An 823,978-nucleotide genomic window follows, 5' to 3' on the forward strand; every position below is an offset into this window, starting at 1 on the left:
AAATCCTGTTGGGAAGCTTATCAGGACCGCCTATTACAGTTTCCTGGCGATTAAACAATCATTTGACGTCATCTCACTGATGAATCTAATCCCGGACGACTGTGAAGGCTGGAAGAGAAGGAGATCTAGACAGGAAACAAATTATTGTATTCAGTGAAATTTATTCATTTTTTCGTAAAACAAATTTCCATTTGAAAGAAGAATTAAATTAGATACGCGAAACGCCTTCGGATAAAAAGATTATTGCAGTTATAAAAGACAACTGTGACAGAGACGCACAAAAGTTGGGACAAATCAGATGTCCGTACTGGAGATTCTATCGCTGACGTTTATTACTTTTCTGTAATATAAACCGGGGAGAAGGAATGGGGAATTTGGGTTTAATCTCCGTTGAGGACTCGAATACTTTTAGTTTCGACACAAAAAAAGATTTGAAAAAGCGTGCGTGGCTCTGCAATTTCAAATATTTATTAGCATAGATCTTGTAATTTTTGAGCTTTAACTGCTGCAACCAACAATTCACACTGTTCAGGACTATCAGTAGTCCTGTGCTTAACAGGCGGTGGCGCTCTAACTTTTAGCTTTTGGTTCACCAAAAATTATTTGAGAAAATAAGTAAAGAAAATTAGAAGTTTTCAAAACCCAAAGTAATGCGACTGTAGAGCACTGTTAAAGTTCTGTATTTAGTTTAAGAGAATTTGAGAGAACTATACGTTGAGAACAGCTAACTCATTTTATTTTCGTTAGAGGGCTCTAGCAGAACCGAATTTAAATCTTGGAAATGATCAATAAAATGTGTAGGAGCCCACGAATGCTAACGCCGATTTTTTTCTCTATATTTGTATTTGTGTATAATAGAACGCCGTTTGATTAGCTTGACTAAATTTACAAAAAAATAATTTTCGGCAATATTTTCCAAAAATTATTATTCATTTACTCATTCCGAATTCCCAAAGCCCAGCTGATACTTTCTTAGTTAAAAAAAATAAATAAATTCAACATAATTTATTCTTAGATGAAAAAATTTGCAGAAAAGTGTTCTACAGCTGAATTGTTTTCGTTTCAGGGGAATATTTTTAGGCTTATTAAAGCTTTTTGTTTGATCCAAAATCGAGCGGCGAACAAACAACCACGAGCGGCTAATTGGAATCACAAATTTGGTCTGTTTGGTGGCAAATTCTTCTTTAGGCCCGTTGATGTAAATCGCTTAAGAAGGCGCGCCAAGTTTTATCCCTTTCCGGTCCTCCGGGTCTTTAAAAATTACTATATTTTAAAAGCTATGTAATATTATGATGTGCTTCCAATGGCTCGTAAAAATTCCACTAAAACCGGGGATGAAAATACGCCGGGTTTCGATCTCTAGAGATGCGGATTACTTTACTACTTCGTCGCCTTCTCTGGCTCTGCCTGTGTCCCTGTAACGTGTTTTATTGAAATTGATAAATTTTTCCCTGCTGTACACGGCCTACGTACTCCGGGAATACTGAAATGGCGTAACTGCAACTCTTTCTCAAATCGATCGGGAGATAATTGTTGTTAGCGATGTAGATTATAATTAAACAACAACAAAAAGCAGTAGTAAAGGTTTTCCGGAAATTCAAAGATTAAATGTCATCGTGCTAGAACACATCAGCCTTGAACGTCGTCGAATTCGACGCTGGATTGGGCGTGGTGACGACAACAACCGGATTAAAACCTGAAATGGACCATTTCAGGCGAAAACCTCTAAAACGCAAATTGAAAAAAATTCAAATTGTTGTTTAGAACGTCAAGTTTAAATCAGATTTTAAATATGATCAGTGATCACGTCCGATATCGTCGCGAGCGCAGAAAAAATATTTCGTTCCATTGTAGAAGATAGCAAATTATGTAGGAAATGGATTGAATGTCAAAAGCCTGTTTAGGCGTGTACAAAATTTACTGGATTAAATTATATTGCGAGTAGGGGAGTAACTACAATGGGCGAGTATAAAAGCAATTCGGACATCTTTCAAAGCGTATTCATTTTTCAAACCGACGACGTTAGAAAAATTACAAAATGAAGGTGAGTCGAGCTTGCTTTTTTAATTAATTTAACTTCTTTGTTTCGCGCGCCTGTAATTTTTTTCTAACACAAATTAATAATCACGATATTACCGCCGCTAGCACGAAATGTGGTCGTCAGAGTCGCTCTTCACGGCTGAAAATATTTCATTAAAATTAACTCCCAAGCTTTGATGCAACATCTCTTTGTTGAATAATTTGTTGCTACTGAAACTAACTGTACAGGTGTCACAGGAAGAATAATTTTTGTTTTTGAAAACTATCTATTGTCTCTAAATATTTTGCTCGAAACAAAAGGCATGTTTGCGATATTTCTTAATTGGAGAATACAATCCTTCAAGTTTTTATTTGCTTTTAGAACTTTGTTGTACCTTTTTTCGCTCAAGTCAAACCAGTCTAGCTATTTTAATTTTAGTCGTCCAAAATAACATGGTAAAAAATTAAACTCTAAGTTATAACGATAAAGTCCACTTCATAAGTATAAATCGTAAAGGGCAGGTAAACATAATACTAGTTTACAAAAAAATCTTTTCTTTTACCAAAAAGTGATTTGTACTGATTTTGTTTATTGCTTACTCACTGAAATTGTTTTAATATATTCACTAAAATTTTTTTTTATGGTGTCTAGTTTAGCATTTCTGTGGTAAACTAATTGTTAAACATTTTATTTGCTTTAAAATATCGTGAATGTAGATTAAGTCTAAACAACTTTTGTTTTGTTTGTGGTAAAATTATCCTAATAAAATCTAGGAAACTAAGCGGTCAAATGGTAAACGTTTCCATTAAGATTTAAAGTCTTATGAAAATAGTATAGAAATTTTGCTGGCAACAATTAAAAAACTGACACTAACTAGTGCAAAAAAATAAACAATCTGTTATTTTGAATATGACTTTAATATGATTTTTAATTTTTCAAAAGTTGAAATCAATCTTTTTTGTGGTGTCTTTGGCATTCGTTATTGACGTGATTAACAAATTGTTAAATATTTTATCTGCTTTAAAATATCATCAGAAGAATGTAAATTAAGTTCAAACAACTTTTTCCATGTTTGTGTTTAAATTATCCAACGAAAACCTAGAAAGCTTAAGCGTTGAACATAATGAATGTTTCCATCAAGATTTAAAGTCTTAAGAAGAGAGGTATTAAGGTTTTTGGGATAAAAATATGTTATTCGTTTACAACTAGCCTACATTAAAATAAACTGACTGTGTTAGTACAAAAGAAGAAGTTGTCTGTAACATTTTTGTGTTGCAAAAATTGACAAATATTGATACTTTAATAAATATTTAAAAAACTTGACGTCCTAATGTTTTTTTGACTTCATCTATTGATAAAAACGTTGTAAACTAGTGTAATAAATAAAAAAAAAAAATAAAAAATAAAAAAAATATTCGGTTTAATCAAATCTTCACATCAAAAATTATTGTTAGTCCATGTCATATCAGATATTTAGCTTACCAAGTGGTGTTAATTACCTAGGTAGGTGTAGGTATCATTTTATAAATATAGTATTAATTATTTCTTAGTTAATTGTATTTAAATTATTTTACGTAGCATTTACAATATTTTACTTAGAAAATGACAGTTATTTATTTGGCAATTTATTAATTAATATCCAAATAACATTATTGTACTTCCTATTGAAACAATTATTAGATACTACCATGTTTATCAAAGACTCTAATAATACTATTAGATAATGTTAGAATAAACTGAGTTCGTCATTTTACTCTCGCCAATATGTGAGAAATAAAGCGTCTAAAAAGTTCCAATTTTTAGGTGCAATTTTCTAAATGACACGAAAAGAGCAAAGAAACAAGAGAGTATTATCAAATTAACTTGCGTAATGAACTAATGAACTAATAATTGTCAAGTAAAATATAGACATTACACTGCAGATGGCTGTTGCGGCAGTTAGGTAATTATGGAAATGAAAATGAAACTCATTGTCTGAATTGTGGCGAAATGACCAATTATGTCAAGAATCCTAATGTAAAAATATGGTGTTTTCAGCAGCATTATCTCAGCTATTATCTGTTAAGTCGTAATTGCTGAGCTAAGTTTTTCACAACCCTCAAATATTCTTGGCCCATTTTATTACATATTTACATATAACCTAGACTTAAATTCTTTGTAAACTTTTTAATTTTTAAGATTTAAGATTTGTTTCTAATTTTATTAAAAAAATGAGATAACGAAAGAGCGAAAAATAAAAAAAAAGGTTTTTCTCAGAGTTTTATTGTTTTTTTTACATTTTTTATGATTTCCTCAGGCGTTTGTTGTCTTGTCCATTGCTCTCGCCATCGGCCTGGCCGAATGTGGCGTCGTTCCTGCCACCACCTTCGTGCGCGCCCCCAGCTTTGACAGCGCCGTGGTCAAGTCTGACCGCGTAGGCGGCAGTTTTGCTTACAGCACCGTGGAAGGCCATGCCTACGCCGCCGTCTCCCCCGTTGTCGAACGCATAACCGCCCCCGTCGCCGTCTCCTACACCCCGCACCAAGTGCATCTGGGCCACATCAACACTCCGGTAGCCGTCACACAACCCATTTATGCCGAACACTCTGTCGTCTCCCAGCCCATTTACTCTCATCAACACATCTTTGCCAACCCTCCTGTTTTCGCCCAAAACCCCGTCTTCGGCGGCTTCCCGAGCTATCCCGCAATCGGCGGTTTCCCCACTTCTCCCGTTGGAGGAATCGCGAGTGGTCCCGGAGTTGGAGGAATCGCGAGTATCCCTGGAGTTGGAGGAATTGCCAGTGCTCCTGCCGCCCCAGCCAACCCCGCTCCCACACCAGTCCAAGGGACCGTCATCGATGATGATACTGTTGCTGTGGATTCTGCCTAAACTTAGATGTTGTAATAAAAATAAATTTATTTATTCAAATCAGTGTTGTATCTACATCTACCCATTTCAAATCAAAAAGGAGTTTTTAAGTCACAAGAATTAATTTTCAAAATGACAGAAAAGAACTGGCGAAACAAGAAAATAAAATTTTTGCTAATAATTTTATTCAGTTTTCAATGTCTATTTTTGAATTACGTTAGTTAATTAGCTATCTACCTATTGATACACGTATGTACCATTAATGTGAAGGTACATTATTTTACAAGTTCTGTTTTAAATTAAAATGAAGCTGTTAAAATTAAAAAGAAAAAACAAACACAATCAGCATTAACATTAACAGCTTAATGTTAATAGGTATTTTCAACGAGTACATCAAACGTGAAAAAAAATGTTAAAATTGTTAATTTAAGAAAAGTAAATGATCTGTTTTGTATTGCTTTTTAATTGCGTACGTAGGACTATAAAAAACGCAGAGTGTATGGAATGTATATGGAAAAATAATAATAATAGTAATAAAAAAAGCTCATATTCGTAGTTGTGTTTTAAAGTTTTATTTCAAAACCCTTTTCCTCATCCTAGAAAAATCGGTCCACTGTGACTAGTTAGGTAGACAAAGAAAACATTTTTTTGATTATTGTTGAGGTTGAGGTACAATTGCTGTGGCTCCTGGCGACCCGTTCGTGAACAAAAATTACAGAAAACACTACCGGTAAATGCAAAAATAACGTCACATTTACTTTTAAATCATCAGTTTTCACTGTTTTTTTAGCAGTTAATTGTAATGAATTGGCTTTAATTGGGTTGGTATTAATTTTACATCTTAATACCAGAATAAAGGAATTTGCGGTCGACGAAAAAATATTGTAATCAACTCGTTTGTTAATGAGCCATTAATAATATCAACTATTGACAGATATCAAAGTTGAAATTGAAGTTAAAAAGATGAAAGTAGCTTTAACTGGGTTGGTATTAATTTCACATTTAATCACCAGAATTAAGGAATTTGCAGGAGGAAAAAATATTGTACACAACTCGTTCGTTAATAGGTAATTTTAACTACTAATAAAGCGCCTTCAGAAACCAATTAGTCTGTTAAATCATTGTTATAATAATTGAAAATTCACCCCCGTCAGAAATTGTAGTTAGGTTTCGGACAGAAAATTTATAAATAAAGTTTTTTTTAAATGTTTTTCTTGTTGCAGGAAATAATCACTGGCTTGAAGTTAATCGATTTTTCCGAGTCCTAAAACCGTTTGACTAATGTATTTAGTCTTGTAAACAATTGCTTGCAATGTAAAATCTCAAGAAAATTTTAAAATAAAAAAAAATAAAATAAAGTCGATTTGGAAATGAATTACGACGAGTATGAAGAAAAGTCAAATCCCTATTGTAAAAATAATACTTTGTTGTCACCGAAACATGTTTCAGTAATTAGTGGCTATGATCTAGAAAATTTTTTGAAAAATAAAATTATTCAAACATTTAGCCGAGACTATTTAATTTAACTGGGAACAAAATAAAAAACAAAAAAAGGAAAATCAAAACAAAATAATATATAAATATTGAAAAAAATATAATAAAACATAATTAAAATATAATAAATAATAATAAATAAATATAATAAGTATTGGAAAAGAGAAAATGGAGTAAAAAGGAAACAACATAGTATGTAATAAATTTTTAATATTTCAACCTTATCCGCAGAATGTAATCAAAATTTTGGCGTGTCTACATATTTGTGTAAAAGAAAATTTATAATATGTAATTAAGTTAAACAATAAATTTTTTTATTATTTATTTCGCTTTTATTTTTTTAATGGCACGACTCAATACATAAATATGCCGCTGAATTTTTTGCCGTACGGTAGAAAAAAATTAACGCTTGAGCATTTTTCTGGCTTCATGGCTGATGGAAATAAATTGTAATTAGTTTCGAATTGACGCCTTTTAATACAATATACCGGGTCATAACTATATTTCCATTTTGTTATTACAGGTAAATCATTTTCTCATGACACGTACACAATGAACTTGAGTGGAATATCAATTTCATTCCAGCTATGTTTTCTATAGTCAGATGAATAAATAACAAACATTGTATGCATTATTCATCTTCCCTGCGATGTTACATCTCGGAATCAATTTCATGTAAAATTTTCAGGATATATGTCCCTTTTATTTATGGGTCAGAAGTACCGGTTTGCTAATCCTTGCACGTTGCAAGTTGAAGTATTTATTAACTGGGGATTGCCTGCTTAAGCAGCTGAACTTCTCGGATTAAATATTCGCCTGCTTTTGCATAACACAAATGAAAATTGTAACGATTTCGCATCCAATAATAGGATATTTCATTTCATTGCCCCTTAGAATTCGAGCCTCAATTAATCATGATTTTAAGTAGTGTCGCTTCTAGGCGAAGCGTCCAAGTCTAAACACCTCTTTTCACACTAAAGCCCTTTCCTTGAAGACTGGATGTAGCAACTATAATAAATTTCAAGAGAGTTTGAGGTTGTGACAATTTACATGGAGAAGAGCCAATTTTGTTACCAACATGATTACACTTAAATAACACTACAATAAAAACAGACCAAAAATCAATGAACGTCATCGTCTACCAGCAAACTAATTTACGAAATGAATTTAGCACAATATGAATATTAAAGTTTCGGCCAAATGCTGAGGCTATTAAAAGCATATTTAGCAGAATTTAATAAGGTTTAATCTTTATATTCGGTGATTAAGTCTTCATTAGTTTCTCTCACGTTATTACACTGCGCTTAGTAGAGAACAAGTGTGGTAAAAACAGCAATATTACCGTACCTAATTCAATTAAATTTCGTTTAACTTAGTCACACAAGCTCGCATTTTTGAGGTATCCCTCTTTTTTTCTACTTAAAACGTCTCAAATGTGTGCCTAAGAGCATGCGGACGCAATCACGATTTGTGTTTAAAAGCAGCATTTTCTTGAAACGTCCGTTCGTTGGCGGCATTCAAAGGCAGTCAACCAGAGATCGTAACAGGCCATGAAAGAGACGCACCATTACAACTGTTGGGGGTGTCACATGACTGCGGCATGGGTCAAATAAAGGGTACACGTGCTTTCCGCCCCCTGGGCACGGCCCTTGAAGGATCATTAAGTAATGAAGTTCAGGAAAAGTGCTAAAGAGCCAAAATCTGCAGATTAGTTTTGGACCGGCGCCTAATTTATTTTATTTGCTTAAATTCAACGGCAATCCATTTAATGCGGTCGCTTTATTGCATTCAGCACACGTAGGCTTTATTTATTTTTTCATTTAAGTTAATTTCTTCGAAAAATTTATCGGTTCAATTTGCACACTTTCAACTTTCCAGCTCTACTGATGGGGTAAATAATTAAGAAATGGCTCTAATTTTGATTATCACATGAGCGAGGACCGTTCGTAATTCGATAAAATACAGTGCAGGGTGTGGAGGGAATTTCGACAACATATAATCATTCACAAAGCTCTGTGGAAATTTAGCTTGAAAGCGTAATCCGAGTGAATCAAGTCGGAAAAATAATTCTCAGGTTTTACAGCTCAGCCGCAGCAATTGTACTTGAGCACTTCGCGATCGAGATAAGTAAACTGAAGTTATTATCCTACTCCATTATTCTTGCTCACCGTCCTTATATCACAAAAAAGGGAAAATAAAGGGCCTATTTCGAACTCTCGGCTAATGCGTATCGAATTTTAAATAAGCCTTTTGTTTCCAGGCGTTCTGTTGCAAATACGCCACTCTCAATTATTTCCCGTGCCTTCTGCATACTAATCCAGAAAACCAAGAAATATGTCCCACACTTACTGGCGTTTTTATTAAAAAAAATTGAAGGGTGCATACATCCCTGTGATCTGCGTTAACTAAATTGCTTAATAACGGTGTCGAGAGGCTTGTAATTAGCACAATTTCTTGCTCGCATTTGCAATTTAACGTTCTTGGTGAGCGTCTGATGACAGACGTGCAATTTAAATTGAATAACACTGAAGTAATAACAATAGGAGGAACGTTTTTGGACGGGAAGACGTGGACATGCGAGCTGTACATTTTTAATGTCAGATTTTTGGTTTATTTGCGCACACAATGGAAATGTGTGTCTGAAAAAATAGTTTTCGGGAAGCACTCCACGAAAAAATGCATAATAAATAGGGCTGCATCTGACACTGCGGTTTTTCTATGTGGAGTTACTGTTGTAAATGCTATTCAAAATTTCAAGCGGACAGCTTGATTATTCAATTCGGGAATTCCATAAATTTAAAAGAACGCGAAATCCAAGGGAATTCATTTATTGGTGAAAAATTAAAATTTAGTGTGTTGAATCTGCAAAGTTTTTCAATCAACATTTTCCGGCGAATTTTATTAATCCACAGGCCCCGATTGTGGAAAGAGTAATTTGTCTTTAAATTAGCTAATAAAAATTTTAACTTTGTGTTTATTCAGTTTGATTAGTTTAGAGACGGGACTATTGTGGCAATTAATTTCGGTGGAGCTGTTTGATAAAAGTCACAAAGGGAGGAAACAATAAATTTAATCTTTTTATCTTTTGGCGCTCAGGTGTGACGCAAAAAATCCAATAACGAAATTAAAATGGGTAAGAAGCTCTCGAATGTAAAATGATTCCCTGAAGATTTATAAAAGGAACTCTGGGAAAATAAATGTTATCTTTTAACAAATTTTCTTTAATTAAACGTTTTATGCTGTGGCTAATTAATGTTTATTTTATCGTTGATAAACGATGTAATTTAATTATTCACTCGATATCTCATCCCAAATGGTGTTTAGCGTCGTTAGAGGGTTTTGGAACTCGGTCCCTTATAAACATATCACAGCCTAATTTATTACCCCGCTTTTACAGTAGTCGAATAGAATTCTAATTAGAACGAAAATAATTAAATTCACCGGTTCAAAATTCTAACACTACCATTAGATGGTATTGTTTTATCATGCACGCTTGAACTTTCGATATTTTGGAATTTAGTAATTTCCCCTAAAAAATTTTTAAATTAATTACGCTTTTTCTCACGACACATAGAGCAGTGGCGTGCACTTCAAGATGATGAAAAAATCGCTCGCTAACGACAATACGGTGACCCTACTATTGCACAACTCCTTTCTCCATGGCACAACAGGAAAGTTCTTCAGAGTAGGGCAAGCGAACGTATAAATACTAGTAATAATCAGCACTTGCTACCACCTTATCTTGTGAATTTACCGCGTAAATATTACCAAGATGAAATTAACAGTTTGTTTTATATTAGTTTACGTTACGGGAAGTTTCGCATATCCCGTATCGCAGCCAGCTTACCAAGACACTCCGTATATTAGTGCACAAAGCCCTGTTCAATATAGACAGCCACAGACTTACTTGACGCCACAGTACGTTACCGCCCCTGTGCCCGCACAACAACAGCCCGCAAAACCAGTGTACGAAGGACAACAAAAGTTCTCCACGCAAATCAGACAGCCCATACAACAAGTACTGTTAGCCACCAACGTTGACAGACAGGTAAACAACCCTCCAATATCTCAAACGCACGCGTTTCACTCAATCAAAGACTAGTAGAGCGGAAAAAATGTAAGCAACTGTGGCTTCCCTGTTTAGATACAGCGGGTGGCGCAAGCAGGAGGGCAGCTTTTCCTGCAGCACATTCAGGCTGCCCAGCAGCAAGGTCAAGCGCAACAAGCTTTAGACGCTGCTCAGAGGAAAGCAACGTCCCAGACATTGAGCAGACAGATACAGCCTCTACCTCTTCCAATACCTCAACAACAACCGCAACCGCAACCACACTATTTACAAGTTGTTCCTCAACCAGCTCCAATTAAGTACCAACCAGCCCCTGTTAAATACGCCGCTCCTGCAGCTCCAGGGTACAGGCCTTATGTACAACCACAACAGCAGCATCAGCAACAGCAACAACAACACCAAGGAGGGGAACAACAAAATCCAGAAGAGTACGATGTGAGTAAGGAGTAATTTATTTTTATGTACAACAAAGAAAAAGAATTGTACTTCAGTTTCTGGAAATATTGAACTAGAAACATTACCAAAAAATGTGATCAGTTTAAAAACAAAATGTGATTTTTAGCAACGTTTAATACTATAAAATAAATTAGAAACTGGTTTTAAATTAAGATTGTTTGGATATTCAACTACAGTTTAAAAAAAAATATTTTTTTATATTTTAACTGGTTAAAGCACACAAATCTGATGCAAATAAATGTAAAAATTAAGTCAGATTCTAACAAAGAAGCACAGAAGACGAAAAATATTGTTCTAATTTTTAAAATATATGTAACTAAGACAAACATACAAAAAATGAAATTACGGATTATTGTTTTTAAATATAAAATAGAAGAAATGAGAGTGATATCAAAACTACAATATGAAAAAGTATGAAATCAGAGTTCTAATAATTTAAAAAGTGTACATATTACCTTTAAATACAATGTGTTTTTAAATGATTCTCATCTAGTTAACTTTGAAATTGGTTTACATGTGCTCAATTGAATTCTCTGTCAATAAATGTCAAAACTGTCAGTTGTTAAATGCACAGACGACTAGATGAGAATCATCTAAAAACACATTGTATAACTCATTCGATTCTAAATTATTGTTATATAAAGGCAATAATGATAAATCTCGTAACCTTGACCTACATATTATACATCTAGAGAATGGATGTCAAAAGAGGATATTGTTACATAAAAATAATAAGAAATAAATATACAAAATTTCAGCAGTACTTAATTTTACGTTTACATAAAACATGGAAGTTAAAGAAATAAAAAAAAAATAAAAAAATACAAAAACAAAAAATAAAATTGGTGTTGTGATTGCGTAGTTGCAGTAGACAATTATGGAACTTAAACAAAGCTATGTACAAATACATGTTCTAGATATTAGCGCAAAAGGAAGTAAAGCAATTTATTAAAAGAGCAAGATATGAGCTCGAGGCAAAACCGTAGAAAGCGAAATTTCTCAAAAGTCAAAACTATGCTCTAGTTAAAGTTTTAGTGTTAATTTATTGTCTCTAAACAACACGTGGATAACACTGTATTATCGTTAACTTAAGATAAAAAGTACCTCAAATTTTTCAAAATATGCTCTACAGTCAAGCTTTCTCAGGATTACGACATGTGAAACGAATTAACTTTAGGTATTTTCTTTCACATTTATGTAATTACTTAATAATAATTAATTACACAAAAACAAATCCTGCCTCCAATCGAGTTATTTGACTAATAGATTCAAATCAGACTATAAACATTAATGGAATTCTTGAATACTATCACTAATTAGCAATTATTGAATGAATTGAATCCTAATTGCTAAAAATATACAAATACATGTTTCCCTTTTACGTTGATGAAAGCATTACTATTACACTGTGGTATGATTTCCCTTAATAGTAAAACAATTTTTCTTGTTTCTTCCATTTTCTAGGCTTAAGTTTAATACCTATCTGATGACAATACACACAGTGAATAGTGTATTACGGTTCAATTCTGTAGTTGATCCACACTTAATCCACACATAATCAATCATAAACATTCAATAATAATATAATCAACGCTAAGAATTATTTAGTAGCTACGTGATTTGCTGTCAGAATAGAAAGTAAAAGAAGAGATAAATTAATTGAATTATATGGGTATTTTCTCTACGTAAACTGGATTAGATTATAAAAACTACACTCCATACCCTACATTCTTTTATTTTTGAAAAACGGTCAAATTTTTATTGTACTTATGTAATTATACAAATTACAAATATCTAATTAGCAAAAAACGCTCAATCCCATACTTTCTTTTCACATCATAGTATAGACACATACGCGTAAGTCTGGAGAGAAATTTTCAAATATTTATTTTTCTCACATTTTTTTAACACATTCTGTTTCTGTTACGTATATTATTATTTACATGTGAGACCAATTATTGCCATGCTGCTACTTATTATCGTGACGTGTGATACTAAAATTAAGTAATTTCTTATGCTTTGAAAGTGAATTCCACTTCAAATCCTATGAATTTCTAAATGAAAACCAGATAAAAATTGCACATGTTTTTGCTTAATTCGAGTTTATTTCGCGAAGAGATTAGAGATAAAGCAACAGTCGATTATTCCGTGTAACCGAGGCTATTATCAAATTTACTACCTTTAAATCCACATACATTTCGGGGATAATCTCTTCCGGGGTAGCGAGTATTACATATGAAACTCCTCTCACAGCTTGGACCCTTTCAAACTTTCACTGAGTTTGATTCGATTAGCTTTTTACGAAACAAAGTTATCGGGATTAAAATGTTGCAATAAATGAGTGAAACTAATCGCTCTCTGTCGATAGTTTGATTAGTTGATCAATCAGAAATTTATCAGCAGGTAGACGATGGCAAGTCAGTCCCAAATGGTAATCCGCAATAACACTTCAAGGATAAAGGGAGCTTTCATGTCGGGTTGAAGTGCCGCATATTAGGAATGCGTTCGAATTGAGCTGGAATTGATTAATTTCTAGGCCATAGCTGCCTCAATTGTTAATATGCCGTTTGGGATTAATTGCAGTGTCGTACCTGGCCTAGAATATGCAATACTTCTGGTCATTGAAATTGTAAAGTCCAGCACTGAACGAAACTAGTGGTCAATTTTCAGCTTTAGCTTTACGTAACCGTCCGTTCCTTATCAATTTGAAAGCTGGCTTTAGAGCGAATTAATGTGGAGTTTGTAAGTCAGTGACCCGCACAAGGCGATGGTTAAAAACCCACATGCCAGTGTAATGCAGAATTTTCATAAGCTTGGTAGCGAACTTAGAAGCGAATTAGCAACAATTCTGCATGAGAGAAAACACGCACACTTACAACATTCACTCTTATTAAACCGTAATAACCCTAATCATATCAATTGAGCTGCAGCTCCAGTTTTAATTGGTCATTCCGAAAGCGAAGAGTTGGAAGTGCCCGGTAATAGTTTTATTGCACGTTTCAGTTGTATTTAAATTTAACGGGAGATTAAACCGGAAGTGCAGAATCAGATTTACGATTATTCCGCTAAACATAAAATTAAATTTGGCCGGCCGCTCGTGGACTTGGTTTTATTTGAAGGAATGAAACGTTTTATACCTTTTTCCAATTTTGTTGATTGCGTTTTTCAAATTTACATATGGTTTAGTGATGCTAAACGTTTTATGGCCAACTGTGGTGTGAAAGGAAACGAGCTGCTTGTGGATACAAGAAATGCTGATACACTTTCACCGCGTATCAATGGCCTGCGCTACATTTAATTATCGTTTTATTCGAAAACAAATCAAATGTGGGAAAAATCTCACTTTGTTATACGTGCATTCATCAAGCATGATTGGATACAAATGTAGAGAATGGAGCACTTTATTCTCGATTTTTTTACTCAATTAATTGTCGAAATGACTTTATTGTAAAACGGAAATTAACTTTTTTTTTAATACTATTAGAATAAAAAAGGGTTAATCCTATGTATCCAGCCATTTTTTGCAAAAGTAATAACTATATATTTATATAACTGTCCACTCACTTGAAAAACATTTGTTGTGTGCAGAAAGTTAGAAAAAAATATTTTCTCTAAGAAGCTGTGTGAAAACTAATCACACAAATCAACCTTTGTTATTAAATACATCAACAAATGTACTCTATGCATGTAAATTTTTTCAATTTATTTTAATTTTATTTATTTATCTATTAATAATAGTAAAAATGAATAAAATAAAAAAAACTAAAATATTAATTAATATGATTTCTAGTGTCATCCTAAAATAAACAAAGCTCAACTAGTAAATAATGTTTTGTGCAAAAAATACCTAAAGAAACTGCCGTAACTTCAAAATTATGTTTTTATTATAATGTAATAAAATATTATAATAAATAATTAAATTAATATTTTTTGGAGCTAGTGCTGATTGTTTTTTAAAGCATTGTTTATATTTAAATAATATAAGAAATTATAGGAAATAACATTTTTTTTGGTGTAATTTTAAAGGAATTGTTAAAAAAAATCTACAAACATTCACATTCATAGAGAAAAATATGAGGTATTTAAAAATCTATTTAATTGTTATTTTTTCAAATACACTAAAAAATACATTTAATAAACTCGCCTTGTAGATGTTGATAAAAACACGTCGTAAATGAAATAAAAAAAATTTTTTGTTCAGCTGCAGATAAGATTTTATAAAATTCGTAAGAAATTCCATAAAATAAAAGTACAGAAAATGTATAAATAAGTACAAAAGTTTTAGAGAATTCTTTGGTTAAATATAATCTATATACTATACTGTTCAGAACAATTTTTCCTTTTTTTTTGATCAAAACGAGATCTTTCTAATGAGCTACAGAATCCTGCAACTTTTGCCTACGCTTTTTTAATGTTTCGTTGAACTCTTCTTAAATTTGTACACAAGTAGCTTCAAACGTTTCTTTCTTGTGTCTATTATTCAGTCTAGCAAAAATCATTAATTTTTAAAAGAATCTAATTTATTATTTTTTTTACCAGCCATTTTATTTTTACATTTTTTTAGACCTAAAAATGTAATTTTTTATTATCTATAATAATTTGTCTCATTAGACCCAAGAGATAAAACAATTATCATCGTAACAATTTTTTTGTTGTTTAACCCGGCGCCTCCACCATAATTACACTTATGTGTTAGTGGACAGAAACAATACTACAAAGCAAATTGTGTTTTTAGAACATTTTTTAATGTTTACGGGTTAACAAACTTTAGTTTTTAACCTAAATACAATTATCTAGTAAACTTGCAACTAGAAAATTGCGTTTCTATTTTTATCAAGTGAAAACTATTTAATTCGCTTTTTATTTAACGATGTACAAAGTTTTGTTTTTTGCAAATGTCCCTCATTGTTTTAGGTTGAAATGAGAGCAATAAAAAACAATCATAATTCATTTTCTTTCTATATATTTAGCATGAACTAGCTTGAACAAACATTATTAATTATTATGGGCTCTTATTTCAGCCAAATCCCTCCTACCAGTTCGGTTTCGACGTGAATGACGATCTCTACACCAACTACCAAAATCGCAAAGAACAAAGAGAAGGGGGTAAAATTACAGGAAGCTATTCAGTTGTCGATCCTGACGGTTTCGTAAGAACAGTAACGTACCATACTGATCCTAAAGAGGGCTTCAAAGCTGAGGTGAGTTTACAACTCAATATTTTACGCAAAACAGCGAGTTTTATGCCGATTTTAAACAACACATTTCGAAAAACACAACCCAACACAATAAATTCTGCAGTAATTAATTTGGTAAATGTATTATTCGGCTCCCCTAGGATCGACGTTCCACTTTTAATTAATTCTAATTCGGACATTTTTTGCTCTCTGATTTTTCATTAACTACTTGTTGCAGGTCACGAGGCAGCCTACCAACATAGTTGTCAAAATACCTAAACCCGATCCCCAGTTTCAGAGACCTGCACAGCACTATATACAGCAGGTATGGATTTTAATAATTACCAAACTGAAAATTTTATAAATAGATCAAACTTTCCAATAATTGCAAGGATTGCAATTAATCAGTTGGCAAATATAAATATTACCAAACTTTTTTCTTGTTTATTCATATTTGTATTTAAATTTTTTGAACAAGCGACGAATATGCCAATATTAATCGCTTTGATCTAGTCAGTAAATTGAATTTTAATGAAAAAGCAAGCAAGAGAAAAAAGCAACTCTCATTAAATTAGGTTTTAATTATTAATAAGCGCCTTTTGTTGTTCCAGGCGGCTCCTGTCCAGCAGAAAGCTGAAGCACAAGCACAACAACCTAATTTAATCCAATATCAATACCAATAACTTTCTGATCTGAACTGACGAAGTGGCAAAGTTCTAGCCATTATCGAGAACATTTTATTGTTATTATTTTTAATTATTTGTAATTAAGAATTAAAGTTTGTAATAAAAATTTATAACAATTGTTTTATTCGACCAGCGGTAAGTTTCAATTGATAAAAAAGCAAAAACTAAATAAGTTTTTGATTAAAACCAATAGCAGAAACAGTTAATAATGAAATAATTAACACCTACGACCGGAAATTCATCAGCAAATAACTATGCCCTTTAAAATTAAAGTTTTAAATTTGCAAATGCAGTACGTTCGTTTGTCTACGTCCGCTTTGACGCAGTAAATGCCAAAGTGTAATTGCATTCTTATAGCCCCACACATTTACAGTCGAGTAAGTCCTTTGTGGAAGGAATATTTTCCTGTAAAATGGCAATTATATTTTGTGTGTAGGAATGGACCTGGAATTTTCTGTGTGGACGCGTTGGTCCCAGTATTAGCATTTTAAAATTAATCACACGATGTGTTATGGTAATTTCAATTCAGTAACAATGGACTTTGGTTATTTTTTATCTCTTATGTCTAGAATGTTTTATGGTATTTTATTGGATGTAACGCAGTGTAATGCTTTGTACGTCCGGATTTAAGAAACAAATCCAATAAATTTGTGCTGGAGAGTATGGCTCTAGCAGTGAGTGCAAATAAAGGTTGGAATCTCTTGGGCATGCTGAAACGAGATCTGGAGGAATATATTTTATTACTGCATTGCTTCGACGGATCATATCCCGAGCATAAATTTAAACAAAATGTGAAAATATTCCACGCAAGGTGAATCGCTCCGGAAAACTGCACTAAAGAATTACACTTAAAACTTTGCGCGGATTTTTTTCGAGGCTTGATTACAATCCGCTCAACGGTCTGAAGTTAAACAAAGGATTTTTATTTAGCTTCCAGATTCAACTACGGCTTAAACTCGCAAGTATAATGAAAGAAGTAAAACAATGACAACAACTCCCATTCAAAAAGCGAAGCTGTAAACAGACACCTCACTCATTTTTACACATCATTACAGTTTGAAACTTTCACAATTTCCGAGAAATTTATATAGTCTTGCAAGGTCTTTGTCATTTCGCAATTTCAGGGTAAATGTAGTGTAAATTTTTGCAAGCGTTTTTTCTAATCCCTCTCGAAAAAATCGGACGATTAAAACCCTAGTTTATGCAACTTTTCAGCAGAGTCACTTCACAAAAACAAAACGCCATTTTCCGAAGGACCTGTCTATGGAGTGAAAAATGTGTGCTGTCAATTGTTAACTGTGGTGGTTATTCATACTGTCATTACAATAGGAACCCGCTCTCAATCTCGTGAAACACCCGATCACTTGGAAAACAATCTTCGATTAAGACAATTTGACTGGAAAACCCAAATGAACAATTCCAACTACGTCATTTTTTCACTCGGCAAAAACACATTCAAAAATAATTTATTTTAGTAGTCGCGACGCAAAATTACTAACGGTAATTAATTAAGCTAAAAATGGCAAATATTTGCACTGGAAAATATGCACACTGTGACGCCCTAAAGGCGCCTTTATCGATCGGCTGCTCGCTCTAAATTTTATAAATTCCCAGAATGACCAGTAATCCAAAATCCATTCTTCTTAAGATAAACAAGTCGGGCTTTCGCTGAGGTTTAACAGGAATTTCGATAAATATGCCATTGGATGCCCGTTTTCAAATTCCCGTGCTCTATAGCCTACCCGAAAATACCATAAAATAGATGGGATGAACTCGGCCGGTAAATATATAATTTATGGCAATGACGCTGACCGGCCAGTAATCTCACTGAACTGTGCAGATTCATGTCTTATTTGGTCACTTATCTGGAGACCCCAGTGCAGATTTGACCAGTAAACCTGCTCGTGTTTTTATCGAAACGGCTTGAATCGATTGGAACAATAAATTAGTATTTTTTTAAGTTATTATTCTACGAGTGCGGAAACATAAGCTTAAAGGTCGAGGGCTGTCTTTATGCAACGAGCGTACGCAAGTTGCATATCTAGACACCCAAAAACTTTAGCATTTTCGCGTAAATGTTATTTAATTTTTTTTGTTGAAACATTGCTGCTATGGGAAGCGTGTTTTAAAATAGTGTTTATAGTTTAGGATTCAGATATCAATAAAAAAATAAAAAAATGTTTTTCTAGAAAAAACATTTATCCAAAAGATGCACTAAAAAGTACAAAATAATGTTTTTCTACCAGAAAAATTTTTGCTTACAAATTAGGATATTGAAATTTATAAAAGCTTTGGGAACAGTGCTCAATTTAAGAAAGTATTATAACTTTTTTCTAAAAAACATTTTTATTTATTGCTTTTTAGTCTTTACTTATTCTAAACGTCTTTGTTTTCAAATAAATTTGAAGAAATTGGAGGCGCACTGGTAATAAGAGATTACAAGTTATTATTGCAAATGAGATAATTTGTAAATAACGACCACAATTCGTTACAACGCTCTCACCTAAATTGGATCGCTATTTATAACCAGTTATTAATAATAATTTAGTGGCAATTTTGTAAAGTGCCATCATCAATCTAATTCTCAGCTTAGCAAATCATTAGGTGTGTGTCTTTTTAAATGATGGAAGCGTGATAGATGGTAATAATTATATGTAGAGAAAAACTTTTAACTAATTTATTACAAAAAAATAAAATTTATCCCCAAAGTGTCAGTCAGACGATTTGTAAAAGCTTTCAAAAGGTTTAAATAACAATCAAGCGCTTCGATTCAATACAGAATGGTCCACGAGTAATAATGAGTAATTATGCGGCAAGAGGTAAAAGTAAGAGTACAGCCTAATAAAGGGAAAATACCTCTTGTTTTGAGAGAAAAAGAGATGAACGTAAAGGTGAAACATAACTTCAAACTTTAGCGTTGAATCCTTAGATGACTTACTTCTTAAATTATAAAAAAAATAAACGAAAATATTAAATTTATATCTAAAAATTTTTAGTTAACTGAGTTGGTTTAGTAAAGACCCGAAAAACATTGTTAATAAAAATCATGGCCACTGCGAATCTGGTAGGATTTGCGAACGTCTACTATGTTTGACTGGAAAATACACAAGTTTGGTGATTTTTGGAGAAATTATGTACATTTTTGCTCAAAAACGTGCTGAAAGTCACAAAAAAGATAAAAATAATTTTAAAATTGTAGAATCAACTTATACGCCCGGTATCTTTTGATGAAATTTGGTGAAAAATTAGAGAAATAAATTGAAAAAAATTGGAAGAAAATGTTTTCTCGAGCTAATTCGCCGACTTTTGAAGTGAATGTATTTGCGTTTTAGATGAATTATTGCAATTATAAAGTTTGTAATGTTGATTTATTTAAAAAGTTTATGTTCAAATATCTGCAAAACACGGTCAGTACCTGGGGCCCGGTGGCCCAGTGGTATAAGCGCCACTTTCGACGGGGGAGGTCGGGTGTTCGAACCCGGATCAGGGTAACAATTTTTCTATAAAAAAAGTGTAGAAAAGGTAAGTGAAACAACATGTAAACAAAAATAAGAGAATGAGAGAACACTTAAACGTATAAACGTAAAGCGAAGCACAAAACTGAGAGAAATAGGAAAATAATGCGGCAAAAGGTAAAAGTACGTAAAGGAGCCAAAATGTAAACGTAAGAGCACATCCTAATAAAAGAAAAATACCCTTTGTTTTGAGAGAAAAAGAGATAAACGTAATTAGGTGAAACTTCAAACTTTAGCGATGAATTCTTAGATGACTTACTTCTTACATTATAAAAAAATTAAACAAAAATATTTAATTTATCTCTAAAAATTTTTAGTTAACTGAGTTTGTTTAGTAAAGTCCCGAAAAACATTGTTAATAAAAATGGAACTAAAGTGAAAAAAAGTGGAAGAAAATGTTTTCTCGAGCTAATTTGCCGACTTTTGAACTGAAAGTATTTGCGTTTATACAGAATTATACAACAGTTTTACTAAATTCAATCACAAACTCACCAAAGTTTGACTTTTTAAATTAATGTTGAAGTGCTGTGTGGTCACTATGTTTAATGTAACAAACGAAGTATTTTACTATATACGTTATTTATGAAATGAAACGAAAAAAAATTTCAGGCTCATTATTACCTGTGGACCACCTGTATGTTACTGTATTGGTAAAGTTCTTATTGAATAGGACAGCCTGAATAACGACATCCACTGCTTAATTACATTACAAATGCTAATGAGAAAGCCACAAATGCGATTCATAATCAAGCTGCTAAAATTGTTTAACCATCACTCAATCGCAGTTCTGCTAAACCCCACTAATCTCGTTTAAAAACTGGTGGCAAATGAAGGGAAAAATTTGTTTACAACGGACACCGCAAAACCCTCCTCTAATCTGTATGGAACTCCGGCTCTATTTTTATTACCTTAACTTTGTTAAATAAGTGTAACGTGATCAAGGTATTAATGCAAAAGCTACAGGGTGTAATTTTATCTAGAATTCATCGGAATACGCAAGCAGGTCGTAGATGAGATCGGGGTTTCGATGGTGCTGGCAATTTTTCTTACAGACAAGATTTTTCCCAATTTTCTGTAACACTGCTGTTACTCATGTCGCAGTTACCCGTTAATTTAATTTCTGTTACCTAGTGAAATTCATTTAAGACGTACGGATTAAATTAGCTTTAGCGTGTAATTCGACTAAAACTTAAACAGTCACTTGCGTGGGTTTGTGAAAGACACAATGAAATTCTAATGTTGTTAATTCCAACGGGATCTTCTAACCGTTAAATACAGATGCAAATTTAATACGATTTCAATTGCTTCCAAAGAAATCTCTACGTTTCCCGTCTATAAGTCCGGGTCCTGAGGGGAATAAGATGCCGAGGTAATGAGCTTCGACATAATTTCAACTAATCAACTTAATCGACCAGGCCTAAGAACTAACTAATTTACAAACATTATTAAGCAAAATAAAAATAAAACAAGACGGGCATTAGGTTGATCGGCGTGTGCTGAAGAACCGTCTCAGTTATCGCAATTTTAGAGCGATGCTTTATCGGAAATATCCCCAAACATTTTATATCTATTATGAGATAAATCAGCTCCGGCGATATATTTCCAGATCTGCAATAACAATTCGATTGTGTTGGTACCGTGGAGAGCGATGTATCGAACTGCTTCCTTCAGTCCACGGCTTGCCAAGACTCACATTTACTAATGTTTCGCCACAATGAAAATAAATAGTGGCGGTTAAATCAACATTCCCTTGTCTCTTCGTTTATACTAGCATTTATTTCACTGAGAGAAATGTCGTTGTACGCAATTTATTTCATGGGTCACTTCGTGCACTCCAGCTTTGAGGTTTTGAATTTTACAACTTTGTTGTTGCATTATCCCAAGACAACTCGTTTGCGCAAATATCACCTACGGACGAATTAAATTAATGGACCCGAGTCTTATTGAAAATTTTTACACACTTCGCGTTTGTGCGAAAGTTCGTTTAGACTCCCCGACGGGAAACTTAAACAAATTTATACATTGTGAAGTATTAAAGAAATTAACCTAGTTTTGGAACTTTATTAGTTCGAGAGACTCTAAAGTTGAAGCGGATTCCCACAAGATGTTTGATTTCGAGGTATTTCGTGAAGAGGGTTGATAATGAGGGAGACAATAACGCTTTACGCTAGGTTTGCCAAAACGGCGGTAAACTTTTCACCACCGGAAGTGTTATTACGCACTTGCACTTGGGCGTAATGTCTTGTTACAACTCTTGTTGTTGAATTGACTCGCAATAACATGACGAATCTCTCTTTTATCAGGCCGCACTTTCGTGTAGTATCAGCTTAGGGCTGAAATTAGAAAGCACATTACTTTTCCTGATGAGAAATAATATTATGTGAGGTTTACAGCTTATGCAGCGATATTCTCTTTTACAGCCTCATAAACATAAAGTTGTAAGTTTCATAAAGTAAATAACTTGCTTGGAAATTTCGGGAAGTAAAAATACAGATTATGGTAAATCTTTCTGCGATTACGGCGTTCCATTCAAGTCAACACGCATTTGCTAATTTCGGAAATATCAAGTTTGATATAAAGTTACGGGAACTTTATAAATAACACATGACTCGTTGCAAATGCATCGTACACGACCAATTGAAGTGAAATGAAATCCTTTACATTACAGTTGTAATTTAGAAGTTTATTACAACTATGCGGTAAAGTCTGGAATTCAAGTCTCGACTTGGTGCCGCTCTCAAAGCGAAATATTTGTGATTGAAAGATAGAGAATAGACAATCGCGGTTTATGCACAATACAACGCTCCTGCTTAATACATATTAATTGTCAGTTTCGGTGAACGAAAACAGAAACAAAATGTTTATTTATCTTGAAAGTAGTCAAGGCCGTAGCCAGTACAAGGCCAGACAGAGCGAAGCCCTGCCTCCAAAAATTCTTGCCCTCTCTAGACAAATTTTAGATTACATTTACATTTTTTCCATAAAAATTTAAATAAAGAAGTTTATAATAATTATTATAAAATAATGTTTTTGCGTTGACCACAATTTTTTTTGTCATTCTTTAAGTATATTTTGAAATAGATAGACATTATTATGAGCACCATAAACATGGATGTACATATTTTTATTTTGCGAGAAGTCAAAGCTGCAGAGCATCATTAGGTCGGATATGCAACATCGAAAGCCGATTTATTTATAGAAAACCTCATTAAATTTTAATTCGTTGTTAAAAGTTAACAAAGCGAATAGATCAATCAGATTGGCTCAATTTATTCACATGATCAGTTAATCACGCATCTAATTGCGAATTAAATTAATGACGCTTCTATCAACCGGTCCCGAGTGAGTATGATTTTTTTCGAGGAAAAATAAATCTGGCAATTATTATTACTCCACTTATCTTTAAAGAAAAAGAGAACATAAGTAATTGATTTTGACTTATTTGTTTAGCAAAATTTAATAACAAATGATAGAGAAAATTACAGCTTTATAAGTTACTTTTACTCGTAGTTTTTGTTCTCGTTTGTTAATTTTATTTTTTATTTTCCTTTGTTTGGTTAAAATATGTACTAGCAGTGTAAACTGTTAAAATGCCAACATCGCATGTTCTCTAAAAAGTAGCTGTTATAAACAATTATTCATTTACTCCAAAAAATTAATAGTTTATCGTCGGCTTTAAGTGTAAACCTGCTAACTCCATATTAAGAATTTTTTCAAAACAAACCAAAAACTTCGTAAAATTTATTTACGTTGATTAAAAGCAAAAAGTAAAGTTTGTAGTTTATTTATCTGTACTATTTTATATTATTAAGTATCGCCAAAAAGCATATTTATTTTTTTTATAAGCATTTTTGTTTCTTAGCAGATTTCTTAGAAAATGTATTATATTTAAAAGGAGTTAGCTGGATTTTTCTAAATGTAGTAAGTTTGAAAATCTATGTTATGGCAACAAATCTTTGATCTCACCAGAATAAAAAAAAGGTAAAATAAAGATGAATGTTACTTTTTTTGTTGAATAAACTTGTAAGATCGTTTTTTTACAAAAGCCGTGACATGCAATACCTAAAATTATTTTCAAGTTTCAAACATACAGTGTTTGTAAAACTAGCTAACTTACATTTTAATAAACAGAACACCCTATATTTTTTGCAGTCTTTAAATGTAGCTTTTTATACTAAAAATCGTAATTAGTAAAATTTGCTTAGTTTTTAAAATAATTTAATTTTTTTGACGAAAAAAAGTTTTTTTTAATTTATTGCACAGAAATTAAGAAACCTTGAAATACAAATTCAAACAGCTAAGTAGCTCGGATTACGGAATTCAAACGTTCGGATTATCCAAACGTTACTGTACATATTATTTAATCAAAAGTCTAATTCAAAACAAAATTTCTTTTGAATTCTTCAGTTTCAAAACATTTAAGGCACAATATCAAAATATATATATAAAATATTTTTTGCCAACGGACTTTAACGTAAAATTACAGAATAATTCAAGTAAAACAAAATTTTGTAACTTCCAAAGCAGTAAGATACAAACTAGACTTTTTTATTAAGTAGAAAAAAAAAACAATTCAGTCTCACTTTTCCTCATGTTGTAAGTTTGTGTAAAACAGCCACTAGTCGTTCTGGACTAAGGTAGCCAAACGATAAAAGACAAAAATTAAAAACCCGACACACCAAACATTTTGTGTTTTATTCTCACCTAAAGATAAATACTTTGTGTTAATAAAAGATCTAATCATTAATAATTAATAACTATTGTACATTTTTATCAAACTTATTAAATATTAAATATCGAAACAGCTAATACTCGTAAATACATTTAAATTTGCTTGACCCCTCTATTACAATCTTTTTCACTTCCTGCATTGAAGAGCTGGCTACGGTCCTGAAAGTAGTTAGGGATGAACTGTGACTTTTTAGCATACAAAAGCTCGGCTATCACTTAACCGGGGCTAAATACTTTTGTAGCGATTGCTTTGACAGTTTGTTACCAAAGCTTAACTAGCAGATAGTGGTGCAGTAAATTCCAGTCGTGATTGCATTTAATCCTGTCAACGTAACGAGTGCGACATGAAGGCGACTTGGTAAATTTAACCGGTGCTTTATTGACGAAGATTGTAATCTGAGTAAATCTGCACATCGTGATGCATATGCAGTCCACTAAAATCGGGCATTATTCCCTGTTGTGCGCACTCAAATCTTGTTTACTAACAATGTTGTACATTAGATCAGAGTACCCATATCATGTAGCGTAATTAAATTTCTGGAAGCACCGAGCCCCTGTAACGAGACAAGGACTGATTTATTTGTGTTTGACTTTGACGAAAGTGGATACTGTATTGACTTTGTAACATAAGTCGTGTAGACGAGGGCCCAGTTAGGTAAAGTATCTGTTTTATTTGAGTTTACCACTGGGGAACATCGTTAAGTCTACTAACGTCTTCTAATTTAAGGGGTTTGCATTTTATTATCAGGCCCGGCCTGACCGTCTCACGACTCTAAGCCCAACAAAGTTAAATTCCATGTACCCACAGGACGCTAAGGACAGATCCCAGCCAACTACCCGACTGCACTCCCTTGACAAGTTTTAATAAAGAAAAATTAAACCAATAATCGTGTACTTGAAAACAGCGAGAGGTCTCCTCAATGTGTTCGGTAAAAGCGCTTAGTACAGGATAGGAATCACTTTAGTCCTTAAATCGTGTTTATCGATCCCTAGATAGCGGTTTGTTGGTAACCACAAGCTTTTTCAAAGAAAGGTTACAATTTACATTCCGCCCTCAGCAGGTTATTGAAGTTTTTCTTGATTTCCCTCGGGTACCATCGTGTAATTTACAGAGTAGCCTTAGAATAAGTTTTAACTGATTTTTACCGTCCTTTAAAATCCCTAAGCACCTCATTGTAAATTCATTCAATTATTTGCATAGTGTCAGTGGTGTCTTTACTGTCTTTCAAGCACTTAATAAAGTCCACTCAACTTTTGTTATTAATTATGGTCTCATTATTTTGCCCATAATACGAATGAATGTAATTAAAAATTGTTCAAAATGTTTGCTTCTAGAAATTGGAATGTTTTAGTACACAAAATAACCGGGTTTTCACAATTTAGTGTTGACAATGTAACGTACCGCGGTTTCATTCCAGCTCTGACCTACAAGCGACTGTCTTCCATAACTTTATATATTCACTTGCGGTTACACCAGATGTAACAAACGATGATGTACAATTTCTGCACAAACTTTAGCTTATGGACTCAATTATAAATTAGTTAACTTAATCTAATTGAGGACAATCGCCAGACGCTGCTAATTTGTCTGTCTACGTAGTTTTACATATTTTATTCAACCAGAGGTGGCTTAAGAAATTTACCACCTTTGCGGCTATTATTTATTTATACAGGGTGGTCCAGCCCATATCCCGTCTTTTGTAGCTGGAGTTTTGATATTTTGTGGATGCTATTTATACTCTAGGGCACATTTCAGAAAATTATTTTTGATTATATAGAGTGTCCCAAAAATAGTATGATAATTTTTTTAATGCCATGCTATTTTTCCTTGTGCTCATTATGAAATCTTTTTAGCATCCTACATGTCCCTAAAGTTTTTTTTAAATCAAATCAAGGGTTACGGTTAAAAAAATTAAAACCAAAAAAAGCAGGTTTTTCTTTAGTTTTAAAAATTGATAAAAAATAGAAACGGTGCCTTTTTGATGACATTATTAGTATGTACGTCTTGAATAAGATCTAGCAGATTTATGAATTAAGTTTGATTGATGTGAATTCCTATAGGGTGTTTACAATTCGTTTCCAATTTTTTTAATTTTTAAAACCTTTTTTTAAATTTCAAATGGCAATTCCTCTTTATTTTCACAATAATGCAGAATTAAAAATCGAATCAAATAGTTAATAAAATAATAAATTATAAATAATTCCTGAATCGATCTGAAAAAAAATTCAAAAACATGTAATAGCTTGCCATTAAAAAATATAGCGATTATGGCGTCACTCATTTTTAGAGACACTCTGTATGGTCAATAATATTTTTCTAAAATGTGTCCTAGAGTATAAATGCTATTTACAAAATATCAAAACCGCAATTTTAATAATAACTGAGCTATACAGCGTGTTAGGGAATGGCTTAGCAGTATTTCGTGTGTGAAATTGTGAAATTATGAAACTTTTTAGCTTCTTACATGTCCCTAATGTTTTTTTTTAAATCAGATTAGGAATTACTGTTAAAAAAATAAAAACCAAAAAAATTGGTTTACACCTTTACTATTGTAGTTTTAAAAATAAAAAATAAAATAAAAATGAAACAGTGCTTTTTTGAAGACAATTATTCGTATCTAAGTGTTAAACAAGGTGAAACAGACATTTTAAAATTGATATGAATTACTACAAGTAGTAAATTGTTTACAATTTATTTTCAATTTTTAAATTTTTAAGCCTTTTATTTTTCTTAAAGAAGCTAAAAATTCATGAAAAAAATTATGATTATGACGTCGTAGTTTTTAAGGGACACTTTGTATTGTCAAAAATATTTTCCTGAAAAGTGTCCTAGGAAATATCATAACTGCAACTTTACTAATAACTGAGCTATAGACAAGGGTGAGCTGGACCTGTATTAAAATAAAGGAAACAAAGCTCTCGTTTTGTAACGTTCAAGCTAGTTGTTTTTGAAATTAAATTTGTGTCAGATGCAAATTAAAATGCAGATTAATTCAGTTTTGGGCCTGATCCAGAAGTGTTTTTGCAAGTTTTAATTTTATTGCGGGTGTATTGCGAAAAGTAACATATGGCTAGGAGCAATTAAAAAGTAAGAGGAGAAAACAAGCCAACAGATGTAGTCTATGTACACATTCCAGATGAAACTCTGTAGTCTAACGAACATTATGAGTCGGAATCGTATAAAATAAGGCCCGTATTTTCCTGAAATATAGTATGTTATATGGAACTCTACGTCACATGATTCATAGAGTCGGGGGCAAAAACATGTTGCACCGACAGAAATATGGGTCCAAACCAGAACTGCTTCGGAAAGGTTTGTGACTTTTACAACAATATATATAAATGTTCGCAACGTAGCTCCCAGATTGCCTTAACTGTTTTTCGGCGTAACGCAGTCGTGCAGTTTTGAAATTTAAATCCTTCGATATAATATAAACGGCTTTCACGCCGCTGCTGCTTTTTGCAATGATAATTCCTGATTGTGGGCAAATTTACGACGGTGAGTTTGTCTTAACCCGAAATCTGCGTTAATAAATCATATAATTGCAAAGTTTAACGAAACTATTTATCTCAGATTTGCATAGCAAACAACCAAAATTAATGACGCAAAGTTTGGAAAAGAGCAGCGTTCCATGGAGTTGAGAAGATGTCACTGGGGCTGTTTACACCGGCCCTCAGACCACGCAATTTAATCGATTATGTTCATCGCGTTTTTTCTTTGTAAATTTGTCTCTAATACGCACAGCCGCCTCCTTTTCGAATCGTGATGAATGAATGTGCACGAAATTACGCTGCCGTCCAAATCCATTTATATTAAATTTCACGCAATTTCTTTGTGGCCTCTTAAAAGCCCGATAAAACTCCCTGCGCTCGTCTCAACTTTTTTGCTACTTATTCCGATGCGAACACTAAAGCTTGAAAAGCCAGGGCTTTAATCGTTGCCATTTACGATACAATCATTAAAAGGCACCGAGCTGGAAGTAGGACGCTTTCTTTATTCACAAATATCAAGCTTCGTAAGTGTCCATTCAAAAAAGAGCCAAAACGCAAAATGATTCTAATCCAAAAATTTATCGTTAACTGGTTCGAGCTTTTTGCATAAACAAACAAAAACATAAACATCAATTACTTTCAATTATATAGCCTGGTCCAGGGAGTTCGTAAAACCAATTATAAATCTTTAAATGTGCAAAAAATTTAAAAAATTGTGTGCATAAAGTTTCAAAAATAAAAATTTATACTTTCTTTGTTATTAATGAAATACAAACATTTTTACATTTTTTGAATATAGCATCTGCTTCTGATAATTTTACCTTAAAACTTCAATTTTATCTATAGTCTGTATTTTTTAATTTTTTTAAATTAAAAACCAAATTATTAAAGTTTTATTTAATACAACTAAAAATTACACTAAATATATGACTTATAAATGACAACAATTAAGTAACATAAAGCAAGATTTGCTTACAAATCAGACAATTGCCTTACTAATAAATTACTGTTGCCGGTGAGCTCACTTTCCCGGCGCCTCCACCAAAAATCAAAGTCCTCTGAACAAATAAATCTTCTATCACTTGTAATATAATATAATATTATCTTACAGGTGCAGTTCTTTAGATACATTATACCATTGTTTTCGGTGAAAAAAAACAATTTTTCCTCACAAGAGGGATAAAGCTAAATCAGAAATTTGATTTCTCTCACCAAAAAGATAATATAAAATGTCGTATATCACACGTGATCGAAATACCATTGTAAAGCTCGTGAGAAGTGTCTCACTCGTGCGCAAGCGCTCTCGTGAATCAAAATTTTCACTCGCATATAATGATGCATTTCTATCACTTATAATACTATTATTTCACGAGTGAAATTAAACCACGTGTAAAAACGAGTAGTTTATCATCCACGAGGTGAAATAAATAAACTGATTTAGACGAAAACGAGTTGAATACAACATTTTATTCTTACAATTAGACCCAACAAGGCTTCAAATTGCTTTAAATTTGTTAAAAGTAATCTGACGTTTTATATCGAGAAATCGGTTGTCAAAACTGCCTTACATAGGAGAAAAACCGTAAATTGCGATACTGTCGAAGCATAAATTATTATTATTATTATTATTGTTATTATTATTAATATGATTATTATTATTATCAATGCATACGCTGCATGGTTCTAAAATTAATTTCAGTAAAAAGTAGTTGATCAGTTTCCAACAATAAATCAATAATGGCCTTTAGCGAGCAATTAGTTCGCGATTTCTGTAATTAAAAAATAGCCGCTACCGCCGCTAGTAAACTGCTACATTGCTAATTCACTTTTTTCCGAATTTAAAAGTTCTAGCGTGGAGCAAATAACGTGAAGCACCAATGTAATTATTCTATAAAAATGAGCTCGTTAGAGAATTTGATTTTAACTATTTACATTGTTAGTGAAGTAAAACACGTATGTTACAAATTTTTTAGTTTATTTTCTATGCAACTTCGTTGTACGACGTTCTACAATAAAACCAGTACAAAAGGCGAAAACTTTTTTATCAATTTTTACTGAAAATGAAAACATTTCATATATTTTTCGAGTATTGGAATTAATCTGAAATAAACATTTATTGACCTGTGCGGGCTAACAGCCGTTTCAAATCCGATTTGCCCTAGTTGTGTTGAAATAATCGGTCTGTTAGAGTTTCTCTATTCCAGGGGTCTAGTGTAATTTGTAAAACAGGTGATGATTTCAATAGATTCTCCCTTGGCGTGCTGTGATGTGTTCACTTATGTGCAAAATTCCCAACAATAACTTTACAGGAAGTTTAGCGAAACAGTTTGTTCCAGTAAGTTTAACGTGTTATCGTCAGATAATAGCGGCTCGATATTACTTGGACTCATTCGCTACACTTGAAGTCGTTTGTATGAAAATTTCCACCACACGTATGCTGAGTCTGTGAGCTCAAGTACCCCAAGGTAATACTGCATAGTAATGCAATAGTCGAGTCGCTCTTGTATTATTTTAATATAGGCGTGTACATGACCAAACGAGCACACTACAATATAACCAGCCCCACAATGACGCCATTTTCATACCAAACATTAATTAAGTTCATTTTCCTTACGGGTGTTTATGACCGAAAACAAGAAGAGAACCTCACGCAAATCCCCTCGTTCGCGCCCTCGAAGCTTAATTACAAAACATGTGTTAAAAAATCTTTTCCCGTTACGGGAAATAGAAGATCAAATATTTTCAATTGTGCCCGGTTTTTCAGTGGAAACGCAAGCTGTAACGTACACACTTTCCTCGATATGCGGAATAATTAATCCTTTCACAAAGCAATTAATTATGAAAATCTCTCTAGCTAAAAGTTTGAAGCTTCCGGAAAATTTAGTGTTTCAGAATGCGCGGGTAAACACGTAATTCTAGCATTTGCAGGGAAAAATGTTCGCTCTTTGTAGAAATGAAAAGGTCTTACAAAGAGTGCAACCGCGATCAATCCAATATTTCGAGACAGGAGTGTAAAAAATAAAAGTAAAGATGTTGGGAGTAAGTGAGTGGATGCTGAAACGAAGGTTGGAAATGCGAAGTTTAGCAAAAACATAAACATTCTACGCGTATGGTTTTATAAAGAACCAATAACTCTCTAAATATATATTCAGCACACGTACGCTACGAAATTCTTGAAGCTATCGTAAAGTGTCAACGATTTCGAGTTATCTCTTTCGTACACCCTTAGGAAAAAGGAAGGAAACTACAATAGAACAAAGTCTTGCTACAAAGATACCCAAAACAAGAAGTCGCGCGCGACACTGATCAAAAGCCTTGTATAATAAAAACGCCATCGGGAGGTTAGGTTGGCAAAGGCATCATACGCTTTCAATTTCCGATTTGCTCATTGTTGGGGTGAGTGTACAGCTTCCGATAGCTCCGGGTGTCGAACCGGCGTTCCGCAGGCTGTTTTCTGTCGGAGCACCAGCAGAATCACAATATGTTTCAAAAGCGATCGCCACTCAACCCTGTCACTCACCTGAAATATATTGCACTGCTGTTTGTTTGGCCCGAGCCTTACGTAGATTGTATCTCTAAACCAATAAAGGGCCTGCTTCATATGGAGGAAATCACGAAAAATGCAATTAGGAAATTGATGTCTTGCTCCCTATTATTAGGGAAAATTCAAAGCTTTGACTTTTTCCGACTGCTGTGATTTCCTCAAGATTGTTTCCTCCCTTACTTTTTCCGTCCGGCATATGCTTAGCCCACTTAAATTGGACAAAAATAAGACAATCGGTGGAAAAAGTTTCTAGTGGGTTCAACTTTTTTAACGCTTTCTTTAGACTAAAGTGAGGGGTAAGCTCGAGGAGAAAGAGAGAATCTCACCAAAAAATTAAAGCTGATAAAATTTCATATAAAAAAATTCTCGTGGGACTAACAATAAGCGAGTTATGGAGCTAAAGAGAAATTATCACTTAAAAAATGTGCTTTAAAAGAAAATGTATTGTGATTAGAAAAACTGACAATAAATTGAATTTATTGGCTTCAACACTTCATTTTCCTCCCTTATTTCTCTCCCTGAGCATAATCAGAGACGCTCTACACACACTATTTCCATATAAATACTTATGATATACTAATGTTTAATAAATGCAGTGTTACGTAGACTTCAAATTTCAGAAGCTAGTAGCACGCTTACGGTTAGTCCTATAAAAAAAAGACCATTTTGCAGGAAATTTTATCAGCTTTAATTTTGGTAAAATGATAAAAATTGATAAGAGTGTTCGTTTTCGAAATATAAGCAAAAAAGCAAAAAATGGCACCTCCTCAATCTCGGAAAATTTCGATACACAGGGTGATTCTTTTAGGGCCCACATTAAAACTATTTGACTTTTAATATAGCTAGACCTTTAAAATTTTGCATTTGATTTAAATCGATCACTCTGAGTTCAAATAAAATATTTTCAAATTGGCTGAGCTTCCGAAACTACAAAAAATTGGCGCCAATTGTGAAATTTTAAATAGTAACCACACATTTTTATTGCATATTTGAATTCACCTTCTCAAGCTGAGTCAAATTTACCCAAGTTATTGGTAGTTGCCGTCATAGTTTTTGACATATGTCAGTTTTTTTAAGTCTTATTTGCAAGGGTTTATCTAAGGTATCACAGTCCTTAAAACCTTTGGGATAAGTGAATAATTTTTTTGTATACGATAACCGAGAATTCGGAGTTTTTTTAAAAATTTTCAAAATTGTTAACAGTCAAAATTCATAGCTAGTATGATTTTTTCAAGTTGGTTATCAAAAAACTGCTATAACTCAGTTTTTTCAAATGAAACAATCTTATTTTTTAACGGCAATCGAAAGGACATTGATATTTATGCTGACTTTTATCGATACGTTCTATATCTATCTCTTACAATTTTTGAAAAAAATCACAAAAAAGATTTTACTTCGTAACTTTCATAGTTAATCAAGTAGACCTTGCAAAATGGTTAAAAATTGTCAAACTACGTTTTTTTTAATTTTTAGCTGGTTCATTATCGAATGAGCAGTAGAACAATAATAGTTTATTATTATTATTATTATTATTATTATTATTATTATTATTATTATTATTATTATTATTATTATTATTATTATTATTATTATTATTATTATAACTTAGTGAATTATGTAAAGAAACTCAGTCAGTCTGACATTAAATTATATATGAGATAATAAGATATAAGATAAAATTCAGTTCTTTGCGATTTAAGAGATAGATATAGAAGATAATAAAAGTCTGCATAAAAATTAATGTTCTTTTGATTGACATTAAAAAAACAGCGTCATTCCGTTTAAAAAAACTGTTTTATAATCATTTTTTAATCATTATTTTCAAAAAATCATAGTAGCCTTGTAATTTGCCAGATAACAAACCTAAAAATTTGAGAAGACCCTCGGACCTTTGACTATAAAATTCAGAAAAAAATATTCACTTATTGTAAGGGGTTTACAAGCTGTGATATTTTAAATGAACCCCTGCAAATAATTATTTGTATAAAAAATTAACATACGTAAAAAACTATGACAGATACATATTAAGATAAGCGGTTACTATTTAGAATTAAAAAAAAATATATTTAGAATGTGCCAGTTTCTCGCAGTTCAGCCACTTGGAAAATAATTTGGTGGAACTCAAAATGATCGATTTAAATTGTAAACAATATAATCCTAAAGCTCTAGCTATATTAGAAGTCAAAAAGTTTCGACTTTAGGTTTTAAAAAAATCAGTCTGTATATCAACCCAAGTGTAAAAGAAGTATTTAAAAAAAAATCCAACTCTCTAAAAAAATTTCCACCGACTTATCTAATTTGACTGGACTATCTAGGCTTTATTACCACTTCACCCCCGATATGAAAATGCGCAGGCCACGATATTTACAATCTGTATTTAAAATTGAAATGCTCAACATGTTTCAAATAGATGATGCTGACACACTTGACGGGCTATCGGCTTACCTCGACGCTAAATTAAACATTTTTGCAATATTTTAAACCTGGAATGTAAGTGGGAAAAAATGATTGCAGTAAATACTGCAGCTGAGGAATAAATATTTATGCTGCTGGGTTTTATCCCAGAAACAGAAAAAAATACTGTTGTTGGCATCACATCTACATACTCGCCAGACCTTGGGCAATAAAAACAATAATTTGAAAGTCAGGTGTTAAACATATCCAGCGAAGCATCCAGAAGCGTGATTGTAGTCTTGGTTTTATACGCTTTGCACTCTGTTTACGCCAACACGCCTTGAATATAAATCTAAATTTTGAATGTCTAAGAACTCAAAATGCAGCATTGACGTCGTTCCTCGTAATCCCACGTAAAAGATCACACCTCAAGAAACACTGAAAAGTTAATACAGCGACACTACTACTGGAAGTCATGCATGATTAACTGCTTCGAGATTTATAACAACAGTTAACTTGTTTATTAACGCCAAATGACTAAACAACAGTTAAAGCGCACAGGTGCTAAATTTTAGAAGCGCCAGTAAAAGAACACGACGAGGTATTTGAAGGTTTTGCAGTAATTTACCCCAATAAATCACGCGGTATCGTTCGAGCTGGAGGTGGATGAAAATAAAACAACGTCTTGTTATGTTGGAACAAAGAATTTTTAAGAACAGGATTCTATATTTCACTAAAATCTGCTTTTGACTAGTTGACATTTTCCAATTGCTGGGATCCTAATGCGTTATGTGATTCGAATAAATTCCGATATTTCCTACTCGGTCAGCAATTGAGTTTGTCCTTATTTCGTATTATTTTTCCAAAAACGGCGGTACGGTCTAGTTATTGTCTTTTAGAATAAAATAATGGGTATCGATTACTCGTTTCGTCTGTGGAAAAAAAGCCACTGCTCTTCAGAGTGTGGTAAGTTTATCTGATGATTTTCCGGCGGGGAAATTCTTATAAGGAAATAAATTACGTCACGTCAATGGAGTTTTAATTGAAAACAGTGAAGTGTGTGATGTAGACATTGCCCTAATTGTGTTCGTCTTTGGTCACATTTCGCCATCAATCACGCGGTCTATATTTTCTGAACCAGCTAATCGATCGCCTTTCAATTTGCCACTCTTATACATTTCACATTTTGAGCAGAATATTTTTTTCCAACATGTAAAATTCACGAGACGGTGGATATTACATGTGTCGTATCGTATCACTCCTCCAAGACGCAGTGTCCTTTGAAAGGTGATTTTTTGTATGGGTAAAATTTGTCAATGCCTACATGGGAATAGAGGATATTTTCCACCTCGCCAAAGTATCCTCCGTAATAGTTGTGGTGTGCAATAATTAATTTCAGAAGTATACTCACACCAGACTGGAACAGGGTAATTAATAACAAATAGCATTCGCATGCACGAACCGGTAAATCCCCTTCATTAATTAATTAGCATAAGTGAAGAGGGTGGAGATATAAATGCGCATACACCTACAATAGTTTTGATTAATGAAAGCAATTCACAGATGCTTATTTATCAGGTATGCCGATCAAAACCAGGGAGCACCAATTGGCCTCTCTAATAACAGAATGGCCAGAGTTCAGCCGTGATTCACCAATTCCATTAGCAAAACAATTATGTAAAATAGGCACTGGTCAGTAAACATCACTTCACCGCTGGAATGCGACACCATCATGTCAACCGAGCCGATGAGTCGCATTGTCCAGTTTGTTTACTAACAACTTGAGGGCCAGTAAGCCAAAAAAGCGTTATTTTTATTGAACAATTTTGGAGCACTTGCAGAGCCCGCATATCTTGCTAAATCACTTTCTGTTTACCCAAACGAGGAATTCGTGCAATAGCCAGGCCAGGTCCGTCCGTTTTATTTTTATCTATGCGCTTTGAAAGCGAACAAATGCAATTTTAGATTAAGTGCCAGCACAATAGAATTGCAGTAATTTCTGATGGTCGTAATATCGTTATCCTGTCTGCAGTCAACGTAGAGTGAGTTGATGTTATCAATTTCCCCCAATAAGCTGCCATTTTCGAAATTCAACCGCACCAATGAGGGTAATGGAAGTATATCTTTTGTTAGAAACTCGGCTCAGGTGTCCCATATGACCCGATGGCTTATGTTCTTTTATAAATTGAATCTTGTCGATACTCCTTCGCAAGTAATAAAAGAAGTACTTACTGACGTCACGAACAAACTTTGAATGCTTTTTAGTCGTATCACAGGTGTATTGTGTTTCAGCAGGAAATTAAGGATGGCAAAGCCTTTATTGATCGCTGAAACTTGATGACTACTTACTTCGATTGCACACAAGCATTGCATGATTCAAAATCAAATCATCCCGTTTTCTTCTTCTAAAAACCTCCACATAAAAAAGAACAAAAGAGCTAGGAAAAAACTCTTTTTTCCATCGTAAAGAGCACATCAAAATCTATAAAATAGGATAAGATTTATTTGATTTTATTTTGATTTTATTTGATGGTGTTAATTTTTTTATTTTTTTTTATTTTCCTAATTACGACTAAACTATTTGAAAAAGTGGAATTATTTTAATCCATACCTATGCAAAATGATCCGGGGAATCGATTGGCATCGAGAAAATTGCTAAATTCCCAATAATTTTTTAGTTATGAATTTTTTTAAATTTTACCAATTTTTGCTTTTATCTGCAATTTGCTCGAAAAATATTAGTTGGAAAACAATAATCTTTTTTAAAAAAATAGATAATTCAAAGAGCTTTCCAACGATAACACACTTCATGGGGTTATCTCTAATAGTTCCGGAGCTATTATTCGACAAATGTTCCGGGTACCCAAAATCGACAAAAATTGCGACAAAAACTGAAAAAATCAAACATCAAAAATCGAACATATGGACTTATTTTGGGTTTTTAACAACTCTAGAGAGTAGTAAAAGCATATATAAGTACGAAAAACTATGATAGAACAAGTTTTAAAAAAAATAATTTTTTCACTTTCTTGAAGGTAAGTGTTACTCAGGAAATTTTAGCAAAAAAAAATCAAATTTTTAAATCTCATGAAAAGTTCGTATAATACAGAAAATGAGCCGCTGAATTCAATGGAACAAACCGCATTGCTCTACGACTTTTAGTTTTTGAGTTATGAATTTTTTTGTTGGATAAAATTTTCCACTATGACAAATGGCTACCCTAAATTTAGGCAAAAAATTTTAAATTTTTGATTCTTGTGAAAAATTGATATAATATGTAAAATGAGCCGTAGAATTCAGTCGAATAAACCGCAATGCTCTACGACTTTTAGTTTTTTTTTAATAAATTTTTTTAGTGAAAAACTTTTATCGCTTCTGTAGCCGGAACCGTTGCCCGGAGCGGCTCCGGGTTTAATCGAAAAAATAGAGAAAATTAAGCGCTATCAGACTGTTTTTTGCTCGTTGCTCTAAGTCTTACAGTTTCCGAGAAAAACGCAAAAAAAGGATTCCATATTCACTTTTTTTCAATTTTCAATCGCTAATTACGGCGAAACTATTAGTGTTATCGAGAAACGGAAAAATGGAGGACAACCGGAATAAAAAACTCTACAAAATGGCATAGGACTCAAGGCAATATCTCGCAAAAAATTTTTCAATTTTCAAACGCCGATTACGGCCAAACAAATAGAGCTAGGAGAAAACGCTTTTTTAGAGCGGAAAGAGCACATCAAAATCTATAAGATAGAATTGGTTTTATTTGATTTTGAGACACTTTAAAAATTGACCGATTTCTAAGGGGGGAGTGTTAACTTTTTTTTAATTTTTTTTATTTTATTATTTACGGCTAAACTATTTGAAAAAGTGGAACTGTTTTGATCCAAACTTATGCAAAATGATCCGGGGAATCGATTGGCATCGAGAAAATTGCCAAATTCCCAATAGTTTTTTAGTTATAATTTTTTTTAAATTTCACCAATTTTTGCATTTAGCAGCAGTTTGCTCGAAAACTATTAGTCGGAGATCAATAATCTTTTTTGAAAAAAATAGATAATTCAAAAAGCTTTCCAACGATAATAAACTTAATGGGGTTATCTCTGATAGTTCCGGAGCTATTGCTCAACAAATGTTCCGGGTACCCAAAATCGACAAAAATTGCGACGAAAATTGAAAAAATCAAACATCAAAAAATTGAACATATGGACTTTTTTGGACTTTTAACAAGTTTAGAGAGTTGTAAAGGCATATATAAATACGAAAAAGTATGATAGAACGAATTTTAAAAATAATTAATTTTTTCATTTTCTTGAAGGTGTGGAAGGAAGTGTTATTACTCGGGAAATTTTAGAAAAAAAAATCAAAATTTTAAATCACGTGAAAAATTAGTATATTACAGAAATTTTTTAAATTTTTTTGTTGAATAAAATTTTCCACTTTCGATAATGCATATCTTAATTTTTAGCAAAAAACTTTAAAAGTTTTAAAGTTAAAAACTTTAAAACGTTCACATTGACTGTATCATATTGAAATGTTTTGTGGCTGCAGTTTTAAGGGTGTCATTCTTTTTGATTGTGACTGTACTTACTTTTGTTCCCAGAAGTAAAGTATTTACTCCACTGTACTGTAGTATTAGCATCTATTTAATTTTTTTCATATCACCCAATGTACGTGCGCTAAAAATTTCTCAAATTTGCACATAAAAAAATTGTTGCACCGTGTTAAAAGCTTCATTTTTCATATAAAAAATATCAAAAAACACTTCGTATGGTGAAAATTGGTGACGTGAGACAGTCAGCCTAAATAGATCTTTTTTAAAGCTTGTTTTGTTTATCGCTCTTTAAAATTTAATTGGTCCCGTGTGAAGCAAACAAAAAGAACGCATGCAGCCAACTAACCTTAACAAATCAGTTTCACACTTGCCTGGCAGAAGTTTCAGAAAGCTGCGTAGTCACTTTTCTACCACTTCCTTTTGTTCCAGTACATTAGCCACAATCTGTTTTCAGTTAGAGTCTCATTCAACTCGGCCGTCCTACATAACTTGCCCTGAATCACAGCACCTTGCTGGGAACCAAGTTATACTTGTTGAGCAAATCATACACGATGTTCGCACATGTAAATCACGAACAAATGTGAAGACACTCTTGTCTTTTATAGTAAACAAAAAATCGGAGGTCTTACTATAGCATTAGTAAGTTCGAAATACGTTTGTTGGACGGAATAAAGTTTTGCCAATTAAGCGCAAAATTGTTTGTAGGCTTGCAATGTACAGTTGAATGGAGGCGATCACTTGAGGTAAACACACAGAATCAATAATTTGCATAGTTAGACCGTGAAAAGCTAATATCAAATTATTAACAACCCACATACTATTAATCTTGGGCTACAAAGGCACGGATCACAAATCTAACAAATAAATTCGCCCATTTGACGTGGAGGTATTATTCGAATTCGATAGACGATAGATAATTCTGCTTTCGAGGTAAATAGCCAGGAAAGGACTGGAACGACGTGGTCAGAGGGTCAATACCGCAATGTTAGAGTTTCACACGGAGGTTTTCTACGAACAAAATTAACTCTCCTGGACATTACGTCTGGACCTCGTTAATATAAAAAGAGATTGTGGACCGTGCCTCCGTTTCAATGGAATTGTAACATTTACTAAAATTTATGGTCCCTTCGGCTGAATTATCTCCGACAGAATTACATCTTATTGATAGGAGCTTTGCTTATAGATTAGACTTTTGCCCGCAGTGGATAAAATTCCAAACGATTTTTATAACTAATTTGAGCCACGATATAAATTCGCAACGTTTTAGATACGGTTGTGGAAATCCATAAAACTTTAGTATGAATAACTTTCAAGTTGGGTTATCCATTTACTAAAATAAAGAATGGTTGATACCTAGTAACATTTACGACATAAAACTTCTCGTTTAAAAGTTTGCCTGTAAAAAACTTTTTCTTTTAGTATGAGCCTTTCAATCAGGTTTATTCAACAGATAGTATGAAAATGAAATTGAAAAAGAATGCGTGGGTCGTGCAAGAGGCAGTAAACACTTAAATTAAAATTGTTTGCTGCTATTTAAGCAAATTTCCTCCTATAACAGAAAAAGTGCTGAACTGTTAGTTTTCCGGAAAATATTAGGTCGTGTCAGATGAACTTCTTTAAAAGAAAGTTATGAGTGGAGCACATCTGCTGAGCCAGCGTGAGTGCATCCAACAAAAGGATAATATTCCGTTTATTACGAAAAGTAAAAAATATTTAGGTCAGACATGACTTGTCCCGTTTTGCACTGTCTTAGATTACAATGATCTGAATTATGGCCTTTGTGGAAGATTTATTAGACGATGAAAAGTTTATTACGTTTATTAAAAATTCTAGAGATGTGTTCCGGTATTTTGCCTTTGCTCCGATTGCATAATCGAATCTTTAGACCTGTTTGGAGCATTTTCACACCTTAGACCGCCTCAGCCGTGTAAATAGAATATTATATTGCAAACCTGAGCATCTGAAATCCGACAAAAGTCGATCCTGGAGTTATATCGCATTTCCTGCTTCTGACAACAACAAACTTTCGTTTCGAGCATGTGCCTTCTTTCTAGTTTAGACTTTCAATTTAATGTAAATAAATAAAAATATAATAGAGGAAGCTTTCAGTGCCCGACAACTCGAATTATGAAGACGGCGAGCGAGCCCGTTTTTACAGCGAGTATCATAAATTGGGAACGGAAATTAAACATCGCCCAACATCATCAACAAGCTTGTCTAATAATCCTCCGCATAACTTGAACGCGATAACGAAGAATAAAACGAGCCCCAGTGCAAAAATTCAACAATCGTTGGGATGTAATAATAAAACAAAACAAGTTCAGTTTCCAATTATTACATCGTACACAAAACAAAAGCGATGCTGTTGTTGTGTTTTCCATTGTTGGCTAATGATATTCCAGGCGGCGTGCTCTCTGCTGACGTCTCCAGGATTAAATCTGGAACTTGCGAGAAGCCTAACTTGTTTAAGTTTAGATAAATTATAAATCAGACCGTGATCACTTGTGGGTACTTTGGATGTAGATCTTATCTTCACTAACAAAATTTAAATTAATTAATTTACCAACGAGCTACGACTCACAAAGGACATTTCAAATAACTACAGACAAACAAGGTTGTACTTAAGGTTTCCTTTGCAAACAGAACGAGTTCGTCAACAATTTATTCTGGTGAGTGGGTAAACTAAAAAGTAGAGTAATAAGCAATCTCCTTGTTGTTGCTCTTACCACAGCAAACACTATCCTTACAACGTGCCCTAGTAATAAATCACGATACTGCAAAATAACAGTTGTATGTATATGTCGCAGCAATGATGATGATAGATACTTTTAATTTGCATTTAACACCACCAACTTGAGTTATTCAGAGTCATAAAACAAACTTTATAAACTCCATGTAGAGTCATCGTTCATGTGTCCTTGCCGTCGCCAAGGTGCTTTAAAACAATAAATGTAATCTCGTAAATTGTATTCCTGGCACTGGTGAAATTCAATTCCTTATATTGAAACGAAACACTTATACACAAACTTTCTGGTATCATTAATACCACGAACAAATGGTATTTCGTCGACAAGCTCTAAGCGGTTGTACATTTTTTTGAATGTACTTCTGAACGATATACTACCTAATTATAAAAAATTTACCTTGCATTTATGACAGTAATTGAGGCTTGAATTTTGGTGTAGGTTGTTTATAGAGATTTGACATGTATTTATTTGACTTTCAGTTAATCACCACAAAGCTGCGTCAATCGTAAGTTAGGATTTGGCACCTAATTAAAATCTAGTGGATTAAATGGATTAGAAATTTTGAGCAATAATTACTTATAGTGGCAATGTATTTTTTAGAGAACTAATTCTGAATGAATGAACTCTGAAATTGCAAAAATAATTTTATTTTAATTAGCTTGTTAAAATAAAAAATGTACGAAATTATCTTTATGTATGTATGTACCTACAGTTTTCATGTTACAAATGTTATACAAGAAAGATACAGAAATCCTAATTTTAAAACTAAAGAGGGGCCGAAATGCAGATGGTTATTTATAATTAGGAATAACTGTCTGCTGTTATCATTCAGAGAATTTTCTTTCTAGAAGTCATGTCAATGTCTATAAATGTTCCCAATACTTTCTTTTTGACATCGATTTTCTGTTATTCAAAGATTTTCAAAGAACATTTTAAAATGTTCGTCCACAAGCTGCACTCAACTACCTGGAAGATGGTCAAACACGTTTTCAGTTTTTGATATATTTTTTCAAAAACCAAGAAGAACCTGCCATGTGCCCCTTTACCTTTTATTATAAAAGTCATTGGGTCGGTTTGTAGAAAGCTCTGTTAAAATTTAATTCGTTGTTAAAAGTTAACAACGCGAGTAGACTAATCAAATTGCTTCAATTTGGTCACGTGATCAGTTAATCACGCATTTAATTACAGATTAAACTAATGACGCTTCTGTAAACCGGTCCATACTGATTTATCCATGCTGGGTAATATAATAAAGGATAAAACTTTTTCTGTTATATTTAAATCATAATTGATGCCCCTTTTTGAAAATTTGGTGAAATGAACAATCCCGGGTTAATTACTAATTTCCTATTTTTTGTTTCAACAATGGTTTTTGTTGCTATGTTGAGCTGGAACGTTGGACAGTTATAAAAAAAATGGTATTATTAATACAAACGAACAAATTATACAATGTTTTCAAAATTGTTCATCAAGTTGACTATGGAATTCAAATTCACATATCATAGGTAACTTGATGAACAAACATTTTTGAACACATTTTGTTTACAAAACGTTGCCAAGCTGACATTGGTTATTATGATTTTCGACCCCTTTCTAAACTTTGTGAACGATATAACTACGTATTTATTAAAATACTTTTTGGTGGTGTATAGAGATTTGATGTGTATTTATTTGATTTTCTCTTAATCAGTACCGAGCTGTTTTCTGCTTTGTGAAAAAATCAATAGTAAATTAGGTTTTGACACCTAATTAAAATTTGGTGGATTAAAGGGTTTACAGATTTTGAGCAATAAATACTTGTGGCAGCAATTTGTGTGGAAAGAAGTAATTCTGACTAAATGAACGCTGAAATTGTGAAAAGCTTTATTTTATTTATCAGCGGCATATTAAATTAGCAATAAACAGTCAGGTATTCCCTTACTTGTTGTTTATTATCAAAAAATGATTCTTGGCCTTGGCCAAAGTAATAAATATTACGTCAGAAATTCTTTTGGTAAGTGATACTAAACAAATTGTAGAACGTATTTATTCAAGATTATGTTACAATCGTTATTTACAATAAGAGAATAACAGGATACCCTAATTCTAAAATTAAAAACGCACAAAAATACAAATGGTTATTTTGGCGTCTGTTGCTGTATTTCAAACAATCGAGAAATGGTCCTAATTATTTTTTCAGATATTTAAACGTGCTCCCTCAATTTTTTGACATTATTAGTAAAAAGCAAAAAATTAGGACACAAAAACCCTACTCTTCTACACATCTTTTATTAAAAAAAATTACTTGCATTTACCCATAATGGTAAACACATCATATATAAAGCAAATTCCAATTAACAGTAAACATAGCTTTTGCTGTTTGTTTGTAGCTTAATTATTCGGAAATTGATGTCGTTTAAATTGATGCCTTTTTTCGAAAATTTGGAAATACTGTTTGTGATCAAATACAAATAATTATCATAAATGGAAAAACTGTCGGGCCAGTTAATAATTTCGTCGTTTTGTTCAACAATCGCTGCGGTTTCCAGCGGCTTTTGAACATTCCATTTACCGACAGCATTTAGCGGTAAAATTCCGTAGTAAATATTATCTTCGGTGTCACATATCATGCCTCCTGATTGTCCCTGCTTTGTGCCTTTGTCGGTGATAAAATTATGCAAATTGCTCGCAGTTGCCACTGATCGATTTTTCAAAACGGAATTACTCGTTGAGAAAATGTGCAATGACGTTTGCGGCATGTAAAAGAAGGCCCTCTCCTCCTTGCCGCAGCACAAGGCGATGCCATTAACGTGCGACAACTGCTGGTTTTGCACACCTTGTGCGGTAAAATCGACGGCAGCGGGGTCGCCGAACATGGTCTTGTCCCTGGCCTTCCAGGAAGTCTTCAGTTTTCGGTTGTAGACGAAGATCCCGGGGTCTGAGGACGTCGTGTCCGAAACGTAGGCGAAGTCGCCGTCGACGACGATGTCGTTGAGGAAGCAGCCGCCGCGATGGGGGCACAGATCGTCCGGCACTTGAAAGCTATCGACGATTTTCCCCCCGTCGTTCAAATCTAATAAAATGATTTTCGGTGGACAATCGGTATTATTGTCGACTCTTCGAGCGTCTAAAACCCACATAATGCCGTCTTTATCAATTTCCATGCTCAAAACATTCTGAATGGCATCACAAGTTGATCCCGAATTCATTTCCCAGTTGGGATACGGTGACAGAAGTGGATTTTCTTTATTTGCGTCGATAGGAATGGAAGCTAAAGTTACTCTTGAACTTGGTTTTATCCTCGGAAGAGCCAAGTAAATGACGTTTTTATAAATTTTAATACCGGCGATCACGTCTTCTCCAGGGACGTACCCAAATTCGGCCATTGTTTGTGCAGAGGGCCAGCTAAAGTTAATGTAATTCCACGAGAAAGCAGGCACGAACTTGCTATTATTATTGTCAACACTCGCGCCTAATAACACAGTCAAATAAGTTAACATCACACAAAACAGGGGGATAAGCATGGTTATAATAAGTGATCCAACACGACGTTCACTTAACTACCGGCGGAGTGGCCAATTTGAATTCATTTATGATGACCGCCTGCAAGGACAGCAAGAAACGGCCACGGCTCACTTGACATGATGAATGGTGCCGTTTCTTGCCATTGATAACGATAATAGCGGAACAGTTTAATTATACAGCTTATCAAACTAATATCACCTCAACCATTTCGGATACAACAACCTAGTTTTATTCACACAAGTTCGAAATACCTACTGTCTTCGCCTGGCGTCTTGGGAAAAAGTTCATTGCCCACGCGTGAATTGAAAGAATTCGTTTTCTTGGAGTTACAACTTTGAATTTTCTTGTAAATCTACGCACATCATATGCACGGTGACAGTGAAAATCCAGACAAATTAGCAATATATTTATCGATGTTAAAACATTGTTTAAAAATATATCAACATAAAAATCTTCATACTTCAGGCCCAACAATTTTTTTGTATATTGTACTTAATTTCTTGTGACAGAACTTATTTTTTTGTCTAACCAAAAATTACATTTTTCAAAAGTTTTACCGAGTCTTCCAGCTAGAAACACAATTATTTCTCGAAATTTTTGAAAATAAACCGTTAAGTCACTAGATTAGGTCAAACCTAGTTCTTCTTTGACTGTGTCATGCCTCACAAGCAGAATAAAAACAAAAATTCCCTCCATGAAGATGATACAATAAAGCATCGAAACGTGGCGACGATACTAATAATTTTATTTTCATCCTTTGTTCTAAAACACCATCTTCAACGTAGTTAAAATATTTTTCAAAAATTTGAAACTTTTTACTGTTAAAACTGAATTCCTTGTTAGAAAAGTAGACAAAAAGGTCACAACATTGAGTCGAAAAAATTTCTTTTGCAAGCGTTTTAACTCATTTTTCACGCTGAAAGACAATTTTTTTGGCAAAATTTTGCCACAAATAAAGTAAAAAATTGCCGAATTGAGTCAAAATTGAATTTTTGTCTTTTTTAATTGTATGAACACGTTCTTTTTTGATTTTTTAAATGATCACGCTAAAGTAAGAAATTACTAAATAAGAAAAAAGTATTATTTTTTTCTGAGATGGTCAATTAATGCAAGAACAAAAAATGAATATTTTTTATTTTTAATAATTGCTGAATATTTTTTTGTAAATTTATTTTATTCTAAATTTTTTTCAAAAGTTCGGTGCTGCGTCTGTCTAAGTAAGAATAAAAAAAATAATTTAAAATCCCTACCAAAAGACATTTTATAGCAGAAACGTACGAGTGAGAATATAGTTTGTTCTTTTTATTTTTTTTACAGGATTTGTGAAAACAACATAATAAAGTACAATAGCAAACAAAATTTCTAAATTTGCCGAACTTGTCTAAAAATCGTTTTGAATGTTTATAAGTTATGTCGCAAAAATAAAAAAATACCCCAAGAATCATTAAACTGGGACAGATGTGGTGCTTTTTTTGTTTTCTCAGATTGCTTAAACACAACTTAAAAACTTTGTTTTTTCGAGAGACTTTATACGCCTTAACAAAAAAATATATCACTAAATTAGCATTTATTTTTTTTTGTCATATTTTATTCCTATTCCTATACCTATTCCTATTCCTTTTCTTTTTTTAGGTATTCATATTCCTATTTCAATTCCTATTCCTATTCCTATTCCTATTCCTATTCCTATTCTTGTTCTGTAATAATTTTTTCACTTATCCGCCTAGTTTTACCATCAGCAACATACTCATAAAGACAAAATACAAACATAAACACTCATTTAACTTAAAATTAAAAAAATTGATTTCGATATTTTTAGTTCAAGTGAATCCAAGATATTTTTGTTAGTACTTATTCAGGACACTTTTAAAGTTAGAGCAGCCACCGTACACATGACACTCTAACGTAAAATATTTAAAAATCTTATTATAAAGCTCTTACTTACTTACACTTGTGACAAAATAATACCTAAAGCTGTTGTAATTTAAAACTTCGTTCTTTTTAAACTCGGCAAACACTAAAGTGTAATTTAATTACAAGTTTAATTTGCAGCAGTATTGACAAATCCCCCACAACACAACAAGGACTTTACTTTTATTTACTTCGCTGAGCTGACTCCGAAAACAGCAACATCTTGTGCAAGCAATCCCGTAGACTTATTTTTTTGACAATTCAATTAGGTACCACAGACTAGTTTATTTTTTACCGACGCTCCACATGGTCTACGTAATAATGCCAAGTTAATATGTATAAAGTTCTATTACCAGCTCATTAGATTTGTAATATAGTGTGGCTTAAACAATTCCATTAGTTCCAGTACATGAAGCAAGGGCTAACGGATTTGTCAGCGAAACGGGTCTGCGACTAGCCGGCAACTGAGCGAAACACTGATACATTTCTGTCCCTTATTTGATTGAATAATATTTAATGAATTATTTCTGCAAATTGTACACTCGCCAACGCATAAATTTGGCAACTGTTAGGACACAGAAATCATAAAATTGAGAAACAAGTCAAAATAATATTCTTGCACAAATGAAAACGGAGACTAAATCTAGTCAAGAATTTTGTGAAAATTTTATTAAGAGAAGTTTTTTTTGAAATGTTTGCCCCGAATAGAAAATGTTGCTAATTTTTTATTTTTTAAATATTTGATGGTAAATAAATAATACCCATACACGGATTAATTTTGTTTACCGAAAGAACCGTGGTAAGAAAGTGTTTTTTGCATTATCGCGAGTTAGCAGCAGCATGTGCAGCTGTTACGTGGCTTCCCAATATTTGATACGTCTAAAATCCACAAAATAGCCGGAAACGTGTGTTTAAAACACTGGCAGATTGCCATGGCGATATGTAATCGTATCATCAGGCCGTTTTTTACGTTACAGCATCTGGACCTGTTGTTGATTGCGCTTCAGTAATAGGGAGTCGGAAGATATAAAGCTGCGAAAGTGGCTTTTAGATGTGTTCGTTGAACGCTCACCTACATAATTAAGGTTATTGGTAGATATTGTTGGGGAGCTTCCTCAACGATCGCACAAATCTCTTATCCTTCCAACATTCGCTTTTATTAGCTCCCTATCTGTCTCCTATGATAATTCTTTTCTTCGCAATTATTTCGATAAAAGGTTATTAGAGAGAGTCTCCGAATAAGCGATTAATTAATGAAACTTTCGTGAAATTTCTTAATAAAGGCGCTTTGTTTGGTTAATGCGGAGCGCGAGACTCCTCAATATTTTATATCCCATTACACGAGCGAATAAAAAATCCAGAGATACCTAATTTCCTGATATGTCTTATCCAGAATCGCATTGTTCAATTTCCCTTCCTTATCTTGTCCGATTTCTTTGGTAAAATCAAATGAAAGCAGCGCTAAACGAAAAATCAACATTTCAGCGAACAAAGCGGGATCACGAATTTTATTTATCGAGATTTGAGCCAAGTTAAAGCGATGATTTAATGCTACGCCGAAATAATTAAAATATTAAGCGAGTGCTTAATTAATTTCGCTACTTTTAACAGATTAGTACTGAAACTGTGTCGTCGGCAACTTTGCGCACTCCGTGAGAATTCATCGGGAGCCCGGAAACAATACGTTGAATTTTCGTACGTAACATACCCGGTTTGTCTTCGCATTTGTAACGTCATTTGAACCGAATAAAGAGCTCTTGAATGCACAAGCAACTTATGAAATGCGAAACTGTCGACGATGAATTAGCTTCTCCTGTTAATGCATTTAGAAACATTTGTGTACTTGGAAGATTTCGGATGCAAGTTGAGAGGAATGTCATTCATGAGGCAAATATAATTTTAAACTTTCGGAAATTTACTTAAGGCAATGTAGTTGCCTTTGTCTGCGAATTATGCCATTCCATTCGCAAAAAGAAAAGAACGAATGTCGATCTTTCTTCCGACTGTAATAACAATCACAAAGTTATTACATGAGTATTTCCTAAATAACTCCTTTTATGTTGTAGCTTCTTTTCATTTTTAATATACGGATTGGGACCAATGGCGTAATAAAAAAGCTTCTTCTTTTATTATAAGTCGAGTCGTAAGAGCTTCTAATTTCTGGAACAATTAGGTTACTGTTCCCTTTCAAGATTTTAAATTTACGATGGCAACAAGAAAAATTCGACCATTTTTCACCAAAAGCTGCTTTTGAAATGCGGTTCAGTTCGTGTTAACACCAAAAGTATTGAATTAGCGAAATCGATACGTTCTGCGGGAAATTATATTCGACAATCTGCCTGGGGAGGGATAAAGGAATGTCGGAAATTCCTTCATTTTTAATTTTTTTTTCATACAACAGCTACTGACGGAGACATATCTATTTTATTATTCTATTTATTCTCCACATGGGTAACATGACAACTTTGCCACGCTCAAGCCAGATGTGCCCGATTGCTCCAAGCTACTGCCTTCTTCAGATGTGAATTTCTATGACAAGAAGTCTATCTTAAATTCAGCTTGAACCTTTTATTCTCCAGAAACGTTTAATTTAATCCATAATATCTCGAAATCCTTTTTTCTCTTATCGCACAAAGGACGCATTACTAATTGTATAAATTGAACAAAGAAGGCGAACCTGCACTTTAACAGAACTGTGAAGTTTAAATTAAGTAATACAAAATGTGCCAATTTTCTTGCATTTTGCATAACACAAATACTTCGTAACAATTGATTTTTAAAAAAGATAATCTCGTTTAACCAATTTATTACTTTAAAAATGTTAAAAGTACCAGACCGGAGAGGAAGTCAGGTGAGAAAGGGTTGAGCAGGGTCAGATTAACTCATATTAGGAAAAGCATTACATTAATGTAGTCCATAGTCCCTGGTGAATACTGAGTATCTACCAATAAAGCTTATACAAAATTTTTTTTTTTTGTATGCTGTGAAACAACTTTATTGAAGCTGAAGAAAAACACGAAGCATCGAAAATATGATTAAAAATAACAAGACAATAATCATTAATTTGAATGCTTTAAACCAGTAGTTTTTAACTTTTTTCATCTTGCGAACCCCTTTTAAGCTCCGCCTAAAATTAGCTCTAGGAAAATAAAAAAAATTTGTAGGACACTTATTTTCCTTGTGGTATATGAATTTTTGTATACTTTTCTTAAATCCTTATTTTAAAATTAATAACAGGTTGCGGTTAATATTATTATATAAGGAATGTTTTTTAAACGGACATATTAAATGTTTTTAACATTGGGATCATAGCCAATTTATTCGTAAGAATTTTAGTAAAGGAAGTCAGGTCCAGTGTTTGATTTATTTTGAAAAAATCCTGTATGAAAATCTGGACACAAAAATTAATTTGTTAATTAAAAAATTATTAAAAACATATACGTATTTTTTTAAATATTGTTTAATTTTAATAGTTTTATAAAATTTTCAGAATAAAAAATTATGTTATTCCATCAGAAAGATTACTATCATATGATTATAATTCAGGAAGAGGTTATGGTAGGCCCTAATGCTAAAAGCGTTTAAATTGATTATTATTAAAATTTTATATTAAAATTAAAATTATATATTATTAAAAAAAATAAAATTGTAAGTTTCTCCCCCGGCGCATCCACCATTTTTACACAAACATAATTGCTTATCAAAAAGATTTTTAGCTTTTTTATTTTAGATCGCCTTGCATAATTATTGGTTTTATAAACTATATAAAAAAATTATTTCGGTTTATACATATTAGGCTCATTGTTGGACTTTAAATGCATACCAACTAGAAAAACACTCAAATGGCTAATTAATAAGCATTTTAACTTTGATAGAACCGTAAGAGTAATGATTATTCTTCAACACTATTCGGGGGAATTATTATTATCAATTCGGATTATAAAAATACGCATTTTAGTCTTGAGTATTCAGTCTTGATTCTGTCAGTCGTTATGAGCCATTGTAAAAGTAATAATTTTGATTTTTTAAAGTAAGTGAAATAATTGTTGTAAAAAGTTGTAATAATAAAATATCAAGTGTAAATAAAAATAGTGAAAATAAATAATTTTTTAAAAAGAATTTAGAATTTTTATTTTTAATTTAAGGCAAAATAAGAATTTGGAACTTGCCACAACTTTTAGCCTATTTCAGTTCAAATAAATTACAGAAAACTTAATAACATCTTATTATTGTATCTTTCGACAAATAACTTTTCTGTGGAAGCGTTTTTTTTTTTTTCATTAAAATTTTTGTACAAAAAGCTTATTTTTTTTCCTAAAATTGTACAATATATATCTGCTCTTATTAAAAACATTGGCTTCTGTTTTTATTGATATAAAGTGGTGATATCTGTCTTTATGTGTTTGATAATAACGCGTTTAACTAACTTTTAAGTTTGTCTAGAACCAATATAAAATAACAAATTTTTAAAGTAAATAGTTTAAATCATTATCAACAGATCAACAGTCAAAATGTATTTATTTCATTCGGACAGGAGTATGCAATTTCACTGATTTCAGATACACCTGAACTGTAAATTAATTGAACTCATAAATTGCATGGCCCTCGACTTTTTAAAGCTATTTCGTTCGACGGTTTCTCATAAAATCGAAAACAATTAACCGCGCAAGAAAGCAACAACAAACTCATAAAAGCGTCTCCGATCGCCGAACCAATAATAAAAAGCACACCCCTATATATTTGTGTGCAAACGTTCAGTCTGTTCAAGATTAGCAATCAAAAATGTTGACTAGGGAGCAAAAACTTCTCCGGCTGATAGATGACAAAACGCAGGGCGGCGGCGCGCTGCAGAAACATCGCTGACACTCCGGAGGTTAACCGGAGTTTCAGTCAGTCCACCGCGAGCTTTCACTATGCTACGGCGTATGAGGTGTGGGAGCAAGTTCGAACGAAATTTCAGAGCTTTAACGATACGTGATGAGTGCCACGTTTGCTTAAATTAAGGTGAAATTACACACTTGGGTGACTTGAACTTTTATGCAACATTAGTCTTAGGTAAATATTGCTGTATCCCCGATAACATCCGCGGGCTTGCTTGCCACCGCATAAGTGTATTCAACATGCCTCCTTGTCCAATTCCATTAAGCTTAACAGCCTGGATTTTTATGGAACTGCGAGCTTTTGACGGCGCAACCTGAGCTCTCCCTCGTTACACATTTTTTCTTCGCCTTATCCAAGATTTGTTTCTTTATTTTCGGGCGGTCGCTTCCAGTTACGTAATTATTTCGGCGAGTTATACATTGTGTACAAACACGTAGTTTCTTAATTTCCTCGAAATTGTGTATTACAATGAATTAAAGGAGTGCAGAGGAGCATTGTGTAGTGCCTTAATTGAGTCGGCTTTAGAGGGAAATTAGATTTTAATTTGAGAGTGCAATTCTCCTGGTCGCAATTTTTAATTAAAATTGCGACTCGTTAAGGCAACTAGCACAAACTTTTCAGTTTGTTTAGAACGTAATGACGGCAAAAAATGCTTTCGCCACATGACGGAAATTAATAGCAGTGGTTCAATTTCAGGCAAGATGTAGAATCCTCACTTCTTAAAATATCCGCCAACAATAGAGTCCTCATCTTTTTATAAAACTCTCATCAAAGAAGCTCGGTTTTCTAGAAATTACTTAAATGAAGGCAGGAAACACTTCCTTGGTTGGATTGAACCGGAAGACGGCTTTTTCAGCGCGAAAAGCTTTTAAAGCTCGCATGTTCCTATCGAGGTTTATCTCGCTGTTCGCATGTATCAGATCACCACGGACTAATGGACTGTGTAATGCCGCCTCAATTACCTCTCGGAGATTAATAGGTCTCATTCGTATGTCCTACCCTTGTCCAAAGCTGATCTCTGTCACCAAAAAACCCTAATGGACCTGAGTCGGTTGACGCCAGATGGTGTTTGTTAATGTAAAATATTAAAGCTCGCGGCAAAAAGCTCGCAAGATTTTTCCTCGCAATGAAAGCTCGTATCAATTGATTCATCACCGGAGTGATTGCTTTTTAATCCAATCCCGTCCTTATTAATTTTAATCAATTCCGGAATCGCTAGTTAGCTTTGACCTGAGCTTGTTATTTTTTAATAAGTTTCAGTCGAAACGTTACAAATGATACGTGATTATTTTACCGTTAGGCGAATTTTTTGTAACCTTTTTCGAACGAAACGTAATTATATTTCGTGTTAAGCAATTTGTGATCACTGCTTTGACTGACACTTTAATTAAAATATTGACATATTGTAATCAAACTGTAAGCGTGTAAAAATAACTATGAGCGCGTATAATAGAGTAATACTCTGTTTAATTTTGGTAGACACTATCGACACCAGCCCTGCCAGAGTAATTAATAGTTGATGGTATGGCACCTACTGAAACTGTATGGTCTTGATGGGGTTCCGGAAAATCAAAATTAATAATGTTTCTGTTTACTTCAGTGTTGACATAATTAGGAACGCTACCAAAATCTGATTATAGCTTTATGGCTAACTAATAATGCATGAAAGACCCCAACACAAACGAGGATGTGTGTTATAGAGGACACATTGAAGTTCATATAGACACTGGCCTGCGAACATTACGTACTCATCTACTAATGTGATGGACTCTCTTTAATAAATTTCAACAACACCAATAAACGACAGTTTTCAGTTATTTGCCTAGATATTCATATTCCATTAAAAAATTAAAAAAAAAAAAAAAATAGAAACTTAATGATATTTATTCCAAAAACATGTCACTGATGAATAATTAATTACCTTAAGATTTTTCGTCCTAAATTTTGACAAATATGTAAAAATTATACAAAATTGTTTATTTAGTGTATCTCTCGTATTTTTATTTTTTGTAACTATACCTATTTACAAGTAAAATAATGCTCGTTTAATGAATTTTCATAATTGTGCCAACCTTAGTAGATTAATTAATTAATTAATTAATTTGTTAATTAAAAACATATACGTATTGTTTCATTTTATAAAAGTTTCAGAATAAAAAATTTTTTATGCCATCAGAAAGATTACTATTATATGATTCAAAAGGTATAATTCAATAAGGAGTTATAAAAGACCTTAATGCTGAAATTTTAATTAATGTTAAATAATAAATTATTATAAAAAAAAATCAAAGTTTGTCTCCCGGCGCATCCATCATTTTTACACAAACATAATTACTTATCAAAAAGATTTTTAGCTTTTTTATTTTCGATCGCCTTGTATAATTATTGATTTTATAAACTATATAAACAAAATTATTCCGGTTTATACATATTAGGCTTATTGTTGGACTTTAAATGCATACCAACTTGAAAAACACCCAAATAGCTAATTAATAAGCATTTTAACTTTGATAGAACCGTAAGAATAATGATTATTTTGCAATACTGTCAAAATTTACGGTTTTTCTCCTGCGTAAGCAAATTTTAACAATTTGTTATGTTATCATTATCACCATACACGTGCCATGGATCAGCATAGAACCTTCCATAAAGATCCATTGACAACACGCGCTTTCCAGCACCGTGATCATCAAAAACATTGCAACTACTGCAGGAATTATTATTATAAATTCGAATTATGAAAATACGCATTTTAGTCTTGAGTATTCAGTCTTGAGTCTTGATTCTGTCGTGATACTGTTTTTGTCGTTATTTTTGAGCCATTGTAAAAGTAATAATTTTGATTAATTAAAAATAAGTGAAATATTTGTAAAAGTAAAGTTGTATTAATAAAATATCAAATGTAAATAAGAGCAGTAAAAGTAAATAATTTTTAAAAAGTAATTTGTTAACGCTCCCACGGTAACTAACTGTTTGCATTTTTTCAATACGAAACATCAGATTATTTTCAAATAATTTAATGCAAGAGTAAGGCTTGTTGAGTCTAATTTGAGGAATAAAATGTTGTATTCGCCTCGTTTTTATGTAAATCGATTCATTTATTTAACCTCGTGGAAGATAAACCTCTCGTTATCACTCGAGGTTCAAAAATCCATTCGGCAATGAAGCGTCCGATTTACACTTAAACTCGTTAAATAATCTACTATCATAATTCAGTTTATTAAATTTATTAATTAATAAAACTGGGTTTGAAAATGTTTAAAAATACATTAAAACCTAGTCCGGCGCATCCACCATTTCTTACTAAATATTTTCTTTTGCAATAATTTTTAAAGAACATTATTTTCCGTATTTTTCTATAATTTTATAAACACATTTCGCCTATTACACACACAGGTTATTACTGGTTTGCATATAGTGTGATATACTTTTATTAAACTACCAAAGATTAACTAGTTCCTCCAAGTTTACTGACTTAAAAACATTTTGAGATAATAAAACTACACCACCACAGATAAAATTTTGTTTTTAGCATAGTAATATCTAAACAACAAATTTTAACGTAATAATGTAATCTGTTATAATCCTGAAAGTTCCTAATGCGTGTACAGAAGACCATTTCAGGTTTTCACAAGAAAAACCAGACCTCCGTAAAACAAACGCGAATACATTGCATCAAAAATCACGTTGACTATTAGCTTAGTTAGATTTAATGAATATTAGTATATCCCGTGTCACTAAAAATGAAACGATGCAACAAGGATTAAATGTCAAATAAATCCCAAAAATATTTGCATTAGTATTAAATAAAAATCTTATACTGAATCCATTTCATAAAATAAACAATTTTAAAAGCTAGGAACTTATAATAGTAAAAAAATTAACGCTCTAAATTTAGTAGTTGCATTAAGCAATGCAAATTAAGCATTAATTTGAAATAAAAATATTTCCGTTTTATAGAGGTAAAGTGTTACACTGTTAAAAACGAAAAACAAGTCAGAACCATATTTTGGTTCTTTAAGAATCCGGTCTTAGAAATTTCACGGTATGTCAATTATATTAAATAATTGGAAAAAATATTATCTGCAAACACTGTAATAATTCTTTATTCGTTAAATTACGAATTTTTAAGTGAATCATCCCGTGCAGTAACAAGGAAGCCTGTTGGAAAACTCTAAAATAACCTGAATAAAACTGCCCCTCTATTAATTCTGATTTGTTTGCAGAGTGATCATGCCTTCGAGAGCTGATCGAGGCCAAACAAATCCTTCACCAGATGTTATTCCTTCTCAGCGTGAAAACATACAAGTGGAACGTGTGCATCACAGTAAACCGAAATGTATACAAGACCAGTCGAGGCTTTAGATGCCTGCCATATTTTAGCGCGAACAATAAGTGCCATAAAACAGTCTGCCACAATAAGCGGTGCCTGAAACGGATCTAATGTAAAGTTTTCGCTTTGCGGTGCATTGTGATGTGTTGCAAGTCGCGGGGTGCTCTCTCTAGACTGGGTGTCCTGTGGGGACTTCTGGCGCTGGCCACTCTACTTATCGCTTTTGTTAGTGGCTCTTGGCTCTACACTAAAGAGCCGGTCACACTGCCTAACACCCAAGTCACCACTTCCATCAGCTTTCGCATCGGCTTATGGAGGGTCTGTCCTTCCGTCAAAAGGGTCAACTCCTCGCTACGTAAGCATTTTCTTTCTGTTCACCCATTGCTTCAAAAAACCTCAGTGTGTCTTTCAGACTTTGTTGAAAAAAATTATGAAAACAAATGGCGCTATTGTCCGGCCCGGAAGTATTTTTTTAAACAGAAGGAAATAGGAGCTGTCGCATTTTCTGATTAGCTGATTGAGAAATTGCGTTATTAGGATTATGGAGTAAAAAAATCATAACAAACCCCGAATTGGGTTAAGTTTAAGATGGATGTCATAAATTTGATGAGACGACATCGAATCCCATTAAACTACCGGAGCAGAAATCCGGAAAGCTTTTCTCGGCCGAGAACTGATGAGTTTGGTCCCAGAATTTATAATGTACATCTTGCCAGAAGAGTACTTGGTATTCCTTTTGTCTTAGATCATTAACCCCTACGAGACAAAATTTCCAAATTGAATTTGTTCAAGATTTTCATTAAAAGTGTTGACTTATGTTGAGTGGAAACTAGTGCAATTTCGAGGTAAATTGCCGACGCTTAATCTGCATTCTACCGACAAATGCCGTACTTAGTCTTGATAATGGCAAAATAAAAATTAAACTCCAACAAAAAGCGAGGAACTTTGAGAAATATTAGTCAATTGTATTTAATTAGGCATTGTACCAGAGATTGTAAAGCGTTCTAATTGCCATTCTTCAAAATTATCGGGTCTTGTTTCGGCGACTTTTAACACGAATTGTGTTCCACGTGACTTGCCGGCTTCACATACAAAGTCGGAGGTATAAGTTGGGCAAGTGTCGCATAACTTAACAAAGATCTTCTATTAACTGCTACCAATTATCTGCTGAACTGAGGCGACCCTGGCTTCACTTAAACAGAACTTAATTACAATGGTTACAGTTCCATATCACTATTTAAACGCTACTCCAAACTTTATTAGAACTACATTAGAAGCTTTTTAACTTCTAATAAAACTAGAGCTTTGAAATTTTGTATACGATTCAAATCGATCATTCTGAGTTTAAATATATTATTTTCAAAATAAAAAAATTGGCGTCAACTTTGAAATTTTAAATCGTAACCAAACATTTTATTGCATTTTTGAGTTTACCTTCTCAAACTGAGTAAAATTTACCCAAGTTATTGGTACTTATTAGTCATAGTTTTCGATATATTCAATTTTTTTGTGAAAATTTTTATTTGCAAGGGTTTATTTAAAATATCATTGCCCTTGAACCGTTTGCGAGTGAAGTGAATAATTTTTTTTGCATTCTATAACCAAAGTTTCGAAAAGCTTTGTAGAATTTTCAAATTATTAAATGTCAAAATTTAAGGCTAATATAATGTTTTCAAAATGGTTATCAAAAATCAGCTATAGCTAAGTGTTTTCAAATGAATCGACCCCATTTTCTGAACGGGAATCAAATGAACAATAATATTTATGATGATTTTTTTAACACGTCTTATAACTATCTCTTACAGTTTTTGAAAAAAATTACAAAAAACGGATTTTACTTCGAAATTTTTTAGTTAATCAAGTAGACCTTGCAAAATAGTCAACAATTGTTAAACTACAACATTTTATTTATTATTCACGCTGACTTAGTGAATTATAATGTAGAGTAACTCAGCCAGTCTGCCATCGAATTTTGAATTTTGAATTTTAATCAAAGGCACAAGTTTACCGTATTTTTCAAGTATATTCGATTAAAAATGAAAATAATGAGCTAGAATTTTGTTTTTTGCGATTATTTCAAAAACTGTAAAAGATAGATACAGAAGATGGAAAAACATTGATGTTCTTTTAATTGCTGTAAAAAAACAAGGTCATTCCATTTGAAAAAATTGTGTTAGAATCATTTTTTGATCATCATTATTAAAATATCATTGTAGCTTTGCAACTTGACAGCTGACAATCCTAAAACTTTCAGAAAACCCTTCGGGCATTTGGTTATCAATTGCAAGAAAAATTACTCAATTATTTTTAAGATATTTTAAATAAACTCCTACAAATGAAAATTTTAACAAAAAAAATTGCATACCTCAAGACCTATGACAGATAAGCGCCAATTTGTCGTAGTTCCGGAAGTTCACCATTTGGAAAATAATTTAGTTGAACACAAATTGGTCGATTTAAATCGTATTTAAAATTTCAAAGCTTTACCTATATTAGAAGTTAAAAAGTTTCTACTGTAGGCTCTAAAAAAATCAGCCTGTATAATTAATTAATGTGCATTCGCTTGTATGTTAATAAATTATTTTATGCTCGATTGTACCATAGTACACGCATTATAATGCACGAGTTACGTTATTGTTTATCTTCCATAAACAAGCTCTTTATGGGAAAATCAAAATCCATCTTCAACTTTTATTTACTAAAGCCATCACTCACCAGTAATTAATGAACTGATGATACAAGCTTCAGGTTTGTGGACCAAAGATTAAATAACGTAAAACAGCACCTCAAAATTGTACTCAATCTAGATTTTTTCGATTAATTTATTCTGTATCTAACAGTAAGTACGCTCAAAGTTGAATAAAAAAGTAACAGTAAAAAATACCGCAAAAATGGAAAAATATAATATTCTATTTCCTCCATGTACGCCGCTTATAATAATGCTTTACTTTGATGTTCCGACTTCAAAGATCGTTAATGTGATTAGTTTAACAAAAAATCTTTTATTTTTTCTTTCACTCCATTCAATGCCTTCACCCCGTAAGTAACAATGTCAAAACCAAAACTTGTAGAGGCTTGTAATTAAAATTTTCACGACGGTAGCATTTGACTTTGTTTTCCAAGGGATGGAAAAAAAGCAAAACTATATGGACAAGTCCCGATTTTCAAGGGTTAACAGAAAAGCAGAAAAAATCGTGAAAACACCCCCGTTTTAAAGTACATTTTAAAATTAACATTTTTCAAAGATTTTATCTTGTTTTGGCCTTTTCATGCTTTTGATCTGTTTCTTCGTATGTAATATTATTGTCTCTTAAAGGTTCTAAAAACCTGCGATTTTTATTCTTCAATATATCTCATAAATTCAAATAAATTATTCGTGATCAATATAAACTTATGTAGATGGGTCTGTTCAGCACAACTGTTCAAATTTAATGTTTTTAGAAATCAACCCATTGAATAAGTTTTTAATCAATTTTAAATATTGATAGATTTTCTCCGACGCTCTAAAACAAGGCGTCAAGAAAATTGATGTGAAAACTATGTAGTAACAACATAAATCTATAAATTATTAAACTTTTTAAATTCATATGACTTGTTCAATGTTGACAAGATTGAATTCATTTTAATATTCGTAAAAAATTACTTTGCTGGAGAATTTTTAATCAGTTTTAAAAGTATATGAAGCCAGTTTGTTTAATAAATTAATATTGATTTTATCAATACATATGAGTTTCAAAGTAAGATGTGGGTTTACCACACGTTAATTTTAAAAAAAATTAGAGAGATGACCACACATGTTTGATCATTTGAGCTGTGTTCTTTTTTTACTACCTTGTTTTTAAATAAATTCATATTTTTTAACTTCCAGAAAAAAATGTTAATTTTAAAATATATTTTAAAACGGGGGTGTTTTTACGATTTTTTCTGTTTTTCTGTTAACACTTGAAAATCGGGACTTGTCCATATAGTTTTGCTTTTTTTCCATCCCTTGGAAAACAAAGTCAAATACTTAAAAAAAGTGTTGTGTGTTGAAAAGGCCCTCATTTAAGGGAAATGACTTTTTGCCCGAATGGATTTATTTTAACTAAGAATTTGGGCGGTGAAATGAACGGTTAAGCCGGGGGTCGGTCGTAAATCCCCGGAATACAGCTAGACTATGCAAAAATTGCGCCAAAACTCATAAATCTCTCTTGGAAGAAAATTATCGAGTTCTTCAACAGGGCAATGTGTTCGCTAAGTAAAAATAAAAGCGAAAATCAATACGGCGGTCGTATCCTTTCACGGGTTCACTAATGCCCGTCTGGGGAGCGGTAGACCCACCACACAACACCTTCGAAATAGTCAAAGCACAATCGGGGGCGGGACCACTTGACGGTTTGATTTATTGCCCAAATTTCAATTTTAAATTTCTAAACAATGTGAGCCTGGCACTTATAAACTTAGTCGTGCAAACGGCGCCGTTTTTTTAATTGCATTCACGTCAAACGCAAACTTCCCGACGGTTTAAAACAATTTCCGCAACAAGAATTGATATTCGCGTAATTAGTTTACTTTCGGGAACTTTTATTTTTCCTCATACGCGCAATTTTAATTGACTTTGTTTTTATTTATCGGAGGTGCTTATTACAAGCTACGCTACAACTTAGACAGAAACAAACCCCACAAAATATGAACACTAAAGTTCATAGAAGCCAAGTCCGCCAAAGTGGTGAAACTTTCAACTAAGTTCAAATCACCGGTTGGCGACTAAACTTCCCTTTGTTAGATTGTACTTTGATTATTTCATCTGTCTTCTGACTCTACATAAAAAGTTAGGTTTTCTCTACACAAACAGTGGAAAAAATGCGCATAAAAACGAGTGATAGATTGGCTAAATCGAACAGAATAATGCTCAATATTTATTTGGTGCAATAAAATAGAAAATGGGCGATGTGAGGACACACGTGTTATTAATTATCCTAATTTGTTTTCTGTAGAAGGGTCATATAAATTATTCATCTCGGATTAACCACGGGGCTGCGCAATTGCGCTCACAATGCCAGCTCGGCGAGCCCAGGAAACTATTTACTAACTACCATTAAGATCGAATACATAAGATAACAACTACAACAAGAATACAAATGTACTGCCGTCTATATTTATGATTTAAGGTTTCCTCCGCATTTCACTTGGATATTCCATTAACTTTGTAAAAACGTAATTTGATTTCTCTTTGTGAATCGGGAAATACTGGAAAAGAATATCTTTAAGATCTCTAAATCAAGGAGAAAGCATTCAAAAATATTTCAAATGCCAACGCATCCACTTCTAAAATCCATCTCGATACTTGGTATTGATCGGGAAAATTCGAAATTGCCAGATTTTACGGCCGAAAATTGCTGACCGGTATTTTCCAACACGTTCCGGTTCTAATTTTTTAATCCATTTTTCACAGAAAAATTGCTTTGTACAGAACGTGACTGAATAAGCTGCCGTTTTCTTACAGTCCCATTGAAAGCAATATTAGATTTTGCGAGGAAAGGTGTCAAGTTTTTATCACATTTTCGCCCGATAATACATCAAACTTTTAAAATGAAACTCAATAACCAATTATGCCGAAGGTTCGCATTGATTTTAACAACTTTTAGATTTTTGGCCAATTTTTAATCAAACGAATTTTAGTGAGAACATTAGCTAGCAATATTTTGATGATCCTCGCATTTGGGTGAAGTATGAAAACTTACTACGTTACATTGCCATTTGTTAGTAAAACGTCTATGGCAGAGTTGTGCATATTGGAAAACTGTGATCTCGTGTAGCGTAATTTACCTTCAGTAAACAAAATGCAATATTGTTCGGAGATTAAAAGGCTCAAAATTGTTCGCAAATTCTATATGCGAACTGCCGTTTCATCCCATATTTCATTTTTTTGCAATCCCTAAAAGCGTACAGATATTTATTGTTACATCACATAATTCTACTTCGCTAAAATATGGCAGAGGTACAGGCAGTTTTTCAGATAACTTGTCACTGTGACACGCATTAGATTAGTAAAAAGGCCGCCGCTTCCATTATGTGACAGTAGATTCGAAAATTTAATTATTTTTCAGGCTTTAATCGACGTATACTACCTTTAAATGGACTCGTTATTTTTTATCAGACATCGTACAGCCCTATTTTTTTGAACTAAAGAAATTAAACGCTAAATTTAATTGCTCACCCACGGGCATTGCCATACAAATGTGTGGCTTCATTTTGTTGGTGCCACACTGAGGTGGGGCGAATAACATTTTCACCTGAAACAACTGTTGCGATCCCACGGAATAATTTTGCGTAATTGTGTGCGGCCTTCGTGAGCATTTCATTGACTGAATGAATTTTCAAACATGCCGCAAATATTCAAGTATTAGGAAAAAGTTCAATTAAAATAAAAAAGAGAATAACTAATGAACAAGAATCTTGTAAGAGTGGCTTACATAAGGTCACAAAAAATATAAACGAATTTTAAAAACAACAAACTTGAATATATAAAAATAACACAAGACATTTACTCAACATAAAAAAGGAGAGAGTAAAAGTCAAATGAGAACTGAGTTTGTGAATTCTTTTGTAAAAACCTTAATTTTATGTCGATACTTAAAATGAGGCTTACAAAATGTTTAAAATTAAAGAATACTACTCCTACAAGGAATTTATGAGTAAACATATTAATAACTCTGTCCCGGCGCCTCCACCATTTTTGCAACCAAAACTTCAAAATTTAAAACACGTTTTATTACATGCAGTTTAACTGTAAGAACTAATAAATAAGCAAATGGTTTGTAAAAACTTAAAGCTTTAAAAAAACTGACCTGGCGCCTCCACCATTTTTGTCACCAAACCTTCAAATTTCAGGACACGTTTTATTACATGTAGTTTAATTTCAACTAACAATTAATAAATAAATAAACGGTTAATAACCGCTTATATCTTGTACGGAGCGTTTAAAATATCTTAATATCTATTTGGGTCATGTATTCGATGCTGCGAAGTGTTTTAGTAGTGAAACATAACTTAAATATTGGATGATCGTAGAAAAAGTACAGTACACAACTCGCATTGTAAATTACTTACGTAATCGCCTAGCGGCTTATGCGCAACTCCTTCCACTCGTACGTTATATGTTACTTACAACTCTCTTCATGTAATATACTATTACAGTGCATATTCGGTGCGTTCAAAAAGTTTTTAGATCAACTCTTGCTATAAAATTTAGGTTGACAAATTTTTATTGACTTTGATAGATCATCGTTTTTTTCTGTTGAAGTGTCAAACGTGCTACTTGCGATTTTCTCCAATATGTAGTAAACGTAAGAAATCAACATACGTTCAAAATTTCACAGCAAGAGTTGATCTAAATACTTTTTGAACGCACTGTATTATTTATTTTTTCTTGACTAAAATTTAATATCTAATAAAAAAATATTTAAAACTAAAAATTAACCCGGCGCCTCCACCATTTTTCAATTTAAGTTGAAATGCAGTTAAGGGTTAATAAATAAATGATATTTTATTAAACTAAATACGAAATTCGAAAAGAGTTTTGTTTTTTACTGGCATAAAGTTCGGGAAATAATGTAACCAAATCATTTTCCGTTGATTGCACCAGTGTCACTTTTCCATCAAGCGAAAGTCGCTCGGGAATCATCTCTTGTAATTAATTAATTAATTTTCGTCAAATTTGCAAGCTTTCGCGCAATTTCCACGGCATAATGGCCTCCCATTTATCCATGTAACGTAAATTATTCAACATTGATTAACTATAGAATATAACGTAGTTAACAGTCAGCTGTGTGTTTTCTGTGATAATTCATTGAAAGCAAAATAAATAGCTTAAACACGTAGGTTATAAACAACAAAGCTCCATCATTCAATATATTCCTAATAATTGATTTTCGGTGCGCAAAGGCCTGCAGAATTTACACGACTACGTTATAAAATGTCAAATAAATTTTGCTAAACACAACAATCAGTCTCCAACAATGCGTAGTAATCGCAATCTGTTCAAACTTCACACAAATCACAGCCTGAATGAACCCAGGGCCATTATTGATATCACTCGTGCATCATGGATAATGATCATCTGCAATTAGAAATCGCGCTCGTCATCCCCTTTGGCCTAAAAGAACGATCGATGAACAAAACACGCGCTGGAACTGCAAATGTGCAGGTTTCGGGATAAAGTGATCCGAGTTTTAATTAAAGTGTTGCATTGTAATGCCGCAATTTTGTGCTAGGATGCGTTTCACTGTGATTTAATTGTCCTAGGCGCATTATAATCCCAAACGAACAATTCCGCCTCTTTTGTACAAACCGTAATAAGAAAAAATCGATAACTGAGCCCAGATTTTAGCGAAATTTAATGAAAAACCAACTATGAGTCATGAGTTGATCGAAACCAAGTGTTTTTCAGAATTATGTTAATAGATTAGTAAGTAAATTTGCTATAATGCAAATTGCGAGCTCCCCCAAGTTGGGTGAATTTTTAATCTAGCTGAAATTCTTGTCCATTTCTGTTCTTTATTTGAACCAACGTTTTAAATTTGCATGTAGATTACCTTATTTGTTGACATCAAAATCTGCATACGTGCGTTTGCTAACGGTATTAAAATGCACATGGCACGCCAAGAGAAGTCAACCTTTAACTCTGTTCGCACAAAAAGCTAATTTACTACTTTTCGTTTCGATTACTGCATTCTCTAATACCGGTGCAAGCTGACACAATGCAAATTGTGCGAAAAAAGCCCCAGCTCGTTAATGAAGTAGCTTTATCTCAATCCAACATCAGATGTCATCATTTCCATAAAAGCTTCATTAAGAAATGAAAACGATCTATTATCAGGGCCAGAATCAAGTCTCATTAATTTCTATTTAAAGAGTACGCGTTATTTCGTAATCAAGCCTTGTTACGTCCCATGTTCAATTTATGTGATTTGTTGCTTGGTTGGCAAACATTTTAATGAAACTCTTTCGGTTATTTTCATAACAAAAAGTGTGTTTTTCACGATTGCCATAAGACATCTTCAGCCATCAATTAGTGGACGCCTCCCGGTCATGTGTATATTTTTTAACCTAACTGCAAGGAAATTACGAAGGATTTCTCATTAGAGTGTTGAAAACCCCGAGGAAAGTTTTCTCAAATTGCCTTTATAATTGTTGTTTTGTCGGAGCAATTTAAAAGGGAGGTTTTTATTGTCTCAAACAACAATCCTTCTGATAGGAAATGTGGAACATTGAAGTAATTAGTGTTGCTTAGTGCCTAAGGAAACATGAGCATTATGCAACAGAAACCTAATTAATGCTACTGAGAAACCAACCGGAACGGCGTTCCTGGCCAGGATTAATCATATTGAAATAAATTGCAGTTTAACGTTCGTTTCGCATAAGATGGCCCCAGAGCGGGTGTTTGAATTTTCCATACAATTTTAAGAAAACATGAACATTCCAAACATTTACACCACTGTTGGAGGCGGAGAATGCAACGTATTTTTCGCTATTTCAGTTTTAGCATTTAACAATTAGCATGTACATATCATGCATTCTAAATGTGATGTATGCGCATGGGAGCAGCCTATCTTTAACAAGCCTGCAATTTAGATTTATAGCTTTTGTCCTGGAAACTGTATTTGTCCTTGCGGATAAATATTCGTCGTATACACGTGTCGTTTAGTTAAAATTTTATTGATTTATCAAGCCACAAATGAGTTTAAATTATGGAGGGATTAAAGACCCTTATTTTACATCACAATAGCCTTAATCGTCTTACTTTTTGTTTAGCAGAAATTCGCTTAAAACTCTAAATTTTCATAAAGAAGCAATTGTATTTGGTATTTGCTCTTTTCAGAGCACAATGCGGTGTGGAAGAAGCTTATTCAATCCGATTAATTAGTTTGAATGTGGAGTAGAATTTATTTAGTCTAAAAACTACAACAAATGCACTTGTCGCAAATAAACAGAAATGAAAGCAAAATAGGTTTAAAAATAAATTTCAAATAATTTAACTCGCTTATAAGGTGGGTCTACTGTACGTATTTTTGCTTTTGATATCTCAAAAACTAATAGTCACACAGAAATCACCGTTTGCTTCTAAATACTCTATATTTTTTCTCTATTAAAAATAGATTTTAAAAATTTATTTAAAAAGTTTGTGTTAAAATATCTGCAAGAGACGGTCAGTACCTGGGGCCTGGTGGCCTAGTGGTATAAGCGCCACTTACGACGGGGGAGGTCGGGTGTTCGAACCCGGATGCGGCAAAAGGTAAAAGTACGTAAAGGCGCCAAATTGTAAACGTAAGAGCACATCCTAATAATGAGAAAATGCCTTTTGTTTTGAGAGAAAAAGAAATGAACGTAAAGGTGAAACATAACTTCAAATTTTAGCGTTGAATTCTCAGATGACTTACTTATTAAATTATAAAAAAAAATAAACGAAAAGTTATATCTAAAAATTTTTAGTTAACTGAGTTTGTTTAGCAAAGTCCCAAAAAAAATGTTAATAAAAATCATGGCCACTGCGAATCCAATAGAATTTGCGTACGTGCACTATTTTTGACTAGAAAATACACAGATTTGGTGATTTTTGGAAAAATTATGACCATTTTCGGTCAAAAACGTGCTGAAAGTCACAAAAAGGTAAATACAATTGCTCTAGCGCAAGCTAGAGCCGGGCGAAGAGGATCATTGGGATAACGCCAAGGGCGTCCCCTTCACACCCAGGTCACGTGCACGGGATAATATCATCCCAGCTCGCAGCCACCTATTTATTACGCGACGCCGTGCGTCCAATGTTATTATCAAACCGTATATACCTGCATGTGAGGGCGGAATAAACGGTTTGAAATTTCTATTCACTTCGGAATGGGATACTGTAACTAGATATTTCCACAGCTAAGCTTTCGAAGGGCTTTCCTCAAACTTGCCGGCGGGGATTCCGCAAGCAAAGTACTGTATACTGAGAACAAACAATGACGGTGTCAGGTAAAGCGGGAGAAGGATGCTGTGTTTCTCCCAGTTTGATGGCACGCACTTTGATTTTTCCAATAATAACGCTGTAAACCCTGGATCGAGCCTCCTCGCTGCCAATAACACCAAAGTCACCATGTTTTGTTTAGACTTTTAACGAGATGAAACGGTGCTTAAAACAAACTCAACTACAAACACCACAAATTTGTCGGCTACAAATTAAATGCACAGTAAAAATAATCGATGCACAGGAAAAATAATAAACGCACAGTTAAATAACAAATGCACAGTAAAAATAATACAGTACTTTCAAAAAGTCTTTAGATCAACTCTTGCTGCAAAATTTTGAACGTATCTTAATTTATTACGATTACTACATACGAAAATACTGACTTACAATTCGAGTTGTGTACTATACTTTTTCTACGACCATACAATATTTAGATTATGTTTCACTACTAAAATTCTTCGCAGCATCGAATACATGACCCAAAAAGATATCAAGACTTTTTAAACGCACCGTTCAAGATATAAGCAGGTATAAACCGTTCATTTATTTATTAATTGCTAGTTAAAATTAAACTGCATGTAACAAAACGTGTCCAGAAATTTGAAGTTTGGTGACAAAAATGGTGGAGGCGCCGGATTATTTTTTTAAGTTATAAGTTTTTATAATCGTTTGTTTATTTATTAGTTGTTAGAGTTAAACTGCATGTAATAAAACGTGTTTTAAATGTTTAAGTTTTGGTTGCAAAAATGGTGGAGGCGCCGGGACAGAGTTATTAATATGTTTACTCATAAATTCCTTGTAGAAGTAGATTGGGATTGTATTCTTTAATTTTAAACATTTTGTAAGCCTTATGTATCGACATAAAATTGTTTTTAGAAAAGAATTCACAAACTCAATTCTCATTTGACTTTTACTCTCTTCTTTTTGTGTTGAATAATTGTCTTGTGTTAATTTTATATGCCCAAGTTTGTTCTTTTTAAAATTCGTTTATATGTTTTGTGGCCTTGCTTATGTAAGCCACTCTTACAAGATTCGTCATTAGTTATTCTCTTTCTTATTTTAATTGAATTTTTTCCTTGTTCTTGAGTATTCGTAGCATGTTTAAAAATTTATTCAGTCAATAAAATGTTTACGAAAGCCGCACACAATTACGTGAAGAAATAAAGGTTTTAATTGCTTGCTCAATTCACCAAAATAAACTAACAACATATTTTCCGAAAAAGACTAAACACAATTTTTTAAATGCCAAACCATGAATTTACTGTAAAAAACTTTGTAATGCACTTTAAATTTTTCCGGAAAAAGATTCGTTTTGGTATTTTCTACTATTAAGTAATTGTTTTAAAATTATAAAACGCCAACCTCGCATTTTACCGAATTATTTTTTTAAATAAGATTGATAAAACTGTAAATAACAATTTTTTACTGGGCTCTTTATCCTAAACAAATTTTAATAAAATAGTGTGTGTGTTTTCATTGTCATTAAAATTTTTTTCCGATCACGTCTAATTTTTTACTGTGCAAAAATTAATAAAATACTGATCATTTATTACTTTATACTGATTAAAATTGGATTTGTTACTGATCGCTTTATTACTACCCAAATTTATTTTTCTTTCAGTTACTCCGAAAAACAGGGTTTTAAAAAAATGGGGGTAAAACAACAAAAATCGTAAAACTCTCATAAAATAATTAAAAGTAATGGGAGCTGCTGTTCTTTGTTTTAGTATTTTGATTGAAACATTATTACTTTGTCTCTTTCCTTTTCCTTAATCGGTTCTATAATACAGTTTTGTGTTAAATGTTAAAGTTACACCAAAAAAACAGCACCCTGTTTTACAAATTTAACCCGTTTATTATGTTAGACACTCCCTGTAGAGCAACTTTCAAAAATGCGTTGGCTCTTAGTTTACTCCAGAGGAGCTAAAATTTCATAACATGGAAGCGTTTTGAGAATTTGAGACGCTTTGGCTAATTCAATTTTACTCAAAAATGTCGTTATTTTATCTAAAAAGTACGTGAATTAAACTGAAATTAAGTTTAACAGCACTGCAGGTTTAATAAGTCAGCTAAAATTATTTTAATCTTTTCCTAACAAACTCACCTTTTATTCCAATCGACAATACTAGAAGAATCGAAAACACAATTACAATCTTTGAACTTTTTTGTGTAAAGTTTGCGAAGAAATATACAAAACCTATTAAAAATGTCAACGTGAAGACGCTATTATCATGCGTATCACGTTCCAAGAAAATGCGACTCAAATTATAACTGTTCTCATATATTAGGAAACCTCTTGAAACGGAAACAATCTGTTCAGTCAATATCGACTTTACAATTTTGTTCATACAGCGGGCCTTTCATGTCACAATAACAGCCGAACGGCGTCTCGGTGCTCCAGCCGAAGGAATTTAAACTTAATGAACTCTGCCATTTTTATTGTATCTTTAATTCAGCCGAGACGTATTGATGTAGGACAAGCGAAAAGTCACCTAAAGGCGCTCCGATATCAACTTACCAAACTTTTTGAATTAACTTCGTCAAAGATAATACAAAAGTTTCTAATAATCAAGCCACAAATACAGAGCGAAAACTTTTTCTCGTTTGTTTTACGGGAGTCGGAATTGGTTGTAGATTATGGTCCACGAACAGTTTTTAAAATATGTAACAAAGTAATTCCTTCATTACGCTTTAATGGACTGCATGTCCTAGCAAAAGAATAAAAACCGCTGGCGTCCATTTAGAAAATGAAAATCAACAGTGAAATAAGTACGTGGAGGTGTATGTGAATGCCTAATTAGTATACGCGTTTGGCGACATGAATATGTATTAATTTGGATTTCTTGCTGCAGACAATCCCTCGCCTGCATGTTCTCTGGTCAAGTACGCCGGCTGGGAGGACTTGAGTCCCTCGGACATCGGAATTTGGACCTCTTTGGACCTCGCTCAAGTCTTCATCTCGCGGATGAGGTCAGTTTCACTTTTAGAACACAATACGTACAGTAAAACCTCTCAACAACGGACACCCATAAGAAATCTTTAACTGTCCGTTGTAGAGAGGTGTCCAGTAATAAGAGGGCTATTATAATATAAAAAATTGTTTTTATCTTACAGGTGCAGTTTTTTATATACATTATACTATTGTTTTCAATCAAATTTCTCTCACAAGAGATATAAAACTGTCGGTTCTATTATGAGCATAGAATATAGCAACTGAGTAATCTGAGAAAAATTGGGGAAAACTAGAGTTCCTATATTGGGAGAGTTGACTGACTGAATGTCAATTTTCCAAATTTTTTTTTATATACGTGCATTGGAATGTGTAAAAAAACATATTGGGATAGAAATCAGTGGTGTTACACTTTAAATTTGGCAAAAAGTCAAATAAATTTGTAAAAAATGTTTCCATTTTTCGTCGAATAACTGCGTTTAGAAATGATTTAGACTGCAGTCGTCGTCAATTCACTGCTTTTCTTGATATGAACTCCAAATTTTAAAAGAGATTTCTTTGTAAGTACAAGAATTTTACGTCTAAACTCTTCATCATAAACATTTTTCCCTTAACTTTAAGAAATGGTAATCATCGATAAAAGAGAGAGAAATTGAACCTTTCCTGCCAAGTTTTACGTTTATTATTAACAAGCATTTGGAAAAATGGATTGGCTAAATAATGTTATGTACAAAATCTATAAGATTTTAGGAATTTTTCTATGCATTTACAAAATACGTAGCTACTTGAACCCAAAACTGTGTCTAATTTTTAGGAATGTTGAACCTGTCGCTGCCTAGCCGTCTTTAGCATCTACGTGAACTTTAGATTCTGTTTAAAATTATAAAGTTATTGGAACTCAGGATTTTGTTACGTTTTTCACACGAGAAGACCTTCAATATCATTTTTTGGGAAAATTAAAAAGACGACGGGAAATATAAAAGGTTTAACAAAAAATTGTGAGAAAAAAAAAGCATTTTTAGCATTGAAGAATGTTTTATGTTATGTATTTAAAATTAAAATAAAGTATACAGGATTTGCTAATTACTCAACATAACACCACAAAAATAAAGCACTATTTATAGGACTAAGAAGCCATCATTCAATAAACTGCCTACTAGAGATATTCAAATTAAAAACATGAGTAATTTTTTTATAAAAAAAGGTTCAAAATATTTAGCTTAAGTTTACTGTGATGCTAAGGCAAGTTTTCTCTTTGTCACTATCGTCTTCATAAATTTTTTCATCTAATTTTTTATTGATATTTAATTCTGTATTTTCGATATACATTTTTCATCCATTCCTACAAAATCTATCAAACACTACTTTTTCGGTCTGTTCGTTGTAAGAGATAAATTTAATCAAATTATGGTAATTTTTTTGTCGGCGTCCGTTATACAGAGCGTCCGTTGTAGAGAGGTTATTTTACATCATTTTCCAATGCATTTGTTCAGTTACTAGAAAAATGTCCGTTGTGAAGAGGTGTCCATTTGTTGCCATAGTTTCTTGCTACTTCTTTAGTTCATCAAGACGTTATTTCCAAATAGTCGAGAAATGAACACAAGATTTTCTCATAATTTAATCTAATTTCTCCCGATTTACCCATAATTCCCTTTGATTTCTCACATTCTCTAAACGGATGCCTTTTGCGATTCATTTTTTGGAAACCGCTCTAATCGCATTGTTTAGCAAGCGCAAAAATTAATGTGAATTATTCCGTGAACAAATTCCGAGCCTTGTACGTACAAAGCAGTTTGCAGGTGCTTTGTGATAAATACGTAGTTTCTTAGTGGGTCGTATCGTAAATAGAAATCTGCAAGAACTTACAAAGTTGGTGCTTGACGTAGCAAGTGATAAATTGTTAATCTTTCCCCATTTCTACCACGTTCTCCCTGGAATCGATACATCATGGTGTAACTAGCTACATATATTTCAAAATGGTAAATGGTTCTACTAAATGAAACATACATAAAACGTGGGGGGATTTTTATTAATATTTGCTTTCAGAGCTCAGTGAGCATTGCCGGATCATAAAGTACAGCGAGATGTAATTTCTTGATTTCGGTAATCATTAGATTAGGTGCATTTGTGAGTGAAACCAATCCTTTGGCGCCGTTATCTGCCCATCTTTCAATTTCCTGATAATTTCCCTAAAGCACTCATATTTTAAGCCCAAACGGCGTCATTCGGAGACTCTTTTGTTTGCTGGAAGTTTCTTGGAGGCGTCAAAAAAGCATCAACTAATTATGCGGTTTGATAAATCGATGCAGTTGTGACGGAGTGTCGTATTTACGACAGCTTATCGCTTTAATTAACCATTCTTAAGGAGAGAGATACGTCTTAAATTTCAATGTGATCGTGAATCAAAACTTTCGAATCATTCATCTTCATGCACGACAATTAGTGTCTCGAGAATTTTCCTCTTATTTTTCACTTTTTGTAATAAATGATGCCCAAATACTATTTATCTTTAAGATTTATTAATGTTATCGTTAGACTTTTATTACTTGACATCTCTTTTGTCAATTTATAACAATCATGGCTTATGCCTGGCTGTAAACAGAGTTCATTAAAGGGTAGATACGCGTTGTTAGCTAAACGCTCCATAAGAAGTAACCCAGTCGGAAAAAATCTGTTCATTATGATGGAGAGAACATTCAATTTTTAGAGGGATATAATTTAACGACGCTGCTACAAAGATTTTCAAAATGTTTTGAGGTTCAAGAAATAACCCCTCTCCCATGAATTATTTATAAATATCTCGTTAAAATACCGTCTTTTCAACCGTTACACTTTCTTAAGCCCCAAAGATAATAATTCACCACTTTCAGGAAACTGTACCGTTTAGTGCCCTGATAGCAACATTAGTTTTTCAATGATTGCACTTCTGTAACAGGCATTTTAACAAGAGAAATGCTAATTAAACACAAGGCTTTTCACATATTACACAGTGTAACTTAATGATTTATTAATTTTTATCAGTTAATGATTAAACTCGACTGGACGTAAGATAGATAGCAAATGTCATTTTTACAAAAAGACTATTACTTTTATTTGGAATGCTAATATTGACTTTCTCGGGATAAATAGCTTTGGAGCTTTTAAGCCCAGGATGACCAAAAGCTTTTAGAGCGCAAGCTTTGACTTGGATGTTTTAATCTTATTTCGTTTTAAAAATATTGTCGCTTTAATCAAGACCGGACTATTTGTTTTTGGCATAAAAGGCCCGTTTTTCTCGCAGAATTTGAAACACAGTGTGTAAAGTTTTAACTGCTGCAAGGGGAAGATCAAGCGGTTTGCTCTTAGTAATAATCGAGTGTATAATGGTGTTGATGAAGTTTCAGACGACCTGGTGGTCAAACTCGCATGCCCACGTAATTAAATTTTGCACGGTTGAATTAAAATATAATAAGCTCGAGTTTAATCACACACCCTGGTATTATTCTGGAGCAATAAAGTTTTTAGACGTCGTAACGATGTTGCCGGGCCCGGCTATTACAATTACAACTGAGATAAATCAGACGGACTTTGAATAAAACTTTTGGTTTAATGTTGCGATTAAACGCCGGGTATTGAAAGTTGTTTTGGTCTTACATTCGAGTCATTAAGCAGGGGATATCTATGTAAATGAGACGGTAACCTAAAGTTTTTAAAGACATCCGAAAGTCAGACCAACTTGCGATATTAACTTATTCATATTTCTGCAATCCCCTTTTCATACTACGTTACAGCAGCTCCGAAGTTAACTTTTGAATAAGTTTATAGTCATACGGATGAATCCTGTTTAGTCGGCGCGACTCGAAGCCTCTGTAATAACTTTACAGCTACACGCGTGAATTATATTTCCATCAAACTTGGGATCTAGTTGCGAAATTGCACCTTTCTTTGCGCCATCCAAATGCTTTGAAGCCAGTTGATTATTTCAAATATTACTACTCACGCTCATGATGGTCATAACTAGGGACAGGATTTTTAGCAAGTTGAAAACCTTACTACAGGAAAAATAAAAACACAACTTTTATTACAATAAATTTCATTTCAAAACCAAATAAACAAACAACAAGAACTATGTTTTGTCAAAAAAAAATTATCTATTACACAGAAAAAGTAATAGGGAAGTTAATATTAACTGTTGAACCTAAATATTGTTTTAAATATGCTGTTGTAAAATTAGTTCGCCTTTCTGTAAGAATTTATCTCAACCTAGAAGATAAACTCACTGAATGGAAATACATACTAGTACTAAAATCAAGCAACTTTGCATTATTAATATTTTATCCTTCAATTAACATTTAGGTATACTTGTATTTTAGTTAATTTTTAATTTCAAAATTTTTGTAAAGTTTGTCACTAACTAATTTTTCCACAACTTCTGGAGTACATTTTACAAAAATTTACTTTTTTTCACGAGTTTAATTGCTTCAACTAGTGACAGGTTTACGGTTTCTAATTTAGTTGTGTTGCTTACTAAAATTTCAGAATGAGAAACTCATTTTTTTCAAAGTGGCTTGACTAAAGTAATGTTTTGCATTTGCAAGGGCTTGTGAATCTTCAGAAGAAGAAAAACACTTATAAATTGTAACCTGACATTTTGAAAAAAAACAATAATAGAGATTGAATAAGTAAAAAAATTAAAAACTGCTATACAAAGAAATGAAATAAACAGTAAGGTTAAAATTCTGTAGATCTAAGTGACTGAAAGAGTGATAAGCTAAAGAAAATACAAAACTGTAAAGTAAAAATATAAAAAATTTGGAAAACTAAAATTATAAGACAGTGAAACAACGAAAAACTGAAAAATTTAGGAACGAAAAATTAGATATGAGAAATTAAAAAACTAAAAAGCTGAAATACCGAAAATAAACTTAAAAAACTGTGTGATTGAAACACTAAGAAAAACTGGAAGCCTGAGAACATAAACAATAAGATATTTGTTAAAAGTTAAATGACTAAAAAGTTGAAAAGAATACTCAATTTTTTATTTTTGCTTCTTAATAATCGCTAAATTATCTAAATAAAAACATAACTTAAATGCCCAAATTAAAAACTGAAAACTCAAAATATATAAAAATTTTTTACTTAATTTGGTACATTTTTGAGTTTTGTGAGGGAATCTGAATAAACAATAATTGAGTTTTTGCTGGAAAACTTGCAAAATCTTTGAGTTTAAACACGAACTAATTGCGAGAATCAACCTTTATCAAAAACAAATCGAATTACAATTTATCCACAATTTTTGAACCCAAGTGTAATGAAAACTTAAATTTTTTTTAAGAAAACAGCCAAATTCTAGATGGTTTAGCCGACATTTTAAACACCTTGTGATTGACACTTCAACGTAAGTATTTTTTTTATTTCTGATAGAAAAATTGTTTCAAATTAAAAAATATATAATATAGAATTAGAGTATCTATATTTTCAAAAATTGAAAGTTCGAACACTGACAAAAAAATTAAACGCTGAGAAACTAAAAATTCTGAAGAACTAAGCGACTAAAAAACTGAGAAACTAAAAAAACTGGAAAAAAGAAACGTTAATAAATTGAAACATTAGATTCTGAATAAAAAACCAATACACTAAGAGACTGATGATCTAAAAATCTTAAAACTCAAATACAAATAAACTAAAAAACTGTAAGATTAAAAATCTATGATTCTTAAAAAACTATGAAACTGCAAAGTAAGAACATTTAAATGAAAAGATAGTGAAACTACGAAAAACAGAAAAATTGAGAAAATGAATAATATGAAATACTTTGAGGAAATTAAGAAACTAAAATGCTGAACCACTGAAAGCCTGAGAAAGAAAAAATCTTTAGATGTAAAACAAAATAACTATAAAATTGAAAAATTTGTTGTAATGTTTTTAAACTAGTACTAATAAGAAATGTAAAAACACAACTGTAGAATGTTTAAAACTCATGTAGAAAACAACAATTCAATTTGGAAATTTAGGAAAAATAAAAATGATGTCAGATATTTCCATTTTTAATAAAATAAATTTATTTTGTGTTTTACAAAAAGTTTTTAAAAATTGCCTGTTAGGAGAGTTTCCTATAAAATCCGGTTACTATTCATCACTAAGCAAAGTATTTCGAAACAATTTGAAACAACCCAGAGCTTAAAATTAGAACGAAACCGTTAGAGACTTATTGGTGAAATAATCCCGCATTTAACAAAACGCTTTCTCAGCTCCTGATTCCGGCCGAAATAACTGAAATGATTAAGTGTGAAACGAAAAGAAAATATTGGCAAGTATCCATTCAGTGGTCTCGGCAAAGATATGAAAGAAGCTTTATGGTGCGTTCAACCATTGAGATATGCTCCACAAGACATCCATTTTTTCTACGAGCTGTAAGTTAGCCATCTCAATCCCAAATTAGAAACTATTCAGTCGAACGAAGGCATAAAAAGCTAAGTGGATGCATAGAGATTTTTTCGTCGCCGAGTGTCGCTATTGGAACATGTGATAAGCTTGGAAATTGTATTGGGATTAAGGGGTTTCCTTCCAAGCTTACTTCAAACAAGAGGGAAAAAACGGACATAGTTTAATTTAAATCACGAAGGAATCTAGTCGTGCACGATCGTCAAAAGGGCAGTAAAAAAGAAACGCGCTGTTTGGGACAAACGAGCACATAAAACATTTATAGGCAATGTTTATTGATTTTATCGCAACTATTATTTAACTTTAACATTATTTTAATGGATACTGGGCTTCTATAAAGATTTGTGGCTTTTAATTTTTTGGAACGCATCCACACATGGTAATGAGACCTGCTCTCGGTGCAAATGTTGGTGCAAACCGCAACGCTTCGAAAAATACGGGACATTACTATTAGAGGGTTGTAAACATCCACACCTTGAGGCTACAACATAATAAACCCATTCACTGTACAAGCCGGAAGAAAAATATACATTTTTAACGTGAAACAAGATTTACTGTGCAACATAATATTACATTATCCCGGATAAAAAGAACTAAATTGTGGTGAGCAGGATTTGTAGAATGTGGGAAATAGGAGTAGCGTACGACGATAAATTGCGAGATAAAACCTGCGGAGGGAGACCATTCCTTGTTTTTGGTTTAGTAATTATAACAAATGACTTAGTGGGCTGCTGCAGCCCCAGCGTCGCTCGGGGAGGCGCTTAACTTTCTGCTCTGGAAATTCTACGGTCCGATAGCGATTTCCGACAACTCTTTCCTCCCTCTCTTTCCTAATAAAATTATTAACCGCCCTCCGCTGACCGATCGATTCGGCCAAACCTTAACACTGGTAGAGCTATTACAAGCAGCTGATTTGTGTGTCTTCGGTTCCAAACTTGGGATTTTCGACGGAAACTGCCCGCCGGCCCATATTTTATTTAAACCGACGGAAAAGTCCTCGCCTAGTAAAATATGTGAGGACAAAGTGATGGTTTGTAGTAAAACTCAATTTTCTACACATTTTGGTGATGGCTATAAATCTTAATAATAAAGGTAGAACTCTCGGTCTCTGTTCATGCCTGCGATTTTATACCAAACAACTTAAAAAATCTTTACCGAACCAACTTTGAGTTATGTGAATATCCTAGACGCATAAAGAACTCGCGAACTTTGCGAGAGATGCTTTCAATTTATTGCGTTTTCTAAAAACTTCACAAACTTCCATAGGATCAGAATAATCATCAGGGGACAGTTATTTATTTAGATGAGCCACACAGCTGCTCAATAAAACTGTACCTTTATTAACCACTTAATTTCTAAGATGCAAAGTCGAATTCAAGATGAAATTCTATGTCAGAAACACGAATATGTTCAAAGAAACATGGCGGTAATAGAATAAGTTTGATGAAAATCGATCAAAAATCAGAAATGCAAAATGAGTTAGCAGTGTACACATTTAATATTAATTCTAACTTCAAAGAATTTTCCGTTATAAGTTTTATGTTTGGATGGATACTCCGTTTTACATCGAAAAAACCTATGTTTTATCCCCGATATTTTCACACAAATTTGATTTGAGACTGTTTTACGCTTCCACTAAGTATCTTTTTTAAAAGCTTTTATTTAACTTACTCTGTTGTCTGTGTGTCTGTTTTCATATTTTCGGAGCCAAATTTGAAAAGGTTAAAAATAAAAAGATAAAATGAGGTTTTGAAGAAAAAAATATAAAATAAAAAAATGTTTTTTTAAAGCTTTTATTTAAAAAATGCACTATAAAGTAAAAAATAATGTTTTTCAATCACAGGAGAATATTTTTTCTTACATGTTAGAATTCTAAAATTTATAAAAGTCTTGGGAGTAATAATACTAGGACATTACAGGATTGCATTGTTTAGTTGACAACTCCTAAATCTATAAACTGTAAGGAAAAATATTTTCTGTGGTTGACAAACAATATTTTTTACTTTTTAGTGCATGTTTTAAATAAAAACTTTTTTAGAAAAATATTTTTTATATGTTTTTTCAGATGTCAATGAACAAAAGACAATAATGCCTAGCTCCCAACATTAAATTGTTACGTACTTTTACAAATAAATCTTGGCAGTATTATTACTCATTCACAGAAGGTTGGGGAATCGCCTAACATAAATGCCTCATATTTCAATAATAAACATTATCTTTGTCCCCAAAGGGCGGTAAAACAGATAAGTTGTTCTGATAAAGCATCAAACATCTATTTCGAATACACACATCCTAAATAATTTATGCCCTTCACTTTTCTGGTGCTACCTTTGTTCAAAAATGAATGAGTTCTCTGACACGCTGCATTATTTGTGGATGTGTGTTTTTCTAGGATATTTCCATAAACATATAGTTTATATTGCTCTAACCTTCGGTATCGTGGCATCGCATATCGTAAAACCCAAATCCTTGATACACATCCTGAAAAGTCGGGGTAATGGTGCATCAAAAATATTCCAGCATAAAAGTGTGCTCTCAACGTCGAAAGAGCGAAAATAATTGTCAGTTTATTGCAACATCCCGTAGAATTAATTCTAGATTTGGCGTGAATAGTGTTTGGTTGTGGGAGACATGCCTACCTGAACCAGATTTATGATTACAGTTCCGGTCCACTATTTCAATTAATTTAATTGCGCTTTTATATAATGCTGTATCGTTTAATTTAATTTTAACGTTCGGGAAAGTCGAGTCACACGACCGTTTATCTTCCTTAAAACTGATTTACTGCCATACATACGATAGGTATTTGCTCGTTTTGTCACTGGGCTAACGTTTACCTTTTGCTTTCAGGTCATGCACTGTTTTAACTGGATCGGCTGTAGTTTTGCTATTACTCGCATCCTTCTTCTCACTTCTCGGCCACTGTAACAGCGACAATAAAACAATAATAGCGTGCGGATTCTTCATTTTAGGAGGTAATGTCACATTTTTATATTACTAGCACCTAACACCACTAGGAGGTAATCCTTTAATACTCGTAAACAAATTCAGAGGAATACGACCTACTCTGGTACTTAAAACGTTTTACACAGGGTGTCCGATTTTCGAGCTCCATTAGGATCTCAGTTATTATAAAAGATACGAGGTTGGTTAAATTAAGACAAAGTTGTGCTGAACAATTATCTCAAAGAAAATTTGATGGGTTATTTTTTAAATTATTGAGAAAAATATTTTTTTTTAATTTTCGATTTTATTTTTTTAAATCAAAACCAAAAAAATTGGATGTTTTGAAGTAAGACATTCTTTTTTTCTAAATCTGTCATAAGCTTTAGATTGACCTATGCGTCGTTTAGATTCCATGCAGAAATAGCCTTCATTTTTGCAAGAGAACATAACAAGACCTTCCTCTACAACATACTAAAAAATTGGACTCGTAAAGCTTTTCGTTTTCTTTTTATTTTATCCGGAATATAGGTCAATATTTGAAAGATTCGTATAAAGCACGGCTTTAGATTGACCTATGCGTCGTTTGGATTGCATACAGCAATAGCCTTCATTTTTGTACGAGAACATAACAAGACCTGGCTCTACAACATACTAAAAAATTAGAGTCGTAAAGCTATTTGTTTTCTTTTAATTAAATCCGTAATATAAAACAATATTTGAAAAATTCGTATAAAGCACGGCTTTAGACTGACCTATGCGTCGTTTGGATTGCATGCAGCAATGGCCTTCATTTTTGTACGAGAACATAACAAGACCTTCCTCTACAACATACTAAAAAATTAGAGTCGTAAAGCTTTTCGTTTTCATTTTATTTCATCCGAAATATAGAACAATATTTGAAAAATTCGTATAAACCACGGCATTAGATTGACCTATGCGTCGTTTAGATTCCATGCAGAAATAGCCTTCATTTTTGCACGAGAACATAACAAGACCTTTCTCTACAACATACTAAAAAATTGGACTCGTGAAGCTTTGCGTTTTCTTTTTATTAAATACGGAATATAGGACAATATTTGAAAAATTCGTATCAAGCACGGCTTTAGATTGACCTATGCGTCGTTTCGATTGCATGCAGCAATGGCCTTCATTTTTGAACGAGAACATAACAAAACCTTCCTCTACAACATACTAAAAAATTGGAGTCGTAAAGCTTTTCGTTTTCTTTTAATTAAATCCGGAATATAGGTCAATGTTTGCAAAATTCGTATAAAACACGGCTTTAGATTGACCTATGCGTCGTTTAGATTCCATGCAGAAAAAGCCTTTATTTTTGCACGAGAACATAACAAGACCTTTCTCTACAACATACTAAAAAATTGAACTCGTGAAGCTTTGCGTTTTCTTTTTATTAAATCCGGAATATAGGACAATATTTGAAAAATTCGTATCAAGCACGGCTTTAGATTGACCTATGCGTCGTTTCGATTGCATGCAGCAATGGCCTTCATTTTTGTACGAGAACATAACAAAACCTTCCTCTACAACATACTAAAAAATTGGACTCGTGAAGCTTTGCGTTTTTTTTTTATTAAATCCGGAATATAGGACAATATTTGAAAAATTCGTATAAAACACGGCTTTAGATTGGCCTATGCGTCGTTTAGATTCCATGCAGAAATAGCCTTCATTTTTGCACGAGGACATAACAAGACCTTCCTCTACAACATACTAAAAAATTGGAATCGTAAAGCTTTTCGTTTTCTTTTAATTAAATCCGGAATATAGGTCAATGTTTGCAAAATTCGTATAAAACACGGCTTTAGATTGACCTATGCGTCGTTTAGATTCCATGCAGAAATAGCCTTCATTTTTGCACGAGGACATAACAAGACCTTCCTCTACAGTATACTAAAAAATTAGAGTCGTAAAGCTTTTCGTTTTCTTTTTATTAAATCCGGAATATAGGACAATATTTGAAAAATTCGTATAAAGCACGGCTTTAGATTGACCTATGCGTCGTTTCGATTGCATGCAGCAATGGCCTTCATTTTTGTACGAAAACATAACAAGACCTTCCTCTACAACACACAAAAAAATTAGAGTCGTAAAGCTTTTCGTTTTCTTTTAATTAAATCCGGAATATAGGACAATATTTGAAAAATTCGTATAAAGCACGGCTTTAGATTGACCTATGCGTCGTTTCGATTGCATGCAGCAATGGCCTTCATTTTTGTACGAGATCATAACAAGACCTTCCTCTACAACATACTGAAAAATTGAAGTCGTGAAGCTTTTCGTTTTCTTTTTATTTTATTTTGTTTACAGTCACGACTTTTGTTTAAACAAACTTAGTGTAAAAGTAAGATTAATGAATCTCAACGACGTTGCACTGAAGTATGTTTTATCTCAAGCAGCAAGAAACTTGATAGACAGATTAAACTGGTGCAAATTAGCAATAATGCATGCCAAAAAAGTAAGTTTGTTGTTACACAGCATTTGCATAAATGAAAACCGCAAATTAAATTACTCCTCCACATCTGCACGTTTGATGGTTTCATATTGATCATCGCAATTTAGTTCCGTTAATTATATCAGCGGCGGCATTAGAAGATGCACTTACGAGTCGTAAAACGTGAAGCGTCTGCCTTTCCTCGAACATTAACGAAGAAATAAGTTGGCGATTATGTGGAGCGGTTATGAAATAGTACGGGAGTCGCCTTCAGGTTTCAGCTTTGATAAGTTGTGCGGGAGCTTAGGTGTGGCCACTACGAGCGAGGAGGATTTACCGCAAGGATTTAAAGATTTACTATGCTTTTCTTGTATTTCTTTTCCTATCCGACCTGGCAGTTTTCAAGCAATATTGAACCAGACTACTGAAGAACTAATTTTTAGCGGGATTTTCGGTGACACGTGACAAATTGAGGCTTACATTTAACTGGAGGAGATGAGTCGTTACACACCGATGAACTTCTCATAAATTACGCCCTTTTCATAACACAAGTGACGACGACTTGTAGCTAAATGGCAAGATGGCCCCAAATAGCACAGCTTCGAAGTAATTAAAGCAAATTAGGATCAGGTACAATTGACAAAACGGCGTGAAATGTTTACGAAACTATTGTCTTGTGTTGCAAACAAGATTAATAAATCTGAGGGAATCACGAGTATTTACCAGCGCTTCCGAAATAGCGAAGTTTAAACTGTCGGAGCGGAGTTGTTGCTAATATCAAAGTTCAGTTTTAACCACACTTCCAAACTTCCTAATTTTGACTATTGGTAACACATTAGAACGCTCACTGAAGTAAGGAAAAAATTAATTTCAAACACTTTGAGAAGCTTTGAGCGAACCAACGTGCTTAATAATTGCAACACCACATAGAGCAGAGCTTTAGCTTCAAAACAAGGCGAAGAGCTTTCACAAGCCTGAGTTGTAAACAAAATCAAATAATATGTTTTCTATTGAACACCAAATTTCGTTAACCACAAAAACAAGTAAATAGTTATTTATAAAAATTTTGGATTTTTTTAATTGCTTAAGATGAAGACAAAAGAAAAACCAAGAAAAAAATAAAAACAAAAATAAAGACAATAAGAAGAAGAGAAAAAAACAAGAAGAAGAATATAGACGAATACCAAAAGAAAAAGACAAAATAAAAGCAGAACTAATAAAAGAACTTTTATTACTATTTGCAATATTTAGGCCTTTTAATGTTAGAAAACTAAATAACTAAATAGTGCCATGAATTTAGGCAAAGTTCGAGACAATCAATATCTTAGCGCAAAGCCATCGAATTTGTTTTTTTAAAAGAAATCGTCAATAAATAAGTTTTTATTGAACCTTTAATAAACCTCCAAGGCCTATTATTTCAATGTCGAGTTAAATACAGAGTGTTTCACACAACTTTACGAGGCCTGCACCTTACGTACGCAGCCAAATATACAAAAGTCACAGAATACTAAATTCAAAAAATTTATTTTAATTATTAAATTTTTGTAAACTTATGACAGTAGATGTCAAACTAATCATTGACTAACTAATGACTGACTAACCAAAAACCTTCTAATTTTTTGAAAGGGTGAACAAACTAAAGAGGCCTATCTAAATTTTTAGAATTTGTAAAATTTGAGTTAACTTAGATTTATTCTAACTCAGACCTAAAGTAAAAATTAATTTATTTCAAGTATCAGAAGCGATAAAAGCGTTTAGGTTAACTTAGAGTTAACTTTAACTTTAAAGTTAACTCACTATTGAAATAATGGGAATAATTCGTCAAACCTAGTCTAATAACCACATTATTAATAAACAAAATGTAGTACAAATTCCTAAAGTGAACAAAAAATCAATTTTAACGTTGGTTATTCTTTATACAAAATGCTCTATTTAAATGCAAAAACACGTTTAACACTATTTCATTTCGTTGGTGTTTAGAAGTTTCTTGTTCGTAAGAAACAGGCATTTCGTGCAAGTAGTGCATTACAGTTTTTTGCGGCGGTATTAACACAAAGAATGTGTCTTTTAAAGTGAAAACTTTCTGATATTATGTTATAAAAACTGCACAACTTTCTGAATGGAAGGATTAGACAGTTATTGCCACCGTTATTATTTATTTTTGTGGTGAGACTACAATTTGACCTCATGACAATAAATAAACACGAGTGGTAAAATATTTTGCAATATACAACATTTGTATGGTCATTTCAGTAGCTTATGCAAGTTAACATAAATAAATCTAATGTCTAGCACAGCCAACAAAATTATTGATCTCACAATAATTTCCAGTTTCACGTAAATTGGTTCATTCATTTAAATAGTCGCATCTAATTATTTTCGTGTTATTGGCGGAAATGAAGCTTCATTATTTTGTTAATTTGCAAATACAGGACCAAAGCAGCGAATTAAAATGTACTAAATACTTTTAATAACGGTTTGTTGATATTTTCAAATAATCTGTAACAAAATAAACATAAATTGGTGTTTAATTGCTGTGCACGAGGGCGGTGTGTTTTCCCCGAAAATAGATACAGTAAAAAACTGCGAAAGCTCTTTACTCGTTATTCACTTCAACTTTCTGTACACGTAACGCTTGAAGCTTGCTGCGAAATATAAAAAAGCTTTCACGTTTGACAGCGCAAGATGTATGATGCGGGATGACAACAACTAAATTACTAGATAAAAACTACTTCCGAATTTTAACACATAATATACATAAATACAGTAATAATGAGGAAAAATCAGCCTTCATTCAATTGGTTGTTGGCTCTAATTTAGGATAAATATTTCGATTAAAAACTAAATCCTGATACGTAAATACACACAGATATTGCATTTATTTTAAATGAGTTTAAATAAACAATTCCAAAAACCGTTTGCGCTCGGTTTTAAATTTTGAATGTTGTTGCAATGTTTAAAAAACGGGTGTTGGGGATAACAATGGCCGTGGCAGTTTGAAAATGATTAATTAGTTACTAGGATATCTTAAGTTTAAAGCAACCCTTACAAATTACTGCGGAACTATTTGAAAACATTCCTGCGTAACAGCGAAATTTCCTTTTAGAAATAAGGCACAGCTTTCGTATTGTCTCTAAGTATGACATTGCTCGAGTCTGCAGTCAGATAATCTTTTTGTTTCAGGGCTTTCTTTGGGAACGGGTCTGGTGGTTTTTGCATCTGCTCTGTCAGAGACTCTGATGGAAATAACACAATATCACAAGGAACCTCCCTCCGGCCCCGTCTACGACTATCGTTACGGATGGTGTTTCTTCACGGCGGGGGCGGCTTTTATCATGACAAAAATGGCTGCAGTCTTCTCTCTTACAGGATATCTCAACAGATTTCCTTCTGTCGATGAAATGGTACGTTTTATTTCATTTCCTTGTTTATGTATGTCTGCTGCCGTCTCATTACCGAGATCTAATCGATATCGTCACGGAAGCTCGCCATTCACACAAAGAACAATAGCAGTTCTACTCATTGCGGGAGCTTCACCTAATAACTGCAATCCGTTTTTAAAATCACCGAAATGCAAGGACTATGCTTTTTCCCAAGTTTGGAGTTTTATTAAATTCATCTCTTCGTAACTAAACCAGGAGCTTACATCAGAAGATTTCATAAAAGATTCTCTTCGGGGTTAAAACAAAGCACTTTGGTGAAAAACTTACGTTTTTATTTTCTGAATCAAAGGAAAATATTCAGCATCGCCAACTTGTCTCGACTTTATTGTGGCATCATAACTGAGCTATCAATCAATAATGCAGCAAAATTCGCTTTTGACGTTGCTTTCACTTACCCTCATAGTTTTTGTGAATTCAACACATAAAAAACTTTCACGCTATTGAATTCAATTTTCAATAATTAACAACCGAAATCATTTAAATTAATGAACAATATTGTGAGTTTTTCAGATGTGGCATTCGTGATTCAAATTTCGTTTCGTATTGACATGGCTTGTGATGCCATCCATTGTTTACACAATTGAGTTATTTCTACATTAAAGCATGTATAATTTTACCACGGCCACAATGTTACCAGAAACATTATTCTGGAAAAACATCCGAAAATTGAGCTTGGAGTTATAAAAAGTGGTCTTTTCAGCAGATTTTGTCTCGTTAATTCAGTTTTAGTGTACCTTTTGTGTTTTCAATACCAACTTTCAACATTGGTATTTTTATTGTCCCATTTCCTTCATACGAGTACATTCTTTTTCAGGGAAAAAACATGATTTACTTCAATAAAATTCCCTTAAATAGCTTACTTGTAAAATTTGCAATCAAAGGCACAGACAGACAGCAGTTGAAATAATAATCAACATAAATGTGACTATGACACAGTTACGCTCAACTTTTATTATGATTACCTGTTTTTTATCTTTATTGGTGCAAAGACAACAAAGCAGTTTATGTTCAGAAACGTGGGGCCTAAGACAACACAACATTAAATCACATACAACTCAATAAAGCAACAATAATCCAGAACAAATAAAAAAAAATTACACCAAGATTCCAATAATTTATAGTAACTACAGATTCATTCCAATAAACGTAAATTAATTAATTCTTGAATTCCTATTTAATTTCCGTAATTCCACCTTAATTTTCGAAAATACTTTCGTAGGTTTCAAGGTAATTTGAGTAATTCCAAGCATTTCCTTTAAAAAATTTAAAATTTGGACAACTAACTCCAGTTGTACTTTAATTAAGGTTTTTATAATTCTTGTTTTTAAAAATTTTGTTCAGCAATATTTTTATCAATTTATCAACTCGCTATCACCCCCATATTTTCGCAAGATTCAAGGCTCTGTCTCTGTACATTTAGACAGGAACAAGTTTTTGGTCGATTACGGCAATGAAGCCCAAAGTGTGGCTCATTCTTCAAGACATTATCTTCCACGTTCAAGTTCATGAAACATGGAACTGAATAATCAAAACATTTTAGCACACACTCAAGTGTGTTTCTATTTATTTTGAAACTATAGAAACACAAAAATCACCTCTTTCAAGTACAGTTGTATTGGATTGATGGACTCAGATAAACAGTGTCTCTTCCCCTTTGTGTTAAAATAATTGTTTTAAACCCACTCATTAACTGGATTACTTTGGCTTAAGCAAATTTACAGAAGAGTAATTTCTGCATTACAATTAACACATTCACATTTATTGTGACTCTTGGATTAATGAACATAAAACGAAAGTGTGACCATTTCGTTTTATTTTAACCATACTTATTAATTGAATGCTCGTATGAATGTTTCCTCGATTTATACAAGAAAACAAATGAAAGGGTAAGTAGTTTAATTAAATGTTAAGTACGCTTAATAAGTACAAATAACAAACGCTACGTAAAAATGTTAACTTTTTTTAAACTTTAAGTAAAGATGCGAATTTTTTATTGATAAATTACAAATAGAAAAGATGTTTTATTAATTGAGTTCTGATACTTATTAAAATTAAGACGTATTTCTGATACACCCTGTACCGTGCTATCTAACAATTGTTAGATAACATTGTATTCTTCTTCTTCAGGCTTGAGGAAAAGATTAAAATCTTGAAACGTCGCCAAAAAAATCATCGTTATTTTTCTTAATCTTAATTCCAAACCCTCATTTTCAACTTTAAGGGCCGGTTTATAAAAAGCTCTGTTAAGATTTAATTTGAAGGATCCAATCAAACTGCTTCAATTTAGTCACGTGGTCAGTTAATCACGCATTCAGACCGGTCCTAAATTTACCAAATAAAATCACATATTTATCTGCAAAATCGTTTTTAGTCCATGTCTGTCATCTACAATATATTTATTCAAACAAATTAATATTATAGTGTCTTTTCGTTCGGTTTTCCTCTTTAGTCAATTGTATTGACACTGATGTGTTTTTTGAAAAATAGCAAAAAAGAAATTCAAAAGAAAAACACTGTAAATGTCTGTAGCCATTTATAAGCACTTTTTTCTTATTAAGTAATATTTAAATACACTACCACACTTAGGAGTTAAAATATCTTAGTATATTATTATAATTTTTACTCAGCTCTTTATTGGTGTCAGAGGCGTATTTAGGTCCATGGCTGGTCCGGGGCCTAAAGTCCTATAACAACTATGTAAAAAAAATATTTAGATTAATTCATAAAGTAAGAAAAAATTTCCTCCGAAAACGGACAATTTTTATTGAAAGAAATTTTTTAAAAATCTTTATAATACAAATCACCCTTTAAAATTTTAAATGATACTACTTCTTTAACGACACATCAAATGAACTGCTAAACTAGATAAACTGCCCGAAAAAGATTAAAAATATTGAATGTGTTTTAATATACACTATTCTAGAACAGTCAAGAAAGTCTAAATTCTATCACTTTTTGAGCATTAAAATTTAAGAAAAAAGAAAAAAAGAAAAAAGAAAATCAGTAAATAATGTATTTGCTTTTAACATAATCCTTTTCATCAGTTCATTCCTAAACATTACCTACTTTCTGAAAATATTCGCTTATAAAGGTAATATTTTTTTCTAGAAGACAACTTTAGATAATAAAATGAAAAGGTTCATAGAAAACACATGATTTTACGCTTCATGCTTCTGTGGATTTTCTCTTGATTTAAAATTCAGTATGAACCTTATTTTTTATTTTGTTTGAATAAAACAGCATATCGAGCAGTTCTAACACATATTCTCCAAAAATGCAAAATGATAGTACTGAAAATTAATTTGAAAAACCTGAAAAAGTTCTTTTTTTTGTTACCACACATGCACTGGATTTTTAAATGTCTCCTTAATTTTCGAAAATAATTACTAAAAAATCACCTTTTGTTTATATAAAGTTGTTGGTTTTTTAAAAAACGTAGCCATGTTGGCACTTTTTTGGTAATTTTAAGTACGTTGTTGCTGATTTTTTTCAGAAATTTTTGGTGAACTAATCAGGTTTTTTCTACCAAAACTCATCTATTTATAATAAATGATTTTTCTATAATAAGTATGAACTGAAACTACCAAAAAACTGCCAAAAACTCACTATTCAAACAATTAAGAACTTAAGCAAAAAGACTTAAAAAGAAGCAACCCGAATATTTTGTATATTTTTTCTGCCATCCTGGGCTATAGTCCATTTAGCCAACGTGTAAATATGCCACTGCTTAGTATTCTTTCTAGCCTTTATACTACAGTTAACACAATAAATTGAATAAATATTGTAGAGGTCCCCAAATACGTCCTTTGTGGTGTCAACTTTTCTGAATAATGTTTATCTCGTGTAGCATGTAATAAAGTAATAAAATACCGCTCAATGGAGCCAATAATATAAATTTTCCTCTTGTATATCCTTCCTTTAATACGTTAGCCGATAAACCGGCTACGCACCTCCCCCGAGAGTATTTAACTTAATCATCCGATATCAGACCGTGCGGGGCAATTTCTTCACAAGTCAAGCGATCCCTGGCGTGCTCTCAACCCCCGATTTTTCCCGTTCCAGGTACGGGAAATGGTCCCGGGGGCGGAGCGCAAGTTGCGGGAGCACCAGCGCCTCTCCAGCGAGTACCTGGTGCGGCACGCGGCGCCGTCCCCCAGGCAGCAGTACGACGTCATCTCCACAAACCGTCCCAAGTACGAGGCCGAGTGCGGCCCCCTGCTCAACAAGACCCCTCCGGACGTGTGCACCACCAACAAGTGCGTCGATTTCGGTGTGACGGACCTCAACAGTAGTGTGCTAATGTCTGGTGTGATCGAGCAAAACTACAGTGGCGGAGGGCACGTGATGGCCGGCCAGACCATTCCCATCACCATCAAAAACCACACTTCGACGGCGCCGCTCTCCTTCTCGCCCGCCAATAAGTACGGAACAATGCCAGGAACGACGCTTCATCAGGGATTCCTGGGCGTCGCCGAAATTGGAAGTTCCAGTTCGAACAGTTCGAGTGGATACTGTTCCAAAAGTAAGACTTTACAACACCAAAGGCCGAGGAAGAAGTGTGTTAAAATTGAAAGTTTCCAAACTCCTGATGCCGGGTTCGCAGACTTTGGAGGCAAGAGGTCGAATACATTAAGTTACTCCGGGAGCGCGGTATGACGAGCGAAAGCTATTATGGAAAAATATTCTAAAACTTCCCTAGGGCACACTGGAAATTTACACTTGCATTGTAAATAATAAGGGCGATCGGAAAGTTTGCTAATGAAAATCCCTGATTAAAGCGAGGGATTTTTATAGACTGACACTAAATTGTTTACAATGCAGGGTTCTTTTTGGTTCAAGGGCGCAGAAGGACTAGGATAAAGTCACAATAACACCAGTTACGTTACAAATAAATATAAAAATTACTATTTATTTACAAACTTTTAACAAAACTGAAATAAAATCCAAATACTATATCAAAATAATAGCGACAATCTTTCAACCCCGTTAACTAACACAGAGCCGGATTACAACTATGGAAGCCCTAGGACAATTTTTATTACACAGTGAAACAAAATACTCCAGACAAAAAAAGAAAAAAAATATATTATTATAATATAATAAATATATTAATATATAAAGATATATTATCGACCTGTAAATGGTTACATTCGATTTAGGATAAAACGATACATTAAAAACATTACAGAACTCTAAATAATTGACATTTGCGAAGTTTATTTAACGGTCATTTAAATGTATTTTTTGCGTATTGTTCTTAAAATAAATGAGGTTTTATTAAAAAAAAGTAAGAACTAAGTGTCAACACTATAAAATAAAAGTAAAAATTAAAAATGAAATAATAAAGGATAAAATAATAATTTTTAAACATAAATGCGCTAGAGTTCAATAACTATCACAATTCAAAAACTGTTACAACTAGTATAAATATCTACAAAAAAAATATTTTTATATTTAGGAAAAATTTAATATAAATTAATAAATAAATAAATAAATAAATAAAAACAGAACCTAAATTAGTAACTAAATTAACCCACATCAAAAATGATAACAGATTAGAGTGGTAATAACTAATAATGTTTGTTTCTTCACAAACATGTTAGTTTCGAGCTCAGGTTTGAAAAAGTTTATGTAATGAGGAAAGCATCCTAATTTGTTGCTAAGCGTGAGTTTTTTTTTAGAAATTACGATAAAATGCACATTTAAAACAATATGCAAAATAGGGGTAAAGCTTATAACTTAAAATAAAACACTTGTTTCTACTTTCTTGAGCCTCTTCAGAAATAATCCGACTCCAAAAAATTCCGTCAGTCAATCCATCAAGATAATAAAGATAGGTAATAGTCCTAATAAAAAAATATTATTGAAACGTAATAACTAATAACAAAAATGTAAACAACATCCAAGACTACAAGTCATTGCAGCTAAAACCAACCTTAATACTACTTTAAGTATATCCTACTTTGAAAAAATGACTTTTAGTGTGAAAGAAAACGAAAATTTTTTCCTGAAAAAACCACTAATCAAAACATAAACTAAATAACATGACAAACACATAATAAAGCATCTAAATCAAAAGAATATGACAATGATTCAACTTAAATAAATGATTTGGTGGCAAAAGAGCAAAATAATAAATCCGAGAATTTGCTAAGCGCAAAACAAAAAGAAGACAGATAAATGTAATGCAAAAATTTTATCGAAAACTACATTAAAATAAAATACCAAGTTGCACAAGATAGAGATATAGTCTCCAAATTGTAGAAAATTTTGTTTTTCTTTAGTAAATCTTAACCCGTATTAAATTTTAAAATTTTAAACCTATCGAGCCGGTTTATAGAAAGCTCTTGACGTTGATAAAAGTTAACAACGCGAATAGACCAATCAAAATGCTTCATTTTGGTCACCTGATCATTTAATCACAGATTAAATTAATGACGCTTCTATAAACCGGACATTAGTATTTTTTTCTCAAATTGAATTTCCCAACGTTTCTGTTTTTTGTTCCTGGCGATTAAAACAATTTGGAGCCGAGACATCCAATGCTCGAAGCGCTCTCATTTTTACTCAACCACACTAAATTGTTTGGTACAGAAAATTGGGCTATTTCGTTTCCCCTCCTAGCTCTCTTTGGCAACGACCTACGCAGTATGAGGGCTAATCCGGCCCTGTAATAACGCTTGAGATGAATCAAAATACGAAAACCACTAGTTTACTCCGACAAATGATCAAACTGTTGAATCAACAATATTGTTTATAATGTATTTGTGATAAAATACCAGAAATAAGATATTTTTCTTTCATTAATGAGAAAAATGGAAAACATGGTGCTCAACTCGGAAAGGATTCTCGTCTATCTCGTACACTAATTAATTATTGATTCATTACTAAGGATTTTAAATTTTTCTTTCAAAACAACTCTGCACTTGGAAAGTTTCCATCACTCCATCAGCTATTTCCTTGGCCAGAAATAGAAGTATAACACCATAATCAAACACAAGCTTCTAAAATCAGCACTTATCCTAGTCCTTACTAGGCAGTTTTAATAATTTACGTACTGTTTTTTTCTTGAATGATAGTTTTCCCGCTAGTCCGAGCAACTACTTTTCTACAAACCCTTTAGTTGCGTTGACTTTTCATATTTCGAGCATCTGTTTACCTCATAACGACAAATCAAATGTTCATATCGTATCTTAAATGTTAATCGTACATTTGGTTGTATTTTATTAAAGAAATAACTTTGTAATTGCTGTGATAAATAAGGTATTTATTATTAATCATTAATCCCCGTAATATAAAAGGTTTGTGATTTGTTAATACAACTTTTATTTGTTAAAATAAAACAATTAAAACCAGGCCATTGTTTCGTATTTGTTGACCTATTCAGTTTTTTTACTTTAATTAAAAACATCTGCGCCCACGTTACTCCTTTTATTCATAACGGGCGTTTTTTGTATGTTAAAGCAGTTATGACCATCATGCCCTTTCTATAGACAGATACCACCATTTTATTAACGCAAAGTTCAAGACTCCAGCTCTAAAATTGTAATTTAGGTGCGGTAAAGCATACATAAAATAGGATTTAACTATATAATAGGCATCAGTAATTAAATTAAGTATCTAGTTCAAAGTAGTTAACAGTTTGGTTAAAATTACATATTCAAAGCGGAACTCTGAAGCCAACTATAACCACAAGCTAAAAGTATCTCACTTAATATATTTATTTTCAATAAACTTTCACCGCAAAGTACTTGTTGTTACTGGTGATTTGGAATCAAATACAAATCGCCTTTTATTAGCTTCGAAAACACATAAAGCACTCAAACCTAATCGCTCATTTAAAACCGAATTAATTCCCAATGACCGCCAGGGCAACAAAAGATCAATAGGTACCTGTTTCAACTATGAAACTATGGGTTAGGGTGCTTCTGTAGATAACGATTCAGCCTGATATGCAATTATGCAAACATTTTCTCCCTTTTCTCAACTGCGAAGCGGCTGTTCCGCAATGATTAAAAAGCATTAATTAAATTTCTCATCGTTGGCGAAATTTCACAGATGATAAAAAACAAAGAGGAGGTAGGTTCATAGAAACGCATTGGCTTCTTGGAAAAATTTAATTCTACATCAAAATTCAAAGCTTCTTACTTGTACTCGTATAAATAAGCATAAGATCACGAATCTGAAATAGGAATTATTTGCTACAAAATGGGAACAATGTAGCTTTTAGAGAGGCACTAGAACCGCGAATTCTGCCATAACATTGCATCTACGAAATCTAGGTAAAAGCTTTCAGCTCGCAAACAGTACTTCGGCAAATGCACCCGGGATCAGATTTGTTTTTGGACTCTCGTAAAATAAACCACTTGCCGTTTTTAAACAACAATTTATTGGAAATTTTACGGCTAAGTATCCGATTTTTCAAGGCGGGGTTATGAGGCCTTTGTGATAAATTGAAATTTACGAGCTTAAGGAATTAGGACGTCCTGAAAGCACTGCATCTGGGAAAAGTTCTAAACCTCATACAGTAAATAAATGAGCTGTTTCCGACTGAAAGTTCACTCGAGAAATGTCATCGAGTATTAGCTTTAATATCCGTGAAAAATAAGCCCGCTCTGGAGACTTTTGCATAATATGTTGGAAGGCAAAACGGGAGCGCTAACGCCTTTACCTTTTTCAATCAAGGCTAGTCAACAAATAGGCAAATTGTATCATGTGCCATGATGAAATAGTTGCCGAGAGGTCAGACAGCAGAGCGAGCGTTCGGGCTTTGAACTGCTCCATTCGTCTGGAAGTTTGACCACTTTTGCTCAAATACTGCTGTCAAAGCAATGATCATGTAAATACCTTCCGCCAAACATTTAACAGTTAGTTAGACAGTGACAAACGCTGCTATTACCTAAATAGTAAAATGCGCGCGTTTTGTTTCGCTTAACTGATAAGCTTTGGCAACTTTTGCGCTTTCCTCTCCAGACCAGCACAGTTTGAATGTTTTTAAATTCGTCTAGGGGATAGTAAGTCTCAACTTAATCTCATTTAAGGGACTTGGTAGTAGTTGGAAAAGAGCGAGCCCGCAAGCATTTCTGCACAAAGTTGTAATTGCAAAACAGTTACATATGAGCAACATTAATCCGAATATCCCGATCCAGAGCAGCCTTTCCGGGTTCCGGTCCCGGAGCGACAGCGGACGGTCCCCGCGATGCAGTCATTTGTTTTAATTACTAAAACAGAAACAAGAATCTGTGGCCTCTCCTGCCGGACCCCTGCCATTAATCATTTTATCCATCGCTGCGTTCCACCAATATTTTCACTCGCAAATTACAATTGCCGGATATTGAATTCTGTATCACTTGTGCAGTTTAAATAATCGATTGTGGGAACACCGATTTTTCAATCAGACAACAAAGTGAAGGGAAACGTAAGGGATCGCAGCACAAGTGGGTGTATTACCTTATGATAAATTTAAATAAACACCGCTGTTGACTGAGGGGTGAGTTTAATAATAAAGTTGTTTAAATTGTGAATTGTGATAACGGCAGTCCTGGGACTGCAGGTGTAATCTGCTGCCTTAGGGGTTGTAGTAAAGTTTGCTTGCTTAAATCGTTAAATCCCGTTCAGAAACTTTACATGCTGATAGATCTGTTTCGCTTTAACTTCACCTTGAATATCTCACACGATGCTCCTTTTCTCCATTATTTTTTCATTAAAACTTTACAAAGCAATCCTATCTTGAGTCGAAATGCTAGTTGGAAATTCAATTTATTTTCAATTACGTAAACAGACGTGGTGGGAACTTAATTGGCAGTCGACTTAAAAAACGACCTTTTTTCAACAACTTTTAAACCTTTTCGCTTTTCACAACCATTAAGTTATAGTTATTAACAATACAAGTGCGAAAACACAAGTTTAAAGTTCGAGGGCTGTCGTTATGCAACGAGCGCATGCGAGGGAAGCGTGTTTTAAAATAGTATTTATAATCTAGGATTCAAATATTAAAAAGAAGGCTTAAACAATGTTTGGTTAAATTGTTTAAAAAATGCATTAAAAAGCAAATACAAATTACAAAATTTTCTCAGTTCTTTTAGATTTAGAGTAAATAAAAAAGTTAAACTAGGGATAAAATCTAAAACGTTTGACAGACGTAGCTAAGGCAAATTTTAATGTTTGGCGCTTTTATTGCTTGTAAACAGTAATGACCGTCAGTTAATTACGCTGAAAACAGGATCATTCAGGCGATACTAATATGACAGAACCAAAAATGCTTCTGGTAAATTTAATTAAAATTATTGACCTAAGAAGCAATCTTTGTGACTCTGTGACTGCGTTATTTGATCTATTCAACACTTTAAGGCGGGTTTCAAAATTTAATTTCCCCGAGACACAAAAAATTATGTCCTTTGATGCTGGCGCTCTGTTCTTATAAATCTCACGACATTTTCATTTTAAATACAAATTATTTTCCCTTATATTGCCTTAATTAAGTTTTAATTTTTCTTGCATTATTAATTACTGTCTTAATGAACGAAAATGAAAAAGAAACTGTGTACTCAATATTAAAATTTTGAGCGCTGTTTTCTGGGATGATATGAAAAGTGAGTAGTAAGAAGGACCCTTCAGAATACTTTGTTTTGTTTAAAAATTAAGCTAATCTTTCGAAAGCTCCATTTATTAGAGAAAAAATTATTTAGAAACATTTATGAATGAGATTCTCCTTTTAAGTCGTTAATAAATTTTTCTAATTTTTAATACCATATTTTTTTTAAATGGAGAAAACATACTGTTGGTAATTCGTCTTCGACTCATGGTGAATTTATGTGATTTTAATAAAGAGATTTCCCTAAAAATGTTAATTTTGAAACATATCTTAAAAACAGGGCAAAATGTTTAAAAAAAACAAGTGTTCTGAAGGGGCCTTCTTACTACTAAAGTGTGATATAAAAATCGAAATGGAAGCGTCAAAGTGCAGGCGTTAATGTGATCCTAGGTCCCCCAAAACTGGTTGCTATTACCTGACGTCACAAATAATTAATGGCGCGCTTTTATCTCAGCCATTCTCTAAATTGAGATGTCGTCATTTCTGTCATGCTGGTAATACAAAATGAAGCGGCCATTTCCATCACCATTATACTTTGCAGTTCATTATTCATATAAAATTAATCTTTATGACTACCCTTCATAATCATAATTTCTGCCTTTAGAGTTTCTGCAGTTCACGCAGTCTTGAATTACTCTCATTCGAAATTTGTCTGCAGATTCACCCGAGACGATGCAATCAGAAGCGAGAAAACTTTTTTATTATGTTTGTTTTATCTGACATTTCCCGGAAAATACGTTCGTTCATTTCTAAGCCGAATGATTATTAAAATTAGACATCCCCCACTGTTAACATTTCTCTTAATGTCCATTCCTTCCTGCTCGACTCAATCTTCCTTCACTAATGCTTTTGAATAGGTGCGGCACTTGTTCAAGATTCTCTAACCGTCGATTTCAAAGAGAATTGATGAACCAATCTGGATGGAACGTGACGCACGTTTTCCACACAAGCCAGACAAACCCCTTTTTAAGACACGTCATCGCACGTTAATTCATCTTCAGAATTACTTACCGGTGTGGCAAAATAAATACACCGACAGAAATATTAACCCGGCGCATCCACCATAATTACAATTTAGACTAACTACTACAAACAAAAATTACAATTATTGTTACCTGTATTTACAATATGAGATCACTTTTCAATAATGTATGCTACACTAGAGTCATAAATAAGTAAGTAATTGTCGGCACTTTTTTTTTAAATTCGTTTTAGATTTTTTGGTGGTATCAGATATAAATACTTTTGTCATTATTAGACCAATTTTTCAAAAACTACCTCTGCAAATTAAATTTAAACCTAGCCACTTGCACCAAAAAAAAATAGCAAAAAATATTATTACGATTTTAGGAGTTTGAAAGTACTGTTGTGCTTAGCTGTGTGTTTCAATTTACAAGAAAATGTCAAAACATAATGACGCAAACTGATCGTCTCATTGAGTGTTTTAATGTATTTTTCAGGCCAAATTAAATCTAGTACCCCGGCGCATCCACCATAATTAAAGGTTCGAATGCAAAAGTGTATCGACAATCATTTCTTAAAGAATAATTTTTTTTTAGTTTTATAAAATGTTTTGACACTGCCACTGGCTCGTTTTTAGATAAATCATCCAAACAATTTTCTTGATATTTACAGAAAACAAAGCTTATCAAACCGGCCTTCTACTGCAAATACATAGTGAACAAAATAAGGTAAAATCATTCATGAACTATTTATGGTTCTTGCTGAAAACCAAACTTATCAAAAAAGCCTCGGATTGTAAAAAAAAGTCGAAGTAAACCGACAATTACTTTCGAATCGTTACGAAATTTTTGTTTCCGCAAAATCATTAACTGGTTTTTAAGCAAATCCAATCCAAAAAATCTTGATTTTTGCAGGAAACAAAGCTTATCAAAAAAGCTTCCGATTGCAAAAAAATAGTGAAGTGACCACAGTCACTTCGTAAGACATAAATAAATTGTTGAGTTTTCTCAAAATAATTGACATCTCATTTATTGACGAATAATATTTAGAAAAATCATTCGCAAAATGTTCCTTATTTCAGCAAAAAACAAAATTAGTCAAAAAGTCCTACGACTGCCGAAAAATAGTGAGCCGAGTATAACTTCCTAGAAAAATAGTACATTTTTTTGGTTTTCTCAAAATATTTTGTCCTTGACTCACTTCTACACGAACTTTTTTAAAGGAATCATCCATAAATTATTCCTAATTTTTTGGAGAAAGCAACGTTTATCAAAAAAGCCATCGACTACAAAAAAATTGTAAACCAACTAATTATTACTCTCTAGAGCTATAAAAAAAATTTTGTTTTCTGAAGTCTGTATCGACTTATTTTTACACGAATCATTTTCAAGTAAATTTCTTTCTAAAATTTATGAAATTTTTGTAGAAAATAAAGCTTATCAAAAACGCCTTCAACCACAAAAAAGTGAACCGATAATAATCACTTCTTAGAGTCGTAATTTTTCGTTTTTGGCAAATTTTTGGCTCATTTTGAGGCAAATCATACATAAACTTTTTTGGTTCATATTGAAAACAAAGCTTATTGTAAAAGCTTTCGAATGTAAAAGATAGTGAATAAAAAATCTCTTTTGAAGCTTGAAATTTTTTTTTATTTTCCTAAAATATTGTATTCTTCGACACTTAAAATATACGGTTTTTTTCGTGTGTACGAAAGTTTTGACAACTGTTTGGCATTTCTCATACAAAACGTCAGACTATTTTTAATAGATTTAAAACAATTTTAACTTTGTTAAACCAAATTCGAAGAATAAAGTGTTGTATTTAACTCGTTTTCGTGTAAGTCGGTTCATTTATTTCACCTCGTTAAATAAATAACTATTTTCTACTTTGGCTTCACAAATTGTTCATTTGAAACCGAAAGTATTTTCGTTTTAGTAAATTTTTGGTGGGAGTTGTATTGGCAGTGCTGGACTGGGTGTCATCAGTCATCACTGTAATCTAGTGTGTGATCTGTCAACAGCGTCAACCCGTTTATTGATAAAGCCCGAATAATTAACAAAATTAAGAGGAAATAGTTTAAGTTTCGATAAACTAAACTAAACAAAAACAAATAACAAAAATAGAAAAAATAGTATATTACACTCGTTTTATAAAACTCAACTGTGGCACTCTTTCGTCGTGCTCCAAAACTATTCGTGCCACAATAGAACGTCTTGTAAAAGTCTGGCACTGTCTTACTTGTAGTAGAATTATTTTTTTCGAAACATCCATAAAATTTTTTGGGTCTTTTGGAAAATAATATGACCCAAAAAAACGTCCTAATCTTTTTATCTTCATTAATAATCAATAATCATAGCTGGTCGTCTTAGTTCTTTAGAACAGTAATATCTAAACAAACTGGCACCTCTTATTGAAGAATCTCTTGGAAAATATGCCTACTGTAACCGAAATTGACAGAAAGGTGTCGGCAAAATAATATTGTGTTTTCCTCCCGTTTCGCACTTTTGTGCGCCATTCCCGTAAACTAAATTTGACATCAAACGCCCCGATAAAAAATGTAAAAGGCGTATCCCTGTAGTTTTTCCTCGGTTCTCCTTTCGGCTATTACTGTTGTATTCTTGAAAGGAAGCCACATCGGATTTCACGTTCACCTTTTAAAGGTCCGGAAGTGCAGAGCGTATAATGGTCCAAGTGCAAAGTTGCAACGCCCCTGGGAAACCCGTGTTATTCTCGTATGTATGCCACGTCAGCAACTCCAGGCACTGGATCACCAGATTACAATATGTTCCGGGGCCACTCCACCTGTCACTGCCAGCAGAGAGCCGATACTTTGTTGCCTATTGTATTGTCACGAATAACGGCTTTAAGTGCTAAAGCACGAGCTCCGCTGCTATTTTGAATTTACACCTGCATTGTGTGTCTATCAGAGAGCACGCCGAAACTCACCGGAAGCGCTCACTGTTCCCAGCTCCTACCAGAAACACCCAAGTTTCATTGTCAGTCGGTACTCCGATGGACAGGCGAAGAGAATTCGAACCGACACATAAAAGATTTGTTTATCATCAGTAATTTGTTTATCAGTATTTTGCGAAAACTGATACTCCTATCAATTTTTGTCTATTCACCAAAATTAAAGCTCATAAAATTTTCTACAAAAGAGTTATTTGCATTTTTCTTGAGCGAGATATAAGCTTGAAAATAATTAAAAATTAAAAAAAATGTGCTATAAAAGAAAATGTCTTGTGATTTAAAAAACTGACAATATACTAAATTAATTGAGTGGTTAATCTTGGACAATTTTTGCTTAAAAACATCTAAATTGTTTATAGACTGTAATTATCAAATTTGTAACAACTGTTAACTAAAGTATAACGTTCCGGCATAAGCGCATTATTTCAGTTAAGATGCAGACTAGTTTGTAGAATTGTAGACGATTTAATTGTTGTTGAGAGGCCGATGAGAGCCCAATTACAGCGATTTACGGAGGGCTGTATTAAACGTAGTTTGAGAAAAACGAGAAACAAAGGTGAGTTATATATGGAAAAGTCTTTTATTCAGTGAGCGGCTGCCCGATCCATCCTCATTATACAAACATCTTTATGCTCATGTTAAGGAAAAGTTGGTACTTTATAAAGGAAAGCAGCGCAAACTGCTTTGCATTCGTACAATGAACGGCAATTGTAAGAAACAAGCTGGCCCGAGAACAGAGAACTCGTTTACGGATTGTAAAGTTCATAAACGTATGCTAATAAGCCTGATCAAATTTATGTTCCATACAAAAGTTTGCAGGGAAATTTTCTTCAAAGAATTTAATATCCGGTGAGTTTTTCCACGTTCGGATTTAAATTCTCCCTAGACTGCAAAGCCGTGGCGCGAATGAGAAGCTAGTATTTATGTTTTAATTAAAAATCAATTAACGCCTTGACGGAATACGTGACATCAGTTCGTTATCACTTTGGGCTAGAATGGAGGTTGCGGGGTTAAAAACTCATTAAGCCGCCGAGCTCGAGGTCCCAACAAATTACACATTCAAGCGATTAATAATTAAATTATTAATTCTCAAGATTTAGGATTGATTGAAGAAGGCAATAACTGTAAACATTATACAGCTTTAAAGATCAGACGTTCGTGTTAAATCATCGTCAAATGTGTTCGTGCAATTTGTTCCCACCCCAGCCAGTCTTAATGCTTACAGCGAGAAATGTTTTTGGCAACCGCTGAAACCAATCGCAGACTCTATTGTCGGCTATAAATCTTGGTACACCACGGCTTTTTCACGACTTCGAACAGAATAATGTAAGGCCTTAGATGTAATTACAATGATTTAAGTCATGTTAAGTTGCTGATTTATGCCGCCGTCGATGTACAAAGACGCCAAAAGATCGAAAATATTTTTAAAAGGGCTCAGCAGAATTTTCACACACGAACATTTCAAAATGGACCACTACCAGCAGAATTATTAAACGAAATATCTAACACATTGAAAACGACCTTAATTGGAAATTAACGTGAGCAAATCCTTTCGAAAATTAATTTTTTTAGTGTCACTTAGAGTTCACATAAAGAAATATTTTATCAAGATATTATTACACATAGATGAGAGACCATACAGCGGAAAATAGTCAGTAGATCTTCAAAAATCTATTGGTTAAAAATTCAATGAAAAATATTAACAGAAAAAGCCTACAAAAAATGCTAATAATACACAATTAGTTATGAAGTTTTTAAGTAATTTTTAGTGTTTTGAAACGAACTGTAATTTACTATTATATTTATTTATTATTTATTATAATTATAATTTACAGTTACGCTCTTAAATAAAATCAACGGTTTATTTAAAAAATTATTACAAAAAAAAGTTACGTGATACATAATTTTTATTAGGAATATTTGTATCCAGCAGTATCAGAAGCAGCATTAAATTCATAATAATCACGTATAATAATCAACAGAAGGGAACATTTCTGGTAAATCTACGAATATTGCTCAACAAGATGTGGCAAATTGTGAAGAAAAATTATATTCTTTCTCGATGAAATAGTTTGCAAGTTTTGCTGTTGTACTTATAGCTGCTACCTCTTTAATTTGTTTAATAATTAGTTTATTTCTATATATAAATTATTATTTCTCTTAAGAGGATACTTTTAATCAACGAACCAGTGTTGGTGTCCGCTTATAAGAGAGATTACTGTACATATCTGAAACTTACGAATTGTAATGAAATAAATCAGTTATTTAATTTGCTTAATAATAATTAGTTTATTTCTATGTATAAATTATTATTTTTCTTAAGAGGCCACTTTTAATAAACGGACCACTGTCGGTGTCCGCTTATAGGAGAGTTTACTGTACATATTAGAAACTTACGAATTATAATAAAATAAATCAGTTATTCAATTTATTTAATAATAATTAGTTTATTTCTATGTATAAATTATTATTTCTCTTAAGAGGACACTTAAACGGACCACTGTTGGTGTCCGCTTATAGGAGAGTTCACTGTACATACCTGAAACTTACGAATTGCAATGAAATAAATCAGTTATATCAAGTATACATTTTTTAAAAACACGTAACTCTTACAGCTACTTAAAACCAAACGATTCGAGTCTTAGATGCGCTTTAATTAACAAATAATGCTCTAATTTTATGCAAATTTACACGATCTGGCAGTGAATCTCCAAAAACCAATTTAATAATAAAAATATTTTTATTTACAACCACTAATGTAATATTCGTATGCCGATTACTAAACTTTTAAGAGTTGGGAACCACGTCATTAAATCTCAGGGTCAGTAATTTAATTACCTACGTTTAAATTGAAAAACCCAGATTTTTTTCGAATGTGCTTTAAATTCGGTGAAATTAATTTACTGCATTTAATCAAGGATTAACAAATTTTTGGACGTTTGATTAAGTTTTTCTAAAAATGCAAATGTTAATACGTTTTTAGAGGTGCTGTAATGTAATATAGAGAGACCGGGCTTTGAGTGAGCGTCTGGTTTTATATTTTTTGCTTCGAATTTGCATAAATCGAAGACGCATATATTTATCTTAAAGCCGTAGTATGAAATGAAAATCAAACGCAAACGTAGATGATTGAAATTTTAATAAAATCAATAATGAAAAATAACATTGCGAAATGTGCCCTAGTTGGAGAGTAGCACATAAGGACCGTATTATTCCACAAAATACCGTTTGGCGAAAAAACGCCCATATTAAAATTGTTTATGGAAATATTTTCATCGCCTGTGGCGGAAATTTTCATCAATCAATGTTTGTACACAATGAGCGAATTTACCTTCACTGGGAAGAAATTGATTCCTGCTTAACTACGAAAATTTTGATTTTATTTTTTATGTTTTCACTCTAAACAGGCTTTAATGAAAATTCTTTCCGATTCGGGACACACATGTTGGAAATATATTTAATTACGATTTGGACTGAACTAAGTTTTGTCCCGAGTTGTTTTTCGCTTGATTTTCCTTTCGCTTGAGAAAGCATCACGTTTTATTAGCTACGACGGTTTTCAGTGGAAACGTACGATCGTTATCGACCGTTATGTTGTTCTAATTTCGATTTCTCGCCACTATCGGCAAAAATACGGGCCCTGATCCCATTTTCTCCGTCCTGGATGAGATTTCGGCGCATTTAAATTAACGACAAGTGAAACCAAACTTTTACCAACAACAAAAATAAAGCGTTGATGTTTGACGCGATAATTAGTGCGCCGTAATTTGCAATAAAAATAAATTCGCCCATAAATGTAAATAAAACTGCCCTAAACGAGATAAATGGTAATGTAATAATGATGTTATTGCAAAATACTGCATTGTGCCATTAATTGACTAATTCCCGCATGAAACGCCAGTTTTGTAAGAAAAATAAACTCGTGCCTCGAAATAATGAGTGCCCATTTTGTAGTTTGAAATAATGCCAACGGACTCTGTAGACATAACCAGTTTAATTTTCATGTCCGATTTTTATGTTGTCACAAACAATGCTATCAGGCTCGGTTGACATATTTGTGCATTCAATGTAAATATGCACAGTATATCATGCATGCGGAATGGTGAAATAAAGTTATTTGTGAAAACAGATAGCTTCACCTGAACAAGGAAGCTGCGTATTGCTAAATTCCCGAAATTTGAATTGATTACATCTAAAACAACACGCTTTTATTTATTCAGGCATTTATGGACAAACATAAAACTTCAACTTGGCAGAAACACGTTAGGCTGTAGTTATAAATTTATTGCTAAATAAATAATGTCTCAATTATTGCGAGCCGACCACAATTGATTTTTGTTTGCTCTTCGCCCGAAATCAGAAAATTTGATTGAAGCGATAAAAATTTTAACGGAGCACAATAATATTTTCGCAGCGGGATGAATAAATTAGGTATTAAATTACAACGATAATTTTTTATAACCTTACACAGCGCATAACGAGGCGAATATTTTCTGTTCGGTTGAAACGAGGCTGTATTTTATATTGCTTCGAAAGTCTTTATAAAAGCCGGCACTCATTTACAGCGTTTAATTTGCGTTTTTGCATTAAATAGCGTTCGCTTAATTGCCCACGTTACTACATTAGTTAAGGGTAGTAATAAAGCGATCAGTATTTTAATCAGTAAAAAATAATAAATGATCAGTATTTAATTCTTTTTTGAACAGTAAAAATAATAAACGATCAGTATTTAATTCATTTTTGCACAGTAAAAAATTTATATGACAAGTAAACCACGCACAGTAGTTTATTAAAATTTGCCCAATACTGTGCATTTATTATTTTTACTGTGCAACTATTATTTTTACTGTGCAATTATTATTTTTACTGTGAATTCATTATTTTTACAGTGGATTTACTATTTTTACTGTGCATTTATTATTTTTACTGTACATTTATTATTTTTACTGTGCAATTATTATTTTTACTCTGCATTTATTATTTTTACAGTGCATTTAGTATTTTTACTGTGCATTTATTATTTTTACTTTGCTACTATTATTTTTACTGTGCAATTATTATTTTTACTGTGCATTCATTATTTTTACAGTGCATTTACTATTTTTACTGTGCATTTATTATTTTTACTGTACATTTATTATTTTTACTGTGCAATTATTATTTTTACTGTGCATTCATTATTTTTACAGTGCATTTACTATTTTTACTGTGCATTTATTATTTTTACTGTACATTTATTATTTTTACTGTGCAATTTTTATTTTTACTCTGCATTTATTATTTTTACAGTGCATTTACTATTTTTACTGTGCATTTATTATTTTTACTGTACATTTATTATTTTTACTGTGCAATTTTTATTTTTACTCTGCATTTATTATTTTTACAGTGCATTTACTATTTTTACTGTGCATTTATTATTTTTACTGTGCAGTTATTATTTTTACTTTGCACTTATTATTTTTACTGTGCATTTATTATTTTTACTGTGCATTTATTATTTTTACTATGCAAATATTATTTTTACTGTGCATTTATTATTTTTACTGTGCAGTTATTATTTTTACTTTGCATTTATTATTTTTACTGTGCATTTATTATTTTTACTGTGCAACTATTATTTTTACTGTGCAATTATTATTTTTACTGTGAATTCATTATCTTTACAGTGGATTTACTATTTTTACTGTGCATTTATTATTTTTACTGTACATTTATTATTTTTACTGTGCATTTATTATTTTTAAAGTGTATTTACTATTTTTACTGTGCAATTATTATTTTTATTGTGCATTTATTATTTTTACAGTGCATTTACTATTTGTACTGTGCATTTATTATTTTTACTGTGCATTTATTATTTTTACTGTGCAAACATTATTTTTACTGTGCAATTATGATTTTTACTGTGCATTTATTATTTTTACTGTGCATTTATTATTTTTACTATGCAAATATTATTTTTACTGTGCATTTATTATTTTTACTGTGCAGTTATTATTTTTACTTTGCATTTATTATTTTTACTGTGCATTTATTATTTTTACTATGCAAATATTATTTTTAATGTGCAATTATTATTTTACTGTGCATTTACTATTTTTCTGTGCATTTATTACCTTTACTGATTAAAAATACTTGTCGTTTAAATAAAATACTGTGCATTTAATTTGCGATTAGTTGATAGTAATACATTTTTTGTAATGTTATCAACATTATCGATAAACACACTGGAATTTGGTTGTTGAAAAGTGTAAAAACGCACAGCAAATAAGCAGAGATTAGGAGCGAAATTCAAAGGAGTTCAGAAGGCAAGCCAGTACAGCGACATTCATGAAAAGCTTGTCGAGTAGCAACTTATCTGCCGATTCGCAAATGCGATTCATTTCTGTCAGAAAGAGTAGCTTTAAATGTTCAACCTGAAATTTTAACATTCGCTTCTTACGCGAACTTTCCATTATCAAAAGCCAAAAGCACTAGGGACGTTATTGCGCGATCGTGCTCGATTTTCGAGATGACTTTATTTCCACCGCTACCTCGTAAGTGTGGGTGGTTGCAGTCGGCGGTGAAGAGCAGGCACAAAATTTAAAATTTTTCGATAATAATTACTGAATTAAAAAAAAATTCTTAAACTTGTTGGGTGGTGGCGTATACCAATAATTTAAATGAGATCGGTTTGTTCAGATGCAATTTATTGCAAAAGCTGGAGAGCCGTCAACGAGATTTATAGTGTAGTACGGATTTGTTGGAATTTTATCTCAAAATAAATGTTGCTATATTTTCCAAAGTGTCAAAAATCAGACCCAACTTACAGTTTGGATGTTAACACATATCAGATAAAATTGAATCTTGTTTTTCAGCTGTCATTTGAACAACTTTCCAATTTACCTCCTTAAAAAGTTGATTTAAAAAACCGTTCGGTGGGATTGCGACGCAGACCTTGGATCGATTCTTTTAAGGATTACAGTAATAAATTGAGTTTGCTTAAAAGTTTTTAGAACTATTTTGAGTTCTTGTGTATGTATGTGTTTTTTTCCCCAATTAACATACATACTGCTATTAAACAAACAATTTGTGAGATTAAAATCATATTTTCTTTACTCATGTACACTTTTATCGAGAGAACCGAGTCGAGGGTACCGAACTATAAAAGCTGTCGTTGATTATTCAATTTCTTTGAGACATTTAAGGTTTTAAAAAAATCTAATTTAGTTATTAAAATAAAATAAAATAAAAGGACTTTTGGTATTTAAATTTATTAATTAATTAACTCTTAAAATAGAGAAAATAAACTTCTATCTAATTTAGTTGATTGTAGAATATACAAAGTGAGTCTGCTTAAAGTATTTTTACTGTATCTTTTATATTTTTCTTTATGTACAATGCCAAGCAAAATATTTTGGGCACTTTTGGCGGTTCATGGTTAAAAAAGATAGGGAATTACACGGGATTATATTAGGAAAATGACAAAGATGTTCGAAATTTTTTGCTCACCACTGTATCTATGTACATATTTGTTTTGCATTAACAAACGTCCAGTTAAATGAAAATGTAATTTTTTTATGAAAAATTTAATATTCATGCAGTTCGCAATCTTTTATGTATTTTTTGTTGGTAACATTTTAAGCCTTTCTAGTTTATAAACAATATTTTAAAATACGTTTACCATATCAGTGTGTTTTAAATTTAATTGAAAACACGTTTAAATTTAAAATAAATAAAAAATAATAATTTAATTTAAAACATGTTTTGTTTCAACAATAATTAAAGACTATATGTAGATTTCTTCAGAATTTGTCTACAAATCCTTACAATAAACAATAATGAATTAAAAATATTAAATCCATAAAAACACAACAAAAATGTCCGTTTATCCGCCTTGAGGAGGTGTCCTTTAAGGAACATTACACTGAATTTATTTTAATTAAAGAAAAAAAGATTAGTTCGGATTATGGGGGATTTACAGTAAACAAAATTTTTTTTCTGAAAATATTTATTAAGTAATTGAAAAGTTATATACAAAACACAGAACGTCCACAGTATATTAATTTTAGTACAAAAGCCAGTTATAATGTACACAGCGTTTAAAAATGAATGTACAATTATCGCTCATATTGACAAACATTGTGTGAACGCAACATTAGTAGAGGGTAATTAAATAGGTACTACACAATGAATAAAAAACATTGAAATAAAAAAAAATAACGCAGTGCCACAAAAGATCACAAAGACTAGAAAATATTGGCAACTCACGAATGGAGGAGTGCTCTCAATTCCGTAGATAACAAGGCACCTCTTCAATGTATATACATTTTACATAACAGCATATATTACGGTTATCATTATGAATACAAAAGCCTAATCACAGACACTATAAATTTGACTCAAAATTGTCATTGAAAAACATCAAAACAAATCACTTAAGTACAGGTAAATCATATCAATTGGCAGTTTTATTACACGGAGTTATCAATAAAAAACAATTTTGTATGAAAGCTACCAGTTATAAAAATATAATTTGGAAAGGCAATCAGCTTTTATTTCACACTGGATACGAATAAAATAATTTTGATATGTCAAACACACTAAAATCAAGTTTTCAAATAAAATTGATAGATGTAGTGCGGAAACACCCACCAAACAAATAGACTAGTTTGTCCAACAACGAAGCCAGTTTAGGTCAAAAAAGGCCCTTCTCCTTCTTCATAGCGGTCTGTTTCCACACCGGCAATTTCTGGAACTCTTCCTTAGTCATCGACAACAACTCCTGGAAATCCTCCGCCGACAAATACACCTCCAGATGGGTCGGATCGACGCCTTCCGGCAAAGGCCGCTGCAGCAACTCGGCCAAGGGGTAAGTCGTCCGCAGAAGGAGCGCCAGCTCGTCCTCCACCGACAGCCTCGCATTCGCCCTTTTCCCCTCTTTCAAATTCAACTCAGCCACGTCTTCCCTGTCCGCCCAGCACGGGAACAAGTTCTTAAATTCCAGCGGCTCAAGTCCTGCCCAAACTAAGTAAGCAGGCACCGGTTCGTCGTCGTTGTGGCTCTCTCGCCAGTAGCTGACAGCTGTTTGCATGGCGGCTTTTCTTTCCGCTTGCCACCGAACGGCTCCAGAGCCCGTCTGGTCGCTTAGTTCCATCTCGTCTCTTTCCTTCTCGGGCCACCAGCCCTGCCACAGCCACAATTCGTGCTTGTTGTCGATCATGAACAACGCTGGAATAAGAAAAAGTCACAAAACCTGGACGCGAATCAACAACTATGCATTAGACTGTCACCCCTTATCACCACGCAAACGAGTTTCCACAGATGGCTCTCGCACAAGATGGATAAAGGCAACGTCTATGTTTAAAAGTTATATCGTCAATCAAAAATTTTTCACCCGAATGTAAATTCGAGCCGGGGAAACAGATTGTTGGGACGTCTGTCTCTTCAATTATTCCAACACATTTAAGCACGTGCAAATATACGTCCAACCCAAACCAATTTGTCACTTAGACTTATACATGCTTACGAAGCGGGACTTCTAGTATCCACACAAATTAAACAATCAGTTTCAACACGTGTTTGTCTTTTTGAGTGTGTTTTGCCTAACGAAAATTTGGTAAAATACATCGATAAATCATAAATTAGTTTAGAAAATTAAAAAAGTTTGCATTTTTTTCAACCCTTTAAGCAATTAGGCCATTTTGATATTTTTGCGGTTTTAATGAGTTTTACATCCAGAAACGCAATAATTTCGCCAAAAGAATGTTGTGTTTGCGTTTTTGGAACAATTAAGCAGCCAAACATTAAATTACTTCACAAAAATTACCGAAATGGATTGAGAATAGTTTTTCCGAGAGCCGATGCGCGTTTTTCTCGCTAGATTTTGCTAAAAATTATGTCAAATTTTTCATTATTCTTCCTATTTTCTAGCGCTTTAGAACAATGTTCAGCCAAATTTTCTTGAGAAATTTCATAAAAAATAAGTCACAGAATAAGAAAATGTTTATTCGAAAGTGGCCTAATTCGATGTTACTGTTAAATGTTACACCTAAAGCGATATCTATTGATATTAGAATACATTCAAATAAAAAATTCACAACGAATGTTAAAAAATGGACATTAATGTGGAAAAAATTACTGAAAGTATTACAAACTAAACACTAATTTCGATAAAAATTGCAAGCATTTTTTTATTTCAAACCCAAAAAATCAAGACAGTAAAAGCTGAATAAATATAACAAAATTGTTACCAATGTTTTTTAATAAATTTGTTGTAATTTTAAGTTAATAATTAGAAAAATATTTATTTATTTGCTCGGACCAGTTTCTCGATCTTAAGCTCTAATAACGTGATGGGAAAATATGTATTATCTAGTTTTATTGGTCTATAGTTAACACACAATTATGATTATTTCATAAAATAATAAACCAACAAACCATATTTGATCAAAAAAAAATGCTCACCCACTGTGAGTTATAAATAGAAAGTGAAAAGGTGTTTGCAAAGAAAATATTTATGAAACCGTATTTTTAGAATGTGAAGTTTTGCAATATGTGGTTAAAAAATGATCGTAACTATTTTTGTTCAGCAACGACCTTTATTATAATATTTATTAATTATTACCAAGTACATGCCGTTTTCATTATCCGACAGATCTACTTAAAGTCCACAAACTAAAACTAATTTTATTGTTTACTGGGTGATGAACCAAAGTTATATTTTTTAAAATTAAACACCTTATATATTTTTGCATAATTAGATTCTTCATGAAAAAATAATAGAACTTTGTACAAATTATCTCTATCTCTATCTGTTTCGGAATTATTCAACTTTTCCTTATATAAAAGACTATAACTTATGAAAAATCACTGCGCAGTCAGCTTTGATAATTTTCCAAAACATTTACAACAAAAAACTTAGAATACCTTGTAGTTTTAGCAAATAGTCGACTTTCAGTTAAAGCACACTCATAATGTACAGGGTGTGCTAAAACAAAAAATCTGAATAAGTCTTTTTTTCAAATAGAACACCATGTATTTCTTTACACGTGTCGACAGCATTTTTCATATTTTTCAACTTTTTACATCTAATTTCTGGTTTATGTATTTTGATATTTAAAATGAAACTAAACATTATGTGTATTTCTAAAAATTTCATCGTTACTGAACGAAAAGAATAGCTTTATTTTACTTCAGTTCATGACAAATAAGAACTGAAAACAATAAAAAATAACTGATTAACAAAGTATGAGCTTTGATGCTACATTTTTGCAGCAGAAAAATTAAAAAATTGAGAAAGTCTCTTATTAAATAGCAACTTTTTTACAAGAAAAACTTTCAAATTGTCATTCCGAAAACTTAAGTACCTCTTACTCATTACAACAAAGATATAAAAGTTTAAACGTTAAAAAAAAATCAAGAATTGTTTCAGTCGTCGAAAAGATAAATTGTCAACTGATAATAATAATATTCATTTGTTAGGCTTTGTCATAATTCGTCATTTATTTCAGTTATTATAACATTACTCAAATTTTAATATTTATGGCGAGCGAATAGTCTGCATTTTTGTTACAATTAACACTTAAAGTTAATTTATTTTTTGTTGAAACTGGGCCTTAGAAAATTATTCAATTGTTTGTTTTTCCTTCTTAATAAATGCAAGGTACTAAAAATAACAACTTTCAGTTTGCACTTTCTTCTTTATTAAAGCGGTAAAGACATTATTTTCAGGATTCTTATTATTGTGCAATAACATTTCTTCACTTAAGTTAATCTCGATTAAAATTGACTTCAATTGTTGTGTTTAAGAAAAAAACGCAAGATTTAGTAAACAAATAGATACTCACCAGGTTGACTAGCTGAGTACAGTTCAGTTTGCAGAAAGGGATAAGGACTAGAAAATTCACTCCTATGCGGGCACAAAATTTCGGCAGCTTGAAACGTCCCCGAAAGAGCACTAAGGTGAAAAAGCCTCATGGTGTAGTCATAATCCAAATCACTGCCCACCAAAGCGTTATAATCACCACGACCTCCCTCAACACCCTCCAAAAACTCCTCATTCTCCTCCCCTTCCTCCACAACAACCACCTGACAGTCATTGTTATTACTCCAACAGAACTCATCGGCCTTCTTCTCCACAATATTCTCAGCGGCAATTTTCGCCACCTTCCGCTTTTGTTTACTCGCCTTGGCCCCATTCCACACCACAACTTTCGCCAACTCACACAAAACGAGTATAAACGAAGTTCTGCTCCGCAACTCCTTCATCTCGCACGGGACCTCCATCAGGCAAACTTCATCCTCCAGCTCACCTCGCACCATAAACAGCTTGGCCTTGTGCCGATTTTCCTCTTTGCCGTCGTGCACCACCATGGAGCCGTTAAACAGTTTCAAGAACACGGCGGGCTCCGCCCCTTGCACCACGCGCACCTGGGGCGCCTCCTCGTCGTCGAGCTCAACGGTCAAAAGAGCGGCGGCCCCTTTTTCGTTGATCGAAGCGTTCGATCCTTGCCAGCAAAAATAAACGCAACGGTCGCGACCCGCTTTCTGGTACCTGGACGGCTTCCCGCTCAAATCGCGGCCTTTCACAGTGGTCTGGTAATCCCACTTAATGATGTAACTGTGGCTGTTGGAAAAGTGACCGATGGTTTCGTCGCTTAGCTGCTCGGGGTGGTTCTCGGACACCCTCCAAGCCGATATTTTCAACGTTTCAAAGTCGTACAGTCTTTTCGTTTCTTCGTCAAACCACTGGTCGCCACGCCCCAGGTGCGTGTTTTTGATCACCAGGTCGGGGGTTTCGCTCTCACGGTTGAGCATTTGGCCGACATCACAGGGCTTGATGTTGTAGGAAGCGTCGACGGTTTTGTCGGTTTGGTCGCTTTTGACTTTGATAACTCGGGAGAAATCGGGCCAATCGAGGAATTTCTCCTTGAATAAAATTGTTTCCCGGTGTTGGGTGAGTTTGGCAAAGAGGGCCCAGTCAGGTCTGGACGTGCCTTTGCGTGAGACGTCCACTGGGGGCCGATTGCCAAGCACCGAAGCCACATTCAAGGGACACACGCTACATTCGGAATAATCGTAGCCAAGGTCCCACATTTCTTTGGCCAGCTTGAAGGCCACTTTCTTTTTATCAGGAGGGGCATTTTTGCCGCTCCAGACGTACATTTCCGTTCCGAAATCAAACACTAGCACTTCGGTTGGTTTCAAGATCTCGATTTTGGGCATTTTACCCCAAAATTCGTCAAAAGGCACCAGTTCGTTACTCTCCAGTTTATAAATCATGTTGGTGGCGAGTATGTTGGACTCGTAAATACCATCTTCTTCATGGTGGCCGCCACTAACAGTTTGGCCCGCTTCGCTCTTTAATTTTTGCCAAAATTCTTGTATCTTTTTACTTGGTAACGCACAATTTTCAGAGTTAATGTTAACAACTTCGGCTTCCTGACAACCCAGATCGCCACTTCTTTGGATGTGGTTGATAATATCGGCAGCCCTTGACTGTTCAATCACATTTGAATACTTCCCGGTGTAATTATACAAAGTGGAAGGAGTGACCAAGATGTAATTATCTCCTTCGTTGATACTCGAAGCCACAGGCTCGACCAATCGTGTTTGGACAAACTGGCGGCCTTTAACGTGTAACAACATGAGGTCTTTGTACGGAACAGATGTGAGAGGAGTCCGCGATTTTTTCAAAGCCACGGATTTAAAATCTTCTTTGCTTGCTAACCCGGCCAAAGCGGCCGTCGCAAAACTTGAACTTTTAGCAACTACAAAAAAATGTAAGACGAAAATTTAACATTCTATTTCATTACTCACGTTTTTGTATGTTCTGTCTTTTCTTTTCTCTCTCGGCTACGCCTGTGATTATTTCAGTGTATTCGTTGGTGATGTCTGTGCGCGAGGCCAAAGCCTTGATCGGGTTTTTGGAAGCACCACGTCTTCTCCGGACTTGTACATTTTTCTTTTGAACTAGTAGAGACTGTCGGGTGATTAGGTCGAAATCTTCCTGAGACACTTCTATTTGTTCTGTTATTTCTTTGCCTTCAATGCTCTTGTAAAAACTTTTGTACGTCTCATCGTCCGGTCTTGAAACTATCACTTTTTGACCCGGTGTTCTTAAAAACGACTCCGAACCTAAATAAAGTTACTAGACACGAAAAATTTTAAGTTCAAAGTTTACCAAAATTATCCTGGTCTGGGTCTGGCACGGAAAAACTTCTTGATAACTCCACGTGACGGTTCTTGTCTGGGGAAACTGGAGTGGAGAAAGCTTCCGACCCTAAATACGTAACGGTTTTTAATTTTTTCTGACAAACTAAAAAAATCGTAATCTAAAATTATATTTTGGTTTTTTTCTTGGTTTAGTAATAAACTGTTTCGTTCTATATGTTTTACTTTTTTGTATAAGCCCGTTAATTCAAGTCCCATATTACAAAATTATGTATTATATTCCTGGAGTTGTAAGTGATCTTCCTCTGAAGATCGGAAAAAATGTGTATTTAAATGTATGGATTTAAGGTAAAAATCAGTTTTCATCAACGGAACACTTTATTGACTTGTGCATAAAATATTAAAAAAATTATACAAATATGGTGAAAAAGATTATACAGTAGGAAAGTATTTAGGTGGCCTTAGATTTAATAAAGTACGTTTCTTAGTCATCATAAACTGATAAAAATTTTGTAAGAGAAAAACGTAATTATAGAATAATGTAAAAACATTAAACACAAACGGCTGTTAAACTTGGATTCTGCATAAACCAACCAATAGACACCATTCCCTTTTAACGATTTTTTCTAAAAGAAAAAAAACTACATCATACTTTTAATTAAAGAATTTTGTTAAAATCCCTTCAAATAAAAATTAAAGCAGGTTTCAAATCCGCACTTACCCCCTTTTTTTGTAAAAAAATGTTTTAGTGTTGGACTGTGTTAATTAAGCGTGAATCAGAGTTGTGCTCAACTTCTACCAAGCTTTTTTAAGTTGTTGTGCATAAAAAATTTGAGGAATTGTACAAATATGCATGATGAAGAAGATTATACAGCAGGAAAATATTTAGGTAGCCTTAGATTTGATAAGGTACGTTTCTTAGTCATCATAAACTGATAAATATTTTGTAAGAGAAAAACGTAATTATAGTAGAATTTTAAAGACACTAAAACTAAACGGCTGTTAAATTTAAATTCTGCATAAACTAAACACTAGGCACCATCCACTTCTAACTTTTTGTAAAAGAAAAAGTGCTAATAGAAACACTCGAAAACAGCTAAAAAAGCCACATTCAATAATCTTGTCAAAATTCCTGTAATAAAAATTAAAGCAAAAAAGGCTTTAGTGACTGTGACTGTGACTGTGGCGTGACTGAGATTTGTGCTCAACTTTTACCCACCTTCCTTGCCTTTGAACCTCTTGGCTTGCGGCGTCTTCTTACTTTTATCACAGTCTACAGCTATATTGATTTGAAGATTCGATTCTTCTCGATTTTTTTCCATTTTTCCGGCCACAGAGAAATTATCCGCGTCCGATTTTTCGACACGGTTTTTCCACTGTTTCGATGCTGCGTCCAGTTCATCTTTCTTGATCTCCAAAATTGATCGTTGCGACAGTTCATCCTGGCCAAAAAACACCAATTTCAAACACCATAATAAGAAGACAACCAAAACACCGATAATAATTTCCAACATTTTCCACAAAATCTCCCACAGAGAAGTTGTGCGCACTTTAACTTGGCACCGGTTCACTTATTCGGTTTTCTTTAGTAATGAAGTTGTGATAAGTAAGTCACTTATCGGTAAAAATGTGTGCAAAATTAGATAAGCTTCGCGGTTTTTGTACTAATTTATGTCGGGTGCGTTCGAATTCATTATTTGTTTATCATTGAGTGGCCGATGCGCGACTGAGTATTGAGCATCTATTTGTGATGACACACGCTGAGTTTAATACTAAAAGGAGAAAGCGATATCAAACTTCCGCACGAAACGATTAACCGTATTTAAATCAAGGATAAAAATCACGTAAGTAGTTATATGTTCTAAAAGCATTTCGCGGTCAATGCATGTCAACAGCACGACAAAAAACACAAGTAGTCGATTGAGTTTGTAAGAATAGTTTAATTAAATAAAAATTATTTTCCCTCCTCTAGCCTCAAATAAAATCTGAAAAAAATACCTACATTGTACCGATTCATGTTCAGCAGTTTTAAGTCATTGCTGGAGTTATTGTTCTGTTGCACTCTCTTTTTCCATCCGGATTCGCCGCTTTGCTGCAGCTTAGCCTGGATTTCTTCAATAGCTCGAGGCATCGTTGACTGAGTCTGAGATCTTCGGATTGCACTTCCTTTTTTGTTGGATGATTCGTTTTCATCCCTGAAGGTGTTCTGGCTTTTGCTTTTGGAGAGAACACTTTCTAATTTTTGCCTGAAACAACACGAAGATTACTTCGGTTGCCTTTACATTTTGATTTGTATTTAGATAGTCGATATGTTTAGTAACTCAAATGTAATGATGCAGATACAATCAGCATCCTTTACCTGTTGGCAAAGCCGTGGCGCAACAATCATTTAGCATTACAACCACGCATTACGAAAATGTAACGCAAGGACTGTTCATATTATTTTGTAAATAAAACGACCAAAAAGAATGTAAATGATCATAAATGCGATGACATGGACGTGTAGTTAAAAACGAAGGCCAGGGTCATAGTCTGTATAAAGCAGTAAACTAAATAAGGAATTTAAACCTGGAACAAATTATAGCAGAAGGTTCCGACCTTATGGACACCAAAAGTCTAAAATAAGATAAACAGCAAAAAATCCACTCAGGCGAGAATAATTGATAACGTAGATAATGTGCACAAACAAATACAAAGTACAGAAGAGAACTGTAATTTAAGCAAAAATTAAAGCCTTATTACAGCTTCAAAGTTCGGCCAGGAAGCGGAATAAAGCACAGACCTTCATAAAATAGGAGTAGTGTCACGAACCACCGTCTTTCTAAAAATAAAAGACTAAAAGAGGAAGTTCAAGAACGTTACCCTTTCAACTCGTGGGAAGGACGTAGCTAATGAGTCGTTAAAAAGAACCGAATGGTGTCAGGAAAGGCGTCACATCTGACGTAACGAAATAGATCTATCTGAAATCCTTTTATATGTTACGTCGCCCGTCGCTGAGCTTATTGATCGCCATTATAAATGTTTGTCTGGCGCCCTTTGCACCGTCTGCCATAGCTATTGTACTAATTTAAGGAAGGGTTAGTTCGCCAAAATTAAGGGAAGTTTGTTGTTCGCTAAAAAAACAGTTAGACTAATTGTTGTTATTACTGTTTGAAAAAAAAGTTAAGGTTAATCAAGTCGGAAAAAATAAGAATATCTACTGATAAAAGCAGCAATAATGTGAATCATGTTTGTTTTGAAACGGTTTTGTTAAGAACAATATATTTCCAACAAGTCGTATCACAATCTAATAAAACAAATCGGAACTTATCATTTGTTGTTGTTAGTTTTATTAGTCAAGAACAATGTGTGTTATGCATATAAATAAAAAGGCAACATTTTATTTTAAACTCATAAGACCTGGTTATGGTAATACAATCAAATAGAAACACTGCGACATCAGTTCATAAAATTTCATTATTTTCATTATTTTGCGTCTAATAATAAAAATAATAATAATAATAACAAATAGTCTTTATTATGGGCGAACTTTAGCCGAAGCTACTCCTTTTTTTCCTTTAAAAAAATATTTTTTACGATGGAAACGCTAGTAGTTTTGAAAATAATAATATGAATTGAACCACTGAGCTAATGCAACGTATTGTGATATGAACGCAATTAAACTTAAATTTACACCAGTTGATCATTAGTTCCAAATTGATAATAGATCGGATTAACTCCACGTACTCAAAAAGATTATTATACGTACCCTCGTCATTTTCAAAAATCCCATTTGCCTTTGAATGGAGCTTTCAAACACAAACTTTTATTGCTGTGCTTGCAAAGCAGTCAAAGCAATCAAAACATTATCTAGCACCGAAAGTGTACCAGGTAGTGACAGCTGCAATGCTGTACGCGCACTGAATAACTAACTCCGTGCGACTACGACTATGCTAGCAGATAAATATAAAAGCTGCTCTATTATGGAATAAAATCATCGCTCGATGCGCTTGGTCTTCGTGCTTTGAAGTCGTCTGTCTATTGCACTCTAGGGACCACCAAAGCAAAATAAGGAAAAAACTTTTTACCAAATATTTGCTTAAAACAATTGTTAAAATAGGTCAAAAAGCAGTGACCTCAGAGAACGGTTCGTTCAATTAGGTGATAACAATGACTGACGTTTGACTACTTGTAAGCTTTCGCAATGTGGCATGAAATTGTCAGCCCACCTCTAGGCTTTACGTTCCGTTTTATAATCAAATTTTCGTCGTAAATTAAAAATCAACGTGGTGACCTTTCGGAAAGATCTTTCGTTCCAAAACACTGATCATCTTCCACACGATTGCAGACGATCCCTGTGAACTTTTCAAGCTGGGATATTTATTTGAAGTTTTCTCTCGACATTACATTACGAATTAAAAATAGTAGGTCGTCACGAATAATTGATATTGTGATATCGATTGGATCAGTATAGATACACTTTATGAATAATAAACAAATAAAAACCGAAAGGCTTATCATTAATTTACTAATAACCCAATCAGCTAATTAGGTATTAAGTTTTGTAAATTGAACTGATAAATAATTTGATTGCAGTTGATTAGAAATTTAAAATAAGTGAAATTATTTTATTTTTGCATTAAGTAACGTCAACATTAGATAATTGGTTAAGCTTTGAATTACTTTCTACGTATACATATTTAACAAAAAGTACTTTCTCACTTTAGGGGCAGTATCGCCGCAACCATATAAAGAATGGTCTCAGAGATAAGTTTCTAGATCAATATCTCCATTATTTATGTATGTAAATTACTTCCAATAAAAACACAGACAACAAATTAAAGAAAAAATCAAAAAAAGCATCCTAGTATGAATTATAACAGATTCTCATTGTTATTTTAATGGATAAACGACAAACCAATGCGCACAAGTCCGTAAAAGTGACACTTTTACGAACTAGTGCATAAAACTGTGACTTTTGACAGTTTCATTAAAGACCGAAACATGTTGGCTTCTTAAAGTGTATGTGATTTACTTTCATTTCATGTGTTATAACATAAAAGTAACGATTTATGGTTTAGTAAACAATTACGCAATGAATTTATAATTTTGTAGTGTTTTTAATTATTTGAATACAGTACAAAAAGAGCTCACCACTAATAGCCTAGCAGTTGCACTTGCTTACAGTTGATGTCATTGTGCATACAAGACGACACACAATTGATAGAGTATTGTAATAAACTGATAACACTTGAATACTTAAATGGCACACAATTGAATTAATGGCACACATACACCTTCTGTTTCCATTTAAATACAAGTATATTCAATAATTTTCTGTTATCTGCATAAAGCTCATGTCACCATGGGTTAACAATCTTAAATCTTAATTCAGTGACTCGCAGTTATGGGACAATAATTTATTTCTTTGTTTAGTTATGTAAACCCAAAGCTAAAACACGTTTCCTTGACACCTTACAAATTTACGCTGGTAATAGAAAGAAACAAGTGTATTTGTAATTGCATTTTATTAAAAATCCCGAAGGACGTATAAAATATTTGCATCGATACACGTGCACGTGACAATATATAAATTTTATAAATACGTGAAAGTGCCACTAGGAAATTACGACTCTTCTGCACAAGGCCTCCAAGTAAGCGGTTCTTAAATAGGTATATTTCACATTCTTATCCTTATCAAACAGGTGCGATTTTATTAAACAGTTATTCTACATTTTTCCGCCATACATTTATTTTGTAAAATAAATTATTATTAAAGTCTACGGACGATTCTGATACAAGATGGACTGCTCCACAAATCCAATTTGCAACAAACGCATTAAAATACACCTACTGGTTGCAACGGTCGTAAAATGTTTTTATGACCTCTCCATCGATTAATTCTTAAAAAATAACCAATGATAATTAAGACCTGCCTTAGAGAAATCAATAAAAGCGATCTCAGAATGAGGCTTCTTCAAGGATTACATTCGAAAGTATCTTCGTACACGAGAACGATCTTAGACTTTATGTACTAGTTTAATACAAGCCATGCTTGCACCTGCATGTTGACTGTTGTAATTACACAGATATTAATGGAGACAAGTCTTTTCCTACGCTGTTTCATTTTAGTTTTGACTGAATAATTTCATATCAAACTCAGGAGTTACTCGTTTCGTAATCACTACCACGATGGCCTTGCAGGCCTATTTCAAGATAAGGAGCAGGGTAACCTAGGGCTACCAACGTACTGTTCCACCTACTCAGTATTTACACGCAAGCAAACAATGGCAAATCCCGAAGCTACAGTTGTAAAGTATTAAAGGAAAAAAATATAAAAAATGTTTTTTATAAAAACGCATTCATTCAAAAGATGCATTAAAAAGTAAAAAACACAGATTACGTAAGTATGCAAAATTTTAATTCATTCGGACAACAGAAACTTTTTCAAATTTGGTTATGAAACAAACAGACAACAAAGCAAATTAAATAAAAGGGTTAAAAGGTAACCAGCACTAGAATTAAAAAGAAAATGTAATACTTAAGTTACTTCTGTTTAAAATTAAATTTTTAGCGTCTCAATGATCTCTGGAATTTTTTACACAAACTCCTCGCAATCTTCCGTAAATTAACTTTTTTCGATCTTGTTGCAACAACAAAGTAGAATTTTTGTATTTAAACACAATTTACTGATTTAGGAATACGATATAACGCATTTTAAAGGCAAATTTTTTACACAGCTTCAACATAAAAACGATTTTTAACAAAAACATAAAAGTTCTCGAACTTTTGATTACAAAACAAAGTGAAATTATCTGCACACCGTTCATAATTTATTATTACAATAGAAATTATTGAGCATAAAATAATTCACAAGTACGCCTGAAACATTAAATAAGCGTAAAAAAGTACTGCACAATTTATTATTACGAAAAACAGCATTTTTTAAACAGAAAAATTGTTCATATCAGTGCCAAAAGTTTCTCAAGAATCATGAGTATCAAGATTTGTTTATAATAGCAATAACAAGCAATGGCAGGAATTTAATTAAATAAAAATATGCACTTAATACTTGTTGCACGAATAGAAATAAAGTGGAATAAGGCATAACTTTCTTTACCAAATAAGTTAAAAGTATGTTTATATTTTCTACATCGTCTCGAGCTTTTAAACCTACACAAGTCATTCAACCAAAAATACGCCACAATGGCATTCCGACAATCTAAAAATAAATAATTCAGGAAAATACTCACTTAACCTTCAGCTTGTTTTCATTCTTGAAGATGCTCCTGATTTCGCGTCCCCCCGACGATTCGCCATCTGACGTCTCGCTGCTGGATTTCAAAACTTTAGTTTGCCGCTTTGCCGTGCTATGTTCGACTTTAATTTCGGGGGTTTTAACACCGCAAGGAACACTCGCGGCTTCCGAATCCGACGCAGAATCGTTACAAGAAATCCCCTCGTCGTAGGTCACATCCGCAACATCCGATTTCAAAATTGAGCACCGATTTTCGTAGTCGGAAGTACCATCGAACGAATCGCGTTTTTTGAGCGCGGATCGCGGATGCGAATCGCCGCGGCGAAAACTGCCAGACGACTTCAAAATGCCTCGTCTCTCGCTCGTTGTGTGGTCACCACTTCGCCCATCTTCTACAAACACCAAAAAACACGTTTAGAATTGTGCAACATTTCAAAATTGTAGGAAAAAGCACACCTAAAGCAAATGCGGTGGGGGAAATACAGCGTGCATTCTCGACCTCGTCTGAAGTAACAGGTTGGGTTTGAAAACGATTAGGGCGCCGTTTAGGAACGTCTCGTTTTTGGGAATTGTTCTCTTTCAGCTTGACGCTAAAGAACTTGATCCTTTCGTGTAAGCTTAGATTAGAAGGATCGGCTTCTTCTTTGTCTGGCCGAAGACAAAAGCAAAATAAAAAATAGAAACATGAGTCGGTAAAACAAACCAGGCAAAAACACCTATTTACCTTCAGAACCGTCGGAATTCTCCTTGACTCTTGCTGCTTCACGAACTTCGTCGTAAGTGATGGGCTGAGTGGAAAATCTGCTAGATGAAGGCGCATCTGATGGGTAGGATTTTCGGTTGCGATACGAACGAACCCCTGCACCGCCTATCAAAAGGATTAGTTTAATGAAAATAAATAACGTTGGAACTTTAACAAGTTTATTACCTTTGGCTAACTTCTTTCGCTGCGCTTCTTCGGCTATTGCTTTCATTTGAAGTTCCAAATTAGTTTCAAGTTTGCCGGGCTTCGAGGCAACTTCCAGAGGTTTATCCTCGTCTTGATCTAGCTCAAGCCCGTCTCCGAGCGATTGAAAAGCGGAATCGGAAGACATCTTACCACAAACTCCACTGTCCGGACTAGTATTATGAAGCGAAGACAGGAAACTATTCAGATTGCTATCACTCTCCAAAGAAGACGTAAAATCCAGGAACGAACTCCTGCTTTGATTGGCGACTGGAGACAACAGCGGGCTTGATTTTGGAAGTTTTGAAGTGTCTTCTACTTGCGGACTCCTCACCAAGTTCAAACTACACAAACATTGTATTTACAATGACATAACAAAACACACAAATGCAGTCAACGCGCAATGCTCGCCCCAACAAAACTGCTCGGACTTGGCGGCACTAAATCTAATTTTAGTTGATATTTTGGCAAGCAATCGATATAAAATTTGTGCCGCAAATAGCAGGACAGAGTACGCTACTTATCAATATTTTAAGGACACTTTCTCCTTGTGGTTATTTTATTCTAAAAGGTCTTGAAATAACGTGCGGAAATGCTGTGCTAAAATTAACACGCTTCATTCTGGTTTTATTTCATTGCGGGACGGTTTATTTCCGCGATATCTCACCTCGCTTCGAGTTCGTTCGAAGTCACCGGCTGGGTCCTGTACCTATCACTGGTTCTCTTCAAGCTCGTCCGTTTCGGGATCGCCCCCGTGGAAGTACTGTTTTCAAAATTCATCACAAGTTCGGAAACGGACAACGGCCTCGGCTTCTTCAACTGCCTGTCCTCTTCCTTGTGCTTAATATCAGACTTGACATTAAAGTCGGCGCATATAGTATGCGACCTTCTTGAGCTTCGAAATTGAATGACTGAATCATCGTTTGTATCGCCACAAAAAGACAATCTAGGCCTCGCCCCCTCCTCTTTACCGTTTTGCTTGAGTATTGGTTTAACGTCGCACTCACTTTCGCTAGGAACACCATGTTTGATGCACTCACTGTCACGCTCTAAAGAATTGCGGGATATCTTCAAAATGGGCTTCTTCGGCCTCTCCTCACACTCATCAGTGTCCGTGCTCGACTTCTTCTTCAAAATCGGCTTAGGCGTCTCGCAATAAGAATTATCATTGTAGGAACTCTCCTCCGAAAAACTCTTCTTCTTGAGGATGGGCTTCACACTCTCGCCTTCAAGCACCATCTCTGCGCCTCCAGCCGCAGCCAGAATCACAGCCGTGGTGATGGAAACATGCGGAGTGCTACTAGTGGACCCGGCACTGCTTGCCCCCGACCTCCTCTTCAGAATCCCCTGCGGGGAGTTGAGCGAATGATCATCGTCTTCAGTCTTCGACGTTTTGCGCTTAAGTATCCCGTGCAGGTGCTGTTCAGGCGACTGGGTCCGAGTCAACTCCTCCATAGAGGACCTCCGCTGGTTTTTGAGTATGGAGCGGGAGTCTGGAGCCTTGTTGGCCACATCGGGGCTACAAGACCTATGCCGCATGACTTGAGACTCGTCCAGACTTCGCCGTTTTTTCAAAATGCCTTGTTTGCGGTTTGTCGTCGCCGGTTCAATGACACTCGGCGAAAAAGTGACCGGGGGAGTGTGAGTCGAAGACGCACCTTCGGTTTTGTGGTCGTCTTGAGACACTTTGCGTTTTAGTATCGATACTGGAGCGGTATTTGGCACGGATTCGACAATGACGGGCTCCTCGGCTATTTTCTTTTTTAAAATGGAAAATGGTTGGTGGAGCCGGTCTGTAGCTAAGTTTCGGCTAACTTTGTCTATTCGTTTAGGACTACTACTCAATGGCCTCTTTATTTGTTTAGGCTGTTCTTCGTTTTTACTGGCCAGGCGCTCGACCTGGGCCAGCGTTTCTTTAGTTAAGGCCGTTAGTTCCTCCATTTTTTTACTAATACTTTTGTAATTCTTGCTACTATCGTTATCGGATAAACTTCTAGAAGACGTGGTTTTATTTTCCCCATTTAGTTTAGTTTGGCTTGCTCTTCTACTGATTTCTTTGTCTGACATGGAGTTGTCAAATTTATCTTTCGGGCTGGATGAGACCATCGGACGTTTGACTGCTGGTTTTGTTCGTCCCATCTCGGAATATGATGGGGCTATGCCTTTTCGCGCATTTTCCATGTGTATGCTTAGTTCTGACTTGCGAGGCGTCAGCCGAGGTGAGGCAGTGTTGGGTGATGTAGAAGATTGCGATAAGAAAGAGGCAGTGTGACTTGTATCACTTTTAACTTTATCATCGTTCGAGCTGTCTGCAGTCTGGTCTAATACTTCTTGTGGGAAAAACCGGCGACGCCTTCGGCGGTTCTTTACATCGTCTGCAACAAAAAATAACTTAATTTCCCTTATACTAAAGTTAAACAATAAAACTCGGTGTAATTACTTTAGAAGTATTTACGTATGATGGTAGAAAAATCCAGCACCGACGGTTGCCATGGCTCCCGTCGAAGGGGTAACGAACAGGGAATAACACAAAATTCACTGTCCTATTACTTAACTTTCTTGAGCCAAAGATTTAACACAAAAATGTGACAGTAACACTTACCACCTTCCAAATTGGGGACCTCTTCAGAGTTTAAAGAGCGATTGAGATTAGATTTTCGTTTGCTGCTTTTGTCACGTTCGATACGTCGACTTCCAGAGACACCTGTTTCATTACTGGTTGGTGTGACTGGAGGAGTCTTCTGAAAACAAAAAACCTGATAGAGCAAAAAATTATGTAACGACTGATTTAACGTTTGATAGAAACTAACACATTTGTAGTGTTTATCAGTAACAGAAGCTCCTGATAATGATATAGGCAGCAACTAATCGACGCAATTCTCCACACACGCACACCCACAAATACAAGAGCAGTGTCCGTTGATGGAGAGGTGACCATCACGGGCCAGTGGCTCCAGTGCTTTACAGTCGTGTATCAACCTGTTTTAAATTTCAACAACAAACGAAAAACGGTGCTAATTTAGCTTGAAAGAAATGTGTCTCTTATTCTTAACCCACGAACACGTGGGCACAACAGAACTCGTCTAATTAAAGTGTTAATTTAATAGAAGAAATTGTCAGTTCGGGTTTGATCTTCATTGTCGAAATTAACAATTCATTTGTGATTACCTCACGTCCGAGTTTAGTCTTCTGGGGACTAGAACAATTTTCTTGCGACGAGATTGCAGCCCTCAAGCGCGAGGTCCGGGTGGTCCGCGGCCCCTCCGAGCTGCTGGAGTTGCTGTCTTTGCTGTTGCGTCTTTGACTAGTCGGAGAGTCGATATGTATCTTATTAAATTGGGCGGCGAGCTCTTTTCTCCGTTGTTCCTTGTATCGGGCGATGCGTTCAGCCCTGCTGTCCTGACCCTCAGACATAATTGTCGGGTCTGATAAATTTCCAGAGGAATGAGGTCGTAGCCATCGAGGTAAGCGAGAACGTGAGCGTCGTGGCGGATGTTTACCTAAAAAGTAATGTGTGCTTTTAAAATGAGAGATGTTCAAGTCTGTAGAAATTTCGTTAAACGAATTGTCTCGAAAAAATTTATTTATGCAAAACATAATATTTACAAAATTTAAAGAAACAGAGCCAAGAATGTTGTGGTAAAAATAAAGCAACTGCAAACGTAAATTGCCAACTTGCGTAATAAAGTAACGGCAGCAATATTCTCCTCAGTCTAGTTGTGTGTACATTAATAGAAATTATAATTCGTTAATGAATAATAAGTTCTTTTTGGCAATTATAAAGTAAAACAGTCGAGACATGGGTATTGATTGCTTTAGACACGCAGTCGAGACTGTAAAATTGCTTTACTCCCGTGTGACGTACTTTTTTTTCAACAAGGCAATTGTTAAATCTAGTTGAGTCTGTTGAGGAGTTTATTTTAAGCCAAAAAACGAGCTATTTTCAGAAAAACAGTTTGTCAAGCTCTAGATATTTATTAATGTGCGAGAAGAATCCACCAAAAATTGTCCTTAAAATATTAAGTCAAACACCAGCTTGTGATATATAACTCGATTAGAATGTGAAATAAATTCAAAATAAAAACATTTTGTATTTTTTTCAAAAGTTGATTCAGAGTGTGATTGTTTTGTTAAATATTATTCTTGAAGAACAACTCAATGACAAATAGTAATTAAATTTAAATTTGTTAACATGTCACTAACAAAACAGGAGTTTCACTCCTACATAATTTGATTAATTAATTATAGTACCTGCAATTCACACATACACTAGTTGTTTTAAACGTACAAGTTACATTTTTTATCAAATTAAAAGGGTAAATAACAACATTTTTTACAGTTATTCCCGGTTATACATACCTATAAATTCATTTCTGCCATTACATAATCATGTAAAGTATAAATTATTAAAGTTGATGACCATGGAAACTTACTTTCAAGAAAGATATTTTTTTAATTTCAGTTATTATTATTTTGTGTGTGATGACTGATGATAAATGATAAAAGCTACTTCCGCAATTTTCTTCCGAATACAAATTATAACAAAAAATTAAATGTTATTCCCAAGGCCCACTTGCCATATTTGCTCCATGGATAGCAACATCTTACGATGCTTCAACTTGCCGAGACATTCAGGTTTAGAAAGTCGGTGAAGCATCGTGAATATTCCAATCAAAAATAGGCATTCAACGTAAATAACAATCAATTGCATTCTTGTGCGATCACATCATTAAAATAACAAAATGTTTGAAGGAAACAACCCAAATTCCGCGATAACAACCAATTTCTTACATCGTCACAAAGAAATCGTTCCCAGTCTCCGTCCACATCAAAAATACAGTAAACCTATTCTCAAAATAATTGATTTTGGTCAAAAACCCTTCATCACTGTCAAAGAAAGGTATACTTGACCTATATTTTAAGCAAACGAATTTGGTCGAGAGTTAAAATCACCTCAGGATGTAAATTTCCATCTCCATGGCCAGGAATTCGTCACGACTACCTTGTGGTACTTGAGTTTAGCCTTTTACAGCAATAAAAACATTGCTAAGGAAAGGGAAACGAGTATTTTTTTAAAGCCCTTGCAAATGCCGAAATACATTGTAAAACATCACCAGCGATTCTAATTGCCAGTCTATAACCAACTTTCTCTTATAATGAAAAATCTACAACCGACCTCATGAAAATCAACCAAACCAATTAAAAAAATTATCATCTACCTACATAATATGTAAGTAGGTAAAATAACTGAAAATGAGTAATTCGTGACAACACAGAGTGGAAATTATTTCAACATCAAATTCTATCGAATAAACGACAATAAAACGACTCATCTTTATTTGAAATGTGTAAAAAATTTGCAGTAAATTCAATGCTGATCCAAATCTGGGGAATCTTAACTATGAATGTTTAAGCATATTTTAAACGTTCACTGTACTACTTTGTTATGATTTAATTCAATAACATTGCATTTTATTAACTAGATTCACTGATAACATGTTTTGTTTGCACTTTACTTACATAATGACTTAAATGATTTTTTGACTACTTATTTAATCTTCAAAGAACACCTTTTCAGAGATTACGTACCAACAGCTTGTTTTCAAATTAGTTCAGTAAGTTTACAATTCACTTAAATCACTGCAACACGAATCAATTGTTCTCGATAATGTACAGTTAATGGTTTTATTCATTTACTTTTGGTTGATATTTAAAAGATAATGTATCTGTCTATTATCTCCTCAATATGCTTATCTGAAGTTTTATTTAAAAATCGGTCAATTAACAATATGCTACTGCACGTTACAAGAGAAAAGAAAAAAATAGTATTGAACAAACAGTAAAAAAAAATAAGGATTTTCCATTTTGCTTTTAATTAAGACTTTGTTACAAAAAAGAATCAAAACAATCGATAATGAAAATTTGCTAATTATATTTACAGCGGTTTAATCCTTCTTACTTCTATCAGTTTTCTTATTATCTATGTATTATTCTGCATTATTATCCAAGATTAACAAAGTAAATAATTGGTAGGTAACGTGATAAGGCAATTACATTAATTAAAGAGTTTCTAATGATGTAGGGATAGGCCTGTGTTAACTTTACTAGAAAAACAGATTGTTTAATGAGCTAAAAATATTTTTTGAAAACTATTATTTTATTATACAAGCTGTTTGTAAATATAATAAGCTGTTGCCTAGTTAAAAAAAGTTCCTGATGTCAAGTTTTAGTAACGCAACTTGTATTTTCCGAGGATTTTCATAACAAGATAATTGTATTTTCCTAGATGATATAATCTTCCACAATAAACCTCAGTGGACTTTATTATGATTCATTTCCAACAAATCCAGATTTTTTTTCTTTAAGTAAATATGTAATTAAATAGATGCATCTTCTATTATGGCATGAAATGACATGCATGCATTCCTACGAAATTACAAGGGACCTATTTCCACGAAACCGACTAAAATAAGGTTGTCATAGGCTAATGTTCCTATCGCATGTTTTATGAATTTTCTTCAAATGCGTGTCTACAAAACACAAGATAAGCCTTTTCCGCGATGATAACGCTTTAAACTCATTCGCAAGACAATGGATAGCAGCGCTATAAACTTACATTATGACTTCTCCAAATGAAAATGAATAAAAAATAATCGCGAGTAGTTGAGCGCACATGAAAATTTTAATTAAAACAACGGCACTGCACCAAACAGTACATCAGTGAAATAAACACAGAATACTCCACACAGTTTAAACTATTAATACACCACAGACGCAGGATAACCGAGTCCTGATACCCGCGACCCTAATGGGCTGCAGGATAAGAGCGGACCCAAACAGAAGCACGCGCAAAGTGACAGTATTGGAACCAACCTGTAGCTCCTGGCATGCACTTCGTCATGCTCGCGCTGACTCACCATACACCAATGGACACACTCATTCACCACAAGAAAATGGAAGAAAGGTTAACCTACTGCAATGCTAAAGCACTGAGAAAGCGGAAGTAGAGCAAATATTTATGGAGCGACATACACATACATGTCAAACATGATTTTCTAATTTCGACGCACTTTCAGGAAAACCGATATTTGCACAAGCTTGTATAATTGCAATTATATTAATTATAGATTTTATTAAATTATGTAATGGGTGTAAGACAGCCCACAATTTCCATTAGCTAAAACAAGACTAATAAATGCACCATTTATCATTAGCGAGAATACGTGAACGTTTCAACTATAATTGTGTTAAAGTTTTAATCATATTTATTCAAGAATCAATATCCCACCTTCTAAAACAACTCTTGATCAGTTTCTCTTTTACCTGGCACTTCTTCTCAAATCACTGTCCGGCAGGTTTAAAAATAAAGCATGAAGGCATCAATAAAACTGGCCACAAGACGATAGCATTCACGCTTATACAAATTTCCGAACAGGTGTTTGTATTTTGCTTATGATTCATTTCATTTAAATAACTCTCATTGAAAAATGAGCGATTTTTACACTTTCACTATTCTGGGCCTCTTGACTTCTTAAAAAATATTTTTAAGACTTCACTTAACTTGCCCTTAAGACTGCTGGTTATTAGTCACTGCCACGACATTATCAATAAAATACGCGTCTACTAAACATCTTTAAAGCTTTGCCATTTACTTCAAATAAATATTTGAAACCTATTTTTTGTGGTTTCTTTTGAAATATCATGATAACTTAAAGGTTTTTTATAAGTACGTGACTATGAAATAGGAAATGACTGCAGCCAATAAATGATTAAAATGGAACAATAAAATTTCAAAATTCTGAATTTATCTGACTTATAAAGCAAAAAAACATCTAATCTATATCAGTCAACAAGTAATACAAACAATTCCAATAAACCGAAATTGTAGAAATTAGGGAAGTAGAACGACATTTTAACTTTTATTTAAAAAAATAATAACTTGACCTATGTATTTTTTGTATTTGATCAGAGGTGTAATAACAGTGAATTTAATATTTAAATATTTAATCAAGATTGAGCGAAGTAAAACTCACAAAATAAGGAAATAAATACTTTATTTAACTATAATTAATATGACCAACAATAAATAAAACAACTACTAAACAATTAGCTGAAATTAAACACCGGCAAGTACGTGGATCACATTGCTTTATGATGAATGATAATGAATTCTTCACAATAACTGTGGTCACATTTAAATCAATACAGAGTTAGGCAACCAAAAATACACAAATAACAGTAAAAATGAAGAATCAAAGACAACAAGTTCTTACAAATAAAAAAAAATTAGTTAAAATTTGTCTATAGTGAACTCTGACGCAGTAATGCTAAGTAATATCAATTTTTGCATTCTGGTAGTTGGAAGAAAGGATGTTAGCTGGTAGACACGTTGGCAGTTACCTGAAGTTGGTTGCCGATTAAGGAAATGGGCTGCGACTGTTACAGTATACCTACAATAAAACACACGACGTCACTAAGGCCATTACTTTATTATTAATAGTGCAGTCTCAACAAATTAGTTTTTTCTGGTGCAATAAAGACAACAAGTGCTGCATTGTTATTACATTGCCAAGCTGGTGGATGATATGAGAACATTACGTGTTAACACCGGTATTGATCCTTTGCAACAATAAATTAATAAATAGGAAACTTTCAGGAAAGGAAGTGGGCAACAGAAGAACACTAATAGATTAATAAAACAACGCATTCCAGGTGAAGTAATGGATAATCTACCGATCATAAAAAAACAAAAGCGCATGTGTATTGATGGTTGTCTAAACTAACTATAATTATTTTGCGTAAAAAGTAATAAAAGAACTAAAAAACATTCGTAAACGCTCGTTCCAATCTTTCGTGAATTAATAATAATTTGAAAGTCGATGCTTTTCACATTCAAATTAATAATGAACCTGCTAATCCTGTTCTTTAACTTTCGTCAACTTTCATTGTTCGTTCCGATAAAATAAAACTTAAAAGAAACTATAACGTTTTATTTATAAAACAATTTTGTACAACAAAATCTACAGAGAACTTAACATAATATATTTGGCATTGGATCGTATTTCTTAAACAAACTTGTACAACTAAGTAGTCTTCACTAGGGGTAAATAAATGACAAGAAAATGGAAACATGAATTAAACCAAAACATGCTTTGTAACTTTTTTAAAATATTAGAGCAGCTATAAAAGATAACACTGCAAACAAAAGTCCTAAAATAGCCACAAAATCAAGAGAAGCCAGCTGATGGGCGCATGCAATTCCGTAAGAACATGCAACAGCCACTGTTGCGGGGTCGCGGTACCAGGCAGGAGATGGTTTCCCGTCATCATCGAGAATGTGCCCACTTTCACCCCTCTCGCTACTCCTCCTTCTAAAATCCATTACGCTATCACAAGAGGGCCCCGGTTTATTCGAATCAGATTCACGACAAATCATGGATTGATTTTGTAATATTTGATTAGTTCCTTCGTGTTCCGACAACTTCGACGTCTCTAGAACCAATTTGGGCGACTTCAACGAATCTAAGGAGTCTAAATGACCGCATTTCTCTAAACCTGCGGAGCTACCTGGGCAATTTGAACTATCGACGCCTGATAAGCACACGTGATTAGTAGAGAGGGTATCATGGTTAGAATCGTGAGTTTGTGGGTTAGACACAAATGGTTCGAAACAGGCACATTCTGTGACGTTGGAAGCGGCATCTACAACACCCACACACGCCTCACCTGCAACCGTCTCATCGTTTTCTTTATCATTCGTATCATTTTCCTTTCTGCCGTCGAGATCAAGACTAACATTGTTCTTCAACTCTTGGAAAGTCGCAATCAATTCCGCCTTGTGTTCTTCGAACGGCGACGTGCACTTCACATCTTCAACCGGAGCTTCGTCAAGATTCAACTCTTGATCAGACACCAAGTTCTCGTAGTCATGATCTGACTCGCACGACAGCTTCACTGGCGATTTCTCCTTGTTTTTGGAATCGTCTCTTGTTAAAACAACATTTGCAACAGATTCTTCCCGAGTAGCTTCGGTATCAATCTGCCCCACCTCTTCCAAAACTGGCTTTGCAGACGCCATCAAATCCGTACTGTCCACAACCCCCTCCAACAATTTCTCGCACAATTTCGCCTGTTCCGACACCGCATCAATATCACTCAGAGTTTTCGTCAGCTCGTAGTTGTTCAAATTTTCATCAGCAGGGCTTTTCTTCCGTTTGCGGTCTTCAAAACTCTTCAGTTCTTTGGCTATGCGTTCATTCGTTTCTCTAGCTTCGGTGGCCAAAGCTGTGAGCAAATCGTCAAGAGACGAATCTCTCGATTCTTCGACCGGAATCGGAGTTGATTCTTTCGGCGATCTCGGTGATTTACATTCGGGTGTGGTGACACCTCTCGGTGGTTTTGCTTGTAAGTAGTGGTCCGAGGGAGTCTTCAAACTGTTCAAAAAGTTCATCCGGCTTTCGGTTATGCTGTCGTTACCGTTGTTCGTGTCGGTGTCGCTAAGAAATGCTCTTCTGGTGGCACTAATTTTGTTTTCTTTCTCCATAAGGACTTGGCGTGCGATTTCCATCGCGTCCGCAATGTCTGTTAATGTTTTTGACTCGTTACTTTCACCACCGTGTTTTTCTAATCCTTTGGATAAGAAATTTTTATTGATTATGCTGCCAATGTTGGCGGAGAGCGACCTCACGGCTCGTTTTTTCTTCAACGAGTCGAGATCTAGCTTCGGTTCGGACGCGTTATTGTTCTTAAGATCGTCCGGAGATAAGGGCGGAAGGGCAGGTTCCTTGCCCTGGTCTTTCCTCAAGTTACGGAAAGCCAAATCATCCTTAACCAAATCAGGGATTTTCCGTGGTTTAAACATTGGTCGCGGAATATTATCGGGAACAGCGTGGAGATAATCACTGTTCGCAGCCGGTGTTATGGGCCCTAAGGGTATCCCGAACGGTGGTTGAGGTTCCACAACCTTTGGGCAATTGTTGGCAAACTTGACGTTTCTATAAACCACGTCATCTAAAGTAATATCAGGTTCCTTAGAGTTTTTATTTGGCACTTCATGTTCCTTTGGTTCTTTTCCGTAAACAGGAGACGCGTTTAGGTAACTAATTTTGGATAAAACACCTTGCGGATCATTGATTGTAGCTGAACGTTCTTTATTCAACTTTCGGAAAGCCATATCGTCGGCTCTCCTATCGATAGTTTGGCTTTTTCGCACAAAACGCTTACGTCTAGGGGAACCTATAGAATCGAAAGGTTCGTAACTAAAACTAGAGTCGCTCAAAGCGCCCCTCGACGTGCTCCAGTTGGAATAAACTTCGCGTCCTTCCTCCTTTAACTTCTGCTCAGCGGCATCCTTTTCCCGCTTCTCCGCTCTTTCCAGAAGGTCCTCATCGCCCAGTCGCAAGCTGTTGTAAATTGCCTCCAACTCGTCAAGAGCCTCTTCCAGATTTGAAGACTTGCGTTTCAAATCTTCATTTTCCTCTTCTTTAGCCAACGGCTCCTGGCATAGAACAGGCATGTAACGGTTTGTCCCCGAATCATCTTTTTCAGTATCCATCGATTTGGTTATATTCTCAGACGTAATATCATTCTGAAGAACGCTAGGTAGGAACACCTGGGTTTGAACATGCGTCTGGCAAGTGAACATTTGTGGACTTTTCGCTCTCTTCGTTTTCACATTATTTTTAACACTTCTGGAATCCTTGTCCTTTTGTTTCCAGAAATCTAACGCTTTCTGAGTTTCACTCTTGTCGGTTGAAACACTATCCAAGCTATTATTTGACTGGATAAATATCGGTTTTCTGCTCCGCGGTTTCTTATCAGTTAAATAATTATAATTTTCCAGATTTGTGTTAACTTGTGTGCGCCTTTGAGAAGCGTCGGGAGTTGCCGACGATGGTCGTGGTATCAAATGGACGTTGTTTTGTGGTATGTGATCTTCCGAAGTCGATCTGCAGTTTTTATTAAACGAAGTGAATTTTTTGGTTTGCACTGCGGGAGTTTGCGAATTCGTGTGGAACGATTTCGATTTCATAGGGCTGTCTAAATAGCACGTGATGGGCCTCACATTGTCGTAATATTGAGCCGTGACTAATCTTCTAGGATCACGCGGAGGTGGAGGTGGTGGTTGTCTTGCATGACAGGCATTTACATGCCGAGACTCAATTAAACTCAGATTCCGTAACCTGTTATTGGGTTTTCCTATAGGAAACTGGACATGAATTATTTCCGATTCCGCTTCCACAGGCAGGGATTTATGTATGTTGGCATCACAAGATAAACTACGTTGATTAGAAAGATAATCATTTGATAGTTTTCGAGTACTGTAGTTATAGTCGTTCATCGACAAAGGTGGCTTGTACGACGGGTTACTCGTTGAATTGCTAACTTTAATCCTACTATTGCTATGACTAGGAGGGATAGTTGATAATCCCGAAATGTTAGGTGACTGCGATAAGGTGGAGTATATCGTTTTGGTTTTGTTTAATGAAGGTGGTAGTAAAGGGCTTCTACTTAACGATCGGTTACTATCATCGGACGTTTTCCACTGTGGTACGGAATTTTCGGCGTCCGATTTTGACAGTCTTAAAAAGTCTTTTGGATTCTCGCCATCTCGAGAATGTCGTTTTAAGTAGCGTTCTGTCCTTGCCGCCCTTGAGCGGCGGCTTAAAGAGCCATCTCGGTACCCTTGACCCAAACTTTCGTCACTCCTAAACCTAGTAGAAGAGACAGATCTTTGAGAATCCTCATCCGAACTGCTGTCCCGCTTCAAATTAACCCTTCTGGCCTCCGCCCTTACTTTTGCCAACCCTTTCCGGCTTTTTCTTCCAACTTCCGTTGATCCTGAGATCGAAGTGCTCCTAGAGTTGCTGACCTCCTCAACTGTTGCATTTTTAACAGGCTGTTTTACAATTTCCTGGGATTGAGTCTTTGGTAACGATTTACTGCCGTATCCAAAACCATTACCCGGGTCAGAAAAAATGCCGGCTTCATCGTAGCCATTAAACCCATTTGAGTACAGGTGTGAATTACGGGAAAGTACGACATGGTCGAAGGTTCCGATAGGTTTATTTGGCTTTTTTTTCTTGTCAGGTTTTCGTTTCTTTCGACCTAAAAAACCCTTCTTCTGCAGGTCGTCGTCACTGCTACTGTCACTTTCGTCTTTCTTTTTCCTTCGAAATAAACTCCCCAAAGACCATTTTTTCTCCTTCTTGGGTGATTTCTCGGGAAAATCATATCCGTATCCTAACAAGCGTCTGGATAAAGTTGGAGAATAGTAACTATCGATGTTCTCCTTATATTTTGATAGTTCTTCAGCACTGTTCATAGTAGTGAGTTGTTGCACATCTTTAGCACGAATATTTGAATGAGACGACCAGAATCGAGGTCGGCTGCTCAAAGTCTGAAAGGAAAACAAGTTAGTTAAAAGATGTTCTTTCAAATTCTATTCTATTATGGACAAAACAGTAAATTTGGATAGATGACACCCAACTTTGGATTGAAGGTCAAAAGTGCGGAAAGTATCATTTTGTTTATTCACTCATTTAGAAACACGTAATTATCATATCAAAAATAAAATCAGAGGCTCATGTTATTTTAAATTCAAGAATTAATTTACTTCAAGCACGTCAATTTTATTTCTAGTGAATCTAAAGTAACATTCTGCTCCTAATTAACTGTGTAGGCCTGTTTGTACTTTATAATTATTTGTATCACCTACAAAACAACACAATAATGAATCAATTTCACTTTCTTTCGTAAGAACCAAAGTTAATTACGTAAGTCCTCACACATAATTTAACGGATGCTTGAGATGTTTTACAAATGTAGACTGTAGAGATAGTTCTGTTTTCCCAAACCGAAAGGAAGTCTCATGAAGGAAGCATTAAATATTAGCACATTCATTTTAACCAACCTATAAATCAAAATAAAGCCTGAGACATAAATAATACAGGCTTTCCAGCACGCTTTTTATTAAAACTATACATCATATTCAATTTATAATCGTTTCTTATAACAACAATAATAATTATCAACCTTGACTACCAATAGCTGCGGACCTTGACAGTGTTAAACAATTCTTATAAGGCAAATGCTTACCATAGTCTACGACCAAAAACAGAAGGTTTGTCACGTCAATCAGTGTAAAATTTGCGAACAATACCAATTTATTATAAAGGTTATGAAAAATTTAAATAACAAAAATGAATTAAATTGGTGGAGAATTTCAGTCCTGAAGTGTGAAAAAAACACGAAATTATAATTCTGCGTTACATAAGACCATAGGTGTGATGTTATGTCCGAAAATTGCTCTGTCGAAACACTTCGTAGAAAAGCAAGGCACGTTACATGAGCCATTTACATAATTTAAATCACCTTGAATTTCTTGATCTATCCAAATACCCTACATAGCCAACTAACCCAAAACGTATGCAAATTAATTTTTTACTCTGTCTCTTCCTTAGTTCAGTTCTTTTCAATTCGCTTAGTAGGGTATGTGCAGGCTGGCCACTGGTCACATTTAAATTACGTTTAACTTCAAGGCTATTAATTTAATCCAAATTAGAACATATTTGTAAAAAGGATAAACCACTAGAACTTTAACCTTCAACCGCAAGTTCGAAGTACGTATAGACATTAATTATATCATTTTTTTAAATACGTCAGAGACAGGCTTCCGGCTTTAAAAATAATAAATCCACCGACAACTAACGATGAAACACTCCGTATAATTAATTACCTGAGACCCAAACGATTTACAAATCCAAATACTTTCACTGCAAAGACAATGCGCCAGAATAAAAATGACCACTTTTCAGCAGATATTTCAGAAACCAATTATTGTGTCGTTGTAACGTGCAAACAATGACATTCCGTTCATGTAATTACAATTACATAAAGATTTGTTATGGAAAGAATGTTGTTATTAGAATCAACAGCACGAGATCTCGGTCAGCTTACTAAACTTTCCAAACAACTTTATTCCACATCTATAACCGATTTAAATCGATTGAGAATGCTAAGAGACCTATTTTATTTTTAATAAAGTTAATATTTCCAAGTTGTCGGTTTTAATGATCACTTCTCCTCATACAGCGTATGAAGGTGATCCATCACCAATGACACAAATTATTGTTCATATTTGGGTCAGCTGCAGCAGTAATGGGAGCCTTGTCAAAAATTTCACGGCAAAATACGGTGAATCAAACTGTGTTTACACCGCTTACAATAAATAATAAATGTCCAAGCTGTTAAACAAACCAAAATCGTCTCAAATCCCTTTTTGAGCTCCACGCACACGCCGCAATTTTTTGCTTCAACAACTTCCGGGCCTGCCCTATCTACAGATCACTCGATTATTTTTAGGAGGGCTATTTTTGTCTTCAAAAGCTTTATAATTCGTCGTAGATTTTTCCCCAACGTTTCATTGTTAAACATTTGCATATTTGTTCGGAATAACAATAATTATGAGACCGCAAATAACAGTTTTCTATTCAATAATTTTCTGCTGAGATAAATACGGATGTGTTGCATTTAAGAGTAAAAAATGAAGATTTTCTCACTGTTTGAAAAATACAAAGCACAGAGTTCTAAATCAAAGGTATCGTGCATCTTCGAGCTAAAAATCCGCTACTAAATGGTTCAGGAACGGATATTGCAAATAAAACTGTTATTTAAAGATATTAATGAAAACAGTCTAAGATCAGCAGACGCGAAGGTAAAAATAGTCATGTTAAATATATACCATGATCAAATGTGTTACAAAATGTGCCCATTCAGTGCAAAAAATAAAAAATATCCTTTTACAAATCACAAATCGAAACCTCTAAATTATTCATTCTCTTATTCATAACATGTCTCACTGGAAATTTGTAACCTTGATAATCACAATTTTTTTCAATAGTAATAACAGAAAAAACAAACACAGACATCGCGTGGATGTTACACAACACAAGACCAATGTACTCAGTTCCTATTGTTACCAAATTGTGAGAATGTCGTATTTGGCTTTGATGATTTAATGTGATGACGATAAAAGATCTAGGAACAACAAAGCACAAATTTTTGAATTCATTGGCCAGCCTCTTAAATCACCAAGGTTCAGAGAGAACACTGCAGCCGAACAGACCTTCAGAACAGCCAATAATAAACTTTAATTATTTCTAAACTGACATTGAAGATGATAAAACGAGACGACACTTTAAAAAATAACTTCACCAATAACTTTTAATTTTTTGTAAGCTCTGATGGTCGAAACCTCATTCCAGACTTTTACCTCTCTTAAAAAAAATAAAAAATACCGAATAATCATTTTGTACATAGTACACAATTGTTTAAAATTGGAATGGGTGTGTAACGTCAATACAATAAATTTTACGAGCTCATTTCCTTCAGACTTCAAAGATAAAAATGAAGCAATTTTTCCACTTGTACTAGTTACGACTAGGCCAAGATTCAATGTAAAGTCCAGTCAACTAAATAACCATACAAAGAAACATTACAATGTTAGAATGTTTAAAATTCGAAGTGCATTTCTCGTAAACAATTCCTTACAAGCAACATTGTTTATAATCAAAACCACCGTAAAATATCTCGCCCATCGTTTGAAATCGACGTGCAAGGAATGATTTAACTGAATCTTTTGGTTGTGATGGAATTTAAGTCATAGTAACATTGTACAAAGTTATGTAGGTAATAATAATAAAAAATGAATAAAACCAAAAACATTAACATATTTTAATTGTGTACAAGAGCTAAACCTTTAATTAAAATATTATTATTAAGTGCATAAACATTGACACACTTAACTACTCATTCCAGACATCACGTTTTCCAATACGAAATTGCGACAAAAAATGCTGTCAAATTAAACCACGCGAAAGGTTTAAATTTAATGAACACCTTTCGAATTAGTCTGTCTCAACTAATAACATAATTGCAGCAGGTCATCCAATTTTTTTTCACTGTAACCCGAAATTCAATAGTTCGATAGCAGTGCCGTGTATATTAAGCTTCTCACGAATAATTTCATTCACAATAACATCCTGTAAAGTTGAATGTATCAGAAAATTTCTTCTTCCAATTGAACTGTAAATAATCTTGGGAAGATGTAGCTCATAATTCGTCGACAATGTATTTTTTGATGTTGTTGACTTTCTTTTTCTATTGTAACACAATTTTATAAGTAATAACTCTTTCATGTGGGACGATTTGGTACACGAAACATGGTTGTGTGAGGTTGGAGTATACATATTTTAACTTAATTTCACCGCCAGAGGGAATTTCTTACGAAATTTTTATTTACCGGTGTAGACGATGTCTGTGAACCAATTACGACGAATTAGCTCTCGTCTGTTTGGGGCTAGAATCATTTGAGGGCGTAGACTGCACGCACTTTGCTAATTAATAAAAGGTGAGGTTCGTTAGAGCTCCGAATAATAAATGCCCACCTGCTTTAAACTTATGATTATTTTAATTTCTTCTCAAAACGCCCGGCTTTGACAATTTTATAAATTAAATGGTAAATATTTGAGTCAAAACGATAAAGTTTACCAATTTATTTTAATCAAATCTGCATTTTCACGCATCAAAGCGATTCTCAATATTGATTTTTGGATCCTGACCTGTGACTTATTGTAATATTAAAACTGTTTATCTTAAATGTTAAATTTTTCCGAAAGAAGCAAACCTTCTGATTAATGCTGAAAGGATTTTCGAACCTAAGAGAACGTAAAGTCGAAAGACTGAACCTTCATTTATTTTTGTTTAAATTAAAAATACTTGGAAAAATTTTATTAATTATATTTTTCGTTTCAATTATCTGTGGAATTCGTTTTTAGAAGTGTTAATGTGTGATTCACAACACACTACAATAGTGTAACAGTTTGTAGACGTATTTTAATCACTTAAGTTGACAAGAATCCATTGTTAAAAAATAAAATTTCATTTAGCCAAAGAAAATGTGAAAACTACTGAATATGAAAGCACACGAATAAATCAGATGATAATAGTGTTGTTCCAAACAAATTAACGAAATCATCATTGAATTAATAAATAAAAATACTAGGAGCAGCACTTAATTCACATTTAATCCAGTTAAAACCCCATAGCGTATAATAGTGTCATAAACTTACACTAACACAAACTGCACTCAGCGGCATTCTCCTCAATTAACTTCCAACCTTAATAGTTAATATTGATTTTGGAAGCACAATAACTTTTACAACACACCCATAACGTCTACAAAAATGCGAGTACCACCCTCCCCTAAAGCAATTCTATTTCGACAGGTCACGTGTTGCTTTCAATTTTTTACACGCATTAAAAACACACACTTAATACACCTGTTGCAGCTGAAGCAAAAGCTGTTTCTGACTTGGGCAAAGAAATGATCGTGACTGTTGGGTCTCGCACTCCCGCACCTCTATCGCAGCGAATACCTAGACGATTAGCTTTCTAAGCCCCACTCCATGAATTCCGTTGAATCGTTTTAAGGGTTGCTACACGATTCCATAACTGATAGCAAGCTTTCGGGCTTTCGGTCCTAACGTATGGTGTTTTATACGTCACGAATCTGCGAATTAAGCTTACGCATTCAATGGCAGGAAAAAAGTCTCAAGCCGGAACTACAGTATTCACACCACGCATTCAGAGGGAACGTTGAACACAAATTGCACTTATTTTTTCCGCCCTATAACACATTTAAACACTTTACCACAACATTAACGTGGCTGTTAAAATAAAAACTGAAAATTCTTCGGAAAACCTCACTCGAGAACTATCAATTTTTTGTTTAGGAAAATTACAAATTTTATATTTTTTTAAAACTCCACTGGTGAGTGTTTTATGCCTTTTACCTGACCCCTAGAATACGCAGGCAAGTTATTTGATACGATTTTAACATTTACAATTTTGTAAATTGTTCGACATTATTACCTTGGTTCGTCGCCCGAGATATTCTTATCTATTTCAGCAGAGTCTGGAATTCCTTACAAAAAGCAACCGTTCAGTTTATCTCAAACCGGACATTTAAGTGCTTTACAATTGAGACTTTTAGTCGTTTTGACATGCCTTATATCCAGTTATATATTCTTATCTTCAAAATGACAGGCTTTAGATAAAACCTTAGCATTTTGAGTAAAATAAAAATCACAACAATATGCAAAATGCAGCTGGTTTCATTGTCTATGCAACCATGTACTTTTTTAATTTTGACCCATTTATTGTCGAGAATCACGAAATTGATTAATGATCACTAATATTTTGAAAATTATTAATCTTGAACCCTCTCGTTCAAATTTTGAAAATTTTTTGCCATGAACGCATCCAGAAATAATATTTGCGCTAATGTTGTTACTTTAAAGTAACAAACCCACCGCTTTAAAAAATTTAAATAGCAAATACAATTTTTCAATTTTAAACGATTTTTTTTTAAAGAACATTGACTAGATTGCTGTGAAAGGAAATAAAACTAGTTATAAGAAAACAAAACATTTTAACTAATGTATTGATAAAATATCCACCCCCAATTTCCAAAAAATTATACAATCAATTTTTAAAAACTTTTAGTCCAGATAAGATAGCATTTCTGAGTCTATCCTCACCAAAAAACTTCTTCAAAATCTAAGCGAGACCATTTTAGACTGACAATTTTGAAAATTTTAATGAGACTTAAACTTAAAAATTCTCTACAACAAATCTTTCAGAATTGAAAAAAGTACATGAAACCAGCTTCAAAATGATGTCACTAGACTCTTCTTGCCGTTTAAATTTTTTGAAGGAGTAGCCTTGGGGTCAAGAAGGATGCACAAATAACTTTAAAACTGAGATAAAATTCGGTCCCCCTTTAAACTAAAATTGACCTGTGTATTTTTTCCAAGCTTGTACGAGATTGGAGACTTCAGGGAGTGCTAATTTTAATTGAAACACCTTGTATATTTATACGTATACATCAGTACAGTAATGTTTGGATCATTACAAAAACGTTCGGATTGTAGAATTCATAATATGTAAATGTTATCAATACTCGTATCACTAACCCGAATACATTCGGTTAGTCTATAGACACCTTACCTGGCCACTAAACCATGCAAATACCTACATACAGAATGTCGCAGCGATTTGAAAAAGTCCATTGTCCCCTTTAGATGTTATGAAATTTAGTCAATTTTTACGAAAGCCGTAGATACTAACCCCCTGACTCACCCAGAATTATTTTTAAACATTAAATAGAACACCCAATATTTTTGCATTTTTTGCTGTAGCTTTTTAACACTGATGTTTTTAACTAATTTAATTGGTAGTTCGGATTATCCAAACGTTACTGTACTATACATGAAATTGATTCTAACTTTACTGAAAAAACTGTAGCGAATTAAAAGTTTCGTGGGTAAAAGTTTAGCTGCCTACTTTAATAAACGTATTTCTTGGTAAAAATAATAATTAAAACAGTACAATAATGGACGGTTGTTTTTTATTTGATTTTTAAATTCGAGTTTTAATTAAATTAGCCTAATTGGCTGATTATAATGTTAGGTGTTTCCAAATGCACAAAAAATATGACATCTAGACGCTCTACAGAAGTTCAACATTCTAAAACAATGAGGATAAGTTAATCACATCCTCGCATAACCCACACAACTGACTTTTTTAACACTGTTTGTACGTTGAATCTTAACAAGCTAAGTAGGTGACAATCAACAATGACTTATTAGTTTTATTACTGAACAACCAGTAATGCATTAACGCAATGCTAATTTAACACCAATTTTTTAATTAAAATATCAAAAAAACAAGTACAATCGCCATTAACAACATCATTTTAAAGTATTTAAAAAAAATAAAATGATTAGTTAAGTAACTAAAAATAAAAACTAGTGCTTTAAACCAATTATTAGAGTAAACAACCCAACAATGTATCGGTTATTATTCACTTGATAGATTTATTTACTCCCCTTACACATTCGCCACATTATAATAAAAGTGATGTCTGAAACATAGACTGGAAGCATTAACCAGCTGTTTATTTACACTGGGTAAAACACACAAACTTCCTTTTTCGGTATACATCGACTACATGTTACGAACAATAATACGTTAACAGTTCGGGAGCACATTTGAGATTATGTGAATTATTTATTTTTAAAAATCAACACTCTCATGTCATGATATAATTTAAATGGGTGAAACGACCACAAATATTTACTTTCAAAGTGTACTTCGGTAAAATTCCTACCAGCAATTCCCTTATAATCACCTTCATGTATACAAACACGATAGTGATTTATGTTATCAGGAAACTAAGCCATATGTATGCAGAAAATGCACTTCCACAGTACATCCTAGCTTTGTTACCAGATACCACAGTTCTCTTTAGATAAAATTCCAGACAAAAACATTGCAAGTGGACTAAACAAACAAGTCGGCTCGTTTTATCACTTGTCCTCCCTATTGTCTATTGTAGGTATTTTCGGTTAAATTTTTACTAAAATTAAATTAATTTTTTTGATCTTGGAACAATGAATTTACAATTAAAATTATTACTCCTACTTGAAATGTAATTACATAACTACAACCAACTTGGCAAATCATTTAAATTGTAAACAGATAATGTGACAAACCAACTTCTCCAAAAACATTACGCTCAATTTGGTTCGCCCACAAATCACCAAACTAAACGGAATCACAGGCAAATCCAGTGATTTCAGAACCACTCGAAATAGAAGACATTGAAAATCTCGTGGGTGTTTGTTCCAAGCCAAAAAGCACCTGAATGTATTTTGAGCACTATGTACCATCATAATGCACGAATATTACGCACGTTTGTTTCCAAAAACATAGTTTCATCTCTTTGAACTTGCGTTATAGAGGAACATTTAGAACAGAAAGCGAGGCATTTATGGCCTTCCACTTTTAGAAACAACCAGATACATTAAATTGCCGAATACCAACGACGGCTGGACGCTATAAATACAAAAGAACGAGCATTTCAATCACGACGGTGCCTCTTGCTTCCGAATCCTGAAAGCTTTTAGTTTTAAGTGAATTTAATTATATTTTTGGTCAATGGTTGGTAGTGCCTCTTGATTTATTTGTTTGTTTTCATTTCGCTCATGTGAAAATATTTTTCTTATATAAAATTATATTTTCTTTAAAAAATATTTCTCAAATAAACCAACACAATATTGCTCCGAAATTTCAATGACATGCAAGACATAAATTAAAATGATTAAAACAAATTATCAAGCGTGACGTTATCTTTTATTACGGTCGGTAATAAATTAGTAAACTACCAAATAAAAATGAAAACATCAAATAGACTAACGAAGTTAACTCGGACCAAATTAGGTCTTGCAACTTTACTTAATTGAGTACTTTCCTGACTGATTCGAACTCACGCCAAACTAAATAACTCCGACACAATAAAGACAAACGTAAACAAGGCATTTAACTTACTTGATAATGAAAGCAGTTTTAATCCGTAATGTTACAGGTCGCAACCGAAACTCACTTATTAGTCTGATAAGAAAGGAACGGAAAATTTAAAGGCAACACAACACCAAAAAATGACGAAATATTACAACATGTAAGTTCAAAAATCATTACGTTTCAAACAGCTTGAGGCGATAAAAAAATCTTAAACTGAATAACTTCGAGTTAAATGCACTTTAAAACAGTTTGAGGCTACTGACAGGGAATTACTGTGCGCAGCTGGTGTGGAACAGGAACACCGACGACGACGCGCATATGTCAGGATATTTCAGCGAGGGAGGTGGACTGTTCGACTTCCACGAAGGGAATCCAGGACTCCGATTACAAGCCATTTCATGAGGCTTAATATTTATCGTCACATTACACGCAATAGGCGCCCTGGATACCAAACGTTCCGTCACCCGGAAAAATCTAATCTCGCAATAACAACTTTCAGAAAAGTTGGAAATTTTAGAGAGACGTCTTCAATCGGCCACAATTATAACATAAATTAAAAACAATAACTATAAAAATATGGGAGAAACTCAACTTTTCCCCGTAAATAAAGAGGCGGTGTATTGTTGGTTGCATAATTCGAAACTCTTAACGCATAATTCACTTGAAAATATTTTTATAATCAAATTGACGGAATTGTGTAAGCGAAAATATAAAAACAAATTAAAAAAAAATACATTTTTTTAAAACTTAATTTTTACAAGTCGCTTTTTTTCTATGTTTAAATAAACTTTGTTGTAACTTTACAATTGAATAACTCGGATAAAAGATACCATGACTGACCCTAAACGTTTGATGTTATGCTGAAATGCACATTACACAGCTGCCGTGCTGTCGCTAGGTAGCTACGATGATGAAAAAGGGATGAAGGATTGATTAGTAACATAAAACTGGGGTTATAAATTGCTTAAATCCCTCTAACTTTACGTTTTTCACCAAATCTTAGCTATGATATAGAACGTCAGTTCTTTAATTATAAAAAGTCTATGATAGTCTATTTATTTAATTAAGCCGTATGTTACTGATTTCGTGAGATCTACGTTAAAGTTGAACTATAATGTAAATTATTAAAGAGGAACTGTTCAAACGAATATACAAATAAAAAAATACAATTGGGTGTTGCTCATAAATAAAACCATTCCAAAAAGTACATTAAAAAAAAAGATTCAAATCACATAAAAAATATCGTAACTTTGTTATTGTTTAACACTAATATAAATTTGAAAAACAAGAATTGTGTGTCGTTTAAAAAAACTCTATTTCTAAATATTTCAAATTTTTAGGTTTTTTGAGTTACAATTTATTAATAAACTCCTCAATTTTTCACCGTTTTATGCAAAACAATTGATATTCCGTTTTATCCGAAATTTCACTGATTCTCTTAAAAGAATTAATCTTAAAAACATAAATTTATAGGATATCTGATTCCTGGAAGAAGTGTCAACTCTCTGAAAATCTTAAAAAAAATCATTGATTCGTCTTCTGAATACAATTCAAAAAAAGAAGAAGAAAAAGAAGGTTTTTATGATCTCGTAAGAAACATAGAAGTGAAGAAGTATGTTGACAACATAGTGACCAAAATTTGATAATCGCCTCATTACACCGATTTTGTTCTCTAAGTGCTTCATGGTAACTTATTCAGAATTCAGATAATATTCAATAAACCAAGCACATATATCTAAACTCTATAATAAGTGGTTAGCAAGCATGCTATTTTGAAAATTTTGAAAATTTTATGAACATTTTATGTATGTCTGGAATTAGTTTCCCAGTCATTCCACTTTAATAGACGAAACACTACACAAATTTTTAGATTTTATTTTCAGTTTTTATGATAAGAAATAATTTTTTCTTTATAAGAATTTAGCACAGTCAAACTGTTTGCAGCCTATTATTGGAGCCACATTTGTAAAATTTTAAATATAAACAGAATAAAAAAATTCATGACGGACGGAACACAAAAAAGACCTCACATTTTTATCGTAGAACAATCGTCAAATTTTGCAATTTTTGAAAGATGTTTGCGTATAATTTAGATTTGACACAGTTTAAGTCAAAAAAAAACAACATTCTCAGGAAATATAGATAATCTGATAATTATTTTAAGCTTCACCCACTATCTACTTACCTTAAAAAAGTCGTAATTTAATCAAACGCAGCAATCTATGGAAAACATACTCTCATAAACTTTTCAGAACACCTTTGATCACACTTTTATTTAGACCTTCCGTAGCTTTAGAACAAAACCCCTCAATAAATGGGCATAAAAATTATTGACATTGTTATCAAGTTACGCCATAATATGAGCCACCCCATAGTTATACTGTTTTTGTCCGTGATAATGTATCGGCATTTAAAGTTAAAACAAACTACCGATAAAATTTAAAAATAACAAAATACCTAATACGTAATTGGAACCACCCTACTTTGTCCAAAATTAAGGTCATCAACTATCCAAATGAGTTGTGTACAAGTTTAATAAAATAAAAGACATAAGAACTGGATTTAAATTTTTATAGTACTCACCTGGAAATGTTGTTATGCCCTGTCCATCACCGGAAATCCCCAATTCGTAAATCCCATTTTAACATTCACAAAAAATTAGCACAAACACAGTTTAGTCACAACGCCGATGACACAAACTAGAGTTACTCTCACAAACTCTATAGAACACACACAGTAGCCAAAAATATGGAGAAATATGAAAAAAATTGATATTTGCATAAAAAATAATGACACTCATAACCTCAATTTACAACAGGTTGCTCGGTGGAAAATAGTGTAATGTACGAAATTCACGCGATAAAATGTAACATATCTTACCTTCAATGTAAGTTCTGACTAGAGCACTAGTAGTTTCACTCACCAATTGTCCGTAACTAAATTTAAAGTTGCTAAAAATTTCACGCAAAATACCAAAAACTACTCTAAAATGACAGAAATAAACGCACGTTCACATTAGCGCATTCGCATGGACAGCCGACAAATCGAAATTTGCCGAACGCGCATGCGTCCAGCGACCAGGAGCGACTCGTTAAAAAGGAAAAAAGGACAGGTTTCCAGAACCAGAACCGAAAACCTTCAAAATGATAATGAAATAAACACAGTAGCAAATGCGTAATAAAAATTGCAGCAAGCAGTGCTTAACAAACAAAAAAATTATAAATAAAAATTTATACAAAAACCAGTAACTACTTGCAGTTCACTTACTTAACAATCATTGTGGCGCAAATGATTAAGCTGTTACCATAAAATCAGCTATTTGTACCTCAAAAGACACAAAGAAACTGCACGGCTCATAAAAAAAATATGTTTTTCAACAATCATAAAAAAATGTATTGTAAAATTTTACTTATAAATTTTTTCACAGTCTGCAACAGTGTGGATTATCGTATGTCGTAAACTAATTGTAAACTCAGGCGGATTATAAAAAGGCTAGTTTTAATTATATTCTAAACAACTAAGCAAATTTTAAATGAAATATAAAATATATAAATAAAAAAAATTAAAATAAAAAATAAAAGTGTACATAAATATAAATATAATTTTTATTAATAAAATAATAAATTTTAGAATTTTTACGAAACAACTGAAAATTTTTGGAGTATTATAAATCGCCTAACAAGTGTTTGTTTTATTATAAAATACCTATGGTTCACTCACAATACGACTGAAATGAACCTGCATTATTTAGGTTTATTATAAAATTAAAAATAAAATAAAAAAGTGCCAACAAAAACCATGCAATTATTTAATATTTTTATTATTTATTATTTATAAATAAAGTAGGCTTTAATTGCCTTTAATTTGCATGAAAACGCTGATTATCATTTTTCATAATTAATCAAGCCGAAAAGTCAAATAACAAAACATTTAAGTGCAATACATTTTTTAAAACCGCCTACTCTGATTAGAAATTAAAATGATCACTTGGTACTTCTGGCGGTAAAAGCTTAAGAAACACAAATACATATTGTAATTTATGCTATTGGAAAATTTCAAGATAACTTGTACTTTCTGAGAATTCATTTCGCACGCCACTGGCGCGCAAATATAGGAAAGGGATTCTCCGCAACGGCAGCATTTGCTCGGGCGCAGTGTGAGTTCACGTGCTTAAATGATATCGTAAAGACCTCTTTTATTTTTAGTACTTAAATTATTTTTTAAAAAAATGTTTATCAAATTAAGTGTTATCATTTCTTTCCTTCATCTTACCATCGCCCAGACGCAAAATCACGACTGGGGTAAGTCACAATTTCGCTAAAATTTCAACAGAATTTCGCGCGCCATGAGGATTCTCCTAATGGTCACGTACACCTAATACCGACCTTAGCAATTTTTTTGCAATTAAACTGAAAGTTATCCAAATCGAAGGGAAAACTAACTGGAATTAAAAATGTTGGTTATGTAATCTACAGCTCTGACGTGCTCGCCAGTGATAAGTAAAATCGGAAATCGAAATTAATCCCGAATTTTCGAAATTAGCGCACGTGCATTTACATTTTTTTTAAATATATTTTATTAGTAAATTACCAGTTACTATTCAGGTATTCTATAATTGTAATAGGTTTTTGCGGTGAGTTGAATTACATAAACATTTTTGCGGTTACGCCAAAAGTTCACGATGACGCTTATCAGTTGAAAATTTTTACTTAGTTACATAAATTTGCTTTATTATTTTCAGAACAGACTATTAGTGGTTTCATTAAAAAAAAACTAAAAATAGGTGTTAAAAAAAATAGGTGTTTTGTGTTCCAAAATTTAAGTATCATCAGCCCACTAAAAAATTACGTATGTAATCTATTACAAGTATTACAACATATCTTAAGATAAGATAAATCTAGGGTTCATAAGTACTTTATCTATTAAGTAAGTAATCATCTCTGATTGTCATAATAGTAATTAGGTAGTATTTACTAAGCACAATACTCACTAAATTTTTTTAAACATCCCATACAAAAAGAAATTAAGAGATTTATCACATGAAATAAATATCATAATTAACATAAAAAAAACTTTTCTAATGAATTACCGTTTACTAATGAAACACAACAGCCAAACACATCTAATAACAATAGTTACACCGAAAGGTATCTATTTATGATCAAAAATAATTAGTATAGTATGTTAATATAAATAATTAAGGTTTTTTCGTGGATTTTTTTAATATCTACATTCTCAATTTTATTTAATTTAATTCAATCTAATGTAACGCATGAACAATGTGTTTGTTTAAATTTAAATAACGGTCGTAATGGAACATTTAATTTAAATAAGCTCTCAGATACTTATTTCAAACCTACATACCCAGCGGTAAAAGTCAAATTCTCTTTGTAGGAGTACCTCCTGTTCAATAAAGTGACATACATTTTGCGCTCGAGATTGTTTAACACAATTGCCACTGTTTTGATAATGGATTCACGACACTCTCATTTAAATTTTAATGATTTTCGTAAATCGTGGTCAAAGTGTTTGTCTGGTGACCTTCAAGTCACAGTCGCAAGTTCAAAATGCGTAAATATTGAGGAAAAAACAGTTGTTTAAGAAAATTTCTCATTTATTTCTTGATTATTGCGTCTCTTGATACCAGTTCATCTGTTTACAAAATTTCCAATCCGGAATAATTTGCGTCGCCTTTATCATCTTTATTTTGCGCAATCGTGATTACCACAGAGTAAATAAATCTCACATGGTTACTAAAACTGGCGCCTCCACCATAATTCACCTTTTTTCAGTTACAGTTCATTTAACGTTGAACTTGAAACATTGCATTCACTTCCACTTTTTCTGCTTATTTATTATTTTTGATCGTTTATTTATTACAAGGTCTGATTTTACAGTTGTAAAAAGTAAAATAAATTATTTATGTGAGCGAAAAACGGAACTGAGCACTAATTGCAATAGGAAGTTTTCTTCTGTACAATGATCTGGCCTTCGAATAGTTGAGAAACCGTATCACCAAAGTGACCCTTTTAAAAATATACAACGGAACATATTTTAACGTCATTTGCAATAAACCTTGCAAACGTTTGCTTAGTTTATGAGCAATGAACTCTCTCGTCCACAAACCTATATTGAACCCCCACATCTAATAGTTATTTATGGATACAGAAAAAATGGAATGTGAGCAGTCAACAAAACAAACTGCGTAACTTTGCAAATTGTCTAATAAGATCGGATTCATAGGTGAGGAAATATGGTGAGTGAGCTTTTTCCACAGCTCGAATTTCAGCGGTGTCTACGTGACGATCTGCACGTCCAAAAGCACGTGGTGCATCGATTTAAAGCTCCACCAACGCATGCGTCCTTTGGAACAAGCCGGATAATTGTTACAATATTATAATTTGCCCAATTCAACCACTAACTGGCACAAAATTCCACAAAATACGAAAAAATTAAAATATTAAATATGCATAAGTCAACTGGTTAAATTAGATGGAAATATTATAAATATTGTAATTTTTTGCTTACTCATACTCGTAGTGGTCGAGTGAGAGTCAAGTCATTTTGATCATCAACTTATAAATGTTATCTCAGATTTCTAATACATTTGACGATTTTATCGAGTCATTTTTTCTTAAATAAATTTTATTACAATTATTTTTGGTGAAAGTTCAAGCGATATCTCCAAAGGTTGAACTTAAAATAAAGCACCGGAAGAACAGGCATTCTGTATTATACGTTCTAATTTATCTAAAAATCAGTTCGTGTGGTAATATTTCTTTTGTGGACAAGCAATAATTAGTTGAAGGTCGTGCCCATTGCCAAACATTGGTGTGTTGAGACAATTGGTTTATCAAAAATTTGCATCTGATTAGCCCATAAATCGCTAATCGTACCAAGGTGATAATTGTTGTAATGTGTTGCAGAGTTGGCTGTAGTGACGAGCGATAAAATCGAATTGTTGTTATCAAATGGGTCGATGATTGGGTCAGCGTTTGAACAATTCAACAAACTGAAAGCACTAACGTTTGATAACATACGGCATCAGTTCGTTGTCAGTGACATGGACCAACAAAACGACACGATCTTTTCTGTTCAACTTACCAAAGAGACTGATGTGACATCCATCATCGAAGATCTTCCAGACGATGTCCAGGTTAGTGGGCTAATTCTCACTTGTGGCGAAATACGTAAATTGTGATTTTAGGGATTAGCGATAGATCCCATTTCTGATATTTTATACTGGACCGATTCAATTAATAAGACCATTAATTATGTACGTTTAAACGAACCTGCTTACAAATCAAACATTCTTTTTGCGTTTACAGATGAGAGTCCGCAGGACATTACCATCGATGTGTGTCGCCGGTAAGTCGCATAGTAACACAAAATAATTTTTTAAAATAACAAATAAACAAATTCTAGGTACATTTACTGGACGAACTCAGATATCAACAAGCCAACGATTGAAAGAGCCAGACTGGACGGTTCCCAGCATGAGGTCTTGATAGACACAGGTCTGCACAGACCTGCGGGCATCTCAATCGACTACAAAACGCAAAGACTCTTCTGGGCCGATGTCAAGGAAGGCATTTATTACAGCATCGAAAGTACAAATTTGGAGGGCAAAGAGCGCGAAGTTGTGTATGAAGGGACGCACTCGAAGCCCTTCGGCGTGGCTGTTGACTCAGACGCCGTCTACTGGACGGACATCAACAACAACGTCTTGTGGAAGATAAACAAGCACGACAAAGACTCAGTTCCTGAACGCCTTCGTCACTTCAAGGAGAAACCCATGGGAATCATTGCCAAAAACGTGCAAGTCTCTAGTTTCCCCGACTGTGAGGAGCTGTCAAAAGCCATAAGTAGTTACAACAAGTCGGTGGAGGAGGTGTTCAAGCACGGGTCGCAAGAGAGTGACGAAGAGCCAGAAGAGGCGGTTTGCCTCAATGGTGGGTTTCTAGTCGACGGTAAATTCTGCCATTGTCCTCGCGGTTACGCTGGGAAATCCTGCGAAATATCTTTATGCTACAATTATTGTGTTCATGGCGAGTGCTATGCCTCGTCTCTGGGATATCCTCAATGTCACTGCCTCAAGGGTTTTGGGGGGAAGAGGTGCAGCAAGGATATGTGTGACGGGTTTTGCTTAAATGGAGGAGTGTGCAAACGAGGAGGAGAATTGCCTGTGTGCGAGTGCCAGGAGGGATTCACTGGCCGCAGATGTGAAAGTACACTTGACATCTGCGAGGCGTTTTGTCAAGACCGGCAAAATGATGTTTTGATAACACAGAAAGAAGTTGTTTGTAGGTGAGTAGATCGCAAAGAGAAAAACGTAAAAATTACCGTGATTTTTGAGAAAAACTTTTATGCCAAAGATCTAAACTTTCAATTAAAAGTCCGGTAAAAGAAAATTGTTATTTATTTTTTTAAATAAATTACACAAAATATCGGATAAGCTCTCTGTCACGTAATAGGAAACGTTTAAGCAAAAAATGTATTAAAAAATCTATCATAATTTTTAACAAATTCGTTAACACAAAACTGTTTGATAAAATTGGCTTCATCGTCAGTAATTCAATGTTGTTGATTATTATAATTATTATAAATGATTTTCAGTTTCGTCGACGTAAAATAGTAGAGTAACTTGGTTTCTTTCTTGGTTACATCACCAATTCTAAATATTTTAAGAAATTAAGAGAAACAAATCTTCATTTTTCTACTTAATACAAGCTGGTAAAAATAATTGAGAAGAGATTTGTCCATTATTTTTCTAGAGTTTGTCGGAACGTCTGTAGTTAGCGTACCGAAGAGCTTATACGTCTTTTTGTAAACATCCTGTATATAAAAAAATATTGAAATTTTTAACATTTTAAAATTTTTAAAGTTTCAGAGCAACATAAGAAGTGTAAAAATAGCAGTACATTTTTCAAAAACAAAACTGAAAAAAAATAATATAAGTTTTTTTAAGTAGTATTTTTAAAGTAATTCATGGGTCAACTACAACTACAAATATTAAATAATTTTACTTCTTCTCGCTTTTTCCTTTTTATGAGTGTGCCCAATTTATAATAGACATTATCTACCTACATTTGCAATAATAACTTTAAAACTTGTTAGTTTTTTTATTTGTTCTTTTTACATGTTATATTTTTATTAAATTAAGTCTTAAATTATTGTTCTGGCATTCTTAAGTGTTTGTTTTGATTAATTTGCATGTGTTGTATCCAAAGCGTTTGTAACTTTTAGGCATTGTTGCATTGCATTACAAATTAAAAAAAAATTGAATACACAAAAGCTAGCTGATAATAATGTACCAGCAATAAAAGCGTGGAATTTACAGTTTTTTACGGCATAAAGTTTTTACACACTTGTTTTTCTTTAAACATTCTGCCCAACTAAGCAAGAACGTCGTAACTACTTTTAAGTATTTTTTGAGGTAAACTCAATTTTTTGAGTTATTTTTTGATGTTTCTTAAATTTTCTAGCGTACGTATCTTTATTTCATATGCTTGGAGTATGGAATTTTGAACTTTAATGAACGATTTGTTTGTAAAAATGGTATTGACATTAATTTTTTTTAATTAAAATTAAATCATTTAAATCAATTATTATCGAAATTTGAAACAATTGAAAGTTAGGTACATGTATTCAACGAGAAAGCAATACCAATGCTTGTAAATATATAATAAGAGTAATATGTATTATAATTAATAATGAATACATAACCAAATAAACATTTTTAACTTTATTTTTGGGGAAATTGTTTTACAAAAATGAAACGATTGCTCGGTAATACATTTTTAACTGTTTTGAGTTCTTGTTTTTTTTAGTAGAAACTTATCATTCAGTCTATAATTGTGGGGTTTTTGAAAAGTGGTATTTTTTTTTAATTTGGAAGTTAAAAAACTTATTTCAATAATAATTCTTTGTTGAATTCACTCCTACATAACATTTTTTTTTTATTTCTTTCGAACTTTACTCATGTCTCTTGTCGCTCAAATAAGGCAGAGGGTTAATTAATTTTACCTATCTAAGTATTAAAAATCGACTAAAAGTTAGTGTTTTAGATTCGAACTTTCATGTTATCTGTTGTCAAAAAATGCATATACATGTTCTTGCTTGATAGGGCAAAAAAATTCTTCAATAAACAATAAAATTTACCACAAAATTACTTTGACCATGTTATCATAACGATAACGTAAAACCTAAAATTTTATAGCGTTTTTTTGGAAACATGCGCATTTTGTTGCAACAATAATGTACCTAAATCAACACACAATTTAATACTTTTTCATTGTTACAGATGTGTGGATGGATATCCTGACGTTGTTAAGTCAAATTTTTCCTCACTTCCACTGTTATCGTCTCAAGACGAGCATCCAGCCTTTTTCGACCACTTCCAAGACACGGCATTTTTAGTCCTGTGTTGTCTGGTGTTCATATTGTTGGTTGTGTCGGTCGTGTTGGCAGCTTTTGCTTGCTCCTTGCGTAGAAGGAGACCGAGGATTAAGAAGCGAATTATAGTGAATAAAAATTTCACACAACTGACTAACAGGCCACGAGCGTCAGAACAGTGTGAAATAACTATAGAAAATTGCTGCAATATGAATATTTGTGAAACGGTAATTTGGTTCAAGTTTGCCCGTTTTGTTAGTCTGACAGTGTTTGTTCTAGCCTTGTTTTGAGCCGCCTCAACTGCCATGTCTGCAAAACAAGAACGACGACAAGAAGAAATTGCTATCGAATATGGAAAACGGTGAAGAACTGTGCTGAAACTATCTATATTAGATAGGCTGTGACTTCCAAAAAGTATTAAGTTGTTAAGTTTGCTATTTATATTAGAAACGAAGACTAAGTAAATATCTGACGTAAAACCGAGCACTGCACACAAAACCGCGTTATATAATATTTATATAATTCATTTACGGGCAACTTTGCGTTTTGTGTGTTGTTCCTCTTATAATTTTGACTTGAAACACATTCCTGGAATCCTGTGTGACTCGAAAATGTTTCCATGACAAGACAAATATTCATACGTAAGAACCTTGGTTTATTCGAGGTCGTGGACACCGACCATTCTGCGTTTCACAAATCTTTAGCAATCAAACTGCAGCAAGAGTTGTGGTACTTAAGATACAACCAAAAAATTGTTAACTGACACCAAAAATTGGGACTCGTTTTTTGTATTTGGTGCAATAGGTTTACAAACTAATTGGGTCAGTTTATTTGTGATAGTGAAAATTTTGGCGTAGCTGAACGAATTTTTATTTTAGTTGTTTTATTTGCTGAATCTTAAATTTTTCTTAGTTTCAAGGTTGTGAGTAGGTTAGTTAAATTGGCCAAATAGCAACTGATAAAAGGTGCCTGTAAGGTTTGAAGTAGCAAGAAATGATAATTGTGAATAATTGTTTGCAGACATAATCATCATTTCGGGCCTAGAATCATGTAATGAGTCTAATTGGATGTAGCAATTTTTTATTGATTCATTTAAAATAAATCAAGTCTTAATGGTGCATCCATTTAAATTACTTAAGTGGGTGTGGTTTGTAATATCCACATCAGAAATGTGATATTATAACTATGTAGCTCTATTTTTCAAATGTATATAAATTTTTTAATAAACAAAAAATGTTGAAATGTTTATTTTACGTTCCACAGAACCCCATTATTTTCCCTGCAACTGTTTATCTTATCACATCAACAAGTAATTATAATTTCAGGTAAAAGAATTAAATTTTCCAAATTAATTAAAAAAAATAACCAGTTATTTTAATTATGAGCGATACGCCTGTAAGCCAGGCAACCAAGAATTCAGTGAATCACGTGGTAGGTAACCTACAAAACGTGTTAAGATAACCTAAAAAAAAAATAAGTTCAATTTAATTAAAGGGGGTTAGTTAATAAAACCTAATAATACAAACCAATGTAGAAAGGTCCAAAAAATGGATGCTTATGATATTTTTAAAAAATTAAGTCAGGGTGCGAAGTTTTCTCGTGAACATAACATCAAGAAAGTGAGTGCAGTTACAAAAAAAAGTGATAACAAACTTAATGCCCCCTTAATTTGCAGAGTTATAGCAACAATGATGTGATAAAAGTTGAGAAAAATGATAACGAACCAAAAAATCAACCTGTATCTATCAAAAAGGAAAAGGAGGAAAATCCTATCACTCTTTTAAGTAGTTTAAAATCTTCAACAGAGACTAGAGGCAAGAAACGTAAGCATTCCGACCCTGAATCTGAAGAAAAAAAGAAAAAGTTATTAAAACAGGAAGAAGTATGTTTTGTTAAATATCCGGAAATTATTTTTTAACTGTTCATTTACAGGTGAACCATTACAGAAATTTAAACAAAATATCTGTTGTTGGCAAACGCGTACCAGAACCTGTTAAAACATTTGACGATTTAAACGTGGACCCTATCATAATCAATAATGTAAAAAAATGCGGTTACATTGAACCAACTCCTGTGCAAAAACAAGCAGTTCCAATTATGCTAGAGGTGCGAGATTATATTTCTTACATCACTCCATTTATAGAAAATTTTAGGGGAGAAATTTACTAGCGTGTGCCCCTACTGGGTCTGGCAAAACTGCAGCGTTTTTGATCCCGATTTTACACGATCTTAAAGGGCCCAGAAAAGAGGGTTTTAGGGCTCTGGTTTTGTGCCCAACCAGAGAGTTGGCAAAGCAGACGCAAAGGGAATGTATTCGTTTATCAGAAGGAAAGGGTTTTCACGTGCATGTGATAAGCAAAATAAATAAAGCCCTGATACAGTATGGACCAAACAGTTCGCAAAAATTTGGTACTAATTTTTTTATTTATTAAGTGGCCTGTGACTTTTATATTAAGTTAGTGGTTACTTTGATCTGAAATTTATTTGACTGTATGTTTTTTTTTATCACAGTTAATTATTTACTTCCAGATATTTTGATTACAACTCCGAACAGGGTTTGCTTTTTATTAAAGCAAGATCAGGCTGCATTATCATTAGCAAAGTAGTATTCAGATAATGTAAAATTGCAATTAAAAATAATTTTTTGATTGTAGTATCAAATGGTTAGTCATTGATGAGGCAGATAAGCTTTTTGAAACTGGAAATAGGGGCTTTAGAGAGCAGTTGGACCAAATATTAAATGCTTGTACAAACAAAGAGAAAAAAGTGGCCATGTTTAGTGCCACATACACACCAATGGTTGCTAAATGGTGTGTTCATAATATGAAAGGATTAGTTCGCATTACTGTTGGACAAAGGTTTTTTTTCTAAATAGTGCAAGATCTCATTTAACTTTGTAATTGTAGAAATGCTGCAGCAGATACTGTTGACCAAGAATTATTATTTGTTGGTAACGAACAGGGAAAATTATTAGCTTTTAGAGATTTGGTCAAAAAAGGTTTGACACCTCCAGTTTTGGTTTTCGTTCAAAGTAAAGACAGAGCGCAACAGTTGTTTAATGAATTGATTTATGATGGAATTAACGTTGATGCTATCCATGCAGACAGAACACAACTGCAGGTAATTTTTTTAATATTTTGCAATCGTTTATTTATTTTTGTGAATATTTGAAATGAAAAAAGAAAAAAGCTTTTTCCAACTGCAAAAAACTTGTTCGATTTATTGCGTTTATGATTTTTTAGAGAGATAATACCGTTAGAAGTTTTCGGGAAGGTCGTATTTGGGTGTTAATTTGCACTGAGTTGATGGCTCGCGGTATTGATTTTAAAGGAGTTAATTTAGTGATAAACTATGATTTTCCACCGTCGGCTATTTCTTACGTTCATAGGGTGGGAAGGGCTGGACGTGCGGGACGTACAGGCAAAGCTATTACTTTTTTCACAGTTGAGAATACTGTTAATTTAAGAAGGTAATTATAAATTTTGGAAACGAAATCGTTTAATAAACAATATTATTTGGTGAATATTCCAGTATTGCTTATGTTTTGAAAGAATCTGGTTGTGAAGTTCCCTCATATATGCTTACTATGAAGAAAACTTCGAAAAAAGATAGGAAAAAATTGGAGAAAGCGGCGCCTAAAAGAGATGATATTGATACGAGGCCTAAATATGAAATTTTGAAGAGGCGCTTGAAGAAAAAGAAAGGAACACCAATAAATCGAGAGGGTGCAAAGACCCAAAAATCAGATAATAAGAAAAAAACGAAAAGCAAAAAAACCAAAGAAAACACAGAATCCAAAACGAGTAAAACGGTAGTGAAAAAAGGAAAAAAGAAAAATGCTTTGACTAAATAATAAATTAATAAATAACTTTAATGCAAATAATTTGTTTTATTTCAACCGTTCACTTTGTTATAAATTAAAGATTTTTTGTGTAGTGGTGGTAGTTTTTGTCACATTGGAATGTTTGTATATCGAGTTCATCATTTTACAAAGTCGTTTTACATGGATGGCACAGGCAGGTATAACAAGCAGCAACTGGGACTGAAAATCCCAATGCTAATTCCACATGTTAAATCAAGTGTTTCAGGAAACTACCAAACAGAGAAACTGAAATTGTTTCAGTAGTGAACAACCCAAAAGGTAAGTCTCGTCTGAATTGAACAATAAATTAACATAGGCACTCGTCGCTCGTTGGCGTTGCACACTCATACAGGGTGTCCCAGCGATGTGAAGAAGTCCATTATTGACCATTAAATGTTAGAGAAATAATCTTTTTTTTTTACAAAAACCGTACACACTAACCCCCTGACTCACCCAAAATTAATGTCAAATATACAAGATCTTTCCGAATTTTCCAATGCTTCCAATTTTTTTGCATTTTACATCCGCAGATCGTTAAGCTCATTATCTTATCTAAATCATCTATAACACTTTTTGCCTTTTCTCACTCAAGTTAAACCGTCAATGGGTTTTTCTTTGTCAGAGGAGAATTTTGCGTGACTTCAAAAAAAAGCGACAAGCTACAGGGCGCCCTTTTTATTTGTTCCCGCCTCAAAATTTTTGAGTAGACAACACAATATACATTTCACAGTTAACTTTTTTTTAAGTTTTTAAACTTTCCCGTTTAACGTAAATTAATTTCGAGTTTTGTAACCACATGGTTGGAAGGAGTTTGTCTCTTCGGGTATCGTCTCGCATAGAGTCAAACTGCTGTCTCATAGTTTCAATTGAATGCTCTCAAAGCCATTATTATGTCGCTTTTTTCGGATTTTGAATACATTTTTAAACGACAAGTTATTTAAAGTCAACGTTACTTGTATTTGACAATAGTTGTTTACTCTTAACTTTGCGCTAATTCTAAAAATCAAAATTCTAAAAATCAGTTTTACTTTGAATTGTATGTATAATTGGTTGCCTGTTTTCAAAATTCAAGGCATGAACAGATAAAATAGGCGCCCTGTGTAATAGACTCGATACAAAGATGTGAAACGACATTTAAATCAACCCTTTACTGGTTGGGAAGGGTTATTTTGCTCAAAAAGCTCGACAAATGCCTGAAATCACACTTTTGGAAAAATTAGGTACCAAGAGTGCCTTGGACGCTGCTTTTGACAGTTGTCACCGCGAAATTGTCACAGTCCGCGTTGTTATCTTTAAAAAAATCAAACGAAATTCGTGATTAATTGTGCTGTGTGGTTCAAAAGTGCAAAGTGGGACACCTGTTTTGTGAAATATTAGTGAATTCGAAAATCCGGGCGCGCGCGGACTGTGACTTCGCGCGCACAAAGACTGCCTCTTGATTGTGTTTATGGAGGAAACTCGGGGAAATACCGGTTCAAAAGACTGCTACACACACGTTTTTGGATTTGAGAAAGGTAGGTGCAACACTTTTGCGGTCCAAAACCTATTTGAACGATAATTTTATTTGCACCAGATTATGACGTCATTGTCAGTTAGGCGGAGGTTTAAAATACAAATTTTTCCAAACTTTCTGACTTGGAAGAGTGGGGTGGTAAATCATAAAGTGTTGTTTGAGACTTAGTAGCCCCGTAGAGTAGAATTTGGCAAAAAAATCTCGAAATTAATGTTAAACTTGAGGAAAAAATACACCAAAAACGACACAAAATCAGTGTTAGTGCGCCCTAGCTGATCCAAAAAGACCAAAGGAACATTTCTACCAACTATGCAAAGGGGATAAGTGGATTTTCTCGAAAAACATTGTAAAATATTCATGGCTCCTTATAATCTGGTAGAATTTGCGCACGTCCACTATTCTTTTTTAATAATTTACACTTTTTGTATTATCTAAAATGTGTGTTCTGGAAGAAAACTAAGGAAAATCGGGACAAATGCGTCTTATTAAATCAAAACACAAAATAATTTATTTTCACTGATAAATGGTCGTTTATGTATGATACCTAGTCAGAAATTTTAATGAGAGATGATGATTTTTCATTGCAACGTGGGTATTTATCTTATTAGAAGATCTAATAAGTAATAACACTGGTTCAAGTCATCAATATCAAACGAAGGTTACTCCTAATGACAAACAATTGTAAAAGTAAAATTAATAGAATCAGACTGTGAGCTCCTAGCGTGCTATTGTATCACTCAGAAAGTAGTTTTTATTAATTAGATGGGACTAGAAGAGATATAAAAGGAACACCTGTCATCGGCCTTAAGATATATTCCTATTATTTATGCCATTGACACCCAATACAATGATTTATCAAGTAGCAATTAATTTTTTGTGTTCATTTGTTGAAAACAGTGATTTTTATGTAATCGGAGTTTTTTCTACATCTAAGGGTAGTTGTTACAAAGTATGCGCAATGCAATAAAAGTAAAATTGTGTGAAGATTCTCTGAAAAATTATTATTCAGTTATACCATTTGCTCTCACTGGCGATTATATCTATTTCAGTAATAAAATCAAATAAAACTTGATTACACACCTGGTTAAATTTTTATGATTTAATTAAAAAAATCGGGAGTGACTTGAGCATTTACAGAACCTGTATGACTGGGATTAGGTATTAAAGTGTCTTATTACAGGTGAGTGAAATTCGAAGAACGACTTTATTTTATAACACACTATTAACGTCTATGCATTAATAGCAAAAAATGAAGTAAATTTAGAAAATTTTCACTTGGGATCTAGATTATATCAACTTGTTACATAAATAGTCATTGATTACCTGGTTAATGGCCAATTTATTTCATTATTGTTTTTGAGGACTCGGGATGTAGCTACTTGATAAGAACAAACAAGACGTTATCGACGAAATAACGTATCATTTAATACTCTAAGATCTGATACTCAACCAGATCACATTCTAAAAGTGTAATTGGGAACTGCCAATCGCAGGACCACCCACAATACAAAAAATATCCACTGTTTAAAAAATGGGACACGTACGAAGGTCTGTCATGTTTTTAAACATTCTGTTCTGACCAAAAAGTACGTGGAAATGTTTGAGAATTTCTAGTTTTATATACGATATATCAACGTAGTGTCACACATTTTTAATTGATTTATAAATGATTTCATTTTGATTCTGCTCGATTTTAAATGACTTCATACCCAGATGCAGTGGCAGGTGTGCGTAACATTTTATTTTAACAAATCTTTTTCCAATAATAATACATTTTTTAATAGCAGCGTATTATGTGAGACAATAGCGGGTAATAACAAATATGTCCTAAATTGAATGAGAGCTTTCCAGTCAAATTAACGATTCTAACAAATTAACAATCGAATATAAAACTGTTCTGTTGGATCCTGTCATTTCCTCCAGCAACGTGATTGCAATATAAATTCGAGGCATGCAGCGATTTAATTAGGAAATTATTGTAGCCATTCAGCCATTTAATTGGAAAACAATTGCAGCTTACCAATATAATAAAATGAAAGAGAAATATTGGGCTAAAACGAGCAGAAAAAGCCATCATTTCAATTTAATACAACGTTACTTTTTGTCATTCAATCTGTTTTCTACAAATTGATTTCAATTAAGCTCTGGTGTTCCGAATGTAATTTGCGACGACGACGGGGACACCTAAAAAATAACACCTGTATCTTCCTACCCATAAATGGAAAACCAGTTGGGAATAGTTTATTCCGCAATAAATGAATATGCGTGAGATATGTTCGCGGAGTACGGCGCCAACAAATTGCTGCAATTATCACCAAGAATAATTTAGTTGCATTTAATTTTAACTAAGATGAAGCACGTGGAAATTTAACCATACGCAGTCTATTATCATTCCGAATTCAGGTCATTTTCGCAACCTGGCAGGATTTTTCGAAACTGCGATGAGTGATCGAATGGCATTCCATTACAAAGCTGGTTTCAGAATAGACAGGTGCCTGACGATGGCGATAACTACCAGGAACTTTCAAATTATGTGGCTTGTAATACATTCCACGATTTCTTCCAACTGCGATAAACAAGATTAAAAAATATTTGATTTAACAATAATAATTTGAAAAAGTTTAGGCAATTACGATAATATGACTTTGGCGCTGAATTCATATGTTAACCGAAGGATAATCGTTTTGAATTACTGCTTTTAGATTTGGACGAGTTCATTTGAGTAAACAAATTCATTGTTGTTATATTTTTTACAATTACAGTAACGTGTCTTTAGTGCGATGCATTTTATTATCCTTTCACGTTTGTTATTTAATAACGATGTCTCTACAGTTTTTACAGTACCTAGTGTAAAAAATAGCCATGAAAGCAATTTCTTCTTCAACACCTTCAATGCCACTGTGACTAAATCGAGAAATACCCTCGTACATTAACTCGTGCGTTGAATGAATTTCCCTGTTTGATCCTTTAAGGGCCAGTTGAACTTGTCCTCACTGATAAATTCCTCCAGTAGATCAAATAGTCAGTTTCTTGCCATTTTATAGTTTCACTTGAAGTCGCTTCATCGAAAATCAAGTTAGGAATAAATTTTATTCATCAGGATATAAGGCTTTACTCATTTTATGAATTAGCACAGTTATTGTTCAGAGAATTTTATATTAAAAATCATACAAAATTTATAGACTTTGAGAGTTTTCTTTCTGAAGATGTTCCAGGAATATAAATATGAAACAGCTTTATAGACCGTAATTCATTCAAAAGTTTATAAATGACTGTAAATTCCACTTCATAAAACAGTGTAAATGGTCGTTTGAGACTTTACAGCTTGTTATCAGGTTAGAGGGAAATTGTTTTAGCACTTTATTGAAAATTAATAATTAATTTTTGATTAAAAATTACAGTCAATAACAACAGTGCTCAAATGTTATAGGTATATTACCAGTGCTTAATAGTTACTTAATAAGAATTTTTTATTGGATTGGGTACATACAGGCTGAATCAAAAGTCTCTCAAAAAATTAATATATGGATCGTTTTTCAAAATCCCGAACTGCGTTCAATATCCAAAATGATTACAAGATGGTCAACTATTATTCTTGATAAAAACGCGTTTTCTTTTTGCATATTTTTGACTACTTATTTAATTTTTGTCGAATTAATTTCCCTGATTTGGTAGAAATATATTCTTGGGCTCTTCTCTTCACGGAATTATCATTTATTCTTTTTCAACGTTGTGCTTATAAGTACTTTTTTTTCTTAAAAAAACTGAATTTAGAGTATAAATTGTTGCTACACAATTTTTCTTGGTGCACCGCAAAACTATTTCTTTACTTGTTTTTAGCACTTTGTATTTTTCAAAAATTAACAATAACTGTCCACGTTGACTTAACATAGTATAAAATTTTTTCATGTTTACTTATTTATACTTTATTTTCAAATCCTTCTTTATTGGTCTATCGGTCTTCTTTAACCCCCCCCCCCTTGTGTAAGCCTTTCTTACGAAAAATATTGTTTGTTGATTTTTAATAAACCGCAAACAAAATTTTGTACAACAGATTTTCTTTTTTGCATTGATATCTTCTGATGTCCTCAAGAGTTTTTCGAGATGTCCTATGGGTTTTAAAAAGGATTCTTCTTAGCATTTTCGTAATTTATTTTTAATAAGCATTTTTGTAATTGAGTGGTGTGTGGTGAATTTTGGAGTATAGGAAATAATAAAAAAATTGGTATAAGTTATACGTAGTGGGTCGCCTGCAACGAATTCGGCAGGTCCTTTTGTGCGATCTTGTCAGCAAAGGACCGTTTTATTAAATTAATCCTTTATGCAAATCGTTTATCCTGTGTTAACTATTGGGACTGCGTACCATTTTACAACAAATTCGACAGTTTATAGCGCTCTCAGTTTTAATCCATTCGGATATTTGCATTCATAAATTCAGATAGTAATAATGTGATGCTAGTAGAGCGAGACCAAGAGCAGTTTTGTGATTTAACATTCGCAGTCTACCGATATTTCATAGTTATTATGCAAATATGCATTACGTACCTAGTATAGCAGTCATTACGAATTAGCCAGTGTTATTATCGGTAATTACCATTGGGGATAACCTTGATTAGAACGCGCCACTTTGTATACGACTCAACAAATTTCTCTCCACCATTTGTTGTGCATATTCGAGATTTATCGCACATATCTAAACTTGTGTATACGAGCTGATTGAAAATGCGCTCTAGATACCATTTATCTTTAAAAAAATGTCTCCTGAGAAATAAAATGTTGGAGCTTTCGAAACCTCTCCGAATGTGCAAAGCTGCCTCGAGGATTTGTCGGAGAGCATTTCTTGTAAAGTGACAGCTTGTGAATACACGACAAATTACCGAGATAAATATTAATCCTGCAGAAGAGCAGCCTGTGTGCGTTATGAACTGTCTGTGTGCTGCCGCTGCCTTCAAAGTGCTTGCCAGTGGCGGTGTTGCTCTGGCCCTGTCTTCTTCTTGTACCGGAACATCTGCTGCACTATCGCCAATCTCGGCACAAATCCTCTTATTGCCTTGAACGCATGCACTGATGTAGTCTGTGATGGGGCTAACTACATGGCAACGTTTGGAGCGCTTTAGGGAAGAATTTGACCGACGTGTAATTATAACTCCTGTTATTTTCAATTAGTCAATGTGCAATGATTAAAAAACATCGAACGATTTTCAAATGCTCGTGTTACAAGATGAAAGATAAATAAGTGTGGTATTAGTAACACAAACGACAGAAAGAGAACGAACAACCAGGAAAAATCAAACAACGCCCAAGCATTGAAACTGTATTATTTTAACTCTCCTTTCCTACAAGTTGATTTTATGAACATTATGGTTGTGGGAGATTGTGCTAATGGTTAAAAATCGCCTAGAATTTTTAAAGTGCATGTCGATCATAAAAGATATGTTTATCAAACAAAGGTCGCCAACGACGTATTGTGACATTCCATAATCCATACTGAAATGTCACAGAAAGTGCAGTCACAAGAAACTTTCCTGAGACAGAAACGTATTGTTTGATTGCAATCAATACTAATTGTCTCTTGGTCAAAATATGGCGATGAGATACCTCCAGTTGTAATTAAAATATCTAAAGCAATAAATGTCACGAAATAAATCACTTTCAATAACAGATTACACAGACAAAAGAAAAATACAAGGTTTTACCTCAGGTTTTACTTTGCATTTGAAATGAATTATTTAACATTAAGCGTACCTACTTATTTTCTTATCCAACATAATAAATTGTTTGTTCAATTTATGTTCTTGTCGTTGTAACACTGCTTTCGTTTTGTTTATCTGGGGATAATTTTGTTTCCAACAAGAGGGGTTCATCGTAGTTAGCATTCATTGAATATTGATTTAAAAATCTGGAAAGGAACAAGAATAATTGAAGACTGAAGGGACAAGTAACAAAATGACTTTCTTCTTTCTTTCTCTTAAAAAATACATTGCTAATTTTTAAAATTCTGTTTTCGAAACACAGTTACAAAGACATATTGGACAAATAATGCTCCAAACTAAACACTAAGAATTAAAAAAAAGGTAATGCAATATTGATCTAAAAAAAGGACAACTAAAAGAGTGTTTTCTAATATAAAACAATAAATACTCGTACCATGCCCTCTTTGTGATGATACGTCGGTTCCATTCATGAATTAGCAGCATTTTAGATACTGGAAACTCTGAAGAGAATCCTATTTACGTTGGAACAAGTCCTGGAACTTGTGCTCCAGTTCTGGCTGAATAACCAGCATGTGAAACATATTTGTAAATACCTTGAGGCTTAACATTTTTTAAAGATTAATCAACTAATGTTATGCTTTTCGTGTAGCTCAGGGCGGCGGGTTTGTGTGTGGTATTAGCAATTTAGATTAAAATGTAGACATAAATAATTTTATTTGTTCGAATGGAGCGATTCTTGTCGCTTTTTCGAGGATACCTCGTCTCCCGTTTTATTGTGTGCTACTTTGTAAAGGAAGGATGATGACGAAAAGAGGAAACGGTAAGTGACAAAGAGGAATTTTACAAGCGGTCAGAAATGCGGAAAACTCACAAAGCAAAGCAATTTCAGAGAAATGAACAGGGGCCAAGTCTAACACGGCCAGGCAGTGATAAATGTTTACTGATTTTGGTATTTGTATAATGGCAGTTGTAACAGCCAACAACTTAATTGCCAATTGGACTCATTTCAAATTATTTGTTTCATTCAAAAATTTTAAAGTGTGGTGATTTCTGCAATTACGGCTATAATCTACTTATTAACATCCCACTAGGCAGTTATTCAAAAGCGGCAAGAATTTCAATTGCCATTGTTTTCATTCGGAGCTGAGATCTGTTTTCTGCAGCAGTATTCGGTTCCTTTGAGCAATTACAACGTCACCCTCTCGTAATCACCCAATAAAACCAAAGAATGGATTAAATCTATGATTAGCCGGGTTTTTGTCCCTCCAAATGACCGTGAGAGACAATTTCTAATATGATTTATGGTACAAGAAGGAGCATTGGTAATTAGGAACAAGTGGGCGGATTACAAAATAATCGTCGAACATCACGAGAGCCTAAAAGAAAACAATCTATTGTATTAAAAATTGATGAGGCGGTAATTACGTAATTACTACCCTTAAAACAATTTTTCGGTGGAATTTGTAACGCAACTGTTTTTTAATAAAATCTCAGACACATTAGAAAGTGAGAAATGAAGTAATACGTATTATGAACGTTATTATGTGTATTTCGTTTGATGTTCGTAAAAAAGACAAGTTTCTGGCACTTTCAGCTTGGGTGGCCCTAACTTTGTTAATGGACAAAGTTGGGTTTTTGCCAACTTGCCAGTTCATCATCGCTTCAGGTATTATTTGCGCAAAATGAAGCGTTTAATTAACTGACAGTTTATTAGGACCTTGTAAGCCAAAACAACCAGATAAAAGCTTCGGCTTATTTACTGCTAATTCCCTAAAACGACAACGCTAATTTATGCGTCATTGCCTTAATTTCGCAACAAGATATTCATTTAATTACAAGAAAAAATAATTGATGCATTCAGAGATCGGTTTCGATACTCGGATCATAATCTGCAGTCGTTAGGGAAGCTGGGTAAAAAAACAAATTTGGGCAAATTGGTGGGTGAACGCTTTCAACACGTTGAACACCTGCTACGAAAAAACGAATTAAATTTCACATAACTTAGAACAAAAACCTCGGCCAAATTCATGGTATGGTGACAAGCTGTAACCATAATTTTATCACTGAATATGTTGCATAAATTATAGCGCACTTCTCCGGCGACATCAATTAACCGGTCAGCTATTTTAATGAAGGAAATGGTTCTGAAAGACAAGTTCATTAGGCGCTTCAAAAATACATGTAGTCAATACACTGTGCAGATGAAGTTTGCCAATTCATTTCAAGTGGATTTTATATTTTTCAATTGTACAATGTACAGACTTGAGCATTGCAATGTTTTCCCCGCTGAACTGGCTCTTCAAAGTGATAGTTAGTTCGCCGGTTGGATCAAAGATGGCCCCAACTGCTCGAAAATGAGTCTAAAAACTAAAAGTATTTAATTGGGGAAACTCCATTACAGGAGGGTCATTAATCAATAAAGATACAAGCGGTATAAAGCAGAGGCGTAATGAGGTGCCCCCACTTTCGAAAATTTTTGAATGTATTATTAAAGACTTTGGCTTGATAAAAGATGGTAATTTGAAATAATAAATAACACCTTGTAGAAGTAAAGGTGTTAATAATTGGCGTTGTTAAGGTTAAGCTACAGTGGGCTTGTTCGGGCCCTAATGCATGTTATCTAGAATGTTAATAGCTCGTAAGTCAATTAAAACAGACCTCTAAATACACGAGTGAGAACTGAACAAAATCTCCACTGGTTGAAGGAAATTATGACAACAAAATTTATTAGTTTTATAATTGAAAAAGTTGCTTTTGAGAACGAGAATGAGAGGAAATCGAGTTGTGTTACTTTACAGATGTAATTATGAAGTGTATTTCTTTATATTTTATTTCTTGTGACATGTAATGGGACGACTGCCGGTGGTCTTTCGTATAATAAAAATAAATTAGGAGTAATTATGTCGTGTTTTCACTGTTTTCGTATGCATGAAGGTTTTCGAAATGACTCAAAGTGTACCACAATGCCTCTGTCTTTTTTACAAACTGTAAGTAAATGTTATTAATCAAGTAATTAATTAAAAAGTTCGAAAGTGTCTCAACTTCTACAAAACAATTAAAAAGTTCTAAACTGCTTCGAAACTTGTGCAAAACAAAAATTTTAATCACATGTAATGAGAACACGCTAGATCTGCAAATAATTTGTGAGAATATCTTATTAATTCGTCGCTGGGAGCTTGACTTAATGATATGAATATTGAGTATGGTCAAGGACGCCATTTCATTATCATCCTGATTTATATCATGCTACCACCACTCTTAATAACTTTAATTAGCTTTTTGGATTTGACTTAACATGCATGAGAATTTTTGTACGATGGGTGGATGAGTTCACATGTGGACGTTCATAATCGAATTTAAAGGAGCATTAAATTAAATATTGTTTATAAAGTCTGGTTACTACGGAATTGTTGATAAATATTTCACATTCTAAATCATTTTTATTTTGAAGTCTTTTTATGGCGATTATGAAACTGATGTACAAATTAAATTGAGATTTATTTTATCCCAAATTCATGTAGTGATCATCTTTTTAAGGATTTTTAAGGATGCATCTTTATTATTAGTGGAAGTTGAGAGACACACAGTAAATTGGATACAGTTCACGATTTTTATATGAAAACCTGCACAATGTCCCTGTAAGCAGTTAGGATTTTTTAATATTAAGTGGAAGACTAAATTTCCTAATTTGAGATTTAATAAATAGAGGATGGTAATATTCGATGTCTAAATGCCTGTCATTAGTTTGATAAAGCGGCTTTTTCTGATTTTACATGAGAAATTCACAGTCTAGATGAAAATCACTCTAACACACATTGTACATTTTATAATATACTTTTATCTTCATCCATTGTTTTTCAACGAAAAATATAAAATTCAAGTTTTACTGGATTTGTAGAAAAATCAATCATAAAAATTCATCTTCAATTTTTTTTTGCCATGAACCATTACTATTCAAACGATAAGCAAGTAGTCATACTCATAGTTATACCAATTGTGATTTTATTTATTATTTCAGTTAAACGCAGTATCAAATGCTAAATGTTTTTTTTCTGAAAAAAAATCAGAAATGCACCACAATCGACTCTCTCTGTAATATAGAGCAAGGATTTATCCTGAAGCTCGTTTGACTATTTCTTTTTTTTTAATTCGGTACTTTTAAAGAAATGGCTAGTGGCAAACATTGTCTCCAACTTTCTTTAACCACTTTCTGGAAGTGTCTTATCAAATTTCTAGTTTCTAATTTGCGATTTGATATTATTGGTGGTATTTTTTAAATTTTTTTCTCATATTTGCTTCATGACTTCTCGGCTTGTTTGAAAATATCCAATCAAACTTGTAAAGCCGTCAGATCAGTTCTAATCAAACCAGTTGTGCGTGGACCAACGACCTCAAGGTGATCGCAAAAGGTGGATGATCTTCTGGATCTTCATGCCACGCTTCCTTTCGTATTCCTTCGCAGCGTCTCGGGCACGCGATAGGCCACGCGAAGAAGTCTTCTGGGAGCCACCTTGGGCTGCTACCTTGACTGTTCTTTTATGGCGTTCGAATCCGTTTGACCCATCGAAAGCTGACCGGAAAATATTGGCGTGAATACTACTGGGCGCTTCGAATAATGCGTTTTTTATTGAAAGCTCTCTCGAAGCAGATTTATGTCTTTTTTACGCTCCCGTGGCGATACTTCGAGGCGGTGACATAAAAGGCAGATAATTAGAGATTATTGTGTGTGGCGCTACCTTACAGTTTTATGAAGAAATATAATATTTTCCGATAATGGTTTGGAAATAAATTATCTGTTTAATACGTTTTCGGGTATGAAAGCTCGGTGATCGACTGTTGTTCCATAAAAAATATACACACTTTGATCCTTTCCTGCTAAAGGCCATTTCTCGGGGAACGCAAAAATTGATAAATTTTCTAAACCGGTTGTTGGTTTATTGCATATCAAGCAATGTTTTACGAGTGTGTCTAACGAACATTTATCACCGGCTATATTTCTATAGTTCCGAGTTCTATGAGCTATCTTCGGAGATTCCACATGTATGCTTAATTTATTGGCCAATAAAATACTAAAAACAATATTTCGGTATCACGATGAGACTTTGAGGGCAAGAATGTGGACACACGCGGTTAAATTTATGAACCGAATTTTGAATATTCAAGATGTTAAACGGCGGTTGCGCTTGGTGGCAGGATGCTACCGAATAAGGATCGGCTTTAGATAAACATTCCTGCTATGAACACCCGAAATGAGACAGTTTTCGGTAAATAAGAGGCAGGAATATTTGTGTTTCACTACGACAATTCCTTACCTATAATGCGGTATTTACTTCGCGCAGTATTCACACTGCGGCCTTTATTCTCTCTCCCACCGTGTTTTCCAATTTGGAAATAGGTATTTGCTTACGAGTGAAGTTGAATTCATGCGATACTGTAATTCTGAAGGATGAAATAACGGAAATGCGGTTTACTAAGTGGTTTCACTGCCAACGGGCAGAAAATCCTTTTTATCATTGTTTAGATATTTTTGTATTAAAAAATTTGCAAAGGTTGATGTAATTAATCTCGTCTTGTGTGACGTGGCAGAAGGCTTCTTTTTTAATAAATAGCGTTGTTAGCCATAGGTTTATTCGCGTTTAATGCAGCATAAAACGTAAAACTGGCTCATAAATCTGAATTTTGACTAAACTCATTATTGTGATTTATATTAACCGGTATCAAAACGAATCGTACAGAGTGTGTTTGATCGAGATTAACTTTTAATTAGAATGTTCAGTGTATCGAAAATATGTCAACTCTCTTGGCCGTCCGAAATAAATATCCAGTTTTGATGTCGAGGACGGCTTTTAAAAAACGTTTCATAACACAGATATAAATGGTGGTATTTTGATTATGGCCTGTAAGAGTTGACCATTACAAGTATTAAAGCTATACGAGAGAAACATCTGCGTCCAATAAAATGATAACAAATTTCAAGATCTCTCCAGGTAGTTGTCAGAAATGATGATTGATTGCCCGTCCATGCGGATTGAGAATAAAAAGGGATTTAGTGAAAAGCTGTTTTTAGAAGCAAATTCGTGTCTGCAATTACAAGCAAACAAACTTTTATACAAGTCGAAAATAAATTACGGAAATTCTGAACACGTCACTGGTCCGAAAATGTGATAAGAAAATTAATACTGAAATAAAAATAATAACTGTTAAATTGTTGCTGCAATCTGCTAACACCGGTATTTATGGCAAACAATTTGCATAAGCCACAAAAAAGTGATAAAAATTAATTCCTATGTGAGCTTTTACTGATGCATGAATACAAGTATTATAACTTATGAGGCATAATCATGATGTAAAAATTGGTAGTAAAACATAATGTTGTTGTTTATGATCACATAACAATAAATGAACATTTTGGCCCAAAAATGAAGATCTGAATTTTTTTCATTTTTTTTTGGTGTTATTAATATTACAAATATCACGTAGATATATTTGGGCTTTGTCCTATTTTACCCTTTTACTCCGATTAGATGACCCTGCCATATAAATATTCTCCAAAGTGAAGTTTTACGTACTCTCTCAGGAGCAACAATTTTTTAACAGTTTTCAAGCAGATCCCGAAGGAGTAGCTATAGGGACTGTCGACCAATTTCTACAATTTAAAAAGCCCCAGTGTTATATGTGAACCTTTCGTTCTTACTTATTCAGCCTAGAACCTTTTCATGTTCTAGTGTTAAATAATTATTAACTTTTATTAGTAATTTTTTAATGTAACTCGAAATAAACACTTTGACAATAGTAGTATGTGTAAGTAACAGTGGGACCCCAATGGGTAGTGCGTGTTAACTTGAACCAATGGTTTCCTGCTTGATGATACGACGTAGCTCCATTAAGTCGAGATTAGACTGATTGGTGGCGATTAAATCAATTACAAAATAAAGCCCATCGAACAAGAAAACGGTCATTTGAGTTTTTTGAAAATTTAATGAAGCTTCGGTTTACTTTGCGTGAAGTAAATTTATGTAAAGGGGTTTGTTTTAACGGTCAAGTGAAGTAAGGGTTTGCCAGGTCAAGGATGATTTTCATTGATTGTTTAGGACCGATATTAGCGGTAAAAATATTGGAGTTGCAATTAAGGAAACAATTTTGAAGTAATGAACCGGAATAGGCTTGAATACTGGCTCGAAACTGCAGATGTTTCTCCGTCATATTTCTTTCGAGCTCCCTGTCCAGTATGAATATTCAACAGAAGAATAACTTTTAACGAAGGTAGTGATTTTCTTTTCTTCTTTGATTTGTTCAGGTCTTCCTATTTTCACGGTGCGATCTTAATTTAAAATACAGTTCGATACTTAGGAAGGTCGACTGAAACCACCGTGACTAAACACTTGGGATAATTTATGATAGAGATTTCAGAAGTTTATGTAATACTCTGTGAGCACCACCCAAGTTGGTGGAATAAATTAAATCCAATATTAAAACATAATCATCTTCGCTTTGTAATTTTTTAATACCAAATTGCTGTTCGCGCACGGAACAGGTTCATTATCTTCTTAATTGTTTTCTACTAGGCAGAGTGCCTCACTACCATAATTTCTGCACCGTTTTATCCAAAAAACTGAGACTTTAAACAACTACATTAGGGAACAATGCGAAAATGTGGTTAGCGATAACAATCAGTAATTATCAGTCCTTTCATCGACCTATTAATTGAGGGGTTGGTGTGAATTTAAAAATCCTCCAACCGCAGTCGACTGGCAGTTAAGTGTTTTTGTATGCTAAGTATATCCTCACGCTAGTTACGAATTTCAAAGATACGGCTTATGTGACGGTTACACAATTAGTGTACAATTAGCGTGAAAAGGATTTTTCGTTGAATACACGTTTTTTCGTGCTTCTAATCCGGAAGTTTTTCTTTCGACGTTGACATTTCATGCTCTTTAATAAAAGTTCCAAAAAACTACGAAAGGTAGAGAAAATAAATTTAAAAAGTGTAAACCACATGCTTTTGCAATTAGACATGACATGATGATGACTTTATCTCATGAGTTATGGTTCTTGCGTACAGGATGTATGTTGTAATGTTAAGCCGTCAGTGCTTTTTATTACTAAAGAAGCTGCGTAATGATTATTATTATTTTAAGATTTATGGTAGACAGGTATCCATATCGTACATGATGGGGAATAAGATAAATAGTGGATCGCAAAGCTATGAACGTCCATGAGGCTAATACACTACTGCGAGCATAATTATTATTACCTTTATAAACTCAAGAAAATAGTTTCAAGTGCTTTGTGCACTTTTCTGTTTTTTAATAATAATTTTCCGAGCAAAACTGTAATCATTTTTAATTAATAATTAGCTGCATAGTTATCTTGTGAGGCGTTTTAAATAAAAGTCAATCGTATGTGTTGTATAAAGTTGCATGGTTCAGAGGCAAAGTTTCCCGTTCCTGCAAATAAAGCTAATTATCAGCAGTTTTAGCGATCGATGGAATGTTGCGATCCATAATTAATTTCACTCATAACGGCTTTAATTATGTTTGCATGGTGCAAGATCCTATTGGTTGACATTAAACAAATAGAATTTTCCATGCGTGGGATCGTGTCATGTTAGAATAATACAGCAGGTGATAAATGGAGATAACGCCCTGGAGCATCAACATGACACAGAAAAGGATTTCATGCGAGATACTTTGGTTACGACTTGAGAAAACCCCCATATCGTCTTTTTGCGCAAATATTTGTTGACATAACAAGACATTTTCTTTGGTTGAGGTTGAACGTAACTCAACAATAGAATATCAAAATCCCAATGTTGATCTAGCTCAATTTTCGTTTATTTAAACGAGCGATTGGCTATTAGCTAATATTGTTTTAGTGTAATATTTATGCGAGATTTGGATTTGGAAAACGCTGCGCAAATTCCTTTTTTCAAGGAATGTCCAGTATTCGGATAATTAAAATTTCAGGAATTTCATTCCATTAGATAGGGTTATTAAATATAAATCTGTGTAAAGAGATTTTACGTTCTGCATTTTTTTTAGTTTAGTTAACAGCAATATTGGGTTAGACAAACTGTAATTCAATTTTAAAAAGCGTAATTAAACCGGAACCGGTTGTATCATTTAGCATTTTTTATAAAAGCTTGCACAAGCTTCACTCGTAAAGCTATACTTTCCTTGGTTCTTTAGTAACATAATAAGTATCGAGGAATGTCAATCGAGCAGTTTATCCTCATGTAAAAGCGCTTTAAAGAGGCAAGTCTTCTTGAAATTGTTATACGTGAGGTGGAAAGACAATTTAATAGGAACATGTCGGCGTTTCAGCTAATGAGTGTCTTCAGGAAACATTTACATCGCAGGCGCCACTGCTGCCAACTTACATTGCGTGAAAAATTCCTACACAAATTTACGATCCGATTCGGTTATTTTTTATATCATCGAACAGTAACATCACATATGGTCATATCTTCAGTCGTTATTTTCAATTTTATTAATCAATATTAATAACGTAGAGGTTCTTTCAAGACTTTTGAAAGATAAAAAACAATAAAACTTTTCGGTTCCTAATTATTAAAAACAAGAGAGTATAAACCGTTGAATAGTCCTTTACGGGGAAACACGTTTATTTTGGAGGGCGTGAAAGTAGAAATTAAATGAGAAAATTCGTGAAAGCCGGCAGTGACTTAATCCGTTTTAAATTAGAAAATTTCGTTGGTTATCTTCCGAGGACACTGTATATATTAAATGATGCAAAGTAAGTGTTGGATGTCTGTTAAAATGTAAGTTATCACGTTGAGTAAATAAATGCGAGCTTAGTTCGCTTTCCCTGAAGGTTTCTCGTATCGTATCTGTCATCTTCAGACCGAGTGTGTCTTGAATGATTAAGATAATGGATTAAGACATTATAATCCATTTCTCGCACGGTGATAAACTATATCACTCAAATCTGGAGCCGCTTTCTGGAACCTGAGTAAATAATAATATTCCCTGGATTCTGTATAATTCGGGATTCTCTCACGGCATAATGCACTGCACAACCCAATAATTAAACACGCATTTTGAGTTCGCTAAGGAAGATATTAATAATATTGATGTTGACAAATTGAGATGTTCTTACGTTTTGGCATGCGGGTAACTTGTAAACATATTACGCTCCCAACCCTTTCGAGATGTGTGCAACACATACTGCAAACAATAACGATTCTTATCGGTTAAGTGCCGAGAGGGTGAGCTTCTGTTCCCTGAACACGAAAATGAATGCCAAACTAGAATGCTTACCGGCAGGATTATGACGAGAACACGACTCAGTTTCTAAGACAGTGGAGTCAGCAGTCAATTAGCTAATGGCCTGGTTAATTGCAGCCATTGTCACCATGTACTCGCCAACATGAATTTCGCTGCTCCATTTACTGAGTTTATTTATGCAAAAACTAAATATTTAGCTAAAAGCTTCATTAAATTACAATAGTGCGACTAGTCAGATTTTTTCACCAAATTCCTGCGCCAAAATATTCCAAGATCACGGCGTAACACTCACTAACCGTCAATTAAGAAGGATATTTTTCGGATGCTTGAAATCGTGACAAAACTACAGTTGGCAACGGTCTCATCTCATTTGTACCCCAAACTGAACATCAAATCCTTCCCGAGAGGGTTGTTAAAGCGATCCCGCAATATTACATCAATATCTCTCGAAATAAACAAATAGCTGCAATAATGAGTATGTAATTTTCGCGTTTGGTCGAAAGTGCGAATGTGGTCGTCGATAATTTAATGGGAGTCGAAACGGCATCCGAGTTCATTAGGCGATGCAACCGCAGTTGTGGGCACGTGTGCCATCTTCGACCTTTTGCCCCACCTCGTTATTACAAGCGCTTTTGTCTTAGTTAATTGGCATTTAAGTGAAACTTAGTACTGCTGAAAATTAGAATGCTGATCATAACAAACTGTGGTGATTCTGCATTCATGAACAGAAATTTATTGGACTAGTGCTACTTTCATTGCAATTTGGAGACAGATGGAAACGCATTCTATTTTACTAGTTAATGAGCTACGAGACTAATCGGTTCTCTTCATTATTTCAAGCGACATTTCGTGTTTTTTTTTCAGAATGTGCGTGTGCGGTTCGTTAATGCCTTAAATGGACCGTATAATGAACTAAAATATTGTTAATAATCTCATCGTCAATTACTAGATTAATGTTGTTTATTATGCAAGTTTTATTTACACAACATATGATATGTAGTTGAGTACTTATGTACATGCAGAAAATTATAAAAAGGCGGCAAATTACAGCTAATTCACCCACAGAACGCTCATTAGCAGCAGTTGGTACTTATTCATTAAAATGAATAGTGTTTCAAAAAACAAAATATTTTTTATGACCTTATTCTGGTTTATTTTATTTTTAGTCGTTGCATTTAAAATATATTTGAAGTTTACTCACAAAAGTGGTTGACCTGATATTAAATTATAAAGAATATTGATATAGAGGTACATACCCTACATATTGACATAACGTTATGTGAGAGTCGTTTATTAAAAATAGCCATAAAGGATTTTTCTGGAATGGAGTATCTCTAATATTTCTGCTTTAAAGAAAATAACTTATCACTCTAATGAAACTTTTTAAATACATACTTTAGAAGTAGGACAATAAAAAAAGCAAAGCATGAACTTAAAAGCGTGTACGAGAAAATCATTCATTGCAAATGCCTTCCTAGAAATTGAATTTTTAGAAAAAATACTACTCCCAAATAAAAGTAATGGTTTTTTGATAGGGCCAACAGAAAGTTACGATAGGTATTAAATGAGATCTAAAAATGAGGACCTATTAGACTTGTAATTTTGTAAAAATTACATTTTATCTTCTTTGTGTCACTTAATTATCAATTATTTTTATCTCATGTCTTTGGTTATGAAGTAAAAAGTCATTAAAAGTCATATACGTACAGTCCCAATTTTTGGGGTAGTTTTTTTAGAATTGCAACCTTTGTTTTGGTGCTTTTTTACGTTTCCAACGTCCTGCTCTTGAAGTAACATGCTGATACCTACTAAAAGTTTTTACTCGTATGTAGCAACCATTTCAGCTCTAATCACTTCCCTTGTGGTTATTCCATTAGCAAGCCGTCTCCAGGGTTGCATTACATGTCATGCTTTGTGATCTTGTGAATTCCGGTGTGTAAGGGTGAAAGCTATACAAGTGCTTAAATATCAACTAGCTACTCACAAACAGGTAAATGGTGCATGCTTTTATTCTATACATTTAATCTCTTTAAATTTTGACACTCAACACGGAGTTTGCAATTTAAACTAATTTAAATGCAACTTAACAAGCAGGAGAATTTTCCGACGCTAATAATGTGGTGGCTTTGATATTCAGAAAGTCAGAATCAAAAAGTCCATTTGTAATAAAACTAAATGTGTGGTTGGTATGCAGGTATGAGTATAAACTACTGTGACAAAAGTTTTAGATAATTTAATTATCATAAACGATGCTATTCGAAAGGTCCAAAATAATAAAATTTATTTATTTCCTCGTTTTGTTTCTGCTGTGAATGTGGGTAACGTCTATTATGAGACAAGGGAACGCCATAAAGTTTGCAGTTACTGTAGGATATAACATTTTGTTTTATTTTACTCAGATAATTTATAACTTTCGCGCTTAGAATGACAATATGGGCATACAAGGAGAATGCTTGTGAATTATTAGGCACTCACGAACATTTCACGTTCTTGTCTTTGAAAATGTTAGTAAATATTAGTTTTGCAAATTAAGCAAACACAAACGTAAAATTTTAATTCGCACAAGTCCGATGCAAATGTACAAATTACACTCGGAGATAAATGTCTTTATTCGGTTCAAACTCCAGTTCAATTTAGTGTTGGCTGGTGGACTACTGCTGCTCACCTTAGATAGCTTGACATCACAAAATTGAATTCTCGACTCCCAGCGGTGTCAAGCTAGTACCTAAGACTTGAGTTTGGTAGTCGAAGCCACACATGCAGCCATTTAAAGTTCCAAACAGATTAGGTGGTGTTTTTACGTTTAGCTTCCTCGCAAAATACTCGGCGCCCAATCAAAGCCACTGATTTGTTTCATAAACAGTTCAAATTCCTTGCTCGGCTTAATTACAATTATCATATTTGATTTGGTTTGTGGGATGTATCATTTGCAAAATTAATAACACCAGGACAACCCCCACAGGGAAGAGAATTAGTAAAGCTTCTAATTTAACACATTCGGCGAAAAGACGCTTTCGGGGCTTGCTAAAGCGGCTATATTTCAACAGGGGGATAGATACCTACCTACGTACTTTTAAAGCTTGCCTTTTGCATATGTTGGAGGAAGACAGAAATGTGTAAGTCTGTAAATTATTTGAAAAGCTACGTCAGCTTCATAAGACTGTATAATCAACTAAAGTCCTGAATGTAGTTACTAAACCGCGTTTCCTTTTCCTATGTGCTGCCTGCTAGAACGGTGCTTCGTAATTTCGCCAAGGAATTGTCCTCCAACAATGCACCAGTGATTTTGAGAAATTGTCGGCACAACAACGCATTCAATTACTTTCTGCAGCACCTTGTTGTTACCTCACTGCAAAGATCATCGCGGATACTTGACATCTTTTACTACCATCATAACAGCATCATAATAATTAATTAATGTAACGTAACAGCCGAGTCTGTTCTTCGAGGTTCGTTTCTTAAAGGCGCATTCAAGTTTAAAAAATAATGAAAAAAATTAGGTTCTTTTGCTGACAAATTAAATATTTTTTCCTGTTGTAGTTCAGAAAGGATCAAATGTTTTTCAGAAAAGACGAATTGTATTTCCAAATATTTATCAAATGTCGATGACTATTAGGAAATAAATATCTTAAAACAATGAGTACAAAAAGTGGTTAATATCAACTTTTGGAAAAGTCAAGACTTTGGCCAAATTTGGTGATTTTTTAGCTAATTTTGAACGAAATTTCTTGCTTTCTGTCTGCAAAACGTCCTAAAGCACTTGAAAAAGGGAAGAGCTAATTTCTTTGAGCTTTTGAGCTTTTTTAGTCAGGTTTAGGCCTGGGTTTGCTAGATCTTGCGAAAAATTGAGTTTTTAATTTAAATACGTGCTTAGAAGCCTAAAAAGCCTAATGACCTAAAATAATAATAATAATAATAATAATAATAATAATAATAATAATAATAATAATAATAATAATAATAATAATAATAATAATAATAATAGAGAGTAATCGAAAAATTCAACAGTTTTATTGGTTTTTATTTTGGTTAATTCTGGAGACTTTCAAATGCTATAGTTGAAACAACAATATTTTTCAATTGGTCGAATTTTGTTTTTTAACCAAAATTTGCGAAACGGGTCAGGTCCCAACGGTTGCACTGTAGATAATTAAATTAACTCGTACAGAATCGAGTGATAGCTTTTCGGAATATGCTCGTAATTTAAGCTGTTGTTCACGTTTCTTGGCAGCCTCGCCGCATAGAAAATGCTCGTATATATAATTTAATTCCGAGTAAAATTGAATGAGAGGTATAAAAATAGTTTTGTAATATGGTAATTTTATTCATCGTTAGTTGGTGGAATAACAACAAGTTCACGTAGGATGCAGGGGCTTGAATGTGTGAATTTTAGTGGTATATGTGTGTGAAATAAGCACATATCGTGAGCACCATCAGACGACATGCTTGTCTGCATGTACGTGTCCTGCATCGCAGGAATCTCGCTATTATTATCGCATTGACGCCTTCCTGATGATATTCAAATATCCTAATTATCCTTTCTCCGCAGAGGCTTGAAAAACTCGAACTTAGGAAAATGATCCCGTCGGAATGCTCTTTGACTAATTAATCAGAGCCAATAGAACGTGCTGCTGCAAGACATGTGATGGGAATATAATGCCGTCTGCACACTGCGAGAAAAAGCTGCAGTCGTTTTCGATAAAATAAAATTACTCTAGGCAAACATTCGCATCGGATATATTATGTAGCGTGCATCTGAAGAGAAAATCGAAGGTGAGGGCGGCCGGGGGTTGTATCTTGTATTTCACGGATGAAAGAACAAAAATTTCATATCATGTTGATTTTGTGACCGACAGCACAGCTTTGTCTTGCGGCTTCAAGCCAAACTAACCCTACTGCTGGAGGAATTTAAGGAATTTAATACCAATTTAATAGCATGCTAATTTATTTAGCCCTCTTTCACGGCGTTTCTAGGCGTCCTTCATCCACCTACAGGACGAGACGCTGCCGAAATGCGGGGATTTACTCTAAGGCTGTTTTTCTTCTAAAACCCTGCCCTTAAATGCCCAAAGACATAAAAACGGAGACGTTATGTTTTATGGATTGAAAACATGTTAACCACTGTCTTGAATTTTAAAAAACTCTTTACACAGAATGAGAATCAATTAAATACTCTGCCATAGTTGTTCAGAAATAAATCTCATACATAACTCAGTAGCACGTTGGGAAAGTTTTATTAATTTTTTAATGCCTGTTTTACATAAGATACAACGACAACAAATATTTATGAAATAGTCAAGGAAGCCATAAAATTTAATTTATAACACACATATGCAAATCTAAAGTCAGTCTTACTTTTTCTGGTTTGGTGGACAAAAATACCAAAAATTCGGAAACCTTAACGACGGGAAACGTGACATAATCTAGGCGATAGTTGGTTGGGCAACATTCAGATCAGTAATTAATTAAAATTTGGGCGGATTTGCGCATCTCGAGTGATTGTCAGCACTTTCCGCAAATTCTGTCGAGTCAGAGCTCATTGTGCACCTTTAGGTATCCGAAAAATCGGCATAATAAACAGCTCATTGAAAGATTAAAATTAACCGCGACGGATCTGCTCTTCGACTGACATTAATTTATCGTCGTCTACGTGCATTTTGTCAGATTTGGGGAATTAGAAGCCAGACGTTTGGTTTTCAAGATGCAGCACTATTGTTAGTTTCCTCTGTTAGAACCCGTCCAATTTGGCCCTTATCATTCGATTCACGACTTGATTCCAGCTAAATAAGAAGTTTAAAACTCGGAGTATCCGTCATCGAGCCCGAAATATAAAGCAGCCGCTGTTAATGGCAGCTTTCAATGTAATATCAGATGATTAATAATCATGAAATCAATTATTGAGTCTTCTACTCAAACTAAATTACCCCACAGTTCGTTCTAAGAGTGATGAACATTAATGTCGTTGGATATTTTCAAGTCGTATATTTTCTGCAAACGCATCATAAAGCTCATAATTAAAATCGTTTCAGTAAGAGTTAATGGTTCAACATTAATTTAACGGAAATTGGTCAACAGGATGCCTCATAATAACACCCTTTTTACGACCCGAGAGCGAAGAAATTTGCCTGGGATGATGCCGTTCACTTAAAATCAAACAAATAAAATTGTAATATATTAATCAACTGCTGCGACCAAAGCAAAGCCTAATTATTAATCACAGTGGCGCGTTGGCAATTAATAAAATGACTATCTAATAAAACTAGCAGCTACTGTATACATCTCCATTACTTGTGTCAAAGCTGTATACAAAATGCATTTGATATTACGTGTGTGTATTCGTAAACAGTGGAAAAATGGGTAGTATCTGCAGGCAATACCATGTTATATGCAAATTGGGGATCGAGAAAAATATTCTACAATTGAATAATGACAGTTATTTTAATTGCTAATTATAAATTAGTGCTTGGCTTGCTATAGATTTTTGCATAATACGCTCGTATATTTAATCCATCTATAAAAACTTGAAAAATACTTAATTCCATAGTCAAGCGGATACTCGTGTATAAATGCAAGGGGCTGCCGAGGCAGGTAATTAGCAAAGCGCAGGCTAAAATGGGGGCACAGATTTATCACGGTCAAGTGAATAATCGCTAAGTATGGAGATTTTATGAATAGAAAATTTTCATGTACCTACAAGTACTCTTACAGATGCTTTGAGGGTTGGAAAAATGTTTGTTTTGATTTAGAGGAAGCAACAAAGTTTAATTTTTTCAGGCTGTATTTCCAAACAGTTATTTGCAAGTAACTATAATTAATAATTTTTTTATGAAAAGAAGGTTGTCAAACATAATTCACATTCTATAGTTTAATGAATGCGAAAGAGTAACCGGCCGTGAATGACACGATCATCGTTAACATTAAATAAAATTTATGTTTTGTTGTTTTATTAAAGGAGGAACTGTTTATTCGTTTATTGTTGTTTTGAACGGCGTTTACCCTACTTTTGTACATCATTGAACAAAGCACAATTTCATTATATCAATTTACTTTGAAACGGTATATCAAAATCAGTAGAATGTAGTAATATTGTCATCTAATTAATTATAAACGTTGATATTTAACACGGATACCTAACAGTTAATAATAATAAGCACAAAAGATTTTTGAAAAAACGTCAATCATGTCTCCTGATTTAATTTTTTTCTTATTCTGTAATAAATACACGGGTTGGCCTCTGCTTTTTAACATTCTTAGACAGAATGTAAGTAGGAATATTCATCATTAATTAAAAACTGCAACTCCGGCGAAACTTCGGAAGTTTCTGTTTATTATTCTAATCATAATAAATTTCCATAATAAAAAGTATTTACATATTTACAACACTCGTGACAGCTGTCAGGGAGTGTACACTTCTCCCTCTGAAAATTAATGAATCGTGCTATTGTGCTTGAAAATTTTTAAATCAGAATCTTTCGCCGCTTAATAATCATCCTTGGAAGAAAAAAGTAAAAATACTGCTTACACGCGAATGGAGCTGGAGCGAAACAGAAGTAGTGTTCCACTGCGTCTGATCTGCACTGATGTTGTTATAATCTCATTCGAGTTTAGTGTTGATTGCTAGCTTGGTCAGGTTTTTTTTGCAAAGTTGAACGTATAAACCGGGAGGAGTTCTTTTATTTTGGGCAGCAAATGCAGTCTCTTGTAAATGTCGATCTAGTCGCAGTTGCTCGAGGTTTTAGAAGGCTTAATTGCGACTTGCGATTAAACAGTAATTCAACTTCGTTTTTCTATTCAAATTATATTTTTCAGTGCCTACAAACTTTTGCATAAAATATATTTTTTGTGAAGATAGCCAAATGTTGAAACACATTTTGATGGACACAATGAAAACTCTGTAGGTGCGTAGTACGCGTAACAAGTTTAAAACTTTGTCTCCCATTCCATGTTAAGTGCAATTTCAAATCTAAATTTTCGCTTTCACTCAACCAACTAAAGTTTATAAAAAAACTACGTAAATAAAGTTTTTTCTTTCTTGTCAAATTTTTGGTTTGCTTACTTACATTTGACAAATTAAAATAACGAGATACTAGACGAGCTTTTCATTATTTCTCTGCTTACATTCAATAATAAAAATGAATACTAAGGAATATTTTAAAACGATTTTTCCTACTGTGGCCAAGAAATGTGCGCTTTTCTTTTCTGAAATAAAGTTTCAGACTTTTGCTGAATATCTAATTACACAAATTTGTGAACCGCGAACTTTTCAATAGATAATTTTTCACTTGAAGTAATAATGAGGCGATCGATACCTACTCGTATTTGAAGATGCTGAGAAGAAAAGAAAAAAGAATAATTGTGTTGCATTAACTCAGACGTCTATAAATAGGAGACGGTTGTATTAAGCAGAAAGCGTTACCTTAATAATTCATCATACATGGTCTTATCTTCGATTACCATGCATTGCTTTTTGCGTCATTATAATAATGAAGCATAAACAACCGTAAAGAACGGGGGAAAGGGTTATACTACATTAATAATGTTGTTGTGTGTGTTTTACTTACTTGCTCTACATTATGTACCAGTTTTCAGGTAATTGAATGAATTGCACTTAATCATTAAACAGGTATTGTACGGTGTAATTTCGCACCTTGTCGGCTACCAAATTAATTTTTCGGTTCGGTTTTTGAATCGAGAGCTAATCACCTCTTAATAAATTCATATTAAGTTTAGTAGAGACAGCTTAAATATGGAAATGTGTCTAATAAATAAAAGTAAATTTATTACTTTGCGTGCAATTTTCGAAATACGTATTTAGAGAACCTCGTGTGCGCGATCAATTTAACTAAATAATATAAACAGCATTTCGCTGGTGTTTCCTTCCATTGGCCATTTATAAAATAAGTAAATAATATCAAGTCGAATTTATTCGGAACAATGGGTATGTGTGTAAAAATCCGTGGAAATATTCGTCTTCTTCGAAACGTTATCGTTCATTGATCTGGACGTGATAGGTTGCGATTTGCATTTAATTTCGTCGATGGCCTTTTTGTCTTTTGGTCTGATCTCTGCCGAATCTGTAGACGATTGGAGATATCGCTAAATTTATATTTATAGCATAAATACCCTGCGCCAGTGTATATCTACAACTATGGAATAAGGATTATAATTTTCCCCCTTTCAGTCCTTTCTGTGCTTCATGCAGTATCGTCAAAGGAATCGCAACCGGCGTCAAAATGATCTATTTATTTTAAGTGATATTTCGTGACAAAAGGCTTTTTATGTGTTTGTCGCAGTGCACTTGAAGAATATGCCATAAGAGATGATAAAATGCAGAAAGAGAAAGCGCGGCGCTGTTGCGTGGTTCTGTGTCGTAAAGGGTTCGCATGTTGTGCTTTGTGTATCTTATTAAAACCACTTTGACACTTTAATAACAGTTATTTCCAAAGTTGTAGCCATCGTGTTATGGAAGGACACGGTTAAGGGTTTAAATTTAAAAGTTGTTATCGGACGTGTTTAATTCTGTTTTATTCGGTCAAGATTTACGGCATTTACATACCTATAAAAGAAACGAAGAATTTAAACGTTTTGTAAAAGGCAGGCTGAATTCCGTGCTAATAATTCTCCATTTACCGGAGTTAAAAACACAAAAAGGTGGTGTTTAAAGAATATAAAATTTAATAGGACCTTACTAGGGTCGTAACCGTATTTTGCATATATTCCTTGTTAAATGAAAATATCACGCAAGTATTTAAGGACGGAGGCTTATTACACGTCATGACCAGCGCAAAACCACTCAAACCACTTTTATCGCTTGATGATTGAACGTACAAGGAGTTGTCCTCCAGGAAGCGTTTTGGAAGAATTTTTACAAACATATGTCTTTATTTTTTTAGCAGGACTGTCGTGATTGAAGTAATTTTTGTCACTTGTGTTATTTAGTTTCCTACTTTTATTTTTCTCATGTATACCCACTCAAATTTTTAAATCCTCAATCTTCAACATGTCTAAATTTCTTAAAATAGATTTTTTTATATAAATGCCAATCCTGCTAACGGGATGAGTTAGCAGGATCTTTTCATTTATAACTAGTACAGTACTTATTGGGCAACTTTAGGACTAGTTGTTTCATACAAATTTTACTCTGTCTAGTTTTACAGAAAAAAAGATTAATAGGATTGTGTTAATTTGGTTTAGAACTATTCTCAAAACCTGTAGCTTTAGAAAAAAATATACGCATTTTTATTTTAAACAATGATCATTTTAAACATATAATAACGGTTTTAGGAAAATGTATAATGTATAATGTGTCAAGAGCTTGGAGACGAGTTGTATTTCCTCAACATTTTAACGCTGTAAATCTGAGTAAAAGTTCAACAAGCTGAGAGAAACTAATTTCAAAATATAAAGTTGAAATGAATTTCCCACAGGTGGAGTGCAGTTATTGGTGACAAATCTTTCGTAGGTAATTTCTAAGTATTGCAACGAAAAATTTCTTGATTTATTTTCAATCGACAAAGCGATATAGGAAATGAGTTTTTCAGACACGTGTTTAACGTCTTTGTCGAGAACAGGAAATTGAGTTTATTGTGTGCACCTAAAATTTGAAAGTAACTTTTCGAAAATTAATTTCAAACTAAAACGATTGTGTCGAAGCGATGGAACGGTTTCCATTGATCGTCGCCGAATTCGTTATTTTTAATGTGCAGTTTATCTAGAGCAATAAATTTAATTAATTATTGTAGGAACAGGAGAGTTTAAACAGCTTGTTTGTTTTAAATCTGTCATAATCATAAATAAAAGACAATTCCGGAATAAATTTATTTCGAATTGTGTATACGTGCTGCTTCGCATAGTCTATCGAAAAAAGAGCAAAAGCGTTGTAAGCTCGGTTAATGGAAATACATATTGCAAAGTTTCCTCGACCAATTTTCGCGATGTTAGATAACAATGCACGTGGAATTTGTTGGAAGCGAGCAAACTGCCCTCGTCTTACATTATGACGGAGCTGAAGACATGGCTAATGTTCCACCTATGGAAATATCGATTTGTTTCAGACTGCAATAAATCATCTTGATCAAAAACGTCAAGAGAAATGTGCAGGTCGTTCGGCTTTTATTTAGAGAAACAAACTTGTTGGGAGCCGTTCATCGGGAGAAATCCGGAGAAGAATACGCATTTTTTGTAGCAGAAAATAAGAGCACAAGAAAGCACTTTCGAGATTAAAATATTTTAAAGACATCTCCCACAAATGAAGCAGTACATTTTATCGAGGTGAAAAATGAAAGCTTCGTAACAAGAACAAATTTCTTATCAACAAGAGACTTGATTTTAATCAGGGAATATGACAGAAGTTTTTCCGGAACCTGCCGGTGAAATTGAGTGAGAAATTGCCGTTTACAAAACAGCTCTTTCATTGTTTTTATTTTTCGTCGCGATGCGTAAATAAACACATCATTCATAGCAGGAAAAAATGAAGGTAGCTTCAGAACGAGCGAATTCTGCATGAGGGAACAATGCTCGAACATTATGAAAGAAAAACAACGTTTACTTCGACTTGTTGAAGAGTTGTAAAAAACTGTGAGTCTAGTGAGACTGCATTCCCATGTAGCAGGTGTGATCAAAGCGGTAGTTGAAAAACAAGCGACGGTGTGTGGGGCCATGGCTTGCTTGACGGTCGGATTTAGTAGCCACAAGCTACTACGATCTGCCCTTTCTTCCCAACGATTCACTTATCTGACCAAACAGTGAATTATTACTTGCGTATGGGAACTGTTGTTGTGCTTATTGCTAAACGAAATAATATCACGTTGTGCCAGACATAATGCATCCTTTCTGATTTTTGGTTGAGATTACAGACCGCCTATTCACAGGAAATTATTGTAATCAAACAAACCGCTAAAATGAACATGAATCGCAACAATAGAAAGTAGTAACTAGCTTACCATTGTAAGTGAAAATAAAAATTGAAATGCACTTGTTTAAGGTCGTAGTTCTTACAATCTCATATCTGGTTTCTTGCCAAGACAACACATTTACCTTAAAAAGCAGAAACCCTCGTTAATGACAAATTATTATGAATTTTCTCTTTCATCATGCCAAAGAATGTCGTCCCTATGAAGCGTTTCTCTTATAAGGAGCAATACATAAAAAGGAAATGTCTTGCTTTATACAGGAGATCCGTTATGTAATCAAAATAGGTTGCCACAAATGTTAATTAGTGAATATTTTGTCGTTTTGTCCGACATTCCTGCTAAAACTGTTACCATATAAACTAGCAATAATTAAAAGCTTCCCGGTTTGCAACTCACTGCCATAACTGTTTTCGTGTCAACTTTACCACATCATATCGAAAGATTTGTCTAGTTAACGTCTTTGACTAAAATAAATCTCAACATTGCATTGTCAGAAACAGAAAGGCGTCAAAAACGGCACGTGTTAGGATAAACAGAATTAAAGATGATCTTCAAGAATATAGTGTAGGTTGTAGTTATTTTTTTATACACAATTTTAAGAAACATTCGTGGCTTTGTCCAACACTTATGTTTAATCTCTAATTACTTCATAATTCTGCAAGGCTTTTTTGGGCTTTATGAGAATAGGTTAAGACTGAAAACAGTGCGATTGTTATTAGATTTGTTAATTACAAACAACAATTTGGATGAGCGTAATTTACAAAACTCCCCAATAAGGTGTAACAAAAACACTGAATTGTGATTATTGGTTGTGCTAATTAGGAGTTGCTGGAAATGCCTAATTAGCTGTTTATCTTTACATTGTTGTTGTCCTACATTGTGTGATGCAAGTCGTTAATGAAATTGAACTTTAGTGGCCTTAAAAAAGGGTAATTGGGTTGAAGACGTTATAGCACACTTGTAGGTGTATCCCAACATTGCATAATTTACTACCCACTCATCTCCGTAATTTATTTACTATCAGCCAATTAATTAGGTAACATGATGCTTTACGAGCTTAGCATCAATACCATTCCTCGGTTTAGCCCCCTTTTAGGAGTTACCGAACAATATCTCGTCTACATAAGGATGTTAATCAAGGATTCAATTGTGTCTTGTCATCATTAATCGAATAATTGTGTGTTGCTACCTAGTTCGAATTCCAATAATCGCAAACGAATTCACAGATCTCTTGTCGATGATACTCTCCAGATTATTGGCCAGAATCCACATCAGTGGACATGATTTTGACGATTAATTGGAGGTAGTAATTTAAACCTTTGAGCTATTAAAGCGGCACAAAGGATTCAAGCAAATTGTGGCGATGGCGTTTTCATATCGACATGACTTACTGTTACCGGTAATGAACCGTTTCAACGAACAACAGCTGTATTAACCCTGCATCCAAGAGGAAATGTTGCATTGTTAATTAGCCTGGGTAGTTTTGCATGAGAATTGATTAAGATTAACAACTATCTGATTGTAATCATCCGCTGGATGTGTGTTTGGCTCCTTTAGGTATGTAATTACGTTCGACTGCAGTGTTCGCTATTTGAGTTATTTAACGTTAGTTTAATAATTGGGTGCTAACAACAAGAAGTTGTGGATACGATTGACAAGTCTCACATGGCGTTCAGACGGCTTTAATTTATTTACGATGTGTTGCCATTTAATTGCCAAAATCAATAATAACCCCTGCCGGACAACAATTTGCGGACCTCACGCTCGACTAATTTCTGAGGGTGTGACAAAGGTGGACAAAGTGGCGTATGATTAAATCAAACCTACACAGGCTTAAGACGAATGATCGTTTAATACTACCTCTCCTTTATCTGTAACCAAAATCCTCATCGACTGATCAAGAGGCATTAACTAATTTTATCAAGACTATGAAAATAATTTTCTTAAAAACTGTGAAACTTTTTCCTCGGGCACCTTTGCTCTCCGGTGTTACGTATGGTCAAAGGATCAGTCTGAGACAAGACGTTAGATGGACTTGAGATGGATTTTCTTGGAGTGAAAAAGTATTACTTAGGGTGCAAGAAGGGCTTTTTATAACAAAAAGATAGGAAGCGTGCCCAAGATAAAATCTGGACGTCGATGTCGAGATTTTCTGGTGTCTTTTGTTCCTTCCAGCTGATTGATATAAAACATTATTTTATCTGGATAGTTTCTGGTATGGATATTTTTGCAATGTGAACTGTAAAAAATCCATAAAAAATCCGTGGTATCGATTGAATGTGGGAAGGGTGTCCTATTTTATCAACGGGCAAGTTTGAAAAATCGCTCTGTTATTTGAGAGAATTGAATTTTCCGCATAATCCATTGCGCCTTGGAAGTATAATTAGATTATTTTAAGTACTTTCTGCTTTGATAAGTTTGACATAAGAGAGTCTAAGAAGAAACAAGGCCCACTTATTTAATCAAGTTTATAAAATGTAACCGTTTATAAAGTTTCTTACCCCAGAGTTGACTGTTTCAAAGTCCAGACGGAAGAAGGAAGTTATTTAATTAAATTCAGAACATTTCCGTCTTATAATCCCTTTTGAGCATCGAAAATCGACCGCAACATTTCCCCTTGTCGTCTTCGATTTGTTCGATAAAAGCTCGCCCAACACTCTCCGCTGCAGCTCCCATAAATTTCCCCCGTAAATATTTTACTAGTGTATGTTGATTAAATCTAAATTGTTGTAGATATCAGCCTCTATTCGCCTGCATCATAAACGCTGGTAATATTGCAAGGGTTGTAAATTCTCGAAGGTTTACGTTATTTTAGTTCGAATTTTCGTGTTTGTTTTGCGTTGCTGTCTGTTGTTTGAGTTCCAGTTGCAGTTTACGTAATGACAACTAATCTCAATTTGTTCGTGTTGTTCTATCCTGGATTCTACACAATGCTATTATCTCTAATGTTGCCAGAATGCCACTTTTACCGCACATTTTATTATAAGGCCTTTGTCAACATATTGTGCATCGGCCATTGTTGAATCTATTTGCTTTCTAATTTTAATCCGATACCTGTTCTGGTTGAAATAACTTTTCCGACACGAACTTTACTAATTCTACCCAATTACATCATCTATTTGAACTGTTATGCTAAATAAACGTAACATATTTTGTTCGGATCTTTCCAAACTTTGGGTCAATAACAAATCAATGTAAATTAATATATTTTTTTGGAAAGGCATAGGTAAATATCTATTAAAAGTCCGATCAAAGCGGGTACAACTCCGAAATGAGGTATTAAAGTTGCCGTCCGTACGGCTAATGGAGTTGCAACCCTTCTATACCCTTAAGCACGAAATCAATCACCAGCATCACTTTGTCAACCGATGCTGGATCACAAAAGCACTCAGTAATTTGCTTTCTATGGTTGAAGCACATTTTTGATGCCTTTCTGTACATATCTCGCAGACAAATTGGAAATTTGATAACTGTTTTGATTCGGGGCATTGCGAAACCTACAATTCCTCATTTACAAAGTTATACGGGATTTATGACGTCCTTTGTTCGCGAAATCGCTATTATTTCTATTCATGAAATCTAATCGAAACTATTTGTCCATTTGATACGTCTGCATATGTGTAGCAGTTGCTTCTGTAAATAAATAGGTACATTAATAATTTAATAAAGAAGTCCTTCTCCTCGAACAGATTAACTTGTTTTTTTTTAACAAAAGACTTTTTTTATTTGAATCAATTTTTTCGTTGACTGTTTAGGTCAATAATAAGAAATTAGTTCTAAATAATTTCTGATTCTAAATGAGTTATTCTTATTAAATTTTAGTTATTATCAACTACGAGTACCTCTTTCAAGTCAGCAGAGTACGTAAATTCTTCCCAAGAAAACACTTTTTAACTGTCGTAGAAAAATGTAAATTTCTAGCCTTGCTGTTAGACGATGGACAAATTGGCAAAGGGTTTTTTATGAAATTTCGGTTTAGAGACCTTCTGAAACTTCAGTAGTGTGTATAAAATATGGCGAGAAAAAATGTGCACTCTTTCCGCGTGTTTAAATCTCTTCTGTCGGTAGTATATTTTGTGCTCATTGATAATGTAGGGCTTGAAGAGTTTTATGGCGTCGATGGAAGGGCACATTTGGAGCAAGGTATTGGAGCTGATAAGAGTGAACGTTCTCATTCATAACAATTAAACCCCATTCACATATAATCAGAATGAGTTTGGAGTTAGGTAGCTGAAAGGTAGTTATCAAGTTCACGACCTTTAGGTTTTTGTCGGTAGATATTTCCTGACGTGAGTAATTACAGACAAACTCGGCTATTGATCAGCTCTACCTAAAGTGATTTATTATAAAACTGGTCTAGTCTACCGACCGGCCAGCCCTGATGCATATTAATTGGTTTGGACACAGCGCACTGCATCATCATCAAACCTTACTAGTCGACCAGCCTAAAGATGACATTGACTAATATTTCAGTTCGGATTCAAAGAAGGAAATTAATCACACTTTGAGATTGCTAAATCTGCCAAAATAATGTTCCATAAGTGATTTTACTTTGAAACTTTTTAACTTGGACACGTGTTGAAATGGAATTACGTTCGCCTACACGGGTAATTTTCTTTTGTTGAAGATATTCCGCATGAAATTTGATGTAATTATAACGGAGGCTGCAGTTCTAATGAGAAACTTTTATTACCACATTTTTCCTTGCAGCACCTCGGGCTTCTGAGAATGCAAATAGGTCTAATAGGTGAATAAACTTATATTTTCATACTGCATTACCCTCAGACTTGTTAAATGTAGTCCAATAAAAAGACTAGGCGCATTTTGCATTTGTCGATACCAATCTCAAGTTCCCATGAATCATTTAGATTTGTAATTAGCGAACGTAAGCTTGCCTACATACCTATAAATAAAAATCGGCTCCCTGATTTATATTGTTTTAATATTTCACAAAAAATAAATGATACACGAGTGTGATACTAATTAACATCCAGTAGGCGTCGAAACTGGATTATTTCAATAATCCAATTATTTATGAACAAATGGGCTAAAAGTTACGCAAAAATCAAATTTATGCTGGTTTAAGGCCGCTATTAATTGTAATCACTGCGACATTGAGTTTTGGTCTACATGTTTTAATTTAATACGTGAATAAGTGAGCAACGTAAATTATTACGAATCGTACCAACGAACCGAAATGCAATTAGAAAACCGCCTCAGGAAGTAATAACATCCAATATTTGGTATTTATACTAGTTGAATTTGCAAGCTTTTATGTTCACTTTTATTGCGGAGGTTTAAATTCGAGTCTCAATTAAAAGTTTTGAAAAAAGGTAATGGCTCAAAAAAGAGATGAGTTTATTCAACTAAGTACTCGCAGCGCTAGCTATAAAAGCCAGAAAACAAAATAAGTGTGAGGAACAGGATGTAAGCACTATCTGGAGTTTCTAGATCAATTAATTTGCTCTAACACGACTCACTGCGTTTATGTGGACGATTTATATCCGATGAATATCAAACTGATATTTGATAGATTTTTTACCACTGTTTAAGCGAAGATTTATGTGAAAAGGGAGCGGTTTTTTACCGTGTAGATTAGCTAGATGTCTTCACACAAATTGCAGAGTATATTTTAATTGAACACGAAATGTATGTACGTCCAACTTATTTATTTCTAAAACAGGAGCTCAAAGAAAAATACTTTAAAGATAAATGTTTTTCGCAGCGCTAAAGGGAGAGTAAAATTATGTATTTGTTGTATAAACAAGCTAGTTGTGGCCTTTAGTATTCAAAAAGATAACAATAAACACAATTTTCCTTTGCTCGTATAAATTATCATACAAAAAGAAGCTTCGTTTTTCACTCGTCAAGTCTAGAATCTACAGCGTTTTAAAATTCCTCTTGAGAACATGTTGATTACTGCTGCGGTATAGGGGATACTGTCTTTTATAAGGCAAAGCTTATTAATGCAAATTATTACAGGTTTGATCGGTTTTGCGTATTTTTTCATCAAGTTTCCAGCTTTTCTTGACACTCATTAGAGTAAATTTACATTGGCAATATGTCCGACTTGTTTATTTTATTACTCGTGTGCAAATAGTGATTTCTCTATCTGGTAGCGATGATCTCGACGCGACCAGACCATCATACGTGTAAAAAGTCCGTTTTGTCGTCATTACACTTGCATTAAGGCAATGGGATTTTATTTAAGTAGTAAAGTAAATAATGCTGTAGGCGAAACAGGAGAAAAGAATGAATAATTTGCCAAGGAAATGCCAATTTCCTCTTACATAAAGCGTTGTAAATAAAGAATGAAATAAAACAGGTTAAACATTCTTTTGTATCATACGGATAATCATGTTTTACTGCCGCCTTGGATAATATATGATGCTGTAACTTATGTCTGCTATTCGTTACTGTTTTGTTTGCTGCAGGTGAAATTACAAAACAAAATAACACGCATCCTCTTGGTGAAAAAAGATTTTTGCTTAATTTTATTGAGGCCTTGGTAGCAATTTCTCATGTTGTAGATTCTAAAACTTTCAAGTAAAAGATTAAATACAAAAGAAGTCGTATTGTTGTACGTTGGAAATTAAGGGACGAAAAGGTGATGTGAGTTAGCAAGTGTGAAAAAGTTGGCGCAATCGTTGTCACTTGTAACAATTTAATCAATTCGGGAGTTCATATTGATTCAAGCCGTTGAGCGATCTCGGCAAATAGCAGAGGCAGCTTAGCCGGAGATTTGTACAAATAGAACAGTTAGAACAGTGATAGTAGCACTGTAGCCAAGTGCCGGGAGTATTGCTTACAAGTGTGTAACACGACTTTAAATGTGTGGGAATATCAGAGCTGAAATCCTAGGGCTACAGACCGATCCTCGGGGAATTAAGCACTAACTAATACCTCATAACGCCAGGATTAATTGGGACACCCATAAGAAACTGGATTTCCTGAAATATGGCCCTTGTGATAAATGACTTGCACTGATTGTTCTAGAATTGTTTTGGGGTTTCTTCGTCAAAAATATCGCAATTTGTCAATACCTAAAAGTAAAAGCACTTGCTTTGTGACACAAAACAAATAAAACCATTATGAGTTAAGTGAAAACTTAATAAAGTCTATGTGCAGCTGACAAGCTTTTAGGAATAAAATTACAAACGTCTCTTTGAACTTTTATTTTATAAAAGTGTGTTGAACGCTTTTAACAGTTTTGTGTTTTTTTATCGGTTGACTTTGAAGAAAATCACTTTTAGTCCATTTTTGCTGTTAGTGATTAATGTTTTAACTTAATTATCATGGAGTTAATAAGATGCAAATTTAGTCTTTCAGCAATGCCAAGCTGAAATAGCTACATGACCATGTAATATTTAAAAAAACGCGCACAAACCAACCACTTGGTAAACAACCATTAATGTTGTTCGCTTTACCTCTAGGAAATAATTAATTTATGTCCAATCCCACTTATTACTAAAACATCGCACTTTGTCTTTAATTAACGTAATTAGAATTTTGACTTCGCAGCGGCGTTTCTAATTAAATTCCTGTCATGACTTGAAAAATATCGTACAAATGAGTATAATCCACACTTATTGCAGGAATATTTATTTATTTTTACCGGAAGTTGGCAAAGAAGCGCCAAACGTGAGATACAATTATAAAAAATATCGAGCATGAAACCGCTTCATTGGAATACTAAGCCGTCAGATCTTTCAAAAAGGGGCATAAAAAATTGATTTATGTGCAGTCATTGCATATTACACGGTGAAATGAATGGCAATAAATTACGTTGTTCTATTTTACCATCGATGTGACGATGCTTGTTTTCGAGCCGGTTATCTGTTCCTCTCCGCCTATTAGAGAGATGAAAGCTTTAGGCAGAACCAAAACGATGAATAATAAAAAATCGCTAGAGCTTTTGTTGGTAAGTGCACAATCGAGGAACATGATGATTTCTTCTTGGTTTCAGGTAGCTGAGTATGTATTTGTTAGTGAAGCTTTTGATTTGAATAAGCCACTCAGATGCATACGTCAGTCCTCTAACTAAAAGAAGTGAAAGATATGGATTGCTTTTATTCCGGCAAAGGGGAATAAAAAGCAAATGTACGGCACTAGATTTTACGATTTATACTGGGTTTTTCTTTCAACGGTTTCCGGAATAAAACGAATACAAACACTGCAATTTTTCATCTATTGACGGGAAAACATTTCATTCAATAACCTTTTACATAAATTAATGAACGTACCTACTGGACGCTAAATGTTCTCAGATCGTCGATCAAAAAAGGATTTCCATTTTATTAATTACGACCAAGAATAAATCATTTTTTGTGATAGTCGATAAAGTGTAACTTGTGATGGGAACCAGTAAGCCTTTATCATAGCACGTAATTGATCAGCTTTCTTATGCATCGTGTTTGAAATGAATTACATTAATGAAAGGCATTAAGAGCTGAAGGTGCCGACACATTTTTACCAACGTTTACAACCGAGTGATTACACATATTTAAACGATGGCCATCATTAAATCATACCTGATGTTATCTTAATGTATCGTTTCCTTAGGGTAAATGGGATTGGAACCCATACAAACGGAAAGATAAACTAACTGGAGAGATCCTACATATATTAGGGCGTTCATAAATCGGATTAGTTTATATTAGAGACAATTCGGACAAATGGAATTCCAAAAACGGGCCCCTAAAGTGGTCGGTTCGATAATGCACAGGAAGTCTCCGCAAAAACTTCTCTTGATATTTAGCAAAGTTAAAGTTAGAGAAAAATTGCATATAGGATTTTCTTTTTATAAGTAAATGTTAGTCCGCTCATATTTATTACTTTCAGCTTCACACTTTTATCTAAACAGCACAGGTTCTCTGACTAATTGCTGGAAGCTTTATTTGTTTCTTTATTCCCTATTGTTCTTGTATAAAGTTTTAATCTAAATTAGAATTTCCGTCGCCTCGTACGGTTTTATGCAAATGACTGTTGTTTTTATATCTGAGCCGCCTGTAGGACCGAACACTGTCAGCCTGAATCTAAAAATAATTGTTTTTAATTGTAACCGAGTTCGTAAACAGCTGTAATTGAAAATCTCTTTTTTGTAATTTAATTTCACGGATTATTTCGTTTCCTCTTATTTTCTACTAGAAGTTTCGGAATTTAACTTCCTAATGGAGAATTCATAGAAACGCTGCTCCAAAACCGAACACCCGCTTCTTTTGTTATTTTATGCTGGCTTAACTTGCAGTTGTATAAATTTAACGAGGGATAATCTAACTTTTAATTGCTTATAGAAGGTGTTTTCGTCTTGATACAACAAGCCAGCGGTTTCCAAAGTCTATTACACATTTTTTCCGAGTTGGTCAATATTTAATTAGTGCGTATCTTGGCAATCTTTCCTTGGGCGTTTAGTGCAGCAATTAGTTCTGCAATTCAAGATGCTGCAGATAAAAGTGTAGCACTATCTGGGCAAAATCCCTGGGAAGTAATGGAAACCTAACGGCTTGTGTAGTGGACAAACCGAACTTGAGGTCAGCCGATATAAGATTAGACGTAAAATCGATACAGATAATCGCTGATTCCTTTAATGGTTTTCCAGCTTTAAGTTGTTTTATGGTGCGGATTATTGCCACCAACTTCTCCGCTAGCTTGCCATTTTATACAAAATTCAGGATAAAATTTTGTCGAGTGGTCTTTAGTTTCTTTTCGGGGTATGGCTACAATTTTTATGAGCACCGTTTTCGATGCTATCGACGAATTTTGATTGGGGATTGTATTTCAAAAGGCTCACAAAAAGACGGAAGTTGAATAATTTTTATTCATAGCGGATTTGCTTATTAGCATTTTAAATGAATTTAAATGGAATCCTTTAAACACCACCTTTAAAGTTTAGAGTTATTTTAGTTTTAACTTCTGAAAAAGGTGACGGGCGAACCTTATATTCAAATAAGCTTTTCTGAATACTCCGAAGGAAAGCGCACTTTCTACCCTATACTTACAAGTTGATAAGAATTAATTATTATATTCTCGTTTAATCGCAGCAGAGTTTTCAAAATCACCACATTCGATGAATTTCCGTGAGTCTTAACTAGCAAGTTGGTGCTCAGAAGAGTTAATAAGCAGGATTTCATACAAAGTGTACTCGTAAAATTCTGTTGTTTTGTTGACTTTCCAGTTTGTTTGAGTTTGAAAGTATGCGATCTTGAAGACTTTTCCGTGTGTTCATTAAAATTGCAAGTTTAGTCTCGTTTTTCAATAAAACGGTTCTTTCCGACATATTAGATCATAACCATATTTTTTGCGCAAACGTTAAGCGATAAATTTCGGACAATTTATATTGGAACTGCTGCCGTTGAAAGCGACTTGGGTCATTTAATTGTTGCCATTAACCCCTTAAACTTTATGTTTGTTCCTTTATATCTAATCGCTGGAATTTAATGGCCTATTTTACAAATTCACAGTTTTAATGAAAATTCATCGCTTCGGTATTTTTTAAATGCTGCAGATTTAAATAACTCGTTCAATTAGCAAATTGTCTGTTTTAATTCAGAAGTTGCGCGGATCAAGTGTCACGTAAAGTTTTAATTAGGCTAGAATTCATTAGAAATATCAACACATAAACGTAATCTACGTTTTACTCAGCTGTGCATAAAATTAAGGACAGTTGGTACACAGTTTGTTTGCGAATAATGTTTCACAATTATAATTAATGTCCGACTCAAAAATTTGATAATTAACTTGATCTAATTACGACCTGTTTCCAATTAGAAACAAAGAATTTTTCGAGAAGTCGTTACACTTGCCGCTCTTAATTTTAAGGTTAAATGCTTCCATAAAATTGAAAACATCGTTTTTCAAATTCCACTCACATTTTTATATTTCCTACCAATTTAGGCGCACCTCTTCACACTTCAAATAAATACTACGTAAGTTTTACTCAGACTTGAACTCTTTTAAAATGAAAATAAAGAGGAAATTCCGTTATTTTTCTCAAGGGTTGTTCGCGTGCGAGTGGGACAATTTTACAAAGAAAAAAGAATTTCAAATAGCAAGCATACAGAACATACCTGCTACAGTTTTATTTTAAAGCAGATGTGTTTAAAAGTAAAATGTCTTTTACTTTAATTAGATTAAATAAACTGAATCCTGATGACTAACTGATTTTCCATGTAGTGCATCAGGACGTAAAAATAGGCCACATTTGCCCACAAGCCAGGTTTTTATTTCTTAATAGAACGTCCATTATCTTCGCGACTTCAATAAAAATGTGTTACAATTACCGGTTGTATTATACGGCAGTTCGTATCATGAAATTTTACAATAATAGTTATTATTATATCCAATGGCCGGAGAAGAAGCGCTTTAGGGTCAACTTTATCAGTGGTGGTTATGGTGTATCAGAACTAGTAAATATAAAAATGTAATGTGTATTATATCGTATTACTTTCGATAAGAGTCAGCGAAATCTTTGTTTCGAACCAGTTTGGTTTGATCTTGCAGTAGTTTATTTCAGGAAATAACCTAGAACATATTCAGCTTATTTCGATGAGGAAATCATCTAAATAAATAAAAAAACAATTTGTTGGGCAAACAACGCTAGGAGAAGTGTAAAACAATAAACACAATTTTCAAATTTTAATTTCCCAAGTGTTTTAACCAAGTTATTTAAAACTTTTGTTCTTTGTTTCCTGCACGGTGTGCGTCTCATTGTCTAGAGAGTCGGTGGATTACGAAAACTGAACTGGGAATGTTTCTAAAAAGCAAATTTAGTTCGTTAAGATGAAGTTTCTTGAGAAAAGTAGACTTTGTTTCAGGTATTTGGAAAAAGAGAACACGGGTTTTAGCTTTGTGTTGCATTCCAGTTATCATAGACATTTGCATCTTAAAACCAAACGGATTAAAGGCGCAGTTCTTCGCAATTTGTCCCACATATTTCATTCATAACATTGACATAATATGGGCGTTTTATAACAATGATCAAAATTTCACGTATGGAATTTAACCAGGATCTAACAATTATTACTGAATGCATTCCAAAACGGATGCCTAGAGACTCAGTCCGACACAAATCCAAACAGCGCTGCATCGTTAATTGTTATTATTATTGGATGGATGTGGCCGAATGAATCAGTAGCTATCTGTAAGATCGAATGTACAGAAATTTCCAACTGAATTGTCCCGATGGTTCGATCGAACTGATTCATGGTAGCAAGTAGCGTTTGTGGTCAGTGTTAGAACCACTAATAATACATCTGAGTGAATCGGATAAGAGACATGAGGCTGCTGTTGCCAACTTCATTATTCCTGTTTAACCATGTAATGTAATGTAACTCTGTAGTCGCCATTTGTTATCTTCGATGGGCTGACATCATTGGATACTATCAATAAATTATCTTCAACACTCGATTGTAATTGAAATAACTGTATCAATTCCAGGCACTGCGCCAATAAATTCCCCCAGTCGGAATTATTATCCACTTGTGCTAGTTTTAATCCTCTAAACTTGGGACACCATGTATAAAGAATTTTGTAGATATTATCTTAAATGCTATAAGTGAAACTCTAATAAGTGAGTGATTGGGGAAGTAATTGTTGTAAGGTTATTATAATCATTATTATTATGACCGCACCTTGCAGGCATTAGTGGCGTTATTGATTTTATCAATTATATGTTATTTAAAAAAAGTTATAACCACTCGTCTTAATAATATGTATTTTAAAATGCCTTTGGTAAGATGCTAGATAAGGCATTTTCATCTGAAGAGATTCCGTAACTTTGTGAGGAAGTTATACGCGCTTTTTGTATTTTTCTATAAAATACATAGTTAAGTAATTTTTTACCTCTCCAATAACGCCATCAAAGAAAACGTGAATCTTTAAAGTTGAAAGCTGTTGAATTTCCATTAAAGGGCGATAATCTTATGCGCGTTAAATAACATTTCTCTCGTTTACTTGGGAACCCTTCTAATCTGGGTCCCTTTTAAGCCAGCGAGTTGGTCGCCAACGGCCAACCAACACCTTTCGTCCCTTTGGTCCATTAGCTATCCAGATTTTCAGTGACTTGTAAAGGGCTTTAATGTTGCAAACACTTCTTAGTTTTAGTGCATACTGTTGAACCTGACCAACAAAACAAACACATCCCCTCAAGTCCTGCATTTTGAGGCCATTTATGCTCGTGACGTGCAACAAAGTTGAATTTCAATCGAAAGTCAACAGTCACATAAAGACGATGTTATACACACGTTTAAATTTCAAGTACGAGGCTTATTAACTCTTCCAAACGTTAACTTCGACTACAAGCCACGTAATTTCCCTATCCCAGTAAATCTGTTTCATTTTCTGAAATGAAAAAGATTCATTTCAGGCGAAAGTATGTTGTCTTTGTAGATTAAAGAATTTGACTTGCTGCCAGAAGCAAATTTTAACTCAAATTATTCATATAAAGCAGCTTCACTTTGAATGCTTGCGCATTGTGTCTTGAAGTCAGTTAGGGTCGTTTTTTAATTGGCAATTGCCAGCAAACTGCTGAATAAAACCAGGCAAAGAGATTTGGTATTGACCCATTAGATGACAATAAACAATGCAACCCCAAATCTAATTTCAGCACCTGCATTGCAGGCAAATTAAGTCTAATAGAGCGTTCCTAATGGCTTGTAGACTTGGTTAGACACCGAGGGAAATTACATATAAAAGAAACTTTTCATTCAGGCGTGGTGATATACTGCGAAACAATCACTAAAGTTAGTTTAAAAGGGATTTTCGGACTATAAATGAAAATTTTAATATTAATGTTACGAAGAGTGACACACTTGAATTTGATCTACAGGAGCGAGGCCAAGGTTTCAAAAAGTGGTTGAAATTATTCATGATTGTCGTAATTTTACCAAATCGTAACTGTCTCACTCTCTGCAACAAAATATAATATTTTATGAAGCATACAAAATTCTGCCTTCAGAATTAGATTCCCCTTTTACTACTGTTGCATTTATTACTTTTTGCCATTATAGAGGAAATGCAAGAAAATTGTAAATGAGAAAATCATAAACTTTTATGAGTGTACTTTCAATTACTGCATAAATACGTTCCTCTTGAAGTAAAATGTGTCTACAAGCGCTATTTCTGCGTTTTGTTTCAAGATAAGAGTTGTGATGCAAAAACATAACGAGTTTCAATTTTAGATTTTGTTTCGATCACATTGTGATGTATTTTCTGCTTCGGTTAATAGTATTATTCCGTGTTGAGACTTTCGCCGAGCTTGGACGAATCCAAATCTGAACATTATAATATGTGATATGTAAATGTAGAAAGAGCAGGCATCGATCTGACCCAGTTTGTTTTAGCCAAACAAAACATGTCAAGTGTTCGTCTAAAGAGTGCAGGCATTTGCACGGTCTTTTCCCGAATAAATTCGCTGTATAAATTCCCTTTTATCTCAGCAACTAACCAATAAGTACTTGCTGTAAAAAGTTTAAAGCTAGTCACCGTGTGAGTTTCATCCTTTATCGATGCAAAAGCTCTTGAAGCTCTGACAAAAACAACATCTTCCCTAGAGAGCTGTCAGGAAGGCTTGAGAAAGGGCCATGGCTCGACCTCGAGGGCTTCCAAGTGCCACCCGGGGAGATTCGAAGCTTTTGGGAATGGAAGGACACCGAATACATATCTCTCCACCTAAAAAATGCAACGACTCATAATGGGGAAATATTTATTCGAATGTTGGTGCGCTCGTTATAGCGATGGAGTCCTCAAGGAGTTTGCCTCTGCCTTATACTTCAGACGAGGATTATGGCGGTGCTGCTGAGACAGTAGTATGACAGGAAAAGTGACGGGCACCGAAGCTGCTTTTTAAGTGTTAGTAGAATCCCATGTCTCGATCATGCAAGAGAAATGTCGCCTTCAGTCGTTAAGACACTGGGAAATGTCGAACTCGCTGTTTTGTAGGAACGGTGCGGGTTTGAGGACAGGCGGACTTCTCCAGCAACGTACTCGCACATATACATTTACTCCACGGATTCAGAAAATAGCGAACATTCAACGCTTGTAAAATTCTTTACATTTTCAATCCACCCTCATCATAAGTGCAGTCATAGCAACGACTGATTTATTGAAACAATAATAATTATTTTGTCAAATAATAAATAAATAAATTAAAGTCCGCAAAGTGTTGCTATTACGACTTTAAGTACTTGTCCTGTAAAATGACATTTTGCGGAGTTAAAGCAACTCCCAAAGTAACCATTTTAGAGAGCGTGTACCAAAAAAAATCTAAATTTCTATCTAAAAATAATATAAATTTTGTCTGCAGCTGTGAAAAAACGTCACTTTTTTTTTGCTTCATTTTGAGTCGTGAAATAGTATATTTGTTTAAAGTAAAATAAAGCTTTGACAACGTAAAAAAAGACTTTTTTACCAGCCGACAAAGACTTTTTTTACGGGTTATGATCTTGAATGAAATTAGCTTTTATTAAATAATTTGAATTATTTTATTTATTAATATGTGATTACAAATATTAGAGAATTTGCACACTTTCGGAATTGTTCCTAACTTTTTTCTCGCCACATCAGTCTTTGAACAGTCGATACGTAGCTTCGTAAATTTTTTTCGATTTATTTAAACGAAATTTTAATTTTGGTAATTTTTCCCAGTTACATACAAAATTTTGTATGCTACTTGGCCGTGACTATCTTTTTTATTCGAATGAATATTTGACTCGGCCGTGTAACATAAATAACTTTTGGCTGTTAGAAAAATTCATTTTAACTGTGAAGATTTTTGAGATTAGGCAGAGAGATAAACATGAATACTAAATATTATTTTGTTTTTTGAGTGTTTAAGGTTTTCCGGCATAGCGACATATTTTTTCGTTTACTAATTACTTTTAAAATATTAATTGCCCTATTTGCTTCATTTCGTTTGCTCCAAGTCACAATATTGTTATAATTATCACGTTCGTGACATTCTGTTGCCTACGGCAACATCTCAGTGCCGGAACACATTCGGATTCGGAATTAGTTTGAATCTGCAATTAGACATCCTGACCTAGATGGTCTTGATTCTCTTGTATTGCTTTATAGCTCTCTATCTGTCCCCTATCCTAAAAGAAATAGAAACAGTAAATTATTTAATCACAGTTATTGGGTTTTTGTATTAATTTAGTTTAGTGCTGTAATAAGTGAAAATTAAATATTTGGCTCTGTAAATTCTACCAGTAACTATTTATTAGCAATTTATTTAACAACTCAAACAACGCGTTTTGTTTTTCGCAAAAATGGAATCAATTGGGCGAAGTTCACCCATTTGCAGTATCTATTTTAAACTCATTGAATTTGTTTGTTGATTGGCGTTTTAATTTATCGATTCAACAACATAAATAAGTGAAACGACAGTATCGAATTTTCGCAATGATAAATGGCCTAATATGGCTATTAGTGTGTGTAGGTAATAAGAGTTTTTATTGGCAGAGTATAGAAGTTGAGTAAAATAATTCGTTTGCAGAAAGTCACTTCCGACCTTGGGTAATTTATCACTCCTGTGCTTATTAAAAGTCATAAATCTAGGGAGAAGTTTCACCGGTTCTAAAAATGTCTTTTAATCAATTGCATCGACAAAAGGCCCAAATTGGTTAATATCCTGCGAATAATCACAAGTCTAACTCTTACAAACTAGGGAAAAACGCAATCAACCCTTAAACTCGTACAATTATCGCAGTAATGAGCGGACGAAGTCGCCCTCTCTGCGCCAGCGCGACTTTTGCCGGGTTTCCCTGGATAAATCCAGCTCCAGTTTACCGTTGTCGAAGTAGCGAATCGGTGATTTTCACCAGTTTTTCCGGACGCACCACGAGTTTCCCGACCACATGATAACACAAAACTTGTGTCAAATCGCTGCTTGTTTGATTAACTTTGCCCCATCCAGGGCGCCACATAGACCCTTAAACTTTTCACCAAAGTGAAAAACACTAAAAACAATTTTGTCAATTTAAGCTGTCTGTGAAATAAACATATCGTTGTGCTAGGACTGTTTCAACGAATTATTTTGTCGTGTTTTCGGATTATTGCAAGGTAAATTTATGGCGTTACGTGCATGCAGCGGCTTATTTTCTCTCCTTTCTCCTCTTATTTTTCCGCATCGTGTCTCGAGCAAATCTTCTACTTTTTACGGCGTAATAAGCCAATGTATGATTTCGGGCTCATACGCACCCTCACCGGCTTTTTTTCGAATAGTAAAACGGATTCACCCGCCACTAAACGGCTAACCGATTTAGTGTCGGAAAATATAAATTTTTAAATACATGAGTCGATATTTCCATTCGGGGCATTGCGATTCCACAGCGAATTAAATGTAATTCTCCGCGTAAATTTAATCTGTTTCGTAACAGTGTTTCCGTGTTTTTCATATGGGGTGAACTCCGAAACTCTTCTGTTATATGAGGCAATTTTTGCGGGTCCGTAAAATATTCCAAATAATTCTTCATATAAAATATATTTTTATATTTCGGCCCACATGAAAAATAGCACTACAAAAGTGCCTCAGGACAATAAAAAAAACACAACATTTTTGATTAAGATGTAAATGCAATATCTCCACATTCAATAATTTATTGATCGATTGCATATGAATTTAATCAAATAACTAGCTCATAATTTGACTTATTAATTGTCTCGAATACACAATGCGAACCAAGTTTATAATTTACTTAAATTGATCATTAATCCCTTACTGAATTATTAAAATGCAATATTTTTGCACGTAGGAGGTCACACAAGTATCTACGTGATCTAATTGCTTTTGTGACAAGATTTAACCTTCCAATTCCCAAACCTATTTGGGATCATTTGTTTTATAAATAGGTTTACATTTTGCGCCCACGATCGTATGTAAATTTGTGTGGGCCATGCAGAGGTGTGTTTGTAGGTGGTCAATGGTTGGACTCCAATTAACAATATTTTTTTAAATATGTACAGAGTTTGCTTAATCAACATGTCTACGCCCTGTAATTTTGCCGAGTACGTTTCCTAATTTACTAAAACGTGGTGACAGAAATATAAATGAACTAGAGGATGACTATTTTTCGCGCTCGTACCCCTTGCGACTTAAATATAAGATCCGGAACGGTGGAAAAGCTTTTAGCGAGATTTATTGGTAAATCGAAATAATTTAACAGACGGCGGTTGGTTAAATAAAATTTCGCCTGATTCGAAGGCTACACAAGCGTTAATATTACGCGAGGCTTAACAGTGAATCTTGGGAAAAATAAAAATATTAACTTGAAATTTAACAGTTTCAACTAAAGTGGCTGTCAAACTACTTGTACGGCCGCACACAAACCTGTTTTATTTACTAAGGATTCACAATAGAAGCTGAAATAGCTCACGTGTCGTTGAAGACGACACGTCTAGAGCTCCCTAAGGTGTTCATATTGTGTTCTTTCTTGTATTTTTTAATTTAGTTAAATTGATCACTCCTTCATTTAATTACACAAAAAAATGTGAGACCGGAGCAAGTTGGCACAATTTTTGCTTTTTTCTTTCTTTAATCTCGTTAGATATATTAGTAATAAGTGGCTATTTGGAAGAGCAAATTTTTGATGTGATTTGTTCATGCCCATGAGAGAAAATAAAATCAGACAATAATTGTAGAAAAAGACAATTTATTACTAGAACTACCTCAATAAAGGAGTGGAGGCCCTTGTATACTAGCACCTAGTATAAACTTTTACATTATTACCTATGTTTACTTTTTCAACTTTGAAACGACAAACTTCTCTATTATTCTTGCCCGGCGCCTCCACCATATTGTCACGTACCTGCGATGTGATAGGGATTAAAACTACAGACAACAGCTGAAAAATTATTCTAGCGCATTAAAAATGAAAACTGTCTAAGATATTGTAGCAATAGAAGATTAACAAATATGCAGTTTGTTTGTCAAAATGCATTATTTAATAAATTCGAAAACGAAAGATTTAACAAAGTCAGTAACATAAACTGACATATTTTGGTTAGGTTTTTTTTTAGTAATTCAGAGTGAATAACTAACATGTCTGAAAGTCCTGTAAATACTCTGATAAGTGCCAGCGTTCAAAATATGTTTTTTTGTTTTGACTTGTTTGATTGGCAGTCAAATACTACAAAGTGAAAGTACGGTATTAAAAAAAAAAAAATAAAAAAAAATTACGTAAACGATTTAAGGGACGCCGAGATAAGTTAACACGTTTTTGAAAAATACAAAGAGGTTTTACATAAATGTCTAATTGCATAAATTTTTATAAAAGAAATCCTTTTTTAAATTTTTGTCTTAAACTTTGCGACAATAAATTATGTGGTGGTGACTTGGCTATTTTTCTCCAGTTCCGAAATAACATACCACTTTGGAAATGGATATTTTCTACTCTTCAATTGAACTAGTAAAATTTAGCAATAATCGATTTTATCTTTCTCTGACTGTTTGTGTTAAAATACTAAGTCTTGTTTCATTCCTGTTGCATTTTTTTTATTCTGACGTGGACTCTTGGCAATTGAACAATGTTGCGATCAGAATCCTGCAAATTAAAAGAACCTTGGAATCGATTCTGGGCCGCAATGGCCTTGTAAAGCAGTAATTGACTTCGTCTTACCCGCGTCGCTTTGGAATTACAACGTGGGAGTGAAAACGCAGCTATACTACGTGCGTTGTAATTTTCAAGAGGCAAGCCGCGGCAATTCCGGTGGTAATTTGTCGAGGTGTGCGAATAGGAACTTTGCTCGTAACATTCTGAGTTGTTCTAGATTATTTTGCATCGATCGGTAGGCTGGTAGGTACGGACCAAGTAACTTAGACACATTTTTTCATTTGGGGTGGAAATTACTTCCAATTCCGGGCTTGAAACAGGCGTAACTTTCTTGCAGAAATACGCGATTTCCACTACAGGAAACTCTTACGGAAAAGATTAATAAAAACTTTGCGCATTATTATTAACTTTGAATGAAGTGATTTTTCCTAAACCACCTACGGTGGATCGGATTGTGCCTTGTCCTAATTCCAAGTTTTCTTTCGCTTTTACACACTTTTTGTCCAGTATTAGATGTGTAATTGTAAATCAATTTCTTATTGTTTGAGCCGAAATTTAATTACAGAACTAAAGTAATTGCAACATTCATCCCTGTCGGACTCGTTCATTCCGAACTTCCCTTTCGTTAATTCTTTGCGAAGTATAAACCACCAAGTTTGTGTAAGTGGCTAGTACGATTTCCTGTGAAGTGGTTAAACATTCAATTACCCTTAAATTACATAAATTCGGGTCGTAAGTGTCGAAGCCCAGTTTACTTTATGTGAGTAGCGTGCGCAAACTTAGGCTTAACAAGCAAGTGGGCACTAGTTTCCTACCGTTACCTTATACCAATTGTGGTTCTTGCATGTGCGGTAAATATTTAGAAAAGTATTGACGCCAAACTTCAAAACGTAAAACCCGCACTTTTATTAGCGTTTTATTAGTGTTTTAGATCTTGTTTTTAATAGCTAGTTATGCTATTTATGTGGTGTCAGTTGTTCACATTTTTATGAAAATTTGCCGTGAGACAGTCATTTTGAAAGCGTACTCTCCCGAAACAGGTAATGATAACATCACCTCACCCTTGTGTTTACCATAATTGAATCGTAAACATGACGTACCAACTGAATCAATAATTCAAAAATTTCTAGGACATGCCAGCTGTAGTACACATGAAATTCATATTTTAAATTGATAATTCAGGCATGCATATCACACTATTGATTATGTTGAGCACAGTCTACGTGCTTTTGGGAATTGTTGCTTACCAAAAAATTGATTTTATATCATTCAAGTGCCCGTACAGATTGATTATTATTTCATCAAAGTCATTTGACAGTTATTGATGTATGGGTATATCATCTGTAATAACTTTTATTCAATCATTCAAAACGGATGGCGCGAGATGAATGGATTCAAGGAGCAGAATTTAATTTAAAAAATAACAATCACCGACTAATTTTTATAGGTGTTGTCCTATTTCTTCTCTAAGCTTTCGGAGATAAAGTAATCCGCGTTGCCTGGCTGCTGAGTATTGTGGTAAGGCGCCAACATTTCTTCATCTTCATTTGCGTTTAAATTGAAGAGCGGGATTTCCACAAAGCCATACGCATTGCGATCTGTTGACTGTTTCCCTATTTTATGAGGAAAATGGGTTTTTGGCGCCAGCTCACAAACCACTTACTTCAAAAAATCTGAATTTTCAATACATTCCTATCACTTGGCTAATTTTAATTAAATCACGACAGCTCTTTAGCGTCAATCTAATTAAGGACACACACACGCTATCCTCAATATCGTCCTCGGTCCTCACGCAACTTACGTGCCACTGCTATTCAAATTGACTCTATAAATAAAATATCCTTTTTGTTGTTTCGATTTGGTAAACCTAAGATTTGCTGTAGGTGCATTTTTGAAGAGATTGCCTTATACGTTAAAGACTACTTTCAACCTCTCTCTATTTTGATATTTCGCTGTCAGCACTGCAAAGTGTAATCCTGAAATTTATGAAATCTGCCGTGCAAAATGCAAATGCAGTGGAACAATTCATAATAAAACGGTGATATCCTCGATCGTATCCGTACAGCGTGGGTTGGCTCACAGATGTAGGTATTTTCCCGTTATCATCCGCATCAATGTATGCTTCAGCAGCACACGTCGCCCCATAAACTGATAACGTCTCAATATTACAGGTTGCCGCTGTCGTAATAGAAAATTGTTATTGGTAATGATAGTGAAACCGGAGAAAAATACTTAATATCTTGCATTAGAGCTACCGACTCAAATCTCTCAGACGGTAATCTCTGCATAAAAAAGCTTTGTTGAAATTACAAATATTAATTATTCGGCAATGTTCTTTTGCACTTTTATTGCTCCAAATTAAATTAATATTTACATGACTAGCAACGAACGAATAATTAAAGAGTATGACTCTGCAAATATTGTGGCAAGTAAATTGAGTTTTCGCAAGGTTTTTCATGTTTTATGTTATGTTTAATTAAAATTTATTTAATTTTTTTGAGAGGGGATTATCCATATGTCTACTGGGCTTGAAATATTCCACCTAAATTGCTGTAATTTCTTTGCTAGAGCAGGCAAATGTATTGATTTTTTCGTCAAGTGGAAAGCTTTATTTATATTTACTTACTTCTGGTAGTTACACAATCGGGCAAATATTTCCTTAAATCATTCTTTCTCCAAACAGCTGCCTCATTCCAAGGCTATCCTTATTTTCGTTTGATCAGTTTCGCAATTTATGTAAATATTTTTGCATAATTGTTAGTGATATTTATTTCAAGTTCATTTTCTGTTGCTTGTTTGTTATTTTTTATTCGGAAAAATGAGTGTCTGGGGCGAGGGATCGCAATATTAAATTAGATTTCTTCGCCGCAAATGTTTCGAAACGTTTTGAAGCTAATTCACCCCAATAACATAAACAAAATTTGAAAGTAATTAGAAGGGGGAGCAGTTGACGCACCCTACACGTCTGTTTGAATAACTGCACAATTCGCAATCGCATTTTCTTCTGGAATGACAATGTATAAATTCCGCAACGTTTTATTAAGGGCTTAAGTGAGTTTGGATGCAATTTATGTTTGCGATTGTGATGTGCAATAATTGTTTTAAATTGATGGAAGCGTTTCGTACCAAGCAATTTAAAAAGGACCTATTCAGCTAAGCCCTTTTATCTTCTAAAATATTATCCGTGTTCGGATCGACTGACTAAGTCGAACACGATCGAATTTAATATTAGATAGTATAAAATATATAGATTCATTTAAATTAGTTTTGCAGTTGCAGGTAATAAAAACTGATTTATGCCACGGCCACGTAGTAAAATGCGTTTGTGTGCAGTTATGAATTATTGTGATATTTTCAATGCAAATTGCAGAAAAGCGTTTTCGAACTCTTCGATCGTAAATTAAAAAACTGTGACGGGAAAACCCATGAAGAGATATTATTAGATAATTTCCAGCGATTCGACGGTAATTTTTCAGCTTTTAAAGTTTTAGTGGATAAACGAGAATGAGAAATAAATCCATTGCGAGAAAAGTTTTTCTCTTATTGCAATGCAGTCAGGAAGCAAGGGAGTTATTTACACATCACTGCTTGCTCGAATATACCTATATACAATAGAACAGCCAATTGCAATAACTGGCAAAACAAGAATTTGAATGTTGAACTTAAATGCCATTTAACTGGAAGGCTTGAGCAAGGATAGGTGAAACTATATTTCAGGTGGGTATAGATATTTAGACGGCATTAGAAGAGATTTTATTTATTATTCAATCGATTTGTTGCTTTGTCAAGAAACCATTTTAAATTTTAAATATTTTTACAAAATTTATCAAGAAAATGGATCTTAAAATCAACATTGTTAATTCGTAATAAGTGAAAAAACATAAAGCTTTTAAGCTTTCAGAAAGAAACAAATCGTGTAATATAGCCAATGTATGTATTAACTCTAATTGTTGTTTTTTGTATAAAATGTGTGGTCTTAAAACCATCAAGACTAACTAGACAGTCATAGACAAGAACGTAAACAATTCAGCGCACATGAATTATTTAGACTGCAGACTCGGAATTTTACATTATAAATGAAATTAATCAAGTTCAGCCGGTATTAAGGTGGAACGCTTTGCAGTGGACAGCCTTCAATTACTAATTAAAGCAAGCAATATTTCATCCGTGAAATAACCCCCAATGAGAAGAAAATACAATGCAATCGTTTAATTCCTCTTATTCCCCAACACGCAGACAATCAATACTCGGGAACAATGGTCTGGCAATTAATTCGTATTGTGCGAATTTTTTTATCCAGAAAGATGTTGGACATTAGAAGTTGACAGAATCGACGGAAGAACACCTAATTGGCCGGCTAATTGAGACTTCACGGCTTACTAAGTACTAAATTCATAGCCCCATTATTCGCGCCAAGTAAGTGTGTCCCTAATAAGTTCGTTCACGATGCGAATTCATGATTTCATTGTTGATGCAGAGTGCAGACATAATAAAAGGATCTATAATTAATTTAGCTCAGGTCTTTTTGGTTTAATTACTAGGAAAGTTTTGTGAATATTGTAATTTTTATATGGGAAAATGACTGAAAAGTTGGTTCTAGAAAGCGCTGTTTTGCAATTTGCTCTGCGGCTGGATGGCAAGCTTGCATCTGGGGAATTGAATAACAGTGACTAATGATTTTGTCATATAATTAATTAAGCAACTCAGAAAGTTTTATTAATTATATCCAACGTAAACAGCAACTGAATCAAAGGACTGAAAATAGATGTGTACACCAAAACATAAAATCTTATTTTGCTCATTTTAAATACGAAGTAAAAATAGTTCTTAAACTTCGTGGTTCGTATTATTATTGAAAAATATCAATTGAATAAAGTAGTTGATGAAATATGGAGATTATTATTTTTCCGACAAGAGTCTTATCTGCATTGTGAGATTAATTGGTTGTTTAGCTTATCGCCAACATCCTGAAAATAATTACGGCCATAATATTTGCATTAAGAATATTTCTCTAAGGTATGTAAAACGGAAATACCTTGGTAAACACCCTTTTTAACCTGTAATGGTTTAATTAAATATTACGCAGTATAGACACGAAGATGACCCTTGAGAATAATGGCACTAATAATAATAATGATGATGACCCGCATAGGTGAAGAACCAGTCGCGACTTCTGCATATTTAGCATGATCTCTAGCTCAGCTCTTAAGGTGTTATCACAGTAAAAATATTTTATTTTTGATGTGACACGTTTTGTTTGGATTTTTTTAAACTCGACTCGAGAACAGATGATACATTTTTCTTCATTATGTTTAGTATACTTGGCAAGTTTTTTGCATTTTTATCTTTTGCAGAGAAAATAAAAATCGTTGTCCTACTCAATTGTTTTCGTAAACATTGATAATACATGTGAAATTAGCCCAAACCTTTTTCTGTTTATAACTTGAAAACTGTTATGAATTACAAGGCCAATCGTTTAGATCGAGAAAGTATCTTTATTTTGAAAATATATTTTTTTGAATCATAGCCATTTTGTAGACTTTTTGGAAAGTACAATTGGAGAAAATAAAATTATTCTTGGTTCGTAAAGTAAAGAAAAATCTAATATTGTAAATAGTTAAGTCTTTTTTTAAAGACTTTTTTTTCTTTTTACAGTAGGTAGAAAATTCTGTAAAAGAAAATTTGAAAAGCTGCAGAATCCATTTTGCGTTAAGTCAATCAAATACGCCCGCTTTAAATCTCTAGTATATGGAAGAAACGTCTGTTTTAATAAAGATAAAATTCCATTAAAAAGCCATTTGATTAGAACCGACAGCGGTTAGATTTGGATAAAAGTCAGCGAAACCTAAAAGTTTTTCGTTTGCTCCATATTATATCCACATAATTCCCCCGGATAATATTTTAACGTGTCACGTTAAATTCTGAAAGTTCCACTATAAAAAATAATGTTTATGACACGAAAGACTCAGATTTCCGCAAGCAGCTCCGTCACGAAACACCGTGACAAAGATAATTAGAGTGGCGTAAGAGAGTGTGAAAGAAAATTGTACATCGTAGTAATTCGCAAGAACGACTACTCAAAACGGACCATTCGCATCTCGTTCATTTTCATTGATATTTCACGACCCATCACCTGAAAATCGAACAGTTTCGGCCATCATCGGCCGCCTGAAACACAGCCACGCTCCTGAAACGAAAGCTGTAGCTCCTGCCGAGCTCGCAACGGTACCGCATTGCGCCAGGAGCTTGCAAAGCTCTCTATATTTAACAGAAATAAGGTTTGAAATTGTATGCACTTTAAGTTGCTTCGCTGTTACGGTGAGAACACCGCTGGAACAACAGAAACAAAGGAATTTGGACCGTAAGAATGTGCGGCTAAGGTGACGCTTAAAGCGTTGACACATGCTGTAATGCGACCGCAGCGGTCGGGTTCAACTTCGCAGATATGTAAAGCTATGTTCGTTGCACTTTCGGGTAATGGATGATTGAACATGTAACCTCGCGTTCGTGTTGAACGAAAAATCACCGTGTAATGGCATTTTTCGAGGATAATTGCGTTTCTAGACGGCTTTTTGAGCTTTTACAGTAAGATAATGCCGCAGTTAGCAGGACCCTAAACAATTAGCTTAGTTAACTGCAAAATCCACATCCACCATTAGGAAAATTTGATGCGGATGTTTTCTACTCAAATGAAATCAGTATTACAAATGGAATGACCTGGAAAATGTCAAGTTCGTAAAACGTCATGGCAATCACATTCGACGAAATTACCAGAAATGTAATTACTGGACTTTATTAAAGTGATATGCAAAGCAAAACGAACAAAACGGTACCTACAAAGTCGCCTATATTCTACTAAAGTTCAGTCACAAACATATAGAAAGGGTCACCAAGAAGTATGGATACACCTAAAATTCCTACTTTTTTGTAGATACCTTTAATTAACAAAAACGTTTTATCTTGTAAAAGTTATTTAATAAACTCTAGATGTTATGAATTAGATATTATTCTTCGTAAAAAAGCAACGAGTGTAAAAATGCATCTAATGAATTTTAAAAAGTAATAAAATAGATTTTCAAATAGTGAATCACAGTTACCCATGTCATAGCAAGTGTACAACAACAACATCAAAGGTTAATAATTAAATCATAATCACAATAGAAGTTTTTTATGTACATGTACATTTATTAATAAATTAATAAATAAATTATTAATACTGTAAAAAATTTATAGGAAAAATCTCGAAAATTAAAAAAAGGAAGTTTGTTATTTTATGCGTACAAGTTTTTTTTACGTTCAGAAATTTTTATTACTTAAACTTAAACAACTGCAGGTAAACATTCCCTGTTGTATTTTATGTTGTAGTTTTTTTCTAATTATTAATACAATGTGTTGTTTTTGTCACTGAAATCCAAGTATTTCAAATCTTAGCAAAATCTACTAGTCAAAAAACATTATCCAAAAATGTAGAAATGTGAGGTGTTTTATTTAGACAAAAATTTGCAGAGGGTTTTAAATTTTGTACAAAATTAAGTATTTTAACATACCGACAGTAGAAGTATCTTTTAATTCTAAAATGTTTTGAATGCTTTCCCCCTCCTAATTAATTTTTGAATCTGCTCCTATTTCATAGCTAGATGTAGAAATAAATAAAGCCACAAAAGCCTTACATTTAATTGGGAAAGACATTATTTTAAATATTATTGTAAGTGAAGCAGAATAATATTAGTTCACAAATGGCTGACACTATTTGGAATTAGGGAGTTAAGGGTGTTATGAACGTCTGATAGAGTCTACTAAGATCCCTACTTTGCTGGGGCACTTTTTATTTGTTTTTATTAATATAATGTCAATATTTTTAATTAATTAATGTCTATTTATTGTCAGTAGTTGTAGAAAAGCTCTAAAAAAATCACATTGGTGTTATATAAGGAAACCCTGACTTCTGTGTAATTCTAATTAGTGATTATTAGTTTTTGCGATAAAGTACAAATATTTGCAGAAGACTCAGCTTGTATTTGCATTATTATAAATGTTGTATTGATTTTCCATCACACTCTACAAAACTTGATTTAACATTAACCCGCCTGAAATGCAGAACCGAGTGTTTATATACAAAGCAACATGAAATTCCATTGTTGAGGTCTTTTGCGTCACATAATTTATAATTCAAGCTTTTGTCAAATTTTTCCTGAAGCAATTAGAGTTGCATGCATGAAAATGTGGGTCGATTATCGTGACGGGAAGTAAATTGAACCATTGTGTGCTATTGAAGTGGTAATGCCATGCATATATGAAAGCTGATAAGGTTTTAGATCAGACATGAGTCGAGTCGATGCAAGAAATTACCTTGTCTAGTCTCGCTGGTCTGTTCCAAAAGCACCGTTCACCCAATTACACGCATTGTGTATAAGCCGAATCGATGTGTTTGCCAGATTACTAGGCATAAATATTCATTCATGTTTAGATTATAGCTAGTCCCCTTTGTTCCTGGAGACACATTGTGTAGAGGGTCTCAGAGATTTAGAAAAGTTTGGAAAAATGCATGACAAAAGCGTCCTTAAACCAAAAGAACATTGTCTACGTTTTAGTTATTGTTTTCCAATAGCGAGCATTTGCTACTACTTCGAGCCAATTTCGAAGTAGTAAAGTATCGTCCATGTATCACCCTCAACGGACAAACATTTTGTTCATTTTACTCCGTCGGCATTTCAGCGACTTCAGACACGTAAATCACCCCTGTTACTTAATGCTATTACTTACTAATAAGGTTTAAAGTGTAGGTAAAGCTGTTTGGAAAATTAAATCATTATGTATCTTACACAAAATAAGTCCTCGGTTATGAATGCACACTTTGTACCTAATCAGAGAACTGAAGTGAATGAAATTAGCAAGATAATAAAGCTCTCACACATTTTCGTATAATTAACACATTGCAGATGAAACATGTGAAAAGTCTACAAACAATGCTAACAAGAGGGGGGAGCTAGCACTGTCGACAAGCGAATTCTTATTGTGAGAAACACAAAGAGACATATTGAAAATAAGTGTTAAGTTTGCGCAGTAAAAGTTTGTTTGGGTTAATTAGCTCCATCGTCGGTTGATTTTAAATTTAGCTTTGGGGAAAGTTGATTCCCTACATAATATAACGAAAACAGTGTTTGTTGGCTTATGAGATTACGGTCAGAATGAATTTTAGAAGCTTAACTGCAGCACCGTTGTGGATACTTAATAGTAAAATTAGTTTTGTTTGGGTTGAAAGAAAATTTCCAGGTATATTGCAGGTTCCTGCATTGCGTCCTTCCTGCGGTGTAAATCCTGGCACTCCCTGAGGCCAGCGCTGATTTATCAAAGCTATTGGCTTCGGCCGCTTCTGAGTACACTCCATGGTAACCCCACACTTCTGACATCTGCTCGAAGAAGAAAATTGAGCCATAATGCGGATTCGGGTCGCGAAATTTATGTATTCGTGTCTCCGGAACGGACATGTTTCAATTTAAACATAAATTATTCAGACGAGGTTGTCGGGACTCAAAATATATCGGTGCATGTCGGCGCCATATTTAAATAACAAAAAGTTAACTCGAATTCAGTAATATCGCGCTGTCGTGCACTTTAATAAAGTATTAACAAAAAAGGACTGACACATACTGACAGTAACCGGCCCGGAATACAGGTGCAGTATTTGATTTACTTCTTTAATAACATAGCTGCCAAGCCAAATCGTAAATAATGCAGAATCGAGAAAACGCTCCATTTTCCTGCACTGTTTGATAAGTTCGCCGGAGTGACCCACGTTTTCGCACATCAGGCCGATTGAACATGACATGTGGAAGAATTGTTCCATTCTCTCTTATTTTGTTACCAACTCACTAAATGGTTTTCTAAACAATTAAGTAAAGTTCAACTAACTCAACTTCGGTGCAGGAAATGCCAATAAACTGTAATTACGAGTTTAACTCGTCTGGACGACAAAACTTGAACGAGTATTGTGAATTAACAAGCGGGGGAAAATATTTCAAACAAATTGTTTGAAAATGGAATTTCCGGAACCCGATCATAAATTGTTAAAATAATCACGCGAACTGTTCATCTTGCCAGATTTAAATCTCGGCTTCCGTAAACTAATTAAAATATGTTGTTGCTTGTTGTTATCTTGTTTATTATTGTTAGTTCGTTTGACAGGGATTTGAAACTTTGGACTGGTAAAGGGATTACCGTTAGGAACGATACAAGACTACAACATGGACTCAAAGCCAATGCACAAAGCTTCTAAGCTCTGCTAATTATGATATATGAGAGACTCTCTTCGGGTGTATTCATAGCGAAATTACTAACCAATGGATTAAACATAAATATATAAGTTTGTTATTTACTGCATGGAGGGATAAAATCCCGCTTTAGTTGCATTAATTAATTTACGAAATGTGGGAAAAGTTAAATAAGCCACAATAATCGCAGTAAATTTTCACATTTTCTGTGGTGTTAACTCCGACCGGAGTGAATAACTTTTAAAATTCGAAAGCATTTATTACTTCACCACTAGATGCCTTTTACAACTCTAGTTAGTTTCGCTTGAATTGACCAACTTTCTTCCCTATTTGTACGCTCGAACTTTGCGCCAAATTGATTTTTTACTTCGTTTTGCAGTCAGGAATCCATCTCTGATTTCATCAAAGTATGGACATTCACTCGACTGCGGACACAGTTAAAGCACTTCTGCCTCAAATTCAACAAAACTTTCGGCAATTAACACAGTTTTTCCTAATTTCTGAGTCAGATTTTAGGTTTTTTGAAAATCAGATCATTTTCCGACATACAGCTGTTAGTTTTTTATTTTACAAACTAAAATCGTTGTTGTGTTTCGTCATCTTTAACTTCTCAACGCTTTTGCATCAATATTATCACAATGCACGAGTAATAATAATTTTGCATAATGAATTTCATCATCATGAATATTTAAAAGTGCATAACTAAGCTACATAAACTCGCTTTAAACATTAAAAGATATGTATAAAGATTTGTGTGTGCTCAAAAATTTTGATCGAACGTTTCGCAGAAGTGTTGCTAGCGGATAAATTCCCTTAAATTTTTAAAACATTTTCTAAAATGCACGAGTCGAGCTTAACCGAGAAGGAGCATCGCATAACTCTTTCGGTATTAAATTTCCCAAATGGAAATTCAATTCTCCAACGTGTGTACAGCGGCAGACGCATACCTAATGATGTTTACACAACTTTAAACATTGCATCTGAAGCATATAAGGGACCAATTTACACTGCAAAGTAGGGCTGCTAAGACTGGTAATGTAGGGCTGAGCTGTTCGAATACATATACAGCGTGAAAGCCCCGCTAAAAGCCGCCACATAACAAAAGAGAAACAGTGTTGTGCATTATTAACAGCCACCAAAGTGAAATATTCTCGTACCTATGCAGGTAATGCGGGACACGTAGATATAGCCAAACATAGGTTATATATTATGGTGCTTTGTATGGTAACCCATCTCTGTGTTACAGTTTGCACGGGATCTGCTATTCCTCCAGACATTAAACTTTCACGCAAACATGAGGAATGTTGCCATATAACCCGGGCCACATCTTGCACATAAATATTTATTTTGCAAATAAAATCGCTGCAACGTCAATAGCGACTTGGTTTTTCCGAATTTATGTAACTGACCCCCAGTGGATTATCAAAGTTTTAAACTTGAAATTAGACTAGAAGAACCCAAACAAATCCAAGTTTCCGCTCATTTATGTACGGAATATTTTCGACGACCGCTTCCTGCTTCCAGCCACATTTTCTCCTGAGACACCGCAATAAACCCCTCCTGCTGAATTATTAAGAAAATCTGATATTCATGTTGCTTATAAGTAGTTTATTCGTCCTGCCATAACCAATTGTGCTAAAAGTTCGTTCACTTCTCTCGTAAATCGATTTAATACAATTAGATCCGTTCCGAGCTTTCCTCTTGTGCGCTTTATATAAAATACATATGCCCTCAGTAGCCTGCCTCGTTGCATCCGAGCCTGAATTAATACCGAAACAAGTAAATATTAATTAGTTAGTGTTGCTACTTCAACCTGATGGAGCCACGTGTCAAACACAGAATTACGTTTCATCCTCTAGTTTATATTTAAGTTGATTTCAATAATGGATGTAATCTGTCTGTTTCAAATTGTGGCTTTCAGTATGCGAAATTTCATGTCAATTTGAGTAACGACTTTAGACCGATCAAACTGAAATGCGGTTATAAATTATAGCACGTGTGACACGGATCTTGCATATTTTATTTGCCCAAGTGTTGCACCTGTTTACCAAATGCATTTTGCCACAAAATTTTAAAGTTGGATATTCAACTTTATTGAGTTTACGTTCCAGTTTGCCAGTTTTATATGTTGTTTGTCACTTTTATTCCAGATTAAACCAACTATGTGGAAAATTCTACGAGGATCAGTTCCAGACACCGGCAGATTAATAACAAAATTAATTCTAATAGTCTGGCATTTTTCGTGTTCGAGCCTAGAATTGTTTTAATTATCAGTGTACAATTAAACGTTAATGTATGCGCTCACCTTAATAAATTCAGCGTGAAACAGAATTCATTCGATAGCTAAATGACAAGTTTATCTTGGATGCCTGACACCTGCATTAGCACTTACCCACAGTAATACATTATTCATTTTTTCTGTTACGCCCGATATATTTACATAATTTTAATCAGCCACCAATTAACAAAAAATAAATATTAAGCTTTCTCACAGTTGTATTCAAACTTTGCAATCTATTAACTCAAGTGATTCTAATTGAATTTGAATACGTATTCGATGTGAGAACTGGTAATCGTAATGAGATCTTGCAGATTCAGTTATGTTAACGCTCCGACAATAGTCACAAAAGCGCACTTTTAAGCTTTTAATAAAACGCAAAGTAACCTGACCCGTCTGTTTTTGGAGGATTTGAGTGTGCAGTCACAAAATTGTGAGCGTTTAAGATGACATATGTGTATGAAAAATGAAAGGGTCGTGCCTAGAATTTAAACCAAGTTGAGCTCAAGCGAGCTGCGTCGCGGATGTGAGATACTTATTGACTTGCGGATTGACACCCACAAGAAATATTCGTTTACCACCGTAATTGAAAATAATTGTGTTGACCTTAAACATTCCTCACACTTTGGAGCAATAAAGTCGTCTCCCAGAAATTTTCACTTGATTTTAGCAGCTTCCATTACCTTTTGGAAGTAATTTTGTCGTATGTAGGGTTTTGGGAGCAACAGTATAGTTCAAATGGCTGGTAAAATTAATCAAGGAAGCTGTTCCAGAACATAAACCGCCGCAGTTAGACTACAACTGTGAGTTAACAACTGCAAATTAACAACTGCATCAGTGACAATACACTTAACACAACCGAACTGGGGATAGTGTTTCAGCACTTGGTGCATCCCGAAATCCTCTACGGTCATCTAATTTATTCGTTTAGTTTGCATGTACTGAATGACATTGTGCAAACTTTACGGGTTAGAGCTAAAAAGAGGCCACAGGCGATTGTCATTCTGCTGAATCTCGAGCTGGAACTGCACAGACATGATTTTGTTGTGCTTACAATTACATAAGCAGGACAATTACGACCTAACTTTGAAATGAGTTGAGCAAGATTCACGTACAGCGTGATTCCTTGAAACGAGCCACTTTGGATGCTTCCGTAAATAAAAATATAAAAATTCCGAAACAGGTCAGTTTTTAATGATAAGGCTGATCTTGTTTTTCGTGTTTCTTTTAAAATTGCAGCACCTACTAGCCTCTTTAAAATACAAACAACTTTCTAAAAATTCTAAACGAAATGATCCCACTGTGGTACAGTCACGATCAAAAAGAATGATACCCCTATCAACCGGCTACTAAGGCAAACGCCTAAATAAAATCTTTTAAGCCATAAACTTCAACAAATAGGTTAAAATATCCAGCTTTACACATTAATTTTAACTTTACGAAAAGATTTGTGGCGGTGGTTGTACGAGTGTCATTTCGTTTGATTGTAACTGTACCTTAAATGCAAAGTTTCTTTCACTAGGAATTTAATTTTTTTTTTGAGTTTCGACTATTTTTTATAAAGTTACATGAATCTTTTACTAATGATACTAATGTTTGCAAAAAACAAATTTGGATGTTTATTTTCAATTAAAATTAGATTGACATTTTCTTATAAAAGACATTTTGCGTCGGAAGTATTGGAACTTAAAAAACCTATGCTTAGGATGTGTTCAAAATTATTATATTTATCACCATTTCTTTCCATGCAGTATCTAAAGCTCTTGCCGTAACATTTTACTTTTAGGAATTGTTCTGTTCTTATTGACACTTCGTTTTTGTTTAATTATAAGTATATACGTTTTCTGGTGCTGTTTTAAAAGTACAAATATCAGGTTATCCTGCTGGAAAAAATCTAAGTTTGCCAAATGTTTTGTCAATTCATCTAGTTCTACTACATTTTTGTGGTTTAGACACTATCTAGACATCGTTCAGTAAGACAGTAGGACAAGAACAAGTGGCTCAACACCATATATAAAAATAGTTCCTCACTTTTCAGCGTTTTAGCAATAGTGTACACCATTCGCATGTACTCGAAGTTTTTTTACTATTTAATTTAAACTACGTTTTGTAAAAGAAAATTCCTGTGGTGAACAAAAAAACTCTAAAATTCCACTAAATTCCTGACCTGTCCCCCAGTCAATAAGAATTGACCTGCCCCAGAATTTTCAAATTGTTTCTTTATTTTCGGAGACATGAAAAGTGGTTCTTGTAAATTTGTTATTAAAGGAACGAAGATACAGGTATGTACGTGATCTGGAGCGAAAATTCTTCTTTTTACGTTTGGCCTGTCGCTGCAGAGATATGTAATTTTTTGTGGTTAAGTAGAGAACTCTTTGAAGAAATTTGCAGCAATAACAGAAATTCGATCATTCGTGAAATTCGTTGCAAAACACAGTCGATTTGGCAAGCGCTTTAGGCATTTCCTTATGCAAACGTAAACTCGTCTTTAATGGCTGAAGTTAAAACGATTTTAAATTTTACGTGGCGCTTTTTGCGGCTGTAAAAACTGATTTAAATTCTTGTGGCATTCATCGACTTAGCTTGACGTTTGGGTACCAGTGAGTATAGAAGATAGCGATTTTATGAACGGATTTATAAAGGATTACCCTAATCTGTATACACAGGAGTCACAGATACGCTTTACCCTTCGGAATAATGCCAAGATTGTTACATAGTTTTAGCCATTCTCGAATTCTGTCACAGGACGACTAGCAATAATGGCCGTGATACAGGGATTAAGCTACACTTGTGTGGAGATTCGCGTAACGGTATTTTATTTGTGACGCCCGACACGGCACAATTCTCTTTCCAACTTTAGAAAATTGAAACAGCTGAATATTGCTCCTGGTTGATAGTGTCCGAAAGCTTATCAACGTTGACCATGTAACTCGTAAACCCTTTTAATTTCATTAAAAGTTTGTCAAACTGAATTTCATATTCCGGCCCCCCCGGAATTTTGAAATTATTAGCATCTGTGTTAATTTTTCAGACAAATTATTCAACAAGCAATATGCAAATCTCTAGTAATTGTGCTTTCTCCCTTCTATAACTTCATTTCGACACTGGGAGCTTTGACTCCGGTTAGCTCCATCTTGCTCCGGCTAATGTACCGGAAGGTAAGTGGTTGAGAGCAGTTTTAATAGAATAAGACGGCAAATGTTTCACACCAGTTTGTTTCACACTATTACAGCAATTAAAATTAGAGCAAAATGAACGAAAATCAAACAAAACACACCCACTCATGGCTTCAGAGCTTTGAAAAAAAAATATTTCACACCAAAATAATTTATTGAAAGTTCGCACTGCATAACGCACGGAACGGTGCAGTTGTGCTAAAATTCATTACACGCTTTGGGAAGACAAAGCGCATTTCCCAGGTAGATAACAACAAAATTAAACTTATTCGGTGAATATAAAATTTATGTCGGCAGAGAACGGGAAAATTGTATTAACCTATTTCGCCCTCACGAACCAACACACCATATCAAGTTTTCCTACAAGTTCGTGTTATTTAATAATGTGGGTAGGCGAATAATTCTTCATTATGAATTCCGAGCGTTTCGCAATTATTACCATGTTCTCTATACCTGCCCCACGGAAGGAAGAGCATTTCAGTCCATTGGGTATTGTTAAAAACAGGCATTCTGTCACAATTTTGTCGATAATTTGATTACGGCGCGAACTTCTGGCGCGATGTGTTTTTTGTCGCTTGTTTATTAGCGTTCACACCACATCGTGGGTAATTAAGTGTGCAAATCAATTAGATCGCTTATTAGCTTTCCCCATGGATGACGATATTTGACTGCTGAAAAAATTATAGGAACGCTCTCTATTAAATCACCAACAAACCGGACTGCAGGCGAATTTAAAACGGCGAGAAAATGTATGCACAAATTGGTAACAAACAATTGGCTAATGGGAAGGATTACTGCTTGGACGCTTTATCTAAAGCCTTTTATATTTACGGGTATTCCGCTGTGTAGTTTCTTGTTGGTTTTAATCACCCATCGATTACGAATTTTAATTTGGCCGCTTAAAGCCCGTGCAATTTGCGTTTATTTGGTTTTAAAAATAGGGCGACTTCGCATTGTTGCGACTTTGTCCATAATTGAGGATATTATGAATTTTGAATATCCCAAGGCATCTCTTCTGTTGCAAATAAATTGCTTGCAAATAAAGATAAACAAAGATTGGATGTGGCGCTCTTACTCTTTGAGTTGGATCGATGTAACATTTTCCTGAAACAACACAGTGATAATGGCGTAATATAACCGGAAGTAAAATTCACAATGTTTTGCTTTCGGTTCGTGAGGTGTGTGTTGGGCGATTCACGGGAGTGGTTCAAAGTACATCACTAATCAATAGTTATTAGGGCACTTCCATTTTCGATTGTGGCAACATTTACTACACCGAAAGGAAGCGGCTTACACCTGTTATTGTACATATTGGAGTATTTACTCTAAAATTTTGGCAATTAGCAAATATTCATTTCCTCTAGATACGTTCTTTTATCAATTAGCAAAGCGCTGTTGTCTGCAGGCTATTTTTTTCAAGCAAAAATAGAAAATTAATAGAAAATTTAATTAAAGTCGGTTTTTGGATCAAAAACTATCAAGTTACCGAAGATTGAAATAACGCAATTTAAAAAGATTTGGTGTTCAAATTTTTTAAAGGTACAAATTAAATGCACAGTAAAAATAATAAATGCACTGTAAAAGTAATAAATGCACTGTAAAAAAATAAATGCACAGTAAGAATGATAGATGCAAAGTAAAAATAATAAATGCACAGTAAATAATAAGATCTCAAAACTAGAGAGTGTAGAATTCCACATTTTGAACGAAGCCCCAGTTTGCAAGCTAGCTACTGAGCGTTTATTATTTAAACTGTGAAAACTGAAACTAAATACTGTGCATATGATTTTTTTTTCTGGGCAAATTTTAATAAAATACTGTGCGTGGTTTACTTGTCATTTAAATTACTTTGCAAAAATGAATAAAATACTGATCATTTATTATTTTCTACTGATCACAATCGAATTGATTACTGATCGCTTTATTACTACCTTTTTTTAAGTAGGAAGAAATTTAAAGTAAAAACTTATTTTCAAGGAATTTTGAATTTTGTGAAAAACATACGGCATACAATAGTCGTGGACGACTAGTGTTAATTTTTTATTTGCTTGCTAGTGATTAGCATCATCCGTCGTTGATGCTTGCAGTTGGATAGGTATCGTATAAGGAGTGTCGGAAATAATCTGCCTAATTGAGTGTCTCTGATTCGATAATATCGGATAAATGGGTGTGCTGAGCAATTGTTGCGAGCAATAATGACGTTTCCCTCAAATGAGTGTGGAATAAGCAGTGAAATATTGAGCACTCCGATGTGCATAATTTTCACATTTCAACAAGGCAACATTTCCTTCCGTTCGTGCCTTCGACTACAAAGGCAGTATATAAATTCTTCATCTTGGTATCCGTCCTGAATTATGTCTGGGTAGATACAGAGCTCTTTGGATAATGAATTTTCCAGATATGTTTTACAGTGCCATAAAAGTCAAGGGAACTTATGTCACTCCAACGAGTCGATAGAGCGCAAACTAAGATGTGGAATTAATAGAGATAGATGGTGCTATATTAGTTTGTTTGCCAGAGTTTGTAGACCAGAAACTGTTAATGGATCAAATTTATTATCATTATTCTTGGAGTACGTCTTTTATACTGCTGCACCTAATTATGTACCTCCATTAGCTGATTAGACGTCGATCTGCCGTTTTATCAAAATTGGATTTTTTCATCGTTTGCAAATCGCAAGAGCATTAAGATTTTGCACAGCGGTAACTCTCTCGGGACAATCTTGAGGAAAATATATTAAACACTTTAACTATATCCAGTGGGGCATGCTAACATGCGTTCAACCCTTGTCATATGTCGCCTTATGCCGTCATTTTCAGTTCTACAAACCGGGTCCGGGACGGATTACCAGTAAGCACTACTCCTAAATAAATACCTCTGCATCCTTAAAGCGGAATAAAATGTAAATGGGAGGAAACGGTCGATACTAATGAGTTTTTGTGCAATTTTCAATTAGAGCAATTAATGATCGGAATCAGCTCTGACAAAGGCTGAAAATTATTCGAAAAATGTCGTCAATGCCGTTCAAATATTCCATCAAGGATTGAAGTGGTGTACAAAGCTCTGATTTCAAATTAAACGACATCGTTTGACTATTGTAATTTACCATTTAAATGCATTTGAATGTCATGAAAATTCCTTCAAAACTTTACACACTGCTCCCGTACCCAAAGAACATATTGACCGAGAATTTCAAAGCTTTTTCATTTTTCCCCAACTTCTCAGCTTTAACCCCAAATACTGTGTCAGGTCTTAAATTAGATTATTTAAATATCGGGAAATTATGTTGCGCGATCACAAAGAGCCAAAATGAAAAAAAGTGATTATTTTTTCTTTTATGTTACCTAGAATTACAAATTGAGGTTTTTCAACACTTTGATCTCCCCAGAAATAATTACAACTGTGCAAAAGGAGACGTCAAATCAACCGCAAAGAACAAATTAATGCGGAAAAGAAAAAGGAACGTTCAAATTTTGCGTAAACACTGCAAAGTTTCAAATACCAGTTGGCGGTCTGCAGAGCTTGAAAAGTGCAAAACGAGAGAACTACTTCGACCACCCAACTTTCAACTGAGGAAATTACACAAAATAATAACAATCTGCAGGCGGGTCTGATCATTCTTTGTTGTACATTTTTTTATTGAACAGAACACATTTATAAAATAAATCGCAGTAAATTCACAGTACATTTGGGCAACAAGTGTAAACAGACCTGAAATGCTTATTTGCCGAAGAAATAGCTGCGATATAATCCCGATTCGCGTCGTAAATTATAAGCACAACATCCTATTGTAGATTCGGTCATGTGAAGCGACGCGGGTGAAGACGACGTGTTGAAGCCATAAATTTGGCATTGTGATTTATACCGGCGTATTTAAAAACAGGCCGTGTTAATTTATTGGTCGACCGGTCTGCGTAAAATGACGTTTAAGGAAGGCCCGCCTGTTTTGTGCGTCTGCTTAAGTGTATAAAGATAAATGATGAAACTTGAGGAAAGGTTTGGCGCCGCACATCACTTCTCAATTAAACCCTTCTCCTGAGTGTCAAAAGCTCGGTGCAACCGAAGAGAGCGGCCACTGCCAAGGATTAATCCTGGGGCGAGAAGGAGATAAATTCGGTTCGCAACGGTCGTCCTTATTTTCAAGCAAGTTATTATCGGTCTGAAGTTGCAGCACCTAATTGGCTGATAAGAATGCGGAGTTCGTACACGTCCGGAAACCTCTAATTCAGCCTCCGGCGGCTTCAGCTTCTGGAGCTGGGCTCCGAAATTGCCATTATGGAACGTTTGTTCAGATACAGGGCTCTAGAATAAAGGAGATTGAAAATATTGAAATGGGGATAATGGCCGACCCAGGCCCCAATTTTAGAAGGAGGGCTTAACGAAGCCATCGGAGATTATTTTAAATAATTTTTACCCAACTTTGGGCTCGCGCGATATGGACGGGGCTGGAACCCCATCTCCACTTCAAAAATTCTCAGTTTAAAACTGAACTAGAATTAAAGTTTTTGTCGACAAAAGTTAAAGATAAGTTGGTTTCTCTGGGCCTGTTGGGTACTCCTGGCCTGGATATGGTCTGAGAGATATTTGGGACGGAAGCAGGTCCCTCCTAAATTGTGATTGTTATTGATTTTTGGGTCGAGGGTGCAATTTCCAATGTCAATATTGAGGAACAATTAAATGCTCTCGGACTATTTCTGGTCTCCACGGTTGCGTGTAATGATCGCACGAAGGATAGCTACCTATATGGGGCTCGCTTTTGTCGATCGACCGATTAATTAGGAATCAGTTTTTGGAGCTGTGTACACGTAATCAAACACGGTCAAATGGATAACCTAATTAATTGTATTACCAAACTTTATTAATTGTAACTAATCTAGCATTTGGTATTAGACTACAAATACCTACAAACTTATTAGAGCTTCGTATGAATTTGGGAGGATACAATAAATTTTTGGCCAATTCTTCTCGTATTATTGTAAGACAAAAAAAAATCCAATAATTTTTTATTAGTTGCGTTATTTTACTACAGTTTGTTCAACAGTAAATAAAACCAGTGGGAATTCATGTCCATTAATAGAATAATTCACATTTAATTTAAATAATAAAACATATTTACAGTAAAATTAATAACCGTAATCGAATCAAAGGTGATTTCAATCAAAATCAAATAAATTTATTTCCATTTTTCTTAGTTTTATCCTATTTTAATCCTTGTGTTGAAACTTGAAACTTATTTTCAAGTTTGTATTGGTGTACAGCCAGTTTGCTGCAAATAGTTTTGCGACGAGGTAATAAAAAGGGAAAAAATAAACCGCTGCTTTCATCTCAAATGTTCCCAGTTCTCACGCATGGGGAGAAACATTTATTACGTGTTTATAACATGGTGTAGTCGTCTTTCGCACATGAGGGTACCCTGAGATTACGACACAATTTACTAATTTTAAAGTTTTGTTGAAAAATGAGCATAAAACGATTCAAAACATTAACATGTCCCACAAAGTGAACATAGAAAACTTTGTTATTCCAAACATTGATTTTTTAAGTTAATTTGTCGATACCTGTTTTTAGTTTTGCCGTAATCGGCGTTTGAAAATGAATATTTCGACTAGTTTTTTGCGTTTTTTTTTCGGAAATTATAAGACTTAAAGGAGAAACGAAAACAAAGCGTGGGAATGCGCTTAGAATTATCTGTTTTCCGGTGAAAACCAGGAACAGCCCGAACAGCGGTCCCGGTTACAGAGGCAATTATAGTTTTTCATAAAAAAATATAACTCGAAAACTGACAGTCCTAGAACCGGGTTATAGAAAGCTTCGTTTAAATTTAATTCGTTGTTAAAAATTAACAACGCGAATGGACCAATCAAATTTGTTACATTTGGTCATGTGATCAGTTAATCACACATTTAATTGCAGATTAACTTAATGATGCTTCGATAAACCAACTCCTAGAGGAAAATGGTTTATTTTAGCGAATTCTACGGTTAATGACGTTTGAATTTTTGAAATTTCAAGAGCACATCAACTCGAATCTCTACAAGGTCGGTGTGCTAGACTTGTCTGGAGCTCTCAGGATGTATTTTGTCCATTTTATAAAGCTCTTTGGCAGACTGCTGTAGAATGAAGCGTCGTCAAAGGTGGAAACGTGTTTGCTGTTTTTAAGCGTGTTTTCTTAAATCTCCAAAGTCAAGTAGCCTGGTGAATGTTTTGAGTTGCTCAAGTATATACAAGTGCGATCCCCCGGGATATCAACATTTATCCTGCTTGAATTCTGGTAAATTCCCAAAGGACACCGGATATAGCTACAATGAAAAACACTTTTGCTGACATTGTTTTGATAAGTCCAATTATGGTCCCCCTGTTTCAATATTGTCTTTTATTAATGGGTTTTTATCTTATGGAAACCTGTTTATATGTGTCTAATGTACTCGAGTAGACAAATTGATAAAACTGTTTACCCATGTGACTCTCCATTCTTCGACTTTGTTGACTTTTCTTGGAAAATATCCGTTCGTCGTGGCAAAAACCATTCCGCGTAAACACATTTTATTAAATCCGGCGCCTTGCAAGTCTAATAATAAAAGCCGCATAATGCTAACGGTCTCATCCTTTTTCCAGTTTGATTTACTTTTATATTACGCTTTGTAAGAGGAATGCTAATTACGCTATGTTAATACGATATTGACAGACTCGTAAATCACTACTCGATGTGTTTATTAACATCTGCTATTACATATTACCGGAAACCGACGTCAACGCTCTGGACGCATAATAAATCCTGAAGGACCACGTCACATTTAGGTCCTAATCAAATATGATGCTCAACGAAACTTGCCATCAGATTCGTTTCATTTTGATAAAACGAGTAGGTAGGAAAAATCTTCCTTACTTACTCTTGTTTCTTCACGGAAAATGGTCGAAGAAACAGGTCCCATTTTCCGTGATATACCTATGGAAAAGAATATTCGACATGAAATGTGACTAGTTCACTTGACGTTAACACCACGCTGAGCTTTTTTGGGCTCTAACTCGGTGTGGTTTGCGACTATGGCTTGAGATTTTCACATCGGTAGCACTCGTGAATATGATATATAGCTCTCCGGAGCCCTAACAAAATTACTGTCACAATAATGGAAAGGATTGCGCTAACATGTTTTAGGTGTGTTTTTGTCACAGCACGACTCGGTCCTAACTCTGAAGGCGGCTTCCATTGCTATTTTATGTTAAGAACTGACATTATATTGTATTATCCAATTACTGGACGCCATTTTCTATCAAGTTATTACATCTATTATTGATAAATAAATGGACGATTTATTATTTAGGCGAATGCAGTGCCCCAGTCGATTGAAAGTGGCATTTCCAAGAAAAGGAAAACGCGTAATTGTGACCTCCTAAAGCGCATTTTCTAATTCTCCTCGTTAATTGAAACGTCCTGAAGCTAAAGCAATTACAAATTTATTTGAACCAAAGCCGGACAATAAAATAAGGTTGCCACGAAATAAAAGCAAAAAAGCAAGTTTGAATTAATCAAAAAGCAATTAAGTTTAAATTAATTTAACCGAAGTTTCGGAAAACAAGAGTCTCTCTGATCTTAGCTGAATTCGGATTTTGTAATTTTTGCGACCATCAGTGCACTTCCTCCGTCCGCTTTCAAGATAGCCGTAAGTTTTATTGCATTTTGCGCCAGTTTTCGTCGATATAATATATCCTGGCAATAAAATACTGCATCGGAATGCAATAAAAAGGTCTCTCGGACGCACTATGAATCATAAAATCACGGCAGTCAAATCTAATAACACATCCAAACTTGGTGTATCCAGCAAACAAATAAAAAATCCAATACTACCAATCAAAGCTAACGAGTATTTACTTCAAGATGTCTTCAAAGCACCACTCGACGAATTTCATCTTCCTTAACGAACGGCGACGCCCTTTGCAGAAAAAGACCGTCTCTGGCATGTCGTCGGAAAACTTAGCACATCTTTCTTCCAAAGCAGTTGCGCTCCGTCAAGGATACTCTCCCTACACTAACATAAACTCCTGGCAAGTAACTGACCTGGAATTACATGACTTTAAAACTTAGTTACGTCGTTTCCGAACCTGGCGTTAAATTTGGTGCTTTAACAAATGTTTATTCCCGCCTATAAAATTCCAGCTCGGGCTGGAAAAGAGGAAAAATGCCGCCACCGCTGCAAAATCGGCTTTAATATTATTTTGCCGTAATGCCAATCAGGAGCATCTTGACGCTTGTCAGCAGTTAGCCCAATTACAAACAGAGCGCGCGCGTGCGTTCGAGTGCAGGCTCGACAATAAAAATAATGAAAGTCTCTATATAATCTGGTTTCAAGTGATGCTTTGACGACAAGTTGGAAATCGAGATTTTTATTTGCCCTCTTTTCACTGTTCTATTGTGGCAATTGCAACGTGACGGAGTAGTTTTTCGAACGATCGAACATCTTCAGCGACGTACGTTCAATCGCTCAAGTGCTTTTGTGTGGATAGTGTCATTTTTCATCGAAGTCAAAACGCAAAATCATTTCGGACACAACCGCACCACTCAAATTCGAATAAAAACGTTTTGTACGTTACTATATTCTCAGTTTCTTTCAGTTCTTTGGTTTGAAGTTAAAAACGTCCACAAAAAACTTGGAACTTCCCTTGCGCTTGTTATTTTAATTTGCAGTGCGTTTTAATAACTATTTAGTTAATTGTAATCGTGCACTCGACGAGGGACTAATTTTGAAAAGCGATTCGTTTGGTTCGAAGCCGGTTTAGTAATTATTTTAGAAGCGAACAAGTTAAGTGCATTTATCGGTAAAATGCACATTGTTGAGGAAACAAATGCGAATGCGGCAAACTGTTTAATTAAATAGAAGTACATTAGACCTCATGTATGTAATAAGCACATTTTGCCGTGCATGTATCACTGGTAGCGTTTTCCGTTTATTCGAAATAAAAGGAATATAACTGGATAAAATATAAATTATAACGAGCGGCCACCGTAATAGGATTGACCCTGGAACTAGACTCACCTTCTACAGTAGCTGGATGGCGGGAGGAATTTCTCCAGCTCAGGAATTATGTCGGCCCATTAGCTCCTGCGTAGGTGAAACGCTTTGTTTACGAGCTTGCATGTAGAAGGCAGGGTGGTGAAACCTAAATGCACCAAACCAAGTATAGGCGCCAAATTCAAAATCGATTGTAGTTCGGCTTGCCATCGCAGATGTCGCACACACGTATAGTCAATTTTAGCGAAGCTACCTATAATATCGGCAGAAATTAACAGTGGACCTGTGACAGTTGCCATTGTGCCAATCGCCATTTTGTGCTTGGTTTGTTTGGTGTTCGCCTTCGGCTTTGTTTTATGTGAAATTAGTACTGTTTTGTGGTTTTTTTCGTGTGTGTGCTTTTTTGAACTTTTTTATTGTGGGAATATAAATAATTTGATGGATCAATGATTAGTTTATAGTTATCGTATCGTGTATATTGGACTAGTGATAATAAATTTTTATTACAAGTTTATTGTCTTTATTTGTTCTCATATTTTATTTTTCGTATTCTTTGTAAATATTCAGCAACAATAGTTGTCTAACATCAGAAAGTGTTATTAGCAACTATTGTTGTGAATATTTACAAACAATACGAAAAATGCAATCACTTTAAAAGAAAAGTAACTACGGGCAATTCAAATCGCCCGCGATAACACTTAGTACGCGCTGGCCACAATAGATGTGCTAGTGACATTTTCGCTCTATCGGGACAAGTATAGATGCGTTTCTGTAAAACCTGTTATTCTGTGGTAGAAGGTAGTTCACACTTCGATGGTGCCTTGGCGTGATGAAGTAATGAGTTTTGGAATTGCCGCTGTTACATTATCACTTGTGTAATAACAATCATATCTCGTCCAAAGATGACCACAACTCAGTGGATTTTATTTAATGCCGACATTAAACGGAACAATCCTCAAAAGCGGACTGCTGGCGAAATGGCTAAATAAAATGCTCTAGCAGGAGGTGAATCTAGATTAATATTGCCGGGGTTTATAATTTTCCATTTAGAAACAGTGACTAAAATTAAAAAAAATGCTTCCACCAGAGTGGTGTTCTATTTTCCTTAGGTATTGTTAAAAGAAAGACCATGACAAATACCAATTTTTTTCTTCTAGCAATGTGGGGCTTTACGATTTCTAGCAGATAAAATGTTAAAATGTACAAATTTTGTATCAAAATTTTTCTGGGAACTACTGACTGCACCAATTAATTTTCTGTAAAATTAACATTGACTTGCAAATTTGTTTATTTATGTACAACTTAAATTGTTCCAAACTGGTTAAATGTTTTTCTGTTTCTTTATTCTAGAGGCATGCTTGTTACATTTTTTTTTAACTTTTTGAGTTGTTTTGCGAAGTTCTTTGCAACATGAAATTATCTAAAATAGAACAGATTGCTCTAATTTTGTAAATTTAAGTTCACGGGCCGTTGGTTGGAAACCGCTATCATAGAAAATAAAGAAAAGACCAAACGAGTCCAAGAGAGACTCAAAAAATTACTTACAGAAAGACTTTCTATCAGGATGACACTGAAACTAGGGTTATTTTTCTTTCTTAAACTAAATTAAAAAAAAAATAAAAGTTAAGGAAGGTATTATATTCAAAGAGCATTATTTTTTTTGTTCTGGCTTAATTATTTTATACGGAATGATTGTTTATTGTTTATTTTTATGTTTAGGTGTCATATTAAGTATTTTTATACTAATTGCACAAAAAAATATATAGAAAATAATTGCCGCTTATAAAATGAGTCAAGGGCAAAAAGATAATGCCCTTAATTGTCAATATGTCCAAAACGCAAGGTGTCATAAATATCATTATGATGTCAAAACGAGCATTTACAAGAATAAAATCACCCTCTTCGAGCATTTTTTCGAAAAATGACCGGTAACAAAGAAATGAATTTTATGCGATACTGTTGGTTTAGTCTGCATTGTGAAAAATGTGAACACATTATTTTTCTTCCAACCAACAAATTTGATGACAAAGGGCGAGCTTCCGTTTCTAATTAGGTTGAAACTGCGTACACGGCCAATTTTGTCATGATACATTTCTGCGATGTATTCATAATGAGGATTTCAAATTAGAGACAGATTATGCTCTTGAATGTAAATTAATTAAGACTAATTGGAGAGGAAGTAAATCATCCGTTGTTGACCCCGTAAAACAGCGATGCCAAACACAATACGGTATGTCCGGATTCAACTAACCCTCCCTCTATCACTAGATTGATATGTTAATTGGCAAACTTGTTCAGGTAGACAATGTAACTTGAAAAGCGTGAAGAAATGTGATGAATATATTTGTTGGTGTTCTCGTCCCGGATTTAAAATAAGGAACTCCAAATTCAGTTATCTGCAGATTTATTGAGCCGAGTTTCGACAGGAGTAATATTTATAGCTTAATTCTGGTTCTTTATTACTTTGAGATATTTAAATTAACGCAGAAGAATGACTACTGTGGAGTTGACTCAACTTGGACCCATTTTTCCCATCAATGAAAAAATTACACCAGTGAGAGCTTTCGCCAATTTTCATTAGATTGGAGTTAATTTTTAATAAGTGTAGACTGCTCCACATTAATTTAAAATTAATGTAAGTTTCTGGTAAATAAATCCACAGGAGAGGCTTGGTAAACTCACGAGATATCCCTCGAGACGTGAAAACGCATTGCTACCAACTTCGCGGATGCAAATCTGCCGTAAAACCACTAATACCCCCTTTCAGGCCTCTATAAGGGATGTGTACGAAGTTCCTTGACAGATTTATGATAGTCTTCAATACGATAGGGATCCTTCAGTTGGCTACCTTCGCCAAATTGTTTTAAACTGAATTCGAACGTTCTCCAAATCTATAACCGGTTATTTATGCCTCAAACTTTCAAAATGGTATCACTTAATTTTACTCCGAAAGGAAATTAACCAGCGGAAAGGATGTCTTTATGACTCGCCATAAATCCGTTTATTGAAATTTTCTGTGTTTATGAACATGGCTAATTCTGCAGCCGCTTTCAATTCCTGCTAAACAAAATTTAAACCATGACCACTATTTATGTCATACCTATTATTACTCCCAGCGTAATTAACGTTATGTAATAATTTTTTACGTAGGAATCAAAGGTTGAGGATCATCATGTGTGAATGGGAGAAGTAATTCCCCTTGTCCACTGACATGAACGCTTAATTATTAAGATAAATAAATGAGATTAGGCTTGGTAATAATATAAATGGGCACACATTTACACTCGTGCTCACAACAATTTAAAGCCACGACAATGAAAGTTCTTCTTTTTCTCTGTGTTTTTACCGTAATTGCTGTGCACGCACGTAAGTAATTTCCTCACAATAAAATCTCCAAGAAATCATTTTTTCCCTAAAGAACAATGTGGACGGAACGAAGAGTACACAACTTGTGGATCATCATGTCAAGAAAGGTGTTCGAGAAGAGCTAATACCGTTTGTACGCTGAATTGCCAACGTGGGTGTTTTTGTCGTAGAGGATTTTTAAGAAATCGAAATGGTGTTTGCGTACCGGAAAGCCAGTGCTCGTAATTTTTTGTAATTAAAACGCTACCTCCTAATTAAAATTTATGGACAAACACCTACTTCAAACTATAATTCGTTTTATTTAATTAATTGGTTTGTTTGAAAAATAGGGAAATAAAAGCTCGAATCTTGTTTTTCAAATTTGTTTCATAGTTAATCAGGAACAATTTATCTTCATCACATTTTAACAACTCAATTAGTAATCTGCTAGTACAGTTTGCTTCCTATTGTCTACATACGCCAACGCAACGCAACGTATGTTTAATTTAAATAAATAGCAATGGAAATGGTAATTAGAATCGAAATTTAAACATAAACAAGTTTGTTAGTTCAAACTACATTTTTTCGTTCGTTCTGGTAACTTCATAACTGAAAAGTTGCTGGTAATTTGTTTTAAGCAGTGATGAAGGGGCTTCTCTCTGTTTCGGATAATATTTAACTTAATTATATTAGTTCAATATGTGACAAGGCAGGTACAATGAAATATTCATGAGGAGTAATATTTGTTAGAATTAGAACTACCATCAAAGCAAACAAACAGAACACTTCTGAAATTAGGCATGGGAGAACCCTTTGCCAATCTAATTTAAAACGACACAAGAACGCTACCGCTACTGAAATTCCAGAATCATTTAATAATTGCTTCGCTATTGTCAACCAACAATGGGAACAAGAACACATCGAGAAATGTCCGCAATTGTCTGAGCTAAATTCTTAATGAGGAAATGACGATTAATTTGTCGTTTTTGAATGCATTATTTGATCGTTACCTGCCATTGTGCACTCATAACATTATTTAGAAAAAAAATACTCAAAACTGAAATATTAATTTTATTAAAAAATTACAAAAATTAATTACAATAATTGTGTGACAAAATGCGTGCATTTTTAGAACCAAATGAGTTCATTAGGTCCAGCTAGATTTTTCAAAAATTTTAGAAAATGTTTTTGTTTATAATTTAAAAAACCTATCTCCTGTTTTTTTGTGGGTAACTTATGTATAAATTATTATGTATCACACACTTGTCTTCGCGACCGGTTTTTCATTCTCATCAATTTCCAAGATTGATGCAACCTTGTACTAAAAAATAATAATTTATTGATAATTGCAAAAATCTCGTTAACTACAAACGAGCTTATTGTAACCATAACATACATAAGACAAGCTTCTGGAACCATAATAATCAATAACTCTCGGTAGCAATGAGGTGGTGCTCATTATTTTGTCGTTGCAATTTTCAAGTAACATTTTGATTTTTAATTTTGAGTGCCTTTATTACACTTTATTATTATTGCAGCAAAATCAGCAATTACCTTGTGTGCAGAAGGATAAAATAAACGATTTTGCTTTTTTTTTAATTGTGCTTGTAATCACATCAATATTTTATTTTTGATAAACATAAAGTACTTGTAGTTTGCAACACGAAAGGTATAAGAAGAAAGCAAATAATTTTAGATATTACTGATAAAATTGATAAATCAAACCGGATTCTTTTGAACAACGTTTCAGTCGTTTAAGTTTACTTTTGCCTAATAAAACTGCTAAAACTTTGTATGCTAAAAATTATTAAAAATAATCCCCTCATTTGTTGATTTGTTGATTTGTGGAAAAATAAACTTTTGTACAATCAAACCAATTGTGAACTTGCAAATTCTGTGAACGTGTGTTAAATTATTAGCCCGGTTTTATTTAAAAATATAAATAAAAGTCTAAAGTGATAAAATGTGCAACAAGCTTTAATTTTGGAGAATCTGAGCGGTGTTTACATTAGCAGATTTCGTGGGTTTTGTGTTCCGGTTCTCATTTTCAGGTTTACATTTTTTGCACATACGTAACTAAAAAGAGCTGTCATTTCCCTTGCGAAATGCGCACTAAACCCGTCGTGCGACCCCACAAAGAATGGGATAAAATCCTTCACGCAAAGGTTATAGGAGAAAATTCGTCCGTTTTTTCGATAGCTTCATTGTCATTTGCCAAACATACACACTGACTGTAAATTGTAAATTCTTTCATCCTGAACGTCGGTATTCCTTAAGGACCACAGTGTGTCAGACCCGAAGGACCCAAGACGTGCTGTTACCAAGGGTAACGTAGGGTAATGAACGTGGATCCAGTTCCTTAAAACTCCTGAAAAGTCGCCGACTGAGACCGACTCTCGCAGAGTCCTCGAGCTGAACAAGGAGCGGACCAATTTTCAGGCATTGAAAGTGCCGTCACGGCGGCTTTTTAATTGTTTTTTGAGATTATTTTTTTAAGTCCACTTGTTAGCTTGTGGAGTAGTCTTCACGGGTCTGTTTACACTGCGGACATTAATAAAGAGAGGTTTTTAATTTGTTTCGGGGTTTTGTCGACGGAAACGTATTAAATTGGTAAGGGACGGCAAATATTTGATCCTGGAGTTGATTTAAACTCGGCACTTACCGAATCCTGCCAAATTTACATTTTATTAATTTCGAAAGAGGGCCCATTAATTTCACCCCAACGCACGCCCATGATACATCATTTTCATTCCAAATCGCATTCACATATCTTAATTAACCGACTCGATGACCTACTTCGGCCGACCGCCGACCTAACAACCCCTCATTTTAAATGAAAGAGTTGAGTAGTATCAGACATCGATTCTAGGGTTGAGTAGGGTAGCGACCCTACATATTTAATGCTCTCCGAACATTTCTGCAACAAAAGTAATTTAATTGTTGTGCCTGATCAGGTGTTCTATGGTGCCTGCCATTTCTCATTAAACCGACACGGCCTATGAAAATTACCGCCGATATTGACAAATTTATTATTTACGCGAACCCTTCTGCCATTATCACTTTATTATTATACAAATTTTCAACGCTTCATTAATTAAAACGCACTTGAAGCGCGGACCTCTAACCCAGGTTTTTGCGTCAGCCTTCAAATGCATCGAAATTTTCATCAATAAACAGCTTCAAATTTATTATAAATAAATTTAATAAATTTTTTATTAGGTAATATTTTGTTTCCATAAGTGCAAATTTGTTCATTTTTCTCTGTAGACTTTCAATTTTACGTTTCAAAAACAACCTTGCAAATCAAAAATGTTCGAAAATTTTTACGGTTTTTGGCAATACGATAGTTCTTATGTTCAAAAAATGTATAACATTGTTTTTTCAAACTCGATATAAATACCATTAGCAGTGCAAATAATATTATTTGCACCAATTTTTAATTTTTTGACTTCTGACAAGGGTTTAGTTAATTTGGTTGGGATAATATTGGTAATAAATGCAATCGGTAAATGCGTTTCTATTTGTAACTTAAATTTACGTAATTTACGGTTTTCTCGACGCCCATCAATCGACGCGGATTAATTTCCATACGTTTAGTTCAAAATACCTTCATTTTAATTCTGTAGTATAAATAAAATTTTAAAAAATGCGAACGCGCTCTTTACCGCGGTATATAAACAAGAAACGCTATCGGAATTTGCTGCAAATAACTTATTCTAAATCTGGGGTATTTTTTAATTTTTCAATAAAAAAATTCATGACTTGAAAATTCGAGTCCTAGAGCAAAATGGTTTTGTTCAGGCAAATTATATTCATTCATTCATTTTACGCACGTTATTTACGTTTTACGTTTTGATCGATTTAATTATAAATACAGTGAAATATCCTATAAACGGACACTGATGCGACAGTGACATGCTTTTTGTCCGGTTAATGGTATTGTCCTCTTAAGAGAAATAATATTTTATAGATAGAAACAAACTAAAATGAATTTATTAATGAGGTGTAGTAGCATGATTCTATTTCGTTGAGCAACAATACTTATCAGCCAATTCTTAGAAAAAAATATTTTTAAAAAAACTTCGCTCTTCACAAACGTTTCGACTTCCACGCCAACACAAAATTTTCTGTTTGTGTTCCTGTTCCTTTCTTTGGTAAAAGTTTGTTACATTAGGTTTGTTCTAGATAACTAATCCAGGATTTTTTTTTCTTTTAATGTTACCATACTTTTTTTTAGTTTTTTTTTTGCTATGTTAACGTTATATGGAAAATAAAATCATGTACTAACATAACACCGCAAGACTTAGAGTAAATAAGAACTAGTGCAATACATAAATAAGTTAAACACTTAAATAAGTATATAAAACATGTACTAGCCGCTTTTACCCGAATTTTCTAACGGATTGTCATAATAATATGTAACAATTAATAACACTCGCATGTATGTCACGCTGTCCGCTTAAAGGAGAGATTTTATTTCCAAGGATCCGAATTGTATTGTCCGCGTCCGTCTATTGGAGAGTCGGTTTAAAAGAGAACCAATACTATTTAAAATACATTAGCTCAAAATGAGGCCAACAAAATTGTCTGTTTGTCAGAGGGGTTCGCTTACAAGAGATTTTACTGTATTTATTTTGACAAATTATTTTGTATTTTGACAAGTTCTGTTGTGATTAATTTGATAAACGAAATCGATACTCTAACATTACAAAGCTATGTATTTGTTTAGCTTTAATTGACGTAAGGTTTCACTGATAACGTCGCTTGCAATACAATTTCTTTCCGGCGTTTAACATAACATTTTACTTTATTATTCTTGATAATGATTTTGTCGATTGCTAGCAACTTCATTCAGGGACGTAATACCCATTCAGCCACAGAAACCAGGCTTCAGTTTGTATTATTTATGTAATCGGTGGGGCAAACAAATGGGTCTAATTGGGCACAGGCAGTGCGGACAAGCCAACTTACTTGTGGGCGGTTCGGAGACCCCATTTATGCACGTGATTTAACTCATCCTATAGCAACAATACACACCTTTATCATTGTTCAATCAGTTTCATGAGCTATTAGTTTGCACTATTTCGACAAATTAACTACAATCTCGCAATGTTGAAGGCACTTGACTTGTTTAAAAACAGTTTGTTTTGTTGCAGAAGCTGAGTCCTGGAGCGAATCCATCAACATCCTTTAACGGTGAGTAACGAACTATTCCTTATTAGCAGTTACGTATGAGAGTGCTTACGTTTACTCACAGCTATTAATCAATCCGAGATTCATCCATCTATCTAAATATCAAACCCAAAGTTGTTCAGTGCGAGTATTACTTAGCGTTCTTTGATACATCGCTTTGATGTTTTAAGCATTATTTTTTGAGCTAATTGGAGAGAGGCCGTATCGACGAAAAGTCGACCTGTTCAGGCGCTACCTACGTGGAAATGTTGGGATTATTAACAAGGGATGATAGAAACGTGAAACAATGAAGGGCCAGTCCTTGATACTGTGTCTTAGCAAACTATGTTTGCTCAGGCCTGCTGGCTTAGCATATGCTTCGGTTTAATGAGCCCTTACCATTGTCATGTTAACTAGCAGACAGTAGAAGCTCCTTGCCAGTTCTACTTGTGATTGATTGTTTGCAGTATCGATTACGGAATTATCCCTTCAAGCATTGGACTTAGATGTTAAGTTAGTTGGGACAAGTACTCGTCATTCTCGGAGATTCTGATTTTGAAAGATAGCTCGTCCTGATTTACTTCAGCTTTGTGTGGCACTAGCACTGTCATATTGTAAGAAAAGAATAGGACTATTTAGATTATTCTAGACATTTTTGGCAACCAGTAAATAAATCATATCATATTTGAGAGCTTAAGCTTAACCGACTACAACTAACTCAGCATTTATCTGGTAAATTATTGGGTACCGTTCGTTGCTATTCAACAAGTTATAGTCGCTTAATCAATAGCTTAAACAAGCGAAAATTGTCTTCAATTCAGTTTTTCGTTTGGAGTGCAAAAATGTTTGTGCTTAATTAGACGTTGTAGCTTGCATAAACATAAGCACCTTGAACCTGCATAAACAGCTAGCTTTATTTGCTAATAACTTTTATTTTCAAATTGTTAACAGCAAACAAACAAATAACGTTTGCATATAATTCAGCTTTATTTAACTGCTCTCGAAATGCCTTTAGACTGTTTTATAACACAATAAAACTTTAAGGTTTACAATCAACATTTCACTAAACCCAATTTAATTTTCAGATTCTTTGATGGCACAAGAACTCTTCTTGCAATGTGTTTTAAAGACTAATAATAATTTTGGCATTACATTTCCTTGCAAACCTTTTCTCTAGTGTTGCAACTGTATTTATTTAAAAAATCTGTATTTATTTAAAAATTTAAGTATCTTCTCATTGCTCTTGAAGAGGAATCTATTTCTCAGATTATTTCAATGAAGGTCCGAGATTTAATATTTTCTGATAATTGTACTCGTACAATTTGTGGAAAAACAAAATTGTGTAAGAAATGCATGATTTGAAAGCTTGTGCATTTATTACAATATTATGCTATTTTTTTTTTGGTTTTTCTCGAAATCCTTACTACACAGGTATTCAAAAATATTCGTACATATTGTTGTAAACTCTAAGCAATTTTCTCACTTGCATGATTAACCGTCGGTCTTCTGGGAAAACATTGCTTCAAGTGCATAATTTAACTTTGATTTAATGATGGCATAATTGCGAAAAAATTCTCCTAATTAGGAAAGTAAACTTTCTTTCTCCAATTACGCTTTGATTAGTACATACTGGCAAACTGTTATTTAATACTCTACTTGAATTACTTGTAGTTTTATTAAAATGTTAGTTTAAATTGCCGGTTATTGAAAAATCACAATTTCTAAGTGCTTTTTTTGTTTTCACAGAGAAGCAATTTATTCCTGTAATTTTTTTAAAAATCAACGACAATCGAAAAAAATAATGGCAGTGGTCATATCTGTTAGGTGAAAGAGATCACTGAATTGGTGTTATAACTAGCAGACCTTTTTTTATAGAGAAACTAAATTTGAAAGACATTTTTATGAATAGAAAAGTTTTAAAAGACAAAAACTTATTTTTTCATTTCTGATACATGTAAATTAACATGCACCAAAGCCAAAAATACCACCAAATTTAAGTCAAAGAATTATTATTTTATCATGTTTTGTTTATTTCTTTATTTTCTGGTAAGTGTATTACTTACTGTATTTTTCTATCGTTTACATTATGTAGATTCACTTGTGATCTAGTTTTTGCTCGCGGTGTTTTAAACCAATTTCCCCGTCGGCATTATTCGATCAAACTGAGACTTAAAAGTGCAAAGTGTAAAATCATGATGTAATTGGAATTGATTTAATGTATCGCTAAGCTTGTACCCTGACGTGGTAAAAGAGCATGCTATGCATGTTATTCTTGCAAGTTACTTTAACGATGGCGCCGCGTCTTTATCTCGTCAGGAAAATACCTTGAGCCATTCCCGAACTGGAGATCCCATTTCACATTGATTAAAACATAAAGCCTTGTTGAAAATTAAATTACACGAAGTAACGAGATGTTCTTAGAAGCCCTCCGCTGCACGCAGGCAGCGCCTTATACTTCAACAAACTCATATATTGCATGGCTAAAAGGGTATCTACACCAAATCGCTTCGAAGGATCAACGTGGCTTATATTATTACGGAATATTTAATTTCATGCTCCCAGATTACTGCACTATTCTTTCTCCAATAATTAATATTTTAATTACAAAACGATCTCCTTTGGGAATTAGGGAATTTGTTCGAAACCAGAACAGATGAACACTGAATAATGGTAGGTGTTAAATTTAATTTCCGCGTTTCAGAACCAACTCACTAGTCTGTTTCAATATATCTTCCGCCTCCTAATACAACAGCTAAAGACCTCAATAAATCACGCAACGCAAAAATTCAAAAACGTTCTAATCCTCGATTACAGTCCCCGAATGGTTGCAAATCAATTCGGAAATTAAGAAACATTCAACTGTTGGACAGCAATTATCATAAGCCGGCCCTGTATAAGTGGAGTGTCCGTAAATTTCGTTCAACTAAATTATTAAATCAGACTAAAGTTCAAATTATACACGACAAATTGGTTCATTTTGACCACTGTTTAGTAAAAGCACTTAGCAGGAAGTAAGGCAAAGTTTCCAAAGCACTCCGCTCGGAAGTTCTCCACTCAAATAGCATACATGCTAAAAGATAATTATTGTTATAACACAAAGAGCCACGAGAGTCCTCAGATTTCGTCCAATTCGTTACCATCCACTCAAACTTCACCATCTCGAAGTAAATCAATTTATGTGCATAAATAACCGCCCAAAAGATGCGCCTGATTTGATACGGTTTGATAAACCCAAAACAATGTGTCGGTAGATTAACGACGTAATCTGTGATCTCCAGATGCTATTGAATTTATCGTGACTGGCACTCTTTACGAGCTGGATGAAAGCATAATAAATGTGTGGACAGTTCCCGGTCAATATCTTTATTGTTAATGAACAGACAGCAATAATTCCCTTCATTTTACTTTTATTAAAAAATATTCAGGTTAAGTGGTGCAACTAGTTTCAGATCCCTTTAACTCTGTTCAGGTGGACGCTTATAAGTTGCATAACAATGCATGCATAAGGGGATACCTACCACTTGTTTAAGTACAGCTTTTCATAGTTGATGCAAGTGGGATTATGCGAGTACGGTAGTACTTCCACAACTAGCATTTCTTGCGGTTTCATATTCAAACAGGAAAGAGAAGCTTGAGAATTTACTGTTATTAAACAAGATTGACGATGAAAGGCCTCTCTAATGTGCTATTATCAACAATTTTGCAACAATTTATTTGCTCTTGATCTAAGGATTATTAAACGGAATCTAAGTTGCGTTTGAACAACATGATTTATTATTGGAGCTCGTTGAGAAGGCTGGTTGAAGCAGTTTCGATTTTTTATGCACATATTTTTAGTGTAATACGAGTATCTCTTGCAGTTTAAAATACACTCTAACGTGTAAACGTATTTTGTGGTGCATTTTGATCCTTTAGTAAGGGTTACCATTTTACGTGAATCAACCTGTATATAGAAAACCTTATTTATGACGGTGTTAATACTAAGCTCCTACTCGATCTCAGCTATTTTTTTAATTAGAGTTTTCGTGATCAAAGTGTATTTTTTGTTACGCGATGAAACAGTTTTAAAGTGCTGCCAAATATTTGTAAAGTGAGTTATTGTAGTCGAGGAACAAAAAAATCGCCTAAAACTTTTATTATTTGTATGAAGGTTTTATACAAAATTTTACAAAAAAAAATTAAACTTAAATGCTCTAAATATTTTAGCAAAGAAAATTCGGTGTCAAATCTTCTAGTACCAACATTTCCGAATGCAGAGTATAAATATCACTCAGACTGTAGTTTATGTAGTTCAAATGTGATAAATACAAGTCTACCCGTGCAAGTCTTTCAAAATGATCTGAATTTATTGTCCTTCGAGTCAAGACGAATACATTTTGTCGCCCTGAATGCAGATACAACAACTGGAGATGCTAAATATTGCCAATACGTGTAAATAAAGTTAGGAGATGGTATTTATTTTTTTGTATTATTAATTTTTCAAATACTTTGTTGCTTAAGGTTTGTTATTTATTTAAATATTATTTAATAACCAATTGTTTTTTCGTGGTATTTTCGTAACAGTGGTGTTCCTTTGGTGTCTTTACGTAGGTACTTTATTTAGCAATCCGCTTTAGCTGCAAAGGTTGTCTAAAATTATAGCAGCTCTTGCCACAAGTATGCAAATGTCAGAATCACGATCGATGTCTGTCGATGAAGTTGTTTCCGATAGTAATGAGCCCTTTGGAAACAAAGTGCACCTCCTTTGTAATCACAGATTTAACACGCTTTGATTTTTTTTAAATGTAAAAAATTAATTGTGTATATGGTATTCCAAAAAAGCAGTGCAATCTGGTGTTTCCGTTTTGAAGAAAAACCTGATGGATTCTCTGCAAACCAGATACATTATGTATGGTTCTGCAAATGTCGGAAATTGCCATTGTTAATGTTTAATGCCCAAGCCCGCAATTTGCTTAGCCGAGAGCAGTGAGATTGGAGTGTTTGAAAATATATGGGATAGTCTGGGATGGGTTTTTTAAACCTAATAATGGTGATTATCTAATTCCCACTGTACCAACATATTTATTTCGGGTTTTGCTAAACCACGAACTTAATTTATGTTTCATTGAAAAGCGCTCCCGGTTGTTTTCTTTTATGTTCATTTCGGTTCAGTTTACCTGTCCTTAAAATTATTCCGTATTTAACTAGATTTTCGGCAAACAGTAGGTATATTTCTTCCCGCCTTGTTTACTCATTCCACATACGCACGAAAATTTTGATTGGTTACTTAATTTATTGATGGAATATTTTGTGAAATGCAGAAAAGGCCAGCATTTTCATTATTTGTCAAACACGTAAAACGGGGCATGTAGTAACAGTTTTAAAAGCAATTTTGAATGATATATATCTCGTGTTCAACTGTGGCTACATGTAGGATGTGATGAGCTAAACAGATTACACTAAATTAAGGGTTATTATTGAATCAGTTGAATTAAATAATAAGTCCAACAGTGACCGCACGTGCCTCGCATTACGAATCTCATATTTCTCTGTCTACCTCAATTGAAATTAACATGTATGAATAACGGATTTTGCCACACATTTAGTACGAATTAATTGCACACATTTGTTGTCTCCGAAATTGCGATTGCCTACAGCTAATTTGACCTTACATAATCCATAATGTTTTTAATCCCCGTTAGGAATGACGCTCAATTCAATCACATGCCATCTCAGTAAAAACTGAGAGAACTCGTAGTTTTGGCCCAAGAACAAATGAAGTGTTTATATAACAATTCGTAATAATAATAATTAATGAAAATCCAATTATTTCATCAGTTACTGCACTTGACTGAAAACTCCGATTATTATTTTAGTTATATTTAACCGCGGAATTAACCCACTAATAATAGACACTCCACAACTTGTGTGTGATTCCAACAGTGGTTATTAGTTTGGTGGCAACTTAAAAAATTCTAGTCCAAAACGCACATTTTACTTTTTATCTTTTACCCTTTTAAAATCATTGGTGGTTTTTCTTCAAAAAATTTTAAATCTTATGTTTTTAGTTATTGCTTTTGGGATTGTTATGTTTCTGTGAATGATATTAAAAACATTAAGGTAGCGGTCCGAGTTAATTGTAAAATTAACATACAATTAGAAATAATTATTGTTTCCAGTATTTAAATTGTGATTCGATTAACGCAAGTGGTTATTACGGTGAATGTGAATGTGTGGCTTGAAGCAAGTCCTTTGCTTTGTTTCGGCTTAATCTCGAAGAAGTGTGACCTTTGTCCAAAGCAGAATACGTACGTCCATTTCTCCGATTAAATAATTAACATTAATGAGGTGCGGTCATTAGTTTTAGTTTATAAAGGTCTAAAGTGACATTTTACCGCACATATAACAATTATAACAAAGCCCTAGGAGCTGGTTGCGAAGTCCCCTGTCACTTGCATAATTAAATGGGTTGACAACATATTTTGGATGTTATGATTTATAAAGTACTCCAGGTAGTACGGACGCAGATTGCCAAGATTTATGCTGAACTGGCGCTGATTTTCAATCTGCTTTGCGAACAGGTAGCTTTATTCATGGTTAATCATGATTTTAAACACCTGATGCAGTGTATTAAAACACCGACTTGTAATAAGTGGTTGTGTCAAGGGAGACGCTCAAATATTCCGTTCGGACAACTTGAGCCAATTTGTTATTTACTACCAATTTTGACTTTCCTGACAGCTAATAGATGGGATTTTCTTTTTCCTTGTTGGGCACTGCCAACGTCGGAATGCAAATAAGTCTAGCTCTTTGCAGCAAATCTTTTAAAATTCGAAACCTGAAATTGATTGGAATCCTGCAAGATGCTAGCACAGATAAATACAAATGCAGTTTTATGTTATAACTTTCGTGTTTTTTCCTACTGTGGGCCACCGAGAGAGCAGTGACGTCGAAACACACTTATGTTTTATGAAATAAGTTTGTATAGTTGTATTGGGATGCGGCATCTTCGTCGAAATAAACTTGTTCAAGTCGCATAATTTTATTCAAGACAAAAGGCCGGGTCAATATGAAATTCACGTAAGGGAAATAAGTTCCAAATTGGATGCTGTGTCCGCATAGGCTTATCCCAGCCAGAGGAGGAAAGCTGGCTGATTTCCTTCAAACCAGCAGCCACGAGTAACACAAAGACGCATCCGACCCCGAGTTTTACCTTTCAGCGTTCATTTTGCCAATAACTCACTTGGCTTTTTCAAGCTTGATCATAAGGAAACCAGATGCTTTTGTGGTTTTTATAAAACAAAACTTGGGGCTTGTTACTATCAAAACTTACGATAATAATGATAATTTCGAGCTAAAATCGATTTCGGTCGAAACTCAAAAATGGCCCTGAACCGATACAAAGCCCCAGGTCGGCGTTTGTTTTTATTGTATTAGCCCAGAGTATTTATGAGAGAATTGCATGTCACAAGCAAAGAACCGGAAAGCACTTGGAATTCTTGACATTTCCTGAAATTGCTAAACCAATGATGAAAATGCACGACGACTTGCATACATTAAGAATGGTAACTTTATGCGGCGACGAAGTGAAAATAACAGTCTACGGAGCTAATTATTGACCACTTTGAGCGGCAATTAACATACGGTTAATTCACCAAGTTACACTTTTTCACTCCGGATCAACAAATTTATGGAGAAAGTGACGAAATCGTGAGCTTTTGATGCTGAAATCGATTCGCAGCAAACAAAGCGTGAAAATGAAACAGGCAAGGTAAGAGGGAGCGTAGGCCATGCAGTATGTTCCCTTTCTGTAAATTATTAAGGACGGTATGCCACTGGGATGTGCAACCAGCAGTTAAAAAAATGATAATAAGACTTGACTCGGAATCGACGAGAGATTATCTAAATTGCAATATAATGCAGCCATAATCCAATTACTATTAGTATGTCAACCACATTGCGATCGAAATCGCTTTTATGCTGCGTCCAATGAAGCATACAATTGAACATATTTCTTTAGTGCAGCGTTATAAGAAGAGAAGTCTACAGAAGCAGACCAATAATGGACGAGTTATTGGTCACAAGAGGCACTCCAGTTGTTTGTGATGAAGGAAGATAAAATATAGGCAATATAAAACATCACCGACCACCACTAAACCACGCACGTGATTTTTTACGCAATTATCCCTCAACATCCACATATAATTGCCACCATTTGTACTTTCTTGCGCGTTTAAGAACGAGGAAATTTATTGGCACTTGATCGATGTCCGCTCAGAGGAAATTCTATACATTTTATACCAGTCTGCGGATATTAAATCCAATGATTAATGGACTTCTTAAACGAGGACACGCATTTCTCACTTTTTAATTGTTTGACAAGTAGCTTACTTAGATTATTATGGGTTTCAATATTGCCGAGAATACCACTGAAAAAGTTTATTTAGAAGCGTTTGCAAAAATTGTGCTTATTTATTGCTCATTAATTTATAAGGCTGTTTTATCAGCGTTTTTAGAAAATCTGATGAGCTACACAACGAATAAACTAGATCAATTTTTTGTGGCTGTAAGTTGTGTTTTGTCATCGCTTTCGAAACTGTATTTCGTTTCAAAGGGTAAATGCTTAGTGTTTTTTAATTCTGCCGCAGATAGTGCGTTGGTAATCCTCGCGATTGGGTTACAAAGCCTGAATGTTGAGGGTATTCAGTCTTTGTACACAAAAGCTTTTGTAAGTGCTTTAATAAGTTCACGGTAATAAAAAATATATCTGCTGAATCACGACACGTCATATTGCCGTGATGGCTTCTTTCTAAATAAAAATCCCCTAAATCAAAGTTCATTAGCTTCGCTCCGAAGTCGGTTAGGTGATTAATAAAAATTAACCATTGACAGGTTTGATGTTTTCATAATCCTCGCACGTCGGAAAAAAATTTCTTGTGAATGCCGTCGAAAGCGTTGTTTGAGCAATCGATATTAACCCTGAAACCATAAAATCTCTCATCGTCAGACTGAAAGTTGTTTGACGGCATGTAGCGACAGCCGATACAAAAGCCCTTTGGCGAATCTCTTCTCAACGTCGCAGGAATATTCTCACTTTATTCATATTTTATAATTCTGCCGGCCGGTCGTATAAAGTGTCGCAGCTTTCACGCACCCCTCCGATGTCGTTAAGATAAGCTTTAGTGCTCCTTTCTTTTGCCTTTTTGTTAAACTGCTATGTATGCCGGCTTGAATATGTATTGCGGTATTTTATGGAACATCAAAAATATTGTCGCGAAAGCCAAGTCCGGTTTATTGAAGCTGTCAGCGAATTTTTTATGCACAAATTCACTAACTTATACGAGGGAGGGCTGGTGAATTTTTTTGGTAATTCTTTATTCTCTAAAATTTTATATTTGGCTGGATTTAAACTATATAGTTCAAAGGCGAGAATTTTTCAACCGTTCCTCGTAAAGTCCTTTCCGGGAACGTTTTGCGATTTGTCTTTTTCATATTGGATCTAGATTAAGTTGCGGAATAAAAATGTTGCGAGTTTCCTCAAATTCTCTAGTGTAAGTGTGTGACTAATTACTCTCGCTGTTCCTTGGCAAACTTTTGCAGTTATAAATCTCAAAGCTTTCAAGTGTACACGAGTATTCGATTTCAATGTAATACATTTTAGTTAGCGAGTTGCTGGTGGTCTAAAGTAGATATAAAACCATTTCGTGTATAAGAATTGTTCCTAAAACCCCAGAAAGATATAAAGGGAGAAAGATTTATGTTTACTTAGCGAAAGAGGAATAAGGATTCTATCCTGGAATAGACAAAAATTAAACGGCGTCGGTATCACAGCCGTGATAGCAAATATATTAAATTTGTGTATGGAAGTGTTGTATTTGTTTCCTGAGGCCATTTATCTTAGCGCTTAACCGCTTCTTGATTACAGTAAAAACTGAGATTATGCCATCCTCCTCGGTTATTTGTTGCCTCGTTTTATTAGATTATGTTTTTTAGCAAAAAGAACTTTTTTATGTTATGACGCAATTATAAGCGCCATTCCTTCGTGATCGGAAAAAATATGATTTATAATACTTCAGCCGTCCAGGAAAAAATATTTGCTAAAAGTAAAAACAATGACCTCACACACACAACCTAATTTAATCGGGACAATGCGTCTTCTGAAGCGCACTATAGTTGAAAATCCCATAGGGAATTGTAATATCTTGTCAATTGACCACTGCCTGTTTCCAACTGAAGGAAAGACAGTAACAGACTCTTTTATATTGCATTTGCTGTAATGTTTTTCAGTTTGCTGAAAGATACAGCTTTGATAAATGGTCTGTGTGCGAAGCATTGTACAAACGACAATGAACTAACTTTGCATGGAAATTGTTTTTGCTTTATATACCATAAAAGCCCGGATCCACTTGTTCCCATTCTCTTTTCTCGCTTCAAGTGAATGAGAAAAAAGATATTCTCTTGCTTATAAAATCCTACATTTTGAGAAAGTCCTGACATGTAGACGCCGCCAATTAAGACCAATATTACAAATTTTAATTTTATACTAGTTCTAGTTGGCCCAAATGCATTATTTTCTGCATCTTGGATCGTAAGCCTCATTAGAATTTCATTTTGTCGAGCTTTACCACTTTTAACAATTGAAAATAGTGGATAAATTATACACAAGCCCGAATATCCCTTCCGGTCCACTTCCAGCGGTTCCGGTTTTAAAAATTACGTTTTTGAGCTGACAGCTACAAGCACATAACTGTCAATAAAATGCAGAAATCATATTCGAATCGCTGCGGCTTCTTCTATTTTCACAATTTATTACGCATTGCCAGTTGAGCGATTTTATTGTAATTTTTTTGTTTCGTAGAATTTTTGAATCTGATGATTTCGTCTGAATGCGGTCGTTACTGTTTAATCGGAGTTCACCACAAAGGAGACACGTTTTGCGGTTCTGCTGCAATCTAAATGGGAAAATAAGCCAACAATGTAATAAATGTGCACTGTTCGGGAAAATTTAACGAATAAGAACATAAACCCAATTTGATCGGAATTACTCGGTATAAAAGGCTGCTTGAGTTTTTCACCCTTTCGATCATAAAAGATTCATCGATATGCGGAGCGCCTTTAATTCAATGCGGCTGCTGAAACAGTCGGCTGCTCTTTAATAAAATTATTTTTTTTGACGAACTAATAAGTAAATTGTTATTTCCTGCAATCCGGCAAAGTATGCATTATGCAACTTGCAGATAATGCAGCCTTTATTGATCTGTGGGTTTTATAACACCATTCAAAGCGTTTTCTTTACAATGCAATGCAATTAGTGCAAACGTATTTGTTTTATGAAATTAGCTTGTCAAATTGTTGTTATGAGGTCTATTTATGAAATAATATTTTCATTTGAGGCACAATTATTTGTTTGAATCGGCTGTAGAACACAAAGCTTTTTGAAAATCCACGGTCGACACATCTGCTTTGTGTTTTGGGAATTTGTCACAATTTGCAGTATTGGAGATAGCAATTAAAGGATATAAAAAATTCAAATGGCATTTAAAATTATTCCCGTCCGAAATTGGCCCTCACGAGAGGCTTCACGTATTTTTTAATATCAGGAAGAGTGGCATTTTTGAAATTCAATTAAACGGATCAAAGACGTTTTATTAAAGAATTCCGATGTTTCAAATTTGTATCATAAAAAATGTTGATTATCTCGGCCTTAATTAAATTGCCCAAAAAGGGCGCTTCTGGATTAAAGCCGGTGCCATCAATTATCGCTGCCGATGTAATGCCCGAGGGCATGTGTACGCATTAGAAACATTTTATTTAATTAAATGTAAAACATCAACTTAAGCTCGATTTGCGAAACGTGAGCTATAATTAGAAGAGCAGATTTTGTCACATCCTTATTTTTGGACAAGGAAATATCACCCAAGGGAGAGAGGATCCGGCAAATCGACAAATATGAGCCGTGATGTTTTTCTCTTGCAGTTAGAAAAGCGGAATGACGAGTGATCCGTAAATCTGCTTTTCGTTTTCTTGCAGCTCCACCTGCTGCTTTCACCTACTGTCCTAGTTTATCGAAATTGTCCTTGCGCCCACGGTCCTGAAAGAATTGAAAAAACAAAATATCCTGGGAGTCCAGAATCTTAAATACATTATAATTTTTTTAGATTTTCTATTATTGTACCACCCACTGATTTTATTTCAAAGAGTGTGGCACTAGAAATATAGTTATAACAATGTAATAAATTTTGATAGTACTTTGAGAGCAAAATCATAAAATTGCACCGTAAACTTCCGAATCTGAAATTCAAAATATAAAGCAAATCCCACTTCTTCATCGAATTATACGATTGGTGCAGTAAAAAGGAAAGCCTAATTCACGGTGGGCATCAATATATTTTCAGTCCTTTCCTTTTACGTGTTCTTTCAGTATACATGCATTTTTGCAAAAAAGTGTTGAATTTGAACTGCGGAATGAGTCGTTTAAAAACCGCTTTATATAAACCGAAGGGCGAGATGTCGAGAAAAGCAGCGATTTCCATCCCTCACTTGTAGGTTATATTAAGAGTTGGTGCGTTAATTCTTGGGAATGCCGCCGCCGCCGTAAAAATCTCATTTTAGCCGAGCGCTAGCGTTGTCAGCGCAAAGCTGATTTGACGGAAAATGAACCGCGCTATAATTGCGGCACAAAAGAGGTGAAACTTGTAAAATCGTGCCAAGACGTCAACGTTGGGGACGGCCGATCCCACAGCTACCGTAAATCCATTTTGGCGGCAGTAAGCTGCGAGTTTAGATCCAAGTACGCGATAACCAAGGTCTCTCTCGATCAATATCCACTCAATCCGGTCGCGGCACACGGGCCTTCAACGAACGAGGGCACGTAGGTAAATCTAAACAAAAAAACTGCACATATAAAAAGTTAACTGTCTTACAGGCAGACTGTCTTAGAAATAAGTGAAAAAAAATAACTCGTTTGTATGCTTGGTCCTTGTTACTTAGTAGAACATTGCTTTTTTAATTAAAACAATGCAGGAACTATGCCTATGTTAATATTTGTTCAAGGCAGTACCCAATGAAAAATACACCAATGGTTAGATTTAATGATGAATTGATGATAGAACGCTCAACGTCCTGCTAGCAGGACTGTTCGTCCTAGAGTTCCACCGTTTTAAATGTTTATTTGAGAACTTTCCATACTGCTAGCAGAACCACCACTTGTATAAAAAAAGAAGTTTTTTAAATTATCTCTCGACATTTGTGTTTAGTCTCAAAATGATCATTTTTGCCAGTTATGAGTGAGATTTGTAAGGGCATGTGTGACTATTATAGAGTGATCAAATTTGACGCTAGGCAGAGGTAACTCGTGGAAGGGGTTCTACTTTGGAGCTAATTTTCTGCCTTATGTGACGGTTAAATATTTAGCTAAAAAAACACAAGAGTAAAGTTTTCAGCTTAAGCTTAAGCTAGGATCATTAAAATACAAAAGTGTAGTTGTACAGTGTCAACATTAGCGTTCTGCTTATAAATACATACGTGATTTTTTTATTTTGTTTTAGCATTATTAGTTATTACACTACACATAAATTTAAAATGTAAAATAGTAACACCAACTTTATTACCTATCACCACAAATTTTTAAGTGGGTTCTAATTTTTTAGTATATTTTTTATTAATTAGATTTAAAAAATGATGAAAACCTAAATTTTAAAATATATTTCGGTTTCTTCTTACTTGCACCAGTCGTCGCCACTGGTTAAAACCAGCGAATCAGTTTTATTTGTGAATGCAGTGTGAGTTCTGTTAAAAGCACAAGCCCATGTGAAATCTAATCCTTCCCGCAGGACATTAAAAAATGTAGGAAAACTTTCCAAAAGTTTCTAGCCAGACAAATCTTTGTACTAGGTATGCACAGTAAAAATATTTCTGGTGTTACTCACACTCCAGAGTGTAATATTTATTAGCTCAAATTAACTTTTTTGTATATGTATTTTTACCACAGATTACGTATAAATCTAATGTAATAATCATATTTCATAATGTTTTACACACTTTTAACTGAATGTTCTAATTTACAGTCACGATAAAAAAGAATGACACCCTTAAAACCGCAGCCACAAACCTTTTCGATATGATACGGTTTGTGTGCATGTTTGGCTGTTTTATAAATTAGCTGCATATTTTGTAAACTAGTTGGAGTAGAAGAGGCATGTCTATATTCAAATGTTTATTTACAAAAATACAAAAGTACAAAAAAAAATAAAAAGTTAATTCAAACTACAATTTTCTTTTTATCGAATTGGTAGCTGAAACGTTTTGTACGTCGCTTGGTTTACATTTGTCTAGAAAAAACACGTTATATTCACTCTAATAAATAATACCCAAAAACACATTTCTTCAGTTGAAGATTTCTATTATTAGCTGCTGCGTACCAGACAATGCATTCTTCTGCTACCTCTACGAGGTCAAAAAATTCTATGAAACTAGACGACTAACCTAGTAGTTTTTTTTGTAAATCTCCATTTGACTTTCTTCTATTTTTTCATTTTTTTTCTCATTGAGTGAAAACATTGTGAATTATTTTTCTGTTTAAAACGTACTTTTCCCAATTATAATACGATCAATTCAAAAAATCGTTAAGAGAACTGATTTTTTAAATTTTTGTCATTTTTTTTACCCGTTTTAAGAAACGTCACCCCTATAAGTTTAGTCTCATTAGAATTGCAATATTTATTTAATATGTACGTTATTAGTTTTACAGGACGAAATTAATTTGACACACGAAACACCAGCTGACCAAAAAAATTCTTTTAACTTTGTATCTTATAAAACAGTTTATGTTTTTGAGACTAGTGGTTGCATAGGACAGTTTCTTCACGAAACGGTTCCGGATACAGAACTATTTGTAGTAAAATTACTGTCTTATTAAGGGAAAACTGTTTAATCCGGCGAATGTTATCGTTAATGTTGTAACATACAGTTATTGTATGTTACTCTAGGATAGAATTTCAAAGACGTTAAACCATTTTTTTATAGTAGGACATTTTAATCATTGGATTCAGCGCGTAATTTTACGTCTGGGGAATGAAATTTTAAATGTTTTTGCTGCCAAAAACGGTATACGGCTCCTTTTAAAAAAATTCGATTTTGGTCGAAACTTTTTTTGCAGTTTTAGTTTGTGTTTTAATTAGATTTCAATAAAACAAATAATTCAAAAATATTGCAATTTCCCAAGTTAATTTATCTCTGATGAGCCACCGACAAAGCTGTTCCAACACGCATAGCATAAAAGAATTAGCGCCATCACACAAATGTGATTTGTTTCGGACTATTCATCATTCAAAATTTAATGCTTTTCATCTTGTAATGAAAAACAAACTTGTCGGATTAATGATAAGTTTTTCAAACATGATTTGCAATTTGGGATGTAAATGATGCTGCAAGAGTATGACAGGGCGTATCGGCATTACAAAGTTTTACGTTTTAATTAGCAGCATTATTTTGTAGAATTTAAATGGCGAAATTTTTACGGATTTGATTTATCGGTTAAAATCACACAATTAATTATTCAATTATTGACCAAGGTTGAAAGTTAATTGATTACAAATTGAGGCATAATAAATAATATTAAATTAATTATGGTGGATATAACAGGTCGATTTAGAGCAATGATTTATAATTACCTGGCAAGAAAATATGTAAAGTTATTGTTACTTTACAGTCACCTTTCTCTATATTTCATGTATGCATGGTAATTTGCACACTTAATTGATCGATATGTGCTTGCAGCAAGCTAGTGTTGGATGAATAATAATTGCTTCTGATAGAGAACTTATAAATCGTGTGATCCATTTAGATAAGTTGAACTTTTATTAATTAATTTGTAAAATTTCTTGTAAAAAACGTTGGAAGCTAAATCGATTACAAACTTAAAGTTCATCAATATTTAAGGGTTCTGGTTACCTCGTTAACACTTATCCTGAAAGTTTGAATAGAATCGAGTTAAATTTACTTAACAAAGAACGTGATGATTTATTTATTCGACCCCAGGTGCCTCATTTGCCCAGTGCTTAAATCATTTACCACGAACAGAAGTTTTAAATAAATACGCATAATGCTTGTTTGTATTATTACTCGATTTACTTGTCATTATTGCTTCTACTTCTCAATCTGCAGCTTTGTTTTCATGTCTGCAGGAAAACGCTTTTATTTATTTAAGTGAATAGGAGTCGCAAAGAATGGATCGTCATAGCTATATTTGCAGATGCCGTTTTATTTAAGCAAGCCATTTTCCAAGTTAAATGAATTGGAAAAGTTGGGACGTAAAGCTCGAGCTGAAACAGAGTACTAGGCCATGTCATCTTCCAAAACAAATGCTTTTTGGAGCAACATGCCCCGCCTGGGCAGGTTGTCAAAAAAGCGAATTGGCTTAAATGTGTTTTAATGAGAACTGAGAGACAATGTGACAAATATTTTTCGCTGCAACCCGTTTGAAATCTCTGGAGAGATCGGGGAAAATGTTATCGATGATTTTTTCTTCAATTAAGTCCAATTTTCATATTCAATCGAATTAAAATTCCAGAGCGGATTAGCCGGAGAATATTCTGTCAGGACGAAAGAATTTTCTCCCGAACAATTCCGGATCGATTCAACTATTAAATTAAAATCCTGATTTTCTTTCGTGCTCAAGAACGGAATGATAAAAATAAAGCGTTCTATTCTTTGAAGGTAACGTTTTAATAAAATTCTCACCTTCGGAATTAACGAATTAAATTTCGAATAGATCGAGCACGCGAAAAACACTTTTGAGGGCATGAATCTGTCTGGGTTCGACGGAGAATCTTAACTATAGCGGGGAGATTGTAGATAATTTCTTAACGGAAGCTCTTAAAGAATTAACCTTCTCTATCGGATTTTGCTTTACCCCATCACGAATAAAGCTCACGAGCTCGTCATCAGGAAACCAGATAATTGTAATTGACGAAGACGTTACTTTCAAAATAATTTATCGCTGTTATCTTGTTGCACTACCAGCTGGACATGCATAGAACAATAAAACTGTTTTTTGCACACAGTTCCAGCAGCATTCTGCAGAAAACACAGTAAAATTAACAAAGTTAAAATTTTTGGAATTGGAAATCACTGAATCATCCCAAAATAATAAGACAATTTTTTATTAGACGTACGAGTCAAGAATTAATATGCAGGCTGAGAAAGCCCAACGTCGTTTTTAATGAAACAACTTTGTGGTGCGTTTGTAAAAGATTTTCATCGTAAAAAAACATGAAAGTAATCCAACATTTATAACGACTCTTCTAACAAAACTTTACCTTTATTTACTTTTCAATTAAAAAATAACCCCCAAAAACCGTAAAAAAATTAATTTACCCTCGCTATTAATTAATGAATGAGAGCGTCCTCCATAAAGATTAGCAAGCTCCAGCTTCTGCAGCGCATTTAAATTTCAGTCTTTTCAAGCTTTTTCCGAAGCAATTTTATTCGACGTTACTGAAAAATCGGATTATGATGTTACGTAAACAATCGTGTAATTTCAATCTGAACTTTACAAAATACGTTAATAAGTACATAATATTGTATAGCTAATTGGCTTTGGAACAGAATTAGGGCACATAAATAATTTATTTGTTCGTCATTATGCGATGACCATCTGAAAAATTGCTGCCCTGCTGTGCCAAATTATGAATCGTTTCGTTACGAACTTTTTTGTTTTTGAGTACATATTTCTAACTTCTAAAAAGGTGAAAAAGTGCATTGTGTGTATTTGTGATTAATTGCCCGCCCCGATAACCTTCAGGTTGAGCAATTAGTGTAAGTTGCTGCAAAGGAGTAAAATTTATGACTAGAAAAGTGCATTCATTCTTTTATTACCTCTCAAATTAATGAACCAACAGATACATTTCTCACGTGTATCGCAGGATCGCCTTTCAGCCCACGCAAACAACACATCTTTTAATAGTTTGTTTGGTTAGTGCATTAAAATTGCCGCTTCGGCTGTATTTGTAAATCCCCGTAATGTGTTTTATGCTCAAAGGGTATTTGAAAAACATTACATGAAGAGCTACATAAAAGAAAATAATTGAATCAGACAACATCGTAAAACAAATGTAGGTTTAATTTGCAGTTAAAAAGGAAATGTTTCTTTTATGTCCAGTATTCAATGGGGATGTACGTGACTGAAGTTTTTCGGTCGGGAATCTTAAATCGAGAATCTATTTCTATTTAAATTTGACCGTTTTAGTTTTTTACAACCGGAAGATCAATGCTTTATATTTTATGCATTAACGGGGAACGTGACGCGCTTCTCCACCAAAAACCCAAAGGGCAGGCTGACTTCAGGATAGATATGTGAATAGCAATTTCCTCACCATCACCAAGCGCTTTTCCGGTTGATAACTATCAGTTATTATTAGTAATCTTACCTATTTATGATTACAATAAATTTACGCAAGCCTTCACCGGTTAATTTCTTCCTGAAACCACACTTGATCTGATTTATCACCTCGCGCACTTTATGTTTAAATTTAAAATCATATAAATGTGATTCAAATGCGTTCCCAATAAGCGACTTTCGGTTTATGTTACAAATGCAAAAACACCAAAGCTTCACATTTTCATTTGCGTTATCGCCATTTCATTGCCGGATATTAAACCACAACACCAGCTTAATTTAATTTCTATCTATAATAGTTGTCTGCAGTTATTAGTTAAAAGTGTTTATCGCCAGAGTTAAGCAGTTATGGAAAGTTTTAATTGGCAACATTTTGTAACGATCTGACTTAATCAGAATTTTAAAACAAATTTTGCTTTGATGATCCCCCAATTGAAACCTACATGCCGAAGGCCCATTGGGGGAAATTGTTTCTAAGGAAAACGTTCCCCTCCAAGTTTTTCAAACAGCTTTGGATGCGAGCAACTCGCAGCTTCTGTTTTGAAGCTTAGCTGTAAGTAAATTTAATTACAAATTAAAGTTTCATTTATTAAAGTAATTTACAAATTCCCTAATTAGCTAATACAGGGCTGAAACCTTAATACATCAGCCAACAAGTTCCTCGTTTCGCACATAAAATTTGGACTCCTGTCCTCTTGAAGCGATGTTAAAGGTTGAAGTTTTCTTCCCGTTCATATACTGCTGAAGTCACATCTTTCATACGTTTGCATTCGGAATGACCGAAGGGAGCAAGTTTTAAAATGTCTTTAAGAGAAGTAATCCCTCAGGATCCGCCATTAAGATATGCTTTTAGGTAACGCATTAGCATACGAACGAACTCACGTATTGCTGACGAGAGCTTTGCCTTCTCGAGGAAGCCTCTCCGCAAGGCAGTCTTGAGTGGCCACTTTACCGTCAACATAACACAGCTCCAGTAATTAATTCCTTTGAGTTTTATCTATGGGCGTAGCAAAGAGTGCGAAGGGGAAGTGTCTCGATTGCCTTTGGATACGTTTAAATTTCGCACCGACCCTTGCTTTCATAAAGGAGACGACACCTATTAACTTCTTTAATAGATTTCATTACTAATCTACTCAGCGACCTTTGATGCGACAAACCCTTTCAAACACGAATAATTAATTACCCTTCATTTATTTACAGCAAGCTTATGCTAAATGAAGTTGCCAAAAATAACTTGCTCCTTGTACAATACGATTATTCTGCCAGACTGTCTTTTCGTTGGCTTAATTATTTTGTCCTATGATGTGATTTTTTTCGCCCTTGTTTAAAAATTAATTATTTTATTGTTCGTTTAGTTATTTTTTGTGAAAAGATTCTTTAAACCCGTCTTTTACTGTTTACATCTTCATTGAGTTTAAATAGCGTAAAATGAGTTTGTTGTTACTCTGACATGGATTCGGCAGGATTGAGAGTGTATTAACTACAAATTGCCGTAACAGCTTGATGTATAGGCTGGGTTTACACAGCAAAACGTTACTTGGCTTTTTTGCACTTTCTCATCATCGGATAGTAGAAAATAATTTCGAAAATAATTAAATGTTTTAAGCTTTGCCCTACATTTGGTGCTTTCACCTGTTGACGTTCGCTTTGGAGATGGCGCCAATAAAATATTTATTTTTATAACAACACTTTTATAATATAGTCATAACTTCGTTTCACTTGATTTTACGGTTTCTCTTTTGTTGTACCACCATAAATCCTGCCAATGAAATTGTTGTGGCGTGAAACACAATAAGATTGCATTTGAAAAGTGACATAAAATTTATTATTATGGCCAGGGATCATCACTAAAATGAGTCGCCTACGCTTTTTTGATCCAAAGTCACGCCCAAACTTTGGTGTTTAATGTAACATTAACCAGGATTTTACACGAAATTACCAAAGCTCCTGAAATTAGACATTAATTGCTTTGGCTCGGATACCTTGAAAGTAAGTAGTTAGGTGTCTCTACGGCGCCGTAAAGACACTGACAGCGATGCCATCTTTCCTCCACGTCTCCTCGACATGTAAACTTTGCAAACCTTTGCAAACTTGTGTTCTCCATTATAAGCGCTCATATGGGGGATATTACGGCACTGTTGTCTTCCGCACTGTACAGTGTGTAACTTACCCAACTCTGCTTTTTGCAGTTCCGTGGTAATTCTAATTGATAAATGCTCCTAACGACTTACTTATGTAGTCTCTTGAGGTGAGCCGCGTTAACTTACATCGTCACAATTTACTTAACCCATTATCTTCCGACTGCCGAGTGACTTTGTTTAATTATTAGTTATTTTATCATATTAGCCGCAATAAAACGATCCATTAACCGCACTGATTGGACACGCATTTTCACAATGCCTTCGGTGTTTGGCGAGACTTTAAAAATGACATCCGCTCACAGTTTTGAATAATTTATTGCATTCTGATGAACATTCGGAAAGGCACAGCTAAGATCAAAGCGAAACGCACGCAACCGTGCAACAATTATTTTTAACGATATCGTTTGGCTTAAGATTTAAGATAAGTTCGGTGAATTTTAAAACACAGACGCGCAAAGTGCAGAAAGGTGAGGGCCACAATAATCCCTCTAGCGATTAAAAAAATATGTTGTAAATTTCAATCCACTCAAATTTTAGGCAAACTCACCTTTTTAATTAAAAGAAATGAATGCTACAGTACGCACTAAAATATTGCCAATCAGCATAAATAACAAACTGCGTCTGCTTGGATATTCCAAATATCCCCAGGATTTAAATTGATGACAGTTATTTAAAATCTGAATAAAATATAGTAGAACGCTGGTATACGCAACAATTTATCCAAACGACTACAAATAGCGATTAAATCTTCCACATCTTGTAAAATAATTGCCAACTTAATAGCCAAAAATGCAAATTAAAAATAACGACGGCCAAAAACCAGTGGTTTATGGCCACTGTCGCCCAAATAAATTAATTTCTAATCAACTTCTGGTTCTGAAAAATGTGGACGGCAATAAATTCCATCAGGGAAGGTTTTCCAATTTCATTAGAATTTTTTCGAAACAGTTTTGTTGCCTAAAAATGAATCTAAGCTATTTTGGGTTTGTTTTTTCAACACCAAATTAGGAGTCAGCACCGAAAAGGTGATTTCATTTGCGTGCAAAGTCCGCGTCTATTAGTGAAGTTGAGTCGAGATTTAAATTGAGGCTGGAACAAATTAACCAGCCAATAAAGTCGAAGTAAAATACGAAGACACCGGTCTGATTCATTTCCTCCCACAGGACGTTAAAAACACGCGGTATCCACTAAATATGCACAAAGTAATTACAATTTAAGATGTACTTCCGAATTGGAATAACTCTGTGTAAACTTTACACAAAGTTCAGTTCTAAATCAAGTAAGTAGGCGAATCCGCTTCTACTTATTTCAGTTGTTGAGTCCTCGGGGACACATTTGCCTTTGTTAGACTGACAAAACCACTGAATTATTTGATAAGAAAACTAATGATTTCGTTTTTCACGTCATAATAAACACCGCAAAAATGAGGTCCCGGATTTGAGGACCTTCGAAAAGTTTCGATGACGCATGAATTGGTCCGAAAGTTGAAGTACAAGAGGAGAAAATTTTTCCTTTATTTAACATTTGTTGGTAAAATCAATATCGCTCGCGCAATTGCTTTTTGATGGCAGTCTTCAGCAAGAATGTAGTGCGAAACTGCACTTTATGTTATTGGATATTGATAGTTGCGTCTAAAACGATAAACGTATTTATATTCACGGGGGCCATTCCTTTTATAAACTAGTTGATTTCTGGAAAATACTTTTGCTCGTAAAATAGAATAACAAACAGACCCCGTTTTATCTTAGTTCTATAGTTTGATGCACCCCATACTCAACGTTTTAGAGGTTAATAAAACTTCAACCCGTTTCCTTTTAGGCCAGAACTTCATCATTTACGTTCTAACTCTGCTAGTTTATCAAAAGTTAAAACTTTCGGTCCCTCAGAACACATAAAATACTTACACACGTGTTACTGGGGATATAAATAATAATTATTTTAATTAGAAAGTTCACCGTGTGCACTGCTAGAATTACTACTTTTTTTAAGAAAAAATTTAATTGCATGAACTTATCACGTCTGCTGGTTCGGAATATATTATGCCCTAAATGTAATTTAGAGCGAGTTGGCTCAACTTTGTTTTTAGTTGGAAGTTGTGTAAATTATAACGTTTTGTGTCTTCTTGTCTAGTTAATACGCTCAACTCAAATATCACAAATTACGTACGAAATAACAGAAAAATTAGAGGATAATAAAGTAATAACAATCACCCGGTGACAAATCGCCAGCTGTGATTACCGCCGACCGAATTGGCTCTAGTACATAATGTTTAATGCACATATTCAAAATGCATACCCTCACGCACATACTAAAATAGAAACGGATTGGCGTTGACAAATGTAACCGCAACTACCCTCATATTTCCTTCTATTTCAACCATGCCGCAAAATGTGCACGGTTTACTAATAAATCAAACACAATTTTGCCAAATCCATGATCTAGTGAATGCCATCACGCTTTCACGGGAATGTGAGACAGCGAGTTTCTAGCGCGTAATTAGTTTAATTGATTTTTGGGCTGGGAGTAAGTATTCGAACAGAAGCTCACGAAAGCTCCTGGGCTGAACCCAATATTTTCATTGTTGTGCTAAACAAACGGACGCTTTTAGCACTCATTACAACGGATATAATTGGCAAAGTCAATTAATTGGCTGAATGATAATTAAGACCATAGTTTAGTTATTATGCCAGTAAATTTAAAAACTAGGAGTCGAGTTGAAACGTTACTCAGTGGCGGAGCCACCAATCTGAAAGAAAGTTAAAATATAAACTTTATTATGCTCATTAGTCCGTTTCTCTGCAAATAAAACCTAATGGGAATTTTCCTTACGTTTTGATAACACCTAGTGATAATTTCGGAGCTTCTTTCAAAAATATTTAAAATTTTCGGACGAAAAATGTTTAGACCAACTTTGTGTATGTTGTTAATTGCTATACTTTATTAACTAGTGTAGTAGTAAATATAATTGCATTTCCGACAAAATGATCAACGTTAAAACTTTATACAAAGCTTTGATCATTATCTTTTCCGCTACAAGTAATTCACATTATGCTGTTTGTTTTTTCGTCATAATCCAACAAAGGGATTTATTTATTACCGCCACGGACGTAAAAGATGGGAAAAGGAAAGTTGGCTTCTGCCAGGCATTTTAATTAAAATTGCGGCATTGCGACTGCTGTATTTTTAATTTTATTGTAGAATTTTTATTAAATATATTATAGTTATCAAGTCAAAGAGGAAATAATCCTATTTATCACCAACTGCACCTTCGGAACGACAATAAAAGCGTATAGATAAAAGATACTTGCAAAGCTTTTTCTCTAATTTTATTTCTTTATTATCGTCGGGTCTTATCGCCCATAATTTTTAGTAATTTCGTTTTATTTTTATTTTTATTAATCACTTAGGAGTGATTTATAAAAATGAACTGTAATGACCGCAGGGAAAAGTCGTATAATTTATCACGTCCAAGTGAAACCTTCAAACTTATTTGAATAACGACCTCCCAAATTTATTTAAGACAATTACTCGCATTTCATAAAATGCAGCTGTTCTAAATGCAAAAAATCCGAATGCAAATTTGCCTTGTGAAACTCGCAGGAATAATAATTGTAAGTTCTATTGTTTTAAGGTAATTCCTTTGAGGCGACACCGCCTATTCTCCTTTAAATTTAAAGAGTGGAAATGAACTGAAATAAATTTCTCTCTTTGCACGCCTTTCCATGTTCTGAGCTTTTGTTTAAAGCAATTAATCTTTTTATGAGACTCCACTTACTGTATATATTTTCATTTTGAAACCACCCCTCTACAGTTTTTTCCCTGCTGATCATCGAATTTTGCAACTCGCTACTATTTTTACTAACCTAATTAAAAACGCTGCAGATAGTTGAGCGTTGGGTTAAATTTTGTTTATTCGCACAAAAGCGATCGTGGGTTATAATCAGTTTTCGAATGAAAAATGTTTTTAGCTTTGAATAAAATTTCACACAAATGGAGTTTGTCTCTCGAGTTACGAAATGGAAAACATGCTGTATCCCTATCCACTACTTAAAGGATCACAGTTTTTTTTCTTGATTAATTTTTTCGTTTATTCTTTAACAAAGCGGAATTCAGCAGGGCAGCTATTGTTTTCTTCGTGCAGAGCTTTATTACAAAAGCAAAGCACTGACAAGTCCGACACAAAAGATTATAAAAATCTTAAAAAGAATACAATCTTTGTTAAAGCAAAATACAAAATATAATGACAGCTTATTTGGTTTAAGCGCATTGTTAAATCGATAGGTCGTTAACGCTCACGCTATAGTGTTAGTTAATGGGACCATGACTGACAACTAATTTTTTCCTCATATTCCACCAACAGCGACCCGTTCCCAGACCCCAGGGGTTCCAAATTCTAGAATTTTAACTACTTGTAACTTCGATATTTGAATGCTTTTAGCAATAAACTGGAAATTAAATAAACAAACGCTCCGCTAAAGGCCGAAAGCAGCGTCACGTAAAAATCAGCAATAACGTTCCATTTTCTTTCTTTTGATCTTGTGTTTATGGCAGTTTCAATAAAACATTTTGCAGCATAATGTATTAACAACCTTCAAGTGCAAGCAATTCCTCACAGTTCGCTCCTTATTTGTAAATATTGCAAAAATAATACAAAGGTTTAGCTTAATGTTAAGACTGAACGGACTGATTTATGGAATAAAGTAATTTGTATTGTTCTTAGATCTCATAAATTTGCCCTTCGATGCATGTAGGCAATTCAATAAATCTGGCCTAGCAATATTTATGGCGAAATTATTGCTCACTGCCCACAAAGGATATGTATCATTCGTGACTAAACAATTAACTTTGACTACCCGGCGATCTAGTCCTAAAGCATGCATTAATTTAAGGCCCGACTTCTTGCTCAACAAAGCAGCAGTTTGACGCCTTTGTGTATGGATGTCAAGTGACATAACAAGTTTTGCTTCGGCCAAAACGGTCATTATGGAATAGTTCCACATTTGCCGCAAACTCTCGATCATTGCTTCAAATGACTCGACGAACTTTTTCCCCGTGTAATGCCGGCTGACACAACAGGAAGCAATCGGATGTGTTAATTTTTGCGTTTATCAGGAAAAATGCGTCTGTGCACACGTAATCAATTCGCTTCATTCATTCGCACAATCGGCATCATACTGAGAACCATCAAGGTTTTCGTTCATTCTTTCGTAGGATGCTATTAAAGCGTAAAAATCCGGCAAATATGTAGTTACGTCCTGTTGCAGCACCGGATGCTCAACCGTTGCTGCAGAATAACGAGTTTCTAACGATTATTATGTGCTCGACTTTCATCCTAAACAACCTATACTATACAGGTCGATTCGATGCGAATTGAAGAACAAATATGAAATTTATCGGTAGAAGTACCGCAGCTATTACAACCGTACATGTTTAATTGATTATCTGAATATACAGTTTACTAACTGCCGTTTTATGGTGTTTAAGTCGTTGCAGTTTTATTTTGATGGAGAATGGATTGAATAGTTTGATGCGGATGCGGGAAAAGGTAAACATTTGCACGTTGTGAACTCCTCATCAAACGTAGTTAAAGTAAGAGGTTAAAAGATTTAAACTTCCGTTCTACTGCAAAGGCACTGGAAGACCGAGCAGCGAAATTAAATTAAAATAATGGTGTTTTTTCCTGTTTTATTTTTTATCGCCGGAAATTGCACATTTCAAGCTGTATGATTGATTAGGGTCAATCAGGATCAGTCAGATGGATGCTTTGTAGAAGCAGTTGAAAAGGCTCCGAGTTACTAGAAATTTTGTGACTACATTTTTCGGCACTACGGTCATCACTACTTTAAAAATAATGTTATTTTGAGGAGTCTACAAACGAACCGTAAAATATTTGGAAAAGTAGGTCGAAAAATGCTTAACAAAAGCAAGATAAATTGGGGTCTCTGGACGTCCACCTGAAATCATTTAAAAAAGTGGCAACTTTACCAAAACCCACATTTTTTCGCCAGTTTCTAAAACCGTTTTCTTATTAACATACGTAATAACTGTTTCAAAACTATAAAAACGCCAACGTCGCATTTTTACTTAAAATTAGCTGTGATAAATTATTGATGCACTTTAAAAAAATAATAACTAATGTAATTTATACTCTCAATGAGAGATCTAATCATTAATAACTATTTTACAATTTTATTTAAAAAAATAATTTGGTAAATTAAGACGTTGGCGTTTTTATAGTTTTGAAACAGCTAATAGGTAACTATAGTTTTTATAAAATTAGTAAAAACTCACGAAATTCCACATCTGTACCTATAAATAATTTTCAAATTAGGAACAGATCATAAGGAATATTGTTTCAATTAATTAATCTAGAATTATGAAATAAATGGGATTTGGTATATTTGGAGTTAAATTAATTCATTGACAATACCTACATTAGAATTTATATGAATTAATGGATACATGTAAAATCAAAACATGTCATTGGGGTCGATGTTGTGATTAACAAATAATTATATAATTTCGTATTTCATGTAGGTACAGAAATTTTCTACAAACACAATTATACAAAATTTTGGCTTTTCTAACAGAAAATAAGAGCAAACATTTACAAATCATCTAAAAACTTTAGCATGATTTGCTTGCAGTAAAGTACAAAATGCATTATTTTAAGTTTACTTAATTTGTTATAAAATGTTTTTTGAGAAGAATAAACACTTAGGGTTCCTCGTTTACAATACGTACGGTTATTTTTTTTAATTTTCTTGTTAATAAATCATACATTCTTAAAAAAGAAAGTGAAAGTTAAGCGCTCTATATTTAAAATCGGACTCGTTGATTGTTTTCAGAATTAAAAATTAAATATTCTATTTCTCATAGTTTAAAAAACTGGGAGTAGATTAAATAAGTACACCACTTTTAGTATTTATGTATGAGTAAAAGTCTAAAACTAGTTAAGAGCTAGTTTCAAATTATAACATCTTATTAGATAAAATATTGCTGTTAGACCCGTAGAAGTCGTGATTCGTAAAATAGTCATAAAACCATGTAATCCATGTGTAAGTAACACCTAAAACTTACCAGAATGCGCCTTAAATTATCTATTTCCTCGTAAAAGCTCGGAGACGCTCCGGGCAAACGCTCCGGTTAGAGGCATTTTTAGTTTTTCATAAAAAAATATTACTCGAAAACTAAAAGCCATGAAGTAAAACGGTTTATTCCAGCGAATTCTACGGTCTAATCTACGTACTATACTAGATTTTTAGTTTTGTGGAATTTTATGTCTTAAATTTATTTTCTTCAAAAAAATTAAAGTCCTGAAAAGTGCAAAAAATTGAAAAATTGTGTGCCTCAAAATCTGTTGGAAGACTTCAAAGTGAGCCAGATTAATAATAATGTGCCTTATTTCCAGTCAATCTAAATCTCTTCTATTAATTTATTTTCGCCTCTAACTATACTAATAGCTATTTAAAAAAACTAAAAACGTTAATCGAAGATAAATGGTGGCATGTACCTGTGATTATAAATCAAACCGGGGATCATTCAAAACTTGTCATTACTCAAAAATAAATAACGTATGCATTCATCTGCCCACAAAACACAGCTTTGAATAGCTCTAATTAACAAAATAGCCTTAGCTGTAGAGCCCAACTATGATTAAAATTAACTGCACGATATACATATACGTAGTACCATTTCTTGTAGCGGCAATTAAGAAGGATATTACATCGCCTTATTACTTCCTGATAGAGCAGAACATTAGTGCGAATTAATGATGAGTTTCCACCGTTCCTAGAGTACGACCACATGTTGACCAACCGTTAAGTTCATTTCAGTTTTGATGTGTTGCTTGTGTTATGCATAATTTAAACTAAATTTATTTTGGCCATTGGAAACAAACCGCAACGAAATTTAATAAAGTTGAAGATTTTTTCCCAGGTCTGCACGAGGGCCATTAGAAGTCTGATATTAGTGCCAGAATTTTAGTATCCGCATATCATCACATAAAATTAAAGAGTGAGGTCTTACAAGTAATTTGGCACTCAGCGATAGCGTTATTTCAAATAACTAATTTGAATAATACGGCGCTTCTGGCATACCTTCCTAATAATATCGTTGTAATGTGAGATAGAGTCACACTGCTGCCAGATTACGATCTACAAAATTACATGTTATAACTCTATTGTATTAAGGCCCACAAAATCTACTGTTAGTTTTAAATTGAACATTACCTCCTTAATTTGATTCGGCGAGATTGTAGATATGGAGCGAACAGTTTTCAATTTGGCGCGACTAGAACATAAACTCCAACAAGACTCGAGTTGAAATCAGGAATTGCTGTCAAATCGTTTTTATTTATTACATCTACTGTCGTTTTTCGGGGGCAAAGAAGATGTAACTTCGCATGAGAAGTGAATTAAAGCCCCCTCTAGAGTGTTGTTGGAACAAACAACGGAGAATTTTTACAAGGGTAATGGGACAATGTCAATTGGGGGATTTAGTGGCAAAGTCTGAAAGACGATTTGTGTTTGGTTTTAAGTGCACTCTTGCATAACAAAGCGAATTTCACTTTAAACAAATAGTTTTATAGATTAATGAACAATTTGCTGGAAACATAATGTTTATTACTGTCAATATAATTATTGCGAAGATGTTAATACCTTGATAACTCAGATTAAATACGACTTAAGTCGTGTGAACCGGAAATTATTTTACTACGAAACTTCGATATAGATAATTGACCAACTTAATGTAAAATCTCTTAATGGATATTCGCAAGTATAACTTGGGCATTTATGTCATCAAACTTGGATTTACGTATAGATTGGATCATTATCTGCAGCTACTGAAAGTGATCATAAGAAGCTATTTGTACTGTGGCGCTGCAATAATTTTACACACCTGAATTAGGTTATTATGGTGTGACATATATGAGAAACACTATTAAATAATTATTTTAAACGTTGGCAGATGCCTAACGGTCGAAAGAGATTAAAACCAAAAAATGAGAGCTATTCTGGTAGTACTATTTTTCATAATTAGTGTTATGAATACAGAATTTATCAACCTGAAATAATGCCACATAATCTATTTAATGATAAATTTAGCCACGCAATTAGTTTTTGTCTGTGTGAATTAAAATCGATGTTTATGAACAAGTGTTCAAAAAGGGTAACTCAGTATTAACAGAATTTAAATTTCAACAAAAACAGGTAAATAACTGTTTCCAGCATTCAGGAATTTTCAGTTAGAATTTCAGCGTTTCTATGATATTGATTGGACCGAAGCAGCCCTTCAAACACTGATTAATATACATGTCTCATAAAACAGTATACGACATGTCTGATAGAAGTTGCATCCATTTGACTTGAAACAAAGTGCAAGCTGCCTTTACATAATCATCAGTATGCATTGGGAGCATCCTGCTGATCGCAGTTCTCGAACAGACGCATTCATAACGGTCTAAATTTGACAAACTGAAAACCCAGTTAACTAATTATTCAAATAGGATAACCACCTATTAGGAACAGCATTATGTATTCATGTTTCAGTCAAGTAACACATTTTCACACGATCTGTTTTTATCTTCGCTCGAGCTAATATTTACTACTCTAACAAATTTTAAGAATGACAATAACTGAAATATATTATTCCTTACGTGACGCGCTAATATGGCGAATTAAAGTAAGTACTAAGTGTTATGGTTGTATTTCTAAACAAATATGTACGAGGAAGCAAGTTTTTCTCAATAGTAGTAAAAAGACTGGGAGTTGCGAAGCTGCAAACCAATATATTAAAAGTGAAATAGAACACAGCATGATTACACCTTGTGGCCTTCAACGTTAACGGTTTGTTTTAACAAGATACTAGCCCGGAGCCTCCGCGATAAAACATGTAATATAGAAACGGTAATGCCCCATTATCATAACAAAGACATTTATGTATGTTGATTGTCGAATCAAATTGTTACAGTTTTATATAGATCGCACCAATATAATGAATTTTTCTGTCCTTGTTAAATAATCTGGTTATTAAGCAGTTTTCTATTAAAAAAATAGTAGCTTATTGTTGCTGCTATTTGCAGAGAGAATTGACACCATCCGCATTCGCAAGCAAGTCGAGTGGGTCGATGGCTCCACGGACATGAGCTTATGGGCGCTTTTGTATTATGCGCAAAGATGTCAAATAATAAATTCAGATAAAAACACCCACAACTTGGACTTTTTATTGAAGAGTTTTTGCAAACTCCGACTCTACCACTGCCATAAATTTGGCGATTATTCCATCGACTTTCAAGTAAAATCGAACCAGTTTTTGGTTTTTAATTAACATTTCCTGTTGTTTACAGTTACGTAAATGTGTCATAATTACCATAATTGTGTTGGCAAAAAGTGTAAAAATCGCGGAATTTCAACGGATGTTCGAGACGAAATTATGAGATATTGGAATGCGAGGATCTTCGTTGAAATTTCCGGATATGTAAAACGTAGAGAATTTGGGAATCCCGTCGAACTTCATTTCCTATTAAACGTATTCAATCCTGAAAAAGGTTTAGCAAACTTCTAAAAAAGGATTATTGAGCGATGTTTCTAGCTATGAAAATTTCACTCAACTGAAAATGAATTATATTCAACACCCGCGAGCGCAGCGTCCGGACACATTCAAACTTCACGTAAATGTAATATTTTAAGTTAAACTCATTTAGGTTTTACAAGCCTGTGGGTTTGTCGAAATTAGTGCAGGCAATATACAGGGCGTTGGGGTGAGAGTGCCACAAAGCGTTTTGTATAAAAGGAAAATGGTACACTCAGAGAAAAAATTATATCTCGCACTTAAACAATTTTTTATTAGTAACATATAACTACAGTTCGAATTCTTAGCATTTTGGTAATCCGTTTGTTATTTGAATGAGCAGCTTACATTTTGATTAATAGGCAAATTTTTTAATGCTAATTTGGAGTTTTTATGCTAATTTTGATTATTTTTAATATTATCTAATAGCTGTGCTAGTTGTTATAAAAATTTTATATTTTTTCGAACTAATGACCATTGTTTATTTTAAAACGTCGTAGCGAAAAATTTGACGAATGAAATTCGGTCAAGTTCAGAAAATCTTGGTAATAAACTCGAAACGCAACTTTAATAATTTAATTTACAAAAACCCTCGGTTTTAAAGCAATATTATTGAATTAGAAGTCGTTTTTAGAAAATCTTTTATCAAAAAATTGCCGTATTAAGGTGCCATTGAAAAAAATGTTTAGATAACTAACTTGAGAAGTAAATAGAATTTCGAGAAAAATTTCTTGAATTTGTTTGACATAATTAGTTTTTTTTTCATAAAAGTTTGTTTTAGTTAAATATATTTAAAAATATTTTCAGTTTTTGAGCATGTTTTTAAGCACATTGTGCTTAAATTTTAACCTTACTTAAGCGCTTATTTCCGCCATTTTTGTACTAAAAAGCCCGAACTCTACTTATATTTAAGAATTGCATATACTGTACTTTTTAAAAGCTTTTATTTAACTTGCTTTGTTATCTGTCTGTCTGTTTCATATTTTTGGAGCCAAATTTTGGGTTTCCGTTGTCTTTAATAAATTTTAAAATTCTAATTTGTAAGCACAAATATTCTCCTCTGATAGGAATACATAATTTTTTACTTTTTAGAGTGCTAAATAAAAGCTTTTTTCTAAAGAAAACATTTTTTCAATTTTTTTTATTTAACACTACAAATGAAGTAATACTAATAACAAACACATAATTGTAGTAAAATTGTAGTAAAATTTACTCCAAGCACACAGAAAACCTGTTGATTTTTTATTGTTTATTCAATAGCTGTGCAATTATCTGTCCCACAATTTATAAAACAACTTAATTTACCCAATTATAAGTCTTATTATTAAGCCAAAATAATTTCATCTTCTAAGCCAACATGAAAATGGCTATAATTAGAGTTGATTTTTATTTTATTGGGATGATGGGTTTAATCGATAACGCTGCAAAAATTGGAAACACTTCTCGTAATTTAGACCCCAAGAATGCGAAACTAACGGCAGTGTCTCTGATAAATAATGACATAAGTGCAGTAGGAATGTGGTTCAATATCGCGAACAGTTTTGTATTAATTGCAAGCAAAGTAATGCAAATTAATTTTTCTAATGAAAAGAGTTGCGAAACTACACTTTTACGATCTTCATTATCACTATATGAATAGAAATTGTGTTCAATTGGCTTGTACTATGAGGTCTTGACCTTTCCTTGGTCTGAAGGTTCGAAGCAACCAACATGATTAAATTGTGGACGACTTGATGGACGGCGGGCTTTCGATGCAAATGGGACGATTTAAACAATTTTAATGCAAGCGCCGATGTATTGTGTTGCGTGTGTAGAGGAGAATTTTAATAATGGTTTGAAATGGAGGCGCTGTTAATGTTGTTTAGTTTAACAAACGACAATGTCAGATTGGATGATTATATGCTTCGGCACATAAGATATATATCAACAAAAAGCAATAAACGCTGGAGTAGATTCATTGAATTCAATATTTACTCTTTTTAGATATCCTGCGTGGATTCCGATAGGATATTTCATTTAAACTCAATAGGGATAAGCGACAACTAAACCAATATTTATGAAATGCTCAATCCGGTGTCGATTGAGAATGTAATAACGGGAAATAAAGATCGGGCGTTTATCACACGTTTTAAGGCACCGCTTAGTGAAAAACTGGAAATGGGGATTTAATTAAAAGCATCGAAAAGTTTTCAAGTTTGAGCGATCAATAATTGGGTAAGCAGGACGGTCGTACGTGGCTCATGAATAGAAATAAACATTTGATGCCAATTTAGTTTCAAATTTACTTCTTTAAAGAGTTTCCTTTATACAAAGTAGGTACGTTCGACCGAAAAACACCTGGCTGAGTTTTCCATTTAAAACGCTCCCCTTATTCCTATTATTTTCAATTCTCTTTTGCCATTTATTCTGAGAACTTTTTTATATTATTTATGTGTCATTTACTTCAATTCCGCTCTATTGTTATTTCGTGTCGACAGAAACGTAAAATTCCGAAGGTGCGAATCGCAATTTCACTTCATTACTGCACTGTACTAAGTTTTATCATTGTTCCTGGATCTAGGGGTGTGATGAATTATGTACGAGAAAAGTTCGCCAAAAAGGGCCTTCCACAAACACTACTGTCCAAATAAAACGTGACTTGCACACTTTAAATGCACCCATGAAAATATATTGAAAATTGATTGACATAAACTGTGGGAAAATACGAAAATATATGGTGGAAATGTAAAATTGGCGAATATTGACTGTGGAAGTCGGTCTTCTAATATTGACAGAGTTGCAATCGATTGAGCGATGCAAACAATAGAAGAGGTAAAGCATAGTTTGTTTACTTTTGCTCTCAGAAAGTTGCCCTGCCATATTTACGAAGATCAAATATGGAAATCAGGAGTGTTTTGACTTAAATTCAAAACCCAATTTTGGGAGAACATTAAGAAATCGTACCTCGGAAAATAAATTATTTTTATGGAGCTACCGGATGTCTGTTATTTGCATGTTTACAACTGGCACTGACACACTACATGATTTAAAACGTCGATGAAATCAAAACTATAAATGATTAAGAGGAAATTGTGACGAAAATCCATCTGAATGTTTCTCGTGTTACACAATTTTAATTTCTAATTTATCGATCGAATTTAAATACCCACCGTGTGTGTAAACACTCGTGTTAAAGTAAAATCAAACTGAAGAATTTAAAGTAGATTGACAAGGTAATTGTATCCGTAATCGTCGTTTCTGGTTATAAAGTGTCGTTCACCTCCTGAAGCAAATTATCTAATTATAGTAATTTCGTGTTGCTGTTTTTAATTTTATTGTTAGTTTTTGTAAAATAAATAACCAAATTTATGTGGTGCACATTTTATTTGACCCAGTTCATCAACCTCTTGTGCTTGTTACGTTTAGTCGGTAATTTTGTTAAAAACGTTAAATTTTAATTTGAATTCTTATTAATAACCAGTTCTGGTAAATTGTTGAAAGAAGGTAATTTACACATCTTTAATGTTAAAATTATCTATAAGCTCTAAGCGCAGGTACGCTAATGTAGCCTACATGCTCCAATTATTTTCTCATTTCAGGTTTTTTTATCCAACTTTTTACTAAACACATGTAAAACTTTTAATGTTCATCGTAATATTAAAAATTAAAGATTTAATCTACGTGTATACCCGAAACTTCTAAGCTTGGCATACCCAAGAATTTGTACCATGCGATTAAAAAAATTAAACATGTGGGATAATGTTCACACAACATGGCACAGCTTGGTTGCTGCTGTTAGAATTCCTGTGATTATGCCATTCCAATTACCCGTTTAAAGTTTAATTAATTAATGAAGAATTCAAAATTACGTTGTCGCAAGGCTACTGTTTGTGTCGCTATTTACTACATTTGGCCAAAATGTGATCAAAAGTTTGCAGCTCATAAAATCTGTTTATAATTAAAACGAATTACTTTTATTAATTTCGCTGAAATCAATTTCAGATAATTAATTCTGCCAAACGCTAACAAAGTACCCCCATATAATATTGTAGTAATTGTGAATGATGGCGATAATTAAATTATACTACAACAAAGGTACACCGAACAAATTTTAGCGGCAACATCAAGAGCTAGATCGGCCTATGTGAATACATTTATTAGGATAATGTGACACAAAGCGGCTTTGCTTTTGTTAAATTTACAATTCGATGTCGCTATACTAATAAAAACAGCTCTGAAACCCAACGCAACCATTCGGCTTTGTATTAATATTTTTCTATTCGTTGTATTGTTTCAATCAATATGTTAATGCCAAATTCATTTTTGCCCAGTGCGGTAAATGGTCCCATTTACCCACGAAACGGTCCAATCTTATTACAAACTTGCTGAATTCAAATTTTACTGAAACGGCCGTGTTGGCCTATAACCGAACCGACGGAGGATTTTCTGATATAAATTGTCTTCCACAAATGCTACAGACGTTCCGGTTAATTTGGAGGTCGCTAGCGACTTCTCCTGCAAATAAAAGGGGGAAAAAGAAAAGTTAATATTCTCGTTAGCTAACTTGTCAGAGGTTCGAGTTAATGTCATTGTCGATAAGTAATTATTTTTGTTGGAAGAATCGACGAAAATAGGGAAAATTTGTTATTGAAACTTTCTCATCGTCAAAGATGTTTTCGATGGAAGCAAGAAACTCTTGCATGAAACTTAATTAAGAAAGTATTTTTTCGGTTAACTGAAGCTTGAGTTTAGTTTTATGGATTATGATTTACCTAAACGTTCTTACTGGAACCAAAGCAGGGGAGTTTTTATTTACCAAAATAACGGCACTAATTAAAAATTGTTTTCGGTTTTGCTCTCGTGTTTACATTTCATAAAAAGCCTTGCGAATTACCAGTTTTGCTCCAGTCTCCGACCCATTTTAATTAAAACGCTAGTGCGATATTGCAAGTGCGATAGTTAAATATGCAAGTGTTTGCACGCTTGTTTTTGTGGCGGTGCTACATTCTGTTGCAACTTGTTCAAGACCACAACTAGTACAAATCTGCAATGAGATAATTGACGAATTTGATAGATACTTCAATTTGGAACAACCGCTGTGCGGTATTGACTGGGCCAGTGGACAGCAAATGTAGTTTGGTTTTTAGATTAGTTTAATTACCAGGGTTTAATGTTTGCAAACCAAATTTAGATGTGGTATTAGTACCATTATGGAACCGCTGGTTTGCGTATAGAGAACAGGCCCGAATTCAGGTCAGTTCGGTTGTTTTGTAAAATTTACGCAAAAGGGGTGATTTGAAAGGACAGATGTTCTTGCTCAGTTTATTTATGCGAACTGTAAACAATTCATAAAGTTGCTGCGTCACTACACTGTTATTTTAATTCGTTTTGCAACTTGAAAACCAAGGAATAAATCATGATCTTGGCGTAACGCGGTAAAATCTTCAATTTAACTTAAACTGTTAGCTGAGAGAGGTTCTTTTAAGACCAGATTGAGTGAATAATCTGACAATAAAGCAACCGCACCGAGAAACGAAAATACCTGTTTAGTCATTAAAAAGCATTAAAAAATAATTGTGCGTGAGACAGAATACTTATTTAAATCAATTTCTTGGTTAAATATTTCTCTTCAGGTTCTCTCACTTCGGTAGTTAAATAGTACAAGCAATTAACTTAAACGCTTTTAAATTGCTGAATCATTTCTCGATGTATTTTTTTACAACCAAAGCAAGCGGTAAAATTCCTGAAGCTACTCGACGCTTAAGATGCTCTGAAAAGCAACTTAAATTTTTCAGACACGGATCGGTGCAATTTTTACTATTTATAAAATGCATAAACCGACTAGATATAAAACCTCAAATCTCAGTAGTGGCTCTATCTGAAATCTGCTCTGCTCTCTCGAGAATAACCGACATCTGTCGCATTTTGTGTGCGAAACTCAGCTACGTCAGGCGTTAACCAAAATGTATACGTTACGATTTCAAATTCACACACCGTGCGATGGAAAACTCTGTCGAAAAATTCCCAAATGTTTCGGCGCAAAACTGCAAAGTCCCGTATTTTTGTCACCGCAAGTGTTTTTACCATATCACCATTGTGATATGAAAATTATAGAGTATGATTATTTGAGTCAAACTCTTTATTCTTTAGCCCTGGTTCCATATTATCCTTTTTTATTTTCAAATAAAGTTCTACTTAATACGGTGTCACCACACCGAAAGGTATATTTCCTTTAAATGTAAAATTGGTAAATGGTATGGAATCCAACATCAATGAAATTATTTCGTTCCATAAAAAAATATTTTTATTTTCATTCAATTGAACAAAAACATACTGCCCACATTATGGAAAGATTTATTATGTGAAATCAAAGCAATATTTTGGGCTGAATTTGAAGTATAATAATTATGGATTTATAAACAAAATATATGTATAAAATTGATTATATACTCGTATAACAACGTGAGTAGTTAAATTTTTTTATTTCTAGAAAGTATGTAAACTGATGCTAATAGTAGGGGAACGAAGGGAAATCACGAGCAGCGGGTAAAAGTGAACACCCCCTTATAACTGGGGTGTTCAATGCTATAACAAAAGAAGTCCAATTTTAGACATTTTGAGATAAATATAGCAACGTATGTAATAAAATCCTGTAATAATTGGGTTTGCAATAAACTGGTTTATTTAGATGTTATAACAATTTTGTTATAACACCAAAAATTTGTAACATTTGTTCAGTGCAATAAAATGATAAGTCCATCAATCGTTTTTTTTTACAAGTCTACAAATTAATTTAAAGGGAAAGTAATGTCAGCATTTCATTTTACGTATTTTCCATAAATTTGAAGACAATATTGTCACCACCGGGAAGTTAGTGACAATTATTTAAAGGGGTAGTTTCTATTAAACAAAAATGTTAAAATAGTGGTTTTGGATCTTCTGGATCATTTAAAAATAACAACTAAGAAAATTATATAATATTTTCTTCACTTTTAAAGACTACTGTAAAAATTTCATTAATTTATTACTACTTTCTGATGGAGAAAGCAAAAAAAAATAAAAACCTTTAGTGTCCCGTTCGCTAGAACGCCGACTTAAGTAAGATATTAATTTTGTTATTTACATTAAAAAAATCTGTTTTTAAATTTAAAGCTTATAGAAAACACTTACAATTTTTTTATCATGAGTTTTTGAACTATAAGTTATGAAAAAGTAAGATTTTAGAAGAAAACAGAAGAAAAAAGGCAATATTAATATTTGTTGGACAAAACCTTAAGAGATGCTAATTTGAAAAAAAAACGTACACGTCTTAGTCTTAATAAAATTAAAGAAATAAATTTTGTACTTCATTCCTACAATTCACGTTTTATATTAACTTTTATTATTTATTTTTTTAACAAAATTTTACAATGTTCTAACTATGTTATTGTATGGTTTACATTGTTTTTTAGTCATTATCTAAAAATCATGCCACTCCAACATAAAACAAATTTGCAAAATACCAATGGCGGAGAAAGCTGTTTAATTTGCAATGTCTTGTTCCATTAATTTTTTATTGTTATTTAAAATAAATTGAATTGTTTACTTTAAGGTCGATTAGTTGATTAATTCCTTGGTCTTTTCTTCAAATTTGTCAAATCTCAGAACTCTAATGTCAGTAATTACCCTTAAATGGAAAGGGGTGCCGTACGAGTGTAGGTAGACCTATCTATTTTTTTCCTATTTGGATATTCGTCTCATTTTACGAATGCATATTTAGAGAAGCCAAACTTCTATTAATATTTTTAGCTTTTGCAAATTAGTACTTTTAACAATAACTGCCATAAATCATTCTTGTCACATGTCGGTTTCCATGTTGTGGTCAATCGGTAGCCTCATCTCTGCATGTTCATGTTCTTCATGCTCTGATGTCTACCTCATCAGGTGTCAGTTGAGATTGAAGCAGAATAATGGTTGTTCAGTCAAGATGGATTGCAGCCACCGCGTGGTGCATCTTTGCAGAAAAATAATTTCTTTGATTGGTTCAGTTTTGCGAAACAGTCTGGTTTTATTTATTTTTTTATTTTCCAACTTGGTGGAGGCACAATTTCATACAATTGAGGCATTTTTTCTCAGATTGTATCAACATTATCTGGACATTTATGCTAAACCATTGTTACGTGACTTCTGGGTAATTTTAACCAAATCAAAACATTTTTGGCCCGAATTATGAAATTATTTTGATAAATATCGCAATTCCGTGGACATGACAGTATTGATTAAAAGCTTAACATTTGTTTTGCGACCTAAGTGGCGATTTGACGAATGCATGCACAACGAGGGGCATAACGACATTATTAGCATTATATGTACTGTTGAGTTCTCCCACCGTTAATTTCCATTCGATTTAAAAGGCCCTTAGTTTCTACACGAAAAAGATAGGACGGTATTCGGATGAAATGCTAACAATGTAGTAAAACGTAATCAATTTGGAAATAAATGGTGCCATTAGAGCGGAACGTATACCCAAAGTAGTTGATCTGCGAATCTCTTGAGATATGTCTGGGCATTAAAGGGTCGCACACTGCAGTCATGTAAATACCTTGCAGCAGTGTTCCTGTTCCTTGTTGTACGCGAGGGAGGAACATGTAGGGGTGAGCGATAAGTGTGGAGAACAGTATCGAGTCCACTTTCAATTAGCCAGATAACCGGGAACACTTAATCTTATCCATTGATAAGGAAGAGACTAAATGAGATAGAAGTTCCAGCTATGCGGACTGTACTTTGGATCTAATTGAATTAGTAGGTTGATTTTGTAGCGCTCGATTTAATGAAGTGAATATAGACGAGTGGAACGCTTATCGACAGACCCGGAAACAGATACCTACTTTCGAATATGGATACTCTATTACCGAATCATAATCTGTTTCAATTAATTGGAAATTATCTTGTACTGTGGCAATTATTGAGATCAATCAATCTGACAAAGGCTAGGCGAACGCTGCTTCAAATATCGTTAGTTAACAGTCACTATTGATTACGCGGTTAGAACACATTTTTCAGTCGTATTCCGGGATTCGTGAACTTGCCTCGTGGCATAACTACATATTTACTCGAGCTTTGCCTTGGCATCATACAAATCAGCTAGCTCTCAATGGCCGAGCCTAAATCGATTAGCACGCGATGAATGAAATTTAGGTTTAGTTATGCTGCCTTGAAGCATAAACCAGGCTAAATTGTACCAGTTATCGGAATAAAACCCAGGAAATAGAACAGTGGTAGCTTTCGTCCAGTGGTCGACAAAGAACCATAAAAAATTCAAAAAACAACACTGCTACATTTACACGTACACACACTTTGCATGAAGCTGATTTAAAGTGTGTTATTTTTAACGGTTGCGTGTACTACAATTTACTCCCCATAAAGTCCATAGATAATATTTCGTCGAGCATTACGTAGTAGAACGCACTTTATGTGCTCCACAATTCCCCGAGTGATCCATTTTTGACCCCATAACGTCAGGTCTCAAATATCATATTGGTAAGAAAGCTGATGTGGTAGAAGTCGAGATAAATGCCTTCAAAAATGAACAGTTTTTGCTTTTATTGGCTCGAAAGGAGAAATGTGTTGAAAAAATATTTCTGACGCATTTTTATTGAATTTATACGGGAGTTGAGCAGACTGGGTTTGATTTTGGAAAAAATTAAATAAAATTGGTTCAACAATTAATCGTGTTATTGCTGCTCTTAATAACCTATTGAATCCAAACTGTAATTATGTAAACTTTTAATGAGAGATATCATGATTAGAACTTTAGATTAGTTAAACTTCGCAAACGCAACATGCCAAGATTTTCTGGTAATTTCAGTTCATGCTAGAATTGATTCGGAAGTCGAAACACACTAATACGTCATTATTGTACTCCAATTTGCAATTGTTCGAAGTTTTGAAAAAACGTAAATGAGTATGAATGTGTGATAATCGTGCTCCAGACACAACTTCGTTATCTATTCTTGAAACGTTCAAGGCATATTTCTACTTTCTTGTTAATCAGCCTTTTGACTACTTTTTCGCACTAATTATTTCCAGACTAGCTCGACTTGTAGGGCCTTGCAAGAACTGGTCACAGTTAAATACCATAAAATGAAGTGTACAACTATTCATTAACGAAAGAGAATTTCTTCTGAATCTATGAATAGGCTTCCGTTAATCGATACCGGGTCCAGTTACCCCCATATTTTTAAAACTGGCTGCTAATTACGATTAATCTCATGGCTGAAAAGTACCATTAAATGAAAATAACAATTCGCACAGGCTTCTCTACGTAACGACATCTTTTGTAGGAAATAGAAGTCGAGGTCTGAAGGTCTAACAAAGGGCTTCAAGATAAATACAGTCGGCTAGATAAACAAGAAACGCGAAGAGATAACCCCAGTAATTTCACGGGGAAAGGAATAATTGATAAAGCAGCGAGCAGGTCGCCCTTCTGGAGGAACGTAGAGAGGCTTCTTTTGCACAACACGCACCGTATGCGAGAGATTACAAACAAATAAATACTAATGATAGTTGGTGGCTGTACCACCAGAGGTTAATAGTTCACCGCAATTTATAGTAAATGGAGTGAGGGTTGTTGCTTTAACGGCATTGTTAAAAGGGTGCTGCCATCTTGAACGAATAAACTAAATTAACGTTACTTCCGTGTACACCATCATGCATATTGTAAGCATTTCGAGCATTCTTCACACGAACGGCAGTCTAATACGTCCTGGAAATAATTTTAGCTTGAATGATTTTCGGCTGCGGCAAAACCTCCCTCTAAATCTAATTTTTAGAAATTTTATTGCAAGTCAAAACAAATATTTTTGGCTCTTGCGGCACTCATTCATAATCCGCGTTCGTGACAATAAATTTGCAATGAAAGAGATTAAAACATCAATTACTTTCAGAAATTTGCATTTGTCAAAGCTGCAAGAAAATTATGGCTTACAACTTCCGCTTGTAAAGTTTTTTGAATAAATTACAAAAAATTGATTACGTCTTGAAAAATGAGCGGACAACACGGAAAATTTGATTTCATTTCACTCACTAAACTTTCAATTAGGGAAACACAAGTGTCGTGACATTAATAACAATTAAAATTCTTGTTTGTCCATTAATTTAAAAAATAAGGTTGCTATTAAGTGTGAGCGATACCTCCTCTTAAAGACTCATACACATTAGTATGATTAGTGGTGTTAGTTAATTTATTAATTAATTACTTTGAGAAATAAAAAATTGACACTTGACCTTCATTTCATTAAGTGCGGGTTTAGATCGTGTATAATACGGCGTTCATACTTAAAGCTTAAATAGTGGAGAAAAACGAACTAGTTAATGATCATTAAAGCAATCTAGTTTGAAATAAAAAGAAAATAATAAGCAATACGCGGTAATGTAATGTATAATGCCGACAACAGGTTTATGTGGAAAAACGTAAAAAAGTAGCTGCGCTAGACCTGTTCAAATCACAATTTCCAAATGCCATACTTTTCTTTTTCACGTTGTGAATTTTTAAAACGGAATTAATTTAAATCTACTTACGTCTAGCAATTTATCAAAGGGAAATCTTCAGTGTTTTGGCCGTTTTTCCCTTATTTGTTTAATTTTAGATAAACCTAATGACTTAGGCGAAGCATGAGAAAAACAGGTACCTAATGGCTCGTAGCTCAACGGTTTCATTCTTTTTAATCTCGCGCTCTTAAATAATTAATTTTCAAACATCTTGGGCAGCTTTTTGATCGTAGAAACTCAGTTGGAGCGTTAATGACCGAATAAATATTTCCACTAAGATTACTAATTTTGCCTCGACAATAAATAATTAGCGCATTTACCACCTCAGCGCTGCGATGCAATGAAATCCTAGTTTGCACTTACTTAACTAATTAAAAACATATAGTGGCTCATAATTTACCATAGAAAGAAAACAAATCTTAGTCCCTTGTACATTCAGGATATTCTCAATCAAGCGATCCTTTTTGGTCGACCGACAAGCCCCAGGAAGCTCCTTATTAATCTTGGCTGAAGAAATGAAACGTTTTCTTTATATTGATGTCTGTGTTTAGTTCAACTTCTTATCTCCTAATAATAGAAGAAGAAGGCTTTTACGCCATTATCGATGAAGGATGCAGAAATGGGCTTAGATATAATTAGCTGCGAGCTGTACGTTGAGACTGCAATACAGGAAATGCTACCAAATTCTAAACTTAAACCGTTTGTCAGCATATCGTTTAGCTTCATTCTTTCTCTTTCCGTCTGAGAATTTAGCCATTATCGCATCAGCTATTCCAGTAAACTAGTTGCCACTCTTAAATCAGCTAAAGACAATTATGAAACATCTTCCCATTAGGCGGAATCATAAATTATTTAGGAAAGCTGTCTAATGATTTTCAAATAACCCAGAATTAACGACGTTAAAGTAATCACTAACTTGGGCTTCACTCGGTTTATCAAAAACTAAAATAGATGACGCAAGCATTAAATCGTGGCGCAAGTTTATCCAGGATATCCTTCGGATGACCACATTTCAAAAATAAAAATAAGCCAAATAAACACATTGAGTGTAAACTGTAAAAATATGTTGCACGCTGGATATCATTTCACAACTGGACAGAAACCATCCTATCATAAATCACAACTCTTGTGTGATCTTCGGTTTAGCATGATGCAATTTTTTGATTAATTTTTTCAAGCTGATAGTATTTTTGTCAATCCAAACAAACAGATCGAAATACCGAGACTTTTGAAAATTAATGAGCCCACTAGTGAATTTTTCAATAATAAATTTGCGGTTTTTTGACTAAATATCTGTAACACAATATAAATTAAAAAACGAACATTGTTGTTACATTATTTTTCTGTGCATTGGTTAAAAGGAGCTCAGCCAGAAAATTCCCTTGTAAAACCTTAATTTTGTATAAAAAAATCACGTAAAATGCAAAAATTCTTCTTAAGGACAAGGTAAAGCCGCTGAAAATTACCCACACTTCTAGGCTATTGAGACAATAATTTATTTATTAATGTTCAAAGATTTGTAACTAAGAGTAAATTTTGTTTTTGGAAAGAAAATTTAATTAATAATATTTTACATTCAAAAAGAGCTTTCTTATTAATGAAGCCAAAATCCTATTTTTCTAGAATTCTGTCTTTGTGTATCTAATAGATGTATTAAAAAAATTGTTTTTGTTCCCTTTTTGTGACCACTAAAATTGTAGGCAAAAAAATTCAAAATTTTAAATTTTGTAAAAAGCTGGTATACGAGTATACGTAGAATGAACCACAGAATTCACTGGAAAAAAACGTTTTACTTTCTGACTTTTAGTTTTCTATTTATGATTTTTTGAGTGAACAAACTCTAAAATGCCTCCGGGTCCGGGTTCTGGTGAAGAAATAGGTAATTTCAAACGCTATCTGATGCTTTTTTGATTTTTGCTCTATAAGCCTTATAATTTAAAAAAAAACGCACAAAAAGGTCACGTTTTTTACTTTTTTCATTTTTCAATGGTCTATTATGGCAAAATTAAAAGAACTAGGAGAAAACGCCTTTATTCATCGTAAAGATCACACCAAAATGTATAAGGTGGGATGGGTTTTATTGATTTTGAGACGTTTTCAAAATTGACCAAAATTGTGCTAAAAAATTTCTTAATTACCTACGTCAAAATATTATTCAAAAAAGCCATGTAAAAATCGAAAAAATCGTCAATTTTCTAATAGCTTTTAGTTATTTTTTTCATATTACCTATTGTTGCTTTTATTTGCAATTTAAATAAATAATTAAAAGAGCTTTCCAACGATAATAACTTTCATAGGGTTCTCTCATAGTTCTTCGCAAACACTGAAAAAATAAAAAATCGATGCAATTGACTTTTAAATAAATCAAGAGAGTTGTAAAGGCATAGAAAAGTAAATAAAACTTTGCTAGAACGAGTTTTAAAGAAATCAAATAATTTTCAAAACTGAAAAAAATCGGTCAATTAAAAAACATCAAATATATTTATTGAAAAATTCAAAAAAATAAATAGGTGTTCCATTAAAAAACTTAAATTTTTGTTAGAATATTGTGTATACCTTCTTGTAATATTTAATAACTGTTGCTCATAAAACAAACACTAATCACAACAATCTCGTTATTAATTACAAATTGTATAATACATATTAAAAGAATATGGAAACTAATTAACTCGCCAACGCGATCAAGAAGTGTAACATGAATACAAGAGAGCAGGTAAGAAATTTTAATTAGAGTTACAGTTTTGATGTCAGCTGTCTGATGAAAAACCTGTAATAACACAACAGCTTACCCTATATTTCAAAAAATCAGTTGGTTAGAAAGCTTCCAGTTGAATTTCTTTAACAGTATATTTATAATCAGAAAACCTATTATTTTGAATAGGTTATTTACACAGCACGCATGTACATACATCTCGATAAAGAAATCGGAAACCGCCAATTATGAAGATCTTGTTAAATCAAGATCGAAAAGTTGCCACCGGAAACGCCCGCGTCTCTCCTCCGGAGCCTTCTCTCTCGACTTTCTCCGCCACTGCACAAATCCATACATAATCTAACTTCTCCAAACTCAATATTACTCTAAGTAGCAATAATATTGTTGTAATAGGCCCATGAGTAAATACAAACATGTCGCCTATCGACCCTGCTGAAAATACGCCAACGTAAATCAATGATTTATGCTGAGAGTATAATGAATATTAATCCGACCATTTGCAATTTATATCGCGTATTAATTTTACATACTGTTTACAGGTGTATGTCGTGCAAATTGCTTCAGGACGAAAAAGTCCAATCCTGCTGAACATCAGCCTTGACAATCGCGTATTTAATAGAGCGAATCGGGCGTGTAAAGTAATATTTACCACTAGAAAACCGAGTAACTTGCTGTGATTTTTGCACGAAAGCAGCTCTGGTTGCGGAATGGTCGGTGATAGCAGGAACTGGTAGCAGGAGGGTGACAGTCGAGCATCGCGCTGTAGCAAAAACATGTGCCCGGATGCGGTTTCGCCGCAGGCCAGCTTGTTGGGTCGCGGATAGAAACAGAGAACGCACAGAATAACCAGTCAACTGTGCATTAAATGGTCTGTAACTAAAATCCGTAACCTTACCGAAATATCCCGAAAAAAGCGGTGATGAGAGGAAAAAATTGGAGGAAGCGGACGATTAGAGGAAATACGCGCATCTGCGAGGGGCTGCTGTGCAAAAACCCTCCTGGAAGTGAAGACCTTAACGCACATTTTCCATTTTGCGGGGCTTTGTTTATGTACATATTTACAAATATTATTTGAGAGAAGTTGTTTATTACGTTTCTCACAAAACTTCGTCTGTTTGTTCAGCACGTTTTATCTTCCAAGATGTTTCATTTTGTATAATGGATTCATATTAAATCAGCAAAATGAAAAACTCGAAGCATGATTTTTCGCACTGTCGGCCACAATTATGGCAGGTTAAAACTTGAACCTCCAATCAATTCAAATGATGGATGGCTTCTCTAAAGGGCAGGCACATTACAACATGCGAACTCGTTCAAGTCTCAGGATATGTTGTGCTTTTAATTAATTCCAGACACTTTTCTTTTTATAATAAGCTTCAAACTCTCGTCTAATTCACGCAAATCAAGCACTGGGCCTGCAACCAATAACCGGTAGATCACACAAATGTTACAATGTAGTCAGGCAAGGTGTCCGTCATAGCCAGGAATTGTATTGGATGAGATTATTATTTATTATTTCTTGTATCAATGGAAGTAGACTGGCTCTATTATTAGAGTGATCTGATTATAGGAGAGTGTGAGTTTAAAGTACTGTTCGCTTGCTATTAACACAAGGAAATTGCTGGGATTTTTCAGAAAACCAGTTCTCGTAAATAAGGTATTAGAAACAATGGAGTTTTTAACGTTTTTTTCTCATCTCCATGTGAAGTAAAATAGTTGATGGCACCTATTGATTATGGATTTGAAAACAAGTTTTGTTTGCCCTAGCAGTTTAAAAAACTTTGAAATATTGAGCACTAACTAACTACGAGTGGCGGTAGTTTTTAACACCTACCTGTTTTCAAACACAATGACACGATACTCATCTATTTAACTACTTATTTATTTAAATTGTTCCATTTATCATAAAAACTGAAACGTCGACAACACTTTCATAATTTACGCTTTACGATCTGATGTTTCCGACGATTTTTTCCAAACATATTTTAGTGAAGACGGACGCAAAGTAACGAGGAAATTTAAATCAGTGTAACGTTGGTGCCTAAAATCCCAGAAGCGATATGCATTTGAAAGTTCTTTTGTTGTTTTCTTTGAGTTGGGGAGTTTAATATTACACTTAATTAATTATCAAAGTTTGAACCTTACGAAATAAAATGTTTCGGGTTAGGAAGTCGGTAATTGAAACAAATGTCTATACGAAAAAAATCATTAGTCAAAGTTAATTAGACGCTAAACATAAATGTTCATTAGTCAGAATTAATTAAAAAAAATCCGGTAAGATGCTCCTTAATCCTCCGAATTTCTTCACCGTTGTTAATCAACGAAACATTTAAAGCTTCCACTTTTTGCAAATCTATCTTTTTGTTGAATTTGCATAAACGGACTTTCGTTAATTTCATTTAAATAATTATTATTGCGGTCATGAATAAAGATTTTCCGTTTTAATTTCAGCCGCAAGTTATCTATTTAATAAACAGCAAAAGGGGTAAAGGAGTGCTTTCAGCCGGAATGGGCTTTATTTTTTTGCAAGTTATTGCTGCGAAAAATTAACCACACAGTTTACTTTCCCGTAAATTATCATCTTCAGGTTGAAAGACGTCGAAATGAACTTTGGTTACGCGAAAAACGTGGGAGTTAAAATGAAAGTGAATAAGACGAAATTGGCTTTCTCAACACATCTATTTGCATTTTGAACCTTATTAGTGATGAAATTGTGCGTTGTGCCATTCTAAATATTACAAAAACAACATCATAAAGTTGCTTTTGCCTTTTAAGGACTGAAACGAAATTATTATGAAGGAAGTATGCCTTGAACAACCTCTTTTTCAGCAATGTAAAATTCTCGCGGACCTGTTTGTCTTAACCGTTGCGCAAGTGGCGCCAACCAAAAATTCATAACCATCTAACGGTTTTGGAGATAAAACAAATTCAGCAATCTGTGTCATGCCATTAACAAAACCGAGTCCACGTGCTATTTATTTGTTATTTTTTATATCGTGTTAAATAAATAACACACTATTGATTTAAATTGGACGCATTACTTTTTATTATAAAATTCGGAGATTGAAAAATGTCATTTTTCTGAAATAATTTAAAGAGAAATTTGTTAGAAACACGCCGGTTTAAGAAGCACAACTTTCTGTCTCAATATTTTATCTCATTATTTTTTCTATAAATTGACTGATTGATATTTCAGTTCAATTTTATCCTCTCAAAGAGTTATCCTTGAAATTGAAACATAAATCACCAGGTTGCCTGCACAAATTTCTATTGAAGCCTTGCAAATTTCTGAAATTAGTTGCAATTTTGTTAGCAAAGCTGTGTTTATGTTGAAAGCTTCCATATATAGAAAACAGAACGCCGATTGCAACTTTCCTTTCGTGCCGCCTGTTATTATCGCTCTTAACCCTCATATTTGACCCCAGGCTACAATTTGTTGTCAGAGAAGGACCATCTGGTAATTTTTTTCGTCAACTTTAACATGACACAGCTTGAAGAAGTAGTAATCTTTTTCACATTTTGTTATTCAAATGTTCAGACTTAAACCTCAAACAGTGTAAACTTTTTCTCCTAAACTACGGAAATTTGGTGTAGCAAGTTAGTTTTGGTTAGGAACGAGGATCTTCCTTATGCAGTGCCATGCAATTTCAGAGGAAGCTTAAGACGGGAACTTATTACCTGCTTTGCAGACCTGATCCCGGTAAAATAGAGCAAATTTTATAGGGCGTAATAGAAGCTAAGGACTCTCCTGTAGGTAACATTTAGTTTAGGTATTCCGTTTTAGAATTTTTTCTTTTACATTAAAGTGCACATCTTGACATTTTTACGGTTGGCTGTATTCGTAAATACAGCGATATAATCTTCAAATTTAATTTTAACAGTTTTCATTATTTTTTATTACGTTTTAATCTTCGTAAAAGTAGCACCAAAGGTGAGCTGTGCTACTGTCTGTTGCACCTTTTCTTTGTTTCTACGATTGTATTCGGTGATAACGAACTAGTCTCCAGTACAGTTTATCAGATCAATTCGATCATGGCGCCGCATAATTTAATTCTATCAGCGATTAATAATTTTTAAACTTGCCGCTAATCAAGATCAAATTTTTCATTCACGCTTTGATAGTTCCTGATAGCGGGGCGATTGTCGTGGATATTTCAGATATCGACAATTTTTATGAGGGCACATACAAAACATGTTTGTATTGTGTATGTGCGCTGTAATAATATGTGGACATGAAAATCGAATCTGTCCAAATAAAGGAAAAGCTTTTAGCGCGATCGGCTGTACAGGCATTTGGTATGCATTGACGGTTCCAAACGTATGTCGGTGATAGATGGATATCTCTCTGACAGGTGTCGAAAAGATGTGAAGTTTTCACATAAAATACAAGTGCGATTTTGATTTATCGCACTTGCTAAAATTGTTTTCTATGTTTGCCAAATGGATTGTTTCTCAAATCGAAAAATAATACGAACTTCAAAACAACCGCTCGTAGCTGCTCAATTTTTCGTCAAATGAACGCGTCATGCGCCTTTATATGGAACAAATTTAATCTGTCTTCATTTTAATGCATCCAGAACCCATTTTGGGACCGATAGATTCAATCCACCTGATATCTCACGACCAAAAGCGCCGCTTTTATCGTTCTATTATCGAAACATTGGATGCTTAATCAAAAAATACATTTTAAACGAATTAAAATGAATTAAGTTAGTCTTCATAAAAAAAATTGTCAGCGCTAAAAAGGCGAAATGAAAAATGCTTATATGGAGTACTTCCTGAACTTTGCTTTAGCACACTTTACCCGCAGTTTTGAGGGAGACCGGGTGCTGATATTTAAAAGAAAACAAAAGAGAGTCATCAATCATTTGTTTAGCGGAGTCGTCGCGGCGAATTGACGACACAACAGAATGGAATAAGCTTAAATAGGCCTTGGCTTATTTATAGCACATAGTTTATTTAAAGACCCTTCTATTCCTCGAAATAAATATCACGATTCTCAAATTATTCCTCACTTTATAAGAGCCAATTGGACAAAATCAATACGAATAGTTTTATAGACGGTAAAGGTTTTGGGTTTTTGTTTGTTACCGGAAAATTGAAGCTTTTGGTACATTCTTATACTTAATACATGAAGAATAGCAAAAGAGTACAGTGACGATCAAAAAGCATGACACCCCGACTAAAATCAGGTTAGTTTACAAACTGTCCAACCAGTTTACACAATATCCAGCTGGTTTATAAACTAGCCAAGCGTGCACATAACAGTATCATATCGACAAGATTTGTGGCTGCGGCTTTAGGAGTGTCATTCTTTTTAATCGTGACTGTACAAAGCTCTGAAAAAAAGTAGCAATGAACTTATTGCGAGTAATTGTAGCTCGTACAGAGCCCACGTACAAGTGAAATTGAAAATCTCCTCGGGTGTTGAATAAATGTAAGATCGCTTCCAACAACTGCCTTTGAGTAAGTTTCTCTTCGCACCTGATGAAATTAGGACAAAGGACTTCTATCCAAACAATCGACCGACGCATGGTTTTCTTGAGTCGTCACGAACCTCAGCCACAATTTATCATGAGTTCATGAGTGATCCAGAGTTGTTATGGCAACTGCCCTTAGACTTTGTGGTGGTAAACAGTTTAATTACACATGCAATAATTGAAAAAGTCACTGAAACAAGCAGAGACCGAATCGTTTTCCAAACTTAATGCCAACAAAACATGTGCAGGTTATTACACCATTACATCGCCAGACATCCATTCGAGTTGGCAAACTGTTTGGAACAAATTTTTAGTTTTTTTCCAAAACTTGTTTTTACATTTAAAACTGTAGTTGCTCCTTGTAAAAATCTCAGCTTTAATCGTATTGCTTTTAGGTTGGGTTTTGTTGGCACGTAGTTTGGAATTAAAACTGCCAAACTGGAATACATGAGGATTTGTAGTGTTGCATCCAATTGTAAATTTGTGCTGTAAATTTAATTTGTACCTTAATTGGAATTGTTACCTTTTACATAAATGCATGAATAATTCCGACAAAGCTAAAAACTACACCAAAAATATCTTCCTGGTTTCAAAACCTTTCTGAACAATTGCATTTTTATTTATCTGCTCGTAGTTACTAAACTCTGTAGGAGTATTATTATGTACGCCTACTTTATTTCATACACGTGTAACGTATAATATTTGCATTTGCAACAATTTTCATAATTTGCAAAATTGAGCAAATGATTTCAGACTCATTTCTGACATGTGAAAAGATTTGCCGATTCATTTCAGAATATTATTACAATTCCTTTTTACGAGATTACATAACACAAAGGGTAACGGAACACAGTTGAAAAGAAAACATTTTATATTGCGAGTATTTTAAAAACTCTATTATTATACGCGTTTAATATCAGTTGATTTTACACAGAATGAAACGCTTTTAAAAGAACTAAAGGAAATAGGTGCTTAGTTTTAGAATCCTTTTTAAAAGTGACTTCATATTCATAGATACCTACAAATATAGATTTCATTTATTCTAGACACAATCTTCCAAAATAATTGGTGCAATAGTTGTTCTGATGTCTTTATTTTACTTTATGATTGTGTTAAAAACAGCATTCCTGAATGGCAAATATATGGGTTGATAATTTTTGTATTTTTAAAAGCCTTTATTTTACAACCGATCCGTGGGTAAGGTGAAACATCTGCTTTCAAGTTATTGCAGACAAGAACCTTATTTGTCAAACAAAATGCGTTCCCTGTGCGAACATGGTCAAGGAAAAAATACAGTATACAACTCGCTTGAACTGTTTTTCTCACTGCACACTTGCTGTCATTAGACGTTTACTTGTAGCTTCAAGGTTTTGAGTTCTTCCAATATTTAGGTTGTCTATAGGCATTGACTAAAATTGGTACTGTGGTGAAAACGAATCGTGAATAATGAATAGCATGTACAAAGTGGAGCACGTAATAAACGAATAATTTAGTGGGCATCGGTGTAATAAGTTTATTATACAATGGAACAACAGAAAAGGAATATCGGAACAGCGTTATAATAAATAATCAAATACCAACGTTAACGATAATGATACGGGTTCACAGGCTAACTTTTAACAAATATATGGCTTGATGAGCGTAACCATACCGATATTGCCCCTAGTCGATCCTTAAAATCATAATATCCAGCCAAATTATTAGTTGAGTTGCGTGCCCGCTTGCCATTACCAAAGCATGAGGAATCTGAGGAAATATTCACAATTTCAGTTTAATTAACGGAGCAAGTTTTAACAATTTATAACTTATTGTACGAAATCGCAAGGTCCGCTTTATGGTAGGAGTTCAACACATTGTGTGATTAACGACGATAATTTTTCCTAACTTTTGCCGCATCGCAATTTTAATTTTTTGCACAAGGTATAACAGTGACGGTTCCATAAAAGTCGATATATTACTTCTTTCTGGTTTTAAATCACGTCACCTCATGTGATGTGAGTCGGGTCAAAAATTCACTATAAATCACTATCTTGGTGGAACCGTTGGCACATAATATATCAAGCGATTAAACGCTTTAAAATCATATATCTTTCCTGGGACCGTTTTAATGGACAGTGCGTAAATATAAGTACACAGAATGTTTTAAATTCGTTAAATAACGACAACATTTTTCAACTGTATTGACTCCCACACAGGTAGCCAACTGGGCTTCGATAGCATCGGACTTTTCCAGCTCACCTGAAGGATTGACCTCACAATTTTTTGCCGAGATGAATGATTTAAAGTGATGTCGCTGAGACGTCCCATCTGACACTAACAGGCCGGAATTCAGACAAGTGGCCAGTTGCTAAATAATAATGTTAATTTCTACGACAGTACAAAAAATTGATCTCTTGTTCCTCACGGAATTTTAAAACAACAAATGGCATTCATTTTTAATAAAATTATGTTGTCGGAGTATGAAAATAAATTAACAAAATTCTGGCAATGGTTTGCCGTAAAGGTGATTTACTTTGTCTTCGTACGTTTTGCATAGTGGTATTTTTGACCCCCGTGTGCATTCTCCCACGTAACATAGCTGGATATGTGAAATGGCGTGTGGCAAAACGTAAAAGGAAAGAGCAGGTTTTTTAATAACAGTATCAACCAGGTGTACAATTTTTAGCTAAATATAAATAAAACAGGCATTAATTCTGGCAATCAGGAAATCATTAAAATTTTTCTCAAGATAACACGACTGATTTGGCAGATTTGCTTGCTTTTTGTTCCACACTGTTGTTGAATGAATAAATAAATTGTGTACCTGGTAGGTGTTTGTTTAAATATTTTGTATTTAAATAGTGACGATTTTGTTTAATTTTGCACATACGTTTATGCGTGCATTTGATCCCGAAAGTTGAAGCACTTATTTAAAAAACTTTGTTAGAGATCCACCATATTTAATGTAAAGCCGAGTCGAGTTACCAACTTGCTTAATTACATGTTGAAATAGTTAACAAACCGAGCTTTGATTATACACCTACGAAGTAAATGATTGCAGTTACCCTTACATAAAGTCGATGTATTTAACAAACTAATTTCCCTATCTAAATGGGTTCTCGGTCTTCTTGAATAATTTACGTCCCCCCAATAAATTGTAAAAGTATCAATCAGCCGTTTTTCCGAGTAAATAATTACCAATTTAAGAGCAGCTAAGGTGGTGATCAATTAAGTGGAAAAAACTTTAACTGTTCACTTAGAAAGTGGTCATGATGATGTTTCTAATTAATATTATCTTTGATCCTTTTTACCATCCACAGGATTTTTGATAAATTTTAATGCCGATTAGAAACCAATAAAGTGTAAAGGCTTAATTTGGTTCACGGAGATTTTATCGGCTATTTTATTGTTGCTATTAAATTGTATGGGAATTTTTCGGGTTAGATTCAAGTGTCAGTTACGCCGACGAGATTCGGCAGGATAATGAAAAGTCTAAAATATTTTACGAGATCAAAAAAATATTGCTTTATAACGAGTTAATTTTTATTAGACGACGAAAAGGTTCTGTTAAATTGTGAGAGTAATCTAATGACCATAGACAAAAATGTAGCCGGCCTTCAAAAACAAGTTCTCAAATTTATCCATTTCCGCAGTATCTGATTTATTGTCGATTTAATTTAACTAATCTCTATATTCGAAATATTCGCTAACTATAGCTTTATTAAAAATAAAGCGTTTAATTTGAAAATTTGGAGGGAATGTCGCTGGACTCATTAGACGTGTCCTTGCGTATTTTGGACCCAATAAAAAACCCTTATCGATTTGAAATATCTTTGAAAAATGCAGTCGGTTCTTTAATTCTAAAATATTTCCCCGAATCGATTGCACAAAACATTTCAGATTAAATTTCATCATATTTGCCAACGTTTGAAAGCCACATTTTTATGTAAATTGACGTGCGATGTTTATGCAAATTAAATTCATAATAGTCCGGTGCACTTAATCAGACAAATAATAACGGAAATTCTGAATTAACAAACGGACTGGCACACTGTAAAAATGTCTCAATTAATACGGAAAGCTCCACTTGTCATTCACGTACTGACACGAAACGGTATCATGGTTATATAGGACAGTGTGTTCGCAGATTTATCTGCCCAGATAAAACACCAGCTCCACCGACAAAACAGTGTAAATGTTGAAAAGTAAGCGACAAAAGGGGACCGGTTTTTAGTCGTCTGAATTGACAAATCAGTGCTTTGCCTAAAAAAGGCATCGCGACGCCACTTGAATAATAAACGGCGCCATAAGAAACTGTGCCAGCTCGTGGAGTTCTACACTTTGGGTTAAATAAAGCCCGGACTGGAATATTGCGATATTTATGGAGACATTTTGTGTTTACGCTAATGAACGGATTCCAAAAAGCGCTGTTTTTGCGCGATTCATTCATAATCTCGCCCGTTTTTTCCACAAGTCGGTCTCTTTATTTCACATTTCATTAGAGGATAAAGAAGTAAAAGCGCCATGAAATTCGCAATTAGTGCGAAAAACATGCCGATCGGTGGTTTACGTTTTGTTTGGTGATTCATTAGGATTCAACACTTTTTGCGCGTCTGCCAAAGAAAATTTACCGACATTCTCATGAAGAGATATTTACTGTCACACGCAGTTAAAGACCACTGAGCTAATACTAAGCAGCAGGAAAAACGACGACACATACATAAAACTGATATTTCTATTGAACAAATTTTATACATCTTGTGTAAAACATTTTTAGAAGACACAAACAAATTATTACTTATTAGGCCTTTGTTGGCGTGAACCTGTTTCTTATCAAGGATAAATTTTAGTAATTTTACCTAAGTTTTAAGAGGCAGACCAACTTTGGGTCAAGTGGAAGGTGCTCAGGTATTCAACTTGTTGGCAAAAAAAAGCGTTCGAAATTTAGTTCAGTGTTTTTTTTTTCGATTTTGCTAAATCTCAGACTGAAACACAGTGATATTTTATTCGGAAAACAACTTTTGCACCTACACACACTTTTTTAACTTGCTTCGTACGTTACAAATTTTAGTCGTGTTGTTCCTTCTAGTTTCAAGTCAGTGGCTTTACTAACAGTTAGGAGTTAATTATAGAGATTAAAAAATACAGAAATTCGTACTTTTAATCTACATCTACTGTAATAAATAATATACTTTTGAAAAAATTGTTCTCCATGTGGTGGTCATCACGAGCTCGCTGTCTTTCATCATTGCAATTAAAATAGCCAGACGTAATGAAGATTTTGTTTTACATTTCTTTTACTAGATACCTGTAATATTGCTGAATACCTTTCAGCTGCTGCTTTGAATATTTTCAAACATATGTAGTAGTAGTGTGATTGTAAATTGCTTCAATGACTAGGGTACGGTAAGAAGATGCAGACGTAAAAATGCTTCAAAATTTTCGACAAAAATTTGGAAAAGTTATAAATAGGTTTAGCAGTACCTAACTAATCAGTCAAGCTTATACAATCTTGGAACGTTAAACCCACATTTCAAAAGAAAAAAAGTGCAAAAAGCAGAACTTTTTTCATGAACTTAGTAGTGACCAACGGTTTTATCCGACCTACTTCCACTTTGTCGTTTGTTATACTTCCACGTGAAACTAAAGTTCCGGCATCAGCAGTTTGAATTTGGCCTTCTTTGGCCAAACTTTTTGGGGGTGAAGTCCGAGTTTGGGCTTTGAAGTCTTTTTTTGACGTACTTTCTGTTTGGGAACCTGTCGGTTTGTCTTTTGTTCAACTTCCAGTTGAGGCCAAACTGCAGCATCGGTAATTTGAATTTGGATTTCTTCGGTCAGAAGGTCATTTTTTGGAGAAACCTGAATTTGGGCTTTTAGTTTTTCTTCTGGAATTTTTTGGTTTTGATTTAAATTTCTAAATTGTTTCTAAATTTTTCGTAGGGTAAGACGAAATTTTGAATTTTTGGTTAAATTTTGGTTGTGGTGAATTTTGAACTTGGGCTTTCTTTTTTAATCAGTTTAGAGTTTGCTATTTTCTTTTCTTCCACTCAATTACTTTATCTGTTAAAGTCAAAGTACAGGAAACATTTCCTAAATCGCCTTTACAAGGAGCATCTATTGTATGAATGCAAAACTTCTCTTGTTCTCTTTTTTTTTCAACTCTTTAGGCTTGTATTCAAAGGGTTCTTCAGGCTCTTCTTCTTTCTCCTAAGCAATTTCAGGATCTTCTTTCTTCTATTCTATACTTTCAGGATCTTCTTCCTTTCCATCTATAATTTCAGCCTCTTCTTGTTTCTTCTATATAATTTTTATGTCTTCTTCTTTCTTTTCTATGATTTTGGGTTCTTTTTTTTTCTCCACAATTTCCGCTTCGCTTCCTCTTCCTTCTCCTCTATGATTTCAGGCTCCTCTTCTTCTCTTCTATGATTTTAGGCTCTATCCTACTGACCTTACTCCTACAGGGTGATTTGTAAAGTGTTCCACTATTTCTATTTCTATTTCACCATATTTCACAAAATAAAAATAAAATAATAAAAATTTCGAACTATACCAATTTTTATCGACAAGGGGACACTTTTTGGTGTACTGTTTAAAGTCATAGTGCTTACCTTCTCTGAAATACAAACAATCCCCTAAACTTTTCAGGTTTTTCAATTTGTAATTATTTTTTAGAATTGTTGTTTTCCTTTTAGAGAACTTTAATAAAAATTAATAATAAAACTCAAAAATAGACACAGCTGGATTTTAGTTCAAAATATTTTTTATTTAGGGTATTTAGTGGAGTCGTGCTATTTGGAATTTTAAAGGAGTAGTTTGTACTTATTTTATTTTAAAAAATTACACTATATGCACAGCATCGTTTTTTTTAAACACCACCACTGTGACCGTGGATTTTTAAGAAGGTTTTTCAAAATTAAATGAATGAAGACATAACTAACAAATGGAATATTTTTTCCTATTCCCAGACTCTTCATCAGGACCACACTAAACACTTTAAAATTCAATTAAACAATTTGTTGCGTATATTTGCCATTGGGCTGTTAATTCAGGTTTGTGTTTGCTAAGTGTTTAAAAGGTGTGTGGAATCCCCAGTGGTTTTCACTTTGGTTCCCCTGAACGCATTGAACCGAAATGATGAATACGGTGCTTCGGCATCCCAGCCATCCGTGGCACCAGCAGCCCCTTTTATTTAAAGAAACGTCTCCAATCAAGAAACTTATTTCATGTTCGTTGCCAACATAACAGTCTTGAAAAATACTGTTCTGTTCTGTTTCCAATTTAAATTTATTTCGGCAGCCTATTCCTTTGAGGTTGACTTGAAAACAATTTCGTGGGCGTGATTGGTTTAAAGAAAGCCATTTGCGTATGTAAACCGCTTGATAAATAATAAATAGAGGGTAAGATTGTGAAGGAATTTTGTCGAAACAGGATTTTATTGACCCTGGATGCTGCCTTGACGCGATTTGACACTGTCAAGTGTCGTCTTTACAGAGCACGTCTGGCAAGGTGTATTGTGATGAAACCAGTAGAGCAGAGCGCAAATAGGTGACCGATTCCGGTGGCCACTGTAAGAGTTCAATGTCCAACACAGGTATGTCAAGCAAGTTATTCCAGGCCATTTCTATAATGTAATCCGCCAATATATCTGCCTGTTTTAACGCGACCGACACCGACATTAAAGATAAACAATTCACACACTTCACTTGCCCTGGAAAAATATTGGTGCAAGGCCGTGAGGGCATTTCTTCGACGCCAGGAGCAGGAGCTATTGGCCGTTATGCGGAAATGTTTGCCCAAAGGAGGTCGACTCATTCTTAACTCGATCTCTTTCAAACTTACGATAGCCATCAAGTTATGTAGATTCTGCAGGCAAAAAAGCCAGAAAACTGTAATTCTCCCACGTAGGTTGGCGTTATCTTGTTATACTCTTCATTAACCCAACAGATTTAAAACATCGCAGCTGTTCTGAAAGATTTAAATCATCAAATGTTTAGAGATCTCACCGTTTTTCACATTTCTTCTATAGAATCTTCAATTGTCGTTTGAGTGCATCTAACGGAGACCCGACTTTTAGGACGTTCAAAACCTTATTTAGGTATCAAAAGAGGTTGTAAAAAACAGAAATTAGATATAAAAATCTGGTAATCTTTATAAAAAACAAATCCATCCACAATTTCTGTACGATTTTTGAACCCAAGTGTAATAATAACTTGAAACTTTTTTCGAAAACAGTGAAATTCCAGATGGCTTAGTCAACATTTACAAAATAATCAAACAGTGACAATAATATCCAATGACAAAAGCTTCAATCGACTTGCAATTTTTTGTGCACTAAACAAACAAGTAGGAGATGATTTCTAAATTTTTATTGGTCAATTACTCATTTCTGGGACAAATGAGACACCAGTGAACTGGTTTAAGAGCCGATTTTTCTCACAGAACGGGATTTCGCTTTAAATGCGAATTAAATGGTCGTTTCTGCTTAGTTTTTGAAAAAATTAATTTAATTTTTTTTGACGATAACACAGTTTTTTTTAATTTGTTACACAAAAACAAAGAATCCTATAAAAGTAGGACTTCCATACAACTAATTAAAGTCTACCCTGTCTGTTTCGAAAAATTAATAATTACAGTTATTATAGTTAACATAAATTAATTTTGAAATTAAAATTAACAATTGGCGAACTGCTCTTTTAACACTTTTACGTAAATTATTTTTTTATTTCAAACTCAAGGCTGAAAAAGCTGTTTAAAATAAAAAAATAATTTAATATAGAATTAAAGTACGCATATTTTCAAAAATTATAAAGTTCAAACACTGACAAAGGAACTTTAAACATGAGAAACTAAAAACACAAAAAACTAAAAAATATTGAGACTGAAATTCTGAAGAACTAAGCGACTGAAAATCTGAGAAACTGAAAAAATGCGGAACTCGAAAAGAGAAACACTAATAACAATACACTAGAAGACTGAAAAGCTGAAAAACATAAAAAATAAACTGGAGTACAAAACAGTAAGATTAAAATTCTGTAGATTTAAGTGACTGAAAGAGTGATAATTAATAAACAAACCATGAAACAGAAAAGTAAGAATATTTTTGAGATAAGATAGTAAAACCACGAATAACTGAAAAATTGAGGAAATGAATAATATGAAATACTATAAAGAAATTAAGAAATAAAAGGCTGAAATTCTAGAAGTTTGAGAAACAAAAAATCTTTAGATGTAAAATAAAATAACTATGAAATTGAAAAATTTTATGTAATGAATTTTACTAATAAAAAATTTAAGAAAATATCTTATTTTGAATTAGGAAGGTTAAACACAACTGTGTAATGTTTTATTTTAGAAAATAAAAATCGTAACAAAACAAATTTATTTCGAGTTTTTAAAAAAAGCTCTTAAAAATTGCATGTTAGGAAAGTTTCCTAAAATTCGGTCGGTCTCTACTTGTAAAGTTGTTCGGCGAATTTTGGTACAGTCATATTATATAACTCTATTCTCTTAGTTCACTTTTTAAATTCACAGTTTTCCATAATGGATATTTTCGTGTAAACAGTAAATATTTACTTATTGCTTTTTCTGCTACAAATTGATATCTTTTTAATTTTATTAAAATTGTATAATGTGTTTATTCAGCTATCCATTAAAACAACATTATTTTTTTAAAAAGAACGTCAGATAACTAGTAACTAGTCCAAACGTTTTTGTAGATACGCCGAGTAAATTTGTGTTGGAACGAATGAAAATTAAAATAGAAACCGTATTTTTCTTAATGTAATATTTCTAATTTGGGTTTGCGATATACAACGGAAGTTGCTCCCTTTGCGGAGGATCCCTGCGGCATCCTTCGGATTTTTCAGATATGATCCTTTTAGAATAAAACCTTTTTGTATAATAAATCGGAAAAGTGAGCTACAACCGTTCCGTGGAATTTTCTCACTCTCTTAAAGTTGATGGTAAATCAGGCATTCGAAATTCGTTTTCGCCGATCTATAATTTGTCAAGTTAAAAAATAAGGGTGGAAGCTTCGATTTAACGTCTGACTGTAAATTCGACAGCCAGGCAAGGAAATCCGCGGTTAATCGACATCGCCGAAAAAAAATCGTCTTGGGAGCGTTATCACTTCTTATGCGTTGCCGCAAAGTATAGTGTTTTTACAAATGACAGAAGAGAGGCATCAGCAGGAGATTGATCGCCTATAATGACGTCACGATCTGTGACTGTCAACACTTGAAGTGAATGCTCTCAATCCCACCAGCGAGATTATATTCCCTCTCGTTTTCCAAGAAACTGAAATCGCTGAACACTGTCACATCCATCGCAAGCTATTCCTCTTTCTTACATTTATAAAATCGAATCTCATACAAACGAGATCGACTTGAACCAGAAACGTTTGTTGGACGACGAACGATTACAGATGCAATTAAAACCACAAAGAAATATAAAGTTGGGAACGAGATTAAGCTCAGTTTGTTTGAACCGCCACATTACAGAACACTGTTACACATTATGGAAATGCCCACTGTTTTCTCACTTTTTATTGTTGGCACAGCCAAAGCGCTGTGTACATAATTAACAGAAATAATTTCCAGAGTAACTGTTAAAGTCAATTGTAACAGCAAAATTAGTAGCAATAAAAATAGTTCAGGCAGTAAACGGATGGACACTAATTAACAGTTTTATTATGTTATTAATAGGCAATTATAATATAAAGCAACCTGAGTTGTGGGCATTAAACTAAACCACTAGCGTTTTTGTTAAAAATTTAAATTCTCTGGTTTATGGCAAATTACCGTTAATTTTTTTAAGTGTTTTTTTGCCGTGACCTATGAAGATCAATACCATTTTTTAGCCACATCTATTTATTTTGTCATTACAAAGAGCCGTGGCTTAATGTCGAGGCTTCAAGCGCACTTATTAAGTGTTTTTTTGCTAGTGAGGAAAGATGAAAAGGTTAAAAGCATTTTAAAATATTTATGCCTTTAAGGTCGTTAAATTTTCATAATATTAAAGACAAATTATTAATTTAGATCTAGTCCACGTTATCGGAATTTCATAAAAAGTAGTCGCTAAAAGGGTAAATACATCAACCTCCGCACTATTTACTTTTAATTATAATTCATTCAAAATATCCATCGATCAGTTTAGTATAATGAATTTCATTTATTCGTAATGAAAGTCCGTTCAGTTCACCGAAATGACGATCCATAATGAATTATTGGCTCGCATTGATTGATGTCAAAGGTCATTGTTTGGAACACCGTCTAGAACACATCTTCCCCAAACGTTTTTAAAAAAATCGGAAATGTTCGATCGATTGCAATGCGATTATGCGACAGTCTATTATCAGTGGCGGACACATCGTCTGTTTTACATTTTAAATCATGAATAATGCCTCTTCAAATAAGACGTTCAGATTAAATAAAGCCAGCCGCTGAATTATTGTTATTACTAACATGCAAACGTATTGATTGTCTGTCTGATGGCGTACCACTTCAATATTCCATCATTCCTGCATAGTAGATTATTAAAACACAAAATGCTTACCGAACGTTATTCGGAATTTACGTCTGAACGTGAAATTCGATAGATATTGATACGTTCTCGGTTTAAGCGGGTTTTATTAAATTTCTAAATGTTATCTTCCGCTCGCTGCAAACAAATCATTACACACGACAATCACTCTGCTGAGAACCACCAACAACTCATTGAAGGTTTAATTGATATCTACCAGAATTTTTATTTAATAAGACAATGGGTCAACTCGAGAGCCAGTTGATCTCATAAACGTACCCCCATGATTGATTGTGTAAGACAACGACTGATTTTATGAACCATAATTCCCAGCTGCAGCCTTACTTTATTGATTATTATTTACTGCATTAACGAATAAAAATTTAACAACCTCTTAACAGTTTATTGCAGAATGATTTCTCCTACTACTATAGATTGGAGACCCACTAACTTTTGAATAATTTAACACGTTTTTTATAATTTAAGGAGGCAAGGGATGTACTTTTTAAAAAATTGAATCGCCTACGTCTTATAGTAGCTGAAAATATGTGAAACTTTAAATTAATAACACCAAACGCTTTTAATTAATTCATAAAATTTCAATGATCGAATCGAATGTGGGAGGAATTTTTACGTTTTCTCGACTTGCTGTTTTTCTCTTAACAAGCCTTGTTAAAAACTCGTACACTTTTATGAATATTACCTGCACACCTAATTTGAGCTTTCATCGAGGAGCGTGCTGATAAAGAATAATTTAATTATCCACAATCAAGCTTGATTCCGCACTAGTCGATGGTGGGCAGTTTTAGGGAGCCTGCAGCGGAACCGGTCCACTTTTTAGCTGGTTTTCCAGCAGGAAACCTCTTCACGTCAGCGATGAAACCGAGGAGGTTTTCAAGTAGTGGAAATTTAATTGTATAAAGACCGTAATAATGGTCGAGATAAAAATGTAACTTGTAAGTGGATGACCACTTAAGTAATGCAGTATATAATTGACACACAGTCGGTCAAAACAGGAAAAGAGAATACCAATGGACGCCATCAATTAAACGTTTTTACTCCTCAGTTGAACGACTGCTGCTTTGGTCATATCCTGCATTTAATTGTGACTTTTTCGCTGGCCTTATTTTTTTACTCGCCGTTCGTTATGTTCTTTGCGGAATAATTAGACGTAGTGGTAATTTCAGGCACCGATCGGCAAATTTTGCTCGATAGCCGAAAAAATCACTTAACTGTTACTTTACAAACACCAAGTGAACTAATTCATATTATAAAGTTCCAATTAATTAAAGCACGTTTTAATTAATGACACGACATTTTTATAATTAACTGATCGTGGATAATGCTGGAGAAATTATGCTGCTATAGCTTTAAAAGATTGATAACACCTATTAAACTGGGTGATCGGTTCTATGGCCATTACTGAAGGCATGTGATACAATGTGGTGTTGAGGCACTGGACTTGCACACAATTATTGTTATGACTAAGGTGTGCCAAGTGCCAGGAATCAATTGTTTTTGCCGTGCAATTGCTGTTATAAATCTTTGCTAAGTATTCACCTTTAAGCGCGACTTTATTGCTTCTGTTTGCTGAAAACTTCTTGAAATAGTCAAAAAGTTAGTTAACAGATTTTTTTCTTTTACAGATGATCGTCTGCTCTAAGCATCCTTTCCAAAAGTGACAGTGTTCCACCAGAAACACGTAAGTGGTAATTGTGCAATTTAACTTTAGTGCCTAGTATGTTTATTGCAAAACTATGGCAATAATACGGAAAATACCAATTACTATGCAATAATTTAAATAGTCTTGACTTTATCCGACCTGCAATAACATTCATTGTTTGCATAATGTGTAATGTAGCACTAAACAAGAAACAACGACCTTTGTTTAACAACTGTTAGTCACAACTACATATTACTGATATTTTTCAATATTCAAAAGACGGTGAAAAAAATTTAATATGTACTTTTATTCAACCCTGTTTCACTGAAGTTTTAACTCATCATGAACGACTTTACTTTAATATTCTCTCAATTTCAAAAGATATGTACGAACATAATCTTGAAGCTAATGATCATCATTAAAACTTGTAGTTGTTTAGAATTTCGAAGAGCTGTAAGCTTATTGAAATGTGTTTTAGTTTCTTATTAGAACGAAGTTGCAAGTCTTCTTAAGGAGTGCATACGTAAAGTTTTGACATTTAATTGATTGTGTAAACCTTTACAAAAGTGCTAACACTCGTTTTATTAATTTTATTATTATTTTACCCTATAAGTATTTTCTAAGAGAAAAACCAACTGTAGCCTCACTTGCATTTTTCAAATTTTTTTTCACTTTTTTTCAGAATTAAAAGAGGAAAGAATATTTTTCTAAAGTTACAATTGCATCAACAGCTTGAAAATCTATCATTTGTAGTATTTTGAATTCTCAGAAGAAAAATCAGACTGGTTATTTTCGTGCAAATGCATTTTTACCATGGCATTATTTCGTCTGTTGCTTACTTTGTTTCTCCAACATTTTACTAAAAATGAGAGAATGTTCTGCAAGCACATAAATTGCTGTAAACCCGCCGCTAAATTTGCCATAATACAACATCCAGCACCATAAATTTGAAAAGTTACACAAAAATTACATGTTGTGTGGACTGTGCACTATAATTTAATATTTTTCACAAATTACTGTTCCGAGGTGTTAAATATTGTATCAAATGTTTGTGTTCGTAATGATGCAAACATTTCCTCCGCTTATTCTTTGGGGCTGAATAGCTCGATTAATGAATTTTGACCAATATGTATGAAGGAATTCCGATAATTTTCAACTAGGTATTTAATCAGAATTTACTAATGAAAATTCAGCTGCAATGCCCGTTTGAAATTATTTCGAAATATCCAGATGTTTGATGGAAATGTGGGTGGAATCGGGAAATGTAAATTAATAGCATAATCCGTTCATAGATAACTCTTCATGTAATAAGACACCTGCCAGTCGCCCTACGTAATTAAAGCAGTTTACCAATTGCCAGTAGCAAAAGTTAAACGTACAACAAGAAAAGTCATTGAATAAAAGACATGAGCCGTACGGACGTTTATTAAGTATTTGTGCGCTTTGATGCCCCTATAAACCTATAATTAAATGAAATATGCCGCACAGACATTCGTTTGAGGCCTCGAAACAATAGTTTCTTGCTACCATCACAAAGCGACCAACAAAACATTTTAATTATGGTTTATAAAACTGTCGTCCGCCGGATACGCATAACGTCAATGCCCTTCGGTGCCGAACTATCAAAATCTATCAACATCGATATTTGATTAATTACATTTTGTCCCAACAATTACCTGCCTTTGTTAAATTATAGCTTTAACGTAACTCGAATCTGTATAAATCACTAGACTACAGTCGCCGGACGGTGGATTTTTCATTGCTTTGATATGAGATCTAATTTAAATGCCAGCGATAGATTTGAAAAAATGTGTGAACCTAGTTGAGCTGTAATTTGCCCGAACGTAGACAAATTGAATCAAATTGTTTGAACGACGCCGCCAACGCATATTTTCCCAGTTTTTTTTGCACTTATTGAATTTAATATTTATTTTATTACGTGCACGTAAATAGCAAACAATTTTATGCAAAAATGCTACAACAGATGCAATTGAAGTAGTTATTACCAATGTATTACGCTGGTGTCTCATATTTTCAACTATAAACCCTCTGCAAGGACTAGCACAAACAAGTACAGCACATTTTTATTATTTACCAAATACAGGCTGTTCCGTCTCAACACCACATTAGAGGTATTGGTAGTTCTAATAAGGATCTGAAAATTTGTATACAACTATAATCTCTTAGGTCCTGCTCACTGAAAATATTTTCAAGATGGTGTCACTTCCGGTTATACCGGAAATCGCTATCAACTTTTTTAATGTGTTTTTGGTTTACTATAGTTATTTTATAGTAGTTTTTATAAGCTTTTCCTATACCTAAATTTAGCCGTTTACGAAATATTTAGGTTTTTTAAATTATTTTTTAAGTTATTATCGCACCTCCCAGTTCAAAAATCGATAACTCTGCCATTTTTTAAAATTTGGAAATTATTTTTACTCATTTGAAAGAGAAAGCTTAGATTGTTCGAAATGTTTGAAAGCTAAGTTTTTAGAACTTTAAGCACCGATAACTCAATTTTTTTTAATAAAATGCCACAAATTTTATTTTATTAAATCGTAGAGAACTTAATTCTGCAACAGTTTGTATTAGCATTCCCTATACTCATGTTTAATAGTTTTCAAAATACAAAAACTTTTTGTTGGGATTGAGAAATTCATTAGCTTTTTCTCATTGTTTGCCACAGAAACAAGAGAAAAAATGTGAGAAATTTAAGTTTTTTAAACCAACAACCAATGAATTTATTTTGTATTCACGGGACGGATAACACAATTTTGAACAGAATTTGTCGTTTGTTTAATCAGAAATATTTCCTTAGTAAACTATGTTAAAATAGCTGTGGTTAGTAAGAAATTTTCTACAATGTCAAAAAACCAACATAACTTGAAAACTATTACAGATAGATATAGGGAATGCTAATACAGATCCATGCAGAAAAAAAATTCTCCTCCATCTAGCAAAATAAAAATTGGGACATCCCATTTGAAAAAATTAAGTTACGGGTACTTAAAGTTGTCCAAACTTAACCCTAAAATTTTTGTGTTTTTTTTTAATTTTGAGCATACTGAAGAACAGATATGGGCTTTCTTTTCTAATTTTCAAAATATGATTTCGAAATTTTTAAAACTAAGAGAATTACCGATTTTTTAAATGACAGGTGCGAATTCAAAAATTTTCAAAAAAGTTTAAATATTTCGAAAACGGTTAAAGTTAGGTATAGGGAAAGCTGATAAGAAGTCCCTTAAAGTAACTCAACTAATCCAAAAACACGGTGAAAAACATAGCTTTTTACTTAAAATAAGAAAGTTGCTAGCGACTTCCGGTATAACCGGAAGTGCCGCCACCTTGAAAATATTTTCAATAAGCAGAACTCAACAGATTATTGCTGGGTACCAACTTTCAAATAAATATCTTTATTAGAACTTTTAATACTTCTAATGTGGGGTTTATACGGAACAGGCTGTATATTAAAGAGCTTTTAAGGATTATAAAAGATTGGATAAATTCTTTATTTCTTCGACATTTCGCCAATTTGTTGTATATTTTGGTTCTGCTTTCCTTTAAATCCAGTTTCTTTGATCGCGTTAACATTTTTTATATTTCCGACTTTGCCGCTTTAAGTCTGATAAAATCGTATATTTTTGTTCATATTTTTATTTGATTTTAAAACTACAATGGAAACTTAAAATAACATTTGCCAAATATGTGTCTGAATATTGCTTACTTTACTTTCGCTCACTTATGAGTATTAATTTAATAATTCAAATAAATAGTTAATTAATGACAATTTTTCATAACTGTGAGCTTCTTTACAGTATTTTGAATCTGACTGAATTAGTTATGCCCAAGTCGGTGCAAAGCCAGTTCAAACAAGACGTCACACATAAATGCGTTCTGCTAATACAGCAGGTAATTTATTCAACTGCAGTGAACGAAAGAGGACAACAACCGGTGACACTGATATTTAAACCTTCATCTTTTTTCAACCAAACAAATTGAACCGTGTTCCATCTCCGTCTCCAGAAGCCTCCACACTGCTAAGAAGTTGCGGATGCGGTTTCAAACTGGTCAGTCTTGAAACCACGTAATACCGACCTAACCTGATCGTGATTATTTTTAACAAGTTATCATTTTCAACGTTCTACAATTAAAATTATTATCATTATAGCGCAAGCGACATTGCAATCAAATGTATCGACGAAGACGTCATTAAACAAGCAAAAAACGGATTTGACTCCTCCGTCTCGGACTTATCCGGATGCAAATGTTCGTTTTATCCATCATACGGATGATGGTAATTGGTGATTGTTATCGTCGAGGGCTGTACTGAAATTAAATTATAATAATAACTCACCTTGAACAATGTCTTATCTCTGCTCCCCATCGAATCGGAACAAAAATTTTAAACAGATAATTAAATGGAAGCATTCTTCTAATTTTGGGTGCCGATGTGGTAACTCGGTAACATACCTCAAATGAAATCTAAAGACCATGCTCATACGCATCAGCTCGGAAGATCTAGATCTATTCGAGATATCGAATTAACTGGCCCGTCCACTATGTGATTTTTGGTAATTTCAAAACATTCTAAATCAAACGGAAATTCAAGCCAATACGAACCTCTAATTGGGGCCAATTAATTAACCCGATCATGTCGTTAAAGCTTGATTTTGTCGATAAAAACTAGGGCGAAAAAATATCAAACATTTAAATTTTTACTCGAGTCAGTCTTCATTATTATGTTTTTTTCGGCAAACTGGTTGTGCAAACGCAGCTTACATTAATTAAAATTTCAGTGCTCTGTAGCTCTTCATTATGATAAATTCAAAGATATGGTCCAACTAGGCTAATCGGAGCGGAACTCTAAATTTACTCATCAAAACTTACCCATCAGCAATTAGGCAAAAAATGTAGCACGAACTCTGCACAAACATGTCCATGTAATTAATTGTAGTTCTGTCTTAGCCCGGAGTCATGTAATTTTAGGTAATCTCTAACGAAACTCAAGCGAGTAGCACATTTATTAAAAAAAAGAATCACACACCGATCGCACAACTCATTAATTTGATTATGATGGATCATTGGGCCCAAAACACAGCATAATTTAACAGTAATAAGTCAATAAAGATTACAAAGGATGCCCAAAGTATCGTGGTAATAAATCATCCAACGAATGCAGCTTTAAGTAGTCAAACTGATTTGGGGCACCGTTTCGTGCCTGCCTAATAAATACCAAGGATTGTGCTTAAGTAAGACCTCCTGGTACGACAATGCTGCCGAGATAAGCAGAGATCAGCCTGGATGATCTTAAAAATTGAGTGTAAATGATAGCAGCTCATAAGATACACGGTCTGGCTTCGAATATCCTAAAAGATAACTGATAAATATTCACCCTCGAGGGTGTATGACTCAGATTTACGAGTCTGCATTGTGGATCAAGTGAGGAACGCATCCTTGCATAGACGCCCTTTCACACCAGATCTGGGTTCACTGTCGTAGTGTTTATTTTGACGTGTTATGTAGCAAACTCCACCCGTGTCAGTGGAGTTGGAAATAAATTGCAGTTTTTCGTATATCCAAGCGGGTCGGGCCTGTATTTTTATTAATATTAATTTACCGCTACCTTTCCTGACTTGAAACATGTTCCAGCCCCTGAGGGCCGCATAAAAACGAATTATGAAACAATTAAAAGATGCAGCAGCAGATGGGGGTAGACCGGACGTGCTCGCCCTACCCTGACGCAGCTATTATATTAGTGTAGCAATTTATGAATCTGATTCCTTGTTTCCTGATTTTTATTCCTCTCACTATCGCTCATATTTTATGAAATATTATAGCAGGGGTGTTAAAATAACGGATACGGAAAATGGCTGATACCACAACAATGTAGCCGGCTAATATTAAATCATCACAGCCATGAAAGCGGAATTAGCTTCGGCTCTTTTTAAATTAAATTCCTTCGCATATATCGCGTGCATACGGGGTTAAGAACATTAACTAAATTATAGGACGGCCTTATGACATCGGAGACTTGGGCGCAATAATGCAGTTCATGAATGTAGCCTTCACCGGAAGGACAATTGCTCCAAGCAAGTACATTCCGGATTAATTAATCATAAGATGTAGGCGTAAAAATTTGCCATATGATGTATTGTGTTGAGAAACGCTCGGCACATTTTTTATTTCGGGAGCTGATATGGAAATGGAATTCTTTGTATTTTAGTCCGCCTACATGTGTTGGAGCACTTTCCTGTTTGCTTATCTAACACAAGGATAAAATTTTCAATTTACCTTTCATCAGTTAGTGTCTTTGTTGTGTAAATAATACTGCATATAACTCATTCCAGTATTGCGAATGATTTATGACTTGTTTGATTAAAATGGAATTAATTTCCAGTCACAAGGATCAATATTATTACATTTATTATAGAATATTTTAACAAAAGGTTATTTTTTTACTTTCCCCAGCTGTACAAATATGGCCAAGTAAGCTTTACGGAACGTTTTTATCCAATTTGACAATAATAATAAATTTATGGTATGGTAAGGTGACCAACTGGCCTGATTTAGTCAGGACTTGTTTAAGTTTTTATTGGCTTGTCCTGTATTAGGTCCTTGTTCTGGTTTGTCCCGATTTCAAGACAAACAGAACAAATGTACCTATTTTGTCTTTTTCAAGTTGGCTTCCTGAAAATACGCATTTAATTTGAATTTAATTAAATTCAGAAAGAAATTGAAATTAACATAAAACATTAAATAAATTAATACGTAATTACAGCCTATTCTAACTAAGACTCAATCAGCTAATTACTTTTTTACTATGTTAGTAATGATTTTATTAGGAAAATGTGTTCTGATTTAAAAAATTTGAAAATACTATTCCAAAGACGAGGTAATAAAAAAATAGTTCTGGTTTGGAACCTTGGCTGTTAGCTAATGTTTTGTGTCTCTGGAGAGTAAAATTAAACACACACTCTAATCTAAATGCACGTAGAATTAACATGTCAAGAATGGTAGAAAGAAATGAAGAAGTGAAAAATGATTGCCGGCTATCGCCTATGGTAAACTACTAACAAAAGATATAATTATTAGTCTAGTTGATATTTTTTACATTACGTTTTCATTTGACTTTGTTAAAAGTCTGCAACGTTCTTTATTCAAATAACGTAGCAATTTATTTTTTAAAAACCGTGAAAGAAATATTATATACTTATGTATTTACAATTTTAATCAAGATTTTATTGAAAAATTATACACTACCATCCATTACATCTACAACACTTGCTTTACAACATAACACTATATTAAACTACATAACGTGGAAAATACAAAATCCATAAATGCCTCTTTACAATTCGAATAAAGCTGCGGGTGCTCACTCTATTTTATAAACATATCTTGAATAAATTCTTACCTTTTATAAGAATGGTGTTTTTTATGATTCAACGTTTATGAGATTATGTGTCACTGTAAAAAACGTTTTATTAGGTTACGACCAATTAAACAGGCCACTTTTAGGTTTCCTTGAGGAAGCACTGAAGTAAAAAGAAACGTCGCGTCGACCATAAATTTCTGCGACAAGTCTGAAGGCGCGAATCCAAGTTTGGAAAACTAGTCCATAAATGGCTTAATTTAAAACTGAACCATTTAATAAAACGTTACACAGTGAATGTTATTTAAACAATATGGTAGTAATATTTGCTAAGTGTGTTATTTGTTTTTAATACACATATTGTAACTAACATAAATATGAATCTCCGTTGATTTGCGTTCCTATATATTTTTTTGTCAGCTGTAATTACATCGCATGCAATAAAAGCTCAGGATTTAATCGGTAAAATTATTGGTGGCTCCTGCTATAAAATGTTTTTGTTATGATAATACCACGAATTTAAATTGACACTTTCTGGTAATAAATATGGTAGAAACGGTGAGAGAATGGATGAATGGCTTTGATCCCTTGGTTATCCACTATCTACTCAATAAAATAGAACGGCTAAAATCTCGCATTGGCTCTCAAACAATTATCAAAATTTGCAACCGTGCACTAAAAACGGTTCTTTATGCCGTAGATACGGTTTCAGAATTAATCGAACAGTCGTCCGTACACACCTTCCACCGATGTTGAACACTTCAGTAAACAGTTTAGATGTGTAAGGTGATAAACACTTTGCATAAATATGTCAAAGTGTCCATTAAACAAGCCGTACAATACGCGCATATTATGAAATGAATACTGTCAGTCGGTATATATTTAACGTGATTTGCCTTGAAGTTGGTTTTATATCAGACAGAGATTATACTTTTCAGCGTAATTTTATCAGAAAGGCTTCTAATAAGTTCGTTTTATTACACGGCGGTGCTGTATTTTTTCAAGAATGGTAAGGAAAAGTAACCAGTTCTTACACTGTCGACAGAAGTACAAGTCAGGTGCTGCATTTTTATCAACATGCTTTGGAGTAAAAAGATTGGAATGGGAAAAATGCCGGGATATGTATGTTTAATGATCATTAATTAGACGTCAAATTGTGCCACAGATGTATCATATTTTGTTTTTACGGCTGGCGCTGTTTAGACTCATTTAATACGAAATTGTCTTGTTGTATTTATATTTTTCTTTGTATTACACATTTTTTTTTTTGCGTGGAAGGCTATATTAACAGTAAATCCGATAAATTTTACATTATTTTGCATCAGATATTTACAAAATAGACCAACAATTATTGTAGTCATTGTTACAGAAATGTGTACTACATTTTCTGTTTCCAGCGAAACAAAAAATGTGCTAAATGTTTGATTAATTAGTTTTTTATTAAATTTCACGCTCCGCAGTCTTTTCCAACTCCTGCCATAAAATTACAACTCTCTTAATTATAGAATAATTTTTGTTTACGAATACCCAGTGTTTTGTTTACAGTGAACTTAATTAATGCATACTCCAGCCGGCAGCAAGGCTCCGACAGTATCGGTACAATAATTTTAAACAAATTACTTGCAAGTAACGCCGTAATTAATCAAACAATTTACCAAACATAAATAACAAATTCAGATCTCTTCCGATAAGTCCATCTCACAATGTACTAACACCTCATAAAAGTCACCCAGCCGTGTTACGTTTTTAATTAACTTAGATAGTAGAACACGAGCACTAATCCGCACACATACGAACGCAATTTACTTTTAATTATCACCTCGACTTTTATCAGGTCGATTAAGTGCACTGCCATTTAATAAAATTTGCCTTCTCGACATTATTGCATATTCTCGGCTAGATATCCTTTCATCATGTAATGCGATGCCGTTCAAGGGTAATTCAGCAGAAGGTGGGAAAATAATTAAGATTATAGAGCAAGCTGACACCGATTTGGGCAGAGTCATCTCTTTGACTACAGCCACCACCAACTCATCACCTCGTTCAGGGCAATGTTTCAGCACTTGCCAGGTTTACTCTAAATCATCATTTTAGAAAGTCGATTGAATATTGCAAAATGGAAACCTGATTTTGGAACGGCCGGATTCTTCAGCAGCAGGTGCAACCTATTTGTAAGGTTTTGGCCGCTTTCACTACTCAGGAACATTAAATTACTTCTGTTTTTACAGAAGAAAAAATCAAACGTATTCAACTCTGCATATCGTCAGATAAAATTAACAATGTTCATGTCCAATTTACAACACTGACTGACGAGGTTTTAACAGCGCATTTACTTATAACTTTTCAGATATTTAAAACTTTAATCCTCTTAGTTACACATAAAAGGCATTAATGCGTGCTTTGAAGAGCATTTTTAAATAATCCCATAATTCTGTTTTGTTTATTAATCTCAGCAGTAATTTATTTTTATGTCTGCCTTTACACACTATCACAAACTATCAAAAATACAGTATTTATCTCAATTAAAAATTGGCCCATTTTAATAATTCCAGATTACGCACATAAATACATGAAAAATTATTAAACTAAAACGAGCAGTTTTAGCGTCAAAAATACAAAAATTGGATGTGTAAAGTGGCGATTAATAATAATTAAAAAATCTTCCCCATTTTTGAGCAACAGTATATTATTATACAAGACGTTCTATCGTTGCACGAATGGTTTTGGAGCACGACGAAGGAGTGCTCCAATAGAATGAGTGACACAATTAAGTCAATTAAGTCTACGAGTGTAATATACTATATTTCTTACTTTCTATTTTCTATTTTTGTTGTTTGTAACAATTTGTGAAACCAAAGTAAAAAAACTACGTTTTTGCGCAGAAAACACCCTCTTATTCAATTCATTTTTATCGTAAATGGAAGCAGCTATAAGATTTCAACATTAGTGCTTTAAGATACACTTAAGAACATACTAAGAAGTCGTTTAATAACAAGATAAGTATGTTCTACATGGTACTTTTTCGGGTCACTGCATTTATAAAGCAATATAAAATATAATTGTCTTACAAAACACATTTCCTTTGTGAGTTGAGTTTTTGTAAAGAGACGTAATGGTAATAAATATCTCCAGTCACGCACATTTGTACCTTAGTGGAATAATTGACATTTCCAGATTTGAGCTTTTTGCTGCAGGAATCAAGGTGTTACAAACGGTCGTCTGCTTGCCAAGTTTGAACTAATTAATTCCAATTGCATAATTTCGTGTTTTCTTATCGGGGAGTTTCTACGATACCGCTTGTTTATATCGTAATAAATCAAACCGTGTCATTCAGCCTGATATTATAAGACATTAATAGACAACTCGTGATAAGATCAAAAGTTGAAATTAACAAATGCGTCTGATACGATCTTTCTACCTGACTTTAAACCATACCTTAAATTAGTGTATTAGCCGATTTTGGCCGCTCGGCTGGTTCGAAACCTTGAGTAAAAAGAGGTAACCTGAGACGAGGGTGCTATAAAACAAAAACTTGGATAAAAACACTTCCAGATAAAAATAACCCGATGTTCCAGACGCTTTCAGCCATATGGGTAGCAGCACTCCAAGGTATGCAGACGCATTAACTAAAGGTCTTCTAAATTGAATGTATCACTACTAGGTTTTGTGAAGCATCTCGAGCGCTTCCACCTTGTTATTTATTCCAAGGGCTAACGACAAGTATGAGAAATGGGTAAGACAGGAAGAAGGCCCCATTTGAGATGATCGAGTAATTGTGTGTTATTATTAATATGTTTCCAGTATTAGGGTCGTGGGAAATGGAGGGCTTGATGCATTTTCCACATTTCAAAAAAAATTCAAAGGAAACGACGCGGCCTCATAAAACATGCTCACGCAGGGACATTTGTTACCATTTTTGCAATGAATTGTTGCAGCGGTTCAATGCCAACAAAGGCATTAATATGCGCAGGAGTTATTAATATTCATTGTGGCAATTATTTGCAATAAAGTAGTTCCTGACACGCACTGGACGGTGATTGTTTTTGCGCTTGGAAAAAATCGTTTTTATTTAAACAGATATAGTCGCGCGCTATTATCATAAGAATTTTGTCGGGTGGTGTTTAATTAACACTTGGAGAACAGTTATAACGACTGTTTATTTAAATGACTTGTATGTACTCACTTCATCGGAGCTCAGAACTGCTCTAAGCAATTAACCTCAGTCACGTGTCTCGTCAATATACTAAATAATACCAAATTTTTTCGAAATAAAGAACGGAAGCAACTTGACCACAATAATACTTTCAATTGCCTTCTAGTCTGTGATAAAGCCTCTCCTCCTTTTCCCTATTCATAATCAAGTGTCATTATTGTAATAATTTTGAAGTTTTATTTATAACTGCCTAATGATCAAGATCGTCGGCAGGCAATTGGACTCAACATAAATTCTTTATTATTATTCCGTAATGAGACTCCACATCCTAATACCCCAATAAATTTCACCGGACTTGGTTTTATTAAATATTCATTCTAGACCACTGTGTGCACGAGAATGTTCGTTTTAATCGGCTGTTTACACTCTAATCTTGACTGGCCAAAATTAATGACGATTAGCCAAGATTATTCTTAACAGTTTCCTCAATTTCCTTTCTAATCTTTTCCCCATTCGAATAATAGATCTAGTTTTGGTAACTGGAACACCGGTCCTTATTATATCAATATTTCCGGTTGTTAAAACAATTATTTATTGATGTAGGCACACAGTTTCCACGTTGTTTTATTTAAAAAAAATGAGAAAAGCACTCTTGGTATTAAACCAAATGTAAGTGGATTATGCATGGGTTTCTGCCAGCTAACCCTGAAAGTATTTTATGAAAATCCTCGAAAGCTAACCACTTTTTTATTACGTATGTGCACATACATGTTTCATTAATATTGAAAGTCAACCATCCATTAGAAGATTCGCAAGCCTGTTTTTATTTTATACCATTTAGTAGCGCTGGAGTCGTGGGATATGTTCAGCAGCAGAATTATACAACAGAAAAACCGTCCTAAATCCAACTTAATATATTCTCAACCTCACGTGGATCAATGAAATTCACCCTATATAGGGCTGTTACGCATGTGTAAATTTTCTTTCCAAGAGGTACGCATTATTTCCCTTACGTGACTTACGTTAAGTTGCACTAAATGGGTTTTACAGTTAATCAAGCGTCATTACATCACTTGTTCACGAACTATAATTGAAAAGTGAAAATTTCACTTCATAAAAACTAAAGATTTTTTTTCCTTTGCATCTGCATTTTTCATAAATATTTTGCAAGATGTTTTTCAAGAATTGCATATTATATTTTATGTCGAACTGTTGTGTGCACAAATGGCAAAATAAACTCTTTTTTGTAATTTGTAAGATTGATACTAATATCTCTTTTTTTATTTAAAGTATATTTTTGATTTATGAATAAACTCCAAAGATCAGACTACTGTTTGATTAAAATTTTGTACAGGAAATTGGCAAATTTTGTGAAGCAAGCTTTATTAATTGTCTAATGCTGAGGTAAAGGATATTTCAGGAAACAATTGGGACGAAGAAAATCCAAAATGTTAGATGTTTATCTTGTTCAAAAATAAGAATAGCAAACCAAATCATTCTTCTTTGATTGTTTGAAATTTATTGGAGTAATTCTATTTTTTGTGTAATGTTTTTTTTTAATGTTTTTTTTATGAAAAGAATATCGTAGAGCCATTCACAGTTTGTTTATTATCAAAAAAAAATTCAACTTTTTTCTTTTTTACAAATTTTTATTATACGAGTTTTATAAGACGTTCGATTGTGGCACGAATGGTTTTGGAGCACGACGAAAGAGTGCTACAATTAACTCTTACAAAATGAGTGTAATATACTATTTTTTCTACTTTCTATTTTTGTTATTCGTTTGTGTTTAGTTTAACTTATCGAAATATGTTCAAACAATTTCCTCTTAATTTTGTTAATTATTCGGGCTTTATCAATAAACGTTATGACGCTGTTGACAGATTACAGTGATGACTGATGACACCCAGGTCAGCATTGCCAATACAACTCGTAAAGATTTACTAAAAGGAGTTGCACAAAAGTGCAATGAACAATTTGTGAAACCAAAGCAAAAAAAAATAAATTGTTGTCATCAATAGATCTTAAAAAATACACGTCAAAAAAAAAGTTGCAAAGTAAATAAATTTATTGGATTCAGATGCAGCACTAATAATTTTTCTTAATTTTCCAAATTGTTCACTGAGTCTTTTGGTTAAAACCATTGTTTTTGCAGCTTTGCGATTAAAGCGAACAGTAGCCGAAAATATCGATCATCTGGTGTAAAGTGTACCCACTTGTATAAAGAGAATTACGATCATCTCGTGAAAGAGTTTAAACGGTTTGTGCAAAACGCCGTTCTTTGTATCCGTTATGCCTTTACAATGCCCTGACTTTGATAGCATATGATCATAAATTTACACATTCTTAAACTAATGTAGTACTCTTTGAAAATAAGGCAATAACTTTTACAATGTCTATTAAAAAGCCGCCATAAAAGCTACTGTACACGCCGTAAATTTCGCGGTTTCGTTGTTATACTTTGTTGATAAAATTGTGAGCAAAAGTGCGGACTAATCAAAAACCAAAGAAAAGCGAAACTACCTGACGTCACACTGCTAATGACACCTGGATCAGATTGCGCCGTAATTTTCGAGGGCTTGAGAGAAGATAATAGTTTTTGCCTTTCGCCACATCCAATTACCACAACTGAATAGAAACATCCTCCAGCACTGTCCCACATATTATTTAAATCCGTGGCACATTCCCCAGTAATATCCGAATTATTTACGGTCACAGTGTGATCGCACACCGCAGTAATTACAGAATTACAATAATTGTCCATTTAATACCTCGGGGAGAATTTATTAGGACACATTATGTTCAGCACGCAGAGAAAACCCCGCGAAAGATTATTACATTCCAAGGGCTTCCTGAACATTGTCCCCGAGTGTATCTTATAAAAGCTCTGGTGCAAGCCGCTTTCAGGAATTTTTATACGCAAGGGTGTGTCCAATAAATTTCAGCTTAAATGTCAACTTCACGTGCAAATTTGTTGCAAGTATACTCGCTTTATTTCACTTTATTGGCTTTCCCAACTTACATATTTTTCCTTGACGCTTAATTACTTTCGTTTATGCCCACGTTTTTCTAAAGGCTATTAGAAATTCATATACTGTTAGCTGGGGAACGGTGTGGGACAAAAAATTAATAGAAGTCTTCGCAGGAAACCATAAACTAACATCAGAACGTATTATGTTCCAAAGAAACCCAATTTGACATCTTTTTTATTCCACGTGAAATTACGCCCAGATCTACCGACATAATGATTAAAACGTTTGTGTGTAAAGGCTTTAAATCGATAAATACAAACAGAATGAAAGCTGATACTGGGTTACAGCGGCAATTAACTTCACGTGATAAGACACATCTGTTTTGGTGTTTACCTAAGAAAAAATTAACGAGTCTATGTTCCCGTAATATGACTTTGTCTTCAAAGGTAGCGGCCACCATTACCGGGAAAAGTGCGCCTACAAAAACGCAAGAACAACCTCCTGTAATTACATAGTAGCAGCTACTATTATAATTATCGACATAAGGTCTAAATACACAGAATTACAAAGAAAACAATGCTAAGGTGCTATAAGCCGAGCTGTCAGTTCGTTTATTGCATTTCCAGGTTGGTGGTGCGAATAATATAAAATACTTTTTAACTTATCATATTTTTATCACGCTGTAAAAGTTCATATACATATGCAGATTCCCATATTTTATTTTTTCACTCTTTGGAAATGAAAAATGTTATTTCATTCGGTTTTATGAAACCACACAAAAGGAAATTTTCTCGCATGTAAAATTTAAATTTTCAACAAAATTGCTAGTTAATTTAAACATAAAAATTTCTGCGAATAAAGTTGCCGCTTGCTTATGCTGAAAATTAAATTACTCGCATTTTTTATAACCACCCACTTTAGTACCCAGTTATTTAGGTTGCACATGTGCTGATTAACTTATTTTATGGCTCGGAATAACGAATGAACCCGCCTTATTAGGCCCTTTCTGTACGTAAAGCACACGTTTGCAAAAAATTACACCAAAGTTTACGAAAACAACGAGAAAGAGAAAGCTTTTAATGCTTTTATACCTTTCTAGAAAAACATTACGGCAAGTATGATCAGAATCAATAAAAGTTGACATGAAGTGTATTTTTATCGTATTAAATTTTGTAATAACCGCTCATTAGGGGTCGTTTTACCTTGAGAATTGTTCTCATAAAATTTTTTGATACTTACTCTTCGTTTCGTCAAAGCTATGATTTATCCATCTGTACCATTTTTTTACCTTGGGCAATCACAAAAAATCAATGTATAAATTATCGAGTTGAGCAGAAATCAGAGTTTTGAATAGATAAAGTTTCGGGTTTTGATCGATCGTCTTGAAACATTAATCAATCAATCAGCCGCATAATCCACTCATTTAATGAAGATTTATTTTAAACCGGCATCTTACTGGTATTATGTTTTTATTTCTGCAATAATCGTGCCGCCGAGGGTGAGAGAACACCTGCTAGGGCCGTAGATCAGGGGTGGTAAGGTTTTTTATGATTTTAGCTAGTCCCTTGACACTACTAGAAACCGGCATATCTCAGGGCAACTTTGTCGGCTTTTTAATGCGTTCGTGGCTTGAGGGTGGGAAGTTATCAAATCGTAGACTGATAAGGCCGTTTCAACAGACACAACACGGCCGTGATAAATTCACCAAACTACCGATACATTTTAATTAAGCCGAACGAATGTCTCGAATTGTAGGTTTTGATCCAATTTATTCTTAATTTCATTTCGGGGAATTTGTTTACTCGGTTAATGGAATTTTGATTGTAATTTATTTCGGGTTGACGCTTGATTTTGAATATTTCTTTCTTCTGTCCGGAGGTGCACCGGTAATTACTTAATTAAAATCGGCTATTAAAATATTACATGATTAATGAGAGTGAAAAATTTCGAGCGAATCGGACGCAACAAAGTGCGGACGCCTAGAGCCATGTGAAAGAGTCTTCACGGGCGGTGGCGGTGAAAGGTATAAATAATTATCCTGCTACTGATGGCATTTGATAGATTTTTGAACTAGGAGGTAATTATCACTTGAATAAGTTATTGGACCGTTCTGGGTCTCTGCCATTCCATTACGTTTGCCTTTTAATACGCTGTTTAATATGTTATGCCCTGTAATTATTTGCATGCTAACTGATACACAACTATTATTAGTCTAAATGCTCTTTATTGACGGATGAAAATTTCAAGCTGTAATTAACGTAACCAGTTTACAAACTTCAGTTAAAATCACATTAACAAAAGCTCTTTAAACATGAATTTCATTCGAATAGTTCCAACGTTATTAGCGACTGATTTTGCCGAATCGAACACAGACGTGTTTGTGTTAATCATAATTATGAAAGACAATCAACCGACTGAAATTGTACACTTTTCGAATGCTTAAAGCTCCTTCGAGTGTGAAGGAAACAAATTGTCAACACCTTTTCATTGCCTAATTAATATTGATTTTTGCAGAGTTGAAGATGGTAAAGTCTACTGCCCAGTGTTATCCGGGCTAAAGCTGACCGATTCAATTGCCGAGGGCGCGGGTAAGTGTGTACAATTTTTTGCTGTTTTATGCGATTTTCCCTCCACCAATTTCGAGTTTTATCAAAAGTTGGGAATTAAAACTAAACCACTGAGAATAGAAAAGGGAAAAAATTATGCTTACGTTCTGTTCAAAGGATCTTAATTATGATGCCTAATGCAAAAAATCTTAATTAAGGTAAAGCAAACAGAATCGGTTCTCTCCGGCCAATAGCCATGACTACTCGATAGTTCTTTTGCTTCATCATTTCCGAGTGAAAATGTAAATGCTGCATCAACAAACAAAATTAACAGACAGCAACAATATTGTTGGAATATCTGCTGGTATTTGTGTTTATGTCACATAAATGTTTACTCATCTGCCTGTTCCGTCGTTCAATAAAATAATGCGCACAGTAAGGAAGCGAGGCGTTTCGGAAATTTTCGAGCATCCTGTGCCCGATTGAAATCTCTTTCTTCTCGCCACCACCTATTGATCGAGGCTCGTTAATAACGGCATCACTAATTTTTGATGATCCACTTTGGATTTTTTCATTTTTAACTACTCGCTTAAGATGTAGTCGCTCGATGCAATTAATTTGAAAGCTACCAATTTCGTATTGATCAACAATGGTGCTTGGGAGGATCCATTTAAAGCTGCAGGATCGAGATATTGGAGCTATTATTTTCAATTGGGACGCAGTCGTACAATACAAACATTCCAGATACCTATAATTACAAGTCAGGCTTGTGACTTTGCAATTATAATCGACACAAAAGCCCTCTTCATGAGCCATACGTGCACTAGAGCACGTTTTCAGTCTAATTGACAAGTACATAGGGAAAGAACTGAGATGTTCGCTCTTGCACGAAGACACTCAGGACGGTTTATTGGGGACTTTAATAACACGTTCTTTTTCCTTCTTTGAATCCGGCATCCGACTCATGCTTATTTTGCTCTAGTGTTCTTTCTGATGGCTAAGTAGGCTTCAAACTAGGGCCGTTTTCAATAACAAATGCGCCCACTTCTTCCACCAGGCAAAACTCTTACTCTGCAAAAGGTTACACCAAAAAAAACATCTTTTTGGGTTTTTCGCTCCTTTCGAGGAGAAATTGAAATTTAAAATTCTAAAAATGTCTGTGAAAATAAATGCATTTAGTAACATTTTCCTGTTCAGAAAAAAGTATCGGTTTTAGTTTTTCGTATAATTACATTTTTCTAAGCCATAATATCAATTATTTCGCCCTTGACTCTTTCTCCTCGAAGGAAGTATCAGGAGCCCTTTGTGTTTGTTTACAACTTTTTCGTCTATTGATTGTTTTGTGGTCGTGAAATATCGCTTATTTTTTCACACAAGAAAACTCAGACAGCAACACCAACAGTCAAAATAATAAAATCATGCGTGAAAATTACGGCACGACTTTGCTACTTTGCTCAAAATCCGCTCTAAAAGTTATAGTTTCACCGAGAGAAAGGTAAATTAATTTCAAAGCTTTATAATTGTTAAACTGGCATGATGCGTTTTTTGCAAAGTTCCAATTAAAAATAAAAAGTATTTGGTAATTAGGCGGCCAAATTTTTGAAATGGGAAAGTGGGTTCGCTTAATCGATTATTTAACAATTACGTGTGTTTTAATTTAATCAAATTAGTTAACGGGGAAAAATTGAGATTAGGGTAATTATCGGATATTTGTTTTAGGAGTGCTTTTATCAGGATTTAACTCTCTTGTTTGTTGGAGAAACATTGGATTTGCATAGGCGTTTTAGTGATTTGTCAATTTTTGTGTTCCAAATTGAACAACAATGAGGGGACGGTAATTGATAAATAGCTGGACTAATAATAAAACAACAGTTTATTTTTTTTATTGTCAAAGCAATTTTGTGAAAGCCTAATTATGCTTATGTTTTTTTTCAACAAGGATATAAAATATTGTGACAATTATTATACTGGGTGATACTTTTAGGGCTTACATTAGAAATTTTTTGACTTTTAATATAGCTTAGAGCTTTAAAATTTTTTATACAATACTGATCGACTATTCTGACTTCAACTAAATTATTTTCTAAATGGCTGAGCTTCCAGAACTACAAAAAATTAACGTCAAGTTTGAAATTTTAAGTTTTAAGCTGAGTAAAATTTACCCAAGTTGATGGTACTTACCTTTCATAGTTTTTGACATATGTCAATTTTTTTGTTAAAATTTTTATTTGCAAGAGTTTATCTAAAATACCACAGCTTTTGAATCCTTTGCGGTAAGTGAATAATTTTTTTTGTATATGATAACCAAAGGTTTGGAGAGTCCTCTACAATTTTCAAAATTGTCCACTGTCAAAATTCATGGCTAGTATGATTTTTTCAAAATGGGTATCAAAAAACTGCTATAACTCTGTTTTTTCAAATGGAACGACCCTATTTTCTTAACGGCAATCGAAAGGACATCGATATTTACGGTGACTTTTATCAATACGTCCTATATCTCTCTCTTACAGTTTTTGAAAAAAATCACAAAAAACAGATTTTACTTCATAATTTTTATAGTTAATTAAGTAGACCTTGCAAAATGGTCAACAGTTGAGAAACCACAATATTTTTTTTAATTATTTGCTGGTTTATTATCGAATAATTAGTAAAACAATAATATTTAATTATGGATTATTACAATTTAATGAATTATGTAAAGTAACTCAGTCAGTTTGACATCGAATTTTGAACATATGAATGAAAATAGTGAACAAATCGAACATTTCCTTTAATTAGCAGCACGATTTTATCGTATTTTTCTAAAGTTTACTTGATTAAAAATGAAAATAATGAGCTAAAATTCAGTCTTTTACGATAATTTCAAAAACCGTAAGAGATAGATATAGGAAATATTTATAAAAGGTATGCATAAAAATTGATGTTCTTTTGATTGCCATTGAATAAAAAAGTCATTCCATTTAAAAAAACTGTTTTATAATCATTTTTTTATCATTATTTTCAAAAAATCATAGTAGCCTTGCAATTTGACAGATGACAATCCTCAAAATTTGAGAAAACCCTGTGAACCTTCGGCTATAAATAATTTTGTTGAACTCAGAATGATCGATTTAGATTGTTTATAAAATCTTAAAGCTGTAGCTATATTAGAAGTTAAAAAGTTTCTAATATAGGCCCTAAAAGAGTCAGCCTGTACTTTAGGAACTTCAGAAACAGCCAATCATTTGGTTTTATTTCGTGTTTTTTTAAACAAAAGTTGTGACGATTGTTTTTTATTTATAATGAAAAACTGTAACTACTAACTACTAGAACAAACTGATGGAGGCTTGTCTAGCACACGATTTAATTTAGTCGTTCAAGATCTACGATTAGATTTAATTGGTGCGTTAATCAGCTCTTGTTTGCTAATATTTGCCGCTTCGGTGCTTACAAATCTTTTATGTTTCCACTGATTAAATCAAATTTATCTCTATTTCCTATCTATAATTGTTGTTAATCTATTTTCCAACGTATTAATTATAGCTGTGGTTGACAAATCATGCGACGTCGTTTTTATTATCTAAAATTGCAAATGGCTAGTTTTTAATCATGATCAAGCCTCGTCTCTTTGCAAAAGGAAAATTTGTTGTTAAGTACCGCATGCAGTAACTCCCTGCGCCATTTGCAATCATTTTAGCGGCAGAAAACGTAATTCATTTATCGAAGCTTGTATGAGTGCTCTTTTTGGAACTTTCATTTCTGTATCCTGTGGAAACTCGAGCTCTCTGCTAACCACCACTGCATTCGAATTTGTTCCTTTTGAAACTTGACTTATTGTGCTTCCACGAAATTGTTTAGGTGCTGACGAGCACATCCCGAAATAGCAATCGTTTTAAGTAATACGCTCGAATTGTTACTTGTGACAAAGTGTTCGAAAATCGCACACCGAACCCATGAACTTGCAAGTAATTCCGCGCTCCCGAATTTAAACCGAAAAATTCGCTTAAGAGCTTTCGATACGCTGATTGGAACTAATTTTAGCAACCCCTGATCAAAGTCAAAACATACGTGGGCTCAAACGAGCAGTAATGGCGATTCTAAACGAGCCTTACTTGAATGTGTCTGGATGTATTTTTAGCTAGTACATTTTAAACTTTCAAGTCGTTCACCCGTTCATTTTGGAAAGGGGGCACGCGAATTAAAAGTATCAGCCGTTTTCGGGAGTGAACAATTGGAGTTTAATTTGGCATTTGCTAACTCGAACGAACGACAACGATTTCGGATCATTTCAGGAGAAAAACTGTAAGTACAACCAGCGGATAAAACTCCACTAATTCGGTGATGTGAAAGAGGCATTTAAATTAACTTGTATAATGAAATGGATTTGCCTTTTAAGTACTCACCAGCAAAATTGAATATTTTAATTAGCAGAAAAAGCCGAACAAGCTTAGGCTTAATTAAAGTTTTCAATGCAGCTTTTTTGGGCGTTAGGTGAGCTAGGTGTTTGACCTGTCACCATTCGGAAAAAGTATTCGACGACGCTGCAATAATTTGGAAATTTGGAAAGTTCTCCTGAATTAAGGCGATAAACTAACATCTTAAGTGAAAAACTTTTAAAACCGTTCAGAATAAGTGATAAGCTAGGAAATATTTCACTAATTTATACAATGTTCCAGAAGTTTTTAATTAATTTTAAAATCTGGCGTTACGTTTTAACAGCTGACTCGGTTCACACATTTGGAATACATCAATTGAAACCGAATGAGTATTTACCATTTAGGTTTTCTTTTTGCTCTAATTGGTATCAATTCACATTTGCCAACTGGCAAATTATATTTCATGTTAATGTAGTTAACAAATCCAATTTACAGCGTGGGTGCCACAAATTTAAATTCTTGGAGTAACGTAGGTGGCTTTCTATTTTTTCAACAACTGGATTTTCCCCGTGTTAATACTTAAAATACGACGATTTAAAAAGGATATAAGACCGTCTTGTTTTTCCCGTCCGTTTCCTTCCGTTAGCATTTTTATTTTTAGGCCGTATTATAAATACAATTATTTCTGGCTTATGCACCGTTTCCGATTATTTGTTTTTCTGTGTGTTAAATTTGTACGTTCTATGCACTTGGCTTAAAAATTCATCGGCACCACAACATGCTAGCCGCAGAATAAATTTCTTTGTAAAATCAGAGGACGTTGTTAATCACTTCGGACATAAATCCCAGAAGACGAGAAAAGCGTATTTATTTTAGTCAACGTATAATATTTGCATGTAAAATACAGAAAGAGAAGGAAACGCTACTAGAGACAAACAGACTTCAACATACTTTAACATTGCCGAGTTTACAATAGAAGATATATTTTACCTAACTTATACAGAAGTTAAGTAGATTAGTTAGTACGTGTTGAATCTATGCGAATTTAAATTTATGTCTGTCTCTGCTGGATTTCCAGGATATTGGAAACAAGACTACGAATAGCTTCCTGCAGCGTACGTAAGAAGTGGAATTATAATTTCAAAATTCCTTGTTACGTTATTATGTGCCCTATAAATGCATGAAACATTTTTTGCCAATTCAAAAATTAATTTTAAAACTCTAGTTGTTAGTACGGTAATAGACTTTTTCTCAAATTATGGACGTGAAGTATGTTATTGATTTTCTAACAGGAAACATGTATGCACATCATTCCAGGAATACTTTCAGCTCAATAACTCATAATCTCGGCAAACCGATACAAGCAGTGTGCACCGTTAGACAAGCAGCTTACTGGGTACTTGCTTCCTTATTATTATTTATGTAGTTTAATAATCCAACGTCTTTATCCACTCATCGCGTTCAATTAGACTCTGACACTTGGAGACGAAAGTGTCATCACACGTTTATCTCAAATCACCTTGTGGCAGTGCTTTTTATGAAGTCGAACACAAAAGTCCTATAAACCTCAGTACACAATACCAATATAACTTCAATAATGCTATCAGTTGTTTATAAACTTTAAAAGATTTATGTGTTTTATTTTTACTTGTGTTACTTTTATGCCCCGGCAGCTGTTCTCTCGCACCCTTCTTTAGTTCTTTCCATTTTGATGCCCTCTCAATAGCGTAATCTGCTCTAAATCGGGCCGTAAGTTGGAAAAAATTGTCGTATTTATGGAAAAACGGAGGTTCGGGGGCACGTATTAATTCGTGGGTCGATAGTGTGGTCTACGACGCTGGTGTACAACTAATATGGAGAGCATTTATATCAATAAATGTCTTTGCAGTGCACAAATTGGTTCCGTGAATCACTTGTGAATTTGATATAAAGTTTAAGTGGCATTTCAATATCCGTGTTCACAAGTCAGTGCCTCTGAATTACACGACACGTGCTCGAAATGGAGAGGGTTGACACTTTCAATACGTCTATTGGGACCGACCGGTCAGACAGGCATGCCTCTGCACTTGTCCTTCTCATAAGGATCACCTGCAATTTTAAAGAGGCGCTGCTTTGCATGCCCTATTGACTAGCGATGCGTTTCGACGTCTGCGAGGCTATTTTTAAAAATCTTTCAACTCGATTCGTTTCACGTTATTCAGTGACTGGGGGGCATTCCAACGGTAAACCATTTTGTTGATAAAATAACAAATTTGTTTTACATTTAGCAATCACATTCGGCTCATTTTTGATCATATTTATTTATAATAATTTATGTATATTAAAATTCGAAATTATTTTAGTAATGATGTTGTCATAATTTTAACAGGGTTAATTAGGTACGTATTATTTTTAGAATTTATAAATATTTCTTGTTTTGTTATTTCAAATTTTATAAATCAAATTATAATTAAACACAATTTGTTCTAAGTGAGTGATTATTGCAACTTTTAGAGGGAAATTCTATTTACCGACGTGGAAATGGTTAAGTTGTTAATTCAAAGCACTAATAACACTAACTACAAATTGTGTATTTATTAAACACTTGCACCCGAACTACAATTGCAAAATCAATAGCTGTTTACTTAAACAAAAGGAATCACATTTCGCTTTGCAGTAGTGGAAAGATTTGTCTAATAAATAATTGAAATACAGCACAAGGGAGAGCAAAAAATTACCTTTTGGACGAGAAGAGGTTTACTTTTTTGAGTTCTGAGGTCTTAATTTTTTATTGAAGGGGTTTAGATAGATTAACACTTTTTTGAAGTTTTTTGTGCACTTTTATTTTGGAATAAATAAAAGATAGGTGCTTCTAATTTACAAACATTTTATATGTCTATGATGTCCTGTGCAGATTTGTATTTATTTGTAAATAACAAACCTAAATGTACTAATGTAGGAACTTTATATATTCTCTATTGTATAATCTTTCCTTGTTACGTTTCCAGTTTTCTCAATATTTTTTGCAAAATAAACTCAAAAGTTTTTCATTTCCTATTACACTGAAAAAAATAACTGTAAAATTTGTACATATTTGATTTTTGTATTTTTATGGGAAATTTTGTGTTTAAAAATTATTGGGTTATATTTGATTTTTTTTTAACATGCAGCTATTAAAACTAATTCCAGTTGGCCAGATAGGTAATCGTCAAAAAATTTCAAAATTTGATTTAAAAATTAAACGAAGTATCCAATAACTCAGTATTGACTCACCCTGTAGTGTCCTACATCTAAGAAGTATCTTTTATTATGTAAATTTACATTTTGATAAGTAATTTATTACAAACAATATGTGAAACTACATTTTTTATTTAAAAATATATGAAAAAGTATTATTAGGTACGACAAATACGAAGTTTATAATGTAACTCTGATTACACGCAAGCGTAGTGAGTGACGTTTCCACGAACAATTTGTGCTTAAAAAGGTTGAAAATGGTTTCTGGTGTGTTTCTCTACGTTTTCTAGTGAATATAAAAAAATGAGAAATTGTTACTGAATTGAACAATAGACAAAATGTAATTTTTAATAGAATTAACAGGTTACATATTAAAAAAAAAAGAAAATGAATCAGTTTGTACTGTACTGGTAAGTACCTATACAATGTTATACCCTACCTATACTTCGTCAGATATGAGGAAAATCTTTAATAAATCTTAATAGTGAAACATAATTAATTAATAATAATAATTCGAAATTCTATAATTTTTTTTCGTTCGTAAATATGTTCATAAATGTAAAGGTTAAACTAAAAGAGTCTAGACCTTCGGTTTTACAATTATTTTTTTCAAGTCACTTGAAATAATTATCAAATATATCAAATAATTGTAATATTTGGACTTCTTTGTCATTCATTTTTACATAATTAAATCAATACATATGAATCATTTACTGTTTCAGAACTATAGAAACGCCAACGTCGCATTTTCTCTAAGAGTTAATTGATATAATTTATTCAAAAAATTATTAGCCAATGTAATTTATAGTTTCATAAGCGATCTAATCATTAATAACTATTTTATATTTTTATGAACCTTTTTTAAAAAAATAATTGGGTATAATGCCAGGTTGGCGTTTCTACTATAGTTTTGAAACAGCAAGCTAACACATAGTTCATGTAACATTACATGAAAATGAAATTTTACATTGTACTACGTAATTCTGTAGTATTTAACGTAGATAAAAAATAACCAACGTAAGGTTCTGTGTGTTTACGTAAATATTTTTTACCATGTAGAATGAATTTCTAGTTTAATAGAAAACATTTTCAAATTCTTTCCCTCCAATAAAAATTAAATCGTTATTAATTCAGTAATGCATTCTTTACCCCAACAAAGTGCTTTTGTGAATATTTGTTAGCCATCATTATTAGAAAATTATTAATTTATTTTTCAGAAAGTTTGTAAAAACATTTAAACCTCATTTAAACGTTTTCTTTTGGCAGACTAATTACTTATTCATCGAATGAGAAATAAAAAGATTAAAGTATCGAGTAGTACAATAAAGAATTGTCCTGTTTCGAGATGGTGTTGGGTGAATTAGGAACTGCTGTAAGGGAATTTACTGCATCTAATTTTAAAGACTTTTAAAGAATAATTAATTCCTTAACAATAGAGGCATTCTTTCGTAAATTAGCCGTATTTCAATTATACAAGGAGCATAATGAACTCACACCAAATATGTATTTCTTTGCGAGGATAATAGCGTGGTTCCAACAGCCACAATGATTAATTCAATCAGAAGTATCCTTCTTTTCCGAATAAATAACATTAATTATTCAACAAAGCATAAGGCATGATCAAAGCGAAATATCATCCGATTCGTCAAAGTTTATACTGAGTTCGTTTTGAGCCCCGGAGTGTATTATAATAATTCTCAATTATACAAAGTGATCCCTTCTATAAAGGGATCTAGATGGTCTTACATATCTCCCCGAAGGTGTTATATGCGTGGGGGAAACACAGGATGCAGGGTTGACGAACTTATAAAAATGACGCTCCCTTCTGTTTGTTCAGGACGCGCAATCTTTTTGGTATATTTAGCAAAAGCGGTAATGAAGCAAAGGGGCGAGTAGGGACCTAAGCGCTACTTCTTAAATGAATAGTTGGCTAGTCACAATTCAACTCGAGTTTTCTCACAAAATAAGAAACGAATCGAATTGGTCGTTTTTATTTTATTAACTTTGCAATCAATTTATGAGACTGCTTTAATTATCTTTGACGTGTTCTTGTACGAGTCATTTTTAATAATCAAGTTATCTTCCTGAATATCAATTTATATCTGGTTGATTGGCACTATTTTTGTTGTATTTCGTCCTGACTCCTGAGATTTGAAATGCTTCTACTAGTCTAACCAGTCTTCCGATCACCAGTTTAGCATAATTTGCCCCTATCTGGTATACAAGAGAACACAACATTTTACTAGTACCTACAATGGGGCTTAAATTTAAAATTGAAATATCACGTGGGCATTTATGACGCAAAATGGTCAATTTGTGTATCAATATTCAAATTGATACGCCTAGTCATCTGTGAAAATAATTAAAGTTTAATTATTTCGGTCAGAATTACAAATGGTGTGTATTATCATGTAATATCCTGTCGATTTTTCGGTCTAGATTGGATGCAAATTGTTGTTATTTCGCCACTTTGCGTAAGAACAAAAATTCGTGTGAAATTTTGACGTGGAATAAATGCGGCTCTCTAAATAATAATTCGGTGTTTGTTGTGGAAATTTGCGCCAAATCAATCAAGATTCCCGCGAAGAATTAATGGTCTAATTTGGGATAACATTATTACACATCTCCATTGTGCGATAAAAAATGATAGATGATGCCACATTTTCCCTTAATTACTCGAAAACAGGGCACGAGTGATGTGCGATCTTTTGTTCTTATAATCTGTGTACAATTCGTTTGCAAAAAGCTCTTTACAAATGGAACTCTGTCTTTATTTAACTTGGAATAAATTGTGGACTATAAGAGATCGAGAGCGTGGAGCGGGTGGTTATTTTTCATTTTTACGAGCTGAACCAGTCCAGTCTTTCAGTGCTGACATTCGGTTCATTCATATTTTAAAAACCCCGCACGTCATTCCAGTTTAAAAAAAGGACTTAATTTACGGCACCGCCCTGTCTAAAACAGATTTCCTGTTTATATCTGCCAAGTTTAAAATTCAGGCGCCTTGCGGATTTTTTAGTTTTGAATATTACAAAACGTACAATTCGACATAGTTTACCGACAAATTGCATTATGGAGCTTTATGAATAGAACAAAAAGCGCCATTCAAATTGGGTTACGTACTGTATTTTATGTCTTCTGGTCTGAAATAATTTAATATAAAGCGAAAATAAATGGAAACACGTATTCGCTCTTTGTTTCGAGTTTAAAAATGTATTTTTAATAATGTTGCATCCGCCTGGCCATTGCCGGTCTAATCAATATCCCGCAATGTCTTACATATTTATAATTAAGCCAGCAAGCACCGTGTCTAACATTGGTTCTATTTTGGATAGTGAACAATATAATTTATTAGGTACATATTGTTCATCTCGATTGCTGCTTCGGTTCGGTTTGGTATATTTTTGGAAAAAGTAAATGATACACAGTTTTTTATTTTAAAAATCAAATTATACAGAGTTTTTATTTCAAAACTGGACAGTTACAAAAACTTTGAAGCTTGATTAAATAATACATTTTCAAGAAAAAAACAGTTCGATTTCAATTTTAAATGGAGAAAAACCTTATTTATTTTAACAGTACGTACTAAAAATTTTTTTTCTCGATTTATGAGGGGTAATTTTTTTTAATTGTAAGTCTATATAAGCCTTCTATTTTACGTAAATTTTATAGAAAAACATATCGATTTAGGTTGGAAGGAAGTTCACAGCCAATATTCCAAACCACTGTTGGATACATTTTAGATTTCAGATTTTAGCTGCGTTTTTTTCAAATGGAACACCCTAAATTTTATTGCATTTTTGGACGTAGCTTTTAATATTGATGACTTTAATCTAAACTTGTAATGGTCAATTCTGCTTAGTTTTTGAAATAATTTGATTTTTTTGACAAAAACACGTTTTATTTAAAAATGTATTACTTTCCCTCTTTAGAAGGAAAGGTTCAAACTTAAATCTGTTCCAATTGTTTAGCGCATTACAATTAGAAACATGGAAAAATTAAGAAGTTTGTTAAAAGTTGAATAACTTGAAAAACTTAAATGGAACACCATCTTTTTTGTTCTGCTCAAAGATTATAAAATTGTCTATCTAAAAACATCAAGTTTCAAATGCCTAAAGTTAAAAACTAAAAATATCTTTTACTTTAAAAGTTAATTTCAGAAACAATGCACACTAGTTTATACGGAAATTTAAAAATTTATTTTAAAAAATTGAATTTTAAGTTATGTCACTGTAATAAATGACTATTAATGATCTTAAGCTATCATTCAAGTTATTATTAGCTGGAAACTTCACTTTTCGACTACTGAACAATAGTTAATATTTTTTAATGTTTAAAGTTAAATATCTTTTGAGTAATTATCAAAAGACACTTAACTATTAGAAAACTATTAAAAATTTAGAAAGACAATTTAAAGGACTTTTAGATTCAAAAATAAAAAATTGGGAGTTTTATTTTTTTGAGATCTTTAGTTCTTATGTAATGACATTTTTAAAAGCGGGTTTTTGTCAAAAAAAAAATTACTTCGAAAACTAGGCAAAATCGACTAATAACAATTTGGCTTATAAGCTTCATCCAAAAATGTAAAAAATATAGGTTATTCCATTAAAAAAAAACATAAGTTTGTGTTGTAGCTGATTTCAGAAACAGCGTGTATACTTCAAAATAAATGTAACTGAGTCAGGAGGTTAATATGTACGGCATTCGTAAAAAGATTAATTTTTTAATATATAAAGGTCACTAATAGACTTTTTCACATCGCTGAGACATCCTGTATGTAGTTTACGATAAAAGTTTTGCATTATTTTATGTCTTACTTTTGCCTGTATTTTTTTGTTTGCTTTGTGTTAACTGTTATACAGATCCAACTTTTTTTTATAAATTCACTACTCTGAAAACTAGACGGTAATGAACAATTGCGCTCTCTGGCGACATTAACGGAACTATGGAGAACGGGAATGTTTTATTTGCTTGTCGTTTGATATCCTAACCTTTAGATATCCGTAGTTAGGGTATATCGCGTCTAGTTAGGGACGAAACCACTAATTTTGGTTTGTAAGTTTTCCTTTTTTTTCCTTCAGAAATTATTGAGACTGTCCAGTTTTGGAATAAAAGCACTGTACATGCATTTGCAGAGACAACTTTCATTTTAAAAATCGTAAAATTAAATCGGGAACTGTTAGAAGAAAACCCAATCGGAGCATCGGTAGGGGAAAAGAAAATGTGTTCCCTATCGCGTGATATTTTGTCGACAGTAACAAAGGAAACGAGAAGCGGAAATGAAGGAGATTTTGTAAGTTGTTTACAATTATTCCGATTTCTTGAATTGAGAGAGTTGAAGCGTACGCTTTAAAGTGAGACACTCTTAACCATTGGAAATAAATTTACATTTATACCCCATACCATATATTTATATAATTTTTGATATGAGTAGTTTTTATTCAAATTAAAAATTAGCAATACAAGATATAATATTTATTCGATTGGGGAGTTATGCTGAGTCACCCCCAATGTGTCGTCAATAAAAAATTACCAGCAAATCGTCCCAATGTTTCAATGTGTTTACACCGTCATGAGCCATGACGTGCTGTTTGCGCATTTAATACCCTCTTCTGTGGAAAGTGTTAAAAACGTAAACTACACAGTTCATCAATTATTCTACGGTCTTCAATCAATACCAGAGAACAATCTTTTTGTTATTTAAATCATGGTATTGAAATGCAAGTTAATTGTCACAGAACCACAGCGACAGTCTGTGATTACCATTACAGCGAAAAAGAGTGGATGCACAAGAGAAAAACGTGCGAATGTTGCTAACTTTACATCTAATTACCTTTCTGTCAGTCGATGCAACCGATTCACTTTACACTGAAGCGATAAACTTTATTTGAAAACGGCAAAGTAAATGTTTTTATTTCCGACGCTCCATAATTGCATTGCATATCCGTAAGTGGTAAAGTTGGAAACATCTGCATGAAAGGGAAGCTTTAAATATTTGTGTAGAATCAGAAAAAGCGTCGAGACGCCGGCCCGGACCACGTGGCGTCTCCCCGGAATAAACGCATGATTCATCAGACGCTTCCGTCTCCCTCATTTCTCCTTTCATCACGAGCGAAATTAGCCCCAAACCCCCAACCTATGTGCTACCTATAAATAGCCAAAGTAGAGCCAGACGGTTTAACCCCCGCGCAATAATTTCGCATGATAAATACGGGGATGGAAGTCAGATGTGGTGGTGAATTGAGCAAGGGCTGCCAACACGAAAATACTATTTACGAGAGTTAGGAGGTGATGAGTTTACCGGCTATAAAAGGAACCATTTCGGTTCACTTGATTTGCTATCAGATTGTGATTTATGTCACATAATTGCCAAACAGTGTGAAAGCTTTCTCCAAATTTTCTACACGGGAGACATAAAGAAGGATTATTTCCTCTTATTTTTATTTGAACATCGATAGATAGAAAATTTGTGTGGCTGTTTTCTCGGATACGTTTTCAGTATTTTTTCGCATCTTTCGAAAAAGTGACAAAGTGGCGACTCGAGCGTAAAACACCGCCATGGCGTATTACGTCCATTCATAAACCAAATAAAATCCGTCAACAATGAGTACATCCATCAGTTTTGTTGAGCCAACCAGGCGTTGTATCGCTCGTTCATTATGATACCTCTAGCACTGGGCTGTTAATCAACATGCAAACATATTTACGTATGCGAAAACATTTACTTGCTTTTTCATAATTATCTACAGCTCAAACTCTTGACTTGTTGTCAAACTGCCAATGCTCCGAGTCCAACAACTCGCTTCTTTCTCACACTGGCGTCTTCCACTTTTTCCAACTGTGTTTGCGGTCTGAGATAATAATTGTCATTTAAACACTATGCCGCTAATTGAAATTACAGTTAACTTGAGGACAACTGGTTGATAAATGGGACATTATTTAAGCTCCTCACCAGTTAGTTGCAGGAATCAATTTTTCGAAATATTCATGGGTGATTCTTGAGACTCATCTCGCGTAATAACACTAATTAATCCATTTTGCAAAATAAATAAAGACAAGGCGCCGCCACTGGTATAGAAACAGCAAATTTAATTAAACCGCTAATCTAATCAAATTATGAAAAAAGGAAACTATCAGGATCAGATAATTAAATCAGTTGGATTTTTACTATTTGTTCAGGTCCGGCAAAATTGCGTAAACTAATTTAGATTAATTAAATTTTTATGTTTTTATTTAGTGTCGTAGGAGAACAAAGATCCGGCCCTGATTAGGTTGCACTCTCGAATTTCTTGACTCGTTTGAAATTGAAAGGTGGACCCTGAACCAGTTATTAAATTCAGATTAAACTCGATTATTTTTGTTTACTGTGGCGGTTTATTTACACGGGCAGTAAGCCGAGTTAGGCAAATAAGAGTTTTAAAGGTAACGTTCTAACACGTTTTTATCGCCGGGGTCATCTGTGATTTTCTGCTTTGGTGAATGTAATTAGGATTTTATTGCTGCCAACACTATCGCCTAGAAATATTTTTTATGGCATCCTGTTCAGAAGGCAAACATTCCATTTAATTTCGTTCCAAGTTTGGTGCTTCTCGTTTCAGAATTTTTTCATAAAAAAAATGAGAAAAAGTTAAAATTTTAAATTTGTGTTTCGTCCCATATTTTTCAAAACTCTGTCAATACAGTTAAAGAAAAATGTTAGAAAGAAATTTGTAGACAATTAAATTTCTTTTAAAAAAGTCCGGAGACCATTTCTCTATCATAAATGGTTTAGGTCCTAAAAACGTTCAAAGACGCTAAAGCAACGTAGCCGTTTTATTTTATTGGTGGTCAAGTAACGGAAAGTTAATTTATACCTAAACAGTAAAAGATGGAAATATGGTGTCGTAGATTTTTTTATAGGAAATTTAGTTCTTTACAACTCTTCTCCTTACGCTTATTTTTAACCGTACTCCCAGCGTTTTGATAAATATGCGACGGTGCGCAAAGAATTGGCGCATAGACATCAATTTGCGTTCCATCTCATATTTTTGCGAACGCTGGAAATACGGTTGAAGATATAAGAAAAAGTGTAAGGACAAAGTTGTAGAGAATTAAATTTACTATAAAAAAAGTCCGCGATAGCATATTTCTATCTTCAAGGACTTAGCTATAAATTAACTTTCCAATACTTGACTACCGGAAAAATGAAGCAAATCCGTTCCTTGAAGCGCCTTTGAACGGCTTTGGGGCCTAAATGGTTAAAGACAGAGATATTGTTTCGCGGACTTTTTGTAGAAGATTTAATTCTCTACAATTTTGTTTCTAACATTTTTCTTGCATCGGTAACCGTATTCGCAGCATTTTGAAAAATATGAGGTAGAGTGCAAAATGGTAAAAGTTCGAAATTTTTTTAAATATAGTTTAGGATAAAATTTTTGCATTATGTTTATGTTTTACTATTGAGAATTTAATGCTCTATCTGCCTGTATTTTTTTATTCGCCTTGTGCTAATCGTTATTTAATTACAACTATTTTTATAAATTTATTGCTCTGAAAACTAGACGGTAATGAACAACTGCGCTCTCTGGCGACATTAATGGAACTATCTAGGACGGGAACGTTTTATTTGTACGTCGCTTCATATCCTAACTTTTGGATACCCGTATTTTCCGGGAAATTTACTAGTGTTTTTGAGAGTTCTAAAATTTTTTTTTTTTAAGTTTTTGATGAAAAATAGTAATGAGTAATTGTGAGTAATGAAAGCATTTTTATCAATTTAGTCACCCCGTTGACTGACGCACGCAGAGGGTAGTCGCGAGCATGAGAATACCCTATTAATTACAACTTAGGGTCGACGACGTTCACAAAGCGCATGATAAATCAAAAAAGGCAAATTTGTGAAGGCCTGTAATTCGATTTTCATCATCAAGTTTTCTGTGGCTCCAAAGCCCACAACATGTGTTTTAAACTTACGAAATCTCGAAGAACAGGTGGTTCGCGTAGTCAGGTAAATCAAATCCGGCTTTTTTCCGAAGTTACATTAAAGGAACCCCTTTGGAGGAATGGCATTTAACATCTTACAGAAAGGAATGGCTCTTACAGGAAACGGGCAATCTCTGTCTTTGTTTATCAGCTTTACAATGTATGTCAAATCTCACTCAAATTGGACCGACTGGCGGCTGAGATAACCCTTATGATGGCGGTCTTAAGTCTTAAAGTTGCTCAATGGCCAGATTTAATACGGATGCAGGCAGGTGCATTGTGGCCGTCGTATTTCGTAGGCAATAAGGATTATTTCTGCCTGAAGCAAATCTCCTTTTGACAGCTATCTTTGCTGGTAAATTATTGGAGATCTGAGGCAGGTGCAAACTGCTGTTTATGTGTCATGGAAAGTTCTTGGCTTGATCGCGGCTGCATTATGCTTGATTTCGGAATTAAGCACTTTGCGAGATTTGTTCAAACGCAAACAGATTAACTACGTTTCATACACAAGCCGACGAACTTTTATTAATAAAAACAGAATGAACAGTGGAAGTGTTGCTAAACACACAAAGTTCGCAATCAAAAATTAATCCCTCTCTTAAATCTGCTTTATTGCTCTCAGTACACGTTACGAAAATTCATCCGAACTTACATCATAAAAAACGATTTTCACAACCAATTATTGAAAATTGAATTTTTCTCTTCTAAAATATAAATCCGCTATTAAGAAACCAATTTAAAAATTCTCAACTGAATTCTTCAAAAATACCCAACATACTCATGCACTGTGACAACTCGACTACCGTTCACTTGTTACAACTGATAAGTTGGAGATATGTAAAAATATACACATATCTTTGTAATTACCCACGTTCTTTAGCATCACAAAGCCAGACAGTTTAAATAGGAAAAAACCAAGTTTGTGAATCAATTTCATAATGATCAGTGAATATAATCAGTTTCTTGATTTTTATGTAGATGGCGGCCTTGAGCTTTACCTGAGTGGTGGCAGGTGCAAAGACTGAAAGCACCATAAGATGACACGTTGAAAGTAAATTTTTGATGGTGGGAAGTCCTCTCTCAGAAAACCTCTAATTTAAAAGAACTTAAATAACAGAACGCAATTTGTGGTCAGTAACAAATCGTAAATAATTTTTCTGTATAATGCAATATTGGGGCACGTTATACATTCTGTCCAAAGAATTTGGTTAAAAAGTTAACTGAGGAATTTTAATTGACTCTTAACGCTGCGAAATTCCGCTATAATTGTTAGTAAGAGCCGAATTCTTGCAAAAGCCACTAAAAATCTACATGTGTCTGGCATTTTTAACGTGCAATTTCGATAATTTTGCAATTTTTGTTGATTGTTCGAAGTGGTGGAATGCAAATCGGATTTGATTTAGTAACTCTTGGGATAATATATCAAAGGTAAAATAACCTTGGTAAATTGTGTCTTTTTTATAACGCGATATTTTAAAAATGCCAATCGAGGCACAAAATGTGTTTTCGCATTAAATATGACTATAAAGACCGATTTATGGTAATAGGGATAATACGACGATACTGAAGGAAATTGCGTGAACAAAAGTTCTGTTTAAAACTGCATCAAATTGTTAATGCATTTTAATAAAGTTGTCTTTTTTGCGTGTAATGTTCGTATACAGTATTAAAGACGCCATTAACATTTTTTTCTGGCGTGTAATAATGGAAGCAATTTTAGTCTTCCGGTGATTCCTTGTTATTTAGATAAAAGGATTTTAAAGCTTTCTAAGAACTCGAGATCATCGTTGATTTAGGATTAATTAAGATTTAATTAAATAAAAGATCGACTGTGACTACAGCCGAGTGCAAGACATAAATAAGACCCATTTAGGCAATTTTTTAGTCCATTAATTTAATAATCGCCGACTGCCCACATTCCATTATTTATTTAGAGATTTTTGTTGTAACCACGTATCGAAAATAACTCATACATTTACATAAATTTGCATAAATTTTCGAACTGAGAGTATTTAGTTAACAGTTTCATCGACGATAATCCTCTAGAATTTTCTTAATCAAAATTCATGCGGACGGTTCAGTCAAGTGAACTACCGATTAGGTGTAATTAATTGAGTATATGAGATCGGACGTTGCTATAATACATGGGCTTTTTTTAATTATTACGAATTACTACATTGCTTACCAAGTCACACCAGAAAAATTGAAAGATTTATCGATGCATACAAATAAGTCAATTAATTAAAGAGCTAAAATATGCTCAGAGCTGCCTTTGTGTACATTTGAACTAATGCGCCTACTAATGAACCATTATTGATTGGTTTCTGCACAACAACAGAGAAATACTTCTGGGATTAAAATTACAATTTGTTTGATTTATTTGGGGAGTTGTTGTGGACTTGTTTAAGTCGTTTTAATTAATCTCGGATTATTGTGTTTAACTTGATGTGCTCGAATTTCCTGAGTAGACCACCTTGAATGGTTATAATTGAATTAAATGCGGTTTTTTGTGAAACGAAAATTTTAATTAAAGGATGTAGACTAGATCCTAATTTAAAATTAGTTTGAGCTTGGACCCACAAAAACTTAATCGCCTTCTGATTACACTAAATGAAGAAATTATTAAGCTAGGCTTAACAATGCAACAAGCCGTCACCTTGTCATAACGTTGATTAGAATTTCCATCAGGTCTTAAAATTCATTGCGAGCTGTATGCTTCAAAATGAGTAATTTTCTGGATACTTTACCGTGTAATTGTCCATCGAGTATAATTAAAGTAATTAGACGTTTCAGGCTACAAAATTACTTACAATAAAACCACCATTAGATGCTGCTAATTACACACTTCCGATTCCTAATTTTAATGTTTAATTTTTTCCACTTGCCAAGTCACCGTAAATATTTCAGGTCGCGTTCTTTTTTGCTTTTTCTTCAGTTTGCTAAGGTTTCATGGCGTACAGGATTTCAGTGGGTTTGGCTAAGGCCACAAACAGGGTAATCTGGTAAGGGTGAAGCATTCATTTGATTAACTTGACTCGCATTACATTAACTTCGTCCAAGCTGATTCATTTACTTCTTTTTGTCACGTCATACGAGAAAATCTACAAGTTCTGGTGAGTAATAAAAATTGGAATGGGGTCGATTGCACCCGCTTACTTACACTGAATTATTAAAGGAAACGTTTGTAATAAAATTGTTTATGCTGAGTGTGTTAGTTAATGGAAAAACTTGTACGTCGTTGAGGGTTGTTCAGCCAAACACGCAACTCACATGTGGTTAATACTTCATAGTTCAGTCATCAAGCCTTACTCATGACTCACCTGAATTAGACTGTTGCTGGCGAATATTCTGCCAGTGATCACAATGTGATGGCTTAGAAATCGTTTAATCTCCTAAAACCAAGAACACAAAACCTCATTTCATTTTTCATACACCACTGGAACAGCAGCATTTGTGGCTCTCTCTTACATGCAAACTAATAAGAGTCTGACTGCCCCACAAGTCAGGAACAAAATTTTTCTACGTGTAATCGAGGTGAATTTTGCATAAGCTAGTCTAGCGCTGCGCCTCAAATATTTAATGAAATGAATAATATACGAGTCCACGGACATTTCCCGCCTGAAAAAACTATAAAAATTTGTCCACTTTTAACCGAGATTGGTATCAGCGTCCATTAATCGTCCGTTTTGCTGATAAAAATGTTGTTTAAACATTCTAAAGGTCCATTCATTTGAATTAAACCGAGATTATCGAGACATCATCCTTAGCTTTCCCACCGGCAATCGACAATTTCTCCAATTATTATCGCCGTAACATGGAAAATGAGATATGGAGCGGTTTAAGTATGCAAGAGAGATGTTTTAATCTATCAAGGGGCAAATAAGAATTTTAATGTATTCAGTAATTCGATAAATATAAAACTTTAACGCTATGCAACTCTAGATCGTCGCTGCAGTTTCACAGGAAATTTATTAAATTAAATGTGAAATTTATTATTTCCGTGAAGAATTTATTTTTACCCGCGTCTGCACGAACAAAAGAAATATGAATCTGCATCGGCACAACGATTTCAAAATTGGGCGCAAAATGGTGGTAATTGAAACAAATTTTGTGACACACTTTGTAATTTTAGAATTATTGACCGCTGATCGGGATTTATTCATGGATAGGTGCTTTGTAATTAACGCACTGTATTCAGCTGAACATTACATTAAAAAAGGTAATGAAATATGATTTGGCGCTTTTGACACCGTTACAAATTTTTTGGACATAAAAACTCCAAATTCGGCATAAAACAACCAGGTCTCGAAGTCATTATCTTTTTTAATAAAATTATAGCATTTTAATTTTCACAATGGATTCGTGTTACTGGTGACATAAATAGTTCCCTGAATTGAATTTATTTCTTCTTGATCCTTTTGTTTTTGACTGTTGGGTGCCAGGAGGTGTCACTGTCCGAAACACCCTCTGGGTGTTTGCAAGGCACTGAAGAACTGCCAATTTTCTGCAGTCGGTGTACTCTCATTACATCTACGCATTTACAGAAATATGAATTTTTTACGTGTGCGTGCATAAATTATTCTGACATGCGAGATTTGTAAAAACTAGTCAGGAATTACTTGGTTTTTAGCATGGAAGGAATTTATTTCTTAATTAAGTCAACGGACTGCAAGATTTTTTGATTTCAGAAATCGAATGTTTTAAAGAAATATGTTGGATTAAACGATATTTAATTCACGAATAACATTTTCAGATTTACTATTTTACACTGATGCTGTTTAGCATGTTGGCTACTGGTTTTACTTCGAAAGGTGTAATTTAAGTCTAATGGATATTGCCGTGAAAATATTTACAGCTTTGGTCGTACATATGTTTAATAGAAATTATTATTTATCCATGATGCTCCCTACAAACGTCAGTAGCTAATTATTGATGCACGTAATAAAGTTTGAGCAAAAATTGGAGAATTATATCTCTGAAGATGTTAATTAAGTTAATGGTTAATGAACTAGTACTAATTTAAGACGATAAGATTTGAAATTTCTTAATCCAAATAAAAAAACTAATAAAAATAAGAAATTAAAAGAGCTAACGTTGAGACAAATCCATGTCTTGCTGCGGGAGGCCTCTACTCCAACTGCGCCGTTCCAGTGACTGTAAATGAAGATTCCTGATATAATTTAATATTCATCTCACTAAATGAAGTGATTTTGTGTGTCTTGTTCGCTTTTTAAATATTATTTCAATATTTTATTATGGCGGCAGAACGCCGCTACCTGCTCTAAACCGAGGTAGCATCATCATAAAAAATCTGATCCCGAAGTATAATAATTATGTCTACCCCACAGTTGCAACACGGACGTTAAAAAACTATATAATTTTATTTTGAAAAAGTTGCTTTCGAATAAAACCTTCAATTCTCATTACCATTAACAAGTTTGTCCATAAAAGTGTAAAATAACTGGCGCACACTGTGGCAACTTTGGGAACATTCGACCAAAAATGCTTTCTCTATAATTAAGCGACTTTTTGGAGTTTTTGCAACAATTATTGTTCGCGTTCTTTTAATTTGCTGGGAAGATGGCCACCACAAGCAAGTTTTTGGAAAACAGTTAACGCATTTTGCAATTCTTTCATAAAATAAATGAAAAACGCAAAATGTTAGACTCAACGTCCACTAGAGCGGTATTATATAAAAATAAGAGAGCACGCGATGTTTAGAAGACAGTGGCGTAACATGCTTAAGTGGCAGTGGGGTTCATAAACTTTTTTTAGAGAATAAATACAAAATTGAAAACTAAATAAGACCTAAAAATAATTTGTTTAATTAGACAGCTCTTAAGTTCTTGTGGAATATTATATTCACATTCAAGTTGTTTAGCTTTACATTAAGCTACTTTTATAAGAAATTTGGCACTAATTCGTCAATTTCACTTTGTAAATAACAATGTATTAACATTTTGGAGCACGAAAAAACATTTATTACCCCTCGAGATGAGATAGAATCCAAGGGTGTAATTATATATTTTTCTTAAAGATAGTATACAGGGTGCCTCAAAGTTGTGTGCAAGCTCCATAACTTTTTTTCTATGCAAGCTATCGATTTATTTATTTTTTTTAAACGAAAGGTCTTACAATAGGCCACTTTTTAAAAATATTTTGATTTGTATACAGGCTGTTTCAAATTAAATAACCAACTAAATTCTGTGTTAGCCCAATGAAGGCGAACAATTATGGCAATAACTCGATCACTATCGTGTTTTACACAATGGTGCTGCCTTCTAACAAATGTTATAAGTAAATAATAAATAAGATTGATGTTTTTCGAAGTGTAGCCTCCTAACCGAGTCAAGAGTGCTCCATTTTGAGTCTGAGCGAGTTTTGTTCGACCAGTTTGGTGAAATGGTCGTCAGTTGTTCGTTTTTGTGTCGTTTTTAATTCCCATCGTCATCGCCACTGACTTGCTGGGTTTGTTTAACTTTGATTTTTTCACCCTGTTGCCGGTTTCGTTCCGCTATTGTCGACTCTTAATAGTTTCGGGTTGACTATCATCAACGTAAGGCTGGCCACCCTGTCATTAGCATGACGTTATAAAAGCTCTATTTTTACCAAGTTGGGCAACACAGTTGGTCCAACTTGAATGAATACACCTGTATAATGGAACGGTGAGTTCAGTATAACCTGTCTGGTCCAGTACAGTGATTATAAACACCGAACAGGAATCTAGCAAGCGGCTGCCACCTGTCTCGGCTCCTCATCGCCATTGGTCCAGATTCATTGTTTTTTATCGCCTGCTTCGATTTTTAATGCTACACTGCTAAACCGCGGATACGTAAATTATTCCTCAAGGTTTCCGCACTGCTCTTCACTTTGTTGATTTGGAATACGGGGTCGGATAACTTACTGATGGCCGGCGATTCATTTGTGACAGGGAGTAATTTGTTGGTGTCAAAATCTAACGTTTGGAAATTTTAATTAAGCGGCTTTCCTGGATATAGTATGGTTTTAGAGACTATCTTTCACACCTCGATTCCACTGACAAAAATTAATTATCCTCGGCGAGGATGTTTGTGTTTTGAAAATTGATTAGCCACCTTTGATGATAACGATCGTGATGACTAGATCTACGATGCGCAGGGATGCTTAGCGACTTTTCTTTATGAACAAGACAGCGAATATATCACGCTTATAACAGAGAATACAAAATTAAAACGTTCTCAGGGAATAAAATTTCACGACGAATTTCAACTTTTATCTCGGGAATGCACCTGAAAATGCAGACGGGCTAATATAAACATCACTTTGGCCTGTTTTGATCACCGAAATTTATTGCACTGTCAAAATTATGAATGTGTTCAAAGAAAGTTAATAAACGATAAAACTGCAACTTCGATGTTTTCATTTTTGTCCATATATTCTGAAGTATTCGTATTCATTAGTGTTGTAGAGCGCAAGTTGGAAAGTTTTTTCAGTTTAAAATAAATCAAAATTTCTTACAAAGTACTCTTGTCACTAATGAACCAAAAAAAGTCTTTGATATAAACTTTGATATCGAATTAGTTCCATAGTGTACAGAATATACTAGCTAAAACTTATTTGATTAATATTTTCGTTCACTTCTAGAGGTTCTTTCTAAAAAACTGAGGTAAGGATATATTATCCTACATAAGATAGTCAATACACTCGATATTGCCCAAACTGGACAAAAGCTGTTTTGAAAATGCTGAAATATTATGTTGTAAATTTTTTTGGTTTTCGATGTTTTGTAAAATGTTCAAGCTATTTGCTTCACTGAAATAAAAGATGGTTTTGTAAGGATGCTCGAAGCAAATCCCAATGAGATTATGAGTACACTGATTGAATCAAGAGAAGAGCGATTTTTTTCTCTTTGGACATACCACTGATTAAGAAATGACCAGCAATTTTTTTTTGTTTCATGATCAGCATAAAGATTTTTTGAATTCTTTTTTCTTCTTTTTTCAGTGAAATAGCGACATACATTCATAATATTAGCCATTATACACTGATATTATTATTGTACTAAGTATCTCATCAAGCACATGATAAATTCATGTTAATACATTAGGGGAGACTAGAGACAAAAGTAACAATTAGCCCATTTATGATAATATCTTTTTTTTATTTACATAAATATTAATTTAATTTACCTAATATCACTGTTTTCCTCAGAACTAAACTAAAATCAAACGCACAACACAAATTTACAGAAGCAGCTTTTGTTACAACTGACCCTACCTCTAGGGTTAGTTGTAACATGATGTCGGAATGATTGTAACATACAAATCAAAAGGTAAATAAGAAAGAATGTTTGCAGTTTTTTAAATTTTATTGAATCTAGAATTAATAACTGACAAATTAAATTAACATAAAAAACACACAAAAAATGCAAGCCACACGACCATAGAAGGCACTCAGACACTGTACCCACTGTTTATTTGGAAAACGATTAGACGCAAAATGAATAAAAAATATTTTTGTCTCTGTTGTTCTTTTATTAGTATTTTTTTCATTGCAATTGTTGCTTTTTTTACCATCGTCTTTCCGTTTTTCGTTTTTCTTCTGTTTCTAAAGGGAAGAAAAAAGTTAATTTTGAAATTAAGGACTACAACTATTTTTGGGACAAAAGTAAAAAGCATTTGACAGGGCAAATTTCATTAAAAAAAATAAAGACTGTATCTCGATCACTCAGTATTTTTATAAAATACTTAATATTCGCCTAGTTTTTGTGAAACTGATCTCTGAGCTGTTTTGTCACTGGAAGATTCACCAGTGAATAATTTTGAAAAATGAATAATAATGAAGCAACCTACTCGTAGACCTTGCTGTTCGTCCTGTTTTAAGCAAGAAATAGAGAAATAAACATTTAGCAAAAACCGTAAAAATAAGAAACATTAAATCAAGCATCAGAATAATAATGTTTCTGTTGTGGTTTCTGTCATTTTTTGCGTAGATTTTTAACTAAACTGTGGTTAATGGCTTCGTTTTGTTCATTACAGATGCGGTCTCGAACAGTTTCATAAGCGGAAGGTAAGTAAAATTTCCATGCAAATTTTAACGACATAATAATACGGTTAGCCCCAGAAAGGGGCGTTCGAACAAAACTGTTTTCTTTCTAAACGATCCCACCATGACGCCATTTAAAAAAATATATTGCACACACAACGTTTCAAATTAACCAGTACACATTTTTCCGCTCTTAATTACCACAGGCTTTCTAACGTTTCTCTAAAACAATTCGAATTTTACTTGTTCCAGAACAAGAACTATAAACCTGAACCTGTCCAATGCTATAAATAACGGCTATTAAAGTCTCAGAGGTTGATATTTCTTGCATATCTCAAGCGAGGCGCCAAATCCTTTTCTAGTACCTGCGAACGAACTAGAATATTATGTGCATAAATTAATTCTTATTTAAGGGCAGGTACGGCCACTTTTCATTATTCATTCATTTAGTGCGGCTTGTCTAATAAAGAACACGAGATATGGAGATGCACAAGTGCTTCCCATGTGTGGTCGAATTAATTATTTATTCATTTTTTGTCTTACTTCTGCGGTACGTTATGAGAATGAGGAAACAAGAAGGCTTAGCAGTTTCGTCGAGTGGATGTGGTGGCTTGAAATTTTTAAATTAGAAATGAGCCTTGAAGACGCCCGAGACGGTGTCGAAACGTCGCTGCTACACGATAAAGTGGTTAATTAGTGCAACTCCACTCTGAGACTGAGCGAGTAGACAATCTAATTTATTTATGGCATATTTTACCAACTTTGCCAATTACAGATAAAATCTCTAGTTCATATAACATAACGTATGTCTCTTGGTGCAGTGAACTGGAAGCGATTGTTTTTGAAGATCAAAGCTTAATCCAGGTGTGGATTCACCAAACGTAATAAAATAATGCAACGAGTTTTTTTCCTCGCACTTCCAAACTGTTTTATGAATTCAAATCAGTGTTTTCGTGTTTAAATGGTCATTTCTGATATTTTAAAATTTACGACGAGCGTGATGTTTTGTGCGTGAATGCCAGAATTAGTGAATTACATAAATCCGATTTTTGTGACTAGATGGTGATAATTTTACACATTTACATTACCAGCACCTAAAAATAGTAATATGGAGTTACATCACGAGGGTTTAATCGGGTTTTCTGCATTTAAATTTTCCCCATGGAGGCAATCTGATGTGGATTACACATTATTATCAGTTTTCATTTTCAACAATTGCACTGCAGGGTCGTTAGAATCTGGGAAATGTGCCAGTTCTATCTTCGAATTTTGGATTGAATTCAGCACTTTGTGTCGATCGCTTCTTTTTGTCATTTCTAACTCAATCCGAAGATGGCAACGACGATAAACATTTTATGACGTTTATAATTAATTACAAATAAACGTAAAGTTGTTTTATAATTTTTAAAGACGATAAGATCGGAAAACTGGATTCTTTTTAAACGAACTGTCTACAAATTATTATTCGTAATAAAAGTGCTTTCATTATTAAAAAGTGGAATTAATTCCGATGTTTGCTTTAGCACTGGATAGTTATTTATGGCGGCTAAATTTGATCGGTATCGAAATTAAATTTTTCTGAATCGCCTCTACTTCAATAACGAGTTCTAGTTTTGACTAATGTCGCGTTTTTGTAATAAAAAAATAATTTGTTAATAAATCCTCTCTCAAATTTAAAATAATAATTAATGCTGGCACCCTCAGGCTCCTTGTTACCACAAATGATTTATACTAATCTCTCTTTATCGTCGTCGAAATTAAATTATACTTATTAACAGTATAACTTTAGGCAAAAAATTCCTATTAGTGTTGTCCCGAATGTTATTCGTAATAATGTCAAGCTTCAAAATGCTCAAAATTGTTTTGATCCAACTTTCTGATAACGCTTGAGAATCGCTGAAACCAAGTTATCGAGGATCAGAAATTAGTCTCCTGTAATAATTTAACAAGAACAAATTTGGAAATTCAATGATAAATACATTTAGTTAATTAATAAATTTTGAATAATCGTAATTCTACTCTTAATTGTGCTTAATTAGGGAAAAAATGTTATTTGACTTTTTTTTAGTCTTCAGGAAACCAACCATTTCTATTACTGAAAAATCTTTTATCTCAGCAGTAATAATTACATGTATGAAAAATTAGCCATTTAAATGTTTTTTATTTCATTTATGTGGAAAGAAAGTGAATCGAAATAGTTGCTGGAAAATTAAAATTCTTTGTTGACAGTGAGGCTTTTAATTAAAATACAAATGCAACAAATGAAATGACATTGCATATGTCTCACTTATTATTCAAATTGTAGCAATTTTTTTATGGGTGTTGTTATGGTCTCGCTTGGTTTATATGCAAAAAAAACATTCCTGCATGCTAATTATTGTGTGTTCAATAGTTTCTCATTTTTGCTTACTTCGGAATTACCATTTAATCTGCCCCCTTTTTTAGTAACCTTTCGCCATTAACTTGGCTGATTTCTGCGATAAACCCAGTAAACGAAATGATAGCGCAGCTCTTTCGTAAATAAACGATAGATAAGCGAAAGCAGGGCCCATCTTCGGATAAAAGTTATTCACAAAAACGTAATTTATCCATCCGCTTTCAGAGCCATAGTCTTGGCTAAGGAGCCTTGCAGTGTGACATACCTCCGGTTAGTAAGTTGGAAAATTGCTTGAACTTGCTCCGAAAAGTTCGATCCAGCTGAAGAAAAAAATTAATATATTCACCACTGGAACGATCCTAAAAATCATAATTTTTTGTGGACGACGTTTATGATGCTGCCGTCACTATTTACTTTTTTCGAAGGGAATGATGTTTGAAATATAATTACAGAATTTGAATAATGAGTTTTTAATGATGAGTAAAAGTCACGTTTATGGAACGAAACAAACAATTATGAATTTTCAGTTTGGGCAGTGAATTTGAGCTTTATCATTTATTAAAATCTGAAAGTCGCTAACGTCTTGGTTAGTTTACTAATTTGGCTCCTTGTTTGTGCGCCTATTGAAGGTTGTGGCGAAATTTGTGTCTCCGTCCTGATTAAAAAATTCATAAGAATTTTCAGGAGTTGTCGCAGGTGGCACGCTTTCAGGAAACTAACCAATCCCTCACAGGTGTATGGAGCTTCCGATAAGGTCCAGGGTAAAAAAGGGAAGAGTCAAGAGATGGGGTCAAACTAATTATACTAATTAAACCAGGTTTCGCCCTTTGTCAAGTCTCAACAATCTCACTAACAGTGTAGCGCGCTACTTGATCCAAGTCTACAAGAAGGTTGTTTCTGATTCCCGTATAATTACGAACACCGCTTCAGTCTTCTCTTTCTACGATGATTGATTAGACTCGATCTGTCTCTCTCTACCGGAGGACTGGTAGGGAACCAGTCGTCAGTTCGCTGCTGACTCTCGACAAGTTCACAACGAAGCCCGTCCAGTTCCTGCCGAACTGCTGCGGAGTGAGCGTCACTGCTGTGAGCTTTTTCACACGCGATTTTTCAGCGCCCCGCTGAAAAAAATTACGTGTCGTGCTTTCGAATTAATTCTACGGGTTTCCCGGACTTTTCATGCAAATCGGCGAGGATTTCCACTTTCTTCAGCACAATAAACACCAGTGAAGCTTTTTCAGCTTTCAGTGAAGTTTCTGTTTTTGTGTGTCAATTACTCTGTGATATCGTTGTGAATCTGTCGTTGTGCCTTTTCGTGTCAATTTGTGTTGCCTTTCTGGATTTTTTAGCAAAAATTATGTGAGTATCGAGTGACTAAATGAAAATCATTACACGCTGACATTTGGATTTATTGACGCTGAAAGTGTTTCGTGACTGAAAAATTCGTGCTTTAGCCTAGTTTGTGATTGTTTTGAGCAATCAGTCGCAAGTTCCTTGCGGAAGCTGTGTGCAATCAGACCGAGTTGTTTTCAGGCGGTAAAATTTTAAAGCTCTGCTTTTTCTTCAGGAGCTTTTCACGTACTATTAGCTGCAAGCTCGATACAATCTGTACACGGCCAACACGCACCTACATTATAAAAATGCGATTCGAATTTTGCGAGAATGTAAAGACAGCTTAATTCGTGTTTATTTAAGTCTTGAAGTTATATATAAATAAAATTTTTCTCTTAATATTTGAACAAACAGCCGTTGGTATTAAATCCTGCTCAAAATTCATTTTTACTTATCGTTTATTTTTTGAACAAACTTTGGGGCTGGGAATTCGTAAGCACCTGACCCGAATCATAAAATCGAAAAAATATTATTCTTTTCTGATTTACTTTGTTCCTTTTTAATTAAAACATAACTTTTTGTTAGCAGGAGAAGTGTGGCTGTTGACGGGGCTAATAATGCGGCTTTAGGGTCTCGAATGCAAAATTATTTTAGCTTAATATATCCGGATTATCTTAATAGCTGTGAAAATTATGATGTAATGTTCCCGCGAGATAACAAAATATACAAAATATAAAAACAAAGTTCGGATGGCTCTTTTTATTTATGCGCATATCTATATTTCATTTAATGGCTCTACCCATTCTCCCCCAACTTTATGATATCTAAACTTTTTGAATGTTTTAGCATAGCAAGTTATATGATCAATAAAAACATTTCAGGCAAATTATGTTCTCGAATAGCGCATTTTTATCGCTTTTTTTAAAATACGATCACGTACAGGACTCACCTACTTGGAATTATTAACCCGCGTAATGAAAACTACAAGACAAAGCTCGTTGAACTAACGGAACAATTTGACGTACAATAACCATTTTTCCACAGATTAACCCAATTCTCGTAGGGTCACCGCAACAAAGTGTTCGTTCCAGTTTTGCGTAATGTTTAAAGTCCGTTAAGGAAAATTTGATAAAAGACAAAACTTTGTCGCGAGTAATGTAATTATGAGCGAAACGAGCCCAACATGTTTAAAAATTAGTCACAGTTAATGTTTCTGAGAATCGTCATTGTTTTACTAGTTACGGACTCCACTTTTCAAAGTACTTCAAAATTTAACGCCGACACTGACAAATGGCCCTAACGAGTTCGTGATGCTTTATTTGGCTAGATTTTTTTCATTGCCGGGCTCAAAGCCGGCGTGGAAATGAATCAAATGAAATTTCGGCACGATAGTGGTCTAAACAAACCACAGTTTTAATGATTACAATTTGCTCCACCACGGAAAACCATGAATAAATTCTGAAATTAATCACCGAATCATTTTAAAAATGTACGATACAACTGATGAAGCGCCCGGTTGGTTTCTTGGTAGCGAATGAATTATTTTCTTATCTGATGATTAGTGATGTGGAGATAAAGCGGACATATTTTCCCCTTTGAGAACGCTAAAATATTCAAGATTTTCCCACCCACCTGCTTGTATGACATGACCATAATATTGATTAAACTATTATCGAACCAAACGCAGTTTAGTATTTTTAATGCACTACACAGAGAATTTTCAAAATTTCGTTTTATCTATAATTTAGCGATTCATGAACTCCAAAGTTGAAAGACGGAATTGGTTTACAATTTCTCAATGTATTAAAATTGGGAAAGAATTTCAATAAGTAAACAACTTTGATTTTCAGAACGCATTAGTTTATTTTTATTATTTGTGCGTTTTCTACAAATATTAATCTTTCAATTCTATTTTTAAGAATTAAAGTTGGCATCTCGTAATGTGTTGCAACAATGATTTGTTATGGTATCTGTAACAAATCATTTGGAAATGAATATCTGTATACATTTATAACAGTAATAGAAATTATTTACGGAATAAATAATTGTGGATGGTATTTTTTATTAATCTAAAAATTATTATAGTTCACGGCATTAAGGAGATATTTTCTGTTCTTAGTTATTTCTAAAATTGTATCCCAGATTGTATTGTTTCTTAAGAATAACAATTTTCTACCTTATTTCTACATTCTTCTATTACCAGGTAAAACTTTGTCCTGTCAATTTTTTAAAAATTTTATTAGGAACGATTATTTCAACGATGAAAAACCATTTTAATTAATTATTATTTAAAATCCAAGGCAACTTTAAGTGGTACGTGTAATTAATATTTTTGGTTGCATTTAAAGAATTTTCAGAAATAAATAATTCAGCCTGTATAAGGACTAAGGATTAACATTTGAAGAGAGCTTTTCTCTAAAAATGTAGAAACAGTTTTTCGTTTGAAAATACTTTAAATTGTTAATGTACAAGGTATATTACATTTTTTTTTCAAATAGCCTTTTAGTCATTGGGCATTCGTTTCTTTTTTCGTTTCTTTCATGTTTTAAGCAGCTGTTTTCTTACATATAGTGTTTGCAGTGCATTTAAATTTAGAGAGGTGTTACAGAGTTTTTTACAGAATTCTACAATCTAAAAATTGCGGCTGGCATTTAAATACAGAAGTCGTAGAAAACTGCGTTTGTTTGCAAGAGTAGAGTCTGTATTAAGATAATAAAATAATAAATAATTAATTACCTATTTATTCTTTTCAAATGTACTTGTTAACAGAAACACTTTTATTCATCCAATGTCCTTTTAAAAGGTTTTTTATCCTGATTTCTAACAAAAAGCTTTATTCAAAATAAAGAAAAAGCTTAATAGCTTCGAACAAATCAAATTATTAAGTAAGCTGTTACTTCTGTTTATAGACCGATTCGAATAAAACCACGAATCTATCCAACAACCTAAATAAATTATATTTTTGTATTATCAGACTTTTTACTCGTAGACTCGCTTCTGGCGTATTATTAAAGAATTTTATGAAGAAAGGGATTTTTCCAATAACGCTCTTGTTATTATTGGTACAAAAAATTGGTGAAGTATTTGATAATTTTTGTGCTTTTTCATGAATTTTCATCTTTTAGTTTTTTACCGCACTGTACATCATTTTCTTTTTATATTGAATCTCCCATATCTTAATTAACTGAGCCTGTCTGACTTTCATTTTACCTATAACGGTTTGAAAATGGGATTAAATTATCGCAGATAACGCCTAGACAAATAGAATGAAAAATGGCTGTTTTATCATGTTCGTTCGTAACTTTTAAGAGTGTCGATATTAATCTGGCGCGAGTCAAGAATTTCGGTTTAATTGGTGTACCGGGTCGGAATTTCGAAATTCATTAGTCCTTTTTAGATGCATGCATGAAACGTGAATTTTTCAGTCCATTAATTGCCTTATTAAGATTCAAGTCCGACGGCCGATAAATTTTTCCTCGGTGTGTATATAATATAAAGTTTTAACCCAGGCTCTGATTTACAACTTTCCCCATTCGAATATTTAACCGAGAGAAAATCCGCGATTTGCTTATCATACTTAACACATTAGCAGGAAATAATTTAGTGGATAGTCAGTCGCGCCGTAAAATCAAGATTTGTCGCGGAAATTTCGTGCGTCGCAAGTGGATTTGCAGGAACGCCAGGAGGCTGCACCCGATAATCGAATTGAACCCGGCTGATGTTCCCAAGTAATGTGCTTATAACGAACTTGGTGGACGCCTGAAAGAAGCAGCCCCTTGCTGAAATTTGGATACGTGACCAGTTATACACCGGCTCAATCTCGCCTGTTGCATAGAGAACAATTGATTAATTTGCTGTTATTTGCTCGGTCGAACGTAAGTACAATAAAGCTCGGAAAGCTTTATTGGAGTTTTGAAAATGTCATAAATTTTATACGTGTTTGCGACGTGTGCTACTATTTGTAATTGTATCGGCATTGACACGTAAGTCCAGGCTCGACTATTTTGGGTTCGGAAATACTACTTACTCAAGCATAATTCAACAAACACACTTTTTGCTTTATTCTTATTATTTTTATTATCAGCATCGAACGTAAAATAACTGTAAAACTTTAAATAACAGCTTTTATTATCAACAAACTCATCAGAAATAAATAAGGCAGTGATCTTGGTTTTTGTGCCAATATTTACTCCATATTACTACAATTAATTTTTCGAATTGACCATTTTCTTGGTAAATGGCTTATTAAATCTCACGGCACCATTAAGCCCGAATCTTGATAAGCCTAATTAGAGTAAATTGCTTCGGAGTTGAATAATTTTTCCTTTAGTTGCTTATCTCGCTATTAAACTGTTTCAAATTCGTGAAATATCGATTTCGGGATATTTCTCGGTGTTTGATTTTTAGTTTGTTGAACGGGGTGGAAATTCAGCTCTCATTGCTGCTTTGCAGACTTGGCGAGTACAGAGGGCGCTTAAATCGATGCCTGGGGGTACTTTCAAAGTTAATTGTTCTTCTCTTGCCATTGATACAAAGTTTCAGTGAATATATGCGAAATTTTATACGCTAATGCTGACGTTACTCGATAATTTGGCCTTACCTGATGTACTCCTATAGTTAGTTAATTCGCGGTTAATTTACATTTGATGGCGGTTCTGATTATGTTACAGGAATTACCGCCTCACTTGTGTAGGTTTTATCTCTTGTATTATTACCCGGAGATGTTTAATATGGCGTATGACGTGTCCCTGTTACTAACTTTCACGCCAATAAACAAACAGGAAGGCCGTTTTGTTGCATTCATAATGCAACAAACAACGTCTTTCAACTGTGATAAGACCGATTTAAAAGACAAATGTTTATGTGCCGAAGGCACGATTGTAAAGCTTTTATTCCATGAGCAGAACGCCAACTCGAGTCGCTCTTGTAGCTGCTAACAAAGACGCACGGACGTGATCGTAAAAAGACGGAATATTATGCAAAATGAAAAGTGACTTAATTTAAAATTGCGTCTGAAATATAGATAATGTGCAGCATAAACAGAATAAATAATTTAAGGCTCCTGGCGTTGTTAAAATATCCCTTCTTTGAAGCTCAAGCTTGACGTTTGCAGCTATGCGGCCCATTTATCGTAATTGAGAGTTCCATTCCCTCGAACCCTTCGGTCGTCTTGAGGGACCAAAGTTGAATGTATATGTATATCAAATGCAGGTTTTGCCCTCCGATGACTAATAAGCAACACCTCCAGGCCGTAACTCATAACGAAACGTGCTTAATTTGTACTTATAAACCGGAAATCCCGAGATATTTCACGTCGTAATTGCAGGCCTGTCAATGGGCCAATTGCACACACCCTCCGAAAAAATTAGTCCGGATCGATAGCTGTTTAAATCTTTGCGACAGGCCACTCCGGTGAACTTTTCCGGTCAATATCGGGATAGCGCCAGAGTTGTATTATATTTGGTGGAAAGCAGTGATCAATACAAACTTTACTTATTCATTTTAAAAATGAGATACGATTACACGTTGTGTGATTTATTCAAGTGGTTCGATGAAAACCGTCAAAAGAAACGAGAACCAAAGAATCACAATTTATTCTGCATGTATATTTTATTTCGTCAATGATACGAAAGTTGAATGTAATAAAAACCGGCGAAGCCTCGAGGCTTCATAAAATTTTTGATTAAGTAATAATTAGTTTTGTCGCGTTTAATGGATCATATTGCGCGTATTTATTGCGATGATAAAGTGGGTTTTGTTGGTACTTGAAATTAATTTATCTATTCAATAAAATCATTCGTTTACTGTGAAAATTTTTAGCCACGGCTAGTTAAAAATTTAAAGCGAAAAATTAGGGTTGCGTGACTCTAAATTATTATTCTTCACAGCTCAGCACACCTTTCGGACACTGAAATATTAAATATGACCACTTGCTAAATAACGATTTACGGTTCAAGCTCTCGCTGAAAAAATTGGGATAAATACCGTTATTAGAACGAGACATGACTTCGTACAGGTTATCAAGCGATATAAACTGGTTGAAAGTAACAAAGATAATAACTGTAATGGCCACGTTTCAAGTAGGTAGTACCTACCAAATGGTGCAATAAAGCGTTCTTTGTTTTAGAACAGCATACCGTATTTTTTTAATTGCCGTAACTTGGAACTTACAATTTTGAAATTTGAAGCTAGTCTACCGTTTTAACGAGAGTACATTAAATTTTTGCAAAACGTATTACCGATCTTGTAATTCCAGTTTATGCACTTTCGTTATCCTGAAAAAGCCCATTTGAGTTTTTTCGAGTTGCACTTTCTGTTAAAAATGAGTCATGACCGTATCATACGCCAGACTGCTGATTTTAAACACACATTTAGCACAAAAGTCTGCTTTTTGGAGTAATTGAAACAAATTGGTGTTTCTTCGAGGATGCATTAAGGAGAGTCAGGAGGGGTTTTAAATATCAAAGTTTGCGTAATTGTCACGCTTCCTGTATAAATATTTAAAAAGAACATTAGAGAGCTTTTTAAAAGCCCACTTTTTAACTGATTCGTGAATTTCTTATTAAGTAGATTCGACCTTTTTCTGGCTTTTTGTAAACTGAAACATTTTTATTTGTGCTTGGATTACCGAGTTAGTGCTTCCATTTCGCATTTGTCAACTCATTGTGGTATAGAGAATAACGTGACAGGACAACAATATCACCTCTCAAAAACAATACCACTGAGCTAGGAATGTTTATCCAAAAAACAAATACGTTACAACCGAAAGAGAAGTCCCATTCAGCTTCAAGTGCCGATGTTGTTTGAAGTGCAATGATTCGCTAGTTGCAGTATTGTAAAAAGTTGAAAAACAACGGTAATACCTGGATTGGCTTTTTAGCGTTTGAAGTGGTATTACAATAATGAAAATAACGTTGAGGTTTCGTGAAATCGATCGAGGAAGGATAATAACACCGTTCTGTGTAGTAATTCAATCGAATTCGTATCTAATGACCACAAGTAATTAGTATATGAAGAATTTATTGTGTTTGTATACTTGGCCTGTTGTGTCTTAATGATGGATTAATGTGCTAGAACAGAACAAACACAAAGGCCGGTGATTGTCAGAAGCCGAGGCCTTTTTCTAACGGAAAATTTATTGCCATCGAGAGTATTTAATAAATGCGGAACAATCAGGATGATGGAATTTTCGAAGGAATCTTTATCAAGCTTTTTGCACTGCTGCTGCAACACAAGCGTCAGCCAATAACGGAGGTATCTCACGACTCTATGAAATGAATATTCACCGAATTTCGAAGCCGTTTACATCGGCTTATCGATTCTTCATTACGGCGTGTGTTTCAATTATTCATCGTATTTTTTGGCATTTCAAGTTGCTCTCGTTTGTTTGATTATCGCAACCCACCGGGGTTTATGTCGTCCTCTCTAATTTGCATATTTCATTTCACTGACAATTCTACACATTTCCTATTTGTTGCACCATTTTTCATTAGCAACACTCGCAGGTATCATTTTCTTCCCAATGCATAAATTGTTTATTGTTAGGCGCACAAAATGAAAGTACAAAACTAAGGTCGGCGTATTCGAAAACAGCTCACTGTCTATTAAAAATGGGTTGACCAAGGACAAAGCTGGTTTATCTGACTTTCTTAATGAATGGAAGGAAATAGGAGTAGATAGAGATAGCCGGTTCAAAAACCACCTCCACCTCCCTCTACTGCGCATGTGTGAAAATTGTGTCAGTCAGCCGCAGACGCAAGCGCGTAATCGCAGCTCGCTGGCCTGCGACCAGCTGGTCAGCCGGCCTGCGGCCGACTGACGCCATTTGTGATGATGCAAATATATTTATGTAGTATAATAATAATAATAATAATAATAATCGTCGCCATCTTGGAAGTTTGAAAGTCGGCGGCGGTCATTTTTGTTTAATGGTAAATTGGCGCCAAATTTAAATTATTTCAAAATTAATATTTGAAATTAGTCGGCCATGTTTGTTTGTTAAAAAAAATGGCGCCAAAATTTTAATTTATTTAAAAATTAATATTGGGTGTAATGTTGGTAGCGCCGATGTCGTCACAAATTCCGCCTAAATTCTCACGTTAGATGGCGCCACGGTCTGCAAACTTTTCGCTAGATGGCGCTGCCGTCAGCGCAGCCGTCAATCAAAGATGGCGCTGGCCTCCATTTTTTTTTTTAAACACACCCCCCGCCCGTTTGCGAATATGCAACCAAGAAAACAAGTAGTAGTAGTAGTAGTAGTAGTAGCTTTTTGGGGTTGTGAAATTTTTGGTTTTTGGGGTTGTGAAATTTTGAATATATGATTTTTGAAATGTGCAATTGTGAATACATGAAGTATATATACAATACATGCTGTATTGAGTTAAGCAAAATATCAGAAAATCATCGCGCTTGTCACTAATAACTAATAAAGGAAAGTCATTATTTTATCGATAAGGAAAAAAAACCTAGTATATGTAGTTTTTTATTTTTGTAATGTTGTTTGCCTAACTTGTCTGTTGCGCACCAAGTTTATTTTGTTATTTGTTTAAAATATAATGCAAAAAAAGTTGTTGTTGTTGTTGTTCCTTCCATGGGGAGTCGAACCTCAGGTAGGTAGAGTGGATAGTGCTGTCTATTTTGGAAACCTGAAACAAATTCACATAAGCTATTTGGTTAATGGATAATAATAAAAACAATAAATTACTTTAATTGTTTATTACATCTAAATATAAGTACATACATACATACATATTATAATACATAAACATTATAATACAATAACTACAATACAAATTAAATATTATTCCTGAGTTTGAGGAAGAATATTTTTATGACCCCAAGATAATGTTCTACCTTCAGAATTGTTTAAGATGTAACGTTTATCATCTTTGAAAGATAAAGCAATTTTTTTCTTTAATTCTGTGTAAATGTTATGAAGCTTCGAACGAAAGATATTCATTTCTTTAATAATTTCAGTGTTTGGAACAGTAACTGCGTTTTGGTAGTCAATTTTATGTAATTCACTTGTAATTACATTGTGTTTAATACCCTTAGCTTTTTTAGATAATTCACCTTCAACATCCACACAATATGCTTTAGCACCTGTTCCTAAAAATTCTGATATTACACGTCCTTTATATTCATCTTTCATCTTCCCGATGACAGAAGACGATACAGGTATTCCATGAATATTTTCTGCTTTATAATTTGAAGTATCAAAACGCTCTATATTAGATTTAATATCATCATAAATATTTTCACAAAAAATTTCAATTACTAAACTATCAGTATCGGTATACAAAAGCGTTGCATTGTTACCGTATTTAAGTTTTATGAAATTATAATAAAAATCATACATAATAGTTTTACTGATATCTAGAATAGTAAAACCTACATACAGAGGTTTATTGTAGAAAACTTTTTCGTTCTCTAATTGAATAGCTACAAAATTTGGTGTAAAGATAGATGAATTTTTAAAATTTGGTCGTGCAATTAAACTTTCAGCACCTGGTTTTCTACCTATATTATTCCATGATGTTACCAATTTCACGTTTACTCTTTTATCAATTGATTCCATGGTTTTACCAAAAACTGAATTATTCATTAATTTAAATACATCTTTTTCTAACGCGTTTTTTGATTTGTTACGCATTTCTGTATTTAAATCAATATATGTTTTCAACCATGGTGATTGATTAAAACTTAAAACACGGTGAATATTAATTAATTTTAAACCACCTTGTATAGCTTGTCTTAAATTTCGATAATGTAAAACATAGTGTACTTTATTGTTCAAGGTTGCGCAAAGTTTCTCAGTTTTACTAGAGGGAGGAATAAATTTTTCAGGACAAAATGGTAAATCGTTGTGAAGATTATGTAATTCAGAAGGATATTCTAAATCAACTTCGAATATATAACCTACATCAGCGTTATCTGTCAAATTGAGAATTAGGTTATCATTGAATTCATTAGGATCTTCCCATCGAAAACCGCTATAAGGTAAATATTCAGACATTGCTGCTCCATACAAGTTGGTTGCATCAAGGTACATTATAAAAGAAGTTGGTTTAGAAGGATCATGATTTGATAAAAACTTATTATTTGCTACTGCTTTACGTTTTGAACATTGACAAAGTCCTCCTCTAATAGATTTTCGAAAGAAATGTACCATGTCTATATCAGTTAACAATTCGAATTTAATTCCAGTCATTTTTAACATAGCATCCCAGCCTAATGAAGGTGCTGTTAAGTAATGAGCTGGATCTAGTTCATAAATTTTGAGACAAACCTTTCTGAAATTTTCAAAAATGTCTGTTAGTAACAAAACATCAGACTTTAAATAAATGTCGGAATAATCACCTAACGTTTTGCAATCAAATAGATTCCAGACTTCCTGTGCTCGCTCATAATCATGTTCACTGATATCAGTTTTATTAAGATTATCATAAAATTGTTGAATCAATGGTAAACTGGTATCATCTAACTTATTAAAACAATCCAAATATGAATATGGAAAAACACCTTTTTGTCTTATCAAATTAAATTGGTTATCGTCCGGAAAGTGTTTCCGAATGGTTAGACATTCATTAGAAGTTAAAGTCTGAGATAATTTATCTAATGAAAAAGAAAGGAAACGGAACGAATCTACGAATCTAAGCGTTATAAAAATATTGTCAACTGTATTTGTAGTCGTGTTCATGACCTTATCAACTAAAATTTTTTTTGAAAATGTAATATACTTTTCTTTAGTTTGAGCAATGCAATTAATGATGGTCTTTTCTGTTGCTAAAGCTTTAATAAATAAATGACTATCATAATTAGTTAAATTATGACAAAAAACAGGGATATATTTTGGAATCTTATAATTTAAATTACAAATAGAATGTGCAGGTCCTAAAAATTCACCTGTTAAGTGACAATGATTACGAACTCTATCACAATTTAGACTTCCGTAATCTGTTTTGAAAGGTTCTTTACATAAATGACAATGGGTAGATATTTGAAAAACCAATTCATCTAACGGAGTCATTTCAAGTGGTACGATATGTTTGAGGTGATCGTGATAAAGTCTATTTACATCATCTTGCAACCATTTCACAAAAATTTTAGGAGCATCTTTTCCTCGATAAGTCCGATAAATTGATAAATTATCATTATATGCACATTTTATGTAATATCCGAAACTATATGGTTCATGTAAATGTGTAACAATTGTACGGATATTATCGGCTGAATTATCATTGCGTAAAGGTTTTAAAATAGATTCAAAATCGAAATAAAATACAAAAGGAACTTTAAGAGATTTATCAAAATTTTGAAATGTTAATTCATTACCAGGCACTTCTTTACCAAATTTATTTATAATCAGATCAGAAGTTGGTAATGTAGTGACAACTTCATTACAAGCATACTTACGATGTTTAACTAATTTTTGTTCACTCGAAAAAAATAATAGACAACCGTTACATATAAATTTAGCATGATTATGTTTGGAAAGTTGTGAACTTATTAATCGAGAAATGTTGCTTATCAGACAGTAATGTTTGATCATTCTTTCATCGTCTACGATAAGTAATAAATTTACATGAATGTCTCGTTTCTTAGAAGTTAAATAAAAGGGACCTATAATATCTGATACCCATTTACCTTTTTCATGATCAAAACGCTGCTCTGTTCCATAGACATTTACACTAATATTATTAAGTGCTTCAAATTTAAAAATATCAGTTAATTTAACCGGAAATGAAATATCTGTAAAATCTAATTCCTCTTCAAACTCACGATAAGCATCAACTCGATGTCGATTAACATTTACTTCAGTTGAATGAAGGTGTGCCAAAACAGACCATTTGAAACATTCATTATCATCATTATGAATATTGATAACCGCTCTCCGCTTCGCTATGTCCTTCGGTAATGGTATATATGTTGATGCACGTAGTGGATTGAATTTGTTGATATTAAGTTCCAAAAACAAAATTTCCATTAAAATCCAACCTAAAAAATTTAATACAATAATATGTTTATAAATAAAATTGATATTACTTACCACTATCTTTTTCCAAGAATTCACTCATTTTGTTTTTTATGACGCCACATATTTCTTCCAGTTCTACCTTAATATTTGTCGATATTGAAATGATGATATTTTTAGTGTTGAATGATTTGATTTCGATAATGTCTTTAGAAGGTAAAATATATTTAGCAAAAAGTTCGAAATTAATTTTAAGTTGGTTAAATTCTCTCAGTTTTCTAGTTATTAAAGTGATAAGTTTATCTTGATTTCTTTCAAAAAAATTGCACACTTCCAAGTCATCTAGTTGTGAATTTTTCAATCGGTATGAGGTAATTCTTGATTTGAAGGCAACTTGATATTCTTCAACGAAATCATCATCATCATTAATTTTGGCGGAGATGACACTTTTATGTTTTAAAGAACGTAAATGGTTTAATCTGGATCCTCTGTAGTGACTATTGCATATTTCACAAAATTGATGAAATGAACATGATGGAGCGTTAGTAGTAACTTCTAAAAACAAAAACAAGTTATAATAATAATAATATAAAGAATATTTACAAAAATACCTTGTAAAGGTGTTCTAGTTGTCAGGCGGGCTTTTTTAGGAGTCATATCATCCGAATCCATTGAACACAATGATGAATTTGTAATATGACGCCTATAGTTATCAAATCTCGTAAATGACGTTTTACATCCGGTGCAAGTGAGTTTAGATAATTTATCACCTTAAAAATGCTCTTAATTAAAACAATTTCTATAACGTAAAATGTATTTACTTACTATGTTTTTTTACATGACGTGTTAAAGCATCTTTGCGAGTAAACTTGTTATCGCATTGAGAGCACTTGAACATGATTACTTTCATACACGGACAGTCGAAGTAGAAATGAATTAATCATTGATGCGATATGATTTTATATTCCATAAACTTTGCAACCGGATATTGTGGTTCCTTACGTAAAAATTCAAAAAATTCAAAATATAACTGATAAAAATTTAACGTTTTTAAGGAAAAAAACGTTAGACAGGAAATATGATAACAAAAATAATCAGAATGAATATTATTTTTTATTAGACATAAAACAAACTACATACTTAAACTAACAAAGTCATACACCTAAATAAATTTTTAATTGCAGTTTTTAAGCCAAACCTAACGCTATGAACATCATAAAAACGATCCAACATGTACAAACAATTCCAAACATTGCTAAAAAGGTAGGAACATGATTAAAACAATTTTTTATTGAAACTACATCATGATCATTAAGTATAAGTCTCTTCCAGTCAGTATCAATATAATTACTATTGGTAAAAACTAGTCTTAATTTAAAATATATTACAGAGTTTGCTATAGAAACATTTTCATATTTAAATATTTCTATTGCAGTATTGCTCAAATAACCCAGATTCATCTTCTTCCATTGGTAATCAACATCGTTGAAAAATAAACTTTTCCAGAGAGGAGACCATCTTGTGTTGTTAGGACTTTCACTAGTGAAGACGATGTACATATCTACAACATCTAACGGTTTTTGCACGTACAACACATTTTGTATAAGAGTAACAAACAAGATGAGTGATGAGTTCAAAAGAGGCATTACACTTGAAACGCAGTGGGTTGTTGTTGTTGTTGTTGTTGTTGTTGTTGTTGTTGTTGGCTTCCTGTATCATCTAAAATACACGAAACACAATTATTTATTGATGAAGGAGGACCATCAAACTGATCTTCGTCAAAACTGTTATAATAATGTTGTAAACATGGTAGATTCAGCTTTATATCATGATCTTGTTGATATGTTTCCGGTAATTTATGAAATATATCCATCAACTGGCACGGTCCTAATTTCAGTAGTTCCAGTTTCATTAGTAATCGAATATCGCTTATGGTTTTTTCAAAATGCAGCACTTTTTTTATAACAGGTTCTACACTCGTTGCCATCTTAAATGGAACTAAATTAGACGTTAAATAATTATATCGTATATATATTTCTTATTTATTAGGTAATATCTTTCATTTCAATCCAACTATTCTGATTATCTGGTAAACCTAACCATTTCACAAATAATTTAGTTCCTTTACGTCGAATCACTTTCTCAACTAAATAGACGTCAGGATATTGAGTTTTTGATAATTCCCAAATATAAAAAGCTCCTTTGATTGGTTGACCTTCTTTATCTTCTAGCAGAAATGTTACAGGATTGGTTAGATTAATCTTACTGATTTTAAAAATTTCCGTTGACCAATTGGGTGTATATCCTTTTTCAAATAACATCTTTTCTTTGCTAATTCTTACGAAATCTCCGACTTTAAATTTTTTTCTGTTTTTATCAACAATCTTTAGATGATCATATGCTGTTATGTCTCCTTGATTCGAAGCGTTTATCTCTGTGGGTTTCCTTCCTGTTGTTCGATGTATTGTAGTATTATAATTTTTGGTTATCTCTTGCAATTTATTTATCCATTTATGTGTCGCAAATAACGTAAAATATCGATAAATTTTGGATTTTAAAGTACGTATAACTCGTTCAGCAATTGCTGCTTTTTTAACGCTGTACGTACTATAGTGATTAATATTATAACGTCTCATCAAATCCTGAAAAGTGGTATTATAAAATTCCTTTCCTTGATCTGACTGTAAATTCTTTGGTATTCGTTCTTTTTCATTCTTCAGTATTGATTCCATAGCTCTGCTAACCTCATTAGCTGATTTCGATTTCAGTGGTCTGGTCCATAAAAATTTAGAAAAACAGTCGATTACGACTAAAATATATTTAAATCCATTATTATGATAAGATAAATTTTGCATTTCTGCTAAATCTACTTGCCATAAATCATCCAATCCTTTAATTATAGTACGTCTTCGTTTAAAATTCCTGCGTGCAGGTTTAAATATCTCGTTTACCAATTTTTGCTTTACATCACTAACTTGCTTTAGTCGAACCATTGCTTATTTACGGTACACTTCTCTACAATTTCCATGACGATCTGACATTTGACCTGGAGGACACTTGTTTTTATTATGAGGCATGGGTTCTATCTTTCACTATTTTCATATGAATCTGTTACTTTCCTTTTCTTTGATATAGGTACATTTTCAAGTTGATCTGTATCACCTGCTTTAGAACGTTTGGAAATGGTTTCTGGTTTTATCTTAATACTATCGATTCCTTCAAAGCGTTCTTCAAGTTTTTTTATTCGTCTGGTTATCTCATTTGAATTATTCATAAATTTTTTCCACTTGTTATCGATTTCATAATTTATACTTAAATGTTTGTTATGCAATTCTGATTCAATCGTGTGAGGAATTGTAGCAATTATATTATCAATTTTTTCATCAAGTATTTTGTACTTAACATTCATGGTTAAGTTTAACTGATTAAATTTATCCATCCATATAGCATCTGCTTTATGAACATTATTATTTAAATCCGTTAAAGCAGCTATTACTCCTTCCATCTTTTGGTATATTTGTTTACTTACTAAATCAATATATACCTTATTCGCACAATCTTTGTCTTCTGTTGGATCATTAATGTTACAGATTCTATGATGTTTTAAATCAAGGTCACCATCAGCAGTGAAAACAAAAGGTGATGGTGTAGATTTAAAAAATGCACTTGATGCTGATAACACTTTACGTCCGAATAGATCAATGGGCATTTCAACACTGAGGATTAACCAGAAAAAAACTTAAGCCTAATATATTACACCACATTCCTTTAATTCTTCTTCTATTGATAAAATTTCATTCAGATGGGAATTGTTACCCGCTTTTGTCGCTGCATGTAATAATGCTAGACGTGACACTAATTCATTTATGTCATCCCAGTAAACATATTCTACACGTTTATTAGTGAATAATCCTTCACCAATAAACGGAGATTTAGGAAATGAAGTAAACATTGGTTGCACAATTTGAGTATATTTTACACCTCTATGACCTTTTAGTTGTTTTGTGGGATCATTATTTTTTCTATGTGTATTAGAAATTTCAAGTATTTTTTTGTATGCTGACCGATCCTCTTTTGTAATTTGAGTGTATTTATCTTCAGGGTTTTTAAAAAATATTAGTCTGTATAAACCAGGAGTACCAGGAAATGATTCATTATCTAAAATTAAATCACCATTTTGACTGATTATTAATTCATGTTTACCCATAAATAGTTTATTCTCTTTTGAATTATATCTAGGACCAAATGTCTGATCACTGGTTTTCTCTAAAACTGCTTCTATTGCATTTCTCGCAACTGGAGGATATTGTTCTAAAAATTCATCTAAAATATGTCTGCTATTAATTAAATCATCCATAGTGTCAGATTTGGTTTCTTCATCTTCTTCTTTTATTTCTGGTAATGACTCATATATTTCTTCTGGTTGTCGCAGTGATGTACTAGGTTCATATGTTTCTTCAACTGGTAGTTCAAGTTCTTGTTTAATCTTTTCTTTTTTTGGTAGTTTAAGAAATTGTTTCCTTTGCTTTTGAATATGATGTTTTGGTCTTTTGTGTTGTTTTTGTTGTTGTTGCTGTGGTGGTGGAGATTGCTTCTCCAATTTTATTGAAATTTCTTCTAAAGGATTTATAACAGGCTGAAAAAGCTTTTTAATTGACTCATCCGCTTCACTGCTGTTTAACTTTATGGCTTTATACTTCTTTCGAATTGAATCAGCTGCTTTTAATATATGTCTTTTAAGGTTTTGATCTGGTTTGGTACCCATCATTACCGCTTAATGTTATAAACTAACCGAACAAATCAGAATTATTGTTTATATAACTTCTTATTCGACTGCTATTATAACGGGTCTCAAACTGATATTAACCGATCTCAAACCGATCAGGAACTGCTTTTTAACAGACATTAACCGGTCTGAAACCGATATTAACCGGTCTCTATCCGATAATAACCGCTCTGGAACCGGTATTAACCAATATCACACCGATACTAACCGGTCTGAGACCGATATTAACCGGTCTCTAACCGGTATCTAACCGATACTAACCGCTTTGGAACCGGTATTAACCGATATCGCACCGATACTAACCGCTGTGAAACTGATATTAACCGGTCTGGAAACGTTCTCAAATAGATATCACTCTACACTTGAATAAAATGATCAAACCCTTTTCTATATCGACCCTTATTTAATTCATTATCTTTACATATAACCAAAAAACCATATTGGTTTTTCCAACATTCCTGACATATTTCACAGAATTGTTCGAATTTCATATCAGCACCAACATGATCTTCATATACATGTTTTAAATTTAACAGATCTTGTTTTAATATTACCAATAAATTTGCATTATCTCGAATTAAATGTTTCGGTATTTTTGTATATGTTTGACAGAGATAGAAACTATCAATATTTTTATGCCGGCCCATGCAAAAGTAATCCCTTATCTTAGCTTGATTACACATTATGACATCATCAAATATAAAAATAGAGTTATTTTTTGCATCTTTTGGATCTAGCACGTCTTCATTATGTTCATACTGGTTATATTCCATTCCTTTAATTTTTTGTAGCACATCACTAAGCAGTTTATACTTCGGTTGATATAATGATTTACAATAAATATATATGTTTTCAAATTTCAATCCGTTGGGATCAAACAATAAAGACAATAATATGTTAGTTTTTCCTCCACCAGAAGGTCCACAAATTATACAACGTATTGATTCGGGTAAAAGTGTACCATGTCGATGAGACATTTTATGTTTATTATCAACATTATTATAATCATGATTTATGATAGGTAATTGTAATTTTTGCTTTAACACTTTCATTTTCATACTAAATTAAAAACATTTATAAGAAGGTTTATATAGGGAAAAAAGTTCAGTTAAATGTTGTCTTTCAAAGGGGAAGGACTATTAAATACTGCAATCAATAAATTACCTTTTGAATTACATTTACCAGGATATCAATATTGCGGACCTGGTACAAAACTTAAGAAACGGTTAGAACGAGGTGATCCTGGAATAAACAAGCTTGACAGCTTTTGTAAAACGCACGATATAGCTTACGCTAATTCCAACGATTTAAAAGATAGACATCAAGCGGATCGAATTTTAGAAGATAGTGCATGGTCACGTGTTAAGTCTAAAGACGCTTCATTTGGTGAAAAAGCAAGTGCCTGGTTTGTAACTAACGCAATGAAAGTCAAAAGGAAATTAGGTATGGGAATCCAAAGGAAAAAATCGAAAAGGAAGACAAAGAAATCTAGAAAGAGGACACAGAAAAAACAACAACCTTTTCATAAAGCTCTTTTATCAAATTTAGAAAATAAGGGATATGATAATATAAAATCTGCATTATCAGCTGCTCGTATAGCAGTTAGAAAATCTGGAGGTCGTAAGCGTATAAAAATTCCTCGTATTATACCTATAAAAACAGGAGGATTTTTACCATTGTTACCATTAATTTTTGGAGGACTTAGTGCCTTAGGGGCTATGGGCGGAGGTGCTGCTGCTATAACTAAAGCTGTAAATGATGCTAAAGCAGCGAAACAGAAATTAGATGAGAATAAACGTCATAATAAAGTACTGGAAGATATCGCTATCGGGAAGGCGGGAAGTGGTTTATATCTTCGAAAGCAACCACGAGGTTATGGATTGTATTTACGTAAATTTCCAAAAAACTACCAATAAAACTGCCTAATAGGGCACTAACTGATAATGATTTAAGAAGATATGCTAAATTATTAAAACTACCCAAATTTAAAGGCGTTTTTATGAGAGATGAATTAATTCATATGAAACCTGATAAGACAGAATGTGCTATCATTAATTTGGACTCTAAAAAAGGATCCGGAACTCATTGGGTTTGTTATAGAAAAACAAATAAACAGGTTGATTATTTTGATAGTTATGGAAATCTAAAGCCACCTCTAGAATTAGTACGATACTTAGGAAATTGTAATATTTACTTTAATCATGATCGTTATCAATTTTTATCATATAATTGCGGACATTTATGTTTGATGTTTTTACATAATAAAAGATGAGATAATCATGTATTTTATTCAGTCATGTATAAGACATTCTCCCTAACAGGTGTTGAAAGTACGCTGTCTGAACACTATGAGCCACCCATTGACCTTGAAGAAAATTCGAATTATTCTATAGCTTTAATCGGTTTTTATACTAACAATAATATACCAAATATAGAAGAGGGTACAAATAAATTTTATTATTTTGCTCCGAACACTACTGAAGAAAAAGTGATAACATTTCCGAAAGGTGCTTATGAAATAGCTGCTATAGAAAAATATATACAAATTATTCTTAGTGGACGATCTGCAACTGATGCTCAAAAACAGAATACATTTTCATTGAAGGCTAACGAAAACACATTAAAGTGTGAGATATTTAGTATTTACGACATTAATTTCGCTCACGAAGATAGTATTGGTAAATTGTTAGGTTTTTCTAAAAGGAAACTTAAAGCAAGACAATTACATGAAAGTGATTTACCTGTTAACATAATTAAGGTTAATACAATACGTATCGAGTGTAATATTGTAAGAGGTTCTTTCTACAAAAACAAAGAATCTCATACTCTTTATGAAACTGCTTTAAGTGTTAGTCCAGCCGAACAGATTTTTGTGGAACCATTAAATCCTATTTATTTACCTATCATTAATAGATCCAATATACCTAACCTAACTATTGATATTGTTGATCAAGACCATTGTCCTATAGATTTTAACGGTCAAACAATCAATATTCGTCTTGCTCTGAAAAAAGAAGCATAAACATGGGTTTAGTGTTTCAAAATCAATATAAAAAATCATACAATCCATCAAATTATCAGTCAGTATCTTGTCATCAGTCGACATTATCACATCAGAGCGTGCAGATTCTTAAATCGTTAGGATATAATGTCCGCCAGCAAACTTCAGGTTTACAGTTCACCGGAAATAGACGACAGCATAAGTAAAGAGGAAGAACATACATATAGTCCGCAAGTAAGATCTTTCGATAACAATGATGAAATCGAAATTATAATTAATCAGAGAGATATTTGGATTTCTCTCTTTGAATCATTTATACAAGTGGACGGTGAGTTCATACCAGATCCGGTACCGGAAACTGGCGGTGGAAATGTAACCTTGACTAATAATGCAGCAGCATATTTATTTGAGAATGTAAGCTATGAATTGAATAATGTTGAGTTAGATAGTGTACGTGAAGTCGGAACAGTATCTACAATCAAAACTTTTCTATGTTATGGCAAAGATGAAGTAAGAGCATTAACTCTCGCTGGATGGAATGATCAAGAAAGTCAACAACTGAAGACATTTAATGAAACTGATAATACGTTTTCATTTAGAATCCCTTTATCTTATCTGTTAAATTTACCATTTGATTATCATCGGATAGTTAGCGGTCATCAAAAACTTCGATTAATACGAAGTCGTAACGATGCTAATTGTTTCATTTCTACCGGAACGAGAAAAGCGACACTTAAGATTAACAATATTGAATTAAAAGCAAAACATGTTTACCCAAATGATGAAATTAAATTAACTATATTAGAAGGGATCAACAAAGATCGTGTTATATCGTTACCGTTCAGAAAATGGGAAATTCATGAACTTCCATCAGTTCGACAAACTAATAACGACATCTGGAGAGTTAAAACATCTACTCAATTAGAAAGACCAAGATTTATTATCGTTTGCTTTCAAACAAACCGAAAAAATAATCCAAAGTCTGATGTTACTCTATTTGATCATTGTGATGTAAGAAGCGTACGTTTATGGTTGAATTCAAATGTTTATCCATATGAAACATGGAAACTACAATTTGCTAAAAATAAATATTTAGAAGCATATCAAGCTTACGTTGATTTTTATAAGGAATTTAATGGAAAAGATCGTGCTGAACCTATATTAAGCTATACAGATTATACAAAAAGACCGATATTTGTATTAGACTGTTCCAAGCAAAACGAAGCAATTCGAAGTTCCACCATTGATATCAGCTTAGAATTTGAAAGCGATAATAATTTCCCAGCCGATACAAGAGCTTATTGTATTATCATTCATGATAGAATAATGCAGTACTATCCGTTAACAGGAATAATTAGACAACTGATATAAGGATGAAAAAAAGTGTTACTATAAGTGATAGTGCTCCGGAAGTACATAATCTAATAGTTTGGTCATATGCTTATCAAGATGCTAGAAAAGGAAACTATTGGATACAATGCGCTGCAGACAGAGAAAGGTTTAAGTTTAGAATTAATCAAATGAAAAATATTTTAAAGGAGATCTTAAATTCTGCTCATCGTGAACAAATTTTTCAGTCTAGATTTAAGTGTTCAACATGAAGGTAGTAGTGATTGATGTTCAAGGATTTTATATACCTGAATTCATCGTTAAAGAATTAACAATATTTGATGGACATCGAACTGGTCACTATTTGTTTAAATCACCGGTGCCGTTTCGTCAACTAAGTGCAGATGTAAAAAAACAAGTGAAATATTTAGAATTAAATCATCATCTATTACGTTACAACAGTGGAAATATCGACTATGAAAATATTTATAACATACTAGAAGAAAATATTATCGATGATGTTATCGATATTATTTACGTAAAAGGAAGCGTTAAAGAGGATTTTTTAAGACAATTTTTCGATTCAAAGGACTTTTACCCTAGGATCATCAATTTGGAGGAAGCAAACTCTTGTCCAAAATTGCAACCACAACTTCCGTTATGTATGCATCATTACTTAAAAACTAAAATATGTATCTGTAGTCTTAATAATGTACGGTTTATTTATAATTATGTAATTCAGAATTTACCGAAATAAACGTTTAAAGTTTTAATCTCGTTTCCTTCTCCTACTTCATTAACCTGCCCTCTCCACTCTAGTTAAGATTACAAAAAGTATAAAGGGATCAACTTTTAGTGTGTGAAATAATTTTTATTGAAATATCAACAGTCAACACAACCATCATGTCTAGTAAGTAGAAATAATTTTTACATTATTTTATTTTAAATTTTTTCCGAATCAATTGTTTGAAATTTAATTACAACACTTCATCATCAGTCTTAATAAATTAATGTAATCTATTTATTAAATTTCTCTTTCTTTTGTTACAGAACATCCCGCAGGTTACTATGGGGACTATAACCCAGATTTGGTTGTTAACCACGCTGGGTTAACCGAAGAGGAGGTGGACCACCTCCTCACCCAAATTCCCGCGGGCACCTTCGAGTGGGTTTCCCTTATTAACATCTATCTGCGACTGGAACCGCCCCCATCCCTTGGAGGTTATTTTGATATTTTTACCGTGGGGCGCTTGACCGCCGCGATAGACACCGATGAGGAGCGGGGTATAATTGACATTTGGGTATGGGTACATTAAACCTCATACATGTTGGATCGTTTTATGATGTTCATAGCGTTTTTTATGATGTTCATAGCGTTAGGTTTGGCTTAAAAACTGCAATTAAAAATTTATTTAGGTGTATGACTTTTTTAGTTTAAGTATGTAGTTTGTTTTATGTATAATAAAAAATAATATTCATTCTGATTATTTTTGTGATCTTATTTCCTGTCTAACGTTTTTTTCTTGTAAATTTATGAATCAAAAATTTTATAAATATCCAGTTGTATTTGATTATTAATTTATCGTTACAATCATTTTCCCCAAAAAATTTATATCCAATAGTTTACAAACAATATATACATTTCTAATAGTTAAAACACATTTATACATCTTTTATAAAAAAAGTGGATTTGTTTAATTGAAATAGGTAAAAATTCATATCCAAAACCTTAATTAATTACTGGGCGGTTAACATTTTTTACCAAAAGATTTTGAAGAATTTACAACAATTTATCATAAACCCTCAACAGATGATATAGTAATTATTGTAAAAGCTGAAGTTTATATTTTTTTCATTATCTACTTTTAGATTTAAAACTAATTATCCGAAATCTATAAGCGAAGAATTTAAAATATCAAGTCCAATTTCGGCAGCGATAACAACTTACTCAGGTGGTATTTATCTTTTTCTCAGAGATAATACATATATTACATTATCTAGTTGCATCTCTGGATATAATGTTCCTGGTTTAACAAACGAATTATTTGAAGGTGTTCCTAATAAAATAACAAGGACATTTAGATATTTAAACGGAAAGCTGTACTTTTTTAATGAAAATAATTACTTTGAATATGATGAGTTTACTAAGAGTGTCATACAAGCGGGACCTAAAACTTTATCTATATTTAACATTAATTGTCCGCGAGAACCCATCTTAATTCAATTGAAAAAATTATCTTTTAAAAAGATTATTACACACAATGCAGTCCTGGTTGAAAATTTAACAGATTATACTCGTGAAGAAGATAGTTGGTGTAGTTGGTGTATTCATCAGTGTTTGTTTACAGTAAGTTTATATTACAACTTAATAAAACGTTCTTTCTAAACATCTAATTTAAACATCTAATTCAGCTTCAGACCTACAAAAGTTGTGCCAAAAAGACGCATCGTAAGTTTATCGAAAATATTGACTTCGGCACAAGTTCTTCATCCACAAATTCTTCCGATTCAGACTACTGAATTCTTCTCTAAAACCAACATAAATAATCTTTTTTTGGTAAATTCTTTAATTTTTTAAATTTGTTTACCACATTTGATTGCTAAAAATGTGTTTAATTTTTTAGGAAAATTTTTATCAAATTTTTATCAAACAAAAAGTGCGTCACAAAATTCCTACGATAAGGTAAACCACAAAATTAGTATTAAATCATATTTTATTTCATTTTTATTTTTTAGGAAAGCGTGTTATCTGTTAACCGCAAAAATTGATTATAAAAGTTCCGTTTTTTACACATTTCACCAGTTTTATTAAAACTATCTTTGTGAGAAGTTGTATGTGCTCCGCTGTGTATTTTTGCATTTAAATTTCAAAGGATTCTGTAATGGCTGATCAACTATTAAATCTGAATAAAATTGCTGCCTGTGAATATACTGATACATATGTCAGTGCCAACGATTTGGAAGTGAACAAGAAATATAAAATCATCAATTTAACCAAGGCAAACACACAACATGGGGTTATGATGGTAGCATATCTGGACAACGTCGGTAAAGTTTTTTTACCTAAACGACTAACAGCAGTTATGAATGATACCATAATTACGACACTAATGGAAGGACTCGGATCTTATTTGATTTATATGGGACGTAAGCAAGCTAATGGAAATCAGGAACATGATGCCCACATTTTTAATTTCGAACGTATTGTTCACGAAGATTAATGTAAAATTTTTTGGTAAGTGTCATGTTCACCTCTATTTAAAAAACTAATTTATGATTTTTTTCAGGTTTCCAAAATAGACAGCACTATCCACTCTACCTACCTGAGGTTCGACTCCCCATGGAAGGAACAACAACAACAACAACTTTTTTTGCATTATATTTTAAACAAATAACAAAATAAACTTGGTGCGCAACAGACAAGTTAGGCAAACAACATTACAAAAATAAAAAACTACATATACTAGGTTTTTTTTCCTTATCGATAAAATAATGACTTTCCTTTATTAGTTATTAGTGACAAGCGCGATGATTTTCTGATATTTTGCTTAACTCAATACAGCATGTATTGTATATATACTTCATGTATTCACAATTGCACATTTCAAAAATCATATATTCAAAATTTCACAACCCCAAAAACCAAAAATTTCACAACCCCAAAAAGCTACTACTACTACTACTACTACTACTTGTTTTCTTGGTTGCATATTCGCAAACGGGCGGGGGGTGTGTTTAAAAAAAAAAAATGGAGGCCAGCGCCATCTTTGATTGACGGCTGCGCTGACGGCAGCGCCATCTAGCGAAAAGTTTGCAGACCGTGGCGCCATCTAACGTGAGAATTTAGGCGGAATTTGTGACGACATCGGCGCTACCAACATTACACCCAATATTAATTTTTAAATAAATTAAAATTTTGGCGCCATTTTTTTTAACAAACAAACATGGCCGACTAATTTCAAATATTAATTTTGAAATAATTTAAATTTGGCGCCAATTTACCATTAAACAAAAATGACCGCCGCCGACTTTCAAACTTCCAAGATGGCGACGATTATTATTATTATTATTATTATTATACTACATAAATATATTTGCATCATCACAAATGGCGTCAGTCGGCCGCAGGCCGGCTGACCAGCTGGTCGCAGGCCAGCGAGCTGCGATTACGCGCTTGCGTCTGCGGCTGACTGACACAATTTTCACACATGCGCAGTAGAGGGAGGTGGAGGTGGTTTTTGAACCGGCTATCTCTATCTACTAATAGGTCGTCGATATGGAAGATAAACCAACAAAGTTGAAATCGTTAATAAGTTACCCGTTGAATAATGAAGTGAATTTTTTCTAATAGCACTTCATTCATCTGCTTTTAAATAAATAATAAAGCCTGATTATTAAAGTTTCTCATTTTGAATGACCATAATATCGTTAGCGGTTTACTTTTTTTTGAAATTTGAAAAGACCAAGATTTGCTATCGATAAAGTCAGTCACTTTTTGCACACTTTGAGTTGGCGGATTTCCTATATCCCACGCCGCATTATTGGAGGAAAGTTGTAAAATTAACGATATTCGTTCGGAATACGCGTCCATTTATTTTTAAATGAAGCGTAAATTAATTAAATTAGTGATAATTTGAACCGGATTAATTTTATGTCTTCCTGTGCACAGGAATTACGTTTGACGATTTTTATTATGGCCATAATTTCCATCAATTAATAAGACTAGGCTTAGCTCTAATGCAGCATAATAACAAATTAACTCGAGAAAGTTCCGCCTTAACAAGAATATGAGTTACAAGTTAGTTTCGCATACTTAAAACCGTAATTCTGACCCTAACATAACCATAAAGATTTTATTCCTGCACACACGTTACCGTTGCCAGTTAATCTGTTCATATGCCTTTGATGTTACCAAATCTAATTTAAACCCGGATTTATGTCCCAAAACTAATCACTCTTTTATCGGCTGCTTTCAAGGGCCGGCACAAACCTCGGCCTTGTATTCGACACTAGTTCATAATGCATCCGTCGAGGGTTGTAAAACTGGCACAAATAGCTGAAATAAATATTGCACTTGTTCCATTTGGCCTGCGAACGGGTTAATAGCCGCCTTACCACTTACGTCCGTCTTTGTGGCTTTATTTTACTTTTCCCGGATTGAAAGCGTAAATTAAACTTTTCAGCGTTTCTGGAAAAATTAACCGGGGAAAAGTTCGCCAATACAACTAATTATTTAGGTCAGGGCTTGGAAATATGGGGTCTAAGACTTGAACCCCTAGAATAGATGATCATTAATGCAGGGCGTTAGGATTGCTTTTGTAGTCGGCAATAAACGGTAAACAGCAGCTCTGACACCACCCTGGAATGGATGGGGGGCTACTGCTGCGATTATGCTCGTGTCACAATCATTACTCTATTTACTAAACGTGGAAATGAGGGTGTTTCGCCCTGGCTTCACGATTTTTGATGTGGTTGCTTTATTATGTGCTAATTATTGTGACAATACATTGGTCCAAGCAACGAACAAGTTGTAGTGGGCAAGTAGGGTGGGCAATAGTGTTTTTTTTCTGAATTTCTATAAATATGCAACCCATAATACGGATTCCAGCTGACCCGATCAACAATCGTTAAAAAAATGAATTTTTGTGTCTTGACAGTTTTGCTAAAATTACAATATGGATTATTATTCTTTAAAAGATAAAAAAGTGTTGATTCAATTAATGTTTTTAAAAATCAAACGAAGTATCAAGTGGTAAGTGCAATTAGTATTTTTGGTTGCAACCTTATCACAATTTTTGGGTAGGGCAACCTTATCGCGCACCCAAGAAAATCGCTACTTCTAATGAAATAAAAATCCTGAAATTTTACACACCAGCCTGTACAGTGATAAAAACTATTCTCGATTTTTATTAAATATTTTTGTTAATAAATAAAGTCATAGCAGTTTTGTGAGTTTTTGGGCACTAACTGTTAATTTAACTATAAAGTTTTTAGACCAAATGAATCCTTACCTGTTAGCCCATCGAACTCTGGTATCAGAATTATAAATTTTTACTTGGTTAGTGAAATAATCGGTCTTTTTTATGTAGACGCAAACTAAACGCGTGATTTATTAGAAGATGGTATAATTTGCCAAAAAAGGAATCAGTTACCAGTAGCCGACCTCTTTGAAGCCCCTTATTTACAGTCTTGCAATAAAACTGATGCATTGAAATATCCCAACGAAATCTTTTATAATCTTACTACAATTACAGTTCACATTGTCACCTAAATTTACGACGCCACAAGTAGCAACTCATAAATAAAAATAATTTTTAAAGTTAAAATGTAAAAGTGCGTTTAATTCAAAATCTAATTGGGATTTTTCTTCCCTAATTTGGTAAACAATTATCTGAAGTGAATACGCGTGGTTTAGTATAAAATTTAGAATTAGATTTTTTGATCGAAAATTACTTTTTTTTAATTATTATTTTTACCTGCAAGTGAAAAATTACCAAAAAATTAGGGGAGATACCTTTTGATCGTACAGTCAGGCGTGTAAAATGCAATATTTTTTATTTAATTAGAAATCGCGATTTTCTTAGGTGCGCGATAATGTTGCCTCACCTAGTATGTAAAAATTCCTTGTCCTTTTCGAGACAAAAAATGGAATCGAGCGATTTGTGTTAAATATTTGATAAATTACTGAACTGGAACGCCGGGTCGTTGTAATCCAGTCTCTGCAGAATAAAAAAGTGTCACTTTGCAGCAGTTAAGAGGAATCTTCGGAATCTGCTCCGAGTCGTCGCAGGCCCGTGACGTAAAAATCGCCCCATTGTGATGGGACACAAATGCGAATTGGTTCGGATGTCCGGTAAAAATGCGATCTGAGTCGATTTGTCGTAAAACGTCGGTGGCTTATGTGGGATTTGTGGGGCTTTGGGCTGCATCCTGGTCGTTATTAATAACGCGTTTACTTTTTATTCAGTACATTGATAGGCCACGTAAGTGACAGACCGCGTAACAGCTTGTTCCCAGTCATAAATTCCGGATTTAGTCCGAAAATTGGCAAATGCCCGATAAATCAGTCGATTTGGACGCATTATTGTATAAGCGGTCGATTGTACAAAATAGTGCCTATTATTTCACGAATATAAATTGAATTAATTTCAGAAGGGGAGGGATCTCCGCGTAAATCATTTTTTATTCATTTTTTGCGCACCCTCGTTATATTTGAAATTTTCGAAAATGTTACCTGACGTGAATAATATTCCGAGTGGAAATTTTATTTGATTTTCCTGGTTTTTCTCGTGTGTACTGAGGTGAAATTATAAGTCTTGTGTACGTGGAGTATTTAAATATTTAAGCTGGAAAAAGGAGCAACTTCAAACGAAATGCCAGCTATTTTTCAGGTCGATAACACTTGTTTACGTACCGGCAGAAAAAACATCACTTTGAACAGTTGTTTTTTAATCAAAATTACGCAAATCTTGGAATCCATTTACGACCACGCTCCAGTTTTCCTGAAGGAAGGACAGAATTGATTTTATCTTAATTACTTATTCATGCCTGTCAGATGCTGAAAAATCGCAAATATGCAATTATGTTCCTAAAGAAAATTCTTGCTGTAGCAACAATTCTTGTCCAATAATGAATATTAATAATTTGCGTGTTTGTGTATGTTGCCGTAATTTATCATGGCTAAAAGTAAAATTGTGACGCTAATAACTTCATCAGCTTATTACATATAAATAATGTATGCTTATCTGTTGTCATTAAAATAAGTAACACAATGAAAGTACAATGCTAATCGTGTATCGATTTCAATAATTAAGTTGCCTGTGTCTTGATGGGGATAATGACAAATTTAAGCCGAAATTATTTTTGTGTCTTGGATTTTCCTGAAAATTTACATTTTCCTTAAAACAAACAAAATTTGTAATTTAAACCGGCGACAGTTCGTTTTGTAGTTTTAGTATTCCGGGCTTGTTCGGCGTTCTGCAGCTGAATAATTAAAACAAGGCAAAGGATAAATAAATATTAACTTTCGAGGCGCTTTTCTTTCATTCTTAACCCGTTGTGAGACGGAGCTTGATATTTCTGAACCGTCCGTTTAGAAAACTGTATTTGTGTTCGATTGACACTATTTTTATTGTTTCAGGCCGTTCTCCGTCACCATGTGGAAGGTATGTACGTATCCCGAGTAGAATTGAGGTGCTTTTTACTCCTGTTGCTACTGTCTGTTGTGTAATACCTATCCCAGATTTTTAAAATGCGGTGTTGACGATGTATCATATTGCACGACATTAAATATATTCCGGTGATGTTTGCGCTGCCGCAGACAAAGGAATAAGTGCATACCAGTATGAAATACAAGACATTGTCGACGTTCATTATTAGCGAGTCTCGCAAACATTGAATCTAGGAAAGATATCTAAATATTAGCATCATTGTATGAATGCATAATTGAAACACTTCGCCTTGCATTATTCATAAAATCGTTAGGTAATTTTCACGTTTCGACGCTTAGTTAATATGCAAACTTGGAACTCAAAGATCTTCAAACAGAACGGGATGATCATCTGTTTCGGCGAATGCGTGCTGCAGCCAAATGCAGTTTTCACTCTTAATGTGCGATTTTATGCGAAAAATTTGCCACCTGCGCTGGCGGCTTAGCTGCCGGATTGTCCAAACAAACTTTTGAGTCAACAAGATTGTAGACGCTCCCGGGAAAAAATGCGATTGAACTTTATTATAATGCGGCTGTTTACTTTGAAGCTTTCGGGATACAGCGTTTATATTAATCAGGAACTGATTCACGAAGTTTCAGCTTCAAACTTTTGACGTCTTATTATTAAATATAGGGAAAAAGATTCCTTAAGCCACTTTCATAATCCCACACGGCAAAAAACTTGATATAGGGAGTCGCGAGGTAATGAAAATTTCAAATTATATTATAATATGAACCCGGTCATTGTTTTATCCCGGGCCGAATCTTTTGTTTTTGCCCAACTTTGATGTTTTCATAGGTGGCTTTATTAGATAGAATCATATTACCAAAGCAGAATCGGTTCCAAAGGACATGAAAGCATTTATCTGTGGTAAAAAACCTCGAATAGAAACATGTCCGACAGTTTTAGCTTGTCTGCTTCATTTGAATCATTTGAAGAGTAAAGTTGCTGCTGTCAAAGGACCCGATGAAATCGGCTTTCAATTAGCACACCGTGTCCTGTAATATCCTAATGGACGTTGCTGTCAATTAGCAGTCATATTATCTGTCCATTTACATGAAACTCTGTTTGTGGACGCTATTCTCCCATACGCTGCTGAAAGTACGCTAGTCTTTTATTCCAAGTAACAAGAAGCTCCAACACGTTCTGAACCTTTTCATACCTCGAATCTATGATCTTTGCTTTAAACTTATTATTAATGTGATTGTAAATAGCGCCGTATCGCACATTTACGCTTTTCTTGATGGCAGCGAGCGCTTTCAAATTAAATCGCTACAAATGGACATAATCCGCTTTGGAAATAATCTATTTTCAGTGCTTCAACACGTTTGTAAAAGTATCGTTCATTTGACGCGATTCTTTCAACAGACTGCCCTGACCGTAAGGTTTTAGCCACGTGAAAACACCACTAATGAAGTGGATTTATACGTCTTGTCGCTTGTGTTGCAGAGAAACAATAATTAATTACACGAGACCCTAATGACGTGAAGCTGGTGCAATTGCAAGACAATTTTCTCTCCCGAGCGCGATCTAAACATGTTAATGATCCGAAATCCCCATTCCGCACCTGTGATTTTAAGGAATTTTCGGGACAGTTGAAATTCACTTAATAACAGTTATTACATCCAGCAGCTGAATTGCTATGTACCGTCATTTGGTACTGCAACTTAAAATTACCCCGGCCATTACTTGCACTGGGAAAATTAATCTAATTTCTTTCCGCACCGGCCGTACTGACCCCAATTAATCACGGCGATTCGATGTGGTCGATTACGTCTTCGAAGAAAGCACAAAAATTCATTAACTCATTTTTATGTAACAATTTGCTTTGTTTGGTTCATTTCGAATTTTTTCCATCACGACAATATTTCGTAGATAAGGCGACGTAATTGCTACTTTCCGGCGATATGCTCAGATCTGGTGCATATTAAATCAGCCGAATGTAAATTACTTCGGGGATGATATTGATCTCTACTTCTGTGCACACATCGTTGCGTTAGATCGAGTCATTTATAAGCCTAATAATCCTGATTAAGCAACTCCGGGTTTAATTATTTTTTGGGCAACCAAGTTTCATATGAAACTTTGTTGAAAAAAGTAAGAGGAACATTAGACATTCTTTCTTCATCCACAAACTTTGTTTTTGTGATGGTTTTTTCAATGAGGACGGGAAGGAATCTCTCACAGAAATTTCTGGGGTGGCTTCGTGCGAATTTTTTTCAATTGTTGAGCGAATTCCGCGCAGATAATGCAGAGGTGGCGTTATAATGAAAATACGAGATCTTGAAGTTTCAAAGTTGGTAGCTAATTAGTGTTGCACAACACTGTTCCTCATTTTCTTGTGATCTTATTTAAACTTGCGAATGTGTGAACGCATCTAGTCTAGACATTGTTTGACGAGAACAGAATTTGGAGTTAACTTATGGCAGTATTATTTAACTTGTTTATACCAATTGGGGGAAAAAAGTTAAAACTTGGAATTTGAGCTAAATTACTGACTCGGTCTTTAAATTACGGTGCTTTCATCAGTAGTGAAACTTTGGGCTTCAAACAGGCAAATAGTTGGAAATTCTATGAAGTTTATTCTTGGATGTATTGTCTGTGGTGAATCTAATTCAATACTAGCATTAGCTGCGAAAAATGGAACGTTCTTTCGGCCTTTATTATTCGTGACAGTTAATAAAAGAAGTTAATGGAACAGCCTTCTGCAGATTATAATTGAAATATTAATGGCGGTTTCAAATATTTAATTTCTTCACTTCTGAAAAATGTAGAAGAGTTTAAAGGCGTCAAGGGTTTTCCTTCGTGGAAATGCAAAAACGGTGTGTGTCTGTCGGATAATTGTCACCCATCTAATGATTCAGTGAACAAACACGATAAATTATGGACCGTTCACGTCCGATACAATCCGTAATCCGTTCATTGGAAAATATAGTGAAGACCTCTGGTTTGTAGCTAGTAAATCAGCGGGGCAGCTAACCTAACCTGAATATATGAGCTTGAGCCCCATTCCGATTGAAATGTCGGGAAACGAAGAGAGACCCTGACCGAAACTTCCCGTGAATGCGTAACAGACGGGATACATTTTCGATCGACTATTGTACTTTAATGTGTCTTGAAAAATCCTGTTGGAACGTCAGGCGGTCTTATTTCGTTCCCGCCTAATAAATGGATGTACAAGGTCTTAGGCGGTGATTTTACAACGAATGTACCAAATCCACAGATTTGCAAATAAATTTGTTTTGCGTGGAATAGTCATAGCGGAGGTTTTACGTTGTTATTTTTTCACAAAGAAAATTAAAGTCATAAAAGGTTTTATGCCACGAGAGAATCCCACATTTTACCTTAATAATTTCGGCAATCAAAGTTTTTCGGACAGGCTTTAAAAAGTTGAATCAGTTTTTATTCAGCAGTTTTTGACTGCCGTCATAAACCCCAGGCTTGTCACTTAGGTTAATGTTTCTAATAAAAGTATTAAGTAAGAAGATTAAATTAATTGTCAGTTTAGCTTATTTGATTTTTTTTTTTCGTCCAGTTAGGTTAGAGCTGGAACAGTCAAAATTACGTTTTCCAAAAATTATTGTTTCTTTAACTTGCTTCTTGTTGAAATAATGAAATAATTTTTGTTGATACTAGTAGTAGTATCTATTTGTTTCACATGTTTTACACAACAATGAAAGATAAAAATTTCAACAAAAGTAATATCAGGTTGTTTGTGCATTTGTTCTCATTCCGTGTAGAGACGTGAACAAACAAGCTCAGATATTGAAAGTTATTGTAATTGCAACTGACAATCAATTGATACATTTTTCTAGAGACTTTCTTTTTTCCTAAATGTTTGGTATAATTTTTGCTGCACCTACAGATATTTTGTAATATATTTTATCTTACAAGTGCAATTTTTTTGGTACATAATACCATTGTTTTCGGTGAGAGAAATCAAATTTCTTTCACAAAAGAGTTAAAGCTGTCAATTCTACTCACGAGTGAGTAAATCTGGAGAAAATTGGGGAAAACAATGCGACTGTTTATTTTATAATTTATAATATATATTATAAATTACAAATATAATTTATTATAATATAATATTTTTTAATTAATAAAACTATATCAGTATATAATATATAACTACGCTAATGTTACTGGCGGATATTTACTTGAATTTCTCGATTTTTTTAAAATGCACCTGTAAAATTAAAACGTCGTATATCACACGTGATCTAAATGCCATTATAAAACTCGTGAGAAGTGTCTCACTCGTGCGCAAGCGCACTCGTCGGTCAAAATTCTCACTCGCATATGGTGTCTACCACTTATAATAGATTATTTTCTTACAGGTGTAGTTTTTTTAGCTACATTATACCATTGTTTTCAGTGACAGAAATCAAATTTCACTCACAAGAGAAATAAAGCTGTCAATTCTACTCACAAGTGAGTTAATCTGGGGAAAATTGGGGAAAACAATGTTGTTTATTTCATAACTATAGCACCCACAGGTCACTACTTGAATTCACTTGAATTTCTTGGATTTTTTTTAAAGCACCTGTAAGATAAAATGTATATCACCCGTGATCGAAATGCCATTATAAAGCTCGTGAGAAGTGTCTCACTCGTGAGCAAGCGCATTCGTGACTCAAAATTCTTACTCGCATTTAATGATGCATTTCTATCACTTATCAACCCTTGAAATTACACTCAAGAACCCTTTTATCTCTATTATCGTTTTAACGACCGATGGTGTGCCACTTCGGCAATTAACAGTTATGTCTGATCATCATCACACTATTGACAATTCTCCCGGATTATTACTATTATTAGTATACATGTATATGTTTATTTTGTTTATTATATCTATTATTTGCCAGCACCTTATTTCCGTATTTTCTTCGTAGTTGCTGGAGGAATTTTTTAGTAGAGGAACGATCTAACATAATACTCGTATGTACAATTACTTTTTGGGGATGAATCTAGCGCAAGTAATTTCGGAGGCGTTTTGTAGTGTTTGGTGTAACATAGGTATGCAATAATGCTCTCTTGACACTCGGTATTTTTGTAACGAGCGAGTTTAAGCAATAAGCCCTTGGTTGCGCAGGTAATCCAATGCGGTCGACACAATAAAAGTTACTCTGTACAACCCTGTTTAATTATATCTTTGCATTACAATCATTAAAACACATAACGGATAATGCGGTGATGTTTATCGCTGGTATTGTTTTTGTGCGCGTTTTAAATGGAGAACCGAAATATTAAAACGGATGTTAACATAGCTATTAAGCTATCATGTGACAAGGATAAAACTTGTATTTATCATTAAAAATTCAAATTACAAACCACGGATTATTGGCTCCGGAACGTTTTCCAAATTATAGTGATCTATAGTTGTTAGTATGAAATAGAAGTTGAACGTTAGATTGGTCTATTACCATACGAAGGGTACACGGTTCGTTGGTACATGGACGCACGAACTCTCCGACTGACTTTTTATTATCTCGGTTCGTCAGATTAAATGTTTTTCCGCGCCTAATAGAATCTTGGACGTTTCAATTGTTAATAGAGGGAAAATGATAGGGTTGTTTCGATAATCGTGACGTCCGAGACAAGAAAATTGGCGCTTAATGTGGTTTTGGTACGTGGGATTTTTCAGAGTGAGGCGAGTCAAAGCAGCGAATCGGCCAATGTAATAATAAGGGATTAATGTCGCCTTTTAGGGAATTGAATCCACAAAGTTAATTAAAATTGTTAATTTTCGTTCTATGGCAATTTCGAGCACAAAAGTTGTCGCCCCATCCACGATTTAATTTATTTCAGGAAATAGAATCCTTTTGAATTTGAAATTCGTATACAAATCACAAAATGGCAATGAATTAGTTATAACGCGAGTCGTTTCCCGTTCTGGATCTCGCCGGCGCAACCTCAAAGAAACACACTCAGACATCGAATCGAATTAATTCCTGCGAAAAATCCCCGAGTCAATCAACATATTTCCAGCGCTGAATGAAATTGCATGTAAATTCATTTGGGGAAATTAAAATTGGGAAACGATGACTGGTGATCGTGAGCTCTCGACTTGAATGAAATCAATGCAATTTTCACAGTTCATTTGCTACACTCGATATGAAATCCTTCCTGTTTACACTTGACGAAACGCTCAAATTCAAAATTAAATTCTAAAACGACTTCTAAAATGTTGCCCCAAACTATGCAGGGAAGTAATTCGTTACTCGAGAAATGCCGCTTACCCAGCAGAATTGTTGCAGTATTACGAGAGTCTTGCACAAAACGAATGCCAAAAACAAAGGCTTGAAGATTATATTAAATTTCTTTGAGGTTGAAAGGTTAATATCGCAAACGCTGCGCCCGAAAAATCCATCAAACGCACACACCAACATCACGCACAATAAAAACTTAACCCATTTAATACCCAAATCATGATTAATTACCCGCGTGATTCATTAAATTTTCAACGCGAACCTCTATTCTGTAATGCACGATTCGAACGACATTTATCACTAAATTATTTAACTTGGCTACGATTAATAATACATAAAGATGTACTTTCAGGCAATAATGTTTCACGTGACGTGTCTGGATGATTAGTCACTGTACTCGGTTACACCGATTAATTTAAGGCAGTGACACACGTGCGGTTTAACCGCGGGCGCTAGTTGCGCTCGAGCAAAACCGCTGTCTTATAAGAAGACATGCAAAGCCTTATCACTAGCTGCGGCTACATTTTTCGGCTCATAGGCCACGCAATTCGATCGGTTAATTCGGTGTACACGATCTATAAAATATTTCCACCGGAGACCGGAGCGAAATCGAGGGCTCTAATTTGATAAAATCATTTCGACACCGAATTTTCACCCAAATTTCCATAAAATACGCACAGGACCCCTAATGGAATTAAATACAATCGATTATGTATTCGTTATTCGTGATGTTTGGCCGATTTATATGATATGAGTGGTGCTAATTGGACTAAAACTAATGTAATTTCAGTCTATTCTACAGAGATTATAAACATATCACAAACGAAAAAATTAATCATTTGTAACATGTAACTGAGCACTTGAAGTGACTTAATAACACCTTCCAGGAAATTTTACTTTAGACGAAACGAGTGCTGAATGCGAATGTGAAAACTGCGTTAATTTGGATTTGGGAGATTTTGAGAAATTTGATTTGATGTTCTGAAAGTCGTCCTTTTTGGTTTCTTTTAAGGGGGAAGATCAAAAGTAGGTGCTCCCTATGGATTTTTAATGGAAAATTTAAATTTTTTTCGTGTAATTAGTTTTCTTGAAATGTGTACGAAAATTTGATCTGCCTTGTTGTGAGTCATGTAATTTTACAGTTGTGGACAAAAACAATAGGACAAGTCTTGTATAATATTTTCGATAAAATAATTGACTTTTTAAGTTTGCCTTGTCACCACAAAAATACAAAGTGATCAAAATGATCATTGTTCACATTAGTAATTTGGTTAAAATGGGAATAATTTTTAAAATTGTGGACGGTTGATTAATAAGGCGGATTATAATATGGTTAAGAAATTTCGTCTTCAATTTTTGAAAAAAATGGAGACAAGGAATAATAAATTAAAATCCTTGTTCTGATGAAGAAAGATTTCTAGTCAAAGCAAGATGAATTTCCTAAGCATTTAATTCCTAATCATGTGAATCATGATTAAAATCACGATCGCCTAAAGAACATGTTACAAAAGCGAAAAAATTGTTCAATTTTATTTTGTCCACAATTGAATGTTCAAGTATTAGAAGACCAAATTTGGATTGAAAATCAGTTTATTAGATTTGGAGTTGGGCAAAAAAACAAAACAAAACTATTGAATCAGAGGTAATTTTTAAAGCATAATTTTTTACCAAAACAAAATCACCGTAGCAGGGTGCTATTTGGAAAAAAAACTCGAAAACTAAAAGGAATTTCGAAAAAATTTATTCTTGAGAAATGATCACATTTTTAGAGTACTTGATGATGCACTAATTAGTTTTTTCGTACGGAACATAGTTTAGGCACAAAATGCTTGGTTCCATACTTTTGCCTAACGCTGTATGTACGTTGTCATATTTTTTACTCATTAATTTTTGCAGATGTAGGGTTTAGATTCTATTCTCATCTTTAGAATAGAGTGCTTTTAAACATTTAGAATATTTTTTGTTACTTTATTTATTATAATTTATACTTGCACAAGTTGCCAATTTTGGTGGATGCGCCGGGCTAAATTGTTAATTTTCTAATTTTTAACTGTTAATTTTTTAGGATGTGCTTTCTTACAGTTTTAAAATCATTGTAATAAATGCTTATTTATAAAATGGAAAAAGAAGTTTTATTCTAAAGAAATATTTGTTTTTTTTAATGTTGGAGTATGACTGAAAATATTTGAGAGATCGATTTCATTCAAAGTTTAATTAATTATTATTTCACTCACAAAACAGTCAATACACTAATAAAATACAGAGAATTCCAAAAAGTAATTAGACCAATGGAAACAAACGGATTTTTATTTTGAAGTTTCGTTTTATTATTTTTTTAAAATATCAATAGAAATTCTCTGCCAAGACAAAACATTATGATATTTTCTCATTTACGAAAAAATTTAAAGGCTTTGCTCGCCCAATGATTAGAATTACCAGTCGAGACAGAGTCGGTTCCATCTTCCCATGTCAAATTGGATTGGATACAACTAATTAAAACGGAACTGTCACCTCCCGAAAGTATGAAAAGCACGTTGCAAACTGGTTTACTTGTTATTAAACACCGAAATCAATAAAAGACCGGTGGAACAAGCAATGCCATTAGCACACCCAACGGGACAACGCGTTTCATTTTTACTCGATTTATATTGAAAATTTACTAACCATAGTCGAAGTAGATTTCCTGCTATTTTCTTTCAGAGACTTTTTATTCATACTTTATTGCTGGCAATTTCTCGGAAAAAATTTAAGAATCCACCCCACGCGTCTCCTTTTTATCACCCGGTACTTTTGTTGTATATCAGCCGTGTTATATTGATTTTCAAATTTCAATAGTAACTTAGGTTCTTTTGTGCGCATTTTGTCGTTATCATCAAAACGTTTATTCATAATACTGACGTATTTTATAGCGCAAACACTAAATTTCGTGTTTGACATATTTGCGCTTGAAACAGTTTCAGGCAATTTCCGGCGAAAGTTCCATTTGATGTAAGATTGAAGCGTCATGTTCAGTGCATATACGGATGTATACATTATGGGTGCAGTTTTATAACGAAATAAAAAGACCGCCAAAAATGCATTAGCACACGTAGTGGATAAAAGTGCACCAGGGTGCAATATTACCCGACCTTGATACCAAACAAATGCGACCAACAGCACGAAAATTCTTGTAATAATATTCGACGGAAAGGGTGTGTAACCTGTGCTACATCTCGCTCAATTGTTGCAAAAACATCGTGTTGTGCCACTGGCACTTTGCGCACACAGGCAAATATGTTTCCTTTGACAAGTAAATTAACAAATACTTTTATTTGTGCCGTGGTAAATGAAAAGTTGATAAAGCACTCCGTTTAATCTTTTTTGTTGTAGCTTTTAGAGAGCAAATCGACTTACATTATCTGCAAACATGAAACGGCCGACTGATTTAAAAATGAATTTGCTGATTGGGCCTAGCATATTGTTCATAAATTTTTTGGTGAGGAGCTTCTTTGTTTGAAGTGGCGCATTTTCAAAGGCCATTAGTCCGTTTACACCGTGATGAAAGCAAATAAAAAGCCGGTACACTCGTAATTTTGCTCGCAAATTCCCCACCTAGGAATGCAATTTCCTATGAAATACGAGATGCGGCCCGTAACAAATGACATTTTAAAGTTTTGGTTTAATTTTTAATGGTTGTTAAAATTAATTGCATTCTGCTTTGTTTCAGATAAAATAATTGCATCCAAGATTCTGCGCCGCCCGTCTGAGATGCTTTGAAGCAGAGCAATTATTTAGGTAAGTTATGAGACATTGCATGAAAATATCGAGTTAAGCCGCGCTATTTCCCGAAACATCGATACGGAAGATATCCTAGTCTAGCCGCTGACATTTCCATCATTACCAGACGAACGCAGATACCTGCAAACAATGAGCCATGAATCCATCAAAAAGCAGGATTTTGAAGCGCTCCTGCAACATGTAACAGAGGCACATGTATGCTCTTTGTTGTCTTCGCGTCTTCTTTAAAGGCGTTTCACTTCTTTTCCAAACCGATTTGAGAGCACTACACAACTAGCGGCAGCGTTGTTTTCCGCGTTCTTTAAGTTTTTTTATTCGAAGCCACATGTTTCCAGCGTCACCGAATGTTTGTTGCTTTTTCTGAAAGCTTTGTTATGAAGCTTGAGGGAAATGCGACGGAAACTCTTTTGACGACAATTTCGCTCCATTTTCGAATTAGGCGAGACATGTTTTAATTTAGATAGATTTGTTGAGAATTTTCCCGAGATTGTGCAGGTGATAATGTTTTCAATTAGGAGATTTCTTCGGCGATTATAAAAGCGTCTGTGCTAATTAGGACACTTTTATTCAATTATAGGGTCCGGGTAGATGTTAATGAGCGGCGGGAAAGTGTTTCAAGCACTTTACAACTTCTGAAGGGTTTTAATTTTATTTGAAAAACTGATTTCAGCAAGTTTGCGACGAAAATACCAAAAAGCAGAGGATGTAGGTTTTTCTTTCAATTACATATTTAACGTAATCTACGCGAAAATAGAATAAGTGACCAGTCCAGCGTGTCTGCACTTTATTTCAATTTTAAATTGTGTCGTTGGGTCGATGAGAACATCTTGCGTGATTTTATTACAGCGGGTGTTTTGGCAAGTTTGCGGTGTTTCTTTTTGGCAGTCGACAGGAATTTGATTCGCATTCCGCGCTGGAAACTTGCGAGGCGACGAAATTAAAAAGAAGTTGACGAGAAAATCTAAAGATAAATAAAGTGGCAAAAGAATGATGCATCGGCTTTCTATAAATTGGAACCGTCAGAGTCTACATCCAAGAGATTACTTCTGCACTCTAGCATTCTCTTCCCGCTCACATAACTCCACCCTTTGCCCTCTAATTCGCATTTAAGTCACGTTTAGACAAAAATAACGATTGATAACAAGAAAGCGAATTGGCCATCTTTACGGCGTCGTAAAAATGGAATGACATTCTGGCATGAATGAATAAAATATAAGCCGGAACGGAAACCGAAAATTTTTTCATATCTAAATTTTATAAAGGCGTCGATTGATAGAGAAAATACACATGCGAAATTCTACTTCTCGACGTTTCTATCTGCTGTCATGGCGTGCTGACAATATAACAATAGCCGTGTTTCACCCTTCGCTGCGAGGGGGCGTAAACCGCTTCGCATAATAACTCGCACAATTTCCGGTCTACCCCTTGGGACCCTGCTAAGCCGTCACACGTACGCCCCTGAACAAACGGCTCGCTACCATGTATTAAATTTTAAACCATTATCCTACATTCTTCCCAGCTAAGACCGAACGGGCACGCGCTTTTTTCTGACGCGATTTAATTATTCAAATTTTCCTCCCGAATTTAATTGCTCAACATAATCTTCCACTCTGCAGACATATTTATTTACTTAATTAATGGACATGGCCAGGGCCAGATTATAGTTGTAGGAACTCTTTTACTAATCTCTTTAATTTTATATGATTTTTAATTTTCCGTATTATATAGATTTTTTTTAACTAGGTCAACACATGATTGTCTTGCACAGTAAATAACTTAATAAAATTAAAGGAAAAATTAGAAATAACGAAAAAAAAAAAACAGAACAATTAAGTCTCCCTATCTACTCTAAAATCGAAGAATTTTACATTTCATACAAGAATATTCGTTAATAACATCAGTTGAATTGCAATTCTTAACTAAAAAATCTGAAAACTCTTTTCACACAAAACTAAATAAGTTTAAAGTGTCCTTTTTAATTTTTAACGGTTTTTATTGTAATTGGTGAATTTTGGTAAAAAACTGATACCAGAAAGGCAGATTGTAGTTTTGGAGCCCCATATATTTTTCTGTGTGCATTCTAAGCAAATTTCAAGCAAATTATACATAATTAAAAAAATAAGTTGCTATACAATTTTGTTACAAGAGGCTTCTTAAATTTAAATTTTTGAGCACGTAATACTAACTTTATCACTATTGGTTATTTATAGGTACAGTACCTACAGTGTCTGTGACTATATGTTTTACAGTACCTTAAAAACTAATAATCACACAGAAGTCAACGTTTTCTCTATGCATGTAAATTGTTTTTAGAATTTTTCTACATTTTCTTCTAATTGAAATAAACTACATGGTAAAAAATAATATTTCATGTAATTCTAAACAGAAGCGATGCTTAAATGTTCGTTTATGAAAAAAGTATGTTAAAAAAGTGTCGCTAACTCCAACATTTAATTAATTAAACAAAAATAAAAAAATGAAAAAGTGTAATTTTAAGACTAGCAACGATTTTCTTAAGAATTTTTTTAAATAGCAAATATGCATCGATTTAAAATGACACTAGAAATTACAAAATTCCAGTTCGTAAATATTAATATTTACTATTAGTATTGATAATTATGTAATTAATTTAAATTGTGAGGAATAAACAAATTCTAAAAAGTCACCTGCATAGAGAAAACAATGAAGTAAATATTTAATAGCATAATTTATTTCTGTGTGATTACTAGTTTTTGAAATATAGAAAAAAATATTTTTAGAAGACCCACTTGTATATTATATAGAATTTAGAAACCAATTTCACTGTTTTCTCTAACTGACAAGCTCTTCATTATCCAAATTTCGATTTAGTGTTGATTTTCAATATGGTTTTATTAACCCGGACTCAAAATTAGTGAAGGTATGGTACAGTGTGTTTAAAAATGGTTGTTCATCATGTCGACTATGAAATTCAAACTCAATGTGCCGGTCTATTCAAATGATTATTGTACTTTCTGACTGTCATGTTAGTCAAATTTTTACATTAGCTTTTTAGTGACTTTTTTTATTTTTCGGCAAACTTGTTTCAAGTGTATGCTTTGTCTTGATTTGTGTTTTAAATTTCCGTGATTTTTAATGTTGTGCATAATATTGGGCGATTAAAAAACTCGCTGTAGGAAGTGAGCGAAACATTGCACGGTCAATATTTTGAGAGGACTGATGCTAATTGGAGCCAAATTGTTTACTACGTGCTACATTAAGTCTATCTTCGTGGCCTATTAAAACAAGAACCCCAGCTTGGAGTTTGCTTAAACCAGAACTTCCTGTATGGTTCCCCGAGGCTCTATTTGGCCATATGTCGACTGGAAGAAGCCCTCCAAGGGCACGAGATATACTGTTTCAGAGTGAGGGGACATTAGGCGAATGTCTTCCGAGGCAAAGATTCGGCGACATTTCCAGCGAATAATAAAAGTGTCTCCACTTTTGCGCTAGTAATTTTTTCCACTGTCTTAAGAATTGAATTTGTGGAGTAGTCGGACCGATGAAAACGGCGCATATAACACGCGAAAATGGCATCGGAATCGCTCGAACGTTATTCTTCCAATAAATTGTGCTAAAATTGCCCTCTTGACTGTAAAGTAGAAATATTCCTGCTGTTATAGTTTTCCCTGCGCACTTTTTATTACTTAAAAAGGTTTTGATATACGGGCGCGATGTGTGAGTTTGCAACAAATTGGACAAGTTTTAATTCCGTTTTTGGCGACTTGTTTATCGTGTTGCTGCTTTTACGTCCGCCCATTAGGTTCAAATAACAACCAGATGCCACTACAAAAACAGAAATGTATAGATTATCATCAGATCCAGACGAAATTTATAAAAGGGCCGAAATGCGTTTTACGACACACTAGATTTAACACGGGAGAGTGTTAATAAATCCGACAAGATAAAAAAGAGATGATTCCATCCGGTTGACTTTTTAAATCTATGACGAATGTTTTGTCTGCATAACTGACAGAACATACGCTTCCTCCTTTAGCGCTCGCATAGGTCATAAAGCGTTTTCACATGGGAGCCAATTTGGCAGCCAAACGGGCGGCTTCATTATTCAACATTAAATTAATATTCAACTTTTAATTTGATATGCGCAATCAGTCACAGTTTTAGAATTTAATGGAGACTTTAAAAATGGCTCAACTCGCTGTATAAATGTTTAAACATTTAATTAGCCAAAGCGTCTATTTCACTATGCGATTCAAAAAGGACTATCACAGACAGTCCTTGATAAGGCCAGGATTTTTGCAGAAATTTCTTCGCCCTGGGAAATAAGCCGGTGGTGTGATTAGTGGCAAAGTTAGCATCTCAATATACCGATAATCCTATCAGTTTCGTATTTAGCGAGTTAATTATAAAGGTCGTATTCCCAATATCCTTCCGCAATCAGTTAAAAGGGTCTTCTGAATTGTTCGTCCGCAATCTATTTAGCTCGTGGCTGCTTTTCTATTACTTATCATGCTTTGTGTGGCAGTTATTAATAATAAAATGTAATTTTATTGCCACCTTCGGGGATTTTGCGCCAGTTAGATTCGATAAACAATATTATTAATGTACCAGGCGGCTGTATTTTGTAATTTTTATTGAGGAACAACTCGATTGGTGGTCAGACTGGATAATATCTTTTACACCCTCTCGCTGTTTAATTCCGGCGTAAATAACAAAAAATCTCGGCTACAGGATCAAACTTCCCTTTTTCTTGCAACTCTGTTAAAGCTTAAAACTTCCCTCATCCTTTTGTTTATTTTTGTACAAGTTTAATCCTGAAGAGACGTGCATTGATCGCAGGGGCTGCAGGAAAAAATCGTAGGGTATGCAGGACCACGGGCTCTCAACTGAAGCTTCCTTTGTTATTCCTGACCCTCTGTGTAGCAAAAAGCACGGTGGAGGCGGCGTATTTTCCCGTCTTCGGGGAAAGCATGATTCCTGTTCAGCAATTTAAAATTTTCAAGAGACTTGTTGACTCAATATCTAATAACAAGGCGTGAGATCTGATGGTGAAAAATGACGGGGGTTGTTTTAGTACAGGTCTGTTGAAACCAGTGCAATTTTGTCCTGGCTTGAACGGTAAAAAGTGGCATGGCTTAGGTGGACCTTCTCTATGCATCTAATATTAGGGGAATATGCTCCACAAAGACAACCAATTTAAGAAATATCTTTTATTCTGAAAGAAGGGCAAAACGAATTTAAGCGGGTCGAATTTTCTGTTGTTTGTTGCTTCTTGTTTTTCTTTGTTAGCGACTACCTGGCGTCCACATTTGAATTTTGTATTATGAATAAGTAAAAGTTTCCCATATCGGAGTTCAATAAGCTTTTTGTCTTGCACATATCGCTGTAAACTAATATTGGGGCCATCTATATGTATAGGTCTAACGTTTCCGTTTTGCTTATCGATTTGCAAGTGGTACGTAAAAGGGAACAATTTCGCTAAAAATGTTTTTCATTATAAAAATTGCCCTGGAAATAAAACGCCTTTCTACATGAAATGAGGAATTGTCCTGGAGCGAAAACAAATGAGAAAATAATTTAATTTTTTTTTGATGAAATTTTTGTTTCTATTGTAATGTGAAATTTGCATATTTATGTAAGCACGGGCATGTTCTTTATCATAAATTCGCATAATCAACATGAAACAATTTTACCAGAAATAAACATGTTTATTTACGAGGATTAACACTTTTACACAATTAGCATGAATAAATAACCGAAAATTATTTATCACCCGATATTTTAACAAGCGCGTCCGTTTTGTTATTCTTCGGAATCTTGTAACTTTTGTTGCCATTATGTAAATAGTCACTCCGAAGAGTGTAACTGAAAAGTAACTGAGTAGTTTGATCTGAAATGTAAATATTAAACTTTTCACAGAAAGGCGATAAAAGCTTTTGATTTCTGTGTTTGTTTGACTGACGTAAAACGCGATACGTCTACATGCACAATAGACGTGAATATAAACCGAAAAATAACAAATTTTTATAAAAACGGATAAAATAAATAGATAGCAGAGGTTTGTGTGGGCGTACGTAAACCGAACCACAAAGGGGTGACGAGCAGTAAAATAAACCAAACTTCGGTTGAACAGCGTTTCTGATGTTCGCTTTTGATAGTTCTAATTGGAACGAAGGAATAAATTGGGTGACCTCGTAAAAAAAGACTAAACTTCTTCCAAATTGCCCAAAAACTTTCACTTGGCAAAAAAGTGTTTGAATTTTTTTAGATAATTAAAATGGAATTATAAATAAGATTACTTGGTTATTGAACAATTTAGGACAAAGTTTTGTGTTTGAATTATTGATGAAAATGTCTATAACAAGTCCTGCTTCCTTCGTAACTGTAAAGCATAAGTTAGCTAACGATTTGAGTAATAGACACTTTTAAATTTAAAATTTAAATACTTTAACGACGCGCTTCTTTCAACAAAATCGATTAGGTTTTATACAAACTTGAATACTTAGGTAAGTTTCATTTGTTAAAGGGGTATTGATTGCAATTTACTTTTTTTATTCTGTAGATCTTTATAATTAGGCGTAGTTATTTGTATAACAAGTCTTTAAAGTTGAATTATTCGAACGAAAAAAAAAATGTGTTGTAAAAATGTATACAGCCTGTTCCGTCTAAACCCCACATTAGAAGTATTAAAAGTTCTAATAAAAATATTTTCAAGTTGGCGGCACTTCCGGTAATACCGGAATCGCTATCAACTTTTTGATTTTAAATGGAAAGCTATGTTTTTCACTGCGTTTTTGGATTGGTTGGGTTATTTTAAGGTAGTTTTTATTAGCTTTCTCTATACCTAGGTTTAACCATTTTCGAGATATTTAAGACTTTTTGAAAATTTTTGATTTTCACCTGTGACTTAAAAAATTGGCAACTTTCTTAGTTTTAAAGATTTCAAAATCATATTTAGAGAATTAAAAGAGAAAGCTTATATCTGTTCTCCAGTGGGTTCAAAAGTGGAAAGGAAATTAACAAACCCAAAAATTTTAAAGTTAAATTTGAACAACTTCAAGTACCCATAACTTATCTTTTTTCAAATGAGACGTCCCAATTTTTATTTTACTAGGTGGAGGAGAATTTTTTTCTGCATCGATCTGTATATGCATTCGCTATACGTATTTGCGATAATTTTTTTATGATGTTGGTTTTTTTGACATTGTAGAAAATTTCTTACTAACTACAGATATTTTTGCATAGTTTGCCAAAAAACATTTCTGATTAAACAAACGACAAACTATGTTCAAAATTGTGTAGTCCGTTCTGTGAAAACAAAATAAATTCATTGAATGTTAGTTTAAAAAACCTTAATTTCTCACATTTTTTCTCTGGCTTCCGTGGCAGCCTATGAGAAAGAGCCTATGGCTAATGAATTTTACAATTCCAACAAAAAGTTATTGTAACTTGAAAACTATTTATTATAAGTATAGGGAATGCTAATACAGATCGATGCAGAATTAAATTATCTTGATTTAATGAAATAAAACTTGTGGCATTTTATTTGAAAAAAATGAGTTATGGATGCTTCTGAAAATATAATTTTAAACATTTGGGGTTTGTTATTATTTTTTAGAAATTTGAAAACACCAAAGGAAAGATCTAGACTTTCCCTTTCATATAAGCTAAAAAATACTGCCAGAGATCGATTTTTGAACTGGAAGGTGCTAATCAAAAAAAAATGTAAAAACCCTAAATATTCGTAAAAGACTAAATTTAGGTATAGGAAAAGCTTATGAAAGCTTCATTGAGCAAGACCTAAGAGATCATGGTTTTGTATACTCTTCAAATAACTATCATTATCAGAACTACCAATACCTTTAATGTGGTGTTTAGACGGAACAGTCTGTATACACGTATTTCATTTGTGTTTGTACGTGGAATTTTTATCGGAACCAACTGAGTTAATGACACAGAATGCATTGTTCGATTTTCTTTATGCACTTATCTCGAAAAAGCAATAATTCCGGCAATAAATCCGGCGAGTAAGCTGGAATAAAAACTTTAAAATGTGCCTGACTAAGTGCTAACGTTCATGAATCATAGGGACGCTTTAATCTACTGAGTAATTATGTTATCGATTCTTGTTGAAAAAGGTCCAGCTCATGATTGCAAAGCAAACTAGTGTGGATTTTCGTCGTGAGGTGCAATAATTCAACGTCGCAGATCACAAGTAGCAACAAGTAAAGCATAGATCACAAGAGTGGCCGTGTCCAGTGGTGGCGTTAGCCGTAATTAACTGGTGTTTGCTCAAAGACCTTCGATACGTTAAACAAAAGCCGGCTTTCGGCGCCCTTTGCGCGAACTGCGGTTGTCATCACATTGAATAAATTGCTAATCACTTCCAATACTCGCCCCCTATTAACAATCTCATATTCTCCCGAATCACATATTTTAAGCTTAGTGCTTCGATCCTGCGGCTTGCAAACAATTTCGACCTGTGTCAACAATGGGGTATGCATGGCAGGTAATCTGAACTGGTAAGGCTACTTTTGCAAATCAATACTGTTTAGGATTCTGCACGAGAATAGCTCTATCGGGCCATCTTTAATTCAGGCAGTTCTAGACAGTTCGATTACTGTCTCTTGCTCGTTGGTTACGATTCACGGTTTTCTATAAACTATTGTCATTGAAAATGCATGGCAGTGGCCGCTATCTCAGTCCCCTCTAATTTATGGCACCGGATAATTTGTAATGATGTCGATTGCAAATTATTTCATTTTGCTTCCCTGCTTTCATAATGCTTTCATTAAAATTACAACCAAGCTTTGTGCAAAAATTTGGTATCGCATATCACGGTTTCGCTGATTTAATGGCCTTGTCAGCACCACTCTAATTATTTCAACTTCTGTGTCCCACTCATACGTCCTAATTATTTCAGAAAATTATTTTTTACCCAAAACAGATAATGATACAGTATAACATTACACTCAAACGCAAAATGCAAAAAACATAACTCTGTTTATTCTGGTAGACTTGAACGTTTTCAGACTGTTTTTTTTTTGTACACTTTAGTAAATTACAAAAAGTCATAACCAGAAAAATAAATTCAGTTGTTGATCATCTATTTATACAGGATGTTCCGTCTAAACTCCACATTAGAAGTATTGGTAGTTCTAATACTGATAATTATCTGAAAATCTGTATACAACCGTAATCTCCTAGGTCCTGCTCAATGAAAATATTTTCAAGATGATGACACTTCCGGTTATACCGGAAGTCGCTATCAACTTTCTTATTTTAAATGGACAGTTATATTTTGAATGTGTTTTTGGATTACCAGAGTTATTTTAAGGTAAATTTAGCTGTTTACAAAATATTTAGGGTTTTTATATTTTTTTGGATTTGCATATTCCATTTCAAAAATCGATAACTCTGCTATTTTTGAAAATTTGGAAATATTTTTTAGCTCATTTGAAAGAGGAAGCCTAGATATTTCCACTGATGTTTTCAAATTTCTAAAAAAGAGTAACAAGCAAATGTTTAAAGTTAAGTTTTCAGAACTTTAAGCACGCATAAGATAATTTTTTTACATGAAATGCTACAAGTTTTTTTCATTAGATCGTAGAGAATTTAATTCTGCATCGATCTGTATTTGCATCCTCTGTACTTATGTTTAATGGTTTTCAAGTTACAATAATTTTTTGTTGGGATTGGGAAATTCATTAGCCATAAGCGTTTTCTCACAGGATGCCACGCAAACCAGAGAAAAAATGTGAGAAATTAAAATTTTTCAAACCAACTCAATGAATTTATTTTGTTTTCACAGGACGGACAACACAATTTTGAACAGGGTTTGTGGTTTTTTTAATCAGAAATGTTTTTATGGCAAATTATGCAAAAATAGCTGTGGTTAGTAAGAAATTTTTTACAATCTCAAAAAAAAAATCATCACTTGAAAATTATCACAGATTGGTATAGGGAATGCTAATACAGATCGATGCAGAAAAATTGTTCCTCCATCTAGTAAAATAAAAATTAGGACATCCCATTTGAAAAAATTAAAGCATGGGTACTTACAGTTGTTCAAACTTAACTTTAAAATTTTTGGGTTTGTTTACTTCCTTTTCAATTTTGAAACCACTGGAGAACAGATACAAGCTTTCTCTTTTAATTCTGTAAATTTGATTTCTAAATCTTTATAACTAAGAGATTTACCGATTTTTTAAGAGACAGGTGCAAATCCAAAAATTTTCAAAACATCTTAAATATCTCGAAAATGGTTAAACTTAGGTAGAGGGAAAGCCGGTAAAAACTACCTTAAAATAACTCAACTAATCCAAAAACGCAGTGAAAAACATAGCTTTCCATTTAAAATAAAAAAGTTGATAGCGATTCCGGTATTACCGAAAGTGCCGCCAACTTGAAAATATTTTCATTGAACAGAACTCAACGGATTATGGCTGAGTACCAACTTTCAAATAAATATCCTTATTGAAACTTTAAATACTTCTAATGTGGGGGGTTTAGACAGTGTAGAAATCTTGTAAGAAACCAAAATCGACCACTTCCTAATTAAAAATTGCTGACCATCGGTAGTAGTAAAATTTCTGTTTGAAATATTGAAATGTGTAAATAAAATTTTGGTTGAAAGGGCGTTGAAGCCAGAGAAGAAGTGGTGACTTTTAATCAATAAAACACCGTTTATTATTTAGCCAGTTTAAAATTTCAGATGGCGTTCTTTTCAGTTGGAAGCGCTTTGCAATAATTATTGCTAAATTTTTGATCAGATTGTTTTTGTTCGTGACAAAATAATATCGATGGCGGCGGGTATCGCTTTGTTCTTGGCACTTTTATAAAGTTCTCTTCATTATTTCCCCTCGACACCTCTCCTTGCAGCATCTGCAACGACTGTTGGGCAAGTCGTTACTTAATTCAATTTGTATCCAGCCGCGGCTTGTTTCCCATTGACACTGTTCTCAATTATTCCGTTTATAGTTGCAAGAAGTGGTGGGTATTCCAAACAAGCGCAGCTTTCGGCGGGTCATGAGGTCGCTGCTGCATAATAACGGGGGCTGGGATAAATGGAAATTAGCATTGTTTACGGGACGGACAAATCTTTCATAAAATTGGGGCAAACGGAGTTTCTGTATTAAACGGTTTTAATTGATTTTGGTCTCGTGTGGAGCGTACGGTGTGGCTATTTTTACATTGAAGAGCTGCATGTACAAATAATTGAATTGTCCTGTTCATAATAATAATTGAAATCATCGGAATTAAATTTGGGGCTGAAAGCAAAATTCTGGGTCAGTATTTTCATCGCAACTTTCGATGCAAAGTTATTCAGATTCCCGAATTTTTAAGCCGAATTATGGAACGATGATATTGTTACAATGGAAATTTCCATTTTATATGTAGATATAATCATTTTGTTTTATTTCACTTTTACTGTTTGCTTTAAATATTTAACTCTTTTAAACGCCGACATTGTAACGCAATTAACATGTCCATTAAAAATTCAACATAATAATTAAACACTTCTTTTGCTCCGACTCGCATAAAAAATTCCATCGATTGTTTTGCGCCATTTTATTAACGATTTTCCGCGGTGTCGATGTTTCAAAAATGAAAGATGAATCGGCTTACTTAATATTCCAGTCCTAACTAGAAACATTGACTTCAAGTAACGAGCAGAGAGAAATAGCTGCAGGCAGGTAGCATTATACAGAAATTCGAGGGAAACGACCAGGTTAGCTCTCAGAGGTGCCCCTTCTGTCTCTCTAAGCTAATCTGTTGCCCGTATTGCCGTATTTAAACAAGAGGACAAAAAAGATATACGCTCAAGCAAATTGTTTAATTTTTGTATCCCCGCAGGGCGCCCCAACCATAAAACTCTTAACCGGCTTTTGTAATAACTTCATTTAATTACTAGTTGCAAAATCAGGTCCCGATCTGATTCCACTGTCCAACAAATTCCCACTTTCTTCTCTCCTTGAGCTTTAAATTAATTTAAATCTAACCAATTCATTAATTACTCGAAAAAATGCAATAAAATTTAAAATTTACGCTTCGTCTCGTATTTTTCAAGACGTTGCGTATAACGTTAAAAAAACGTTACGAAAAAATTTTTAGAGAATTAAATTTCCTTTAAAAAAGTTCTCGAGACCATTTAATATCTTTAACTGTATTTCCAGCGTTTTGTTAAATATGCGACGGTGCGCAAAAATTATCGATTTGCGTTCCACCTTATATATTTGCGAACGCTGCGAATACGGTTGAAGATATAGAAAAAGTGTAAGGAATGAAATTATAGAGAATTAAATTGTCTACAAAAAAGTCCGCGACACCACGTTTATATCTTTAACGGTTTAGCTATAAATTCACTTTCCAACACTTGACCACAGAAAAATGAAGCAAATCTGTCGCTTGAGTGTCTTTGAACGACTTTGGGGCCTAACTGGTTGAAGATAGGGTTTTGGTCTCGCGGAATTTTTTGTAGAAAATTTAATTATTTACAATTTTGTAATTAACATTTTTCTTGCATCTGTAACCGTATTCGCAGCGTTTTGAAAAATATGGGGCGGAGTGCTAGTTGGTAAAAGTTTGAAATTATTTTAAATATAGTTTAGGATAAAATTTTTGTATTATGTTTATGTCTTACTATTGATAAGTTAATGGTCTATTTGTCTGTATTTTTTTGTTTGATTTGTATTAACTGTTTTACAAATACAACTATTTTTCCAAATTCATTGCTCCGAAAACTTGGCGGTAATGGAACAACTGCGCTCTCTGACGCAATTAACGGAAGTTTCGCTGACGAGAACGTTTTATTTGTCTATCCTAGCCTTTAGATTTCCGTAGTACTTTTTGATAAAAAAAAAATATAAATAAAATAATAAAAAAATTCTCCTTAAAAAATGAGTGGTTTCTTGTTATTGTTTTGAAGTGAAAATCATCCAAAAATATAGAGGCCACCCCTTTTGTCTGTTGCGGGGATGAAAAAGGGATAGAAAAACGTTTTGTTAGGATAATATTGTTGTTAATTTCTAAATCCTGAGGGCGCTGTTTTAGCAGAAGGTTGAAAGGGTCTGTTAGTAAAGTACGTGTAGTTTTTAATGAATAAACTCACTTCGAAAGTATGGACGTTTGTATCTGGGTGTAGTGGCAAATTTAATGAAGCCCGAAAGGATCCAGCGGCGTGTTTTTGTTTCACTTAGAAATTTACTTTTATCCAGTTTAAACGTAATGAAATGTTTACAGTGAAAACACTCTTACAGAAGGGGTTTGTTTCATGATAGCGGAAGTATTCTAAAATAAACTTATCTAGTGACGCATAAGGGAGGAAATTCAATGATCGATTAATATTCCGTAACAAACGACTCATTCTTCATAAAGTGACAGGTGAGTCGGACATTACTCAAACGCTCGGCTCCCTTAACCGCCACCAAGAATTGTAGTGTCACCCCTCTCCCTGGTGCCAGTGTAAACAATTCCTAATAAATGACTTCCATTATTGCCGAGGCTTCACCTGGGATCGCTCCTGGAACAATATTTCATCATGGCGAGGACAGATCTCGATTAGGCACCGCAGGAATGTTCTCCTGTTTGTTAAATAGACAAGCGGAATTCAATTGTACATCTGATTAATTAGTCACAGCTGACTGTACACTATTGGTGGCGGAATTTTCGCGTAATTAAAGATTCCAGCGGTTGACGATGCAATGCTTCTTTTCCATGACTGCAGATGTTATTGAATTGGCGCGACGCCGCCGCCACCCGCCGCCACCGCCGCCGCCCCCTGCTGATACGGACCTGCTCACTTCGGATAAATTTATCGCACCGGTATCGCGCTCTAGCACCGCCTACACCGCCGACTGTCGTAATTAAACCAAATAAGAAAAACTCCAGACATGCGACACATTGCTGACTTCTCCTCGTATCAAAAACTCACCGCATTTGGACAAGTGAGCAGAAAAACGGTGCACAAGCAAAAGGAAAATCACTGACTCTCAGAGTGACAGAGTTTGGTACAAACTCACTATTATTACAAATATTTCGCTAAAAACAATTCTTTTGTTCTATGCTCTGCTGGCGTGCACTTGCATTAAGTGTTATAAAATGTTTGAACGACCGTTAATCAAACAGAAACGATCGAAGTTGTACATTTTATGAGGCGAGAGACTATTTGCAGAGTATCTTTTTGTTTCTATGATTTAAGCCCAGATACAAACTCTAAAAGCACTTTGTAATAATAGAAAAGTCTTTATCTCCCAGTTCCCTTGTTCTCGTAAAAATAAATATAATGCCAAAGTCCTAAATCTGCACAAACTATTATTCGAGTAAATGTATAGATTTACTTGGAACAGCCAATCTCCTAATTTTCATAACTTTGGGTCTATTTCTTTAAATAAACCGATACAGAATATGCACAAAAGTTATCGAGTGCTTGGATGATTTATGACTATTTTCGATTGCCTTCAATTGAATAAACTAAAAAGAGTGCCGGTCGGAGTGGCGCACATGAGTGGCTTGTGCTCGAATTTAAAAATTAATAAGCTTTTCACGTTTCGGTTGAAAAACAGGAAATCTGATGTTGATTTTAATTGAATCAGCAACTTCCCTCTAGTATCAGATCATTATTGAATTTTCGCATTGTGTGGAATATGCAAATTCTGCCGGTGTAGTAAAATATAACCGAAATGCGGCTCGTTCCGATTTTACGATCGGTTCTTTTTCAGCGTCCGAACCAAAATAAGCTCGTTTCGATTGTCTATACCGGTGACAATTCCCAATTTATTTCTTAATAACATCACGTGCTATTCGGAGCCGCAATTGGCTTAATTTCGACTTTCTTTCTCAAAAAGACATTTCAATAAGTCCACAGAACTGAAATGAAATCGGAATCGTAACGGTCATGGTTAAGGTAAAGAAGAAAAATGATTTGTAAAAACAAGCCCCAATAAATTCTTCAACGCTTCAGTGGGTAATTGAAATGATTCGGATCGCTTGAATCGACAGTGGTATTGACAAAACGAGAACCAGTCCAGAGACGTAAGATTTGAGAAAACTGGATGTGTGGCGAGCCAAAAACTGAATTAAGGAAATTATACACGGTCGGCGTTTTTCAGGCTTCTATTAAAAATGAAGGCTGTTATTAGGATTTTGATCACACACCATAAAAGACTAATCTCTTCTTTGGATTCATCAACTTTCATTATTTGGTGTCAATTTGACGACAAAAAAATGTGATTAACTGCCAGGTAACGGAAAGACGATTAATTTTATAATATCCAAATGAAATAACTCCATTAAACGCACGTCATTAGCTGACTCGAGGCGAAAACTGGACAATTCGAATATTAAACCCAATTATTCAGGAATCTTCTCTTCGCTAACTCACTTGTCTCAAAACCAAAACCATTTTTTTACTTTGGCAATTCTCATAAACTCAATTATTAAGGAATCTTTTCTCGCTACACTCAGACCAAAAATTACTACTGTGGTAGTGTAATAGTAGTAGTGAAATAGGCCTCAACTATTTTGGGGGTAATTTTTATCACTACAAAATAGTTTTCTTAAATTGTTACTTTTGCTAGAGTGAGTTTAAATTTTTATTTATTTTTTTGAAGGTATTTTGACTTAAAATTCTAAGCAAAGAAATTCAAAATTTTAAATCACGTGAAAAGTTGGTAGAATACAGAAAATGAGCCGCTGAACAAACTGGAACAAACTGTTTTGCTCTACGACTTTTAGTTTTTTAGTTATGAATTTTTTTTGTCGAAAAAAATTTTCACCATGAAATGGCCACCCTAATTTTAAGCAAAAAATTTTTAATTCTTGTGAAAAATTGATATAATATGTAAAATGAGCCGTAGAATTGAATGGAACAAGCCGCAATGCTCTACGACTTTTAGTTTTTGAGTTATGAATTTTTTTAGTGAAAAAGTTTGATCGCCTCTGTAGCCGGAACCGTTGCCCGGAGCGGCTCCGGGTTTGGACGAGAAAATAGATAAGATTAAGCGCTATCAGATGGTTTTTTGTTCGTTGCTATAAGTCTTACAGTTTCCGTGAAAAACGGAAAAAAAGATTTCCATTTTCACTTTTTTTCAATTTTCAACCGCCAATTACGGCGAAACTATTAGAGTTATCGAGAAACGGAAAAATGGAGGATAACCGGAATAAAAAACTCTACAAAATGGCATAGGACTCAAGGCGATATCTCGCAAAAAAAAATTTCAATTTTCAAACGCCGATTAAGGCCAAACTAAAAGAGCTAGGAGAAAACGCTTTTTTAGATCGGAAAGAGCATATCAAAATCTATAAGATAGAATCGGTTTTATTTGATTTTGAGATACTTTTAAAATTGACCGATTTTAAGGGGGGGTGTTAACTTTTTTTTAATTTTTTTTATTTTCTCATTTACGGCTAAACTATTTGAAAAAGTGGAACTGTTTTGATCCATACCTATGCAAAATGATCCGGGGAATCGATTGGCATCGAGAAAATTGCCAAATTCCGAATAGTTTTTTAGTTATGAATTTTTTAAAATTTTACTAATTTTTGCATTTGTCTCCAATTTGCTCAAAAACTATTAGTCGGAGAACACTATTTTTTTTTGAAAAAGATAGATAATTTAAAGAGCTTTCCAACGATAATACACTTCATGGGGTTATCTCTGATAGTTCCGGAGCTATTGCTCGACAAAAGTTCCGGGTACCCAAAATCGGCAAAATTTGCGACGAAAATTGAAAAAATCAAACATCAAAAAATCGAACATATGGACTTTTTGTGGACTTTTAACAACTTTTGTGGGTTGTTAAGTCATATGGAAATCCATAAATATTGAATAGACTGTATGTAATTCACCCCCTTTCTTTTTTTTAAGTCCCACATTTTACGATTGTGCAATAAATCCATAAATATACTTTTATCAACTCTTGAGGGATGTAAAAGCATATATGTAATATTTTGAACCTGTAATTTATTATTAGTTAAGTATATCTACAATAATTCAACATTTATAAATTTATTTAAAAATACAGTAAATACATAGGTGTATGTATTCTATAATTAAACTTAAAAAACCAACCTTAATAATTTAATTCCAATAATAACAAAAATTCACCCTGCACAAATTAGGAATGAGTTCTTGTAGATTCCTGTCTTCACATAAGATAACATACGGCATAACTTTCCATTATTTTAACTTTAAAATTGAAATACCACTCAATGCAATCTTTACCACATCACCACAATTTTAGAATGCAGTTGATTTTACTATTCACTTGCTTCCTAAAATTTTCTCAAGAAAAAATATTTTAATTTACTATTTACTAAATTATACCTCGCACTAAAACTGTTTTTTATTAGTAACATCTACCTTGTTGCTACGTATTGTTATACCTTATGACATATTTAAGAGTTGCATAAGCCGTATTTTTTTACGTTTTTTTATTAATTAAATCAAAATCATAAGAAAATGGACTTTAGTTTTATTATTATTTCCACTCTAGAAAGGTCAATGTAATGAACGTCGAATTCATTTTTAAAAATAACGAAGTGATTATTACATTGGTCCAGATTTTTTGTCGTTTCTTCCTGGAGCCAAGATATTATGTTTGATGAAATAATGACATCACCTTAGGCTGTTGGTATTTTCGTGGTAAATTATCAAAATTAACATACTATCACGGGTAATTCCGTCACTTTTTCTGCCTGGATGTCAGATCTCAATCTGGGTTTTGGTGTGTTTAATTTTAAACTTAGCTAAAATTTCTGCAGTAAAACCTAATTATGTGAAATATTTTGCAGTCATTGTTTAACAAAACAACAAACTGTCGCATGGCAATTAGTGGTAATCTGAGCAATTAGTGACACGTGCACGCTTTTAGCGTTTGTTTACACGAGATTCAGTTCCTGTAGCGTCTAGTTGCGACGTTAGCATATCCGTTTCCGCCCCAACACGCGTCTATTTCCGCCACCTTAAAGCCGATCTAAGATTAAGAAGATTAGATCATGGCAAAGGGATCCCTGAAAGCCCACTGATTTTAATTAGCACCATACAATATGTACAGCTTAGAAGCGAAAATAGGGGCTTGCAGATAGTCCTTCCGGAAACAGTCAGATGCTTCAAAAGGATGAGCCCCGGTTTCCTTCTCTTTTTTCCCATCCTTTTGCGCATAAGATAACTCATCCCTTTGTAATATCGCAAATAGGGCCCCTTGTAAGTTTTTTATTTATCTATCAGTAAAGCGCTTTAAATTCGCAAGTTGTTAGGACCTAATTCTGTGGCGGCGCTAGTGTTTGGGGAAAAGCCTCTTAGCAAAAATCTGGAGCGGGTATAAAACTGATGTCATATTTTTAATTTTGTCTAATCTCGGCCCTTGAATAGACAGTGACATAATGGAAACGTTTCTTGGCGGCTCTTTTATTTGTTGCTGGAAATAAATTTCATTTCGTCGGAAACGGCGTAATGAAAGTTCCGAAGACAAAAACTTAAATCACTACCTGAGTTAAATAACGTTTTCCCCATTTAATTCCCGCCTATTGTCGGGCCAACAATACTGCCGAAAAAATTCTAAAGCTGCCGTCCCTTTTCCAGAGATAAAATAAGACAATCAAGATGGCATCATCGCACAAGTTCCTGCTGCTCCTCCTGCGGATGGCCGGTCTGTGGCTTGTGAATGCAGCAGGAGCGCTCCGCGAACAAAAGTTCGCAATGGAGCCCCAAGACCAGACGGCCGTGGAAGGGTCCAGGGTGACGCTGCCCTGCAGAGTTATCGACAAGAGCGGCATCCTGCAGTGGACCAAGGACGACTTCGGCCTGGGCACGCACAGGAATCTCAGCGGATTCGATCGCTACTCCATGATTGGCAGCGATGAAGAAGGTGAGCACAGCATTAATTTACCACCAATTTGGGCTTTGACGTTAACGACAGTCATTTCGGGCGATCAATCACCCCCATAACGCTATGTAATCTATTTTAATCTGGCGAACGATAAACTTGCAGCTTTCGCGGGAAGAAAGACCCGAGTTTTTCACAATTGCTGTTAATTATTACTAAAAAGGGTAACGGTATCGTTGATTGACTCCACGCCTTTCCTTACAAGATAACGCTTGAAACTATTATGAATAATAGCGTTTCAAATTGTGAGTGGTGCCCCAGATAAACATTTATCACTCGTTTCGAATGCGACTACCGTATTTACAATATATTTATGATACATTAAAATGATTCAAAGAGCTACATTATTTACGTACAACCCAAGTGCATTAAAATATTTCCCCTGTGACTTAAGCCAGAATCAGGCCGCGTTCTATCGCGCTTACTCAACATGACCTGGTAGTTAGAGGACAAATTTTACTTAATTTTTGTTATTTGAAATGACCAAAGTTTGATACCATCTTGTGCACACTATCATTGCTATCAATCACCTGGGGGCTATCGATCAAGGAGAAATGACATTAGTTTATTTTTATACAAAGCATTATTCCAAATTACTAAGTATTGATTCGTTCGAGTGGGTTCTAATGCACCGAAAACGCTAAATTATTGAGCACTTGAATAGCAACATTCTTCGCTACTGAATCAACTGCGGTACTTAGCACCGGTTCATTGCCTACGAGAGATTGCTAATAAAGCTGTAAAAATTATTATTAGGCCAAAGGTTACAATGCGGGAGAAAATGACCACTTCCCAGCTTCCTGCTTATAGCGCACTCCGTTTTAATTGCAGTTTTTTCTTATCATTAATCAGTTCATTTGGGTTGAATAGACTTGCGGTATGTAGTTTTCTGATGTAATTAATGCATCTGTTGATTATTAGCACATTTAAATAAGAAAATCTGCTTTAATTATCTTCACGGTCACAGTGGATAGCAACAGGTAAGTGGCGTATGGTAGAAGACCTAACGTTAGCTCCAACATCTTTAGGGTAAATTAATTGGAGGAGACTTTTTTTTTTGTCAATAGCCTGATCTTCGGCGAAGTTGTAATTTTCTCGGGTCCATATTTATACACAGCAATGAAGTCAACAAACTTGAGAAAGTTGTGATTAGAAGGGCGTTCGGACACGTGTTGTTAATTTCCAGGACAAATATTAGACTGCTAAAGTTTACCGGTCGCCTCGTGCGACGTTAATTAGAACAGTTCCGTCTAATTACTAAAATACATAAGCATTGACACCTTCATTTTGAAATTCGTAGAATTCTGGATCGGATTTTACCGTGAAGAAGTTTTGTTTGTTGTGCTGTGTCGACCTCGGCCGGAAAATCTCCTCAGTGGAAGCGCATTTATATTCTGTCAATGCAAAACTGAAGGAACTAAATGTATTTACGCCGTGCACATCCCGGGCGTATTTTTAGCCGAGCTTTTAGAGCTACATGATGAGTTGTTTCTAGCATTATACATGTCTCTTCAGCTTTGCACTTACTCTAAGCCTCTTTAGGCCGCTCAAAGTTTCAGCGCAAGGAAATCGGTCTAATATCAAAGACACGGAGTTGAATAATTTCTTAACAGTGTGTTTAAAAAACTTAGCTAATCTGATTTTAATTAAATTTTAATTGGTTTGAAAAATCCGCCAAAGGGCGCTTTATACTTTTATCGACTCGAAACGTCTACTTGATAAGTTTTAATAAATGCAAAGCATGGCGTTTGACACGTTCAAGCGTAAAAAATCTCTTAAGGACATTTCGGACGAATTGTTTGGACCACTAATGAACTCGGATCTTATCGGGCTGCCACAAAAGATTGCCAGACTGTTCTAGCCCCGACAAAATTAATAAGCTGCGCATTTTTTACTGTCTCCTCCGAAATTCATTTTATTTTATTTTTTAATTTAACCCGGCGTTTTCAAGGTTTTACCTGAAAGTGGGTAGTGCGCCATTTTGTGCTGAAACGTCGCAGCATATTAGAATAAATAATCTGCAATTACGTCCATTAGCTTTAAGTAAAGAGCAAAAATAGGCTTTTAGCTGAAATTCATTTAATGCTATAAAGCTCTACTCATTTGCATCCAATAAAATTGTTAAAAATCTCTGTCTTATCAAGATTCATGCCGAAGGAAGGACTCTACATACAGGATGTTTCACATAATTATGCGAGGCTTGCACCTGTAATATGCCACCAATAATATAGAGTGATTCTTTTAGGCCTACATCAGAAACTTTTTAACTTCTAATATAGCTAGAGCTTTAAAATTTTGTATACGATCTAAATTGACCATTCTGAAACCGAAAATGGACACAATTTTTCAAAAAATCACCAAATTTGTGTATTTTCTAGTCAAAAATAGTGAACGTGCGCAAATCCTGCTGGATTCGCAGTGCCCATGATTTTTGTTAACAATGTTTTTGGGGACTTTAATAAACAAACTCAGTTAACTAAAAATTTTTAGAAATAAATTAAATATTTTCGTTTAATTTTTTTATAACTTAAGAAGTAAGTCATCTAAGGATTCAGCGCTAAAGTTTGAAGTTATGTTTCACCTTTGCGTTCATCTCTTTTTCTCTCAAAACAAAAGGTATTTTCCCTTTATTAGGATGTGCTCTTACGATTACAATTTGGCGCCTTTACGTACTTTTACCTTTTGTCGCATTATTTTCTTATTTCTATCAGTTTTATACTCCCCTTTACGTTTATACGTCTATGTGTTCTCTCAATCTCTCATTTTTGTTTACGTGTTGTTTCACTTACCTTTTCTACACTTTTTTTTTTCATAGAAAAATTGTTACCCTGATCCGGGTTCGAACACCCGACCTCCCCCGTCGAAAGTGGCGCTTATACCACTAGGCCACCAGGCCCCAGGTACTGACCGTCTTTTGCAGATATTTTAACACAAACTTTTTAAATAAACCAACATTACAAACTATATAATTGCAATAATTTACCTAAAACACAAATATATTTAGTACAAAAGTCGGCGAATTTGCACGAGAAAATATTTTCTTCCACTTTTTTTCAATAATTCTCTAATTTTTCACTAGATTTCATCAAAAGATACCGGGCGTATAAGTTGATTCTACAATTTTACAATTGTTTTTACCTTTTTTGTGACTTTCAGCACGTTTTTAACCGAAAATGGACATAATTTCTCCAAAAATCACCAAATTTGTGTATTTTCTAGTCAAAAATAGTGGACGTGCGCAAATCCTACTGGATTCGCAGTGGCCATGATTTTTATTAACAATGTTTTTTGAGACTTTACTAAACAAATTCAGTTATCTAATAATTTTTAGAGATAAATTTAATATTTTCGTTTATTTTTTTATCATTTAAGAAGTAAGTTATCTAAGAATTCAACGCTAAAGTTTGAAGTTATGTTTCACCTTTGCGTTCATCTCTTTTTCTGTCAAAACAAAAGGTATTTTCCCTTTATTAGGATGTGCTCTTACGTTTCCAATTTGGCATCTTTACGTACTTTTACCTTTTGCCGCATTATTTTCTTATTTCTGTTAGTTTTATGCTCCGCTTTACGTTTATACGTCTATGTGTTCTCTCAATCTCTTATTTACGTTTACGTGTCGTTTCACTTACCTTTTCTAAACTTTTTTTCATAGAAAAATTGTTGCCCTGATCCGGGTTCGAACACCCGACCTCCCCCGTCGTAAGTGGCGCTTATACCACTGGGCCACCGGGCCCCAGGTACTGACCGTGTTTTGCAGATATTTTAACACAAACTTTTTAAATAAATCAACATTACAAACTATATAATTGCAATAATTCACTTAAAACGCAAATACATTCAGTTCAAAAGTCGGCGAATTAGTTCGAGAAAACATTTTCTTCCACTTTTTTTCAATTTAATTCTATAATTTTTCATTAAAAGATACCGGGCGTATAAGTTGATTCCACAATTTTAAAATTGTTTGTACATTTTTTGTGACTTTTAGCACGTTTTTAACCAAAAATGGACATAATTTCTCCAAAAATCACCAAATTTGTGTATTTTGTTTTTGTGTTTAGTGTTTTGTGCCTTTTGTATACTTGGTTGCTTCGCTAAGTTATGTGGAACACCATGTATTTCGGTGAAGTTAAAATAATATAGGAAGGTGCATCGAATAATTCAAAGTGGTGAGGATTACTTTTACCACTTTTGATTAAACTCGTTTGTGTCACATTTTCGAAGTTGATTAACGAACTCATGCAGAATTTCGAGTTACGTGGACAGTTTAATTCCTCTTGAAATTTTATATAGTGGTACGACTCGGCGCAATAGATAAAATATCATTCCTCTGGAGACCGAAGTTGGGAGTTACAGTTTCAAATTTCGAGCTGTAGTCTCCAGCAGATTCTGCCATCAATTACGATGGTTATTTACCGAGCAAAGTTGTGCCCGTCGGAGGATTTTCTACATACAGAGGTCGTAATACATTTTATGGCAATTTTTAATAAGGCGCCTTATCTGTGACGCGACCCCAATTCTAGCTCGATAAAATTCTCCGGTTACCATAATTTGACCCATACGATATTAAAGTTGTGACGTGCTTTAGTTCCGCCATTAAACTTATTCGAGCACTTACACCGATGAACGACATTCTTCGCGTGTACTTAAGCCGTAATAAAATTTTCCCATTAAACTTGCTAAGGTCTTCTTAATATAGTTACTTTTGAGATAGCGCGATCAAACCTCCATAACTCCGCAGATGGAGCCCTATATCCGGCGCAAATTGGAACAACACTAATCATTCGGCATTATTTTTACGACATAATTGGCCGCAAGGTCCGTTATCTGCGCCCGACAGCCTCTTAAATACACTCCAGACTTGCTATGTCAAAGGTTGCGCTGAGGCAGGGCTCCGGCGTGTTATTCGCTGTATGTATGATCCGGACACTGGAGTAATACCTCCGGAGGGACGCGATAGTCGCCTCCTTTTCCCACCGGCGCCCTGATATATGTATCCGAAGTTGGGACTTTAAAATATCGTCGCCGTGGAACGCCTTTCCGGGAAAACATCGAGAACAAACCGAAACGCTAACGCGAACATACCTTGTCGGCCGGACGCCACCTGGTGCATGAAACACGAAAGTTGGAAACTTACCGCAAACTTGCAGGCGGCACTTGAAAGATCTGCAAGCCCATATTAAGATTATCCACATTAGAAATGAATTTTATTATGCGGGCAGTGCGTTGTAATTACACAATAATAAAGTAATGGAATAAAACTCCTCTCTTTATTTATGTGCGAGTAATTAGCTTCGGCTCCTGAATATAAATTAAACAGTAAGTAAAAATTGAGTCCGGTAAAGCGGATTATTTCCGTTGTGTAAAAATTTCCATCTAAATTAGAGTTCACTTCTCAAAATTTGTCCAATAAAGGAGACGATCGTCTATTTGGGTAAGTGCCGTGCGCAATCTGGGCTAAACAGGGAATTTTAATAAACACCATTTGGACCTGATGGGTCAACCGGGGGCCTTTATGGTCGACGATTCTCTACAAGGAGGATAAAAATGTGTTAGTGTCGCCGGCCAATAATGATAAAACATAATATCCGTGAGGCCGTAAAAAAACAGTATCTCATAAAAGAAGTGGAAAGAGTTAATATCAGTGTCTTTTTAGCAATTTGTAGAAAATTGTAGACCTTTCCCTTAAAACGTAGGTAAGCATTAACCTTTAGAATTCCCAGTAGAACAAAACGTTTTCGCAGGACCGTAATAAAGCCTCTCCTTTTATGAACTCGTTACGTGTTGTAGGTGCGCCAATCACTTGGACCGTTTTTATTGAGATACTCACGCCGCCATGTTTACTTTAGACGCCACACGTCGCATTGTCAGGATGGCCATAAACAAAATCGCGTTTATCACCGCTTTCGCACTCTTTTAATACCAATTTAACAAAATTCCAGCAGAGTAACACTGACGCGAAAGGAAATTACCCTTGACTATAAGTTTATTTTTCCCAATATTTAGGAACCCTAGCACTGACCCCCGTTCTTTAAGAGTTTTTAGCACAGTAACATGATTGGATAAAATAACCGAAGATAGTAGCTTTTCATTAAAAGTTAAAACTTTTATATATATTGTAGCTAAGGCCCTCAGAAAGTTACGATATTTACGATAAAAGTAAATCAGTCGAGTTTTTAATTGGTTTAAACTCAGTTACAAATATTTAAAATGAGTACAAATTAACCTGTGAGGGATTTATTCAACTTGGGAACAACACCCAGTTGTGAATAAACCGATTTTTTAATTACTTTCATTAAAGTTCATTTTTAAATTATGCGTTCACGCGCTTGTTGAAACAGCTCCGCTTCAGATGTTCTTATTACGAGTATAGTTTAATCTGAAGTCAAATCTAGTCTGTTATATCCGGTTCGTTATAACTGGACTCCACTGTATTTACAGACAAAAACAAAAAATGCTTGCTTTCATACTTTCTACTCCTCCGATTTTTAGAGTATCCCGGCGCATCCACCAAAATTAGTTTAAAAATAAATCTTGTGTTGTTCCTGAAGCAAATATGTAATATTTCATGCATTCTAAAAAGCAAAAAATAAAGAAATTTAACAAATTGTTGCCAAATACGTATTTTACTATCCACGTTCTCTATGAACTGTAATGTTGGTTGCTTCAAAAAATAATTCAAGCTCATAATTACTCCTAGACCACTTTGTATCTGTGTTATTTTACTTCCAGGTAGGCTAATGTTTTTGACTAAAATAGACATCATTGTCATCAATAAACTTTCCAACTTTTCCTTCTCAATGATTCAACAAATTATGTCTAAAGAAGTGACAAGGAGTCCTCTTCTCCAACTCCACTCTTTCTAGAGTTGTCGTGTTTGACCTATATTTAACTTTTTATTTTTTTAAACACAGCGGAACACTTGTTGAGTGGAATAAGTCATAAAACTTTGATTTCTATGTAATAGAAGATTTTGTATTTCTTGAAGTTTTGATCCAAAAGGCTCATTATTTCATACTGAAAAAAAAACATTGTGAGAAATGACAGGATGGAGCACCTAATGTCCCTAAGTATTTTGCAAATTATTATAGAATCTGAACGAAGAACAAATTAAAACTGAATTAAAAACCGCCTCATCGGCTGTATTATATCACAAACGTGAAAAGGAGATCAGTAGTAGTAAATTACAGTGGTATAATTTTTTTTTTATTGTTACATAATGATAACAATCCCTGTACCTACTCGTATTTATTTATTATGAGACAGAACAACAGTTTATTATAGAATGGTCATATACCATTGTTGTTTTACAAAACGACTTAAAAACCTTAATGTTCGTAGCAGTTGACTCGAACCGAGGCACCTAAATCTTGAATTTCAGTGCAATGATGTAACAAAATAACAAAAAATCAGTACCTGTGGCACCGGAAATTATCTGCAGCCAATTTTCTTGCAAAAATTTTGACTTGCGTAATTTCCGTTTAATTAAAAACCGACTTTTTATTAATACAAAATGTTTTCGTTAATTACTTTATAGTTTGATAATTGTCACCACAAATTGGACGCATTTAAAACGAGTTTGCGAATTTTAATTCAATAAATTATGAATGAATGCATAAATTCAAAGTGGCCAATCGTATCTAGTAATATAATCTTGAATGAATCAAAAAGTCTAACGTGATTGGTTGGTTTTCCTAATTATAATGGCCGACCTCACCCGGCCCAATCAGAATGCTTACAAATTTTACAACAATCCTTACGTGCTTTACGTTAATTCATTAACTTCACGCACTTCACTCATTTAATTAGTCTTTCTTTGTCATTCGTACTCCTATACTCGTTTAGTGCGAAATGTCAAGTTGGTAGTATATTCGCGCTTGTAATTCTTCGCTAATTTGGTATTTCTCACATTTTTTAATGTGAGTTAACGTCATTTAAATAATTTGGGATTGTTTTTATTCAACGCCAGTTTTAAATTGTTTTTAGTTTGTGTTTTAGTAAATATTTGCTCTTGATAGTGGAATTGTTTTTGGTTATTTGAAGACATTAACATGAAGACCATATAAAGAATTTTTACAATCCCCTTCAGGTAAATGCAATTATTCTTTGTTGATTATTAAGTAGGGGCTTATCGTAAGCATTTTGACTCTTATGTCGAAATGCAAAAAATAACAACTCTTTAATCTTCTTTAATCTTGGTTTAAATCCAAGATTAAGCAATTTTTTCTTTTTTACGGATCATTTTTTTATACATGACCAGGTCCATTGGACCTGGGGTCTGGAACCGACGTTAAAGGCGCCCTTGAATTTGAAGACCTGTTGCAACTAAATAAAATTGAAGTGGTAATTCAAGACAGTAATTAAAGTTTTTGCAGCAGTCATGAAAAGGGTTTATTGGAAATGTTTTTACTTAAATTACTTTCCCAATTACCACATCACTAATAAAGGAATCGTTCGTCTTGAATAATTCCAAAAAGTTTGCGTGGCTCATTTCCAAAACCTTTTACCAGCATATTCCTTTAGTTGAAAAAATCTAAGAAAACATATTACTTTGACCAGACAAGTTTGAATCATGATTTTTTGTTATCTAGTACATTTTTTTAAATGCATGCACATCCTTTGACCCTCTGCCAAAAGCAGTGGTTTTGTTATTCCGAGATAGTAAAAAAGGAACTCAGAAATTTATCACGTAATAAAACAAGTAGGTATTATTCTAGTTATTCCGCTCAAAAGTAAAATTTAAGCTACTGAATTTATTATAATTATTTTTTTCTTTACATTGTCTATAAAGACTAAAGATTTTTTTATAAATGTGCTTTAAAAGAAAATGTCTTATGATTTGAAAAACTGACAACAAACTGAATTTATTGAGTCAACACTTCATTAAAGGAAAAAGGGGGAGACATGGGGGTCACAGAAGTCTTCAGCGTCGTCTTTAAATGCTGCATTTTCGTCTTTGTCTCAAACATTGAAAACTGAATTACAGTCTTGTTCAGTAAAATATTAATAAATAGATGATGTAATATAGATGTTTTGAATAAATCTTATAATAAACTGAATGCATTGAGTCCAACAGTTCATTCTATCATATCGTCTGGGTTCTGAATTGTGGTCTTCAACTGGAGAGCCCAAGGGAAGAAAGTATTTTTCTCCTTTATTTTGCACTCTTAGCTTAGTTGGGAGACGCTTTACACACACTATTTCCATATAAATACTTATGATATACTTATGTTTAGTTATACAGTGTCAGGTAGGCACCAAACTTCAAGAGCTAGTAGCTTGCTTATAGTTAGTCCTACAACAATAAGGCTAGGACCATTGTGTAGGAAATTTTATCAGCTTTAATTTTGGTAAAATGATAATAATTGATAGGAGTAACAGTTTCCAAGATATAAGCAAAAAACCAAAAAAAAAGACAGCTTTAGCTCCCTTCCCTTTCTCGAGCTCTTCCCACACCTTCAGGGACTTTTGATATATGTCTACCCAAGTGTAAAGGAAGCTTTTAAAAAAATTCCAACTCTGTAGGAATTTTTTCCACCGAACGCCTTATTTTTGTCTAATTTGATTGGGCTATGACAAAAAATGAGAAATGGATTTTCTATCGAACACTTGCAATAAAAACAGAGCAGGTTTTTGAAAAAGGTTGTATGTTTTAAATGCAATTTTAAGAATTTGATAAGTTTTGGAACTGGGAATGGGTATTTATTGCACAATTCTTAACTGATAGTGTAATGAGCTTTCTATCAGTTGCAGTCATCCTCTTGGTTAAATGCGCTTATTCAATTCGCGTTGCTCCATCTTCCACGTTGCAATTGTCTGAAATAGCTTTTGATTTTGTTCCAGGCGACTATTCCCTGGACATCTACCCAGTGACGTTGGACGACGACGCCAAATACCAATGCCAAGTGTCTCCCGGTCCCCAGGGCCAGCCGGGAATTCGCAGCCATTACGCGACGGTGACTGTGCTCGTGCCCCCCGATCCGCCCAAGATCGTGCAAGGGGATTACCTGGTCACGACGGAAGACAGGGAAATAGAACTGGAGTGCATAAGTCACGGCGGGAAGCCGGCGGCGGAAATAACCTGGATTGATGGCCTGGGAAACGTCCTAACAGACGGAATTGAATATATCGTCGAGGAGCTATCAGACGGCAGGAGATTCACGGCCAAGTCAATACTCAAACTGACGCCCAGAAAGGACCACCACAACACCACCTTCACCTGCCAGGCCCAGAACACGGCCGAGCGGACGCACCGGTCCGCCAAACTCAAGCTGGAGGTCAGTATATAATTAAACGGAGCCGTCGAGGGAGCGCAAATTTAATAAATTCTCTCTAGGTAAAATATGCGCCGAAAGTCACGGTCTCTATCCTGGCGGGAGCCACGCAGAGCGGAAGGATTCCTGAGGGGGCGGAGGTCAGACTGGGGTGTCATGCGGATGCTAACCCTGCAGACGTCACCTACAGGTGGTTCTTGAACGATGAACCGTTAATTGGGGGATACACCACCGAGATGGTTATTCACAACGCGACCAGGAAATATCACGACGCTATTGTCAAATGCGAAGTGCACAATGCAGTTGGCAAAAGCGAGGAGAGCGAAACGCTGGATATTAGTTGTATGTATTAAATATACAACATGTTTATGCACGCTTTAATAAATCCCACTTCACTCGTGAATAACATGCTTTAAAAATGGTAACAACAAAAGCCAAAAACTCTTAAAACACTTGATTTGCTATTTCAACTGATGCTATTTTTTCCCCAAATTTAAATATGTAAAAGGTTGTGAAGACTTGTTTTTTTTATTTTGTTCATTTTACTGCAAATTGTTTGCTTTGTCTTTGAACTCGGTTCCAGTTATCTAATAACAAAACAATTTCTTACCAAATTACTATTGTAGTTACAATCATTATAAGAAATTTATTACTTTATTAAAACAGGGCATTTTATCTTAAAATTAAACTCTCGTCTTTTAGAGGTATTGATTGTTATTCAAAAGTACAAAAATGTTTTTTGGAGATTGTACAATTTGTTGAGAATAAAAAAAACTAATTGAAATAAGTATTTCTGTGTATGACTCAATTAATCAAAAGTAAGTATGAGAATGACAAAGGAAAAAACAAATAAAAGTTTTATAAAAACAAACGGATTTTGCTCTGTGTGCAAATTTTCTTTTACTCTGTGTTTAATTTGATTTGTAGATTGAACAGTAGTACGGTTTGAAAGTATACATACTGTTATTTTGGAAGAAATGATTTTTTACATAAACAGTAAAACTGGAAATCGACGACGATTTTTTACAAAACAATTTAATACTATTTATAGAGAGTTTTGTTAAAATTTAATTCGTTATTAAAAGTTAACAACGCGAATGGACCAATCATATTTGTTCAATTTGGTCACATGATCAGTTAATCACACATTTAATTGCAGATTGACTCAATAACGCTCCTCTAATTTTTTTTTCTGATTTCATTTGTCTATTTGTGTAATATACATTAGTTTTAAATTAATAAAAAAACAAAACATTTTGCTTTTTTATAGTAGGCCATGAAAAAATTTTGGATTTTTAATCCAAATATGAAAAATGTATTACTCAACAAGTATTTATAATTTAATGATTTTTTTAAACACTAAGTAGTTCAAAAACAGCTTAATAAATAATTATTAGGTCAGTTGTCATTCTATTTTCTAATTAAACATGAAAGGTTGTAAAAAAAGAAAAAAATTATTAATTGTATGATTGCTTGTAAATAAAATTTTATTTTACAAAAAAATATCAATCCAAACACCAAAATCAAATCCCATCTGCGGTAAAAAATACTTAACATTATCAACCTTTACCATTATCACCTCCATTGCACTTAATCATAAAAAAGTGTCATCAAATAGTTAGTGACGCATCATTTTCAATTTTCTGCACATTTTTTATGTAATTAAAATCGTATATTTCTTTAATTGAAAATAAATTTAACACCTTTTTTTTGATAATTGCACATTTTTTCTTTTAATAACCGTTCAAAAATTTCTAGTTTATTCACACCTTTTATGTGAAATAATTTTTCCATGGCCAACTACTTTAAAATATTTTCAATATATTTTTTATCAAAAGTATATACAAACATCAAACTGTATTTATATTGTTTCAGTTCAGAAAACAATAAGCTTTTCGAAAATGTCATAGCCAACTATGATTCCTATTTAAAAAACTACAACTTTATGTTATTAGTTATTACACTTAAACGAAAGGTTCAAAAAAATTGCTGATAACATTACTAAATTCTCCATAAAAAAGTGTCTTTATAATGTCTTTGTTTCAAATGTGTATCTTTTATAATATGGAAGATATGAATTTTTGAAGATTTTGCTAAAATGTCAACTTTTGTTTATAAGTCGAAAACAAAAGACGATAGCGAGATGCGGTTTTAACCAAGATTATTTTCTCAAAAAACGGACCCGAGAATGTGTCACTGGTTTTTCTCTAAACCTCTTAGTTTCGGAGAATTAATAAAATAAAATAAAATAAAATAATAATGAAAATTAACTGCTTTTCTCTTTCTTCTGGGACACTGAACGTCAAACCGAGTCAATTTTGTATTATGTGGATATATGGTATATATTTCTATCCTTTTTAATTAAAATTATGTCAGAGGTTTATGTCGAAAATAATTTCAAGATTTTTAAGATTACTATGTATATATTTAAAAAAGAAAATAATTGAATACCTACAAATATTAATGTTCACATTTCTGAAATGTTTCGATATTTATTTTAATATTAAATACATAACTTAAAACATACTTCAATGCTAAAAATGCTTTTCCTTCAGTCACAATTTTTAGTTAAACATCTCGTCCTAAAAATTGGTCATCAGGAACCCTTCATATTTTCCGGCGTATTTTTAAATTTCCCAAAAAATGATATTGAAGGTCTTCTCGTGTGAAAAACGTAACAAAATCGTGAATTCCAATAACTTTATAATTTTAAACAGAATCTAAAGGCGGCCAAGCAACGACAAAAATTAGACCTAATTTTGGGTTCAATTACTTACGTATTTTGTAAATGCATACACAATTTCCCAAAGTCTCATAGATTTTGTACATAACATTATTTAAAGAATCCATTTTTTCAAATGCTTGTAATAATAAACGTAAAACTTGGCAGAAAAGGTTCAATTTCTCTCTCTTTCATCGATATTACCATTTCGTAAAGTTAAGGGGAAAATGTTTACAACGAAGAGTTTATATGTAAGATTCTTGTTCTTACAAAGAAATCTCTTTAAAAATTTAGAATTCATATCAAGAGAAATAGTGAATTGACGACGACTGCCAGTCTAGACCATTTCTAAACGCACTTAGTCGACGAAAAATGGAAACATTTTTTGACAAATTTGTTTGACTTTTCGCCAAATTTGCCACTAATTTCTATCCCAATTTGTATCTTTTAAAATGTTAATAACAAAGTTTTATCAAAAATAATGTCAATTATTTTGGGATCAATCAAACAAATGGCTTTACTACGATTTCTAAAGAAATTAAATAGATTCAAGAAACCTATTATTATTATTATTATTTACTCAAGATGACTTAATTATCCTCCAAGCTAGCTAAAGTTAGTTAGGCATCCTTGAGCGACACTGCAGCGTGTGTTTAAAATTTCAGACGGTCCCCAGTTTCGCACAAAGCCGCGTTCAGTGCAGGCCGACCTGGGCACAAGCGTAACTCTGACCTGCGACGTGGACGGTAATCCCCTTCCGGAGATATCGTGGTTCGACGAAAAGCACAAACGAATCATCCACAACAGCCCCAATTTAACGTTGCGCGTCGATCAAGAGACGGCGGGAAGATATTTTTGCAAAGCCCACGTTCCCGGATTTCCTGAAATCGGTGCGGATGCAACAATTTACCTCAAAGGCCCTCCGTCTATAGTTAGCCACCGCACTCAGTTCGGCATCGAGGGCGATAATGTTCGCGTCGAGTGCACGATATTTTCCATACCGCTGCCAGAGCGAATCGTCTGGACATTTAACGGACGAGAGATCGACATTCACGACCAAGATTATACGATATTGGAAGATCCCTCTCCTGAGGGCATCAAATCTACATTGGTAATAAGGGAATCTCAGGAGAAACATTTTGGCATGTATAATTGCAGCGTCACGAATCCGTACGGAAGCGACGTCGTTGAAATTAATCTGATGCAACAAAGTAAGGTTTCCGATCGGGTTTTTCCCCCATCTAACCGGAGTTTCTATTTCAGAAAACGTCCCGTCAATCATCATCATTTTCGGCGTCGCTGCGCTGGTTATACTCGTCTTTATTGTGATTTTGGTCGTTTTCCTGTGCCAGAAACAGAGCAAGAAGAAGCCGCCACCAGAAAGTGAGTGCAATAATACAATCCCCGATGATAACAGTAACAAAATGCGAAAATTTTATTTGAAAAACTACTTTGAACTTAAACTTTGGTTTTTATTTTATTAGATATTAATTTTTGATTGATTTTGGTTTCCCCTGATGGAAACATTTAAAGAAATCACTTAAATGGACGTGCCATCTATTTATGATTACTTATCGATTCAATAATTTGTGGCTTTCTTTTATTTAACGAGTGTCGCAAGTAATAAAATGGTATTAAGTTTAAAAATTCAGCACCTTATTCGAGGATTGGGGTAATAACAGTGCCTTGCATGCAGTGGCGTATGTAGACCCTTATTAGTGGGGCTTGAGCTTGATAGTAACATTTTACGTCAATAAGTTCAAATTAAATATTCAGAAGGATGTCCGAACTTCATATTATTTTGGGAAAACTGAATTATTCCAAGCTTGCCCAAACTGGTTTTAAAAATTATGTGAAAAACCTTCAGTGCCACCGAAAAAAATTATGTACGCTGAAGAACAGAAATTTGCACTTATTGTGACCAAAATGTGACGATAATAAAGGCCAGTTTGTATTGTAAACAGATATTTATGTAGAATATTGTGAAATATGACTTTTTTGCAAAATAACTATTTTTTTAATGCGTTAGAGTGAAAAGAAGGCCGCTTTGAGCGTGAGACTGTTTTAAATTAATTTGAATCCAATTAATTTCCTAATTACTTAGCAGGAATGTTGACCATTAAATTGTTACAATTTTTAAATAAAATAAAATTCTAAAATTCTCACGACAAACAGTTTTAACGGTTTATGTTGTTCAAAGATGCACAAGTCACGGATTTCTTTTATTTTTGTCGGTGGTTGAATGTTGGGGGAATACTTACTTTAAGACAATTTAAACTTAAACGTTTGGTGGTAGATATACGGGCTTTTTTAAAGAAAATTTTTTTGCAATTTTCTTTCGTATACTTTTGTTGTAATCTTCAACCATAGTCTCAACGTTTTGAAAAATATGCGGCACTTTTTTAATACTTTTTATGATGTCACTACTGTCTGTTGCCAATAGTTGTAATAATTTTTTAATAATTTTAATGTAAAAAGTCTTGTTTAAAAACATTTGACGATGGAACTGAAGAAAGAAATTATCCGAAACTAGTTTTCCAAAAATATAAAATAAACAACTCTGGGAGAAAATGTGTGTTTTTATTAAATAAAGTATTACACCTTCAGATAGGGAATAAAAAACAAAAAAAAATATAAACTATCGGTCGTATTTCACGACTTCACGGCGTAAGAAATAAGAGCAACATATGTTTGCAATGACGGACGGGACAGCAAATTTTTCGAAGATAAAAAAGTGATATAACTATTGAATTTAATTACCGATTTCAATTTTCTAAACTACCAGAAGTTATAGAAATACTCTTGAAAAATTATTCAACAGTTGCAATATATCAGCTGTCAATAATAGTATTTTACGTTGTCGCCTACAAGACAATGTGTACAGAGTCGCTAAAAAGTATGGATATAGTTAAATATTTTCAGAACGATTTAACAGAGAATCTTAAAATTTGGTAAACAGTTAAAAGTGTTTAAATTCTATCATTTGAGAGCTTTTTGAAATTTCTATCGTCATTTATTTGGAAAATACGAGGCTAACTTGATTTTTTTTAATGACACGAAGGGTCAAATTTAATCATTTTTTGAAGAGCATTTTTTCCTGAATCAATGATACTTTTATTAAAAGGTAAAAAAATTAAATTAAAGTTAAAAAAATTTCTACAATAGTAAAATCAAATTAACTTTGAAAATACTGTTATTAACGATATCTGTCACTCGTATATTAGCCAAAAATTAAACTTAGATGCAATAATTAATTTAATAATGGTACATTTAAGTGAAACTGAGCGAAAAAAATTCTCATGTTGATCATCTTTTGTAGTATAAAAATCAAGTATTTCGTGTTTAATTTTTTTTAATTAAAACTGGTTTTTTTCAGTTAAAAGTGTTATTTTAACAATTTTTTTAACTTTTGCTTATTTTTTGGTCAGTGTTTTAAACAGTAAAGAGTTAACGATAGATAAAGACAACATTTTCAATACTAACAAAATTTTACATTTTACAAAACTTAAATTAAGCTATGCGTGTGTTATTCCATGAAAATCCAAAAAATGCTGTTCTCAAAAATATTAAATTTGAACCTTGTTGCTATTTAAAAAAAAAATCAAGTTAGCCTTTTATCCGAATTATCAGAACAAATGGAGATAGAAATTTAATATACATTTGATACGATAAAATTTATGTACTCTTTTTGACATACGCCAAATTTCAATATGTTTTGGTGAAGTCTTTATAATATTTCACTGTATCCATACTTTTTAGCGACCCTGTATTTAAATTTTAGAACCCAATGTATTACTTCAATTTAAATGATTATCCTTTCCTACATCTACAAGAAACAAATTCTTTTGTTGCAATATGCATTAAATATAAACCAAATCGTGTATTTTGAAAGAAACTTTACATGCTAAAATTATTTTGAAAATTTCGGAATCAGATTGGATTTTCTTCTGTGTTATTATCTATTGTAATTTTGCCGTCAGTTGTACCAATTAACATTTTTAAATAAAATCTTATATTTAGCACATTTATGTAATTGGCACAGTCAGTAGGATTGGCAGAATTGTATCGGTAATGATTGCAATTTTTACTTGTACTTGAGAGGAAAAAAATCTGGAGTCTCCAGCAGTCGATAATGGAGAAAGTTTCTTTTAACAAAAGGCGAAATAACACAGAAAGAAACATACAAAAAAAAACTAATCCAATTTAACGAAAGGAGAAATAATATAGAAGATTACTAAACAAAACCAGTCCAGATCAATGAGCAAGACGTAGGTTTCAAAGGCAAAATTATAAGAGACTAGATTCGCCTCCCAATGTTTTGAACGCATTTACTGTTGTCATATTATAGTTCTTTAAAATCAGATCGTGAAGGTAACTGATCTGCATGTTTCCAGCTGATGCCAATACAATAGAAAAACAATGCAAAGAATCTGACAGAAGTTCCAATATCTCCGACTTGAAACTGGATCTGAGGACGGGCTCTTCAAACAGCAATGTGCACTGTGACATGGATTATATTCCCGGGGCGGAGTCCGAAACAGGAAGTGAGTCTGTTATAACGCGAATCGGTGTCCCTTTAGCTGGCCCCGTCAATGTTTCAGGGCAAGAAATCTACCGCTACTCCGCCGATTACACCGAACCAAGCTTCCCGCCTAAAGTAATAACAACCCCCATGCCCGAACTTTGCCCAAAATGTTCACAATTTAATTTTTGCAGGACGGCCAGAACAACAACGGCTACGTGCCATACGTGGACTACTCGCGGGACTACAACCCCCCGATGATGCAGCCCCCCATCTCGTCCTCGCTGGACCCCGGGCGCGAGAGCCTGCAGTCCACGCGCCTGCAGCTCAACTCGCTGCAGGCGCACCAGGTGTCCGGGCAGAACCTGCCGTTGAACGACCTCTCCGACCTGCACCTGGCGCAGGGCGTGCCCAACGGGGGGCTGCCGGGGCTGGGGCCCATCGACCCGCGCTTCAGCGCCACCTACGGCAACCCCTACCTGCGCAACCCCAACGTGGGGCTGCCCACCCCCAACACCGCCAACCCGGCGGCCACGCCCGCGCCGCCCCCCTACTCGCGGGACAGCTCCCGGATAGCTAGTTCTAGTGCTATGATGACTGCCAGTGCGAACGTGGCGAACACGGTGGTGGCGAACGGTGCCAACGGGTCGGTGCCCCAGGTGACGCGGCTTCCGAACTCCCCCACGAGTCAATACATAGTTCCCAATTCGAACATGGCAACGATCAAGAGAGGTACTATGGCCACGCACGTATAGTGCGCTGGGACTTAACGCAAAAGAGAAGACTGAAGCCTGTATCAATCGAAATTTTTCACTACTTGTTTTGGTAGGATTTTACGCCGAAATTCGTGTACATGTCTAGACAATTAAATTAATTGACCGAATTATTGATTAAAACTTAATCAGAGCGTACAGTACTGCTAGCCTGTTACTCAGCCTCAGTTTGAATACAAGTGACGTCTCAGAACGGAACATATCATATTGATATCATTAGCAATCGGACGAATTGAATGATGCAATTTTTACGTGCAATACGCGAAATTGACTATTTTTTATTACTTGTATTTGAATATGGAGACAGGTTTTCATATTACCTTAGACTAGTGTACATATCAAGGTCAGCAGACGCGTTTTTAACATGTCAATTCTTAAAATCTTTCAAAATTTCTACGATTCAGTGTCATACTACTTGAAAATTTCGTTGTCTAGAGGGAGATTAACCTGCCGTTGTGACGAGAAATATTAATCATCTATGCGCTTCCAGATAATATGTAAAACATGTCTGTGTTCGTTTTATTTCATTCCAGATTTTGTTACGTCTTAGGAGAATTTATTTTTTTCATGGTTTCGCTAAATTGTGAGTAGCTCGGCTTTTTATGGCACACTGTTATGAACTATTGAAAGAAATAAATTTGTTATGAATGGAAATTTTAGATAAATATACCAAAGATATTTTTTGTATATTACTATAACAAATGTGTATATTTTTAAGTGAGTCCAACGACGCATCCACTGATTTTTATACCGTATCGTACTTGCATTTTGTCCTTGGTGCAATTCATTTACTCCTTGTACTTAAATGTATGCAATTCGTTGCTTTACTATTTGCTCATTTTTTATTTTGTATTTACTTGTATATTTGTATATTTTGCTGTACATTTTTAATACCTATCAAATTTGATTACATATCAGTTACGTTATCTTCCAGTCTAATTTGCATGTTTTGTGTAAATGACGTTTTATCAGTTTGTAGAACGAATGAGTGATATGTTATAAAGGATGATAGATTTAGCTCAACTTGTACATATAGAATTTTACGACGTTTTCTATGCTAGAAAACACTGTTACTACTGTGTATAAATTTTTTTAAATCTTAACGAACAGCAATATTTATAAAACTTTGTGATTGTAAAATAAATATGCCTACTTATGAAGAATTTATTTACCCGACTTGCAGCCCCTGCACTGCTACATATTTGAAAGAGGTGAATTTTGATTCGATTTAGTATCAGGATCACAGGAACGCGAAGAAGTGTTCTGTTCTGGATTTCAAGTGGGAAAATTTTATCGAAAATTTGTTCACTTAAAAATTGGAGATTTGGTATTAGGATCACATGAACGCGAAGAGTAAATTTAAAATTCCCGCCAAAAGTCCGAAAGACCTCTTCGCGTTCCTATGATCCTGATACGAAATCCCGATTAAAATTTTTAAGAGAAATTTTCTCTTAAAATCTGAAAATATTGGAGTTTGTACAAGGGTGACCGAAATTTACGCGGGAAATTTAAATTTCCCGCCAAAAGTCCTAAAGACCTCTTCGCGTTCCTATGATCCTGGTACGAAATCCCGATTTAGAATTTCAAAATTTTTAACAGAAATTTTCTCAAGATCTAAAAATATTGAGACTTTGTATCAGGATCACAGGAATGCACAAGGGTGTTCGAAATTTTGGCGGGAAATTTAAAATTCCCGCGAAAAGTACCAAAGACCTCTTCGCGTTCCTATGATCCTGGTACGAAATCCCGATTTAGAATTTCAAAATTTTTAACAGAAATTTTCTCAAGATCTGAAAATATTGAGACTTTGTATCAGGATCACAGGAACGCACAAGGGTGTCCGAAATTTTGGCGGGAAATTAAAAATTCCCGCGAAAAGTCCCAAAGACCTCTTCGCGTTCCTATGATCCTGGTACGAAATCCTGATTTAGAATTTTAAAATTTTTAACAGAAATTTTCTCAAGATCTGAAAATATTGAGACTTTGTATCAGGATCACAGAAACGGTCAAGGGTGTCCGAAATTTTGGCGGGAAATTTAAATTTCCCGCGAAAAGTATCAAAGACCTTTTCGCGTTCCTATGATCCTGGTACCAAATCCCGATTTTAAATTTAACAATTTTTAACAGAAATTTTTTTCTTGAAGTTAGACACCGATTACAGGAACCTGTAATTAAGTTTTATTACAGGTTTCTGTAGTCAGTGTCTAATACTTACACAAACCTGTAATAAAGCCAGTTAAGATTGATTACAGGTTTCTGTAAAAAAAGGCAGCGTTATCTATCGGGATCATAGCATAATGCGCCGGGTCAAAGGTAATAAAGCACATTAGTGAAAGTTGGGTGAAACAATGTTTATTTTGAATTCTACAGAACATGTACAATGACAAACAGCAGCGTGCACAGCATTTTTCAACATAAAAATAAATATTTTAAAAAATATGACCCAAATAGATCCAATTATTATTGTATATTATTACCCTTATATACAAAGTATATTTAGTTTCCACGAGAAACACATTTAAGCATCTTTGTTATTTAAAATATCCCTTCTATTATCATTAAGGAGAAAAAATATTTATCCACAACATGCATATTTTTCCATTCAAAAACAATAGTTATATTTACATTTATAATAAATAGATAATTTCAATGCAATATTACTCTTTTTTGTACTTAGTAAAATAAAATGCCACATTTATGACGAAAACAGCATTTCTTTTTGGTTTCAAAGGCATAATTCCGGGTGTATTGGAAATTTATTTTATTTAGTCAACAGCAAGTGTCAAGTGTAGAAAAATGAGCCGGTGTTTTAGTGTGAATCTTGCAAATAAAATTTCCAACACACTGTAGAGAGTTACATGTCATAGGTCTAGTGCATTTATAACATTACAAGTTATAACAATCCTAATTACATTTCATAAGATGACTTTCTTAACTTAATCTAGCGGACAAGCATGACTAGTATGGCACTTCCGGCCAAAACTGGCAGTGTTTCACGCATATTACACATTCATTACCGTTTATAAGAAACATGTAGAGATTTTACGACACTGATGTGAATTGAACGAAAACTTGCAGAGCGTTGCGACAGATTGCACATTTTCACTTTATCTATCAAATGCTTTCTCACCAAACGGTCATATCCCTTGCATATCTAGATATGTATTTGATTTATTTATCATCGTTGGAGCTAGGCCTTCGTGAGTTGCCTGTAGAGACACATCGCCGTTTGGTGAAAATATTCGATCAAATGTCATGGCAGTCTCTATTTGTCTTATACCCAAAGTTTATATGGTTTACAGTTAACACTATACGCTAGTTTAATGGACAAGACCTGCCACCAAGCAGGCGATAACGTCATCCCTCTAATTACTTAGCTTAGCTTCGACTGTAATCAAAAATCATCTCTTTATCTACAAAGCTTAGCTTTAGTAGTAGGATATCGGTTTCTCTTAAACTAATCAAAAATATATTTGCCATAATTACCGGAAATTAGACTCTCGCACAAATAGGCTCTTGATTTTGCTACACCCCATTAGACCCCATACGTTTATATACAAATGATACTGTTTAAAACCGGAAAATAAAAGTCTTGTGCGCTAGCCTTTACGAACTACTTTTCTGAAGGTGTCTTCACTTGATGCCAGTTTTGATTACCAGTTTATCCCAAGATTAGTCGCGCAACTCCTAACAGGATTCCACCAGTGATTATTCTCGATGGACTAGAGTGAAAACTCCCGGTATTACAAAGACTATGTGTGCAAGAACAGTATTTAACGTGAACATCGTGGGTCCCCGCTCTTAGTAGACACTGCTTGTCGTCCCAGTCGTGTGGGATGTATCCACAGCCTCGGATCACCCGGATGTGCCCTTGGACTGAAAAAAAATTATATTAGACTCTTTTAAAGGAAATTTAATTTTTCATCTTTAAACGTATTCGGAACGTCTTGAAAAATACGGGACAAAAACCAGATTTTAAATTTTAAATAATTTTTTTCCTCATGTTTCTTGTAAAGAAAATTTTAGTCGTCAGTTTTGTGAAGTCTGTTAAGAGTGTAAAGCTCAACATTTCTGCATTATTTTCCAAATAACTAGTGAATTGGTATAACGCTCGCAGCGCCGTTATTTTTTCTCTGCGTGCTGTTTTTTTTTGGGTTCAGAAAATCCTGCAATTTTTTATCTCATTCCGTTGTAGTCCTCCGTAGATTAGACACAGTTAAAAGTACTTTAAAATTAAACAACCAACAGTAGGAACCAAGCGTTTTTGCCGAAATTACTCACTTTACGAAAAAATAATTAGTACATTATCGAGTCAATTGGAGAATAGATTTTTCAGAATTCCTTTTTATTTTCGAGATAAACTAAATTTTATTTGTTTCTAAATGACACCCTGATAGTATATTGTCACATACGCGGAAATCGGATCAGTTTATTATGACCTAATACTCTGTAACAAAAATTATGTTTCGAAAAAAGGTCTCGTTCATAAGTGTAAAAAAACAATACTGCCAACTTAGCTGCTCGAGACATGATAAAAACGCGGAAAATTAGGGAGTCCAGGGGAGTCCTAAATGGCTCGACTTTTGTGTTAACAAGTGTGCCATGTGCCCCCATAAGGAATATGACCGCCTCACAAATGTAAATAGTTATTTTTTTATTCAATCTAGTCATTCTTGTAAATAAACCTTTTATACAAAACCACCCACATGACTTTTAATCCCACCCTGTGACATATGGTGGAGGCGCCGTTGTGAAATATGGTGGAGGCGCCGTTATGACAATATAGTACTTCGATTTTTGGTTAAAAATTATGCTTTAAAAGTGATCCAATAATATTGTTTTTAAACCAGTGTTTTTATTTAATAAATTATTAAAATTGAGCTCATTACGAATATTTTCCAAATTTGACGGCACTAAAAAATTGTCGTAGTAGGATGCCATTTAAAAAACTAAAGGAATTTCAAAATAAAATTAGAACATAGTAAACATACTTTAGACAAAAAATATTTGATATCCAGCTTTTAAAAAATGCCGTACAATTAATTAAAATTGTTCAACGGACAATTTGTTTGTTCTAGGTGTCAAAATTTGACCATCGAAACTAAATATTCACCCAATGGCAAGTAAACCTTATAGGTTAATTAATGTTCTTTCTTCGAGTTTTTCAGAATTTTGAACTGGTCTTTTTAAATATTACATTTTACAAACCTTCAAAAAAGGAGGATTCAGTTTATAGTATTACTGTTGATGACTGGGTTAAATTTCAAACTTATAGAAAAAAGTTAGATAGTCAAGAATATTTTTCAAACACGGATCCGACAAGAAACATTTTCATATAAATAATCTCCTAGATATTATAAGCAATTTTTTTAAATAAAAATAAATTTAAAAAAATGGTCCAAGTTACTAAAATTCGGATTTGAAACTTCACTTCCGGTTTTCTACACGAAAAAAATTACAAATTCCAGATCTGATTTCAGAATCAAAAAGAACAGAGAATTTTTTATATAAAGCACTATTTAAATATTTTGGTATGCCTCAGTTTTTTGAATAAAAGCTTCCAAAAATTCTGTGTCTCATATTTCCTCAAATTTTTAGAAGTCAATATCTTCACAATATATAACCGAATTTCAAGATGTCAATTTTTTTTCGTTGTCTACTTCGCGTGAAATGCCCCTCACCTTACCTTTAGGAAAACTTTAATAATTTTTTTGTCGAATTCAAATAAGTTAAAAATTCACTGACTAATGCATTTTCACTGAAAATATCCATGAATACATGATCAAAAAATGGACAATTAAACTAGGCCCATCAAGAAACAACCGTTCCAATTCTTTGTCAAGAAACGAATAGAATAGAAATTAAAAAAATTGTTCTAGGCAATGATTATTTTGAGCTACAGATTCAATCCACAAATTGAAAATACCAAAAGAACTTTTGTAAAGTGTAATAATGGTGAGTATGTAACTGAAAGTGGAACTGAATGGATCGTTCGTATGAAAGTAATTAAAAAAAATCTGGTGATTATAATTAATTACCTAACAACATTGTTAGCCTCAAATCACCACTAATGAGGGATCGTATAACACAAACATAATGAGCACGTGTTTCTGGCACGTGACTGGCACGTGTAGGTGCTACAATGGCGGCTCCCAAATTATTGATTGTCTCACTTGCACGCCACTTACCAAACTGGGGAAAATGTGTGGTTGGTGGTTACTGACATTTAGGCAAATTGTTGTTGTCCCCATGGCATTTGAGGGAATTAATAATTTCTACATCGGTACGTTTTGCGACAGTAAATTTTTTATTTGTAGCAGGGACAGATCCTAATAATTTTTTTAATTGAGAGCAGGATTACTGGCTCTGTCATTAAACAAGTAAAATTAAAAATTAAAATTTTATTTATGGCGTTTTTCACCTATTTGTGTAATTTCAGGTCCCAGCAGTTAAAAAAAATACAATTTTAATTTAAAAAATGCTTGAGAAACGCAAAAATAAGATAACTTTACTACCAATTCCGCGATTTTTAAACTTATTTAAAAAAAAAAATCACCAGATAATTGCATTTCTGGAAGAAACATGCACCAATAGGCAAACATAAATAGTTTCAATTTTGATCCAATTGTGAATATTCAGCTCCATTTTTGGGCAAAAAAATACTAAAGCGTTACAAAAACGGAAAGTAGTAATTTAGCAATGTAATTTCATCAAAAAACATACATTATTTGATAAATTTAATTCAGTTAGTACCCCCCCTGATTTAGGGAAAAATTATTTCGTGCTGAATTAAGTGCCAAACATTTTAATCTTCATACGTCAGAATTGAATTAATCTGCGATACTTATCTAAAAATTAGCATGGCTTAAGACTGAATAATATTAACATAACAAATGCGTTAAAACTAGATTTATAGGAAAAAATTCCTTATGCTCGTTCGTACTTAGATGTTTATTTTAAGGGACATGAGTGTCACTTGTAGGCACAAGGGATTAGATAATCACTTATTTATTCCCCCAGAAAAGGCATTTTATTCCTCAAATAAAAAATTTATCTTCCCAGGGACTGAAGTTAGTTATAGTTTCTCTAAATAATGCTATTATACATTAGAGAGTACGGACACCGTACAAATTTATGCAATAATGTTTTTTAATGTTTCATGTTATTAATAAAGTTCACCAAATTACAACGATTGTCCATTTCTTTTCTGTTTCTTTAAAAAATATAATTCAAGTGAGACAATAAATATTTTATGAAGGACGTTCATAATTACTATACTATGTGGTAAATCAATGAATAAATAAAAAATATCTTCACTAGCATCACAATTTTATAACTATACCGGGTATTTTTTATTATGAGAAATTTACGATCAAAGTGACCTGTAATTTTAAAATCATGTTGGCAACATTGAAGAACATGCGAGATATGCCTAATTGCACTTGTGTTTATTCAGTGTTGCAAACCTTAGGATACTTTAATCAGAAAAATCGACAAAAATTACAGGATGAGGGGATGGTGTAAATAAAATTACAAATGAACTGTGACTAGTAATTACGTACCTACTAGTCCATTAGATTTTTATGATTGAAATGAATTGAACAAATAGAACAAAAATTGATCAAGAAAGTAATTAGGTAAAATATTGATTGGAACACCACCTTTAAAATTACAAATATTTATAAGTGAATAAAATTGTATCTTTCTATTATCATTTAGGTTTGAATCGTTAACCATTTTTACTCATTATTATTCAATGATAAAACACAAAAAAAAAATAATTAAGATAAAAGTTCTCCTTCCTGTTCCTTCGAACAAAATATTTGACTTTTAACGGCGCTATCGATAGTTTTATTTCAGTGCAAAATGAAAGCTCTGGACGCTTACCTTTCTGCACGGTTTTCCTACAAAGCTTTGGTTTTTCTTGTAAAATGTGATCTAAAGGCCTTTTCATTGAACAATTCACTTTTCCTATGGTGTAAGGATCAAACGGATCGCCGCATCTAGGATCATACTCCGAATTACATTCGTAACACTCTATGGGTTTCTCTCTAGCCCACTGCCCATGATCCATCCCATGTCTGGCATTACCTGTACAAAAAAAACATTCATGGAGTAAAAACTCCCGGAAAACCCAATGAGCCAGACTAGCCCAAACACAAAGAGATTGAAATGAGGGAGCAGAGTCGCCAGAAAGTCCGGGATGGGGGTATTGAACTCGCAGTATCTCTACTGCTCTACTTCCAATTCGTCATTTTCCGGCGACTCTGTTTACTATTTCCCCGAAATTGAGCCACGAGATTAGCTACTAAAATACTCTGTCAAGGCTGCGATTATTTATTGTTGGATGCCACACGCTCTGATCAGTTTAAGGTCGAATAAAATAAATTTGCGGTTGGTTGTAAATAAGCACGCAAAGCTCGTTCGGTTTTAATAATAATTTTCCGCCCTGTTTGGTAATCATCTTTGTTGATTACCTTTTGCGAACTATTGATTGGTTGCGGCCTTAATGCCATTATTTTAAGTGCCTTTAGTTGTCAGCGAAGACACGATTTAGGCATATAATTCAATTATGAAGAGAAACACTAAGCTCATTTTTTGAGGATCGATAGAATGGAAGCTCTTCAAATAACAATTTTGGACGGTCTGCATACATAGTAGTGTTTTAAATCTCAGTCGAACTTTTATCTTCCCATTACTAGGTTCATTTTGGGTCAAAAGACGCAACAAAACACGAAAGATCATCATCTAATTATAGAAAAAGTTGCGTTTGACTATCATTAATAAAATTTTTATGAATCAAATATTTTTTTCACGAGTTGGTTTTTTATAAGCAATGCACCAAATGGAGGTGTTGTCATCTGTCCATCTACATAATTAATTTTGATTATTCCCGGCCTTAATATCGACCTTTTCCGACACTAAAAACAGAATTCATTTTAGGTTAAATCGATTTTGTTCCGTCGAGCACGGAAGTGCCGCCGGTGGAGCTAAGTTACATAACTGATGTCCTTTCGAAAAAATGAAAAAAATCGTAAATTTTCACGAAATCGGGGATAGTGCTATTTTTTCGGGAACAATCAATACACTTACATTTAACTACAATTCCAAGTATAAGGGCAGCACAAATGATTCCGGCACTTTGAAACATTTTCTTTGATCTTGTTGTCCCAACTCATACAAAAAACGCACATTAACTAATTGCACTGATTTGAAAAGTGCGGTATTGACGTCTCCCTATCTGTTCGACATTTAGTTGTACTAGCAGGAAGACGACATGACGTCACTGATTCTCCCCTCTACGCAAAGACGTCATCAAGCGTCGAATCGATTGGATTCACTTTGCAGCTTTTTCGAAATAGAGCGCTTTCAGATGGTTTTACTAAATAAAACTGTCTTGCAACAAGAGAAAATGGGACTGGAAATGGCACTCGTTTGAATAATTATGTAACCTGTATTTAAACCACTGAACCAGAAACTCGGAAGCGTCGCTTCTTGTTTTTTAGCCTTCACCTGTGTGGATGAGGTTTACAAATGTGTGGCTTTGAATTTCTTTATGCAGCAAAAAGAGTTTAAAAAACGAGTACGAGCGAAGCTTTGACTAGCTTTTCTTTGAGCTTTTATTACAGAATGATGCAAAAAGTACTGCCAGCTAATATTTATACCTAATTTACACCATTTTAATTTGTATCCCCTCTATTTGAATTAATTACCACATTAGAAAAAACAAATTAACAATTGCCTCAGAAAAAATATAATTTTTTAAAGATAAAAGTTTCCCGAAAAATGTTAGTCACCAAAAATGATACTGTGAAAACTCCAGGAGAATCCAGTGAGGCAGAGAGTATAGAATAGTTCGAACATAAAGAATCAATTATCGTGAGGTTTCATCAAAGATATTTTTTAATATGTATTAAAAAAGTTTTTTTTTCAATAAAATAATATACGCATTTTCATCAGCATTATATAAAGTTCGAGGGCTATCTTTATGCAACGAACGTATGTGAGTTACGTACCAAAACACCCGAGAATTTTAAGCGTGTTCGCATAAGTGTTATTCAAAATTTTTTTCGTTAGAACATTTTAATTTAAAAGACGTTGCTATGGGAAGCGTGTTTTAAAATAGTGAAAACACGTTGCTATCGGAAACGTGTTTTATAATCTAGGATTCAGATATTAAAAAGAAGGCTTAAAAGGTTACCAAAAAAATTAATTTTTAAGGTTTTTTTTTAATTGTATTTATTTATGAATTGTATAAAAACCATTTTAGATGATTCATTAAATAACACTAGTACTGTCTTAACAACAGTTTCAATTGGCCACATCCATAACAGATCACACGCATCGGTTTACAATTTTTGGAATTTTATGATTCTAATAAAAAAAAATATAATTAATTTTAGACCAGCCCCTGTACACAAAAAATTGAGTAAATAAAGTCCTGCAACCAAGAATACACCAATGTACAGTCCCTGACAAAAGTCGCGAACACTGTCAAACTACCACAACCTCACTTTTCGAACTAATTTTAGTGAACCAGCATAATTTCGTAATTTGTAATTATGTGTAAGTGACTATGGAAGTGTCCTCACTCATAAATTCATTGTCCCTAACCGACAAATCAAATATTTTCAACTTCGCTGCAAAAATTAACGAAGTACCCACCGAATTTGCAATTGGTACTTTCACGAATCAGAATCTCTTCGTGATCACACAATTCGGCAAATTGTACAGTTTGTACTCAGTCTCAGTGGACCAGACTGAAAACGGAGTGTGTGCCTCCGAACCTGTCTTTTCAGTTCATCAGTTATTTGGTAAAGAAAATATCTACGCAGAAGCTGCCGCCAGATTCATAACTAAAGAACTCAATATCAGGAAACAACTACTCATTTTCCTGAACTTGAAGGAGTATTCAAGGGACACAGTCCTCGGTATTGTTGAAGCTATTAAGAACTACTCCCAGGATAAAGATGTCTGCGGCAAAGAGAACAAAAGTTGCTGAGAATCACTTTGGCCAGGTTGTAATTGGGCCCCCGGGTTCTGGCAAAACCACGTATTGCGGCAAGGTTTACGATTTTTATAAGGACAAGTTGAACAGGAAAGTGGAAGTTGTGAACTTAGACCCAGCTAATGAAAATATGAATTATAATCCTGCCATTGATGTTATGAAGCTGGTGACTGTTGAAGACGTAATGGACACTTTGAAGCTAGGGCCCAACGGGGCCCTTATGTACTGTATGGAGTACTTGGAGGAAAATTTTGATTGGCTGTTGAAGCAGTTGATTGAAATTAAAAACAGCTACTTAATTTTTGATATGCCAGGACAAGTGGAGCTCTATACACACCATAATTCTATCAAGAATATTTTTGGGAAATTGGAGAAAATGGGCTATCATTTGTGCGCTGTCCATATGGTGGATTCGCACTACTGTTCAGACCCTTCAAAATTTATTTCAACCCTTTTATTGAGTCTTTCCACAATGATGCAAATTGCCCTACCACATGTTAATGTTTTAACAAAGGTAATAAACGAAAACATTTGTATAATTTGTGGACAATAAATTTCGTTCTAGGCTGATTTATTGAAAAAGAATGCGGATAAGTTAGATTTCAATATTGATTTTTATACTGATGTTCTAAACCTTGATTATCTACTAGACTTATTGGATGATGCACCACTTACAAGTAAATACAAAAAACTCAACAAGGCTTTGGTTGATTTAATTCAGGACTACAGTTTGGTTTGTTTTGTTCCATTAGATGTTAAGTCTGAGAGGAGTTTATTAAATTTGAAAAGCGCTATTGATAAGGTAATATATTATTTCAACCAATTTTAGTATTTTACTCATAAAAAATTATTTAGGCCAATGGCTACATTTACGGCAGCGGGGAGGAAAGAACTATTCAAGCCTTACTGTCATGTGCAGTTGGATCAAGAACCGAAAGTGAAAGATATGACGCTGATTTCTTTTAGTGTTTAATTTGTTTCACAAAATAAAAAAATTACTGCATTTTGTTTTTATTACTCCTAAATTTAAAGTAAACCTACCACTACTTTGCTGGAGGTTTGGCCTTCTGTTTTTCCAACTGGGCCCTAAAAAATTATTCGTAGCTCTTGTCCACAAACATCTAATTTTTTACCTCAATTGTTTGTTAAAGTCGTCTTCCACGTTATCATCCTCCCAGTTATCTTCCCAGACACTAATATCTTGCTCATCTTTGTCCTTCCCGGTCCAATCTGAAAGCAAGAGAAACAATTCTGCAAATCACTTTGTAACCTCAAATTTACCCTCAACCGGAAATTCCTCAAACTCATCGTCCTCCTCAAGAACACCAAGATCTAACTTAGGTTTCTCGGTCATGTTTAGATTTTGTTTTATCGATATAATTACAAAATTTGAACGATATGATCGTAAAAAGTTGAAACGTTATTTTCAGAAACTTTTCTAGAAACGACAATTCGATTTGCTTACATTACAGGAAACTGTATTTTTTTTTACATAATGCTGCAACCTGTGGTGGAAGGGCCAAACTTTTACAAATCTTACAGAATTTTCCGATTAAACATTTTTTATTTTTAACTAGATCGTGCAAAGAATTAAATTAGGGTATAATTTGATTATAAATTACAAAATAATTACCAATATTGTAAAAGTAGTATTGCTTTTATCGTGCAAAAACTTTTCTAAAAATGACAATTCGATTTGCTTATATTACAGGAAACTGTAATTTTTTACATGATGCTGCAATTTGTGGACGAGGAACCCAACTCTTACAAGTTTTACAGAATTTTCAGATTAATATTTTTTATTTTTAAAGATCTTGCAAAGAATTAAATTAGGATATGATTTCATTATAAATTAAAAAACTCACCAATATTTTGTACGTAGTATTGCTTTTATTGTGCAGAAACTTTTCTAGAAATGACAATTCGATTTACTTATATTACAGGAAACTGTAATTTTTTTTATATAGTGCTGCAACCTGTGGACGAGGAACTAAACTCTTACAAGTTTTACAGAATTTTTTAGATTGACATTTTTAATTTTTAATTGGATCGTGCAAAGAATTAAATTAGGATATAATTCTATCATAAATTTAAAAAAATTACCAATACTGTGTAAGTAGTATTGCTTTTATCGTGCACTTAAGAAAATCTCGATTGCTCATTAAAAAAATTTTTTTGAATTTTATTAGCTGTTGAAAAGTATAGAAAGACCAACATCGCATTTTACTTAATTATTTTTTAAGATTAGATCTCTCGTTGAAAGTATAGAGTGAGTGAATAGTAAATTATTTTCGAATTTTTTAAATATGCAACCAATAATACTGGTTCCAGCTGACCAGATCAGTAATTCTTGAAAAATTTCAAAATTAATCCACGATTACATTGTTCGAAATACTGTCAAGTCTGTCTTAGCATTCTGCTAAAATTTCATTATAGACTATTAGAGACTAGAGAAATAAAACGTCCGATTTACACTCAAACTCGTTAAATAAATATTATAATTCAGATAATTGTTTACGAAATTCACATTTTGAACTAAATGCGCTTTATTTTTATCTTTAAAAATAATTTTTACTTATAAACTGTTATCAGTTTTTGTCAATTTTATTGCGGGACTACAGCTACAGTAAATAAAATTTATTTACAAATAAAAGGTTGTAAAAAGTCGGCTACTCGTAAATAATCTCTTTGTTGGTAAATTATACCATCTTCTAATAAATCAGACGTTTGATTTGCGTTTAAATAAAAACGACCGATTATTTAACCAACCAAATAAAATAGATTTCATAAATCGTAACATTTAAATGATTATTTGTTGATAATTTATAATTCGAATCTTAGACTAAAAAAAAATCTTGAAGGTGCGTAAAATTACCTTTTGTCTTTTCATTTTGGTGCAATTTTTATAATTACATTACAAAACAAAATAAATACAATACTGTTTTCATCAATTCTGGAGCACTTTTGAATTTCGTATGATGATGTTAATCTCGTGGAAAAACAATGTGTTTTGATTTTCTGCATTTTTCCAATAAAAAACCTAACCAACTTAAAACTATTATTATTAAACCAGTAATTAATATCATATTGCTGGCAAATATAACTGCAATAAATTTAATATAAATCAAAATTATAAAAAAATATTTAATTTAGACAGTTGTTTTAAAAAAATAGAAACTGTGTATTTGATATTACGCAGGTATTTCATCTTTTGTCACAAATTCATTGTGTGAATTAGTAGTTCAGAAAAACAACTTTTAATGTTTCCAGCAGACTAAAGTTTTGTCTCTCACTTCGTTCTCTTCTTAATAAACTTCATTAAAGAATGCCTCAAGTATGAGACAATGAAACGTATTTTTCTTGTCACAAAAAACTTTTAGAAAATACGTACAGCGCACCGAGAAACAATAAACTTCTTATATTTATTGTGCCGCGGTGGAAATAAAAATCTTTTGGTGCTTATTGTCGAACAATGCCAATGACGATCGCAGTTTCTTAGTTTTAATTCGTTAATAAATAACAGATTTTGCAAGTTGTCGATGTCACAATGCATAAAATCGACACATGGAAACGGAAACCAATTTCGGGTGAAATACGAATTACAGTTCGTAAAATTATAGCGTGAACACAAATCTCGTCCATTGAAAGCTATTCATCCTTTAAGCCATAGGATCTTCGAATTTACCTTTCCCACCTTCAGTTTGGCAACAAACTATTTACATAAAGTTTAGTTGTAAAAGCAACGTCCTAACCAACTTCGTTCCAACTTAAACCAGGCTGATCTACGGTTCAGCGTTCACCAGAAGCTACAATTAAATGCATGAGAATTTAATTGTAATAAGACCTAAACAATAAACGCACTGCCGCTAACGCTTTCACTGGTTAAAGTTAGATTAAGCAGAAATATTTACGTTAAACAACTTGATCAGTGTTAAACTCGGAGGACATCCGAGGCATGTTTTGTACCGAAATCAATAAGACGAAATAAGGAGCCAAGTGATAATTAATGTAATTAGAAGGCTTCATCTTCCTCACTTTAATTAAAGTGTCAAAAAAATCGACTACTTAGTAATTTGTTCGTTTTTTCGCTGCGATTCCGTTTCAGTGTTTGGTTTCAAATAAGTAATTAAGTTCACAGGTTTGGCATTTTCTTCTTCTTTTCTCAAATTTGTAAATTTAACGGGAATGACCCGCCCTGTGAACATTTTACGTCTGCGCAACACAATTCGGGAAGCTATGAAACTGGGATTCTTGATCCCATCTGTCAGTACATTCGCAAACTGGGGTGTTATTGCTGCCCTTTGTGGGAAAAATACGCGGTGCGGTCACCTGTATGGACATATCAAGCGGGAAAACTGCAATTAAAAATTTTACACCAAATGTAAGTAAAGTTCTAGCTTTATTTCGTGAACTAATTTACAAAAAAAATTTAATTATAAAAAAATATAAAAAAGTTAGCGACAAGTTTAATTAAAAGTTTGTTTTTGATAAATGCGAATTTTTATGGCAGACAAGAAGGATTAAAAATTGTTAAACTACTCTTGCGTAAGTTTCAAATGCCTGGAAAATCCCAATATACAAAAGTTGTTACGACTTATTAGAGTTCAGTGTTCAGAAGTTCGTCCTCACTAAATTTGGAGCTTTCCAAATACACAATAATAATAATTCAAAACTTGTTAACAAACACTGAAAAAACTTGGTCGAAACTTTTACGAGAAGTAATGTTATTAAGTCTTTAGAGTCGAATTTTGACAACATAAAATTAATATTCCCCGGATCTGAAATATTAGAAGTTGTTTAAATTCCATCAAACTTTATGGAACTTCTTGGTAAGTTTTTCACGAGTTGGAGGATATTACAGGTTTCTTTACACACATACAAAGGTTTAAAATGAAATCTTGAAAGAATGAATGCTCGGAAAAATAAAACAGAGAGTCGTCCAATATTCCGTTGCGACGTTTTCTCCTTCAATGAGTAAATAAAGTTGTTAGGGCCACATCTCCTCATTAAGCAGCAATCGAGATTGGGTCAAGGAGATCTCGAAGATAACATATGCGGTAAAGGCTGTTTTGCATGAAACTACAAAGCATTTGCTCCAGTTCAAGTCCGCATGACCGCACAAACTTGTGCAATTATCACAAAAGAGGCACTTACGACTTTATTTTTAGTAGATTTGAAAGAAATTCAGATCAACAACCTCGTCAAGAACGGAATTTGTATTAATGTAATGGAATGTTTTCAAAGCGTAAATATAAAGCACACAAAGAATGAGGGCGTTGTAATTCGGAAAAGTAGCACTTATTTATTTTGCGAATTTTTGAATTGACCCGAATTTTTTGTCCGCGAAAAATTTACTTTTAATTGTATAAGTGACTGAACTGAATAATAAATGGCCCAGCCATTACAACTCCATCAACCCTCAATATCATGTTCCGTCAAGAGACCCAATTTTTTGCGTATAGCAAATTTCAAACAGCAAAAACTAATTCAATCAAATGAAACATTTCAAACCCAAATGAAAAAATCATTTCCGATCAGTCGAAAGTTCGCTTTAATGTATCGTTTAAGAAAGCATAAATCTCGTCTTCGATAAATTAGATTTAAAGGCAATATCTAAAAACTCAACTCAACCGAAAGAATGCCTTAATAACTTTTAAATATTTAACTTCCGACGGCATTTGAAATATTGACTCAAATGCCGAATGCAAATAAAATTCGTTTTCATATAATTTATGATGCTTCCGCGTCCACTGAACAAAAGTGACATTTCAATATCGGAAGCAAAATTGATGTTTTTACAAGCTTGTGACAAGGGACTCGACTACTCAAAATTTTATTGTGTCTTCTTCACGTTAATGTGCGATAATCGGCGAATCTAGACAAACTTTGAAACTTCGGAAGTTGTCACTTTAATATGTTGATCAGATTGGAGCGATGTGATGAAGTTTATAATGAGATATTTGATTAACGACTAACAATTTGTCATTTGGAGGTATTGAAGCTTAGAAGGAACCACATCAAAGAGGACTCTTAGAAGTGCGAGGACTTGAATATTGATCTTTCTTTTAGTCAGCGAACGCTTTGTTCATATAAAAGTGCCATATGGTTTGATTTTACGTATTTGACTAAAGGAAACTATTCATTTATTCTGCGACATTGTCAAAATTTACGATTTTTTGTGTGTAAGAAAGTTTTGACAACTGTTTGAATACGAAACGTCAGATTATTTAAAGCAATTTTAAGTCTTATTGTCTTGTTGATAAGCATGAGATATATTTATTAAAAATAGTAGTTTATTATACAAGTAAAGAAAAGTTCATTATCTGCGGAGCACGAGTTTAGAAAGAAATCACGAGGAGATAACGCCAACTTTTCTTTACGTGTATAATACAACGTTTTCTCTTATAGGTGCATTGCCAAGTTTTTTTTTTCATCGCTAGAATAAAAAAATACCAAAAATAATAAAAATCACCAAATGGCTACTTTATTCTATTAGTAAGATAAAAAAAATAACTAAATGAATAAATGTGCCATAGTAACCACTTGTAGAATAAAGGTATACTACTTCTACTCGTATCTACGGAATAAGCAACAACATCATTAATACCTAATGGAGAATAGTATATTATATTATAAGTGATAGAAATGCATCATTCTATGCGCGTGAGAATTTTTAGAATCACCCTGTAATGGCAACAGTAAGGCGTCACTGGAATAGGCAACTGAAACGTTTTTGTAATTACACTTGAATGGAGTGCATATTAAAAAAAGAATCAGAAAGAAAAAACGTGCTTTTAGTTAGTTTCGCTTTGTTCTTTCTTTCTGGCAAAAACCCTTTTAACTTCTTTTAAGTTCTCGTATGTTACTAATTAAATATTGACTTTGACACAATGTGTGAACATTTTTCACAGTATACTATACTGTTTCTCATAACTATGTGTGCCTTAATCACGAAAAAGTGTAAATTCGACTGCTCCTAGTAGAATTTTATTTTAGGCCTTGTTTATTTACAGGATTGAAATTAAAGCGATGATTGCAACATCAATATTTCACACTATTTAGAGGATTTTTATATAATTTTGTTTCGAATGGAAGTCGTTTCCGTTACAAAACTAGAAATTAGTTGAGTGGTAAAAATATTTGTGGAACGTGCTTTTTCCAATATTCTTCCATTTTCAATTATGTAGGTATCACTTTGTCGGTTTGTTTTGACGGTAAAACACTATAATTCTTCGGACTTAAAGCTGTATTTATTTTTTTGGTTTGAGTAAACATTGGCAATTAGCACACGTTTTTAATTATCTGTTGTCTCGTTGAATTAATTGGGTTTTCTCTTATATACGGTCTCGATTCGTAAAAGAATGCAATCACTGAAATAAAAAGAGCGTTGATAAATTACCCAGCCCGTGGTAATTAAATTTACTTTCAATTGAGTGTGGTAAAAAATAATGATGAATTCACTTACGAGGGCGGTTTTTGATGTTGGAATTAAAACCAGCTCGCCCCATCTTTGTAGAACCGTGAATTTTTTACGAGCCTATTTATGAGTTTCGTCTGCTTTCGCATATTATTACTTTTCACCGTCTTGCATTCATTGAAATCCTCTAACTATTCACTTTCGAGACACGAAACTAAGTAAATTTTTTATGCGACGGGGACGTCTGAATTGAGATGCCATGTTAACTTAGTTACGCAGACGTTTTTTCCGCAGGGTGATGCTGCTTTTGTTCTTTTATTAAATTCCGATCGATTTTATCCGTCTAGTTCTTAGCTATTTTAACACTTTTGCATAATGAGCACAGCTTAAGTGCTCTTTCAGGAAAACTCTCCCATCATTTTTATGTAAAATTTCTCTCTGCTTTCATTCGAAAATTCATCATTTCATTCGCAGGCCGATATCGGACTATAAACTCCTCTAGCGAGATAATGTTGTTTTCTACTCTCAACACTGGCTTCAACGCCCGTGAAGAGTTTCCGTGTCAGTTGTTTATTTACGACTAAAGATAGGAACATTTCCTTTGGAAAGTTTCCTGAATTTTTAGTGCGAATCTTTTTTATAACCTAAGTTCTTTTGAACATTATTTTTTTTAACCGCCACACACACTGAAGCGAGACCAGCAAACCGGAAAAGAGGATAGTTTCTGTTCGCTTGATATTTTCTTAATGATGATAAACTTGCAATAACACGTAACAATTAATTCATCAGAGAAGGTTGGTCTGGCAAGCGTCTGTTGTTAGTTGTTTATGTAAAAAAATGGGTGTTAACATGCGTTTCCGAATGATCAGGTTTAGCTTCAATGAATCGTTTTCAAAATTTCAAAAACGATAACTAATTTCGTTTGATGATTGATCAGTGGTTGTTAATTACACAAAACCCGTTTTTCCATAATTAGCATCTGATATTTTCGTATGATTTATGACAAAGCAAAAATCATAAATAATTGTAAAACGCCTGTATGATGTCACAGCAAAAACAATGATTTTTATGCGGATGATGTGACTCATTTAACATCTATTCATCCGCAATACGTAAATCACCCCAATCAGACCCGCAGGACTTCCTTCGTCATCTTGAATTTACGACAAAGTAAGTCACTAAGCCATAAAGGATTTGCTAACGTTGGTCAAATTTAGCCACAGCCACATATTAAGTCATCCATTAAACACAAAATGTGGTAGAAAAAATTGCTAATCGCTACAAATGTATTGGTGCTTATGCCAGTTTTTTTTTCAATTCATCTAAAAATGAGTTTACATTTTAATTTTCAAACAGCCTCTAACTTTTAGCAAGTTACTATTAAAATTTCGATATATTTTTAGATTCAAGATGTGAGCATAATCCAAGTTTAGTTTCACGCCTGTCAGATATGATATTTTTTCTTATAACATGCAGATTACTCGTGAAGGCATAAAACTAGAGTAGTTTCACATGCCCAAAGCCTAGATACAACATTTTTATTGATCAAAACAAAATTGATTAGGCTTGATTTTATTGAAGATATTAGTATTATTGGTTTTGTTTTATCACACAATATCGTTACGAACTATCACTTACATTAAATTAGATTGCGTTAAATTAGTTTCCAACAACAGTTTGAATGGTTTTATGGTTTGAACTCGTGAAGAAGTTTGAGATTGCTAAAATAGATTAGCACACACGTAGAAAGTTTCTCATTTGATTTATTAAAAATGTTTATAGAGGAGTACACGGAGTACATATAAAACCTTTATTAAAACTTATAAGGTCAGTACGTATGGTTTTATCTTCTAATTAGCAATAAAGCGGAAGTTTCCGACTCGTAATAAGCATTAGGCCTTTCATGTAGCTTTATTAAAGCGGTAAAAGGACCAAAGAAAAATATAAGATCGAGTTTTTTCCAGATAATCTTGTGTCAAGATTGTGAGTTAACTAACACTATTGTACTACGCTTTTGAGTTGAGTTAACACCATCAAAAACCGTAATAAGCTAAGGACACATTTAATTATAAGCTTTGAAGCGTGAAAAATTTATATTTTTATAGAGGAAACAGTGTTGACTGTGCTATTTTAAGCTGTTTTGACCTTATGATGCAAGATTAGTTATTCCGTAAAAATAAATGTAAATGTCAGCAGTTGTATAAACAAAGTTCAAGTATACGATCTGCTTTCCAGTGAAATAAAAGCAATTATTGAAAAATAATAAACGTCCCACAGTTTCATGTGCCACTGGAAAATTAATAAACTTCATAAAATGATTCATTACATTCATATGCGTGAAAATTTTCTTGTTAATTTTAGATCTGCAACAAAATATTTTTATAGCATATTACACAGCTTAATAAGAAATTCGAGAAAATCAATTTGTAGGCAGCCACCAACCTCTTATAAAATGAAGCCAAGTTATAAAAAAGTTGTATACAAAGTATGGCCTTTTTATAACAGGACCATAATAGGAAACCGGATATTTACCTGAAGTACACAAAGGAAATTGATGTTTCACTGTATATTCCCTCTTGTCTTACACAACTTATTTTCAATTTGTACTTGCTGGAAGCACTCGACACCAAAGCTGATTAAAAATATATTGGTCTGTGGATCAACAAATTAAATATCACAGAACAGAACATTTTTTATTCGACACTGCAACTAGAACAAGGTATATGTTTTAAAAGTAGGTAAAAGTGGCTTGAAAAGAAAACGTTAACTTGGAAAAGTTGTGGTTCTAGAGTATAATGTAGCTCGCATATTTTGTACTTTTATTTTAAGCAGCTTATTGCATTAGCATCTCGAGGAAAAGCTTTCTTGTTTTATAAATGCTATATGCAAATTTAATAACACACCTGCTCTCAGGCTAAAAGGCCGAGTTTTTCAAACATAGGTACATGAGTTAATCGGATCACACCACATAATCTGGGTTTGAAACTGTGCGTGAAAATTGTAAGAAAAGAATCAATAGCAATATTTATGGAGAAACTCAACTCAGACATGTATTATTTAAAATGAGCTGACCTGCGGCTTAGATAAAAATGTAAACAAAAGTTCAGTTTGAAAATGTTTGTGCAGATGCCAGAAGTAGAAAACAGCTTTATTTTGCTAAATAACGTGACATTTTGTTCCGGTAGCCGGTCTGTACGATTATTTATTTGAAATTGGAACTCTTATTAGACGGCAAACGTAATTGGATTCAGCTCACATCGCGTATTTACGAAACACTTTACTTTCGCAATCAATTCTAAATCAATCCCTTGGTGCAGGAGTCGTATTAAAAACGTGAAACGTCTTGTTATCTCTTACGATTTTAAAGCTTTCCACTGGTAAAATATGCCAGATAACTTCCTTCAATCGGTTTGATTTACAATCTAAGATTTAGGATTGATTCGAACTCATTCGGCGTTTCACTCGACTGAAGCCTTTATTTTTCATTCAAAGACCGTGTAATGCAGCTTTCGATTGAATTTGAATTTAAAATAGTTGCGTAATTGAAGCTGAAATGGACCAATCAAGTTTCATTCATGATTAGGAGTCAACTGAAGTTTGTGATTGGTTTAATTAAAAAATGCCCAATTTTAAACGCCAGAGGGGTCCTAACAAAAAGTCAATGAGCAAATTAAGGATGAAAGAAGTTTGAAGTCATATTTCTTTTGGGTTAGAATGAAACCAGCAGCGAAACCATTGATTTATTTCACAAAGAAATCATTCCGGGTTTTTGTGCTCGAATCATTTACATTTGACATGACACGACGGTTTGAAGGCTGCAATTAAAGAACAAAGTTATAAAACGAATAACGAAGCTATAAACGTAAAAAATACATCGATTTGAATAATACGCTGATACCAGTCAAGCAAAATAAGTTTTAATGATTTTCAGGCGACAAGTCATTGATCGCATTGGAAATTTTTAAAGGAGTTTTATCGTTGAGTGGTCTAGACTTGTAAACACATCAGCTGGTAATCCATTAATTATGTCTAGTCTGTGCAATAGCGTAATCCTTTCTACAATCAGAAGAGAAATAAAACATTTTTTGAACTTTAGTAATTGTACAACTACTCTTGTACAACTTTGTCGTCTTATGTCTCAAAGCACGTTGTGGGATGTATTATTTAATCAAAAAACTATTTCGCTTCGTGCATCCTTGTACCGAAAATAAAATTAGTCGCCTTTGTTCCACATAGTTGAATCTGTAATCACTTTTATTCAAATTACGTGAAATATGTTACTTTGTTTAGTTTCCAAGCACATAATAGGATTGAAATGGCGTTAATGCTCTTTTGTACCTGTTGCAGAGACAAACGTGAACTGTAGTTATGCAAGTGTTCTCTAAGGACGAGTATATTTAACGACATTATGGCATTACAAGGTTTAATTAAATTCAAAAATGGCATAGCTTGATAAGAAATTTAAATTGGGAATGTTTCTAATTGCTTCATTAAGTGCTCGGAAATAATTGCGTCAGTTACCTGCTTTACAGTCGGATGAAGCTTACATATTAATTTGACATCATGGCGCAATGGGATCATTAGAGAAATTACGTCACAGTTTTTCATCCAAAAATTATGTTCCCTATTTGTGACCACTTTCAGCAGTTTCAATTTTTTGGAAAACATTTTATTCCGCTGTCAACTTACTAGTAATTGCGATTTATGATTAAAACTCTTTTTAAGGTGTAGTCATCAATAGTGTTTCTTCGACTAGAACATTTTTGATAAGGGTCATTAATAACATTGGTGCTCAAACTCGAACACTAAAAATAAAGAAGCAAGTCTTGGATCGCTGAGGGAGCTGTAATTGATGAGATTTTCACACAAATATGACTATAAAGTTTAAAAATTAAGATCCAAATAATAAATTACTCGCTTAAAAGTCCAGTGCATTTCAAGTAAAAAAGTTATCTAAAGATTAAATATTAATAAACCATCCTGCAAGTTGTTACAAAAAGATGTGGTTAACATTTGGCACTAACTGGCTTACGTGAAAGTTGAAACTTCCAAAGTTTTAAAGTTGCTTAGTACGTAAATGCATCTTACATTAACGTAGTTTCGTTAATCGATATTTCGAAATTTACGCACCAAAGTTTGTAATCAAAGAGATTATGTGAGTTGATTACAAAAGTTTTCTTTCACACTAATCTCATCAAAATTTATTAAAAATTTTGTACCTCACATTCACGTATTTTTTACGAAATCACTTCTTAGAAGGTTTAAACAAAAAAGAACGTAGTTTGTTATTTTTTTTTATAGTAATAATGCGGTTTAAATAATCCAATAAATAAATCATACATAATTTAATATAGAGATTTCCATAAACCCTGGTAGGTATCTGAAACACCCGGAAGGCAGTCCTCGCAAAGGGCAGTCATTTATCGAATCCCTATCACAATAAAGAGCTTTTCATCGGGTTTAAATACCGTAACTTTGATTTGTAAAACAGCCTTTATGCGACATTTAACGTTCCTATGCTTCAGATTAAACATAATTGTCCATCCGAACTACCTCATGCAGAAATAATTATATCTGGATGAGGCCGAACAAGGCATGAAACGATAAACTGTTGCGGCGATTATTTTCATTGTTCTTGCACGTACTACGTTTCAGTAATGTGTTAAATTTCACAACAAGAAAAAATGTATTCACATTTTCCTATTTAGTTTTTCAGACATGCTTCATACGAGATTCCATTTTCACAAAATTGAAAATCGATTTTCTTAATAATATGTTTAGAAAGTATTACGTGTAAATATCCTTATCATGCAGGTTACCTTGAGTCGAATCCCCATAAAATGAGTCTTTTATATTAGATTAATTTTAATTGAATCTGCCATGTAATATAAGATAAAATATCAAGTTGAAATTGTTAGAGAAGCCTATCTTACACATTTGCTTGGTGCTGATTCAAGGATAATCATTAATTAATTTTGTGCCTTAATATGGTTCAGTAGGTATTCTCAGTTATTGGCGCACTTAAATGTAATAACAATGATATGGATAGGTTCTTCCTGCCACGCAAGCACTCTTCCGACGCTTTATGTGCAATATTAACTGGTTTAATTATTCTAAGGTTAACAAGATCTAAGGGTATACTTGTATTTTCAAAAATTAATTTTGAAGTAAAATTTATTTCCGAATTATATACAAGACAAATAAATGTTCAGACTTGAACAATTATGTTATAAAACTTAACTGGCTCTTACGAGAAAATTACGAAAAACATTATCTTCTGTTATATTTTACGAGGTACAAATGTTTTACTGTTAATAAAAAACCAGTAAACGTTGTGAATCGTTTGCAATTTCTACTTTGCTTAAAGTTTACCTTTTTTATTACAGCCGAATGCAGGTGTAGTGCAAATAAAATACGGTTGAATGGCACAACTTGTTTCTTAATTTCTCTAATTACCACAATAAAAACAATAAACTTAAATTGTATTTATATTTACAGCTAGACTTGGACATAATTTTCTGGAGCTATCAAAATGTCGGTTCCATTTATTATAGTGCTTGTTATAATTCGATCACATGACATTTATGGGCGATTTAGCTAAGACATTAGTCAAAGATATTACCAGCAAAATGGATATGTATTTTGACCAGTCAGCCGTAATGTAAAGATTTATTTGCTCCAGCAAATCAACGGTCAGTTTGGTAATTGGCAGATAAACAATACGCATGAATAAACAACAAGGTGTAACAGAATATATTTGAATTTACCTGTTGTCGATCAAAATAGAAACAATTATTTAACTCTTTCTGTGTTTTTGTAATTTTTTAAACTGTTAAACTACCTACATAACTTTATAAACGCATTTAAAAGTTTCACTACAAAGAATGGGTTTTCAAGATAAAGAGATTTACTGTTAAAGCACCTCGTGATTGTAATCAAGTACAACATTTAATTTGAAAACAAACCGTTTAAGTTTCCACAAGAAATACGAGTCTCCGAGCTGTGGCCGTTTATATTTTGGTTGTTATCAATTAATTACAACACCAGAAATGCGACTGTTATAAAGTACAATGGAATCAACATAAATATTGGAAACTTTTATACGTCACATGTTTGAGACAGCTACACTGTTTTGCCCAACGTGGCAAAAAAGAACAAATGTGTTACAAGTGCTTTTACTGCGATCTAAACTTTATTTTATTTTCTTTTAAACTCACATTTCATTTAATATCACAACGTCGACTATTTTCCTTAAAATAAACATTAAATTCACTGTAAATAATCCGATGCTGGGCCACCGTTTTGCCGATTCCTTTTCTGCTATTTTGATTTTTTAGCTCACGTTTTCTTTGAATTGCGACTTTATTGAGCTCGATAGGAAAATTCCCTCAAGGTTCAATAGCAATTGATTGAGTTAATCTTTCGTTCAATTAATCCCAACATTGCAAACACACGTGCGAATTAGAAAGACTCCCAAAGGAAACGTCGCAATTTGTTTTTGAATTCGTTTAAAAAAGTGGTTTTTAAATCATGCGCAATCTTATTTATTTCAGACGTTGGTATTGAATTTGTCTCCCACGTTGTGACGACAACAACTATTGAAGTTAAGATTTAATATTGTCTCTTGAGCTTCTTTGAATGCGTTTTGTTTTACATATTTTAGGAGGGCTCCATCAGTTACATACGGCATATGTCCTAGAGCAATATGAACTACTATCCTTTGATAAAGCAAAATTTAGAAACTTTATCATTGTTCATCAATATGGTTTGAGGCATGTGTTTGCCCGGCGCCTCCACCATTTTTTTACGCTCAATGAAAGTTTCAATGACCGGCGTTTATTACTGCAATTTCAATTATTTAAATAAATTTAAATAAATGAAAGTTAACTTTGTGGCGATAGATTAGCCCGGCGCCTCCACCATTTTTATGTTACGAGCATTTGTTACAGCAATTTCAAAATATTGTTTTACGGAATGTGTCTTTTTATTCAAGTCCCTTCAACCGTACATTTGAATATATTGTGGATTCCGAAAGTTATGTAGATCCCTATTCAACTACAAACTTGTGTAATGAAGTGCCTTAATTTTGAATTTAATTAATATCTTATTTAGTCCGAGTATATCCTGAAATGTTATTAATTAATCCTCCTGGTAACTTGATTTGCAAATTTAATATTAATACAATTATTCAATGAGACAGAATAAATACTTTGACGACGAGTTATTTCACAAAGCTTGTGCGTTGTTGTTAGAGATAATAAATCCAGCATATTTCAGAGTGAGCCGCTGATATTACTTTCCTGTCATTTATAATGATTATGCAAAACAATATAAATTATCGCAAATTTTTAAACATATTACGGTACAAATTGACGTCATGAATTAAAGCTATTTTGCTCAATTTTTTTTTCTTACATAATTGAGAATGGAAGCTCTTCAATTCCAAATTAAGAATTTTTTAAAAAACAAATTGTAAAAGAAAAAACAAACTCTCTTGTTTTTACCTTTTAATAAAATTACTTTTCCATAAATAAATTATTTTGTAAGCACGTATTTATTCTTGCATAACAGTGAGAAAAGTTCATTTGAATGGCAGCTCTGGACGTAAGTTAATGTTTGCATGATAAATTACAAAATTTTAATTAATGCATAAATTACTTAAAATCCATTTATGTAAAAACAGAGTTAAAAAGCAAACATGTAAATGTTTTTATTGTTAATTAAGCCAATTACAGAAAATTCTATAAATTGCACAGCTTTGACTGATATTTTCATCAATCTGTTTAAGCAAAAATGGTAAATTGTTGTCACCAATATATCACTTCATTTTTAAACGTGCTTTTGAAATATGAAATTGAAAATGATTTGATTATTATATTCATGCTGCAGCATGAATAAGCTTTGAAATTAGTGCATGCTCATTATGTAACATTAACATTTTCGCTTTGATGAACGGACTACCGTAATGATTGTATCATTTGTCATATAATTACAGATGTCACAAACACAGCTGCACTAATTTACGAGATACTGCAATTTTAAATCTTAAGTGTAACGAAATGATTTACATGCATGCCAAGCTTATCTCGCCCAGTTCACGCAACATTTTTCTATAAATGGTAAATAATCAGACCATAACGCAAATCCAGGTCAACAAGTTTCCTGGAATTGAATTGAATAAATAAGAGGGAACGAGATCTTCGGACAAGAACCAAGTGGCAAAAACATATTTTTAAATGATTTTTTCCTGCTACATCGCTCGCATTTAATGACATCAACTGTCTAGATCAGAAACTCGGAGCTTTTATCGGTGAAAGCAAACTCCGTTGACTTGTGAAATTATATCATTTGATCGGACCGAATAGAATCTGTTAGGTAATGCCTCAAGTGGGAGTAAATAAGTTCGAATAAAGTCCGCTGTTTCGAGAGGCAAGAAACGCGAAAATAAATTGCGATCTGGTTAGCAACAATACACAAAAGTGGGATTTACGAGAAAGCAGAAGCACTCGAAAATCGATCGATATTTGGCGATAAATTCTTGTATCTCGCTCGTAATATCTGGAGAGTACAACAATTAAATTTAATTGAAATTTGAAAACATTTGTTCGAGGATCCATTTAACAGCCGAATTCGTCTTGAAATGATGCCGGAGAAATCTTGACGATTAAGTAAGTTTGCTTACTTGTGCTACGTACATTAGTTGAGAATATTAAATTCGTGCATAGCAGGTTCGCCCAATCTGCATAGTCAACAAAATCCTCCGCGAATGCCATTCGAATTTAAAGCAGATGTAATTCCATTCATTTCATTCCATATTCAGATCTCCATAAGTAAGTTTACTTATTTAAATTATCAGACCAAGCCCGATATGACACTAGTTTTGTATTGTTCGCACTTCTTGCACTGCTCACTTCAAGACAAATCCGCCAAATTACTGCCCGAATTCCTAAGATGGGTAAATTGTTGCTGGTGCGAATGAAACGCTAAACAAAAGCCGCACTCTCCACGTTATTAATCCATTTAACAATCCTTTCATTAATGATGATGAAGTGGAAACTTTAATTAGTCAAGAGCTTTGTAATTTACCGCCATATGGAAGTGGAACAAATTAATGAACCATTTGGAACATAAATATTTATTTGCAAGGAGGAAACGTGTCATATTAGAACTAGAGATGTAATGAAGATTGTTAAGCAAACATTGTCTACAAAAAGCTAAAAGTGGAAGCCAACAAAAAGCTCCCAGGAGTGGACTGCGGCAACTCGTCCACTATCCCTAATTGGAATATTCATACAAGATGATTCATGTAGTACAACGCAAAATTAAAATCAAGTCCCGGAATCTAATTAAATTCGAACAATTGTTCAGTTGTTGTAAAGTCTACTTATTTGCAAGAATAAATGTTTTTTATTAACTTTACAAGCATTTTTATTTCCAAGCAAGCATAAAACATGAAAATCTAATTAGGAATGACCGCTGGTAATTCGTGTGACAAAAGCTCCAAATCGGCGAATGTTTTTGAGTTTAAAATATGCAATTACTTTAAAGCTCTGTACTGAAACGCAAATAAACGCAAATGGAGAATTTCAGGTTCTTGCGGTTAGCGATCCGATAAAGGGATTTCAGATCTCCACTGGCAAATCTCGTTAAAAAATTGTCTTTGAACTCGTGTTTGTAAGGAAACTCGGCGAGGACTGTCTTTTTGTTGAAATCTTTTCGATATTTCGGGCTAAAGCGTACGACCTAATTAAGTGCTAAATGGTGAAATTACGAAATCTGTTTATATTCTGTCTAACGAACGCAGGAAAATGAAAAATTACTTTCGATGTCTCAACACGGATTAATTATATCGCCGTGACATTATAATCAATTACGTTTAAACCCTTGTAACGTATTTTGCAATTTTTTATTCTGAACAACACGTGTCGAGTTTCATTCGGTGCGTAGGTGCGTTGAATTGATTACCGGTAAATCTTGATGAATTTCTGAGAGATTTACGTTGCGAAAGTGTAAATTTAGAAGAATGTTTTTGACGGCAATGGCTGTGATTTTTCATTATCATTACGGCGATTATCCCAGTTTTGTTCACTTAAGAAGTTTATTTAACTTCAAATAACTAATAAGGAAGATTGATAGGAGATAATACTCCGGTTTGGAATTTTTAATCGAATTACGCGAAAACAATCTGACGTTGAAAAGTTTTAATAGGATAAAAAAGCCGAAAGCTTTCAGGTAGCAAGTTGATCGATGAAAAATAAAGAAGTATGCTTAATTAAAGTCCTGTACTTGTTCAAATATTTAGTCCTTTTTAATTGCTTTGTTCTTGGCAATATTCCTCCAATAGATATTTTACGCGGTGTGTTGCTGAAACGTAGTAAAATTTTACAGAGCATAATCCCATTAGACGAAGCTCACTTTCAGTACATTTAACTTTAATTCTGCATCAATTATGCCGGAATGAAATTAAACTGTGACAGTTTACCAATGGAATTGCATTCCGAATCTATAAAAATAGAGTTAACATTCATAAAACGAACGACTGCTTTGCACCTTTATTTTTCGCAATTAAAGCTCGATCTACTAATAAAAAAACTAAGGCTACGAATACACGGGTTTTTTAATGAATTGTAAACAATTAGTTTACGTCGCGACTTAGGTGAACTTATTAGCTGATCCAAGTACTTTCACTTCTGCTGATAAACAACAGTGGAAGTCTCTGCGAGAATTAAACAAACCCGCAAATTCTGCATACCGCCATAATTTGCCGAGGTTTGTATTTAACGGAATCAAATTAATGCAAATTATATTTAACTAGCCCAGAGTGTAGTTTTAGTTAACCACATGACAGGCAATAAATAAACGAACAGTAGCAAGCCCCAGTACAAAATTGCGCTTTACAACTTTTTTGCAATGCTAAAAGCGAGAGCCGTTCAGCTGTGACTGTTTATTCGGCAAAATGGCCATAGCATTTATCTGATTTTCCAGAATTGATTTCGAATCGCCACGAGCAGCGTTTCAGAACGTGCTAGAGCCAGGTCGAGTCGAAAATCGAATAAAAATGTTTAAGATAAAAGTTCCAGATATCAGCATTTAGATGTCAGTGTCTGAAAGTTTTTACGAATGAGGCAGGATAATCTTCATCCCGGCAATACTCTTGAGGACTGTATGAAAACGTTATTTCAGCAAGTTGGAGTTGGCGAAAACGATGTGCTCCGACAAAAAATTGTTATTTGCTGTTTTTCAAGGTATTATGCTGTAAAGTGCCTCAACAGAGATATTTCCAAATTAATGAAACTTGTATGGATTTTTCATTATTATGAAAGCCGCTTTCTTGTGCTGTTTTTTGTCGATTAGGAGGAATTTTCTGGAAAATGTGTATAATCTTCCTGCTAAAACAGTTTTAGCATAAACCTGATCCCCAAGATAAAAACGCCATTTTCCATCACCTTTAGTGGGTTTGTTATCAAAGCGCAGAAATCGTTCTTCCCACATCGATGGGGTTTATCGATACTCAAATCGCAGATTAAGATAGAATGCTGACACCATGTGTGGATTATTATGGAGATTTTGACAAGGGTTGTTTGCTCCTGATGTAAACTGTTGTTGAACGTTTAGCTATATGGTCTCTATATTTTATTGCACGATATCTGCTAGAAGTCTGAGTTGGGGTTGTAAAATGATGCAGATGTCCCGGTTTATTGTTCACGCGATTTTATGGTAAATTCTTGCCACCGGAGCGAAAAATTTCAAAATCCAAGTCAACTTATTCACATATTCACACTTTAATCGATCTTCGAACGTAATTGGTTGTTTTTAAACGAATAAAATATCAGCTACTTGAGAATGTGGCGACCGTGGAGTAAATTTTCTCAAGTAACGTTATCCGACATGCGACGGTGTTTGGACGCTAGAATAATGAGACGCCAGGGGCACAATAAGCTTAGAGATTCCGTGCACCAGCCTTTTATATTATGCAAGAACTTGCTTACCTCCCTAGCAGTAGGTACTTAAAAATTTAGATTTTGTTACCTTGCATTTCTTCCCATTTTTTTCCTGTTAGCATACGAATTCTCTCATATTTATGATTTGAACCATTCTGACTGCAGTATCCTCGCTGTTTTATTTTGGTTATCCGACAAACTTTGCATTTATGTGAAACATGTCTCTGGCACTAAAAGCCTTTCTACGATTATTAGATTGTATCGTTAGTTGATCAAATTGTTATTATTGCGTTTAAACTTTATCGGATACTTTCGAGCGTCGCGTATGTCGAAAATTAAAAGTTCAGTCACTGACATCAAGTACTAAAAGCGAATTACTCCCTCATTGCCCGTAAACGCATTACAGGCGATGGAAATATTTTTTGAATACAGTGACAATTAATTACTTTTTAGGAAAATATCGACAATTGATTTTATTCAATTTTCATTAAAATGTTTTCTGTCAACAATATCACGTAACACGTTGCAGATCTTACGCGAAATGTGACTTTGAACATGCCCTAAATTATTGTGGAAGCCGGGGATTTCTAAAACATTAAGCGAATATTCAGTTAGACTGCTTAGATTGGGATTTATGTTCGCTTAAAGGGTGTTTAACTGCGGTTCTTTGAGCTGCAGAGGTTCAATCGCTGTTCGCTCTTTCTAATACATTTGACAAGATTTGGTGATGCAGAGGTCAGACGCTATTTATAGAGGTTGCTGACTATTGCCCCGAATAGAAGAAAGTCCTATTATATTCGAATGGATAGCAGCAAAATGCCCTCAGTGGATCCCTCTATAACTTTAAATTTTACATGCGACACCCTCAGACACTTAAATTTTCTTAAAAGTCAACATATTTCAATTTAACGTAATATAAAATTATCACGGCGAAAGAATTGTTGATTATGGTCTTGAGGCCAGAGGAGTGCCATTAATTTATAACGGAACTTTGTGAATTTCATTAAAAATTAATTTATTTAAAAATAAGGCATCAGCAAACTTAAATTAGTAAATTACGCGCGACTGGATTTAATTGCATCCATAATTAGCTAATTAATGCTGATTACATGTCAGTGAGCGAGTGATGAGTTTTAAATACAGAAAAACTTTAAAATGTGATTAATAATTTAAAGAATTTTTTGTAAAAGACGTAGCTACAAGAAAAATCATTGTTTACATTACACGTCTCAAACTTTAGCTTTATCTTTACAGAAGTTTCGTGACTTGAATTCATACACTCCATCTTTGCTTGTAGAAGCTTTGAAAAGTAAAGTTAATTATTTTTCTCCATGAAAAATTCTCATTAATACAAAATATCTTTCCGGCTCTTTTAACTGAGACAATGAGACAATTCCACTTTGCTCAGATTCAGATCCTGAAACGCTAATGCAGCAAAACAAGCAACTAAAAAGCTCCTTTTTAATTTGTCATAGGACTATTATTTCAAAAACTAATTCTGGGCGTAACAATAATAAAAAACGAATGTAACGTTTTAGGATGATCATGTTGTTTTGTAACTGCAGGTTTTATAGCAGGACTCGTTCGGTTAATGGGTAGTTCGCTTTAAATTTGCCGACTTGGCTAATTTCGAATTTTTATGGATAAGGGGTGATAAGTCTTGGGACTCATGTTTTGGTTTATACTTACAGTAATGTTTTTTTATTTTGAAAAAGACTATAGTTTGTTCGATAACTAATACTAACTCTCACAGGAAATTTACGACTACATAACCTGATAAAAATACGTCTGTGTGGAAATACGTATGTATGAGCTGTATCTAGCCAAATATTAAACCTTCAACTTTTGATAAATGTGAAAACTTATCTGCAAATAAAATTTAATAAGCTTCGTACGTATTTTCTCCCTAACATTAAACAGCAAGTTGGTAACATGATTCAGGAAAACTTATCCTTTCTGTTTAACTCTCTGTACACACCCCATGATAAGCACTAAGGCACGCTATCTACCCGTAATTCGTGTTGTTTTAGTCATGTAACCGAAATGCAAATCTTTCTAATCTGTACTCGCAGCGTAAAACATCTATAACTTATTTGAAGCAAAAATAATTTTCGTGTAGCTAGCTTTTTTATTATGTATGCAGGTAAACTAGTACATTATTGCAGCAACAGTGTGATAGAAAGTTTGAAGAAACTTTACACTGTTAGATGCCCGGAACCCACAACAACTATGAACATTTATCTTCTTAGGGCTTCAGCCGCAAACTTTGTTTAAGTAATGGTAAAAAGTCTCGGTTACCAACAACAAACATCAATTTTTAGTTTTTGTACAATCTTCATTTTACAACAAGTGATTTTTTTACATATTCTCTCTATTTAGATATTACAATTATATAAATACTAGAGACCGAGTGTTTCAGGTTCGAGAACCGCACAAACGGAATGAATTTTACATAATTACTAAGTAAAATGTGTTATTAAATCCTGCATGACTCATGTCGACGTTTGCGCGAGTATTTGATGAGAAATGCCTAAAATGTAATTAATTATTGCCTAGCTTAACAAATGTGCTATTATGTGGGAGAAGATATCAGGCAGTCACGCAACCTTTATTTGTGTACATCTATCAACATTACCGCGTTCAAATTTTAGGAATTGTCTCTCATTCCACTGAGTAAAAGCAGATGACCATTTATGAAAATCTTATTTTGCGCCACGCATGGAAGGAGGTAAATGGATCCGAAAATCTCATATAAGAGTATTGCACCACACAATGTCGTAATTTATTAGTCTCCTGTTTCCTCGACGGTTTCTCCATTTATCATCCAATGACAGTATTCTGACACTTAAAGCATTTTGCACTTGTGCCACTACTTTCGAAAACATTGCCTTATGAATGGCTTACACCGCCGGTCATTAATTCTTATTAGACGAATTCTGGGACTCACATGTATTTTAATGTCCTCAGTTAATTTCCCGGTGCTTTGGAAGTTAATCATTTGAGCTAGAACTTGTGGTCTCGAATTTAATCCTTTTCTGCACCATTTATTTATAGAGTTTCAATCTAATGTAAGTTTGTAACCTGCACATCAATAGCAAAATGTCAATAAAGTCGAGTCATGATTGAAACGTAGGCATTTCAAAGGAATTTATTTCCTTGTTGGTTCTTTTGGTCCTTGATCTTACTCAAAGCTAAATTCGGCTGAGCTTTTCTGTTCATTAGTCAACTTTGTACAGTAATGGAAGTCTTTTTAATTTGGTTAACAAAAAGACTTCAACCGGCAGTTTGTCTCTGTGGCAGGACTAAGTGGACTACTGTTAGAAGTTTCACGTACCTTACAAAAATAAACAATTTCATTTGGTGAAGTGGTAGCGGTCGCTCCTTTATTCTCCAATTTTATTTGTTTATGAGAATTTTTATTAGTAAGTGAAACAAAGAGGCAAAAACAATCGTCTTGATTAAACATTACGTAAATTGGCTTGTACTACGTAATCATTTCATATTACGAGATTAAGCTTAAACTTTCGGCTCGCTCCTCAATTGAAATTTAACGAACCTAATTTAAGGCTTGCCAAAGGTGTACATTTATTTACGTATGAGAAAATTGCTCAAACATAACGACAATAGAGGATAATTGGAAATAAGAGGATGTTTACGCTTTCCAGCTGAGAGTTCTGAAATTTTCCAGATCGCGAAACGTGATGGGGTATCTCGAACAGCTTCACAACGTAAATAAGAAAGTAGATTAACATAATCATATTGCAAAAAGTTCGCTTATGAATTAACCAAGTATAGAGAAAACGGATTAAAACGCTATATCCTTAGAGGAGTTGTAATTAAAATTTTAAAATTTAACTCGGTTACTGTGAAATAATGAAGAACGCTAACTAAATATCAATTAGGCCCTGCTTTGTGTTCCAAATACAATTTTTGACCTTGTGGTTGTTCTGCAAAAAATTTGATTATCAAGGCAAATTAGAGTTTTTACGACAGAACGCGGTATCACAAAAGTCCGACGGTAACTAATTTAGCCTGAGTCCCTATCAATACACTGTCAGAGTCAATTTTCTGCGTGGATACGCAGTATTTACCCAAATTATATTAATAATTATTATTCTGTTGTGAAATGTTTTTATACGTCTACGTTTTTTGTGTAATCTCACATCACGAAGTTTGCATACTAGTCAGAAATTATTGAAACCGAATCTATTCTATTTTACTAAGAAGACTTTTATTGTTTTTTTTTGGTTCACGTAGTCGGATTTTTTCGAAAATTAGTCTCCTTCTTGAATATGAATGCCAGACTGATTTTCTTTTAAAAACTGGCAAAAGAGGGCAAACGATACCGGATTATTGAACCGGAAATGTACTGTAAACAAAGATCTCACTTTAGATGTAGGCTGGGACTGTTCTTGAGTATTTGAAAGAGTATTTGAGTGGGAAATGAAATTTAAGTGAAGGTAAACGAAATGCGATATTATCGACAAGTTGAAGTATGCATTGAATAGTGTATAAAATGCAGCAAGCGAATAGCTATTCAATTTTATTGTATTAAAATAGCTCCTTCTTAAGTCTCGCCAGAAGCATCGAATGATTTAAATTGAAGCTTCTGCTTGAACCAAATTAAGAACTTTCCAATTTATTTAATAGGAAATGTGCTGTTGCATTACGGTTTTAATCGGAAACAAAGTTAATTTCGTGTGAGTGACATTCATAATTTAGTGAGTATCACAGGTGTACATTTACTACAGAATTTTGCAGCCGTGCGTCAATTATTGTGACGAATAATCATCCGTCCTATTGTTCTCTCCGTGCTCATAAATTGGCAAAAATTGACGTCTAACATTTAAGCAGAATAAGACGTCCCGATACACTCTAAGTCACCATTTATCGCTTCAGTCGCGTTAAATAAGATAAGACACACGCTCCTTTGAGACGAATTTTTCCGCAATGCTCCAAAGTGCCCTTCTGGGCTTTCGCGATCTAAACAAATTGTGGTGAAATTCATTCGCTCATCCTTTATCTTCATGTGAAAATTCTGACAAATGGAAAAAGAACGCACTAGTCCTTTGAGGATATTCGTAACTATTAAAATTTGAGGAGAGCAGAGCCGAAACAAAGTGCTGAAGAGTTGGAATGTCCAACTTTTTCATTTATGAAATGACAAATTGATGCGCATTTCTCATCGCGGAAAAGTCTTCCGCCCGAAAATTTCCAACTTCTAACACATCGTTTTTTCCCTAAATACTTAATCATCGCCAAGTTGTGAAGGATTTGGCCACAGACGAGCATAACAATATTCACTCACAAAGTTTGCCACAGAACCCCAAAAGTATTCGATTGCTGATTTAGTAGTTAATTCAAAGTTTCCATCCTCTTGCTAAGTGAAAACAATTACAATTCCATTTTTGCAAAGAAATAGAGCTCGATTCCTGATGTGCTTCTGACATAAAAACGAGCCAAACAAACGAGGGTTGTCAGCTGCGGATTTATTGAGATAAAACGAGCCGAGTTTAGTTTGCACAATTCGGAAGCATTTTTTTGACAATCTGATATAAGTTTTAAAAAAGAGGCAGGAAGAGTTGAAAATCCTTTATTATTTACTGATATAGAGAAGTTTTCGTCTTATAAATTCCCTCGGGATTGAGTTAAAACAGTCGGAAAAACGTATTGAGTGAAGAAATAATGGAGAAACGATGTATGCTTTGTAGAGATGAACCTGGCCTCAGCCAATCAGTCGGTCTTGAAGACGAGATAAATTTTTCCCTTTTACGGCTAAGGTTCGGTTAATTCCTGTCGCAAAAAATAAATTGCAAGAATTTACGAAGTGAAGTAATTGAGTACAAAGCAGAAGGGTGCGACGATTTCTCAGACAATGTCTAATTAGTACTTCATTTTAATGAGACAGGGAAACTTTTATGATTGGCTCGAATCTGAATAATTTCCACTCGTTATTTCCACAATTTCTATTTTGTGAAATAATTAATTCGATTAATCTTGGACCGCATCTGACGTTTCTATATTTATCATCCGAAAATTTTCGGATTAATATACGAAAAGTAAAATTACGTCTTTGTACCGCTGATTCAGAAATTTTATTAGGGCTATTAGATGGCTCTATCCTTTTATCTCCAATAAACTTTAGTGCATCTTAATGAATTGCGTCGCACTGTCTTTTATAGCACGTCATAAATGCTTTTCCTAGCGCCAAAAAAATCCAAATCAAAAGCTGCAAGATCCGATAAAATAAACACGAAGATATAAAGTGTCAGCAATACCGACACAGTCGGATGACAGGTGGAAAATTGAATTTCTTACAGAAACGTAATATAACCAGCTTTTTCAGCACTTTCTCCTGAAACAGTCACTCTTATCAGCAAGTGAACTTTAGAGATTAATGTTTTGAGGTAACTTGACAAGGAACATTGTTTGCCACCACTAAAGTTTTTATTTTATTATTTTTAAAAGGAAATAGCGAAACTCAACAGCTAATTGCAAAAGTGTTCAATAAAGTGGCGGTGACGCACGAGTGATTATGTTTAATGATGCCATTAGCTGAATGAAAGGTGTTGAAGAATAAAGTTTTTCATGTTTCCGCCAGCAATCAAATTAAAATGTAATAACAATACATCTTGGGGGAATTTCGCTCAGGTTTTGCTCAAAATGCGGTGATATTACACAAAAAATGATCTCTGGACGTTGGAGGTTTAATATTCTCGAGTGATGATAAAAAATGCGGACCGAATTTACCACCAGCTTACTTGTAACTACTACAAGCTGAGTGGATTTGATTTTATTGAACAGTTTTGTCTCCACGTTTCTACTGTACAAAAATAACTATTATAAATAATTAAATAGAAAAACGCAAGCTGTAGTAGTTACGTAAATAGATTATTATTTATTACCACAGTTTTAGAATGTATGGTAATTCAGAGTAATTGTATCGGACGGCACTGGTTCGTGAAACCTGTGGAAATTCAATTACTTTCCTTTCTAAAACCGGCAACTGATGAGATACCGTAAAACGTTAAGTGCCCGGCCAACATTAAGCTCCTTTTGAGTTATACAACAAAAACATGGTATCATATGGAATCTTCTCACAGTTAACCAAGCTTACCTACTGCGAAAATTTGCAAAAATTTTTATTCAATACATAATTTTACGCTATAAACTCAAAATGAAATTCTCAACTCCCGAAACAAGCAGTTTTACATTGTTGTGTTGTGGTTTATAAATCTGTCCAATCTAATTACAGAATGTATTTTTGTTTGTCCATTTGTTTGTTCGGTTAGATTGAAATTCCAAAGTTAAACACGCTTTGTTGCAAGTACAGATTTGGTAATGGAAAATACCTAATGCACTTCCAATCACTGGACCCCAATCATTTCTATTCTTCCGAATAAATCAAATTTTTGAGTGGTGCACTTAATGCCACTAGCAAAATCCGTATGAAAGCGAGATAATTTATTGATGATCTGAAAGTATGCTGAAAAATATCAATAGAAAGAGTAAATTATTGAAGAGGAAAAAGTCGAGTGTAAAGTATATGGCACTTAACACTTCCACGATAATAGTATCGAATAAAAGCAGGAAGCTGAGGGATCAAAGGATTTTGGGGACATGTTGCAGAAAGCAGGTATGCTTACTTCTGCTTTAAAGAGACGTAATAGTGTAAACGTTCGTGCCGTTCGCTGAAAGTTGCTTAAAGTGGACGAATTACGAATTCTAGTTAAAAATTAAGACTGTTTTTCAGCGATGGATGTACACAGACATTTTCAGAGATTAAAGTTTCTTTATTTTGCTAAAAAATACACTCAATTATTTAATTAAAGTTGAGAAGTTATTTATGTCTATAAACTGCATGCTAACTCGTTAAACGATTTAGAAGAATAAAAAGTATCGGTTATTTAAACAGCAAGTAGTTAAATAAAACAATACGGAAAAGTAAAAATCTTATCCTCGGGAACCAAACCAAAAAATAGCTTCGAACATAGCTCATCAATTCAGGTAGATTTGTATATGATGACTACAATTTGAGTGCGGTTATACCTTTGAAAAATGCACAACTGGGTTTACGACCGTATTACAGCTTATTCCTACTGTATTTTTGCATTTTTATACCACATAATCAAGGAAATGTAAGTTTGCGCACAATACAGATTTAGTTTTACGCAATAACTTATGAAACCTATATTGTTAAAAAAATATGTTTTAAATGTTGTATACACCAATGGAAATATAAATTCGTATTGTGGCACATTTTATTACCTTCCCTTGCGGCTTAGAACGACAGGAAATGGTTTAAAACGGATTAAAAACCTGAGGTAATTTTCATAATATTAAGCTGTTTCCCTTTTTAATAACCGTTAGTACTTTTTGTAATATCTTTTTAATTAGGATCTTTAGTGACAATGTTCTCAAAGCACGACGTTTTCTTTAATAAGGCCAAAATTAAATACGAAGATTCTGTCTTGGTTTTGGAATTATTCAAAGATTGCGAATTCACAAAGCCCGGCTCTACTTAATCCACAACTTGGGGTCTCATAAATTAGCTCCGCTGCAATTTTCCGGGATTTACACCCCGCTAGATTGTTTGTTCGTAACTATGAATAGACCGGTGTTTTGTTGTTAATACGTCATCAGCAAGTGTGAAGGTGTAGTATTACAAAAGCAGTGTGGGAATTACCTGCTGGGAGACCACACCTGAACCCGAATTTTTTCATAATTGCAAAATTCTCTCCCTAGACGTATCGCTATTTCACGTGGGGACTTGGGAAAGAATTTTTAATAGTGCGAGGAATCTCTGCTGGAAGGAATGTTTTATACGAGAAACGACTAATCATACGAGAAAAGTTTGAAGGATTGAGTTAATCCGGTAGGTAAGTCCTTTATAAATTTGAACACGTGTGAACTCATTTCCAATTTCACTCCAAAATCCTGACGTATAAACTGGCAATATCGGTTAAGTTAGGAGTTCTCTTTCAGGAGTTTTGGTGGAAGTTTTTTCATAAGAAGTTAATAGCGAAGCAATAACTAATCCGATCTTTTGCTCAGAGTATGTTTGAGAAAAAATCAATACAAAATGGAAATTAGTTGAGCGAAATTTGGACCCAATAAAATTTATCACGTCATTTAACTCTAACCAAATATTTTGGGAAAGTCAAGCTTTTTAACATAATCGATTGAATGCCTGCTTTTAAGCACCAAATCTAGGGAAGAACGCTGAAATCTCATGGATTTTTCACCATAATCTGCGACTCCCCTGTGCATAAATGCCTGAAATCTCTAGTAAATACAGGGAAAAAATGTTTAAAAATTAAATAACCCGGAGCGTTCACCTCGAGCTCTTCCATAAAATTAAAATGGCGCCGCCGGCTTTGTTTTTTCTGATGCAAAAACACGGGATTTATCAGCATATACGAGGATTTACTTAATTCCCAAATAAGCACACTCACTCACTCACAGCATTAACAGTAAGATAAATCACTCGTTGAGAAAGATGGGAAAAATATTATGCGAAAAATGAATACATTGTCTGGCATGCAAAATGAGATTCGCATTCCGTTTTGTTCTTGTTCTTGTCTTGCTTATTTATTTTGCGAAAGTGCACTATGTGGGTGATTGTATAAATTTTCGAGGATGCAAGTTATTCTATTTTGCAAATCATTTCAGCGAAACTTATGTCGAGCGTATTTCGCGATATTGTACACATAGATAGGCACTTTTAAATTTTATCAAAGACGGGTTTATTTAAATTTAAAGCAAAGGGATATAGTTTCAAGAAAATTTACTCCGGAATAAGGAAAAAAAAGACAAATTGAAGTAAAATTGAAATTAAAAAAAGTCGGGTAAAAGGACACTTTGAAACTGTAGTAGCAGCATTTTGATACTTTTAAATGCCTCTAATTAATTTAACTTTGGTCCTTATCATATTTCCAAAGCCGACCCAATTTAATCCTCCTTTACAAATCGGTTGCCCCTCACTAACAAGAGAACATTTTTTCAAACACGGGCCTAAAAGCCTAATCATTGTTTGTTTACTTAACGCAGTATTTTAGAGTTACTCGTATTTTGATAATGTGCCACTTTATCATAGTTTCTGGTTCAGTCACGAGGCACGAGATTATTACATAAATTATCTAACAAACCTTTGCAACTATTGTGAGTGAATCTTCCAAATTGATTATCCACCTAAAGTGATTAATGATGTTAATTTGAATGGCTTTGACTTAATCTTGTCAGGCTTTCAGTGCAGCTTTTTAATGGCATTTTTTATTCCTGTGAAATAAAAAGGACAAAATACTTTCTTCCATCTGGATGCACTCACAAAAGTGATTAATGTTTTACACTACGTATTTTTATAGAATATGTATGTAAACATTCTTAATTGCTTAACAGTTTTTATGAATTTTATTAACGCCGAGTGAAATTGCTCGTCCGCTGACAGGTAGGCAAGCAAGCGCCTCGAGCTTTCCAATGCGAACAAAGCTCTCCTAACATGTCTGTTCGGAAGCGCAAACGCTTCAATTTCTTTCCAACTTTAGTATGTGTCGGTCTTTGTAGCGAGCAGCTCGGTAAAGCATTACCATCATTTTATCGCAATTTAATTTTTAAATGACCTGTTGCTTTGTCATTTCCCTCAACAAAATAAAAATTTTCCCACAGTTCTTGGTTAAGAATTTAAACTGAATTATGAGCAGACTGTCATTCCATGTAAATTTGAGGTGTTCTCGTTTCATCTAATAAAAGTCCGGACTTTGTGCAAACTATTCGTTCAATCGGTAATAAAGTTTGCAGCTCTTCAGCTAACAAGAAGCTTCAGATTACATGCAGTAAGTAAATTTCGTTGTTTTTCTGAGGATTTTAATCAATAGTGCCCTATTTTTGATTGCGTATCGATTTTATAGCAGCGTAAAATTCAAGTCCTGGAAATTATGCAAATTCGGGAGGTGTCGTAAAAGTTAGCACTTACAAACAGGGATTTCCACTTAAATCTAATCTTATTCGGGAAGAACCTCGGGATATATTAGGAAAATCAAAGCAGGGTTCGCTTAATATCCTTTTATTACCGCCACACGTATTTCCGACAATTAAATCGTAAATGGACAAAGTCTCAAAAAGTAACTTTAGCAAATCTATTTCCAATTAGGCGCTTCATATATTAGACGGTTCCAGACGAAAACTTGACCAACACCTCTTAATTGGTTTGTTTGTCTTACATAAAAAGCTCGTGCTGAGTGAAGATATGAAAGTTTTATCACACGCTCGTAAGTTCGTTTATCTTGGTTTTATAACTTTATGGTGCAATTTTATAGGTTTCGCTAAAGCTCTATTAAAGTATTAAACCGGAAAACTTGTAAAAAATTCAGCAGTTTAAAGTATGCAAGGACTCGAAGAAAGTAAAGACCAAAGGATTGGAAACTCTCAACTATTTAATTACAAAAGTGATAAAACTTCCCTATTGTGTATGCGTAAGAGCTTTTCATCAAAGATACAGTTAATTAAAAATAAATAGAGAAGTTTTTTATTTTTAGTTGTTAACTGAAAGAAGTACTTTGTTTTTAAGCTTTTTATTTTCGAATTGTAAGCGAAACCGGAAAAGTTTAAGAGCTACAAACATGTTAAATATATAATAGTTTCATAGCTACTATACCATTAATACAATAATTTAAAAGTTAGTCTTCGTCTTGTGTTCAAAAAACAATTTTCTCTACAAAATTAAAAAAATTCGTTGTGTTTATGCATTTAGATACGTCTAAATTGTAATGACGATAAATTCTTACGTTTGAGTGGATATAGAAATATATTTAGAGTAATACAAACTTAATATTTTTAGATTTTACGAAATAGGTTTTGATTTCATTTTCGACATTACGTTTCAGCGAAAAGAATTTGAATAAATTGGACAAAACAGAATTCCATTCCTAATTATGGACATCAATTAAAGCTTCTCGATATCTGAAATCGGATGCAATGAACTGAATTCGTTTGTTTCTAGTTGAAAGTTCACAGGGAAATTTAAGCTCTTTGTATTACTTCATACAAGATTTTTATTAAACCAAAATTAGAATGCAAATTTTGTGGGATGAAAAAGCTTCAGGTTTTTGTTAATAATGGGATTTTAGATGGCCCGGATCTCCATATTGATCCCAGAAAACTGAAGAGAAATGTAAAGTAGATGCTTAATTGCTGTAAGAGCTTTACATAATAATTTTACTTCGGGTCTGGAGCTAAAATAAAAATGTATTGGCAAAGCTGAATCAATCAGTAATAGGAGGAAAGATTGATGCGATAGTAGGAAACGATGGAAGGAAAACAATTCGTTTTTACCTCATTCGAGCATCTATCTGATAAATCGAATTATGCTTTCATAACAATAAGGCTTGGACGTAATAGCAAAATAATATTATCGTTTATACGACTCGAAATTTCAAACACCGATATTTTCCTGGAAAGTATTTTGATGAGTTTCAATCATTTTATTTTTGAGCTATTTCCGACGTCGCTGTTACGCATTTGATGTTGTTTGACTTTCGCATTATAACGTAAAATTTAACAGTGTTCCTTACTCGTGCGGCTTGTAAACATTAAACCTGGAGAAGTTACAATTTATGTCTTCTACGTGTAATGAAGATCGCTGCTAACATAGCTGAAAAGTTAAATGTGTTGTACTAGGCGTAATTAATGCGTCCTGAAACCTACACTCCCCAGTGGCCATCAATCGAACATGGTAAGGACTTTGCTTCTTGAATTCCTAAAAGTTCCAACCCACGACCGATAACTTTTTCAATTCAAAAACAAAAGGAAATTGGTGATCAATTACTGGCTTTTTAAGTCTTCTTGCTGCTTTTGGGCTTCAATGCGACTTTATTAGGCACTTAACTAACACCCCGAGTTTTATTAAAAAATAAGGTTTCCAAGAACAGACTCTTATTTCATTTATTCTTTAATTAACAACTTTATTCCACACAAGTGACAATTTTCACGCTGCCATAAATTCCAACTAATTGCATTAACACGTCATTCAGAAGTGTACAACAGGAAAACTGAAAATTTTCCCTTTTTCAGGAAGAAGCTGTTTGGCTGGCCTAATCAAATTTATGGTAAGTAGTTAATTATTTTTGTGGGATTTTTTAATTAAACTTGGAAAATGAATAAGAAAGCGGAAAATCGTGGTCAGCGGAATAGAATTTATAATTGAAAAATTACAAAAACACTAAACACAGCGAGTTCTCGTTTTGTTGTTCAGCACAGTGACAAATCGCCACAATCTCACCGAAAAATTGCCGGGAAGACTGATATGGGGTTGCGAGGGGTTTTGTTTCAGTTTCCTTTAACTATTTTCTATTCTTGGCACAACTTATTTATTATTTAAATACCTCCTTTCTAAAATAGTGGAGTTCGTATCAAATTAATCTCATCATCTCGCTTAAACTCCGATGTAAATTATCTCTGGGAGACGTTTGATAGTTTTCTCTCGAATTTTCCCTAAATACACAATACATGCAAGGAATTTAGTTACACTGTTACAGTATACACTCAAGCGCATATTTCGGCATATTCTTAAGGATTCCTGCAGGCGAAGGTACTTTTGCCTTGAATAAGATACCTAAACATATTTTTTGCTTCACTTTATTTGCATTCCACTTGTGAAAATTATTCGTTCGACTTGTTTATGGTTGTGAAATATCGAACTCGGAAGTTTTGCGATAATTACATTGACGAGTGGATTAATGTAGACAAATGGAAAATTTTACATTAAAACGTGGGATTTATGGTTCATAGCAGAATTTCCCTTGCGGACCATTTTAATTCGATATTTGATTTAAAGCAGTTTTTAATTTTATCATGACATGAACTGGAACAATATTTCCTGCTTTAAAACATTAAACTCATAAATAGCCTCACCATAAATTTCTGAAAATGCACAAATATTTTAAATAAAAATTTATTGACTACTAGTAATTAGTTACTATTTTTTTTTATTTGTTCCAGTGTAGAAATAAAACAAGTTTTTTTCTAACCAAAGTTATGGACAGGAGGGCTAGGCATCATAGAAAAATACTCAACATTATGTACTGCATTCATTTGCAAATCAGTTTTAATTAAAGCTATTGATTTTACTACAATCTCGTAAAGTTTTAAAGTCAATTATAACTTGAACATTTTTTCAGGTTTTTTCACGTTTCCAGGACTAAAAGTGTATTAATTAGCTTCGTTTTTAATTTCTCTAGTTTAAAATTTTAGATTTAATGACATACTTTACTCAACTACTTGTAGTTTTCACCGTAACAAGTTTGTTTATAATTACAAATTGTGCAATGCTAGAAAATTATGAACGCATCATTTGAATCGCAACAGTTCAAAGATATGCTCGTAGTACTAATAAATAAATTAGACTGTACAGATATTTTTAGATCGGCAATAAAATCATCAAAAATAAATTTAAATTTATGTATGTATTTCCCGAAAAAACTGACATTGAACCTAAACTTGATATTTTATAAAAATAAATCTCGGCTATATATTTTTCACACCATGGGATAGAATGGTCTTATCGACCAAAATCTACGAATGGTTGATTGCCTAACACCGTTTAAACATTTTATCAGCAACTGTTTCGTTTAAATTATATCGTAACTGTTAAATCCGTTCGGTTATCTCTTGATCTAGTTGCGTTCGTTCGAAAATCGCGAAGGGATCTCGGATCGTGGTCTGACCTTTTCAGGATAAATCCGGGATATCTAAGTGTTGTATAGAGAAGGACTAATAAAAATTTTACATGTGAAAAACTAAATTGCTCTTGTAGAAAGCGTCAAACTGCTATCGTTAACAATTACGCAAATCGTCTCAGTTACAGCTTTATATTCAATGAAATAGTCCATTTATCTTGAATGTTGTTTTGCACTGAGACGTAATTCACTCAAAGACAGACACATACGTAAAGCTAATGTGTCTGAGGTTCTTGGAGATAGTTAGAACTATTAGACTATTACATTTGAAGTTGTGGTTAGCTACTCTCTTCGTTGTCTTTACTTGTATTATGAAAGAAAAAACTGAAAAATAGGTAGTTTAAAAAATTTAAAAATACTGCTTTGAAACTTAAAATTTTTCAAAATATGGTGGAATCATATTTTGTTGGCGAGAGCTACAATTTTTCCTACAGACGCGATTAAATATTTATGCATTTAAAATTGATTTTTTCGATTATTCTAAAACTATCGCCCCAGATAATAAAAAACCGTGGCAGATTCGGGACGATTTTGCTTATGGTATCATTGACTCCGGAGATCTCCAAGGTTCTCAGAGTGCCCGGAAAAAACACATCTAATTTATTTCTTTATTCTAAAAGCTTTACTCTGTCCTGTTAATTGAAACATTGATAAATTCAAATAACGTTGAGGGAAATAACCGCCTATTGATTGTATGTAGATAAGGAACAAAACCAAATAAAAAGAAATTTCCAATCTCTCCACATTTTCGTTCGTCAATGCAGAAAATCTATTGAATTCAGCTGAAAATACTGAAGTGAAAAGCTTGATGAAAAGTAAAAGTGTTTATTTTCCTTGTTTAGTAATCTTTTCAAGGCGTAAAATTTTCTTTATATCTGTTTGTGTATGACCGAAATTAAAGCCATGGTATGTAAGTTGGCTTACTTAGCAACTTTGTATTGCATATTTTAATTAATGGGAGACTTTTGTTGAAGGTATTTAGATAATAGATAACAAATGATACCGGATTTTCGGATTTTTTTTATCTGCCTGTTTGTCAGTTGTCAATAAAAAACAAAACCGTGCATTTGTGTCTCACCGAAAAGCAAAATCGTGTAAGAAAACCTAACAAGGGATTTAGAGAATAAACCAGTGTTTCAAAAAATTCTTGAATATTAAATTTGTGATGTCATAATTGTATCGAATTGCTCTGCTGCATTTCTTGAAAATAGCGAATCAATACTTGATTACTAAACACATTTAAGTTTACATTGAAACTTATATAAAAGTTTGCGCCGGAATCACCAGAGAAATTGACTTCAAAGTGATCCGTTTTTCCTTGTAAAAGTTATCAAATTTATGCGTAAAAAACTTGAGTTCAAGTCTAAATGTAAAAGCTTGCAAAGTTTAATTATGTTACCAATAAAACAGCTCGTTTTTCTTGACTACTGAACCAAGTCATTAGCCTAAAGGTTAATTATTTTACTAATTTCCAGGAATCTAAAACAGACATCGCTAATAAATTTAAGTAAACAAAGTCATTGAAAATCGACACTCGTTACAGGTTTGCACAGCTGAAATAATACGGAAGTATGTATTTCCATTTCAGACATTATTATTGTTTCGGCCAAATTGCTCCAGCCCATTAATCAAAGGGGTTATCTACGTTGTTAACAATCTGATAAAATTTAGAAAAAACATTATTAACTTCGATAGCAGGAATATTAATTTTCCAACTAATGATTAATTTTAGGAGAAATTAGTTTATTTCCAAAGAAAAAAGCATTTTTATTTTATTTATCAATCACAAGTCCGCTGTATTATAAATTTTCTGCACACTGAACCGACGGAAAAGCTCTTCTATGCGACTGCCATGGAACAGATTTTCATTGGAATTGCATAAAAGCTCGTTATTGTTCTAATAATAGTCAATTCTAGATTTTATTTAATAACAAACCCTTCGTATTTATACAGCTCCTATTCTAATTCAAATAAAACAAGTCTGTTTTCACTTAAATCTGTGTAATAGTCTTGTTTTGAATAGAAATATGTATTTAATTCCCTGCTAAACCCACCAAATTAAAAATTTAGAAAGGGGAAGCAAATTATGACATGCAAAGCGGGAAGAAAACCTAAGTGAGGCAATAAATTTGGTTTTAATTAAAAATTTACCTGTTTAATAAATATTGAGGAAACTGTAATAATTAAACTCAAGCTTCCTCACTCAAAGCAAAATGATTTACCCCCAAAATCAATAGCAATGAATATTTAGTTTACGCTCGTGATTTCTTGAGATCTTAGTTGCAAATGAGGTTGATTTATTTACGTGGATTAACATGCCTTATTGTTATTTAAAATTATCATTCTTATCTTTTTAAACAAAATATTTAGTTCTTTAGCAAGGTTCGTAACAGGAACCGGTCTTAAGAGCATTATAAAAATTAAAAATAAATGACATTTTTGGTCATAAATTCATGACCATAATAGTTTGACGGCCGGTATTTTTCGTATCGGTAGGTATGTTGCAAATTCAAACGGACATAGGTTAAATTATTCAGCTAAAAATCCATTGTCCTACTTTATTGGAAAATCAAATTTAGTGGATAGTATTAGTTTGCATTTATTTTCAAATCACAGAGGAACAATTTTTCATTTAATCTGCAATTTGGAAATTCAAGGGAAATTCGATAAACGAACCTATATTTAGGTATAATAATTTAATTGGAAACCCATGCGAATGACCTAACAGTCCCATCAATATGCACTGCTCGATAGCAGGGCATCTGGAAATCAGTGGCATCATGGAAAATGAATGACTGCTAATTACTTGTAAATAGTACGCTCGTGACGTAGTTAACAGACATTTATCATGATCAAATTACGAACCGATTCAAATATAGATTTCCAAAATTTTTCGCACTCGAAACATTTTAAAGTAGAAAACCAGGTCAAGCAAAACAAATTATTAAGCAGTTGGCAATTTATCGATCAATAGATGTGACAACAACCCGATAATCAATTCCAAGTTCAGAAGAAGTATTAAACCCATTTCTGTGCTTGCTCTCGTAGACCGGGAAATTAACCATCTCCATTAGAAGTGATGGCGGTGCATCTAATAATGCAGTACGCAAACGGGGTAAATTAATAATGTCAACTAAGCTTGTAATTGAAGCAAATTTCTAATGAATTAACTGATGTAAGTGCGTCTGTAATTGCCTGCTGCAGGTCTCCCTTGAGGAATCAAACATTGGGAAAAGTTCCGCTCCGCTCTGTTCTAAACGTTATTGTATTTTTTCCCGAAAACTTGTATACACACTGAATATTTAATGTTTATTTCTTGGAAGAGAATGCACAAAATCGACAATTTCCCCTTCACAAAGAACATGTCAAAAAAATGAATCACTTTTATATACAACTGTTCAATATTTTATCAATTTCTGAAATTGTTTTGCGTACTTTCCATCCAAAGTATTCCCAACAGCACTGATACGTCCTTCCTCAAAGGTGTGTTTCTGACAATCCCTTACACTCCATTTGTTGACGGTCTGAACGTTTATTTTGTTCGACAGCATGAAACCTGATTCAGTAACCCTTATCAAGTTATGAATTACTATTTAAAAAGACACGTGGGAGTGCAGTGCTCGTAATTTTACCACAATTTCAATTAGACTAATTCTTAAAGTCGGTTTTTATCGCATTGAGGGACTCATTTCATTAACGAGGATTAGCTTAATAAAAAATTTCAACAAAGTTGAAACATATTTAAATTTTATTTAGATTGCACATAGCTTTGGGCAAATTATTTCATTACGTATCATGAGCTTAAATGAATGGAAAACAGTACACAAACAAATAAGTGAGGGAAGAGAAAAAGTCGGAGAAGTTGGGGAAGGAGAATTGACACTGTAAATTACCATCAGCCGAGGGGCCAAAATTAATTTAAAAAGTTGCTTGTTTTTATATACATTATCTCATTTGATAAGGATCTGGTTGAATACGTAAAGCTTTTGATGTTTCAGCAAACTTTTTAGCGCTTTTTGAGTTTACTGAAATTACAAAAAGTTTATCCAGTTTTAATGACAAGACTGGTTTGGAAGTATTGATTTAATGTCACAATAATTCGCGCTTATTAAACTTTGTAACAGGAATAAATCAATGACTATTGTACATGTCACGGAAATAAGGCAACAAATTTTTATCTGTTCTCATTAATCTGTCAACCAAGACGAGCATTGTTCAGTATTATACGAAAATGTAACCGAAAATAATTCCCTAATTGAAAATAGAGAATTTTAGGCACGAGTCCAAAAATAGAAGGTCTGATATGGTCTATGAACATTAAGTACATTATTTAGGATCGCACTAACCATGACCAGCTTTATCAACGTTTGCACAAAGCAACAAAACCCAACCGAATTATTATTTATTATTATTTATTAATCACGGATTTTGAGGACTCTAGGTAGGTAAATAATATTTAAATTTTCTTCTGCATATGTAGGATGGATTGTGTGAAAATACTTGTTTTACTAAATTATTATTAAGGTGATTAAAATGAAATCACATTTAGGTAGAAAACAATGTTAGCATTGTAACTGCAATAAAAGGGCATTAGTACGAACCCTGAAAAGGCATCCGAAATTGAATCATCAATCAAATGTAAATATTGATTATACTTAACGACCATTATTCAGAATGACACGGATTGATCCGCATTTATGAATACAATATTTTAATCCACCTTCGCTCATAAATTCTCCTCTTAAATGTAGGATGTGAGATAAAAATTCTTTTGAAAATGCGAATGCTACAGATTCGGAAATAACCTTATAAAAAATCAATGAATATGCTTTTTTTAGCTGATAAACGAAATTATTAAAAGTCGAAGCTTTTGAAATCAGTGAGAAAGCTCCGGAGCTTTTAAAAATTTGTTCAATGTGGGAATTATTGACACCTGAACTACGATCAAACTGAAAAATGACAGTGATACTTCTGGCCACCGATTTAATTTACGAGAAATTACGCTCCAAGCGTTGTGTTGTTGTGTTTGATCTCTGGCGTATTAACAAGGAACAGAATTAATAAATTTTTTCTAGTTGATTTAAGAGTTTGGTTATAAGGTGCCCTGCACCAGCGGCTGTCATATTTAGAATTGCGAGAGTGGACGAAATTACTCATTTACTCGAAAAGTTATCCACGTAGAAAAATTAAATTTCTTGTAATTTGTGGTTTGTAATCTCGTTGTAGAGACTAGAGTTTATTACATCCAACTCCTTCGTTATGAAAGTCAGCAAAGTTTAAGACCTCGAATGTTTTGCTATTAAATCAGAATTGTAAATCAACGAGACGTTATTGCAAAAGCCATAAAAACTGATAGATAGAGAACACAATAACATAAGAAATTATGACTTTGATGGAAATACATTTTCGCGAGATTAGGAAAAATTCCGATGAGCGCAAAATATAATAAGAAGCAAATTTACATTTGTTCAGAAATAATGAAAATTCTACCGTAAAGAGATGTTTTACGTTTTGATTACATTAGCATACTTGGTGGCAATTCTCATTGTCTGAAAAAGTATAGTCATTGTGCCTTCGTTTCAGCCTCCGTAATACCAACAGACATTCAGTTTGTGTAATTGCGTATCACTAGCGCTTCCTTACGGCCTAAAAATCTCTTGATGTTCCTCCGAACAAAAAAGAGACTCACCATTAAATCCTCCGCGACCCCTCTTCAAATATAAATTTCCTCCGTTCCTACATATTTTTAAGGCAGTTTTTCAACCAAGTGAAATTTCTTGATTAATGATGGGAAGTTTCAAGCTGAGCGCCCCTAATTACTCACCTCACAGTCGAATTTATATTCATTTCTGGAAGACTAATCTTGTTAAGCGGACAATGGGCATTTATGTCGTTCCGCAGATTTGAATATAAAAGTGATTTGAAGTAAATTATATGAAAAAGGTGCAGGCAAGCGAACGGGAAGTATGAAGAGCAGCAAATTGAGATTTCCTTGCAATTTCGAACGACGAAGTATTTATGTTTACTTGATTCAGGTTTAAATTATGATCCGGTTGGTATTTGCGCGGATTTCATTAACGTGACTTAGGAAACGCGGATATTCGATTAAAATAGAGCGAAAAACTGCCCAACTTTTAATTGGTTCAGTAAAACGTTACGCCGCCAGGGCTTTATATGGATAGTTTGCGCTATTGTGCTGCTAATTTAATCTTCATTAATGCGCATTTTTGCTTGAGCACAATAAAGAGTTGCCAGCTATTCAAAAGTGCTGAACTCGCGGCTTTATATATTTTTAATAAAAGCAGGAAGATTAATTTGTGAGTGCACCTATTGCCGTGCAAAAGGTTGCTCTATTTTCAAATTCCCAGCATCCGCTTCCTTAATCCGGCATAAATTTCCAGCAATTCAGAAACCCCAACATGAGTATCTCGCCCTGCAGTGATGTACCAAAATCCACTTAACTTATCTACGAATGTAGACTGCACATTCATAATTCCGACACCATTACTAGAAATAACCCAACCAGCCAAATGAAATACAACACAATGACGGTAATTTTCGTTTTACGAAAATCAGTTTTGAAAACGACTGAGACATCACTCTCATTCCCTGTTTTATTACCACCTGAAATCCATCCTGGTTTTGCTTGACCGCGACTAGTTTGAAAAATTGCCTTCACCACTCGTGGAGCTTGACAGGACGAAATAAATGGTTAATGACATGTTTTATTGTTAGCAGCCACATCAATCCTTCTTGTGGGCGCGTGTGTAATTTAGCGATTAAAATTTATTTTTGTTTTGTGGCGAAAACGTCACTGGAAAAAGCCACTCAATTGTGTTTCTGTTCCACAATTTATTTATTTCGCTCTGTGGACTTTTCCCACATCCAGTAAGAAAATGATTTTCTCAATGAGGAAGGTTAGTTGGTCACATTTTTACCGCAGAGCTATTCCGCTGTGTGGATCAAAAGCATATTTTCTGATTTTTAAACGAAATATTGAAAATTCTTTCAAAGCTTTTCAGTATTCGACAAGCTCGCAATTGTTACGGTAAATGTTCAGCGAAGCTCAACACGTTTGTTACGGACTGCCATATTATTTGAATAAAACACGCAACTTCACTTGTCAAATTCAACGTTGTGAATAAAATATATTATTGACTGTAGCTACAATATATACACTTTTGCCTAATTAAAATTCAAATAAAAATGCAAAACCCACACAACACCACCTTCACAGGGCTGTTGAACTTCTCGCATTATGAGCGATTCTATATTTACAAAGGACTGTGCCTTAGTCTAACTCACTGAATAACTAACGCGAAACAATTTAGAATTAATTAATTTTGTTAAATGAACCACAGTGACGGAAAAAGCGAATGAACTTTGACATTAAAATTAACTCTGTATTCTGATGTTTGGTTCGATTATAACGCTTTTTTTCGTTAAATTTTTGAAATTATCTAGGGAGGATAACGTAATATTGTGACTGTTACGAACCACCAAAATAAAATTTCATCCCATCATTCCTTATTTAGAGAGAATCTTAATTGGCATTTGCTGGCAGTCAGTGGAACGCGTCACGTCGAGGAACCTCATTTGGATGCGCAAAGTCCTAACATGCCTCTATTAAATTAATTTGAATTATAATTCTAAAATTTGCCACAATTACGTACGACTGGATTTTAAATATTTGAAAAATTCCATTATTTAATCAAGAGAAACATTTTTCCCAACAGAATTTTCATTGTTTCACATTCAGCCTCAATACAGTCCAACTAAAATTTTTAAAGCTCCGTATAAAAATCAGCCCACGTTCCTACATTTTTATTTTCATAATACATAAAAATTCTGCGCTCGCTGGTATTACGTGAATCCATTTGCACTGTTGCAGCACCTACCTACAAGATCTCGATTTTTTGTGAATCTGAGTTAAATCGTTAACAATAATTTCAGTGGTTCCTAACCAAATTTCAGCAGTGTCATGTCTGACAGTCAGCGAAACCTCTCTTTCAGCATTCGGCCTAATCGGAATCTAACACTGCTGAAATAGCAGCTCTCATAACCCCTGAACTCTGACCTTTTTACCATTGTCCGCAGTGCTTAATGTCTACAAATGATCCTTGTCTGGAGAAGTCATGTGTGTGCGAGCATTAATTTTAAAACATTTGGAGTATTTTAAGTGTCAAACAGCTTTTTGATAAAAACTTAGAGAACATTTATGGTGCCATATTTTACAGGAAACACCTACTGACTCTGAAGAAACGCTTGGCAACATTTTATAAATTTAATCAAAATTTTAACTGCACTAACTAAATTATCAACAAAAGCTCCCACGTTCCTGTTTGTTGGAAATGTTTTTTAAAGAAAGAACGCGGCAATATTAACGTCGGGGTAATATTTCACCAAAAACCGAACACAATTTCAGGGCTCCAAATTTATTATCACGATCGAAATCACAAATGAGAATTTGTTTTGATAAGATGAAATCTATGAACAACAGAAGACAAATTCCCGATTTCCCTTCTTTAAATCTGATACGTGTATGTGTAATAAATTGTGCCTCGTCTGGGTCATTGTCCAGGTGATTTATTTACTTTTTTATCTTTAATGGACAGTGTGATGTTGTTTTATTTACAAGTCTATCATAATTAAACGGAAAACGTGTACACAAATTTTGTTCCATTAGGAGGGAAACAATTCGTAAACCATTAACTTCGCAGCGAGCCCTCCGGGGGTCCCTATTCAACTTTTTGACCTATTCTGCGCAACAAACAAACTTTAATACAGGGCTCTGTACTGTCACGATTATGTGGCGTAATTATATTTGCCCCCGCATGTCGGAAACGGAAATATTCGCAATTAATAAAACCGAAAAAAGCATTGACATATTTGTGCTTTATGACTTTGATTATGGGATTACTGAATATAACACCCAACAAACTAAAGCTCCATGAATCTGCAATATTATTTTAAATTTGACACATACCTGCCTTAAAGAGTCAATTAAAAGTTTTTTCAAGAAATAAATATCAACGGCGACTACTTAAAATTTTGTTTCTGTATTGTTTACTTTTCTAATTTAGGGATTGCTTCTAATTAAAGCGACTTCATTTTTCGGCGTCCAAATAATGAAATTTTTAGTTACTAATTAATTATTTTTGTTTTAGACGCCAGAAGCCCCAGTTTAATTGGAAAGATACACTGAGGGTAAGTTTTTATGTTTATCACGTTATTGTAAAAAGCTTTCTATTTTTGAAGCTTTGTTTGTAATATACTGAAAAATATTTTATTGAATAAATTATGAACCCTTATCGTACTTCCTTCAAAGAGGAAATATTGGTATGGATAAAAATTGTGTCACTTAATTTCCGTTACAAATTACAAGTAATATTTACTTCTCTGGTAAAATTCACCTTAAACATGAAAAAATATTCTAGTCTTTTTAGATTTTCACTACAGAAAATTGAAAAAACTTTGTTTACATGTAAGTTTTTAATTTTGTGTGAATTTATTGTAGAACAACAAAAATTACAATTTCCTAACTTGTCGCATAAATAACTATTATTATTGGATAACGAGCAAACATATTTTGTTTGAATGTATTTTCAAGTTTATAAATACAAACATTTTACTTCATTAAGGCTAAATAATAATCCGTTGGTGACGTTGTTTAGTTTTAATTAACTAAGCGTTTATTTTGCCCTGTTTTCCAGCAGAGTTTAATTTTTTATTACGAAAATTTGTATGTGCTTAATGTAAACCGGCTAAATGGCATAATTCAGCTAATTTAAAATTTATCTGAAGTAAATCATTAATATTAATAATAAAACATTAATATTAATGGTCAAGATAAAAACAAAAATTAATTAACAAAATAAAATGTAACTTTTTGCCTCAGTTTTCATTTTACGCTTGATTTAACATTCCATATACTGAACGAGTTTAAATTTTATTTGTTGCTCTTGATTAATCAACGATTTGTGAAACGACGACGAAGCAATAATTCTGATCGTGCTCAAAGGATCAACTGCAATCAAATATAACGTTATGTGACTCTCGAGATTTATTCTGATGCGTACAGTTTGATTTTTCAGGGATGAAAACGTTCACTTCTAGTCAACATAATTTCCAAATGCACAATATTTTACACCACTTGAGCATTTACGAAATACCACAACTATAACTTCTCATAAAAAACCTTCACGCTTTATTCATATTTACGATTACATCAAAAATATTAAAACAAGCATGTTCTCATGTCAATTCATCAACCAATGTAAACGTATTTATAAAAATATTATTTAAAACGGATTTTTAACGTCACTTGTTAAGTTCAAAGGTGAATTGTTCAAACAAGAGCTATTATTATACCCTAACATTTGTTTGTTTGCTCCGAGGTTTCCTCTAATGTTTGATATACTATACGGTCTGGTTTTCCAGTGTGTATAAGCGTTGCATTAACCAAACGAAAAAACTGTTTTCTAAAAGCACTCGAGCTATGATACATGACTTGACAGAGAGCTTTCTTCCCGGCACCCGGCATCGACCATGAAATAAAACTGTTGTACTAATTTGTCATTGTAGAAGTAATAGAAGCATTTGTTTTTAGAATTAGAAACCATTTTTCAATAAATATGTTACAAAACGAGTCAAAGTCTGTTTTTTAACAAGATTATCAAGCAGTTTCAACCTCGGCAAATTCACTCGTGGTAATTTTAACCTTTAAGTAGTTAGTAGCGAGAAAAGGCTTGTTTTTGCCCATAACATTGCACTTGCAGCGCTTCAAAAATTTAACTTGGTAATTTCCGGTAAAAAATGACTATGTACTAGAGGATAAAATTACCTGTGGTTACTGACTCACGTTTCTCTTCCAATTCCCTGTAGTTTAGAGAATAAAGGGATATTGATCGGTTTTTTGTAATTTGATTGTTAAACACAAAATTTAATTAAGGTACAATAGTAAGTATATAGAACTAACCCCATAATATAAGCGGCAATGGAAAACAAACATTTAAGCCCAACAAGGCTCTGTAAAGTTCAGGCGTTACATCCGTCCACAATAACATGTCTTACAAGTTAAGGGGAAATTAATTGGATTTTTTTTCGATCAATTAGACTGAGAGAATACTCAAACACTTCTTTTGAGTTTTTACCAAAATGCACATTTTCAAACTGGAAAATTTTATTTTAGGTTTATACAGTTTTCGTTAAAAGGTCAAAGGTCAAAATAATCAATTGACTAAATGACAGCATGTTATAATTTTTATTACAATTACCGAGAAAGAAAATACGGTTGTTTTCCACTACTATGTTTATTTCAGAAGTTTATGCAATTAATTAGATTGAAATAAACACATTGAACACCTGTAAATTTATTTAAAAACAAAGTTTATAGTTTCACCGGTAAAGAAATGGGTCAGTACTTTTAGATCGTATTACAAAATATTGTTGGAACCAATTTTTAAATTAACTTACAACTTGTATATGTCTACAAATATGAATACTTATTACTTACGCCTACACAAGTGCTCATCCTTTGGGGCGAAAACACAAAACCTCGTAAATTTACATTTGGTTAAATTGTTTTCTGAACAAACAACAGAATCACGTTTAAATCCTCTCTCATCATATACTTAATAGTAAATCATGTAGAATGGATTACATATTTTTAATAAATGCAACGCTAATAATTAATTTTTAAGTGTAGTCGACACGACTGTTATTACTTGTTACAAAAAAGTTTAATAAATTAATCATTTATAAACTTAACATCTTTCCATTTGTCCTGCCCACTAATCAACGCCAAACGCTACAATCTAGTAATCACATAACTTTGTATTAGATTGCGTGATAAGATTGTGCTGAAATTATTACTTTGTGGACACAATAACAGTCCAAAACTTTGGTTGTTGCAATTTACAACCCTTCCGCTTGCGAGTTTACGAATCGATGTATATTTATTAGCACAAAAAAACTGAGACTTTCGCAGGTTAATGAAAAATATGCATATTTCTGAGACTCGTTATCATTTTAATTACAATGTGATTAAAGTGTGGAGAACAATTATTACATTGCGAAAACACCATCAATCACATAATGCAAGCAGTCGATAATACTCATATAAATGCAAATAATGATCCATAAAAGTATTTTCCAATAAAAATGGAGAATGTCGTACGAAGCGTCAAAACAAGTAACGTAAACAAAATTCAAAACTTACGCAAATATTGTTCCGTCCCTCGTGCACCTATTTCAGCGTTAAAAAGAGCATCTCATACATATGTATCTGGATAAGGATAACCGCACAGATATTAAATCCTTTTTGACAAAGGTAAACATTTACCTACGTTACCAAGATGAGTAAAAACTTTTTCCGCAATATTTGAGCAGTACTGGAAACGTGACAAAATCTCCAACACGTACACCTTTTATTGGCAGAAATAATACCTCACAAAGGCAAGCTAAGGAGCCATAAATCGGCCCGAATTTATCGAAAATCGAACCGAAAACTGAAGGCTTGTTTTAAATCAAAATCACAGTACGCAAACCCATTCAAACACATGTAATTACTCGCAGACTGAAGAAATGGTCTTTTTCGATCTTTTACGGCCAGTTTCCCATAATATTGCAAATTCAATGGACAAATTACACTGAAATGTCTGTCACAAGCATGTAATAAACGTCTTGCAGCAATATATCTTGGAAACTAGAGGATAGTTAATTAACTGTTCCTATATAAAGCAACAGCAGTGACGACACAGGACGCTTTGCCATTTTATAGTGATTATAAATGCTTTGTATTTATTTTCAATGCGAAATGTTCACCCGTTTTGGTGTTTTATTGAGTTAATAAGAGATGAAAGCAAATGAAAGATTTCCTAGCCTTTTCCGCTGTGAAGTAATTTCCCGAATATTTATGCACCCACAAAACCCAAAATCAAATTTAAATTCACTAAGGCAGAGCTTTATACGCCACATAACGAAACAAAGCTAATTTTATTTGACGCTGTTGTTTAATCAAACATCATATTGCAATTAAAATAGAACCTGATTAAAGGATTATTAACAATTTAATCTGTATACTCATGCATTCAATCAGAGTAGGATAAATATGCTTGATCATGTATAATTTTCTTTCATACAAGAGGCAATATCTGTTTGTAATTGCTACATATTGACTCTACTGCTCCACTGATCGATTTTGTATAACATTTACTCGTATTTAATATTAAACCTAAACGCGTTACAAGTTTTTGACAAGTTAATTGCAAAAAATGGTTGTTTGAATTTTCATCGAGTGTATGCCAGCTTTGAAATGTCAGCACAATTACGAAATACTCCCAATGTGACAATGTAATCATAAAACGAGCACGTTATTGATTGGACAATTAAAACATTAACAGTTGCGTATAATACTTTGAATGTTGTCGTTTTCGATGAGTTTGAACGTTCTAATTAAGTTAGAGGCCAAGTTCTAAAAGCATTTAATGATTATTCAACTAGCGGAACCAGGAATAGGCCACGACTAGGTTGTTTTAACTAAAGCTCTGCCACCAGTGTCAATAAAGGAGAAAACGGACACATCCATTTATTTTGCTTTCCACTAAATTTTTAACATTGTAATAAAGCATTAAGGGAAAATGCTGAGGAAGTTCAAATTGACCACATCTGTATAAAAATATCGTTAAAAAAATAGGCAATAAATTTTTATTGAAATTGCCTACAATGAGGGTCCCTCTGCGATTAAAACTCCCCAACGCCACTAGGCTAAAATCGGCATTTTTATTCCGATCGGTTTGGATACAGAGGACGTCATATTTTAAATATTTTAGTCACTCACCACTTTTTTTAATTAAGGAGACTACTATTTATGATTATTTAATTTTTTCCTCAAAAAGTCATAGAACTGAACAACGAGCTTCCATTAAAGTATTTGGTAAAGGAACTCAGTTGAACTATCAGTTAAAAAACTCAAAAAAAAGGCTTCAAATGTTTTCAAAATTCCTTTTTGAGTTTATACAAGTCATTGACATTTTCTGACAAATTTTAACATTGAATTATCACTGATTTTGCTAATTTCAATTGTTACCAGTCGAATTTTCCGCATTTAGTGTTTGAAAGAACTAAGTATGTATTTAAGTTATCTATCTATAAAGTAGGTATGATATGCTTATTTCTCATTACTCAAAAGGACAGTACGTATTTCATGTGGTGCTCGTTCAGTTTTGCTGTTATTTATTACGAATGTGTCTTTTTTCACCTACTCCAGCTCGTAAAATTACATAAACAGCTGCTACTATCGGCCGATTATAAATGAAACCGTCAAAACAGAACCCATTTCAATCAATCAACCTTACTTATCTCCTTGTTAGACATTTTTGCCGTAATTACAGAATTGGGTTTTAGAAAGTGTAAAGTTACAAACTGGCACGTTTTCCACCCACTTGCCAGCGACAGAAAACAGGTTTCAATCACATTTTGTTTTTCTCAAAAACGGAAACACCATCATTAGGTACGGTAATTTGCGGTCAATTTACGAGCAGGTGTTTGTAATGGCACTATCCGGCCTCGAGAGCACTCTTCTGTTTGTTAGCGACACAAAGAAAAATACGCAAGAAGCGGAGAGTGCCACTAAATCGCACTTAGCGTAATCACCCTCAGTGAATTCTCATTTAACGAAACTTAGTCCGAAGTTTATTAAAGGGTAATTATTCATGATCTCTAGCGACTTTACTAATTTGACACGTTAATACATTAGTGTAATTAGTTTCTGATAAAATTCGCATTTGCGTATTGATAAGATGGCCACGAACACCTGTTAGCTCGCTCCACACACATACACAGGAAGATTCTTCAAATCAATCCAGCGCGAGCTGGGAGTGAGTGTGCTAGTGAAACTCCGGTTGGCTGAAATTACTCTACTCGTTAATAATATCTGACAATTCGATATGTCTTCAACAACTCTTTTTGACAACGGCGTGTCGGCTTTATTGATAGTCCGGGAAAATGAAGCTAATTAAAACCGAGTGATACGGATGCCTTCAACGTATAATAAGGTAATAGATGATATTTTCGAAAAGTTATCAAGAGATACAGTGACGCGGATCGTTGTTTGTTTGTATTAAATTAAGCAAACACAGCATGGCAGAATATTTGAGGCAGTTACGATACACAGCAGCACAACTATAAATTTTTAATGTTGTCACAATATCCAATCGGGAGCGCTTCTGTTTTTTTGCATTAAATGTATAAATAAATGGCATATCAAGATCAAGTATTACAGACTAGTAAATGCTTTTGCCTTAAAATTGTTTAAAACAGGAGAAAGCTTTTAGAATAAAATATGAGTTTATTTAATTTTATTGAAACTCTTGGGACCCAACAACTTCAATTTTGTTTCAGCAAAATTCTACGAATCGGAATTAACCAAGACTACTTTACTTGCTATTTTTTCTGTTACTGTATTCAGTTCAGAACAATGAAACATTTAAATAATTTTACTCATTTAGATGTCGGAAAATATGTATGTAATTCCCTGAACCTTAAATTTGAAACAACGGTTCAAAATCATACCTTTTTATTTCTAAGACACAAATAACTCTACTTGCGAGTGTGTGGAGTGGTAATTGTAGGTACAAACTCGTAAAAATAATAAAATTTGATTCTTTTCATGAAGGCATAAAATGTGTTTTCTCACCAATATTCTGTACAAACTTTCAGTAAACATTTTATAAATTTCCAAGAAAGTTAAAGTTTTGCAATAATGATGGTGTTTTCTGACACCTGACAAGAGCACAACTTATAAATTACGTTAAGTTATGTTGGGATAAAATATATTACCACAAAATAAACCCTCTTATAACGCTCTTATAAATAATTTATATAAAACTTCATTTAGATGTGAAAAAGGGTGCAAAAACTTCTATCAAGATTAGAGAAATTTTAAATTTGATTTAAAATGAAGTAACACAAATAACACAAACCCCTAGCTAACCAAATAATTTGTGATGACCCTACACAAAGAAGTAGCTACTGTAATTAACAAAACTTTCGGAGTAATTATTATTCACTAAATTATATTTTGTTAAAAAAACAGTGAAAACTGAATTGTTACAAGTGCTTTCTAGCCTGAAAAAATGTCGCATTACCCACAATGACGGTTTAAGTGGTTTCTACGAGTAAATGTCTGGAAGGACAAATTTAAGAACAGAACGGATTTGCATTTCCGTCTTCTAAAGCTTTTGGATAAATTACTGTCGTGCAGAACTGAAAATGTGTGAATGCACTTCAAAATCTTTATAAAACTCGATTCAGTTCATTTTGAATCAAATAAAAATTCCTAGCTTATTGCCGCAATGGAAAAAAGGGTACAGCGCGAAGGAAAAAAGAAATAACCGGAATTGGGTCTTTTATAAGGACAAGTATCAGTTTTATAGCAAGAATTTCTATCAACTTTATGGGCGTTCAAAAGTAATAGATTTCGGTGTGTGCAATTTAAATGTATGATACCGTTCGTATAGAGATTCGGCGGGACTACAAATCACGGTATTTAGCTACTTAATGTGAAATGACAAATTGTCAGAGTTCGGAATTTACGATTGTTATTTTAACCGAAGCGCTGGATCTTGGAGAATAAATATAAAATGCATTTTCATCGAACCATCTGTTTTATGGCATATGACCCGAATTCCCATATTTATGATGGTGGCCTGCCAGGAGCGGCTTTTAAAACGAATAAATTCAATGTCGAGATACCGTAAGACACAAAGAAAACATATTGATCCAAAGCACCTTAAAAGAGACAAATTATTACCAGCTGACCTTAAAAACCACATTTCTGTTTTCAACTGTCCTGCTGTCTGATAATAACTTCCTACACAAAAATTTCCTTTTTATTGAGACCCGCATCCTTTGAAAAACCTTATGAAAACATCACTGCTTTTCCATCCGGAAATTAAAACTTGCTGACTTGCGTTCCAATTTAGATAATATGGATTTAAAGCAAAAACTTTTTTCACTTAGAACATCAAAAACTCAAAAATAATACGAAGGAAAACTGTTAAACTCTAGAATACTATACTTAATACATTATTAAAAGTTCCGCTAGAACCTAGTTATTTTGTTTTAGTTTCAACACTCAGGAGACCAGCGCTTGTTTGCAGAGCCGAGTAGTAAAACAATAAAAAGTTAACTTTATACCGCAGGAACTTGATGGCGGGAATATTTTTTGTGATAAATTTCCGTTAGACCATTTGTTCGAATTAAATGTCTTTCTTGTTCCTTCGTATTCATTATAAAACATGCTACTGAATAGGGTTTGATGGAATCTCAGATAAACCACACAAACGATGTGAATAATAGAACAGGTAACTAATCAAGATTGAAATAATATTCTTTTGTTTAGCCAATCGACTTGTAAAGAAAAATTATTTCTCTTACATTTCTTAAATTTTACAAGGCAACTCCCTTTTAATTTATTTAAAAATATGAAACAAGAGAAAGAAAATGTTATGGGATTACCATTTTATCAGCGATGTGTATTACAAAGTAGAAAGGAAACTTCTGAACCCGAGAATGCAAATCAAACATTAATAAAGGTATTAAAAATATACACATTCACCTGTCAACCCTTAACAATTGTCATTAAACTTTGCCATTAGCATACTTTCCGGCTCTCGGACAAACGGAAATTCGTTTTGGGGGCACGAGGTTGACTTTCAGAATATCTTTTCAGGTGTCATTTTTAGCGACAGGTAACATATCTGGTTTTCTATCTACAATACACACTTCACGCATTTCAGCGATAAAATTTATAATCAATACCTTCATGATTGATAGCTCGTATCATCTAGATCAGACTTTTTAATGAGATGATGCTTTATAATAAACTGAAAAATGCTAATAACGCTCGATAATTTCAGATACGTGTGGAGTATTTCAGATTATGGATTGTCCATTACGGAGATAAAACTTTCACTAAAAATAATTATAATTTTGTTATAGTAATAATAAATAGTGGGTAACAAAGAATTTGTTTTCAGTCCAAGCTCTCTTCCTGTTAAACTACATAATAATAATAGATAATTGAAAAAGGCAGAGGTTTATTTTGAAATGTGATCAAAGCATCGAACTGAAAACAAACTGTTATTAAAATTTTATCACGGTTTATCTTTTTTATTAAGTTATTGTAAACCAAGTGGTCACTTTAATATTATAACAGAACGATGATCTAATATCTAGTAAACAGTCGCCCACACATCTTTGAATGAAAAAGTTGACTTCTTCAACATGAAATTAGTACAAGTACACTTTAGCAGAAAGTGTCAAAAATTGTGTCAAAAAGAGTTGTTGAAACAATGCATTAAAAAAATCAAATTGTACCTATTTGACGAATTCTTCTGTTGGATTAAATTACTGAACATATTTCTCTTATCCGTTGTATACTATACCATTTTCAAAACTCATTAAATGCAAATTACAGATCGCATCGTAAAATGGTAACAACACTGCATGAATTCGCAGATTAACCGCTTGAAAAATTCCTATTTAAATAACAGTGAAGTAAAGCATATTGTTTCCATTATTACTGTTACATTTAGTTAACAAAAATTACTTTGCCAGATAATAATTTTCTACTAAACTGCATTTTAATTGAATTTTGTAGTTCACTATTGCATAAAATATTATAATAAAGAGAAATTACTATTTTATCTTTAAAGCACAACATTTTTATCATAAGATTTTTATAAGGCACGCTCTAGAATGCTTCTCGTGCTGCGGTCTAATAGCAAATATTTTCTACCTTGCATATTAAAGATTACTGGCGTGTACCTGCATTAAACATTTTTATAATTCTTTCTGAAATGAATTTATGTTTACGTGTGTTACAAACAGATAAAGTATGCGAAAAATAAAGTTCTATTATTTTCTTCGACATAAGTCTTGCAGACAATGTCAGGTCCAGATAGTTTTCATCAAGTTTACACTTGCACTATAAATCGAGGAATAAAGAGCTTTCTATGGACAGGAGCGTATCTTCATTTGAAATTCAGACTGCAGTGAAACGTTAATGGAGCGAACAAGTCAAGGCAACACAATCGTTTAGTTAATGAAGACCTGGCTTTTGTGCAAAATTTCTCCTGACATTTTTCCGCTAATCTTATTTTACCGATAAACATCACTTTTAAAAAATGAGTTGTCACACAATTTTCCTCCTAACTTAATTAAATTGTCACAACTTTGAGCAGTTTTGTAATAGATCTCACAAACGTTTGTAATACTTGTGCCCAAATCTCCTTATACCGTTGCTAATTAACATTCTAATCAAACTTCCAAAACACACTAAACACGAGTAAATTTCTTGAGCTTTACATATTAAATGCTTCAAAAACACTGCTAAAGCACACTTGACTGGCAAGTGTTATTATAACAAATGTAAGAAAGTTTGCACTAAAGTTACAAATTGCTGAAATCCTCGCGCGAGTACGTTACGCTTATGAATAAGAAAACATATTCATGCTTACATGGCGTTCAAAATTCAATTTTTAGATGGGAAAACTTTAAGCAAAGCGTCTTAAAATAAGACAAATTGTTTAAATCGAATTGTACCGGCTCAGGGCTTATTTATACACCCGCACCTGTAGCAATGTAATAAGAATTTCATGCTTATTTATGGCACTTTTATTTAAATTGCTTTGAATGTGGAAGTTGATTTGGGTTACAACCCGTAGAAACGTGAACTTTCAGTTACGAAACTCTCGAGTAGAGTAAAATAAAAACTCGATAGAAACAATACGCTTTGCTAATTCTAATTGGTCGGCGGTTCATATAGGTAGGACGAAGAGAAAGCCTTCAAATCAAATATTAGAGGAAGCTCTTGGTTAAACCAAACTCGAGTTCTATTGCCTCTTGAATTCCCGATAAACTCGAGATGTCAGGATAATGCTGAAAGGAAGGAAACTCACTTCGCATGTATTAAATTCAAAACACGTGCGGAGGCCAGACCGACCGGTAAATGAGCCTAAATAAATATTTCGGTACAAAACGAACTTTGCAAACTTTATATTAATGGCAGAAAATGGAAAAGAATTGCATCACCGTACCGCACAAATATTTCAGATCTTACGACTAAGGACAACCCTTTCAACAATAATTAGTTCAATTAAACAAAATATTATTGTTGTTCTTAAGGCAAATAAAGTGCTCTTTGATCTAATTAGGGCCGCATATACGTACAAAGCGTCTATTCCTCCATTGTTTTCAAATTAATATACCTCGATTCCGGTTACATAGGTATGCATTTGAATCAATTTGGACCCGCAACCGCACATGATCGAATTTGTAGTGAACTTAATATTGTATTGGTGCATTTAATAGAACAGTTTGCATAGGGCATCTCTAGTACGAATTACAAAACTCAACAGAACCTATGAAGTGGGAATGTTGATTTGGATGGAAATGTTCGATCGCAAGCTTAATCCAGAAATTACGGTCTTTTGTTCCAGTATGGAAAATGGGATCAGAATTCCAATCGATTCGATAATAATTTCATGACGAAATATATTCTCTTACTAAAATACCAACATTTTTATGAGTATGATCGAATAAAACTTTAACCAACCGGTCGACTATTTCCGAGGAATGTTCCGTGTTTTTGAATTTTGAAAAATTCCTAACTTTGGTAATTACAGCTGTGAACGCATGAAGTAACCAGATTATTAATCATCGATTAATAGAGAGATTAATTACAAAATACTTTTTCGTCGTTGGTAAATTACAGTAGAAGGTCACGACGTGTTTAAATTAATGTGTAAAAAATGAAACACACAATTCGATTTAGATAGAATTTTCGATCTGGGACACAAGTGCACTCAATTTGTTTTCGCTTGGCCTGTTTCCTGAAACATTCCTTTGCTTTGATTTCAAGTGAACGAACACGTGTATGAATAGTTAATACACAACCAAAAGTTGTCACAAACGTCTCGAATAACACGAGATCCATTAGAATACCGAGAACCATAAATAAATAATCCCATCTTACCTACATCAAGAATAAATGGTTTCTGGTATCTTTTTCTCGTTGTCCTTTTGCCATTTTCGTTTGGTCCATTTCTTCGTGAAACGCACGAGTAATTTATCTTATCCGGTGTAGATTCAAACAAGATCTCCGACACCTCATATATAAGATTCATCGTAAGTTCCTGTATTTGCGGTAAATTATAAGCTCCCTAACTCCAATTACATAATTAACACGTCTTTGCCGGTGTTCACGTTGAGAGAGTAACCAGTTTAATTATTTAGACACATTTGCATCAGTTCGCAGTTGTAAACCGTGTAAATTATGGGGGTCCAACTTAACACACTTTGCATTTTAAACGAACGGAAAATAATTCGGATGCAAGGGTTCGGTGTCATCACTATTAGTCGAGCTAACGTCCACTGGATTACATTAGGACGTAATTGGCGACAACGTTGGAGTCACATGGACGAAATTGTGTCTCGTCAAATAGGAAAGACATTATGCAAAAACTAATCATTACAACCCGGAATGTTTCAATTGCGTACCGGCTGGGTTTACGGATTTGTATTTAACCGGATACTGAATGCGGTTGTTGGGTTTGTAGTTCAAACGGAAACTGCTTTTTATTGCGTAGATCCCGAATAAACTTTACTGCCATATTGTACCTACGATTAAGTTTTATGTTTTGCGCTTACTGTTCTGTACGTATTGCATGACCACAGTTTTGATTATTAATTAGAGGCACAAAATGTAATCAAGACTTTAAATTTTGTATGAATATTTATAAAAAATAAAAAATTATGTTGCAAACTTTTTGACAAAAAGTTAAATTTGTTACTTTAGTTGAATAATTTTATGTTTTCTAGTGACAACGGTATATTTCGCTAAAATGATTCTCCAGTGCCCAATAGTTTTAATTTAATGATTTTTCGACTCCAAAATTTAGTTTCTGGTCATGACGTAAGTTTTTCACAATAAACGGTTAACTTGTATGAGAGAGTAATTTATCATATTGCGTATATTTTTCGGGTCGACTTGTTAAAACAAAGCTGGTGTCATCGACATTATAATGAATTTTCAGATAAATGAATAATTATTGTGTTTATCGTAGCGAGTTTAAATTTCTAAAAAGTGTTTTAAATTCTAAGTGCAAAGAGAAATATCTTCACTTTACACCAATAAATTACAATTTGAGTAAATTGTGAAATGTTTTCTCGAACAAATTTTTATGTTTTACGGTAATTTGCACCTCACAATTAAGAATTTTTATCAAGTAGTAATAAATTTAAGAACACCCCTAAGTCCATATTTTTATCGTTTCAATTTTTATTGATTTAATTTATAATTTATTTGTTGCAATGTATTTTTACATAAAACATATCCACTTCTAATCATTCCATTTCATACAACAGCCTGTAATATGGATAAATGAGGATTAATAAACTACTATTTACGTGGACGTTCTTTCATTACCTTTGCTAGTCATGGCCAATACAATTTTTAACTAAACTAAAAGCTTCCACAAAAGGACAAATGTACAGTTCGTTCTCCGACGCAGAATCGAGATCTCGGAAAAGGTATTCATCCGAGATGGAAGAAGCGGGTTTGTATCATAGAGATTTACGACAGAGCTGACTAATAGATAACTTCGAGCACAATGTGCTTGGATTTATCTACAAGAGTAAGATGTTTTGTAAATACTACCTTCTTAAGAATTTAACCACAGTTGGTATTAAAAGAAACAGTTCCGGAACACGCAATACGTAAATCGATAGTTTAAATTTATGGCACTTCTAGCTGTGAGCCTCGTTTTAGTTGTAGAATATTGATATGCAATTTACATATTTTACAACATCGTTAACAAGGATCGTGTTTCTTGGTTGCAGTCAATTAATATTATAAATTCATAGGCAACTTTTTACCCCAAAGCTAAGGAGAAAATCAAGACCACGTAAAAATAACGTTTTTAATTATTTTACCCTAGTAGTTATTATAATTATAATTTATACACAAACCAAGAAAATTGTGTTTAATTAAAATTTAGTTTTTCTTACTCGAGAAAGCATGTTTGAAATGAGTCTTCAAGACTCAAACTTAGAACGGTATAAAAGCACTTTAAAATTGAAAATGTAACATGAAATAAATTTATTACTTGGATATGGAATTACCATATAAATAAACTTTTATCGGAGCCTTATTTCTTACGTGCTCTAGAGGTAAATGATGTGTTCGTACAAAAGTTAATCGATGGCATTCATAAAACACTGGCGATCTGATAACCTTTAAACTGCAGTTACATCTATACTAATGATTAATTCGTTAGAGTCATGGCTGGGCCCTTATCGGCCAGTAATTCTAGCAATTTAAATTTATCCCCCTGTCAAACTTTATTAAACATGCGTGGTACAAATTAATCTGGAATATTGTCCATAATGGCAGAATGCTTTCCCGCCTACGTTTTCAAACACAACTAAAAAAGCTTATTGTCACGAGTTTGATTGTAAAACGAAATAAAACGTTCTGGTAGCGCATCGCACTGAATTGGCATGGAAAACTAATCCAACCGAAGGTAAATAATCTTTGAAACGTGCTTCAGTTGCACATCCAATCTCCATTACTATGAAAGATCTAAAATTCAGCTCAGTACAACAAAAGTTTAGAGTTGCTAGCGAAGCTTGTAAGTTTGCCTCTTTTTCGCCATCAGCAAAACATTCCAAATCCGATTTTTTGTTTCAGATTTAACGAAGGGCGGCACTCCCAAGACAACAGCAGTGAATTTAAATTGGGTCTGAAGATAATCAACAATGCCAATTAAAGGACTAATTGAATTAATTTCGCTGAGTGGTAGTTGAAAATGCAATTTTTCACTTTTAATCGAATTTATCATTTTCGAAATTAGTTTCTTGAGTATCGGTTATGAAACTTTGTTGTGAAAATTACGAGAAAATGGCACTTTGAAGAGACTAAAATGGGCGAGATGGCGTCGAACTCGACGCTGATTTTTCCGAATCAGACTTACGCGAACGAAACCGTACCAAATGTTACGTCAGTGGAAAAAGTCCAGTACATTAACATCACGATGGAAATGCCTATTGCCTACGCTGTGCCCTTATATGGCTACGTTATGCCGTTCTTATTGATAATAACTATTATCGCGAATACTTTAATCGTCGTTGTGCTGAGCAAAAGGCAGATGAGGACTCCAACAAACGTCGTTTTGATGGCGATGGCTCTTTGTGATATGTTCACGGTTTTAATACCGGCTCCTTGGCTTATCTACATGTACTCCTTTGGGAACCACTACAAGCCCCTTTGGCCTATAAGTCTTTGTTACGCCTGGTTTGTTATGCACGAGGTAAGTGCAAACACAAGTTGCTTTTATAATCACAATTTGCGCTAACACCTTCAACCTGTGATGATGATAATTTTATTATCGTCGCACAGACCGGCGTGAAAGCCAATTAGAAGAGAATTTATGTAAATGGAGCAATTAGCTCTGAGTTCGTTACGTTAAAAATGCCCAATGAAGCGCTGTGGCACCCGAAAAAATCACTCTGCACCTGTCTTAGTCACATTTAAGACTCAACTTTTCAATTCGAAGATCTTATGTTGCAAAGACTTATATTTCAAAATATTTCACTTGAAACGAGATACCGGATTTAGCAACATTTCAGCTTCGTGAAATGATTTTCTTCCCCGTTCGTTTAGCAGGGCACAATGTAGAAAATGCAATAACGACATGTCAGACATGAATGATAACTGCGCCGGCAACTAAAATAACGTTTCTGATTTCATGTTATCAGCAAGTGAACCATTAGCTGCGTCTAAGACTTAGGAAAATTTATTTTTACATTCTCAGATGTGACGCCAAAAAATAAAAATCCAGGTAATGCAATTACGTGTAATTGCGAGGGAATTAATCTATTGTGAGTTGATGGTCTCACAATGAACGATTAATTTCAAGCACCAGATTTCAGGGATTGCTTTTCATGATGATAAATAATTTGGTCTGCGCTTAACAATGAAACTAATTAGTTGTTGGAATTTTAGCGGGACCAAAAGAACATTCCGGTTTTAGTTGAAGGTTGAAAAGTTGCAGCCACTTTCCGGTAACATTACGAACTTTTAATGCTTTGTCGGTGGCTCACGTTTTCACAATGGAATAAGTTAAAACAGACCAAATCTGCGTTGAATGAGAAAATTATCCACAAAGAAACGATAATCTCATAAAAAATTGTTTTACAGCAACTATTCGTTAGACCAATACACTTTAGCCCGGCGCATCCACCATTTTTGTCGTTGTTGTTTAAATGTAATAACATTTTATTTGCACACTCATCCTGTAAATAATATAAAATAATGATACCTGCAACAGCTTGTTAAGCCATTAAGATGCCAAAGGTAAGCACGATCTTGCAATAACTTCTTTGAGTAATAATTGTATGTAAAATAATTGAAGTTAGAACTGACTATGCATTTAAAGCACTGCATTTAAGTTTTACTTTTATATGAATGGTACAAAGCAATTTTATTGCACCTCTTAATTAATTAATTTAATAGCCCTAGATGCGAGTCAAGCAGAACGAATTTAACGCTTAGCAGACGGTAATATCTTTGAACTCAATTCTAGGAAATATCTAATTAAAGTGACACTTAATGACTTATTGGATGCACACAAAAAATTGTACGCTCATCTGTAAATACATCAAAACCAACACTACTAACATGTTGAAAGTGGAACAGAACGGACATTTATGTGAATATTGCTAAAGTTTTTCAATTTTTAAATTCATGCAAGGTTTTTATTACCTTTTGTGAACAAAACTACAAATTGCCATTTCAGATGGGAGTTGGTAAAAAAGTCACCGAGGACGCGCTGGGCATTTAAATTCGTTGCTAATCTCTTAAACAAAAGATCCTTGGTATTCAAAGCGCGAGATCAGAAAAATAATTTCCTTTCCATTTTACGAGGGTGTTGTTCTATTTTTACCGCAACAACATGGCAAAGGCACATTGTGTATACGAATTCGAATTTCTGCGGACAACATTATTATGGAGGGGAGATAAAATCCATAAATTTACTGCAATAAATTGTAGCATCTGGCACACATCTAAGCTTGTTTCCTTTTACTAAATGTTGCTTACATTTTCTGAAATTTTAAACGGATTATTAAAATTTTGCGGTCGCGAGTAATTTTGTTCTAATTTTCGTTTTAGCGAAGTTTAATAAAAGGGAGCTTTGAAAAGAACTTAAGTGACAGAGAACAGTTACGGAAAAACAAAAGGTTTAAAGCCTTGTTTGCGTCAGCTCGACCCTAAACGGCGTAATTTTATAATGAAGTCGATATCCTTTTGTCTTGCTGAAAACAATTAGAAAACACAGTTCAAATCATTTTTAACAAAGAAATGAAATTGTTTGTTTTGTGCTAAAACGAGGTTTACTACATTTTATTATAGATTATTTGTCAGCTTCTTCATAACTCGCACGTTATGTGCAGTAAAATAACACTATAATGGCTGCAATTTTCTCGCAAATTATGTGCCATAATTGTTGTAATGTATGTACCTATTAAACTGGAGGAAATTATATTAAGAAGTTCATTAGTCGATAAAATTTAATTTAGCTGCCACCGGCTCAATTTTTTTCTCGTGAACAAGAAGTTCGATAACTATTTTCATTAATTTTATTATCAAGTTTCATTCAAGTAAATATATCGTTACTCTTTTTCCAGTCGGAAACCTGTTGCTTATCGGATAACATCAGGTATATAGTGAAAGATGTCAAACACTCACTTTTTTAACAGACCATTTCACAAATAAATTGAAGTTTGATAAGTTTTGTCCTCGTCTGATTGGTAAGAATAAAGTGTCGGGGGAGTATTGGAAAATCAAATTGAACGAAGGAATAAGCTTCTTATTTTTTGTTATTTTTGTTACATGATCCCCGACTTCTCACAATTCCTTAACCGCACAAAGCCGTTTTAGAGCTGAAGACGGAGTTAATTAACTGATATCACAAATTTCGTTAAAGTGTAAATATGCTAAATGATTAAATGAAAATAGAAGAATATAAAGTAACTTTTTTCTTGTTTGAATAATTGTTATTTTTTTTTAAATTTGAAACAAGTTGATGGACACATAATTTTTAGAATTATTAAAAAAAAAAGAAGGTGTTGTTGATATCTTCTGTAAACGTTTAGAACAAAATTATTTTTGTTTTGGTTATTGTTTTTCAAAATACTGGTTTTTCAGAGAGTAGACTACCCAGAAGAAATTGTTTAAAAATATATTTTTCTTCCAGGTAATTCCCAACATGTTCCACACGGCGAGCATTTGGCTAACATTGGCCCTCGCTGTTCAGAGGTACATTTTCGTATGCCATGCGCCTCTTGCACGAAAATTGTGCACCATGTCTAACGTCTACAAGTGTCTTATCTATATTCTAGTCATAGCAGCTCTTCATCAGGGTTTCCGGTTTTTTGACTCAGAATATAGCACGGTAAGTAAACATATATTATTAGGCGAGTTGTGATTATAAGCTTGCGGATTCGGAAAATTAACCTGCTTATTACAATAGATGTTCAGCGACAACATAAAGGGGCCATCTAACGTACTCTGTTGATACGACCATATTGGAGTTCTACCTCTCTCCAATTAGTTACGTTAATTAGAAATCCGAAGCGTTGAAACATACCGAATCGAGTTTACGGCTCCATCTCTAATCTCTGTACCAGAGGGTACTTATTCCTAATTGGGACGCAACATTACCGATGTGTCATTAATGCATTATTGGTGATAACAGAGTGTAATTGGATCGGAACGCACTTGTATTTCTTCTCAATCGATACACTGATTGCTAATTATCTATTCACAGTTATCCAAAAAAAGTTAACTATGTCTGAAACTGCTCATCAATAAAAGATTTTATTCAGATATGGCTTTTTATGAGAGAATCGGAACAGAAGGCATTATTAGCACTCGATACTCAACTGGGATATGTTGTTTTCATGAGTTCGTCATAAAAATTGAAGGCAATGAACAAGAAACGCGAGATAGTGGCTGTAAGGGGAGTTTTTCAATGCAAATCAAGCTTTTTAAGATGTAAGCTTGTTCGTTCTGCTTTTGACACCTCATTATACGGGTTGGCACAGCAAGGAAATGTAATAAAGCCGAGGACGAAATGCTTATCTAAAAGTTCCACTTAATCCGAATTGATTTCGGATTATCTCCAATAATTATAAGTTGGATCCTGCCCAGATTGTTTTTATAACGTGATCATTCTCGCTCAAGACCGATCGATCTTACAAAGAAATGTGAATTCTCGCCTGTGCGGATTCAAGCAAGCGAATAATTTCAAATTAGATGTTTCAAATTGTGACGTGATGACTCTTTCCGGCTCGTTTAGTCCGCAAAAAATTAATTACGCAAAGTCATTAAGGTGCGAAATTTGGCGCAAATGTAGGAACGCTTGCAAAGTGTGAAACAAACAAATTCTTTGTTTGAAGCTGCCAACTGCTTTCATTATGTTCTTGTTTTATACTCAGTCCAAATAAATAAATTACTTGATGTATAGTTATCTTTTTAAGTCGTTACAATTTACGTATCTACCTACCTAATTGTTCAGAATGTGTTGTTTATCGATTACATTCTGTTTTGAAGCAAATGGCTTTAATGGTTTATTTCAGTTTTATACATAATTGAATAAATAATTGAAAACAAATATTCATTTAACTCATCCTTGATAAGCTACAACGCAACTAGTTTTAAGTGTAATTAAAATTGCATGTATGTATTTTTTATTTTGACTGAAAATCTGATCCAAGTAAGAAATTTTTCATTTTAATATATTTTTCAATCAAGGTTTCAATTATACATAGAACTTAGGCCTTCAAATTAAATTTCGTTGTCTCGGGAATATCCAACAGGACCACCTAGTTATAAGTTATAAGTGATTCACAAATACCTACTCCCTCAAAAGCTTAGTTATGCCCTAGACTCAAGCTGGAATACAAAGTTTTTTAATAATGATCAGAACACAAGTTTAACGGTTACTGCCTCTTTATGATAACTTTTGAATGGTATATAACTCAGGTTTGCGCTTATTCCAACCCCAAAGTTTCACATGCTTTCTAACATGAGTAAAGTTAATGTTATCGAGAGTAAAGCCAAAAACAAGAGCACACAGCTTAACAGGGTGTATTGTTTCCTGGTTCCACTCCAAGTTTTGTTGTAATTTCTGCAGTGCACTGCATTATTTTTGAACAAATTCAAAACCTTGCACTAATCGACGAGGATTTTGCTTGCCTTAGAGTCACTTTTCATTAAAAAAAACCGAAATGTAAATTGGGATATCACAACAGTTTAAAAATTCATTTGTATACTTTTTAGCCGATCTCGCGTCATTTCTTATAAGTGAAAATAAAACTTTTAGATATTTTAAAATTTTAGAAACGGACCGGCCGTAACTTTAGTCTTTCCATTGATTATTCTCTCCAGGTTCTCCCATTTTTTCCTAAAGTTACATCCATAAATAACTCGCAAATAAATTTATTAAAGGGAAAAGTCACCTCACCAAAATGTGATAAATTCACGTTCCATTAAACTTGACCGAATGCATAGAAATCATGTCTTTTACGGTCAGAATTGTGGTACGTGGATTTTCTTCGTTTGCAATAAAGCACGGTTTCATTGTTTTAAATGCGCTCCATCCCTCCTTGACGACAAGAGAAAAATAAAACTTTAATGAGTGGAAAAAAACACTGAAATAAAAAAGAGCTGTGCTCGCTTTAGGCCCATCAATACCAATCTAGTTTTTCATTGGGAGTATTTCAAAATCAAGTCGGATTAAGCGAGGTCAAAGCACTTTCTCGCACCTGTTGCATTAAACGTTATCAGCCAAGAAGTATGACCAGTTTCAGGATAAAAAATATAAATAAATAAGAAGTTTGTTCTGATAAAATTCATGCTCTAACAAGTTTAACATGCGAGCTGCGGGCGTGTCACACTGATAACAAACATTAATCATGAGAAAATATGTTCATGGTACATTTATTAGTCGCCTTCGTTTTTCAGCTACTATAAAACTCACTTCAACATAAAATTTACGAGCGGAACTGTTACCATCAGTAACTACATAATCGCTGGAATAATCCAAGATTGTGGAAATGTTGAACTCAACTTGCTCCATTGTGCTTGATTTTTTGCAAGGAGATGTCTTTAATTAAAGCTGGATTTGAATAGTAGTTTGTTTCAGTTTAAATGTTGAAGGGAAGATCGATACGATGCATTGTTGGTTGCGCCCATTTTTTGGTTCATTACTGGAAATGCTCGCGTTTGTAATTGAAATTTAATATGATTTAATTAAAAAAAAAGAATCAAAACAGCCCGCATGCATACGTTGTTCCGAGAATATTAAAGTAATAGAGAAACAAAACACAGATCTGATTTAATCAAAACAGGTGAAAAATTCTCCTCAAACAGCGAGAATATTTTTACATTTAATTGGAAACTGTCCATAACGTTTATATTTTTCTTTTTTCGTAGTTTTCGTAAGTCAAAACGATGAATAAGTGTAATGTTAACACAATAATTAATAAAAATGTTCTTCTCGAAAGAAATTACAACCGACATAAAAAGACACAAGTGCCGCCTTTATTTCGCCACCACTTTTAAGTGACTTGTTTCCTCCGTGCAACAATGCTCAAGTGACCAAATGTTTCCGAGCTATTTTAATTTGTTCCTCGATCTGACGTAGACAATAAGTTCCGCTTTAAGTTTACGATCAGAGCTAGAGTTACGACACCCCAATTTACCCCAACTGTTTCTTTTTACAGGTGGACGTGCTATGGAACAACCACACAACACATGTGTGCAAAAGAGAGCATGCACATTGGGTGAAGGAATACGTGACCGAGGATTTCTACTTCGTAACTTATTTCATGTTCAGGGTATTATTTGTGCATCTAATTCCTTGTGTAGCTCTCGTGATTTTGAATATCCTATTGTTTCGAGCACTGAAACAAGCGCAACAGCGAAGGGAGCAACTGCTTTCCAAAAAGAATCAAAAGAACGAATGCAAGAAGTTAAGAGACTCTAATTGCACCACTCTGATGCTGATAGTCGTAGTAACTGTGTTTCTTATTGTAGAGATTCCGCTAGTGGTGGTTACTTTGTTGCATATAATATCCAGCACGTTTATTGAGTTTCTGGACTACTATGTAGCGAATACGTTAATTCTTTTTACCAATTTTTTCATAATCTTAAGTTACCCGATAAATTTCGCTATTTATTGTGGCATGTCGCGACAATTTAGAGAGACTTTTAAGGAATTGTTTATACGGGGCGCCGTTACGACCAGAAATGGATCGTCTAGGTATTCGCTGGTCAATGGACCTCGAACTTGTACCAATGAAACTGTTTTGTAATTTTTAGGACAAACTCAATGTTGAAAAAAAGATTACGCTTAACGAGACTCATAATACTTTGTTTTTAATTTGTAAGAAGACTAAATACTTTGTAACAATTCGTATGCTTGTGTGTTGTAAAACGATACATTTGTTTATGGGGTTGTAAAATTTATGTGTTAAGCCCGACTTGAAAGACCTAGTTATTATATCATTTGTACATAATTTAATGTTGCGTGTGTCTACTCGATACTTCTAGGTTAAGTTTCAACCATTTTCTTTAACGTTTTACATTTGCCTCCAACATTTGTCAATGACTTTCAACATAAAGAGCCCTAACTTGAAAGTAGTTGACAATTAAATAAAATTTGTATTGTTTTTAACACTATAATCGAGACAAAATTGTAGTGTTGAAATGTAATCGAATGTAGATTTGTAACCTTACACCAGAGTTACATATGAACTGAAAAATGTATCATGAATGTTCAATATAATCCTTTAGAGTAAATACAAAACATGTTGAATGTTTATATCCAGAAATGTTGCCTTCCCTAACATATTATAAATAAATGTACCTACACCTAAAAGGCGATTTATTCATTTGAGTATCATTTCTTGTCTTTCGCAATTGGCCATTAAAATTTCAGCGAAATGGCGAGCAAATATTGATTATGAGAAGGATTCCCGGAAAGATGAGATTTAGTGCAAATTGGCATTTTAATTGGATTCTAGACACGCTTAACTTAAAGTTCGTCAATACAAAATATCAATTAGTAATTTATCACTCTCTAAAGCATTTATCATTTTTGGGAAAAAATGTATCCACTTTTTTATAGCGCACCCGGATGTTGCTCATTTATCATGATAAATTATTTGGCAAAGTTGGGTAAGTAAATCATATTTATAGTAAACAACTTTCTCAAGTCACATTCATTTTTAAACTGCCGAACTTCACTCTAATGAACTGAAAAATCCATAACAATGCAGTATTCATTACTCAGTCTTCCGTACATAATATACAAAACCAGTAAGTGAAGAAAAAAAACAAGATTCAGCTTCAAACAAAAAAAATTACCTACCTTAATCCACACCCATATCGGAGGCCGCATCATGTCGTCGTTCCACCGAGTTCAGTTAAAACGTGTTATTTATCCGAAGTTTTTTATTATGAAAACAACCTCGTTAAGGACACAAAATAAAAACACGCCTAACGAAGTTTTGCTTTCGTTCGTAATAAAAGTTCAAAGATCATTCTGTGGACCGATTAAACGCCCTTATTTTTACCACACACAAGAACACATCAGTGCTCATAGGGCTTTTCATTAAAAAAAACAATGATTTTTGCACACTTTTTAATTTTAACATAAAAATTAATTATAGACATCCGGTATTTGTATTTGTCTTAAATTGTTTATAGATCCGGCTTTGGGCTTTGCATTAAATAATTTCAGGTTTAAAGAGTTAATGTTTAAAAATATACAACACCTTAAATTCAAGTAATACCTGCTTTTTACTAAAAGGCAGATTCTACATAATAGTTGGTTCAACTTGCGTGAAAAGATGGGTAAACAACTTATTATCAATGTTTACTGATGCATTTGTATAAGCCCGGCGCATCCACCATTTTTACAAGTACATACCTATCTATTAATCTATCGATTAAAATGAAAACAATCCATATGTGTATTAGTGTCTTACGAAAAAATACTGTAAAAAGGTTTTCAAAAATATTTTCGACATTCCTTTTAGTTTTTTAGTTAAATTAAAAAAAAATTTAATGGCACCCCACTTCAGGGATTTTTTGGGTAAAAAATTATAAAAATAAATTCTGTTATTGTGGATATTGATGGATATCCGAAAAAGTGAAAAAATGAGTTACTATCTATTTCATATTAATGTGCCACCGCTTTTCAGCAAAAAGTCTTTAAACTAAGACGCTGAAAACAAATGTATTCGAAAATTAAATTAATATTAAAATCATGCGTTCAAATTCTAAAAAATGAAACTTTGATTTCAAAGACTTTTTTGGCTGTTCCGGTAAAGACTCTCTCTTAAAAGCTTACATAATATTTTACACACCTTTAATTTTTCAAGTTCAAAAAAATTCTATGTTTATTAGTCTTCTTTCGCTGAATGCTGATTCAGGCGGATTCCCAACCAAATTACATATAAGTGATTTGAATTCATAATCAGAAGGAGAAATTTTTTACTTATTATCACAATGCAGATAGCAGATAATTAATGGGAATGTCAGAGATCTTCGATTTTGAATGTTAATGTTTAATAATAGCTGATGCGATAATAGTTATTTATTTAATGAGTTTGAGTAATATCAAGTGATTTATCATTAACGAGGTGGAATAAATGAACCGATTTACACGAAAACGAGTTGAAAACAACATTTTAATTTCCGAATTAGACTCAACAAGGCTTAAAATTGGTTTAAATCTGTTAAAAAATACGTTTCGTATTGAGAATTGCCAAACAGTTGCCAAAACTTAGACTTCCTTAGGAGAAAAACTGTAAATGTTGACCGTGTCGAAAAATAAAAACACTTTTTTCACATGAAAAGACGTGAATTATTGATGACGCATGGTATTTTATAATATCTAACGCCCTATATTCGTTCATTGTAAATTAATTTTATTGTTTGTAGGCACTATTGCAATTCTTTTCAATCTGGTTATAAGAGTTATAATAGTATTAAGAAAAATTTAGCGCCGAGGTGCACATTACAATTTCGCTAAAATTTTCTAATAGTATGCAACCAACATTACGTGCGTGCATATTTTTGGATGTTACAGACTATCTTGAAACAATATCCCGACGATTTCAGAAATCAATATTTTGAAAGTTCTAACAGTGTAGACATAATTGGCATAACCAATAAATACTTAATATTCACAATAACTACAATAATGTGCCGCTTTCTAACGTTTTGAAGGGTTGCTTACATTAAAGAGTGCGTTAAACTTACCATTGATTTCCAACGGCTTTCCGTAATTTTAGAGAAAGTCCACTACTTCATTTCACATTTACACACTTTTAAATCACAATAAACAATAATAGTCACAACAATTTGGTCACAAACATGTCACAACAATCAAACTGACATTTGATAAAAAAGATCGAAAAACAATTGACAAAGACGCAGTTTGGTTACCACAGCCAACTACCCCAACACACTAACTTTTAAAAAAATTCTTTTGAATTTAATTAAAAAATGTAATTGTTAATGAAAATGAAATAGCATATGAATGTTGGTGGGAATGTCACTACATGCTGGGGGCTATCCACGTAACGTGAGCCTGTGCCCTTCCAGTAATGACCTTGGTTGTAACAAAAAGGGTAAGAAAAAAAACAGACGAGATAAAAAAGATGTTTCCGTTTATTTATTCAAATCGTTTTTCAAAACGATCATTCATTATTTACATAATTTAAGTCTATACCTATGTGAAAAATTCAACAATTAAAAAAAAATCACAACACAGGATACAAAATAATTATAAATAGGAGTCTATTTATATTATTCTTACAAGTTTTGTGTCCCTGTCAATGTACAAAATGAAATGTGAAAACAAACTGTGAAATGAACGCAAAAACTTTTGAAAACGACTATTCAGAACCAGTGGACCTTTTGACTTTGCGTTGTCTGGGACTCTGCTTAATTGATTTGGGAGACTTTTGTGATTTTTCTTTGTCTGTAAAAAAATAATTAAAAATGGTACAAACCCTAATCTCTAACACATACTCAAAGTGGCCAACGTTTGTTTTGGCAACCAGTCATAGTCCACATTATTTGGGTTACTTGTACCAGTCTCAACAGGCGCAGCTTTGCGAGTGATTCGTTTTTTACCAAAAGACAACAAAGTCTGCTGCCCAATAACCAAAAGAAGTACAACACCGGCGACAAGAAACACGTACAAGAAGAAAGTTTCTCCATCCAAACCTGGACAAAGAATTAATAAATAAAACACAAAACGAAAAACTGTTATTTTACCTTCTTCAAGCTCAATTATTTGTACAGTCTCGTTGTAAACGGCTTCTTGGAACGAATTCCCAGAAGCATCCCTGTAAGCGAGATTAATATTCAGGCCAAACGGCCTACCAGCGAAGGCCTCAGACGGGATGAAACTGTAGGCCAGCGTGGCTTCTTGCTCCGGCTGCACCACTTTGCTGTAGCCAATCGCTGAGAAATTCTGGATGTAGAAGTTGAAATCCATGGGATAACGGAACGACGCTTCCAGAGATTCCAGGACAAAATCCTCTTTGCCCTTGTTGCGGAAACCCACCAAAAATTCAACAGGAACCCCGGCAGGAAGTTCTATCACCAAACGCCCAAAATTAGCAAAATTCCCAACCAAAACCTTGAAATAAATCACCTAATTGTGAAGCGGTGGCGATCGGGCGAACAAACAGAAGCGTCGTATCAGCATCTGGCGACGCTGTTGTCTTTTCCGAATCCTCTTCGTCCTCCGCATCAGTCGGTGCCACCTCTTCAACATCTGCTTCTCCCTCAACCTCAACCTCGTCCTCTAGGGGGTCTTCCTCGGCATGTGCGACCATTTTAAGGCCTGGTGGGCAAAAAATAAAGCAAAGTCACATATGCTGACACACAAAACCAGCCTCTTGAACGAAAATCACTCAAATTCTTGCCCAAACTATTTTGTGACTACTTTTAGTATAAATTTGACCCAAAAGACTGCCACGTAAAATAGGACAAGTCAATGGACCCCCGTTATAAAATTCGGCAATTTAGCCAAAAAATGAGGCAAACTCACCATTATCAAGGGTGAAAATCACAGCAGGGAAAACCAGCAAGGAAATTAGGAAAAAGTACTTCATTTTTGTGTTGTTTTACTGAACTAATCTCACTAATATCATTCGGCGATGTGAAGCTAACCAAAGAAACTCTCACTACAAGTTCAACTTTTCCAGCCAGCGAGTAAGACGTGGAAGTTGCTTGTACACATGGCACCCCCTCTCTCGTGACGTCACGACTTGTCTCAAAACGTCAACAAGCGGGATCCCAACACCACGAAACCAAAAACCCTGCGTTTTCACCAAACGTTTGTCAACGTTTTTTGAGGTTAAAACGCTTGTTTTTACACGTGTTGTTGCGGCTCCTCCGTGAAGCGATAAATCGCCGAGAGGTTGTCTGAATTCAGTCTTTTAAGTGACCATAACTTGCAATAAAATGGTTCGTAATTGTTTTATAACAAAACGAGTCGATTAATTGTAGTTTACAGGTAGAGGAAGTGAACCCCAAAGCCTACCCTTTGGCCGAGGCCATCCTCACGACCAAAATCCTGAATCTCGTGCAACAGGCCATGAACTACAAGCAGCTCCGCAAGGGGGCTAACGAAGTCACCAAGACCCTGAACCGCGGTATTGCGGCTTTTATTGTGATGGCGGCTGACGCCGAACCTTTGGAGATTCTCCTGCATTTGCCACTGCTTTGCGAAGACAAGAACGTGCCGTATGTCTTCGTCCGTTCGAAACAGGCACTGGGGCGCGCTTGTGGCGTCTCAAGGTCGGTCATTGCTTGCAGTGTTACTATAAATGAGGGGTCGCAGCTGAAGCCACAAATTGAGGCCATTCAGCAGGAAATCGAGCGCTTGCTCGTTTAATGTACAATTTATTCATAGTTTAACTTTTCAATAAACGTTTTTTTCTAATTATTTGAAAATTGGTGATGCCACCAGTTCCCAATTTTCCTTCCATCGCAGGTTTTGGAATGATTGGAGTTCAGTCTTGAATTTTGACGCAGTGCGTTTTTGGTTCTCGTTGTTTGGAAAGTTTTCAAACCAATTTAACACGTGCCGGGATAAGTCTTCAGGGGACTTGAATATAAAACTGTTTTCTCCGTCTTTTACTAGTTCATTTAAGCTAAAATAACGTAATTTCGATAAGAAGGTGTTTATGCAAAAAATATTTTACCATTTAAAATCGAAGGCACAGACTGGTAAACCACAACCAAACATATCGACCACTTTCATGGGAAGGTCAAGACCACTAGAACTTGTGTGAAGAGAGACTCCCAAATCTGCTGAAGCTAAAATTTTTGGATAGTCTTCAGAATCTAACCAGGGGGTTATTATAGTAACGTAATCCCAAGTCAGTTTGGAAATTCTGTCAAGATAGTAATCTTTTAACGGCCCCTTTCCTGTTATCACACAAATCAATTTGGGCAAATTTCTTGCATTGCCTTCATGACACTGTTTTTCGTACTCTGTGAAATATCACTTGATAAAAAATGATACCAGTAATAATTTACCTTGTAAGGCTGTTAACAAAATGGAAAAATCCTCATCTTCAGTCCAACTAGTACTGGAAACTAGCAATCCCGGTCTCTCGCTTTTTAACTTAATGCCCTCTTCTGTTTTCTCGGTAAAAACCGTTGAGTTTTCGTGGGCGTCCAAGAATATTTTATGGTACTTTTTGCCGCACTCTAACAAAAATTTGTGTTTTTCTTCCAACTCAAGTGGTTTAAATATTAAAGGCGGCCTGTCGTATAAAGTTGTGGCTCTAAAAACCCAATTTACTTTGAGCATTTTAATTTCAAGTCTCACTTTATGTTCCAGTTTTTTTGCAAATCGTCTCTCATTGCTTTGGTGACGCAAAAATTATGACCAGCTCTGCGGCCCACAACAACTTCCACTTTTTTCGTAATTTTAACCAGAGGGTTTCGCTCCCCGACACTCAGGGCCATGATAGTGTGAGCATAGTTATGCCAATCTATCACAAATTTCGCATTTACAATTCGTGTGTACAACCAGCAGATTACCACTGCGGGAATTGCAGGCGGGTTTTGCATTATTAAAATATCTGATCTGGTCGTGATAAGAAGCAGAAATAGTAAATTAATCGCTTGCATAACTGTCTTAAATGCGTAATTGAGTAGCTTGATGGGAAGTTGGGGCACTGGGAGCAGATAGTGGTAGAAAATGAAGGGGTCTGTTTTGATGGAGTCAAGGGGCTCCGTTCCTCCGTAAGCAATCACGTCCACGCGGTGCCCCATCTCTGACAGGGACATGCAGTGGTACTGCATCCTGGGGCTACGCCCAAAGTCCCCTAAAACCACCACTTTCACACATTTCTGGTCACTCGTTTTAGCCATTTCTGCGATTTTTCTTATCAGGCAAAAATGTAAATTGGGTGTGACAAGTGAAATGTTTTTGAAAACACAAAATTACACCGAAAAGCGAAGCACAAACGGTGTATTTCCTGCACAGTTTTATTGTCAATAAATGTGGAATTTTAATGTTTATTTTTGAGAGTAAATAAATTTCCAGTCCATTTCTAACCCCACAGTAATGAATACGTCAAATCCGGGTTGTCATAAATCCGGTCAATACGAATTTTTTTTACATTTTTCAAAAAAAACGAGAAAATGATTTAAATAATCTCCTTGACCCTGGAAATACAATTTTAGAAGTAAAGCTGCGGCTAAACTTGTTTAAAATGCCTTATTAAAAAAATTAACTTCCTAAAACAAACAGCATTTAACAATAATTGCGGTAATTTTACCTTAAATTTGGGTTAAAAAAAGCAGAAATGTTAGAGCAATATTTCAGTGCATTTATTTTTTACAAGCATTACAGTAAAACGAGTAAACATCAAAAACTATAGTTATTTTCCTAATCTTTATACTTACATGTTATAAATATTACAAGTAACGAAGGAATTTTTTATTGTGATCAAGGTAATAGTAGTAATTCATCACATTCATAACACTTGGGTCGTTTGAGTAAGTATAGAAGCGTTCGTAATAGTGGTTTTACTACAGTTAACAATAATTAACCACTGGCTTTAATATCTAAAATCTACTTCCATTCTCCCTACCTCCCACTAATAGGATTGGTTTCTTAATCTGTACATTTATATCTAGCAAAATAAATAGTTATATTGCAATTTTTACGAAAATGATATTATTCAAAAAACAGTGGAGAATTTATTAATACTCTGTGTTAAACAAAACTCAATTCTTACCAACACAACAAATACAACAGTTGAAAAAATAAAACCTCTACTTCTAATCCCTTGAAGTACCAATAATTGATAAAATGTACATGAAAATGTTGATAACGTCGATGTACAAATTCAAAGCGGCGAAAACGTACTCTTCAGGTGAGATAGAATACTTGTGGTTGCCGCCCATCATAAGCTGCGTGTCGTAAACTAAATAAATCGAGAAAATCAAAGCCCCCAAAGATGCATAGACCAACTTTACAACTTTGGTGTGAACAAAAATGGTAACAATTCCGAAAATGAATAAGATCAGGACGGCAACAAAAAGTATCCCCCCACACATTGTAAAATCGTATTTCGTTTGGAAAGCAAACAAAGTGAGCCCGAGACAGACAGCGGCAGTTATGCCGACTGCCATCATGACTTCTTGCGACTCGTATGTTGACGAACATACTGCAAGCACGAAAGATTCAGCAAGCGTGAAAATGAAGAGGAAAATGTAATTCGTAGGCGCTTTTCTTCGTACTTCCCCGCAGCAAGCGAGTGCGATCATCGTAACAAAAATGATGACTAGAGAAATAATTAATAATTCGCCGTGGCTCTGGACAAACTTCCTCGTCGGTGTGTGGAATAAGAACCAGGCGATAAATGCGAGAGATATCGATAGCTGAACCATCAGAATTGAATAGACCTTACGGATGAATCCGCGCCGGATGCTTTTGTCCGAAAAGTCAAATCCTTTGACACTGGGGTCCTCGCCGCTATACATCCCTGAAACAAGTCGTTTAGTTGGCTTGCTTGGCAGCTTCTTATCACAATTGCCAAGAATTATAACTCACTGGTTCGAGTCTGATTAATACAAGATTTACACAATTAGATAAAAATAAATTATGATTAATAGGCTATTGACAAGTGTTTAGATGTTACTCGTAATTAGACACATAAGCACTAAAACAATGGCACTGATAACTCGGTCACGGTTCTCGAAAAGGATGCTTCGTTATCAAGACTTGATGTTATCTATTACAACAACAAAATGAGTGAAAAAAATTGTCAATATAAACCAACAATCTTAAACAAGGTACAGTTTCCGATAAAGTAGTCTTTCTTATAAAATGCTTATGGTAAATAAAAAAGTTCTAGTCCATTCGTTACAAAACTTGGCGTTTTCAAAGAAGAAGAAAAATGGATATTGGTATTTTAAGACATTCCAAGGTAACGTTTGCATTTTGAGAGCATCGTAAACGACGTGACGAATACTTAAAAATGTGGGTAAAATTTTACATTTGAAATAATTTACTCAAGAAATGAGTTTCAGCGATTGGACTTTAATAAAAATGAACCTACCAGTACATTTTTCCGGTAGGTTAAATGTTAAGTAACAATTATTGTATCTGATGAACCTGTTTTCCATTCAGAAGCGGATCCAGAAATTAATCTGGGGCCGGAGAGCTTCCAAAAATTATCCGAAAAATGTTCTGTATTTTTTAAAATAAAACCCTATATTTTGTGCATTTTTTGATATACACAATTGATAATTATGCTATTTTTTTACTTGTAGATTTTGCAATTTTCTGAAATAATACAACTTGCCACAACATTTTATTAAGTAATGATAATTTAATTATTAATTTATTAATAAATGTGCATTAAAAAAGTCTTCTAATGTTATTATTTAATTCATTGAATAACTTAAAAACGTAGATATTTTCTACCATTTAAAAATTTTCAAATGACTATTTGTTTTCAGATAAAAGAGATATTGAAACACTAAGCGCCACAAAAAATAAGTTTAAATGAAAAATATTCATAAAATTTTAACCCAAAAAATATATAAAACTTTAAGATAAAGAATAACAGCCCAATCAAATGCACCTTATCAAATTTACGGTTATAAAGTAAAGTTAAAGACACAAGTCAAAATTGCTATGACAAAACCTTATTAGCAACTAATAAGTAAATATTGCATTAAAAGAAAGGATTGTTGTAGCTTTCGAGTGTAGTTACCTTCAAGTAAAAACTACCTTATAGCAAATTTTAAAATAGAGATTTACGTTTTAAAGACACCTTTATACTTACTTAATGGTTTAAGTCATTGAAGTCAAATATAATATTTATTTACCGCCACATTACTATTATAATTCTTTCGTTATACTAATTTAAATAAGCTTAAAAGTAGTAACAATAGAAATAAATTGGTTAAAAACCGTCTTTGCAACCTAAGCTTACACTTTAGGACTTAAAAGGTTAATTGGGATTTTAATTTTTTTCTACTTATAGCCCATAAAACGTAAATTGGTAATTTTCTTTCAACAAGTATTTAAGAATTATATCTCTTTGAAAAAAGTTCAAACAATTTTTTGTCATGACAACTTTTAACCTGTTTAACTTCCTAAAAATTATTTATTTTTTCACGTGCATGAATGCTATTAAATTCTTGGCAAATTGTACTGAAATTGTACAGTCTTACACATGCGTTGTAATTAGTGTCAATCTTACAATCTATTATTTCAAACATTAGTAAAATCCAACGCTCATGCAATACTTTCTATAATCCATAAATTATCACTGTGCGACAAAGATAATCAAGTGAATAACAAAAGTGTTTGTTCTGAATAGAATACAAAAAATGATAAGCATGAATCCATCCGGAAAAATAATAATTAAAAACTGTAAAAAAATAAAAAACTAAATACACTTTCCTGTTTCATTAGAAAAATTTCTCACAAAAATCATGAATTTTGCGGCACAGTGTCATAATGGAATAATTTTCAACACACAGGCGCACAAGCATTCGCAGCAATACAAAAATAAACAATTTCGAGAACTAATCAACCAACACCACCCCTCTACACAATCAATTATTTCTTAAGTTGCAAAACTTTGTAACTAACGTTGACTTTATTGAACGATTTGGCTTATTAGGGCAGACGTAATAACACTTTATTGTCTCACACACACAAAAAAAATTCGAAATTTAAACAAGTTCAGAAAAACTGTTAATTTGCAACTTGTACGTAATATGGCTCCCAAATATTTTGGAAAAGTGAAAAACCTAACGCAACGGTTACCACATGAATGATTTCCAAAAAGATTTTTGAATCTTCGATTCCCTTTAATGAATAATTAGTTCTGTAAAGTTAGTCACAAGAGCACAGAAAACATTAACGAAAGTTTGGTATACCGTTAGATTAGAACAAAAGCATTGGGCAAAGCAAAGTAACCCTCAGAACTGAAAGATAACGAACCAGTGTGATTATTAAAGGGTGCAGCTTCACCTTGTTGCGGTGCCGAATCATATGGGTTTCCATAGGGTGGTTGTGGTGGTGGGGGATTGAAACCAGGTTGTCCTGGGTATCCTCCTGGAGCACCGGGATAACCTGGCGGCGGGGCACCCGGGTATCCTGACGGAGGCGCCCCGGGATAACCGCCTGGGTACGGTTGCTGTGGTGGAGGGCCACCATAATATCCTTGATTTCCTATTTAATAGCACAAGATATAAAGTGTAGTTAACGTAAATAAAACAAAACGCCATAATCACCCACAATTAAGATAAGTCTATAGTTGTTTTTAATAGGCTGGCTACATTACCTTGTGGATATGGTCCACTGTTCCAAGACATGCTGTAATAGAAAAAAACAGTTTACAAGAATGAAACTTGGCGAACGTGAAGAAAACGTTAACAATCGGCTAAGTTCTGAATTTCATTTCATTTCCGAAAAGCTACCACTCGTAAATACATGACTCATCAATGTATAAAAATCAATATTAAAAATGTTAGACGCATTAAGTAAAATTCCCTCAACGACTAGAGCCAGACCAAGATTAACCTTTTTAATTGCGAAATAAAGTTGATTTTCAATATTTACAAGACATACGCCCGTGTAAACCACAACAAGCAGTGATGAAAGTAGGTGTAAATAATATGGGTCAAATCACAAAACACATACCTGCTGTTGTCGGCAATTAATCACTTCCGCCACAGGAAAACTGCTAAATGAATTGATTAAGTAATTATTTGGAACAATACCGCATTACTCACTCTTATCGCTATTCTGGAAAATGGAAAAGGCAACAAAATTATCTGGAATTTTCTGACATTTGACATCAGGAGAAAATTTACTGCGCTGCCATTGGCTACTTTAATCGACATGCGCACACGTTTTTTGGGCGTTTGTGGCAAAAAATAAATTTGGGGCACAAATTTATGGCTTTTATTCGTAAACAAACGTAGACTAATCAATCAAAGTTCGAGGAAATCACGTAAAACTTATCGCTCCGCAAAAAAACGTACAATTTGGTATATTTGTGCATCGATGTTGGCCGCCCTGGCCTGGTGTTTTTATTGTTTTGGTAGGTTGAACTGTTGAACGTCAAAAAATTAATTATAATTTTGCTAGTAGAAAGAAATGGCCAAAAAAACATATGATTTGCTATTTAAATTGCTTTTAATCGGCGATTCTGGCGTGGGGAAAACGTGCATACTCTTCCGGTTTTCCGATGATGCGTTCACGACGACTTTTATATCAACTATAGGTAAGTTAACCTTTGCTCTGACCCTATTTGTTGTTCTTTAATTCATGGTCCATTTCATACAAAAAAGAACGCTTGAATTGGTCCAGAGATCGCTTCTTTGTGTTGCAATAGCTTCCGTTTTTCCTTGGTGTATTTTTATCTGCACGGGGTGAGGTCTTTGCAGGCGCCAAATTTAAATATCCCGTTTTTTAGGTATAGATTTTAAAATAAAGACAGTCGAGCTAAGGGGGAAAAAGATTAAGCTGCAAATATGGGACACAGCTGGACAGGAAAGGTTCCACACAATTACAACTTCATACTATCGAGGTGCCATGGGAATAATGCTAGTTTACGATATTACGAATGAAAAAAGTTTTGAAAATATAGTGAAATGGTTAAGGAACATAGACGAGGTCAGGGGCCAATTGTTGAGTTTTAGTGTTCTTACGATTGAAAATTGCAGCATGCCAATGAAGACGTCGAAAAAATGATCCTTGGTAACAAATGTGATATGTCTGATAAGAGGACAGTGAGCAAAGAACGGGGAGAGACTGTAAATACAACGTTACCCAAATTTATTGTTTGTTTATGGGGTTTTTCAGATCGCACGTGAGCATGGCATCAGATTTATGGAAACCTCAGCAAAAGCTAACATAAACATAGATAAAGCTTTTAATGACCTTGCAGAGGCCATTTTAGATAAAACGGCTGGCAGAGAGCCAGGTGATCACGTGGATAGGGTACTGGTAGATAGAAAACAGCAGTCAAACACCTCCAGGTCTTGCTGTAATAACTAGTTTTAAACATTTGAACTTCTCAATTATGCATAAAAACTGATTTCAAATAAAATTCACTGAACAAGATTTTTTACCGATCATTTTCATTACAGAAGTCAGTTCATTGTGCTGTTGTATGTGTCATAAACCAAAAATCTGAGTGTAGCTGTAGTTGAGACAATTCTACAAAGCAATATACTGCTGAAAGCTTCTGATTTTTGGTTTCATATTTTCAAAATCATCCAACTGGAATTACAGAGGCACAACTTTCATTATTTCATAAATGTGCTTTACTTATTACATGGTAAATGTCGAAATACAAATTATTTTTTAATATATTTAATATAAGCCAATTGCTTTAACATTATCCAGTGTGATGTAGAATATAAAATGTACTTTAAAACTGTTAAATCATTTCACGTTTTTACTTTGCTCACATAGTCATGAACAATTTTATTAAGTCTCAAGTTCATGTTGTTATTTTTGCTTTCAACACTATATTTGACAATGGACATTAAATTTGAACAGAACGACCTAGAGGAAAACTACGTTAGTGTTAGACTAAGTTGACAATTTAAGTTTCTATTAGAAGAATTATTTAAGTTACAGTTCTCTCAAATATTAGCCATTAATTCTCTGGTCCTCCTGTACATTAGTATATGTGTGTCTGTGCTTATACCTTGATTTATCTATGTGTTTATTTGTTAGAAAGTTCAGTTATTGTAGAATTCGCAACGATTTATTTACGTGTATAAAAATAAGCTTTTGCAGAAATAAACATAATAACTTGACCACGTTTATCCATACTCCAAAGGCGGCACTTCTGGGTGCTCTGAACACTTTTTGTTATAATTCTCCACAATTTTGCTAAAATCCATTTCATTGTATTCTGGCACTTCCAAAACTTCCCTAACAAACGTTCGGTTATTTCACATGGGGGTACAATTCACACTTACTTTTTTCTTTCTTTCGGGGGCGATGTTTTCTTCACTGTTTTTCGTTTTAATGGTTTGTAGTTAGCTTTAGGTAATTCCAGCACCAAATGCCCGGTGGTTTGTGACCTTTTTGCCGTACTCTTATCAGTAAGGATTTCCTCCGGAAAAACGATTTGAAACACTTTTCCCTTAATTAAAATTCTTGCGTAGATTGGTTGCAAGTCAATTTCAATTAAGTTCGTATCCAAATACCTACAAAGCATTGCAAATGTGGAAAAAATCACTCACTAACGTACTTGTAAACGGCGAGATCAAGGACAAACTTTTCCGGGTTTTCATCGTTAAATTTAAACTCTAGTTTAGCTTGGTTCATATTGAGAGGTCTCCCTTCTTTGGTAAATAACCGGACTTGTTTCTTCTCCGTTATTTCGTCTTTGTCAAGTCCCTTTGACTTTCGAGTTCTGCGCGAGATCTCCACTCTTGTCTCTGGACAATTTTCGCTCGTACTTTTCCAAAATTCTTCATCGTCAATTGTTGGGTCATACCCGTCCTCAATTCTCTTCTTCTGTTCTTTTCGAAACAAAAAATAACGCTCCTGTTCTCCTTTTATCTTGTCTTCAATTAAAACAATATTCTGCTTGGCTTTTATCTTCTCGCTTTTTGTTATTACGGTCCCGTCTAAAGTGATCAATTGAGGAAGTTTGGCGATTACGTATTGGCGATATCCTTCGTAATCACAACACGGATTTCCGGTTAAGTACAAGTGTTTCAAGTGAACGTTGTTTTGTAGCGAGCAGACACTTTCCAAATCTCCGATAAAGTTTAACGTCAAGTCGAGTTTTTCGAGAAATTCGCAACGCTCCAAATTTTCGATTTTTTCAATGTTGTTTATTGCCAAGTTCAAGTATTCGAGTTTCTTCAGTTTGTTCAGATTTTCAATTTTCGGGATTAAGTTCGCTTGGAGGTACAATATCTGAATATCCTTGCACCAATTATTGATGTTTTCGATCCGCTCAACGTCTTCCTGGTGAAGGGACAACTCCTCCAAGGTCCCTATTATCCCTTCGTTGTGTTCGGCCTTTTTTCTAATTAATTCTTCTGTGACTATATTTGTGTTATTTTCACCGAAATGTGTTAATAGTGTACTTACTTTTCACCATTTCCTTGTCAGTTTTTACAGTGACATCGGGAAAATTTCCATAGGCACGTCGTATTGATCAAACAAGTAATGTACATTAACACATCATTTATTTCAAAATATACATATTTAAAACATAATGAAATAAAATACATAACAACATATAAACTTTATGGATATAATTATGTACTACTCTTGTTATCGCACTCAACGAATTAAAGTTTTGATTTAGGGAATCATGGTTATTTGAATGATTAACAGAACAACACTAAAATGAGTTAAAGTTCTACAGCGGTCAAGCTTTATGTTGCATTGCACTATTTTACGTTTGATATAGAATCCTGCAGTTTAGTTCCTCTAATTTCAGCTTTACACAACTCAAGATTGCATATTAAAATAAAAAATCTTTGGTATACAAATACATTTATCATAAAAATGCTACGAATCTCATAAATTCTACAATTCCTGTGTGATTCATTCCGCACAATGAATAATTTCAACAAAATATGCTACACCTATTATTAGAAACACAAATAAATAAGATACATTTAAATAAAGGTGAATTACATTATTTACACTTATCAACCAACCCCAGCAACTGCAAAACTTTGGAATTTTATACGAAATTAAAAACATTTTATTTACATGTACTCATAAGTACAAGTGTAGTGATATTTGCTTGTAAATATCTAGAAACACTAATGATATTAGACGCGCTCAAAAACTCCATGAAAACTCGCTCAAAAATAAAAACACGTTTGGTATTTCAAAAAATAAAATTCATGGAGTGTCCTTAATACTTATTCGAAAACTAAGCATTTATAAAGCGAAAAGACCTTTCTCGTCCTTTGCTGACGTATTCCTTGCACTGGTACTATTGGTACTGCCTGTGACAGTGGGCAGCTGCTCAGCGGCTGCCGCTCTCTCGGCCAAAAACCGCTCAAATTCGCTGCTGGTCACCGACTCTTCTCCACCTGTCTGCACGTAGCGGGAAATACTTTATTATGAGAACTTTGAAATAATACTAATAATAATAATTGAAAACCGAAATAGTACTGAGAATTAATTGTCTAAACTACACAAAAGCAAAGCACTTACTGTTTGGCCAAGCCACTGTGCCATCTCGTCAAACTCAAGGTCTGGCGGAGTCTGTAGTAGTAACACATAAAGCTTACTAAGCGAGTTACATGGAAATAAAATCACAGAAAAGTGTAGATGCAACCAATAAACGAAACACAGTGATAGTTGCATTTACAATCATGCCCCATTTATCTTAATCAGTGTGAGACTTACTGCGTGTTTTCCTTGAGTCACTGAGCTCAGCCCTCCCGCGATTTGGTCCGGCTCCAGATTGTCCTTATACGTACTGCCACTGAAAAATTGCCTTGAAATTGCAACTATCCAACCAACAATTTTTACGGGCACGTAAATATTTACTCCATAATTTTATGATTCATGGGAAAAAATACCTGCTTTTAGAATTTTCATAAGAAACGTTTCTCGATTGGGCAAACATGTCGAATTCGTCGTCGCCTTTCCCGGAAGCGTTTTTGGCTGTCACAGATTCGATTGAAGACAACTGAGTTGAGGCACTGGCTCCAGTACCTTCAAATCACCGGTTAACAAAAAATATTAACACCAAATGAAACCGACTTAATTTGCTAAGCTGTTCAGGCAAGTCATCGCCAAAGTCTATAAGACTGTCTTCTGATTGTAGGGGAGGTTTATTGGTGGGTGGAATGGCTTTAGCTAAGACTGCCGAGGCCGACTGTTTTCCTGTAGTGTCTCTGTTTTTCTCCCAGCGACTATATCGTAAAAATAAATTGTTTAAATCGTCGTTAATGCGTAACAATTCCGCAGTCAGTTCGTCGTTGGACAGTTTGCTGATTAGATCCACCAACCTCTCCTGCATACTCTGACAAGTCACGTGCAACTCCTGAAAGAAACAGGACATGCAGCTGTGATCTATCTTAATTTTTTTCTTAAATTGTGAGCCATTTACATTGTTTTTGAACCAAATAGTCGGAATTTCCTTACTCAAGTCAATTAGCTTCTATTTGAGTCAGAAATCAAAACAAGGCGATTTTTTTTAATGTACCTAAGATAAACATCAATCAAAATAAAGTAAATAATTTTGTTTATTCTTTAATTAGGTTTAACTGCACCGGGGTGCTTAAAATATAAGCTCTGCTTAAGACTGCACTGTAAATAAGTGCAACATAAAATTGTCTAAAGGTTAGTTTAAACTAAACCGTACCCTGGGTGCCGCTTAAATGGAGCTTAACATAAAAAAAGCAATTTAAATGCACAATTTGAAAACGGATCGATAAAAAATTTCGTATTCTTGATTTGTTGTATAATTAAAATAATTAGATTACTTCAAAAACATTGTAACGAAATAAAATTCAATACACCTTCGGTAAAGTAAAAGCTTTCTGGTTCTTGCTGTTGCTTAAAAGTTGAGAATACTTTGGTAGTAATAGTGAAGCAATAGTATAGCCAAAAGTAGAGATGAAGGCGGAAAAGAACCTAGATTGAATGGATTGGAAGCATGGATGATGAAGATGAGATAAAGACAGAAAATTATTGGGAAATTTCTGCAGTGAAATAATAATAATTATCGTGCTAAATTATAAAACTTTAATCATTTAATGGTTTTTATTTTTATTTAATAACACTGTTGAACACAAAAGCAAGATTTATCAATTAAGTAAATAAAAGTCCATAGCAACACTGAACGGATTTTTAAATTTAACTCAACCGTATATCTAATTCCAAACACTTTTTCATCACTTTGAATTCTTCCAATTAGCTCGAATTCTTTTCTTCTTTTCGAATTTTAAATAATATTTAGTAGCTTTTTTAATGTTGTAACTTTGAAACTGGTGTGCACTTTGGTCGCCTATCACACTATTTTTCTAATTTTTTTTAATTGAAATGATGGAATGGTGTTTTTTTTTTCTTTATGGTATGAAATTATTACATTTGTATCTCCGTCTACACCCTAAATATAGACTTTTTGTTAGTACATTATAATATCTAAACAAGAAAGTTTGCACATCAAGCTCTTTTTCTGGCTTCAGTCATCCCCTGCAGCAATTTTTTTTGTAACATTGACTCAAAGTTAAAACAAAGCAACTATGTACTCACTAAATTGAATTTTTATTCTTGTTAGCAGAAATAAAAAACGCAACATTTTCACGTAGTATTTGTAAACTATTCACAACTAATTGTCAGGCCTTTGACGGATTAAATTAACCGTTAATTTCGTTAATAAATAATAATAAATTAGCTAGTATTTTGTAATGAAATCGTTAAAATTTAAAGGCAAATTCCAAGATTTGCGATTTTAACAGAAGTAAAATTTTAACAGCCCATTACGAAAGTTACAGTCTGTCAGTAAATTTCGTATTCTGTCACGGTGTAGCTCGATTTATTTAAACTCCACTTTTATCTGTAAGCCTAGCTTTGTTAAGCGTTACCCATAAGCAGCACCGGTGCAGTTAGGCTTCATTAACGTACATGATATACATGCCAATGATTGAATGCACGTTTGAGCCACTTATTTCAAAAAATTTCGCCGAAGAAAGTGCAAAAATCGCCGAAGTAGGTTGAAATTTCGTTATTTTAACCGATTTTCAACAATTTGGGCAAAAATTTGAAGAAACTACCAACTTGAAGCAACTCCAGCTCGTCGGGTTGTTCATTTCCCGGCTTCATTTCGCTCAGCATCTCCCCCAAGACGTTCATATTACTCTGCACGACGTCGAGTTCCGACTGCAACTTGGCCCTTTGTTCGGGACTTAGCGACCCGCTGGGACTAGGAAGATGAGGAGTCGGTGACGAATGTTGAGGGATCGGTGCTTCGACTGGAACTTCAGTTTCCACACTCTGAAAGTATTTCAAATAGCCCCCTTGTTACATAATTATTTACCCCAATTTACCCTTTGAGGGGTATGAATAGGCGCCATTGAGTCCAAATCAGTAGCCGGAAATTCGATGCCCTTTGCTAGAAGATCTTGATAGACACAAACGACTCCGGACATTTCCGGTTGATTTCTAAACGCGTCTGCCCAAGATTGAATTAGACTTAGAACTTTTTCTTGGACAGCTGTAGGCGGGTCGTTTTTAGGGCCGATCAATTTTACCTAAGAGCGTTTAATTGATTTTAATTATTTTCGTAATGGTTTAAAAGTTACCAATTCTGTCACAAAGTCCTTGTTGCAAATTAAAACGTGGAACCTTTTTCCGCAATTTTTTACACAAGTTTCTAAAACGGTCAAGGTGTACATCACCACTGTGTAGTTTTTTCCAGCGTTCTGAGTGAGACGCTTCCTTATGGCTTTGACGGCATCTCGAGGGCCGTCTTCTGTCTCGTTCACCAAATCACATATTTCCATGTTAAGGCTCCAGTTTTCCGAAGCCAACGTTCCATCTGTGGCTTGTTCTACAAAATCAAGCCAAAATAACTGCATTGTTCTGGTCCAATAAATTTACAATTTGTGTGCTTATATTAATCTTTTTTTATCGAAAAGCTAATGTGATTTATACAAAGGGCTTGTAAAAATGACAATTTTCTTCTAAATATAATACACCACTTTATAACATGTTTTTTTTGCCAAACTTTCTTTTTACTTTTGAAATAAATTACTCAAATTCGTCAGAAATTTAGAATACACAAACGATTAGAATTTAATTACTGTTTTTTTACGTGTGACGTTACTATCGCTGCTATTTTAGTCTGTATGTTATATTGTACTGGAAACTCTTGTGTCAAGAAGATCCATTTAATATTTCTAGAATTTCTGAAAAAAATTTATAATCCGATACATTCTAAAGCCCACAAAAATAAAAATAAAATTTGACAATTTCAGAAAGTAATTTAAAAATGTGAACATGGAATCAATGGAAACTTAGACATTTTATAAAATATAAGAAAACATTTTTTGGAAAATTAAAGATTTAATCCGACGTTTTCGCCTTTATAAATTTGTGTTGCAAAGAAAAAATTACTGTTACAAATTTTGTGTTAACGTGTATTTTTTTAACCGTACTGTACATTTTCTCAACTAAACTTATCACTTGAAAGCAATATTTATGCAAGGCGGTTTAGAACAGTATTATTAACTTTGAAGTAATCTTTAAAGTAAACTATTCAACACGCAAATTTAAAATCGATGAAGTCACTTAGCCTTGTATTGTGCTCTCAGTTTACTACCTATATTGGACTTGTAAGATCAAGCGAGTGGTGTCGTAATACTCATTAACAATTTTTCCTTCATTGCATATTAGTCTAAATTAAAAACTAAAAATGGCAATGGAGTTTTTTTCCTCCAAATATACAAAATTGTGAAAATCCACCTACAAACCGACTCATAACTGTAATACATGTAACACATGCCTCGCCCATACAGTTGCATGCTATTGCAACATTTTACGTACAAATTAACTTTACTATTAATTTTGTAGTACAATTTAATTTACCAAATGACTAGGTTCACATCCATTTTAATAATTAAATCTAATCACTTAAATAAATGTGGTGCACGCTGCAGTAATCACAATTAATTATAATAATTGTAAAGAAAAGTTTTGGAGAGGACGTTGTTTTTTGTTAGCCAAACATTTTAAAATTTTATCTGAAAAAAATATGTCTGGTTCATTACTTAAATATTTACCAATGTCTCACAACACATTGTTGAATGATTGTTTATGGACTTATTATTACTATGTTATTGGTCATTTTCGAAAATTCTTGTTGCTCTATTTTACACTTGAATTATTCATGTAAATAGGCGATAGAAAAGAATTTATATTGTTATTTTTATTCTAAGGTGATTAAGAACGCGCAAAAATAGTTCCAATTAATTAACTGATCTGAATTAGCATAAATACATATGTATATTTATTTTAAAGCAACGATGAAAAATATTTCAACTACGTTTTGCCCATAAAATTATCAAAGAATGTGGGTACTACAGCGGTATTATTCCTAACTGTTGTGACATACATAAGAGATTATTGTACCGATAACGCAAAGTATTTTTTTAATAATAGGTTTAAATAGACAAATTTCCATAGGACCCCGTGAAGAAAGCATAAAACGTCTCAGTTGATAGCCTATGTAGAGTAGTATAAGTCACACCTATTGGTAAATAATTATAAACAAATTTGGTACGAAATAAAAACCACGCTGTAGTTGTGACAAACAAAATGTAAATGCAAAAACCTACACCTACACAGACAGCGATGACGAAGTACCTTAGAATTATTACCAGAAACAGTAATTAAACAGTCTGATGAATAGATATAGGTGAATCAGCCAACAAAAGTGATAAACAATGTAATCTAAACAATAAAATACAGTGCCAGCACCGGTTTCTAGTTCTATTTACGTTTTATTAAATCGATTTTAACAACGGAAAAAAATTAAATGAAATCCGGCAATGCCAAGCGGGACTCACCAATTCGCGATCCTACGGGCGTCGAAAAGGGATTTCCTCCTAATGCAGTTCCAAAAAAAGACATTTTTTATTTCTAAATTAAATTTCACGATTGCACTTTCTTGTTGTCACTTGACTTCTGTCACTGTCACTTGTCAAAACAAGAAAACACTGCGGCGCTTGCGCAATACTTCCGCTCCTAAATCTAAAATTTTCCGACGAAAATAACAATTTTATTTCAAACAAATAAACTGCATGACGCGCTTGTTGGTGTGTTAGTCACTGTTTTTCTAATTTATTGATCTTTTCATTCCCAAGTTGTGTAAACTTCTGAATAAAAAGACGTCAGACATGTGTCACGTGATCAAAAATTATACGAGGTGCGGTTCACAATTTAAAGTTCTTTTTTTATGTTATTTTTCCGTTCTTTCACGTAATATACTACCAAAGCGAGCATTTCTGCATTTATAACTGTGCTGTTGTCATTTCTTCTTTGATACAGAATACAACGTAATTTTACAATTTTGAGTATTTTTTTATAAGTTGCGGTATCAGCACTCGGCTTCGCCTCGACTACAATTTCGCAAACTCTTAATTGTAAAGATTTTTTTACTCCAAAAACCCTCTCTGGGCTATTTTTATCTACTTAGACGTTATAATCTACCTGTAAAGAGTTTTTTGTAATTGATATAATTTCACAATGAAAAATAATAAAACTCAAGAGCACAAGCTCGGCAAACTCAAAGATTCATGATTTCTCAAGTCCATAGCAACAATAAGGTACTTAAACAACAGTCATTGTGACATCAATAATTTCAAGAATGCTTGAAAAGGTATTTGTATCGATTTAGTGTGCCTAATGAAAATTTGTAAAAATGAATCCTTGTAAATTGAAAGAGCCAAAAGTAATAGACAATGCCCTTCTGGAGAAATGTATCAAAGACCAGGGCCCCAAGGGTGAAGCGGGTCGCTTGGCGGAGATCGAAAAAATCCCCCTTGAAGACGTCACCGAGATTCGCTTAGAATTTCTGAGTAACAATTCTTGTAAAATTTAAACCCGACTTTCTGTGTCCCTATCCGTAGATATCTTAAGAATTGACCACTTGTGGGTGCTGACATCTTTAACGAAATTAAATCTCAACAATAATTTACTGGAAAAAATCGAAAATTTGGAAAGTCTGGTGAACTTAACTGAACTAAATTTATCATTCAATAAAATAGCTAAAATCGAAAATTTAGACGAGCTTCGCAACCTTGAAAAGCTGAGTCTGTATGATAACGAAATCACGGTTTTGGAGAACATGGACACTTTAACAAAATTAACAGTTTTTAGCATTGGAAGAAACAAAATTGACGACTTGGACAATGTATTACGAAAAATAATTGTGTTCTAGAATACACAAATATTTTATAGATTCTGTATTTGCGACGATTCGGCAATTTAAAATCGTTAAATCTAGTGGGGAATCCCTGTGCCGAGGATGAAGATTTTCGTTTATTTATTGCAGTTTTTCTGCCACAACTCGTTTACTACGAATATAAATTAATATACGAGTCGGAACGGGAACTTGGACACGAAACTTTCAGGTTTCTAGCTAAAATTGTTTAAGTGAACATCAGTAGGAGAGTTTTTTAGTGCAAAACTGCGAGCATTGTTGGAGAAAGAGGAGAAGGAACGGGAAATCACTGCGATAAAGGAACAAGAGTTGGCCGATGCCGAACTTCACGCCTCTAGTTTCGTGGAGTATTTAAACACTCGCCATTTGTTCGACTCTTTATTTGCCAACGACACCGACGGCATGAACTTGATGAAAATCGGCGAAGACGCGCAAGAATTCTACGACGAGTACGAGGAGAACTTCATCGAACTGTGTAAACAAATATTCGAAAATGGGCAACAACAGTACATCCTGCGCAAAACCGAACAGGACCAGTTCTTAAAATGCGTCGAAGACGCAAATAAGGACAATCAAGACGAAAGCATTGTACGCCCCCTTTCGAATTTACTTATAGCCCCAAATTTCGTCCGTAGAAACACATGGAGATCTTCCTGGAGAAGAAGGCAATACTGTTCCTCAAAATCAAAAACGTGCAAAACCAGCTGAACTCAAACGAAATAAATTACGACGAGTTTATCGACAAATGCGACGTCTTCGTGGTGGAGTACGACGAGATGTTGCACGAAGTTTGGAAAGCGCTAATGAAACTGGAACTGGAACTTTACGAACAAATGGAAGAAGTCAACCAAACTTTCGAACACAACATCACAGAACTCGTTAATAATTTCATTGAATCGTCGCAGGCTTTCTTTACGCAGATCAGAGAGCTGGAAGTGAGCTACGCTGAAAATATCGGCGATTTGGCCACAAAGTTTCAAACAAATGCCAATTTGAATGAGGAAATCGAAGTTCCCGCAGTTCTTAAACCGGTAACTTCCGGCACTTGCTTTATTAATAATTTCAATGAGATTACAGCTTATGGCAGATAAGGATCTTCTGCACAACGCGTTGGCAACAAGTCACGATATGCACATGCAGATTATCGATGCGAGAGAAGACACTCTCATTTCGAACGCCAAGGATTGGCTAAATGATTTAATCGACGATTTAAACACGTAAGTTATGCCTTTACTTTTCCCGAAAAATATCCACAACTTGTAGGAATGAGATCAAGCGAAACAGGGGGAAAGTGCTGGAAATTAACCACTTTCTTGAAATCCAAAGGCAGGAGTTTGAGGATTTGAATAAGGAATACGCGCCTGATCTCAAGGATGACGTTATAGCCTTGGAATAAGTAAGATAGTAAAATATACTTTATTTTTACAAAAGTACTTACACATATTCTTGGTTTGGATAATAAATTTTACACTTCATTATATAAAAGAATATCAACTTATAATATCCTTATTTCTGTTTCTGCTTCAATGATTGCAGATACATTTCCAACCCCTTTTGCACACTGTCCTGAGCTACGTAATTCGCCACATATTCGTAATCTTTTTGGAGATTGTTAGTGAGGTCCTGAAATAAAAACTCATTTTTACAAAATATATAATTGAGCCTTAAATACAAAAATGCCAAAAAAGTCTATAAAAAAATCATAATACTAATTGCATCACATAATATGTTGAGATAAAAATATGTTTCCTTGGTGAGTTTCCTTAATAAAACATTTCGTTATATTTCCTTGCATTTTTAATAATGATTTTACCTACCTAGTTTTTGAAACTTAAAAAAAATACGGATAAATGCCAACTGATTAATTTCTGCAGAAAGATAGTACCCTCAACTTCTAGTATAAACTTAATTCGAAAGTATTACCAACAATTTCAGTACTAAAAGATCTTGGGGTTTTTTGGATAACAAATTATTTTTGAGATAATTTCTATATACTTGAAAATAATTTAAGCTCATAGGTCAGTATCGAAGCCTTTTTAACACAACTTTTTTTTAATATTGTAACATTTGGAAGGTTAGCAGTCTCTTCCAACTCGCTGGGACACGTTGCATAATTTTATAAAACTGTTATAAACAATGATAATGAATACAAAAAATACAATTGAAGGACCTTGATGCGAAATCACTTTACAACAGTTCTGAATGCAACTTCGTCATGACTAGTTTAATAAATTTATTTATTAAAGGTGCTTGAGAGTGGATAAAATATGTTGCTCTGATAAGTGAGTTATTGGTGTTTAGATTTGCTGAAATTAGGCTTACTTGTATGTCAGCGCCTCGCACTCCCAACTTGGATCTGGCTCTTGCAATTGGCGGAATTCTGGCGAATCTTCCGCAAAACTTCTCCGCTCTTGCAATGCCATCCTCTTTGCTAGCCGCCACCTCGTCAATCATTCCAATTTTCAAAGCTTCGTCAGTTGAGAAAAGATTGCCGCTAGTTAAAGCCAATTCAGTCTGTCTCGTTCCAATCACATTCCTCATGGACGCAATGAACCATTGTGGGGCCACAATCCCAAGTTGGGTCTCGTTTAAACCAATGGTGAAATTGTTCAACATTATTCTGTATTCACACGACAAGGACAGCAAACAGCCCCCAGCTGGGGCGTGGCCCTAATTCAAACAATTAGTTTTGGAAACGCTCATAATTAATGCACTCTTACATTGATAACTGCCACAGTAGGGTACGAAGAACCGTAAAGTTTAATCCAAGTTTGCTGTAAAGCAGTCCACCATTCTTTCAAGCGGCTGGGGTCCGGTTTGTACATCTCAAGGATGTCCAAGCCGGCACTAAAGACACTCTTGGAGCTCTAAAAATTCCCATTGTCAAGAAAACTAACTGGGAATTATTTAAAAATTACCGAGGTCAGAATCAACCCTCTACACTTGTTCTGTTCCAGTTGAGTCAAAGTGTTTGATATTTCAGTAAGGAGCTCCAAATTCATGCTGTTCACAGGGGGGCGGTTGAGGGTTGCCGTCGCAACCCCTGTTTTTTCGTTAACGGCGACGTTAACAAGGGGCCCAGAGCTTGAGTAACTTCGGAAATAATTAGAAATTAAGGCACCACCGCGACGAACACCGTTTCTCAGAGCCATTTTGCAGGGGAATAAAATTAAAACAATATCCGGGAAAGGAATTAGGTAACGACACCACAATAAAACTACTAAATTAAAAAATAACTTCTGGTTATGTGAACATAACCTTTATACCCAGCTTGTCATTTTGATCAACGACTTACGTTGCGTTGCGCTACGGTTACGGGCTCATTACGCTACGTCGCGATATACAGTATGTTTATAAATAGGAGTGTTTGGGTTTGGGTGATTGATAATGCGCTTTTACATACAATTTCATTTATTTGTTTCAGCTTCGTCTTACAGTAATTCACAAAAAATATCTTAGTTTACAATTCTTTAATGTTAAAAAATATACAGTCACACAAACACACAACACAATCTGCCATTTGTGCTCAACCTAAATCGCTACGACACAATAATCAGTAGAAAAATATCATCTATGAAATGAATAAAAAATAAATACACGAAATAGCAATTATAAACAATTTAAGAGAATATAGAGAAGACAGGAATGTTAATAAAGAACTTGCTCGTTAATGTCAGGCAGATATCAATTGCACAACCAGTCTCACAAATCCTCCGTAAATGGAGGCGCAAATAAAACATTTGGGAAGTTCAAATAGGTACCTACAAAACCGAGAGCCAAAATCGCCGCGAATTTTTTGATATACAAAATGAGTAATTTAGAATGTTAGTAACAAAACTAAGTACCTAATAATTTACAACTCATCTTTTCTGGGTGAGTCGTCATCTTCAGTTTCCTCTTCGACGGGCTCGTCAACACCGGCACCGTCAACACCACCGGACTCGATAAATTTAACTAAACCTTCGAATGTTCTTGGACCGTTATATTCAATAACGTTGTTCCCACCTTTGGGATAGAATTTCAATGTAGGGAAGCTCGTAATTTTGGTATGTTCGAGTTCGTTAGCGGTGGCATCGATCTTCGCCACGACCACGCTCTTGTCATCTTTGAAGTGCTCGCCCACTTTGTCGTAAATGGGGGCCAACTGCTTGCAGTGGCCGCACCACGGGGCGTAGAACTCGACCAAAACGTCCTTGTCGGCGTCAAATACCACACTGTCGAAGTTGGTGGCGACTAGAACCTTAACCGCCTCCTTATCCCAATCTTCTGGAAGATCTTGACTGAGCAAATGCTGTTTGAGTTTACCGGCGAGGAAATCTTCGACGAATTTCTTGATACTTTCAGAGGATAATTCATCGGTTTCTGGCTTGTACTTGGCCATGTCTTCCTCAAGCTTGATGAGACGCGCCGCCGGGACTTCCTCTTTCTTCATTCCGAAGAATTCCAAGATTCTTTGGTGGTCTTCTTCGCCGGCGTCGATTGTGACGAACAAAACTTGTTCCTTGAAGGGCTTGGCGACGGCTCTTGCAGCCTCGGACACCTTCTCGAAGTGGTCTTCGCCCTTGTTCAAGAACAACAAAAGGTGGCTCTTGATGTCGCCACCGAAGATCTTCTGGGCTGTTTCATGGTTGAATTCGACGATGAGGGGCAATGAGTTACCAGCGACGAATTTCTTGATGTTCTTCTCAGTGGCTTCGCCTTCGAAAAGAACTTTTCCTTCATCGAACTAAAACACAACATTAGATTTGATCACACTATTGTCATTTAATTAACCTTTTTGAACAAAACAATGGATCCGCATTCGGCTTCGTACTCCTTGTAGACGCTGTCTTCAGAGGTGATTCCGAAGGGATAATCGTCGATGGTGGCGGCTGCCGCCAGGAAGGCCTTTGCCTTATCAGTCGTCTGATCTTTGAAAAATCCAATAACAGCAACATTGCTGGCATCAATAAACTCCTTGGCTTCTTCGACAGTTTTGATTTCTTTCGCTGGTGGTCCAGTTTTTTTCAAAAGCCAGGCGACAATATCATCGGCTTGTCTGCCACCGTTGTAGTCAATGGGACTTCCGTTTCTGAAGAACTTCAACGTTGGGTAACCTCTAACTTGGTGTTCTTCAGCAAGTTCGGTTTCTTCAGTGGCGTCAACTTTGCCGAGTTTAATTTTAGAGTCTTGGTCGGCGAGCGCTTTCGCTGCCTTTACATATTCGGGGGCTAACGCCTTGCAATGTCCACACCATGGGGCATCTGAAACAAATAATTTGCTTCATTGCGTGTGGACTTTTAACCTTGGAAGGTACAACGATCGATTGCATGAGGTGTAAAAAAATCTCAGTAAGTTTGAACAATGTGGAAAAAATATACAAGTTCTCTCGTTTGGAGCCAAGCACAGGGAATGCATTTAAAAAAACTTATCCTAACCACAGGGTGCAAATGGTGACATGTAATAGCGTTTAGAACGTGGATTCGCAGTTTTATCAACGATGTTTCAATGGCATTGGATAATTCAGCATAAAAATACTATAAGACATACATTTACAAACGTAAATAATTACTACACACCAGTTAGACAGCTTTATTCTACAGGATTTACTATAATACACATTAACTCTATTTTTAGCCACAGCTATGTTTAACTCATACAACATTAATGCCTGTTTGAACCAATGCGATTAAAAGAGATGTTTACCAGAAGCAGTCGAGCTGCATAAAATTCACAATTCTACTGCCCTCTCTCAGGAAATTTCCTGGTCTAAGGATAGTGTAATGGTTTCACGTTCATTTTCCAATATGAATCAATAAACACGACCATCAAAAAATCAAAACCAGATTTAATCTTTTATACGTGGAGCAAAAATAGTAATTTTATCGTTTTAGAACACAAATGAAAGTTTAAGTGCTAGCAGGAACAATCATAATTTTACACTGTTGTGGATAAAAAAAAAGTCAACAAACAATGTTTGGCCATTTTTAGCGCAGAATTTAGGTAGAAAATTATTTTGTAAAAAGACTAACAATCTCCAAGGGATATAAAATATTTGGCAAATAAAATTTACAAAGGAAACAAAATCCCTTTGTCATATTGGTATTTTAATTATTATTATTTATTATTTTAGAACTTCTTGCTTTCATGTCACCAGAAAACTCTTTCTTAGTTATACTTTTGGTAAAACAGTTCTAGGAGAGTTTTAGAAGTTCACTGAGTTGAACAAAGTGTTCAATCTCCATCACCGATCTTTAAACAGTGTTATTAACTAATCACCAAATAATAATAAACAGGGTATCTCAAAATTGGCGAATTCCGAGTTCAGAACGTTGTAATAATCGTTTCAGTAGTCCAAACATAGAAAAAAATAAAGATTCGGAGCTTCCCCACAAAGACATATTGGTTCGAAGACCACTCTTTGGACTAAGTTTTCTTCAAATGCAGGCTAAAAATTTTAATATTTATATTTCGTTATGGTGAAGATGATTGTGGAGAATCATAATGTAAAACAATTTCTCAAAAAATAGCTTTATTTTAGAATTAAAAAAAACTCAAATTTTTGTAATTTGCCGTTTCATTTTTAAGAAACTACAAAAATTTACTACAAATTGAAGCATTTTTTGAGAAATTGTTTACATTATTATTTTCCAATTTTACATCATAAATAAAATAAATACTGACATTTTTAACCTGCAGTTGAAAAAACGCAATTCAAAGTGCACCTGAAATCCGAAACAATTTTTTAGTTAAGAGTCACTGTAATTGTGAATATTCTTATTGAAATTATACGATTGGAAAGAAAATGAAAAAAAGCACGAGTTTCTGAACTAATAAGAGACAATAAGTTGTATACTGAATTCTAATTATTATTTTACAGTGCCAGTGATTAAGATTTAGCTAAAAAACTTGCTTTAATTTTTTTATGAATTGCTCTTACCTTGGATTTACGCCCAATATTGTTAAATATAATTTAATTTACCTACAAAATAATTTCAATTTTTCAAACATTCACATTGTTCGGTACAAAATTAACAATCAGTTTCTGGATATTCTTAAAGAGAAATTGTTTTTAATGAATCAAGGCTCAAGACTACACGTAATTACATCTAATTAAAAGTAAATTATGTAACTCAAACATGAACTGCAACAGAAAAGGACAAGTGAAAGATTTTATAATTTCTGAAAAACTCCTGCTTTCTATAATTATTATTAAAATAATTTTGAATTTCCCTTCAATAATTATTCTAGGGTGAGACGTGGGTCCACGTCAGTCCCTCGACTTGTTATCACCGAACGTGGCTTCCGATAAGTAACCTGCTTATCAAATAATTAAAATAATTAAAAGTTTCATTACTTTTGCCCATATCAATTCGTCACAATTGCACCATTCTTATTAGAGTAATTGGAGACACTTTTCAAGCAAGTCCTACGCAACATCTGGCCGCACATGAGGCTGTAATAACACGAATTTCTTTAATGGAAATTCAGATAAATGGCAAGGAAATACAAAACCAAATGCGAAATACGAGTCACCGGCAAGTCCTAAACTTTCACACGTAGATGCTCACGCGGCTGCTGGGCGTAAGAAGGGTTGTTGACCTTTCGTATTAACAAAAAGTGAAGATTACTTTACTGGTGATGATTAACCGGTCGCGTAATCTCTCAAAGGCAAGGACCGATAAAATTTTGAATAAATGCATCGTAATCAAATTTGGGGAAGGTTAACCCAAATGTCATCCGGCGTGAAGTTGGCGTCTCAATGTTTTTTACTGCAATAATTCCATTTTCACGCTTTTTGCGCAAATTCTAATTAGCGGTGGATAACAGTAATTAAATGCAATGTTTTCGGCAAAAAGTTCGAACTTACAAAACTCTACAAGGATGAATTCGTTGTCGGTGATGGCCTGTTTGAAGTTGGATTTGGTGAGCACTAGGACGCCTTCGTCGCTCTTAATTTCTTCACTGGCCCAGCCCAGAGATGCAGCCGTTGCAATTAAACAAAAAGCCGAAAGAAGATTCATCTTAATTTTTTAATATAACTCACTTCCCCTATTAACAATCGACGACTGCTCGACAAGCGTGAAGTGAGAGGCAGACGGTGATGACACCACAACGTGGCACAAATCGTGGGGCAATCTGATTGGCCGTTGGGATGACGTTTAGTGACATTTGTGACGTCAAATTGTCAAATCAAAAATAAATCGGGATTTTATCCTTGGGCATAAAACAGCGATTTTTATGTAATGATGTGTTCTGATTTTTCCTTCGCATTTTCCGCTGTGAGCTTGGTGCCCGCCTGACTACAGTTATCGACTCGGCTAAAAATATGATTTACCTTCGTACAGATTGAAGGTTAGTTTTTCCGAGGGGTGAGAATTGTCTCAGTGCTCTTTTCTCAACCAGTTAACATTAATCCGAAATGAAAAACCCAATAAATTACATTTTTGGGCCCAACTTTTACCTGCAGCTGGCTGAACAGATTACAAAACATCTCTCTGTAACTTAAACATAATGAAAGTATTAACACAATTAAAATAGCTAATTACATATTGAAAATATGCTCTCAAAAGACCAAAAGGAGTCTTTTAAGGAGTACCTAAGTCGGGTCAGGTCACCTAATGCTATGCCCTTGTAACATGTACACCTGCAAGACCACGATTGTGCAAGATTTACAAGCTCAACTTACTGTATTAGATTTTCCCAATTAACTTAAGATGACTTTTGTATTTTAAAAGCTGTAACTCAGTACATACTTTAAATTAAATGTTACAAGCAATAACTTATGTTCCACAGTAATGTTGGTGTAGTTCACCTGCACAAATTAAAGAAAAAGGACAATTTTATACATAAGTAAAATAATCAAAACGTCTACACCTTTTCGACTGTACTTCAGAAAAGGTCAACTGAAATTCAGACATTACAAGATTAATTGTAATTCAAATTAGTTAGATTTTTTTTGTAATTCAGAAGTTGGAAACTGTATTTCAGAAAGAATAAGTTGTAATTCATATTTGATTTTTTCAGCTGTATTTAAGAAAACATCATAATGTACAAATTAAAATCAAAATGTAAGACGTTAAATATTTTTCAGTTTAAATTAAATAAACCAAATAAAGAAATGTAGTGATAATAAAGAATATAGCTTTGATTTTTGTGGTATTTTGTCATTTTAAACCTAGCACACCTATAATAATTTTATTTCTGAATTACAATTAACACCTGAATTCTGAATTATATTTAATACTTTCTGAAATACAGCTGAAAAAGGTATAGATGGTATCTTTTCCAACCCATTTACTGTCACCAATTTTCATTTAAAAAATTGTATCATATTTAGAATTATTGCATAACATTTTTGTTTTTTACACCATAGAAAGGTTATCTTTATTATCAGGTTTATTAGACTATTTTTAAATTCTTTTGACTCCTCTGAGATCGAACATCGAACCATTTATTTAAAATTTAATTGCAAAATTTAATAAATTTTGACACTGGTATTATTTGAAATAATATTCTACCTGCGTTTTTTTTTGATAAATTTTGTTTATCTCAAATCTGCCAACTGAGCAGCTGTTACGATCACTCAGTGAGTAGTAAACTGTAAAATATGATTAAAATAGGTCAAAACTTATTTTTACACTGCGAAAAACTGGCAAACAGTCATAAGTAGTAACTTCTCATTCCTATCAGGTGTTTGTTTTTTTCTTTTAAAGAAAAAGAAATATTTTCCATAATCTCGAAATACCAAACTTATTTTAGATGGACCAAGAAGAATATAAAGTTTCATCAGAATTATACAGCGAATTTAATTATGAATCATCCTCAAAACCCATGGTAGATAAAAACAGTGAGTCAATAAAACGAGTTCGTGCATTTCGGGTTAATTTTTAAATTCAAGATGTGGTATCAAAGTTCAAGTTTAGATTTCCTCCACCACCCCCCAAAGTAGACGCAGATGGCGATTTGATAGTTTCAAGAAAAAAATCGAAAGAAAAAACTGGCGTTATTGAAATCGGTACAAGAAACTTGTATGAAAACATTAAACAATTTGCACTTTGTAGAACACAGTAAAAGTACAGTCCTCGGTCTGGTGGGTCTACAGATATGGCGAGGAGCGCTTTTGCTTGCCGACTGGTTATTACATAACTCCTCAACGTTTAAAGACAAGCACTACATTTTAGAACTGGGCTCAGGAGTCGGTCTGAGCAGCATTGTCGCTGGAATATTCACCCCTGTGTTTTGCACCGGTAACCGCAAATATTTGCCCCACAAATCAACATTAGCAAATGTTTAAAGTTTCTTGCAGATATCAATAAAGGCGGGTTATTGAAACTTATCAAAGGGAACGTACTACGAAATGTTCACTTAACCAAGCATCCAATCACAGTCCTGGAGCTGGATTTTATGTCACAGGTGCTTCCCCGAGAAATCGTAACTTCAATTGAAAAAACTCCAATTGTAATAGCTGCAGATGGTGAGTGGTTTAATAGTGTTGGAGTAGTTTCATTAATTTTTCCAGTCGTTTACGACGATGTTATCACTGAAGCCTTTGTTAAAACCGTTGGCCACATTTTATCCAAACCTCCGAGAAGATCTGTCTACGTTGCGTTAGAAAAACGCTTTGTTTTTACGATAGCTGACTGTGATGCGGTTGCACCGTGTTATGAGCACTTTATAAAGTGTCTGGAAAAGCTCGAGAACATTCACAAAGAGGAAGTTGCGTTGGATTTTCCGCAATATTTTCACTACGACCGGGTCAAAGAGCTGGTTTTGTGGAAAATAACGTCGAACTTTGACGAAATAAACAATATTCCGTGAAGTATTTACAATACATTGTATAAACAAAGTTTCAACGTTTTGACTAAACACGTCATTTTAATACAAATATAAGTTGTCGATTTGTCCTTTACTCAGTAAATGTTCTTTCCGCATTTCCTTGTTCCGTAATTGTTGGTCCTGTTCTTTCTTCAGAGGTTCCATAGACTCGCCTAAAATATCGTTTAAAGCAAAATAAAGAAACAATTTTTACGCACAGAGAATGTCTTCGCCGTTGAAATACAATACTGTTACTTGGTTCGTAAATTTAATCGATTTCGTGTTTTTTGCGTAATATTTGTATGTGCAAGCAAATTCGTCGTCCATTTTATCAGCAGTATCATCTTTGCCTTCAGGATAATACTCCATGGCTAACGGAAGTTCTTCGTCAGTAATATTATTAGCTTTTTGTAACTACAAAGGAAGAATAGTTTTGCGCTAATAAAGCACGCACTCACAATAGCACAAGACTCCTCCAGATTATTCTTCAGCATGCTGGAACTCGTGCTTGGCGCATTTTCGCCTTCGTTATTTAGCGACAACGTTTTAAACTTCCTCAGACAGCTTTCTAACTAAGCAAGATAAATCTGTTATATTTACAAAGTAGTGTTACCCTTGCAGTACCTTCACTTAAGCCTTCGTGTTGATTTTTCAAGATATTGTTAAATCTGCGGCTTTTGCGTAAGTTGTCTTCAGATTTCGCGTTAGGTTTCCCGTCTTTATTGCTGCTCTTGTTAGTGTCTAATTTCACTGACTTAACCTGAAGCACCTCTAAATGGGGTTGATTTAAGGGAAACAAGACACGTTACATTTATTCTCACCAGGAATATTGAAAAATCTATTTTTTTTACCATTCTTCTTGCTTCTGTTACCAGACATTTTGAAGTTTTTGCCGAAATATGCACTGTCAAAAGATACGAATTTTGACACGTTTTTGAAGTGAAGAGCGGCGATATAATTTGGCCTACTCAACGACTTGTTGGAGAAAATAAATACAATAAATAAACCGTCTCAGTCCCAAATTACATTAATTGCTTAGCAAAAAATGCAAAAACGTTGAGCATTAATTTTCACGACAAACATGAACAAAAAATGTAAAATTTGGAACGACATAAAGATGTAGGGTTTGTTTATTAGGAGCTGAAAATAGTGTTAAATATCGGAATATAAATCGTAAAAATTCTGTAGGTATACGGTCATAACGAATGGTGTACTTGGAAAAAAACAATATAATTAAAAAAGTAAATAACTTACAATATACATATTAAAACCTACAAGGATAAATTGAACACGTATAAATATATACAGCACTCAGGGAAATAATTATTAACATTAAAAAATGTGCCACAATACGCCGCCGCCACAATACGCCGCCAATTTCACAAATTTAGATTATCCAATTTCCTATTTGTGCGAAACTGAACACTTAAAAGATGACAGTGTGAAGCAAAATTACACTAAAACCACGCCACTGCGTATCGCTTAAAAAATAAAACCATTAACTAACGAATACACGTGGCGTTTTTAATTAAAAATATAGTCAAACGTAAAGATGACAATAAAAAGATCGTTTAAAATGAGTAAAAACAGCCCAGATTGAATTGCCATCAAGCACTGAAATAAGAAAATTAAAAGGTAAAAATTATTTGACTAGAAGGCCAATTTTCTAAGGCAGTGGAATCATTAGAAATAATTACAACCTAAACCTAGCAAAAAGCCTTTCATGATTAAAATGCAGACTTTAAAATTAGGTATACAAGTATCGGAAATAGTGTCCGGCTATTTCACTATTTTACAGTCTTCCACGGACAATAAATCATATTATCACACAAATAATACCGTTACATACTAGCTGGCGTTGCTTTTTTGGTCTTTCAACGACAGGGAGATACGTTTCCTGGTGGTCTGCTCCCCCCCAACCGACTTCCTCCTAATCGGGGTCTCGGCTGGCGTTGGTGTCCCTTTCCTCCGCTGCATCCCCACGTTCCCAGTCTTCCTTCCCTTGCTGGTGCTCGGCTTGTCGCTCATCTGCACGCTCCCAAACCGGGACCAGTTATCAATCTGCGCCTCCCTGGACTCCTTCAGCACGTTACGAATAGCCCCCGTCTCGCCCACCATCTCCTGCAGCTTCTGGATGGTGGTGTACAAACACACGGCGCTCACGAGCCCAAAATCGAACAAACTCCCCATGTGGAGGACAAAATTCTTGTAGAGATTCTTCAACAGCAGCTCCTTCCCCTTGTGCTGGACGAACATTTGGCATGCTAGTGGTATCTGGCAGTCGCCGACGAACCCGTACTTCATCACGTGCAGGTTCCACATCTTCATCAGCTCCTTCTCGCCCTCGTTGACGTCGGTGAACTCGTCGATCATCATCATCGTCTTGTTGCGAAGCCACTCGGGGTCGTTCTCCCCCTCCGAGTCCACGTCCATCTCCTTGGGGTAGATGGGCAGGCAGGTGGTGGTGTGGTGGTAGAGGCGGTTGTGCCCCGTGATGAACGGCCGCTGGCCGTCGTACTCGCAGTCATCGAGCTCCAGGAACTCAGAGAGACTCGGTTTGGCTCTCTTAGGGTGGCACACCAGGATGTGGGTCACTGAGGCCCTTCTGACGGGGCCGTTGCGTGAAAAGGCGCACATTGTGGGCTGCAGAATAAGGTCGTGGGGCGAACCCGTGTATGAACCATCGTACAGTTCGTTAATTGCAACGTCAATGCGCGCCCCCACTGAGATGGGCACGTAGGTGAAAGTGAAGCGGGAATGGCACAGCTTCAGGTGCTTCAGCAGCGTGTACAGCTGGTCCGAGTTGATGCTGCACCAAGGGCAGTGCAAGTCCTCGCATGCTTCGGTCTGCTGACGCGAGTTGTTGTTGTACACGAACTGGTACACGATTTGGAGCTTCTCCTTACTGTCGCCGTTGTTCACCAGCGGGATGTTTTCCTTGTTTTCGCTCAGGGGGTACAGCTTGGGGCGGTCCACGAAGCGGGCGCAGGCCTCGGGGGACCAGTTCAGTTTGAACTTTAACAACGCGTCCCCTTTCATCATTACGTTGATATTGCCGCAAGTGTCGATAATGTCGTTGCCGTTCTCCCAGCTGGAGTGTTTTTTGGGGGAAGATTTCGTAAGTGAGGTAAAGTCTTGAAGGACAACGTCGTAGTCACCGTCCGCTAAATAGCACCGATTGTATTTGTCGTAAACGGTGAGCTCAGCCCCGTAGATTTTGTCATTGATGGGGTCAAGTGCGCCGTTTGATTTGCGTTTCTTTAGGGCGGGTTCTTCCTCCTCGGAAGGGGGCTTCTCGGGGAGGATTTTGACGCGGAAGAGGAATATGTACGACTTGGCCAGGGGGCCATTCGAGGGGTTGAAGGATTCGGTTGAAACACTAATGGTGGGGGCTGTTTGAGGCAGTTGTTGCTCGTCGGGGTTGACGGGGATTTCGGCCGTCCCTAGCGAGATTTGCAAGCTAGGGGCTGAGCTATCTTTACGTTTTTTGTGGTTTATTTTTAAAAGAACGGTTTCAACCTGAGCAGTTTGAGCATTAGTGTCGAGACTCTTATCAGTGAATCCTAAGAATGTTATGTTTATGAAACCTGGCTGGATTGTGGAATGGTCTTGCTTTGAGGTTACTTTGTCTAGCAGCGAGTCTACCTTGAAATTGATACGCGACTTATGGCTTCGTGACATCCGATACCGCATGTAAGTCAGGGTTCGATTCAGAAAAATTGGCTGCAAAAGGGGCGTGCTTTAAATTCATTTACTCGTTTAATTTCGACTGTTACTTACAGAACACATATTTCTTGTTCGGAGGTATCGATAAATCTGGGTGGGTTCTGTGAAAAATTGTGTTTATATTTAATCTGTGTTTTCCCAAGTATGGGGTCAAATAACTTGCAACTTACTTTCGAACGCTTGCAGAAATAACTCATGATCGGCTTGGATGTGGTCTATTCTTGGATTCTTTGTGGAGTCGAGGTCTTTATCACGTTTCTTGGGAGGCATTTTAATTTATTTTACAATAATAAATAATAATAAACCCGCGAAAACAACGGTGAGTTTGGCGTTCCTATTTGTACTAATTTTTTGACAGAATTGACAGCTTGCCAAGGCTACCAACGCACCTTCGGCGGGAATTTCCGAACCACTCGTAACGGACGTAAATAAAAATCTCGAATTCTTTTGAAACATAAAACTATTTATTTGCTTTATAATCACACAAACAATACAACTGAAAATCTTAATGGATTAACACATAGCTACTGAGAAATCATTTGTAGTTTTTTATAAAAATTAGGTTATTTTACAGATTTGTTGATGTGATACAGTCAACATTGAATCACTTTTGAAGCGTCAACTCTACCAAATCAACGCACATCACAAATATTGAGTTCATCACTTGAATTCAAAGCAGTTATGCTAACAATATCAATGATCATTATCACAAAAGCAACCTACAAAACGTACAAAATTCCATATGAAAACTTAAGTATGAAAAATTTATTGATTCCCTTTTAAGTTGAATGCATGTTGAAGATTAATGTAATCTCAGTCCACACAAAAATTAAACTAAACCTGTTGATCTCAATACTGTTAGCTTGGCTGGCTTGTAAAGTCAGAAGTACTGCCACTTGCCCAAAACTGCGTCTTTAATCGCGTCCACGTACTGTGCAGGCACCCAATATATCCAGTATCTGGACGCTTCTGTAGGCCCTAACTGCAAGCCCTTTAAAACATTTTTAAATAAAATTTACCCAGTGTCGGTATTTACCAATATGTGGTACTCCTCATGCCCTTCAATTGACTCGGAAACTATGCTTTTAATTGATCCCATGGGCAGTTTTTCAGTACGTTCCTTGGTACTGAGCCACAATTGGTCACTTTCTAGTTTAAATGTCAGTCTAACCTTGCCTCCGTGCTTATTGAGCATTCCTGACAGGGGCAAAGGGGGCAAACCTTCCTGTAACTAATAGTCAAGAGATGAATTTCCGAATCTCAGACCTACTTTTATGTTTTTAATTCCGGGCATGGCATCTTCAGGTACACCTTTGTCTAGGACTTTCCGGTGGATTTTTTGTTTACAAAGTGGTTCCTTCACCGTGGCTGCTTTCTCCATTTCTACAACGTCCTGAAAAGTTGTAAAATAATTTCCGAAGTGGGTAAATGAGTCAGCAATTGACCTGTTTACTAACTGAAGACACAGCCAAAACGTCGTTCAAAGTAGAACCGACTAACATAATTTTAGAACCGTTTGTGATTCCAGCAGTGCTTAAAGTTTGATTATCTTGCAATAATCCCTTATACATTAATTTCTGCATGGAGTCGGGAATTCCTAAAAAGTAAATGGAACGTGAACTGTTGGATCACTTGTCCACGTACCTAAAAGACCCTGTAATATTTTTTTGAAGTCAGCAACGGTGGTGTTCGAGGGCGCGCTGACATCGTATTTCTTTTTGTTATAAACTATTTTAACTTCTATGACTTCGCCGGCTTCCTCGTTTGATTGGCATTCCTTCGTTTCACTGTCTTCGGTTTTGGGAATTTTACATTCTGAAGGCTCGTTTAACTTATCACTTTCGTCTTTGGTTATGTTTTCCTCGGAAAGGTTTGAAATTTTGCTATCATTCTCGCTGGCTGAAAAACAACAGTAAATTCCCATTTAAACGGTGTAGGAGAAGCTCACAAAAGCCACGCTTCATATTTAAACAGTCAGAATGACACAATTTTTTCAGAAAAAGAACGTATGGCAGAAAGTTCTTGTTTGACAGATAATGACTTGCAAGAATTTCGACAAAGATAAGTCACATATTAGCAAATTTATCGATACTGCGGTTCACCGCACAAGGGGCTTCGAGTTACACAAAACAAACTAGGCGAGAATCGTATTAATTTGGAGAAATGGCACTCCAATGCGGACTTACCTACACACTCCATCTTGAAATGAGCACCAAAATGTGACACAATTGAGGTAAGAATTGTATTAGACCGAGTACAAAAATAGTTGGATTCAAAAAACCACGAACGTACGTGTCTGCTTTCGATAAAATCGCCGAAAACGCAAACTTCTGTGAAATCCGTTACGGGAAAATACCCAAGTAGTCAATATTTATGTTGGCAGTCTGCCCAAAACATGTGTTCAGTTTGACATTTAGACGCGCGCTAAACTCAAAAATCAAACACTGGAAAGGTTTAGCGTTTATTAAAATTTCATCCATAACAATAAGGTGACCAAAATAAATAGGTGCGTTTAAATCTAAAACATTTGGTAATGATAACTATGACTGCAATCTATAAACATAGATAAGGACTTTGGCTACGGAGTATTCAGGTGTATGACTAATTTTTGCTAAAACTACCGATGTACAATAAATGGCACAATATTACTAGCTCCATGAAAGAAGTCCAATTTTTTACGAAAATAGAAAAAAAAGGAAATATTTGTTTGGACTTCCATCACGGAACAAAACAGGTATCACATTGGGGCAATTTTGAAACAATTATTCGAACCTACTGTAAATTTCGCACCAATTAATACATTAATTTAATTAATTTCACCATTTCTTACCAAATAACCCACTTGTGAACGCATTAGAATTAAAATCAATGAATGACAGGTAACTATAAAAATACATTACATAAAATAAGACTAGTAAAAAATGAATAAGTGCGAAAAATTGTAAATTCATTTAAAGATTCTGACTAAATTGGCACTGCAGATCAGACTTTTCAAAAATTTGCGTTTTAGCTGCCAGTGCAGGGGAACTACCCATATTCTGACTGAACTGAAAGGCTGAACTGTCCTGGAGTGATTTGTGTTCCATGATACCAAACCCTTGTGTCCACCAAGACTAAAACAATTTTTTAACATAAAAAACTGGGTTAAATATTAAATCACAGCTTCGTTCATCAAAGAAAAATTTGCCTTTACCCAGGTAAACTGCCGTTACTTTTGAAATTTTTAAAGCAAAAATGCTCTACAGTAAAACGGACAATCATAAATCGACATTTTCATTATTATTACTATTTTTCTTTTAAGCGGACTCTCTAATAAACGGGCGCGGACAGTGCAATAATAAGTGTAAAACGTTTGTAAAGAGCGAAGTTTTTTTTAAAGAAATACGGATTGAAAATAGAGTAATTAGTTTATAAAAGCATATAATAAAAATATTCTGTTTTCCGAATCCATTTTGCCGTGATGAAAGTTAACAAGTTTCCACACTGAAAAATCAAATTTTTAAGACATCTAAGGGATGGTTAGGAAAGGTTTAGGCATTGGTGAACAAGATGTAGCCAATTTTGAACAAAAATGATTAATTTTCTCCCAGGAAATAATTGACAAGTATTGATACAAAATATTTGTGTCTATGTACACTTTATTATTTCTCTTAAGAGGACACCTCCATTAACCTCACAAATTGCATCACCGTAGGTGTCCGCTTATAGGAGATTTCACTATAGTTTAACTTGGTAACTATGGAGACAAGAAAGGTTTCCAGAAAAACGAAAAGATGGTACGGGTTAAAAGGCAACTTTTTTTAATTGGGAATGCTGTGGGTTATATAAACTACCTGCATCTCCAGGTTCAACTAAAAATGAGAATTGTGAGCAAACATCCTCACATTCGGGTGGTGGCACCAGATGCCAGGTTTTTGATCCCTTTAGCTGCGCTTGCCACATCAGTCTATTAATAAAATCAAGCTGAAAAATGAAAGTGAGATTGCAATTTTTCTAAAATTAGAAGTTTTTTACGTGCATTGTGGCACCATCATCATATCCCATGAAAACGTATTCTTTAGAAGGAATTTCACAATCTTCTGGTAGAAAGTGAGGTTTGGGGTAGTACTTCCTCATTTCTGCTAATATTTGTGGATGGCAGTTTCCCCACCCCACATACCAAGATTTTTCGCCTGGTTTATTCTGGACCCTTGCTTCGCTCATCTCAAAGACGTCACGAACTGATATAAAGTTTGACTTGAAGTGAAGAAATTGGCACTCCTCGTCTACACTCTTATACGAGTCTGATATGCTGTTATAAAGTTCTTTGAAGAAGTTGAAATCGAAGTATTTCATTGCTGGCCAGTGAAGAAAGGCCTGTTTTATGACGATGGGTTTTGAACTGTAAGCATAGGGCGCGAATTCTTCCCGCGTCACGTTCTTCAGTATAAGAGGCTTGTGGACATCTTTACAAAAGTTGCAGTTGGACACTGGTCTTGTGGCTTCCCAAATGAAATAATTGTTTGGGACTAGACACCGCACTCCTAGGAAATAACTAATGGCACTTGTAAATAGTCCATATTGGTACGAAGTCGCCAGCAACAACGCTAGCAATAAAAATACTATAAATAAAGCTGAATTTGTGTGTTTTGAACATTGGGGCAGGCAAGCATTTTCGAGTTCTTTTGTACTGAGGCCAGACTTTACGAATTCTCTGTTCAAGCCGAGGAATATGTGCTTAATTTCTTCGACATTTTTGTCGTGTTTATTGTTATTCATTGTGGAAAACTACATTTTGCTGTAGTGTTTTTACAACAAACGTCAATTTGACATGACATGTGTTACTTGACACTTGTCTGACGTAATGTCCAGGCCGCCAGCATTACAAATTAAAATGAATTGTAATTCTAGCATTTTTGGACCCTAATTTTGAGGAAACTTGAATGAAAAATGCGTTTCAAGGCTTATCAATTTAAATTCTTTCGAAATCTGTTAATTCCGAGGTTATTCATAGATTTGTTTTAACAATTTTATTTTCATTGTGTTGGTGACGCTGATGAGAAATACTTGACGTGACATTAACCTTAAAATTAAGTTAATCAATAGTCATGTCTGATATAACATTTTCGGCTAAAGCGTATTGCAAAATAATATTACACGCAGCGAAGTACCCCCATTGTTCCGTAAATGGAGTTTTGTTATCGAAATCATCGGCTGCCAAAAGTAAGGAAATTGAGTTCGTGGATGCGGTCCCCCTTTTCCACGTTGCACTTCATTTAACGCCCATGGCAGAGGTTGCCTTGATGCAGGTTTGTTTAAAAGTAACATACAAAAATTAGCGTTAAACTCTGGTTTAAAGATTGACGAACTTGCTGCACAAAAAGGGTTAGTTATCTCGGGTTATTACACTGCTCTCGAGAACTTACGGGAGTGTTCCTTTGAAAAGGCCAGTCATCGAATATCAGAGAAACTGCCTTCAAATTTCCCATCTCCTTGCCTCGTTGTGGTAACTATTTTTTTATTATTAATTAATAAGGGAAAAAATTGAAACTTTCAGGTGGATAACTGCAAACTGGGCATTAACTTGGATAATATCGCTTTAAAAGTGGCGCAGTTCATTGATGGCAGTTACAAGCCGTTGGATACCAACCGTATTTGTTTAAAACCAGACACAACATTGGACATCTGTTCCAGTCTTTTAGAAAGGAATGATTGTGACCTAATTGATTTTGATAACCATTTAGACGATATTAGTTTAGACTGGATGAACCCTCAGCTGAACGCGGAAATAGAAGATTTGGTGGGAAGGTTTAATTAACTTGGGTTCAACTGTCAGTTGTGTTACAAGGCCATTTAAACCAGTTCTGATACATTCTGTATTTGTTTTTATTTATTGTTGCGAATAAAGTATTGTCTAGAGTTTATACAACACGAAAATGTATTGTAACGTTCACTGCAATAAACAGGTTGTTTGATAAGATGATTTTTTTAACACATGCCTTGGTACACAAATAACCGATCTAAATGAAACAAAACTGTAATTTCTTTATTTATTAATTTCGTAAATATACGTAAATTATAACGTTTCTATATTTGTATGTATAGTGACCAAGCATTTTGTCATTTCACACTAGAAAAATGTGTTTAAAACTTAATGTATATTGGACTGGGACGCAGGTTCATGATTATATCACTTTTTGTGGACCACTGAGTCAATATTGTTGATTAATCAATAGGTGTGAATTGACAATATATTCTTGGGTACAATCATTGAAATATAAAAATAGCAACTCAAATAAGGACACTTCTACGTATATTGCGTGGCTATTTTTTACAGTATTTTGTACAATAAAGTGTGACTAATAAAGTATAAAGAAACAAAAAGTGTGTGCATCTATGCCTCTAGTACAAAGCCTCATAAATACAAAAAAACATTTTAAAATTATTTGTACTCTTGAATTTAACGTCCATTTACGTCGTCAATTCTTGATTGTTTCCCTCTATTACTTCATAATACAGTGAAAGAATTTTAAGGATGTTGTTTTTAGAGACCATAAAATTACCTCCACTGATCTTACGCCTTTCTGCCTTACAGTAACTAACTAACAAGAAATCAGCGTGGTGCTATTTTCACTTTAAACAATTTATAAAATCTGTAGAAAGTACGAGTATCAACATTTTTGTCACTTGTAAAAAAATATCACTATTATAACACCCACCAAACAATGTTTGGGTCAACCAATTAACAAAACTGCAATTAGGTACACTCAGCATTGCTTTACTGCTACCGGTTTTAATTTTTTGAATGGTTTTCTAATAATGTAGCATATTTTTATCATCAATTCTATACACATAAATATAGCTACAGTGCAATTGTTCCATTATTAAACTGCACAATAAACCGTAATAACAAATGTGTAGGTACTTTATTGCAATAAATCCGGCGGCCAGCGCCATGAACAACAACCTACTTCACTAATAAAATATGTACTTTATCACTATTCATTTGTGCTACTTAATTATTTTCACTAAGCCTGGTTTTGAGCATGCTATCTCTAATTCCACTGGGGAAAAGTCATTGCTCTTGTTAACATTAAAATATTCACCATTATAAACATGTAAAGGTTTTTTTAATTCAGTAAAACAACTTTGCGCTTGCCACAAATCAGAACGAGAAACACATTTTTTTTCGAGTTTAACGAACCCAATTCAACAAAAATCGAGGACAATTCGTGGTTAACATCATATTTTTGATATGAGAGTCGTTTTTAGTACAGGTACTAACGTTTGTTTAAAAAAGCTCCGATTTACTTGTGTTGTTTTACTTTTTTATTAGATTATTTTATAAATATATGTGTGTATATAAAACATCTTTGACGATGATAATGTCTTTTTGGCATGTAACAACGGTGACAAACTATGCAATGGAAAATAAAAATACTAAAGAAATTGCGAGTTTAAATGGGAAGGTCTTAATCATATGGTAGACGTATTCAATCAAACAAAATTTTAAAGAAATATATTGTGATTGTGATAAATGTAAGTGGACGAATTCTCAACCCCAGCATCACGAATAATTGAAAAATGATTGTAAGTTTAGGTGTTTGATTCGTAAAAAAATCAGTCATCAAAATGGGTTGATGATATGATGAGTTACATTATACCACATAATTTTTCTACAACCCTAGAGTGGATCTAAACACGACACGGATGGAATATAAGCAGTGTTTCCTCGTAATATATAAGCACGAAGCTTCTAGTGGCCACGGTGTATATAAATTCTTTCAAAAATCACAACCAACAAAAATTTGCACCCTTTTAACCTCCAGCCAACCGCACCAAAACCTACTCATCCCCTAGAATTTTTGAAGAGTTTGACCTCTTGTGGCGAGGGCTATAAATCAAAATCGTCTTCTTTCAAAGCCAGAGGCACTGCGACCGTTCCTCGCCGTTTCGGTGAAATTGGAGGGCTTGTTTGCGGTGTTGTTGGAGCTGTAAGGTTTCCGGAAACACCAATGGAAGAAATATCTACGCGGGAACTGGTCCGAGATGGCGGAGCTGAACCTGAAAGCCCCGTCAAGCCTCAAACACCGTTAACGCCTCCAGACGCAGAAAAGTGCACAAGAAGAAGTTCTATAATCTCTCACCATTACAACATATATGTATAGTGCACCTGTATAGCTGCGAAGTCCTGCGGGCCCCGAGCGCGGTCTGGTGCTGGTGCTAGCGGCGCTAGTGCCACTAGGACTTCGGCACATCTCCGAACGCGATCTTGTGCTTCTGCTCTGTCTCCGTGAACGCGGCTGGTGAGCAGCTGGGTTTTGATTCTTCGATCTGCAAATTCCCGTTGGACATTCTTCGCCCAACGCGCATCGACCTTCGCAAATTGACCGAGATTGCAGCAACTCCTCGTAGTTATTGAGCATCAAAGAACACTGTTCTCTGTCTATGTTTACTAAAGCTAAACTTGGGTAGCGCTCCTTGAGGCGGCGGCGCTCCTGCAAGTTCACCGCTTTTAGTGCTGTGCTTAATTCTTTTACTGGACGTGGAAATGTGGATTCAACAGGTTATTACTTATTGTATTATTAAAAACAGATAGTCTGACGGAATTCTCGTTAAAGTGATTTTTTTGTAGTTGTTTAATTAGTGCTTATCTATTTTTAACATGTCTTAAGAGTCACGTTTGTGTTCTTTTAGGTAAAGTGTGTCACAAAAGTAATAAAAAAAACATTATAGTTGTTTGTTTCAGTCTATAGTTTTAAAAAGGTTGTTGAAGTGTGTCTCAATTTTTTATCTTTTAATTAAAATTCTGTTGAATGAAAATTTCGAAGCTCTAGCCCGGCACCTCCACCATTATTGCGCTTCGCTGATTACATTTTTGCAGTTTCAATCAAAGGAAATTAGTTTTGTGCAACACAAATCCAAGCATTAATCTTACAATAATTAAAAACATGGACAATGGCATGTTGAAATCCCTCGTTTACAAGCGAGTTAATTGTGGTTTATGATTCCTGTTTAATTTCAGTAGTTTGTAATCTATGGCAACTCACAGTGTAAATTTTAACAAACCGCACCAACTAACCTCATTAATTTGCCACGTCCTTGGTTATCTTACGTGGTCAAGCATTTGAGTTTTACGGTTTTCATGAATTATTTGTCAATACAAGCCTAAATAAATATGAGTTTATCTCCAGTTATGTTTAAGTAACACTTTACCAATTTTGGATTTAATAACAAGGGATTAAAACGTGATGTTATGAGCCGTTGTGTAAGCAAAGCTTTATGTATTGTGTTTAGTTGTTACAGAAGGGTTTATTACGCACATTGTTTTGTTGAACTTCCACAGAAGCTTGTGAATTGATTTGTGTCACAAATTTAAATAAACAATTATATTATTAAGCTACTTTATGAATAAATTTGTGTGAAAATTGTTACGTTATTACCTCTTGTTAATTATTTGTAACATGTAAGCAAGTTTTAATTATACGTGCTTGAGTAAGCGGATCCCTTGCAAGTGTGCAAAAGTAGATTACAATGTTCTTTATTTCCGTCTGAGTTAAATGCAGCTCGTTAATTTAATAATTAAAACTAGGAGGGCACTTATAAAGTTTAAGGAAAATTGTTACGAGTCGTTAAGTATTGACTAAACAAAATTTCACTTAATATCCACCTTACACGAAAATTGTGTTAGCATATGACTTACTGCATTGTTATCATGTTATGCAAATCAGGTGTTTTTATTGTCGTTGTTGGAAGTTTTCTAGCATACGTGTATACACATGAAAAGCACATAAGCGTTTTTTAAATGTACTTATTTTGGATTTATGAGTTTGAGGGCTGTTCCAGTGGAAGTGTCTCTCTTATCGTCAAATAAAACACCACAATTGCTATAATAATGCCTAAAGGAAAGTAAACACAAGATTTTTTTCCTAAAATTTGCATGCATTTTAAATCACAAAAAATAAATTAGTGTTGATTAACTAGGATTTTAAAATGTGTAAATATTTTCGCAAAAACCTACGACAAAATATTTCATTGTTCCATAATAGGCCTCAAGCTTTCATGTTACATGTTTATAACTTATCGCTTCTAAAATTATTTCAGTACACGTTCTATTTAATCAGTCCATGGCAACACCAGGTACCCTGCTTGACTAAACTTATTCAATTTATCGTATAGCTTTTGCACCTACAACTAAATCAAATGAAGTCTAACATCATTTTTGCGACCTATATCGAAAATAGACTTCAAGTAATGCACAAACCTTCCAACACGAATTTCCAAATATTTCGCAGATTTTTTGTACTCTAAATTGTAATTTCTTATTTGGTATATTGTACAAATTAAATAAGAAAATCCAGCCGAAGTCGTTCTCGAAACAAATGATGGGCTAACATCATTTAAGGGTTTGTTGCTCCTCGCTTTATGGCAGAATTTGGGATTATGAAAAATTTTTATAACAAAGTTTCAGGCGTTCCGCTATTACACCTTGGAGAATTGTGTGTTTTTATTGCGTTTCCACAAACACGTGTCGTAAAAACCAGCGCATCAAAAATTTAATCACTCTGTAAACATTCGCTTGCAAGTGCAAGACAAATAAATTTACTGCAATCTATTGTGAATTCATGACCGTTATTAATACCTCAACCTCTAATCATATTTTTCAAACACCGAAAGCACTTGTTTTCGTACGCTACACTGTATAATCATAATCCGTCTTCCTCTATGCTGTTATAAAACCTGTTTATCATCTACATGCAACTTCCATTACTTAAAGTACTCAATTTGCATTCTCTTTCATAAGTCAAAATCACACACCCTGAGTCATTTTCATTTTAATTTTGTGCGAGATTATTGGTTCGTTGATTGATTTTGTTCTGCATTGCGTGACGCACAAAAAATTGTGCCCTACCTAATTAGGGCGCTCCTAGGAGAAACACCCAAAACGCAAATTAGGAGCAACACCTGATGTCGCCAGAAACTTTTGTCGGTTACTGGAATTATTTGCTCGAGGGAAAACAACACAATGAAATCTCTTCACCACTTTTTTCACTTGTTATTATTATTATTTGAAAAAAAAAATGGCCCTTGGTCAAGCAGTATATAAATGTTTGTGTCTAGGTTAGCTATTAGGAGAAAAAATATCGAACTTGACACATAATGATAAAAATTATTGCATATAAAACGTGATATTTTTGATAATTCGACACGCAAATGCCACAGTGCCTTTTGTCAAAGCGGAAAAGTGGAACATCGGATTTCAGCAAAATCAGATAAAATTGTTTCAAAAATGTGTTTGGCGCAAACATTTACTAAATTATTCAGAGGATTAATAAAGTGTTTTCGATGTGGGTCGAGTCCTAGTTGGTTGAATTTTTAACAAAAAATCGAAATAGTTTTAGTTCGTGCCTTGGTCACAATCTAATATCGCTTTGCGTTAATAACAGTTTGAAGTTAAAAATTACTGGGGGTGTAATTTATGCAAGGGTCAATAACGATTTTATTTCTGGATCGAGTTCAGACGTCAGTGAGGATTTTTAATTATCCTTAGACGAGAATTCAGTGGTTTGTTTCAACAAACGATCTGATAATATTCAGCTGCGTCTGCCCTCTACACTAATCAGTGCTATTATGAAGTTGCTGAAACAGCCTCAATTCAATACTTTGATGTTGAAATTCTGCACGTTTGGAACTGAAACTTCGCCTTTGCGTTTGTGTTTGACCATTATCATTTAGGTCCGAGTTAATGCGGTTAGAAATTTAATTACTATCAAGCGAATGTTGTTGAATTAATTGCTAAAATTACCAACACGACGGAAAATTATTTGATTATTGACGGACATGTAAGAAAGTTTCAAACTCAATTAAGGACAATAATTGCACGAAAATCACTTTTAACGTTACCTTTGCTAACCGCGTGGCTTCAAAATCCTGTAATTGCTTTTGGAAGCCCAGGTTGGGGTTGGCCACCGCGCGACCAGCTCTAACGACTTTAAGTGCTTCCTTCCAGTTGAGATTAGTTACAGACATGATGTACGCCACTGCCACTGTCACACTGCGAGACATTCCAGCCAGACTAAAAGAACCAACAAGATTAATCATAGCCACAGAGTAAACATCTGTGTTTTTGCAGCCTGGATATTTTATTACAACTTTTCTGCAATCTGGCTTGTTATGGCAGGAATTGGAAAAGGGTTCACGTAAATATCGATCGTCAATCCTTTCAGAAATAAGGTGAAAAAAAGAAAACGCACTGATACTTGCCAATGTATTAAAACGTTGCCTTCTCGGAGCCTCGCAGCGTGGATGAAATCGTTGCATATGGAGAAATATTGAGTCAGGTTTTGATCCGGAGAATCCGACGCCATCACGCAAAGATAGTGCTTATCCTGCAAAAAGGAGTATCTGAAGTGCCCCGATTTACAGCTCGATTTTCCACACTTAAGAGGCCCAGTTTTTCGTGCTATGGAATGTATTCCGTTAGTTCATTTTAATGTTATTTAGATCCTGTCCACACATTTCTCTTTCTTTAGTAGTTGGAATTTTTTACGAGAAATATAAAAGCAAATAAAGAAAAACACTTACTGTGTTAAAATATTAAACTTTAAAATTACTTTTTAAAAAAATTTCACCCGGCGCATCCACCATTTTTAGCGTCCCAATAATTTGTCATTTCCCCGAAAATCTTGTAAAGAACTGCGTTTTCCAGCTGTTATTCTTTTTAAAATTATTCCTGAAATTAAACTTCTTGCAAATGTTTGCCCGCTTTGAAGAAATTCTAATTATAATGCCAATTTACTCGAGCGGTTGCGATTGAAAAAGGAAATGAAGCAGCCATTCTCAACTAAAATTAAATCTGGGACAAAATGCGTTGACAGAGACTCCGACCATTGTAACAGTATCTTATTTTCAGAGAGTTTAGTCATTCCAGTGCATTGTATCGATTGGTGTTAGCTTTAGCGAACAATCCAGAATAAACGTATGATAATTCGACATAAATGATAAATTGTGTAGCAGTGCAAATTGGTCGTTAAAATGTCTTTTTAATGAATTCTGGTCCCGTGACGACCATGAAACAACGGTGATATAATTAATAAATAATTCTCATTAGATGAAGAAATTAAATTTGAATTGTTTCATCGAGATGTGAATTTATAAGTGGATTTGCAGATTACTCGTTTAGTTTTGTGCTATTTTTTGGGCCATTCAATTATACATCGAAACAAAACACAGCGGTCTTTTAAAAGTTTTGCTTTGTCTTTAAACAAAACAGCGAAACCTTTAATCGCTTTCTCCTCGAATTGTTTTATTTTATTATTCAAAGGCATTACACCACCAAAGTGTAAAAAATTCAGAAGAAACAAGCATAATTAGGCTTAATTGTACGATTTTAAATAAGTTTCAGGAATTACTCGCAGTCATCATAATAAACTATAACTACTCAATAACTCTGTTCATAGAATGACAATTCACAATTAATATCTGTTGTTATTGATTGTAATAGCTGTTTCATTTAGCGTTGGTTTGTGAGAATGAAACTTTTTTGAAATTTCTCTTAATTTATAAACACTTTACCAAAGTTTCAAACAACTTCAGGAACTCAGACTGAGTTTCTCACAATTCTTAAACATTCTCAGCTAAACTTCTAAATTATTTCAACAGCCTGGAGACATTGATGTATTCAGCGTACTTGCTAATTGTCTTCATGTAAGTTCGTATTCACTGAAACACTCAACAACATTATTACCACTGTTGTTTAGTATAAAACTTTTTTTTCAAGATTCAATTAGCATAACTTTTTCAAATTAATGATTCATAAAACTCATAAATCATTAAACGAGAGCACGAACGTATTAACTTCTGAGCCACTGCCTAAGTCTTGCGAATAACATTTTCCTATATTTTTTTTGACTTGAAAAATTTTTTTTAGACATGAACGTTTTGAATTTAAAGTAGTTATTCAGTGGTTGCTTACGGAATGTATTCTTTTCGCAGAGTCATGGATGGCAAGGATGTGTGTTATGTTGTGCTTGGCTAGTTGGTTAGCGTCTTTTGAGTCCCTGTAATTTCCCACATAAAGGCCAGGCAACACCTGAAACAAAGACCTTCAATTACCAAACCATTTTCCCCTGCATCCAATTTTTAAATGCAACAAAATTCTTAAACCAGTACGTTTAAAAAAACCTTAAGAAAAACTCCCTTTTTTAGTAATAATTACGAGAAAATTGAATTCATCTGTTCTACCTCCTTTATTTCTTGTAGGGATTACCTCCATTTTAGCAAAACATCATAAAAACTAACCTTAGAACATCCAAAGCTTGGGATTTGAGATTTATCAACACTTTTAAGAGAGTCACCGTCACAGAGAAAACTGAACATTCTTGTTGTCTATAAAAATGCCATAACCCGACAAAACTGTCAGAAAAAGTCGAGTAAAACAATAAAATCGGCTCAAAAACCCAAAATTTGATTTTTTTACTAAAGCCAATCTGATAATAAGCAAATAAAAATTAGGCAATCAGTTTTAGCCGCCAGAGGTAGCGACGTGATGGATGTCTTTAATTTACTGCCCACCTGAGGTTCGTTTTTGTTCTTTCAAAAAACAGGTCTAGAGACAATTTGTTTTTCTATTTAATCCGATCTGTTGTGCTAGAAACCTTGCCTGTATTTCCAAATGGACTTGGCTTTTTTGTAGTTTTCCCTGAAGGTGCAAGAAGATTTATCGCGCAAGAGACAAGCTTTATACTTATTGTAATGGTAATAAAATTCAAAATTACTTGGAAAAGTGGCAGCGCGCTCCGCTACTTATAATGATGTTATCGCACACTGAAATCAAATTACCGTATTATTACCGAAGAAAAATCCCCTAAGGAGTTTATAATAAAGTAGTAACCGTCTTGGTTCGAATAAAAGTTCCACCAAGAGCAAAACACAACCGGGTCAGGTAAGGTCAATGAAACCAATCCGTTCAATAAACCTACATCAATATTTAATACTAGCTCCCTTGACGATTGAACAATTTGTGCCTTAAATAGGTGATATTTCGTTACCAAAATAATTCGACGCATTTAAATTACTTAAGGTTTGTCATCTGGAAATCGATTACACTATTTTTAGGAGAAAAATTACAAAGGTTCAACGTTTCACGGACAATGAAGCCATCTGCACGACAACCACATTTCCTACAAAGGTGCGGGTTTACTCCATTTTTACAAGTTACAGCCCGGATGATCGTTTACTTTATGCAAATGTTTTATTAAGATTTTTTTCAAATTCATTTAAAATTCAAAAGTTACGTTGTTTGCAGAAATGTTTCGTGCTTGTTTCAGGACTTTAATTGTATGCATATCTAATAAGACCCGGATTTTATGGTCCATAACAACTGAATAATCAATAGCCTCGTTATAAAATGTGGATCTTTGTGTCAAAGCAGGTTAAGTTCAGCAAAGCGACTTTGGCAAGTTGTGGCGCCGACCAACAAACCGCAACACTAATAATTGTGTTGGAAAGTTTTCAATTTTGTGATTCTTTTTGGCTGCACTGAAAGTCATAAAATCCATAAATATCCTCCAGATCTGACTGCAGGAAACGCTGGCTTGTTACCACAATTTTTTGTACTTCTGAATTTTAATTTTAGCTGAATTATTAATGCGAAACCTGAACTCAAGTTTTTTAAAACGTTTTGAATAAAAAAATCAGAACTACATCTCAGTATAAATCTCCATTTGAAAAATTTATTGCTAAGTTTTTGGTACCATTAACTCACACCCCTCACTGAACACCTGTTACAATGCAACATTTGACATTACGCTCCTTAATTTCTTTTTATCGTCGTTCAAAAAAATTTGTTCGTAATTTCATTGCTTTGTAAGTGTTCTAAAAACTAGATGTTGGCTTAAATTCCAGACTGAAAAGTAGTGGACACCTACCGTAAATTGTATCGGTTCCATGAAATAAATGGCGGGTCACTTTACAAGCTTAAAACGCCACTTTATTGTCTCAGCAAGTGCATGTCCACCTAGTTTAACCGAATAATTTAATACAGAAACTTAATGCCACCCTTTACGTATATTGCGAATTAATTAGAGTTGAAATAAATCATAACTTCCTGCAAGCATTAATAATAATAATATTTTGTGTCTAAATTAATTATGTGCTATAGAAAATCGATTGTGGATATTAGAAAGCTTCCAACTCATTAATCACCAATATGTTCATAGCTTGCTTTGTTGTTGAAGCAATTTATTACGAAAAAGCGTTGACTGAACTTATTTAATTACATCAAGCAGAGCGACAAAGTACTGTCGATATTCGGCGCTCTTTTTGACGACGAAATATTTACGAATGAGTAAACAAACGTAAATACGACATATGTGAGTTTCGTTTTATTGCAAGTCTTTGAAGAAGGCTCTTATATTTTATATTTATTCTCAAAAGTGTATGGGCCTGAATTTTTTTTTCAACAGTAAACACAAGTGATGTGTATTACTTTGAAAAGTCCAACGCTCACGACTCGGATGATCCTGAAAAGGCGGAGAACGCGATAAAGCCGGAAACAAAGATGCTAGCAATAATACCCTTTTATTTCAAAGCCCAAAAAAGTTCAATTTTCTATCAATAAAATGAGGCAGAAAGGCAAGGCAAGAAATTAATTCCAGGGAATTAGATGTTCCAGCCGAGTTTTAAATTGACCTACTTTGATCAATTTAGCGGAGTCGTGATACAATTGCATGATGTTTAATTGAATTAACAATAAAAAAGTAACGTTATGACAAAGCAATTGTCATCATAAAACCATTAGCATAATTATGCTAATTATAACTTGTTTTCCATTCATTTGACCTGTTTCTGGTACCGGAAACGTTGAATGGTATTAATTTTTAAATAGGGTAGCTTTAATGGGTGTACGAAGGAACATCATAAACCAACAATTTTTTGTAATTTTCTGGCTAACGAGAGAATACGAAACATATTTTTTCTATTGTAGCTGGTCCTTAATCTTAATCATGTCCAAATTCTTCGGGAGACGAGAAAGTTTTCTCTTGTGCAAGTTTCTTATAATGTCAGAGTTTTTGGTGGGAATATTGAAAGAAAGATAAAATTTGCTTAACAAAAAAATCAAGAAAATTGTGATTTCAGTTTTGAATTAGAAACGTTTCACACAAAATCAAGATTAGAGCTACATATGGAAAAATCGAGAACTTGTGATGATCTTAAGAATTAAATGTTCCGACTGACAGTTTTTAAACTGACCTCATTTGACAATTTTTTGTGGAATTTTTACAAGTCGTAATATAATTGCATGAAGTTTAATAAATTAATAATAAAACAAATAACATTAAGGATCAGGGAATTACGATAAAACAATCATAAAGCCATTTAGAATAACGTAGGTATTATAACAAAAGTTTCAAGAAAAAGGTTTAATCAAAGTATAATAGATAATTAAAAATTTAATTTTCATGAAAACATGAAGTCTATACTTCTCTGTTGAGAAAAATCCAGTTTAATGTAAAGGATAATACCATTAGGGATGAGAAAATTACCACAAAACTATTATCATAAAGTCATTAGAATAACGTATTATAGCAAAAGTTTCAAGAAAAAGCTTGAATCGAAGTAGTAAACAGATTTCTTTAAAATTATATTATTTAACTGAATTTTTTCACCAAAACATTGAGTCTATGGAGAAAAAGCAAGTTTTTCCAATAGATAATGTACATGTAAAGGGTATAATAACATTAGAGATGAGAAAATTACCACAAAACTATTTTTATAAAGCCATTAGAAGAACGTATTATAGCAAAAGATTCAAGAGAAAACACTTTTCTGTTGATTGAAAAAAAGCCAGTTCTTCCAGTAAATTGTAACATACCTGCTTCAATTTTGTCATTTTGAAATGTTACTGCGTGCTGTAGGTATCATCACGGACGTTTTGAGAATTTTTCAAAATCGTTATTAGCGTGTATATTAATGAGGTAAGTTTGAATCCCGGTTTGGCACATTTCTTTTTTTTTTTGTGTTTTTTTGAAAAATTTAATAAAAAAACAAACTAAAATGCCAAGAAGTTAACTTATGTCTGCAGTTTTTCAATTATTTGTATACATGCTAATTTATTATACAAGGTGAGTCAATAGTGGGTTATTTCTGTATATTGTTAACATGCAACCAATAATACTGATTTCAGCATTGAATCATTTTACAATTAATGCACGATTACATTGCTCTGGGTATTGTCAAGTTTGTTTTAATAGTTTTGCTAAAATTTAATTATGAACTATTATTATTAAAAAGAAAAAAACAATGTTGATCCAATTAATGTTTTTAAAAATTAAACAGTCCCCAAGTGGTAAGCGAAATTAGTATTTCTGGTTGCATCTTAGGACATGTCAGAAATAACCCACTAGTGACTCACCCTGTATCATCTCTGTTCAGGTGGTTCTCAAAATTTACGACCATATATTCAAAACGATTTTTTGGGAAAACTATACATTTTCGATATATATTTGTGATCAATTTTTTGCTTCTTTAATACGTACAGTTTTCAATTGCTCGTTCCACACATTTTTAAGACAAGTAATACAAGTAAAACTTTCGATATTACCTTTTCCTTCTGTTCATTCGACCGGTTTCTGCCACAGAAAAGGTTGAACCTTGGTTAATTTAGAACTTATTTACCGCTAATTTACTGATTTTCTCTTCTAGCAGCTCCTTAATATAAATTATGTTCTAATAATGTCGAAGACAAAAAAGTTTTTTTTATGATATTCCAGCCTTTTTCGAACAAAATATTAAGAAAAAATAAAATATTGGTTTGATAAAAAAAATCAAAATTTGTTTGCCTTTATATAACACACGCTATAATTCTCTATACTATATTTTGTGCTTCCCGTTGGAGATTATTTACGATATGATGCTGTCAACGGTGCGAAACAATTTATCTTTCTTTGTAAATAAATGTATAATGATACATGATGTATGCATAGTTTCTATTGTTAAATTACAAATAAATGTGGCTTAGACAACCACTGCAAAGTGGAGCTTATCACTTTTCACTTTTCAAACAAGCCGTGCCGCCAATTAGCACCACTTCAAACAAAATAAGATTGGAGCTTGAAAAAATCAAAAATTTGCTCTGATTTTAACTAAAAGTGCCGTGTTTAGACTAGGGGATGAAGTGTGTGTGAGTTTTATGTGATGAGACACATGCAGGAGAACACTTGCCTTATTCATGCCATTCCCCATGTCTCCGGGGCGGCAGTTGCTGGCTCGGGCAGCGATCACATGTCTAAACACGGCTCAACTGGAAACGGCTCGCATCCCATCGTCTGAAACGGCGGCGGCGCTCTGTCTGCCCCCGGACGGTCGATATAACACCACAAGGTGCCAGGTGGTATGCGAACTCCCCCGAAACATTCAATGCGCTGCAAATTAACCTACCCTAAATGTTGTGATCGGGGGCAATTATTGTTGTGCTGTTGTAGGTGAATGCCCCATTCGCTTTCATAAAGATGCCATAAAAGGAACAGTCGTTCGGTTCAGTTGTGTGGCATTGCCAAGCCACTTTTTCTTCGTTCGTATTCCAGAACGTCGCTTGTGGTCTCACTTGCCGGTGATTTACATAATTATTTTTTTACATGACTCTGCGGTGATACGCGCTAAACATGTAACCGGGATTTTGCAACCACTAGCTTCGTTAGTGCACCTTTGAAGTGGATATTTTGAGTGATCCTTCAACTCTACTTTCATCCGATTATGTATCTATTTTTAAGTCCAAGAGGGTTTCGCTCCATTCAAAAAATGTGAAAGGTGAACTAAGACAGATTCTTTTCCTAACTACTATTTGAAAAAAAAAATCAAAGTTATATGTATCTAAACTGTTAAAAAAATATTAATTTCGTTGTTGCCTCCTTTCGATCCAAAATAAACAATTTACAAATCAATAACTTGTGTCCAACTTGTCATATATGGACAATATGTTGTAAAGTTTGAGTAAAGTAAAGGCCATAAAATCATCAATTTTCTCCAATCGAAGCTTAAAAAAGCTTAGCTTTAAAATCTAATGAAAAATTAAACAAAACACCAAAAAATTTGTTCTTACATAAAAAAACGTTAAATCGAAGTATAATAGAACGATTTCTTAAAAATTTAATTTTCATCAAAACATGAAGTCTATACTTCTCTGTTGAGAAAAATCCAGTTTAATGTAAAGGATAATAACATTAGGGATGAGGAAATTACCACAAAACTATTATCATAAAGTCATTAGAATGACGTATTATAGCAACAGTTTCAAGAAAAAGCTTGAATCGAAGTAGTAAACAGATTTCTTCAAAATTATATATTTATCTGAATTTTTTCACCAAAACATCGAGTCTATAGAGAAAAAGCAAGTTTTTCCAATGGATAATGTACATGTAAAGGGTATAATAACATTAGAGATGAGAAAATTACCACAAAACTATTTTTATAAAGCCATTAGAATTAACGTATTATAGCAAAAGTTTCAAGAGAAAACACTTTTCTGTTGAAAAAAAGCCAGTTCTTCCAGTAAATGTACTACAATTGTAACATACCTGCTTCAATTTTCCCATTTTGAAACGTTACTGCGTGCTGTTAGGTATCATCAAGAACGTTTTGAGAATTTTTCAAAATCGTTATTAGCGTGTTTATTAATGAGGGAGGTTTGAATCCCGGTTTGGAACTTTTCTTTTTTTTTTGTTTTTTTTTGAAAAATTTATTAAAAAAACACAAACTAAAATGCCAAGAAGTTAACTTATGTCTGCAGTTTTTCAATTATTTTAAAGTATACATGCTAATTTATTATAAAAGGTGAGTCAATAGTGGGTTATTTCAGTTTTTTGTTAGCATGCAACCAATAATACTGAGTCCAGCATTAAATCATTTTAAAATTAATCTAAACTGTTAAAAAAATATTAATTTTGTTGTTGCCTCCTTTCGATCCAAAATAAACAATTTACAAATCAATAACTTGTGTCCAACTTGTCATATATGGACAATATGTTGTAAATTTTGAGTAAAGTAAAGGCCATAAAATCATCATCTTTTGTTTTATGGACTATAATTAAATAATTAATTAACCTAGTTTCTGTTTAAAATTATAGCAAATAGGTCTTTAATACTATATCTACTATTTCTATTGTATATTTAGCAAAGTCGTAAGATGTAGGTAAGTTATAAACAATGGTTATGCAGATATCAGTTTCAAAAAAAGCAATATGACGATTTTTTTCTCTTCTACTATGTAAAATAAAAATTCTCTTATATTTCTAGATAAATTAACAGCAATTCTGATAATTTGTAATTTTTATCACGAGTTTTGTGGTTTCCGGAAAAATGTCTCTTATGTTTTAACAATTAATGCAAAAAAAATCCGATCCAGAATCAGCGCCTTAAAAACCTATGGAATTTTCTTGTTGGTGGAAGTGCAACCAACAATACAGTAGAATTTAACCCGAACTTCTTTTTGATATTGGCGTATACTGTAATTGTAAACCAATATCCTACATACAGTAATAAAAAATGAGAGTTGTTTACTGATAGTTTTGACAAGCCAATACATTATAAAACCACGATTTATGGGTGTGACTTCGATAAAAATGCTTCAATACGTGTTATAAGACCGATAAAATTTATTAAACCTTGTACATGGTAAACTGTTTACATTGTTACTTTTATTTTATCATTAGTAATTTTTTGTTTTAGTTTTCATATGTTTATCCTGATATATTCTTAATTAAAATAAATAAATACTCGAGGAACAACTGTTTCTGATCCCAGATAATCACTTTATCCTTAATTATACCACTAGGTATGTTACAAAATAACGTTTGCTTATCATATCATAGCAAGTACGTGCATTTTAAAACTACTTCCTACTTAAAATTGCACAATAATCTACATTTCTCGCGAACTTACAGATAAAAATGTATAATATTGAAGTTCAAGGCAAATTTAATAGGAAAAATAATAAAAAATGCATTTGTTATAGTTAAATATTTGCAAGGATCATGCATATCATTGAATATTTTATTCTTCTTTTTAAAGTAAAGCCTTCAAAGTAAAAAATTTCAAAAGGTAAAATAATATCCTGCAGGAAAATGTGCCCAAAAAACTTCTACTTAAATAGTTTATTTTTCATACATTGAAGACAAACAAGGATTTATGTCAGGGAGGTCAACTGAAGTTGGTGGTGCCGTTCAGCCGCCTGTGAACATATGTGCAGTGAAAGTTTTCATTTGGGTCAACAAATGAGTCACTTGAACATACATTTACAAACACAAACTGAAAAAAAATGCAAATGTTAAAAAAGATGCGTTTTGTCACTTTCCACAAGAACAAAAAATTTAGTAGCACCCGACCTAGACTTTATTTGTGAAAATTTATAAATAAATGCGAAAAAAATGCATCAATTTTTGAAAATTTTGTAACTTTTTGAATGTTAAAAATAATTCAATTTTCTACAATCCGACTTAGTGAACCCGCGCTAATCAAACCGCAGTTAGGTTATCACTCTCTTCCGATAACACATGTGGTTTAACACGACTTTATTATTATATGGCTGATAATGTGTTAAAGGGACGTAACGCAATTTTTATTTATAGCAGATGATGTGCATTTCAGAGAAACTACAAGCACTGACAAAACAAACAAAAATAAACAATTAGATCTGTTTTTTATTTGGTGCCAAAGTGCATCACTTTGACCGAAAACGGTGCAACAAATGTCATTTTAATTCAAGTCCGGCCCATGTCACTGATTAATTAGTGTCATATCTGATATGAAAGAGCCCAATAACAATAAATAGCTCATAAACATCTTTGTTAGTCCGTTTAAAAAAATGAAACTGTTAATACTGGACACTCCAAGCGACGTTTCGGCGTGGTCTGCCAAATATGTCGCTAAAAGAATTAACGAATTTAACCCAGGTCCAGACAAGCACTTTGTCCTTGGCCTTCCGACAGGTAAGTTATGTCCATAAAACAGCCTGACTGATGTCAGTTACCTCTATGAATTTACACCACCTACACTAAGCCTGTCGGTGTAGGAGTTCGGCCACTGCAGCAAAGGTCAGTTCATGGACGGTTTTAGAAATTGTGCCTCTTTTCATTTCATAATTTCGTCTTTCGTTCCGTTACACCGTTACATGAACAAACGACTTCCTCGTATTGTTGGTCCTAAGTATTATTGTTCGCTTGCAGGTGGTACCCCTCTTGGTATGTACCGGAAGCTAATCGACTTGTACAAAAAAGGAGAAGTGTCCTTTCGATATGTTGTAACGTTCAATATGGACGAATATGTTAATCTACCGCGGGATCACTGCCAAAGTTACCACTTCTTCATGTTTGACAATTTTTTCAAACATATAGACATAGACCCGAAAAATGTACATATTTTAGACGGAAATGCACCCGATTTGATGAAGGAATGCAAAAACTATGAGAAGAAAATTAAAGAGATGGGAGGAGTCGACCTATTCATCGGAGGTAAATAAATTGTAAATACAGACAATTGTCTCGTTTTGTAAAAAAACATTTCTATTCATTATTAAGAATGGAACAATTATAAACAGGCGTTCTGTTAAAGCATCTTTTAAAGTTCTAATAAAGATATTTATTTGAAAATTCGTACTCAGCCATAAATCGTTGAGTTCAATGAAAGCTATGTTTTTCACTGCGTTTTTGGATTGGTTGGGTTATTTCAAGGGAGTTTTTGTCAGCTTTCCCTATACCTAAGTTTAACCGTTTTCTAGATATTTAAGATTTTTTGAAAATTTTTGGATTTGCACCTATCATGTAAAAAATCGGCAACTCTTTTAATTTTTAAGATTTCGAAATCATATTTGGAAATTAAAAGAGAAAGCCTATATCTGTTTTCCAGTGTGTTCAAGATAGGAAAAGAAGTTAACAAATCAAAAAAAATTTAAGGTCAAGTTTGGAGAACTTCAAGTACCTATAACTTAATTTTTTCAAATGGAATGTTCAAATTTTTATTTTACTATATGGAGGAGATTTTTTTTTGCACTGATCTGTATTAGCATTCCCTATACCTATCTGTGATAATTTTCAAGTTATGTTGATTTTTTTGCCATTGTAGAAAATTTCTTACTAACCACAGCTATTTTTGCTTAGTTTGCCATAAAAACATTCTGATTAAACAAACGACAAATTCTGTTCAAAATTGTGTTGCCTGTCCTGTAAAAACAAAATAAATTCATTGAATGTTGGTTGAATTATGGGTGCTTAAAGTTCCCAAAACTTAACTTTAAATATTTGGGATTTGTTATTCTTTTTCAGAAATTTGAAAACACCGAAGATAAGATCTAGGCTTCCTCTTTCAATTGAGCTAAAAAAAAATCTAAATTTTTAAAAATTGCAGAGTTATTGACGGAACATCCCGTACAACATGTTAAACGCACACCTTAAATGTATTAAAAAAATGTATTCCTAGTTACAACACTCAAAAATTATACTCGCTCTCTTCACCAGTTAAGTCAAGTCAAAATTATTCATTTAAGTAATTTTTAAATTGCGAATTTGATTGGCCTTATTAGCTTCAGGACTAATTCGAAGTGAGATAAATGTATTTTAAATTTTTAGAAAAAATGGCAACAAAAGACGATCGAACGTGGTAGTTTAAAAGATTGTTTTTTTAATTTTCTCTTGTTAACAACCTTGTGTTAACGTTTCCCACAAACTACACATCAATTATCGTTTCTTTTTGCTGTTTAAAAAGTTTCAGTCGACGTATTAGAAAAATGTCTGTTTCTCCAATCTGAAAGCGAACTGTAAATTTAGTTTTATTTGAAAGCTCTTAATCCCCGGTCAGTTTTGTTTGTTTGCGTTTCAGCCATCCGTTAATGGACGTAACATTAACTTTCCATTTTCAAAAAAACAATGGTTTGTCCACACATTGTCAGCCCATAAAAAGAAAAAAGCACTGTTGTAAAGAAGATAATAAAACTTTAATGTCACTTCCGGTGAAATTCCAAATAGATTGGAAAAAAACAAGGGTCGTATATTATCACCGGTGCGAAGCTCTGATAAGTAAACTCTACCCAAAGCGGGCGAAATGAAATTATAGCTATCAGATCATAACTTTTCAACATTTCTATTACATAAATGGATCAGACTTGAGTTTATCCAATTAAGCACAGACAAAGAGGTTGATTAAAATGCGGGTGGCTGGAATCCGTCTTATTTTTACCGTAACCTGCTTTATTAACTCAATTAAAACGAATGGAGCTGGAATTATTGCAGTGACAATGGTCGTTGTTTAAATTGTCACAATGGATCCGAATAATTACTGTCTATTTGAATAACATGTTTGCTCAATATTGTCCAAACACAGGGATTGGAACAGATGGTCATATCGCCTTCAATGAGCCGGGATCATCCTTGGTTTCCCGTACTCGAGTGAAGACTCTCACACATGACACTCTAGAGGCCAATGCTCGGTTTTTTGATAACGACATTTCCAAAGTCCCAAGAGAAGCCCTCACTGTTGGCGTCGGCACCGTCATGGACGCCAGAGAGGTTTGTTTAAAAATTATACTGTTTGCACTTGGTTAGTGTGTCAATACCGTTTTACGTCATGCATTAATATTCACGGGAGATTTTTACTGCACTTTAATGAAAAAGTCCAAGTCAATGACAGCTGCTTAAACATGGGCGCAGATGTATGATAATGCCAATCAGTCAGAGATTGCAATCTTTGGGAATTTTTCAGTCATAAATAACTCACGCTTCAAAAATGTGGTGGTCATGATGATTGAATTAAGACGCGAGCACTCAAGAATGCATCTGCTGGATTACGTAGCGGACGTAAAAAAATCAACATTTGTGGTGTTTCCAAAAATAAAAATCTATTCACGAGTTTTTAAACAGAAATGAAGATTTAAAAATATTTTTGTCATTTTTCTAAAATCGAAAAAAGTACCAAAATGGTCAAAATTGTTTTGATTTTTAAAACGAATGAAACATGTGCACGAGTGCACGCCTAATTGTTTGTGAAATTTTTGCCATGTTTTATTAAAATTCATGATATTAAAAAATAATCAATCATAGTCATGCTCAATCTATCAGCGATTATAATATGTGGTTGAGATGATTATCAGGTCCATAAGTGATTGCAGGACAATTATTTTGCCAAATACTGATACCATGTCAAGTGTTAGGCAAGAAATTAAAAGAATTCCGCCTTCGTCGAACCGTGAATAAGGCTTCATTTCCACTAATCAACTGAATGAATCAAGGGATGGAAGGGAAGTTCTCACGCACTTATCTGATAGAATTCGTTGTTGGAGCAATTTAATAATTACCCCGCGTGCCTCTTTTACATGTTAAAGCAATAATCAGTTAAGTTCTTTCCAGGTGATGATTTTGATAACTGGATCACATAAAGCGTTTGCTTTGTACAAGGCCATCGAAGATGGGGTCAATCACATGTGGACTGTATCCGCATTTCAACTTCATCCAAACACGTTAATGGTTTGCGATGAAGATGCCACAATGGAACTCAGAGTGAAGACCGTCAAATATTTTAAAGTAAAGCGTTTCTCAACGTCACAATCCTGTCTCTACAAATGGTTTATTTACAGGGGTTGAACCATCATCAACTTAACGAAACCGACAGCGTTGCTAGTATCAGGAGTTGAAAACGAATGGTCTATTTTATTGTTATCCTAACTAAATAAAAACTTTAAAGTGAAGAACCTTTTGCTTTATTTCTTAAACCTACGGAGAAAATGCGTAGGTACCTCCAGACAAGTCTTAAAATCATAAATGAATTCTTAAAAAAGACCACCGATTTATTACATGAGTATCATTGATAAAAATAAATATAATTTTACTAAAAATAATTTTTAGTGCATTAAAATCATCAAAAATAAACACAAAGATTGTGGTTTTGCTTCGAGAAGTTAAACCCGATCTATATGCACTGAAAATGTTTGAATCTAATTATCTATATTTAAAAATTCCAATCTTGAAATAAGCAAATATTTTCTACGATTAGATTATCAGTACCTTCAGGAAAATTTATTATTCAATATTGAAATAATGATAAATGTGTATAGTAATATATATATACTAAGAAAAATTGCCCAAACCAAAGATTTGATTCATAACTTGGGGTGTGCTTTAATTTGCTTCTATCAAAAAAATTGAACCGAAAAATGTCTTCAAAGGAAATAGATTTGAACAAAAATTATGCAAACACTTTTTGTTGAGTTGAGTTGAGACAATTTTTTTAACAAGAAAAAGACAAATAATGTGTTGACTCGTCGTGAACAAAAAAATTTATCATTATTTTACAAAATTCGAAAGAATCTGTTCTTTCAGGAATATAATCAACATTATAATTTATAACTTACTTGAAATAGTAAAACCTTTTGACTACGGTATAGGTTTTATTCTGAATTTAAAAGCATTTTAGTGCCGATCGAGATGTAGATTCTCTGGCTTTTATAAAATACATAAAAATGAAAATACGATTGATTTTTATTAATAATGTAACTAAAAAATTATCCAACAGAAGATCTTAGCTGGGACACACTGTATCCTGTTTATAAACAATATTCCCGATAAAGTAAAAAATTTCAAGGCATTTATTGCACTTACTTATAGGTAATAAAGTTATAAAATAAAATTTACTTTACTATGATAGTTTATTGAATGGTGCTTAGATAATTTTTATTTTATCGGCGATAACTTTAACTATTAATACAGTCCCGTATTAAGGACCAAAAATAATAAGGTCAAATTGTGCCAAATTCGGACTATTCATTGAAGTTTTGATGGTATCTCATTGACCCGATTCTACATAAATAGTCACTGCAATTGTAAATCTATCATCCTTTTACTCCTTTACACGATTTATACTACTTCTAGTCTACTTATCGGCAAAATCCCGACAATAAATAAAATTATAACTTAAATATTTACGACCATTTCTCCAAATGAGCTTAATTCTAAGCCTAATGGGGTCATTCTCTTTATGTAACATGGAGATCAAGTGCACTATATAAGGAAAGTACACCGAAAGCCTGCGAGGAAGGTAATGAAATGTTGAATGTTGACCTTATAAGGCACTATAACATCATACATCTATGAATGTTTAATTTTAAATAAAATGCTTCTATTAGTTTGTTTTTTATTGGAAGTTTTTATTATTCAAATCACGCGTAACCTCAGTGATAGTGCAAACTTTGCACTTTATTTATTTGTTATAATATAACAGTACCAACATTTAACCTTTGGTGGAAAATGCTCTGTCTCACAATAAAAAAATTGACCTACATTAGCGCACTATTTTAATAACAAATTTACAGTACTTAATTTGCCTAATTAGCCTGCAGGGACGGCTGATATGCACTGTATTTATTAGTCTGCATTCTTTTGGTCTTAATGACTCATAGTGAGAATTTTCACTTCCACTTTTAGTGTAAAGTACGAAATATAAGCAAGACTTTTTGTCGTTTCTTGATCGAGAATCTGTTATGTCTTTGAAAATTCGAGTACCAAAACTTTTTTTTCAAAAAATTACTCGAAAAAAGTAGTTGCTAAAGCTATCAAAATTCGCAATTGCCACTGCATCTCTGTCAAATTAAAAGTGTGAACGTCTTTCAAGAAAATCGATCCTCTCAAGACCATCAATGATAAGACCATGAAAAACCTGTTTTATATTACAACACTCCCAGAATTTTCAAACTTTGAATACCTAAAGACCGCTTAGGAGGGGACACTGGAACAACGCATACTCGGTTTCGTTCTTGTCAGCTCTCCGAACTCTGAGTGACTTTGCTATAGTTGTTTCCGTTCGACGGTGTAGTGCGAAAGCATCGAATTCTCAAGCGATAGCAAAAGTGGTTTTGTGTGTGATTTGAATCCGAGAAAATGGCAACAAACAGGGCTACTAAAAGTGGATTTGCTGCGGAAGCTCAACGGAAGGTAATATACCGTCCTGAACCGAAGACACCCTTTTTGTGCGCTTTGCGCCAAAGCAGGTGGTTGTTTACACCACACCTTGAGCGTTCATTCATTTAATCATTTCACAAAACATTACCTCTACATTACAATTTATAATTTTTTGTTTTCGAAATTTATTAAATTAAAGTATGTAAAAAAAGGGGTGACTATTGTAAACAAGACAAGGTTCAAGTCCCTAAATTCTGCTACCACTGCCCTGGATATGAACTAGGTCAGGGGGAAATCAATAACCAGGGGTGAAGTTGCAAGCAATCGTACGAGCCTTTTTCATCAAGTTCAAGAGCAATTGTTACCTCATGCTGGATTAGGTATTCGATAATTTGACCTGATCATTTCTATAAATAGTGTGGCTATGATGATGGATTACCTTTTCAATAAATCACAATTTTTTTCCAAGAAATTTGATGCCAGCATAGGAAAGGAAATGACGATGGACATTGGTCGCACCCCCCAATTACCACAAATTAAATACACTTAAATGATAAGAAACAAGTAAATAACAACAATTGAGCCAATAGCCGTCAATCATAAAATTCTTATCGAAAATCATATTTACTCGTTCATGATTTGAGGTACAAATATGTGGCATACAACCTCTTCAAACAATAAAACGCCATGAGCAAGAATTTTAATGGAATATTTCGCGGCATTGTTCATGACGCGCTTCGCCAAACACTAAGTTAAAAAATTTGGAGTCATCAAAATGACGAATTATTGCCCCGGTCAACCCGAACGGAAATGCTTGATTAATGAAAGATAAGAAAAGGGAAGTAGGAAACCGTTTAATTAAAATACTCATCGCGTGGTGGACGGTGAATGTCAGGCGTTTCCTTACTGAATGACAAAACAGCACCACCACAAGCAAGAGTCGGATTACCTCAGTTAAGAACATGCCATATGGTGAATGTTACCGTACAAGGATTTGATTCAGCAAATGCCGAGCATTGCAACAGATTCGTCTTTTTTGCTTCGAGTTATAAAATATGGTAACAAGGAGAAAACGTCCACAATGACGACCGTTACGCCTCAGATAACTGCTTAATTTCGCTTATTTTAGGTACAGTTACGGGTCGGCATTAATGGGTGCTTATTAGCCAGATAATGAATGATTTAAAAAAGCGGGCAGCGAGTTCTGGTTCTAAATGGTTTATCAGTTTTCACGCAAATTAGCTCCATATCATGATCATGCGAAATGAGGGCCATTTGGTGCTGATTTAATTTGACAGAGCTTGGGGATTATGCGATTTATTCCTTTTATTTAGTTCTTTACGGTTCGTTGGCAATGTTGGGTACTATTCCCACATGCCTTAACCCATTGTAGTCAACCTTGTGGTCATGGTATCCTCTCTTGGTTAATCAAACCTGCCAGACGATGAAAATGACTCACCATGACGTAATTTTAACGAACATTCAAGAACGTTAAACGGAAATTTATCACAAAAAATATTCAATCACTCCTTATTTGTACAGACCTACTTCTGTCAGTTCCACGACTTGCTTATCATCTCTGATAAGTTCAAACATTCATTATTGTATTGTAATGGCTATAATTATATTTGCTGGACTCATTGTACCAGACTTGGGACAGTCATTAGTCAGATATCTACTCATTAAATTACCAATATAGGATAGGAGGACTACTGGGGTTACAAAAAATAAATATCGATGTCTGTGTTTTAAAAGAGACAGAAAGTGACTGGGTCACTTCGCATAAAAGATGAGCGAACGTGACAAAAAGTGTTCACTCAACCTGAAACCAGCAATTCGTAAATATTATATAGGTGTTTCGCTGAAATATTCCGTAAAATAGGCCTTTCAGGACAACAAAACGAAGGCCTGAAAAACGTGTTCCTCGCTCTGAGCCATTTGGGAAAGGAACGTGCATTTTTAAATTCCAGGCATGATTAGAAAGTACACACTTTGAACGAAAAAAATTTGTTTGACCGTACAAAATTAAGAATCCACCTTTTATGTTGCGTAAAAAATAGTAAAATGTAATGAGGCTTTTAGAATTAAAGATCGTATAGGAAGTATAGAAACAGTGGAGTTGAGAAAATTGTCTTGGCATTAAAAAATATATTGTTATTTAGATCAAAGGCACAGAAAATGGCAAACACACAATGCACTAACTAGACTAATTAAAAATATTTATTCTGCTGTTACTTTTACCATCACAAATCATACATAATTGATTTTTCAATGTCACGATAAAATACCAATTCTTGACTTATTGTTTTTTACAGGTAAACGCCAAGTATAGTGAAGAATTGGCTCATGAATCCTTAGAATGGATAATGAACATCACTGGCGACAACATAAACACCGCCGGCGATATGGACAACTTCTATGAAGTTTTAAAAGATGGACAACTCTTGTGCAAGTGAGTACATTTTTTAAACGTGACGTCAGGTTTCCTTTACGATATTCACGTATCTACGATGACATCACGGTTTATTTGAAACAAATCATACACGGGGTACTTGTGTAATCATTCAGTCACTGTAATAATATGCCGATTTCTGCCCCCGGTCGGAAACACGTCATTACATCCCTTGGTTGGAAAATAATCATCTGGCAACTACACTTCAACTTTAACTTTGTTAGAATAACTGAGATTTCATTATTTAGGCAAAATGTGATAATAATTAATGTGATTATTTTTTCCTATTACAGATTGGTCAACTGTATCAAACCGTCAATTGTGAAAAAAGTCAATAATAGTCAAATGGCCTTTAAGTGTATGGAAAACATAAACGCGTTTTTGGAGGCGGCCAAAGAGCTGGGCGTTCCTGCTCAAGAGACCTTCCAAACCGTTGACCTTTGGGAGCGACAAAACCTCAACTCTGTAGTCATCTGTCTGCAATCGCTAGGCAGAAAGGTACTGTCGCCTACATTGCAAATTTCGTTATGTAATGAATTTTTTCAAGGCCGGCAACTACGGCAAACCGAGCATAGGACCAAAAGAGGCTGAAAAGAACGAAAGAATATTTTCGGAAGAGAAACTGAAAGCTGGCCAGACCATCATTGGTCTTCAGATGGGCAGCAACAAAGGCGCTAACCAATCGGGCATCAACTTCGGCAACACAAGGCACATGTAAATCAGTTCTTCGACAACTTGTAATTAGGTTAAATACTCTTATTTAATAAATATTTAAGTTTCATTTTTTTATGTAAACTGCACGAAGTGCCAATTAAGTAGTTACGACAGAGAAAAATAATGGGTAGTATTGAAATTTAAGTTTTGGAAAGAAACTTGTTGACAATTTATTTTTCTAGGCTGTTTTTAGAGTAATATATTTATTGTAACAACGACCAATGTCAATGTCTTCTATATTCTCTCTAATAAAAAAAACTACTTACATACTCTTTCATTCCAAATCCACGTTCTCACACTCATTCTCCAGTTGCTCCATTTCCATCTGGAAACAAATTAATGAAAAAATTAACACAGGAATATCATAAACAAGTACCGAATCTGAACTTTCTTTTTTGCTCTTCTTTTTCTTTTTACTCGAGTACTGTTGTATCGATTCGTAATCATCGGGCTTATTTCGAAGATGAAGTGGCGGAACATCAATATTTAATAATTCTGGTAACATAAACGTCCTCAGCCACCAAACTAGAGGCGAATCGCCAAAGACATAATGCCCCTCCTTGTGATAAAAAAGCACGCCATCTAGAGACAACTCAACTCCATTTGCCACAAAGGGAGTGAATAAATGATCTTGCAAAAGTGCGACTTCAGCCAGGAAAAAATCGACCAACATAAAACGAAAGTTTTTGCGTTCATTAATGGAACTTAGCTCTGGCAATTCGTCAAATTTTGACTTGAGCCAAAAGAACCTCATCTGGACCTGCAATTGAATCAATGAACAACCATCAAGCAATATATTTTCGTACTTCGGCGTTAATTAACGACATCGAGTTCCAGGCCAGAACGTCGTAAATGAATAAGGTGTTAACATCTTTGTTGTAGATACAGTCCAGTACAGTGAATTTGTGCCCACAGTCGGGGTTTCCCCCTGGCAGTTTCGATTTAAACGTAAAACTGGGTCTTCCATTTCTGTAGTAACATGTTGTTATCGCCTGAATTGTAAACTGAATGAGACTGAAAAAGCGGTCAAGCTTTACCTTATTTGCTACAACTAAATAGCGAATCCCTTCAGGGCACAATTTAATAAGCCAGTTATCTGGCAAATCGTCAGGCACTTCAGTGCACCACTCTGATCCCATGAGTTTGTAGCCAAATGGGCATTTTTTGAAATGTTTCTTCCGGCTTAATGACTCACATTCCATCGGCTCTGTTGAGTCTCCGGCGAAAAGTTCCGATAAATCGCGTTTTTCGTCAAATGTTTCGCTCCTTTTTCTATAAAAAAGGTACAAAGTTTCAAATGTTGGATTTGCAATAAAATTTTACTCTTTTTGTTTTTGGAGAAATAATTGACGCTTCTTTTCTTGCGTAAAGGCCATAGTCCTGCCGGAGTATTTATAACAATCACTAAATGAAGACACATTTTCCTCTGCAAGGGCTTTTTCAGCTTCTTCAAAGGACCTTTAAAACAGGACGATTAAGTGAATTTGAAAAGAGTCGTACTGTCATACATTTTGTTAAATGTATTTAACTAAACAACGGGAACACAATCACATTAAAACACACAACATTTAACACAAAATTATTTAAATAATTTAAAAATAAACATAACGTTAACAGTCGTTTACAAACTGACGCAGCTACCGAATTCTATTCCAGCCGCCTGTTGCGAACTACCGATTTATTTTTTACCGAAAGCGCACACGTAACACCAAAAAACTACAAATTTTTCGAAATATAGAGACAATTAATGATTGCAAACTTATTGTAAATACATAATTTGCTAATTGAACTGCAAGTAAACTGTTATTACATTATTTAAAGAATAAAAACAGACTTTATGAAAGAGCGAGAAATGGGGTGTTCAAAATGGTTTCAAAATCTCAAAGAACTGAAGTTTTTTCTACTTTCTAAAAATGGCAAAACAAATATAATCTTTAACAGAACCATACAGTTTTAGGGCGGCATAATTAACACATATGAATATTTTTTCTTAAAAGAAACATTGCATTAAACAAGATACCAAAGTTTTTTGCATCAATAACTATAAATCACCCCTCTAACGTGTTTAATTACAAGATTTATAAAAAAAGAAATTTGTTCTTTTGCGGGCTTTGTTGTTGATTCAAAACTTTGTTTGTATTGCACTTTGTTTCCATAGTAAAACGGTGACAAAGTCAATCGATAAATAAACAGACCTACAAAATAAACCTGCTCGAAAATCAAACGAATACATATTGCAAATAATTCCCGACATGGATTTTGGGGACGATTTAGGGGTGCTATCCGATGGCAGCAACGACAGTTTCTTTGACGAGCCCAAACCGGCATCCAAAAGGGCAAGTTTGAGCAAAACACCGGAAAAAAAGTCCATCACAGATCTATTCAATATAACCGACAAAACACCCGAAAGCAATCAAGTGCCAAAACGACCGGACGACTGGTTGGGATTAGACTCCAGAGACACCAAATCTCCTTCTCGGGGCCAAAGATTGGCCAAAAAAATCAGCTTCGATGACGACGACGATATTTTGGGCAATTTGGGCCTGACCAAGAAACCTCAGAGTAAACCCGAAGAAAATAAAACACCGTCGAAGAAAATGGATCTGCTTGAAAGTATTTTGGGACCAAAAAGTGAAGATGTTAAAGCAGCGACTTTTGAGGATATTTTGAAAGAGAGTAAAGCAAAAACTGTGACTCCGACGACCACTCCAAAGCTGACACCTTCAAATCCTCCATCAGAGTCTGTCTTGTTGAGCGAAGGGCCTCGGGAAGGTCGGCGAAGGCGTAGGTCTTCGGCTGGATTATTGGACCCTCTAGGCTTATTTAGCAACGAAATAAAAACTGATGATTCTGCTACTAAAGAAAGAGCGATCACCAGCACTACTGAAACTCCTGTTTCCAAACCTACACCGTCGAAAAGTGCTCCAAACCTTTCTGATCAAGGTTTCGTATTGATTTTTGTAATTTTTTTGTGACTATTAAGCAATAACATACAATTTAGGTCTTCCGGATTGGCTTGGTGGCGGATCCGCAATCAAGCAAAGCAAATCGGAAAATATATTACCAGCAAAACAAGAACCCGAAAAAACGATAGAACCAGCAAAAGAAAGCGACCAATCTTCCCTAAACACTATTTTAACACAGCAAAAGTTGGCCCAGTCCCACATGGAGTATCAAAATACGGCTATTGCCCTCCAACAGCAAGAATCGCAACTACTGATGGCCCTCCAGTTGAAAAAATACGAAGACAATTTATCCGACATGCAAATGAAGCAACAGGAAGTTTTAATGAAACAAGAGCAACAGTTTAATTTGCTTCTAGAAAGGCAGTTTGCTAAACAACAAATCATGGAAAATAATATGCGCCTTCAACAAGAGAGAATTAATAACCATATTCAAATGCTATTAGCGCAACCACCAATTGGCAAACATTCGGGTCAAGAGGAAATTGACGATTTAAAAAAGACAGCGAGTGAGGAAAGCGTGAAGCTTTACGAAAACATAATCAACTCGTTGAAACAGAGACAGCACGAGGAAATTTTCCTACTGGAGGAGTCCTACAAGTGCGTATCTCCACCACGTTAATTAACTAATTAATTTCTTATTTGAAGGAAACAAATCAATTTGTTAGAACAAAGTTTGGAATCAGTCGAAAGGCGGTTGAAAACTGACGTTGAAAAAATGTCCGAAGTGTTTGAGGAAAAATTAAAAACAGTACTACAGCAACACGATGGTGAAATTGCAAAATACAAGCAAAGAATTGAAGAGGCTGATGCGCACCATTCCGAAGAAATAAAACGGATTAGAGAAAATAATTCCCGAGTTATTGAGGAAATTAAATACGAATACACCACCCTCTTGGAGAATGTCAAAGAGGCCAAGAAGTCCGAATCGTCGTTATTCCAGGAATCAAATACTTACCTTCAGAAACTGGACAGCAATATTGAAATTCTGTACGCTAACAGTAAAAGTTTGGGGGACCTCAAAGACCACATCCAGAAGGATTATGGTATATTATCGCGGGCGCGGGAAGAGTCCTTGAAAGCTAAGGAGCAGGAGATTATTCGTAATTATTTATGACCATGTTTTTGCGAAATCCCCTGTTGTGTTTTAGTGATGAGGAGTACGTTGGAAAAATGTCGCGAAGAAGCCGAAAAGGAGAGAGCGGAGCTTTTGGCGTTGGTGCGCACCTTGGAGACTAAAATTTCGGAGCAAAACCAAAATGCCCGTGAAGAAAGGTGGGCTTTTCAGCAAGCGGCTAGCACTTTAGCTGCGCGCTCAGCTGCCATGGACAGAGAAGCTGAGTTTAATAGAGCAGCTCTCGAACGTGAAAGAGACCAGTTAAAGGTAAAGCATGTTTAGTTTGTTTCAAATTAAAGCTAGAAAAATTGTAGACTTTGAGGGAATCAATTTTGGCCGAACAAGAGAAAACCATGTTGCAACTCTCCGAGGAAAAATTATCGCTCGCAGCTGAAAAATCCCGGTTCGAAACGTCCAACAAATTAATGGTCAATTACGACTCGCAAAAGGCCAAAGCTGAAATCGACGCTGCGGTGCAGATTGCGAAAGAAGCGGCCGAAATGGCTGATAAAGAGCGGGAAAGTCTTCACAAAGAAAAATGCGAGATGGAAAAACTAAAGCGATGTTTGCAAGACCAGGAACGTAAGCTGAGCTTGAGGGAAACAGAAGTAGAGAATTTAATGAAAGAAGCTGAACGGAAGATAAACGAAGGTGAAAAGGCTATTTTTGAGTCGAAAACTATCGAAAATAAATACAACGAAAGACTGAGGGATTTACAAAATCAGCTAAACATGTTATCGAATAGAGAAAAGAAGTTAGCTGAGGAGAAAATAGCGCTCGCTAAGGAACGTTTGTCATTGAACACTCTCATGCGTCAGAGTAAGAAGTGCAGTCTTTGCAGTGCTGATCCACAAAAACTTGAAGAAAGTCATCTTAACATAAACTCGGAGGTTCTGACGTCTTATTTTTCGAGATATGATAATGTAAGTATTAGATAGCGAGTGAGTGATACTTATTTGGTTTTGTTAGATTGACAATGACATCCTTCGTCTTCGTTTGGAAGCTACTGAGGAAAATTTATTGAACATAAACCACGATGTGCCAAACTAGACAATCATTTGTAAGGACTTTTATTGTTTGGTTTGTACGTTTATAAAAAATACATCTTAAGAATATTCCAATCTAGATTTATTTAACTGTAGTAACAAATTATTTCTCTAGTTACACCTGAATGAACTTAATTGAATAAGTACACAGATAGGCGTTAAAAGTAGGCCGGTTCACTACTGACGATATAAAATATACAAATATTTATAAAATACTGGGAACAAGTAGCATTAAAATTTAACTTTACAAAAATATACACGTAACAATTAATAAATTAAAACCTGTTATATTTTTTACATTAGTTCAGAGTAAAATAACTTCGAATAATATGTAGTAAAAAACTTTCCTTGTTGTTGAGGTCTGTTATAAAAGTTATCAAGATCAACAATAAAAATTAACATTCTAGAGCGAGGCACTTGAATGAATTATAAAATTAATGTTAAGTAGCAATCTATAACATCCACCAATCACAGTGTCTAATCACATAATGGACGGACCATTGAGCTACTTTTAACATTTATATACATTATACATAATACCAATATACAAGTATTCGCAACAATGATAATACATCTTATAAACTCTATATACAAAATTCAACACTAAATTACAAATATCCTAATTCATTATTGACTATGCAGACCTATGCTTTACCTCAAGTAACTGTGGATAATTTTCCACAATATTGAGTAAAATTCCATCAATATAGCACCTCAGTTGCAGATTCACCTCCTGTTGTTCCTTGAGAGCTTGCTGCATCTGAAATGAAAGTGGCATTTCACGTTTCCGCATTTTCTGAGACAATTACAGAGCTGACAAAGCACAGTACAGTGCAACTTTAACTTCTATTAAATAAAAGTAATGGTGCATACCTTAGCTACAGATTCGCGATCATGTGGAATGACAGGCTAAAAACAGAAAGAACATTTATAAGCGACCAGCAACCCATTATAAAGCAATCACAAATCAACAAAGAAACGTGCAAAATCATCTAAGCGCGATTAATACATAATAAATTATTTTGTTAAAAAAACTATTCAAGCATTTGTTAAGGCGCTATTCTAACAAACGTTTTTAAACAAATCAAACTATTTTGTTTATTTTCGCGGAAAATAATTTCTTATGTCTCCAAAACCTTAAAATCCTCTTTCATTGCTTGCTTGGAAACGTATCGATGTGCGGAGATTTTAGTGTGCGATTTGCATTTTTATAAACAGAGGTGTGGGAAAATTACCTCGTCATGTGTCATGGCCTCCAACTCTGCAGCAAGATTGTTTTCGCCAGCTGTGAGCATTCTGCCTTGCTCCAGGCCAGCATGCAGTAGACTAGCTTGTAACTCATCATTAGCTTCTTGTAACTGAGTATTTTTGTTTCTCAAATTCGTAATTTCTTCGTGAAGTTCTTCAAGTCGTATCGTTTCAGGTGAGGTAGTTGGTAGCGCTGGAGTCCTAGCTTCGGATCTTAACCGCTCGATTTCCCGTGATAATTCTTCGATTAGTTGGACTTGTGCTTCATGTTCTTGGTTCAGTCTAAAAACAATCATTGTTAAGTCACCACCCAGAATTGACGCCAAACAACCTTCTTTCTTTCTCCTTAAAACTAGTAGCTTGCTCTTTCGCGAGTATCACTTCATTGGTCAGATCCTGGATTTGATCCGTCAGTTCTTTTCTCTCGTTTTCTAGTTTCTCTATTCGTATCCGTTGTCTGGCTACTTCTTCCTTCAAATTCGTTGCTTCCGTTTCAGCGGCGTGGAGTCGAATACTGGCATTTTCTAACTGTAATTGTTTCTCTCGTTCTAATCTATTCAGCATTTCTCTGGACCTCCGTTGTTCGTCCTAATGAAACCCACCTTAACATCGACAATCAACCAACAAGGCCTTAAACATACCTGCAAACGTTCATCGTATCTCATCTCAGTGTCCCTCAGTTGTTCCTCCAACATTATTACCCTGGCTTGAAGGGCAGCGTTGTCGGACTTGGCCCTTGTGTATCTCTCATCGTTCTGGTTTGCGGAGTCTTGGAGCACGCCCACTTGCTGCTGGAGCACTTGGAACTGGAATAAAATATGTGTAAAAGACTACAAATTGTGTGTAACACAAAGAATTTACAATAAAAAGAGAATCTGATCTGCCAGAAATGAACTAAAGTAACACTTTTTTATTCAAAGAAGTGACACCAGTATTTATTTAATCATAATTATAAATAAAGTAAATACCTACAATAGCTAATTACTTAACTAACAAAAATAAGTTTTTCTACTTAAAAATTGAAGGCTGCATTATACTAAAAATAAAGGGAATGTCGCTGTAAATCATTTTTTTTAACATTATTCCTTCGAAGAAATATCCTGCGGAAATCAGTTTTAACATTATTCCTTCAAAGAGAATATCCTGCGGAAATAAAAACTTTTATATTTATTGTTTTCCGGAAAAAGATTATCATATCAAATGAGAACTAGTATGGACATTTACTTGTTTTATTTATATATATTGACATCACATTTACTTTTTTAGCAACTTGTAACAAAGAAATCTTAAAATAAAAACGAAATTTAGACCTATTTTGGTGATTTGTTCAGTTAGTTTTGTCAACTTTTTGATAAAAATAAACTAAATTTCTTCACTGTATCTGAAAAAACGCAATTTTCGTCGAAAAGAATCTTCTGATACAAAAAAATACATGACAATTTGAAAATGTTTTGTTAATAAATAATAATCCTTTTGGCTGTCAGGTCCTTTTATTAAACATTTTTTTACAATAAAACATAGATTTTAGAATGTTTTGCTTAGCGGGTCGGGTCAGGTCAGGTCAAAGCACAATACTTTTCGAAAATTTAAAAGTTTTCAATGCAAGAAAAGGTTTTCAAAGTAATATTAATTTTTCGCCAAATAGTTCGGTTTTTTCACAGAATAATACACCCAAAAAAACATTAATTCGAATAATGGTAACGTGGGCGCGTTTATAACTTGCGATTACTAATAATTTTTCAATTGAATTGAAGGCGCGATGTAGTGTCTAATTTTAACCATTTTCCTTCAAACTGAAGAACGTTGCCCTTCCTTTATTCAGTGATTCACTTTTTAAATTAACTTTAATTCAAGCCATTAGTAAGCGCTTCCAATTAGTGGAATCGCCCTTATTATTAGTCATTGGAATTACTTTTGCGACCAGAATATCAATCGATCGACATACTTGATCAGTCACTTCTTCGCACCACTGGTGAGCTGGATTTTTCTTAACCCCGTTAACATTTGGAGGGAGGTAAGGCGGAGGCCTTAGAAGCCCCTGTGGCGTGAAATTGGCTTCCGTTGGACCAATAAACTCGAATTGTCCCTCCCACATATCATAATCGAGTTCAGATAGGTAGGAGACATCATTTTCATCATCACTCATTTTCAAACACCCATTTAACTGGCCTGTATGTCACCGAACACAACACTTGTGAGCATTCACCACTGTCAAATACACTGATAAGACGTTGATAACCCTGGACTTATCTATGTTGTGTTGGGTTTGTGCATTGCTATTCCGCTACTAGCGCAAACTTTAAATTTAGTGTAGGGAGCCGGCGTTAAATGAATCATTTCCAAAACGCGCCGCCTGCCAAATCGGTCAAAAAATTAGTTTGCGGTCAATTTTTTGTAATTTGATACAATAATCTATCTGGACGTGATTTTGAGTTTTCCAGCCAAGCGGCGTCACTGCACTGTGATTTGAAAAATCGAATAACTGAGTTCGAAGGACTCGATTCCTGCAACCGCGCCTTACGCTTTCAGTTAAAACCGGCAGACTAACTCTATCAGGCGTACAATGTGTATGTGTTGACTGACGTCATGAACTTTGAATTAACAACAGGCATGCAGATGCCAGCCAACCGACCGTTCACAATCTTGAGTGTCTTTTCTTCATAATTTATGAAAAATTCGAGCCGAGCATGTGCCGAAACACCTGTTGTCAGCCGCGTGATTGGCGGCTAATTAGTTCGATAGTTAATTACGGTAACCGATATTTTTAATTTTCCGGGAAATATTGACGCTCTATTTTTACGCATTATATCAAAACATGTGTTAAAAAAGAGCGTATTTCTAAAATAAGATTCTTGTCAACAACTTGGAGCCCCGCCAAAGGACGTCCGATGCATCACTTTTTGGGGCAGATGACTAGTGGATTCGGCTCAAAGAAAAGTAAATTTGAACAAGACGTTATGTAATACTGTATTGAATTTTTGAGCGGAAGCCCCTCCTCGTGATATCCGTTTACAAAGATACGGTATGAAGACGCGAGTAAGTGACATGTGGATAGGACAAACCAAGGACTTTCCCAGCATTATAGCGATAATTTTTAGGTATTTGATGTGAGTTTTAATCAACACAGTTGCGTTGGTTTAATTTTCTATTTTGTTTTAAACCAAGTTTATTAATTACCAACGAAATAATTACATGGAGGCGCACAGGGGATTTAAATTTTGCAAGAAAAAAAACAACTGCGTCCAAATATTGTTTTATTGAGTAATTAGGTTAATTAATGCTTATATAACAAGTATGACAGCAATTTTTCTTTACTTCTGAATTTTTTACAAGGTCGGTCATACTGCAAGTAGTTGCGATTGTAAATAATGTATCCCAAGTTAGAACAATGCTTATGCAACTTTAGTTTCAATCATCATTTAAAAGCAACTCATAACAATGAACAGCATTTACATTTAGAGTAAAAAATAAGTGACAATACAAACTAATTTAAATAAGGTTGTTTTTTTTTCCAAAAAGTCTTACTATACAGTTTCCAAAAATCAAAAATTTATTTTTTAAGCGTTTATTCAAAACTCAATTACTGCGCAAATTTTTTTAAAAAGTAAGCCAATAAATTACAGAATTATATCAAAAATGACATTATTTTTGCAAGTTCTGATTATTTAAACACGTTTTTAGACTAAAAATCAAATTTTTCTTTTTGTTTTTATTAAACTAGAACGAAAAAATTACCAAATTTGGTCGAAAATGATCACAAATTTACCTTTTCTAAACATTTATTCAACAAAAACTCAATTATTGCGCAATATTCCTTAAAAAGTTAGCTAATAAATCACAGAATTATGTTAAAAATGATATTATTTTTGCAAATTCCGAAGATTTAAACACGTGTTTATACCAAAAATCAAGTTTTTCTTCCAGTTTTTATTAAACTACAACGATAAAATCACCAAATTTAATCGAAAATGGTCAAAAATTTACTTCTTCTAAGCGTTTATTCAGCAAATACTCATTAGGGCGCAATTTTTTTAAAAAAGTAAACCAATAAATTACAGAATTATGTCAAAAATGACATTATTTTTGCATGTTCCGAAAATTTAAACACGGTTTTAGGCCAAAAATCAAGTTTTTTCTGTTTTTATTAAAATATAACGAAAAAAATTACCAAATTTGATCGAAAATGATAAAAAATTTACCCTATCTAAGAGCTTGTTCAGCAAAAATCCAATGATTGCACAAAATTTCTTATAAAGTAAGCTAATAAATGACACAATTATGTAAAAATTGACATTATTTTTTCAAGTTCTGAGGATTTAAACACGTTTTTAAACCAAAAATCAAGTTTTTCTTCACATCTCCATTAAACTAGTTCGAAAAATTTACACATTTGGTCGAAAATAACCAAAAATCTATTTATTCAAAGCGTTTGTTAAGCAAAAATTCAATTTCTTAAAAATTAAACCAATAAATAACCGAACTATCTCAAAAATGACATTATTTTTGCAAGTTCTGATTATTTAAACACGTTTTTAGACAAAAAATCAAGTTTTTCTTCCTGTTTTTATTAAACTAAAACCAAAAAAATACCAAATTTGGTCGAAAATGACCAAAAATTTACCTTTTCTAAGAGTTTGTTCAACAAAAACTCAATTACTGTGCAACATTTTTCAAAAGTAAGCCAGTAAATCACAGAATTATGGCAAAAATGACATTATTTTTGCAAGTTCCGAGAATTTAAACAAGTTTTTTTTACCAACAATCTAGTTTTTCCCCTGTTTTTATTAAACTAGAACGAAAAAATCACCATATTTGGATGAAAATGGTCAAAAATTTACCTCTTCTAAAGGCTTATTCAGCAAAAATTCAATTATTGGAAAACCACAAATTATTTGGGAGGTTGAGTCATGGATGATAAGTGTTAATTGATAATCATTATCTCGAGATATGTAGGTAGTTTTTAGGGAAATAATAATAATCCATTATTATTAAAAATGTGAACGTTGGACGTATTATTTTTACGCCTTTTGGTTCTTAAACTTGAGCTTCATTTGCATGAGAATTTTAAAAACTCGCCACTGGTGAAAAAATGGGTCACAGCTTTACCATTAATAAAAGACCAAACGCTGTCACATCAGCGCTCTCGTTCACGACAAAATATTTTCGGAACGTTTTCTACATTATAAATTCTCTGCACGAGAAGATAAAATATGTCTCTGACCCAACACAGGATGTTTTCTAACGCAACGTTTTGTTTTATTTTCTGGGCTTGGATGATAAATTTGTGTAAAAATGCAACACAAAACACTCACTTTGTGATGTAGATCATGCACATCTTCTTCTAAGGAAGCATCAGAGTACATGTCATCGGCAGTGTCGCATGTGCTGCTCCTCCCTGATGAATTGAAACTGGAGCTGCGGTATAATTGACTGTAATCACTTTAGTTGTCAACAATGCACAATTGAAAGAAAAGAAAAAATGAGTGAATCGCTCACCTGGCTAAAGCGTTCGACCCGAGTTGCCTTTTTCCGTTGCTGTAACAGATACATCTCGGTTAAAATCAAGCGAATGATGACGAGAAAGATATGAGACACACAAGCACATCACACACAAACTCACACTTCCTTAAAGGCTCGCAAAGCAGTGTTGCCAGGATTAACATATTTCAAAATTAAAAAAACTCATATCTATCTCTGTTTCTATTCTATTCATACAGGAACTGCCAAAACTGACGACTGGCAACGTTGTCGGCATATTGTACCATGAGACCCACTCGCATACCATAAAAGTTACCTTTAACACGCCCACAGCAGAGAAGACAAAATCATGCAAAGTGGTACAAGTATGCGTCATTCCTCTCATGTCATAGATGACCACTGACTGATCTAACAAACGTTGTTTTGCAATGTGTAATATTCAACATAACTGTTATTTACGCCCTTTAATCTACTAATAGCTCTAAAAATAATCACGCCAGCAAGGTGTGTTTGCAGAATTCGTAGAAACTACACCACATAATTACATACCTGTTTATCGCTAATCAGTTATTAATTTTAAAATCGCAATCATTAAAATAGAAACTGCATTCGAACGTTTTCTTTGGAAAAATGCTATGCTGTAACCACAGCTCATGCAAACATGGTATTAAAACAGTAAAAACAATGAATCTTCGTTGCACGCATACATATTGTGTGAAAATGCAATTATTCCTATTGTTTTAACACTGTAAATAATCTTCTCTTTATAATGGCTAGTAAAAATTTCACAGCTTTAACTCTCACTGTAAATAAAAAAACTTGTAACTTGAGCTTTGGGATTTTATGAACCGGAAAAGTGTAAAATGAGCTCTAACCAGTATAAAATGTCTCACCACACCGTAAGAAAAATGGGGAAAAAATTGATTTCGAGCCTCAACGCTTGACTGAATCTAGAGAAATGGAAATTTTATTCGTTGCTTCAATAATTGTCCAAGCGGTCTTGGCAATGTTTACAAATTATTTCCACTGACCTTGTTAGCAAACTTTAATTGAACAACAATCAATCTAAACATTTTCACAACAATAAAAAAATACTTACTGCCTGAAGGAACCCCATCTCCGATTTGGCAAGTTATCTGGGTTGCTGCAAAAAGCGGAAGAAATTAACGTCTTTCACTATACAAGAGAGCGAATTTTGATAAAAACTCGACGAAAGCACAAGGAAAAATGGAAGTGTTGCGTTCTAAAAACGTCACTCACAAAGTGTGATGAAAATAGCTTGGCTTTTTAGATGTTTCAATGCCATCAAAAAGATTGGAAATTTTATTGAAGTTTGAGGGAAAAAATAAAAGACTCTTGTTCACTTTATCAAATCTTATTACAACTTTTGAATCGATTCAAAGTACTAACCTTGATGAAGTCCTCCTCAAGCTGGTTCGTAACCATGTGTGCCTATTTATACCTGAAGATGGGCTTCTCGTTCTAATACCGTCTCTGCAAAAAAGTACGTACTTTACTAATTAGTAGAAAAAATAACGTATTACACCCATTTCCTGGAGGTGAGTCATTTAGAGTTTATTAAAAATCAGGAAACTTGGATATTTAATGAGCTATGTAAGTCAGGTATGAAATTGAATAAAAAAACAGTTGTATTTTTGAATATTTTTTCTGTTACCTAGCGATGACACTAAAATGCTCCACAATTTACAAACAATTACGATGTTATCAGCAATTTCCACCGTACCGATCTCTCACGCTTTACCTGGCAGTGAAAGTTAAACTTATAAATTTCTCGACATGACTCATAAGTTATGTAAGCAATTAATAACAAACAGTTGAGCTTAACGGCGAATTAAATCAACGCAAATAATTAAGTCCAAGGTGAGAAAAATCGGCGACCCTTAACGAAAATAGAACGAATAGATTCCTTCAGCTGAATATCGATCTCGGGTTAATTATCATTTTCCGTGCCAATACAGGCCGTTTTCACCTTGTTGTCAACTCACCCTAAATTCCTGTCGCTGGAAATCCCCGAGTCGGCGTCGATGTCAACACCTTCCCCATTCCATTCGTAGTTTTCGCCGTCCGACAGGGAGGAGCACTGACTTTTACTCTGCTCAGCAGGACGAGGACTGTCTGGTGGATTCAAAAGAAAACTCGGTTCCGGGCCTGCGCTGCCATTTCCCATCGTCGAGTCTGTTGCTGCCGTGGTGGGCGACATCATGCTCTCTAAAAACCAGGACATCGCAACACTGGATTACACCTATTGATTACTGTTATTTGGAAACATATCTACAGCTGGATGCTACCACATTGTTAATAAAAACGCTGCAATCATGAATGAGCGGTACACGTCATTATGTCAGTAGGAGAACGGAAACGAATGAAGACATAAGTCTTCGGCTGCTTCTCCTAACTGTATCCCGAATGGGAAAATTCCAAAATTAAAAAAATAGTAACTGACAAGTCTCGTTAGTTGGTGGTCATTCACTTTATTGATTTTGTAATTTAAATCGATTAAGTTTGGTGAAAGCTAAATAAACAGCGAAACAGGATTAATAAATTTCTTTTACAAATGATAAAAAATTGGTTTAAATTATCTAATTTCGATAATTAGAGAATTTCTCTTAAAAATCGATTTTATAAAAAGGCGTAATCGTTAGTGCAAAGGAAGCCAGTTAAGAAGATTACGAACAACCCATTTGTTGTGATAATTAGTGTTAAATGGTACAATTAAAATCTAATTAAGCTCAAGTTTCTCTCGAAAATACGTTTTTATCATATTTATTAATTAACTAACGTAACGATGATTTTTCTGGTACGCGCTACAAAAACATTACACATACAAACATTCTTTAATTGGCAATGTTTGATAATAATAATGGTAATATTTGTTAAATTGCTTTAATTGCACAGCAGTGACTGTAAAAGCGAATAAAAACAATATTGGACTGAACCAGCAGTATTAAGATAACCAGAACAAATTGTTTTAATTCCGTTTGATTTACAATTATTTGGTTTCGAAATTATTTTTTAATGTTAAAGTAAATTAAATATTTATTTTTTTAAATATAGGGTGAGTCAATAGTGGGTTATTTCTGACATTTCCTAAGATGCAACCAAAAATACTAATTGCACGTCCCACTTGGATACTTTGATTTTTAAAAACATTAATTAAATCAACATTGGTTTTTATCTTTTAAATAATAATAGTCCATAATGAGATGTGAGACAAACTTAGCAATACTCAGAACAATGTAATCGTGGATTAATTTTGAAATTTTTTAAGGATTACCGATCTGGTCAGCTAGAATTAGTATTATTAGGTGCATACTGCATATTTAAAAAAAATCAGAAATAACCTATTATTATTATTATTATTATTATTATTATTATTATTATTATTATTATTATTGAGCTCGAGCTCGAAAACTGGACATCCAGTAAATTTACTAAATTTTGCTGTTTTGTTATGCTGAAAATTCTTCCTGTATGTCCTCCTTTCAGTGTAATATTAAGAAGTCATTTTAAGATAGAACTCACATTGTACACAAAAAAATTCGTATAGATATTATTTAGGTACTGCTTTTTATTCCATAGTAGTCTCTCTTTACCTTAATTTGAAAGAATGGGCCACAAAATGTGAGAAAATTTCTTTACTTTTGTTTTTTTTTGTCTTCTAATACAGGGTGTAAGCGAAATAAATGAATTAATTTTAACCAGATGTAGAACTCATTGAGACAAACACTTTTTCTATATACCATTTTTCCAAAATCACATTTTTAAAAATCGTTTTTACTCCTACAAATTGACGAGTCTTTTATGAAATGCTCCAATAAAGAAAAGTAATAATAAATTTAATTTAATTTTTATGAACTTGCTTGGAAAGGGTTATCTTATCAACTAGGTAAGTTTGTTTCCAGTGGCGTGTAAGAAAATTGTGTGAAATTTCAAAATAACTCAAAAAAGAAATGTTTTGAAAAAAAGTTGTTACGAAAAATTGTTGGTCTTGACGAGGTCTATTACCAGTTAAAATGTACTTATTTCATTTACAGCCTGTATGTTTAATTATAAAAAATATCCAAAGTTTTAATTCAGTCCTAGATGTTACATACGAGTACATCCAAAGTACATGAAACCTCTCAAGTACTTTTCATTTCAAGGTTATAATTGCTAAGAAGATTAAAATTAATTAAATCATTTAAATCTATCATGAGCTGTGCACATAATTTCTTCAAACTTTAAAAAATAAAAGTTTAAAAGACTTCGAGACTAAAATTCAGCAAGTCTTGCCTTTGAAGCATTAAAAAAATTGATTTCCGTATTCCTGGTGTTCTCCATCGGAACAAAACTAAAAAATAAGTTTGTATGTTTATTTCTGAAAACTCATCTTTAACACAAGGTCTGCTTGGATAATTAATAAAATATTAAACTGTTTTCAAGTTCATTCACATGTAAAAATCTGAATGTAAAGGAATCCGGAGAGAGATAGTCAACAATAAACGTTGTACCAGGACGTGCCAGCTATAATTGAAAAGAGATAACACACCATATACATACATTCATATCGCTGTACCGGTATACTAGAGTTTGCAATAAAAAGTAAACGTCCTCGTTCTCAAAACCTTGCATTTTAACAATCCGAAAAATTCTAAAATTAGAAAACCCAACAATACTCTAGAAAAATAAATTTGCTTCAACGGTGGCCAAGCCTCACATCGCGATTTAATGCCACATTATACGATTATCAATTGTTACATTCCTTGTTTGTGCCACAAATTGTATTCTTATGATGGTTGCATATCGTTGGTTCCAAAATACACACTCCGTATTTAGAAAGCTTGTAGCTAAATTTGATTACCTTGCGCGAATAAATCAGAGTGACATCAAGAAAATAAGATCAAAGTCGTAATTCGCGCTCAAAGAAATAGAGTCACGGATTTTTTCAGGTAACCTGGATTTCCTCCACATTACATAAAAGTTATTCGATAGAACTGCAGCTTCTCATCGTGTTATCACAATGAAAGCTGCTTCGGATTAATGACATGCAATATTAAAAGTGCAATGAAATTAATAATTCATCATTTTTTGTTGAAAGTTGCAAATGTTTACTACGGATGTGCAATAATTGTAGCCGTTGGAGTGTGTAAGTAGATCGTTAAACGTGACAATTGGAGCATTTATGTGAAAGGGATAGCAGAGTGTTTCATGTGGAAAGCCCTAATCTGGAAGTCACCTGTCGGTTTTATTTTTAAAATACCCTACATTTGCTAAAACAATAAATTGTAACACACTTACGTTTATTATTTTTTCGCTGTGGATATGGTGATAGTTATGACAAGTTTAATGTTTTTCCTAGACATAAAACAAATAAATGTATCTGTAACATGTCTCGTGTGCCACATGGCGCATCTGGTGGAAATCTAACCACGAATGGCTTTCGCCCCTAAGTGTTACATTTAAAATGTCGAGGCGCAATCAGGGAAATAACAAATTGGGTGTTGTAGGCTGTGATCATCAAATGAGAACAATGGAAATTTTATCGGTGACTTTTGTTTTATTGAAGTTTCACTTTGCGGTTAATGGTAATAAATAAACCGACCTACTTTTGGAAGCAATGTTATCAAAACTGTACCTGTTCCATTTCTTTATCGAAATCTGTATAATTAGTTTCAATGGCAAAAGACCGTAAGTTTTGGAAAATTGTACGATAATCAAGCGACGACCTGGCGATAATGCCACAACGAGGTCGGCCTCAACTTCAGAACAAAAACGTTCCTTAGTTCTCTTCAATGATAAAGTAGAAAGTGTGCGGCATTTTCAACGATTTTTGTTCACACATCGTGAGTGAATGACTCTTTAAACTTCAATGACAAGTCGTCTTTTCCCAAGATTTTCCGTTTCCGACAAAGTTTCATTTTCTATGGTAGAGTGGCTTCAGCAAAGTATCCATAATTAATTTAGATTATCCTTGGGAATTTGTTGAGAACCGAGTCGGCGGTATTTAACGCTAAAGCGCAAATTTCTGCTGACGTCGGTCTATGAATTTATAAATTAGCGCAGAAGAGCAAATCGATAAATACTTAATTGGGCAAATAGCCTTTACTGCGTAGTGCACATTTTCTGCACTTTTTGCTATGATTTTATTAAACTTAAAGGTCGGTAACCCTCGACATTCAATGGTTTTGGTTTCACATTTAATTTTATTTATTAGGAAAAAAAATACAAAATTAACTTATTCATCCTTGTACTTAATAGTTAGTACAAATTAACTATCCAACTTTAGCAACAAGCTAGTGGATTTTTTGGTGACTATTTCGGTTTGTATTTGACGTTTTTTGGTCTATTAATATAAGCCCATATTTGACAAAATCTTCAACTGGGACATCGTATTATTCGTATTCTCTGAATCATTTTTAAGATGGAACAGGTAACTGTTTTTACAAGAAAATTCATCCATTCAACTTGGTTTTAAAGTACCTATTTATATGGCACAAAAGACCTGTGACAGGTAGAAGGTAAGCTGAAAATGTAAGCTTTACACTAAAGTAAGAGCTGTACTTTCAACTAAAATAATTTTCATTATTGTTCTGTAGTCTGCTCCAGCTGTGTATTCCGTGCTATCATAAAAACAAACTTTTAGTTGATCTTTTATTCATAATCATAACACATCTCAAGGTTAGCGATGACATTTCAAACAGGTATAAACATTGTTTAACTTTTAACGTCTAAAACCACAAAGCAAAAGTAAAACGTAATCAACTCAATTTACAAAGTAAAGAATCAATTAAAAATTTCTGACCTAATCACACGTAACTGTACTGTAATGGATCATCCGTTTTCAAACAAAGAAAAAGGATGGTCATGGCATAGTGTTAAAATCTCATTTCCTACTGCTAATGATGTTAATGATTTATCCCAAAACAGGAAATATTATCTAGTTCAATAAATGTCTTCCCAAAACAACTGTAAAATTCTTCAAGCTTTAAGATAAAGGACAAACTAAAAAAATGTTCATTATGTAAATTTTCCTCAGCTGTTCCAAATAACAGCGGAGATTTTAATGTCATGACATTCTAACTCTAAAATCTCTCCAAATACATAATCTGATGTGTGTCTCGTGTCGTGATGGCAGTGAAATATTCTTGGAAACGAAATGAATTCCTCAAGCCACATTCACGTAATTGCACATTTTATGGCTCACGTCCAACCCTTCAGTCTTTTTCGCTTTTAATGCCTCAATTAAGGTGGGACTACAGTGTTATTTCACCCAAAATCGAGTGGATTTTTTCAAAGTTAGTCATCACCATTGTTTCAACCATCCCACTTTCCCCGAAAAAAAGAAAATCAACTAACTTTTAACAAAGCTTGAAATGAGTACTGCATTCCGAAATTGCCTTACAACAGGCCATATAACAAACATAATACACCGTTTATTAAAATTGTATGTAGGTGAGTAATGGTTTAGTAACGTTAATTAATAATCGCGAAATGGATTGTTCTGTCGTCTATTGTGCAGAATGGGTGAAACTTTCTTCTTAAACTATTTAAGTGAAATTGCCAAAACCCATGAGTATGTAAACCACCTTTTACAAATTCATGAAGATGTGACGCCTTAATTATTATTGAAGTGATTAAATTAAATTATAGGGGAGCAAGGCAATTGTAATTTAAGCCAATGAATCTTAATATCTGCGCGTACGTTGCTTCTATTGTATGCATTAACTTAACACCTACGCAAAAGCCTATAATAAAAAAAAAATCAAAGCCTCTACAAATTAGGTAACACTTGGATAACCAAACAACGTATCCACTGAAGGAAAGAACTCGGTTTTACCTAGCAATCTTACCTGTTTGTAAATAAAAAACAGGTGTAATGCACGTTAGGTGGTTCTAACATCCAAGGTAAACCCAGGTTTGCGCTATTTTAACTTCACTACACTAGTCCACAAGAACATTCCACGGTTTGAAGAGCAGTTTTGTTTAAATGTTTATTGATAGAGTGGATAACAATAAAGGAAATACAAGTTCGTCGGTGTCCACATACACTCACCTGCTGCTATGTGGAAACGGACTGAAGAATCTGAAGTGGGAAGAATTTGACGGTGATGATGGGGAGCTTGCGCACAGAGTGTTTCACCTGTGTTTGAACAATCAGCGACACTCAAACGGTTGTGTGGGTGGACAAATATTTGGAAGATCGTGTTTGTGTGAACTGATAAGATTTTTATCACAAAACTTTTGATTTTAATTTGTGAACTGATATGAAATGATATGTATTGAGACTTAGAACAAATAAGTGCATTAAAGAATCAAAATGCTATCTATCTATTAATTATTATTAATTAAATTATTATTAATATAATAATAATAATAATAATAATAATAATAATAATTTTTTCGGCGCATCCACCAAAAGTGAACACCCTTTACCGGTTATACAAATAAAACTGCATTGTTTATTTAGGGTACTTGGACTTATGAAATAAAGAAAAAATATAATTGGTTTATTAGATAGTTGCAAATAATAAAGTGGGGCTGTTTACTTTTGGTGGATGCGCCGGAAAAATTATTATTATTATTATTATTATTATTATTATTATTATTATTATTATTATTATTATTATTATTATTATTATTATTATTACGTATTAGTCATAATAAACAAATGTACGTTTAAAAACTCTATTTATATCCTACCATATTATTTATATAAATTTTTATTTTTGTGATTTATTTCATCATCCGACTACAGCCATAAGTAACAAGCACTTTTATGGATACCACGAAATAAGTTTGCAGATGGATTTAAATACCTATACACTGGGGTTTTACGATAATTGGATGGAAACAAAGAAAAAGTGAATATTTGAAACTTTTTTGCTCTACATGCTTACAATTAAAAATTCGTAAAACTATAATAAATTTTGTTGTAATTAATTATTGTGTCGTAATTCACAACCACGACTAAACAATTCGGTGAATGGAGTAGCGAATACACATACTGAAAATTAATAATATAGTAATAATAAAAAATAGTGAAACAACAATAGTTATGACATGAAAGAGAACAAATTATCTCGACAAATTGTTATTAAATAAAGATAAAAATTTCCTTCACATTTTTAATTTAATTACTTGTTTAATCGCAACAACTTTTGAATATGAAATTTTGTTTTATACTTAGAAAAAATCTTTAAAACTAACACAAAATTTGCAATAGTCTAATAGTATTCCAATAAGTTATACATCTAAAACAATTTACAAAATATTTTTTTAGAATTAGATCAGTACACGTTATTAAAAAAAATCAGATTACTGTGCTAATAAACAATAAAAGAGACTTTTGTATTCAAATGGTTTACTTTATGGTTTAAATTTATTTAATAGATAAACAATAATGTTACGAGAAAAGAAAAAAGACGTTCAGATTTATGGTTGTAAAATCGTCTAATTACGAAAAAAAATTTAGGTAATTTAAATAATGATCATAACAGCAGTTTTTTCTGCTTGTTTGTGTGATGTATGTGATCGCAGGAGGTCATTGCTCCACCTTTCCCAAAATTATGTATACAAACTTTCGTTTCGATTGATAAAATCGTGAATAATTTTATTAAATTAGTTCCTTAATTTTTGGAGGAAACCACTTTGTAGTTAGGTTTATGATGCTTGTAAATTACTAGTATTTTCATGCATCACAATACTATAATCACTTCTGAGTCACATCACGTGTAAATGTAATGTTACTTGTTTTTTCACATACCTACGATTATTACTTGAAGCTGTTAACTTTGGCTTTACAAATTTTAAAGTTTCTCATGGGTTTTCTCAAGCATAGCAAACGGAAATCCTTAGTGTAGTGCGTCCTTAAGTTGCTACAAGTGTTATATAAATTAAGTATCATATAACGACATCGACATCCGTCCGTTGTAATGGAAATAAGGGTCACTCTCGACTGAAAATAGCAACCACTCAAAAGCCCTCCGGGTGAAATCTGACCCGTGAAGGGTGACAAGTTCGGTTGCATTTGTGTTTGCCTTCAGATTTTTTAATGTTATTTTCCTTTATTTGAACTATATTTTAGTTGCGATTTGTATTTTTTGCGGAATATCGTATGAATTGGCAAGAGTAGACTGTATCCTGCAGGCTAATCATCTTCTGTTACCAACAGCATTATTTAGTGATTTATTATTTAGTCAATCTGCACTAATTCGGTTTGAAAACTATACCTAGTAGTTTTACTTTCATTTTTGTACTGTGATTATTCTGTTAAATATTGTCCTACGCTCATACTTTTGTGTATTATTGGTTGTCTACACAATCTACGATTGTTGCTTATTTTCATGATATAATAAACAATAATACATTGATACATTCATTTAGTTATTACTGATTACTAATTCCACTTACGGAATCTAAAAAAAATAACAATTGAACACGTATTTGGTTTGTGTGCAAATTATATCTATAATACCTACACCACATAGAGGAAAGTAAAGAAAGCAATACAATTAAACAAATTTGTACTTTTCATCCATCACTGGAACATGAATATTTGATTTAAGTACTAATTGTTACAATTATTTTAGTGAGATTTTTATCAACAATAATAAAATTACCTACCTAATATATTGAGATGATTTTGATTTTATGAGAAAAATTTGTTTAGCTTTATGCAAGATGAAATTTTATAATAATCCAAGTTAGAGGTGCGAACAAAATATGAAGAAACCTTTGGTTTGCGTACATTTCTTGGTTTACTTGTTTTTTTATTAAAATAAAAATTCCTCCATTTATTTAGAACAATCTACTTTTGAAATTGCATCGCCTAAGTGACTTTCAAAGTAAATGCACGTTTGCTTCTTCAAATCAATAGTAATTAATTATAGTTAATAACGGATGGTGCCGACCCGTCCTGATTTCTTATGCATATCCGTACTTCCACCGTCATTTCTGACTGGTGAGTAGAAATTGATATAAATTATCGCATAATAACGTTTACTTACCTTTGAGTTTTCTCAAGGAATACTTTCTTTCTTGAATTTTCTGACGGCGTCGTATGGCACGAACACCGGAACAAAATTCCTTGAACGACAGCGTTCCATATCCGTTTGGATCCAGCTCATCAAGAATATTGTTTATTTCCTGCGACAATGTACTGTCTTACTTATATAACATGATTGAGAAATTGATTGTGCAATGGCTAAACTACCAATAATCACATTTCTCAAGTGTGTTGTTTTTTGTGATTTTCGGTAAATCACTGAAGCATTGATTCGAATTTTGCACGTAGGAAACGGCAACAAGTTCATAAAATATTCGAACATATCGCAATTTCCTGTGACAAAACTACTATCTCGCTCATTATCGAAATGTTGAACCCCTACCCTATGTTTATTGGTTTACATTCCGTAAATTCTACCAACTGGAAACTGTTCTGTAGTTCACCGGATGTTAATGTAATATGAAGTAAGCACACATCGTGAATCACTGATTTGCTTACAGGCACTCAATTTGAATTTCTCTTTTCGAAGAACGTTGAAGATTTTTTCATTATTTAACAAAGTAAAAGAGCAATCAAAAACGTATTAAAGCATTTTTTTATAATTACTGTCGTGCCACAGAAATTACTAAGACAACTAGACTTAAATAATTACTCTAGATCAAGGTCACTATCTACAATTAAAAAATATTTTGACTTCTTCAACCTGGTTGTGAAAATAAATAAATGATTTTTTATGTTTTGCTAATACCTGACGGTGGTCCGTCTGTGGTGTGAAACTGTGAGCAAGTTCTTGTAAATAATCTATTTTAATCCTGCCAGTCCTGTCGGGATCACACAACCGAAAAACTGTCATTAAATCTTTCACTGACAACACCTTGTTTTGTTCACTAAACATTATTATCCATTTTTTGAGTCTTTGTTTAACAATTTAACAGTCACTGAAGAGTTATTGGTATAAAAAAGAATCATCGCGATTGAAAATAATATTTTGAGCGCGCGGAAGCGACTCAGTCCGTGTTCCACTAGGTACAGTATGGTACTACCTATAAAAGTGTACGTTTTCCGCACTGAAGGTGTTTCCGGGCTTCATAATTACAGATGTCCTTGTTTTAAATATAGTAAATAAAATTACAGCAAATAAAAGTAACTGTGGAAATAAAAAGATTGCGTGGAAAATTATTGCCTACGAGAAAATTAAATACTTAACTGGAGTTATTATCACCAGCTAAATTGCTTGCAATTGACATTAATGCTGTTCCAATTTATTTTTAATATTTTTCACAATTGTTTGTTGCTGAACATTGACATGGAAATGTGCTTTCGTGCTGGTTGCCATTTTTGTGCCAATAAAATTTATGGCTTAATCGATAAAACTTTTTGCTCGTACTCTTAAGAAATGTCAAGAGAAAATTACTCTTATAAATTTTCATCATGATTTGTAATTTATTGTAGTCGTTCTTTTCACTTTTAATGAAAACCATTGGAAAAATTAAAACAATTAAACGCTACTTTCTGTTTGGGCAAAATTCGTGTTAATTAAACAGCACTATTTCACGCCGTTGATGTGGAATTTGATCAAAATATACTCTTTTTCCGAGTTTCACCTTGAATTTAGTTTTTTTAGTTAATTGTACCTTACGAGGTTTATAAGATCATTTGTTTGTAACTCACACATCAGAGCAGCTAATGATGCTTTAAACCGCAACTGAATATTTGAATATCTTAACAGGTGTATTGTTGGTGTGTTTTCTTTTTAAGCAATGTAGTGATTAGAAAAGTTCACTGACTTAAAAGTTATGTTTATTGTTTACTAAATTAGACTATATTGGAAAAAATATTTTGTCAATAAATCATTAAAAAATAGGGGGAAAGTGTGGAAATTAATCAGAAGTATAATACTTTATGGTTTGTTAGTTTTTATGTACTACCTACCTTAAACTGGGCTAAAAAATATGTATGCACATTAGCAACATGTTTATTTTTATTTGAAAGTTTAAGAAATGTTGATACGCCCCATAAACATGAAATACGGTTTCGGTTTCATCAATAATTGTTGTTTCAGTAATTTTTGATCATAATTTTTGTGCTTATTGTAAATAATTATGAAAAAATATTTAATATTTCGTAAATTTTATATAACATATACGCTATTAACATGTATAAAAAATTGTGGAACTAAGTTGTTTTATGTTTTATAAATATTTTTTAAATTGTATTGGAATAGAAAACTATCAAGGGCTGAATAACTTTGAACAGATAATCAATAGATGGCACCAGGTAACAAAGATAACGTAAAAATTAATTTAAATTCTCGTTTTGAAATGAATTACAATTATTGTTTTTTGTAGTCTTGTTTAGAATTTATTTAATCAAATAAATAAATTACAGAAGTGTCCAAAATAAGTATTAGATGTTTGAAAGGATTATAATTTAGTATTTGAGTGAGAAATTGAAAAAATCAATTTTATGTCCACATTTTATAAATTCATGGACGCATGTTTGCATTTTTTTGTTACAGACGTTTTTCATTGTAAATATTTCGTGTTGGGAATTTTTCAAGTTGACCCTTTGATGTATTTTTAATGACACTTGAGTCGAGTGTTCCGACCGTCTTTTGTGTAAAATTTAAATTAGAATAGAAAAATTAAATATTTTTATTGTTACTAACGACGACGTTAATGGAAGTTGCCTACTTTTTCAACATGAACATGCAAATGACTTACAATGTCGTGTTTATAAAGTAAAGCAGAGTAAGATTTTATTCCAACACTGTCTCTGTTAGTAGCTATTTGATTACAATTCACTAAAATATAGACAAAATTTAACACATTATAAATTAATAAGATAAAAAAGATATATCCGTAGTTTAAGGCACGTCCAAACTGTATAAACTAAGCTAAGCTAATTTGATTCGCGTGACGTTTTTGGGGAAAATTACGTGTGTGGGTGAATTATTTATAAAAAAGTTGTTTTATTAAAAAAAAATTAGCTTAAGGTTTAATGAAAATAAAATAAAATTTATTATTACACCAAATTTTTTTGAATCTGTCTTCTCGCATTAAATATTTAAAGTTTCGTGACGACCTTGTCTAATTTTATTTCTGGGAAAAGTTACGGTTTAAAAAGGGAATTCTGTTATATAATTTTTAGGGCTTTTCAGAAATGTCACATCTTACTGCAAAACGCCAAAGTTAAATCAAAAGGCAAAAAATTGTATTAATAACATTAAATTTATTAGAATGGACTGATTCTTATTATAAAATCATTTATGTGTTAATTGTTTGTTGTTTCTACAAAATTATAGAGCAAGTTATTCAATACTATGTATATTATAATATCTATTATGCAAAGCTTACCAAGCTTTTCTCTAAGAAGGTTTTTTATAGTTTGCTTTTATTTTTTCCCTAATTTTTTTGTACTATTTTTTTTTGAATTCAGAACAAAATTTATTTGCTGAAACGATTTTCAGCAGACTTCGTATTATTCTAGTTTCAGCAAAAATCGATCAAATTTATTAAGCACAACTATAACTCATTTGGTCTTAAGTGCTTAAGTCTTAAATATTTAATACATTTTTTGTAAAATTTTGAAATATCCTTTAGTTTTAATCTTGAAAAACAATTATCTTTTTACCGTTTTTTAAGAAGACGCACTAATTATTTTTTCAGGAAATGAATAGTTTAAACAGAAACGCTTGGTTTTGTACTGTTTGTTCATACTGTTTCTTTGCTGTGGAGTGGACCATCATTTTGTTAAAGTCTTCAAAGTTCTAAATTTAAAATAAAGTTCTTTGTACATGTCCATCTCTTTTTGGCTGAATTGAATTTATTATCGGCGTGGTGAATCAAAGGAATCCGTCAGTCCCACTAGTGCCCTACTCCCGTCTGCAGCCGCAGCCACTCCTGGGCTTCCTGATCTTAATCCGAAACCGGGCCACCTCTCCAGGTGAAGTTTGCGCACGCCTCCAGCCCCGTCCTCCGGCGTCGCGGCGCCTGGCCGTTGTTCTCGCTTCGGGGGTGGCGTTCGTGAAGTGGCGTCATCTGTGAGGCGTCGCAGAGAGCGTCAGAAGGGCGCGACTGTGGTGGCAGGAGCCCTCAGTGTGTCCCGGCCGGCTATTGATTGCAGGAGCGCGCAGTGCTGAGCCACAGCCCGTGTGGTACCTGTCCTGTGTCCCGTGTGTTCACTTGGGGCGTCACCACATACACAAGAGTGACACCAGAGCCGTGCGGTGATCGAGTTGTGGTGCGTGTTGTGCGAGATGTGAGGCCAGCTCAGGCTCAGGACCGGCGCCGGAGGACGGGGGCCCCACGCACCGCCGTGTTGCAGGTAACGCATTAACGATCTGGCCCACGTTGCCCCCTTATCTGGGTCATTCCGGCGCTAATTGTGCGGCTGCACGCGCGCTACGCTCGCCGCCGACCGCTTCCAGCCTCCGGAGCGGAAAAGGGGCGATCCGGAGCGTGGTCCGGAGAGGCACACGGCCGACTCGGTGCTTGTTGGCGTTGGAACAAGAAAAGTGGAGATAAGGCGCTGTGACACCGATTGCCAAACGGATCACTTTCAGTCTTACGCTTCACTTTCTTCGCCTCAAATCGAGGGCTACGATTCCAGGGATAACTTTATTAGCCTTTCTGGCGTGTTGTAATGACGAAAAGTGGACCGGGATTTGGAAATTTAAGAAAGTACCGGGCCATGGTCCGGTTACGCCCTTACTCTGTACTCTACTTAATTTTATTTCTAATTTTGGGGGTATTCTGAAATACGCACGACACAGTATTGCTTTAGTTTTAACGTAAAAAATGCAACAAATACAAATATCTCATTTTGGTAAATACCTATAATCATTTTTCCAAACAAACTAGAAAATGTGCTTTTTTGCATTTTTGCATTTTGCATTTTGCATTTGTTGAGCCTAGAGGATTTCAATTCATTTCAACAGATTTTTTTTAATAATCCGTTTTTCAGGAATTAACAAATTGTTTTAGAATGCTTGACGTAGTGGCTAATTAGTAAAAATAAAGAAAGTTAAAAAGATACTACTCTTTTTTTACAAATGTTTGTAAATTGTTCGCCTGAAGAAGATAACGTTGCAAATAAAGTAGAATTATTTGTTACAAGGAATATAAAAGACATGAATAAACCCTAATTTAATTACGAATAGTGTTTGGTTTGTATATTTTTATTTATTAGATGTATGGTTTAAATAAAAACTGTTTCACAGTTCATAACAATTAATGTGTTGTTGGATTATTGTATTATTATTTCGCAAAAGAATTAATTAATTAAAAGGGTGAAATATTTAATTTAGTTTATTTGTTTTTGTGAAATACTATTTAGTTTAGTTTATTTGGTTTAGAAAATAATGCCTATTTGTGGCTTTGTTAATTAAATTAATGACTTGTTTTGATTTCATTAGGGAATAAAAACAGCTTAAAATGTGAAATAAAAATTTCCAAATTGCAATTTGTGTTTAGTTCTCTATAGTAATTTGCAGTGTTGTAATAGCACCACCGTGAAAAACTGAAAAATCTACTAACAGTAATGCTATTTAGAGAAAAAATGCTGAAAAAATATGGTTTCCACTAGAAAATTATGTTAAAAATAACAAAAGTCTCGGCAATGGAACCTTACAGCTTAGCAAAGAAAGGATTTAAACTTTTTTTAAATAAAAAAATGGGTGGTATGTGATTTCCGTTTGAAACATCAAATAAAATAAAAAAATAATTATGAAGAGGGGTAATTTATACAATGTGTGCAAAAATGTTTGTTCATGAAGTCGTCTATGATATTCAAATTCAAATCATCCAAAGTGATTGTCATCTCTGTCATTTTTTCTCTGTCAATTTTTTGGTAAAGAGTTTTGATTTGTATTTTGTATTTCCGTGATTTTTGATGTTGTTTATTTTTTCGCTTTTAGATTCGAACTCTAGGTAATTTAGAAAGTCAAAAATATTTAGATTTGTACGTAATACTATTTTAAAAATATGGAAATGCGAGTATGTTTAGTTCTTCTTGACTTTTGATCCTTTGTTATAATTTGTAAATAATGAATGTAAATATGTAGAACGAAAGAGTTATCAAGATAAAGTGCTATAAATGCATGGGTTTTACGGAAAGTGCAATTAAAAATAAGACCAAAATCTGCTCGAAGAACCAGGAAATTTTAATAATAATTTTGGAAAGTTCTATACAGTTGAATATACTCGTACTATTAGTTGGAAAATTAGGAATTTAAAATAAATATTAATTCTATTTTTTATTATTACCCTTGTTTCTGTTTTAATATTCATCTTGGTAGTGTTATAATACAATTTTTCAGAAATGCTTACAAACTTTTTCCTACAAATGAAATTCATTTGATCGTAAATCTAAGTTTTTTACACATGCTTTTAAATAAATTTGCACTATTTTTCTGATAACTGTATTAATAATACTGTCTGACTAAAACTTAATTTTTAAAATGCATTAAATCATTGTCAAGAAAGTAATGAGTAGCTATATTAAATTAGAAGTTGTGTAGTAATGTTCGCTTTAATTTGCTAATGGAAATACAAAATTGAACTGCTATGCAATGAGAGATGTGAGAAAAATGAATCATGTTGCTAGTATTAGAAAATAATTTAATTGGGTTATATGATTATTCATAAATATGCAGCAACAAATAAACCTCAAAAAGAACCTATAAAATTATGCTAATTGTGATCATAACTCGTGTCCTATCGAAACTGATTTTTCCAGTCCTGAGAAAAAAGGGCATGGAAACACGTTTTTGCATCATAACTTTGGAACCATTTGACAAAATATTACAAAACTTGGTAGACTTACTAAAGAGAACATGCCTTTTAATCTGGCACATACGAAAACCGAATACATCCACCCAATTTCCGGTTGCAGATTTTCCGGGTCAAATTTTTTGTCCACTTACCACTATTTTTTTACTTTGCAGGGAATAACCCTGAGGTATGTGGTACCTATTCTTCCCAAAAATCAGATTAGTTTCAAAATCTGTGTACCTAGACGTATATTTAAATTACAATCTTTCTTTACTAAATAGGTACATCTATTTTGGACCTACTTTAAAATTCGTGTCAACTGTGTTTATTTGTGTAAGTGGGTTTGCAAATTTCTATGGAAAATCATATCGAATTATGTTTTGATGGATGGGCGATCAATTTTCTAATTAAGTTCACACGGCTTGTGATTGGAAATAGTGCGGATAGGTGAAACTAGAACTGGCAGCGCGCTGTTTCAAAGAAAGGTTTCGTGTTGGAATAGTCCTGGAATAATAGAAGTATTTAACACATTAATTAGCCGTATGGAAAACACAAGCCCACGCTTAACCCAACACGAATATTTTAATCGAATAATCCCATTGTCTTGTGCGATAGGAAAACATTGACAATGGCGATACCGGCGCCTCCACCAAAAGCAAATTTACTTTCAATAACGTCCTACAATAAAGCGTAAAGCCGCGCTGTTTTCTTTTCAATGCCACACATTAAAAACCGATATTTTCTACGGCTTTATGCATCGAGCTTCTTTTGATGTGCATAATTCCATATAACCGCCCTTGTAGAGGGTGTTGCTCGCTTCGGTGATCGAAAACTTTTCTTTGCGTGGTGGTGTGTCGTTCGATATTTGGAATTCTTGTAAGGAGGCGGTCCTGCAACTGCAATAGATCTGTGGCTATGCGCTATTTGAACGTATTGCATGCGTTATGATGCATGAATAATGCAACCAGGATGAAAAGATAAATTATGTAATGGTGGAATAGAGTGGCGTAGATCCGCACTTGATTTCAATGGCAACTAATTACCTAATTACCTGGGGGATTTGTGATGAGGCTTACTGGAAATCTGAACGCAAATACAAGGGTGGCAAGAAGAGGAAATGACGAAAAAACAAGCGTATCATAAATTTGATTAAAATCAGATAAGGGTTATTTCATTGGTCAGCTCGTATATAACGTTTATTTTTGTGTGATAAATTACTCAATATTTTTTATCTCCAGTGGTGTTATTACACATTACGGAATTGTGCCAGACACATAATGATTTTGATTTACAAGTTGTAATTCGTTTAGATTGCATCTAAGAAGTTTTCAAAAATATACAACGGGGCTAACGATTTAATAAAATTTGTTAACAAGATATCTTCTTTAATTGACGATAAATTTTTATTATTAGCCGCCTCAAAATTGCTGTTATTTGAGACAACTCAAATTTCAGAAAAAAATGTTTTTAATGTTGTCATTTAATTAAGTACGAATGAGACCATGAAATGCGGTTTTACATTTTTATGTTTTTTTTGCAATTTTCAATTGTGTTAACATTTTACTTGGTTATTAAAACGTAGGTAATTGAGGGTGAATTTAAAATAATTAGTTTTTGTGTCATTTTCTTTCAACTACAATCGTAATTTCATCGATAATGCTTCTAAAGGAGAACATTAAGATTTCATGGTCGATTTTGGTATTTGAATATTTTCCTTTTCCATTTGACCAAAATTACTACGTTAGGAATTGTATCGGCCATAAAATCTTGTCATTAGGTCTCGCGTATGAAATTGGTCGCTTTGTAATATAAATCCACTTTTACGTTGCACAAAGAACAATAATTCTACTTTCATCAAAAAATTAACGAGGCTTTCGGAAGAAATGGGGATTTTATTGATTGGCAGTAATATTTTGTGCCACCGTTAAACGTCTGTGTTAACGTTCTATATTGACAAAAGCTGTCTCAATCTCGTTGCAAATAGAAGTGGTTTTTAACTAAAAGAGTCTTGTCTTAAATAATAATCATTATTTAATAATGCTTCGATTTTGGTAAATTAGCAAATATTTTTGGCCACTTTGCTTGAAATGTCAGTCGCTAAAAGCATGTTTTCAGTTCGGCTTTGTACATTGTAGTTAACCGTTTTAGTTCTTTCGCTTTTTCCGATTGCTGTTGCCAGACTAAGACCTATTATGGGGCCTTTAATGCAGCAGCTAACGAGTTGTTCTCATCCCACTCGCACCCAAATTGCTTTTTCTCTAACAATGTTTGTCCATCAGAGTTGTATAAAAATATTTTCCACAATTATGTGTGCAAGTAGTTTCTTCAATACCGCGCAGATGCCTACATTACCAGCAGGTTTCCCCAATTCAGTCGGGGAACCCCCCGGTTCCTGACTATTGGGGTTGATCGTCCCGATACAAGTAATCAGAAAATGATTTCGTTGTAGCTTTTCCACGAAGAGCAATGAACACATTACCGGAGTTTTCTTGTCGATAGAATCTCGGATCTTTCCAAAGTTATTCCCCCGAGCGCAGAAAATGCATTGTCCTCTTTCTGAATATCGGTTTGGTCGTTTTGTGCATACAAGCAGACACGAAAATGCGTTCCTGCCGTGACTGTGTTGATTTTCAACTCTGACCTTCCTGCTATTTCTGCTACCTGCAACTTACAATAACGACTGCAGCAACTCGTCACGCTTGAATTAGTCGCTTTAATTAAGTTTGCAGGCTGTTCTTGATAGCGAGTTACTGGATGACGGTTCAACACAAAATTTTAACTAATTTATAGAGTCATTAAAAATTTCACCTCATGCAGACACGCTTCACTGGTATGTTTTAATTAATTCAAGTTTTTTAGCTCCGTTTTTCGCCTATCAGGCAAGCTCAATTTTTGCTAAAGCGAATATGGGTAACACATCAGACATCGCATTCCGGACGTCTTAGCGCGCGCTCATGAGTGGACTGCAATAATTAAATTTAATATTAATTTCCGCGGTTTTCAAATGGATGCATTTGTATTCAGCTTTGATTCACTTTAATTAGAAATTGTACACAAAGCAAACCGACGGTATTTATGCGGTTTTGTAATTTCAGAACAAGCGAATTTTTTTTCTTTCTGTATCTACAGAGAGCGTTTTGAGCATCATATTCAACTAGACTATTGTAAACAACTTCATCCTTATTGAAAAGTTGTAGAACAAGTCTATTCATAGTGAAAGGTTGCTAACAAAGTTAAATAAGTTTACCCTCAACAAAGAACTACTCTAAAACTTCAAGATTTCTAATTATGCTCTATTGCTTGCTGCTGCGAGTGCGGGATTTTGTGTTCCTGCACGTTCTCCTATCTAACATCGCGATATGATTCATGCATTTCGAAATTCAAAACATTACTTGCATTATTGCTTATCAGTCTTGGTGTAGGTAGGTAAAGCATTCTTTGATAAGCGTTAGAATTTACAAAACATTGTGCTCTCTAGTTTCGGTAACTAGTAGAGAGTGCGAGTACAAAGCGTTTTTTTTGGTCCTGGTATTGAATATCGTCCCACATGCCCGTTGTTTGTTTCATCAAACACGGTATTAAATGATTTGCCATTATGTAGCGAAAACATTTTAGTATCGAGGCGCGATAAGTTAGAGAAGTCCTCTCATATTTCATTGTCAGTCCAGTTCCAATCACATTTCGCTGAAATTATTATGAATCTTTCTGGCCGCTGTTGACACGAGATAAATCCGCTGCAGGTAAACACAAAAAGGCGTATAACTCAAAATACCTCAATAAATGAATCAAAATCCATCTGGGGAAAGACAAATAATGTGTTCCTGCTTCGTGTAAACAAAGACCAATAAAAAGGAGGAAAGGAGGACGGGTTCCTCCGATAAGGGATCGGTTGGCGGCCCCCAGAGTGCCTATGTGGATGTCGCAGCAAAGACTACGCTGCAATTCGCCTTATGTAAACTTGCCATTACGTCTCGAAATGTAAATAAATGACGAAACAATCTGCACATGTCGTCCTTTGAGTGCCATGATCAGGATACGTGTACCGATACAACAAGCCACATTGTTTGCTAGAGCAATAGAGAGATACGCTGCCAAATTCAATCAACGACAAACATAATATGATGTTATGTCGATTCTGAGGCTCAAATTCAGCAAAAATCAATACTGCACTTGCATTAATGCGATATTTGAACACCGCATTCTATAATTAGCCAAAGTACAAATACACCAATTGTCACTGTTTTATTTATAATTGGAACACAGTTTATAGCACCTTTAGAACACGGCGTTTTTCATTTACGTGACGTTGTCTCATAAAATTTGCAAAAACTTGGCCCCACCTATGAGGTGTAGTCATAAATAAGACAAATGTGTTTAGAATTTCACTAATGTTGAAGAAAGGGTGCATTTTCCTCATTCATTAATAGTTGGAATTTCCATTTCTGTTGTAGGAATTAGTGTCTCACTAATCCTTGTTTGCTTTATCAAGAAAAATGCGCCAGAGCGTATATTTAAATGGACCTCTGTTAACTACTTTTTGTTGGAAATTAGAAAACTTATTTCGTCGTTTTAAAGTTCTCGTTATAACTTTTACAACAAATAGGCGGTTGTGTGCTAATTTTCCTAATAAATTTATTGCTCATGCAAAGAAAGCATGCAAGTCGCTGGGTTTACAAAGAAAAGCACGACTTCTTTTCAGCTAGTGGCTTGCTTGAACTCAAAATACTCGACGTTATTTAATAATAATTCACTGGTTCTTGGCTTAAAAAGCTTGCAGTTAACATCTTACTAAAGTTTTGTAGTTTTTTCAGCTAAATTTAGAATTATGTAATGGTATTTCAAATTTTCTATAGTTCAGACAGAAGTGGTCCATGTCACATTTTTGTTAGATATTTGGTCTGGATAGAGGCTTCACATAAATAAATTATATAGAGTGAGCGGCAAAATTATGGAATAATCTTATTAAAACCCAAAATATTTCGTTTTGGAGAAAATATTCAAAAAGGACTAATTAAAGGTGCACTTGTAAGTTTGGATTTATAGGGGAAATGCATTGGTATTAAGTTGTATTTTATTTTAGCTGTGATTTCATTTAAGACTTGTCGTCTTACGTGAATCACCATGTATTTGTCAAGTGCTGGAATAACACGGAAATAAAGCAGTCCTCTAATACAGTTTTTTATTTGTGACTGACCCAGTGCCCGCTCCACTAAATTACGATCATTATAAATTATAATCCACAAGGGTCCTTATTTGAAATTCGCTAGTGTATTGTGTGTTGCATCACCCAATCGATTATTTGCCTGAACCCTATTATTGTGTATTTATTAAGGGGAGGGTAATAACACAATTTAGACATCAATAGTATTTAATCTTTTATTAACACTAGAACGAATCAGAAATGTACAAAAGCTTTAATAAAAAATAAAATATACAAAATACTCATTGATTTACAACGGTGTTTACAAATTATGAGATGCAAGTAAAGCTTTAACAGAAGGCGTCAAGCCTTGAAGGAGATCCTCAAACCCCATATCTTGATCTTTGTCATTAGCGGTCGGCAGATTGATTTCCACTTCGTCAGCCTGAAACCATCATAAGCAAGAGATTAAAACTGCAAACAAGTCACCTTTAATTTTTGAAAGAAATTGTCTTGCGACTCCATTCCATTTGTGTTCATTTCTGCGTCACCACAGGGAGATTCTTTAATTATATTTATTGGTTCTTTGTCGGAATCATTGCTTGTGATAGATGAGATTGTAGTATCACCGATTTCCAGAAAAAGATCCTGGGGGCTATTTGATGAATCTACAACGATTAAATAAGTACACATTAAACTAATCATAAAACAACCTTTCAATGTCTTGAGTGAATTTGCACGTTTTAAAACATCACCGTTCAATTTCTTCAACTGTGTGTTAACCTGGTCTTGTATCTTGGTCATTTCTTCTTGAATTTCCTTGATTTCCTTGTCCCTCACAGCCAGCATAGTCACAAACTTCTCCTTTTCCATTTTAAGCAAAGCCATATCATATTCTAATCTGGCGCAAGTCTCTTCTGACGTTGCTTTCTGCTTCTTCAAATCCTCCACTACTTTCTTCAAATGATTTACGGTAGGATTGTCTTTCAGTTCTTGTTTAGCTTTATTGAGCTGTTCTTGTAAACATTGTTTTTCCTCCTCTAATTGTTTGATTTTCATGGTTGAGATTTCTTCCTGAAAACAAAAAATACATTATTTCAAAGATCAAGGATTTGTAAGCAACTACCATTTCAATTTCCAATTCTTTGACGCGTCCACATAACATTTCAACATTTTCCCTTGCTTGGTCCAATTCCTTTTCAGTCAATTCTTTCTCATTTTGTAAGTTTGTGCAAACGATTTCGAGTTGTTTGCAACTGGCTTCAAGTCTGTAAGTGTTTTCTTCCATTATTTTCTGGAATTTTTCAGTGTCTTCCTGATACAAAGTTGGTGGTGTTTGACACGTTTTTGCTGCCGTATTTTTAATAGTGGCAACTGAGGCTTCCTGCGAATTGGTTTTTAACCAAGTAATTCATTAGTTCAATTGAACTTACTGATAAAGGGTTGTGTAACAATGTGGATATTTCAGGAGGTATTCTTTTGAGTGCATGTTGTATGTCAGCAACCATTTGTAGCATCTCATCCTCTTCTTTAAACATAAATGAAAAAGTGGTTGTTTAAGATGAAACGTTAACTTACCGGGGAACACATTTTCGAGTTTCGTAAAGAGTTCTTTCGACAGAAAATGCAGCGTCCTCAATGGGTCAAAATTACTGAAGAGTGACACTTTTTCTTTGCTCTTATTGCTTTGCAAAATCTGCCCCCAAGCCTCTCGTTCTTTATTGCCCAATCGAACGGCCGACACCGACCTGGCTCTGTGTTTGGGAACTTTTGAAAAGTCTTTGCTCCGCGTCTCACTATTCTGTACATTCAATACGGCTTGAGCGGTGGCTTTTTGTAATGGGCTTTGATTGCGAATGGTTACTTTGGGTTTGACGCGCTGATTAATGACTGAGGGTTGTTTTACGATATGTGAGATTTTGTCTTGCTGGGGTCTGTAAGGTGGTGATCTTTTCATGGCAAACATCTGTTCTTGCCGAATCATTTTGTTTAAATATTTCTCGCATGTAGCTGCTGTTTCACTGTTGGACACTGTTCGTAGCTTGTGGTTCATTCTGGATAATCACTACACTTCAATTTAAACAAAACCAAACAAACAACATGAATTTATGCTTGGGAAAATTTGACGTTAGAGGTTAGAATTTTGTTTACAGTGGAGATTCAAAGCCCGCCATGTGAAGTTGGGTGAGAACATGCGCGGTAATGCCCGGGTTTTTTATTTTTCGATACCATTAATGAAAACTAATCTTTTTTATTAATGACTGCCCATTCATTAACGGGTAACATAGGTGTTTTGAATGAATGGAAAAACGTTCATTGAAAAAGAATCATTGATGAACATAAAAGACGTCAAACTATGTTAAAAGTTTCTATGGCAAAAAATTGTTTGAAAATTAGATTTGTATGAGTGTCTTATGGTGTTCCAAACTTTTAATAAACTCAAAAATGAGACAAAAATTTAAATTTGACATCCATGGGAACAAAAAACCAAAAAATAAAACATTTGCTATGGAAAACAAATAAAAAAAAATTTAACTGTGGTGTATTTCTGAAATTTCCTAGTTGCAAGTAATAATTTGCATTTTCCAGTGATAGATTCGACTTTTTTAAATAACCTGGAAACAATAAAATCACTAGGATCTATGTATGAGCGGGATTCTGTTAGGTTGGTAGTATTCCCGCCCTTGTAATCCCCCGATTTTGCACCTGTCATTTTTTGTGGTCTTGTCAAATCCGAATTCAAAGCGTGTTGTGCTAAAGATTTATCATTAGTTTCGTTTAAAAACATTTGTAAAGTGTTTATTACAGTTTTTAGTTTGTGTTCTACTAATTATTTATTGGTGATAGTGCATTTATTTCTGCTCACTGAAGACATTCACCAGGCGAAGATTTTACAATTTTTCTCAGGTAAATGCAAATATTCCTAGTGTTAGTAACTTGTTTTTCACTTAATTATTGACTGGAAATAGTATACTACATAATATTACATCATTTGAGACTGGGCTCACTTTAAAAAATACAGTACTTGTAATTGTCCAAACTTAGCTTTAAAATTTTGGAGTTTATTAACTGATTTTCCAATTTCCCACACAATGAAGAACAGATTTCGAAATTTTTAAAAATAGGAAATTTTTGAAGCGAAAGGTGCAAATCCAAAAATTTTTAGAAAATTCTAACGGTTTTTGGGAAAGCTGTTGCAAACTCTCTTCGAATAACTTGACTCATCCAAAAATGCAGTAAAAAATAGCTTTCTTTTTTAAATAAGAAAGTGACTTTATTGAGCAGATGATAACAGATTATGGAAATTGGTACCAATTTTCAGATAAACTTCTAATGCGGCGTTTAGACGGATAATATACTCAGGATAATGCAATTCTGAAATAATTTGTATTTTTTTAAATTACAAGTTTTGTAAAAGCTAAAATTTGTATTTTTTGATTCTTGATTACAACAAGAAAAACTTAAAAAATACACTTTTGTTGATTCACCCTGTATTTATCTATAGATATACCCACCTAAGTTCAACTAAGAAGTCATGGCTAGGCATTTTAAGTAAATTTTCTTACATGTTACAGTTACAGTACAAAAAAATTTGTGGCGTCCTTAGATTTTCTGCTCCCCGATAAAATTCAATTCAATTCAATTAACATCTTGCAAATAATTTTTAAAACGAGTGCTGAAACTCAAAAAAAGTTAATAAATTGAGGTCTCAGTTAGTTAATTCCTCAGTTTTATGAGCTGTTTGCATGAAATAGTTTGAAGTCGTACGTGTGCGGAGACTAGTACAAGCACAAAACCTCACTCGATCCGCGGTCCGTCGAGTGGAGTCCGTGAAGACGGCGATGGCGGGCGTCGGTCTGCGTCGCTGTCCATCCGTCGGTCCGCGAGGATCTGCCCCTACGTTGCACTTGTTCAATATGCGTCGCGGCGCTATTATCGGAGCCCGGCCAGGGCAGAGTGCCGACGCCCATCGTCGTCGGATGCTGACGTCACGCGAGTGCGCGCGTGTCCATAGCAACCTCGACGTCACCGTCGGGCGCGGGAGCAGTTAATGGTCCAGATTTATCCCGGTTACCCCACATCCGGAGCCGTTACGGCTTTACTTTAGTTTACACCCTGCTGGATATCTTACAAAGGGACGCCGCTCCATTTTTATTGTTCCATTATTATTGTTTTAGCTACGTACTTTTCGGATGATATTTTTTATACTTTTTTATCTCGTTTCCCCCATCGAAGTCGAAGTGGCGAAATGAACAAATAGAAAAATGGGGATTTTCATTTCGCGAACAAAAGCCCTCGACAACACTAAATTTCCACCGACGATATTGCTGCTTTATTTGTTGCATGCCTCCATATATAAATTGCCCGCATTTCGCTCAGGTGCCGGAAAATTCCATCCTCAATTACAGAAATATCGCCACGCTTGCATCCGCGACGAATAACGACCGACCGGAAAAGAATTCTCTGCCCCAGATAACAGCACCCTTTTCCACACGACGACGGTTACATGCATACAACAACTTGGATTTCGGGAAATGTTCAAGTGATGAAAACGCTTCTATTGCCCTATTTATATGCGTCGCATATGCACGATTAGTCTTTAAGATTCTCAAATGTGGAAATTCATCACGCAAACGATACGCATGTGCCACAATTTATAACATGTACTTACCAAAATTGCACCCATTCCGCCCCTTCAAATGCCTCATAATTATGATGGATGATTAATTCCGCCTCATAACTTGCTAATTTTTTTTTCAAGTAAATATACGGTATATACCCAGTGTCGTAAAGCGCAAATATTTAAAAAAATATATTCGGAATTCTGATTTTCTTTTAGTGAAGTAATATGAAAAAATACAGTGTGATTAACTGAATAGGTCGCAGCATTTTATAATAAAAAAATTTATAAAAGTGTATTGCGAAACAACTAACTTAATGCTTTTTGTCAATGTAGAAAAATCGTCTCTAAAATTGTCACTACTTTTATGTATTAAGCGTCTAAAAAATGAATGACAACGCAGTGTGTCTTTTAGAATCTTCTTATAATATTTTTTACTGGTATTTATAGTTTGTTTAAATTTACAAGACAATCGGTGTGTGAAAAATTCTTGTATTTTCGAAAAAATAAATACATATTATGTATTGACGAAACCACTGACTAATCTATTGTCTCAAGTGTTGTATCCTCCTTACGTTAAAAAATTATGTTGTATTATTTCTTGTGATTTTTCTTTTTTGTAAAATGTTGAAAAAACGTTCTGTAAAAGGTACGGTTTATACTGTACAAGGAGACACATTTTTTGCAAAATATTTTAACTATTTAATTTATTTTAGCTGTAACAGAATTTGAATAAAATTGGGCACGGGACAAAGATATCGGAATCCATTACTTAAATAAGCTTTTTAATACAACTCTTAAAACTTTGCCTTTTTTGTATTTTGTAGTAAATATTTAAAATATTGGCTATATTCATATTTATACTCTATATTTTGGAAGTACTTTTGGAGTAATCTTAAGCAAAATTTATTTTTGTGAAGACAACATAATGGTACTGACAACAATTTAAAACCTTGGATTGATACAAAAAATATTAACAAAGATTAAAATTTTACAATTTTGAGTATCTATTTTTTTTAGTTTTTCTTTATACGTATTAGTATAATGACGGATTTATTAGAACCTGTACAACAGAATGAGGTTTTCTGTTTTTTTTCGAGAAAGTGCTTTATGAAAATGACTTTAAACAAATCTGGGTTCGTTGATGAAGATTTTTCGAATTTTTTGCTAAGAAATGCTGCTACTTTTCAATGATACCGATAACTTTCCCAATGTTTTTGAAGTCCGAAAAGACGTTTAGAAATTTCTCATTTGTTGCATATTTTTCTTCTTCTGCAAAATTTCATAGTACTTTGTGGTCGATCTCCGAAAAGTTGTGCTGAATTTATATTTTTATGTATTTACACTTGTTTTTTATTTAATGCTTACAAAGCAACTACTTGTAGCTATTTATATAGCTTTTTGATCATAAAAGAGGCGTAAATATAGAACAACATAATGATCCTTCTATTGTTCTCTGTGCCTAGATAAAAAAAACAAAACCAGTTCTGGCATTTTGCACACCAGCATGTTTTAATTTGCTCCGAGATAATTTAATATAGTTTACAATTTTTTAAGTCGATTGTAAAAAATTGTTCCTACACCTAGTGAAGTAAATAAATAACAAAGTTATGCTTTGACAATAACAAAGCTGCAATGAGATTACAATTTCTTTCTTTTTCTGTTTATTACATTTTTTACAGAAATCGACACACTGGTTTAAAAATTTGTTAATAAATTAGAAGCAACGCTTTTTTGTGTTTGTACAAAATCAATACGTATAGGTATTTTTACTATTTTCCCCTTTTATGAGTCAATTTCTTTCCCGCTTCTTTTCTCCAGCCCAGCCGAATTAGGTGTCGTTGCGATTTTATATCCCACCGCAAAACTCTTTTTCCGTACAATTCGAATGAGTCATTGGTCGCATTAAAGCACCGATAATAGATCCTAGGGCATTTTGACCATGTCGAATCGTGGAATTTATACGGAATCCTTAACACGATGCTTTCTCTAGTGTCATTTATTTTGGCGTTTTGATAGAGTCATTTATTTTAGTGGCCTATAAACAACATCAGTATTCTAGAGAAAGGACTATAAATTTCAGAATGCGTGTTGGTTTCAAGAGAGACAAGCTTTAGTTTCGGTTCTAAATTCACACAAGGGCTTCACTACTACGTACATACAACATTGGTGATTGAATATTCATCTATTGTACCTTGAGAAAAAATCTGTTTTTGTTTGGTGGTGTTACACTGTTGCATTGTTTCTATCAGTGCTTTGTTTTAGTTGGTGCCGAACATTCTGTTTATCAGTTTGCCGTTTGACCTTTCGCTGACATTTGAAATTGGGAATCAATTAGCAAAACGTGGTAATTTGCGACTCTTCTGTGTCTTCTTGGCGTGGAGGCGTCATTGTTGTGCAGCTCGCGAACACGAGGTCTTAGATATTAGTTGAATGTGATTTGTAAAAGCGCTGCTTTGCTATTGTTTCAAAAGCTTTCGGTCTTTGTCTCCGCGCGACCGTTTCTTCCTTTTGTTTCCTAAATTAAAGGACGATTCCGCAAAGTTCCTTGCTGTCGTCGCGGCGACGATGTGGCGCACTAATTTTATTATGACTCTCCTCAGTTCTGTCATCTGCCAGCAGGGCTAATGCAAAAGCGGCGTTGTAATGAGCCCAAACAATAAATTACTCGCTGCGTTCGCCGAAATTGCAGGATTCCGCATTAATGGCCAATTACCTGCAATTTATATTTCTCTTTCCGAAGCCACTTCCTTAAGGCTCTGTCTCGGAAACGCACAACTCGCAGGAAGGACATCATCTGCGCCTGAATCGATCACCGATTTCGACAGGAATTCGAGCGGGAGCCTAATTTGACTATTTGGCGATTTTCCGGAGAGCTGGGAGTATTTAGGGGACGCCAAATGGAGAACTGATAAAGAACGCGAGGGAAGAAGATACATATTAAATACTCCGGAACGAAATTGCATTTTAGGTACATTACGAGCGATTACATTACAATGTTTTTCAAATTTAATATGGCTCTTCATAGCCGCGCTTGGGCACAAACCATTCGTTTTGTTGCCCGATTAAACATTACGGAGGCCGGATAAAACTTAATAATTTACGAAGCTTGTAACCTAAGGAACAAAATCTGTTTCTTTTGGAATGAGAACTTGAACAGGAGTGTTCTATACTGTTAGTTTTATGCAATTTAAAATGCCGACCTATTTCGTACGAGATAACTATTGAGAATCAAACTCACAACTGGTTTTCAATTTAGTTTTGGAAACTTAATAAATGGGCAAAAAAAAGAATTTTATCTACAAGCTGTCTATTACTAGGTCATAATAGCATTGCTGCTAGGAGACGTCTTATCATATCAATAAAACCTATAAGTCTTATTAGGTCTTATGAATACACCATAAGACCCGTAACAAAATTAAATTGCAGTGCTTACATTTACTATTATATTAAATAAGAAAAATTATTTTAATACATAAATCCTGCCACATTATGCATTAGGTTTTTGATCGGGCTAATGCAAAAATGGTGGATGCGCCGGGATAGAACAGTGAACTTTCGTAATTTAAATGAGTTGCCGATGACACAATTCCATCATTTACATATAACGTAATTTGTAGAACAAATACATAGAAATAACAAATACATAGAAATTCTTTATTCTGGAAATTTATTGTTAACTTTCAAGAGTAAAATGGAGAATCTGCTTTTCACTGTTAATTTTTTTAACTTTCATCTTAATGATTTTTTTCTTATTTCTTATTTCTTAAGACAATGGCAGTGGTTTGTCTTTTGATGGTTTTTTTTTGGTTTTTAGTTTTTAAATAATTTCTATTTTTATTTCTACATTTCATCCCAGCTCCTGTCTTTTTTAGCTCAGTTATTATTAAAGATGGAGTTTGGATATTTTATAGATGTTATTTATATTCTAGGACAGATCTGTCTAGGACAGATGCGAAAATATATTTGGTTATACAGAGTGTTTCAAAAAACAATAATTACTTTTTTTAATGGCATACTCTTATTTTTTGGGCTCATTATGATATCTTTTTAGCTTCTTACATGTCTCTATCAAATTGGTTTGGTTAGTTTTAAAAAGTAATAAAAAACAGACACACTATTTTTTTTGGTAAGATTATTACAATGTACGTGTGAGTAAGGTTTAGCTGACCTACTATTTAACAATTGATTGATCTGAGTAGTTATTATTTTATTTTATTTTCAAACTATTTAAACTTTAGAGCTTTTATATTGTTTATTTGAATGGCATAAACCCTATTTATTTTTATATTATTTGATGCAGAATTAAAAAACAAACATTTTTTTTTTATTGCAGCGCCAACGTAAATCTTAACGCATTCGGATTTATTTGCCAAGAACATTGACCATGCTAGATTTTTAATTTTTAAGATCATTTGTCATTTACAGTTAATGTCAATAAAAAACACTGGTTCTATTTTTTATTAAATTTTAAACCTAAAGGTGCAAATACGATTTTTTTGGTTTTTATTTTTTTTTAACATTAATTCCTGCACCGATTTGCAAAAACTTTTAGGACATGTTAGCAGCAAAATCTGCAGAATGAGCACAAAAGTAATAGCAAATTATTATTATAAGATCATACGTTTCTGGGACACTCTGTAAAATCAAAAATAATTTTCTAAAATGCGTTCAAGAGTGTAAATAATGTCTATAAAATATCAAAGGTCTAAATTTATTAAAAACTGAGCTACAGATGGTGAGAGCTGAGCTGGACCAGTTTGTATATTGTCTATAATATTATTTTTATTTTTTTTATTATTTTACAATTTCTATAAATTTTTCTTTGAGATTCAGTTGAATATCTTCAAGCTAGACTTTCTACAAGAATATCACAGCCTAAGACCTCTAGATAGAAACTAAAAAGATGTATTTCTGGTATCAATAATACTAAAACTAAGGGCTGGATTTGAAAATGTATTACAGGTTCGTTTAACTTTAATTTTTTGTTTCTGGTTTATATCATACTCTTTAATCAGTAACTTCAACAATTTAATTGTGACCTGTTATCGAGCATAAAAGAACAATTTGGGAAAACAGTCAGTTGGCGCGAACTGTAAGAAAGTTTTTTGATTGCAAGAGAGGAGAGTCATTTATTGCGGTCCAGTTTCGCCGGCGCCTTTTTAATTAGAGAGTTTCTCATATTGAACAATCAGAAATAAATAACAATTCCGCAGTTCAGCACCAGAATGCAGAATGTGAAAAGGGTTAGTCCAAAGCCATCTGGTGCGTGACTGGGTAACTAAAAGAGTGGAAAATGGAATTACAACTGGTGCACCGAAACCACGACACTCACATTAGCTGTGATCAGCCGACGCCACTGGTCCACTAACCAAACAATAATTTTTCAATTTCTACGCAGCTTCACGAATTAAGCAAACATTAGCGCCATTTATATGGGCCAGAGGAGTTTTTGTTTGAGCAAGGCGTGTAACAAAATGTAGCCGTCTTCCAGTTTCGGTTCATTTCGTACTTTGAAGGCGTCAGTTCGCCGAAATTTGACACCAGTTGTGCATGAAAAAGATTTATGTTCGGGTCGGTGCATTGCCTTTTTAAGATGGGGAGACGGAAACGGAGGTGGATTGTAATAAGGTAGCCGGTTTAATTCGCCGAGGCTTTACGAATTTTCTTAACAATTAAGTCCATCAAACTGGAAGGATAAAGTTGTTTTTGGCGGATGCGCCGGGCGAAAAGTTTACAACTTATCCCAACAATGCTCACTTTATTTAACAAGCTTGTAGCGGTAATCACATCCATTGATTATTCAATTGAGTGGTTGTCAAAGTGCTCGCGAGACTTATTTTTTGCAAGGGTGTGTCAGGGTTGGGAAAATTAGGCAAAGTTTGGTCGCGAAACAGATAGTCGAAAAGTTGGGATTACGTTAAAGTGTGCATGCATTCATAGAGGGAATTGAAAAATCTTTTGTGCGAGTCGAGCCGTCTTTTCCGAGTTGTGAGTTCATTTGTCGGGATCAGCAATCAGGCGAAATTGTTAAGGCGACGGCTGTAATCAACATTTCAATTTGTGGAAATTTGCGCGTTGATTCCGTGCACTTTGAACATTCATTTTTTGCAGGTGATATCGGCAAAGGACGAGTTGTGAAAGCTGCGACATCCATCACGCTTGGCTGAGCCCAATTAAACCGGCCACAGACAGCCCCATTTTCATGGCGCGTTCCCTAGATTTGATTAATAACGGTCCGTTTTGAACGCCGAGCACTTCTTTTCGTTCGGATTCCTGAACGTACAATTCCAGATTATCACCTGAACGCGACGCCCCGTGGAAATTGGATGTAGCTCGAAAACGGAAGAAATTTTAAGCTTTGACGTTGCTGAACGGTTTTGATAAATTTTATATTTCGGCGACGGCTGCACTGAAATAATATCGTCAGGTTAAGGCACGTTTATTGCACGGAAATTACTTCGATGAAAATGCGAATTTTCGCCAAGTGATTTATTATATCTATTGGAAAAAACGCGCCAAGATTTTGCATTCGTTCGGTTTCAACAGGAAACGCAAACGATGGCGAATTATACAGGGTGATTCTTTTTGGGCCTACATTAGAAACTTTCTAACATCAAATATAGCTAGATCTTTAAAATTTTGTATAAGGTTCAAATCGATCATTCTGAGTTCGACTAAATTATTTTCAAAATTGTTGAATTTCCGGAACTACGAGAAGTTGGCGACAAGTTTAAATTGTAGCCACACTTTTTTATTGCATATTTGAGTTCAGCTTCTCAAGGTGTTGGTACTTTTGTCATAGTTATTGACATATCTCAATTTTTTTGCTAAAATTTTTATTTATGCAAAGGTTTATCTAAAATATTACAGCTCTTGAACTCTTTGCGATGTGAATAATTTTTTTGTAGTCGATAACCGAAGGTTTGAAGAGTTTTCTAGAATTTTCAAAATTGTCAACTATCAAAATTCATGGCTAGTATGATTTTTTTAAAAGGTTTTCAAAAAACTGCTATAACTCAGTTTTTTAAATGGAACGACTCTATTTTCTTAACAGCAATCGAATTAATATCGATATTTATGGTCACTTTTATTAATACGTCCTATACCCATCTTTTGCAGTTTTTGAAAAAAAATCGCAAAAAACGGATTTTACTTCGTAATTTTTATAGTTAATCAAGTAGACCTTGCAAAGTGGTCAACAATTGTCAAACTTCATTATTTTATTTAGTTTTTAGCTGGTTTATTGTCGAATAAGCAATAAAACAATAATATTTAATTATAGTTTATTATAACTTAGTGAATTACGTAAAGTAACTCAGTCAGTATGCTATCGAATTTTGAACTTTTTGAATAAAAATGGTGAGCAAATAGGACATTTCTTTTAATTAATTGCACAATTTATCGTATTTTTCAAAAATGTTTTTAATTAAAAATGAAAATAATGAGCCAAAATTCAGTTTTTTGTGATTATTTCAAATATTATAAAAGATAGATACAGAAGATGTTAAAAAAAGTATGCAAAAAATTGATGTTCTTTTGACTGCCATTGAAAAAATAGGGTCGTTCTATTTGAAAAAACTGTTTTATAATTTTTTAATCATCATTTTCAAAAAATCATAATAGCTTTGCAATTTGACAGTTGACAATCCTAAAGACTTGAGAAGAGTCTTTAAACATTTGGCTATGAAATGCAAAAAGAATTATTCACTTATTATATTATCACGAGCTGTGATATTTTAAATGAACCTCTGCAAATAAAATTTTTTAGAAAAACTTGACATTCGTCAAAAGCCATAACAGTATATTTTACTCAGTTTTAAGAGACGAATTAAAAAATGCAATAAAAATAGGTGGTTACTATTTAAAATTTCAAAGTTGACGACGTAATTTCGGAGATTTAGCTATTTTGAAATTGATTTAGTTGAACTCTGAATGGTCGATTTAGTTTGTCAAAATTTTAAAGCTGTTATAGCTATATTAGAAGTTAAATAGTTTCTAATGTGGACCCTAAAAGAATCAGTTTTTTTTTGTCATCATTTTTATTATTCTTGGGGCTTCTGAAAGTGAGACACGCTTTTGCAGTTTCGTTATGTTATGAAACTAAATTTAGAAAATTAAAGGCCGGTTGTCCGTGTGCGTAATTAGGGCAAAATATGCCGAGCATTAGACGAGAAGTTGGTGGGATGAGCGTAAAAAATAAAGAACCATAAACAAAGAAAGTAGCATAGAGTAGGGGCAGAGAGCATATCGTAGGATGACATAAATGCGGGTCTTTGCTAAATGTTCCTCTCCATATCTCTTCCACCGTCCACTGGCAACAGCAGCCGCTGTCATATTATGCGACATAAAAGCCAACTACATAAAAATACAAGCTTGAACTTTTGACTCTAGTTTTAATATCGCAGAGTAATGTTCGAGTCGAGGGTGACTCCCGGTCTCGGTCCCTCTTCTCATATCGACCTGTATTGTATTATGCACTCGAGTTGACGAGCACTCATTTATTTCCCTTCTTCCACACATTTTCAGATAACTTCGCCTTGGATCCGGTCTCTTGTATCCCACATTATAAAGCCTGAACGACAACTGCAATAACACGCGTTACACTCGCTCAAGATGAAGATGTGCATGTTCAACAACACACAATTTACATCAGCTTTAGCAGTTTGTAAATAACTCCCAACGCGATTTTTTTAACACTGCGAATTTACGAAGTCCTCTGGTGCAAGTTTAAAGTCCAAGTTTTACAAAATAAGCACGTAAAATCTCCGACTAAGTCAAGTGAGGATGGCTGGAAAGCGCCTTTATTAAAGAACTTTATTAATCTTTAATTTCAAACTGTTTTAAATAATGCTTACTCAAATTGAAACTCTAATTGAAGCCTTGGTTAATTTGCCGGGATAAGTTATATATTTGTTGTAAGGCTTGTTGGCTTATGATCTAGTTTTAAATTGTCAAGCTAAACTTTTTGTTGTTTAAGCAACAAATACTCATTTATTTTGCACTTGAAATCCTGCTCATTTGAGTTCAATTTTCTGGTTTTTGTATAAACCTCACGAAACAGCAAATGTTTGGAAAAGCAAAAAGTGATCACAATTTTGTTCTGTCTACTAAAGTGATACTATCACAAATATGCATGTAATTATTTACACGTTTTTCTGAAATGTTTAGAGAAATATGTGAAAAATGCTTTCTTTTACGCAATCTACAAAATTTATAGGCAATTAGGTGCCTTACATGACACGTTTCCAGTCCAAGTGTTTAAATAGCAAAGGTCGTAGTTTTTTTAGCTGTGAAATTTCCAACAAAATAACTTTTCAACCTAAGTATGTAAAAATATGTATTGTAATAAAGTCTAGTCAAAAGTGTTTGTTAATATTTCCTGTCTTTTGTGAAGAGAAATGAGTTATTTTGGCTTTATAGTGTCAGTAATGAAATGTGATAAAAGATGATCGTCGCTGCACTGTAAACCCGTAATGATAAAAACTAGAACGATGTCGTAATTTTTGTTTGAGCTATTAATATTTTTATTTTAGAAAGCACCGCTAAGCGCAGTAAATAGTTGATTTTTGCAAATACTTCATGGAGCATTTATGTCGTAAATCATGTTTACTGATGTGGCGCTAAACGCCGTGTTATTATCTTTGTATTGTCGCTTCAGCGAGTCTAAAAATAGAACTTCGATCGTAATAAATAATTAGCGGTTATTAATAGTGGAACGGGTGTCTTTCGCAAAGTTTTTAAGACTAATACTCAGCCGCTCCGGTCTATTCATTAGGGATTCACTCCGGTACTCATTATTCATCTTACCCTTTCAGCCACGCCTTTTCCCAGCAGAGCTGCTCATCTGATAACTCAATAAAAATTGAAAATAATTACTTGCCCGAACTATAATTACGAAGGGACGTTGCCGACTTTCGTTTTTTCAACTCCCGGCGACGTTCTTTATCATTCCGCACTTGCTTATTCTCTGCCACCTATTAATTAAAATTAAGAATTTTTCTTGAGGGTTTCTGAAAATGTTTTCTCTATTGTTTAGGCGTGTTTCCTCAATCTACTCCCGCTTTTAATTGCTATTTTAATTAATGTCGCAAGAGGAAACACAATGAGAACGTAAATTATGCAAGACCCAGTTTTGTCTTCCAATTGGTCTCTTGAATGGAGACTATGACTGTATTAATTTTATTTATTAATGTCGGATTTTTTGTTCGACGGAACGACTTATCCGGGTGAAGATAGTTATTACGAAGTTTTAGATTCTGCAGGAAGACCTTTCACATCCCGGGCCGTTTAACTGTGTGCCCCATTAAGCATAAACAATATCAACTATTCTTCAACGGACTTGTAGCGTTTTTCTTCCTAGATAAGGAAAGGTTTCGCGTTTAGATGAAGATAGGCTTCATTTAAATACAGAAAACAATTATTTATTTATTAACTGGACGAAGGGACTCAATAACATCAACAATTGAGTGTTTTTTATTTGGGAATAAAATTTTGTCGAAAATAAATTGGCAAAACCGCCCTCTTCGTTATGTAAATTTATTAATCGATTGAAACGAGCAGAATGAGAAAAAATGAGTGACAAGAATTGGGTCAGGCTTATTTCAATGAAAATTTTATACGTTTTGTTATCTTTTTGACAGTGTGTGTTATGTTTGAAACGTAGGAAAAATACACATGTTGCAAATTGGATTTCTTTAACTCGTAACGATTATGATCATTGTGGAGGAGATTAAACTATAAAACTTTAATTTCGCCTAATGCTTCAAGTTTTCAAGGGACGTTTGTTCGTCCATTCCGTGCAATTTCTTTGGTTTTGTTTCGCTAGTTGCCAAATTTATTGAACTTTCCACGAGATTAGCAGTGAGTTGTGTGGAGATCTGCCATTACCTGGAGGCATTAAAATTGGATCAGTGCGTGCTATCGATCGAAAAATTGCTCGTGATTTTTCCTATTCTTAAAAAACACCGAATTGCTGTCTTTGATGTGCCGGGAGGTTTAATTGGTCACTTATTACGATTTGAACTGTTAGTAGTAAATTAGTGACCGAGCTTTGAGTTATAATTAGGTCAGAATGTAACATATGAACTGAAACTGATATAGAAAGCCGATAAATTCGCCATTACGCACGTGTTTTCAACACGAATACTGCACGTCATTACACGTCTGATAATGAGCTGATTGCTGTCACGATTTTGTTACATGACAGTGATTGCTAACTGAAAACTCCGTATTTTCCGGAGTAATCAGACTTCACGCTTTTCGATCAAGGACTTACATGGGCTCCTGAAAACACGAAATTGGGATCTAAATGATAATCTGAAATCTAAAATTTCAGAACGTTATTTGTAATTATTATAATGCATCTTTTCTGAAATTAATCTCATACTTTCTGAAGGACGATTGAAATATAGAATAAAATTAAAAAAATAATAAAATCCAAGTAATACTTTTATGTAGGAAAATTAGCTTCGTACGTGGTTTTGTCCAACTATTTTTAGATTATACCCTCCGGTGGCTGCTAAATGGCCATTGTAATACCCGCTAGTTCGAGCAGAGAGCTTAAATTTCATAAATATTAGACCCAAATACGAGTTTGTAGCAGTATTGGTAAATTGTTGATTTGATAACACAGTATTGGAGGACAATGCATTGAACGATAGGATCACGTATTGTTCACTGAAAGCTTCAAATACAGACCTTTTCAAATGTTGGTATATAATAAATGAACACATTCATTAAACTCAGTTCTTCCATTATTCAAAGTCTGCTCTCGTATATACTCAACAATACTTGACGTTTTGACACTGCCATGCAACAGCAACAATAATATAATTTTCAATTTACTTGTTTTTTCCGCAGTTACACACACTGATAACTTAATCTGATAAATAATATTGTGAAGAAGTTTAGTGTTGCAATTAGTTTGTCTACACACTCGTTGCTAGTAGTGTAAATGACAGAGGCATCTCCTAAACAAACACCTCGGGCTTCATATTTCAATCTAATTAAAAGTTTTAACAGTATCGTATCTTACCTTATAGCAAACTAGCAGGGAAACTATAACAAGAACAAAAGGGCAAAATTTACGTTTAGAGTGTGTAACAGAATTAGAACATCTAGCGCTTTGCTGAAAAAGCCGCGTGATTTATGCAGCACTACCAAGTTTTTGTCGATAGCAGCTCTAGTTTCAGTTAAATTTGCTGTTTGATTTATTGGTCAACGACCGGTGACACTAATAGGCAGAATTTGATTAGCCACAGGATATTTGATTAAATCGCTCGCTTCTTTTAATTTCCATTTTGATCGTCTTTCTTCCATAATTGTCTGGACAAGAAAAAGGGCGAAGTTTTTATTTAACTGCAGACCTGTAGCACAAGGTGAATTTTAATCATGCCCGCTGACATATTCATTTAGTTTTTGGCAAAGTCTCCAAGTGAATTTTTAAAGCAGTGCTCGGTGTCGAAGTTCAGCCGTAAAATTTCGCGCCGACTTGTTTAAAATATTCCAGCTTGATGCTCTCAATAATTATTAATTTAATGCGAGGTAGGTAACACCACATCGTGACTTCGTGCCAGACAACTCGCTGAATTATTAAAATCACATTCGAGTATCCAAAACTGAAATATGTACGAACTATTCTTGCTGAATAACTAAAGCCACTTCCTTGACGAATGCGGGCGCAGACTTTTCAATTTGAACGGCTCGAGAACGAATAAGTTAGTACCACTTTGAAAAACTAATGCCTTATTAACAAAGCAAGATTTTTTTAATTGTTTGAGTTGTAAAAATAAATGTAGTGTTTGCTGCGACCTGTGACCTACAACGCACGTCCTGTGCTTTAAAATTTCACATTGCAATATTTCCTGCCGTCGTTCGACCAAGAACAGCGCACATAATCTCCCCACACACATTCAAACCAAACATAGCTTTGTCTGACCGCTAATTGAAAGTTGGCAGCAATAATTACTCGAGCATCAAACGCGAGCTTTGGCGTCGGAGCTTCGCTCCTTTGATATTTAATCATAACCAATATTTAAAAGGATTGATTTTTGCGATATTCACCGTGAAAGCAAATATTTGCGTCTCAAAGTGAAGTGTTTTATAACGAAGGCTCCGGCTTTTCTTAGGGGGCGGAAGTCGCGTGTCTTGGGAAAAGCGGAAAACTGCTCGTGAAAGATCTTTAGCATGTTGTAGGCGATGCGGCAACGTTACGTGTTTAATTGTAACTTGTTAATTACGATAGAACGTAATTGGCTTGCGAGTTATTTTGTGGACGAAAGTAGCGTGACTCTCTCAGGTGGCAACTTTCCTGTTATATGTCCATTTGGCGGCGGGCTGTGCTTCTTTCTTTTTTCAAACAAAACGATACAACTCGGCACGCAAATTTATGATATTTTTAATTAAATAACGGGAATCTAGGATCGTGGCCCGAATTTTACACTTCACCGGGGTGATTTATTATCTACTTAATTTTCAACAGTTTTTATTTAATTAATTCAAACAGAATATTCACTCGCGTAACATAAACTAGTTTTATTGGTTTTCGTTTATAATTATGTAATTTTTATTCCGAAACTTTGGTAAATTGATTACGGAAGTTAATAAGTTAATTAGAGGTTGCTCTATTTGACTCAAACTTAGAAAAATTGCTTTGATAAAAAATAAAAAATAGTAAAAATTGCTGAATACCTTGTTCGTCGTATTCTGCTGGTAGCTTAGAACTTTGGTGATTAATTCAACGATTTAGCTTGTAATAATTAACAGTTATCCAACGTTTCAAGGATTGAATGGTTAATTGTTAGTTTTCCGTTTCCTGTCTAAATAAATAATGTTTCGGGCAGTTCATTTCAGAGCCTGAATTTCCATATTTTGTGTTACGGTTCCGAAAAACACGCAAACGACTGCAAATGCGATTATGCGACAATTTTGTTTTATTTTATCCAAATTAATGGGTGGTCTACGTTCCTTTAACGACACGCTCCAACTGCATTTATTTAATGCTTTGTAACTTTCACTATAAAAATGGTAAGTATTTGGCAGCCATAAATCAAAATTTGCCTAAAATGAGTTTTTAAGTTTCATAGTAGTGATTACAGTGGATTGGAAACTTGAGTTACGGTCGGCAATTTGGCGGTCAGCGGAAGAAAGCATATTCTGGTCTGTTTGGTTAGAATTTGCTGTGCAAATAGCTGAGTTTGGAGATATTGTCCGTCATAATCCGAATTTGTTTGGTCATTTTGTTTGTGTTTGGTGTGTTGGTTGTGTCGATATTATGAAATGATTGTCATCAATCTTGATGGGGGTTGAGCCTGGCATGCTGACAGCCCGGGGCTACTTTTAATTCCCGGTCTCATCCCGGTCCTCAACAATGTAGCGCGTCTTCTTTGATGTAAAGAATTAATACAGCCTTCAGAAGGCATTAGCGGGAGCTGTTGGAGATGAATTATGAATTTTGCAAGTTTTCCTGAGCTTCTTTCGCAAGCGCGTCTTTCATTTCCGGTAAATGAATTTAGTTTGTACGTTTTGCAAGGTTCTGCATTCATGTGAATAATATAAATCGAAACGAATCTCGCGCTCTTTCTTCTCCAATTCTCATCGGAAAATTTGCACTTTAAGGAAACTCAACTTGTTCTTTAAATATTGCTTTATTGATGCCTTTCAAGCGAAACGCCAGATTTATGACACAGATTTCAACTTTCACGGACTGTGTTTTAATTTAATTTATTAAAAACTATTATTATTGTCGCTGTGAAAAATTGCGCTGCTGTTTTAATCGCTTGACTTATTGCATTGCGCCAAATAATAAATTTAAAGAATGGTTAGCGTAATTCTACTTTTAGCTGATTGGCCACTCGCACGACTTTGGCTTAAACTTTATACTTTAATTTAAAATTCCTTAAATTGAATCGATGTAAGTAGTTTAAAACTAGTATACGGCTGGAAAGTTCAATATATCACCGAGTTACTTCAAGCAAAACATACAAACTCTTCAAATAGAAACTTGGCAAGTATCTCATAAAACAACAAAGTTGTTATAAACAAGTTATATCGTTGATATAGCAGTTACGGTTGTAATTGGTGTATTGAGTTATTGACATTTTTACAGATAATTTCGTTCCTCTATTTATTAGCAGTTCTTAGTTTTAATCTTGTTAACGGCCGCTGCTTATTGTTCATTGAAAGCCTGAAACCTCTTAATCACCAAGCTTGAAAGCTTTCTCATTTTTGTTGTCCGTTTCAGATTCTGACGGATGCACCTGAACGACCCCTGCAAGGTAAGCTTCTAACTTGTGATTATTTGGAACGCGAGAGAATATCAAGTCTTGAGCTTAATCCTCGTGTTCATTACAGTCGGCGAAAAATGTAGCGGACAAAATACGACAGCAGTAAATCGTTCAATTAAAATGTATTTATTCAATCCAGTGTCTATCTGGAGTATATAAATTGGTAGAAGTGTCTCGGAAGGCAGCGTTGCTAGATCGATCCATTTGTGACTCTTTAGCTCTCGGGGAAATGTACGAGAGCTTTGAGAGGGTTTCGAGATAAGAGATATTGGCATAGCTCCCGTCAACCTCAAGTGTTTTTCATAAAGTTAGCCACTACAGTTTTTGCAAGTAGCACTTATTTCCAAATTAAAATTCTCGAGGATATCTGTGTTTTGATGAAATGCATTCATCGTGATTGCACTTAGGAAATTGGATGATGAGACTAAGAGCCTCATTTCAGAGATAAGGAGCTGTCTTCTAATTAAATAAATTTTTAATACGGGCATGTGAATGAAGCTGAATTTTGATGCTTCCACTGTTGCAAACAAGCGAAGACAGGTCGGTTGCGAACCAGTACGCATAAATTTTATATCGTTTAGGGGAAAATATGCCAAAATATGAACAAACTGTTGACGTGCTTCTGTCGTTCCAGAAATTATTTCTCACAAAAAGTGGCGATTATAATAAGTTTAATGGATACAACACTTTTATTCCAGTCTAGTTAACAATGAATACATTTTATTTTTATCTTAGTGTTACACATTAAACATCAACTTTAGGAACATTCGAGAAAACAGTTTTGTTTTTATAATTTTGGTGTTATTAAAGCAAGTACTTGTAAAAATTATTTAACATGTGTATTAAATAATAATAATAAAATAAAAGCCTCTGTATAAGTAGGCCAAGTCGAGCTAATGCTATACAACTTAACCTCTTTCAAACAAAACATAAACTATGAAATGCAAACCCAAAAATAACTAAAACAAGAATAAATGCAAAGAGAAAATCATACCAAGAATAAACAGAAAATAATATAATTTTTTAAAGTAATGTGAAAAGAAAAAATAGTAATATGGAACTTTGCTTTTAAATTACTAAGAATACTACTAAAAAATAATAATATTAATAGAATTAATTATATAAAAATGAAAAACAAAACAGGAAAAGAACAATAATAAAGTAATAAATATTTTAACTTTATCTGTTATTTAAATAAGTTTACTGGCTTTCGTTTTAGATAAAAAAATTAAATGAGAATTAAGTGTTAACCAATTTAAATCTTTAATTTTAACAGAAATTTTTTCTAAGTATGAATATAAATCTACAACAATTAATTTGAATTTTTTAAGCAATTTTTGTAATTATTAGAGTCAATAAGACAAGTATAAAGAAGTATAAAACAATAACTTATAATACGTAACAAAATCGTTTTACATACTTTATTTCTTAATTTGAAATTAATTATACAATAATTTTGGTATAGTAGACGCAAACGCACGTAACTATTTTTCACTAAAAGAGAGAGATGATTTTTGAAACGTACTTTTTTACGTTTAATTTTAAATTGTATCTAAACAAATAATATTATACCTTAAATATCGGAGTTTAGACAAAAAATTGTTTCAACGACTGCATGGTGCTTAAAAGAATACTACGCTTATTTAAATCCTGAAAAAAAAATTTTCAGTTATTGTCTTCAATAGCTAGAAACTTAAGTTTAGGGCAAAACAATAAATGGTTAATTTTATTAAAAGCTTTCGAAAACTCTAGTATTATCAATTCAGTATTTAAACCACCTTCAGCGATTTTGACTATATTTTCTAAAATTTGGTTAGCATTTGTACTTAAATCTTTTCTAAACCCCGATTGTGAAAGAGGAGGAATATTATAAAAATTTACAAAAGTATAAATGTGTTTAAAAATTACGTTTTCTAATATTTTGGATAGAGTTGAAATAAAATTAATAATAACAATAATAATAGGCCTCAGGTCACTATAATCTTGTGGCTCATATACTTTTGGCAACGGTTTTACCAAAGTAGGTTTTCAAGATTTCGGAAAATACTCAAAAGTTTAGTCGAAATAAAAATATTTTTTTTGAATAAATGGTGGATGCGCCGGGATTACACTTTGTTATTTTGTGAAATAAGTTAGTTGTGACAATAAGTTAATTTATTTATTATATTAATAATAATTACATTGCATTTTATAAACGATTCCAAAAATCCGCCTTTTATATTGTTTATAAAAATTAAGAAAAATTAAATAAACAAATTAAAACTTTTTATACATTCCTCATTTCTGGTTTTTAAGTAACTGTTTTAATAAGTTTAATACTTGCTGCGTAAGAAAATGTTTTCCAAAGAAAAATATATCGTTAAGAAATGGCGGATGCGCCAACATCAAGGAAATTTGGAAATTAGAAATTAATTGGCAATTATCGTATGATTGGGCTTGGAATTTAAAAGATATTGGGTATTTGATGTACGAGTGTGTCAAGACGGCATGGGATATTGGTTCCGTTAGATAGTTTATGCGAATGTTTGCCTAATGCCCGGGTGCCGGCACCTCCATGTCAATTTTTCCGAAGGTTTTGCTCGTTCGATTAAATCTGAACTGTCCGATTCCGTTTATTTGTCCGCATCCGAAAATTGTAGGTCGAAATCGAGGCAATTCTGGTGTTGAGACTACGAAAACGATCCGAGATATCAATAAAAAGCAATGTCGAGGTGTTTGCGTGGTCGCCGAAGCGTAGGTCGATTCCCGACGGAGAATGTTTACCCGGCAAACTCTTAAACTGGGGCCAAGCACTAAAACACATTGCTTGTAGAGATATGTCAACACGACATTGAGATTCGCACAGAGTGTGGGATACCTGCTTTAAATCAAATTCGAATACATTATGCACAAGGCCCGTGTAAGCGATACCGACTAGGAATCTCGCCAAACTTCCACCCGCATAATTAGACTTTTTGTGAGACCGCGCCCATAAACACAGATCGTTTCCCGAATCAAACGCCAAAGTTTTTGTTATTGCTTGCGAAACGCTTTGAGCCGGTCTAGTGAGTGCGTCGGAATGAAAGCGCCGGCTCCGATATGAATTCGGCACAAGAAGAAACATTTTTACAGAAGAATTGTTACAGAAATGTCATCGTGGAAAGTAAAGAACGGCAAATGCAATCTTTTACGAGATTTAGAAATACAAGTGACATTGTAATTCCGCCGGTTATTAAGGTTTTATAAATCAAAAATACAGCTTCTGGCATTATGGCAATTAGTGTCAACATTGTCAGCTGCATGTTCGCCTAGAAAGCGCGCTGCGGTGATATAAAATTGAACTAGTTGCGCTTGTTTTCGAAGGGATTTAGTCTGGTTAGTGGTCACTGCAGTAGTTGAACTTGTGCTAATAAAGGCGTGTTGGAGGAAAGACCACAATAATTATTTACAACACATTTTCGACATGTCATTTAATACCAAATAAATAGTAAGTAATGCATCAAAATGGTGGATGCGCCGGACTATTATTTTTTTGTTTTGGTTTGAATTTTTTGGTTGTAATATACTTTTTTTTAACTAACGGAGAAAATAAACAATGTTACATTTATGAGACTCGAGGACCTCTTTAATATGTTGTTACTGAAATTTGGTAGAAACGTGTTTGTTAATGGGTATTTTGTTACAAATTAGTTTCGGAGTAAAGCCTAATTGTGCGGCAGTGTTAACCTAACTCTAAATGAACGAAATAAAATAGTTGAAATTACTGGAGACACTGACATTGCAGTACTTTTTGTTTCCTTAATAAATTTGTTTTTTTTTGGTTTTGGTTTTTTTCTCGCTCTGAATTCTAGACAATTGTATTGGCATTATGCTTTAGAGGACAGTTCTATTCTATTCTATTAAATCGTCCTTTTGTTTATAAGTCAACGGAAAGATGTTAATTGCGGTATAAAAACTGGCTTTATTATTTAAGAAAGTATTCGCAAATCTGTCCAAAATAGTATTAAGCTAGTAGAGTAAAGCATCGGAAGGTGGAGGCAAATGGAAAAAGCGAAAAGCGAGTGCTGACATCTGCAGCCAGTGCTTTGACAAACAACTTCATCGGGGGATGTCTTTTTACAATCCGTTGTAAAAATAGATCTTTTTTCTTCCCTTTTTGTTTCGCACTTTACGTTGTAGCATTGCTGACGCGTTTCCGATTTATTCAGCATTAATTTTAATTAAATGTGCGTTAGCGTAAATCTGTTTTAGGCGAATAAGTTATTCGTGATCACAGCTGGTGATTGATATGCTGTTTGTGGCTAAGAGAATTTCCACTCAACCATCTATAACCCACGGCTTGTAACATCCATATTACGTCAAAGCAGGCTACAATTGGATCGGATCTTACACGAAGTAACCTAACTGGAGCATGTTGCTGTGCGCTATATGATGATCCAGATGCTTTCCAGTCGCTACACTTAGCTGCAGCAAAATTATATTTTCCTGAAACTTTGCAGAAGCAGCACGGTTACGACTTACAACAAACCATGAAATATTTGCCTTCTGAAAAACTGCTAGTCATGTATCAATTAATTTTATTTGCTTAAAATCTTTTTATAACAGACTAAGAAAAGTTTTCTAAAAATAAAAGAGAGGGCAAGGTTTAAAGCGGAGACACACTCATCAGACGTGAAATTGGAAGTGTACCAAGTTGACAAGCAATTATGGCAAGTTAATGCGAATTTGAGTATCTTTAAATCAATACTGATTAAATTTGCTTCTGATCACCGGCATTTATCTTAATGAAATCCCCTCAAGGTATATAACCCGGGCCTTGGCCAGATGAAGCCACTCAATTTATTATGTGAAGTGCTCTTTAGTATTCTACAGGAATTACACAGGCACTAAAACTATTTTGCATAAAATAAGGGTAATTAATTCCCATAACCTCTCCCTCTTACATTACGAACAAGAGGATCGAAGAAAGACACCGGCGCTAATACCTGAACCCTGCCACAGATTTCTTCCCCTAACTTTAACAAATTAATTTGAGCTAAAAATTGAGTTTTGCAAAAATTTGCTTTATTGATCAGGGTGTTATCTTTTTCGAGTCTTAACGATACGGGTATCATGCATGTTACAATACAATTTAAAAGCATTTTGTGTAATAAATCAGTTTATGAAAGAGATTCTCATTATGTTTTGGTTTTTTTCTCAACCTTATCCATACGTGTCTCACGCGAGGATGCCTTTATAGAAAAACAAGTTTTGTATTATCGGATGTCAATAACGGGTCGAACGTTTCTATTTGCATGTAGGCTCAAAAATGAGTGGAAGTTTGTGGAGAGAGGAATTCCTAACGGAAAACAGAGAGTTTGTGTGAATTTAGTAACGTTGAATAAACATGAGCGTCCTAATAGAGGTTTTGTGTATTAATTAACCTGTAAAATTAATGTCTACGGCGTAGAGCGAGTGTATGATACATTATTTTCAATATTCTCTCAACTGAAAAGATATAATAGGCCCGGTCCCACTCCGATTAAAATTCGGGATGACTCTATTGTTGGTATTTTTAGCCGTGTTCATTAAAATAGGCAAAAATAACGCATCGCTTCGATACAATGAGATTCGTTGTGTTGTTTTAATAAAACCTGCCACAGGGAGCTTATTTTTACATACACATATTTAAACTGAATATATCAAAATGGTTCAGGGCGTGAGTATGAAAAAGCCGCTTTAATGGCTCCGCTGCAGTTATTTAAAAGTCTTTGCATGTTAAGCTACAATACGTATAAGTTGGAGAAAAATGCAATTTTCTTATGTTATTTGTGGATAGAAGTGGTTGTAACACAATGGCCCCCATTAAAGGTAATACATTTTCACGTTCCCCATTTTCATGTAAAAGAGACATTAGCATTGTGTGTGTAAAAAAGATATAGTTTTATATTCTTGAGGGATTAGTGTTTCGAAGAAAAAATGATTTAGTGTTCAAGTTGATACCTATAATTTTCCGCATTTAGTTTGCGGTTATACAACTTTTATTGCTTGGTGATAGCCACTTGTGCGTGAAGGTTTCAAGTTATCACAACTTTGGAAGGTTTCGGCAGATATTGATTATTGTTGGGAATTAATTAATAATTACATTACAAAAATTACTGACTTGATCGATTTTTTAATCATGTCAGAAACTGATTTCTTCAAAGTTGGACGAATTATTTTCGGGATATATTTTTAAGGACATATATTTTAAAGTTATTCCAAATCAATCACATCACATGGTACAACAAATAACATCCTTAATAATACGATACATAATAATATTACTACATTAAACCTGATTTTTTTTTCAAAGCAACTGAGAGTTAAATAACTAATGTTAGATGATAAAATGAACGGCGATTGAAGTTGGTATTGAAAATTCAGAAATATTATTTGGTGTAACTTAAAATTACACTACCTGCAGTAAAGTCGAATAAGTGTTGAACACACTGACCTGTGGTTTTGAAATTAAGCGCCCAAAAGTCCAAAAGCATAGACGAAAATGTAAGATAGTGTAGTTAGAAAATGGTGGATGCGCCGGGAAACTACTTAACATAAAGTACATATAAAAGATTCTTTGGTTTTATACATAAATTTGGTGTTATGTGGTTTAAATCAATGAGCTGTAAAAGTTTTAAATCATATTTCTGAAAAAATTAAATAATTATTATATCTATGAAACATTATTTTATTTATTTAGAAATTAAGAAAAAAACAACGCAGAAATTTTAATACAAAAATATAAATAATTAACGCCTTTTTGAGTTATTATTTGGTTTTGTAACAAAAAATGTTTGATAACGTGGAGGTGGTCTACTTTTTAACAACCTACGTCAGGATCTGATCACTCAGCAGCAAACATATCATTTCATTTCACGTAATATCAACAAGCCTTCCCCAAACGGTTTGATAATTCACGACAGATGTCAATCCTCCATCTCCTCTCCGATCCGTTCCTGATTCGAATCAGTTTCCCTCCCCGTCGAAAAGTTTGCGTCTCCGAACCGCAGATCTTTCCGTTAAGTGAAACGTTATTTTCCGCAAACACGCCAATTCGTCGGCATAAATTCGTTGAAGCGCGCGGTTTGGATAATCTGAGGGCTTGTGCCCGTCTTGGGTCCTCGGGATGATCGTTAGGCAGTGCACGTGCAGACCGGTGTTAACAAGGCGGGCATGTGTCATGTATTTAAGACGGGCGGGGCCGAGCTGGCTGCTGGGGCCGGGGCCTGCAGATCAATAGTCCGCCGGCACTCTGCCATTCTGGCAGACGCCACACATACACACACACGCGCGCCGACACTGACATTGCTCCACTCTCAAGAACTGGGCCTTTGGCCAGCGACCGCTGCCCCCATTAACGCCGTTTCGACACCAGGTACCTCTATAAATAGCCCGGGGCTCCGCCGGGGGCGGACGCGACGCTGCCTTCCAGGGACAGACAGCTAGTGATTTATGGCCATTTCTCGACAAGACGCGAGGAGAGATACGCTGCTGCTGATAGCAGGAATCAGACGTCTCTCCGAAACATTTACAAATGATTACATTAACTTACTGCTGCATTTTTCAGTTTACAAAAGAACTACTTTTTGAAAATGTTATGTTACTTTAACACCTCCTTTAGACAAAAGAAGTGTACTTCAAAATCGTTTTAATTTCTAATGGAAAGATTTTGAGAAAATTACAGTTAAATTACTGAAAGTGGCTTTTTTGGTTGCTTTGAATATTGTTATGAGCGCTTGCCATTACAGAAACAATGTTAAAAGTAGTTGGTTTGTGCATATTGATTTGATCGTGCAAATTCCGAAATTAAATACAATTTATACTGATTGTATAACCTCTTATCAGTTCACAATTTAAATAAGTTCATTCTAAAGTCAGTTGTTTATTGATTAAACTATTAATTTTTATCTTCTGTATAAATATTGTCTTTGAAAACGTCAATTGATTACTTTTTTTATGTAAATTCTAAAAGATAGGAAAAAAGTGAAAATTTGTTAGTGTAGATTAACAACGCTGAATTAATAACTGCCAATTTTTCTAGCAAATTATATTAACTAAGATTTTTTTAATGTTAGCACTGTTTCAAACTTGAAAACTGCAGACAGAAACAAAAGTTGATACATTTTTTTAAAAATTGGAATTAATAACAGCATCATTTGGTAGAAAAATTAAGAACTTTTGACTGCTGAAAAAACGAAAAATAGTTATTATTATTATTATCTCACGTTTTATTTTTTTGAAAGTTTTTATTTAACTTGGTCTGTTGTCTTTCTGTCTGTTTCATTTTTTCCGAGGCAAATTTGAGAGAGTTACAGCTATCTGAATGAGGTAGAATTTTGTATATACACTTGTTGTTTTTATTTTATATGGATTCTTGAAATATTTCCGACAGTTATATGAAATTTTTGGTAATATAAAATGGTACTGTCATGGTTTTCGTTATCTCTATGGTATCTCTTAAAAAGCTTGAATAGCGCGTAATACATACAGAGTTACCGCTACCACTGTTTCTAGCAGTAACAGAAACAAAACTATTGTCTTTTCTTAACTCGTTATAAATGTCTTAAAGACCTTAAGTTGGTTCTCTCGCTTGTCCATTCTCTTAGCACTGTTTTTTATAACCGGAAAAGATTTTTGGTTATTTAGGGCAGGAAGTAATTAAAATTTATATTTTTTGCGATGTTTCGATTTTTTATTAAATCTTCATCAGGCTGCATTAAAGGTTGTAAACTATTTAAGTGATGACGATAGAAATCTGTCTTCTTTTTTCAACATGGAGTCTTTTTTTTATTTACCAATGTATTATGTTTAATACTTTTATTTTTGAAATTTTCAGCTATTTACTACAACCAAAATTTTTCTATGTCCTACAATTTTTTCTGGGCTATGTAATTTTGATTTCTACCTCTACAAAATTAAAATATTAAGAAAATATTTTAATTTTTCAGTGAAAAATATTTAGCATTTTTTCGAATTATATATTTTTTTTAAATAAATGCATATGTAGAAATACACCTTGGGCATAATATTTCGTCAAAACTTGAACAGAATCTACTTAATACAACATACTTCATAAATACAGCACAAAAGTTGAACTAAAAAACCTGTTTTTCTCAGAATGTATACATTCTTTGTTTTTTTTTCTAATCTTTTCTCTTAATTTTATAATCAGAAACCGCCGTGACTGAAAATTAATTTAACGCATTGTAGGTATTTTGTAACAATAATAAATTAGGAGATATTTTCATTACAGTCATATTGTTGCCGATTGTTGCATTTAGGAAGAGCAAAAACTCCTTCACAATCATAATACTACTGAAACAGATTTTTTTCATCATTTGCATAATGTTATCTGCAAGGTCGAAGCAGACCCTCTGTTATTTTGGGGTGCATAACATTATTAGATGTCATAATTTTTTTCCATTTTTCTTACTTACATACATTTGTAAGGGGAAAACATTTTCCTTAAGAAAATTAAATTTAAATAATTGTAGAATGCAGACTTCTTGAACACTTGGCAAGTGTGTGCAGTCTTCCACTCAAAATAAATCATGATCTTGTAGCGTTTACCCGCAAGGGGATACAAAAAAGTAATTTTTTTAAAATACAATTACTGTAATTTAATACAAATTCTTTGCGTTTCCCACTGTTTGTACTTACCTGTAAACGCAATTTTTTAAAATAAAAATATTTGAAATACTATAATCTTTAATACCAGCTATTACGATTAGCATTTTCTACTATGACACTGGATTCAGTTAAACGAGTTTGGTAAACAAAATACTACTACTCTGTTTATTACAAGCAGAGAAAGCACTTAAGGTTGAATTTTTGTCCACTGTACTCTCTATTGAAGACAGATGATAAATAGATGATAAAGCCCGTTGGCACTGAAAGCGTATCGCATTTTTTGGGGTACGATCTAATTTTATTAATCGAACAAATCGGTGAAAGGCGTAGTAGCGGAACTAACGAGTGCCCTCAAAAGCTTGACAGATGATGGCGGTCCATGGTCTGTTTTCACGCACGCTATCGTCATCCCTGAACCGTTTCCGACCTCAATTTGGCAGGAAAACGGCACAGTAATTTGATCGCTGCAGCGAGTTATGACGTTTTCATTGCATTCTTGCATGCGGCGTGTTCCGTACGTGACGTAAATAGGTTGAGTGGTGTGACAGCGTCCGTAGGTGGAGGCGCCGCCGCCGCCGCCGGCCGAGAACCGTCTGACTAACATGTTTCGTGTAGTTCTATGTAGTATGTATGATGTGTGCATGTCCGAGAGACTGATGATTGTTCGCCTAGCCCAACACGGCCAAGTAATGCAATTTCCTGTCTCCGGTCAGCCACCGCCTCAATATCGACCACACATCAACGGACACTGGGTACGGGCGGCTTTGCGCTTTCCGGAGGAATTTTTTGAATAAACAGGAAAACTGACTGGGATTTGCTGACACTCGTGATGAATTATACACTTATGAGGAAAATATCCTAAGCGATTAATTCATTTTTGCCCCAGAAACATAATTATAAACAATAAGGAAAAACCACATTTTATCACTAGATTTAGAATTTTTTGAAAGCCATTTTCTGCTCCAAAAAGTTGGATTTAACCATTTCTGGCTACTCCAAGATATTTTTATTTATTCAATAATAAAAAAATATAAGTAAAATACGCAAAAATAGTAATCAAAAAAATCAAAAGCCTTTAAAATCGGGCGTATGGTGGCCGCAGATATAATCCTTTCGTTGTGCAGATGTGATTAACCGTGCGCCACAAATCTCTCAAAAATATGTAAAAAATGTAGTTTATATGCAGTATTAAATGAGTCGATCGTGACGGAACATAAAATATATCAGGTAAACTAAACAATTTATCAAAACAAAATGAATGCACGCACATAACATTTTAATGCAAAACAAACAAAATAAAACAATCCTGTCAAATCGAACAGCAAAAAATATGTAATTCCAATTTAAGGAAATTTTAGTGCCTATATTTCTGTTATTGAATATTCGCATCATGTAAACCAGTAAAAAGTGGTTGTAAAAATGATAAAATCAATGGTAGATAATTCGCTAAAAATTGCTGTTATAGGTTTTTCTTTGCAGCAGTAGATCCTTTTGTTGTTTTGAACCAAATGACTGAATTTATTTTGATGTTATTTTAAACAGCTCATTTTGTGTTTCGTTTAACGACTGAAACGAGACGAGACATTTTATATTCTTAGTTAACGTAAATATTTCCAATTTTACATTCGATTGGAGGATTCTTCATCCTTTGATAATAAAACCCAATCCCTCCCGTTTTTACTATCTAGTTATTCTGATATTATAAAGCAGACCCGAGAACATCTTTTGCAGGAATAAAATCCAACACACGACACACGTGTCTTATTTTAAGAAGACATTATTATTCGAAAATGCAGTTTATTTTATCGCAGTGCAAATTTCGTTCAAATACAGTGTGTGATTGTGTTGAATAAATTAGTGGTGCGCGCCTTGAACCTTGGGTTATTTTTGCTATCGTCACTTTGAATAACGCGAGAATCGGCATAAATAACGCGATCAATATTGAGCTGTGCATCCGTGCATACAACATTAATCCGAGATAAAATCTGTAAGCTGCTTTGGTACAAAGGTCAGAGTGCTTTACGTAGCAACATTGCTGGTTTCGAATACGTATTAGAGCCCACTATCCGCCAATGTTGTTCTAGTGTCAATCCGCAGAACGTAAATAAATCAGGCCTTGATTAAGCTCCAAACTCGCAACTGCCAACAATTCGGTCGGAATTAATATTTCCCTTGGAATTTAAATATTATATTTTCTAATGGATAGTTTTTGTCGGGCGCAAATTAATAGCCATGCATTTTCTAGCACAAGTTATCGTTAGCAACGGTGGCATTAACGGCACCACGTCCCTCCTGAATATTCAGTATATTTATGTAAATGCCGATTATGCAAATGATTATTTCGTGCAAGCTTGATTTTCTTTTCAATTCCGAAATTATTGAGTCGAGGGTGGTCGGCGGAGTAAATTTAATTCGGCGAAAAATAATGCGAATGCATTTAAAAACAGTTTCTTGGAGGGAATAAATAAAGCACCGTTTTTCCGGAACGAGTGTGGAAGTTGAGGGAAAAGTTCGCCTTTACGGCCGAGTTTCAGCTTCGGGATTAGATATGGACGTGATTCCGACGTTGATGGTGGTGGCCCTGTTCTAGAATTTTACCGCTAATATAAATATTTACTGCGACTGACAGTTTTAGTGTCTGCACTACACGGTTTATGGAGACACCTGGAATTGCTGTTGTTTGTTTTCAGATTTAACGTGGACGCTTTAAAAATGGTTAAACAAAAAGCATGTTTAACGCCATTGTATGTCCAACAACGATCAACAACAGGGCCACACCCAACGGTCGTTAGGTTTTTAAATGGACAAGCATTTTTAAGGAACTGTGCTCTATTATTATTTATTAGTTAGGGCCAGATCATCAGCGCCAAGTCGTTAGCATCCAAGAACATTACCTAATTGATAATTCCATCTATTATGCACGAAAATTATTAACCACTAATCTCTCAACAAATGATACTTGCATTTGTATTTGATGGCTACTCTTTAATTTACCAGTGACCCCAAAAATATAGTTGTCTTCGTTACTTAATAGGATTAAAATTAGTTTGGACACATACTTGGGGTGTCAATGCTATGTATGTTATAAAATCTCTTCTTTCAAGTACAATAATTGGTTTTACTATAGACTGGTTTATGTAGATGTTATTAGACAATTTTGTTATAACACCGAAAATTTGTGAACATTGTTCAGTGCAATAATCCATTAATGTTTTTTTCTACAAATCTACAAATTAATATTAAATGTAAAGTAATATAAAAAATTATAAAGTACATCTGACATTTCATTTTATGTATCTACCACAAATTTAAAGACAATATTTCTAAAAGGGTGATTTTTATTAAACGAAAATTTTAAAATAGTATTTCGTTTTGTCTTATAGGTTTAAACCAGAGAGTGACTATCTACTGTGAAAATGTTATACTTTATGATCACTTTCTGATGGAGCAAGTATAAAATAAAAAAAACAATAAGGGTTGTTACCTCTAGTGTCTTTAGACACTGCTAGAACGCTGACTTTATTAACTATACATATTTACATTAAAAATAATCTACTTTTAAATTTAGAGCTTAGAGAGAACAATTTTTTTAACACGAGCTCCCGGACTATAAGTTATGTGGAAGTGAAAAGGTTATAGAATAAAAGAGAGGGGAAAAATGGCAGTATTAACATGGGATGGATTTCTCCAATTATTAATTTATTTTTTAAACAAAATATTACAATGTTCTAAGTATGTTATTGTAAAGTTTACGTTGTCTTTTAGTCATTACCTAAAAACTATGCCACTCCAACATAAAGCAGATTTACAAAATATCAGCAAAGTTTGGAATTTAACAAACAACGGATTATTATTTGAAATGAATTTAACAGTTCTTTTATTGTTGAATATACAGAGTGTTTACCGTCTTGAACATAAAACTTAAGAGAGATGATAAAGTAGAAAAATCCCAAAATGCTTTACAAAATATAAATTTACATTATAACAGAATATCGCACAATACTGTATATATTTTTTTCTAATTATCAATATTAAAAATTTCTGGTTTGTTTGTCTTTTAATTTTTTATCCCGTACAAAATTCACAGAAGTTTTTGAGTGGTGTTCAAAAGTATGAACTACTTTGAAAGCTCACTTGACAATTTTTTAAATAAAATAAATTCTATACTTCTTGAGTATATCTACCAAATGTGCTCATAGTCTTGGTTGTTCTTGTGCTCAATTTTTAATTAAAAAAGAACAAAAGAAAAATTTTACAGTGTGTTTTCTGGAACTTTTTTAGTTTCTTGTCCCTTTTAGAACATACCAAAAAACTGTTCCTAATATCATTTATTTAATATCATTTAACCCATTCTACCAAATTATGTAAATGCAGTTATTTGCTAAATGTCCGATTTTTTCAACTCAGTTTTTATAAAAATATTTGCCAGTTGGTGATAATGGTCATAACTAAATTATTTCTGTATTTGTATTAAATATCTGCAAATTGCAAATAAAACAAAATTTAATCTCGAGCAACATTTCTGATTCATTCCGCGCGTCTTGGGGTAATGCAATATCTATAAAATAACGATAGGTCGTTTAATCGTCCTTCCTAGTGGTAGAATATTAGATTATAAAAACTCCGGCGTTCGGTGCATCATAAATCACGGCGATTTCCGGACAAACGTAGATGCACACAATAAAGATTTATCGATTAAACATGTAAATCAAATTCGATTCTGCGGGATGTCAGCATAGCCGCCAACAAAGTATTATATATGAAATTGAAGTACCTGCATACACACACATCGAGAGAGCTTTTACGGCCACCATCAAAATATAACATGTAAAATAAAAATATACGACAGCAAGTGCCTCCGACGGCATTACTCACGCGGTAAAGATCGGCGATCGCATGTCGGGATGTTGACTGCCGGTGGAGTCTTCATTTTTCTTGTTTAAAAGCACCGAAGATATATCGAAAGCCATCACAATCTGTCCCGCCTCTCAAACGCACAAAAACCTACCATCGTTTTAATCGCAATCGCTTTACTTATTTTGCTATCAAGTCACACAATAATTGCAAAGGGACATATATCGTCGAAATTGTCTGCATTTGATCGGACGGCCACTAAATTTGGAGTTTTTGGTCTGTCATTATCGTCCAGCTTATGCAGAGCGAATTGATTCTCGGATAATAATTTTGGTGATTTGTGTGCGAGCTGCGGTTGAAGGCAGGCATGAAGTGTAAGATATCCATATGCATTAAATGGTCCTTGAAGCCAAAAACGGCTCCATAATGAATGAACGTATGCCATCTGGCTACCTGTTAAGTGGAATATGAATATTCCATTAGAAATATGTCCATGCTAATGTGACCACTGGAGGAAGCTCACCCAGAAAATGCCACTTTTGGCCATCATAATATTAAACTAAATTTATTGGCTTTATTCTTGTACAAGTGGAATTTTTATTAAATATACTAATTATTAAAGATGATGCGGTTACAAGCTTTATGGCCTCGTAATACAGTATTCCTGCGAGAGGAGCTCGAGTTATCTGTCTTTGGAGCAAAGTGTCGTTCGCTGTGGCATCAGAAGAATCAATATGGCGTCTTGTGGCGATATCTATGACGTGCAAATGTCACCGGTGCTGTCATAAGGCCACATAACTCTCCTGCGCCCTGTAGCGACGGAACTATTTTCCTGAATTAGGTCACACATCCCTTGCTTCCGGGACCTTGGCATCCCACTTCCCGTTACCCGACTTTCCTTAATCTCCTTTCCAATCCCGTTCTCGCTCCGAATTCCCATCTCTATTGTTGTTTGCTTCAATAACAGTTATTTGAATTGCAATTGATAAATATTTTGCCAAAGCATTATCGGAGAGGTAATTTCTCTATGAATTTACCATCTTTGAATAACATTGACTGGTTTACATTTTGTTTATTCGACGACAGGATTGCGTTGGAAAAACACACCGCCAGTGGAAAGCCACAAATTACATCAAAACATTTTTCAAACATTTCAATCTTACTCCATTATTTATCTGTACATCTATGTTTTATTATTTTTTAATTACTTTTTTTGTAGAAGTGTGTATCTGTGTTTTAAATGTTTTAATAAAACGATGACAGTTTTTATTGCGTCGACTAATAAAGTACAGTAAAACTTTTCAACAACGGACACTGATGGGGAATATTTAATTGTCCGTTGTGAAAAGGTTAAATATTAAGAGAGGTTTCACTGTACTTAAGAAATTTAAAATTTTCTGAGCTCTATTACATGAATACTCTTAAAGAAGCGATGTTTATAAAATCACTAGAAGATTTAATTCAAAATGACATTAATCAATTAATCATTCACTTGGAACTTTTATTTACCATTTTCTAATTAAAAAAAAAATAGCTAAAAATTGTTTTTTTTTAATTTTTAAATGACACTAACATTTTTTTTCAAATTTATGTACATTTTTGCTAAGGTTCTCAGAAAGTTACCATATTTTTTCATGCAATTTGAACTTACAATCTTTTTCATAGAACAATAAATTAAATCGACTTTTTAACTCGTTTGAACTTGGTTACAAATACTTAATTGGGATAAATGGGATACAAACTGGTAATGACTGAATTTAGGAACATACATTTGTAAAGAAAGCATTTTGATACTGAATTAATTAATTCATTGTTACAGTTACGAAAAAACGAAAAATATTGTTGGCCTGGCGCATCCACCATTTTTAATACATGCTTACTATTAATTTTCTGAATTAATTAATTACTTGTTACAGTTACTTAATAAAAAAGAGTGTATTAATGACGTCTATTAAAACGTTTTTTAATAAAATAATTTATTAATACTGAAATTAATAAACAACCAACGAAAAAATATCGTTGGCCTGGCGCATCCACCATTTTTAATACATACTTACTACTTATTTACTGAATTAATTAATTAATTGTTACAGTTACTTAATGAAAAAGAGTATATTAATGACGTCTATTAAAACGTTTTTTAAGTAAAATAATTTATTAATATTGAAATTAATAAACAACCAACGAAAAAATATCGTTAGCCTGGCGCATCCACCATTTTTAATACATACTTACTACTTATTTACTTATTAATGATAATAAATAAATATTAAATAAATAAATTTAGGAACAACAAACAGTTGTTTCGCGAATTTTTTTGCATCACTTAAACGGACCTAAACTATGGATACAATGCTGACTGAGTGTTCACGTCTATAAGTTGAAAATAACAATTTTAACCTATAGAGTTTTGTTCTGATACAGATTTTCATCAAATGTTTATGACAGTTTTGATCACGTGTTCTGACTATTAATTTGTTAGCGTTTCGAGAGTATTTTTTCGTTTCCCGAACGAAAAGTTTTCTTCGTAAACTGTGCAATAACCTAAAGAGCTGTTTTATTAGTTACTGTATAGCCTGACGAAGAAGTAGAGAGTTTTCCATGGCTTGCATATTGTGTCTTAAAATAAATATCCGGTACATTAATAAGCTACAAAATTGTGTATAATTTATATAGACAAGGGGTGAACAAAGATGCTTTGTCTTGAGTTTAAAAAGTTATTTAATTAAATTTTTTATTAATCAGGGGTTGTTTTCTAGCACAATGTACTGAAGAAAGTTTCTAGTCGGTATTAAAATTGAAAGTTGAGAAATGATTTTGTTAATTAATTTCGGCCAGCAGTTTGCTATTGTGCGCTCAAATGATTTAATCGGCTTGTTTTCGCATTAACATGGTCTGCGACCGAGTTTGTCGATCACTTTTTATAATTAACGAAAGCAGGGCGAAAAACCTGCCGAATGGTGCGCCATTTCTGGCCTCTCCATGTTCACCTGAATGTCCATATTTCATTCAGTCGAAAAAGGACGTCCCCATCCGCGTAATTGGCGGAAGACCGTATGGACACGGTTCGACCGAGGCGTCGCGCAGCTTCCCTTTAACTTGTTAATGCAAATGAACTATCTGATCCCGTGAGTGATCCTGCATGATGGAATTTAATTAGGGAGTGTTACCGGTTTGAGAGCTTTCGAACCGGAACCGTCACGTCGATGCTGCACCGTATCTGCCACTCTTTGTGCCCCTCACCCAATCTTGATACTACACCAAATATCAAACACTTTAAGTGACTCCTTCAGGTGAAGATGATCCTCGAAGATTCTCCGACTCGATGAACTTTTTGTATCGCCCGGGACGCTGTTTGAACAATGCGGAATCTATTCGATGTTTTTAATCAACCGACGGATCTTCGTGCCACCTCTTTAATAACTTCTTAATTTGCCAAAAATGAGAAGGTGTCGGTGGAGCAGAGAAACTAATTACGCGATCTTTGTTTCAGATTTAAACGAAATGCTGCACGAGTGAAAGTGACGCCCAATTTGAACAAGAAGTGATGGTTTTGGTTGTGAATGACAGCAGTTATTGATGACTGAACATTTGCCAGCTTAATCTCCGCTACTTCTGTATTAGTGCCATTGTTCAGGTGAGCTTTCGCTTTTGCCACTAGACGAAGTTTCTCAATCCAACAATAATTATTTTCAAATAAAATTCCATTTATTTTCGTGGCATTTTTCAAAATGCTTAGGACCGGTTTATATCGCAACTAAATGCGTGATTAACTGATCACGTGACCAAATCGAACAAATGTGATTATTGTTATTAACAACTAATTACATTTTAACAAAGCTTCAGGATTTACGTTATGGTTGTATTACAAAAAGTTGATCGTTTTTGAACAGGGGTTGCCTTTAAAATAAGCAAAATAAAAATTTGGAAATAAATTGTAAACACCCTGTAGTAATTCAAATCAATCAAAGTCACTTAATATGTCTTGTAAGACTTTGTTTAACACTTACGTAGTAGTAATGTTTTCAAAAAAGCACTGTTTCTATTTTTTATTATTTTTTTATTTTTTTAAATTCTTTTTATATTTACATTTAGTTGAGATTAAAAGCGTTTATTATTGTTACTAATATTATTGGATTTATGGCATAAGTACGTATATAAATAAAGCGGTCGGTGAAGGAGGCACAGAACGGTCATTGAGCATTGGCACCGATCAATCCGACAGCCGGTTTTGTCACATTACACAAAACCATTATGTGCTTTTATCGGAGATATTATTGTCTAGCGATAGTTTGATTCCTAAGCGATAATCGAAACATAATGCTTAATCGAAACTAAAATAGATTGCTCACGAACTTTCTACCTAATAGGAGGGACAAAGCCGGATGAGAAACTTCCAAAGTTGCCTAGTCCAGTCCAAGATTAAATTTTAAAACTTGCAAGATGTCGAAGGAAATTAAGGATAAGTTTTCGGAAGGTGACAAGATTGTGCAAGAAGTTTTATTTTATTACAAAAGTACTTGTGTACTTCGATTCTATTTTATTCAAAAGGGTGGAGCACTCTTTGTTTTTGGGTAGAGTTTAAGGTCAGGGAGATTAAGTACGTACATATATTATTATCAAGTTTTATGACAAGAAAAGGATTTGTTGGATCAGCATTTCGCTTATAGCACCATAAAGTTTGAACAATGTTGTCGGACCATGTAAATATGCCTTGATAATAATTACAAAAGGTCTATGCATACATAACCCCGTATTAGACTATTGTTGTTTACAACCACTATTTCCCAATGGCACATCTACCGGAGAAATATAAATTTAATGTTGTTCCCACTCGCTTGCCTAACCAACCACTCCTTTTTCACTGCAACTACTTATCCGTTCCCTCTGATAGAGTAATTAATTTTATGCAGTCGAGCTTTCAACCGCGACTTCGCCGGCGTTTGCCGTTTATTGGTGTCATCGCCGATTGCGGTTTTGTGAAAAATTGTGTTTTTCCCGTCCGATGGAGTGCAATAGTAGGTGCTTAAAACGGCAACATAATCGGAGCACCCGTCGTGTGCTAATCGACAGGAATGTTTTGGCAAACATGTTAAAGCCGTTGACTGCTGTCCAAATAATTGACATCGGCCCAATGCTGTCGGTGTCACCCCATTGACGTGGAGTGGTGTCGACTGTCGAGGAGTCGCGCTCGAACAGGCTTTGTTGAACCAGGCTGCGGTTCCCAATTTCCTGGTTTACACAGTACCCCAATTGCCACATATAGGAATCGGCACGAATTTGCCAACGACAAACTTCACATGCATGTTTTTCTCCCGGCAAAAATATCAAAAGTTCTGAGACAAGCACACGGTTTTATTGCATCTTGTTGGTTAAATTACCGACTGTATTTTGAGTAAGGAGATAAGTCTGTACCTGAGAGCGACAACATTTTTTTTTCAAAAAAATAAATACCTAATTATAGTGAAAAGTAAACATTGAACACACCTTAGATTTGGTACAAGGCATAATATCTTTTTGTTTTGTTTGAGAAGAATGATTTTTTTTGAAAAACATAGATGATTAAAAGAGCTTTCCAACGATAATTAGCTTCATAGGGTTATCTCTAATAGTTCCGGCATTATTGTATGATAAATGCTTGGGACCCCGAAATCTACAAAAATCTCGACGAAAAGTAAAACAATTGGGGCGACTAAGAGCAAAGCGATTTGTTTCATTGTAAAGAACAGATCAAAATTTTTGAAATTATAAATCGGTTTTTGTGATTCCGGAATCACTCAAAATACCTCGAAATCGACAAATAAGCGTCTGAAATATTCGAACATGCTGAGCATTATTAGCTAGACCATTAGTTTTCAAGAGTTATTGACCTATTTAAAATGTTTTTTTTTGTTTGTTTTGTTGTTTCTGCTCGTTGGCAGAATTTTGGAAATAAAGAATCGGTTTTTTATAAGCCTTGAATCGCCCGGAATACTCCGGAATTAATAAAATGTTAAGTAGAATCTTTAAGGAATCTACCTAAATTTCTTTAATTTAAAACTGATAAATGTTTTTTTTAATGGAAAAATTTTGTAACTGCAGACGAATCTGTAACTCCAACTATTTACTCGGGTTTTTGCTGTCTGGTGGACATTAAATGTAAATTCGATATTTTAAGTTTCGTTCTGGACATCATAGTTTCTCTAAAAAAATTTCCCAAACCTATTTGTTTAATTATGATGAAAAATCATAAAAACGAAAAATCATCTAAAAATTTTGAATCTACCAAACTCTATTACTCAGTTTTCAGTCTATTAACGTAATACAAAAATTGGTTTAACAGTTTCAATAATTTTTTCAAATGATCAATCGGCTTTATTTGTGAGTTCACTGGATTACTATCATTTCTTTCTTCATCGAGAAATCAGAAAATGTTGCCTTAACCAATAATGCACACTTTACGCCGAAAACTGCAATATTTACATTAAAATCATGAAACTACTACATGATCATGAACATAAGTCTAATGAATAGCAGACTAATGATTCCATAAGTATTCTATAAGTCCATAAGTAATTTTTGGTAGTAACTTTTCTATTTTATAAATATCGATATAATTAGAAACTTATTTCTTTATGATTTTTAAGCATATGCTATTGTATTGCAAAAAGAAAAAATTAAAATGCAAGCTAATTTAGGTCATCAGAAGTTGGTTTCAGTTAGAAAAAGCAGAGATTGAAAAATTATATTTAAAAACAAATTTTACAGCAATTTTTAAGTGTTGATTTAAAAAGAAAACCAAGAATGCCAATAAATTTGCCTCAATCACTTCTCACACTTAGAAATAAACCCAAATCCATCAGTAAAGCAAAATACGATAACTTGATGATACGGCTTAAATGGATACCAGAGGGATATCAGGACAATAGGTGTATTTAAATTGTTTAAAAAATAAAAACAATTTCAATGCTTTAAACATTAATTTATTACCTCTTTTTTGTACATTGAAAAAAAAAAAAACTTTATATGTTTTAAGTTTGTTTAATGTCTTTTATTATAAATTATAAATTGAATAAAATAAAAAATCAAATATCTCTTTGTTAACCTGCTAGATCCATCACTTTCAACAAAAAAATTATAACAAAATAACCGCTCATAAATGAAAATTTTTGTTTTAAATTAATTCTGAATATTGAGCATTTTGGACTTTTCAGGTAGAGATTAGTAAGTGTCCAATTCATTTTTTTACGAAAAAGAAATTGTTTTCTTGTATAAAAACCTAAAGAAGGTTCCAATTCGAACCTCCGTCAATAGTTCTCATATTTCCATAACCAATTTGTCAGTTTTTTAACTTCAATGCATAAATTGTGTCCGTACCGGTTCTCCGGGTAAATAATGGCCCACCTCGAGCCTTTTCGGTCCGGAACAGACATCAGAACTCAACAGTTTCCCTCGAGTTGCGCTTTTATTTACATAATTATCCGCCACAGAAAAAATCGCCCGATCGGCGAATTTCCTGCCCAGTTTCTTATGCGCCTTAAGATGGATGAGCGGAGCTAAGATTTATACATAGCTTGGCGAACCTGCGTCCTGATAGTAAATTCATCGGGAATGGGGGCGATTTGTTGCGATTTGACGTGGGATCGGCGGCGCAGCATCCGAAAGAGGCGGACGTTACGTCGTGCATCAGCGTCGCGACGCTACCGGCATGCTAATGCTAGTTTTCCCGGTGCTCGATTCTACGATGCACGTCGTCGCAGCGAATGCAAATCGAGACATCCACACGGAAAATCCATATCGAATAAGTGCCCCCTTTTTACAACCCGAGCATTTCAAAACTTTTAATTGGCGCTTTAAGTGGAACGTATTGCCGATACATGTCTTGACAGCAAGATCGGCGCCTCGGAGCAGTCACACTATTTTCAACCACATTTTTCAGTTAAAACATCCTTGTTTTCTGTTTGGTTCAATCGATAGTTAACACCAGCAAGCAAGACATTGACGTATTATTGTTATTATTAATATTGAAGAACCTAATTCTTGTCCAATCTAATAAAAAGGCTGTTTCACCATTTGACGTAAATGAAATTAATCTTTACATTTATAACTTTTGAGATTTAATAATCTCAGATTGCTTTTCTTTAACACCGACTAAAGTCAAAAATTCAGTTCCCAACCATGCATTTTTACGGCAATAATTTTCCGTGGAGGGAAATGTTAAGTAGCTAGTCTTCATTTATGCAATTATGGCGGTCTCGTGCCTTGCATTTTAATTTCGTGTATCACGAACGTTTTCAATTTATTAAGCTATCACCGGCTGACGAAATTAATCTCGACGTCGGCGGACATCATCCTCGAGCTCGAGCAAATATCGACTTGGAGCGTGGGGGCGACGGTGGCTCTCCGGAGACGGCCGTGTTAAATCCGAAACAGATTAAAGCCTGTGCATGCTAACGAGACGGCCGGAACATACCGACAATGCATACCACCTCTATGTTAATTTCGCGTTTGTGATGGACACACGGCCGATTTCATGGGCCATTACTCTGGACTATCTGACAAAAAGTGGTCAATTTAATTTGCCTTGCATGACCGCATGACTTGAAAATCTTCCGAGCGGTTAAACGGAATTAGGATTGTTGGGGAAACACGAAGAATTATGACGTACGAACGCCTGGAACGCATCTATTATTAAAATATTAGCAAAACGAAAAAGAAACGCATTGTGGGGCTGAGTAATGTCTCCCTGTTGCCATCGCGTATTTTCTCGGGCAGGGCTCATTTAAAAGCGCGTCCGGGCCAAAAATAGTTTGGGAATTATGCAGTAGCTCAAGGAATGGATTTATTAAGAAAATGCGATTTAATAATTTCCTCAGAATGTAGACACAGTATGTAATAAAAATTTTACTTACCTAATTGCACTTATATTCCACTAGATGCAGTTTCTTTTTTATCAGTTGTTTTCACAATGCATTTAAGCACAAAGTAAAGCAATACCAATTTAAATAAGACTCATTCTAAAAGATTCTTATTATTTAGAGTTACAAGCGCCAAAAAGTAAAAATTAATTTCGAAATTAATTTACTCTATGAATTAAAATTTTACGTTATATGGGATTATCTATCAACTTATTGAAATATACTATAAGTATAAATACTATAATAAAACCAATTATTGTTTGGTATGTTTAGTGCAACAAATTGAAATTTTTTTGGTGGTAGTACTTTGTTAAGCTAAAAAAACCAGAGAGGTGGCTTTAAATTACTGCTCAAATTTCTGACCTGATTTTTATTAAACGAAATATGATTGGGAAAGTATGAAAGTATTCTTATATTTTGGAAGATTCTACATTTGATGAAATTTTAATTTAATATTACACAGAGTTGTATAAAAAATGTATCGCTTTTAATCTTGATTTAAATCTTTAACAACAATTTTTGTAACACTTATTAGTTAATAAGTAAAATTTTTGGCAAATGTGCTAGTGTAATACATAGAATGAGTCGTAGAATTCAGTGGATCAAAGTGTTTTGCTATGAGTCTTGTAATAGTTTCTGATTACGCCGAAACTACTAGACATCAAAATTTATCAAATAGGTTAGGTATAGGTTTTAGAATTTTTTTTTCTCAAATTTTTGCATTTTTTGGTGGCAAATTTTTCAGTTTTTTTATTTTTTTAATTACGGCAAAATTATTCGAAAAAACTATTTTAACGCTTTGTAAAATGATCCGGGGAATAGATTGGCGTCGAGAAAATTGCCAAATTTTCAATGGTTTTTTAGTTATGATTTTTTTTAGTTGTATCTATTTTTTTCTTTGATTTCGAAATTTCTCGAAAACTATGAGCCGGAGAACAAACATTTTTTTTGAAAAAAAAACAAGATAATTAAGAGAGCTTTTCAATGATGATAATACTTCCGGAGTTATAAATGTTTCTGGTATCGAAAATCGACAACAATCTCGCAAAAAAATGGAAAATCAAACTTTAAAAAAACTTATTTACTTTTTTTTGTGCTTTTAATAACTCCAGAGGGTTGTAGATGCATAGAAGAGTTTATTTAACTTTACTAGAACGAGTTTAGAAATTTTATTTGGTCTCTTAAAGTGAATAAATTAGGATTAATTAATAGTTTAAAGATTTTAAGTTCAAATAAATCTAATTTAATAACTGATACATATAATTTGTGACAGCCGTTTTAACTGAAATAATCTGTAAGTTGTTACATTTAGCTATTTTGTGGTTATCATCAATACATAAAAAAATAATTCAAACATTTTTATTAATTTAAACTTTGAAATAAAAAAACAGTTTTAATTAAGTGTTCAAGTTTAGAGACTAAAAAGAGTCCGCCAAAGTTATAAACACTGAATATTTTTAAAAATATGCCAATACGGTGGTTAATAGCTTTTTTATTTAAAAATAGAAAAAAATGCTACATAGTAAGTAAGTGTGTATTTAAACCTACTTACAGTTTTTAAAAATTAAAATCAATATAATGTTATTTTACGCATTTTATGGCTTATCTAGAAAACAGATCTTGTATATTTTTCATAGTCATTATCCTACACACTCCATAACTTCAAGTACATACCTACGTACGCAATTACTAATTTTAGCTCAATTAAACGTAATTAAGTGATACCGGAGCACTGCATTACTGATAAAGAGTAGACATGAAAATATATTTTGTACGCTTTTGTTATAAATGGTATCATATGGTATATTTGCTGATATAAGTATTTTTAACATTTCAGCATGTATGATATTTTCTAGGCTCATTTATTTAAAAATTCATTTATTCTTAATTTCTCATCGAAATATTTATCTTATTTTTCAGATTATAAATGTCTAAAAGTATTATAATTTTATATGACCTAGTTAACTTATAACACTTATAACAGAACAGATACCAATTTCTAGGTTGATTAAAATATAGGTAACCTAGGTTTGCTATCCAGTAGGTTTTTTTCTTTTGTGTGATTTGTATTTATTCTCATCACCTTGTAATGGTACATAGAATGAAATTTAGATTATGATTAATAATTAACAGTGGCCTCTATTTTGCATTCATCAGAGATATCAACTGATAGCACTATAGAAGAGAAGAGGAGATATCTTTATTGTCTTCAGGCGATCAATGCGTATAATGCTATCATCTTTATAGCGTACATTCCTGTCTAAATCACCTTCACCTTGAGGTAGTATCTCCATAATCAAAGGTGCCCGTTCACCTGTATAACGTGTCAGTTTCGTTTTCGTTCTTGTTTGCGTACTTTTCTGTTATCATCTTTCGATGCGACAACGTCCCACTTACTGTCTGTTGCAGCAGTTGTAGGTAGAAAGCGTTTGTGATCGGATGTTGCTAAAATAATAAAGTGCATTGAACTGTGTCTGAAGTGAACTAAATAACAGTCGTGTTTGTTGTCGTGAACAATAATTGTGTTCAATGTTTGTGAATAATTAATGCCTAAAGACAGAGAAGGTGAGCCGCAGAAACTTCAACGTTTACCCATTTACATTATGTACCTATACCAGTCTCCCAATTCAATTAACATGTGTGATCTGTTGACAATGAGATTACTAATTATTTCATTGTCAGTTACAGAACCACAAATGTCTTACACGGTTGGTTATTGCTCTAAATCTGTTTTTTAAACGGCTATTGGACAAATAAACATAACTACATCCATTTCGTTGTCAAATATAGATAATCATACACTGTTCACGTAAATTATAGATGTTATCAGTAGCATTGAAATTCCAATTTTCCGACAAACAGACGATCATTCTTTTTTTTAAGTACTGTGTTTAACACACTTATTTAATAAGCATCATAAAGGTCGTGTAATTAATACAAGCTGATAATATTTTATTTAGGATTCACTATCTGTCGTGCAGGAATTAAAGTATCACATAATATTGTATTTGCTTGTAGGCAGTAGAGTGCAGAGAGAAAGTTATTAAATCAACATTTACTTATTTTACACCACAAGGTTGAATTTCGCTTTGCACGTGTTTAAATTTAAATAAATGTTAGAATTTAGGCCAATTACATTTTTGTTACGGTGCTGTTGATTTCTTAACTAAATAATTTATATTAAGAATATGCATGTATTGATAAATACACATTTATTGTGCACATTAAATTTATCGTATGCTTATTTATAAATATCTACGCAATTTTAAACTGGAGTCAAATTTTGCTAATTCAGTTTATAAAATCTGTTTGTAAAAACATGCATTTCTTAAGTCGGAAGTACGTATGTATGTATCAAATCATTATACAATATATATTTAAAAAGAATTTTTAAAATTTTCATTATACTCACGTGTAATACTGTAATACATTACGTGTAATACATTATACTAGTTGACGCCAGTGTTTACATAAAAAAAATAGGTGTAATACTGGTAATTATTTTCAAAAGATAAACATACATAAATATAGCGTTTTATTTTGTTTGTTTACCTCATCAAAATCAGAACTAACTAAGTAAGCATTTTTGAAGGCAGAAATTGAGTTTGGCCAGAAATTCATTACCTTCGCATTCCTGCAGAAGACCTTGTAATACGGTATCCAGAAGCATGTAACAAGAGTTGCATATCGTAGATATAACGATTCTGGCCAATACATTGTGCAAACTGTCGTAAGCTTTTAATTGCTTAAATTACAAAGTTCCTCGTTAACCCCTCGCTACCATCAGCACGGTCTGATTATAACGGCAAGTTTGAGCCTCGCAGGAAAACTATCCTCTTTACCTAATTGCAAAGTATCACTTTAACATTATCATCGGAACAGTTGGCAAGCTGATATTCCTGTGTCTGTTGCGGTGGACAACATCCTGACCTCTTCTAATAGCTTTCCCGCAGAAATTTCCTGTGACAGTAAAACCAACAAAAAATTTTATCGCTTTTATCGCATCACATACTGCGATAATTAAGTTAAGTTTCAAAATGATATTCTTCAGGATTTTCCTAAACCTCCCTGATATGAATTTAATTATTGCTAACACCTTCATGTCAGTAGATAAAATACAACACTTTTTTAACAAGTTTTAAACGAGGTTTAATTTTATTTTTATTTTTATTCTCTTTTAGTTAAATTAAAATTTGCTTGGCAGTTTAGCTTAATCTAATTAATTTAGCTTTGTCACTTGCTGCACAGTCGGATTTGACCAATAAATTTCAGCCAATACCTCAAAACTTTTCTATCCAAAATTTGGATCTTGAAACTCATTAAGTGTAATTTATAACAAAATGCAAAAGCGATTGCAGGATAAAGTTGTGATTATATGGAAATGTAGTTTAAAACACAAAATTATCTCGGCTTTGACATGAAAAGTGGATAAAGTTAAATAATGACACGCATGCTTAAGCCTGTAAGGTAAAGACGGAACTTTAACATGTGTATGAAAGCAAAAAGCACATAATTACTGATCCTAATTTTCGATATCGTCAGGAACAGCTTTTCGCACTACAACTGACTTAGAAATAACAGGATTATTAAACTGTTTAATTAATAAAGAAAATGTTCACACCAAGTTTAATACAAATTTAAAGAAAAGATAAATAATGCTCTCTTAATTATTTCAACCACCTAACTCACGCAAAGCACAATTTTAAGATTTCTATCATCGAAAAGTTGTAGTCACGAATTCTATTCAGTGAAAACCAACAACATCCGTATTAAATCATTCCTGCTTAAACGTATTTCTGCATTAGCAAATTATGTAAGGCAGTGAGCTCAAGACTGACCTAAACCAAACTGACACATTTAAATAAAAAAAAATTGATTTGGATTAATTGGTATCATATAAGTAGATCAGAAAACAATGTTATCATGTGCAAAAATTTGATTGTTATCTTTAATACAGTTAACACCACAATTGTGTATAATTTTTGAAATTTTGGTTACAGTGAAAATCAGTATTGATTTTTGCCCCAACGTATCCCAATGACCTGTTTTCTTGTTTAAATGCCATTCGTTCTATAAAAATATTTATGTCCTAATTTTACGACGACCTGCTGTGCTGGCGTGTAATAAAACAGATTTTTTAGAAATATAAAAAACAACGTTTATAGATTCTCGATATTACCTCCTGCAATATTTACCGAAAGCATCCAAGTTCTTTGAATTCTATTATCTGTTCAATCTATCTGTTCCATTTATGAATGTTTCATCATATTCCGTTTGTTGGAATATTAGACATGTTTTCTTTTGTTGGCGAATGTCTCGAGTTTTCGCTAGAATTCAAAACCAATGTTGTAACACTATCAGAAAATGAAAACTAAAAACACCAACTTTGTATTCATTGAATTATTTGACATTGCCTAGAGCCTGCACACGAAGTATTAGATGCATTTTTATAAACCTATCCGTTCTTTGTAATCTAGGTGAACTATCTGCAGTCCCAATTTGCCGAATCATCTGATTTGCATTTTCCAGCAATACGTTCGCTTTAAACGAAACAAATTTTTATTTTCCAGGATTAAAAAGCTCAGTCACATGCGATAAATATCAGTCGTTTTGTTGCTTTTGTTGGAAATAATTTAAGAAACGTGATTAGGCTAATTAGCTCAGGAGTCTTATCTCGTAATAAACCCTCTCTTTGGAGGAGCTTCTATTCTAATAAGGTAACTCATGCACGGAATCTCTGTGCTGTAGGACTTTTTATACCCAATTATGATTATCTGAGACGGCAGTTTAAGACGCAGAATAATGCATTATGTCCGACTAAAATCAGTTAATCCGTGGCATTTGATCAGAGAACAGGTAATTTGCGGCGGAGCTGTAAAGCAGAGATAAATGTACACATTACAATACCTGCAATTAACCCTTGAATGTAATTAGAAGATAATTGTGTAGCGAAAACGTCCAATAAAGCCTGTGCTAACATACATGTTCTACAGACATCCTACAACTAGTGCTGATTGCAATTGTGGCACTAGACGCATGCAAATGTGCCAACACGGCACACACACTTAGGTGCTAATATTGCACCAATCAACTATTTTTATGTAAATTCGCCAGGCCATCAAGCCGGACTTGGCAGCAGCATTTCTAAGACACTGTTATTGTTCCAGGCTGCCAACCTGACGGGTTACACGGAGAGTTACAAGAGCAACCGAATAATCGCACTAAAATGGAACGATTTGAGTTTAAGGTAAGACGAGCAAGAGATTTGAGTGGTTCTACTGTGGCCGATAAGTTTTCCGGTCGCCATCCAATCCGCCGGCTTTCTACGTTTTATTGCGATCTTAAACTGTGTGGGTTGAAAAAGTCATAAAACGAATTAATTGTTATTTTGATGGGGCATTACAATCTCAAGTACAAAGCAGATAAGACGTATTAAGGCGGCGGATACTATGGGATTATAAGGCAATCCAGATAAGTGACGACATTGACGCAGACATCACGTTTGACTCCGGATGATTATTTTATTTCACTTGTGTCTCTAAACCGTTATTGATTGGGATCATTTGTTACGTCACTCTGTCAATACACATATTTGTTATTATGGACAGCCGATGCCCGCAATAATAACCGAGGCGATGTTTCAATAAAATCCGTTCAATAGAGTTTTTATTAACCCGAAAGCATGTGTGATAAATGCCACTCTATACCGTGTGGAAATACATTGTTTGTGAATAAATTGTAACGACGCTGCAATTTATGCACTCTTGTTGAGCCCAGATTGAGGCCTAACAAGGTCCTGGTCAGCCGATGCGTTTTTGCATAATAGAAACGCTTGCCAAGTGCAGCGGAGGAGCTTTTCAGCGAGTATCGAACTGAAAACGTGGGCATAATAATTCAGCTCTCGGCATTGGTGAAATATGCACAAGTAGCCGTCGCTCGCTGCTTACGTTCTCCTGACGAGCTCACACTGAAAACCAAACGTTTCGATATTTGCACAATTGGCAATGAACTATTTGTGACTGTCGAACTTTAAAATTTATTGTAATCGTTTATTAGGAAACTGTCAGTTACAGATATGGCCGGGTTTTTATTAAAATGCTCCCGAGGAACGTTCCAGCCGTGTATGAAATTCGCTGCGTTGAAGTAAAATGTGTAAATTAGGTTGGGTGTGCGTCAGCCGCCCGTACATATCATGACACCGACGTCTACTTTGAATATTAAAATTGGCCCCTTTATACTTGCCCCACGACAAATGCGTTTTGTTGGAAATTTGCTGAATTCTATTTTTTTATTCATGTGCATGCGCCACATCAACGCTCTATTATATTGACACAAACGCCAAGATTAATTCACACACAAAACACCAACGTCTTTTTTGAATGAGCCAACCATGAAGCCCTCCAAACAGCTAGAGCACTAGCACTAAGGACGATTTACAGAAAGCGAAATAAATTTGATTAATTAAATACAATTTATACAATTATGGTGGAGGCGCCGGAGAATTAATTTGCAATTTTTAACAAACGCCACCAATTAACACATTTTTTTCAATATGCAAATATTTAATTTAAATGTAATTCAAAAAATAGTACGTTTATTGTCTAGTAAGATGATGCAATTATGGTGGAGGCGCCGGACAAATAATTTGCAATTTTTAACGAACGCCACCAATTAACACATTTTTTCAATATGCAGATATTTAATTTAAACGTAATTCCAAAAATAGTGAGTTTATTGTCTAGTAATAGGATGCAATTATGGTGGAGGCGCCGGGCAAAAATGCGTTCAATTAATAATTATCCGAAATGAAGTATAATTATTTTTGGATTTACCAAATTACTGTTTTGTGCATTGTACGCGTAGTTTCGTTGGTGGTGAAGACTCCGTGTGGGGGTGTTGAAGCGTAAATGACCACTGGCCAGTAAGTAATAAAAACAGTCTGCCTATTGTAGGCTTGTTGAGGTTGGCATTTTGGGTGTTGGGTTGTATCGCGGCCAAAGGATGTATGTACCGTTTCTGTAGCCGTAATGTTGTGTTTGTGCTTTTACTAACCGGTGGCGGTGTACACAGCTCCGTAGATCACGGGCGGCAGTCCGGCGGGGCGCCAAGTACCGATGAGACAGTCGGCCGGCCCGCACCACCGACACGACCATCAACAACCAGTTGTTACCACTCCGGCTGCCAGCGAGTCCGTCGACACCCTCACCACCACTACCGACTCCCAACATACAGGTAAATAGTCATAAAGGGGTTCTTCAGTAAAAACTAGCGAAATTTGGAGGAGTCGGCATTGCTTGGGCTTGCCCACTTACCCACCCAGCATTAGAGAACTAACTCTGTGTTATACTGAAGAGTTCAGGGTTAAAATAATTTTTGAGGAGCAAATGTTGAAATTGTTTGGCTACATACATCTCATGTAATTTTAATCGCCACTTTTTTTACTTTTTTTCTCAATATTTTTTTTCTATATGAAATAATAGCTTTTAAAGGGGAGAGTCCACCGCGCTGAGCCGATTTTTAATTTTTCAATATAACCAACCACAACGTCAATCCTCGTCACATATGTTATGTATACTTTACGTACATAATGTATGATTATGAATTATGATGAAATCCCAGCCGCTGCTAAAAGTTTATTGCCAAACAAACTTTTTAAGTCAAAACAAAAGCTAAAAAAGGATTCCAGTTTTCATTCAATTTTCAGTTTTTTTTCTGAATTAAATATAGCACTGATAGCATTCTAAAAGAATTTTGCCACTACAGCCTGAATATAAGATTGAATCTTGTAAAAAGTTTTTGAAAATGTTACTTCAAACAGATATAAAACCTTTCGGCAAATGGCTAAAATTTGAAGCTTTTCGGCGTAGTGTTTTTTTGGGCCTAAAATTTATCAGTAACACAAATTTCCCACTCTGAAATTAAATCTTTATGACCTCTTTTACCTTCAAAAGGATGGATAACATATCGAGCTAGAATTAAGATTTTAAGATTTCCTGAAGAAGTTGGCAAAATGTTTATTGAATTATCGAAAAAGAAAATATTTTATTAATTAATTAATTAATTTTGAAACACTTGCATTTCGGAGAAAAGAGTTTACAATTACTATTAACATTTTTTCTATAAGTTGAATCGTTTTCGAGATAATTCCTTCAAACTTAAAAAAACACTTTAAAAATAATTGTAACATTTAAATGGTACTTACATATTTTAATAGTAAGCTATAATTATTGTTGTAAATGTATTTCTATTGTAAATACATAGCAAACTATATTTTCCGTAGATACGTTTCTGAATTTTTTTCTTTTTAAACACGTAATTTAAAAAAAAACTATTTTGTGAGAAATACAAGAGTGCTAAAGAACAAAAATGACACATTAATTATTTACAGAATGGATAAGTATTTTATTAATTCAATTATTCAGAGAAGATAAATAAAACTAAAAAGACTACTTTTGTTTTCCATTGAACATCATCAGGATCGCCACAGAAGGATAGGACGACAATTACAAAATTATTTATTGTAATAAAATTATTAATTGTCCTTTTTTTCTAGAGTTATGCTAAGTATGTTTAATAGGACAAAAAACTAGAGCATTGAAACATTTTGTGTTATTTATAAATGGATTAATGTAGATCGTAATTATTTCAAAGGAGTTTGCACAGAAGTTCTACATATTTTTTTATAGTCCAAATCACCTTGAATTTATTATTTTCGTAATAACGATATATTACTGCACTAAGTAGGTGCTTTCAATTTAATGGATGTGATTTCTTCCGAAAATGAAAATTCTTTATCTGTATGGTGTTTTTTTTTAAATTAATTAAGATTTTGACATACACATTTAATGTTAAAATTTTACTAATTTTCTTTATAGCTCACAGCATGCTACATTGACTAAGCGTATTGGGTTCTACCTATATTTGATTTTTGATTAAAAAATAATATGTAAAAGTAATTAGGATACTAAAAAAATATAAAAAATAAAACGAAAATTACAATAAATATCAAAATGTCAAGATATACAAAACAAGTGGTTTGATAGAAAAAGAAAAATATTTTGTTTGTTAACATCTTACGCGAAACATTGTGATACTTGAGAACATGCATAAGTAGAAACTAGTACCTACACAAGAAATCAGAGGTATCTTCCTAAATACAAGAGTTTGTAAGCAAAATTAAAAACCATGAAAACGTGTTCTGGCAAAATATGGAATGAAGTACTTTGTTCTTATTGCCCTAAAAAAAAGGATGGATCTTAAACGATACAGCGCTATTTTATTGAGATAAAATTATACTTAGTCAAGAAAACATGAAGGCGACCTTTATTTATCGTTGTAATACATTAATGGACATTAATTTTGTGAAACATTGTCGACCACTTAGAAACTTAATAAAAATAGTCAATAAATAATGGCGTAGTCTTATTTACGTACTAAGAATACTGGGAATATCACACTCTGAGTGCAGTGCGCTTGCATAACGCTAAAATATGTACTCATGACGAGGAATTCAAAGGGAATAGTTTATGGTGAAAATAGGGGTCCCTGGCCAGTGCTCTGTTCAAGTTTATGTATCGGAGCGCCGCCGTCTCAATTGTTTAAATTCGTCGATGGTATGCGAGGTATGGGAAAAATTGTTTACGGTACCCGCGGCCCCGCGTCTACTCTGCGGAATGAGCAATAAACGCGATTCCCACGACGACGGCGTTAATGCTTATCGGATGGTAGATAACAGTGTGCACCTGGGCTCGATTCCCTCCGGTCCCGCTCGCCGACTGATTAATGGAGCCAAGTTTCTAGACCACCGTAATGATAATTAATATATAAAGTTCGGGGGGTCAGTTATGGCCACTTGGCGAGGGGGCGGCTACCACAGTCGCTTGTTACCGACCGAAATCCGATACCGGCAGCAAATATTGGAACTAACACTTAATCGGAACAGATTGCCGACCGCATCGCCAATAATAAAACCCTAATCGAGATTAAACGTCAAAAAAGAGGACTTTACCAACACCGATTTATCTCGCCACGAAATTATAATTATACGAGGACGGCAGATTGTATCGGCGCGTTTTGTTCTGCGTGTCTAACAACAAATTGAAAAGAGCTTTTTGCCGGAAAGGGTGGATGAAAAATACGGGTTTTTGTTTGACCGACCGGATCGAAGCAGCTTGAGGACGCTGGCATGGCGCTGCTGCGAAATGTGCTCGACTTAGCCACGCCAAGAACGTATTTCATTTTAGAAAATTAACTATTTACAACAACTAACATTCTTTTATTAAAATTCATTGGAGCTGATCAAACATTCTGATACAAAAAAAGTATTGTAATCCGAAAGCAAAAGTAATTTCGCAGCCGGTTAATCGATTAAGTTGAACGCGAACCTTCACCCACTTGTGAGTTAATCTGTCCTTTGTTTTTTATCCCTGAAAATCTCATGAAACTCTTTCTATGACTACTTTTGTCAATTTTTTATTTAGCAACACTCCCTTATCTTTTAATCATAGACCTCGTTTTATGCCACGGAACGGCCAAATCGCTGTCAATTGTGGCCGATATAAACTAGTTAGGCCAAGTTTAAATAATGTTGGAAAAGCCAGTAAACTTTGTTATCAGTTTTACACTTTTATTGTTTTGCGTTGGAATGGTCCTAGGAGAGCAAAGCGCCGGTGGTAAAAACTTTGCAGTGAAATCGAGTCAATTGACACAATTTCTTGATGAACTGATTTATAATCATGTTTTATTCTGCGTTTGTGGGCGTAGAGGTGCGGGTAGAAAAGTTGTAGCTTTCAGTTTGTGCATGTCGGTGCGTGCATGAGTTGCATAATGATGGCGTCGTTTTCAGTTTCAGCGGAGGTAGTCGAGGTGGAGGAACATGATCTGGGCTCCGATGCGGAGTCCAAAGCTAGGGAGACGCTCAAGCTGACCGCCCGCAGCCGCCCTGCGCAAACCCAGACGCGCCCGCGAACAGCGCGTGATGAGACGAAGAAAGAAATACAAGAGGACGATGAAGCCACTCTCAGAGAGCTGCTTATTAGGTACACCCCAGCGCATACACTTACCATACTACTTTCTACTTCTTACCTTCGCTGCTTCCAACTCATACATTCCTGACCTTTTTGCGTTTATTTTACCTTTTCTTACCAAGGACGATCTTTGATAATAAAGGAAAGGTCTGACTACAAGTAGTATTTTAGTTCTTGTTTTCGAAAAATTCAAAATCCAAAAGAAATAAACCATTGAATTTTATATAAAACATAACAAAAAAAGTGGTCATGTATACGATTTTTTTCCCGAAACCGCTTAAATATCATAGAAATTTGAAATAATTTTCCCGAAACCGTCACGAAAATAGAACTTTTCTTGGTTACTTGAAAAATAACCAAGGTTACTTTCCACTAAAACTTTCGTGTCTTGTCAACAAAATACTGTACCTGACTCATTTGAAAAAAATACAAGAAAACTCTTTTGTGTCTTGCTAAGAAAATACTTTACTTGACTTATTTGAAAAAAATACAAATTTAAAAATTATATTAGTGCTGTTTTAGTCCGTTCAAAATAGACAAAAATATAGTGGTAAGTTTGCAATAAATCGCATAGAGCTGAAAATTGGTATAGGTCTCTGGTGCACTATTACAAATTACAAAAGTCATCACATATCCGAGGTGTGCTAAAAAATTATTCAATGTCAAAGGTCAAAAGTATCTGTTTTTTGCATTTTTCTCGTAAACAGTAAATTTTATTATGAAAATGGTCAAACAAAAGTTGTAGATCATAGAATTATCTATATTATTCTTATTTTTTTTTCCTGCGAATCGCCATTTCTGCATCATTGGAATAAAAGCAAAAATTAGATTAGGTAACTTACTCGTTCGTATACATACAACGAATTATACGATTCTTAGAATACTCTACGACTTTTGTGATTTAGTTTTATTATACAGAGTGACTTTTTATCTCGAGAAATAAACAAAATATTATAAAATCTCGAAACAGGTCAATTTTTATTTACAGGGAAACATCTTTTAGTTTTCTTTGGAGAGTTGTAGCACCAACGCCCTATGTAATGCACAATCCCTTTAAACCTATAAATGACATCACCCCTTTTGTGATAACTCAAGTGAAAAAAATGAGTCTACCTAAGACTTTTGAGCTTTATGCGAATTTTTGTTAATTGAAATGTCTATTTTGACCGCAATTACCACAGGTATCAAAAAAAGCTGCCATAAATGGATAAGATTTGTCAATATTACGAATACGTGACTCATTCACAACTGTTTGAAGAAAACTCAATACTTTTAAGAAGTTTGACAAAAAATTTTAACAGTCCCTTTCTTTATGTAAATTTTTACTCCAAACTCCTACTTTCACGGAACTTGAACTAAAGCACTGGAACTATTGTATTATTTTTGTTTCTGTTTTGTTATTTATTTCTCTGTTTATTTTAATAAATTTTGATTTGTATGATTTTTTTGTTTTCTTTCACACCTTATAACATGCTCCAACATCATCTCATAATTTTAATCATCGCCATTGTTTGTGTGTTGTTTCTTGACCCACACTAATATTACGTGTATGGTCGAAACAATATTTTCAAATTAACTGACCACAGGAGATAGCTTTATTTGTGTAATTCGTTCCAATTTTCATTAAAACTTGCAATCTCCGGTATTCGATTAAATTTCCAACTTCAACATACTTCCGTCACAACCAGAAAATAGTTTACAAGCTGTTAAAGTAATGTCGGGGACAAACACGGAAAACACATCACCAAATTAAAGCAAAAATAAGAAACTACGAATTTTCAGGGAAAAAACTTCCTGTGATCTTTGAAAGTATTGTATGTAGTTGTTGTAATTCTGCGGACGAGTGTTTAGAATAATCCTTGTTGCAACGACAGTAAGGTTCAAATAACACACATGACTCAAGTTCGCTTGCAAGTGATGGTCCAACTCGTCCCCTTTTCAGCCAATTTGTTGTCTTGACGATTGTCTGCAGCCTGCTGAAGCAGCAGGAGTTCAGCGTCCAGTTCAAGTGACTTTGTAGTAATTTTGGTCAAAAAACTAAACCGTGCAAGGTATTTCGTAGTCGTTGCTATCATCTGTGGTCAGTAGCAATGTGTTAGTGCACCTAAACTAAGTTAAGAGCACGCTCCCTGACGGGCTGTGTTTCCAAACTATAGGTGGAAGATTGTCAAACGCCATCAAGATGCCGCGTCGCAGTCGAACACCGCGCGTAGATTAGTAACTAGAAGAAGTGAAGGGGATTTTCGGAGGGTTAAAGGATACCTGGGGAGGTGTCCACTGTAGTTTGGAACACAGCCATGGTATCCTTGCCTCCCAGGTATACAGCTTTTGCAGTAGGTGCTTGCTTCGTGCATGTCTCCGTGTTCGTACTCTTCTCGACTTGCCTTGAGATCATACCATTTTGTGCATGCTGTCGTCACTCATAACAACTTGAGAGTGTCGTAATTAATAGTTAAATTCGCGGCACGTGCATGTCAGACCCCGGCACTCGGCTCGTTGTCGAGCCGAAGAAAAATCAATCACAAAGTAAGATGCAAGAAAGACCCATTCCGGGAAAATCAAATCAGAATGTGGCATTTATGTTGGAGAAGTCACGAGGCCCCTGCATGCCAAAGAGAGCACCCAGCATGATGTTTGTCGTTGAGTGTTGTCTCACGATTCGAATTAATGACACGTTTTACTCTTTTCCACGTACTGTTATGCCGCAGTCTGCAAAAACAGGTGAGCGTGATGAGTATGAATCTGAGCGCCAAACTGGACGAGCTCCAACGTGGAGATCGGCACCTGGAGACAACGGTCGCTCTTTGTGAGATCAGGTCGCAGCTGCAGGAGCTCACCAAGTCGGTGGAGTCCTGCCAGTCGGAGGTGTCGGAGGTCAAGAGGGACATGGTGGCCATCAAGCACGAGCTCGACACTGTGCAGCAAGTCAAGGAGGAGATCGAGGAGCTGAGAGAGTACGTGGACCGGCTCGAGGAGCACACGCAGCGCAGGAAACTGCGGCTGCTCGAGCAGGTTGGTGCTCCTCTCTTGCAAAGTCTCCGATCAACATTTATTTATTTGAAAAGCTGTTGAAAGGACTTTTTCATCGCGGGTGTGTCACCCAATCTTACTGATTAATGACTACATGCCGTGTTGTATCCCAACTATCTATTTAAGCGATGTTTCATATTCGGGAGTTGCGTGTCATTACTGAATTTCTTTTTAATGGGGATATAAACGCCAATCAAATTTATCAAAGAATTAACAGTTTCAAGCAACGACTAAAGCGTGATGAAAGAAACTGAAACACATTAGCGCGCTGACAGGGCGGAACTTTTAATTCATGTAAAATTTAACTCGACTTGAGAACTCTAAACATATTTATTTTTGTATGTTATTTCCCGGAAGGCAGAACCTTTAGTGCGATGTCTGGCTTATTAAGCGGATTAACATTCACTATCCATAAAGTGAAAAATTCATGATAATTGGGACTGCAGTGCTTGGGATTAAAAAGGATTTTCCATTTTTTTAAAAGCCATCATAATTAATTGGCCGTCAGTATTTGCAAGGTTTTTGCAAATTTAGTTTACTTTGTATTCCACAATTAGTGTGTTTTATGAAAATAGAGCTTTTTTCCATTGAAAAAGCACGGAAAGGGAAGCTACATTAATGACTTGTATTATTTATCAAACACACTGACAGCTGTTTTAATTTTTTATTAGCACTTTAAATCATAAATCGACGCCGACATGTATATTAACATCGGAATCTAAAATAACTTTTTGATTTATACTCTCTATTGGAATTTCATTACCGAAACGACGAAAATATACAAGTTAATTGCAAGTTGAAGACAGATCTAATAATTTTTAAATAATTGAAAAGCCGTTGTTCTAATGAGTCCTCTGAATTATTCCGGAGAGTTAGGTGATCAATATAGTTGTAAATAAGTAACGAAGTAAATGACTACAACAGTATTAATGACGAAAACATTATTTTCATTTAATAGATACTGTTAATTTAATTTTTAATGAATAATGCTCGCAGTTTTGTTGCTAGAGACGTAGGGACAGAGTGTTTGTCGCTGCGATAATAATTATTTCTGTAGTATTATGGTAAGTTACCAATAACGCATTAAATATTTAAATGCATAAATAAAAGACTCAACTATAGCTCGGTTTGTTTCGAAGAATTTATTACGTTTCTAACAATTATATTATTTTTTTATTTATTTATCATGTTAGAAAAATTTGTGCTTGCAATCATGCCAGAACGTTAAACTACGTGACACGGATTTTTATAATAGTCAAGGTTTCATTACGAGTATAATTTATTTATTGTTAAAATTTAAAAAACAGGACTTGGTTATTTATTACAAAACCATATTTTATATTCACTAGTAGATGTTCCACTTTTAATATTTTCTGTTTCTCGTTCGAAATGAGTATTTGTTTTTTAAATGCAAAATCCCAATCGAATTGAATTTTTATTGAACTTTGAATTTTTCTAGGACCTCACGTTTTTCCTATCGTATGCGATCCTGGCGGCGGTCCTGGGCATGCTGCAGTTCGGTTACAACACAGGAGTGATAAACGCGCCGGAACAGAACATTGAACACTTCATGAAGGACGTGTACAAGACGAGATATGGAAAAGACCTATCTGATGATTCTGCACGGGGCCTCTACTCCATTGCCGTGTCCATATTTGCGTTAGGAGGCATGCTAGGTGGCTTCGGCGGCGGAATGGTGGCTAACAAATTCGGAAGGTAGTTATTTAGCCAAAGTTCGATTCTGTTTTTTATAATCGACTTCATTCTCTGTTCCAGGAAAGGCGGGCTGCTTTTGAACAACGTCCTGGGAATAACTGGGGCGTGCTTAATGTGGTGTACCAAACTAGCGAACTCATATGAAATACTATTTTTTGGGAGATTTATTATAGGGGTCAATTGTGGTGAGTCACACACTGTATCCTTGAACTTCACATGACTTTTTCTTAACAAGAATGCCAACGGCACATACGGAAATTAATGACGCTTATCTAACGGCCACAGAGCTTTATCTTATAGACAGCGCGACCACAATGAAAATTGGAACAACTTAACATTACTTTTTAAAAAAAGTGTAGTGTCAAGGAATAAATACAATTCTACATCCACTCGTGAAACTTCTATAGCAAAAAGATTCGTGCTTCCAATTTATTAAGCTGGGCTAAAGATTTTCATTAATTGATTCATTCTTCACAAAAAAACGCAATTGTTTGTCGAAATTTCTTTAAAAATGAGTTAAATAAGCAATTATAAAATATTATTTATTAGTTTTTTTGGGTACTTAGCATGTCATTTTTGTTGAGAACTGTGTTGTTAACTGTCGAGATTTTATTTAATTTGTTCGTTGCAAAAAAAATTTTTGCTGGAGCTTGAAAAATAATATCATGTGATTTCTCTGAAACTTTTTATTTTACCATGTAGACTGGGACCAGCTTTGTACCTTCCAGTAAAAATTATTTTCACGCTTAGAAACGGTTAATATCAAATGTACTCGTAGATTATACTTTGGAATAGATTCAAGCAGTTTAGTTTTAGACCCATCATTTTAATATGTTCCTAATTCTTACTTGCTTAAAGTACTATTAATTTCTAGTTTGTAATTAAACGTCTAGTTTACATAGATTTTGCTATTTTTGATTCAATTCTTTATTAATCAGAGCTAAAAATTACGTCTTTTGTTTGTCACTGAATTACAAAAAATGTCGTACGATGTGATGATGGTCTTCGTAATTTTTAAAGTTTGAATCCAACAAGTTTTTCAAGTTTTAGAAGATATTTTTTACTTCTTCTTACAAAAACCGTAAAACAATCTTTCATACAAAGATTACCAGAGTTATTGTGTAGTATAGACGGAAATTATGCTTATACAAACAATATAAGATTTCAGCATCTTCGGCTAGTAACGACAAACTCAGATTATTTTGAATAACAAATCCTATGTTATTTCGTGTCGTGATATCGACTGTACTATCGCGAGTAGAGCAAGCTTTTGGTGCCAATAGTAAAGAACTTGATTTGCTAATTTGCGGTTTGAATCTTGGACTCTCATGCGTATAAATTACAGTTAATTGGAAAATTTTCGGGTGCTCCAGCGATTTATAGACCTGGGCCCACCCTTAGTTCCGCCACTGCTTTGGTCAGAACTACGTATTTTGAGGCTTCTTTTTTGTTGCAGGACTGAACACATCCTTAGTACCTATGTATATATCCGAAATAGCTCCTTTAAATTTACGTGGTGGTCTTGGGACAGTGAACCAATTAGCGGTTACGGTGGGTCTTCTGTTATCACAAGTGCTCGGTATCGAACAAATCCTCGGTACCAACGACGGTTGGCCTCTACTACTTGGCTTAGCCGTGTGTCCTGCCTTACTTCAATTAGTACTTCTTCCAATTTGTCCGGAAAGTCCGCGCTACCTGCTCATCACTAAGCAATGGGAGGAGGAGGCGCGGAAGGCATTGCGGAGGTTGAGGGCGAGCAACCAGGTCGAAGAAGACATCGAAGAGATGCGGGCGGAGGAACGCGCACAGCAGGCCGAAGCTTCCATCAGCATGCTGGAGCTGATCTGCTCGCCGACGCTGCGGGCGCCGCTGATCATCGGCGTCGTCATGCAGCTCTCGCAGCAGCTGTCCGGAATCAACGCGGTAATCCACCACTTTTCCAGGCCCGATTTGCGCTCAAAGCCCCTTTCAGGTGTTCTACTACTCGACCAGTCTGTTCGTCAGCTCGGGGCTAACGGAGGAGAGCGCCAAGTTCGCCACCATCGGCATCGGGGCCATCATGGTGGTCATGACGCTGGTTTCCATCCCGCTGATGGACAAGACCGGCAGACGGACGCTGCATCTTTACGGCCTCGGTGGCATGTTCATCTTTTCGATATTCATCACCATCTCATTTTTAATAAAGGTTGGTTCGTTGGCCTTTCGCCAACTTTCCTTGGTGACGGCGAACATACGGTGGTGGCTCACTGCCTCTTGTTGTTCCCAAAAGTGTGTAATTTGTGCAAAATTAAAGTGGAGAGCTAAGGAGTTTACAGTTGTTTATTGGTTATCGGTTTGTATAAGCTGCCGGACCACCAAACAATAATTTATTTGGCGGAATTCTTGGGAATAAATTATTTGTTGGTGGACTGCGAAAATTGCATTTTTCACTCACTCAAAAATCGTATTTAAAATAATGAATGCAATTTTTGCAGAGTGTAATGTGAAAAGACCCCCGCATGTTTATTTTTTGTTTGCAACACCTCGCATTTGCTTATTCATTTAAAAGCCCTTTCATTCAATGTTAGTCCATACTTGAGTTTTAATTTAATGAGTTTCAGTACGTTTTCAAACTTAATTTCCATGGAAAGCAATTGAATTAAACTTTTTTCTTTCTTCTGAAAATAATAGCGCCATAAACCTTTTATTTTTATCTTTTTCCGTGTTCATTAAAAGCTATTATTAATGCAGCGAGTGAAAAGTTCCTACTCTAATGAGTTAACATTTCTATTATTATTTTGATTTGTGTCGAAGGGTTTTTCTGTAAGGGGATAAGCTCGTAAGAAATTAAATTCGACAAAAGGCGGTGTAAATTTAGGATTTTGCGGGAGAGCTTTTCTGGGTTTGTAAAGGGCCATTGTGTATCCCGTCAGTGTTGTTTCCTGCGCTTGCTTCCACATCTCACCCGCTTCTTATGCCTCGCCCTGTCTGTGTGTGACGACTTTCCTGACATGGTGGAGGAGGGACGCTGTAAATACCTCGCCTAAGACCTACACCACTGCCACCCGCACGCCGAGACTTAAACACACTCGAGACACAATGCATGCAAACACTTGGACGGAACGTCTTCGTCGAGAGTTTGAAGACGTTCGGTCTGCCGTAGTGGGACACTTGCCCCTATTATGATTTGTCCGATCGCGGTCACTCCTCCCTGTCGGGAAAGAACACCACTACTACCGCCTGATAGGAGTTTTTTGGATACGTGCAGGAGATGATAGACTGGATGTCGTATCTGTCTGTGGTTTCGACGCTGGGATTCGTTGTGTTCTTCGCCGTTGGCCCCGGATCGATACCGTGGATGATCACCGCCGAACTCTTCTCGCAAGGACCTCGGCCGGCTGCCATGTCAATTGCGGTTTTAGTCAACTGGATTGCCAACTTTTTGGTGGGCATCGGGTTCCAAAGTTTAAAAGTAAGTAAATGGAAACTTTTTTTTAGAAAGCGACACGTTTCACGTACAACTTCACCTCCAAATACCTGTACCGAACGGCTTGCTTTTATTGCTGAAAAAGTACACATAATTTTACGCGTCGGGACCGCTGCCTAATATTTTCATAATCATTTTAAGACTTATTATGCATCATTTCTTTGATTACATAAAAGTTATAAGAATAGCAAACGTGCCTTTTAGTCTTATAGATTTTGTCTTATAGTTTTTAACTTTTTTAACGAATTTTCAGTAGTCTCACTGAAATTATTTAATAATATGAAGATTATTTGTCTGCTAATGAGAGGATATCTTTAAAAAGAGGTGATCTTTATAATGAAACTCTTGTTTTTGAAATAAATTTTATTTAAAAAATGTCAAAATAGTAAACATGTACATACGAATGCAGTTTTGCTCTGACAAACTATTACGAATAGTTTGTAAATAGCTATTTGTGCAATTATTTCTATTCTAGACATGGAAAAAGCGTGAATGGACTTAATTTAAGATTATTTAGCTTTTTCATACTTGTTTTAGTTAGAAAATCAACACAGAATTACTTTTATTTTACGATTCTAGTTGAAAAAATTCTCAAACTAGTATGAAAAAGTTAAATCATTCTTACAATTGATTACAATTTTATGGTGTAGAGGTAGATACAATTCATATACTTAGGTAACACAGTAATTGCCTAATGCGGATCAAATGTCTTATTCATCTTTAAATTCCTCTTCTTGTCTTCCATCAAACGTAATCGATCGCCGCTCTGGACCATTATTTACTTGGCGTTTGATTCTGTTTTTCTTCTCTGAGTCGTTTTCGTTTGTTAGTGTATCGTCTTCGTTTATGCTCATATTTACACTACTGTCACTCATGTTTAAATTTAATTACTTATTAGGTTTTATAAAATTTATTCGTAATTTTTCACTGTTGAAGATTTGCTATGTCGTACAAAGTGTCAATGAGTACTCGTAGTTCTCACGTTAAAAATTAAATCTATCACGTTATCTTAATCTTATAGATACATATAATTCAGTTCTTAAGTACTTTTGTATTTTTGTTTCCTGTTAGTGGATACTGAAAAATGATCTCTTATCAGTTATCACCTTATCTCAATAATGTCTGTCACAACACAAGTGGATGTAATAAATTATTATTTCTTAATTGTGAACGTTTCTAAAGATGATCAGCAGATGACCAAATCAATCGGTTATTTTTTTAAACGTATACACATTTCAAACCTTTTTATTTTTAGAATTGCATTAAAATCAATCAAAACTTAATGTAGGTGCATTAGATGAAAAAAATCCTAAAGATCTAAGATACTTTTTTGAGGCGAGATTTTCTTCTCTAAAAATAAAAAATTACCAAATTAATTCGTTTATGGTAATAAACTATTTTGCAAACGTAATATTGCTCAAACATCCGCGTGGATGTTTTCCGCTTCATTAAACCGAAAGTGTAGTAATGAGACTTTATTAATTTATACCACATCAGATATGAAGCGAGGAAGTCGGCAAGGATTTGTTTAATGCGCGAATTACACTCACAGAGTGAATATAATTTATAGAAAAATTAACTCCCACAAATTTACAGCGGAAGTAGTGCAGTTAACGGAGCGTATTGTATTACATATTGAATAACAAAGTCGCTCGGCTATTTAAAAATTTAAATGAGCACTAAGCACCCACATTCCGAAGAATTGTTTTTTTCCAAATGTGCAGTATTACGCAAACAATGTGTTTCGTTAGTAGAAAATTAATGTTTTTTGGGATTTAATAGCCGCTTATCCATTTCACTTTTTCGTTTATTTCCTAATTATCGTTTCGGAGCATTTCTAGTTACGCTCGACGATCACGTCTTTTACACAACTCCGCTCTTATCACAATCGATCAATTTACGCAAAATATTAACATTTTCTTTATTGCAAGCCTAGAATTGTACACGAATACTGATAAGTATCTTAACTTATAACAAAATACAAAAATAAAAAAGTGAGATGACGATGATTACCATGAACACAGGTGGAGTATCTGTCACGTGGTTATGGCAAAGATGATGATGAGGTTGACGAATTCAACAAATTAAACATTTAAAAATACAACAACTTAAGCTAGATTCAAATAAATTAGACATTCGGGCGCGTGTTAGTATCCTGGCTTGACATTCTTGACAATGGCGTTGAATCCACTGTGCTTATCGGCGGTGTATTGGACGATTCTCTTCGAACCGTCGGGTTCGACAAGAGTGTATTCGCCTTTGACTTTGTCGCCGTCTCTCGTCTCCCATTGACTCTTTATGTCATGGGTGTGCAAATCGTGGACTGCATAATCGTAGTGGTACTTGGGATGAGCCTGCAATAACACACTTTTACTTCACGGTTTTCCTTAAAACAGAAAATACGTGGACGTATTTAGCGGCAGGAAGTTACACCGAGAGAAAGCCGAAGAGGCTTGAGAAACAATTTTTTGCTAAAACACAATTGTTTTTATGATTTGTTACGAAGAACTTTGTGTGAGTGCGAGTATCGTTAATTAAAACCAATTAATTCAATTTAATTGAAGACAAATGAATTATTTTTGTATAGACGGAACTGTCTAATTTTCGTGTGCATCGTATAAATTTAGATTGTAATAATGCGTTTATTGTTTTCTTCTGGTTTCGCAACTGTTTCACTTTCTAACAGGAATGTGACATGTGTATACAAGTCATGGAAAAATCAACAGTTCGTCGCATTTAAATTAGTGGGTTTTCAATGAGAAAACATAAACGGATGTTACAGCAAATTGTTGTATACCACGCACATTTTAACAAAATACGTGACAATCAACATAAGCAAATTACTCGCTTTCGTAACGTCTGACAGCTTCAGAAGTATTAAATTTACCAACATTGTCTTATTCTGGCGAAAACGCAGCTTTTGTTTTGTTTAGATCGATTAAAGCTTTAGCTTTAATTTTTTTTACACATCATGATAACATTAAAATCATTTAAGCTTTAGCATTATTTTAAATAGCAACAAATTTTCGAAATCTTTAAAAATTAATATTTATCTTTTTTCAGACTTAAAAAGATAAAAGATTACCTTGTGAAACTATAGAAATGATTATCTCAGGAGTGTACAATATTTCTTATTTATAGCGTTTTCTAGATTATTTTTAAAACATTTTTAAGATAACAACAATTTAAAAATGGTGATCAAAATTATCTTCTGTTTTTTCTATGATCAATAATTAAAGGCAGGCACTTTACTGGATTAAAGATAAAATGCACCTTAAGAATATTTGATTACTTTTATAAAAAGATGAATAGAAACATATTTTTAAAATAAGCGGTTAAGTTTTTCATTTTTTTTATAATACAGTAAAATCTCTCAATAACGGACACTGATGGAAAATTTTTAATTGTCCGTTGTGGAGAGGTGTCCACTAATGGGATATGTTTTAAGATAGGTTTTATTACGTTTCTACAAAATGTCCTTTGTAAAGAAGTGTCCGTTATTCGGAGGGAAGTTTCATTGTAATTTTCTCTCCTATCGAAAATTTCATGCCTTGTTTTACGATATGGTAATTAATAATTAATATTTTTTTTTCTAAAACTAAAGTATTGTTGTGTTGAACTGTGGGCATAAAAATTCAAAGGCTTACTTGTTTCTTGACTTAGAAGAGAATTCTAAACTAAAAATGATTTTTTGTAGAATATTTAAATTATTCATTAAAAGTACTAAGATATATGCCAAGTATTGTATTTAAAAATGTGCTGAATGGACAAGATAACTTCGACCGCATCGAAAAAAAATTTTATTTTGAAATTATGTGAAATAATTTTTGAATTTTGGAAAAATGTTTTTTTGTATTTTGTATTTCTCAAGTAGGTAATAAATCATGATTTAAAATACAAAATGATGAATTTATTATATTGGATACGGAACAAAAAATCCTGTATTGAAAGCTCTAAAATATTTGCTGTTTTACTTAAGAATGTGTTACGTGAGCTAGATAATTCTAGATAAATTGAAATAATTTTTGGGTATTTTTCTGATGTTAAATTTATACTTTGTGTTTACTTAGCGATAAATTAATCATGTTTTAAAGACGGAATGTACTTCCACAATTAAATCATTTAATTAATTCTACACCTGACGCAAATGATCTGTCGTACGCTATAAATCAGATACTTGGGTCAAGTTTAATGCCATTTGTTTGCTTTTGCGCTACTCACATAATAATCAACAAACTCCTCATGGTGGTGTCCACCCCCAACATCATGCCCAATTTCGTTGCCCTCGTACCCGCCCAGGGCCTCGTAGCCCCCATGCCCATACCCAACTTCTTCCAAATGGCCATATCCGCCGCCTCCAGTGGCGTTCACTACCACGAAGATTGCGGCGGCACAGACCTGAACAGAATTTTTTCATCACAATTCCACTAAATCACTCTACTTACAATGTAGAACAGCATGGTTGGTGTTTTAGAGGATGATGGTCGAAAGGACTGAACTAGACTGAATCGTCCTGGAAAAGAGTGAGATTTTATAGTTGGTGTTAGTCGTGAAAGGTATACGAAGATTTTAACCACCGCTCCAGTTTTACCTACCACTAGTGAAGAAACGCTTTCCCTTGATCTTGCTACCATGTGACTTCTTACACAGTAATATTTGTACCAGAGCACTGACAATAAAGTGTTACGATATCAGAGGAAATTTCGGCGGTTTCTTAATTTGAGGAATGTTAAGGCCTGAAGAAAGAGCAATTTGTTTGATTATCTGCTGGAACATCTTAAGAAATCTTTCTCGTTGAGCGAAAAGAATAAACTCACAGTGATTTTGATGTCTATTTAAATGGTAATTGGTTCGTTCGTTTTCGAATACCAGAACATCATAATTTTAGTCATGCATTGAAACTATTTTAATTATCTGCAAAGTGAGTTAAGTATCTATACGTGTTAAGTAAAAGAATTTTACATCGCTAGTCTTATTATCATAATAACACCCACTGCAAAATATTTTTAATGTGAAAAAGAAATTTATTTAATTACCAAGTACTTAACTACAGTCTCATATTTCATAATGAAGATGTTCACCGATTTAAATTATCTTCGGAAGTAACAGTGTTTAAAATTTTTTCCGCTAGTAAACAATTCAAATAGGTTTGTAATATTTTATTGCATTTATTTATGAAAGCACAATTATTTATATACATTGTTTTGTTGGTACTGATCCCGCTTTTGAAAAAAATCTTTGCTGGGTGAAGTATGTGCAAAAAATAGGCGACAATCTCTTATGTTTCATGTCTCAGTTTCTTTGAAAATAAGTAGATTAGGTCGCACATAACATTCATTCTAGGGAACTTATTAAATTATTAGAAGATTTTTACCATTTTTGACTATTTTTCAATACTTTTGTGTTGTTTATTAGATTTTTTGTGTATAGTAATTAATAATTTTTTCAAGCATGTGCCATGTGTTATGCGTTTATTAGCTAGTTAGGCAGTCACGTGTAAAATTAAAATAAGTAAGGAAGTTAATCTTTGTCGGGTCGTTGAACAATTATGTTATTGATTAACCAGACAGAAATTCATGTTTATACGTTATTTTTTAATTTCGTTATACGGAACATCGTTACATATTATTTTTTGAAACATTCTTACTTAACTAAATGACAATAAAACTTATGTAAATGAATATAATAATAATAATAATAATTTTCTCTTTTAATTAAGAGTCCTTGCATGCGTTCGGATTATAAAATAACGTCTATAGATATTATAATGTTGCATGACTACCGAAAAGAATTCTCGATTCATGAATGGTTTTCACACAATAAATTTTATTGTAGAAAACGGAAACTAGACGATTATTTTCCCGGTGACACTTTTTAACGCTTTCGCTGACATTACTTGATAAGATTGTGCAGCAAAATCAAAAATCTATACCGTACTCCGGACACAAATTTCAAAAATGCACTCAAGTGCAAAAGGAAAGTCGGTGATAAATTGCTTGATAGTTACGTAAGGTAATTTTGGAACTATGCCAAATTTAAATATTATTACAATTTCCAGAACCGTTTCCTATTTTTGGAAAAATTTCTCTCAACTTTTCAACAATAAAACATACATATGTCACCAAACATCTCACGCTCTGCTACTTCGGCAAGTTATTGTCAAATTAAATTAAATTAATAACACAAATTCCATATATGGCATTTTACTTTCTTCATAGATTCATTAGCATATCGGATACCTCTTTAATTTTCATTTTACGTACTCACTTTGACATGCATACAGAACTGGGATAATTAGAAGTCGTGTTTACTTTCATTCACGATTTTTACGCGAACAGAGCTTCAAACAATAATTAAAAGATCATTCAAAATTCCTAATGCGTAATGACGATAACGACGTTCATTAATTAATTTTATTAACTTAATTTACACCTTTAACAATGTGAGATACCAAACGTAAAATAAAATTGCCCACTGACTCATTGAAATGCAAAAAACAACTTATTATTCCATGCAATTAATGTATTACAGGCTCAGTGACTTATTAAAGTAGAATTGCAGAATAATGTTATGAGGTATTTTTATTTTATTTGTTTCTGTATTTATTTAATAGAAACAGGTATATCTTTATTAGCTACATTCATTTATTATCTCAGTGTCTACATCGGTAACATCAAAAAAGTTATAATAATAAAAATAACAAATAAGAGGTATTTGCCAAAAGGAAATAATTTTTACGCCGTTATATTCTTTAATTTTTAAGCCGTTTTTTAAATATGAAATAATAATAAACGTTTTTATTGAGATGTGAGCTACAGTTGCACGCAGCTCTTACACCACAGACATAAAAGGAAATATTATCTACTTATCTATAGTAATCTATACATCACGTCCAATATTTTCACAATGAAAAAACCATTATTACTCAATTAATCTATAATCTTGAGTGTCTATTTGTTAAGATATTTTAGACCCATTGTTTTATAAGTTGCTAGCTGCTTACATTTCAGAAATATCCACATACCTCAAGTGACAAAAATTGGAATTTTAAAATAAATTATGAGTCTACTTTATTTAGCCTAAAATAATAGAGATTTACTTTAGAAACCTACATCATATTTACATAACACAGTCAATACTTTTACGATAATTCTCGAAGATCTAAAATTAAAACAGTGTTTATTAATCTTACAGAATGATTTATTTAATTTATGCTAAACGTAATAAATAAACTACAAGCTTAGCTAATATGTGTCTAATTACAAAGCTCAACCATCTGCAACAAGCGAAATAAAAGTAATGTCTAAGTTATTATTGGGAAATACGTACTTCTCAACTCCTTTTCCTGTTTTCCGTCAAATCCTGTATTTTTCCTGAGGGGGGCATCCAACACTTGCCTTTTTGTTCTTCTTGGATACTCTTCTTCTTTTAAATCCACTCTGATTTGTGCATTTTTGTGACTACTAATTTTTTGTTTATTAAACTCATATTGTTGATTGTCAGACATAATGTAAAGGTGTAACTATCTTTCAGTTGTCTGAAGCTTGAAATAAAGGTGTTTCGTGTGTTAGTGTGTACTTATAATAATAGAACAAGTTAAATCCGCTTGAAAACGAATTTGTTTAGTTTTTGATTCACCTCAGAATAAAATTTTCTATGAATTCGTGTGTAGGTTTTTGATTTTATTATGTTTGACTGTGAAAACCTGCTGCTCGTTTAATATTATACGGATATGGGGTAAACCATTTAAATATTTAGCACTTACGTCAATATGTATTTAAAAGAAATAACGCAATAACCATCTTCTGAGTGTCATGGGAATTTTTACGGATTATATGATGGGGTGAAATGACAAGACATTTGTTGCTAATTTTTACTTCAGCGGTGTTACACATTTTGACATTTTATAAATTAATAAATATGATATAAATTTACAAATAAAATAAATTATAAAAATAAATTTTATAAATACATTTTTATACTTAGGTTTTTTCAAAAAGTAGGTGACTTTATTTAAATTCTTCTTCTTCAGAGCCGTCGAATCCGGCATTTCCCCTGTCGGCGCCATCAAACGCTTGCCTCTTTTTACGGACTAGCACCTTAATTTCTGATGCTTTTTCCTCATTATTTTCACTCAAAGAGGTATTTTCCTCTTTAATACCGACGCTAGAACTGTCACTCATTATTTAACGGAGAAAACTATCGGCGAACGAGCCTGTCTTATACATTTCCTTGTAACTTCAAATATTTACATTTTATGAAGCTTATCATAAAACCACAAAGTTTCTACTATTCTCTGTAACACATAACTCATTACTTCATTAGAATGAGAGCACAGTTTTATCTTCAATGGGATTTTATAACCTGAATGTTTACCAGAGTCTAATTAATTAATACCTACGCCCATAAACAAATGCTTATTTCAGTTCGTCTGGGTTTGCTCATTTGCAAAACACTTGTTATAAACTGTAACTTAGCGATTTACGAAGAGATATTACACAGAAATAACCCGACTTTAACGGTTTTTCTTATAAGAAAATTAAAATAAATTGTAAGCAATAAATTATTTACACAAATTATGAATATTTGATGGTTTTTATCGAAGGTCTAAGTGAGATTGTGATAATGGGAAAAGATAACATTATGATTGAAAGTTTGGCTTGAACAGCTATTAATTGTAATTAAACAAAATGAAAAACTTGTGAAACTTAACACTTATTAGGTAAATCAAATTATTTGTTATTGCTTCATTATAATAAAAATAATACAAAGTATTGGTAAGAAGAAATAAGATTTTGCGCAATTTATAGTACTAGTATCGGTAATACTACTTACCTTTCTCTTGAAACAATAATAAAACGTACCTTCTTAGTTAAAAAAGTATTTATTTTGTAGAATAATATAAAATATAATCACATACGCATTACATAATTGTTATTGTTATTATAATCGCTCATAAAATATATAAAATAGGATAATTTTTCACTGAAACTCCTCTTCCTCTATACCATCGTAAGCCGCATTTTTGCGTCCTGGACCATCATATAAGCTCCGTTTGGATCTCTTTTTTGGTGTATCGGACGACTCAGTTTGTTGATCACCACCCTCAACATTTTCACTGGTATTGTTTTCTGTTACTTTTGTATTCATTTGTTCTTGAGATGCACTCATGATGAATGAAAACTTTGAAATAAGTGAGATCGACAGAAAGTACCTATGCCTTTTCAATATTTATACAAGATATCATGAGTTTACATAACTGATAAATCTGACGCACTGGAACGGTATTGGTGTGGCACGAGACAGGAAGACCACTGAGTGAACTTCCGAAAATACCTTAGAAAACGACCATTAGTCGGACAAGGCCAACAGGTAGAAATGCCCCAAACAATAAAATATAGGTGAACGAACTGTATTTTCAAAAGCGGCAATACATTGACGGAATAAGTGATTGAATCATTCTGTTTGATATGCTTATTTATCATTCTTATTTTATTATTTTATTATTATATTGTTTTATTACTAATTTCACATGATATTTTTCCAATGAAAAAAATTATTATTTTATCTTTTAATTATCTTTATTACATGAAATATTTCATGATTTTAACGATTGCTTTAAAATTATGACTTTGTTGATATAAAATAGTCATCGAAGGTACAAAGATTGCTATAAACGTTTATTCTAAGCAAATACTCACCTTTTTCACTATATTAGAACAATATCACATACATTAATAAATAATTAATACTTAAAAAACGAGTAAAACTTTTTATTTCGTAGAATCATATTTTATTAATAATTACGTGTACCTATATTGTTATTTATAACATTTATTACATGCCCGTCACATGGTGATGATGAAATAATGCGTCAAAAAATAAAATAAAGTCTATTTATTTTTCACTTAAATTCTTTTTCTTTCGTGCCATCGAACACCGCACAAGTACGGTCTGGACTATAATACGTGCGTCCTAACTTTGAACGGTTTCTTGGTTCATTGGTGTTTGATTCTGTTGGTTGATTACAAGAAACGTTTTCATAATTTTTGTTTTCAGTTTTCTTCGTATTCACGTCTTTTTGAGTCGTACTTTGAGATGTACTCATAACGAACAACTACTTTAACAAACGTGATAGTGAGAGAAAATCTTTTTGAATGTGTGTATCAAAAAGATGAGATACGAGAGGTTACACAAAATTAACAAACCGTTTTTACCGAAACAGAAAGAAAACTGAGTAACGATAAAATTGTATGTAGTTGAAACGTAAAAATATCAAACTTTAAAAAATTTATACGAAATAAAATTAATAAACATTATGCATTTTTTGTAAAGCTTATGTGAGTTGTCAGCATTTAACACCTTCAGCATTAATTGTGTGAGCACCTCGATTGTCTCATGTCTGACAAATTTGGCCAATTTTTGTGAAACACTTTAAACCTTAATTAGACCCATTCTCATCCAACAAATTGCTACGGTAATAATTATCGTCGCAAATTTAATTAGAAGTTGGTTTACGTCCCATAAAGTTAGCAATCCCGAAACTTCTATTGCATAATGTTATTGTAATAAGACTGAGTGATATGTTAACTACCTGACCTGAAGAAATGTTCTGCTCTGTTTGATTAACGCACTCGCCATGTGTGTCATTAGTATTGGTTTCTTTATAATTGGTTGTATAATTTCCAAAAAATAATAAACAGTAGCGAAAACCGGAACTAGCAAGTAAATAATCCGTAGGTAGCTGCACAATTTATTGGGTAAACAAAAACGGCGATATTCTTATGATTAGAGCGATAGTAAGGAAAGAGTCGGAAATTTCTCATTGTAATTGAACAGTTCTAGACATGCCGCAACTACGCCGAGACATTATTAATCGGCAACCATACAATTCTGCATTATCTATAATCGAATTGCACCTTCACTGCTCTGAAACGTCGCTATTTTGCATACTGGAGCATGAATTCTGCTAGGAAGTGCTATAATTGTGACATAATAACGCTCTCAGTGCACAATACATGCACATTCGAAGACATTACAAGAGTGCGGGTTTCAAAACCACCATTAGAGCAAATATTCCGACTCCTGTGCATTTCTTCCAGACCTGAGATAATTACCAATCTACGAAACTGATTACCATTACTGAAATTTTACTTTCATGCAGACAATAATGACATTGCAAAACACGTCCTTGCTGCGAAAAAATCCGAGCTTTCAGCTGCAGCGGACATTAACTGGAGGCAATTGGAGCATATGTAATAACAAATAACGACAATAATTAATTAAGCCTGTGATTACATTTCGTTCTTGTTGGGTGCATATCTCGACTTTGGGCAGTTTTCTCGTCTTTCGTTCGATTAGTAAAAGGGAACGCGGTGTGGCAATTGCAAGCACGAGCTACAAGTTTGTATGGACAGATCACGCTATTGCCGCTATTAATGACTAGTTGGTAATATAAAGTGCTCTGCTCAAAAGGACTTGCAGCAATATCCGGAAAAGGGCAAAATTAGACTTCAATTACAACATGCAAATGTGTTGTGCAAGCCGCATTTTTGCTAATTGTTGAATGCAAATATGTGACTCGGCGGAAACTCGGAGCTTTCGTCTCTAATTTAATAATCTCGAATCTTCACAAAAGAGTGCGCATTATTACGACATGATTGATGTCACAAACTGAACGTTTGTGTTGTTGAAAAATGGATATGATTCGGTGCAATCAGATTTAATAGTCGAGTTGTGAAACGAAAATCGTGCAAAATTTAGTTCACGGAGCGATTTCCTCATACATTATAATTTGTTATTGTTTCTTTATTCTTGATTTAGAACAATACTCGATTCGTAACGTGAAAAACGTGGACGAATGTGAACAGTGATCGTACCTACTGTTGTCTTAATGGGGTGTAATTTTATGGAACTGTTTTTCCACCGTAATTATTTAATTGGAGGCTAAATCACTCCTAACGAAACTAAACGGTCATTAGTTTAGTTGTGTAACCGCTGTGTCAACAATTATTATCCGAGTCATTATTCCTTTTCATGCCCAATAAATTATTTTAGAAATGTCTTGCCCACAAGATACAGATAACAGTTTTTTGTAATAAATTAAACTGAAAAGATAAGGCATTATTGTAACATAAAAATTGAGGACTTCCCTAATAACGAAATAATATTTAGGTAGGTATGGAAATACCTAAGATAGTTTACATGATTTTACAATAAACAGACATTTTTGAAATGCCTACCCTACATAATATAAATAAGTCTCTTTAGATATCAATATTTTTACTACATTCTGGTTGCTAATTTGAAATTAATTATTGAATTGCACCAAAGCTACTTGCAAAGATGCAGCAAATATTATTGGAAATAGAAATGATCAAATATTTGTGAGAATATAAAATAGTATTCGAAAAAATATAGATTTTCTTTTTCATTATTATTTTTTTTTATCATAAACGAACTAGAACTGAAACTATAGTATATTAATATACGAGTTTTATAATAAGACGTTCACCAATGGTTTTGGAGCACAACGAATGAGTGCCACAATTAAATCTTATAAAACGTGTGTAATATTTTATTTTTTACTTTTAATTTTTGTTGTTTGTTTTTTTAGTTTAACTTATGAAAATCTGTTCAAACTATTTTCTCTTAATTTTGTTAATTATTCGGGCTTTATCGGTAAATGACTTGACGCTGTTGCTGGTGACTGCCCAGCACTGCCAATACAACTCCTAAAATGAGTTGCACAAAAGTTTTCTTTGTCAAACTACAATGAACAATTTGTGAAACCAAAGTAGAAAAAAATTGTAAACAGATCATAATTTAATATAAAATCTAGTATTTACAATAGAAGTTCCAAAAAGTCTAAAAATAGAAACCCTGCTAAATTTAAAATAGCTTTATTAATAAATAATAGAATAATAAATAGACTTAGACAGGTTTCAATGCTAAACAACTAAAAATTAACAAAATTTTCAATCAACAGACACTATAAAGTTTTTATTGAGATAAGTATTTTTTAAAATAAAATTTCCAGTATTAACTGAATTTTCGATTAACCGGAACAGCTTTGGTCCACCTTATTATGAATAATTTTACACACCTAACTTCTGTAACTAATTTAAAAAGCTACTTTCATTGATGCTTATTTACTCAAACTTACTTAAGAACTGTAGATTGATAGAAGAAAAAGTTGAAATTATTTTTAGACGAATGGTGACGACTATTTTTTAACCACCGTATTTTGTGATTTTTTTCTAATAGTCATGCATTTTTTATTTAGTTAGTAACAGTAAAGAATTTTTTTAAACTAAATTTTTTATTTATTTTGCGTAAAGTTCTGCACTGCATCAATGCAATAATAACATCAATTTATTTTAATATTTTTCAATAAAGAAAAGCTTTACATATTTGTTTTGAAAAATAACGTTTGAAAATAAGAAAGATTAGAACCTAAAAAGTAGTTATTAAAACACGACAACAAAACAGAAAATGAATTTATAAGAAAGAATCAAATGAAACGTATGATTTTACTATGAAATATAGTTGATATAAGTACGGTTCCAAAAGCAGAGATTGAAGAATAAGGCAACTTAGCATCTACAAATCGTAGAGCAAAATTATAGTGATGATTATGTGTCTATTTTTATTGTAAACTATTTTAAAATTAATTGTTATTATTACGAGTATGTTCGCCACTGGTTTTTGAAAGAAACTTGCTTATGCCAAATTTTGTTGTTAAATACGTATTAGGTACACCGATGTTTAAGTTAGTGATTGCTGTGCAGCGTGCGTTTTTTTTTTCAATATGTATTTCAAAGATATGTCTGTATTTATTTTTTCACTTCGATTGGTATTCTTTGGTAAAATGCTGTTAAAATTGCTGTTAAACGAGTTGGGATGTTGTTAATAAAACTAAATTCGTCAAGACTATTTAGTTTATTTCGCAACAAAACAAGTCGACTTTAAAACTAGACAATAATTAACATTTAAAATTATGGCAGATGGTAATTTTAATAATGTGGTTTGTAAGACACTCTAGCGACGAATCCTCGCTTCTTGTCGGAGGTGTAGTCGACTACACGGACGGTCTTGTGATCAGGTTCCAACAAACTGTAGGTTCCCTTTACTTTGTATCCATCACGCACTTCATGTTTCTGGTGATAATCCTTGGTTTTGTGGTCACGGATGCGGTATTCGTAGTGATATTCGGGATGGGCCTGAAAAAGTCCATTAGATCACTGGGAACCTCCCACCCCTCACTCACTTTAAGATGAATTTGTTCTTCGTGGTGCACTTCAACGGGGGTGATAAAGTGAGATCCGCCAAAGCCGACTTCGCCGCCGCCGCCGCCGCCGCCACCGCCGCCTCCTCCGCGCTCTTCATGGCCCCGCTCCTCTTCGCCGCCGCCGTAGTGGCCACGTCCGACTTCGATTCCTCGGCTAAGTCCGATCACTGTTCCACGTTCGCGGTGATGACCGTACTCTTCCTCACCTCCTCCTCCTCCTTGGGAGAGCACTCCCATCACCCCAAAGGATGCGATGGCCAATGTCTAGCGGGAAAATTATTGGTTTTATGGTCGACAACAGTTGGCGTACTTACAATAAATAATCTCATGTTTAATGTTGTAATTGCTTTGGTCGGTATTGAACAACTGACATCGACATGAGGTGCTAACCCCCGTTATATAGTTGTGATCTGTGAAAGGGTCACACATATTTGAATTAATATGTTATATTTTAATATGTATATGATAAATAATTAGACGCACTTTTCTCACTTTAACGAATGCAGGTGAACTTGTACTAATTACAGTTAGAAACGGTGTACCACATGAACAGACCGAAAGCGATTGTTAATATTGCTAAATTGTTTCAGAACGCCCTCGATAACTATACGTTCCTGCCATTTAGCGTGTTCCTAGCTATATTCTGGATTTTCACATACAAAAAGGTCCCTGAAACGAAGAACAAGACCTTTGAAGAAATCCTTGCCTTGTTTAGACACGGAAATGGAAGGTAAGTATACCGATTCTCTCAAGACAATCATCGCCTTAATTGCAATAAAACGAGAGTGTTTTTACAACTTAAGTATCGAAGTAACAATCTGTGCTCGTCCATATGAATAAAACATTATGTATTCTGTGCTTAATCTGTAATTAAAAAGGTTTCACTTGCTTTGCCACTCGCCAGATTGTATCATTCTAATTTATGGGAGTTTTGGTAAAAGCTGTTGTTTTCGATTCTTGTAATGTGTGATTATTGATGAGGTTTTTTTGTACGCTCTTCAGGGCTAGTTTTCGAGACAGCCGCCTGTACGGGTGAGTGATGGCATGTCTACTGTTGTATCGTCCTGCATGTGCACGACATTTTATCTGACTTCTATACATAAATAGAGCCAGATCTTTAGACTTCATTTACGCCCAAAACACACATCATACAAAGTACAGTCAATTTTTAAATATGACATTTTTCTAAAATGATTTTACAAACTACAAAACGCACTGAATACGGCGCTGTTTGTTCCACTCGAATTTATTATTCATCAGTTGCCAGTTTAATTTTTATCTACAGTAAAAAACGCGTTTAAAGAAAAAGAATTTTATTCCATCAAAACATTGGATTATGTGTTTGTCTTATTGAAAAATATTTGTTCTACAAAATTATAATAATTACAAATATTCTGCAACGTAACTTCGTAACTACATACAACTGCTGCAATACAAAAATCATGTCCAGTTAAATTATTAAGTAATTAATCAAATCTAGCACATGGCTTTGAGTTTAATTAAAATTGCTTCTTAGATGTGACGCAGAAATTAAATCATTGAACTGAGGGTAATTTTAAATACAGATCTACAATTAAAAAAAGTATATTTTTTGAATATTATATCTATCTATCTGTATATAAACCTCAATAAACTACAATAGAACCTCTCTTAAAGGACACCTCCGAATAACGGTCACCTCTTCAGGAGGGACATTTTTCTATGAGCGTCGGAAAATAATTAAAAAAAACCTCTCTGTTACGGATCCTTTGTATAGCGAACGTTGAGAAAAAGAAATCTCAATTACCATAAATTCATATAAATTTACCTCTTATGGATTAAACTACAATTTTTTACGGACCATGCAGAAACGAATGAAAAATTCTATATCAAAAATCCAGAATTAAATATTGACGATATGAGTACATGTAAAAATTATTACAAAAACGTGATGAAAAGATTGATGACGATAGTAATAATGGAGAAACTTGCCTTAGCACCACAGTAAACTCATGCAGTTCGAATATATTGAATCTGTTAAAAAAATAGCGCTGAAATCATGTATTATATAAAAAATTTTTTTAAAAAACACGACTGTTAAAAACAATTAAAAAAATTAAAGATTTTAAGTAAAAAATGTGTTTATTTCAGTTTAATAACTTTAATTTTATTTTGAAAAGATTTTTAGTTATACACGTAATATACCTAGTAGTAAATGTTTAATAACAAAATATTTATACTGTCGGGAATCTTATAGATATCATATCAATATTGTCAAAAAAATTAAAGAATTAAATACACCTAAAGCTATACAAAACATATTTATTTTAACTTATTTAACGTATATACTTAAGTTATACTTAATAAATACTTAAGAATCCTGCATACAAGTAAAACATTTTTTGCAAAATATAGATTTTTTTATTAAAAATTGCCCACCTCCTTTAGTGGACACCTCTCCACAACGGACAATTGAAGATTTCCCATCGGTTTCCGATGATGAAAGATTTTACTGCACTTAAAAGACAATAATATTTGTATATATTTTACATATTACGTCTAAAAGGCTTCAGAAAAAAAATAAAATCACTTTAGCGAAATTATTTATTTGCTTCAACAATGTAATTATCTTACACGGTTTTTCGCATAGGTCTGAACAATCAAATACCAAACTAAAACTTATTAATTTAAAATTATTATAAAAGGTGCATCGGAGTCTCATAGTTTTTTTTTTCTCAAAGAAGTTTTAAGTTGAATCTATTAGTTTTTTCGATGTGGTATTTGGTAAGTTATTAGCGGAACGAAACAGTGTTTAATATCGCTATTGCTCTTTGTCTATTACAAAATTATGTAGCAATTTTCATCATGCTCTGCAAAATATTTACTAAAATACTACAAACTGTTTATGCAATTTTCAATTTTTGCTCAAGCTTTGTTTTCAAGTTAAATTTCAAAGTAATAACAGGAATAATTGCAGACAACATTACAGAATCAAAATTTAGATACAGGTTACAGCAAATGTTTTTTCAAATGAGAATATTTAAAGCAACCAAGTGATCGATATCTAAAACTGTTACTTATTCAATTAAAAATGTGTAAATTGTTGTTGATTGCTGTAAAAAAAACTTAATTTTTCCATAACTCAAAAAATTGTGTAAGTTAGTCAAGTTTTTAAAAAAATTACAATCAGGAATCAAAAATTTATACAAATTTTTTGAAACCATCAAAAGATAAATATTGTATGTACCCAGGATACACACCTATGTTTTCCCAGTCCTTTTATTTAATGTGGAGTATTTGGTAAATATTGCTTGCTAGGTGTCGTAAATCAATTTGAATAAGGTAAAAGCTAATTTTGTTGAAATCAGTTAATAAATTCAAGTGGGACAATAAAATTTTCAGCAAGCCAGTTGCTCTGAAAAAAAGTTGCAGTGACATTCGATCTGACTGGACTAAGAGAGCCATGTGTTTAATTTGCCATTTGAGTTCACCTAATTGAGTTTTTCATGTTTGTTTCACATTCACAGTACCATTGCATAATTTTACTTTCGATTACGGAAATTCTGTTAATTGGCTAATTTCAGATACAACACAGATACATAATTACGGCAATATAAGTTATAATTCCGAGCCGTCGAAACGATATTGTTCAAAGAGTCATTTTACACGATACACATATAAGCCCGCATGCCTTTCCCTGGTGTTGGTGTTCCGTTGGTAGTTCCGTTAAATTCACCCTCAGAGCGGCCATTGGGCCGGAAGTGGCCGTTTCCGGGCCGGGTCCGGCCCGGCGCCTCCCGGTGTAGCCTGCATGCCACCGCCCGGGCCGGGGGGCGGCGGCCCGCCTCCCGGCCCGCCGGCGGGCGCTGACCGTTGCTCCAAGACAGTCTTCGGGCCAGCCTTACGCGTTGCGCTAACAGATGCTGACTGGCGGGCGTGTGCCGCAGACGGGGCGGTTGTGACGGTGAAACGCGGGGGCGGGCGCGGCCCCCGCAGGACCCGGCGCCGCTCAGCGCGCTCTCCTGGACCTGGCCGGACTCGCAGCCCTAACGGTGGGTGTCCTCCATGTCCTCCTGGCGTCGACGCGGGCCCCCAGAAGAGCCGACGGACCGCACGAACGACTTTTTCTTTTATTCCTCTTCTTCTCTTCGATTTTACTTTCACGAGGGGTTAACATTTGCGAGTGATAAATCACCTCACATTCCCAACATCTGCTCGATACTGTTGCAGTGGTGTTAACTAGCTGCGATTATTCTACCACTCCAGCTAAACAGATCGGCTCATAAATTACCTGCTCGAGGTAGATAGATACGCACAAATAAACCTAATAAAATCACACCAACACACATTTACATAACCAATTCCACAAAAAACACAAAACTTCAAATAAGGATGCAATTACGATAAATGTAGATGCAAGGAAACAGCTCACATAATTTCGTCTCACGAAGATTTCTATTTGTACTTCACAGCGCTCTTTTGAATACATAGTGTTAAAATTATTATGTTAAAAAAATCACAGAATTACACTCTTTTTTCAGTGGTAATTTGTGATAAATTTATTATTAGGGAGATTACCCTTAAATCAACATTGTTCATTGTGACAAAATGATTAAACGGCATACCTTATTTAATATTCTCAAAAATTAAAAAGCGAAAACAACAGAACACGAGCAATTAATCATTCTTCTTTAGTTCATTTTAATCTTTGAATGAAATCGGTAAAATCAGACGTTCCTTTCTCCAAGAATTCTTAGCAGCATTGTCACACACTTCCAGTAATAATTCGACAACGTAACATTTATGAAATATGGCAATGTAGAAAAAGCGTCAGGATATTTGCTCCTAAATTCTTAACGCACAGGATAATGAAAGGAACAATAAATTACATATATCCCCTTGAAAGAATTTCAATATAATTTAATAAAATTTGTTTTTAATTATTTGTGTTATTTTTAATTTCTGATTTGGGAGGACACTGCCAATTTGCTCTTCTTGCACCAGCAGTCACATTTTTTTAAACATGATGTCATAACTATTTTTAGTATTAACTGAAGTATTTTTTGTTTAAGTTTTGTTACACATGTCTGTGTTATGAATCATTTTTCAAAAAAATTCTCTAACAAGTCGATTTTATTTTTTTAATGCTACATTTTGACACCATAATGCCATTTCTGAAATCATTCATTTTGGAATAATGACCTCATTTACTAAATGACAACTAAAATTTTTTATTTTTGGTTTACGTAATATACATTTATATCCTTCTGCTAAGTATATAAATATTAAAAAAAAAGAAAATAAATCAAAAAAGTTATGAAAGTTATTGAGAGTATTACACAAAAAGTTTTATTTATGAGTTCTTTGTTTTATTTGCTAATTTTACAAAAAAAATTAAAACAATTATTGCCACTTAGAAAATAAGGCAAAAACAAAAATGATAAAGCCCATTACGCTTAATTATCAACACATTTTTTAATTTATTAAAGTAATTTTTTTATTTTTCTTATTTTCACTTTCAATAAATAGCATTAATGACAACATGAAAATGAGTTAGTATTCTTTTAAAAAAAATTTCAATTCTATAATCTCAGAGTTGGTGAACCTCAGCGACTTCCACAAAAGGTCCTAATTTTTTGCTTATATTTTTCCATCTTGATTCACCTTTTCTATTATTTTTAATTAATCCTTTACGTTTCCTGTTTCTAATTTGGTGTAGACAGTAATTTCCTTAAGCAGGTGCAACGTATTTAAAAGGCGAGGAATGTTTTTCTGCTGAAACTGTCTGTTTAATTAGTCAATGTTATGGCTTATGAGTGCAGAAAAGATCGTGTTTTGTTATTATGGAAACATGTAACATCAACCAGTTGAGTAAATTTGCTTAGTATTGAATTTTTATTCGAAATTAATTACATTTTGTATGAAAATTCATATCTCTCTACAAATTAGCTTGCAAATTAATTTAAAAGCTCTGAATACGGGACGAGTAAGACAACAAGTACAATTGAAAATGGTTTCACTTGGTTTCAAACACACGAGCGACGTAACCATAAGACGAAATTCCTCTTCTACGCACCATAAATTTTATGGTGTTTCAAATGAATATTTTTTGTTTTGCAACTTGTGATAACTTGCGTTTTATAATCGGTTTCTTTTAGTTACAATTTATAGTTTATTGCGTCATAAATTTGAATATAAAACAATCTGTAAAGCATTTCGCAATTTATATTTTAAAACTGGAAAATTTTATCATTTTTAGTTAACCCCTTGTCCCTTTATTTTTTGTTTATTTTTGTTTTTATTTTTATTCCAGTACAGTTGATAGACCCCAGACTGAAATTGCCATGAATGCCAAGCAAGAAGACGCAAACGTTTCCGCCGAGAAGACACACTTGTAGATATTAAACTCAACTTAAGTTACTCTTTTACACACAAGTTATATTATTTTTGTTAAAAAACATAAATAAAACTGTAAATACTTTCACATGTTAAATTTTTAAAGCCAATTAAATTGTTATTTAATTTATACCTAGTCAGTTTTGCTAAATGTCATAAAAACTAAACTTTACTTCATGATCCAATGTTATTATTATTGCAATAAAAACTCCGTCTTTTGCGATATTTGCAAAATCGGTTAAGAATAATATTGGATCCAAAAGTTAAGTCTCACGCCAAACACAAAAATCACGATTGGCTGCTTTTACATTGCACCAGAAGCAACACAGATGATGATGTATTGTAAGATTAATTTCTAGAAACCGTTTGGGGTTGTAGTTGAAAACTAGGCTTATGTTCCAGGAGTATGCTAAACTGTGTTAATGCACTCGAACAACATCTGCCAGTAACAGAACAAGCTGGACTAGTGATAGCAGAGGAGAAAACGCAACAAGACTCATGTAAGAAAACCCACGTAGTTTTCCTTCCCACTATCATATGCAGTCCTATGTCTATGTGTGTGTTGTGTATTGCAATTTGCAATTGGCGTATTTGTTGTATTATTTTGTAATGGATGAAATTTGCGGTCATTTCTTTTCATTTGGAGCCTTTTGTTTTATTCTCTAATTTGTGTTCTCTCATATTTTCAACAATTAGTTGATTCTGTTCATCTACCTCACGGTGAGATTCAGGGATGAATATTTTATCAGAAAAATGCCAAATTGAGGATAATTATTGTAACTCAATGTTGTAGCATTCATCAGTTTGTTCTTCATTAATGCATGCTACTGGAGTGATGGAGTAGAGTTATATTGTCTAGAGCATGTATTTTTTTACTGCCCATTATTTTCTTTCTTTACCTTTTTTCCCCATATCCGGTATCAACAATTAATAACTGAGCTAATGGATTGTTAATAGATTATTTCGATTAGTTCCCAACCCATTTGAGAGACGAATGTATAAAACTACATATAATCCCAGAAGACATTCAGCCTATGCTACTGTACCAGGTACTAGCCAAAAACTAGCACATTCATTCAAACACTCTGTACAAAATGCACATTACACTTAGCACAAGTGTAGCGGCAACACTTCAAAACTTCACAGACCCTAAACACACATTTTCACAAGCTTAGATACACAAAAAATAAACAAAACAACATTTACTAACTCAATAGTAAATTTATCTTTTAGTGGAAGCAAAACTGGAATTTATTATAAAATCTGCTGTTTCGTAGCTTCAATAGATCTAGATCTAGAGTTCAGGTTATCCGGGCCCGAATTATCCGGATAACTGGTACTCTTTTTTGTATCATTCTGCTTTTCTTAAAATGTAAGTAAAATGTAACTTGTAACAGTTAAATTTAATTAAATCACACCTTTTCACCCGATTCCTTTTCCCAATTAGTTTTACAGCATGCAATTTGCATGATTTATGTTCAGGTAAGATCACTGTTAAAAGGAATTATGTTTTAAAAAGCTTGATAACCATAAATTATGAAAATAACTTTATTTCAATAAATAAATAATAAGATAATTTTGTGCGACAATACAATAGACAACAATCAACATTTGCAGGAACAACATTACACCTTACACCACTTTTTATTTGAGTAAAATGTTTTAATTTCTTGAAATAAACATGAAGTTTTTCTTTTCTGCGCTTCTTTTATCTAACTGTCTGAACAAATCGAAAAATGGCTTTTTGTGAATCTTTAAGCAATAAGCGTTCAACGAATTAAATTAGAAAATAGACGTAACAAAAACTGCAGTTCTGGTGCATCTGTTATTAAATATTTATTTAAAATGAATTGCTTTTGTTTAAATAATTTAGTTAGAAATTCTGTACGAATATCATTTTCGCTTGTTCCATTTGAGTTCATAATTTATAACTACAAAACCATTCTAAAATTACTTTCAGAGTAATACAGTAGATGCATAATTTGCTATTATCGATCTTATTTGTGAGCATTTTAAACGGAGTTATTTTATGCATCAGAGAGCATTAATGATACACTACTATGAAATATTCGTTTGCGTTATTTATTTTAATTTTCCTGAAGGCGACAAGAATCTTTTGCAACCTGTTATCCAACTTATATAAAATACGAGAATTTATGGAATTGTATGACAACAAATTATCTAATGTGAAAATTCACACCAAAGATATGTCTGTTCTCAGCATTCAAGCCATACTTTACGGTCAGTAGTAAAGTTTTAGAATAACTACGTAATTAAGGAATCTTCATCTATCTTGCTGTTTAACTTATGTTAGAGCTTTTTCGATTTAAAGTTATTTTCATAAAATTGTAAATGGTCTTAGCCGAATGGGGAAGCTTTGTGGAGAGAGAAGGTGTTGTAGGTGTCTAAGGTGGGGTTGTTATGTTTAGCTGGGTCCGAGCACTCGTCCCGTGCGGGCGACGTGGGGTCTCGTCCGCCGCCGCCACTGCCTCCTCCGAGATTCCCGAACAGCGCTGTTTGACAATGGGAAAGTCTTAACATCGCCACGTTCAGTCTACTGCCGTTACCCGCGCCTCTGCTGGTGCTGGAGGACCACCTGGTGGAGATGATAGCTGAACGGAGCAAGGCGTGCGTCTCGTACCTCCGGCACAGCTTCAAGCGCCCCCAGCGCCCCTGAAGACCGTGCGCGTCGACAAACTCTCCACGGCCTTAAACCTGCTCAGTTCTCCCCGAATGGACTTAGTGCTATCGTAACCTAAGGTGGCCCGAAGCTCGCCTAACGAGACTCTAATCACAGCAAAGACTCATTGTTACTTGCCGAGCGACTCGACGCTCTAGCTAGGTCGTGACCCTCTAACTCCGAAATGCTCACTTCTTGCTGCGTTCACGATAATATGTATTTGGTTGGTGATGGGAGTATGCTTCAGAATGACTCATTTCTCATCTTAGCATGCACCTACAACTTTCTGTCTGGCTACGTAGACTGTAGATTGTTATGTGTTCTGTGTTACGTAGTTTTGACTTTCATTACCTTCAACACCTTCAGTTCATTGTCCCATCGAAGACACCGGTACTCTTGTCCACCGTTTTGTAGGTGCATCGACGCATGTACTAGTTACTTAAATATCTCATACACCGGGAGTGCGAATGTGTGTTGATTTTTAACAAGCACCAGCTCGCAATGCACCTTCGGATAAATTCAATTTTACATACATACCTACTTCAGCCTTCAAACTCACCAAGCCCTCGACAAACTACCGATTTTCATCATCCGGCACCAACGCGCCACCCCCAGCCCCATTCATTACAAAACTACTAAATTTTCATCAAACAATGTCTTGGTCTTGTAAAAAAACTTTGATATTTTTATTGCTCAACCCTGCGATTAAATTTTAGCGTTGTAAATTCGCCAAAAAAGTATATTCTAATTTCAAAATTTGCTAAAGAAACAAATCATATTTGTTTACAATTGTTTGTAAAGTCCAAAGCCACGCTGCCCTATTTCGAGAAAATAATCAACATTTGAATAAAGAACTTTAATTATTTTGGCTTTTTGACTTCTAAATGCGAATGCATTTATTATTATTTTTTACAAACGTCTGATAACATTTAAGTCAGAGTTGCAACCACATTTTTGACTTCCATCTATGGTACAGAAGAAATTCTTTGTACTATTTATTTAAATTAGTAACATTTTTGAATTACATTGAATTAGAATTTACCTTCCTCTCAAGGACTACAAACAAGGTCTACATTTTTTATGAATTCCTAAAGGGCGTTTGTAATTTTTAAGTAATACTTTAGTTTCTTAAGGATAATTTCAAATAGTGCAAAATTTGCATAATAAAGTTTTTAGATAAAACTTCTAAAACGGATCGAATTCGTTGTTCTTTTAATATTTGAACAAATGTTACTTTTATTTATTTTCTTTGAGTGTTGGGAAAACATATTAAATCCCATCTACATGATCAGGCTAAATTGATATGGCCTTTACCATAACTATTTAAACTTTGATGAAAAAAGTGTGTAATTTTCCTTACATACTTATTTATTAACAATTATTATAAAACATGGACTTGAAAGTCACTTGATCAGATAATATAAAGATTTATATTACAATATTTTTCAGCATTAAAAGAAATACCTAGCTTTTTTTGGGTGTGCGATACAATTGTTTTTTCAATCAAAGCATAGAGTACTTTCGAAAAGTAGTTTTCACAACAAAGCATTTATTTTAATTAATATTTAAAATACCTACTTACTTCAAAATTTCAAGTATAAATTTCGATGTGTAAAATTCACTTTTTCAGGGTTGTAGAAAAAAATACATATTCAAAATATGTCCACAAACACCTGTTTTTGTTAATCTACTTTTTCATTATAAAAACAGAAAAGTATTGTGGGAAAAATACTAAGTCATAAATACTATTGTTATTTAACAGAAAATACCATCCACAAACACTTTGTAATAATCTAAGGGACGTATTTATTGCGAGATACTTTCACAAAAAATAGAAAAAAGTCATAGAATCCGCTGAGGTAAATTTTTCAAAAACTCATTTGCTGAAAATAAAGCAATGTATTACAAGAAGTAAAAAGATACGACTCAAACAGTCTCAGTCGGTTCACAGTTACAGTCAAAGGTCCTTTTGTCTTTAGCGCTTGTTGTTTTTTGCTTATTAGCTTATTATATAAAAGGATTTTTAAAATTTACCAAATTGAATTAAACCCCAATTATTGTTTATTAAATAAATAGAATTAATAATGCGTTAATTATTATTCTGGTGAAGGCGTTTGAAGTGAAGGGGCTTGGCGGCGGCGCCGCGGTGGCAGAACCGGCCGGTTCGTTGAACGAGAAGGGTGATTTCAAAGCTGAACTGAAGGAGTAAAGCTGTGCCTGCGCGTCAGCAGCCCTAGATCCGGTATATTCTAACAATTACACTGCCACTCCGAAACGCAGCAGCGCGTGCAGGCGCGGCCCTAAACTGTATATTAGGGGTTAAATATTTATAATATATATCGTATTAGAAGCGAGTTGAAAGCGGCCTACTTACCTCGTTGAGCCCCTGGGGACGTGTCGCTAAGCGGACCGTTTTGAACCCGTGTAATTTTTGATTTGAAAATTTTTTGACTGGTGAAATCAGGTGCTCAATTTTTAATAGTGCGGCCACCATTACTTATAATTTGTACAGTGTGATTGAAGCCCGGAGACCGCACGAGACCTCCTCGGAGAAGATGAATGATTTTTGTAGACGAGCTAGCGCGCTTGAGGGGGCCTCGGACGGCTCCGCTCGCTCGAAAATTCATGTAGTTTTATATTAAAGTAATTTTGACAGTAAAACAAGTCCTGACGGATGTGACGTCAGAGGTAAATGGAAGTTCCCTCCGCGAGACAGCATAGTGGACTCGTAACTAGTGTAAAATTTTTAATAATCAAAGGACTTTTCAATAACGAAGAGTGTTGTAGTGAAAATTTTAAATATATACCTCTGTATTTTGCTTTCATATTTTGAATAATATGAGACGAAACCAAGATTTGCAAAGTTATGTGACGAGAATTCGATATTAAATAATTATTAAACCTAATCGTATAATAAAATTAATGTTTCACTGCCAACACACTCATTGAACATACGATGGGGAATATCATGGCAAGGCGCAAACCGAGTTGCTGACATTTTTTCGTACAGTTTAAGTGTTCAAAAGCTAATAACTTGCCTTGTTCGTAAATTGTATAATTTAAGCGGTTCGCGACCGCCACACACAACTCTAGTTCATAAGACATCTCCCCGACCTCATCCTATTTTCTGAAGACAATTTTTCTGTGGTTACATATCACAAGGGTGCTTGAATTCATCGTTTGTTTCATATCAATCCATGTGAGTGTGTGAATATTGTACGACTCGGCTCTGATTTCTGAAAACACAGAAAAATTGTGTGTGGCGACAAGGGCAATTTGTTACGTTGGAAATATGTTTCGATTATTATTGTGATATTAAGCGATAACTTTGCAAATTCTTCAAATTCCTCAATAATTTATTCTAAAGTGTATGGGTACAATTTGTTTTTATAGTAATGTTAACATTAGCTCAAAGTGTTTTGGGTGATGTCTCTATACAATTAATTCTAACACATATTTTGTAATATTACATGTAAATAACACATCTGTTGCTTAATGTTTTACCGTTCTTTTTGAACAGTTATACTATTATACATACATACAAATTACTTATTGACATTGCGAAGGGTGGGACATGTTAGTTCAGGGAGGACATGACATTTTTCCCTCTAGCAATTATTTCGATGTGATCTGTTGTATATAGAAACTGTTGGAAGTCTTCGTATCAGGTTATTTGTTGATGTGATCGAGAGATGGAGGTCATATTTTTCGAATTGTTTTTTATACAGTGGAAAAATGAAAGGAGCCTGGACCGACATGTTCCACTCAGTTTGTTTTTCTTTTTATATTAAACATATATTATATATAATTATAGTTTAATTTGTCTAGCACGATTTGTAAAACAATTATGACTTGATTAAGTTATTATTGCTATAATGAATATTTAAAACCATCTAGTTTTAGTAATTCAACATAGATCTGCGTAGATAGATATATACGTTGACTCATACGATTAACATAATTATGAAAAAAATAATCAGTATATCGAACAATTGCAGGAGTATATAAATTAGCGCCACTTGAAATGTTCCTGTTAGTACTGAGTTTAAGACACACTTTAGAACCGATCGTTACTCTAAATTAGAGAAGAGCACCCTCAACGTCTAGTTTTAACAATAAGTACTACCATCACTGAAAGCACCATTGAACTCGCTATTTGCCCAGTATGTCCAAACTTTTAGTCAATTAGATGGCGAACGTATTTGGCGCTATATTTTTGCGAAACTATTTTCGTGCATTTAATATATTGTTGGCCTAAAACGATAAACACAAGTGCTAACAGAACATTGTTTCAAAACTATGGAGCAAAATGATTATTCTAAATGTAAATATTGTTACATATAAATAAAATAATAATCATATAATATTTAAAAATTGAATGCAGTGTTTACAATTATTACTAACGGTAATTTTTATTTAACGTTATCGAGGAAGTGTGTGCACGTCTGATAGATTTAGAAAGTACATTTTTAAGTAAAATTGTAGATATTTTTAAAAATTATTATTCAAAATTTTACCGAGAGTACGGATTACGTTCCTCTCTGAAACGTTTTGGTATTTGTGTAAATCGAAATCGTTTTATGTTTGTCAGATTTTTTGGTAAACATGGAACTCGTATTCACGATGAATGACTCGGTACGAATGAATGATGATGTCCGCAAGTCGACTAGACTAGTATTATGTTACTGAATTATGGAAATTACGAAACATGTAAAGTTTCCTGAACGCAATAAAATTCTATCTCTATACGAAATCTATTTTCATTTCCCTCCCCTTTATACTCCTAATCAAGATAACATATTTTTCTTTTTTTGGAAATCTTGATATTAAACAACATGAATTATACTACAGGTTTGTACGTTAATTAAAACATTTACACACAAAATCATGTTTTTACCGAATTACAAAATAAAAATGAATCTTTGTATTTCAATAATGGTGGATGCGCCGGGATATGAATTATAAATTTTTATTTATAAAAGTTTTACTTTTGGTTTAGGATTCTAATAAGGTGTAATAAGAAGTATAATCATCTTTTATTTTTTATATTTTGTTTCATATCTTTTATGGATGAATTATTGTTTATTATATTTCGAAAATACAGCATAATATTGTCTTTTAATTTATTATTGCAAATTTACTTTAACAGAGTTAGTAAGTACGCGATAGAAAATGCACGTCTGCATAAATAATTGGATAAAAATCAGTTAAAAAAAACTATTTCCATGTAATTTTAAGACACAAAGTTAAATTTCATCTATAATGTAAATTATGTTATGCAACCAACCTTCCTTACGTGCAAATACTTTTTTAGACATTTAAGAAAAAATCGGCGCATGCGTGTTGACAACATGGTTGACAGAAATATAACCTTAAACCTAACTTATAATTTTTCATAAACAAATTATTAATACAAAATGGAACGCGACATAGAACAGTTAAACTCTGCATTAAATTCGATTAAAACCCTAAGATCGAATGTCAGACGTGTATTTGAATCCGTAAGTAACGGCTTACGAGCCGATCACGGTGAAGATGGGAAGGAAAACAAATTTATTCATGAGTTACAAGAGTTACTAACAACCGTAAACAACAATCTGAGGTAATATTCTTCTAAAATGGACTCCTGTCCACAATAACCACTTTTTAGAGATGTTGAAAGTGCTGTTGGTAATTTAACACCACCTCCAGGACCATTCAACTTAGGAAGTACAGCTTTCCTGGGTCAGGAAACAACACAAGAACGCCAAGCTTTGTATGGGCAATTAGTTAACAGTTACAAGTGGACTGATAAAGTAAAATTTGCTTCAGTCAAAAACTAGCCTTATAATCATTTTTTAGGTCCGTGAATACAGCGCTCTTGCTGGTAACATACTCCAAACAAATTCGTTCAACAAAACATACAAGACATTTAGCACAACCAAGAGGAGGAAAACACAAACAAGCAATCATAATGTCTCTCCAGAGTAACTAAATAATTACTTAAAGTGCCTGGCGTAATTTTGTCATTTTTGCAGAGTTATTGAAAATTTAATTACAAACATTGATCGTTTATTTCCTGACGTAACAATAACAGCAAGCAGGCCTTTCTTGCCTAACCCAGTGATCCAGGTACATTCCACGTTTTTCAGAAATTATTAATTGTCAACGCACTTTGACCAACAATTAATAAAAAATTTGTACTTTAGGCATGCTTAGGGAGGGTATTGAAAGCTATAATAGCCTTCAAAGGATTGATGATTGAGTGGGTGGTTGTGAAAGCACTTTCTGAATCAAATGATTTGTGGGCTGAGTCACGCTACAAAGTATTCAAGAAAGTTACAGAAAACTGCCATGCCGCCATGTGTCATTTCCATTCGCCCATGATGCCAGAACTCGCAGTTAAATCTTTCATGGTAGTATTTAACATTTGTGTGCAATCAATTTTTTATGAGGTATTTTTAGCACTGGTTCCACAGTTACAACACCCTATTCAGCGCTCCCTGCAAACGCTGCGGAAATCACCTTTTGGGGAACTTGCCCCCAACATGGAGGGATTTAAGGACCTTGGAGCCGTATCATGAAGAATGCAAATGAGGTTTAGATTAGGTAAAACACGATAGAAATGTTTTTTTCACAATATTTAATAAAAATAATATAGATAGTAGCTAGAGCAGGTGCCAGACTCTATTTGAACTTCCTCTTTTTTCTTTTAACTTGAAATATTGGCACCAGATCTTCCTCCTTGTTATGGGCAGCGACGATCTCAGCACTTTGCTTCTTAATATCCTCTCTAGTGAGAAGATGGGACACTTCAGCAGAGAACTCCCCCATAAGAGCTTCAAACAAATGTTCAAAAGAAATACAACAGTAAAAATTTGTTACATTCGTCAGTTGTGATTTCAGGCGGCTCTTCAACGCAACGCTCTTTCATCAAACTTTCATAAAATCTGTAAGCGGCGTCGGTCTTAGAATCGTCCATCTTCTCAGACACGTTTGCCATCAAATAACTCAATTTTGGGGTCAAATCTGATATTATTTTACGCCCTAAAGCAGGCAATAGCCAACTTAATTTCAAAAAAATAATACGTTACCATCAATTTCATCTTCTTGTGGGGGCTCTGGAGGGTCATCAGCATTGGCTTCGAAATCGTGTTTTTTAATATGCTGACGCTCCTCGGCCGTTTTTACGGGCAAACACAACTGTTGGATTTGTCTGAGTGAAATTCTCACTTTTGCTATCAAATCACGTTTGCGATCTCGTAGCTGGTCACACTGTTTTTTGCTTTGGTTTTGCTCCTCAACGGCATCCATTAATTCTTTCTTACGTTTTTTATATCTGTAATGTAATTAAAAACAATTTTTTTATCATTCAATAGTCACAAATTACTCTCCGGTTGTCTCCACCATTGTATTTTTCAACATATTGTTCATGAGCTCAGCATGGTTCATTTTATTCAATATTATGTCTCTATTACGTTCACATTTTTTTGCAAGCGCATTTAATCGCCTCTTCTGTCTCAATTGTTCTTGCAAACTGGAAAATAAAGTTAGAGTTTTGTTACGATTTTCGACCAAACCTTGGATAAATCTGTTCGAAAGAAGAGACCAGTGTCGTGTCTCTCAAGTATGTTAACGCAGTTTCAATTTTACTCAAATCTTTACGTAACTCCGTAAAGTCTTGTGATTCTTCAAGTTTCAATATACAAGTCGTTAGGTCGCTCTAGAACTCCGATGATTGCACTTTTAACCGAAAATTAATCTTACGTCTCTCCTCAATAAATGCTTTAAATTTGAATGTAAATTTTCGGCTTGTTCGCGGACTATTTCCAAGTCCACTTTTTGTGTTTTCATGTCTTTGATAACCGCCTTTTCCAAGGCTTCAAATTCTTGCTCTCTGTCGTTCTTATATTCAGTGGCTAATTGGCCCTGTTTGGCGGCGTTCAAGACACACCTACATTGATACCAATAGTCCGTTTGAATGGCTAATAAAATTCCGTCAAAATAAAGCGCATCCTGGAAAACACGCGGAATCAAAAGCGTGATTTTAATTTTTGTTTACTTTTTTCATAACGTTAATTATTTCGGCGTAAGTTTGTTGTATTGCCAAAGCCGCTTCTTTTTTCAATAGCGCGTCTTGCACTTTCCCAGTGATGATTTGCGCGACTTCCTCCTCTTTTATCTTATCGTAAACTTCGTATTTCAGGCGGTCTTGGAGCAGAGCTTCCTCTAACTGTGAACATTTTAGTCAATTGTTACGTTTTTGGTTAAAAATACTTTCAAATCGATCAATTGCTGCGATTTTAGCTTCATCTGGTATTGCAATTTGTCTAAAACTTTGCGCTTCGTAAAATTAATCTGGTGGACGTTTTCTATGACTTTCTAAAACGAAATGAGGTAATTGTTTGTTGGGGAAATTCCAAAGGAGGACTTTTGGGTCGGAATTTTGATGCGCTAATTGAAGTTCTCGATGTTCAGCCAAAGTATTGCGTAGCTTTTGCCTATCACCGCCTATTGCATTGTCCAACTTATGTCTATCAGTTTCGATGGATTTACGTAACGCCTGGAGACCTTTATACTGTTTTTTACTGGCTACAGCGGTATCGACTTCCGTAATTTGGCGATCTCTTCCTATTATTTGGCAAATTAAATACGTTACTTCTCAGGAGTAAAACAGACTTACTGTACAAATTGACCAATCCCTTGTATTGCGTTATTTTGTCTCTTGTTGTCCATTTTTCGGACGACATGCCGTGAATTCTCACATTCTTAGCCGATAGGGCGTTATTTATTAAATTCATTTTGAAAAACTACAAATTAACTATTTAAACTCCTGTCTTAAAAAAAAACTTCATTATACGGGAAACCACTTGATTATTAAAAATCGCAAATTAAATAACTGAATTTTTATCAAATAAATTAGCCAATTTGATTGAAATTACTTCATCTACCAGAAACGTAAAGTGTTACACCGTCCGTGTACTGGAGGCTCTCTATTACATAACAATACTTTCACTTATTCTGTCAATGAGTAATAATGCCGAAGAAAGGTGATGTAATATGGTTTGTGTAACATTGGTGGGTTAGTGGCACATGTTTTACAGCCTCAGGAAGTGCAAAAAGCGGTCAATCTTGACTGTAGAACAAGTTGCTCTAACTTTGAGACACATTTCGTCTAAATCGGACTAAAATCTTATTACACCGTAATTGCACTTTTGATGCATTAGGAACGGTTTAGTGTCTTGCTTGTGCAATACCACATTACTTCCTGGTCATTGAAGACAATTTATGTAATGTTCGATTTTTCTGGGTTTATTTGCGCGATTGATGGTAAAAATCGCAGTATTACCACAGGCGTTTAAAGAAATTTAAAGATTAGAGTGCGTATTGCTGCAATGTGTGATTAGGGAAGAAGTGGATGTTTCTCTAAAAGAAAGAAAGTCAGATGCTGCATAGCAAGTGGCTGCAGAAGAGGAAAATAATGTAACATGTTTCGCAGTGGGGACTTCAGTCAGATATCGACTTAAATTAACATTGTGTGCAAAATTACGTTCAGTGTGCCTTTAGCACGTGTGTCCGCTTGAAAAGTGCCACACTGGTTTGGGTAAGTGTGTTGTGACTGATTTTTTAAATGTTTGTCAAACTGATAATTGTATTTTATTTTAATAATAAAATATGTAACAAACAACTTGTCTCAAATTTTTCAAAAAGAGGTAAGTACATTATAATTACTCATTACCAATGATATATAATGAATTTTCGTTAATCATTAATGTTGAATAATTAGACTAGAACTTCACTTTTTTTTGAATACCTGTCTAAATTGGTAAATTGTCGATTTTGTCACATTACTCTCAATTCCGAATTCTATTAATCTAGCTAGATTTTTTGTTCATTTTCCTATTGTGGGGAAAGTGCAATAAAATATAATTAATTATTGATTAATCTCTTGTTACAATAATTACAGTTTTCTCAGTTGCAATTACATAATTTTTAATTTTTAAATCAATGTAATGAAGTTGAAACTAGAATTTATTAATAAAGTGAGATGTTATTATTTTTTATTAATTAAAAATATTCAAAGGAATTATGCTTTAGTAAATTTCAGTAAGAAGAAAACATTCGCATACAACAAACTACTAATAGACATAAAGCTCTTAGGTCGTACCTACTTTGTTCGAGCATTTTTTACATTTCTTAAACCATTGCCAAGAAAAGAGCAAACCTTTTTTGCCGTTTTTCTACTTATCACCCAACAGCGTTGTTGACTAATAGACAGTCAATGGAAGCATGTTTTAAAATAGTCAAAATACTATGGGAAACGTGTTTTAAAAGTGTTTATAGTCTAGGATTCAGATATTAAAAAGAAGGCTTAAAATGTTACCAACAAAAAATATAATAAATTACACATTATTTATTAACTACAAAAAGGATTAATATCCAAACGGTATTGTACCAAAGTTTTATAAACTTACTTTCACTTACGGCAACCGAATCAATAGATCTATTCATTTCAGATGACATTTCCGTAATCGAATAAAACAATTATAAAACAGGGACAATCTCTTTATGGTTCAAAATTAATTATTTGAATAAAAATAAAAAAAAAATGTCGGACCGCAAATGGGTAACAGAACCCGACGAATATATTTGCACACTCTCTGAGGAACTGCAGACCATAGCAAAGGAGGAGCTGCGTGAGGACAAGCACAGCCGCCAAACCGCGCTGGCCTCCATGCGAGACTGGATCAAGCAGAATCCTCGGATCAAAAACTGCAGATTAGGTATAAACATGATACACAACAGGAAAGCTTTGTGAACTTGCAGTTTCAGACGCGCGCTTTTTGTTACGTTTCCTCCGATTTAAAAAATTCAGTGTTACTTTGGCACAAGAAGCTTTGGAACGCTACGTGCTCTTGAGACAGACTTTCGGAGTAGCGTTCAATTGTCTAGACATTACCATACCTATGATGGAAGATCTTACCAACCGTGGATACCTTTTTGCCTGCCCTAAAAGGGACAGCAAGGGCAGAAGGGTTATCATTGCACGACCAGGTTTTTATTATTTATTTATTATTTTCCATAAACATTAAACAATTATTATCAAAGGTGTGTTTGATCTGGAGCAGTTCACACAAGGTGATATGTGCAGAATACATGGGATAGTTTACGAAACTCTAATGGAAGACGAAGAGAATCAAATCAGAGGCTTCGTACATTTTGCTGATGGACAGGGTGTTGGATTCTCGTACCTTACTTTATTTACCATTAAAGAAGCAGTGCGCATTGTAAAAAACGGAGAGGTATTGCTAATTAATTCAAAATGAAAAAAAAAGTGTTTTATCACGCGCAGTCGGTAGGATTCGAACCTACGCTCCCAGAGGGAATCTGATTTCTAGTCAGACGCCTTAACCGCTCGGCCACGACTGCTTATGTTGCTAATATGCACTCACTTGAAGTTAATCCCAATCATTACAATAACATTTTTTGCAGAAAACATTGCCCATGAGACACAAGGAAGTCCACTGTATAAATGCCCACCCTTCAATGAAATTCGCCCTCGATTTTGGCATGTCCTTAATTTCCGAAAAAATTAAAAAACGTGTCAGACTTTACACAAATCTTGAGGAGGCCCTTGAGTCCGGTTATTTAGAACGAGACGTTTTACCGAAAGAATATGGAGGTGAAATGCCAATGGCCCAAATGATAGGTAACGAATAGAAATTTTACGATTTGTTTTACAACTTTGTTTCCAGAACTTTGGAAAAAAGAACTCGAAAAATCGCACCCAATTTTAATGTCCCACGATTTGATGGAAGTGGAAGAAAGCTTATTCAGTGCTAAGGCGAAAGAAGGGGCCGTTTCAGCTCTAAAAAGGGGTGGAGTAGTTAATTGTGGGTCTGAAGGCGATTCTCTCTGTGGGATTACAGGAAATTTCCGAAAATTAGAAGTAGATTAAATAGGCTTATTATTTGAAGGCAAAAATTATATTTTATTGAATAAAAAATTAAAATTTCGCATAGTTTATTTCAAAATGGACAAAAACACTAAAATGGGGCAAGGCACATTATCACAGTTCTAACAATATCTTTGAATTTAAACCCTTTAAACCGTTGTACCTAACATTTTGGTTGCCCACCACAGTTTGGACGATTTTGGAGTGAAACTGTTTGTCAACTCCCTTTATTTCTAACTGTTTTAACACCCAACCTCTGACTTGGTCTTCAGTAAACTCATGAAATTTAGCCGCTGTGTAAGAAATCTCGGCTAAATTCAATTTGTCCACTATTTTATCAACGTGATCGTAACTAATCCTATGATTTAACAAACTATCAGTCTCTTGAATATTAAAAATACAGACCACAAGAACACGCACATCTTGTGGGACACTTTTTACAAACAAAACTAAGTTATCTACATCCTCTAATGTTAAGTCATCGATTATTAACAAATTGTGTTTGAAATAATTGCGTTTGATTGTACTAAATATCTCTTCGTTGCGTAAAGGGGTCCTTAATTCGTATGTAAATGGGCTAAAATGTTTTTTGAGAATGTTGGCAGTGAAAGTTTTACCAACACCTGTACTTCCAATAAAACAAATCACATCCACGGCATGATCTTGCTTCTGGATCTGGTCCAAACGTTCCGTTATCACACGAACTGAGTCGCTTTGGTTATAAACACTCGTCCTAAGATCAGCTTTAAGGGCTTCAAAGTCTACATTCTCACTTGTCGACACAATTAAATCATAAATTAATAAAGTTGATATTAAAAGGATAAAAGTCGAGATGTAGCCACTGTGCCTTATCGCTGCAGACCCGAGAGATGTTTCATCTTGACTTTCTGCACGTGGGGCCCTTCTCGAGCCAGGCTTTTTGACCGGAGCTTTGCCATCACTGCGATTTTTCATTGGGGTTCATAAGAGACTTAAATTACATAATATAAATATATAAATACACGAGCAAATGTACCTACTGTCTCACAAAAGATGAATTCTATAAATACACAAAATTTTTAAAATGGGGCCATCCAGACGTCAGCTGTCCAAATTCTAAAAAGGTTGCTGCTTTATCGACCCTTCAAATAAAAGCGGGCAATTACAGGAGGTTATGTTTACGTCTAATTTTGACTACATTTAAATCACGATGAATTGTGAGGACCAAGTGATACAACCAATAAATCGCGATACAGTTCACCGAATATGTTCTGGTCAAGTTGGTGCGAAAATCGATCAAATCCCACGTTTAATCCCATAATTTTAGGTAGTCTTAAGTTTAGCAATCGCTGTGAAAGAACTGGTCGAGAACGCCATTGACGCGGGGGCCACAATCATCGACATTCAGCTTAAAGAATACGGCTCTGAAATCATTGAAGTTTCAGACAACGGGAGTGGAGTTCTAAAAGAGAACTTTCAAGCTCTCAGTAAGTAAATTTCGAATATTGCAAAGACGTGATTGTTTTCTCCAGCTCTGAAACACTACACTTCAAAGATAAAACAGTTTGATGATCTGGAAAACCTCTCAACTTTGGGGTTTAGGGGCGAGGCCCTTAGCAGTTTATGCGCTTTGTCTGATCTTAGCATTGTAACAAAACACACAAGTGCGGAAAACGCGACTAAAATTACCTACGATAGGAGTGGCAAAATTATCAGTGAGACGGTAAGTGCGCGGGAAAGTGGCACAACAGTCACTTTGGAAAATCTGTTTTCAACACTGCCAGTGAGGCGCCGAGAATTCACTAAAAACTTGAAACGAGAATTTAATAAAATGTGCCAGCTACTATATGCTTACTGTTTGGTATCAAAAGGGATTAAGTTTTCGTGTACAAATACTACGAGTAAAGGTAGCAAGAACACGGTAGTGGCCACAGAGGGCTTAAACATGGTCAAAGACAACATAACTAACGTTTTTGGGCCTAAACAACTCCCTTCTTTAATTGAGGTTGAAATGGTTAGACCTGACGAGACGATATTGGCTGAATATGGAATCAAACTAACTGAAGGAGATCCCTTGCCTTTTACTTTTGAGTTCTTTATATCAAGTGTCATGCATGGTAGTGGACGCAGTACCAATGATAGACAGTTTTTTTACATAAACTCACGGCCCTGTGATCCCTCCAAAGTCGCAAGATTAGTAAATGAAATTTATAAACAATACAATAACAATCAGTATCCGTTCGTTTACCTAAATATCACAAGCAAGTCGTCTTTAGTTGATGTAAATGTAACTCCAGATAAGCGACAAGTATTTTTAGAAAAAGAAAAAGTTTTGTTAAGCACAATTAAAGCCTCTTTGATTGAAGCTTTTAAAATGTTTCCTTCCACGTATAAAATGCAAAATTTGGACCTTACACAAAACACGACAATCAAAGATTTTTTTAAAGACAGTGATTGTTCACCGAGAGGTTTAAAAAGAAGTGTCACTGAGAGTGAACTTAAAAAAGGTAGCACTTTGGAGAGATTCAAAAAAAGGTCTAAAACCGAAAACGATAAAGACTTGTTGGCAAGTCCCAATCATAGTTCTAGCTTGAAAGAAAAAAGAAAAGTTGATAATAATTCCCAGCTGGATACTTTTATTAAAATAGCTTCAGAAATTATTGCTAGAGATAAACGAGAAGAGAAATCATTTAATGCCCTTTGTGAAGAAGAGGATATTGAAGAAACAAAGACAGTATGTACCAATACTTTTATTAAAACAACTTCACAAATTATTGCTAAAGATGATTGTGGTACAAATAAATCAGAGGAGAAATCCCTTAATACCCTTTGTGAAGAAGATATTATTGAAGAAATAAAGACAGTATGTAGCAGTACTACCAAGGAAGCGGAAAATATCGTCACAATTCCTAAAACCATCAATGAATGTGAAGATAAAGAAGAAATCGAAAAAACAAATGAAATTAAAATTACGAAATCACCTTCACAGCTAGATAATAGAATAGAAGAAAAGAAAGAAAAGAAAGATTCTGGAGAAGAGCCAACAAAAAACGAATCAAAGTTCGAAAAAAGTGTAGCCGAGGATAAATTATTACAAGATGCGCCACTGAAAAGTCGTGAGTCTCGAAAAACAGTAAATTTAGATGTTTCCTTAGAAGACATTAGAAAATCAATAGAACAAAAAGTCACAAAAGACAATGATATCAAAGTGCGTTTTCGTTCGAAAATCAATCCAGACTCAAATAAATCTGCAGAAGAAGAGTTGCGAAAACACATCTCTAAGGAAGACTTTGCTAACATGGACGTAATCGGTCAGTTTAATTTAGGTTTTATTATCACTAAATTAAAAAACGATTTATTTATCATTGACCAACACGCAACCGACGAAAAATATAATTTCGAACAACTGCAAGCTAGTACAGTCATGGAAAACCAAGTCCTTGTCAAGTATTGTATTTATTTCTACCAACTTCTCGATACTTATCCTAATTTCTAGTCCAAAGCCTCTCCAGTTAACGGCAGGAAACGAAAGTCTGCTCATCGAAAATGAGGACATTTTCAATAAAAACGGCTTCACGTTCAAAATCGACGAGTCGGGTTAGTGACCATTTTTTAATCTGTTTTGATAATAAATAATATTTTAGCCCCGTGTACTCAAAAAGTGTCTCTAACTTCAATACCACTAAGCAAGAGTATGGTATTTGGTAAGCAGGACATTGAGGAGATGCTCTTTATGTTACAAGTACGTAAAAAATTTCCAGTGGCCAATATTATGGATTGATATTTTTTAGGATTCGAATCACACAATGTGTAGGCCATCTAGAATTCGGGCAATGTTTGCAACTAGGGCTTGTCGCAAGTCCGTCATGATTGGAAAACCTTTATCAAAGAGCGATATGAGGAGGCTAGTTAACCATATGGGCGAAATAGAACAACCTTGGGTGAGTTTCTGGTTTTTATTAAAAAGGAACTAATTATTTCCTTAATTAGAATTGTCCACACGGACGACCAACAATGCGTCATTTAATTAATTTAGACTTGATACAAGAAGAAACGTAGATGATTTCACAAATCATTTTAGACTTGATTATTTTCATTAAATTGTCCACATGGCCCACGAATGCATCATTTGTTTCAATTTATTAAAATATTTTAAACGCTGATAGTTCTGAATATATTAAAACCACTCTCCGCCGTACTGATTATCACTCCTGGCAGTTGTGGATGCCAGTGCAATTCCTTTATATTATTTTGTCCTTGATGGATGAACAAAAGTTGGGGCGGAATTCCCTAATAAAATAACCGTTAGTATAGCTTTTAACCACTAAGACAATAATTACATCAACTTCTTCACTACCACTCTCATCATCCTTTTCCACAGACAAATCCCATAATGCCACTTGATTATCACTTCCCCCTGAGATAAACACAGCTGAATCAGTTGGATGCCATTCAACGGTAGTCACTGGCTCTGTGTGATGCTTAAATGTGGCGACTGGTGTTTTTTGTTGAAACCTCCGCAAATCCCAAATGTGTAAAAATCCATCGTCTCCACCTAAAATAAAACAGAATTTTTTTTTCTAAAATTAAAATTCTAAAAATTGTCTTTAAACATACCACTGACAATAAAGGGTTCGTTTTTATTCCAACTTATAACATTAACATCACTCTCGTGTGCATTTTCAGCTGTCAGCATGCACGCCTTGCTCGGCTGTGCCCTTGTGTCCCAAATTCTGATACTTTTATCAACTGAGCATGAAGCAATAACACTTCTCTCATTCGGTGACCATTGCAAGTCCTCAACGGAATTAGTGTGTCCAACTAGAGGCCGCTGGTCGACTTGCCAGGAGGCCCCACTTGCTGGCTTCCAAATGTGGATATCTCTTTTGCAGTCCCCTGTTGCCAAAACTCCGACATTTGTGGAGCACCAATCCATTGCAAAACCTTCCTGCTGGTGGCCCGTAAACGTGAACAACGGTTTGACCGAATTAGCTTTATTTTCCTTATTATATCGTGATAACAACTGGTCGTTATCGACCGCCTCTAACTGCTGGGAGAGATCCCATAAATTCACTCTTCCAAGCTCACTCCAAGAGGCTGCGATTATTTTGTTATTTATGACCGTGCTCTGTGAAAAGCGCAATAATTTGAGGTTTGTGGCTGTTTAAAAACTTACTCTTATTCGGTTAACACAACCTTGATGTTTAATAAGGGCCCCTGCCATTTTGGGATTTTTTGATACCTCGTCATCGTCTGACTCCTCATCGTCATCATCATCGTCATCTTCGCCTTTATTTGTTTTGTGAAGGTTTGATAATTTCATTACTATCACATTGTTAACGTGAGTTTGTGGGGCTTGAGTACCAGCCACAATGTATGCAGTTAGCGGGTAAGTGTCTCTACTTTCCCCCAGACTGTCTTTTATGATGTCGAAACTAAGACACGGGGCACCTGTTTGTGCCTGATGTAACATAACATAGGCGGACTGGTCACACACCAATTCTTCACCCTCTTCTAGTGGTTTGGTGGGAAGGTACACTTCAGATGGCTTTTCTGTGTTCCCTTCATTTTCCTCCTGCATTGCTTCTTCGTTTTCCGACTCGTTGTCATCAACTACGTCCATTTCTTGGTCCGACATCGTTTCAAATAAATAATTCCAGTGATATTTAAATCCAACACAAAACACACGTGTTTCTCAAATGCCGAAAATTTGACAACCAGCATAACCTTAAAACGTAGTTTAAGATGCGCGGAAGTGACAACGTGACGTTCCGTTTTACAGAAATCTCGCAAAATAGAAAATGGTTTTTATAATTAAAGGAAAATAAGAAGAACACTAAAAAAATAAGTTGTGTGGTTTTAATATCCAGTGGCACAGTTGGATAAACAATAAATTAAGTCAAAATCAATATAATAGTTAGTATATTAGCTTAAAAAATTAAAGTTTTTATCAGTTAGGTACATAAAAGAAGTAAAAATAAATATTTTGTAATGATAAGCAGTCTCCTGGGTTGTATTTTAACTGTGCAAGTTTTCCAGTTCGTGAAATTTTCTTACGTACTGATAATATTGGTATGCATAATCGTTTTCATCAGTATTCCATGAAATAAACATATACAAAGTCAATATCGATGCAAGTAAAAGGCGGTCAAGACTGGAAATAAAGAAATGAGTCTATTAAATATTTGCGTAAATGCAAATAATACCTCATAACAGGCACAGACCAAAATATTAAGACAAATGCCAAAAAACTGGGATGTCTCATGTGAGAATTGAGACGTTGTAACTGATAAGATTTTCTTAAATTAGGGTCGGGCCAGTTTATAATACTGTAGTAGATCTAAAAATGAACAAATATTAAATTAGATCATACAAGTAAACTGTACACTTGCTTGTTTTATGCCTATAAGTTCAGTTATGTCCATACAAATATTTCCAATGTAAATAATCAACCAAGCGGTTACATGAATTGATGTGTATAGCATCCAGAAAGGTCTGGAATTCATGTTAAACTTCCAAAGTGTTAACTCAGGAATATCGTGCCAGTTCTTGATAAAAATCTAAAAGTTTGCCAAAAGTGCAGTTACTGTCTTTGGGAGTGCAGTCATTCTACCTGCAAAGCCACCATAGTGGCTATAACGTAAAAACTTCTGTATAAATCTTGCAACCCATATTTCCGGACGGTTTCCTTTATACTAGGCACTGCCAGTAATGAATGCTGCAGAATAAATAACGATAACAAGGCCATGTTTATAAACAAACTCCACGATGCCGATAGCCACGAATCTGGGAAGAAAATCATCGTTTATACGATGTTGTTATAAATGAAAACCTTTTACCCTGGGATGAGATCACTTTTCTGTTATAATTCGGGTCAGATAAAAAATACATCAACTCGACCATTGTGTAAAACGATGAAATAAACCCAACTCCACCAAAGGCAATTTTCCCCGAGTTTTTCAACATTTGTTTGAGATTCATTTTCGAGAAATTGTTTATTTACAATGACCTCACACGAATTTGTAAATTACATCATTTCTAGGGACATTCGTCACATGTTGGCAATGGACCTGACGCGCATCCATTTTCCTCCCTCACTCCCCGCAGCAGCCATCTTGTGTATTGATTGTTGGAGGTGGTTTGGTGTGTTCAATTAATAATAAATTTTGTGTTTTAAATAATGATCTAACTCTTGTAAGTGTGACGTTTTGAACCACAATGACACAGTTTCTGCCACCGAACTTGCTCGCTTTATTCGCACCACGCGACCCCATTCCGTACCTGCCTCCGGTAGCAAAGCTACCCCATGAGAAGAAATCGAGGGGGTATCTGGGCGTTGGGGCGTTCCTCAAGGAGTTCGAGGTGAGCCGGGCGTCTGGACGAGGCTTGGTTGTAAATAAAGGTTACAGGACCCCAAAGACACTCCACCACCGACCAGGGTGGAAACAAGGGAGGAGCGCATTGAGAGACGACGAAGGGAACGAGCGGAACAAGTTGCGTATAAATTGGAGCAAGAGATCGCAGTCTGGGACCCCAATTCGGCCCCGAATATCACAGTGGACCCCTTCAAAACGCTTTTTGTAGCTAGAATTGTAAGTTTCTTGTTGGGTTGAATAAAGCCTGTGTTGTTCACACGCTCGTTGACTCGTAGACTTGCGTGTATGTAGACTCAGGCAGATTGTCCCACCCTTTGAAATTTGTCATATTGTTTTGATTGCTTTATGACTACAGTAAGGGGTTACATGTTATTCTATAATAATTGATATCAAGCTAAATGTTTCGTTTCATTGCAGAATTATGACACGTCGGAGTCGAAGTTGAGAAGAGAATTCGAAGTGTATGGTCCGATCAAGAAGGTTGATTTTTGTTCGGAGTTTGTGCCCTTTTTAATGCGATTTTTGCAGATTGTCTTGATTCACAATAGCGTCAATGGGAAACCAAGGGGGTATGCTTTCATAGAATATGAACATGAAAGAGATATGCACTGTGAGTAGGAGAAGTTTTTCCATCAAAAACTACGTTCAATTCGACCACTTGAAGTCAAAATTTGTTTAGCTAATATTAGAAAAATCAAAGAGAAAAGTGGTGAATTGAAATTTGTGTTAGGTTATGTAGCCAGCAACCATTGACAAGATATTTGCTTGAGTTGAATGAAATTAATATTTTTCTATTTTTTACACAGTCCGAGCTGCAGGCAACTAGTGCCGTTTGCCCCATACTTCCGCTTTTTGCTGGCTATATAGGTTTGTATGTGTGGTAAGAACCCTGCATACAAATATCTTTGAGTTGTTTGTCGGGGTTTTGAGTTTCAAATCAGATAAATTAAAGCAAAATGGAAAATTTTTCAGTTAGACTTTGAATTTTTCTCTTTCAAAATTATTGTTGTTCAATTAGAGATGTTATTAATTAAAATGGGTATGCGCTCAGTAAGTAATTGCGCACCAGGTAAAAAGAGGAGTCCTCTCAGCTGTTCGGATTGCTTATAATAATCAAATACGACTTTTTCATTATGATGTTTTATTACGTAAGTAGTTGGGTAGGTATATTTCATTTATACCTATTTTTTGTAATTACCGTAATTGGAAATTCGAAAATCGGTACGACCAAAAAACTTTACGCGGTTAACACTCGGTTTTTTATTACTTATGTGGATTTTTCGGCGAAAATCCACTCGGAGCAAAATCCCACATGTAAATAGTCCAAAGAGAGAAACCATGCATGTGGGGTTTTATCACAGATTCACAATTTTTGTTTGTTATGAGTTGGATTTTTTCAGCTGCATACAAACATGCTGACGGAAAGAAAATTGACGGAAGACGGGTTTTAGTTGATGTGGAGAGAGCCCGTACCGTCAAGGGTTGGTTACCTCGGCGTTTAGGTAAGTTTGTTACTCATGTGAAATAAAGTTAAGAATAATAATACTTTATTGACGGAAACCCCCTTGTACTTAGCACAAATAACAATAATCCTAAAACAAATAATGATTAATTTAATAATATTGAAGAAAATAAAAGAAAAATTTGTTTCATTAAACACCCTTATTTGCGAAAAATCAGTTCATGAACTATTTGATTCGAACGTGTATTGCATTTGGTTATAATTTTCGTTAGGTGGTGGTCTTGGCGGGACCCGAAGAGGAGGTCCAGAGGTAAATATCAAACATTCAGGTCGCGAGGACAACGAGAGGGAGAGGGAAAGGTACAGGTTAGAGCGCGAACGCGAAGAGAGGGGTGGTGGTAGGGAACGTGAAAGGGAGCGCGATAGGGAAAGGGAACGTGGGGTGGCGTACGAAAGAAGACGCTCTAGGTCAAGGGAACGAAGAAGAAGAAGTCGCTCACGTTCGCCAAGACGAGAGAAAAGAAGACGCAGCAAGGAGCGCGTTAGGGAAGAATTTGAGGAAACCTTTGACCGGCGGTCACGTGAGAAGGACAGGGGAGATAGGTTTGTTTTATTTTGTACGAAAGGAAGGAAAACATACATATTTATTACAGGGAACGTGACCGGGAAAGAGACCGCAAACGCAGACGTTCAAAATCCAGGGACAAAGACCGCGAACGCAAACGTGAGCGGCGAGAAAGACGTGAGCGAGAACGCGGTGAAAGACTTGAATACATCAAAACTGATGATGGAGGGGAAGTCCGAATCAAAGAAGAACCCATTGATGGTAATGTAACTCAACATTCAAGTTCATTTGCATCGCAGTTTGCTTTCATCTCATCTCTAGACTGTTTTCCATTATCATTTTTCATTTGTCGTGTAATGGTCTAGAACAAATTGCTGTGCTAAAAAAATACGAGGTTACAGGACTAGCAGTCTTTAAGTTTAGGCTGCATAGTAGTATGCACCTCACACAGAACACCACAATTCAAATTTTTGTTTAAGATATGTTTGTGTGATTTGTTACATGAAATATTTCTCCTTTAGATTATCCAGAATACCCGCAATACCCTGCAGAAGCTTATGATCAGACTCGAGTCAAATATGAAGACGAGGATGAACAAAAATACGAACCAGACAATACAAACGGCAGTCGTCAGTATGACGACGAATATGAGGAGGGAGAAGCTTATTAAAATAATTTTCAGCTAATTAGTAGTAATAATTGTTGTATACTGATTATCAGTATTGAGAATCCATTGATAGCAATTACAATTCTGGGTCTTAAATTATTTCAAACGAAATATTGTCACGTGCCTGTCCTATGTCAACAGTTTACTTTAAATAAAGCAATGTAAATATATACTGGAAATCCAGCAGTTTTTTATTTAACCCCTTTCCTCCCATTTTTTTTGTAATTTGTTTAGGTCAATTTGTTGATTAGTGCGCATGCGCATTCACAAATTTTCGAACTGATTTTGTGGTTATGTTGTCCAAAATTGTCGAATTGTTTTGATCTGTTTTCAAAATTCGAGTGCGAAATGAGCACTATTTTAACCGATTTAACATCTGCATTAGAAGCAAATAACGAGAAGGACATAATCGAGAAGTTGAGGCGCATTGTGGCTCAGGGCGAAGACATCGAACTACAAAACAATAATATTTTGAAACGTCTTATTACATTAAATAACGAGAAAATAACACAAGCCTTTGTGGAAGTAGCGGCGGAATTATCAAAGCAGGAACGCAACCGAAAGTTTTTTACTGACAAGGAAGTCATCGAGTACCTTTTGAATTTATTAGATAAGCCCGAGGAGTCTTTGGTGATCGGCGCAATAAGAGCACTGGGCAATATTTGCTACGAAAATGACGACGCGCGGAGAATTATCGACAAACAGGGGCTGGCCACCGTCATATCAATCCTCGCGAAAGACAACAACAGGAAAAATAATTTACTCACCTTGAAAGTTAGCGGGTTTCTCGTCAATTTGTTGATGTCGAACGATGATCTACAAAAAGCTGCCCTCAAATTCAACATCGTTGATGTGATCGAAAAACTGTTAAATAAATACTTGAAGTCGTTCAATGAAAATCAGATGCTTTTTGCGTTCCTTTTGACGATTCTAAACCATGTGATTGACTACATTGATGACCAGAATATTCCCTTCACGGAAAGCCTTTGCTGTACGATTATAGACATTTTCAAGCTTTCCACAACACCCGAAATTTCCGTTTTGTGTTTAGAAATATTGCATGGACAGTCAGAGAAAGGTAACAAAAGCGCCCAAGTTTCACAAAATAAGTGGGTTTTCAGAGGACATTAAAACAATTCTGGCGAAAAAAGGCATCTGTGAGCTGGTTTTTGAACTAGTTGAGAAGTACCGAAGCCAAGTCAATGATGAAGAAAGCCGATCCGTTATGAAAATGGCTTGTGATATAATTGTAATTATCTTAACTGGAGGTAAATTACCAAATTTGTGGCCCCCTTATTTAGTTTATTTTTCAGATGATTGTATGAATTTGTTATACAACAACGGCCAAGGGAAGGTGTACGAAAATATGGTCACTTGGCTTGATTCAGATGATCCAGATTTACTAAGTACAGGTGTTTTGGCAATTGGAAATTTTGCCAGGAAAGACACCCACTGTATTCAAATGGTCCAGAAAGGCATTTCGAAAAAACTCATAGGTACTGATTAAACAAAAAAACAGTGATTTGTAGTGACGTTATTTCAGCTTTATTGGCCAAATACAACACGCGTGAAAGTGATATCAAAGTGCAGCATGCCTTACTAAGCACCCTTAAAAACCTGGTGATACCTCAACAAAACAAACGCATCGTTTTGGAAGAGGGCTTGATCGAGGTGATTTACCCCATGATCAATTTGGAGCAGTATTTGGTCATTTTCAAACTGCTGGGGACTTTCAGAATGGTCATTGATGGCCAAGGTAATTAATTGTCCATCACCTGTCTCGTTTAATAATTGTTGTGTTTAGAAAAAGCAGCGTTGGATTTAATTTCGCGTAAGGAATTTTTAGAGAAGTTAATCTACTGGTGCTATAACTCGGACCATTTGGGGGTCCGTGGCGAGATTCCTCGGTTACTATCATGGTTAATAAAACACTGTCACTCCTTTAAGCCCTTTCATGCCTTACTACAGGTCAGAGATAGTGTGAAATGTCTGGTAGAGATGATGTCCTCCAATCACGCGGTCATGCAAAACGAGTCCTTTTACGCCTTGAATTTGCTGTGTATAGGCTGCGGGGTGTCGCACGAAAACGACAGTTCCAATGGGGTAAACGGTGATCACGCGAATGAGGACGGAGTTTTGTTTGAGCAACTGATTGATGCCGAGATTGGTAAAAATCTCAGTTTTGTTGTCAATAAATATAGTGATAAGATGGATAAGCAAACGATTGAGAATTTAGTAACGCTGCTTGAGCAGTTGATCAACTCAAGGGCTGTTTCAAGTCACCTCAAGTCGAACAACGTTGGGGAAGCACTGGCGAAACTTGCGTCAAATTCCAACGCGCAAAGTCTCTCTGATAAATTGAATCACGTCATGAGCGAAATTAATAAAAACTGAGTGATCCAACGTGTATAGAACTTTAGATTCCTTACTAGGTATTAAAATAGTTACTATTTTCCATTATCGTACAATTTTGATGTATTACGAATAGTTGCCTTTAATGCATGTGTTAAAGTGATTTTAATATGTTTATCCTCGATCCAGCTTATGAAAAATCGCTTTCATAGCGTTTTAACTTTGAATAGTCTTATGAAGCACGTCAAATTTTAGCGTTGTTTAAGGTTCATCCGTGTGTTTCTCTCGCAAAAACGTAAGATATTTTTTAGACAAGTCGATTTTACCGGGTTGTGAACCCCACTTCCAATAGGTTGTAGAAAGTATTTGGACATTATGGCTGCGTAAAATTATTTTGAAATTAGTTGATACTTAATTTTATTTATTCAGTACAGTTTAGATGTCACTACAATCATAATTACTAGCGTACAAATAATTTATTTCAATTACTTATATCTAAATTGGCTTGTGTGAAACAGACAAGTTGTAGAAAAAAATCACATTTTAGTGTCTTTAAACATCACTTCATGTTTTTACACAAAATATAATTGTTCCACAAAAATAATAATAAACTTGCATTACGAAACCGGTCTATATTTTTCGATAAACCAAAGACGTAACTGTATTTCCTGTTTTCCCCCCGAACTGAAATTGAGGCGTTGGAATATTATCGACACAAACAAAATGATTTCTAAAGTGCTCATTTAATTCATCCTTCGTCCAATTACATGTCGTGATAATAAAAAACCCGTTCGGGTCTAAAGCCTTGTGAACATTTTCTAAATACTTTCCTCTAAATTCTTTAATATTTGCATTCAAACTGATCGCGTCATATGTTCCTTTATCATGGATAATGTCGAACTGACCGTCCAGATGTTCCAAAATATCACATTCGGAATATTGTATTTCAAATCCCTGCTTTTGGGCTATTGATTTTGCTAAAGTTATGGCATCTTTTGAGTAATCAACCCCGAATAAATTTGTATACCCTTCCGTGGCCAGTTCTATTAAAAACATACCGTTCCCACAACCAACGTCAAGAATTTTTGATTCCTTAGTTGCGGTTTCATTTTTTTCGATCCATTTTATGAGTCGCTCGACTGTGTCTTCACCAAACCAAATTTCTCCAGGATCGCCATGGTCTTGAAAGTTCTCTATCTCTTCCTTGTAGCGATTATCCCAATACTCTTGGCTCCCAAGCTCAGATTCTTGAAGCTCTTCCATTGCAACTTTACCAAGACAAACAATTCAAATTTCCCGCGAAATATTCAATCAAGTTTTTAGGTTACGCAAGTGTTAACCTAAAAAAATAATTCGATTTCTAAACGAAGGCAAAATATTTATATTTTTTTTTATTAATAAATATTGTTTGAAGTCTACACAAACAAAAATGGAAGACCCGAAAATCGAGGATTTAGATTTGTATGAAATTCTGGAAATTGAAACAACCAGCACAGTCGCAGATGTAAGAAAAAGGCCTTTGATAGTTATGTATTTACTAAAAATGATTTTTTATTAAAATTGTAGATCAAAAAAGCGTACAGGAAAAAGGCCCTTCAGTGCCATCCTGACAAAAACCCGGATAATCCAAATGCAGCGAAAGAATTTCACCAGCTGTCCCGAATTCTTGAAGTATTGATAGACGCAACTGCCAGAAAGGCATATGATGCTGTCCTAAAAGGCCGTAAAGAAGCTGCGATAAGACACAAGGAACTTGATAGTAAAAGAAGAAAACTGAAAGAGGATTTGGAAGCTCGTGAACGTCGTGCAGCCGCCAATTATAAAACGAAATCTGCAGATGAGAAACTGAAAGAAGAAATTGAAAGGCTACGCAAGGAAGGTTCCAAACAAGTGGAAGAAGAGCTTGAGAGAATCAGACAGGAAGTTTTGGAAGAACAAAAAGCTCAACTTGACGCTAACAAGTGTAGTGGTGCAAATTACAGAATCAAAATCAAGTGGAACGTTGCTAAAGACGATACAACAAATGGGGGGTACAGTCATGAGAACCTCCACAGATTTTTGTCAAAGGTAATAGCTTTTAATAAAATTAAAAAAATGTTTAATTCGAAATTTGCAGTATGGTAATGTGACCGCCTTAGTATTGTCTCAGAAAAGAATGGGTACTGCACTTGTTGAATTTGAGGCAAGAAATGCAGCAGTGAGTATTTCATCATAAAATAAAGGCAAATTCAGTTGTGACTTACAGGAAATGGCCGTGGAGATGGAAGTAGGGCTCCCGTCCAATCCTTTAAAACTCGAATGGGTGAACCCACCCCCCGCACGTAAGGGTGCCGCCAGTTCCCTTGTGAAGCCCTCAGACTATGAAAGTGTGGTACTGACAAAAATGAGACAAGCAGAGGAGAGGCGGAGGCTGATTGAACAGTTGAAAGCAGAGGATGGAGATGATTAAATTATAAGAGAAATAAACGTTTTATTATTTTGTAACCACGTTTTTTAAATTTTTATAAGGTTATGATTTTGACAATTGACAAAAAATGATGCGCAGGTGGCGCTGCATGCTCATGAAAAAATTGCCACGTTTGAATTTGTCACGATTTAAGTACCAAATAAAATGATAAATGGGTGGTACTTACAGTTAGGTTTGCGGTCACGTTGAGTCCCAAATTACTGTACAATTTTCAAGTGGTTCCAAAGAAGGGAATCAATTTTTAACCCACCCCTTGACGCTTTCACCGAGTCACGTGACTGAGTGACGTTCATCCACCTTTCAGTACAAGTTGCATGGCCCGTTCACGATGACTACCCAACAAAATCAGCCAAAACGTGGAATTGTGAAACAAGTAAGTGGTTTTTAGTTGACTAAAACACAAATCAATGGTTGAGGAAGGTTTTGCACAAAGCCCCTTTCGTTTCAAAACTGTATTTTGGAAGCTACAGCCCCATAACACTTGCGATGCTTGGTTGGCATGATTATTACATATGGCATTTGATATTTATGTATTATTCAAGTCGTTTCGCGTTCACACAACCCCCAATCTCGAAACAAAGTCGAACTGTTTTCCGCAATTTCCCGAAATAATCCCATCCAAGACCTTTGATTCAATTAACCTAAATCGATTGTATGAGTTGGCACATTTCGAGCGTGGTGCGCTAACCGAGTGTTGTTCGCCTTCCAGATCCTCTCTGGGGATTCTGTAATAATCCGGGGCCCCACCGGAGCACCTCCCCCCGAGAAACAAATCAATTTTTCGGGGATCGTCGCCCCCAAGTTGGCCCGCAGAGCCGGAGACCAGTAAGTCCCAACCACTCAAATGCCCCCAAACCAAGCCCTCTTTCTAGGTCCGAACCGACGAAAGACGAGCCATGGGCTTGGGAAGCTCGCGAGTTCCTCCGCAAAAAGCTCATCGGAGAGGAGGTTTTCTTCACCTCAGAGAAGCCCCCGAATGCCAATCGGGAGTACGGCACGGTGTATTTGGGCAAAGACTTCAACTCGGCCGAAAACATCACCGAGTCGTTGGTCTCGGAGGGCCTTGTGACGGTGCGTCGCGAGGGCGTCCGGCAGAGCCCTGAGGGGGCCCGTCTGGCCGAGCTCGAGGACGCCGCCAAGGCCGCCGGTAAGGGTAAATGGGGCAGCAGCCCCCCTTCAGAGCACGTCCGAGACATCAAATGGTCGGTTGAGAACATGCGCTCTTTCGTCGATAAATTGGGGTACAAGCCCGTGAAGGCCATCATTGAACACGTCCGCGATGGCTCCACTGTCCGTGCGTTCCTCCTCCCTGAGTTCTACCACGTCACGCTTATGATTTCGGGAATTAGGGTAAATTTATTCACGGAATTTTGCGTAAAATTAACAATAAATTCCAGTGTCCCGGTTTTAAACTGGACGCTAATGGTAAGCCCGACCCCAGCATTAAGGTTCCATATGCTGAAGAGGCTCGCTATTTCGTTGAAATTCGTCTCTTGCAAAGAGAAGTTGATATTGTTTTGGAATCGGTCAATAATAATAATTTTGTGGGTACTATTATCCATCCGAAAGGCAACATTGCTGAAGCTCTGTTGAAAGAGGGCTTCGCCCATTGCGTTGATTGGTCGATTGCGTTTATGAAGTCGGGGGTTGAAGGTTTGAGAGCTGCTGAGAAAAAAGCGAAAATGGCCCGGCTTCGGATTTGGAAAGACTGGCAATCGAATGCACCGCAGGTTACGGGCAAAGAAAAGGAGTTTTCGGCTACAGTTGCTGAAGTTATTAATGGAGATGCACTCTCTGTTAAGTTGAACAATGGCCAATATAAGAAGATCTTTTTGTCGAGTATAAGACCACCGAAAGAGCCAGGCCGGTGAGTTACATGTACTTGTTTATTAGTAATCTATCGATACTGATAAATCGTGACTTTTATAACAGTAATCACAGTTATGCAGAATTAATTTCCAGAAATATATTTAGAGCCAAGACAAAAACCTGTCTTTATCAGTCTCATTATTGCCATTTTACGAATGCCTTTGAAATTGATAACGAAATTGTTTCTGTATCTATTTATTTTCATAACAAGGTGAACAAACTTTATCATTGAAAAGTCAAATTAAATACTGCGAATAAAATTAGAATGTTATGGTAATATATCTTTTTATTTTTGAGTTTTGCCTAAATAGACATTCTTTATTTCTTTTTAGATTTTAGATTTAGTGTTTGTTACCTAAGGTATTTCTCTTTTTTATTTAAACTAAAATCTGTGTTAAAACTCAAAGAAAAACAGTTTCATATCCATGTAAATATTTTCTTCCAGAAAAACATAAAAATGTGTAAAGGTGTAAAAATTTGTTCTACGTAATTAACAGCTTGTTTAACGTATAAAGTTCAAAATACCTAAGTACTCCAGTGTCTGTTAAAACTTAAATAAACAAACTTGTTATTTTAATAACAGTTTTTTGATTAAAATTCTGGACAATTATTTTTGGGATGGAGCTTCTAACCATTGTTTTTATATAGTGATTATGCATTTTATAAAATTTGTAACCTGTTTTTTATTCGTTTCTCCGGAAGAAGACGCAGTTGAAAATTATTGATCATTAAAAATCGCAAATTATTACACACTAAAGCCCTTGTAAATACTCAAATAATTGTTTAAAACGAAATTAAAGTAAGAATTGTTTTCAAAATTAAACTTTAATTGCTTTTCTTGATTACATCAAATTAGTGGGTTTCTTTGTAAACAATTAGTTTCTTAATTAAACATATAACTTCTTAATTACTCAAAAAAGACTTTTTTATTATTTCAGATGATTTTACAAAAATTTACTACAAAATATCTTGAAATGAATCTTATCTGATACAAAGTGGCTGTCCTTTGTATATTTTTGGCTGCACTCCATATTTTGCTTCATAATTTGTTTATTGATTAATTTCCATCAAAGGTTGTGACACCTATAATTTTATACTTGAGTATTCCGTAGTGTCATTACGTTATCGTTTTAATTTTAGGTCAATCAATAAAGGATTTGAATTTAATATCATTCCGAAATGTATAGTTAACACTTATAACAATAAATAAAAATAAATAAATATATTTTTTTTTAATTAGTAAAACCTTTTTTTGGAGAGTATTTTTGTCCTAAGTATTATTATTGCAAGGTGATTTAGTTTCGTTTTTCTCTGTTAGTGTTGCCGATGAAGACGGCAAGACTGCCCCGAGACCTAAAGGATTCCGTCCACTGTACGATATTCCATGGATGTTTGAAGCAAGAGAGTACTTACGCAAGAAACTCATCGGTAAGAAAGTCCACGTCGTCATTGACTACATCCAAGAAGCCAGAGACGGTTACCCTGAAAAAGTTTGCGCTACTGTTACAGTTGGTGGAAAGTGAGTTGGAAAAATTGTTGCAACATTTTAAATAATATTGTTCATTTAATCCAGAAATGTTGCCGAAGCACTTGTTGCAAAAGGTCTCGCGTCCGTTGTGAAATACCGCCCTGATGACGATCAACGTAGCTCCAAATACGATGATCTTTTGGCTGCCGAAAGCAAAGCCATGAAATCAGGAATCGGGATTCATAACAAGAAGGACGTTCCGATTCACCGAGTGACTGAAATTGATGCTGCCAGAGCCAAACTCGAATTGTCTTCCTTCCAACGTGCACAAAGAATCGACGCCGTTGTTGAATTTGTCGCCAGTGGAACCAGATTAAGAGTTTTCATACCGAAATCGAACAGTTTATGTACCTTTTTGTTAGGTAAGCATTACCTAATTAATTTATGTTTTGAGAGGCACCTCAGAAAACCCCACGCACATGTTTGTACAAATTGTGTGTGATAAAATGAGGTGCCAGAGCAAATTGTGAACTCCAATGTGGTCAACTGCACGGTTTTCCACTATTTCACGTCACATACAATTCATTGTTTCAGTGTTATTTGCAATAAATGTGAAATAATGTTTTTTATAGGAGGTATAAATTGTCCGCGCGCTTCCCGCCAAGCAACCAATGCCCAGCCCGCCGTCGAAGGCGAACCTTTCGGTGATGAAGCATTGCAATTTACAAAGGAAAAGTGTCTTCAGAGAGAAGTTTCGATTCAAGTTGATACTCACGACAAAGCCGGCAATTTCATTGGCTGGCTCTGGATTGACAATGTTAACTTATCGGTCGCTCTCGTTAAAGAAGGTTTCGCTTCCGTGCACCGCACCGGAGAAAAATCACAATATGCTGCCCTCCTCAAAGAAGCCGAAGACAGTGCCAAACAACACCGTTTACGAATATGGAAGAACTACGAAGAGGAGAAAGAGGAACCACACGCAGAAGAGGAGAAACCCGTAAGTTAAATTAAACGCAAACCTTTCCATTTGTATATTTCTGAATTCTAGAACGTTGAGCGAAAAGTGAGTTACGAGGAAGTGGTGGTGACAGAAGTCACCCCCGAGGGTTCGTTCTTCGTCCAAACCATCTCCGAGGGTCCCAAAGCCGAAGCGTTGAACGCCAAACTTCGCCAAGAATTCCAAGCCAATCCGCCCCTTCCCGGCGCCTACACTCCAAAGCGTGGCGACATCTGTGCTGCCAAATACACCGTTGACGACGAGTGGTACAGGGTTAAGGTCGAGAAGGTGCAAGGGGGCAAGGCCTCCGTTCACTACATCGACTACGGCAACCGCGAAACGCTTCCAAGCACCCGCCTCGCCAGTCTACCCGCCGCCTACGCAGGGGAGAAGCCCTACGCCACCGAATACATCCTGCCTTACGTCACCCTGCCCAAAGACGAGGAATACGCTGCGATGGCCCTCAAGTATCTGCGAGAGGACACGGCGGTCAGCAAACTGCTGCTGAACGTCGAGTATCGCGTGCAAGGGGGCCCATCTGCCGCTTCGCTCCATACTGATAATACTGCAGAAGGGGATATTATCAAGAATTTGATCACGGAGGGGTTGCTCCTGGTCGAGAACAGAAAGGAGAGACGGCAGAATAAATTGGTATGTGTTGGTAGTGTGAGGTAGGGGTTGTTTCAACTTTTGTTGCAGCTTGGCGCGTACAAGGAGGCCCAGGAAGTGGCCAAGAGGAACCATTCGAACATTTGGGAGTATGGTGACATCACTGAAGATGATGCCAAGGAGTTTGGACTGGGGAAATGAGGGACCATTCATTCAGAGCGACATTAACCTACATTAAATTTTAAAACTAGCTGTGGGTTGCAAAACTTCTCTAGTAGACTTTCCATTTAACTAGGATAGATGCCAATATAGGATATATTTTTATCCAGCACCATTATTATACAGATGTTGATGTGTATGTTTATTTTATATGGTTTGTACAATATGGAAATTATGAATGGAATATTGTGGCCTTTACATAATGTTTTACATTTTTATTAACACTTTTATGTTTAAATTCGTTCACTTGACGCATTCAATTTTACTTTTTATGTATATTTCTGGTTGTGACAATTTATTTTTACACGATTTCCTGTATATTTTGGCTAATCGAACAGCTACCTTTCGTATTATGTATATTTTGTGCCCTATGTTAATCGTATCTCTTATTCAAATTTATGTTATTTATAAGTTATCAGGTGTAATATCATTACTTCAAATGATTTGATTAATAAGTATAATCCAACTTGATTCATTCAAGTTTTGAGTGCATCTGGTCATGACACACAGACTGGGTATAATTTTATGTACGTACTGTAAAACAATTTTTACTTCGATTGAAGGCGTGGATGTAACTAATGTAGGGAGTGGCTCTGTGTAAATTAAATAAAAGCATTATTGTTATCTCTTCGATTTCATTCTGTCCAACTGCCAAAATAAATTGCTCAACTTCTCTTTATTTAAAAAAGGGAGTGAGGGATAAAGAAATAAAACACTGTCGTGCTTTCTTCAAAACATTGAAAACCATTTAATACATCCACATATTTATAGTAATTACAAATACTTGAAAATTTCTTAAAAATAACTAATTTTTACAGAGCTATATCTACATCTATCCTTATACCTATAAAGGAAATTAATTAATCGCATAATACCAGAAAGAAAATTAATAAAAAGCAAATTAAAATAATTCGAGTTCACAATATGTAACCATTTCATTATATACAAATCACAAAGACATGTTATCACTCTTGGATTTCATTTTCTTGGGCTTGCACTGCTGTTTTCTGCACCATGCATGATCTGGCAACCGACTCAAATAACCTGCAACAAAACTAAAATTACCAAACCGATAGCTTTTTCTCTCAATCAGGGTTGACCTAGCGATACTTGAAAGAAAACAAAAATACACAGAATAGGAAGATAATAATTGTCTTTGTACAAGACGATTAAGTTGAATTCCACCAGAGTGGAAACTTTTAATCCACGAGAGCGCAGTCCGCAAATCGATAACGCAATTTCGTCGCCTAAGAAGTCCCAATTAAAAATTAAATTCACTTCTAACTCGCATGTGAAATGAATGAAGTTTAAAAAGCTACTCGACATTTATTTTGAATAGAACTGGGCTCTAACGTCTCGTACAGAAGAAAAAAAACGGATGAAAACTCACTTTTCAATTTCGGGAGCGCAGTGCACGAACTCGTGGCTCCAAAACTTGTAGGTGGGATTTTTGATCAACTCGATGAAGGTGATGAGCAGCCCCCACGGATGTGGTCTGTTGACGATCAACCTCTCCAGAAGAACTCGCGTTATTTGCTCTTGAATGGCTTCAGTGTTGGCTTCGGCGAACAAGTACAACAAAGTGCACGAGAAGTAGTGCGTGTGGCTGTTGGGATAACGCAGCTGATTCGCTATGGCATTCAGGAACAAGTATCTCCCTTCGGTATCCAAATCCACGGCGAGGTTCTGGAAGATGTCCATATGGGCACTGTGTGCGATGGTGGTCATGTTCGGGGGGTGTCCCTTGCCTCTGATATAGGCGATAGCTTGCATGCCCACATGCAGAACCAGCGCGTTCATCAAGGGGATGTTGTAACGCACGCCAGGTTCGTTGGAAATCTGAAGATTGCTCCGCAATTCCGATAGGAAGGTCACCGGAGCCCTAGCTTTCAGATACGAATCGAGATCCTTTCTGAACTGAGCTGGAGTGATGTTGATCGGAATATTTGCTAGGATTCTGGGACCGAAGGCAATCTCTGGCAACATATCGACCTTCAAGTTGGGGGTGAAGGGGTCAGGGAGCCTCATGTTGCGCGGAAAGGCCGACAAAATCAAGTTTCTCATTTGAATACAATTTGGTGGAATCTCATCGCAGAAATTGTAATGGTAGTCGCATAGGAACTCGGGGAAATCATGCAGGAGGACCAAGAGCACGCGCAAGGTGCCTTTGTAGAGCATGGTGACAGGTTTGGCCAACTCGGCGTTCCTCAAAAACGGCGACAAATACTTGAAAAGATCAATGAGAAGTTGCGCGTACAAAGGCCAACACTTTTGTTGCGGAGTCCCCGCTAGCATGCGCCCCATGAAGATTCGATGGGACACCAACTCCAACCAGGCGTAGCAAAAACCGGCGGCTTTCGTCGGACGCAAGATGTGGAGAGTGTGGCAATAAGCGCTCAACACGTGGAAATTGATGGCTTCTAAGACCGGTTCGGGGGAGTTCAACTCGAGGAACAACATGGTGAAGATCCTCTGGTAGGGCAGCTGATTGAACTCGATGGTTCTTGTGTCGTGATCTTGGAGCAAACAGCCGGCGACGATCCCCAAAACTTTATTCAAAAGATGTATTTTTGTAGTGGTGTTATTGGCATCACCTGAATGTTTCACCAAGAGGGCCACCAGACGAACAAACGCGTCCAGTGTGTTGTAACATTTCGCTCTGACTGTTGGTAACTGTGCGTTGGTCTTATCTGAAATTATTCTGTACACCGCTTCCACGCACAACTGTGTGGACAATCTGAAAAATCTTGTAATCAATTCGTCGGTTTTTAGAATCCCATGCATGTTCATTTGATGCACGAATACGCCGAACGCTTTCGTTGAGTCGCGGCCTTGAGGCTGGTTGTAGATACTTATCCACTCCCTTAAGAGGAAGTCGGTTTTCTCGACAAATCCCGGAGGATCATCGTGATACGGCCCGCGCACCTATAAATTTACTATAAGGAGTATCTTCGTCGTTTATGAACGGACTTAAAATAATCACTATCATTAACTTTACAACATTAAATAATAACAGAAAAACGCTTATCTAAGATTCTTTAAAGCATACAAAGTACAACTTTAATTCCACTAAACATCATTCAAATTGTATTTTTTATTTCAAGTAATTAGTTTAGTGTAAAATTTTTACACAAAATAAACACAAACAAATACTACTAAAATCTAAATTCTAAATACACGGTTGTAAATCTAGACATCAGAAAAGTGCAATTTGAATGACCTTTATGGGTTAATTTCATATATATACAACAAGTTCAACAAGGAGAAGATCTGCAAGATTTCTCCGAGTAAAGAATAAAAATACAACCGAGGCGTTTATTCATTGCTTTATTGTGGACAAAAACAAACACTTAACAAATTTATAATAATACAAAATATTTCACGTTTTTATTTTTGAATTTCAACCTTTCGATGGTCAAGAATTTGTAGACATTCTTTATTGCACGACGTCGTTTGGACCTCACAATGTCATACACAAGAAAAAAACAAACAAAATCAACCAAAACTAACTAAATAAATGAAACTAAACACTAAAAACAAAACTGAAAATATAGTTTTCACTTGTAAGAATTTACTACCTTTCCCATCGAAAGGTTAGTTTTTCTCTATAAAGGTAATCAAACACACGACTACAAACTCACAATTTTCTTAAAAAACGCTTCTCTACCAGTCCGTAATCGTAAAAAATCCGGCAACAAAAAAGCCGTTACAATTTCTTGAAAATGTCCGTGTCATTTCACTTAAACCGGAAATCACTATCCGTGCATCCCGAAAAAAAATTTAAACCATAACTCCCAACCGGGTCGCGTTTAATCTACACAAAAAACACATCGTTTAGAAACATCATAAAGGCAAAGTTTCACCGAAGGAAATCTACAAACAGCCGAGGAGTAAACAACTGAGCACTAACATTGTACCTACAAGCCCAAAAATTTTCAAAAAATTCCGCTAAGTTTTGGAGAAACATTGGCCGTTTTGAAGAGTTTCCGAGGTGTTTTTTGCAAGATTCGACCAGAGTTGAGATAGGTAGGTGCTTTTCAGCTGTGAATATAATTGTAGTCGATCTTCGATAACCCGAATTCCGTAGCAAAAAGTCATAATATTTAGTAACTCCAACAATCGAACTTCGATAAGTCGAATTTCTTGAAATATCGAACATAAACCGACATTTGTCTTTCAAAATCAAACTTTTTTGCACAAAACAACATTTGAGCATTTAATTAAAAATATGTAGTTTTTATATCTTAATTTTTTTTTCTTCAGTTATTTCTGATAACACAAATTTGTTGATAACTGTCCATTCGAGTTATCAAAGTTCGACTGTAATAAATATGTTCGGTTGTATTTTACGAAATAAATGTGTTAGATGTACAAAATTGTAGTCAGCTGTTTACCCCTCACAATAAATAGCCATGCATGTCTTAACACCTACCTGAAGAATTCCATTGTGAATGTGAAGAGTAGGTCCAACGGGCGCGCGGTCTCCAAAGAACGGTGTTTCAGGATTTTGTCTCAGTATCTCGATGATATTGCCCAAACCTTCAGGTGGCTGTCTCATGTGGGTTTGTATCTTGGCCAACATTTCGATCGTATTACAAAGGTCATTATCGGTCACAAACTGGTTATTGCGATCGTCAATCAGATACAACTGGACCAATTGCATGGCAAAGTTGACTCCCATATAGTTCACGCCGTTTTCCATGCACTGGGCCAGTGCCAAATCATACTGAGGAACATGAACAAGACCAGACTTGATCAACGTATCGACAGCGTCGATATTGTAACGATAATCTTCACGACATTCAGTCAAAAATCTCGTAACCAGTTTGTTAGTCCACTGTTGTCCGAAAACACGCGGATCTTGGAATGATTTCAAAACTCTAACTATAATCTCCTTGAAACGCATAACAACAGGGTCGGCTTCGCTCAATGTCGAACCAAGGGAATCTTGCAGACTCTCCACGCACTACACACACAAAAATCAATGATTAAACCGCCGAAAACATAAAATTGACACTCACTTTTTGTACCATGGCTTGTGGCGGAGTCGGATCCCTATTTCTCGAAGTATGTAGAAGACATTCTCTGATCAAAAGCAAATTAGAACTCATGTGCGAATATTGTGGTTGTCCGGATGTGGCTTGGACAAACTGTTCGATTTCGAGACACAATTTCTCGAAAGTTATGGTCAAGTCATCGTTGAGCACCGCTGCTTGTGGTAGGGGAAATGGTGTGGTTGGATGTATCTGGGTTTCAATCGGTGCCAAGTTTTGTTTTTGCATCAAAATGCTCGAATCGCGTTCGTTCGGTAAAAATCCTGGAATATTTCGGGCGAATTCTTCGTACACAGCCATTTGGCTGTTGGAAATTCCGCCCACTTTTAGGCGAATCTGCTCGGGCATTCGCTCGGCCTGGTAAGTCAGCGCAATGGCGTCACAATAGCGCCTGAAAACACAAAACAATGATAACAAAATATCTTCGAAACTAAAAAAAAACTAGGGACACGATGTTAGTAAGAGAGTTTTAGGTTTCGTTAATTCGTATTTGAATCTACTGTAGATACTGCCCTGCCAGAGCACTCTAAAATTTCACTTACCGTCCTTCTTGTCTCGCCATCTTCCTAAGATCGTACTCGCTCATCAACCGCTTGTCAATTTCGGGAATAGCCTTCTCCACCGCCGTTTTTTGAACAAAGGCACACGCCAACTCCATATTGTCATTGGCAATAATACTGGCCGCTTGTTCAATCATCTCCTTTTGTTGCAAAGTAGGAGTACCAATATTCGCCAAGAGGGCCTGTTTCAGGTGAGTATTTATGGCAGACAACAATTGGTCTCGGCACGTTATCATTGCCATACCGGCGGTTAGATTCCTGACCATAAAGTGCGCCGCTAGTCTCATTCGTCCCTCGTCAGGATCCAAAGCAAAATCCTTTCTGATGATTTGTTCGCACGTTTGCAAAGCGATTTTAATGGAGCGGTCAACAACAGGCGCGATCCACTCCTGCACAGCATGTTCAATTGACGACCGAACTAGAGGTTTCAACTGTGGCTGGTTTTGGAACAGCAGGATAGAAGGACTGACGACGGTGTGTGTCTGAAAAGATGTCATTCCGGCAATTTGGATGTCCCCATAGCTGAAACGGGGCTCCGGAGGTGCAGACAATGCCGAAGTTGGAGTGGTACTGTTATTGTGTGTGACTGGAGAATTAGCCGCCTGTCCCGGAATCATGTTCACCAACTCCGGTTCGTTTATAGCGCCCTGAGGGATGTTGCCTTGTGTTGACGGAATTAAAACGTTTTCTTTCTTAGATGGTTGAGATAATTGATACTCGATCTTGTGGATGCGTTCAGGGTCTTTCAAATACATGGTCGGTTTCAGTTGAGTTATGTCAATATCGAGGTTTTTGCACAACACTTCGATTTCGAATTTCAGAGTGAGTTTCAAGTCCTGCTCTTGGTGGAGTTCGGCGAGGACGTTCATGATGGCCATGGTCCAGGGGTTTTGTGGCTTGAAGACTTTGCTTTTAGCGCACGATTCTATCACTTTCGCTACGAATGGCACCACGTACAGCAATTCCTGTTGGCCTTTATTGTACGCTTCTACAAGCAGTGATTTTAGGTCTAAATCGATTTGAAGAATTGGTTTGTTGCGGGCCAAAGTCAAAATGCCCAACCAGTGTCCCAAATTCTTCAATAATGATCTATCAGAGAAATTCTCGATTCCTTTATCCGATCGTAGCAGAACTTTGATGTTTCTGTACGTTTCTTTAGTGACCATTCTGTAAACTTCGTTGTTATTCAAAGTGTCCAAGAAATTAGAATACAGCCCGTGAAAATTCAACTCGATTGACGCCCTCTTCATTACCAAATATTGCGATAGCCAAGGCCAGTATTCCTCCAAAACTAGCTCACGCAACTCGTCACACTTCGGTTTAAGGTTCAGTTGACTCAAGTTATTAAAAATGAAGGCAATTTTATCCTGGAGAGCTTCCGGTGGCGCAATTACTTTCTCATCTTTTTCTGTGGCGACCAGAAGTGTGTCAATATTCGTTGCATTGGCTATCGATGGTCTACTCCCCAAAGTACTAGTGGTCGTAGTACTTGCCTTGCTCGGGGCACTCGAACTTATCGTCGAATTCGGTTTATACACTTGCGAAACTGGAGTGCTTGGTGGCGCAAGCATCGAAGCCATACTGGCGGGTAAAACTGAACCTTGTGGCTTATTTGGTGGTTCAACACTTTGCAAACCGTACTCGACATATTCTTGTAAATGTGACGGAAATTCGGAAAAATGAGGTATGGCTCGTACGTGCTCGCAATATTTGTGGTAGTCTTTCAATCGGCTCTTGAATCTATCCAGCGCTGCTATGCCGAAATAATACATTTTGGATCCCTCTGGTTTTTTGAGGGCTTCTAAGACGAAACGCAGAGCCAACCCCAATGCGACGTAAGATGTTACGATGCTCCTTTCGATTATGCCACCAAAGAGTTGGGCTGTGATAAACAGTTCCTTCTCCGGGTATTGCGGAAAAAATTTGTATTCTTCGAACAGGTTTCGCAGCATGCAGTTGAAAACCTGGAAAATAAACGTAGCAAACGTAATAAAAACTGGATAAAAGCGTTCTTTTTCTTTTTCCTTTGACAAAAAGCCAGAATAGACCAGTTTAAAACAATAAAATAAATTAATATTCAAAAAATGTCTGCTTCAGTTAATTAGAATAAGAGATTAGTAAACTTAGTTACTCAGATAAAATTTCGTTTTTCGTTCTTCTGCAAAGGGTAGTTCTCTGCCTGTGACAGGTTTAAAGACTTACCGAAGATTATCAAATCAATAGGGTATGTCACAAAATGCAAATTACTTAGGATAATGAGGGATGGGTGTTTGAAATCGGCTTTTGTAAGTTCGGGTTAAACTTTTGGATGGAAATTCTGAGAAGCTTCTTTTCAATGTGTTGTCATTTGGTGAAAGTAGATAGAGAAACGTTATCGATATATAAATTTATTAAATAGTTATCAAGAATTATAGCGTTTAACAGATTTATTCTGAACTAATGCTATTAATGTTATTTACTCTGACATCAAGGATAATAAAAATTATCTTCATTTATTGTTATTTCATATTAACCGAAAAAATACTCAGAAAATGTGAAAATATTCTGTTGGCATTGTTACAACCAATGTTAACAGCCCCTTATTATTTAGTCAATAAATATTTAGGGTTTATCCTTCATAACCACTACCTGGGCCCTGTTCCATCAACGTCTTTGTAACTTGAGACTTTGCTTAGGGTTTCACCAACAACAGCATATTTTGCACACTTTGTAAAATATACTTTGTTTTATAAAAATTTGCAAAAACGATTTCAAAGAACTTGGGCTAGCTAATGTTGTTGCATAGTCTTTTTTTTCTTTTTTTTTGTAAATATGCAAAAATACTCAATTTATAAATAAAGTGTTCGGAGGTAGAGTGAAATTTTACACGGGCTACATGAGTTCACTCTTGACTAAATATTGCCAACCGTATCTGAGAAAAAGTGTCATACAGTTTTAGAAAAATAAGCCTTTGTTATAAAGACTTATCGAAAAAATACCACCTCAGCGGATAAAATAATGTCATTCTTTATATGTTACAAAGAAAAGATTTTTTTTTAAGAGAAAATACACATTTTACAACATTTTAAAAATTCGTAATTTGTGTACATGTTGGAGTGTAGATAGAGAGGACCCTTCAAAATATCAAAAATCGCAGATTAACGGTAATATAAAAAATATTTAAAAAACGCTGACTTCTCCTTTGCTTATCAAACGATTTTTTTTTCGAGAACAAAATATCTCGTGATCGATTCAACTGATATTGGTAAAAATTTAGTTCGAGTATTATAAAATTATCTAAAGTATTGCATAGAATTTTTTCCTACTTTCCCGAGCGCCAACGTGCTGTAACCCCTAGTTTTTGAAATTCTAAAGTGACTGAAAATGTTGCATTACGTTGTTAAATAATGTCAAAGTTTAATGTAAATTTAATTGGTTCAATATTAGTTTTTTATTATTATCATATAAAGAAGTGGTAAAACTCACTTCTCTCTCCCGTTTGTTGTGCGAATCCTGGAACCTCTTCAACATATCCAACACCTCATCAATGGACAAAGTAGGATGAGGCGGATGATTGTAAATCCTTTGAAAATAGCTATTAGCTTCGTCTTCAATATCCTTCGATACGTTGGGCGACATTTCCGGGAACAAGTTATATTCAGGAATCCTGCTTTTATCAATATTCGAAGCCGGGCCCATCCTTCCAATATTCCCGATTTGATTAACTCCCAAAACCAGCGACGAACTGGTCCCTACTGGTCCCTGATGTTGCAACGGCATCATCGGAAACGGACTGTTTGAAGGACCAGCACCCAAAATCCGCGAAGGAGACCCGGGAGACTGCACTAGCGGCCCGAGTCCCCCTTGCAAATTAAACGCCGAACTAGTGGGCCCCGACATTGTCATGCTGGCCAAATTCGTGGTCAAACCGGGAATAGTATCGACAGCAGAGTGGTTGTAAAGCTGTCCCGACATTGCCGAAACACTGAACGGGCCTTCAACGCCCCTGGACCTAACAAGAGCCGGCTGTTGACGCGATTTCAGTAAAATACTGCAACCGGTGGTGACGTTGATTATCGCCTCTTGGCACTCGGGACTGACGCTGTTCATGCAAGATTGCAAACAAATCATAATCGTGGTCAAAGTTTCGTTGGGTAGGGACGAAGCTTTGGTCATAGCGTCGTCACTTTTGCCCAGGATTTGCGGGCAACGGCGGTGCAAAAACTTGACGCAAGCTTGGACAAAAGGCTCGCCGTGTTCTCTGATTTTATCCGAGAGCCACTTTTCCAGCTTGAGGTACTCACGTCTGGATGCAAGACAAGCCAAGTCGATGATGAACGGATAAGATTGTTGGTTTTGGGCGTTTAGGAGCATTGAGAGGGCTTTCAGGTCTTGGGCAACGTCCAGAATTCGGGACAGTCTCGTTTGATCGCAGTCGCTTCGCACATACCATTCGGCCATGGCATGCATTATTATGGATTTGATATTGATGTTGGTGGTGTGCCAGGCATGGTGTAGTATTATGGCAGAGTTTGGGTGATTCAGGAGAAAGATTGGGATCAAGTTGGAGAGTAATTCTTGTCTGAGGAGCGTTACAGGCCCTTGTATTTGTAACAATGCGAGGACTAAGACATCAGGACAGTTGTGCATTGGATATTTGAACAGTTCTTGAACGTAAGTGAACAAGCCACATTCAGACATGTGCAGGAGCAACTCGACCAGATTTAACGATCTCCAATTGGCCAGTTCCTTGCTGTCTTGTTCCGGTGGTGTTTTGAGAACGTCAACACTGACGGTCATCGCGGGATAGTCAGCAAAACAGAACACATCTGGATTTTTGAGAACATGTTGAACGAGACTGAACTGCCCCTCGACGTTCGTCCATCTCTTATAAAATTGGTCAATTGGAAAAGTTTCCGGGTGGAATCCCAGCGTCTGGAGGCCATGTCGAAGTGCACTTATTAGAATAATGAGTCCTTGTCTATCTTTAATAATAAATTCGGGATGGTCCAACTCGGCCACAGTGTTGGCCCATTGAAAGTTCGGCACGACCTCTTTCAACGCCTGGACGAAAACCTCCACGTTCCAAGTGCGCCCCTCATTGCCCTTATTAAAACTGCCTGGCGATTGTAGACTGAGTGAATCTTCAAGGCCACTGTGTGTTCGGCACATAACGGTAAGGATCCGAGCGACTGTTGCAGGGGTGATGTCGCGTCCCCCAAGCTTCATCAAGTTGTTCCGACATTCTTCCACCGACGAAGTAAAACCGAAACCGATCTCAGCCACCAGATCGGCCAGCGAAGTCTCTAACATGCCCCCGGATAAACCGGGGCCTTCGGATGACATTTCCGGCGACAATTCACAATGTTCGGGGTAAACTAACGGTGCTAACACTACGGGAACGAGGTCTTTGGGGAAGTCGCGCTGGAGAGTGTCGAGAAACGCCCGGTGCGCGTTGTTGGTGAGCCCAACGTCTTTGGGGGCTTTCAGAACAGCGGAGAGGATCAAGTGGAGGACCTCGGGGGTGGTCTCGTGGAGGCCCCCTTCGTGCTGGCGGGTGCTGCCTTCAGTCTCGATATACGACTGGATGAGAGTCGGAACCGTTAACCGTAAATGTGCCTGGGCTAAAGACGAAACTTCCTGGTTTGAAGAGTGGCGAAGGGCGAGAGCGAAAACGACTTCCTGGACAGCTGAGAGGCGAAGGCACTTGCTCAACTGCTGGAAGAACTGGGGTCCGAATTTGAAAGCCTGTAACGGAACCGCTGCAGAAAAAGTGACCCACCGAAGCGGTTTTGTTACCTTGTTGGTGCTCAATGGATTGTCTGTGATGTAGCAAACAGACGTCAGCAGCGAGGGTTTGTTCAACAAGTTCGAACACTGCTCTAACAATGCTTGATTTTGGGGAGATGGAGCGGTTATTTTGCTTGTAGATTCAGAAAAGTCCACTGATGAAAATAGACATTGGAGCAAGTGACGGTCCGCCTCCAGACCATGCAAAGTTACCAACTATAAAACGAACGTTTGATCAAATTTAAAAGCTGTTTAAGTGATAAGAAGCACTCTGATAATCTGAATGACATTTTGCAAGAACGTGAACGAAAAAAATAATAACAATCAAAACACCTTTGTTCACCACAACATTGCTCGATCGGTAACTGTGCGTGACAGCTGGCATGGAAAAGATGGCCGATTTGTCAATCTGATAATTTTAGTCCACGCATTTGCAACGGTTCAAATTTTCCGCTACTCTTACCTTTGAGAGTTCGGCAACGACTTGCTTGTAGTTCTTTTTGGTTAATGATGCAACTAAATAACTTATTTGTGACAAGGTAAAAGACAACGAGTCTAGGTTCATAGTTCCATGAACACGGCCTCGAAAGCTTCAAATACTTTTGAAGCTTTCTTAGGTATGCACGGGGCTTTTATCCACAAAGTCTTATGTATTTTTGAAAAACAACTAAATTTTAAATGGTCCAAGACCATCATCGAATCTTTAATGTACTTTTCACCACTTTAATTTACCAGAATCATCTTTTGACTCACGCAACACACAACACATGCATCGAATAAAACATATGTATGAAACTACGCATGACCAACAACGAGCTCACTATCCTGAGGGGATGTGTGGTTATAGTTACGTGTATTTTGATTATTTTTCCAGAAAAGACGCGCAAAAAAAAACTACACCACCCGGAACACGCACGAAAATGGCAGGAAAACGTCAACTTTTCACATGTGCTTCGAAAGCCGAAGAAAACTAATGATCCGAATTTGAAACTGCAGCGGCACCTCACGTCATGAACGGTAAGTTCTACCCGCTCTTTTCACCCGAATTCAAAATAAAAACGTTATCTCCATTTACTTATCGCATGTTATCTTATCACTCAGTGTGAATAAAGGACAGATAAAAATAAAACGAACTGGCAAAGATATATTTCTTTATTTCTTAACTGTTCAAAATACAAATTGTAATTAAAACATGTAGAATATTGAAAATGAAGATGAAGCTTTCAGGATTTGCTATGCCTCTCAGCAACTATTTTCTTCATCTTTTCCTTATAAATATTTTCTATTAATTGAATCTGGAATAGAGATTGATTAAATAAACAAGAAATGCGTTACACGTAGCATGTTATTACCTCTCGGTCATTTAAAACCATTTTTTTCAGGACATTTTTCACGTTCTTGTTGGTCTGCTTTTCAATTTTTGTTGCATTATACATATACGCTTCCAAAAGGGACGCCCATCGCTTGTTTAAATCCTGTAATAAAACGATGAATTGCTCTTACTTGAAGAAAAAATCGGTACCTCAAAAGCTTTTTTATGGTTCGTGGCCAGTTTGTTATACTTGTCCAGAACCGCGATGTTGCTACTTTTATACGTTTTGCACTCCTGGATGAGGATGTGCAAGCGCTTGGCTAACTCAATGTTTTCCTTTTCTAAAGTTTCCATCTTACGCCCACATTCCTCCAAAACTGCAGCAAACTGTTTGCGATAATTTGCTTCCTGAATCTTCCACTTTTCCTTCTCCTTGTGATACAAATCGGACCGCTGTTGAATGACTTTCTTGTATTCCTCTTCGATTTTTTCCATTTTCTTTGAATTTTCTTCTTGCAACCGATCACGCAACAACAATTCGGTTTTCAAGAGCTGTGCTTGCAAACATTTTTGAAACACGTCGCTGGTCACAACTACAAGTTCAGGGATAGGAGTAGTAAATTTAAAACACAAACCTACTATCGCTGTTTCTTTTATCTTGTTCCAAACCACTTTCAACGTCTGACAACTCTTTGAATAACTTTTTCCGCACCACATCTTCATTTACTCCATTGACTGTCTTTTGCAAGTCTATGGTCTCCTGTTTTGCATCATTCAGCTGCTTCTGAGTGTTTTCCAGTTGTTTTTCAATCTCTAATTTATTTTGTTCCATCACTTTAATACATTTTTTATAATTGAGAATTTCGTCTTTCAATTTTTGAATAGTGTGCCCATTATCTACCGATTCTTTCAACAAATTGTTCCTGTTTTCAGTCAAAGCAGCAATTTCCTTTTTCATTTCGGCAATTTCATTAGTGCAGCGCCTCAGCTCATAGTCTAGGGCAAATTTTTCACCCTCTAACATAGTTTTGGCGTTTGTAAGGTCATCAACAGTGTCTTTCAATTCGGAATTTTTCACACCGTGTGTGAAACTCTCAATAAAATCGCTCAACATGTTGTCCCAAAGTTCCAGTTTTTCTCGGATTTGTTTAGCTTCGAGTTTATCGACGTGGAACGAATTGAGAAAATTTTGCACGTCTTTCTTCATCTTGTGAATAATTCCAAAATTTGTCCTTCTGGGACTTGTGGCTTCCAGATGGGCAAGAATGTGCTGCAACTGTTCGTGAACTTGCCCATATTTGGACTTTACTGAATTAACTTCGTGAACATCAACGTCAGACTCGAGTAAATCGGTTTCGGAAAGTCCCAGCTTGAGACAAATTTTCTGAATCTGGGTCTTGACTTTGTCGTTCTCGTCAGTTATTTTCCTGAACTCATCTAACTGAGCCAACAGTTTTTGTTTATCTTCTTCGGCTCTCTTCAACTCTTCTTGTACACATTTATGGGTTTGCTCATTTTCCAGTAATTGTTGTTTTAAACTGTTGATTGTAACTTCTGCATTTTTTAATTCGTTGCTCATTGTTTCCAGCTGAGGCAGGCTGTATTTCTGCGACAAGCTTTGAATGTCACTTCTTGTTTGCTGTATCATTTCCTCAATCTTTTCCTGCAGTTCCTTGTTTACCGAATTCAGGTTCATTATTTGATTATTACGATCTTCAACAGCTTGTTGGTAACTCTGTAGTTGCCTTTGCATGAAAATTATCAGTTCTTCATGTTCACTGTCACCTACAATGTTACCGTTGTCCAAATGATGTAAGCCAAAAATTTCAGACTTACTGCATGGTTTAACCTCACATGAATACATTTTGCTTAAGATCTGCCTGTATTCAAATAATTCGCTTAGGTCAGAGTCATAAAATCTGAAAGTCAACTTTATTAATTGGAAAAACAAGTCGTGTAATTTTTACTTCAATTTAGCTTTCAGCGTATTTATTTCAATGTCTTTGTCTAACAACATTCGTTTTAATTTTTCCATATGAACAACCATTGTTTCTTTGTCCTAAAATCAATAACATATTATTATCAACAGGTTGTAGCGTCCGAAGAATTTCAAAAATTTTTTTCTTGACTAAATTTATTCCTACTTTATAAATAATAAAAAAATGGATTATTGCAAGTTTTATAAAGCGTATTATTGAAGATGTACCATTTTTTTGGTTTGAAAGACATCCGCCATATCAAATTTATTGGCTTCCATTTGTTGCATTCTCTCTAAAACATACAAACAAAAACAATTTCACGAATCAGTATCAGAAATAAAAATCCTAGACCTTTAAAATGATCACTTTCTTTTTTTATAGCTTCGCCCAGGACAAACAAATCTTTACATTGTTGTTGCGCACTTTGCAGTTTTTTGGATAACGCCATAATGGCCATGTTATTTTCCTCCTCCACTTCTGTTTTGCTCTTCATTAACTTTTTCAAATCTTCCTCCAAACGTGTTTTCTCCTTTTCCTTAAAACATAATATACAATCCAAAAAAATAGACGCGTCTGTTGTGCACGTACCAAAATTTGAGCTTTTTTTGATTGTTCCTGATACAAAGTTTCCAGACTGATGATCTGATCCTGGTGAGCTTTTTGTAATTCCTCAGAATTTGATTTGCGTGTCCCTGTACTAAAGGGGTTATTATCAGCCAACTTCAATTGCAACTCGTTGACCATAGACTTGTATGTGCATATTTCTAGGTTTTGCTAAAATATTTTGGATAGAATTAGGATTTATTACTATTATTACGTTTACTTCTTCTAGAATTTTTTTAAAGTTGTCGATATTCGACTCTTTCAAGGCCAAATCTTCCTTTAACTTGTTGATAATTTCGTTTTTTTCAACTAAAATTCATGATTATTATTTGCTGCACAAATGAGTTAACAGACCTAATAAGCTTTCAGAATTGCTTAGCGAGATTTGTAAGTGACGGATTTCCGCCTCTGCAAGAGTCGATTTGTTTTTTAGTACTCCAATTTCCTTTGCTTTCTCTTCCTTGTATTTTTCGAAATCTTTTTGAAGGCGATTAATTTCCCTGACTCTAACATCGTATAAAATCTTCAGCTGCTCCTGCTGACTGGCGTCCTTATAACACTGTTCAATAGTTGAGTCCGTAACATCGTTTAAAAAACTTTTTCCACTTCCTTCGTACTTAAATTCACTTTTGTTCCGTAATGACCCTTGATAATTTGGCTCATTTGCTTCTACTGATGTTACCGATGAATTCATCGTACTGTCGTCATAATTAAAAGCGTGAATCCCATCTGCTAATAAATCAGCTAACTGAAAGAATAGCCCAATTGGCAAAGTTTGTAATTTAGGAGTAGTTTTACTTCTTCTTGACGTCGTCGCTGTTCTTCGAGCTCTTCATCCTCCTCCCGGCTTTGGGGGTTATCAACATTTAACGAATTGTCTTGAAAGACACTCATTTTCACCTACTTAACGTTAAATTATAAAAGTTTTCCGAACTTAACCTCTCTTTTGAGTAACTTTCAATGACGCCATGAAAAAGTTCAAAAAGAAGCCGCCATCAGTTCTAACAACCGATCACGAACGAAAAGTCCCTAATAAAAAATTTAAATTCAAAAAGGAAAATTTATGTAAATTATGCCTTTGTGGGTTACATAATGAAAACAAAGTGTTTTTCTGATGTTTATTTATGTGAAAAAATTGTCACAAGGCGTATTACACAAAGTGATAAGGTGCACTGAGATAAGTGTATTAATCTAAAATTTTATTGCCTAATTTCTACACAGGTCAACTGTTTTCACTGTCTGATTTTTTATGTTTTACATAAGAAGTGTAAATATCATATCCTACAGAAATGGTATTGTCATACAACACCCTAAACTTAGTTGGTAGAAAATAAAAGTTTATAAACTGGGCAGCAGGCCATACAGCCCATTCAGCTGCATATAAAATCCACGCCTTTTCCTGGATTTCTTTCACCACTTCCTTCGTCGATTTGCGTTCCAAAATTGCACAAGTCACAAACAGCGTAGCAATGCACACAGGAGAGCAGACAATCTGATCAACAATGATCTTCTTACATACGGTGCCAACTGTGTAGCCTGGTAATTTACGGTCTAGGTAATTGTACCAATAATGACAGATCACCCCAATTGAAATTCCACAAATTGACATGTTCCGAGTTCTTGTTCTGTTCCAATTGTCCAGGTCGTCTGTTAGCATTTCGTAATTTTGTTCAAGGATGTCCCCCAGCCCAGATAACGTTCCTGACAGGGCAACATTTGTGCACAGAAGGTATTTGTCGCTAAAACTCGTACTGACGAAGCTGCCAAACTTGGAAATTACTCTTGTTTTCACAGTTTTTACCAAATTGAAACATGTACTCATTTCAAACTTTAAGGTTAGGAATATAAATCTGCCGCAACACGTAACACGTGTCGCATGAGAGGCCGGTACATTATTAGACTTAGTGTTTTATGCAACCAATTATACACGTTTTGACTTCTGTAGAGGTTTTATCGGCTTTATTTTTCAATAGAAGTTGTAACAATTTCTTTTGCATTAGAAAGCAATTGTCTTTCATAACTCTTTAACATTTTTATCTATTTTTATTTATTTCGGTAAAATGTGACGTTAGCGTTTTTACAGTTTTGAAACAGCAATACGTTAATAAAATGAAAGTTGGCAGCGACATCTAGGTGTTGGATGCCAAAGTATCACTGTACAGTGGCGACAGTAACCTGTACATAGATAACCTATAGAGTTTATTTTGCCATCTATATAATTTTTTTGAAAACAGGGGATTACAGTACTCTGTACATTATAAATATTATTTTAATATACATAATTTTAAAATATAATTTAAATCTACAATGTGCATCAATTTCACAGGAATCCAAGGTCGCTCTTTTCATTTACAAAATTCTTTATAAAATTCTTGCAATTTTTGACAGTTTAGACAGGCAACCAATAATATAGAAGTTTAAATAAATTTTCCAAAAATTTAAAACTTTTATTGCGTTTTTGTGATCTTAGTACGCATTTTGGTTTTATTGTGATTTTATTTAATTCTAATAAAATTATTTTATTTAAACTTTTGTATAGTTGGTTGCCTAGACAACCTGTCAAATTTTGTAAAAAATTTTAGGAATAAAACTCGTACCAGAATCACAGGAACACTCTTTTAGTGTTCCTTAACAACATTGAAGAGTTTGTGCTTATCGCAGGAATAAAGGGAAAGATAGAATCTGAATTGATCTAAATTCATTTGGAGCACATTTTGTCAAACGTTTGGTATTGGTTTGATTGATTATTTGGTGGTTACTTTATTTGTTGTTTACCAGAATTTTCGCAGGAGCTGTGATTAGTTGATTACCATACCAGAGGATAAATTTGTTGAGGACCCAAAGTGGTTGGGAGTTGTATGGTAGTAGTGGTCCGGATTTATACAGTCACTAAAATGGATGGTTACACCACATCATGTTAGATGTGAGTTTAAATATCTGGGTTGGTTTATTTCTGAATTTTATTTTTGTCCAGAAATTCAAAGGTTTGCCCAAACCGTTGAACAAGTGGGGTCCCAAGCACCCAACTTTGCGGCAACTTGGATTCAGTGGAACAGTAAGGCAAAACGAGGTAAGAGATACACCGGCTCGGTGAAGAGGAACGCGAAAAAAGCAACGCAGAATCGAACGAGTAATCGAGTATATTTTGCTATTTGCAAAATAAGCAAAATCCAACTCAAAATGGGATTAAGGATTAAGTCTCCAGGTTTGGTTCTCACAGTAAATATACGGAAAACGTACAAAATAATTGGGTTAAGGCGAGTATTAATCCGTTGTTGAGAACGCAATTCATGATAGTTCCAATTCGGAAGAGGAGCCTTTAGGAAGGGGCCGTATGTTATTCCAAACACTAATATTATGCATGTTTGTCAAGCGAAGATGCCACTGCACAGAACTGTGATTTTTCCGAAATTATTTTTGTGTATAGCTACTAGATATTGTGTTACAGTTTTTTTTTAAATAAAGTGATAAAATGTATTGTTGCCTTTTATTTTTCTTCATAAACAACTTCTTAGTGTCCTTTGATCAAAGAAGTGCAAAAAGATATTTAGGATATAAACCGCTAAAAATAACAAAATTTGAAAATATTACTAGGGGCAAAATAAAATAAACTTCCTGTTATCGTAACAACTTAAAATTTTGCATGCACACGTAATTTTTGGAGCACTTTTACGTCATGTACTTCGATTCCCGATTTAAAAATGTGCAATGCTATTTCGGTTCCTGATTGAGATACGGGAACGAGACCTATCCCATTCGATAGCCCAGGAAAAATACTACGGGGCAGTTGGCTTTTCAAATGGGCAGAATCACCCTTCTATCTCCAACAGTAACGGAGATATTTCGCATTTTGTGAATTGCAGATTTTCTTCAATTTTTATAAAAAAAATTTAAGAGTGCGAGAAAATTTTGTTAAAAATGAAACAATTTTGCAAAATTTTAAAAATGGATCTCGTATCAGGATCACAGGAACGCAAAAGGGTAATGAGAAAAAATATATAACTTAAAATACACGCATATGTATAACTGGTTGCATGCAAACGCCGCTAAAAATTTCGTGACCTCCTTGCGTTCCTATGATCCTAATACGAAATCCATTTTTAAAATTTTGCTGAATTTCACTAAAATTTTCTTTCATTATCAAAATTTTTATAAAAATTGAAGAAAATCTGCAATTTACAAAATGCGAAATATCTTCGTTCCTGTTGGAGATAGAGGGGTGGTTCTGCCCTTTTGAAAACCCTACTGCCCCGTAGTATTTTTCCTGAACTATCGAATAGGCTAGGTCCCGTTCCCGTATCTCCATCAGGAACCGAGTTAGCACTGCACATTTTTAAATCGGGTATCGAAGTACATGACGTAATAGTGCTCCAAAAGTTATGTAAGCATGCAAAATTTCAAGTTGCTACGATAACAGGAAGTGTCTGAAATTTAAGTTAATAATATTTATAATTCCGAAAGACAACAAACAAAGCAAGTTGAATAAAAACTATAATAAAAAACTCAAGCTTTTTTGTTGAAAATCTTTATTTAATGCGATTTGTTTGGAACATATTTTACGAGTTAATTTTGGGGCACTTCCTGTTGTCGTAGCAAATTGAAATTTTGCATGCTTACATAACTTTTGGAGCACTATTACGTCATGTACCTCGATTCCCGATTAAAAAATCTGCAGTGCTAACTCGGTTCCTGATGGAGATACGGGAACGGGACCCAGCCTATTCGATAGCCCAGGAAAAATACTACGGGGCCCTACGGTTTTTAAAAGGGCAGAACCACCCCTCTATCTCCAACAGAAACGAAGATATTTCGCATTTTGTAAATTGCAGATTTTCTTCAATTTTTATAAAAATTTTGATAATGAAAGAAAATTTTAGTGAAATTCAGCAAAATTTTAAAAATGGATTTCGTATCAGGATCATAGGAACGCAAAGAGGTCACGAAATTTTTAGCGTAGTTTGCATGCAACCAGTTATACACATGCTTGTATTTTAAGTTGCCGACAATTTCTCATTACCTCTAATTTTGAAAATTTTAACGGTTTTAGATCCAAAACAACTTTCTGCATTTCTGTGTTCATAGTTGTTTACGAAGAAAAATAAAAGATAACACATTTTAACACTTTATTAAAAAAAACTGTTATAACATAAATAACATAATATCTAGCAGCTGTACACAAAACTAATTTCGAAAAAATTACAGTAATATTAGTGTTTAGAACATACGGCCCCTTCCTAAAGGCTCCTCTTCAGAAATGGAACTTGGAACTATCATGAATTACGTCCTCGACAAAAGATTAATAATATTCGTCTTCAATCCGTTATAACCTATTGTCATAAACTGTTATAACCGGACTTGGAGGGTCCAAAGAATCGAAATTGCGTTGAATTTTCCTGATTTTGCAAATATCACATACACTGTACTCGAATTACACGTTCAGTTCTGAGTTGCTGAGTTCCTCATCACCGAACAGGTGTATCTGTTGCCTCGTTCTGCCCCATTGTTCTACTGCATCCAAATGTGACTTAAAATTGGGTCCTTAGAGGGACCCAACTTGTTGAACGGTTTGAGAGAAGCATTGAATTTCTGCACAAAAAAATCAATTCAAATATAACCCAGGCCCAGATACTTTAAACTCACATCTATCATGGTGTAGTGTAACAATCCATTTTAGTAACAGTATAAATCTCAACCCAGCAGTTCCATCCAGAACCATACTATTCTATGTCCTCAACAAATTCATCATATGTGTCCCAATATGAATTGAAAATCAGATTTTATCCTGTCATTACCATAAAATGCGATAAGCGTAGGCATTTCAAAGTTCCCAACTAAATAATAGTCCAGGAGTCGCACAATTCGAAAATTGTGCTCGAGAATGACCACACAACCTAGAACAAGGCCCACGCAACACAAAACAAACCAAAATTTAAAAACAATATGTGGATTAGGATCCCAGGAGAACGCAAGAAAGTCTTTAAACTGAAAAATCTTCTGGCATGCCTCTGATTCTGGTACGAGTTTAATTTCTAAAATTTGGCAGATTTTGACAAGTAGTATAGGCAACCAATTATACGGAGACAAATAAAATCAATTTGGAATTAAATAAAACTTGTGATACAAGCAAAATGCATTTTAAGATCACAGAAACACAAAATATTCTTAACTAATAAAAACCTTTTTGCGTTTCTGTAAAACATATTTTGATTTTAAATTTTTGCAAAATAATTTTCTTAAAGCTTTCGTATAGTTGGTTGCCTGTAGAAACTGTCAAAAATTGCAAACATTTTAAAATGAATTTTGTAAATGTAAAAAACTTGCGATATTGTGATCATGATACACATTTTGGTTCCAATTATTTCAAAATCATTTAAAAATAATTTCAAAAAATTTGCAGTTTTCTGTAAATTGCTGTTTTTTTCAGAATACGCAAATATAGCTTTTATAGATTACTGTTTAACTATACCCTAGGACCCGACGTTTAAATGTCACTGCCTTCCTAATCGTTTTTTTATAAAAAATTTTTTTTAAAAAAATTGCAAATTTCTGTAATCCGTTATTCTTGTCAGAACATGCATAAATATCACAAACTTTTGTAGGTTACTGTATAAATCTACTTTGACATTCGACACCTAGATGTCACCGCCTTCCTAAACATTTTTTATAAAAATAATTTTAATAAATTTACAGACTTCTGTAATCCGTTTTTTGTCACAAGATGCATAGACGACATTATAACATATAGGTTATTATAAAATTATACTTTGGCAATCGACGCCTAGATGTCACCGCTTTCTTAAACATTTATTTATAAATAATTTACAAAAAAATACGCAGATTTCTGTAATCCGTTGTTTTGACAAAAAAATCCATAAATGCCACAAAAACTTTTATAAGTAACTGTAAGATTATACTTGGGCGTCCGACGTCCAGATGTCACCGCCTTCCCAAACATTTTTCATAAAAATAATTTTAGTAAATATAGATTTCTGTAATTCGTTCTTTTGTCACAAGATACATAGACGACACAAAAACCTTTATAAATTACTGTAAAATTATACTTTAGCAACCAACTTCTAGATGTCACCGCTTTCCTAAATAATTTAAAAAAATTACAGACTTCTGTAATTTGCTTTTTAGTTTTAATATGAACAAATGACACAATAACCTGTATAGGTTATTCTATAATTAAACTTTGGCAACCGACGCCTAGATGTCACTGCTCGCCAAACCTTTGAAAATTTAGAAAATGTCGAACTAAAACTTTATAGAAACCTGTAAAATATGTTGCACATCTATGCGCATTTCTAGTTTTAAAAACCATTTTAAATTTCAAAAACTCAAAATCTGTAAACATTGTAATCTCCTTACACAAATCCACATTATCATTGTGTAAATATTTAATTAAAATAGCTCCCTCTTGTACTCTTGAGTTTTATTTCTAAATTTGTATAAACAACCGACTATACGAAATTTTAGATGCAATAATTAAAACCAGAAAAGTGTACTAAAATCATAAAATCGCAAAAAAGTCAACGTAATATTGAAATCCAACTGCAAATTTCATTTTAAAATAAAAATTGTAAATGTTATTTTTAGGCAACCAATTATACAGAATAGTGTTGTGTATTGCCTAACCATTCGATTAAAATTGTAGTTTTACATTAATGTTTAACCAGAATGTGTTTTAAAATCACAGGAACAGAAAATGGTCTTTACATGTTTTTCTTTTTTGCATTCCTATGATCCAGCTCAAAAATCTATTTTAAAATTTTTCAAATTTTAGCAAAAAACCAAAACACCCGAGTTGCACAAATTTTTAAAAATGAGAATATCAGTCACGAGTAGCAGTCACTACTTCTGTAGTGTTTTTTTAAACAAGTTGAAATTTGAATCAACTGCGTCGAAATGTTACGAGTTTTACCATAGGACGCGTTAGAATTTTTCTATTTACAAAATTTTTGTCATAGTGGGTTTATTCCTAAAATGTCGGTCATGTACTTGTGCATTGTTTAACACATTAACAGATTTGTGGGCTAAAAATGTTTCCTTACCGTTTTTTAGTACCTACTACGCTGAAAAAACAACAAATTCCTAAAAAATTTAAACATTTGAACGCCTTACAAAATTTACTTTTTAATCACACGTAACAAAACTCTTTAAAACAAATTCAAGACTTATGTACAATTAAAATTTTCCAATGAACATGTCATGGTTGGTTATAGTGACTACTAAACCCTTCTCATTCTTAACACTGGTATCATCTTTATAATCAATTAATTCGTTAAATTTCGTTGTCATTTTACCTCCCACTGCCTTTATTATAGCGTTTCCTGCACAAATATCCCACTTCTTGATGGCAGTTGTGTGCAAATAAGCGTCCACATTGCCCAAGGCAACTTCCAAAGCTTTATAGCCAGCACCGGCGGCTTCAATTATGTCCACATTTTTCATTTTTTCACTCAAAACTTTCTTTATTTCACCGCTGTGCGACATTGAGATTATAATCTTTATATTTTCACTCTTGCTCCTCTAAAAGACAAATTTATAACCTGATCACCATGTGACAGTGTTGTATACCTACCGCATATTTTAAGTTTGAAGATTTTGCTTTGCCAACCCATGCCCAAAATGTGTGAGATTCAGTGTTAAAAGGTTTGTGAATGACACCAATAACAGGTTCTTCTTTTACAGCAACGCAAACCATTGTAGTCACATACTTGTACAATTTTCCTAACAAAGATTCACTTAACAAATGCTTAAAATGCAAGTATTTAGTACAGTACCAGTGTATTCATAAGTTGCATCTAGTGGATCAATCCATACAGAAATATCCCTAATTTCTTCCAAATGGTCATCTAAGCTCTTAGGAATGGTTACATGTCCCAAGTAATCGATTTCTCTGTCGTCACACTGGACCTTTTTCTCCTCTGAAATTATATGCAGGGTGGGATATGCATGTTTCAAAGTTTTCATAATAGCACAGTGTGACGAATAATCTGCAGTGGTGACCCTATCTTGCATTCCTTCTTTCGTCAACCCTTTGCTTTTTACTTGTAAATTGTCCTTGTTCGCAACCACTTCTTTGCCCCCATTTTCCGCTGCCTTAATTGCTACCTCCAAGAGCTGCTTTAAATTTATCTTAACGCTTGGAGGATCATTATTTGAACTTGTAGTAAACACGTAAATAAACAATATCAGCACAGCTCCCGATATTACACACAGCCCTGTCTTGTTTAGTCGGATAACACCCCCAAGATTCATTGTTATGCAGCCGATGAGTCTCTATCTACATCATTCGCTTTTTGTACTTATTTACTAAAATATTTTCAATTAATCAACCAATATCATTCAATACCACCGGTCTTACAGTTGAATAACAATTATCTTAAGACTATTTAGAAACAAACGTCATCGCATTTTTGCACCTTACAAATAATCAAAAAAACCTTCAACCACAATAATGGTGAAGTTAGTCACAAAATCACCAAACGCTAAACGTCATTTTCAAGGATAGGGCATAGGCATAGGCGTGCGAAATTTTTTTCATAATACAGATAATAACTGTGATAATAATAATAAAAGCACTACCACAAGCAGTACTATTTGCTTCCCAATTTAAATTTTACATTTGTTTTAGAAATCCACCGGGTGGTTATCAAATATTGTATAAAACAATCATAGCCAACTTACGTCAAATGTCGCTGCGCTCCATGGAGTTTTTGTTTAGGAAAAAAAATCTATGTTAAACTTAATCTCAGCGACACACTTTGAGCTAAGAAAACCCACCAAAAACTCTCAATTTGTGCTCCTTTTAATCAAAAAATGCTGTTGCAAAATTCTACTGTAAACTGAAATGAATATATATATTTGCTTTCCTGCTAATTCCGGTCAATAATTAAGTAAAAAACAACTTCTTAACACTCTGCAATTCAAGTACTACCGGACCAAATTTTACATTCAGTTCATTTTTATAAAAAAACATTTTGGTGGAAATTGGGTACTCTTGGCATTAACTTTTATATGAGTTGTCATAGTAAAATCTTAGTTAATTCCGCCACAATGTTTTTTATGAAAATGAACCAAAATTAGTTTTTTTTTAATAACGTTTTATTTTATATTTAGGATTAAGCCCTTATTAATAGACAACTATATTCGGTTCACTTTCATAAAAACCATTGTAGTAGAAATTTGGTACTCTTGGCATTAACTTTTATATGAGTTGTCAAACCGAAAATAGAAATATAACTTTTCTGTGACATAGCGGAAAATCAAATCAGTCAAATTGTGGTATTAAAAAAATTCGACACTTTTGATGAATCTTTTAAAAAAGCGTTCACCATAGGGCACTTGGGTCTTGGTTTTTCTATAGTAGTGTATACATAAGACAAATCGTTGAGGCTGGCAAAAAAATCCTCGATTTGTCCCCATGGTCTCTCCGCCACTGGCGGGAATGAATAATAGAATTATTTACTTTGGAACCATGGTTATCTGTCCATTGTTCGTGAATTGAGGAGCATTGGGGGACAGTAGGTAATTTGGTCGGTTGTTTTGAACGTCAAAAGTAAGTTTTTGGCTATTTATTTGAAGCTAAATTAAAGTCTGTTGATCTGTGTTCAGTTAAAATCTCACAATCTAATCTGTGGTATGATGAAAAGTTAATTCCAAAATGGCAGGGTTGTCGCCGTCTGAAGTAAGTAAATTGCATTGTTTTTCTAACCTCTTCACGAAATCTCTCAATTTAGAGAAGGTTGCAAAAGGAGCTCATGTCACTGATGAAAGAACCTCCACCAGGAGTTGAAGTCGACTTCGATCTGGCAGAGCAAAATTTATTGCAGTAAGTTAGCAATAAACTGCCAATAACAATGCTAAATACATGACTTCTAGTTGGATCATTAATATGGAAGGGGCTGCAGGTACATTGTACGAAGGAGAACGTTTTCAATTGCAGTTTAAATTTAGTAACAAATATCCCTTTGATTCACCAGAAGTATGGGATTTTTTGTTAGACTAGTATTGTGTTTATATTGTTTGCGTTCCAGGTGACGTTTGTAGGCAATAACATTCCAGTTCACCCGCATATTTACAGCAATGGACATATTTGCCTTTCCATATTAACAGATGATTGGTCTCCTGCACTGTCTGTTCAGTCTGTTTGTCTTTCAATTGTTTCTATGCTCAGTAGTTGTAAAGAAAAGGTGAGACCTTATTTAGTATTACAGTATTTTTAATCTTGTTTTACAGCAAAGACCTCCCGATAATGCTTTCTATGTAAAAACTTGCAATAAAAATCCAAAGAAGACAAAGTGGTGGTATCACGGTATTATCTCCTATAATGTAACCCACAATTCCTGATTATTTTATGTTTCAGATGATTCTGTATGAAACTATATAAATAACTTATGGTCTTGTGATTTTAATGATTCTGTTACGCTGGATGCTGTTAGTTTTAAATTTTTAATAGATGTTATTTATTATGACAAAGCTAATTATAAAATATCTTTAGAATTGGATTAACAGTTTTTACATAGTGCCTGTCCTCCAGATGTTGTGTTGTAATTAATTAAATATAAGAGTTAAAATTAATATTTTAAACCCGCCCTGGGCTGTTGCTTATTTCTTACCCGTGTACAAATTTTACGTCTATCAATTAACAAAATCAAAACCGAAAAATCTTTGTTTTAAAGGATTCCTTAATTATCGGACTCGTTTCTGATAAATAAATGAGAAAAAAAAATTAGGAGAAAATAAACGCAACCCAACATACACGCACCTAATTTTCGTTAGGTTGGTATTAAAGGCGTGGTCGGGGATTTACCCACATATGTGAAGACAATCACTTGACATTTATCAAAGCGCATTCGAAATAGTATGTTACGTGTCATGTGGGTGCAGCAAAATTAAATTTTCGATTTAAAGACGTATCTAAGCACGAACTCAGATACAAAATTTTGATGATGTACTAAAAGGCTCTTCTGGGTTACCTTTTGTTTTTGGTAGTAGCTGCGGTAGTGTTTTTTTTTGAAGTGAATATAAACCATAAAGGCTAAGAAGGTTTGAATAAAAGTACATTGGTTCAAATGCAATTTGGTAACACGTCATCGTCATTGTCTGGATAAAGTGTGTTGCAACGTGCAATATTAATTTTACCTTTGTCTTTGTCTTGATGAGCCTTGTACTTTGTTACTTAATTATTACCTGCTATTAATTTGGTATGAATCCCGAAAAACCAAAACCTGAAGTTCCAGCAGGGGCCGGAAGCAGTTGGAGAAATTCCACAGGTAAGAAAATGTGAACCAATATAAGTATTAAGTGAATCTTTTTATAAATCATAAAGACTATAAATGGGCACAATAAAAAAAGAGTTCCAATTACACTGTGTGAAAACAAATATTTTAATTTAGACGAAATAACTATACTAAATATTCCATCGCTTAATCGGATAACAATTTGCTGTGGTACCATTTAATAGGTATTTGTTAGAAAAAACTTTGGTAGGAATTTTATTACACCCTCGGACTCCACTATTTTAATAACTACGAGGTTGTGACTCTTGGTTATGTAACCTTCTGAGCTTTTGAATCCTCACCCGTAGTGCAATTTCCAGGCGCTTGTTTGTAATAAAATAATGTAGTACTATTGTTAATATTACTGCTACTATTTCTGTAAATTTATATTACTGCTTAAGAACAAAAGGACTTAAATCAATGTTTATTATTAGAATTCCCCTGGAGTCAGGCATCTGTTGTATACCTCAGACCTCTGCCAATGGAGTTATTTTGGTCTTTTGCTTTCGAGAATCCCTTCCTAAAGATTTTTTTCATGTCTTTTGTGCAAAATACATTAAAAAAATGACAAAAAGTCAAATCGAATTAAAATTTTATTTCAATTAAATGGCAAATGTGAGCTAGAAAATTTGATTTCTACTTAATTTTTGACAATGTTTTATGTATTTTTTACACAAAACAACATTGAAACATCGTTTATAGTTTTAGAATGTTGACAAAATTGTTTCATTATTTCTAATGATCATTAAAAATAATAAACAATGTCTTGTTTAGCGATTTATTTAATTAATTAATAGGTACAAGAAACTGAAATTTCTATCAACGCTGATTTTTGTGTGATACTAGTGGTTCTTGAGATACAGGAAAAATAGGTACGTTTTTGAAAAATAATAAAGAGTTGAAATAATTATTTTTATTATCTTGAACAATCTAATCTGGCTTTCTACTATTGATTTTTAAATGATTAGGGGAATGATTGTAATTTGTTTTCAATTCAATAACAACAACAAAAAACTTTTAACGAGAAATCAATCAATTACAATATTTGGATGTTCTTAAATTATCATTACCTCACAAAAGTTCCTGAATTTTTATCTTTTACGTGTATTTGGAAGTATAGTTTTTACAGCAATGGTTTTCTGGAAAGTTTTTACAGAAAAAGGTAGTTATGGTCTATTGTCGAAACCCCCAACAATTTTTGTCGTAAAATACTATAAGTAGGTAAATACTTCTAAGAAAAAAAGAAAAATTATCCAGATCAGTTTTTATTTATCGACAATTTCATCATCTTTACCAATGTACCAATTTTACCCAGTGCCTTAATTGTTAATTAACAGTTAATAAATTAATAATAATCTATGTTCAATAATATAAATGAAATTAAAATTTGATGTCAAGTTTCAAAATAAAGGCAACAATTAAAATTTAAATATTGTTTTACTTGGAGCACGTCTTCGGCGTGTATCTCTATTGTAAGCTGGTTAACAATAATAAAAAAATCAATTCACCGTTCTTCGGGTAATTCTTTTATTTCAAATATTCGCTGTTGGTTGTAGATAATGCCAGAGGCACGCCTAAATACTTCGGCCCAAGGAGAACTCTTGGCCAGCGGTGGATACCACCGAGTGGGTCCAAAACTAACAACCAGGATGCAACAGTTCAGTTGAGACAAACAAAATCAATGGGATTTAAGTTCCTTGAGGATTTATCAAACAACGATCCCGAGAAAATAATATTGGTGTTGATGAAGGAACGTGAGGGCCTTTTACGTTTATTGGAAAGAGAAGTTAGCAACGACGTTATTGTCCTTTTAATCTCAATTCTGCGCAAAGTTTGCTTCTCTTCATTCGATGAAACAAAATACAGTGTACTCCAGTCAACCCTCAATGAAAAATTCACTAATAAAATAAAAACATTCATTGCTTGCTTGCCCACACAGGACAAATTCCAGCGCCGCACAAACTCATTTTTCTGGAAAAACCCTGTCGAATTTTGGATGAATTTGACCGATATTTGCCAAGATTTGTTAAACACGACCCCAACTTTTGCTTGTAAAAACCTACCAGTTGTACTTAACGCGATTAAAATTTACGCACCAATCATCGAGGCTGAGCAACAAATAGAGGTGTCAGACGAAGTTAAAAGAAAAGTTGAAAAAATGTTACAAGTGATGCAAACGCTTAAAGAAAGCGAGGAGAAAGAGAAATCGAAGCAAGACGAAGCAGCGACCACTAACGAACCTCCAGACGACTTCCGCCAAATTAGTGTTTATCCAACCCCTGCCGAGATCGTGGGAGGGCGAGGTTTCCTCCGGGAAAACATCGTCAAAGGCCCCTACCAAAGCGTAAACCACTATTTAGACGTCCAGTTTCGGCTCTTACGCGAGGATTTCGTGGGCCCTTTACGAGACGGCATAAACAACTATCGATCATCAAGACCATCAAACGAAATCGAGAACGTGAAAATTCACAAAGACGTCTACTTCCTGAAAACGGAAACCATAAACGAGTTTTATTGCCTCCGAACTCAGTTCAGCTCCAAGAAGAAAAAGATCAATTTTGAGCAGTCGAAACGCTTCATGTTTGGGTCGTTGCTGTGCTTCACGAAAGACAACTTTCAAACTTTGATTTTCGGGAGAGTTGCCCAAAGAAAAATCGAGGACTTGGATAAGGGCGAAGTAATCGTCGCTTTCGACGAAAAAATCAAGGTTGATTTCAGGGCTGCTTACCTGATGGTTGAATGTAGCGTCTACTTCGAGCCGTATTTTCACGTCCTCACTGTTTTGAAAGGCATGACTGAGGAGATGTTTCCGATGGAGAGGTACATTATCCGGGTTCACCCGTCCGTGCAACCCCCTGCATATTTAACAGCCCCCAACTGCAAGTACAACATTGAAGACTATCGATTTAACCCTTTGTCAGAGTGGCCCCACGAGGACTTTTACGGTTTGAATGACTCCCAGATGGTGGCGTTCAAAGCGGCAATCACCCAGGAAATCGCCGTTATTCAGGGACCCCCAGGGACTGGAAAAACGTATCTTGGACTAAAGATAGCACAAACGCAATTGGAAAACATGGACTGTTGGTACAATCATACACCCATGCTGGTGATTTGTTTCACGAACCACGCACTTGACCAGTTTTTGGAGGGTTTGCTTCCATTTACAAAAGAGATTATACGAGTTGGTGGACGGTCCCAAAACGAGAAACTGGATTCATACAATTTGAGAAACAACACTCAGCGAGATAGCGCTGTTTCAGAAAAACGTTTCCAAGTACAGCTCTGTTTAAGAGAAATAAAACGCATCACTGAGCATTTGAATCAGATCGAATATTACAACAGGGTTTTGTCTTTTCGTGCTTTTCGAGAAATTCCGGGTTTTTCTGATTCGTGGTTTGTACATGCGTCCAATCGAGAGGTAGTTCACTGGTTACTCCAGGGCGCAGATTACGGGCAAGATTTGTCCAGTATAATTGACAATTTGCAAGTTATGCAGGTAAAGGAAAATTGCAAAAGCTCTCAAACTTTTAAAAACCTCTTCGATTTTTTTTCAGGCTCAGGAGGAAATGTACAGAATTGGCATCAACGACAATGATGAGACTCTTGGATACGACTTTAATGAACATATAAGTACAATTGTTGATTCGACGTTTGATGTTACTGTTGTATCACATAAAGATGATTACATAATTACCTTGGACTCCATGCGCAATTACTTGCAGCAGTACAAAGACAACCTACATGACCTACAACAGATACAAAACCCATCACTCCAGGATCTTATACGAGAAGAAGAGTTGCATTACCAAATAATGGTTTTGCAAAACAAATACGACTACGTCAAAGTATGTATTTGCGTGTTTCTGGTTGAAAACTAACACTTCTTTCAGCACCAATTGAGCGACTGGAAAAACATCCAAGGTGACATCGAGCCACCACAGAATATAGATTTGCATGAGCCCTACAATATGAAGTTTGAAGACAGATGGAGGCTTTATTTTCACTGGCTGAATTTGCATAAACAGCGTGAATCAGACGTTCTGCGGATGACTTGTGAGGATTTTCCGGCGATTTATAAGGAGTATGAAGTAATGCGAGAAATGGAAGACGTGCAAGTAATGAAAAAAGCGTTAGTAGTGGGAATGACGACCACCAGTGCAGCTCGATTAAGATCGTCCTTGCAAACTCTGAAAAGCCCGATTGTTATTGTAGAGGAAGCGGCTGAAGTTCTGGAAGCCCACATTGTAACCTCGATCACCAAACACTGCCAACACTTGATTTTGATCGGGGACCATAAGCAGCTGAAACCAAACACGGCCAATTATAGCCTGGAAAAGCAGTACCACCTGGGAATCAGTCTGTTCGAAAGAATGATTCGAAACAATATTCACTGTTACACCCTTAACGTGCAGCACCGCATGCGACCGGAAATTTCGTCTCTGATCCGGCCCACAATTTACGATTTTTTGGAAGACCATCCCTCGGTGTACAACAGACCGAAAATATCAGGCGTCGACAACTGCGTATTTTTCATCGATCATACGCACGCTGAGGAAGAGTGCGAGGGTTTGAGCAAAACCAACTTGCACGAAGTCTCGTTTTTTATTTACCTTGCAAGGCATTTGATTTTGAATGGTTACAACCCTGCAAACATCACGATTCTGGCGGCTTATTTGGGCCAGTTTTTTGCGTTCCAGAGGGAGAAGAGGGAGCATAAGGACTTGCTGAAGGACGTCAGGGTTGCTGTTTTGGATAATTACCAAGGAGAGGAGTCGGATATCATTCTTCTTTCGTTAGTTCGAAATAACAATGAAAATAAAATTGGTTTTCTAAAAATCGAAAACCGTGTATGCGTCGCTCTTTCGAGGGCCAGGAATGGGTTGTATATAATGGGAAATATGACGCAACTGTGTTTTGAAAATAAAGTATGAACGTTATTACTTATACTCGTAAATGCTTAATTTAATTTTTTCAGCTTTGGCGCAAAATCAAAGCGAGTCTTGAGCAACAAAAGGCTCTCGGGACTGAATTACCTCTCAGGTGTCAAATTCACCAGGACCAAGTCACGCATGTGAAATCTGAGAGTGATTTCTTTTCGGTTTCTGAAGGCGGTTGCAATAAAAAGTGTGGCGCGGAGCTGAAGTGTGGTCACAACTGCAACTACTTGTGCCACATTCGGGACAGGAGCCACATGATTTACAAATGCCAAGCAGAATGTAAAAAGTAGGTTTTGGGCCATTTCATCTTATTAGAATAAGATGTGCTAGCAATAAAATTATGTAGCAAAAATTAGTCATTTTTGTGAAATTCAAACATATTGTTCGATTCCAAACATAAAAAGTTTTAATGTCTGGTTACGTTACCTCAGAAAAATGATGTCTTACTATTATGAACAAAGTAAAAAAGTAGAAAGAGTTTTAAGAGCAATGAACTAAAAAATGTCTGTATTCAATTTAGGTATGAAAAAAAACGATTTTGGGCCAAGAACTCTTTTGCCTTCTAGTTGTATTTAGTTCTAATGTGCATCATAAGTTTTTTTTTGTAAAAATTGAAAACTTTTGTAATTATTTATTTATTATTTATTTCTACCAAAATTTGTTTGCTGATTTTGTTCACACGCGTACTTTTGAGATATACAAAAAAGGAAAAGTCAGCGTCAATTTTCGATTTCTAGACCCTACATAAGGTCTTGCTTAAATTAGGTACTTATTTCTGAAAGCAATAATAAATCTAACTCAAGAAATATTTTTTATCTCAAGGTGTCAGTTCAAAGGTAGCAGAAGAAAGCGTTTTGGTTTCATTGTTTCTTCTGTAATCAATGCTTGTTTTTCAGGAATTTGTGCGACAAAGACCCAGCACATCTCTGCAAGAAAATGTGTTTTGAAGATTGCGGTCTTTGCGATTACCTAGTCCACAGAGTTTTAGCTTGCGGTCACGAAGCTAACATCCAATGCCACATTGATCCAGAAATCTACAAATGCGAAATTTTGGTTTCAACCGAATTGCCTTGTGGCCACATGGCTGACAAACCCTGCTTTTCCAATCCTGTAACTTTCAGGTGTCCACACATTTGCGATGTTCAAGTACAGCCTTGTGGTCATGCATGCGAATTATTATGCCACATCCGTAAAGATCCTGACCATTTAGAAGTAAAGTTTTTTTTAATAAACCTTCTTATATCCTAACGTTACTATATTGTAGTATAAGTGTCAGAAACCTTGCACCCGATTTATGAAATATTGCACCGTCAATGATGAGGATCATAGATGCAGGAAGAAGTGTTTCGAAGACTGCGACGTTTGCACAGTTGTTGTAAGAAAGAAGAGAACTGTGTGCAACCACTATTACGACGTCCGTTGCTGTGAAGATGTGGACGACATCGACTGTGAAAAACCTTGTGCTAAGATGCGAAACTGTGGCCACCCTTGCAAACGCAAGTGCAATGAACCTTGCCAAGAGTGCCAAATCAAGGTATGACTTGCATTTGCTTACAAACTTTTATCCAAATCTATTCAAAAAAAAACCGGAAAAAAATGTAATTCTCCAATTACGTCTTAGGTGACTAAAATCCACCCCATCTGCAACCATCCCGTGAAGATGAAATGCTGCGAGAAGCCTGATCGCAAGTACTGCAACAAAAACTGTCCTTTGACACTGCCTTGTGGCCACCCTTGCACCAAAAAGTGTAACGAGCCCTGCACCCCCGCCTGTGGTGTCCTGGTGGACTGTTCGGGCACCGAAGCGGAATGTGGCCACCTGGTGACCAGAATGGAGTGCCACATGGCCACATCTTCCGTCGACCCCAAACGTCTAATACACTTCTGCAACGCTCCCTGCAAACAAGAGCTAAAATGTGGCCATTTGTGCTCGGGCTCCTGCGGTGAGTGCCACCAAGGCCGCATCCACAAGCGATGCTCGCAAAAATGTGGGGCCCCGTTGGTGTGCGACCACCCTTGCGATATCCCCTGCAGACAGGCCTGCAGACCCTGCAGACGGGTCTGTTCCTACACTTGTGGGCACAGCATTTGCAAAAAGAAGTGCGGCGAAGTCTGCACGTCTTGCAAAGAGCCGTGTTTGAGGCGGTGCCCCCACCAGTGGTGCACTAAGCTGTGTGGGGAGCGCTGCAGTGTGCCCCCATGCACGCAACCGTGCCAGAAGGCGCTCAAATGTGGGCACTTGTGTATTGGTTTTTGTGGGGATCCGTGTCCGCCAAAGTGTTTGGTGTGCGACAAGGAGGCGTTGCTTGAAGTGTTCTTTGGAACGGAAAGTGAAGACGCCAGATATGTTCTACTGAACGACTGCAAACACATTGTTGAAAATGAGGGCATGGAGCACTGGCTCAAACAAAACGAGTTTCAGATTAGTTACAAATTGTGTCCAATGTGCAAAACTGCGATTAAAACCACTCAGCGGTACCGGGATTACATCAAAATGGCCATCAAAGATGTGGCTCAAGTGAAGATCAAAGCGAACGGGAGTCCTGCCGAAATCAGGGAAAAAACTGACAAAATCAAAGAAACTTTACAAGCCTTGGAAACCAAATGTAGATTACTTAAAATGTGTAAGTAATTACGAAGTGAAGAATCAAAAATTGATATATTAAAATGAAATTATTTTCAGACTGCGGACCCATCACAGACGTGTTGAGGTCCCTCAAGTCACGAATTCAACAGTCCAACAAGGGCAAGAGACAACACTTGAACATTTTCGATGTCCAGTCCCTTATGGCGAAGCTGCAAATAGTAGTCCACATTGCTAACATTTGCTGCAACGAGAAAGTAATTGTGGAAACACTGCATGAAATTTTTTTCCCGCAAGTGTCCCTCATTGTCGAAATTCTGATGCGAGACGTGGACATAACAAATCAAGAAACAAGCGATTTGAGTTACGAAATCAACAGACTGTCGCGAATTGTGGATTTCAGCTGCCTTCAAAAAACCCCACAATTTTCCTATCATAAAGCCAACAATGCGACTGCCAAATCATTGATAAGCACTGTGGAAAATAAGCTTTTTTCTTGCCAGAAATTTACAAACGAGACCAACGATTTGTTGAAGGATTGTTTAAGGGAATTGAACGATGTTATGAAATCGGGACTGGCTATTTCGGATCAGGAAAGAAGAGAAATTTTGCAGGCTATGGGTTTTAGTAAAGGGCACTGGTACAAGTGTCCCAATGGGCACGTCTATGCTATTGGTGAATGTGGGGGCGCTATGCAGGAAGCAACGTGCAATGAGTGCGGGGCTCGAATTGGAGGCTCCCAGCATAGACTTCTGGAGAATAATGCTGTGGCCACTGAAATGGATGGGGCTGTTCATGGGGCTTGGACCATCGCAACTAATTTTCATAATTATGCTCTATGATAAACTAAGTGGAATTTTAATTACATGTATTTTATCAGTAATCCAAAACTTTTTTTTTACAATGTATCTGCTAAATACTAAAAAATGATGTGTTCGTAATGTAATTTGTTCTAATAAAGAAATTTAAGCAATATTAGAATCCTTAGGGACTTTAGATCTATGGAAACCCATCAGCATATTCAAAAAAGGGCAAAAAAACAACGGCTTTTGTTATAGGTTTATTAAAAACTAAATACATATTTATTTTTGACAAGGTAATAATTAAGAGATCATAACAAAATGATTTAAATCTAAGAATTACGATTCACTTTTAGTCCGGTGCGTAAAATAGTTTGTCTCACCTAATTTGAAATTAAAAAAAAACCATTGATACTGCTGATGGTGTGGGAGCAGTAGTTACAAATAGCATTGCCAAACTCAACTGAAAAAAAATGATTCACAGTAACAAATTTTTGTCTCTTCTCTTTTATTTCACAGTAGGTACAAATTGTCAATTTCAGTATTATTTGTGTAATTTTTTTATACGTGTTATACATGTGTATGTTGTATTGTACATAATAAAGTTTAGTCTTTAGCTGACTCTCGTGTAGCACAGACGTGCCTCGATCCTCACCCCACTCTCCAGCATAACATGGCGCAGTCAGAAACTCGTAACAGTTACAAATAGAGGAAAAAAAATCAAGAAATAATATAATCAAAAAATGGAGCCCAGCAAGTTATCACCGCTTCAATTAACCGGCAATCATTCTGAAAACTGGAAAAGGTGGATACAAAAATTTGAAATTTATTCCACAGCCACCGAATTGAAAAAAAAAGAAGAAAAAGTCCAATGTGCACAACTTCTTTATTCGTTGGGTGAAGAATGTATAGAAATATATAACTCATTTGAATTTACTGAAGAAGAAAGGGACAAATTCGCAATTTTAAAACAGAAGTTTGAAGATTACTTCGTTCCGAAGAAGAACTTAACGTATTGCAGATACAAATTCTTCTCAGCGAGGCAAGGCAATGAAACAATCGAACAATTTGTAACTGACTTGAAAAATAAAGCAAAGGAATGTGAACTAGGAAATTTACAAGATGACTTAATCAAGACAATGCTCATTACTGGAATAAGGGATGAATCAGTAAGGGAAAAATTACTGGAAAAGGACGGGACATCGTTAACGTTGGACAAAGCCGTCGAATGCTGCATACAAACCGAAGCTGCCAGGAAACAATTAAATGAAATGAAAGGTGAAGCAGGAGAAAATCGAAGTCAAAATTATCGGAATTTGGATTTAGAAGTCATCCAGCACCGCAATGGACGCAACGGTCAAAATGCTTCCACGAAATCAGCGTCGTGCTCATCGAAACAAGGTCATTCCAGGAACTATACAGGAAACGGTCGAGACGTGATATACAAACAAAAAACTGTGCAGTCGGGTAAGGTAATAAATAATTGTTCGCGTTGTGGTCGTAGTCACAATATTAATGCATGTCCAGCTTATGGAAAAATTTGCTCCTTTTGTAAAAATAAAAATCATTTTGCAAACATGTGTAAATTAAATAAGGACAGAAATAAAAAGAAAATTCAACAAATTAATAAATATGAAGAAGATGATGATACACAATACTTTTTTGTTGAAACAATAAATTGTAAAAACAATTGTTCCAATAATTCTAATGTAATCAACTTAAAAATTAACAACAAATTCATTAAATGTAAAATTGATAGTGGTGCAGAAGCAAATATTATTTCACTAAATACATTAAAACATCTTAATTTTAAGTTAAACAGGATTGAAAACACCAAGGATGTATTAGTAACTTATACCAAGGAAAAATTATCGATTTTGGGAAAATGTAAATTATGTTTGGAATTTCGCAAACAAAAATTTCAGGTTGACTTTTATGTAGAACAAACAAATAGTAATAAAACTATAATAGGTTTTAGCACAGCTATTGCAACTGGTATCTTACAACTTAATAAAGAAATTGATAATATCAATGTAAATCAACAAGATGAAAACAGTAAGTACAAAAACTTAGTCTCTAAATATGACACTGCTTTCAAAGGTATCGGTAAAATAAATAAACCTTATCATTTTGATTTAATTGAAAATGCAAAACCTGTTATTTGTCCTATCAGAAATGTACCATTTGCTTTAAGAGATAAATTTAAAACATGTCTAGAAGAACTAGAGCAAGCTCAAATAATTAAAAAAGTTGAAGGTTCTTCTGAATGGGTAAACTCGTATGTATTAGTCAAAAAACAAGATGGTTCCTTAAGAGTGTGCTTAGATCCTCAAAATTTAAATAAAGTAATAAAAAATCATAAATATAAAATTCCAAATATTGACGAAATTACAAATAAATTAAATGGGTCAAAAATTTATTCCACTTTAGATGCTGCTAGTGGGTTTTGGAATATTCCGTTAGATGAAACGTCCAGTAAGTTATGTACGTTTGGAACGCCATACGGAAGGTACAGATTTTTACGCATGCCTATGGGTATCAAAGTAGCGAGTGAGGTTTTTCAAGAATATTTTAGTGAAATATTCAATATTCCAGGTGTAGAGGTATATGTAGACGATATTTTAATTTATGCAAAAAATAAAACTGAACATGACAAAATTCTTGAACAAGTATTTCAGATTGCAAAAGAAAAAAATATTAAATTTAATTTAAGGAAATGCAGATTTGGTCTTAATGAAATAAAGTATTTAGGTCATAAATTTAGTGCTGCAGGTATTTCAGTTGATGAAGAAAAAATTGACGCAATAAAAAATATGCCTTCACCTACTTGCAAAAAAGACATTGAGCGATTTTTAGGCCTAGTTACATATGTAGGTAAATTTATAAATAACTTGTCAGAAAAAACTTATCATTTAAGAAAATTACTGAAACAAGACGTTTGTTTTGAATGGGAACAAGAACAACAAAAAGCTTTTAATAATTTAAAATCAATTATAGTAAGTAAACCTTGTTTACAATTTTTTGATCCTAAAAAAGAAATCACTATCTCAGTGGATGCTTCTCAGAATGGCTTAGGAGCTGTTCTTTTGCAAGATAACAAACCTTGTGCGTTCGCTTCAAGAGCAATGACTGAAACGCAAAAAAGATATGCCCAAATTGAGAAAGAGCTTTTAGCTATTCACTTTGGAGTAAATAAGTTTTATCAATATATTTTCGGTAGAGAATTTAATGTTGAAACAGACCATAAACCGCTAATATCTATATTTAAAAAATCCCTAAATGACTGTCCAGCAAGATTACAACGAATGAGATTGTCTCTTCAAAAATTTGACTTAAGCTTGAAATACAAACCGGGCAAAGACCTGATAGTAGCAGATACTTTGTCGAGGGCTACTTTACCTCAAAAATATGAAGATAATTTAAATTTAGAATTACAAATTTGTATTGTAGAACAAAATTTGGTCATAAATGATGAAAATTTAAACAGATTAATAATTGAAAGCAAACGAGACGAAGATTTCCAAAAAATTAGACACTATTTAAATAACGGTTGGCCTTTATCAATTAATAAAGTTCCTTCTGAAATTAAACCATACTACAAGGAAAGAGCAGAAATCACTCAAGGTAACAATGAATTGATTTATAAAGGACGAAAAGTAATCATACCCAAATCACTACGTCCTAAAATTTTAAACGACTTACATGTAGGACATTTAGGTATCAAAAAATGCATACAAAAAGCGAGATTTTGTATTTATTGGCCAGGAATAACAACTAATATTGAAAATTATATATCCAAATGCGAAATGTGCAATAAGTATTCAAATTCTAATAAAAATGAACCAATGTTACCTCATAAAATTATAAAACAACCATGGCAAAAATTAGGAATGGATTTATTTGAAATATATGGACAAACATATTTAATCGTGGTTGATTACTATTCCAAGTATCCTGAAGTTATCAACCTAAACAAAAATTTAACTTCTAAAAATATCATACATAAATTAAAATCAATATTTTCACGTCATGGAATACCCAAAATTGTAATGGCAGATAGTGGAACACAATTAATAAGTAATGAAATAAAAAAATTTGCTAAAGAATGGAATTTTACTTTAATAGCTGCTTCTCCTAAAAATCAAAGGTCGAATGGCCAGAGTGAACGAACTATACAAACTGTTAAAAACATAATTAAAAAAACAACTGAAATGGGAGAAGACATGTATTTAGCTCTTTTAGCTCTTCGCAATACACCTATTTACGACATTTATACTCCATCACAATTACTAATGTCTAGATATTTACGTGATCAACTACCCATCAGCAATCACAATTTAAAACCAAAAATTATTAACACTAAAATATTTCATAAAAAGATTGACAATAAACAAAAAATAAGTAAAATTAATTTTGATAAAAGGGGAGTAAAACAGTTTCCACAATTTTACAATAATGAAGTTGTAAGGTATCAGGAAGTACCAAAAAGCTGTTGGAAACTAGGTAGAATTGTAGAGCGACTTAGGGATCGTACTTATAGGATTCAAAAGGACAATGGAAGATGCATTATTAGAAATCGCAGGTACATTAAGAAAACTAGAGAAAACACAGACGATTTCATGCATTCTCTTGAGTCCAATAATGATTGTAAAAATACTCTTTCTTCGACTTTTGTTTATAATATAGATTTAGATGGAAGTGATAAAAGCAATAGTGAACCTTGTGTGGTTGACAACCAAGAAATAAACAGTGAAGTACCAAATCAAAGTGAATTAGTGCCTGTCGAGATTCAAAGTGAAAATAACAAAACCAGTGAACTCACACAAGGGGAGGAAAGTGCTAGTAATAAGAGTTTAGAAGATAAGTTAGCAGTAAGTAGCGTTAATAACTTAGAAAGTAGTTTAGAAATTAGTAAGGAAAACAACAAAGACAATAAAATTAAAACTACAAAATCAGGACGGAAATCGAAACGTCCGAAAAGGTTAAAGGATTTTGTATCTAGTTAAAGGGAAGGATGTTATACATGTGTATGTTGTATTGTACATAATAAAGTTTAGTCTTTAGCTGACTCTCGTGTAGCACAGACGTGCCTCGATCCTCACCCCACTCTCCAGCATAACAATACGTATTTACATTTACAATACGCATGCGCTTTAATATGCACGAACATCTACTGGTCGTGTCGTTTTTCTATATTTGTGTATGTGTATTTAATTTTGCAGACAGTGCACTTTTATGTAGTAACGTAAATCGGACATTTTTTAATTTTTGGTGTCTAAACCTTTAATGTAAACTGTTGACTTCATTATTTACTGCTCACGTTAAATGGATATATGTTAAAAACTGTTACGTAAGTTCCTAATATGCAGAACTGGAAGCAGGGTAATCCCAGAACTTCACGCGGACGCGGTGGTGGAAACCCTAACTGGCGGTCCCGTCGAGGTAATAATCAACTTACTTTTATTAAAACTACAATTTATATTAGTTTTCAAATAAAGTGAAGAGAAAAAATTATCGCTTCTTCATTTTTATTTCTGCTGCGTACCTGTTTTTGTGTCAAAAATTTACTTTAACAAAAGGGCAATTTATTTCATATGTGCTAAAATGTGTGATTATTACTTAACATTGTGTTCAATATGAATTATACACAGGAATCCAGCATTCATCAAGTGTGAAAACTCATTATTCATTTCTGTTATCAGTACAATTACTTGATCTATCTAGATGTAACAAAGAGACTACAGAGAAATGAAGCAACAATCGTATAATGAAACCTAGAAGCTTTTGTTTAAAGTAACTCCAATAACCGATAACTCACTATCTGCATATCAACCTTTTATGAGCTCATGTGATACGAGTAATTGCCTAGATTTTAAAACAGAGGTATTTTCCCGATAGTACCTAAATAAATATTGACGAAGGGCTTTCAAATTATGTGAAAAAAATAACTTTTTTAAAATCATTTTAAGACTACAAGAGGAAAATAAGTAATGTTACATTTTGTATATTCTGAGTATTTCTGTAGCCTTCAGTTGTTCTTAAATAAGGATAAATATTACGAGGTTCCTGCTGGTCTACTTAGTAAAACAGGAAAATTTTGTTAATCGCTTTTCTTGTTTGTTTTTAGTTGATAATGAAATGTACGGAAGTTTTAACGAATTATATTCAGGTATATCAACAACATTATCATTATAAAAGAGATGTTTTACACTATTTGTTTATTTAAAGGAAGAGAAATTTGGAATTCCAACAACTGGAGAAACCGTAATTCTAGGAGCGGAGTACGACGAAACCGAAGTCCAAGTACCAGTTCCGAGCGGTCCTTTCCTGGTAGGAATCGTTCTGGATTCGTCCCAGGACAACAAGACCAAAGAGGTGGCAGAAGACCTAACCAAAATGCAAGAAAAATGGGTTTCAAAGCCCTGCAAGATTTGTTAAACAAGGATTCCGAGGATTTAATCCTAGAATTGTCCAACATTAAAAGAGGCATACAGGACTACATCAAAACGAGTTTGTCCGACGATGGCATTGTGCTGTTCGTCAAAGTTTTGAAGAAAGTGTCGGACTCGGCCTTTGTTGAAAACAAGTACAAGGTTTTACAATTATATCTGGATGAAGTATTTGTTGACAAATTGGTAAAGTATGTTGCTTTATTGCCAATGCAAAGCGATTTAGACCGAACAAGGAATCAATTTTTTTGGGAAAACACCGATGAGTTTTGGAACAATGTTATAGGAATTTGCCAGGATATCTATAATGCAATCCCCACATTTGGGTTCAAAGTTTTACCAAATATACTGAAAAGTTTGCTCGTCTGTTTCCCCGCGTTTCAAGACCAACACAAGCAACATATTTCGGATGGGATAAGGGACAGTGTGAACAAACTCAATGAAAGTTTGCAAATCATGATTGCAGAGGAAGAAGAAAAGAAGAAAGCTTCTATACAAAAGAAAGTTTCAACATTAATTGAGGAAGAACCACCGGATGATTTTCATCAAATTTCTGTCTACCCCAATTCACTTGAACTCCTTGGAGGCACTCGAGTTTTTCTGCGTAAAAACATAGTAGAAGGACCTTATAAAGACGTACACCACTACTTGGACGTCCAGTTTAGACTGCTAAGAGAAGACTTTGTTGGGCCTTTGAGAAATGGGATAGCCACGTACCGAACAGAATCAACCCAGAAGCAGCGAATTGAAAATGTCAATATTTACAAAAAAGTACAGTTTTTAAATCAAGAGACAATCAACGAACAATACTGCATTCGATTAAGGTTCGACTTTTCACGCAAAACAAAGAAATTTCGCTTTGAAGACTCCAAGAAATTCATGTTTGGTTCTCTCCTCTGCTTCACCTGCGACAACTTCAAGTCACTACTCTTTGGCAAAATTGCTCAGCGAGACGTGAAAGACCTTGAAAAGGGGGAACTGATTGTAGGTTTTGATCAAAATGTGCTCGTGGACTACAAAGCGAACTATTTGATGATCGAATGCGGAATCTACTTCGAGCCGTATTTCCACGTCCTCAACGTCCTCAAAAACATAAACACTGACGAATTCCCGATGGAAAAATACATCATTCGCGTGGACCCCACACCTCAACCGCCGGAATACCTCAACGACCCAACCCCCCGTAAAATCTCAATCCGTGGTCATGATTTTTTCCCTCTCCTCAACTGGCCCAACACCAACTTCTACACTTTCAACCAATCGCAACTAAGGGCCTTCCGGGCAGCTTTAACGCAAGAGTTCTCCGTTATTCAAGGCCCACCTGGCACTGGGAAGACCTTCCTTGGCCTCAAAATCGCCCACACTTTGCTGCAAAATCAGGCCATTTGGTTCAAGAAAACCCCGATGTTGGTCATCTGCTACACCAACCATGCCCTCGACCAGTTCTTGGAGGGTTTGGCTCTGGCCACTGACAGAATCATTCGAATTGGGGGACAGAGCAGAAACCAAAATGTGGCAAAGTTCAATTTGAGAAATATAAAGTTCCGGACAAACCCGGCCGTTTTACAACAAAGACACGGAGTGAAAGTCCTCTTGCTACAAATCCAGAATATAACGGAAAACTTGAAAGAAATCGATTTTTATCACAGCATCAGAGATTTCAAAGTTTTTATTGATGTGATACCGAATTTTATTACAACATGGTTTCATCGCGCTACAATAGACGAACTACTGGACTGGTTGCTGCCCGAATATGAAAATGAAGACTTGGATTCGACTAATGAAGTTAAAAGTCCTAGGAGTGTTGCAGAGGTTTGTATTTAACTCTGGATTTGACTTGATAGCAAATTCAACTTTTTCAGGTCCAGGACAAAGTCGCTAACTTGCAGATTGAAGATGAAATGTTTGATGAAAATTTGTCGGATTATGAAATCGAAGAAGATGAAAATATGAAAATTGAGTTGGATGATCTTTTCGATGAAGTGAATGCAATGGCGGTTCAGTGCAGCATTCCCCTTATTACGCTCTCCTCACTTCAGCAAAGGATTTCTGCACTAGAAAGAACTTTCCAGCAACTGAAGCAAAAGGAAGAGATAACTATGGAGGATATTTTCGAAGAAGATCGAATTGTCTTCGAATTGTATAAACTGAAATTTCGTTACGACAGTTTAAATGTAAGTGATTCTATTGTTCTCACATTTTCACAAAAAAGTTGACTTATCTGTAGAGTATTTTATGATTTTGTTCTTTTCAGTTTAGACTAACCGAGGGCAAGCAAATGCGTTTCATGAAAAGAAGAGTTCCTGATTGGTCAGAGTTCACGAATCCTCACAAATTGTCACCCGACGATCGCTGGAATTTATACTTTTTTTGTTTAAATTTATACAGACAGAAATTAAATGAGAAGCTGAGCGTACTAAATGAGCAGTTCCGCGAACAACACAAAATCTATGAAGAAATGCGGGACATTGAAAACACGAAAGCAATGAAAAACGTGCTTGTTGTTGGTATGACGACCACTGGAGCAGCCCGTCTAAGATCTTCGTTGCAAACGTTGAAAAGTCCAATCGTTATTGTCGAGGAAGCAGCGGAGATTCTAGAAGCTCACATCGTTTCCTCTTTGACCAAACATTGCAAACACTTGATTCTCATCGGAGACCATCAGCAGTTGAAACCGAGCACTGCGAGTTATAACATAGAAAAGTTTTACAATTTGGGGATAAGTCTATTTGAGAGAATGGTTGTGAACAGAATCCAGTTGAATACCCTAAACGTGCAACACAGAATGAGGCCGGAGATTGCCAGTTTGGTCTCGCCGACCATTTATCCAACCCTGCAAGATCACCCGTCTGTGAACGACAGACCTGATATAAAAGGGGTCGATAATTGCTTGTTTTTCATCGACCACAAGCACCCTGAAGCAAATTGTGAAGGCAAAAGCAAGAAGAATTACCATGAAGTTGACTTCTTGATCTATTTCGCAAGGCATCTTATTCTGAACGGTTACGAACCCGGAAACATCACAATCCTGGCGGCTTACTTGGGGCAAATGTTCGAGTTGCAGAAAGAGAGGCGCAAACACAATGAGCTTCTAGCGAACGTAAGAATTGCAGTTTTGGATAACTATCAAGGTGAAGAATGCGATATTATCCTACTTTCGCTGGTTCGAAACAACGAGGAAAACAAAATCGGGTTCCTATCAATTGAAAACAGAGTTTGTGTGGCGCTTTCAAGAGCCAGAAACGGCTTCTATCTCATGGGGAACATGGACCAGTTGTGTGCCGCTAGTCAAGTAATTTAAAATTTCGTAAATTGCAATGTTTAGAGTATTTTTTAGCTTTGGCGTGAGATTTACAAGACTTTTGAACGCCAGAATGCCATTGGACCCCACCTAGCCCTACGGTGCCAAGTGCACCCAGATAAGGTCACGTATGTGGCAAGCGGAAAGGATTTTCTGAATATATCAGAAGGAGGGTGCAACCAGAAATGTGGGGCTGATTTGAATTGCGGTCATCAGTGCACTTCTCTTTGCCACGTGTTAAATCGAGATCATGCAAGCTACAGGTGCCTTGAAACGTGCGGGAAGTAAGTCCATTTGTGAGATTACTTAACATTTGCCAACTTGAAATTTTAGAAAATTGTGCGATAAAAATGAACTACATTTATGCCAAAGAAGGTGTTACCAAGAGTGTGGTCCTTGCACTTACAAGGTGTCAAGGACCCTAAAATGTGGGCATGTTGTGAACTTGGAGTGTCACCTGGATCCTGCAACTTACAGTTGTGAGGAGCTCGTGCCTACGCAACTTCCCTGTGGTCACAACGCTGACAAGCCTTGCCACTGCAATCCGGAAACTTTTCCTTGCCCGTTCCCCTGCGAAAAACAGGTGGAACCTTGTGGCCATGCGTGCACTAGAAATTGCCACGTTCGGCAGGATCCAGATCACTTAGAAGTAGGTTTAACAAAAAACTACAAACAGCATTGCCCATGTGTTGGGCAATTTGAGTTCTAAATTATTTTAACTCAGTTTCGATTTTTGTCCAACCACAGAGAAACTGATATATCTGTTTGTGCGTAGGAAATCCCCGGCCATGTTGCGGGCTCAACCAATTTCAGGAAAGAAGTAACAATTTCTAAATTAATTTCATACAAAAACAATAAAGTATTAATCTGTTAAAAAAATAATAGAAAGAAAAGTTATATAAAATGATCACATTTTCTGGACATTTCCGATTTACACTACCTTCATCTTTTTTCAAATAACCAAAAACTTAACTATGACAAACTTAAAAAGGACATTTGTGACTATATAACAATAATTCAGGAATATTCTGAAATAAATCTCAGAGATAGAAAATTATTCTTAAAAAGTATTGGAAGTTCCTAGTACAGAAAAAGTAAATTTTTTACGTTATAATGAACAATGTTTACATAAGGCTTAAAATTAAAAGTTCTTTAGGGAATGATTCTAAGTAGAGAGATAAAGAGGCACAACTTTAATTATTACTGACTGAAACAATAATTAAATTCAAATTTCAAGACTACGATCAAAATCCAAGCTCATCTCAAGTCGTCCTAATCAATTGATGGTGAAACAGCAAGATAAACAAATCAAAATTTACGTTTTAAGGCTGGCTTTTGGAACTGCTTCGGACCGGCGACAGAACTTTCGAACTTGGCATTTTATTTACTTTCTGAATTCTGACTAATCTCTGATCTTCCTATCCTAATTACTCCACATTTTTATATCTTCACAAAAGACGTTTAGTGATGTAATGATTTTACTTTTGTTCTCATAATATGTGGGTAGTACCACGTGCAAGTATCAAACTAAAACCTTGACTGCTGGTCTCCACTCGGTCTATCATGCGTGAAAAAGCAATATGTATTAATTAGTCTATTGGTTTTTTGTAAAAGAAACGACGCGTGTGGGAAGTTTTAAAATCTTAAAACGTTGAATCCTTGATTTAGCCTCTTCAACAATAATTTACCATCATAAATATGAATACTCTAATGATTGAAAATAATGGGCACTTTTATACACGATTTTATTTGTGAACATTTCTTCAGTGAAACGCATTATTATTGCATGTTTTCAGTACCACATTTTTCTCTGTTTTAGTACAAATGTAAGAAACGTTGCGCTAAAAACCAAAAGAATTGCAAAGCCGAACCCGAAAAACACAAGTGCAAGAAACTATGTTTTGAGGATTGTGACGCCTGTATGGTCCGTGTTAGGAAACAGCGAACCATCTGTCCACATTTTTACGACGTGCCTTGTTCCAGTAACGTGGACGATATAAGCTGCGAAAAGCCTTGCACCAAAATATTGCCTTGCAATCACAAATGCAAAAATAAATGCAATCAACCGTGCGGAAACTGCAAAGAAAAGGTGAGTAAATTTAACTTCAATCTCCAATGAGGAGTTTATCACTATCACAGGTTGAGAAACAAATCCCGGTATGTGCCCATACAATCAAAGTAAAATGTAGCGAAGAACCTCTCCGAAAATTCTGTACCAAAAAATGTCCTCTGACACTACCCTGTGGCCACCCTTGCACGAAAAAATGCAACGAGTCTTGCACCCCAACTTGCACCGTTCTGGCCACCTGTGCATTGAAAGCCCCTTGTGGCCACACCGTGACCAAGTTACCGTGCCACCTAGCCCATGGTGCCCTCGACCCTAAAACCCTGCTACAACACTGCAACCACCCTTGCGGTGGCCAGTTACTGTGCGAGCACACCTGCTCGGGAACCTGCGGGGAGTGCTCGCAGGGCCGCATCCACAAACGCTGCGACGCAAAATGCGGGAACCCCCTGGTGTGCAACCACATCTGCGAGTTCCCCTGCAGACAGGCCTGCAGGCCCTGCGTGCGCCCTTGCCCCTACAAGTGCAAGCACAGCGCCTGTGGGAAGCGCTGCGGCGATATCTGCGTCCCTTGCAAGGAGAGCTGCCCCCGCAGGTGCAAGCACCGAAGGTGCTCCAAGTACTGCGGGGAAATCTGCGACGTGCCCCCTTGTCAAGAGCCTTGCAGCAAATTACTGGCATGTGGCCACCAATGTATCGGGTTCTGCGGCGATCCTTGCCCTCAAAAATGCCGCATTTGTGACGAAGACGAGGTGACCGAAGTGTTTTTCGGGTTCGAGGCTGAAGACGATGCCCGGTTTGTGCTCCTGGAGGACTGCGGCCACATTTTCGAAAATACGGGACTGGAAACGTGGCTGGGGCAAGACGACGGGGAAGTGATCAAGTTCAAGGAGTGTCCGCGGTGCAAAACGGCGATCAAAACAACGGCCCGATTCAGTGATTATGTGAAGAAAGCGAAGGCCGATGTGGCCAAAGTTAAGAAAAATCTGCACGGGACTGAGAATGAGTTGAACATGAAGAGGCAAGAACTGGCGAGACTGCTACTAAAAGTTAGGACGAATGCACAAGATGTGAAATGTTCCAACTTCTTTAAAGATATTTTGGGCGCGATGGAAACCCGTCTGCGAATTTCTCTAATGGGCAAGCGCCAACGTATCAACAAATTTGAGTTGAATGCAATTGAATCCAAACTCCAAATCATCGAACACATCGTTGACATTGGCATAAACTGCCCCACGGCTCTTTCAAAAAATCGCTGCTCCTCTCAGGTCAAATTCATACTCAAGATTTTGGAACGTGAGGACAACTACGTAACGGATCAAGAAATAGACGATATCCCGTACGAATTGAACCGTTTGTCACGAATCGCCGAACTTGAAGAAATCGAAAGTTCGCCAAACTTCCTCCAACGATATTCAAATTCTTCCACAGTTAGGCGCGTTACCGAACAAATTGAAGGCTTTCTCTTCGGTTTCGGCAAGTTTTATGACCAGGATGAACAAACGGTCAAGGAATTATTGCAAGAGTTGAGTCGATTGGTCGCGTCGGGAATAGGAATTTCAGAACAGGAAAAAAGGGAAATTGTTAAAGCCATGGGTTTCAGGCAAGGGCATTGGTTCAAGTGCCCCAATGGCCACCCTTACTGCATAGCTGACTGTGGGGGCGCAATGGTGGAGTCAAAATGCCCGGAATGTGCGTGCAAAATAGGGGGAGGTAGTCACACACTGCGCGCCGATAATGCGTTGGCTTCTGAAATGGATGGAGCCCAGTTTCCCGCTTGGTCGGAAACTGCAAACAATATGGGCAATTTTTTGTTAGATTTCGATGATTGATCCAGTTAATTAAACACGATTATACTTTATTGATTTATTAAATTTATTATTACAAGTAGTTGTCTTATTAATGGTGCTTATTCGCGTTACATGTCAGACTTCGGACGCTTCTCTACCCAGTTCTTGATTGCTGGTATTTCCAAAACGCTTTTTTTCAAAGCAACAAGGTTCGGATAGTCGGCGATTATGTCGCTACCGCACATAAAACACAGATATTTCAACAGGGCAACAAAGAATAAATCGGCCCATGTTAGCTGAAATAATAAAAGTGGAATTCTGTAACTCGAGACAAATTTATACCTTTCCAACGGCAAGATGTCCATTGTTAGCCTTGACAATGGCATCCAGACGTTGCAAGTAATAAGGGATGGTCTCCTTAAATAGGGGCTCTTTCCTAGATTCCTTAACAGCTTCGTTTTGCTCGTAATGGTAAAGGGCGATTTCTGTTAAACAGTTGAAAATTTTAGAAAGTCCTGATAAAATATTAAGACGGCATCGAAATGTTTTGCTTCCCAAATATGCGTTGTAAAAAAAGTTTCTTCTACCTCCAGATTTCCGTGAGAAGTTTTTCTGCATTCTCGAATTTTTTTAACAAATAATGTAAAATGTTAAAGCGAACTGTCGCTGTAGTCTTTATATTTAAATTTTGAGGGATTTCCGGTTCAATTTTATTTTTGAAACCGATCGTCACCACTTGAGTCAAGCAACATTTGAAGCAAAATCATTTTGCAGTGAATTTATTACAATAAATAAATAAATGCACACCAAGCGACCGATATGAAACGAATTCAACATGTGTTTTGTTCGATACTTTGCCATTATTTTGGTTAAAAAGTCATAAAAACGAAAGCGTATCAATTAACTTGAACACGTCCTAGCTATTTGTAAATATAATTGCTCACTTTGGCGCAAATCGCTGATGGTGTCCACGATGGCGTCGATTTCCAGATCTTCCCAATCGTCATTGCCGACTAGTTTGACCTTTTTGGCGAAAAATCTAGCCATGGCAACACTTTGGTGTGCCACCTTCCCGTTGTATTCCAAAATGGGGACTTGGCCAAAGGGCATGTCTGAGAGTATTAAAAGTATTGTTATCAATTAATTAATTAAGGCTTGGGAAAGATTACGCACTGGGTTTGAGTTGGGGCCAGTTTTCGCGGTCGAAGCGGTGGTCCTCAAATTCGATTCCGCCGTAGTTGAGGAGGAATCTGATGGGTTCGGCGAGGGCCTCCACTGGGAAGTAGGTTAATTTATATGCAGGAGCCATTTCTTCTGGAAATTAAACACATAACTGTTAAATACTGAAAATGGTGGAAACACCTGTTGTATTGAATATGTTAATTGACTTGCGGGTGCGCTTTATGCAAGCTCCTTCCATCATTTTCAATGCGTTAATGTGACACTTACGTGACAAGTTAATTCTGTTTTTGTTTTATGGTGTTAATTCAATTAAACGGTTACCATAACAAAAATCGATTTTGTGGCAGCTATTTAATGAGTGTTGTTACACCGAGAGCGGAAAAATCCTAACACATTACTCTTATTATAACATTTTTCATACTTTCATGACTGGTAAATGCTGGAGATATCAGTTTCAGATTCAGTCAATTTTATGATAAAGATTTTGTCCTATAAGTATTACACGGCCCTAGAGTACAAGCTGATACCAAAGTTTTATAGTTTTTTAAGTTCAAATGTAGTTACAAAATAAAAAGATAAGAATACAAATAAGAGTAATATTAATCTATGCGTTGCTAGGGGGAATGATAACATGTAGATCACTTGTAGTATTTTTAAAGTTGATATAAAAAGCAGTAATCTTTACTTTCTTCCTCGTAAGCGATAACATGCGAGTATGTGAGATAGAGAATATTGTGTGATATTTTTTGACTCCAAGAAAAGCTATTTGTATTTTATTAAGTTATCACTAATAATACAAATATGTAGTAGCGGATGTTTAATAATGTAGGTATTTATAAGATAATGCAATCAATAAAACATCACTGGTTTGCAGTGGTGACTCAATTGAAAAAAGGTACATTACACTGCAGAATTTTTGATCAAAACATTTTTTAGATAATGAAATTTTGTAATGTTTTCTCAAGGAAACGAACATGAAAAATGACTAGCAGATTTGTAACAAAACAAACAGTGCTTAAGTATTATAGATATTATACTTATAAGACCTAATAGTTTTCACAAATTTATGGAAGTTTTCATTATATTTTTTAATAGTATAGGACAATTTATTCAACTTGGTGTTACTACAGTAGGTAGTAGAATATTACGTACGGATATTTTTTTGTTAGATTATAAGTATGTAGTATCAAATAATAATAATTTAGGAGTAACCCAAATAAAAAATATTTTATAAGTGATTTTAACGCATTTAAAAAGTTACTATAATATCGCTGAAAAAATTAGCGTTTTTATTTAAGTGGAAAAGTTTTATATTTTAACGCAGGAAAACCCTGATGTACATTTACTTGTGTTTTAAATTTTAATTTATTTCACAGATGTTCTTATAGCTTATAAAAACAGCAGAAAGACCTTGATACAACGAAATAATATCGTAGCTCCCAACATCCTCCCACCCTACCTAAAAAAAATATTTTGTACAAGGTGGTATATATAGAGGATTCTTCTAAATTTGAAATTCCATTATTCAACTTGTGTTGCAAGTTTTTGTTGGGTATAATTACTGGTTTTTATTTAGATATAGTACCTATTAGATATAATTTATATCATTTTTTTACATACTTACTGCACTAAACAATACTCTGATAAGCCGGTTCACACACCTGTCGAAGCGTAAAATTTTAGAATTTCCGGTTAATACTGAACGAAACCTGTTAACCCCTTGTAAATAAAAAAAAATATAGGTACACCACTTAACCAAAAATCAAAAACCAGTAAAAAAAAAATTACGAAAATGGACACCCCAACATAAATGTGAAGTGACTAAGAATTCATCATTATGTGGCCTAACAAAGTAACTAGTACCTATTTAATTTAATTGAGGGAATTAATGGTTAAAAAAAGAATGTGTAGTACTTACCAGATGATAATAATTGTTGGAAAATGTTAATCACTGGCTATATTCGCAATGGAACCTTTCCCAGAACGAAGTCAAATAATTAATAATTATGCACTGTTGCTAGAATCAGCTTTAAATGGTTATTTCAACAAGAAAGGAAACCAATGGGAAGTGTGGGGCGTAGCAATATTTTGTTCAAGGTTAATTTAAAAATAAAATGTTTTTTTCCCTCAAAGTATGCAACTAATTATACACATGTGGTTTGAAGTTATAGCTTCATCTTCTAACTTTACAGTTTTCTGTTTTGATGGTAACTCAGAAAACTCCTAGAGGGCCCAAAGTTTAGGAGTGTTTACAGTTGGAGGTTACGTTTGCAGGAGAGGTTATGTTGCCGCACTGAAAATTTAGTGTAAACCACGTGTTTACAAAGGGACGCTCTTTTACGTTTCTAATTATTTGAGGAGTGAAACAAAATGTCTTTTCGTGGCCGAGGCGGCGGTGGTGGCGGCTTTGGAGGTCGTGGTCGTGGGGGCGGCGGCGCTCGAAATTTTGGTGGAGGCGGCGGGAGAAATAGTTTTGGTGGTCGCGGGGGCGGCGGGCGAAACTATGATCAAGGCCCTCCTGAGAGAGTGATTCCTTTGGGCTACTTCGATTACACCGTACAAGATGATTTAGTTGCTAAAGTAGAAATAGAAGACGTTCCATTTTTCAATGCGCCGATTTACCTCGAAAATAAGGAACAAATCGGAAAAATTGATGAAATTTTTGGAAATCTCAGAGATTATTACGTTTCGATACGTCTCGGAGACGACATAAAAGCTAGCAGTTTTAAAAAGAATCAAAAGGTATAAAAAAATTCACTTACCATTCACACATCTAAAATAATGTTTTGCAGTTGTTTATTGATCCTGCGAAGTTGTTACCACTTCAAAGATTCCTACCGAAGCCCCCAGGCTCAGTCCAGAAACGAGGCGGTCGAGGGGGAGGTCGTGGGGGTGGCGGAGGCCGCGGTGGTGGCAGAGGGGGCGGCAATCGCGGCGGGTTTGGAGGAAGAGGAGGCGGCAATTTCGGTGGACGTGGGGGTCGTGGGGGCGGCGGCGGTTTTAGAGGTGGTCGTGGGGGTGGATTTGGCGGCGGCCGAGGAGGGGGCGGCGGCGGCAAGAGGTGGTAGACTTGAAATTGTGACCAATGTTTTTTGTGGTTGGCAATTGTTCCATTAAGTGTATGAAATTTTTATTACGAAAATAGATCTATGAAAAATAAGAACTACAGGTTATTTCAAATTTTTGTGTGAATATGTCAGCAAACAACACGAAATGGATGGTGCCACTGTTTGACAAAGTTAATAAATAAAGAATATTTAAAAAAAATTTAAACTGAAAACAAAACCTTAATCATCAAATTTTGTATGTTTTGCTTTCTTTAACAGTTTGTCTCTACCACGTTGTTTCTTTTTTGCTTTGTTTAGTTTATCCTCACGATCTGTTTTAATTTTTTCCCAATATGAAGATTCTTCCTGTCCTGTTAATACCTCTTTTTTGCCAAAAGATTCTTGGGAGCAAAAATTTTTAGCGCCCTCCGTGGTGTTAAATCTTACATAAATGTTCTCACTGCCAGGGTTTGGAATATCTACGTACAATATATCAGCTGAAGAAGTTTTAATTTCATTCTGAAAAACGATTTATCGCAAATAAATTGGCCAAGATATTTAGTTTAGAAAATTTACCTTAAGTTTCTTTATATCCAGGGTAGCTTCGGTTAGCTTTATTTTTACAATAAGTCCCTTGGTAAAATCCTCTTTGTTGAGTTCAGTCTTAGCAGTGGGAGTTTTCGACTTTTGTTCATAATTTGGTTGATTAAACTTGGCTTTTAGAAGGTGTTTTTTAAACTCTTTCATTTTCTTCTTTTGTAAATCTAGATACCGATTTCGCATCTTTTTCCACTCTTTTCTAAAAAACAATTATTTATCAATGATTAAAGATAATTCTAGCTGCTTCACTTACTTTGATAACACTTGGAGGCCCAATTCTTTTATGTAATTTTTCTTTTTGTGTTCTTTTTTCAATTTCTTCTTTTTCTTATTTTCGGCATCGTCCGACTCAGAAACGTCTCCAGTATCATGTTTTGAATTTTTTTCTTTTTCGTCACTTTCACTGTGTTCATCATTTTCTTCAGTGTGCTTACTATCATCGACTTTCATTTTTTTCCCTTTTTCTTCACTTTCGCCGGATTCACTTTCTTCAAGTTTTCGTTTTCTTATTTTTTCCTCCGCTTTACTCTCACAGTGTTCACTATCTAGTTTTTCGCTATTCTCACTATTGTCTTCAAGTTTTCGCTTTTTTGTTGCCTTTTCGTCTTCTCCAGATTTTGGCTTCAGTGTAGAATTTTTAGAGGAAGCCTCAGATTGTTCATTACTTTCTTCAAATGTTTTAATACTACAAAGAGTTTCTGGTTCTGTATTTGACGGCATTTTGCAGCCAATGCTTTCAAAGTAATTTAAAGCATTTTGCGCTTCCTTTTCTTTCTCGAATTCGACAAAAGCAAAACCCTTTATGGCACTATTGTTTTTGTATTTTGGTATAGAAACGTAGACCACATTTCCAAATTCAGAAAAAACAGAGTTCAACCATTCATGAGTTGCATCGGATTTTAGGCGTTCTACATAAATCGTACAATCATCAACGTTAGCCTTTTCTTTAACCGGTTTTGTACGACGAATTCTACTACGATCTTCTGATAATTCGATTAACTGCGACTTTTGTACAGCTTTTTGGATATCATCTATGCTGGTTGTGAGTTTAGTAATTTTGTTAAATTTCAAAAATACGTTCAGGTCGACAACTGAAAAAAGTGCTTGGTATTTACCTACAACTACTCATAAAATAATCATATAGTCACTTACAAGGATTCTCCTTTATTAATTGAGATAGAAATCTATCTTTGGTGAGGTTAGAGTCGCTAAAATAAAATTCCATTTGCTGCAAAATGGAATTGTAGAGTTGCTTTTTTCGATGGCGACCTTTTTTAAGTATTGAATCGTCGTGTGCATTTGCATTTTCTTTCGTTTCATTTTCCATTTTCAATACTTTGCAGAAGTAAAAATGAAAATTATAACCTAACTTAGCGTTTGGAAATGAAATTGAAAAAGAAACTGCCGCCAACCATAGAAAAAAAATATTTGTTGGAGGTAAATTTGGTTGCCTAATTAAAAAAAATGTTTTTAGAATGCAAAAAAAATCATTTACTTTTTAAATTATACGCCGCTTACTCTTATTCATAGGAGATAGCTCTTATTCAAAAAATAATTATGTTTAGTTGTATCAATTACACCCATGCTACTCCTAGTGCATTGTGTGCTGCACTTTTTACCTAATCAGGCGTGAAGTCTTAAGTGAATAACTCTATGTATTTAGTTTAGATTATGAAAAAAAAACTTTTATACTTTATTAACTAATTTAATTAAGTTTTACCATGAATTTGAATAGTACTTCAAATCGTTTCAAATAATCCATTATGTGAAACTGAATACTCACCTTGATTTCATCTTTCTTAGAAACGAACTATAAAGTCACCGATAAAATGATAAAAGTAAGTTGTTTATTACATTAAGTTACTTAAATCACTGACATACTTATATTGTTTGCCTTATGGATTGTGAAATTTAAACATCAGCACGTATAAGTACTGATGTTATCGCCTTAGCAACATATAAGCCACCAACTTGAGCAATCTTACAATAGGTTTAAATTTTATGAAACCATAAGTAAAATTATTCATCAGATTAAATTACAACAGTCATTTAAAAAAAACATTTATCATAACTAACTCATAGTATCTTTGCCGATGTTTTTTCGTGCTTATTTATTATTTAACTATGTACTTTTGGAGATGTTTTTATCTTTTGGCTTTTGGCCACAATTAATGAGGCAAATTCAAAATAAAAAGTTATAGTATGTACATTTGCAAAGATATTTTGAAAAACACATTAATTTTTTTAATTGTTAGTCCTTGCAATTTTAATTTAATTCTGGTCTAAAAGAATCATTGATCCACAATATTGATCCGTAAATGTATAAGTTTTTTCTAGTTAAAAGTTTAAAATAATACGAAATACAAAATAACAACAAACAAACAAAGAAAACAAACGTTAGAATAACTACAACTTGTCCTATCCAAATGTTTATAACTACTTTTTGTATTTAGATACACCAGCTATCAATAAAAAAAGTCAAGTGACTTAAATTAAAACTTTGTACCCTATTCATATCATTTATGTGTGTACTTAATTGTACTCACATTGTAAAACGATTTACTGATGTCATTGTTTTATTAACAAGTAGATAACAAGCATTTAAGTCATCAAGATAAATTAGGCTTAAGTCTTTTATCTAAGTCACTCAAACTAACGTCTGCATGAAGTTTTAGCAGACGATAGGCAAGTGGATAATGTTACAATAATTATAAGCACGTTCAATCATCATACAACCTGAATACCTACTTATAGATTATTATTTATCTTTTTGTCAATTTTTTTCCGATTTCTTTTTAAAAATGAGGTAAATACACTCATTTTATAAAAATGTAAAAATTGTCTATTCAATTACACAAATTTTTCATTATGAAAGTTTTTCTATTTGATTAAAAATTATTCATAAAGAATTTATTGTAAAAAATTTATACCTACTTACTTTTCAATCTCTTACTAGATAATTTTTCCTGTTGAGATAATGAGAATGAGAGTACCACCAGCAGGTGTTGTCCATATAGGGTGAGTTTTATAGTAGAGGCCAAGTGCCAAGTATAAAAAAATACTTGTACGTAATGTAGAGGGTTTTGGAAAAAAAAAACAGGAAAAATACGTTTTGAATAAAAGAAATGTTTAGAGACAAGAATGAATTTAAAAATAAGAAAAAAATAGACAACATCAAAAATAGAAATACGGCATTTCTTGATAAATACCTAAAAGTATTAGCAAAATGAATATCTGTTGTAAACGGATAATTATGTTTTTTCCCAAAAACTAAAAAAAATGTTACAAAGAAGAAAAAATTAAAAATACAGAAATGTTAAGCACCGCAAGTGTTTAATTTATGTAAACATCAGATAGATATCCAAACTTTGTTATACTAATTCATTGCTGGTATTATCACAAGTCATATCCCCACCTTATCAGTCGTATATAAATACAAGACGCCTTGTTCAATAAAACCACTTACTCCTATTTCAAAATAAGGTAACACACAACCAAAATAGTAACTAGAGTAAGTGATATGCACGTAGTATCCAAACGGTTATCTTCTATTCTTTTACTATTTTTGTTTTAGTAGTTAAGATAAAATGTCTTCCACCGGCGAAGGAAACGATACAGTAACCGCAAAAGCAGTAGCAATGGGCGTGCTTTTTGCCGCATCCATGACTCTCGGTACCATTCCTATAAAACTATCCGAATGGTTCGACTGGAAATCTGGTACCAAAAACAGCGTTTACGTCCAAATGCTCCTCTCTCTAGGCGGCGGTGTTCTATTATGCACGACCTTTTTGCATTTGCTTCCAGAAGTGATTGAAGGCATTGAAAATCAGGAAAGCTTCACAAAGTACCAAGTCCTCCCTGTTGCTGAGTTTCTCATGTGCGCTGGCTTTTTCGTCATGTATTTTGTGGAAGAATGCGTCCACTTTTACCTGCATCAGAGAGAACAGAATTTTCATATAAAATCAGCTCGCAGTAGCATTTCTGTGAGCAGGGGTCAACTGGATTCGAAAAGTGACGAGGATCTGGTACCACCTTCGGATGTGGTAATCCCCGAACAAGGGTACCAGCAGTACCACCACCACATCGATCACAGCCATGTGGATCATAGCCACATGGTGATCGAGGACACGACGATTATCTCAATTAGGGGGTTTTTGGTGGTTTTGGCTCTGTCAGTCCACGAGTTATTTGAAGGCCTGTCGGTGGGTTTGGAGTCTTCTAGCAGTAATGTGTGGTACATGTTTGGGGCTGTCAGTGCCCATAAACTAGTCATTGCGTTCTGTATTGGCATCGAATTGGTCACTTCGGGCATGAAGACGATGCTGGTGGTGATATATGTATTTGTTTTTGCCGTGGTTAGTCCTTTGGGGATTGGGATCGGGATTGCGGTTACTGAAGAAAGCGAATCTTCGACCACGGTCGTGTCTGTGATATTGCAAGGATTGGCGAGCGGGACCTTGCTCTACGTTGTGTTCTTCGAAATATTGAGAGAAGAGAGGAAAGCGGGAATTAAACAGTATTTTTCAGTTTTACTAGGATTTATTATTATGTTAGGAATAACTTTAATAGATGTTGACTAAAAAATTGACATGGTATACTCAAAAATGTACAAATATACCTAGTTTTCTTGAAATGTAAATTTATAAATGTTTATTTTAAGACACATTTATAAATAAATATTTATGAAATAATAAAAAACTACAAAGATGATAAAACCACAATCAGGCTGTGAGCGAAATAATACGTATTCGATGACCTAATGACACAATTTTGAGAATTTCAGTTGTGATTATGTTGTTCATATGATCACGATCAAAAATTTTGTTTGAACAAAGTAGGTCAAATGTTCGAGGGTCAATAGATAAAAATTGTGTTGGTAAAAAATGACGCACCGGGAAAAATACGATGGGAAACAAATTAATCTATTGATAATTATTTTCCAGCAGGTCTTGTATAAATAAAGACTTAACATTGTACTTTTACATGTACAGCAAATTAAGAAAGATTGATCAAAATACTCAAAATACCTATTTAATAAAAGTTTAGTTGTGTTTTTATTACGCATTATATCTTTTACTATTTTTTTTAATATTCACTATTATTTTTTAAAGCTATTAATTTTGTATATAAGTTAATACCCACCTTGCATTTATTAGTTTTGTTTTTTTGTCTAAAAACTCCATAATTTTTTTTAGTTTAAAAATACCTGCCAATTTCTGTTTAAAAAAAATATAATTTTTAAGTTTAAGTTTTCAACGGTTTGCTAACTGATATATCTACCTATTGTTAAGCAAATATTGTCAACATGTAAATTAAATACAAAATACAATTATTGCAGAGCGATGTAAAAAAGGAGTTACAAGGAAGATGGGTTTTTTGCAACAGTAACAGTGTAAACAGTAGCCATAGCATAACTTTAAACAATTTGGAATTGGTGTAGGTTTTTTATAATCGCAAGGATTAGAAAAAAGCTAAAGCTTATTTAAAGTAATTGCGTAAACCACAGTTTTGATAATGGAATTTATTATTATTTATACGCACTTTTATCATAAAAATCGTAAGAACAAATTTTGTTACTCCACTTAACTAGGCCCCGTCCGGGTGTGTACTTTACTTACCTTTTGGTTTGGAGACCCTTTTTCAAAATTAAGTTATATTTGGATGTATGTTACAATTAATACACGCTTGTTTACCTAGTTATCTACGTTAACTTATAAAAATACTCTCAGTATCAAACTTAGTTTGCTATGATTTATTGTCGATGTTTCGCCAAATTTTTTGGGGCTTCGTCAGGACAATGATAAGAAATCATTCGTGTAGTGTGACGAGGAATCAAAATAAGCTTGACTGCATTCCCATTATCACACCATAATCTAAGCAAGCAGTCGATGAACGGCAAATTTAACGAAATAAAAGTTGTATATTTACATTTTAAAATTATTAAAAATATTTTTGGCAAAAAATGCAATTGTTTCAAAAACTAAGCAAAATCGAAAAAAGAAAAAAAAAGAATTTTTTATTTATTTACGAGTTGCTACTTGTGGTGTCGTTAATTTAGGTGACAATGTGAACTGTAATTGGGGGGTAAGATTGTAAAAGATTTCTTTGGAAAATTTAAATGCAGGCAAGACTGTAAATAAGGAGCTTAAAAAATGTTGACTACTGGTAAGTGATCCCTTTGTTGCCAAATTATAGCATCTTGTAATAAAAGTAATAAATCACGCATCTGGTTTGCGTCTAAAGAGAAAAGACCGATTATTTAATCAACCAAGTAAAAATTTATAATACTGAGACCAGGGTTCAATAGGCTAGCAGGTAAGGATTCACTTAGGGTCGCTTTATAGAAAGCGAAATTATGATTTAAGTCGCGATCTTTTTTGGTGTGGGATAACCGATAAGGTTGGATAAAAAAATTTTTGGTTTAAATTTCGTAAAATTTATTTAAATACATATTTTAACAAAGATTTTGTTCAATAGCTTAACCTAGACCATTGTAAAAATTTTTTGAAAGCTCCCTTCCCCAAATTAATTGGAGGATCCTCTCCTAGGCTTCAGACCATAAAATCTTAGTTACGCCCTAATCACAGCCCTTAATACGTCTTTCAAAATCAGTTGGTATTCTGACTTTATTTCATCAGAAGGTGCGTGGAAAAGCAGACCTTTTTCTGAGCAGGAGGAACTCTAATAAGTGTATAATTCTTGCTCCGAATTACCATGAATATTACTGTGCTACCTAAGATCTTTTGGTAAATAAAAAATATTTATTTCTGTAACGTATGTTTAAATGGCATTAAATAAATTAATGAATGTAAATGCATTAAATAATCATACTGATAAAAAAATCTAAAAATAAACGACTTTATCTGTTAAAATGTAGATAATTTGAACCTATACTTAACCCTCTTCAAAATAATGGCTTTCAAAATTGTCAAGTTCCTGTTCAATTGTACATTTTTTCAATTTATACTTAATTTAGCCTGTAAAATATGGCTACGTATTCTAAAAAGATAAACCATTCAGTATAAACATTTTAATTGTTTTAAACATATCTATTCATTTGATTGTCAATCGCCAAAAACTAAGAGCGTTTATTAAACGAAAACGGCATGTGTTGTATTTGGTTCTTTATTATCTCCATTTCAATTACAAATTACAATTACAAATTACCAAACAATCGATAACCTACCCTTCATTTCATTATCTCGAGAGTGCAGACTTGAATGGAAGGTATCAGTTATCGCAAACTGATCTTAACCAATAGAGCCTCTTAAATATTAATAAATAAAAACACGTTGATGACGCCACTAATTGTGTCAATAATTAAAGTTCCCTTCTGTAAATTATCAAAACCATTCACAATCCCGATCTAATCATCAGAACACCTCTGGCTGTAGCAGCAGCCCGATCAGTTCAGTGCCTCCACCTCCGCAATGACCAGTGACAAAACAATCACCGCCAAGTCGGTGGCGATGTGCGTCCTCTTCACCGCCTCGCTCACCCTCGGCACCCTCCCGATCCTCCTCTCCCGAATCTTCCGCTGGAGCTCCGACGCCCAGCAGAACCCCTACGTGCGGAAGCTGCTCTGTCTGGGCGGCGGCGTCCTCCTCTGCACCACCTTCATGCACCTCCTGCCCGAGGTGTCCGAGAGGATCGAGAAAATCGACAGCATCCCCACCAAGGACGTCCACTACGCCGAGCTCCTCATGTGCGCCGGCTTCTTCACCATGTACTTCGTGGAGGAGTGCGTCCACGCCTGCCTGCACCACCACCACCACAAGGACGAGTCCGTGCTTGCCAGGACCCTCTCGGTGCGGCGGGGGGACAAGGACCCGGAAAAGTCCAAGACCAACAGCGCCAGGACCACGGTCGAAGGCCCCATCACCGTCTGCGTCGAAGACAAGAAGCACATGCACGACCACAGCCACGGCCACAGCCACTTCGTCCCAGACACGGAAGACTCGACCATGGTGACCATCAGAGGCCTGTTCGTGGTTTTAGCTCTGTCAGTCCACGAGTTATTTGAAGGTCTGGCAGTGGGTTTGGAGTCCTCGAGTCAGAATGTTTGGTACATGTTTGGGGCTGTCAGTGCCCATAAACTTGTCATTGCCTTCTGTATTGGGGTAGAGCTTGTCTCTTCCGGGTTGAGGACCGCAGTGGTCATACTTTACGTTTTTATTTTCGCGGTTGTTAGTCCCTTAGGGATCGGGATGGGGATTGTTATCAGTACGGAAGGGCAATCAGCCACTGAGTTGCCTTCGGTGTTTTTGCAAGGGATCGCGTCAGGGACACTGCTGTATGTTGTCTTTTTCGAAATATTGAGCTCCGAGAGGAAAGGTGGGCTTGGACAGTTCCTTTCCGTTATCGTAGGGTTTCTTATCATGCTCACTATTAAAATTTTCGAAGACTGAAATGTACAAGCGACTTAAATGTTCTAAAAATCTCTGTATGTGATACTATGTGGAAAGATATTTGATGTGAATGTTGACACTTTTTAAGATTAGTTTTATGTACTTAACAAATTATTTTGTAACATAAAATAAATAGAATTAGGTATCATTTTTGATACCTGCAAACGACTTACTTAATTTTAAGTATTAGTATTACACCCACATGTGGGTAAACAAAACTTTATTTGTATATAAATATTTTTTTAATAAAAATTAATCGGTTTCCGTCCTTTTTCATTAACCATATTTATTTGTGATGCAGTTTCTATCTTTGAACATCGGTATTTTAAAATATAATTCAGATTTATTGATACAATGATATAGACTTTGATAACACATGTCAACATATTAATAAGATAATACTAATTCTGTGTAATATCGAAAATTTGAAATTATTTATTCAATTTCCAAATCATTTTAGACCGTTTATAAAATTGCAGCAAAATTTGGTTCAGATTCCTTTGCTGATTTTGCAAATAAATTAATTAGGGTTAATTGAATTATTCTATTTCTAATTAAATTTTTCTTTGTCTGACGCTCGAATTTTAAAAAATTATGTTTATGTCCTAAGAGTCCAAACATAAAACGAAAATAATTTTGTTTGTTTGATTTCAATTGTTCGTACTGTGATAATCGTTTTGTGAACAACCGAATTAAAAAAATAAACTTGAACTTAAAATTGAAAAAATTAAATTGATTATTGCGTTATTCGCCGTCTGGCTTTTGGAAGCAATTTATTTCTTATCACTGGTTGTAATCACAGGTCGATAATTTAATGATGAAATTCATTTGAAAAGCTAACAATCAAACTATATATTTACTTTAATATTTGTTATGAAATGTAAGTTTATTGAGTAATGATAGCGCTTTGATCTAAATAGTGTGCTCAATTTTCAACTATATCTTTAAAATTAAATTTTTATAGTATAGTACACTCTTTATCCAATATAATATACCTAAAATATTTGGAACAAGTCTAAGATGCCGTGGTCAAAATCAATGTTTTATTTTGTTAGAATCAGATTAGAAATTATAACAAATGTTATTTCCCAAATCTTTTATTACTGCGTCACCTGTTTCGACCGTGAGACTATCATCAGGCTATAAAAAATAAATTTTACAGCGTTGTTTGTTAAAAATTCGCAATATTGCTGCGTGATAATCTAACGTTTGGTTTAATTAGCACGCGCGTGTTTGCAAAAATGTACCTTTAAATGAAAAAACTTTTATTAGACTATACAATGGAATAGAGCTGTCATAAAAAGTAATGAATAAAGAAAAATTCCCGGATTTCAAGGCTGAAATCGCGATTTCATTTTTAAGTACGCATATTCCTCTTGAGATAAAACGTCATGTTTAAGTGATTTTACAAATTGAAAAAATTTAATCCGTCAAAGTTGTTATTTCTAACTCTTGCAAAGTCAGGTCACATATTTTTCTACCGGTTTTACAGTTTTGCAATTAATTAAATAGATTTATATTTAACTACATAACAGTCTGCAGTATATTTTGTAATATCAGTTATTAGAAAGTTATTTTCTATTTATTCAGCACCCCAAAAAGTAACTCATTTCAGAAGCTAATCACGTACTGAACTAAATAAAACAGTTTATTAATTAGTAGATAGTTTTGATTCTTAATTAAGATTCTTATCTTGATAATGATACAAATCTAAAAACAATAACAATTTGTAATAAAAATGTCCAAATTGGATGAAATGATCACGGAAATCGATAAATGAAATATGGAAAAATATACTAGCACAATTTCCTGTCTTTAATCGTTTAGTGTTAACCATAACTGATCTGGGTTTGTAGGTGATATCAGCGAATGATATTGCCTCAATTTCGATTTATCAACAAAAAAATTATTTACAAAATCTGTCTACACACTTATGTCAGAAGGTGCTAATTAAAAATAAAAAATTATAATTTATTAGCTAATTTAAAATTCTCTGGAGCATTTTAGAATAGTCTGCATTTCATTATAATAATTACGAATGATAAGCGGAAGTTAATGTGAAAATGTATGAGTGATGTCATCGAAATAAAGCCCACAGCTTCTGTAAAGAAGGAAGAACGCAATTGTGCCTTAAAGAATGAAGAGTAGGAGGTGTGACAATTACATCGTAAACATAAAGACCAATTGTAGAACCACGGAAACCACCAAAAATAGAAACTTCGACGTAAGAAGTTTTCAATTACTTGAATTTCTACATAAGGCAATAAATAATGTCGTCACTGCTGCCTTGGGTGTTCCGTGCATTCGACGAAAACGCTGGAAGGTGATTTTCTAAGTGTCATCATGTTCGAAATTTTTGCTAACAGCATCTTAAATCAATATCCTGGTAGAAAGCTGTTGTGCAAATTTCCAAGAAAATAAGAGTAAATCGGTTGAGGCAATGACCTCAACCTTTATTAAACAATTTTGCATCTTGAGGTGACTCATCGGGGAAACGGGGATTTTCGTCTTGTGTGCAAAATGCAAGAGGTAAAATTCTTGTCACGAACTCATAACTTGTTGTTCTCTAGGATACCAACATAGTTTTTGTGGTTTGAGTGGGTTAATTTTTATTATCACTATCATTTTAAAGTAAAATGCTAAGTAATGTTTATAAAGGTGGAAGACAATGAGTTGCACATAGGAGTGCTTTTGTTACACACTTATCAATTATCATATCGTACTGAAATCACAAGTGATGACGGTCTGCGTAACTGAACATAAGTCAAGAGCGTTTTCCTCTCGACAATAGCTAAATAAAAATTAAAATTTGTTAAAGAATGTCAATCAAAGCTGATAGTTTGAGAAATATAAAACAACAAAGTTAGACCGTGTTGTTTAGAAAACTATCAACAGATATGAACAAATAACATAATTAATGTTAATAGTAACTGATTAAGACGTGCAAAAATGTCAGTCCTCAATCACTAACATTTGGAGATAGCCCAATTCGTGATTGAACAGTTCTTAACAAAAAAACATTTCAAAAATTTTAACAAAAAACCCATTGCAAAACCCACTTCACACAAATACATTAAATTAAAGAATAGGAAATAGTAAACAAATGTATTTTTAAAACTAGCAAAAATTGCTCAATACAGGTAGGTGCGATCAAATTCGTAGAAAAGAGATAAAACAGTAATTACACATAAAAATGTGAGTATTAATAAAGAAGTATGTTATAAACAAACAACGTAAACAGTGTTATCTTATAAAGTTGTTAAATAAACTGTGAAACTTCTACAAAAATTGGTCGTAGATTCAACAACCTTTTGAAATTAGAATGTATGCTAATTTTTGGTTTATCGACCATTTTACTCGTAAAATAACACTTTTACTTTTTGACTTAACACTGTTTACAATTTATTCCTAAAATGGTAACATTCAAATTTCTTGAAAATCTCAAATTAAACGGAATTTAAATATATTGGAAAATATTTCATATTCAATTATTAAAATTTAGCGAAACACACAATACTACATAATTATCATTTTATGCCTAGTTGTAGGTATACCTTCAGTGAATGGTACAATTAAAACCTTTCACAGAAATTTAGATAACAATCACATGTATGTATAGGTACTTATTTAATTAAATGCCATCCACCTTCTCTGGCTCAGGGATTTTACGTTTTTAATTTATTCAAATTTATTTAATTAATCGGCATCATATTTATATTCAAATGGATCTTAAGAAAAATAAAAAATGCATTTTTTGTTAATATGTTTTTAATTTACCATAAAAAATATACAAAGCCGGAGGTAAATGTGGAGACATTAAAAAATAAATTAAAATCATTAAGATGTCAAGTGTGCGAAAATAATTTCTCAAATGTGTTGAATACTTATTGTTAGGTTAATTTTGTTAATCTTTGTTCGTTTTTGGGAAATAAATTTCATTTAAAAATGACTTTTCGGATTTAATTAAATGGCAATGAACGCAACTAATTACATTGTGTAATATTAATAAACACAATTAATGAATCCATCGATGGCTTGCGTTTTTCCCTTTTCTACCATAAAAGCGTAAACAAATTGTGTTTTGATCAGGAATGTCGACACAATTTTGCACTTCGTTACTTAAAAAACCATAGCAACTTTCATGTTTTCGTGCAAAAATTTGCCAAGCCAATTTATTGTATGTAGAAAGTGCTTTAGTTTCCTTTTCTAAAAACACATGTGAATCTGTACCATCTTCCCACTAAATAAAAGGATTATGAAAACGCGCGATAGATTTGCTAACGAAGAATAGGTAACATGACAGCAATAATGAACTGTTGCAGTGCTTCACTAAAACAATGGCTATTATCACGGTTTAAATCGACGGAAAAGCTTCCATTTTCTACGTTTAGACATCCGAACAATGCAGCAGCAGCTGTCTTGAATTAATGAAAATCACTTCAAATACTTGAGCAATCCTGCCGCAGCTTCAACTGACATTTTACAATAATTTTCGTGCGTTTGTTTTGAGGTGCCATTTCACAACGTCTTTAATAACAAAAATAAACTCCTCTTTAACCTTTCTTCTAGGTAATATTTATTGTACTTGTGTCAAGTACACCAGACTGTTTCGCAATAAAAATGCTTGTGTTTGATTTCGAACGATTGGTGCGTTGCTCAATAGTTATGAAATTAAAATCGCTAATATTCACCACACCACTGGCTCTTTTATTGCAGAAACACAATAGATACAATCGCAAAATGCCCCATTATTGGGCTTACGGTGGAATGAGTAGATTAAACCAGTCTCTTGCAAATCCTATTCTTCCGCAAATAGTGTCAAATGGATGGATGCACAGAAACAATAATAATACAGATGTTAGGAAATACAACGGCCTTCAGTTGCATATTTACATCCTCCTACACTAAACGCTAAACTGCATAACACGCAGTCTTTCCAAATTTTTGTTTTTCAATTGCCTATTAAAATATTTTATTGTGCATTAAATGCACAAGACCAGAAGTGTTATTATAAAAACTGTGGTAATTTTTTCCTTTTATTTTAAATGTTATTGCATGTGCTTTTTAATATCTACACTCGTATAGGAAATAATTTGTTCAAATAAAACATGACCTTGCTGTTTTTATAAATAACCGCAATAAAGAAAGTAACTCTCGTTTTCGCACAAGTTTTCATTAAAATTGAAATTTACCCACAGTTCCACAAGGTTATTTTTGGTCCTTTTCCCTGTATTTTTCGTGGATTGTACAAAGTATTGTACCGTAAATATGTGTTCAGAAAATCAAATAGATACACAGATTAAGTCATAATAATCGCTCTTTCGGTCAATTTTTAGAAAATTGTTCCTTGTATTTTGAACATGAATTAACATGAGAAGTGTACTTATAGTAATTATCCTATTGTTTCTGTTGTCAACTGCTTGGGTGTAAATTTAGCAAATAATGTAAAATCAATTATTCAAAAAATTACAAGAACTGCAAACCGCAGTGTTTTTGCGAACTTGGGATAAAATATCGTGTCTGGAAAAGCCAGCTATTGCCTCCAATTAGCTCCAATAGATTGAAAAATTTCGTAAAAAGTGTCCCCACCAATCCAAGATTTGTTTATGTAACAATTAATTGCAACAAACCGGATTCGATCCATTAATCACATATGTTTCCCAGAGTTATTATTCCATCTTAATTATTTTTTAAACAAGGATTCACCGAAACCCACAGTTCGCTTTACATACCTACCAGTGGCTCTTAACATTTCCAATATTTGCCCAATCTCTTAGCGCGAACTCGATCAAAAAGTGGCTAATGCTTAGCATATATTGGCATAAACAGTTATCATAATGTAGGTCGTTCATACACTACAGTTATCACCAGAGAAATTTTGTTCCACTAAATGCTGAATTTGTTCCAATCAAGCATAAAATGAAATACTTAAGCCGAAAATCACAGAGACAATAGCTAGAGGTTGGGCTTGTCGAAAAGGATATGCAAACATTTTTTGAATCACTGTGCTGTACTTACTACAATAAATGAATGGTGCTGGTAAAATGTCGGTGGCCTTTTCTCTTCAGTCTTCAACGACTCGCTATGAAGTTAGCATTGCCGCGACCGCTCTCTTGAAACATGTGAGGATGAACTGTTTTGTTAATTACTAATTAATATCGCGCGAAAAATTAGTACTGTGCGGAAATTTACGAACGCCATTTCAGGTATTTTTTTTCTAATTATTGCTTATTTTATTTGCGTTCATAAATCAGGACCAATTTAAAATAAATTAAGGAAATTATGGTCGCTCCTATCCTACCCTATCGCGAGTGATAAAACAATTGAGTTTGGTTCAGTCGAACTATTTTTCTAATCCCGACCTCAAAGGTGTTCCCCTGAAACCTTCAAGACAATTCGTAAATTATGCAAATCCGGGGTAATAATCGGCCGTAACATTGATTCGTTCTAGAAACACACTACTAAAAAATCAAGTTCAAGACTGGAAAATATTTTTTTCTTATTTTTAATGCACCAATTTCCTATATATTATTGGGTGCGGTATTTACATTAGAAAGTCCCGATTTCGATTTAATCATCTATTAAATCTTTTAACCTTCGGTGCAGCTGATGCATTTACCACGAACTTTATCAATGTATTCAAATTTTATAGCGGAGGTGGTGTAAATCCCAGGTGCGGTTTTGCAATAATTATTGGGCATTATTGTTATTGCTTTGATAGAAAAAGTCACCATTAAAATAAATTGGATAGATAACTACAACTAACAATTAATTAAAGGTCGCGCATGGAACATAAATAAACTAAACAGAAACGGCCGGAATTAGGCTAATGAAGCAAACCCAGTTTTAAAGATTTGTGTCGCGAATTATCCGTTTCGGAACAAATTTTAATATCCATTATTATAAATAATTTGCGCAACTTAATCGTTCCCTCTTGATTGCACGGAATTACTTCATCTATAAATTGTGGTGTGCTTTACATGAAAACATATCCCGAGACTAATCCTTTCACTTTTAAGGTTACATGACTTCAGCAATTAAGCCTGAACTTTAAACGTGTCAAATTTTGCGTTAATGACATTCGATTTGGGTCACAAATGTGAGAAATTTGCACCTTAACGTGAAGATAAAAAATTAAAAGCTCAAGGAGCACACATTCATTTTGCAAAGCTCACCTGTAACTGATCGGCTTTAAAAAATTTATCACAAACTTTCGAAAACTTCCGCAATTTTATCGGAGCTTTCGCGTTACAGTTGCTGAATGATAGCGGAAGTTGGCTGCTAAAAAAGCGCTTTCAAATTATTTCGCCGAAATGGCAAGGCGGGCAAAATTTAAGGAGGGTTGCTTGCGGATTTATTGTCTTGGAGAGAAATCAATAAAGTTACTAAATTTTACATTTAACAATAAAATTAAGTTAAAAGCGACAGACAAAGACTGGAAAAAATATTCATCACTCTTAAATAAGCTCTTACTGCGCTCATTTGAAATAGTGATTAGGACTGATTAGAGTTATTGTTTTATTATGACTAATAGTTCGAATTACAATTTTAATAGAGCGTATCGAAAACTCTTACTTTAATTGACCTTTTTGTCTGTTTTAATGAAAAGTAAAATCGTTCATCTAATGTGCTTTTGTAAAAATGCTTGATTGAAAAACACGCTTGGGAATACACACTGCTTACTTACGTTGGATTAAAAATCAGATATTTTGTTTTGATTATAGAGTATCTACATTTACGTTATGCTTGTTTTTTATTTCTGTTTTCTAAATCATCAAAACAACACGTAAAGTAATTAATTCTGTAGATTCGATAAATCCTTGATAGTTATACGAATTCAGAGAACAATAGGCTAGTTTGTGTTATTTCATTATCCAATTTAATTAAAAATCAACAAACGAAATCTTGAAATGCAAATTATGTTTCATCCAATTACATATTTGATATTTACACACGGGTGCTTCTCGTAATTTGTTTGTTTAAATTTTTAAGATGTGGTAATTAGCTAAAATAAAGCAGAGTATTGTTAATCTGGGAGTATTTTAAATTTCAATTGTTTTTTCACTTTTTTAGTGTGCAATAACAAAAAATAAAAACTTTTCATCTTCCCTTCCATTGTTTGAAAAAATGCAGGCGATAAAAAATAAACACTTTAGACTATATTTTTCAAATAAGATTAGATCAAAATCAAAATCTTATTCTTGGAAGTACTGTATTTACAGGAAGAACTATACGTAAAAAATCAAAGCTATCACTCGAGTTCTATTACCGGTCCATAACTTATTGTGGAAATATACCCAACGTTAAAGTTTTAATTTTTATTTACATTCCATTATTTTCACGTAATAAGTTAGTCAAGAGTCAAGTGCAAAAATCCATATTAGGCTTTTGTCTTTTTTATGATTAGGAATTACGAGATGTTCAGTACGTGAAAGCATTCAAAAGGATATTGGGATATTTTTTCCACTTTCAACAAAATTTCCGTTCCTGTAAACGTGCAATTCCAATTCATCAAGCTGAACAAATAAACTGTTGCAATAGTAATTTCATTTCATAAAACTGAAACGTTTTGTTCTCCAGTGCAATTGCACATCAGTCAAATCCGGAAAATTATTTTCTATGGCAAGTGACCACACAAACGTAATTTTCATCAAAAAATCCACCAAAGTAAAGTGCAAAATCATAACGCGACAATAATTACAAGCAACTGGAGCATTTATCTCTTTATTCTTACGAAACAATTACAAAAAGTCCCCGAGAAATGTTTTGCATTAAAATCGAAATTAAAATGCAAAACTAACTGCATTTTTTCTTTTCTATTAATAAATGTGCATCATGATGGTAATAATCAAAGCATCGACCGGAGCCTTGATTATGATGTGCATTGTATAATTGCATTTTTCAAAGTGAAAGTCAAGGGTTGAAAACACGCACGATTATTGATGATGGTACAACATGTGCGGAATAAAGTCGCAAAATGTGCTCAAATTCATCATTTCGTAAAAGCATCTCGCAGGCCAGTCTCGCATTAAAATTTCATACCGCTTAGCTACGTGATCTAATTTTTTAGTGAAACTGGGTCCGAGCACTGCAACCCGTTCATCCAGTTCCGTGAAACGTTCACGTGCAGTTGAATAAACTTCCAGGGGCCGGTGTGCATTTGGGGGCCTGGGCGCACCCGCAAAAGGCCCCCTTTGACACACTATGTTCTTGCAAAAAATAAAGTCAACCGAGTCCAGTTTTGGACGTGCTTGTGATTAATTGGGACCACAATCTCTTCTTAGTTATGCAAAAGGAGTGGAGATGAAAATGTTTTAAATAATCAATACACGAGGATTTCTGTACTAGTTTATTCGATTTTTTGTGAATACAAAAACTTTTTTCGAAATAGTAAGATGATACAATGATTGACTGAATGTGTTTCTTTCAGGAGCAGCACGAGCGCCTTGGGGCCATGAAGAGCTAATCACTTCGAACCGAGCAAGTGCCAAGTGAAGTGTAAAATGTCGGCGAAGATGGAAGCCGTGAAATCGGAAGACAATAACGATCTAATTCTGGCCAAAGCGGTGGCGATGTGCGTCCTCGGCCTCGCGTCTTTCCTCATCGGGATCCTCCCGGTGAAGCTGACCAAGCTCATCAACATCAAAGCCGTGGACGGTGACAAGAACTTGCTGATCTCCTTGCTGTTGTGCTTCGGGGGTGGCGTGCTGTTATTCACGACTTTTATCCACTTGCAACCGGAAGTGCGGGAGAGTTTCATGCGTCTGGAGTCGCACAACAAGATCCCCAGCATCGGGAGCGGGGTCCCGATGTCGGAGCTGGTGTTCTGCGTCGGCTTCTTCTTCGTGTACCTCATCGAGGAGCTGGTGCACCTCTTCCTGCACCGCAAGCTCAACGACGACGCTCTGCACCGCTCGCTGTCCATCCGGTGCAGCAACAAGAAGCGCAACCTGACCATCCCCCGGGTCACCCTCAACAAGTTCGATGACGGGAACATCAGCTACATCAGCAACTCCAACAAGGAGCTGCTCAACTCGCAGTCCACCATCAACTTCGAGAGCCACTCGCACTCGCACTCGCACATCGACGGCGCCTTGAAGAACTCCTTCAGCGGGCTGCTGGCGGTGCTGGCTTTGAGCTTCCACGCCGTTTTCGAGGGCCTTGCGGTCGGGCTCGAGGGCAGCGTCCAGAAGGTCTGGTACTTGTTCGCGGCCATAGCCACGCACAAGTTGGTCATTGCATTCTGCGTGGGAGTCGAACTGGTGACCTCGAAAACCAAGCTGCTGCTAGTCGTCCTGTACATCGGGACATTCGCCGTTGTCACTCCTCTAGGTGAATACTTGCGTGATCAAGCGCCGGCAGAAATGTTATCTCTTTTTGTAACTTTCAAAAGAATTTAGAAAAGAGCTAATTAGAAGTATTTGAAATCCAACTAAACGCGTTTTAGGCATCGGGATCGGGCTGGTGCTGAGCGAGTCTGGCAACAGCAGCGAGGACATCACCTCGGTGGTGCTGCAGGGAATGGCAGCGGGGACGCTCCTCTACGTCGTCTTCTTCGAGGTTCTTGCCAGAGAGCGCGGCAACAACCACAGCGGGGTTTGGCAGCTTTTGGCCATCCTGCTGGGCTTTGCCGTCATGTTCTGCTTGCAGATTTTAAGTAAGTTGGAATTTACCCATTTAAACAAATTAGAAAACTTGGGTGTGTTGGCATTTCTGAGAAAAAGCCGGCAAAAGAGATTAGTCATTCGGTGGAAGATCTCTACTTTCTACGTTTCTATAATGCGCTACATTTGAATCGCAGTAATTTTAATGAATTTAGAAAATCGCTCGATTGCTAAACTGGTATTAATCAATGGTAGGAAAAAAATCTATTGCATAAGATGGTAATTAATATTGGATAAATCGATACTTTTTGTAATTTAATTCTTTTCTGTTTTCCGTTCATTAGCTTCCACAATGAATTGAGTTCCACGTTTCAAACAATTATTTAGAAACAATTTCGAAACAATTTATTTAATAAATTTCCACCAGAATCATAACGCAACAATCCTTAAAATGTGTGCTCATTTTTACACAAAAACTATTACAAAACACGGAATTTGGCTTGAGATAAATTGTAAATAATAACATTGGCCGGAGGTATGTGATCAATATACTGTGGATAAAAATTTGGTTAACATAATGCCACACTGTAGAATATACAATCTGATTGCTACACGGTTGGAATTCATAAAGTTCAGATAAATAAAACATGTGCTCAGTGTTTTTCCTGTTTTTACTGAAAACCAAGATTTTGCAAAACCAAAACCTTGGATTTTCTAGGCTGTTACGGGTGGTGTTGTGCATTGTTATTATTGAACTGAAGTTTCCAAAAATTTCAGCTAGTGCAGAAAAATGAGCACTCAGAACTGATAAATGTGCGCCACGTGTGTATCTTTTATCATGTTACGTGGTTTAATGTTTAAATGAACATTTGAAAAATTATTGTTGCAAGAGAATCGTGACTTGATTGCATTATACCAAAGTTGGTAAATAAAATAAGAGTTAAAAATTACGATAACTAAAGGTAGAGTATTTAAATTACACATAAAACAGCTAAGATTTAAATCTGGGTTACTTTTTGTTCCTTCAAGTGGCTCCTATTTATAACTAATTTAGGTAACATTTTTTTAAGTATGTCTTTAAAGATAACATCAAAAGTAAACCGATTACCGTAATTTGATTGTCAAGGTTTTTGTCAACTTATGAACACAAAAATTAATTGTTACACAATACATAGTTCAACTTTTAACGCTGAAGGTTAATAAAGCCCCCAGATGTTACTTTCAAATTTATTATAATTTTTAAGAGATATTCGGGGAAAAAATAATAAAATGCATGCAAACTATTTCCTAATAATTTAAATTTGACTATATTATTGTTTTTTATGTTGTTTGCAACATAACTAAAACAAATTAAATTGTCACTGGAAGGTCGAAATCCGATTGGCGACATTATAAATATGAATGAATCCTGTAATACAATTCAGTGCACAAAAAAGGTTGCGAATATTTTAATTTTGCATTAATTTATGCCTCGTGTGCTCAAGGAATTCGTCTGCGTTTATAGTTAGCATCTGGTGGCGTCGATATTTAGCAAAATTATAAAGTTTAATAAACTTTAACCTGCCACATTTTCGTTCTTATTAATTTGTTATTACTATTCATAGAGGCGTATAAGCTGGCTTGAGCCATCAATGGAAAAGTTGAATCGACTCGCCTTTTAAACGATAATTTATATGCAGACACAATGAAATGGGCATCAATATAGTAGTGTGAAAGTAGCAACAATTGTAAAACGTGGAAATTTTTCGGTTCGAGAAAAAAAGAAATAGATAAAACACAAATAGAAATTTTTATGTATGGTGTTGCTGCGTCGTTGGCTACGACACGCTGCTTTACAGTATGATTTGTAAGCATTTTCACTACCAAACAATAACATCAACAATAAAAAGGAAAAGAAGAAGGTCAATGTCATCTTTGTTTTCTCCCACAAAAACTGCAGTAGAAACGTGAAATTGGCTATCGTGCAATCAGTAATTAAGTCTAAATAAGTGACTTGGTTACTAATTAATCGGCATCTCCAACTTTCATTTATTTTACTGCCCAAGTTCGTTAACTTTTGGAATGAAGCGTTGAACTTCCGATTCGGTTTATTTATTTATTTTATTAATGTTCGATGAAACTTGTTGAACAATTTTTTAATTTAAATTGTCTTAAAAGAAAAACTGCTAAACTTTCTACAGTTTCAATTTATTTAAAATGTCCAAACAAACACAGCAACTTAACAATTCGATAATTGGTGGTGAAACCAACACTCGGAGTTAATTTAGGAAAAAACAGCCGGAAAAGATGCGCTCAGTGAACATTTTAACGATTTCAAAAGCCGAAAGAACGTTCCTATCAATTAAAAAATTCCTCTGTACATTAGCTAACGATTACTTCAAAATCGTGATTAACCCGGCGCCCCCACCAATTATTTTCGATCATAACTGTAGAAAAATTACATAAGCGCGATTTTCTCCTCAATGCCATGCCTTTGGGGGGTCATTTATCACGATTGGAGTGTGAATCCACTCGCACTTTCCTCCGAAGATCTTTCCAATAGGTAGGTACTTTGGAAAACTTCCGCTGGATTGCGCAACACGCTTCCGCTTTGTACTTTTCCGGCAATAGATGGCCGATTTGAATATGCGAAAAGCACTTACTTCCTCTAATGCAAGTCCTCCCTAAAGAATTGAGCGTGCAATTTCACCTCATCAAATTAACCATCATCATTGCATCAAGCGCAAACTTTGCCCATTATCTGATGTGATGTCGCAAGCGCAACCTATGGCCAAACGCAACGATTTGCAATGTCCCCGTTTTAATGCTTCACGTGTTTATCTGATTCGAAAGGTGATCTTTTTTAAAGAGAGGAGAAGAAATCGTGTTAAGTGTTGTAATTGTTTGCCTTCGATTGTCTCTGCAAACAATGATCACCTTGCAGGGCTCGGGAATGTCAATGAAACTCATTTAGAAAAGTATCGGTAAAAATTGCAACTTTCTTTGGATTAACGCGAAATTGAAGACTACCGGCAGGGACTCATACTTTATTTGTCGTCGGTGATTAACTCCGACGTAATTTTACTTAAGTTAGATAGAAAGTAGGGTATGCCGGAACAAACGACGTGCTCTTAATGTGTAAAAGCAAAAGTTGTGATTCTATGTGAAGGTCATTCGACGGGTCAGTAACTTTCTGGACAGAATATGTAATAATTCACGGCTGCCGACGCTTTAATTGGATTTCTTGATTAAGATTTTATTGTGCGGAGAATTTCTGATTTATCACCCATTCCAATACGCGAAAACTTGCTGAAACCTTGAGGGACAAAATTGGGCAACGACTCACACGCATAGGTTGCACCTACAAATATTCTTGACCTAGAAAGTTTTTTATTCGCGAAATTTGAAAACCAAACATCTATTTTAAGCGCATTGTCCGCTGACTAGACAACTGAAAAAAATAGACTCATCTTAGGATTTTTTTTTCATAAAACATCTAAATTACCCAATATTGACATATAACTTTAAAATATTAAAAGAAACGTTTCAACATGTCATTAAGGACTAATGAAAAACATTTTGTCTTTCTAATAACGGACATTTGTTTGTGAAATTCCGAATGGAATGGAATAAAACTAAAAATGCTTGTTCTGTATTCATTAAAGTTACAAAATGTAAAGTTAAGAGGTCACTTTGAATAAGGCTGTTCAAATAAGTATCCATCGATCGATTTTCGCCAAATAAGGCCTACTTGAGGGTATATTAATTAAATATAATACTTAATATGATTCTAATTTTTAATCCAATACCAATGCCAATTATAAATCATAATAAATAGGTGCACGTGTTTTAACTTAGTCATGGGAAAGTTGTTTAACAATAATAACGATTTTTTTCTTCTTTTGCTACTTATTTTCGAATCGAAAGAACTTGAACTTCGCAGTTTTGAAAGTTCGTAATTTTTTTGCAAATCGAACCAGATTTCTGGAGGTCGTTACTCTTGATAGCTTATTATACATGGAAAAATAGTTTACATTCTCTTTTCTGCACAACGTTCGCAGAAGGTTAACAAACTTGGTTACTCGTCGTCTGCCCTCATTATAATTTATAATAATATATGCAACTATTTTGCAAAGGCTATTATGTAACACGCTCCTTTTGTGAAAATAGTGGAGTGCTGATGTTTTGTATCTTTTTCCTCAATTAAAAGAGAAATTATATACAATCAAATACAAAAGGTCTCCATTCAGGTTGGATGGATTTTTTTAAGGAAAAAGAGATTTATTTGGTATTGTTTTGTTAAGTGGAGGAAATCCTTGATGTACCAACTACATTGTTCACCAATTTCCGAGTCCCACAGTGTATAAACATTTAATATACAACTTGTGGTGAATTTAAAATAAAAAATTATACGTATAAAATACTAGTAACACTATTTTGATTTAAACTTTATCCGCTGTCTGACACTAAAGAAATGAGTAACATCCGCATCAACACCATAAATGGCAGATCTACGTAAAACGTAAAACCGAGCAAAGACAAATTATGTATACAACAAATTACGGCCAATGAAACAAACAATTAGCAAAAAATCCCAACGTAAACAGGAAAAATGGCCATCACATAATTAAAACCAATTTTCAACAACAATAAAAGTTTTTTGTTCGCGTCCAGAGATAATGACTTAATTGAAAGTCAAATAATCATTGTTTAGTTTGGCATCGTCGCCCATTTTTGTTTAATTTGAGCAAATGTAAACAATGCAAAATGTTAATTAAGGACGCTCAGGTGCCATTTTCATAAATCGTGACTAATAATTTCGATGCACCCACATATCCTTGGGAAAATGATGAGACACAAGACGGAAAACTAGAGAAATTGGGAACTGTGGCGGAAATGCGGGTGTGTTTATAGTGTTTACCGATGTTTGTAACGTCGCTTTGTGAATAAAAAATGATTGTTACTTAATTATTGTTTTTTTTAAGCTGGACACGAGCACAGCCACGGCGACGCCCACTCGCACGGCCACGTGCATCACGAACACCACGTGGAAGTTACCACTCAACATCACCACCACCACGAGCATCCCCATTTAATTTAGTTTAATTTATTTTTTTACTTTTTTATAATTGGCAATTGATTTTGTTTGTTAAGCGTACCTGAAAATTACGAATGTAGAAACCTTGGCATTATTTCTGTAAATAGTGTTAATGCCATTATCATGTAAATATTTTAAATGACAGCAATAACATTCTAATAATTAGGTGCCAACAAAAGCATGCAGTACTTATACTCTTCTTCACACATTTTAATTGATACAACATCCCGATTCCCATGTTTTCTCACGTTACATAATGAATAATGGATTCAATCAGTTCTTGTATGTAAATATTGTAAAATTAGCAATAAATTTGTATAAAAAATCGTTCAGTTTTTTTATTGCTAGTAAGTAACTTGTATCGGCGAGGGAAAAAAAGTTTCTTAGACTTTGTATTATAATACATAATAATAAATGAAACAGTGATGGATATTTTTTTAATGTTGACGATACATAGATTCATATTCTGGATAAGGCCTTATGTGGAATCCACGATACCTTGAATCCACGTGATAACAATAAGCCAAAAGGTGTAGCATCATGATTCTTCCACTCAGAAATCCGAGAAACGTAAGTAAATACGGCCTGTGGGATAACTTCTCAACTAACCACTCGTAACACAGCATTGACGAGTGGTTAAACATTAGCGATCCTAAAATACTACCAATTTTTACTCAACTGAAAATATTTTCAAATTTGTGCAAATCGTAATTATTACTACTAGTAGGGCCCCTTCAAAAAACTTTTTTTTAACATTTCCACCTATTTTGAAGTTTATAAATTAAATTTACAATTAGACTAGGCGTTATTTATCTTTGTGATTGATAAAGTAGTGCAAACTGGAGAAAAAATATATTATATAATTGAAAAGTTTATTATTTTAGTCCTACTAGTAGTATTATTTATTTAATTACCTAAAGGCAGCTCTGTTAAATTTACTAATTGCATACATCGACGGTCTACAATAGATCATTATAGCAACTCCATACAACATGTTCATGAAGAGATAATGTTTAGGGTCGCAATTGGTAAAACTAAAAAATAAATTATTTGCGTATAAACTATCCAAAGCAGTTTGGCTAATAAAAGACCAAACTTTCTCGTAACACAAATAACTAGTTCTTTGGCTAGTTTACAAACTAGTAACAATCAGCTTTTGAAAACTCGCCCATTACATTAGGTAAATTAATAAGAATAATAAAAAATATGCAATTGTAACTGGAAATTGTAATAAATCACTAAAAAATGCTAATTATAATAAATGTAATTGATAAGATTAATTCATTTGCGTTAGTACTATAAATTTGCATGATTCTCAAAGAGTGCTAGCTGGGTAGTAATAAATAATAATAGTTTGTAAACTAACCAAGGCATTGGTTATTTTGTGTTACGAGAAAGTTTGGTTTTCATATTAGCCATCCTGCCAAACTAACCAGCTAGTTTACAAACTAACCAGCTAGTTTACAAACTAACCAGATAGTTCACAAGCTAACCAAGTTTACACAAGCTGAATTTTTATCGCGAATATTTTCGTCAAATTAATTGGTTTTATGTACCTTTTCACAATGTGGGGATTGACCGCATGAATGGACATTAACAGATACGCCACCCGTCCTTGCAAAGTTGCAGAAATGGAAAACATTTCGTAAAACTTGAAAATTTCCCTGCGCTGTAGTTCAGCGTTAATGAAGTTATTGTCTGGATCAGGAGTTTGTGAACTTCCAGCCATATCTCACACTAGGTTTTGAACTGTAATAAAACTTTGGCTTTCTTCATTTTAACTGAAGAAATAACCGTGATTTTGATTGATCAAAAATGTCATATTAACATGAGTTTATTGCGTCAAATCGAACATCATTTGTACAAACATGACAACAAAAGTGGAATAAATAATTAAAAAAATTTGCGTACACTTTGGTAGCTACAATCAGTGCTGCAAAATGATCACTCAGATCTAAAAACGACTACAACAAATACGAACTACTTATTTTGGTTTATTATTAAATAGGGTATGCTAGAATAATGGTACATTTCAGTTTTTAGGGTTTAACCAGGCTATCCACGTGGTCCACGTAGCCACGCCCCAGTTTAATCATCGCAAGTCCTGAACCGACACCACAGATCGTACACAAGGGTACATTCTCAGGAACAACGCTTCTCAGAATGGCCCAAATTAACACTGAGCCAAGTGAGAAAGTGATTGCTCCAAAGGCACTAAAATCGCATTGTTTACACAATTTTTATCGCCTGCGTGCTAATTACCTGTACAAAACTCGCTCCTTCTTTGCTAAGGTGCTGAGGTGGGGCCGGTTGTACAAATAAAGACCAGACCCCACAAGGGAGTTAACCAATAAAATGTTGGTGATGTCTCTTCGTGGGAATAATCTAAAATTGACTTCTAGTCTCTGTAAACATGCGATTGCGTTCTACCTTAGGACTAATGAAGGGTTCATGACGTTCACGGAAAGTGATGTGTAGCTGACAACCCCCTGGATTGGTGCGTAGTAGAAGAGCACGTTTTGAAAGGTTAGCGGTTTAAGCCCCAATCTGCACGTGATGGGGAGCTTCTTTTCTTCGGAAGCAGGCATTTTGTTGATAGAATCACGTGAAATGGTACAACAATTTGATTTTACGTGCTAAAAATATAACACCAACACCGGTTTTTACCTAACCAAGCTTGACGTACAGTACTGCCAACATTACGTAACAAATTTTGTGCTTGAATTTTATAAATCATCATAAATAGACAGGCTAATTTTAAAATAATGCAGTTCTAGAAGAAATAAACAGATTCAGTACAAACTAGATGCTAATAACTTTTCTGTTATTTCACATTACCACCGTTTATGCGCGAATGTATCACTTCGGCCCAAAAAGAATTAGTTCCAATGGCTGGCTAGACCTACCAGTAGATCATTTTGCTATAAGGTCTTGAGTGTTGAGGTTATGCCGTGAATGGCAACTTAATTCGATTTAGTTTAATTTTGAATTAAATCTTAATTTTGCTTTCTGTAAACTGACCCTAAATATTTAAGGATTGCTCTAATTAGTCAAATTAATAACTAATTTGTCCAGCAAGAACCACGTGGAGGTTTAGAGCATTCTTGCCAGGAAAACAGGATATAAGGATGAGGTAAATAATGATTATTTGAAAATGAAGGGAATAAAAGAATTATTGGTTTGTGAAATGAAAAAATAGTACACAAAAATCAAAGTTTTTTCACTTGGCGTTAAATAAATGCTCTTACCTTTATACTGCATCTGCTACCATTTGTAGCAAAACCTAAAAAATAAATTAAAAACACAACCAACAAAAAAATTTAATTTGTAGGAAAGTTACAACAAGTGACATTAATAAATATTATACAGAATAAAGGATACACAATACGGTACAATATATAGCACACAAGCTATTAAATTCAACACATCACAAGATAAAACGCAAAAAAATGCACCTACCTTCATGTGGCTTCTGCGTTGGCTACTGTTTGTAGCAAGACATTAAAAAATAAAAACAACACCAATAAAAAATCTTTATTTGCATGAAAGTTACAACAAGCAACGTTTGTCAATATTAAACAAAATAAAAAATACACAATACGTTTTAATATGTGGCAATTCAAATTCAAAACTTCAGTAAATAAATACACCTACCTTCATATCGCTTCCACGTTGGCTACCGTTTGTAGCATTAAAAAAAATTTAAAACAACGCCAAAAAAAGCTTTATTTGCATTAAATTTTGAGCAAGTGACTTTATCGATTGAAATTAAAGACGAAATCAGTACGCGACGATAAATTATTTGAGTGTTTTGTTTTATTTTTAGTTACTGAATTTAAAATGTGTCACTCAAACTATGACTTTTCAATACCGCATTTAGAGCTAGTGACACAAGATTTGAATTGCAATTAAATTTTATGAAATTATTCGTTTGTGAAATAAATACGACACAGCAATAAAATACACCTACCTTCATATCGCTTCCACGTTGGCTACCGTTTGTAGCATTAAAATAAATTAATTAAAAACAACGCCAAAAAAAGCTTTATTTGCATTAAATTTTGAGCAAGTGACTTTACCGATTGAAATTAAAAACGAAATCAGTTCGCGACGATAAATTATTTGAGTGTTTTGTTTTATTTTTAGTTACTGAATTTAAAATGTGTCACTCAAACTATGACTTTTCAACACCGCATTTAGAGCTAGTGACACAAGATTTGAATTGCAATTAAGTTTTATGAAATTATTTGTTTGTGAAATAAAATAAATACGACACAGCAATAAAATGGACCTACCTCATATCGCTTCCACGTTGGCTACCGTTTGTAGCATTAAAATAAATTAATTAAAAACAACGCCAAAAAAAGCTTTATTTGCATTAAATTTTGAGCAATTGACTTTATCGATTGAAATTAAAGACGAAATCAGTACGCGACGATAAATTATTTGAGTGTTTTGTTTTATTTTTAGTTACTGAATTTAAAATGTGTCACTCAAACTATGACTTTTCAACACCGCATTTAGAGCTAGTGACACAAGATTTGAATTGCAATTAAGTTTTATGAAATTATTTGTTTGTGAAATAAAATAAATACGACACAGCAATAAAATGGACCTACCTCATATCGCTTCCACGTTGGCTACCGTTTGTAGCATTAAAATAAATTAATTAAAAACAACGCCAAAAAAAGCTTTATTTGCATTAAATTTTGAGCAAGTGACTTTATCGATTGAAATTAAAAACGAAATCAGTTCGCGACGATAAATTATTTGAGTGTTTTGTTTTATTTTTAGTTACTGAATTTAAAATGTGTCACTCAAACTATAACTTTTCAACACCGCATTTAGAGCTAGTGACACAAGATTTGAATTGCAATTAAATTTTATGAAATTATTCGTTTGTGAAATAAATACGACACAGCAATAAAATGGACCTACCTCATATCGCTTCCACGTTGGCTACCGTTTGTAGCATTAAAATAAATTAATTAAAAACAACGCCAAAAAAAGCTTTATTTGCATTAAATTTTGAGCAAGTGACTTTATCGATTGAAATTAAAAACGAAATCAGTTCGCGACGATAAATTATTTGAGTGTTTTGTTTTATTTTTAGTTAGTGAATTTAAAATGTGTCACTCAAACTATGACTTTTCAACACCGCATTTAGAGCTAGTGACACAAGATTTGAATTGCAATTAAATTTTATGAAATTATTCGTTTGTGAAATAAATACGACACAGCAATAAAATGGACCTACCTCATATCGCTTCCACGTTGGCTACCGTTTGTAGCATTAAAATAAATTAATTAAAAACAACGCCAAAAAAAGCTTTATTTGCATTAAATTTTGAGCAAGTGACTTTATCGATTGAAATTAAAAACGAAATCAGTTCGCGACGATAAATTATTTGAGTGTTTTGTTTTATTTTTAGTTACTGAATTTAAAATGTGTCACTCAAATTATAACTTTTCAACACCGCATTTAGAGCTAGTGACACAAGATTTGAATTGCAATTAAATTTTATGAAATTATTAGTTTGTGAAATAAAATAAATACGACACAGCAATAAAATGGACCTACCTTATATCGCTTCCACGTTGGCTACCGTTTGTAGCTTTAAAAAAAATTTAAAACAACGCCAAAAAAGCTTTATTTGCATTAAATTTTGAGCAAGTGACTTTACCGATTGAAATTAAAAACGAAATCAGTTCGCGACGATAAATTATTTGAGTGTTTTGTTTTATTTTTAGTTACTGAATTTAAAATGTGTCACTCAAATTATAACTTTTCAACACCGCATTTAGAGCTAGTGACACAAGGTTTGAATTGCAATTAAATTTTCTGAAATTATTAGTTTGTGAAATAAAATAAATACGACACAGCAATAAAATGGACCTACCTCATATCGCTTCCACGTTGGCTACCGTTTGTAGCATTAAAATAAATTAATTAAAAACAACGCCAAAAAAAGCTTTATTTGCATTAAATTTTGAGCAAGTGACTTTACCGATTGAAATTAAAAACGAAATCAGTTCGCGACGATAAATTATTTGAGTGTTTTGTTTTATTTTTAGTTACTGAATTTAAAATGTGTCACTCAAACTATGACTTTTCAATACCGCATTTAGAGCTAGTGACACAAGATTTGAATTGCAATTAAATTTTATGAAATTATTCGTTTGTGAAATAAATACGACACAGCAATAAAATACACCTACCTTCATATCGCTTCCACGTTGGCTACCGTTTGTAGCATTAAAATAAATTAATTAAAAACAACGCCAAAAAAAGCTTTATTTGCATTAAATTTTGAGCAAGTGACTTTACCGATTGAAATTAAAAACGAAATCAGTTCGCGACGATAAATTATTTGAGTGTTTTGTTTTATTTTTAGTTACTGAATTTAAAATGTGTCACTCAAACTATGACTTTTCAATACCGCATTTAGAGCTAGTGACACAAGATTTGAATTGCAATTAAATTTTATGAAATTATTCGTTTGTGAAATAAATACGACACAGCAATAAAATGGACCTACCTCATATCGCTTCCACGTTGGCTACCGTTTGTAGCATTAAAATAAATTAATTAAAAACAACGCCAAAAAAAGCTTTATTTGCATTAAATTTTGAGCAAGTGACTTTATCGATTGAAATTAAAAACGAAATCAGTTCGCGACGATAAATTATTTGAGTGTTTTGTTTTATTTTTAGTTACTGAATTTAAAATGTGTCACTCAAACTATGATTTTTCAACACCGCATTTAGAGCCGGTGTACATAACATTGTAATTGCAATTAAATTTTGAGGAAATATTGGTTTGTGAAATAAAAAAACAACAACACAGAAATAAAATGGACCTACCTCCATATCGCTTCCACGTTGGCTACCGTTTGTAGCATTAAAAAAAATTAAAAACAACACCAATAAAAATCTTTATTTGCATGAAAATTACAACAAGCGACATAATTTTACGGTTGTAAAAACAATCAACAATGTTATATTTAAGGATTGCTCTAATTGGTCAAATTAGTCAATAACTAATTTGTCCGGCAAGAACCACGTGGAGGTTTAGAGCATTCTTGCCAGGAAAAAAGGATATAAGGATGAGGTAAACAATGATTATTTGAAAATGAAGGGAATAAAAGAATTATTGGTTTGTGAAATAAAAAATAGTACACAAAAATCAAAGTTTTTTCACTTGGCGTTAAATAAATGCTCTTACCTTTATACTGCATCTGCTACCATTTGTAGCAAAACCTAAAAAAATAAATTAAAAACACAACCAACAAAAAAAATTAATTTGTAGGAAAGTTACAACAAGTGACATTAATAAATATTATACAGAATAAAGGATACACAATACGGTATGATATATAGCACACAAGCTATTAAATTCAACACATCACAAGATAAAACGCAAAAAAATGCACCTACCTTCATGTGGCTTCTGCGTTGGCTACTGTTTGTAGCAAGACATTAAAAAATAAAAACAACACCAATAAAAAATCTTTATTTGCATGAAAGTTACAACAAGCAACGTTTGTCAATATTAAACAAAATAAAAAATACACAATACGTTTTAATATGTGGCAATTCAAATTCAAAACTTCAGTAAATAAATACACCTACCTTCATATCGCTTCCACGTTGGCTACCGTTTGTAGCATTAAAAAAAATTTAAAACAACGCCAAAAAAAGCTTTATTTGCATTAAATTTTGAGCAAGTGACTTTATCGATTGAAATTAAAGACGAAATCAGTACGCGACGATAAATTATTTGAGTGTTTTGTTTTATTTTTAGTTACTGAATTTAAAATGTGTCACTCAAACTATGACTTTTCAATACCGCATTTAGAGCTAGTGACACAAGATTTGAATTGCAATTAAATTTTATGAAATTATTCGTTTGTGAAATAAATACGACACAGCAATAAAATACACCTACCTTCATATCGCTTCCACGTTGGCTACCGTTTGTAGCATTAAAATAAATTAATTAAAAACAACGCCAAAAAAAGCTTTATTTGCATTAAATTTTGAGCAAGTGACTTTACCGATTGAAATTAAAAACGAAATCAGTTCGCGACGATAAATTATTTGAGTGTTTTGTTTTATTTTTAGTTACTGAATTTAAAATGTGTCACTCAAACTATGACTTTTCAATACCGCATTTAGAGCTAGTGACACAAGATTTGAATTGCAATTAAATTTTATGAAATTATTCGTTTGTGAAATAAATACGACACAGCAATAAAATGGACCTACCTCATATCGCTTCCACGTTGGCTACCGTTTGTAGCATTAAAATAAATTAATTAAAAACAACGCCAAAAAAAGCTTTATTTGCATTAAATTTTGAGCAAGTGACTTTATCGATTGAAATTAAAAACGAAATCAGTTCGCGACGATAAATTATTTGAGTGTTTTGTTTTATTTTTAGTTACTGAATTTAAAATGTGTCACTCAAACTATGACTTTTCAATACCGCATTTAGAGCTAGTGACACAAGATTTGAATTGCAATTAAATTTTATGAAATTATTCGTTTGTGAAATAAATACGACACAGCAATAAAATACACCTACCTTCATATCGCTTCCACGTTGGCTACCGTTTGTAGCATTAAAATAAATTAATTAAAAACAACGCCAAAAAAAGCTTTATTTGCATTAAATTTTGAGCAAGTGACTTTATCGATTGAAATTAAAGACGAAATCAGTACGCGACGATAAATTATTTGAGTGTTTTGTTTTATTTTTAGTTACTGAATTTAAAATGTGTCACTCAAACTATGACTTTTCAATACCGCATTTAGAGCTAGTGACACAAGATTTGAATTGCAATTAAATTTTATGAAATTATTCGTTTGTGAAATAAATACGACACAGCAATAAAATACACCTACCTTCATATCGCTTCCACGTTGGCTACCGTTTGTAGCATTAAAATAAATTAATTAAAAACAACGCCAAAAAAAGCTTTATTTGCATTAAATTTTGAGCAAGTGACTTTATCGATTGAAATTAAAGACGAAATCAGTACGCGACGATAAATTATTTGAGTGTTTTGTTTTATTTTTAGTTACTGAATTTAAAATGTGTCACTCAAACTATGACTTTTCAATACCGCATTTAGAGCTAGTGACACAAGATTTGAATTGCAATTAAATTTTATGAAATTATTCGTTTGTGAAATAAATACGACACAGCAATAAAATACACCTACCTTCATATCGCTTCCACGTTGGCTACCGTTTGTAGCATTAAAATAAATTAATTAAAAACAACGCCAAAAAAAGCTTTATTTGCATTAAATTTTGAGCAAGTGACTTTATCGATTGAAATTAAAGACGAAATCAGTACGCGACGATAAATTATTTGAGTGTTTTGTTTTATTTTTAGTTACTGAATTTAAAATGTGTCACTCAAACTATGACTTTTCAATACCGCATTTAGAGCTAGTGACACAAGATTTGAATTGCAATTAAATTTTATGAAATTATTCGTTTGTGAAATAAATACGACACAGCAATAAAATACACCTACCTTCATATCGCTTCCACGTTGGCTACCGTTTGTAGCATTAAAATAAATTAATTAAAAACAACGCCAAAAAAAGCTTTATTTGCATTAAATTTTGAGCAAGTGACTTTATCGATTGAAATTAAAAACGAAATCAGTTCGCGACGATAAATTATTTGAGTGTTTTGTTTTATTTTTAGTTACTGAATTTAAAATGTGTCACTCAAACTATGATTTTTCAACACCGCATTTAGAGCCGGTGTACATAACATTGTAATTGCAATTAAATTTTGAGGAAATATTGGTTTGTGAAATAAAAAAACAACAACACAGAAATAAAATGGACCTACCTCCATATCGCTTCCACGTTGGCTACCGTTTGTAGCATTAAAAAAAATTAAAAACAACACCAATAAAAATCTTTATTTGCATGAAAATTACAACAAGCGACATAATTTTACGGTTGTAAAAACAATCAACAATGTTATATTTAAGGATTGCTCTAATTGGTCAAATTAGTCAATAACTAATTTGTCCGGCAAGAACCACGTGGAGGTTTAGAGCATTCTTGCCAGGAAAAAAGGATATAAGGATGAGGTAAACAATGATTATTTGAAAATGAAGGGAATAAAAGAATTATTGGTTTGTGAAATAAAAAATAGTACACAAAAATCAAAGTTTTTTCACTTGGCGTTAAATAAATGCTCTTACCTTTATACTGCATCTGCTACCATTTGTAGCAAAACCTAAAAAAATAAATTAAAAACACAACCAACAAAAAAAATTAATTTGTAGGAAAGTTACAACAAGTGACATTAATAAATATTATACAGAATAAAGGATACACAATACGGTACAATATATAGCACACAAGCTATTAAATTCAACACATCACAAGATAAAACGCAAAAAAATGCACCTACCTTCATGTGGCTTCTGCGTTGGCTACTGTTTGTAGCAAGACATTAAAAAATAAAAACAACACCAATAAAAAATCTTTATTTGCATGAAAGTTACAACAAGCAACGTTTGTCAATATTAAACAAAATAAAAAATACACAATACGTTTTAATATGTGGCAATTCAAATTCAAAACTTCAGTAAATAAATACACCTACCTTCATATCGCTTCCACGTTGGCTACCGTTTGTAGCATTAAAAAAAATTTAAAACAACGCCAAAAAAAGCTTTATTTGCATTAAATTTTGAGCAAGTGACTTTATCGATTGAAATTAAAGACGAAATCAGTACGCGACGATAAATTATTTGAGTGTTTTGTTTTATTTTTAGTTACTGAATTTAAAATGTGTCACTCAAACTATGACTTTTCAACACCGCATTTAGAGCTAGTGACACAAGATTTGAATTGCAATTAAATTTTATGAAATTATTCGTTTGTGAAATAAATACGACACAGCAATAAAATGGACCTACCTCATATCGCTTCCACGTTGGCTACCGTTTGTAGCATTAAAATAAATTAATTAAAAACAACGCCAAAAAAAGCTTTATTTGCATTAAATTTTGAGCAAGTGACTTTACCGATTGAAATTAAAAACGAAATCAGTTCGCGACGATAAATTATTTGAGTGTTTTGTTTTATTTTTAGTTACTGAATTTAAAATGTGTCACTCAAACTATGACTTTTCAATACCGCATTTAGAGCTAGTGACACAAGGTTTGAATTGCAATTAAATTTTCTGAAATTATTAGTTTGTGAAATAAAATAAATACGACACAGCAATAAAATGGACCTACCTCATATCGCTTCCACGTTGGCTACTGTTTGTAGCATTAAAAAAAATTTAAAACAACGCCAAAAAAAGCTTTATTTGCATTAAATTTTGAGCAAGTGACTTTATCGATTGAAATTAAAGACGAAATCAGTACGCGACGATAAATTATTTGAGTGTTTTGTTTTATTTTTAGTTACTGAATTTAAAATGTGTCACTCAAATTATAACTTTTCAACACCGCATTTAGAGCTAGTGACACAAGGTTTGAATTGCAATTAAATTTTCTGAAATTATTAGTTTGTGAAATAAAATAAATACGACACAGCAATAAAATGGACCTACCTCATATCGCTTCCACGTTGGCTACCGTTTGTAGCATTAAAAAAAATTTAAAACAACGCCAAAAAAAGCTTTATTTGCATTAAATTTTGAGCAAGTGACTTTATCGATTGAAATTAAAGACGAAATCAGTACGCGACGATAAATTATTTGAGTGTTTGATTTTATTTTTAGTTACTGAATTTAAAATGTGTCACTCAAACTATGACTTTTCAACACCGCATTTAGAGCTAGTGACACAAGATTTGAATTGCAATTAAATTTTATGAAATTATTCGTTTGTGAAATAAATACGACACAGCAATAAAATGGACCTACCTCATATCGCTTCCACGTTGGCTACCGTTTGTAGCATTAAAATAAATTAATTAAAAACAACGCCAAAAAAAGCTTTATTTGCATTAAATTTTAAGCAAGTGACTTTATCGATTGAAATTAAAAACGAAATCAGTTCGCGACGATAAATTATTTGAGTGTTTTGTTTTATTTTTAGTTACTGAATTTAAAATGTGTCACTCAAATTATAACTTTTCAACACCGCATTTAGAGCTAGTGACACAAGATTTGAATTGCAATTAAATTTTATGAAATTATTCGTTTGTGAAAAAAATACGACACAGCAATAAAATGGACCTACCTCATATCGCTTCCACGTTGGCTACCGTTTGTAGCATTAAAATAAATTAATTAAAAACAACGCCAAAAAAAGCTTTATTTGCATTAAATTTTGAGCAAGTGACTTTACCGATTGAAATTAAAAACGAAATCAGTTCGCGACGATAAATTATTTGAGTGTTTTGTTTTATTTTTAGTTACTGAATTTAAAATGTGTCACTCAAACTATGACTTTTGAATACCGCATTTAGAGCTAGTGACACAAGATTTGAATTGCAATTAAATTTTATGAAATTATTCGTTTGTGAAAAAAATACGACACAGCAATAAAATGGACCTACCTCATATCGCTTCCACGTTGGCTACCGTTTGTAGCATTAAAATAAATTAATTAAAAACAACGCCAAAAAAAGCTTTATTTGCATTAAATTTTGAGCAAGTGACTTTATCGATTGAAATTAAAAACGAAATCAGTTCGCGACGATAAATTATTTGAGTGTTTTGTTTTATTTTTAGTTACTGAATTTAAAATGTGTCACTCAAACTATGACTTTTCAATACCGCATTTAGAGCTAGTGACACAAGATTTGAATTGCAATTAAATTTTATGAAATTATTCGTTTGTGAAATAAATACGACACAGCAATAAAATGGACCTACCTCATATCGCTTCCACGTTGGCTACCGTTTGTAGCATTAAAATAAATTAATTAAAAACAACGCCAAAAAAAGCTTTATTTGCATTAAATTTTGAGCAAGTGACTTTATCGATTGAAATTAAAGACGAAATCAGTACGCGACGATAAATTATTTGAGTGTTTTGTTTTATTTTTAGTTACTGAATTTAAAATGTGTCACTCAAACTATGACTTTTGAATACCGCATTTAGAGCTAGTGACACAAGATTTGAATTGCAATTAAATTTTATGAAATTATTCGTTTGTGAAATAAATACGACACAGCAATAAAATGGACCTACCTCATATCGCTTCCACGTTGGCTACCGTTTGTAGCATTAAAATAAATTAATTAAAAACAACGCCAAAAAAAGCTTTATTTGCATTAAATTTTAAGCAAGTGACTTTATCGATTGAAATTAAAAACGAAATCAGTTCGCGACGATAAATTATTTGAGTGTTTTGTTTTATTTTTAGTTACTGAATTTAAAATGTGTCACTCAAATTATAACTTTTCAACACCGCATTTAGAGCTAGTGACACAAGATTTGAATTGCAATTAAATTTTATGAAATTATTCGTTTGTGAAAAAAATACGACACAGCAATAAAATGGACCTACCTCATATCGCTTCCACGTTGGCTACTGTTTGTAGCATTAAAAAAAATTTAAAACAACGCCAAAAAAGCTTTATTTGCATTAAATTTTGAGCAAGTGACTTTATCGATTGAAATTAAAGACGAAATCAGTACGCGACGATAAATTATTTGAGTGTTTTGTTTTATTTTTAGTTACTGAATTTAAAATGTGTCACTCAAACTATGACTTTTCAACACCGCATTTAGAGCTAGTGACACAAGATTTGAATTGCAATTAAATTTTATGAAATTATTAGTTTGTGAAATAAAATAAATACGACACAGCAATAAAATGGACCTACCTCATATCGCTTCCACGTTGGCTACTGTTTGTAGCATTAAAAAAAATTAAAAACAACGCCAAAAAAGCTTTATTTGCATTAAATTTTGAGCAAGTGACTTTATCGATTGAAATTAAAGACGAAATCAGTACGCGACGATAAATTATTTGAGTGTTTTGTTTTATTTTTAGTTACTGAATTTAAAATGTGTCACTCAAACTATGACTTTTGAATACCGCATTTAGAGCTAGTGACACAAGATTTGAATTGCAATTAAATTTTATGAAATTATTCGTTTGTGAAATAAATACGACACAGCAATAAAATACACCTACCTTCATATCGCTTCCACGTTGGCTACCGTTTGTAGCATTAAAATAAATTAATTAAAAACAACGCCAAAAAAAGCTTTATTTGCATTAAATTTTGAGCAAGTGACTTTACCGATTGAAATTAAAAACGAAATCAGTTCGCGACGATAAATTATTTGAGTGTTTTGTTTTATTTTTAGTTACTGAATTTAAAATGTGTCACTCAAACTATGACTTTTCAACACCGCATTTAGAGCTAGTGACACAAGATTTGAATTGCAATTAAATTTTATGAAATTATTCGTTTGTGAAATAAATACGACACAGCAATAAAATACACCTACCTTCATATCGCTTCCACGTTGGCTACCGTTTGTAGCATTAAAATAAATTAATTAAAAACAACGCCAAAAAAAGCTTTATTTGCATTAAATTTTGAGCAAGTGACTTTACCGATTGAAATTAAAAACGAAATCAGTTCGCGACGATAAATTATTTGAGTGTTTTGTTTTATTTTTAGTTACTGAATTTAAAATGTGTCACTCAAACTATGACTTTTCAACACCGCATTTAGAGCTAGTGACACAAGATTTGAATTGCAATTAAATTTTATGAAATTATTCGTTTGTGAAATAAATACGACACAGCAATAAAATACACCTACCTTCATATCGCTTCCACGTTGGCTACCGTTTGTAGCATTAAAATAAATTAATTAAAAACAACGCCAAAAAAAGCTTTATTTGCATTAAATTTTGAGCAAGTGACTTTACCGATTGAAATTAAAAACGAAATCAGTTCGCGACGATAAATTATTTGAGTGTTTTGTTTTATTTTTAGTTACTGAATTTAAAATGTGTCACTCAAACTATGACTTTTCAACACCGCATTTAGAGCTAGTGACACAAGATTTGAATTGCAATTAAATTTTATGAAATTATTCGTTTGTGAAATAAATACGACACAGCAATAAAATACACCTACCTTCATATCGCTTCCACGTTGGCTACCGTTTGTAGCATTAAAATAAATTAATTAAAAACAACGCCAAAAAAAGCTTTATTTGCATTAAATTTTGAGCAAGTGACTTTACCGATTGAAATTAAAAACGAAATCAGTTCGCGACGATAAATTATTTGAGTGTTTTGTTTTATTTTTAGTTACTGAATTTAAAATGTGTCACTCAAACTATGACTTTTCAACACCGCATTTAGAGCTAGTGACACAAGATTTGAATTGCAATTAAATTTTATGAAATTATTAGTTTGTGAAATAAAATAAATACGACACAGCAATAAAATGGACCTACCTTATATCGCTTCCACGTTGGCTACCGTTTGTAGCTTTAAAAAAAATTTAAAACAACGCCAAAAAAGCTTTATTTGCATTAAATTTTGAGCAAGTGACTTTATCGATTGAAATTAAAGACGAAATCAGTTCGCGACGATAAATTATTTGAGTGTTTTGTTTTATTTTTAGTTACTGAATTTAAAATGTGTCACTCAAACTATGACTTTTCAACACCGCATTTAGAGCTAGTGACACAAGATTTGAATTGCAATTAAATTTTATGAAATTATTAGTTTGTGAAATAAAATAAATACGACACAGCAATAAAATGGACCTACCTCATATCGCTTCCACGTTGGCTACCGTTTGTAGCTTTAAAAAAAATTTAAAACAACGCCAAAAAAGCTTTATTTGCATTAAATTTTGAGCAAGTGACTTTATCGATTGAAATTAAAAACGAAATCAGTTCGCGACGATAAATTATTTGAGTGTTTTGTTTTATTTTTAGTTACTGAATTTAAAATGTGTCACTCAAACTATGATTTTTCAACACCGCATTTAGAGCCGGTGTACATAACATTGTAATTGCAATTAAATTTTGAGGAAATATTGGTTTGTGAAATAAAAAAACAACAACACAGAAATAAAATGGACCTACCTCCATATCGCTTCCACGTTGGCTACCGTTTGTAGCATTAAAAAAAATTAAAAACAACACCAATAAAAATCTTTATTTGCATGAAAATTACAACAAGCGACATAATTTTACGGCTGTAAAAACAATCAACAATGTTATATTTAAGGATTGCTCTAATTGGTCAAATTAGTCAATAACTAATTTGTCCGGCAAGAACCACGTGGAGGTTTAGAGCATTCTTGCCAGGAAAAAAGGATATAAGGATGAGGTAAACAATGATTATTTGAAAATGAAGGGAATAAAAGAATTATTGGTTTGTGAAATAAAAAATAGTACACAAAAATCAAAGTTTTTTCACTTGGCGTTAAATAAATGCTCTTACCTTTATACTGCATCTGCTACCATTTGTAGCAAAACCTAAAAAAATAAATTAAAAACACAACCAACAAAAAAAATTAATTTGTAGGAAAGTTACAACAAGTGACATTAATAAATATTATACAGAATAAAGGATACACAATACGGTATAATATATAGCACACAAGCTATTAAATTCAACACATCACAAGATAAAACGCAAAAAAATGCACCTACCTTCATGTGGCTTCTGCGTTGGCTACTGTTTGTAGCAAGACATT

General features: G+C 34.2%; 62 protein-coding genes, 8 long non-coding RNA genes and 5 other non-coding genes across 155 annotated transcripts; 38 read left to right on the forward strand and 37 right to left on the reverse strand.

Moving 5' to 3' along the window:
- The first annotated feature begins 1,785 nt into the window (after positions 1-1,785).
- On the forward strand, positions 1,786-4,928 carry LOC103312348 (hypothetical protein). The gene is made up of 2 exons (XM_008192786.3): positions 1,786-2,044; positions 4,317-4,928. The coding sequence occupies exons 1-2, from the start codon at positions 2,039-2,041 to the stop codon at positions 4,887-4,889; spliced, it is 579 nt and encodes a 192-aa protein (XP_008191008.1). The 5' UTR covers positions 1,786-2,038; the 3' UTR covers positions 4,890-4,928.
- Positions 4,929-10,084: 5,156 nt separating this feature from the next.
- On the forward strand, positions 10,085-16,863 carry Cpr66D (Cuticular protein 66D). The gene is made up of 5 exons (XM_015978108.2): positions 10,085-10,410; positions 10,507-10,863; positions 15,906-16,085; positions 16,300-16,386; positions 16,673-16,863. The coding sequence occupies exons 1-5, from the start codon at positions 10,135-10,137 to the stop codon at positions 16,742-16,744; spliced, it is 972 nt and encodes a 323-aa protein (XP_015833594.2). The 5' UTR covers positions 10,085-10,134; the 3' UTR covers positions 16,745-16,863.
- A 26,898-nt stretch (positions 16,864-43,761) lies between these two features.
- On the reverse strand, positions 43,762-45,242 carry Y-2 (yellow-2). The gene has a single exon (NM_001168312.1). The coding sequence runs from the start codon at positions 45,217-45,219 to the stop codon at positions 44,050-44,052; it is 1,170 nt and encodes a 389-aa protein (NP_001161784.1). The 5' UTR covers positions 45,220-45,242; the 3' UTR covers positions 43,762-44,049.
- Positions 45,243-56,351: 11,109 nt separating this feature from the next.
- On the forward strand, positions 56,352-90,603 carry LOC100142161 (uncharacterized). The gene is made up of 5 exons (XM_001815973.4): positions 56,352-56,700; positions 70,188-70,305; positions 79,559-79,683; positions 85,290-85,510; positions 89,612-90,603. The coding sequence occupies exons 1-5, from the start codon at positions 56,487-56,489 to the stop codon at positions 90,203-90,205; spliced, it is 1,272 nt and encodes a 423-aa protein (XP_001816025.1). The 5' UTR covers positions 56,352-56,486; the 3' UTR covers positions 90,206-90,603.
- A 17,501-nt stretch (positions 90,604-108,104) lies between these two features.
- Svil (Supervillin) lies at positions 108,105-145,010 on the reverse strand. Of its 4 annotated transcripts, none has more exons than XM_064358630.1 (15): positions 144,869-145,010; positions 132,143-135,815; positions 125,585-125,916; positions 125,019-125,157; positions 123,084-124,791; positions 122,399-122,760; positions 122,195-122,338; positions 121,927-122,118; positions 121,466-121,862; positions 116,236-116,479; positions 115,453-115,675; positions 114,244-114,342; positions 113,880-114,197; positions 111,908-113,830; positions 108,105-109,289 (listed from the first exon to the last, which is right to left on the reverse strand). In XM_064358630.1, the coding sequence occupies exons 2-15, from the start codon at positions 135,738-135,740 to the stop codon at positions 108,757-108,759; spliced, it is 10,212 nt and encodes a 3,403-aa protein (XP_064214700.1). In that variant the 5' UTR covers positions 135,741-135,815; positions 144,869-145,010; the 3' UTR covers positions 108,105-108,756. The 4 variants fall into 4 exon arrangements, with proteins under 4 accessions (XP_064214700.1, XP_064214698.1, XP_015833347.2 ...); XM_064358628.1 differs by lacking the exon at positions 144,869-145,010 and adding an exon at positions 140,548-140,824 and having other exon boundaries at positions 125,019-125,154; XM_015977861.2 differs by lacking the exon at positions 144,869-145,010 and adding an exon at positions 140,548-140,824.
- LOC135267049 (uncharacterized) lies at positions 144,161-147,402 on the forward strand. The gene is made up of 2 exons (XR_010335289.1): positions 144,161-144,846; positions 144,906-147,402. It is a non-coding gene; the product is annotated as an uncharacterized LOC135267049 (long non-coding RNA).
- A 1,564-nt stretch (positions 147,403-148,966) lies between these two features.
- On the forward strand, positions 148,967-156,478 carry cue (cueball). The gene is made up of 6 exons (XM_008192785.3): positions 148,967-149,142; positions 151,768-151,997; positions 152,049-152,209; positions 152,267-153,148; positions 155,145-155,463; positions 155,516-156,478. The coding sequence occupies exons 1-6, from the start codon at positions 149,070-149,072 to the stop codon at positions 155,612-155,614; spliced, it is 1,764 nt and encodes a 587-aa protein (XP_008191007.1). The 5' UTR covers positions 148,967-149,069; the 3' UTR covers positions 155,615-156,478.
- Positions 156,479-156,650: 172 nt separating this feature from the next.
- ais (aramis) lies at positions 156,651-159,116 on the forward strand. Its single transcript, XM_015977863.2, has 9 exons — positions 156,651-156,855; positions 156,912-157,118; positions 157,169-157,342; positions 157,390-157,645; positions 157,766-157,838; positions 157,891-158,094; positions 158,143-158,356; positions 158,479-158,705; positions 158,768-159,116. The coding sequence occupies exons 1-9, from the start codon at positions 156,784-156,786 to the stop codon at positions 159,087-159,089; spliced, it is 1,749 nt and encodes a 582-aa protein (XP_015833349.1). The 5' UTR covers positions 156,651-156,783; the 3' UTR covers positions 159,090-159,116.
- A 1,263-nt stretch (positions 159,117-160,379) lies between these two features.
- On the forward strand, positions 160,380-429,134 carry LOC664188 (irregular chiasm C-roughest protein). 12 transcript variants are annotated; one of them, XM_064359342.1, is made up of 14 exons: positions 160,380-160,612; positions 241,263-241,302; positions 305,214-305,269; positions 322,242-322,315; positions 347,823-347,853; positions 380,769-380,793; positions 390,754-390,821; positions 409,387-409,672; positions 419,531-419,964; positions 420,024-420,303; positions 423,349-423,894; positions 423,947-424,066; positions 427,078-427,340; positions 427,400-429,134. In XM_064359342.1, exons 8-14 carry the CDS (start codon positions 409,408-409,410, stop codon positions 427,958-427,960), a joined length of 2,469 nt encoding a protein of 822 aa, XP_064215412.1. In that variant the 5' UTR covers positions 160,380-160,612; positions 241,263-241,302; positions 305,214-305,269; positions 322,242-322,315; positions 347,823-347,853; positions 380,769-380,793; positions 390,754-390,821; positions 409,387-409,407; the 3' UTR covers positions 427,961-429,134. The 12 variants fall into 12 exon arrangements, with proteins under 12 accessions (XP_064215412.1, XP_008191003.1, XP_008191001.1 ...); XM_008192781.3 differs by lacking the exon at positions 160,380-160,612 and adding an exon at positions 205,272-205,539 and having other exon boundaries at positions 380,769-380,797; XM_008192779.3 differs by lacking the exon at positions 160,380-160,612 and adding an exon at positions 205,272-205,539.
- Positions 235,854-236,418, forward strand: LOC135267223 (uncharacterized). The gene is made up of 2 exons (XR_010335593.1): positions 235,854-236,127; positions 236,180-236,418. It is a non-coding gene; the product is annotated as an uncharacterized LOC135267223 (long non-coding RNA).
- Positions 315,928-316,628, forward strand: LOC135265826 (uncharacterized). 2 transcript variants are annotated; one of them, XR_010333644.1, is made up of 3 exons: positions 315,928-316,100; positions 316,155-316,335; positions 316,404-316,628. It is a non-coding gene; the product is annotated as an uncharacterized LOC135265826 (long non-coding RNA). The 2 variants fall into 2 exon arrangements; XR_010333645.1 differs by having other exon boundaries at positions 315,931-316,100; positions 316,178-316,335.
- LOC135265871 (uncharacterized) lies at positions 360,007-366,318 on the reverse strand. Its single transcript, XR_010333728.1, has 5 exons — positions 365,130-366,318; positions 364,338-365,073; positions 364,124-364,282; positions 363,588-364,067; positions 360,007-363,535 (listed from the first exon to the last, which is right to left on the reverse strand). It is a non-coding gene; the product is annotated as an uncharacterized LOC135265871 (long non-coding RNA).
- LOC135265870 (uncharacterized) lies at positions 373,438-376,091 on the forward strand. Its single transcript, XR_010333726.1, has 6 exons — positions 373,438-373,538; positions 373,679-374,975; positions 375,041-375,185; positions 375,253-375,311; positions 375,365-375,863; positions 375,916-376,091. It is a non-coding gene; the product is annotated as an uncharacterized LOC135265870 (long non-coding RNA).
- Positions 429,135-430,308: 1,174 nt separating the features above from the next.
- Positions 430,309-437,382, reverse strand: LOC664179 (uncharacterized). The gene is made up of 3 exons (XM_008192777.3): positions 437,072-437,382; positions 435,866-436,069; positions 430,309-431,854 (listed from the first exon to the last, which is right to left on the reverse strand). Exons 1-3 carry the CDS (start codon positions 437,127-437,129, stop codon positions 431,640-431,642), a joined length of 477 nt encoding a protein of 158 aa, XP_008190999.1. The 5' UTR covers positions 437,130-437,382; the 3' UTR covers positions 430,309-431,639.
- Positions 437,383-438,450: 1,068 nt separating this feature from the next.
- LOC664172 (uncharacterized protein) lies at positions 438,451-440,431 on the forward strand. Its single transcript, XM_008192775.3, has 3 exons — positions 438,451-439,500; positions 439,552-439,788; positions 439,842-440,431. Exons 1-3 carry the CDS (start codon positions 438,949-438,951, stop codon positions 439,950-439,952), a joined length of 900 nt encoding a protein of 299 aa, XP_008190997.1. The 5' UTR covers positions 438,451-438,948; the 3' UTR covers positions 439,953-440,431.
- Positions 439,939-508,677, reverse strand: LOC664162 (probable 26S proteasome complex subunit sem1). The gene is made up of 3 exons (XR_010335669.1): positions 508,476-508,677; positions 440,120-440,216; positions 439,939-440,072 (listed from the first exon to the last, which is right to left on the reverse strand). It is a non-coding gene; the product is annotated as a probable 26S proteasome complex subunit sem1 (transcript).
- Positions 440,342-440,919, reverse strand: LOC135267270 (uncharacterized). The gene is made up of 3 exons (XR_010335671.1): positions 440,852-440,919; positions 440,620-440,799; positions 440,342-440,559 (listed from the first exon to the last, which is right to left on the reverse strand). It is a non-coding gene; the product is annotated as an uncharacterized LOC135267270 (long non-coding RNA).
- Positions 443,237-506,013, forward strand: SPR (Sex peptide receptor). 11 transcript variants are annotated; one of them, XM_008192618.3, is made up of 6 exons: positions 443,238-443,367; positions 472,413-472,447; positions 483,244-483,283; positions 497,832-498,450; positions 501,397-501,594; positions 504,929-506,013. In XM_008192618.3, the coding sequence occupies exons 4-6, from the start codon at positions 498,064-498,066 to the stop codon at positions 505,517-505,519; spliced, it is 1,176 nt and encodes a 391-aa protein (XP_008190840.1). In that variant the 5' UTR covers positions 443,238-443,367; positions 472,413-472,447; positions 483,244-483,283; positions 497,832-498,063; the 3' UTR covers positions 505,520-506,013.
- Positions 508,678-508,868: 191 nt separating the features above from the next.
- On the reverse strand, positions 508,869-510,492 carry l(1)G0320 (lethal (1) G0320). The gene is made up of 5 exons (XM_970163.4): positions 510,280-510,492; positions 509,881-510,072; positions 509,499-509,822; positions 509,250-509,447; positions 508,869-509,199 (listed from the first exon to the last, which is right to left on the reverse strand). The coding sequence occupies exons 1-5, from the start codon at positions 510,341-510,343 to the stop codon at positions 509,114-509,116; spliced, it is 864 nt and encodes a 287-aa protein (XP_975256.1). The 5' UTR covers positions 510,344-510,492; the 3' UTR covers positions 508,869-509,113.
- Positions 510,493-510,543: 51 nt separating this feature from the next.
- On the forward strand, positions 510,544-511,177 carry hoip (hoi-polloi). The gene is made up of 2 exons (XM_008192774.3): positions 510,544-510,698; positions 510,748-511,177. The coding sequence occupies exons 1-2, from the start codon at positions 510,696-510,698 to the stop codon at positions 511,126-511,128; spliced, it is 384 nt and encodes a 127-aa protein (XP_008190996.1). The 5' UTR covers positions 510,544-510,695; the 3' UTR covers positions 511,129-511,177.
- Alg1 (ALG1, chitobiosyldiphosphodolichol beta-mannosyltransferase) lies at positions 511,117-512,804 on the reverse strand. Its single transcript, XM_970149.4, has 4 exons — positions 512,071-512,804; positions 511,776-512,026; positions 511,439-511,730; positions 511,117-511,387 (listed from the first exon to the last, which is right to left on the reverse strand). Exons 1-4 carry the CDS (start codon positions 512,616-512,618, stop codon positions 511,177-511,179), a joined length of 1,302 nt encoding a protein of 433 aa, XP_975242.2. The 5' UTR covers positions 512,619-512,804; the 3' UTR covers positions 511,117-511,176.
- A 256-nt stretch (positions 512,805-513,060) lies between these two features.
- On the reverse strand, positions 513,061-517,652 carry LOC664126 (protein lifeguard 1). 4 transcript variants are annotated; one of them, XM_970141.4, is made up of 5 exons: positions 517,512-517,652; positions 517,420-517,462; positions 517,061-517,092; positions 516,748-516,948; positions 513,061-514,240 (listed from the first exon to the last, which is right to left on the reverse strand). In XM_970141.4, the coding sequence occupies exons 3-5, from the start codon at positions 517,089-517,091 to the stop codon at positions 513,534-513,536; spliced, it is 939 nt and encodes a 312-aa protein (XP_975234.2). In that variant the 5' UTR covers position 517,092; positions 517,420-517,462; positions 517,512-517,652; the 3' UTR covers positions 513,061-513,533. The 4 variants fall into 4 exon arrangements, with proteins under 4 accessions (XP_975234.2, XP_008190993.2, XP_015833313.2 ...); XM_008192771.3 differs by having other exon boundaries at positions 516,718-516,948; XM_015977827.2 differs by having other exon boundaries at positions 516,718-516,948; positions 517,420-517,459; positions 517,512-517,648.
- Positions 514,600-515,129, forward strand: LOC135267269 (uncharacterized). The gene is made up of 2 exons (XR_010335670.1): positions 514,600-514,737; positions 514,788-515,129. It is a non-coding gene; the product is annotated as an uncharacterized LOC135267269 (long non-coding RNA).
- A 30-nt stretch (positions 517,653-517,682) lies between the features above and the next one.
- On the forward strand, positions 517,683-519,551 carry Rab10. Of its 2 annotated transcripts, none has more exons than XM_064359455.1 (5): positions 517,683-517,822; positions 517,873-518,005; positions 518,198-518,397; positions 518,448-518,537; positions 518,587-519,551. In XM_064359455.1, the coding sequence occupies exons 2-5, from the start codon at positions 517,879-517,881 to the stop codon at positions 518,779-518,781; spliced, it is 612 nt and encodes a 203-aa protein (XP_064215525.1). In that variant the 5' UTR covers positions 517,683-517,822; positions 517,873-517,878; the 3' UTR covers positions 518,782-519,551. The 2 variants fall into 2 exon arrangements, with proteins under 2 accessions (XP_064215525.1, XP_015833317.1); XM_015977831.2 differs by having other exon boundaries at positions 517,685-517,822; positions 517,870-518,005.
- Positions 519,478-520,984, reverse strand: LOC664108 (dynein axonemal assembly factor 11). The gene is made up of 4 exons (XM_970124.4): positions 520,846-520,984; positions 519,992-520,799; positions 519,717-519,947; positions 519,478-519,669 (listed from the first exon to the last, which is right to left on the reverse strand). Exons 1-4 carry the CDS (start codon positions 520,853-520,855, stop codon positions 519,558-519,560), a joined length of 1,161 nt encoding a protein of 386 aa, XP_975217.2. The 5' UTR covers positions 520,856-520,984; the 3' UTR covers positions 519,478-519,557.
- On the reverse strand, positions 520,927-527,458 carry LOC664100 (uncharacterized protein). Of its 3 annotated transcripts, none has more exons than XM_008192770.3 (9): positions 527,298-527,458; positions 525,033-525,280; positions 524,778-524,981; positions 524,509-524,724; positions 522,487-522,769; positions 522,303-522,438; positions 522,127-522,205; positions 521,932-521,982; positions 520,927-521,811 (listed from the first exon to the last, which is right to left on the reverse strand). In XM_008192770.3, exons 1-9 carry the CDS (start codon positions 527,359-527,361, stop codon positions 521,653-521,655), a joined length of 1,440 nt encoding a protein of 479 aa, XP_008190992.1. In that variant the 5' UTR covers positions 527,362-527,458; the 3' UTR covers positions 520,927-521,652. The 3 variants fall into 3 exon arrangements, 2 of the variants coding, with proteins under 2 accessions (XP_008190992.1, XP_975209.1); XR_010335642.1 differs by having other exon boundaries at positions 521,711-521,811; positions 521,932-522,007; XM_970116.5 differs by lacking the exon at positions 521,932-521,982.
- Positions 527,459-527,593: 135 nt separating this feature from the next.
- LOC664091 (dynein regulatory complex subunit 3) lies at positions 527,594-530,161 on the forward strand. 2 transcript variants are annotated; one of them, XM_015977820.2, is made up of 7 exons: positions 527,594-528,308; positions 528,360-528,643; positions 528,691-528,863; positions 528,913-529,261; positions 529,309-529,704; positions 529,761-529,890; positions 529,937-530,161. In XM_015977820.2, the coding sequence occupies exons 1-6, from the start codon at positions 528,152-528,154 to the stop codon at positions 529,863-529,865; spliced, it is 1,464 nt and encodes a 487-aa protein (XP_015833306.1). In that variant the 5' UTR covers positions 527,594-528,151; the 3' UTR covers positions 529,866-529,890; positions 529,937-530,161. The 2 variants fall into 2 exon arrangements, with proteins under 2 accessions (XP_015833306.1, XP_975201.2); XM_970108.4 differs by having other exon boundaries at positions 527,777-528,308; positions 529,751-529,890.
- On the reverse strand, positions 529,665-531,981 carry LOC664074 (enoyl-CoA delta isomerase 1, mitochondrial). Its single transcript, XM_008192769.3, has 5 exons — positions 531,592-531,981; positions 531,394-531,540; positions 530,996-531,343; positions 530,112-530,296; positions 529,665-530,059 (listed from the first exon to the last, which is right to left on the reverse strand). Exons 1-4 carry the CDS (start codon positions 531,823-531,825, stop codon positions 530,180-530,182), a joined length of 846 nt encoding a protein of 281 aa, XP_008190991.2. The 5' UTR covers positions 531,826-531,981; the 3' UTR covers positions 529,665-530,059; positions 530,112-530,179.
- Positions 531,982-532,066: 85 nt separating this feature from the next.
- Pdi (Protein disulfide isomerase) lies at positions 532,067-536,785 on the reverse strand. The gene is made up of 3 exons (XM_008192766.3): positions 536,523-536,785; positions 533,447-533,916; positions 532,067-533,399 (listed from the first exon to the last, which is right to left on the reverse strand). Exons 1-3 carry the CDS (start codon positions 536,674-536,676, stop codon positions 532,527-532,529), a joined length of 1,497 nt encoding a protein of 498 aa, XP_008190988.1. The 5' UTR covers positions 536,677-536,785; the 3' UTR covers positions 532,067-532,526.
- A 57-nt stretch (positions 536,786-536,842) lies between these two features.
- On the forward strand, positions 536,843-539,564 carry LOC664064 (uncharacterized protein). Of its 2 annotated transcripts, none has more exons than XM_970083.5 (6): positions 536,843-537,007; positions 538,415-538,502; positions 538,554-538,670; positions 538,717-538,902; positions 538,962-539,129; positions 539,175-539,564. In XM_970083.5, the coding sequence occupies exons 2-6, from the start codon at positions 538,415-538,417 to the stop codon at positions 539,471-539,473; spliced, it is 858 nt and encodes a 285-aa protein (XP_975176.3). In that variant the 5' UTR covers positions 536,843-537,007; the 3' UTR covers positions 539,474-539,564. The 2 variants fall into 2 exon arrangements, with proteins under 2 accessions (XP_975176.3, XP_015833315.2); XM_015977829.2 differs by lacking the exon at positions 536,843-537,007 and adding an exon at positions 538,189-538,345.
- LOC103312346 (uncharacterized) lies at positions 539,447-540,534 on the reverse strand. The gene is made up of 5 exons (XM_008192767.3): positions 540,292-540,534; positions 540,095-540,241; positions 539,929-540,038; positions 539,689-539,884; positions 539,447-539,643 (listed from the first exon to the last, which is right to left on the reverse strand). The coding sequence occupies exons 1-5, from the start codon at positions 540,347-540,349 to the stop codon at positions 539,531-539,533; spliced, it is 624 nt and encodes a 207-aa protein (XP_008190989.2). The 5' UTR covers positions 540,350-540,534; the 3' UTR covers positions 539,447-539,530.
- A 147-nt stretch (positions 540,535-540,681) lies between these two features.
- On the reverse strand, positions 540,682-543,571 carry Su(z)12. Its single transcript, XM_970065.4, has 3 exons — positions 543,367-543,571; positions 543,251-543,297; positions 540,682-543,193 (listed from the first exon to the last, which is right to left on the reverse strand). The coding sequence occupies exons 1-3, from the start codon at positions 543,464-543,466 to the stop codon at positions 541,319-541,321; spliced, it is 2,022 nt and encodes a 673-aa protein (XP_975158.1). The 5' UTR covers positions 543,467-543,571; the 3' UTR covers positions 540,682-541,318.
- A 67-nt stretch (positions 543,572-543,638) lies between these two features.
- On the reverse strand, positions 543,639-545,547 carry LOC664034 (ubiquitin domain-containing protein UBFD1). Of its 2 annotated transcripts, XM_008192765.3 has the most exons (7): positions 545,383-545,532; positions 545,145-545,330; positions 544,841-545,095; positions 544,642-544,793; positions 544,467-544,589; positions 544,233-544,421; positions 543,639-544,187 (listed from the first exon to the last, which is right to left on the reverse strand). In XM_008192765.3, exons 2-7 carry the CDS (start codon positions 545,158-545,160, stop codon positions 544,077-544,079), a joined length of 846 nt encoding a protein of 281 aa, XP_008190987.1. In that variant the 5' UTR covers positions 545,161-545,330; positions 545,383-545,532; the 3' UTR covers positions 543,639-544,076. The 2 variants fall into 2 exon arrangements, with proteins under 2 accessions (XP_008190987.1, XP_975148.1); XM_970055.4 differs by lacking the exon at positions 545,145-545,330 and having other exon boundaries at positions 545,383-545,547.
- A 97-nt stretch (positions 545,548-545,644) lies between these two features.
- Positions 545,645-548,104, reverse strand: LOC664025 (uncharacterized protein). The gene is made up of 3 exons (XM_970046.5): positions 547,211-548,104; positions 547,030-547,159; positions 545,645-546,309 (listed from the first exon to the last, which is right to left on the reverse strand). Exons 1-3 carry the CDS (start codon positions 547,952-547,954, stop codon positions 546,224-546,226), a joined length of 960 nt encoding a protein of 319 aa, XP_975139.2. The 5' UTR covers positions 547,955-548,104; the 3' UTR covers positions 545,645-546,223.
- A 104-nt stretch (positions 548,105-548,208) lies between these two features.
- Positions 548,209-549,153, forward strand: EMC8-9 (ER membrane protein complex subunit 8/9). The gene is made up of 3 exons (XM_970036.4): positions 548,209-548,484; positions 548,535-548,681; positions 548,733-549,153. Exons 1-3 carry the CDS (start codon positions 548,284-548,286, stop codon positions 548,991-548,993), a joined length of 609 nt encoding a protein of 202 aa, XP_975129.2. The 5' UTR covers positions 548,209-548,283; the 3' UTR covers positions 548,994-549,153.
- Positions 549,154-549,211: 58 nt separating this feature from the next.
- On the reverse strand, positions 549,212-562,540 carry LOC664002 (uncharacterized protein). 3 transcript variants are annotated; one of them, XM_970026.5, is made up of 6 exons: positions 562,400-562,540; positions 557,151-557,267; positions 555,440-555,564; positions 555,080-555,251; positions 551,349-551,673; positions 549,212-551,239 (listed from the first exon to the last, which is right to left on the reverse strand). In XM_970026.5, the coding sequence occupies exons 1-6, from the start codon at positions 562,418-562,420 to the stop codon at positions 551,070-551,072; spliced, it is 930 nt and encodes a 309-aa protein (XP_975119.2). In that variant the 5' UTR covers positions 562,421-562,540; the 3' UTR covers positions 549,212-551,069. The 3 variants fall into 3 exon arrangements, with proteins under 3 accessions (XP_975119.2, XP_015833311.1, XP_015833312.1); XM_015977825.2 differs by lacking the exon at positions 562,400-562,540 and adding an exon at positions 557,477-557,612; XM_015977826.2 differs by lacking the exon at positions 562,400-562,540 and adding an exon at positions 557,477-557,614 and having other exon boundaries at positions 551,013-551,239; positions 551,323-551,673.
- On the reverse strand, positions 562,459-576,945 carry Snup (Snurportin). Of its 5 annotated transcripts, none has more exons than XM_008192764.3 (7): positions 576,787-576,945; positions 576,602-576,736; positions 576,316-576,550; positions 576,085-576,270; positions 575,655-576,038; positions 575,545-575,603; positions 562,459-562,599 (listed from the first exon to the last, which is right to left on the reverse strand). In XM_008192764.3, coding segments are annotated over exons 1-6 (993 nt in total). In that variant the 5' UTR covers positions 576,789-576,945; the 3' UTR covers positions 562,459-562,599; positions 575,545-575,552. The 5 variants fall into 5 exon arrangements, with proteins under 5 accessions (XP_008190986.1, XP_064215465.1, XP_975085.2 ...); XM_064359395.1 differs by having other exon boundaries at positions 562,472-562,611; XM_969992.4 differs by lacking the exon at positions 562,459-562,599 and adding an exon at positions 565,312-565,403.
- Positions 565,912-569,909, forward strand: LOC663992 (glucosamine-6-phosphate isomerase). The gene is made up of 5 exons (XM_970016.5): positions 565,912-566,160; positions 566,398-566,682; positions 568,547-568,731; positions 569,569-569,742; positions 569,796-569,909. Exons 1-5 carry the CDS (start codon positions 566,037-566,039, stop codon positions 569,850-569,852), a joined length of 825 nt encoding a protein of 274 aa, XP_975109.1. The 5' UTR covers positions 565,912-566,036; the 3' UTR covers positions 569,853-569,909.
- Positions 571,803-575,543, forward strand: Chd64. Its single transcript, XM_970007.3, has 4 exons — positions 571,803-572,145; positions 574,428-574,564; positions 574,858-575,062; positions 575,112-575,543. Exons 1-4 carry the CDS (start codon positions 572,092-572,094, stop codon positions 575,280-575,282), a joined length of 567 nt encoding a protein of 188 aa, XP_975100.1. The 5' UTR covers positions 571,803-572,091; the 3' UTR covers positions 575,283-575,543.
- Positions 576,946-577,415: 470 nt separating the features above from the next.
- Positions 577,416-580,475, forward strand: LOC663957 (trichohyalin). The gene is made up of 6 exons (XM_008192630.3): positions 577,416-578,221; positions 578,280-578,841; positions 578,890-579,344; positions 579,393-579,625; positions 579,673-580,281; positions 580,328-580,475. The coding sequence occupies exons 1-6, from the start codon at positions 577,531-577,533 to the stop codon at positions 580,406-580,408; spliced, it is 2,631 nt and encodes an 876-aa protein (XP_008190852.2). The 5' UTR covers positions 577,416-577,530; the 3' UTR covers positions 580,409-580,475.
- On the reverse strand, positions 580,470-599,146 carry nuf (nuclear fallout). Of its 7 annotated transcripts, none has more exons than XM_015977816.2 (12): positions 598,884-599,144; positions 598,137-598,275; positions 589,137-589,359; positions 588,541-588,624; positions 588,230-588,274; positions 587,149-587,187; positions 586,965-587,091; positions 582,294-582,458; positions 581,984-582,240; positions 581,640-581,934; positions 581,278-581,313; positions 580,470-581,164 (listed from the first exon to the last, which is right to left on the reverse strand). In XM_015977816.2, the coding sequence occupies exons 1-12, from the start codon at positions 599,028-599,030 to the stop codon at positions 581,039-581,041; spliced, it is 1,683 nt and encodes a 560-aa protein (XP_015833302.2). In that variant the 5' UTR covers positions 599,031-599,144; the 3' UTR covers positions 580,470-581,038. The 7 variants fall into 7 exon arrangements, with proteins under 7 accessions (XP_015833302.2, XP_064215437.1, XP_064215435.1 ...); XM_064359367.1 differs by having other exon boundaries at positions 586,965-587,067; positions 598,884-599,143; XM_064359365.1 differs by having other exon boundaries at positions 586,965-587,082; positions 598,884-599,143.
- On the reverse strand, positions 598,397-598,498 carry Mir3839 (microRNA mir-3839). Its single transcript, NR_038668.1, has one exon. It is a non-coding gene; the product is annotated as a microRNA mir-3839 (primary transcript).
- A 3,051-nt stretch (positions 599,147-602,197) lies between the features above and the next one.
- Glut1 (Glucose transporter 1) lies at positions 602,198-701,673 on the forward strand. 22 transcript variants are annotated; one of them, XM_064359798.1, is made up of 17 exons: positions 602,198-602,461; positions 629,914-629,947; positions 647,934-648,077; positions 659,505-659,584; positions 661,408-661,569; positions 665,183-665,375; positions 668,072-668,375; positions 669,853-670,109; positions 670,170-670,294; positions 671,566-672,032; positions 672,082-672,294; positions 673,336-673,560; positions 688,456-688,595; positions 688,868-688,897; positions 694,643-694,740; positions 695,212-695,289; positions 696,670-701,673. In XM_064359798.1, exons 5-17 carry the CDS (start codon positions 661,452-661,454, stop codon positions 696,759-696,761), a joined length of 2,340 nt encoding a protein of 779 aa, XP_064215868.1. In that variant the 5' UTR covers positions 602,198-602,461; positions 629,914-629,947; positions 647,934-648,077; positions 659,505-659,584; positions 661,408-661,451; the 3' UTR covers positions 696,762-701,673. The 22 variants fall into 22 exon arrangements, 21 of the variants coding, with proteins under 21 accessions (XP_064215868.1, XP_064215877.1, XP_064215874.1 ...); XM_064359807.1 differs by lacking the exon at positions 661,408-661,569 and adding an exon at positions 667,336-667,414; XM_064359804.1 differs by lacking the exon at positions 661,408-661,569 and adding an exon at positions 667,520-667,680.
- On the reverse strand, positions 610,304-612,226 carry LOC663915 (myosin heavy chain, clone 203). Of its 2 annotated transcripts, none has more exons than XM_008192756.3 (6): positions 611,627-612,226; positions 611,482-611,573; positions 611,175-611,432; positions 610,762-611,122; positions 610,538-610,716; positions 610,304-610,493 (listed from the first exon to the last, which is right to left on the reverse strand). In XM_008192756.3, exons 1-6 carry the CDS (start codon positions 612,099-612,101, stop codon positions 610,371-610,373), a joined length of 1,488 nt encoding a protein of 495 aa, XP_008190978.1. In that variant the 5' UTR covers positions 612,102-612,226; the 3' UTR covers positions 610,304-610,370. The 2 variants fall into 2 exon arrangements, with proteins under 2 accessions (XP_008190978.1, XP_008190976.1); XM_008192754.3 differs by having other exon boundaries at positions 611,482-611,576; positions 611,627-612,224.
- On the reverse strand, positions 675,483-681,169 carry LOC103312342 (adult-specific cuticular protein ACP-20). Its single transcript, XM_008192751.3, has 4 exons — positions 680,905-681,169; positions 678,021-678,088; positions 677,797-677,973; positions 675,483-675,929 (listed from the first exon to the last, which is right to left on the reverse strand). The coding sequence occupies exons 1-4, from the start codon at positions 681,080-681,082 to the stop codon at positions 675,723-675,725; spliced, it is 630 nt and encodes a 209-aa protein (XP_008190973.2). The 5' UTR covers positions 681,083-681,169; the 3' UTR covers positions 675,483-675,722.
- CPR18 (adult-specific cuticular protein ACP-22) lies at positions 687,591-688,194 on the reverse strand. The gene is given in 3 exon segments (NM_001293594.1): positions 687,591-687,797; positions 687,845-688,129; positions 688,180-688,194. Coding segments are annotated over 3 exon segments (507 nt in total).
- Positions 701,674-702,250: 577 nt separating the features above from the next.
- On the forward strand, positions 702,251-703,572 carry MED27 (Mediator complex subunit 27). Its single transcript, XM_969881.4, has 6 exons — positions 702,251-702,522; positions 702,571-702,715; positions 702,762-702,886; positions 702,938-703,031; positions 703,109-703,315; positions 703,365-703,572. Exons 1-6 carry the CDS (start codon positions 702,338-702,340, stop codon positions 703,494-703,496), a joined length of 888 nt encoding a protein of 295 aa, XP_974974.1. The 5' UTR covers positions 702,251-702,337; the 3' UTR covers positions 703,497-703,572.
- On the reverse strand, positions 703,526-705,765 carry LOC663840 (uncharacterized protein). Its single transcript, XM_969873.4, has 10 exons — positions 705,583-705,765; positions 705,331-705,530; positions 705,177-705,281; positions 704,962-705,132; positions 704,667-704,915; positions 704,480-704,622; positions 704,290-704,436; positions 703,994-704,238; positions 703,785-703,946; positions 703,526-703,738 (listed from the first exon to the last, which is right to left on the reverse strand). Exons 1-10 carry the CDS (start codon positions 705,698-705,700, stop codon positions 703,587-703,589), a joined length of 1,692 nt encoding a protein of 563 aa, XP_974966.1. The 5' UTR covers positions 705,701-705,765; the 3' UTR covers positions 703,526-703,586.
- A 27-nt stretch (positions 705,766-705,792) lies between these two features.
- On the forward strand, positions 705,793-708,915 carry LOC663829 (alpha-tocopherol transfer protein-like). Its single transcript, XM_015977835.2, has 6 exons — positions 705,793-706,503; positions 707,417-707,683; positions 707,733-707,954; positions 708,009-708,202; positions 708,393-708,609; positions 708,656-708,915. The coding sequence occupies exons 2-6, from the start codon at positions 707,509-707,511 to the stop codon at positions 708,856-708,858; spliced, it is 1,011 nt and encodes a 336-aa protein (XP_015833321.1). The 5' UTR covers positions 705,793-706,503; positions 707,417-707,508; the 3' UTR covers positions 708,859-708,915.
- On the reverse strand, positions 708,248-708,329 carry TRNAS-AGA (transfer RNA serine (anticodon AGA)). The gene has a single exon. It is a non-coding gene; the product is annotated as a tRNA-Ser (tRNA).
- Positions 708,907-710,009, reverse strand: LOC103312340 (hypothetical protein). Its single transcript, XR_010335701.1, has 2 exons — positions 709,875-710,009; positions 708,907-709,825 (listed from the first exon to the last, which is right to left on the reverse strand). It is a non-coding gene; the product is annotated as a hypothetical protein (transcript).
- Positions 709,984-715,993, forward strand: Pms2. Of its 2 annotated transcripts, none has more exons than XM_015977834.2 (7): positions 709,984-710,113; positions 710,162-710,321; positions 710,367-712,281; positions 712,331-712,431; positions 712,479-712,576; positions 712,626-712,775; positions 715,877-715,993. In XM_015977834.2, exons 1-7 carry the CDS (start codon positions 710,045-710,047, stop codon positions 715,958-715,960), a joined length of 2,577 nt encoding a protein of 858 aa, XP_015833320.1. In that variant the 5' UTR covers positions 709,984-710,044; the 3' UTR covers positions 715,961-715,993. The 2 variants fall into 2 exon arrangements, with proteins under 2 accessions (XP_015833320.1, XP_008190970.1); XM_008192748.3 differs by lacking the exon at positions 715,877-715,993 and adding an exon at positions 712,825-712,995.
- Positions 712,777-714,598, reverse strand: l(2)09851 (lethal (2) 09851). The gene is made up of 4 exons (XM_969831.5): positions 714,011-714,598; positions 713,452-713,962; positions 713,175-713,389; positions 712,777-713,124 (listed from the first exon to the last, which is right to left on the reverse strand). Exons 1-4 carry the CDS (start codon positions 714,470-714,472, stop codon positions 712,987-712,989), a joined length of 1,326 nt encoding a protein of 441 aa, XP_974924.1. The 5' UTR covers positions 714,473-714,598; the 3' UTR covers positions 712,777-712,986.
- On the reverse strand, positions 714,740-715,827 carry LOC103312339 (uncharacterized protein). The gene is made up of 5 exons (XM_008192747.3): positions 715,674-715,827; positions 715,448-715,620; positions 715,227-715,394; positions 715,041-715,174; positions 714,740-714,988 (listed from the first exon to the last, which is right to left on the reverse strand). Exons 1-5 carry the CDS (start codon positions 715,813-715,815, stop codon positions 714,853-714,855), a joined length of 753 nt encoding a protein of 250 aa, XP_008190969.1. The 5' UTR covers positions 715,816-715,827; the 3' UTR covers positions 714,740-714,852.
- A 59-nt stretch (positions 715,994-716,052) lies between the features above and the next one.
- Positions 716,053-719,087, forward strand: snRNP-U1-70K (small ribonucleoprotein particle U1 subunit 70K). The gene is made up of 8 exons (XM_962210.5): positions 716,053-716,196; positions 716,244-716,426; positions 716,628-716,690; positions 716,739-716,820; positions 717,611-717,712; positions 717,945-718,275; positions 718,326-718,498; positions 718,759-719,087. The coding sequence occupies exons 1-8, from the start codon at positions 716,053-716,055 to the stop codon at positions 718,905-718,907; spliced, it is 1,227 nt and encodes a 408-aa protein (XP_967303.1). The 3' UTR covers positions 718,908-719,087.
- Positions 719,088-719,159: 72 nt separating this feature from the next.
- vimar (visceral mesodermal armadillo-repeats) lies at positions 719,160-721,883 on the forward strand. Its single transcript, XM_969819.4, has 5 exons — positions 719,160-719,982; positions 720,026-720,172; positions 720,218-720,400; positions 720,448-720,660; positions 720,709-721,883. Exons 1-5 carry the CDS (start codon positions 719,253-719,255, stop codon positions 721,296-721,298), a joined length of 1,863 nt encoding a protein of 620 aa, XP_974912.1. The 5' UTR covers positions 719,160-719,252; the 3' UTR covers positions 721,299-721,883.
- On the reverse strand, positions 721,657-724,028 carry LOC663774 (uncharacterized protein). Of its 2 annotated transcripts, none has more exons than XM_008192745.3 (2): positions 723,890-724,028; positions 721,657-722,596 (listed from the first exon to the last, which is right to left on the reverse strand). In XM_008192745.3, exon 2 carries the CDS (start codon positions 722,517-722,519, stop codon positions 721,887-721,889), a length of 633 nt encoding a protein of 210 aa, XP_008190967.1. In that variant the 5' UTR covers positions 722,520-722,596; positions 723,890-724,028; the 3' UTR covers positions 721,657-721,886. The 2 variants fall into 2 exon arrangements, with proteins under 2 accessions (XP_008190967.1, XP_974902.1); XM_969809.4 differs by having other exon boundaries at positions 721,657-722,524; positions 723,890-724,027.
- LOC663763 (uncharacterized protein) lies at positions 722,593-723,740 on the forward strand. The gene is made up of 4 exons (XM_969798.4): positions 722,593-722,760; positions 722,823-723,323; positions 723,373-723,453; positions 723,502-723,740. Exons 1-4 carry the CDS (start codon positions 722,686-722,688, stop codon positions 723,703-723,705), a joined length of 861 nt encoding a protein of 286 aa, XP_974891.1. The 5' UTR covers positions 722,593-722,685; the 3' UTR covers positions 723,706-723,740.
- On the forward strand, positions 723,954-729,509 carry Tudor-SN (Tudor staphylococcal nuclease). The gene is made up of 9 exons (XM_969786.4): positions 723,954-724,096; positions 724,433-724,548; positions 724,596-725,073; positions 725,121-725,590; positions 726,911-727,111; positions 727,166-727,482; positions 727,693-728,057; positions 728,109-728,708; positions 728,757-729,509. The coding sequence occupies exons 1-9, from the start codon at positions 724,052-724,054 to the stop codon at positions 728,865-728,867; spliced, it is 2,703 nt and encodes a 900-aa protein (XP_974879.1). The 5' UTR covers positions 723,954-724,051; the 3' UTR covers positions 728,868-729,509.
- On the forward strand, positions 727,501-727,587 carry Mir3844 (microRNA mir-3844). The gene has a single exon (NR_038674.1). It is a non-coding gene; the product is annotated as a microRNA mir-3844 (primary transcript).
- Positions 729,510-729,606: 97 nt separating the features above from the next.
- Not1 lies at positions 729,607-741,148 on the reverse strand. Of its 3 annotated transcripts, XM_008192742.3 has the most exons (9): positions 740,732-741,148; positions 740,278-740,484; positions 737,965-740,226; positions 734,482-736,463; positions 733,907-734,330; positions 733,318-733,851; positions 731,480-731,810; positions 730,276-731,434; positions 729,607-729,929 (listed from the first exon to the last, which is right to left on the reverse strand). In XM_008192742.3, exons 1-9 carry the CDS (start codon positions 740,831-740,833, stop codon positions 729,851-729,853), a joined length of 7,080 nt encoding a protein of 2,359 aa, XP_008190964.1. In that variant the 5' UTR covers positions 740,834-741,148; the 3' UTR covers positions 729,607-729,850. The 3 variants fall into 3 exon arrangements, with proteins under 3 accessions (XP_008190964.1, XP_008190963.1, XP_064215563.1); XM_008192741.3 differs by having other exon boundaries at positions 730,276-731,810; XM_064359493.1 differs by having other exon boundaries at positions 730,276-731,810; positions 737,965-740,484.
- Positions 740,667-747,639, forward strand: LOC103312338 (uncharacterized). 2 transcript variants are annotated; one of them, XR_001574582.2, is made up of 5 exons: positions 740,667-740,807; positions 741,143-741,285; positions 746,745-746,890; positions 746,941-747,085; positions 747,137-747,639. It is a non-coding gene; the product is annotated as an uncharacterized LOC103312338 (long non-coding RNA). The 2 variants fall into 2 exon arrangements; XR_010335702.1 differs by having other exon boundaries at positions 746,785-746,890.
- On the reverse strand, positions 741,407-745,130 carry LOC663724 (putative leucine-rich repeat-containing protein DDB_G0290503). The gene is made up of 12 exons (XM_969759.5): positions 744,961-745,130; positions 744,517-744,910; positions 744,383-744,471; positions 744,148-744,333; positions 743,911-744,094; positions 743,787-743,851; positions 743,548-743,639; positions 743,417-743,499; positions 742,220-743,365; positions 741,791-742,173; positions 741,621-741,743; positions 741,407-741,563 (listed from the first exon to the last, which is right to left on the reverse strand). The coding sequence occupies exons 1-12, from the start codon at positions 745,054-745,056 to the stop codon at positions 741,492-741,494; spliced, it is 2,913 nt and encodes a 970-aa protein (XP_974852.2). The 5' UTR covers positions 745,057-745,130; the 3' UTR covers positions 741,407-741,491.
- Positions 745,267-746,151, reverse strand: LOC663699 (mpv17-like protein 2). The gene has a single exon (XM_008192743.3). It carries the CDS (start codon positions 745,982-745,984, stop codon positions 745,385-745,387), a length of 600 nt encoding a protein of 199 aa, XP_008190965.1. The 5' UTR covers positions 745,985-746,151; the 3' UTR covers positions 745,267-745,384.
- Positions 747,640-752,278: 4,639 nt separating the features above from the next.
- Positions 752,279-753,686, reverse strand: LOC663675 (putative inositol monophosphatase 3). Its single transcript, XM_969711.5, has 4 exons — positions 753,533-753,686; positions 752,949-753,480; positions 752,747-752,895; positions 752,279-752,694 (listed from the first exon to the last, which is right to left on the reverse strand). Exons 2-4 carry the CDS (start codon positions 753,424-753,426, stop codon positions 752,350-752,352), a joined length of 972 nt encoding a protein of 323 aa, XP_974804.1. The 5' UTR covers positions 753,427-753,480; positions 753,533-753,686; the 3' UTR covers positions 752,279-752,349.
- An 882-nt stretch (positions 753,687-754,568) lies between these two features.
- LOC663661 (uncharacterized protein) lies at positions 754,569-755,748 on the forward strand. Its single transcript, XM_969697.4, has 7 exons — positions 754,569-754,726; positions 754,783-754,855; positions 754,908-754,999; positions 755,050-755,152; positions 755,205-755,360; positions 755,407-755,482; positions 755,534-755,748. The coding sequence occupies exons 2-7, from the start codon at positions 754,832-754,834 to the stop codon at positions 755,545-755,547; spliced, it is 465 nt and encodes a 154-aa protein (XP_974790.1). The 5' UTR covers positions 754,569-754,726; positions 754,783-754,831; the 3' UTR covers positions 755,548-755,748.
- A 253-nt stretch (positions 755,749-756,001) lies between these two features.
- On the forward strand, positions 756,002-764,945 carry LOC663650 (NFX1-type zinc finger-containing protein 1). The gene is made up of 9 exons (XM_969686.5): positions 756,002-756,443; positions 758,006-759,945; positions 760,004-760,294; positions 760,340-761,374; positions 761,425-761,672; positions 762,283-762,598; positions 762,651-762,920; positions 763,008-764,010; positions 764,070-764,945. The coding sequence occupies exons 1-9, from the start codon at positions 756,377-756,379 to the stop codon at positions 764,810-764,812; spliced, it is 5,913 nt and encodes a 1,970-aa protein (XP_974779.1). The 5' UTR covers positions 756,002-756,376; the 3' UTR covers positions 764,813-764,945.
- A 4,990-nt stretch (positions 764,946-769,935) lies between these two features.
- Positions 769,936-778,472, forward strand: LOC663631 (NFX1-type zinc finger-containing protein 1). Of its 2 annotated transcripts, XM_008192736.3 has the most exons (9): positions 769,936-770,212; positions 770,898-770,939; positions 770,999-773,031; positions 773,082-773,393; positions 773,474-774,511; positions 774,557-774,804; positions 774,854-775,169; positions 776,340-776,609; positions 776,660-778,472. In XM_008192736.3, exons 1-9 carry the CDS (start codon positions 770,134-770,136, stop codon positions 778,415-778,417), a joined length of 6,096 nt encoding a protein of 2,031 aa, XP_008190958.1. In that variant the 5' UTR covers positions 769,936-770,133; the 3' UTR covers positions 778,418-778,472. The 2 variants fall into 2 exon arrangements, with proteins under 2 accessions (XP_008190958.1, XP_008190959.1); XM_008192737.3 differs by lacking the exon at positions 770,898-770,939.
- LOC662754 (glutathione S-transferase) lies at positions 778,437-781,628 on the reverse strand. Of its 5 annotated transcripts, none has more exons than XM_962382.4 (5): positions 781,476-781,628; positions 779,549-779,689; positions 779,320-779,487; positions 778,718-778,860; positions 778,437-778,671 (listed from the first exon to the last, which is right to left on the reverse strand). In XM_962382.4, the coding sequence occupies exons 2-5, from the start codon at positions 779,682-779,684 to the stop codon at positions 778,504-778,506; spliced, it is 615 nt and encodes a 204-aa protein (XP_967475.1). In that variant the 5' UTR covers positions 779,685-779,689; positions 781,476-781,628; the 3' UTR covers positions 778,437-778,503. The 5 variants fall into 5 exon arrangements, with proteins under 5 accessions (XP_967475.1, XP_008190960.1, XP_015833288.1 ...); XM_008192738.2 differs by having other exon boundaries at positions 779,549-779,686; positions 781,476-781,623; XM_015977802.2 differs by lacking the exon at positions 781,476-781,628 and adding an exon at positions 781,182-781,203.
- Positions 781,476-784,614, reverse strand: Larp7 (La related protein 7). Of its 2 annotated transcripts, XR_010335688.1 has the most exons (5): positions 784,357-784,614; positions 783,458-784,295; positions 783,181-783,403; positions 781,899-783,123; positions 781,476-781,850 (listed from the first exon to the last, which is right to left on the reverse strand). XR_010335688.1 is itself a non-coding variant. In XM_969637.5 (4 exons), exons 1-4 carry the CDS (start codon positions 784,529-784,531, stop codon positions 782,845-782,847), a joined length of 1,515 nt encoding a protein of 504 aa, XP_974730.2. In that variant the 5' UTR covers positions 784,532-784,612; the 3' UTR covers positions 781,476-782,844. The 2 variants fall into 2 exon arrangements, 1 of the variants encoding a protein (XP_974730.2); XM_969637.5 differs by having other exon boundaries at positions 781,476-783,123; positions 784,357-784,612.
- Positions 781,928-782,830, forward strand: Gar1 (Gar1 ribonucleoprotein). Its single transcript, XM_001816076.4, has 2 exons — positions 781,928-782,299; positions 782,350-782,830. Exons 1-2 carry the CDS (start codon positions 781,928-781,930, stop codon positions 782,623-782,625), a joined length of 648 nt encoding a protein of 215 aa, XP_001816128.1. The 3' UTR covers positions 782,626-782,830.
- A 1,950-nt stretch (positions 784,615-786,564) lies between the features above and the next one.
- LOC663579 (zinc transporter ZIP1) lies at positions 786,565-787,925 on the forward strand. 2 transcript variants are annotated; one of them, XM_008192735.3, is made up of 2 exons: positions 786,565-786,715; positions 786,779-787,925. In XM_008192735.3, the coding sequence occupies exon 2, from the start codon at positions 786,792-786,794 to the stop codon at positions 787,782-787,784; it is 993 nt and encodes a 330-aa protein (XP_008190957.1). In that variant the 5' UTR covers positions 786,565-786,715; positions 786,779-786,791; the 3' UTR covers positions 787,785-787,925. The 2 variants fall into 2 exon arrangements, with proteins under 2 accessions (XP_008190957.1, XP_974711.1); XM_969618.4 differs by having other exon boundaries at positions 786,590-786,715; positions 786,782-787,925.
- Positions 787,926-790,356: 2,431 nt separating this feature from the next.
- On the forward strand, positions 790,357-791,874 carry LOC663561 (zinc transporter ZIP1). Its single transcript, XM_969600.5, has one exon. The coding sequence runs from the start codon at positions 790,635-790,637 to the stop codon at positions 791,610-791,612; it is 978 nt and encodes a 325-aa protein (XP_974693.1). The 5' UTR covers positions 790,357-790,634; the 3' UTR covers positions 791,613-791,874.
- Positions 791,875-797,665: 5,791 nt separating this feature from the next.
- Positions 797,666-807,620, forward strand: LOC663543 (zinc transporter ZIP1). The gene is made up of 4 exons (XM_969582.5): positions 797,666-797,818; positions 801,043-801,944; positions 802,060-802,269; positions 807,181-807,620. The coding sequence occupies exons 2-4, from the start codon at positions 801,116-801,118 to the stop codon at positions 807,294-807,296; spliced, it is 1,155 nt and encodes a 384-aa protein (XP_974675.1). The 5' UTR covers positions 797,666-797,818; positions 801,043-801,115; the 3' UTR covers positions 807,297-807,620.
- A 1,491-nt stretch (positions 807,621-809,111) lies between these two features.
- LOC663525 (uncharacterized protein) lies at positions 809,112-810,013 on the reverse strand. The gene is made up of 3 exons (XM_969565.5): positions 809,724-810,013; positions 809,556-809,678; positions 809,112-809,507 (listed from the first exon to the last, which is right to left on the reverse strand). Exons 1-3 carry the CDS (start codon positions 809,879-809,881, stop codon positions 809,333-809,335), a joined length of 456 nt encoding a protein of 151 aa, XP_974658.1. The 5' UTR covers positions 809,882-810,013; the 3' UTR covers positions 809,112-809,332.
- Between the last annotated feature and the right edge of the window lie 13,965 nt (positions 810,014-823,978).

The sequence above is a fragment of the Tribolium castaneum genome, chromosome 1 (genome assembly GCF_031307605.1).
Source record: "Tribolium castaneum strain GA2 chromosome 1, icTriCast1.1, whole genome shotgun sequence".
NCBI lineage: Eukaryota > Metazoa > Arthropoda > Insecta > Coleoptera > Tenebrionidae > Tribolium > Tribolium castaneum.

Coding starts and splice junctions, on each gene's coding strand:
- LOC664126 (XM_008192771.3), bottom strand. CDS start 517,091: ATGTCTTGGAACAGTGGACCATATCCACAAG. Junction 516,949..517,060: donor CAGTGGACCATATCCACAAG/GTAATGTAGCCA, acceptor GCTATTAAATAG/GAAATCAAGGATATTATGGT. Junction 514,241..516,717: donor ACCCTTTAATAATCACACTG/GTTCGTTATCTT, acceptor GACTTGTTTCAG/GGATGTATAGCGGCGAGGAC.
- Pdi (XM_008192766.3), bottom strand. CDS start 536,676: ATGAATCTTCTTTCGGCTTTTTGTTTAATTGCAACGGCTGCATCTCTG. Junction 533,917..536,522: donor ATTCATCCTTGTAGAGTTTT/GTAAGTTCGAAC, acceptor TATTTGTTTCAG/ATGCCCCATGGTGTGGACAT. Junction 533,400..533,446: donor CCATTGTTTTGTTCAAAAAG/GTTAATTAAATG, acceptor GTTGTGTTTTAG/TTCGATGAAGGAAAAGTTCT.
- LOC663699 (XM_008192743.3), bottom strand. CDS start 745,984: ATGAGTACATGTTTCAATTTGGTAAAAACTGTGAAAACAAGAGTAATT.
- Cpr66D (XM_015978108.2), top strand. CDS start 10,135: ATGAAATTAACAGTTTGTTTTATATTAGTTTACGTTACGGGAAGTTTC. Junction 10,411..10,506: donor CCACCAACGTTGACAGACAG/GTAAACAACCCT, acceptor TTCCCTGTTTAG/ATACAGCGGGTGGCGCAAGC. Junction 10,864..15,905: donor AAAATCCAGAAGAGTACGAT/GTGAGTAAGGAG, acceptor CTCTTATTTCAG/CCAAATCCCTCCTACCAGTT.
- LOC663631 (XM_008192736.3), top strand. CDS start 770,134: ATGCAGAACTGGAAGCAGGGTAATCCCAGAACTTCACGCGGACGCGGT. Junction 770,940..770,998: donor TTTTAACGAATTATATTCAG/GTATATCAACAA, acceptor GTTTATTTAAAG/GAAGAGAAATTTGGAATTCC. Junction 773,394..773,473: donor TTCGTTACGACAGTTTAAAT/GTAAGTGATTCT, acceptor TGTTCTTTTCAG/TTTAGACTAACCGAGGGCAA.
- LOC663661 (XM_969697.4), top strand. CDS start 754,832: ATGGCAGGGTTGTCGCCGTCTGAA. Junction 754,856..754,907: donor CAGGGTTGTCGCCGTCTGAA/GTAAGTAAATTG, acceptor CTCTCAATTTAG/AGAAGGTTGCAAAAGGAGCT. Junction 755,000..755,049: donor GCAGAGCAAAATTTATTGCA/GTAAGTTAGCAA, acceptor CATGACTTCTAG/TTGGATCATTAATATGGAAG.
- vimar (XM_969819.4), top strand. CDS start 719,253: ATGAGCACTATTTTAACCGATTTAACATCTGCATTAGAAGCAAATAAC. Junction 719,983..720,025: donor GCATGGACAGTCAGAGAAAG/GTAACAAAAGCG, acceptor GTGGGTTTTCAG/AGGACATTAAAACAATTCTG. Junction 720,401..720,447: donor CATTTCGAAAAAACTCATAG/GTACTGATTAAA, acceptor ACGTTATTTCAG/CTTTATTGGCCAAATACAAC.
- LOC662754 (XM_064359544.1), bottom strand. CDS start 779,798: ATGATGGAAGGAGCTTGCATAAAGCGCACCCGCAAGTCAATTAACATA. Junction 779,690..779,737: donor TAACATATTCAATACAACAG/GTGTTTCCACCA, acceptor TTTAATTTCCAG/AAGAAATGGCTCCTGCATAT. Junction 778,672..778,717: donor GACATCTTGCCGTTGGAAAG/GTATAAATTTGT, acceptor TTATTATTTCAG/CTAACATGGGCCGATTTATT.
- LOC103312346 (XM_008192767.3), bottom strand. CDS start 540,349: ATGTCTGGTAACAGAAGCAAGAAGAATGGTAAAAAAAATAGATTTTTC. Junction 540,242..540,291: donor TAGATTTTTCAATATTCCTG/GTGAGAATAAAT, acceptor AACCCCATTTAG/AGGTGCTTCAGGTTAAGTCA. Junction 539,885..539,928: donor TGGAGGAGTCTTGTGCTATT/GTGAGTGCGTGC, acceptor CTTCCTTTGTAG/TTACAAAAAGCTAATAATAT.
- LOC100142161 (XM_001815973.4), top strand. CDS start 56,487: ATGTGTTGCAAGTCGCGGGGTGCTCTCTCTAGACTGGGTGTCCTGTGG. Junction 79,684..85,289: donor CGGATTCTTCATTTTAGGAG/GTAATGTCACAT, acceptor TTTTTGTTTCAG/GGCTTTCTTTGGGAACGGGT. Junction 85,511..89,611: donor TTCCTTCTGTCGATGAAATG/GTACGTTTTATT, acceptor TTCCCGTTCCAG/GTACGGGAAATGGTCCCGGG.
- LOC103312342 (XM_008192751.3), bottom strand. CDS start 681,082: ATGTCTGACAATCAACAATATGAGTTTAATAAACAAAAAATTAGTAGT. Junction 678,089..680,904: donor ACAGGAAAAGGAGTTGAGAA/GTACGTATTTCC, acceptor ACTCTTTTCCAG/GACGATTCAGTCTAGTTCAG. Junction 677,974..678,020: donor CAACCATGCTGTTCTACATT/GTAAGTAGAGTG, acceptor AATTCTGTTCAG/GTCTGTGCCGCCGCAATCTT.
- LOC664025 (XM_970046.5), bottom strand. CDS start 547,954: ATGAATAACAATAAACACGACAAAAATGTCGAAGAAATTAAGCACATA. Junction 547,160..547,210: donor ATGATGGTGCCACAATGCAC/GTAAAAAACTTC, acceptor TTCATTTTTCAG/CTTGATTTTATTAATAGACT. Junction 546,310..547,029: donor AGTTGAACCTGGAGATGCAG/GTAGTTTATATA, acceptor AAATTGTTTTAG/TCTTGGTGGACACAAGGGTT.
- LOC663561 (XM_969600.5), top strand. CDS start 790,635: ATGACCAGTGACAAAACAATCACCGCCAAGTCGGTGGCGATGTGCGTC.
- LOC664108 (XM_970124.4), bottom strand. Junction 519,948..519,991: donor CTTGATCTCGCCGTTTACAA/GTACGTTAGTGA, acceptor AATGCTTTGTAG/GTATTTGGATACGAACTTAA. Junction 519,670..519,716: donor CCCCCGAAAGAAAGAAAAAA/GTAAGTGTGAAT, acceptor AACGTTTGTTAG/GGAAGTTTTGGAAGTGCCAG.
- LOC663543 (XM_969582.5), top strand. CDS start 801,116: ATGTCGGCGAAGATGGAAGCCGTGAAATCGGAAGACAATAACGATCTA. Junction 801,945..802,059: donor CGCCGTTGTCACTCCTCTAG/GTGAATACTTGC, acceptor AACGCGTTTTAG/GCATCGGGATCGGGCTGGTG. Junction 802,270..807,180: donor GTTCTGCTTGCAGATTTTAA/GTAAGTTGGAAT, acceptor GTTTTTTTTAAG/CTGGACACGAGCACAGCCAC.
- Larp7 (XM_969637.5), bottom strand. CDS start 784,531: ATGGAAAATGAAACGAAAGAAAATGCAAATGCACACGACGATTCAATA. Junction 783,404..783,457: donor GGCCTCCAAGTGTTATCAAA/GTAAGTGAAGCA, acceptor ATTGTTTTTTAG/AAAAGAGTGGAAAAAGATGC. Junction 783,124..783,180: donor TGGATATAAAGAAACTTAAG/GTAAATTTTCTA, acceptor ATCGTTTTTCAG/AATGAAATTAAAACTTCTTC.
- MED27 (XM_969881.4), top strand. CDS start 702,338: ATGGAACGCGACATAGAACAGTTAAACTCTGCATTAAATTCGATTAAA. Junction 702,523..702,570: donor ACCGTAAACAACAATCTGAG/GTAATATTCTTC, acceptor ACCACTTTTTAG/AGATGTTGAAAGTGCTGTTG. Junction 702,887..702,937: donor AATCATAATGTCTCTCCAGA/GTAACTAAATAA, acceptor TCATTTTTGCAG/AGTTATTGAAAATTTAATTA.
- LOC103312339 (XM_008192747.3), bottom strand. CDS start 715,815: ATGAATCTCAAACAAATGTTGAAAAACTCGGGGAAAATTGCCTTTGGT. Junction 715,395..715,447: donor CCACTATGGTGGCTTTGCAG/GTAGAATGACTG, acceptor GCAAACTTTTAG/ATTTTTATCAAGAACTGGCA. Junction 715,175..715,226: donor AACTTATAGGCATAAAACAA/GCAAGTGTACAG, acceptor GTTCATTTTTAG/ATCTACTACAGTATTATAAA.
- LOC663915 (XM_008192754.3), bottom strand. CDS start 612,101: ATGAACCACAAGCTACGAACAGTGTCCAACAGTGAAACAGCAGCTACA. Junction 611,433..611,481: donor TGTTACACAACCCTTTATCA/GTAAGTTCAATT, acceptor ACCAATTCGCAG/GAAGCCTCAGTTGCCACTAT. Junction 610,717..610,761: donor TTCACTCAAGACATTGAAAG/GTTGTTTTATGA, acceptor TAATCGTTGTAG/ATTCATCAAATAGCCCCCAG.
- cue (XM_008192785.3), top strand. CDS start 149,070: ATGTTTATCAAATTAAGTGTTATCATTTCTTTCCTTCATCTTACCATC. Junction 149,143..151,767: donor GACGCAAAATCACGACTGGG/GTAAGTCACAAT, acceptor AATGTGTTGCAG/AGTTGGCTGTAGTGACGAGC. Junction 153,149..155,144: donor CAGAAAGAAGTTGTTTGTAG/GTGAGTAGATCG, acceptor TCATTGTTACAG/ATGTGTGGATGGATATCCTG.
- LOC664172 (XM_008192775.3), top strand. CDS start 438,949: ATGTCTGCGGCAAAGAGAACAAAAGTTGCTGAGAATCACTTTGGCCAG. Junction 439,501..439,551: donor ATGTTAATGTTTTAACAAAG/GTAATAAACGAA, acceptor ATTTCGTTCTAG/GCTGATTTATTGAAAAAGAA. Junction 439,789..439,841: donor TGAAAAGCGCTATTGATAAG/GTAATATATTAT, acceptor AAAATTATTTAG/GCCAATGGCTACATTTACGG.
- LOC663650 (XM_969686.5), top strand. CDS start 756,377: ATGAATCCCGAAAAACCAAAACCTGAAGTTCCAGCAGGGGCCGGAAGC. Junction 762,599..762,650: donor AAGATCCTGACCATTTAGAA/GTAAAGTTTTTT, acceptor ACTATATTGTAG/TATAAGTGTCAGAAACCTTG. Junction 762,921..763,007: donor GCCAAGAGTGCCAAATCAAG/GTATGACTTGCA, acceptor ATTACGTCTTAG/GTGACTAAAATCCACCCCAT.
- LOC664034 (XM_008192765.3), bottom strand. Junction 544,794..544,840: donor AATATTACAGGGTCTTTTAG/GTACGTGGACAA, acceptor TTTACTTTTTAG/GAATTCCCGACTCCATGCAG. Junction 544,422..544,466: donor CCGGAATTAAAAACATAAAA/GTAGGTCTGAGA, acceptor TATTAGTTACAG/GAAGGTTTGCCCCCTTTGCC.
- LOC663763 (XM_969798.4), top strand. CDS start 722,686: ATGGAAGACCCGAAAATCGAGGATTTAGATTTGTATGAAATTCTGGAA. Junction 722,761..722,822: donor CAACCAGCACAGTCGCAGAT/GTAAGAAAAAGG, acceptor TTAAAATTGTAG/ATCAAAAAAGCGTACAGGAA. Junction 723,324..723,372: donor TCCACAGATTTTTGTCAAAG/GTAATAGCTTTT, acceptor CGAAATTTGCAG/TATGGTAATGTGACCGCCTT.
- LOC663957 (XM_008192630.3), top strand. CDS start 577,531: ATGGATTTTGGGGACGATTTAGGGGTGCTATCCGATGGCAGCAACGAC. Junction 578,222..578,279: donor TCCAAACCTTTCTGATCAAG/GTTTCGTATTGA, acceptor CATACAATTTAG/GTCTTCCGGATTGGCTTGGT. Junction 579,626..579,672: donor GTGAAAGAGACCAGTTAAAG/GTAAAGCATGTT, acceptor GAAAAATTGTAG/ACTTTGAGGGAATCAATTTT.
- LOC664074 (XM_008192769.3), bottom strand. CDS start 531,825: ATGGCTCTGAGAAACGGTGTTCGTCGCGGTGGTGCCTTAATTTCTAAT. Junction 531,541..531,591: donor GAGGGTTGATTCTGACCTCG/GTAATTTTTAAA, acceptor GGGAATTTTTAG/AGCTCCAAGAGTGTCTTTAG. Junction 530,297..530,995: donor TGCGAGGCGCTGACATACAA/GTAAGCCTAATT, acceptor TTTTTATTTCAG/GACCTCACTAACAATCTCCA.
- SPR (XM_008192618.3), top strand. CDS start 498,064: ATGGGCGAGATGGCGTCGAACTCGACGCTGATTTTTCCGAATCAGACT. Junction 498,451..501,396: donor CCTGGTTTGTTATGCACGAG/GTAAGTGCAAAC, acceptor TTTTTCTTCCAG/GTAATTCCCAACATGTTCCA. Junction 501,595..504,928: donor TTGACTCAGAATATAGCACG/GTAAGTAAACAT, acceptor TTCTTTTTACAG/GTGGACGTGCTATGGAACAA.
- LOC664179 (XM_008192777.3), bottom strand. CDS start 437,129: ATGTTTCAAAGTGCCGGAATCATTTGTGCTGCCCTTATACTTGGAATT. Junction 436,070..437,071: donor ACTTGGAATTGTAGTTAAAT/GTAAGTGTATTG, acceptor TTTTTTGTACAG/GTAATGCCAGACATGGGATG. Junction 431,855..435,865: donor TAGGAAAACCGTGCAGAAAG/GTAAGCGTCCAG, acceptor ATTTTTTTTCAG/TCCAAGGGCACATCCGGGTG.
- LOC664100 (XM_008192770.3), bottom strand. CDS start 527,361: ATGTCTTTTTTTGGAACTGCATTAGGAGGAAATCCCTTTTCGACGCCC. Junction 522,439..522,486: donor TGAACAGCTTAGCAAATTAA/GTCGGTTTCATT, acceptor GGTGATTTGAAG/GTACTGGAGCCAGTGCCTCA. Junction 521,812..521,931: donor CACAGTGGCTTGGCCAAACA/GTAAGTGCTTTG, acceptor CGCTACGTGCAG/ACAGGTGGAGAAGAGTCGGT.
- Svil (XM_015977861.2), bottom strand. CDS start 140,574: ATGCCGCTGAGTGCAGTTTGTGTTAGT. Junction 122,761..123,083: donor TCGAACGAACTCGAAGCGAG/GTGAGATATCGC, acceptor ATGTTTGTGTAG/TTTGAACTTGGTGAGGAGTC. Junction 122,339..122,398: donor GCGAAAGAAGTTAGCCAAAG/GTAATAAACTTG, acceptor TCCTTTTGATAG/GCGGTGCAGGGGTTCGTTCG.
- LOC663840 (XM_969873.4), bottom strand. CDS start 705,700: ATGAATTTAATAAATAACGCCCTATCGGCTAAGAATGTGAGAATTCAC. Junction 705,133..705,176: donor AGCAATTGATCGATTTGAAA/GTATTTTTAACC, acceptor AAATGTTCACAG/TTAGAGGAAGCTCTGCTCCA. Junction 704,623..704,666: donor AGCATTTATTGAGGAGAGAC/GTAAGATTAATT, acceptor TCGGAGTTCTAG/AGCGACCTAACGACTTGTAT.
- LOC664002 (XM_015977825.2), bottom strand. CDS start 557,554: ATGTTCAGTTTTCTCTGTGACGGTGACTCTCTTAAAAGTGTTGATAAA. Junction 557,268..557,476: donor CAAGCTTTGGATGTTCTAAG/GTTAGTTTTTAT, acceptor TCTTTGTTTCAG/GTGTTGCCTGGCCTTTATGT. Junction 551,674..555,079: donor AAGCCACGCGGTTAGCAAAG/GTAACGTTAAAA, acceptor GTGAACTTGCAG/GAGCGCCGCCGCCTCAAGGA.
- LOC664091 (XM_970108.4), top strand. CDS start 528,152: ATGAATCCTTGTAAATTGAAAGAGCCAAAAGTAATAGACAATGCCCTT. Junction 528,309..528,359: donor GATTCGCTTAGAATTTCTGA/GTAACAATTCTT, acceptor CCCTATCCGTAG/ATATCTTAAGAATTGACCAC. Junction 528,864..528,912: donor CTTGGACACGAAACTTTCAG/GTTTCTAGCTAA, acceptor AGAGTTTTTTAG/TGCAAAACTGCGAGCATTGT.
- LOC663675 (XM_969711.5), bottom strand. CDS start 753,426: ATGAATCTTGGGGGTGTTATCCGACTAAACAAGACAGGGCTGTGTGTA. Junction 752,896..752,948: donor TGCAACTTATGAATACACTG/GTACTGTACTAA, acceptor AATCTTTGTTAG/GAAAATTGTACAAGTATGTG. Junction 752,695..752,746: donor CTTCAAACTTAAAATATGCG/GTAGGTATACAA, acceptor TTTGTCTTTTAG/AGGAGCAAGAGTGAAAATAT.
- LOC663829 (XM_015977835.2), top strand. CDS start 707,509: ATGTCGGACCGCAAATGGGTAACAGAACCCGACGAATATATTTGCACA. Junction 707,955..708,008: donor GGTTATCATTGCACGACCAG/GTTTTTATTATT, acceptor TTATTATCAAAG/GTGTGTTTGATCTGGAGCAG. Junction 708,203..708,392: donor GCATTGTAAAAAACGGAGAG/GTATTGCTAATT, acceptor CATTTTTTGCAG/AAAACATTGCCCATGAGACA.
- Y-2 (NM_001168312.1), bottom strand. CDS start 45,219: ATGCTTATCCCCCTGTTTTGTGTGATGTTAACTTATTTGACTGTGTTA.
- Pms2 (XM_015977834.2), top strand. CDS start 710,045: ATGAATTGTGAGGACCAAGTGATACAACCAATAAATCGCGATACAGTT. Junction 710,322..710,366: donor AGAGAACTTTCAAGCTCTCA/GTAAGTAAATTT, acceptor TGTTTTCTCCAG/CTCTGAAACACTACACTTCA. Junction 712,776..715,876: donor GCGAAATAGAACAACCTTGG/GTGAGTTTCTGG, acceptor CATCATTTCTAG/GGACATTCGTCACATGTTGG.
- ais (XM_015977863.2), top strand. CDS start 156,784: ATGGATGCTTATGATATTTTTAAAAAATTAAGTCAGGGTGCGAAGTTT. Junction 156,856..156,911: donor GTGAACATAACATCAAGAAA/GTGAGTGCAGTT, acceptor CTTAATTTGCAG/AGTTATAGCAACAATGATGT. Junction 157,646..157,765: donor AAACAGTTCGCAAAAATTTG/GTACTAATTTTT, acceptor ATTTACTTCCAG/ATATTTTGATTACAACTCCG.
- LOC663525 (XM_969565.5), bottom strand. CDS start 809,881: ATGCCTGCTTCCGAAGAAAAGAAGCTCCCCATCACGTGCAGATTGGGG. Junction 809,679..809,723: donor AACCCTTCATTAGTCCTAAG/GTAGAACGCAAT, acceptor AGTCAATTTTAG/ATTATTCCCACGAAGAGACA. Junction 809,508..809,555: donor AAGGAGCGAGTTTTGTACAG/GTAATTAGCACG, acceptor ATGCGATTTTAG/TGCCTTTGGAGCAATCACTT.
- Chd64 (XM_970007.3), top strand. CDS start 572,092: ATGGCAACAAACAGGGCTACTAAAAGTGGATTTGCTGCGGAAGCTCAA. Junction 572,146..574,427: donor CTGCGGAAGCTCAACGGAAG/GTAATATACCGT, acceptor TGTTTTTTACAG/GTAAACGCCAAGTATAGTGA. Junction 575,063..575,111: donor TGCAATCGCTAGGCAGAAAG/GTACTGTCGCCT, acceptor AATTTTTTCAAG/GCCGGCAACTACGGCAAACC.
- Glut1 (XM_064359798.1), top strand. CDS start 661,452: ATGAGACAGTCGGCCGGCCCGCACCACCGACACGACCATCAACAACCA. Junction 670,110..670,169: donor GTGGCTAACAAATTCGGAAG/GTAGTTATTTAG, acceptor TCTCTGTTCCAG/GAAAGGCGGGCTGCTTTTGA. Junction 688,898..694,642: donor CGAGACAGCCGCCTGTACGG/GTGAGTGATGGC, acceptor CTTATGTTCCAG/GAGTATGCTAAACTGTGTTA.
- LOC663579 (XM_008192735.3), top strand. CDS start 786,792: ATGTCTTCCACCGGCGAAGGAAACGATACAGTAACCGCAAAAGCAGTA.
- nuf (XM_015977816.2), bottom strand. CDS start 599,030: ATGTTTAGTGAACAAAACAAGGTGTTGTCAGTGAAAGATTTAATGACA. Junction 598,276..598,883: donor CACAGACGGACCACCGTCAG/GTATTAGCAAAA, acceptor ACATTGTCGCAG/GAAATAAACAATATTCTTGA. Junction 587,092..587,148: donor GGGTCGAACGCTTTAGCCAG/GTGAGCGATTCA, acceptor TGACAACTAAAG/TGATTACAGTCAATTATACC.
- EMC8-9 (XM_970036.4), top strand. CDS start 548,284: ATGTCTGATATAACATTTTCGGCTAAAGCGTATTGCAAAATAATATTA. Junction 548,485..548,534: donor CAGAGGTTGCCTTGATGCAG/GTTTGTTTAAAA, acceptor TCTGGTTTAAAG/ATTGACGAACTTGCTGCACA. Junction 548,682..548,732: donor CATCTCCTTGCCTCGTTGTG/GTAACTATTTTT, acceptor TGAAACTTTCAG/GTGGATAACTGCAAACTGGG.
- LOC664064 (XM_970083.5), top strand. CDS start 538,415: ATGGACCAAGAAGAATATAAAGTTTCATCAGAATTATACAGCGAATTT. Junction 538,503..538,553: donor ACCCATGGTAGATAAAAACA/GTGAGTCAATAA, acceptor TTTAAATTCAAG/ATGTGGTATCAAAGTTCAAG. Junction 539,130..539,174: donor AATTGTAATAGCTGCAGATG/GTGAGTGGTTTA, acceptor TAATTTTTCCAG/TCGTTTACGACGATGTTATC.
- LOC663992 (XM_970016.5), top strand. CDS start 566,037: ATGAAACTGTTAATACTGGACACTCCAAGCGACGTTTCGGCGTGGTCT. Junction 566,161..566,397: donor TGTCCTTGGCCTTCCGACAG/GTAAGTTATGTC, acceptor GTTCGCTTGCAG/GTGGTACCCCTCTTGGTATG. Junction 566,683..568,546: donor AGTCGACCTATTCATCGGAG/GTAAATAAATTG, acceptor GTCCAAACACAG/GGATTGGAACAGATGGTCAT.
- Not1 (XM_064359493.1), bottom strand. CDS start 740,833: ATGAACCTAGACTCGTTGTCTTTTACCTTGTCACAAATAAGTTATTTA. Junction 740,485..740,731: donor TCGTTGCCGAACTCTCAAAG/GTAAGAGTAGCG, acceptor TTCGTTTTATAG/TTGGTAACTTTGCATGGTCT. Junction 736,464..737,964: donor ACAACAAACGGGAGAGAGAA/GTGAGTTTTACC, acceptor TTTATTTTCCAG/GTTTTCAACTGCATGCTGCG.
- LOC663774 (XM_008192745.3), bottom strand. CDS start 722,519: ATGGAAGAGCTTCAAGAATCTGAGCTTGGGAGCCAAGAGTATTGGGAT.
- Alg1 (XM_970149.4), bottom strand. CDS start 512,618: ATGGCTAAAACGAGTGACCAGAAATGTGTGAAAGTGGTGGTTTTAGGG. Junction 512,027..512,070: donor CAAAAAAACTGGAACATAAA/GTGAGACTTGAA, acceptor TTGGGTTTTTAG/AGCCACAACTTTATACGACA. Junction 511,731..511,775: donor TTTGTTAACAGCCTTACAAG/GTAAATTATTAC, acceptor GATATTTCACAG/AGTACGAAAAACAGTGTCAT.
- Snup (XM_008192764.3), bottom strand. Junction 576,551..576,601: donor TTTCTCCAAAAACAAAAAGA/GTAAAATTTTAT, acceptor CCTTTTTTATAG/AAAAAGGAGCGAAACATTTG. Junction 576,039..576,084: donor TGTCGTTAATTAACGCCGAA/GTACGAAAATAT, acceptor ATTCAATTGCAG/GTCCAGATGAGGTTCTTTTG.
- snRNP-U1-70K (XM_962210.5), top strand. CDS start 716,053: ATGACACAGTTTCTGCCACCGAACTTGCTCGCTTTATTCGCACCACGC. Junction 716,691..716,738: donor TGTATGGTCCGATCAAGAAG/GTTGATTTTTGT, acceptor CGATTTTTGCAG/ATTGTCTTGATTCACAATAG. Junction 718,499..718,758: donor CAAAGAAGAACCCATTGATG/GTAATGTAACTC, acceptor TTTCTCCTTTAG/ATTATCCAGAATACCCGCAA.
- LOC663724 (XM_969759.5), bottom strand. CDS start 745,056: ATGAGTGTCTTTCAAGACAATTCGTTAAATGTTGATAACCCCCAAAGC. Junction 743,640..743,786: donor TCTTTCAAACCAAAAAAATG/GTACATCTTCAA, acceptor TATTGATTTTAG/GACAAAGAAACAATGGTTGT. Junction 741,564..741,620: donor TGGTTTTAAATGACCGAGAG/GTAATAACATGC, acceptor TCTCTATTCCAG/ATTCAATTAATAGAAAATAT.
- Tudor-SN (XM_969786.4), top strand. CDS start 724,052: ATGACTACCCAACAAAATCAGCCAAAACGTGGAATTGTGAAACAA. Junction 727,483..727,692: donor TTTATGTACCTTTTTGTTAG/GTAAGCATTACC, acceptor TGTTTTTTATAG/GAGGTATAAATTGTCCGCGC. Junction 728,058..728,108: donor ACGCAGAAGAGGAGAAACCC/GTAAGTTAAATT, acceptor TCTGAATTCTAG/AACGTTGAGCGAAAAGTGAG.
- Rab10 (XM_064359455.1), top strand. CDS start 517,879: ATGGCCAAAAAAACATATGATTTGCTATTTAAATTGCTTTTAATCGGC. Junction 518,006..518,197: donor GACTTTTATATCAACTATAG/GTAAGTTAACCT, acceptor CCCGTTTTTTAG/GTATAGATTTTAAAATAAAG. Junction 518,398..518,447: donor GGTTAAGGAACATAGACGAG/GTCAGGGGCCAA, acceptor TGAAAATTGCAG/CATGCCAATGAAGACGTCGA.
- Gar1 (XM_001816076.4), top strand. CDS start 781,928: ATGTCTTTTCGTGGCCGAGGCGGCGGTGGTGGCGGCTTTGGAGGTCGT. Junction 782,300..782,349: donor GTTTTAAAAAGAATCAAAAG/GTATAAAAAAAT, acceptor AATGTTTTGCAG/TTGTTTATTGATCCTGCGAA.
- LOC664188 (XM_064359342.1), top strand. CDS start 409,408: ATGGCATCATCGCACAAGTTCCTGCTGCTCCTCCTGCGGATGGCCGGT. Junction 419,965..420,023: donor CCGCCAAACTCAAGCTGGAG/GTCAGTATATAA, acceptor AATTCTCTCTAG/GTAAAATATGCGCCGAAAGT. Junction 420,304..423,348: donor CGAAACGCTGGATATTAGTT/GTATGTATTAAA, acceptor TTAAAATTTCAG/ACGGTCCCCAGTTTCGCACA.